The 1,153,433-nt window shown below is 41.6% G+C and overlaps 2 protein-coding genes and 2 non-coding genes across 21 annotated transcripts; 1 reads left to right on the top strand and 3 right to left on the bottom strand.

The window, feature by feature from the left end:
• Positions 1-407,823: 407,823 nt before the first annotated feature.
• Positions 407,824-987,276, bottom strand: PARD3 (par-3 family cell polarity regulator). Of its 15 annotated transcripts, none has more exons than XM_070380959.1 (25): positions 986,880-987,272; positions 896,214-896,315; positions 768,481-768,661; positions 731,373-731,548; positions 709,874-710,005; positions 668,754-668,845; positions 666,443-666,526; positions 655,122-655,247; positions 653,754-654,133; positions 649,841-649,980; positions 646,787-646,915; positions 644,482-644,520; positions 634,393-634,581; positions 632,884-633,054; positions 624,750-624,900; positions 618,258-618,447; positions 613,536-613,687; positions 612,431-612,475; positions 607,050-607,277; positions 592,570-592,801; positions 561,602-561,712; positions 551,593-551,835; positions 427,091-427,211; positions 416,082-416,209; positions 407,824-409,866 (listed from the first exon to the last, which is right to left on the bottom strand). In XM_070380959.1, exons 1-25 carry the CDS (start codon positions 986,997-986,999, stop codon positions 409,470-409,472), a joined length of 4,059 nt encoding a protein of 1,352 aa, XP_070237060.1. In that variant the 5' UTR covers positions 987,000-987,272; the 3' UTR covers positions 407,824-409,469. The 15 variants fall into 15 exon arrangements, with proteins under 15 accessions (XP_070237060.1, XP_070237061.1, XP_070237065.1 ...); XM_070380960.1 differs by having other exon boundaries at positions 613,539-613,687; XM_070380964.1 differs by having other exon boundaries at positions 613,626-613,687.
• TRNAE-UUC (transfer RNA glutamic acid (anticodon UUC)) lies at positions 693,676-693,748 on the top strand. Its single transcript has one exon. It is a non-coding gene; the product is annotated as a tRNA-Glu (tRNA).
• A 17,714-nt stretch (positions 987,277-1,004,990) lies between the features above and the next one.
• TRNAG-UCC (transfer RNA glycine (anticodon UCC)) lies at positions 1,004,991-1,005,063 on the bottom strand. Its single transcript has one exon. It is a non-coding gene; the product is annotated as a tRNA-Gly (tRNA).
• Positions 1,005,064-1,081,575: 76,512 nt separating this feature from the next.
• CUL2 (cullin 2) lies at positions 1,081,576-1,153,036 on the bottom strand. 4 transcript variants are annotated; one of them, XM_070380958.1, is made up of 22 exons: positions 1,152,678-1,152,819; positions 1,152,095-1,152,270; positions 1,134,140-1,134,280; positions 1,128,513-1,128,615; positions 1,125,588-1,125,682; positions 1,119,531-1,119,636; positions 1,118,745-1,118,827; positions 1,110,941-1,111,037; positions 1,110,734-1,110,844; positions 1,109,085-1,109,247; positions 1,104,479-1,104,603; positions 1,102,547-1,102,654; positions 1,099,300-1,099,359; positions 1,098,489-1,098,617; positions 1,098,306-1,098,392; positions 1,097,184-1,097,336; positions 1,096,609-1,096,686; positions 1,092,183-1,092,249; positions 1,087,348-1,087,550; positions 1,085,583-1,085,684; positions 1,082,922-1,083,038; positions 1,081,576-1,082,174 (listed from the first exon to the last, which is right to left on the bottom strand). In XM_070380958.1, the coding sequence occupies exons 3-22, from the start codon at positions 1,134,256-1,134,258 to the stop codon at positions 1,082,043-1,082,045; spliced, it is 2,238 nt and encodes a 745-aa protein (XP_070237059.1). In that variant the 5' UTR covers positions 1,134,259-1,134,280; positions 1,152,095-1,152,270; positions 1,152,678-1,152,819; the 3' UTR covers positions 1,081,576-1,082,042. The 4 variants fall into 4 exon arrangements, with proteins under 4 accessions (XP_070237059.1, XP_070237058.1, XP_070237056.1 ...); XM_070380957.1 differs by lacking the exons at positions 1,152,095-1,152,270; positions 1,152,678-1,152,819 and adding an exon at positions 1,152,895-1,153,036; XM_070380955.1 differs by lacking the exon at positions 1,152,095-1,152,270 and having other exon boundaries at positions 1,152,678-1,152,835.
• Positions 1,153,037-1,153,433: the final 397 nt, after the last annotated feature.

The raw sequence follows: 1,153,433 nt of genomic DNA, 5'->3' as shown, positions 1-1,153,433 counted from the left end.
CATATTTTAATTAATGTGTATATTTTACTAAATGACTTTTCTGTCTTTATTTGACCAATAAAAAGTTGAAATTGCATAGATTTTTCTGCTCCTCAGAATGTAAAAAATGGGAAGCTATAGAAGATGCAGAACATTCTGACTTTTGAAAAAGCTGGTAGAGGGAGAGACCATGTCTGCTTCTAGTTACACAAACTAGTTAAGAAAAAGAATTTTAAGCCAGCTAATATTTTTCCTTTCATTATTTGTGATTTAAACCAGCTCATCTTTTTCCTTTCATTATTTTCATGACATCTAATAACTGGTCTGATTGAATTGGAACATTTGCAATGGGTTTGTGTATGTTAGAACAAGAGTCTAAAAAAGTCACATATTTCACTAACAGTTTTATACTTTTCATGAAATACAGAACTGAAAAAGGCTATTTCTCTATTCCCTCCATTCTGATCCTCTGCAATGCAAATTAGGTCATTAGTTATTGACAATACTGTCAATTAAGAGAGTAAAATCAGTATCAACCCACATGCCTGACCTCCAATTGTGTATTTCATTTTAGAGGAATGTTGCATCAATGACAAACCCAATATTTCTGCTTATCACTTCGATTCTAAAGCCACTGAAAGGATCATGGTATAGAATCTTTGTGAAGGTGGAAGTGTTAGCCTCTCAGTCGTGTCTCTTTGCGACCCCATGGACTGTAGCCCTCCAGGCTCCTCTGTCCATGGAATTTTCCAGGCAACAGTATTGGAGTTGGTTGCCATTCCCTTCTCCAGGGGATCTTCCTGACTCAGGGATCAAACCCAAGTGTCCTGCATTGCAGGCGGATTCTTTACTCTCTGAGCTACCATGGAAAAGAACTTTTAAAAAAATTATCATCATCATACCTAGTATCTGCTTTAGCTTAAATAGTCTCAGGCCCTAGCACTGCAGCGACTGGAGATGGAATCATGAAAGATGTTGACTGCCCTTGTACCTGCAAGGCAGTCCATGCCCCCTTCACATAGTGAGTCCCCTTAGAAGAGAATAATGAGATAGAGTTGTTAGAAAATGCTTCATGATCGTGAAACTGAGGAGAAATTAGCCTGGTAACAATCAGAAACAGCTTTTGTGGGTTTGGCCTTAGAGCTTGGCCTTCTCTCTCATCTGCACACAAATTTATTAACTGCAGGGGTAGGGGGCTGGGGTTTCCTCTACCTTGCATTCCTCTGTAGCCATGAATTAATTCCCAAATGCCAATGTGAGTCTGTTTTCCTTTTCATGCATCATATGTGGGGAGGCAGCTGGAAATACTACTCTGTGTGCCCCCTGCACTCACTCATCTCAGCCTCTTGTTCACGCAGGGGGGTAAAGCAGTTAAAAGAAATTATTCATCCTTTTCCTTATCTCCATGTGTGCACAATAATTGTCTCAAAATTGGTACAGCTTACTTTGCTAATGAAAACATCCAAAATATGGACAGAAAATAATAAAGTCCATGTCAGTTTAAAAAAAAAAAGCCCTAACTTTTATATTCCATCAGTCAGTAATCACAGAATTTTAAAGCAAAAAGAATTTTACAGATCTTGAAAAAAGCACAAGAGTAGAGATGAGTTGGTCTAAAGAGAAAACAACAACACTGAATTTGGAATCAGAAAATCCAGGGAGGTCAAATGTTGTATGAACAAGGAAAGTTCACTGTAGCTTATATGACTTTTATTTTTATGTTTTATTTTACACTGGAGTATAGCCAATGAAATGGCAGAAAGTAAAAAAGAACTAAAGAGGGCATCAAAAGATGAGATAGCTGGATGGCATCACTGATGCAATGAACATGAACTTGGGCAAACTCCAGGAGATGATAAGGGACAGAGAGGCCTGGAGAGCTGCAGTCCATGGGATCACAAAGGATTGAACATGTTGAAAGCAACAATGTAGCCAATGAATAATGTTGTGGTAGTTTCAGGTGAACAGTGAGGGGACTCAGCTGTATATGTATGTGTATCCATTCTCCCCCAGGCTCCCCTCTCTTCAGCCTGCCACATAACACTGAGCAAGAGTTCCCTGTGCTGTGTAGTAGATCCTTGTTGGTTATGCATTTTAAATATAGCAGACTTTTATATGTCAATCTTCTGAATGTCAAGATGATACCTTTTAAGGAGTTTTCAACAGAGACCAAGCACTGAGTACAGCATGCTTCTTTTCAAAAGACATGCAAATAAGAAGACAGTGATGTGGCCATTTTAGTACTGAAGGAGACTTTCAACCCAGAATTCTATATCCAGACAAAATAGCCTTCAGAATAAACTCAAAAAAAACAAAAAGACTTTTTCAAACAAACAAAAACTGAGTGATTGAACGCACTGGTAGGAGAGCTGCTTCAGATCAGACAGACTTCAGTTCAGTCGCTCAGTCGTGTCTGACTCTTTGCGACCCCATGAATTGCAGCATGCCAGGCCTCCCTGTCCATCACCAACTCCCAGAGTTCACTCAAACTCATGTTCATCAAGTCAATGATGCCTTCCAGCCATCTCATCCTCTGTCGTCCCCTTCTCCTCCTGCCCCCAATCCCTCCCAGCATCAGAGTCTTTTCCAATGAGTCAACTCTTCACATGAGGTGGCCAAAGTACTGGAGTTTCAGCTTTAGCATCATTCCTTCCAAAGAAATCCCAGGGCTGATCTCCTTTAGGATGGACTGGCTGGATCTCCTTGCAGTCCAAGGGACTCTCATCTACACAAAGAAATGAAGAGCATTAGAGATGGGATGAACAGCAGTAAAACACATTTTTTCTCATTAATTGCTTTAAAAAATAGCTGTTTAAAGCATAAATAGTGAAAATGTCTTAAATGTTTACAGAATACGCAGAAGTAAAGTTTATGACAATACTGCAAAGAATTGGAATGAGGAATTGGAAATACACCATAATGAGGTGCTTTCCCAACAAGAAGCAATAAAGTTTATTTGAAACTGAACACAAATTATAGAAAAATTATATTGTAAATCTTAAGACAACCACTAGCAATTATCTTAAAGAAGTTAAATAATTCAATAGAGGAGATGAAATTGAATTATAATTGCTTAATTAAACCTAGACAAGTCAGAAAAAGAAGGAGAATAAACAAAGAACAGATGGAACAAATAGAAATCAGACAGCAAGCTAGTTGATTTTAACCCAACCATTTCAAAAAATCACTAAGTGTGAAGGGAGGAACTGGATGTTCGGGCCAGATTTGTGCTTCAAATCTTCAGGTAAAATTTTTTAGAGTTACCTATTTTATTCCCCAAGCTCACCTTTCCAGAAAAGAACTGGCTCCCTATGTGAAGCTGGGGTCCCTGTATGCTATCTCCTGGGAAACACTGCCAAGTGCAGTGAGAGTTATCTAGACTGGAATTCAAGGTTTGGGGATTCCAGCTGGACTGGACTCTTGTGGGCCAGTGCTCAATAGTGCAGCGAAGATTATATCAGAGGCCTCTTGATCCAGGAAGAGAGCCGCCTGTAGAACAGAAGAGTCCAAGAGTGCTTTGCAGAGCAGTAGGACTTGAGCTGTGCCTTCCCCAGTGGCTCAGAGGTAAAGAATCTGCCTGCAGTGCAGGAGACTCGGGTTTGATCCCTGATCTGGTAAGATCCCTAGAGAAAGAAATGGCAACCCATTCCAGTATTCTTGCCTGGAGAATCCCAAGGACAAAGGAACCTGGAAGGCTACAGTCCATGGGATCACTAAGAGTTGGACATGACTTATCAACTAAACAACAATAGGACTTAAGTTGCATCCAGAAGTTGCTCAGTGGCAAACAGCTTCGAATGAAGGGAAGATGGCAGGGTGGTGGAATGAGGCCCAGAGGTATTTGATTTTGCCTAAGATTTCTGTCCTACTAAATATTTCAGTGGTTGCTGACCTGAAAAGTGTTTGTCAGCTTTGCAGACTTCCTATTTGCTGCTTCAGAGGTAGAATCTGAATATAGCTATTAAAACATCTTTGGTGGCTGTTTGATCTCTTGTCTGAAGCCTTTGAAATGATTTTCCATCAACTTCATTCATGATGATTTTGGAGGGAGGTAGGGCCTTTGAGTTACTCTCATTTTTACCTGAAGGTACAGCCTATCCTTTTGTTAAATGCATTTTACTGGTATTTATGGAACAATTTATGCTGTCTAATCAAACAAATTAGAACACTTATTTTTGCTTTCCTCAATTCAGTCAATTGTTAATAATCATGTTGTCATTTTTTCTCAGACTTGGCACCAAAACTTTATTCATTTTCCTTAGAAATTCTGTCACCAACCTACTATAAAAACTGTCATTATCTCTCAAAGTCACAGTCCTGACATCTGTTAAGTAAAGGTTTATTTTACACTTCAAAAGTCAATCTGCACAGCTGACTAAACTCCTTCAGAATTTTACAGCTTGCTCTTGTCAAATATTTGGGAAAATAAAATTTGCTTGTAGAAAAATATTTGGTTTTCATAGAAAAGAAAATACTCTTTATTTATCAAAAGATTCTTTTGTTTCTTCCCCTGCAAAAGAAAAGAACTTTGCTTATCAATTGGTTTTTAGAAAAAGAAATAAGAAAGTTGAATTAATGTCTGTGTGTTTTATTTCAAGTGACACACCGATTTCTTTCTTCTAACATCCCTGAAGGTTGAATAGGTCATCTAAATTCCGAGAACTTAATGGAAAGCAAAGCCGAACAACCTTCTCTAGTTGGCCTGGAGAAGGAGGTGAGACACTGCTTGCTGTTCCTCTGGGTGCCCCTCCAGTCTCTCTCCATAGCTCCCTCACATCCACCCCAATAAACTTGGATTTGACCATGGCTCTCTGTGCTAATGAGCCTCTGTGATTCATTGTATCAATCCAGGGCTAACTTTTGGGCCTTGGACTGGTATCTCCCATCAGATCAGCAGCAGCATTAGATTAGAAATAAAATGCATGACAAATGTAATGCACTTGAATTGTCCTAAAAGCATCCCCCCTCCCCCCGGTCCATGGAAAAATTGTCTTCCATAAAATCGGTCCCTGGAGCCAAAAAGTTGGGGACCGCTGTTTTGGGGGACAAATTCCTACTAGTCCTCTAATGTCTCTGAAAGCAAAGGAAGGTAATGAAGATCTGATAGAGTATTTTCTTTATATTGAGGTTTATGCTAAGAATATTCCACAGGCTTCTTTGTTTAATCCTTGCAAGTCCTACAAGATAGGTATTGTCTCCACGTCCCAAGTCAAAGCTTATGATTGAACTCTCAATCTTTGCTGCTTCCCAGCAGCCTCCCTGATACCCTGCTTGATCCTTTTACTAATACACCTTTTTTTTTTGCTGTGTTTGGCATCTTCTGATTCCAAGCTTCCAACTTTTCTTTAGTGAGAGTGTGTGACTTGGTAGCTACACAAAATTGTGAGCCTGTAAATTCTTAACTGTCCTTTTGTGCTTTAGAATTATTTCCAGACAAGCTCTGTTCTTGGACTGCTACCTACTTTCTCATGTGGATTTAGTATCTAATATAAATAGAGGTGGGGATGAGCATGGAGTGTACAAGAATTTCTATAGGTGAGTTTAGGTACCAAGCTTAAATGATTCACTACTGCTTCTGACATCAGATCAGATCAGATCAGTCGCTCAGTCGTGTCCAACTCTTTGCGACCCCATGAATAGCCATGAAACAGAAGATGCAATGTACATGAAGTCAGAAGACCTGATCTCTGACATTTGTTCTGTAATTAATTCATCAACTGTTTCACTTTGGATTCTTCCAATGACATTCTTATTTTGGTGCCAAATGGAGAGATGATAGTAACTATCTCTGGTTTCTGTAAAAACCAAGTAAGTCATGTGGAAGTAGTTTGAAAACTAAAGGACTTTCAGAGATGTTTCTAATCAACTTCATTCTTGTTACACCTCTAATGGAGTCTTTTCAGGCTTCTGTTGTCCTTAAGTTAGAAACCAACCTCCTGATCACTCTTCACTGATCCGGGTTCTAGGTTCTAGGTGACTGAGTTCTGATGGACTTAGACAGACAGGGGGGTTTTGTGAAGATGGTGGCAGGCTCACAGAATCCCTGTTTGGCTTGGGAAACTAGAAGAATGGAGGGGACTCTAGAGGCCAGATGGAAGGACCAGCCCTGGATGGCTCTGCTGCCACTGCTGGATGCACAGGTGCCAGTGCCATGAATAAATGCCACATTCTTCCTTCGACTTTGCAACTCCTGCCCAGAGCCAGAGACCAGAGTGATCCAGGGTGTGTGAGCGAACAAACACAGGTCCTGTGACTATGCCTTGGATGCCAGGAGATGGGAGGTGAAGGGTCTCTCTGCTTCATTCTCCATAGCAGGAGATTATAGCTGTGGATACAACTGATGTCACGGAGAGTGGAAGATGCCTGCCAACGAAAGAGTGGGTGCATGCTAGATGGTGAAACCGAAACAAAAACAGTTCAAACCTGCGTGACCTAGCCGTGCTTCACTCATCAGCTTTATGTGGCACCACCAACACCCTCACACCCATGCTGCACTGACTAATGTTATTTCATTTCCTCTTTTGTGCCAAGCTCTTTATCACCTCCAAGCCACCCAACTGGGACGTTTCACCATTTCATACCTTCTTCAGTGAACCCCTCTCAGCCTCTAAGTTTCAGCTTCGGTGAAACTTCTATGGGAAATACTTTTTGGATCACCACTACTTTTGGCCAAATTGAGGTTAGCCCCTTCCCCACACACCCATTGTATACTTCCACATAAACCCACGCTTCTTTTTCATTGCACTTACAATGAAACAATCATTGGTATTAGTTTGTAAATATCTGTCTCACTCACTAGACCAAGAGCTTCATGAGTATAATGTGTTTATCTACCTTATTCACATGTATATCCCAATTTCCAGTCAAGATTCAATAAATATTTATTGGGCAAATGACTGAGTTAATAGACAAGGGTATGAGGATATGTTTACCAGCAACCTGAGACCCTCAGGTAGTCCCACGTCCCTAAATATTAGCAGCCATGGCCCTCTCTTCCTGCCTATGGTGCTGTGAGGTCCTGAAGGACACGCCCACATGCTTACTCCTTTTTGGACCCCGCTCGTTGGTATAATTTTAGGAATATGGAGTAAATGGATTACCAGATGAATGGATGGATAGATGCATGAATGAAGCATCTGGAGTTGCGATGAAAAAGCTCTTCCTACTGTTCTCCTCTGAGCCCCTCCAGTATGTCTTAGATTAAATTCCTTTTGTTACTTCAAACTAGGAGAAAAAAATGAGTATGAGCATCTTCTTTTATCAGCTGATCGATACGTACTAGATGTTCTGTTAGGTATCAACAGGGGTTAAAAATAATTTTAAAACTTCATTTTCCCCTCTCCAGGAGCTTATCAACAAGGCAGGGAGACAGGTCAATAATACATGAGGAAGTAAACAATAAAGGTTGAAGCCAATAACGCAAGACAGTAGTAAGAGAGACATAACAGAATGCTGTATCATTAATTGCCAATAGAGTGCAGACCAGAAGACTATTCATTCCGAGGAGACTGAGGTTTTAGCTTTTAGATTGGCCCTGCTTTCTATACCTGACTACCGTTCATTCACACAGTGGATATGCAAATTCTTCCCAAAGGAATTGCATCTTCTAAAAAACATTTTCTCTACCCTCTCATGGCATCCCCTCCCTGGCCTCTCCACTTTCCCAAGTACCCTTTGAATTGTGCATCCTGGAAACAAGTACCATCCTGTGCTCTAGGCTTGGGGCAGCTGTAATTCTGTGTCTTTCCCAAGAAACTCCAAATGTGAACCCTTGTCAGCCCAGAGGCCCCATAGGAGCTGTTCCATAGAAGATCATCATGAAGGAGAAGATTGGTTAGGAGTTGCCCATTATCTGTTTTGGCTAGACAACTCCTTCATAACAAATTGTAGAAGTTGCTATGTTTCATCTAGTTTTGTTAACTGGAAATGTGTCTATCCTTCAGAATCTTAGATTTTCTCTGTGTCTATTGGACACTCAGCTTGTTCAGGAGTTTGGGCCAAGTCTGAAGCCAGACTAATGAGTTTGAATTCTGGCCCTGCCACTTCCTATGTGTTTTTAATCTCTTTAGGCCTCAGCCTTCTCATCTGTAAAATGGGCACCATAAAAGACCTTGCCTATAAGATTTAGTATGAACGTTAATAAAGAGCATGCAAGTGAAGACAGCACAATCCCTGCTACGGAAGCAGTGCCTGGTCAACTTTACCTTGTGTGTGTATGCTCAGTTACTCATTTGTGTCTGACTTTTTGCTACTCCATAGACTGTAGCCTGCCAGGTTCCTCTGTCCATGGGATTTCCTAGGCAAGAATACTGGGTTGTCGTTTCCTTCTTTGGGGGATCTTCCTGATCCAGGGATCAAACCTGTGTCTCTTGCATCCCTTGCATTGCAAGCACCCTTTGAATTGTGCCACTGCGCCACCCAGGAAGGCCACCTCCAACTGTCGTTCTTAGGTAGCCAAAACCTCTCGGTCTGCCTTCTTTTTTTCCTCTGTGGATTTATTTCCCCCAGTTCCTTCATGTCCTTTCACTCTTTCCCAGCACTGAACTTCATAGGGAAGTTTTCTGATTGGACAGATGAGTGCTGTGAACTTGCCCCTTTGTATGGAAGTCTCAGGGAACAAGCCAATGTGAGTCCTTCACATCCAACAGTAGCGTGACTCCCTCCTAGAAAGTCTGTGCTGTTAGGAGTGATCCTGGGGACAGGAACCACACTAGGAGTCAGAGTGAGAAGTGTGAATATTGTGGAGTGAGCACTAGGCAGGAGCAAACAGCTTCAAGATTGCTGCTGGGGCCCTTACAGCCAGATGACAGAAAGTGGGCCTCTCTGATCCGGCCTGGGCTCATCTCAGGGTCTCTGGGTAGGGAGATGCCTTTCCATCTCATCAGGGCTCTTGCCAATCCAGGGTCAGAGTGATTGCCAAGACCGATTGCTCTGGTGCATCAGTAATCAGCAGCCTAAATTGTGCTCATCTCTGTGAGATTAGAAAAAAAATTCCCAACCGCACTCTGGACCTCGCAGTCTGTGCAAGCACACTAATCAGAAAAACAATTTCCACCTGGGCAACTCCGCATCCAGGACAACAAACACCATGTCATTTTCGGGCAATTAGAGACGGTGGCTTCCCTCTCACCAAGGACGTTAAATTGTGTGCATACATCGTAAGACAGAAACACTGCACAGAAAGGGGAGAAAGAGACCTGTGATCACACTTTAATTAGCTTCTTCTCTGACATTAGTCAGGTCTCCCTCTGTCCACCTGTCCTAGGTCCTGTAATCATCTCTTACCAAGGGCGATGAACATATGTCCCTCCTGTTCTAACAGGTACCTGTCTGAACAAGGAAGGAGACCAAGGTTCGCCCCTCCCTCCCTGCCGATGGAGATGTTTAAGCTTTCAATTTCATTCCAGGCCCCTGGGTCTGAGGCCCAATTTTGAACAAGTTGGCATGGGGTGGGTTCTGGTGGTGTACTTTTTAATTGCATTATCCTGAGTGATGAAAATCCTTTCATTCTTCACGCATAAAAGCTCAGGCTGCACGGGGTACACGCTCCCCACCGTGACTTTGAGCTAGGGCCCAGTTCCCTCCCAGGGCCACTTTGTCAGCTGTTCCAAGATCTTTTGTCATCTCGGTGCTATTAATTGCCCTTGAGCAGCACCAGGCTTTTTAATTCAGATTTTCCTAGAACAGCAGGAGGGAAAATGGAATGATTGTAAAAGGGAGTTAATGATAATTGCTAATGTAGGTAGAGGTTTTTGTTGTTGTTTAAGACGGTCCTTTAAATTTTGTAATCTTGAAATAAAGAAGCAAAGATTGGATAAAGCGTCACAGTGCAAGGACCTTCTTGATAAGCTGGAGGAGAGGCAATGACTATGCTTTCTTTTCTCTCCTTGTTTTATGGAATGAAGTTGTCCCACAATCAGAACATCCAAAAGATCTTGCTTGAATCAGAAATGCAGGAGATTCCTGTGAGGACCACCAGTGTATGTCCTGATTTCAGAGACTTGAAGGGGAAAAGAAACATTCAACCTGAGAAACATAAAGGAAAATGTACATAGACATCTTAGGAGACTTTAAATGCCATCCATATTGGGATTTCCCTGGGAGTCCAGGGGTTAAGAATCTGCCTTCAATTGCAGGGAACTTGGGTTCAATCCCTGGTCAGGGAACTAAGATCTCACGTGCTGTGGGGCAGCTAAGCCCATGCTCCATAACTACTGAGCCCATGGGACACAGTAAAGATTCTGAGTGATGCAGCTGAAACCAGACACAGCCAATACACACACACACACACACACACACACACACACACACACCAACTATAGTTCTGACTGCAGGTGAAATAATAAAGTCTTAAAGAAAAGCTCCCAGGGCTTCCCTGGTGGCTCAGTTTGTAAAGAATCCATCTGCAATGGTAGGAGACCTAGTTTCGATCCCTGGGTCTGGAAGATCTCCTGGAGAAGGAAATGGCGACTCATTCCAGCATTCTTGCCTGGAGAATCCCACAGACAGAGAAGACTGGCAGACTACAATCCATGGGGTCGCAAAGAGTTGGACATGACTAAGTGACTAATACACCACCACCACCAAAGAAAATCTCCTAACCTTTGAGGAGTTTGGAATAAATATTTGAAGGATCAGGCCCTTGACATAGACTTTAAAAGAATCCAGAGAGATTTTTAGCATTAACACGTAAGTTAACCCACCATCTTGATACCAAGTAAAGGAAGCTGTCTTTTTTTTAAGACAGAATTATCAACCATTTCCATGGCAACCCCTTCCAGTATTCTTGCGTGGAGAATCCCATGGACAGAGGAGCCTGGTGTGCTACAATCTATGGGGTCACAAAGAGTTGGACGTGACTGAGTGACCAAACAGCAATAGCCATTAAAATTGTGTTTTAATTCTGCTCAAAATGTATCCTTACACAATTTCTTAATATAAAACATCAATTATTGTATTGTGATAGATGAACATTCCTCTTTCCTTAAATAGTAGTCATCAGAAATCCAAAGAAGTGTGGCGTTTTGTCCTCACTGAGCTCCCATTCCAGTCTCTTCTGCATCAGTCTCTCCCCTGCCTCATGCATCAGATGGGAAGACGCAGCCCCTCAAAACCCAGTGGCTTCTTGCCAGCATTTTGGAGGCCACGGTAGTTTTCTTGAGAAACCACTTATGACCTCCACCCTGGATCTGATGTAAGTTCTGTGGAAGGTCAGTCTCTCCGCATGGAGACCTTGAAAATGATGAACCATCTCCCTGCCCTTGGGCTTTGAAGCCTTTCAGGATGGTTTCAAATGGTGAGAGGCAAGTTGATTTCAAGGTCACTCTGGGTTTTTTGCTTCAGCCACTCTCCTCTCTGAGTTTCAGTTCAGTTCAGTTCAGTTGCTCAGTTGTGTCCAATTCTTTGCAAAACCCCATGAACCACAGCACTCCAGGCCTCCCTGTCCATCACCAACCCCTGGAGTCCACCCAAACCCATGTCCATTGAGTCAGTGATGCCATCCAACCATCTCATCCTCTGTCATCCCCTTCTCCTCCTGTCCTCAATCTTTCCCAGCATCAGGGTCTTCTCCAATGAGTCAGCTCTTCGCATCAGGTGGCCAAAGTATTGGAGTTTCAGCTTCAAAATCAGTCCTTCGAATGAACACCCAGGACTGATCTCCTTTAGGATGGACTGGTTGGATCTCCTTGCAATCCAAGGGACTCTCAAGAGTCTTCTCCAACACCACAGTTCAAAAGCATCAATTCTTTGGCGCTCAGCATTCTTCACAGTCCAACTCTCACATCCATACATGACCACTGGAAAAACCATAGCCTTGACTAGACGGACATTTGTTGGCAAAGTAATGTCTCTGCTTTTTAATATGCTGTCTAGGTTGGTCATAACTTTCCTTCCAAGGAGTAAGTGTCTTTTAATTTCATGGCTGCAATCACCATCTGCAGTGATTTTGGAGCCCAGAAAAATAAAGTCAGTCACTGTTTCCACTGTTTCCCCATCTATTTCCCATGAAGTGGTGGGACCAGATGCCATGATCTTCATTTTCTGAATGTTGAGCTTTAAGCCAACTTTTTCAGTCTCCACTTTCACTTTCATCAAGAGGCTTTTTAGTTCTTCTTCACTTTCTGCCATAAAGGTGGTGTCATCTGCATATCTGAGGTTATTGATATTTCTCCCAACAATCTTGATTCCAGCTTGTGCTTCCTCCAGCGCAGTGTTTCTCATGATGTACCCTGCATAGAAGTTAAATAAGCAGGGTGACAACACATAGCCGTGACATCCTCCTTTTCCTATTTGGAACCAGTCTGCTGTTGCTCACATCTAAATTCCAGGAAGGGGATGCACAACTCCAAAGTGGCAGGGACTCCTCTGCGGCAGATGTGGACTCGTGGGGATGAAAGAGCCAGCACCTCGCAGAGGACAAAGGGCTGTAAGCTGGAACCCTCTAAGTGAAGGGTTTCTGATGCGGGTGCAAGCACCCCACACACCAACCTCTCCTGGCAACAAATATCCTCACTGAGGTCAGATTCAATGGCTAACACTTAATCAAAAATATTGCCATCTTCAAGTCTCAATATCTTCTTCCAGGATGTGATTAAAGACCCATTTACATGATAGTTGCTTAGAACTGGCAAGAAATGGGCACCTCAAGGTATTGTTAGTATTATTTTAAAATTCTCTGGTCCTGTTAAAAACTCACTCTTCCTTACACACATTGGGTCCCTACTCTGCAAAGGCACACTTCTGTGGCACTGTGAGAAATAAGAGTTTATAGGTACAGGTGTCACTTGATACCTTTCCCATTCAGAGTTGGAGAAATTTGCACTTTGTTATCCAGCCCAGCATCCCACTTGAAGGCAAATGATTTCTGCTTATTGTATTCCCTTTTCAAACTAGGCAGGAAGACAGACCTTAGGTTCATCCTATGCCTGAAAACCCTGGGAAACTTGTTTCTGGGAGTCAGCCAACAACCTGAGTAGGACAGTGTACTCGGATTCTGTCTTGCACTTAAGAACCCTGTGAAGAGCTGTAACAGGCCCCAGGCCCAGGCGGCCCCTCAGGGTGGAGCTGGGCTGGGGTTCTGACAGTGCCACTTCCCCTCTGGGTGGCTCTAGGCCAGTGATAGAGTCACTCTAAGCCCGTGCCCTCAGCCGCGTCCTGGGAGAAGGACACCTGGGTGGTAGGGCTCATGGGAAGATTAAAGTACAATCAGAGCACTGAGCAGACACAGAGAAAGGACATCTGGACATGGGGAGGACGAGGAGGGAGGGGCAAATTGGGAGCACAGCCCTGACATACATACACTGCCATGTGGGCTCAGACGGTCAAGAATCTGCCTGCCAGGCGGGAGGCCCGGCTTCGATCCCTGGGTTGGGAATATTCCCTGGAGAAGGAACTGGCAACCCACTCCAGTATTCTCTCCTGGAGAATCCCATGGACAGAGGAGCCTGGAGGGCTATAGTCCACGGGGTCACAACGAGTCAGACATGACTGAGTGACTAACACACACACACACACACACACACACACACACACACGGGTGTGTAAAATAGAGAGCTAGTGAGAAGCTGCTGTATAGCACAGGGAACTTGTACAGCTTGGTGCTCTGTGATGGCCTAGAGGGATGGGTGGGGGAAAGATGGGAGGGAGGCTAACAAGGGAGGGGATACATGTATACATATAGCTGATTCACTTTGTGGTACAGCACAAACCAACACAACATTGTAAAACAATTATACTCCAATAGTAAAGTTTTTTTTTTTTTTTAAGAGTATTTAGAATTATGGGTGGTACATGACAAGTACTTGGTAAACGTCAGCCTGCACTGTGTCCTTGGGCACCTGGGTTACATCGTAGGCACACACCTAAGATGAGAGGGACATTTGGGAGAGTGAGAAGGAGTGCTGTTTTTAATCACACTAGGACAAAAGCTGGAGAAGGCAATGGCACCCCACTCCAGTACTCTTGCCTGGAAAATCCCATGGACGGAGGAGCCTGGTAGGCTGCAGTCCACGGGGTCACGAAGAGTCGGACACGACTGAGTGACTTCACTTTCATTTTTCACTTTCATGCTTTGGAGAAGGAAATGGCAACCCACTCCAGTGTTCTTGCCTGGAGAATCCCAGGGACGGGGGAGCCTGGTGGGCTGCCGTCTGTGGGGTTGCACAGAGTCAGACACGACTGAAGCGACTTAGCAGCAGCAGGACAAAAGCAGGAGCTAGGACAGCCCCAGACTTAGGTCATCCTCAAGAAGATCACGTCCTACTTCCCCAGCAGAGGTCTTGCCTGAAGCTTTCGGTAGTTCCCGCCTTTGCTTTACTTCCAGTGTGGCATCCCCTCTCCTGGCTCAGATGTGCCTGATGGAGATCCAGGCACTCTTTATCCCTCTCCTCTGGACCCCAACCTAAGCAAGCCCAGCCACTCTGGAGAGTGGGCAGGCCCCAAGCTCTAATGCCACCAGGCTTTGTAGCTAATGCAAAGTGCAAAGCCCTTTCGCGGTGTCTGGCCACTGGCTCCTTTCATCGAGATAAGGCCCTCTCCAGCAGGGAATTCTAGCCCTCATCTCACTTCTGGCCGCCCAAACATGCCAGCCCCACTCCATCAGCCTGCAGCCGCTGCAGCACTTAGAGCTGCAAATGACAAAGACACTTCGCAGAGGGGATCGATGGCGGTGTGAGCAGAGCCACTTGAGCGTGGGCAGGAACAAAGATGCTCCGGTGCTCAGGCACTGCTCTGCCCTCTGGGAAAAGCGAGTCAACATTTTGTTCTCTGGAGTTGCCACTCCTGCCCACCTGCCTATCCTGAACACAAGCCTCCCCCCCTTTTTTTTTTTGAAGATGATCTCCACTAAAAAAATAAAAATCCAGCCATTTGATTTAGCTCTTCTTTGTTCTCACGGGTAGCCATACCAAATTTGCTGTTTGTAAAGTGAAGATTGAAAGGAGAAACACCTCTTTCTGACTATTCTCCCAGAGGAACTTTTAGAGACTTAGAAGAAGTAAAATGAAATCAAACCATATTATTTAAACTTGCAATTGTTGTATGAGAAAAGAGTTTGTAAAATCTACCGTTTTATTTCCTTTCTTCCGGAACAGTAAGCAGCCACAGCTTTTCTGAGTCTGTGAACTGCATATTCTTCCCTTTCCTCTGTGTTCTGTCAACTCAAAAATGTGAGTTAATAATGCCTTCCTCCCAGCCTCTTGAGATTTTCTGTGTAGATTGATGATAATAAAATAACAGGAATAATCTGTGTTTATATGGTGCTGTACAGTTTATAGAGAAAGCAGTTTCACTTAATCCTCACAACGACCCAGTGAGGTGGGTAATATGAGATTCTACACATGATGGGGGTTAAGAGCATCACGCTACAAAAAGCTGGGCATTGTGCTTATTGATGGTGTAACTTAACAAATGATGACAAATTGTGTCCATGTGCTTGGCTCTTCCTGGAGGAGGGTTGGAGCCCCCTTCAGCAGCCTGAGTAAGTCTCAGCCTCAGTATTTTGGCTTCCCAAGCAGCTGGGTGAGCCGAGAAGCAGGGTGGGGGTTGCTGGAGGAAGGGTTAGGACTAGGTCTCCCCTGCTCATGGCCACAGTCTTCCAGGGAAGCCCTTTCTGGATCATGACTCCCTTAGAGTCTAGTATCATCTTCCCCTTCTCCACTCCACTTTGGCCTCACTCTTGCCCCCTGTCCTGCTCACTGCCTCCCACAGAAAGAACCTACTTGCCAGGTGTGTTCAACATCAATGACACAGTAGAGAAACCCACCTCCACATCAGCCCAGAAAGCCAACAGGGATTCAGTCTCTTTTTCCCAGGAGGACCAGCACCATCACTCCGTTGGCACAAACATCACCTCTTCCATCCCTGACTAAACTTCAGAGATTAGACTTCTGGAAGTAAACGGATTTTGCAAACGATCACTTGAAATTATTAAATTTCCAATCTGGATTTCTGCTCCATAAATACCAGCCCCTCCACTATGGAATATTTTTCTCTTTGGTCTTGGATGTCACTTCTTTGAGGCACCTGTGTCCTTCTCCAAACTGGTTGCTCTTCCTGGGGCTCCCCTGGCTTCCTTAGGGGTCACCCTACTGAGACAGTGTAAGCCTTTATGTTCCCTTTTCCCTCTCCCAGAAGACTATGAGTTACTTGAAGGCAAGGACTGTACATTCTACTTCAGGGATCTAGCACCTGGATGAAAAATAATTTTCAAATGAGTCAATAAATCTTATGAATTCATCAAAGCAGCCTAGAAAGGAGAGGAAGGTAAACTCAGCACATTCCTGGATTGCACGTCATGCGTGACTCATCGGCGCCCATTGGATGACTATATTTGCCAGAATCAAAGTGGCTCAAATGAATCTCTCACCCTCAAGGTTATCCCCACTTTGTCCTATTTTTAGACTACAAAAGCATCATCCTTAAACCAACAAGCTTGCAAGATGATTACAAAAGGGAGTTGGGAGGGTACATGTGAATTTTTTTTCTAAAATGCTTAAAGAAAAATATGAAAATGATTAATAAAAATGATGAACTAACTTTGTCTAAGGCTCACTACCCTGATTTCTTTGGGCTCATGAACACAGAAAAAGCTCACCATCTTTGCTGGTTAAATTGTCCAGCTCGCATGGACAACTGGTCTACTCAAGCTGATGTGGCTGTTGAAGAGCGTAAGTGGATACCACGCTGTCAGGAAGCAGTGCAAGGGCTCTGGGGATGACCCCCTATCAATCTGGGCCAAACATTAGTGAGGAATCTCCTGGCTTGATAGCCAGTGTCTGCTGCTGTGCATTCTTAGCACTCAACTTCTGTCGCATTTCAGTTATTTCAGACAAGTACCACTCTGGGTGATTGATCATTATTTTTACTTTCATGAGGTTTAGGTGGCTGGGAAGAAAACCACAGCAAAAGAGCATGGCAGGAAGTTTCTTTGCAAAAGATTCATGTATTACTTCTGGGTTATGGCTTCTTAAAACCCAAATTCTTAAGTGTTCTGAGGTTAAAAGCTTCCTATTTGCCACAAAGTTGAAGGATGATGATTTACCTGGTGTTATTTTACAAGCACAATTTTACATTCGGCCATCTCTAGATGAATGAGTCTTTAATTTTCACTTGGGAAGGTCATTATTAGAGAAGGAGATTCTGGATCCTGACAGAGCTCGTCAGGGAAACGAAATGAAGGGATTACACTTAAAGTGTACAGCCTACTTCTTCCCTGGAAATGTTTTTGGCTATGGGTGGGAAGGAGACTGGCTGAGTCATCCAGATATGGAAGTTGTATTAGTCTGCTTCCCAATTACTTGAGAAAAATGGAGGGAAAAGTAAGAGTATGGTCATAACTTGTAAACTTTCCCCTTAATTTCATCTTTCTCTCTTGATACATAGATTGACTAGAAAGGAGCATTCAATTCAATGAATCTAATCACAATATAGTATTAATTTTATAATTATAGCTACCATTCACTGGAACAGAATATGTGTACTCCAGTGAGCTGAGTACTGTCATTATCTCTGTATTTCTGATGAGGAAACTCCAACTCTGAAATGAGGAAAGTTACCTCCTTAGGGTCACACTGCTGGAAACATGCAGAGCCAGGATGAACACAGAGGTCTGTCAGATGCCACAGACCAGCTGTGCACTCTTAGTCTACGATTCTTCTCTTCCTTAGAGCATGAGACGAGGATCTCTGCAGGTATTGAAGGACTCGGTCTGCATCTCACCGCACTACTGGTACCGCTATGATGACAGCAAAGGTCTCCAGACCCGAGGCTCTCATTTTGTTATAGCTCTGTGGCACTGTGACCTGACCTGGCAACCATTCAGACATGTACCTGCGATACCCTGAGAAATGTCCAATTGCTTATCATTTCTTGCTTTCTAATAAGCATTCTTTTTGTTCTAACAATTTTTTTTGTAGATTTCTCTTTGTTCTGCCAATAAATTTATAGCTAAGAAGTCCATTTTCTTAGCTCATGTATCTTAATTTCTGACTGGAAAACATGACCACTCTGAAGAGCTGCCCTACGTATAGGTTTGGAACAAAAGTGCGCGTGAGGGATGACTAAGCTACCCTAAGGCTGGTCTGAGTAGGCGTCACTGAGGGAGCAAGTGGGAGCTGAGGGGCTCTGAAAAGACTGACCTGATGTATTTGGACTCATCTACCCACTGTCCTCCTGAGAGTCTCAAATTCCTGGTATTGCAGTCCTTGCTTTGGATTAAAGCCTCACATCACCAATTAAAGCAGGTCCATGCTGTTGTTTAATGTCTCTAGCTATCTTACTGCATTGCATTGAACCAGACAGCCGGCTGACTGGGAACAGGTAGGTGGATGGGATAGGATACAGAGGAGGTAGATTTCAGTGTAAGAAGCAGATTCAGGAAAGAACTGAGGCAGGGGAATGCACTGTCTGGTCAGGGTCAGTCAGGTAGATCAGTGCCCGCTAGGGCACTTTGAGTTGAGGCAGGTAAATACTGAAGAAACAGTTTGCCAGGGAGTAAAAGTAATGATTCTCCGGTTGGCTAAGAGGCTTTTAGGAAACACTGATGAATAGGTTGTGTAGTTGGTGGATGACATAGCACCAAGTGTTCAAGGTAGAGAACCCGAGAAAGGAGAGAGGGTGTAAGAGGGGCAACAAGGGACTGAAGAAGGTAAGTCTGTGAAATCCTGATGGACCCAATGTCAGGGCTCCTAACAGAGAGGCCCCAGAAGAACTCAGACCACGTGGCTTCTGGTGTGAGAACAGCAAGGGGCATTGAGACCTGTTGAGTCTGTAAAGGACACTCAGCTCTGGGGGTCCCAGCTTCCTCCCTTATCTGTAAAGCAGGAGTAGCCGCCACTGCCTCCTGCAGCTCTGTGTCCACTGCGAGTCATTGCATTGCCACCCAGTTGGTTCCCTGTTTACTTCTGAGGCCTGGCAGGCATTCACTCCAGGGGGATGAAGGTGGAGAAGGGTCACAGACACCACCGAACTCCAGCATCTCTCTCTGCCACCACTGCATCCATTCTACACCCGAGATCTAACCAGCCTCACAACAACTAACCCCCCGCATTCCCATCAGATCGGTCTTCATTTATTCTAAGATGCGGATGAACACGATGCAAAGCAGAAATTAGGCCCCAAGAGTGCCTTGCTGCTAAATTGGTTGGATAAGTGGCAAGTGTGGCGAATCAGCCCTTAGCGAATTTAGAATTTGAGAATCTTGATGATTATCCCTGGATGGGAGAGGAGGCGGTGGGGAGCCGGGTAACCCATCCCTGACCTCCCGTTGTCGAGTAATCAAGGCCAATCATAGACTCGGGCTGAGAGGAGAGGGCTCTGCCAATCATGTGTGCAGAAAATGCTATTTAGGCAAAGGAAAGCCTCTTGAGCACGCATCTTGCCTATTGTGCGGGTTCGCGGGAGAAATTATGTAAGGAGAGGTGTGCTCACAGGAAGTGAAGTGCAGCCTCCAGGGGGCGGCCCCTCCCTCTCGGATTCCCAAGACCGGCCTCCCTTTTCCTAGCTCTACTCAGGCAACAGCACCCCTTCTGCCATCAGTGACTAGCTAGCCCACCCCCGGCCTCCTGGCATTGGCGTTTGCCCCTTTGGCAACTATCTAGGTCGATTGCTCCTATTTCATCTGGTACAAGTTTATTCTGAAGCGTTCTCCTGAGCCCTGGCTTCACTGTGAATCCAGAGGCTCTCTCTAAGGTTCAAAGGGCACGTGCCTCTCTTGAGAGTCAAAGAGAGAATGTGGTTGGCTTACTCAACGGCTGCCAGCGAAACAGGCCCTTCCCCACTCCCTGGGGAGGACTCAACCCAGAGGATGACAGATCCTAGGGAGCCTCTTCTCCCAACACGCGGTTCACTCCAGTGGTCTTTCCCCGCACAGACTCAGGAGATGTCAACCATGTTTAATAGCAGCTTGAGTTCACCAAAGATGGTTCCAGAAGGATTTTTCCTTGGCCTATTTGTTTTTGGGTTTTTCGGGTTTTTTTTGTTAAAGAGAACAGCAATAGAACTAAACATATATACGATGGCATTTTGAAGTCAGGCGTCTTAGGAAAGTAATACCATCGTTGTTTTTCAGGCAGCCTAGGCTGTGGTCACATGATTTCATTTCTTTATTTAACACATAATTATTAAACACATGCTACATGCTGAGAATTGTGCTGTGCATTCAGGATATGACTGAGCTTGGGAGAGATGACAGGTTTTTGTTTTTTTTTTTTGGTCCAGGGGAAAGAAACACAGGCTGTCTAGAGAAACCATCAGAATAAAGAGATCTTTAAATAAGATCCTCTCCTGTGCTGGGTAAGACAGTGTCTCCTCCTTAGATATGTACCTTAATACTTAATAGCTCAACGTTTCTATAGCTCTACCTCCCTGATAAAACTGTTTTTATTCCTTAGAATAAGGAATTAAAAAAACCTTTATTCCTTAGAAATCGATTCCTTAGTGATTCCTTAGAATCACTGCTTTGAGGCTATTATTACTGACCACTTTTTTCTGCCCTAGGATGAAATCTGGACTCTAGCTCAATCAAGTGTTGGCCTGAATATTTGTTTAATAATGTCTGTGAGTCAAAAACATCATTATGAAGCCATTCCTCGAGGTAATGGAAGAAACAGGTAGATTATGAAGACTTCATTGCTGTGCAGGGTTTCTAGCCCCCATTACAAAATTGATGGATCCAGCACATAGGAGAAATTACAAATATGTCACCCTGATAATTGGTACAAGAGGAAATGCAAATAAGAAACACAGGGAAATCATTTATATTTTCACAAGGATAACCAAAGAAGTGCATACCAAAGCAAGTTTGGGGAATCATTTGCTTCTGAATTAGAAAAAAAAAAAAAACTTTTATCTAAACTTTATGAAAAGAATGATCTTATACATTTACTTCAGTTTGTTTACTGTTGGCATTGTTCAGTTCAGTTCAGTTGCTCAGTCGTGTCTGACTGTTAGCAACCCCATGAACTGCAGCACGCTAGGCTTCCCTGTCTATCAACAACTCCCACAGCTTGCTCAAACTCATGTCCCTCGAGTTGGTGATGCCATCCAACCATCTCATCCTCTGTCATCACCTTCTCTTCCTGCATTCAATCTTTCCCAGCATCAGAGTCTTTTCAATCCTAAAGGAAATCAGTCCTGAATGTTGATTGAAAGGACTGATGTTGATTTCCCAGAAATCTTGATTCCAGCTTGTGCATCACCCAGCCCAGCATTTTGCAAGATGCACTCTGCATGTAAGTTAAATAAACAGGGTGACAATATACAGCCTTGATGCACTCCTTTTCCTATTTGGACCTAGTCTGTTCTGTGTCGGGTTCTAACTGTTGCTTCTTGACCTGCATACGGACTTCTCAGGAGGCAGGTCAGGTGGTCTGGTATTCCCATCTCTTCCAGAATTTAACACAGTTTGTTATGATCCACACAGTCAAAGCCTTTGTTGTAGTCAATAAAGCAGAAGTAGATGTTTTTCTGAAACTCTCTTGCTTTGTCAATGATCCAATGGATGTTGACAATTTGATCTCTGGTTCCTCTGCCTTTTCTAAATCCAGCTTGAATATCTGGAATTTCATGGTTCACGTACTGCTGAAGCCTGGCTTGGAGAATTTTGAACATTACTTTCCTCGTGTGTGAGATGAGTGCAATTGTGCTGTAGTTTGAACATTCTTTGGCATTGCCTTTCTTTGGGATTGGAATGAAAACTGACCTGTGTCCTGTGGCCACTGCTGAGTTTTTCAGATTTGCTGGCATATTAGTGCAGCACTTTCACAGCATCATCTTTCAGGATTTGAAATAGCTCAACTGGAATTCCATCACCTCCACTAGCTTTGTAGTGATGCTTCGTAAGGCCCACTTGACTTCGTACTCTAGGATGTCTATCTCTAGGTGAGTGATCACACCATCATGGTTATCTGGGTCATGAAGATCTTTTTTGTACAGTTCTTCTGTGTATTCTTGCCACCTCTTCTAATATCTTCTGCTTCTGTTAGGGCCACATTATTTCTATCCTTTATTGTGCCTACCTTTGCATAAAATGTTCCCTTGGTAGCTCTAATTTTCTTGAAGAGATCTCTAGTCTTTCCGATTCTATTATTTCTTTGCATTGGTCACTGAGGAAGGCTTTCTTATCTCTCCTGGCTGTTCTTTGGAACTCTGCATTCAGATAAATATATCTTTCATTTTCTCCTTTGCCTTTAGCTTCTCTTCTCAGTTATTTGTAAGGCCTCCTCAGACAACCATTTTGCCTTTTTGCATTTATTTTTCTCGGGGATGGTCTTGATCACTGCCTCCTGTACAATGTCACAAATCTCCATCCATAGTTTTCCAGGCACTAAATCAGATCTAATCCCTTGAATCTATTTGTAACTTCCACTGTATAATCATAAGGGATTTGATTTAAATCATACCTGAATGGTCTAGTGGTTTTCCCTACTTTCTTCAATTTAAGTCTGAATTTTGCAGTAAGGAGTTCATGGTCTGAGCCACAGTCAGCTCCTGGTCTTGTTTTTGCTGACTGTATAGAGTTTCTCCATCTTTGGCTGCATAGAATATAACCAATCTGATTTCAGTATTAACCATCTAGTGATGTCCATGTGTAGAGTTTTCTCTTGTGTTGTTGGAAGAGGGTATTTGCTATGACCAGTGCGTCCTTTTGGCAAAACTCTGTTACCCTTTGCCCTGCTTCATTTTGTACTCCAAAGCCAAATTTGCCTGTTATTCCAGGAATCTCTTGACTTCCTACTTTTGCATTCCAGTCCCCTATGATGAAAAGAACATCTTTTTTGGGTGTTAGTTCTAGAAGGTCTTCATAGAACCTTTCAACTCCAGCTTCTTCAGCATTACTAGTTGGGGCATAGACTTGGATTACTATGATATTGAATGGTTTGCCTTGGAAACGAACAGAGATCATTCTGTTGTTTTTGAGATTGAATCCAAGTACTGCATTTCGGACTCTTTTGTTGACCATGATGGCTACTCCATTTCTTCTAAGGGATTCCTGCCCACAGTAGTAGATATAATGGTCATCTGAACTAAATTCGCCCATTCCAGTCCATTTTAGTTCAGTGATTCCTAAAATGTCGATGTTCACTCTTGCCATCTCCTGTTTGACCACTTCCAATTTACCTTGATTCATGAACTTAACATTCCAGGTTCCTATGCAGTATTGTTCTTTACAGCATCAGACTTTACTTCCATCACCAGTCACATCCACAACTGGGCATTGTTTTTGCTTTGGCTCTGTCTCTTCATTTTTTCTGGAGTTTTTTCTCCACTCTTCTCCAGTAACATATTGAGCACCACCTACCAACCTGGCAAGTTCATCTTTCAGTGTCATATTTTTTTGCTTTTTCATACTGTTCATGGGGTTCTCAAGGCAAAAATACTGAAGTGGTTTGCCATTCGCTTCCTGTGGACCACATTTTGTCAGAACTCTCCACCATGACCTGTCCGTCTTGGGTGGCCTTACATGACGTGGCTTATAGTTTCATTGAGTTAGACAAGGCTGTGGTCCATGTGATCAGTTTGATTAGTTTTATGTGATTGTAGTTTTCATTCTGTTTGCCCTCTGATGGATAAGGATAAGAGTTGGCATTGTGAATTGGTATAAACCTTTTGGGGAAAGTAATTTGACACAGAATAGGGCAACAAAGAAGTTTGTCATAAAGTATGACCTAGTAATTTCTCTCCTAAGACTTTATCTTAAGAAAATAATTTAGTAGAAGCCAAAGCTCTATGAAGAGTATTCTCTAAAACATTACCAACATGAAGGGGAAAGGACACTCTCTAAATGTCCAACCATAGGATCATGTGGGTACAGTATACAATGAATTAACATGTAGTCACCAAGAGAAATAGCTTAAGAAGAATATATGAACAATGTGAGAAATGTGATGAAACATTATTTTTAAAAAATTAAGACCTTACTGTGTAGCACAGGGAACTCTACTGGATACTCTTTACTGGCCTATAAGGGAAAACAATGTTAAAAAAGAGTGGATATATGTATATGTGTAACTGACTCACTTTGCTGCATACCTGAAACTGACACAACATTGTAAATCAACTACACGCCAATAAAGTTATTTTTAAAATCAGAATTAAAAATGATACTATGATTGTCATATGTAAAATATGCACAATAAGGAAATTGTAGCCATTGTGTTAAGATGACATTTTTCAATATCTTTCTCACATTCTTATGACTCATTTTTAATGAAAAAGTATTCACAAATGAAATCTAAGTCCTCTGTCAAATACATGATGGTCATGCACCATCTCCTAACAGTCTCATGAGTTACAGTTGCACTTTGGGGACTGGGAAATGACTTTTAACCAAAATCTATCCCAAGGATGCTGGGGCTTCCCAGGTGGCTCAGTGGTAAAGAACCCGCCTGCCAATGCAAGAGATGCACATTCAATCCCTGGGTCAGGAAGATCCCCTGGAGAAGGAAATGGCGACCCGCTCCAGTATTCTTGTCTGGGAAATCCCATGGACAGAGCAGCCTGGTGGGTGACAGTGCATGGGGTTGCTAAGAGCTGGACATGATTGAGTGACTAAACAACAACATCCTGTGTTGCTGAGTAGTGTGAAGTGTATTAGAGTAGCAGCAGCAAGGAGAAAATGGTCATACTGGTTCAGGCACCACATATCCAGCTCCATATTGCAGAGCACATTGGACTCAGTGGCAGGCTTCCCAGAACTCCAGCATCCTGGTGGAAATACCCTCTAGAAAGCATGGAAAAGCCAAACCCATGGAGCTAGGCTGAAAGGTTTTTAATTAGATCAGAAGGACTGACTGTGGCCTGGGTTTCACATGACACATGTATTTTTTTCATCTATTTTCTCAGGCAAATACTATTGTTGTTAGTGTCTCTAGGATACAGTCAGCCTAGATTTAATATAATATTATTTGGTTACCTTTTTAGATATATGATAAAAGTCTGACTCTTCATAAGACTTACAGATTCTTTTCTGGGCGTTTGAAAATGAGTCTGTCCTTCACCTAAGTGTACTGTCCAAAATGTCCCCATCTTTTTAATTCAAGTAAAGAGAGACAAAGACCTGAGAGCTGCCAGGAAGCTGGGCTGCCCTTTTGTCTGTACTTAGCACTTTTGATCCAAGACTTCCTGAGAGGAGAGACAGCACAAACCACCCATGCAGGGGGCCAGAGGGCAGCGAGTTTTATATTGCTCTCATTTCCTCTGGAGGACCCCCTGGGTGTGACCTCTTGGCTTTCCACAAGAAACATGGGGACCCTGACGCCGCCTATTTTAATAAATAGATGGTACCCAAAGCTCTCTGATGACACTTTATAAACCCCCCTCCACGAGAGGACCTCTGAGCCTCCAGGCCCCAGGTAACTTCTGAGTCCAGGGTCACCCAGCTTCACCTCCTGCAAAGACTTGGTCCCCTCCAGAGTACTTGTGAGCAGGGAAGAAACACAATTGCTTCCTTTGAGCTGTAACTCATTATTCAAAAGGAATGGCTCCCCCTCTGGGAGTGTTTCTCTGCTTCTTTGTTACTAAATAATAAGTGCAGAATATAATGAAGTTACCACTGTTGATGTATTAATGAGGGCATTGAAATTTGACTAAAAATTCATAACCATTGAACTTACATCATCATCTATATTTTGCCTTCTAACAGTCATGTGAAAATCCCAAGGATGTCAGATTTTATGCCTCTATTATTGGCCCGGGCATGATTCTTTCTGTGGAATCACACCCTACTTTGAAGAGGGGTGTCAGTAAAACAGTTTCAAAGCTGCTTAGCAAGATGCAAAGGGAAAGACTGTATCAAACCTATTTGCTGTAAAACAAGCATCACATGGGGTGAGCATGTCTTGAGTTTTGGAATCCAGCCAATGTTGCTCTCATGGAGAAAAATTCAGAAACTTAGAAAACCATCACCCTCTTCAGGGCAATTTCTAGAGCAAATTCCATCAGTATATATTTCCACTCTGTTCCTTATAAATTAGCACCATCTGTTTCCCCAACAATTTTTAAAATGTAAACTATCTTGTAAGCTATTGTAAAATTTCAATTTAATTCATATACATCAGAATAAAAGTGCTGGAAGTTTTTAAGGGGCATGAGGTAGTATGTATGTGTTTTTAGTCATGTCCAACTCTTTGCAACCCCATGGATAATAGCCCATCAGGCTCCTCTGTCCATGGGATTTCCCAGGTGAGAATACTGGAGTGGGTTGCCATTTCCACTTCCAGAGGATCTTACTGACCCAGGGATGAACCTACATCTCTTACGTCACTTGCATTGGCAGGTGGATTCTTTACTGATCAGCCATTGGGGAAGCCCAGCATAAGGTTGATAGGTATGGTGACAAGGATGGAAAGTTAGCATTCTAGCCCTTTCTGTACGGTGCTGCTTAGACTGGCTTGTAATTGCCTCCCTTGGAGCCTAGATTACTAAATTAGCCCCAAGACGGTATCATACAGAGCATCCTGAGAAACTTTGCTCTTTACAAAGCATTTCCTTCTCAAATTTCCAGCTACAGGACTTCCCTAGCAGTCCAGTGGTTAAGACTCCGGGATCCCAATGCAGGGTTCAATCCCTGGTCAGGGAACTAGATCCTGCATGTTTCAACTAAGACACGGCACTGTCAAATAAATTTAAAAAAAACAGCTATTTATCCACAGCTACTATTCCTTGGTGACTGAGCAGAGCTTTTACCACTTGAGCTGTTTTGTATCAAGACCAAATAAAATGAACAAGTACAGTGTTTTCAGCCAAAGTCCTGTGTGATAATTTTATTGTGATCCTACTTCATGACTTCATGACTACATTCAGAAAGAAGTTCTTATACAGTCCTCAGTAGCATTCTTAATCTGTAAGAGAAATAATCATAAGGCTGTTATCTTATCTGTGTGCCAGAAGACCAACATAGCAATGGGAGTCTTTCTTCTCTCCTTCATCTGTGGAGCCAGAATTTCAAAAGTAATGGTGGTGGTTGGCAAGGGATTTTATTGGGTATGATTTCACCATCAAAGTTCAAATACAACTTTTCTCATTTCCTATGCATTTACCTCCTTCTCTAAATATAAAACCACAATTTTCTCTCCACATCCTTTATTATCTCCTAAGGAATTGATAAGCCACTCTCTTCCAGCTTCACCTCTAAGGTCTCCCTCCTAGTTTCAGTCTCTTTAGATGTTCAACAAAGCAGAATCAACAGAATTATCTAAGGAGACACGTTAGAGTTACTGTGAGAACGGAGGGCAGCCTTTCTCCTAGTGTTGTTTGCTTTTATGACTGCATGCATTAAAATACTCAACATTGTAACTCTGAGTAAAATAGGATTTTGAAAAAAGTCAGTTCTCTGGTGGGAGGGGAGTGAAAAAGGGGAGAGGGAGGAAACGTCTCATCAGAACTTACAGATGTTGGGGAGGAAAACCTTCCCCTTCTTCTAGGTTCTTTGGCTACTCTCATAATTAAATTGACACAAGACAGATTAACCAGAGAAAAACAAATTTAATTGTGTACACTAGGGCACCTATAAAATGTGATTCCCCAATTTGGTCCAAGCAAGAAACTTTAATATCTTTTGGACAAGGAAACAATACATTTGTGAAGAATTGACAAAGCAGAAGGGTTGATCTTGGGGTAGTAAATTTGTGAAGAAAGTAACAAGGTTTGTTTATGCAGCCTTCTTGGCACTGAATTCCCTATTTCGGGTGATAAGGATGCCTTTTATCCTCACAGTATAGGGAGCCGACCTCTGCATGTGAAACTTATTTCCTGCTTTAATAGGGACACAGTGTCCTTCTTGCACTTGTACTTTTGGGGTGGCTTATTTTGCTCCTCTTCAGCTCTGCCTTTGAAACTGAGTCCATAGGTTGCTCTATTGAACTCGTCTCCTAGTCTTGGAAGTACACCAGTTTAGTTAAATGACTGTGTCTCATTTAGGAGGTGTGGTAGGTGGGATTCCCAAAGTTAGTCCTATATGATGTTAGTATTTCCACCAGGTTTAAAAATATTAATAATTTATATACTTGGCCATACCAGGTCTTAGTTGCTGCACCCTAGATCTTTAGCTGTGGCACAAGAACACTTATTGGCATGTGGGATCTAGTTCCCTGACCAGGGATCGAACCTGGGTCCCCTGCACTGGGAGCACAGAGTCGTAGCCTCTGGACCACCAGGGAAGTCTGTCCATCAGGTTTTCAATAAGAGACATTTCTGTGAAAACAAAAACAATGGTTAATGGTCAAAGCAAACCATAATCCCAGTTTCTGAATTTTGAAGGCAGTCAGTCCAGAAGATTATCTCTATGTCAGTCTGGAAGTATCTTCAGATGGCTTAAGACCAGCAGTGGCAGTCTGACAGATTTTCCTGGTTTGTGTACCAAAGGTCCTGTACGGTTTTTCCCAGTGGTCATACAGCAAGAGGCATGAAGGTTGGCCATATGTGGGCCACTGTAGTGATCTCTTCAGAACTGACATCAAGTTGTCCAATGTTACCCTATGTGGCTTTGAGAAAAAAAAAAAACACTTTAGTTCTCAATGATTCTGAGTCAGAAGAGTGAGAGAAAAATTGGAAACTTTAGTTCGGAGAGTTGCTGCCAAATATTGGAGGAGTTGAGAACAATTCAGTTTCTTGTTCAGTTTACAGATAGAAAACAAAACTTCAAAAAAAAAGCTAACAACTAGAATCTAATATCCACAAGTGTGTATTATAGTTTCTACTAAGCTACAATTTTTCTCTCTACACAGAAGATGCTATAACTGGAAACTCAGGCTAGAAATAGGGAACAGGGAGCAGTCCAACAAGATTATCAAACTTTCAACTAAATGAGAAATCTTCTGCTAGTTATGACAAGAAAAATGCATGTGTTTGCCCTAGGGAAGACACAACCGCTATTAAAACCACATTATTAAGGGCAAAAAAGCCACATCTTGATGAATAGAATCAGGCTCCCATGCTCTCAGAAACTGGTGAAGCAGTACAGCTTCTTGAAAATTCTTAAGTAATTATTCATAAGAGATGGTAAATATTGTACCTGCCAAAGATCCTTGGGGGGTAGCACCTGAAATTCCGTTCTATAAACCAGAAATTTATTTATAATTTCTTATTTTCACTTAAAAAAGTTCTGTAAATTGTGCTTTCTACCCTTTCATATACTAGTGTTGATTTTAATATAAAAATAAAGTTTTAAATTTTCTTCTGTGTGTGTCTGGCACACTACAGGGTGTACATGCTTCAATTTAATAAGCACCCAAGTGGAGGTGCTTTTGACCTGCAGGAAGCACTTGGAAACCTTATTAAGATTCAGATTCCATACATCCAGGATGGGATCCCAGATACCGGATATCTAAAGAACTCCAGGTTGTCCCTATGCAGTTGGTCCAACAGCTACATTTAAAATGTCAAGACTGTGGACCAACAGACTGCACAGAGTAATCTCTGACCAGCAGCTTTAGCATCTTCTGGGAACTTATTAGTAACACAGACTCTTGGCCACTTGTTAAGATCTACTGAATCCAAAACTCTGGGGGTGGGATCCAGAAACCTGTGATTTTAAACAAGCCCTCCATGAGGGCTTCTGATTTAGACTTCTTAACCAGGTTAGTAAGCGTTAAGCCAACTGAGAGTACAGGTTATGGAGGAAACCTGTGATATACGGATGGCTTGAAGATCCATGCAGACAACTTCTAACTAAGAAAAGGAATTTCCTGGACCTGACTCAGGAGTCAAGAATCAGAGCTGAACTCATTGTGACCAGGCAACCTTAACATATTGTACATAAAGATCCATGGGAGATCATCTGGAGGTAAAGCTACAGCAGAGATTAGGAGGAAGGTTCCAAGAGGAAAAGAAAGTCCACTAAGACCATTTTATCCTCTTGAGGCTTGGATTTTAGATACCTGAGGTCAGCATTCGAGCCTGATGAGTGGGCAGAGGGGGTTAGGGAAGGGATGGGGAATACTCCTGCATAGCCAATGTGCCATCTTATTGTAATAAACCTGGTATGCGGAACATTGATTTCTACATGTTAGCAGTCACTCTTTTGGGAAACTTTGTTTTAGGCATTTTAGAGTCTCCATCAGTTTCCTAAGGGAAGCTCCCAAATATGTTCTTTAAAAAAATAAAAGGTAAAAAAAAAAAAAGAAAATATATTTGATTTAAAAAAAAAAAAGAAAGAGAGAGAATACAGACACATTAGGCTTCTTCAACAGGCATATCATCTTGTTTAACATTTAAGAAAGCAACAGAAGGTATTTCAGACCATGAGGCTATGTACTAATGAAAAATGAAAGAAGAAACTTACGACCAAAGCAAAAAGAAACAAATGCTGCCTGAAAAATAGAAATGACCAAAACAAAACAAAAATGATTTAAAAAACCACCTGCAGGATAATCCTGATTCTGTTCTTAAGGAGCACAACAAATCCATTCAATTTCGTCAAAATCAAGATAAGGCTTAAGGGAAATTTGAGATGCATACAATAGTAGTTTAGCAATACTGTCTACTACCCAAGTAAAAATATTGTATGTTAATTAATAAAGAAACAATGGTAGGAGATTTCATGAAGTGTGAATAAAAAGGTTGACATGAATCTTTGTGCAAAATGCTTAAAACTGGGTTAAAACAAAATCTTTAATAAAAATTTAAGATCTAAGTATATAAAAAAAACAATGAATCTGTATAAACTTTTGCTTCTAATGGGGAGAGAAATATGTCCAAATCCATATAGAATTAACTATAGAAAGAGTACAAGGGGTCATGTCTGGGAGTACTATAGCCCCAAGGAAAGTAGCAGGAGCCTCTGGTGAAATGATCAAGCCTCTTGGCTCTCCTGGTGGCTCAGATGGTAAAGAATCTGCCTGCAATGCAAGAGACCCAGGTTTTACCTCTGGGTTGGGAAGATCCCCTGGAGAAGGAAATGGCACCCCACTCCAGCATTCTTGCCTGGAAAATCCCATGGACAGAGGAGCCTGGAGGGCTGCAGTCCATGGGGTCCCAAAGAGTCGGACACGACTGAGCAACTAACACGCATCTTCTGGCTGCCCAAAGGTGCTCTCACTACTTCACCATATTGCTAAAGCTGGACAGCCTCATAGCAAAAAAAAAAAAAAACAAAAAACCCTGGCATTCAGTTTGGAATGAAGCCAAGACTGCAGTCCCCAAATATTTGATATTAGTTCTCAGAAATGAGGTGTTTAGAGATATGAGGTGCAGCTTGTGATTTTATCATCATGTTTCTACCAAAGAGTAAGTGGCAGAGTCATAGCTTCAGCAAAGGATTTCATTTTGTTCTGTTCTCTTTGAGTGTTTTATTTTTTAAGTTTTTAGAGCCAGCCTCTAGTTCATAAGCAGTCTCTGTACGGCAGGAGCTTTGAGGAGTCCCTGGGCTGCCAGCTTTCCCCAAGGCCCCCCAATAGCCTGCTGTAGCTCTGCCCCTTTCTCTGGCCTGTCTGGAGGTTATCCTCACCTCTCCTCCAGATGACGGAGGCCAGGCCTGGTGGACCAGCAGGTGAGAGGATGTGATACCTTGTGTGAACAGCCCTGGCCTGAGTGGGGTTCTTGAGTGGATCAGGATATAGGAACCAGGTCATGGGCTGTCACAGACTCCCATAAACTGTAAGAATCAGAGGCAGGACTGCCCTGGTGGTCGATTGGTTAAGAATCTGCCTGTAAATGCAGGCAACTTGAGTTTGATTCCTGGTCTGGGAATATTCCACATGCTGAGTAACTAAGCCTGGGTACCACAACTACTGATGCCCACACACTCAAGAGCCTGTACTCTGGGACAGAGAAGCCACCCCAGTGAGAGGCCTTGCACTGCAAACATAGAGCAGCTCCCCCTCGCCTTAACTAGAGACAGCCACGCACACAGACCCAGCACAGACAAAAATAAATAAAATAAATAAATCTACAATAGCATTCAAGAAACAATAAGATGTTTCACTCAAAAAATAATAATAATAATTCAGGGGCTTTCTTCTTGTCCTGGCCCCATTTATTCTCTTCATCCTCTATCTAGGACCCTTGATCTTCTTCACCAACTTTCCCTGCACCCTACAATGAATACTTTAGGAAAAAGAAAGGTAACAGTCTAGATTACTGCTCTGAGAGAGTTTGGACAAAATACATTTATATAGAAGCCTACATATAAACAGATTGTGTGATCACCCTGCCCCCTTAAATGCTCCATCCAAAGAACACAAAAGATTTAAGTTGAAGAGGTTAACCCCTAAGACCTAATAGGATATTCAGAACAAGAACATCAAATAATTAAACATAGCTATCAAATTGTTAACAGGTGCTAGGTACTATAATCTATAAGGAGACTAAGCAGCCTATGTGCACAGTGAGTTTCTCAACAGCTGTTTCTAGTTATGCTAAGTTTTTCTACAATGTATCCACTTGGTTTTCAGAGAGACAAGGCTTCCATCTGAAGGAAGATCCTGAAGCATAAATCAGACACCCAAACACAGATATTATGAAGATAAAAATTGAACTATACCATTTGTTTTATTGTGTTTTCAAAAGAAAACTTCATTAACCAGCATAGAATATATCTTCTTCATAATCACAGCGTGATGCCCAACATTTATTGGACAATTACTAAGAGAAAGTGATATGCTAGTTACTATAGCTCTACTTAACATGATTTAGTCCTTACCAGATCCAACACTGGGGCTTCCCAGTTGGCTTTAGTGGTAAAGAATCCACCTGCCAATGCAGGAGACATGGGCTTGATCCCTGGGTCGGGAAGATCCCCTGGAGTAGGACATGGCTACCCCCTCTGGTATTCTTGCCTGGAAAAATCCCATGGACAGAGGAGCCTGGTGGGCTACAGTCCATAGAGTCACAAAGAGTTGGACACAATTTCTAAGTCAGAAGTGACTTAGCAGCAGCAGATCCTACACGGCAGAGGTGGAAACAGGACAGGAACTACTTGAATGCCAGTCAGTTCCACTGGAATGGATGAACTGAAATCAGTTAATCTTCAGCTTTGCATCGTCACCCCATTGAATCACCAGAATAACTTTGCAGTTAGCTGAGCCCAGGATTTGTGCCTGGTCCTCGGCTCTGCTGTGATAGGTGAAGAAGGAGTTGGGAGAAGGAGTCTCCAGGGACACAGATGTCTTCCTGACTGGAAGGCGTGCTCCTAATCTGTGCCACCAAGGTTGTGCCCCATGGTAAAGAGGAAAGTCTCCGGAAAAAAAAAAAACAAAACACAACAATCAGAGCAGTTGTTAAAAAGGCAAAATGTTGGGTACTCAGAAAAGGGAAAAATTCTACTTCAGAAACACCAAAATACACTCAATATAAGTTTTACTTTAAAAAACTAACAAACTTGCTTCCAGCAATGTTATACTATCCAGAATGACAACTGAATAAAACTTACTAATAAATAAATCTGTTGAAATTCTGTGTCCACTGATGCTATGTCCTAAGGCCTAGTCTCTAAGGTCTTAAGTATCAAGAATTAGTTTCCAATTTAATTCCTGGAAACTAAGAATTTACTAATGTTGTTGACTTTTCAGTTTCCTCTCTACCCCAAAGGGAGCATTAGAAATGTTCTCCAATTTGGAGAACAAAAAAATTGTCCTTTCCATCCTTAATGAGTCCTCAGAGCCTGGCTCTAAGACCTGAGGCTGAAAAATGAGGAGCAGGAGGAGAAATAAAACGCAGGAAAGGTGGGGAAATGGGCAAAATTTGAAAGGAAAGAAAATAGATAACAAAGTATGGTGGGATGAATGTGTGTGTGTGTGTGTGTTTGATTAAAATCAATCAAATTTGATTTGATTGAAATCAATCTGATTGAAATCAGAACAAATTGGAGGAGGATTATGGAAACAGGGATGGAAGAAGGAGATGATAAGATGAGCAATGAAAGGAGAGAGGGCAGAGAACGCACTGGTCATAACACTCTTCCCACAACAAAAGAGAAGACTCTATACATGGACATCACCAGATGGTCAACACCGAAATCAGATTGATTATATTCTTTGCAGCCAAAGATGGAGAAGGTCTATACAGTCAGCAAAAACAAGACCGGGAGCTGACTGTGGCTCAGATCATGAACTCCTTATCGCCAAATTCAGATTTAAATTGAAGAAGGTGGGGAAAACCACTAGACCATTCAGATATGACCTAAATCAAATCCCTTATGACTATACACTGGAAGTGAGAAATAGATTTAAGGGACTAGATCTGATAGAGTGCCTGATGAACTATGGACAGAGGTTCATGACATTGTACAGGAGACAGGGATCAAGACCATCCCCATGAAAAAGAAATGCAAAAAAGCAACATGGCTGTCTGAGGAGGCCTTACAAACCGCTGTGAAAAGAAGACAAGTGAAAAGCAGAGGTGAAAAGGAAAGATATAAGCATCTGAATGCAGAGTTCCAAAGTATAGTAAGGAGAGATAAGAAAGCCTTCCTCAGTGATCAATGCAAAGAAATAGAGGAAAACAACAGAATGGGGAAGACTAGAGATTTCTTCAAGAAAATTAGAGATAACAAGGGAACATTTCATGCAAAGATGGGCTCGATAAAGGACAGAAATGGATGGACCTAACAGAAGCAGAAGATATGAAGAAGAGGTGGCAAGAATACACAGAAGAACTGTACAAAAAAGATCTTCATGACCCAGATAATCACGATGGTGTGATCACTCACCTAGAGCCAGACATCCTGGAATGTGAAGTCAGGTGGGCCTTAGAAAGCATCACTACGAACAAAGCTAATGGAAGTGATGGAATTCCAGTTAAGCTATTTCAAATCCTGAAACATGATTCTGTGAAAGTGCTGCACTCAATATGCCAGCAAATTTGGAAAAGTCAGCATTGGCTACAGGACTGGAAAAGGTCAGTTTTCATTTCAATCCCGAAGAAAGGCAATGCCAAAGAATGCTCAAACTACCGCACAATTGCACTCATCTCACATGCTAGTAAAGTAATGCTCAAAATTCTCCAAGCCAGGCTTCAGCAATACGTGAACTGTGAACTTCCAGATGTTCAAGCTGGTTTTAGAAAAGGCAGAGGAACCAGAGATCAAGTTGCCAACACCTGCTGGATCATCAAAGAAACAAGAGAGTTCCAGAAAAACATCTATTTCTGCTTTATTGACTATGCCAAAGCCTTTGACTGTGTGGATCACAATAAACTGTGGGAAATTCTAAAAGACATGGGAATACCAGACCACCTGACCTGCCTCTTGAGAAACCTATATGCAGGTCAGGAAGCAACAGTTAGAACTGGACATGGGACAACAGACTGGTTCCAAATAGGAAAAGGAGTACATCAAGGCTGTATATTGTCACCCTGCTTATTTAACTTATATGCAGTATACATCATGAGAAACTGGATGGAAGAAGCACAAGTTGGAATCAAGATTGCCGGGAGAAATATCAATAACCTCAGATATGCAGATGACACCACCCTTATGGCAGAAAGTGAAGAGGAACTAAAAAGCCTCTTGATGAAAGTGAAAGAGGAGAGGGAAAAAGTTGGCTTAAAGCTCAACATTCAGAAAACGAAGATCATGGCATCTGGGCCCACCACTTCATGGGAAATAGATGGGGAAACAGTGGAAACAGTGTCAGACTTTATTTTTCTGGGCTCCAAAATCACTGCAGATGGTGACTGCAGCCATGAAATTAAAAGATGCTTACTCCTTGGAAGTAAAGTTATGACCAACCTAGACAGTATATTGAAAAGCAGAGATATTACTTTGCCAACAGAGGTCCATCTAGTCAAGGCTATGGTTTTTCCAGTGGTCATGTATGGATGTGAGAGTTGGACTGTGAAGAAAGCTGAGCGCCGAAGAATTGATGCTTTTGAACTGTGGTGTTGGAGAAGACTCTTGAGAGTCCCTTGGACTGCAAGGAGATCCAACCAGTCCATCCTAAAGGAGATCGGTCCTGGGTGTTCACTGGAAGGACTGATGCTGAAGCTGAAACTCTGATTCTTTGGCCACCTCATGCAAAGAGTTAACTCATTGGAAAAGACCCTGATGCTGGGAGGGATTGGGGCAGGAGGAGAAGGGGACAACAGAGGATGAGATGGCTTGATGGCATCACGGACTCAATGGACGTGAGTTTGAGTGAACTCCGGGAGTTAGTGATGGACAGAGAGGCCTGGCGTGCTGTGATCATGGGGTTGCAAAGAGCTGGACACGACTGAGCGACTGAACTGAACTGAAGTCTTTGATAAAACTTTTTTTCTCATCATGAAAAGGTAAGGGTGGTATAAAGGGATGTGACAGCAAAAATTTGGCCACATGCAGCATTTTTATGGCTTCATAGAAAAAAATCTTCCTAGGATTAGAAAGAGACCTTAAAATTCATGCAGCCTTACCCCAAAGTTGAATCATAAATTCCTCTTTCATAACTTCCAAACGGAAGAATCATGGTGGAGAAACAGAATAAGTAGCCAGCTGGATAAATTCACACATCTGTGATAGGACCTTGATTGACTGTAACTTGACCATTCCTATCCACTACTTCTTTTCTCTAACACAATGTGAAGCTGATTTTTCCATGAGATTTTGCCATAGGCTAGAACAAATATGACTCCATATTGTATCTGTCTCTTTAACCTTTATATTCTATTGCTTTTGCTTCGATTGTTATTGCCTAATTCTTTTGCTATTGCCTATCACCTCAAATGGACAGGATAGCCCATTCTTAAGGCTCTGACCTTTAAAGGTATAACACTTTCCCCTTCCTATAAAGATAAAAAGTTGAAGAACAGAGAATAACACTTATCCTGTCGGAGGTTTACAGGAACATCATGACATGACCTCCGTGGACAGCTGCACCAATGAAGGATTCCAATACCAAGAAGTCTGCAACAACCAACCACACCCTCCCTCTCACCTTGCCTTTAAAAATGCTTTGCTGAAAGCCTTCAAAGAGTTCAAGGTTTTGAGGGATATGGACCACCTATTCTTTTTCGTGGCCCTGCAATAAATCTCTGCTCCCAACATTGATATTTCGGTGATGTATGGACTCAGTGTAGGTCAGGTACATGAACTTCTATTTAGTAACAATTGGAGAAACTGTGTTCCTCTATGACGTCAACACATGCAGAGTGAATAGTTGCATTCTGTACTCTAAGGGTTGTATATATTTTTGTTTTTAGGCAACTTCAAGTTATAATTATTGATGAATAAGCATCCCATTGGCCAACCCAGGAAAGCTGATACTCTTTTAGAAGTAAATTTACAAAAAATGGCCTTCCTTCAGCCAATATCCTTGCCTGCCTCCTGCCTTTCCTTTCATCATGTTTATCCCCAATTTCCAAACTGTGGTCACAGAAAACTGATGGGGTGAGGAAGCAGATTCTTATCTTTATCTTTGTTCTCCTTTTGTCAACTTAGAAATTCTGTACAAAATGGATGTTTTCTGCATGCATCTAACAAAAAAATGCCTGAAAAATCCACGGTATACATGGCTGTCTGTGAGAGGTATCTGCTTTTGTTGAAAGTTTTAAATCACTAGTTTTAAATTAAAATTAACACTTGATGTCAAAGGGTAGGCATTCATGGCAGAAAATTAACATCTTGGGGAAAAAATTAACTGGTGAGATAAATACACACATACTTTATGGTATGTCCTGTACATTACCTAGTACATCTCATGCATGTTTCCTGGGAATTGTACATGCATGGTTAAAAGCAATAGTTTTTCCATAAACTATCTTGTGCCAGTGACTTGCTTTGTACAGATATAAAAGGTGTACATGGATGAATGCTGTCTTTGAATGTAAACCTCCTGGACTCGTACATTTTGCTGGTCACAGCAGTAGATCCGGGAAATATTCAGTTGGTTGGACCTTTCTAGTAGTTTCCTTTTTAAAAAATCAAAAGCAAAAATCAAAACTATTTTCACTGCAAAACCAAATTCTAAATAACACCCACCAGAATTAGCCAAGCAACATTTCACCTGAAAATCACCTGCGGAATTTAGAAGGCAATTTAGAATTAGTAATGGATGTGTTAAATGGATATATTGAGAAAATGCTGTGGTGATGAGTCAACACTTCTGAAAGAAACCTCATTTCAGGGTTTCCTGAGTGAGGGCTCTAAATTATAAGCCTACCTACACATTAGCACATGGGTGAGAGAAGTCAGTTCACCCAGACATTGGTTGTGTGCGTAACTTCGAAAAGAATAAACACTACTTTGGAAATTGCTCTGGTTCGTTCTGCCAAAAGGAACACCCTTTCTGGGCACATAGCCACTCGATAGTTGCCCTGCTTTCTTTGTGACTATGGAACCCTGAAACACTGTTTGCAATTTTATCAAAGGATTCACTGACTCAGGGTAATCAGGGAGAACTATTGGTGATTAAAATGTAAAAAGGCGGGCCTGAGGTTCCTTCAAAGAAATTTAGCCTTCATCTTAATACACTGCTGACCTTTTAGGTATTTATTTAAACTTGAATCCTGTCATCTATCTCTATTGCCACACAACCAACATTTCTTATCAACTCCTTTTAAAATTATTTAAATATATTTATTGAAGTATAGTTGATTTACAATATTGCCTTAGTTTTAGGTATACAGCAAAGTGATGCAATTTATATGTATGTAAATTTTTCAGATTCTTTTCCATTACAAGGTTATTACAAGATACTAATATAGTTCCCTCTGCTATATAGTTTGTTATCTATTTTATATATAGGTCCTAGTTGGTTATCTATTTTATGTATAGTCATGTATATCTGCTAATTCCAAATGCCTAATTTATCCCCCCCCCACCACTTTCCCTTTTGATAGCCATAAGTTTGTTTTCTGTATTTGTGAGTCTATGTCTGTTTTGTAAATAAATACAACAGGAGGTCTATAAGACACATTTTCATGTCTGCCACATGGATCCCATATAATTTCAATCAAAATCCCATTGGTATTTTTTTCCCACAAGGTGATGAGCTAGTTCTAAAAGGTACGTGGAAATGTAAAGGAATACCTAAAATAATTTGGAGAAAAAAATAACAAAATTTGAAAACACACATCACCTAATTTCAAGGCTAACTATAAAGCTGCACAATCACACATACATCTGAATCAATGAAACAGCATAGAATCTAGAAATAAATGCATGCATATATGGTCTATTGGGTTTTTTTAAGGTGCAAAGATAATGAAGAAATGATATTCTTTCAATAAATGATGCTGGAAAAATTGAATATTGACATGCAAAAAAATGAACTTGGACTCTTACCTCACATTGCATATTAAAATTAACTTGAAATAGCTCATAGATGTAAATGTAAAATCAAAACCCAAAATCTCTAGAGGAAAATATACTAAGATAATATTTATAATTCTTATTTAGGCAAACATTTGTTAGGACATGAAAATCAAGAACTATAAAATAAAAAATTTATAAATTAGAATTTATCATAATTAAAAGCTTTTGCAAATACATTATTAAGAAAATAAAAAGCAAGAAACAGACTGGAAGAAAATGTTTTCAAAAATATACAGATGGCCACCAACTTACAATGGTTCGATTTACAATATTTTCAAATTACAATGGGTTTATTGGGAGATAACCTCATGATAAGTTAAGGAAGATTTGTATCCAGAATATATAAGCAAAGCATGTAAAGAGCTCTTACAACCCAGTAATAAGAGAAAAAGCTCAATTTTAAAAAGATAGAGTCAAAACTTTTGACCAGATGCTTCACAAAAGAAGATATATATATATATATTTATATCTATATATATGACAAATAACATAAAGATATGTCTAATATAAAAAACTATTGGAAAAATGCAAATTAAAGCCACAATACTATACCACTACATATGCACTAGAATATATAAGACGAAAAAGACTGACAATGCCATGTGTTGCTAAGGATATGCAAACACTGGAATGCTCATATATTGCTTGTAAAATGCAAATGGTACAACCAATTTGGACACCACTTTGACGGTTTGTTATAGAGTTAAACAGGCACTTAACATATGATCCAATAACTCCATGTTTTTGTATTAATATTTACCCAAGATAATGAAAAATATATGTCCACACAAATACTTGTAAATTAAAGTTCATTGCAGCTTTATTTATAATAGCCCCAAATTGGAATCAATCTGTATCTTAGAATATCCATATATTCACACAATGAAATTACTATTTACCAATAGAAAGGAATGCTCTGCTGGTACACACACATAGATAAATCTCAAAAGGACCATGCTAAGTGGAAAAGGCCAGATATAAAAAGCTGTATGATTCTATTTATATGAAATTCTAGAAAAGGCAAAACTATAGTGGCTTATATAGTTTCAGAAAGATCAGTGGCTTCTAAAACCTGGAAATGGTAAATGGAGATTGATGGGAAATGAGCACTGCTGCTGCTGCTGCTAAGTCGCTTTAGTCGTGTCCGACTCTGTGCGACCCCATAGATGGCAGCCCACCAGGCTCCCCTGTCCCTGGGATTCTCCAGGCAAGAACACTGGAGTGACTTGCCATTTCCTTCTCCAATGCATGAAAGTGAAAAGTGAAAGTGAAGTCGCTCAGTCGTGTCCGACTCTTCTTGACCCCATGGACTGCAGCCTACCAGGCTCCTCTATCCGTGGGATTTTCTAGGCAAGAGTACTGGAGTGGGGTACCATTGCCTTTTCCTAAAATGAGCACTAGGGAACATTATTTGGGTGATGGGGTTGTTCTTTATTCTATCAGGGCAGTGGTGGTTACAGAATACTGCATGTTTTTCAAAATTCATTGACTTTTACCCTTAACATTGGCAAATTTCACTGCATGTAAATCATAGCTCAATAAGGTTGATTTTAAAAATTAAGAGAAAACAAATATAAAGTGCAGGGACATAAAGTACAGCTGGAATAAGATTAAGAAAAATGGTGCTTATTCATTAAAGGACCATGGATTTGGTTCTAAGATTTCTCACTGCCATCCTGAAAATGGAAATCTAATTATTTACAAAAGTCACTGTTCTTGGATTTCAGTCCAGATAAGAATTCCCCTATTTTAAAGCAGACACCATATGAAATCAGAACAATATTATTATAATATAATCCACAGTGAATTTCACTGTACTATTTCTCACATTGACCCCATTTTACAGGCAACTCAGTGAAGCAATTGGGGAGATAGTCCTTAAAATATTTTAAATAAGCAGTTCTTTACTGAGTTGTCTTAATTCATGGTGAGATTTCAGAGCATCTGAGGGTACTCTGCACTCTGTAATCTTCAATTATTTTTTCTGAAATGTTATTTCTCTCAACAGAACATTTAACAAACATTGGCAATGAGCTCAAGGTTGCATTTCTTGGCATGAGCAGAGATAGAAGCTATTCTATGGTGCCACCAACTCCCGTCCCAAACATTCTACTCTGAGTAAAAGGGTTCTAACAAGAAAGGACTGTGTGAGCTTAACCCTTTGAGCAATATTCTCTTTTTATTTTCACATGAGAAATACACAGAGGTTAATGCCTTTTAGCTATTAATCTTCCCTAAAGCTTCTCAGAGATTAAGAAATTCAAGCCAATTGTATGTTTTTATGAGGTTCAAGTTTATTAAAAATGAAGATATGCTAAAACAAGCCCCTAAATATTATAATAAAAACAATGCTAGGAATTAATAACTTACTATGAATTAATAGTAGTTCATAAACCTTGTCAGTGTATCTGTATTACTGCTTGTCTACCTTTATTTGGAGATGATGTCAAAAATTTACATTGAAGCCCTCAGAAGTCCACATTCTTAACCATCACATTATAAGGCTGAACTGTACAAAGATGCCAATTGTTCATCATTTGCTACCTACAAAATTAGCAATTTCATGTGGTTCCACTTAATAGAATGCTGAGGTTGACTCCAGCCGTGTTCATATGAGTCTGCATATATGGGACACACTGGTTTACTGCCACTCAAGAATACACATCCACCTTTTATCTGACTTTGGCAAATGCAGTATTTATATCTGAGTGCTTTTTTGCTCCGGGGCAAAGACATTTTAAAATTCATGTCTCCTTTGTGAAGACATGGGAGGCATAGGAAAGTTGATGAGGGCTTAACCAAAAGAAAAGCTTCCTAACGATTAGAGCTGTCAAAGGTGGGCTGAAGGCCAATGTGGACCATGGTGGGGGCCTCTTGCCTGAGAGGCATCCTCGGTGGTGGGACCTGCTATTATCCAAAATGTTTATTAAGGTTCATTCTCTCAAGGTGACTCACCTGGGGCAGGAGGTGGGCACGCATCTGCTTGCCCACAGAGTGGTAAGCTTGCTCTGCTGCCCCCTGTACTGTGGATGCTCTGATATTTATGCTAGATGCCAACATTTAGAAATCAAAAGCAGGGATTTCCCTGAGTGGTTAAGAAGCGTGCCTTGCAATGCAGGGGACACAAGTTTGATCCCTGGTTGGGAAGCTAAGATTCCACATGCCACGAAGCAATTAAGCTTTCACTCCACAGCTACTGAGGCTTCGAGCCACAACTAGCCAGTCTGTGTGCCACAATGCAATGAAGATCCTGTGTGCAGCAAGAGCGACACAAACTAATAAATAAATATTTTTAAGATTACAAAAAAGTAAATCAAAAGCAAGGAAATTCTACTGGAAAATAGTAAACATTCCTTTTGTTTCAGCTGAAAACTTTTGTAATTTACAAAAGATTTAGAGAGAAATAATGCTATGTCTTTAAGAAGCCAAAGTTTGAGAAACTGTATAGTTAATTCTGATAAATTCCTTTCCTGCCTCTAACAGCTTACTAAAACCATCCATTCTTTCTTTTGGACAGATCCCGTAGGGCTCTTTAGATATTCAGCATTGGGATTTAGTAGCATTGAATTTGCTATAAATTGACTCTGGAGAGTAATCTGATCATGGCCACTGCCCTCATCTGCATTTTATTGGTATATGGTGCTTACCTGTGTTCACCTTGATAACAGAACCACTCAAGAGACCTGCCCTAAACAGTGGCCAGATCCCAGGGTCCCGACTAGAGCTGGAAGCCAAAAACTGCTGCCACATTCCACTAACCAGCTCATCCTGACTAGTAGGACCACCAATGTGAACAACATCCAAGAAACAAAACCCAGGTGTCCTTGAGGCTGCACAGAACTAGGTGGAACATTTCTCAGGCTAGAACATTTCTCTTTCCTTCCACACCACGTCCACACAGGGCTCGCCTGAGCTGGACAAGGACAAGCAGAGTCCTATTATCTGTGAAGTTTGGTTTCACTGATTACAGATTATCATGATCATCGGGCTCAGTTAATTCAGTCTTAATTTTCCCAAAAGGCATTTTACGTGGGGACTAATGTGTTTGTCCCTCGATCATCCTCATCAGCAGAGTGTTCAGTGGTAAGGACCAGATTAGAAATCATTTCTTTGATTTTCCTCTGATGTCTCCAAAGGGAGGAGACTCTCTGCCTCTCCCCAAGTGTTCTCTGATGATGCAGACAGCCCTGGGACAGTTGGGATGGGGGTGTCCTGTTTGCGACTCCTAGTCACTCATTGTCATTGGCCAGTCTTTTGACATGTGACTCAGCCATGAGACAAGTGGTTTACCCCTCAAGACTGCATCCTGTTTTACAGCTGTTCTTGGATCTCTGGAGCCAAGAGCAGGGTGAGATACTCATCACTGCCTCCCCAGTTCTATCAGAGGCTGATACAAGCTTCACTTTCTGCTCATTAGTTTTCTCTGGCTTATAGATCTTTCCTGATGGCACAAGCAGTAAAGAATCCACCTGCAATGCAGGAGACACAGGAGACATGGGTTTGATCTCCAGGTCAGGAAGATCCCCTGGGGGAGGAAATGGCAACCCACTCCAGTATTCTTGCCTTGAAAATTTCATGGACAGAGGAGCCTGGCGGGCTATAGTCCATAGGGTTGCAAAGAATCAGACATGACTGAGCACACATGAACTTATAGATCTTAAACAAAAGCAGCAGCCAAGAGTCTCCTATCCAGCAAAAGTGACCAAGAGCAGGACAGCAGGGCCATGCACCCGGGGTCTCCTCTCCCTGGAGATCTGCACTGCTTCATGCTGGCCTTGTCTCTTTCCCCACTCCCCATGCCTGCCAGACAGCCCCCAGGCATGTGCAAAGTGCCTCCATTTTCTGTATCACTTTACTCCTCTGCTCCCAGGCCTTGGAATAATAAATTCTAGTTCCCTGGATTGGTTCCCCTTTGCATTATATTATTCAATCCTTTCTCCTCCAAGTTTTCGCTTAACATAGTGCGTGCTCAAGGCTGCTGTCTGGGTCTTTATCAGAGGAGAATTTTAAGGTTTTGGCAGTTAAGAGAAAGAACCATGGAAAATTCCTTCCACTGCTCCCAGCCAGGTCAAACAGAGGAGAGGAGAGGACAGCAAATATTAAACTAATGCCAGCCATCATCTTCGAATAAAGGCCAGAAAGCAGAAATTATTGCTCTGTGTCAGTGCACATGTGTATTTTAGTCAGCAAATGAAACTGCTGTGGACCCAACACCCCACTCTTCTGTGTAGGTGGCTGGCCCAGACTGAAGGATGGATCTGATATTACATTCTGTGATGTCGCACCAGTGACTTCAATAACCACATTTTCTTTTCACATCCAGATCACATTAGGAACCCATTTGCTTTACTCAAAAAAACTGTAAGCTGTTTAGTCCTGAGTCTCCGGTTATTGTTGACATTTGTACATGACTGAGCACAGTGACTAAAGCCTCTGCTCTTGTCACCAAACATTCAGAAACATTTAGAACTGTGATTTTTACGTTTTAACCTGGGGCTCTTCAGTTTTCCTAATGGAAGAAATCCAGATGATAACATTAGACATTATGCTATCAGATTAGCTATTTTACAAAAAAGAAAACAATAGGGAACAAGAATAAATGAAATAACACCAGTCAGGTGAGATAATTAAACCCATCTTCACACTGAGAGAGGAATGTCAGCCCATTCCTTCTTCTTCTTCTTCTTCTTTTTTTTAACTGTGTAAGCTTTAGCTCTTATTTCATTTCAAACAGCTTTCCATATCACTGCTTGTTTTACAGATATGAATTGGCAGAATGAATTAAGTTTTGCTCGCAGCATTTAGTTTAGTGATAATCTGCTTCTCAGAGGAGGGGAAACGAATGGGGGAAAAATTAGCAAAGTGCATCCACCCTACAATGCCAGGTCTGCAATGAGATCTAAAGAGGCTGAGAGAAAAGCACTGTCCAAGAGTATTACAGCCAGGTTTTGACATTATTACTGAACCCTACTGGAGAAAGCACTGTCAAGACCCATCTGAAGTGTAAATGTGAAATGAAAGTTATTCTTTAATGTGGATGAGGAGTGGAAGGATAAAGTGCAGCCGTTAAGGGAGGCCAATAGGTGATGTCCCCAAAGGAGGTGAGATCCCGGTCACGGAGCACTGTGGAAACAAGCCACAAAGCTCAGAAGCCCAGGTGGGCAAGAGTTAGCTTCTCTGTAGTGGTCCTGTGGTATCGTGGAAGGAGCAACCAAAAGGAGAATATATCTGCTTGAGCCTGGGGTCTACCACTTTGGGGCAGTCTGTTTGACTCAGGCAAGCAACTATGACTTTTCATTGTCTGGACCATCTTTTTTGGCACACTCTTTAAGAGCAAAAAGTAAAAGGATAGCAGAAGGGTATGAAAAGAAAAAGAACTTTTTTTTTTTTTTTTTGGTTCTCACCAATTTTAGAACACTTTGATAGATTCCTTTGTTTTTACTTTTTAAATGCAAAGTTCATAGAAAAACAGTAATTTTTAAGAGGATATCTGGTCACATGATCCCTCTGTTTAAAATCTCATGGTGGTTTCTCCAGGAGAAAATTCAAATTTCTCAGAATGGCATGCCTGGCATAAAGGGGATATTCTACTTCAGTTAAGTGAATAAGTGAAAAACTAGTATCACTGGCCACTAATCTGTGGTGCCAACAATAATAAGTATGAAAAATGGAGTATTGATAATACTTTGATAACACTAAGCCCAGAGCTTAAGACAATTTTCTTGGCTTCCGTGGAAGATTCACACAGGCGACAAAGGTGTTAAGAACTTTCCAGAACTAAAATGAGAAGTTATCTTTAATCAAAAAGATTGAACGAGAATTAAAGAGACCAGCTTCCACTCAGTGGCTCAACATTGTCTTACACAAAATCACTGGAAAACCATTGGATGCCTGTACTACAGATCTCTCCCTTGGTCTGAGAAACATTATCTTACATCATCCCTTTACACTCTTACTGTTTTTCTACAAAAGCTGACCATCTCTGAGTTCCAGCCCATTAGGAGACTAAAACTAATTTGATAAACTCACTTAAATGGAGGCGTTCATGGATGATAATGGCTAAATTGGTGACGAAATCCCAAAGGGGATCATCCCTGTGTATATGAATCAACTCCCAGGGCACAAAACAAAAAATGGCCCAGAGGCACCTTGACAGCCAAGAAGGAAGGAATTGGCATGATTTTCTCCTTTAGGTTGGGATGAAGGAAAGATTCTGGGTGGCCCACCCTCGGAAGTACAAGCCCAGCCCTATCATTTATGTAGTGTAGTTTACATCCATGTGTTGTTAATCCACAGATACTATTGTCGGTCTTCATTCTTCCTCCAGTTTTGTGCTTCCTTCTGGAATCATTTGCCTTCAGCTGAAATTTCTTCAATGTTTCTAAGAGAATTCCTAGAGAAAACTGTTCTCAACTTTGGCTTGTCTGAAAATGCCTTTGTTTTTGCCTTCAGTTTTGATCTCCATTTCCCTGCCATTTTCTCATAGAATTTTAGCTTTTCTTTCTTTTACTTTAGCATTTTACAGGTGTCATTCTATTGTCTTCTGGCTTTCATGATTCCTGTTGAAATGTCAGCCATCAATTTTATTGTCCTTCATTTAAATGTAATGTGCTTTTTCCTCAGGCTAAAGATTTTTTCCTTTGTTTTTGGTTTTTTAGAAGTTTGACTGTGATATACATAGGGGTAGTTTCTCTGAATTTATTCTACTTAAAGCTTACTGAGTTTTGTGAATCTATCGGTTTGTGTCTTCAATCAGTTTGAAAACCTCAGCAATTATCACTTCAAATATTTCTTTGAACCTCTTCTCTATCTCCTCCTGGGATTCCATTAACACATATGTTAGACCTTTTATTGAGCCCCACATTTCTCTTGTGCTTTATCTGTTTCCTCCATTCACTCAACACTCCCCTGAAATGTGTGCTTCACTTTGTTTCTTATTGATCCACCTTTGAGTTCATTAATCTGTGTTTTTATTGTCTTAGTTTTAACATCCAAAGAGATCTTAATTTTGAATACTGTATTTTCCATTTCTAAACCATCCATTTGGTTCTTTTTTCTGGATTACAATCCCCTGTTGATATTCTTCATTGTCATCCTTTTTTGTACATCTTTTGCTATATTTTCTTTAACATATTAATAGTGACTTTAAAGCCCTTATCTCTATGTTTGAGTCAGGAGGTATACGGGCCCCCTAGGGTAAAATAATTGGAGATTCAATCTCTATTGACCAAAACTCCAAGACAAGAATAGCAGGACAATTAAGGGAGAAGGCTGGATCCTGCACAGATCACATGTTTCTTGTTCCTGAAGTCAGGAGACCTCCTTGACCACACATGTGCAGAAAAGGCTCTTTGGAAGCCAAAGGGGCATCATGTCAAGGGATGTTCTACCCGTAGGCCTTTGCAGTAGAATCCATCTTGGCTAAGAGATGCATGTGCACACATGGGAGGATCCTGAGATACACCAAATATGGACTGTGAACCAGACAAATCAAAATGATTGCCCAAAGGAAACCCAGAAGAAATGCCCCATAAAAGTAATTCAAACTACCTTGAGGGCATGACTCAGCAACTCAGGAACTCTCCCTCTGAGTCTGCCTGTGTGTCTATCTACACATACTGTACTCTTTTTCCTCTAATAAATACTTTACTTGCTATGCTACTTTCCGTCTTTGTGGAATTTCTTTTCTACAAAGCTTAAGGGCCAGGGCCCTTGTCACTGACCACTTGTCTAGTGTCTAGGATCTGGTGCTTTCACCACTGTGACCCAGTCCAATTTCTGGCTGGGAACCTAAGCCCCACTTTAAGCCATTGTAGGCCGAACCCACCTGAGATCATGTTCATGTCTATGGGTCTCCTACTGCCTCTTATTTTCTCCTGAGTATAGGTGACATACCTACAAAGGTCCATATAGTCAAAGCTATGGTTTTCCCAGTAGTCATGTGTGGATGTGAGAGCTGGACAATAAAAAAGGCTGAGCATCAGAGAATTGATGCTTTTGAACTGTGGTGTTGGAGAAGACTCTTGAAAGCCCCTTGGACTTTGAAGAGATAAAGCCAGTCAATCCTAAAGGAAATCAGTTCTGACTATTCATTGGAAGGACTGATGCTGAAGCTCCGATACTTTGGCCACCTGATGTGGAGAGCGAACTTATTGGAAAAGACCCTGATGCTGGGAAAGATTGAAGGCAGGAAGAGAAGGGAATGACAGGATGAGATGGTTGGATGGCATCACCAACTCAATAGACATGAGTTTGAACAAACTCAGAAAGATAGTGAAGGACAAGGAAGCCTGGTGTGATGCAATCTATGGGGTCTCAAAGAGTCGGACACGATTGAGTGGCTGAATAGCAATAGGTCACATATTTTTGCTAATCACTAGTCCAGTAAGTTTTGATAATATTCTGGACAGTATCCATTTAAAAAGTCATAAAATCTCCAGAAGACATCTTTCACCAGTAAGTATTTACTCTGTTTTCCTGTCAGGTAGCTAAGGCAATGGGTTAATCACTGTGATCCACTTATAGATTGAGCTCACACAGGAGCAGTGAGTAGTCTTAGTGTGACTAACTTCATTTTTTATCCAGCCTTTTTTGGGGGGGAGTGGAGGGAGAAGAGGGGAATGGCCCTTCTGAGATTTCTGATTAAGAGCCTGATGTATATCTGTCTATTCAGTCCTGGAAGACTGCAGGGAATTAAATTTTGTACTTCAAAAGTATTAGACTTGGTTATTATATCTCTTATTTTCCTCTCCAACACCCTTCAACTCTTCTCCAACTTTTCCCAATGGCTCTGAAATCTTGTACATCAGTACATATCTTGAAAGGGAAGTCACTCAGTCGTGTCCGACTCTTAGCGACCCCATGGACGGCAGCCTACAAGGCTCCTCTGTCCATAAGATTTTCCAGGCAAGAGTACTGGAGTGGGGAGCCATTGCCTTCTCCGAAATGCAACTTAGGCCTTAGGAATTTTGTACCACCTTGGCCAGTTCTGTGTGGCTGGTAACCTTAGCCACCAAAAAAAAAAAAAAAATGCTTTTAAATCATTTCCATGTAACAATTAGATTAAAATTTGTCCTTTGAAGTCTGCTTGAGTTGGCATTTTGGATATCACTTAAATTGACAATCAGGGTGTTTGAAGCAGACCATCTCTCTCTAGTAGAACTTTCTTCTGTGAACCTCCTAAGACTATGGAAAATTTCAAAATTTCTGTGTTTTTGAGAAGCACGTGGAACTGTTTTCAAACCATCTATCTCATCCCAGCTATCTACTGCTGCTTTGCAAACCAGTCCCAAAGGTAGTTGCTCAAAAGAGCAACAATCATTTCTTTTGATCGTGAATCTACCATTTGGGTAAGTCCTGATAGGGATGCCTCATCTCTGTTTCATAGGGCATCTGCTGGAGTGCCTCACCTGGAACAATTTGATCCTGTGTTTGAAAGGATCTGGTTCCATGATAACTTAACACATGTCTGGCTATTTGGTGATATCTGTCATCTGGGAGCTTAGCGGGAGCTATTGGCTGAGATTCCTTTCCACATGGACCTCTCCATGTTGCTGTTTGGATATTCCCACCGCATGGAGTCTAGGTTCTAACAGGCAGGAAATGGAAACTGCAAATCTCTTAAAACCTGGACTTAGGATTTGTTACAGCATCACTTCTGCAGCATTTTGCTTGTCAAAGCAGTCACTTAGCTTGCCCAGATTCAACAGTAGGGGACATAGAGCCTTTGATCAATTGAAGAAATGTCTAAGAAGCTGTAAGTCACCTCATTCATGCCATCGCATAACTAAATAAATGTCCTATGAGACAAATAGACCTCAATTTTAGACCCCCTAAGTCTCTAATATATAAGTTCAGCCTTTCATAATCACCAAAAGCCTCCCTAGTTTCTCTTTGCTTTAGAAGAGTGCCTCTGAGTGGGTCATTCGAAGTATAACCCTCTGTCTGGGCCCAGAGTCTGAGAATGTTCTCAGAGCTGAAATTACTCACCTCTGAATGGCATCCCCTGGCTAGGATTCAAGTCCATCTTTGCTGCTTCCAAAGTTCCTCAGCAACTTGAAACCGTGGTTCTTGTTGAGACTGCCTTGTACAATATATTAAAGTAAGAAGAGAAGAGGGCCCAAGAGAGAATCCCAAGAACCTCCAAAGTTAAAGAAATAGAAGTTAGATTAGACTGAGAAGTACCAGCCAGAGAAGTAGGAAGGAAACCAGGGGAGAGCAGAGCCACAGAAGCTAAGGTTGAGTGTTGAACAGGTGAGAGTGGTCTCATGCTACAGACGGACCATTAAGTTAAGGAATGAAGACTGCCTTAGATCTAGGGACAAAGAGACGGTGCAAGCGGTGTTTTGGTACAAGGATGGGTGTAGAAGCCCGAAGTATATGGGTTAAGGAGTAAATGGGAGGTGATTGATCAGGTGAAGACACGGTGAGCACACAGTTCTTCCAGTTTATCTAGTTGTAAAGAGGAGGAGAAAGAGGGTGAAAGCTGAAAAGGGACATGAGATTGAGTCAAAGATTTTTTTAATTTAAATATAAGATTAACTTGAATGTGCTTGAATTCTAATGGAAGGAGACCAATAGAAAGAAAGATATTGAGACTATAGAAGACAAAGGGGTAACAGACAAACATCAACATCTCTTGAGACGCAGCGAGAGAGCTGATCCAGGACAGACGTGGAGAAATCAGCCCAAGGCTAGGATTTGCACAGTGTGACTGAGGAGGAACTGGGTAAATTCTTCTCTTCTATTAAATCGGGAAACAAAAAGGAAAGAATGGGATGCCTGAGCAGCTCAGTTTCAGGTAGGGCAGCAGAAAATGGTAGGGGTTTCTAGAAAATTATTCTGTTTTCTGAGTGAAATAGGAACATAGCTCCCTTCTAAAAGTATGATAAGACATGCAAAGGTAGAAGATTTGAGAAGAGATTAGGTTTGAAATAAGCACTGTGGGGAATAAGAAAGATAGATAAAGATTACTGGGCATCTTTGAGTCTAATCGAGGTTATAAATCAGCATTACGCAGTCTGAGAGGTTTTTGATAAAAGGAAACAAAGAAGTCAAACAGTTAAGCTAACTTGGAGTTGGAATTTTATGGAGCACGTGTCTCTGAAGAATAATAGATCAAAGACACTGAGAATTTTGGCAACCAAGTGCTTAAAGCAATGGCCCAAGTAGTCTAGGCTGGAAGGATGGAAAGATAAGATAAAGCATTAGAACGAATGAATTAAAGCAGTCAGAGATGTGTGCATGTGGTCAAGGATCAGGGTGAGAGTTAAGGTAAAAGTTTACAACTAGAGAGTAAGATACAGAAAGTTAAACTTTCAGAGCAAAAGAGTTCTGAGCAATGGCAAAGCAAACAGCAGAAACCTGAGCAGATGGCTCAAGTGAGGGATTGATAAAAGACCACTGATGGTGAGGGAGTCTGAGAGCTTCAAGGCCTGGTTGCTAAACCAGCAGCACAAATGAAATGATAAAAATTGCTGAGTGGATTAGAGGTGTTGATGGGGATTCTGAAGTATGTGACTGAGAGACTCAGCCCCAAGGAGTGGGTAAGTGTTGAGTGTGGAGTGTGGGCATAGATGAGGCAGAGGAGAGGACCCAAACTGTAGACGAGAGGACCAGTGCAGTGTGAGAAGTGGTACTGGGCTTCCAGAAGAATGAGAATACCATCTTCCAAGACTGTGGATCACAGAGCTACCATGGGTCAGTGGGCATCATTCTTTTACGGAGACCATCGGCACTAATGGTCTTCAGGGGTAAACCAGGTGTCATCTGCAGCAGAGAAGCTACTCTGTTAGTGCCACCTGCCTTCTGCTGTCACGGGGAATAGATGGGGCTCCACCAATAAATGGGCTGTTTTCAGTTGTGTGCTTGTGACTGCTGCCCTGACCAAGAGGGAGCAAGTCTGCCATCACTTCCTCCAAACCCCTCACCCTTCTGAAGATACCAAGGAGACCCTAGACCCCAACGCTCTCAGCATGTTCACTCAGGCACAGCTACCTTCCCAGGGAGTTGTCCCTGGCCTGGGCAACCAACAGGGTCTCCCTCCCCCAATCTCATTCTCTGCTGGAGCATCATGATATTAACCGTCGTGGGCCAGCACAGGAAGAACAGAGGCAGGTGTCATACATAAATAGACACTCACTTCATGAAAGACCAATGGCTCAGAGTGCTAACAAATTAAAAATTCACTTTGATTCCAGTGCAGTAAAGCGAGGCAAGGACCGTGTCATCACGTGCTCCCTTTGTAGCTTTGGATGCGTGAGCAGAACATGGCAGCTGTGCTTCCTACTGAGACATAGCTGATGTGGTTTCTGCAGAATGAGATCAGTCATCCCTTTGAATTAAAGCTGACCATTGGGATGTCACTGACTTTATAGGTTTGCTTCTATTTTGTTTGTAGATTTTTTTCAAAGCAAAGTGTTTTACTATTTAAGTAACATTATAAAGGAACACTGAAATCTACAGATTATTTTTCTGGAAAGAGGGTCTCTCTGTACATGATTGTGAGAAACAAGTGACAAAAAAAAGAAAGTTCAACAGTACAGAAGTCTCGGCTGAAGTCCAACGACAAACAGTTATGCTGGGCGAAGCCTTGTAGGTCCTCCATGTTTGCCTGGGAAGCTTGAGGATGAGATCATAGGTCTTCAGTCTTCACTGCAGGTTCCTGGGAAAAAAGAACTCAGTTTTGCAAACACTTTCTTGTTCACGCTCTGCTTTCACTTAAAAAGAAGGGATGGGAGGAGGGAGGGAAGAGATACTTTCATCTATATCTGGGGGTACCCTGGGGAACATGTGTATGGAATTACACTATCTCTTACAAGCACTTTTCATTTGCTATGCTGGCAATTCAAGGATGGCAGAATGTAAGATACCCTAGACTATCAAGATGGCCTCCACTCGAAGTGCTTGGAAATGCCACTTGTAATCTTAAAACAAAACCCACCTTCCCTCTCCAAGAACAGTCAGCAGTTTAATTATGCTAAGTACTTTTCACCCCAGGAGGCTTCAGGTTGCTGTATTAAGCAACAGAGCAGCATTCTTTTAAGGCTTAAGGCTATACATTTAGAAAGCTAGTAAATGTCTCACATCAGAAAGCCTAAAGTCTTTTAGGTAATTTCCAAGGATCGCATCTTACAAACGCACTTTGCAGTTCATGCAAAGAGAAGCCGTATTACCCCTAGCTCTTTACAAAGCCTCCTTGGCCTTGCTAAGCTTTCTTAGATAAATATGGATGGAGACTTTTCCCAACAAAGACAAAAACATTTGGTTGAACATGTAAATGCAATTGTTCAAGCTGTAAATTAAATTCAATTACATACAGAAAGTAGTATCTTAAGCCTAGTGCTAATTATACTGGTGAGTTTCAACTCATTAAACTCGGATAATGCTCAGAAAGAAGAAATCTGGCGGCAGCCAGCCATGCATCCAACCGGCCTGTCCCCTTTTGTCACTGGAGTTCTGTGTGTTGGCAGAATCATTTGACATTCAGAGTCTAAGGAAAGTAGAGAGAGACATCCAGGGTGTGATGATGGAAAATGTAGACAAGAGTAGCGTTGATATGCACCCCACGAGGGTGTTGAAGAAAAAAAAAGCTGCTTCAAGGTACAAAGAAGCAGAGGAGGCCTTTTGAGGGAATATGCTAGGAGGTGATGGATCTGTCCTTGTATCCAACCACCCCGCCCTCAGGGCAACAGTCCAAAGCCAGGCAGATTCCATCGCTCCTCTCCTTGGTGGAGCCATTGCACTCTTGGCTGGGAGTCTCTCCGGGAAGATTAGCTGACTCATCACCCTGTTGGTCGCTGGGGGCTCGTCCCCTCTTTCAGCATTGCTCCCCCTTTTTGCTGTTTACTTTCACTCTGACTTTGACCCCTTGGTGACCAAGTTATTTGATAAGTGCATTCCAGGGAAGGAGATGACAGTGTGCTAACCAAGCCAGAACTGTTTATTCTTAAAAAGCCCTCATGGGGAGTACAACTTCGGCCCAGAGAACCAATTGCTGAGGTTGAGATTTCAAGCATTCATCAAGGAGATGTGTCGAGAGAGGCAGCCCCTATCCCTGCAACCCCGCAACACTCCAAATCACACTCTGGGTCATTCCTGCTGCTAGGCTGGACTGGATCACAGGCATTGGATTTGTTCAGAAGATGTTGATCCTAAAATCCAGGCATTGCCCTGGGCTTCTGTTGTGGAGAAGATCTTACTGAGAGAGAGAGAGAGAGCAAGAAAGAAAGAAAGAGATGTGTACCTCTTGAAGAACACAGATCTGAGATTCCAAATTCACTTTTAGCCAAAAGATGTTGTCATATCCTATACAGCCAAGATAATCTCAGCTATCTTTCACAATGTTTTAAAGACTTGACACTGCATCTTTGTGTCAGTTATCTACTGCCATGTAATAAACCACCTCCAAACACAGTGGCTTAAACAGCAAGTCACCCCTTAATTAGCTCAGTGTTCTGCTGAGCCGTTCCTGCCTGGCCCTGGTGGTCTCTGCTGGGCTCTGTCACGTGTCTGTGCTGGCTCATTCCACTAGCCTCATTCACACAGCTGGCAGTTGGCTGGATATGGACAGTGGCGGACACTAGGCCACGTGCCTCTCGTCAACCATCAGGTTAGCCTAGGCACCTTAATCTGGAAGAAGCAGGGCCCCAAGGGTAGCTACAGGGCAAGCCCAATGTGCAAGGACTTTTCCAGCGGTTGTGTGTGTTAGCTTCATTGCTGTTCCACCAGTACAAGCAAACCACACAGCCCAGCCCAACCCATTGTCAGAAGGGGCTACCCAGAGATGTAGATCCTGTCGATTTCTACTTAGTGGACTCAGATACTACTCAGAAAGAAGGAATCTGGCAGCAGTAAGAGGGACCATTACTGGAAAAATCAACCCAAGCTACATAAGATATATACATGGTTTTAAACAAAGAAGCAAAATCAGGAGTCCTGCCCTCTAAAGCAGGGCTTCCCAGGCTTTTGAGTTTCACGGACAAATAAAATTTAGTTATTTGACATGAGAGTAAAGCATAGGATTGTCGAGACTCTTATTTTGTGGAAAAAGAATATTAAATAACACGCAGGTAGTTACCATCGACCATCCCGATTATTTTGATAAAAGAAAGGACATTTCAATACCAGAGTAGGAACGAGGCATCATTTTAGAATATACTAGTCCTCTAAACAGAATAAATTTGGTTTTATGAAAAGCTATCTATGTTGCCTTCATTTTTCTCATTTCACTGAAGATCAATGGAAACCTCAATTAGAGTCGCCCTAGTCAGGTGACTGACATCTTGGAGTCATTGAGCTAGAGAAAGATAATAGGATAAGGCAGACTGTGCTGATGAGGAGTCATTACGTGTGTATTGAGTGTGCATGAGAGCACCATCTCTGTGCTCAAAGGAGTGAGAGGAAGGGAAGACAGCAATTTTCCTCAAGACATTTATAGTCTTGACTAGAAGTAAATACTAGGCATTCATATGTATGTGTGCTTAATTGCTCAGTCGTGTCTGACTGTTTGTGACTTCATGGACTGTAGCCTGCCAGGCTTCTCTGTCTATGGGATTCTCCAGATAAGAATACTGAAATGGGTAGCCATTCCTTTTTCCAACAGATCTTTCCAACCCAGGGATCGAACCTGGGTCTCCTACATTACATTACTCCTACTCTTTTCTATCTGAGCCTATCAGGGAAGCCCCGGCATTCATATAAATGGTCAAAAATTTGCAAAACAAAAATTCCAAGTGCAGAAAAGAATTGCAAAATTAATAGAGATGAGCCTGGCATACTGCTGTAGCACCAGCTCAAAGGCAAAAGAGAAGAATCATGTTGTTAATTAATTTTCCATTTAGTTCATTAATCCCAGCTTACATGCAAGCGTCCAAGAAGGACCTTGAGAATGATTTTCTTACTTATCTCCAGTGTTTTGACTTGTCAGCTTAGATTCCAGCTCTGCTGGGCAAAAATGCATCTACATCTAAGCCGTGAGCATAGTAGACTGGCGGGGCTGTACTGGTTGCGTTCACTCTGCAGTCCTCCAAACATGTATTACTTTCACCAATCTGCCTGAGCTGATTACACTGAAATGAAGAATGAGAAAATAGAATTTCTGAGTCCATTGCTTTTTAATATTCTTGGAATCTTTCTGCAGAAGAAATAACCTGTTGAGACAGCATATGCTTGCAAGAATGACTGTCATTCTTCCTCTTTTTGAGAACCTGCCCACATTTTCTCTAGTGACGTAGAAAGCACCATTCTGGTGCACCCAGAATGGTTTTGCTTGATTTGGGAGTTTTTTCCTAATTTCTTGTCTGTATTCCTTCTACTCAGCACAGCAGATGGGGGAGATTCTCACTTGAAGATCAGCCCACCAGAAGCTGAAGAGAAACCACTGCCAAAATCTCACCACTTCATTGTTATTCAATGCGATCCTCCATTCAAAGAAGATGCCTTCTGTAAGAAACCACTTTTGGGGAGAAACCTAATTTTAGAATGGCTATAATACAAACATACTGAATGCAGAAGTGAAACCTCAGATCCCATTTTTTGTACAATTTCATAAACACCATTCCCTTTCATGGCTTGTCTCTTCGCCAAAAGAATGGCACAGCAGCTAACCTCCTTCGCTATTTCTAAGCAAATGGTTCTTTGCTATCTAGCGTGCTTTTGAAGGTGTGGTGAAAGATCTTACAAGTTCCAAAGCATGCCGGCTTCACTCACATCACTGAGAGAAATATATGGCCATTTGCACTGGAATGATCTAGTCCAATTTTTCCCTTTTCAGATTAGGAAACTGAGATCCTAGTATCTAATACAAGGTTTAAAATATAGGTCTTTGAGATGTCGATGCTTTATTCTCTGAAATCTCCCCCCTAAACTAGGTTCTGCCTGAGGAAAAAGCCCTGGCAGAAATGACATGATGTGTTACCATTTGTTCTGAAAGGCTCAGAAAACACTACCCCTAGATCAGAGCTGCCTTCCTCCAGAATCAACTTCTTTTTGTTCATTTCTTCTAGTCCATTCACACCGAAGCAAGAATTTTTTTTTTTCTTTTGCTGCAACCACAGTTTATCATAGCCTGAGTCCTGGGAGCATTATTTCCATTCATAAACTCAGGTTTCTATAAGGAAGAGAGTCAGAATTTAACTAAGAGATAACCTCAGTAATTTGAAAACCTAATCAAAGGGACTTTCCTTCCAGTTCCAGCTTTACTCTAAGTCAGTCTCCTTTAACACAGGGCATCTGTCACTCCTGTGTGCAAAGTCACTCACCTGTGCAGCTCTTTTAAATCACCACCAGATACCATTTTCAGATAAGCAGAGACTCGCGCTGCACGGGGGCTTGAATTAAACATCAGAAGCTCACTTTGGCCCCACCAGCCTTTAGCAGGAACACAGTAGACACTAACAGATGGCCTCTGCTGCTCTCCAGAAGTGACTCCCTTGCAGCGGAGGTCACCAGGATCAGAAGGTACAGGATTGGTCTTCCCTCCCACAGTTACTAACTTTCACCCACCACTGAGCTCCTGTGGTTCTCAGCTTCAGTTTTCATGCTTAGAAAAATTATTCAAAATTCCTTCTTTGCATGAACACGTTTTTTTTTTTTTTCATGTGCATGTAGGATCCGAATCCAAATTTCTCATTATGTACACTCTTCAGAATGGTGACCAAGCAAAAATGTTACTCCCTATTCTGCAACATGTCCAGTTTTCCCGCTTTTGTCTATCATGATTGTACCAAGACATGAGTGTGTAGAAAACCATGTCTAGATCAGCAGGACTCAGGGGCTGCCTAAGGAGCTGTTGTGTGTTGAAAGAGAGTGGGAGAGTGGTAATGTGGGTTGTCTTTCTAACACTTGTAAGAAACATTCGTCTCAGTTCAGTTCAGTTTCTTAGTCGTACAACCCCATGGACAGCAGCACTTCAGGCTTCCCTGTCCATCGCCAACTCCCGGAGTTGCTCAAACTCATGTCCATCGAGTTGATGATACCATCCAAGGTGATGTTGTCCCCTTCTCCTCCTGCTTTCAATCTTTCCCAGCATCAGGGTCTTTTTCAATGAGTCAGTTCTTCGCATCAGATGGGCAAAGTATTGGAGCTTCCGCTTCAGCATCAATCCCTCCAATGAATATTCAGGACTGATTTCCTTTAGGATTGACTGGTTGGATCTCCTTGCACTTCAAGGGACTCTCAATTATACCTGACTACTGGAAAAACTATAGTTCTGACTATATGGACCTTTGTCAGTAAAGTAATGTCTCTGATTTTTAATATGCTGTCTAGGTTTGTCATAGCTTTTCTTTCAAGGAGCAAGTGTATTTTAATTCATGTTCAAGTTGGATTTAGAAAAGGCAGAAGAACCAGAGATTGAATTGCCAATGACCATTGGATCATAGAAAAAGCAAGAGAATTCCAGAAAAACATCTGTTTCATTGACTACACTAAAGCCTTTGACTGTGTGGATCACAATAAACTTTGTGAAATAATTAAAGAGATGGGAATATCAGATCACCTTACCTGCCTCCTGAGAAATCTGTATGCAGGCCAAGAGTCAATAGTTAGAATCAAACATGGAACAAAAGACTGGTTTCAAATTGGGAAAGGAGTACATCAAGGCTGTGTATTGCTACCTTGCTTATTTAACTTATATGCAGAGTACATCATGCAAAATGCCATACTGGATGAAGCACAAGCTGGAATCAAGGTTGCCAGGAGAAATATCAATAAGCTCAGATATGCAGATGATACCACCCTTATGGCAGAAAGTGAAGACTAACTAAAGAGCCTTTTGATGAAAGTGAAAGAGGAGAGTGAAAAAGTTGGCTTAAAATTCAACATTCAAAAAACTAAGATCATGGCATCCGGTCCCATCACTTTGTGGCAAATAAATGGGGAAACAGTGGAGGCACTGTGTGTTGAAAGAGAGTGATAATGTGCGTTGTTGTCTTTCTAACATTGTAAGAGACATTCCTCTCAGCTTCCCACAAGCCATCACCACTCTCTAGCTTGTGTCACATTTGGCAGTAGTTCAAGGGAATTTTAAGTTTCCACTTGATTTGCCTATCAGTTTAAAACTCAGAACAATCTAAAGATTCTCCTTTAAAAACTAATCCAGGCTCCTCTGTCCATGGAATTTTCCGGGCAAGAATACTGGAGTGAGTTACCATTTCCTCCTCCAGAGGATCTTCCTGACCCAGGGATCAAACCTGCATCCCTAGCATCTACTACATGGACAGGCAGTTTCTTTACCACTAGTGCCACCTGGGAAGCCCATTATCCTTCAATTTAAAAATAAATAAATTTAAAATTAAAAAAAAAGTAAGAACAAAACTCCCATGTATAAAATAAGCTATAAAGATATATTGTACAGCACAGGAAATATAGCCAGTATTTTATAATAAATAGATATATAGTTTCATTAGTGTCATCTTAGGCAATAATGTCCATTAAAAAAAAAAGCTAATCCAAGTTCACTGTATTCTGAAGTAGAGTACCTCATGGAACAAAATTGCAATTAGCAGAATTCCTGGTCTCTTTGTTAGGGGGCTCACTTACAGTGGCATTGGTGAATGTTCTATGTGATCAGGGAAGATGGAGGGAGGAGAATAATTTCTCCCCTGCAGTTATTCTTCGTACCTTATAGTTTCTTTGTATTTTGTTGCCCAAGGAGATGTTTGTCCAGGTGCAAGCATTGCAACAAAGGGTCCCGTGTCCCAGCCTGTGTCAGTATCGATCCGAGGAAAAATTTTCCAAAGTAGGGAAATCCTATCGGGTTAAGTAATATGAATAGAAACTTGGCCTTAAAAGAGGTGCTGTCTGCGATTCTATGTTTCTTATGCTTTGTTAGTAGAAAAAGAATTTATTGAATAAGTAAAAATTAGGCAACACATTTTTGTCAGCAAAAAAATACATGTCTCAGTCAGCAAGACACACAGAGACACAGGAATAATAAAGAGGAAGAAACTCTTCAGTTTGGGCATTTTTTGAAGAGGAACTAGAGTGGGGTTTGGCAGATTTGTACAGTGGGCATAGAGTGATGATATAAGGATGGGTGTCAACAGAGGACCCCAGGACTCACTGAACCTGTGTGCTTGGGGACACTTTGACTTGCTACCTCTTTAGGGGTCCTTGGGGGCATGCTGGCCATTTCCACAAATAAACCAAAGCTTTGAAGGCCCTCAATTACTCCATTATCTGTCTGATGCCCACTGAATGAGGGACAGCAAAGCTCATTTCCAGGAAGCCTCTAGAGTTGGCTGGAGATGCTGAAGACCCAGAGAAGGCAGCTTTTAATCTGGCTAATTGTTATTCCTCTCCATAGAGGGCTTCCCTGGTGGCTCAGATGGTAAAGAAGCTGCCTGCAATGCAGGAGACCCCAGGTTCAATCCTTGGGTCAGAAAGATCTCCTGGAGAAGAGCATGGCAACCCACTCCAATATTCTTGCCTGGAGAATTTCATGGACAGAGGGATCTTATGGGCTATAGTCCATGGGGTTGCAAAGAGTGACTAATGACTGAGTAACTAACCACTTCCTTCACAGAGGCTTGGAGCTTGCCTCGCATGAGAGGGCATCAGCAACAGGAATCATCCTTATTTTTTTTTAATTTTTATTGAAGTATGGTTGATGTATGATATTATATGTGATTGATGTAAAACACAGTGATTCACAATATTTAAAAATTATACTTTATTTATAGTTACTATGGGCTTCCCTGGTGGCTCAGCAGTAAAGAATTCACCTACAATACAGAGACATGGGTTTGATACCTGGGTTGGAAAGATTCCCTGGAGAAGGAAAATGCAACCCACTCCAGCATTTTTGCCTTGGAAATCCCATGGACAGGGGAGACTGGTGGGCTACAGTTCATGAGGTCTCAAAAGAGTTAGGCATGACTTAGTGACTAAGCAACAACAATAACATAGTTACTATAAAAATACAGCTATATTCCCTGTGTTGTAAGTATATCCTTATAGCTTATTTATTTTATACATAGTAGTTTATACCTTTTAATCCCCTGCCCCTATCTTGGTTTTTGAACCAAGATTCTTTGCTCTATCAACCTATCTTTCATAATCTAACCAAGTAAGGAAATAAAATAGCAAACCCAGCTGCACCAGAGAATAAATACCTTACAAGTGATTTAACTCTCAGATGTATTTTCTGAGATTGTAAGAGCCTCTTTATACACTGGCCATGTTCTTGGCTAGTGAGGGATCTGTCTTTGAGGCAATACTTAGAGCAAAAGAATTTTCAGTCACCTGTAATTGCTAAGCCTAGAGATGAAAAGGGTACCTGATCCCACACCTTGTGGGTCACATGACCAATTATGGCTCCACCTCTGTCCTTTGCAATGATCACATTTTTACTTTACGAAAATTCTCTCCTCCTCTGGAATGTGAATCTTCAAGCTAATGTCCTTCTACCTTTTTGTTTCTCTTATGGCAACACCTACCTTAAGTATGGTAGAATAAAAGGGCTCAAAATGGAACTTTCTAGAGCTTAGAATCATTGCATGGAACATTTTCTCCTCAAGTCCTGCACCAATGCCTGCCATACCTCAGTTAGAGTCACCCACTGAGCAGGCACTTTCCTTCAGACGATGCTTCCAGGGCAAACTCGTCAGTCAGGAGGGATAAAACCTGATTCCCTCACACCTATTATCTTGCCTTGGGTTCTCACATTAGCTGGCCAGGCTATGCTTCGGGTATTTCTTAGTTTCCACATATTTTCATAAACAAGATTTGAGCTGATGTTCCCAACAGCCCAAGAGAATCATAAGTGTATATGATCTCCCCATTGCTGGTGAAAAATGTCATATGCAAAGGGTATTCAAGCTATAATGTGGCAGCCAGGGTTAGCACCAGATCTTATACGCCCTTCCATGTACATTACGTACAGCTAAGTGTAGACAAATGTGGAAGGAAAGAGGAATAAGTGAGGGGATCTGTTAGGCAGGGGAAAACTACTAGCCAGGATGCTGAGAGAGGGGTGGGGGGTAGGCAGGAGGATGTGCAGGTCTGAACCTGCAGGTGTGGGGTGGGAAGGGAGAACAAGAGAAGCTGAGCCAGGGATGGCAAGGAACAGTGGTCAACATAAGGAGCCCCATGGAAGAACCACTATGGACCACTGTGTAAGTCACCAAGAGACCTGGGGAGAAACCTGCGGTATTTGGGGCTTGGAGGGAGGCAGTATCAGAAAGAGGGCGCTGGACTGAGCACAAAAGAACTCCCACTGGCTGGGCTCTGCCAGCAACAAGCACAAATGATTTAACCACCTTGTGTCCTCAGGTGTGAAATAAAAGGCTTAACTCAGATTTGCTCCAGTGTCCTGGGAGGTCTTGAGCAGTTGAGACCTGGATGCATGAATGAGGTGAAAGGGAGGGAGGTGGGGGCTGAGAGCAGTGGAGGGTGACACGGGCCCCAGGTCTGTCTACACCAACTCCTCATTTCATGGCCTGTCTTGAAGCAGCCTGGTCAGAACTAGATGCTGGTCTTTGCCATCTGCGGACGGGATCCTGGTGACAGCGTTTGAGTGGTATCTGTGATAAGAAAGGACACTTTGACCAAACGGGACTAAATTGAAACCATTTTCTCAAAGTGGAGTCTCTTTATTGGCCGCTTGCAGATGCCTTCAGGAGCAGGACAAGGATTAAGAGAATTTTAAGCCCATAAATTAGAAGCAGCCCTGAAGCCCTGGGGAATTTGTCTGTCTGGGGCTGTGCCTTGGGGCCAAGACACTTCAACATCCATCCAGCCTTCCATCAGCCACCTTTGACCAACACTAAAAGCCCGTTACCAAGCAGGGAGTGAGAATAATTTCCCTTCTATTATCCTCCCTCTTCTCCAAATGTGGTGCTAGCCACTGGGACTTGTAATTGCAGACATCACCCAAGGACTATGGATATAAATTTCACAAAGGGCAAGACCTTCCATTATGAGTGGGAAGATAGCTTTAATTAAAAAAAAAAAATCAATATATTGTTTCCAATCATTAGAATCCCATGTCAGTGGCAAAAATCAATCCTTTTCATATGAAAATGCTTACATTCACACTCGGATGTTATATTACACATGAGTCATTGAGGGGCGTGGCAAGTGGGTCAACCTGGAAGCCTAGCATGGCCTTTGCAGAGAGTCAGGGGTTTTGGGGACCCCTGGGAAAGAAGAGATTCTACATGACACCACTGAGATCTGAAATTCTGTGAGATGGAAAGGGCGTCTATCCCATCTTGATAGATTCTCTCCTCATTCTTCCAAATCCTCAAATGAAAGCAAAAAGAAAAAGAAAAGTTGAAATCCATTTTAAAGAGTGAGAGGGGATTCCCTGGTGGCTCAGTGGTAGAGAATCCTCCTGCCGGTGCAGGAGACATGGGTTTGATCCCTGGTCCAGGAAGATCCCACACGCCTCGGGGCAACTAAGCCGGTGTGGCACAACTCCTGAGCCTGAGTGGTGCCACTACTGAAACCCACACACCCTGGAGCCCGTGCTCTGCAACAAGAGAAGCCACGGCAGTGAGACGCCACGCACCTCCAACCAGAGGGTAGCTCCCGCTCTCCACAAAGAGCGAAAAGCCCACGAACCAACAAAGACCCAACATAGCCAAAATAAATAAATACATAAAATTATTTTTTAAAAAAGAGTGGGAGTTTTTTTGTTTTGGGAGTGATGTCTCTCCCTCCACTGTGATGGCCGATTTTGACCACCGGGTTCAACTAACAAGCACCAGGACAAAAAGGGCTCCATGTTTTAAAAAGATAATTTATCTATTCATGCAAGAAGATGCCTTTGATTTTAATCATCGGCAGGATTGGATGGTCTCCTCTGGTTTCCTGCGACGTAGCAGCAAATGGAGACAGGGTGAACTGACTGGAGAGCATCACATGTTACCGAAATAGACTCTTGACAGCATCCAATTCCCAGAGGGGCTATTCCATTTCCCATACAACATAATAGTAATGATCTTATGAAGAAATTTTGCTTTTATGGAAACTGTTTATTTCTGAGAACATTCGAATGTCAGGCTAAGTGTAGAACTTCCCTAATAAAGAAGTAAGAAGAAAACAAGGGTTCTAATTAAAAACATTGTTTAAGGAGACACTTGTGAGATAAAAGAAAATCTCACTTTACAAGGAAAACTTAATCATGTATATTGCTGAAATGCACTGCAGATTATTCAAGCCGATTTCCCCAGATTCCACGCCTTGTCATTATTTATGCTCTTCTAGCCCAATTCTTCTGGGTCTGGTTTCCCTTCACTCCAGTTCAGCAGTTGCTTCCTTTGAAGTCTGTGTGAACCCGATGCCCGGAGGGGAGAGGGATGCCTGAAGAATATCTAGTCTATTTGCTGCTTCTTCACATTTCGCTGGGTTAGAAAATGATGGAATGGTCTTGCTGTCTGTCAAGGGCTGCCCAGTTTGATTTCCTGCCTGTGTGGACCGAGCAAACATGCCTGGCTGCAGCGTGCAGTTAGGGCCAGGATACTGTTTTTATTAGCATTTGAGGACATCATGGGGCTGATTTCAAAAGCTCATCTATTTACCACTTCTTGATTGTTTCCCTGCCTCTGCAAACTAGATGCTACCCAAGTTATTCCTTGCTGCTGATGTGAACGTGGACTCAGCCTGGCTGGACCTGAAAGCCCTTGTTTTCCCATTCCGTAACCGTGGGAAGAGACTTCACCTTCCTGTGCTTCATTGCTTCTTATACCACTTGGGGATAATTCTGGTACCCATATGATAAGGGCTTTTTTTGTATTAGGTCGTTAAATTTATACAAAAAGCCTTTCTCAGCTAGATAGTAATATCATCCCCATGTTACAGAGGAGGAACTCGGAACTAGGGAAGCTGAGCTGCCCAATACAGAGCCTTTGGGAGGGTCTGTGAATTTGATGACATCAAGTATAGCACCATCTATATAGGGAGGGTGCATGTTAACACGCCTTATAATAGTTTACATCATCCCCAGTGATATTTAAAAATATTGAACAGAGGGGACTTCCCTGGCAATCCAATGGTTAGGACTCCCCACTTTCACTGCCAAGGGCTCCCCTGGTTGGGGAACTAAGATCCTGCAAGTTGCATGGTCTGGCAATTATAAAATAAAATAAAGTAAAATACAGTGGATACAGATAGAACTCTGGGGAACACCAAGAATCAGGGAGCAGGTCAAAAAAAGAGAGAACTGAGTTCTCAATCATAAGGGCACAAGGAGCAGCACTTAGGGTCTGACTGTGCCCCCAAGCACTGTGCTGAGGTTTCGCCTGTTTTGACCCATTGCATCAATCATCCATTGATGAGAAGACTGGGGCATGAAAGTTTGGGGATTTTCCCAAGGGAACCTATTTCCTTAAGTATCATACTCTGTGGTCCGAAGGGGACTGATTAGAAGAGCGAGAGGCTGAGGAGGAGAACAAGAGACAGCTTAAGACCAGCTTAAGGCCACACTGATTTCTGCCTCCTTCTAATAACTTTGGGTTCTGTTTGCTCTTCTTTCATATGATACTGCTTATATGTAGAATCTATAAACATGGCACAAATGACCTTATTTACAAAATAGAAATACAGTCACCGATGTAGAACACAGACTTATGGTTAGTAGGGGAGGAAGGAAAGGGGTGGATAAGTTGGGAGACTGGTATTAACATATATAAACTACCATATATAAAATCAGTCCTGAATATTTATTAGAAGGACTGATGTTAAATCTGAAGCTCCAATACTTTGGCCACCTGATGCAAAGAGCTGACTCATTGGAAAAGACCCTGATGCTGGGAAAGACTGAAGGTGAAAGAAGAAGAGGGTGACAGAGAATGAGATGGTCAGATAACATCACCAACTCAATGGACGTGAACTTGAGCAAACTCTGGGAGATAGTGGAGCACAAAGGAGCCTGGTATGCTGCAGTCCATGGGACTGCAGAGTCAGACATGACTTAGCGACTGCACAACAACAACAAATATATAAAATATAACGAATAAGGACCTACTGTACAGCACAGGGAACTCTACGCAATACTCTGTAATGGCCTATACAGGAAAACAACTAAAAAAGACTGGAGATATATCTATATAGAACATTCTCTTTGCTGTACAGAAGATGTTGTAAATCAACTATCAGTTCAGTTCAGTTCAGTCGCTCAGTTGTGTCTGGCTCTTTGCAACCCCATGAATCGCAGCACGCCAGGCCTCCCTGTCCATCACCACCTCCCGGAGTTCACTCAAACTCTCGTCCATTGAGTAGGTGATGCCATCCAGCCATCTCATCCTCTGTCGTCCCCTTCTCCTCCTGCCCCCAATCCCTCCCAGCATCAGGGTCTTTTCCAATGAGTCAACTCTTCGCGTGAAGTGGCCAAAGTACTGGAGTTTCAGCTTCAACATCAGTCCTTCCAATGAACATCCAATCAACCATACTCAAACACTAAAAAAATAAAGACCATGGAGGGAGGGATCCAGTGATTGCAGGACCTGAGCATTTTAAGAAGCTGTTCAACAACTCAGTCTGAAAAATTAAAAGACTTATGAAAGACTTTTACTTGATACTAGGACAGGATTTGACCATCTTTCAACTCTGAGTTCACCAAGGGGAATTTATTTCAGAATATTTGGATGTCACCCCTTACTTTAAACTCTTCTTTTCTTTTGAGGGGTTGGTGGGTGGAGAGAGTAATCAAAACATTTCTTTAATTAGAAGAAGTCTAAAATGAAGGAGGGGATCAAGATTTCATTGCTTTTTTCTTTTTTGGTTTTTCAAGAAGTGTACCCAATTAAATGCTGTTGGGTAGTTCTGGGAAGAAGTTAATAAATAGGGAGTAGGGGAAATGCAGACACAGAGGGAAGAGAGTGTTCCCAAGTTGAGGTTTTGTTTGCCAAGTTTCATCACAGAGCAAAGCTTAGCTCTAAAGGAGAACCTCTAGGGAGACAGAGTTTAGAATAGCAATGCAAAGAGAAACTCTAAACAGGCGAGCTGGGGAGATGTTTCTCAAAGACAGCTCATCCTCAACAGGTGCTGGCAACATCTGTAACAAGACTATCTATGATAAAAAGCTTCTTATACCTTAATCCACCTTATATTACATTCACAAACACACTGCTGTCCTCCTTCCCCTGAGAAGCAGGAATAAATAATGTGCCCTTAAACTCACATCTCTGCTTTTTGCCTAAGAACATTCAAAGTAAAAAGAAAGTAAAAATAAGTAGTTCCCACCACTACCTTTTCCCCAGGAGAATGCAGATTGTAAACATGAAGATACATCTGGGGTGAGCCAATGGAAGAAGCCCTGCTATAAACAATCCATCTATTAAAAAACCTGAACATGATGCACTCAGTCGACCCTAGGAAAGATGCAAATGATGGAGAGATCTTTTTAATTCCAGTGTTGTACTATGATACAAGTGTCCATGTTTGGGAAATAGAATCAAGTTCCTCCTGAGAGATGCATGACAACATCAGGGCCTTCATCCATTCATGCATGCATCCATCCACTCATTTGTTCTCCAACAAATATGCATTAACTATTTACAATGTGTAAAACCCAGAACTACAGAAATACAAAGTCTAGAAAAAACTCCAGGAAGCACTGTGTATCACTTGTGTTTTGTGGTGTGTGGCAAAGGTAGCTGGGAATTGGATATATTCCCAGTATTCTTGCCACCTGCTCTAGTATTCTTGCCTGGAAAATCCTATGGACAGAGAAGCCTGGTGGGCTACAGTCCATGGGGTCGCAAGAGTCGGACACGACTGAGCGACTAAACCACCACCACCTGTCTTCCCACCTCAATTACCCACCTTTAAAGTGGGTCTGCTGCAAAATTCAGTTAACTCAGCTCACCATGTAGCTCAAGGTAGAGCTTGGTAACTTAGTACATAGCCACTCTTCATAGAAATAACATGAGATGATCAGATTTCACGGTGCTGCTCCTTTTGGACTGTACAAGACGAGCATAGCTTTGGCTTCCTCATCCATACCTCACTTTTGACTCACTCATTCCTGCATCCATCAGGACTCTTGCACTGAATTTGAATGACAAGCAGCCATGTGGGATAAGAAAGAAGAAAGCTATCATAGGTGAAGGGAGTGGTGGGAACCATGGCATAGATTGGTGAAGCCACATTTCCCTGGCATGCTTGGGAAACGGTTTACACCTGTTCGGTCAAGGCCTGATGCACAGGTCCAGAGTAGGTGGAGGAGGACTGGAGAAGTGTGAAAGGGGAAGATCCACTCCAGGGTGGTAGCCCTGGAGGTGCTTCCTGCTCCACAGAAGTTTTTCTCTGCTATGACAGCCAGAGAATCCTTTACCTATGACATAATTCAAGCCTATCTTTCTTGAGGATTTTTAAAAAACTAATACAGACTGAGAAAGAAATACAGAGGACCTGAGAGGTATATCTGAGGATGCTAGTTAAAGTGATTCTACAGTTTATTGACTGAATACATGGGAACATGTCAAGAAATTGCTAAAAATAAAAAGCCTGTAATTTCAAAATAGCTGACTATAACAATTTTATTCTGCAAAAGAGAGCTTATTGTAATTTACCAAATCAACATGGATTTTTTTAAAGTTAGGGGATGATTACCCTGCAACAAGCCATATAGAAAATACTTCTTGAATGTTGAAATAAAGAATATCAATAAATGCCCACAGAAGAATAAACAGCAATATAAACCTCACGATCTCTGTAAGAGAATATACTGTGTATATACACGTATTCACTTGTCTATTTTTATCTTCACTGGTATCCTTTTAAGATTAATAATACCACTGAAACTGACAAAATAAATAGGTTATATAATTCAATGCCAATTTACAGAAAAAAAATCTTGGATCAAACAGAAGTCAGTAAAGTTTTGTTATGTGTTATACACAGAGCATTTGAAGCCCCATCCCCAATACACACAAACACACAGACACATGTACACACACATATAGATACATATACAAGATGCACATGTACATACAGGGACTTGTAAATGCATACACAATGCACACACACAGACACACATAGTTACACACACACATAAACACATACACGTTCAGTACACACACATACACACACATAAAAAGATATGTACACACACACACAAACACAATGTACACACATACACACACAGAGATACACACACACACATTACACACATACAAATACATGCATACACAAAGATACACACACACATTCAATGATGCAGTGCACCGAGCATCACCTTGTGTGTTTTCGTATCCAAATGGACTTGAACCATCTAATCTGGGTCTATCCCATAAACAAACATTCACAAGAGGGCTGTGAAAAGCAACTCCGATTTGATTGGCCATTTTGTTTTTTACTTTGCTTCGTACCTGAGTCTGCCAAGCAAAGGGCAGAAGGGGCCTTTCGGACCCAGGTCACCAGACTTTGTGGGACACACACTCTCTTGCATCTCCATTCCTTAAATGCCCCCTTTGTCTTTTATCAGATAGGTATCTTCTGTGTCACCAGGCAGCCTGTCAGCTCTGAGCGTGGATCAAGTCTGCATGTCAGAACGTGCCAGGCGCATGGCAATTACCACCCGGTGAGCTGAACTCTGATCAGGTCTGCAGTCTGAAATTTCATTCTTGGTGAACCAAAGACAGTCACCTAATATCATTTCAGCTAAACTGAAATTTATTTTGATGGCAGACCTTTTCCAAAGCACTGGACAGCGTCTTCCAGAGGATCAGCTTTGGGGACAAAAGGGGACATTTTGATCAACCTCAGACCTACCACAGGATGAAAGCTCTGGCTCTTCATCACAAAGGTGAAAGATCAGAGATACCAGCTCAAAACTTCAAAGTGACAATCACATTTGCTTCATTTCAGGGTCACTTGTATTAGATTTATCAAGGTGTTGTTTCAAGAAAATGCAACATCCCAGGCTCAAGCCTCAACTCCCCAAATAGTCTCTCTAAAGGCAGAGCTCCAGAATCTGGATACATAGAATGTTTCCAGGAGGTTTATTCATTCACTGAAGTTTGAGGACAACTATTAATGCCTCATGGCTTCCAGACAATGATGTTCTAGGCAGAAGGACAGATCTATTTTGGAGAGAATGGAGTCCTCAGAGAAGCATCCAGTTTTCCAAGATAGTCACCATGAATCTCGTAGACCACAAAGTTGAACCTTTTCCATCCTCTGACCACTTTGAAAATGCACTCCATTGTTTCTCTCTCATCCAAATTATCCTTCCTCAACTTTCCAGTAATTAAAAGTGCATGTCCAAAGAGCCTCTTGATGAAAGTGAAAGAGGAGAGTGAAAAAGCTGGCTTAAAACTCAACATTCAGAAAACTAAGAACATGGCATCTGGTCCCATTACTTCATGACAAATAGATGGGGAAACAATGGAAACAGTGACAGACTATTTTCTTGAGCTCCAAAATCACTGCAGATGGTGACTGCAGCCATGAAATTAAAAGACACTTGCTCCTTGGAAGAAAAGTTATTACAAACCTAGACAGCATATTAAAAAGCAGAGACATTACTTTGCCAACAAAGGTCCATCTAGTCAAAGCTATGGTTTTTCTAGTAGTCATGAATGAATCTGGGAGTTGGACCATAAAGAAAGCTGAGTGCCGAAAAATTGATGTTTTGAACTGTGGTGTTGGAGAAGACTCTTGAGAGTCCCTTGGACTGCAAGGAGATCAAACCAGTCAATCCTAAAGGAAATCAGTCCTGAATATTCATTGGAAAGACTGATGCTGAAACTCCAATACTTTGGCCACCTGATGCAAAGAACTGACTCATTAGAAAAGACCCTGGAAAAGAGTGAAGGTGGGAGTAGAAGGGGATGACAGAGGATGAGATGGTTGGACGGCATCACCAACTCGATGGACATGAGTTTGAGCAAGCTCCAGGAGTTGGTGATGGACAGGGAGGCCTGGTCAATGGAGTCGCAAAGAGTCAGACATGACTGAGTGACTGAACTGAACTGAACTTCCAAGGTGACAAGATGTTTGTGAGGTTTAATTCATTAGGAGTTGGAGAGTGACTAGAGAAGTTTTGTATCAGCATCAATATTATTATTTATTTGTCATGCAGTTTGAGAATTTTGGACAGGGAAGCCTACAGTCAATGGACTCGCAGAGTCAGATATGATTGAGCGACTGAAATGAACTGAACTTCTAAGGTGACAAGATGTTTGTGAGGTTTAATTCATTAAGGCTTGGAGAGTGACTAGAGAAGTTTTGTATCAGCATCAATATTATTATTTATTTGTCATGCAGTTTGAGAATTTTCTCTCCATCATGGGCAAAAATGACAAACATCCATTTCATTCCTCAGGGTATATGAGTAAAAACCTGGCTATTGGAAAGCAGGAAATTAGCTCAGTGTTTGCTATAATAACCACCAGTGTGGAGATGAAATAAGAATCTATTAGCTGCAGGTGGAAGGTTATCTGAAGCCCCTAAAGGGGGCTGCTGCTGATACATTCAGAGCTGGTATAAGCAGAGAATCAGACATCCCAGCCCCTCTCCTGTTTCCCTTTAAGAGGTCAGCAGAAAAGCCCAGAAACACCCAGTGTGTGAAGATATCAGTGACAATAAATATTTTTTTTTCAGTTAATGGGTTTCATGGATATGGAGATTTTTAAGTTAAGGCAATTATCTAATTTCAACTCACCACTTGCTAATTTACTAATTCATTAACTTGAGGAAACTGCCACGCTGTGAGATACTGGCCTCCCGACAACGGAGCTGAGTCTTGGCGAGGATTTATTTCCAACAACGCCAGGGACAAAAAGCATGAGATATTTTTGAAGAATAATAAAAAATGGATTAAAGGGAATAGAAATAATTTATCATGTGCAGATGTGCAGAAACAAAAGATGGCGGCTGTGCAGTCTGGTTTTATAAAAACAAAATTACAGTGAAGGCATATCACCCAATCACCCATTTGTGAACACAGGGCTCTGGGCATCTGATGAGCTATCAGGTGTATTAGCTTTCATAAAAATTACATCATCAAAGGAACAGTCAGTAAATTTCCCCTCTTCTGACTAACCCACTTCAGACCTTGCAACCTTGATGAGATGAGAAAGCAAAAAAAAAATATATATATATATATATGGCAGATTCTTTGTTGAACTCCAAAGACTGTGTGCCTGCCAGTGCCTCTCTAAGGAAGTATACAGCTGCCGAAGGACTTGAAAGTCCTCTGCCATTCTCTCAGTAAGAAAAGATGAAAGAGATAAATCGAAGAAAGGAAGAAAATATAGATTGAGGTATGACTTGCAGCTTCCAGAATCTTCCAAGGGGGAAAGCACTTCCAGAAAATACTTAGGGAAATCTTAGAAGTATATTAATTACCAAGCAATCCTGCTTTCATAGAGGGCTGAAATATTTTATCCAGGACACTTACTTAAAAAAAACACAAGAAAAACTGTCATGGTTTTCAGAAGGATTGGCAATCAAAATAGTTACAATTTTTTCCTATTTTGTGTGCTTTTCACACTCTTAAATGTGCCCTTTGATGAGTAATTTATTAATCCTTTTCTATCAAATTAGTGCTTTCCTGTATTATTCAAAAAATAATTCCATACCTTAAGGTCATAAAAATATACTTCTATATAATCTCCTAAGATAGCTTCTAAAAATTCTACTGTTCTGGCTTTTACACTTTGGTCGAGACTCCACTTGGGACTGATTTTTTTCCAATAGAGATATTTGTTTGTTTCAGAGTTTTTTTAATTAAGAAGACTACCCTTTCTCCAGAGATCAAATTGGCAACATCTGTTGGATCATTGAAAAACCAAGAGTTCCAGAAAAACACCTACTTCTGTTTTATTGAGTATGCCAAAGCCTTTGATGTGGACCACAACAAACTATGGAAAATTCTTAAAGAGATGGGAATACCAGATCACCTGACCTGCCTCCTGAGAAATCTGTATGCAGGTCAAGAAGCAACAGTTAGAACTAGACATGGAACAACAGACTGGTTCCAAATTAGGAAACGAGTACATCAAGGCTGTATATTGTCACCCTGCTTATTTAACTTATATGTAGAGTACATCATGAGAAACGCTGGGCTGGATGAAGCACAAGCTGGAATCAAGATTTACAGGAGAAATATCAATAGCCTCAGATATGTTGATACGACCCTTATGGCAGAAAGCGAAGAAGAGCTAAAGAACCTCTTGAAAGTGAGAGGAGAGTGAAAAAGTTGGCTTAAACCTCAACATTCAGAAAACTAAGATCATGGCATCTGGTCCCACCACTTCATAGCAAATAGATGGGGAAGCAATGGAAACAGTGACAGACTTTATTTTGGGGGGCTCCAAAAATCACTGCAGATGGTGACTGCAGCCATGAAATTAAAAGACGCTTGCTCCTTGGAAGAAAAGTTATGACCAACCTAGATAGCATATTAAAAAGCAGAGACATTACTTTGCCAACAAAGGTCCATCTAGTCAAAGCTATGGTTTTTCCAGTAGCCATGTATGGATGTGAGAGTTGGACTATAAAGAAAGCTGAGCACCAAAGAATTGATGCTTTTGAACTGTGGTGTTGGAGAAGACTCTTGAGAGTCCCTTGGATTGCAAGGAGATCCAACCAGTCCATCCTAAAGGAAATCAGTCCTGGATATTCACTGGAAGGACTGATGCTGAAACTGAAACTCCAATACTTTGGCCACCTGATGCAAAGAACTGACTCACTGGAAAAGACTCTGATGCTGGGATAGATTGAAGGCAGGAGGAAAAGGGGGCAACAGGATGAGAGTGTCATCACTGACTCAATGGACATGAGTTTGAATAAACTTTGGGTGTTGGTGGTGGACAGGGAGGCCTGGCATGCTGCAGTCTATGGGGTCTCAAAAGGTTGGACCTGACTGAGCAACTGAACTGAACTGAACTGAACCCTTTCTCCATGACTGTGCAGGGTCACCTCTTGCTATACAGCAAGTCTCTCTGTTTATAAGGGGCTATCTCTGGAGTTTCTGTTCTATTCCACTCATCTACATTCTTATCTTTGCACCAATACCATGGTGCCCTGTGCTTGAGTTTCCAAGGAGCCTTGATACAGCAAGTCCTCTTTCTCCTCCTCCTTTGTCATCATCTTCTTCAAGAATACCTTGACTATACCTGTCTGCCTTTGCTTTTCTACACAAATTCCACAAAAAAAGAGGAAAAAAAACTATTGATATTTCAACTAGAGGTATGTTACACTATAGAACAATTTTGGGAAGAATTTAAGTCTGTAATATTAATCTTTTAATACATGACTCCTTTGTGTCTACTTATTTAGACTTTCTCTAATTGCTGACAATAAATTAGATTTTTACAATTTAATTTTAAAAGAGTCATACCTGACTCTTTAAAGTTTGTGGATTGAGTCTGTAGGTGTGTAATGCAATGCAGAGAATGTGTGCTGGTGCCTGTGTATTTCAAACCTTCAGTTGCTAATTTACCAATTCAATAACTTGAATAACCTTTATGATATAAGCCTGTTGATTAAAATGCTCAGCTCTTAAGAAATTTGTTTTCAGCACTGTATTATATATATCAACATGTTTTTAATTGTAAATATATGCCCACAAAAAATATTTAGGAATTCATACTTTTTGCATGAAGCTTAGTAAATAGGTACTTTTGATAATGAGCTTTCTCCTGGGAGAAAGCATGAGTCCAATTACATTCTGCTTTGCATTTTCTGTTGGGTACTCTTTTGGTTTTTGAATTTATAAACATTTAGATGATATGAGTATAATTTCCCATAAAGCCATTGAATTATTTTTATATGCCTTAGGAATGACCAGAAATAATTTCCTTTCCTCATTGGCTAACATGAGACCTCTTATGACCTTCATAAATAACAAAAAATGATTAAACAGAGTGGATCTCTATTAGAAAGACATGATGCTACTTGAATAGATTTATATTATTTTACCCATTTATAGTGGGTAAACTATAACTTTTATTTTACCCATTTATAGTGTGTGGGAAGCACCCTGTATATACCCTCACATACGTCTTGTAATGTATCACAGAAGCAATTCCATGAGGAGTTATTGTAAATAAAGATAGATTACTGACTGGTTCTCTAGTAGAGTCTCAGTAATCAGTAGTTGAAGAAAGAAGGGAGAAAGAAAAATAAGGAGATAGAGAAGGAAGGCAAGATAGAAGGGTAGGAAAGTAAAACAAACTTTAAGACAAAGTTACAGCCTAAAGAATCAATGCGTGAAGCACTAGATGAATAAATGGATTAAAAAATTAATGGATGGATGAAAATGAATAGAGGAATAAAATAGTGATGCTTTAAAATCAATGGATGAATGAGTAAATAATTAAGAAATATATAAGAAGAATAGAAGGAAACGAATAAAAAAATGGATGGATGGATTAATAAAAGTGAGTGAATGACAGAAACAGTAGATGGATAGATGAAGGAAGAATAAAAATGAGTGAATGAAAGAAGATGTGACTGTGTGAACGAAAAATGAGTAAATAACCGAATTTGTGAAAGTATGAGAACCAAAGCGATTAGTCTGAAGCCTTCAATTTACAGACATGGAAACAAGAGCTCCATGGGATTAAGTGATTTCTCGTGATAGTGATGGAGCAGCTGGACGCTAGGTTTGCTGAATATGAATGAATCTTGTACACTTTTCACAGCGTGATTCAGCTTGATTCTCTTGAGAGCAGAGCCCAAGACAAGGACTTTGTCCAGACAGTTTATTTGGGAGGTTATGAAGGAGCAGGAGGAAAGCTACAGAAGTAGGGAGTGGAAAAAAGAATGCACATGCTACAAGTTGAGAAGTATGTTTTATTTAGTGGATTTTCTGAAAACTCAAGACTGCTCTGAGGGACTGCTCTGAAGAGGTAAGGGAGGAGTCAGGATACATAGTAGTTTTTGCAACAAAAACCGGTAAACACCATGGACTGTAGCCCTCCAGGCTCCTCTGTCCACGGAATTCTCCGGGCAAGAATACTGGAATGGGTTGCCATTTCCTTCTCCAGGGGATCTTTCCAAACCAGGGATGAAACCTGGGCCTCCTGCATTGCAGACAAATTCTTTACCATCTGAGCCACCAGGGAAGCCCCCAGTCAAAATATTACTGTCAATTAAAAAAAAAAAGAAATCTCAATACTTTAGCACTTTTCTGCATATAGGAAGATTGTAAGAGTCTGGGCTCATTGAAATCACTTCTTTGATAGACACCTTAGCTAGCTAGGTTTAGCATCCTGCTTTTTTTCCATCCTAAATCCCCTCAGGGTACACAATCAGGGATGGCTGTATCATCTGATGGCTTGATGACCACAGCCACTTCTGTTTACTGATATGGTGGGCAACATGTTTCATCCACTTCTGCAGTGGCATTGAATCCTTGAGAACTCATCTCCCAGAATCATCCACCCACAGGGCCAGTGAAGTGAAGAGAAAGTTGGTCAGTTCAGTTCAGTTCAGTTCAGTCACTCATATCCAACTCCTTGTGATTTCATGAACCACAGCACGCCAGGCCTCCCTGTCCATCACCAACTCCTGGAGTTTACTCAAACTCATGTCCATTGAGTCAGTGATGCCATCCAACCACCTCATCCTCTGTCGTCCCCTTCTCCTCCTGTCCTCAATCTTTCCCAGCATCAGGGTCTTTTCCAACGAGTCAACACTTCACGTGAGGTGGCCAAAGTACTGGAGTTTTAGCTTCAACATCAGTCCTTCCAATGAACACCCAGGACTAATCTCCTTTAGGGTGGACAGGTCGGATCTCCTTGCAGTCCAAGGGACTCTCAAGAGTCTTCTCCAACACCACAGTTCGAAAGCATCAATTCTTCGGTACTCAGCTTTCTTTATAGTCCAACTCTCACATTCATTCATGACCACTGGAAAAACCATAGCCTTGACTATGACAAAGCCTTGACCTTTGTTGACAAAGTAATGTCTCTGCTTTTTAATATGCTGTCTAGGTTGGTCAGTGTTGTCCAACTCTTTGCGACCCCACAGACTGTATAGTCCTAGAATTCTCCAGGCCAAACTACTGGACTGGGTGGCCTATCCCTTCTCCAGCAGATCTTCCCAACCCAGGGATTGAACTGGGGTCTCCTGCATTGCAGGTGATTCTTTACTAACTGAGCTATCAGGCAAGTTCCAAAGGCCTGGAGGCAGCAGCATACATCTGTCACTGCCCACTCACCTTTGGTTGAGGATGATGGTAGGGGATGTGAACCCAGGCTGTCAGTGTGTACCAGCAGAGACTCCCAGCAGGCATTGGAGGAGCGCAGGGGACAAAAAGGAAGAAGGAAGCTTATGCTTGAAGTGAAGATTACTGGCCTGAAGTGAGTGAAAGCCTTACTGCCTGTCCATCTAGGTAGCTAAAATCAGAGGTGAGCTTGTAAGCATGTGAGTCATAGAGCCAGAAGAACCAAGAGCACTCGAGCAAATGGATTTGTTCTAGAAAAGTTCTAGAAGATGCTAGAAAAATGTTAGAGAAAAGAAGATGAGTAATCATTCATGATTTAGTGGTATGGCTAATTATTACCTACTCAGCCACAAAAATAAACTCAGGTTTAAGTTTCACTTTTCTTCAGGTTCCAGACAGTTTTAATCCTGTAATAAATCATAGTACTAATAATAAACTGTTAGAGTATGCTACTGGAGATCAGTGGAGAAATAACTCCAGAAAGAATGAAGGGATGGAGCCAAAGCAAAATCAATACCCAGTTGTGGATGTGACTGGTGATAGAAGCAAGGTCCGATGCTGTAAAGAGTAATATTGCATAGGAACCTGGAATGTCAGGTCCACGAATCAAGGCAAATTGGAAGTGGTCAAACAAGAGATGGCAAGAGTGAACATCGACATTCTAGGAATCAGCGAACTAAAATGACTGGAATGGGTGAATTTAACTCAGATGACCATTATATCTACTACTGCAGGCAGGCATCCTCAGAAGAAATGGAGTAGCCATCATGGTCAACAAAAGAGTTCGAAATGCAGTACTTTGATGCAATCTCAAAAATGACAGAATGGTCTCTGTTCGTTTCCAAGGCAAACCATTCACTATCACAGTAATCCAAGTCTATGCCCCAACCAGTAATGCTGAAGAAGCTGAAGTTGAACGGTTCTATGAAGACCTACAAGACCTTTTAGAACTAACACCCAAAAAAGATGTCCTTTTCATTATAGGGGACTGGAATGCAAAAGTAGGAAGTCAAGAAACACCTGGACTAACAGGCAAATTTGGCCTTGGAATATGGAATCAAGCAGGGCAAAGACTAATAGAGTTTTGCCAAGAAAATGCACTAGTCATAGCAAACACCCTCTTCCAACAACACAAGAGAAGACTCTACACATGGACATCACCAGATGGTCAACACCAAAATCAGATTGATTATATTCTTTGCAGCCATAGATGGAGAAGCTCTATACAGTCAACAAAAACAAGACCAGGAGCTGACTGTGGCTCAGATCATGAACTCCTTATTGCCAAATTCAGACTTAAATTGAAGAAAGTAGGGAAAATCACTAGACCATTCAGGTATGACCTAAATCAAATCCCTTATGATTATACAGTGGAAGTGAGAAATAGATTTAAGGGCCTAGATCTGATAGATAGAGTGCCTGATGAACTATGGACAGAGGTTCGTGACATTGTACAGGAGACAGGGATCAAGACCATCCCAATGGAAAAGAAATGCAAAAAAGCAAAATGGCCATCTGGGGAGGCCTTACAAATAGCTGTGAAAAGAAGAGAAGTGAAAAGCAAAGGAGAAGAGGAAAGATATAAGCATCTGAATGCAGAGTTCCAAAGAATAGCAAGGAGAGATAAGAAAGCCTTCCTCAGCGATCAATGCAAAGAAATAGAGGCAAACAACAGAATGGGAAAGACTAGAGATCTCTTCAAGAAAATTAGAGCTACCAAGGGAACATTTCATGCAAAGATGGGCTCGATAAAGGACAGAAATGCTATGGACCTAACAGAAGTAGAAGATATTAAGAAGAGGTGGCAAGAATACACAGAAGAACTGTACAAAAAAGATCTTCACGACCCAGATAATCACGATGGTGTGATCACTCACCTAGAGTCAAATATCCTGGAATGTGAAGTCAAGTGGGCCTTAGAAAACATCACTGCGAACAAAGCTAGTGGAGGCAACGGAATTCCAGTTGAGCTGTTTCAAATCCTGAAGGATGATGCTGTGAAAGTGCTGCACTCAATGTGCCAGCAAATTTGGAAAACTCAGCAGTGGCCACAGGACTGGAAAAGGTCAGTTTTCATTCCAATTCCAAAGAAAGGCAATGCAAAAGAATGCTCAAACTACCACACAATTGCACTCATGCATTGGAGAAAGAAATGGCAACCCACTCCGGTGTTCTTGCCTGGAGAATCCCCGGGACAGAGGAGCCTGGTGGGCTGCCATCTCTGGGGTCGCACAGAGTCGGACAAGACTGAAGCGACTTAGCAGCAGCAGCAGCACACGCTGGTAAAGTAATGCTCAAAATTCTCCAACCCAGGCCTCAGCAATATGTGAACCATGAACTTCCAGATGTTCAAGCTGATTTTAGAAAAGGCAGGGGAACCAGAGACCAAATTGCCAACATCCGCTGGATCATGGAAAAAGCAAGAGAGTTCCGGAAAAACATCTATTTCTGCTTTATTGACTATGCCAAAGCCTTTGACTGTGTGGATCACAATAAACTGTGGAAAATTCTGAAAGAGATAGGAATACCAGACCACCTGACCTGCCTCTTGAGAAATTTGTATGCAGGTCAGGAAGCAACTGTTGGAACTGGACATGGAGCAACAGACTGGTTCCAAATAGGAAAAGGAGTACGCCAAGGCTGTATATTGTCACCCTGCTTATTTAACTTATATGCAGAGTAGATCATGAGAAATGCTGGGCTGGAAGAAGCACAAGCTGGAATCAAGATTGCTGGGAAAAATATCAATCACCTCAGATATGCAGATGACACCACTCTTATGGCAGAAAGTGAAGAGGAACTAAAAAGCTTCTTGATGAAGGTTCATCAACATTCAGAAAATGAAGATCATGGCATCCGGTCCCATCACTTCATAGCAAATAGATGGGGAAACAGTGGAAACAGTGTCAGACTTTATTTTTGGGGGCTCCAAAGTCACTGCAGATGGTGACTGCAGCCATGAAATTAAAGACCCTTACTCCTTGGAAGAAAAGTTATGACCAACCTAGATAGCATATTGAAAAGCAGAGACATTACTTTGCCAACAAAGGTCTGTCTAGTCAAGGCTATGGTTTTTCCTGTGGTCGTGTATGGATGTGAGAGTTAGACTGTGAAGAAAGCTGAGCGTCGAAGAATTGATGCTTTTGAATTAACTTCAAAAGCATCAGTGGTGTTGGAGAAGACTCTTGAGAGTCTCTTGGACTGCAAGGAGATCCAACCAGTCCATTCTGAAGGAGATCAGCCCTGGGATTTCTTTGGAAGGAATGATGCTAAAGCTGAAACTCCAGTACTTTGGCCACCTCATGCGAAGAGTTGACTCATTGGAAAAGACTCTGATGCTGGGAGGGATTGGGGGCAGGAGGGGAAGGGGATGACAGAGGATGAGATGGTTGGATGGCATCACCGACTCGATAGACATGGGTTTGGGTGGACTCCGGGAGTTGGTGATGGACAGGAAGGCTTGGCGTGCTGAGATTCATGTGGTCGCAAAGAGTCGGACACGACTGAGCAACTGAACTAAACTAGAGTCTTAAGAGTTACTTTTATTTTTCTTTCAACTCAAAGCAAATTATTAAATTTGAAATAAAAAAGAGAAGGCTTTTTAGAAAGTCAGTACATAGAAACGTGAAGAAAATAGGGTATTTCTCCTGTTGAAATGCCCGTTTGCACGTGTGCTCAGTCACTTCAGTCATGTCCAAGTCTTTGTGACGCTATGGACGATCCACCAGGTTCCTCTGTCCATGGGGGTTCTCCAGGCAATACTGGAGTGGGTTGCCATGCCCTCCTCCACGGAATCTTCCTGACCCAGGGATTGAACTGCATCTCTTATGTCTCCTTCACTGACAGAAGGGTTCTTTACCACAATGTTCTTTAGCCCAACAATGTGTGTAGCTCTTACAAGTGTAGGAGAGGGAAAAAACTTTTCCTTCATCCTCTTACATTTAGTGCCTAGGGCCCACAGATTAAACTTACAAAAGAAGATAAACTTACAAAAGATAGAGTCACAGGAGAAAAGGCATAAAAATCTTATTTGATGTTAATATTTTAATATCACATGCATGGGAGCCATCATAAAAAAGAAGTGAAGCTCGAAAGAAGGAGTTAGAGCTAGGGGCTTATATGTCATTTTCACAAAGGGCAATGGATTCATGGAGAAGTGACAGGGGAAAGGAAAAGGGAATTGGATTCTAGGAGCAGTAAATTGCAGGGGAGTAAATATATGGGAAACTAACGGAAGATAAGGATTTTGCTAATATGGTTCTTTGGTGTAGACCCATCTATGTGCTGACTTTATGTCTCTTGGGATAGTGGTAGTTTTTCCTCCTCCTAGGGTGGGGTGGGGGATTGGAGGGAAGGAGACCTTCTCAAAGAGAAATTTATGTCCCACTTTTAGGCAGAGGTCAGAGAGCAGAGTGCTTGCTACTTCTTCAGGTCAAAACCACCCTTACATCAATGTGGTAGATCTGGGGGTGATGTAGTCTCATGCTCTTCGTAGGGAAAGCCCACACTCCACGTGTTGTTTCTTGTTTTCCCTCTTATCACAAGTTACGGCAACTTTGCCGGAGGACACTTTAAACTGTGAGAGTGGCTATTTTTTAAGTCTCTGCACCGATAACGGCCAGCTCAGGGTCCTGTCCTCTCCCATAGGCTGAGCAGGAAATAAAGCATTCACTGTTCAGGGAATGTTTTCCTTTAAGCTCATGCTTTTCAGGTTCTTCCAGCCATGCCTCTCTAATACCCCCTTAGCCTCCTAATGTGTTCTCACCTGCCTTCACCAGCAAGACCCATGACCTCTGGATATCACCCGCCTTCCTTCCAATGCCAAGGATTCCAATGCCAGAGGGCCAAGCTGATAACCTAGTTCAAACTAACTCATTTAAGGTTGGTCATGGCAAAGCAGGTATCCTTCCAAAGGAGTGTTTCTATTTTAATGTGAATGTTGGTGTTGTAATCCCTCAGAAGAAATAATATAGAAATTTCTGGAACTCTGGAAGGTCCAAGAGAGAGACTGTGAAGGTCCTGAAAGACATTGTCTCCACTGCCCAGCCCTGCAATTAGCCTTCCCTAGGCCAAGAGTTTGACTCCCAAATCTCCCTCCTAACTGGGAACCTTATTGTCCTTCTTCAATCTTTATCTCAGTAATGATCATTGTCGCCAATCCAGTTCTTAATCCAGGAACCTGGACATCAATCTCCACTCCTTTCCTGCTCTAAATCTTCCCCATGCCAATCCTGCCAGCTTTCCTGCCTAATCACCTTGCCCAGTTGTACTTTCCTCTCTTTCAACTACTCAGGCTTCCAGAGAAGTCTTCAGGTAACTTGTACTTGATCAGGATGCCGTCTGCTTACAATCCTTCAGTGCCCCTTGTTGCCCTTAAAGTCTGTGGTCCCTTTCGCATGACCCTCTGCCTGGCAACGCCACCTTTGTGCACTCTCTCCTCACCTTGGAAGTTACATCATGCTCTCAGTTTCAGAATTTCACACAATGTATTTTTTTTTAAAGGATAGAAACAGATTTACATTGTCTTCTCATCAAAGTGAGACTTCTCAACTAAAAGATCCCTGCACAAATCTCGCCTCTCCTCACCTACCAGCAGCCATCACACCCGCCTCCTTTCATTCTCAGACCCCAAAGTCTTCCTCTAACTGCTCCTTTGTTGTTGTTCCATCATGCAGTCGTGTCCGACTCTTTGTGACCTCATGAATATAGACCACCAGGCTCCTCTGTCCATGGGCAGGCAAGAACACTGGAGTGGGTAGCCATTTCCTTCTCCAGGGGATCTTCCTGACCCAGGGATCAAACCTGTGTGTCCCATGTCTCCTGCATTGGCAGACTGATTCCTTACCACTCAGCCTTCTTCCCAAATTCCAGGTAGTCCCTGGTTGAACCTACACTGTTAAAAAGCCAGATTCTCTGTGGGCAAGGAAAACCTAGCCCTTCCTCTCAACTTAACTCTTAAGACATGGACACACAACAAGGAAACTGGATGATAAATGCAGTGCACAGAGTTATCACTTCTTCCTGCCTCTACCCCTGAATACCAATCTTAAATCATTCTTTTATTTCCATCCAAACAAAAGCATCTACTTCTGGAGAGCAGGATGGTCCGGGAGAGACAGATCTAGTTGAATGTGGACAAAGATCAGAGTGGCCCAGCAAAAAAGGCAGGGCTATGTTGATCCTTGGAATTGCAGACCTAAGGATTCTTTCCAAAGCAAACTACTGCACAATCCCCTGTGGGGCTAATGTCTGCAAAGTGCCATTGGCATTTTATGAATTGTATTAATTACACTCTTAAACCCCATGCAAATTACAAAATCATTTTTTCCAATTGAGTTAATAAAGCCAGTTTAGTACAGGCATGCTGCCTTTCAGCAGAAAATTAGCCCTGTGCACTATTTGCAGATAACCAAAATTTGGTGGAGGGTATTCCTGGGTTATGAGTGCAGTACATGCCAGGGTGTCTGCTCTGTGATTTTTTTCTTCTGTGTGAGTGTGATCCATTTCCCTCTGACAGAGTTGGATGTGCAGGGCACGGTCACACTTTCTGATGATGTTTTATCCATCACTGGGGAGCTGCAAATTCATTCTCGAAGTCTCAATCCTGAGAGATGCTTATTATCACTTGGAGACTTTCAGAGAAAGCAAGATGATTTTTGAAAGTGGCTGGCTAATTCTGACTGATCTCACCTCTGACAGCCTTAGTATCCTTTCCTCAAGAAATCCAGGCAGTGAAAGATAAAGAATCTCCTCTCCTAATCCTGACTGTCTGCAGAGGGACCCTGGAAGAACCAGAATGCCTCCAAGTTTTCTGACCTTGCAGTCAAAGCAGCTGGCCTGAGCCATTCAATAGAGCCCGTGACCATCTTGCTTCATGGCTATTATCAAGCTCGTAGGATGCCTTCGGGAGGTTTAGAAATAGATGTCACCTCCAGGTAGAGCATTTGCAATTAGCTGCCCCTCTGGGAAGTACCCTCTTTTGTGTATTATGGTCAGTGGTAGCAGCCGTTTGCTGTCTACTGATGGCTTGTGTGGGACACACCTGTTCCCGTGGCCTTTCCCTAAGACAAGTCATGAGATGTAAATAGATGGTTTCTCATCTGTGTTTTGTAAGGTGCCTATCCTTTATTTTGGCTTCCCCAGTGGCTCAGTGGTAAAGAATCTGCCTGCAATGCACGAGATGTGGGTTCAATCTCCCTCGGGAAGGGGACATCTCCTGGAGAAAGAAATGGTAACCCACTCTGGTATTTTCACCTGGGAAATCCCATGGTTAGAGGAGCCTGGCAGGCTATAGTCCATGGGGTCGCAAAAGAGTCAGACACGGCTGAAGAGACTAAACAACAACATTCTTTCTTTCATATCCTCACGGTTACATCTATGGCAGGAATGAACCCAATGAAGTAAAATCAGTAAAAAGCAAGAATGGATATTAATAGATTAATGTGTTCTCTCCCAGGAGGTGTATCTTTATTCAATGTTTTCTGACAAAAAACAAGACTAAAAATGTTGAAATATTCCATATGAGGGTTAGCCAGTGCTGGAATCGTATTTGGGTGAGGAGATTTCAGCTTAGGCCTCTCAGGCAAGACAGCTCTGGGCCCTTCAGTCAAGGCAGGAACCTGTCGGTTGCCTCCGATCACCAGGGGACGTGATTTGAAACTGGTTTTGCTGTGGTACAGTCCTGGGCAGCAGGACGACTCACTAACTAGTTTCCCTGTTTCCCCTGCTTTCTGCCATGTTGGTCTCTTCTCTTCCATTGCCTGGAGTAAGGAACCTCCAGGCATTGTTCACTTCACTTTGGTTTGGTACTGAGCCTCGCCCTGACTCTGAAAGCAGAGTTCTCAGCTCTCAACACTGGGCTTCTCTGGGAGGGGATGGTTCTGCTCCCATCCAGACACTGACCCACTGAGAATGACCTGTGTTCATGGAGCATGCGACTGACTTCTCTGGAGGGTCCAGCCTGCATCAAGAATGACTTTCCAGCCCCTGGCACTGCTTACCCATATTTATTCCTGCCCCATGTAGGTGGTCCCTGCAGGTCCCAGCATATCTAGCATTTTGAATCATCCCAAATTAATATCAAACAAGGCTTTTCTATATGGTTCCTCAGATCAAATATGTTTGGTCCCTGGACTTTTGTGTAATTCCATTTATTGCACAAAAAAATATGATTACCATCTCATTTTATCCTGGCAATGATTTGAGTGAGGTAGATAAATTAGGCATGACTATTCCAGGTTAAGAAACAGGGAGAGATGAGCAAACAGAGGTTCAACAGTGACCGATTCAGACTCACACAGCCAACCCATAGTGGAGCATTTGCCCCGATGTTCAATTCCACCTCTTGTCACAATGCCAGGCTTTCCTCACTGTCAATCAAGGTTGATTTTAATCTAGAGATGGTTCCCATGGGAGAGCATGGTGTGCTGAAGTTCAAACTCCACGGGCTAAAGAACACTTTAAACTTCAGTTCTTACAGTTTTTCAAAATGGAACAGTTCTTTAGGCTGCAAGTGAAGGTTGCAGTTTTCAGGAAACGCAAGAGGTGCCCTGCTGGGAGGTAATTGAGATTTGGGAAATACAAATAGGAAAGACTGCATGATTCTGCCTCCAGCAGAGAACCCACAGGGTTCCATGTTCTTGGTTCCTGGTGACCCGTCCCACCCACACTGGGGTCCAGCAGGCTATGTACCCTCTAGAGTCTGCACAGATGACTCCAAGGGGTTCTAAGGGAAGTGAAATGATGAATGTGGGCTGGGTCAGGCAGGCATGTTGAATACGAATTTTAACAGGGGAACAGTTGTCCCACAATTGTGGGCAGAATTCTGAATGTGGTGGAGACTACAGTTTTTAAACTCTATTTCCTTTCCAAGTCCCAAAATAAAAGTGATTTATTTATTTTTTATTTTTGTGGTTGACCTTGATCTTATTTTATCCAGTGCAATTTAGCCCAGGTGTCAGCAAATGTTTTTCCTAAAGGATCTGTTAGTAAATATTTTTAGTCTTTGAGGGCATTATTTATGTAACCAAAGGGTGTGGCTGTGTTCCAATAAAACTTTATTTACAGAAACAAGTAGTGGGGACACAGTGTGCCAAGCCCTGGTTTAGACTGATGTTGTCTGTGTGTTTCTGAAACTTAAAAAAAAGTGACAACATTCATTATCAGCAAGTGGCATTCCTACTTCCATACTTACTCAAAACCGTTATTCCAAGCATAAGGGTCTCACCAGAAATCAAAGTCCACTGAGGCTCAATAAGAAAACCTTGTTACTGAATTCAGGAGTAAAATCTGTTTACCATTTCATATCCAAAGTCAACTTACTGCTTGTGTAAGAGTTGTTGTTCAGTCACTAAGTTGTGTCTGACTTCTTTGCAACCCCATGGACTGCAGCATTCCAGGCTTCCCTTTCCTTCACTATCTCCTAGAGTTTGCTCAGACTCATGTCTGTTGAGTTGGTGATGCCATCTAACCATCTCATCCTCTGTCGCTCCCTTCACCTCTTGCCCTCAATCTTTCCCAGCATCAGGGGCTTTTTCAATGAATCAGCTCTTTGCATCAGGTGGCCAAAGTATTGGAGCTTCAGCTTCAGCATCAGTCCTTACACACACACACGGAAGTCGCTCAGTCGTGTCCGACTCTTTGCGACCCCATGGATTGTAGCCCACCAGGCTCCTCGGTCCGTGGGATTTTCCAGGCATGAATACTGGAGTGGGTTGCCGTTTCCTTCTCCGCATCAGTCCTTAGTACACCTTTATTAACCATGGGATTAATGGAGACAGTTTGCATTATATAAGAATTTTGGAATGTGAGAAATCTCACCTTTTATAGGAAAGATTAGGTGATTTTCATTCTTTGACAGAGGTAGATGCTTTATCTAAACAACCTGGTGGGTAAAGACAATCATGACAAAAAAAATGCAAGCAATAAAGTATGAATAATTCTGTATGTTATGGAAATATATATGTCAATATATAAGGATATATAATATTCCTTTAACATTCAAATTTATTCATATTTTATTTATGATTTAGCATATTTATGATATAGAAGGAATTTCAGCTAATATTTATAACATGAATTAAAAGTATGTCTATTATGCATTATTATAGAGTATGTGTAATTAGGATATTCTATCTCTCTAATCTCTTTAGATCTCGGTGGAAATGTTGCTTACAGGACAATACTTAGTTGATTAGAGTTTGAACATCTGAACAGTCCTCTGCATCTTCATCTCCAGGCTGGCAGGGCCCTGGCGCCTAACCTCTTTGTCATCCTGCCTCCCAGAAGTGAGAGATGCTATTAGTGGGAATTTGCTGTTCGGGTAAATGGTGTTAGACATGAAAAAAAACCTCATTAGAGCTTCTACACTAAGGCAATCAACTTCTGTGCATCGTGATAATGGGTTGACTTTCCAGGGGCTTGGGTTTCTTCCAGAGGCTCAGCGTCAGCACCGTCAGGTCCAGTGGCTCTCCTGTCACACCACACAGTCCTAGTGGCCGCGTCTTCATGTACATGGTGCGGAAAGAGCACATTAAAGCAGCACAAGGACCATGCTCGATGCCTTTTCCAGCGTCAGACTCCAGTAAAGATACTGAAGCAGGATGCACCGAGGCTGAAGGTGCATCACGTATAAGATTTTATGAAGCAGCACCTGGTGAACCCTAAACAAAATGAAAAGGGGCTGGATGTGTGGAGTCCCAAAGGGACACCTCTACTCAGTCTTCCTTAAGCTCATCATCACAGAGGAAATAGAAGGCAGAATCCAGAGGGGGAAATTCTTCAGCCTTCACTCTGGAGGTGCACCCATTGAGCATCCTTACCCTTGACCACCGGACTAAATCTATACATGGATCTGAAGGTAAACTCTTACCAAGAGCAGATTTAATCTAAACCCCAGTTCAATGTCTTTAATGAAATAGTTCTGTAAGAATCTGAAGCTCCTAAATGGGTTGCATACACTTGGCACTTTCTGCCAATGTATGAAGTGCATACTTTAAGCATGGAGGGGCGCCTTCATGGTTTCAGCTGGTCATTTAAGCAAGTTCGTCAAGTAAATACACATCCTGAAGCAAGAGGAAAAAGGCCAGCCTCTCCAATTCCTTTAGAGGCTTTTCAGCCACCCTCATTGAAATAAATGTACTGGAAACAGCAGAAGTAGAAAATAGCACAAAGACGATAACGTTTGCATAAAGAAGCCATTAGGAAGGTGTGCCGATGGAACGGTTGTGTGATGTCGCATAACAAATGCACGCTCTCGTTTAGTTATTTTAAAGATTTCGTTTATCTAGTAGTTTTTAGCAGTTAAAGAGTATGATACTGAATGATTCTGCTGAGATGCCAGCAGTTCTTGAAAAAGCATTCACAGAATGATTAAAAACCTAATAAAAGAGTAAATCCCAATGTAATATTTATCCAGCCCGAATTTTCGGCTTAATACATCCAAACTCATCCCATCCCCCCATCTGCGCAATCACAGCTTAATAAAGGACATATTTTAAAATGTAGGCTGTTAGAAAACAGTGAGAGGAGCCAGAAACAGAACCACAAAACTCTTCCAAATGCCTCCAACATGGAGACTTACACACACTCAAAACTGGATGGAGATTTCTGGGTGCTGTCTTGAAGTCCCTGTTAAAGGCAGGAGCTGATATATCCCAGATGGCCCGGCAGGAGTGGTCCTGCAGGAGACTGAAGTTCAAGAAAGCTAAATGTAGATGCTCAAAAAGAATATAGAAAAGGCAGCCTCACAAGTTATGCAGATTAAAAGAAGAAATATTTTCTCATCTATCAAATTAGCACCAAGTAGGTTGGGTTTCCCAGGTGGTGCCAGTGGTAAAGAACCCACCTGCCAATGCAGGAGATGTAAGAGACGTGGATTTGATCCCTAAGTGATGGACGATCCCCTGGAGGAAGGCATGGCAACCCACTCCGGTATTCTTGCCTGGAGAATCCCATAGACAGAGGAGCCTGGCAGGCTACAGTCCATATGTCTGCAAAAAGTCGGGCATGACTAAAGAGACTTAGCATGCACGTACAGGTGATGCCTTAACTGGGGGCCCTTTAGTCTCAAAATGGCAACCCACTCCAGTATTCTTGCCTGGAGACTCCCACGGATGGAGAAGCCTGGGGGGCTACAGTCCACGGGGTCACAAAGAGTCGGACACGACTGAGAGACTTCACTCACTCACTCACTCAAGATCCACCTAGCAGGATAGGCTGAGTGAGCCTCACCAGCCTGGAGTCTCTCTCCTGCTTAGAGATTTCCAGGCTCCCTTCCCACTAGGAACAGCAGTGTATCACCTGCTGCCCTCCATCTGCAGCTCCAAGCCCACACTACCCCCAGCCCCTCTCACTGCCCTGCTCATACCAGCCACCTGCCCAGCCCTCAAATTGATGGGGGGCAAGGACAACCTCAGGGCCCTTGTACCTGGATGCTGTCTGGATGTTGTTTCCTTGCATCTTCACAAGGCTTCTTTTCACCGTGTTCCAGGCTTAGGTGTCATTTCCTATCTAAACTAGATAGATCCAGTCCAAAACAACGTCAGCCTGGGACTTCCCTGGCAGTTCAGTGGTTAAGAATCCGCACTTCCATTGCTGGGACCCAGGTTCAATCCCTCCCTGGTCAGGGAACTAAGATCCTGAATGCCTTGTGGCACAGCCAAAAAATAAATAAAAATAAAATTTTTAAATAGCATCAGCCAGCAAGCTCTAATGCTGCTTTACTTTCTTCACAGGACTAATGGTTTCACCAACAATATACTGTGAATGTATTTATTTATTTTTGCCCATCTTCCCACAGTAACTGAGTGCCTTGAAGACAGGAAACTCTGTTGTTGTTCATGGCTATTATCTCAAGAGCCCAGAAGCATACCCAACACACAGTAATAAGTGCTGATGGGATGGACTTAAATGGCATGACATGGGATCATCAAGGTTGTTCTACCTGCATTCCTGTTCCAGGACAGCGCGGAGAGATGTGGGTACAATCAGGATGGGAAATCATCTGACACAGGTTATCAAACACCTCTAAAAAGTTTCTATTCTTTGACTTCATTTACTGCTTTTAGAAATTTACTCTAGAGAAATAATCAGAGATCCAGACAGTTTACATATGAAGACATTCACTGCAGTGTTATTTATAACAAAGGAAAATGGAAATGATTGGAATACATAGTAATACTGGTAAGGAAACAGAATGGCTCCGCTGATTGAGGGCAGTTATCAAGTGTGGAGTAAGGTGCTAAGTGATTTAAATGTTCTGTACACAAGCTGTGTTGAATTTGCAGATGAGGACACAGAGGTAACTAGTCCAGGGCATCATTTAGAGGCTTTGGGGAAAATTGGGACTCAATTTCTTGCTGCCCAGCCCGAGCTCAGAAATCATAGACTGTGCCTGAATTACAAAACGATGCTAAGCATCGTCTAGTAATGGGGAGAGGCTGACTAGGAGAAGGGAGGGTCAGGGGTGTACTGGGGAGGCCGGGATCTAGGGGACCTTTCAGCTCTGAGCATTTCCAGCTCCCCCTTGTCCTCTGAAGTTCTTTGTATGCAAAGGACTTTGCAAATATGTCTCAGTGACCTTTAGTAGATCAACATTCAGCAAACAAACCTTTCCTCTACTCCCACCCTCCCGCGTTCCTATTGTTGCCAGGGCTTCCTCTCAAATCCCTGAACTATCCTCCATGGAGTCTCACTCATTTCCTGTCCAGAGAGCCTTGGCATCCAATCTGTGGGTCAGAAGCAGACGGAGGAGTTAGCAACGCCAGGGCTGGTGTCTCCTATTGTCCTTGGGGAGCCTACAGGCTGTTCTGCTGACCTCCCAGCCCTGGGTGCTGCCACCTGGGTAGAAGGCCACTGGCCCTGCCCCCAAACCTGTGGACGGGTCCCCTTCCAGTCTTGCATCCCCTCCCCTAGAAGGACACTTAGCATCCCAGACGCTTGCAGCTCCATTGACTTCCTGTCTTCAGCTCCAGATGGTCTGGATTCACTTTTCCAAATGGCTCTGCCTCTAATTCCTGTGCTCCTTTTAAGATTGTGTCCCATCCATGTTTTCTCTTGCTACATTTGAAATTGTTTTAAAGTTGATGCTGCTCAGCGAATTAATCAAATTTCTGCCAGCCACACCACCCTCCATGGGCATTTCAGTGTATGTGAGTGCATGTGTGAGTGTGTGTGAGTGTGTGTGTATAAAGGGAAAATTCCTTTCACATGGCCTCTTGTCTCCAGAAATCTGAAAGTGTCTTTGTCTTGGCAGTTGTCCCAGCAACACCACCCTCTGCCCTTTCTTTGGCTTACTCTTAGGGTATTTTGAGAAAAGCCCAAGGGTTTTGCAACAGCTACAAGTAACAAGACCAGTTTAACCCAGTTAGGGAAATCCAAATTTACCCAACAGAGGATTTGCTGGAGCTGAACTGTGACTGTGTGCCTTGGACCTCGGACCCCTTTCCTGGCTCCGTTTGGCACGTCCTCTTCGCCTGCCCCTGATTTCAGTCAGCAGAGGACCCCTAATTACAAGCAGAGTTTCCAGACCATTTCTCTTTTACCTGCTTTGTGTCAATTCCTTGGGGACTTCTGGGGAAAATGAAGACTTGATATGATCAGTTCATTAAACAGGCATTCAGTGTCGACGGACAACGGCAACCTGAGGTGGTATCTCAACTATTTAACGTTTTCCTATAGTATCAACAACATCTTAATCCAAAGGGGTCCTTCCTATGGGAACTTCAACCCCACAGAGTAGACAAATATTCTCAATCACCCCGTTTCTCAAGTTGCTGTGTTTTTGGCCTCTTTCCTTTCACTCTAGACCAGTAGGCTGTGCCTCTCCATAAGAGTGGCTCTGACCTCAGCCCTGAGAGGGGCGTATTCTTGGAGGCAAAGCCCTGAAGCTACTTAGGGCGCCTCCGCTCACCGTGGACCTTACCCTGGGAACATGAATGTTCAAAGCAACAAATCCCACGAGAATCTGAATATGGATTGGATTTCTAGCAGTGAGAATCAAAAGTGAACTTCCTTCCTCTTTAACTTATGCTGAGGGTTTCGCTTCTCTTTGCTTTTCTTGAAGCAGGATGAAGCAGGATAGGGGAGGAACTAGCCAGAGGACAGGGCCTTCTTTCTAATACTGTTTTTATTGATGAATAGCCATCTCACCCCATTTCCTGGCGCTCTCCACGGCTGCAGTGCAGTCAATTATACTCTCAGGGTTGTCTGCTACAGAGATCATTCTGCCTTATTCTTTTAGAAATTGGTTGGAATTTCAAACAAAGGGGAACATGTTTTTAAGGAGGAAGAAAAGAGGGGGAAGACTGTTCTGTCTTTCTGGCTGCAGACAAATGACTGTTTGGTGAGCTTGCAAAATCTACCAGGCTGATGCCTTCATGCCTGGGTTCATTTCTCCAGTTCCAAAGGATGCCCCGAGTCTCTGCCAAAAGGCCCTACTCTAAGGTATGGCACCCCCAGTTGCTGGAAATAAAGAGGTTGAATGTGGACCAGTGTGCAGGGCAGACCAGGCCCCCTGGTTCTTCTACACCAGAATGACCAGTCAACTCAGACAGAAAAAAAAAAAAAAACCTATCAAACCAAACCACCAGTGTCAACAAGCAAGTGTCAACAACAAGTAAGTTGACTGAAGTCATCTTTCAGTGGCAGAATGGGTCGGTAGCCAAGAGAGCTATGTGTAATTTTTAGCTCTGCCACTCTGCCAACTGTAGGTCACAAAACACGCCTTTTACATCCCTCCAGGTCCTAGTCTGCTACTCGGTGGGACAAAACTCAGAACACTGGAGCTGTAGGGAGGATAGGATAAAATGTCATTGGTGAAATATGCATCTTAGTTGTGAGTGTTAAGGATACATAAAGGGAATTCCCTGGTGGTTCAGTGGTAAAGAATCTGCCTGACAATGCAGGAGATGCAAGAGATGTGGGTTTGAACCCTGGGTCAGGAAGATCCCCAGAAGGAGGGCATGACAACCCATTCTAGTTTTCTTGCCTGGAGAGTCCCATGGACAGAGGAAAGTGGTGGGTTACAGTCCATGGGGTCGCAAAGAGTGTCCTTTGGTTTCAAAGGAGCATTCGGGAACAAGAAAACAAAAAAGGATTCAACTACAGAAAACTGGGGCTTTGTTTTAAATTTTAAGAAACTGCCACTGGAAATCTCCAAGGTATGTCTTTGGAACTAATTTTGGATATGGCTGCTCACCCTTGTGCCGTGAGCTAATCCCTCAGGTTCATGTACCTATCCCCATGGGGACACAAATGAACACAACGACGATGACAAGGATACATAACCTGTTGATCTGTGTAACGGGAAGTAGTTTGGTCTCAAGAGAAGGTCTACCATGCCCATCCCACAAAAGGGAAGGCACCCTGTCTGGGCCCCAATCTGAAGGGGAGGAGAAGATCATGCAAGAAACTGGATGGCTCGGAGCATTGTGGGCCCTTCCTAGGACTAAAGGAAACCATGCACTTCCTGTATAGTTTTGTAGATCCTGCAGAGTGACGGTGGGGTCCATCCTGAGTTGGAGATGCAGTCTCTGTTTCTCAAGGATGCAGCATTTCTGCAAAGGACCAGCTCTCTTATACACACACAGCTGCCCACAGGGCCTCTGTACATGGGCCCCATCAGGCCACTCCTTTCTTGTGAAGAGGAAGGAGATGCATGATTTATGGTAAAGTGGGGGTGTGATTCACTTGCTGGTGTATCAGCTTCTGCAAAAGAGTATTAGCTGTTATAACTACCGGCTAAGCATTTCTCAACCAAACTTCATAGGCCCGTGAACTGGAGGGATTAGCTCCTGGCACAGGGCTGAGCCGCCACATCCAAAATTAGTTCCAAAGACATACCTTGGAGATTTCCAGTGGCAGTTTCTTAAATTTTAAAATAAAGCCCCAGTTTTCTGTAGTTGAGTCCTTTTTGTTTTCTTGTTCCTGAATGCTCCTTTGAAACCAAAGGTATTGATATATTCTACCCTGCAGGGAAATCAATAAAAACTTTAATCACAAAATTAAATAAAAACCAAAGCTACTGACATTACACGGTAATACTCACTGAAGCAACAACTTGAAGTTTTATGGTTCTCCTGCGGCTGGACTTATTATTTGCAGGAAAATCAATATCATCTTTAGAGTAATTTGCAACGCATCTTGTCGTCACAGAAAACAAGTTCCTAGTAGGCTTTACTGAAAAAAGGTACAGATGAGGTATCAGAATGTGTCTGCCCATCCAGAAATGGATTATTCCTTGACTGCAGGGAAAAAATACAAATAGAGTGGCCCCAGATGTTGTGGCCCACTGTGTGCCAAAGCTTGTCAACATCCAGCTCTGGGCCACTTTCTACAAGCAGACTCTGCTGCTCTTGTCAATGGGTCACAGGCCTGTCCTGGAATAATGAAAAGCTGGAGGGAGTACATGAGTTAAAACGTCCCCGGAAATGCTGCCCACGCTTCAGAGAACTTGCAGTAATAGCACCCATTTGTCTTATGACCTTAGTGTTGTTAGGTAACGAAAGGTCCTATTTCATGTTTCGGGGGAGGAAAAAAACGGCTTTTGCAAGTCACAGTATCATGGAATCAGATGTAACCTTAAGAGGAGTTAAGCTCAGTAAGTCTAGCCTCTCTGGAACATGGCGAGCAGCCGTAGCTACCCGGAGGGATGTGATTCCTCTCAACTGTCGTATTTCTGGCCTCATCATTCAGCAGCGATGCAGATCCAGAAACATGTGTCTGTGTACAAACTTTTATCTTCATGAGCCGCATGCTTTCCAGTTCTAATGAATTATTAGGCTGCAAGCTTGTTCCTCTCCCCATAACGCTGTCTGTGTGGTAAGCCGCAGAGTGTAAAGTGAAACCATTGGCAGTCTGTACCATCCGGAGTCTCCCAAACAGGGATGTGGTAACACACTTTCAGTGAACTTTTGGAGAACCCTGAGTTGCTACAAAGGTTTATTGGAGTCTAATTCAATATGCTCAGTATGCTCCAGTCCCCCATACTCTTGTGTTAGAACTTCAAAACACCGGGTTTTCAGGATCTGAGGCTGTTCGCTCAGAATCAAAAGCAGAACCAGAGAAGGCGGCCCACTTCATACATGGCAGGAACCCGATGGAGCAGGAGTGGACATTTTGAAATTCAGGAAATGAAAACCAAGAAATGTTGCAAGGGTGAGAACAATCATAAACCCAGCCAAGGTCAGTGCTCATGGGCCTGGAGTCGCCAATCTTGAATCGGCGGAGCTGGGCTTAGAATCCAGACGTTGAGCTTGAGGACTGTTTCCCAAGGCAAGAGTCAGAAATCCTTGGCTGGATGACACCATCCTTGGGAAGCAGGAGGTCTCTACATATGAGATGACTGTGAATCAGGAGGATACTCGAGGTCTAATACCAGGGTATCATCTTTTACAGGGATTACTGGTCAGGAAGCCCACTCCAGCAACTGTGGTGGGAGGCCGGCAGATAGAGGGTGTGGGACTCTCCGGGTCAGTAACAGCAAAGAAATCAAGGGTCATTCTGACACTTGCTGGCTTCTATGTCAGCTCCCTAGTTCATAGCCCTTCAGTTCTAATATGCTCTTTTGGAACAACTTCCCTGATTAAACAAATAATTGGCTCATCAAGATATCTTCCTAAAGACAGTCTGTTCCAGAAAGTTCTTCTCACATACACAGTTTGCATCTTCCTATTTTGTGACCAGGCTCACCTCCGCCCCTTTTCCAATCCATGCTCCCTCAGCTGAACAGCCCTTTCTTATGCTAAATGCAAACAACAAACAAACCCCAGCCACGCATGTTTCTATCACTGAGCAACAAATTGCATCTGAAAGGTTACACCACAGGAAATGGTCAAGAGCCATCATTTTGGACATAAAAATGGGCGTTTCATATGGTTCAAATGAAGAATTCTCCCTCTCTGTGTCCGTATCCTCAGCCAGACCGTGAGGAAAGGCTTTGTTTGGTTTTCTGCTTGTATAATCAGACTTTAATATGTCCTGGCACATCACTGGTCTTGGTCAACGGCCGATGGATGAGTGATGGAGTTGATCCTGGGCTTTGGGAGCCAGGCCATCTTCTTGGGGAGACTGTTGGGGCTGAGCATCTTCTGATAATAAAGAAGTTATGTGACCTAGAAACAACCCTTCCGCCTGACAGAACTATAAACAGTACACATTTCTCTGGATAATCTATTTCCTCAATAAAACCATGACCACACTGACAGATAAACACACCATTTTATGCCCTGGCCCAGTGGTTTTTCCCTCAAGTTAGCATGTCCTCAGCACCTCATGGGATGGGAGCCAGGGCCCAGGTCTTACTTTTTTTTTTTCTTCTGCTATTTACATGTGGTAGGCTGACAACAAAGGTCGAGCCATATTGGCTGAAGACACTGGCTTTAAACATTTCTGTACAGCATCACGCAGGGCCAGTCTAGTTCCTGGTTAGGTGCCGACACCCACAGACATTGCCTTCTCTAAAGTGTTGGCTGTTGTGAACTCATGCCCCTGCTGTTTCTTATACCATATATGCTTCAAGGAGCCATGACTAATTTGCCAATTTGTGATCAGGCTGCCTTAATCACTAACGTGTGAAATTCCTGAGAAATCTTGCAGAAGTGTCTTTAAACCAAGATATTTTCTTCATGATTATCTTTGGACTTTTCCCAGAATCAAATGAAGACATCCTTCCAACTAAACATAGGATAATTTCTAGCATAAAAACTTCTTGAGAGCTAAGTGACATCACTTAAAGACCAGGAACTTCGAGGAAAAAGATGGAGGAAGACAAGGAAAAACATTCTGCTAAGAAACATTTGAAGAAGATTTTGGCTAAAAACGATGCTCATTTCAAAATACATATGTCACTGGCTTTAACAACTCTTCAATGAATCTCTGGGTAAAATTAGCACATTTGGTTTTTTTTGTTCTGCTTTCACCATTTATTTTCTCTTTTTGGTGGGTGTTGTTGGGGGCAGGTGGAAAATTTCAGCGACTTTGGAAAAATAAAGTTTTTGATCTTAACATTGAAATTTCATTCCTAAAGTCAGTGGAGCAATTGCTCTAATGACTAGTTTTCTTTAAGATCTTCTCAGAGTTTAGGAGTAAGATACTGTTCAGAGGGAGGGTCAGGGCAACAGACGATGTATGGGGAGGGAATGCTGCTGAGCTGGGGCGGTCATCGACATTTCAGACTGAATCTCAGGGTCCACACTGCTTTGGCTCCTGGGGCGAAAGGCAGAAGCCGTTGGAAAGATCAAGCTCCACAGGGTTGAAAAGGCATGTTTTACGCCAGTGAGTTGATCTGCACTTGCCCTTCTGATATCAGCACCTATCCAGGAGGAATCAAATCAGATTAGCAGTTTCTTGGTCCTGAGAGTGGTGGGTGGCTTAAGTGATAAACTATAAAGCCCACTTTAAAGTTTCAAGCAGACAGTGAAAAGCAGAGTTCCGCTTATGGATGGTGGAATTTTGTCTCCCACTGCCCCTCTGGGTTTGCCTGATTTAGGGGATCAAGAGGAACAGGTGGTGAGATCTGCCATAATGTAACGTGTTCAGTTCAGTTCAGTTCAGTTGCTTAGTCGTGTCCTACTCTTTGGGACCCCATGAATTGCAGCACGCCAAGCGTGTAGCTGAAGTCAAATGTGTTCTATTTATGTTTGAATTTAGATGACGTGGTGCAACACCTAACTCCTGGTTTCCTAGACTCTGTCTGCCAGCGGATCATCCAGGGCTTAGGTGACAATCCCAGTGGTGTTTGGTGCTGGGGTCTGACACTGCTTCGTCACTGAATTCCATATCTCTCGACCAAGGGGCCCAGGAGGCTCAGGCTGCCTTGTCCTCCCCGGTGGTCATCACAGTACCCCTGTTCACCTGGCAGATACCTCTGCCATGTCTGGCACCATGTTGGATCAGCCCTGAAAGTTTCCCCTCTCGTCACCTGCTGATGTCCTGAATAGGGGACACTCCAATCTCTCTGTGCAGAACATATGCTCAGCTTTCTGAGGACATAGTCCAGTTGGACATTCTATACTTCTCTCTTTGTTCCAGAGTTTTCAGAGTCTTTTTTTAATAGCATAGTTGATTTATAATGTTGTGTTAATTACTGCTGTACAGCAAAGTGATTCAGTTACACACACACACACACACACACACATATACATACATGTGCTCAGTCGTGCCTGACTCTTTGCAATGCCATGGACTGTAGCCCACCAGGCTCCTCTATCCATGGGATTTCCCAGGCAAGAATACTGGAGTGGGTTGCCATTTCCTTCTCCAATGCATGAAAGTGAAAAGTGAAAGGGAAGTTGCTCAGTCGTGTCCAACTCTTAGCGACCCCATGGACTACAGCCTACCAGGCTCCTCCATCCATGGGATTTTCCAGGCAAGAGTACTGGAGTGGGGTGTGATCGCCTTCTCCATTGCATGTCCTTAGGACTTGATTATTGTCATTTATTTGCTAAGTTAAGTCTTACTCTTTTGTGACCCCATGAGCTGTAGCCTGCCAGACTCCTCTGTCCATGGGATTTCCCAGGCAAGAATACTGGAATAGGTTGCCATTTTCTTCTCCAGGGGATCTTCCTGACCCAGGGATCAAACCCACCTCTCCTGTGTTGGCAGGTAGATTCTTCACCACTGGCCCACCAGGGAAGCCCCAAGGACCTGATTAACAGTCCCAAAATTCATTTTACCATTTCTCTGCGGGATGCATGAGGACCATAGGATTTTATGCATTAAAAAAATCTGCATTGATACACCAGAGTTCTCGAATAAAGGTTACCTTCCCCTACCCACATTTCAGACATGACCCTCAAAATAATCACAGATCTTCAAACGGCTAGTAGAAACCTCCTAGGAATAAAGTTTAACAGCTCTGTTTATGGAAAAGTAAATGGAAACAAAAGTGGTCGTCATTTAAGTAGTGAACTATTTGTAGGGACTGGTCATTTATAGAAATCGTCTAGTTAGGAAAGAAGGCAGTGAGTTACTTGTCACTGCCCTGACCCAGAGCTGCCTGGTGGGACAGAGACCTCTTCCAGAATTGAAAATAACACCTGTGATGGAAGAAAACACAAGATTCTCACTTACCTTCTCCAAGGAAAAATGGTATTTCCTTTAAAAGAAGTTCTATTTTTTCTTTTAAATGGAAAAAAAAAAAGACTGGTCAATAGGCAACTATGCTTTAAAACATCCACTTGGATGTATTTTCATATGGTTTTTAGTAGACACATCTCCTTGGGCTAAAATAACATTTAAAAGAAAATCTTTGGACAATGTGTAAATGTTCAGTAGGTCATATAAATGCATGGATTTTTTTATGTATTTGACTTCTCAGCATGTGAAATGTTAGGGTTGCTGACTGTATTTCACGATATCCCAGAACTACTTTGCCTGAGCTTGAATTTTAATTTTGGAAAGCTTTCTCACAGAAGTGGGGAGATTTATGCAGAAGTGAGAACCACACTTGATCAGGGGTGATAAAGCTCCTCTCCAGAGAACATACAGATGTTTCAGGCAAGCGCTCAGGATTTTAAAGGACTTGCTAGGAACCAGAAGAAGCCTTTCAGAAGGCATTGGCCTGGGGCTTCAGCCTTGAGAGCAAACCCTGAGAGTTTAGAAATCACTTCCCAGAGACAATGAAGCTATACCAGCGTGTTGGAGCCAAGACTGGCCCTCAGCATAATTACAAGTTTGTTCTGAATACTTCTTTGCTTCATCTTCCCCGTCCACCTGACACCATTACGCTCTTGAGATTCCCACCTGAAAATGAAGGCCCCGAGGTGCAGACCTTCCCTCCATCACTGTGTTCTCTGTCTGAGCCCCGGCCCTGAACCCTGGCTGCCTTGATGTTCGTGAACCCATCCAGGCTCATGGATTGCCCTCCACTCGGAAGAGATGTTCATTTAAACAGGGGCACCTTGAAAAAGTTATTCGCCTTCATCCAAATGAATTCAATCATAGAAATGTTAAATGCCAGAGACTCAAGTGGGGACCTATTCGGGGGGCAAGAGGGGCCCCTTAAATTACATCATGTAAATGGCTCTTCTGTCACATGTAAGTGTGACATGCTCTTACACTCTGAGGAGGTCCTTTCTACATCCCCCAGACATCAGAGATCAATGTCAGCATTATCACTAAGAGCTGTTCTCGCTCCAAGAGCAAGCGGAAACCTTTCTCCCTCAGACTGTCAAAAAGGACAATCTGAATTAGCAGAGGATGAACTGTGGAATGTGTTCCTTTTTTCAAATGTATACAATTTATAGATCTCAATTTTTTAAAAAGTTTAGCAGAGGTCCTTGGGGAGTTTTAATGAACTGATAAGAATGATTTGTAATTCAGGCATTAATTGCTTATATGTAAATAGCTGCTTCTGAGATGCTGAACGTTCTGTTTGAAACCAGTTGTTCTCTTTAAACCTTGGCCTGCCATTTAATTTGCATTTGCAGTTTACCCCCAGACACTTTATTTTGTAGCTCATGCAAAGGTAAATTTCAGCAAACTAATCCACATATGAGGTCCAAATTTCTGTGGCTTTTACCAGAGTTGCTGATTTTTGAAACCTGGGGTTTCTGATGTTTTATTATGATGGATGCTCAGTTTTAAGGCACATTTAAAACATGCAGTTTTGCTGTCTTTGCTTTGTGATGCTAATTTTAGCCAAGGCTGCAGTTATAAAAAAAATCTACATAAATAAATACATAAATAAAATCTACAAGGCTTCCTGGAACTATCCCTTTCCTGAAACAATAGTTTCCAGAAATGATTCTAATTAGTGAGCATTCCATTGGCTTCAGTGGGCAGCTTTATAGATGGTTTGCATTTGCAGGAACTTGTTCACAGCACACATCTACTTTCATAAACACACACAATACACGTGTGCATTTTCCGTTAGTTTGTTGGCTTCGATTACGTACCATCCACAGTCCAAATCATCCTGCAGCTAAATATTAAACATGGACGTGTAGGGTTCAGCTGACACTCTGAGCACATAGCATGGTGGAAATAACACAGAGCTCTCGTTCAGAGATCTGGTTGCTGATAAATCTGTAATCCCTTTTCTAACATTTCTGTACATTGAAAAATAGGGATTCAAGATCCCAGAAATACACACAATGGAAATCCCAATGGCAACGAAAGGGATATTGTGCAGGTGGCCCCCTTCAGTCTTGGGAAAGAGTTGACTTCCCATGTAGCTCTTCCAAACAGCTGGAGAAATCCAACCCCAGTGTCAATCAGATTCCAGCAAGTGGGGGTCAGCGCTCACATCTGGCTAGCCCAGTTTCCTGCAGCATACCCTCACACCCTGCTCCTTCCCGCACGTGTTCACTCTTCAGGAAATATTTTATTTATTCCACCATCTGCAAAACAAGATGGCCTCTGGAGCATAGACGAGCACTGGACCTCTTCTTCCAATTCGTCTTAGGTCAGGGAACAACTGTGCAGCAGAAAGGAATCTTTCCACACTGACAGAGTGATTAACAGTGCTCACCTCTCTTTGGGGGGAGCTGGTGCTTTTATTACGTCTCCTATGAGCAGAGATGAAGCCATGAACTTACAGCGATTTTCTTTTACAGGGTGAGAGAACGACAGCATCGTATCAATTAGTGTTGGCACGAGAAAAATGAAACTCAATAGTTTTCTACGTCCCAGCCTCAGGAAAACACTTTCTGTCAGAGTTACCCACGAGGCTTGTGACAAGCCGCAGCCTCACCAAAGGTCCACATCCCTGACTTTCCTCTTCTGATCCAGGGGGAGGGGCTGCCAGGGCACCGCGAGCAGTGGACTGGCTCCAGACTCAGGGACTCTAAAGATGTAAATTTCTGTTTGTGTTGGAGGAGCACCTTCAAAATGTTGGCGGACCATGTAAGGGATTTTTCCTTTGTTTTGGAACTTGCTTGAATGGAACCAAGCTCTGCTGGAATTCTCGTCAGAACAGGCTCTCTCATGGTTTCTACTATTTCCTGTCTCTGGCCATCTTGTAGTGATCCCAACAAAGCTTCTCATGGTATTTTATCCTGTTTGGACTCAGTTCCAGGACAAACCTGAGATTAAGTTGAGGCAACGGAAAATGGAAGAGAAACATTGTTGAGGAAAAGCTTGGCCTGGCCCCTCCATCCCAGTTAAAAGACCGTGAAAGTTTATTATTGTTGTTTATTTTAGTGGCAGGTCGGTGGAGAGGAAAGTTCACCATATTAAAGCCAAGGACCTGAGCTCCACCTCTTATTCTGCTGTTGCCTAAGATTGAATTTGCAAAGATATTTGGCCTGATCTATAAAGGAGACTGGAATTTCTGTAAAAGTTCATCCAGCTTTCTCAGAGCCTACGCATATTCCGGGGGCTAATGCATTTCATTCTGAAAAGGCTTCAACACTTGGAGAGGCTATTTTTCTGACTGAGTTCTTGACAACTTAGGTCACAGCACTGATCATCCATGGAGAGTCTATAACTCGACATTTTTACTTTACCACTGATAGTAATATTCCAAGCAGGTACTCCGGGAATTAGTCACAAACACCTTTACTCTAGTTGATGGTTTTGCTGATCCAGGAAAATTGAAAGATTTTTGTCCTTTTGAAAATGGGAACATCTGGACTTCCCTGGTAGTTTAGTCATTAAGAATCTGCCTATCAATGTGGGGGCCATGGGTTCGAGAGCTGGTCTGGGAAGATTCTGCATGCCACGGGACAGCTAAGCCCATGTGCTTACTGAGCACTCGCTCTAGAGCCCATGCTCTACAAGAGAAGCCACTGCAGCGAGAAGCCACGCACTGCAGCTAGGGTAGCCCCTGGTCTCTGCAAGTAGATAAAGCCCTCATGCAGCAATGAAGACCCAGAACATCCAAACATAAATAAAAATTGCAAGAAAAACGTTAATAGGAAAATCTGATGCTGTTTCTCCCTTTAAATCTTTCCCTAACATAACAAAAGAAAAGGAGAGAAGGGACGCCCCCCGCCCTTTCCAAGCTTACCCAGGTCCTCCCTGTCCAACTTCTCAGGTCGTGCGCTAGACAATAGAAGGCTCTATTCACCTGGAGGTGGTGAAATGACACTTTTGGAATCCTGCAGAGTGGTGGCCTCTCCCGTCACACCTTCCTACTCTAATTGCAATGGATGACCTGCCTTTTCTGAAACAAGTCGGACACGTTCCTGCTTCTTCTATCTTTGTTCACAGATTCCCCTGCTTGAGACCTCCACTACTGCATTATAAGTATTGCTTTTGGCCTCTTTCCTCAAACACAATAAAATCCTCAAAGGTGGGCATGCTGCACGGCGCCTCCCCGCACAGGTAAACAGAAGTCTTCAGAAAGCAGCCCGTCTTGCTGTGTTTTGCCTAGTTTACATTTTCCAGAAAGACAACTATTAAGAAGAGGGAGAGATCACACGTTACATTTTAAGTGACACACAATTAAAAATGCCTCATGGGAATCTATGCAAACCAATTATAACCTGTCTTCTCTTGCACCTAACGGAACAGCCCCAACTCAGTCAGGGTCTGTCTCCCTTCATCGTTGTTCTCTGTACTGGCTTGTCCTTGAGGCCCCCAATGTTCAGAACATTCGAGAGAGGCAATAACAAGTTTCCATATTTCTTTCAGTTTGATCTTTCTTCTGTTATTCTGATTATTGCCATTTTTAACAGCATTATAATACCAAAAGAAAAAACTTAAATGAAGGCCCACAGAACATTAAAATCCAGGTAACTGGGACAAGAGATAACATGTAAGGGGGTCAGCAAAGATAAAATGCGTAGATGGAACTGTAATATTAGCAGAGTCCTGACAGGGATACGCTACAGGAAAACAGTTAGGAGCACTGGACCCTGAAGCCTACAGACTGAATCAGAGCTCTAACACCTGTTTACCTTCTCTGTGCCTCAGAGTTCTCACCTTTGAAATGGAAATAATCTGTAGTTATGTGCAGTATTTATGTTCTATAAAGTCATCAAGAACTCTGAATTAGTGAATACCGAACCATGACTCGAGAAGAAACATGGGCTTAGCTTCCCCGAGTCTCTGGTCCCAACATTTTTGTCAGTTGACCAGTATATAACCTTACTTGGTGTGTGTGCGCGTGTTTATGAGACTTTTTAACTGAAGTATAGTTGATTTACAATGCTGTGTTAGTTTCAGGAGTACAGCAAGGTGCTTCGGTTATATGCCTTCTTTTTCAGATTCTTTTCCATTGAAGGTTATTAGAAGATACTAGATATACAATTCCCTGAATTATAAAGCAGATCCTTGTTGTTAATCCTTTTTATATATAGTAATGTGTATCTGTTAATCCCAGACTCCTTATTTGTCTACCACCCCCTTTTCCTTTGGTAACCATGAGTTTGTTTTCTATGGCTATTGGTCTATTTATGATTTGTAAATAATTTCATTTGTATCACTTCCTCTAGATCTGCACATCTAAAGCAACATTGTATGATATTTGTCTTTCTCTATATGGCTTACTTCACTTAGTGTGAAAATCTCTAGTGTGAAAATCCATGTTGCTGCAAATGGCATTATTTCATTCTTTTCTATGACAGAGATAGTCCGTGTGTGTGTGTGTGTGTGTGTGTGTGCTACATCTTTTTCCATTCATCTGTCAATGGACACTGAAGCTCTTTCCACACCTTGGCTGTTGTAAATAGTGTTACTGTGAACACTGGGGTGCATGTAACTTTTCAAGTTAGAGTTTCCCTTTTTTCCGGATAAATGCCCAGTTATATGTGTTTCTTTAAATCCACTTTATTTACTATACACTGTTGACTCATTAGCACTGAACTCACATTCACAGCCAATAGCACTGTGTAGCTCATGACTGAATGAAGCTTATCCGACACCCACATTTTCTTCGTAAAGCCCCGCTCAGCCTTCTTGTGCTTAGGACACTGGACAGCACTTCAGCACATGTCAGGGATCTACTTTAAACAGCAAAGCCACCACCAAGACACGCAAAGATGCAAAGCCACGGCACCAAATAGACAGCAGAAAGGACGACTGTTTACAGTCGGAGCTGAAACAAGCAGGCAGAATGTTGCTCTGCTTAGCCTCAGATGGAAATATGCATGTGTGGTGACAACAATCTCTCATCCGTGTCTACAAAGGACCATGAAGTGACCACATTGATTTATTTGGAGATTATAAGTAGTTTTTAGTGTGTAGATGAATTTACATATACAGAATCCACAAACGATGAAGATCAATCATTTAAGAACTAAGGATTTTTTCTGGCACATGCTGAGCCCCGTATACAGTGCTTGTTATTATCACACAAGATATTATTATACCAGGTTTTATACCCATGTGATGGCTCATTTCTTTGCTGTGGTGGTGAATTTTATGTGCCAGCTAGGTTACTCAGGTGTTTAACCAAATAGTAGTCTAAATGCTGCTGTGAAGATTCTTTGTCGACATGACTAACATCAACAATTAGTTGAATAAGTAAGGGAGATTACCCTCAACAGTGTGGGTGGGCCCCACCCAAGTAGGTGAAGTCTCTAAGAGCAAATATGGAGGTTTCCTGGGGAAAAAACATTCTACCTCAATCTGGCAGCATCGACTCCTATCTATTTAGCCTGTTATCTTGTTACTCCCCACTGTCACTTGAGTGAATTCCTTAAAGTAAATCTCACTCTCTCTCTTACACACACACACACACACACACACCTCCTATTGGTTCCTCTGGAGAGACCTAATTGATAAATTCACTTTGGATACTTTTCTCTCTTGCGATGACACAGTCAAGTGGGGGGGTGCTGGACTGAAAATCAGGAGGACCAGACCTTGTCTCATGAGCATTTCCCCATCCCGTGTCTAGACTGGCCATTCTCTGCGGTTTTTCCCAGCGCCCAGATTCCCCAGATGGTGGAAATACCTGAGCACAGGCCTTCCCCTCCCCTACCCTCTCTTAGGATTCTTTCCCTAGAATCATGGAGTGTGAGAGTTGGATAGAACCTTGGAGATTATATCATCCAGGCTCTTTGTTTCTTTATTTCTTCAAGTACAAATGGCTCACATTCCCTTTCTCCTTCCTGACAAGGGGCATAAACTCTTGTAAGACCTACTCGATTTGCTGCCAGATTCTCTGAACCTTAGGGAAGTCCTGCCAAGTGAGGCCCCAATGACAAAAAATTAGGAGAAATTAGTGGTGGGGGTGGAAGGGGTAGGCGAGATGGGATTCTTTGAAAGCCCTGAAATGCTAGCAGAAAATTGATCAAAGCCGAGATGAATTTCGCCCATCTCTTCTAACGAGCTGCTAATATTGGAGTGGCAGTCCTGTCAGGATAATTTGTCACACATGTCCCCGTGTGGGCTGGAGCCCCTTCAGAGTCATCTTCCCAACCCACTGCCACAGGCAACTTGTCTGAAACAAAGCTCGAAGACATAATGGAAAGGGAAATGTGGGCGGTGGAGGGAGAGGGATGGCCACCCACTCCTCAGGTCTCCCAGCCTCCAGCATCCACCGTCATTAGGCTGGAAGAACCCGATGGGACTTCCACTACATTTGTGCTCCTGCCAAGGCTGCAGTGTCCACTGCTGCAAATATGCTGTCCAGAAAAGAACACCACCTCCTGAAAAATAACACGGTGTCAACACTAGTTAGCAGACCCATTAAGCTCTGTGATAAGCGAGATTTCTCGCTGAGGCAGGCTGGCAGGAATTTCTCTGCCAGGGCAAAGTTCTCTTGGGCAGAATGACTGCCTGTGACCCCAGAGGGGCCTGGGTCCGAGCACCCGCTGTGGGATGCTGCTTACACAGCTTGTCCATCCATCAGAGGGGACCCTGGAACTTGCCTAAGTGGCTCTCAGGCACACCATCAATTGCACACTCTGTTGTCACCACTGAGCCTTACAAAGGTTCCATTCTTTCTCTCTGCTTTTAACATACAAACAGCAACAAAACATCTGTTGTGTGTTGACCAGAGAACAAAATGATGGAACAGAATTCAAGGTGCAGTGGGTATTGGGGTTAAAAATAATGCTGATGTTGGAGGCCAGTTTATAGAAGGTCTCTTCTGAACTGAGCTATTCAGTGCAGAGAAGAGAAGGTGAAATCTCCCCTTATTTTTCCTTAGCTTTAACAATATGCCAAATACTTTAAAAACTGTATTGTGCTTCTTTAAGGAAGACTTCTGAATTATTTCTATGTTTATAGACCTATTTACACATACCCTGCTCCAACTAAGGGCTTCCCTGGTGGCTCAGATGGTAAAGAATCTGCCTGCAATGTGGGAGGCACAGGTTTGATCCCTGGGTAGGGAAGATGTCCTAGAGAAGGGAAAGGCTACACATGCCAGTATTCTTGCCTGGAGAATCCCACAGACAGAGGAGCCTGGCAAGCTACAGTCTATGGGTTCGCTAAGAGTCGGACATGACTGAGAGATTAACACTTTCATTTCTCCAACCAAAGTAGGTTTGAGGATGCATCGTTTCTGAAACAACATTAATTGCATAATCTCGTTATATGGAAGCTATTTGACTAAGTCATGTTAAAGAAAGACCAGTCACAAGTATCCAAGGATGCTGTGGCTTGAGGCATCTTCCACACCACGCAGCCAGGCCAAATCCATCATTTATCAGAAAAGTGCTTTGTCCAGATTAGTGAAGTGAGTTTTCAAAACTCATATTAACACATATGTGTGGAACCTAGAAAAATGGTACTTGTTTGCTGGGCAGGAATAGAGATGCAGACATAGGAAATGGACATGGGGACAGTGGTGCAGGGGATTGATTGGGGGGTTGGGATTTAAATATGTATACTACCGTGTGTAAAATAGATGGCTAGTGGGAAGCTGCTGTATAACACTGGAATCTCAACTTGGTGCTCTGTGATGACCTAGAGGGATGGAATGAGGGATGGAAGAGAGGTCCAAGAGGGAGGAGATATATGTATACATACAGCAGATTCACTTCACTGTACAGCAAAAATTAACACAAAAGTGTAAACAACTATATCCTAATAAATTTTTTAAAAACCGCTCATACAGAAGCATGTTTCAAACCTAGATGTCCTCAAAATCCAGTGTTTCTCCTATGTGTTAGTGTTAGTTGCTCAGTCATGTCCGACTCCTTGCGACCCAGTGGACTGTAGCCCAGCCGGCTCCTCTGTCCCTGAGATTCTCTAGGCAAAAACACTGGAGTGTGTTACCACTTTCTTCTCCAGGGGAATCTTCCTGACCCAGGGATTGAACCCGGTCTCCCACACTGTGGGCAGATTCTTTACCATCTGAGCTACCCCACCATGTTAATTTTATAGGAGTAAAAAAGTGAAAATCTGGGAGAGCTCTCTGTGGACAGAGAGGAGCATCTCAAATTCAAATCGTCAAGGCTCAAAACTCAAGCCATCTGGACTGGACAGGTAGCTGGAAAGTCAGGCTTAATGCCAGACAGCAAGGAAAGAGTATCCTAGCTGGGGAAGGACATAAGAATGCAGGCCACCAGGAGATAAGACCAACTTGAATAGCTGAACAGAGAAAGAGTTAGGTTAATATGGAGTAGACTTGAAAATCTTAGGAAAAAACTACTCTGACTATGAAATCACTAAATCCAACTTAAATTTTATACTAGGAAAAGTGGAGTCTATAACCTTGTTCAAAGACTCTTCTGAGAAATGCACAGGATCACTTACCCATCCGTCAAGGAGTTCCTTAACATGCAGATGTGAAATTGCCAACATTGTTGATGACTGGCAACCCAGGTAAAGTCAAGGCAAGTTAGAGAACACAGCATAGGTACGTCCCCACACCCCGCCAAAGGTGGGTGATGACAGTGTAGGGGAAGAAAGGGAAGCAAAGCTCAATAAAGTTTTAATTAATCTTCCAGGAGGAACGGCAAGGGAATATCATGCTATAGAAATAGCTAAGGAGAATGAACAAATGTTTTCTTGTACCTTTACTCCGCTCTCTGCCTTTTCCTCTGCTGTATTTCATGCCTTTTTTCCATCTGGGTTTTATACAGAAGGATATATATAGCAAGTTAATTTGGTAGGCATTTTTAGGGGACAAAAGTCCAGAGAGAAATATTCCTCTAGCTAGATGTTAGAACTCACCTTTACTCATCTTTGTTCTATTGTTCTTGTTTGTTCATGTTCTTCTTCCCCAGTCAGCCAAAATCAACAGAATCTAGATGTTAATGATCTCCATGAGGCAGAGTTTTAAAGAGACCCATTTATCATCCAGCATAAAAGCAAATGGGAAGCAGAGGAGTAAAAGGGCTCCAATACATGACCCCAGCAACTGGGAGTCTCCGTGTCTTGCAACTTTTCCCAACACAGAAATTGTTGCAGAGTTTCTCATCCTTGCTTAAATCTGTTGCTGAATTGTTGAATTCACCTGCCTCTTTTCTGACATGCAAATGATTCAAATCCTTAGCTGCAAAGCACAGAGAGGCCCTGGACAGGTAAAGAAGACGATGCTTGTAAAGCACAAAGAGCCTGGCATGCATAAGCGTGTTGTAGCCACTCTCGTCATACTTTCTGTCCTCTGCCTCCTCCTCTCTTGCTCCTCCTTCTCCTCATCATCTTTATTATCATCTCTAAGCAGTGGTCTGACTGATAGGTCACATTTTGTTTTTCTGAGTTTCCTATCAAGGATGAATGAATGTTAAATTTTATTATAGCCTTTCAAATATCTCTAGGGTCTTTGATGAGTAAGTATACAGAGTTGGGGGAGTAGCTCAGGGTTTAGCAAATACAGAGTTTTCTTCTCTCTCCCTCCCTCTTTTTATCTTCCATTCTCTCTCTCTTTTTCCATGAGTATCTCTCTTTAACTTGTTTCCTGGGAAGATAGAATGTCTTAAATATTTTGAACCGATATAAGACTGTATGAGATCACATGATTTTTTAACTATAAAATTTCACTCTCATGGTATATATAGTTGAAAAATCATTTAAAGGTTTAGTGATCAAGTTTGACAAGTAAAACTATGAATCACCTTGCATTTAATATCATTTTGTATTATTATAACATTTTTAACATTATGCAAGTAATGCAACTGCTTTCTCCATTGCTTCTCATTATTTCCCTGAAAAATTTTTTTTTTTTTTTTTAAATTATAGTCTGTCTTTAAATGATAGTTTAGCTAGGTAGAGAAGACTAGCTTCTATAAATTAGGAATTGCATCTGGCTGCATGCCATGTGATCAATAAGGCTGGTTTGGGAGACTTGTCAAAATAGAGATCTTTTTAATGTAGTAAGAAGTTGGATATTGGAAGTCTTATGCTATTGCAATGGCTCAGAGAAGTCATCAAAAGCTTCTGCTTTACAAATCTGCACCCCTCACTGTGCGGTTTTAGTTCTCAGTGTCATAAATGGTTCACATATCAATAATCATTAAGTCTACGTTCCAGGCAGAAAAAAGGAAACGGATAAGGAAAACATGTACAAGGCAATTTTGTCCTTTTTATTGGGAAAATAACTTATTTCCAGGAACCACTGCTCAAATAACTTTCTGCTTTTATTTCTGTGTCACATGGCCAATCCTCATCCTGAGGGAGTTTGGGGAAGTGAGTATTTTTAAGTGCAAACATTGCTGTTCCAAGTAATGCTAGAATTTTATTAGTCAGCAAGAGATGAGAATAAAATAGATACTATATAGAAAACCAACAGTGTTGGCCACACAGATGTATAATTATTTCTTTTCCATACAAGAAATTGCCCAATATTTGTTTTAATCTAGTTGGTGGGAAACCTGATGCCTGCCTGTCTTTTGAGTCCTCTTCTACTTATTCCATTGTTCCTGTAGTCCTGGCGTAAGTTCTTCCATTTGCTGATGGCATTGCTTCTCTTTTATTTTGTTGAATTTCATCAAATATTAGAGGATCCCCAGGCGCCTGTTTCTGAAGTTGAGATTCTAGGTTAGTCCACTGGCTGCCTTTATGGCACTGCTGCTTGACTTGACCTGCCAGGGTAATTTGGGGTAACGATGTGGGGGACAACTGTAGCACACGATATCTCAGCATCTAATCCTCCAAATGGTGCAACTCTGTACTTTCTGGGAGCTGCAAGCCAGCCCAGATTCTGCCAGTTCTTTCATAAGATCTGACAGTCACTCTTCTTTTATGAGTCAGATGCGTCTACTACTGTTGCTTGTAGGGTGGGGAGAGCAAAGCTCAGGGGTAAACCCTGAATAAAGGGGTTAACCTGACCCCTCCCTCTGAGGTATCACAACGAATCACCCTCCTGGTTGTTCTCTTGCCTCCAGCTCCCACCACCCCCAGGCAGGAAGTTTGTTAGTGCTTCTCCCATCTGTATGTTATGGCTTCCTCCTAGGCCTGTCCTGGTCTCCAGCCTTGTTCCTTGGCTGATGGCCCCTCTGAAGATTTTCATTTACATTCTTTTAAGATTTCTCATAGTTCCTGTTCTCTCTTTTTTCCAAGTAAGACAATGCATATACATTCATTTCCATGGTTATGATGGATTTGATGTGAGAAAAGCAAGTCTGCAGTGTTTTTCTCCAACTAAAAAATTAAAGCCTGCTTCAAATATATTGTGAAACACATTTATATCCTTTCTTTCATGAGATTATCTCTGTTGCCCCATAAAGTAGCTTGCGTAGTTATTATGACACACAATTCACAGATGAGGAAATAGAGAGTAGGGTTAATCATGCTTATCTCCTACATCTAAGATATACCTTACTCTTTGCATGGTATTGTTTTTATAGTTTTTTTTGTTATATGTCCTTCTGCTTATGTTTTCATTTCTGAAAGCTACTTATTGCACCACTGGGGAAATATGAAAGACAAAACTCAGCTCTTTCTTTTCTGAATGATAAAGCTCAGATTCCAAAACAGAACCCTAACTCACACGGCATCCCAGATCACAGCTGTCTCCTATCTTCTCTTGGGCCTGATGTTCTTGCTTCCATAGCGAGGTTTCTGCTTGATCTCTCCAGTGCCTTCTAAAACTTCAGAATATTTCTCTTTTGTGTCTTCAGTTCCTTACCCTCTAGTCTAGAAAGAAGCCAGGAAAGTAACTGACCCCAAGCTTTGGTGCTTAGAACCAGAGCTATAATAGCTTAAAATTCATGTCCCCAAAATCCAAGGTACAGAGAGTCCAAAATGAATCTAATCTTGTCCTTTACAAAGTTAAAAGGAAGAAACTCAAGGAAATGAACAACAGTAGTCAATCTCAAGAGATAAACATGGTACTAGGATCAGAGCCAAAGAGTAAAAAATACAGAAGAATAAGAATAGCAAAGAGGAACAAAAAGAAGAAGGAAGAGAAAGAGAAGAGGAGGAGGAGGAAGAGGAGGAGAAGCAAGCAAGGGAGAGAAGGGCGGGGGAAGAAGAGAAGCAAAAGAACAATCATCACCACTACCATCACCTTCACCATGGAGTAAGGGCCTTAAGCAATTTTCTCAAATTGGATTATGGTACGTGAGCTCAGTGTTCCAGCTCCCGGTAATCTGGTCCATTGGTGGGTATGGTTGGTGTAAACACACAGGGTTGGAGTCAGCATCCCTCATCTTTTCTCTCAGGCCCCGTTTCTCCATCAGACAAATTAGCTGTTCTGATGAATTTAAGAGAAGACTAATATGTTATTTTCTTCTATGTAGTGTATTTAGAACTAATTTCAGGTCCTATAAACATCTCTTTAATTTACTAATGAGATTTTGAGGCTTCATAAGAATACTAGAGTAGGTCATTTGGGAAATGTGATCTTCTATATTTTGTGCAAATTTGGAATTATCTTATTGTCGAAGGTAAGCCTTCCCAAGAACAACAGTAATTATTTTCAGCTACTCTAAATGGTCCTGAGTGAGTGAAGATGAGGTGTGTTTATGCCTATCATATATTAATGGAAAACACACCCATTTTGCTATCAATACCTCTTTTAAGTTAGAGCAACCAATAACAGATTTAATAATGATTAGTAGAAAGAGAAATATTAGTTTTGGAAAGCTTTGATACACTCACAAAGTAGATGTTAATGGGCAAAATATATTTGCCCAGTTTCAATTTAGAGTTATTTCCCCTGACTGTTACAGACAAAAGCCTAATGAAACTGATGGGTAGAAGATGACGGAGTATGCTGTGTTTCTAGCATATTCTCTATGAATGATGCCTCCTTATAGATTTTGCCATCTTTCCTGGTACACGTGACTCCTTTCCTTTCTACCAGATTTAGCAAGAAAACTTGCTTCCTGAGAGTTTGTTTTTGTAACTTCCAGGATCTTGATATTCCTGTGGCATACTTGCTCCTGCAGAGCAAGCAAGAAGAATGTAAGATGACAGAAACAAGCTGCAAAGTTCAAAGCTCAGTTCTCTAGATCCCTGCAAAATCTTGCAGCTGCGATCCGGAGAGATGCCCATTTTGCATATTTCTCCACTAAACTCTCTCAGGTGTACCCTCACACCACCAGCTTTGTTAGGAAATAACCCCATTTTTCCTGTGGGTTCTGGAGGAAAGAGCCTGAAATGACCCGAGGGATAGGCTAATGGTCCCAGAAAGAATGTTTAACGGGGATGAAGTTTGCTCCAAGCTTACTTAAATTTCATCTCCTTCATAAAAATTTATCTGACTACCCAACTGAGGATGTTTTTCCAGTTCTCTGAATTCCTAAAACCCTCGGAATATATCACAGAAATAGTAACAACGTGAGGTGATAGATACGTTCATTAATTTGATTGTGGCAACATTTCACACGGTACACTTATGTCAATCAAGGTACATTTTAAATATACACAATTGTATTTGTGAATGTTACCTCAGTAAAGTTGATAAATAAATAGATATCTGCTTACACAAATGAACAAATAAATACATACAAAAGGGCTTCCCTGGTGGTTCGTTGGTAAAGAATCTACAATACAAGAGACACAGGTTCAATCACTGGGTCAGGGAAATCTCCTGGAGAAGGAAATGGCTTCCCACTCCAGCGTTCTTGCCTGGGAAACCCCATGGACAGAGGAGCCCTGGTGGGATACAGTCCATGGGGTTGCAGAAGAGTTGGACATGATTTAGTGACTGAACAGCAACACACACACATACATTTTTAAACAGAGACTCCTTTCCACATTGAATTACCTTGGCACCTCTTTCAAAATCAGTGAGCCATATAAGAGCAAGAGTGTTTCTGGATTCTCTATTTTCCATGGGTGTACATATTATTTTTATGCCAGTATTCAACTTTTCTGATTACTGTAGCTTTATCGTAATGTTTGAAATCTTGTAACGTAGGTTTTTCAGCTGTATTCTAGTTCTCTTCTCTTTTTCTGAAAACTGCTTTTTTTTTTTTAAGCCCCTTACTTTTATAATATCAACAGAACCCACTTGCTTACTGGGATTTGTATTATGAAAGCACTGATTCTATCGACCAACATAGGGAGAACTGTCATTTTAATAATATTAAATCTGCCAATTCATGAAAATAATATATTTCTCCATCTGTTTACAGTTTGCTTCCTTTCTCTCAGGTTTGTCAATATGCTTTTTAGTCTACAGGTATTAAGTATGTTTTGTTAAATTTGTCTCTAAGTATTACATGTTTCAGATACTAATAATGGTATTATTTTATTTCGATTTTCAGTTTTTCAATCATCTCCCTTCCTATTGAGGTGGTCTGCACATGATAAAGCTAGGATTCCACCCCTGCTTCTTGTACCAGCTCTCACAATTCTTCGCATGAGCTCTGGGTGTCTATAACTTGGCTGTGGAAACAAGATGCTAAATAAAGATGTGTCTTCAGAAACTCAGCTGTCTGACCATCCTCCCCTTCGAACTTTGGTCCACAGGCTTCTTCCTCTGCTTAAGATTTTCAATTGTTCAGAAAATTAAGACGATATTTATTAAAGAGGTCTGCAGTGTCTGGATTCCAGTTGTTGTTTTCTAAACAGTGGCTACTAGCAACTGTGCTTGCTGGGTTCTGATTGCTACACACACTTCCTATTCTATTCATTAAGGGGTGAATCATGTGTTTATTAGTTGAAGCACACCCCCCTGAAGAGTGCTCATATTATTAGTCCCATCTGAGAGCAAAGGAAACAGTTTCAGTAAAAGCATATTATAAAAATGCTTCTTCCTTGCACATCAGGCTATACCTTTGCTTGCATGAGCTCATCTGCTTTTCAGAGAGACCCTCCTGGCTGGGTGAGTTACTTGCTATGACCTCTGTTGCAGCCGATAAAGAGACAAGAAGGGTTTGGGGCTAATTATTGGGTCCAAGGTCCCATGGAAGGTCGGCGGGGGAGCATAAAACAGAACATTGGCCTCCTGCTTCCTTGGCTCAACGCTCTCTCCACCCCCACATCCTCTTAAATTATAGTGACTCAGTGGGGTGGCAGGATGGGGTTTGGACAGAAGACAAGGCGGCGCTGACATCAGTGAAATGAAAAGAAGCCAAGTCAAGGACATGTCCTGATTGCCCAGAAGACGATGAGGACTCTGGTGAAGGTCCTTGCTGACTGAACGCACATCTTTCACTGCGTGGGCACAGCTCCCAGCCCCAGTCTCCTCCAGCCTAGAGAGCTCAGGGACTAGAGCCTTGAGCTCCAGGTCTCCACATACTACTAGCCTAGAAGCTTCTCCTGCATCACCCCTGTGTCTCCTCTTCTTTCAGCCTATTGGAGCTCATCAGGAGGAGCGCTCACCAGAATGCAAGATGACTTCAGAGGGGAGGTACCCTCAGGAAAAACGACGCTCTCCTCTTGCCCTGGTACTGATCTGGGTGTTCACTGCAACTGGTGTCCTTTGCTCAAGAGAAGGGAGCTGGGTTTTTCTTTTTTCCTAGTGCATTTCCAAGCACTTAGAACTATTTCTCTAGATAGGAAAAGAGTGATTATTAGTAGGAAGAAAGAGGTGACCGAGGAGCAAGTCCAAACAAGTTCTGCAGGAAAGTGGCTCAGTATTTCCCTTGATTTGCTCTAGTGGAAAGAAAACGCCAAAGGTGACTCCAAGGTCAGCAACGGACAGCTCTTCTCCTCTACTTTGAAAGAGATTTTTGCAGCAATTCTACTTGGTTTTGGATCAGAGGCAGAAAAGGAAACTGACGTTTAAAACTGACATGGGAAGAATAATATATGGGGAGAAGCCCAGTGAATATTACAATTTCAGGGTTAAGAGGCAAACAACAAGATGATCCCAAAGATAACTGCGATATTTGTAAGGATGATTGTTATTAAAGTAGCCACTATGTACTAGGCACATCAGCATATCTATCTGTCTGTGGATATGCACGTGGATATGCACACAACTCATTAAGTAGGCATGACTATTCCTATTTTATAAATTAAAACAGAAAAACAGAAACAATTGCTCAAGCTCATCAAGGCAAAATGATTTTCCCAAGGCCTGAAGTTTGTAAATAGCGTAAATAGAGTTTGGAATTAATTCTATTTGGGTCCCCAGATCACAATCTTTGCTAAATGTTTACATGTTTAGTGCTGTGATCAAAATATGTATTTCTCCAAAATTGACAATATCAGGGACTGGTGCCTCAGACTGAGGCCATTGCACCTCAGTGGGATTACCACATACGTCAAACATTAAGGGTTCAGAAATTCAGCTCTATGCATCCATCCAATGGTGGCAAAACATTGATGAATTGATTGGACTGAAGGCAAAAGGAGAAGGGGCGGCAGAGGATGAAGTGGTTAGATAGCATCATTGACTTAATGAACATGAATTTGAGCAAACTCTAGGAGATAATGAAGGACAGGGAAGCATGGTGTGCTGCAGTGCATGGGGTAGCAAAGAGACAGACACAACTTACTTACTCAACAACAACAAACAAAGCCAACTTTATAAAAGTGTGTTTTTCATACCAGTAAATTGTTCACTTTTAGCAGAGTGACTTTTCCTTTTTGAGTATATTTAGTCAATTCCTTATAAAGATTAATCTAGCACTTGGAAGTAGATAGAACTGGATCAAATCAAAGAGGAAGATGGAGCGAGCAGTTTGAATAAAAGTAATAAGTAGGATAAGGGAACTGGAAATAGACAAAGAGATATTTAAACTAGACACCTGCAGACTTGGCAGATGCCTGAACTTAGGTGGAGAGAGGAAGAGGAATTAAAGATGTTTCTGGGTTTTCCTTCATGATGAACAGACAGGGGTTCCCATCTTATGGAGATAACTGATTACAACATGAGATGCCTTTAAACTTGAACATGGGGACTTTAAAGTTCAAGTAAGTTCAACAGAAGATGCCAATTAGCACCTAACATTGCAGGATCAATTAGGATAAAACAAAACTTTAGGGTTTTCAGGGAGCACTGCTGCTACAGAGGATACTAGATTGAAATTTTATTGGGGGCAGAGATTATGACTATTTACTATTTGCATCCCCTGTAACACATCCCCTCTACCATCCAGCCACAATGCCAACTCCATTCTCAGCACCCTAGATTCTTCTATAACATCATGTCATGGGCTATGAACAAGCTTTGGTTACTTGATGGAGTAAAGGATATATACTGGGATGCCTTTGTTCTCAGCACAAGAGAAGCACTACCGGCTTTCAGGAAGGTGGTCTTTATTCTGGGGAGGATGTTTCCCTCCTCAGTTTAGATACTGAGTATTTCTATAGGGCCACCTATAGGCTTTTCCCTTCCCCACCTGTGGAGAAAAGAAATCCTAGGAGAGGAGGATGCAGCCAGCTGATGTATTTGGTGGGTATCCCAGGGCCTATCACTTTAAGCACAGCTGGAAAACGGAAAGAGTTTTAAATACTGTGGGAAGGAGAACTGACTCCTTTCCCACATGGAGCCTCCAAACGACCTGGAAATGTCCACGGACCAGGCATCTTGCCATAGACGGTATGAGTCAGGTTCCCTGAGGCTCTCAGACATGTCCAAAAGCCTCATTTGGCTTCTTCTCCTCTCTGAGACACTCAAGACTCAGAGCAAAATCTCACCATAGTGGTGAACAGCAAGGGCTGAGTAGAAGCGTCCAGCCAGAGGGTAACTAGGAAGTCTTCCTCGTGATCATCATTTGTTAAAAAAAAAATTGCTTAGTCAGAAATGCTCCCAGGACCCCCCAAACTATTATTCTTTCTCCTTGTAAAAAACTATTTTAATAATGAAATAATTATATCTATAAATTATAATATGTATTATGTATTAGATAATATTAGCTCAGTTGGTAAAGAATCAGCCTGCAATGCAGGAGACCCTGGTTTGATTCCTGGGTTGGGAAGATCTGCTGGAGAAGGGATAGGCTACCCACTCCAATATTCTTGGGCTTCCCTTGTGGCTCAGCTGGTAAAGAATTTACCTGCAATGTGGGAGACCTGGGTTCGATCCCTGGGTTGGGAAGATCCCCTGGAGAAGGGAAAGGCTACCCACTCCAGTATTCTAGCCTGGAGAATTCCATGGACTGTATAGTCCATGAGATTGCAAAGAGTCAGACATGACTGAACAACTTTTACTTCACTTCAACATATCATGTATATTAATATAATTAACATTTATATTGTAATATATAATATACATAATATACAATTATAGCATATATAATATATTTGTTGTAGTTGTTTAGTCACTCAGTCGTGTCTGACTCTTTGCAACCCCATGGACTGCAACACGCCAGGCTTCTCAGTCCTTCACTATCTCCCGGAGTTTGCTCAAACTCATGTCCATTGAGTTGGTGATACTGTGTAACCATCTCATCCTCTGTTGCCCCCTTCTCCTCCTGCCCTCAATCTTTTCCAGCCTCAGGGTCTTTTCCAATAGGTCGGCTCTTCACATCAGGTGGCCAAAATATTGGAGCTTCAGCATCAGTCCTTTCAATGAATATTCAGGGGTTGATTTCCTTTAGAACTGACTGGTTGATTTACTTGCAGAACAAGGGACTCTCAAGAGTCTTCTCCAGCACCACAGTTCAAAAGCATCGATTCTTCAGTGCTCAGCCTTCTTTGTGGTCCAACCATCATATCTCTACATGACTACTGGAAAAATCATAGCTTTGACTATACAAACCTTTGTTAACAAAGTGATGTCTCTGCTTTTCAATATGCTGTCTAGGTTTGCCATAGGTTTCCTTCCATGCAGCAGGTGTCTTTTAATTTCATGGCTGCAGTCTTTAGACTATATTAATAGAATGGATTTATCTTATTTGATTTTCCTGGTGGCTCAGTCGGTAAAGAGTCTGCCTGCAATACAGGAGACCTGGATTCAATCTCTGGGTTGGGAAGAGTCTCTGGAGAAAGAAATGGCAATCCACTCCAGTATTCTTGCCTGGAGAATGCCATGGACAGAGAAGCCTAGTGGGCTACAGTCCGTAGGGTCACAAAAAGTCGGACACGACTGAGTGGCTCACTTTCACTTTATCTTATTAATAATCATCTAATAATAGCAATAGTTTACACTTATTTTGTGTCAAGTACTGTGTGATGCACTTCACAGTCAACAAATTTAATCCTCACAGCAATTTTGTAAAATTTTTTTGGTTAAGTAATTTTTAACCCCTAATTTGTTACCTATTTTGTAATCCTAGACTCTCAGAAGGAAGAGCTTTTTCAAGACCATGCAGGCTAGACTGAGTCATGAACTTGGCAGTGCCTGTTATCTAAGAGTAAGCCTATCTGATTCCCACTGTTTCTAGGCTTTTTGAACCAACCTACCAGTTATATCTTGGATTCTATATCTCTTGGGGTGTTTGCCTGAATCTTCATCCCCCTGACTACCAATGGACACCTAATCCTGATCCCTTAAGCCCACAAGACTCTGAGAGGTTCTTTTGTCCATGTAAAAATACTAAATTCATTTACTCCCATTAATCTCACTCAGTATGTGGCAGAAACCACTTCTTTATTCTGAAGTTATAGGAAGCATTTGTGAATGAATGACATGCCCTGTGCAAAGCAAGTGAGGAGCCCTGCTCTACAGTTTTGCAGTGACCTTATATGGCTTATGGCAGAAACCCTGTCAGGGGTTTATACCAACCTGCCAAAGGACTTCCCTGGTGGCTTAGATGGTAAAGTGTCTGCCTACAATGTGGGAGACCCAGGTTCAATCCTTGGGTCAGGAAGATCTCCTGGAGAAAGAAATGGCAACCCACTCCAGTGTTCTTGCCTGGAAAATCCCATGGGCAGAGGAGCCTGGTAGGCTACAGTCCATGGGGTCGCAAAGAGTCAGACACAACTGAGAGACTTCACTTTCTTGTATACTCATATGAACACCCTTTTCTACCCTACCTGCACATCAACATTGAGTTATTTGTTGTTCAGTTGCTCAGTCGTGTCCGACTCTTCGCAACCCCACGGACTGCAGCACTCCAGGCTTCGCAGTCCTTCACCATCTCCCAGAGTTTGCTGAAACTCATGTCCATTAAGTCAGTGATGCCATTAAACTATCTCATCCTCTGTTGTACCTTTCTTCTCCTGCCTTCACTCTTTCCCAGCATCAGGTCTTTTCCAATGAGTTGGCTCTTCGCATCAGGTGGACAAAGTATTGGAGCTTCAGTTTCAGCAATAATCCTTCCAATGAATATTCAGGGTTGATTAATTTTAGGATTGACTGGTTTGATCTCCTTTCTGTAAAAGGAACAGTCCAAAGAACTCTTGAGAGTCTTCTCCAACACCACAGCTTGAAGATATCATTTCTTCAGGTCTTAGCCTTTTTTATTGTCCAGCTCTCACATCCGTACATGACTACTAGAAAACCACATCTTTAACTATAAGGACCTTTGTAGGCAAAGTAATATCTCTGCTTTTTAATATGCTGTCTGGATTTGTCATTTCTTTCCTTCTAAGGAGAAAGCGTCTTTTAATTTCATGGCTGCAGTCACCATCCATAGTGATTTTGGAGCCCAAGAAAATAAAGTCAGTCACTGTTTCCATTGCTTCCCATCTATTTGCCATGAAGCGATGACACTAGATTCCATGATTGAATATTGAGATTTACGTCAGGTTTTACTCTTCTCTTTCACTTTCATCAAGAGGCTCTTTAGTTTCTCTTTGCTTTCTGAAATAAGGGTGGTATCATCTGCATATCTGAGGTTATTGATATCTCTCCTGACAATCTTGATTCCAGCTTGTGTTTCATCCAGCCTGGCATTTTACATGCTCTACTCTGCATATAAGTTAAATAAGCAGGGTGACAATACACAGCCTTGATGTACTCCTTTCCCAATTTGGAACCAGTCTGTTGTTCCATGTCCAGTTCTAACTGTTGCTTCTTGTTCTACATACAGGTTTCTCAGTAGACAGATAAGATTGTATTCCCATCTCCTGAAGAATTTTCCACAGTTTGTTGTGATCTACACAGTCAAAGGCTTTAGCATAGTCATGATATAGAAGTGAATGTTTGCCTGAAATTCTCTAGCTTTTTCTATGATACAAAAGATGTTGGCAATTTGATGTGGGCAAATTGAGTTATTGGGAAGTGCTTATTCAACGCCATCAATCTCTACCTTAACAAAGTCACTAACAATCTAGCCACTCACCAAACAGCAAATGATGGCATTGAAAAGTATGCCCCGGGACTTCCCTGGTGACGTACTGCATAAGAATCAGCCTGCCAGTGCAGAGGTCATGACTACCATCCCTGGTCTGGGAAGATCCCATATGCCACAGAGCAACTAAGCCCGTGGGCCACAACTCATGAGGCCTGCATTCCCAGAGCCTACGTTCCCCAACAAGAAAAACTGCTGCAATGAGAAGCTCATGAACTACAACTGGAGAGTAGCCGCCACTCGCCACAGCTGGGGAAAACCCAAGCAGCAGTGAGGACCCGGGACAGCCAAAAATAAATAAATATAATTAAAAACATATATATTTAATAAAAAATTGTGCAGAAAATTATTATTATTTTTTTAAAGTATACCCATGAAAATACACCAAATCTCGATTCAGAGTCTCCTCTAGGGACTACCCTGATAGTTCAGTGGTTAAGAATCCACCTGCCACAGGCTATGGAGCGACTAAGTCCACACTGCAGCTGCTGAAGCCGTGTGCTCTGGAGCCCGTGTGCCACAACTAGGACCTGGCCCAGCCAAATGAAATAGATAAATAAATGTTTTTAAAAAAGAATCTCCTCTAGATGGTTAAGTCATCTATTAAGTCATATAAGACAAAAGAGTTTGAAATTTCACATCACAAATGTTTGCTTAGAACAGATTGGTGAGTCTCTTAACACACATGGAGTGGGCTGTCCTAGATTTGAATTTGACGTCATCCAGATAGACTTTGATCCACCAACACCTTGCCTATAGGCAGCTGGGTCTTGGCTGCTGTAATGTGAGTTGGTAACCTGTGTGGAGGATCTAGTTGGCAGGTGGCATGAGAACCCCCCACCTCCACAGTGGACACCGTTGTAGGAATTCTCAAGATGGAATGCACAGAGCAAGTCGACAGCAGCATGAGTTAAGCGGCCTCCCTCGCCGGTCAACACAAGGGGGCTGCTGTGTCGTGATTCACATGTTAGCGGTGCACCTGTGCCGAGGGGATCAAGAACAGCCAATACCCACAGTCTCAGTGAATTTCCACTTCTAGAACAGTAGAGTTCAAAAGAATCTGATAGGCATTTCTTTTATCTCCCAAATTCCTTGCCAACATAGGTCCATTGAGCCAAATCGTTCTGTTCAGTCTTTTTTCTACAAAGATAGCAGGGACTTGGGATGAAGACAACTGGAGTGCTGTGACTGGTTTCATGTTGGCTCAGGTATATTTTAATTGAAGAAATACTTAGTTCCACTGCAGATCTTATCATCTCTGCTTCAAAATCAGAATGGGGTGCCCTAATATGCAAACAGTGATGGCTAACTTTGAGTCCTGGCACCCTATGGCCTGCAGGAAGAATGGCCAACTCCCCGGGCCTGATTTACTAGGAGGCATTAACTCTACTGCATCACATCCCCAAGGGCTGGTAGCAACACGGAGCGTGTCCAGCTTTCTGGAAAAAACTAGTCCCTGTCTTGAAACCAGATCCACTCGTGCTTTGCTTAATTGCATCTGAATTTTATTTTTCCAAGAATCCCAAATTAAACCACTTTTAAGGGCATGATTCAAATATTTTTCAATCTATGGTGGTTTCTGTGTTTTTCATCTCCATTTTGCCCATTTTTTTTTTCTGCTGCAAAACAAAGGCAGACTTGAAGGGAGACAGATGGGGCAAACATGTGTAAGGTGGGGCTGTTTTAAATGACAGCTCTAGGGAGGGACAGAAATGGGCTCTCCTCATTATGTTTATGGAACACTAAATACAAAGGAATCAAGCTGCTTTAGGACTCAAACGCTTATGGTAGCTCATATTGCATTGGGAGAAAATGTTAACATTAATAAGTTATGTAAGAATAGTCTCCAAGATCAACACATTCAAGGCCAGTATAAACACCAGCATATACATTCAGATATGCAATTCCACCAGCTTCATGAACTCACAGGAAAAGAAAATTCCAGTTTGCGTGGCTGTGAGGTTTCTTTCAGTTGCCAGCAGTTTCAAGGGTGTATTGGAATTTTTCAAATTAACTGAGGACATTTTACTTAATTTTATCTCTCAGTGCTTTTGTGTCACTTTTTCTTCAAGGTCTGTGCATTCTACTGATTGAAGTGCTCATACGTTGATTCCTTGAAAAGGAACAGATCATCATTATGAGATTTTTTTTTTTAAAGAAGAGTGTCAGAACAGTCCTGTCTGACTCTTTGCAACCCCATGAACTGCAGCACGCCAAGTTCCTCTGTCATCCAGTATCTCCTGGAGTTTGCTCAAATTCACGTCTATTGAATTGGTGATGCTATCTAACCATCTCATCTTCTGATGCCCTTTTCTCCTTTTGCCTTCAATCTTTCCCAGTATCAGAGTCTTTTCTCTCCATTTACTTTCCCTCTTTCTAACCCTGCCCTCTCTTTATTTCCATCACTTCCCTGCTAAGTCATTTATTTCTTCTCTGAGAAACTTTCACAACACCTGGTCTTTAAAAAGGATCCTTCATTAATCCTAAAGCATTCTATGAAGAATCAGCTTCCTAAAGTCAGAAAGAGGATTCCCTGTGCATGCCTGGGTCTGGGACAGGGTACAGGAGACCTGGAAATGCTGGCATATTAATACAATCTTACATTTCAAATTGTGCTCAGTGGAGCCGTACTATCTGAGCTCGCTGTAAATGGTAAATAAACCCAGCTTGTAACTTAATGATCCTTGTGTTTGTGTGTCTGTGAATACATTAAGAGCTCTCAAAGCAAAAATTGTGTAGTCATAAATAAAATATAGAAGTGAATCACAGGTAGTCACATAGAAACAGGTCTCAACCCTCCCACTCTATCAGTGGGGTTATGAACACAGGATTCTTTCCCTGTTCAGCTCGCAATGGCAGCTTGAATCCCACTCCAAGATGCAGTGGCTTGGGCCGTGAGGTTTAAGGGTCTTCATTTCATATCATCTGTACTGCAAAAATCATCCACTTTACTTGGAATTGATTTCAAAACCAGATTCATGTGGTGCCTGCTATACCACAATAAACAAATAAATTAGCTGCTGAGATACGGAAATTTACATGATTCAGTGTACTTAAAAACTGTTAACTATGAACTTATTAATTGAAAAACCACAGGACAATAATCAGCATGTCCTTCAGTGGGGAAATAAAAAACGAATCTCTGGTTTAAAGTGAATTTGTAAGGTAATAAAGATGTATTTCTTCAAACAAACCTATGCCTCCAGCCACCTGATGTGATATTTTTATCTTTATCTTTGGACATCCATGCTTTGTTTGTGGACTCCATATTGATTTCCTTCTGAAAATACGTAGTAGAACTCTACCTCTCTACATGGGCTTTTTTTTTTTCCACTGCTCCATGCAGGTTATATTCGTTTCAGTCAATCTTGTTTTTCTGCCTCCTGTCTAGAGAACTTTAATTAAAATGATCTGCTAAAGCTTGAATCTCTTAAAGGGAGCACTTGGAATCTTAAATGACGTTTTCATCACAGAAGTTTTCAGGAAATATGCCTTCCCCCTCAAACATATGCTCCAAGGGGAATGTTTGTCTAGAAGCGACTAGGTGGCACTGAGGATCAGCATATAACAAACTGTAGGGGGAAATAACAATGATCTTTACATCCAGGCATTCAAGCAGGCACATTTGTGAGGTCTGGCTGGTCGAGCTGGCCAACGCACAGTTCATCATGATCCTCGTTCAATCTCAAAGAAGAGGTCAGTAGAAGATGAGGCTGCCTGTTCACTGTCGCAGCAGGCAGATCCTGTGGCCTCTTGGAAGTTGTCTTCTGAAACTGTCCAGCTGTCGCCGATGTGCACAGACCGACTTGAGGAGGTTCCTGAATGGTTCTTTCATGTAATGATTAAAAACATGAAATCTGGTGGTGGTGGTGGTGGTTTAGGAGCCAACTCAGCTAAATGCCTGACTCTTGGGCCCCCACGGACTGTAGCCCATCAGCTTCCTCTAGGATTTTTCCAGGCAAGAATACTGGAGTGGGTTGTCATATCCTTTTCCAGGGGATCTTACAGATCCAGGGGTTGAACCTGTGCCTGCTGCATTGTAAGCATATTTTTTACCATCTGAGCTACCAGGGAAGCCCTCATGTAATGATTTAAAAAAAAAAAAAAACATGAAACCTGGCTTAGACCATTTAGTTAAAATTTAGTTTAAATTTGTTTCCAATGTCTTTATCATGGAAATTTGTTTCCAATGTCTTTACCAATGTTACTGTTCCCTCTAAGAATTGTATGGAAACCATCCCCTTCACTCTTCATCTTTTTCCCTTGTATTCTCCTTTTCTGGTTGACTTATCAAGACCTACTTGTGAAGTGGAAAAAAAAAACAAAAACAAAAACAACAACACCTGTTGCTCTTGAGGGTTTCCTTCCCACAGAATTTAATTCTGAGGGTTGTGAGAGTTTCAGAAAGGGCTGGTGGCATGAGCCGTCAGCTCTCCTGGGACAGACAGGACGCCCACCTGTGGTGAGCTGGAGTTCCTGGCTTCAACAGCAGCTTGGCCCCAGTGGCCATGTTTAGGATCGAGCATCAGACCACTTATGAAGACGGCATTGATGAACTGCAGAAATTATATGCATAGTTCATTAGAACCTTGACCATCACACGTCACTGTAATGTACTCAATCCGCCAAGTGTGTGTTAGTCATTCAGTCGTGTCTGACTCTTTGCAACCCCATGGATCATAGCCTGTCAGGCTCCTCTGTCCATGGAGTTCTTCAGACAAGAATACTTGAGTGGGTTGCCCTTCTCTTCTCCAGGGGATCTTCCTGGCCCAGGGATAGAACCCAGGTCTCTGGCATTGCAGGCAGATTTTGTTACCTTCTGAACCACCAGCAAATGCAATGCTTTTAAGTATTCTACTGATCTTTGGACATGTCTCCAAAGCTGACACGTAAAAACAAACAGAAGCTCCATGTGAGTCGAGCATTACAAAGGCGTAGCCTTTTTTCAAGTTCATCCTTTCTCTCTCTGAAGAAAGCCTTAACAAAAATGTATTCTCATTTTATAAGACTGGATAGATTTGGCAAGCTGTTAATCAGATGCCAGTTAGATGTGGTTTTTTAAAATATGACTTCAACTTCTTTGACATTATTCCACTGATAGATGGGGTGCAGGGGCCTCTTTCCTTACATCTGGACAGGCTGGTAACTGCTTCAACCAACACAATGAAAGATGCTTTGTGACATGTGAGACTAGGTCAGTGAAGACTAGGCAGCTTCTCCTCTGGTTCTCTCAGAACGCTCTCTCCAGATGCTTCTTCTTGGACCCAGTCCCATGCTGTGAGAAGCCTGAGCCATGTGGAGAGGCCACATGTCAGTGCTCAGGGGACAGCCCCAGCTTAGCCCATGTGCCTGGCGTGTGAGTGAAGAAGCCTCCAGATGATTCTGGCTCCCAGCTTTTTGAGTCACCAGCGGCCATTCACATCTTCCCAGCTGAGACTCCAAACATCACAGAGCGGAGATAAGCCACCCTGCTGTGCCCTGTCCAAATTCCTGAGACATCATCTGCAAGCATCAATAAAGCGATGATTGTTTCAGGTCACTACATCTACAAATAACTGGGACATACAAAGTAACAGCTGTCAAGGAAGGTAAGTACAGAATAAAAATAAAGATGCCTTCATATATTCCAGCCAAATGCTTTTAAAGGGGAAAAGAGACTCAAAAGCCACTGGCATATCCTTTGTGGTAGACTTAGATGAAGACACGGAAGGTGGCTTTATTTGCTCTGCAGCTCACACAAGGTTTAGAGGGATAGGAAAAAGGTGGGATTATGGAACCAGCTCAATAAGTGCTTGTCAGAATGATACAATAAACCAAATCTCACAAGATGAAACAAGATGAAATATAACAGCGATACATGCAAATGTTCCATCTGTGTTAAGAAATGAATAACCCTGAACAATATGGTATGAAGAAGATGTGACTTAACTAACCAGGAACAGCATAAAAGGCTTAGATGTTGAGAGTGAGCTTCGCATAAACCAAGAGCCCATGGAGGTTGTCTTGAGAAAGAACGTGGTCTGAGGTTGCCTAAGAGAAAGGATGTAGCCAGAATAAAAATGAGATGGCGTGTTGGAGGTCCCCCTCTGCTCTCTGGTATCTGGGAGTTCATTCTGGCCATTTCTCTTCAAGACCAACTGAAGCATCCCACATGGTCTAGACCAGTGGTCCCCAACCTTTTTGGCACCAGGGGCCAGTTTTGTGGAAGACAATTTTTTCATGAATCAGGGCAGGGGATTGTTTGGGGATGATTAAAATGTATTTGTGCATTTTATTTCTGTTATTATTACATCAGCTGCACCTCAGATCATCAGGCATTAGATCAGGCATTAGTTAAAAGATCTTGAAGGTTGGGGAATCCCTGGCCTAGAGGGTATTTGTGAAAGACCTCTTATGGGGAATGGATGGAGAACCTGGGATATTTACTCTGAAAATGGAAGCATATGGGTTTCACAAAAACTGCTTTCAATTATATGGAAGGAAGTAAAGTTACAGTGGATGAGAATCCTCAAGCACAGATCCAAGGATGGGGCCATGAACACTCTGAGTGAAAACTCAGGGGAGCCACAGACGTGCATGCGTGCTAAGTGGCTTCAGTTGTGTGAGACTCTTTGTGACCCCATGGACTGTAGCCCACCAGGTTCCTCCGTCCATGGGGATTCTCCAGCCAAGAACATTGGAGTGGGTTGCCTCACCCTCCTCCAGGGGATCTTTCCAACCCAAGGATCAAACCCGCATCTCCTGTGGCTCCTGCATAGCAGGTGGATTCTTTACCACTGGAGAAACCCCAGGGAACCACATGGAACCAATAGAAAGAACAGTTTAACACAAAGGCATCCATTCCAACCAAAGCTGGAACTAAGCGCTGACAGGGGCAGTGAGTATCTCAAAAGAAAAGTGTTTGGTAGAAATGATCCAGAGGGGATTGAAAAAACAAAGTCTTTAACATTTAGCCACTGAGTTTCTCTAATTCTTTTGGAGATCGCTTCTAGTCCAGTTTGTTTGAATGAATAAAATGTCTTTTATCCACTTATTTGTCCATGTATTCAACAAATAATTAAGTGCCTATGAGCTAGGTACTGTGCCAGGCCATGTAGGGGACAGAAGAATGACTAAAACTTCATCCTTACTCTCTAGGATTTCTCGTTATGGTAAATGGCTTGAGGTGAATAACAGAGTTAAAAGTATAAAAGAAAAACCTGTAAAGAAAGAGAGTCAAAATGCTTTTTTTAAGAAACTTTTTTTATTTTATAGTGGATTAGTGATAGTTTCAGGTGAACAGAGAAGGAACTAGCCATACATACATATGTATCCATTCTGCCCAAACTGCCCTCCCATCCAGGCTGTCACATAACACTGAGCAGAGTTACCTGTGCTAAACAGTAGGACCTTGTTGGTTATCCATTTTAAACAGCAGTGTGTACATGTCCATCCCAAACTCCCAACTGTCTCTTAATTACATGGAGAGCGCAGTGCAATGGTCCTGAAGTGTTTCACTGTTGCCTTTTAGTGGTATGCTGAAATAGACCCTGACCCACGGTACAGTAAGAATCTCACATCACTACCTTATTTGCATCAACTTCAGGCTCAATGTTGGGCCTCTGTGTGAGAAATCTATGAAATCAATATTGACATTTTGTTCTAGAAACACTCATTCAGAGCTCCCCAGTTCCCAAATTTTCTGATTTTGGTCCCCTAAAAAAAAAGCTTTAGCAATAGGAGATAGTGATAAATGAGGAAGGTTATTTGTGTGTGTGTATGTGTGTGTGTGTGTGGTTAAAGAGAAAGAGTAGGATATCCCCTGGGTGTTCAAACCAAACACAAAGATTACAATATTCATCACTATGCTAATGATGTGCCATTCGTTGTAAGTATCACCTTAACGATAATTATATCAGCTTGCCCAGGAGAACTCTCAGTATCAAATAAATTCAAGGGACTCACTTAAGGTTGGTTTAGTGTCGAACATATTGTCTGCTCTCTTATTGCTGCAGTGAAATCTCATTCCCTCCCCCTGCTCGCAAGCAGAGACTACTGGGTGCTTTGACAGTTGACATTAGGGCTCTTCATTGGCCAGCTGTCAGGGGTGTCTCTCCCCAACAGGCAGCGTGCCTTACAGAAGCAGCACATGCGTGCTGCTCCTCCTAGCCTGGCAGCCAAGGCAGGCAGACCCTCAAGCATGCAGTCCTGGCTTCCTAGTGCCTCCTGTTGCTGCACACGGAGCACCTCAGCTCTCCATCAGGAGGGAGGACAAAGAGCCAGAGAGGGTCCTACAGCCATCTTAAAACTTCTTAAACCCAAACCAGGCCTACAGCTTTGGGTTTGAGAAGGTTTAGGGTCAATCCTAAAGGAAATCAACCCTAAATAGTCATTGGAAGGACTGATGCTGAAGCTGAAGCTCCAATACTTTGGCCACCTGATGAGAAGAGCTGACTCACTGGAAAAGACCCTGATGCCGGGAAAGATTGATGGCAGGAGGAGAAGGGGACGACAGAGGATGAGATGGTTGGATGGCATCACCGATTCAATGGACGAGTTTGAGCAAGCTCTGGGAAACAGTGAAGGACAGGGAAGCCTGATGTGCTGTGGTCCATGTGGTCACAAAGAGTTGGACACGACTGACTAAACAACAACATCATCTATTAAACAGCATTGAAAGATGGCTGTTCTGAGTAGAGGGAGATGGCTACCTTGGGGTGATTACTCATTCTTTCCATCTTTAAAGTCTTTTATTGAATATGTCAAAATATTGCTTTTGTTGTTTATGTTTTGATTTTTCAGCCACGAGGCATGTGGGATCTTAACTCCCCAACCAGGGATTGAACCTGCACCCTCTGCATTGGAAGGCGAAGTCTTAACCCCTGGATCACCAGGGAAGTCCTTCTCCATCCTTTTACAAGTTCTCTCTGTATTAAAATAAGACTGGAATCCCCATGATAGTTGATGTGGCCACCATGGTCCTGCCCTCCTCCATTTTTAGAACATATAGAAAGTAGCATATGTCCATGCCCAACCTCCAATCTTCTCCATCCAGAACAACCCTCATGCCTCTTATCATTTCTTCTATGGCCTGATTTCCATCTTCTCATCTTCACTGTGACCTACTTGGACACTTTCTAGTTTACTCCTTGTCATATGGTTTCCAGACTTTGATTCAATACTGCAGCTGAATTAACCTGTCCAGGGAACCATGCAGCTACCACTTCCTTAAATTGGCACATCTTTCCTGGATTTGACATCTTTATATTCTGTGTCTTCATTTCATGCCTATTCCAAGGCCATACAGAGCTCGGACAGAAACCCCGATAAAGACCTTCCTCCATGTAAATATAGATCCATTGCTCAAACTTCACAAGTCCACCTAACCTCGGAATCCAGATCACGGTTTCTTTCTCTTCCTGAGGATCTTGCTCATGTGTTAATTCACCAAGATTAATTGAGCACCTATTCTGTGCTAAGTGCCATACTAACATTGTTAAATTCTTTGCTGAAATCGATTTATGTTAAAATTAAGACTATTTCACATTTCCTTCTCCAAGGGGGAGGGAGATGGGTTTGATGTGGTGAAACCATGCTGTTTCCCAGCTGTTGTTGTTTAGTCTCTCTGTCTTGTCCAATTCTTTGTGACCCCCTGGACTGTAATCTACCAGGCTCCTCTATCCATGAGATTTCCTAGGCAAAAATACTGCAGTGGGTTGCCATTTCCTTCTCCAGGGGATCTTCTCGAGCCCATGTCTCCTGCATTGCACGTTGCCAGCAGGGAAGCCCACTATTTCCCAGACACTCCTCTTATTTTCAAAGTACATGCAAGCCCTCACACAAATCATCTATTTCAGGGGTTCCTGTGGGTCTCTATTAAGCTTATCAAACTGGGGTTGCCATCACCTCCTTTTCTCAGCTTTTTAAAAATCTGAATGTTTGCCCATCTCTAGGATCCTGATTCTCAATCTATAAATTCTCAGAAGCCTAGAGGGTAAACTTCACTGAAGCCTAGAGGTCTGGACCCATTTTAAAGGTTAGGTGATCTCCTTGCCCAGCTAGATGTCATCCTTTCCAATTCTTGAAGAAGAGCGAAAAAGCAAAGCAGGGCTGGGAGGCTGTCTTCCCTCTGATAGCCGTGAGCTTCACACTATTGTTCTGGTCAGGATCTGGTTCCTTTCTGCCTCTCCTCTCAACAGAAGGAGAAGTTGTTTCTGTTGCCTCAGGTTCCGGCTTTTCCTGACACGTGACGCTCCTTGATAATTTCATGAAGTGTATGCCATATCTTGGACTGACCCTTTTATAAGAGAACATTGTGAACAGCAGTAAAGTTTCCTCTGGCCTCTGCCTCCCTTTTTCTTCCTCAATGTAATCGGGAATGATTGTGCTGTCAGAGTTTGCTTTTCCCTTAGATCCTTCCCTCTTTAATGAACCACATTCGCATTTATGGTCTATAACCAGGAGGCTATAACATATTTCCTTTGAAGTCTTTGAAATCTGCTTTCCTAAAATTCCATGTTTATGCCTAACTGCTGCATATTTAATTTCCTTGCTCATCTGGACTCCTGGGTGAGACTTTCACTTCATTCCAACATCTCCATTCTATCTTCATCCTCAGTAAGATCGGGACGAGTCTAAAGTAGACTGTATCTTCTGGACCAGAGAGTTATCAGCTAGGAAAAACAAAGCTTTATGAGCCCCTGCATTGCAGTAATCACAGTGGTTATGTAATTTTATTGAAGCAACCACCAGAGGATGCTCATATAATTATTCTCCTTTACTAATGGGGATATGGAAGTTGGCAAGGATAAGCTCCTCATATGAACTTGGGCAGGTGGCTTCTTTCTGGGACTGAACACGCTTCCCAGCTTCCCTTGAAGTTCAAGCCAGTGGAATGTGAGTGGAAGCAATTCACTCCATTCTAGTCCAACCCGTTAAAAAAAAATCCCATTTACCCAACCCACGCACTTTCTTCATCTACTGGTGTGATGCAGATGCAGGCAGGTCCTGGAAGCCAAATGTGGAATGTGGCAGAGCTAAAAAGATAAAGGAAGCTGAGTTACTGAAGCTGTGTTTGAGAAAAGTTTCCCATTAATCAGGAACACCTTTCTGAACATAAGTAAGAATGAATTTTTCATAAACCATTGAGAGTTGAGATTTTACCCACTATTGCCACCAATGCTACCCTCATTAAAACAGCAGAGCAATTAAAGGTACCTGGAACGAAAGTCTATACTTAATTTTAACCTTGCATCTTCAAGTTTCTCCCTTATAAAAGCGTGATGGTAAACATACTATCTCAGTGCTTGCTATGGGAGCTGTGTGAGATAACACTGGTCAAGTGCTTTGCAATGAGCAGTATGCCCAACATTTAGGATCTGCTCAGCAAAAAGTCTGATGCGACTTAGCAACTAAACCACCACCACCAGAGCAAATACATGGCGGGACTAATGTTATCACTATGTTGCACTTCCATGGAGCCATATCTGCCTCTAAATCTACTGTGTGATCTCTTTACAGAGACTTTATCTTTGTCATTTCCTTGGCTGTGTTGTCTGGTATATCATAATACCAGCACATTTTTTTTCTAATTAGCCTTCCCTTGCATATACACACATGTTTTTCTCTGTGATTCCATCCTTAGGTTAGTGCAATCTTACATAGAAGAATGAAAACCTTTTTTATTATTATGTGTGTAATCCACTTATTGCAGATTAACTATACCTTTTCTCTTTCGTCATGATAAAGCTCATGTTGTCAACTATCCTTCGGTATTCATGGGAGATTCGTGGATACCAAAATCCAGGGATGCTCAAACCTCATATAAAGTGGCATGTGTGTGTGTATATGTGCATGCACGCTGTCACTTCAGTCACATCTGACTCTTGAGACCCTATGGAGTCCCTAGCCTTCCAGGTTACTCTGGCCATGTGATTCTCCAGGCAAGAATACTAGAGTGGGTTCCCATGTCCTCTTCCAGGGGATCTTCTCGACCCAGGGATTGAATCACATCTCTTACATCTCCTGCATTGACAGGCGAGATATTTACCACTAGCACCACCTAGGAAGCCCATAAAATGGCATAGTATTTCCAAAAACCAATGTAGATACTATAATATACTTTAAACCATCTCTAGATGGCTCATAATACCGAATAAAATGTAAGTGCTATGTAAATAGTTGCCAGCATGTGGCAAATTCAAGTTTTGCTTTTTGGAACTTTCTGGAATTAATTTTTCTGAATATTTTCAGAATATATTTTATCAGTATTTTCTATCTGTGGTGGCTTGAATATCCAAATTCAGAACCCAGAGATATGGAGGACCAATTGAATTACCTTGGAGATAAAATCTGACTGCTTGGTTAAAATTTTCAAGTGACTTTATTCCAACTTCTGAAACAATCATCCCATTGAAGGTCTAATATAGTCTTTTAGAACTGTGCATCACAAACTTTAATTTATAGACAAATGACCTGGAGATCTTAGTAGAAGACAGAATCTGATTCAGTGGAGCTGGGGCAGAGACAGATTTTGCAGAATCAATAGCCTGGAGTAACAAGACTCTAGAGTTTTACATAAAAAAAATTCATTAACCACCAATTTGGTTGCATTTCATTTAATTCATGCCAGATGATAAACTTATTCTTTGCCAAAGCCCAATAAAGAGGAAGCTAAGCCATTCAATAAAGAAGAGAAATTAATAGGTCCTTTACAGCCAAAATAAGAAAAGTCCATGTAGAAAATAGAATTCTATTTTTGAAAGATTTAGAAAAACAGTCTCATAGTCTTTTAATGTATTATATAAGAAAGTAGAGAAATGCATTAAGAATGAGAAGGGTAAGAGAAAATGTTGTCTTTTATTAGCAAGAGTTCTTAAATTCTCAGATTTAGCACACATCAGTATCACCTTAAGGCTGTTTAAAATTTGGACTGGGCTTCTCTGGTGGTCTGGTGTTAAGACTCCAAGCTTTTAATGCAGGGGCGTGGGTTTGATCCCTGGGTCAGGAAGATCCCTGGGGAAGAGAATGGGAACCCACTCTGGTATTCTTACCTGGAGAATCCCATGGACAGAGGAGTCTGGTGGGATATAGTCCATGGGATTGCAAAGAGTTTAACACAATTTAGCAATTAAACCACCACCACTGGGAACTATGATTCCACATGCTTGCTACATGGTGCAGCCAAAAAAAGACTAAAACATGTACTTACTATTCTGTGGTCAGATTGCCTGATACTTTGCATTTCTCCCAAGTGCCCACATAATGCAGATGCTGTTGGTCAGAGGACCATGCACTAAGAATCTCTGGATGAAAGGACAGGGAAAATTGCTGGCAAATTTCCACAAAGTCAAGCTATTCTGTTTTAGTCTGGACACAGAGAAACCTGGGGATAGAAGAAAGAAAAATATGGCAAAATAAGAGAAACAGTTAAAATCCATTGCAGTCCCTGACAGCTTGAACTACAAACACTTAAGGACATGCCCAGAGTAATTTCAGCATCATTAGCTATCCTTTTAAAGATTTTTTTCTTTTGACCAAAGCAAGGATGGAACAATTCAGATTCCTCTTCAAAATGGAGAAGGAAAATGACCCCCAAAAAGCCTGGACTTCTAACTTCTCTACATAGGAAGTTAGAAAAAAGGACAGAAAAAAATAATCACAAAATCTATCTGTCAAGCACCTTGAAAAGAACAGGGCAATGAGTAATAACAAGAATTGCTTTCCAAAGAAAGCGTTCTTTCACATGGTTTTATATTTGGAAAAGACCCTAAAATCACACGGCTCCAGCAACTTATTTTAAAGATAAGAAAACTGATGTACAAAGACACTTTTGGCACCCAGGTTCATGCAGCAGATGGAGGTGAGGTCTTGGTCTCCCGGGTCATTCCTAAAGCAGTTTCGAGTTCTGCCGCTTTCAACTGTAGGCTTAACTATGCTTAGAACTTGAGCCCATCTGATGATGGAAGACACCTATTGGGAGCCCCAGGGTGCATCGTGGCCAAGTTCAACCCATGTGCAGCATCCTGGGTTCTATTTCCAAGCCCTGTCCTGTATGTTGCATGGCCTCTCAGACGCTTCCAGTCATACAGGGCAGGGAAGGCAGACAGTGAGCGGGTTGGGCGTCTGAAGGAAGCCTTGCATCACACTGCCCTATGACAAGACCTCTCATTTCACGTGTGAAATAGACTCATCGATACCCTGAATAAGACTAAAGTGCACAGTCACCCATATGGCACTAATAAGAGCCTGCAACACACAGGGAAGCATTGCTCGACACCTGGAAGTATGAAAGGAGAAAGGTTTCCTTATCCTTAAGTGCTTACTGGGTCCACAGCTGTGTCATCAAAGGTCCATCATCTGCACATTCATGCATAGTACCATCTTTAGCACAAAGTGTGCAATGTGAGGTGGGTTAGAACTCTTCCAGTCTGACACCTCCAGATTACAGTGCCCACAGGTGAGGCTTGGTACATTAGGTCATGATTCTTTGGTAAAAACATGGACTGAGGGCCCTCCATGCCCTTCCCCCAAGTGTCATTTCCCTTTAGGGATCTCTTTTACTAACATCACCACCACCATCACCATAACCATCAGCTTGTCGTTGTTGTCATTTTGTTGTTAAGTCGTGTCTGACTCTTTGTGATACCATGGACTGTAGCCCGCTAGACTCCTCTGTCCATGAAATTCTCCAGGCAAGAATACTGGAGTGGGTTGCCATTCCCTTCTCTGGGGGAATCTTCCCCTGGAGAACCAGGTCTCCTGCTTGGCAGGCAGATTCTTTACCACTGAGCCACCTGGGAAGCCCTATCACCATCAGCATCACCTCTAAATGTTGGATCAGCTGTTCCCCTCAGCCTTTTCCTTGGCTCCTGTTGTGCAGATGATAAAGGCTCTAACATCAGTCACTTTGCCGAGAGCAAGAGGAGAGAAGCAGAAACAGGGCATGGGGTAGACACAGGCTGCTTTCCAAAGCACAGCTTCTGGAGTCCACCTGAGCCAGCTAGCCCCCTGAAACTTATAGATGCCTTCCCATTCCAGTCATAAGTCCAGTAAAGAGGGCCCCTTTCAGGGAAGACTCCTCACAGCCCCCTTTTAATGCTTGGCCTCTTTTTCCCAATTGAGATCAGGTCCTGCGTGGCTCTCCAGCAGTGGCTTCTGTGACAAGAAGAATGTTGTTCTGCACAGCCCTGTCCAATTCAGTAGGCACCAGTCAACAGCCAACGAGCCACTGAGCATTCCAAAGGTGGCTTGTGCAACCGATGAAATGAATTCTTGCTGTATTTAATTTTAATCACTTTAAGTTTAAATTGTCATATGTGGTCAGTGGTACTACACAATAATGCCATTTAAGGCGTATTCCATTCTGCATAAGAGTTGGACCTTAAAGAAGGCTGAGTGCCGAAGAATTGATGCCTTCGGATTGTGGTACTGGAGAAAACTCTTGAGAGTCACTTAGACTGCAAGGAGATCAAACCTGTCAATCCTAATGAACCCTGAATATTCATTGCAAGGGCTGATGCTGAAACTGAAGCTCCAATAATTTGGCCACCTGATGTGAAGAACTGACTCATTGAAAAAGACCCTGACGTCTGGAAAGATTGGGGGAAAGAGAAGAAGAGGGCGGCAGAGGATGAGATGGTTGTATGGCATCATTGACTCAATGGGCATGAGTCTGAGCAAACTCTGGGAGATAGTGAAAGACAGAGAAGCCTGACGTGCTGCAGTCCCTGGGGTCGCAAAGAGTGGGGCATGACTGACTGAAAACCAGCAAAATTCTGCAATATCTTTCAGCCTCACTCAAGTAAAAATGAGTTCTTAGTTCTGAAATGAAAAACAAAATAAAATAGATAGGGCCCTTTTGTGGAGTTGCTTCAGAAAGAAGGGCAGTGAAATATAGTCCGTGACCTCAACATGAGCTAGAAAACTCTGCCATTCGGCTGAGCCACAGCCTGGATAAAAATTAAATGAACCACTAGCTTCATCATTGACAAAAACCTCTAACACACCAACACTTGATTTGCACTGGGGGGGAAAAGTCAAGTTGAAATGTTGCAACAGCCACCTTTTTTCAAGTTTCCAGCACTTCCTGATTTCTTTGGTATCAAATGACTGCTTGTCACATTCCTGTGACATTAGCACTTCCTGGTTCCATAAATACTGGACATGGACATTTTGGGATCCCCAAACCAAACAAAGCAAGGCACCAAGGTTTTTGTTTTTAGTAACTTAACCTTTTGAACCTCCTTGTTGTTCATTCCAATGGCTAACAAGGGCGGGACTTAGATCCCCAGATAATCTGAAAAGCAAGGAAGCAACACTTAATTCTGAGAGTTAGAAAGTAAACGATTATTTAAAATCTCTAACATCTGAGCTCTTTAAACCTTTGGTGGTTCAGATGGTAAAGAATCTGCCTGCAATGCAGGAGACCCGGGTTTGTTCCCTGGGTCAGGAAGATCCCTTGGAGGAGGGCATAGGAACCCACTCCAATATTCTTGCCTGGAGAATTCAGATTGCAGAGCATTGAGAAATGGAAGAGGGAAGAGAGAGTAGGCCAGCGCCTCGGAAGCAATCCAGACCTTCACAAGAAGGGGCCGCTGCATGGAGGCAGGAGATGGGATAGCACAGCCTGTGCATTTAGCCCAGCCTCTCCAGCCCAAGGTCCATGGGCGTACACATGACTGAGCGACTAACATTTTCACTTTCCTCACACCCTTAACAGTTGTCCCAACCTGAATTAAGTTGCCTCTCCCACCCTCTCCCTTCCCTGTGTCTGGCCCCTTGAGCTCCATGCACAAATGTTTAAGAGCTGGTCTTTGGACTCAGACTGCCTGGAGTTGAAACTTCACCCGAGTATCTGGGTGACCTTGGGCCAGCTACTTAATACTCTAGCCATATTCTTTTTACATGCTAAATGGGGATGATAACAGCCTCATGCACAGAGTTAAGAAATAGATGAGTTAATGTTCCTAAAACGCTTAGAAGGTCTAGTGCATTTGCTATTGTTTACTCTCTAAGTCGTGTCTGACTCTCTTTTGCGACTCATTTCTTAAGGCATTTAAGCAGTCACAATTAGTGACATGAAATTTTTGCTCTGCAGCCCACTGGTTATCGAAACTTCGTCTGTGTGCTTCCCTTCTAGGACCTTCTGTTTGTCTTCATTGAAAAAGAACAATCCACTCACGCTAAGAGGACTGTCATGAAGAACGCAGGAGAGGGTGCTTGTGGAAGTGACATTAGATAGGAAGCTGGTGGACGTTCTCAAAGGTTCAAGGGTAATGGCAGCTGGACTCCCCCAGAGCCTCGGGAGTGTCCACATCCACATCCAAGTCCGCTTTGCAGACTGGAAATCTGATGGGCAGCATGAGAGGCAGACACATCCCGCAGCAGCAGGGCAGAGGGGGCTACTGACCACAGCCACGCCATCGTGCGCTCCAGAAAAGGCATTTCCTGGGTGGAGGAGGTGACCCCAGGTACATCCCTCTCTGCAACAGGCTGAGGGTCCACTCCGGGTCAGACTGGTTCCTTCCTCGGCCTGAGCACTCTCTCCCGATGCTGAAATAAGCATTGCCAAAATCTTGCCCCCTAGACCCACTCACACGAGTTGCTGACCAGCACGTTGCTTCCTAGAGGCACACAGGCTCACTGGTTATTTCCTGGTCCTGCTGACCAGGAAGTCATCTGGTCCCTTTTTACCTTTAGATGTCGATATCGTCGTTTGATGCTCACAGGGTAATCTTTTTCCTTCTGCCTCTCAGGGACTGCCTCCCAAGTTCCTATAACCAAAAGGCTAAAACAATATGTGATTATTTCAATGCAGCTAGTGGTTAAAGGTTATAGTTTCATTCTGAAAGCGTCTGAAGCCATTTTGTCCCTAGGGTGTGTTTATTTGTTTTCTTTGTGTGCCAATGCCTTCTCTTTGATCTTCCAGATCTACACTCTGTCTTCTCCACCCTGCTTCCTGCCCCAGAAAGCTGGTGGATATGGATTCCATCAATGGACTCCCTGACTCCAGGCTTGGCGGAAGGCAGGGAGGGCAGGGAGGAGCTCGGGTTATTTACTACCCTTGGCCCCTTTCTGAGATATTGCCGTGGCCTATTTGCATTGCTCCAGCAAACGTCCCTGCCCCTCTCCGGAAGGTCTCCTCTATTAGTGGCTTAAGAATTCCGGACACCACTGGCCCCCTCCCTCCCGTTGTCTCCCCAGTCCTAGTCGTGGTGACTTCTCTGCTGCTATTAACCCCAGGTTACTACCATATTCCTTTGTGCTTCTCCACATTTTCATAAAGGGCCTCTTTGTGAACCAACCTTTGAAATGTCCTAATTCCAGTGAGCCATCTGTTCCTTGTTGCTGTCTTGAATGATGCACTTTGTTTCGGGTCTTAGTGTTTGCAATTTTCCACGTAGATGTATGGAATGTTAACATGTTAAGTAGTGAGCAAATGACCTCACGGCAGAAATACTTCAATGGCGTGGGAGGCAGGGATGCTGGATTCCCGGGCTCAGACCCTGATGGCATCATCCACCAGCCAAAATCGCCACCCACAGCCTCATGCCCTGAGCCACAGCTGCCGGGACACAGGAAATGAATGTCTCACCAGTGCACACAGCCCCTCCAATATCCAAAAGGACCAGTCACAGCCATGAAGAGCAGCAGTAGGAAAATTCACAGTCAGTGTATTTTTATTAATTACAGACTCAATTTTTAGTAGTAAAGAGCCCGCCTGCCAATGCAGGAAAAGAGACTTGGGTTCAATCCCTAGGTCAGGAAGATCCCCTGGAGGAGGGCCTGGCAACCCACTCCAGTATTCTTGCTTGGAGAATCCCGTGGACAGAGGAGCTTAGTGGGCTATAGTCCATAGGGTCGCAAAGAGTCGGACACAACTGAAGCGACTTGGCACACATACACATAAAATTTTTAGAGCTAGAAATTTCGTTAAGACCCCCACCTTTCATTTCCCATGTAAAGAAATAAACCCAGTCCTACCAAGCCATTGAGCCTAGATGTTTCACAGAACCTGGTCAGGGACCCAGTTTCTTTAATTTCCAGTCCAGTAACTTCTAGAAGAAGACAGCTACTCCTGAAAATTTAAGAAGCCAGTCTTCCATCAGAGGTTTTTAAACATTTAAGGCATTTCATTTGCTTAATACAGAAACTGTACCAACTTGCTTTCAATTTAGAGTTCCACTAAAACTCATCAAAAAGAAAAAAACAAAGCATGGGGATAAAAAGATTTTTTTCAGATATATCTATTCTATTAGCACAAATGTGTGTGAAGGTATGTGCATGCCCACATGTGTGTATGTGCCTGTGTGCTAACCTGTGTGTATATTTCCTTTGCAGCCTGATCCTGGCTGTCATTAGTTTAGCTTGCTGTAGCCCTAGGCATGTGCCTCTCTTTATGGCTGGGTTAGCATTCACACTGGGGAATCGTGACAGGCTTTTCCAAACCACGAGGAGCAAGTTGGATACTGGATAGAAAAATTACCCATCAAATCACATTTTCTTGATGTGAGTTAACTTACAAAAAAATTAAGAAGAGTCATTTCTTAAACCTGCTATCTGAAGGTAAAAAGGAACTTCAGGCAATGCCAGAATATTGAAATATAGGCAAAATAGGGAGGATTGGATTCACTAAAGGCTTGTCATAAGTACTTTGACTTTTTATTCAAATTTTATTTTGGGCGATTTTTAGGAATTGGAAGTTTCATTTTGTCACTTGAGAATGCCAAAAGCGAACATTTTCCATTTTGATATAATTTTCTTGTTTGGACAAAATCAAGTTTAAAAAGCCAGATGGCATCTACAAAGAAATGTTGTTCTTCGAAACCCATCACTTTAGCTAAGCCCAAACTCTGGGGGCCCAAACCCCAAGAATCAAGGAGTGAGATTTCCTTCTGGGCTGTGTCTTGTCTCTGGTGACCTGGAAGACACAGCACCGCATGGACGAAAAGACCGACTCTACATTCTGCAACAGAAAAAGTGACTCTTAAGAAGAAAAGCCAGGAGGGGACCCCGTTGAAGGGTCTGGAGGCCCCTGTGCATTTTTCCAACTTCCCTCTCAGAGCAGCAGCTGCTGGACTGGGGTCCCAAGGCCTGGGGGAGTCAGTGGGTAGATGTCAGGGTTGAGCCAAAGACAGCATCCAGGAGGAAGCTGTGCCTGAAGGCTCACCGGACTGCCCAGAAGGGCTCTGCAGCGGCTGTTCAAGGCAAGTCCAGGTGCAAAGCTGCAGGACCCAAGGCAGGGGTGAAAGCGGTTGTCATGGGGACAGAGCGGCATCTGGATAAAACACCTGAGTCACTGGAGCACAGAAACCAGGATGCTTTACCAGGACCTCAGAGGGGCTTCTGGGATGCCTCGCTGCCCCAGAGACAGAGGGCCTCGCTTTGCAAAGCGGTTTTTCTTTGTCTGACAACATGTATTTGAAAATGGGCCTACTTAGAAAGCCAAACTAAGAGAAACTAAGGCACAAAAGGAAAGTCTAACGATTTCTTATATATTGGTTTGCAAATGTCTGGGTGGCATCTGAAAGGCAGGAGTGGAACATACGCTGGGGATGTGCCCCAGCCTGTGCTGTTCAGCTCAGCCTTGTGGAAGATTCCATGATCTTCTCCTCTTGGGTCAGGGCAGGCCTACCTGGGTGCAGTGGTTTTGCAGCATTAGAAAGAGTTCACATGGTCTGAGGACCCTTCAGTGCAAGAAGCATAGATGCCTATGGAAGTTTCATCAAATAGACATTCCTGCCACCACATACCACAGGGAGCCTCACTGAGGAAAGGACCTCACCCTGAAGGGACTCTGGGGCATAAGAATGGATGAAAGTGCAGCTGTTGTTGGTTTCATTCCTGCCTTCATGACTCCCTTGCCTTTATCTACCCTCTAGTCCCATCCGCAAATGAAGCATTTAAACATCTGCTGATGCCAAGACCCTGGTGAGCCTCACACACGTAAACATGGCTATAATCAGGCAGCCAGTCCCCAGTGCTGACCACAACCTGCCATCTGCTATTTTTCCACTTTCCTTGTTTACGTGTATTTACTATGCAGCCACCGTATTATCTCACTTAAAACATGGATTTAAAAGGTCTGGTGGGTTTGAGCTTTTTTCCCCTCCAAAATTATTGATCTGGGGAGAGGACAAATGACAGGAGAAACTGTCAAGTTGAGCTCCTCAAGGGACAAGACTCTGATATGTTAAAACAGCCTTAGGTGCCTGCTCCCCTCTCTCAGATGCTGGGTTTGAAAGCCAGCCAACTGGGTTTGTGACTTGTCTCCACCATGGACTGGCTGTGAGAACATCTTCCACGAGCTATTAGACCTTTCCTAGCCTCAGCTTCCTCCTCTAGCCACTGGGGATAATGAGAGGGTCTAGCTGAGATTGTTGGGAAGGTTAAATGTGTTTGCATCTGTAAACGTGCAGAATGGAGTGGGGCTCAGACTAAGCATTGGGTGTGGGTACGGGTGTTGATGGTGACTGCACCCTGTATTGGTGTGGGAACTTCCTGGGTTCCAGGAGCTGAGTTACAAAACCAAACAGGCCTGGAATAAAGGGAACCTTTTCCCTAACACTGGGAAAGCCCTGTCACGCATATTTAGCTTGAAAACGTATGCCCCTGCAGTAATGCATGCAGACATAGAGAAGAGGCTTGTGGACATAGTTGGGGAAGGAGACGGTGGGGTGAACTGAGAGACTAACATTGAAACATGTATATTACCATATGTACAATAAATAGCCAGTGAGCATTTGCTGTATGACTCAGGGAACTCAAACCTGGTGCTCTGTGACAACCTAGAGGGGTGGAATGGTCCCCTCTAGGAAGGTCCAAGAGAGAGGGGACATAATGTGTACCTGTGGCTGATTCATGTTGATGTATGGCAGAAGCCAACACAATATTGCAAATAAGTTATCCTCCAATTAAAAATAAGTAAATTAAAAAAAAATACTGATAGTTTTCAGGGCTCTACAAATGACTGTTAAACAAACCTCTCCATTTCCCAGTGTCATCAGGTATCAATGCCTTCTCCTCACTTACGTGCTGACATTTTTCCTTGAGATGTTGAGCCCTCTCTCTAAATAGATCAGCAAGGATTCTTTCCGAAATCTGTGTTTATTAATGTACCTTCATCTTCTGTTCCAAATGTTCTTAATCTTGTAAATTAGTAACCAGTGAAGGTGACCATTGCTGATTTTAAATACTTCATGTTGTTTTTAATGGGTTTTACAGAGCTGGGGTCTGATGAGCATACATGTAATAAAAGTACATCCTCCTCTTTTTTTTATTTTTCCTTAAACACATTTTCCTCATACGATTTGGCAAAAAGGCAGATACTTATAGAGTAAGTTCTTTTGCTGTTTATATTTCTCCTGGCAGGGCTCCAAAGAGCATTTAGCAGTGTATCAATCAGCCAGAATGGGAGCTCAACAGACCACTGCATTTTCCCTACTGCACCTGAGAACTCCAGCTGAATACTCAGCACTCTTGTTGAGCCAAAAATATCTTTTCAGGGTGTATTGAATTCATGGATTGCCTATTCTCACCTTTCCCTTCCAGGTGAAGGCAGAGATTGCTAGTGGGACCTCCTAGCCCTGGGATTGTGGCAAATGGGAACCATTCGCTCCTCTAGACGCCGGGAGAAAAATGGTGGCTTGGCTCTTACTCATATTACACCTTAGTGTTCAGCCGAATTGCCAATAAGGGTGTAAGATGAACATAGCCATGAAAATGGGACAGTGTGATTAGTTTATCCTCTCCTTCGTGATGAATTTGAACAGGGGTGGCAGGAGCAAGCTAGACTTGAATGAAACTCAGCTGTTAGGTTTTAAGTAAAAATGGAATAAAAGGATGAAATGGATTTTTGATATTTTAGTACAAGAAAATCCAAAAAGTCAATTTATCTTCCTTTATTAGATTTGTGCAGATCTAGGAAATATCATACATTTCAAGTAATAATAGCAGCTTTTCTCTCTGCAAAGATGCTGTGCTTCTAGGTCTTCCCTGGGCAAGAACTGCTTCTTGCCTTGTCAGTTCTTCTTGGAGACTCTTTATATAATAAGCTAAACGTGTGAGTCGCCAGCTCTCAATTACACAAGAGAAAGGAACGCTGATCTCAGAGGCAGAGAACTGGAGTAATTGCCTCAAGGAAGATGAAGTCAATAGTGTGCCCAACGCTGGAGAAATAGTCTAGAAGGAACAACCACCTTTTAACAGTGTTGACATATCAGCAAAATTAAACCTCTGGACATGAGCATTCTTTAAATTGGCCTCATTGCCTCTGCTTGTGAAGAGTGGGTGTGGATGTGGGTGGGTGGGTGGTTGTGTAATGGCTTTTGCATGCAAAGCTATGCTGTGAAAACATAGCTTGGCTTACAAACTGCCCCAAAACAAACTTCTGAGCATTGTATTTCCTTAAAGGTATATCTTGCATACAAGGAAGGCTCCCATATTTGTATATTTTCTCTGACTTTGTTTTATTCTTGGAAATCTGAGGAGTTGATTCCCTGGAGCCTATTTATAACGATGCTCCAGGTTCAGCTGCGTGTCCCCTCTGGCTTTCCTCCTAAAGCAGAGAAGCATTTGCACAGAGCACACCAGGTGTTACTTTCATATTCTCAGACATACTAGAATACATTAGCACAAACACTAAATCAAAACATAGCGAAATTAATGATCATTGCCTGGATACCTAGACCAAACTCCTTATTACCGCGCAGGGTCTGTGTGCTTTGCGTCTCTGTTCTCATTTGATACTGAGATTGGACAATTTGGTACTGATACTAATCAGTATTTTTAACTGTGAGTGGATGTTCACATAAATTACAGACCAGAATTCATCATCTCTTTCAGTCAGCATCATGTCATCCATTTCCTTTGGCTTGTTAGATAATGACATATCCAAAGCCTGGGTTCTTGGGGTTTCATTTTGCTGGACTGGACCCAAAGAAAACTCACCCTGCTGGCTTGAGCCCCAGTTTCATGCCTGGGAGCTAAAGCACATGACAACCGTTCGTCATCCCCGTTTCTTTCTTTTATTTTTTCCCCTACTATTTGGAAACCAATTCACCAAAGGAAACTAGTAAAAAGTCTCTTGTAAAACATTAAAGAAACTGAAGCGTGTGGGTGTAGCTTTCCTAAAGATGCTGAAGGGCTCAGAGATCCTGGACATTCCATAGAGCTTTCTAATTGTATCCATGCCAGGCAGCTGTATATGTGCCTCGTCCTTTCAGAGATAAACTATATCCCATGTAGCTCCTGGTGGTTCAGACTGTAAAGAATTTGCCTGCAGTGAAGAAGACCTAGGTTTGATCCCCTGGTCAGGAAGATCCCCTGGAGAAGGGAATGGCCACCCACTCCAGTATTCTTGCCTGGAGAATTCCATGGATAGAGGAACCTGGTGGGCTACAGTCCATGGGGTCGCAAAGAGTCGGACATGACTGAGCAACTAACACTTCTACTTTCTTTCATGCAATTAAAGCAAAAGCATAATTATCTGTCATGGCCTCTATTATCTGTACACTCTTTTATTAGGCACTAATACAAATGTTTCTATATAAAATATCATCTTATTGTCTTTCTAATTATACTTTTAGCCATAGTAACCCAGAAAAAGGAAATGTAGACTTTTCTCAAAACCTATAGGTTAGGAAAATAAAATTACTATCAGGTACCTGTATTCTTCCAGCTTACAAAAACTGCAGAAGTGAACAGAATCGGTTGCCATGAAGAAAGGAATGAAAACAAATACATCTCATTCAAATTTCTCAGTCACTGGGTGTTTCCCATTCCCCACAAAGGAATGACCAGTTTTCTGCTTACAGTAGTAATGGAGGATTGAGGAGGATTCTGTTGATCCACTGGGAAAAATACCAGGGAAGGATCTGATCCAGAGCATCCCTCAGAGACCACCTTTCCAGACTCTAGGTCCATCTTTCTGTCCAAGATAAATCTGAACAACAGTCCTGAGAAAGTTCCTGAAAGGCCAGGAACGTGTATTGAGTAATAGGTGACCAAAGGAGATATAGAATTCCCTGAAGAAAGCAGAAAAAGATTTACTCATCAACAAGGGAGGTAGATATTGCTAAAATTATTGAGTCAAAACTTTGCCCTTTTGTTCACAGAGGAAGCTGGGGAGAGCTCATGGAAGCAGATGGTAATTTCCAAGCTGGGGATGGAGGAAACCCTATGTAAAGAATAACAAATATTCTGGTCTTCCAATGAGTCGAGGATTCAGAATTTTCAGGAGCTTGTGCAATTTCATTGCCCCATAGATCTGCCACTAATTTCTGAGGATGAAATGAAAAGAATTAACCCGTCTAAGACCCCATGAGTAACTGTAAATTAGAGGAACTATTTTAAAACTTGAGTGAGGACAAAGGATGAGAGGGTGACAGGGCAGGGGGTTATTTTAGGGTCTGTCCGTGGTGTTTCTCTGTACCTGCTTCCTCAACCTCTCCAATTTTCTCTCTGCTCGATATCTACTCCTAGGCACTAACCGGCAAAGGAGTTAATGTTTGGTGCATTTTCTGAGTTCCCAGGATCCTGACAAAAAGAAGACGCCTACAACAAACCTGTTTGCCTCAGAAATTGCTGCAGGTGTTTCTTCCTACTCTTTTTTTTTTTTTCAGTTTGATTTTTTCAGTTTGAACCAGAAAGTGACTGGTATGCACTTAGTGTGTGCTAAGTTCTGTGCTGGACACAGGGATACAAAGATGGGCAGGACCAAGTCCTGACCACAGGATGCTCAGAATGTAGTGGGAGGGGCAGATGAAGAAACCAGCCAGTGACTGGGTGCTGGGTGTGAAGCAGTGATGAGGAGGAGGAAGTACAGAGGAAAAGATGACTCTGACTCTTTACTAGGGGATCTGGGAAGGCTTCCCAGAGGACATCAGAGACATGTCTCAAAAAGGGAGGTACAAGGTGCAGAGAGGCAAGGTGAAGAGGCATCCAGAGATGAGAGTGTGGGGAAGGGTGCTAAGGAGGTGCCAGGAACGTGCAGGCTTTAGAAGCTACCAGGAGTTGGATGCGGGTAGATTTTTGTCTGTGGCGGATGAAAGGGAGAGAAGAGGCTGGAGAGGAGGGCAGAGTCCAGAGCCTCTCCTCACATGTCAGACCAAGGAGCTCACAGTGGTCTGTAGAGGATGCAGTGCCACTAAAGGACTGTAAGCAGAGAAGTGACACCATCAGCTCTGGGGCCCAGTGTAAGGTATGAGCTGAAATCTGGCAAAACTAGAGAGTTTGGGTGCTGTCAATTTAGTCACTAGGTTGTGTTAGACTCTTTTGTGAACCCATAGCCTGCCAGGCTCCTCTGTCCATGCCAATGTAGGAGACAAGGGTTTGATTCCTGGGTGGGGAAGATCCCCTTGGAGAAGGAAATGGCAACCCATTCCAGTATTCTTGCCTGGGAAATCCCATGGAAAGTGGAGCCTGGTGGACTACAGTCCATAGGGTCACAAAAGAGTCAGACCTGACTTAACAACTACACAACAACAATAAAAAGATAGTCCAGTAGACATGAGGTCCCTGCAGTGCTCCAGGGGAGGAAGAGGAACATCCAGCTGACCAGTCACCGGAAGTCCTCCTGTTGAGCGGAACAGACTGAAGCAAAGGCTCTGCCTTCTATCTGGTCCTGCTTCCCTTCTCGGAGCAGTGCTGTGATCCTCTAAGTTCCCACAGATTATGCAGGCAGGAAAGGACTCTCTGGCGGTATGGAAAGAGAATAAAAATGGGCTGATTCTCTAGGCTGCACGTGGTCCCAAAGGTACCTGATGGAAAGTGTCCACATGAGTGGTACCTGCCACGGAGTTCCATGGGTGGCGACCCTGGAGGCGACCAGGGGAGCAGCCCCCCCGTCACAAAATGGCACTCGAGTCCACACCCTGCCTCAAGACCAGCCAGGGTAAACTCACCTTCCAGAGTCACCTTAGTAAGTGCAGGGTTTTGCACACTGGCCAATTTAAATCTATAATTCAACTAAAAAGTGAAAATAAAAAGTTTTTTGAAATTTTCTCTTAATATGATTTTCCCAAGGTTTAGAATCTCCTCATCCATCAGCCTCACCACCAAAGTCAAGACCTGAAACAACAGAAAAAATGCGTTCCTGATTGCTTAAATAATATTTTTTATATCAGAATTTACTTCCTCTACTGGTCAACATTTAGAGCTTTAGTTCACCAATATGACGTGAATTAAAGCAGGTTTCATCTGTCAGCAAGTGAACAAACCTTTATGGCATGCTTCTTGGGTCTGGATGTTTTCAGTTAAGGAAGATCAAGACCTAGTTAGGAGTGGCTTAAGCAACCACAGATACACCTTATCTCACATAAGAAGTCTGAAGGTGGGCTGGTTCCAAGTTTGGTTAATTGGTAGTAGCTTGACAATGTTGTTCAAGTCCCAGAGTGTCTCTCCTTCCCATTCTGCCTGGGAGCTAAAGGAGTGGATCTTAGCTTGTGTTCTCGAGTTGGGTCCCCTCATGATGCCAAGATGGTTGCCACAGATCCAGATGGTTGCCCTTTTCAAGGGCAAGGATAACAGTCACAAAAGCCTAGACAGGTCCATTTCTAAACCAACCACTAGCAACAAGAATAGGAAAACCTACGATTGACTTAAAATGATTAAAGTGCACCCTCTGGGCCAGGCTGAGGACTGGCTTTTCTGAAGCAGTGAAAATTAAGGATTGTGTTGGCAAGGAAGAAAGTGTAGTGGCTGATAGATAATCAATTAACAATGTTGTTTAGTTGCCAAGTTCTGCCCGACCCTTTTGTGACCCCAAGGACTGTAGTCTACCATGCTCCTCGGTTCATGGGATTCTCCAGGCAAGAATACTGTAGTGGGTTGCCTTTCCATATCCAGGGGATCTTCCTCACCCAGGGACTGAACTCACATTTCCTGAATTGGCAGGTGGATTCTTTACCATTGAGTCACTTGGGAAGCCCAGTCAATTAAAAATAGCTGCTCCTTTATTCTTAGTACAGGAGACCCATTAGCACACAAGCCCCAGGAGATTCTAGTGTCAAGAAGCTTGCCTTCTAGTTGAGGGGTGAGGATGCTAGTGGCCAACTTAGAAGAAGAGGGGGCCTTAGCTGTAGAGTTACCAACCTCAAGAAGTGAAGAACATGAGGCATCTCTCTCTCAGTGGGTGGGTTTTAGTTTCATCAAGTGTATACTAAATATATTAAGTATATTTAACATACACTTAAGCAAGACATCCCCAGCTCACGCCCGATGCTTAGCTTGCTCTTGCTTCTCAGACCAGCCTCCCCTTGGTGGCCCCAAGCTTGTCTTTCAGCATCGTGGTTGTCAGTTTTTGTAGTTCCCAGCTTGTCGTCTGTCTCATAAAAAGGCCCCCACTGGGTTCCCTCACAGCTTCTCCCCAGCTACTCCACGGCTGGGAACCGGGGCCCTTGGCCATCCTACAGACGCTGAAAACTACGAAACAAAAGAACTGAAATTGTCCCCAGCCTAGCAGAGGTCCCTCGGCCTCGCCCACTTGGAGATGCCCTGCATAGTGAGAATACTGAATCAGGTTGAGGCAAGCCTGGAGCACCAGCTCTCAGAGCAATTTCAGACACATTACGTAAATTGCACAGCCTGTTTAATACCTCAGTTTCACCAGCTGTAAAATAGCAATAAAACACTCTGACGCCTGCAAAGGATCATAAAGGTATTATGAGACTCAAACGAAACGTCATGCATGAAAGCCATCTGAGAGGGACGAGTCAGAGGACAACAAGGTGAGCACGGGGTTATGGTTCTGGAGTCCTGGAGCCACAAGCCTGTCATGAGGAGGTGCTCACCCTTGCCAGGGGGCCCAGCCTGCCGCCACCCCCCACCCGTCCGTCACCATATGAGCAGCAAGGCTTGAGGGTCCCTCTCAAGACACCATAGCACGGAGGCTTACACAGCACAGACCTACTTTCTCATGGCTCTGGACACTTGGAGTTCAAGGTCAAGGTGTTGGCAGGGTTGGGGTCTGATGAGACCTCTCCTCCTGGCTTGATGATAGCTGCCCTCTCCACCCACATAGCTTGTGTGCAAATAGGAGAGCGATCTCTGGCATCTCTTCCTCTCCTCATGAGGACACCAGTCCTATTCGATCAGGGCCCCACCCTTACAACCTCACCGAGCCTTAATTATCCCCTCAATGGGCCCATCTCTGAGGACAGTCACTTTAGGGGTTAGGTCTTCAAACCTGGATTTTAGGGGCTTCCCTGGTGGCTCAGACAGTAAAGAATCTGCCTGTAATGCAGGAGAGCCGGGTTCGATCCCTGGGTAGGGGAGATCCCCTAGAGAAAGGAATGGTAACCCACTCCAGTATTTTTGCCTGGAGAATCCCATGGACAGAGGAGCCTGGAGGGCTACAGTTCATGGCGTCACAAAGAGCCGGACATGACTGAGCCACTAACACTAATGCTTTCAGTTCAGTTCATAACAGACGCCCAGAGAAAGGACCGGGCTGATTGAGTATTTTTAAGGAGTCAGGTGATCTCTGCCCTGTGCTGTGGGCGTTGTCTGTTATAGAGTCCTAGCCAAGCCCATGGGGCTTCTATTTTGACGGATTCCAGAACAGGAGGACTGCTGACCAGTCAGTATCCATGAATATAAGTCAACCTGCAGGAGGGTGCTGTGCTTTTAAATGGAAGGAGAGATGTTTTTGTTAATGTCTTGCTGTTTTATTAATTTGAATAGAACCACCTGAGAACATGGAGTAGGAAACGGCAACCCACTCCAGGATTCTTGCCTGGAGAATTCCATGGACAGAGGAGCCTGGCAGGCTATAGTCCACGGGGTCACAGAGAGCTGGTCATGACTGAGTGACTAAACAAGAACCTAAGAACAGGGCGGTTAATTCCGCCCCAAGGCACACTTCCCGGGGCTGGGGAAGGGGGGTGGCGCAGGGCTTGGAGTCCTCTGCAGGGAAGTTAGTGACGGAAGCTGAAGGGAGCTTAGAGCCCACCATTCCTGGTACGAGGTAGATCTGAAAAGTGGCAGTCTAGGACATCACACCTCTTCAGTCAGGCTCCTGCCAGCAGGGCTGGATGGACAGGTGCAGAGGGAGTGTCAGGTGAGGGAGGTGGAAGAGAGATTGGCTTCACAAGGAGGAGGGCAAGAATATTTCAATACCATATTTCCATTACTTCTCTGTCTCCACAAGCTGGTGAGCCCTGGGGCATTTGGGTTAGGTGATGACAGTGCTGGATTTCAAGACCCAGATTGAGGCAAGGGACAAAAAGAAGCAGAGAGGAGGAATTTCTGAAGATGACTGAGCCTGATCTTCCCAGTATAGGTGGAGATCAGTCCTTCAGATATTGGTGCAGAGAGGTTTGAGGTAGACTCTACTGGCCCCACGTCTCTTGGGACAGGACACTCATGGTGTCTAATCAAAGCATAATGGATAAGGAGATTAACCAGTTCAAGGATTGTGGCCGAATAAAGGATACAGCAGCCAAGGCTCTCTTCTCCTCTGGAGCAAGGTCAGCGGGACTCAGAAGACCAGCTCTTATCTTGACCTTGTTTGTCTGACCAGAGAGGGTAGCCAGTACCTATCAAAGGAAAGATTTAGCAGCTGTATCTACACCCCGATAGAGGTCAGGTGTGGGGACCTTAAACTTTACTGATGCTTTAACAAGGGTAGCAGTTCCCTTGGATGGCTCACCTGCTTATGTGAACACCATCTGAAAAAGCCCATGGGATCACAGCAGGGGCAGGATGCCAAGAGCAGAGCAGCCTGATGCCAGGGATGGGGCCTCAGGAACACACTGCCACAGGCTCAGAAATCTCCCTAGGCATGGCTCTGTCACCAGAGGAGACAGCCGGAGTGTGCGATGACTCTATCAGAATTGGGCGCTCCAGCCAACAGGGCAGGTGGGACGCTGTTTGGAAGTTGATCTTGGAAAAGCCAGAGAGAATAAGCATCCGCCTCTAGTTCACTGGAGGATCTTCAGCAGGCAGGCAGGGAGGCTGGACTCTGAATAAAGCTCATGATTTCGAAAGGAAGAAAAAAAAAATCTCCATTAAGATCTCCTGCTCACAATCTCTGAATGAGTTCCGATTTATTTCAAGAACACATTTCCCCCCTCCCCCCAGCCCTGAAATAAGTGTGAACCGAACTGTGAAAAACAGACCGTGACCATATTGTTGTCACTAGCAATTCACAGCAACAATCTTCAGTTTCGAATTCTCACCCTCTTTTTCTTTTTTGCATGGAAGGATTTGGAGATCCAAAGAAATCTCCAGCCAAGATGACTCAAAAGATTTCCATGTTGGAAATCATGATCCTTCTTCTCCCAGCCTGCAGCTCTGCAGAGTATCACCCAGGGGTGCTCCCTGAGACATGCTTTGGGAGCAGAGGCCTTCCTTGCCCTGGCTTCCGGAGAAGTCCCTCCAACATAACTGAGCCCTTCTCTGCAAAGACAGGAAACTCCCCAGGGAAGTCAGACCTCAGCAAACCTCCTGCACAAACCAAGCCTGTTCTTTTCCATCACATCCTCAGCCCATCTGAATGCATTACAAACCACAGAGTTGCAAATTGTACTTGATTATTTATAACCATGAAATAAATGGAATAATGTAGGTCTTGTGAATTTTTTTTTTCAATGACAGATAAGGCAAGGAATAGAAAACCCCTGGTGCAGCTAAATGATGAATGCATGATGAATTCATAGCCTGCTTGCCTTTGACGACCTTTCTGGAACGAGTGGGAACCAGTTTCCAGGATGCAAAGCCCATATGTAGTTTCCACAACTTTCAGATTTCCTAGCCCTGAGTTCTTTCATAAAACACTGGGGTTCAGAGAAATACATAAATTTTGAAGAAGAACATATATTCCGCCCCCCTCCCACCCACTCCCCAACCCAGGGAAGCTCATCTTCTTGTGGCAAAGGCCACAAAATAGCATCCTCTCACCTGATTCTAATTTGGGATAAAGGCAGAAATAATATGCCTAGATATTTACTTCTGAAATCATGCTGGAAGAATACTCTGAGATGAAAGGAAGCCTTGTGAGTTGCTATCTGTCATTGGTTTCAGTATGATTAAAGGTAGGGTACCTATACAACCTGGACAAGCCACATCAAAGCCTTCATTAGGCCAGCAGGTACAGTCCCTAGCGTCTGACTACAGTGAGGCTCTGAAGCTAATATGCTTTTGTTTGATAAAAGTCCAGATTCCTGACGAAACAGCGATATGGAGACAGCGATGCTGCCCCTCTGTACTCCTTTCTTTGGACGGACATCTGTCCTTGGTGAAGCTCTGGGTAGCTGGACCACAAACTTCCCATAGCTGTTGTTGGTGTCAGTTTGATGACAGCCAACATTTGTTGACTTATACACTCGGCACTGTGTCAAATACCCCAGCCATGCTAGCTCACGCCATCTTCCCACTGAGAGTGTGAGATGGGTTTTACAGGTAAGGAAGGTGTCTAACCTCTCACAGCAAGGAAGGTGCACTGCCAGAGCCCCCAGGGGGCCCCACTTACCTAGACTGCTTCCTCATTTCAACTTCCTACTTTCCACTCGGGGAGGGTAAAGGAAAAACCCAGAGCAGACTGGCCTGTGAATTCATTCAAGGGTTCTTTCAAAGGGCCCCTAATCAGTGAGGAGTCATGGAAAAGTCAGATGAACCTGACTGAGGCTGCTCTATTTTGGAGCCAAAGCTAAGGGAAAAAAATCACCCATTTGATTCTTTCTGTTCCTAAACCTTATAACCTCTACAAAGAAAACTAAATGAGCTCAAGAACTACTCTGCCTTCCTAAAGCATTCATAATCTCTTGTGCTGTGCTGTGCTCTGCTCAGTCGCTTCAGTCATGTACAACTCTTTGCAACCCTATGGACTGTAGCCCACAAGGCTCCTCTGTCCATGGGATTCTCCAGGCAAGAATACTGGAGTGGGTAGTCATGCCCTCCTCCAGTGGATCTCCCTGATTCGGGGCTCGAACCTGGGTCTCCTGCATTGCTGGAGGATTTTTTACCCACTGAGCCACCGGGGAAGCCCTCATAATCCTATCCTGGTCCCCTAAGTATTACTATGGGCTTCCCTGGTGGCTCAGTGGTAAAGAAATCTGTCTGCCAATGCAGTAGATGCGGTTTTGATCCCTGGGTTGAAGAGATCCCCTGGAGGAAGAAATGGCAACCCACTCCAGTATTCTCGCCTGAGAAATCCCATGGACAGAGAAGCCTGGTGGGCCATGGGGTCACAAGAGAGTCAGACGTGACTTAGCAACTCAGCACGCAAGGGTTACAGCAGTGAAGACCTTACACTCCAGCAGAGGGAAAGGGAGAAGCAGTAAATACAAGAAGCTTCCACTCCCACAGAACAAGAACCCTCTTTGAGAACACCTGCTTTCCATGGGCAGACATGCAAGCTGAAAGTAATCACCTATGAAGTGGATGTCAAGGCTGTGAGCACTGCCAACACTCCCAGCCAACGTGAGCTGACTGGTCACACATACGATGCATGGACCTACCCAGCGGGAGAACTCCTGAGCCATGCAAGTACAGCTGCCACAGCTCCCTGTGTGTGTGTGTGTGTGTGTGTGTGTATTTAGTCGCTCAGTCATGTCCAGCTCTTTGCAATGCCATGGATTGTAGCTGTCCAGGCTCCTCTGTCCATGGGATTTTCCAGGCAAGAACACTGGAGTGGGTTCCCATTTCCTTCTCCAGGGGACCTTCCTGACCCAGGGATGGAACTCGAGTCTCCTGCATTAGCAGGTGGATTCTTGACCAGGCTTCATGGTGAAAACCACCCCCACTTTTAAAAGAGACTGTGCTAGAAACTTAGCACCTCTCCTACACCAAGATGTAAGACAGAATATCCACCAGGCCTCTGCAAACAGCTGTGAAGTCTAAACCCATACAGTAAACTGATGTTGCTGCTGAAACAAGCACACTTACCACAGGGAACTACTGTGCCTATGACATTCTCTTTTTAAGCTGTTTAAAATTATAATATAATTGCTTTGCATGTTGTGTTAGTTTCTGCTGTACAACATTGTGAATCAGCCATATGTATACATATATCCCCTCCCTCTATAACTCCCCCCCCACCCTCCCACCCCACCTGTCTTGGTCATCACAGAGCACTGAGCTGAGCTCCCTGTGTTATGCAACAGCTTCCCACTCACTATATAATTTTACACACAGAAGTGTATATAAGTCAAAGCTACTCTCTCAAATCGCTGCCCCCCTTCTTCCCCCATTGTGCCCACAAGTCCATTCTCTATGTCAGTGTCTCTCTTCCTGCCCTGCAAATAGGTTCATCGGTACCGTTTTTCTAGATTCCATATATATGCGTTGCTCTTAAGTGGTAACAAACTCCATGGCTGCAGAATTGGACACACATCATCTGTACACATCGATACCATCACGCTTCCTGGCATTCCCGAAAGTTCATCTAGAGAAAAACGGTCCACATCTTAATATCTTTCCATACATTTTATTTTCCAGAATCAGAGAAAGATAAATGTTTGCTAATACAGAATTAAATCAGCAGGTGCCAAAACGCTCTGGTGCTTTCCTCTGCCCGACACTTTGCGTGGTGGGAGGACAGAAAGGTCCACAGGAAGCAACCAGCACTGCAAGGATGCTGATGTCTCTGAAATCTGGACTTTTTTTCCTGTCTTTTATGGCTAACTTTCAGAAGTAATTAGGGCACTCATTTCTAAGCTAATGCCTTCTAATGGTCACTTAATTCTGGACAAACTGCAGAGTAGAATGCTTTTGAAACTAGAATTAATTGTTTAAAAGACATTATTGGGATTAGTCTGGTAAATGTAGAGAGAGAGAAAAAAGATGTTTTACTGAGACATTAAAAATAATGAAGTCCCCTCCAGTCCCAGACCTCATACGTTTTGTGGGTTTCTTTCTTTCTTTCTCTCTCTGAAAGTAATCAGCCCAGAGAATGAGGCAATACCAGAGACCTTTACACCTGTTTATGAGAGTTCAATGATGTCTCCTATCATCGCATCAAATCAGTCAGGCTAAGAAAGGGAACGCACAGAGCAGGAATGGGCTTTGCTGCAATTATTTTTCTCTCCTCTCTCATTTCAAAACATCCATCTAATCACTGCTGTGCTCAGAGTCTCAAAAAAGCCAGTAGAAAGCACAAAGGGACTAAGTTGCAATCTTCTACAGCTGCAGGCTACTGAGGGACTAAGGCGTGGAAACAGCAAAGCACACTGAGGCAAAGGTGACGAGCGGAGTGGAGGGAGTCCATAAAGTGAGAGAATTTTGAGTGGGAAAAACCTGGGCAGGTTTCAAAGCCTTGACGTGTATGTGGAGAAGGAAAAGAAGGAAATGCTGGTTTCAGGGAACAGCTGGAGCAGAGATCCCGAGGTCGGAAAATGGACAAGCAGCTTAGGCGTATCTGACCGTCCTGGGTGTAAGGTAAGAGGGTGGCCACAACGGGGGAAAGTCCAAACGCTACAGAGTCAGGACATTGATGTAGGAGAAACCGTGAGTCATGAATGGTTTTTGAGTAGAAAACTACATTAATCAAAGCTGTAATTTCAAGTTTTCATGGTGAGTTTCTTTTCTCCGCATAGGAAAGATGAGACAGCTATAATTGAAAGGGAAAGGAAAAAAGAGGGAGACTTCCTTGGTAGTCCAGTGGTAAAGAATCCACCTTTCAGTGCAGGGTTCAATCCCTGATCGGGGAACTAAGATTCCATATACCTCAGGGCAGCTAAGCCCGAGTGCCACAACCAAAGAAGTGCACACCCCACAACTAGAGAGCCTGCGTGCCACAACTACTAAGCCCTTATGCTCCAGAACCTGCACAGCACAGCTAGAGAGAAGGCCACACACTGCAATCAGAGATGCTTGGACACTGTGGTGAAGACCCAGCATAGCCCGTAAAATAAGATAAAATAAATTTGAAAAAAGAAAGAAAATTGATTAAAAAAAAAAAAAGGATGAAGAATCATGGGGGAAAAGGTGGAAAACAGGACTGGGAGCCTCAGTGATACATATTTCTACTTTGGCATGCTGTTTGGGGAAAACATTTTCTTTATCTACCTTGGCATTTCCTATTTGTTGTTTAAGTGTTGACAGTCTACTCTCTTTAACTTCTTTGCAATATTTAAATATCACTTCAAAACTACATCACTGTACTGGACTTCCATCCTGAGCTTTTGTCCCAAATGTTCAAATGCCAACTTGGCATATGAAGATAGATACGCCATTGATCTTCAAATGCAAGTTTGGCATATGAAGATAGATATATGCAATTGATCTTCAGACTGGACAGAGCCAAATTTCTCTTCCAAAATCTCCCTGATTTATTCGGTCTTCCCATCACTTGACATCACCTCCATCCTCCAAATCACCCAGACAGGAACTACAGAAGTTATTTTAGGTTATGCTTCCTCTCAACCCATCAACATAAAACACCTGGTCAAATCCTGTTACAAATCCTCTCTTAATATCTCTGCATCCACCCCATTCACTTAATCCCCTCTGCTGTGGGCCTGTTTCAAGCCCACTAGCTTCTTATCACCCCTGGACAAGCAGATGAAGCTCCTGATTGGTGTCCTTGTCTCCAGTCTCTTCCCTCGCTAATCTGTCCTTCAACGAGTGGCCAAAATCACAGATCAGAAGGTGTTAGACTTTTTCTCACAAACCTTTGTTGATCTCTCCACACTGCTACACAGTTAAGGCCACCACCTGAATATGACATCCAGCATCTTGGAAGGATCCACCCAAACCTCCATTAAGCCCTCTGTGATTTCTGGATCCCTTGTTCTCCAAGCCTGGACCTTTTCCTCCAGATTTGCCTGTTGAACTCCTGCTGATTTTTCAAGTCCTAGCTCATTCCATGGGGTCAGGAAGAGTCGGACACGACTGAGTGACTTCACTTTCAATTTTCACTTTCATGCATTGGAGAAAGAAATGGCAACCCACTCCAGGGTTCTTGCCTGGAGAATCCCAGGGATGGGGGAGCCTGGTGGGCTTCCGTCTATGGGGTCGCACATAGTCGGACACGACTGAAGCGACTTAGCAGCAGCAGCTCATAGGTTGTTCTTGTTTTTTAGTCGCTAAGTTGTATCCGACTCTTTTGCAACCCCATGGATTATAGCGTACCAGACTCCTCTGTCCATGGATTTCCCAGGCAAGAATACTGGAGTGGGTTGCCATTTCCTTGTCCAAGGGATCTTCCAGAACCAGGGATTGAACCTGCATCTCCTGCATTGGCAGGCGGATGGATTCTTTACCGCTGGCCCACTGGGGAAGCCCAGCTCTTAGGTTACTACTGCCGCAAAACCTTTCTGATTTCCCCAGCACAGCTGAATAAATGGCTACTTCCTCTTCATGTGCATGCATGCATGTGTGCACACACACACTCAAACACACACACATACAAACACACACACACACACATATATAAAAACACGGAGTTCCTCAAGTGTCCTACTTCTGTCTGTTATTTATTATTTTCTGTGTTTCCCAATTTAAAACTCCTTGAGTATAGGGTCATGTTACATCCATAGTGTGTTCCCTACGATCTAGCATAATGGCTTGCAAGTAATGGACTCTCAGAGAATGAATGTAGATTTGATTTATCCTTGAATTTCTTCCCAAGCATTAAAATTTCTATAAGATTCCTGACCAGGAACCAAATCAGCCAATTAAAATGAAAATTGTATCCTTACCTGTTTATTAAGTAATTTGGGCCTTAAGTTCTTAATGGTTAATCCAATATGTCTTGGGTCTTAACTATGCATTCTAATAAATAATTTATTCATATACTCGTTAAACAAATATTTATTAAACATTGGCTTTGCTCCTAGGACTGTTCTAGGTGCTACAGACATGGTAATGAACAAATGAACTAGTTCAATTGCATCTAGTTTAATTTCTAATGGGAAACTGATGTTTAAAACTGGAGAGAAATACATAAGGGGATGAAGATAAAACAAAGGAATAAGATACTTGGGTATCTTATTGGGGAGTCAGTTACTTGGGTAGTCAGTGAAATCTCTCCAAGGAGATGACATTTCATCCTACAAACCCAGGTGCCTGCAGCAATAAGGGTACATATTAGAGACTGCAAGGAACACCAGGCTTTTATTTTGTATATAGGTGAATTCCTGGATCAGAAGCAACACTGTGCATTAGACCTTAGTGATATTTTCTTGCCAAGATGGAAAGGCTGCCACTGGATTGCTACTGTCTACCCATACCCTCACCCTAGGAATATACTCTATCAGGGTTTCAAGGCTACCTACTGATGCTAATAAGTCTCTTAGGGAGGGCAGTATCAGATAAACTCTACTGACAAAACATCCAAGCTGTTGAAGCTATGCTGAGTCTCACCTCTGACACCATGGTCACTTCGGTCATACACCCATGGAAGAGTCTAAAATAGCTGGACAATGAGGTTGGCTAATATCCACAAGGATTGTTGTTTAGTTGCTCAGTTGAGTCTGACTCTTCGTGAACCCAGGGCCTGTAGCCCGTCAGGCTCCTCTGCTTATGGGACTTGCCAGACAAGAATACTGGAGTTGGTTGCCATTTTCTTCTCCAGGGAATCTTTCCGACCCAGAGATCAAAGACACATCTCCTGCCTTGGCAGGCAGATTCCCTACCTTTGAGCCACCTGGGAAGCCCTCATCCATAGAGATAACTCATCTTGAAAATCTAACAGCCAAGACGTATTTCTGTCACAGAATCCTTTTGGTGAGCATTTGTGTGCATCAAGAATATCTCAGTCTGGACCCATTCCAGTAGGTCCATCCACATGACGCCCTCCCTCCCTCATCGTCTGGCAAGTCCTTCAGTATCCTTCCTCCATGTATCCAACTATAGAGCCACATCATTAACTATCCCCAGAGCATAAGCTGGTACAGATTCTGATCTCAGGCTCTCTCTCCTTTCTGACAGTGTGGCTTTGAGATATTTCTATTCAGTTATTTGTGCTGGAAAAATGTCCTTTCTCCCCTCCCCTCAGGACCACCTGTGATAAATGCAGCTGTAATAACACAGCAGTCCCTTCCCAGTGGGCCCAGCACACTTGCACTTAGCAGAGCCATCTGGAAACCAGGCTTAAAAATGATGCCTCTGTAGCCATCTTTTCATGGGACCTCCTAGGGGTTTGCAGGGCAGATTAAGGAGGGTGTGGCAGATGAGGGGGGCAGTTACCCTGGGAATGTGAGCCATGTGCTTACATAACTGACTTGTACCCTCACAACCTGCTGATTCCTGCCTCACGGACATTGCTTCCATGTGATGAAGGCCTGCTGGGGATGTCTGATTTTCTGGCAACAGCAATCAGATAATCCTTACTCCATCATGGGCAACGTGAGTCACATGGTGGCTTGGAGTTTGTGATACCAAAGCCGGGTATAGAAAAGCTTTCTTTCAAAAGAAGAATATGTTCTCCAAAATATGTTTTGCTCCCCAATTCTGGTGATATCCCATTAGATGCTTTCGTGTTTCATTTGGTGTCTCATGTGGGCATTTTTATTTTTTAAGACGCTTAAAGCACCAGCAATATGTGAACTGTGAACTTCCTGATGTTCAAGCTGGTTTTAGAAAAGGCAGAGGAACCAGAGATCAAATTGCCAACATCTGCTGCATCATCGAAAAAGCAAGAGAGTTCCAGAAAAACATCTATTTCTGCTTTATTGACTATGCCAAAGCCTTTGACTTTGTGGATCACAATAAACTGTGGGAAATTCTGAAAGAGATGGGAATACCACACCACCTGACCTGCCTCTTGAGAAACCTGTATGCAGGTCAGGAAGCAACAATTAGAACTGGACATGGAACAACAGATGGTTCCAAATAGGAAAAGGAGTATGTCAAGGCTGTATACTGTCATCCTGCTTATTTAACTTCTATGCAGAGTACATCATGAGAAACGCTGGGCTGGAAGAAGCACAAGCTGGAATCAAGATTGCTGGGAGAAATATCAATCACCTCAGATATGCAGATGACACCACCCTTATGGCAGAAAGTGAAGAGGAACTAAAAAGCCTCTTGATGAAAGTGAAAGAGGAGAGGGAAAAAGTTGGCTTAAAGCTCAACATTCAGAAAACGAAGATCATGGCATCTGGTCTCATCACTTCATGGGAAATAGATGGGGAAACAGTGGAAACAGTGTCAGACTACTTTTTTGGGCTCCAAAATCACTGCAGATGGTGATTGCAGCCATGAAATTAAAAGACGCTTACTCCTTGGAAGGAAAGTTATGACCAACCTAGATAGCATATTCAAAAACAGAGACCTTACTTTGTCAACAAAGGTCCGTCTAGTCAAGGCTATGGTTTTTCCAGTGGTCATGTATGGATGTGAGAGTTGGACTGTGAAGAAAGCTGAGCACTGAAGAATTGATGCTTTTGAACTGTGGTGTTGGAGAAGACTCTTGAGAGTCCCTTGGACTGCAAGGAGATCCAACCAGTCCATTCTAAAGGAGATCAGTCTGAGTGTTCTTTGGAAGGACTGATGCTAAAGCAGAAACTCCAATATTTTGGCCACCTCATGTGATGAGTTGACGCATTGGAAAAGACTCTGATGCTGGGAGGGATTGGGGGCAGGAGGAGGAGGGGACAACAGAGGATGAGATGGCTGGATGGCATCACTGACTTGATGGACGTGAGTTTGAGTGAATTCCGGGAGTTGGTGATGGACAGGGAGGCCTGGCGTGCTGCAATTCATGGGGTCGCAAAGAGATGGACACAACTGAGCAACTGAACTGAACTGAAAGCACCAGAATGCTGCTAGGCCAGGAGAATTGAACAAATGGCTCATCCTCAGCTTGCACTGACCAGAAATGAACATTTTTCTGTAGCTTCTCCCCAGTCTTGTAATTCACCTTGTATTAATAAATGGATTAGAGTGGGGCATGCAGACATTGTATATATTACCTCTCAAACCCAAAGAGGCTCCCACTTAGTGATATGAAGTCCAAGTACGGTTTTTTCAGGACCTCCTAGAAGTTAGCAGTCACCATAATGTCACCAAAGTGGTTGTGCCTATATTTTCAAGAGATCTACCTTAGATCTTCTGGTTTGCATGTGTCTTACAGGAACATCATGACCTGACCTGCAGTGGACAGCTGAAGAAAGAAAGGATTCTGACCCCACCTGGCTGTGTGTAAGTTCAGACTTAGAGGTGGAGAAATGACAGGCACCGTGTTGGAACAGGAAATGAGCCAGCATAGCCCAAAGCAAAGGGTAGTGCTAAGGAAGCTTAGTGGAATTAAGACATTAAATGAATCCACGATTCGGCCATTGGAGGGCTCATCTTTAAGTGTATTTGAATAATCTTAACTCCACAGAGTCCAACAGGAATGGGAAATGTTAGTAGGCATTCTAGTCGCCCCAATTCCCTAGTAACTCATTATCAAATGCTAGCTCATCCAAACTCCAGGAGCAGAGGGACCATAAACATCTTTTATGAGAAGCTTTTTCTTTGATCCGTTCAGGTGAGACAGATGAATCCTCGAGTCCTTGTTCCAAGAAAGCTCTCTAACTGCTGAGACTAGACTTGGTTTCATCAATAAATGAGCTGTTAAAATTGATTTCTCCTCATTGAAAGGCACTTCATTCACAAACATTCTCTGCCACATGGAGACCGTTTTAGTCCACAGTCTGGGCTGTTCCAAATGGAACTCTTTCATGACAAACACGCCTTTCAGAACTCTTATTGGTGGTGTCAGTGTGTAAAATCTTATTTTTCCACAGATTCACAGTACCTCCAACTTGAATGTCAGCCAGGGTTTCAGGGCTCTTTCATCCTTAGAAACAAAACTCGTGAGTTTAGAAACCCTTTTATTCCTATCGCAGCCCCACCAGTCAACTATTTGGGAAAGATTTGTGTGTGTGTGGTAGTTGCTCAGTTGTGTCTGACTCTTTGCGACCCTATGGACTATAGCTCTCCAAGCTCCTCTGTCCATGGGATTCTCCAGGCCAGAATACTGGAGTGAGTTGCCATTCCCTTCTCCAGGAGATCTACCCAACCCAGGGATCAAACCCAGGTCTCCCACATTGCAGGCAGATGCCTTACCGCCTGAGCCACCGGGGACGACCTGTATTTGGGAAGGATGAATATCACTTAAGGAAAGACAGTTTGTGATTTTCTTCTCGATATCTCCTGATAGCACGATTCAGTGTAGCACACGAGTGAGAGAACATGTACTCTGTTACTCCCATTCTCGGGGAGAAAAACACCTCTGCCAGAATAACAGTGGTCATATTTTTGGAAATCAGGGAAATGTATAAAAATTCAGCTTAAAAAAATGTGTGGGCTGTCAAATACCGTCTCCATTCTTTTGACAGACAGGCAAGAGCAAGAAATTAACAAGCCGGCACAGGGTTAGGAGAACTCTGCAGGGGGAACTGCCGATGGACACCGTCTCCCTGTCCCAATTTTGCTGCCTGTCTCTTGTTTCCCTCCGAAACTCAAAGAGGGAACCTACAACAACGTGCAGATTCATTGGTGAGCACATTTGAAAAGATGTCTGGGATCAACCTGTTGTGAAATAAATATAATTATGGATAGTATGCTAAAAGTGCCTGACCGGAAATGTTTAAATTTCCAAGATGATTAATACTGTTCAGACTCGGCCAAACTCCTTGCTGAACTCCTGGTCCACTGTCGCCCTCCTCCACAGTCCAAGGTGGACGCTCCCTCTTCTCTACTACACACCCCCAAAGCATTCTGTATTTGCCTGTGCCTAGTTCTATACGTTTCTTGTGACATCTGCTGGTATTTCCAGTTAAAATAAGAAGAGTATTGTAATTTCCAACCATGTCTCTTCTCATTTGGAGATGTGAGCCATTTTACAGCGCCTTATCCGTGAAGGCTAGGATTTGTTTGGCTTCCATGTGAAACATCTTGGTTTAGGAAAATGCCTTTTGTTTTTTTGCAGAAATACTTGAAAACAGTCCAGGGTAGGGAGCTCAGCTCTGGGGTAGGCATGGGACAATGAGGCATTCTTATTTACTTCACCTTTTGCTTTTTCTCAAACTGTTTACAATAAGAAAGGGAGGGAAGCTTTTGTTCCTTAGAAACTGAGAAGGAAAGAAGAAAAATGATTATCCTCTACAGATAATGGGTGGTCAGCAATTATATAAAAATGGAACAAACACTCGGAAGGGCCAAGCTATTCTATCAGCACAGCTGCACAATGACAACCATATGCTCTGGCCTGAGGGGTTAACTATTACACTGAAACTGATTAGAGTAGTTTATCTTCATGGAAAACAGCTCCATCTGAACAGATCATTACCCGCAATAGGTAAACATCAATGGGTTAAGAGCTTGCTTTATGTACCTCCAACTATGCTCAGAGTATTATCCAAGAATTGATTATCCAATCAGACTTGAATTCACACACTAACATTAAGGAAATGTTTTAATAGCATGAGGTTCTAAACAGCTGAAAGGATTAGAAAAAAAGGCAGTAGACTGTCCAAGAAAGGTTCCCATTTAGTTGGAACCCCATGTTAGAGAGATAGAGCCCTAAAAATGTTAGATCGCAGTTCTCAGTGGATGGGAGAGATGGACAGAGCTGTCTGGGCGACTTTTTCAGTCTGTCCACCAGCCTCATGCTTGCTCTCTTCATTTCTGATGTGTTTCCATAAGATTAAGCTAATGTATGTGAGTGTGTGTGCATGTGTGCACACATGTGTTCACAGGTCAGTCTTTTTTCCACTGTTTTTATTCTTTGTCCAGAATTAGAAAATACCATGTGTGGATCCAAATGGAAAATGGCTTCTTTTCTCCTGCCTTGATTAACTGATTCATCCATTCATTCAATGGCATTTATTGAGATATTGTCTTAGGTGTTGGGATATATTGGTAAATGAGACGTAGAAAGGCACTAAATAAATAGCATATGTAAATGTAAACTCATCTCAAACCTAAACTAGGATGTAAAGAAGGACAGAGACCATCCCTAAAGTAATCTGCATGATGAGAAAGTGGTAAAGATGATGATTATACTCATTATTAATAATAGCATGATGCTTGTGCACTAATTTTATATGCATAGTATTTCAATTGTTTAAAACTATTATCATGTGGTATGCCATCTGTCTACATTATATTATATATATATATGTATATATACAGTTTATAATGACTTATGAGACTAATTATTTTACACGTGTATGTGTGTGATCTTCCTGAGTAGGTTGTAAATTCCACAAAGGCAGGTCATGTGCATTTCATTTATTTATTAGCTGAGTTTTTTAATTTATTTTTTAATTGGAGGAAAATTGCTTTACAATGTTGTGTTGGCCTCTGCCTTACAGCAATGCAAATCAGCCGTAATTATCCGTATATCACCTCCCTCCCATCTCCCAACCCAGCCCTCTAGGTCATCACAGAGCATCAAGCTGGGCCCCCTGTTTTATGTAGTAACTTTTCCCCAACTATCTATTTCACACATGGTAGTGTTTATATGTTGATGCTGCTTTCTCCGTTCATCCCACTCTTTCCTTCCCCCACTGTGGGGGAGGAGATTAGTCCGTTCTGTGTATCTGCGTCTCTGTCCCTTCCTGCAACTAGGTTCATCGATACCAATCTCTAGAGTCCATATATATCCATTAATGTATGATATTCGTTTTTCTCTTTCTGATTTACTTCACTCTGTGTAACAGGCTCTAGGTTCATCCACCTCTTTTCATTTCTTGATCTTTCCTAATGACTATCAATGTGCTGGGGTTAAAGTATGTAGTAAAATATTGCCTCCCATTTATACAAATCTTAATCGTTTCCAAACACTTTTATAGATTATCTCATTTGATTTTTATAATATCTTGTTAGTGAATTCCAATGATGAGAAACGAGAAGTTCGACGAGAATACCTTATTTATTTATTCAAGATCACATAATTAGTTAGAAGCCAAGTCCTCTGTCCTTTGTCTTTCTCTTTCGCTTAATGCTTTTTTTTTTTTCATTGTGCCATGTGGCTTCTCATGTGGCTGTGTGTATCGGATTTTTCAGGCACATGTCAGATATATATCAAATATCTATTTATATACTGTGAGGAATGAACTCATTTTGGGAAATTAGGGATGCAAGCAGAGAAGATTAGATTGCCTGATAACTCAAATCAAGCTGCTTATCTTCGGGTAGCCAAGATGGTCTGAGAATTATGTGAGCAAAGGCAGAGATGTGACTGCACCACAGCTGTGGTTCAGGGGGACTGATGAGCTGAGGCCATTCACAGAGTAAGTCATGAACACCCAGAGTCAAATGAAGATGAGTCTCTGTCATCAAAGAAAGCATTTGAGGGTGTGGCAAGAAACAAGGGGCTGTGGAAATGATAACAGGGCCAAAGTGAAGCAGTTGCCCCAGCCTGCATCCCAGCCTTGCTCTTCGTGCCTTCTCCCTGCTTTTCTGAAAATGAATGCCAGTGCCATTCCAGGGCTTTCTTCATTCATGTTGCAGGTCTTGACATAGAATATATTAGTCTGTCCACAGAAATGTGTAGCTTGTGTCTGATTATCAAGCAAGAGATATAAAAACAATTAAAGCCACTACCAGCCCTAGAACTCGATGGGGGGACGGGACACAAACTGTGTTTCTCCTGTTTCTGAACATCACATGGTTCCAGCCAGACTCAGCCTCGTTTGTTGCAAATACACGTCCAGAAAAATCAATCAGGGATTCATGTCCTGCTTTTCTACAATTTAGCAGCAAGCATCAAACAGCAGCAATGTCAGCCATGAGACATAACTTTTATGCTAGTTTCGGCTATGCCCTATAAAGTTTTTTTTTTTTCCCTCAAATCCGTAAGGTCACAAAGACCTTCTCCTTCAATAACATAACTTAGATGTACAAATTAAAATTCCATTTCCTGCTTCCTTTCCATTCATAAGACGCAATTAAAGTAGAGGATCTAATATACTCTGTGATGTTGGCAAGGACCTTAATCTTTATTTGCCTCAATGGGTGCTGCCAAAATAGCTCTTTCATTTATTAAAGCCATTTATGATCACCACCAACTTTGAGCTGAATGGCATCCCAAGGCCAATATGTTCATTCTTCCACTTGTTTCAAGAAGCAAAACCCACTAGGTGAGCCATCAACTGATTGGATGCTAAGTCGTTAGAGTCGTGTCCGACTCTTTGTGAACCCATTGACTGTGGCCCACCAGGCTCCTGTTTCCATGGGGATTCTCCAGGCAAGAGTACTGGAGTGGGTTGCCATGCCCTCCTCCAGGGCATCTTCCCAACCCAGGGGAACCCTCATCTCTTAACATCTCCTGCATTGACAGGTGGGTTCTTCACCGCTAGCTCCACCTGGGAAGACTGTGCCAGTTTTTTATATTAGCATCTTTATCTCCATATTGAAACAAAATACACAATAATGAATACTGTTGTTTTTTTTTTTTTTTGCAGGAAACTGCCCTCAGCCAGAAACCTCTTTTCTTGTCAATTTAGCCAAGGTACATTGTAACTAACTTTTAAATAAGGCACTCCCAAGCTCTGGCCCTAGCACATTTTTCTAATCTTTGATAGCACAATTCCTTGCCTAACCTGTTAGCTATACCCGTAGATCAAAGAAGTAGAAATGAAGAATAAGTGTTTAACAGAGGCCCAGATCTCTTCCCTGCTTCCTTTTCAGTTATCTCATGAACAAACTGTGTGAACTGTGTGAACAAGATCACATCTGAAGATAGATCACGAGAAGCCGACAAGCTTGCACACAGTGGGGGATGCTGAAGATGCTGACCCCCTATCTCAACGAGTAACTGTGCGTACATCCCTGTTTCTCCTTAACAACTGTCATGGCTGAGCAGAGTCTTCGGAGCTGGTTTTGGGGGACATGAGTCTTCCTCCTCCTGATATTGCCAGCTTTCTGATCAAAAGCAACTTCCCTTGCTACAAACACTTGCCTCTCTTTGTGTTGATTTTTGAGCAGCAAAAAGCCGGACCTGAGTTTAGTAACAGTAAGCCTCTATAGAACATGCAAAATTGTGCCAGCAGTGATGGAGATTGTTCTGCAGTTTTAGCCTTTTGTTTGGGATGGTCAGAGTTTGGCTGCCTGTGGCAATACACCCTCAGAAATCAAGCTGGGCTGTCCTGGGAGTAACAGAAGCCCACCTGGCAACCCCACCTTGGGCTGCTGGTCGTTGCAGGCTAGGAATCACAGAAGGCAGCTATTGTGGTAGGAAGCAGGCCCCGGGAAGAAAGCTCGTGGTTTCACTTTGTGGGAGGTGAGAAAATGCACACTGATTTTCCTCTATTTGTCAGGCCCCTCCACACAAATTGGGCTTCCCTTGTGGTTCAGGTGGTAAAGAATCTGCCTGCAATACTGGAGACCTGGGTTCAATCCCTGGGTTGGGAAGATCCTCTGGAAAAGGGAACAGCTACCCACTCCAGTATTCTGGCCTGGAGAATTCCATGGACTGTATAGTCCATGGGGTCGCAAAGAGTCAGACATGACTAAGTAACTTTCACTTTCACACAAATTATCTCATTTATTTCCCACAAGCGTGTGAACTAGGTATTATCCCACTGTGTAGATGAAACAACCAAGGATCCGACAGTAGCTTGACCCAAGTTCAGAGAGCTATTAAGCTATGAAACCAGGCTTTCAACCCAAATCTGGCTTACTCTGGAGTCTCTTTCTACTTCAACAGTTTTCATGTAAACTCAGTAAGATCTCTGAGTCATAGAAGTGTACTTATATACATAATACAGAAGCAGCATAACAACTCTAAAATAGCCCGAATAAATACAGTGTGAAAATACAAATAACAAAGTGGAGAAATACACATAGTCTTCCAACCATTATCTTAGATAGTTAGAGGGGGGAGAAAACCCCTTTTTGACTATTTTATCTATAGGCTTCCTAGGTGGAACTAGTGATAAAGAACCCACCTGCCAATGCAGGTTAGACGAAAGAGACATGGATTTGATCCCTGGGTAGGGAAGATCCCAGGAGGAAGGCATGGCAACCTGCTTCAGTATTCTTGCCTGGAGAATCCCATCATGTCTGACTCTTTGCAATCCTGTGGACTGTAGCCCGCCAGATTTCTCAGTCCATGGGATTCTCTAGGCAAGAATACTGGAATGGGTTGCCATTTCCTTCTCCAGGGGATCTTCCTAACCCAGAAATCAAACCTGGGTCTCCTGAATTGCAGGCAGATCCTTTACCATCTGAGCCATTAGGGAAACCCATAGATAGATAGATAGAGATATACATATCTATAGATATAGATATGGGCTCCAAATGGCAGGTTTGGTGAATGATAACAAAAATACTATGTTAAGGGTGGAAACTGGAAAAAACAGTCCATTGGAACCCTGTCCCTGGTGGCAATGCCCTGAACATTTGCCTGAAGTGGAACCCGCATGATAACCCAACTAGAAACTGCCCAGCTTCTGTGTATGTGCGTGTGGGTGCTCAGTCGTGTCCGACTCTTTTTGACCCCATGGGCTGTAGCCCACCAGGCTCCTCTGCCCACCAGATTTTCCCAGGCAGGTATACTGGAGTGGGTTGCCATTGCCTTCTCCAGGACATTTTCCTGATTCAAGAATTGAACCCACATCTCCTGTGTATCCCGCATTGGAAGGCTGGCTTCTTTACCACTGAGCTACCTGGGGAGACCCGCCCAGCACCTGAGAACCCTCCAAATGTGTTCGGTCATGATTTTTTAAAAAGTATTTGTTGATTCAATTCCCTCCTAAAAATTAATCATACAGAAAAATCTATTAGATTATCTGTCTTAACAACAGAGGTCATGTCTAATTTATCTTTATTTTTTATTTACTTTAAAAAAATTTGAGGGAAAAGTCACATAATATAAAATATACTCCTTGAACCATTTTTAACTGTATATTTCAGTGTCACTAAGTACATTCACATTGTTGTGAAACTCTCACCATCATCCATCTCCTGAATTCTTCACTTTCCTAAAAGGGAACTCTGTGCCCATTAAACACTAAGTCCCCATTCCTCCTCCCTCCCCCTCCCTCCACTCCCCCGCTCCCCCCACCTCCGAAGGTATCTTGTTGTGGTGGCTGTTTATTAAGTGTCAGGTTTAGAAAGGAACATCAGCCATGTGAAACCTACCCTTCAAGAACTGGCATCATGTTAGCTGACTCGGCCAGTCAAGCCTTCACTGGAAGCTTGCCAGTTAATTGGGACTCGAGCAAGGACACAGCCCATTTCCCCAACCAAGGGCTTAACAGTCTGGCTCAGGGAAAATAACATATTTTTTAACGTGTATACTACACAGAAGGGGCTTCCCCAGTGGCTCAGGGGTAAAGAATCTGCCTGCCAATGCAGGAGATACAGGTTCGATCCCTGGGTCAGGAAGATTTCCTGGAGAAGGAAATGGCAACCGACTCCAGTATTTTTGCCTGGAAAATCCCATGGATAGAAGAGCCTGGCAGGCTACAGTCCACAGGGTCGTAAAGAGTCAGACAAGAGTGAGCACTCACATACACAGTGATACTACACTGTGATACCAAAAAAGGAGATACCAAAAAAGTGTGACTGAGATCTCACTCTACAGAGAACTTATTATGCTTGGGACATCTTCTTAGTTCACAAGGATTCTTCTTTCCAATGTCCAGATCTTTCTCCAGAGAAGGCAGATATGTCTCTACAAAACACCCATCCTCTTGGCTCTAAGCCCTTCATGCAGGACTGGACCGTTGGGTAACCAAAGCTAAACTGGCTCTATCAGATCTTCTCTGTGGGAAGTCAGAATTTCCCATCAAGAGTCTCCTGGGTAGGAGTCCTTGCAGCTGAATACTGTTGGCTTTGATACTCAAGAGAGGAAGTTTATGCTGTTTGGTCCCTGAAGTCACTAGAGCTGCCCTTCTTTCTTCCCTTCTGAAGTTTTATTTCTTCATTTTTTCCTGGAATTCTATTCTATCCTTTCAATGAATTCCTTCTCTTGATTTCCTCAGAGGTGGTTTCTACTAAGTGCAACCAAACGAAATTTCAGCACTTCAGAAGTGCGACTAGATGACTCTAAGAATCAGCATAGCCAGAACTAAGTGAGCTGAAACTGGAAAGAAAGCAAATATGCAAAGCTGAATATAGAAAGAAACATTTTTTGTAGTACAACAGAGTGAAACAAAGTGACTCAAAGTGAAGGAGGGGACTAAATGACATGGAAAACATAGCATGGAGTCGACTGGGAGACTGGGAGTGAGGAGGAGAGCTCTGTTGCCAGGGGAACCATGGGCTCTATGCCAACAGTCAAGAGAAGATAATTGTGATGGAGGCGGTTGGCCAGATACCTAGGTAAAATTTAAGGGTTTCTTTTTTTGTTGTTCCTTTGGTCTGGGACTTTATGAAGTAGCATTCCATTTTACAGGTGCATGTCACAGTAACTTTGTGTGGTGGCTTGGCATATCATAGCACTGATGGCTTTGCTATATGAAAGGACATTTAACAAGGAACATCTTATATAGAACTTCATATCTGATGCATTTTGAGGGATGAGTGACCCTGGTGGCTGTCACAGGACAGTTAAACCCCACCTGCAACATGGGATTACCTGGGGCTTGGCCAAGGCCTTCCACGCCATGGTGGCTAGACCTGCCCAAGGACTGGTTGAGGCAGTCATGATCAAATGCAACATCTCATTGGCAGGAGAGATCTCCTGGAGCCATACACTGACAAAATCGGGAAGATTACTTGATTTGAGTTTTTTATTTTGGAAGATGCAGACCAAGCTCTTTGTTGGCCCTTGGGGGTGGGTGGGTCCAGCCCATCTCAGTGTCAGTATGAGGAAGTGGTCCACGCAGGAACAGCACTTGTGACTTCACAGCCCACCATGGGTCTGGTTTCCTCAGACCCTCATCCCCTGCCGCAGCTTTGGATTCAGTTCCCTAGCCCTGTCAGCCCAGAGAAGCGTGTGAGGCATTTATCAGTTTTACTTATTTAACACAGTGAAAGCAAAGTTACATATATTTTGCTTAAAAAATTTAGTTCCGAGGTCTGGTTTTCCTGAACCAAGTTCATACATATCAAAAGCCCAAGAAATCAGAATGCAGTGTGTTTTTTGGCTAAATCTGTTTCCATCACATCTTCTATTCAATGTCTTCCAATATGTCCTTTGAATCCTTCCAGTAAATTTTCTTAGCGTGAGGTGTCAGAGACTAAAAGGTAATTTTGAGAGTGATGACTGAATGTATTTGACCAATTGGATCTTCTTCAATTAAAAGTTAAGGCTGATGTAGTAAATCGGTACAGTTTACTGTGGAGAACAGTGTAGAGGAAGTATGGAGGTTACTTAAAAAACTAAGAATGGAGCTACCATATGACCCAGCAACATCACTCCTGGCTATATATCCAGAGAAAGCATAATTTGAAAAGACACATGCACCCCAGTACTCCTTGTAGCTTTATTTATAGTAGCCAGGGCATAGAAACAACCTAAGTGTTCATCAACAGAGGAGTGGATAAAGATGTGGTACATACATACGATGAAGTATTACTCAGTCATAAAAAGGAATGAAATCATGCCATTAACAGAGATGTGGATAGACCTAGAGACTGTCACACAGAGTGAAATAAGTCAGAAAGAGAAAAACAGGTATTAGTATCATATAAAATTGCTTAGATGTGGAATTTAGAAAATGGTACAAATGAATTTACTTGCAAAGCAGAGAGAGAAACACAGATGTAGAGAACAAATGTATGAATACCAAGGGGGTAAGGAGCATGGGATGAATTGGGAGATAGGGATTGACATATATCTAACACTATATATATAAAACAGATAACTAATGAGAACCGACTGTGTATTGCACAGAGAACTCTACTCGGTGCTCTGTGGTGACCTAAATGGGAAGAAAATCCAAAACAGAGGGATATATGTATACATATAGCTGATTCAATTTGCTGTACAGCAGAAACTAACATAACATTGTAAAGCAACTATAGTCCAATGAAAATTGTTTTATAAAACCCATGACTTCCCAAATTTTACCATATGAGAACAAATTATGCCTCCAGAAAACGACATTGGCTATCAAAATCTAATAGTATTAGTAATTTGCTTCAGGGCTCACTGACCCAGTAAGTAAATGCTTTCCTTAAAAAATAATTTCTCACCATGCTAAAAGCATTTAGAGAAATGGTTAATTCTTAAAATGATAAGCAACTATTTTCATTTCAGTAGGTTCCTCTAATTATAATTTTCATTGAGGACTATGATTTAGTTCTATAAATTTAAGTGCTAAATAAACAGCATACCCTAAACTTCAGTCCAGACTCTGTCCTGGCCCAAAGGAAACTGATGAACAATTTTTCTTTTGCACTTTTTCTTTTTGTCAGAGTCCTAAGTGAAGCACAGAAATATCCCCAGAAAATCCGTCCTCTTGGTATTTGCAACATGAGGAAGTTCTGAAAGTCTTCTGAGAGCAGGTTAGGGAAGTTCTATGACGTTTCCTGCCTACTGTAGGATATTTATCCCAACCCAAATCTTGTTTTTTAAAAAGATTCATTTATTCCTAGTTTTGGGTTTCACACTGGGCTTTTCCACTGACCACAGAAATGCAGCAATAATCTTTGCTTGAGTCTCTGCAGAAAATATTAGACATCTGAAGCAGAATCTTGAATTATAACAGCTCTTAAGTAACCAGTTCATCTTAATAACAAATCTCCCCCACAAACTTTCCAAAACCATTCCAAGGCATTTGGAACCTGTCTTTTCATATTGTTGCTTTGAGAACAAAATGAGTTTCTCTTGCAAGATTAATTAAAACGGACATGTTGTGGAAGCACAAACAAAACTAGAATTTGTTCACTATAAATGCTTGTCATGACAACATTTGCTATAATGTCAGTTGACATCTTGCTTTATTTCTTTAAATATGAAAAAACAAATAAGGGAGGAAGACTTGCAGTAAAAGAAAAAAATTATGTCAATCCCATTTCTTATCACAAACATAAAGGAATAAGGGTTAAAAGTTCTCTCTTCTCTCCAGCTGGATAAAAGTTGCACTAGGAAAAACAAAGAGACAAATTTGGCATTAATAAGAAGATTATTAGCAATAATCAATACAGAGAGAAATGCTTTCTGAAGACTAGTGTCTGGCAAATTTGTTGTTTTTCAGTTGTTAAGTCTTATCTGACTCTTTGCAACCCCATGGTCTGCATCACGCCAGACTTTCCTGTCCTTCACTATATCCTGGAGTTTGCTCAAACTCATGCCGATTGAGTTGGTAATGCTATCTAAACATTTCATCCTCTGCTGCCCTCTTCCCCTTTTGCCTTCTATCTTTCCCAGCATCAGGGTCTTTTTCAGTGAATCAGCACTTCACATCAGGTGGCCAAAGTATTGGAGCTTCAGCTATAGCATCAGTCTTTCCAATGAATATTCAGGGTTGATTTCCTTTAGGATTGACTGGTTTGATCTCCTTGCTATCCAAGGGACTCTCAAGAGTCTTCTCCAGCACCACAATTTGAAAGCATCAGTTCCTCAGCCCTCAGCCTTTTTATGGTCCAACTCTCACATCCATACATGACTACTGGAAAAACCATAGCTTTGTCTATAATTATCTTTGTTGGCAAAGTGATGTCTTTGCTTTTTAATATGCTATCTAGGTTTGTCATAGCTCTCCTTCCAAGAAGCAAGCATCATCTAACTTCATGGCTGCAGTCACCACCTGCAGTGATTTTGGAGCCCAAGAAAAGGAAATCTGTCACTGCTTCTACTTTTTCCCCTTCTATTTGCTATGAAGTGATGGGACCTGATGCCATGATCTTAGCTTTTTTTAATGTTGAGTTTTATGCTAGCTTTTTCACTCTCCTCTTTCACCCTCATCAAGAGACTCTTTAGTTCCTCTTCACTTTCTGCCATAAGAATGGTATCATCAGCATATCTGAGACTCCAGCATGTGACTTATCCAGCCCAGCATTTTGCATGATGTACTCTGCATTTAAGTTAAATAAACAGGGTGACAATATACAGCCTTATCATATTCATTTGCAAATAATCGCAAACAATACAAAATACGTGCATGTATATGCATAACTGAAATGCATTGCTGTACACCTGAAAGTAACACAACATTGTTAATCAACTAGACTCCAATATAGAATAAAAATTTTAAAGTAAGTCCTTCTAATAACTTACCTGCAGAGTAAGAGATGAGAATATGAGGCACTTTATAAAAGAAATAAGGTATAATAAGTTCTTTCTGAAAATGGACTTGATTTTTGAGGTTAGGATGATTGAAAAAGGGAAGGAAAGAAGAAAGTCTTCAAATTTGAGTATTATGTGCAAAGTCAAGGAGAAACTGACTTAAGGAGGAAGATAAGTTCCTTGGGAATGGAAATGTTGGGAGGGCTGCAGACTCTCCCCCATGTGGAGTCTGATAGAGGTAGAAACATGGAACTGGAACTCAGGGGCCTTCTGGGCTGGAGATGGAGGCAGCAGATGTCAGGGTGGGAGCATTAAAGGAAGTCGTGGTCAGAGTTTAGCCCATTCAGGAAACTGAAGGAGGGGCTTGCTAAAGACAGGTACCTGCAATATTCCAGAGTGGAACAGGGGAAGCATTTCATGAGAAATACAAAGAAAAGAAGGAAGAAAAACAAAGAGGGAGTGGTATCATGAAAGACAAAAAAAGGACCTATGTACAATGAAAGTGTAGACAGCAGTGACAAATGTTCTGGGGGAGTAAGGGTCTGAGTGTGTGGGGTCTTCAGACCCTGTGACCTTATGCCTGCAGTGCTCTTATAAGGTGGAGAAGACAATGGCACCCCACTCCAGAACTCTTGCCTGGAAAATCCCATGGAAGGAGGAGCCTGGTAGGCTGCAGTCCATGGGGTCGCTAGGACTCGGACACAACTGAGCGACTTCATTTTCACTTTCATTCATTGGAGAAGGAAATGGCAACCTGCTCCAGTATTCTTGCCTGGAGAATCCCAGGGACAGGGGAGCCTGGTGGGCTGCCATCTATGGGGTTGCACAGAGTCGGACACGACTGAAGTGACTTAGCAGCAGCAGCAGCAGCAGCTGTTAAGGAAACAAAGACCAAGGAAAATTAAAGCACTTGTTACTCATACAGCCAGTTAGGAGGGAGCCAAGACCAGAACTTAGATCCTGGACTTCTTGCTATGCTGTCTCTGCTCTGTCAGCCTGCACCTGGGGTTAATGGAACCCAGTTTCACCAAAGGAAAAATGTAGGAGATCAGGTTTAGCAAGATAAGTCCAGGTGATGCTGAAAAGATACTAAAGTAGGGGTTTTAAATGTTATTCTAAGGAATGAAGATTCACTAAAGAACTTTGAGCAGGAGAGTCTTCCTAGCCAAAGAGGTATTGGGGAAATATTTATGTGGTAGTTTTCAGATGAACTGTCAATATTTTGCTCAGATCAGTCTTAGATTGAAGAGTTATGAATTAATTGCTTCCCCAAATGATTTATACTGAATAAAATGCCTTAATTTTATCAGAAATTAATAATGATAAGAAAGGGAAAATCTCAACTCTAAAGTCATCTATTATTTAACTCTATCATACCACCTAAGAAATATCTAGAAATAAAATGAAAGGTCCAACGATATTTGGAATCACCCCAATCTTTAGGTAGAAGCCTGATTTGGCCTGAGTCCTCTATAGCCCACCCCTACATACATCCATATCTCTCCTAAGACTAATGATTAGTGCCATATGGTGATAGCTTATTTTACAAGATCCCTCCCTTTTTCTCCTGTACATGTGCATCTGTTAGAAAGAAGAATAAAAGCATATTCTTGTACCTTTGGAAGAATGCCTTAGGGAAAATGCCTTGCACACAGGGCAGACTTTGTCTAAAGGGGCTGCCCTCCATGAGCGGGTTGCTCTGGTTCCAGCCAAAGCCCTGGATGAGCTCTGCTGGGTCCTCCTCTCTCCACTCAGATCTTTACAGCTTTGAGATTCTCCAAAGTCAAGGTAATGGTCTGCCTCACTGAGGGGCAATACACTGATGGGTAGAAATTGACCTGACACTACGAAAACCCCAAGGTCCCATGGTTCCCGAAGTCTGATTAGCTGGTTCATTGCAAGACGAACATCAAGCACTGGAACACAGGGGAAAAAATGCCACAAATAGTGCTTCAAATTGATTTTAGGGTCACGGCCATCTGCACTTCTGACCCTGACTTTGACCCCCCTCACATCTCACTTTCCATCTCTGCTGCTATCCTGACTGTACACGCTCTGAGCAGAGAGCACGCCCGCTTTACATGTGCTTGGGCTGAACACCGCCGTGGGATTGTTGCCGGGCAACAGCAGCCAGAACAATTTGTTTGGGGAGCATTTTGAGAATGATTGCACTTGCGGTTTGGGGTGGGTTGGTAGTGTGTCGTCGTTCTTTTTTTTCTTCCTGTGGTACCTATTCCTGGATGTTGTAAATATTCATCTGAATTTTGCATATATGAGGGGAAAACGTTATTTAAATGAGCTTGGGAGGGTAATTTGCTCGGGTGCATCACTACACTCTTTTATGTTTTACAGGCAGTCTGCTGCAGAAGGAGGAAAAGCCATTTTGTGACCGTTATTGACACAGATGACAATGCTATGCTGGCTTGTTTCAGTTCCGTAGAACAATGGGAGCAGAAGAAGATGCAGTTTAATGAAGGCATTTAGCAAATTGTTGGTAAATGGTGGGGATACAAGGGCCCCAGCGAAGTCATCAGGCACATTTCCTCTCTAATGTGGCTGCAGTTACTCTCCTGGCCTCCCCGCTCCTCCTCTCCAAGAGACAGACTTCCTCTTCCTCTCCTTTCCACGCTGGAATACAGCACTTGGCTAAACCCAGGAGAGCTGATTTGAAAGGTAATGGGAAGAAACAGTTCCTTTCCAAAGGAATCTGGCAGCCTTAAAGATCTGCAGCGCGCCGATTTCAGATAAATGCGTTGGAGAGGAATCGCAAATAACTCAGAAAATCATCAGTGTCAATACTGCCCACACCCCTGGGATATTAATATGTACACACACCCACCACCCCATGGAGATGCGTTTATTTCACAATTCACAAATGGTAAAGAAACCTTGCCTTAATTTCTTTTCTTTAGGGACTTGGGGAGCCAGGAGTAAAATTGTGATTCTTCCAAATGCTTCCCCATATGACTTACATACTCCCATTAAAGTGAATTTCCTCAGTCTACACACATTCTGTGGGTCTTAGTGACCAACTTCCTGACTCATGAAAGAGAAACTCTCCTTGAGGCTGCTATGTCCCCTCTCTCGGCTGTGACTTAGTCAGGAGCCTCTGACCCTATATGACAGAATTTGAGGTTGTAACACCAGCCAAACACAGCAGTTGTGTTTAGGGCTCAGTCAGTTACAAACTCCGTCTCTCCATCCCCAGGGACATGTCTGTGGATGTAAGACAGGCCTCTAGGCCATCTGAACATGTGAGCCCCTAAGTTGTGGGCTTCTGGTCCAAACTGTGTTCAAGTAGATATTTTTTCTAAAGGAGTCCCATCCCAGGGCTATCATCCCAGATCTTCGAGCTTATTTTTTAAGTTGTCTTATACAGGAGGCAGCTTTTGGCCAAGAATTCAGTAAAACTCTTTCTGGTTCATGGTTACCGCAAGAACAAGTCAAAGATGAAGTTTCATTTTGGGTGAGAGCACTCAAATATCCAGGATTCAAACTGGTGTGGAAGGAGCCTCCACACTGTTCTCCATAGAGTTACCGCGTGTTGTTGTTCGGTTGTTCAGTCGTGTCCAACTCTTTGTGAGCCCATGGACTGTCATGTGATCCAGTAATCCCACTCTAGGCATATATCCAGAGAAAAAGCTAATTCAAAAAGATACATGCATCCCAATGTTCCAAGCAGCACTGTTTACAATAGCCAAGACATGGAAGCAACCTAAGTGTTCATTGACAGATGAATAGATAAAGAAGATGTGGTTAAACATATACAATGGAATATTACCCAGCCATCAAAAAAGAATGAAATAATACCATTTGCAGCAACTTGGATGGACCTAGAGATTATCATACTAAGTGAAGTAAGTAAGACTGCTGCTGCTGCTGCAGCAAAGTCGCTTCAGTCGTGTCCGACTCTGTGCGACCCCATGGACTGCAGCCCACCAGGCTCCTCCATCCATGGGATTTTCCAGGCAAGAGTACTGGAGTAGGGTGTCATCGCCTTCTCTGAAGTAAGACTGAAAAAGACAAATATCATATGATATTGCTTATATGTGGAATCTGAAAAAAAAGATACAAATGAGCTTATTTATAAATCAGAAATAGACACACAGACATAGAAAGCAAACTCATGGTTAGCAAAGGAGAAAAGTGGAGTGGGGTATAAATTAGGGGGATTAACATACACACTACGAAGTATAAAATAAATATCAAGTACCTAATGTATAGCACAAAGAATTATACTCAAATTTAGTAATAACCTATAAGGGAAAGGAATCTGAAAAAGAATATATATATTCATATATATATGACTGAATCGCTTTGGTGTACACCTTGAAACTAACACGATACTGTAAATCAACTATACTTCAATTTAAAAGAAACACAAACTGGGGTGAAAGGTCAATAGTAAAGAGGATAGAGACGTAGGGGGAAGTGAATTCAAAAGTGAAGGCATTGTTTACCATTCATCAAGGCATCCAGTGCTGGATTAGAACAACAGGTCCCTCAAAAGTTTCCATCTGGACATCGCCTTCAAGACAACCTTGAAAGCCCACAACTTCTACGAAAGTGAAAGTGAAAGTCGCTCAGTTGCGTCCAACTCTTTGTGACCCCATGGACTACAGAGTCCATGGAATTTTCCAGGGCTGAATACTGGAGTGGGTAGCCTTTCCCTTCTCCAGTGGATCTTCCCGACTCAGGAATTGAACCAAGGTCTTCTGCATTGCAGGTGGATTCTTTACCAACTGAGCTATCAGGCAAGCCCCCGCAACTTCCATATTTCCACCAAACCTGTTTGTTGAGCATGTGTTAGGTGTAAGCCATGTTCATAGGTCTTGCATAGGCTATTTGATGGTAAGATGCAGACTCTCCCCTCAAGATTGCAGGCACAAGCTTTCTCTTGGCTTTGGCAGGAGAGATTCAGCCTCAGGCAACAGCACCTCCATCAATCCAACACCACTGTGATACAGCACCCAGCCCCTCAGAGAGGACGTCTGACTCTAGCAATGACCTGCAGCCCCCTTTGCTTCTACTTCCCTTTGAAAGATATCCTTTATCTCCTGATTCAGAGTTTACCTCCGGGAACAACCCTTCTCTTTTGCTCACACCTCTAGGCGAAGAGCGTATGTTACAAATGCCACAGCCATATTTAGATGTGTCTGTTGTTCAGCTCCTCCGAGCCTGCCCCCAAGTTACCTTCTCCATGGCAATTACTCATGAAATCTGAACAAGCCTGCAAATTAGTGTTAGGTTGCTTTCATTTTCCAATTAAATGCCCACCTGCTAGTATACGATTCTGGTTTGGCATGGTCAGCCTTTTCCCCTTCAGCTTTTAGGAAGAATAAAAAAAGGTACCCACCTTCTTTACACAGAGAATAATTATCGTGCAGAGCTGTCCACCTACGGCAACAATGCAACATGCGTTGTGAGTGTATTCGAAGAAGAGCCGGACAAGGATGAAGAAAGTTCCATGGTATAAACATTAGACAGACAGGTGGATGGGTTTGTATAGACCATATGGCCCCCTTCTGCCTTGAAACATACAGAATTATATTTTGTGAAAATCCCTTCAAGAACTGTGTCTAAACAGAAAATCATGGCAAAGAAAATTCTCGTGATGCCTTAGCCGTGTCCATTATTTTGATGTCGATTTTGTATTTCTGGGGATATGTTTTCAAGATAGAGCTAACACACTTGTCGTAGCATAAATGAGGTGGCAGAGGGTAAGGGGGAGAGACAGGGAAGAGGAATTCAGTCTTGTTTTCTCAAGAGGAATGGATATATACTTGACTAACTCGTAGACGAGGAAAACGCTTGTAGCCCTGCGCAGCCCCTGGAAGCAACCACTGTGATGCGAATCCAACGTTCCGAGCTGAACGACAGACACAAAATACACCAGATAATGAGAAACAGTGTCATTTCTGGAAAACATTAGAGAATATTTTTCTCCCCCTCAGGAAGGCAGAGCATATGATTCCCATTCTCACATTATGACAGAAAACGCTGCGTGCACTCTATGTGGAGGATTGCCGCCTGAAATTCCGAGAGCCCATACTTGATGAGGGGCTTCAAACATGCTTCTTCAAGCCCAGTTTAATTGACATCCTGGTTGACAAGATAACACAGTTTTGACAGCAACTCTGCACTAAAAGCATTTCTCTTCCGATTTTCAAGAGGTTCTCTCCCAGAGGTTGGGATATGAGAAATCCATAGCCTTTCCAAGCAACTTAGTCTGAGCTGTTGAAACATGGCCAGTGTTTGGTGAGACCACTCCAGCCTAAGAACAGCAGTAAGGTCCTTTGCATTGTGACAAAATGGTACTTCTCTGTCTCACTCACCTCTGGCCACACACGGGCAGAATGGCCTGTCCCTCTAATCCGCACGCTCCATCCCAGGGGACCCTGGAGGTTACTCCTTTGTGCCTGAGGCCTCTTAGGTCCTCGGTGGCCCCTTCCATGGCCCTTTGATCTGGCTTCTTGCTGAGATGCCTCTAGTTGCTACTGACACTCAACTTGTCACAGTGATGCCAGCAGCCTGATCCTTCCACTAACTCTTTCAGTGTCCAGGGCCACCATGATACTTCCAAGGTGGCACCAGAGCCTGCAATGCTTATGGAAATGCACCAACCCAGAAATACCTGTGTGGCTACTGGGGCAAAGGCCCTTGCTGGAGCTATGTCATGTCCCGGCAACAAGCTGGAAGGGAGAGCACTCCCTCCATCTGCACTGGTGCTGTGCTCTCATGCCAGCCAGGATGCCGTGGCTCCTCGCATATGACACAGGGCTCTCAGGGAAACAGCGCTTGTCTGTGACATTGAGGTCTTTGTCATTACTTCCTCTTCCTAGGGCTGCTGTCTGAGTCCTTGGGGGTTTGGGTGAAAGATATTAGAGAGACAGTTGCTACAGTGCCCTTAATCATGTTCTTCCACGTGCCTCAATACATACTCAGGCCGAGACCTTCCCCAGGAGGATTCCCCGTCGTCACGCAACTAGACACCCAGCAGGGTGACATCAGCACCCTCAGGACACTGTCACCAAACTGGGCCCCATGTCACAGTGCTAAGAATGGAACAGAGCAGTATTTCCATACACCCTTGAATTTCACTTTTATGTAAACTAATACCAAATCTCGTGAGAAAGTCTAGCAGGTGTTAGATGATTCTACTGCAAGTAAAAACAGATTCCATGAATCTGTAAAGAGGAATAATTTCACTTTTTCCTCTGTTCTCTTGTCATGGATGAGACTACTGGAGAGTGTCAGGAGGTAGTCCATCCCTCCGAAGTTTGGGAGAATCACATTGTTTACAACAAAGAGAAGAGCAAGTAAAATATAGTAATACTAAACATCAAAAAAGCAAAGGAGCTAATCAGATAGTCTTTTCAATCTTTTGTCTACTCTGCTGGCAAAACTAATTTAGATGATAACTACAAGATATCATACTAACCTATTGGCCAGCAAAAAAAAAAAAAAAATAGGCATTTAACCAATCCTTTTAGCTATATAGGGCCAAGTAATTGGTTTGATTCACTTTTTCCCACCAACATGACTGATTCATAGATTGCCTTGGTTGGCTGGCATTTGATAAACACACTAACGGGAGACTCCAGAAGGAAGTCATCACCAGCCTCCATTTAAAAACATCCTTTCTTTTTTAATGCATCAAATACAATAAAAATAATTTTGTAGGCAATGTTATATGTTTTCTCAGTTCGTTTAATCATGCAATCCATATGGCTCAAGAAATAAGGAACATGTTTATAACCTTTAAAGGAATATGATATCCTTCTAAACTTTTAAAAAACTTCTTCTAAGCTTCTTTCTAAAAGTTCAAGTCTGGGTAAAAGATTATGCTTTTCAACTATTTCTCATTATGAAAATGCCAACAGTACCAACCTCCTTGTTTTATTTTATCGCTTAGACTTACTGAAGCTACGCAAGATGACTGCAATCGATATTTGTGAGAAGACCAAAGTGAGAAGTCCATCTTTTAGACCCTGAAAACTGAAAAAGGGGACTGTGCCCCTCTCCATAAACAATATAAAATGCTACCCATCAGGGTTCATCCTGAGGTTAGAAACCTGCCAGTTTCAGAGGGAGATAAGCATCTCCTTCAAGAATTTTAGCCTTTTCCCCATTTCCTTGTATCACTTAACAAAACAAATACAGTCAGCCAATACACCCCAAGAAGAGTATCAGTGTATTGCCTTTTCAGTTTCTTGTGAATTCAAAGCCATCAAAGACATAATTAAAACACTTCCACAAAAAGAAAGCCCAGCCTGAGACAGCTTCAATCCACAATCCCTGTCTCTTCAGAATCTGTAATTACTCCGTGTACTCAGTGCACAAAATAAGGTTTGCTTATAATTTGGGGACCATGCTTTCTCTTCAATGTGTAAAGAAACACTGTGTCAAATGATACCGCATTTTACAGAATGGCAGCTCTTGGTGGCTCAGTGGTAAAGAATCTGCCTGCCATGCAGGGGACATAGGAGACATGGGTTCGAGTCCTGGGTCAGGAAGATCCCCTGGAGAAGGAAATGGCAAACCACTCCAGCATTCTTGCCTGGAGAATCACATGGACGGAGGAGCCTGGCGGGCTAGAGTCCATGGGATCATAAAGAGTCGAACATCGCTGAGCGACAAGACAGAGACAACAAAGGTCTCCCTGCGCTAAAAGACAACAGCGCTTGGCTACCTGGACGTGGTCCTGGGAGGGGACGATTACAGTGAATGCGACAGAAACTCACACCCTTTTATAAACTACCTCAAGAGACAACAATAATTTTTATTTTCCTGACACCCTAGCTCAGGGGTCTAAAATATATGCTTTTAGAAGACAAGGACTGCAGAACACCAGCGACAAAGTGTGGTAGTTACCCAAAGGTTGGGAATTCCCCGGATAATTCATCTATCAGAAAGGATCATCAAGACTTCCCTCGCAGTCCAGTGGTTAAGATTTTGCCTTCCAAAGCAGGGGCCGTGGGGTGGATCCCTGGTTGGGGAACTAAAATCCCACATGCCTCAACAGCCAGTAAACCAAAACCTAAAACAGAAGCAATATTGTAACAAATTCAATAAAGACTTTTAAAATGGTACACATAAAAAAAAAGTGTTTTAAATAAGGAGCATCATTTGTATTTGGGAAATCTGCACCAAACAGAGGCTTCTCAGATTTCTCACCATTTCCAATTTACCCTGAATTATGGGCTATACTTTTGTCTCTGAGGGGGTCTGGTGAAGCACAGAGGTAGAGAGGATGGATTTCTTGTAGAGATCCCTCTGTGTATATCCTGATAGAGTGAAGGGGTTGAAGAAGGAAAAAAAAAAAAAAAACAAGCATTTGTGCTCATCCACTCCCCTTAAGACATCAAAGCACCCACCAGAGCACTCATTTTGTGCTAAATACTGTGATAGATGCTTAAGACGAGAAGCCTTCAAATGCGCTTTACAACCAGGGGCTGGCACACATCCATCATTGGTTGAATCTCTCATTTCTCAGCTACTCTCTGATGCCTAAGTGTGAAAAAGTCAGTATGCCTGAATTGAATTTTTAGATCGCTTTACGTCAATACACATTTGTTTGTTTTCTAAATCAACAACAAATGCAACAGTGAACATTCGGGCTGCTCAGTTGTGCGGCCTCGCCTGCTGCCTGGTGCTGAAATGGGGTTCAGCTTGTTCACGTCTGGATTAAGCCTCATTCCGTGAAGGGGAGTAAATGATTTCCTTATAGAAAACCAGCACGGTGGCTTGTGCACACCTCTGTGTGTGTGTCTGTGCATGTGGAATACGTGCCTGCGTGTATACATGCTGGCAGTTGTTTCCACATTGTTCAGAAATAGCTAAGGAACAGTCTTAAAGAGGTGGATGCAAAGGCAGGGTACTCAGTTTTGTCTGGGGCTGACCGAGCCAATTGGAACCCCATATTTAGTTCTGATTTTAAAGTGAAGTTGCAGTTTGCACTGTCCACAAGCTGGAGAAAGCTCTAGTCCCTCTGAAGAAGCAAACATGTGGGGAAAGGCTGACTGGATTAAATATCAGAAATTTTGTTTCCAATTAGTCTCACAAATCCCATGGATATAGCCTTGAGTTAAAAAAATGCAAATGTGAAGAATATCCATAATTTAATAAAGACAAACCCTTCATGATTTCTGAAAAGAATTTCTGCCTAACCAAGCAAGGGAAGATGGACCAGCTGTTCTTGCTGAGTGAGGGAGCAATGCTGTTTCTCTCAGATCCCAGAGGGCATGCCTGCTCTCTAGGGAAGCACCACCCACCCGAGTATCTTCTCTCCTGCTCTTTCACCCTGCAAAAGAAACCAGGTTGAGAAGCTTCAGCATGGTAATTTAGGGTTTGAAAGACTTCTCTTCACTTATTCATTCATTCAATTGTACATTAGCTCTTTCCATCTATGTAAGTCTATAGATGCCTCCTTGCTGCCAAGTTCAAGCTCATACCGCTGATCTCACGACAGGCTGATAAATCAAGAGATAGGGTGTTGAGGAAAGAAGTAGTACTGCTATTTGGAAAGTCAGCAGACAGAGAAGATGGTGGACTAGTGCCCCCGAGAACAATCTTACCAGAGGTAGAATTCAGACTTCTTTTATACTAAAAGGGAGGGCTTGTGGCTGGTTATTGCAAACCTCTTGATGCTGGAATCCTTTGTTCTTACAGCTGTCCAAGTAGGTCTGGTCACAATGTTTCTGTAAACCTGCAACAAGACAATTGCTATTCTCTGTTCTGCAACTTTTTATGTCTATGCGAATGGGAAAATGTTATACCTGTAAAGGGCAGAGCCTTGAGAATGGGCTCTACTATGTATTTCAGGGTACAGGCACCATTCTTTTACAAAAGGTACACAGTCAGCATGGCTAAGCTCAGACAACACAGCACAGCGTTAGAGCTAAAGGAATACACTCAATATGGAAGTCTGTTCTTCTCAGATTTGTTCTTCTCTGTTACATCCTCAGTGCCACTTGAAAAGACTTAAACTTCACAGCATGTCCTTGAACTGAAGTCAGAGAAAGTAGCTATGGATAAAGAGAGCAAAATGAAGAAACTAAAGGAAATGTATTCACATCTCCTATAGCTCCCTTGCAGCTAGAGTCTGACCTCCAAGATTAAAGCCATGTTTGACCATGGGCTTGGTCTAGTGCCCACAGTAGAGCCACGAGCAGTTTATCTATTGTGAGGGTTTCCTCCAGCTGGGGTGGCAGTGAGTCCACTCCTAGGTAACCTGACCAGGGATAGGCTTCCTCTGAGGACGTCTTTCCTCTGGGGCTCCCGGTCTTATGACGCGCACACCCGCTAATTCCCCTGCATTCACTGACAGGGAGGGAGGTGAGGTGATATGTTAGTTTCCTAGGGCTGCTTGTAGAAACTACCACACACTGGGTGATGTAAAACATCAGGAATGTATTGTTTCGTGGTTCTGGAAATCAGAAGTCCAAATCAAGGTGCTGACTCTTCTGGAGGCTCTGAGGAAGAGTCTGTTCCATGCTCCTCTCTGAGCTCTGCTAGCTCCCTGGCCTTGTGGTTGTATCACATGTTTCTGTAGTCACACAGCTTTCCTCTGTCTGCGTGAATGTCCCTGTCTTTTTTTCCATCTTCATATGAGTCGTGTTCGATTAGTGACCTACCCTACTATTCAGGATGACCTCAGTTCAGTTCAGTTCAGTTTCTCCATCATGTCTGACTCTTTGTAACCCCATGGACTGCAGCACGCCAGGCTTTTCTGTCCATCACCAACTCCCAGAACTTAATCAAATTCACATGTACCGAATCAGTGATACCATCCAGCCATCTCATCCTCTGTCGTCCCCTTCTCCTCCTGCCTTCAATCTTTCCCAGCATCAGGGTCTTTTCCAGTGAGTCAGATCTTCGCATCAGGTGGCCAAAGTAATGGAGCTTCAGCTTCAGCATCAGTCCTTCCAATGAATATTCAGGACCGATTTCCTTTAGAATGGACTTGTTGGATCTCCTTGCAGTCCAAGGGACTCTCAAGAGTCTTCTCCAACATCACAGTTCAAAAGCATCAATTCTTTAGCAGTCAGCTTTCTTTATGCTCCACCTCTCACATCCATACATGACTACTAGAAAAAACATAGCTTTGACTAGATGGAACTCTGTCGGCGGCTTCATTTGAACTAATTTTATCTGCAAAGATCCTGTTTCCAAAAAGGGTCACATTCACAGGTATCAAAAATAGGATTTGAATCTCACTGTGGCACACAGTTCAGCCCACAATAGATGGCAAGTCATGTCATACTCAAGGGCCTCTGTATACTAAAATCAAGTATAATGCTTTTTCATTAGAGTATAGTTGGTTTACAATATTGTGTTGATTTCTGCTGTACAGTTAAGTGAATCAGCTATATGTATTACTCAGGTATTAAAAGGAATGGAATTGGGTCATTTGTAGAGACATGGATGGACCTAGAGACTGTCATACAGAATGAAATGTCAGAAAGAGAAAAACAAATATCATATATTAATATAAATAGGTAGAATCTAGGAAAATGAGCAGGGAACCTATTTGCAGGCAGGAATAGAGATGCAGACATAGAGAGCAGAAATGTGGATGTGGCAAGGGTGGGGGATAAAATGAACTGGATATTTACATATAGTTTTAATATTATTCAGTAGGCAGCACAAGGGAATGGAGGAAAGACATGGGAGACATAACAAGAGAGGAGAATCCTAGAGACCTAGACAGAGGCCATTGCGGCAGCTCAGACAGTGGAGGTGTGGCAGGAGCAGTGGCCCAGCTTGAAGAAGGGAGGAGAAGCCACAAACCCCTTCTGTTTGCCTGCTCTGTGAATAGGACAGCCCACACACAGCCAAGGTCCAGAGCTTGGACCTAACAGACTGTTCCTGCCACATCAAATCTACAATTGGCTGCATGTTTATAGTGCAGTATCTTGAAAGACATAGACAGCAGGATATTTCCAACTGATAGGGGGAGGAATTTACTTGTAAGTAACTCTACGACCCTGAAAAACTCACAGGCAGAAGGAGTCCTTCAGTGTTCAGATGACCCTGACTTGGGAAGAGGTGGCCATGTGTCTTCTCAAGACTCCCTTGGGATGGAGGAAGGCATGCGACTGAAAGTGAAAGTCACTCAGTCATGTCCGACTCTTTGTGACCCATGGACTTCACAGTCTGTGGAATTCTCCAGTCCAAAATACTGACGTGAATAGCTGTTTGCTTCTCCAGGGGATCTTCCCAACCCAGGGATCGAACCCAAGTCTTCTGCATTGCAGGCAGATTCTTTACCAGCTGAGCCACCAGGCATGAGAGAGAAGGAGCCAATTTCATTTAGGAATCCCTCTGTCGGGACTTGAAAGAGAAGGGATGATGGCAGATCCCAGGCTGCAAGTGGCCCTGCTCACTACACCCAGCCACCCACTCAGGGGGTAGAGCTCCTGTGGGGACTCAAGAGGCTGGTAGATGGGCCGATGGGCTAGAAGTCCATCCAGAATTTCAGAGGCAGGAGGACCAAATGATTGATGCTTTATTCACAAGATCTGCATTCTCTGATGCTGTGTTCTGTTCAACATATGCTTTTCATCAATTTGTGTAGATGGAAACCACCTATGAAAGACATTTAAAAAATATTCAGAAACTACTGAAGAAGGGAAAGCTTCTAGAACTTGTCAGTGCTGGCTTTCACTTTCACATCACGCTGGGGTTCAGTTGGCAAGGATGGGGTGAGACCAACATCATTATTTGATGTGAGAAATCTAATAGGCCCAAGGAGTGAAATTAAAGACTGGGGCACCCCACCTTCTCTGTGAATGGTTGTACAATTTCCCATAGATTCAATCTGCTGCCCTTGACCTCTTACCACCAACCAAAGATGGAATTTTCTATTTGTCTCTCATCATAAAGCTCATCACTTTAAAAAAAGAAAATTGTGTTAAATTTGACTCAGGTAATAGAATTCTACAGGCTGCTGACTTGTGAGGAAAGTAAGACAGCTGTTTTCATGTGTTAAGAAGAACTTGAATCGACAGTTCACATAATCTTCTGTGAACATTTTTCCCCACCGTGTGTAGATAACTATGTTTGGCTTGAGTTGTTGAATCTCTGAATTTGCACTTATGTATTGATATGCAATGAGCCGCAGAGAACTAATCGTCCACAGCATAGTCTGACAGCTCATGTTCCAAAGGAGCACTCTTTCCTGGGGTCAATCACCTTCTAAAGGAAAAATAAATCTTAATGTTTTCCTCTCAACCAACAGGGACCTTTCCTGTGTGCCGTTGACAAGACGTGGACAGACCTGGTCCAGGAGTCCTGAGGCTAAGACCGCACAGGTGTCTGTGCTGGTGTTCAAGCAAGCAGTCAGCAAGAAGAGCGACTGTCCAGCAGCCCTGAGAGTGGAGCTGAGAACTGTGCCCCTCCAGGGGGAAGGGGAAGCTGGCTTGGTTGAAGGCAAGCCAGCTGGAGGCCTTGCAACAGGCAGAAAGCACCGACTGCATTCTCTGAATTTTCAAAAATGCCCAACAGGAAGGGAAACCCAGAAAAATAAGCATCAGCTCTATCAAAAAGGGGAAGATCTCAACTTAGCAGAAGGAAGAAGGTCTGTGCTCCAGGACATGAGATGCTTAAATGGCATACCACATTTGGCGATCTCTAGGACAACACGGGGCTTCCCAGGTGATGCTAGTGGTGAAGAATCCACCTGCCAATGCAGGAAACTTTAGAGACGCAGTTTCAATCCCTGGGTCAGGAAGATCCCCTGGAAAAGAGTGTGGCAACCCAACCAGTATTCTTGCCTAAAGAATCCCCACAGAGAGAGAAGCCTAGCAGGCTACACTGGCTAGTCCATAGGGTAGCAAAGAGTCATACACAACTCAAGTGACTTAGCATACATGATGCATGCACGCATGACCACCAACTATCTTGCTCTCAGGAGATTTTCTTCTACTTCTTTAAAAATAAGGGGTAGGAATGGGCGGGAAGTGGGAAAGAGATTTAAGAAAGAGGGGATTTGTGTCCATCTGTGGTTAATTCATTTTAACATATGACAGAAATCAAACCAATATTGTAAAGCAATCATCAATCAATTAAAAATAAATAAATAAATATTAAAAAAATAAATAAAAATAATATTTAATAAATGTATATAATATGTAAATCCTACAATGAAGCAATAGTGTAATATCAAGAGTAAAGTAATAAATACATGAATAAAATACATAAGTAATAAACACTAGTTATACAAATTATAAACATTGCAAATAAAGCTGAGCTTCTCCCAGACAATGCTCTTCCCCAGACCTGATTTCTGTTTCAGAATATGTGTTATGCAAATAGGTAATCTTCTCTGTCCTTTTCCAGATCTTTTTCTTACATGCGCACACATGCACATACCCAGTACATATTCTTGTAGGGAGTATTCTATTCACACATGATGATAGATACTATCTTACTACACATGTTATTCTATATTTTTCATTTCAAAAATATTCGTTTTGCTTATCTTCCCATGTCAGTATATACTGAGCCACCTTTTGCAAAGTATTCCATGATATGGATCTAAAGAGTTTATTCCCTTATTATAGATATTTCAGCTATTCTTAATTTTTTTTGCAGACAATGGTGAAAGTATCAACTTACAGGCAGCAATGTATAGAGAACACATTTCCTTCCACACTTGCCAACACTTGGTATCATTATTGGGTCCTTTAAAAAGAAAGTGTAAGCCTGATCTCTCCTGGGTGACTTGGTCATTCACTTACTGAAAGACAGAAAGTCAGAAGATCCCTCAAGGTCCACAGCAACTCTTTGATTCAATGATGATGAGTAAAAGGATTCTGCGTGATGTTCTACAGGAAGATTACCTGGAATGGCATATTTTTTAAAGGTTTGTGTGTGTGTGTGTACCCCAAATTCGGAGAAGGCAATGGCACCCCACTCCAGTACTCTTGCCTGGAAAATCCCATGGACGGAGGAGCCTGGTAGGCTGCAGACCATGGGGTCACTAAAAGTCAGACACAACTGAGCGACTTCACTTTCACTTTTCACTTTCATGCATTGGAGAAGGAAATGGCAACCCATTCCAGTGTTCTTGCCTGGAGAATCCCAAGGATGGGGGAGACTGGTGGGCTGCCGTCTATGGGGTCACACAGAGTCGGACATGACTGAAGCAACTTAGCAGCAGCAACAGTACCCCAAATTAATATTACTTCATTGTATGCCACTTAGAGTTTCTAATTTTTAGTTATTATAAAGGGTTACCTCAGTGGACAATTGCATATGTGTTTGTGTGTAGATAGCTGGATAAATAGATCATTTTCTTAGAATAAGGCCTACTAGAAGACTGACTAGGTCAAAGATGATGAGCATTTTTGCAATCCAAATATGGATCCCAGGTCAGCTTTTCAGAGTCATCTGTGCCAGGAGCTGCTGATTTGGGGCCAGTTTCCTTTGGCGAGGGGTGGACCATCCTAATGGACAGTTTTAATTTATCATGGGTATCATACCAGTTGGCAGACTCAAGCCTCTGTGAGCTTGGCAGCAATGGGTTCCATCCAAGGCTGATTGTTACCTCCACCTGCCCAGAGTTCATTATGGACCCTGGAGGAAGGCCCATCCATCCACAATGAGCTCCTCATGGGCAGAGAGAACAATGGTGGCCATTGAGGTGCTGGCAGGAGATGTCAGCTTTGTGAAGACAGCTGCCTCTCCCCTTCAGTTCACCAGCCGCCTCTGGAGAGCTAAGTGAACTGCACCCCCCTCAAATGTCCTTCCTCTCTGTATGAGGGAGAAGGATAACGAATGTCTACTACATGAAGCAATTAATCTTTAGAAAAAATAAGAACTAACGTGGGAAGAGCATCTGTAGAAGACGCTGTATTCTATTTTCGGCAAAACGTGAGCATCTATAGATAAATTGCTCTGTCTACAGCACATTCAGATTTTACCACCTGTGAATTTAATTGAGTCAGTACCTAAGTACCGATTTAAGTAATATGCTCACTTATAAAGTTGGTGCCTGTAATGTATCCTTACAACAAAGAGGAGTTGGTTTTCTTTGGATTTTCAAAGTTAAAAACATGGTTATCTTACCTTAGGTTAGCTTAAAGTTTAAAGCAGGGCAGTGACCCAGGGTCATCGGTCACTTTGTGCAAACATCTGTTTTCCTCTGGGTCATAAAGACACATAGCCTCCCTGTTTTCAATTATTGCATCATTCTCAGGGCTTCGGGGAGTCCCTGTCCAGCCCCTGTGGGTTCCCCAGGCTGCCCTCAAATAGCAGCTCTGAAATGGCAGCCAGTGCAGAATCCGGGTTTATTGGCAACACATGGACAAGGGAAAGGATGTGTTTGGGAATGAAGCAGTTGACACATCTGTATAACGAATGTGCGGGTGTTTGATAATTATGATCAACCTTGGATCACTCACGGGAGGCATCTGCACTGTGCAGGTAGCTCGGCTTTGCCTCAGCAAGTCAGTCTCTCTGTGGTTTGAACTGGAAGCTGATGGATTCTGGATGTGCATTCTTTGCAAGGAGAGATGGCCACAGTATCCTCCATATCCATTTTCAGAGCCCAGCACTTGACTGAGCCCACACCGTGGCAGGAAAAGGGCCTTAACATAACAGATACTTCTCATGGCATTCAGATTCATTCTAGGGATAAAACCTGGGAAGAGATGTCTCCACTGATCCCACGGCCAATATTGTTCCTCTAGTGAGTATGTATGAATGTATCGTTCCTTTGTGTGTATAGGTGTGTGTTTCCCTGCCAGACTCCCAAAGTATTTAAAGGTGGTAGGATTATGAATAGTTCTATTGAAAGGTGCTTTATATTCTTCTGTATTTCCCATTTCTACCATAAACATATTATATTAGAAAATAAATATGTATTTAAAATTCTTAGGTTTACAGTTGAAATTTGTCTTTATCATTCAGAATCTCCTGAAGACATTTACTGGATTCCTAACTGTATTATTTTTTAAGAAGTGCTAACCCAGTTGTCTCAAACTACCCTAAGTCTTTCTAGATACTTCTAGACCTATGGACTTTGAAATTCCAGTCTATTAATCCCTTGATACTGTCTTTGAAATATTTAGCAGGAGATGGGTGGGGGTTAAAAGGAAAAAAAATTTTTTAAATGAAGAGTAGATATTTAAGGGATTTCCCTGGCTGTCCAGTGATTAAGACTTTCTTCTAGTGCATGGGGTGCAGGTTCAATCCTGGCTGGGGAACTAAGATCCCACATGCCTTGGAGCCAAAAAATCAAAACATGAAACAGAAGCGATACTGTAAGAAATTCAATAAAGACTAAAAATGGTCCAAATACAAAAAAAAGAGAGAGAGAAGATGTTTAACATCTTATATTTTCTCACTTATAGATCTTTAAATAAGCTTTCTGGTTGTTGGAACCTAAAAAGATGCCAGAGGTACTGACAACCCTGAATTTTGTTTACCTACTAGAAGGCAATGGCACCCCACTCCAGTACTCTTGCCTGGAAAATCCCATGGACTGAGGAGCCTGGTAGGCTACAGTCCATGGGGTCGCTAAGAGTTGGATACAACTGAGCGACTTCACTTTCACTTTTCACTTTCATGCATTGGAGAAAGAAATGGCAACCCACTCCAGTGCTCTTGCCTGGAGAATCCCAGGGACGGGGGAGCCTGGTGGGCTGCGGTCTATCGGGTCGCACAGAGTCGGACACGACTGAAGTGACTTAGCATAGCATAGCATTAGGTGCAACCAGGATCCTCCAATGGTTTTATTCCATTCCATCCTCATTCGGACCTTCCAGAAGTAAAGGAGTTAGGCATCAGGCAAACGCACTGAGAAAAACTCATTTCTGGTTTGGCTTGATTCTCTGGAAACCCCTCCACTCAAGCCCTGAATCCCAGAGCCACAACTGATGGTCTCATGTCCGACAAGCACTTTACTCTGGGGTTAACACAGCATTTGTAGCAACCCAGGACATTTACCATGGGCTGGAGGCCTTTGTGTAAAGCACCTTGTCATTTTTATTGCCTTTCTTTGAAGAAATATTTGCCCAACAATTTTTTTTATTAATAGATATATTTTTCTTGTAGCAAGAAGGGATTATTTGCAGACACTAAAGTATTTATTTTTCCCATAACCTTTCAAAGTATTGGCCTCGGGTTTGGAATTCACTTTCCCTATCAGGAGACTAGGATAGAAAGAATTCCTCAAACGTGACCCGTGAAGATAAACAGGCCAGTTGAGGAGCCTGCTTTCAGCAACGCCAGTCATGCGAACATCTTTGTCTTGCCAGAGCAGAAAGGGCATGTTCTGACCTTCTCCCTACCATGTTCCCTTCTGAAGGAGCCCAGGGACTCAGCTGTGAAAAAGAATGAAATAATTCCTTTTGCAGCAAGATGGATGGACCTAGAGATTATCTCACTAACTAAAGTAAGGCAGACAGAGAAAGACAAATATCATATGATGTCACTTATATGTGAAATAAAAAAAAACGATGCAACTGAACTTACAAAACAGAAATAGACTCACAAACAGAGACAAGAAACTTATAGCTACCAAAGTGGAAAGGGGGTCAGAGGGATAAGCTGGGATTTGGGGAGTAACATGTGTGCGTGCATGCTAAGTCGCTTCAGTCATGTCCAACTCCTTGCGACCCACTGGACTGCAGCCCTCCAGGCTCCTACGTCCGTGGGGATTCTCCAGGCGAGAATACTGGAGTGAGTTGCCGTGTCCTGCTCCAGGGGATCTTCCTGACCCAGGGACTGAACCTGCATCTCCTGAATTGGAAGGCGGGTTCTTTTCGACCAGCACCACCTGGAAGCCACTGGGGAGTTAACAGATACACACTGTTTTATATAAAATAGAAAAGCAACAGGGACCTACTGTATAGCACAGGGAACTATGCTTAATATTTTATAATGACCTATAAGGGAAAAGATTCTGAAAAAATAAATTTATGTGTGTATGTATAAATGAAGAATTTTATACATACACACACACACACACACATATATAACTGAATCACTTTTCTGTACACCTGAAACTAACATAACATTGTAAATCCGCTATACTTCAATTTTATAAAATCTTAAAAAAAAAAAAGAATGAAGGAGCCCAGGGCACTCAAATACCCTGAGAGTCAAAAAGGATCCAAAAAGACGGTAGCTGAAAATCTCCTAAGTTGATGAAAAAAGATAAGGCAAATCAAAAGGAATCAAAATGCCAAGTATGTTACTGTTAAATTAGACTTTTAAATACGCCATTGATATCAGAGGGGTTTGAGTGCAATTGTCTCCTTAAATTTGGCAGGGAAATCATTAATCATTCAATGTTAAAATTATACAGATTGTTGAATAAATGAGCGGCAGTAGGCCCACATGGTGGTGAACCAAAAGGAAAAAAAAAAAGAAAGAAAGAGGGAGACGAGAGAAAGGAGAGGGAAGAAATAAAAAATTCCTCTTTGCAGGCAACTGAAAAAGTAAACCCAAACTTCATGGTCATTTCAAGCCCCAGTCTTTGGACTCTTGCCTTCCTAAATGGCAAGTTGTTTTAAAAGTTTGAAAAAGATTCCCAGGTCCAAAGACAGAGCTTACTCTAGTATCAGGCAGCTTTTAATAGATGTGAACTCAGCGCAGATACGAGTGTTGCATAACTTTGGGGCTTATGGCGTCCACTTGCTTGTCATCTGGTGAGCTGCCAGGGCTCCTGTCATCACTGGGCACCAACATCTACAGTCCAGATGCTGAATGGCGTTCAGGGGACACAACGCTTCTGCTTTAATGGGGCTTCATGAGTGTGACTTTACAGCTTTCAATCCACGTGGCTCCCAGATGACACGGATTCCCCCCTGCCTCCTAACACAGTTGTACCAAACCAGGTTTAGGGACCCTGAGTTCTACTTTTGCTGTTTGCCTAACAGCATGGTGAGGGAAAGCCTGCAACCTAACACATGCAGATGGCAGATCGAGGAAGCCAGAGAGGTAAAAATCTACCAGATTTCTGGAACAAGCTGTTTTAGCATATCTTCTATTAACTGGACATCTTATCCAGTGAAAAATTGTCAGTTGTGTAAACTTCAGTAGAACAGCCATCCTGGGCCTGCTTTGTCTTATGACAATATGTCGTAATAATGTGTCATATTATTCAAATGTTCACAAGTCACTCAGTCAATTATCCATCAGAGTTTTTAATTGAGCATCTATGTACTTAGGTCATAACACTGTATAAATACTACAGAGATCATGGGAATGGAGATGAGGTCCCTGCCATCAAAGACCATGTCCGTAGCAAGCTTGCTATCTATTTCCTAGCAGGAATTCCCAAATCACCTTCCCCAGTCAAAGACATTTATTATTTCCTTGAGCAACTTGAGACTCTGAGTCATCTCAGTCGGTGAGAATATTAAGCCATCACCAGCCTTCTTTATCCACCCTGCACCCATCAGATGTGTTTCCCACACCCCAGGTCATGGTTCCCAGCCCACCTGGCCTCACTGGTGATGGTCTTCTCCTATGTCTCCATAGATCCGCCAATCAACCTACACAGGTGAACGGATTTATCTTACAAAAATTCCAGTTCCATTATATCACCTTCCTGAAGAACCCACTGAAGCTCCCCACCAAGATCCAATCTGGATTCCTTCCTGGGCACTCAGATGGAACCCCGTTATGGCACCAATGCAAAATTAGGAGATGTGCTAAGCTGCTCAGTCATGTCTGACTCTTTGCAACCCTATGGACTGTAGCGCAGCAGGCTTCTCTGTCCATGGGATTCTCTAGGCAAGAATACTGGAGTGGGTTGCCATTTCCTCCTCCAAGGGATCTTTCTGATCCAGGGATTGAACCTGAGTCTCCTGCATTGGCAGGCAGATTTTTTACCTCTGAGACACTGGGGAAGCCCAGTAGGAGATGTGGCAAAACTAAAATAATCTAGCCAGTGGAGTTCCCCATCCAATCTAAATACGTTAAGTGAGAATTACAGTTGAATCGGCCTTACCTGTGGTATTTTGGGCTGCATTAATTTTTGTGAGTGGCACCCACCTTTATGCATATAAATTAAGTAATTATACTAGTAAATTGGAACTTTTGCATTTAGAATCAGCACCTGTAAATAACAGGAGTCAAGAGAAAGAAGTCCAATTGAAACTTTGGCCCTTAATATTTGAAAGCAGCACCTTGTAGACAGCTTGAAGACTGAAAGATTTTGAAGAGACCTCACAGATAAAGAGAGGAAACAAAAAAAGAGCACCTAATCTTTTTGTTTGTACATTATTTTCTATTTAAAGATAATAAGGTGGTACAGAAAAGTTGAAACACGAAAATTATATATTTGGTCATCTCATCTCAACTTCCTGCAGAGTAACAGTTGTCACAAAATTACCATACTTGTGTTGGACATAATTTGTTACAACTTGATGGCCTGAAAGCTCACATCTACCCTGATACTGTGAATCCTGCCCTCTCTGACTTTCCAGGAAAAGCAGGGATGATAAATGGAGTTTGTTGAGGATTAACTTTGTCAATCAGCCATCATTGATAATATTCTGTCAGTGCTGATCTGGAGTAAAACTGGATTAAATCAAAGCCTCATTTCTGCCACAAGGAAATTTGGAAAGTGACATTAACATTGTAGGTAAGCCTGCAATGCATCTGGCCATTTACCTGTGCTATGTCAACCCATCTCAGTGACACTGTGAATTAGGCAGTGTTGCCCCTGTCTTATAAATTTAGGAAACTAAGAAAAGTTCACTAACCTATCCAAAGCCCCTCGGCTGGTGAGTGGCAGAACTAGGACTCAACACCCTCTGGTTTTGGTGTGGGTCGGTTCTTAACCAGAGATGGAGACGCTGGCAGAAGACCTAGTATCTTTCAAGCTACCCCCCTAGCAGGATGCCCCGGGAGTCTGAGTGGCGAGACAGCTCAGTCACTGTGGCCACCAGGATCTTCTTCAGTAATGTTAACGTACAAAGCAAGACGGAAAGCTTTCAAAACTCTGTCATTATGTGTCTCCCTGCCATTTTAAAGTCCTCTTCCAACAATAAACATTAAACATTTTAAATCGCTAGTCGTGAAGCATCAGGACCTTTGGATTTGGCCTCTGTATCATTTTATCTCTAATATTATTTTCAAAGCCAACATAATATTCAGGCTACTCATAGCAGGACCTGAGAGAGGAAACGACTTTCCTGGACAACTTTCCCTACTGGTCTGGACTCCGTGCTCCTTCCCAGGGCTCTGCTTTTGGCATTAGTGCATCACCAACGTTTGCTAAAATTTAAACTGAATCTGGGAGTTTAACAAGCTCAGCCACTAACATCTTCTGCAAGCCTGCGCTTGTGCTTCTATGCATACACACACACACACATGCATACATGGACACACCCACACGCATACGGACACAGAGAAAAAGACACACACACACACGTGCTCAGGCAGTTCATGGCAACTAGATTGAGTCTATCAGGTTATTCTTTGCCAAGTGCAGAGTCCAAAGAAGGTGGGCAAGAAAGGAAATCTGTTTAGACGGAAAATGAGATCAGAGCAGATGCAGAACCTTGGCCCTTGCTGGGTGGCCGTCAGGTGGGGCACCAAGCAGCACAGAAGGAGAGCCGAAGAAGCTGATCCAGGGCCCTGAGAGGCCAGAGCAAGCCCTCTACTTTCCAGACACTCCCAGAACTGCCTCCAAGGATGCTCCGGTCCCCAGCACTCTGACTTGACTGTGTTGACTTTCAGGACCTGGGCCGTTATAATCCACTCTACATAAAGCTGTTTCGAGGCCAAAAAAGAATGAACTGTGGTTCCCACAACGCCTGCATGAGGCCTGAGATGGGAGGACACAGATGCTCTCACAGTGGCTGTGGTCCACTTGCTCTAGAAAGTTTACGTAGACGCTCTTGCAGCACTCAGAGGCCATCTTTACATACGAGTGGGGCCAAGTGTGTTTATGGAAATAGCCACGTTCCGATTTAGCCAGGGTTTATCTGTGAAATCCTCATTCACAGTAGTGAAGAGCAAAGTTTGGCCTGGATGGGGGAACTGTGATTATTTGTTGAAACAGTTGATGCTACATATTAAACAAGCAGCTGTTTTTAGGCTCTGAAGTTCTCTTTTATTTCCACAGCAGCACTTACATTCTGTACTCACTCCCAAGGAAAATAAAAAGAGCCGTAGCCCAAAAAGGTGCTCAGAGCTCCAGAAAGCTACAGGAAGAGATGCCATAAATAGGAAAGTTAAGTGAGACACTAATTTACTTAAAATGATGGCAGTGATAGCAGCCATCTCTGACCTCGACATTAGTGCATTGTTAACTCATGAACCGGAGAAGGCAATGGCACCCCACTCCAGTACTCTTGCCTGGAAAATCCCATGGACAGAAGAGCCTGGTAGCTGCAGTCCACGGGGTCGCTAAGAGTCGGACACGACTGAGCGACTTCACTTTCACTTTTCACTTTCGTGCATTGGAGAAGGAAATGGCAACCCACTCCAGTGTTCTTGCCTGGAGAATCCCAGGGACAGGGGAGACTGGTGGGCTGCCATCTATGGGGTCGCACAGAGTCGGACACGAGTAATGCGACTTAGCAGCAGCAACCCATGAACTCTCCCAACAACAGCCACAGGAGGTGGGTACTCATATTACCCCTGTTTTATGGATGGAGACACCCAGGTACAGGAAGACTAAGTTGTCCAGGGTCATCGAGATATAAACCCAGGCAGCTGTGTCCTTACCTTCTTGAGATCTGAGTAAACACACTTGGACCAAGTCAGCCTGGAGTTCTTATAGCCCTGCCTTTCTGCAGAAGAGCATTTATCCCAGTGGGGGCGGGGACAGAGGTGTAAAATCAGAAGTTAATGCGAATGACCCACATCTGTGCGGTATCATACGCCAAGTCCAAGTGTGGAAAACTAGAAGTTTTCACTTTCTTGGAAAACTCCAAGTTTTCACTTTTCTTCCACTCTTGGCATTTCGAGGTGATAGAATCCCTGTTTGTCATAAACAGACTAAAACAACAGCAACAAAAGGGACCAAAAACACACAAAAACTTAGGAACCGCTTCAAGGTTCCTCTCTGGGAACTAAATACACGCAGGATTTCTGTTATCTCTGGCATATTTTTGCAATAATCAACAAGAGATTTTCTCCCCAGGGAGAAAATGAGGACTGGAAATACCAGCTGTATTAGACGATGTTGTTTTCTTTCTTTTTAAAAAAATTTTTTAACCTATGGATCTATTTTTCTAGAAAAAATGAGCTACTGTCACCTCAAACAAGTAGCTTTGCCCCTGAGTGTCATTGACAGGCCTTCTGAGATAAGTCAAACATGTAGTCCCTTTAGACAGGTCTCGGCATCTGTTGTTCGTCTAGAATTGTAGGCAGGGCAGAAGCTAGGAAGGCTGAAAGGAAGCTATTTACAGAGAGAAGCCTAAACAATATTTGAAAGCTAATTTAGAATGCTGGAAATGCTATCTTCCTTTCTCATCAGGCAGCACTTTTTTCTAACAAGATTTGGGGATAATGATCTGGTCTTTGAATGTAGGTAAAGTTTATGCTCAGAAAGGACCACAGCATTTAGTTACTGTGTTACTGCAAAACTGAACCCAATTTTGACCACAGCCCTTACTAGCAACTTGGCCTTTCCATAACCCATCAGCTCTGCCCTAGGCTTCTGTGGCTTAAGGCATCATTTGTTCTTTTAAGCACTGGCACTCGGCCATCTTTTCTCTCACACATTCCACCTTCACATGGCTGTCTGGTGATAGGCTTTCCACTTTTCTCTCCTTACTCCACGAACGTGCCCTGTCCTATGGCAGGGTTTTTTTTAATTGACTCTCAAATGATCTTGAAGGTAGCTCATAAAATCAGAACCCCAGGCTCTCCTCATGGCTGCCAGCTCTGAGAGCTCTGTGTGATCTTTTAAACATTTTTGAAGAAAGGTGTCTGTGTACTAATCCTAGCAGCCCCCAGGGACCCTTTCTTCCCCAGACCCCAGTGGCCTCAGGCTGCATTTCCCATTAAGGATTTATTTTCTGCTAAGAAGTGATGTTCCTACCCCCTTGCAAAAGGTTCTATTCCCATTTAGTGCCTGTTAGAAGCTCCTGGGTTGAGCAGGCGGTCTCAGGGTACAGGTTTCAAAGCAGGTTATTCATACAGAAAATAAAATTAGGGCTGAGAAAGCCCAGTTTTGTGATAGGTGGGAGGGAGGCAAGCCGTCATTCTTGCTTGATCCTGGGCGAAGCACTGAGCCTGTGTCTTCACCCCTGCAGAGAGTAGAGGGGACCAAACTAGTTCCCCTCCCCACCTTGTGAGAGCCTCCTGGGGGCAGTGACATGATGCTTTCGGAGTTCTTCAGTGTCCTTGCCTGGGGGCTGAAAGAATGATGGGTACTACACTTACCAATGGTCCCATGTGAGATGGGCATTTTTTGGCTGACACGCCATCAGAATTGGATCTGAATTGTTTGCGATGCACCGAGGCACAGCCTGTTGATAAATAGGAATCCAGGACTCTCACATGGGCTGGCCTCGGGTAAACCACAGCTCACGCTCTATTTTTAGTTAATAGAGCTGTGCTGAAATATGGCGCTGAGTACAAGCCTCCTCACCCGTGGTTCGTCTGGGTCACACGTAATAGCTGAATAGAGTAAGGAGGTCACGCTGAGCCACGTTAAGGTATACAAGAAAAACTGAGCCTGGTGTGGGGGTCAATGGCCATACACACCCCAGCATCACTGTCTCCCTTTGGGCAGTGATCTCCACACCGTGCCCCACTGTTCCCCCCAGGAGCCTGGCCAGGTGCTCAGAGCTCACCCTGCTTTGTGCTGAGTACCCCACGCTCCCACAACGGGTGTCTACTCGGATCGAGACAATTATGGCCATCTCACTTTCTGCAGCAAATTGTCTCCACTCCGTTTCATCCCTCCTGCCACAGCCAAGCCCCTGCCTGTTGACTCTGATGCATTTTTCACACAATCTCATTTTCATCCCTGTCACCAGAGTCCAAATGCCAACGTTCTGATTATTCTCGCTGTGACAAATACACTATCTCTTCAGCAGTCTCTTCAGATCTCAGTCTCCTGGGAAAACAATTCCCTCCTCTCTGAGCCTTCTCATAATACCACACCCTCAGATCACCGCCATTCTCCTGCCTCCGAATCCTTCACAAGCTCATCTTGCCCATTTTTCATATCTATTCTGAGATGGCATCTTTGTCCATGTTCCGCTTCACCTGCTTCCTGCCTGTCAGTGTGTCTCTGGGCAGCTCCTTGGTCCACAAGACATATCCTGCTGCCCCTGTAGGTGGCTGCCAGGCTTAATTTTAGCGCTCCACCAATTACAGTAAGTCCTGTCATCAGATCAAAGCATCTGCTTGCTGGCCAGAATGGGGATAATTCTTCAGACACAGCAAACAAACTCGAGAATTTCTTCTGAGTCAGCTGTGGGGTGCTCAGGCATGCGAAATCACAGGGCAAGTTCACACGTTCAAACCTAATGACGGGGAAGTTCATTTGATATGAAAGTCAGGCTTGTATGCTAGCTGCCCCATAGGCCAGGCTGAAGGACACGCTTCTTTGGAAATGTTCTTTGGAGCTTAGTCCATCTCAAAACACCCCCACTCAGGTAACTGCGTCCTAGGAGTAAATTTGATGTCCTTTTGATAAAGAAGCCCAGGATGCCCAGCCAGTCCCTCCCATCTGTGACCACAGAGAGGTCTTCCTTAAGCTTTTGGATTGAAAAACAGTCAAATGACTGTTTCTATAAATATTTTACAATGTTGATAAGTTATCAATAAAAAATTATCAAATGAATTATCAACCTTACTTCTTTCTGTTTTATATATGCCCACTAAACTTTTCAGCAAGGAAACCATCATTCAGTTTCACAAATAGCAGGTCAAGGACGTTCAGATCATTACTCAACTGGTCCACCAAGAATATCCAGGTCAGTAGACAAGGCCCAATATACCCATGAGGAAAGGTGGAACTCAGATTATAAAACCAGATACTGCCCACCATTGCCTCAGCTCTAGAACCGCCCCCTTCCCCCTGGATGGTCTCAGCAAATGCCTCCCTATATAGAAATGATGTGTTCCAAAGAATCTCCCCTGATCAGTGGTTCCAGGTTTGTAGAATCTTTTTATTGGCCTATTTTGCTATTAAAAAAACAATTGAAAAGACCTCTCCTCGGCTCTCACCAGTGGCGTTGGGGAGAGTGGTGTTGGGGAGAGTGGTGTGTGCCCACAGCCGACTCCGGACTGCTCTCTCTGAGTATCTCTGGTATCCCAGGAATTTAAACCTTAGGGATGTTGACAGGAGGGCTGACATTTCCCATCTGAAGTCTGGAAGGAGATCAGTCCTGTGAAACAGATAGGCTGCTCTTGAAATAAAGTTCATTGGAGTATGATTAAGGGAAAATCTCAGAAGCCAAGGATTATCAGGTAACAGAGGTGACTGCCAGGCCTACTGTGAGCAGTTAAGTTGCTATATATGTGAAATGTATTTTGTTTCAGAAAATGAGTAAAATTTTAAAAATAAATCAGGGAAGTGAATTTTTGTTCTTTTGTTCACATTCCCTTCCTTCATCATATAAAAATGTGGAGAAAACAGATCATTCGCTCTTCTTGTTCCACCCTACTTGCTACACATTTTTATTATCTTCCTATATATTAATTATTACAAAAATATTTTAAAGTAAGTGAAAGTGAAGTCGCTCAGTCATGTCTGATTCTTTGCGACCCCGTGGACTATAGCCCACCAGGCTTTTCCATCCATGGGATTCTTCAGGCAAGAATACTGGAGTGGGTTGCCATTTTTAATCACCAAGTTAAATTAAAAATTGATTCATGTCATATAAATGAAGATATACACAGTATTCAAAGGTCCTAGAAGGCAAGGAACACTGAGTTCCAGCACTTTTCACAATGCCCGGCACATAGTAAGCACTCACTAAACACTTCAATTAATGGATGAATGGAGGAATTTAAGAAATCTACTTTACAGGCTTGGGTTAAGAATTCAATGAGATGACTGTTCCTGGTACAGAGTAGATATTCAATACTTTCTCTTTTCCTTCCCCCACAAAATACAGAAATCTATTTCAGACCACCAGTCAGTATTCACAAATAGCAGGTCAAGGACATTCAGGTCTTCACTTGACCAGTCCACCAAGAATACCCAGATCAACAGGCAAGGGCCAATATGCCCATGAGGAGAGATAGAACTCAGATTATAAAATCAAATACTTCTCTATATTGCCTGAGCTCTAGAATCCCCTGGATGGTCTCAGCAAATGCCTCCCTAGAGAAAAGATGTGTTTCAGAGAATCTTTCCCCCATCAGTAAGTTGCCAAGGCCATGTCCAGCTCTGTGTCCCTGCCCGCGGCTGCCCTTGGCCAGAGAGAAGTTTGAAGAAGGAATCTAGTTCTCGTTTATCTGGTCAGCAACAAGAGCTGAGCAGCAAAGGGATGGTGAGTAATTCTAGATTGCTCTACACTTTTTATTTTAAGGATAAGCTGGGATCTTGCTCAGATAATTTGAGTATGCTGCTGCTAAGTCGCTTCAGTCGTGTCCGACTCTGTGCAACCCCATAGACGGCAGCCCACCAGGCTCCCCCGTCCCTGGGATTCTCCAGGCAAGAACACTGGAGTGGGTTGCCATTTCCTTCTCCAATGCATGAAAGTGAAAAGTGAAAGTGAAGTCGCTCAGTCGTGTCCGACTCTTTGCGACCCCATGGACTGCAGCCTACCAGCTCCTCCGTCCATGGGATTTTCCAGACAAGAGTACTGGAGTGGGGTGCCATATAATCCTTACCTAAAATATGGCAACAGGCTTCAGACCTCTTGAGTGCTTTCCATCCCTAGAAATCTTGGAATGATTTAAAATACCTGCTTCGTTCCTCCACTGGGAAACTCCCTCAGGTGGTGGGACACACAGTATTACCTAAGCATGCGTGAGTACAATCTGGCCAAAGGAAACCACAGTTGAATAAACTTAAACATCACACTCCTTGGAACAATTCCTTCCAACTCATCATTTTTCTCAAATAAAATGACAATACAAACTGTACATTTTGTTTAAGCAAATGTTTGAAAAGTCATTATAAAGTAACCATGGAAGATCAGAATGTTTTTATTATAACCTTAGATCAGTATTTGCACTAAAGAATTAAAGAGAAATGGAACCAGTATGCAACAATTTTATTATTTTCATGTGAAGTTTCAATCCTGTTTGGTGTCAATTTCCTTGGTTATATCTTTAAATTTTACATTCGGTAATTAAGACCCCTAGGAAACAACAAGTAGAGACCTGGCAGCCATCTCCATGGCCAAGTAACCCAAGTTAACATCGCCAGGCATGGCACCACAGCTGCACGTCTCCCTATGTGATGCACTAAGGAGGAGATGGCTTCATTTTTGTAGTATTATTACCAAAAATTCACAACTTGAATCTATTCACAAGGAAACATCACATAAACACACACTGAGAGCGGCTAACAAAATAAACCTGTACTTTCCAAAAATGGCAAGGTGTGGATGATTAACACTGAAAGGAAGTTTCATAATCATTTCCGCTTTTACTTTTCCTCCTATGCTCTCCTCCCCTCTTCATCTCCTAGTGTCTTGGCTGGGGTGAGTTCATGCCTACTTATTCAATCAACAACCAGTGGCAAGAATTGGAATTTAGCTTTGACCTCTGATGAGTCTGGGTGGCACAACAATCCAGGTTTCGGTTTGGCCAGAACCATAAGCAAAGATCAGCAAATTCTGGCACAGATAAGAGGAAAATTCGATTAACGATCATTTGATGGAATGGACATAAGGTGAGTCTTGACTGTTTTGGTTGCAGAAATTTTCACACACTACGTGTGAACACCACCTGCTATCTTTCTTTGTACCTAAACAGAGACACTGGAAATGAACTGAGATACCAGAGACGGTCAGAATAATTCTTGATGTATAAGGTTTAATGTACAAAAATCTGACCCATAGAAAAATGTTGCATTAGTTCTATCCAGTTTAGATAGGAGATTCCAAGTGGATTCCTGTAATATATAGTTTACAAATCCTCTCTAATCCTCACACTTCCTCTCTTTTAGAGACCACAGAGAAGCAATAAATGTCAGTGACATATCCACAGAGCCCTTGTTCATTCTAAGAGCTTGGGGGTGGGGGGTGGTCCACACGTTTTTCAACAGTATGTGAAACCATTAGAAATCATGGCACCACTGCATGGCTTTTTTCACACCCCTATAGATAGCACTGACCCACTGAAATAGATTACTTCAAAAAACATAAAAGAAGTAGATGTAGCACCTTTATTTTGTCAAGATGGATGAAATCAGACTCCTTGCATTTGGTACTATCATGACAAAAGGAACAATTTCAGCTTCACTGTACAGTAGAAAGATTTACGGCTGGAACGCATTCTTCCCTCCCCTGGGCAAGAACATTTGGAATTATTAACAAAAACGCTGTGACTATTTCTTGGCTGGAATTTTTTATACTACTGGTGTGGTCCAATCAACTGGAGAAAAAACTTGGTTTACATATATATAGATATTTATATATGTATTGACATAGAGAGAGGGGAGAAAACATTTTTATAATTTAATTCATGAGTTTGGGGCTTTTCATGCACAAGATTATGCTTTTAGCCATCATATTCTTAGGTAGTTAAAAATGACAGTTTCTCAATGTAAATATTTGCAAAATTCCAGTTTAGTTCAGGGCACTTGAAAAATAGTGTATTTACAATCCTCCAGTAAAGACCTCTAAAGTTACTATCAGCAGTGGGACTCTGTTTATTTGTAGTTTATTTGTAGTTGGGATGACCAAGAAAATTGAGGTGAGATATTAATCACAGGGAAAATTCACTTATAATGTATGCAAACATTCAAGAGATGAAACTGGCTAGTTGTAGGCCTAAATATGTTCTTTATCATGGGCAGCTTCAAAAGATACTCATAATCTGCACTTGGAATCCCCGCCTTTTACTGCCCTGGCTTAATTTTCCTCTGTCTGAAGCCAAATGGAAAAGGGAGATGAAGGAAGTTAAGAACATTAATCCACTTTAGAGGTCCTGAGAGCAATGGATGAAATTGTTCAGCAAAAAGCAAAGTCTTTGGGGGCACATCAGAGGTGCAACTTAGGTATATAATATGACTACGAACTGGGGCCTCTGTTTTACATTCCCATCACAATCCCCATGTAGATCCCCAGCTTCCTGTTGCCTCCAGGTTTGGGCCACCTGGTTCCCATGTGACAGCTTAGACGTCTCACCATCCCACCCAACACGAGGTCCCCTCCCTCCTCACATTCAAAGTTTGATGAATCCTTCTCATTATTCTGGACATTAACCATTGATTTATTTTGACCAAACTTCATCTCTGATTTAAGTGTCTCCCTTTTTTGTTTTTCTCACCAATTAATGCTTGGCCTTTTCAAAACCCTGTATAAAAAGACGTATCACCTCTGATACTTGAACTTTCTTAGTTTGCTCCCCTGCAACTAACTTCACAGTTCTTTTGTTGCCTTTTTTGCTCAGCTTCAGCTATAATTATTTACTTGTCGGTGTTTTCCTTCTCTGTTACCTATTTTCCATTAAAAATTTTTTTTTTACTGGAGTATAGTTGATTTCCAGTGTTGAGTAAATTTTAGATGTACAGCAGAGCAAATCAGTCATACATACGGTGGCTCAGATAGTTAAGAATCTGTCTGAAGTGCAGGAGACCTGAGTTTAACCCATGGGTCTGGAAGACCCCTGGAGAAGGGAATGGCTATTCACTCCAGCATTCTTGCCTGAAAAATTCCATGGACAGAGGAGCCTTGCGGGCCATGGCTACAGTCCATGGGGTCGCAAAGTGTTGGACAGGACTGAGAAACTAACACTTTCACTTTCACATACATATATCCATTCTTTTTCAGATTCTTTCCCATATAGGTGAATACAGAGTACTGAATAGGGTTCCTTGTGCTATAAGTGGGTCTTTATTAGTTATCTATTCTGTACATATAGTATAGAGCTTCTCCATCTTTGGCTGCAAAGAATATAATCAATCTGATTTTGTTATTGACCATCTGGTGATGCCCATGTGTAGAGTCTTCTCTTACATTGTTGGAAGAGGGTGTTTACTATGATCAGTGTGTTCTCTTGGCAAAACTCTATTAGCCTTTGCCCTGCTTCATTCTGTACTCCAAGGCCAAATTTCCCTGTTACTCCAGGTATTTCTTGACTTCCCACTTTTGCATTCCAGTCCCCTATAGTAAAAATGACATCTTTTTTGGGTGTTAGTTCTAGAAGGTCTTGTAAGTCTTCATAGAACCGTTCAACTTCAGCTTCTTCAGCATTACTGGTCAGGGCATAGACTTGGATTACTGTGATATTTGAATGGTTTGCCTTGGAAACAAACAGAGATCATTCTGTCATTTTTGAGATTGCATTCAAGTACTGCATTTTGGACTCTTTTGTTGACTGTGATGGCTACTCCACTTCTTCTAAGGGATTCTTGCCCATAGTACTAGATATAATGGTCATCTGAGTTAAATTCACCCATTCCAGTCCATCTTAGTTTGCTGATTCCTAAAATGCCAAAGCTTTTGATTGTGTGGATCACCACAAACTGTGGAAAATTTTTCAAGAGATGGGAATACCAGACCACCTGACCTCCCTCTTGAGAAATCTGTATGCAGGTCAGCAAGCAACAGTTAGAACTGGACATGGAACAACAGACTGGTTCCAAATCAGGAAAGGAATACATCAAGGCTGTATATTGTCACCCTGCTTATTTAACTTATATGCAGAGACCATCATGAGAAATGCTGGGCTGGATGAAGCACAAGCTGAAATCAAGATTGCCGGGAGAAATATCAATAACCTCAGATACGCAGATGACATGACCTTTACAGCAGAAAGTGAAGAGGAACTAAAAAGCCTCTTGATGAAAGTGAAAGAGGAGAGTGAAAAAATTGGCTTAAAGCTCAACATTCAGAAAACAAAGATCATGGCATCTGGTCCCATCACTTCATGGCAAATAGATGGGGAAACTGAAAATAGTGACAAACTTTATTTTGGGGGGCTCCAAAATCACTGCAGATGGTGACTGCAGCCATAAAATTAAAAGACACTTGCTCCTTGGAAGAAAAGTTATGACCAACCTAGACCGCATATTAAAAAGCAGAGACATTATTTTGCAACAAAGGTCCATCTAGTCAAAGTGATGGTTTTTCCAATAGTTGTGTATAGATGTGAGAGTTTGACTGTAAAGAAAGCTGAGCACGGAAGAATTGATGCTTTTGAACTGTGCTGTTGGAGAAGACTCTTGAGAGTCCCTCGGACTGCAAGGAGATCCAACCAATCCATCCTAAAGGAAATCAATCCTGAATATTCATTGGAAGGACTGATGCTGAAGCTGAAACTCCAGTACTTTGGCTACCTGATGTGAAGGACTGACTCATTGGAAAAGACCTTAATGCTGGGCAAGATTGAAGGCAGGAGGAGAAGAGGACGACAGAGCTTGAGATGGCTGGATGGCATCACCGACTCAATGGACACGGTTTGAGTAAACTCCAGGAGTTGGTGATGGACAGGGAGGCCTGGAGTGCTGCAGTCCATGGGGTCGTAGAGTTGGAAACGACTAAGCGACTGAACTGAACTGGACTGCATATATATAATAGTGCATATTTTCCATGTTTTTTCTCATCTGCTGGGTCTTTAACTCTAGAACTACATTGAAAACCGTGATGCACTTGGATACAGGTTGTGTGAAGAGCATTACTTCAAAGAAAATTGCCTAAATGTGTGGCAAAAGCTTCAACCTCCTGGCTTGCTCTTCCCAAAGGATTGTTTGGAAAAGTGTCTGGTTTCTACCATTTTCCCTGATTTGATTAGTTTATTCTCAGTCCCAAACCACAAAGTTGGTTAGACACTTAAGGGAAAATTTTAAGTTATTAGAATGAAAAAAAAACCCACAATTTTTTGTGTTTTTTTTTTAAACAAAGTAGTGAAAGATATAAGTAAGAACATAATAAACCATTAACTGAAGACCATTGAAAAGGGATCTTTCTAATTTGGCAAATTGTTTAGTATTTATTCCTGTTAACAAAGTTTAGGTCCCTACTTGGACCGTATTCCATGGGACAGAAAGATGGAGAAGAACTTTTTGTTTTCCCTCTCAAGCTGAGAGCAGCAAGAATGCATTTTGTTAGTTGAACTTATTATAAATCATTGCCAAAGGGAGAAACTTTTTTGGAAGTTTGTCACGGTAAATCAATGTATTTGTCATGGGTTAAAGAATGGCAGAAGATACATGAAAACCTGATGCTGATCGCTTGGTTACAAATGACTTGCAGATGTTAAAATGTGTTTCCTAATAAAAAGGGGAAAAAAAGACAAAATGCCAAGCTGCCTGGCAAGAAGGGGCCAGACACCTGCCTAAAAAAAAAATTGAGAATCAAAATAAGCGGCAACCACTGAGATAGTCTGGAAACTTCCTTCCTAAAAGCTAAGAATAGCCCCTTCCATATTCTTTTTTTTTCATGTGAACCACAGATTTCTAGACTAAATACATACCAAGTGCATCATGATCATTTCTTTCTCAGCGCAGATGAGACTGACTTGCTTTTGCAACTTTGGTAACATTGTGATTTAGCAAGGGTCTGGTGCTAATCCCCTCATCGCTCTATCTAATGATAGTAGAACACTCCTTCAGATATTCTGGCAAAGTCCTATTACCTGCCTGCTTGTTCTTCATGTTCATCATAGAAGTTCAAAGAAATGTTTACAATGTGACAAACACCATTGCAATAAACCCTCAGAGTCTCTTACCAGTATGAGATAGAGATCAACTCTTAAGTTGGATCATTTCTCAGAAACAGGTCAATCAAATTCCTGGAAGGCATTCTAGCCTGAGATGAAGGAGCTACAGGTCACCCAACACAAAAAGCAAGTGTATTTCTCAGGTCAAGAGGCAAATACCCAATTACCTTCTAGAATAATCAGACCTCACTGAGACCCAACTTTCACATTTATAGGCAAGTCTGATGAGTGGATTAAAGGATTTGCAGGCTCAAGAAGCACATACAGAAAATGGATTATGATAGTCCTCAAGGATTAATCAAACATTCTGAACTTCTTATTTTACTGTAAATGTTATAAAGATATCATTGTGATATGGTTGTAGATACACTGCAGTTAGACTCTGTGAATATAAAATTTTGATTCAAAGACCAAACAAAGAATCCTTTTCAAAGTCCTTTTAAAATAAATTTAGGAAAACATCAAATCAGTAAGCTCTCCAGATAAGAAGACAATAGGCACTACTTTTAAAAGAAATCTCTTTCTCTCCACAAATAGTAGGAAATGTTATTTCTTTATTCACACACAAGGGCTCTTCCCCAATGGCTCAGTGGGTAAATAATCCTACTGCCAATGCAGGAGATGCAATGAATGTGGGTTCGATCCCTGGGTCAGGAAAATCCCCTGGAGGAGGAAATGGCAACCCACTCCAATATTCTTGCCTGAAACATTCCATGGACAGAGGAGCCTGGTTGGCTACAGTCCATGGGGTTGCAAAGAGTCACGCACGACTGAGTGACTAAGCAAACAAACATCTTATTTGTGCTTTGGGAGGATTTTATTTTCCAGTAGAAATTGGTATGGGGACTTTCAGAATTTGAGTTAATGTTTATTCTTTAAATATTTGTTTTGGTCAAATGTGAGCTAACTGCATCTAAACCCATTTAAAAGGTATAATTAAAAATAGGATGTTGAGGCCAAACATTTTTAGAGTCTATTGCTTTGGCAGTTTAATTTTATGCAAAAAAAAAACAAAAAACAATGAAGCCCACTTAAATGAACACCTGCTCAAAGAATAGCCTTGTGGAAAAGATCATTTCTGAAATCAAACAAATATAAATTTAAAAAAGCCACACTATAAAATGATACATCGTTACTCTTGGTAAGCCTATAATGAAATAATGAACATTTATACAATACAAGTATATAGACAACCACATAGTCTATTTTTCACTTCCAGTCTCAGTTAATCACAATCATTCTTGGTAAAACAATTCTCAGGTGAAAATATAAACAGACATAAAAGCTATTAAAATGAAGATATTCATAAATTTATTCATAGTCTTGCATGGCACACAATGCATGATAAAGGTACACATGCAAATATCGAACCAGCAGCTGAAAAATGTCCAGAGATCCGCCTAATTAAAGTAATCTTCATTTCTAACATTTCCATAGTTTAATTAAAGGATAAGCTGTTTGTGATATATCATTCCTATGGAATTTTGTAAATGTCATTTACTTTTATAAATTCAAAAACTCAGAAAAGATATGGCTTATCTTAGATATTACTTAGATATTGTCCGTCCAATTCCATCCTCTAATAGCTATTCAGAAAATTTGTACTCTAAGATTATCCTATTTTACATTATTTTTACATAAGCTAAGGCTATAAATTACATTTAGGGCCCTGAGATAAGATTTCAGCTTCTCCTTAAGCATAATGATCTGATCGTACTTCAAACATTTCTCCAGAGTCAAAATTCTTTGGACAGAGTCCATGCAAGAAAAGTAATATTTATTTCATTACAGAATTTTTTTTTCTGATGTAGAACGTGTAAGCTCGATCACTGTAGTCTGTGACTCATTCTGTATTTAATTAGTCATAGAAGATTCCTGAGTTCGCATCTGATATGGCAGCTACCTCACATGAAAACTCTAGAAGCTTTCTGACCAGCATTTCAGGAGTCCTATCTAGTGGAGTTTCTACAGAGTAACACTGTTGGGAAACGTGCTCTCAGAACATGTTTACAGTCTTAAAGAGCTGGCATGACTCCTGAGGTGGTTTACAGAGTTCGTATCCCAAACTTACAGAAGAGGAAGTCTTGATAAGATATTGACATTAGGGGAATAAAGAGCAAAACAGGCTTTTCCTGTGATTAGCACAATGGAAACATATGACCATTCTATTTTTATTTATCCCATGTTATTAGCAGAGCTTTTGTACACTCTAATTCCCCTAGAAAAACGAGGAGATTGTTAAGAATTTCTATTAAGTTTTGTAAATGCTGAAATGGAAGTGAAGTTCATTCGGGTCTAGGGGATCGTCATGTTTCAGAGATTCCCATGAATAGAACTGCAGCCCCTGAGATGTGCACAAACCCTGGTGGCCATATTTTCACAGGAACACACCAAGCAGAAGGAAGGGCAGCTTGAGAGCCAGAGGCAGTGCCTTCTCATGTAATCTGTGCAATTACTTGCTGCCTTGAAGGATGCAAATTTGCCTAGAGAAGGGGCTGGCTCCTGCAAAGTGGAGGAAAATAATAGAGGAAACCCATAAACAGCAAAGAGCAATGTCTTTCTTAGCTCACCATTCCCACTCCTGGTTCCATGATGCATCTTCTTCCTAGTTACTAAAGACGAATCCTGGCCAAGGTGCCAACCAAGGTTCAAGCACTGATCTCTCTTTAACTTTGGTCTTTATGGACCAAATTTTCATCATAATTCAAGGCAATGAATTAATAACAACAGTATCAATATGTCTGGAGTTTCTATCATGGGTCAGGGGCTTCACACATGCTGTTGCTTAAACTTCATAATAACCCTACTGAAGAGGAATTATTCTCAGATGTTCCAAATGAAGGCTTGGAGAGGTAAGGAATTTGTCCAATGGCAACCTCTCATCAGTGGCAAATCCAGGATTTGGAATCAGGTAGGTTGAATGCCAAATCCAGTGGTCATGCCACTTCACCACACTACTTAGGTATGAACTTTCAGAATATGTGACAAAAGATAGGAGAGAGATTGTTTTATAAAGGTGTCCTTCTTGTCCACCTTTATTCCCATCACCTTTCCACCTGGCTGACTTCAAGACCATATTTCTTCTAAGGGTTACTCAGTCTTTTTTTTATATATTGCTTTACCAAATCCAAGTACAGTCTCTTAACCCATAACTCTTAACTACATGACTTAGTATCCCAGATAAAAACTTTATAAATCATCACTAGATTAGAGTGAGAGTTTAGGTTAATTGAGTGGCCCCAAACGGGATTTATTTCATCTTGGGGACAATTTGGTAATTCAGGGAACTGCTGCATCAAGACAGCCTCTGAATCCTCTGGCCTGGATTGGCTAAGACCAGGGAAGCCTGTTAAGGCTCCTCCCACCCCTGCCCCACACTGTATAGTGTAACTGCCCAAAGGAGATGAACTTTGTCTCATCTTCCAGTTTCTTGCTTTCAGTGCACTGTATGAGCCTCTGTTCCCCTATCTGTTCTGTCCTTCCCCACCACAGGCTTCATCTTGTGTCTCAAACTTCCTGGGTCTTATAATACTCCTATGTGTTCACTGATTCATTAATAAATATTTACTTTCTACCATGTGTTCAGCATCATGAACACGGACAGTGAGGAAGACATAGACTTCTCAAGGGTTCTTATCTCTTACTCCTGATTGCCTTGGTTGGTAGAGATCAGACATAGAGCACGTTGCCCAGAACTAGCTCAATAGGTCTCTGCTAGTCGTAGTCCAAGAGAGAAGAACAAACCTGACTCCATATTGGATGTATTCCTTCAGCTCTAACTCTGTGCTCTGTTGCCTGAGCTTAGCCATGCTGGCTCTGCACGTTTCCTAAAAGAATGTTGCCTACAACCAGGAAAGCACATCCTTGAGGCTCTGGTACAACACTTTTCCATTCATATAGAAATCAAAAAATTGCAGAACAGAGAATAACTATTGCCTTCTTGGAGGTTTACAGAAATGTGACCAGATCTATCTGGACAGGTGCAAGAACAAAGGATTCTAGCACTGAGAAGTTTGCAAGAAGTTCACAGCCCCTCATCTTTGACTATAAAAGAAGCCCACATTCTAACTCAGGTAAAATAGTAATTCGTGGCGCTAGTCCACCATTTTCTCTGTCTGCTGGATTTTCAAATAAAGTCAGTATTCCTTGCCCAAACTCCTCATCTCCCAATTTATCAGCCTGTTGTGTAGCAAGCACTATGGGCTTGGACTAGGTAACAGTAAGCAAGCATGGATGAAGTTGATAGAGAGTTAGTGCTCATTTCCAGAGCAGCAAAGACTGCTACAGAAAGTACTACTTCCTCTGTTGCCAGAAGGGCTGGTGTCTCTTGAAGAGTGTGGATTCTTCTAAGCATCTGGGTTTGGATGATTAAAGAACATCCCTAATCTTGATAAATTGTCCCTTAGTCTTTGTTATTTTATACGCAGGTTTGATAACATCTTTTTATCTGGCAGCAGAGGGGCTTCTGAACCAGAATGGGTGGATGATTTTCTCTGGAAAATGGAGAAAGGTGATCTGGTTGGTTTCCTTTGATGTTTTTGAACAAGACAGATGATTATCCTGGGTCCAGTGATTCGCATGTGTGGGAGACCCTCCTTTGTAGTAGGGAGTTTCTTTCTTCCCAGGCCTTCCCTAAATGAAGTTTTATCTTACAGATCCATCTCTAATTTGAAATTCCTTGTGAATGACGTGAATAAACCTTTGGCTCTTGAACTGTATGATCCTCTTGGCTTCTTCAATATTGAAATGAATTCTTGAGTAAGATCTGTAGGAGGACAATTTGCATTAATTATGATCACATCTGAAATTCTTGTCTTGACCGTTCACTAATCTAATTATTCTCATTTTTGTCGTCAACCTAAAACAGAAGGAAATGATAGAGTAGTTAGAAGGATTTGTCTGGGAGGTATTTAGATCAGATAAGTGATTTTAAAATCACATCCTCTTTTTTTTTTTTTCTTTTTGTGTTTTTGCAGTAGTGTCCTTTCTTCCAACAGTATTATATATTCATATATAAAAAGATCATAGAATTGTTCTTATTGAAAAAGAGTACAGAACCTTCTTCCATCTTGCCCCTGCTTTCCTTTCCTGTCTACACTCTTTCCCATCATGTGGGACTTTGGGAAGGGTCTATGTTGAACCTCTAGAAGTAGAGTTTGAAAATGAAAAGACTAGATTATCTATGTCGGCAATAAGGCTAGCTCTAAAATTAACATCATTGATTCCAAGGTCAGTCTCAGCCTTATTACGATCATGTCTCTCCAACATGACTGTTTCAAGATCTTTGGAATCTGAATTTTGGTGCAGATTATAATTACTGCTCCCGTCACAATGTTAGTTGTTCTTTCACTGTGTCATATGAGGTGTCCATTTCCTGAGTTGCCCTAGTAAAACTGTATCTTCCATAGAACCAAGCATAGAATGAGATACATTATATGTTTTTCAGTTTATAGATATTTGGCCCCCTACAGATCAAATGTTTTTTTTTAGATGTCTGTTGCTTTATGGAATTCTCTTAACAAGCCCAAGAATTAAAAACACTACGCAGGACAAGGTCTACGAGGGCAGGAACCATGTCTGTCTTCCTCACCTTTGCAGTGCCAATGGCACGGAGCAGGTGCTCAATAAATACTCATTGAATGAATAACATTAATTAATTTCCATTAATCTACTAAATGTTCATTTTATCTTGTTTTTCTAATTTATATCACTCTATGCTTCTGTATTTTCAGCTGCAAAACAGTATCTGGCCCCTAGGGATTGTTGGAGAAATTAGATGCATTTAGTGCAAAGTAAGCACTTGGTTAATATTTGTCAATAAGAGAAGAATGCTGCCTTTTTAACATAAGCCAAGTGTTTGAATTCACTGAATTAGTCATTTGCTTTATTATCTAACTGAGGTAGGATTGTTTTTTTTTCTTTTAACCTGGAAATCAGACTGACCAACAAATAGTAATAAATCTGCCTTTTACATAACTCTTAGAATGTTATGAGGATTTCTGTTCAGATAACTTTCTTTGTTGAGTTTTGCAGAGATTATAAAACAAAGTATTTTACAATGGAAATAGCCATTTTGATTTAATTCACCAATAACTCAGAAGCAGCTGCAGGCAATCTTTCTCTTATGTTCCAAAAAGAAAAGAAAAAAAAAAAAAACTGGCCTAAAAAGAGAAGCAAGGAAGAATTTAACCCCAAAGGATAATGTTTTGGAAAGTTTCAATGGACTGAAACTTGGGGTTACAATAGAAATTTCTTATAAACCTAACTACAGCTTCCACTAGAGTGAAGAGCATAATGCATATTGTGGTACCAACTTAATTTACTCTGTAATTGTACCAGACGGCAAACAGGACACAAACAAAGAGAACAGCAACGCCTTGTGAAATGAATAGCTGGTCAGAGAATATTGACAAAGGGTATTTGTCAGCAAAAAAAAAAAAGCAGAAGTGGGGCTATATGGACATAGTTTTTCCCTCCATTCCTTGACAAGGTATTCATTTAAAAGGAATTCGCTATTCTCTCATGTAGTTTACTTGTCAGATGGTACAATTACAGTTATTTTGCAGAGTCAATTTTCTGTTATATAATCACACAGACTTGTGTCTAATGCAACAGAAAATTGCCCGGGTGGAATAACTTTCAGGTGTTGGTTTGACTCTTGGGGGTTTCCGTTTGCTTTTTGGTACCAAAGTTTCCTTTCTGTTCAAATCCATCCCAGAGAAATTTGAGTCCCAACCCCACTCAGAAGAAGCACTATGTGTCGCTGTTAAGGGAATGAGTGTTCAAATCAGACACACCAGTGTTCACAGGGGTGAGATTCTAGTCCTACTGCCTAGCTGCCATTTATTTGTGAGTCTATCCAGTTGCCAACACATCTTATGAGACAAAGATGAGTTTAGTACTTACTGCCTTGATGGACAGTACCACCTCCAAACTGTTCTGGAAGCATCTTGGGAAGAAAAAGAGAAGATTGCATCCTACTGAGGATTTGAAGTGTAGTTCAAAGGGAAGTTTTTCAAAAGCTGAGCCCTGATTCAAATTGAGTTAGGTTTACAGTACAGCAGTCCAGATGAATGAAAAAGAGTGAGGTGAGGGTTTTCAGACTAAGGATTCAAAGAATGTTAGGACATCAACCATCCATTTATACTTTCCATTGAAGGGGTGGTGGATCTTGTGGTTACATTTCTGGCATGAACATTCCAACTGTTTGGCCGGCAACATGCTTCCCGGAACAATAAAGCAAGGCTAATTCTACCCGGTGACAAACTTCTTGAAAAGAAGTATCATACTTCTACGTTGTCTGTGCCACGGAACCGACTGCATGGCCTGAGCTCAAGAAACAGCTGCTGATCAGAAGTCTCCCCACTCCATGCCTCCCTCACCCCACAACCCCTCTAGTCCCAGACAGAGGGTTAGAGCCTGGGCTCAGAAGATACCGTGTTTCCAAGGTCACAATGGAGCTGTATCTGCTTGACATTTTAACAGTGTAGTCAAATTCAGTCTAAAAATCGAACCACTCCAGATGTCTTTAACTGGGGAGAGAATGCCTGAGGCGTTGGGAAACATGCTTCAAGACTTACTGTCTTCCCTTCAGCCTACTGGAGTCGTTGGGCGAGGGAGCATTAGAGGTTGCAAATAGGAGCTGAGGTTTTCCTGCTCAGAAGCAGACCTTCCTGTGGATCTTGGGAATCTCAGCAACATGGAAGGCACTGCCCATGCAACTTCTTTGTGGAAGATTTCCTGCCATTGCACATTCTCCCTGGCAGTCATGTTCCAGACCGAGATGTGCTGTGAGCCGGATGGACTTGTTCTCCTCATTAGAATCTCAAACGTCCCAGAAGAAGAAAAGGACCATTGTATCTGGCACACCTTGGCACTATCTGGTCTCAGCTCAGTTCTGCCTATTTATTTCCTGTGCTTTCTTTTTCTCTGAAGCCCTTTGGTATTATTCCAGCTCTTAATAACCTACATTCTGATGTTTTTCCCAAACAAAGCATCCTTGTGTCAGCTGTCAAATACTTATATTCGACTTTGCTTTTTTTGGACAAATAGAAGGAGAAATGTTTTAGTTCTCTTCATTACTCTAAAACAGCAATTAAGACACTGACCAGAACTCTCTTGCGCCCGATTGGAAACAAAGCCATCCCACTCAGCCTTCCCTAGAATTGAATTATGGAAGCTTGATGTCATTTTGGTTTCCATGCAGTACAACCCCTTAAGAGCAATTTCATCCTTTCTTAGGCCTGATAACCAGTCCGAGTGCCAATTCTCTGAGGTACCAGGGATCGAATCTTACAAGACCATAATTTCATTTTCCTTATCTGTATTATATCATTTCTTGCCACATAACATCTCTTAACATTGTTTGTATTGCCTTTATTATATCTGTGAATGAAGTTAATAAAACTTAGGCCATTTAAAATACATGGAAGATTTTAAAATCATTTTGGTAAAATAATTTTAGCATGCCTGGTGGAGCTGGCTTGCCTCTTCCAAATGATACTGCAATCACACCATTCCAACACCTCATAATAATTTTTTATATTTTTCTTACGAATTAAAGTCTTTTGATCAATTTTGTTATCTACCTAATACCTTTCTGCTCAGTTTAAGACTATCAGTGACCAAGTTCTTTACATGTGTTTTGTACCAACCCCTTGTAATAGGCTTCAGAGTTGAAAGATCAGTTCTTTTCTTATAGGTAACCAATTTTCATTTTAACAGAAAAATAATTATTTTAGTTGTACTATTTCTTTAATGGAAATAGCAATCAATGACTCTGGAACTAGTCTAACCATCTTGGCTGCACTTTGAAATAACAGTCTTATTATTACAGGAAAGAACTGAATTTGTACTGTCATTTTAACTTAATCTAAAAAAACAGAAAAATGTTCTACAAATTATTGTTATGGAACTGAAGAAGGTTATACTGCCTTGTAACTAGTTTCCAGGAAACCAAGATGCCCATCTCTTCCTCAGGCTTGCTCTTTACGTTTTGCTAAAATCCCTTGAGTCCCTTGGAAGAGGACAGGGCAGGATCCCCTAAATATGTGTGGGCTGCCTCTGTCATCTGCTATTGTATTAGCATCTCAGGAGCCAGTGAAGTGATCTGGTGAGCTATGGCTAACTGTTTAATAAACTCTGCTGTAGTCATGGCTTCCCTGGTAGCTCAGTTGGTAAAGAATCCACTTGCAAAGCAGGCAACCCCAGTTTGATTCCTGGGCCAGGAAGATCTGCTAGAGAAGGGATAAGCTACCCACTCCAGTATTCTTGGCCTTCCCTCATGGCTCAGCTGGTAAAGAATCTACTTGCAATGCAGGTGACCTGGGTTCGATCCCTGGGTTGGGAAGATCCCCTGGAGAAGAGAAAGGCTACTCTCTCCAGTATTCTGACCTGGAGAATTCAATGGACTATACAGTCCATGGAAAGGACTACTCCAGACACCGTGTGTGGGTGCTTCCCCCACACTAGGCAACTCTGCGACACCAGCAGCATGTCCTAGAATTTGATTCAATATGTGCTCCAGGCTTATTTGTGTCCGACTCTTTGCACCCCATGGACTACAGCCTGCCAGGCTCCTCTGTCTGTGGGGTTCTCCAGGCAAGAATACTGGAGTGGACTGCCATTTCCTCCTCCAGGAGATCTTCCCGACCCAGGGATCAAACCCACATCTCTTGTGTCTCCTGCATTGGCAGGTGGGTTCTTTACAATTTAACTCAATTCTGACACTATTTACCTGTAGGTAGCACCACATCTCACAGGTTAAGGGCTCAGTCCCACTTGGGATGCCAGTCACAAAGAGTAGGTCCCCAAATTAGCTGCAACTTCCATCTGACTTGGCTACAATTCAGAGGTTCCCACAATGTCCCCCTCAGGTTCTATTAAATTGCCAGAGTAGGTCACAGAACTCAGGGAAACAGAACTCATATTCACAGAACTTATATATCCACTCTAAAGGATAAAGTGGGCTTCCCTGGTGGCTCAGTAGTAAAGAATGCTCCTGCCAATGCAGGAGATGCAAGTTCGATCCCTGGGGCGGGAAGATCCCCTGGAGAAGGAAATGGCAACCCACTCCAGTGTTCTTGCCTGGGAAATCCCACGGACAGGAAAGGGATCACAGAGTCGGACACGACTGAGCGACTAAACAACAACCAAAGGATAGAGTAAAGGATGCAGAAGAATAGCCAGATGAGCGGATTCACAGGGCAGTTCTGGGAGGACCCTGAGGGCAGACTCCTCAGACCCGTGGACTTGGGCTGCATTACCTCCTGGTCCGTGGATGTGTTCATCAGCCTAGATACTCCCAGAACTCCACACCTTTGGGATTTTGTGGAGGTTCCATCACATACAGATTAATATGCTCTCTCTCTCCAGCCTCTCTCCCCTCTGGAGGACATGGGTAGGGCTAAAAATTCCAAGCCTCTCATCATGATTTGATCTTTTTGATGATTGCCCCCTGAGTCAGGAGTCTACCTAGAATAGCCTTTGCTGCTGCTAAGTCGCTTCAGTCGTGTCTGACTCTGTGCGACCCCATAGACAGCAGCCCACCAGGCTCCCCTGTCCCTGGGATTCTCCAGGCAAGAACACTGGAGTGGGTTGCCATTTCCTTCTCCCATGCATGAAAGTGAAAAGTGAAAGTGAAGTTGCTCAGTTGTGTCTGACTCTTAGTGACCCCATGGACTGTAGCCCACCAGGCTCCTCCATCCATGGGATTTTCCAGGCAAGAGTACTGGAGTGGGATGCCATTGCCTTCTCCGAAGAGTACTGGAGTAGGGTGCCATTGCCTTCTCTGAATAGCTTCAGTGGAACAAAAAACATTCCTATCACCCAGGAAATCCCCAGGGATTTAGGAGTTCAGTGTCAGGAACTGGTGTCAAGGACCAAACGTTAGAACAAAGGGTGATCCTGGTGCTCTTATCACTTAGGAAATTACAAGGGTTTTAAAACCTCTGTCCCAGGAATCGGGGCTGAAGCCAAACTAAAAAATATATTTTCTATGATAAGGCACAATATCTTCATCATGAAAAACAGAAGCTCAGGTCCTCTCAGAGAACTAAGCTGGAGTTAATATTGGTGTAAGCAGGGTTGCTGTGTACAGTTGTACATGTTCCGCACTGCACAACCAATTGAGTGGTGTTCCCTGGAGCTGTATGGATATCCTGTCATCCTTCAAGTGACATGGTATAGATGTTTCCATTTAGCCGTAGACTCACCATAAAAGGAACGCACATTTTGCTTTCTTAGCAGGGCTGCTGCTGCTGCTAAGTCGTTTCATTAGATGCCAACCCACTCATCGCCATTCCCTTTGTCACTGTGAAATTTGGCTGGCTGGCTCAGTCAACAACTTCTGTCTGCAGTGCTCATGTGAAGGAGAAGAGACTTTTATGTTATATTAATTTTTTCTCATAGTTTCAATGATACACTTCATACATCAGTTTTAAGCCAATGTGTCTCGGGAGTTATGAATTATAAGTAGATAAGGATGAGGTCTCTGAGTTCTCGAGAGGATGATCAGAATTCTTTGCAGGATGGGGAATTATGTGTCATTGCAAAGAGCTATAAAATAGCCTTTTATATTAGGGAGAAACAGTTCTTAGCAACATAATCTGAAGAAAGCAAAGATTGACAAAATCTTCCCTGGGCTGATAGTCAGGTGACTTTCAGGCAGGTGGGATGTTCTCCTTCAGGGAACATATTGGGACCCTTACGGGAGGGGGAGTAAGGGGACAGTGGTTTCATTTTTCTAAACAACATGGAGCATGGGTTATAAAAGAACACTCCACAAACTACCACGTGTAGATTAACCTCTAGTCCGACTAGAGGTCATATGTGCAAATGTGTTGAGATTCTACCAGAAAATAGCAATAAAAGCAGACTTGCAATCAGACGAACCCTTGGCTCTACCATCTTCTAGCTCTGTGATCTTGAACAAATTATTTAACCTCTCTGAGCCTCAGTTTTATCATCATAAATTGGGGTTACTTACTACTCATTATCTCTTAGGAAAAAGCGTATGAAAAAATAATGCACACAAAAAGCAAGTTGCAGAAAACCCTCACTAGATTATTTAAATTTAAATTTAGACCATCTTTTGATTTCATAACTGTTACTCAAACTCTTCCTTTTCTTAAAGAAATCAGAGATCCAGAATCTATTTGTGTGTATTTAAAAGTTTTAGTGTGAAATGCAAGTGACATTTGCCTGTATCCACTGTCAGAGAAACGTCAGCAGAGGCTTAGCTTACTACCAAACCAGTCACAAAAGACAAGTGAGAATGTCTGTGCCTCCAGGAAGTTCTCCTGGTCTTTGGAGGCAAAAGAGTCAATTTCCAGGACAGAGAATTTCCTGGGAGCCCCGGAGCAGAGAAAAATTACCAGGCAGAAGAACACATCAGAGTGCAGTTACTTCCCTAGTCAAGGGTGCTACTTGCTTGCAGGACGCAGCTCTGGACAATTTTCCAAATCCAGATAAAAGAGAGAGATATCGAGCCAACTCAGGCTCTGTCTCTTTGACTCTCCACTCCCACCCATATTCAAAGACAGCCAAAAAATCTGGCTGTGTAGATAAAATACTCATTTTTAAGTTGAATATTTCATATTTTTATTTGGATGTTTGACAGCATGTATTTATGTACTTATGTATGCCCTACGTACCACCCCCGAGGGTTTGAGATGGCAACATCACAAAGACAGCCTTAGGTTATAATTTGCTCTAAAAACCCTCCAACACACGCCTTACAAAAACAGTGTTTGAAGAGGAGTTCTCGGCCTACATAAACATAACACCACTAATTTCGGTAGTAAATGAAATTAATAAACAACGTATTAGGCATAAAATCAAATCCACAAATGTATCTTAAAATGCCAGCATGTACGCAATCATTTTAACCAGATGAGAACACTCATCATTATTATAAAATTAATCTGCAAACCCACTTGTATTTTTCTTCATATCTGACACTAAGACACAATTTAAAAAGCAAACTTCCTAAAGCTGTTATTCCCACACCACTCTGGTCAAATGTGACCAGAGTGAAAATTCAGTGGGTCCGTAAATGAAAAAAGAAAGAACATATTAGGGAATTCCCTGGTGGCCCAGTGGTTGAGACTCAGTGCTTTCAGGGCTGAGGCCCGGGTTCAATCCCTGGTAGGAGACCTGAGATCTCATAAGCTGAGTGGTGCAGCCAAAAAAAAAAAAAGAAAGAAAGAACACACATAATATCACACCAGGATAAAGGCTTCATTTCTTCACATCAATCACATAATACAGCCAAAAAAGGAACTCATCAAATAATAAATAGTGACCACAAGAGTGACAGCCACCATTGCTTTAAACACACAAAATATACTGGTACTGAACGAAAGCCTGCCCCTAGTTTGGGTTGGGTACTTCGCATCACTAGATCTTCATGGTCATCATTATATTTTATTAATAACAAATTAAAAATAAGGAAAGGGGTTAGTTTATAAATGGTGCAAGCATTCAGTTCCGGCCTGTAGTAGTCCAGCAGCACTCGGCAAAGGATGCATTTTCTCAGCCCAGTAGATAGAAACATTCCCCCAAGTGTGAAACTGCGCCCATGGCTGCCTCACCAAGATTCCATCAGGCTCCATCCAGGCTCACGTATTTGTAGCTGTCTTCAGAGCACACATCTCTCTACTCGCCAGACACAAGATGACCTCCTTCGGCTTCACCATAAGTCCATGAGAAAGTTAGTGTGCTTGCCTTACAGTGGAAGGAACAGGAGCCCAGAGACCTCAGACCACAAGTAGGACAACAGAGTCTTATCTGCTGGGTCCCAAAGGCCCTGCCTAGAACCTCTACACTGTCTACCCTGTCCCCAGACTCTTGTTGGTATTGTTATTGTTTAGTCACTTAGCTGTGTCCAACTCTTTTGCAACCCCATGGACTGTAGCCTGCCAGGCTCCTCTGTCCATGGGATTTCCCAGGCAAGAATACTGGAGTGGGTTGCCATTTCCTTCTCCACAGGATCTTCTCAACCCAGGGACGAATTCACGTCCCCTGCGTTGGCAGGAGGATTCTTTACCACCATGCCTCAAGGAAGCCCGTCCCCACATTCTTATCTCATGTTTAATTCTTACTCTTATTTCACATGACTTCTCATCCCCAGTACCAAGAGTATTAGTGAAATGAAGCTCACTGTCAGATTTCTATCATTTTCTTTAATTGTCTGTGAGTAAAATCAAAACACTAAAATTATGGGTTTGGGGACTTTTCCGGTGGTCCAGTGGCTAAGACTTTGCCTTCCAAGGCAGGGGGTGTGGGTTTGATCCCTGGCTGGGGAGCAAAGATCTCACATGCCTCATGGCCATCAAACCAAAACATAAAACAGAAGCAATATTGTAATAAATTCAATAAAGACTTTAAAAATGGTCCACATTAAAAAATCCTTTTAATAAATTAAAAAAATAAAATTATGGGCTTACAGTTCAAGGCCCTGGCACATAGACCCTGGGGTATGGCCACACCTGAAGGTCAATACAGTCAACGACAAAGGAGGATAATCTGATGACCGCCATGCTGACTCTTGGTGACCGAAGTACAAACTTCTTTTTCACTCACAGCATGGGTCTCAGTTAGCTGCCCAGAGAGACTGTCAGTTAGTTGAGAACAAGGACAGAACCTTACACAGTAATTCTCCTCATGGAGGTTAAAACATGCAGCATAGTCCTGTGCTTTGATATAGTGAGTGTATATTTTTATCTGATGTGTTCAGTAAATATAACTTGCTTGCATCAAGATGGTGAGTTCAGGTTCCCAGCCTGCCTCTCCACCCCGTGCCGCTCCAGCCCTCAGAAAATGCTGAGCAGATGACAACAGATATAAGCCTCACGGGTACTTGAACTTAACCTCCATGACACTTTGGAAGCTCACAGTCATCACTGAAAACCCAGCCTTTTTAATAACCACAAAGAACAGCTCAGTGCTAAACCACCTCCTAATCTTACTGTTGTCTCTCTAAATTCCTCCGTATTAATCTAGTCAATCATTCAGCAAAACCTTAAGGATCTAATTCGGGGCAGGAGGAAACAGAGATGAAAGATGACTGTGCCCACCTTCAGGGATCACACCATCCAGTGGAGAAAAGGTGAGAAAAACATCCATTGCGATCCAATGAGGTTTGGAGAGGTGCCTAAGGGCCACTGTGAGGGGGTGCCTTCCTGAAAAAGTCAGTGTGGACCCTCCCCAGTCCTCTACCTGGTCCAGCTGAGTCGGGCCAAGCATCCTTCTCCTCCCCTTTCCATCCTGCATGTTCTTAGCAAAACCAAGGGGAGAAGGGCCCCCACACTTAGAGCATCTGCATTCCCGTCTGCCCCCTCACCCTTAGCTCTTGGCTCAGCCCTGTCAATGACAGAGTCTAGCCACCAGACACAAATCCCTGAACATCTCACATCCTGGAAATGCATTTATCACAGTGCATACTCTCTTCCTGGGTGCCTGCATGGAGCTTTGGGCTGGCACCCTCTCCTGCCTCCTCAGGGCACTGGTTGCCTTAACAACACCTCATCCAGTTTCCCCAGCCAGAAACCAGCCCGTCAAGATCCTCACCTGCACAGCCTCCCATTGAATCAATTACAGTGTTTGGCTACATAAGTCTCTTTCAAAAGATTTCTCCTGAATTACCTCTCAAAAATGCCCATTCATCTCCAAAGCAATAATAAGGTGAGCAATGGAAGCTGGGTCACATGACTCCTTTTGCTTTTCCATGGGCATTCAAGGCCTTTCATCATTTCCCTCCTGTTTACTTCCCAGGATTCAAGTATTCCAAGGCGGACCACTTTCATTCACAGCTTTTTCGTCATGTGATCCAGACTTCTTTCTCACCAAATGCTAAGTTCCAGAAACCCGGAAACTACTTATCCTTCCTTGGACACGCCATGCTTTTTCACACCCTTGAGGCTTTCTTAAAGTTTGCATCTGAATTACCCTAGACCCCTTCATTTCCTTCACTGTCATGTCCCCATGGTCACTCTGTCTAGCTACTTCTATCTCTTCAATGGCTGTTTAACATGGCATTTCTATATCCGACTAAGTCTTGTTTGACGGAAAATTGCTTCTGCTCCTCCAGGAACTCTTCCCTGGGACCTTTCCTCCAAAGGCTGCCTCAGGTGCTTCTTCCCATCCTTGTTTCACAAGGGATAATCTGGCCTCGTTTTCTGGCCTGGTTTTCTTGCTTCTATGTGGGTGATGGGCCCCTTGGGGTTAATGGTGACCTTGCTTCTCTGTAATCTCAGTGGCTACTATGATGGCCAGGACATAGCAAATATTCAAATTGTTGCAGAATGGATGAGTATGGTAGAATTAGGAGAAAAATTAGAATGAAAGGGGCTATTTGGTCCTTCTTTCTGTCCACGGCTGTCTAAGTTTTGGGTTCTTAGTGCCTGTTCTCATGTAAAAAGGATAAATGGCCAACATTTGGCCCTGTTTCAGCCAACCCCTCCCTGACCATTGAAATACTATTCATCTCAAAGATACGAATCGGGGGAGGGAGACTAACTGTAGATGGAGAGAAATTGACCCGGTTTCATGGTTTTGTTATGAAAAAGCTGGTTTAAATAGCTAAGACACACACTTCCCTGGTGGCCCAATGGCCAGGACACCTCACTCCCAGGGCTGGGGACCCGTGTTCCATCCCTAGTCAGGGAGATGGATCCCACGTGCAGCAATAAGAGTCCACATGGCACAGGGAAGATTGGGGATCCTAGAGCACTGCAGCTGAGACCTGGCACAACCAAACAAATAAATAAATTGGATTCCTTCTTTCTCTTGTCTTCGATCAGCCAGCCCAGCCTTTGAAGCTGAGGGTAAGAGGTGAGCCAGGGGCTGCTACGAACGAGGGGGCTGGGCAGTTGGTTCCACTCATATGGGCTCATGCGTGCTATTACATATGGTGATATTGCCTGCTTCCCATTCTAGGAGCAAAGATTTTTTTTCAAGCATTTGTCTTTCTCTATGGATTTTTCTTTGAGAATCTTGAAAAGACAATACAAAGCTGCAGTTAAACTGTGGGAACATGTAGATCATCCAGGACAAATATGTGCCACTTCCTTCCTGCCATTTTCTCCCCCTTCCAAAGAATAGCAGGGTTTTTCACTGGTGTTTTTGAACATGATCAGAAGGGCTACCCTGTAGCACCATTGATGGAGGCCTCCCAGCCGAAAGCTTATAGCCACCGCCATTCTTACAAGCCATATCCTGCCATTGATTTTTACATAGAACTCCCCATTGATTGCAATAGGGAGTTTTTCCCCTAGATCGATGGCAGGATATAGCTAGTGACATTAAGCATAGATAAAAGATCCTGGCGTTAACAGTCAACAGAACGAAAATTTAGATGTAAACTCATTTAACAAAAATTGACTTTCAAAGGTTCATCAGAAAAGAAGGCATTTCAAAATGCCTCCCCTCCACCCCTTAAGTTCAATGTAAATAAGATTTCTTATTCCCAAACCATGATTTCCTTAGATATGTCTTTTTACTTTTTATGTTTATCTAAATCCAATTTTCATTAGTACTTCCAATGGCTTTAAAGATTTTTTTTTAAAGAAATGTGGATTTTGCCCTCAAATAGCACTAATATCTAGAGGGGTAGAGAGATGGGTGCAGGTATAACTGTAGCACAAAGAGGGAGGGAAAAAGAAAGCAAACGAAGAAGGGACAGGGTGTTTCAAACTCTGGAATGTTAAGAAAGATGTGTGTGGAGTATTTATATGGGTTCTCAAGTACTAGAAGGAAAAAATCAAAGACTTAACCATCCAAATTTTTCATTTCATATGATGCACATTTATCAATCCTAATAGAATACCAATAGGTATACCTATATTCCCAGCCAAAAAAGGGAAATTACCGGTAGGCACAATGGGAAGGAAAGCTATGACAAACCTAGACAGCATATTAAAAAGTAGAGACATCACTTTGCCAACAAAGGTCCATATATTCAAAGCTGTGGTTTTTCCAGTAGTCATGTATAAATAGGAGAGTTGGACCATAAAGAAGGCTGAGCGCTGACGAGTTGATGCTTTCAAATTGTGGTGCTGGAGAAGACTCTTGAGAGCCCCCTGGACTGCAAGGAGATCAAACCAGTCAATCCTAAAGGAAATCAACCCTGACAATTCATTGGAAAGACTGATGCTGAAGCTGAAGCTCCAGTACTTTGGCCACCTGATGTGAAGAGCCGACTCATTGGAAAAGACCCTGATGCTGGGAAAGATTGTGGGCAGCAGAGGATGAGATAGTTGGATGGCATCACTGACCGAACGGACATAAGTCTGAGCAAACTCCGGGAGATAGTGGAGAACAGAGGAACCTGGCATGCTGCAGTCCACAAGGTCACAAAGAGCAGGACAGGACTTAGCAACTGAACAACAAGAAGCATGGGCTGTTAGCAGGGTCACCTTACCTCCCGGGATTTCCAGGAAGTCCCAGTTGCCCTGATGCAATAATTAAGTAATTATTTTTTTATAATTTTTTTTTATTTTTAAATTTACATAATTGTATTCGTTTTGCCAAATATCAAAATGAATCCGCCACAGGTATACATGTGTTCCCCATCCCGAACCCTCCTCCCTCCTCCCTCCCCATACCATCCCTCTGGGTCGTCCCAGTGCACCAGCCCCAAGCATCCAGCATTGTGCATCGAACCTGGACTGGCAACTCGTTTCTTACATGATATTTTACATGTTTCAATGTCATTCTCCCAGATCTTCCCACCCTCTCCCTCTCCCACAGAGTCCATAAGACTGTTCTATACATCAGTGTCTCTTTTGCTGTCTCGTACACCAGGTTATTGTTACCATCTTTCTAAATTCCATATATTAATTAAGTAATTATTAAGAGTGCCCCTTACACTCTCAAAGGTAACTCAGTTAAGCTGATAAGACTCCACGCCCACACTGTTAGCAATGCTGATGTCAAAATCTTAGCTGTGGGAAGTGAATAAATGAGAATAGAATAGTGGGATGTGGAGGACAATGATGTGCCAGTTGGGGGTTCAGAGCCTGAGGGCCTGAGGCTGGAGGGTGGGGGCACAGTGTTGCCCCCCGGCCACCTGCGGCAGTGGAGATGGGAACCTTGCTGTGATATTAGATTCTTTTCGATCTTGCCTCTCCTTTTCCTCTTTTTTTCCTTTTGTCCATTGTTCTCTGTCATTTTCCCATTCTCTGCTTTTCCTTCCCTCCTAGAGTCACCAGTTGGTTTGGTTGGTTTAGTCACTAAGTTGTATCTGACTCTTGTGACCCCATGGACTGTAGTCTGCCAGGCTCCTCTGTCCATAGGATTTTCCAGGCAAGAATGGAGTGTGTTGCCATTTCCTTCTCCAGACTCACCAGTTGCTGGATGGCTATTCCCAACATCACCTGCTCCTCTGGCCAGAATCTCTTGTTGGGAAGCCATCCTTTCCGATCTGCCAGCTGGTCTGTCAACAAACGTTGACTCGACAACTGTTTGACGCTGGGCAGAGTGCTAAGTACTATGGATCTCATGGGGGAAAAGTCATCAAGAGCTGTGATTGTTTATAGATGTGGATTTTAACATGGGTCCACCTTGCAGGACTGGCTTCCCTGGTGGCTCAGCAGTAAAGAATCTGCCTGGAATGTAGGAGACACAGGAGACACTGGTTCAGTCTCTAAGTCAGGAAGATCCCGTGGAGGAGGGCATGGCATCCCACTCCAGTATTCTTGCCTGAGAAATCCCATGAACAGAGGAGACTGGCAGGCTACAGTCCATGAGGTCCCAAAGGGTTGGACATGACTGAATAGACTGAGCATGCACGTACATACCATGCAAGACAGGCATATAAACATGATTTCAAATTCGTAGACAAACTTGAGGTTTCCAGTCTAGCTGATAAAGAGCTTAGAAGTCATCGCCCCATCCTAACAGCAAGTAAAACCTTAACAAACTGAAAATCAACAACGGTCATTTGAGCCAGCCTAGAGGCGAGGTCTGGAGAAGGCAATGGTAAGCCACTCCAGTACTCTTGCCTGGAAACTCCCATAGACAGAGGAACCTGGTAGGCTGCAGTCCATGGGGTCACTAAGAGTCAGACACGACTGGGCGACTTCACTTTCACTTTTCACTTTCATGTATTGGAGAAGGAAATGGCAACCCACTCCTGTGTTTTTGCCTGGAGTCCCAGGGACAGGGGAGCCTTGTAGGCTGCCGTCTATGGGGTCACACAGGGTCAGACACGGCGACTGAAGTGACTTAGCAGCAGCAGCAGCAGCAGCAGCAGAGGTGAGGTCACAGGACAAACTGCTGCTTCCCAAATTGGAGACACTGAGAGGCAAATACAGAAAATCATGACTTACTGGAGCAGAAACCCACAAGCCACAACCCTCCTGGGAAACAGTGCTGGGGCAGGGAAACTTCAACTGTCATGGACTGAACTTGAACTGAATTCCTGGAGCCTCAGTGTGGACAAGTCTGAGAGTTAAAAACTCCAGGGAGGCCCAGTCACGGTGGAGGGGACGAAGGAGGACATTCCTAGTCTTGGGTGAGTTTTTGCCTCCTGGAGATCTACCTGGTTCTCATAAGGAAGAGCAGAGCAAACTCTCTGAGTGCTTCAGTTGGGGAGGGAAAAGCAACCATCACGAAATATTCCAGACACTTTGTTCCATTAACCAGGGCTGCCCTCAGGAGAGACTAGTTAACCTCAGCCTCACCTACTGGGGTTTCATCAGACCCCACTGACCACCAGGAGGGGAAATACCCAACTGCAGCCCACTATCCTGTGCCATCCAAGGGACAGACTATGGAGCCAAGAAGCATGTTTGAAGTTCATGGTCCAGAGTCACAGGCTCACCAAGACCGAGACCTCTTCCTAGGAACCCAGCATACTCCCCACCAACCACCACCCAACCTCACCATCACAGCCCTAAAGACCTCCTTACAGCAGTGCCTTCTACCCAGCTCAGCATGTCCACTATCAAGAAAAAATTCTGAATTTGCTGATAAATTTGTGAACATATAAAACTGTCTTGAAGGTTTCATCAGTCTGGACAACTTAAGTTAGAGTCAGGAACTCTGAAACATTTTTCTAATTAGTGGGGGAATCAGGTGAGGTTGATTCATGTATATTTGAAAATTGACATTAATCTCATTCAAACATGTTTAATGAATAATCATTAAAATTTGATATAAGTAGACTTCACAAATTATTCCATTTATAACAGAGGAATTATGTGGATAAAATGAAGCACAGTAGAGCTTTGCTCTCTGCACATAACACTATCTGACCAGCAGATTCAAAAGATGTGTAAGGCTCATGTGTCAAAAAATACTTTTATATTTTTAGGTGCTTTCTTTCTTTTTCTCCCTGTTCATACACCCACGTAATGAATCTCAGATTTTACACAAAATAAGCTGCTTACGTTGACATCCTGGAAGTGAAATCTTAAATTTGAGGAAACGGCTATGAACCTTCGTAAACTTACAGTTCGTACATCTCAGACGTTTGGCTTCCAGAAATTTCAGTGCACAAAGGGAAGTTTATATAGCTCTTGAAATTATTTTACAGGAAGCTGAATTGTGTGGCTCTCCCATCCCAGGAGACCTGCCATCTTTGTCCACTGATTACCCGCTCATTGCACCCAGCAATTCAGAATGGGCCTGGATCTGGATATTCAGATGTGAGTGTGGCATTTGGATTTAGCCTGATTTGCAAACAGCATAATTCCCAAAAACCCATGTGAGTAACGAAAGAAAGAGGACAGAGTGGTGGGAAGCTGTAATTAACATGAACCCGAGGATTCGCAAGCTGGGAGGCAGAAGCTCCCATGTTGACCTGGATTCCAGAAGAGTTTGCCACATCCATAAAGCACTAATCATGCAAAAGATAGGTTAGAGCTGGGAAGATGATCAAAAAAGATCACCCTCTTTTTAAGGATTATCCTTCGGGTGAAAAGGGAAGAAAGATGTGCATGACCCCCAATTTCTTCTGTGACAGATAAAATCATTACACAAGATTAGAAACCCAGAGGGTGGGAACTGCTTCCCTACCAGAAAAGCCTTTCTTTTCTTCTCCAAACCACCAGGCTTCCTGCTGGTGTCCTGAGCGGATGGCCAGCTTTTGGCCTCCTGTTTGAGACAGTTTGATTCCTCTCTCCTCTCCGGGGCAGAGAAGCTGTTCAACCATACTCAGCTGTCCCAGCTTGTTTCTAGCTCAGCAGACAGGGGTTCTTTATTATTATTATTATTAATTTTTATTGGAATGTAATTGCTTAAATGTTGTGTTAGTTTCTACTGTACAGCAAAGTGAATTAGCTGTCCATAAACATATATTCTCTCTTTTTTGGATTTCCTCCCCTTTTAGGTCACCACGGAGCATTGAGTGGAGTTCCCTTAGCTATACAGTAGGTTCTCATTAGTTATCTATTTTATACATAGTATCAATAGTGTATATATATTGATCACAGTCTTCCATTTCCTCCCACCTCCTCCCTTTCCCCCTTGGTGTCCATATGTTTGTTCTTTACATCTGTGTCTCTATCTCTGCTTTGCAAATAAAATCATCTATACCATTTTTCTAGATTCCACACATATGCATTTGTATACAATATTTTTCTCTTTCTTACTTACTTCACCCTGTATACAGTCTCTAGGTCCACCCATGTCTCTCAGTTCAGTTCAGTTCAGTCGCTCAGTCGTGTCCAACTCTTTGCGACCCCATGAATCGCAGCACGCCAGGCCTCCCTGTCCTTCACCAACTCCCGGAGTTCACTCAAACTCACATCCATTGAGTCGGTGATGCCATCCAGCCATCTCATCCTCTGTCGTCCCCTTCTCCTCCTGCCCGCAGTCCCTCCCAGCATCAGAGTTTTTTCCAATGAGTCAGCTCTTCACATGAGGTGGCCAAAGTACTGGAGTTTCAGCTTTAGCATCATTCCTTCCAAAGAAATCCCAGGGCTGATCTCCTTCAGAATGGACTGGTTGGATCTCCTTGCAGTCCAAGGGACTCTCAAGAGTCTTTTCCAACACAATGAAGCAGTTCTACTGTAGTTAAACACCTGGATGCATAAGAGATTTACGGGGGCTGGGGTGGGTATTATTCATATTTCTATAAGGTTGTTTATAGTCAGTCTTAGTTCTTCACTTCTGCATGCACACACACACTCACTGGAAGTTAGAAAGGGCTTTCCTGGAGTTTTGCATCCCCCACCCGGCTATCTGGGGTTGGCTTGCATGCAGTGTGCAGTGTTTGTAGCTGTGAACATCATCAGAGCTGTCCAGAACATCTTCCTGGATTTTCTTCTGAGCACATAGTAGGATTGCAATTCCTTGCCCTCCTAGACAAGTATGGACCTGTGATCAGCTCTGGCAAGAAAAGAAATAGGAGTGACATGCTCCCTTCCAGGGCAAGCTTGAAAAGCCTGCGTATGACTCGCATTCTTTTTCCTCTCTGTTGAGTTGACTGGCAATTTTTTAGCTGATGTTCTATCAGACTAGGTCCCAGACACGGGACAAGGCAGAAAATGGACAAGTGCACAGACAGAACGTGTATCCTGTTTTTTCACACTGCTGAGATTTAGAAGTTGCCTGTCACCCCAGTTTAACCTCAAAAATTTCCCGGACTTCTGAGAAATTCTTGTGTTTACACGGCCTGTCTTAGAGCAGAGTCTCAGAGACCAACACTTTCTCTGTGCGCTTTCTTTGAACCCCGATGGAAGTCCGTCCCGCCAAGGCCAGCACAGACGCCTGCTGGTTTCCATATCAGCCAAGTGCTTCATAAAACCTCCCCAAAGCTCTTGACATCAGATTTAGGCTGTGCACCTCTTCAAAGAAGAAAGGGTCACTTTAAGAGTCTGAGCCCTTAGTTGTTGAAACGAGCTCTTGGTCTTTATCCCTTTCCTACCTGAACTCACTCTCTCATAAAATTCTAACAAAGACAACTAGCCCATTAGACATTAATAAAGACATAGGGCCGCCAATCCATTTTGGGAAATACACACTGAGTCATCCATTTCTCCACCTAACTATTCATCTGCCCCCACTTCCAGGAATTATTTCTGTCGAGAACAGCAGTTATTCATTCTCCAGTCCCCAGTCTTCCTTGGCTCGGCCATCTCTCAACCCATAATAGGGCAATTTGAAACACAAACCAACTCGGGGAAGCGGTCTGTCTCTGAGCACGTGTGTTGCTGTCTCGGTCTCCTCCAGGAGCCCCTCTGCTGGCGTTGCCCTGTCAGCAGCCTCTAAGATTAGTTGCTGCTCTAAGATTCTCACCTTCCGTCAGCTCACAAATAATCACAGACTCTCCGCATGCGGCTCTCAGCAAACTCTAGATTCATTAGCCTGCATTTAAAAAAAATCAATTGATAATATCAGAACCTACTCACTCCCACAGATCTGAAAGGAAAGAAACTTAGGTGGAAAAAAGCACAATGATGCTGGAATATTCAAATATGGGATTTACATGATAATGGAGGAATAGATTCCATTCTGCACCATCCTACCTGCAAATGATCACAGCTCCCTTGGCACAGCAAAAGCAGATCATTAGATTAAACCTGGAAGTTCAAAAGATTGATGGACATCTTTTGCTCATTTCCAAAACAAAGACAGCAAGAGACTCCTGACTACACCCTGGATAACTGGTCTTTCTTTCCAATCTGCATAACTGAGCTTTTTATCTCACGTCAAAATCCTCTCTGCTAAGACTATCTGTAAAGTGGATTCAATTATGCCACGTTGTTCTGAAGACATTTCTGTTTCTGGAAAGTGAGGCCTCTCTTTGGGTTGGGTGCCCCTTCTCTGTGTTGCCCCAGTAGCCCTGGCACCCTGCTTGTGTATGCTGTTCACGCTGATGGGAGCCTAGCATCCTTATCTGACTGCATTCCTCCAGGGAGGGACCACATCTGACTTCATTGCTGCATCCTTGGCAGTGAGCAACATGCCTGGCACAGAGCAGACACTTGATAAATACTGAATGTTGAGGACTTTCAATGATGCCACTTTTGAGTATCCCAGACTCTCCTGCTACCAGGATGGCAGTCAAGGGAGAGCTGGGGTCCCCTTACAAGCTGTCTTCCCAGGAGACTCCAAGGAGCTCTCCTCACCAAGAGGACGGCTCAGTTACCAGGAGCATTGTGGATCTGCTGAGAAATCAAATTCAGCAGACAGCATGACGTCTGTGATTACCAAATGGGAGTGTATTCCACTCCTAAGCCGACTGACAGCTTGATTTGGGCTCAGAGGTTACTGAAGAAGGATGTGCCATCTCTTTCCATGCATGATTCATACAACAGGAAAAGCTTAAGAGAAGTGCATTTCTTTGGCTCAACACCGCACTCTCCCAAAATAAAATACATTTCCACATGAAGTCACAGGTGCCTAATTTTTGCAAATATACAAGCAGCAACCACTTAGAATACTATAAAATGAATTTCTACAAGATTGTGGGAGACACTCTCTAGTGCTCCTTCCAACCCTAAAAATTGTATAACTTTGGAGATTTATTTCACTTGCAGAAGATTTCAGATATGCAGATATTTCTAGTTCAGTGAAAGAGAGATCAGAAAAGAATAACTTTATAAATGATACAGAAGGAATTTAATCATGGCCACAGCACACAAAAAGAGCAGCTGAGACTCCACTTTGAAGCAAGTGTCTCAGAAAATCACCAATGGTGGTTTCATCTTCAGAGGCTGATTTGTCCAAACAGGAAGGACCAGGGCCATGGAGCCATTTCAGAGGGTGGCCATAGGACAGGTGATCAGAAAAATCAAGTCATCCTCCATCTAAAACAGTCTTAAGCAGATATTCTTTCTTCAAGAATTTAGGGCTTTCCTGGTGGCTCTGATGGTAAAGAATCTGCCTGCAATGCAGGAGACCCAGGTTCAGTTTCTGGGTTGGGAAGATCCCCTGGAGGAGGGCATGACAACACACTCTAATATTCTTGCCTGGAGAATCCCATGGACAGAGGAGCCTGGCGGACTACAGTCCCTGGAGTCACAAACAGTCGGACACCCTTCAAGAATTTCTTTTTGTAGCACTGGTTCTAAAATTGAGGGAGAGGGTAGAGCAGGGTTCTAATAACCATATTAGAATTAACCCAGGAGTCTTTCTAAATTACATGTCCTTTCATACAACCGACTAAAAAATGTTTACTTTCATTTAGTAGTCAAAGAAAATAAAATAATTAGACTACGGGGAAATATTCTCTTCCTTCTCAAAATTTTCAAGGATTGTTGAAAAAAGAATACATGCAATATAAATCGATGCATACTATTTTGGACTCCAATTTGGCAATAGATCAAGAACTTTGAAACTTTCTTTAACCAAATGATTCCATTTCATGGAGTTTGTTCCAACAGAATAGTTTGAACTATGCACCCTGGTTTAGCTATTCAACTTATCATTACTTGTAATGATGATAATTATATACTCCATATCCCAAATAAATGGAGAAACCTGGAAAAAAATAAAATAAAAATTAAGAAATAAATATGTCCTTATGGAGAGGCTGAGAGAGTGGGTGGGGGAGGGGTGATAAGGCAAGAGTATGTTTGAAAGGTTCCTCAGGTGATTCTCTGCTTCAGAATCATTTCACAGAAAATAGAATAAAAAGAATTTTCCTTCCTTTCCATCTATTTTGTTAACCATTTTTCCTCCAAAGTTGGCTTCACTTCTCACATGGCCTGACTTTCCTTCTTCTGGGTAGGCTGTTAAGGAAATGACTATAACAATTTATTCAGTAAAACTGTCTTAGCCAAGTCTAAAAGGTTCTCTCTCTCTTTTTTTTTCTCAATTTCAAAAATTCTATTAATTTGTGGTGATAAAAATCTTTCTCATCTTGAGAGTTCAGTGAAAAAATTCAAAAAATACGTGACTGCCAAAAGCTGTGGTAAATTCCCTTTTGTGTTGCTGCATAAATAAAAATTTACCCCAACCAGACCTCCCATGTTTAGGGACCTTCCTCAAACCCCTTGACTTTTTAAGATTATGAAACATGCTCTGGGTCCAAGCCTCTCTGAGTCCACACCCTCCCACTCCAGGAGGAGACGGAACATCTGTTCCTCAGCTCTGTGGGAAAGTATATTAAATTATTGGATGCTTTCCTTTTCAAAATGGTGCTGGCTTTTTTCTTTCCTTTTTTTCCCCCTAAAGTCTCCAGGGCACAAACAAAATAAAATAATCCCTTCGATGTTTAAATCAGATAACAGCATCCGCATCAACAAAAATAACAGTTAATAGCACAAAATCAGGTCTTATAGACCTGCAGAGAATCAAGAGTCGGGATCAGGCATTGCTCTTCTCAGCCTCCATGAAATAAATTTACCTCAGGAGAGTTGTGGACTTCCTTGGTGGCTCAGACTGTAAAGAATACGCCTGCAATGCAGGAGACCAGGGTTTGATCCCTGATTTGGGAAGTTCCCCTGGAGGAGGCGTGGCAACCCACTCCAGTATTCTTGCCTGGAGAATCCCATGGACAGTGCAGTCTGGTGGACTACCATTCATGGGGTTGCAACAGACCCAACTGAGGGACTAACAGTTTTAGGAGACTTGTAGATGCGAGGGTGGGCTGAAAACTGCACAGTGGGAGAGTAGGGGAAGATGATGGCATTCTGCACATTTGAGAATCCCACAGGATTCAATTTGTGTGTTTCAATCCTGGCAGACTCTATGGAGAATTGTGTAGGTGCGTGTGCCTGAGAGAGAGAGAGAAAAGGGATACATCGGAGGAGGATGGAAACAAAGTACGTAAGTTTTCTTCCTGAGAAAATATGACATCTTTCACATCATGTTATGAAAGACTGAAAAAATTAGAAAAGGGATTTCACTGGAGTCAATCTTGAAAAAAAAAAAAAGTTTAAGTAAGTGTGAGCCCAGCATCATTCACATTTAAACACCAACCAAGGACCAGTAAGACCTTTGTTTTTGTTGCAGATTTGTAATGTGCCTACCGTCTTCTTTTTTAAGTCATGCTTTTCTAAAAAAACAACAAAAACTAGCCAAAAAGAAGTTTGCTTTTGTTTTAGCAAGAGCAGAGAGGAATAAAGAAACCCACCTCAGTTTTGATTTAGTTCAGTGGTTATTTTCGAACACTTCTAAGCCTGAGTCTCTGCCCTCATGAAGTGGATGTTTAACAGAGACACACAATCAAAGACATTGTAGTTCAGCTTGGAAAGGAAGATTCCCAGAGAGGTGTATCCACACTTGGCTCCCAAACTTCCAGAATTTCCAGGTGAGCCTTTGAGACTGCTCAAGCCTGGATGTCTCTCTCTGGATTTTTGGAATCAGAATATCAAGAAGAGGATAGTCTGCTCAAATTTCCCCTGGAGAAGTGGAAGCAGTGGTCCGACCCTGGGTTCTGGGAGGAGGAAAATGATAAAGGATGTCTAGGAGGCTGCAGGTGAGACAAGCTCATTGGAGGGAGAGCTGAGAACTGGATGGGAGTGCTTGGCTCTTGGGAGCAGCTCAAGCTTAGCTGCATGATCAAACTGGAGAACTGAAGTGGACAGATCAGAAAGGGCTTTGTGTGTACTGTCAAGACGGTTGGACTTCACCCCGGGACAATACAGTTGGATGAATGGAAGGTGACAAGTTACCAGGAGCAGCAGAAGTGCAGGGGCTATGGGAATAAAGCTGAGAGGTGTCAGGAGCCATTCCAGATCCACACTCCTCCCACTCGGGGTTTAGAGCACTGTTTATCCCTCCACTTTTACCCTTCTGTCTACACTCTACACAATTCACCTTCAGGGAAAAAAGATGAGGTGGAAACATCCACGTTGTTTAGGATGGGCTGGTCCAGCTCTCCTTTCTCACATAAAGTAACAGAAATGCACACAGCTTCACCCAGGGAGAAAAGACACAGCCCTCCATGCTTTGCACCAAACTCTCCAGGCTGCCTGGTGTGCCTTCTTGCTCCACCTAAGGCTACTTTAGATGCTCATTTTAGCTGATCTCACTCAAAAATAAATTGTTGGTTTCAGTCTCTCTCTGACACTGGTGCTCACCCGCCATAGGATGACACGCATCCTGTCGTCCTGGTCACATGACCATGGCCTCGGAGTGTGACTCTCCTCTCTGGCTTCATTAGAAAGTCTTGATGTCCTAAGCATCTGAGTGCACACAGCAGGGAGGAGCGGCTCTATCACAGAGGAAAGGCTGAGCTTTGTCTTCAGGAGTATTGATGCAGCTCAACCAGCGAAACTGGAAAATGGGGACAGACACTGGTGGGAAGATTTAACGAAAACATCTCGTGGTAACAGGTCAGGAAGGTGGATCTTTGAAAACCACACATTTCTCTTCTGTTTAAGTAAATATACTTGTACTAATAAGTGAGGTTTCCCTACGTGGAGGAAGTGAGAGATAAGTGAGAGGAAAAGCACCCCTAGATAACAGAGGTTTTTTATCTTTGGCAGTAGCCACATAGAAAACAAACTGTATTGGGGAGGATTTAAAGCCATCACACACTGCTATATTTTAAATGGATAATCAACAAGGACCTACTGTATATCAGACGGAACTCTGCTCAATTTAGGTGGCAGCCTGGATGGGAGGGGGACTTTGGGGGAGAAATGGATACATGTGTATGTATGGCTAGTCCCTTCGCTGTTCACCTGAAACTATCACAACATTGTTTGCTAATATGCAATACTCCAATACAGAATAAAAACGTTTTTTAATAAATGAAAGCAACCCTCCTTCATCCAGAAGGTCTGTAAACAGCGCTGTTGTTGAAAGCATCAACCCTTGTGGAGAATCTCGGTTTAACGTAACTGCTGCTACTAAGTCGCTTCAGTCGTGTCCGACTCTGTGTGACCCCATAGACGGCAGCCCACAAGGCTCCCCCATCCCTGGGATTCTCCAGGCAAGAACACTGGAGTGGGTTGCCATTTCCTTCTCCAATGCATCAAAGTGAAAAGTGAAAGTGAAGGCACTCAGTTGTGTCCGACTCTTAGCGACGTCATGGACTGCAGCCTGCCAGGCTCCTCCGTCCATGGGATTTTCCAGGCAAGAGTACTGGAGTGGGGTGCCATTGCCTTCTCCGAACGTAATTGCAGACATTTTCTAACAGGCCACTACCTTCTCCCCACAGCTGCCCATGCCTGGGTTTCGATGTTCTCAACTTTACTACGCCTTCATACATTGCTGTGGGGAAAGCAAGGGGCCGAGATTAAGAGGATTTATCAAAGAAGGACTGACCCAAAACTTTGTCTTCTACACTGTCTGACCCGAACAAACAATTTGAACCCTTATTCAAAAGAAAACTCAGAAATCTCCATCTCCCCTACTCAGAAAATTTTTCTCTTAAAGCTCTGTTAGTACATTGGAAAGAATATTCAGAGGTTGAAACTAGTAAAAGCCATTATGAAGATCTAGAAATTAATTTGGGTGAAAGGAAGCCTTAACCAACACATGATTTTATGGAGTAGGGAGAAGTGTCTTTGCATTAAATTCTTGTTTGGGGGAAAAAAAACCTAAATGTGAATTGAATTACTATTCAAATGCTACGGTTTAATTCATTTGTTGAATGAAGCCAAGATCCAGATTAAAAGAAAAGCAATTTAAAATACAAATCTAAAAGATGAGCTCATAAGTGAACTCTTGAAAAAAAAGAGAGAAAATCTTTCACAACAGAAGCATCCCAGTTTTGAGCTATTCTCTCTTCCCAGGAGAAGAAAAGAGAAATGAAGTAATAAGCAGAAATAGAAAGACACAAGGGGGAGAGGGAAGCCAGAATATTCTGTTTTCTGTGGGCAGGTAACTTGTCTATGTCTCATATCCCATGTGTGCATGCCTGCTAAGTCACTTCAGTCATGACCGACTCTTTGCGACTCTATGGGCTGTAGCCCACCAGGATCCTCCATCCATGAGATTCTTCAGGCAAGAATACTGGAGTGGGTTGCCATTCCCTCCAGGGGATGCTCCCAGCCCAGGGACTGAACCCACATCTCCTATGGCTCCAGCATTACAGGCAAATTCTTTACTGTTGAGCCACCAAGGAAGGCCATCTCACACCCCACCTGAACCCAAATGCTGAATGTTTAAGTAAGAATAATAACCCTTTTAGGGGGTGTTTGACATAGTCTAGTAAAACTTTTGACTGTAGTTTCAGAAACATCTGTCTCCTGCATCCATCATTTGTCTTTGGTGTGCCTTAGACTACAGTCCTGGGTGGAACTAATAGCTTAATTCTGCAAGCTCATGCCTCCAGGAGAAGGAGGTGAGAGCACAGAAATATTAGGTCACCATCAGAGAAACGACTTGAAAGCCAGCAGCTGACAGCGTTTAGTTTCATCGACTTAACACGGACTATGTAGCTTTTAAAAGTGAATTATGAAAGCAGTCAGGGGTTTGCTCAAGGCAAATGTTGGTAGGTATCACAATCAGACTGCTTGTGGCTACTTCTAAGCTTCCAGCAGACAGGACTTTGTGGTCAAGATGGCACAGAGGATTCTTCAGGACCCGGAGTTCAGCTTTTCTTAGTCTGATGCCAAACCCAAGAGGGGCATGAAAACCGATTTTTATAGAGTCCAAGGCACTGACAGTATATAAAGTTTTATAATCTGATTTCTACAACACGATCCTTGCTGTGTAAATTCTCATCCTGCTGAGAAGGCAGAATGGAAGACATGGGTTGTGAGGGGCAAGTCTAGACCTGCTCAAAGCCCAGGGGTTAACAAGTTGATACTGGTAATTACTTAGGCGGTAAGCCTGAAAAATTCAATATCGAAATCAGGGCTGGTTCGACAGAGATAACCCTGGGTGCTAGGAGGGTGGACACAGAGGCAGCAGGCATGTGGCAACTGCCTGGCCTCCAACACTTTGGAGCTGTGGGATCTTGCTAAGTTTTCTTATGAAATCAAAGGCAGGGCAGATTTCTATGTGCAGCCCCTTCGTGCTGTCCTGACAGCAAATATCAATATGTGCAATATCAAGGCAATTGTCTTCCTTTTTGGCTCAAAAACCAGATTAAGTACATGCGACTGAAATTTAAAAATTTAGCCTCACTAATGACCATCCCCCGCCTCAAAAAAGATCTGTGATATAAGCAAGTAAACAAGGCATTAATTCTGACCCTGCACAGCCCCCCTCTAGATGTATGCTGATATTAATAAATCAGGTATTCCTTCTGACTCTGCACTTAAGACATGCTCAGCATTAGCACTCTGCTTTTCACTTATTTTATTCATAATTATTCAAAATCATCCACTGAGGCATAGAATGATTTCTATGGCAATTTCATGGTCCTGACTTCAAAGAAGTCACATTATTTTCTGAGATTCACCCAACAGTCTGAATGACAAAATCAGAGAAGTGCTTATTTCTAGCTCTCTGCTTGGCAGTGACCCAGATGAGTGATGGTGTGACGTGGGCAAACACTTCATTTCGGGTCCTGGGATCTGGTTCAGGGCCCCAACTCCAGACCCCTCCTGGCCCGGTGGTGTCAGATGAGTCTTCAGTGAGGCCTTGCTTTATTTTTGTTTCCTTTAAAACCATAGAGCACTGACATATATACTCTACCATGTGTAAAATAGCTCATGGGAAGCTGCTGCATAACATAGGGAGCTCAGCTTGGTGCTCTGTGATGGTCTAGAGGGGTGGGATGGGGGTGGGGTGAGAGGGAGGTTCAAGAGGAAAGGGATATACATACACTTACAGCTGATCCACGTTATTATACACAGAAATCAGCACAATATTGTAAAGCAGTTATCCTCCAATTTAAAAAGAGAGAGAAAATAAAGGGGGAAAGAGAAGGGGGAACCATATTCCCATTGTTTCCCTCCCTTCTGAAATTCTTCAGCCTTGCCATCAAACATTTTTACTATGCTCACTAGAATTATGCTTTTATGAAACATTGATATGCTAAAGAATACAATTTCAAGCTACCTAACCATTGCATAAATACAGCCTGGAAGGAGATACCATAGTGACTCACATAAAGTTAATGAAAAAGAACGACTAATGCATAGCAGAGTGTTAGATGGTCTGTTTTTATGAAATCAATATTCGTGCATAATTTACAGAGTAAAATGTACTACAAAGTTTATCATGGATAACGAGAGTCATTCCCTTCCCCACACCTCTTTCCACCAAAGTCCTGCTGCCCAGTGGCAAGAGCTTCAGCTTTTTAGCTGATTCTTTCAATGCTTGCTTTCATGTTGTGAAATATTATAATTAAATTCAGACCGGATATATCAATTCTCTTTTAAAATAGGGGAGGATTTAACTCTCTTATACCAATAAACACACACACACACACACACACAGTTCTCTGTTACCCATTATCCTCCCATAACATTATGTAACAAATTTGCTACCCTGTGCAATTATTGTTTCCAGCTGAATCACAGAGTGAACTGTGACAACGTTTCCTTTTTCATATAAATTTTTTTTCAGTTCACAATTGCCTCACTTTGGTTGGCTGATTTGATTTGTTTTGATGCCCCATCACTCAATCATTCTTTGATAGAGATGAGGCCTGCTAGTATGCCCACATGCGTCATAAATCCTGACCCTTTTTTTGATTCGTGTTTCTGGAGCCTCCTGTCGCTTGCTCTAATCTGTTCTGTTTTCAATGAATGGCTGCAGTTCTGTGCCTTCTCTTCACCATCAACCCAGGAACATTTTTTTTCTCCTCCTTTTCATACCAAATCCAGTTTCCTGGTCTCCTATCTTTCTCTTTACTCCTTTGTCTTTCTAGAGCAATGTTCTAGTGGCTTCCATAGACAAGACCTAGGGATGCTCACTGTTTTGAGATTTTAATAAGCCTTTGAAAAATCTTCACTTTCATTTGCTAATTTTATTCGCTCAATAATTTCAGGTTAGAAAACAATTGATTTACAATTTTAAGGGCATTGTGGTCTGTTTTTCCAGTTTCCACTAACTCAATCCTTTGTGTGTGCCTGTGTGTGTGTCTGTTTTTGTTTTTTTAATCTGTAGAAGCTTCTCGGGTTTTTTTCTTTATTTCTGTTGCTCTGGAATTCCATATTAATGAATCTTGGGTGCTTTTCTTTGTATTTTTCTGTTTTTAGTATTTTGGAATCAGTGTAGAAACTCAGGTCCTTCAGTTTTGCAATTTTTTCTTGGATTATATCTTCGATAATTTTCTCCCTTCTTTTTCCTGTTTATCTTTCTGGAATTCCTATTAATTAGATATTTTACTTACTGGATTGTAAGTAAAATACTTACGTATTACTTACTGTACTTTTCTTCTTTTTTTCTTTTGATGAGGATAAAAGTCATCTTCATTCTTCTACTTTTTGAATAATTTTTAATTTTTCCCCTCTCTATTAAATATTTTTTTACTATTATTAATTTCTAAAAGCTCCTTCTAGTTTTCCCATTGCATATTGTTCTTATTGAACTACACATGCTCAGTCCACCTTGATGTTGAATAAGGACAATTTTACTATTGTCATTATTATCAATGATAATAAGTTTATCCATTAGTATTTCTATTAATAACCGTTGCTCATGTCCCCTGGCCACTGTGAATAAGAGGTAGTTTAAAAAAGAAGTGTTATTGGTGAGAACTCAGAACCTGGAATATTTCACATGTTTTTTGCCTGACTCTGAATAGCTCTTTCTTCTCCCTTTCAACTTGATGGCACCTTTTCATTGGCTTTCCCCAAACTTTCTGGGCTCCTTTCCTCCAGTCACTTTCTAATCAGCCCCTGACTACACCATGACCTCGCTGTGAACCCTCTGGCTCCTGGCAAGTCTTTCTCTCACAAACCCATCTTCGTGTTTCCACATTTTCTTCACCTCTTCCTGGTTCCAATCGCCCTGGTTGGCTTTCTCCTTGTCAGGTCATCAGCAGGATCTTGATAATTTGGCTCACAGATCACTGACCCAGCAAGGCATAATTGAGCTTCAAATTAAGTCCTTTAATTGCAGCATGTGGCCCTGAGCTCCTCAGAGAAAAGGCTTCGTGTGGAGCGGAAAATAATCAAGGAAATAAGAACAAACAATGGCTTCTCAGAACACATCCCACGATTCCACACACAAACAGTGAAGGGAAACTGCGCATATGCAAGTCAGAGGGGCTTATTCTCTGACCTGAGCTCATAGAGAAAACACAGGAGGGAGGCTGCTCTGAAGTTTGCAAAGACCTCACCTCTGCCCTGGATGACACAGATGGAGAAATATTGGGGTATCTTTCCCCCTTCTTAACCTGGAGTTGTTCACTGAGACAAGCCAAAATCCTTTCTTTGCCTGGAATATGAATTACTGGCAACCCTTCCCCATTGACCTTTGAATGCAGAGACTCAGATTTCTGAAGAAAGTGTCCATTTCCATTCCTGGGTCTTTCCGTCATTCTCCCTAAGTACCGCATCGTCTTCCTGCAGAGAACTGGAACTGTGGTTGCAAATGAGATCTCTGCTCTTTTGAATATTTCTCATGCCCTTGGGATTCTCCAGCTTACTTATTTATTTATATACAACAGAGACGGAAGTGCCCCAAAGAAGACCTTCGTGTGCTGAAACTTCTTGGTTTTTGCTAGAGCTTTCAATTCTGGAGTGAAAGGGCAGAGGAGAAAAAGAATGCGAGGAAATATCAAAGGCACAACAGCAAAAGTAACAGCACCTGCAGGGGACACGAGCGAAGGGTAATTGTTTGGCAACTTTCTGCATGAGACCACAGTGCAAGAGCAACCTAGGAAAAGATACACAGTGAATCTTGCAAGCATGTGAGTATGGTTTAACAACAATACTGTTGTCTGGCCGAAAGCTCCTGAATTGTTAACTGTTTAATACAAAGAAATGCTGGCAATACCTCAAGTTAGAAACCCCTGGTTAACTCTCTACTCCCACCCTCCCTCAGTAAACCTCCCAGTGAGTTCAGGAGGTTTGCCAGTCCCACAAAATATTTTGGTTTAGAATAGAAGATTGTTTATCTTGGCTGCTAAAATTTCACATGTCATCTCCGACCTTTTCTTGGGTTGAAAAATACTGAATTCGCAGAAGAGATAAGAAACCTCGCCCTTCAGAATAAAATAAAGAAAATACATTTTGATTCCTCGAATACTTCATAGGAAGATTAAGTCATGCATGTTCTTTAAATGTCCCCCCACCCTCTGTTGCCTCCCCGGACCATACTCCCTGCAGACGGACATTAGTAAGGCTGAAAAGGGGGACTTTATACCAGCCTCAGACCATTCAGGATACACTCCTTGCCTTTTTATAATAAAGCCCAAATTTTAAAATTTTGCCCAATCACAACAGTGAGGTAATCAGTTTTCACCGTCAATATCCAACTGTGAATAAAATAATAAAAATAACAGTGTAATTTATCCCAAAAGTGACTTTCAAATAATTCTTTCATTGATATTTTTCCTGGTAAATAAGGGATCTTTGTAATTTCCGTAGGAAAATTGAAGTAATTTATGTAAAAGAAAGTTTGGGTGCTTTTTAATCAATTGAGAGAACCATAGCCAGTGGAACAAAGTGGAAGATAAAAGTGATAATTTGGGAGGGGGAGGAAGTATTTCACTAACCAACCCTTAAAAATACCAATATGGCTAAAGTTTCTTTATCTTCCCCAAAGCAGGGACTTTGAGATTAATATTTTAAAGCCTGCCCTGTGAAAGCAAGGATGCAGCTGCTGGCCTGTTTTTCTTGGCAGGCACCAGGACCCTTTGTGGGTACTGAATAAATCCAACGTTTGGGCTGAGCAACTCTAGAACGAGGCTGCTGCATGGTTCTCCTGAGAGTTCAAACACTTGAGTGAAAAGATATGTATAAAACTCACTTCTTGTTGGGATGCCAGGAAATACGGACACTTAACCAGGTGTGAAAACATGGCTGAGCTTCTGTAAACGTGGTGTCGGATGTCACCGGTCTCAGGAGGTGATGGGAAATGCGCCTTCTCGGGCTGCAGACTCTTGGCAAAAAAAACCTCAGCTCCCCAACCTGCACCAAGAAATGACCATCTATGCTTTGTGGACCATCTCTACTTTGCAGTTTCCTTGAGGCTTTCAATTACGAAAACATTCCTTTTCTCTTTTGTCTGTTTTCAAGTTTGGTCCAGGTCAGTAAGCACCTTTTTTTTTTTTTTTGGACAGCAAATAACAAGCTTCATCAACTTCCTGATGAGGGAAAATGCTTTTGGAGTCTTAGTACTTGAGCCTTCGGCATTCTCCTATGCTAGCTAAGGCTAGATAATATCTGAGATCAAATGCACTTGATGAAGTTTGAAGTGCCCCAAAGCTTACTCCATTTTTTTTTAAAAAAGAACTTAGTCCAATTACACTCAAATAAAAGTGGACCACTTAGCTTCCTCACCAGAAAGCTACCATTTTTAAATAAGTTTTTTTTAGAGCCAGTATCTAAATGTACCGAGAAATTTTTATAGCAAATGAGTTGCCCCTGGCATGCTAAGAAGCCAGGAAGAGAATGCTGCCACTTGGAAGACAGCGGAAAAACATAATCTTAACATTTGTAGAAGTTACTAAAGTATTTCATTTAAGAAGGGCCGAGAGAAATTGAAAGAATAGTTTATAGAAATAAACAATCCTTAAGGAAATCCTGGTGGCCCTTTCACAAGCACAGCAACTGTGACTTTCTTTGGCCAATTTGCTTAGTTCAAGTTACTATTCAAAAACAAAAGAAGACATTCACTATTTTATATTTACCTATTGTTGCTAGGATTAAATCCGTAATTCTCGGGTATTTTTCTTGATTTGTGTAAATCACTGGGTGACCAAGACGCTCTGTACGTTTCCTCACGTAGCTCACTTACAGAAGACGATCACTGCTCCTGATGACCAGAGCATCTTTCAGAGCACCTGAATCAGTCCCTTCAAGATGTATTTTACCTCATACTCATGATTAACTGATAGGCGGAAACATACACAAAGCAATTACACTCCTTGTTAAAGAGCCGAGAGTCTCCTTTTTCTCCATGTGGTCTCTAAGCCCCTGGATGGAACTGGAAGGGAAGATCTGAGTCATCCCATTAAGACGGGGACTTGTTTCAGTCAACTCAACCACAAAGCTCATCTGCCCAGAAGACATCTATCCAGTGGCACCTGACTTGTGGCTCTCCCTTTTAACGTCTACTTAAAGTCTCACAGACACAACTTCCTCCTGATTCTGCCTCCTCTGGCTCACTCCAACCCCCTCCTTCCCTGCCTAGCCCCAAGGTCTGCTCTGCACATGAGGCTCCCGGCAGTGTGCCAGGCAATGGTCGCCTCATCCCTGCTTCATAATGACAGTGAAAGCACATTGCCGTGATGTCATGGGTAATCACAACAAAGCGAACATCATCCCTGTGACCCAGTGGAGGAAACTAAAGGATGACACCTGTCCTGGTCAAAATCAGCCTGTTGAGAGAGATGGGAGGGAACTGAGAAGTGAAGTTTGTATTTTAGACAAAGCTAGGGCACGTTGGTTTGAAAACAATACCATGTTACTAGATCTCCAGCAAATAATAATGTTTCAAATAGATTCAGCTTATTCCATATGCTGGATTACAAGAAAGTTGAGAAGAGCTGTACAAAGAGGCAAGCCTTGAGCAAGATTTTGAAGAAGAGGCAGAATAAGGACTCATCATGCAGAGGCACCTGACTTGTGTGGTCCCTGTCTTTTTATAAGAAGAAGAAATAGTAGCAGCAAAGGTGAGAGGGCAGCAGGGGAGGGGGGAGGCGAGACCCCAGGAAGGCAGCTGGAAGGTCTCTAGTTGGCTGGTCTGATTTCCGTGTGGAAGTAGGTAAACTCTTCTGCAGCAGAGGGGAGCCCTTGATGGCTTCTGAGCAGAAGATTGTCATAATCAGAGTAGTATTCTCAAGGAAGATGAATCTGACCACGCAAGTGGGTTGGAGGCAGAAGAGCAGAGCAGACAGTACCTAGGAAGCTGGGGCACTCATCTTCAAGGGAGATGAAGGTCTGAGTCACTGGTGAAAGTGGGGCTGGAAGTAGGGGACAGAGGATGCATCAAAGACTTGGATATGAGTTGGACCTGAGGAGTGAGGAAGGAACTGCAATTACTCTGAGGTTCACAGCCCAAATGACCAGGAAGGCTGTGTCACCAAACAGGGACCCGAGGAACTTATCCTAGATGTTTCAGTGAGGGAACAATCAGATGTCCAAGTCCAGCCTTGAAGACATGGGCCTGTAGGAGAGAAATGAGCTAAGAGCCAGAAATGGGGATAAGTGTGTGGTGTGGGGGGCAGGGATGGGGTCTGCATAAGGTAAGATCCCAGGGTGACTGGCAAGGTGCTATTCACTTCCTAAGTATCAGTTTCTAAAATGGATGAGAAAGGGAGAAAAATATGAATATATATTCATTAGCACCCCCCCCAACTTACAGCAAAAATGGAATCAATGAAATTCAGAGACAAATAAAAGCTGGAAAGTACAAGAGACCCAAGGAAGCAAGTGCTCTGAAAAAATTTAGTTAAATTGAAACCATTCCTGCCATCTAGAAATTACTTAATAAAATAGGCATAACATGATGTAATTATATCACAGAGCATAACTTGCCCTAATGAACGATAACAACCACTCGCAAAATTCAAGAATATTTTTTAAAGTACCAAGAGTACTGCTCTGTTCAATAAATCACGTAATCAAATAGACCTATGACATTCTTTCAAAATAGTAGGTATTTCTGAATTTGAGAATCCGAGCATCCTGCTTGCCAGAAGTGGCTTATTACATGGGATGTCCAATCTTTGGAATCTCTCATTGAGAACAATGTTTCAGGTCATCAGCTGTTGTAAATAATTTGGTTTGTTTGTTTATTGCCTCCTGAAACTAGTAACAGGTCATAGCAGTGAAGTTATAGACAATAGTTATCCCTTTAAACGATTGCTTTCTCACTTCTTGAGAGGTTGGTTGTTAGTGGAAAATCTGAGTGTACTTGTCCAAAAAATTGTCAGGGGCAGAGAAGAAATGGGGACATGTAATAATATTAACAATTTGTATTCCCAAAGCATCCTCACTTCAAAGAGTTGAGGGTGGTTTTAGAGCTATTTTGTAACACCAGTGTAGATAGAAAATGTGATGGTCTTCATTCATGCTAGTGATTTTTGAGGTTGGTCAATAAAATTTTCTGTACTCTGTGTGTGATCAGTCACCAAGTCATGTTCGACTCTTTGCGACCCCATGGACTGTAGCCCATCAGGCTTCTCTGTCCTTGGAATTTCCCAGGCAAGAATACTGGAGTGGGTTGCCATTTTCTCCTCCAGGGGATCTTCTCAACCCAGGGCTCAAACCCACATCTCCAGCATCTCCTGCATTGCAGGGGGATTTTTTACCACTGAGACATAGGGGAGGCCCTTGCGGTACTCCACCAATAGAGTTTTATTAAGATGTCAATTCTTAGATCTGAGTCCTCTTTGAATCAACGGTCAGTCCTTTCTAAACCTTCACGGTTAATATCTCATCTGAAATAACCCGCACTAAAGTTCCCCTGGCTCCAGGACTAAGAAGAATTAAAAATTGGAGGAATCATAGCCTTCCATTTCAAAAGAAAATAACTTTGCTACAGGAGTGATGGTGGGGGATAGAGGTAGAAAGGAGGGCTTTTGCTGGGAGATGGGAGTTGTATAGGGAAGCCACCATATGCAAAATTTAACTTCCATCAATATGTAAATAAATAGACAGACAGATGGACATTCCAACTCTGTTAGTGAAGTCCAGGAACATCTGTCTCCACATTTTCTCAACCCAGCTGCCAAAGATAAAGTAAAATGTATTCCAGCTATTGGAATTCATAAATAATTTGTACAAAGTCCAGGCATCTTTCAATTTCCACATCCTTTTGTGTGGTTCTCAAGCAAGTTGGCAGCTAAGGGATCTAAAATCACGCTCAGCCACCATCCTCCCCCCACAGCCACGAACCCTCAAAGGCGCAGAGGATGAGGTCCCCACGATTCTGCCTTCCTGGTCCATCAGGTGGTTTCCCTGAGGACAGAGGGGAGCAGAGGAATGATCTGTTCCAGTTATGAGAGAATTAGCAAAGGTGGAGAAGCCCAGCCCAGACACCCTTGCACTGAGTCCACTGACACTCCTGGAGAGCTGGTCTTGGAGGGATTCCAACTCCTGCCCTTGGGGCTTCCCAGGCGGCACTTGTGGTAGAGAACCTGGCTGCCAACGCATGAGGCTTAAGAGATGAGGGTTCAGTCCCTGGGTCGGGAAGATCCCCTGGAGGAGGGCATGGCAATCTACTCCAGTATTCTTGCCTGGAGAATCCCATGAACAAAGGAGCTTGACAGGCTACAGTCCATGGGGTAGCAAAGAGTCGGACACGACTGAAGCGACTGAGCATGCATGTGGGCACACACTTGCCCTTAAAAAATATATCAACGGGGAAACTATGATGCTCCCCACTTGCTGTCACTGTTGGAGATGGCTGGGCCCAGGGATGGACCTTTGCTCGAGGGCCCCCTTGGGCTGTGTGTATCCCTCCCACTACCGCCTCTTCTCAGCCCAGGGAATGGAGAGGGCAAAAGTGTGAATTGCTTCCTTTGTCTTGGCCCCCACTCTTTCCTCTGTCACCATGCTGCGTCCTGTCTCCCTCGCCAGCTGTCTCAGAAACACCAGCCTCCAGCTCCCACCTCCCTCCTGTCTCTCAGGAAAGGGTCTGAGGTCAGTGGTTGAAGAAGAAATGCCAGCCTTAAGATCTCAGGCTTTCAGGGAGAGGTGTCGGGACAAATCCAATTGGTTGGGAGTAACCCAAGTTACTTTTTTGTCTTCAGGCTGGATGAGAAGACTGCATTGAAATAGATAAACAGGGCTGAGCCTGTTTCAAAGCTTACAAGGAAAGGGAAGTAAAACTGGCTTCTAAGCTGCTCTGTGACGCCACCAAGACCACAGTTTTCATTGTATTTGGTGGATGAGCTAATTGTGGTCAGAGAAAGTGCTGGGGCTTGCAATGAACTGACACATTTTTTTTTCCCCTAGGAAACACAGCACACAGGTGACATCCTTATGCAATTCAAGTGTTTCCTCAAGGGTTTGGAAAGATATTTAAACCAAAAGAATTCAAGATAAAGGGGAAGGGGGCAGAAAAGAATATCTGTGTGTGATTGTGAAGGTTGAGTGGTGAGCAGGAAGAGAAGTTCAAAAGAGATAGAATAATGGCTCACAAAAGACAGAGATATGTGGGAAGGAACAATTAATTGAATCAGTCTGTTAAGGCTCAAAACAGTCTGATAGAGACGACGTAATATCCTGATTCCAAGCTAGGAGCCCGAGTCTTCCATATGATTAGTAATTAAAGCCAGCTCTGGGGAAATGCATTCTTTAATTTGTATATTCAAAAAGGGCAATGCAGTTAGCTCTCTGACCTCAGTCCAAACTTTCTTTGGGGAAGGTAAATTCTTCAAGATCCTTGAAAAAAAAAAATGTGTGGAAGCATTCTATGTAACCATGATGAACTTGAGGTCCTAATGAAAGAACCAGGAAACAGCCTTCACTTCCTAATGTGCAGCCAACCACATCCTACCCAAAACCCCAAAGTCTGCCTTTGATGACTCAACTGCTAACCTTCATGAACTTAAAGGGATCTTACTGACAATGATGTCACTAGCTTTTCTATTTCTTCCTCCATCTTGTTAGCTGACGCACATACTCACCATACCCAATGCGTGCTAAGTTCGGTCTAACTCTATGCAACCTTATGGATTGCAGTCCGCCAGGCTTCTCTGTCCATGGGATTCTCCAAACAAGAATACATGAGTGGATTGCCATGCCCTCCTCCAGGGAATCTTCCATGACCCATAATCAAATCTGTGTTCCTGCATCTCCTGCATTGGCAGGCGGGTTCTTTACCACTAGTGCCATCTGGGAAGCCCCGGGTACCCGTATCCATGCGCTAAAGCCACCAGGAGCATATGGCCACAAACAGAATCATATCAGCCCTGGCTTGGGGAGAGCCATGGGTACCAGAGGAATGCTGCTCCTGATCTCTGTCAAACAAGTCACTAGCACAGTTAAGCTGAGTGTGGAAGAATACTTGATCATCTTATGCTGTTTTCAAACTGGATAAGGCTCCTCCTCCTCCTCCAACTCTGGGAAGGTGAGTTATACAAGTTTTATGACCTAGATCATGATAAGCAAGAAAAAGCCACTAAATGCAGTACTCGGATGCATTCTCAAAAATGACAGAATAATCTCTGTTTGTTTCCAAGGCAAACCATTCAACACCACAGTAATCCAAGCCTATGCTCCAACCAGTAACGCTGAAGAAACTGAAGTTGAACAGTTCTGTGAAGACCTACTGGAGAAGATAACGGCACCCCGCTCCAGTACTCTTGCCTGGAAAATCCCATGGACGGAGGAGCCCGGTAGGCTGCAGTCCATGGGGTCGCTCAGAGTCGGACAGGACTGAGCGACTTACTTTCACTTTTCACCTTCATGCATTGGAGAAGGAAATGACAACCCACTCCAGTGTTCTTGCCTGGAGAGTCCCAGGGACAGGGGAGCCTGGTGGGCTGCTGTTTATGGGGTCGCACAGAGTCAGACACGACTGAAGCGACTTAGCAGCAGCAGTAGCATATAAAGACCTACAAGACCTTTTAGAACTAACACCCCAAAAAGATGTCCTTTTCATTATAGGGGACTGGAATGCAAAAGTAGGAAGTCAAGAAACACCTGGAGTAACAGGCAAATTTGGCCTTGGAGTACGGAATGAAGCAGGGCAAAGGCTAATAGAGTGTTGCCAAGAGAATGCACTGGTCGTAGCAAACACCCTCTTCCAACAACACAAGAGAAGACTCTACACATGGACATCACCAGTTGGTCAACACCGAAATCAGATTGATTATATTCTTTGCAGCCAAAGATGGAAAAGCTCTATACAGTCAGCAAAAACAAGACTGGGAGCTAACTGTGGCTCAGATCATGAGCCAAATTCAGACTTAAATTGAAGAAAATAGGGAAAACCACTAGACCATTCAGGTATGACCTAAATCAAATCCCTTATGATTATACAGTGGAAGTGAGAAATAGATTTAAGGGACTAGATCTGATAGAGTGCTTGATGAACTATGGACAGAGGTTTGTGGCATTGTACAGGAGACAGGGATCAAGACCATCCCCATGGAAAAGAAATGCAAAAAAGCAAAATGGCTGTCTGGGGAGGCCTTACAAATAGCTGTGAAAAGAAGAGAAGCAAAAAGCAAAGGAGAAAAGGAAAGATATGAGCATCTGAATGCAGAGTTCCAAAGAATAGCAAGGAAAGATAAGAAAGCCTTCCTCTGCTATTAATGCAAAGAAATAGAGGAAAACAACAGAATGGGAAAGACTAGAGATCTCTTCAAGAAAATTAGAGATACCAAGGGAACAATTCATGCAAAGATGGGCTTGATAAGGGACAGAAATGGTATGGACCTAACAGAAGCAGAAGATATTAAGAAGAGGTGGCAAGAATACATAGAAGAACTGTACAAAAAATATCTTCACGATCCAGATAATCACGATGGTGTGATCACTCATCTAGAGCCAGACATCCTGGAATGTGAAGTCAAGTGGGCCTTAGAAAGCATCACTATGAACAAAGCTAGTGGAGGTGATGGAATTCCAGTTGAGCTATTTCAAATCCTGAAAGATGATGCTGTGAAAGTGCTGCACTCAATATGCCAGCAAATTTGGAAAACTCAGCAGTGGCCACAGGACTGGAAAAGGTCTGTTTTCATTCCAATCCCAAAGAAAAGCAATACCAAAGAATGCTCAAACTAGTGCACAATTGCACTCATCTCACACTCTAGTAAAGTAATGCTCAAAATTCTCCAAGCCAGGCTTCAGCAATATGTGAACTATGAACTTCCAGATGTTCAAGCTGGTTTTAGAAAAGGCAAAGGAACCAGAGATCAAATTGCCAACATCCTCTGGATCATGGAAAAATCAAGAGAGTTCCAGAAAAACATCTATGTCTGCTTTATTGACTATGCCAAGGCCTTTGACTGTGTGGATCACAATAAACCGTGGAAAGTTCTTCAAGAGATGGGAATACCAGACCACCTGACCTGCCTCTTGAGAAACCTATATGCAGGTCAGGAAGCAACAGTTAGAACTGGACATGGAACAACAGACTGGTTCCAAATAGGAAAAGGAGTTCGTCAAGGCTGTATATTGTCACCCTGCTTATTTAACTTCTATGCAGAGTACATCGTGAGAAACGCTGGGCTGGAAGAAGCACAGGCTGGAATCAAAATTGCTGGGAGAAATATCAATAACCTCAGATATGCAGATGACACCACCCTTATGGCAGAAAGTGAAGAGGAACTAAAAAGCCTCTTGATGAAAGTGAAAGAGGAGAGGGGAAAAGTTGGCTTAAAGCTCAACATTCAGAAAACTAAGATCATGGCATCTGGTCCCATCACTTCAGGGCAAATAGATGGGGAAACATTGTCAGACTTTATTTTTGGGGCTCCAAAATCACTGCAGATGGTGACTGTAGCCATGAAATTAAGACGCTTACTCCTTGGAAGGGAAGTTATGTTCAACCTAGATAGCATATTGAAAAGCAGAGACATTACTTTGCCAACAAATGTCCGTCTAGTCAAGGGTATAGTTTTTTCAGTGGTCATGTGTGGATGTGAGAGTTGTACCGTGAAGAAAGCTGAGTGCCGAAGAATTGATGGTTTTGAACTGTGGTGTTGGAGAAGACTCTTGAGAGTCCCCTGGACTGCAAGAGATCCAACCAGTCCATCCTAAAGGAGATCAGTCTGGGTGTTCATTGGAAGGACTGATGCTAAAGCTGAGACTCCAATACTTTGGCAACCTCATGCGAAGAGTTGACCCATTGGAAAAGCCCCTGATGCTGGGAGGGTTGGGGGCAGGAGGAGAAGGGGATGACAGAGGATGAGATGGCTTAATGGCATCACCGATTTGATAGACATGAGTTTGAGTAGACTCATGAATTGGTGATTGACAGGGAGGCCTGGCGTGCTTCGATTCATGGGGTCACAAAGAGTCGGACACAACTGAGCGACTGAACTGAACTGATTGGAGAGAAAGATATAAAAAGGAAAAATTTATTTTCTTGCAGGGGGATGTTATTCTCTGCTTCCAGGAATAGACAAGGGTTCTCTCCACACAATAGGGAGAAAGCAAGCATAAAGTGGCCACAGGGTTAGGAAGAAACAATGGAGGATACACTGTCCTGCTGGTGGGCCAGTGGGGGTGCGGGATACACCACCTGGAAGGAAGCAGTCATAGAGCGTGCCGTGGAGTCTGTGAATGAAGGTCCCATGTTGAGGGTGGCTGAGATCAAGGCCAACACCAAGGCTTAAAGAGCCCAGAGAGCAGAAGGTACCTCTAGTCAGGGTTCAGCATCCACAGAATCACCTGTCATCATGCCGGGAGGGAGGGGGAAGGGGGGGTAAGGCCTCCAGCCCCAGAGGTTCTGGTTTGGCAGGTCTGGGATGGGGCCAGTACATTTGCATGTCCTACAAATTCCCAGGTGGTGCCAAGACTGCTGACACTGTTGATAGATATATTTCTGCAAGGGAGATTGGTTACTATGCAGGACTATGACAGGAAACGAGGTGTCCACGTGCCTTTAATGGGCAGTGCAACAGTCTATTCTAGCTCATCGCTGAGAGGCACAGAGTGTCCAGTGGGGCCCACGGTCTCAGGAACCAGAGACAGGGCTCATCGCTAAGTGTCATTTCTCTGCCTCGGGGAAAAGTTTGGTTCAAATATATACACAGCTTTTCGAGCCCTTCTCTAAACTAATGGGAGGTGTCGCTATTCTGTGGTTCCACTTCTTTGTGTTCTCCATTTCAAGATAACACAAGAAATCCCTATATTTTAGGCCAGGATTTTTTTTTTTCTTCTCCTTCTTCAAAAGCAATGGTTTGTATCCAGGCCTATTTAAAGTCCTTGGAGATATCTGAACACCTGTTCAGAAAACTGAGAATCACATTAGCTCTGGAGAAAGCTAATATGGATCAACACCTTGGCTGTTTGGTGTTGAGTCGCTCTCCACGGGAAATTACGGTAATACACACCATACTTTTAACTGAAAGAGTCAGTGACTCCCAGACAGATATATTCCATTTGGCCATCCAGAAATTGTGTCCCCAGGTGATCAGAGTGAGACAGTCACTTTAGCTATTGGTTCAAAAGCCTCACTTCCACTGTAAAACCATTTCAGCACTTGTTCATTAAATTTAAAACATCAAAGAGGATTCGCCAATCTGGAAAACATTTATGAAAAATTTAAATGGGGTGTCACTTTGGCAGTGTAAGTGGCACAACTGTTTGATTTTCAACTATTTACAGATGTATCTGACTCTGGGATTAATGCCTATATTTTTCCTGGAGAAATGGTGTAGGCAAAATTTTGACCAAATTGGCCTGAAAGAAAATTGGTCTAAATATATGTAAGGTGGAACGATTCTCCTGGCTATAGTCTATGTCTCTTTGTGCATGAGAAACGAGAAGCATCTTTTTTCAAATTCAGCTTGTTTTATAGCTCTTGATACCAGAAATTCTACATCAGAAAATTTAAGGACTTCATGTCCTAGCCTCATTTTTGTTTGGAACTCCTGAGTCCCAGAGTTGCCAAATCCTTTCTTTCCTAATTCATATTTATGTTTGAAAACTTTCTTTAAATAACTATTTGGGAACTGGTCACATAAGACAGCGCCAAAAGACAATATGAATTGGGAACATGTCTGGCCGTCCACAAGTCTAGAAGTTTTCTCTGATATTGTTTTTCTACTGTAGATTCCAGTAAATGAATGATGCTATGACTCATAGCTTCAACCCTTGGGGAAAAAGAGGAGAAAGTTCAAGTCTTAGCCTAGAATATATTTGAAAGATTAAACATTTTCTGTAACATATTTTAGTTATTATTTATGTCACTTCTAACTCTTAAAATGATTTGCTGTGACTTACGTAAGCATATACAATACTTTTAAAAGCAAGCCAAGAAAATGAGGGAAAAAAGAAACAATAATCGCTATAAGTACACTTCACTAAAATTCTGCTGTATATTGGGATCTACAATTTCTAGCAGCCAGCCCAAAGAAGGAAACACTCTTTTTGAAACTATTAGGAAAGAAAGCAATTGCTCAAGAGAAGTATAATTGGTTTTGGTTCCAAGACCCGAGTGAAGAGTTTAACCTGGGTCAGTTTTGAAAGAATTCTCTGTATTCTCAACAGCTTTCCTACTTGATAGAATAATGATTTTTAAAAGACTTGGATTCTATACATCCCTGAATGCATGCCAGTGGTTCAACCCCAGAGGAGAGTTCAATCAGAGAATGCCATGATGTGGTCCAGAGAATTCCAGAACATTCCAGAGAATCCACTGTACCCTGGTGTGGCTTAATCCAAGACAATGTGGTCTATTTAGAAAAAAATGGATGGATTGCACATCTTTAAGGCAATTGTCCCTTTCAATTATCTTGAAAACAAGCCTTTGGACAATGTAAAGCACTGACTCATAATCCACCTCGTGCATTTCACTTGCTGAGCTTTACAAATGCAGTCATCTTCATGGTCTTCCTGAAATCTCAACACTTGATCTCAACCTTCTCTGCTTGCTCTCTGCTCCTGCCCTAGATCGGGTCACTGCACCTCCCCTGGAATTACAACTCCAAGATCCTTCAGTCTCAACACTTTGGGAAGAGTTAGAATAGTTCAGATGGAATTATTAATAAGTTTTAGATTTCTAAAGTACACTTCTGACTTACTTATTTTCTTTTACTTACAAAATTAGCTATATCATCTTTGGATCTCATCCTGTCTTTCCAAGCATTTTTATCCCATACAGGTTCTGCCCTTCCATCTCTTTGCCAGTGCTCACACTGTTTCCTCCAGGGGAAATACCTCTCTGATACCAACAGAAATGAAACCCCATACCCATCCAGCACTCAAAGTCAGTTAGCTGTGTATCCCACAGATCGAATAGAACAATGTCTTTCCCAAGTTTGGTGTCCAGTTAATATTGAATGAATAAGTGAATGCATGAATGTTCATCTCAGAAGTTTCTCTTGGCTGTGTTAGGCAGAAAAGTCAGAATTCTCCCACTCTTTTTACTTTATTTAACACAATCCTTTTGGGAGAAAATAGTCATTTGGCCCTGTTTTGGCATTTCTTAAAAACCAAAGAGAAAAGCTTTCATATGTTTTCCCTTCAAGGATCCCTTCAAGCGAGCCACGTGTCGTACCCTCTTAAGGAGACCTTGTGTCACACTACGAATCAGAGCATCTGTGAGGGGCGAGTCCAGGCATGGCACAGGGAAACCCACAGGACAGGAATTTGCTCAAGACCTTGAAACCGGGCACCTCTGCTGCTGAGCAATAGCTCAGTTAGTTAGGAAACGAGGTTGCTCTTCACCTGCCTGCTGTTACAGGTTTTGTGACACTACAGGACACTGTGATTTAGCAAAGGAAAATTGCCTGGTAATAGGAATAGAACCTCATTAAGATGAAACAGTGTCTGACATCCTCGAGTCAGACAAAAGAGAATATGAAATTGATGTGGTCAGCATTATTGCCAAGCTGCATTTGAGAAGAATCAAACCAAGTGCAGTTGACAGCTCTTGAGGAAGAAAATACCCACAAATGAAACAGTAGCACACTGAATGTAAACCTCAAGTCCTAACTGCATTAAAATATGACTTTGTATTTGGTTTCCTTCCACAGTGAGATCATTCAGAGCAAATCTGAAAAAGGAACAAGGTGTGTACACTCCACAAAGCCCTCCGGCAGAGGGTGGTGGGAGGGTTAATTTAATTACCCAACTCTCATAATCCTAAAATAAGTGTAGGCTTGTTTCTCATGCTGGAAAGACCAAAAGTGTTCAGGAAAAGGTGACAGAGAAGAACTGGTTTTGTTTGGTGATGCTTGATTGGGAGGGCACCGCTGTCATTGGCCACCGCCCTCAAAAGACCCTTCACCATAAGATAAAGGCCATGTCAGTTACCTGATCTTGTTTCCAGCCACCTCCCAAAATTTGTAGGTGGCATGGAGGCATTTGTCTATAGCGCCCTTAGCTTGTGAGCCATACAGTCTCTATGTATATACAGCCTTGATTCACTGGAATGGAAGGTGGTTGTCAAGCATCTATCTGAGAAAAAGTGACGACTAGTGGCAGCCTTTGTATCCACCTTGATGATATTGTTGTTGTTTAGTGTTATTTATTATTAATAGAAGAAAACCTGGTGATCCTTTCTTTTTCCAACAAAAATATTTTTATGCATGATTTTCATACAAATTCTCCCAAGATACAACCGCTTCTCTCCCACCAAGGAGACCATGCTGCTGCTGCTGCTTGGTCATTCAGTTGTGTCTGACTCTGTGCAACCTCACGGACGGTAGCCCATCAGGCTCCTATGTCCATGGGATTCTCAGGCAAGAATATTGGAGTGGGCTGCCATGCCCTCCTCCAGAGGATCTTCCCAACCCAGGGATCAAACTGGGGTCTCCTACATTGCAGGCAGACCCTTTACCACTGAGAACCAGAGAAGCCCACAAGGGGATCACGTCCAACCTTTTATCCCCAGCCTTTGATGTCCCTCCCATCCTGAGCACATTTCCAATACAGACAAAGAGCAGCAGCAGGCAAAAGAAAGAGGAGTCGAACGTCTTTTAGAAACCCAACCTCAAGGGCGGCTCAAGGAATGGGTAGATTCCACTGCTGCCTCCTGGCTAAGACCCCTCTTCTTCCTTCTGTTTATTCTTTTCCAAGTGAAAAAAATTATTATTTTTGAAATAATGTGAAGCCATATTTTACAAAGTATGGACACTTCACATAGTCTGCTTCTTTTTATGTTTGTTTATTGATTTTGGGCTGCATCAGGTCTTAGCTGAAGTACACAGGCTTCTCTCTAGATGTGGTCCATGGGCTCAGTAGTTGTGGTCCCAGGGGCTTAGTTTGCCCTGAGGCATGTGTGGAATCTTAGTTCCCTGACCAGGGATCAAACCCAAGACCCCTGTATTGGAAGGTGGATTCTTAACCACTGGACTACTAGGGAAATCCCCATAGCCTACTTCTTAATTTTAAACACTTCAATTGAAATGCACTTATATGTGGTCGATGTTACAGTTTTAAAGAATAAATGTCTTGTGTTAGACTATTTCTCTAGAACAGAATGTTTGCAGAGAGTAAATCTGCAGAGATCATCATCTTACTGGACACATGACTCTTTTCCGCCAGCTGTGATGGCAATAATCAGTCAGTTCTGTTCAGTCGCTAGTCATGTCCGACTCTTTGTAACCCCATGGACTGCAGCACGCCAGATCTCCCTGTCCATCACCAACTCCTGGAGTTTACTCAAACTCATGTCCATCGAGTCAGTGATGCCATCCAACCATCTCATCCTCTGTCGTCCCCTTTTCCTCCTGCCTTCAATCTTTCCCAGCATCAGGGTCTTTTTCAATAAGTCAGTTCTTCGCATCAGGTGGTCAAAGTATTGGAGTTTCAGCTTCAGCATCAGTCTTTCCAATGAATATTCAGGACTGATTTCCTTTAGGATGGACTGGTTGGATCTCCTTGCAGCCTAAGGGACTCTCAAGAGTCTTCTCCAACACCATCGTTCAAAAGCATCAATTCTTCGGCACTCAGTTTTCTTTATAGTCAGACTTTCACATCCATACACGACTACTGGAAAAACCATAGTTTGACTAGAGGGACCTTTGTTGGCAAACTAATGTCTCTGCTTTTTAATATGCTGTCCAGGTTGGTCATAACTTTTCTTTCAAGGAGCAAGTGTCTTTTAATTTCATGGCTGCAATCACCATCTGCAGTGATTTTGGAGCCCCCCAAAATAGTCTGACACTGTTTCCCATGAAGTGATGGGACCAGATGCCATGATCTTAGTTTTCTGAATGTTGATCTTTAAGCCAGTTTTTTCACTCTCCTTTTTCACTTTCATCAACAGGCTTTTTAGTTCCTCTTCACTTTCTGCCATAAGGGTGGTGTCATCTGCATATCTGAGGTTATTGATATTTCTCCCAGCAATTTTGATTCCAGTTTGTGCTTCATTCAGCCCAGCATTTCACATGATGTACTCTGCATATAAGTTAAATAAGCAAGGTGACAATATACAGCCTTGACATACTCCTTTCCCAATTTGGAACCAGTCTGTTGTTCCATGTCCAGTTCTAACAGTTTCTTCCTGACCTGTGTACAGATTTCTCAGGAGGCAGGTCAGGTGGTCTGGTATTCCCATCTCTTGAAGAACTTTCCATAGTTTGTTGTGATCCACACAGTCAAAGGATTTGGCATAGTCAATAAAGCAGAAATAGATGATTTTCTGGAACTCTCCTGCTTTTTCAATGATCCAACAGATGCTGGCAATTTGATCTCTGGTTCCTCTACCTTTTCTAAACTCAGCTCAAACATCTGGATGTTCACACTTCACGTATTGTTGAAGCCTGGCTTGGAGAATTTTGAGCATTCCTTTATTAGCATATGAGATGAGTGCAATTGTGCAGTAGTTTGAGCATTCTTTGGCATTGCCTTTCTTTGGGATTGGAATGAAAACTGACCTTTTCCAGTCCTGTGGCCACTGCTGAGTTTTCCAAATTTGCTGGCATATTGAGTGCAGCACTTTTACAGCATCATCTTTTAGGATTTGAAATAGGTCAGCTGGAATTCCATCACCTCCACTAGCTTTGTTCATAGTGATGCTTCCTAAGGCCCACTTCACTTCACATTCTAGGATATCTAGCTGTAGGAGAGTGATCACACCATTGTGATTATCTGGATCATGAAGATCTTTTTTGTATAGTTCTTGTATAGCTTTTGTATAGATGGCAATAATAAAGGGTAGGAAAAAGCAGAATAAACAAAAAAGTGCGATATTTGCCTTACAGGGATTTACTTGGAAATGTGACCCATAATAATTGCAAAAGAGAGAAACACTGTCCTGTCATTTTTTAGAAACCCACCTCATCTGAACAAGTTGATCTAAAATGAGGGAACAAAGGACTTTGCTCACTTTAATCTCATTTCCTAAAGTAAGTTCTTCAAAAGGGCAAAGAGACAATGTGGTGACAGACAAAGCAATGGCCTGGCAATGCCGAGTCTCAGCTCTGCCACTGGGTGATGAGGACCTCAGGAGTCAGTTACTGAAACTGATCCAACTTTCCCCACTTGCGAGGTGAAATTCAATAATTGACTTCTCATAGATTGAAAAGCTGTTCTAATAATAATAATAATTCATAAATAAGGTGGAGGAGAAGAAAGCTTCTTTTGAAAAATTCTGAACTTCATGAATCAAATCACAGTATTTACATTATTCAAGACATTCTCTTAAAAGACTCACCTTCTAGCTTTGACTCTCCTGGAAGATTTTTTTCTAAAGAGCGTTACCATGAGAAATAGAGTTTTTTGGGTCTTTTTTTTACTACAAGATAAAGATGGTGCATGTTATCCATGGAAGGATGAGAGGGAAGGTGAGTAACTTCATGAGTTGCTCTAGGAGACTGTGCCAACAACCCTATGGAGTCATTTTGCCGGTTAAGGGGAGATGGCAAAGTCCACTCCAAAAGTGATGCTGGGGTCAGAAAACAAGTAAGCACTACAAAAAAATTATAACCCTTTAATTCTTACTGTGAAATGTGAACATTTTATTTTCTCTGTGTTTATCATACTGCAAAGACTTGTTAATGAGTTCTGTATTTGGGAAGGAGTTTTTGTGATTTAGGGGAAAAAAAAGTGAAAACCCCACAAATAGAAGAACCATCATTTCAACATTAATATAATTCCTTTTCCCACCCATTTCTCACAATCATGTATACTCTTGATATATTTAATCTTTTGCAATGGTTCCCATAGCAACTCCTCCTGGTAGTGGCAGAGCTGAAGGCTACTGGAATCTTGAAACTCAGCCTGCCCTGGGCAGGTTTCTCTCTCTCTCTCTCTTTCTACATTTACTTGTTTATATTAAATCTTGGGTGTTTTAGAACTCCCTTGTATTTGCCTTCAAAATCCTGCCAGAGATGAGAACGTGAGAGCATGAGATCCTTTTAAGGACAAAAAGATGTATCATTTTTGTTTTGTTTCATTTGGGGGTTTCCAAGCAGAGGTCCTGACTCATTTAAATCTGAACTCTCCATCACCATTTACAAATTCCTTAACAGCACTTAACCAACATGAGGAGGTACTACTTAAGTGATAGGTAGTCCTTAGAATTTGTCCCTAGAGAGTAAAATCATCACCTCTGCTCTGCCCTCAGTTCTGGGGTGACCAGGAAATCAAGGTACTGAAAATCTGTAAAAATTCCTGGGTAACACAGGCAGGGTTTGCAAAGGCAGCTTTGGGACCATGTAATGCTTATAAATTCAAATGGTAGAACATTCTTCTCATTTCCTTCCTGCAATTTGTTTCTCTGCCTCCAGATAATACCACTCTGAGGAGTGGGCTTGGGGACCAGAAAATCAAATATTATTATTAATCACTGTAATTACTTTTCTTGGCCAAACTGGAAAGCTGGGAAGCAAATCAAATTCTCTTGAGTTCAGTCTTAACTAAAACACGTTACTGAGCCATGATTACTTCATCCTTAGTCATCTTAAACTAGGACTATTACTGCAAAAAAAAAATGGTTTCTAAAATATAATCGATCTTGTTTATTTACATATATTCAACTCATAGGGTTTAAAGCACTTCTTCCTAAAGATGGAGAAAGATCTTGTCTAATTCCCAAACATACTGAAAACTTCAAGAGAAACAATATGAGTTTAAACGTTACTTACAAATACTGGTATGAGAATATACTTCTGCTTACTAGTTGAGGAAGATTAAAATTTCAGAGTTAATAATACTTAAATGTATTGGTTGAAATTATAGCAGTTATACTTCTAATAAATTAGCTGTACATTCTCTTTTTTAAAAATTTACTTTATTTTTACTTTATGCATATTCTTTTTTGCACCATGCCACATGGCTTGTGCAAGCTTAGTTTTCCCAACCAAGGATTGAACTTGCACCTCCTGCATTGGGAGCATGCAGTCTTAACTGCTGGACCATCAGGGAAGTCCTTGTATTCCCTTTTTCTGATAAAAATACATCTAGGGCCTCCATTGTTGCCAAACTCTATAGAGTACCACTCACATTGAAAAAAGTCATAGATTTAGGTATTTATTACAATTCTCCAGCAAATGAGATTAAACTCCTTTGATCTTAAACAAACTGAAAAGAGCATATTGTGACAATTTTCTGAGAGCAGAAAGCAAAATTACCCTGAGGAAAGTAAACCTTTTTCGAATTTGCACAGAAGCAAATACTAAATATATTAAATGCATTCCATTTAAAGCCACTGATATGGTCTATAGAATACACCAAAATATTTTGATTGGGATTTATGGTTAGATGAAACTCGTGGATATTTTGTGCTACATTCAACAATGATTCAAAAGATTGCTTGAATGTTTCAGCCAGTAGATTTCACCATCAGGAAGTCAGGTTTGAGACCACATGAGTATGACATTCTAGCCATTTGTTAAAATGTCACAGTGACTTAGCTTTACAGGTGGCAGGAGACCAAAACTTTGATTTCTGTGAGCTAGTTTAGACACACTGCATTGTTATGTGATTCAAGGCACATCAATTTACCCCATCCAGGCTAGCTTCTTCACCTAAAAAACACCAGTGCTGAAACCCTAAAGTCTCTTGATTGTATATTTTATAAGATTATAAATTTGATCCATAACCTTCAGAAATTCACAATTGCATTGTAGTCAAAGAGATACAGCCTTTTTTAAAAAGCTGGCTTTTTATAGGTCAAATGGCAGCATGAGACATTCAAATATGTCAGCTTCTATTTCCTTTTTGAAAAACATATATTGAGCTATAAATGACATATAATAAACTGTACATAATTAAAGTATGCAATTTGATAAGTTTTGATCCATGCATATACCCATCATCACCACAATCAGGATAATGACCATCTCCATCACCCAGACAAATTCCTTATGTTCCTCTGTAATCCCCCTTTCCTATTCCCCTGTCCCTCCCTTCCCCTCAACCCCATTCCAATCCCTAGGCAACCACAGATCTGCTTTATTCACTACAGATTAGGGTGTGTTTTTTTTAATTTTATATAAAATTTTTACATTTAAAAATACACAGTAGGAATTATTTTTTGGCTTGACTTCTTTCACTCAGCATAATTATTTTGAGATTCATTCCTATTCTTGCAAATATTGATAATCTGTTCCTCTTTATTGTTTAGCAGTATTCGATTGTATGGAGATACCAGAATTTGTTTATCCATTAACCTGTTAACGGACATCACAGTTGTTTCCAGTTTGGGATTATTACACATAAAGCTGCTAAGAACATTTATGTATAAATCTTTGGACATATATTTTTATTTCTAAGAACAGAGTGGCTAGATCATATAGTAAGTGTATCTTCAACTTCTTAAAAAGCAGACACACTGTTTCCAAAGGATTATGTGCATATACATTCCCACCTGCAGAATATGAGAATTCCAGTTTCTCCACATCCTTGCCAACTTTGGTATTATCAGTGTTTCTAATTTTACACATTCTAATCAGTGTGCACCAAAATGTAATTGAGGCTTTAATTTGCATTTTCCTATGATCAGCATGGGCTTCCCTGGTGGCTCAGTTGGTAAAGAATCCACCTGCAGTGCGGGAGACCTGGGTTCGATCCCTGGGTTGGGAAGGTCCCCTGGAGAAGGGAATGGCAACCCACTCCAGTTTTCTTGCCCAAAGAATCCCCATGGACACAGGAGCCTGGTGGGCCACACTCCATGGGGTTGCAAAGAGTCAGGCATGACTGAGCGACTGAGCACAGCACAGCATGTTCAGCATATTTCCATGAGTTTATTTGCCACCCATATGTCTTCTTTGATGAAATATCTTTTCAAATAATTTGCTCGTTTTGGTTTTGGCTGTTTATCTTATTTGTTGTTATTCAGTTGCTCAGTTGTGTCCAACTCTTTGCAACCCCATGGACTGCAGCATGCCTGGCCTTGCCAGGCCTTATTACTGAGTCTTAAAACTTCTTTCTGTATTTTGAATTCTAAGTTCCTTAGCTGACATGTGATTTGCAAATATTTTGTTCCCATCAGTGGCTGACAGTTTCTGCCTTTTAATTGGAGTGTTAGGCCATTGTGATTTAATGTAATTATAGGTGTGATAGGGTTATATCCACCATCGTGTTTATTTTTTTTGTCCCATCTATTTCTTGTTAAATGGTTGAATTATATCTATCTTTTCACTATTTATTTGTATATGTCCTGTCTGTTTCTCCCTCTCTTTTTTCTTCTTTCTCTGCTTTCCTTTGGATACATTGTTGTTATGTGTGTGGGCTCAGTCACTCAGTCCTGTCCAACTCTATGCAACTCCATGGACTGTAGCCTTCTAGCCTCCTCTGTCTATGGTATTTTCCAGGCAAGAAAACTGGAGTGGGTTGCCATTTCCTTCTCCAGGGGATCTTCCTGACCCAGGGATCCAACCTGTGTCTCTTGCATTGGCAGGCTGATTCTTTATCACTGTGCCACTTGGAAAGTGACTTTAAGATACAGTATCCCTGCTGGCTCAGACAGTAAAGAATCCACCTGCAGTATGGGAAACCTGGGTTCAATCCCTGGGTTGGGAAGATCCCTTGGAGGAGGGCATGGCAACCCACTCCAGTATTCTTGGCTTGGAAAATACCATGGACAGAGGAGTCTGGTGGGCTACATCACATGGTGTCACAAAGAGTTGGACACAACTGAGTGACTAAGCACAGCAAATTTTTTAAATTGCATATTTATTTCAGAGCTATTCATTTTCATCTACTTGATGACAGGCATTAGTCCAGACACTGGAAATACAATAGTGAGTAAAGCAGACAAAATCTCTGTTACTCCCTAGAGATGTAACCTCTAGCTGGGGAGAGAAAGGGGACCAGGATGACTGGAGCAGGGTGTGCCAGGAGAAGATGGGAGGAAGCTGAAATAAGAGGTTCAGCCAGGACTCAGATCACATAAGATCTTGTAGATCGTGTTAGGGTGTTTGCCTTTTATTCTTGGTGTCATGAGAAGCTACTGACAGGTTTTGAGCATGAAAGACACATAATCTGGTTTACATTTTAAAAGAATGACTCTGGTTACCGGATGGCAAACCTAGAGGAAAAGCAGAAAGTGCAATTAGGAGGCTGTTGCATTTTTCCAAGGGAGAGAAAGTGGTGGTGTAGAGTAGAATGAAGCAGTTCAGATGTTAAATGGCTGGATTCTAGCTATATTTTTAAGACATAATGGACAGAACCTACTAATAGGTCAGATTTGGGGGAGAAAAAAGAGAAATCAGGGATGATTCCCAGGCTTTTTTCTGAGCAGCTACATGAAAGCTAGTGCCATTTGCTGCGGAAGATTAGGTTTTGCTTTGGATATATGAAACTTGACGCGTATATTAGATATTCAAACGGAGAAGTCAATTAGAATGACGGACAGGAGCCTCAAAGATGAGGGGAAAGGTCATGTTGTAGCAGAATAATTCAGAGTCACCAGGGGGCTGTGTAAACTTTTAAGAAAATATTTCCATTGGTGCATCCCAGGAGGAGAAGCCCTTATTTTCTTGTGAAGCATATATGCTGCGTTTCTTTGCACTCCAAGTCCAATGCACAGCCTATACTTAGTGTGTTAGTGTAGGTTCTTTCGATCACATACAACAGAAGCTGACTCTGGATAACTAAAGCAAAAAAAAAAAGGGGGGGGAGGAATTAGCTAAAAGGCATTTTCCAATACAGTCACAGAATTGAAGGAATATTGGAAACCATGACACAGGAAGGGCAGCATGAAGGGCCAGCTCAGAGACCTCTGTGATAAGAGTTTGAGGAAATGCTATGAATGAAACTCAGGTCCATTGGTGCTAAGTCCTCCATAGTCATTGCAATGCTCTAAAAAGCCAGAAGGACCACCTATCCCTCATCTGTTAGAGAAAGAGATTGAAAGAAATCCTTGCTATTAAAGTGTAGTCTTTTGCCAAATGGTGCAGCCAGTATTACCCACTCCAGTGTTCTTGCCTGGAGAATCCCAGGCACAGGGGAGCCCAGTGGGCTGCCGTCTATGGGGTCGCACAGAGTCGGACACAACTGAAGCGACTTAGCAGCAGCAGCAGCAGCCAGTATTTACTTGAATACTCTTTCAGTCCCACTTTCTTTCTCTTCTTCTTCTGAGACTCCACTGATACAAATGTTAGATCTCCTGATATTGTCCCTCAGGTTCCTGTCATTCTTTTTATTTTTTCTATTTCCTTCTGTTGTTCAGATTGGATAAATTCTATCAATCTGTCTTCAATTTCACTGATTCTATTCTCTGCTATACTCAACCTAGATTTTGTTTCTCTTATTTCTTTATTTAGTTGTATAATTTCCATTTGGCTCTTTCTTAAATCACTTTAATTTCTTTGCTGAGATTTTCCTTTTTTTTTTTTTCATTTGTTTCAAGAGAATTTGTAATACCTTGGTGAGGCATTTTTATGATCATTGTTTTTTTTTTAATTTTTTAAAATTTATTTTTGGTTGTGATGGGTCTTCATTGCTGCATGCAGGCTTTCTCTAATTGCAAGAAGGGGCCACTTTTCATTGGGTGCACGTGCTTCTCATTTCAGGGACTTCTCTTGTTGCAGAGGAGCACAGGCCTCTGGGTGCACAGGCTTCAGTAGCTGCAACTCAGCAGTTGTGGCATACTGGCTTAGTTGCTCCACAGCAAGTGGAATCTTCCTAAACCAGGGATTGAACCCATGTCCCTTGCATAGGCAGGCAGATTCTTATCCACTGTACCACCAGGAACTCCTGATCACTGCTTTAAAAGTCTGGCTTTTTAAAATTATTTCCTGGACTTTTTTTTTTTTTTTTTTTCCTTAGCAGACTCTAGGTCCTATTTATTAAAGGCTCTTTTATGATACTAGGCAGTCACCACATTTGGGTTTAGCCCACAGGTCCTGGCCTAATTGTGAGACCTTGGTTTCAGCACAAGTTAGTTTTCAGGGCCATGTGATATTACTTTGCTGCTTGTTTTCTTTGGTGCCACTGGGGCTCCCGCTGGTCCCTGATGGTACTTCTTGGGGTGATGGGATGTAGTTTTCTCAAAGTATCAAGTGCCTTTAGGTGGGGGAAGGGGTTCTCTGTCCAAGAGGACCAAGAGTCAACCTGGACCAGGTTCTCATTGTGGTTGGGTTCCTTTTATTTGTGCCACCCAACCATGCTGTGTGGAGGATGCCAATCTCAGGCCTGGAGGGAATTAGAGCACTTCCCTGGCCATTTGCTGTTTTGCAGTAGGATTCCCCTTGAGAGTGCCTCCCGGTGAGGAGCGAGAGTTCTTCTCCTGGTCGTTCATCATTACAGGGCTCCCAGTCAGTCCCCCTGCTGGTGCCCCTGAGCTTCTTGTGTGGCTGGCAAAACTCTCATTCATTGAGGGGAGGTTCAGCTTCTCTAGCTGGCATCATGACCTGGAAATGTTCTCCACATCATACCCTGGGTCATTCATGGGACTCAGCCTGGCTTGTTTCCTTGTCTCGTATCTCTGTCTTTTATTGCCTGGTGGGCCTGATGTCCAATGTCCTGAGGACTTTTGTTTCACCTATTTTTCCTAGTCTTCTAGCTTTTCAAGTGAAAGGGTAAATCTGGTCCATTTTAATTTGTCTTGGCTTACAATACAAATGTTGCCCTTATGCCCTTCTATGTAGAAAAGTGACTTAGAATTAACGAGTCAATGTGGGATTTCATTTAGGAGGCTGTGTCCAAGTAAGCCTAAACAGGGAGAGAAGTGGATGGATTTGAGAGGTATTAGGAGGACTCAAGATTGCCAGGAGAATTATCAATAACCTCAGATATGCAGATGACACCACCCTTATGGCAGAAAGTGAAGAGGAACAAAAAAGCCTCTTGATGAAAATGAAAGTGGAGAGTGATAAAGTTGGCTTAAAGCTCAACATTCAGAAAATGAAGACCATGGCATCTGGTCCCATCACTTCATGGAAAATAGATGGGGAAACAGTGGAAACAATGTCAGACTTTATTTTGGGGGGCTCCAAAATCACTGCAGATGGTGACTGCAGCCATGAAATTAAAAGACGCTTACTCCTTGGAAGAAAAGTTATGATCAACCTAGATAGCATATTGAAAAGCAGAGACATTACTTTGCCAACAAATGTCTGTCTAGTCAAGGCTATGGTTTTTCCAGTAGTCATGTATGGATGTGAGAGTTGGACTGTGAAGAAGGTTGAGTGCCTAAGAACTGATTCTTTTGAACTGTAGTATTGGAGAAGACTCTTGAGAGTCCCTTGGACTGCAAGGAGATCCAACCAGTCCATTCTGAAGGAGATCAGCCCTGGGATTTCTTTGGAAGGAATGATGCTAAAGCTGAAACTCCAGTACTTTGGCCACCTCATGTAAAGAGTTGACTCATTGGAAAAGACTCTGATGCTGGGAGGGATTGAGGGCAGAAGGAGAAGGGGACGACAGAGGATGCGATGGCTGGATGGCATCACTGACTCGATGGACGTGAGTCTGAGTGAACTCCGGGAGTTGGTGATGGACAGGGAGGCCTGGCGTGCTGTGATTCATGGGGTCGCAAAGAGTCAGACATGACTGAGCGACTGAACTGAACTGAACTGAGGAGGACTCAACAGTATTTGGTGACTGATGGGCAGAGGAAGGAGGAGAAGATGTTAGCATGGCATGGATGCACGGTGACACTGCTCACTGACACAGGGAACTCTAGAGGAGGAGCTGGTTTGGAGTGACATATGTTTGGTTTGGAATACGTCCAATTTGACTTGGATAAGCAGGATGTTTATGGAGTGAGGGGTGAAAACTCATTAAAAGGTAAGGCTAGAGAATGAAATAGTCAGAAAGAAAGTAGATTATAAAGAATAGAAATAGAAGATGAGAATTGTGACCATGGGACTTCCCTGGTGTTCCAGTGATTAAGACCTTGCCCTTCCACTGTGTGGGATGTGGGTTCAATCCCTGGGTGGGAAACTTAGATCCTGCATTCTGCATGATATGGTCTAAAAAAAAAAAAAAAGAATTGCAATCACGCCTTTTTGTAGTATTTTATGGATCACTGCTACTCTCCTTTGTGAGAAGCATTTATTTAGCACTTAGAAACAGACATTTCACTGACCACTTTGAACACATCAATAAAAAGTAAAGTTGGCTTCGACTTCTGACTTTAGAATTAGCAAAGTTAAAGCTTCGTATTAATGGAATAGGTCTTTCATAACGAATTCCTTGCTAGTTGCTTTACTTTTATAAGAATGAAAAGTCATGATTTGTACCATCAGGCTGTTATAAGCTTACATCCTATTAAGAAAACACTGATCCCAAATGTAGATGGCAGGCTGATGTCCAGAGCCGTCAGGGCATTGAGCCAAATTGACAAAGCAAGGTATGAGGATTCACCTCAGGATTCAGACAAGGTAATGGGTTTGGTTGTAACACATCACAGAGAAAAAAAGGAACCTCCTGCCGTCAACTAAGAATTTCCAAAATGAAAAAGTAATTACTTACAAGAAATCTTCATTATAAAATATTTATTACAGTAATAATAATAATAAAACTAACAGTCCTAATTCTAAAATTGGAGGTGGAAACCATTTCTATTTTTATTGACATGTGAAAATCAGAATTGTTTCAGGCTGACTCTGAACGATCTGATTATGAGCCAACATCAAAAGTGCAGACAGTTTTCGGCAAGGAAAGCAAACACCTGCTGAACTTCCCATCATGGTTAATACTGTGCTGAATTTTGAGATATAAGATCAGAGTTTAAATACTTGTCTAACAAAACAGCATCTGGCTGAAGACATTGATCTTTATTTGTCTAAAACACACAGAACACTCTCTCTCCTGTCAGTGAGCATCGCTGTCAAATGCTCTGGGTGTAGCCACGAATGCTGGCGGGATTGCACGTTGAGGCATGGATGTTAAGCGTGCATTTAATCAGCTGCAGAAGGTGAGATGGAGCATCACACTGACTAATTTCAGGAGTAACTGTAATGGGCTCTTAATTACATGTAGTGTCTGGTAGATTCATTTAGTTGCTGATTGCAAGATGTAGAGGCAAATATTGAGCAGGTTATAGATGGTGCACATTTTAAAAAGAAACCCATATTCTCAAGCCACATTATTGTGAGTCTAAATTGGGGGAACGTCTTTGGAGAGCAATTTGACAACACCTATGGAAACTGAATGTGTTTCTATTGCCTTCAACTGAGCAGTGTGGGTCTAATAGTCCACCCTGCAGGTAGTTTCACAGTTGTGCACAAAGACATATGGACAAGGGCGGTTATTGCAGAGTGAAGGGTAATAGCAAACTATTGGAAAAAACTTAGGTGTTCATCAGTATGGAACTGGTTAAATAAATTATGGTATTTCCATACGCGAGAATAAAGTGCAGCGAGGTGGTTCAGTGGTTAAGGATCGGCCTGCCAATGAAGGAGACACGGGTTCAATCTCTTGGCTGGGAAGATCCCCTGGAGAAGGAAATGGCAACCCGCTCCAGTATTCTTGCCTGGGAAATCTCATGGACAGAGGAATCTGGCGGGTTGCAGTCCATGGGGTTACAAAATAGCTGGACACAACTTAGTGACTAAGCAACAACAACAAAAATAATGAGATGGTATTTCAATAAATACCAATTTGGAACATTTTCTGAGATATGTAGATATGTGAGGAAAACAAAATTCAGAACAGTGTGTAACATACTCCTATTTGTCCAAAGAAGGAGGGGCAAGTATAAATACTCTGCATATATAAGTATATGTTTGGAAGATACATAAGAAATGAGTAATCTTGCTTGTTTCTGGAAAATAGGGAAACGCAGGCAGGGAATGTGGAAAGGTTTACTTTTCATATATAACCTTTATAGGCTTTGAATATTTTACTATGTCATATATAAGCTATTCAAATATTAAAAATTAAAAATCCATCAAATATTTAAAATTATATCAAACTCCATTATGAATTTTGACATGGCTTCATGAAAAAATACTTGCTAAAAGATGGAGTAGAGATACTTAAGAATGTACCAAATCCTCTTAAAATTGCATATTTCAAGGAAATGAGAAGTTTCTGATAAAACAGATGATGATTAACACGGTCGGAAATATAGAAACAAAGGAGTTCCGGTGTTTTCCTTGCTGGGCACATTAGCGTCACATGCTGAGGGGAAAAAAAAAATCATGACAGTCTTTCTGAACCGAAGATCCTTAGTTCCTCACCATCCCTCCTCTTCCTCTCAGAAGCTCAGACCCAGGAGTTGCATAGCATTCGTTAGGCTTTTATTAATATACAGGTTTGCCTGACCAACAAGGGAATCAGGAAAGTGAGAAAAGAAAACATTTGAAATTGTACACACACGAAAGAGCATGTTACTGGGATAAAACATTGTACTGGAATAAAAATGCGAGGATAAAAATATTTATCAAATTTCTAGGTAATGAACAGTAACTATCGAAATGACCTTCGTTTGCGTGACTTGACCTCCAAGTTTGTAGAAGAACACAGGCCATAAACAAATGCACGTGATAAAACAGGATAAGGGAGTAGTTAGCTCCTGAGCAGCCTGATGGCCCAGAGAAAGAACATCCAGGTGATGGCGAGTGAAAGCGAAAGTCGATCAGTCGTGTCTGACTCTTTGAGACTATGGACTATACAGTCCATGGACTTCTCCAGGCCAGAATACTGGAGTGGGTAGCCTTTCCCTTCTCCAGGGGGACCTTCCCAACCCAGGGATCAAACCCAGGTCTCCCAATTTCAGGTGGATGCTTTACCAGCTGAGCCGCAAGGGAAATCAAAGATTACTGGAGTAAATAGCCTATCCTTCCCAACCCAGGAATCGAACCAGGGCCTCCTGCATTGCAGGCAGATTCTTTACCAACTGAGCCACCAGTAGAGTCCGAGAATACTGGAGTGGTGAGTACTTCTTGGCAAATTTTGCTTGAAGACATAAACTCTAAACTTAAAGTCATTATTTTGCATTTATAAATATTAGAAGCTTTGTTAACTCCTTTTCATATTGAAAACAATTTTCTTTTAATGGACATGGTTCAAGACCTTACTGCATTAAGGGAGTTTTAGTTTTAGTTAGACATTTTTAAAAAAGGTGTTTTGTTTTCTCTTTTTGGCCAGTTTGAACAATTATAAGCTGATGGACTAAAAGGCTGAATAAGGACAGTAGCCACCAGTTAGAGAAGCGTGTCACCAGGTGGAGGACATGCTTCAAAAATCCAATTGGCTTGGTCATGAACTGTCAGTGAGAAAAGTCACTTTTTAGCTTAAGAATCGCCCTGATCACTCATGAGAGATGCGCAACATTGCTAATCCTCAGGGAAATGCAAATCAAAACAGCAATGAGTTATCACCCCACACCTGTCAGAACTGCTGTCATCAAAAAAGAACACAAATAACAAATGTTGATGAGGATGTGGAGAAAAGGGAACCCTCATACACTGTTGGTAGGAATGTGAATTGGTGCAGTCACTGTAGAAAATGGTCCAGAGGTTTCTCAAAAAACTAAAAATAGAACTATCATATGACCCAGCAATTTCTCTCCTGTGTTTATATCTTTAAAAAAAAACAACACTAATTCAAAAAGACACATGCACTGCAGTGTTCATAGCAGTATTATTTACAGTTGACAAGATTTAGAAGCAACCTAAGTATCCATCAGTAGATGGATGGATAAAGAAGATATAGTGTAAATATACAATGGAATACTACTCAGCCATAAAGAACAAAACTTGCCATTTGCCTGGATGGACGTGGAGGGCATTATGCTAAGTGAAAGAAGTCAAAGAAAAAGACTGCATGACATCACTTACATGTGGTATCTAAAAAAATACAAGGAACTAGTGAATATAACAAAAAAGCAGCCGACTCACAGATACAGAGAACAAACTAGTGGTTACCAATGGGGCAAGGGAAGAAGGGAGGGGCAATTTTATAGAGGTAGGGGATTAAGAGGTACAGACTATTAGGTTTAAAATAAGCTACAAGGATATATTGTACAATACAGGAAACACAACCAATATTTTATAATAGCTATAAATGGAGTACAACTTTTAAAAATTCTGAATCACTGTATCGTACCCCTATAATTTATATCATAATATACATCAGCTATACTTCAATCTAGAAATAAAAGAACTGTCTTTATCAAAGTTTAATCACATTCCACAAGTTGCTGGACGTTTTCTTGGGCATAGTCCATGCTGGTAGAACTTAACCGACTCTAAAGGCAACTTAGCAGAAGATGAAAAGCATATGCTCCCCAGCACACACAGGTGGCTGCATTTTAAAGAACTGAACTGTTGCCAGAGACAGACAGCAATTTCTATGGGAGAAACACAAGGAGAGAAGAAAACGAAAAGCAAGAGATAATGAAAAGAGGATACATCAGAGGATAAAAAAAAGTTAATTTCCTCTAGAGAAGCCATCTCCTCCCCTTCCTTCCTGCCTCATAGCTCCTCCAGACACCAGACTCAAGTCTCACCTCCATTCACCTAATAAAAACCATTTCCACCCCCTCCTCTCCACTTGAATCTGTCTCAGGCATTCTACCCTAAACTTGAACGGTTCCTCTCTCTCTACCTTGAAATTGTTCTCTGAACGTCTCTGCACGCGTGGGGCTGCAAGATGGCAGATGAGTAACTCATGATTCATCATCAAGCTCACAGCTGAGTAAGTGTTTGATGGCCCTTGACTCTGAAGCTTGAACTCAACAAAGCAGAACAGACTTCAACATAATCTATCGTGACACAAAGGTCCTACCTGTTGTAGTGACTAGAACTTAGGCTAACGGCTGAACGGAAGTATCTTCTCGCACTTTGGTTATTATTATTTCTGTTCACAGATTTTCTGCAGCTCCAAACACTACGTATTTGGTATTTGCATCACTTCCTGTGATTCAGCTAAAACATGTGTCATCTATAACATGGAGGGTTAGAAATGGTCGTATACATTCCCTCATGCCTCCAGTTTTATCAATCTATGATTCTGTACATGGGATAACACAAAATCAGAGTAGCCTCAGTAAATTAGTCGTTCACTGATTCTATAACATATTTATTGAATGTTCAGTATGTGCCCGATGCTATACAAGGCCCCTAGGATAAAAAATGTGAACAAGACATAGATCTTGCTTTAAAATTGCAAGACATTGAACATGAGTGTTGAGCTGAAGGGAGGGCTGGAGAAAGCAGGTCACAGAAATAAACAATTGGCTAAAATAAGGGTGATCCTTGCTATGGCAGAAATACACCTTCCATGGTAGAATAGCACAAAGGAAGGAAACTTAAAGCTCGGGGTCAGAGAAGATCTCTGGGAACAAGTGGGTTGTAAGAGAAATCACTAAGTTGTAAATGCTGTCTATCAGAGAAGGGTGAGCAAGTAACAGAGCATCCAGAAGGGATGAGCCTGCTCTGGAGAGAACTCACCAGTGGGACCCATTTGTCCACTGATTTTCTCCAGTTTTTTTTTTTTTTGGCCACACTCTACAGCATGCATGGAATGCATGGATCTTAGATCCACAACCAGGGGTGGAACCTGCGCTTCCTGCAGTGAAGCCCAGGTTCTTAACCACTGGACGGCCAGGGAAGTCCTTGCCCCAGTTCTAACACAGACCTGCTTTACCACGTGCCAGCAATGGATGCTTGTTGAGTGAATAAATGTTGATGACTAATCTGTAACATAATGTGGAGGTGGGGGTGCGGTGGGGAGGAATGTTAAAGAACAAGGTTTTAGGAGTAATACAGTCATAAAGAGATATAGGCCTCCTGGAAAGGAGTTTGCAGTTTATTCTATAGGTGGGTTTCCCAGGTGGCACAGTGGTAGAAAATCTGCCTGCCAATGCAGGAGATGCAAGAGACATCGGCTCAATCCCTGGGTCAGGAAAATCCCCTGGAGTAGGAAATAGCAACCCGCTCCAGTACTCTTGCCTGGAATGTTCCATAGAGAAGCCTGGAGGGCTACAATTCCTGAGGTTGCAAAGAGTCGGACATGGCACACACACTTCGGGTAGCACAAAGCAGTGAAGAATTATCCCCAGAAACAGACTTGGAAACATTCATCATCGTTTTTCCCAAGAGTGAAATGCTATGTGTCTGCCCATCCTGCCTCAGTCCCCAAGAGCACATGTGAGTACCTGGAAGCATCCTTTGAGCATATCTCTGCTGGTACATCCTTCTTTGATGGAACGTTTCTGTAAGGAAGTTCAGAAGGATGAGAAGCAGACTGTGTGGGTTGGTACAAAGTACAGCCATATCCTTGATATAATCCTAACAGCTTGGGGAAGGGGAGGGTCTGTCATCGTCATCAAAGAATGAAAATCCCTGGAGGCTCTATCATACTGAATGGAGTAAGTCAAAGACAAGTATCATACACCACTTACATATGGAATCTAAACAAATGATACAAATGAACTTCTTTACAAAACAGACCCATAGATTTCAGAAACAAACTCATGGTTACCAAAGGTGAAAGATGGGGGGAGGGATAAATTAGGATTTTGGAATTAGCATGTATGCACTACTGTATAAAAAATACTCAACAAGGACAATACTGTACAGTGCAGGGAAATTTATGAAACAACGTATATGGGAAAAGAAGCTAAAAAAGAACGGATATATGTATATGTATAACTGAATTACTACCATACACCTGAAACTAACACAACATTGTAAATCAACTATACTCTAGTATAAAACAAAATCTAAATTTAAAAAATTTAAATTAATAAGTAAAACTGAAAACAAAAAGAAAATAGTTGGAGGCTAATTCCAAGGAATCTGTCGAGTCTGCCTTTCCAATAAGGACGTGCCTGGGCCAGCGCCGTGACCAGCCTGTTGCTGTTCAGTTGCTAAGTCATGTCTGACGCTTTGTGACCTCATGGACTGTAGCCCACGAGTGGGGTCTGGCCTGAGTCTCTGGGCTGCACACGAGGGCAGTCCCAGGCAGGGTGGTTCTACCACTGTGAGTCAGGAGGCATTCCTCATATGACTGTCCATGGAGTCACCTAGGATGGGACTCAGATTAACTCTTAGTAAATGGGGTTGGTCAAGGCAGGAAAGTGGTGGCTTGGTGCTTCCGATGAAGAGGGGTGAAGTGGCGGTGTTATCAGAGTTGCTCAGGGACAAGAGTGAGACGGTGTAAGATGTACCTTGTGAGGGTTGGGAATCTGAGTGCCTACTCTAGGGCAGCCTTGCAAGGGTTGAGCTGCTCTCCTCCCAGTGTGGGTACCTGAAAACCAGAAACACAGAAACCAGAAATTTCTGAAAACCAGAAATACCTGGTAAAATAGAAAGACCCAAAATAGGAACACACCCAAAGAAAAGAGAACCTGAGGGAGATAAAGTTTTAAAAGACCGAGGCTTTAGTTGCCAAGGCTCTTAGTTCCCATACCCAACTCCCAGATTCATCATGCTGCACATCTTTGTTTTATAAAACTCTGTACCGCTGTATGGAGGAGGATGTACAAGGTTTGTGCCCTGGAGGGGAATGACCGACACTGTCCACACACCTAAGGTACTTACAGAGGCTATGATCAGAGATAAGGACATGATTCTAACCAAAGATGCTCTAAAAGGAAGGGTGTAAATACCAAATGTACATGAGTACACAATTCAGGCCTTGAGACACACGAAAGGTGGAAGCGACACGTGTATCTACTGACATCCGATCCTTCCAGGTCTCTAGAAAGAACGTCCTCATCTTGGGTAAAATCTCCATGCTTACCTGTCATTTCTTCACCACCACCCTCCAAACCTCAAGATGATTTCTTGTCCGGATGCTTCATTCAATCAGCTTTATGGTTCTCTGATACCTTAGAGACAACATTCAACCTGAAATCTGCCTATTATAGTGAACAAAGCTAGAGTGTGAAGTCACAAAGATCTTTGGAGAAATTTTTAGATGATATTTCCTTTCTTTTTTACATCTTGTAACATGAGAAATAAATCAGGTTCTTAGTTTCAAGTATTCCAAACCAAAATAGAAGATAAGTACCTCTTCTCACCTTTATTTTGAGATGTTGCCATTTGTGAATAATATTTTAAGGTTAAGAATCAGGAAATTATATAATTAACACCCTAGAAAAGCTCATTTATGGTTGAGAGGAGTTTCCATGTAGGTTACAGCACATTCTCAACAGCTCCATTTTCACATGCACATGTCAATGAAAAAAAAGCAATGACTAGGTAACAGACCACAGGACAGCTCAAGGGCAAATCATAAACAGTATCGGAGACAAAGGAATTTACATCCAGGGCATGTCGCTTTATTATTAGTCATACATGTTGCTGCCTACCGTAGTATCTACTTAAAAGACTTTATTCCAGATTCCAAATTATAATTATCCAATTATGTATCACCTGGTTCAAGAATTATAGGTAAAGAGACTTTGGATGATTAAATAGTGCCTCATAACACTTGTCTTAAAATTTGACTCTTTGTTGTTTAAAAAGAGAGGAAACACCTTATTTTTTGAAGGGGAGAAAACCCAGAAGATGTTAATAACGGTAGCATTCAAGTCGAATCACTTTATTTGGTGTCACGTGCTATGTTCATGTCAGTTTTCCTGCAGAAGAGGAAGGCTCACTGAAGGTTGATCTGATATTTCCTCTCTCAGGGCTGTGGGCTCTTTTCTTTGCCACATCTCTCTGACAAATAGATGTACACTGTTACTTTCTGAGCATGCTCGGAGGCAGCGGCTTCAGCAGAAGTCCCCTTTTCTGAACTCCACAGATTGAACCAGGGACCCATTAGAGAAGACAGCTTTGGCATGGGATTCAGGAGCTGGGCTGCTGGTCCTGGCTCCTCCACCAGCTTCCACATGACCTTGAAGATGCCATCACCACTCTGGGGCCTGAGTCTTCATGTCAGATTGAAAGCGGGCTGCACGGGATAATCTCAAGGATCCCCCTCTACCCCTCAGATCATCATCTCCGGTTATGGAAAAGAACAGTCATGGAGAGAACAGAGAACAAAGGTAAGAGACAGTGGTCTGGAAGAAAACTAGTTCAAGCTGAAAATCCAGGCCAGCAATGTAAGCCAAAAAAATGGCAGGTGGTGGAATTGCAAGAGCCTGTTTTTCAGTTTCACAGTTTCCATCTCAGATCTCGGAATGCCAGCATCTCCAGTCTTTTCTCCACGTTGGCATCTCTGACTCCAAGTCAGCCCTGAGCCCAACCATTGGCTCCCGAAGTCCCTAGCGAGGACTGCTCCTGGTCCCCGCGTGTCTCTCTTCCCACGCTCCCTTTCTCTCACACGGACTCATCAACAGTACACAGAGTGAAGGGGCTGAGAAAAAATGAAGGGGATGTGCAGACACGCAGCAATGACAATGACACAGTGAAGGCGGGAGGAAAGCTTGCGTCGCAAAGGAATCCACAGTGAACAGAGAGGAGCAAATGGATGACTATGAATTGGAGGTCTGAGACAAGCCTCATCCCCCTTGGTGGGTAAATATCAGAAAATACCCAGAGGAGGAGGAGGAGGGAGGAAGCCCTAAAGAGAGTCAGCTTCCCAGGAATGATTGAAAAAAACTCAAGAAATGGGGAAAAAAATTGAATCCAAAAGAGAATATATTATCCACTCCCAAGTGAACACACTGACGACCCACTCCTGGCATCACTCAAATCCAAGCAAGTCCAGGCATCAGAGAGACACACCAGAGGGATCAGATGACAGGGCTACGTGACTTAACAAGTCTTTCCTCGCGTGTCTATGCTGGTCCCTGGGTGGGAGCAGCAGCAAGGGCCCGAGGGCTTCTCGAACAAGAATAAAATCGGTGTAATCAATTGGACCTTGGTTGATGGGGCAGGGTATTAAATTGCTAGTCTGAGCCAAAGGTATAGCAATATACAAGTGTGTTTTCTCTGCGGGTTCTCAAGTTCTCCATCGCCATAAAAGCAAACTGCTTCTTGACAATAAACACCCACATTTCTTAAGAACATTTGGGTCCTTGAGGGATTTTCAGGTGGCTGATGGGGTATGTTTGGGGAAGGGAGGCATTTTACATTTACATCTAACTAAACATAAGGATGTAAACATATTTTTCTGACCTAGATAAAAATAACATCAGGAGAAGATTCTGACAAAGACCACAGCACTTCAGCCCAAATGGAAGTGGTGACTATCTGCAGACAGTGTAGCCAATGTCCCCTTCGCCACAGACAGCTCCTGTGAGTGCCCTGCTAAGAAAAGACTGGTGGCCTCATCTGTGATATCAAAGAACAGCCAGGCGTGCTGGAGCCCATCCAAATGTATTCCTGTTCCTCCCAGAGGACGGTACTCCGTGACAGGACAGTCTCTGTTTTTAGAGATGGGGAACTCCCAGAGCGAGATAAAACAGGTTTGCAAGTGAATTCTGCTCTGACATGGAAGCACCAAAGAAACTAGCTACCGAAGCAAAACAACTCAGGCAGCAACCCAGAGCCCAGGTCACAGGCTCCCCACTCCCTGGGATGGGTTTTTCTGTTGCTGTTGTGGAGCAGGTCAGTTCCCAGTTAACAAGAATTCCAGATTCATTTTCCTTGCAGGTTCTAACCAAGCTCCACCTGACTGACGAGTTCTTAGATTCTAACAACCTTTCTGCAAGAATGGCGTGTCTTCCAGGATGAAACCTGATCACCTTCTTAAATAGCTTGGATCCTAATGAAAGGTTGTAAGAGACAATACAAGAAGTTTCCTCCCTAAAAATCCAAATTTACGGCCTGATAATTCACTCCAAAGAAATCAGACCGACTCAAAGCTATCCCTGGGTTCATTAGAGCTTCAATATCATACCTACTGCTGAGCTGATGACAGGCGGGGATTTTACAGAAAATCAGTGAATCCAATTAGCTCCAGGGGTCCCCAAGTCAAGCACTCCCAGGCTAGAAATTATTGGTGAAATTTCTAGACACAGATTGACAGCTGGAGCCAGGACAGCCTTCTCCTCACCTTCGGAACATGATTAGGGAGCACGTACCCTAGCCAACTTTTCTAATTTACAATAGAAAAAAAAGTGCATCCTAGGAATTCTGTCACCTCACGGACTCATGCTCAGGGGACTGGCATGTGCTTACACTAATGAACCCCAAACAAACTTGTCAGAGATGTTCACATTATGCACTTGTAGGAACATACATATCCAGGCACCCAGACTGTATAAAAATCGTTGTCATGGTACAATTATATAGTTGTTGGTTGATGATGGAGTCACTTTGAGATTCTCTCCCTGGAAAATTTCAGGCACCAGTCTTGCAATAAAGGACTGAAGAGTTCACTTGTGTTTTAGACTATTCATTCTCAAACTGTTTTCTTAAAATAACAGGGCTCCAGAAGCCAGGCCAAAATATTCCACAAGTAGTGTCCAACAACACCAGGCAGAGACAACTGCGAGGAAAAAGATGGAGTTATGATTGTCAAGTGGGTTTCCTCACATATATCTTTCTTAAATCCTTGATGCTGGTTCCCCACAAGGCCATTAGAATACACTGGCAGATGACAACGTGGGTGAACAAATAGCAAATAGTCAAGGAAACTCAATAACAGAGGACCCTGCTGATTCAACAGCTTGTTTCTCTTCCCCTGTAGGTGTGTGCTCATGGTGGTGGTTTATATCACTAACATGTCACACACCTGTGTTCAGTTTTTCAGGTTTCAGAGGAGGGGCAGTGTCTCTACCCCCAGCTCAACCGACTGTTTAAAAATACCTGTCTTGGGGCTTCCCTGGTGGTCCAGTGGTTAAGATTCCATGCTGCCACTGCAGGGGGTGCAGACTTGGTCCCCAGTTGGGGAATGAAGATCCCACATGCTGCATGGCGCAGCCAAGAAAAATAATAAAAGAAACTTTAAAAAAGTCTATCCTACCTTAATAGGAGGAAAAGAGCACGCACACACCCCCGCTACCTACTCATCAGGGACTTTAACTTTACTCCTGGTCTTTCTCGGTAAGAAAAACAAGATGGAAGGCGATTCGGTCGGTCCGTCCCCTTCAAGCTTTCTCTGTAAAGGCCAGCTAGTAAATATTTCAGACTTTGTGAGCAGCATGTTCTGTTCCAACTATGTAACTGCTCTTATAGTACAAACGCAGGCATAGAAAATATGTGACTAAATGAGAATTATGTGTTCTGATAAGGTTTTAATTATTAATACTGAAATTGGAATTTTATATAATTTTCATGCCATAAAATCTTTTTTCAACCACTTATAAATACAAAAAAAAAAAATAAATAAATAAAACACATTTGACCCACAGGCCATAATTTACTGACTTACCCTAAGGTCTAGCTGTTTTCAAATACATCCTTGATCACTGGGGAACAGAGTGCCTGACTCTGATTCTGGTCCTTGACTAGATTACACCCACTGAATTGGCTTTGCTGCAGTTCCATCAAACTATTAATACACAAAGAAAGCTGTAGAAACGGCAGATGAACTTCCTTCTTGAAGGAAATGTTAGATAGAAGCCCAATAATGCATCCAACATGACAAGGAGTTGATTTGAGTGAAGTGGAACCACAGGCCCAGGGAAAGAGGATATAGGAGTCACCTTTCGGACAGTCACTGGGAGTGCTTAATAGAATGACAGTTTTTCGGACTTCACTTAGAACCTCTGGATCATCTTCTTTCAGGCATGGAGAATGGTCATCTGCATTTTAAATGAGATCCTTAGACAACTCTTTGAAACAGTAAAAGTTGAATAACATCACCCAAAGAGCTCTGCTAAGGATAATTGGAAAAACATAATTCCAGGTTATAACACCAATTACTGAAGAATTTGGAGAAAATGAGCCGAGAGAGACGGAGCCACCTGGGAAACGGGGAAGGTTCTTGGCGTACATGATGATGAGATCAGCCCCAAGACTCATTTGTCTGCGTTCAAATCTTGGCTCTGCAGGTTACTAACTGGGTAACCTTGGGCAAGTCACTTAACCTCTCGGTAAGTACCTTCATTCTAATTGATATCACCCATTGTAGAAGGAGGATGTTGATATGCAAACATTGGGAAGATTCTGTGAGTGCCTGTAAGCTTTTAGAATAATTCCCACCTTCCAGAATCCTTCCCTGTCCAATCAGACACGTTCTAATGCCTTTCCCAATGTCTCCTCCTGTTGTTTCTCTTTCTTTTCCTCTCCTAGTCTGCTATTTTACCGTCTTGGAAATAAAAACACGGCATTATAGAACCAAAGTGGAGAAAGCAAAGCTGATTCTGGTTGAAGGTGTCAGGGTCAGATTGAAGAGATTAGGAGGAGGCTTGGAGGGAGATAAACTGTGTTACCTTGAAGCCACACTAAGGTGAAAACCCCACGATATAATACGTAGTGTCCTGACCAGGTGTGGCTGAAGGCACTTTGGCTTCCTTAATGGACTGGGCTGAATTCTGATGACACACCTGTAGACCAAGACCAGTTCTTGGATGTCCAGCTTGAGTCCAGCTGAGTCCTCACTGCGCCTTATGGCCCAGCAGCAGCAGTGTCGACATTAACCCAGAGGATGTGTACACTCAATGAGTATCATCTTTTACTACAAGTACACATTAAGTGTAATAAGTATTTTCCAAAGGACTTCCCTGGTGATCCAGTTGCTAAGACTCTGCACTCCCAAAGCAGGGGAAAGGGGGTTCGATCGCTGGTTAAGGAACTAGAGCCCACATGTCAAAACTAAGAGTTCTTGAGGTACAACCAAAGATCCCACAAGCAGCAAACTGAAACCCAGCATAGCCAGATAAATAATAAGTACTTTTCAATCATTAGCAATCATTTCAATAGGTTTTTGGCACATACAGTGCCTTAAGGAAACAAAATGTAAGAGTGACTTGATAGAAGTGTTGTGTGTATATTTCAGTATATGTAGGGAGTGGGAATACTGCCCCAAGATGATAACATCCATTCTTTGGAGGCAAAAGAATCTCAGCATTATACAATAGTTTATGGTCATCTGGGGCCTCCCCTGGTGGCTCAGGGGTAAAGAATCCACTTGCAATGCGGGAGACCCAAGTTCAACCCCAGTGTAAGGAAGATCCCCCGGAGGAGGAAAGAGCAACCCACTCCGGAATTCTTGCCTGGGAAACCCCATGGACAGAAGAGACTGGCAGGCTATACAGTCCATGGGGTCGCAAAACAGTCAGACACAACTTAGCACCTAAACAACAATGGTCATCTGGAGGGCCACAGCACATTGGCAGGTATACAGTACATTTGAAGCATTAAAATCTCACAGGGAAAAGGAGCAATTGAGAAAAAAGTGAATGTGAAGTCGCTCAGTCGTGTCCGACTCTTTGCGACCCCATGGACTGCAGCCTTCCAGGCTCCTCTGTCCATGGGATTTTCCAGGCAAGAGTACTGGAGTGGGTTGCCATTTCCTTCTCCAAGGGATCTTCCCAACTCAGGGATTGAACCTGGGTCTCCTGCATTGCAGGCGGACACTTTACCCTCTAAACCACCAGGGAAACCCAATTGAGAAAAAAGGTGTCTAAAAATCTTGGCAGGGTGGTGTAGGAGAAGATTAATTCATTAATCTTGAAATACTGTTTCAGTGAACAAGGCTGATGCAAATTTGGTGGCAGAAAAAACTCAGGATGCTCAGATAAAAAGAACCGCTAAAATAAACCCAATGCCTGCTGAAGATTCCGAGGGGGTCGCACAGTTTCTGGAAGACATTGTCATTGGCAAAAGTTTTAAGACGGGCCATGATGGGGTGAAATTAAAGCAACGCATCGTAACGCACACTCCATTGTGTTGTCAGTTAGCTCCGAGCCGGATTCTAAAGAGCCTTATCGCTGGAAACTGAGAAATCATTTTTTTTTTTCCAAGAGAAAAATCCACTCTATTCTTGAATTAAAAATTATGCCCCATGAATTCTGAACGATAACAATAGCTACAATAAAATGATTGAGATGCCAAAATTCATCTAATCACACATTCTGTCTGGCCTATTCAAGCACAAAAGAATGAGACCCAGCCTTTCTTCTCACTGCTATCTGTAAATAGGAAAGAATGTATGAAAGATTGTGATCAAGTTCTGTCGGAAACTCTCATATTTCCACAAAATGTCGCTTGCCTTCTAGAGAAGAAATCGGCTGCAAATTTAGTTTATTAAACCAGGATACGAACACTGGGGTTTAAAAGAGCAATATTAATATTCTGTTCAAATCATCTCCTGATTTCTATTTTGAAGGGCACCCTCTGACAGCTTGATTTTTATTACAGTGAAGAAAAAGAAAAACAGCTCCTTGCCATTAATCAAAAGAACCAAAAAAAATAGGTCTCACTAAAAGCTGACTCTGACAAGTCCAAATGGAAAGTTTGATTTTTGTGAAGAGGTAAAGAATATCTTTCGAAGTATTGCAATCAATTCCGAAAAACTTAATTTTTTTTTTCTCCGTAGCTTTGCAGCTATTGGGATCGTCCATCTCAAAGGCTTCCCTGAGTGATTTCCTTCCGTCTCATGGCAGAAAATGAACTATTTAGCTCCACACGTAATGGCAAACTCCATTTCAGCGTAGCATTAGACCCAGACTTGCTCAGACCCCGATCGATACATTTGGTTATGAAGCATCAGTCCTTCCCGCAGTGGAGATGCTCACTGGAGATAAAGACGGGAGAGCATTCCTGATTTATGCCCTCTCAGCAGCACACTGACAGGCCAGGCCCCAGGAAGCAGCGTGGAAAACCAGATGAGGACGGCCAGAGGGTCCTTGGGGAAATGCTGACCAGCAGGGACCCGGGATCACACCTCAAAACCAGCAGGACACAGCCCTGTTGCAGCACATCCTGCCCGTGGGAAACCTGGACTCTACTTCTGGCTGAAGCAGGTCTGTGAGCCACAGGGCTCTCCTGAAGCAGCTGAGGGCCTGTCCCCGAGGTGGGCTCATGGGGCACTCATCAGCGGGGCGCTGCTCCTGCCCCTCTGTGCTCACTCCTTACAGCTTGCTTTGACCAACCGCTAGGATTGAAGCATCATTGCAGCTACAGCCCCCAAGGTGTTGGGGCTCAGCCTAAGACACCCCGCAGATCGAACACCTCGCAGCACAAGTGGTAACGGAGAATTCTCGATAGCAGAGTCCTGGTCACAGGCAGCCCCCCAGTGTTGAGCAGCCCCTTCTCTTTGAGGATGCCGTTCACCTCGGTCAGAGTCTGAGGTCCTTGCAGTTTCTGCCCATTCAGCATCTCCTTCTCCAGTTCTTTATCAGTTTTCCAGTCCTGGTGAAGACCTGCTTAAGACTTAGATTTATTTCACAGGACAGGTCTGTAAAAAGGCATAAAAAAGAAAACTTTGCAATTATCATGCAGTTTTGCTGGAGAACTCTGAAATTTGTTGAACGTTTTGAGGGTAGCTGTGCTAGATCAACAGGCTTTAGTAAAGACCAAAGAGTAAAAAAAAAGTAGCCATCAGGAACATTCTAGCAGCCAAGCACGGATGACCCACCTAGGTCCACAGAGAGAAGGTATACATGTTCCTGGATTTATGCTTTTATATCTTCTCCGGTAAAAGTAAGTGTTAGTCGCTCAGTTGTGTCCAACTCTTTGTGATCCCATGGACTGTAGCCCACTAGGCTCTTCTGTCCATGGGATTCTCCAGGCACGAACACTGGAGTGGATTGCCATGCCCTGCTCCAGGGGATATTACCCACCGAGGGATTGAAACTGCATCTGTTATGTCTCCTGCATTGACAGGCAGGTTCTTTACCGCTAATCCACCTGGGAAGCCTGTAAGACAAACCACAAATAGCTTTTTGCTGCTGTTGTTTAATCTACATGTATGTGTAATACTCCATAGAGATGATTGGAACCAAAGAGTCAAACATCCAAAACCTTTAAATTCATGCTTGGCTGTTAAACAGAAAGAAAATAATAAAGGGGTAAAACAGGTTCCTCGAAAAAACTGACATCAAAAACTGACATTGGAGTTCAAAACGATCCATTTGGACAAACTCATACATCGAGCACAGGAGATGAAATGATTACTCAACTTCCTTTAAGGCATCTGCCCATCAGCTATTAATACAAGCACTGCTGCTGCTAAGTCACTTCAGTCGTGTCCAACTCTGTGCGACCCCAGAGACAGCAGCCCACCAGGCTCCCCCATCCCTGGGATTCTCTAGGCAAGAACACTGGAGTGGGTTGCCATTTCCTTCTCCAATGCATGAAAGTGAAAAGTGAAAGTGAAGTCGCTCAGTTGTGTCCGACTCTTCATGACCCCATGGACTGCAGCCCTCCAGATTCTTCCGTCCATGGGATTTTCCAGGCAAGAGTACTGGAGCGGGGTGCCATTGCCTTCTCCGAATACAAGCACAGAGGATCCATATTTTCTGTCAGCAATTTCATACAGTATGAATGCTCTGAGGAAAATCATTGTTTAAATCAGATAACCCACGTGAGGGGTCCTGCACACAGCAGACAACTGATGGAGGCTAGGCTCCTTCCTATGACTTGATAAGTTATTGTTGTTCAGTCGCTAAGTCATGTTCGACTCTTTGTGACCCCATGGACTGCAGCACACCAGGCTTCCCTGCCCTTCACCATCTCCCAGAGTTTGCTCAAACTCATGTCCATTAAGTCAGTGATGCCATCCAACTATCTCTCCTCCTGTTGTCCCCTTATTCTCCTGCCTTCAGTCTTTCCCAGCATCAGAGTCTTTTCCAATGAGTCTCTTCGCGTCAGGTGGCCAAGTTTTGGAGCTTTAGCTTCAGCATCAGTCCTTCGAATGAACATTCAGGGTTGCTTTCCTTTAGAATTGACTGCTTTGATCTCCTTGCTGTCCAAGGGACTCTCCAGAGTGCTCTCCAACACCACAGTTGGAAAGCATCAATTCTTGGGCTCTCAGGCTTCTTTGATAGGTTAACGTGCTATTTTAGAGGATATCCACCTACACAGGGAAAAGACCAATAACAAAATCCCCCTATGCACTCCCAGAAGACCTGTATTTATTCCAACACAGTGGCCCAAACATTCCCCCTCTGGTTTAGAGGTGAATTCTGATGAGAAATATCGTTTGTGAGTATTTCAGGTAATCCATTTGAGATTATATTTTGCCAAGTCTCTCTTTTCCTTTTCTTGTTTTGATTTGGGTTTTCATAACAACAGCTGGGCTCTGAATCAGCTTCTTTTTGTTCCTTCTAAAGTGGCTGGAATCTGAGGGGGCTTTGAAAGATGCTTCTCCATGCCATTGATCAAAGATTCTTTTCCCTGAGAACGGGTTCCCTCCCTATCTGTACATTCATCAAATCCTCCCCTTTTTCTCAAGCTCCAGGAGTGCTTTCTTTCCCTCCCTCTAGCCTGAAGTCCGAGTCCATATTAGGAAAGTTGATGGAGTGGTTCTGTTGTGAGGGAGATCCCGAGGGGCTTTCATCTCCAAGACCACAGACTCCATCTCCCGGTTAGCAAACTCATCAGGCTGTGCCTTATCTGTCCCCTCGGAGCCCCTCCATTGTGGGGTCAGAGTCCACACCTGAGAACTAGCAGCGACCAATCTGGCATGTTTGTGAAGCAATGACCTCCAAGGGACAGCTCCCCCCTCCCCAGGGGGGACTTGACCCTTGAACACACATCCGGGATCCTTTTCCAAATGACAATTTCTCACTTTCTTTGCTGTCAGCCACTCAGCCATTTGTCTTCCGTGAGTCATTTTATCTTTTGCAATAAATTTTTATTGGGCAACTATAATTCTCTTAGACTTGAAGCTCTAATTAGGAATCATCTTAGTCATGTAAAACTTTGGGGGTTTTTTGGTCAGAATAGCATTAGGTAGCCACTCTTTCACTCCACAGAGCAAATGCTTTATTTATTTCCATACACAGTGTTGCCTTCCTAATCGTATTCTAATTGCCTGCATTTGGACTCTTTCTGGCTTAGCCAGTCTTGTTCTGAGACTAGCCCCTCTAATTCACAGTGAAGAAGTAAATAAATGGCTAGTATTTACAGAACTAAAACATTGCACCCGTCCTTTAAGAAAGGAAGAGAACTCAGCTTGGGAATCTGTTGCCTAGCAACATGGCAATAACTTTTCTCTCCATTTCCCAAACCAGTTGATAGCCTCCTGTTGGTTTGTCAGCATTCCAATGCAAAACTCCCCCACCCCACCACCACCTTTTTAAAATTAGGAATGAATGTTTGGTACTTTAGTTTCAGAGAATTGACTTAAACTGTCACCACTTTTTTTTTTTTCCCCGAATTTCAAAGTCATCTTGATTCCCTCATTCTCACTAGGCCCCAGTTTGTTTTCCTTCCCTGATAAAAACTGCTCTTATCCTCCAATTAAGTACTACATCTAAGAACAATTTGCATATTTCTCAGAAAAGGACACCAGCCTCAAATAGAAGTTGAATAGATTTTAATTAATAACACCAGGCAATTAAATGGCAATTTATACTTTGCAAAATCCTTTCATGTCCACTCATTCATTGAATTCAACTTTTAGAAACTCATACAAGCTTCTTCCTTGGCTTATGACACCATGCTGAAACATTTCTGAACTTTGGTAAAGAGGTTGGTGGTACTGTTTTTGGTGATTTTGCTCTAAGGAGACGCTGTCGAGAGGCTAGGCTTTTGCATGGTAATGTTGGGATTACCATCCTCAGCCTGGTCAGAAATCCAGAGGAAAATCAGAATCTTTCCTCTGCTCCTTTTTTTCTTTCTCCCACATGAAGCTTGATTTTATAGGTGGTGAAAAGCCCCATTTTTCTTGCTTCTTCCATTCCAGCCCCTCTGGGTCTGTGATGGAAAGCAATGTCTCTGAGCACCCAGGACAATGGCTAAACTGAGGAGGCTCCCGGGCTCATCCTTATCTTGATGCCTTTTTCTGACTATTCAAGGCCTTTGAAATATGCTCCAGACAGAAAGTAAAGAGACACTCTGACAAAGCATCTCCTTATAGCTTATAGCACATTTGCCGTCAGTGCCACTGTGAACCACATTAGCTGTGTTAAGTGGTTCATGAGTTTTCGTTTTGACTCTGGTCCTTCTTGGCAGTTCGCTTCAAGTGGGCTTCCACTTGACTCCCAAATCCTGGGATAGTGTAAGGAGCTACAAAGCACAGTGATTCCTAGACTTCATTCATTCAGTCAGGGAGCAGTTTCCGGGGAGGCTGGGCCCAGGTTCAGCACAATGAATAGACAAATTTATGAAAACCACCCATGTCTCCTCTGTTCAGTGAAAACACTCCGAGAAGTTTTGGTCTGTGCTTTCAGAAGTTGGAAACAAAGCTTTAGCACAACCAGTCTCAAAACCGCTCAGGGAGTCAATGTAAAGATGTGAATAAATTAAACTAGATGAGGGAATTTTCACTTCGAAGGCTTGTGTTTAGACATCAACAAAATGTAAGAGAAACAAACGTGTCCTAAAATATCAAAATCCTTTGGCAGCTGTATTATTTGGTTTGTGTTTTAGTGTATGTGAATATGTATATTTTAAGGCTCCAAATATGTAACGTTTAAAAAAAAGAGAGAAAATATACTTAAATATTCACCCTGACATCCCACAATGCTTTCACTGACCAAGTAAACCTTAGGAGAAATTATGCCTCTTTCATTCCTTTTTTTTTTTTCTTAATTCTTTCATACCAGAAAAAGGATCTCCGGAGAGTCTTTCTCATCCTCCTCCGTCATTTCCCCACATCCGGCAGCTGATCTAGTCTTCCCTCAAAGAGGCTCATCTCCTTAGAACGGGGAGTAACAATGCGCATGCGTGCCTGCGGAACCAGGCCAAGCACCGAGAAAGCATCCTTTACCAGGACGTAACATTGGAGATCAGTCCTGGGTGTTCATTGGAAGGACTGATGCTGAAGCTGAAACTCCAATTCTTTGGCCACCTCATGCGAAGAGCTGACTCATTGGAAAAGACTCTGATGCTGGGGGATGGGGGCAGGAGGAGAAGGGGATGACAGAGGATGAGATGGCCGGATGGCATCACTGACTCGATGGACGTGAGTCTGAGTGAACTCCGGGAGTTGGTGATGGACAGGGAGGCCTGGCGTGCTGCAATTCATGGGGTTGCAAAGAGTCGGACACGACTGAGTGACTGAACTCAACTGAACTGAACTGAACATTGGAGAAGGAAATGGCAACCCACTCCAGTATTCTTGCCTTGAGAATCCCGTGGACAGAGGAGCCTGGTAGGCTGCTGTCCATAGGTTCGCACAGAGTCGGACACGACTGAAGCGACTTAGCATGCATGCATGCATTGGAGAAAGAAATGGCAACCCACTCCAGTATTCTTGCCTGGAGAATCCCAGGGACAGAGGAGCCTGGTGGGCTGCCGTCTATGGGGTTGCACAGAGTCGGACACAACTGAAGTGACTTAGCAGCAGCAGCAGCAATGTCCTGGTAAAGGATGAGATCCGAACCCAAATGAAACATCAACCTCTGTTTCAAACAAGTGGCCATAGTGGACCATGACATCAAGTCCAGCCTCTCTCTTGGCTCTGGTCCCACACCAGAAGCCCACCTTGTCTCTCGGAGAGGAAGCCCTCTCAAACGGGGCTAGAACAAGTGCCCAGGAGAGGTCTCAGAGGGAACAGGAGACAGAACAGTGAGGCCGCTGTTCTCCCTTCATCTCACATCCTGCTGGGTTAGTAGGAAAGTAGTTTAGGTCCAGAGGACAAGAAGAGCATCCATCAGTCACGCATGACACTGGACAGTTGTATTTAATATCTGCTTTTGCAGCGAACACCAGTAACAACGTTCTGAAGAAGGTATGTCAGTTTAACCGGTGAAAGAAACTCGTAGAATGGAGCACCCTTCTCAGCTTTTACAACTTAAGTGTTGGAGATTGTATTTTTATTCCCGATCTGGCTTCTCCCAAAACTTGCCCCCACTGTTGTGTTCTGTAGGTTCAGAAAAGCCTATTCTTAGTGACCCTTCTTTTCTGTTCAATTTTTTTTCCATTGTGGTAAAAAGAGCATAATATAAAACATATTGCTGCTGCTGCTGCTGCTGCTAAGTCGCTTCAGTCGTGTACGACTCTGTGCGACCCCACTGACGGCAGCCCACCAGGCTCCCCCGTCCCTGGGATTCTCCAGGCAAGAACACTGGAGTGGGTTGCCATTTCCTTCTCCAATGCATCAAAGTGAAAAGTGAAAGTGAAGACGCTCAGTCGTGTCCGACTCTTCGAGACTCCATGGACTGCAGCCTACCAGCCTCCTCTCTTCATGGGATTCTCCAGGCAAGAGTCCTGGAGTGGGGTGCCATTGCCTTCTCCATAAAACATACTACTGTTACCATATTTAACTGTGCAGCTCAGTGGCACTAAGTACATTCACATTGTTTTGCAGCTTTCATCATTTCCTGAATTTTTCACCTTTCTAAACTGAAATTCTCTTCCCATTAAACATGAACTCTCCCTCTCCCCTTTCTCCCCCTCTGCCCACTCCCCCTCCCATCCCCCAACCTCCCCCCATCTACCAGTATATTTTCTGACTCTATGAATTTGACTATTCTGCTGCTGCTAAATCGCTTCAGTTGTGTCCGACTCTGTGTGACCCCAGAGACGGCAGCCCACCCGTCCCTGGGGTTCTCCAGGCAAGAACACTGGAGTTGGTTGCCATTTCCTTCTCCAATGCATAAAAGTGAAAAGTGAAAGTGAAGTCGCTCAGTCGTGTCCGACCCTCAGCAACCCCATGGACTGCAGCCTACCAGGCTCCTCCGTCCATGTGATTTTTCCAGGCAGGAGTACTGTACCCCCTATAAGTGGAATCAGTGTTGATATCTAATGTATAAATATATTGGAATGCATTTTTAATACTGAAGACAAGCCTATTCAGTTGAGTGAAAGAGGAAAACTGGAGTAGATGAGTACGTTGGTGGAAATAACACACTTGGTGCTTCCCTAATAACCCCATCTGCGCCCTCCTCTCTCTGGGGTTCACCCTCTTTCCAGGAGCCCCATGCGCTCACTGTCCTCTGGCCCACGACTGTCACCTTGATGCTTACAGCATGCCTTCCACACAACATCCCAAACCCTAGATCTTTCCCAAACTTTCTTTTCATCACATGTCCCCAATCTATATCCTTTCACCCCAGCCCCGAGGTGGGAGTTCTCTGCCAAAATAGCTAATCAGATCAACTTATTCATAAACCAATACCTTAACTTAACCCCACAAAAATGTAAATAATGTGTGAATCTCAAGGTTCTATAATGAGGTCATTTAGGTAAACTTTTTCCTTTTCTGAACCCCTTAAATTATACCTCCTAGTCAAATTCAGTCTATAGTTTAACAGCATCTTTATCCATATAAAACAAAATAAATGATTTAGCCATGGTTATCAGGTTTACAGATCAGTTAGAGATTGCAGAAAATAGCCTTAAGTACCAGCAAACTTTCCTAGGGAAAAGTGATAAAACACTTTACATCTGATCTGTAATATCCTGTACCCTGGGAGCGCTAGCCCTGCAGTGAACAAAATTGCCATTTCTGCCAGATTTCATGGTCAGTGATTCTATGATATGGAGAAATGGCCAGTATGAATTAAAATGAAATCATCAATGGCCCCACACTGACAACCTATGACAGACTTGAACCATCTCTCCCAAAAGTGTGTTCATAACTCACCCCACTTCACCATGGAGTCCACTAAAACAGTATTAGGTATATGGGGAAGTGTCCGTATAAAAACATAACATAAAACACTCAAATGCACCATATTATTCTTACTGATACACTGTGCTATCTCAGGATGTCCTGAGTTCAATAGTCAAAAGTCCATCTTTGACAAAAAAAAAGAAGCTATACTATGTGTTCCAATACAACACACTAGAAAAACACACAACTTAAGGCCTGCAGGCTCTCCTTGGTTCCCACACAGCTCCTTTGTATTCAGAGAGGGTGCTGGGCTCCACACTGCCCCTGGGTCTATAGAGCCTTCCTCCCAGCTCTGATTGCACAAATTCACTTCCACTCTCCCCAAAAGCCCCCAATCTCCATCTTTCACTTACTACCCTAAACTTCTTACATATTACTGTCATTGTTGTTCAGCCTCCAAGAGACCACTTTGTGAATTCATGGACTGTAGCCCGCCAGACTCCCATGGGGTTCTCCAGGCAAGAATACTGGAGTGGGTTGCCATTCCCTTTTCCAGGGGACCTTCCCAACCCAGAGACTAAACCTGCATCTCCTGCATTGGCAGGTGGATTCTTTACCACTGAACCACTAGGGAAGCCCTCTTGCATATTTAACCAGACTCAATCTCCATTCTCATTAAAAGAAGAAGAACATCTCCTAGTGTACTTGGGAGTCTCATAGTCCCCCTTAGGTTCATTTTCACTCACCATCTCACCAGATTGTTTATCTCATTTTAAGATCTGCAACCACCTTTCAGTCTCCTGAAATCCTTACCCATTTCATACCCTGGTACCAAATGAATCGTTACAGAATATCAATTTGTCTTAATTTCCTACTCAGAGGTGCTCAGTGAATGATTTCTCCTTACCTGTTGAACAGAGTCCAATCTTAAGCCTCATGGTTAAATCCCTCCCAAATGTCTTCAACTACACGTCCCCATCTCGTCATGGTCCCTGATGACCAGGATATTTCACTCATTCTAACTCTCCACCATCCACTTCTCTCTAGGGTTGAAGACCTCCTGCTACTTCTAGCTATTAAAATTCTATGCATTCTTAAAGACCCAACCAACTATATCTTTATTGCCTAAGCTTCTCCCCCAGTTTCAGTCAGAAATATGTAGTCTCTTCCTTTTCACGTATTTATTCTCTAAGATTATATATCAAGTAGGTGATGGTGTCTCATGTCCAGAGTATTATAACTACCATATTTGTGTTTAATTTTTTCACATAGCCCAGCTTTTCCACATAGTTCACTTCTTGGATGTCTAATACTTCTGTGTAAATATCACAATATTAAATATAGTGTCTTACATGCAGTAGGAATTTGAAAAGTTTTCATCAGCCAACTAAATGAATGAATGAATAAGCCATCCTTGGCAACACCTTTGCTAATAATAGACTATTTTTAAACAGTTAAAAATTTTGCTCTCTCAATATTTTTTGTGGGAGGCAAGTAGTTTGGCTTCAAAAGATGTCTATACAAAAAAAAAATAGAGTTGAGAGGTGAACGAGGCTATAATTAATTAGTTACTATCAATGATGCATGCACAAGTTTTTGTTTTTCTAAGTACAGTGCTTAGCATGGGTGAAAGAAGGGTTTTTCTCAGGTAAATTAATCCACAGTTATCAAGCATCACTAGGGGTAGCTACATGTGGGTACTCCTATTCCATCATAGCTAGATGCAATTGGCCAACTTCCCTGGAACAAAATTAGTATATGACCACTAAGTTTAAAATGCCAATTTAAGTCCAGGTAAAATAATAGATACAAAAACTCATAAAATATAAATGAGACAAGACCTCCACTGTCAATTCTAATAAACGCTCTTATAAGATATACAGCACTCTCAAAATATTTCCTCTTTTTGCTCTAGCATACTGATAAAGGGAGGTCATTGCTAGCTCAGAAATGACTAGTTTCCTGTCTCAAAAGCATGGAAGTCTATCCATTGTGATAATACCCATTTGAAAGGAGATTTTATGAGATGCTGCTTGTGCTGTATGGGTGAAGAACCATCTGTCTGGCATCAGAGTTGCTATGTTCAAATTACCAATGTTTCTATACGTTTAAAACCCAAAAGGATGTGGAGACCAATAACATGATTTGAGTTTTTAAAACCACCATGTGGATTATGCCCCTCCGGCAGTGTTCAACAAAGTCCGCACACTTCTAGTATCTATAGCTTTGACACTAGTTATTCCTCCAAGCAGTTGACAATTGTCAGGTGCTGTGTTAAGTTTCAGGGATAAAAAGATGGACAAGATATGACTCTCAAGGAACTCTCAGCCCAGGCTGAGAAACTGACATGTAACTAGCATTTAGCATGAGGTGAGAGCTTTACAGGGGCTTCCCAGGTGGCGCTAGTGGTAAAGAACCCATCTGCCAATGCAGGAGATGTAAGAGATGTGGGTTTGATCCCTGGGTTGGGAAGATGCCCTGGAGCAGATCATGGTAACCCATACAGTATTCTTGCCTGGAGAATCCCATGGATAGAGGAGCCTGGCGGGCTTCAGTCTGGACACGACTGAAGCGACTGAGCACAGCACAGCACAGGAGCTTAACAGAGGCATGTTCCATGTGATGGAAAGACACAAAAGAAGTAGCCCCCAAATCTGCTAGGGAAATAAAGAGAGAGAGATTCTTATAATAACTAATACAATGTAAATGCTATGCAAATAGCTGCTGCTGTGTGGCAAATTAAAGTTTAATAGCATTTTGGAACTTTTTGGACTCTTTTTCCTGAATACTTTTCAATTTACTATTGGTTGAACCCATGGATGTAGACCTGCAGACACAGGGGGCTGACTGCATACCAAACTTACAAGCTTTTCTCTGGGCAGTAACAAAAAATATAATGTTCTATTGTATTTACATAAATATTTTTTCTATTTCCTACAATTGGCATATAAAGAATTTTTAAACAAAAAACACTTTAAAGTTAGCTGACTACATTCATAATTTTCAACATCTTCCTCTGTGAACCCACAGGCATATTAAAAGATCATAATTTAGAGAAGAAAACTAGATGATAATTAAAACAAGTCCTACAGAGCCTGTGTTTTCATTGTTTGAAACTATATCATATCTGAATAAAATATCATATCTCACTCCTCTGTATGCCTCAGTCAGATCGGACCTCCTGAATCATTTTGAGGAGACACAATTCATAGTGTTCATCTAACACTTTCTAAACAATCCTCTTGATCTTTTTTATTTTCTGCAGTTCAACTCCTCCCAACACTGAGTCAGAAAGCACACTACAGACCTCTTTCAAACTCCAGTTCAGGGTTTATTAAGAGATTTGGATCTCAACACAAGGCAGGGAAACCTGCATCTCAGCCTTGATGATGAAATTGGTTAATTACTGTGATAAGCAAGGCTAGATCTCTCTGCATTTTGCTGGTACTCATCAAACTTACACCATTTTCAGTTCAGTTTAGTTCAGTTGCTCAGTCGTGTCCGACTCTTTGCAACCCCATGGATCTCTACACCATTTTGGAAAGCAGAAAACTTGGAGTGGCACTTATTTGTATACTTACTTTATTTCATTATTTATTATACTAAATACAAGTCAGTTAAGTTTCAATCATGTTGTTGGCCAGCAAGAGAGCATCAAAAAGTCAAAAAGAGTAAATGCAGGTGGGAGAGGAATTCAGGATGGGAAACACATGTATACCCATGGCTGATTCATGTCAACCACTACAATATTGTAAAGTAATTAGCCTCCAATTAAAATAAATAAATTATTTTTAAAAAGTAAATGCAGACACATTGGACATAGTTTCTTCACACCTTGTAAGCAGCCACTGCGAGGAAGTATAGTATCCATCACTTGAAACCCTCTTGCTTGGCCCCTTCCACGTCTTCAGATAATAACTTCATCACCATGCCCATATTCTTGGGTTCTTGAGAACAGACTGGTTGAGAGGGTGCATTGTGCTGTAAAGTACAATTTGCCTGGAAAGGAGATTGCCATCTCACTCATTAATTTTACATTACCATACTGTGCTTCTATTGATGTTTATCACAATGCTTTTTACAGCTACTTACAACGATGGCAAAAATACACAGATTGTTCTGTCGTTAAGCAGAGTAAACAATTTTTTTTGAGTGATGCAAAGGAAGGAAAAACTTATATGATCACCTTCTCTGACTCTAGCAAACTATTCTACGATCACAAGTGTGTGTTTGTGTGTAAACAGTTGTGGGCAACATACATCGAGGCGATAGAATTACTTCATTGCCCTTAGATTGTTGAACTGTTGGAGATCTTGGGCTCTTCTGCAGAATGTTGGGTTAATGGCACATAAACAAAAGAGGCTATTGACATTGTTATAAAGATGTGACTCAATCTCAATTTTCTCTTTTATCCCTACATCATTGGAAAATGAATGAGATGCAATAGTCGTAGAACTTCTAGCCTAGATGTTTGCTTAAGATTTAGTGTATCTGTGCATGTCAATTCCTCTCCCCCCAAAAGACAAAACCATCATAGAGAACACTTTGGAAGCAAAAATAGTAATTTTATGTAGAGAAAGCACTGGACTGGGAATCAGAAAAAGGATTTCAGATGCCCATTCAGATGATCATTTAAGCACATTCATTTAACAAGAGTCTGGAACTGATAAATGAGACAGACCTTGGTTTAAATTGAAACTCTACCACATATATCTGTGTGACCTTCAGCAAATTACTGCCTGAGCCTCAGTTTTTTGCATCTATAAAAGGGACACAATAATAGTAACCAACTCATGAGGTTGTTGTAAACATTGCATGCAATAAAGCATATGAAGCATTTAGCACAGCATCTGGTACATAATAACATACAAGAAATAATGTGTATCATTATTACTCCTAAGACATTATTTATAGGCAACAAATTCTTCAGCCCTATAACATGATTAGCGACTAAACAACAACAATAACGCAAATGTTCATATCTGAGGGTTCATCCAGTTGCAAGAGTCTCTGATTGAATTGGACGATGATTACACTTTACAAAAGAATTCTTCACAAAACAATTCGAATGACAAAAATAGCAAGTCAAGTCATTCACAGAAATATGAACTGCTATTTTATTATAGAAATCTTATATGAGGTAAAGATCTGAGATAAATGATAGTGTGAGGGAATTGAGACTGTGTTTCTCTGTATTTGTTTATCTTTCCCAATAGACTATAAACTTTTTGAGGCAGGGATTATGTCTTATTTACCTTTGGGATCCCAATATAAATGAATGAATCATTTAATGATGGAAACAAGCAACCTAATATCTCTGATTTTGTGAAGAATACAGTCAAGTGATAGACACGTTAAAAAAAAGTATGCACAACATTGCTAATTATTAGAGAAATGCAAGTCAAAACTACAGTGGGGTATCGCCTCACACTGGTCACAATGGTCATCATCAAAAAGTCTACAAATAGTAAATACTGAAGAGCGTGTGGAAGAAAAGGAGCCATCCTACTCTGTTGGTGGGAGTATGAATTGGTGCAGCCCCTATGGAGAACAATATGGAGGTCCCTTAAAAATCTAAAAATAGAACTACCATATGATCCAGCAATCCCACTCCTGGGCATATATCCAGAAACTATGAAAATGAATTTAAAAACACACATGCACGCCCATGTTCATAGCAGCTCTATTTAAAGTAGCCAAGACATGGAAGCAATCTAAATGTCCATTGACAGATGAATGGATAGAGAAGATATGGTGTTTATATATATATATATATATATAGAGAGAGAGAGAGATAGAGTATAAAGGCTTATATTATATATAAATATATATGTATGTATGTATGAGTGTGCTTGTAGGTCAGGTAAAATAATGACCAAGAACTGACCACTGGGATTAGCAACATGAAAGTCATCTATGACCTTGAAGATGGAGGTTTGGAGAGGTGGTGAAGCAATCAAGAGGATGCAAGAGAGAATGACTAGAGGGAAATTACAGAGAACGTATGTAAGAAACTTTCAGTTTTTATAAAAAGATAAACAGAGTAGTAGCAACAGGGGAAGTGCTCTCTAGAAAGATTTTTAGTTTGTTGCGTTTTTTCTAAAATGAGAAATAATTGCATATCCATGTGCTGATGGGAATAATCCACTGGAAATGGAGAATGATGGTGTAGGAGAGAAAAGAATTGTTAGAACAATGTCCTAGTTTAGGATGGGATAAGATCTAGTGGACCAAGGGAGCAGGTGGCTTTAGCTAAAGATCAAGTATGGTTCCTTGGCAATCCTCAGCAGTGAAGGTGAAGGAGAAGTAAGCACGTTTAATCATGTGGTTCTTTATATTCATTCTGTTCTAATGATGAAAAAAGATTGGCTTCTTTCTTAAATTCACATGTGATGACTAGAACAGCCCTGAAGTTATTATTCCAAATTGCAGATGTTATGGAAATAATTTTAATTCAGCAAATAACTGTTTCACCTGGCTTTTCAGGAATGCACCTATTGCCTGAAGCAAACTACCACCCAACAATATAGCTCACTTCTGGAACCAGCCATGGAACAGTGCTTTTTTTTAGAATAGACGTTTAAATTTAGATTTACTATATAGCTTATTATCTCAGTACAACAGCAATCTGTAATAATATTTCGTATCTGAATTATCATTCTATATTATGAAGCAATAGTCTTTAAAGTTCTTTTTGATTACTCTCCATCTGCTCAGAATGCTCATAGTCCTTATCAGATATGTCATTTATTTCACACTTTATCAGTTGGAACGTTGTGTACTTTATTTCATGGATGTGTGATACATGTGTGTGCACACATGTCAATAAACATAATATTATAACTAATTGGAGAATATGGGCCACATGTTCTTGTATTTCTGCATTACTGATGATGACTGAAGTGGTGACCTAAAAACAAGCAAAACCAGGAAATCTCTGGAGACACATTCCATTGTCATATAGCCATAAAAAACAGAGGTAGAAAATAAATTTAGCTATGAGTCCATGGAAAAATTATTCTGGACTACCAGAAATAAATGGCAAGCTTATATGTATTCTTCAAAGAAGAAGGCAACTTACCAAAATGAACATCCAATCATGTTTAAAAACAGTATCTTTCTTTTAAAAATTGGAGGAAAAGTTTCCTGAGAGAGTGCCTGAAAATAGAAGGCTAGAATTAAAGATCTTTCATATAAACCTCATACAGAGAAGTTGGCTGCTCATCTATACAGATAATGAAAGGTAAAATATAATCCCACGTTGGGAGTTGGCATTCTAAAGGTCTCCATTGGTACACCAGCAAGTGAAACTTGTATGCTTCTTCTTTCCTGTCTGAGGTTGAGCCTCTTCTGCGTGGTAGACCATATCTACCTGCTGTGGGCTTCTCAAGGGAATATCTTATACCATCCTATGTCATGGTCTCAAGTACACTTGACCTATACCTGTTAAATTTAATTTTCACAGAGAAATCTTCCAGGGATGACAAATATTTCTGTAGACCACAGTTTCTAATTACTGGAGAGTACATGTCAAAGCAAAATTCAGACTTAAATTGAAGAATGTAGGGAAAACCACTAGCCCATTCAGGTATGACCTAAATCAAATCTGCTAAAATTATATGGTAGAAATGACAGATTCAAGGGATTAGATCTGATAGACAGAATGTCTGAAGAACTATGAACAGAGGTTCATAACATTGTACAGGAGGTGGTGAACAAAACCAACTGCAGGAGAAAGAAATGCAAAAAGGCAAATGGTTGTCTGAGGAGGCCTTACAGATAGCTGGGAAAAGAGAAGCAAAAGGCAAAGGAGAAAAGGAAAGATAGTTCCATCTGACTGCAGAGTTCCTAAGAATAGCAACGAAGATAAGAAAGCCTTCCTAAGTTGATCATGCAAAGAAATAGAGGAAAACAATAGAATGGAAAAGACTAGTGGCCTCGTCAAGAAAATTAGAGATACCAAGGGAAATTTCCAGGCAAAGATGGGCCAATAAAGAACAGAAATGGTATGGACCGAACAGAAGCAGAAGATATTAAGAAGAGGTGGCAAGAATACACAGAAGAACTATACAAAAAAAATCTTCATGACCCAGATAATCATGATGGTGTGATCACTCACCTAGAGTTGGATATCCTAGAATGTGAAGTAAAGTGGGCCTTAGGAAGCATCACTACAAACAAAGCTAGTGGAGGTGATGGAATTCCAGTTGAGCTATTTAAAATCCTTAAAGATGATGCTGTGAAAGTGCTGCAGTCAATATGTCAGCAAATTTGGAAAACTTAGCAGTAGCCACAGGACTGGAAAAGGTCAGTTTTCATTCCAATCCCAAAGAAAGGCCATGCCAAAGAATGCTCAAACTACCACACAATTGCACTCATCTCACATGCTAGTAAAGTAATGCTCAAAATTCTCCAAGCCAGGCTACAACAGTACATGGACCAAGAACCTCCAGATGTTCAAGCTGGATTTTAAAAAGGCAGAGGAACCAGAGATCAAATTGCCAACATCTATCTGTTGGATCACAGAAAAAGCAAGAGAATTCCAGAAAAACATCTACTTCTGCTTTATTGACTACACCAAAGCCTTTGTCTGTGTGGATCACAACAAACTGTGGAAAATTCTTCAAGAGATGGGAATACCAGACCACCTTACCTGTCTCCTAAGAAATTTGTATGCAGGTCAAGAAGCAACTGTTAGAACAACATGGAACAACGGACTAGTTCCAAATTGGGAAAAGAATATGTCAAGGCTATCTATTGTCACCCTGCTTATTTAACTTATATGCAGAGTACATCATACAAAATGGCAGGCTGGATGAAGCACAAGCTGAAAATGTCGATAACTTCAGATATGCAGATGACACCACCCTTATGGCAGAAAGTGAAGCGGTACTAAAAAGCCTTTTGATAAATGTGAAAGAGGAGCGTGAAAAAGCTTGCTTAAAAAGATCATGGCATCTGTTCCCATCACTTCATGGCAAATAGATGGGGAAACAATGGAAACAGTGACAGACTTTTATTTTCTTGGGCTCCAAAACTACTGCCGGTGGTGACTGCAGCCATGAAATTAAAAGACATTTGCTCCTTGGAAGGAAGGTTTTGACCAACCTAGACAGCATATTACAAAGCAGAGACATTACTTTTCTGAGAAAGGTCATCTAGTCAAAGCTGTGGTTTTCCAGTAGTCATGTATGGATGTGAGAGTTGGACCATAAAGAAAGCTGAGCACTGAAGAATTGATGCTTTTGAACTGTGATGTTGGAGAAGACTCTTGAGAGTCCCTTGGAATGCAAGGAGATCCAACCAGTCAATCCTAAAGGAAGTTAGTCCTGAATATTCATTGGAAGGACTCATGCTGAAGCTGAAGCTCCAATACTTTGGCCACCTGATGCGAAGAACAGACTCATTGGAAAAGCCCTTGATGTTGGGAAAGATTGAAGGCAGGAGAAGGGGATGACAGAGGGTGAGATGGTTGGATGGCATCACTGACTCAATGGACATGAGTTTGAGCAAGCTCCAGGAGTTTGTGATGGACAGGGAACCTGGGGTGCTGCAGCCCATGGGGTCAGTCTATGACTGAGCAACTGAACTGAACATGTCAAAGCAAAATTCTGGTGCTTATTATTTGTATTTATAAACTATAAAGTGCAAATTACTCTGTTAATCAATGGTTTCCTAAAATGTGATTAAAGTGACATATATTGTTAACATTTATTAATTAGGCTTTGTTAGAAAATTCATTGTTCTATACTGAATTGTTACAGTTCATTATAGAACAATTAGGAAATATGGAAATAAACAAGGAAAAAGAAAAGCACAAAGAAGTAATTTTATATTATCATTCCAAAACCATGTCCCCAATTCACTAGTGTATCTTCCCAGTAAATATTTTTCTAGCTAGTTGGCATTTTATGATACCTGTTTATAACATGGGTTTCTTCATCATAATTAATAATATCAATATAACATAAATGATATTCCATGTCATTAGTAGTTTTCTAAAATACCATTTCTACTGGCTGTATCAGTTAACAAATGCACTATACCATAATTTATTTAACAAATATTCTGTCATTGGTCTTTGATGTTTTTTCCTAATTTTTCATTATTATAAGAGAAGCTAAAATAAATATTTCTATTAATGAATTTCCAAAATCTGAGGCTATTTCCTTAGGTTAAATTCATCAGAGTGGAATTACTTAGGTAAAAGTTGTAAGTATTACTGAGACTAAATATATACTGCCAAATGACCCTATAGAGAGACTGAGCAATTTACACTCACCACAAAGTAAGAGAAAAATCCTGTTTTCTCTGTAACGTGATATTAGTTTGGGGTAATTTCTCCATTCTTTACAATGAGAGGGTAGTGTGCATTTTGAACATTCTGACATGAAAAATATCTCATTTTTTAAAATTTTCATTTTGTTGAACGCTGATGACTTGAAATTTTTTATAAATTTCCTGGCTGTTTACTGTTCATATTTTGGAAATTTCTGCTTACGTCTTTTGCATTGGGATAACCTTCTACTGGTGTCATCTTTTACCTTTCATTTGTGCATTTATATGTTTAAGATATTAGCCTTTTGCTCTCACATGTTACAAATATTTTTTGTTCATTTTTTCTTTAATTGTATTAAAAGGTGTTTTCAATGTACTGAACTTTTTAGTGGGGAAATCTACTGGTTTTTAGTACTAAATGTGTGTATGTTGGCTTCCCAGTATCCATATCCTTCTTAGTCAAAGTGAAAGTGTTAGTCGCTCAGTCACATCTGATTATTTGCAACCTCATGGACTGTAGCCTGCCAGGCTCCTCTGTCCATGGAATTCTCCAGACAAGAATATTGGAGTGGGTAGCCATTGCCTTCTCCAGGGCATCTGCTCAACCCAGGGATTGAACTTAGCTCTCCTGCACTGCAGGCAGATTCTTTACCTTCTGAGCCACCAAGGATACCCTCCTTAACAGCACTCCCTGTGGATATCCTCAAGAGCAGTGGTCCCCAACCTTTTTGGCCCCAGAGACTGGTTTCATTGAAGACAATATTTTCACGGAGCAGGGTGGGGGGAATTGTTTCAGGATGATTCAAGAGTATTACTTTTATTGTGTACTTTATTTCTATTATTATTACATTAGCTCCATCTCAGATTGTCAGGTATTAGATCCTGGAGGTTGAGGACTCCTGCTCTAGGGCGACTATAATTAGAAGCTTCACCTCTCTTAGCCAGAGCATGGATACATGATAAAATTAGTCCTTTAGTGCATGCTGTCTTTGAAATTTAAAGTTTGAGCTGGGGAACAAAAGATACTGAAAAAGATTTGAGTTCCTCCAACTCCAGTTGAAGTGCCCAGTTCGCTGCTCAAAATCATTCTTAGGATTTTAATTTCCTAGTCTCCAAAGCTCTTAGGATAACTCCCTGAGTGCTCAGTCACTAAGTCATGTCTGACACTTTTGCGACTCCGTGGACTGTAGCCCATCAGGCTCCTCTGTCCATGGGATTTCCCAGGCAAGAATACTGCAGTGGGTTGCCATTTCCTTCTACAGGGGATCTTCCCGACCCAGGGATTGAACCTATGTCTCCTGAATTGGCAGGCAGATTCTTTACCACTGGGCCACCTGGGAAGCCCCTTAGGATAACTGCCATTTCCCAAGCCTGCCTATTTCCAGACATCCACTCTGTGAGCTCCGGATATTAATCCAACAACTGTCCTTTTCCTTAATGAATTAGCCTGGGTAAGAGCAATGCTGTGGTAATTGAACAAAGAACCTGACAAACCTCGCCCAAGTTCATCTCTCACTCAAGTTCTGTGCTGTCGAGAAAGTTCTGCTCTTGAAAGCCAATCAGGACCCACACTGGCAGAACTTTCATATGAATACATATGTCCATGGCAATAGGGGCAAAGGAGAGAGTAAGTTAAACATCTCTGAAATTTCCTGCCCGGAAGTAGCATACCATTGTTTCTGCTTACTCTTCCTTGATCAGAGAAGGTCATGTGACCAAGCCAGATATTACAGAGGCAGAAAGGTATAACTTCTACCCATTGAGCAAATGTGAGTATTTGGAACCAATATCAGTATAATATTGACTATGCTTAATTCATCAGAGAGGTTTCCTGCTGTTTAGAACCAAAAATCTTTTATAATACAGTTTTCCTTTTGGAGATCTACCTTCAATACTATATCTAGAAAGTCCTTCCAAACACCAAAATTATAAAAATGTTTCTTGGAACTGACCTCTAGTTTTTTTTTTTTTTATTTTGTAGATTTTAAATCCAAATTTCCCAAGTTGGTATTATACTTTGAAAATAAAAATAGTTCTACATAATTATGCCAAATGCTGCAGTCTAATGCAGCTCCTGAATTCACAATGCACATTAACTTCATTTTTAGAGTTTTTTTGCTGTGAAGAACCCAGCTTAATTTAGTTTAATTTGGCACTTCGCAAACTTATGTATCCATAGAATTAGTTTTCATGTTAATTCTATTAACAGCCTACAAGTTAATGTTCCTTTGAACACGTTTAGGAATTGCTATTTTCTCTCTTACTTGGGATTTATGCTGTTATTCTGGAGGTAGAGTTCTGTATCTGTAATCCAAAGAGTTAGTGAATTGTTCTAGCACCATATGTTAAATAGATTTTAGTTTATGCAGTAATCCTGTGGACTTTGGTATCCACTGGGGGTCCTAGAACCAACCCCCCATAGATACCTAGAGGTGATTGTTTCCTGTTTCAATGATCTTTCTTTTAGTTCTGATACGAGCAATACTTGTTTTAAACAATATGGCTTTGCTGTTATCCATTACTACAGGTCCTCTGTTTCTCTTTTTATATTTTTCTTCCTGGTTTCCATTCAGTATTCCACAAAACTGTTAATGGCAGGAATTGTGACCAGCAAAAGAATACACAGGTGAATAATACACAAGAGGGTCTGCAGACACGAGACTTATATTCTTGCAGGATATGCAACCATTAAGCAGTTAATTATACAAACTATTCTTTAGAATTTTTATGCACATGAAGAAGTATGGGGCTACAGGGAAACAAGAGGGGATGAACTGAAGTCTGCCTTGATGTTGAACTGGTTCTTAGAGGACAAGGAAGACATAACCAGGGGAAGAGAAAGAGTCAAACAGAAGGAATAGTAAAGACCTTGGGGTGCAAATACACTAGCAATTTGTAGACTAAAGTTACATGCCCAGAGCATCCATGTGTCAGACCAGAAAGCCAAGATGCAGTGCATGAGGTCAGAGGGGGCTGTGTGATGCAGGACTCTGTGGACTACAGTGGGACAGAGCTTGTGTTTGAACAGCAATAAGAAGCTGTGAATGCAGAAGACCCCAGTTTGATTCCTGGGTCAGGGAGATCCCCTGGAGAAGGGATAGACTACCCACTCCAGTGTTCTTGGGCTTCCCTGGTGGCTCAGATGGTAAAGAATCCTACAGCAATGTGGGAGACCTGGGTTTGATCCCTGGAGTTGGGAAGATCCCCTGGAGGAGGGCATGGGAACCTACTCCAGTATTCTTGCCTGGAGAATCCCCATGGACAGAGGAGCCTGGTGGGTTATAGTCCATGGAGTTGCAAAGAGTCCAATACAACCAGTAACTAAGCACAGCACAGTAAGAAGCTACGGAAGGATTTGAAGCAGTGGAGTTATAAGATCAAAGATGTTCCTTATTATTACTGTTTAAGAAAAAATAAAGAATGGAGGTTGCCAAGGGCAATGATTGAAAAGGGAGACTACTTAGAAGGCAATCCAAGAAATGATAGCTGCCTGGATGGTAGGAGAGCTGACATGATGTGGAGGAATGGAAAATATTTAGGGGATTTGATAGTCTATGAGATTTTCTCAGATCAATTCAGAATCCAAAGCCCAATGTGATTTAATTAAGATTAAATTCAATCTATGAATAGCTTTGTGAACAGTGGATGGTTTTGTGCCATATTTATCCTCTAACCAGGAACATAGTTTGCCCTTCCGTTTATTCACATCCTCCTTTATCCCTCTTTGGCAATATTTCCTTCTCTTCTTCATATAAATCACATGTACTTCTTGCAAGGCCCACTTTAAGGAGTTGTGTTTTCTTGTTATGAATTAGAATCCTTTTTCCAAATGTATTTTTCACCTGATTACCACATTGTCTGATATATAAGAAAGCTTCCAGCTTTGGTAATGATTTTGTGACTCATTACTTTGCAATACTATTCACAATTACATCTAATTGGAGAAGGAAATGGCAACCCACTCCAGTACTCTTGCCTGGAGAATCCCATGGACAGAGGAACCTGGCAGGCTACAGTCCACGGGGTCGCAAAGAGTCAGCCATGACTGAGCACATCAGCATATTACATCTAATTTTTTTCCCAATTGATTATCTTGGGGTTTCTGTAGATAACAACTACTTAATCTCTCCTTTCAATGGCTATACTTCTCTGCCAAACCCCTTCTCCAACTTACTACATTGCCAAAAGTTCTAGAGATGATATCACATATTCTTGTCTTGCTCCTAACTTTATGGGAGATACAAGGTACAGTATTTTCTAAAGAACATTCCATAGGATTTTGATACATGGTTATACAAATAAGAGATTGCTGGGTCAAATAAGCTTGGAAAACACCATCTTGAGCAAAGCAAAACTGATTTCTTGATTGCATTTGATTCTCAGAAAACGTAAATGTTAATGTTCTTTTTTTTTTTTTGGTTAGCATTCATTTTGAACATTAAAAAAAGAATCTGGCAATAGAGTATTTCCCAAATTTACATACACATACATACCCCTTTCCTTTTCTCTCCTCTTCAGTATCTCTTAGGCTTCATGAAACACAAATTTGGGAAATGCTATTTCACCACTGTTTTTCTCTATATCACCTCAGTTGTAGGTAAGGGCTACTCGAAGTAACTAGCTTTCAGTCCCAAACTCCTGGGATGGGGACTTTGTTGATCCCCAGCTACAGCCAGGGAAGCACTTCACCTCCAGGCCTGGGACAAGTCCTGCACCCATGTCCCCTGGGGCCAGTCCAAGACTGAGAAGGGACAATTCTCAATTCTCCAAGTTCTGTGAAGTCAGGCTATCAGGAAAATCATCTGTGTCCTCCCAGTGTGGATACAGGAGGATTACTCAAGAAAAATCCCCTGTGGATTTCCTGATGCATCCCCGGTTGGCACCAAACCACTAGACTCACTTAAAAATGAAGGACTGAGTCATTTACCTTCCGTCCATTTTATTCAGTGATCTGTGATTCTAGCATCATCTAACTACTTGATACCTGTCTGTGAAAGTGTGAAGACTGCATAAGTGGGAATAATAAATCTTAGTCTTTTTAGCGATGGCACAATTCCAGGGTGATCCTTGTCCACATGACAGCTTCCCAAAATTCAACCAACTTAAAAAAAAAATTATTATATGTACCATTTTTCGTCTTTACTGAGTTTGTTGCAATATTGCTTCTGTTAAATGTTTTGGTTTTGGAGCGCAATGCCCCTGGGTCTTAGGTCCCCAACCAGGGATTGAACTCACATCCTCTGCTCTGGAAGGCGAAGTCTTAGCCATTGGACCACCACATAAGTCCCAACGTTTTATTTTAGAATTAAGCAAAAACACTCTATCGCCCTTCACTTAACATTGCTTTCTTTTTTTTTAAATCTCATATCAAAGCAATCCATATATAGTACAAACTGTAACACAAGTTGAATGGATGCGTTAGAAGAAAAAAGTCACCTCCGTTGCTGCCTGATGAGGGAACCTAACAGGTGAGTTGTCTGGACTGGCACCACAGTGCCTCAAAGATGCAACCTTTCTACACAAACACATTAACCATCTGCAGCACTGTTATAGCACTGGCGGTTCTCTTTGCCCAGCAACTCCCCCACAGCGCATGTACCCACAGTCACACTCAGAACTCAAATTGTTTCACACCCAGAAAGCCCCAAAATATGAATGTGTAGCTATACTATACACATAACCAAAGACGCCGCTTGAATAAAGATATTTTTATTGCCACTCATTAAATTGCTATGTTTGAAATGTCTCAAACAAATGCTGTGGAACAGCATCATGCCAAACTACCCACACAAACAGAAAGGCAACTCAGCTTAAAAAAACAAAGTGCTAACAGCCACCGTGCTCTGATTGGAGCCACATGGGACTCGGGGCTGCCATGTGCTGCTTTTTCCACCCGAATTCACTGGGAACTTTCCCTCCTGAGGGCCCCTCTCTCCCATTGCCTCCCCACTCCCTGGTTTAGAGCACACTGCATGAAAATTGAATGCTCTTTATCTTTTACCCGAGGAGAGAGGACAACGCAAATTGATTATGATCAAATAGAGAGACCTGTTTATTTTGATCCGTGAGCCACTGAGACTACATGTTACGTGTTTCAAGAAGGACTCACCCAACTACCAGCCATAATCAGGATGCAGCTCGTTTTCAGGAGGACTCTTGGCCCATCTGAGGTGTAGCCCATGGTGTGAATGTCCCCGGCTGCGTTCTCAATGGAGACACTGCTTATAGCACAGCCCAGGCCCCTGGGGGAGAAAAGAGGAGATGATGAAAGCATCTTTTACTGAGGAAGAAACAGAGATGTGAAGTTTCTTTCCCTTATCCAAGATCCCCAAACTCCTAACAGATGGCAGAAGGACAGAGATTGAGGGTAGCTGACACCGAAGCCCCAGATGTGTCTGCCCTGTGGTTTAACTCCTGAGGTCAGCTTGCAGCAAGGTTTCCCTTTTGCCTAAGAAAACAATAGTGGTTGATGGTTTAGTCACTAAGTCGTGTCCACCTGTAGCCCGCCAGGCTCCCTTGTCCGTGGGATTTCCCAGACAAGAATACTGGAGTGGGTTGCCATTTCCTTCTCCAGGGGATATTCCGGACCCAAGGATCGAACCTGTGGACTGGCATCTCCTGCATTGCAGGCGGATTCTTTACCCACTGAGCCACCAGGGAAGCCTCAGCCTAAGAAAATAGCATATTTTAATCATGAAATAGACATTTATTTCATTGAATATGCAATTTGCTATATTTAGGACTATTGAAAAGCAGAGTTTTACTTTAAAAAAAAAAAAACACTTTTCTTTTGCCTTGACTAGAGCAAAGCATCCGAATCTGTTTCTTTACTGCAGGGTCTCCTAAGTGCCACTATGTGGACTATCACAACAGCACTGTAGGGTATGTTCCCCACATAATGGATGGAAGAAGTGTCTCAGGATAAGCACAACATCCAGTTGAATGCCCTGTGTCTTGCCAGCACTTGATGCAGATGGGCGTTCTGTAAACATGGTACCCTGCCCTGCAGCTCATGAGGGCAGATTCCAAAGCATCGCAGCTGCACAGGTGCACTAAGTCAGCACATCCTCTGCGCACTCTCAGGAGCACACTCAGCATTTACACATACACTGTCACCACCCTGCCTCCCTGTCCCTTGGCCTCCTATAAATGCCTGGACCTTGCCTGCACTTCAAGGAAAGTTAGAAGCCACTCATTTGTTGTAAAAGAGAATGTGGGGAGAACTCCTCTGAGCCAAGAAAACATATGGTCTAATTTCCTGGAAGAAAGAATGGAAGGAAAGGATTCTAAAAGAGTTCTATTTTTAGAGGGAAAAGGTATTGAACAGGGTAGTGCATTGGCTAGATTGTTTTCAAGAATAATTTTGAAAAACAGACGTGCTGGACCAGGTGTGATGTTTCCTGAAACCAGATCACCTTAAAAAAAAAGCTAAAAAGGAAGTGCAGGTCAATGTTTCACTCCCTGGACATTGGAGGTGATAAGGTTAAACACCCATGCCACCACCTTCTTGCCACCAGCAGCCTCAATTCCTAGCTACACAACCAGGCAGGATGGAGGACAAAGGTCTACAAAGTGACCGTCTCTCCACACGAGTAGAACCCTTTCCGCTCTGACCTAGTCAGGGACTTAATTATCCATCCAAAAGAATGATATTTCCAATTCCTCCTGTTACCCAAAGCACAACACAAAACACCACAGCTATGGGCAAAAACCTAGAATACACTCAGAAGGAGAAACCTGCAGGACCATGCAGACAGAGAAAAGGCCATTCGCAGACAGCACTGTGACACAGGATTGGTGAGTGCAGGGGAGAAGCAAAGCCCCCTAGCACATGTTTGGTAAATTTTCGTCCTCTTGGTGAACCTGGAACACAAGCAGAGGGTGAGGTTCTCTTCCAGCTGCTTCTGGGGATCCTGCTACAAGAAGTTCTCTTACTAGGACCAAAGGCAGAGTTCAGAGAGGCCCACTGAGAAACAAATCTGATGGGTTCAAAGCAAGAGAAATACTGCCTGATTCTAAAAGCTTTCTCATCCCCAAATGAGGCTCAGCATTCTCACCAGTTGAAACTAGGAAGAAAATGGATTTTCCCCCCTCAAATCCTGATAAACAGTGGGGCCAGGATTCAAGCACAGACCAGGTAATTTGTTGCATAGTGATGCTTTATTAACTACATAGAAACCACACAGAAACCTCATCCCACTCCTGGGTTCACTTGTTTGTTGATTATTGTTGCTGCGTTACTGTTGTCTGGAGCGAGATGGACTCTTCCTTAGGAGGGTTGACTGGGTGGGTGACTCTCTCCTTCAAGAGTCTTGGGTCCCTGTGGGGAGACTAGGTGAGTAAGCTGTGTTGATGAGTAGCCCAAGCTGACTTCAGTCTGCATGGACTACGCCTGACATAGAGAAAGGGGAACTAGGCATAGAATAACGAGATGAGATGGTTCAATAGTTTAAGAGTCTGCACTTCCAGGGCAGAGGGCACAGGTTTGATCCCTGGTCAGGGAACTAAGATCCCACATGCTGTGCGGTGTAGCCAAAAATTTTTTTAAAATAATTAATTAAAAATAATGACATGACATGTTTACTGCATTCTTAAAACACAGTCTCAGATCATGTCTTTCTGCCTCAGTTGTCACCCCACAATGGCCTGAGGCCCTACACTGTGACCATCACCTCCCAAGAAGGGTCCTGAGAGAGAGACTTCTCTGGAGGGCAGGGAGCTTGGCTTGCTCATCTCTGTGGCTTATACCCTGTGTGCTGTATTCCCGCAATTCCCAGAACAGCAGCTTCCATACCACCAGCGCTCAATAAATATTTATTGGAGTCAGTCTGCTGTAACCTTCTTCATACTAGCACTTTGACGATGCTAAACATCTTAGCCAGTCAACTTGAGAATAACAAAACTGTTTTTCTAAAGGAGGAAGCATATTTCCAAATGACACGTGTAAGCTTTTTCTGATTACAAAAGTAATACATATTCATGGTAGAAATTTGGAAAATTCAGAAAAGCATAAATAAAAAGTAAAATGATTAATACTCCCATCATTTACAAAAGAACCACTGTGAACATGCTTATTCTTCCAGGTTTCTTCCTATGCCTCTATTCACATATATTATAAAACTGAGATCACAGCGATTACTATTTTTAATCTTTTTAACATAACTTATGAGCTCTATCATGCATGTCCTTAAATATTCTTGAAGAACATGATTTCTAATGGTTGCAATGTGTTCTACCATATGGATGCTTCAGCATTCTGTAATTTAACCAATTTCCTTTGTTGGGTATTTTGGTTGTTTTTAATTTCCCACTATTATAAATAAAGTTTCAGTGAACATCCTAGCACATAAATCTTTGCACCCATTTTAATTATTTCCATATGTGAAGTTCGTAGAAGTGGAATGGCTCAAGGACTAAAAAGCAAGAGTATATTGAAGATGAAAAATGATACACAGGCCAGAGTCTAACTTCATCCATTTAGGGCGGTGAGGATGAAGGAACCATCTCTCGGGCTCAAAGCACAACCCTGACGTTTTTGGTTCATCTTCCACTCTATGAGTAGACTATTCTGTTGAGCGTTGATGCCACTTAACAAAAGGAAGCTGTGGAGCCAGACAGACCTGTGTTCTAATCCTGACACCTCCACTTGTCAGCCATGTGACCTTAGGTGATGCCCTGAGCCCTACTTTCTCTAAAGACACAGTGAAGATAAGAGAAAGAAGTGTCTAAAATTGCGAGCTTGTTCTCCTCTCTTTCTTACTAGCAGGACCCTGTTTCTCATTTGAGGAAACTTTGTACCGAGTGAAGTTATGACAAAGTCAGGTTCCCTGGGCAGTTAAATGTGGCTAGAGGTGACCTTAAGTATTAATACTTAATCCTAAGATGTAGGGGGAAATTGTGGAACTCCTAGACAGACTTTTTTCCTAGCTTTTTTTGATTGGAATATAATTGCTTTACAGTGTTGTGTTAGTTTCTGCTATACAACAATGAGAATCATATATATATATATATATATATATATATATATCCTCCCTTTGAGCTTCCCTCCCACCTTCCATAACACCAGCGTCCCCACCTCCCAGGTCATCGCGGGGCCCAGAGCTGAGCTCCCTGTGCCATACAACAGCTTCCCACCAGCCATCTATTTTACACATGGCAGTGTATAGATGTCAGTGCCACTCTCTCAACTGTCCCTCCTCCTCCGTCCCCTCTGTGTCCACAAGTCCATTCTCTGCATCTGTGTCTATATTCCTGCCCTGCAAATAGGTTCATCAGTACCATTTTTCTAGACTCCATATATATGTGTTCAGTTCAGTTCAGTTCAGGTGCTCAGTCGCGTCCGACTCTTTGCGACCCCATGGGCTACAGCACGCCGGGCCTCCCTGTCCATCACCAACTCCTGGAGTCCACTCAAAGTCATTGAGTCAGTGATGCCATCCCACTATCTCATCCTGTGTTGTTCCCTTCTCCTCTTGCCTTCAATCTTTCCCACCACCAGGGTCTTTGCAAATGAGTCAGTTCTTTACATCAGGTGGCCAAAGTATTGAAGTTTCAGCTTCAGCATCAGACCTTCCAATGAACACTCAGAACTGATCTCCTTTAGGATGGACTGGTTGAATCTCCTTGCACTCCAAGGGGCTCTCAAGAGTCTTCTCCAACACCAATATTCTAAAGCATCAATTCTTCGGTGCTCAGCTATCTTGATAGTCCAACTCTCACATCCATACATGATTACTGGAAAAACCATAGCCTTGACGAAACAGAATTTTGTTGGCAAAGTAATGTCTCTGCTTTTTAATATGCTGTCTAGGTTGGTCAAAACCTTCCTTCCAAGGAGCAAACGTCTTTTAATTTCATGGCTGCAGTCACCATCTGCAGTGATTTTGGAGCCCCAAAATATAAAGTCAGCCACTGTTTCCCCATCTATTTGCCATGAAGTGATGGGATCAGATGCCATGATCTTCGTTTTCTGAATGTTGAGCTTTAAGCCAACTTTTTCACTTTCCTCTTTCACTTTCATCAAGAGGCTTTTGAGTTCCTCTTCACTTTCTGCCATAAGGGTGGTGTCATCTGCATATCTGAGGTTATTGATATTTCTTGCGGCAATCTTGATTCCAGCTTGTGTTTCTTCCAGTCCAGTGCTTCTCATAAGATACTCTGCATATAAGTTAAATAAGTGGGGTAACACTATACAGGCTTGATGTACTCCTTTTCCTATTTGGAACCAGTCTGCTGTTCCATGTCGAGTTCTAACTGTTGCTTCCTGACCTGCATATAGATTTATCAAGAGGCAGGTCAGGTGGTCTGGTATTCCCATCTCTTTCAGAATTTTCCACAGTTTATTGTGATCCACACAGTCAAAGCCTTTGGCATAGTCAATAAAGCAGAAATAGATGTTTTTCTGGAACTCTCTTGCTTTTTCCATGATCCAGAGGATGTTGGCAATTTGATCTCTGGTTCCTCCGCCTTTTCTAAAACCAGCTTGAGCATCTGGAAGTTCACAGTTCACATATTGCTGAAGCCTGGCTTGGAGAATTTTGAGCATTACTTTACTAGTGTGTGAGATGAGTGTAATTGTGTGGTAGTTTGAGCATTCTCTGGTATTGCCTTTCTTTGGGATTGGAATGAAAACAGACCTTTTCCAGTCCTGTGGCCACTGCTGAGTTTTCCAAATTTGCTGGCATATTGAGTGCAGCACTTTCACAGCATCATCTTTCAGGATTTGAAATAGCTCAACTGGAATTCCATCACCTCCACTAGCTTTGTTTGTAGTGATGGTTCCTAAGGCCCACTTGACTTCACATTCCTGGATGTCTGGCTCTAGGTGAGTGATCACACCATTGTGATTATCTGGGTCATGAAGATCTTTTTTGTACAGTTCTTCTGTGTATTCTTGCCACCTCTTTTTAATATCTTCTGCTTCTGTTAGGTCCATACCCTTTCTGTCCTTTATTGAGCCCATCTTTGCATGAAATGTTCCCTTGGTATCTCTAATTTTCTTGAAGAGATCTCTAGTCTTTCCCATTCTGTGGTTTTCCTCTATTTCTTTGCACTGATCACTGAGAATGGCTTTCTTATCTCTCCTTGCTATTCTTTGGAACTCTGCATTCAGATAGGTATGTCTTTCCTTTTCTCCTTTGCTTTTCACTTCTCTTCTTTTCACACCTATTTGTAAGGCTTCCTCAGACAGCCATTTTGTTTTTTTGCATTTCTTTTTCTTGGGGATGGTCTTGATCCCTATCTCCTGTACAATGTCACAAACCTCCGTCCATAGCTCATCAGGCACTCTGTCTATCAGATCTAGTCCGTTAAATCTATTTCTAACTTCCACTGTGTAATTGTAAGGGATTTGATTTAGGTCATATCTGAATGGTTTAGTGGTTTTCCCTACATTCTTCAATTTAAGTCTGAATTTGGCAATAAGGAGTTCATGATCTGAGCCATAGTCAGCTCCCAGTCTTGTTTTTGCTAACTGTATAGAGCTTCTCCATTTTTGGCTGCAGAGAATATAATCAATCTAACTTTGGTGTTGACCATCTGGTGATGTCCATGTGTAGAGTCTTCTCTTGTGTTGTTGGAAGAGGGTGTTTGCTATGACCAGTGCATTCTCTTGGCAAAATTCTATTAGCCTTTGCCCCCTTCATTCTGAATTCCAAGGCCAAATTTGCCTGTTACTCCAGGTGTTTCTTGACTTCCTACTTTTGCATTCCAGTCCCCTATTATGAAAAAGACATCTTTTGGGGATGTTAGTTCTAGAAGGTCTTGTAGGTCTTCATAGAACTATTCAACTTCAGCTTTCTCAGCATTACTGGTTGGGGCATGTGTTAATATACTATATTTGTTTTTCTCTTTCTGACTTACTTCACTCTGTATGACAAACTCTTGGGTCATACACTTTACACAAATGAATCAGTTTTGTTCCTTTTTACGGCTGAGTAATATTCCATTGTGTGTTTATATGTACTGTGCTGTGCTGTGCTTAGTCACTCAGTTGTGTCTGACTCTCTGTGACCCCATGGACTATAGCCTGCCAGGCTCCCCTGTCCATGGGAATTCTCCAGGCAAGAATACTGGAGTGGGTTGCCATACCCAGTGGATCTTCCCAACCCAGGGATCAAACCCAGGCCTCCCACGTTGGAGGCGGATTCTTTACCATCTGAGCCACCAGGGTAGCCCATCTATATATTACACAGACATAATTATCATACAACATCATGCAAGTTTAAGGTGTACAACATGATGATGTAATACACATATGTATTGCAAAATGATCACCTCATTGAGATTAGTTAACACACCCATCACCTCATGTACTTATCTTGTTTTGTGTGTGTGGTGAGAACATTTAAGATCTACCCTCTTAGAAACTTTCAAGTATAAGATACAATCTTATTAACTGTAGTCACCATGACTTACACGTTTTTCCAGGGCCCATTCATCCTCTAACTCAAGTTTGTACTTTTGACCAATATCCATTTCCCCCTCAACCCTGGAAATCACCAATCTGTTCCTTATTTCTATGAGTTTTTCTTGTTCAGATTCCACATATAAGTGAGATCCTACAGTATTCATCATCCTCTGTCTGACTTATTTCACTTAGCATAAGACTCTTAAGGTCCATTCAAGTTGTTGCAAACAGCAGGATTTCCTTCTTTTTAATGACTAAACAATACTTCTGCATGTATGTGTATATGGCATTTGTAACATTTGTATAATGTGCCATATAAAAATATAATATAAACGTCATTTTCTTCATCCATTCATCTGTGGATGTACACTTGATCTGTTTTCATGTCTTGGATGTTGTAATGCTGCAATGAACTTGGGAGAACAGCTATCTCTTTTTTACTTCTTTCTTTTTTTATTAAGGCATAATTGACATACAATATTATGTCAGTTATTATTATATTATTATATTTTTTCATTCCAATCCCAAAGAAAGGCAATGCCAAAGAATGCTCAAACTACTGCACAATTGTACTCATCTCACACACTAGTAAAGTAATGCTCAAAATTCTCCAAGCCAGGCTTCAGCAATATGTGAACCGTGAACTTCCTGATGTTCAAGCTGGTTTTAGAAAAGGCAGAGGAACCAGAGATCAAATTGCCAACATCCGCTGGATCATGGAAAAAGCAAGAGAGTTCCAGAAAAGCATCTATTTCTGCTTTATTGACTATGCCAAAGGCTTTGACTGTGTGGATCACAATAAACTGTGGAAAATTCTGAAAGAGATGGGAATACCAGACCACCTGACCTGCCTCTTGATAAATCTATATGCAGGTCAGGAAGCAACAGTTCGAACTGGACATAGAACAACAGACTGGTTCCAAATAGGAAAAGGAGTTCGTCAAGGCTGTATATTGTCACCCTGTTTATTTAACTTATATGCAGAGTACATCATGAGAAACGCTGGGCTGGAAGAAACACAAACTGGAATCAAGATTGCCGGGAAAAATATCAATAACCTCAGATATGCAGATGACACCACCCTTATGGCAGAAAGTGAAGAGGAACTCAAAAGCCTCTTGATGAAAGTGAAAGAGGAGAGTGAAAAAGTTGGCTTAAAGCTCAACATTCAGAAAACAAAGATCATGGCATCCGGTCCCACCACTTCATGGGAAATAGATGGGGAAACAGTGTCAGACTTTATTTTTCTGGGCTCCAAAATCACTGCAGATGGTGACTGCAGCCATGAAATTAAAAGACGCAAAATAAATAAATAAATAAAAAAATAAAAGACGCTTACTCCTTGGAAGGAAAGTTATGACAAAACTAGATAGCATATTCAAAAGCAGAGACATTACTTTGCCAACAAAGGTTCGCCTAGTCAAGGCTATGGTTTTTCCTGTGGTCATGTATGGATGTGAGAGTTGGACTGTGAAGAAGGCTGAGCGTCGAAGAATTGATGCTTTTGAACTGTGGTGTCGGAGAAGACTCTTGAGAGCCCCTTGGATTGCAAGGAGATCCAACCCGTCCCTTCTGAAGGAGATCAGCCCTGGGATTTCTTTGGAAGGATGGATGCTAAAGCTGAAACTCTAGTACTTTGGCCACCTGATGCGAAGAGTTGACTCATTGGAAAAGACTCTGATGCTGGGAGGGATTGGGGGCAGGAGGAGAAGGGGACGACAGAGGATGAGATGGCTGGATGGCATCACTGACTCGATGGACGTGAGTCTGAGTGAACTCAGGGAGCTGGTGATGGACAGGGAGGCCTGGCGTGCTGCGATTCATGGGGTCGCAAAGAGTCAGACACGACTGAGTGACTGATCTGATCTGATTATGTCAGTTTCAGGTATACAGCATAATGATTCAATATTCATACACACTATGAAGTGATCAGCACAATAAGCCTAGTTAACATCTGTCACAATATATAGCATTCTTTTCTTGAAGTAAGAACTTATAAGACTTACTCTCCCAGCAACTTTAAAGTATGCAATACAGTATTATTAACTATAGTTGCATGCTGGAAATTATATTTCCAAGACTTGTTTATTTCATAACTGGAAGTTTGTACATTTTGACTCCCTTCACACGTTTTGCCCCCTCCCCATCCCTAGATAGCTGTTTGAGATAATGGTTTATTTCCTTCAGATATTATCCAGAAGTGGGATTGTTCGATCATGGTAGTTCTAAGTTTATTTTTTTTTAAATCTCCATACTGTTTTCCATAGTGGCTGGCCCAATTTACATTTGGGGAAGACTTCTTAAAAGCAGGACTATTTGAGGAAGAAACTCTTTCACATTCCCTCCTTCCTGATGCTTGGAACTCAGATGTGATGGCTGGAGCTCTGGCAGTCATCTTGTGATCTTAATGAAGTAATTCTTTAAGAACATTAGAAAAGAAAAGCTAGTGTCCAAGTCCCTTGGGATACCATGGAGCTGTCACATTTGCCCTGGACTGACTCATTCACTTTCTTATAACTGTGCCAAGAAATATTGTTTAAGCCAGCCTTGTTTAGAATTTTCTCTTATCAGCAGCCAAACCTAATTCTAGTTGATGAGAATACCTCTATTACATAATCATTGTGAGGATTAAATAGAGTAATTTATTAATATGCTTGGCATAGAGCTGGCTCTCCGTGAAGGTTTAGTCCTTTGCTGTTCTAATTGTATCCAGTTTTTATTCCCAGCACATGCTAACCTCCTCCTGACCCTCTACCCCTTACCCTTTTCCCTCCCAATATGAAACCACAAAAAAGACCTACTCCTCCAACTTCCAGTGGAGACTTTCTTCCTGATAATCTTAGCAGTCTACCTGCTGACACAAATTTTTCCATTTTTCACCATTTTCTGCTTCCCTCCTTGAAGCCTAGGTTTCCATTGATTTACTGGGATTTCTGGACTTATATGCCTCTCTTAGGTATTCAGAACCATTCCTGATTTTCCAACAATTAATCCAGAAATTTACTTTCTATTTCTCATCTAGACATAGTCATAAACCACTCCAAATAGCTTCAAACAGCTATCATACACTCAGACATATTTGTGCCTGAAGTTCTAATTGACTGTTTAGATCACCTCACAGATCAGATCTGACAAATTCCCTGGTCAGAAGAAACTCAGAATACTTTATTCTCAATTTGGAAACCAGAAAAATAGCTAACTGTTCATCTAAAGTGCTGAGCATGCCCTACCTACCTATCTTCTACATTCTCTTAGTGGGCTGGGAACCCAAAATGATAACCAGGGCAGGGCCAATGCCTTGAATGGTGGGAATAAAATTAGTTTAACCAGTCAACAGAGTGACATTATGAAATGTGATCACAGTTGTTCAATTAAAAGGCAAAACCATTGTTTGAACTGAAAGTTGTCTTCAATTTTGGTTGCAAATATACACAGAATTAAAGAGACTAAACTACATTTACTAAATAGGTTTAATATTGAAAAATTAGAAACAACTGAAATGTAGCAAGAGATTCATAAATATGTTATAAGCATAGATATAATCCTCAGTTACAAAAGTATAACTGTATATAAAGTAGATCGCAACAAGGAAAACATTTGTAGTATTAGGAAAATGAACTACACAGATGGCATACACAACAAGGCCATTCTATCCGTCTTCGTCACTGTTAGCTGCTGATTTTTCAGTTTCTCCCACACATTTGTGGAGCATTTTGGCACCTACTTCACAATGTTGCTCTCCACCCTAGTTCTATTCAACCCTCCTGATGGCGTGGTTATCTGATATAATATACATCCATGAACCTGGTGTATGGCTCTTCATATCTGGAATTCCAGTGTTCCACTATCCTAAGGTTCATGGCTTTGATCCATTTTGAGCTAATTTTTATATATGGTGTGAGATGGGAGTCGATCTTGACGCTCTCAATACTTGAAATTCTCTCTCTTCTTGACCTTCAATCTGGCTTCCCTCCAATTTTCACCCCATCTCACTTCACTTTCATTCTAGTTTTATAAAAAGTGTTGTTTTCTTTTCTACAGGTCTCTATTGTCATTGTTGATTTAATTTTAGACTCCCTTTCTTGACTGCAAGTTTGTGAACAGAAACCTCCATATTTGACTTTATATTCACCAAAACCTCTGATGAAGCCTGGAACTCTGTGGGTATTAATCCATGTTTATGTGAAAAAACAAAGATGACGTCAGGAAAAAGGTTTCAAAGTAAAATATAGAATACATATGTTTGTGTGTTTTATGCGTGTGTGCATACACACAGAGAGATATAGATCTTGTCTTTTTCTTGTATTTTTTATAGTAAAGAAATATGGAAATAACAGGAAAACATCTGTATTTAAGGAGAAGAGGGAGAAGAGCTAAAATTCTGACAAACAGGAAAAATAACTTATTATGCTGACAACCTCATGTGGTTGTGAGATCAAATGAAACCATGTAATTGAAAGCAACTTTTATTTGTAGCTCTCTACAAACACAAGGTAAAGCTCTAAACAAGCCTCAGATGTTTATGCCCTTGTCATCATCCAGTAAAGTCTGAATTCCTTTAGGGAAAGACCCATTTCATGTGGCTCTCCTGCACCTCGCACCGTGTCTGGCAAAGAGCAATCCAAATTCTTTTGCTTATTCAATTAATATGTCTTGAGTAGGTACCACGTGCCAGACTATGCATTGTTCTGGAGACTATAAACATCTGCCATCGTGACCTACTGTGCAGTTGAAACAGCGAATAGGTTTATATGAACAAAATTAAATCTGCTGGTGTTCTTGACATGCTGTCCTTTCATAATCTCAATGATGATGACCATGCAACATATTTCAAATGATTTTTAAGGAAGTGGGACCTCCCTGGTAGTCCAGTGGTTGAGAATCCACCTGCCAATGCAGGGGACACAGGTTTGATCCCTGGTCTGGGGATTTTCCATCTGCCACAGAGCAACGAACCCCATGTGCCACAATTATGACGCCTGTGCTCTAGAGCCTGTGCTCTGCGACAAGAGAAGCCACAGCAGTGAGAAGCCCACGCACCGCAACAAGAGTGTAGCCCTCGCTCGCCGCAACCAGAGAAAGACAATGAGCAGCAAGAAGGACTCAGTGCAGCCAAAGATAAAGGTTTGCTAATTAATTTAAAGAAAGAAAGGTGAAGAAAACCTAAGGCAATACTAGCAAAACCAAAACCTCTCAGGCATTTCCGGAGTACCTATTCTGGGTAAATTGCCCTAGAATCTGTGAGGAATAAGGGGATATCTGAGACTTGCCTCCTGCATAAAAGGTGCAAAGACCAGTGGAGAGAAGGGTAGAAGGGTAGGCTCTGAGGCATGCTGGAAGGGAGGCTTGAACAAAATGCCGAGACCGTTCAGGGCAGGGCAGGATGACAAGGAGAACATCATGTTATCTTAGGCACGTTTCTGCTCATGCCTACCTGTTGGGCCACTTAAGAGGGCTAGCTTTACAAAGAGATTGGGGCATCTGTGCAGTCATCTCCCTGCCCACACTGATGGAAAGATGGCTTCTGCAGGAGTCATCACTGAACACTGGGCTCCTGTGAATGTACTGGATGAGCCCCGAGTGTAGTGGGCTTTCCATTTCTTCCAGAACAAGTAAGTGGGCAGGACGGGAAGCTGGGGACCATCTAATCCAATCTCCCACTCTGCACTTCATTAATTGTTTTTTATATCTCTGAGTCTATGACCTTTCAGGAGACCCTTGGATTTTTTTGATGGTACGCATTGTTAAAGAAAAAGTTGAAGAAATGAGCATTCAATTAAATATATAACTCAGACAATCTGTTTTATCAAAGCAGATTGATCATAAATCAGAAGAAGAGGTACATTCCGAATCACATACATGAAACAGAAACTTGGCAACGGGCCCATCCTGGACTGCCATCCTCCCAGGTCTATACAAGGTCAATATGGTAATTCATTTCCAGAAATTACTTAATTCTAGTGTCTGTAACCAAATGGTGATTTATCTTCAAGTACAGAAGCATGTCATGTCAGGTAAAACTGTTATTTGAAAATTCAAGTTTACACTCAGGTGAATTGTTACTATATCATAAAACTGACTCTTTTATAGAAGGAACATTTCTTAAACACGCTAAAATTGGACTCCACTGACAAAAGTCCTCTCTCGCTACCTTTCCTAGAGCACTGTGCCTACCCAGAGCTGGGCATATCTCTACAGAAACCTTCCGCTGCGGTCAGCAGATAATGTCTGTGCTCAGGCAAGTTCCAAAAGTCTGAGTGGTAAAAGTCTTTACGCTGCCAAGCCAGACTGCTGGAGGTCAGTCGTAACTTCCTTTCAAATTATTGTAATTAATAACAGATTTTCTTCCTGTTATTGACCCAGGCATAAATGCAGGCTTGAAAAATAGCCAAGACAGATTTACATGATGCCCTACAAGAAAGTTTCCCTCTATGGCACCAACATAAGCCTTACTCCAGATTTCTGGCAGAGCGCATCTCCGTTGCCTTGCTCCAGCAAAGTGGGCCTACGCACACTGCAAAATAAACTCAGAGAATGCTCAGCAATCTGCTGGCGGAGGTGCTTGCTAAGTGAGCAGCTCTCCTCCGCCAGCCAAAGCGTGATCATTTCTCTGTTCACCTCATTTGCATTATCTAGTGAAAAATGCACAACCTTGGACCATATTTGAAGCCATGAATTTACTAGAACTTGACAATGAGAAGTCAAACCCAGTATGGAGGACTTCTCTGAATGCCTGTTCAATGATACAGGACAGCAGACACATTTTATGATGATGTGGGTGACATGCTTTATCTGTAAAAGTTTCATGCATTTATTTAATAAACATTTAACAAACACCAAGAAGACAAGGTAAGAATCTTACCCTTTGGTAGAAAGAGGTAGGTTGGAGGGCTGGCTGGTCGTGACACAGTCTGAGAGAAATGGATGCCCCTCTGGAGACAGGTTGATTCTATCTTGGGCTGGAGAATGGCTGGACTCTTTGTATATTTAATGTAAAATTTGGGGAGATAATCTACCCTGGTGACCCTATAAACATCCTTCCTTCCTTGTGCAAACATGAAAGCCTTCAAATGATGATCTCCTTAACAGAGACACAAATCTGTTGTTTTTTTTCCCTAGAATTGAAAGTGTGTTTGGAAGAATCCCAGTGACAATGAAAACTCTTGTTTTGTTTTGTTTTCCAAAAAAGAAAAGGCTATCTTCTTTTGTGCAGATGTAGGACATTTTACAGCCTTTCTTACTCTCCTGAGCGATCTCTTTCCTACTGGAAGTTTGGTGCTGCACGTAAGCTGATGATACCTAATTTCCCCTCTACTCTTTAAAGAAAGAAAATGATAGCCAGACCGGGCACAAGACATTGCCATCTGTAGGTATTGCTGCTGCTGCTAAGTCACTTCAGTCGTGTCCGACTCTGTGCGACCCCATAGAAGGCAGCCTACCAGGCTCCCCCGTCCCTGGGATTCTCCAGGCAAGAACACTAGAGTGGGTTGCCATTTCCTTCTCCAATGCGTGAAAGTGAAGTCGCTCAGTCGTGTCCGACTCTGTGCGACCCCATAGACAGCAGCCCACCAGGCTCCTCCGTCCATGGGATTTTCCAGGCAAGAGTACTGGAGTGGGGTGCCATTGCCTTCTCCGTTGTAGGCATTAGAAGAAACCAATTTAATTTTTAGGATTTTCCAAGTCTTCGAAGCTAAAGGCAAAGAAGAGGGGAAACCAGCATAGACTTGCTGGGATTCTGGAAGTGATTTTTCTCTCTTATGTAAACTATTAAGATGATGGAAACTGACATCATTATATTTACTCCATAAGATCTTGTTTTGTAATTGCATTTGAATATAGTAATATATTACAGCAAAGGAAATAAGGAAAAGTAAGATGGGATGCTCTGTCAGTGTGGGAGCTGAGAGACACATTCACAGCAACCTGGACTTCTGGTGGGGGGTTGTGGACATCGGAACATATCAGGGAATCAGAAGCCATCAGCAAATCCAACATGTTGTCAATGTACAAAGTTGTTCTGGGCTCCCTACAGAAAGGCACAAGCAGAATCAAAGTTGGCTTTAATGAAGACACGAGTCAATCATTAGAATTAGCCAGGGCTAATTCTAGCACTGTCTAAAACAAAAAAAAAAAAAAAAAAAAAATTCAATTTATTGTCTTCTGGTCCTCCTCTAAAATGTAACTATCAGCTTAATTAGAAAAAGACTTCATTCATCCAAGACAAATGAGGAGACTCATCGCTGATGTGAGGAGGGGTAAGAATTTCTATAACTCCCAAGAACGTATTTACAGAATTACACAGCCTCTGATAAAATTCTCATTGCATCCCACTCGTGGAGGTAGCGGGAAGGGAGTTATCCTCATCTTTAAATGAACAAATGCCGAGAATATCCCACCCAATAGCCTCTCTCCACAGAGCAAGGAAATGTGTAATTTTGGGGACTGAATGCACATTTAGCTTCCTCTTTCTGTGTTGACTATATTTCTCAAATTCATTTTTATTGAACTGGTCCAGCTTAAAATGTAATTGGCTTCAGAGAAGACAAAAATAGGTCTCCTAACAGTTGTACTGAATTTTTAAAATGTAAAATAGAAAAATTAAATGATGCGAGCACACTGATTCAAGGATGCCAGTTCCAGCCCACGTTATATCCCACACATGTGCAGTTCCATCCAGATGGTATATCTTTCCTTTTAAGATGCCCAGAAAATGATTACATGTGTAACCATATTAAGCAATTTATCATTTGGCTTGGAGGGAGCAATTTTACCTACATTACAGTTCTGCATTTTATTTTTTTAATTTTTATTGAAATATAGTTGATTTACAATGTTGTGTTAAGTCTCAGATGTACAGCAAAGTAATGCAGTTATACATATATATGTTCTTTTTTACATTCTCTTTCTTTATAAGTTATTACAAGATACTGAAATAGTTCCCTGTGCTTTAGAGGAGGTCCTTGATGGTTATCTATTTTGCATATAGTATTGTGTATACGTTTATCCTTAACTTCGAATTTATCTTTCTTCTCCACTTTAATGTAAGGAAAGCCAATACATGTAGTTGCACATTTAGCAAGAGTTCCTATGAGGGAACTTCCCTGGTGAGCTTCCCTGGTGGCTCAGACGGTAAAGCATCTGCCCATAATGCGGGACACCCAGGTTCGATCCCTGGGTTGGGAAGATCCCATGGAGAAGGAAATGGTGACCCACTCCAGTACTCTTGCCTGGAAAATTCCATGAACTGAGGAGCCTGATAGGCTACAGTCCATGGGATCGCAGAGTCGGACGTGACTGAACAACTTCACTTTCACTTTCCTACCAGGGAACATCTATTAAGGATTCACTTGCAGGTATGGCTGTAGTGAGTGTTCAATAGAGCTCACATGTGTCTGAGGAAGCCAAGTACCTTCCTGTAAATCACATACCATGAAACATCTTATTTTGTCCTCAGAATTCAGTTTTCATGTATAGACTAAATTTTTAATGATGATCTTTTTATGTTTCTCCACCAAAATATCATTCCCAGAATATTCTTAAGAGGCAAAAAAGCATATAGTCATTTAGACTCATCCATTTTTTTTCAGTTCAGCTTGCATTTTTATATTAAGATCATAATGTATTATATTAATAACATGACTCTGTGTGCAGTGATGGCTCTAGTTACCTGATGGGTTGTAAAAGCGCTTGTGTTTCTTCATTCAGATTTTTTTTCCTCATTTGAGAGCAAGTCAGGGCAGTTGGTATGAATCAAGTCCCCAGACCAGAGAAGAGCCCCACAGGTAAAAGGTCATGGGAATGACTCAATTGCAACACAAAGGAAAATGGTCAAAATGGTCCACGCAGTAATATTTCTCCTTAACCCTTTCCCAATCTCCTTTGTAGAATGCAGCCCATACCCTTGAGATGCTTGGAAGGGAAAATACCTTCTCTCCAATATTTCTGTGGAAGATTGTTATAGGGCCACAAACCACTTGCCCTTGTAGGAACTCCTGGCAGAGAATTGAGTGTAGACAGGCTTCTCCAAAGAGGAGGAGGAAAAATTGTTCATCTTTCTCTGTTCCTTGTCTCCAATCCTCTTTCTGCTCTAAGTGCCTCTCTTTTTTTTTTTTTAACCTCTAACACACACCTCAAATACCTTTCCCCAGTGTGGTCTAAACTCCCCTTTCTTTAATCTTGGAGAAGGAAATGGCAATTCCAGTATTCTTAACCTGGAGAATTCCATGGACAGAGGAGCCTGGCGGGCTACAGTCCACAGGGTCGCAACAAGTCCGACATGACTGAGCGACTACACTTTCTTTAATCTAGAATGTGATTCAACTGCTCCGTCCAGTCTTCTTTACTTCTTCCAAAATAAGCCTCTAGAGGATCCTTCACCTCTTTCATTGCCAAGATTTTCCATTTGCTCCTTTGACAAAAGTACCATAGCACCCGTGTTCTCTCCATTTTTTGTTTGGTGTAAAACGTGGCACATCCAAGCTGAATTGGATAGCGTTGAGATGTTCATGGAGCCAGTCACAGCCATGCTCCACCAGCAGTCCCTGCCCTCCGAGACTGCCCTGTGGAGATCTCCCACAGCACCAGAGTGCAGCTTTGTGACATGAATAGCCCTCTCCAACAGCATCCAAGGTAGAGAACCAACCAGAATGGGGATTTGGGCTAGACATGCAAGGAATGGTCAGTTGGTATCATAAGAATGGAACAAAAAGAAAGATACATCATGACAAAAGATTGTGCTAATCTTAAGGGAGCACCTGTGCTGTGCTTAGTCTCTCAGTTGTGTCCAACTCTGCGACCCCAAGGACTGTAGTTCATGGGGATTCTCCAGGCAAATACTGAAGTAGGTTGCCATGCCCTCCTCCAGTAGATCTTCTCAACCCAGGGGTCGAACCCAGGTCTCCCACATGGCAGGCGGATTCTTTACCGTCTGACTACCGGGGAAGCCCAAGACAGCACCTGACCTATCTCTATTTCCATGGCTTCCATACTGCTGCTGCTGCTGCTAAGTCGCTTCAGTCATGTCCGACTCTGTGTGACCCCATAGAGGGCAGCCCACCAGGCTCTCCTGTCCCTGGAATTCTCCAGGCAAGAACACTGGAGTGGGTTGCCATTTCCTTCTCCAATGCATGAAAGTGAAAAGTGAAAGTGAAGTCGCTCAGTCGTGTCCGACCCTAAGCGACCCCATGGACTGCAGCCCACCAGGTTCCTCCATTCATGGGATTTTCCAGGCAAGAGTACTGGAGTGGGGTGCCACTGCCTTCTCCGGGCTTCCATACTAGCCCACATCTATCTTGAGTGAGTGTTGCTTAAGGTAGAAAATGCCTAGTTAAATTGGTACTAGCCCATCCATTTTCTCTTGACACTCAACCTCCTTCGCCCCTCCTCCTACATCCAGGAATCCCAATACTGTTGCTGATGGTTCTAGAACTTTCTCTCCACCCCTTAACCCTTGCTTCTTCAGCAATGCATCTCCACTCACCAACCATGGAGGTTGTTAGACACAGCTAAAGGGCACAGACAGACACAGCTAAAGGGCACAATCCTATTCCATTTCTTGAACTCACAAGACTGTCCTAAAGACACTTTAGTTAAATGCACTGGCTAGCTGAGTGCATATGAGAACAGCTGGGAAAGACATGTATGAAATATAGAAGGCAAGCAGTTTTTGGAGCTGGTATCTAGGATCTAGTGGAGGTCAGAACAAGTAAACATGTAATCACTTAACTAGTTCCAGAAGACAGTTTAAGCAAATGAGGAAGACTGGGGGTCAGAACCAGTGATTAAAATATGGTTCAGAGTAGTCTGGAGTGATAATTCATGGACCATTTGGGAAATGCAATAGGTGCCTGAATGAAGATGGTTTTTCATGATGACCATTTTCATCTCCCGGAGTTTAATCGGCAGTTTTCTTTTTCCTGGAAATTTTATTTTTTATGTTTATTTCTGGCTCCTGATATTGGATTAAAAGCAATGAAATCAACCCGTCTTAAATTGTACTAAGTAGTGTTGAGCCCTCTGCTAGTCTGCAATTTATTATCTGGCCCATCTTTACCACCCCAGTGATGGCTTGCTTTGCAATAATGTTGCAGTTTAAAGCATTTTGATAAAGGGTAGATAGAGCCTATTGTGAAGGAATGAAATTTGTATTTCTACAATAAAACAAATGTCATTTTGTCTTTTAAAGCCAAAGAGACTCTCTCCTCCAACCCCTTTAATTTGATTCCACTCTGAAAAACTATCTCCTTTCCTTTGCTTCACTGGAAAATGGTATTCTTATGTAAAAGCTGATGTAGACACTTTTATTTCTTAACCCAAATTTTTGTGTCCTGTGTCCCAGCAAGTGATCAAGTCTACTTACAATGGTTGTCAGAATCTCAAGTGACCCACTGCCCCCTCTTTCCAAACAGCTCATTGTCAACAAAACTCAGGGACACCAGGGAGATCCCATAGATTAAAATTTCATTTGCTATAGAATGCAAGTACTTGAACTAAAGGAAACCAGGCAAGTTAATTTGGCCTTAAAATCCCCATTGAGAAGTAAAACCTATCTTTGATATTTACTTTGTGGCAGAAAATATTCCTTCAATCAGTCAAAAACAACAAGGAAACTTCTTGGAGATGCATGAACTAAAACATCATCAGCTCTACTCTAATTTTGTAATTATCTCTAATTATTCAGGACAAAATTAATTTTAGTTTAGGTATGTATGTGAGCAGGCTTCCCAGGTGGCGCTAGTGGTAAGAACCCACCTGCCAATGCAGGAGACATAAGAGACGTGGGTTTGATCCCTGAGTTGAGAAGATTCCTGGAGGAGGGCATGGCCACCCACTCCAGTACTCTTGCCTGGAGGATCCCACAGATGGAGAAGCCTGGTGGGCTACAGTCCATGGAGCCACAAAGAGTCAGACATGACTAAAGCAATCTAGCATGCATGTACCCACATGTGTGTGAGCACACACATACAACTATGGGTTTCACAAAGCACGTGCAGAAAAAAACAGGGACTTGAAAAGCAAGGTGAAGCCAACAATATTAGAAACAAACAAAAATCGGGAATTACTGGACTAGACAATGTACACAGATTTTTGTCTTTTGCCTTGGACTGCAAGGAGGTCAAACCAGTCAATCCTATAGGAAATCAGTCCTGAATAATCACTGGAAGGACTAATGCTCAAGCTGAAGTTCCAATACTTCGGCCACCTGATGCAAAGAACTGACTCATTGGAAAAGACCGGGATGCTGGGAAAGATTGAAGGCAGGAGGATAGGGGGATGACAGAGGATGAGATAGTTGGATGGTATCACCGACTCGGTGGACATGAGTTTGAGCAAACTCCAGGAGTTGGTGATGGACAGGGAAGCCTGGTGTGCTGCAGTCCACGGGGTCGCAAAGAGTCAGATACGACTGAGAGACTGAACTGATACTTTTCAACATTAAGTACCACTCGAACTGCACGATGACCGGGTTCTCTTCTTTCTCTGCTTCTCACATGATCTCTGTCTGCTTAGCAGAGCACAACTTCAACAGGAAATAGAACAGAACAAGATGCAGATCATCCTGGCTCTGGGTCATGGCTGTAAGCCCAAGACTTCAGGTCAATGCCTGGCTGAGAGGGAGGGGTCTTGTCAGACCCAGACATCAGTCCACAGGGGGCTGGCGGTCCTGCTGCCTCCCTCCCTCTGAAATAGAGTTATCCCGGACAGTGACAGATGACCAACCCCGAGGCGACAGTCCGTGGCTGCCTCCAACAGACAGACAGCCTGCAGAGGGAAGGAGAGCCACATCACCCATTTCAACTGGGTCAATAGCTGATCTTTGTTTTCAAAACTGCCCTCAGGCTACCAGGGTTTTACTCCTCCAGTCTCTTGGCTGAGCTTTTTGGAAAACCAACCACGCCCATTTCCTACAAACTGGCTTAAAGCGGCAGACAGGTTACAACCATCTCAGCTCACATGAGATGAGTAACTCTTTCTCTGATAAGAGACTTGTGCCTTCCCACTCCAGACCGGGAGTCGTGTTCCATTTAGAATGTTATCTCTTTTAAGGAGGACCCTGTCTCTTCTTGGCTTCATTTCAGTTCGGTTCAGTTCAGTTGCTCAGTCATCTCCGACTCTTTGCAACCCCATGGACTACAGTACACCAGGCTTCCCTGTCCATCACCAACTCCCGGAGCTTATCAAACTCATGCCCATTGAGTTGGTGATGCCATCCAACCATCTCATCCTCTGTCATCCCCTTCTCCTCCCACCTTCAATCATTCCCACATAATAGAGAAATGTTAATAAATATTTAAAATGGGTAACCAGCAAGGACCCATTGTATAGCACAGGAAAAACTGCTATACCCAAGTATTTAGTGCAGGGAACTCTGCTCAATATTATTTAACAACCTAAATGGGGAAAGGATTTGGAAAAGAATAGCTACGTGTGTATGTATGACTGAATCACTTTGCTCTACACCTGAAACTAACACCACGTTGTTAATCAACTCTACTCCCATATAAAATAAAAAGTAAAAGCAAAGAAAGAGTATGTTATGCTTCTCCACTCATGTTTTTGGGCCCCTTAAGTACAAAATGTTCTGATATCTGATAGATTATAATGATGATTCACAGGGAGAACAGAAGCTGCCTCTTGGGTGCAAATGACACATACAAAATTAGTTGACTTCATCAGCTATTTGCATCTAGAATCAATAGCTCTCCTGGTTGGTGCCTCCCAGGTTTGACTATCTGGCCTGTTGATTTACACTCTCAGCATCCCCTTGCTAACATCTTGCCTTCAACACACGAAATGAGACAAGGTGGCCTCGTCTAATTCTCACTGCTCTAAGGCAATCTGTGCACTTACGTCTTTGCTAAAAATGTCTCCCGAAAGGTCCATCTAAAGAATCTATTTCCCACTTACATACTATTAAGTTAAAAAAAAAATCAAATATTTGCATACAATATTTACCTGAGTTTCTGTGTTGAATCACTGAGACACAACACCGTATATGAATCATCTATTACCCAAAACTTGGGAAGGGTCTGCATGACAAAGACATGTAGAAAATAAAGACAAACTGTTAGCATTATTTGGAAGAAAAAACAAGTGATATGCTACCTAAATGTTTAGGACACAAAAAGTACTTCACAGAATGTTCCTTTGTGTTATGATGTCTGTCCTGATTTTTCCAGGTAAAGTTGGTTTACCGAATAAAGGACAGAGTAGGCTGCCACTTCCCTCCCCTGACATGGTACACTAGCCTAGAGACAGTTGTTCTGTGGTTTTCAAGTTTTGTATATTTTGGCAAATTGATCAGAGACGAACCTTACTCATGCCATGTCACAGCTCTCTCATAGGTTTTCTATATGCAGTGAAGATTGGTGTGTTGTTTTGTAACCTACATTGAGTAGCAAAATACTAAATTTTTCCTTCCTGATTTTAATAAATGTACCTTAAAAAAAAAAACCTTGGGAATTTACCACATATTGGATTTTTAAGAATTCAATTATCAGATTAATTATTCATTTCGAAAATATTAAGGACCTACCACCTACTAGACACCAAAAAAGTAAGAAGAAAAGCTATGGTCTTTGTTCCACAAAATTCCCATACTACAAATGGCTGAAAATGAACCATTATCTGGTTAGGTAATACTGGGTCATTTTAGCAAAGGAAATGTTGAGAGACAAGTCATAGAAAATGGGCCCCTGAAGGCTATTGGTCATCTATCTGTTAAACTACACTGCACTTGAACTTTAGAAAAAGGAGAAAAAGCATACCTTTGAATGAAGTAAGCTACTTGCAATATGTCAGACAAACATGATGCATTTTGTTCACACCTTTTCTTATAACAGGTTTCTTTCAAAGGTAAGGTATATTTTTACACTAGCAATTCTTTTTAAGATCAGTAAATGCTGAGTTAAAAAAAAAAAAATCTGCAAAGTGCCTAATTCACATATGGACGTTTTAGGAGGGATAGAGTTGGTTAGATACAAGAAGACGTTCAGCATTTTCTAAATGCATACTAGTTCATCACTTTCCTCAGGAGGAAGGGTGAAGGCTGGCTTGCATTTTTCCCTTGCTGGAAACATCAGTGTATTCATTTTCTGAACATAAAATAATAATGATTTATAATAGCATCCCCTCCTAGGGTAGAATCTATTGGCTAGAATCATATTACTAATGGAATTTAAGCTATTTTCACTTATTATTCATAGTTAGACTCAGGTTCAGCTCTAGGCAAAATTGTTAAATAGGCAAAACTTATCGCTGGTGCTGTCCCCTTTGGTAGAAATTTCCCCTGGTGGGGAAATCTAGACCTATATTTACTAAGGTGTTTATAGCAAATGCAGCAAAACATTCAAATTACCTCTTCCAGGGATATTTGTGCACTAACAAGGAATTGTTAACATTCCAGAAAAATGTAACACTTAATTTGAGATTTCAGGTCCTTATGGGCAGCCAGAGAAGAACTATTTGGTTCAGATTGCTCCAAGGAGTGCCCTTCATGGTCTTCCATGCTTCTCTGTCTTTGTCGAGCTTAACTCTTATTTAAAAAAAAAGAAAGAAAGAGAGAAAGAAAAAAAAAACAGCAAATGGTTCCATTTTAAGCATAAATCTTGCTATTACTCATAAGTATGTATTAGATCAGGTATTTCAATTTGACATTACAGAATAGCACTTTGCAAAATGTTGCACAATCTGATTATACATGTAGCATTCCTATTCTCCATGCTTTTTCAAAATACAGAAGGCAAGACACTCAACACATTTTCTTTGTTTATCTGAAGGAAATTTCCCTGAACTGAGGAAGAGGAGAAATTGTAGAATACAGACAACATCAGTGGTCTCCTTATCTACAGATATCTTATACATGAGAAAGAACAACAGAATTTCCGTTGACCTGATAGCCAAATCAACTCTTCATTTTTAGTCTCTCCCAGAGAAAGAGTGAGTAGAATGAAATTAATTTTGGACTAAGAACCAAAGCTATAAGTTCAAATCATGGACTTCCTGCTGTGAGATCTTGAACAAATCATGTCTTCCTGGGCTGCTGCTGCTGCTGCTAAGTCGCTTCAGTCATGTCCAACTCTGTGCGACCCCATAGACGGCAGCTCACCAGGCTCCCCTGTCCCTGGGATTTTTCCAGGCAAGAGTATTGGAGTGGGTTGCCATTTCCTTCTCCAGTGCGTGAAGGTGAAAAGTGAAAATGAAGACACTCAGTCATGTCCGACTCTTAGCAACCCCATGGACTGCAGCCCACCAGGCTCCTCCGTCCATGGGATTTTCCAGGCAAGAGTACTGGAGTGAGGTGCTATTGCCTTCTCCTCTTCCTGGGCTAGGATCTAAAATTCTCACCCAGATGGAGAGCTTGATTTCAAAAATCCCCACCAGCAATAAAGCCCCTTGAATTTTAGAGCACAATATTAGACAAAAATGAATAACAGCCCAATAAAAAAACCCCAACGTGGAATGACAAAGTATGGCTTTAAATCTTTGAGCTACTTGGAATAATGAATGGAATCCTTTCCCAAGTTCACATTCGCACCTCTTATAGCCTTCCAATTTATGATTCATTAAGGAAAAAAAAAACAAACCTTTCTTCCTGATTTAGTGAAAAGCTCATTTTAAATGTAATTCAGGTCAAAGTTTCCTTTTCTATGTCGGGTGAAATTACATAACTAACTCCAGAAATAGGATTACAGAATGGGTAGGATAATAGCATTTCCAATAATTAATGAGTCTGGTTGTCTTGGTAGACGCAGTGAACATTTCATGCAGATCTGTATTTATTCTGTAGTCAAATATAGGCCAAAATGAGACAGATAGCATTTGACTTGTACATCATAGTGGGGAAAGTCTTGCCCATTGCCCTGCTCCTTTCCGTGAATTGCTTAATATCACTTAAGTGGCTTTTGAGAAATTGGATTTTCCCCACTTTTCCTCAGGCAGGAACCAGAAACAGGAAAAGCTCTAAATACAGTTAACGGGACCCTTTCCTCCAGTGTATTTCCTGAAGCTGAATACAGATCAGAGCTCAGATCGGTCCCTTTATTTTCATTTAACATCATCTTCAGAGGAACACTTTTAAATAATAATAAACTACTCTTTGAGTCTCTGATTTAAGTAGTGACTATTGATTGGCTGGTTAGAACTTCCGTGCTTTATGAATTGTTCTCTGGAGGTGATGAAATGAGGAAATCAATGCTCCTATGTGTGTTTATAGTCAGTCTAGAGAGCGAATTGGATTTTCAAACACCAGAGACAAAAGGATATTTTAGAATGCCATTACTTAAGGAATACAGCTTTAAAAGGCCTAAGCACATCAAGGCCAATATTGCTCAAAATATCCCTAAATGTTCTGAAATGAGTCGTTAATGTGGAGAGTCCATCCTCAACCACTTTCTATAAAAGAGAAATTGTCATATGCGTCTTTGTTCCTGGCTGTTTAATTCATGCAGAGCAACATAATCGGATGACTCAGAGCATGCCGTGGAGTCACATGGACCGGGGTTGGTCCCAGCTATGGGGCCTTAAGCACATGGCTTTGCGCATCTAAGATTTCGTGCCTTATCTATCAAAGGGAATCATAATAGTCCTTCCCCCAAGGACTGCAAGGAGGATTAAATAATGTGAACCGTTTGTAACAAGTCTATGGGAGGTAACATCACAGATGGTGACTATGTGCTTAGTTGTGTCCAAATCTTTGTGACCCTTTGGACTGTAGCCCACCAGGCTCCTCTGTCCAGGGGGTTTTCCAGGCAAGATTACTGGAGTGAGTTGTCATTTCCTGCTCCAGGGGATCTTCCTGACCCAGGGATCGAGCCTGTGTCTCCTGTGTGTCCTGCATTGCAGGCAGATTCTTACCCGCTGAGCCATCGGGGAAGCCTGATGGTAGCTGTCATATTACTATTATCGTCACTACATAGTAAGTAGATACTCAATAACTATTGATGGAGGGAACTTTGGAAAAGAGTTTTCAGAGGTCTGTGCTCCCTGGTCTGCCCCAATGTCTCTCCCATGGCCCACCCTCATTCCCACTGACTTAGGGTATCTATTTAGAATTTGGTGGTGCAAAACAAGACCCCTGTCTCTTCCATTTGGACCTTGGGTGGGTATTCATTAACTACACATTCCTCCAACCATGCTCAACCTGTTGAGCTCACCTCCATACTCATCCCATAAAACTAACCCTTCGCAGCTGGCCTTGTTTCGGTAGTCCCTAACCATGGAGCACTAGATTTAAATCACACTTTGATGTGGGATTTGGTGTTTGAATCCGAATTGCACTCAATCTTTTCCCCTGCAGGGTGGAAAAGGCTGGATTTCCCCCAGATGCCACAGGAAGGAAGGGAAATGGGTACTGGGAAGAAAAGCATTAACTATCCACCAGATTACTTGTCCAGAAAAAAGTAATTATAACCACATATGATGTTAGATATTAACCAGACTTAGTGTGGTGGTGATTTTGCAATATATGCAAATATCGAATCATTAGGCCGTAACCTAAAACTATTATCAGTATAATTGATATATATGTCAGTAAAAATGACCCAGTTCAAATTTTGCTTCTTTAATGTAAATTCAATTCATCTCCATTGACAGTAATTCATCTCTCCTGTAAACTCCAATTAGGGTTTGTGCTTACCTTTCTCTCTCTATGGTTTCGTTTTTGGCTGTGCTGCAAAACTTGTGGGATCTTAATTCCCAGACCAGGAATTGAACCTGGACCCTCAAGAGTGAAATCATGGAGTCCTAACCACCGGACCACCAGGGAATTCCCCGTGTCTACCTTTCCAATTCACTTGATCACATTGTGCCTAATAGACCATCATTTCTGCAAACTCCAAGGCCTGAGTTATACTACGTGATTCTTTGTTTTGCTACCCAGTGCCCCACTATAAATAGTGTTTTATAAATGTTTATCAAAGGAATAAATTAATAAACTCCGTAATGGAAGTTTTACAATCAATAATAATTTTTCATTATAATAACTGGTTATTACATTTTGTTTCCTATCATTTTTACCAGTTATTTAATCTTTCTATCAGCCGCTTTCTCTAGGGAAAGAATAACTTTAAATAATCACTTGTAAAAGCTTGAATGGTTATACTAAAGTGCAGGTGAGATTTATAATACTCTGACTTAAGGGTATATATCAAACAAAAGGTTGTTTTCTTTCTCTTTTTCTTATTGTATTCTCCAAAGGAAAATGGAGTCATTTCAATGTGTTTAAGTAAAGGGAGGTGTCTATAGGTTTACAAATAACAGCAAGCACAACTACACTCTTAAAAATGCTCAGGTCGGTACTTCCCTGGTGATCCGGTGGCTAAAACTTCGCACTCCCAAGGCAGAGGGCCTGGATTCAGTCCCTGGTCAGGGAGCTAGATCCCGTGTGTCGCAACTAAGAACCTGGTGCAGCCAGATTAATTAATTAATTTTAAAAAGTCTCCAGGTCATCTCATCTTAGTGGAAATTGAAAAAGAAATTGTCTGCATAATGCTTCTAGAAGACAAAATTTTTTCCTGGGAATGAGAATCTCTCCTACGCTCAAAGTTCACTGACTTGCAGGACAGGCCAAGGAGATAAGTGACACAGATGGATGGAGGCAAAGACTAGCAGAGCACCCAGGACTGAAGCTAGGAGTACTGCCCCCTAAATGGGCTACTATCCTCCCCCATCGTGAACACAAATGCTTGGGACAGTGAGCACTAATGTGGGAGAAAACAGTCACATATCCTTCAGGATATGTGAAGGAGAGAAGTCCAAAGGAAACACGTTTGTGCAAGTAAAGGTTATCTTCTTTAATTATCATTATAATTAAAGGTATAAAACATCCCAAACTTAACCATTAAATGTCCAAAATATCTAGGAAATCATTGGTCTATCTCCCCACCCAATGCTGAAATCATCAACGAACCTTTATTTTTCCCTTTAAAATAAACATCATTACTATACTCATCAACTGGATCTTTTAAAGGTTTTGAGGTTAGCATTTAATCACATGGGTGTAATTTCCATCCCATCTTGCCTTACAATAATTTGAGCAGAGTCACAGCCCCCCAAAAATGTGTTTGAATGGACACACTTGACAATTAGCACACTCTAATGTATTTCCTGAGTTGCACTGCAAATCATTACGAACATTTTAAATGACGTTTCTGTGCAGCTGGAAACTCTGTACATTATATTTTACAGGTCCTTCCCTTACTCTACTAGCCTGGAAGCTTGCTGTAAAGAGTGTGAGCAACAATTGTTGTTGTTTATTTGCTAAGTCACGTCTGACTCTTTTTGAGACCCCATGGACTGTAGCCGGCCAGGCTTCTCTGCCAATGGGATGTTCCAGGCAAGAATCCTGGAGTGGGTTGCCATTTCCTTCTCCAGGGGATCTTCCTGACCCAGAGGTTTCACCCACATCACCTTCATTGGCAGGCAGATTCTTTACCGCTGAGCCACCTAGAAAGCCTGAGTGATAGGCTTCTAATAAATCAAATTCTAGGAAAGTGACTGTTTCAGGATCATCACAGCAACACCTGTTAACGTAGGTTACTTCTGGATCCAGATCCTCCAGATCTCTGGAATGATACTTTTTATTCTTTATATTACTGGGAGTATAAAATACATTCTATAAATATTCTCAGTATTACCTATTTCAGTATCATAAATGTTATCAGTTTATTTGATGCCATAAATTCCAGGGTGGAGAAGAGAGAATGAGAATTTTATGGGAAGTTTTGTGTTGTTATTCTTTTTAAATTATTTACAAGGCTAGTAAAATACATGTCCAATGTTTTGATTTCAATCAGAAACAGAAGTTTCCTTTCGTCGCTGCTTGTCAGTATTTCTTAGTGCAGCCAGCTTTACAGAATTTCATTCCATTTAAAATCATCTTATCTTACAAGTAAAAGTGACAGCTCTGAGTGAAATAAAGATATTTTCTTGAGTAGAAGCAGTAATTATTTCCATTTTTCATTAAAGTAACCCATTCAGTAGTAAAGATTAGAGAAAATTTAAATGATGAAATAAAATTGCCATGAAAGCAGAAATGAGCGAATGGAAGAAAACACATAAACAAGATATTCAAATATGAATTATGTTTGAAAATTAAAAATGCAAGTGATGATAAACATGAACAGCAAATACCTTGCATTTCCACAATACCTTATATCTAAAAATGTAAGGCAAATGAGCAAACTCCTGCAAACAACTTCCACCTTCTTTGCAGGAAGAAAGGTGAAAGAAGACAGGATTCTCTTTCATCTTTAGCAGAAAGAAATAGAAGTCAAAAGAAAAACAAAGATTTAAGGATTTTGTTTTTCTGCCTCACTCCTCACCTTTTAGCATTCTTCTGAGAAATGAATTTTCTTTGAAGATATTTGTCTCTCCATGGGTTTTCTATACTCCATAATTCCACTGGATCGTAGAGTGAGATAGTCTTGGTGTGCAGGGCCAAGATGGTAATGTGTGTGTATTTTGGAAGGAAGACACTCCTTTCTTGCCTTACCTCATTTTTTCTCTTTGGTGTTTCTGAGTGGAGGGCAAAGACAGAATGGAAAGGCGGGAACTAAAAATCCCTCCACTCCAGCCCTGAGGCTTCTGGAAACCTCCTGCAGGTAATGTAAACCCATGCCAAGCTCATCAGAAAATGGACACAAGATCTGGAAACTACAGCGTTTACTGGTTGTACCAAGCGGCAGCCCTAATACCTCAGTCTTTGGTGGTATTTTCTCTGCCATGCAAAGCCATACTGTTATTATTAGAATAAACTGTGGCTATACATTTCTCCACCAACTAGAAACTCTGAAAATATCTTAATCCCAGCTTAATTAAGAAAAGAAAAAACAGGCATCTGTTTTATTTATTTTTTTAAATCTCAAAATTCTCATCAAGATTATTCGAAATGTTATCCATTCTTCCAGGTGTAGTCAAGGGAAAGAAAAATATGTTAAAAGAAACAGCTCTCAGGACAAAAAGCAATGCTGTTTTGGAGCACTCTATCACCTATTACACCCACCCAGCGGCCACCACAAAGCACACCCTCCATCTGGTTTTGTTCCCCTGGCCCCCCTGCCCCCACAGTGACAGACACAGTGCTCAGAGGCCCTGTGACAGGCAGTGTGTCCAACATGAGTCGGATTTCTCACATCCAGGTTTGAGTAAGTCACTTAATTTCTTTGAGCTTAAATTCTTTCATCTATAAGATGGAAATTATATTAGATGGGGGGTGGGGGGCTTCCCTTGTGGCTCAGCTGGTAAAGAATCCGCCTGCAATGCGGGAGACCTGGGTTCGATCCCTGAATTGAGAAGATCCCTTGGAGAAGGGAACGGCTCCCCACTCTAGTATTCTGGCCTGGAGAAGTCCATGAACTATATAGTCCATGGGGTCACAAAGAGCTGGACACAACTAAGCGACTTTCACTTCAGTGTGACCTGGCATTGCTAGTGCTCAGCAGCTATTCCATATTTCTTATTAATTCCAGCCAGTGATCATTATAAGTGTGTTTTAGAAATTTTTTTTTTAGTTCCTCACACATTTAAATGAGTAGTTGATATCCCTGAGCTCAAAAGGGAACTAAACATAACCATTCTACTGCAGAATCCTGTAGGAGGTGACTTGAGAATAGAGACAGATCAGGACTTGAACTCACTGTGAATTTTCCCTACGTTCTCAAAAACCTGTAAGTCTTCTGCACAGCAAGAGAAGCAGCCAGCAAATGAAAAGACAACCTGTGGAATGGGAAAAACATACTTACAAATCACATATCTGATAAGGGGTTAATACCAAAAACATGTAAAGAACTTACAGCTCAATAGCAAACAAACAATCCAACTAAGATATGGGCAGCAAATATTTTTCTAAAGAAGACACACAAATGGCCAACAGGTACATGAAAAGATGCTCAATATCATCAATCATCAGAGAAATGCAAATCAAAACCACAGTGAGATAACAGCTCACAGCTGTTAGAATGTCTGTTGTCAAAAAGACAGGAGATAATAAGTGTTGATGAGGATGTGGAGAAAAGGGAACCCTTGTGCACTATTGGTGAGAATGTAAATGGTATAGCCACTGTGGAAGAACTTGGATATGCCTCAAAAAATTACAAATAGAACTACTGTATCACCCAGCAATCTCACTTTTGGGTACATATCCAAAGAAAATGAAAACAGGATGTCAAAGAGATATTGTATTCCCATGTTCATTGCAGCATTATTCACAATAACCAAAATATGGAAACAGCCTAAGTATCTGTCAATAGATAGATGGATAAAAAGATGTGGTATTTTTATACAATGGAATATTATTCAGTCATTAGAAAGAGGGAAATACTGTCATTTGAGATAACATAGATGGGCCTTAAGAGCACTGTGTTAAGTGAAAGAAGTTGGGCAGAAAAAAACAAATGCTGTATGATATATGGAATCTGAAAAAGCCAAATTTATGGAAACAGAGTAGAATGGTAGTTAACCAGGGGCTGGAGAGAGGAGGGAGGGAAATTAAGAAGACAGTAGTCAAAGGTACAAAGTTCCAGTTAGAAAATGAGTAAGTTCTGGGACTGTAATGTAGACTATGGTGATTACAGTTGATAAAACTGTATTATTCACTTGAAAGAGGCTGCTGCTGCTGCTAAGTCGCTTCATTCGTGTCCAGCTCTGTGCGACCCCATAGACGGCAGCCCACCAGGCTCCCCCGTCCCTGGGATTCTCCAGGCAAGAACACTGGAGTGGGTTCCCATTTCCTTCTCCAACGCGTGAAAGTGAAGTCTAAGACAGTAGATCTTAAATGTTCCCACCACAACAAGAAATGATAATCATGAGATGCGATGTGGGTGTTAGCTAAGCTAGAGTGGTAACCATTTTGTAATATAAAAGTGTATCAAATCAACTTGTACAACTTAAATTTACAGTGTTACATAAACGGAGTGGGGCGGTGGGGAAACCTAGGTATCGTTGGTCCAGTGGAAGGCTGCACTTGGAAGTGACGTTGTATCTTTCAGGTGCGGTGGGCACCAAGCGAGATACTCTACTGAGAAAAGTGCAAGGATTTCGTGCCTTCAGCTCCTCTCTCCTCTCACATCTATGCAACCTTGGGCAGGTCACTTCATCTTTTTAAGCAAGCGTCTGCACGTCTGAAAAATGGTGGATTTACCAGAATCTCCTCCATTGGTGGTTTTCAAGAGTCAAGTAAGCTCAAATGCTTGGCAAGTGGTAGGCTTAAAATAAAGACTGGCTGTTGTTTATTAATAGGATTCTCTCCTGAATTAAAAAGGTGAGGTAGACTGAGAAAATATGTCTATAACAAGGTCAGTTCGAGCATGCTGCCCTCAACCCCGGGAGCGACCACTGCAGCACTAAGGTCCACGTGGCAATGTTCTCAAATGAGAGATGAAATGCCTGCTCTGGAATCTGAACAGGCAGAGAGCTCTTGGCTTTGGGTTATAAAACCAGCACTCACCCCATCCATTTCAGTCCTATGCGGACCTTCCCCTTCCTTGCTCAGTGACTAGCGTGTCCCCCTGGCCGGTATAGGCAGAGCCACCAGTACCGCAAGGTGATGGGGGGTCCTGCAGTCGGCTGCCCCGTTATCTCTGAGCAGGTGACCAGCGTCCAGAGGTGACCATCATTTCCAACCAGCTAGGAGAGGAAGGAGGAGAGAACTATAATAATGTTAGTCAGGTAGCCACTTCTACCTTATCAGCCCCAGCAGATGCAAACACGCGCAGACAAATACTATACCAGAGGGTAGGATAAAAGTGGAATTAGAAAATAGCTACCTTCAGGAGATCCTGAGCTTCTGAACTTGATATGCAATTGTCATATAGATAACATGGAAAAACAGATAATAAACACAGCTTTTAATTCAAACATGACCTTCAAAGAGCTTTTCCCTTAGAAACACAAATGAAAGGCCCCCAGATATTTGAAAGAGCAGATTCAAAGAGTAAGCCTCCCCTGGGGGTTCCCCACACCCCGAGCTCAGGGCACACCCCAGACAGCTCTTCCCAAGAACAGCGTTGGACTTTTTTTTATCACATTTTACCACAAATTCTAAAGTTCCTTATCACATGGGAAAGCTTCCTTTACCACGTTCTTATCTCATTCCAAATGTATCTTATCAATATTCACGGGGCGAGTGCGTGAGTATTTCTAAGGGACAGCAGAGAACAGTGTATGATAAATGGAACATTGCTGCCATTCTGAGCGGTGGGAGAGATCAAGAGAAAGTGGCCAGCTGGAAAGATCAGCTGGGCTCGGCTGAAGTGCCAGGATCATCTATAATGTGGCAGGAGTGATGCATCGCTGAGCCCAGGGACCCTTCCGAAAAGGCAGGGGACCGAGAGACCCAAGTTCGGAGTGGCCCGGGGTTTCCTGCAGAAGTGGCTTCTAACTGCAGCCAAGTAGAAGCCACTTAGTGTCCTTGAGAGGCAAGCAAGTCTCTGCATTAAAACTGTCCTCTCCTCAAGCCGTATTTTATGGGTGCCAGAGCAGAGCATTTTAAATGAGCTGAACTACGTGTGCAGTCCTCTTAAGGATCAGGCAGGCCCTTCTCACCGTGACATTGAACCAGAGACTGTTCCCGCTCCTTAGCAGTTTGTAAATCACACAGGAAATTCTGAAAGGACCAAGTCCCCTCCCACACCCCTGTTGTCTGCCCTTGTTCTCCCCCATCTCCTTGGCTTCCATTCTGAAATAGATCGTTAGTGTCTTGTGTAGAAAACTTTCCAGAGGATAGGATGGGTAAACATACAGCTTGCTCTCTCAAAACAAGCATTCAAAATGCTTTACTCCTTCCCAAGAGAACTGTAAAATATGATTTTCTTAACGAGCTTGTATGAATGGCCTGGTTAAGAAAGATGATTACACCAAGGAATTAAATTCCACCAAATATAACAAGACACACACATACTGGATCTTGATATGAAGACCCAGAAGCATTCTCGGATGAATCAAATAAAAAGGCATAAACTCGATCTGTAAGAAAAGAGGAATTTGATCCTAATAACGAATATATTGTTCGATCAAAAAGTAGATGAAGTGATACCTTTCAGAAAACTTCCTAACTCTTATCAGTCCAGCCCCTGGACACCAGGTGCAAAGCCAAGACTGAAAGTTGTCATTTACGGATGACCTAGGAGGCAGGTCAGTGACCCCAATAGACACCGGGGCCCTTTTACTGGACAGAGAAGTTGCAATTCACAAGCAATTGAGCGGAAATGATTTCCTCTCTGGGGCGGTTGAGCTGGCATAACAAAGTCACGAAAGCTGTGACGGGGTTAGCTGACTTGCTTCAAAAACAATGCTAATGTTGTCAGGGTGGCAGGGTCAAACCCCATATGGGCTCATTGTCTTTGGAGAAGGAGAAATGATAAACACGGTCAGGGAGGCTTCACGAGCAAACATCTCAGGTCACATGGGGACCCAGTACCAAGACTTCACCAAACCCCATCAGCACTTTTGGAAAAGCAATCCAAAGGGCAAACTCTCTAGCTAATTTTGCCCACTATGTGTGACCCTGTGCAAGGAAGACATGAGGTTATGATAGCATCGTGTCAGCCAAGAATCCTGGACAAGGCAATGATCCTATTTCATTGGATGTTGTCAAGGAGATCAGAGGAAAGAAAACTGGGAAATCAGGGCTGGAAGTATGACGGTTTTAAGAATAGAGCGTGGTATCTCCCAAATAAAATCTAATAGGACAATCATAAACAACCCTAAAGGGGAGAACAAAATGAATAATCTTAAAAGGTCCAAGGAGCCCCAAAGAAAGACTCTCTTATGGCTATTCTTAACAGTCAACAAAACTCTCACCTCAGGGTGTCCCTCCCCAACCCCAAAACCTAACACAGTCTCCCTGCTCCATCAATGAACTGCACTGCTGCTTTGCAGGGTAAAACAGACTTAAGACACATGGCTCTTTCTTTTCTGATCTGTGTTCTCAGTGGGAAGTAAAATTGCTATTCAACATGTCAGTGGATACTTGTGAATAAACACCACATTCTCAAGTAACTTAGATTTTTCCCAGTTTAAGTTTTGCACCATTATGAATTAAAGATAAACTACCACCTCTAAATAGGAATTTGGTGACTCAGCTCCTGGAAAACAAATTATTTCAACAGCTTCAGCATCAAAGAGCTGATAGGTAAGCATCACCACCAGTTCAGAATTCAGCCCTGTTGTATAAATATGTTTAGATCCTGCCTTCTAGCCAGGCTGTTGTGTGTGCCAAACATAAGCCTCAACTCTGTTTGAAAAGTGAGAAGATAGAAAGGGACCATCTTTTTTAATGATTGGCTGACCAATCATTCAGAAATTTGGACTGGATCCTGATGCTAAGCATTTCCGCAATAAACACTTACAGGAAGAAGGCCATTCTTAAAAATGTAAGGGACAACTCACCAATGGCAAGGTTAGAAAACAAGTACAGGCTGTAAGGACTCAGGATTGAGATTTGACAGCTGAGCATGAGAGAGGTGTCAATTATGTCTTTGAGAAAGTCAGTATTTCAAATCTCAGTTTCTCTGAAGGATCACCCCCTCTTCAGCCCTACAAATAAACTCCCTGATGTTTTTCATAGCTTCTACAATGAAGATCGCAACCAACATAATTACATCTCGTAATTCTGGGCCATTTAATGTTACCACTCTCAGGCTGGGCTTCCAAATTCCACAGACCTTTGTTTTTCTACTATTAATTTATATTAGAGCAGAGTTGCTTTACAATGGTGTGTTAGTTTCTGCCATACAGAAAAATGAATCATCTATCTGTTTACATATATCCCCTCTTTTTTGGATTTCCTTTTCATTTAGGTCACCACAGAGCACTGTGCTATACAAAGGTTCTTATTAGATATCTCTTTTATATATAGCATCAAGAGTATATATGTGTCAATCTCAATATCAGTCTGTAAGGAGTAAGATGAATTTGATCTTCCCATCCCTGTTCCCCCTCAGTATCCATATGCTTGTCCTCTACATCTGTGTAGCTGTTTCTGTATTGCAGATAAGATCTTCTATACCAGTTTTCTAGATTCCACATATATATGTTAATATACAGTGTTTGTTTTTCTCTTTCTGACTGACTTCACTCTGGATAACAGTGTCTAGGTCCATCCGTGTCTCTCCACAGGCCTTTAGGACAAAGTCTCAGAGATCCACACTGACAGAAAAGTCTAGATACGGACACCTCTATCATTTTTATATTATTATTGAAGTATAGTTGATTTAGAATATTGTGTTAGTTTCAGGTGTACAGCAAAGTGATTTAGTTGTGTATCTTTTGCAGACTGTTTTCCATAATAAGTCATTACAAGATGTTGAACATAATGTTCCATGCCATGCAGTAGGTCCTTGTTGTTTATATATACTAGTTTGTATCTGTTAATCCCATCAGTTTCAGTTCAGTTGCTAAGTCAGTCCGACTCTTTGCGACCCCATGGACTGCAGCATGCCACGTTTCCCTGTCCACCACCAACTCCCAGAGCTTGCTCAGACTCATGTCCACTGAGTCGGTAATGCCATCCAACCATCTCATTCTCTGCCGTCCCCTTCTCCTCCTGCCTTATTAATATGCCTAATTTATCCCTCCTCTCTCTGCCTCTCTTTTTTGGTTACTTTCTCCCTAAGTTTGTTTTCTATGTCTGTAACAGACACATACACTTATAAATGGAAACTATGATTTGATGGATATGCTGCAAACCATTTTCCTTGAGAACATATTTCTAGCTCTCTTTGAAGAGGAGAAAGTAGGAGAGAAAAGGTCAACAGCCAAAGAGATGATGCTGACATGTCAGATGATCCAAATAATCAACTTTAAAAAAAGCAAAAACCTGGGTAATAAGGAAAATGAGAAATGTAATTAAGCTCTCCCAGTTCTATTATAAACAGAAGAACGATTTACTGTCTCAGCATCCTAATGATTGCTGCTCACACACCTTCACAGAGTGAAGCTTTCCACAAAGGATTCAGCCTGGGGAATTTCACTGTTCACATTGAACCATCTCGTTCGTCAAGCCCTTCCCCTGGACTCACAATGTCACATCTGAATTCTCCCTCAGCGTGACTCCAGCCCCTCCTGGGAACATGGGATTGTCTCATTGATGTTCAGGGAAAACAGACAAGGAAAAGAAGAATGGACTGTGCTCAGTGGTGACCTAAATGGGAAGGAAATCCAAAAGAGAGGGGATACATGTATATGCACAGCTAATTCACTTTGCTGTGTAGCAGAAACTAACACAATATTCTAAAGCAACTATACTCCAATAAAAATTAATTAAAAAAATAAGAAGGGTCAATACTGGGATTGACATCCTTACAATGATGTCTCGTATTTTCAGGCCTTTTCCTGACCAGCCCAGCCCAAAGTTCCTGTATCTCTCTTCCTCTCCACAAGCTCTTATCTTGAACATTCACTGGGTACTTGCCCTAACTGGTAGAGTTAGTTGTCTGTTTATGCAAACTTATCATGCTGTCAGAGTAGAAGGTGAACTAATTGACACAGAAGCCATTGGAAATGAGATAATGTGATAAGGTCATATATTTTTATAACTCTCCCCAACTTCATTTAACACAATAGCTTGTATAGTAAATAATCAATAAATCTGTCAATTAAATGTATGTAGGTAAAGTATTTTGTTGGAGAGCCAAAACTTCATTATTCAACAACCCAGTCAGGCATTTAACTTAGATGATCTTTAAATTCCTTCTGAGCTTTAATAGTCTGTGGTTCTTATTCATTAATTTGCAATCAAATGTTATAGTAAGGTTTATCTTTGCATGGTATAACAGTATAAGAAAAAAAGATGTTTGCTGAAAAACTAATAGAGTCTGACATATAAGACTCAGGGAAAATGAGCAAAAACTTCCTTTTTTCTCTCTCTCTCTTTTTCCCCCCTGCACTTCAAGTACATCTATTTGATTCAAATTGATTATTTAATTATACATCCTTATTCATTTTGATAAGTTTCATTTGGTGCTCTAAATCAAATTATAATAAATATATATGTATAATCTGTGATGCTGTGCCTGGATCACTGAAATGGATTTCACTCCAGCTAATTAGTGGCAAACTCAGGCTTCAGTCACTGATCTATTTCCCCAAGACCCACAACCTTTTGAAAATCTTGCAAAGTGGAAAACATCCAAATCATCTTATTGAATTGGCTATTCAAGTCACCATCTATCCTTTCTCTGCCACATCTATTAATAACAGCTCATTCACAGCCAATTCAATAAATATTTACTAAGGGGGCTATTATATTTCAGGCAATGTACTCCCCACTAGAGTCAAGAAAAACATATAAACTAGGTTACAATTCAGGAGAGGCAGGCAGAATTATACAAGCAGCCATGACTCGGCAGTCACATGACAGAGAAGAGCTGCAGACTCTTCCTGGCTTCAGGAGTGGTTCCCAAAGGAAGAGCATCTCCCCAAAGGAAGAGATCCCGGCTGAAATCTGAGGGCTTAGTAGCATCTGGCGAGATGTGATAGTTCTGTCAAGGGATACTCTGTAGTCATGAATACTCTTTGGAAGGACTGATGCTCCAATACTTTGGTCATCTGATGTGAAGAGCTGACTCAATGGAAAAGACCCTGATGCTGGGAAAGTTTGAACGCAAAAGGAGAAGAGGACAGCAGAGGATGAGGTGGTTGGATAGCATCACTGAGTCTATGGGCATGAACTTGGGCAAACTCCAGGAGATGGTGCGGGACAGGGAGGAGGCCTGGAGTGCTGCAGTCCTTGGGGTCACAAAGAGTCGGACATGACTTAGCAACTGAAAAACAACAACAACAAATTCTCTAGTCAGGAGGAACTGGTCATATGAAAGAGAGGAGGTGAGAAAGAGCATGTTGTTAGGGGAGCAATTTTAAGCTGGACTGGAGTTCAAGGGTGTAGAGGTGGAAGGAAGGAAGGGAGGGAGGGAGGGAGGGAAGGGGAAACCAGAAAAACAAGCGTGAGCAGTGGTAAGATCAGCCAGGATTTGTGAGCCGTATTCAGAAGTTTGGACTTTATCTTCTGGGTGATGGCAAAGCCCACTGACGTGGCCTAAGATACAGGAATAGGGACTTCCAGGTGGCTCAGTGGTAAAGAATCCACCTGCAAAAGAGGAGACACAGGGGATACGGGTTCCATCCCTGTATTGGGAACATCCCCTGGAGGAGGACACAGCAACCCACTTTCGTATCCTTGCCTGGAGAAGCCCATGGAGAGAGGAGCCTCGTGGGCTACAGTCCATTAGGTCACAAACAGTCAGACCCAACTGAAGCTACTGAGCACACACACATGCAAGATAGAGGAATAAAATGATACAATGATATGAAACTGTAGTGTAGATAATTAATGACAGATGGTCAAGACGTGCCCAAGGAGAGCAGTTAGGAGAAGGTGGAATGACCTAGACCAGGGCAGTTGCTATGGAGACAGAGAGAAGTGGTTGGTCTTTTCAGACATTGAGGTAACATCTAGAGGAGTCAGTGATTGGTTGAATTTGGGATGAGCAGATGGAGAAGTCAAGGATGACTCATGCCTAAAGTTTTGCTCACTCCTTTCCTGCCTTCCATTACACACCCACCATTCTGGTTTAGGCCACTCTTCCTCTTTACCAACAGATCTTTCATTGGCCATCTTAACATTCTGTCTCTTCAGCAGGCTGTTCATTTTGGTGGAAGGTCCAGCTCCACTCAAATTTCTGCTGCTTAGAAGTTTTCATGTCTCCCTGCTGTCTGCTGAATTAAGTACAAGGCTCTCCTATAGGCCTTCAGAGCCCTCCAAAACTTGACACTTCATAGCCCACCTTTCTGGTTTACTGTTTCTCTGCCTGCCCTCTAAATCCTAAGCAAATGACACTGTTCACCTTTCACCGGCTCCAGGCTACCTTCCAACAAATTAAACCCACATTTCTCACCTTGTTTCCTCTCTGGAAATCCTTCCATTCCATGAGGATCGTCTCCAACGTCATGTCCACCATCAACTCCTCTCCATCAGCATGTCCCTTCCAAGCCCCTCAAAAATTCCTCAGAGCATTTCTACTGTACTTCTGTTGTGACACTCACTGTTTTTTGTTTTCTTAATTATAATCATTTGTGTCTTGGAATTATCAGCCTCTGCTGCAATCCAAGATTCCTCTAGGCCAAATCCATGTCTGTTAACCCAGGAGCTTTGGGTGGGTAGTAATTGTCTGTTGGCCCGAATTAATGAGATTCCATTGCACATGTGTAAGCATTTGTTAATAAGAGTTAATTTTTTTTCTTTTCTAGTGGCATCTAGAACAGAGGTCCCAAATTGGCAGTTAGAAGCTGAATCTGGCCCACAGATGTGCTTTGTTGAATCCACAGTTATTTTTTTAATTGAGTCAACATTTTTCAATGGAACATTTTAGGTAAAATGCCAGATTTTCAGCTTCTCTAAAAGTAGAGTATTCTGGCAACAGCGAGCCCATATTCATTTCCGAGAGAAAACGACTAAAGTGGGAGCCAACCTGCCCCCTTTGGATGGAGCATGTACACCTCACTTCACCCCACTGCCCAGCCCTCGCTGGTCCGCTGCCTCACTGATGTAACAATGCCTCCCCTGCGGGCAGTAGAGCTTGCAACCCCTGCTCTCAAGTCTTTGCAAGGGCAATCCATAGAACCTCCATTGACTGATATTACTGGCCCAGGACTGTCTTCAAATCAAATTTGAGGGGTACATGAATTGGACCATGGTGTTCCTTTGCCTCGTGCCCTCCACAACATCTCCCCTGCAGTGCCAAAATTCTCCGAGTAATGAGCTACACTCTTTTCTCATCAAAATGCACCTGCCTTCTAATGCAAGTTAGATGATTAGTATGTGTTCAGTGTTAACGAATTAAAATGATAATATTTCCTGCATGGGTGTAGTATAAGTATGGCAAGTCTGTGTCAAGAACAATGTAACACACGCATGCACATGAACACACATAGACACCATGGCTGACATCACAAATCAACCACAGGTCTCTTTCCAGGTAGATCCTCAGAAATCATCTCTCTACAGCCCTTCAGGGAGCTGCCACCAATGGCTTGGAGCTGGCACTGAGGCAGGCACCCCACATCCATCAGGTACATCACCTCTTTATTCACACAGCAGGGAGGTGGGTGGACAGAACAGGCAACATTATTATCATTTTGGTGAGAAAACTGATTCCAAACAAAGTCTGCCACTTGTTCCATATTAAGGAAGATAAAGGTATCTGAGATAAATTTTAAATCCTGCCCTCAGGGTCACAAATCCACTCCCCTATAGGAAGGAGGGGAGGAGTGACTTAACTATTCAACAGGAAAAGATTTAGAAGCTCTGGTTGATTTTAAATGAAAAGAAATGAAAATATGACGTGGCTCGCCCACAGTTAATGTGAACACAGGAGCTCTCCGCTCCAGGCTTCCTAGGGCACTTGTACCTCTGCTGAGCTCCTGAATGCCCCAGTGGCTTCCATTTAACAGAAATAAACTCACTGGGGATGGACAATCCAGCATAAGGACAAAGGGTGACTCAGCTGGAAGAGGGACGAGGTGGCGATTACATGCACCACACCAGAAAACTGCCCTGGACTCGAGAAAGAGGAGATGCCAGTGCATAATGTTGCTCACTTTGGGACCCACCCATGTCACTGGAAACATGGAGGAGGCTTTAGGAGGATTTTTTCACACACTGGGGGTGGAGAATCACTTTATGTCTTCAACACACCTTCCGTGATTAGTATTCTGTGCTTCCACACAAAGGTCACTTAGCTAGAAAGGGTGGAAGTCCAACTTTGCTGATGCCCTCTCTAGCAGGCTTTCTTTCAGATAGCATATTTGCATTTTAACAGAGGAGATCGATGCCTTAGATAACATGATCCATCCATACAACACAATGCACTAGAGACACACAGTTTCTGTATGTCTCTGCAGGAGACACAGGTTTGATCCCTGGGTCAGGCAGATCCCCTGGAGAAGTGTTCTTGCCTGGGAAATCCCATGGACCCCAGTCCATGGAGTCGCAAAGAATCAGACACAACTTATCGACTCAACAACAAAAAATCCTATCTTGTATGTTATCTTGTATCCTGAAATGTGACTGAATTTGTTCATTAGTTCTAACAGTTTTTGATGGAATATTTGGGGGTTTATCTATATAATATCAGAGAAGGCAATGGCAACCCACTCCAGTACTCTCGCCTGGAAAATCCCATGGACGGAGGAGCCTGGTAGGCTGCAGTCCATGGGGTCGCTAAGAGTCGGATACGACTGAGCGTTTTCACTTTCACTTTTCACTTTCATGCATTGGAGAAGGAAATGGCAACCCACTCCAGTGTTCTTGCCTGGAGAATTCCAGGGGTAGGGGAGCCTCGTGGGCTGCCGTCCATGGGGTTGCACAGAGTAGGACACGACTGAAGCGACTTAGCAGCAGCAGCAGCAGCTATATAATATAATGTCATCTGCAAATACAGAAATTTTATTTTTTTCTTTCCTTTCCAATTTAGATGTTTTTTTCCTTTCTTTTTCTTGCCTGATTGTTCTGGCTACAACTTTCAGGACTATGCTGAAGGAAAATGATGATATTGGGCATCCTTGTATTGTCCTGATCCTAGAAGAAAAGATTTTTTTAATATGATATTAGCTGTGGAACTTGTTATATATGGCCATTATTGCATTGAGGTATGTTACTTCAATACTGTTTGTTGAGCATTTTTATCATGAAAGAATGTTGAATTTTGTTGAGTGGTTATTCTGCATCTCTTGAGATAAATGTATGATTTTATCCTTCATATTGTTAACGTGGTACATCACCTTGATTTGTGGGTGTTGTTCAACACCCTTGTATCCCTTAAATAAATCCCACTTGATCATGGTGTATAATCCTTGGAACATATTATTGAATTCCGTTTGCTAATATTTTGCTGAGGATTTTTGCATATGTGTCCATCAGGGATATGGTAAGTCATTTGAGTTGCCCCTGGCAGTCCATCACTCTCCTTGTATTGCTTAGTCCTTCCTCATAGCCAAGGTATTTACATGATGGGATGTAAATGATGAAACTAGGGATTTGGGAGGCTCAGGGGACCTGAAAGATGGACTATCACTCAGCCTGGAGTGATACTCCAAGAAATCAAGACCCTAAATAATGGGACATGCCACTCAGGAAGTTTTCATAGCAAAAGATACTCCATAAAAACAAGCTTAACTGTAGTACAAAAGGGAGCACAACCAGGGCAGGAGAGAAAGGATGTCTCATCGCAGCACGGTAGTCAAATAGGCAACACTATGCATTACAGCCTTTCTGTGAATGTCGGGATGAAGTGAGGACATGGTCCAGAGCCTAGAGTTTTCTGAGTTTAAGACATGGCCATTCGTCAGTGAAGTAAGTCAGAAAGAGAAAATGAATATTGTATATGAATGTATACATATATATATAGTCTAGAAAAATGGTACTGATGAGCCTATTTGCAGGGCAGGAGTAGAGACACAGACATAAAGAACAGATTTGTGGACACAGCAGGGGGAAGGAACAAATTGAGGGAGTAGCACTGAAACATGTACTTTACCATATGGAAAATAGATGGCTAATGGGAAGTTGCGGATAACACAGGGAGCTCAGCCTGGGGCTCTGTGACAGCCTGGAGGGGTAGGACTCAAGAGGGAGGGGACGTACGTATACCTGTAGCTAAAGCATGTTGTTGTATGGCAGAAGCAACGCGACGTTGTAAAGCAATTATCCTCCAATTGAACATTTTTTAAAGGACACAACCATGAGGCTGGCCAGTAGACAGCCCTGACAATCACTCTCAGGCACCAACACCCAGAGGATGGTGAGTGGTTCGGCCTGTGGAGGCAGAGCTCTGGGCCAGCTACGAGCTTCAGGGAGGCTTCCCCGAGGTCAGGAGCTGAACCCAGGCCAACTATAGCCCAAAGTGTAAAGGGGCAGTGAGGGATTATGCTGCCAAGAGAGGACAGAATGTGAGAGCTCGAGGACAATTCGAGCCCATTGCAACGAGGGAACCTCTCAGACTCGGACCTGCTTTCCAGAGTCCTCATCCTGCCACGCATTGACTAAGATCTCCAGAAGCAGTGTAGAAGAATGGCCATTACCTTCTACCTTTCCAGAGCCCAGAATCAGTAAGCACATCACAGCTAGTATATGTTTATATGTTCCTGCAGGTCCCTGTACAAGCATGCATGTGCATGCACGCACGCGCACACACACACACACACATTTTTACATACACACATTTTACTTCCTCATGTTCTGAGCCAAAATATAGCGCATCTACATAGCTTGACAAGAACACAAGTGGAGCGAAATAGAAACAGAGTATTCCAGCACTTCATGATCTGGCAACACTAATCTTACTGCAGTCTACTCCCCAGTGGGGGACAAGCCTCACCTTCTGCTGGATTTTCAAAAGTGGTAAAACCAAGCGCACATTCCCAGAGAGCAAATATTCCTCTGCTTCCTATGTGGCTGTGTCCTAGACACCACTGCACACAGCTGGCTGCCGAGTGAATGCCTTTTCATGATTCTGGTAGGACACCAAACTCATACCAACACAGAGTTTTCTAGAACAGCAGTCCCCAACCTATTTGGCCCCATGGACCCATTTTATGGACGATAATCTGTCCATAGATCGAGGTTGAAGAGGGATGGTTTCAGGATGATTCAAGTGCATTACACGTATTTCTATTATTATTACATCAGCTGCACCTCAGATCATCAGGCGTTAGATCCTGGAGATGGGGACCCCCATTTTAGACTGTATAGCTACAGTAGGTTGAATTCCTTGAACACTCTAGGCCAATTCCATGGGGAAGAAAATCTTAAAAGCATCAAGTCTCACTCAAATAGTTGACTGAATAGCTCTGTCGGAAGGCAAACTAAAACTAAAAAATAAAAGAAAAAAATTTGCTTGTTGAAAAATTCCAAAAATAGTGATTAATGGATATACTTAACAGGGTATTGCTTACATTCATCTCTGTCATAAGTTGCCCTGATAGCTTTTGGAGACCTTTATCTGTGTTAATTTTGAAAGAGATTATCATGCAAAGTATGTTCCGAGATGTCATCTTTCATTTCTTAGGACTGGGTGGTAGGCTCGCCAGGGGTACAGCCTGGAGCTTAATGACGAGGCCACTTCTATGCCACCGCAGCACAAGGGACTGGAGAGCACTGCCCACTCTTCTCCGAACAGAAAATACTACTATTTCTTCCTGGGCCACGTTCAGGGGTAGGATCAATATCTGTTTCTGAGAGTCAGGCTTGGGTGATAACTCAATATTAAATGCTTGACTGAATGGGGTTCCTTCTAATCAGCTAGAGCAGATCATCTAAACCCACTTTCTGGGCACACAGAGGCAGAGAAAAGGGGCTGCAAACTATCCATATACTGCATAAAGAAGGATGCGAGGTCTGCTGTGAATGAGGGAGTTGGAATAGCTTAGCACGAACCTGGGACCCTGTGACTCTAATGAAACTCTGTTGTGATTTGTGCAAATGGCTAGCAGGTGATGGGAGACTATTAGTTCCAGAAGCTGGAAATTCTGATCTAGAAAAATAGTGCTGATGAGCCTATTTGCAGGGTAGGAATAGAGACACAGATACAGAGAATGGACTTGTAGACACAGAGGAAGAAGGAGAGGGTGAGACGAATTGAGACAGTAACGTTGATATATACACACTATGATCTGTAAGTATTAGTAGGTAACGAGTAGGAAGCTGCTATACAGCACAGGGAACTCTGCTGGGTGTTCTGTGATGACAGAGGCGTGGGATGGGGGAGAGGGAGGGAAGCTCAGAAGGGAGGGGATATATGTATGCATATAGCTGCTTCACTTGTACAACAGAAACTAACACAATATTGTAAAGTAATTATAGCCCAATAAAAAGAAAAAGAAAGAAAGAAAGTTGAAGTTTTTGGTCTTCTTTCTGAATGCCTCCTAAAGTAATGGAGATTTTTATAAACATCCATATTCACTCAACCTCTCTTATAGAAGCAATCTAAATGTATAAAGTGTTCACTCGAGATCCATTGGCCTATTTACAACCCGTAAGGAAGTTATAGGAAACAAGATACAACTTTAAAGAAAGAACTCAGGAGAAAAGGAGAGGCCAAGCTTGGCCAACCCCTTCCTGAGGCTTGGCCTCACCATCCATCTGCTTCTGCTGGTCTCCGTGGCTCGTGGCAAACACCCACGAGGCCTGTCCATGCTTGCCTGTGGTCACCACACAGATGCCACCATGCCACGCAACCCAGACTCCTGGGTCATAGCCTCAGGCTGGCTTTGTAGACACAGGACACAGAATCTTTCACCGAATGGGACACATAGGGAATCGTGGCATTTCCATCCAGACAGCAAATGGCTATGGTACAAATTTTGACTTAATATGGACAAATTACAGTGCTCTTTTCATTGCAGATTCGGGTCTGCATTAAAGGTGACAACAGAAGATGAGATGGTTGGATGGCATCACCGACTCAACGGACATGAATGTGAGCAAACTCCAAGAGATGGTGAAGGACAGGGAAGCCTGATGTGCTTCAGTCCATGGGGTCACAAAGAGTCAGACACAACTTAGCGACTGAAAAACAACAAATGAGATTTCATCAATGATTGAGCCAGTCCCCTGATGGAGAGGCACGGTTGTAGTGCTCACCACATGCAAAGGATACCTGTGACCCTGGTGACAATGCTACGGTTGTTGTGACTTTACCTGTGAAAGAAATAGGGCTCATGGAGGTTGAGGAGCTCCCCCAGTGCCCAGGACAAGAAAGCGGCTAAGCTAGAATTCAAACTCGGGTCTGCACGGTTGCAAAGCTCTCTCTTCACATGATCCTTGTCATCTCTCACTGATCTCACTTAAACTTGATGTCTCTGATGGGGGAAAGGGCTGGGGAAAGAGCACAGAAAGGTGAAAGGGGGACTAGACAGTGATATGCTCTGAGGCCCCATGAGCCAACAGTGTTCAAGAGGGCAGCTCAGAAAGTCAGGGCAAGGCAAGAAACCCAGAGTCCAAGCAAAGAGCATCCTCAATGGCAGCACAGGGCAGGGATGGTGCTAGAGAAACAGACCAAGGGTCCACATGCTGGGAGCAGGCTCCGAGATGCTCTGGGACCCGAGCACCAGCACACGGGGGAGACAGAGCCTGATGCTCAGGCAGCGGACGCCCCCACGACCAGATGTTCTTCTTCTGTCTCTGCTGGCCCGGCCCTGTGGGTCCTCAGAGAGTCTGGCCTCAAGCCCCACAGGTGAGGAGAATGAGAAGCAGCTGCCGGGCGGCGCGCCGGGGAACGGGAAGCAGACCCTCTTCTCTGGCAAAGGCGGTTCCCTGACAGGTGGCGGGAGGAGAAGCTGTTCCCACTCACACGGAGTTGGATGGAAAAAGTGAAGATGAAAACCAAACGCGATGCCATCCCTCCAGAATCTCCACATGCCCAGGGAAGTGGCTGCTGGCTGGACCCTGGTGGGGGAGGAGGAAGCCTCCTGGCTGAGAACTGCCACCCAGATGAGGGTCAGCAGAGACCCCTACCCAGATGAGGTCCTGACTCATGGGAACAGTCGTGATCTGAGTAACAGCAGCGCTCACTGAAAACTCTTTACGACCTAACATGTGTACGCCTTTCCCTGTGTTATCACTCCAACCATCCTGGGGTTTCCCATTTCACAGGCAAGGAGCCGGTGGTCCCCAGTGCCTGAGGGACTCGCCCCCGGCGAGGAGAAACACACGCTGCTGTAGAAGAATGTGCCACCGTCTGGAAAGGATGTCAGAGCCCAGAGCCTGCAGCCCTCCTGCTGCAGCCCATGGACGCGCTCTTCCCCCAGCAAGCAGCTCAGCCTGGAATTCACTGGGAAGAAACATACACCCACACACACACTGAAACAGACACATACAGATACACAGACACACAAACATTCAAACATACATAGACACAGCTACACAGACATGTACACAGGGACACAAACATTCAGACACACATGTACACAGAGACACTGGAAGACACACATAGGCACACAAACACACAGATACACACACACGCTCCCTGAATCACATTTGGCAGGATTCAAAAGTAATCCCAAATCTTTCGATTTCTGAAATTACCATACACATCCCTTTTTCTCCCAGAAGACATATCTTAAAATATATTTAAATGGAAACATACATTTTAAACAGGAATATAAAATCCTTTCTTCACATCCCTCTTAAGAGCAATTTGCTTGTTAATCTTTTCCCCAAATTTAACTTTTTTCAGAATGGAAATCATATATGTCCATTTTAAAAAATTAGAAAACATTATTTTAACTTCCTAGATCCAATTTCTTTCATCCAATATTTCTTAATTATTCCAGTTGAATTCGATAATAGTTAAGGGACTTGGATAAAATTCTCAGAACTATTCCCAGCTAGCCTATTAAATTCCCTTCTTCCAGACCAGGAATTATGGGATCTACAAGTCAAAATATAAGTACCCTCCACATGAGAAACCATTTTAAAAGACATTTTTCCCATACCATTCACTAATATGTGTATTTAGCACTTTGGGCCTATCAACAGGACAAGAATGAGAGAGCTTCACGGGAAAAAAATAAATGTATTTCACTCGTTCATCAGCAAGCTCTGTTTTTAATTTTAAACACACTGTGTCTTTAGAAAATCAGTTTTATGGAAGTCGGTTTAAGGGCACGTAGACATTAAGAGTGGGTTGTTCTTATCTGTCATTTTACTAACAACACCAGCAAGCCCCTTCAAAGAAACTTCCTAGGACTGTCATGCCTCTAAGGGGTTCCTTTACTCAGTCCCACTGTCCTTGTTCCCAAAAGGGCTCTTCCTAACAAGCACAGAAGCTGCAAACAACCCCGGAAAAAAATATCCTGGAAAATGGTAAGCAGCCTTCTAATGGCTTACAGATGGGCTGGGACCCTTCCTGCCGTTTTTTATTGTTTGCTAGCTTCCTTTCTTCTGCCGTTTTATTGTTTGCTTTCCTTGTTCGCCTCCTGGACGCTTGAATCAACCCACTGAATCTTTCCATTCCATAGACGGGGATCGGCTGGGGGAGACAGAAGCAGGGCGGACAGCCCTTGGCCGTGACTGTATCCAGTGGATGGATGGAGCGGGTCCTTAGGCTGTGGGCTGTTTCCACAGAAGGTGCTCAGATGCTTCAGACCCAGCAGGGAGGTTGTAAAGTGTATTCCCGTAAAGACGTTAAACTGACTTTAACAAAAAAAAATTTTTTTTGTTTTACTCTTCACAGGGAGAAGCATGTCCTTGGAGACCAGGAAGCTTATCCAGGTCAGCTTTATTAGGTCGAATATCAATCAGTAAAGCTCAGGCCGCCGGAGGACGATTATGTTAGAAAAGTAAGTCGCCGTGTTAATGGTTCTGCCTGTTTACAGCGCTAACTGGTTCGCAAGACTGAGACGGATCATGACCTGACGCTTGTGTGTCCTTGCTAATGTGGAATGTGACGGTTCAAAAGCAGCCAACATCAGCTGTGTTCCCAACACGGAAATAACAATCAACAGAGCCAGACAACAGAAGCAAAGGAGAAACTTGGGCAGTGCCCTGGATGACGAATCAGAAAACTCGAATCCAGTCCTCAGGGGCCACCCCAGGTCCATAAAGGCACCTCCAAGGTGGTTGCCCACTTCCTCCTCCACCGTTTCTTCTGGGAGATGCTCTTCCTCCCAGACATCAAGCGCTTCTTCTAATGGGGATGTGGATCGGGGTGCTCACTGAATGAGACCTGAGCTGTCCTGGGCATTTCTGACCGTTAACTAAGAGAGGATGGCTCCCTGTGCTCTGTGGAGAAACTGAGAGCCACCAGTGACCACTGGTCTTCAAGCCCGTATCCTAGCACCCTGTCAACTTCTTGCAAATTTCCTTCCTTTCTTGGGCTGGCTGGGTCCTGCCATGAGGGGAAGAGACTCTTAATGCCATTTTCCAGCCTTCCTTCTCTGGCCATGCAGAGCCCATCACATGGTCAATCGATCAATCCATAAATAGATAGATAGATGTCATATATCACTGACACCTACCTAACCACTCTCAGGAGTGTTGTGAGGATTGTAGTTTGAAGCTCTGGATTCAGGACACCTGGATGCAAACCCTACTTCCATCAAAGTCTTGGCCAGGTTATCCTTTCTAAGCTTCAGCGGCTTAATCTTCAAAATAAAGAGGATAATATCTACCTCATGGTCTAATTATAAGAGTTGGATGGTACATAATAAGCAGTAGATAAAGTGTAGCTGATCTGTGCCATTAAACCTGAGTTCCTACCCACTTGGCCATCGCTCTGAGGCCATTAGCATAAGCCTCCACGGCTCAGACATTCTCCCCCTCCATCCAGTCCTGGCTTCTGTCTCTGTTTACCTGTCAGTGTTTCTGACTCACTGCTGAGTGTGCTCAGTTCCACACAAAGCATGACACCTCCTTGGTGGTAGACCCTCAGGAGGTATTTACAGAATCAGTGAGTAAATGAGCTCAGGAATTAAATCTGGTGCCAACATCTACTGTTCTCTAAATACCAGTAATCTACTCGAAGCAAAAACCTGTTCAGTTGCTGTGTCGATGAGCACGGTGGCCTTCCCCACGGGATCCATCCTCTGTCCTTCAATGTCACTGTCAGAAAGGAGCCACTTGACACATCACGCCTTCACGTCCTAGGACTTACAGGGACAGAACTAGCATGAAGGCAGTTCATACTTGGTTCTGCTGCTGCTGCTAAGTCGCTTCAGTCGTGTTCGACTCTGTGTGACCCCATAGACGGCAGCCTACCAGGCTCCTCTGTCCCTGGGATTCCCCAGGCAAGAATACCGGAGTGGGTTGCCATTTCCTTCTCCAACTTGGTTCTGAGTTCCTGGGATTTACTCAACTCTAACACTCTGGTGGCCTCCGTGTAGACATGAGTCAGTCAACGCAATCTGTGCTCTGACTCCTGCAGTGGGACTGCCCCACTGTGGGGGTTAGTCATCAGGGATCAAGGGAGGTAACAAGGCTGTGAATGCCACCCAGAGCTTCCCACTGGGAATGAATTCTCAGGCGCTGGCACGGTACCTGGGAGCAGCTGCTCCTGCCCTGGGAACTGCACTGGCCTCTGATAGAGAGAAGAGTAAAAAAAGGTCAGAAAGGGAAAACTTCCCTATTCGGCTTACAAATACCTGGTCCATGAACTAAGGTTCCCTCTGTCATCCCAGAGCATCACCCCTGAGTACGACCATAGGGTTAAGAATCAAGAACAATGTCCACATGGCTTTGCTCCACTGATCGTCTCAAACTTGCTTAGGGGACCCATCTACATAGACTGAAAATACATCTCTTTTCTTCTCATTCTCTATTCTCAAGTATAAGTATCAGGTTCTGGAAAAATTTAGAAAGCAGTAGGAAGGAAAATGGTGTTAGGAAAGCTAGAGTAACAAAGGAGAAGAGGGAGGCAATTTGATGAAAAGAGTGTGAAGATCAAGACAGATGGAAGAGAGGTGAGAATGAATCCTGAATAATCAGTCAGTGGGGTTACATAACCAGGAACACACGAGCCAAGGACGCTCTGCCTGTCTTATGACTGCAGGAACCCATCCACCTGCAGACCTCCAAGAGACACAGGTGATTGACCTTGGAGTTTGAGTGCATCATGGCAGAGTGAGAAACATCACCAAAATATTTCACAACCATTTCCCCTTTGCAGTCCATCCTGTCACATCAGTGGTATAAGCACAAGCAGTGTCCCCAGACAGGTTCCGCCCCCATGAGGCATGTGGTTGCTAAGCTGCAGACTTGGCCATGGACACCTTCTCCCCACTTCCCTCTCTCATGGCTTCTATCCACTGGGCATTGCTCCAGGATCGTGTCCAGCCATGTGGCCCTAGAGGGCAGGCATGGCTGCAGGGCAGGTAGTGTCACTAAGGGATCAAGGACTCCCCGGGGCTCTGCACATCTTCGGGCCAGCCCTGCAGTTCAGGGTATAGGCTTCCCTTACTGTCCGCAAAGAGAGCTCCTTGCAAAGCCTTTCGTAAGTGGAGATGGCATACAGTGAAGAAGAAATGACCTTTTTTACCATAAAAGTGAAAATCCTCTTTAGATTTCTTTTGACTGGTGAAAACAGAGGCTCATGTAAGTTTTTCATCAAAGCAAAGTGGTGGAAAGGGAACTTTCAAAAAGTGGGGGATACCTGTATCCTGCAAGCCAAAGGCAAAGCTATTTATTTTGGCCCTTGACTTGATTCACTGTCATGGCTGATTAATGGCTTGGCATACGTCAGCCGTTTCCGCTGCATCGGTTACATAGGCTCTTTAAGGATGAGGACGGTATCCAGGGGGAATGACTTCCCACACAGTGTGGAGCTGGGGGCCAACTATGTCCTGGAACAGAGCGTTTGACGGTGGACACGTAGACGTCGGGACTGGGAGCTTCAGCCTTGTTCCCCGTCCTGACTGTCCTCTACATATGGAAATATGACTTCCATCTGTGGCAAAGGAGTGTGGGAGTTTGCCAAAATTCTCCCCGCTGCCAAGCTTTTCTCCCGCCAAAGATGACTCATCCGGGTTTTAAGCGAAAGACCTGGAAGGCCTGTCACTTGCCGGGGCCGTGTGCCAAACACGGGATGGAAGAGCTCACGTCTTTCTCTCTGCCCACGTCCCACTCTGCACAGCATCAATCTCCCCTCCAGCCTCAGGTGACCTTCCTTTTGGGAGTACAAAGGCACCAGCTCACTCTGGGCACAGCTTTGCCAGCAGTCACAGATTTCTGCGCTGTGGTGTCTCCCCTCTTTCCCTGGAGAGCATCCCAAACCTCCTCTCACCTTGGAATACGTGGGGCACTGGGAGCCGGGTGGGAATGGCAGCGTGAGGGACTGAAAGGAGCTGAACTTTCCCCATTCCCTTCTCTACTGCAGCCTTCCCTTGTCTCAGTGGAAATAGAGAAAGGGGGTAATCGTGAACAGCACATAGAAGACACTCTATAAATGGTGTTGAAATATTTGGTCTCCAAACACAAACTGTGATAGATTCTCAAGCATCACTAAAAAGACTGATCCTCATAGGATTCATCCTGGAATTGTTAATTAAAGGACTCCTGAGCCATGGGAAAGAATACAGTATCTGGTATGTAGAGTGTGTCCACATCCCTGCATGTGTGTGTGCGTGCATGCTTAGTCGCTTCAGTTGTGTCTGACTCTTTGTGACCCTATGGACCGTAGCCTGCCAGGCTCCTCTGTCCATGGGATTCTCCAGGCAAGGATGCTGGAGTGGGTTGCCATTTCTTCCTCCAGAGGATCTTTCTGGTCCAGGGATGGAACCCAGGTCTCTTATGTCTCCTGCATTGGCAGGCGGGTTCTTTACCACTGGGAAGACCTCCACATCAGTGGGTAATCAACAGAAAATTATTTCCCTATCATTTCTGTTAAACTCAGCAAACGTGAAGTGACTAGTCTATGCAAACCTCTGTGCCACATTCCAGGCCAGAATGAGAAGGACACAGTGTCTGCTTTCAGGCAGCACAACTGTACCGGGAGAAGGAAGCGTTCGCAATTCATAAAGATGTGTTGAGACCCAGGTATGGTGACACTCCCTGGCATGAGTCTTCCTTGAGGTGGGACTGGTGGATGGAGGCAAGGAGAGGTTGATTTACAAAGCAAGGTTTCGCTGGGCTCTGAAGAAGGGCTGAGTTTCGTAAATATTGATATCGGGTGTTGCATGATGTACTTGGGTGGGGCTGAGAGTGAGGATGGACCAGCGTTCCTGGAAAAGGAAAGTCACAAGCAAAGGCATGGAAGAGTGAAGACACATGAGTTCTTGGGGAGCCTGGCTGATCCAATGTGCCTTCAGTGGAGGGTGTATAGAGATGCGGAGAGCCAGAGGGCTGGAGGGACGCAGGGGGTCTGACTGTAAACGCCATTGCCCTCTGTGCTTGGGAGACATCCTGGAGGCCCCCATACAATCTTCTCCAGGAAAGCACTTGATTACATCTGCATTTTATAAAATGGATTACTTTCACCTGTTAAGGAACCACAAGACCCTCCCTCACCTCCGTTACCAATGTATTGATAGAAAAATGGCACCCTGACAAGGAGAATTAAAGAGCCACTGGTGTGCTACGTAAAGGGGTGTGTATCACATTGTCCTGGCTCCAGGTGGTTCCTGCGTCCACCTGCATACCAAGAGAGGCGTGTCCTTTTCCTCTCCACTATACTGCTGGGTGTTCAGAGTCCCACATCTTTTTTTGTTTTAAATATTTTTATGTGGACCATTTTTTAAGTCTTTATGGAATCTGTTACAGTATGGCTTCTGTTTGATGTTTCGGTTTTTTGGCCTCGAGGTACATGGGATCTTATCTCCCCAGCCAGGGATAAAACCTGCACCCCCTGCATCGGAAGGTGAGGTCTTAAACACTGGGCCACCAGGGAGGTCCCCTCCATAGCTTTCTCTTGAACATTTTCAAGGATATTTTCAGGGGAGCTCCCCGCCCACAGTTAATCAGACCGGAAGGTGTTGGTGAGGACCCAGACAGTCCTCACCAGCTGAGCAGCTGGGCGGGATGCTGGCTCAGCCTCCCCCCGGGGAGGGAGGGCGACCTGCACCCCGGTTCTCTCCAATCTCTTTGCATGGTCTCCATCCTCTGGCTCCATCTTCCCCTACTCCACTTCCATCCTGGTGCAGGGGCCGAGGGAGGAGGATCAAGTGGGAACCTTGTTTTCACTCATGAGGTTTTCTTCTCCCTAATTTTGTCGAGGTTGAGTCCTTGCCTTTTCCATTAAAAGGAAAAATGATCCAGGAAGACCTTTCTTTTTTTCTGTTTGCTATTCTCATTTCCCCTTTAAGAGTCAAGAGTTACAGACCAGTCCAGATCTTGAATGGGAAACAGGAAAAAAATAAAAAAGGAAACATTGAGGCACAGGAAATATTGCCAATATTTTATAATAGCTATTAGTGGAGTGTTGGAGAAGGCAATGGCAACCCACTCCAGTACTCTCGCCTGGAAAATCCCATGGATGGAGGAGCCTGGTGGGCTGCAGTCCATGGGGTCGCTAAGAGTCAGACACGACTGAGCGACTTCCCTTTCACTTTTCACTTTCATGCATTGGAGAAGGAAATGGCAACCCACTCCAGTGTTCTTGCCTGGAGAATCCCAGGGGCGGGGGAGCCTGGTGGGCTGCCGTCTCTGGGGTCGCACAGAGTCGGACACGACTGCAGCGACGTCGTAGTAGTAGTAGTAGTAGTGGTAGTGGAGTGTAAACTTAAAAAATTGTGAATCACTATATTGTACACCTGTAACTTATATAATATTGTACATCAACTATACTTTAATTTAAAAAATTCTGATATTTTTCCCACAAAAAGGAAAGAGAGATTGGAGGACAGCTGATTCATATCTCAAAAATATCCTACAGCAAAGAGATTCTTTTAAGTTTACTGGGCTTTATTAATATATGTATTATATACATAAAATGCAAAATTCTTGAAATTGATCAAATACTTTCCTATAGGCATTTAAACATATTCAAGTCACCAGAGCACAGGTATTCACAGACCAGCAAATACTAGTAAATCCATCTGGATGCTAATTAATACAGTTATACTTCCACAAAGATAAAACTTGAATGCTTATTACAATCATTCAACCAGCTGGCTGGTTCCTCCCCAACGACATACTACTCTGAGTGATTGTGCATAAGAAATATCTCAGCAAATCACTTTCTCTATGAAAAAGGAATTCAGAGATAATTCGTTCCATCCCTCATCTGTAAATCCTAATCCAGTCTAAGTATATTCATATCTCTCAAATAGTCTCCTTAGACTCCTTAAGCCTTTGAGTCTCTTTCCAAAAATTGCTCAGTTCTGAAAAATGTCTCTTACCTGGTTCCCTGAAGTCTGCCCTGGACTCCAACCAGCTCTGGCGACTCTACCTCTGAGGTCCCAACTCTTGGTAAAGTCTCTGGGCACTGTAATACTGTTCTCATGTCATATTTCACCCTTTGGAAAAGCGCCAGAAGGTTTTCTTTCTGTTCTGATAGATGACATGGCCCAAAAAGTTTGAGCGAGATCATCCTCAATGTGGTCCACCCAGGAATGTCCCAATGACCCCAAGGCTGTTGTATTTCAAGATCCACCCACACCCAAGATCCTTAGATAGGTCATGTTAGATAGATCCTGAATCTCTGTTAAGCCTAGAGGAAGTTCTTCCAAGAGTAAGTGGGAGCCACTGATGCAGTCTATTGAAGATTCTTGCCCCGGCTTTATTTTTCCTGGATCTAATGCAGATAGTTTTGAAAACTCTTTATTCTGTCTGGTCATCCAATCCAGATATTTTTCTGATGGCCAGGAGAGCATGGTCTGGGAAAGATGCTCTTGACTTGGGTTCTTTATATTCTGCTTTACATTACCTGAAATTAAATCGTTCTGATTACTTTTAGGGTGCTTGATTTTCGTCTGACATTGCTCTTTCCAAAATTATATGTAAGTGGAATCACTAGTCACATGGTGTGGTGACAGGTAGGAAAGCCCTTCATCACTTCAAAACATTATCTTTGCACCAGTAAGTGAGTCCCTGTGCATGTGTGTATGTGAGAGCAATTTTTTGCCTAGAAGCCCATCATTAGGGAATCACTAACTTGGAATTTAAAAATGTATATGCTTGACCACAAAGGAATTTTTGAAGTATATCTCTAACAGGCCTAACTTATTAAGTCATTATTTCTTCAAGTATCAAAGTCCACAGGAATGTCCTTTGAAGCTACAACTTTCTAGGTCCTACTCCTATGAAGTCAGGATCTTTGGTAGGAGAGGCTAAGGATCTGTGCTTTTAATGTTATATGAGCTTTTTAAAAAAATTATATTTATTCATTTTTTTTGGTCGCTCAGTTGTGTCCAACTCTTTGCAATCCCATGGATTGCAGCACACCAGGCTTCCCCGTCCATCACCAACTTTCAGAACTTGTTCAGACTCATGTCCATTGAGTTGGTGATGCCATCCAACCATCTCATCCTCTGTCATCCCCTTCTCCTCCTGACTTTACTTTTTCCCAGAATCAGGGGCTTTTCTAAGGAGTCAGTTCTTTGCATCAGGTGGCCAAAGTAATGGAGTTTCAGCTTCAGCATCAGTCCTTTCAATAAATATTTAGGACTGATTTCCTTTAGGATTGACTGGTTTGATCTCCTCAGAGTCCAAGGGATTCTCAAGAGTCTTCTCCAACACCACAGTTCAAAAGCACCAATTCTTCGGCATTCACCTTTCTTTATAGTTCAGCTCTCACATTCATACATGACTACTGGAAAAACCATCGCTTTGACTAGATGGACCTTTGTTGGCAAAGTAATATCTCTGCTTTTTAATACATTTTAATTCATTTTTTTGGCTGTACTCAATTTCAGCACATGGGATCTTCATTGCCACATACTGAAGCTGAAACTCCAATACTCTGGCCACCTGATGCAAAGGGCTGACTCATTTGAAAAGACCCTGATGTTGGGAAAGACAGAGGGCAGGAGGAGAAGGACAGAGGATGAGATGGTTGGATGGCATCACTGACCTAATGGACATGACTTTTGTTTTTTTGGTTTTTGTTTCTGTTGCAACCTGCTGGATTCTGGCATTTAGTTCTGGCATGCAAACTCTTAGTTGCAGCATGTCAGTCTAGTTCCCTGACCAGGGGTTTCATTCAGGCCCCCGGGGTTGGAAGAGTGGAGTCTTAGCCACTGGAACACCAGGGAAGTCCTCCTAAGAGTTTCTTAAGGAACAGAAAGTCTGGAACCATCAACAAAATGAAAGGAAAATCTACTGAACAAGAAATATTTGCAAATGAAATGACAAGTAAGGGGTTAATATACAAAATATATAAATGCTCATTCAACTTAATTTCAAAAAACCCAGTTGAGAAATGGGCAGAAGACCGGAATAGGTGTTTTTCCAAAGAAAATATACAGATGGCTAACAGGCACTTGAAAAGATGTTCAACATCACTAATCATCAGAGAAATGCAAATCAAACTACAAGGAGATATTATCTCACACCTGTCAAAAAGACTATCATCAAAACATCTACAAATAACAAACTTGAGGAGGATGCAGAGAAAAGGGACCGCTTGCACACTGTTAGTGGGAATGGGTACAGCCACTATAGAAAACAGTATGGAAGTTCTTCAAAAAATTAAAGAGAACTATCATTGTGGTTGTTGTCATTCAGTTGCTAAGTCATGTCCAGCTCTTTGTGACTCCACAGACTCCACAGGCACACCAGGCTTCCCTGTCCTTCACCACCTCCCTGAGTCTGGTCAAACTCATGTCCATCGAGTCAGTGATGCCATCCAACCATTTCATCCTCCATCATCCCCTTCTCCTCCTGCCCTCAATCTTTTTCAGCATCAGGGTCTTTTCCAATGAGCTGGCTCTTCACATCAGGTGGCCAGAGTATTGGAGTTTCAGCTTCAACATCAGTCCTTCCAATGAATATTCAGGGCTGATTTCCTTTTGGATTGACTGGTTTGATCTCCTTGCTGTCCAAGGGACTCTCAAGAGCCTTCTTCAGCACCATAATTTGAAACCACCAATCCTTCAGCACTCTGATTCAGCAATTCCACTCCTTGCTAAATATCTAAGTAAAACAAAAACACTAATTTGAAAATATATGTTCAAAGCAGCATTATTTACAACAGCCAAGATATGGAAGCAAACTAAATATCCATCAACAGATGAATAAGTAAGAAAAATGTGGTATGTGTATCTATGTGCACACACACACACACACACACACACAATGGAATATTACTCAGGCACAAAAAAGAATGAAATTCTGCCATTTGAAAAAACATGGATGGACTTACAGGGTATTATGATTATACTTACTGAAAGAAGTCAGATAGAGAAAGACAATTACTGTATTTTAACCCTTATATGTGGAATAGAAAAAAAACAAAACAAATGAACAATTATAACAAAGCAGAAACAAACTCACAGGTATAGAAAACAAACTAGAGGTTACCAGTGGGGAGAGGGAAGGGCAGAGGGCAAGATAGGGGTAGGGGATTAAGAGACACAAACTACTATGAGTAAAATAAGTAAGCTACAAGCATACAGTGCACAGCACAGGGACATATAGCCATTATTTTATAATACTACTTCATAGTATTGTATATAAAAATATTGAATTATGTTTACACCTGAAACTAGTATAATACTGTAAAACAACCATACTTCAATTTTAAAAAGAAAATAAATTAGCTGAAATTAATTTGATAGCTGAGTTATGTCTCAGATTAGGCAGAGGAGGAGAAAGCATTTTTCTCATTACCCCAAAGAGAGGAAAAAACAAAAAGCTTTAAGTCTGAGAACCACTAGATCAAATACTGGCTTATACCACACGCTGGAGAGATACACGTGGTTGAGAACTTCCTCAAGGAAGTTCTATTCCAGGGTGTCTGGATGAGAACAGAAAGATACTCATGGTGTGGAGCAAGTGGAGAGCTAAGGAGCCGGGCGGGATGCGGAGCGAGGCACCACAGCCAGTTCAGAGACAGATGGAAGGCTTCAGCGAGGTTCCCCAAAGAGGGCCGTGATTTACACGGGCCCTGGAGATGGGAAGGGCTGTGACAGATGGCAGAGGGGCGGGAACAGCTGGGACCTGCTCACATAAGGGCCGGAAGCCCGCCATGGGTGGCGCTCAGTGGACACGCTTACATCCACTCACTCCAAATGCAAACGCTGTTCCTCAGCCAGGAGGCTCTGCTTGCTCCTTTAGGGTCAGTACAAGGTACGGAGAAGGGCAGAGTGTTTAAACCAAGGCCCAGCACTGCTTCCGCCCGAGAAAGAGAAGCCGACTAGTCCCTTTGGAGCTAATCTTCACTCTCGAGAGAGGAGTCACTTGGGTTGCTTTTCTTAGTTAAAGAATTGCAGAACCAGCAAGTGCCACAAGCATAAGGGAGACCTAGAGAGACACTCAAGGCTGGAGGAATGCATCCCCCATCCCGGAACCCTTGGTGGAGGGTTCTGCAGAGAGGGCGTGGCCATGGCCAGAATGGCTCCTGGATTCTGAAAATCGGTAAGGCGAGCCAATATGGCTAGGGACTCTGGCTGTGGACTGTGGCAGAAAAGCCAAGGAGCCTGAATAGGAAGTTCATGAGGGAAGGGGGTCTGTGCTGATGACCTGAGCTCAGCCAAGGGTGAAGGTCATAGGATGGACTAGTCCAGGCCCCTCCAGATCCACAAGGCTAGTGCAGTGCAGTGTTCTGGAACACATACCTGGGGATGTGAACAGGAACTAAAGAGACCATAATATTGGAGCCTAATCAGTATGGGTTGTGGGGCTTCCCTGGTGGCTCAGTGATAAAGAACTCACCTCCCAATGCAGGAGAGGTGGGTTCAATCCCTGGGTCAGGAAGATGCCCAGGAGAAGGAAATGACAACCCACTCCAGTATTGTTGCCTGGGAAATCCCATGGACAGAGGATCCTGGTGGGCTACAGTAGTCATGGAGTCGCAAAGAGTCAGACATGACTTAATGACGAAGCAACAACAACAACAATCATTAGGGGATCAACCATTGAGCATAATCTACAATCCAAGCTGGGGAGCCCCCTTTTCCCCCCATCCCTTCCCAACAGAGAAGCACCCACCAGACAGCGCAGGACCCCTCCTCCAGGTAACAACTACCTCACTCTCAGCATAGAAGCAGCTGTGCTGGGCAACTTGGAGAAAGAGAAGCGTGTTTATCGCATTAGTCCCAGCTGGCCAGAAAACTCCCGCCATTTCCACACTGTTTTGTTCACTGTTCAACATGGATTTCAGTGTATGCCGATACTGACATGCACACCAGTATCCACGCCATCTCTTCCACGCAGTGAATTCCTAGCTGAGACTGTGGCTGTGTAATATGCAGGTTCCTCCCAGAGAGGGGAGCCACCCAGACCACAGAATGATTTTTGATGAGGACATTGATGAGCAAGTACTTGTTAAACATCTTAAAAATCTTTCCTGTAGCAGGTTACATGTAGATTATATTAAATTCATGAGTACAAGCCTTGTCAATTTGCCTCATTTATATTCAATCCTAGATAAAAGTCCCTTTTCTCCATGGTTTCCTGTCTATTATTTTTTAATCAGATAATTTAACATCAAACTACACTGGTGTGGAAGAAAGCAGAAGAATGGAAGGGACACCGGGTCATTTTGACTGATCTTCTTAGGTTTAAATCAAGGTGCTGGGCAGAGCAACTGGTTACATTCTTTGGAGTCTCAAATTCACCGAGATCAATAGCTATACTAGCTCACTAACTCGCCTTATCTCCTATCTGTCTCTCCAACTGCACCATATTGTGTGATCACGGAGTGAAGGACAGCTCCCCGGACCCTCAGGGAACGGTCCTTGTGGGACTTGTACCTTGAACGTGCTGTCAGAAGGAACTGCGGGGGGGCAGCGACAATGGCCCGGGGCTGCTGACCTGGGGACCCTGTCTCTGGTTTCACCAGAGACACAGGGACAGACAGCTGCTCCAGGCATGTTTGTGTATATGTAAATATCCATATACTCCCTCTGAACCCTGAGAGCAGTCTGGCCATCTGCCACAAATTCAGTGTATGTCTCATCCATACAGCAGTGTCACAGATGGAGTTGGGATACCCACTGGGCATTGCTGCCCCGGTCTCAAGCATGCAGACCATCCCAGAGCTGCAGTTCTCAGCCTTTGAGATTTTCCCATCCTATGATTACGAAAAATAGAGAGGACAATTCAAATGAAATGTTGCCCTATTATCCCACTGTTCCTAACGGCCGGGAAAACGCCAAAGCGTTATTAACAAGACAAGGTTGAAAACGCTCAGACAATGGTACATCCATACCCCCTCCCGTCTCATTCAAAGCTGTTCTTGAAATACCACCAATAACTCTCTCTCTCTCAGATCCAAGTCATCAGCACATTGAGAAAGTTCCTTACTTCAGATCTCAGAGACAAAAGTGAACAGCTGAGCAGAGTCCCCGATAAATTCTATTGTGCCTCGTCCTGCCCTCCCCTCGCCCCCACCCCAGGCTTCGCTGCCTCAGCTCTTCTTTCTTTCCCTGGATTCTGAGCACTGCTGCCTAGACTCCAGAGAGTCACAGAAGCCAAGGCTAAAAAAGATTTTATGTGATTTTCCGCTTCACACAAACCCCAAGGGCAAAATGTTACCAAACTCTAACACTTAGAGCCACAGCAGATTTTCCTGTGGGGGCGTCGGGTCTGAGCAGAGTCACATGTGATGGGTCCTGTCATCCACTCGGAGAACAACACTGGGCTTGGCAGGTCTAAGACGGCTGCGGGAACGCTCTCTCCTTCCAAAAGAGCTTTCATCCCTCACCTCAGTTTTCATTTCCTGCTCAGGATTCAATGCCTCGAGTTCATGTATATTTCTAAAGCACTCTCATGGCAAAACCTACCCATCACTAATGCGCAGTGTGTACCCCAAGCCAAGAAACACTCAGGGAGATGGGTGGAGCAGGAGGCAGGGGAGGGGGGCAGGTCAACTCCACAGAGCTTTCTTCAGTCTGTGCCACAGGGTGACCTAGGGAGCTGTCCAGCCCACGGCAGGCCAGCAGGAAGCCAACTGTTCCAGAGATGACGATATTTTGTAACATCTGTCTCGGAGGCTGGTTTCCTGTGACCCAGTTATAGGCCTTCCCTTCCTTCCCCCAGACCAAAAACCGTCTCTTGTACTGTTGTTCTGGAGCCTGCCTTGACTGGCTTTGGGCTTCCCTTGTGGCTCAGACAGTAAAGAGTCTGCCTGCAATGCAAGAGACCCAGGTTCCATCCCCGGATCTGGAGAAGGGACTGGCCACCCACTCCAGTATTGTTGCCTGGGAAATCCCACAGACACAGGAGCCTGGCAGGCTACATACAGTCCATGGGGTCCCAAAGCATCACACATGACTGAGCAACTGACACTTTTACTTTTGGCTGACTTTACAGGATGAGTGAAGTATCAAGATTTGGTTCCATGACCTAGGCAGTACCTTCGATATCTTAACACTGAAAGTATTGTCTAATGACAGAAAGGCAGAGTTCTGAGAGCAGGCCCATGGAAGAAATATTTCAGAACCCAAATTAGTGATGGTAGATGACCATCAGCTGTTTGGTGGGTTCCTGTGTTTATTCTTGAGCAATAGAACAAAACATATGAAGTTGGTTTTCCAGTCTTCCCATTACATGATCTTTCTATCATGGATAAGTCTCCAGGTAGTGTATCAAATATTCAGACCATAGCAACAAGAAAATATCCCCGGATTTTCCAATCTATAAGTCTGGCAATGTGGGGCATGTGCCATGGCCCAGGGCAAGTCCTTCCTGCTGGATCAGCTCACTCGGGCACCTGTGCCCACTGACTGACCCTGTCCATCTGTGGAGAGCTGGTTCACACACAGAACAAACACTTGATCATGAGCTGTCCAACTTCACAACTGTCGGGGTCTGCTCTCCACACCAGTCTGAAAATCAGCTCTGTTAATCTCCATCAGACCTTATCAATCACTTCTCTTAGCATCTCTTTGAGGGATTCTCTAGATACACTTGACTGAGCTGAATTTAATTTAAACACTTGGCTATCTATAGATCCTATCAGGTTAGCTTTGTGGAAATTATGACATGAAGGTCCCAGCTTCTCTAAGGGAGCGTTGAGTCCCAATATTCTCAATGTCTTCTGTTTCCCCAGCTTGAGGAAGGATTTGGGTACATCTGCTCCTCTTTTCCACATGAACTCTGAGCTACCGTCACCTGCTTCATCTCACCATGCCAACTTGTCCCCCAGATTTCTCTCTCTGACGAGCAATGGCTTTCAGAGCAGTCTCTCTCCCAAGACCACACCACTCTCAACATTCCACTCCACTCCAAGAAGCAACTTTCCTGCCCACGTAGAAAAATAAGGCAATTTAAAGGAGCCACATCCCTTTCCCACTGTGTCTTTAAAAAATCATCTTTGACACCTCTAGAGAAGGTTGTCCTCGCCAGCGTCCCCTGGCCTGATTCTTTGATTCGTTGACAGTGGGGCAGAGTGGGAATTACAGGTGCGCAGAAGAGATGGATTTTCAACCCCTTCATTTTCTTGAAAATATTTCCTCTGATCATGTGAATGGAATTTTAAAAATGATATCTAAAGCACAGCAGGAAAATAATGTAAATCTAGTGCTAGGAAATTCTTCCCTCCAGGCATCATTCAAAAGCCAAACTCATTTAAAAGAAGGTACAGGGGTTCAGAACAGTTGAGAGGGCACTTGCTTTGTGTGGCCCGATTACATCAAAGAAAGAGAGGCCGGTACAGAGGGGATGAGCTTGGAGACCCTGGCAGCTGGGAGCGTGGAGCCGTGAGTCAGCCCCGGAGACATCCACTGAAATCAGGCATTCAGATTTGTCGAGATGATCATCTGGAGGCGTGTGTAGGTGGAGCTCGTGTTGCAGATGCTTTCAGAGTATTTTGTCATGTCATTTGTTCCATTAAGGTTTGTTTAAAAGAAGAAAAATAATTCCAGGAAGCTAATGTCAACAGCTAAGAGGATTTTTTTTTTTTTAAATACCATCCCTCCCACTTCAAGTGCCATTGCCTACATCAACACTTAGCCATACATCAGGAATGCTTTTGAAAGGAATTATGTGAAAACAGCAGTCAAAAGTTCCTATTATTTCAGGAAGCTTTTCCCAAAACACCTACTTTGATTTCACACTTCCGAACACGAGTAGCCAAGCCGTCCTTTTAAGTGGAAGCCCGTCCTGAAATGGATTGAGTGGCGCTGCCGTGAAACAAGAAGCTGGCGAACAGCAAAACGCAGGCGTGACCTGGGACGGTGGTGGCCCTCGTAAGCCGCCCTCGCTCTAGTCGTGTGTGACGTGGGGCTAGCCTGGGTGAAATCCATCCCCAAGGGATGAAGATCTGAATGGTAATAGGTGCTAGAAGTCCCCTCCTGGTGGAATGGTTGTAGCAAGACCCCAAAAGCACCAGAGAGGAAAGTGAGGTTGAGTGAATTCCTAGTCTTTGGGGTAACACTTGGATTGCAAAGGACTTCTGTTTTGCTCTGTACGTTTTTTTTTTTTTTTTCATTTTCTCACCTAAGACCATAATCTTGTAAACTTTTCCCGCTGCATCAGTGGAAGGCATCAGTGGTCAGGAACGTTGTGTTCGTTTGCTGGATTTGGGAAGCATAAGCCAAGAACTGAGAACAGTAACAAGAGGAGTAGAAACGCAGCTGGCGAACATGTGAGGCTGGGGACGGAGACCTTTGCTCCCCGTGATCTTATCAGAGAACACGGAGAGGGGATCACCTGCAAGTACTAGACGAGAACATCCTACCTTAGCTGCGGGGCTTCTGTCCCAGCCCAGGGAGGGGTCTCACACCAGCTCAAGTTTCAGGGTGATTCAATCTAACTAGGACGGTCTTTCAAACTAAGGAAAGACTTATATTCCAAATCCAAAAAACCCGGTGTGGTTCTTTCTATTCCGACCATTTTCTGAAATGCCCAGTCCTAGAGCTGTTAGATGAGGCAGAGCAAGGGCTGGACGGAGGGGGCCACAGTGGCCCAGAGTGGGCTGAAGATGCCACAGAGGATAAGGAGGATACTTGCATAGAAGGGTCAGCGACTAAGGATAGGAACCCTAGCTGGGTGACGGGGTATCTATGCAGAGTTGGCTTCACTGGGGACTGGACTCACAGCCCAACCTAGACTGAGTGATGCTCTACATTGCTGCTGCTGCTGCTGCTAAGTCGCTTCAGTCATGTCCAACTCTGTGCGACCCCACAGACAGCAGCCCACCAGGCTCCCCCGTCCTTGGGATTCTCCAGGCAAGAACACTGGAGTGGGTTGCCATTTCTTTCTCCAATGCATGTAAGTGAAAAGTGAAAGTGAAGTCGCTCAGTCGTGTTCTACTCTTAGTGACCCCATGGACTGCAGCCTACCAGGCTCCTCCTTCCATGGGATTTTCCAGGCAAGAGTACTGGAGTGGGGTGCCATTGCCTTCTCTGGCTACATTGCTACTAGGCTGTAATCTTTTAAAATGTCAACATCCTGATCATCAAGCAGAAACTGAGAAAATTTCCAGACAGAGACTAAAATGGCATGATTACTACATTCAGGGCATGTTATTGGACTGGATCCCTTTGCAATACAGGATTGGGACAATGGGTAAAACTGGAATAAAGTCAGAGGATTGGATTATAAAAATGTACCCTTTTCAATATCCTAATTTTGAGGGTTACACTGTGCTTAGACAGAAAAACGTTCTTGTTTACAAGAAATATACACTGAAGTACAGAAAGGTGCACTATTAGGTTGCCACTCGATCTCAAACACTTCTGTTAAAATGAATTGCTCTATTTGTAACTTGAAAACAGATTCTTTCAAAAAAATGTTTTTAAAAAATCTTGTAAGACAGGTAAATTCTGCAAGGATTTTTGCATAAGTTAATATGGCAGTGCAGCTTCCTGAATAGTGATTCTAAGCCAACAAGCATAACAGAAATGTTTCAAAAATTTTCAAAACACACACACATATAGAGAAGTGTCTGAATTTAGCTGCTAATCCAAGCAGAGTGAGCTTTAGAAAGGAGACACTGTTACTAAACCACAGAATTGGCCTGTGGTTATGTGCACCTATTAATATAACACAAGTGAAGGTTCAAAAGAAAAGTGAGTTAGTGCAAGGAAGCATTTGCTATCTCTCCTCTTAATGATAGGGTACCCAGATTATCACACAAGACTGATAACTCCTTCTGTAATCTATATGATTAATTCTCAAAGTTTAGGTCAGAATAATAGCAGGTACTCAATAAATGGCAGTGAATATCATTACTGTATGCCAGCAAGGCATTTATCAAGGGAAATATAATTACCCCCTAAGTGGTAAGTGGCTTCTCTGGTGGCTCAGATGGTAAAGGATCTGCCTTCAGTGCAGGAGATCTGGGTTCGATCCCCGGATCAGGAAGATCCCCTGGAGAAGGGAAAGGCAACCCAGTATTCTTGCCTGGAGAATCCCCATGGACAGAGGAGCCTGGGGGGCTACAGTCCATGGGGTCGCAAAGAGTCAGACACAACTGAGTGACTAGCACACGCAAGTGGTGATAACCTGTCTACCTGAGGCTCAGAGAGACTCAAGTTCTTGCTCAAGGTCACAGAGCTCGAAATGTCATTAGTACTTTCCCTTCCTGACCCTGGGTGGAGGCCAGATAGCCCAGCCTCCAAAGTACCCTTCACTCAGTTGGATGAGCCTAGAAGAAAAATATGAAGGGACTTTGGAAAAACAACACTTTCTCCTGTTAGAGCACCTTGGAATTGAGCAAAGTCACTTTGCTGTCAAGACACATCGTCACATCTAACCTGGGGAGGAGACTGAGGGTGCAGCTCTCCCCTTCCCCTCTGATGAAATCACAGCGCAGCACCCGGTGGGAGCCTGAGTCCTCCCCGCCTGCCAGCCTACTGCCCCTGGAGGAGACAGGCTTGTCCCCACTGCCCATGCTGGGTGGTGCTACCGCCTCTCTGACTCTCGAAGTCAACCCTCTCACTGCCTCAGCTTCGAAGAAAACGTTATGGGACAGAATCTGAAGGCCTGGCTCTCACGTGGCTTCTCTATCCAAGCCATTCTAAAGCCTAAACACACCAACTCTTTATGTAATGCCTGAGCAGGGCCCACTAGCTAGGGAAATGACAATTTTGTCAGACGTACTTAGATCTGACATTAAGATCCAGTCAAACCTCACGTCATCTCTTGCAAACTTCCAAAGGGAAATACCTACAGATGTTGTCTTTAAGAAGTCTGTAAACCGGATACTGCATTTCAGGCCCTATCTTCATGTCCCACGTTGATAAACAGGCAGTTTGCATTAGCCCCAGCCATAGTTTTGGGATCAGCTCAGGTATTGGAGGACCCCCAACAAGGAAGCAGGGGAAATAAGTATGGGGACCCTGAAGGCAGTGAGAAATGGGCAGAAACGCAAATGATTAAGTGATACAAAAATGGACTCAGTTGCAAGAATTACCTTCCAGAGGCGAATGGTTGAATCCATTCACACATTCAACAAAGATTTATCGAAAGTCTGCCGCTTATCAGGCACTGTTCTTGCCTCAGAATACAGAGATGAACACAACAAATAAAATCTCTGTCCCTGTGGAGAATCAATTGCTCAGTCATTCACTCCACACCTGCTTATTTGCTCATACAATATTCAAAGCCCTGGGCTGGCGTGGCTGGTGACTTTCTGGCTCTTCCAGCCCCAGCTTCATCATCCAGCTACTTAGCTTGATGGCTAAGTAGCTAAGTGTTGGCCACCCATGATCCTCCCCATCCAGTCTATGAAGAAAAGAATATGGAACTCTTCCTTTCTTTCAACTAACCATACAGAAGTCAGGAGTTGACAAGCGTGATTTCTTTTTTTTTAAATATTTACTTCTTTGGCTACATAAGGTCTTAGTTGCAGCGTGTGGGGTCTAGTTCTTTGAGGAGGGATCAAATCCAGGCCCCCTACACGGGGAGTGTGGAGTCTTAGCCACAGAGCCACCAGGGAAATCCCAGACAAAATCGAGATTTCTATCTCAAAGATGAGCACAGTGATACCAGCTATCAGCTGAGTAAATTTTTTTTTTTTATGAAGGGCAACTACAGAGTCATTAATGAAAATCAGGCACTTCGTACTCTACCTGGACACTAGCGTCATCTAACTGCAAAGCTTTCAGTACTCCAGAAGGCAAAGCTAAAGAGGGCCCTCCCCTCTGCAGTCTGATCAGAGCGAAACCCACCACCAGTGCGTTCCCAGGGACAATTAACCAGCCAGCCCGTATCCTGTCTGGGTGCTGCGAGATAGCTTTCAATGAATTCCACTATTTTTATGGCAAACACAAACTCCTCGAGTTGTCTGGGATTTATTTCAGGCCCTCCTTATGATGGGAAAGAAAAGCCTCCCTATTTGTACAAGCCGCTGCATGTTTGCAGAGGGATTCTAAACATACTGCCAACTGGACGGCATGGAGCTGGCCTAGTTTTGACAAGAATCTTAATTAGTAACACCAGCAAAAAAAATCCCATTTGGACCAAAATTTCATGTACCAAAAGTTTTCATCTCAACTCCCCTAAGGCTTACAGATGATTATTTCTGGAACAGTCTAGAGAAGAGAGAGTAAGATAATCCAACACCATATATTTATCTCATTATATCAAAGCAAAAACCTCAGGCAACTGCAAACTCACAAGTTGGAGCATGAAAATGAGTCCATATAAACACTGATGATCCAGAACCTTGGGTTCGGTTGAGAGGTCCTTCTATTTCAGAAAGTTTACCGAGAGGCCCCATCTCCTTTCCTGGCCAGCCCGCAGGGTCAGTTCCCCAAACTTGGTTAAGGAAGGGTGTTTTCAGTTAAAACAATGTATCTGTTTTCTAGGTGGACATTTCTCAGTCATTAATAGGTATGTGAAACTACCAGGGGATCTTATTAAAAATCAGGTTTTGATCCAGGAGGTCTGGGGTGAGACCTGAAAACCCACATTCCTCAGAAGCCCCCTTAAAATGCTGATGCTGCTGGTCCCTGGATCACAACTTTGAGGGGCAAGGTTCTAGGTGATGACCACGCATGAGAACTTGGTGCCACCTTATGCAGAAGTGACTCCCATCAAGTTGGAGGAGGGATGTGGTGCTGGAGAGCAGAGCAGAGGAGAAATGTTCACTGGTTCCTGGACCACTTAACCCAGCGATCCTTAATATTTTTGGCATCAGGTACCCATTTTGTGGAAGGCAATTTTTCTACAAAGAGTCCAGGGAGGGGATGGTTCAAGTGGTAACGCCAGTGATAGACAGCATTGGGGAGCAGATGAAGCTTCACTAGCTCGCCCACCACTTACCTCCTGCTGTGCAGCCTGGTTCCTAACAGGCCATGCAAAAAGTACTGGGTCCACAGCCTGGGGGTCCAGGATCCCTGATAACCCCTGTATATCCCAGTCCAGCCTTTCATGAGAGATGTTCCTCAATAACAAACCACCTAATGCCCAGCAAGATACTTTCAATGTTTTTCCACACACCCATCCAGGGATGCTCAAATCTTATGCTACTGGAAAATGGAGAATTCCACTGGTGATTTAGCTTTACCATTTAGGGTCTTACTTTGGGAACTTTGTTCATTAGTATACACTGACTGACTGCCTTCCTCCCCATCTGAGCAGATCTTTTTTGAAGACCTTTGGTTTATTCCTTGCTCAACAATCAAGCACATTGGTCCTCCCTTGGATATGCACCAAGGCTAGATCACTATACAAGTTTTAGATTCTCACTTTTCTGTACTCTGTGGTGGTAACTGATGGTTTGAAGGCTGGCAGTCTTTCTGGGGACCACACTTTCAGTAGCACAGCTTTGAAGCATGCACTTTAGGCAGAAGGAAAGTGATCCCATATGGGTTGTCTGAGATACAAGAAAGAAGACAGAGCCAAGAAAGTGACTGATCTTGTTGAGGACACATTGGTAAGGAATCTGAATGTCAAGTTTTACATGGGAGCAATTTCACATTTCTTTTTAAATTAAGTGAAGCTGAGTTCTCTGTGGTGGCTCATTAAAGCAGTTTTGCAACCCAGCTTTTGATACGTGGCAGGAAAGAGTGAATCTCACTGCAGACAGAGAGAGAGACTTTTCCTCCTCTTTATAAAATCACATACATTGTATGCTGCACAGTCTTTTCAGGATTATCACCTCTCCTGATGATACAGGTAATTGTGAAAAACCACTTGAGAAAATTGCCCCAGAAAAATCTACTAAAACAAACTTTAAAATCAACTATATTTTCTCTCTCATATCATCACAAGTAACAAGCTAAAACAAACTGTGGCTGGGTGATTTAAGTTACGGAGTTCTCAAGTAGAGCGCCAGTTGGGACCCGGCAGTATCAGAAGTGTTTCTCTTTTGATTGGTTTAATAAATAATAATGTCATGGCCTAAAAGAAACATTTACAACCCAAGTCTAGTATTCTTCAAAATTAACAATTAACAATAAGATTCCGATTGCTGACTACTGAGGAGTTTATCCTACCAACTAAATCAGAAACTGGCATTCCACTATTGTATGTCTTTTATATGAGCACCCAAAATATGTATTCGGATCTCATCTTTATCTTTCCCCATCTCAACTAATTAATTAATTAATTCCCTTTGTCTTCACATACCACTTCTTTGTAGTTCAGTCATTAAATTGTGTCCAACTCTTTGCGACCCTATGGACTGCAGCACACCAGGCTTCCCTGTCCTTCACTATCTCCCGGAGTTTGCTCAGACTCATGTCCATTGACTTGGTGATGCCATCCAACCATCTCGTCCTCTGTCATCCCCTTCTCCTCTTGCCCTCATCACCACTTCTGCTCCCCACTAAATGTGATTCAATTGTGTTTAATGTGTATGTAATCTTACAAAATAAATATTCTTCTAAAATGCATAGTTTATCGCATGGGTATCTTCATTATATGCAAATACATGCAGATAGTGTTGTCTTACATTCTTTAACAATCTGGATGGCTTCTTATTTCATTGACTCATAGATTCACAGAAGTTACATTGACCTTTGAAGTCTAATTCATCCTTCCTCCCAAGGTCATCCCCAGGACAAGGGGCTGGATGTCCAGGTTGACTCAAATACTTTCAGTAATGGGAGCCTCAGCCTTTGTCAGGGGGCCAATTTCATGGTGATGGTCAAATTCCTTCTCCTAACACCCACCCCTAAATGCCACCCTTTATGAGGTCTCTGTACCAGGACCCACAGTGGCACCATCATGACATAGTGGATGCCTCACCAGGTCCACTCTACCATCTCATTCCCCAGGCTCAGACTTAGGAACTGGGTTTTTTAAGACCTACTCCCTGACTTCTAATAACGTTGCTTCCCTCAGGTCATTTCCCTATTTAGAATCCTTCCTCCTTCCCTCTGTTTCCACTGCACCACAGTGCCAGGGCTCTCCCGGCCCCTTACACACCGGTCTGTCCCTCCCTGGCGCCTCCTTTGCACACCTGCATTACAGCAGGCACCCATCTCTGGCTCCCATGTTCACTTTGCTGGTTCCTGCCCCCATGGATTTGTTCACACCACTCTTTTCTCCTGACACCTTTTCCTCTCTCTCTTCTAAGACCCAGGGTAACTTCCACTTCCTTGCCAAGAGTTGGAATCCCTCCTACACTGGAATTCTGGAGCTGTCCCGTAGACCAATTGAACAAATTACTTTCTCCTGACATTTGAATCTCAAAGTAATAAAAATACAGGAAATGGTAGAAGCCACTGTGTTCTGATTTCAGGGTCCTTTAGGCACTCTCTTCTGGATCCCTGGCTGTTCAAATGGTTTTTTAAGATATATTTGCCACTTGATATCATTTTAATAAACTCCTGTTCAAATGACGGTCAGCAGTATTGCTGTTGCCTTCACTTAAAGAACCCTGGCTGTCACAGATGGAGTACCACCTGTTAGTGGGGGAACAGGGAGGGGGGGATGACTTTAAAAAAAAAAAAGCCCTCTAATTCTATCCACTAAGAGATGTTTAAAAACCAACTTTTGAACTACTTTGATGTTATTTAGGCCACGTTTTAAACACTAAAACAACTCTCAGCCCATCACGGTGAGAAGCAGAGCATCTACTCAAGTCCTCGTTCTCATCAGCACCCTCAACCCACCAGTGCTCGTATCTGACTTCTTAGCAAACAGACATGAACCCACCTTGTGGCCTACGGTATCTGTGTGCTAGGAAAGTGCCTGGAAAACAGTGTATGACCGTCCTCTGGCTCAAGTCAAAGAACACATTAATTTTATCAGGGCTTTCAGAGCTAGGGTTATTCGCCTGCTTCTCTCACCTCCCCCTAGAGATTCAGCCAAACGCAGTCTCTCAGCTGTGAAAAACGAAACAGAAAGCAATTACTATTAGGAATATTAAACTTTGATCTTTGTTTTTTTCGGTGACACTAAAGACCTTTTGCCAAAGGGATCTTCTCTCAGGTTCCTGTCCTTTACTACGGAAGAAATCGAGACCTCCATGAAGCAAGGATTATGAGATCAGGTCCACAAGAGCCAGCCAGTCCAATGCAAGTAACGGTATTTCACTGCCCTGCATCAAATGAGTGCACCATTAGAATGATCTGGTCATTAGGAGAGTGGTTCACTCAGACCAATAGCCTGCAAGATGTTGTTTGTTGCTTGGTGACTAAATCATGTCCAGCTCTTTGCAGTCCCACAGACTGCAGCCCACCAGGCTCCTCCATCCATGGGACTTTCCAGGCCAGAATACTGGAGTGGGTTACCATTTCCTTCTTCAAGCCTGCAAGATATCGTCAGCCTATAAAACCAAGCTGAGTTGGGTTCTAGCCGCAGATTGCTCAGTGATGGACCATGCCTCAGAACTAGGCAGGGACTCCTGTGTTTGCAGTCACAAATGAGCACCTTGGCACCTGGTGAGGAAAACCTGGGAAAACACTTGTGTGGTATGATGTGCCTGTCCCAAGAAACGGTCCGCCGTCACCTGAGCACTGTGCTGTTCTCCCGACTTCCGGCGGCGCATCATTGTACTGAACCATTCAGCCCCATGTTCAATTAAGAGCGTTTCTTAGCAACCAAAACAAGATTATTTTGAAGCCAGAAGAAAAGCATCCAATTAGCACAAAACCCCAATTCCAAATTCTGAATCGGGACTTCTCCCCAAACACAGGGTCCACCGCCCTGGATGCAAAGAGGTATCCAAGGTGACTACCCCAAATGGGGCTCTCCTCCCCATCCATGGTGTGGCTGGCACCCCTCAGGGGCTGGAGGCCAGGTGGAACAGCAGGCCAAGTGCTGGAAAAGGGTGGCAGAGGTGCTGTGGGAGGCTCAGGAGGCCCCGCCCGGAAGGACCTGAGGACACGGGCTGTCACAGAGCAGCTGTGAGGCCCAGATTGTTCCCACACAGTCCCAGGCCTCGTCGTACTTTGTTCCTGGAGCCGCCTCCCTCCCGAGCCTCCTGACACCATTTTAGCGGGTGTAACACGATGTCCTTGGAGCTCGGCTCTTCCCACGGCTTGAATCCCTCCCCTGGGGAGCTGGGAGCCATCCTTCTCCTGACATGAACTCGGGAGTGTCTGTCTGGGAGGAGAGACAGAGCAGACGAGGGTTCTGGGTGTGGCCAAAGACCGCAAAGACTGTTTCTGAGAAAAAAGGAAGAATCGAGTGAAAATTTGAGCAATGTTTAGGAACCAAAAAGAAGCTAGCCAACAAATTAAAACATTAGATTTTACCAGCCAGCAATGGATACATCCAATCTCTGATTGGTCCCCCTGCCCAGAAGTGACTAGATCATTTCTTTGCAAACACGTTGGGCATTTGTAAATCTGGAGAAGACATTGGCTGTACTGTCCTGCCATCCCCACACAGGATGGGGCTGGAATTACTGTTCCAAAGCCTGGCCCATCCACAGCACCTTGTGCATGCACGCTAAGTCACTTCGGTCAAGTCCAACTTTTTGTGACACTGTGGACCCTACATAGCCCACCAGGCTCCTTTTTCCATGCAATTTTCCAGGCAAGAATACTGGAGTGGGTTGTTATGCTCTCCTCCAGGAGATCTTCCTGACCCAGGGATCTAACCCATGTCTCTTACGTCTCCTGCATTGGCTGGTGGGTTCTTTACCACCAGTACCACCTGGGAAACCTCCACAGCACCTTCAACAACCTCACTGAAGACAACACAGCCCCTCTTCACAATCAGGTCATACTGGATCACTGACAGTGATCCATAGGTAAGCCAGTGTTTCTGTTGGTCAATGACATCCTCCTCAAAAAATATGGGACATGCTTATCAGAAATCTGAACCGTGAAACCAAATCAAGCCAACAGCAAGAACAGTACCTGAAAAGATGCAAAGAGAACGTTCCCAGAACAGCGGGAGCTCCACATGTTTACGGATGAGATAAAAGGAGTTGGAAGGTGGAGCTGGGGTCACAGCAAGCCAAGTGCCGAAGAAGCAGACACTGAAAAGTGTAGAAGTGGTGAACAACACAGCGGCTGCCTTTCAAAGTCAGCTCAGAACATCATACTTTTATGAAGACGCTGTTGAATCTTCAGGGCTCCACTTTAGGGCTGTGTATTCTGTTGGGAAGCCCTCAGTGTGTCATGATTTTTTTTGATGGTGGATTTGCTCTTACCTCAGAGTGCATTGTGGCCACATCTTATATACGTCGTTTGACAATCAACCAGCTTGAGAGAATCCCTGAGCCTCTCCCTGGGCTTCAGTTGATGAGGAATTTTGGTGAGGGTCACCAACGTCTTTTCCAGTGCTAACGTTTTCAGCACAGCTAATGTTTTGTCACCATGATTTTCACCAATGCCTTCTCCTCACTGTGCCTAGACATGAAAAAATACCAGTACATTATCGGGGAGGGGGAGGATCCCTTAAATAGGCAGACTTGGTGCCATTTGACCCCCCAAAATCCACAAAATTTAGAAACACACAGCTGCTGCAGGCAACATCAGCCTATTTGGTCACTTGGCTTCCCTGTGCCACCCCTGACTGTCTGCTCTTGAGCCAGGATCACAGATCTCCCTTCTCTCATGTCCCAGGCTCGCTTCCAGGCAGGGGATGGTTGGAGTCACTTTTACCAACATCTCCTGCATCTCAGCTGCAGGACCTACATACAATTTCCAAAGGCTATGTCACCAAGGGAACATGTGATTGCAAACATCGACTTTCAATTTTCTGATTTCCTCTGTTAGCACAATCCCATAAACCTAATCCCCGGAGACCCTGGGATACAAGCACAGAAACACACATTGAGTCCAAGTTCCCAGGAAGAAGGAGGCCAGGGGACTGTGGGGAGGAGGCCAGACGGTGCTGCGCACTGCCTCAGGCAGTTGTGAAAAGAGAAAGGATACTGCTCCCGGCTCTGGGCTCGGAAAACTCATGCCCACGCATTTGGCAGATCAGACTGCCTCATTTTCTGGACACATACACATCCGGCCTTCCAGCATTTGCTTCTTAATCTTCTTAGCTGTTTGCTGCCCGGAAGATTCAGGTCCAAGGCAGAAGGTGGAGATTAGATGTAGTAACGCCCCCTACTCGGGAGCATGTTATGGAGCACATGGTTGCTCTCTCAGTCACTGCATTTTCAAAGGCCTGTTGGAAATGTCAGGAAAAATTAGCTTAAAAGGGTTTCTGAAGTAAAGGCTGGTCAAAGGGACCTAGCAGGAGTCCTTTATGTGCCTGTCCACCCTGCGGGGCCTGGAGCGAGATAATGCAGCAACTTCAGGACAAAGCAAGGTGGGTGGCTGAGCAGCACCCGCCCCAGGAATGACGCTTTGGGAAGTCATGGAGCTGTTTTCCCTAATCCTCCTTGCATCCATTTGGGAAGGATTTGGGTCCGGAGAGGTAGATAGCATTGAAACCTCTTATGAGGAAAAAACCACAATGGACCAGTGTCTGGAGTTCACCAGCTTTGCTAAGAAGGGCTGTTTAACAAAAGTGCCAGCCTGAACTTCATGTTGTGTGACTGCATCGCCGCCAGTACCCTCCGCCAGGCGTCCAGCACAGCCACCAAGGCTGCTCTTATTCTAGACTGAGCCGAGAGGAAAGTCAGGTAGTGCCCTGATGGGCCAGTGGACGAGGATGGGCGGGGCTGTCTGTGACTGACAGCCCCAGCACTCAGGCCTGGAAGCCTCAAGACCCTTTGCACTCAGTGACAGACAGCACACTTTTTGCGTGCGTTCGTGCTCAGTCATGTCCGACTCTTTGCAACACCCTGACTGTAGCCCACCAGGCCCCTGTGTCTATGGAATTCACCAGGCACGGATACTGGAGTGGGTTGCCATTTCCTTCTCCAGGGGATCTTCCCGACCCAGGGATCAAACCTGCACCTCTTGCATCTCCAGCATTGGCAGGCAGATTCTTTACCACTGAGCCACCAGGGAAGCCCATATATGTCTTTTATGAGGATGCAAAAGAACTACATTCCCCACACTGTTGGTGGGGGTGTAAAATGGTACAAACACTGCCAAATTACTACACAATTTCACTTATTTAGAAGTCTAGGAAATTCGTACTAATCTGTATTGACAGCATCAGTGGTTTCCTATGGATGAAGTGGACAGCAGGAAGAGGTTACAGAAGGGCATGAGAAAATTTGGGGCTAATGAGTATATTCCTTATCTTTACTGTGATGGTGATTTTGCAGGTGTAAACACAGAACAGAGTTTATCAATTACATCCTTTTAACGTGTGTAGTTTATTGTATGGTAATTAGGCCCCATTAAAGCTGTTTTAAAAAACACCCCTGTCTTTTAGTCTTCTGCCTCTTCCTTATCCTTTGAGCACTGAGTACCTTCTCTGGGAAGGTTTCTTGGCCACCGCCCCTCCTCTTTTCCCCCCCACACTCTGTTTAGGCCCACACCTTGCCCCCCTTCCATCCCTCTATGATAACACTCTTTAGGGTATTTTGTAAGGACTGATCGTCTTGTGTGATACTGAGAGTTGGGCTCCAGCTTTCATTTTTGCATCTTTGGCACCTACCGTGGCACCAGGAATGTCATGTTCAGTGAATATTTGTTGAATGAATGACTAAATGAAAGAATTTTAAATATTTACTTTGCATCTTCTAAAACACTAGATACCAAAGAATGAAGATAATACATGCTTAATATTCAACAAAAGATGGAGGGAAGGCTAGATGGATGGACGGACAGGTGGATGAATGGATAGACGGATGGATGGATGGACAGGTGGATTGATGGACAGACAGGTAGATGGATGGATGGATGGGTAGATGGATGAATGGGTGATTGGATGGATGGATGGATGCAGCCCACATCCCATGTATTAGCATGCAGGAGGCACAGTAATAACCTACCCTTGCAGCTGATGTAAGCTTCCAAGTTACACACAAAATGGCCTCATCACACCTGACCCTGCAGCATTTGAGGTTATAATTCCTCACGACCTAGAGTGAGCTTCTGAACTCTCCCCTTGAAACTTTCCCAATAGCCACAGTGCCCCCAGGCCAGCAGCTCAGACCCCGTGCTCCCTCCATGTCAGGCATCACGAGGTTCAGTCCAACCCAGAGCCCTGTTGTGATGTCAAGAATTTTTTCAGGCCTTTCCAAATCAAACTTTACCTGAAAATGTTCTATTTTGTCATGGCATTGAGTGGAGAAAAACGGAATAAATTGTTCCAGTCCAATACCTTCTTTTTTTCTAATAAACCCCAATTTCCCAAATTATAATTAAAAGAAAAATATTAGAGCACAAACAGCATTATAATTTTGAATTGCTGTGTTCGGTGGAGTTTCCTCTCTAAATCCACATCAATAGGTAATTTAACAAAAGGCGAAATCGCAATGGGAGTTCAACAGATGAAATTAACACAGCACACAGCTCCGGACTGAAATATTTCTTTGCCTATGTAATTGCTTGCAGCCACCCTTGTGTAAAAGCCCCCATCAGATTACAGGATTTGTTGTATGTAAATTGAAGACTAAATGGTTGGTAGCACCTTTCAGCTCTGCGATGCTGGAAATGAGTTTTTTAATAGGAAATTAGATTAGTAATATTTTAGTCAACAAAAATGTGGGGAAATTCTGCATAAAGATGAGAAAATCATTCATGCAAAGAGACTTTAGACTCAAGAACGAACAATTGTTGAAATTTGTGAATGGTTATTCACAAAAGAATTTCTCCACATTTCTCCTGGCCAAAGTCCAGGGCAGAAAAAATGATTTTCTTTATACCTTTATCACAAGAGTCCACCACAATGAGTATTCTAGATAACGATAGTGGAGTCCCTTCCTCCAATTCCCAGCATTTTGTGTATAACCTGAAAGCTTAAATCAGCTGCAAGGTTAGGTAATTACTGCGTCTCCTGCATGCTAATACACGTGATAGCGGCTGCATCCTAAGAACATGGTCCCTGGAAGGCTGGAGATGGGAACTATTGAGAGGGGGAGGGCGTCCCCGGGGAGGGAGGTGAAATCTGGTGTCTGGTTCTTTGTTCCAGAAAATGGACATGGCTGTGTTCTAGGAACCAGGGTGAGGCACCTGTCGTTCTAGGCCAGAAGAAAAAGGAAATCTGATACCTAGCTCTTGCTCTAAACCCAGGAAACTTGGAAGCCAGGACAGAACACGCTGTCCTGGTAAGCGGGAGAGACCAAGACAGAGAGAACCGTACTTAGGAGCTGGTCACTGAGCCCCCGAGAGGCAGGCTGAGGGTGAGCAGATGCTGGCAGCATCCCTTCCTCGCATGCTGGACTTGGGGGGCCCTCGGTCCCTGGCTACATGGGCCCCTCCAGACCGCAACTTGTCTTATCACAGGGAACATAAGAGGAAAGTCAGAGAGAGAAAGTGCCAGCAGGACTGAGGTCACCGTCTGTTATAACCTGGTCATGGAAAAGCCCACCACTTTTGCTGTAATTGACGCACTAGAAACATGTCACAGGGGCAGCCCGCATATGTGCGGGGTTGGGGGGCACGCTTCATGCAGGGGGAGAATAGCAGGAGGTAGGGATCATGGGGAGCCATTGCAGAGGCGGCTGAGAATGGGTCTCTTCCCTAAGTTGAACAATTCCTCCCTTCTGAACTGCATCTGAGAAGAGAGAGCGGGTCCTAAACAGGGGGTGCTGCTCCAGCGATGGCGTTTCCTTCCTAAACTCCGCCCCTCCCTCAACGACGGAGTGGTGCTCGGAGCTGTGCTGGTCATTGAGCAGAATGTACTGCCTGTGTGTTGGGCAAGTTAGTCTCCTGCAGTGATTCTTCCTCTGTGATCAGAATATAAGAAGAGCCTTGCAGGGACTTGGGGAACGAATGAGTTGGCATCTACATAATGCCTGATGCGTAAGGAGCACTCGGTCACTTTCTTTTCCTCACTCCATGTTTTGAGCTATTTGTTGTCCCTCTGACCAAAAGCATCCCCCATCCTGTCTTCTCCCCTGAACTTCTGACTCTTCTCTGGAGCCCCCTAAGGTCCCTTCTCTGCTCCCCCACATCTCGGAACCCACACCTGTTACTACTTATTCTACCACATATGGACTTGGGAATTTGATCAATTCAAAACTTGAATGCATATGACCTCTTACTTTGGGGCAAGCATTTCCTAATTTCATATCGGAAATGATGTCTCCTAAACAGCAAGCTGTTTGGAGGGAGAAGCTGTGCCCAATATATCATCTTGTATATTCTTTTTCAGATTCTTTTAGGTTATTACAAGAAATCGAGTGGAGTTTCCTGTGCTATACAGTAGGTTCTTGCTGGTTATCTAGTTTACATATTGTAGTGTCTATATGTTAATCCCAAACTCTTAATTTATTCCTTCTCCTCTTTTCCGCTTTAGTAACCATAAGTTTGTTTTCTGTGTCTGAAGTTGATTTCTATTCTGTAAATAAGTTCCTTTGTATAATTTTTTTTAGATTCCACATATAAATGATATTACGTGATAGTTGCCTTTCTCTTTCTGGCTTATTCCACTTAGCATGATAATCTCTAGGTCCATTCATGTTGCTGCAAATGACATTTCATCCTTTATTTTACACACACACAAACACACACACACACACATATACTCAGCCAATGTATATTCGTTTTTAAAAAATATCTGTGGCTTCCCTCATGGTCCAGTGGCTAAGATCCTCCCTCCCACTGCAGTGGGCACAGGTTTTATCCCTGGTTGCAGACGATTTTGCATGCCATGTGGCACAGCCAAAACAAAGAAAAAAATATCTGGCACAGGGTGCAGCCGACAGCACCCGCTGGACTGATTTGAGCTAGTTGTCCTCCCTCAATCAGAGTGAAATGGATTCCATCATACTGCCTTTCTGCACCGCTCTCAGGCGGGGAATTACAGGATTGCCGAGCTGACAGTTTCCCAAAGAGTCTGGACTTGCTTTAAGTTAATCAATGAATCTGAAACGTGGCAGGGATGCTTCCAGGAGAGAAGGCCCACTGAGAAGACACAGAAACGCAGAATATGGGTTTTGCCCCAGGGAGGTTGACAGACCAGGGAGCCCAGTAAGACGTGAGCACAGAGAAGCATAACCAACAATGAGAAGCCAAGCAGGAGGAGAGCTCGGTGGGTGGTGTCTGCAATCTAAGAGCTGTGTGTGGAGGGGAATCACGGAGCAGCTGGGCAGAGTTTTAAAGGAAAGAGACAGGAATCGAGTTGGATATTGAAAGGTGAGCAGGATCCAGGTGGGCAGAAAAGTTGGTGGCTAGGGCAGGGCTGAGGGAGACCTTTCAGTCCAGGGAATGTCATGGACCCAAATCAGACAGGAAGGTGGGATGCAGTTTGACAGGAGGGAAAGTTAGAGATGCAACCTAGAGGAGAAAGATTCAGAAAGGTGCATCTGGGCCACAGAAAGCCTTGAAGTCAAGCTAAGAAAGTTGGACGTATTGTCACAGACCATGAGGCTCCATGGGTCCCTTAAGCTGCAGAGTGACTTAATGTTGATTAAGGAAGGTTGGTCTAGCCTCAGGATATAGCCCCAACCATATGCTCCCAGTGCAGATGGCACCGAATAATCTAGCAAGTCACCCTCTGGCCATGGGACAGCCTGGTCCTGACCACCGGGGACTATCCCTGCGCTCCTCGCCCTGGCATGTCCGCCTGCACTGGACGCTCCTCACTCACTGTTGAATGTTCCTTCTACAGGCTTCTATGTTCTCAGAGGGGCCATTCCTACTGCAAGAGGAACAAAACAAAAACAAAAGCAAGAGGGAACTGTTCGAGAATTATTGCAACAGCTGTGCAGGCTGAGTAATGGACAAATATTCTCTTACCTGAGACTTAGCAGGAGAATTAGGAAAAAGAATAGACTTAATAGGTTTTTTTAGTGGGTCCCTTCCCAAGACAATATCCAAGTGTTCCCTGCAGTAGAAAATGACTCTAAAACACAACTACCTCCCAAGAAACCAGATCATCATAATCATTTAAGGAACTTAAGCAGAATAATAAGCTTCAAAAACAAATTATGGAGTTATTTAAACGACTACCCTATCAACATGTTAGGAAATTCCCTCTGAAGCATAACAGACCCCAAAAAGGAGTTAAATATCCTGATGATCCCCCCAGTCTTCAGGAAGCAAGGGTCTGTCACTTGCCAGCAGGCTGGGCAAGTGAGCTGGCTCTTTTGGGAACAGGAGTGGGGTGGCCTCTGCTCCTGGGGTTACCATTGAATCCTTAACGCTGGGCAGATTGTTGAGGGTTCCAGCCTGGATGCACAAGCTCTGAGCATGTGATGAATCGGAGCCCAAAGTTTCCAACAGTCAATTTCTATAAAACACATCTGCTGGAGGGGAGGAAGAAACAGGAGAGGGATCAGTGGGTGGAGGATGAAGAACTCAGTGACTGTCTAAGGTCCAGTTTTCTGAATGTCCCTGAAAACTCCCTTCTGAGCTGTGTGGATAGAAGGGGACTGCCAGGAAAAACTGAAGGAGACACCCTTACAAAGGAATCTGTGAAGAAAAACAGCATTTGGTGGGGGTGAGGGACACAGGTTTTAATCACAGGACTAAGCAGTTGCATTATTGATGAATCCTCTTAACAGCTCTGTGAGGTAGGTACTGAAATGGGGAACTGTCCCCATTTCACAGATGGGAACACTGAGGCTTCCAGAGGTTAAAATGGAAGATTATCCAGTAAGTGGCAAAGCTAGAATCCAAACTCAGGCCAGTTGACTCAAGCCCCTGCCATTTAATATTGCACAAAATTGTGTCACAAGCAAGGCTGGGGACGATACTATGCAGAACAGGAGGCAATGGGGGGAACAATGAGCCCCAGTGACAGGTGGAGGGTTCCCAGAGACCAGGGCCTCAGGCACAGGCACTGCTGAGTCCATACAGGGCACCACCACCAGAGGGAGTAGCTCCTTGGGGCTGCAGACAGGAGCAGAGTGAAGACCATGGGCAAGATGGGGGTTCCAGGGACACAGTGGCTGGGTGTCCTCTGTGTGTTTATGGCAGTGGAAGGGGTGAGCAAGAAGGGGACAAAGAAGAGACAAGAAAAGGGCCCAGCACAAAGCCCAGAGGAAGAGCAACATTTCAGGGATGAAGAGGGGGGTCAATATTCCAATTGCACCACTGCATATGGAATCTTCCCAACCCAGGGATCAAACCTGAGTCTCTGGCACTGGCAGGCGGACTCTTTACCACTGAGTGACCAGTGAGCCCCTCCGTAGGAATAACTCCCTAACAGTCACTCAAGAGTCTAGGGGTATTTGCCTTCTTCAGGTTTTTCTACTTCAACTGTATTTACATCTCTTTCCTTTTTTTTTTATAAAGTATTTTTTATGTGGAGCATTTTTAAAGTCTTTATTGACTTTGTTATAATATTGCTTCTGTTGTTTATGTTCTGGTCTGCAGGCCGTGAAGCCTGTGGGATCTCAGTTCCCCAACCAGCAATCAAACCTGCACCCCCTGTATTGGAAGGCGATGTCTTAACCACTGGACCACCAGGGGGGTCCCTACATCTCTTTTCTCGTACCGTGCTCTGCCTCTTTCTGTCTCTCTCTCTCTCACTGTTTACAGAAACACTACGCACTTGGCGTAAGTGCAAAGAAGGAAATCAGAAGGCTGCCACCACCAAACCTTAAAGTCCTTTAAATAAAGTTTCAGGCGAAGCATTCACTCAACAAATATTTATTGAGTGTCTACTACAAAAAAGAAGCCAGGTTAATTTTATGGTCAATTAATTTCGCCAAGTTAAGCTATCAGAGGTGATGGATGCAGTGTCCTGGGTGCCATCTGGGGACAGCAAATGTGGTCCAAGGCTGGAGCATGTTTGAAGAGATGCAGCTGAGCAGCTTGGTCAAACGAAAGGACAGTGGAGGATGAGCACGGAAAGAAGGACTTGCATAGGGGAGATGTGAACCAAAGCCAGAAATAAGCCTGAAATATAGCGCTGGGATTAAACAAGTCCCTGAGGTTATGGGGTGAAAAGATCATTTGGCAATTTAAGCATCAGTATCGGCTCTCAGGGACTTCCCTGGTGGCTCAGTTGGTAAAGAATCTGCCTGCAGTGCAGGAGACTCAGGTTCTGTCCCTGGGTCAGGAAGATCCCCTGGAGGAGGGCATGGCAACCCTCTCCAGTGTTCTTGTCTGGAGAAACCCATAGACAGAGGAACCTGGCGGGCTACAGTCCATAGAATTGCATAGAGTTGGATACGACTGAAGCGACTTAGCACGTACGCATGCACCGGGGCCTCAGAGCTTACCTGAAATCCAGGATTCAGGTGTACCTCTGGGGTCTCCAAGGGCTTCAGCTGTTTCTAAAACAATGAGCTGAAGTCTCATCTGGATTTGAATGGACCCGAGGCCTGCAGCCTGCAGATGGATCACTTTGCATGGTGTTGCGATATCTTACCTTCAGATTCATCAAAATGGGATTAAACATGCATGTCCTTAAAAATCTTAGTATTTGTGCTTTTTTTTAAAATCCAACCGATGGTCCTATTTTCATAGGAAAAGCCATAGATCTTTGCAAAGAAAGGTTTATAAAGAAAATGGATAGAGCTTGCCTGGTGGCCCAGTGGTAAAGAATGCATCTGCCAATGCAGGAGACATGGGTTCAATCCCTGATCCAGGAAAATCCCACAGGCCATGGAGCAACTAAGTCTGCGCAGCACAACTGTTGAGCTTATGCTCTAGAGCCTGGGAAGCACGACTACTGAAGCCTGCAGGCCCAAGAGTCTGTGCTCTGCAACAAGAGAAGCCAGCTAAACAAGAAGACCGTGTACTGCAGCTAGAGAACAACCCCCTCTTGCTGCAACTAGAGAAAGCTTGTATAAGAGCAACAAGGACCCAGAGCAGCCAAAAAGAAAATACATAAATTAAATTAAAAATTTTAAAAGAATATGGGTAAAGAGAAGATGCACGATGATTGAGTCAGAACAACACAGCATCTGAAAGGGAAAAGGAAGACTGTCAGACCTATTAAAGTTACATGGTGGCAACAATCGGGATGGACGCTCTGGCAGCAGACACTCCTTAATGTAGAGGTTTCTTTAATGTAGGCTATTAACCATGCTGACCACCTTAGGCATGTGCTTGCCTTGGTAAGAAACTTTTAATCAGAGAGAGAGAGTAGCATTTCCTGCCCTGCGAGGGTGATCAATACTCCCACTCATGCCAAGAGCCCATCTGCCAAAGCCAGCATTTTTGCCAGTCTCTCCAAGTTTCAAAAGGAAAGTTGGCACTTCTGAGCAGAGCATGAATCTTTGACAGTCTCCTAATGGCCAACATTATTAAATAGTAATCAGACGGCTCTAGACTCCTCTGCATCTTGTCATCTCAGGATTTGAAGGCCTGCCTATGTGCCAAGCACCTGCTCCTCATCCCAGCTCCTTCATCCCCCCCCAAGGATGAGGTGGAAAACTTGTACGTCAACTTTCAGTATGTTACCTGACTTCTCTGTGTCTCTGGCTCACCCTCAGTTTGAGTTCTAGTAAAAAAAAAATTGTCATTGTTTGAACTCATTCTGGAGAAGCTGTGATTTGGGTCATAAATGAGAGGAGGGAGATCCTAGGGAGGTCCTCACCCTGTAGAGAATGGCCAATGCTCTTCCCCCGCTAGAACTGGACTCTCCATCCTGAAGATCAACCTGTGGCTAAGTGACAGCTCTTACTTCTAGCATTTGTAAAAGCAAAGCTTTTAAACAATGCTTTTTTCTTACTAAACTTTAAAATCTTTTGATAAAGGCCAGTCAGAAAAGACCAGGCCAAGCGTTCATCATGGTAAGAGATGTAAACTTGTTCCAGGTACTGAATCGATGATTAAAACAGGCAAACGGTATGTAAGGCTTTTGCTGCTGAACCAAACTGAGGGTTTAGAAAACTTCTCAGGCTCCTCTTTACTGCACCCAGCTTTTTTTTTTTTTTAAGGAAAAAATAAAACTCTTCTAATCCCCTGAACCAACTCATCGGAAAAGACCCTGATGCTGGGATAGATTGAGGGCAGGAGGAGAAGGGGACAACAGAGGATGAGGTGATCAGATGGCATCACCAACTCAATGGACAGGGGTTTGAGCAAACTCTGGGAGACGGTGAAGGACTGGGAAGCCTGGCATGCTGCAGTTCTTTGGGTCTCAAAGAGTTGAACATGGCTTAGTGAGTGAACAACAACAACAAACCTCTCTCATATGTGCTCAATGGAAAATAGTCTCTCTTAATTTTTTTAGCTGAAGTCACTGGTTAATACCAATGAATTCCCACAGAGCAAGCAGATTTGAAGAGAAGTCAAAATAATTTTGGTGAAGGCTATGGCAACCCACTCCAGTGTTCTTGCCTGGAGAATCCCAGGGACGGGGGAGCCTGGTGGGCTGCCGTCTCTGGGGTCGCACAGAGTCAGACACGACTGAAGCGACTTAGCAGCAGCAGTAGCAGCAAAATAATTTTGATCAATGTCATTTACCCAGAGAACATGGGATGGTTACTAGTTAGGAAGTTGAGGCAAGAGAAATTGGAACATTTCAAGGACTTTAAACTGGCAGTAACTTGAGGACCTGTGAGGGCAGCTGTTTCGGGTACAGTGGCTGTAAGACTCCACTATTCTCAGTCCATAAGTAAGAAAACTCAAAGTTTTGTCAAAAGTCACCCAATTCAAGACCTCTTCTCTTTGTGGGCTTCTTGTAACATATTATGGAACAGTAAGAACCTTAGGGAAAGAAAAGGAACTGATTAAACTGTGGCATATTTATATTATTCAGTTCAGTCGCTCAGTCGTGTCTGACTCTTTGCGACCCCACGAACTGCAGCTCGCCAGGCCTCCCTGTCCATCACCAATTCCCGGAGTTCACTCAAACTCACGTCCATCGAGTCAGTGATGCCATCCAGCCATCTCATCCTCTGTCGTCCCCTTCTCCTCCTGACCCCAATCCCTCTCAGCATCAGAGTCTTTTCCAATGAGTCAACTCTTCGCATGAGGTGGCCAAAGTACTGGAGTTTCAGCTTTAGCATCATTCCTTCCAAAGAACACCGAGGACTGATCTCCTTCAGAATGGACTGGTTGGATCTCCTTGCAGTCCAAGGGACTCTCAGGAGTCTTCTCCAACACCACAGTTCAAAAGCATCAATTCTTCGGCGCTCAGCTTTCTTCACAGTCCAACTCATTACACATCAACAATATTTCTGATTTTGGTTATTACGCTTCATACTAAGTGATGTAGTAAAATATATCCGCAATATTCACATGTTAAAGCTTTCATGATCTGCATGGAGTGACTTCCTGAGTAAAAGTTAACCTCCTACACATACATGCTACATTTAAAGCTCATTTATTGAACTTTTGAGGGCTTCCCTGATAGCTCAGTTGGTAAAAAATCCGCCTGCAATGCAGGAGACCCCAGTTGGATTCCTGGGTCTGGAAGGTCTTCTGATGAACTGATAGACCACCCACTCCAGTATTCTTGGGCTTCCTTTGTGGCTCAGCTGGTAGAGAATCCACCTGCAATGCGGGAGACCTGGGTTCGATCCCTGGGTTGGGAAGATCCCCTGGAGAAGGGAAAGACTACCCACTCCAGTATTCTTGGGCTTCCCTTGTGGCTCAGCTGGTAGAGAATCCACCTGCAATGCGGGAGACCTGGGTTCGATCCCTGGGTTGGGAAGATCCCCTGGAGAAGGGAAAGACTACCCACTCCAGTATTCTGGCCTGGAGAAGGACTATATAGTCCATGGGGTCACAAAGAGTCAGACACGACTGACCAACTTTCATTGTTGGACTTTTGAGATATTATTGCACCTCTGCTCAGTTGCGATCCCCATCTGCTCCCCCTGAAAGAGCAGACCCCTGGCTTCCTTTGCTTCTCTGTTTCCTAATCTTCCTTCATTTCCCTCATGCCAGCATCACCCTCTGACAATTATCAGAGATTCCTCCTTAGAATAAGACCTGTGTTACTCACTGGAGTGTTTCTAGCATCTAACCCAACACTCACTGCACAGCAGGAGCTACAAACGAGTGAGTGAGTGAGTGAGTGAGTGAAGGAAGGAATAAATGATTTTTCCTAAACTGACTCCACATTACACATGGTGCATTTCAGGCCCTATACAGTGGCACCTTCTTTAAAAATCAATATTGGCCTCTTCATGGGCTTACAATTACCTTGAATAGATCACACATACAGGATATCCGTGACTTTCAATTAATCCAGAGGGAACCCTAAAAGGACTTAAGATGAGCAGCAGAAGATACTCACAGAGTGTATGAAGTAGCCAATCAGAAATTAGAAGTCCCTGGTGAGCCATCCCCTAACGAACAGAGAGAGAGCATTTCCTGGCTTACGGGAAGGAGAGCAGAGCCTGGGAAGTGCCTCATACAGCTGGATTAGTTATTGGAAACTCGTTTCCTTGGGCCAGCCAGTCCTTCCAGACGCTGAGTCTGTGGCTGTCTGCGTCTCTCCTTCAGGGGCACAGATCAGGGGAACGGAGTGGGCCCTGTAGCATCCGCTGCTGGCTTCCGCCTCACAACTCCACAGTCCATTTAAAGGAGCAGAGGATGGGCACAGCTGTGCGGTGAAGCAACAGACAAACCCCAGAGAGCCTCCTGGAAGAGGTGTCCCATCCTCCTGAGCCACCCAACCCTGCTCATTGCCTGGAAAGACACCCAGTAACCACTTGTGTTTCTCTCCAGACTCTGTGACTGTGTTTGATTAGGATCTTGAGTGAAATAAGCTGGGAATGTCTTCAGAGCTAAAAGTTCCTTTCTATGCATAATTAATATTCCACCTCTTCGGAGATAAATTTTATCTATCCAACTCTGTAAATGGATCGTTTCCCCTTGGCTATTAGTATGTCGTCTCTTTACCAAAAATACAATAAAACACAAAGAAAAATGATAGGTAAAGAAGAACGCCTCGCTAAAAATGATTTACATTTTTCTTCCAACGTGAAACGTTTAAGAATGTTTTTAATGCCTGTCCAGCTTGAAACCCGCTGCAAATGTCTTACAACATTTTGTTACAGGCTTTACCCATCTGTGCTGAAAACAGCTGATGATTTAATGCAAATTGTTATTGTGTTTTTGCACAATCTCCCGGCGATCTTTTCTATTTTGTACTAGCATTTGGGGGTCTCCTTTGCATCTGCTTCAGAGACTTGCCTGCTAGGGTTGGCTTTCTGTTGAGGCCACTCTCTTCAAATGCACACTGCCTTCCCCATGGTGCAGACCCTACTCATTTTTTTTTTTTTTTCACTGTCTTTAATCTCATAGGACTCTTTCTCTTTTCTCAGCATTAAAACCTGGCTGAGAAATGCATACTTTCAGGTCTAAGAGGTTTAAATAGTGAAGTGATGGATCCAAAGCATGGAACAGTGGTTTCCAACAAGGGACCCAGTGGGGTCTGCAGGTCCACACGGAGGCTTGGCTGGTTGTCTATTTCAAAGGCACCTGGGGACTAAAGTAAACTGTTATAGAAGCATTATATTTATCTCACACTATGTGTATAATATATGTACATATGTAATTTTCAAGTGTATGCAAATACTATTATGATTAATAAAATTTATTTTGAGAGTGTTGTTAATTCTCTCTTACTGCATACTATTGTGTTTGTTTTGCCAATTGATGAATTACCATCAAGTAAGGAATTTTAAATTGGTTCAAAACAAAAACCTTCCTTTTACTAAAACCCTCATAACCCCACAGGTTCAGGACAATGGATTCCACCTTCCAATCGGGCAGTTCTCCAACTGGCAAGTCACAAACTCTCCCGGTTTCCTCATGCGTAAAATTGGACTCTCGTTGCTCTAGCGTGCTTCACAGGGTTTGGGGATGCAAAAGAAGCGAACACTGTACAAACTGTAAAGCCCTGCACGCTTAAGTCCACCAAGAAATGTGGGAGCCAGGGGCCTCTCTGCACTCTGACGGCCGCTTCAGATTTTGTGTTAACACTTTGGTTGCTTGGACCAGAGGGTGAGCTCCTTAGGCTCCGATGGGAGGCCAGTCACACAGGAAACATTAAAGGAGGCTAGGAAATGGAGTTGCAAGTCAAGGGCATGTGCAGAACAAGCTTACGTGGAAGCCCTGCAAGCCAAGTTCAAAGGTTTACATTATTCCAAGATACCTGGCTTGCGGGGTGAGTCCTCATTCCAGCCCTCTCTGGGGCTGTCAGGCTGATGTTTGGTCCCATTTCATCCCAAGGTAAACAACCGTGGTGAGTTTGTTGCCGCTGACAGCAGGAGATAGGAACTGAGTGAACCCCGAAGCCAGATCGTTCACCAAGGTCACGACTGATTTAGACATGTGGGGCCGTTTCCTTCCTGTCACTTGCCAGCAATTTATGGCACGTCGCCCCTTCTAGTTTGCAGTTGGCTGGGCCCTGAGCCACGTGAGACTGTTTTTAATGGCAAAATCTTCAAAGTTGTACTTAAAATATTTGCATCATAAAATCCCACATGGAAGCCAAACTTGAGCTTCAGGAGGAGTCTCCTAGCAAGTACGACTCGCCTTCAGAGAGGGGAGAAGGATTCCTCCCGGGCACCGCCTTCCAGAACTGACGGCACCCCAGGAGGAGACTCAGCTCCACAGGAGACACAGGAGAGATGGAAGAAACTCCACGTGGCTCTCCTAAGCCAGCAACGGCGCACGGCGACTCGGCAGTTAGCTGAGCAATTCAAAAAAGCGTGTTTTTCACACATTTAATTGATCCTGTGAGGAAATAAGTGTTAAGGATGAAAGATGAGTAACTGTTCAAACTCACTGTGGGAAACCTTCCTCCCTGTTTCTTGCACTTTTCTCCCAAGTCCAGACTTAAATTGACTTACCTGGGGAGTGACAGGCTGATGCACAGGTAACTTGCTTTAAAAAATTAAAAATGAGGAAATAAAAATTGATTGGTGGGATTTAAACTCAGAAAGGAAAATAAAACTTATGAAGGAATATGATTATCCTCTTTAGCAAAAACATTTGATCTTATCCGGCTCATAGTGAAATCTTTTATAAAAATGAAATTCTCCACTATAGGGTTTCCTCTAAAACTAAATTTATGGACAAAGGACACCCATTGATTTTTCCTTTGCTGAATATGAAAGCTGAGGGAAGAGAAAAAAGAGGCAGAGGAAGATATATGTTGACTGGGGAGATGATGAATTTTTGGAGGGAATAACAACCTTCTAAAGAGAAAATAAGTTCCTTCTGTGGGGAGTGCAATGATAACCCCACCTTTTCTCCATGAAATCTGAAGTAAAATATCAGTTTCTTGTTTAAAAAAAAAAAAAAAAGCTTATGCTCAGAATTACAACCCTCATGCTCCACGCATTAAAAAAAATAAAAGTCAATTTAATTCAGCCAGCTTCGTGATCTAATCATTAGTCAGAGATGAAGGTGGTTTTCCATTAAAGTGTCTCCATCACTCTCACTTTCTGACCTGCGAACGTTCTTATTAGCTGCCTTATTAAGATGAGATCCTGTCTCTGAAGTAAGAAAAGAAGATTATCTCTTTACCTGACATGTCATTGTCGAAGTAATCTTTGTTAAAAAAAAAAAGAGAGAGAGAGAGAACTGTTAAATAGACATTTAAATGTATAGCCCTTGGTGTCATAGAAGGACATTTATGATGGGACAAACGTGATGGAACCTCAGTCACTTCCTCCACTAGGACCAGCAAAGCCAGCCAGAAACAAATTGCTGTCTGCTTAAGCTTAGGTTGGTATTAACTGGCGTCAAGACTTTTTTTTAATCCTGATTCAACAACTTTAGTATGTTTTTAAATTAGTGTTCCATTGCTTTTATAGCTACCCCTTTATGCTTTAAAATTTAGTAAAACAAAATATATACTGTGTTGTGAGTCAGCAATCATTGTGTTAAAACAAAACTCTGGCATTCTTGTTATTATACCAGAGGAACAGCTGTCTTCATTTGTCAGGGACTTTAACTTACTGAGGCTTTTTTTTTTTTCTTACAAATAGCAGCTTATTTCAATTCTGTTGGCTAAATAGCTAGTGGCTATTCCATGGTGGCTCAGATGGTAAAGAATCTGCTTGCAATGCAGGAGCTACAGGAGACGCAGGTTCAAGCCCTGGGTCGGGAAGATCCCCTGGAGAAGGGCATGGTAACCCACTCCAATATTCTTGCCTGGAGAATCCCATGGACAGAGGAGCCTGGTGGGCTACAGTCCATGGGGTCACAAAGAGTTGGACACGACTGAAGTGACTTAGCACGCACAGACTGCCTGCAGGGCAGGAGACCCAGGTTCGATCCCTGGGTTGGGAAGATCCCCTGGAGATGGAAATGGCAAACCACTCCAGTATTCTTGTCTTGGACAATCCCATGGACAGAGAAGCCTATAGGCCTTGGAGTCGCAAGAGTCGGACATGATTGAGCGACTAAAGCTAACCTAACCTAACCTGACCTAACCTAAATAGCTAAAAATGGGATTTCTGGATCGTATGGTAGTTTTATTCCTTTTCTTTTAACTTTTTATTTTATATTAAAGTATAGTTGATTAAGACTTGGGTTTTAAGGATGAAATAAGCGACACATGAAAATAAGCAGCTAAATATAGAATTCCGTATGCATTTCACACTTGCTGCATGTACCTCTCGTGTGTATACGTGAACACTCTACTTCCTAATGGCAGCTCTGGGAGGACGGAAGCAGTCCAGGAGATGCGAGCCCTTTGGGATAAGTCACGTGGAGACAGCCTCTGGGGCCTGGCCTCTTCTTCCCTCTGGCCTCTTGTTCAGACTTATGCTGGTGACTCATGGTTCAGACAAGTGGTGGTCAGCAAGCTTTGCTTATTTTCTGCTCATTTTCAGAAAGGGTTTGCAGTAGAACCAAAGGCTCTCACTCAACAAACAAAATTCATTTGGCTTACTGACTCAGAGTTGATAGATTAAAAATAAAAAAAGAATTGATAGATCTGACTTCCTTGACAGAAAACCTGAGAAGCCTGGGTTTATATCTCTTTCCTTTTAGCGAGGCAGCCTGACAGTGGTGGGGTGCATGCACCCCTGAGCTGTTGTTGGTCTACCTGAACCCAGGAAGAGGAGGTGGGTATGATGACTGGGTTATACAGACTATCCATACATTACTTAATGTTGTTTTTATAATGGATAATTACACATACATATTTACAGACTTTCTACAGTCTCAATTGGCTAAGAAGGGTGGTAACAGTGAGACCATCCTTTTTGAAGAACTGTTGAGTGACTCACTTTGATCCTCAGCTTTGTGGGTGCCTTGAGGTTGACACTCACCCCCATTCAAGACTCAGGACTTCTCCGTGCGAACATGTTCTTCCCCTGGCCCCAGCAAGTCCTTGTGGGATGCCCTGGAGTAGAGGCCAGTCCATTTTTAGACAAGGCGGCATCATAGGCATATCCTCATTTCTGTGCTGACCCATAACCATTCCTCCTCCTCTTCTCCGTGCAGCTCCAATTGTCAGTTCTGATCTACAAATCTCCTGTGATTTGGGCCCCTGTAACATTCACTACTGCCTCTCCTGCTCTGCTTCTCACTGTCAGTTGAGATAAATAATCTGCGAGTTTTGGCATTTGCAGCGGGCCTCCTGGTCAGTGAGAAAATTAACAAATCTATCCATCTTTCTCTCTCCTCCTTTCCCACACCTTGTAGGCATATGAGAACCAAAGACGTGTTATCTATCACCTTGGCTTGCTATACACCTCTCATCACTAATCCTGAGGTGAGAGAATTTGGATTTAGTGTCAAGATGAGGGTAGCTATGACAACTAGCTGATGCTTGGCCCTCCATGGGAGGGTATTTTGAACAGGTCTTTGCAAAGCCTGCCTTTTGGACAGGGACCCACCTGGGGAGCTAGTACCCTTTGTGCCTTCAAAGCACCATACAAATATTAACTAGTGTCCTTCTGGAAGAAAGAGCGAAGTCTCATTGTGTAATTTGGGAAATAAGCACTGGACTAGTTGAAAGTGGGCTTGAATTTGGACTGCTGTCTGAGCTCCTGGTACACATGGCTAGGACTCAGTCAGAACATTTGGCCCGTCTAAATGGTCCATAGAGCAAAGGGCAATGGTGGAACTCTTACTAACACATTGCTCTCTGTCCAATTATTCTTTTATTTATTCTAGTGTATCATCAGCTCCTTCCATTCAGAATTTCCCAGCTACTCTGGGCAGCCCGGGCCTTCCAGTGGACTCATTAATTAGGTCCTTCTCTCTTCCCGGTCCCCTCTCTCCTCAGGTGTTCAAATAAACAATCAATCATCCATTTCCATGTTTGCACAGATAAAGACGTGGAAATTTTCAACTTTCTCTAAATATAAGGGGAAGAAAGATCACATCTGCTAATAGACTTTTGAAAAACCCAGCTAGGAGAGTTTTCACAGGAATACTAGAGAGACACAGAGAACAGGAAGAAATATGCCTTTTATTAGAAGTCTCGTATGTACAGAAAGCTGTTCCTCACAGCACAGGGGAGGCCGTGAGGAAGAGCCGCTGTCGTCAGAGGTCACCACGCTTGCACCGGTCACATCATTTCAACACCGCCACGCTCCGTGAACAAACAGAACCATTACACAGAGATGCAAAAGAGACGCGGGGATGGGGAAGGACCCCTCACATATTTTCTAAAAACAAATGGACACAAAAAATACAATGTGCCAGTAAAAAAAAAATAGGCATATCCGTACATGTCTTTTTTTTTTTTTTCTTTTTGTTAACACACAATATGCTGAGCTTTCATCTCAAGCTCTTTTCACGTCGGGATTCGCAGGCACTTTAGCAATCCAGCCATGGTTTACAACAGGATGTTCAGACCAATAGAGGAGAGGATGGAAACACGGGAGCAACCCGGGTCCTCACGACCCACACATACGTTAACATAGCGACACAAGGGCAATCTTTTGTCACCGCTGTCTGGGGACACCAGAATGTTCTGTGGGATGTGGAATGTCTGTCCTCTTATTTACCTTTTATGTTTCATGGCAGAATTCTCTACAAGAAGCCTGATGGCATCACCAGGCAGGGAGATAGCAGGTGGAGGAATAGACAAACATCGATTCCAATTGACTTTAAAAGCCGGAGACAGCAGGTGAGATTTTGGAATCCCAAAATGAGTGTCTGGCTGATCTTTGTCCCACACTATGCCCTTCTTGCCAACTCATCAAATAAAAACTAATGAAGAGGGCAACTGGAAGGGACTGGGCCAGACGCTCATCCTGGGAGAACTCTTTCTCTAGCTATCGCCCCCTCCATGTCATGACACGCACCGGGCCGGTGGGTGAGCAGCCCCCTGCCCCACCGGGGCTGAAGCCCGTCTCCTATGTTCTCCACGCAGAGCTGTGACGGCTCAACACACGCGTGAGGGAACAGGACTAAACGAGGGTGTTTGTAAATGCAGACAGAATGATCACATCACTGGTAACACTGAGTTATAAGGCAGTTACAAAAGGACCCCCCTGATAACCAGACAGTGTTGGAATATGGCTTAGCTTCTTTTAGACGAAGGAAATTCCCGTTACAAGGAGCTGAGAAAGAAAAGGGAAACCATACTGGTCACAAGGGGTTAAAAATGACTGTGCTGGGAAGTACCACAGAGCCCCAATTTCTGGTGTATGCCACCCACTTTCATCCACCAGAGATGGAGATGTCACTTCGTCTGAGACACTCAAAGGGGATAAAAAAGAGGGATCAACATCACCTGTGACTTCAGGATGATCTGTTGCCACAAGCTGCACAGGGTGGTAACACAAAGCCACGGGGTCTCCCAGGCTGGGCCAGGTTCCCAGTACCCAAGAGATGAGGAGCGTAGGATGCTTTGAACAGGTGATTGTCACATGGCGGGAAATTCTTCCATGAAATAGACATGTGAAACACAGTGGCAAAGACATTAAGGCCTTCCATCAAACTGCCCACACTGCTTAAAGGCACTGATACCAGCAACAGAAATACTCCGTAGTACCACCAGGGTGTTAAAAAAAAAACTCCCGAATACAAGTCTTCGTAGGAAAGTGTCCTTTATTGCATGACACGAAGTGTCCGCTCTCCTCCTGCTCAGGAATAGAAGGGCCTCCCTTTCTCAGGAGTCTGGAGTCTGTTCAGCCTGGCGACCTGAGAAGGTGAGGGGGGCACGTCCTGCCGGAAGGGCCCCTTGGCAGAGATGTGACTGGGGTCCTGGACTTTCTTATATGAATCATAGTTGTTGAGCCCCTCGGGGGCCGGAGGTTGCTTCTTCATCTGCTGCTCTTTCCGCCTCTGCTCCTGGCGGAGCAGCTCCTGGGTCTCCAGCATGACCCTGGCGTTGAAGCCGTGCCCACCCAGATAGCCGTTCCGGGAACCTTGGTAGCTCGAGTACCTGGGGTTCTCCTTGGCACTCTGGAAGCCTTCCCCGGGAGGGTAGTTCTGCTCCCAAGAATCCTGGGAGACAGAGCTGGCATTCTTCCTGCTTTGCCTAGGAAGCAAAGCCCAAGGTGAGTGTGAGTGTTGGGAAAAGGGGAGGGAGGGAGATGAAGGGGAAGAGTCGGGGGTGGTGGGGGGGAGCCAGAATAGCATTTCTATATCTCAACAAACATCACAGTAAGTCCTCTCTATATGAACCTTAAGTCATGAACTTTCAGACAAGCAAGTGCGCATTCGTGTGTCCAATCACGTAAGTTAGTTCCCGTGTCTGGCGTACATTGTCACGTGCATGCATGCTCTGTAAATGGCTGTGCTTTTCTGTACTTTACTGTGCAGTACTGTAGAGTATGGTAGTACAGTATCTTTACTCCAAGCCCAGACATCACTGGAGGTACGCAGACATCACTGGATCGTTTTGTCAAGAGGGTAGATTGAACTGAATCAAGCAAGGAACCAGAACCTGTGCCATCATTGTCAGGCATGAGTGAAACTCCAGCTTGCCCTCCGTCTCCTGTTGCTGATGACCCTTCAGCTCTACCATCTCCCACCTCCTCTCCCTGCTCCAGTCAGTAACGCTTCTTGCCTGTTCATTCCACGCCAGCCCCTGTATGCCAGCTGTTGTACTGGACTATATAGTTTTCAAGGTACTGTACTCTAAGAGTAAAAATGTTTTCTTTATTTTCCGCGTTTGTTGTTTATGTATTATTTTTTGTGATAAGTATTATAAACCTATTCCAGTACAGTACTGTATAGCCGATTGTGTTAGTCAGGTACCTGGGCTAACTTTGTTGGACTTATGAACAAATGGGACTTTCAAACGCACACTCAGAATGGAACTCATTCATATGTTCCCAGTAAGGGGACTTACTATATTGGGCTTCAGCTGATTCTCAGACATTGTGATAGGAGCTGAAGGATGAAAACGTGACTGACTCCGGCAAGCTCAATCTGAGACAAGTCTGCATGAACAATGGCTACACAGGAGAGACAGCAAACAGACTCCACAGCTACTCAGAAACAGGGTCTTCCTTCTGCGTCTGGGCGGGTGTGATCTGTTCCGCTTAGGGTAACAATATATCCTGCAATTGAGACTCATTGGCAGGATGCTCTATAGGGGTATTAGAGATTTGGCAGCTTCCGTACCAGCAATAATTGCTCGCTTTACAACATTACGATTCAATTCTAAACAAGCCAAACAAATATTTTACACAGCTGCCACCCTCATGCCAGAGATGCTAGCTAATATGAAGTACATGGAATGGATTACAATATGACTTCAGTTATGAAAGATTTAAGTCTAGACTCCTCTATGATTAAAAATGCAACAGGCAGTCCCTTAAAGCCACGGCTTTCAAGTTACATATGTCAGCAACTGACAACCTCTGGAATACATGCTCATCAAGATTGCAGAACCTGGGTGTGTGAGGAGTAAGCACCATTCTCTGCCCACAGTATCCTCATCCAAGGCCAGGGTAACTTACTCATATTCTGTCACCCCGAGATGGGGCAATAAGTCAGAGTCCTCTAGAAATTTCAACTTCTTATCCTTTCTGCAATAAAGTTGCACATCATTTTCAGGAAACATTATTGTTTTGAAACATCTTTAATTTACTATCAAGTCTCTAGATGCTTTTATGAATTTACAATAAGATTGGCTATGATAAAGTAAAACAATTTTGTGCCAGAAAGACAGACATGCCCTAATTTTTTCGCCTTGAAAATGGAAGAGAGGGAGCAAGAATTGAGTCATAAAACAAAATATATTGCTTCATTTATCAATAAAAAAATGATTCGGTGACAGTATGTATTGTTCAGCCTTTCACATCAACGCACACATGACGGAGTGTTCAAAAAGGCTCGGGTAGGGGAAAAGTAAGGTCTATGCAGCATTGGGTCTCCCATAGGAATGAAGCCATTTGCATTTCTGAACACTCAGACATGCCATCAATATGGTTTGGGATGAAATCAGCCCATTTTCCATATGACCTAAAATGTAGTCAAGGGTATTCTCAATAAGGAAGATGAACTACTGTTCAGAATCATCTTTGGAAATGACTGTTTTATAATGAATTAAACAGTCTAAAGTATATTCATCCTTGTAATGGGAATCAGGCCCTGGGTACAATCAGCTCAGGCAAGAATCCTTAGATTTGACGGAATAGTTTATTTGCCTAAAGCACTGATTATCTCCACTTAAAGAGTCATAAATTAATCTGCTCAGAGCTGTGAATGATGGAAAGTGCCAGCATGAAACCAAGGGATTTGATATTAATCATGAAACTTTAATTAAAACAACAAACTTGTTGCTGATGTTATAGCAACAACATGGGATTCTTTCATGGGTTAGCTATCAATTTAAGGATAACTGGAGATAAGCTTCTTCAGCCTTGGTCCACGGGGATCCACTAGTCCTGCCCATCCTGGTCCCCAGCTGCACGAAGCCTGAGGCTTTTCTCCACATGGTCATGGACCAGAATCATTCCAGGAAGATAGAGTCTTTTTGTATTAGGACACATTGAAAATTCAATTAACAGTTTGTTTATGGATGGAAATTATGACAATGTGGGAAAAAGAATTTCTTGTAGCTAAAATTTTCTTCAGATTAAGCAGTTTAGAGAGAAGGAAGAAAACCTCCCTGAGGTTTGAAGTAAGACATGTGGGGAAAGTTCATACACACAGATGTGTACACGTGGACACATGTACATACATACACACACTACCTAGGAAAGGAAGCTAGTGTATCAGCAAGCTCTTGATTAAAGAACAGGACAAGAAACGAGCAGGCTGTGGAGAAACACGAGGAAGCAGCAGACAGTAAGCTTCCTCCACTTACTGGAAGATGAGGCATGCAGGCACAGGGAACAGTGGGAGACCAGCTGGGCGTCCCAGGGACATGGATCCAGCCCTGGGTCTGCACGTGCAGCTGGGAGCCTGGGAAGGTTCTCTATTCTGGGCTCAGGTGGCTTCATTAATGCAACAGGCAGAATCTCTAACATCATAGGATTATGGGGAGCAATAAAAGAAATCACATCTGTAAAATGCTCACAAAAGTGTAGCACACAAAGTTCATGGGTGACCAATCAGTGACTTTGCCTCCAATGATTAGGCTCTGAGTTTTGGGGGAGCATCTTTCTGACCAAAGAAGAAAATAAACAAAAAGATTAGCATTTTGTCTTTTGGGATGGAAGGGTTGGTAGAGATCAAGAAGCAAAGAAAGGCACCAAAGACAGACTGGAGAATCTTCACTCAGAGAAGCAACTCACAAACACGTCCTAGAGTGAGAATCAGAAGCAAGCCTTCCATTGTCCCAGGGTGGCTCAAAGGCCACCAATAACCTCGGGAGCAACAAAGCATCATTCCTTCCAGTGATTCTCTTTACGACCAACACACAGGTTTGTTGGGTCCTGGAATGAGCTCACTGGAGATGCCTGAGGCCACCCAAAGCCCACACCCTGGTTTGGCAATAATTGCCTCTTAGTGATTATGTGTGAAGACCACCCTCACATAGAGGACACCCAGAAAAGCCCCCACACCTGAGGAAAGCTGTCAGGCATCACACTGAGGAGGGCACAGGGGGATGAAGACAGACAGACCTGGGCTGACAAGGTGACAAACAGTGGAGACACATAATACATGGGCATGGTGGGGAGACTGAGTCAGGGCATGGAGACACAGCCAGGAAACAAGGAGGGTGAGCAAGAAACCACTGGCGGCAGGAGGAGAGCTGGAGAGGAAACAGACGCCGGGAAAAGGGAAGAAAGCAAAACATCCCCAAAGGGTCTTGAATACACTTTTTTATCAGTGACTATGACCCAACCTACTTCTACTGCTCAGATTTAGAGCTGCCTTTTGGATAGTAGAACTTCTGTGGTAGCTCAGACTATAAAGAACCTGCCTGCAATGCAGGAGACCTGGGTTCGATCCTTGGGTTAGGAAGATCCCCTGGAGAAGGAAATGGCAATCCACTCCAATTTTCTTAACCTGGAGAATTTTATGGACAGAGGAGCCTGGTGGGCTACAGTACATGGGGTTGCATAGAGTCGGACGTGACTGAGCGACCAACACTTTAACACTTTGGATACTAAGGAATAAAGCTAGAAATTTTAAAAAGGATTTTTTTAAAAAGAGAGTAAAACAGAAAAAAGAAAACTAATTTAGGAATTAAAAAAAAAAGTCCACCTCCAGTTAAGAACTGAGTGTTGGGCTGCTCAGGTCTCCTTTCCCCACTGATCTCACATTACCATCTGGCTAGTGTTTCTCACTGACATTTCACAGTGGAACCTGAATTCAGCCTATAGGTTTCCCTAATCATGGCAAGACTTTACAAACCCCTCTGGCGAGTATATAGCCCTCTAATTCAAACCACCTCATCTAGCGTGCCTGATCCCAAGTCCCATTTGTTTTCTTTTATGCTCCACTTTGCAACTGAACTCTCTCTGTGTGTGTGAAGTCTTTTTGGTATCAAATGCCACAGTGACTTGTTTAGACCAAACTCTGTCAATTGTCCATATCCAAAAGAGCAGAGGTCAAGTGTCTTTGAAAAATATCATATGTCAGAAACTGGGATTTGCTTCCAGTTCATGTGGGTGACAGCCCCCCTCAACCTCCCTCCAGCCTCTAACTGAGTGAGGTGGCTCTGCAAGGAACCAAGCTGTGTGCAAGACCCCAAGTTTCTGATTTCCTCAATCAGAGGTGCACACTGAGGAGTTACGGTTGATCCTTGAACTGTGTGTGTTCGACTGCATGAATCCACTTATACATGGATATTTTCCAATAATGAATACCTCAGGACAACATGTCTGTGCTTGGTTGAATCTGAGGATACAGAGAAGCCATGGATGGAATCAGGGATATATGGAGGGCAGACTACAGTAAGTCCCCTACATACAAACGGGTTCCGTTCTGAGAGCATGTTCGAGTCCAATTTGTTCGTAAGTCCAACAAAGTTAGACTAGGTACCCAACTAACACAATTGGCCCTATAGTGCTGTACTGGAATAGGCTTATAATACTTTTCACATAAATAATATATAAAAAACAAACACACAAAATAAAGAAATCATTTTAAATCTTACAGTACAGTACCTTGAAAAGGACGGTGGGCAAGCTTCAGTTTCACTCAAGCCTATCGATGATGGAACGCATGTTTGCATCTTTGAAGGCTCACAACTTGAAGATTTGTATATAGGGGACTTACTGTAAAAGTTACATGCAAATTACCCCCCCCCACACACACACACCTGTACTCTGTAAAAGGAGTGAAGACGGTATAGAGGTCAACCAGCCCGCACACCTAAGCTCACGGCACTCTTTTATAGGGTTTCTACTTTTCTCCTATCCACACAGAATAAAATGGCTGACCAGAAGGGGGCTACAGTTGATCAAAGGGCAAGTTCTGGTTCTTTAGGGAATCATTGACTGACAGCAGTGGTCCCACAGCAGCAAGCCTCAGGTCTATGGAGTCACAGGTGCTTCAGAGGAGACGTGGGAGGGAGGTATGGGGTTGGGTGCAGGAGAGGGTTAGCAGTGGACATGGAGAGGGGTACGCCAGGACGAAAGGATTGGTTTGGAGGACCGATCCTTTGGAAGGTGAGCAGGAGAAACCCGGTGGATGTACTTGCTTCTCTCTTGTCCTCTTCCCTGAGGATGGAGCCCCAGGTCTCCTCCCAACTTCCCGCCAGGCCCTCCCACCCCCGTCCCTCCCCTTTCCGAGTCCTAGGCATTTCTCTTCTCACTTCTCACACACTTTATGAGAGCTCTTCCCCATCCCTTAAAAAATAACCTCAAACGCAACTAAAATACAGGAAGCCAAACATTTGGCCAAGAAGACCACAGCCCCTTGAGCTTTTATACTAGTTACACCTGTCCTTCTGGAGAACTCTAGATTTACAAGGTCCATTTATGCTAGTTACCACTGAGCCGTGCAAAGTAAAAGTTCTGTTTCCATTTCTCAACGGAGGAATCTGTCTCCGGCCCCGCGGGAGGTCGCAGAACAAACACCAGATCCCAGGTCTGACCCCTAAGCCCCGTCCTTGCGGGGAACAGGCCACTTCACTTTCCAGGAGGGAGCTGCCAGCTAGGGATGCTGGCATCTCCTGAAACACCTTCCTGCCTGGTCCCCCTGCCAGGCAATGGTCTGGCCAAGTAAGCCACGGTTCCCACCGTCTATGAGCGGTTCCTTGGAGGTGGAAAAGCCAGTGCATTGGGAAGGAGGGATTTCCCAAGGGACAGGGACAGGGCGTGGGGGCTGGGGGTGTGTGGCGCGTACCGGGGCAGCGAGCTGTACTGGCGCTGGGCCTGCTGGAAGCTCTCGCGCTCCTCCTGCCGCTGCCGTTGCATCTGCACCTCCACCGACACCGAGTGTCGCCCGCTCTGCGCTGACGGCCTGGAGTTGGGCTGCAGGAGAGAAGGCAACACAGGTCACGGGAAAGGAACTCTGAATAGCACAGGACTCGGTGACTATTTCAGTTCTGAGACTGACATAGAAACAATATGTGACTTCCGTGAGTTTTTTAAAAATCAAGTGCAGCTTTCTCAAGAGGCAGCTTTTTGGTCTTGTGAGCCACAAGCACCCCATCACCCTAAATTTTAATTACAGCCTTAGAATGGTTTAAAATTGAGAGATCCACCTTTCTAGTCTGCCTAGTGAGGCTTGGTAAATACAGACATTAGACACTAGTTTACATCCCTTGTATAGACAGCAAATATAGGGGAACAATCCTGCTTGGAAGACTAGGATAGTTTGTGGGAAGCTTCTGCACAGTACAGGGAGCACAGCTCGATGCTCTGTGATGACCTGGAGGGGTAGGATGAGGTGGGGAAGGGAGCCAAGAGGGAGGGGATGCAAGTATACACATAGCTGATTCACTTCCTTGTACCGCAGAAACTAATACATTGTAAAGCAACTATAGCCCAGTTTCAAAAGTGCCAAAAACATAAAAATTTGCTTCAATAATTCACAACAGTGGGAAAGTCCCAGGCTGTACACTGGAAGGTTGGCCATGCTGGTGAAGCTTTCAGTAATTATGCATCTTAGTATAGCAGTAGGATGCAATGTAGCTGACCTTCCTTTTGTTAAAGAATGACAGTTACATTTTGAACTGAGATTAGCTGAAACTGGCCACAGTTCACCATATACAGGTCTTCTTATCCACCGTGGCAGCCACATGCAAACAGAACAGCTTATCCAAAGAATAAACCTGCAAGCTAATACCTCCTGGAACTGGTTGTGAAATAATACACTTTGCCTTAGTTATTAAGAAATGGCATTTTTACCCAGGTTAATTATACGCTACAGAGAAACAGTCAATCCTTCTGGCTAGACGCTTCATGCAGCAGGTTGTCTGCTGACAGCTGCCGCTGACCGAATCCAGATACTGGGGGAGTGTGTGGTGCTGGGCCACCATGCGTGCTTTAGCTTCTACCAATGGCTTGGAGCTCACCTTTACGATGGTGCGTTTTGAAAGCAGCTCCACTCTAAACAGGCAACGATGCCTGTAACTTTACCAACACCCGACAAAGGTTGATCATAACCATCAATGGCACGCACTCTTAAGTGACCCTTTTTGGCACTCGCCAGCCTCTGTCCCCTTTGTGTTATGCAACACTGTGCAATAGATTTATTTCAAACAAAGAATGTCTGTGACAAACAAGTTATTGATTTTTTTTTTTAGAGCTGAAAGCCAATAGCAGACTTGGACTCAATAATCACTTTCTAAAATAATATGAGTCTCAGCACTCATTTGGAGCCTGGAAAGATAACATGTAGGCTTGTTCCTTAAAGAGTGGTTCCTCTGGTGGCTTTTGTGCAAAGAGAAAGGCAGTAACCTCTATTGTCCCCTTTCTGCCTGGCCAGCATATCCCATTTGTTGGTAAGCAATAATGAAGCAATATGCAGGACAAAATTTCAAAGCATATGGGCGTCGTCAGCGAACATATTAAAAATATCCCGATACAAAAATAATATGTGAAGAGATTAGACTTTACGATACCCCAGTCTCTACTAGTGGATGTTTATGACCACACACATTGGAACAAATGTGTGTTCGGAGACCCACTCCACAACACGGTTCAAATAACATCCGTGGTGCCTTCAGTAAAGAAAACATGTTGCCGAATGAGTTCTGCTTATGCAAACAAAGCATGAAGCAATTGTTCGTCAACAACATTAAGGAGACAAACAGTTTCTTCCGTGACCCTGGATGAGGCTGGCCCAGAACAGCGCTGGGGTGATCTGTTGTTGGTGGGGAGCCCGGGGAAGGGCCAGTGGACAGGAAAAGCGAAGCAAGAAAAAATGCCTTCAAAAAGAACCCCATTTTCGTTTCCTTTACACTCAGTCTAAGCTACACACATGTGTCAAACAGTCTTGAAAGACCTGGCATTCTGCTGCAAGATTTACTAACCAGCTTTTCAAGCTCATGCTGTTCTATGACATGCTGCTTGTGGAGTTGTGAAAAGAAAATGCAAGGTCTTGTAGAAATTTCAGGTGTATTTTTAAGTTGCTTCTCCCAGAGGCCTGAAAATTTGATATTGATGGAGGGAAGAAAAAAAGTTGAAGGGCTTTTGTTTCCTCCACTGTGTGTTTTCTGGGACTGTTCACCTCCAGCCTTATCAGTGGCATATCTCAGTGCATCTGGATGAATCCCAGTAATGAAATTATCATCGAGTGGTATCTGAAAACTTAGAATGAGGGAAGGAGTCTGGAATCAGCAAACTGACAGATTTCATTGTTTGCTTCATTCTGATGAAATACACACCCCAGCCTTGCTATTAATATTTTACTCTCTCTTTTCAGAGTGTGCGAAAGAATAGGTTATTAGAAAGAATCCCCCTTATCTTTAGGATGAAACTTGACTGGGCCACAGATATCCAGGGAGATTGTGTGCATGATGGACCCAGAGCAACAGCAAAAGAAGTTTGTCCTGGCCTGTTCTCTACTTGGGCTGCATCAAAAATAATCGGATTCATGATTTCAATGAAGAGCTCATAAAAATGTGAATTGTGGAAACAGTATTACCACCAGGAACCCTGACTTTAAGACACTGGGGTTTTGTGGTTTCCATCCCAATGGCAGAAATAGAATGAAACGGCAGAAATAGAAATATCTAGAGTCCAAAATCACAAAAATAAAGACAGAAATGAAGAAAGAGATCATGTGTAACCCCAGAGAGAAGGGCATGTTTTCAGATAAAACAGTAACAGCAACTACAGTGACCAAGTAGCATCTATATGGGGAAACATACAGGCAAAGCATAATGGTAATGATTCTAGAGATTCACCAGATAACAAGACGGCAGCTCTGTTTTAAGAGAGCAAATTATAAATAACCCTGGCCTTGTTTGTGATGAAACTGGTGACAAGAAATGACCTTTTAAGGAAAAAAAATAGCCAAGGTTGCCACGGCCATAATAATGACAGGGGTTGTAAGACAGAAGTAAATACATGATTATCTCTTACACAATATGCTGGAAAACCACAGATACGTGACTCTCTTCACGGCTTATGTTTAAAAACCACCAGTCAAGGCTATGCAGGTTGCTTTTGTAAATGAGCTGCAAAGTACTAGTGTTTATCATGATTACGAAGAGATTTTACTATTTATATTATATTTAAAAATTACATAAAACTTTGAAAGTTCCACAATTTTGGTATTACTCACTAGTGTAGAACAAAATGTGAAAATCTCTTCTGTGTACTATTTCAGTAAATCAAGAAATGCTTCAGCATTAAGTAAAATCATCCTTATTTTTCCAAATTAAAAAAGACAATACATAAAAATAAAAATACAAAGCCCAAACTGTTAATATACTAAAGAAAAAACAAATATACACCCTACAAGTTTCAGAACTGATTAGAACTAGGTGATATTATAAGACTTTTAGAGCTTCATGTAAAAATGTGCCTCATGAATAAAATACATTAGTTCTATTAACATTTACATAAAGCATTTAACAATTTTAAATACACTAATTTTTCTTCTTATAGATAAGAAAAAGCATGTAAGAATATGTGTGTGTTCTTTTGTATGTGTTCACACATATATGTAATAGTCTTATAAGTGATTATTTGGGGTGGGTTTTCTACTTAAACTATGAATAACAAAATTTTCAGCTCTGTAATGACCTAGAGGGATAGATGTGGGGAGGTGGGAGGGAATATGTGTATACATATAGCTGATTCATGTTATTGTACAGCAGATACTAACACAACATTGTAAAGCAATTATATTTCAATTAAAATTTTTTTTTCAAATTTTCACATATGTCCAGGGCATGTAGAGAAAGCAAAAATAAAATACAAAAAGTCTGTGTGCTTTAGATGAAAACCTGTGATGAAGATGCTGACAATGAAGATGACAATAATAACACAAAGAACAATGATATCCCTTGAGATTTAAAGTTCTCATTTTAGTGATTCAAATATACTGTGAACCTAGTATGAATTCCATGTTCTGATAACAAAAGGTCACGGAATCATGTTAAGGGTGTAAGTTTTTGACTCTGTTTAAAAGTGGCCATTGCTAACACTGGTAAATGATTTTCTATTGTGGGCTTAATTGCCAACTTCTAATCCAAACAAAGTTAACTTCTGTCTCTGGATCCTGTCCTCCCAGCCCTCCTCCCCTCTACCCATCACACACTGTACTGACACAGCTATCGATTGAACTCTGTGGGCTCTGAATGTTGAAAAGCTTAATTGCTACTAATGATGTGAGTAATGGTTGAAAAATGGCAGTGCATACCAATTTCCCTCATCAAGATTTTATAAATATGTGTTTTGGTCTTAACACACTATTTGTCTTCTTCTCATCTTTCCCAACCAGGGCTAGGATCTGGTTTCCCGTCGGAATCAGCAGATAGGTTGAAAATAAAGGAGCAGCCCTCCAGCGTCGCTGATGAGAGGCAGGCAGCCTCATGCACTTCACCACCAGAGGGCTCCTTGGGTATAACAGCCCTCAGGTCATGGGACTCCAAGAAACAGGGCTGCTCTACAGCAGCACAGGGACACCCTTACACGACTCCAGGGCACCCCTTTGCTGCTAGAATGGCTCCCTCCAGGTGGATTTCCAAGGGAGGTGATGGCCACCCAATGTGAACTGGAGTCAAACTCCACACAGTAAGGCTATCAACTAAGAAGGCATTTCCTGAGTCCAGGCATGGAGGCCTGCTAGGAGGGGATCACAGCAGATGCCTTTAAGTCTTAAGAAAGAGGAAGACAAAAAGAGAACCATCATTTCCTCAAACTCCCCTGGTCCAGGGAAGGCAGTCTAGGGGTGTAGGATGGCTGTGCAGTCTGACCAACCCTCTAATTAAAGCAGGTGAGACACTAAGTGGTAAGAGGAGCCAATAAAAGCCCACGGTAGGGGCGGCCCTGATGGTCCAGTGACTAAGACTCTGTGCACCCAATACACAGGTCCTGGATTCAATCTCCGGTCAGGGAACTAGACCCCACATGCCTTAACTAAAGACCCTGCATGCTGCAACAAAGATCGAAGATCCCAAGTGCTGCAACTAAGACCCGGCATGGCCAAGTAAATAAATAAACATGTAAAATAAAAAATTTTGTTCTTTAAAAACAAAAGTCCAAAGTGGGAAAATGGAGAAAGGAGCAGGTTTGGTTTTGTTTAAGGACAGACAGCTAGGAAGCAAGCTTGGGGGAGAAGAGGATTTTCACATTGTGGAGGATCAATTTTCTATCTGAAGGACTAAACTACTTTCAGTCCCTACCCACCCAGGATGGAAGGGATTTAGCAATAGAGCTATTAAAGGCTCCATTATCCCATCCATCAGCCGTCTCAGTCAGTGAGTCTGCTGTGGGCAACAGTCAGGTATCTGCAAAGTTTTAACAGCATACTGTACTTAGGTCTGCAGTCTGCAATTCAATTCTTTTAAAAGCAACACACTAAGTCCTGTCCATATCTGAGCTCTGGGATGATAACCCTAACCTCAGCTATTGTGCCATTATCTTAACAAAGATTTAAAGCAACTTGCTGCTTTATTTATGCTGCACCTGGCACTTGGTGGGGAAGAAGTTGCTTTTCCTGCTTCTTCTTCTTTTACTCAACTTGGGAGATAACTCACTTCAATTATGGAGCTAAGGAAATTTTCTAGGCCTCTGCTCATCTAAAGACCTTTTGTGCCAAAAATCAGCTTCCTCCAGCCCAAATGTTATTTTGAACAAAAGCCCGGGAACAGGTGCATTCTGTGCGGCCAGAGTCAAGAGAACATTCTGAAAAATGGAAGGGTTAAAAAGGACCACTTGGGGGGATTTTCTGTAGCAACTCTCTCTGTGTGTGAAGTCATTGGCTTGGGTATTTTTCTGTATGATACATCTGACTGCACTGCACATGTGGGCATTTCCAACAAGCAGGACAACTTCAGCTAACATGGTCTAAGTTGTACCCACAGCTTGAAGATATGCTTGTGGTTCCTTAACACTAAAATGATTTCAAACCGTTCCAGTAGGTGAGATCATGGTCTCATCTTTTCCAAATACAGTGATCTTTCAAGGTCAGAATATATATGAGAAGAGAATATGTATTTATGTAAATCTGTCTTACCTTTAGTGAACTGTGTTAGCAATGGCTACATTTATCTGCAGTTTTTTTGATTTTCAAGATCTTTTCTCTGATCATATATTTGTAAATAAGCCTGATAAAATGTTTCCTATAAATGGTTTGTAATAGCACATTCATGTTAAATCAGAACTGAAATTTAAACATATATACGTGAGTATGTATAGATGGCTTCATCAGCTTATTTATAACTGATGGCCTTACTTTACAATCTTATTTTACCCCAAATTAAGCTATTGGGCTTGAAAGCGAAAAGGAGCACTTTTGTAGACTAGCAGCTTTCCTTCTCCTCTTCCTTGATTATATGGTGGTGACCTATTTTTACAGATCATACTTTATGTTGATTAGCAAAATTAGTGTCAAGTAATAATAACATGCTTCTTCCTGTGTTTCTTGTGAATCTTTGGAGGGCAGGTATTGATGCCTGGTATTTATGATACAGTATGTAAGTGGGTGGACAGTAACTGACAGTATTGTGGTACTTGCTGTACATGTCTGATCTTTTGAAACAGATTTTTAGTAAGCATTTTCCAGAGGTAAAACTAGGTTCATATCCTAATTTTATTTCTAGGGCAAAATAGACAGGATGATCTCCTTGAATCTATTCCCAAATTAATATTTTTTATCTTTGGTGTTTCTACACTTTAAGGCCACTTTGTGCAATTTAAAAGTATTGGCCTCTCTTCCCCTAGTCACCTTCAAAATTAACTTCTAAAACCTCAGGAACAGTACAGAGATCAAAGCCCTCAGTATTTGGCTGTAGTATGTATTAGGGTACAACTGAATCAGGTATTCCTGGTGGTCTTATGCACTTTAATTTCTGTTATATTGAGACTTCAGAGGATGAAGAAGAGATCTACTTAATAACACTTAGGGCAGGAATATCTGCATTTTTTCCGTTTGTTTTCTCACTGTTTTACCTCTGCAGACATCTTCCTGTGCAGATCACTACTTCAAAGTTGCCAAATGTTAATTAAAATATTGACTTCTGAAATTCATTATCAGCAAAGTTATGAATGTTGTTCTGTTTCTAATTAACCTTAGCAAGTGTACATAATGTCATAATCTGATAGTATTTGACAGTACTTATGTATACGATGTTTCATAAGCATTTTTAATAAGATTTGTATTTTTAAATTTAGTATATAATAAAAAGATGTGTTTGAGTGTCAAAAAAAAAAAAAAGAATATATATGAGAAGAGAATAAACAGTCCAAGATACTCAAAACTCTTTTTGTAAAACAGATAATAAAAACCATAGACCACGCTACATTCTGAACAACTGAGCAGCTCTTCCTAAGGCAAGAGTGAGAATTGACATGAAAATTAACACACTACATAGAATTACAGTCACTTGAAGCTCATTTACATGATCTGTAGAATGGGGAGTACCCAGCAAGATCTCAGCTGTTTGAAAATGAAAAAATAAATAGATAAAAAGTCAACTTTTGACCCACAATTTAGGAAATTATTCCATTCCCAAGGTAATCAGCCTGTCCTCCAAATAACTCCCTGCTCAATAGGAAAAGATCCTACAAGTCAAGTGGTCCATCTGAAGTTGCTATGGTGTTTTGATACACAAATTATTTTGACACACAATAATTTGGCCTGTGAACTTCAGTAGTTGAGTTTCCTAATGTATAAGATAGTCTCAGATTTCCAACATGATTGCTCATATTCAATAGATAACACAGAAATATATGCCAAAATGTTCATGTCCTACATTAAAAAGAAAACTTAGAAAGACATCAAATGGATACCAAATTGTTGCCACATCTCTCAGTACACAACTTTTAGAGCTGAGGAGTAGGAAGTGCTCGTTTTGCTTCCAACAAACCTGTAGAGCTTGCATGTGGACATGATGTTACTATCCGGAAATAATTCCAATTAATCTTAGGTCCCAAAGATGGTTTCCTCTGTTTCTCAAAGTTATATATTTGAAATATCTTTCAACTTAAAAGATGTGTTCTCTCAAGCTTTTTGTGCACACCCACAACCAATTTGGGTGTGGTTCCTTTGTCTTCAAACGTCCCTGCTTTTCCCTATCAAGACTGCACGCAGCATTCCTTCTTTCGTATCAGCTTGATTCTAGGATTCTAAGGGCTTGCTTTCTTTGTTTTCCCTAGCCAAACACAATAATAAACAGAAACATAATGAACACTCAAGAAATTTGATGAGTTAAATAATTAATTTTAGAATGAAACATGCTGCTTGGAAATTCACAGACCCAGGTAAAGTAAAATGGCACAACGCTGCCCCTGCTGGGCTGGAGCTCTATAGAGCTGGGGGTGAGAACCATTTTCATATGCCTATCCCTTCAGGTTGCACTGGCCTCATTCTTCCTTTCAGCACCTTTGTGAAAATATACATAGTTAAGGATGTTTATCCCACAACACAAAGAGGTCTGCTTTAAGAAGCCTAACAGGACTAGGTTGAGTCATTAACCCAAACAATAGAAGTAAATGAACATAACTCCATCCTGTTGCTACATGGGAATGACTCATTTTACTTACCATTTAGGAAAATAAACTACATATTATTAATAGTGATGTTGCAGAGGACAATTAGATTTTCATAGGTATTTACATGTTTTATAACCTCTCAAAGTCGGCTACCATTGATTTCTTCCAGGATGCAGTTCTCATATTGTCTCTTCTAAGGCCCCTGTCTTTCTCACCTGAGCCAAGGTGAAGTCCTTCAAACTGGGATGACTTCTCCAATTTTCCCTTCTTTCATTTACAAAATGAACTTTCCACAAACTCCAACTTGATCACCAAATTCCAGATAATAATGTCTATGGGTTTCTGGCTTTGTGTGGAATGTACTAACCATGCTGGATTTTAGGTCCAAAGAGGACCTCAGCAGTGATCTAAACTCTGGAGCAGGGCTTCTCATAGGTGGTCCATGGACCACACTTGGAGAAGCTCTGGACCATGGCTGCAGTCACCTGGGTCCACGGAGACCTCTGTATGCAACCGAGGAGCTCTACTGATTTCTGCTTTACATACCCAGCTTCCTTTTAAATGTTTATTCTAACAAAAAGTTTAGTAAATGACACTCATCAGCTACGCTAATCCCCTTGGTTTACAAATAAGAAAACTGATGCCTGGAGAAAAAAAATTATTTTCTGACCTGGCTAGTGGGCCAGCATTCTGTTCTGATACCATCTGTGTTCAGACTTTCCAACTAGCATGGAAAGCTCCTACCATCTTCCCATGTTTGTCTCTCCTTCCCTACAATATGATCACACTCAGTTCTATGTCAGCCTTTTCTCATTCTCCCTTCTCATTCTCCCAAATATTGAATGTAATCATATTCCCAACACAGTGAACTGAACTCATTCATTTTTGGGACCCTAATCACTCCTCCGCTTTAGGAATTTACATGCATGGATGGGACACCTTTGATCCCAACACCATCCAGATGTTCCAAGACTCCGAAAACTCACTCTTTTGACCACAGACTCCTAGGCTTCATAATCCTAGACTGCTGATACCCCAACCCCACTCCAGCATCCTCTCGGGCTATCAGGGCAACACCTCCCTGAGCTGCACTGACCACCTGCCCAGACAGGGCAGTGCTTCACCAGCATCCTCCCCAGGCTCGCCTTCCTTGACTTTCTGCCATGTCTATCTTGCCATTCCTCATCATGGAATTAATCTAAAAAATTATTTTGCTAAATGACAAGGTCCTACTATATTGAACTCTATTCAATATCCTGTGATAAACCATAATGGAAAAGAATGTGAAAAGAATCTATGAGTAAAACTGAATCATTTGCTGTACAGCAGAAATGAACACAACACTGTAAATCAACTCTACTTCAATAAAATAAATTAAAAATAATTATTTTTCTATTCCCAGCCCTTAAAGGGTTGTTGGCTATGATCCCACCACCATGTGGACTACACTTAACTAATACACTACTTCAGCTAGATGTTCCTGCCTCCAGCAGCCTATTTACTCATTTCTAATTGACTCTCTCCCTCAAGTTTTCAAAGAGTCTTCACAATTCCCATCATCTTTAACCCCCAAATCTGCTTCAACACCTCCCATCCGCACATGGGCTATCATCTCTAAGACAAAACACAAGATCAGAGCTCAAGTCTGGGGCTGGATTGGGGAGGATTAATTAGCCTGCCACACTATGGAATCTGGACTTATCTTGGGGGCATTGAGAAGCCCATTCAAAGCTTTGCTGTAGAAAGACCACTCTGGAGGCTTTGGGAGGAAGAAATGGAATTGATCTACAGGAAGATACATGGCGGGGTTCAATGAACACACATAGGGGATGGGGGAGAATCAAGAATCTCTATATACTGTACTTCGTGCAGAGTAGATACACCATAGATATATAGAACTAATTTATTTAGGCTCTGATTCTCAGAAAAATATATATAGAAAATGTTTAGTACACTTTAAAAAAGGCATGGTTGCAAGTCAGAATATTCCTGCTGTGTCTTGTCATCAGGCAAATGAAACCTATTATGCAATGGACAGATGGTGCAACAAGATATAAAATGAAATTAGCAATGATGAAACCCAGAAGGAAATGAGGAAAAAGGTCAATATGCTAAAGGTCAAAGGAATTTGGCTCCATCTCGTCTCGTTTTGTAAAGGTCTGAGGTCACAGCTATTAATGGCTTTTACTGCAGGGAAGTTGTAGGACTTTCTACAACTGTGTGGAGGCACCAGACACTCACCCAGGGTTGTTCAAAGCTATAGGTACGTCGCCGATCCTCCACGTCTTCATCCTGTTTTGCTTGCTGAAATTCTTGCCGGAGACGCTGTATCCGATCATGGTTGCTAGGAGTTGATCTGTTGCTGAAAGACAAAATGGGCAACAATGAACACTCTTCAGAAATACAATCTGTGGATGGCAGTTACTAGGGAAAAAATGGCAGCTTGCTGTGAAATGGTGCTGTTTGGGAGGAAGTGAAATTTTAAGACCATATCTAGGCATTTCAAATATGTGTTCATTTTGTTCTTATGATTAAGACTTATGGAGGGGATTTCAGGCAGATATTCAAGACGGTGAGCAGTTTTTTTAGACATTCCTTTTTTACACAGCTCTTTAAAAGCCTCATTTCCTCTCTGTAATCTGGTAAGGTGTTGGCAATAACAATAGTTTAGAAAGGACATTGCATGAAAAATCATAAATACCAAGGTCTTCTACCTTCTTGGAATAAGACACAGTGCCTCTGGGCTGTGGCTTCTTTGCATACAGAAAGTGCACATAAGAATCCCTTCTGCTCTAAATATCACAGTTGTAACAATCAAGTGAGATAATCCCATACATTATGGCCTCACAAACATGCAGTATTATTTACATAATGCCATTATATGACGTTCCTATTTATGAGTTATCAGAGGTCTAAAGAAAAAAGCTCACACAGCATAAACAAAAAACAGTTTAAAAACAACTTCAGGTGGTAGTTGAATCAATAAGTTAATAATATTGTTGCCTTCATTTTGATAACCTTGAATTCTGTTTTATCCTCACAGAAAGCTTATAAGATAGGTGCAAAAGGTAGTATTTTTCTCACACACACACACACACAGATATAAACTGCCATTCAGAGAAGATAAGTAACTTGTTTCCAGTCTTTCCCTGGCCAGTAGGGAAATGTGAGACTAGAATTCAGAATTTTCTGGCCACTCTCAGACAGTAAAGAATCTGCCTGCAACGCAGGAGAACCAGGTTCGATTCCTAGGTCAGGAAGATCCCCTGGAATGGAGCATGACAACCCAGTCCAGCATTCTTGCCTGGAGAATCCCTTGGACAGAGGAGCCTATCAAGGACCCTACAGTCCATTCAATTCAGTTGCTCAGTCGTGTCCAACTCTTTGCGACCCCATGAACTGCAGCACGCCAGGCTTCCCTATCCATCACCATCTCCCGGAGTCCACTTAAACCCATGTCCATTGAGTTGGTGACGCCATCCAACCATTTTATCCTCTGTTGTCCCCTTCTCCTCCTGCCCTCAATCTTTCCCAGCATCAGGGTCTTTTCCAATGAGTCAGCTCTTCGCATCAGGTGGCCAAAATATTGGAGTTCAGGGTCACAAAAAATTGGACATGACTGAAGCGACTGAGTATGCACAAATCAATCTTAAATCTCATGGTGCTTTTGGTCGATTCCATTCCCTAGCACAAAATCACATCCAATCCAGACATCTACTCAAGTACATTTGGTATACAGTTTTCCAATGAAACTTTAGACTTCTTGAGGACAAGAACCAAGTCTTGTATTTATCACATATACCCTCCAAGCTGCTGGTAGAATGGGAAGCTGTCAGCCAACACAAGGATGAGTCTCTTCATGGAACACACATTGCCCTGGTTACATAGAGCGGATCTGACTTCTCTTGGCCACACAGCTTCTGGGGTAATGGCATTTGTGAGGGGTGGCCTAGAAAGAGAATGTGTCAGAGAAGAGAATATAAAATTCTCAAACTAACATAGGTCTTTGTATTATTTCACAAATTTTGAGGGATTCTATAGGTTTAAAAATCTCAAATTGAAATGATAGCATTGAGGACCATAACATGAATACCTTCTAAGAAGACAGGATTGCTCTCATCACTTCATCTCCTGGGTGGGTTCCTATCCCCTTCACATTTCTGTTAATTTCATGAGAGGTTTTGCAATAGCTGGTTGACACATTCAATTTGATGGTTTTCCCATCAATAAAAACTCATCTTCCCTTTGTTTCTCTTCTGACAAATCTTTGGGATTCATCAGCTGGAGGACATGGAAAGTTAATGTGTCTGTAAGATGTGCAACTTGACACATGAGGCATCCTTCCACTGCTTCAGACTTCCCTTCCACACTCCTGAGCCTGGCAGGCTGTTATTCCTACTGGCTTTTAAGTCACATATACAGCATCTTATCTTGTCCCAGCCCACACATTTTCCCAGTGTAATGCCCAATCCACAGAACTCCTCACTCTCCACGGGAAAACTGTGAGGGTATAGGCATGCGTGTACACTCCTCAGACAAAGAGTTGGAGAGCAAGCATTCATTCATCTCACTCCTCTTTCCAGCTGTGACTCTTGTTCCTGGCTAACTTTATAGCTTTTTTTTTTTTTTTTTGACCAGATAGCTCAGTTTGTAGAATCTTAGTTCCCCAAACAGGGATCAAATACAGGTCCCTTGCCGTGTAAAGGGGGAGTCCTAACCACTGGACTATCAGAGAATTCCCTAAGTGTTCCTCTAGCATTCTTTCGTTCTTTCTTTTTGACTGTGCTGGGTCTTCAATGCTGTGCGCGGGCTCTCTCTAGTTGGATTAGTGGGGGCTACTCTTTGCTGTGGGTGTGCAGGCTTTCATTGTAGCGGCTTCTCCTGCTGTGTGTGGAGCACAGGCTCTAGGCACATGGGCTTCAGTCATTGCAGAACAGGCCTCAGTAGTTGCGGTTCGCAGTCCCTAGAGTGCGGGCTCAGAAGTTCAGGCACATGGGCTTAAGTTGCCTGCAGGATGTGGAATCTTCCTGGATTAGGGATTGAACCCATGTCCCCTTTATTGGCGGTGGACCCCCATCCACTGTACTGTCAGAGAAGTCCTACTTCACAGTTTTTAGTAGAGGGATTTAGGAGGCTTGCCTGATGAAGTATTTTACAAGTCCAAGTAGAAATATTTTCCTATTATTTATTTTCATGTAGCACAGTTTGAACCTCATAATTATTAGGTCCATGAAGTCCAAGCCATTGGTGAAAACAGACCTCTTTTTACTATTTGTGATTACTTGAACATGCAGTCTCCCAACAAGGGAAGTGGACCCAGGGTCCTTAATGTTCAATTCTAGTGACCTTGTTTCTCATAGGATAAGACAAGTCCTGGAAGTCATTTCTGACCTTATTTCCAAATCTGAGCTGCTGGTGAGACCAGTTTCACTCTCTTTTCCTTGCTTCCTTTCTTCCTATGCTCTAGAAGTGGACTGACCTGCCCGAGACTAGTAAAGCACCTGGGGGTTGAAGGCTGCAGCGGTTTCCTGATGGATGGAGGTTCCCGAAGACTGGGAGCCCATTAAGCAGCCTTGGGTGATAGCAGCCGGCAGCCTGCAGGTGAGACTCTGGCTTCCAGAGATGTAACACTGCAACTGCTCAGCTCTGCCTCTTGGGGCAGGTCCTAAGCATCAATAACACATCTGGATTTCTAAAGTTTTTGGTTACCTCTTCTGCCAAGAAGGCCAAAGGAAATTTGAAATGCTTATTAGCATTAGTGATGAGTTCCTAAAGACCCCAATCAACTTACATTTGGGTTCATCACCAACTTAAAGTTGCTCATTATTATTACTTTTTGGTGAGGAATATAATAAAGATATCACCTAAGTTATCAGATGGGTGAGTAAAACAATAAAACTCTTTATGAGGAGTCAGTCAGTCAATCAATTATCATTGACTCTCCTCATATGGAGAGGAATCAGAGATGCTTTTTATGCAAAAAAATCCACACAGTTTACATTCAACACTAGCATTTAGCATGTTGGTGTTTATACACGTGTGTGTGTGTGTGTGTGTGTGTGTGTGTGTGAGGAATGGGTGTGTGTATTTTAAACTAAATGAAGATTTTAACAGAATCAAGAAAGTGTACATTGGATCAGACACTATACAGATCCCTAAACCACATGTACAACCTACCCTTGACTTAGACGGAACTCAGATCTTTCCCATTCAATTACCATGGGGATGTACCCTTTCCTATCAGAGGTAGATCACACAGAGTGCTAAGCCTTAAAACCTTCCGATTGGACTCCGGTGATGTGCTTCACAAATCAAAGTAGCTGAAAACACTAATCCATGCCAAATGCAGCCACAATCCTATTTGTAGATAAGCATCAGAGCCCATCCTCCACCCAAGCTGCGCAGGCATGTGTACTCCAGCCATCTTCTTAGGTGCCCTGAATGAGGAAAAAACTTCATAACCATGGTTCTCACCACTACACACGTCTTGCATATGAATCTCATCATCCAGAACGCTTGTTTAAAAATGCTGATTAAGACTTACCTTGAGATATTCTGAGCCAGTCAGCCCATCCACTGCAGGCCCAGGAACCTGCATGCATTTGAAAGCACTGGAAGTGCTCTGAAAACTATGCCTGCAGGCTTCATTTGTTGTTGTCCAGTTATTAAGTCGTGTCTGACTCTGTGACCCCATGAACAGCAGCATGCCAGGCTTTCCTGCCCTTCACTATCTCCCGGAGTTTGCTTAAACTCAAGTCTGTTGAGTCGATGATGTTATCCAACCATGTCACCCTCTACCACTCTCTTCTCCTTTTGACTTCAATCTTTCCCTGCATCAGGGTCTTTTCCAATGAGCTGGCTCTTCATGTCAGATGACCAAAGTTTTGGAGCTTCAGCTTCAGCGTCAGTCCTTCCAATGAATATTCAGGGTTGATTTCCTTTAGGATTGACTGGTTTGATCTCCTTGCTGTCCAAGGGACTCTCAAGAGTCTTCTCTAGCACCACAGTTCGAAAGCATCAATTCTTTAGCACTCAGCCTTTTGGTCCAACTCTCACATCTGTATATGACTACTAGAAAAATCATAGCTTTGACTATACGGATCTTTGTCAGCAAAGTGATGTCTTTGCTTTTTAATATGCTAGAGGAGGAAATGGCTACCCACTCCAGTACTGTTGCCTCGAGAAGCCCATGAACAGTATGAAAAGGCAGGCTTCATAGTTGGGACAAATTCTAATGCCTGCAGGGCAATTAACTAAGAAGTGAAGGAGACCCACTGTGCTGTGACAATTGGGGGAAATATGCTTGGTCTACAAAGGGAGGCCCTTACTTGGCTCCAGTAGATTATTGTCCTGAAAGAGTACAGGTCTGATGTTGCCTTCTAAGCTTTTTTGACAGAGAAGTCAGAAATACAGTCTTCCCATCTCCTAATTTTAAATATTGGCTTGTTTTATTTTTTCAGTCCTAGGTGAGACAAAAAATGTTTGTTGCCTGCTAGCTTGTAATCTCTACTTTATATTCTGTAGATGTTGCTTATCTTGTATGTTGCCTTTCTAGTCTATTTACTTTCACTGCACTGAGATAAGGCTACTGGATCCCTAGTAAGAGGCCCAAGAAACAAATATCAAAAAAAAAAGACCATTTAGCATTGTCCATGGAGCCTTGCTTCTGTTCCTAAGTTCTCTAACACATGGCACACTGGCCTGCAAGCTTGAGTTCTGACCTATCTTTTCAGATCAGCATTTGCTGAGATAGAAGCGTTTGTGACGTAACTAATGAATTCTTTATGGACTAAAAATACTTTACCATTTTCATGTTTAATTATGCAGAGGAAATCCAGAAAGCTGGAATAGAGGGCAAGGGAGAAAAACCACTCGTGGTTCTGGACAAGGAGGTATCTCCTTGGGACACACTTCCCTTCCTATGGAAGGAAGGAGAACGTGAAAGGAAAGAGAGGAGCTAGACAGAGGGAGGGGATGGATGCAGGGGCTCAGGAAGGGGAGAAGATTCTAGTTTCTAAGAGAAGAGAGGCTCCCAAGGAAGAGAGGAGATAAATTTGCTCATATCTTTCTTTCTGAGATAACCTCTCCTTTTCTTCCCATCTTTCCATTTCTACTAAGAAGTAGAAGAAGTCAAATTCCACTTCCTTGAAGCCTTTCCTTATACTGCAGCCCCTGTTCATTTATTCCTTTAACTCCTCAATAATCCTTGTCCTCTGGCACATATATATTTTGTACGTCACATCCCCATTGCGGGTAAATTGTTAGCAAATATTTGTAATGGATAGACTTTTCAGGTGTCCCACAATCCCTGTCTCTGGGCTTCACACCTTTGTGAGTAAGTCACACTCAAACAAGTGAGTGTGGGCAGGGGCCCGTGACTTGCTGCTATCCACAGAAGCGTGGCAAAGGTCACGAAATAGATATGATTATATGTATGTGGTTATGTAAGAATGCAGGGTCCATCTTGCTAGTCCACCTCTCTCCTTTCTGGCACTGAAGAAGAAAGCCACCATGAATCCTACAGCTTCCAAGAACTGAATGCTGCCAACAACTCCAAAAGCGGGAAGTGGTGCTTCCCTAGAAGAGGAGCCTCTAGGTGAGAACACAGGCTGGCTGACATCTTGGCTGCAGCAGGATGAGGCCCTGAGCAGGGGATTCTGCTAAGCTGTTGTCACACTCCAGACCCATGAAAACTGATACAATAAGCATGTGTTGTTTGAAGCTGCTGAGTCTGTGTTAACTTGCTCTCCAGCAAGGAAACAGATACCCATTGATGATGGCCTTGGCCATGTGACTTGATCTGGTCAGTAGGATGTTAGTGGATGTGATGCAAACAGGGATTTGCAATGTGATTGCATGGTGGGTCTCCCCCTGGTGACCACAAAAGATAACACATAAATTCCCTAAACCTTTCTCTCTTCCACACACATACGTATCCCCCACCACCATCACCACCACACCACCCTTTGACAATGCAAAGGGGTTGTACACACTAACTAAACATCAAGTGGCCTAGAAGGGCCCACAGAACTATGCCTTGCCGTCACTTGCAACCTAATAAATACTGCCTGTTGCAAAGCCTGTTGGATAAAAGAGGAAGAGAGAGGAAACTTACTTAGGAATGAGTTTCACCACTACCATTTATACAGTTAGTCACTCCAAAGTTTTGGTCTTTGAGAAAAATTGCCCGAAGTAAATATAATTGCACAAGATGTCAGTGAAAGATGGTAACTGCCAGATCTTAATGCACACAACCAACAGAGCATGCTTTCCTCTCGACACCAGTTACAGCCAAAAACGCCCCATGGAAGTCTATCCAATGGCTTAGGATGACTCCTCTGGTCAAACTCCTCATCACTTCACCAAAACACCCACTCTGACTCTGTGCTCTCTGTAATCAGCCCTCATAAGGTCAAAGCAGCATTGCGGGGGTTTTCCCAGAGTGTAGTGAGAACAGACCCCTCAACCAGGTTTTTTGGTAAAACTAAACTCAAGGACTCATTCTAGTTTTCTCTTTCTGGCAGAGACTGGTAACCAGCTAGGATGTGGGTCACACACAACCCCCAAGGAGATATTCCTGGTTAAAATGGGTTTTACTTAGTTTGCCAAGGACTCAGTACATAACAGGTGGTGCAGTAGTAAAGAATCCACCTGCCAATGCAGGAGATGTGGGTTTGATCCCTGAGTTGGGAAGATCCCTGGAGAAAGGAATGGCAACCCACTCCATTATTCATGCCTGGGAAATCCCATGGACAGAGGAGCCTGGCAGGCTACAGTCCATAGGGTCACAAAGAGATGGACACGACTGAGCAACCGAGCATGCACACACTACGTAACAGATTTCCTTCAAATCCCCAATTTACAAAAGAATAGGTACATAGTAAAAATTTTGGTTAACCATATCAGCTCATACCTTCAGCCTCTTCATTTTTGTTATATACTTCTCAGCTCTACCAATTTACTTTTTTGGCCTAAGTACAAAATTCTATTCTAAATGCTAGTGAATTTCACACCTGTACTTGGCATCCAATTACTAGGGATGCAAGAGGATATTATTCTTTTTCTCAATTAAAAAAACGCAAAAGCCGATTTCCAAACTATATCTGAGATGGTGGAAACAATACCGCTTCACACTGAAAGCATTTTCCTGGTGCATATCTATCACCTCCCCGCAGGTATTCCATGGGCACACCAGAGGGGAACACTGCCAACTTTTCTGCTGAAGGTACTCTTTCTCCTCCACCTACAGGGACTTCAAAGACCTACCCTCTCCAGATCCTAGGATTCTGCAGTTAAGATGCTGAACCCTCATTATGGTCTGCATCACAGCACATTTAGAAAGGAGAGAGTAAATTAAAGCTTCCAGGACTCCATTCATTTACACTCAGATAATGTTCTGCTGACATCTGTCTTCTCCAAGACTTGGCAATGTCTTCAGGTAACAACTCAGCCTTCTTGTGAGGTTCCTGGGTTCTAGTCGACTTTATAAGGGAAGTGTATCTTTTTATTGATTTCCTCAGTATTTACACAGATGGAAAGACTAAAGATCCAGAACCTTATGGGAACAACCCATCCTGCAAGATTACTTGTTATTTTTGGAAACATTTTCATTGGAGAAAAATTAAAGGCTATTTCCCTCCCTTGTTCCATTAATTCTTCTAACATCCTAGGAAAGGAAAATCTTTTAGTCCCTTTATTCATACCAACGGCAAGTCTAAAATCCAACTATTTCTAGGATGTCACTTAAATCAGACACCAGGACTGGAGCAGGCCAGCAGTGACACTGGGAAAAACATGTAGGGCAGACCTGTCACATAGCTTGGAAACAGGCAGCCAGTGATGACCACGAGCGTCTCAGATCATTAAGCAATGTCTGACTGTGATGTCACGCGTGGATATACAGAGTTGTAATCCTTTCAAAACAGACAGATTGTCAGCATGATAAAGTGGATATAAACAAGTTCTTGAACAGGGATGACTAAAGTGTTGGCGGTGGGAATGTTACTGAACTAACAAGGGATGCTGGCTCAGGGACCAGGAACCAATGCTGTTCAGAGGCTGCAGGTAAACAGCACTATTCTCACTCAGATATTTTTTCCATACTGATTAGCAATTCCATCAAATATTCCTGATCTTGTAATCGCCAGACAAGTAGTTATAATCTACAGATGTCAGATCTGAGTTCTTAATTGCCGTAAATTAGTGAGCAAACACAGGTTTCTCATTAAACCCATTACACCCCGTATGGTAAAACGGAGCGCGTGTCACGCGTTCTCTTTCCTGGCATCCTTTGTGAAATCCTAGGGGCAGACAGAGCAGCAGAGAGAGATGGTAGGGTACATGTGGCAGATTCCTGTCCCTGAAGCTATGTTTATTCTAGGGGGAAAAAAAAACAACCTCTAAATGGCAATGAATGTGTTGCCTATATTTTAACAATGAGCTACATTGCATCCCATCTTTGCTTCTTTAAGGCAAAGTAGTGTCACCCCTCTGAAAACTTCTGCTTCTTTCAGAACAGTGGTCCCCACCCCAACCTTTTCGGCACCAGGGATCAATTTTATGAAGACAGTTTTTCCACAGACCCGGATAGGGTATGGTTTGGGGATGATTCAAGCACATCACATTTATTGTGTACTTCCTTTCTTTCTTTTTAAAATTTATTTTCAGTTGGAGGATAATTGCTTTACAATATTGTGTTGGCTTCTGCCATACAACAACATGAATCAACCATAAGTAATCATACATCCTCTCCCTCTTGAACTCCCTCCCATTCCATCCTACTCCTCTAGGTTGTCACAAAGCACCAGGTTAAGCTCCCAGCGTTATATAGAAACTTCCCATTAGCTATCTATTTTACATATGGTAATGTACATGTTTATTTCTATTATTATTACTTCAGCTGCACCTCAGATCATCAGGCATTAGATCCCAGAGATTGGGGACCCCGTCTTAGAGGAACCTGGAGATACTTCCTCCCAAGGCCCTGTCTTCTGTCCCCTGTGTAGGCAAAGAAGCATAAATTGCTAAATTAAAAGGGAAGGAAGGAACAGGCTAAAATGCCACGACAAAGCCAACTCTGAACTTCAGCTTAGCTACACGCCTTAGCGCAACCTGGCTGAGAGAACTGGCTTTCTGCTATGGCTTTACCTCTCAGACTGGAAGATTTATGAGGAATGGGGGAAAGGGTGGGAGGGTTAAACCAAGAAATGTATCAATTACCAAACTACAAATAAAAATAGCTCCTCTGCACAAGCTTCATTAAGTTTTATCAGCAAGTATCTTGGGGTTTTACACTCAAACCACAGGTCATAAATTCACAGTAAATTCTCCATATGTTCACCAAACACCTGAATTCAATTTCTCTTCTGGTTGTGAAGTAGGAATGTGGTGCTCAAATTAATTATGCATGCAAAGTTAGTTTCTAACAAGGGCAGTTTTTTTGTGTGATGCTGAAAGGTATTTATAACATCTGAAATTTGAAGATAGATCTTTCTTCAGTCTTAGTATTTTCCTACTGGCATAAATTCTCTCTTCCAAGTTTGTACAGTGAAAAATAAATTTGGTGAATACCTTGTTATAATATAATGTTCGCATTTTTCTGTAGATAATCCCAGATATTTATGAGATGTAACAAACAGTCTTAACGTTTACTCTAAGGATTTTAGACAAATATTTCTATGAGCAGGTACAAATCACCTTGAATTACAGGGAAAGTCTACAGTGAGACTAAATGGCTATATTTATATATGTCTATGTGTACATGTGAAATTAGCTACCTGGGAAATATCGTGTCATTTTCGGTTTATTTTCACAGTTTTACTCATCATCTGTAATATGAAAAGAATTATGAGAAACTTATGCAAATCCCAAAGGCACTTACTTTCCTCAGCTGATAAAATTCATTTTCAGATTCTGACAGCTATGATTTGTTGTCCATTTCACACCAATTTCAGTGTAATAAATCATAACAAATTAAAAACATACAGCTCTGTTCTCTGGGTTGAAAAGGTGGTCACCAAAGCTGTTAATACTGCATCTGCTTCTGATGTGATGCGTCAGAGGGAGGGTCACCTCTCTCCATCCGAAAGACCTGGGACTAAGGCTCTAGCCCAAGTCCCTCTGTGGTCATTTGGTAAAAGGGCTATCATTTTATCAGCAGCAGAATCTCAGGAATGTACCCCTCGCCCCCTTTTATTACTATCATCATTCTTCCTTATTAGCCTGTCACTGGGTTCAGGCAGGAGTGAGAAAAATTTAGCTTTACTTTTTTCGAGGGGAATTCCTCCAGTTGCAAAGAATACACACACGCATAAACATACATAATTTCAGGACCCAACAATAAATACACGAAAAAAGACGTTCCATTGTGAGCCTGAGGTGGCTCCTCCTGACTAGTAAATTTCACAGAAATAATCCAAGTTGGTTGCTACCCAAAAGGGTTGCTCAGTCTTCCAGTCACACCTCCAGGGAGGCAAATGGTAAAACTCCATATCAAAAGTAATATTGTTTAACAAGCTTTAAAAAATCATCAATGTAAAATTATCAAAGAGATCATATTTTAATAAATCTTGCTAAACAGTCTTTGAATATTGTGAGGGTGAATGTTAGAATCTAAAACCCCAGGATGGTGGAGAAATTCATACTGAACCTACATAAGCCCGTGTGAGAGAAGAGTGCTGAGCTGTGGACAGAAGCAGAGTCCTGCAGGCGTGAGTCTTCTAGCAGGCAACTCTGTGTGGCTTTACGAATAAATGATGGGAGAGAAAACGTTTTCCAGGTATACCTTTGAATTTAAATGCACTCTTGAAAATAAAATGTTACTGCCTATAAGAAACCACATATGTCATTTTTCTTTGCACAATGCAAGAACCAGTTATAATTTGGGGTTAATGCCCAAAGTGCATTTACTTTTCATAAATCGTGTGATTTTCTTGAACTGTCTATTAAATGGCAAGGACATGTAAGGTTATTCTAATGGGTTACAGAGTTGAGGAAAGTTTATGGATTATACTCTTCATTCAATAAAACCACTGAGAATACAAAGGTTAGTGAGTTGTGACCTACAGTTAAAGTCTATGCTTCAAACTAAAATATACATTTGGGTGTCTGAATAAAGAGTGAATGGATTTTTAATATTGCAGGTGAAAACCTTGAAGAACTAAAAGTAGAGTGAAAATCAGGAATACATTACGGAAATTTGAAATAAAAAAGCAATGGAAATTAAATTACAAAACCTGATGAGTTTTGATGACAAAATAAAACGATTATCATGTTCTTTTTCACATTACAGAGGTTTTATCATACAAGCATAGAAACTAATTATAGAACCATTATTTTAATTCTTTAATCATGAAATGATTACATAGAATTTAAGACTAACATGTCTTTGTTTTTGCATTCTCTGTCTTTAATGACAGCATAAATGCAAAATACTATACAAAACTTAGATTTTTTTAAGATAGAAATTCTAATGCAATGCAATGCTTTATGCTCATAATTCTAAATAATGGTTAAATTCTATATGGCTTTTCTGAAATGACTTAAAGTGGAAAATAATGTAATGGAAGATATAATGCCTGTAGGCTTCATGAGTGCCTAACTCTAGAAGGTTTTGATACCTAAAATAAAAGTAGAAACATAAATGTATTCATTTTCTACAAAACAGAACACTGGATGGGCCCAAATAGAGAGTCTTCATCTATTATTTTCAAACATTTTAAAGAGCATTAGAATTTTTTTGACTGGTAATTTTTGTTTTTTTTTTTAACTTCTATTTGTGCTCTGAGTTAAATTCATAATTATTAATTAACAATTTACTCTTCTTCTATTCATGATTTGACCATGACCTAATTTACAAATTATTTATCTGGAAATAAATGAGACAAAAATGTCAATCCACTGAACTTCTCATTCCATGTTTAGCTGAATTATTACAAGAAAGCACAAAATGTGTGACCATATTGATTTGGAATTAATGGTGGACATCATTAATGATGCTTTTTGTTTTATGCTTATATTTTTATTTGTGTTATACATATGTATAACACATGTGTATACACATATATATAAACTTGGAGACTCAGTTTCTAAAGCATTGCCCTTGTAATCTGCAAGGCTCCAAATATAAGTAAATCCTACTTTAATGATTTACCCAAATCCTCAAACTTTCTCCCCTAAACACATGTTCTAACATTAACATTCAAAACAGTTTTCCTTTCTTTGACATGTGATGAAATTCACAGTTGGGCTTTATGTTTATTATACAGGTTTACTCCCACTGATGGTTATGATTTATCATTTTTAATCCTCTACTTCAGTATTTTCTGGGATTCACTCTTAATTGTCCTGCCCAAGAGTAACCAGCTCCCATTTGGATCTCTTAAAAGCATTCCACTGGTACTCATGACAAAGAATGCATCATGACTTTCCTGTTGTGCAATCGTGCCCCAGCTACAGAGCATACTTTTATTAGAATACAGCTCCAGACTTCACAGACGTCACCGCGAAGCTGATATCATGGTTCAGGTAAGAGCATAGCTTTATGGCTACTACATGTGAATTAATATAAGCAAATCAAATGTGCAACGTTGTTGTTTAGTCACTAAGTAGTGTCTCTTTTGCGATCCCATGGACTATAGCCCACCAGGCTTCTCTGTCCATGAGATTTCCCGGGTAAGAATAGTGCAGTGGGTTGCCATTTCCTTCTCCAGGGCATCTTCCCAACCCTAGGATCGAACCGTGCATTGGCAGGTGGGTTCTTTATCACTAAGTCAACCAGGGAAGCCCCCCAAAAAACCTATCATGAGATCCCAAATAATCATTGTCTTAGAAGAACCAGTCAATACTCTGATTAACTAAAAGTTTATCAAAATCTTTTTCTGTATGTTTCAATCCTTATGTTCAAAAATCCTTACAGAAAGCACTAAAGTCTCTATCATCTTTGAAAGAAGGAAAAATGAGTATCATTTAACTTTTTAAAAAGTTTTAAGATTCTCATGGCCTTTAGTTCTGATTACTGAGTACTTTGAGTAGAAAAAAGGGAAGAAATTGAGCTGAATCATACTCTATTGACTATAGGTATTACTCCCAAAGCTCTTTCACCTTTCTAACTTTTTTCTTCTTTTTTAAACAAATTCCCCATAATGGCACTCCTTATGCACCTACTTCTTTCTCCTAAAAAGGGCAATTTGCATGCTCATTGGCTAATTGTGGATCTGCTTAATTGACTTTTAGTTAATGGAAACTCCATTGTATCATTTTGCTTAAATATTTATACATTTTAGAATTATACTGTAGCTGAATGAGAAAAGAATATTTCTTTTGTTGCCATAGTATTCATAGAAGAGCTTCTTTTTTTTCATTTGACTTTTTCTTTCTCAACTTCAGGGATTTTTCAAATTACAAAAAAAAAAAATAATCAATAATATTGAATTCCAGACAAATCATTTAAAATGTGGAAAAGAATGTTTTGACCTATATCAGTTCAGTTCAGTTCAGTTGCTCAATCGTGTCCGACAATTGTGACCCCATGGACTGCAACATGCCAGGCCTCCCTGTCCATCACCAACTGCCGGAGTTTACTCAAACTCATGTCTATTGAGTTGGTGATGCCATCCAACTATCTCATCCTCTGTCATCCCCTTCTCCTCCCGCCTTCAATCTTTCCCAGCATCAGGGTTTTTTCAAATGAATCAGCTCTTCCCATCAGGTAGCCAAAGTATTGGAGTTTCAGCTTCAACATCAGTCCTTCCAATGAATATTCAGAACTGATTTCCTTTAGGATGGACTGGTTGGATATCCTTGCAGTCCAAGGAACTCTCAAGAGTCTTCTCTAATACCACAATTCAAAAGCATCAATTCTTCGGCACTCAGCTTTCTTCTCAGTCCAACTCTCACATCCATACATGACTACTGGAAAAACCATAGCCTTTATTAGATGGACCTTTGTTGGCAAAGTAATATCTCTGCTTTTCAAAATGCTGTCTAGGTTGGTCATAACTTTCCTTCCAAGGAGTAAGCGTCTTTTAATTTCATGGCTGCAATCACCATCTACAGTGATTTTGGAGCCCAGAAGAATAAAGTCTGCCACTGTTTCCATTGTTTCCCCATCTATTTGCCATTAAGTAATGGGACTGGATGCCATGATCTTTGTTTTCTGAATGTTGAGCTTTAAGCCAACTTTTTCACTCCCCTCTTTCACTTTCATCAAGAGGCCTTTAAGTCTTCTTCACTTTCAGCCATAAGGGTGGTGTCATCTGCATATCTGAGGTTATTGATATTTCTCCCAGCAATCTTGATTCCAGCTTGTACTGCATCCAGCCCAGCATTTCTCATGATGTACTCTGCATAGAAGTTAAATAAGCAGGGTGACAATATACAGCCTTGACGTACTCCTTTTCCTATTTGGACCCAGTCTGTTGTTCCATGTCCAGTTTGAACTGTTGTTGCTTCCTGACCTGCATAGAGATTTCTCAAGAGGCAGGTCAGGTGGTCTGGTATTCCCATCTCTTTCAGAATTTTCCACAGTTTATTGTGATCCACACAGTCAAAGGCTTGGCATAGTCAATAAAGCAGAAATAGGTGCTTTTTTGTTCCAGAACTCTGGAACTCTCTTGGTTTTTCAATGATCCAGCGGATGTTGGCAATTTGATCTCTGGTTCCTCTGCCTTTTCTAAAACAGCTTGAACATCTGGAAGTTCATGGTTCATGTATTGCTGAAGCCTGGCTTGGAGAATTTTGAGAGTTACTTTACTAGTGTGTGAGATGAGTGCAATTAGCTTGAACATTCTTTGGCATTGCCTTTTTGGAATTGGAATGAAAACTGACCTTTTCCAGTCCTGTGGCCACTGCTGAGTTTTCCAAATTTCCTGGCATATTGAGTGCAGCACTTTCACAGCATCATCTTTCAGGACTTGAAATAGCTCAACTGGAATTCCACCACCTCCACTAGCTTTGTTCATAGTGATGCTTCCTAAGGCCCACTGGACTTCACATTCCAGGATGTCTGGCTCTAGGTGAATGATCACACCATCGTGATTATCTGGGTCATGAAGATCTTTTTTGTACAGTTCTTCTGTGTATTCTTGCCATCTCTTCTTAATATCTTCTGCTTCTGTTAGGTCCATACCATTTCTGTCCTTTACTGAGCCCATCTTTGCATGAAATGTTCCTTTGGTATCTCTAATTTTCTTGAAGAGATCTCTAGTCTTTCCCATTCCATTGTTTTCCTCTATTTCTTTGCATTGATCACTGAGGAAGGCTTTCTTATCTCTCCTTGCTATTCTTTGGAACTCTGCATTCAGATGGGTGTATCTTTCCTTTTCTCCTTTGCTTTTCACTTCTCTTCTTTTCTCAGCTATTTGTAAGGCCTCCTCAGACAGCCATTTTGCCTTTTTGTATTTTTTTTTTCTTGGGAATGGTCTTGATCCCTGTCTCCTGTACACTGTCATGAACTTTTGTCCATAGTTCATAAGGCACTCTATCAGATCTAGTCTCTTAAATCTATTTCTCACTTCCACTGTATAATTGTAAGGGATTTGATTTAGGTCATACCTGAATTGTCCAGTGGTTTTTCTTACTTTCTTCAGTTTAAGTCTAAATTTGACAATAAGGAGTTCATGATCTGAGCCACAGTCAGCTCCCAGTCTTGTTTTTGCTGACTATATAGAGCTTCTCCATCTTTGGCTGCAAAGAATATAATCAATCTGATTTCAGTGTTGACCATCTGGTGATGTCCATGTGTAGAGTCTTCTCTTGTGTTGTTGGAAGGGGGTGTTTGCTATGATCAGTGCATTCTGTTGGCAAAACTCTATTAGCCCTTGCCCTGCTTCATTCTGTACTCCAAGGCCAAATTTGCCTGTTACTCCCGGTGTTTCTTGACTTCCTACTTTTGCATTCCAGTCCCCTATAATGAAAAGGACATCTTTTTTGGGTGTTAGTTCTAGAAGGTCTTGTAGGTCTTCATAGAATTGTTTAACCTCTTCAGCATTACTGGTTGGGGCACAGACTTGGATTACTGTGATATTGTGAATGGTTTGCCTTGGAAACGAACAGAGATCATTCTGTCATTTTTCAGATTGCATCTAAGTACTGCATTTTGGACTTTCTCATTGACTATGATGGCCACTCCATTTCTTCTAAGGGATTCTTGCCCAAGTAGTAGATATAATAGTCATCTGAGTTAAATTCATCCATTCCAGTCCATTTTAGTTTGCTGATTCCTAAGATGTCAACCTTTATAAGGTGATTTATATGGTGAAATTTTCACTTCTCTATGTCTAATGTGGTATTCAAAGACTCTAACCTGACACTGAATTCATTTAAATAACTTTCTTTAGGGGAAAAAACCCTAATTGAACATGATTACAGATTTTAATAAAGATTTGTTTTTCTGCCATAAACACAGAATTTTTTTTTATCTTTCAATTAATGTTGAAGAGCTGGAAAACAGAATAACTACCCAGCCAAGGTGCTATTGAACCATGAGTGGGAGGGGTAAAGGTCATGAGAATTCAGGTGTTCAAAACCAGCCTTGATGCTTGAAGGCTCCTCAAGGCAACAGTAGTGCCAGCTACACCTGAGGACAGAGGAGAAAGAAATGGGACAAAGCAGCTGCTAAAGCCCAGTATGGTCCCTTACAAGCAGATTGTAACACCGCCTGTCCCATATTTTTATGTTCAACTGATGTCCAAGTACTGGTGTGCAGAGAAGCTAAGCCAAGACCAAACAGAACTAATTATGTGTATAGTAGAACAGAAGGCCAGAATGAATGTAGACAGAGACTTTGACAGAGGTTTAGATGTAAACATTAGCAATTTTCTAACACAGTCATTTACACTAAAGAACTAGTTTGGGATATTTTCTTGAGTGGCAAAAGAAGGATTTAGAAAATATACACCAAAATATTTCCCATGTTTGTTACAAACTGCTTAACCTGACATGAAGCTTCACTGAGTCTCAGGAGTCACGGATCTCAACGATATTGTTTTGTCTTTTCTCATATTGTAATGTCTCTACAGACTGGCACTGATATTGTTTCATTTTGATATCACAATAGTGTCTCCATGGATTTTGGCTGACATTTTGTTTTGACATCATGCTACAATAGACCTCTACTGACATTTCACTTTGCCACTGCGACACTGTTTCTAGAGGTTTCTGTTACATTATTTTGTTTTGACATCAAAATGTCATCTCCATGGTCTTGGCACGACATTATCTACAGAACTTTGTGAAGATGTATGGAGTCCATGGAATAGATAGGTAAATTGCAGAACATTTAATAAATTTGAAGGTGTTTTTGATAAACACAAATATATATGAAACTTACTGCAAATTTTGCAAAATTGTTTCCATCAAATCACTAGGGTTTATTACAACAGGGATTCAGTTAAGGAGTTGATTTTCAATCTTTCCAATAACATGTCAAAAACTTGGAGAAGTAATCCACTGCTCTTCTGTTGCCAGAATCTAGTTGTTGTTGTTGTTTTCTTTTAATCAATATAGTCTGTTTTTTTTGTGTGTTGCAAACTGTACTAAAATATAAGAAGTATGCATGGAGTATACAATTATAACTATGTTTTGCTGAATTTAAGACATCATTAAATTGCCATTTGTAGCAACATGAATGGACCTAGAGATTATCATACTGAAGCAAAGCAAGTCAGAAAGACAAATATTATATGATATCACTTATACGTGGAATCTAAAATATGACACAAACGAACTTATTTAGAAGACAGAAACAGACTCAGAGATACACAAAACAAATTTATGGTTACTAAAGGGGAAAGGAGGTGGGGGAGGGATAAATTAAGAGTTTGGAATTAGTAGATACAAACTAGTATTTATAATATAGATAAACAACAAGGCCCTACTGTACAGCACAGGGAAATGTATTCAATTTCCTATAAAAACCACAATGAAAAAGAATATGTATACATATGTATGGGCTTCCCAGGTGGCTCAGTGGTAGAGACTCCACCTGCCTATATTTACAAACCCTATACAAACATAATCCAATTCGTCATACAATTTTAATTTTAGAAAATATATGTGTGAGAAATTACTTCTAATATATAACACTAGAGAAGGTATTCCTATATATGACCTCATATCTTTCCATTTATTGCACAATTGATCATAATAAAAACATTAATAAATCTCATACAACCCTTCCATTGAAAATGGTCATTTTGTTATACAATTTCCCTTTTACAAGTATGTATGTTAAAAATGACTCCTGGAACTTAGTGCTAATGAGAGCATTTCTCCAAATAAACTCATACAATTCCTTTTGTCATAGAGGATGGTTTTCATGCTGTCCTTTTTGCCTTAGCTACCAATAAACTCTGAGATATACTTAATGTCCAATTAAAATTACTCGTTCAACTTTCTAATATACTTTTTACTTTTGCGAGTTCTTTTAAACTTCATCTTAATAACTATTTTGAAGAACTGCTTCCAATAATTTTTAGAAATCTCATGGTCAATTCTCCCACAAGAATAAATTTTGTTTCACTAACGACAGTGCGTAGAGATCCACAATGACCACTCTATTGAGTGTGGACTATAAAGCCTAGACTTTCTTTCCCTAGTTTGAATAGTTATTTATTCTGACTCTTCTAATAGAAATAACATTTGGCTAATAGTAAGTGTATACAAATAATGTGAGATGATGTCTAAGAAAGCATGTAACCCAGGCACTTGATAAACACTGAAAACTATGACTTCTGAGAGAGGCATGGAGTAGGCTATACATCTGGTCCTGTAGCTCAGGAAAGAAGTGATTTCGAAGGGAATATCAGCTGCCATCAACACGTGCCATGCATATTTAAGCCATGACAGTGGATTAGATACAGAAAGAACATGTTGAAAGAGAAGAGGGATGAATATATACGATAAATCCAACAAATGTTGTTAGGAAAGGAGTGGGTTTACTTTTTGCAGCAGTAGAGAAGCAAAAAGGAAGGCTGGATTGTGCTTATGAAGGGGAGGATCTCATGATATAAAAATGTGCCCAGTTTGAGCAGCACCTTAAGTAACCTGGCAGGCTCTGCTGCTAAAGGCTCATTTCAGGGAATCCCCACAGGTGCAGACACTAGCCTCTCTGCTCCCTTCAGGCTGGGCCTCGGGCTTGTGATACCTGGACTGCTGGCAGGTGGCATCTGCTGCTGTGCTGGTGACAAAGTAGAGTGTCCTCAGGGGTTGTCAATCTAGTACCTTTCATGAGAGCTAAGGTTTCACTAATTGAAAGAAATTTTAGAGTAATTTAAAATTCTGTTTGAGTGAACTAAACACGACAGCTCTGATATACTGTTGTCTTGAGTATCCTAGGTCCAAAATGTCTAACCTTCTCATTTCCCTGATGTTAGGTGAATATCTGTTATCAAGTATGTTCCACCAAGAGTTTCGTTAACGCTTCTCAAGAAAAGAGTACAAGAAAGAGTCTAGTATGTGCCCTCTCCTGATAAAGGCTACCATTCACTATATTCTCAGTATTTCTTTACAGATGAGTTACTCAATTTGTGTAACTTCTAAGTCCCAATGGATATTACTATGAAGGAGACTTAAAAAAAAAAAAGTTGATTGGACAAGTTCAATTAATTTAAGCACTTTCCAAAAAAAAAAAAGACCCCCCAAACTTAATAAGCTTTATTTTTTGTCCTTTTAATCTTGTAACTAAGATCTCAGGATTTTAGAAGCAATTAAAATATCATTTTAAAGATTTTTTACCAATAATGTAAGTCTAATTAATGAACAAAAGGAGCACAAAAGGAAAACGAGGTTTTGAATTTTTAAGAGAAAAGCCAGGATTTATCAGTAACGATGACCATAATCTGTGTTTGGAAGATCAAGCTGTTTAGCATTACAGAAATCTTTTATTTGATAACATTTTAAGTAAAACTTTCATTCAAAACATGGGTGTATATGGACTATAGCCCCCTAGGCTCCTCTGTCCATGTGATTTTTCAGGCAAGAATACTGGAGTGGGTTGCCATTTCCTCTTCCAGGAGATCTTCCTGACCCAGGGATTAAACCCGCATCTCTTGAGTCTCCTGCATTGACAGGTGGATTCTTTACCACTGAGCCACCTGGGAAAACCAAACTTTCCAACTAAAGCTTAAGTTTGACATATGCATTTGTTACCCCTTTTGTATCCGCTTGTGGGGGGCATGCTCTGAGACTTTAGTCAAATTCAATCCATGAATAACCTCCAACCCTAGTCATATCACATCTTGCCAAGTTGTAACTGATGGTATAAAGGGTTGAAAAGCTTATATTTTAAAAAAGGCAGGCATTCTCAACTTTTTGCCACAGTGTGTTCCTAAAAACCACATCATAAAGTGAATCACATTTTCCCATAGAAGCAATCTTATAATTGGAGGTTACGTTTCTGACCAAGGAGTTGGCGCCAGACAAGGCCATGATACAGTAACAATGGCTCATATAAGCAAAGATATAATAATTCTAAATCTTTATAGTTAGCTTAATAGTAAAAGTAGACTGCAAACACTGTAAAATGAGTTTAACTGTGATCTATGTATTACTTATACAAGAAAACACAAGATTCTAGAGAATATATATATATATAGCTATAGCTATCTATCTATAGTACTAAGAAATTTTTAGAAATTTGGCACCAAATGAATGTGCCAACTAAATATCGTAATAGTTTTTTTTTTTTTTTTTAACCTAAAATGGCTTTACAGAGGATCAAGATTAGATTTTGTTTTGGAAGATGAAAAAAGATATCTAGTTAAATCCTTTAATTTTACCCTGTAGACCCAACATGCTTTTTATGTGATTTTTCACAGGATCTTTCAGTTACTTTGAAAAAATTTCCCTGTAGCTAACAGAGACTTTCGAATAAAATAAAGTCATCAACTTCAGAACTCTTCCAAAATGCTAGAGCCAGGACAACACAGATTGTCCAATTAAGTGTTTGGGTGTGTGTTGATCTCCATCATGGCATTTAACATTTTATTCAAATGCCATTTAAAAAACAAACCCAGCTTTAAAAAAAGGAATATTCAATCATTTCCTAGATAATTGGTAGAACTGGCATAGAACAACATTCAGGCTGTCCTTGGACTGTCTGGCTTTCCTGTCTTCTAGTTCAGACACTGGCTGGGAAGGTTAAGGCAAAGAAAAGGAAACGGTAAGTGCTTCTTACACAGTGTGGAATGAACAGCCGACACTCAAATAAATTTTATACTGCAGACTCTAGTTTACCATCACAGGACCACTTTAAAAGAAGAACTGAAGAACACTCAAATCATAAGGGAGCTTTGAGACCCTTCTCTTTATCAAAAAAGAAATTGAGGCCCAGAGATAAAACGGCCTGCCAAGGTTATTAACAAACTAGGAGACGGCGGATTCAAGATGATGCAAATATACAGATTCTTAGCCCAGGGCTATGCCAGGTTGGCTCATGTCGTAACATTCTGTTGTTGCTGTTGTCTTCCTGATGAATAGAAATTGGAGAAAAAGCTTTCTCATCTGTGCCAGACTCAAACAGGATCTCTCTCTCTCTCACACACACGTATATATAATAAACTTTCAGATCATAATATGAATTTAAAGCAAGCATATGTATCTGCAGGGCTCCCACCCGTTAGGCATTGAGACCTCCACACACCACCCACCATCAACTGTGGCAGAAGCAGCCCTCAGTGTGATCTGGAAACAATCTGTCAGATCCAGGGAAAAGGGGGCTTTTTAGAGGTGAGTGTAGCCTAGGGTTTGAAAGCAGAGAGCAGGGTTCTATCAGGGCTCCTCCATCTCTGATCAGTTGTGTAAATTGAGTCAGATGACAAACTGTTTAAACCTCTTCTGTGAAGTGGGAGTTTCCTTGCAGGCTCACTGTGGGGATTAAATAAGAAAAATAGAACAGCCCGACCTTCGTAAACCCTGCCTTAACAGGGTTTCTTCCCTCTACAGAAATTCATCCTTAAGAGGTTGGGATTAGCAAATACACACTGCTATATATAAATTAAACAACCAGGACCTACTGTGTATCAGGGAACTCTATTCAATATTCTGTAATAATAAAATAATAAAAAAATAATATTCTTTTCCTGTAAGGAAAAGGAATCTGAAAAAAAGAATATATATATATATATAAATATAACTGAATTGGTTTGCTGTACACATGAAACTAATATATTGTAAATCAACTATATTTCAATTTAAGAAAAGCCACCGTAAAGAGTTGAATTCAAAAAAATAAATAAACATAAAACTACTCCTTATTTATTCCACATGAGATCAACCAAGTAAAGTCTTTAATGTATATTATTCCTAAAAGAGCACCTTATTTGAGGTATGATCAACACAAAAATAAGAAGAACAGCAGCCTCTGCCATTTTAACGTGGATCCTCTAAAATCAGTCAAATTTATAGGAGCCCTTTGTCCAAGCTCTGTCTTTTATTAGTAGTTGGTTGAATTCAAAGTCTGGTAGAAAAGATGAATTAAATATTAATCAAAGTCCAGTGAATTTTAAGCATCTATCCCATTATCTTAAATGCAACTGCAGACAAACCACCAAAGCAAATCTCTTTCCTTCCCCCTAACCCTTCAACATAAATAAGCCTTTTAGTCTTTTCCCTGATGGTGTAACTCATACCAAATGATGACACTATTTACAGTATCTGCTTTAAAAGGGCATAGCTTCCATTCCTATTTCAATTAAAGCCATTGTGCAATTATGCTTTCAAGAAACAATTAACAGAGGAAAAAACCATTTCCCTGGCTCCAGCCTTTTTAGAGCTGGGTAGTGCGGGCCCTTTCTTACCACGAGTGGCATTGAAGTAATTATTTAATGTTAAGGTTCACTTCCTCGGGTGTAAATTTTGGTTTTAGTTGACACTAAAAAGAAACATCAATTTATTAGGAGATAAAACTTGTTCTGCAGTAATGGAGCAGCTGCGTACATAAATTTATCGTAGTTTAATGTTCTCACACATAAAGCAATTAGAGTTTTCTGACAAACAGACTTGCCACTGACATGGCAGTGTGTATGGAGGTGGGGATGGTGGAGGGACAGGACACAGAACATGAGGCTTCAGCGGGAAACTCTCCAAGGAAACATAAACTGATAATAATATGTGTTGGGCAAATACAAGTGAAGCTCTCTCTTCAGTGAGTGTGAATGAAAAGAAATACTGCACATTTTACAGCTGTGGGGGAATCCTCTCAGCACCCACAGCTTTCCTGGCAATGGACCGACTTCAGAATGCCTGGAACTGAGCCCACCTGGATTCTGAGCAAAGGACGACACAGACAGTCCCAGACAGCCATCACCTGATTCTCCCCATCAATAAGGAACGACCGCAGACAGAAGAGCAGCCGCAAAGATTTCCAATCGCTGAATGCCTGGGCCGCACTCACTGGGCAGGAAAACTAAGGCACATTTCCCCAAGAGTGTGCCTCTCCTACACTGTCCCTGTCTTTCACACACCACCCCTCCTTTTTAAAAAAAAAAAAAAATTTTTTTAATTTTTTATTTTATATTGGAGTACAGTTGATGAATGACATTATAGTTTCAGATGTACAGCAGAATGATTCAGTTATACATACACATGTATCTATTCTTTTTCAAATTCTTTTCCCATTTAGGTTGTTATATAATACTGAGCAGATAATACACAGTAGGATCTTGTTGGTTATGTATTTTAAACATAGCAGTATGTACATGTTGATCCCAACCTCCCTAACCATCCCCTTTCCTTACCCTTACCCCCTGGTACCCGTAAGTTCATTCCTTGTGTGTGGGTCTGTTTCTGTTTTGTAAATAAGTTCATTTGCATAATTGTTTTTAGATTCAACATATAAGCACTATCATACAATATCTCTCTTTCTCAGACTGACTCACTTCACTCAGTGTGACAATCTCTAGGTTCATTCATGTTGCAGTAAATGGCATTATTTCATTCTTTTTATGGCTGAGAAATATTCCACTGTGTGTATATATATATATATATATACACATACATATATACATATGCCCTGCATCTTCTTCATTTGTTCTTCTGTCAATGGACATAGGTGGTTTGTATGTCTTGGCTGTTGTAGACAGTGCTGCAGTGAACATTGGGGTGCATGTATCCTTTCAGATCATGTTTTTCTCTGGATGTATGTCCAGAGCGGAGTGGGACTATAGAACCATATGGTAGCTCTGTTTTTAGTTTTTTAAGGAACCTCCATACTATTCCAGTTGGTACGGTGGCTGTACCAATTTACATTCCCACCAACAGTGTAGGAGGGGCCTCCTTTTTAATACAAGAGAGAGAAGTGGCAGGAACATGTGTTTAATTTCTTTGCACCCCTGTCCCTCCCCCAAACACCATGCCTACAGGGTTGTAGCTGCCTCATTGCTTTTGGTGGAAAACGTTTTTCCCAGTTCCTATGGGAAGATTGGCTGAGACATAAAACTGCTATAACATATTTCTGTAATTTGTAATCCATGGCAATAATCACCATTGTAATTTACTAATCATCTATTAGATGCCAGGTATCCTGCCAATTGTGGAGAATACCAAAGTGTGAAAAATGGTAGTAAAGAATCCAACTGCCAATGCAGGAGACACAGGTTCAATCCGTGCATCAGGAAGATCCCCTGGAGTAGAAAATGACAACTTGCTCCAGTATTCTTGCCTGGAAATTTCCACGGGCAGAGGAGCCTGCTGGGCTACATTCCATGGGACCTTGAAGAGTTGTATATGACTGAGTGACTAAGCACAGCACAGCATACTCAACAGTCAAGTAACGTAACAAAAAAACAAGGTCTTAAGTCAGAAAATAAATGTATACTTTTTTTATGATGATAAGAAGAGAAGGCAACCAACTCTTCAGGGAAGGCAGACCCAGCCAGGTGCATTTTCATGGGCTCCCTGGATTTGGGATGGGCTTGGAGTAAGGAACAGCTGCGAGATGGAGCACAGGTGTTACGGGATTGAAAAGCAAGTGGCTCAGGAGTGCCTGACTGGATGCTGAAAGTTCCTATGGAGAGGCTGCTGAGACGCCAACTGGACAGGCAGGCAGCTCGGCTCTCTTCCAAAACTCCTCTAGAATAACAACAGAGGAATACAACGTCTTAACACCAAAAGAATAAAAAACTGACGATAGAGGAAAGTGAAAGTGGAAGTCGCTCAGCCGTGTCCAACTCTTTGTGATCGCATGGAGTGTAGCCCACCAGGCTCCTGTCCATGGAATTCTCCCGGCCAGAATACTGGAGTGGGTAGCCGTTCCCTTCTCCAGAGGATCTTCTCCCACATTGCAGGCAAATTCTTTACTGTCTGCACCACCAGGGAAGCCTGACAACAGAGGATACTGAAATAAATAAATAAAAGATAAGATTTTAGAAGCTGGAAGACTAAGGGACAGGACTTAGCACATCTGAGAAGGTGAAAAGCGAGCCTTCATGGAAGAAAAACCAAGAGGCAAAGTGTCCGCTCTGCAGGACCCCAGAGGGACTCGAGAATTAAAGCCCAGGAACCTCTGAAGATCAGCCAGGGAGGAAGATGACCCTTTGGACATTTTTTATTTGTACAGTTTTCCCCTTTCTCCATCCTCAGAAACCACAAGCACTTTAAAGACATGTGTGTGAGTAGACATGTGTATACATGGTATGTATACAAACGTGTATATTTATACTAATATTTTCAGTTCCCATGGCAGCAGCAGTGGTGCCGGTGAAAGGAAGCTCAGTGAAGTGTGGTCACTGGTGGACAGACAGGTCTTCCGGGAATGGAGCATCTGTGCGGGGATCATCTGCACGGACCATCTTGCTCAGGGGTAGGAAGTGGAAGCAACACCACCCGTGTACAACTTGATGCTCTGCCCAAGCAGGGCGACACTCAGCTGCTCAGCACAGTCCAAAGGTCACCCCTGTGACCCAGGAAGCTGCCTCCCTCTGATGATGGTCCTTGAGGAAGAAGAGGGGAAGGAGACACAAGCCACATGGTCCGCAGGCAGGGGGTCAGTATTACACTGCAGAGTTCAAATTCCTATTTTTATAGGGTAGCTACAAGTCCTAGATATTGTTGGAAAGCCACAATTTCAAATACTCTGTCCATGAACAGAGTGCTCAGGGTCAAACTGCATGCCCTGATTTTTCAGTTGGTCCTAGCTGGTCAGCCTGGCGTAAGGAAAGTGCTCCCTCAAGAGAACTCAGGAGGGACAGGTAAGTTGCAGTCAAGGTTCTGCATGAGGAGGTCTTGCTTCCTCGAAGCCAGGAATTGAGCATAGCTGCTCAATTCCACTTCTGGAGGGAGCGCAGCCCCCCTGGAGCTGCAGGGGTTGAGCTCAGCTGCTCCAAGTCTCCAGGCTGCCGGGGGATGCACTTCTCATTAGACCAAACCACCGCCCAGGCACTCATGAAACTCCTCATCTCTTTGGTTTACATGAATGGGAAGAACAGCTTCGGCACATTTAATCTTCTTACTATAAATACCTCGGTGAAGAAAAACGGCGACAATGAAGGCTCATCCACTCAATTTATTCTTGTTAGCATTCTTTCAGTGGAAAAAAGGAGGGGGGAAGAAACCCAGCCCTTGAGTATGAATGCAACATAAAAAAACCCTCTGCTGAATCACAAGTGTGATTATGATATGAAAAGATTCAAGCTGAATTTTAAAATCTCATTTTATAGCTACTTATAAATCCTTGGAATGGCTGTGCATGGAACCCAGTGAACTTCACACTCTAGCGAAGGACGGATATTCTCAAACTCAGGATGATGAAGGTGACGTAGGGCAGGAGATCCTACTTGGACCAGGGAAGGCCCAGGGATGATGATAACACCCTTCCGCGCCTCCAGCCCCCACGCCCAGCTGTCTTAGTGTTTTGGCTCTCCCTGGAAACAGGCAGCAAGCTTTCTGAGTGGAGGGACCTTGCCGTTTTCCTGTTTGTTCCCATAGCCCTAATCCCTATGCCAGGGAAATGCATGCTCCCTGAATTTGCTGAATGAATGAGAACTTGTGATCTATGCTTTCCGGGGATATGCTCCCTTCTCTCCCATTTCCTTTGATAAGGAGTTATATTTCATGCCTGTACCTCCCAATATAGAATATCACGAGTACATTACACAGTGTTTCCCCATGAAAACAAACAGAAAGCATTCCCTCTACTCAAATCTGCAAATTTCACAACAAAACTCTTTCCATCCTATATTTCAAGATTTCCAAACTCGTGACTTATGTGTTTTGAGATCTCAGACCATCATGTGCTTCCTGGACAGGATCCCCTACTCCAACCACACACCCGCAGAATGAGGCACTCATTTTTCATGGTTGTGATAGCCATAAAAAGATGACATAAACTTTGACAAAGCAAGTCTAACACTATTACAGACATGGGCATTGGAAAATGAGAAAAAGAATCCTATCTATTGCATTAGCTACAATTCTAACTCAGGGTTATTCAGACTTTGACCACAACCCACAATAAAAAGCACATTTTACATAGCAACTGGTACAATGTGTATATATAAATCTATAACTGAAATAGAAATTATGAAACAAAACAAAATGTTTTCTACTCTATTCCTGCTCTTTCTCTTTAAAAACCCTTGATGCTGACCTACTAAAATGATTTTATCAACTGACAATGGGAAGTGACCCATGGCTTAAAATCTAAGAGTTTTCCATCTCCCATTTCATCTCAAGAAAGAAGTTCTGATATGATTCAAAGGACATAGGGTAATCTGAATAAAAATTTCCCAGTTTACAATCCACCCTATTAGCCAATGCCCAAAGCTAGAGTACAGCTGGCCAAAATCAGTTCTCTGTGCTATGCGTGTGCTCAGTTGCTCAGCTGTGTCTGACTCTTTGCGACCCCATGGACTATAGCCCACCGGGCTCCGTGCTCTGTCATTCATGAGTGTATCCATGGCAAAAGCAGCTAACACAGCCATGCAACTCCTTCCACATAGGAGGCCTGTCCTAGGCATCTAATTTCCAAAGTTCTAGGAAGTGAGAACAATTATGCACATTCAACAGATGAGACACCAAGGAAAGAAGTGGAAAACTTAGGTAACTTGTCCAAGATCAACAGCTCTCTGATAGCAGAACAGGGATTAAAATGTAGGGTGCACACTTTTAATCATTATACAAAACTCGCTTTATATGAGGAGGGTTTTTTTTTTTTTCAACAGAGTATAGGCATCTTAACGTATTTACTCAGGAACTCGTATTTAAAATAAGATAGTAACTGAAGAGCATCAAGGGCACAATAGCAGAAGTGAGAAACGGTAGATGACTCTGGAAGAAGTGTTATAAAAGCAGACTAAAATATTTCAACAATCTGAAGTGACTTAATATAGGAGCCATCAGTTCTTTCTATCTTAGGAACCCAATAATTAATGCAAATAGATAACCTAAAATCATTAAGTAAGGTTCAATTATCATTCGAATAACTGCTGGGGCAAGTCAGGGAGTCACCATATTTACTAAAGGAGAATTCCCATTCAGTACTGCAGATAATACAGGGAACTGTTTTATCCAACAGAATGGGAAAGACTAGAGATTTCTTCAAGAAAATCAGAGATACCAAAGGAACACTTCATGCAAAGATGGGCTCGATAAAGGATAGAAATGGTATGGACCTAACAGAAGCAGAAGATATTAAGAAGAGATGGCAAGAATACTCAAAAGAACTGTACAAAAAAGATCTTCACGACCCAGATAATCATGATGGTGTGATCACTGACCTAGAGCCAGACATCCTGGAATGTGAAGTCAAGTGGGCCTTAGAAAGCATCATTACGAACAAAGCTAGTGGAGATGATAGAATTCCAGTTGAGCTATTTCAAATCCTAAAGATGATGCTGTGAAAGTGCTGCACTCAATATGCCAGCAAATTTGGAAAACTCAGCAGTGGCCACAGGACTGGAAAAGGTCAGTTTTCATTCCAATCCCAAAGAAAGGCAATGCCAAAGAATGCTCAAACTACCGCACAATTGCACTCATCTCACATGCTAGTAAAGTAATGCTCAAAATTCTCCAAGCCAGGCTTCAGCAATATGTGAACCGTGAACTTCCAGATGTTCAAGCTGTTTTAGAAAAGGCAGAGGAACCAGAGATCAAATTGCCAACATCCGCTGCATCATAGAAAAAGCAAGAGAGTTCCAGAAAAACATCTATTTCTGCTTTATTGACTATGCCAAAGCCTTTGAATGTGTGGATCACAATAAACTGTGGAAAATTCTGAAAGAGATGAGAATACCAGACCACCTGATCGGCCTCTTGAGCAATTTGTATGCAGGTCAGGAAGCAACAACAGTTCGAACTGGACATGGAACAACAGACTGGTTCCAAATAGGAAAAGGAGTATGTCAAGGCTGTATATTGTCACCCTGCTTATTTAACTTATATGCAGAGTACATCATGAGAAATGCTGGACTGGAAGAAACACAAGCTGGAATCAAGATTGCCGGGAGAAATATCAATAACCTCAGATATGCAGATGACACCACCCTTATGGCAGAAAGTGAAGAGGAGCTAAAAAGCCTCTTGATGAAAGTGAAAGAAGAGAGTGAAAAAGTTGGCTTAAAGCTCAACATTCAGAAAATGAAGATCATGGCATCCGGTCCCATCACTTCATGGGAAATAGATGGGTAATCAGTGGAAACAGTGTCAGACTTTATTTTTCTGGGCTCCAAAATCACTGCAGATGGTGACTGCAGCCATGAAATTAAAAGACGCTTACTCCTTGGAAGGAAAGTTATGACCAAGCTAGATAGCATATTGAAAAGCAGAGACATTACTTTGCCAACAAAGGTTCGTCTAGTCAAAGCTATGGTTTTTCCTGTGGTCATGTACGGACGTGAGGATTGGACTGTGAAGAAGGCTGAGCACCAAAGAATTGATGCTTTTGAACTGTGGTGTTGGAGAAGACTCTTGAGAGTCCCTTGGACTGCAAGGAGATCCAACCAGTCCATTCTAAAGGAGATCAGCCCTGGGATTTCTTTGGAAGGAATGATGCTAAAGCTGTAACTCCAGTACTTAGGCCACCTCATGCGAAGAGTTGACTCATTGGAAAAGACCCTGATGCTGGGAGGGATTGGGGGCAGGAGGAGAAGGGGATGACAGAGGATGAGATGGCTGGATGGCATTGCCAACTCGATGGACATGAGTCTGGGAGCTGGTGATGGACAGGGAGGCCTGGCGTGCTGCGATTCATGGGGTCGCAAAGAGTTGGACACGACTGAGCAACTGAACTGAACTGAACTGAAGTGCTTACATTCAAAAAAGAATCTGTAGTCCAGTGCAGTCAGTAAGCATCTACACAACAGCCTTCAAGAGACTTGCAGTGTCAACACTGCTGTTGGGTACATTGAAAAAATGTGCTAAAATAATGAGCCAAGGAGGCATTCTGAAATTAGATCTAACAAGGGGAGTAACTGCTGTGCTAGTCACACTCCATCTTGCCAGCTGTGTTCTCACAGAGTGAGGTGCAGAGATTGCCTTTCAAAGGCATCATCTCCGTCATCGTACTTCAGTGTTCCACACCCTTGTTTTCCAGTGGAGGAAGAAAGCAAGAGAAAAATGGTGTGTATTCCCCAGATTGCAGACATGGAAGCTCCTTTCAGTGTGCAGTGACTGGTCAGCTGGACAGAAGGACTGCAGTGCTCATGGGTAAAGAAATGCTATGCCTTTGGGACCTGTTTCTAGGATGTAGGCCCAGCTAAGTGAGCACATAGAGAAGGTTTATCACCCCACGTGACATTCTAGGCCCGTGCAAACTAGGGAGAAGCATCATAAAAGAAAATAAAGGCAGTATGAATTGGGGGTGGTGCTCACCTGAAATTCAATGCCGAGAGGCTAACGAATGGATTCTTTCCCACATCTCTATGGTGTATGGTGAGTGAAAGGCACAGTGTTATACCCAGAGAATAAAACGATGAATAAGACGCAGTCTCAAGAGCAGGGAGGGTACACACAGGGTGTGTGGACCTATTCACGTCATTCCATGCCTCTCGGCAGAGTCTGCTGTGCCACGTGCTGGGCACAGTGATGCCTAGAACAGGAGAGTGTCCTGTCCTTTTCGAGTAAGTGCGCCCATAAAAAGTTTTAACTAGAATTGTGTTACGTGCCAGCCAGGGGAAAAGAAAGGCGCACCTGGACCGAATCCACCCGAATTCTGACTTGATGAAATGGGTTGAAATGATTATTACAAATACTCCAGTAAATGTTGACCTGATAGGCTAGAAGGACCCACAGTGATGAAAGTGCCTTCGGATGGGCATCTAAAGCCCAGCCACACACTCCAGACAGGACTGTGAGAATTCGGACGCGTCCCCTTAGCCCTGGGGTGAGCTGCTCGGATAGAGGTCACCCCCTTGTGGGAATCTGAAACCCCGTAATTTCAGAGCTGGAAATGCTTCCTCAAACTGACAAGTTGAGTTGTAAGGGGATAAGGGCACATATAGCTAAAAGCCAGCTAAGACTCCAGCAGAGCAGAAACAAGCCCAGGTTCCTACTGATGCCCCTGAAGGGTAGCTTTTCACATCACTATAGACTAATTTAAATGCTCCTGTGTTTGTCAGGTGATCAAATCTGCTACTTTTGACTTTAGAAACAAGTGACTGTCACCCACTAGACTATGGATGATGGGGATGTAAGCCCAGCACTCAGGCTGGGACTCAGAGCAGCCACACCTGGGAAGGGCTGAGCCCTTAGAAGTTAAGTCTGGGGGAGACACCTGAGCTCCTGGACACTCTATGGGCCAGGTTAGAACATACCATAAGGTGCAGCACAGACAGATTAAAAGTGGAGTAATCCTTGCTGGTAGAATCAAAGAAGACTTCTTAGGGGAGGTAGCATGTATGTTGGATCTTAGAATTTGAAAAGACTAGGAAAAGATAATGTAACCTTGATGATGTGGTTGGATTTTTTTAAAAAAAGGAATGTTAGTCAAAAATAGGCTGAGACACATGATACTCAACTGGTGAGAGAGGAAAGTGAAAGACAGAAGTGGGAAGATACAGGGGACAAATCGTTTACAGTGGGATTGAGAATTCCTAGCAAAGTTTTTCTATAAAGGGCCATAGAGCAAATATTTTTTGCCAAACAGTTTGTTTTAACCACTCAGCTCTGCCCTTGCAGGAGACAAAGTACCATAGACAAATAGCATCTCCCGAGATGTCTCGTGGGACACTTGGTCTGATCCTGTGTTAGAAGACTCCAGAAAGAGAAGATCTTCTCAAGAACAGCTGTGTGGGGGCGGGGGGTGGCCACTGGGACAGCAGAGGTCAAATCAGGGGTGTCCTGCAGGAGGACCCAGATGAGAGGGCGTCCAGTAGTAGTGCCAACACTCAGGAGTAAGGGTTCTTGCTATTCACACCATACAGCTCCCCAAGCGATACATACCAGACAGAAAGAGGTAACAAGGAGCGAAGGAACCCAACGGGGGTATTACTCCCTGTTGTTGCTTTCCCTAGTTTTTATAGTCTTAATATATAAAGAGTAAACACAGACCCAAAAATGGTTACATGAAATACCACGCACCTTAGCTGACTTGTGGAAAGCAGGGAACAAAAATCACTGAGACAGACTTTTCCTAAAGCAGAGAAGCAGCTTGTAAAAGGCTTTGTATTTCCAACAAAGGGCTACCAAACAATGAAGAAAATGATGAGACAGCCATAAAAACCATTCCTTCTCTTTTTGACTAACTTGTGAGAGATGAGCGGAAAAGTTTCTGTTTATTACAGATGGGCAGTTTTTCCACTGAGCCGTTCAGATTGGGGAGCACGCTGAAGCACAATCACGGATTACTGCTGCCATTGGCGAGTGCAAACAGCTTCTGTGTGAACTGTCATAATGCTTGCAATTTCCAAGAATTAGCCCAAAAGAGATACCTTCAGGTCATTCAATGCCTTAAGACTGTTGTCCTGCAGTCCCTAAGTCATGTCCAACTCTTTGCGACCCCATGGACTGCAGCATGCCAGACTCCTCTGTTCTCCACTATCTCCTGGAGTTTGCTCAAATTCATGTTCATAGAGTCAGTGAGGTTACCTAACCACTCATCCTCTGCCACCCCCTTTTCCTTTTGCCTTTCCCAGCATCAGGGTCTTTTCCAATGAGTTGGCTCTTTGCATCAGGTTGTCAAAGTATTGGAGCTTCAGCATCAGTCCTTTCAGTGAATATTCAGGGTTGCTTTCCTCTAGGATTGACTGGTTTGATCTCCTGGCTGTCCAAGGGACTCTCAACAATCTTATACAGCACCACAATTCGAAAGCATCAATTCTTCAGCACTCAACCTTCTTCATGGACCAACTCTCACATACGTACACGATTACTGGAAAAGTCATGGACTACACTTATCATAAATATATTCTATAATATATCGGAATGTTCTAAACAGGAACATGCCAAAGCTTTCAATGAGGAATAGCAGCTGTTGAATTCTTCTCGCCAAGATACAGGACAATGCAAGGCAAAGAATCCCAGTCTGCAGCAGACAGAACAGGAGACCAGTCCTTTTTTTTTTTTAAACTTTGACAAACATTTAAGTAAATTTCAGCAACAAGTTTTGCAGACATTTTACAATCACTGCTGAGCACGTCTTGTAGCTTTGCTATGGGCAAACAATCAAAAGCTGACTTCCATATAAAGAAATTGTTCTTTTCCCACCTGGAGGAGGGGAGTTTAGGGGAGAATGGACACATGTATACGTATAACTGAGTTTCTTTACTGCCTACCAGAAACTATCACAGCACTGTTAATCAGCTATACTCCAATATAGAATAATAAAGAGGTTTTTCAAAAAAGAAATTGTTCTTTTTCAAAATTTACAAAGTAATACTTCTGGTTTCTCTCCTCAATGGATAGAGACACACACATATACACACACACAGTACTGCAATATCATAGTCCTTTTTGTTTGCTTTTTAAAGGCACATGGTAGCATTTCTGAAACAAACTGACTGAAAACATCCATAGACGTTATCAAGTCATTAAATGGAAAGTTTTCAAGAAATCACCTGGCCTTGACCCTTGACTTCAGTCAATTGAGTATCAGTTATTTAAAACAGATAAGTCTTTCTTTTTCCTTACAAAAGAGGGGGCTTTTCTCTTCAGCCCCTGACAGAATCTAACCCTACCATTTCCTTAAATTCTAAGACACAGACAAAAAGAAAATCTTTAAACTCATTTCACCCTTATTTTAGCTTTCAGAAGAGTAGGAAAATGCTTGTCAGACTCAGCCTCATAAAACCCATTGTGTTTCTGAGAATAAGAACTAGGTCTCCATCCAGTTTTCTCTTTCATAAGCTGAGTAAATCTCAGTTCTCTAGCTTTGACACAAAGCCTCCCCTCCATCCCTTCAGTCCCGTTCGTGAAGCCCGCCATAAGCAGACATCAAATTTCACTCTGGCCTTCTATCACATCTCCAGCACACCAGAACCTTCTATTAAAAATCAGGAAAATAAGAAATGTAAGAAGCCAGAGTCTGTGTTTCCTGAAACTGTACTGAGTATCTAACACGTTCTGAGGCTCTGTCTTGGGGACAAACTTCATCAGGGCTCCAAAGGAAAAATGGTCCATGTTATTTTTCCCAAGGCCAGCTCGAGCTTTTGTGTCTCTATTTTACACTCTCCTCCACCCACCTGCCAGCACACTGCCCTCTCTACTCCTGCTCATTCTGGACGAACAACTAGGACAGCCCTACCTGAGTTATTTTTCTCTTACATCATCAGTGCCTCCTTCATTGCTGGCTGATTTAATTCAGCTTCATAACATTTCCTTGACCTTTCTTCCTCTTCTGCTGAGTTATAGATGCTCAGTTCCATCTCTACCTTCCATGTCCACTGCTGCCCGAGAACCACTATATCCCCCATGCCCGCTTCACACTGCCTTCTCAGCACCCAGCAGCAGGTGGGCATCAACTCCACCCACTACACCCTCACAGGACATTCTGATAGCTACATAAGTGAATGACCTCTTTAGGGGCTCATTTCCAGCGCTAATTGATGCTTCTGCCTCTCTTCCCTTGGCAAAAACATGAATCCCCCATATTTGTTAAGGAGTACCCCAGACTGACACATCTCTTATCTTTGCTGCAGCCCTAGACTGGCACATTCTTTTCCTGCAGCTCTGACTTCTCTCCTAAAACCCACATCCATCATTCTAATGGCCTGCCTGCCTGCCTGTATCTCACCTGCATACACTGATGACATCTCTAACCTGGTATACACAGTTGGCCCTCTGCATCTGCGAGTTCTCCATCTTTGAACTCAACAAACTGAGGATAAACAAAAAAAATTGGAAAAAAAATTCAAGAAAGGTCCAAAAAACAAAACTTGAATTTGTCATGTGCAGGCAACTATTTACACAGTATTAGTGTTGTCTTAGGTATTATAAGTCATCTGTGCTGTGCTGTGCTTAGTCGCTCAATCATGTCTGGCTCTTTGCGACCCCATGCACTGTAACCCGCCAGGCTCCTCTGTCCATGGGATTCTCCAAGTAAGAATATTGAAAAGGGTTGTCATGCCCTTCTCTAGGGGATCTTCCCCACCCAGGGATCGAACCCAGTCATCTAGAGATGATCTAAAGTACACAGAGGGTGTATGCAGGTTCTATGCAAACATTATGCCATTTTACAGCAGTGGATTTTGGTATCTGTAAGTGGGGGGGTCCTGGAACCAATCCCCCATGGATACAGAGGGACAACCAAACAAAAATGAAGTTTTTCTACCTAGAACTTCCCCTATTTCTCTCATCCTTATATTGGTTAATATGACCACCATTTTGTCTTTAAAATCAGCCACTTCTTTCTCCCTAATTCTTCCCTCAAACTCAATGAGCTGGACTCAAAGATATAAAGAAGGAATAAGGGATTTTACTTTAATGTTGATAAAACAATAAACTATGGAAAATAGTTCTGTTCTATAATTTAGTAATAATTTTATTACTAAAATTGAATTTAGTAATAAAGCATGGTGTGTTCCAAAGTATGGATGATACTCTTTCTTAAGAAGTACTGGTGGATGTCAATTCTTCTCCTGAGTCTCACAGAAAATTCTATTTTGACCTTGACAAATGGAAACACCAGAAATTTCACTTGCATTAAAAAGAGCTCAGAAAAATCTCAAAGACTCTGAACCCCTGTACAGCTGTCTGAGGCCCTTTCACCCCCCTAGAAGAGAGGACAGTCACAAACCAGTGGGCACACACCCTCCACAACACACACACGCAATACCTAACCTATAATTCTGAAACACTTCTTTTAATTTTCCCCCCAGATTTATTGAGAAACGATTGACATATGTCACTGTATAAGTTTAAGGCACACAGCATGTTGGTTTGATTTATATTTATTAAGAAATGATTACCACAGTAGATTCGGCAAACATCCATCTCCTCTTAGAGACATAATGAAAAGAAAGAACAAAAAATGATTTTTCCTTGTGATGAGAATTCTTAGGATTTACTCCCTAAAGAACTTCTCTACAGATCATATTGTACATTACCTCCCCCCTCTTTGTGACCTATGCTTTCCTCCATTTCTAGTTCAGGATGGGCAGCTGCTGTCATTCAGTACCCACATTCTGAATACTCCATCTGAAACAATGCACTGTGTTGGGGCCACTATTTGAGAAAAATCAAAAAATAAAACTATGGCGCCAACTAAGAGAGTGATTTGTGAGAACAGATAATGCACGGCCTATTTGTCTGGGCAGTAACGATATAAACCGGGCGCACCACGGAAGATTTACACCTGCTGTGGCGTCAGCTCAAGCTCTCCGCTGCCTTCCCCTCGGCTGCTGGCACGCTGCGTCTGTGTGTCTGTCTGAGGCAGTAACCTCAGGGAAGGGAGTAGCTGAGTTCGGCTACCGAAATCTCCCACTTCTCCACAGAAGCATATTAAATATTGTTGACTAACAATTGTTCATCCAGATCTCACTTCCCCAAAGACAAACTACGATTGAGTATCCTTAGCCCCAATTATACTGAGCACCTGAGGGTCACTAAGAAGGTCCGCCATCATTGTCGGCTTCCGCCAGCATTTGCATGTTGGTGTGACGGGCTGCATGGAGAAGGAAATGGCGACCCACTCCAGTGCTCTTGCCTGGAGAATCCCAGGGACGGGGGAGCCTGGTGGGCTGTTGTCTCTGGGGTCGCACAGAGTCGGACACGACTGAAGCGACTTAGCAGCAGCAGCAGCAGTGACCGGCTGCAGCGCCTGAAGGCGTGCTTCCCGCACACAGTTAGGCTCCCAGGAAAGCCTTTTCATTACACTTTCTACACTACGAACAGTACTGAGTGTGTTTCAAGGAAGGGTGCTCCATAAGTGACAAGAGTTCTTCATTCTCTAAAGAAAAAGAAAAAAAATTAAAAACAAAAAAAAAAAAACCTCTCAAGTCAAGAAATTACTCCTCTGGTTAGCAGGAGAAAATGGAAAAAAAGCAATATTCAGGTAAATGGAAAAAAGAACATCTTCTGAAATGAAAAAAAGTAGAAAGCACATAAAGGACCAGAACTGAGGAAAATAGAAAAATGTCTTCCTTAAGGGTAATTTATCTGTGATATAGTCTAAACTTATTCTACCAATTTCAAACAGAGTAACATGTTTATGCTTGAACGTGTCTCAAGTAATGGAAGATAGTTTTATAAGACATGAATTTCTCATTTGTTTTCTAATTATTTTCATAGCTACGCACGTGTGTCCTTGGGAACAATAATAGACTCTTGGTGCTAATTGAAACACCCACTGACCCTGTCCTAAAATCCTGTACCACCATCAACAGAAAGGGCTGCCCTCTGGCCTTCACTGATCCCAGGGGTGCAAGCGTACTATGTTGAAACATGGATCTTTTGGAGCAAAGGTCATGTCACTAGTAATGGTTTCAGGTTCAGTTCTTCTTTTCTCCTCAATCAAAAGGCTGAATATTTGACAGAACTGTAACTTGTGAGCTATCCTCACTTTATAGCTTTAGTATCAGTTGCTGAAATAGAGTTCTGAGACCCTTAGCTTAAATATTTTATGAAAAATGCCTCCTCCGACAGAAATGTTAATAATTTACTACATGATGGGCTATACTCTGCGATCAGAAGTACTTATTTAGTAATAGGTTTGTATTTGGTAGGAAAGCTTAGTAGATAATTCTTTTGATGTACACTTTTATCTGAAATGGTGAGTTTTTTTCTGCTAAACTATGTTAGCATAAAAAGGTGTATGAGTGAATACTCATTTTAAAATGAGTTTCTAATTTTTTATTTTTTTTTCTTTAATCCAGAGAACCGACAGCATGTTTTGGGGCTATGCCAACACGTTTTGCCAAAGCCTGGTTTGGATGTTAAATATTCAAAGCCCACACATTGCTATGTGGTTCCATTTAGCCAAGAACTTTCCTGAGACATCGAGGGAAATCTCCTGGACAGGCACAGGATTTGGTAAGTCGTCAAGAGGGTGATGTGGTTTGCTTTGATTGTCCTGACGGGATCTCCCTGCACAGGGTTTACTGGTTCTGAGGTAGTTACGAAAGAGAGCATCTATAATCAACAGCTGTGTCCTGATGTTTTGCCAATCTGAGCTCATCAAATATGACATCGGTAACATATTTTAAACATGATTTGCTTTTGTCTTTTCAACACCAAAACTCCCACTTCTGCATTTTCTTTCATCCAAGGCTTTCTACTACTTTAAGGGCATTAATTATGCCATACAAAATCCTCCCAGAGTAATTATTGGTGTTACTGTTATCCTAATTATCCATAATACCAACAAACCCACTTTCTATATTGGCTTGCGTCATAGATATACCTTCATGGAATATGCTTTAATGTTACCTAGAAACGGCCACTGCCTTGTTGACAAAGAATTCTGAAATGCACACCACAGACTCTTCCTGTTTCACATTGTGCTTTCCACATTGCATTTTGGCATTCAACTTCTTTTTCTAAAATGCCTCTTCCCTACACAGACTTTTCCCTGTGAGTAGGAATTAAGTTCACCAGCTACACTTCCTAATTAATTTCAGACAGACTGATGCTATGCACATCAAAGAAAGAAACAGCTGCTGAAAACCCAACTTTGACTTACTACCCATTGCAGGAAAATACAAAGAGGAGTGCAATCTTTCTAGAAGCTTACAATTGTAGGGGCAGATCAGATGCAGAACAGAGCACAGGAGTAAGTCTGGTGTCCCATGATGGTGACAAAAGGAGACAGGAAAACAGTCTGGGAGGAAGACACGTAGGGGAGCTGGAGTTGACAAAGCAAGCTGGATATTCTGGTGATAAACTTGAAGCTGAAAGTTCAAGTTTGTTTTTATAAATATAATGAGAAACTTTTGGAAACCCTAAGGAGATGATAACGTGATCCAAGAGGTGGCCAAGGAAGACCCCTTGGAGGTGGCCAGCTGTCTCCCCATCTCTCCTGGAGACCGAATGGCGGAAAACGGGCATTGAGGGATTTAGATTACAGCAAAAGAATACATTTCCAACAGTGAGACTTTATTAAACAAATAATGGAAGAGGTTAGAGAAGGAAACTGTGAAAATTTCATCTGTGCAAGTCTTTAAAATTGGGATATATTTTCAACAACCTAAAGAATGGAGCAGGCTTCCCAGGTACCTCAGTGGGAAAGAATCTGCCTGCCAATGCAGGAGATGTGGGTTCGATCCCTGGGTCGGTAAGATCCCCTGGAGAAGGAAATGGAAACTCACTCCAGTGTTCTTGCTTAGGAAATCCCATGGACAGAGAAGCCTGATGGGCTACAGTCCATGGGGTCACAAAGAGTCAGACATGACTGAATGACTCCACAACAACAGAATGGGGCAGTAAGGCATGGAGTGTAGTGAGTCGCAACCACAACCATTAACCTCCAAGGATTAACAAAGGCTCCTTGTCTCTCTCCGCTTGGATTCCTCCTCCAGGCTTGATGGTCAGAGTGAATCCCCATGGTCCTTCACATAACAACCCCTGACCCAGAGAGAGTGTCTGCAAGGTAACCAGCACAGGGGAGCCCGGATCAGATGCAGGGAATCAAGATTCAGCTTCTGTATGACATGAACCCACAGCATTAGATTCGTTTGCAGAATCCTTCACAAACTCAGTTCACCCATTCAGATTTTAAATCTGGCATCTTCAGAAGATGTTTAGCCTTTGGTTTAAGATACTACTGAAATCACAGGTTTATCCATCCAACAACTCAGATGCTTACTGTGTATAGGTGGTAGACACAGAGTAACAGAGTCACCACCATCCTGGGAAAGACAGGCATGTAAAGAGTTAATTATGCACCAGAGTGACCCATGTTAGGACAGAGGGAAGCTCAGAATGTGGGGAAGCACATATGGCAGACAGTGACCCTAGACAGAGGATACAGGGACACAGGCAGACACAGAGTGATCCTGGGAGAAAGAGTCAGGCAGTTGACTGCAGGGCAGAAAAGGGTTCTTCCCAGATAAAGGGCAAGGCATGTTGGAAGGCATTAGGTGCCATCACGAAAGAGGATGGTGAGAAAACCTATGGCACAGGGAAATCTGGCAAAATCACCATTACAATCTCAACTGGCATTCTCTCTGCCTTCCAGAGATGAGGGTGCTTTTTACAATATTTAAGTAAGACCTTCAGCCTTGATTAGAGCGTCTGTCATATGAATATGTATTTGCTGGCTCCTAAGAAGAATGTGTTAGACATGGAATTCGAATGCCCTTTTGTTTATCAATGGCCACTAAGAACTGTAATCAAGCCAAGTCCTCTTATCTAAACAAAACTCACTAAATGTAAGGGTAGATGTCTAAACAGAAAACATGATTTACTGATCACTGATTTCTCCCCCCGTAAACATTCACTCTTCATTCGTGACATATATTCTCATATGTGGACACATGTGTTTATGCATAATATCCATCAATCGAGGGGGAAAGAAGGGTGTCACGTGGAATATATGATTTGGCAAGCTAGAACTCAAGCTTTACCAAGAGGCAAAAAGAAGCTTCAATGAATATTTTTAAGTTTTTCCGGTTATATATCAGCTCAAACTATAAAACTCAGAGTAAAGATAACCAAAGTTGTGTTTGTAGGTTCATCACCCACTGGGCCTTCTTCACAGCCTTTGTCCACTTCATCAGCATGGCTAAGAGGTCGCTAATAGGAACTATGGATAAGGTCTCTGCCAGGGGTCAAATCATAGAAATCTCACGAAGGGATATAAATTCAATTTGTACAAGAAAGGGAGAGGAATGTCCATGTATGATTAGTAGAAATATGGGTTTGGGCTAGGCTGCCTGGCCTACACACGTCCTGTTTCTTTTCAGCACGGAAACTTGTACCATTCTCCAACCCCACCCCCATCAAAGGTGTGTAAACCAGAAACTGTCCACACGGGGAGGCTGCACAAATCGGCCTCCAGGTTCAGAAGCAGGAACCCAAACCCCAACTTCTCTGGGGTCTTTCCAATGATTTCCCCCCATTTCCTTCTCCCCATCTCTTTGCCCTTACGAAGGATTTACTCAAAGACTGAGATTTTTTTGGACAGGCAATTGCTGTTGTAACACAACCTTCTCAAGGGTTAAGTGTAAATGAATCAGAAACATGTGGCTTAAATTTCCCACAAAAATTGAATTCATATGGACTCAGATATGAAAGGGAAAACAGTGTTTTCCAAAGAATGGTTTGAGTTTTGAAAAACTTCAAGTGCTGGGAAAATGGTTTAGGTATTCACTTTGACTTTTAACTATGGCCAGAAATCAGTCATCCATAAAACTCCACAACTTCTTTCTCTTCAATAATGCGTCATGCTCAGGGAAAGCTACATATATAGTGATTATATATACTGATATATAGAGAAGCACCCATCTTCAAAATTTTGTAAAGACCTCCCACATAATCAGATGAGAATGAAACCAAGAAAGGTGCATGTGTATTGTCTGGGAATTGTGAAAATTCACTCTGATTTGGCAGGTCTCGGGTGGGACCTGAAATGCTGTACTGACAGCAAGCTCCCAGGTAACGATGATGTTGATGGTCCATGGAGCCCACCAGGGCAGCAAGTCCCCATGCTGATCGTCATGTAAGTCATTTAATACCATGTTTATAGATCTCTGGGATGCCTGAGATTCCTATTTGTTTGATGAAAAAAAAAAAAAAAATCCAAGCAAAATTACATAAATGAAAATTAAAATATCCTGCTAAAAAGGTATAGATAATTGCTCTGAAATTTACATGACAATATTCACTGATTAGCAGTAATGAGTAATGTATTCATTACGACACAGGAACAATGAGAAAACAAATAAGAAACAGTAAATATTCATCATTAGCAGCTCTGCTACCACTTACACCCTAATCCAACGGGGAATTCTCTCACAAAATCTTCCAAATCATTCTGGACATCAGAGAGACGGCCCGTTTGAATTCAAGCACTTCGTGTTTATCACGTGACTAATTAGGAAGACATCCGCTGGTCTTTTGCACGCATGGGTTTTGTACATACAGATGTCTTATTTTCACAACTAGATTTTAACCTCTGCGAGGGTGGGGACTGCCTTCTTCCTTCCTGAATTCCCCAGAACCCTCAGTGTGCTTTCTCAGTTGACTATGAAACCACCCGCAGGGCCTGTGTAACCATACAGGGTCCTGGTAAACTGCAGATGGCGATTCTTCATGGCTGTCCAACAGCCATAGCCGTTTCTACAATGTCAGAATTCATGCCGCTCAGCACGCAATAAAGCAGGTTCTATTTGTCACCTGGAGGGAGGGGATGCGGGCAGGGGCTGAAGTTGGAGCTGGATAAGGAAACATGCAAGCTCTGAGAAAACATTCACTCTTTACCCACAAGGCTTGTTGAAAAATGTGTGCCTTCTTTCTTCCCTCCGGGGTTGAATGGGCCCATTTTTCATACATGCAGCTTTAGAGGAACCTTGTTAAGATGAAGAATGCTACCTTTCTCCTGCTGGGTAAAGGAAAGCAGAGAAGCAGCATCCCTAGCATCCCACCACAATGGCAACATGAGCAAAGAGAAGAGCAAGCCCCTCAACTTCCAAACCATGACCTCTGACTGCATCTCCAAGAGCAAAGTGATCCCAGCTTCTGAAAAACCCACTCGCAGACCTGCCACTGAAGGAACCACTGGTCACTGCCCTTCCTTTTCCACAGAACAGCACCTGGGCTGCACTAACACAGAAGGTCCTCCCAGGAGCTGAAGAAGGGCAACCAGCCAGTGTGGCCCCAGAATCCTAGCTGTGGGTTCCCATCCCTACTCTGAGTTTTTCTGCAGCTGAGACCCTAAAGCCACAACCCCTATCACCAAGGGAGCCGCACAGTCTGCTGACCACCCTCAAGCAGGGATAGGAACCATTTCCACCTTGCAGCATGTTACATGGTTGGCCACTTGGTCACAGATGTGACGTCCTATGTGCTGGTTGGCTAGCTGACCCAAGCATGAGTCATGAAACCTGATGACGGTCTCCAGGAAAAGGTACCCCAATATACACAGGGCCAAACAGAAATAATAGTGCTATCTATTTGAGTAGGACTGTTCAAAATGAACTTCTCAAAGATGCGATGTCAAATTCACCCTTCAAGTGTTAGTTGAACAGCAACAATATGCACAGCATGATGCTAGACTGAGTTTTTGAACAGTGCTGATTTTCCTTCTTTTAACTGCAGAGGGTTGCAGTCTAGGTGGGAAGACAAGAGACACACATGTAAGCAGTTAAGCTGTGTTACAGAGCCAAGGATGTTCATGTCATGAAATGGTAAGAACTACAAGAAAGAAAGAGGGTCCTGAGCTATGTCTTGAAAGTCAGGAAAAACGAGGAAAGAAAGATAAAGGTAAAGCACCCCAGATTGCAGGTATGCAGTCCTGAAACCCTGAGGCTCACCTGTCTGACTGGTGCAACAAGGGCAAATAAGGTAGGAATGTAGGATGTGGTGAAGTTAAGAGAACCATCAAATCAAAGTCTGGCTGCCAGCCAGAGTGGACGCTTTCCAAATAATGCCTCAGAATTCTAAGATGCTACAGAGATGACTCAGAATTCTCAAGGACTTGTATTAAAAGTATATGAATGTAATACATTTAACCTTAAAAATAAGTTCATACTAATAAAATAAGGCTGTTTTGATTAGTTCTATGTACTGAGTTTCTATATAGCTTCAATGAAAAGAAAAGAATAAATGATAAGGGAGAGCTATCTTTTTTAGTTATTACAGGGAAGAACAACATTAGTTAATTTCAAGTATTTTTCTTTTCTTTACAATACAAATTTGCTTCAAGATTAATTTAAAATTCATTGTACTTTAAAATAATACAAATGCTTCATTTGACACTTGGAGGTCCTAGTACCTATGATGGCAAAGTTATTACAGCATCATATTATTAATTATATTCACATGATATGATGAGAACTAATTAAGTCAGAACATGTACTGTTATGGGATTTAACTGCACATGGTCAAAAAAGAACTGCCTTCTGCTTCCTTAAATATACAACATCCACATTAACTTCACGGCGAGTTAAGCATCAGGCAGGGCTGGCCGATATGGGCTTTTGTCCTTGATGACTACAGAAAGATATTAATTTCAGTTTTGCAACTCATTCAGAAAATTGCCTTGATAACTTGGAAAAGCCCTGTTTATGCTTTCTGCCTGTGTGTGTGTGTGTGTGTGTATGTGCAAACACATGTGAGTAAATGTGCATGTGTCTGAACCCAAAGAAACCATGCCAGCCATAAAGGAAATTAAAAATAAACTTAAATATGCTTCCATATGCCAGTGCAGGGGCCCCAGAGACTCGATCATAAACTCGCACATTTAAATTGTCTCCATGAATTTTTGATTCAAAAAGTGTACCGAGCAATTTCATCATCACAATCACATAAAACAAAATATATTTCCACTTGGGGAAAAATATTCCTCGGGCAAGCAATGGGATATTTTATTTAGACATTCAAGTATCAGACAATTTATAATAAATGAACATTCTGGATTTTAAAAAGCCTAATAAAGCTACTACTTTGACTTGTGTTAGAAGGTAATATAGAGTGACGAATATAGGAGATATAAGAAAGGGAATTTAAAACAATCAAATTTATGGGATGATTGAGAGTTTTAAAGTAAAATTATATTAACAATATAAGTGTTAAATCCCCATGTGTCAGCTCATTCCAACCCACTTATATTGCTAAAGAGAAAACAGGTGTTTAAGTTCTTACACTACATTTTTCATACTTCCACCACTGTTCTCCTCTAGCTGTATCAAGATAATTTTCAAATAGTGACTTTAGTTACTGAGCATCCTTCATACAAGGATGACTGAAAACAACCCATCAGTAGAGAAAGAGGTCATTCTCTTATTCAAATATCCAACAAACACACCCCACTAAAATTTTATTTCAGATTTTTGGATTAAAAGTTATCCCTTTGACATGATTTTTAAAATAAGAGGTTGTTATAAAACTGGAGGGTGTCACCATGCTCCTACAATGACTGGCACTTGTCTGCATGTGGACTGCTGGCACTTGATTTATTAGATTCAAGAAAATAAAAAAAAAAGAATTGAATCAATTTAATTTTAATTCCAATTAAAAAAATGTGTCTGGCAATTAAATGACAGTCACAGACTTTTAAGCCATGAGGATGCAAAAATAGGGACAGCGAGTCTCACTAATGTGTAACGTTATTAAGAAAAATTTCAGCAAGCATCAATTAAATGGGGGGAAAGGCAACAGAGCGCTGGCGATTAAATTCGTAAAACTGCTTGTTAGCAGAAAATCCACTTGTTTATTGAGAGACAGCCTCAATTAGCTGATGGTGGAAGTGGATAATTTGTTTATCGTTTCCCCTTTGAGGAAAGGTTTTCTTACGTATTTCCAACCAAAATAATGGCCCCAGTGGTGCTGTGTTTTGTCTCTGGGGCAGCTCCTGCCACCTGTACCAGCCGCCTTGGTCCCCATCCCCACCTCCACCCTAGGCTTGCCAATCACTCTCTACACCATCACACACCTTGGAAGAGGCCTGGATTTCTTGGGTTAAGGGACTTAGGTGTTGCCAAGGCTGGTGCAATCAGATCCGAAAATGACTACAATTAAAAAAAAAAAAAGTTCGCAAGGGGTAAGCCCCACCATAGGGATGAAAGAGAGCCAAGGATAAAACCTTAAATAACAAAAGCGCCTGAAGTCTCAGTGCTTCCATTGGTACAAGATTGTCAGTGGGAAGTGATTTGCAGTTATGCACAATGAAGGTTTTTTCCTTTACAAATCCTTCCTAGGATCTTCCCTGGGGATCCAGTGGTTAAAACCTGCATTTCCACTGCAGTGGGCACGGGTTTGATCCCTAGTCAGGGAACTAAGATCCCGCATGCCATGCAGCATGGATGAAAAGATAAGATTTAAAAAATAAAATAACATTAAAAAATCCTTCCTAAGAGGAGTGCAGTTGGAGGAATCTGTGCCATTATTTGTTTCTTTTATAAATGTCTTGATCTTCGAATCTAAGGCTAGTGCTAGTATGGATATATATACGCAGAGACATTATGTGTATTCATATGTATAAAAAGATACAACATATATACAGACATTATATACATGCATATGGAAGGCAAGAAAGTAGTGAAAGGACATGCAGTCTCCTAAAAATATACCAAATATTGAACACTGCACTCAGGCACAGCAAATGCTAAAAACGGGGGCAGGAAATAACCAAGTGCTGGGCACTGCTGTGACCAGCGCTCTGCCCACTGCCCTCCCCGCCCTCTGCACAGCTCCTGGGCTGCTATTCTTCTTGTGGACACGTCTTGGTCTATACCTCTTTTAGAGCTGAGATTTGCATTCCTGAGTTGATGGAAGAAGATAAAAGATAAGACAAAGACCTCCCAAATCAATTTGACAAGTATTCATCAAGCAAGATTTCAAAATGTTTAAGAAAGAAAATCTCTATCTTAGACAAAATAAAGGTTAAAAAAAGTCATCCTTTCTTCTCTCCAATTTGGTCTGCTCACTGAGCTGCCAGCTTTCAAGCCTGACCCTTCCTTGATATCCACTTATTGTCCCCAAACCTCAACCCACTGGGCAATTAGAACACAAGAACTGCTCAGCAGCCGCCGCAGTTTAGTCGAATGCCTGATCAAGGAGTTCCCTTGAAAGGGCAGGAAGCCTGCGCCAGGCTGGAGAACATCACAGCCGCTTTCAAGGTGCTGCGACGTCCGCCCTCACAGTTAACAGAGCGACACCAGGGAGAGGGAGTCCTTGCTTCCCCGGCCCTCGCCTCTTCATCTGCTGCGGTAGCTCTGCCCTGATGGGGACCACAGCCCTTGGCCACTCTGATTTCTTCAAGTGTTTCCGACCTTATAAAGCTGTTTACGCAAATTACTATCACTGGGCCTGAGAATGTACTGCAATAACACATAACCTAAAGCAGTGGTTCCCCAACCTTCTCGGCACCAGGGACCAGTTTCGTGGAAGACAATTTTTCCATGGACCAGAGGTTTTGGGATGATTCAACCACATCACATTTATTGTGCACTTTATTTCTTTCTATTATTATTACATCAGCTCCACTTCAGATCACCAGGCATCAGATCTCAGAGGTTAGGGACCCCTGACCCTAAGGATACAGAAAAATACTTCTGCAGAAGTATCTTCTATTGTCTTTGCTATAAAAACTAACATATATAAAATTTTTACATTTGATCAAAATGATTTCATTAGAACAATATATTTTGGATTGCAGATCTCGGTAAACTCTACATTTATAGAGACAAGGAGGATAAAAGATGTATCGTGAATAGATTGAGATTTTTCTAACAAAACAACCAATCAACTTTCCTCTAACATAATTACCTGTAGGAAAGTTGGTTTCTTTTATTCATATATCCAAGTACAGAAAATGGAAAAACCTAAGATTTCAGCAGCAAAAGGGAAGATTATGACAGTCAAGGCATCCTGGGGATGGCTTAACCCACAGCCCACTTTCCACCAGACCACAGAGACACAAATGCACGTGCGCTAAGTCGATTCAGTCTTGTCCGACTCTTTGCGACCCTATAGACTGTAGCCCACCAGGTTCCTCTGTCCACAGGATTCTCCAGGCAAGAATAGTGGAGTGGGTTGCCCATTTCCTCCTCCAGGGGATCTTCCTCACCCAGGGATTGAACCCACGTCTCACGTCTCCTGCATTGGCAGGCAGGTTCTTTACCACTAGTGCCGCCTGGAAAGCCCCACAGAGACGTGGGTGCAAACATAATTTTTTTCTTCTTAAGACAAGACAGTGAGTTTTCATGTTTCTGTGAAAAAAAGAAACCCATGAGCGAGAATGCTTCACAAACACTGACTTTTAGTGTAACAATTTCTCCTAAGGAAAATCAGGGATAAGAGATCCTCCTTACTGAGTGGCTTCTATGGAATTATCTGCAATCACCATGTAGAAATGGACAGAGCTGCCTCCGTCTAAACTCGTCATTAAATGCTTGATGCATAGGGGTTGGCGTTTATAGAGGGATGAACACAACTCCAAAGAAGAACGCTTTGGGATAGAAGGAATGGAAAAAACAATTTGGTGATCAAGGATATATATGATCATTTTCACTTCCCATAGTCTGCATGGCATGCTGCAGTCCACGGGGTCGCAAAGAGTCGGACATGACTGAACAACTGAACTGAACTGAGTCTACATGGTGGTTAGCTAACTCAGTGCTTTCATAATTTTTAGATGATTATAACTGTTTCACTAATGATGCAGTTGAGGTTCAAAGAAGATACATGATTTGGTTAGACTGTGATATGAAAGAAGCTCTGGAATGAGGACTGGATACCAGGGTCCTGGAGCTGTCAGTGACTGGTGGCCTCTGCCAGGTCACCCAGCCAGCCAGGCAAGAACACTGCCGCCGCCCCTAGGCCCCCCTCCCGTGGGAACCGAGGGAGAGGAAAGCCAGAAATACACTAGGGTGGGGGGAAAAAAGATACCAATATTTCTCCCTGCCCTTCTAACACAGACATAACACACAGGTGATTCATTTAGAGCATCCCCACATCACACACCAAGTTAGTGAGTGTATCTTTAAATTTACTGCAGGTCACAGAGGCCCTGAGTGGAGGCATCTATAAACAGCATGGGGATAGCCCTCTGGTGGGACATTTCAGCCGTGTTACTGCTGCTGCTGGAGCAGTCCTCGAGGACACGTGGCATCCTTCAGCTGGCGACAGCCCGTGAGTGTGGCGGGCGTGGAACCGAGAGGTGGTTTCTATCATCTGGTAACACGAGAAACCTGGGTGTTTCCGTGAAGGGAAAGCAAAGCTTCACATAAATCAACTCAAAATGTAAACATACCACTTAAAGATTAATCAAGGTGATTACAGAAAAATAGTGCAGAAAATCTCTGGGACAATCCAAGATAAATAAATGTCCCCAGACTCGAAAGAAATTCAGAACTAATTTGTTCATAACGTGACTTGACTTTCTTCACATAACTCATGCCAAATACCACATGTCTGACTACATCTGTCCTAAATGAAATTACCTTCCAGTTACTATCTGATTCTCATCCAGCAAACATACACAAAGCACATATTCAGGTTTATGAACGGGAAAAACGAAGTCCAGGGTTAAAAAAAAAAAAATCAACAAAAATAATCAAAAGATCCATCAAAGAGAACCATGCTATATTTTTAATAAAGCCAGATTCTCAACTGCTTCCTTTGGGAACATGTGAAAAAAAGAAGAATGAGCATGTATGCAGGGGACAGGTATACTTAGGCCAGCCTGTGGCTACAACCCCTTACTAGGACAGAACGTCAGTAACCCAGGCAGGCAGAGAAATAGGAGAGGCCAGTTCTTAGCATCCACCAGGAGAACAATCTCTAGAGGGGTCTGAGTTGTGGTTTTGTTGAGGCAGTGAGGTTTGATGGACTCCCCAAGAAGGAGAAAACCACATCTATGGTACACGGTGATCTGGGCAAACAGGATTGCAGACAGAAGAAACAGCAAGTGAAAAGGCCCTGGGGCATCAAAAAAAATGTACTTTTGAACAAGAAAAGCCTCATTAGCAGGGGTACGAGTGCTCAGCTCAGTGTGTAGTACTCACCATGCATACTCAAGAACCTTAAGTTCCTTTTCATCCTCTGAGCTCTTTCAAATTGGAGAAGGGGCTAGGTTAAGTAATCCAAGATGATTACCTAAGCTGCAACATAGTTTTGGTCACCAGGGAGGCAACTAACACAGGAACTTACTAGCTGGGTGACCTGGGGCCAGCTGCTTCACCTCTCTGAGCCTCAGTGTAAAATGAGGATAATTATTACCATCTTGATGTGATTGTCATGAAGATACATGCCTGGCACACAATAGCCGTGCTAAATTACTATTGACATGATATAAATACTCCTGGCTTGACCAGTCTCTTTTAAGAAGGTTCTCTCGTGGATTTTCTTTTAACAAGTCATTAACTTCTCGAGACACTTCAAGCTAATACACCAAGGCCAATGACAAGAGCAGACCAATTATAAACATGGATCAGTCAGCTCTGAAGCCTTAACACGGTGGGAAGCCATGATCCAATTAAGCAACGTTTGGTTTGTGGATTGCTGTTCAAAAATACGAATCTGTACAATGTCCATTTTGCAAGTTAAAACAGTCACAGGCCAAAATTCAGAGACAGATTTACAGGAAGCTTCAGTTTCAACATCTCCGGACCACTTCTGTAAAGTGCTGAAGAAGAAAAGACCCACCAAACCAGAAAGCATGCTTTCAGAAGGTAAATACAACCAAGAGTCCCGTCACCATAATTTGTAGTTGTTTATCCGTTTGTGTCTAGTAGATACATACAAACCTCTCCAGTTTACAAATTTCTTTTTTCGCTCGCAAATCAGTTCACACCAGAAGTCTTAACGGCCATAGGTAACAAGCCATCTTTCTGGAACCTGCTGACATCTGCTTACATGGGATTGCTCTGCAGCTTCATAATTCAGGAGGTCCCTACAGGAAACATTGTGTTTGACCTCTATGCAAATCATATGGGTACTTTCATACATGGCTGCTGGTGTTGCATTTGAAAATGTTAAAATCCAGATTCTTCCAAAGGCAAGGGAGGGATAGAAAAGTCGCACAGCTGGAAACAGGATTCATCCTCAGAAATTGCCCCAACTTATCATATCAGGGTCAACTAAATGTGTCAGATAAGAATTCGGTGAATTTACTTTGGCCAGTGCAGCTCTCCTTCTGAGTACACACGGCTGGTGAAAAGCCAGATGTTTTCAATCTGCAAAGCTTAACACCACCACACAGCAAAACCAGCTGGCAACAGCCTGAAAGAAAGCGTGTGTCTTGCTGGGAGGAGTCCCAGTCCCGGCGTGTTTGATCTTTTACACGCATCAAACAGAGCTCCCCTCTTCCCGAAGTCCATGCCTGTGTCACTGTCCTGGCAGCCGGCTCAGCAAGGACTTTGGAAGCAATAGCATCACCTCATTTTTTTTTTTGTTGTTCTAGAGCTCAAAAGTACTTAAAAAAATATACACATCTCCCCAGAAGTAGATCTCTCCTTATATACTAGTTAACCTGAAAGTAACATAAAAATTATTTAACGCCCCCCTCCAATAATCTGGTTTTGCCATAGTACAGACATACATGTGCATGAACACAGGATAAATCTCAGCAAGTCATATTCCGTTTATTCTTATAACTTCGGAAAAGCCAGATTGAAGTTGGCTTGTGCACCAGTCTATGAAGGGTTGTTGTGTAATTACTTGTATTTTTAAAAAATCTAACACAATGAGGGAATCTATCATAGCAAACAACTGCTAAAACCAGCTCTCAAGCACTTCAAAATTACCCATCCATCTAGGTGATACAAGGGCCCAGGCTCAATCCCTGGTCAGGAAATGAAAATCCCACAAGCCACGCAGTGTGGCAATAAATAAATAAATAAAACATCTAGGAAAATAGTGACTTCCTGTATGGCCCAGCTGCTGCCCATCCTCCTATACTGAGCCAAGGTGAGCTGAGCCCAGATCCCTACTCTTAGGTTTTAAACCAAGTACAAGCAGAGCTTGGATAATGAAGAAGGAACAGCAAGAGGTGAAACAATCACACAGCACACTTCCTGACAAGTGCCTGGAATCGCAGGAGAGAAGTTGAATTGTTAGTGGACAGGCCTTCACTCAAAGCAGACATAAAATCCAGGTTTATTCCCCACTCAGGCTGATCCACATTCTATATCTGTGGTTCTTTCTCCTAAAAATTCCACACAACCTCCCTGGCTCCCATGCCCACAGAGCTGGACTGACTTGTATACTCACTCTGGCGCGAATCTCTGGCCCTCCTTCCTGATTGGTTACTGAAGGCACCCTCTGGCTCATAGGGGGTTTAGAGAATTAATTAACGTTTGTGAAGCGCTTGTAGATCCACAAGCCGAGGGGTATTATATAAATGCAAATTACTAGCATTATTCTGTTTTCCATAGGGGCAGATTGCCCAGAGCACTCATTCATGCCTTAGAAGAAAACCAAGTCTCCCTATCTAGGTCTTCCTCTGTGAAGTGGGTTGTGGATTTACAACCCAGATCACCAACTTCTGCACATCACCTTGAGCAGGCCTTTGTGGATTTTTATTTTTTTTTTCCTAGGGGACCTATTTTGGAACTCAGGTTCCTATTTTGGTTCTTAGGCTCAAAGCCTGCAAAAAAGATCAGAACTCATCATGGAGAGCAAATCCCACCTCCAGAAAGGAATTTCAGCTCTCCCCTTCTCTTCATTGGGAGGAGATAAGACGGAGGTCTTGGTTTTTTGGAAAGTTCGCAGTGTCCCCTGGTAGACACAGGAGGCCCTGGCCGAATTCCACCATGAGTGATTACATTCTGCTCACCTCAAGGTCTCCAGCCACTCCAACCGCGAGAAGTATTTATTGCCACTTTCTGCCCTTGAAATGTTTTGCAGTCTCTCTCGGTTCTGTTTAAACACGCGCTGCTTGTACCTGCTGCAGCCCCTCCTCCGAATAAGGGGAGCAGGCCACCACTACCACGGCATCGCTTTTAGGGCCTAGACCCCTGGTTTATTTTGCTATGTAGATTGGAGGAGCCGTTCATATATTGTGTTTACACATGTACTCTCTGCCTTATCTCTGTTATTTTCACTTTAGACCTAGGAAAACAGTTGGGAGGTTATGTAAGCATTACCCTGGGTCTCGATCCTCAAATACCTTTGGCAACTTTTATTGGTCTCTGAGAACTCCATTCCTTAGCACTGAAAAACACTCTTTCCTATCATGTCATTCCAGCACAACTTTAGGGCATGCTGCCGCAGAGGTCTCCAAAGATGCTAGAGGGAGGGGAAAAGGATTTACATGAGTCTTTTTGTATGTTAAAAACAGAAACAGGAGCAAAGGGAAAGAAAAGGATCTCTGTAAGGAATGCTTCATTTGCAGGATATTTATTGAACTCTCCTATGGAACTCAGCCTTGGAAGAAGGTGACAAGGGCAAGCAGTGGCCACAACTCCCACTCAGGGCTTCATCTCAGAACCAGAACAGTTAATGGGAACGTTGACAGGCTCCAGAGTAGGTAAAGAGGAACAGTTAAGATTGAAAAAGTAAAATAACTCCTTACCTATCATATTACATACACACGTGTGTACATATTGTATATTCCATGGTAGACTTCCACAGTTTTGAAAGTGCTTTACGGTGAGCTCATTTAACTCTCACAACAAACCCACAAGTACTACACCCACTCAACAGATAGGGAAACTCTGCCTCCAAGGAGTGGGTGACAGGCCTAATCACAGAGCTGGTCAAGGTGCATGTCCCAGACTTGGACCCGGGAGCTTGTTCTCCAGGGAGCAGTGGAAAGGGGTCAGCCTCTCGCACTCTAACTCAACTGATGATATGGAGGAAGAGAACACAGGAGAGAGGAAATGCAGGAGGAGCGGGCCAGGGATGTTCAAGCTTTCCCAGACACCGGCTTCTCACCAGCACTTCTGTCAGACTTTCCCACATGGATCTGCTTATACGCACTTCCGTCAGACTTTCCCACATGGATCTGCTTATACAAGTTGGAATATAAGGTCTGACCCTCAGTCACAGCTCAGTGTGGTCCCCTGGCCTCCACTGGCGAGTCTGAGAGGCTTTCTGGAAGAAGGCATCCCAGAGACTGTGGCTGGCCCCAGATTTTATGCCTCAGTTTCCCTCTGATCAGCCTAGAGTGAGTTACTATCCCCAGGGAACACTGAGTGGGACCGCTGGGCAGGGAGTGGGGAAGGGGAAACACATAAGCAACGCCCACTTCAAAGGCCCATGTGACCCCCTGCCTCTTCTTCGCTCGATATTGAGGGTTCAGCCATCTGTCTCCCCACCAGCCTTGCCCTTCTGGGGTCAGCTCCTTTCTCCTGTATCCCTCACATTTGATGTCTCCCCTCTTTGCTCCAACTCTTCCCAACAGGATTGTGACTTCCTGCGGCCAGAAACAGAACTTCATTTTTCTTGGTATTCCATATAATACTAACTCCAAGCCAGACATTCCAAAACTGTCTACCGAATTAGCTCCAGAAAAATCCCAAGTCCCTGCAGAACCCATCTTTGCTCTCTCCCACTGTTCAGTTGATAGCATGGACTCTATTCAATGTGTAAGAACATTTCCTTCTGGAGATAGGACCCTGTGCCAGCTGCTACCAATAGGTTGGATTTCAGTTTATTGGTGTGTGGAGTCTTGGTCCCAGGAGGTCATGGGGGGCAGGAGTGGAGACTTCAAGGATTGGCCCTGAAGGCTGCTGGACACCTTCACAGCTGGCCATTTAGAGACACCATAGCAGCAGCAAGAGGCACGGTACTGAGCAAGAACTGTAACAGAACAGCTCGATGCTTCTATTAATACAAGGATAATGAGGGAATTGTGGCTGAAAATTCCCATCTGTTAGAATCACGTCTGAAAGCTCCTGGCCAAGACCCATTCACTCCTGGACACTCCATGAGAACAACCCCAACAGGTGCTTGGAAACTCTTCCCGGGGATGAAGGTGGGCTCGACCTTGGTGCAGATCATTCTCTTCTGCATGTCACCTCAGGGAAAAAAAGTAGCAAACCACAATATTCATCAGGACATTGCCTGAAAAGGCAAAGCAATCAATTCCAGATTGGAAAGTCTTAGCATAAGGAAGTCACAAAGCATCTTCAGTGACAGCAGTCATGTGGCGGGTTATACAAACCCAGCCCCAAATGCTTTCCACCTGAATCTCCTTCTGTGACCCCAGTCTCCCCGTGTTTTCAGGATAAACTAACATGACATTTATTAATATACCCACCATAGTAAAGTGCTTTCCAACTGGAAGGAAATTAACAATATGTTCCTTCTTTTTCTAGGGCAGTGTTAACTATGCTTTTGAAAGTGAAGCCACCAGGCTTTGTTTCTAAGGCATTTAAGTAAATCACTTTAATCAACCTAGTCAATCAAAGATGAGCTATATATTCTCTTTCTCTCATGGCAATGAAAACCTTCCTGTCACCCTTGCCAGGGTGGGACAGCAAACCACCAGGTGGGTATGGCTGAGAAGGGAGGATGGAGCAGCAGATAATTAAAGTGCTCAGGACCACTTGCCCATTGATTTTCCTCTTGTAAAGGTAGCTCAATTGAAATGTTCAGAATAAATCATGTGTTCAAATTATCTTCTGAAGTAAGAGCTGAGAGCATATTGATTAATAATTATTTGCACTAACAGACTCAACTATGGCAATATCATCAATTACCTTAAAAATTGTCTCAGATCAATCACAATGGAATCAGACGAGTTTGAAGATTCATTGTCTTCTGCTTAGTATTTTTAAAGAGATCCACAGAGAAGCTGTGCTTCAGAATGGAATCCTAGACAAGCACTGCTGGCCAGGCAGATGACATGATCACTTCTGCACATACATTGACCTGGAGCTTTTAACTGAGGAACCAGTCTCCCACACTTCCCCAGAGTGGCAGGTCTCCATGGTAAACAAATATTTTCTACATATGATACAGGATAAATGTGTATCATCCAAGGAATGTACTGCTGGTGATAAAACATAAAGTAACAGGCTGGGAGGCCAACCAGTCAACGGTGCCCAAACATCCAAGCTTACACACATGGATATATGTGTATATGCCTAGGATTCATCCACCAAGTAACACCCACATTGTAGATACGAGAACACCCAGAAGTACCTCCAATCTAATTTATTTGTGCAGCTAAATATGACTTGAGTAGACACCACTCCAAAGTTTTGAAAAATGAAGACCATACTCAAGCTTATATATCCACTTGGCCACTCAAAAAAACATGGCTAATTTTGGCAGTGATGCCCAGCGCCAATTTCCCAAGTCCCCAGAAGATGTTCCACCTGCAGCCACCACAGTCCCTCTAAAGTACAAATCTGACCGTGTGGCTCCTCCGTCCTGTCCTTCCTGGCACAGCACTGACTAACTCTGCACCCCTGCCAAGGACCTCATCCTGACCCTCTGGTCCGGTAGTACTCAAAGTGTAGTCTGTGCAGTCCTGGGTCTCCAAGACCCTTTCCAAGGGTCCAGAACTATTTTATAATAATACTAAGGCATTGTTTGCCTTCTGTACTGGATTAACATTTGCAGTGATGGTGCAAAAAAGTGCACCAGGGAGCTGGTGAAACCGCTGGCGATTTGGCACAAACCAATGATCAGTATTCAGCGCCAAACGATAGTAGTGGTTGTACTCTTCAGCTCCGAGCACTTGAAGGAAAATGAGTGCCATTTTCACTCAGGCACAAACTTGATGAAGTGGTAAATATTAATGTTAGCAAACCTGACTCCAAATATACTTCTTTTTAATTTTCTCTCCCGAGAAAGCACGCACGTATAAAGCCACTGTGATACCTACAGACTGTAGTATGATGTTTGTCTCAAGAAAAAGCACTTGTGGGATTGAGTTGCAAGCTGAACTAGCCTTGCCCCTCTCCCCCACAAAACACCACTTTTAATTAAAAAGAACAAGTAACAAAAATCTGCTATTCCGACTTAACTATTTAAAAGGAACTTTCTTGAAAATAAACAAAGTGTGTATTTGTCATTTTGAGGAAAATTAACTGACAATATTTGTGCCAATGATAAAATCTGGGCTTTTTAGTAATAATTCAAACTGTGGAAAATTCACCATGAGTTTGATAAACCCCCTAACACTTTCAGCTTTCTGTTCTGTTTTCTCTTACTGTATAATAAAATTATCACCATTTGGAAGATCTTTAGAACTTAGTCGACCCATATTTTCCAAGTGACCAATGCCTGGTGTAAGTAAATCATTCAGGGCTAAAAACAAAACAAAACAAACAAACAAAAACCAGGTTTTGAGAGCAGTAGAGATCAATAGTTTCAAGGTAACAGAGAAAAGTTCATCCCTGTGGTTCCAGGTTTCACATTAGAATTGAATGAAAGAAATTACCTCATGTCAGCTTTGGTGTAGAAAACTACCCACAATCAGGTGAACTGTCTTCATAAACAAAACCACCCACTGAACCAGGTTGAATGTAGAGGCAGTTATGAGAATCCAGCTGTCTTCTCTTAATAAGCCAGACATTCTAAAAACATGAAGAGCTTTGAAAAAATATAAAACAATGTCCATCTTCTTAGTACATTTTGAAGAATAGTTATCTTAAATAAAAATGTACTTTGTACTACCGCATAATGAATTATTGTTGATTTTAAAGGAATGAATAAATAAATGTCTCAGTTTAAATTTCAAACATGGCAAGTATCAATACCTGTTTACCACACAATAAACCAAAGGTCCTTTGAAGGCCTCAGTGCAGCACTATGCAATGAGCGGGTGACCAGGGCCCAGCACACAACAGAAGAGAACACAAAAAAGAAAGAAAGAACGCCGCGCACAGCGACACGGATGGACCTGGAGACTATCATCTTAACTGAACTGAGGCAGACAAAGACAAACATCATATGAGACCACTTATACACGAAATCTAAAAAAAAAAAGATACAAATGAACTTATTTGCAAAACAGACTCACAAACGTAGAAAGCAAACCTGGTTACCAAGGGGGAAAGGGGGATAGACTAGGAAGTTAGGATTAAAATATACACACTGCTACACATGAAGGAGATGATCGACAAGGACCTACTGTATAGCACAGGGAACTACACTCAATATCTTGTAATAACCTGTAATGGAAAAGAACCTGAAAAAAAAATAGATAGTACATATATATGTAGTACACTACACATTTACATACACATATATACAACTGATTCTTTTTGCTGTATATCTGAAACTAACACAACATTGTAAATCAACTGTACTTCAATAAAAATATTTTTATTTAAAGTAGTAAAAAAAAAAAAAAGAAAAGAAAGCACAACATGCCCAGCCCAGGCAGGTGACAGAAGGCTCACGAAGAGGAGTAGCAGGTTTCCAGGCAGATTATGGAAGATGCTGCTGGGGAAGGAGCATTTCAGGCAGAGAACACAGCATATGCAAAGGCTTAAAAATATGAATGACATGGCATTTTACAAGTCCCAATTTGCGACAACGAGGTGGAGCACAGAATGTGGGGAAGAACAGAGAGAGAGGACAGGTTGAATTCCATGCCCAAAAGGTGAGAACGGGTACCAGAAAGTCTTTCATCGGGGATGTGAGAGATGATTTGTGTTTTAAGATAAATCTGTTTGGTCAGCAGCATGAAAAGAACAGAGGGGCATAGGATGAGAGTGGGAGAGAGCAGTTAGGATGCTATAGCAGTAAATTTAAGTAAGAAATAAAGCAGCCTAGGTAGTAGCATCGACAATTTGGAGGGAGAGGAGAGCAAACGGAGCATCATTAGCCAGAGGGACGGGTAGGGAAGAGGCCAGTTTGGAACAAAGTTACCAAGTTGAATTGGGATAGGTTGATTGTGTTGAATGCGGGACCTGCAGGAAAGGGACTCCAGGTGGGCAGCTGGATGGACTCTAGGCTGTGACTGTAGCAATCACTAAAACCAACTAACTGACAGAGAGGCAGTCACTGAAAGCACTAAGGAATCAGAGCGAAAGAAAGAGGAAGGTAAACAGACAGGAAGGCACACTCTAAGCTCCATATCACAAACATCCCCTGGTCCAAGGAGGAACATCAACAACCAGGACCCTTCTGATCAAACCTAAATTGACTTGTTGGATCAAAAGTGGACATCACCAATCAGATGTTCTCCAACTCACAATCCCAAAGGCTCAGTATAGTAGGAGCTTCAGCCCCAGGGCTGGGTGGGGGTGAGGATGGGTCAGGGGAAGAAGAGGGAGGAAGGCTCAAGGAGGCTGGCATTGAGTCAGAAGGGTTTCTGTGACTGCTGAAAAGAGGGAACAGAGTCGACGCCCCAGATGGACAACGACAGCATCACCATCACCCTTTAGTTCCTCATGGCAGACACGGAGTTATTCCAGAGGAGGGAACCCAAGTCCAAGAGACTTTTGTACATGACATGTGATCAAAACTGTTTCATAACAAGGAACTATTTTTATCTCTGAAGCCAGGAAATAGATTCTCTGGGCTAACACATGGGCTGCATTTCAATCAGAGGACTTGGTCTGAATACACAATCCAGCAGGAAGGCAGAACTTCACCATGGGAAGTGGAACTTTGTGGAATGCTTCAAAATCAAGCATCAACCACTTTCCTGCCTACTTCTTGGATGGACGTGTCTGAGGAGGAAGCAGTATCAATCTTAGAGGACAGTTCATATCTTCTCAACACACATCTTATATTTTTCAATTATTTGCTTGTTTCATGTGTTATAAATAAGTCTTCCACTTATTTAAAAGCTTCCAAATGGAGATCAATTTCTTCTCCTTTTCTTCTGGCCCTGGCAAGGCTGGAAGATGCCTGTGAATGGATGGCTTGGGCTACCATCCTTCCTGTCTTGCTTAAAAAAAACCTTCTTAGGATCTAGGGGTAGCTGGCTGGCTGTGGTCTGTGTTTCAAGGCTTTCCATGAACTCAGTGCACAAAAGTATCATGGGAGCTTCATGTGAAATGGGTAGAAACAGTGATATCCAAACCTCCACCCTCACTCTCCTGTCTGTTAGGGGGAAAGGCATTAAAAGCAGAATGCATTTTGATGGCATTCTTACTATTAGGTTAAACTCAATCTAAAAGTTTGGCTGAGCCAGAGACATCTCCTAAAACTGATTTTTGAAGGAAATGGGAAGACTGCTAAGAAGAAGTCTTCCCTGAGTTATACAAAACATCCTTTGAATTAACAAGTAATTCTTCCCACTGAAGTATCTAATTTGAATTTAAACATTTCTTTACTTGCTACCTTAATTAGATGCACGTTTCTCTCAGCATCTTAATTTTATGCATTTTACACTTCTAAGCAGCTTGCGAGTGAGGATTGCTTATTTGCATTCATTTACATACAATTTGCAAGAAATGTTGAAAAACCTAGAAAGGGAGAGATTGTAAATTCGTGGATTTTTTTTCCCCTAAATAAAAATGTCAACTCTATGAGGAAACAAACAGTGCATTTCTTCCTTGCTTGTCTATAGTACTTTCAAGACTACTTTTAATATTTGTACACACAAAGAGATCCACTTAATGACTACTGCAGGAGGAAGATTTTCCCCTGCAAGTTAATCAGAACGATGAAAAAGTCTCCAAACTTCTAATCGCCTTCTTAATAAGAACGTGAAACATCCTCAAGCAGATAATGTCTCCTCAAAAATATTATTTGCCAAGTGCATCCTCTCAGACAATAAGGACATAGTTTATCAATTCTCCTCTAAAGATTCATCCAATTTAAAAACTATTTCTACTAGCTCAGGGTATTTATTCTATATGACTTTCACTCCAGTTAATTGGATTTTTGTCCACATCCCTCTCTCTTCCTGAGCTTAAATTTATCTTCACAATAACTCCACCATCCTTATGAGAAGCTGGGGGAACAGTTCTGGCCACTCTATACACAAGAAAATTCAAGTTGGTTATTTTGCAGAGATGGAAGCTGTTGATACTTCCCTGGCTTTCAATGCCTTGCATTTCCACTAACATTATAAATATGGGGTGGCCCTCTCCCTGTGACCTTGAGCATGGGGTCTGATGGGGCGCTGGGATGAGGTTTCCTCAGGCAGCCATTTCTGCAAGGCTGCAGAGAGAGCAAAATGGTAGCACACACTTAAAATATAAGTGCCTTCCACATTAAAATTTTATCTCTCTAATTTCACTGGAACATGGCAGGGAGTGCTCCCACCCAAGCTTCATAAATAACCACTGCACTTCCAGAAGGCGCTCCCCTCTCCATATTGGGAATAATTCTGGATTACTGGTCTGAGCTTCGGGAAAGAAAGCTGCCTGTCCTAAAGAAGACGTGCCTAAGCAGAATGAGAGTTCTGACAATCTTCTGGGTGTAAAATAATGTTAACCGGCAGATGGAGTTTATCTGTGAAAGACAGTGGAAAAGGCAGGGTGGAAGCTGCCTTCACAGAGCAGTTGGGGAGGCTGGGGCCCCCAGGGGCTGAAGGAGGCCCCAGCAGCTTCCTGTGTGGGCTCCGAGGGTCATGTGATTCCACTGCCTCAGTCCCCCTAATGTAAAACCAAGATCTCGCAGAGAAAGCAAAAACAGATGCTGCACTTGAGATGATCTCTCTAAAGTAAACAAATTAGGGAATTTATACATCAGCTGTGGTCTCTGGAAATGAGCGAGAACTGAGTTTCCTAAAATAATTCAAGAAATCACTGTTAATATCCTGCAACATGCCAAAGCCATGTTGTTGTTGTTCTTTTTTTTTAATGCTTCTCTCCCTTCATTTTCAAGGAGAACGGGACGTTAGGTGGATGATGGGAGACAGATTGTGAATGAAAGATCTAAGGTCTCACCCTAGCCCCTGAAGGGTACCACGGAAAAAGAAACACCATTTTTACCTTAGGGCTTTAAGAAAACTTTGTAAACTTAAATTGTACAGCAGGTGTCATTACATACATTAGAGAAAGTAAAATCTGATGAACTTAATCTATTAAGTTAAAATGTCAGCATATGCTTGTTTATAAAACAGATTTGCTACTTTTGGACTAGCAGAATAATTCCTAGTACTGATTTTGCAACTTCCTGAATTGTCTTCAAATACTTCAAGATGCTCCAAAAGTGATTTCTCCATGCTCAGTAAATGGGAGAATCCAAGTTGTTTTATCTTACAAATAAATAATGCCAAACGATGTCTCTTAAGGAAAAGCATATTGATAATCAATCAAACAGAATAAGCTGCAAAAGGATTGAACACAATTAACATAATGTCTGTGGCTTCTTCCTTCAATTTGCATCTTATCTAATCCCAACCTTAAAATTTACTTTTTATGTCATTTTCAGACTTAAACAAATAATAGGATTCTTAGTGCTGACAGTGGACTTTCTTCACCACGCCAAGCAAGGTGTCTGCTCTTTTCTGAGCTGTTCTAGCAATGTCTGGCACTTAGAACAGGCATTCTGTGAATATAATATATAATATGCATGTTCGCAGAAAGCCTGCTATGAATACACACACACACAGAGTTCAAAGTACTACTATTAACTGATGAGACACACTAGGTGCCTGTCAGAGGAAATTTCTTTAAAAGAGACAGATCATAAGTTTACACATCATAAACAAACATTTATGGAGTGTTTATGTACTGGGGCAGGAGACACATTTACCATCCTCAAGAAACCAGTTCCAGTTTGGAAGACAAGCTCTATTTATACAACTAACAATATAAGGCATCATATGTTACATGCGAAAGAGAAGGGACAGAAGGTGCCAGAAGAAGCAACACTTAGAAATGTATTTAGAGTCATATATATGGGCACAAATATCCCAAACAGAATCTTAGGAAGAGGTGTGTGATGTCAGCAAGCAGAACAGGACAAGCTCTCTGTGTATACCCAAACACATCCTCACACCCTCACACACAGAGAAGCCTGCCACTCTCTGGCTATGAAAACTTGGGCAAGCTCATAGCCATCTCTCTAAATCTTAGTTTCCTGATCCAGTCACCGTGGATCATAGCAGTCACGCACAGAGCTGTTGTGAAAGCAAAACGTACAAATGCCACCTGAGTCCATGTAAAGCACTTACCTGGTGCCTGGTACACGGACCACGCTTTCAAGAAATATTAGCTTCAATGGGACTGATTGACGTTAAACTTACCTCACCCCTCTTAGCCCAATTATTCATTCTCATGTCATTTGATTTGCTCTCTTCATCAGCCTCGCAGCTGGCCTGGGAGCCTCTTTTCTATACTTTCTAGAAACAAGTCACCCAGGCAGAGTTTGGTGTTGGTTACACAGGATGACTGAGCTGAGTCACACACAGCTTGTAGACAGAGGGCATGGATGCGATCACATCCACCCGTACGCGTTCAAATCTCATGAAACAGCACCCTAAGGCAAGAGTCACTTTTTTTTTTAATCACTGTTACTCTTAAGGTCTCTGAGTGTCTTTGCATCGTGGACTGGTTCCTGTTGTTTGTGATTATTTTTGACACACTACAGGGATGATCCTACCTCCCATTATAAGTGGAACAATGTGTGAAATAAACAGGGAGAGCAGATTTCCCTGGTGGTCCAGTGGTGAAAAATTCACCTGCCAATGCAGAGGACAGGGGTTTGATCGCTGGTCTGGAAAGATCCCACATGCCGAGGAGCAACAAAGCCCATGCAGCAGAACTACTGAGCCCGCGCTCTCCAGCTGCGGAGCCACAGCAAGAGAAACCAGCACACCGAGAAGCCCACACTGCGAGGAAGAGCGGACCCGCCGCTGCAAGGAGAAAGATCTCTGGAAACAACGAAGGCCCAGTGCAGCTGAAAACCACCATAAACAAATAATTTTTAAAAAAGAAACAAGGGAAGCCTGGAACTCATTCTGTCACATAGATTTTCATGACAGTGGCATTTTGTGTTACTTATTTTTGACCTGTATTACCTTTTAAGTTACAAATACTTTGTACACTTTCTGTCCCGATTACTAAAGGCTTTAAGGGGAAGACCAGAACTAAAACCAGTATTTGTGGGGCATCCCATGAGGGGCCCCCCTCAGCTCCTTCTTTTGTTCCTGATGTAAATTTGCAGTGCAAGCTTTGTGTGTCCCTCTCAGGAAATGGCTGATTGTGCCTGGACACGGGTAGTCATCCTTCTTTCCCACCTTGTCCTTTCCCACCTGTACTCAATAGATGAGAAGTGTGTGTACACACTTACACACACACACACACACACACACACACACACACAGATGCACAAACATCTAGCACACCATCTTGAACAACTCCTTGCAGTGACCAAACACCAAGTATGTATTCTTAGGAAAACACTTGCTTTTAGGATTCAGTTGGCTTCTGAGTACACACAGATGGTCTTCATGTTTTAATTATTCAGTCTGAGGAACTGATTGGACCAGAACTGGAAGGAAACCTTCAACCTCCTGTTCTGTGTCCCATCGGCACTCTGTTCAGACAACTCTTAGGACGATATATTGTTTTCCTCTAAGAAAAAATGCAGACCACATGCCCACCTCTAACAAATTTAAAACAAAAAAACAAACATAAAAAACACCCCACCAACAACTGTCAAGTTCCTGGCATGGATTCCTTCAACAATGTAAATATAGTTAGTTTTTGTTTAATTCCTTTGGGACAAAAAAAAAAAAAAAAAAATTGCTCAGTTCTACTCTCCTCCTTAGACCAGGTGCATACAGAACTAGCAAATTCAGGACTCCAGGTTAACACATAAGAGATTTTTTCTTCTTATACATAAATTAACTAGTTATTAGCTTGAATTCTCCACTATTGTTTACTGTACAAACCTTAGTTCCTACTACAGAACAATGTAAATGTTATTATTTTATGAAAAGAATGAGAAATTCTTAGACCTTGAAGTTCACAATATAATTTTTAACATCAGCGATAGCAGCAAGATTTTAGAAGATGGTGCAGTAACTAAAATTGTGGCGGGGGGGAATCTATAAGCCAAGTATAAGCACAATTTCTAGACAACTTACATTTAAAATTATGTTTTGATTATCAAAGAACTATAATAAATTCTGATAACACAGCTATATAAAAAAGAAGAAAAGAAATCATTTGTTATCTCAGCAATTATGAGTTTAATGTTTTGGTCTTTTTTCCTTCTACAGACAGACCTCATTTTATTGCGCTTACAAGTAACTGCAGCTTTTTCCCTTTTTTTACAAACTGAAGGTGTGTGGCAACCCTTTGTGGAGCAAGTGTATTGGCACCCATTTTCCAGTAGCATTTGCTCACTTTATGTCTCTGTGTCACATTTTGGTAATTTTCATACTCTGTCAAACTTTTACATTATAATTTTATTTGTTTGATGATCTGTGATCAGGGATCTCTGATGTTACTGCTACCATTGCTGAAGGTTCCAATCATGGTTAGCAATTTTTAGCAACAGTATGCTTTTGAACTGTGGTGTTGGAGAAGACTCTTGAGAGTCCCTTGGACTGCAAGGAGATCCAACCAGTCCATTCTGAAGGAGATCAGCCCTGGGATTTCTTTGGAAGGAATGATGCTAAAGCTGAAACTCCAGTACTTTGGTCACCTCATGTGAAGAGTTGACTCATTGGAAAAGACCCTGATGCTGGGAGGTATTGGGGGCAGGAGGAGAAGGGGACGACAGAGGATGAGATGGCTGGATGGCATCACTGACTCGATGGACGTGAGTCTGGGTGAACTGCGATTCATGGGGTCGCAAAGAGTCGGACACGACTGAGCGACTGATCTGATCTGACTAATATTTTTAATCAAGGTATGTACATTTTTTAGACACAGTGCTACTGCACACTTAATAGACTACAATATAGTGTAAACATAATTTTCATAGACACTGGGGAACCAAAAAATTCTGGTGTGTTGCTTTACTGCAATATTCACTGTACTGCAGTGGTCCAGAACCCAATCGACACTTTCTCCAAGGAATGCCTACAGTCGACATCCAACTAGTGACACAATGAAGACTTATCATATTTCAATACATTCCACCTGGGCATCGATTCTAACTAATATTAATTTAGAATCTAGAAGAATGCCCATTTGAAATCACGGGTTGGCATGTGTACACACATAAAGAGACTTCTGGAAGGCTAATCCTAGATGGATGTTGATAGGATATGGGATCACCTTAATTTTTTTCTTTATGCTTTTCTGCATTTTAAAATTTTTATAAAGAACAATATTTTTTATTCTTAAAAATTATTCCATTTGGTGGGAAGTTTTCACTGTCATTTTGTTTTATGATTGTCCACTGAGCCCCAGATGCTCCCCGATATCCCTTTACAGCTGACAAAATTGTTACAAGCAGTTAATTTCTCCAAAAGGTGTCACAAAATATGCAAACACAAAGGAAAAGACAAATTGCTGGGTTGAACCCCAGACCTTCAATGTACTGGGGCAATACTTGAGGCCGTGGGTTCAGACTAACATGAGTGATGCCCTGCTCCCCAGGTGGGGGCTGTTTAAAGGCAGTACTGGCCCCAGCCTGGAGAAGCCACAGACATGGAGGCTGGCTCCATGGAGCTGTAGACATACCACACGTAGCCTTGAGGGAGGACCTTCCCAGAAGCAGGGATGTGAGGACCACGAGATACCCATGAGTGCTGTAAGCTGACATCCATCCCCGGTGGCTGGTTAACACAGTCAGAGCCCAGAGTTAACCAGGCCACAGTCACAGCTTCAAGCTGATGACCAAGGAGCCTGCTCGGCTGACAGCTGTTGTTGTGCACATGTGTGCTCAGTCATGTCCAACTCCTTGCAACCCCATAGACTGTGGCCCGCCAGGCTTGTCTGTCCATGGAATTTTCCAGGCAAGAATACTTGAGTGGGTTGTCATTTCCTCCTCCAGGGGATCTTCCTGACCCAGGGATCTAATCTTTGTCTCCAGCCACCGAGGATGCCCCCAACTCCAGTTACCTGTTAGCAAAGGTGCCTGTTGTGTTGAGGAAGCTCAAATAAGGACATGAGAATAAAGCACTCAGAGTACTAAAAGTTCACCTTCCTAAGAGGTTCTCAATAGCAGCCCCCTCCTACTGTTGAGAACAGAGGATACAACCTTTCTATTTTGAGCACATTCTCCCTATTACAGAACAGGAAACTCAGTAGATGGTCAAAAGGAAGGTGTGAGTTCTTAGTTACAGCCCAGTTCTTTTTCCCTGGCATTCTCCTAGGTTCTTTAACCACAAAGACCAACCTTCAAATATGAGTAGCAACACTGTAGCCCAACAAAAAGCTGAATATTACACCCATGAAAAATGGGCTAGTGATTCCTGAACATCATGCATATATCCTGCATTTCACTGAGGTAAGGAAATCATCAAGATAGCCATGAAATGGGATTTGGAAGTAAAGACCTGCTCAAAAAAGTGCAATTTAATAAAAGAGCTATCTTTGAGACTATGATCATGTGGATCTTTGTCGCAAATAGTGAAAACAGTGAAAATTTACTGACCTCTGGCTGTTAAGCAGTTTATGCACTGTCTCACTTAATCTCCAAGTCAACCCCAGGAGACAGGAGAACCATGATTCTTCTTTCGTGGAGTACAGCTTAGACAGGCTGAGTCACTGGTCTCATGTCACCTATCAACGTTAGGGTCAGGAAGAGTGAGCTCCCAAGAGTATTGACTTTCAAACCTCTTAACAACAGGAAAAGGAAACCATAGATTTCCTGTGGACAGTTAACTTACTGAGGGATGTGTGATATTTTCACTGGTTGGGAGGGGAGGTTAAAAGAACATGTCTGCTGAACAAGGATGGACTCAGAGATTACCACACTAAATGAAGTAAGAAAGAGAAAGACAAATACCATATGATATTTCTTATATGTGGAATCTAAAATATGACACAAAAGGGCTCATCTATGAAATAGAAACAGACTCACAGACATAAAGGACAGACTTGTAGTTGCTAGGGGGAGGAAGGTTGGGGAGGGATGGACTGGGAGTTTGAGGTTAGCAGATGCAAACTACTATATACAGAGTGGATAAGTTCCTACTGTACAGTACAGGGAACTATATTCAATATTCTGTGATAAACCACAATGGAAAAGAGTATGAAAAAGAATATATATATATAGATAGATATAGATATATAACTGAATTACTATGCTGTAGAGTAGAAGTTTACACATCATTGTAAATCAACTACACTTCGATAAGATAAATTAGAAAAAAATAGCTGCAGCTCTGTGGACATTTGCCCAAAATGGAGGGAGTTAAAAACCTCACTTTAGAAAAGACACACATCAGGAAAGGAATTTGTGTCAGTACATGGGGCCTAGCTGCTATTTGCTCATCTCTAGTGGAGGAGTCTCAGCCTGTCTTAGAAAAAGGAAACTGTTAGCTGCCTTCCATCCATCCATCATATGACTTGCTACCTACCGAATTCCAATAAGGCATCAATAGCTCATTGGGGTTGGTCCAACCGCTCAGCTAGATATGCGATAAAGAACGGGCTTGCTACGGGACTGAGCATCAATAGACCCTGAGCAGTGACAACAGGAAGGCAGAGACAAAGCATTAGCTATTAGCCTCTCTCCGCCCCAGGGCTCCTGCTGCCTTATGGAACCACGGCCCCAGCTCACCAGCAGGGCTACCACAGCAAGTGATTTTCAGCGGCTGTGAGGCCCACCCAGGCACCTGGACCAGTGTGGCCGACTTGGCATCAGTCTTCACCATTTCATGAACAGGGCAGATGTCAAACAAACTCTCTGGCAGCTTCTTGGCAAACCCCCACTTTTCTCCCTCCAATAGATGTGTAAGTGCTTGTGTGTGCAACAGACACATGCACCAGCCAAATTATCTAATCCCTGTGTCTGCTCATGAGGAGGCAGCCTGGAACAGGAAAGGTGTGGGCTTGGAGACAGAGGGAGAACTGGGTTCCAGTCCGCTCTCTGTCCCCAGAGATGATCACGCTTTACATCTCCCACCTGTCAATGAAGGAGGCACTCACCTACTTGCAAGGAGCTCTGAGGATGAAGCCACGTCACAATGCACACAGTATACTCAGTGAACGCGACTTACTAAAGCTATTGTTAGGAGCCACTGTGCAGGAAATGCTGATAAATCACATTGTATTTCCACTGTGAGAAACTTCTGGGAAGAAAACAGGTAGTCTCTCATTGTTTAAAAACAATATTTTATATAACAAAGGAAGATCTTTATCTCAGCATAAGTAAAACTTTAAATAAATTATTAGAAAACCAAAGAGAAATATAAACTTAAAATTAGAAAGAAATGAAAAGCCACAGATATTAAGAAGGCTGACATATTTTGGAGAGAGAAATTCCAGCTGCTGGCTCATCTCTTCAGAGTGATGACAGTGACTCTCTCAGGAGGGGAGACTTTGTTTTTTAAATTTAAATCAACATAGAGTAAAATTGACTTTTTGTGGTTCTCTGCATTAAAATCCATAGAGTTGTACACCAATAATGTCAACTCACTCTCAGAAAATTAATGTTTTATACATCAAGAGGTTAAATAAAAATAAAATTTAAAAAGGAAAAATAAGGATAAAATATATTTTAAATTAATTTTAAAATAATATTCATTAAAATAACTTTTAAAATAAAGTGTATTTTTATACACCAAAAATATATTTAAAATAAAATGGATCCATTTTCAAAGTAAAGTGAATTCATTTTGAAACTGGGCTTTAACCCATTAAGAGACTTGTGTAAGTACTCTACAGTCAGGCTCCAGAGTCCATCACCCTAAAAATTTAAAGAGAAGAAGTAAGGTCTGTTTAGCAGACACTCCCCAAATGCTCACTCATGCTAAGTGTGCCAGGTACTCACTAGAGAGGTGAAGCTGAAGGACAGGGATCCCCACCCTAGAGCCTCGCTGTTGTTGGTGAGAAGGACTAGAAGGCTTCCGAAGTAGTTTAAAGACTTTTCAAGCATATTCAATACACATCCCTTTACCATTGTACAGATGAGATGTAAGAAAGCATCATCTCTGTCTAAACATCACATTGTATAAATGAAGAATAAAACAGAGGTACAGAGAAACTGACTTCACACAGTGGACAGAGAGCCAGGGCCTCGGCAGGAAACCAAAACTCCTTCCCAGCTTATCTGAAAACTCAATAAGATAAACTTTCTCTTCCTTTTATTTCAAAGGATTGTTTTGCATATGATGGCATTCCTTATATGTGTCAATATACTTGTATTGACAATTATATTCCTTTTATGTAATCATTCCTTTTATGAGTTTATCTCCAATTTGTGAGTTTATCAGTTTATCTCCAATTGTATTGCACAATTATATTCCTTTTCTATAATCATTCCTTTCATGAGTTTATCTCCAATTTAATGATAGAAGAAAAGAAGTAAAATAGGTCTAAATATGTGTTTAATACATTACTTTCCTGGCAACATTTAAGCCACAATATGTGGATCGATTTCTCTTATTGTGATACATACACGAAAGACAAGTGGCTTAGATTCAGAAAAAAATAAAAGGGTCCTCTCAGTGACAGTGGCCATCCTGACCCGGCTGTAACAGAATGTCTGAGGAGCCAGAGCTGGAATCCACCCAAGTCTGCCCTTGAAGACAACCATGCCAGGGATTGCTCACATCGCCTTTCCCACTGCCCTGGCCCTTCCACCATCTGCAAACCCATGGGACACATCTTCATTTCTCCTGTGCCAAGACATCAGGACAGTTTAATTTTGAAGGTCATTTAGGGGGTGGTTACAGTGTAAAAAGGAGCTCTGTCCGCTTCAGACTCTACCAAGAGACAGAAGAGTAAAACCCTTCAGTGTCTGAGCCAAGCACCTGAAGAGCAAAGACAAAAGGGACTAATCGCCAACAGCTCCTCCAGAGAGATCCTCCACTCAGATCAAACGAATGGCGGTTCTGAGGCTGCTACAACTCCCCCTAACTCCTAGCCTAGCAAAGCGTCTGAAGTTAACCTCCCAAATAACATCAGAGTCACCACCACCTGGAATCCACAAATCTGAGTTCTGCTGATCTATCAAAGACTAGTTTTGCTACAGTAGAAAATATACTCAAGTTATGAAATAGGGATGATGTGAAAATGTTTTGTTCACAGGCAACAGAATTTGGGGAGATGTCAAATCTATTTTGAAGAATGTTCTGAATGACTCAAAGATACCTCTCATGTTATGATTAAAAATCAATGGCAGCTAGATTGTAATTAGAATATTCAGTTAGAGTTCTATACCTTGATTAAAGGTTTCTGAATAGTAAATGTATGGACTAAGCCTAGATCTTAAGTAGAAAGTAGAAGGAATATGGAAGGTAAAAGTATATCAACATTTATTGATGGCATTGATTTCAATGATGATAATATGCTAACCTTTTCAATGAAAAGTTATATGCATTAGTTTTCAAATTATCTTTCTTGATGTGGATTTAGCCAGCATAAAATATTCCAACTCATGCCACCTATATTTCTGGCATATAGTCAGAAATATGTAACTTTATACATAGAACAATTGCTTGTTTGGCAAATTTTGGATCTGCTTCTCTTATATCTAGGTACAAGTTTGTTAATTTTTACAATCATATTAAAGAACTCCAATAAAACTTTCAATGACTCAAGGGAAAGGCAGTTTTAGACAGTCAACCATAATTAAGCATAATGATTGTACCAGCTTTATTAAGGCAAATGTAAGGCATAATTTGAGTCTGGGGACAATCATCTTCAAAAAAAATTGGAAAACAACATACTGTAAACCTTTGCATCATAAGCACATTTCGTCAACAGCAGCCTCAGGGCTCCAGTGAAATCAATTAGGTGTGTTACATATTTAACAATGGAAAAAGACTTTCATCTTTGTACTTCTCAACTAAGAGACATCCGATGCTGAAGCCACTGGAACTTTCAGGTGAATATCAGCAGGAGCCGAGAAACCTTTGTGTTGAACTTGCCTAATCTGACTATATTTATTCTGTTATATTGATATCTGAACTCAAGTTTAAAATATTCCTATGCTGGCCTAAATTCTCTTGAAATGCTTCATAGGCTGGGTGTAAATGAGAAATAACTTTTCAGTGTATTAGAAAACAGTTAATAGTGCATTCAAATCTTTCTGTAGTTTTTTTAAAACTTTTTTTGTTGTTGTTGTTAAGAAAAAAAACTCTTCCAGGTCTATTCCCTTGATCAGTTTTCAGAAGGAAGTCCACGAACATTCATCATGTAGGCCTCTGGTGAAGTGTCACATGCAAGGGCCTGGATTTTGGAGAAGGATGCCAAGTCCTAAGGAAGCGAGGGGACAGACAGGGAGAGAGGGTACCAGACCGAGAAGGCAAAGTCAGGGTAAAGCCATGAAGGGAGCAGAGACTGGGTCCTGGAGAAATGCAAGGACTCACCTCCTGATACTGTTCTTCAGGGCTCCCCACTTTTTAAACCTCATCTGGGGTCCAGGAAAAGCAGCAGATCGCGAGGACTCTCTGCCTGGTTTCTGCTGTGGCTACCTGCACTGGAAGCAGGCAGCACCCTGGGACACTTGCTCTGGATAGTTTCCCACCCCTTGGGCTGGGTGAGCTGCTGTCATCAAACCCCAGGGGGCGGTGGCTGAGGACTGATGCTGAGTGTGGGAGGAAGGGCAGCCCTGGTGGAGGGTGGCCTGAGAGGGAGGGCAAAATGATGGAGAGACGCGTGCACGGATCCACAACTTGACCTTCAACCCCACACAGCATCTCACTAGACACTCACTTCAGTCTCATGGGAGACAGAAGTAGGGGGGTGGTCCAGAAGCAAGTGTGAGAGGTGGCTGTACCTGAGAAGGACCGAGGTGTGCCTACCTGACGGCCCAGAGACAGCGAGGGAATTGCAGGCTGGCTGGTCAAGCGCTCTAGCGCCCCCTGGCTGTAACTCGCAGACCTTTAGTATATGGAAGTGAAGTGAAAGTCTCTCAGTCGTGTCCGCCTCTTTGCGACCCCACGGACTGGTCCGTGGAATTCTCCAGGCCAGAATACTGGAGTAGGTAGCTATTCCCTTCTCCAGGGGATTTTGCCAAGCCAGGGATCGAACCCAGGTCTCCTGCATTGCAGGAGGATTCTTTACCAGCTGAGCCACAAGAGAAGCCCTTAGTACCTGGGGCGTGAAACTAGTCTAGCGCTTGCAGTTGGCAAGATCCTGACAGATTAGCAGATCCAGCAGTGTCAGAAAGCAGAAGACAGGTGACATTTTCCTTGAGTGAGCCCCTAATGCCCTGGTTATGCCTCTCCCTCTGCTACTGGGAACCTGTTGAGGTCCAGGCCTATCCCATTTGTATGATACTGTAGGAAGTTCCCCGGAGATCAGGGACCTTACTGGAGGAAGTTTCCCCGAGATCAGAGAAAACTTGCGAAATCTCTGTGTAATTCAGGCGGAGCAATGCAGGAGGCTACGCAGATTCATCCACCAACAGGCATCTAGCCCTCCCTCGCCCTGCACCGAGTTTGAAGCCACCATCTGCTGTGGTGTATGAGTGCCCGCAGGTGTGCTTGTTGGTCTGAGTGTCAGAGAGTTCGGGCAGGTAAGTTCTCTCTGTTTACAGTTTAACTGGAGGAACAAGACTGATGAAGCTCACATCAGCAATTTGCTCCTATATACTCCCCCTTTATCTTATAGAGGGATTTATACTTCATTAAGATTCAGTCTTCTGATTATTTCTCATTCAGATGGTTGTTTGTTTTGCAACTCTTGGGCAAAAAAAAAAAAAAAAAGTAATAAAATAAATAAAAACAAGCAGGGTGGTGAGTGTTTTCAATAAGTAATCCTCACACTAACTGCTGGGCAGTGGAGCCCATTTTCTGCAAGCTAATTTAATGTAAACAAGTCAGGACATAGAAAAAGTGAAACCCCAGCCATGGAATTCCTGGTAAGAGCATTTACTGAGTGGGTGGAGAACAACTCCCCACCCCCACCCCTATCCTCAGAGGGAGAGAGTGTTAGAGGTCATGGCAGGCTGGGACACCATGGATTGAGTTTCACTCTCAGGACAAAGCTGGTTATATAAATAAGGCTAGAGGCACCGAAGGGTTAAATGCATGTTCCACCTTTTCTTTTACCAAGAAAAGATGATTCTTCCCCCTTTTTTTTACAAATCCCCCAAAGCACACTCTATTAGAGATACACACTAAACCTTATGGGAATTCCCAATTGATATTTATCAAAAGGGTTTCATTTCAGATTTCTCAATTCCAACTTTAAATAAAAATAACCAGTATGATCTTAGTTTTTAAGATGATATCAATTCCCTTCGGAGTGGACACTGAGGATTTAGTAGAAAAGTTCAAATATCTGATTTTTTTTTAAAAAACTCCTTTTTTCCAGAAAATAGATATTTGATGTCAAAAGAGGCAGTGATCTAACTTTTAAAAAAGAAAAAAAGTAATGAGCTCTCTCTGGACAAATTATGCCTGGGATTCTCATGCAAAGAATGTACAGATCCAATTTTTCAAAGCTTGAATATTCTCTATGGTGTAAAACAATTGTAAGTACCTTTGCTAATTAATGAGCTGCTTTTAGCTGTAAATCAGCAGAATTGTTTTTTTTTTTTTTTAGAAACACATAGCCATGAATGTAAGATTTTCTTTTTTTTTCCCGTCTCTGTATATGTCATTTTTAAAAAATTCGATCTTTGTCACGGACACAAGTCAAATCAGGACTAATGAGCCATTCTCTAAAATGCAAATAATAGTATTCATTAAAGAAGAAGTATTTTAGCAAAAAGTAACTGACAATAAGGATGACGTGTAGGTGAGGATTGCCTGCAGGTGGCCCGAATGTGGGATGCTGCACCAATTACAGAGGTTTTACATGACTCTTTATTCAATTGTTCAAGATGAGAAGAGTAATATTCCTGAGTTCTCTTCTAACATTACTAACAATATTCCTTTTGTCTTCCATCTTCAGAATCCTTGCCAACACCACCAGGGGATGCCAGGCCTTTTAATACATCTTTAACAAGGCTTTTTACTAATATATCATACCTCATGGCATAGGTTCACCTATGGCTGATTTCTTGTGACTCATTTTATACCAAGTTACCCCTTGAAAGGAAAGCTATGACAAACCTAGACAGCATATTAAAAAGTAGAGACATTACTTTGCTGACAAAGGTCTGTATAGTCAAACCTATGGTTTTTCCAGTAGTCATGTACAGATATGAGTCAGTCCATAAAGAAGGCTGAGTGCCGAAGAATTGATGCTTTCAAACTGTGGTGCTGAAGAAGACTCTTAGAATCCCTTGGACATCAAGGAGATCAAACCAGTCAATCCTAAAGGAAATCAACCCTGAATATTCATTGGAAGGACTGATGCTGAAGCTGAAGCTCCGGTACTTGGGCCACCTGCTTTGAAGAGCCCACTCCTGGAAAAGACCCTGATGCTGGGAAAGACTGAAGGCAAAAGGAGAAGGGAGCCACAGAGGATGAGATGGTTAGATACCATCACTGACTCCATGGACATGAATTTGAGTAAACTCTGGGAGATGGTGGAAGACAGAGGAGACTGGCATGCTGCAGCCCCTGGAATTACAGTCAGACATGACTTAGTGACTGAACAACAACAACAGGTAACAGACAAAGTAGAAAAGATCCAGCAAAGACGGCAGGATGTGGTGGTTCCCAGGTACCCCTCTCAGGACAGTCTGGTAGTGAGCAGGAGCTGTGTACTCAGCGATCAGTCCTTTACCAGTTGTATTCCAGAAATAAATTTGTCTGACATATTTGAATATTTTTACTAAAGGAGAAAAGTAATATTTGAGGACAACCATTTCAATGCAAACTAGATGTTCACATATGATATTTTGACACTCCCCACCCCCAGAGAAAGAGAGGTAAAACAAAGCAAACTCATCCTGTCATTTAAAATTAACTAGAAGGAGGGAAAATGGCTTCAGATTTTCTTTCTACTTCGGTAACCTAAGAATCCCTGATTCTTTTAAATTCTATTTCTTGGGTCAAGAGAGGAAGAATATATGAATGCATTTATTCATATATATTGTTTTAATGAGAAAAAAACTTCATTTTGCAGGAAATATCTTCTCATCAAAAGTCTAGCAGAATATTTAGTTGGAGGATTATTTGGTTATCGGGAGCCCAAAGGATTCAATCTTACTTACTTCTTTTAACATGATGCTATTAAGTAGTCTAGAGGTGAAGGAGGGGTGGAATTTACATGGAGATGTTGTTGGTGCCAAGAGTAGAGTCTGAACCTGGGAGAGAAGTGTTTTGAGAAGCAAAGCTTGGCTGATTCTGTTCTTTGTGAGATAACTGATATTAATGTTTAACATTAATGTACTGGGGAAGAATCACCATAGGAGTAAACCTCTAGAATCTTTTATAAATAGGAAAAAGAGTTCTTAACTTAGTTTTCTTAACCAAGAGCAAAGAAACCTGAGTCAGAGAGACCCAGGTTCAAATGCTGCCTCAACTCTTTAGTGGCGGCTGGAGCTTGGCTGGGTCACCCTGCTAAGTCTTCTGTGTACTGTTAAATGGCTTTAAAAAATGCCCACCTCACAGAGATGGTGCTGAAAACAAAATGAGAAAATGCATGCAAATTCTTGCATGAGAAAGCACTTAATAAATGTTAGCTATTATTAGTTATCATTAACATCCTTATTTTTATCCCAAAGTTGTGGTAATAATAAAACTATATTAGGTGATATATTCATGGACAGAAATCCAAAATAGGTACCGGGTTTGATTATCATGCACATGTAACCTTCATCCTCAGTTACCAAAAATCCTCCCTAGTGGCAATGAGATTCACTGAAGTTTTAATATGTTGCTTTTTAAAATTATGCACATACTGCAAGGATAGAAAGATTTTACAGGTTCACACCAAATTGTGAACTTTTGCATGATACTTTGTCTATGATGTTGTCAATATAAGACCAGAACTAAGGATTTCCCATGTAACATAAGATTTCTTTCATGTAACATAAGAAAATATCTCACACATCACTTCTGTTACCATGATAAATGTAAAGATGGGTTGTGTGTGTGAGTGCATATGTGTTGTGCGCACATGTGGTATGTGTTTGGAGGTGGTGGAAAGGAGAGAAACGGGAACAATAATAAGTGTATTTATTTGGTTTTTCCTTCTTTTCTCTGTTAGGAGGGTTGTTTAATGCCTCAGTGACTTAATATAAATCTAAACTGCTCTTCCATGGATGGATTGCCCCCACGTGTCTTGCTTGTGAATGTAGGAGGAGGCGTTTGATGAGACCAGAGGAGACAGAAAGTATTTCAGGTAGGTACCACCTACCAGAAAGGGAGCCCAGGGATCAGCAGCATCTGAAACAGCTCAACTTGTTATGACTCCTCCATACACAAAAGGAAAGATCTAGCCAGTGGTACAACATGGGAATGGTCTATCCCTGTCTCGTGACTGAAGGAATAAGTATTAATTATCACAAACTTGTGACCTGAGATGACGTCATGACTCTGAAGCAGGAGTGACTCACCTCTGCACCACAGCAGCCACAGCTTGGCCTCCTTTCCCAGGGCCTGCGATGGTCTGGGAGGACCCCTACCCGCTGATTCCCAAGAAAACTAGAATTCAGTGCACAATGGCCATTCACAAACTGACAATTTCCTCTTGACTTAGATTTGCAACACAGGAAGGGAGTGAGGGGTCGTGCCAGACCTGCTGTGATCCCCTTCCCCCAACACCAGGAGAAGGTGACCGTGTCCTGCTTCCTACTTGCTGTGTCCTGGTGGTCACATGTGTTATCTCGCTGAACGCCTGCTCCATAGGGCTGTCAGGAGGATTGAGAACGCATGCACACACACCCCTATGTTCATTCCAGCACTATTCACAATAGCCAAGACATGGAAACAATCTAAATGTCCATCAACAGGTGAATGAATAAACAAGATGTGGTGTGTAAACACACACACAGAAAATAGAATATTACTCAGCCATAAAAAGGATGAAACAATGCCATCTATAGCAATACAAATACAAGTAGAGATTATCATACTAAGTGATATAAGAAAGAGGAAGAGGAAGACAAACACCATATGATATCACTTATATGTGGAATCTACAATGTGATACAAATGAACCCTCTATGGAACAGAACAAATTCATGGACAAAGAAAACAAACCTGTGGTTGCCAAGGGGGAGGGAGTTGGGGAAGGGATGGAGTAGAAGGTTGGGGTTGCTACTGCTAAGTCACTTCAGTCGTGTCCGACTCTGTGCGACCCCAGAGACGGCAGCCCACCAGGCTCCCCCGTCCCTGGGATTCTCCAGGCAAGAACACCGGAGTGGGCTGCCATTTCCTTCTCCAATGCATGAAAGTGAAAAGTGAAAGTGAAGTTGCTCAGTCGTGTCCGACTCCTAGCGACCCCATGGACTGCAGCCTACCAGGCTCCTCCGTCCATGGGATTTTCCAGGCAAGAGAACTGGAGTGGGGTGCCATGAAGGTTGGGGTTAGCAAATGTAAATTACTGTATATGGAATAGAAAAACAGCAAGGTCCTACAGTGTAGCACAGGGAACTCTATTTAATATTCTATGATAAGCCATAATGGAAAAGAATATTTTAAAAAAGAATGTATGTGAATCATACACATTAATGAATCACTTTGCTCTACTGCAGAAATTAACACAGCATTGTAAATCAACTGTACATCAATTAATAAAAAGAGACAGAGAACATATGTATAGCCCTTTGGCCTCCGCCTAGCACATTATAAGCACTAGTAAACATTCCTTCTCTGCCCTTTACCCTTAATGCTTACCCTTCTGTAACGCCTGTGTAATCACCCCCCAACCCATAGATTCAGAAACATGTTTCGAGTCCTCAAGACAGGAAGTCACTGAGTAAGGATTTATGCCCAGTTTTGGCCCATCTGACCCCAAAGTCTGGGCAGACCCTTTCCTCTCTGCCAAGTCACCTCCTCAAGTATATGCTTCCTCTTTAAGATCAGAGCCCTGATATTGGGAAATGACTCCACACTTAGAAATGCTTAGAATCTGGTGGGGACAGGGGAGTGAAGAAAAAGACAAAGCAAAAGGAGGTGGAGGCAGAAAGAAGGATAAAGAGCAGGAAACAAAGTTCCAGCTGGAAAACTGAGTAGAGATGTGGGTTCCTTTCCCACGAGTCCCCCCGATCAAATAGCACCCCACCACCACTTACCCTAACGCCCCTTCCCCACGCCTGCTGTCAGGAATCTGGAAGACTGTGTTTCCTCCTTTCTATCATTACAAAAGGTGACTTTTTGGTGTTCCACGTAAGATGTTATTTCTTTAGAATCCGTCAGTGCCCTAGACCAGGGATCCCCAACCTCTGGGATCTCATGCCTGATGATCTGAGGTGGAGCTGATGTAATAATCAAGTGAAATAAAATGCACAATAATTGTAATGCCCTTGAATGTTCTGAAAACCATCCCCCACACTTTGTGGAAAAATTGTCTTCCATGAAACCAGTTCTTGGTACCAAAAAGCTTGGGGACAGTTGCCCTAGACCACTTTTTTTGGGGGGGAGCGGGGAGAGCTTCAATGTAGATTTCTGCCCACTCCTCCCGTTTTCAGGTCTCCTTATTGCAATGTGCTCAAATCACCCTGGTCCCAGCTGAATTTAGGACACTATTAGATGAGCCATGTTGGGGAATCCCATGCTCATAATTATTATTCTCCCCCCACGTTTTTATTTCCCTACATCCCCACAATTTGGCCAATATATACTTTTAAAACTTCTTTAATGAACTCATGTCAGAATGTGAAGTCCTGCTATCTAGGACGGTTCCTCTGGACCTCGTGGCTGCTTTCCTATGAGATCCTGCATCTTCCACATTGTTCTAGCCTGACACCTAACAGCAATCTCTTCTAGCCCAACTTAGCTTCATTATTTTGTCCTCTGCCTTCTGTTTTCCAAGCTTTTTGTTTCCATCATTAAAAGTCAGAATATTCTTCTAGGCAGTGAGATCTAGAAAGTTATTCAGAAAAGGACCTCAATTAGGCAGGGAAATAACTCCCAAGGTGAAACCATAAAATGTTGAAGACAAGGGAGACAAGAAATAGGTGAGGGAGATTAAGAGGTAAAAACTCCCAGTTGCAAAATAAAGGAGTCACAGGTACAGAATGTATGGTGTGGGGAATACAGTCAATAACTATGCAGTATCTTTGTATGGTGACAGATGGTAACTAGACTTACTGTGGTGATCATTTTGAAATGTATAGAAATTTTGAATCACTGTGTTGTGAAACAGGAACTACCAGTGTTTCAGGTCAATTATACTTCCAAAATAAACAAACTCATAGAAAAAGAGGTAATAATTATGGTTACCAGAGGCAGGGGTTGAGGGCAGGGAAACTGGATGCGCTAGTCAAAAGGTAAAAACTTCTAGTTATAAATAAGCATTAGGGATGCAATGTGTGTGTGTGCCTAGCTGCTCAGTCGTATTGGACTCTTTTGTGACCCTGTGGACTATAGCCTGCCAGGCTCCTGTTTCCATGGGATTTTCCAGCCATGAATATTGGAGTGTGTTGCCATTTCCTTCTCCAGGGGATCTTCCCAACCCAGGGATCAAACCCACGTCTCCTGCTTTGGCAGGCAGGTTCTTTACCAGTGAGCCACTGGGGAGCCTCAGGGATGCAACATTCAGTTCAGTTCAGTTTAGTCGCTCAGTTGTGTCCAACTCTTTGCGACCTCATGAATCGCAGCACGCCAGGCCTCCCTGTCCATCACCAACTCCCGGAGTTCACTCAGACTCAAGTCCATCGAATCAGTGATGCCATGCAGCCATCTCATCCTCTGTCGTCCCCTTCTCCTCCTGCCCCCAATCCCTCCCAGCATCAGAGTCTTTTCCGATGAGTCAACTCTTCGCATCAGGTGGCCAAAGGTACTGGAGTTTCAGCTTTAGCATCATTCCTTCCAAAGAATTCCCAGGGCTGATCTCCTTCAGAATGGACTGGTTGGATCTCCTTGCAGTCCAAGGGACTCTCAAGAGTCTTCTCCAACACCACAGTTGAAAAGCATCAATTCTTCGGTGCTTAGCTTTCTTCACAGTCCAACTCTCACATCCATACATGACCACAGGAAAAACCACAGCCTTGATTAGACGGACCTTTGTCAGCAAAGTGATGTCTCTGCTTTTGAATATGCTATCTAGATTGGTCATAACTTTCCTTCCAAGGAGTAAGTGTCTTTTAATTTCATGGCTGCAGTCACCATCTGCAGTGATGATGCAACACTCAGATCAGATCAGATCAGTCACTCAGTTGTGTCCGACTCTTTGTGAGCCCATGAATCGCAGAACGCCAGGCCTCCCTGTCCATCACCAACTCCTGGAGTTCACCCAGACTCACGTCCATCGAGTCAGTGATGCCATCCAGCCATCTCATCCTCTGTCGTCCCCTTTTCCTCCTGCCCCCAATCCCTCCCAGCATCAGAGTCTTTTCCGATGAGTCAACTCTTCACATGAGGTGGCCAAAGTACTGGAGTTTCAGCTTTAGCATCATTCCTTCCAAAGAATTCCCAGGGCTGATCTCCTTCAGAATGGACTGGTTGGATCTCCTTGCCGTCCAACATTAGATAAATACAATTAAACGCTGCAGCATGTTATGTATGAAAGTTGTCAAGAGAGGAAATCCTAAGAGTTCTCATTGCAATGAAATTTTTTTTTCTATTTGTTTTATTTTATATCCATATGAGATGAGGGATGTTCACTGAACTTTTTGTAATAATCATCTCACGATGTATGTAAGTCATATTATTATGCTGTACATCTTAAACTCATACAGTGCTGTATGTCATTCATATCTCTGTAAATCTGGGAGAAAAAAATATATATATACACACATACATATATAAAGGAAATAAGACCAAGACATATCTTGTATGTCTTCAGCCCTCGTGGAGAAGGAAACGATGGCAAGGTGGGTGGAAGATTCACAGGGGGTGGAGGGTACGACCGTGGGAGAAGAGGACCATGGATGGGCCTCAGTTCACTGTAAGATGCTGAGACGCCTGGATATGACCCTTTAGCTAATGCAGGGCATGGGGCAGGGGTGGGGAGGGAGGAGCAGCGAGAAAGGCTATTCAAGAATCAGCAAACCCTATATTGAGGATGGATTTGGAGAGACCAGAAACTCATGAATAAATCAGATAGGAAGCACTTGCAAGAGTCCAGGAAAGAGATATATCCCCATCAACACTTGTTCCAGCCCTCAGGCTCATCAGACCCATTGGGACATTCATTTGAAAGCCCTTTCATCTCCAGTGTTCCTCTTCTATCCTGCTCCTAAAATCATCTTAAATCAACCTAAAATTTTCCTGGCTTCTCCTTGTTCTTCACATGACCTCAGGCCTTTAGAAACCTCCCCCCTCCCCCCCAGGTCTTTTATCAGATGAAGCCAATCATAATTTCACCCCCACTTCTTGTGCTCCATTCAGACCGAGAAAACCAATTGGCCTAACTTAATTCAAGTCAATGACCAAGTAAGTGTTTACTGAGGATGCTAAGTGCAGACCAGCTGCTCATCTGGTTGTCGGGGACGTCAGGAGAGGCTCACGTCCAGAGGCGGAGACTGGATGTAAACAACACGGAGGAGGGCAAAGTACAACCTAGCAGCTCAGAGGCTGGGAGGGGAAGCAGTCACTGCTGCTCCGTGTCCTAGAACCTTTGATTTGATGATGACTAACCGCTGACTTTTTCTGTGACACATTTGTCAACTTTTTGAGATTTCTTATGCAGTAACTTCTCATGATGGTTTCTGTACGTGGAGTCTTTTGATTAAGTAGAGTGCTTTCATTTATAGCTCTTCAGGGTCTGCAAATTGGGAGCAGGGTGGGTGTTTGTGATTTCAGAAGCCATAGTGAAGCCACTGGTGTTATTAATACGGCCACACGTGCAATTTGAATGAAAGAATTCAGCAATTCTCCCCTCCCCATGGTCAGTGACAAGTTAAACTGACCACAAAGGACTCTGTGGTGTCAAGCAAAGTGGGGCGGGGTGGGGGTGCCTGGTCTGTACACACGGGAGACCAGCCCAAGGGTCTCCCACCAGCCCTCCTTCTCATTGCCACCACCATTACACAAACAGGAAGAAACTGGTTCTCATGGCAAAGGCCACTACAATATTGTAAAGTAACTAGCCTCCAATTAAAATAAATAAATTAAAAAAACAAAAAGAAACTGTGGTTCTCTTCATTGTGTTTCACATAATCAATGCCTGCAAACAGAATATATGAAGGGCCTTGAATAATTCTTCCTCAGGAGAAATCTAATATCAGAAAATGACATTCTGAAGATAATTAAAAACTTGACAAAGTCAGGACTTTGCAGGAAGGGAAAACTACAAGATGAACTTTCAGCAAGTCAAAGAGTCTATGCTCCTTTTTGAAAAACCTAAAGTCATCAGGCGTGGGTTCCCTTAGCGACCAGCCCTGTCAGGAAGTTAACACATGAGCTTTGCTGAGGGACATCATATTAGCATTAATGGCCCGTTGACTTATTGGGTCCCCCTTGCCTATCGGCATTCCAGGCACCTTGCATAAATCCTGCAATAAAACCAATTAAAAACTCATTAAAAGATAAAACCTAAAACTATGCCAATAAATGCTAAACACACTTGAAGTACATTCATTTGCATCATTCTTAGGGGGCATAAAATGGAAAAGAATAGCGTGAATGCTGCAAAGCCTTCTTGCGGACAGTGCCAGACTCAGGAGATCAAAACAGAGAATGCAATTAAGTTAGTAAAATGTGTCCAGACTTGTTAGATTTCCAGGTCTGGTTTTCGTCAGTACCATATTTAAGGTATTTCCTAAGTTTTATATGAAAATGTTGCTACCTGTAATAAAGTAAGGGAGCTATTTCTGAGATAAATGTATATTGAAAAATACAGAAACTGTCACAATAAGCAAACTGAAATGTCACTTACAAAAAATTTATCCTTTTATCCAAATCATAGCACATATGTCTTACCAGAAAGCATGGAATTTGCTCTGTGAGCATCTCTTACAGGAACAAGGAGTTGCATTTTAAGTATGAAATGTAACAACTTGTGCGAACAGACTCAAAGAGCTGACCCATAGAGAATTTTTGAAGAGTCCCAACCTCATGGATTATAAAAATGCCTTTCTGTCACTTTCTAAGAAGTATATAAACATACGTTTGACAACTCTCCTTCCCGTTACATTTGAAGCAAGAAAAGCCACATTTCCTTTATCCAGAAAGAAAAAAAGAAAGAAAATGACAACAAATTATATGCACAATTAAATGAGTGTTTAGTGAAGAAAAGAAATGTCTGCATGTGTGTGTATACATGAGCAGGAGTCAGGGGGAAGTGGGAGACAGATGTATCCAAAAATAATACCTGAAATACTCTATCCACAGCCACAAAATAATTATCACTGAAGGTGACATTTGTGTTTTTCACTGTGCTTTTCTGTATTCTCCATGCTTCTGGCCTTAAAGATATAGTGTTTAGGAAAATAAGTGCGCTCTGAAAATACATGAGGAGGTAGTAGAAATACAAAGAAGGTAGTTGATTCAATCTACTCAATTGGCCCCTTAAAAAGAGGGGGGAAATGCACATCAAATTGCTGACACTTATTTTTGGCACTACCTGCATTCTCTCATGTGGGCATAGCCATGGTCCAAGATGGTGCCACCATGTCCTTGCCCTGCCACCCAATTCAACCTCTTTATGCAAATATATAAGAAACATGCATGAAATTGAGTAAGTGAGTTACACTGCTTTAACAATAACCATTCATAATGCTATTTGTACTACTACCTACAGAGAATAACACTGGATCATCTCTTTGGAAATGTTATAAATGGAACACTGTCAAATTTATAAGCAACGTTTTAGACAGCAAATATGCGGCTTGGATTTTAGCAGTCTTAAATACTGCAAGCAGCTTACTCTTATCTCCCAGTGCCACTGCCTTCCTGGAGTAATTGATGCTTGGAGTCCCCAATTTCACATAAACCAGGCCACTGTGTTATTGTATACAGCAATCTGACTGCTGGCAGGGACAGGAAACTGCGCTGAACCCAGATCAATAGACTTGTCAACAGTAAGCAGCTTAATCTAATTCAGCCTATCTCATCTCAGGGCACAGAGTTTGCAATTTTGCTATTGGGTCCCTCTGGCAGGAAATGGTTTAGAAAGTTTAGTCTTAAGAAGTTTAAGTGATATGCTTATCCTTCAGGCTCTTGAATGTTTATTCAGCAGAATGGCTGTTTTAAATGTTTTATAAATGGCAATAATGTAAACAAGGCATGTCTGACTTCCCTCTCCCGTGAAAACTATAATGGTGATTTCCTTGATCACGGACATTGGAATTAATACCACAGCCAGTCACACTTTAGAGGAAATTGCTCTGGTTCACATGTTCTGAGCTCTTGTCATGTTTAAACTCCATCCCCACATCCCAGCCAACGACATTTTTCCGAGAAAACTCTTCATTTTAAATACAGATTTGTTTCTTCTCTAACTCTATTTTGGACAAATGACTTCTTTAGTTATGAAACCTCCAGTGATTACCCATCAAAGCATCATTCTTCTTCCTCAGAAGAGTGTGCAAGATAGAGAGTTGGCACGTTGGGAGAAGGGAGCATTCTTGGCAAGGAGGCTGAGAGCCTGAAATCATGAATTCTAGCCCCGCCTGAGACCTCACCCTCTCAGGATGGGCTGGGCCACCTGACTGCCCTCCTGCCACTGAGCGCTTTCCACTCTCCACATCATCACTTGGGAGATGGTGGCGAGTGCCAAGGACCTGACACCACTCGCGGTGCTGGTGCCAGCTGTCCTTCAACTGTCAAACAGGAAGGGCACAGACCACTTCTCACGTGTGTAAAAAGGTCCCATTTGTACAAGTCTCCATACTTTTTTATAAGCCTCTGGAGATGACAATTCATTATCACAATTACCCTTAAAATGACCTTCAATGGAAGTAAAACAGGTGATGAGATACCATCTTGTGGGTGGAGAGGGCATGGAGGATGAGGAACAAGATGCCTGGAGGATGGGGAAGAGGGGTCATGAGGATGGGAAGATGGGGGCAAGGAGGATTACGGATGCAGAAGAAGAGAGAAGGGCAAAAAAACTGTTCATTCTGTGATCAGTGGTATCTGAGGACGGCAGAGTGTGAGAATATTTTAAGATCAGGTCTGTGTTTAAAAACTGAGTAAGGGCTCCTCTACGTCACTTAAACCAGCCCAATACTTTCTATGGCAAGACAGCGAGGAAGCCCTGCCAAGTGCTGGCTGGAAGGGAAGCTCACATAAGAGCTGAAGCGTTTAAGAAAGATCCACGTGAAAGGGCTGAGAGTCCAACTGGAAGAGACCATGTCAAGGCGGTGCCCAGGACTAAGAGCCCAGGAAAAAGTAATGATGGGAAATGTGGAGAGCTTCCGCAATGCAAGCTGAGGGCCAAAGGCAGAGGCGGAGCTGCAGATACAGCATTCACAGGCCTAGAGAAGAAGGAATAGATTGCTTCACACGTCCACATTAAACATCAAAATCCATGGTAGGAATTGGATTTTAATCAATTAATAATTGGGAATTGTTCATTCCCCTCTCAGTTGGGTCTGTCCATTTAACACACTAAAATCAAAATGAAAGTCTAGTAACCTTTCTTTTGGGTTTCTAAATAATCTCAACCTCTCTTTTTCTTCAAGGTGAATCATACAAACACGATGCTTCTTAGGAAACTGGGAAACAAAGTACTGAAAAACCAGAGAGAAAAGAAGAATCCTAGGAAGAACTGGTCCCATTTATTATGGTAAGTATTTTTAATTAAGGACGAGGAAAAGCCCCAAAGAAACAGGCCATTAGCTCTTTCATGGTAGCTGGACTATGCATCGCCCCCTAATTATGAAACAAGGTACACCTTTATGCACCTGGCGATTTTCTAGGTAACGCGTGGTACAGTGTGCAGTGGGGATCGTTTTAATAGGCCTGGTAATGAGATCTGGGTGAAAAATCTCTCTGTTAATTTAGCAGTCCTCCTGAGATGTTAAAGTTCTAGTTGGCAAGTGTTTTAAACTTCCTTGCCAATCCCGGCCCCAGCCCACCCCAAGTCTTGACAATAGATTCTAAATATCACCTGTAAACGGCAATCTGCCCTCAGCAACCATCACTTCTGCTCCCTTCCTGCCTCTCTACCACTGTGAGTATCTTTTGATTTACCCGGTACTAACTAAAACGTTATTAAATGAATAATTTGACACTCTAATAATCCATACATTTTGAAAGCAAATCGCTGCAAGCTTTAAACCCTCAGATCTTTCCTATCAAAGGTGAAGCATCCTCAAACAGTCAGCACTGAAACAAGCAGCTGTGGTCACTTCTCCACCTTTTTGTTTAAAGAATACATCAGTCCCTGTAAGCAGACTTAAATAAATGACTTGCAAATTAAAAGAAACATTTCTCTGATTCACTGCAGTAGCTTGCTTTTTGGGATACAAGGTTAAATGTGAACAGTAAACCTTTTAAGGTTATTGGAACTAAATTATTAACGCTGTGTTTCCCCTTCTTTTTGTCCTCTGTGTGGCATTCTTCCTGATTACTCACTGCAACTCCACTCCTACAAGTTGTAAATCAAATGAAAAATCTTTAAAGCACAAAAACAGCTGATTAAAATGTTCAACCACAGGGGAACTACAGAGATGATGGGGAGTGGCACGCTGCAATTTTTTTTTTCAATGAAGCTTTTCATATAGCCATTGAAAAAAATATGTTGTGAAAACTGTCCACTTTCATCTCAGGAGGAAGTGAAAGGGGCACTCCCACTTTTGAATCCATTTGCAACCTTCAAACTAATGAGTGCTTTTCCCACTTGGGTCCCACCTAGTGCCTCACACCTAGAGTGCATTTTACATATATGTTTTTATGCTCAAACACTGCTTAAAGGGGACTGGGGACTTAGCCAGGGCTAAGAAGGAAGCTTTTTTTCAGGCCTCACATTAGGGGGTTATCGACAAAGCTCTGAAATCAGAATATGGGGATCTGTACTGTAAATGAGGAAAATCAAAGCCATGTTACCTGCCTGGGGCCTCAATTTCCTCGTCTGTAAGACGGGCTGATGATATTTTCTTCTTAGGTCATAGTTGCGAGTATGCACTTCCCAGCATACATTTAATAAAATATTCATTGGAAAACCTGTGCTGCACACATCTTAGAAAACTGTGGTTCTGGGATTCACAGATAGTTTGAATTACTTAAATGTATTCTGATTAATGAAGCACATCCAGACCCATCTCTTAGAGCTGCCACCTGACATCTGGAATTCCAGGGCAAGAGCCATTGAAGTAAGGAAGGGGATAAAGTGGGGGCAGGGTGAGACCTCAGGAGACTGATTTCAAGACTCTGCATGGTCTGATTTAATTAAGAAAATTCCAAGAGTAGTGTGATTCCCAGAATCTTCCCCTCCTGCAACGATGTGTAAGATATCTACCAGGGACAGGGTCAGCTCCATGGGTGTGTGACCTGGTGGACACTCGGGCCTGTGTTTCGAAAGGGCTCTGCTTCAACTGTCTTGGTCATTTATCTTTGTTGTTATTGTTTTTTTAAGTCTTTATTGAATTTGTTACAATTTTGCTTCTGGCTTATCTTTTGTTTTTTTTGGCCCCAAGGCATGTGGGATCTTAGTTTCCCGACTAGGGATTGAACCCTCACCCCCTGCATTGGAAGGCAAAGTCTTAACCACTGGACCTCTTGAACTTGTGTTGTGGAAGTGAAGTCTCCTGGGACAATGGAGAGTGTGTGTGTGTGTGAGGATAGGAGATCCTAGCAATACCAGATCCACTGAGGGTCCTCCTCACCCCATGTCCATGTCCTGTTCTGGATGCTCCCAGAGCACAGGAGCTGATGATCTGGAGAAACCACGCTTGCCATTCAAACTAGAACTTATTTCAAATGCAGAAAGGAGGTAACAGTGTTCTAAGAAATAGGAATGTTCAGGGAGCCCTGCTATATCCTTTCTCGTGTGTATGCTAAGTTGCTTCAGTCGTGTTCGCTGCTTTGCAACCCTAAGGACTGTAGCCCACCAGACTTCTCTGTCCGTGGGATTCTGTCCAGGAGTGGGTCGCCTTGCCCTCCTCCAGGGGATCTTCCCGACTCAAGGATCGAACCCGTGCCCCTTATGTCTCCTGCATTGTCAGACAGATTCTTTACCACGAGCACCACCTGGGAAGCCCTGTATCCCTTCTTCTGTTAATTCCTGAACCGAGGAAACACAGTATAAAAAAGGTACAGAGGCAAGGGAAGGAAAAGACAGGGCAACCGTAGTTCCTTTTCCTTTAATTCTTCCTTACTCCCTCAGTAAGTCAAAGGCAGGGAGTGTGGGTACAATACACATTCATCCAGTGGTTAGGACGTTGCCTTCCTACTGAGTGGGTGTCGGTTCCATCCCTGGGCAGGGAGCTAAGATCTCACATGCCTCGCAGCCAAAAACCGAAATATAAACCAGAAGCAATATTGTAACAAATTCCATAAAGACTTTTAAAATGGTCCATATTTTATAAAAATCTTGAAAAAAAAAAAAAGGAACATACAAACAGCCGAGTTAGTTTCGTGCAGTATTTCATTGCTCTATTGACAATGCAATCCACGTGCATGCATGCTTTATGAAAAATTATATAATTTCAGTGATTCTGTGCATGAGTTAAATGCTCTTCTATTTGCATTTAAAACTGGCATTGATCACTACAATGTGAATGTACTTAGCACTGCTGAGCTGAACACTTAAAAATAGTTAAGATGGTAAATTTTTTGTTATGTGGTTTTGACCACTAAAAAAAGACTGGCATTGTGCAAGATAAAGATGAACAGTAAAAGTCATGCTAAGAAGCTAAAATGTCAATGTTTCTTTATTTGGAACAACATCCAATAACAAATTAAAAACATAATGACAAGTCAGAAAAGAGAAAATAGAAGAAAGGAGCTTTGAATTTTCGTGCCTTTTGCAGCGTTTTTTTTTCCCTTGCATTTCAGATAAGGGGCCCCATTTTGCATTAGGCCTTACCATGCACACAGCTGGGCCTGAACTCTAGCCAGGTGTCTAAGCACAAGTCTTTGTCCTCAGTGTGACCTGGAAAAAACTGAGGCTTGCCCCAAGGATGGGGAGCTGCCTGCCCGCAGAAAACAGATTGCAGAGCCCCTCCCAAGAGGGACTGCCAGCACCGGACTGCAAATGGAGAGACACTGTAAAGATTCAGGAATGCTTCATAGACCCTACTGCTCTGGCAATAAATGCAATAACAGAAGCAGCAGAAGAGCAGCAGCGTCCTGGCACAACCAGATAATAACTCACGGAGAGAAGGAGGGATCCACCTGGTGGTGGTGAAGGGAGAGGGTGCACTTCTTACCTGCAGGCTACGCTGTGTCCGCAAGCATCCCTGGGGTAAGAAAGGGCCTGCTAGAGAACCAGGACTGGACCAGAAGTTTGGCTCTGGGAACAGAAGCCACCAGCAATGCCTTCTCTAACTTCCACCCTTAAAGGGCGCTTTTCTGCCCTCGCAGCCCTTTAGAATTGTTGCCCGACTCTCTTGCTCTAACGCTCCAGCTGTCCAGCTCCTTCTGGACGCCAAATCCCAGCACAATAGATCCCAATCCCACATTTGAGATGCGAAGCAGGCTCTGAGAGATGGAGTGGTACATGTGACGTCACAGAGAGAGCAGGGAGATCCAGCTGAGTTTGCAGCCGCACTTCCCATCAGCGCCCAGGGCTCCTGGGCCGCGAGGAAAGCACGGGCTCAGGGCAACCCAGGATGTTATACAAGACCACTGGCTGGACTGCATAAATATCACCGTCAAAACAGACATGAAAAGGAGATGCATGGGGGAGACCGTTCTAGATGGGAAGAATCTGAGAAAGAGTACAAGCAAATGTACTACACGGAACTGAGCTGATTCTGGATCAAAACAACTATACCAATGGGGGGAACCTGGATGTGGATTACACATCAGGTACTATGGAGTCAATATTAATAGATGGGCATGAGTTTTAAAGAATGGGCTAGAGCACAAATGTCAGTTTCAGAACATTGCTCATGTGTTTGTGAGGGGAGGCGAACAGAATGGCAGGTGCATTGGACCATATCTGTAATCCATGATTTCTTTCACAAGAAATCTAGAGCATTAAAAAAGAGAATCAGAGCGAGGGACACTATGTGAGGCACTGAATGCTATGTTGAGATCATACGGGTGTAACAATCAAGCTCGAGTCAGCACAGAAATTGTCAAAAATATTAATAATGATGCTCATTTAATAAGAGCTTATTATGTGCCAGGCTTAGGTCCACACGCCTTCTCGTATTCCTCAGTCAATCTTTACAGCCTCTCTAGGTCTGAACACCATTGCTACAGAACAAGAAACAGAGACCTTCCTTGGGTCACGTACTCAAGGACACACAGACTCAAGATTCCAACCCAGATCTCCGTGGCTCCAAACCCCAGCCTGATCATTATTCCACATGGCATGTTTTAAACTTAAGTGAAGGTGAGGACATAAAGGTGGATCTTCAAAAGCTCATTCTTAAACCATGAGAATGTATTTGATCCCTACTGTTCGATATGTTCAGCTACCAGAGCGGGTCAGCCTCTGGAGGGAGAATTCTAGGATCATAGCTGCCCTTACCTTCCCGTCTCAAAATAACAAACCTTAAGAGATTGACCTAAAAGCTTTTCCTAAGACATAGTTAAGAAGATCAATATCCAGAATACACTGCTCACCGAATCCTGCTTACACTGACAATATGGAAAGATTATTTCTCAGTCGGATTTGGGAAAATCTCACCAGATTTTGCAGGGGCACATAGGGGAATTGCAGCCTTACTTCTTCTTTTTTCATCAACGTTCAAACATACTGAAAACCCCCCATGGGGGAAGGGCCAGGTCTCAAGCACATGTGCGTGCGTGTGTATGCATGTGTATCTGCCATAGGGCATGGAGCTTAATACATGCTAAATCCTCAGTAAGTGTCTGTAGAGAAAATGAGCTAGATTCTGTCTCACCTGATCACAAAGAAATACAAACAAACCTTTATTGCAGCAAATTTAAAATAAATCCCTAAGGCACATGTTGTCCCTCCTTGTGGAGTAGAGAAACGATGTGTCAGGGGCCACAGTGGGAAGCGCACAGGACAGGGAGATGGAAAAATGTGCATCTCTGGATCATCAGGGATGAGGAGGGCCCTCAGTGGAACTCAGCACAGGAGGCCCACGAGTGAATAATAACAGAGGTGGAGCTGGTCACACGACTGCTGTCGTCCTAGGTTTCCAGGCGCTCTCAGATATACTCTTTCATTAGGTCTGTAGCAGTTATCCATCACCCTATTCAAGTCCCATCAACCCCCCGTCCCTTTTTATACGTCTGTCGCACAAAGCTACAATGCAGCTCCGCAGAAACCTGGGTCCTGTCAGCTAGGATGATTTATTCCTTTTCCTGAACAAGCTGGTTCCCTGGACTATGTTCATTGTTGCCGGTGGTTCAAATGCTAACACGTTTCAAATTTTAAAAGAGAAAAAGAGGGAAAGAGATGTTCAAGTCTCACGGAGGCTGATATTTAATCAAATTCAACCCCAAATACTTTAGGTCTTACTAGGTTTCCAGCACTGAGGCTCTGGAGATGAAGAGTGGGGGAGACAACATAAACACATTCTGATCACACGGAGTTCACATTTAACAGCAGCAAATGTACAAAGACTCAGAGAAGAAGCAAGTTCCTATCCAAGTGGAGAAGAGAGGACACTGAATACATCAGAAAGAACTTAATTATCCAACTGTGTTCTCAAGGATGAATAAACGAATGAATGAATGGGTTTGCCAGGCAGACTCTTGTCTATCTTGAGTTAATTGTTGGTTAGGATATCCACATGTAAATAAAATTACTTTAGTTCTTAATGTCACGTTACACACAAAAGTCATCTGGACCACAAACTTGAATGTAGGAGTTAATTTGTAAAATTCTGGAAGAAAACATAAGAGAAGCTCTTTCAGGTCTTGGGTTAGTGAAAGAGTTCTTAGCTATGACCCCAAAAGTATGATCAAGAAAAGGAAAAAAGTGATAAATTGGATTAATCAAAATTAAAGACTTCAAAAGACATCATTAAGAAAACTGACAGGCTACAAACTGTGAGAAATATTGGTAAATCATATTTCTGTTCAAGTACTTATATCCAAAGCATACAAAGGGTTCTTATAACCCAATAATGAGACAACAAGCCTTATTAAAACATAGGCAAAAGATATAGTTTACCAGAAAAAAAGACATACAAATGGTTAATAAACAGATGAAAATATGTTCCATGTCATTAGTCATTAGGAAAATGCAAATTAAAATCATAATACTATTTCACACCCATGAGGATGGCCATAATCAAAAAACCAAATAATAACAAGGGTTGACAGGGATGTAAATAACTGAAACTCTCATACCTTGCTGGTAGGTATGTAAAATAGTACACCCACTTTGAGAAAACAGTGTGGCAGGTTTTCTAAAAAATTAAACATAAACCAATGATATAACCCAGCAACCCCACCCCTTAATCCCTCTCCTGGATGGGATTAAAGAGAAATAAAATGTGTGTTCACAGAAAAGTCTGTATGCAAAAGTTCATAGCAGCATTATTCATAATACCCTCACACTGAAAAAAAAATCCATCTACTGGTGAACGAACAAACAAAATGTAGAATATGCACACACTAGAATATTATGAGGCAATAAAAAGGGAGGAACTATTAATATATGCTACCATATAGATGGGGCTTCCCTGGTGGCTCAGATGGTAAAGAATCACGTAGGCCATACAGATCCATATAGATGAACATGAAAACAATAAGCAAAGCTAAAGACACCAAATGTAGAAAAAATATAATGTATCATTCCACTTAGACGAAATGTGAAATGTCCAGAAAAGGCAAATCTATAAAGACAGAAAGCAGGTAAGTGGTTGCCTAGGGTTAGGGATGAGCAGAGAGATTACTTGCCAACAGGCATGGAGGACTTTTGGGGATGATGGAAAATGTTGTAAAACTGGATTATAATGATGGTTGCACAATTCTATAAATTTATTTTAAATAAATGAATTCTATACCTAAAACAGGTAAATTTTATGGTTTGTAGATTATACCTCAATAAAGTTATTAAAATTATTGGTTAGGGTGAAAAATAGGGAAGCAAAGATTTGGGGGCAGCATGACCGTTGATTAGCCTGGAGCGTGATAAAAATGTTTACACAAATGAACAGAAAAATAAAAGAATGAACATCATGTCCCCAGCATAATGTTGATAAATAGCCCCCATCATGTGGAAACTCCTTCACCTTCTCCTTTGTGGAAAACATGTACTTTTGTGACTGGAGGGTAACTCTGGGACTACTCTGAAGTCTCTCCTCTGCTTTCACTTCTGCAGTCACCTTGCTTTGCCTGTGAGTGTGCTGTCTTCCTTTTATATCCCAATTACCCAAGTCTCAGAGTTACCAACAGTGTCTCTGTATCATCTTCCTCAGCCTCAAAACCTCCAGCAACTGGCACCCTGCTCCTTTTGGTCTAAGCCTCAGCCACGCAGTCAGCTCCGTGTCACAGCCCTGGGCTGCCCTCCCGAGCCCAGCTTCTCAGCGTCAGTCCAGGACTCTTCCCATGTGGGCTGTCTCCCCTTCTCTCCTGGGGCCATTCACGTCTGCTCCTCCAAAGGTGGCTTAGCACTTTTCTTTCTAAACATATCCCATGACTGTTAAGCTTACATAAGTCTCTTTAATGGTATTATTTTGTTATTATTCATATGTCGTTTTGTCATTCTTCTGTAGTTGGAGGAATGTATGCATGTGTAACCGGATTGAAAGCTCAAGATCACAAACCCTGTTCTATCCTGTTTCTGATGCTTTAAACATGCCTAATCCATCTTTACTATTTTTGTTGTTGGGCAATCCAAGAGCAAAAGGCCAAAGGAATGAATGGATGAAGGCAGATGCACTAAAGAAAACATTGCTTTCATTCTAAATGATTCATTTGATTTGCCCATCTGAATACTTTGGGTCACATAAGGAAAGTCCTAAGTGCGAACTCTTTATCCACTAATACTTATCATGTGGCTCTCATATTAATTCCTATTTACATTTGGGTGATTTGAAAACACCACAGCTTTGGTTCATAATTACGCATTTGGTCAGCTATGAGGTGAGAGAGAAAAGTGAAATACATTCATGTCAAATATGGATTACCTTTCTTCGCCCAGCTTCAGAAGACCCTGAGCACAGAAAACAACTTGGCACTTGGGCTCTGTTTAGTACATGGAACAACTACTAATCAAAGACGGCAACCAATAAAGAAACATACACAAGAGAACATAAGCCGCCCTGGCCACAGAAACCAGGAGAACCTCAACCTGCCGATTCCCTGGATGGAGCCAAATACCCCCAGCTTAGCCCAGTCCAGGCCACAGCACCAGCTGGTACCAGAAGCACTCCATCCCCATTCCATTCTCACTCAAGCTCTACCCAGCCTACTCTACGAAGACAGACTTCCTTCTAGACTCACACTGGTAAAAGCTAAGCATTTTGTTTATATGTGTCAAAAAGTAATAGTAAAAAGGCACTTGGATATAGCCAATATCTATGTTTGCTTACAGAAGACAGAGATTCTGCAATAACCTCTATGAGGAAAGAATCTGAAAAAGAATGTATGTATGAATATGTTTAAATGATTCACTTTGCTGTACACTGGAAGTTATGTTTCTTTTAATCCACTCGGCACCAGGCTGTCTTGCCCTTTTTTGAACTTTAACTGTTCAAGCCAGCCACCTGCAAAACAAGAACTCCTTTTCCTGGTCTCCCTAAAATGACATCAGGTTGAGAAAGCAGAGGAGAAAATGTATAAGTAATAACTTTAAAAGACATAAGTCTCCTCTAACACTGGTTTCCTTTCTTAGGTTCCTCCACCTGCATGCAAAGGAGAGGCTCCTCCTAGCCACGGACACCTGCCAGTTTGTCAAGTTCGATTTACACATCCCCACATCCGTATGTACACATGAAATTATCATCTCCACCCTTAACAGGAAAAAGGGTATGTAACATGAGATTTTTCCCTGCTTTATCTGCCACAAGTTTTAGTGCTAAAATCTTAAAAGACAAATACAGAACTTACTCATGAACTGTTTGGTTACTGAACTTCATTATTTCCAGAAGTCACACTAGCTGGAAATATATGAGTTACCTCTGAAGGTCATAACATTTTGATCAGTTCTAGAATGTCAGGGCTGTCTGTGGCATGGTCTGAAAGTCAACATTCAACGTGGCAGCTGTGACTTAACGGTGATCGACTTTCACGTCCACCACTGCTTAAACACGGTTTTCACAAGGCGGAGACACGTGGTAAACTTGTCTGAGGCAAGGGTGGCCTCGGGACAGTCTCCAGCACTCTCCACAAACAGCCACCTGCCGTTCTCCAACACAGACTTTTGCTTTAAATCTTCATCTTTTTTCGCCTGTCAATGCCCTGACCTTGGCATCTGTGCTTGAACACCAGCTAATGTGATCTGCTCCAACAATGCCGACTACTGGCAGGGAACACAAGCAGGCTCAGTGATGTCACTGAACTCATTAGGGTTATATTTGACATTTGGCCCAAGAGAACACACTTACTAAACACCACGTGAGTGAACAGCAGTGTGGCCTGCTGATAAGTGAAGTAAAACAATGCATGTTTTGTCCTCCTATAAAAGTAGCACTTTGACCAAGAAGTAGGATTTCTGCTTTTATCCCCCTAGTTACAGCAAAGCAAACTGAAAGATAACTTCTGTAAGATGAGATAAGAGTCTAAACTCTCAAGGTTAGGTCAGGCATTTTAAAGACATCCATATTAATTGATCACTTAGCGAACAATCCCCTTCCCAATCCAGGTCCAAGAGAAGAGGCAGGTGTTACTAGAGAAACATCTTATATGTACACAAGTGCATTAATGTGTATACTCAGTCATGTCCGACTCTTTGTAACCCCATGGACTAGCCCGTGAGGCTCCTTTATCCATGGGATTTCCCAGGCAAGAATACAGGAGTGGGTTGTCATTTCCTCCTCCAGGGGATCTTCCCAACCCAGGGATTGAACCCACATCTCTTTCATCTTCTTCATTGGCAGGCAGATTCTTTACCACTGAGCCACCTGGGAAACCCAGAGGAACATCTAAATTATGCTTTTGGTCCAGATGGGATATTTAGGACCTGAGAAAGCTGACAAAATGTCAGTTTCCAAAGACCCCATCAATGGCAGTTTTATCCCCCTGATCATTCAGTGAAGCTGGCTTCCCCTGGCTGCAACCGGCAGGCAGCAAAGCTTGAAAAGGTTACGGTGACACTGCTCTCTGGCATCCCAGAGCAGACCTACAAGTTTAGAAAACCTGCTAAAATGCAGCTTCACTCTGGCACTTGGGATAGGCAAGTCTTTAAATAGCTCTTAAGTCCCAACAACATCTTTTCTGATTTTTCCAGACGAGGATTTTTCACCTGTGAATGGAGTTTTCCTCATTTATTGAACAGCATGACTGAATGAAGTTGGTCATAAAAAGCATCAAGTAATGGATCTGTGAAATGTACACACTGGAGACTCAGTCAAATTATACAGCGGAGAAAGCAACCTAGAAGCCTAGGTGGGGTCTTCATCTCACGGCAGGTAGAGAATAAAGGTGAGGAGACTATCAGGACCCCCATTCATCAGTGCCAACCAGGAATAACCTTTGTGTGTATGTGCCTATCCCTTCATGGGCCCCTGAGCTGGAGAAAGTGTGGCCTCTCTGAACCCTCAGGACACTTTGTGTCAGCATGGAGTGAGTGTCCTAGCCTTCTATGACGTCTTCCATCGCTCACCCTATCAAGCACGTCGTCAACTGTCTTCATGAGGCTACATCCATGGCCATCTTTCTGTCTGCATCTCATTCCACACACTCAGCACCATTACAAACGGGACCGCTGCCTCCCTCTGCTTTTGGTTTCTATAGAAACACCCTGTCTTGATTTCCCTCCCACTGTTCTTGCCATCCTCATTCTTCACTCTCTCCCACTCCTGTGCTGACCTCTCACAACAGGAGAACTGCAGGGCTCGGAACTCGCCCTTCCCTCTCTCCATCCTTTCCCTAGATCAGGGATCCACAACTTCTGGGATTTAATGCCTGATTATCTGAGGAGAAACTGACATCATCATCATCATCATCATAATAGAAATAAAGTCCACAATAAATGCGATGTGCTTGAATCATCCCAAAACCATTCTCCACCTCCCATCCCATGGAAAAATTGTCTTCCAAAAAACTGGTCCCTGGTGCCAGAATGGTTGGAGACTGCTGCTCTAGATGACACAGTGCATTTCTAGTTTTTAAATGTTATCTGAAAATCAATGATTCCCATATTTGTCTCACTTCTGACCGCCTCACACATGAACCCAACAGTTTACCTGACATCCCAACTTGACAAGGAAATCAACCCTGAATATTCATTGAAAGGACTGTTGCTGAAGCTCCAATACTTTGGCCACCTGATGCAAAGAGCCGACTCATTGGAAAAGACCCTGATGCTGGGAAAGACTGAAGGCAGGAGGAGAAGGCGATGGCAGAGGATAAAAGATGATTGGATGGCATCACCGACTCAATGGACATGGATTTGAGCAAGCTCCGGGAGATGTTGAAGGACAGGGAAGCCTGGCGTGCTGTGGCCTATGGGGTTACAAGGAGTCGGACATGACTGAGTGACTCAACAACTTGATATGTTCAAAATCAATCCTTATATCACTCGGCACACCTGCCCCTCTTGGTTTCCCAACCTCCACCCCTCAGTCTGAAGCTTGGGATTTGCTCTTAACTTCCTTCTCAGTGAAACCACACCATCAAAACAGGTCCTACTGGTTCCAGCTCCAATATCTCTCTCAAATCAACTCCATTCCCATCCCACAAACTAGTCTAAACCCCACTGCTTCGCCTTCAGGACCAGGCAGTTCTCCTGCATCCGCTGCTGCGTATTTATCTTCCTCTGCTCCAAAGCCACCTTATACTCTACTCTGTGCTGTGAGGGTTATTCCTGCACTTGTTATCGCTAGAAACTTCTGTGTTGTCTTTTTCCTCTGTACCTCCTGTGTCATCAGGCCCCCTTACTGTTTGAAAAGTCTAGTGTGGTTTCTGTTTTCCTGACGACACCTGATATACCCACCCTATAATCTACTTTGCACAGAGCAGCCATTGGTGTATTTAAAAATTATAAACCAGACTGTGCTCACGAGGTAAAAACACTAGGCAATTCCTTGGAGTTCCAGCCATTAGGACTTGGCACTCTTATTGTTGAGGGTCTCGGTTCAATCCCTGGTCTGGGAACTAAGATCCCACAAATTGTGTGGCATGACCAATAAATACATAAGTAAGTTAAAATAATTAAAAACTCTATAATAACTCCCTCATGACACTGAACAAAGCTCATCTCATAAGCCTTGCCTGGATAGATTCAATTTCCACACACCTTTCCAATTTCATCCCAGATCACCTTGGCTTCCTTCTAGTTTCTGGAACACACTGACCATTTCCCTGCCTCTCACCAGCTCATGCAGCTCCCTCTGCCCAGATTGTTCTGTTCTCCACATCTGACCTCTCTCTATCCTTTGGGATTCGGCCCAAATGGCATCATGTCAAAGAAATCTCTTTCTTCCTAAAGTATTTCTGCACTGTGATTACATCCTTAGCATAATTGGTAACTACATATTTATTCATTAAAATGTACTTCCTTAACTCCAGCCCACAGGATGTAGACAGCGGGGGCTACGTTGAACTCGCCACTGGGTCCCCAGCACAATGACCTCCCGTTTGTTTAGTGAGTGAATGCAAGAACGAATGAGTAAATGAAGGACTTCCAAATACCACAAATAATTTAAAAATCAGGAATATCTCTCCTATGTCTCATAGAGAATCATTTTTTTGCAAGGCAAATTCATAACGTGCATATACTTCAGGGAGCAAAACCACTTAAAAATCCTAGTCCACGGTGGATTCTTTAGAAATATTGCTTTATTTACCCACTGATGTGCTATTTGTAAATTTTTCTTAGCTACTTACCAAAGCAATTTCTCCAAGGAACTCCATGAATCTGAAAGTAATTAAATTACTATTAAATTTTTTAAAGATTCTATAATTCAGGCCACTAATTTGGTTAGGTCTTTCTCCTACTCAATGTGAATTTATTAAGTTTTGCTGTGCTTTCTGCATCCATTTTTTTTTCAAAGTAAGATTATTTTGTTATAGAAGTATAAATATCCTTTTAATTCCAAAGGTTGGAATGGCACAAAAAGTTATCCTGAAAATATAATACTGAAACAGGGAAGAGGCAGAGAAGAGATTTGCAAATTCAGTCCCAAGGCTGAAGATGACGTCAAGGGCTGGGAAGGTTCTAGGCCCTCTTCCAGTCTCCCATTTGGACTTTTTTGTCTAGTCTCATTCAATCAGTGGCCTTTGTCCTATTTTTTCCTATTCATAGGTATTGAATAATGTCATGCAATGGACATGACATTATTTACAGATGGTCACTCTTTGAGAATAATTTACTTTTTTCTGATTCATTTATGTGTTTATAAAATGCCACATTAACTACCACTGCCATTCAGCTGCTGCTGTCCCATGACTGACATAAGCAAACAAACCTGTGCGTGCGTGCATGTGACTGCATGAAACCAGATCTCACCAAGTTCTGACTGACGATATTCACTGGTGGTCTCATTGACCTAAATACAGTGCAGGTTTACAAGAGTGAAGGTCATCATCACTGATTTGGCATTTGCATGTCTTTTATATCTGACATAGTATTAAATGATTTTTATTTGTACTGAGAAAATGTCTGACGATATCCATGTCAATGCATTTTCCAGCTGAAACCTTTCCCCTCTAAAAGAATCCAACCGTATAAAAACATTCATACATTTTTAAATGTCTTTATATTAATGGAGACAGAAGTTATCAAGAAAATCCTATACAACCACCAGGTTCCAGTAGGATAGCGTCATCTGTTCCAGAGTTGGTGAAATCCTAAATGCTAGAGACAGAGTTCTTTAAGTAGGAAACGGCACCCACTCCAGTATTCTTGCCTGGAAAATCCCATGGATAAAGGAGTCTGGCGGGCTACAGTCCATAGGACCGCAAAGAGTTGGATGTGACTGAGCGCGTGCCCACACACAGAATTGGAGTCACAAAAGACCTCGACCATTACACCTGACCCAGTCTTACTAGAGTACAAGGCCAATGTTGAGGTCTGTGATCAGCTATGACAGGAGTCATCTACAGTTTAGGATGCTGGAGGACAGGGAGAGAGTCCACAGTCTGCACAGCCTGTCGTCCAGTGACACAATGTCAAACAAAGAAAACCATATGAAGTAACAGACAGTATATGCCAGCTCTCAGATGCTGAAATGTACTCTTATTCCCCATCCCCAGCCACCTCTGTTTGTAGGCTTGCCTTATAGGTATAGTTGTTATTATTATTTTTTTTAATGTGGACCATTTTTAAAGTCTTTATTGAACTTGTTGTTAAAGCATTGCTTCCGTTTTATGTTTTGGTTTGTTGGCCAAGAACCATGTAGGGTCTTAGCTCCCCAACCAGGGATGGAACCCACACCCCCTGCATCGGAAGATGAAGTCTCAACCACTGGACTGCCAGGGAAGTGCCAGTACAGTTCTAATACCACACTTGCTCAAGTTTTCCCACAATTCCAATAAACAAGAGGTAATTTATTTAATTGTGTCAAATGAAAGAATTAAAAATAATAGCATTTTCCTATAATGAGTATATAATAGCCATTAAAAGCTTTAATTTATGAAAAATGCTCTCCCACCCTAGTAAAGCAGAAGCCTTTCCACTGTTGTTTTCCCATTTATAGTACATACAAATCATCTTGTAACTTGACTGTCTTGCAACCCTAGCTCACGGGAGGAAGGGCCTTAAACCCATTGTGATGCTGAAGTTCAGAAAATGTGAACAGATGCCCAAATTTTTGAGCCAAGGTAAAACTTTCAAAAGTTTTATTGGGATTCAAGAAAGAATAATGTGGGATCACAGTTTTCACAGTGCTCTTGGCACCAATCAAGCCTGTTCTCCAGTCAGTCTGAGTGACTTGTAACATTATGCAAATATGTTATTGGTAAGGGGGGAGGGATGGCTGAAAATTACACGTTTGGAAACTTTAAGAATAACTGAACTCCTGGAAAAATATTATTGCCAATCTTTATAATAGTGGATGTTAAAATAACGTAGACCGAGATGCTCCACAAAGAGAAGTGTAGAATTCCTACTAAGAGCAGAGAAGCTGTAAGTGACAGATGCTGAGGTCAAACCAGGCAGCCTTTTACAGCTAATATGAGACCTATTACAGCACTCTGTACAGAGCGCCGGGTTGTCAGAAAGAGCCTGTGTCTTTAAACTCTTAACCACAGATTAGAGGCTTGCTTCCTGAGGGTTTTTAGTTTCTTTTAAACAGATGGTCCAAAGTGAGGATGAAGGAAGCTGTTTTGATCCATTGTGTAGGTACAGAATGTTATCTTTGTTTTGTTTAAGCATTACACTGCCTAGAGTTAAATAATTGGGTGAAAATTCTCAGCTTTACTTTGAAGCCAGAGCACAGGGAAATGTTTGATAATTTCTCTTAGTGTATTTGCATAAATGTTTACTCTCCTGCAAATATGAATATAAATACAACTATTCTTAGCGGTTACACATTTATTTAAGGGATAGGCATACTTCTATATATATTGTTTATCTATTTCCTTAAGCAACTGTAATCATCTTTTGTAGAAACAGGGGAAATGCTGGCATTGAACAAAGTTCAACTAAAGAAAGGAGGATAAAGCCTCAAACAGCTCTCAAAAGTCTATCTTCCTGACACTTCTTTTGATTTTACAAGCTATGGATACATACATGTGAATTTAACTCTAAAGTTTTGATTTACTTATGAGCATTTGATTATGACATTATTCTGATATATGTTCTGATCAGAAATTTTTTATGACATTATTCTGATATATGTTCTGATCTGAAATTGCATTGTGAAAATAATAGGACTCAGAGTAGTATTTCACGCACACAGAGTTGAGAATAAAGAACACTGTCTTTTTAAGCTTAGTATCTGAATGCACTTTTTTACATGCCCCTCCTGGCTTGGCTTCACACTGGTAAATGGTGTTTCATCAGCCCAAATGATTGGGAAGATGGTTCATGAATTTACTTTATGAATATTGACACATTTCAACCCACAAATTGGGATGTAACACTGCATTAAATTGGAGCTAAAAGGAAAAAGACTAGAGCAGCCAATAGGAAATCTAGATGAACTGAACAAAGGCACTTAATTTAATAATGAAAACCACTCCAAGCTACAGTGTACTGTGCTATACCTCCAGCTATTCAATTATTAAAATAAATGCATATTCAGATGTTTCCCAAAGACGCATGCCTTCTCTTTCAGATTCAAAAGAACGCCTTTCTAATCCAATACAATTCTTTTCACTCCACATTTCAGCAGCTGCCTTTCCTGATTTCTAATCAAAGCTGATGATAACTGGCTTTGGCAACAGCCTGTAGTATCCCAAATGAGTAATTAAAGCTATAAATGGGCTCACTTCTTCCTCAAAACCCAGGGTGCATTTCAGAGTCTAACAGATTCAGGCTCAACAAGGCTCTCCCGGTTTTGAAATGTGGTCAGGATCTCTCGAATGCGCCGGTAAAGGAATGGCGGAGGCTTTGTGTTAGCATTTCTCAATGGCGGGTCCCACTTCCACAATACAGATGTCAGGAGAGTGACAAACTCTCTCAGTCTCAAATATCTCCCACACATATGGGCCCAGAACAAAGGAGCTGGCAGCCAACATTTGGTTTAGACTAAGAAAGAGAAATATGGGTTTTGCGGGGGATGGGGGGAGAAGATGTGTAATTTCTAGAGAAAACATAAGAAAAATAATGGGTTGGCCAAAAAGTTCATTTCGGTTTCCATGAAAAACCCAAACTAACTTTCAAAATCAGAAAAAAAGGGCTGTTAAAAGATGATGCTGTAGCAAACACTTTAAATTTTCTCTATTTGGGATACAGGAGTCCAGGCAAGAGATGTTCACTCTCTACCCCCTGTAAAAAAGATTAATTCATGAAATGGAGGGAAAAAAATAACAGATATACTGTGTTAACCTAAATAAAGCCTAAACAGGATTTTCTTTCCAACTCTAAAGACTGCATTATACAACCATGAATACAGATTTTTTAATATACAAAACTTCAGAACAGAAATTTATTTTTGACATATTTTAAAAGGGGACTAGATCTTCCCTAGAATTAGAAATTAGTATTTTTTTTAAATCCAAAATTGTAAAAATAGTCCAACCTTAATAAATTTTTTACTTTCATGCTTCAACTAATGAGAGAAAAGAACATCTAAATTAAATCAAAAAACTTTTTATTTAAGGTCACGTGTACTCTGAAAGATTACTGGTGAGTTCCTCAACTCTGATAGACAATTTCTTTGACCTAATATCACTCTGAGGCTAGCAGCCCAATGAGCCCTGAGAGAGAAGAAATAAAGACCAGGAGGGGAGCTGTCCAGACCCAACGCAGGGGTGCTCCAGCATGTCTTTCTGGAACAGCCTAGGGGATCATTGACCTGTGGCACAAGGTCCGATGAAAGAGGCCACAGAGGCCCAAAGGCCAAGGATGAAACCGCCTAAGGGAAGCGAGAGGAACTTCTACTTTCAGAAGGAAATCTGTAAGGCAAATCCCAAAGTGTTTTAAATTCAGGATTTGCCTTCAGTAGAAATATCCTACCATCTTTTGATAATGCTATTTGAAAATGAAGAACACATATATTTATGGAGTTTAAAAATGTTTGATGGATGAAATGCAAGTACATATTTATATTTGCAAGAAATTGCAGACGACAGACCATAAGACATGTTAAGTTGTTGAAAGACAGTAGGAAATGGATAAATATAAACTGAAACTAATAATCAATTGACATGAGTTTGAGCAGGCTCTGGGAATTGGTGATGGACAGGGAAGCCTGGCATGCTGCAGTCCATGGGGTCACAAAGAGTTGGACACGACTGAGCAACTGAACTGAACTGAACTGAATAATCAATTGAGTACTTTCTGTGACAGGCATTATTCTCAGTACTTCCTGTGTGTTATCTCGTTTAATTCCCTGAGACTGTTTAAGGCAATATTATTGTTCCTTTTTACACATGAGAAGACTGAAGCTTGGGCAGTTCATCAATTTGAGCAAGAAAAATCCATGAAATGAAATATAGCTGGAATTTTATAAAATGTTTTCTAAGAGACTATTTCCTGGCATGGAAGGATGTTTGTGACATAGTAAGTAAAAGGCAGATTCCTAGAGAGGTATATATATAACTCTAGTTTTAGTTTTGTATAAGTACATATATGCAGATATCAGTCTATGTATTTAAAGAATATACTTAAAAGGTTATTATTGGCTTCGGGTGAGATCATTAATTTTTCTGTATTTTCTAAGTTTTATACAAAAAAGTTCTACTTCTTAATAGTAAGATAACTTTTAGGTTTAGTGAAAAGAATTAAACCCTTACTGTGTGTTATTTCATGTTAACAGCTTCTACAAGCTCTCCATGACATATTACTGAAGAGGAATTTTTAGAAGGCATGCAAGAAGGGTTAAAAGCAAAATCTTTGATAAATAGCCTTTTACATATAGCTGCCTGGAGACAACATAGGATTTTTAGATTTGGTGAAAAGAAGATGCTTTGAAAACCAGAAACAGGAAGCATCATAAAGAGAGAGGGCTTAAGGGACTTCCCTGCTGGTCCAGTGGTTAAGACTCCACACTCCCAATGCTGCAGGCACAGGTTCAATACCTGGTCAGGGAACTAAGATCCCACATGCTGCATGGCCAGAAAATAGAATAAAATAATTTTTTTAAAGAGAAGGTTGCTCTGTTCCTGGTGGGGATGATCTTCTCAGAGGCACAGCCAGTAGTCAGTCAACCCCCACTCCCATCCAGCAGGATTTTCTGCAAATAGGTGAGAGTGCTTACCAGGCAAGAGACAGGGAGCCCACACCCCACAAACAGACAAACATATAAGCATACATACAAATAGACATACATGCAAACACATTCACAATACACACAATACATCAATAAACACACTTGCAAGCACACACACAGAAACCCATAAAAACACATTATAAACATGCATAAAACTTACCATGTACATGCACACATACATGAAACACACGCACATGAGTCAGTTCAGTCGCTCAGTAGTGTCCGACTCTTTGCGATCCCATGAATCGCAGCACGCCAGGCCTCCCTGTCCATCACCAACTCCCGGAGTTCACTCAGACTCGCGTCCATCAAGTCGGTGATGCCATCCAGCCATCTCATCCTCTGTCGTCCCCTTCTCCTCCTGCCCCCAATCCCTCCCAGCATCAGAGGCTTTTCCACTGAGTCAATTATTCGCGTGAGGTGGCCAAAGTACTGGAGTTTCAGCTTCAGCATCAGTCCTTCCAAAGAACACCCAGGACTGATCTCCTTTAGAATGGACTGGTTGGATCTCCTTGCAGTCCAAGGAACTCTCAAGAGTCTTCTCCAACACCACAGTTCAAAGCATCAATTCTTTGGCGTTCAGCTTTCTTCACAGTCCAACTCTCACATCCATACATGACCACTGGAAAAACCATAGCCTTGACTAGATGGACCTTTGTTGGCAAAGTAATGTCTCTGCTTTTCAATATGCTATCTAGGTTGGTCATAACTTTCCTTCCAAGGAGTAAGCGTCTTAAGTTCATGGCTGCAGTCACCATCTGCAGTGATTTTGGAGCCCAAAAAATTAAGTCTGACACTGTTTCCACTGTTTCCCCATCTATTTCCCATGAAGTGATGGGACCAGATGCCATGATCTTCATTTTCTGAATGTTAAGCTTTAAGCCAACTTTTTCACTCTTCTCTTTCACTTTCATCAAGAGGCTTTTGAGTTCCTCTTCACTTTCTGCCATAAGGGTGGTGTCATCTGCATATCTGAGGTTATTGATATTTCTCCCAGCAATCTTGATTCCAGCTTGTGCTTCTTCCAGCCCAGCGTTTCTCACGATGTACTCTGCATATAAGTTAAATAAGCAGGGTGACAATATACAGCCTTGATGTACTCCTTTTCCTATTTGGAACCAGTCTGTTGTTCCATGTCCAGTTCTAACTGTTGCTTCCTGACCTGCATATAGGTTTCTCAAGAGGCAGGTCAGGTGGTCTGGTATTCCCATCTCTTTTAGAATTTTCCACATGAGTGCAGCCATTAAACAAATAGCAGACAGCACCTGCTGCTTGCGAGCCACCGTGTGAGAACTTACAGACACACAGGTGGATGCAACAGGTGGGGTCTGCTCCTGCAGAATTAGGAGTAATAAGACACGTGGATAAAGGCAGCATTTGGGAGAGAGGAATACACTTATGCAAGGAATTACAGAAGAGGGACCGGCCAGAGAGGGCCTGTGGGGAGGGGGCCTGGGCAGGGAGAAAGGAATAAAAGAACCAAACTGAAGAGGAGGAAGCACCCTGAGGCGAGTAAAGGATGGATGGAGCAGGGGGCAAGGGAACACGTGATACAGAATGGTTTATGTGCCTCGGCCCACATGCAGTGAAGGGACACCCAGATGCTAGGTGGGAACCTGTAACAGACTGTAAACGACCCCAGACACAGTCAAAGGCACCATGACCTCCCTGGCCAGTGGGAGCAGCAAGGATGACAAGGTGGGATTTAGTGGAAATGGACTTGGATGTCGCAGGCCAGAGCATCTTCCCAGGTTCTCAATAAAAGGGATGATAAACATGCACATCACACACGCACTGTTTACTCACAGACACACATCTGTGTCTGCTGCATTTAACTTTGAAGGAAATATGGTTATGATTCTCAAGATGGTGCATTTTGAGTTCTCTTTAAAAAAAATCTCATGTGAAGTCCAATTAGACTCTTACTTATTACTTATAAAAATGTATTTATATCTAAGTCTAGGAGTAGTCCAATGAACCGCTGGCATGGTGAGATGCACTCAACTTCTCAAAGCTGCCTTCATATCTGTCTTTGAATTAACTCACCCACTCAGCATAATTCTGTAGGTTGCAGAAGAGGTCAAGAGGCAGGCAAAATTATAACAGCATGATACAACACAGGTAGATATTTGTGTTTGTAAGTACGCTTTCACATATATACTTTATTTGATGAATATATATTTCTTCTGTAAGTGGCCGACCAGGAGTGATTATCCCTGTTTTATAAATCTGTAAAAAGGCTGCTTGGGATCAGGATTTCACCCAAGGCAGCACCGCTACTTAAGGACAGCGCCCCCACCCCACCTCAGCCTGCAGGTCTCCTGATCCCCATCAGGTATGCCTGCCATGGTACCAAGACTTTCTTAACTGAAAAGATGGGGATAAGAAACAGTCACCTTCTTCCACACCTCCACCCCTCTGTCCCCACTTTTGTAAAACAGGAGGCTTTTAAATCAAGTTTCTTCACGCTCTAAAATGGTAGAAATCTATGACTCCAAATAAGGGCTTTTAACATAAAATTTAATGAAAACCAGTATTTCATTACCCATGAAAGCGACAGTATGGCTGTCAAACCATCACTACCCCTCGACGCTGGAAACCGAAACATGATTACCACTTTAAGAACCTTGTTAAAAAGTGTGCACATTAAAAATAATTTACAGAACCAATTCTCTGTTTGCAGCCACAGTTTAAGAAACAGGAAAATGTATTTGCATTTCTATCTTGTTACGCTGGTGTTACTAATAACATAAAATATTTAAAATTTGTGTTACACACAGAGCCAATTATAATTATCTAGTGAGAAAACAATTTTACATGGGAATCTAAAAATAATCTATTTTACCACTGCAACGGATCACACACATTATGAAATAAATTCTATTGCCAATTAATATTACAGTGGTTCATCTACCAACCATCCAGGTTTGAAAAACTCTCATCTCAGCTGATGCTGACATTTTCACACTATTGCAGGACACACTAGAGAAATACAGAATTGTTATCATGTACATGTGACATAGATTGGCTTCCCTGGTAGCTCAGACAGTAAAGAATCTGCCTGCAATTCAGGAGACCTGGGTTTGATCCCTTGGTCGGGAAGATCCCCTGGGGAAGAGAATGGCTGCCCACTCCAGTATTCTTGCCCGGAGAACTTCAGAGACAGAGGAGCCTGGTGGGCTACAGTCCATGGGGTCACAAAGAGTAGGACACAACTGACGTATGTGACATATTTTAAGTAAACTGCCAACTATGTCACATTCAAGGATTACCTCACTTTATTCCATAGTTAGGCTAGCAGTTTATACAGATTAAATTCCATTTAAAAATAAGTCCAAGAAGTTGCCCAAAATTTTATAATATGTTAAAACAGAATGCTTGTTCAAGTGACTGTGCTTCTCACTGAATTTTCAAGATCTACTTAGAAGACTTTTTAATCATAACATTAAAAATTTTTTGAAAGTATAGTTGATTTACAATATTGTGTTAATCTCTGCTGTATGGTAAAGTGACTCAGCTATACAAATACATACCCTTTTTCATATTCTTTTCCATTATGGTTTATCACAGGATATTGAATACAGTTCCCTGTGTTCTACAGTAGGACCTTGTTATTTATCCATCCTATACATAATAGTTTGCATCTCATAACAGAGTTTGACATGATTTTTGACCTCCACCACCATTAAATACATGTATTTATAATACTGCCAGCAGTTACAATATCAAATAATTTACTTGCATTATCTCATTTATCCCACACAACCCTACAAGAGAGTGATTATTATTTACTTATTTAAAATCATTATTTATTTGTATATAGTTATTCAATCTTACAAAAGAGGAGAGAAGTGTTGTTTCCCAAAGTCACACAGTGTTGAAGTTTGAGACGAAAAGAATTCCTTTACATCAGTATATAGTCCTTCAGTATAGTTGATCAATGAAATTGATGAAAGTGCTAACAAGCTTAATGTTGTTTCTACTATATGCAGAGTACATCATGAGAAACGCTGGGCTGGAAGAAGCACAAGATGGAATCAAGATTGTCGGGAGAAATATCAATAACCTCAGATATGCAGATGATACCACCCTCATGGCAGAAAGTGAAGAGGAACTAAAAAGCCTCTTGATGAAAGTGAAAGAGGAGAGGGAAAAAGTTGGCTTAAAGCTCAACATTCAGAAAACTAAGATCATGGCATCTGGTCTCATCACTTCATGGGAAATAGATGGGGAAACAGTGGAAACAGTGTCAGACTTTATTTTTGGGCTCCAAAATCACTGCAGATGGTGACTGCAGCCATGAACTTAAAAGACGCTTACTCCTTGGAAGGAAAGTTATGACCAATATATAGATAGCATATTGAAAAGCAGAGACATTACTTTGCCAACAAAGGTCCATTTAGTCAAGGCTATGGTTTTTCCAGTGGTCATGTATGGATCTGAGAGTTGGACTGTGAAGAAAGCTGAGTGCCGAAGAATTGATGCTTTTGAACTGTGGTGTTGGAGAAGACTCATGAGAGTGCCTTGGACTGCAAGGAGATCCAACCAGTCCATTCTAAAGGAGACCAGTCCTGGGTGTTCTTTGGAATTACTGATGCTAAAGCTGAAACTCCAGTACTTTGGCTACCTCATGCGAAGAGTTGACTCATTGGAAAAGACTGATGCTGGGAGGGATTGGGGGCAGGAGGAGAAGGGGATGACAGAGGATGAGATGGCTGGATAGCATCACCGACTCTATGGACGTGAGTTTGAGTGAACTCCGGGAGTTGGTGATGGACAGGAAGGCCTGGTGTGCTGCGATTTATGGGGTCACAAACACAAAGAGTTGGACACGACTGAGCGACTGAACTGAACTGTACCTCAATTTCAATGCTGCAGTACAGTAAGGGGATGTTCCTTCAGACAATGTTTAATTACCAGAACTTTTGCTTAGAATTTGAAACTAATTGGAATAGGACTATGTTTAGTGTAAACAGGCATCTCAAAAGAAGCTGATTAAGGGATTATATGGTTCTTACGCAGGAAACACTTAAAGGAAATCAGCAAAATGTTGCGCCTAGTTAAACAGTGCCCAGTAGTGGTTTGAGTAGCTAGCTGCACAGGAAGAAAACAGACAGGATAGAGATACCAAAGGGTCTCAAAATAACCTAAGCTCTTTGTTTCTCAGTCTTGAATCCAGCATTATTGGTAGAAGAATTACCATTATGGCTGGCTTAAGAAATGTACAAATAAAAAATATATATGCAACTTTATTAACACTGAATTACAATTATTGTGGGGGGAAAAGTCCTAGCCAAAAACAAAAATAGTATAATAATGGATTTGTAAAGCAATCTATTCTGTTCCATGTCATTGATAGGTTACTGGAAAGTTACAGGTACTTAACATTTATGAACTGAATTATCCTTACATGTTGAAGTCACATATTAGGTAAATGACTCTTCTCAAATAAATCAAATCACTAAACTACTTGAAGCCAAATTTTTTTTTTCATTTATTCCTCCTACATACCCACTTTAAAATTCTCCAAACATAAACAAAAGCATTTCAAAGATATGAGGCTAAATAAAGCATGATCCTTATCTTTACCTCCTTATAGATAAGTCCTCATTTCCTAACAGGAAAAGTAACCTGTGTACATGTGTAACAGAGTGATCATGACCCTATTTCTAAGATAACTTTCTAACAGCAGTCAGGTCCTAACCACAGTTCTCGGGAATGACTTAACAACGATTTCCCACCATTGCTAAAGACAATGTATAGAAAAATGTGGAGGAAAAAAAAAATCATGCAAAAAGTAGAGGGGACACAGATCGTTTCCAACTATGCTGTCCAAGCACTTAAGGAAGTCATTTGTAGACATACAAACTATTTTGAATCCAAGGAAAAGGACAGACTCATTCCAAATAGTTGTTACTATACTGCAGAAAGATGGCATTTGGAGAACCGGGATTTTAACAACAGAGATAAAGAGAGCTGAATGCATCAATTCCAGACTGATCAAAAATAAACAAATAAAAGTACATGCAGTGGGAACTGAGGTAGAAAAATACTTGATGTATTCTAGGATGGTAAACAGCCTGGAGTGACTAGAGCTTTGAAGAGGACGATACAGAGGGTTAAGACCTTGCTGGTTCTCTGGGAGGAGACTGCCACACCAAGAAGTCTAGACTTGATTCTGCAGTCAGATTTTTTTGGGCAGAACTGATGCCACCCAAACTAAACTTTAGGGAGGTAATTCTGACTGGACAGAACAACATATAATCCTCCACATCCTAAATTTCAACATATCTGACAGCTGATGAAAAAATTATTAGATATAAGAAGAAGGAGGGGGGCTTACCTAGTGGTTCAGTGGCAAAGAATCCACCTGCCAAAGCAGGAGACATGGGTTTGATCCCTGATCCGGGAAGATCCCACATGATGCAGAGCAACCAAGCCCATGTGCCACAGTTACTTAGCTTGTGCTCTAGAGCCCGGGAGCTGCAACTATGAGCCCCTGTGCTGCAACTGCTGAAGACTGGTGCCCTAGAGCCCGCGCTCCACAGGAGAAGCCACCACAATGGCAAGTCCGTACACGGCGACTAGAGAGTAGCCCCCGCTCGCCGCAGTTAGAGAAAACCCCGCATAGCAACAAAGACCTAGCACAGTCTAAATGAAATAAACTCAAAAAGAGAAAAAGCAGGAAAATATGACCCAGAACCAGGAAAAAAATCAGTCCATAAAGACAGATCCTGAAAGGGCTGTGAGGATGGAAAGGCAAAAGGTCTTTTTAGAAGCTAATTTAAATATGGTATATATGCTGAAGGATGTAAAGGAAGACACAGACATGAGGAGAGAAAATGAAAGATACAAATAGTCTGATGGTATGAGGAAGCCAGAAATGCCACGAACTCTTTTAAGAATTGATCGATTAGAGGACAAACTAATCCCGTTACATCATTACATTGCTATACACAGGAATTAGTGGTTATTATTCAGAAGAATTTGCACATTGAGCCCTTTGTATAAAAAGTTGTCATAAATGAGGGAAGCACAAAGTCATTCTATTTTAAACCTTATCTCAAAAAAATATGTTATTGCAAAGTATTACTAAACACGTTTGTACATTCTTCTCATGTTACAACATCATTCAAAAGAACATAACTGTACTGTGTACCCACAACCAACTGATTTAGGGTAGTTTTGTAACATTTTTCAGGCATCCCTAACCATATTATGTACCTTCCACTCTGGGTCATTTCATAGACAGGTGGTCTATGGTCCTTTGGTGCAACAAATTTTCAGTGACTAATGTTTGGTAATCTACACTTTATCTTTTAAGATGGTGTTTATATCACCAAGAGCTTGGAAAATGGATCAATTCACAATAAAACATTTTGCTAACAACTTTCATGGTTCACTGGCAAAGAAAAGAAGGCTTATTAGCTTGGCACCCTAGATATGGCTTTGGCCATATGGTAAAAAACATACCAGATTTTTAAAAAGTCAATCAAACCATTCTGGTCTAGCTATTAGAATAAACAGCATGGTCCATAAAACCGGTTGTGTTATTTAAATCCGTCTGTTGTTCTCCCAGAAGACTAGAAGAGCGTTACTATCAGAGGCTGGACCTGTATTTCTCTTTTACCCCCAACAGTCGCTAACACAGATCATGATGGACGGTTATAAAGAATGTATTTTCTAAATATAAAAATCAGGACACAGCTGACATATGGTCCAACAATGGGACAAAAACTTTTAAATACAGATGAGTTTAACGAGGCTCACGGAGGTTAAATAACTTGCCAGCCATTCACGTAAACGGCAGAGCCAAGATCTAAATCTAAAACCACCGCAGTGGACAATGTAACCTGCTGTGCCTCCTCAGACCTGTGTTCAAGGGCAGAAGGAACAAAGACTGTTAAGCAGGACAGGCAGGTTGAGAAGCTCACAGAGGTAAAGGAGAAGTCTAGCAAAGAGACCTTGTCCACTCTACCTCCACACTGGCTCCCAGAATTGTGAAGAGCATCATATGCCAAGAATAGAATTACAGAAATCTACATACTCTCCCAAAGCAAGTCATGTTAACTCCAATAAATCTATTTTATGGAAAGGGTTTCCAACAAACATTCTGAAGCAAGATGTAAAAAGTAGCTCCGGGCAAACAACGACTTTTAATTTTTAGTGGTGGCTAATATCTCCAAACGCATAAGTGTTCTTTAAATTCTCCATAAGCAGATATCTATATATCTGCTGGTGGTTCATTCATTTTTTCCAGACATATTTCTGTAACAGAAATCTTGGACATAAGGAAAGTCAGCACTACTTTTTCTAGGAAATATTTAAAAGGTAAGAAAGCTTCCTGTCCAATGAAAATATTTATAATTCAATATATATTTACCAAATTTTGAAGCACACAAGTTTTTATTTCTTTACATGAAGTAATTTTTACTTAGCCTCAAAACTGCTACAGTTGGTGAATGTTAATAATATGTAATTTATACAAATTGTTTAACATGGATATAGGAGACAGACATAGAGTATTTATAGTTAATCTGGAAAAGTAAAAATATTTATTTATTAATGTGTCTTTTTTTTCATTACTAGCATCAGCTTGTCAGAATCTCAGTCTGTGTTAGGGATCTAACCTGTTTCCATGTTTTAGATGAATGACTTCTAAAAAAAATAAGGACTTTCTACACATTTAAGGATAGTGATTGAAATCTGGGGTTTTAAGAGGTTCCAATCAGATCCCCACCTCTTGCATGGACTGTCTGCGGCTAAGATCAGGCACATAGTCAATGGACAATTTAAGAAGAGGAATGGCTGTCTTCCGCACATGCGCCATATTAATGTGAGGATCATCTCTCAGCCTCCCTGCGTCCATGCAGCACCCCTAAGGGGGCGTCACAGAAGCCGGGGATGATGCCAGTACCTGAGGACACAAAGGTGTGCAGAGATGAAGTGCGGGTCTGCATCTAAAGCAACAGAGAACTGTACTGAAAACAAGGTATATGCACAGAGTATAGTCTCATCTGCTGCGTGTGCCACATACAAGATGTTTTCAGATTAATGGCACAGTCTAAGACTGCACCCAAACTATTACTTCCTGACTTCTGCATACGAGAAATCAGCCCTTACTCCCAGAACATAGGAAATAGAAAATTTGCACATTACCAGATATTCAAGTAATGAAAGAAAATTGACTTTGCACACACACACACACACACACACACACACACAGAGCTTTCCATAGCCTAGAACCCTCAGCTTTAAGTACAGTTTAAAGAAGAAAAAAAAAAGTTGGGTCAATTACCAGCCCCATGAATGTTGGAAACATCTTAACAGTGTCTCACAGATGAAAGAGTACAATACAGAATGGGAAAAAGAGGGAAAGTTAAATTATGTCTGCAGTCATAATGAATCAAAGCCCAGAAGGAGGTCTGCAAATCAGCAGGTTCTAATGAAATATTAAGGTAAGTGATTATTGATGAAAAATGAATAAGCCTTTTTGATTTTGGCAACCTTTAAATCACACCTAGCTAATTAAAACACCTCAAATGCATTCATTGACTCCTTGATGGGCATTTAGCTATCCTTGGGTGCAGTCAGACTTGATTTTGTGAGGGGCGTATGTAGCTGATGCCAGTTACATGGATGTGTGTGCCAGAAAAGACACACCATTAAAGAAAAACATCTAGTTCCTTTTCATATTTGATTTATCATTTCTAAACTGGGAGTAAAAAAAAAATCACCAGGGACATTTCCTGTGTACCATAAATAAAACATCCATAATACTCTTACTACATATTAACACTGAACCTTATTTTAATTAATTATCATATAATGAATACAAGGCATTTATAATACCAATATTATGCAATTAAGTGGTCATTTTTATTTAAATATATCACAGAGCTATTGAAAATGCTCTTGAAAAAATTCCACTCACACCTCCAAAGGGGAGCCAAACAGTGAGTCCAAAGGTGAGCTTGTCCACATGTCACGTCACAGGCTGGGGAGGGTCCGACCACAGTCCCAGGCCCTCACCGTCTTCGCTTGTGTCTCAAAGGTCATAATCCTTGTCACCCTAGTCCCCTGGTTTAGAAATGAATCTGTGACTATTCGAGCTTAAGTCCTGTACCAAATTTCTGCAGGTTTAGTTGCTTCTTAATTACAGAAATCAATCAAATGTCCTCAGCCAGGCACATCTGAGCATCCGTATAGAATGTAAAAAGCCACAGGCATCAACTCTAGCATCAGAATTAAAAGTCGAGGAACCTAAAAGTTTCACACACAGAAGATGCTTTAAAAATACAGAGAATTCTCCAATATCATGCTCGTGAAAAAACAACTTTTTTTTTAAGTAGAAAACTGCATAATTTGTTTTTTTTAGGCCACAAACTGCATAATTCCTCCACAGGCCTGAGACTCCAGCAAGGCCCCAGAATCCACTTGGAATGGCAACCAGTCTGGTGTCACCCAACCTGCCTTCCCCTCCCTACTGAATTCATATCACTCTGTGTATAACACAGGGCATGGTCTGTCACATGGCACCAAGTGAGAGGAAATGGGAGGGGAATCTCTTATTCATTTCTGTATCCAGACCCCTCCCACATCCTTGTACATTGTAGCTGCCAAATAAGTGTTGGGGAGGGGAGGGACGGAGGCTAGAAGAAGAATCCATACCAGAATCCAGGGCTTGTTCAAAGAGTTTAAGCCCTTGACCATTTAGCAAAGCTTGAATATCCACGTGAAAGGAAAAAAAGAAAGAGAAGGAAAAGAGAATAATTTGAATTAAGTATTTATCCTCAGCTTTAGTTTCTGTCACAAAGCAGGTGATTTTTTTTTTAAGCTACGCCAACACAGCGTGTAAAACCAAAACTGAAATCAGAACTCTCCTGCATCAGAATTAGAATTTTATAGAATCATAGTCATTTCTAGGTCTTCCTTTCCTTCATAGGCCACATGGAGACTGTGAAATTTAGAGAAAACCCTCATGCCTCAAGAAATGGGGTGCCAGAATTCACTGTCCTTGTCCGAGTCCACAACAGCTGGCAGTTCCACGGAACTCCCGGGAGTCATGCTGTCTGTTAACTTGTTCCATGGATACCCCATGTTCTCCAGTAAGCGCCAGTTCCTTCTGCATCCTGCCCATCTCTGCTCCCAACCTTCTTTAAGAATTCTAAGTGTCATCAGAAAAAAGCTAAGCTGAAAGAGCCACCCACCCACTCCGCCATCCTACCAAAAGGAACCACCCTGGAGATGCTTATCTGGCCCCAAGGTACTTAATTTCAAAGACAAATATTTTGAAAACTCTGTATTCCTAAGGATTCAGCAATATAACCCTGTGTAGTTTATTCATTAGAACTAATTATGAAAGGTATAAAGTAAGAAAATTGTTTTTAAAATATTTTTTTAGTTTTACAGAAATGTATATAATAATATTCATTCATTCATTCTACAAAGATTTGTTGATTCCCTTTTATGCAATTTTAAGTGTATATTAAGTAATTACTACAGAGCCACAGAATATATGAATTATCTCATCATTTTCTGTTCTGTGACAATACAGAAGGTTTTGAATTTTCACACTCCTATCTCCACATCTGTTTTAGTGGAAGAATCTAAGGACTAAGGATTGGAAAAGAAAAAAAAAACATCATTACTAATCAACTACTTAAGTTACACAAAATCAACCAATGGGGCACTAAAGGAAGTAGAAAGGAAAAAGCATCAAACAGAGAATAATCAAACAGCTATCCACAGTGAGTGCTGGAAGTGTCCAAGGAAAAGCTCTAGAATATCTGAGAAGTTAATTTAAAAATGGATTTTGAATTCAGATCTTGATAAGTCTCCCAAGAAGTTGAAAATGCATCTCACAATAGGGCTCCACATAAATCCTCATGAATTTATATTAAGAGCTGATTGATATTCCATCTTGGTGCAGAAGCAAGAAGGAAAGAACCACCAACCTAAGACCACTAAATACCAGTAAGATTGGTACTTGAATCCACAGGTCTGGACTGCCTAAAAGGACAGAAGAACCAGGTGGTTGGGTCAAAATAAAAAGATGAGTTGTCATGATGAGTTGCATGTAAAGCAGGATTTTAGAGTTTCTGTGTGAAGGCTAAAATCAAATGAAATACCAAGTGGCTAATGGGAATTTCCAAAAGTGTGGCCAACTCATCATCAAAGACCCCAAAGTTCAGTGCCTTGAAAAGGAAAGACATTAAAACAAAACGAACGCACTCTGCTGGGGCACTGTTTGCCAAGTAAGTACCCAGGTCTAAAATAGTTTCCATTTATCCTCATATTTCTGCAGAATATTTAAACTTTCTCTAAGGCTAAAATAAATATATAAATAAACAACCCCCATTACACATTAGTTCTCCAAACAAATTATGGTTTCAGGCAATGTTAATCAACAAAAAGAATTAAACAAGAAGTCTTTAAAATTAGCCATGACCTTATTTATGGCTTCATTACATTCAGGATTTCATTTGTTGGGTTGTTTATGTCACCTCAGCCTTTAATTTAATTGCTGCATCTCTAACTATATTAGATAGCTTAATGAATGGTGATGGCTTGTTTTTACTCACCAAAATGTAACATTTGCAGAACATATAACACTAAAGAGCCACTTAATTCATCCATGAATTAGTAGAAGTTGGATTTATACTTTGAGGCTGATCCTCTATTAGGAAAAGTATGATGTGAGCCAATATGACATAATTAAGGATGAGGCTAAAACGAGAGATTCTGGGGCCCATAGACATCGTGCTGAGGGCTTGGACTGCATCTTGGAGACAATGAGCAGCTGGAGAACAAATTTAAGCAAGAGAATGAGATGTCAGATTTTAATTTTAGATAGAAAACTCCAGGTATTGTGGGAATTTGAAGAGAACAAGACTGGAGGCTGGGAGAAGAGCTAGGAGATGACTGCCAGCATCCGTGAGTAACAACAGGAGAGAAGGAGTTTGGAATTATTCGGAATGTAAAATCGTTAGGCCTTTGTCACTGACTGATGTCTGGTGTGGGAGGCTGCAGAAGAAAACACTGTCTAGAGTCAATGTGAGGGTCGTGACAGCATTCTCTGAGATTAGGCTGATGATAGCAGAGGAGGTCTGGACTGAGAAACCATGAACTTGGTTTTGGATGGGGTTTAGGTGCCTGGGAGACACAGAAAGCACATGCTGGTAGTTAGCTCCAAGAATCTAGGGTTTATGGAGGACTGAGTTAGTGCAGAATAAGCATCACCAGTGCTTCAGAGCAGTTAAAGCTACAACCCAAAGAACACATAGGAATTATCAGTGGTCAGAGCTATTTCCTCAGGCAATCCCAAATTAGGAGACAAATAGAAGAGAATCTCTAAAGAGACAGTGAAGAAAGAGTCAGAAAGGAAGCAAGAGATAGCAGTACCGGACATAAAAACTAAAAGAACAGAGCTTCAGGGAGGCCAGAGTGACCCAGAGGGAAGAAACAGAAGCATTCATTGAACCAGGAGTCCAGGATTGGGAAACTAACACACCATGGCTGCTGTAACCCAATGCCCACAAACCTACTGCCTTAAGATAACTCCAGTTTATCACATTTGAGTGCTGGAGGTGGGTTTTGCTGGACTTTAAGCCAATGGGTTAACAGAGATGGTTCCTCTGGAGGCTTTCAAGGAGAACCTGCTTCCTGGCTTTTAGCAGCTTCTAGAATCTACTGACCTCCTGGGCTCATGGCCCCTTCCTACCTTTATGGCAGCAGTCTGCATCTTCAAGTCTCTCTCTGACCTTGATTCTCTCGCCTTCTTCACTTATGATCCACTGGGCCCAGCTGGAGAATCCAGGGAAACATCCTCACTTTAAGATAATATAATCAGATCTGCAGTGTCCTTTTGGCTGCATGAAGGAGCCTATTTACAGGTTCCAGGGACCACAGAGTCAGACATGACTGCAGGGATTTAGCAGCAGCAGCAGCAGCAGAAGCAGCAGGGACTAGAGCGGGGCATCTTTGCAGGGGCCATTATTCCCCCTACCACATGGAGAGAACAAGATGCAGGAAAGAAGAAACAGCAGTCTCTATCAATTCTAGATTAATCTTTCAAGAAGTTTGGATTAGAAGTGAAGAGGGAAAATAGGGCAGAGAATAGCCAGAGGGTAAAAAAGACTTTTTTTTTTTAAAGCAACATGATCAAGACATCAGCAAGCTCACCAGCTATGAGGAAGTGGCAGCAGAGACACACAGGCTAAAAAGGGACAAAAAGGGGGACCAAGGAGCAGGCTCCTTGCAGGGGTAGGATTGGGATCTGGAATAGTGTTCACAGGGCTAGCCAAGAAGAAGGAAAGTGGATCCTCAGTAAGTAGGGAGAGAGAGGTGGTCCAGGCAGATGGAGGAGGTGGATGGAGCTGGCCAAGGTCAGAGATGGGTAGGAGGAACACTGAGATGGGGTCAGTGTAGAGCTCATTCATCAGCAAGGGCATCAACTTGCAAAACACACGTTACAATGAGATGGACTCCATTTGAAATATCTTTCTCACATCTCAAGAAAAGCAGAGATTAAAAAAAAAAATACTAAGTAAATGTAAGTAAATAAAATGGTCTTTGACTTTTTGAATAGCAAATACAACTTTGTTATATGACCCAACCTTTTAAAAAGAGCGCATGTTTAATAATGGCCCATAACTAAGAAAATTAGTTTTCTCCGTGTTTGGCAGACTTCCTTTTGACACAACTGGATTCCGGTTTTTAATGGGGGAGAAAACAAGTTCACAGAGGTCTTTTCTTTTAAAATCGGCATTTTCACTTTAGTCATAAAATGCATGCAAAAAGCTTGTGATTATGGTATTTATGTTTCCATTAAGGTGTCCTCAGCAAGCTGGGGGAGTCTAGCCTACTATTTTCCTGCTATTTAGATTTATAGCAGCACAGTAACTATTTTATTTCAATTATATTTGAGGACAGTGCTCTCTTGGTAGCAAATGATTGCATGGTGACAGTCAGCAAATGTCCATTAGAACTATCCTTCTGTAGAGTTTTTAACTACAGATTCTGGGATCTTACTATAAAAATACGAATTGTTGGTGCCCTCAAATAATAAAAAACATACTGACTGTCATTCCATCAATATTTTTTTTTTAAGAATTCGAAGCACACAAAACTTTTGGATTGAAATTGTATAACTTACAAAAAGAAACTTTTTGCTGCGTGTCAAGAAACATTGAATAAAGTTTATGATAACACACCTGCAGGCTGACATTTTGAATAAAATGATGATTCGGTCATAGGTAAACAATGGGCATTTATGAATGCCCAGATAAAGTCATACCCAATATGGAAATTATATATTATTTCACAGCTTCACTGTAAACAGCCCTTACTAAACAAACTGATATTAGAGTTCTGATTTGATTTTGATCAGCTGCATCACACTCTGAAGACACAGCAATCAAATAGGATATACACTCCACCAAGGAGACATAGGATTAGAAATCATTGACAATAGAATCTGGTTACAAGCAGGATAAAAGTTAAATATGCCAAAACTTTTGTACGTTTGAGCTTTGTTTTTCACAGAAAATAGAAGAATATGTCTGGTTTCTCTGGCATCCACCCAATACGAAAACACAGAATGTTATCAAGAGCATTAATAAAAAGTAATAACAATGACACTATGACCAAAGGGTACAGTCAGATAACAGTACACACGTCAAGTCGATTAAACAGGCATGGATATATTGCCAGAGTATGAAGCGATTCTAGAAAAAAAAATATTTTATAAATAATATGCGGAAATGGAGAAAGTGTCCCATTCTGACATCAAATTCACAGCACTTAATAAATGATCCCTGGTTATTTCCATGTGGGGCTACCAGATCCACATTTCCATCAGATCAATCAAAATGATAAACAGTGAAATTCAGAATATGGCTTTCTTACTGAACAATAAAAATCCCAGAACAGATTCAGGTTACACTTCACACTGTCAGTGGACTGGAGATGCTCCCATGAAATCCAAAAATTTGAATAGTAAAGTTCATCTGACACCAACAGCAAACTTGGGTGAAATTTAGTTAGTTGCTGGGAGATTCCTTACTGGGTATAAACTCTCTCTGAGGAGTTTCAAGTTTTAGGTTTCCATTATTTAACTTTTCAGAAAGTTAATGGAACCATATTGTAGGTCATCTTGTATGTTATTTCCCTGTCTGAATTTAAGCTTATACATACAGAGGCATCAAGAAATGCTACTTTCACTGATGTCTTGAGTTAATGGTAGAGAAGCACGTTGAACTTCATGCCTTAGGATACATCGATAGGGTGCACAGGTCAAAGATCGCTGGCTACAGACATGCAAAAGAGCCGCAGAATCTAATTGAGAAGAGCGACGGCTGAACTGAGTCAGCCAAACTGCAACAAACCTGCCACGGAGCATCCACCACCACGTTCATGCTTGTGATTTGTGTGAGACTTCAGATTTGGAAAAAAAAAAACATTATTGGCCACATTAAAGTAATGTTGTTCATTTGCATGTAATGGTTTTGCTGTTTTGTTTGTATTTAATTTGTAAAGATGTTTGGTTTTATAGTTATATAATGGCTATAAACAGAAGGAGTTCAGCCCTATTTTATTTTTATACATATTTAAATAACATTATAATCAAAACAATTTAATTCTATACGGCAGTATCAAGAGATGGTTCTTTGAAGAGTCTCTACACTACTCTAGTCTGAGAAACACTTTTTTACAGCTTTCATTCTGACAGAAAAAGGCAATGGAGGTGAAGCCATTATTTCCAAGCCAAATTCATATTCATAGGTTGATGAAGAAATACTTCACAGGTACCATAATTCCCAACTTTTTGGATTAGCAATATCATTGTTCAATGGACAGCTTATCTCTGAAAAAAATAATTACAAAACACAAAATTTTAATTTCTGTGATTTCTCCAGAATTTTGATTTTGGAAAAGGGTTAGACCATCTGTGTTTTAAGAAGCCCTCCAGGTATCTGATGCATGCTAAAGAACCACTAGTTTGAAGGGAAACCTACTACTTTTAATATTCAAAGCACAGCTCCACTACAGAGCAATGATTATGACACCATTATAAGATGGGATGGAATGAGTGTATTGTTTATGACAATAGCATGCACGTGTTTCAAATAAAAAGAAATGTGTACTATTTTCTTCATGAACTAAATTTTATATGGTGCATGAATATATAAATGGAGGGATGGAAAAAGATGTTCCTAAATTGTTTCAGATAAAATTTGAAATATATATATCCATTAACACAGGGTCAGCATCACACTCCTTTGTGCTGCACTAATGTATACAATCAGACCTGTGGCTTGTTAACGAGCAGTTTGAAGACTGGCTATACTATACATCTCATTCAGTAATTCTTTCATGACATGAAAATCATGTCACCAAAAAACAAAAATAGGTCCAAATAAACCATAATTAAAACAACTCATGTCATTGCTCATCTATCATAACTAGAGGCTCACCCCACAATAAAAAAAAAGTCTTAAATTGAAGAACCACTTTCAACTTTTTCTTATCTGAGTTTTAAACTACAGGTTAGTTCTCCCATCAGAACCCATTTTAAGAACAAGATGAAATACGCTGGGATCATGAGACAAGCTATCAAAATCTCTACTGTTCCTTCCATTAGGCTTTGATTTGTGTAAACTCGATGCTCTTAGACTCAACAGCTTTTTAAAGGCCGTTAATAAAAGGCAGTTCTTGCTTGAGAATTGATGAACAATCTACTCCCTTGTCACAAACTATATAATAGCTGATTTGGAAGCAATACTCTGATTGCTCCTGGAGCCTACCTGTCTGCAGGTAAAGGTTTGGAATTCCGCGGCTTCTTCACTTGGGCATACAAAGCATCCATCATATGTCCTTCTCTTGGGCTCTGAGGTCTGGTGCTGAGAGCCATGGAACCTTCATAGGAAGAAATTCCCCCGTACATCAGCTCATCATCACAGCCAAATGTCCGATGAAAATCTTGGATTTCAGCATAGTCACGTTCCCGAGCCTGTCGCTCCCTAAATTCTCGAGTTTTGGCTTGAATCCTGTAAAATTAAAATAAGTTGGAGCAAGAAAAACTATGCCTTTCCTAAGAACTGGATATAGAACATTCATCAAAATACATTGCAAAATACATATTCTTTCATGCAATTCTAAGAAGCTGGATAGGATAAACAATGTTATATTCATTTTAGATTATCAAGGTAATGTCATGGATTCTCAAAAATTATCATTTCAGATAGCTTTGTTCATGTCAATAAGACATACTCATAATTTACATCTTATTTTAAATTATCACTTATTAACTAACTCTAAAAATCCACAAGGAATAGTTTTAGGCATCCACTTGCATTTTATTCATGAAATTTTTTGAGGCAAAAAGTCACTTTTTAAAAAGTTATACACACATATACTGTAGTTGCATACATTTATGTATGTATATACATGTACGATCTTCTCATTATGATACCATACACATTCAACATACTTTGAAACTTAAGTATGAATCCACACTATTATTCTTTATTAGTGGCAAAAGATCTCAGTTTAATGATACTGACTTTGATTTTTTGTGATGTATACAAAGCTCACAAAATCCTGAGTTTCAGGACAAGAAGGCATGCATTCAACCAAATTCTGAAATGAATCTATTGATATTGTGCTAAGCTGGTCTTAGTTAGCTGAAGATAATTCAACAACCCTTGATAGAACTTTGATAACTTTTAATGGGAAAAATTTTTCTATTACATACTTATAAATTTAAATGTTTACTTAAAAGTGAAGTCTTATTTATAAAAGCAATACTTTGGGCTTTGTTTAACATTTTATTGCAAAGTTATTGACTTTTTTATATTCAAAGTAGACCACTGCTAGAATAAATGATACATAAATGTATTTAAAAGAATACAGAAAAGATACAAAATCAGATGAACATAGGACATTAATAAAAGAGAAAACTACAGGTCAGTATTTCTCATGAATATAGAAACAAAATTCCTTACCAAAATATTAGCAAATAGAATTTGGTAATATATAAAAATAATTATACACCATGACAAAGTGATGTTTATTGCCTGAATGCAAGGCTGGTTCAATATTTTAAAAATCAAACAATGTAGTACATCATATTAATAGATAAAGAAGAAAAGTTACAAGATTATATCAACTGATGCAGAAAATGCATCTGACAAAATGCATTCAATAGTTATCATGAGAGAATTCCTCAAAAAAACTAAATAGAGCAAAACTAACTTCCTAAACTTGATAAAAAGCATCTATAAAAAACCCATTGATAACATAATGGAGGAAGACTGAATGCTTTCCCTTAAGATCAGGAAAAAGGTAAGGATATCTGCTCCCACCACCATAATTCAACATAGTGAAATTCTATACAATGAAGTCAGCTTAAGAAAGGAAATAACTGGCATACAGGTTGGAAAGGAAAAAATAAAACCATTCTTATTTGTAGACAGCATAGTGGTCTTTGTAGATAATCCCAAGGAATCTACAAAAAATCTCCTATAACTAAAAGGAAAGTTCAGTAAGGTAACAGAATAGCAATACAATATTAATAAGCAAAAATCCATTGTATTTCTATATGTTGGCAGTGAACACAGATGCCAAAATTAAACTACAATGTCATTTACAACCACTAAAAGAATGAAATACACTGACTAGAAAGGTTTGTTTATAGATATGAATAAAATACATAGGTGTAAACCTAACACAACATGTACAGGACTTACATGCTGCAAATTATACAATGATGATGAAAGAAATCAAGGAAGATCTAAAAACTGGAGAAACATATAATTTTCATGAATGAAAGACTCAACATAGTAAAGTCAGTTCTCCCCAAGTTGATAAACAGCTTAATGTAATTCCTATAAAACTCCAGCAAGACTCTAGTAGATACAAACAAGATTATTTTCAAATTTATATGAAAAGGCAAAGGATAGAATAGCTAAACAATTGGGATAAGAACAAAAAAAGTGGGAGGAATCACACTTGATGGTGTGGTTTCTATGGAGGGAGAGACACTTAGATCAGTTGAACAGGATAAAAAAACTCAGAGCTAACAAGTATGGCCAATTGATTTCTCATAATTATACGAAAGCAATTCAGTGAAGTAAGTCTTTTCAACAAATAGTGCTGGAGCAATTAGACATCCATAGGCAAAAACAAAAACAAAACCAAACAGAGCAAAACCCACTTTGAATTTAAACTTCATCCCTGATACAAAAATTAACTAAAAATGGATCACAAATTTAGATGTAAAATGTAAAACTACAGTTTACCTGTGGCCACCAACAGTGGGATAGGACTCAAAGAACAGACAAATCTGGTTACTACCCTGAACCAACGTGTATTCTAATGTTCATCCTAGAAATAGATGCTAACAAAGCTTGCTGCATCAGTGGCACTAAGAGTAGAGCTTTAGAACGAGGAATGCACTGTGGTTTTGGTGCACTTCAGTGACAATTGAGCCAATAAAAGTCACACAATGATTTTATTTTATACTTTTACATTTGAATGTCTTATTTATTATAAAGCGAGAAAAGAGACTGCAACACAACCAAAAGTTATATATTCATGTCATATATTTTCATGTTTATTACTCATTGTCATATTTTTCTCATTTCAGAAAAAAAAATCTTTTTGGTTCAGGAGAGAAAATGCTTTTAAAGAAAATCACATAGTTTAAGGAAACTTTTCAAAAAGAGGGTGTCTCGCAGTGTAGCCCTTAACAGCTCCAGATGGTCAATGCCATAAAAGGACACCCCCTCTGCTGTTTCACGGTGACCCTGGGGTCACAAATTATCTCTAAGATGTAAGACTCATCCGTTTTTCTGAACAGTCAGGTTGTTGTTTAGCAGTATCCATCTAATTTATCTTGGGCCAAATCTCAGCAATGACAAAAGTAACTGATTAGCACAAAACTTAGCCAAAGAAATAAATGTCTATTGATTTAAGCAGCCCAGAAAGTCGTTCTGAGCCATAAACAAGAGAACCATTCTGAGGTTTAAATGATGGCAGACAGCTGTTCTGACATGGATGGGCAACACATTCAGGCACTATTTCCCGATTCTTGGAACGTTAAGAAAAAAATGTGAAAACAACTACTAAAAATTTTTATTAAGACCTTTAAACATTTTAATAAAGAATTTATCATTTCAATTTGGTATATTCAAACATAAATATTCACACCTTTCTTTTCTGTTAGAAAAAAAAAAGTATTTTCCATTATGATAATGAAATTGCCTTGAACCTGCATAGAAAATAATACACAAAATAATGTAATATACTAAATAAAGTAATAAGGTTAATTTCTTTCCTGCTGTCACTAAATTCATGCTAACAGTCTCTCTTCAGCTTGACATCAATTAATGATTTTCATTCCAGACTCTTGTCACAGTGTTCACCACCCTTTTCTCTAATTAAAATGGATGATGCATGATGAAGATAAAACACACAAGACTTCTGTTCTTATAACATTTCTATTCATTAGAATTTTTGCTTTTACAATAAATGGCTTTTAACACTAATTGCAGTAGAGTAAAATGAAAATAACTTTTTTATGACTATGAAGTATAGTCCTTACATATCCAGAAAAGACACAAGGCTTAATAAGCACTACTATTAAGGAATCAACTTCTCAAGATAGAAAAATCAATGGTTCCTTAAATTACTCTACTGTATTCAAAATACTTCTACCTCCAACATTATGAATGCTCAATACATGGAATGTTCTGAATAATAAGTTTTTAGAAACTCCAAGAAGCAGAAATTGACCTCTAATGTTTTTAATTTAAAAAAAAAAATGCTTTTAACATCTACAAAAGATAGGATATACTCATGTTACTTTAACATACAAATTAAAATAAATTTCAGATTGCTATATATTAGATAAGTGTAAACTATCTTCAAAACAATGTTCAAGAGCTTGAAATCAACTCTTTTGGGGAACATTTTGTCCTCAACTTATTATACTACCATATGGAAGCTTGTTTCTGGGAACAAAGTTCCTGGATCTTTTCCCAACAATATTTCCTGTCTAAAAATCGGTATTAGAGAAATTCATCAAAGAAAATCCTACTTTCGTGGCAGAATGAAATGTAAGCAACAAGGCAACTGGAAAAAACAGTTTGGCCAAAGAGAGGTTGTGGTCAACTGACTGAATGCTGACTTGCCCCTCAAAACAGTTGAGCAAATGGCAGACATCAAAAATCTTCAATCTTCACCTTACCCTGCTGGGCAAATCAAACAACTGCCACCTACCTAGATGTAAGCTGCCAATGGAGTATCTATGCTGAATTCCCAAGAGAAGGAAAATATCCCACCGAATATGAAGAATTATCATTTTAAGTAGGATTTTAATATGCTTATAGTATTGGGGCAAAAGTTGACTGGAAAAGCCTTCCAATGTTCTGAATGGATTCTCAGAAAAAATTCTTGAATAGGAACAATTGTTTTAAAGATACATTTCCAATCCAAGGGAAGAAGGCAGCTGTTGAAAACCACAGTGGTTATAGTAGATTAGGGATGGGGGAGTCAAAACTTCATCCCTCAAAGCTACAATGAGGAAATAGCAGATTTATAATATAAAATAATTAAAAGTTGAAAAAAGATCAAAGAAAAGCTTTCACAGAGACAATACTATCCACTAACACAACCACAATTTTTCCAGAATCTACGCAGTTACAAGAATGTACACCCATCAGCAGCCCTTTGTCTAAGCATGGGTACAGAACTACTCACTTTGCTAAATGCTGAGTTCTTGAGAACTAGATCTAGACCCCAATTATCATCTCTGTACAGTGTTCCTTATTAACTCCAGCCCTACCAACCTCTCCCCTTCCCAAAGCTCTGTGGTCATCAACTTTCACAACTGATTATAATGTCTTATGTTGATTTTTTAATGTTATGAGGTTTAGATCTTTTCTCCATCTTAACAAAGGTAAGAAATTCTTGACAGAGGAAGAATTATAATAAGAATAAAAATTTTATACCATCATTTTATTTAATATATTGTGAACAAGAAAAATTTCTCTTTTATGCTAATAAACCACTAGAATGATATTTGACTAACCAAAACACACACACACACACACACACACTCACTATTCTCTCTCATAGATACTTACTCATTCACTCACATTATGTTCTGGCTTTCACAAATGTCAAATCACCTACAATTATTTCCAACTCAAAGAGATGCTATAATGCCAAATCTAAGAAAGCTCTAATCAAAAATAAAACTGACTTTCCTACTCTAGTTACAGACTGTCAATAAAATCTGCTTCAATTTGCCCAAGTATTGGTCTTTTTTGGACTTCCATGATGTTCATAGATTCTTTAAAAATTTGTTCACCTGAACAATAAGTTCTTAAAATATGTCTGATGAACTAATCTCATTGATTAGAACTGACTTTTCTGAAGGATTTAAGGGGCCAGAGAAAATATGAAGAACCCTGCTAAATTATAGAAAAATATATTTTTGCATTAAAAGGATAAGCTTTAAAAGTTGACTTGTATTTGAATGACAATATGTGACGTGCATGCAAATATTATCCAGAATATCTGGGTTCTGATGTCAGAATTCAGGGAATCTGAATCCTAAGGTTCAAGTCAAACAGAAGTGAAAATTGTTTATTCTTTTAGATGCACAGGAAATGCACCTATTGTTGCTATATAGTCTATTCCTTCTGTAATTTCACTAATTCTTACTCATGCACTTACAGAAACCTTACTACTATATTCTGATACACATTTTTTAAACGATAATCCTGCAAAAACTAACAAATAAACACATGCCATCTCTGAAAAGGATCTTATAACTAAGAAAGACCACAAAAAAGTTCCTATCAAAATTTCAAGAACTTACTCAAAGCAGATATTGGAAACACTTGGTAAAACTGAAAAGAGAAATGCCAGTGATTGGAAACTGGAGGCAAAAAGGCCAGAAAATTTTATTTCCTGAATGTTGTATCTATATGAGATGATGAATGTTCACTAAACTTATTGTGGTCATCATATAAAAAAAAAAAAAATTCTGCCAGTTAGGTGAATGAGCTGGCCATGGCTAAACTAAGAGCCAATGGTCTTTACTTGTCATCAGTATTTCCCAAATGACTCTTAATTCTGAGAGATACTGGGATTTTGTGGGAAGAAATAGTGAAGAAGGATATATATCTATGAGTAAGTATGTTAGGAAGTGATGATTCTCTAGGCTGTGGGCTTTCCAGGTGGTGCTAGTGGTAAAGAACCTGCCTGCTGATGCACAAGATGTATGAAACATGGATTCAAGTCCTGGGTCAGGAAGATTCCCTGGAGGAGGGCATGGCCACCCACTCCAGTATTGCCTGGAGAATCCCATGGACAGAGGAGCCTGGCGTGCTACAGTCCCTAGGGCCAAACAGACTCGGACACGACTGAAGCAACTTAGCACAAACATGCCCACACACATTTTGGTGACTCACCATGTACATGAACAGAATTAGGCTGTTGAGAAATAAATAATGGAGTAAAGAAATATGCATAAGCTGCTTTTAACCAAGTGTTTCTCAAATCTATTTGCATGTGGAGCCCTTTTTCTGCTGATGAATGCTGTTTGGGAAACCCCAAACCGCAATATTTATATACCATTAAAATATAAATGAAGCTATCAACAGAGCAAGAATACAGTAGAAAGCCAAAGATTACTTCTGACACTGAGTTAACAGAAAAATCCACTGATGTGCTTTATACTTGAAGCTGAGTGGGCCCAAAGTTACAGAGATCATGTAATTGAACCTGTGTTATTTGGGAATCAGAGCCCCATCCTTTTGTGAGGTGGAATGAGCTAATGTGTGTGCGTGCATGCTCAGTTGCTCAGTCATGTCTTGACTCTTTGTGACCACATGGACTGTAGCCCACCAGGCTCCTCTGTCCATGGGATTCTCCAGGCCAGAAGAAGTCCCTAAATGTACTTAGTCACTCAGTCATGTCTGACCCTTTGCAACCCCATGGACTGTAGCCTGCCAGGCACCTCTGTCCATGTGGATTCTCCAGACTAGAATACTGGAGTGAGTTGCCATGCCTTCCTCCAGGGGATCTTCCCAACCCAGGAATTGAACTGGGGTCTCCTGCATTGCAGGCAGATTCTTTACCAGCTGAGCTACCAGGGAAGCCCAAATGAGCTAATAGGGCCTACCAAATGTTGTCAACAGCATCACTGAACAGGTAGGGTACCAGGCTCAGTGCTCAAAGCTAGAAATCAAAATAGCACATCTCAGGATCAGCAAACTTCACCCTTACTGTTTTCCTTCTGAAGAGGAGACCTCAGGCACAGAGGCTTTGGTTCTGACAGGGGAGAGCTGGTGAAGCCCAAAGACAGACCCACAGCAGGATCCTTCTCCTCTTTTCTCCCGGTAGCCAGCTTGTATCCGAGACCCCAGCTCCCAGTGACGGCAGCAAGTGGAAGGAAAAGCAGGGAAGGGAGCAAGAATGAAGGCAAATTCCATCTCAGACCCCTGCTCTGAAGAATATAACTTACTTTCACTATCTAAATAGATATTAACATGGTAGAAAAAATCATTTTCAGCTATATTTATTGTCCTTTCGATTTTTCAATATTCTATCGAGTCATATTCAGGCTTCGTGGATTTGTACAGACAAAAAAAAAAAATTTTGGTATGTGGACCTGACATAACTAATAACTAAGGAATATCAGGTTTTCTATTTTTAGATAGAATCAGCTGAAATTATTTTTGGAACTCAAATAGCTACAGTAGTAAATAATATTACAGGAGATGTTTCACTGCCCATCAGCAGTGAAAGAAAAGCTGTCATGAGAATATAGGCAGTGGCTTATTTAGTTTTCTCTATTACCTCCAGTCAGCTTCTTCCCAAAGAGGCTGCAGTTTTCATTCTCAAAAGGAGCAATGCCAATGCCAATAGACAGAATAGGAAAGAGGTTTTACAAAAGCAGAATTGCTTTATCAAAATAACACACACTAAACAAGTATTGCTTATGCAGTTCAATGAGTCTCATATATTTCCCTGCTCAGTTACAGGATCCATGAGTTTAAATAAAACATACTTGTAAAAACTGTTATTGAAACACGCAAACAGTTTTCTTACATTATGAGGCTAATTGATTTTTTTTAATGGACCATTCACTTGTTCCCTGACCCTAAAAGATTCTTTATTCTAGGCCTCTTGTACGTTGTAAATTCATTAGGACCAACCTAGTTCCCAGAAGTATTGCATCGTTAGAGGTAGAGATGCAGATTAAAAGCGAAGTGGAGAGGTGAACTGTGCCTTAGGCAAATTAATAATACAAGTGAAGCCATTATGTAAAACCATTGTTTGGCTGTAAAAATTTGACTATGCATTATAGAGGATTTTGGAAGACGTGGATAGAATTCTGCATTGAAACAGAGCAGTTCATCTTAAACTGCAAAAAAGGGAATATGAAAAATGGTGCAGATTAATGACACTCTTCCCCTAAGCTGGCATCCAGATAGGGAGAAGTATAATGTTTCTTCCTACCCATTAAATTATCCTCTAACTAAATCACATATTTGCCTGTGGATAAATCTGAATTCATACATTTACCTGGTACATACTCTTCCTTAAGGGATAAGAAAGTCTTTTAAGGTAGATGTTTATACTACTGAACACTTAAATGCCATACTCAAACACTGAGAACACTACGTGTCCTGTTCTAAAATAGTGAGTTTATTAAGTTTGGGGATGTCTAAATTGGTGAGGATTAGAGAGAGTCAGAAAAGCAAGAAAGGTGGAATGACTTTTTTTTTAATTGGAGAAGAACTGGAAGAATAGACTCAATTTTGTAAAATAGATTAAAAGTGCATATTTTTCCCCACTTACATATTTTATAAACTGCGAAGCTACAAATAGAGAATCACACCATTCCAGAAAAACACAAAAACATAACCCTCAGGGGTATAAGAAAGATGAATGAAAAATATCCAAACACGAGTCACTTCTGACAGAAAAGCCTGTCTTTTCTTTCTGTCCTAGTTAAGAATGAGATCAAAGGTGCCACAACTCTAGAATTATAGTAAGAATAGCCGACTTAGCTTTAGAGATGCTGGGTTACAACCCTAGCTATGGATGATATTTAGCTTTATAACCTTGATCAGAGTAACCTTTCATCCATTTCATTGGTCTGTGGGTCCCCACCATGAAATAATTCAACAGTAGATAACAATCTTTCAGGAAGAGATGGAGAAACATTTAAGTAAAAAATGTCACACAAAATATGATAGCAAAAGAGGAGGAGGAAAAAGATGTCTGCCTTCATAGGAAAACAACATAGTAAATAATCAATAGCCTCCTCAATTCTTACTAAAAATCAAAATATTTTAAATGATATGTAAAAACTCAAATAGTTTTATTTCCATATGAACATTTCTTTAAAATTATTACAATATACTATATACTCATAGGTGAATGAGACAGAATATTACATATTTTTGCCATTTTCAGTGATCGTTAATGCTGATTTATTTTCTCTTAATATCCATGCTCATATGCCCTACCATCTTCTATGCAAAGATCTTAACCAAAACCAATAAAATTCATTTCAATGCCACAAAGTAAAATAAGGTTTTTTTCTTTTAATTGTTTTTACATTGTATTCACCCAACCATCAGTATTTGGACTGACATAGAAAGATAAAATAAAAATAAATGTATAAAATACAATTTCATAAATAAATTTCTTTATATTAAAAAAAGAAAGAGTAGAAAGGAACAGAAGTGCCTCCCTTGAATGAGGTCCACCCAAATAACTGGAATCTACCTTTCCTGCTCCTGCTTCATCCGTACTCTCTCCTCTTCTGACGTAAGGGAGTCCTGTATTTTTATTTTACCCGTTTTCTCAATCTTGTCATCTTTTCGATGTTTGCCAAACCTGTTGATAACAAAAAATTCTAACTTGTCAATGTATACAAAATGCATTGTCATTCTCCTGGGATAAGACCTATGCACTCAACAAAGTGTGAGCATCCTCAAAATGAGGCCCCAATGCCTTCTGCCCAGTATTAATATTTTCAGACAGATTACTTTAATCCACTTTAATTGCAACTTTCCAGAGAAAAACCATCTTTGGAATTGGCCTCCATAGCTGTTTTTCTTTAGCCAACAGAAAAATAACAAAATCCTTATGGTTCATCCTTATTAAACACACAATCCATAAATGTATAGAACTGACTTCTGGAGGATAAAAATCTGCATCAGAGTGGGTTTCTCTTAGGACTACAGAATGAAAATCCACAAACATCGTTTTAATGATATCTTCACAAACAACTATTCTTTATTTTCACAGTCAGGTTTATTGGCAACATGTGTCATATTTTAAACGCTGACAAACAAGGTCATATTTGCAAGATTCAAAACAAAAAAGGATAATTTACATTCTGACCATACTTTGGGCTTATTAAACTGAAAGCTTTAAGGCAGTCTCAACAAATACTGTTCCTAAACTTGATGAAACGCTATTGCTGAACGTGGCATCTCTGACTTGGAAATCTGTATCCGATCAAAAACAAACATGAGGAACAAACATGTGATTCAAAAACAGTCCACACACATTTCCACAGATGGGCACGGAATTCTAGGCTTTCCAAGAAAACACTAATATTGTTCCCTTCTGTATCTGAAATGCCTCAGAAACCCCGGACTTGGTTTCCATTCTTTTTCCTGCTCTGTTGCTTTTTTCTACTTTTCTCTAGACCAGACCTTGTTGCCTGGAAGGCATGTGCTCCATCCCCAGAAATAACATTCATCTGGAGTGATTTGGTCACCAGATGTTTCAAAAAACAACTCTTTTATAGACAGTTACTCAACTACACATTCACAAGTATATAAGGTATATTGAGAATTCTCAATTGAGCACAAAGTAGGAATTTGGCTTATGGTGATAATCATACTGAAAAAGAGAAGAGTAAACGCGTAGGATCAAAGCTGACATAAAAGAGAGAGAGAAAAAAAATGTGACTTTGCTGGCAGTCCAGTGGTTGGACTTTGACTTCCAATGCAGGGGGCATGGTTTCAATCCCTAGTCAGGGAGCTAAGACCCCACAAGCCTCAAGGTGAAAACACCAAAGCATAAAACAGAAGCAATATTGTAACAAATTCAATAAAGGCTTTTAAAAAACTGGTTCACTTAAAAAAAAAATCTTTAAAAACAAACAAAAAAGAGACAGAAATCTCAATTACTAGAATGGTTGGGAGCATACATCTTTTATATATATATATATATATATATATATATAAATGTGATTGCAAATATGCAGCATTGAGTACACGGGAATACCTCCTAAAGGTCACTAAAGTAACTAAAGTAACACTATGTTATAAATAAGTAAGGGAAAGCATTCTGAAAAGGTTAAAACAGAAAATAGTTAAAGCATCACCACCACTATTCCTTTAAAATTATCTGTATCATTAAATGGCATTGAAAACTGCCTGTGAAATTAACTTTCACAAAGCAAACATATCCCTAAATTTTAATGTTATTTAGAAATTAGAAGATCATTTCCATTGCAAAAAGCAAACAAAACAAAACAAAACCTCCCTAGAAACCTAAGCCCAGAAACTAATGACTTCTTACAAGGCAGAAATATGTAGCATGCTTTTAAAACTAATAAATACAAAGCTTTAAAAATAAAAAAACTTTCTCTTTCCTTTGTTTTTGTCAATATATCAATAATGCCTAGGAGGTAAACATAATGAGTATTTTTGTGGTTGTTGTTCAGTCTCTAAGTCGTGTCCGACTGTGAACCCAAGGACTGCAGCGTGCCAGGCTTCCCTGTCCTTCACTAACTCCCAGAGTTTGCTCAAATGCATGTCCATTGAATCGGTAAAGCCATTCAACCATCTCAGCCTCTGTTGTCTCCTTCTCCTCCTGCCTTCAATCTTTCCCAGCACCAGGGTCTTTTCCAAGGAGTCAGTTCTTTGCATCAGGTGGCCAAAATATTGGAGCTTCAGCTTCAACATCAGTCTTCCAATGAATATTCAGGCTTGATTTCCTTTAGGACTGACTGGTTTGATCTCCTTGCTGTCCAAGGGACTCTCAAGAGTCTTCTCCAGCACCACAATTTGAAAGTATTAATTCTGCGGTGCTCAACCTTCCTTATAGTTCAACTCACATCCATACATGACTACTGGAAAAAAACATAGCTTTGACTGTGCCGATCTTTGTCAGCAAAGTGATGTCTCTGCTTTTTAATATGCTGCTAGGTTTGTCATAGCTTTTCTGCCAAGGAGCAAGCGTCTTTTAATTTCGTAATGACCATCTTGATAGAATGAATTAACAAAAGAGCAAACTAAAACAACTGACACATCTCAGGAGGAGCCATCATCTAAAACATAATGTTCATTCATTTGACAGAAATTTATTGAGCATCTACAAGGGGTTCAGGGAAGAGTGCAGGGCTGGACAAATTAATTTGTGTGTCGTCAGCATGTAGATGTTATTTAAAGCCCATGTGAATCCCATTGTGAAAATTCTGCAACACTGAGGCATCTGGAAATATAAAAGGCATTAAATTCTAACTTTAAGAAAAATGTCAAGTTCACATCTTAATGCATGACATTTGCTTATAACAGGGATTCCTAAGGTAAATCATTTAACCATTTAGTTTCTCAGTTCATAAATACCCTTGAAATATTACATTGTCACCGTATTGACCTGTTTCTTTTGTGGTGCTGGTTCTCATTCTGGATTATATACATTCAATCCTGTATCATATTTGAGAAATACTACCATGGCACCAGCAATATCATCTACCTGAACCAAAGTGAAAGTGGAAGTTGCTCAGTTGTGTCCAACTCTTTGCAACCCCATACAGTCCATGCAATTCTCCAGGCCAGAACACTGGGGTGGGAAGCTTTTCCCTTCTCTAGGGGATCTTCCCAACCCAGGGATCGAACCCACGTCTCCCACAGTGCAGGCAAATTCTTTACCAGCTGAGCTATAAGGGAAGTCGAAGAATACTGGAGTGGGTGGTACAGCTTAGTCTTACAAGAGTCTGCCCTTTGAGTTAATAATCCAGGAGAAAACTGAGGTGCTTGACTTCTCCATGTTTTAAAGCAGTTTAGCTATTTTCAGTCCCAATCTAACACTGAGTTTAATTAGCTATTGTTAAAATATTTTTTTTCAAAAGGTCTTTGTCCTATTTTGTTAAGAAAGTTTCTGTTTTCTAACTCAGTCTACCAACTTTTAGTTTTTTTTATCTAAAATACACGATTAAAAAAAAAAAAAACTGTGAATCCAAACTCATATTTAAGAACTGCATTTTTCTTTAACTGTATTTGTTGTCAAAATATTAGTTTCCTAGGCTGCCTGCTGGGGCTTCTCAGGTGGCTCAGTCAGGAGACACAGGTTCAATCCCTGGGTTGGGAAGATCCCCTGGAGAAGGCAATGGCTACCCACTCAAGTATTCTTGCCTGGAAAATCCCATGGACAGAGAATACCAGTGGGCTACCAGTATTTGCATCCATGGGGTAGCAAATAATCAGACACAAACTTAGCGACAGACTTTTTTTTACTTTTCAGGCTGCTGCCAATCATCAGAATATAGTATTTTATTATTTGTAAATTTATTATCAAACTGCTATACTTTCCTTTTTAAAATTATAGATTCAAATTAATATAGGAAAAAAGTGAATGAACCATAGATAAAATGTGTATAGGTTAGCTTTTGGACATTTCCCTTCATGCCTGCTTTAATTAATAAATTATGTGATTTCTTTAAGGCATACTATAAAAGCATAGCACATTACTTGATAATTGGAGTAAAAATGGATCCCTCAGCTGTAATTTTTTGACAGAATGAAATAAAGACTGTAAATGAAAAAAAAAAAAAATACACCAACCATTCTACAGTATAAAAAGAAAGAAAAAAAAACAGGTAGCTATATCCTCATCACTCTAATTGCCAATCTATTCTAGTGTTCATCTTAATTTACAGTTGCTTAATTCTTCCTGAAAGAGGGACAGAGAGGTCATCGAGAAATTCCAGCCACACTTACACTCACACAGTCAGCTTCAGAGTTGAAATCAGTAATCAACCTATGAAGACAATCATTTAATAGTAAGATGCTTAGAAACTTGGAGGACATCAATTACATTTATTTTATTATCTTTGAAAAGCCACCAATGAATTTCAACTAGGTCATTTTCCAAGGAACAGAGTAACTGAAAAAAATATTTTGTTAATAATATGTCCAGGAAGTAAACCCATTCCCAGGAAAGAATCAGTCTCATGAACTGCCTTCTGACTACCCCATACATATGCTCAAAGAGAAATCACCACCACTTCTGGAAGACTTTGTTGGGTAAATCTTATGATATATTAATACAGTACAATGACCTTTATTTGTTTTTAATAGGGACAAAAAGACAAATAGAGAGCTTGAGAAAAAATTGATAGGGAAAAATTTCTCTATTGGTATTGCCCTATAGAGACAAAAGGTGCAATGAAAAAAAAATGCCAACAAGCCACTGAAGTCTCCTTCACAGAAAGATACGGTGGATGAGCCCATCTTATCAGAGTGAAATTGATTGCTTAAACATATGGCTTTCTTCACAAAGCATACAGCAATGCTTTCATTCAGCTAAAGTAATCTCCACGTAATCTGCTAAGTGGGTTCCACCATGACGCACTACAAATGAGATCACGGCTGTCTGCCAGATCAGCCATATATATTATTACTGCAAAGGGTGATGGGCAAGATGTGCGCTTGTTGATGAATGGAGGGAAAAAAAGCAAAACCCACAAACCAACAGTCACAATGGCTTGCAACCAAATTCTGTTGTTTTTTTACAGAAAGAGCTGTCGTGGGAAATTAACTACTGTAAGACGTTTGTGCTTTTCAACCAACATTTCGGTTTTTAGGAAATTAACCTCATTCTCTCTGTGGTATGAATAACACTGAACTCTTCTTATATTTTATACTGCTACTAAAATCAGAGATATTTTTTTAATTGGACAATAATTGCTCTGCAATATTGTGTTGGTTTCTGCCATACATCAACATGAATCAGCCACAAGTTTTCATACATCCCATCCCTTCTAAACCCCTCCCATCTCCCTCGCCATCCCACCCCTCTAGGTTGTCAGAGCACTGGGTTGGGTTCCCTCACACAGCCAAATTCCCATTTGCTCTCTATTTTACGTATGGTAATGTACATGTTTCCGTACTATTCTCTCAATTCGTCGCCCTCCTCCTTCCCCCATTGTGTCCCCAAGTCTGTTTTCTATGTCTGCATCTCCATTGCTGCTAAGTCGCTTCAGTCGTTCGGACTCTGTGCAACCCCACAGACGGCAGCCCTTCAGGCTCCCCCGTCCCTGGGATTCTCCAGGCAAGAACACTGGAGTGGGTTGCCACTTCCTTCTCCAATGCATGAAAGTGAAAAGTGAAAGTGAAGTCGCTCAGTCATGTCCAACTCTTAGCGACCCCATGGACTGCAGCCCACCAGGCTCCTCTGTCCATGGGATTCTCCAGGCACGAGTACTGGAGTGGGTGCCGTCGCCTTCTCCTCTGCTCTCCTGCAAATAGGTTCATCAGCACCATCTCTCTAGACTCCATATGCATGTGTTAATACACAATATTTGTCTTTATCTTTCTGAATTACTTCACTTAGTACAATAGGCTCTAGTTTCATCCTCCTCAAAATCAGAGATCTTAAGGAGGGACTAGACTGAACGATAACACACAACAGGCTGCTATAAAGAAAATAAAACGAGTTTTGTAATGAAAGGGTTTGTCCTAACATCATGCTTGAAAACACAAGAGGAAAAAGAAAGTCTTAAATCTGCTGCCATACTTAAAAATCAACACACGGACTAACTAGAACCAATTAACTTGTAAGTTTTGAGGAATAATTTTTAAAAGAAGATTTTCTTGCAAAAACCTCACTGAAATGTCACCTAGAAATCTGGTATTTCTCACTGCTAATTACCAAGGTCTTCATGTCTAAGGAGTGCTTTGCTATAAAGATTTGTCTTCCTATTTACCCTGAGAAATGTATAGGTTAAATGATGCGACTTGGCTGAGGAGAGAAGTGAAAATGGCAGACATTCAGTACCAGCTACCAGAAGCCTTGTGCACCCACACCCCAAGCGACCCTGTCCCCAGCCAATAGCAAGTCCTGAACTGGTGCGGGCAACATGTCATCTGACTCCATCGCCTGCCCTTCATTTCTGCATATGCTTTGCCCTTCATTTCTGCATACTTGCACCATTATGTGCTTTAATCACTTCCTTTCTCCAGGAACTCGGTATCTCTTTCTGGAAATTTCCAGTTTCTGGCAGACACCTGTGCGGTACAGCCATTGTGCTACACCATCTTTGAACACTGCTTGCTATAACAATGTGCCAGGGCCCTAAGGATCCCTGGGAGATGCCAGCTACCCAGTGGGCCAAGTTCAAGAACCTGTAAAGCAAAACTGAAGACTCTGTCCTGCTTCCTGCATCACCATGAGAAACCTGCATGCCTTGGGCAAGGCACATGTTCACACAAGCAAAATCACCTCACCAGCATTTAACCTCATTCTTCTGTAGTCCTTTGAGTCGTGTGAAAAAACTGAAAGTGTTAGTCACTCAGTTAGTCCAACTCTTTGCCACTCCTTGAACTGTAGCCCGCCAGGCTCCTCTGTCCCCGGAATTCTCCAAGCAAGAACATGGAGTGGGTGTAGCTATTCTCTTCTCCAGGGGATCTTCCCAACCCAGGGATTGAACCTGGGTCTCCTGCATTGTAGGTGGATTCTTTACTGTCTGAAACACCAGGGAAGCCCCCTTTGAGTCATACTTTTCGTAAATGGGTTTAGATCCAAGTTTCTCTAGAAGCTCTTTTTCGATTGATTCTGGTACAATCTTTCCCCACATTCTTGGTATGAGCAGTGACTTCCCTCAATTTAACTTGCCTTAAAGTCCTAAAAATCAACTTCTCTAAACTTTAGCTGAAGAAAATAAACATCTAGCCATGTGTCTCTGCAGGCTGTTCTGTGCATTCCTGTCCCAGTGCACTGAAGCTCTATGTGCATATCTATCTGAAGACAGAGGCCCTGAGATGAGTCCACCTTGTCTGATGTCTTCATCTGACAGTCAAGGAAACTGACGCCCAAAAGGTATGCACTCAGAGCTGTCCAAAGTCAGCGTGCAAGGAAGGAGCAGAGTTCAAGTTGCCTCACTGAGTTTAAGAGACCCTGGGGGCTCTGAACTTGGGCCCTCTAGAGAAAATGAAATCCCCAGACCAGTGAAGTTCACTCTGTAAATCCTATGTGAGATGTATAATTGAGCACCTGTTGAAGGCTTTTTTGCTCATTTAATTACACTTAACTAGAATTTATTGAATTCTTCTTTATGTACTTGATCTTATTGATCCCCACAACCAGCATATATTAGATAGGTATTCTAGCCTTCCTGTTTAGGGAAAACCTCAGGAAGCAAAGGGGGATTTAGTGATTTAACAGGTCATCTAGCAACTAAGAGCCATGCCCTGGTGGCTCAGTGGTAAAGACTCCACCTGCCAGCGCAAGAGACGCAGAAGATTGGGTTCGATCCCTGGGTCAGGAAGATCCCCAGAAGGAAGAAACGGCAAGCCGCTCCAGTATTCTTGCCTGGGAAATCCCATGGACAGAGGAGCCTGGCGGGCTACAATCCATGGGGTCACAAAGAGTCGAACACGACTCAGTGACTGAGCACACACAGAATACAGAAAATCTGGGGCTTGCCAGATAGCGCTAGTGCTCAAGAACCTGCCTGCCAATGCAGGATATGTAAGAGATGTGGGTTTGATCCCTGGGTTGGGAAGATGCCCTGGAGAAGGAAATGTCAACCCACTCTAGTATTCTTGCCTGGGAAACCCCATGGACAGAGGAGCCTGGCAGACTACAGTCCATGGGGTTCACAAAGAGTTGGACACGACTGAGCGCACATGCAGTCTAGCCACTAAGCAGCAAAGCCAGGACTCCAGCCTAAGGCTCTCTTTATAACCACACTCAGCCACCTCCAAAGCTTTAGGAACCAAAGACAGCTAGCCACTCTATGCCTTTGTACTGAAAGTAGTTGGTTCAAACATCTTCATTGAAGTTACTGAGACAAATCTTGCTTTGCCAGCAGCAAGGAGGTCCAGGAGACATTGTTCCCAAATGAACTTTTCTATGGAGGCCAGGAGTCCAGACTCAAGGTCAAGAACTGCTCCTTGAGTTTGGGGGAGAATGGATACACCTCTATGTAAGGCTGAATCCCTTTGCTGTCCACCTGAAACTATCACAGCATTGTAAATCGGCTATACTCCAACACAAAATAAAAAGTTTAAAAAAAAGGGGGGTGGGTCTGATCCTAACCATTGGAAAGGATCACACCAACGGCCACATCCCCATCTCTAGAACATTCCAACATTTCTAAGTGCAATGACTCTAGAAGTCAAAGCGGTCTGCGTGACACATGCAAATCCTGCCAGGCAACAGCAGAAGCGGGTCAAATCATCCAAACCCAATCAGAGGGTAAAATAGCAACAAGTCACTGGGTGTACTTCTCTGTATAATAATGGGTTCATGGTGTCTGGCCCTATTTTTTTTTTTTTTTTTTTTTTTGCCTCAGCCTCCATTTTATCAATGAGAAAAAAAAAATCCTTTCCGACTTTCCAATGTATCTTTCCAATACAGGATCTTTCATATTTTAGTGACATTTAAAGAAATTGCTACCATGATCATGTACTGATTTGCTCAGCAGTGGTTTGTGGTGATGCTAGATGAATCAGGGAAGACAGATCTGATTAGGAAAAGCAGAAAAAGCTCCCATTTAGGCAAAAAACATCTTGGTAATCAACCATGATGAGAAGCAGCCCTGGAAAGTGTACATGACAACTCGATAGTGCTTTTGTCAAATAGGATGCTGTTTTAAGCCAGTGCAGTGTAGCGGGGGTTCTCTTTAAAAGGAAATTCACAAACTTGAGGATCATTATTTGATTGTGTACGGTTTTCATCAGCGCTAGTCTGATTAGATTTAATAAACGAAATTTGTGTTGCTTGGCATCCAGGAAAAAAATAGGTGACTTTTTTTTTTTTTAAAGAAAACATAGATTTTACTCAACCAAGCTAGAACAGCCTTCAGAAATGAGATGGTCCCTTAATGGACAACGTGCCCTTCTTGGGACTCCCACTAAGTGTCCTTACAAGCACGTTTCCCCTGTGGGGCTTGTGTTATTAAATCAAGGATGCCCAGATATGCCTAGTAACCCGACACTGCAGGAGTCCTGGAAGGATACAGACCAGGAAATAGTAAAGCAATTAAGAAACTGAGCCTAGCACAGTATCAATTTTTACTTTACCAGCATCATCATAAACTCCAAAGATTTTAAAAACCAAACCAAACACACATACACACACACACACACACACACACACACACGCACCAGAAAGCGTGAGATCCAGATATAAAGTCTTAAGGGGGGAAAAAAAAAGCAAGCACAGTAATCTTTCAAAACATAAGATGACTACATAAATAACCTGAAATAATATTCATAATCCATATGTGGAGGCATTCAAGTCAAATGACAGGAGATGGGTGAAAGTGTATCTTAATTATGATGTTAAAGCTTCCCTGACATCAGCTAGTTCATGGACCACACAATATATTTTCTGTAGTAAATAAACTCCCTCTTTGTAAAAAGGGGTCAATCAGTAATGACTGCTCCATACAGGGTTTTTATAAGGTTTGATATACTTTATTTTTTTTCAAAACATACCCACACAGGCAATCAAATCACATTAACCCAAAACACCAAAAATGCAAATACAAAGTAATTTGTTTCCCCTCCTAGCTACTACACTGACTTTATAATGAATTATATCTATATACATACACACACACATACGCACACTTAAATAAGGTAACAACAAGACACAATTCTGATTTTTCTAAATGCTTAATTTGGCACTGAAATCAGCCATGTCCACTTTACATGATTTTTGAGAGAGTCTTCCAGCCAACTACTTCTCTGAATCCTTTCTTTACCACTGTGCTCTTAATTCTTGCATGGTTCATTTTAATGCATTATTGTTTCATAATACAATACTACAAATTGCAAATTACATTTGGCTCAAGGAGTGATTATGAAAAACACCATCACTGCTGCCTTTGCTCGAATAACTCTGATAATAATGAGAGACTGATTGAGCACTAAGCAGTCCAAGTGATGAGAAGGGTCAATTTGAACATTTCTATTAAGCTTCTTTTGTTAAACCCAACACTTTGCCAGGTTAGAGGCAAATAATCATACCCTACATCTGGTTACCATGGTTTTCCTTTTCCTAAAGCATCAGAACAATTTAGTAAGTGGTACTGCCCCAAAGGCAATTCCTCAAATGCTAATAAGACCTAAGTCAAAAAACACATCTATGTAACAGGCACTTGAGAGAAGAAAAGGTAAGAGAGAATGATACTTTACTGCACACACTTTTTTTTTTTTTTTTTTTCCTTCTATTAGGACAAAGAATCTGGAGTATTTAGTAACAAAGATAGATAATCCCAATAATTTCTGTTACCCTCTGCCTATTTGATACTCACCCTGGTATCTGGGTTATACATGCTTAGAAGCGAATGCAAACACATGTATACAGCTTCAGGGTATCTTTTTTGAGTCAGAAATACTCACCATCAATTAAATATGTATTGCGATTCAAATTCAATGCTTTGACACTTGATAAGAGATACCTAATGAAAGGGCCAGCTTAAGCCCCTTCCATTATATTGTGATGTTTACTGAGTAAATGAGAGATGCAAAGAGAGAGAGATAATGTGGTCATTGGAGTTTGGGTGGAGGGGCAGGGAGAGGAAGGAAACAGATTTTTGGATAGCTCCCGGAAACTTTGAAAGATGAGAACTTCCCCAAAGAGCTCATTATCTATAAAGTGAAGGTGTCAGTCAGCACTTTTTTCTGTCGATGATAGGAAACAGTTTCTGTTGATTCACATTTCTGAGAATGCTCTCTGCAGAATAAATTAGGACACAGAGCTTTTCATTTTTTATCTTTCAGTGGATTTGCATATTCAAATTTAACATTAAGGAGCTGACATGTTCTTTTAAGGCCCAATAGGGCTGTGCAGGCAAATAACCAGGAGCTGGTGGTGGTGGTTTAGTCGCTAAGTTGTGTCTGACTCTCGCGACCCCGTGGACTATAGCCCGCCAGGCTCCTCTGTCCATGGGATCTCCCAGGCATGAATACTGGAGTGGGTGGCCATTTCCTTCTCCAGGGGATCTTTCTGATCCTGGAATCCAACCCGGTGTCTCCTGCATTACAGGCAGATTCTTTAGCGACTGAGCTATGAGGGAACCCCCACCAGCAGCTGGAGGCCACACCTAATTCTTAGGCCTAGAAAAACAAGCAGGCGCCCTCAGAGGGTGCAGCTCAGGCCTTGGTGCCCACACTCACCGTCTACTGACTCACACCACCCTCTTAAAGAACAAAGCATCAAGGTCACGTATTTGGTTAAAATCAGTGTTCTTACTGGGTCCTGGTGAGTCTGCACACATGGAAGATGGTCACACAGCACCAAAAAATGGCAAATGGCTAGAAAAGATTCTCCATCCTTCTGTGCTGCGGCTTCGTTCTATCAGGAAGCACAGCGCTGAGTACTGTTTATGACTCAGTGTGGTAAAAACCCAGCTGGTAACTAGGATCCACAACCTAGGGATGGGTTCAGGGACTGAAGGCAGGCACTTAGGAGGAAGAGGCGTGTTTAGGGACTCAACCCCAGGCAGCATGCTCCTCCTGGGAAGGGCAATGTGAAATCCAACAATTGGTCAACCACCCCATTTTCCCCATATTTGGCTGAAGAGTTCAATAAGCATTCCGATATAAAACTTGTAGATTTGTGCCCTGGCCTGGAACTCCTCTCATCCCAGCTCACTCCCACCTCCTAAGAGCTGTCACGTCTGTCTGCATTGCCTGCTGTGTGGTCTGAGGATCCAGGACACTCTGGCAGACACATGGCAAAAGTGGGGCTCCGTCACAACACATGTGTGTGTCCAACCAACGTTTCTGGAATCGAAGCCAACACCACTCACATCGGTTTAAATTCCCAAGTTGCCTCATTTACAGCTGCTGTTATAGGATATCATCATGTTGCTTTTCCTGGGTTGACGCTCAATCTGTCTGGTCTAAACTAGTATAATCATGGTACATTAGTAAACCTCACTTCATTGAGGTCAACACACATACACACTCCTCCTTGGAAGGGTAGCTCCAATTTGGTAGGGAAAGGAAATACCCCTAGTTGAGATAAAACTATTTTCCCCAGCCTCTTTCAAAAAGAAGAGAAGACATTAGTTAAGAGCATGCCACTGGAGCCAGATTCCTGGGTCAGAATCCCAGCTTTGCCTGTCACTAGCTATGTGACTCCCTACACTTGGCCAAGTTGCTGAATCTCTTGGCTAAAAAGCAACCACCCTCACAGCTTCATTTTGAGAATGAAGTGAATTATACATTCACTGTGTGTTGGCACAATAAAGCACTCAGTACATATTAACTATTTTATTATCATTGTTAGTCTTTATTTCTGGCTTACAAAAATTGATGGCACTTCCAGGAAGATCCTTAAAAAGGGGGCTGCCTCCACTAGCAGCTGCCTCTTCCCCTTCCTGCTTCTTCCTGCTTAGAATTCTCATACGACACCCAGAGTTGTCACCACGAAGTGACAGTGAGGACAGAAATACATGTTGGGAGATTCATGTTCACAGCAGCACTATACACAACAGCCAAAAGATAGATGCAAGTGAAGTGTCTGTGGATGAGGAAAATGGGGTCTATACACACAATGGAATATTATTCAACCTTAAAAAGGATGGACATTCTGACATGTGTAACATGTTTGAAACTTAAGGACATTATGCTAAGTGAAATCAGCCAGTCACAAAAAGATAACACTGTATGATTCTACTTATATGAAATATCTCGAGTAGCGAAGTTCAGAAAGACAAAAAGGTAGATCAGTGGTTGCTAGGGATGGGAGATGGAGAATGGGAAATTACTGTTTCAAAAGGACACAGTTTGCATTTTACAAGACCAAAAGACTTCTGGAAATGGATGGTGCTGATGGTTGCCCAACAAGGTGAAGATGGTTAAGATGGAGCCAAGACATGTAAGCAACCTAAATGTCCATGGGCCGATACATGAATAAAGAAGTGGGAGGGTGTGTGTGTATACACGTGTGTGCAGGCACAATGGAATATTATTCATCCATAAAAAGGATGAAACTCTGCCAACTGTAGCAAAATGGATGAACCTAGCAATTAGCACATTAAGTCAGACAAAGACAAATACCATATGATATACTTATATCTGCAATCTAAAATACATGATACAAATGTACAAATGAACTGGTCAGAAACAGACTCACAGACATAGAAAACAAGCTTATGGTTACCAAAGGGGATGAGGAGAGGGGAGGTATATTGGGAGGTATGTTATAACTGAATCACTTTGCTGCACACTTGAAGCTAATACAACACTGTACATTAACTATATACTTCAATGAAATTTTTTTAAATGGTTAAGAGGGTAAATGTTATACTTTGCCACAATTTAAGAAATAAAGAAATATACATTAAGGATGGCTGAATAAAAAAGGAGGTACTGACAGTGCTGACACTCTGGGACCACATAAAGTCTTGGTCAATCTTCAGACTTCTTTTAGAGAAAAATAAGCAGTGTCTTGTTACAACCATAGTTACTTGGGTCTGTGCTATAACCAGAACAATTTCTCCCAGAAAAAATCATGGAGGTGAGGAGCAAAGAAAATTTCCTTTCAGGGATTTGGCTTCCCCAACAGAGGATCTTTGTAAAAGATCCCATCTTCATGTCAGTACCTCAGCTGGTTGGGTCCTACAGTTCCCAGCAACCAACTTTCTCCAGACATCTCCCCCCACAGTCAGTCCACAGTGGCCAAGGAACAGCAGGATGGAGACAACAGCCTTCCAAAAGAGAATGAGCAGAACTAACTGAGAACCAAAAACCCACCAATCAGAGCCTCTTCGATTCAGGCCAACACCACCATTCCAGCTGACAAAGACTTCTCAGCAGATAAACAAGAAGAAAACAACATTCCCTGAGTCAGAATGATTTCATTTCCCTTCATTGTTCCTGAGGCTATGTGGGCATTTCTCCAGTTGGGGTGCAAAAACGCCTTCACACACTTCTTTTTATTTGGCTGTTAATAGAATTTCTCTCTAATCAGATGGCTACCTCTCAGCTGTGTGTATTTAGGACAGTGGAGGATACTTCTAGAAGAAAATATCCTTTTCCATTACAGACCCAGGATACTAGGAAATAATATGAAAATTCTATAACTCCTACCTCACAAGAATAATAATGTTCAAAGGAGTTTTGCCAGACTAAATAGACAAGTAGGGGTCGACTCTAAGAGAAAAAGCATAAAACTTTGACAGTGAAGATAATAAGACCCATATGGATAAAATTATATTTAAATACGGGACCTTTCAGAAAAAAAGAGTTCCATAGGAAAAATGTTATATATTTTTCTATCTGTTCATTAAAGTTGAGAAGACAGATCTAAAAGCTTTGAAAAAACCTTTTCAAGCATCACAATGGTTTCTAACTATGACCAAACAGTAGCTAACTGGTTAATTTCCTGCTCCTTAAAAATTAGTTTATAATATCTTATTACTGAATTATAAAAGAAGGCAAAATTGTGTCACAGCAGGAAATACACACATAATTCTACACTTTCCTGGGAAATATATTTCCAGAAAGAAATCTAGTTGCAGCATTTTTGAATGCAACAATGGCTATCAAGTCCAGAATACACAGATTGATTTGTGATATTAAAAAATGCATGTAAAAAATAACATAAAGGTTCTTAACAAAGGATGCATAGGCAGAAAACAGCCAGGAACCCTTCAGGAAAGGTCTACAAACTAAATAAAATCACAGGCACTATTCTATATACCAATTCAATGGTCTATATAAACCATTAATAGCTTGAACATACCCAAACTTCATACGCTCTTGAATGGAACATGAAACATGAGCCGTGTGGCCTTGAAAAGCAAAGATATCTGCAAATCACAGTTTATTAAATTTTCTTTGAAGCCACGGGAAAGGCAGAACTCATAAATATTAGGGAAATCAGTCCTGGGAAAACACAGTCTGAAAATGAATGCATTGTAGAGTGAGGACTCCTGATATGTATGTCGTAATGGTTAAATATCACAATATTTAAAAAAGAAAAAACCTTGCACACAAGGTAATTTTAGAGCTGGTGTCTTGATGAAGCAAGCGATTTTTTCCAACCCCAGGCCTTGTTTTGCAAGCTGGAGGGAGAGAAAGCTGGAGGCGGTCCTATTGTTACTTAGCATCTGAGTCCTCAGGGTCCACCCTCTCTGGTCCTGTGCACGGCAGCCCCACTACTGCCAACAGGAGGGGACAGGGCAGAGACAGAGATGATAAGTTCTCCCATCTCTGAAGGAAAAAGAGATCCCATAGTCAGCAAAATCATTGCATCACTCTATTCCTCCTTCCTCCAATTACATTTTGGTAATAACTTACTTTTTAAAAAAAGTTAATTTCTCATATCCTAATTTCTATGAAGAGTGAAAGTCACTCAGTCATGTCTGACTCTTTGCAACTCCATGGGCTATATAGTCCATGGAATTCTCCAGGCCAGAATACTGGGGTGGGTAGCCTTTCCCTTCTCCAGGGGATCTTTCCAACCCAGGGATGGAAACTTTTGTTAAAGTCTGCAGTTGGGATTAACACACCACTTAAAACATCAATTCTATTGCTCAAAAACACAGACATCTGGCACAGGTTTCTGTACTTGTGTAGAGTGGGGCCAGGGGGGAGAAGAACTTTGCTTCTTGAAATGGGAGTTAATACATGATATCCTTGGAACAAGGTTTAGTGTCAGGAGATTGTGCTGGCGTCACACAGAGACACTGAACGACGAAACAATGGCAACCACTCAACACGCGTCCAGGGACATCTGTCACCAGCAGCTCCCATGCAGCCAAGGCCACGAGCACCTGTAGCCCCTCAGGGGAAGCACTTGTGCAAATCCTTCTAGTGAATAAGAAACACACTCCTAGCCTGTTGTACGTTTTTGATTCCACATGTAAGCGACATCACACAGTATTTGTCTTTCTGTGATTTATTTCACTTGGCACAATAATGCCCTCCAAATCCATCCACACTGTTGCAAATGGCAAACTTTCACTTTTTTAAAGAAGCAGACTCACAGGTAAAGAGAACTAGTGGTTACTAGCGGGGAGAGGGAAGGATGGGAGAAGCAATTTAGGGTTTAGGGGTGGGGGATGAAGAGGTACAGATTATTGGGTCTAAGACAGGCTACAAGGATCTATTATACAACACAGGGAATATAGCCAATGGTTTGTAATAACTATAAATGGAGCAGAATGTTTAAAAATTGTGAATCACTATATTGACATCCTGTAACTTATAGAATACTACACAGCACATATACTGTAATTAAAAAAAAAAAAATAATTTAAAAAGAGAAACACAGCCCTGCCCTGGCTTTGACGACCATACTTCTGCTTTCCTCGTCCCTATGCACTGGCCTCTCCTGGGTCCCCAGCATCTCCTTCTGCCAACTGAGTCCCCACGCTGAGCCCTCGGGCATCTGAAGGGTCCTCGGAGCTCGGCCTCTGCCCTTCTGACCGGCACATACTTCCTGGGCAGCCACTCGGTTGACTCTGCCCCAAACTCTGAGTCACCCTTTCCATCCTCAGCTCCCAAACCTCCACATCACCAGGCCTCCCCATGTGCCCTGGCGTCTCTACTTTTACCTGCAGACAAGTAAACACCAGTTTCAACACGTCATGTCTCCCCAAATTGATCCTCTGGAGTTCTCCTGTCAGCACCTGACTATCCACCCAGCTGACTGGGCCGAAGCACAGAATTGTTGCTGACTGTTCTTCCTCTCTTATTTTTTATATCTAACCAAGGATTCAAGTCCCCTAGATTCTGCCTGAGAAATACATATTGCATCTCTGTCCCCTCCACCACCACCATCTCTGGTGATGATTTTTTGCAACAGCAGCTTAGCAGAGTTTTTAAAGTTAAAAATTACAATTTTCTGTACATTTTTTTCAAGCCATTCTCCTTTTTCTTAAAGAGACACATGTAAAATTTGATCTATAGAAAATTAGGGGAAAAAAACAATTTAAATATTAACCAACTGAAATCCAGTTTAGCCATATTAAAAGATGAAAGTATAAAAGTAAATAAGGTAAAAATTAATTTTACAAAAAGAAAAGAAAGGACATGTGATCCTCTGTGCTGACTCTGCAGTAAAAATGAGGTACTGAGCAAGGTTTCCCTGTTTAGGTATCAAGTATTTCCTGAGCATTTTCCGTGTGCCAGAAACTGTGACAGGCAATGGGAATCGGGGGGGAAAGGGCAATGATCAGGTCCTTAAGCAAAGTTAAATGACAAAAACAAACCAGTAGAATAAAGAGCAAAAGATATGAATTAGTAGTTCACAAAAAAGGAGTAACACATGAAAGTGTCCAATCGCACTCAACAGAGAAATGTGTATTAAATATTTTCCACTTGTAAGATGGTCAAGCCATTCTTTTGAACAGCTTCACAGTGTCCTCAGGATAATGTCCTAACTGTATCACAAGTCCTTTACGACAGGCCACCCTGCCTCCCAAATGCCTCCAGGCTCCTCCTTCTACACCTTTGCAGACCTAGAGGACTTCTACCATCTAAACAGCATCTTTCAAATTGTGTGTTGTAATCCATTAAAGACGTAAAATTGATTTGGTGGGACTCACCTACCATTTTTTTTAACGAATTACAGAGTAATAATAATGGCTACAACAGCTAGCATTTACCAAGTGCATTCTTTGTGCCAGGAGGGTTCTAAAGTGCTTAGTACACATTAACTCACTTGAGCTTCCAGGCACCTCTGTGATGCAGGCACTGTTATGATCCATACTTTACAGCTGAGAAAAGTAAAGTGTGTTCATGAACTTGCCCCAAACACAGGCTGCTGAGGATACAGCTAGAATTTGGACCTGAGCCATCGATCTTCAAAGTCCAGGCCCTTGACCTCTATACCCCGCTGCCTCTCAACATCAGAGCCCATCATGAGGAGGAAGGGCAAGAATCACACTGCTAAAATGTTTACTGGAGTTACTGGTGCATATATGGCTCCCCCCGTGGCTCAGATGGTAAAGAATCTGCCTGCAATGCAGACTTGGGTTGATCCCTGGATCAGAAACATCCCCTGGAGGAGGAAATGGCAACCCACTTCAGAATTCTTGCCTAGAGAATCCCTTGGACCAAGGAGCCTGGTGGGCTACAGTCCATGGGGTCACAAAGAGTCAGACACAACTGAAGCGACCGAGCATGCACGCACGTGTTACAGGTGGAATGTGTTTCTTGCCAAAGATCATATCAAAAGAGTTTGAATCCCTTTGATGCAAAAGGCTCCTCTCCCCCAGAAGCCCAATCAGATACACAACGCACAACCTCTCTAGGTCCTCGGTTTTGAGGTCATCTTCTGGAGGGAGGCCAACTCTGCCTGCAGGGCTGGCCCACTTGCTCTGATCCCCCACCTCCACAATCCCTCTCCCACTGGTTCCCTGCCTCCTGCTCTTCTTACTCCCACCGCTTCATCCCCCACACCTGATGTGGAGCCTCCCCTGGAGTAAGCCTCCAGTATTTGTGGAATGTGCAGATTAAAGCTTTTATCCCTCAGTTACTGAAAATCATACACACTCCGTAAACAGACTTGAAAAAAATTCACCCCCTCATGCTCAGAAACAAACTTTCCAGGTGAGCAGTGAAAATTCTCAGAATTCGTTTCACTGCCCAGGTGACGTTTGTGGGCGGTGCGTGGCTGCACATGCCTACCGCACATGCGTCTTGAGTCATGTGATGTGACAGCTGACAGAGGGATGCAGAGACGGGACTAGATACGGCAGGAGAAGGAGGCAGTTCCCTTCAGAAGTAATCAGTGGAGAAGAGTATTTTTTAAAAATGTCTGTATGTGTATAACTGAGTCATTTTACTGTATGGCAGTTTGGCACAACACTGTAAAACAACTATACTTCAATTAAAATTTTTTTTAATTTTTAAAAAAAGAAACCAAAAGAAAAAAAAAGCAATCAGGAGCAGAGGCCCCTGGCCACCCCACACCAGGTAACTGCCTTTCCTGCCCAAAGCACCATCTGGGGAGCACACTACCCTTCACGGAACTGTTTTGGCTTCAGATCTGCAGCCCTCAGCTGCCAGTTTGCAAAGGAGCCCTGAAAGTTAATCTTTAATAGAACTACTCGTCAATATGATGGCCCATCAGGAGGTTTTCTGCTCATTTATACTTACCTGAACATGGAGAAACCAAATTTATTTGAGGGGAATCACCTTTCCCCTGTGTGCTGAGGACAACTCAGGTGTGCAATAGAGAGTGCCCAACACAGATGGTTGTCAGTGCTCTGACTCTGCCAGGCGGCTGCAGCTAGGCTCCTAGACACACTCCAAAGGAAAGCCGCCCGCCTGTGACACTGCCTGTCGACAGTGGCTTTACTTTCTTAAAACTGTTTCAGGATCAACCTATCCTGAGATAAAGTAAGTAGATGCTCTCATTTTCTCTGTTAAAAATGTTTTTATCTTCTAAAAGAAGACAAAATTCAAAAGGAAAGAAACCTGAAACTCTGCGAATTCAAAAGTACAGGTGAGATGGTTTCCTAAGGACTAGGAAATTAGGAATTAGGTCAATGAGTTCCCCGCAAGCAGCAGTGGGAATCTGCCAAGGCCAGGGGTGAGGCTCCCAGGGAGATGGATGTGAGACCAGCCTCCCAGAGTGGGGACCCAGGGCTGGGCACTTCCAAGCTCCAGGCAGGTGCTGATATGGGCAGCAGGGATGAGAGAGGGAGAAGGATTAGGAGAGGAAGAAGAGGCTGAGAGCTTATTCTCAGGAAAGGAAGAACTGCCTTGAAATTATTTTAATAAAAATAATAAATAAAACAGCAGTGATGGAGCCAGCAGGAAGGTGTGTAGAAAGAGAAGGCAAATGAGGTGTGAGAACAGAAGTCAGAGCCTTCCCAGGACTCTGGGGCCATCCTGAGACGGGGGAGCAGGAGGAAAGATGGCCTTCTTATCATCATCACTGCCATTCAGGTCACCAACAGAGCACTGAGAGTTCCCTGTGCTGTAGAGTGGGTTCCCGTAGTCATCTATGTAATACATGGTATCAATAGTGTATATGTGGAACGAACACAACACTGATAATCTGTATGTGAAGCTAGCACAAACGTTGCAAAGCAACTAGGCTCCAAAAAAAAATTAATTAAAAAAAATAAAATCATCATCACTAGCATTCCAGACACGGAATAGACAAGTTTGAGGGTCCATTGTGAACAAGCGGATGTGGATGTTAATTTTTAATTGACAGTTAAATTCTTGAGTCCTTAAGAATTAATTTGGAGAGAGTCGTAATGACCAGCCCATCACCCCCAAGATCAGAAACATGGGCCAAAAAGTGGTCGAGGATGGACAGCCCTCTAAATTAACTGGAAGAGCAGAAATGGAGAGAGCTTAGTACAGAAAGTGGGGATGTTTTCCAGTTAGTTTGTATCAGTTCAGTTCAAGGTCCCTGTTCCTTTGTGTGGACAGAGAATGTAAAGTTGTTCTTTGAGTTTCTTCTTTTAGGGACCGGAATTGTTATATAAAGCAATAGATCATGAGAAAGAGAGATGATGTTTTCCATACAGGTGGAAGGTAAGCACATTACAGATGCTGTGGCAGGAGAGATGAAGGAGGTGAGCATCATTCCCCATCCTGGTCAAGCCACACCTCAATGGTCAGGACCATGCCAGACCTGGGGCTGGGAGGGAAAAGGGGAAAGCTCCAGAGTGCCACGTAGGCGTGGGGCTGTCTGTAAGCTAACCTAGTGGGAGTGGGCCCCAGAAGGGAAAAAGCTAGCCACCAGGTCATTCTCTCTGGGTAAAACCCAGAGAGCTGGTTGGACAGCTTGTGAAAAGTAAAGCCAAGGTTCTGACGTCTGATAAGAACAAGATCTTACGCTATCTCCTGGAGCCTGACATTTGAGGCTTAGGAAGACAGTCATAGGCAATCTTAACACTTACTCCTTGTTTGAATCTATGACCCCCTCAACCAGACAATCCCCAGCCTGAAACTTAGGGTCTGCCCAACGAGAGGAACCTAACTTGGAAATCCTATCATCTTTTGTTTTTTGCAAGTTTGATGTAATAGAAAATTCTTAAATCATTTATGGCTACTCAGAGCAGAGAAAATGGGCACTTCCAGAGCAAACGAAAGAACTTGATGTAGCTCCTTGAGCATGAAAAGGCTTGCTCCCCAGGGACCATCTCCTGAGTCACAGGCCGACTCGGGAAGTAACTTCAGCTCCCAAAGGCAGGAACAAGCACAGCCCTGCCCTGGCGCAGCCACTGCTCATCACCTGCAAAACCACTCCAGGCAGAAATTCCTCACAGGCCTTTTCACCACTTATTCTAGCAATTTCATGGACTTATTTATCTGTTCACACAGCAAACACATTATCTTAGTCTGGGTTTTGCCAGTAGCAGATCCTGAGTCAGGGTTCGGGGCTGTGGTCTACTGGAAGCTGAAGAATTTGGGTCAGGAAGTGGCGATGGGACAGAAGGAAGGAAAGGCAGCTGGGCAGGATGGTTCCCAAGCCTGGAAGCAGGGAGGCTGATGCCCAGACAAACTCTGGGAGCTAGAGGAAGGAAGGCCTCTCTACCCCGGGCTCCCCGGGGCAGATGAGCGCAGATACTGATGTCAGTAGGTCAGGGTGGGGCCTAGGGTGCTGCGTTTCTGCTAGGCTCCCAGGTCCTGCCGTGCACATTCATGGCTAAGGGCACAGACTTAACACCTCAGCGTTCTAACCCTAAGGCTATTCTTGGGTCACTGGGCTTTCTTGGGTCACTGGTTGAGGCTGCCCTGAGCAGGCATTGTTGCGGGTGCTGCCAGCAGTTCTGCACAGCAGAGCTGGGGCATCCGGGCAAGCCAGCATCTGGTACGTTCAGCTTTTACTGTTAGAGACTTGGAAGGCTGCTGGGGTTTGAGAGGGGGTACATGCCATGACTGCTAGCTGCAAGGTTCAGACTGTGGCAGAGGAGCAAGGGCAGGAGTAGGGAGTGTAGCTGGCAGACTATTGCCCAGATCTGAGGGACAAGGATGCTGCAAAGTACGAGGATTACAGAGACGTGCTGAAAACAGATCAAATAGACCTTTGCTTTCATACATTATAGATTAAATGTGGAGTGTGAGGGAAAAGGAATCGGAGTACTCCAAGCTTTCAGACCTAAGCAACTGAAAGAACCGAGCTGCCATTACACAAGAAAGGAAGATGGGCAGGAACAGTCCGGAGAAACACCTGAGCCGCATGGGGAACACACATTAGGTTTCAGATGCCTGCTCGGCATCCAAGCAATTGCATGAAGAGGTAGCACCTGCCCATCCAGAGGTCAAAAGAAGCTGCCCAAGCGAGGGATGTGAAGCTAGGAATCGTCTGCCTGCAGTCTGTCTTTAAGTTCTAAGGCTCTGTTTCCTAAGAACGCAAACATTCTGTGTTACAGAAAAGAGACAGACAGAGACCGAGGCCTGACCTTTGGGCACCACGATATGTGGAGGATGGGGTAGGACCAGAACTGGCAAAGGAGAAGGCGATGGGGTAAGCAGGGAGGAAGGAGGCCCCAGGAGCGTGATCTCAGAGAAGAGCAAGAACTGACGTGCCGAATGCTCCCGCAGACCGAGGAGAGCGTGCAAATACGGCAGGAGGGTACAGCAGGGGAGGCCACTGGTGGCCAGATGAGAACAGGCCTTATGGAGCCACGGGGTGCAAGGGCTTCATTAAAGGGGGTTAAGAGAAAACAGGAAAACGGAGGCAGCAGACAGAAACTGATCCCACGGTTTGCTGTAATGGGTAAAAGAGAAAATGAGGCAGTAGCTGGAAAGGGAGGTGGGGTAAGACAGATTTTCTCTAAGGTGGAGGAGAAGACAGAGTGGATGCTCCAGGAGGGAAGGGCCAGAATCAGGGTGAAGGAGAGAGAAGCAAGCATTGCTGGAGCAACGTCCCAACATAAGCAAGCTTAAAGCGTGGGTCCTAGAAAAAAGTAAGTAGAAAGTTTACCAGGAGACCATAGGTTATCTCAGTATGATAGGAAACCTAATCAAATTTTACTCTTTTGATTCTAAATAGAGTATTATTAAACATAGGTCAGAAAAAAAAAAAATTCCAACATTCAATTAGGTAAGAGGTCACTTCCCCAGTGACTCCTTTAAAAGACAGTTGTAAAGGATATCAAATGGTTTCTTTCATATAATACATTGTGGCTTGACAAAAATCCATTTAGGAATAACATATACTTGATCCAGTACATTTAATGTAAAAGATTCAGAGAGTCTCTCTGATGGTAACAAATAAAAACATTCAGAAAGAATATTTCCTGTCTTGGCGATGGTAAATGTCATTAGCCAAGTTCGTCTTCTGGTGCATTTTTCGATGGTGTGTGGTATTTATTTACCCCATGTTAGTAAGGAGTGAATAGTCACTGGCTTTCAATTTTCACATCAATCGCAGCAAAAAGATTCTATTTTCTACACAGTCTGGTATTGAAATTGACTTAGCATCTCAGAACTGTCAAAAATTTCTTTTACGAAAGGTTTGCTTTACACAGACTATAAAGCAGGTGTCATCCTTGACACTTGCATTCTGTATTCAGGCCGCTGTTCTCTGGAAAAGCAGCATTAAAGAACGTCAGAAAAGGTCTTAGCGAGGCCCAGCCGTCACGCTCGGCGCCCCTCGGCTCCCTCTGCAGTCAGTTTCCGAGCTGGAGATGTCAGAGGCTCTGTGCTTCAGCTTCTAACGAGGACGAGAAGGATGCTATCAGCTGCCCCAAAACTCATCTTTGCTAACAGGTCAGCCTGTCACTTACTTTCCTCTGTTAAAAACGGGAACCTCTGTTTCCATTCAAATTAGAAGAAGTCTATATTAAGTATGGGATTAAGGAATTCAGAACTTACTCCAAGGAAACCTCCCAACAGGTATACTTATATAAAGGACCTGTTCTCTGCCCAGATGACAAACAGAAAAATAATGCAAAATCGCTCTCTTCCAGCTCTTTCTTTCCCATGACAAAGTACTGCTCCTGTGTTTCATTAAGTGGGCCTAATTTTCTCTACATTTATTTTAACTGTGTCCCCTGAATCACCAGCAGGCTGCAAGGGATGTCATTCAATTTTACCAATGAGAAACCGCTAACCTTAATCCACAGGGCAACTGGGCCTGAGGCAAAATCCACAAGTCCAGGTGTTTCTGACAGGAGCAAATGGACATTGTTGCAGGAGCCTCCATCCTGCAGCAAAGAGGGCTTGCTCAGCTCGGGAGGGGGCGAGGGGATGAAGGGAGGGCTGCAAACTGCTACCAGGTCAGACAGAGGCAACTCCTTCTCACAGGCACCCACCCCAATGCCTTAAGCCCACTTAGGACACGGCTTTCCTCTTCATCATCCCACTTCTCTTTGAGTGGGATGCAGTTCTACACATCTCGGAAACAGAGCTAACTCAGCAGTCTTTCTGAAAACCCAAGGGGCCATGAAGCATGACGGGGCTGTGGAAGAAGGCTTTGCCCTAAAGCAGGGGTCCCCAACCTCCAGGATCTACTGCCTGCTGATCTGATATGGAGCTCATGTAATAACAATAGAAATAAAGTGCACAACAAATGTAATGCGCTTGAATCATCCCGAACCATCCCCACCCCACCCCTACTCCGTGGAAAAACTGTCTTCCGTGAAACCGGTTCTTGGTGCAAAAAGGTTGGGGATTGCTGCTCTAAAGGAAGCAGAGTCTGAGACACACTTGCAAGAGCTCTCACCCCTGTGAAGACAACACCTGGGCTGGCAGCTCTGTCCAGAAAAGTTTTTATAAAGGAACATGCGCCCTCATCCTTGGGGTCTCTGCAAACCTCAGTGTCACTATTTGCCAATATCTCTCTACTTTTCCACACTGGAAGAACGTCCTGGTTCAGCCATCCCTGACCAAAGATATTTATTTGTTCAGAAGCTCCCCCACCCCAGTTTTGCTTTTTTTTTTTTTTTGGTCTAAACTGTATAATCCATCAAGGGATGAACCTTTGCCAAAAATTGCCTTTCAAACTGGCCTGTCTGTCCATCAATGGATGAGTGACTATCCCAACCTACACACCTCATCACCCACAGGCTGTTCCTCTGCCTGCCTGTGACCCCAGCCATCATGTCACTTAATGAAACCAAACCAGCATATCATCTCCTCCCAAAGCACCCATCCTCACAATCGTTGGGTACAGTTGGGTGAGCTCTGAGTACACCAGCAGTGAGGATGATGGTTTTCCACTATGAAAAGGGGCCAAGAAAAGAGGGGATTAAAAACACTTGTCTGCCAAGCAGTAAACCCCAAAGCTTGACATCAAGAACAAAAAGTTCCAGGGGACTTCCCTGGCGGTCCAGGGGCTAAGACTCTGAGCTCCCAGTGCCGGGCACCCCGGTTCAAACTCTGATTGGGGAACTAGACCCCACATGTCTCAGCTAAGACCCGGCTCAGCCAAATAAATAAATAATAAATACAAAATAATAATAATAATAAAAAGTTCCAAAGCAATCAATACAAACATTATGAAACCATCAAAACTGCTGATGTCGTAAACAAAATTTGTCAACAGCCACTAAGAATTCATTAAAAGTAAATTTATTGTTTTTTTTAAAAAAAAAAACAAAACTGTGCAATATGTGCTTCTCAAGACATTTGGACTCTGGCTTGTTGCTCATCTCTTCTCAGGCTTCAGTTTGGCCAGGCTAAACGAGAAACACGGTACAGACACACGGTTAGTGAGCACAGGTAAGGGAGACAACCACGACGCGTGTTTGCTATTCTCTCATAAGCCTACGTGTGATCCAGACTACAACATCGCGTTTTAAGATCTGATCGTGTTCATTGTGTTCTTAAGACAATTATATACTGAAAAGGGAACGACAGCCATATATCTGATTTCAACCAAACAAGGTTTCAAACGAAATTATCCTTTACCTCGTACAGAACAGGATAAAACCATGCTGGAGGGACCCAGGGAATCATTGTCAATGTAATTGGAGGATTCAATTTTAATGGTGACAAAGCACCATGGTTTTTGCTTTCATGGTCCAGGGGGCGACGGGCCCTCAGCCGTCATGTGTCACAACAGCAAACGAAGCACCCTTATGAGGCATGAGTGGGATCACGTCCAGGAAGCTTCAATTTTAGACGGCAGACAATTCTATGACATTGAGAATGATTCTAATTTTTCAGGCAAAGTAGCATCAAATTACACTTATTCCAGGTGAAAAACGGGGAATACATCGATTTTAAGTGCTTACTATCTGAACATACTGTCCCAAATAAGGGAGTTTATTTTCTTTTTGATTATTTCATTCTGGAGATGGAAACTCACCAAAAAACACATTGCTTAATGATGCTGTTGCTTTCTTTGAAAAGTAGACACATTTAAAACATTAAACAACAGATCTCTCTCCTTCTAAAGGATAGACTTAGTTCCCTCTTTGGTGGCAATTTCAGACAATTGCAGAATTCTAGGAAACATTTTATGGTATTAAATTTGAATAGCCAAGCATTCGAGAACCAGAATATCCAAAGGAATCTGTGATATCAGAGGGCAGACAATTCCATGATATTCGAAAAAGAACGAAGGCTCTAAATCAGACCCTCCTTCTGCCCTGCACTTTCACAAAGAATGATCACATCAACAAAGTCATGTTTATCTGTTTCGTAGAGAAACCCGGGTTTCTCAGATCCAAAGCCATTTTAATTAAGGCTGTGGGAGTGCCTTTGGGGCAAGAGAAGATGTCATACAAGGACAAATTCATACAAACAAGGAACACTTTACATTTGTCACTTGATTCCTTATAGATTTAAATTTGTGATTTAAAACTTGCATTAAGGTAGCTTTTGCATTTTTGCATTCATATACTCCATAATTTATAAGCAGACATATAAATATGACTCCCAATATTCTTTCCTAGAGCTGTTTATCAATAATTAAACCATTTTTATGACTACTATTCAATACTCAAAGTAGAAAACCATGTCATCTGTATAGACCAACGAATAAAAATACCTATTCAGGGTGCCATGGATTCCTGCAGTACAGTTTTAAAATATATATATATTACCATGTGTAAAACGGAAGCTAGTGGAAAGCTGCTATGTCGCACAGGGAGCTCAGCTCCATGCTCTGTGATGACTGAGAAGGGTGGGATGGCAGGGAGGCTCGAGAGGGAGGGGATATACGTATACAGAGAGCTGATTCAGTTGTATAGCAGAAACACAACACTGTAAAGCAATCATACTCCAATAACAAAATTTTTTAAAAATATGGTATATCTATTTGGCCCTCATCAAATGTAACCAAAACTCACAGACAACTTACAGGGGAAGGAAGAGAGTGTGTGTGTGTTTTGGGAGCAGGGGAGGGGGATGGTGGGGAGCAGAGCCTGCGAGCCTAATTTGAAGGAAAGTATATCATTCCCTCAAGAGACTAAAAAGAAAAAGTTCACATGCCTAAAAAGCCAGACATGTAACATCTAATGCTCCTTACCCTTACTCTTTGCTTTCTGTTAACCAAAAACAGAAACAAATCATAACATCCCCCACCACACACACCCCGCATCTCCTTACAAAGTGTTCTAAGAAATTAAATGCACATACACTTTTTGATTAAGGTATTTTAAAGCAACAGCACTAAAAGAATCTCATCCTGTTTTCCTCAACAGAACAAAAAAAAAAAGGAAGAGATTCATTTTAAATCTTACTATCTTCCCCTTTGTTGTTACAAAAAAAAAGGAAACATAAAAGAATCAACCCAAAAGTCTATTTAGTCTCAAATAATTAGATTTAGTAGGTATGGAGGCAATATAAAAAATGCTTTGAAAAATCTAACAGTGCTTTCAGAGTCTTCTCAAATACTAAGGGCATATCATAATGGTATGAAGGAGTGCCAATAGACAACCAAAGAAAAAGTTTATTTTACTCTAATAAAGGGTCCTCAACTCATTTTCAAGGAGGTGTATTCGGCAAGCTTCAATCATTTCCCTAAAGAAAACCAGTGGGAAGAGAGCCACGTTCTAGGGAACTCGACAAGTTACTGCAACATGTTCGGATATATCTGCATTGTCCATGTGGTGGTGTGTGGCTCTCCTGGGAGGAAAAAATAAACTGTTTTGTGGAATTCATACACTTCCTGGGGTAAAAGGACTCCCGACACAGCTAATTTGAAGCTGCCTGCATGTAGCATCAGCGCTCTGCCGATACAGTGGGCATAAATCACCTAAAAAGCAGAGATCATAGTATATAATAAAAGGATTAGGAAGTGATGAGTTTTGAGTAGTCGTTATCTTTGTCATAGAAGTTATCTAATTTTTAATAATGGCTGGGTTTAACAGTCAGTGGCAAAATTTCCAAAATTGATCAACTCTCACAAGTCAGCATGAGCTTACTCCAGCATATCTGTCCCAGAAAAGTGTGAATGTCCATGTGTTTCTCAGTAGCCATTCTTAAGCATTGGGAGGCTATAAACTTAGTTTTTAGGAAAAAACTTTCAGGCTGCACTTAAACAAAAAATGTGATTTTCAAGAACACTCAGGCCTCTGAAGTTACAAATCAGTCGTCATTGTCACAGAGCTGGCTTTCACTACAGGTTAGAGGCATAACCTATAGCATTTGATCTAGTGTACATGTTCGCAGTCGCTAAGTTGTGTCCAACTCTTGGCAACCCTGTGGACTGTAGCCCACCAGGCTCCTCTGTGCGTGGGATTTCCCAGGCAAAAATACTGGAGTGGGTTGCCATTTCCTCCTCCAGGGAGCTTCCTGACCCAGGAATTGAACCCGTCTCCTGCACTGGCAGACAGATTCTTTACCACTGAGCCATCAAGGAAGCCCACATGTTTTACAGAACTTTTAGCTCAGAAAACATTGCATAGGGTTGCATTTAGGGTCCCTTTGAAAGAAAATAAATTTGCCAAGTGCCCCCACACTCACCATTCCTCTAGCCCCAAAAAGAAAACTCTACCATAAAGCCTCTCTTATTCTGGAGTTGCAAGTTACAGAAAAAAATAATGTCTAATTAAAATAATGTATAAATTTCTAAAATAATTTACAAACAAACTAGAATTTTGCTTATTTCGTATTCCATGAGGTGACCAGAGCACTGAATCCATCAGATAATGGTTGGCTGATGAAGGACACCTACAAGCCTTCAGGAAGACTTCACTCAGGAGCGGGTTGTAGAAGCAGGATTGGTCTCCAGGCCAAATGTATACATTTTAGGGGAGGTTTCCTCTAATTTCATAGTTTTTGATTCAAAGAAGACAGGGGTGCAAATTCCCTCAATGTTAATTGATGGGCAACAGCCTAATTTCTGTGTGTTATTTAGATGCCTGATTATGAGCTGAGAAGCCTTCTGACTAACACCAAAATGGAAATAAAGTGGCAGTTAGAGCAATTCCATCCATCAGTGCCCCTGGACATGAAAATATAATGATGAAAGATGATCTGACTAAAAATGCATTCAGGAGGAGTGGTATATCAACAAGAAAAACTCCCGTATAAAAGGATGCTAATTCTAGTGTTCTGAAGCACTGAATATGGAAATGTGATCGTATTTAATTTAAAGCTGATACTGCTCATGGGCCAAGCTCTGTGTTATCTACGCCTATAGTTTACTTCCTCCATGCACTTGACTTAGCTCTGGCTGAGTCCATCCACAGGACACATCTGGTGTGTGTATAGCCTGCAGGTTGGGCTTGAGTCCTCAACTTCATGGTCTTGACTTATCTATAACTCCCTGAGTTATTGAGGTCAACCCCAGGACCATAAATCAGGAAATTCTATGAAAATAAAAACTCTTGTTCACATTTTACAATTAAAAAAAGCTAAAAGGAAGGGATTCATAATGCAGGATAACGACTTTTTGAAGAGTTAAGTGGTGATACCATCTGTTTTCAATTTTAAACCATCATCTTGATATGTTTAGGGTTTTAATTTATGGAACAATCAAGCAATCTTTATATTTAACACTAAATACCTGGATACTATAAATCACCTCCAATGAGCATTTATGGGAGAGTTTCAGAGCAACTTCTGAACACCTTGTCACTTTTATTGTGTAGCCATGATTTGTAAAAAAAATGATATGCTAAGTAATCCTAGAGTATAATTTAGGGGCACAAAAACAACTGTCAGGAAACAGCCAGAGACTGCATTTAATGAAATCTTTACTGACTGAAGCAGTAAGTATTAAATTAATCAACACAGCTTAATTGAAGCTCTATTTGTAACATTTTTTTAGACTTGTTATTAATGAGCCTTTATGCACTACCACTAACTTGAGCTCCATGTTCAGTGTCAACAATGAACCATTGTTCACACACACAAAAGAATAAACAGGGGCTGTGAGGGCCCTTTGTCTCTGTCCCTCCTTCCTCTCAACAGTTATTTACATGATTGGCAAGATAGCATCTTTCAGGCACTTTAAAAGGGTCTGAAATAGCTCCAGTGAAATCCTTAAGAAAGTAAAAACACGGCAATGAAACCTGGGAGTTAGAGAGGAGTCTCAGCTGACCTCAAAGTCCTCACATCTGGCGCTGGCCTGGCACTCACAGTGGGGACGGGCCAGCCCCGCCCGGTAGCACCTACCTGAACATGTCTCCCAAGCCCCTCAGCTTCCCCTTCTTGGCTTTCATCTTCTCCTTCTCCTTGTCTCTGTCTTTCTTCTTTTCTTTGCCTATTTTCTCTTTCCTCCGATCGGGCTTCTCGCCTCTGTCTTGGTTTCCATTCATCTGTCTCTCCAGAGAGTGGGAAGGCTGGTCGCTGGCTGTGGATACAGATTCCCTTCCTGATCTCGAACTTTCTTCCGTGTCTTCTTCCACTTAAAAGGAAACAAACACACAAAAAAGATAAGGAACATGGGGAACCAAAGGGATAAAAATAAGGAGGTTGAAGTAGTGTGAGGGTTTCTTTCCCATATTTCCAATGAGGCTTGCAAACACTGTTTATCCTGTGTAGAATTAGAATGGAACACGTGATGTAGATGACCACCATGCATGTGTGTACTCCTGCATGAAGATAAGGGGCCAACGGTAAGAGAGTAATAGTCACAGTAACAGTAATAGCAATGGTAACAGTATAGCATTAGTAATAGCAACAATATATTATTAGTAATGGTATAGTATTAGTATAGTGATAGTAATCTGAGTCCCAGACCAGATGGATTCCCTCATGTTGATACGGAGCCTGTACTGCTGTGGGGATAAGCAAGCCCTCATCACACAGCTGACCCCAAAGATCCTCAGTATCACATTTGCAAAATGAAAACAAGCAGCCTCTCACCAACAGTTTCCTTTCCTCCTGTGTAAGGGGGATGAAGCTCCACCCCAGCCCCTCATGGATTTGTTCAGTTGCACCCCTCACTAGTAAGCACACCAATGTCAACACAGGACTTCTTTCCTCAGCCTCCCAAATATGCCCGTTTGTGATTTCTGCATAGAGAAGAGTGGATGTTCACAGCCTCTCTAACTTTTTCCTTATATAGTACTACATTGTTATTGTGAGGCCAGCATTACAAGCCAATGTTACTATATGTTCTAATCTGAAATAATGTTGCGTTTTGGTTGACACAATGATAGGTGAACAGAGAGGTGGATGGAGCCATGAAGGCATAAATCCACAGCCTCACAGTCCTTTGAACTTTGCAGATAAAAGCTATACTTTAGTGATAACAATATTCCATCCTTTGAAGCAACACTTAGTCAGCATATGGTCCAATGGTACCCCCAAAACCTTTTGCATTTGAAAGAATGACAAGTCTCCACCTCCAAAAGAGCTTCAGGAATTTCTATTTTAGGATGCAATAGATGTACACACGCACAGCCATCCTCATAAATCCTTTTCCAGATTAGTTGCCTAAGGTTTTTCCAAATATAGTAAGAATTATTGGGGCTCCAGGGTACCGCTTGAAATCTGAGGTCATTTCCACCCCCCTGCATCAACAAAAAAAGTAGGAATCAGCGTTTTTGAGCTTCTTTTAACACAGAACCATATAAGACAGAAATCTTTCACAAAGAACCAACCTCTAGATCAAGTTAATATACCTTCAAGTGAAATTCAGTCTTGCCTCTCCACCAGAACTTGAGTTAGCAATACACAAAATTACAAGTATAAGAAGACCAGTCTCAGTATCATCTTATTTACAAGACAGAAACACTCACAGCCTTGTAAAACAACCTTAGGATTACAAAAGGGGAAGAGCGGGGGGAGGGATAAATTAGAAGTTTGTAAAATATACATGCTATTATACATAAAATATATAACCAACAAGGACCCACTGTATAGCAAAGGGAACTCTGTCCAATATTCTTTAATAACCTATATGGGAAAAACATCTGAAAAAGTATGGATATACGTATATATATCACTGAATCACTTTGCTGTACACTGGAAACTAACACAACATCGCAAATAAACTATGTTCTATTGTGAAATAAAAATCAAATTAAAAAAAACAACATCTTAGTATCTTAGTGTCCTATTAAACTCTCACAGCTCTTAGATGATACTAACAAATGATGTACACAGATCTTAGAAGATACTAACAAATGATGTAAACTTGGTTAAGGTACAACCTTAACCAAGTTTAAAAAAATTTTAATGCTAATTATTTAGCTAATAACCAAAGAAAGTGTAGAATTCTTTTGTTTTCACATTTGATTAAAAATATGAGGCAACCTATTTTCCATCCCATCCCAGTCTACAGCCAAAGAGTAAAAATACCACTGTGTCTAAATCCAAAAGGTACTTTGGAAGTCACTTAGACCAACATCTTCCATTTCTTGCTAAGGAAACAGAGGTTTGGGGCCAGCACACCGCCAGTGTGGGGCTCTCTGTACTATATTCTGGCACAGTTGTACCTCAGCCAGACCTTCACATGTTTCTTTGATCAACTCTGTTTGTGATTGCTCAATCCCATGCTTCATTCAGCATGGATGCAGGTCATCTATCATCCAGTCACTCCACTCTCTGCCCAGAAGATCATTCCAGCAGCCAGCACCATGTCTCAAGAAACCCACTGCCAGTCTCATGTGGTCGTCCAGCGCTGTGACTAGTAGCTGCTACTGAGGAAATCACTCCCGTGGTTAGAACCAGTGTGCACAGGGACTCAAGGACAGGCTTCCAACCAAAGCAAGGCTGGCTTCCCGCTGCACTGGGGTAACTAACTGGGAGCCACTCTCCTCCTCCAAGGGACAAGCACGCATTTTCAAAAGCTGATCATTTTAGTCTCTGTCAGTTCATATGGAAATAGGAATTGAGAGGGTTTGTTAGAAAAAGCCAGTTCCAACTTTCAGATGGACATTGCTAGAGAAAATCCATAGCCTTACAAATAACTGCTGAGTTAAGGCTGTGATTGTTGTGTTGTACACACAGAGCAGGGAAAGAATAATGGTCCTGGCCCAGGGAGGTCTCACTGTATAGCCTTTTCCAGTGGGTGCTCCCCAAGAGAATGTAAAATATAGCTTAAGCAGGGTTGCAGCCTCTTGTCTGAAAACATCCTTGAACTTCGCTGTGCTCTATCTGGTTACAAACTACTGCTTCCACATTTTGTGGGAAATGAGTGTGGCCTCGACTTGGAGGCAATGGACCAAATCATGAAAAGACAGTTCTCAAAAGTACTCAGGAGCTACAAAACCTATATATATACTCAAGTTAGATACAGGGAGTAAGTAAGTCAGGTCGCTCAGTCGTGCCCGACTCTTGCGACCCCATGGACTGTAGCTCACCAGGCTCCTCTGTTCATGGGATTCTCCAGGCAAGAATTCTGGAGTGGGTTGCCATTTCCTTCTCCAGGGGAACTTCCCAACCCAGGGATCGAACCCAGGTCTCCCACATTGCAGGCAGATGGTTTAACCTCTTAGCCACCAGGGAAGACCCAGATAAAGGGATGCTAGTCAATATTCTACAAGTTCTGCAGGCAAAACTCATTTTACCTACCTGTCCAAAGCGCTTTGTACCAATTTTATGATTGCACTTCTCATATGATACAATCACAGGTCTGTTTCCCACTCTCTAAGCTTCTAAAATGAGGACCACTGGCCAGACAGAAGCTGCCTATGAATGACTGTTTCACAGAAAGATTAGTGGTAAACTTGACTCATGACTTTATCCCAACCAGACAAACTTTTACCCACATATCAAACTTTTATCTCCACATATCACTATCCTCTGACTTCAGAATGATGCCTATGTTCCTCTCATTAAGCCTGACAACACCAGCCACACCCCAGTGACAGTAGCCACAGGGAGGTCGTTGCTCTTGGTTATCTCATCAGTTTCTGGTAGGGTTTTAACTATTATTGTTAATGCTGTACATATTGTCTAATGGATTGTATGACCCTCTACAATGTCTGAAACTATAAACAAAAAAACGAGCTCAATAAACATAAATGACTTCGTCTTCCACAGCGACCATTATCATAAATCATGAATGGAAGATCAGAAGCGATTCTGCTAGTTTTCTGCCTAATAGTTTTGGCAGAAGCACACGGGGCATATGTCTGCTCTTGGCTCTGACACAGAAAAAAGGCAGCGCCTTCATAACTAACTATATGCTGAAGGCACATTTGGTGCCAATTCCTTTCATATTCCCAATAATTTCCTGGTGTATGTAATACGACTTATCTTCAAAAGTGGGTGAAGCAGAGAAAATTAGTATTAAATCATTTACTAACTCCAGGTTTTGTAACCTCATTTTGTAAAATCAAAACTCCTAGCTCAGTTTCCTGCTCAAAGCCAGTGGACTGTTTTACAATAATACTTGTACATTTGAGAATTCTTTATGCTTGTTCTGAACATTCTGATTTAGATAATACACTATCACAGAAACTCTTCTGGGGGTGTATGGGTGTAACTAATCCTTTCAAATGCCAACTAATTAAAAATATTTAGCAATATGTGGCTTCCTATGTATAAACATAAGATGTTCTTTTAGAGTATTACATTATATATGCTTCAAACACTAAAATCATTTGATAGAGAAAAATAAGAATCTCACTTTACCCCATTTCTAGGCAGAATTGCTTTGGTTTTTAAAAGCTTATGTAAATTGGTTACACATGCTTAAATTTTTTAAAAAATGTATATATTCAAGGTCATTGATAGACTACTCAAATTATTTTCAGTTTTAAAACCAATCTTTGTATAATTCATATCAGCTTTATAATAAGGTAAATAAAATACTTTATTCCCTTAAAAAACACAAAAGATATTCAGATAAACAATTTTCAAGGAAGAAAAGCACTGGTGATATATAATGCACAAATGACTTGATCTATTGTGTTCATACAGTAAATTACAATGAAAGAACGAATCATAAACCTACATTTAGGTAATTTACTATTTTAAATGCTATATAAATTTACATTTTTTTTCTCGTTATTGTTTCCTTTCTTTTTGCAGATAGTCTGCCCAAAGAAAGATGATTACCTCCTTCCAAACAAATGGAAATTTCTATTTTTGACGAACATTTCTGCCTGTTTCAACCTGCTCTATGCACTACACTATCAGTTGCTTTCCCATGTGATTATCTGTAAAGACAGATATTCTGAAGTTTCTCTTTTTAAAGAAGGTATACCATGAAGCTGCTTATTTCTCTTCCAGGCAGCACATTCTGCAATTAAGACATACCTAATTACCATATTTTCAACAGATGCAAATACAGCGCAATTAAAATTCTATTCCATGTGACAAATTCAGCTACTCAGTTCTGCAAGTTATCCTATTAGCACTGGGTCAAGAAGTTTGGAAAAGATTAAGCCCTTAGATAGTAACAGTCATTGGGAAAATGACCTTAGGTGTGCACCGAACCTCAAAGTTCTGTAACTTCTGCCACAAATAAACATTTCATTCAATCTGGTCATCACACACAATTCACTGTCAAGAGTTGACTCTAAGCCACATGGTCGTTCACCATTTTTTTCCATTGAGAAGCAATACAGTTTGGGGGACTGTAATGATCTCTGTTGCCTGCTCATCCCAAATCTATTTCTCCCTTCCTCCTTTCTAATGGAACTCTGATTGTGTTCAGGAATGCGGTCCAGCTTTGAGGGATGAATCCATTACGAGATTTACCCTGGCCTATGGGTCCCTGCCCCTGTCCACTCTTATTAGCACAGGAACGGCCCCGACACCCTGAAAGGACATACTCTATGCTTGGGGAGATGACTCACTCCCTTCACTTGGATGGGATCAAGAAAGTACTAGGATTTTGAGCACTGCAGTTACCTTCTGGATAAGCTGACTTGTGGATGGTGTGGCAGAAGGATCGGAAAGATAGCAGTGCTTTGATAACACCATTACGCTGTGTAATCAGTAATCCCCGAAGCTGCCCAACTATAGAACCAGGTAGGACAGTGTATTCCCTCAAGGTTTGAACTGGTCTAAACTGATTTTTCTACTAAATGCAGCTGAAAGCATCTTAATAGGTACATTACATAAATCAAACTTCAGAGCAGCTGTGGAATATCCACTGTACTATTTATCACAAGTGTAAGATTTAGCAGTTAATATCACTCTAGGCAGCTTTGACAATTTTACTAAAATTAAGTGATTTGCTCAGACTTGTTACTAGTGTGAAATGAGTTGGTACAAACATTTAGAGAAATAAAAAACAGAGAAATACAAAATTAAAATGGTAACATTACTTCTTATTCATCAGTGAACAAGTATTCTCCTTTGAGGGCATAGCTCAAAAGAGTGTTATTAAATATTTGTTGAATAGATTGAACAAATAGCCCATTATATGAAAAACATCCTTTATTGCTCCCTGTTTAGAAAGAGCTACTCTAGTAATAGCAATATCGAATAAAGAAACACATACTCTTGAGTAATTTACAATTTACTTTGCAAGACAAAGGATTAAAGGTAGTAATTAGACACAAGAGCATGCAGTCTTCAGAATCTATCTGCTTAAAATTTTAAATGAATGAGTTAAAATGTGGCATTAATAACTGGAAAATTTCACTAGATTTAGCAAATCCACTGACCACTACCAATTTCTACTGACTAATGTTAGTTAAAATACAGTGTAATAAAAATAAATGAGGACTGAACTCCCAGGTACTGCAAAGTCCAGTATAGTATTTAAGAAATTTTTATTATTAATAAATATATGTTATCTTTGTTTCTTATTTTAGTGGAATATTGACTTTGGAAAAGGAATAAAAGATGTAGGAAATGAACAGCTAGTGACACAGATGGTGTCGAATAATAGGATCTGCTTTTCTGGACCCTGACTTTTAACATTAGAATGATGAGCTCTTGGCAATGGAAAAGCTTAGCTTTTTCAGAACATTTGAAAAACACACACACACACACACAAAGCTGGCAAGACACACGAAGAATTAAACAGCTTTTACACTAAAATGTGGGGTGAGAATAATAACTGATATTATGAAGAACAGAGAGTATGACTGAAAGGAGAAAAAGGCACGAAGGAAGTGGTTGACATTTATCAGCGGTCTTAGAGAAGGGGTTTCTGTAACTGGAGGAATGTTCAAATAGTTGATTCCTAAAACCCAGTGTTCTAAAATTAGATTATTTCACTAAAAAAAAAAAAAACACTTAGTTTACATAGGGGTAAGGAGTAGAGAGAACAAAAACAATAAAATCACACTTCTAGAGATTAAGACTTATTACCAAAAACAATTCTTCATTTCTACTTTATGTTCTAAAGTTTCCTTTAATGCCTCCCTTCAAACAAACAGGCAGAATGTTGCTGAAGATCTTGGTAGAATGTCACTTCCTCTATCTCTCCCTGTCCAAGAGAATGTAGCAGAACAAATACAAGGGCGGTCGGACCCTCCAGTTTCTGAACCTTTGTAAATTTGCTTTCAGTGTATAATTAAATTTCACATTCAAATAATGATCTATAATGGGTACTGTTTCCTGTCCACAGAGAACAACGTATAAAGAAGCTGAAGGCTTTCCTTTCAACAGACCCAATGGACCGACTACACAATGAAAACAGTAGTACTTATAACCCCACTGTTGGAATTGCCACTAAGAATTTTATTTTTATCATGGATTCAACTGGTGTCAAATGTATATTTTAACATATACAAAAAATTTATGGTGTCAAGGAAAGGGAGTCCAGGTCACTGCTCTGACTCTTTTAAGTGGGAAAACAAGAGCAAAAATAAAGAACAACATAAGAATGTGCAAATGTGATGGAACAGTGAAAGGTGAGCTTTGCTATTTAATGAGAAGTCAAAATGACTGTCCCTTAAAAGTCAGTGTTCTTCTCTCCCATGCCATGCAACCCTTATTGAGAGATCCATAAAAATTCCTCGATGTTATAAAAATACTAAGAAGGCTCATACACATCTGTATACAGATTTCCCTTAACTTCTAGTGGGGTTATGGCACGATAAACTTCAGCATAAATGGAAAATACCGAAGTCAAAAATGTACAGAATATACCTAACCTACCAAACATCACAGCTTAGGCTCATCTACCTTAAAAGTGCTCCGAACACTGACATTAGCCCACAATTGGGCTCAGTCATCTAACACAGGGCCTAAGTTATAACAAAGTGTCAAATGTCTCATGTAATTTAGCGACTACAGTACTGAAAGTGAAAACCAGAATGGTTTGGGGCTGTTTCCTTTATGATCACATGGCTGGCTGGGAGCTGCTGTTTCCTTTGTGATCACATGGTTGACTGGGAGCTGAAGCTGCTGCCACTGCCCATCATCTCCAGAGAAAATCTGCATTATCACCAGCCAGGAAAAGACCCAAGTTGAAAGTTAGATGTACAATTTCTACTAAAACCACGTCACTTTCAAACCACTGTAAAGTCAAAAAATCCTAAGTTGAACCACTGTTAAGTCAGGGAACGTCCATACTCAGAGCTCTAGAAAGTCAAGGGGAAACTAGCTAGGTTGGGGGAAAGTGTCTTGAAGAAGGAAGACAATAGTCATATACAGGAGAGGGTAGGGGACAGTCAGGGCAGGGAGAAGACAAACCTCAGGGACGACACATGGTCTGGATGAGAACGCATACGGGAGCTTGAAGGACCGTGAGGACAGTGTGACTCCAGAGCTTACTCAGCAAATAGAGAGACAGTCAGACCAGTTATGAGATCCTAATAGTAACTTCAGATATTAAATAATGAGAATTGGGGCTGGATTGGGTAGAAGGAGTGAAATTATGAGATTTCATGCAGAAAAATTAAGAAAATTTGGTAATGGAGGGATTATGCAGTGAGATGATAATTCTAAGTTTCTGTGCCTGGAGGTACTAGTGAGAAAAACCTCATCACTATCATCCATCTATATGTGTGGGATGCTAAGCATGTAAATGCAGTTTCTTCCTTTCTTCTGGCTTTGCCAAGCATCATTACTGACCTGGATTACCGCATTACTGTCCTAGAACCAATCTTGCCACCAACACTGCTATTTACCGGCCCACCCCCAATAACCCACCCTCGATTCTACAGCCCCAACACTCATATTCTTTCACTTGAAATTCTTCAAATGCTCTTTAAGGTCCTTAGTATGAACAAAAATTATTTAAACAAGGCTGTCTGCAAGCTGTTCTCTGCATATGTCTTACATCTCACTCCTCACCACGCTCTCATCTGCACACATCAACCTCAATAGGATAATGGTGGTCCAGAGATGGTCCCCCTCCCTAAGCTCCCGACAAACCCCAATGAAGACCACTCAAGCAGGATTACTCATCTCAACTCATACCTCTTGTGAGAAGCTTCCCCTCCCTCCCCTCTTCCACACGGGCTGAGTGGGTGCCCCACGCTTTGGTGCCATGGCAACCTGTGCATTACAACGGCCCTTAACCATTAACCATACTGCTTCCCAAGAGTTGGTTTGCCCAGTGGGTTGAAGCACCCTTGGCCTCTCTGAAACTTACAGCCTAAATATCAGATTTTAGGTCCCATGACTCATTAATACTTTATTGCAGTTTTAATGTAACGGATTTTCCCATTAGGAAGTTTGTTTAATATTGTAGAAAACTCGCAGGACTGCAAATCACAAGGCACGCATTCTGATTTAATTCCTAAGTACTATCTTAGTCAAATATTTACATACTTTTTTCTTATCAGAAAATGCTTCAAATGAGGAATCTATAATTCAGACGCTTCAGATGTGACTTTTCGTCATACTTTTAGCCTAACTTACTTTTCACCTAAAAAAAGAAATATAAGGAATTGACAGCTTTGGCTTTGTCACATGGTTATACTTCTATTGCATTCAGAAATGTCCTAAAATTATCCAAAGCTCCTTTTCTTAAACTGCAAGTGATACTTAAGTATACAAATTGTCATAAGAGGATTAGACAGGTTATCCTTATTCCCAGCACTTCAGAATAAATATTTTTAATAGATCAACATCCAATTATCCAAAAAGATAGATTAACCAAATGGTAAATCCTTTACAAAGTACTTCTGAAAACCATACACTGAATTCTTCCACTATAGATTTATGGTAATCTGCTGGAGAGTCTTAAGATAACTACCTAATTTACATAATTTTGGCTCAAATAAGTAGTGACAAAAGATGGCTAGAAATGTAGAGCATGCTAAGAGTTGAAAAATCTGAGATACTCGTGTAATCTACTATTTTGAAGCTAACAAAATAAATGAAAATTAATCTTGAAGCTCTCAGATTAGCTAACTTCCTAACATAAATTCAGTTTCTTCAAATCTCATACTGCTAACCTAAGTTATGCATACTTTAGAGCAATGCTTTTTTTTTCCCCCTTAGCTCCTGTTAAGAGTACTATAAGAAAGCAGGCAAGCTCCTTAAACGCAATCTGTCTCTATGTTTTCAAGGAATACCGTTCTCACATTTAAAATTGTAAACTGGATAGATCTTAAAATCAAGAGTACAATGAATAGGACAGTCTTTGGTTTTGCTGTGTATCACCTCCTTGACCTCAACAGAAAGCTGTTCCTGAAATGATAGCAAGGCTGACGACTTTTAATAGAGGGTAAAAAGGGGGTGGGGGTTGTACTCTATATTTTCAAAAGTAAAACAAGTCAATTTTATGTAGCATCCATGTTCTTGGTTTCAACAGAAGCTGATTTATGACGGGGGCTGTAGGAGCCTCTTGCTGAGAGCCAGGCGGGAAGTATGATTTGCATAGATGAGGGAGCAGATTGTAGATGCCCTGACCTGTCAAACACAGGTAGGGCCTCAGAGATAATGGGTCCCAGAATACAAAGCTCCATCTTGATCCAGACAGACACAGACAACGTGGAGAGGCCAGATGGATTAAATGAGAGACAAAAACGCCGACTTCTGCCATCTCCACAGGAAGCACATAAGTGTTACAGAAGATGACAGATACCAGATACCACACGGATCCCGCCCGGGTCTCCTGGCCCCCACTGTTGTGCGCATGCCACGACTGCAGCACTGCTGAGAGGAGGCAAGCCTGCTCCAAGCCTGAAAGAGCGTCACCGGGGAGGAGCTTGACCCAGCTGACAAGAACAATCAAGTTCGCCCTCCACGTGTGTGACTTCCGCCTGTAAAGAGGGAAAGGACTGCATGGGACAGACACAGGCTGGGCGGGACAGGTTATGCCCACCCCCACCCCTCCACCCATGCTTCCAGGGTGTACAGACGGCATCCTCACAGGACGGCCGTCTAACAGAGACCGTCAGCTCGGATAGGGTCCTCTCTCAGAGCACTGCACAACAGTGACGTGGCGGCCATAACTGGCCCCTGAGGCCCACCTCTGTACAAGAAGGGACCTCAGCCACAGGGTCCCACAAAGCACGAAGCCATCAGAGCTCAGACATGCGGCCAGGGACAGCGTCCACATAGTAAGGATGCAGGGCAGGGCTGCACAGTGAGGGCATGAGCATAGACACGAATGCAGACAGAGAAAGAGCGTGTGCAGAACGCGCCTCCAGAATCCACTCTGCAAAGGGTGGGGTTTAGGCAACTAGAAGAGGGAGCCAGACTCCTTTCTCACACCTGTACCTAGCCATAAGGAAAGTCGACAGTCTCATAACCACCAGCAGTAACACCAGCCTTGACAGATCTTTTCTTAGAGAAGACCAAAGAGTTTGCTGAGGCACAGAGGTCTCGGACGCCCAGGTCCAGAGTGGGACACAAGCGGGAGGAGTCAAACGTCAATGCCACCCCACGCGCTGCTGCCGTCGCACGCTGCATCTGGGTGTGTGTCTCTCACGCACGCAGTGGTGCTAGTCAAGCAGGAGCCCATTCACTGATGTGACAGTCACTGACTCCGACACCTGGCCGAGCTCTGAGCCTGGTCACGCAGGAATAAATCATGGTAGCATCTTTCCTTGTGGATTTTACAGATGGTGAGCGAAGCAGGAATGCAGGACTGAGGTCGGTGGGTAAGTGAAGGAGGACAGAGTCGTGGGAAGTTAAAACTGGAAAGCAACTCAGAAACGGAAGCAGAGCTTTTCCAACTTTCTCTGGCAAACTGTGGACTTCCCTTTTTTAAACTTACAATTGACAAAGAATCATAAAGTATGAAGAGTGATTTAAAAACCCCACAACAAGGAGTTCCCTGGTGGTCCAGTGATTAGGACTTTGTGTTTTCACTGCCAAGGGCCTGGGTTCAATCCTTGCTGGGGAACTAAGATCCCATAAGCCTCATGGGAATAAATAAATCCCCAAGACTGTTGCAGTGACAGTGGGTGCGGGGGGATCCGGTGGCCTTGATAGAGACCACCCGCTCAGCCTCCCACGAATGTCCCAACTCCCGCAAACCACCGAGCCGAGCCTCCTCACTAGACACTGAGACAATCTGAGCATTAATGGCCTCGGCATCCAAAGCTTCGGTTTCACAACTGAAGGAATTAAAGAAGAATTTTAAGCAACTTGACCCAAATTCCAAATGGGTGAGAAGAATGTGGAGGGACTCCAGGCCAGTGCTCAGATCACTTTAGTCGTATAGTTGTGACAACCCGCACTGCAGACATTTGAAATACACAACAGTGGCCTCTCTCTGGCCATACCGAGTTCACCAGACTGTTCTGGGAGAAAATATTGTCAAGTCAGGACTCTGTGGAAAGCCAGCACTTTGTGGTTGCAGGTGCACGAGTCAGGGTGTGTCTCCCAGTTCTTATCTAGAACTTCCCCTCCGGTTCACACATTGTAGTTCATCTACTCACTTGGTTTTGTCTTGATGATAGTTGAGTACAAAAGTTTTAATATGAAATACTTAAATTGGTTATTTCCAGTTAAAACCGGAAGCTAAGTTTATGTCAGAGACAAATTTAGACGTTCACACGGTGGGAAGCTCTAGAGGCTACAGAATTAAGAACATGCCTGGTACTGATCGCTATTCCATCCCCTGCTGCATTTGAAATACGTGGTGTATGTGAGAAAATTGCATTCTATGAAGGAATTTAAATAACATGTGAACTAGGACAGGAAAAAAGCTCAGGAGCCAAAACTGTATTTGTTAAAAAAAAAAAAACAAATACTGAGGTGCCAGAGCACTGGCTCTCTTATTAAATGTGCACCCAGGACAGAGGCAAGATCTCTAAGTGATAGAGGGTCCCCACCCTAGAAAGGCAACGCAAGTAACACTGGGTGAGACTGGCAAGGAGCCCCTGAGACGCCAGGAAAAACCCGAGAGGGTTGGAAGCTCATATGACTCAGGAGCCTGGAGACCAGGCTTGGCAGCAAAAATAGGAAATATGTTCTTCATCTGGCAAGAATGGGCTGCATATATTTGAAATCACTGGCTGGCTGGAGTGAGAAGCTGTCCAGATTTAAACTAAGAATTAGGCGGGGGCTGGGGGGATGCAGCGCTCCTCTACTAAGTTTTGCTTTGCATGTTACATTGTAGCAGAAATATTCATCTTTCCAAACACACTATATGTGACAGGCAAAGATTATATAATTTTGCTTTGCATCTCCTCAGAATCTGATTTCCATTTGAAACTCTCCTTCCCCACCACAGTCTTCCTTAGGCATGTGTGATGGAAGTGGTCCCCCAAAAGTTACACTGTCGTCATTTATAATTCACCTAAATGATCTCTGCTTTAATTTTGGGTAGGGGTGGGTGTCTCCTGCTTTTCTTTATCCTTTCTTTCTTCTTTCTTTTCCCAACAGTGTTTCTTACAATGGTTAGCTGGGTAGAGTTACTTTAAGTTAAAAAACTAAAATATGAATCAGTAGTTACGAACAATATAAGCGAATCAGCAGTGTTTTCTATTAGAACTCAAGTCCATTCTCTTCTAAATAAATACAATGCTGAGTTTCCTTCTTATGTTTAAACTGAATGGGTATTTTTATATTCATTTATAAATGTTTAACTTCAACAACTCCCTGAAGCATACATTTATATATATTTATAAATGTTACTTTTTTCTCAATATATCAATACTATGGAAAACACATTGCTCATTCACAGTAACCTTTAACTTTCAATAATCTTGGCTTAAAATGTTTGGCAATTTGGAAATACATATACATAAATATATCTTACTAGCCTAGTTCAAGGAAAGAGTAATTCATAAAAACAAAACAAAAATATGTTATCAAAATCACAGATGATTACACATATTCATTTGAGATATATTACAGATATACTGGACAGCAGTGGTTTTCAAATATTTTGGTCTCAGGATACCTTTATACTCCTAAAATTTATTAAGGGCTCGAAATTTTTCTGTGGAATTTATCTATCAATATTTACTGAACTAACACTGAGAAAGTTTAAAAATACAAATTACTTTTTAAAAAATTATAGATTTCATATTAGCTGAAATCACATTTTAAAAAAAAAAGAAAGAAATCTGTTCCAAAAACAATTATTGAGAAGAATGGAAAATCTCTTTAATATCTAGTTGAAAAGATTCTTCTATCTGCTCTGCATTTAATCTCTTGCAATATCACATGATATGTTGCCTCTAGAAAAACCACTGTACATTTGTGAGAAAATAAGAGTAAAAATGGTAAATAACATCTTCTTTGTATTATAAAAATAGTTTAGACCTCCTAGATCCCTCTGAAGGGATGCTGAGGTCCCCGAGGGTTCCCTGAAGCACACTTTAAGAACTGCTTCACTATAGAGATGCTTGTCATGGCTGTTCCTTCGGACGCTGTACACTTACACGTCTCCATGCCTTCGTCATCATCGTCCACTGCAGGTTTGTCATAGGACTTGTCAATGGCAGCTCTGAAGCTCTCATTGCATCCCCTTCCTCGGATTATCCGTGGCCTAGGGCGATGGAAAGGAATGTCCCCATTCAAAGTCACCTCGGCAACTGCTGTCTGCAGACTCTCTAAAGAGCTCGACTTCTTCAGACCCAGGGAAGGCCCCACATCTCTGCTGGGGGAACCTTGGAAGTTGGCAAAAACAAAATGTTAGAATGAGTGGTGAAAATTATATGGCTGAATATCTATGAATTGTAGAAAATATCAGGGACAAATTATTTGTTCAGTGTCTACTTCTGGAATGTGGGTAGCAAGATATAAAAAGTAAAGTGACAGTAACTAATTTTAACTTTTCCCAAATGGGCATTAAATTTGGTCTATTTTCTCTATTCTCATTAGGAGACAATTTTAAGCTAATAGTTTTCATTTTTAGCTCAACAGATAAAATCTTTGTCAAATCATTTGCTTCAAGTTATGTTAATAATCTAAAAAACCAGAATAACGCAGAAAATCATTCTGCAAAGCAGGATGATGAAATGGCTAAGGGAAGCAACCAAGAGTACACTTTGTGACTTAGCTTAAAACACTTTTTAGCAGTTTACAGTTATTTACAATGGAAGTGAAACTTTCGTCTCAGTAAGTTTCAGCAAGTTGTCCTCATATGGCACAGGTTCAGACAACTCAGCAAGTGAGAAAAGCACAAGACACCACATGTCGCCAACAGGGCGCCCTAGCACCAGGTAGAAGCCTATTTCTGGAAAATGGTGGTTCTCTGGGAAGAGCAATACAAGATGTGAATAGAAGTAAACTACATAAGGACCATCGAGAGAGAGAGAAGTAAAGGAGGAAAGATGCCAGAGCTGTAGGTGAGGACTTATGCCTCCAGGTCAGCAGAGAGAAACAGGTGATGAACAGAAGGAAGAAGACATCACAATTACCATGAAATTTTCAGTAGAGAAGAATTCAGAGCACTAAAATCGTGGCTTGGTGACTTGAGGATCTAGCAAGACTAAGATTGTAACCCAGCTTTAGAAGGCAATCTAAATGGATTTCTTTAACCAGGTAAGACAACTTCATCAATGATTGCCTGACCTGGCACTCAAATAGATGAGTTTAGCCTCGAGATGACTGAAATACCTGCAACCACCAGCTGGGCAATCCAGGTTACAGAACTAGTTCTTCACTTACACTGTTAACAAGACAGGTACAAAGAAGAAAAAAAAAAAAAAAAAGGCAGGGGGTAGAAGAGGTGAGATTGGATATCTTATCTCTACATGGGGCCATCAGCCCATATGTGGATCAATAATTAAGGAGTAACCTTGATATGTTTTCACATAGAAGTCAAATAGTTCTGAGATGGTCGTTCCATGGCTCAGAGTATAAAACAGAATAGAAATTGGGAGAGTCAAAACAAGAATTATCTTTTTAAAATTCATTTACATGACAACTTTCACATAATCTTCACAATGGGGTAGCAGTTTTAAGTTAGAACAAGTATGTTAAAAATGTAACATAGGCAGAAAGGCAGACAGATGATTCTAATGAAGAAAAAATATTCCATAAATTAGAGTGCTTGAGAGAAAAAGATGATTTATTTAACTTTCTCCATGCAGGTTTGTCTATATTTGATTATTTCATGACAAAAATTCACAAGGAATATTTCTTGCCAGGATGATCAATCTTACTTTTTCTCTTGATAGCACTATAATGTTTGACAAGTTCATGTTTTAAATATCCATAAAAGTCATGTCACAGGAAGGAAAATGATTTTGTTCCAAAAAGCTAAAGAAAAAGTAAGAGATTAAAGAATCAAAGAGAATGGGAAAAGATGATTTCTGGGCAGGGACATTTACCTTCACATTTTCAAGAATTAACATTGGGAAGATCTTTTCCTGAATAAATCATGCCTATTAATTTTCATAACTTACTTGCTACATTTAGGTCCTATAAACATTTATATGGCAAACATTTGGTGTTTTCTTGGATTCATAAAGGACATATGTATGTATGTGTGTGTTTATATATATATACACACATATATCTATGTTTCGGAGAAGGCGATGGCACCCCTCTCCAGTACTCTTGCCTGGAAAATCCCATGGACGGAGGGGCCTGGTGGGCTGCAGTCCATGGGGTCTCTAGGAGTCGGACACGACTGAGCGACTTCACTTTATTTTTCCACTTTCATGCATTGGAGAAGGAAATGGCAACCCACTCCAGTGTTCTTGCCTGGAGAATCCCAGGGACGGGGGAGCCTGGTAGGCTGCCGTCTATGGGGTCGCACAGAGTTGGACACGACTGAAGCGACTTAGCAGCAGCAGCAGCATCTATGTTTACATCTCCAATAAAGATACATATGTACATATGCTCCCAGTAAAGATTAGCATTAAAACATAATTTATATATAAAAAGTTAGCTGAGATTTGATTTAATATACTCAGCACCCTAAAAACTTTAACAGTTAATTTCAGAAATGGCATGAGTATTCAAATAAATGTACATATACATACTACATACATATAAATATTGATACATTTATATCTGTATATATGTATTTATGAAGAAACATAAACACAAAGCAAATCTAGGATAAAAAAATAGTGAAACTGTAACAAAACAAGCAATAGATTATAATGTAGGAATCACTGGAAGCTTACCTAACTACGCTTTTGTCTAATTCTTAACACCATAGTATAACATTCTGGCAAAATGTTGATAATTAAATATGGTGAGTATTGGGTATAAGAGATTAATAAATTACAGTCTCTCTATTTATACATAGTTGAAATTTTTCATAACATCTATTATTTGTGTATCTATAACAGGGATCAGCAAAATATGGGTCAAATCTGGAAATTTTTACTAGAACACAGCCATGGGTCCATTTGTTTCCATATTCTCCATGGCTGCCTTCACATTCAGAATTAAGCAATTGTTCCAAAGGCTGTCTGGTTTGAAAGATCTACAATATTTACTCCCTGGTTCTTTACAGAAAGAGCTTGCTGATTCCTGATCTAAAACATAGATTTCATTCATGTAAGGTGGTATATTCATCAAAGACACTTTAACAAAAGAGTTAGTTAATGTATTAGTAAGATTGCTAAATGATGGTCACTGAGATTTATAACATCACAAACTTATAAAAGTTGAAAATGTCTTTCCCTATACAAGGTATAGGCAAAAGGTTAGTTTTATTTACATACACACAATATCAATGCCTTTAATTTTTAAATAATATTTTGAAGCTCTTAATGTAAATCCATTAAGTCATTAGGATGCTTCATTTATTTTTATATTCAAAGATTAAATTGTTAGAAACCCAATTCTCTTATTCCCATTCTCTCTTTTCCTGTAGAAAATAAATTTACTCTCAAACTATCATACAGGATTCCTAAATCCAAGAATAAAAGGGGAAATCATAATCACACTATTTTCTTTAGGTCTCTTTTTCTACTCTTATCTACTAATACCTCTCTTGCCAGAAAAAAAGAAGAGGATGTCTTTTGCAAGGGCAAAGGGAAATGGAATTCAATTTTCATTATGAAAGGCTTATGGCTAGACAGACAATCTACACTAAAATGCCACTGTGACTCTACTAAAAACCTTTGGACTAAACTGTAAAATCATGATAATCTTAGCAATTCAAGTGAAGTGAAGAAAGGAAAATAATAAAATCTGTTCACTGTCTAATACTGGAGGGTGGGAAGAATCCAGTGGAGATATTTTATTCATTGTAGATTTAAAATCAATAGACCAGCAAATACTTCTACCTCTATGTCATAATTTTGGTCCTAAGTTTTTCCAGTTTAATTCAGTAAAACAGACTGCACGTAGTATTTTTAAAATGCTCTTTTTATCTAGGCTCTAACTATCATTTTAAACACTATAAAAGCAGATGATTCAATTAGATGATAAAATCTGCCTACTCACCATAAAAGGTATTTAATGTTTTCAGTTGACATCTGGATATTATTATTATTTCTTAATCACAATAAATTGTTCTTTTCCTGTTAGTAACAGTGATTTGGTTAAATTAACAATTTTTTTCACTCTACCAATTGGCATATTATATAAAATCATGTTCTTTAACCTGAGCAACTCAATTTGGTTTTTATAAACATTAAATTGGACAAGGGTTACTTCTTGAAAAGCACTGAATACTATTAACTCCAAAAACTAATTACTAATTTGCATATGTAAACTATCAAATAATGTTTTTCTTTAGCCCTGCTCCAGAATTCCAATGAATTTTATGTTTGATAAAAGAAATAACTCCTTAATAAGGGCTGAGGCTATTGTTAATTGCCTTGCACTACAGTTAATCCAGTGATTTACTGGATGCAGTTTTTACAATCTATCTTTACAGAATGTGAAAACTCTAGGCATGTCCACAGTTATCTTTACATATGTATATGGGATACACACTTTCTAAGAAGCCTAAAACTAATTACTATTGCAGGTGAAAAAGGTGAATTGAAGCTAATTAGCACTAAGTGGTGTAACTACATCGTACTGGATCTACAATAATTAAAACTCTATTCCAAACCTATAATAATAAATCAAAATGCTGAGCTGTACAAAGCACATGACTTTAATTACACATAAAGATTTTCCTCTGTTACTGTCATAAGATAACATGTAAGGTAAAATCTATGATGTAAAACCCAGGTCAACATAATCCATTATTTATACAGAAGGATTTAGGTAGCATTTTAGCAGCAAGTCCTAAATAGTTAAAAACAAAAACAAAAAGCTTTTCAAGCACGTTCACAAAGTTAACATACAGATGCAATATATAGCCTAATTCAATGCTATGTTAACAAGGAACTAAAGGCTGCGTTAGTAAAAGAACTAAGGTTTTCTGAGTGACTAATGAGAGCTATATTGAACACTGTCCTTCAGTGAAAATATTTATATATATGCTGTTATCCTCCTAACCAAAATCACCTTTTGACAATCATTTTTTTGGATGTTAAGCTAAGCATCAGATAGATGACTTCAAAACTTAAAGAATCAACCCTAAGAGATCATGCTTTCAGGATTTTGATTTTTTCTTAACCGTGACAAAACATTCCTACACAAATATAATTAAGAGAATCTGGGCTGTGTTAGCATTCCTGAAGCACTAAATTATATTTCCACTTAGTATATACTACATTGATAAACTTCTGCTCGAAGAAAATTTTCCTTTCCTTGTACAATTTGATTTCCTACAATGAAAACATCCATGGCAGCCTGGAATATTTATGTTTACAGCCATATGATTGGCAGCTCTATAATTATGATAAACTCCTTGGACCACAGTTTCTATGGCAACAGTCTAAATGTCCATTCTTACCTGTTTTCTGGTCATCCACTGTATTGAGTTTAGTCTCGTCAGCTACTGTTAAAAGGTAAATGTATAATGGTTAGCCCAGTTAGTCCCACAGCCCAACATGCTTCAACCATTCCCAGATCTTTCCAGTTAGGTGATAATTCTTAAATAATATTTCATGCAAATAATATGAAACATCAAGCAAACATAATCAAAAAAGGGGGAAAAGCCGTGTCTCCATGCAATGCCAGTCATCTCATTTCATGACACGTGTGTTACTGATATGTTAGCATATCATCATTAGCCAGGCAAGTCATCGCCCAATTTCCGTTTATGCATGGGATAAATTAATGCTTTTAGTCTCAAAGTAAAAACAGCCACCAGACAACAGCGTAAATACGTTACAGTTGATTAAGAAAGGGTTTTCTAATCATTCAATCAGTGCATGGATATAATTAATTAATTAATTACTTTTTTTTGTTTGTTTTGGTTTTCTGTGGATTTAGATTTAAAACGAGACACTACCTGATTGGTATGTGATTGAACAACTAGGATTATTTTCCTTCTCTCATTTGCTTCCAAATACTTTCTACAATAAATATGCTCTCAAATTATGATTCCAATTAAAGGCCTTAATTATCAACACAGAAGAGTTTTCATTAAATAAACCTTAAAGGACAGTGATGGAAGGAAAATATCACGAAGTAACCAAACTCTAGACATGGATTGAGATAATGGTTTCTCTCCAAAACTTTTTCTTCTAGTTCAAGAATCCCCACAACCAACCAAATCGTAAGACCAATGAAATTGGTTTTAAACAGCTAACGTGTTAAAACATTTCATTTTTTCAAATAAAGATACATGAACAGAGCATGATATGCACATGTGTTTGTTTCTTTTCTCATCAGAAAACATATATATTAACATATTGCACATGATGTAAACATGCCACTTAGGAGAAATGTAGTTATCTCAAACTTCGAGAAAAACTAATTTTTGCCAAATTGCCTCATTTCACATTTATTTTCTTTATTGCTCACAGTAAACAGACATGTGTTTGGGACCATCAGTTTTCATCCGAAAGCATCTAAACCTTATTTAGATAAAGATTCATGGAGATTGTACTCACTACCTAAATCCATGCTTTTTGATTTTCGCGTTTTAACGAAATCCAATTGACTGGCATCTGAAAATTGCTTTGTGCGTTTTTCTGACATACTCTGACGTCCAAATCCTTCTCGTTGAAAAGCAAGAACTGGATCAACGTCGGGACTCAAAGAGCTGGCGTGAAGAGGAAAGAGAAACAAAAACATTTACTGAAAATAGGAGACATGCCATTCAGCAAAGTTTATCCACACCTGTGTGTATGAATGTGTGTGTGTGTGTGTGTGTGTGTGTGTGTGTGTGTTCCTCAGAAATATTTAAACTAAAGAGTACAAATATAGTCCATCAGAAAAACTGTGGTTGTGTAGGAGACGATAGAAAAACATGACATTAATTTACACTTAGAGCAATTCTTTCTCCATGTGAGAAAGACTGAATATTTGAGGAAAACCTTCATATATTAATACAAATACTGGCAACAAATAAGTGACTACCTGTATTGCAATTTAATAGAAGTTTTAAAAAGGGTTTGTTCTGTGGATTTGTGGTTGGCAAGGGGGAGAAGAGATGGAGGAAGGGTAGACTGGGAGTTTGGGATTAGCAGACGCAAAATATTATTTATAGACTGGGTAAACCACCAGGTCAGACTCTAGAGCACAGTTTGGCATGCTGTTTTATGAGGATGTAGTCTCACTGCAACACTTAAGCAACAGAGAAGAAATCAACTCAACAAATCATAATTAGAACCTATTCAGATGGAGACATTGTGCTGGATACCAAAGTCAAGGTAATAAATAAGAAAAGATCTCTATTCCCTAAGAAAAATACCAAAGCAGAAGCAAGAAGCAGGCACTGGGGATGGGTAGGAGAGTGAACTGCAGTTCAGGATTAAGGCTGGATGGCACTGGATTCATGTGACACCAACACAGTAGCTCCAGCAGAGAAGATGAAGCACAGGGCAGATCAGTGGTGACAGGATACAGTATCAGGTGTCTTTGTGATGTCAGTGGCAGGGGAACCGGTCCTCCTTGTAGAACCCTGGGAACAGTTTCAGAAGCACCACCAGGGGTTGTGAGCCAAGCTGCCAGAATGAACTGGTTTTTGTCTATGCTGAGCACACTGAATAAATAGAGAGCTCTCCCATCTGAGGGTGGAGCACCTTGCATATGTGGTCAGGTAGGAGAACGTCCCTCCACAGCTCACTGGGCACCATAGAATGTGGTGGCCCTCCACCATGTCACCTTCCACTATACAAGCCCTCCTTATGCCTCCGTAGAAACCAGCTTCTCTAATCCCATATTGGCCCTATGAGAAAGACCAGGCATATTAATAAAAAGGTACTGATTTGGTTTGGATACACAGCAGAAATTTAGCTGCAATTCATGGTGCATGAAATGACCTAAACCAAAAATTACGACAAGAAAGACATCAAGGTAGTGATTCCCATCGGATGACGTGGCTTGAATGCTTTGGGTCCCTATGTCTTCATTGGCTCCAGGAAGAGAAAAATGGCCCCACTCACCAGTAAGGGCCAATCAGGGCCACTAAGATAATTCAAGCACCCAAGGGGAAAGCCCTCTGTCAACTGCAAACAGCTATACAAGATGAGTTATTATCACCCAAACAATACTTGCTAACTCAAATTATCGATGTAATGCAAATTATGATAACAGAAATAGGGTCTTTAAAAACCAACCAAAGCCTTAAAAAGGAACTGAAAAATCCTTCTTCATCTTTTCCACCACATAGAGAACAGGGTCCAAGGAGGAGGCAAGACAGGTGCCTGAACTCAAGATATAAGGCAGATCTAATCTCAGGGTCCAGCAAGTTCAGGGGCCACATCTGAGTGAGACCTTACATCAAATACTACCCTGGGCACCTAGCTTGCCCACCCTTCTTCTAACCCAGAGACCGAGCAAAGAGCATCCCACAGTGACTAGGTGTTCAGTCCAAAGCAAAAACAACTTCTGTTATATTCTAATTCATGTTATTTTTTTGCATCCTACAGAAAATCTTTTCATTTTTAATGTGTCATATTTCTCCTATAAAACTTTGAGTAAATATGATGTTCCAGGAAGAAGCAGGGTCATGTTCATCTTGAAGCCTCAGATGCCCCTTCACATCCTACTCTGCTTGGACATATGTGTGTGTATATATATACACATACGTATGCACAGCTCTAGCATATATTATTTATATAAATATATGTGTGTGTGTATTATGCTTAGCTTACCATACTATGCTTATAATTTTCAGGGTACATACACCCCAATTCGGAAACACAGCCCTAGAAGTGAAAATTTAAAACCCATATCATTAAAACTATGATCTAATTTTGCAACAGCAAAGAAAGAGTAATTCCTTTAAATACTGGAAGTTGGTCTCTCTAACCATTTTGCATGTACTCATTAACCCTTTTCCATATCATGTGAAATACACTAAACCTGAACTCCAAGTAGGCATCAAATTTGCAGACAAAGCAAATCTGCAATATATTTTTAATAGAAATTATTGGTTAATGGTTTTTCAAAGGTGTGCAAATTATTGTTACTGAAAACTACATATTGCTGTATTTTTTAAACTAATTTTCTGTCCTCTGAAATTACATTGTTACTAATATTAGAATATGCTGTTTTTGCCTTTTTCACCTTACAAACATTGTCTGTTATGTTTCCTAAATCAATTCATGGATTGAATAAAAGGATATTCTGTCAGTGAAGAAATGCAAAGTTTAGCCATTTGACATATTTAACCTTCCACAATTGTGCAGCGAACTGTAAACATACACAATTGAATATGTCAAATGAGTCTGTGAGTTAATAAGCATCTTAAAATAACTAAATATTCTTAAACCATAACATAATTAATTCTGCCCTATCAATATACCTAGTAAACTAATTTCAGACTCAGGAAACAATACACTAGCATACTTCGCAACTTTGTCTGCAGGACTGACAGCTGATTCTTTAAAGAATGTAACCATATCCTGGTCGCCCCCCCAGCATTATTAAAATTCCAGTTATTAATCCTGCCTTATTGCCCTTTTGTTTTCATAACATTTTCATCAAGGATTAGGGAGATATTGTCAGGCTGGAAAAGCTTACATTTTCTGCTGTGATTCAGAACAGCTGCCATTCTTGTTTGGATAACCCTTCATTCATATTCTTTTCCAACTCCTGCACATTCCCCACAGCAAAATCATACAAGTCCTCACCATTTTATGAATCCCCTTAGGGATATTAATGCCACACTCCGGCCCTGTTCGTTATTCATTTATTTTCACCAGTACAGAGCTTCTTAAGGCCCCAAACAGATCTATTCCTATGGCTGCCTTCATAATTCCTCATCACAGTGTCGACTTAAAGGCTTTTGTACCTATGATGAATATTACAAATATTTAATCCTTACTTTGTCATCACTTTCACATTCAGAAAAAGACATAAAATGCAGCAGTAAATGTGACAGCATCTGAGGATTTCAAGTGGTGGGTTTCTCCTTTATATGGCAGTTCTTTCTCTATGCTGAACCAAAAAACTCATTCAAAGATAAGCTATTATCACGTGGACTTGAGTGTAGCTCAAAGCCACAACAATGAAATATCATTTTGCTGACAGATTCATAAAAGACCCCAGAGAAAGGGCAGTAAGAAAATTCGGCTATAATGCTTCACATGGTTTGTGTTAATTGTCACTAAAGCCTTCCATGGTCATCCCTAGGAGGGATGGTCCTTTTGCTTATTGATGTATATAATTACTAGGCATGTAATTGATGTATATAATTACTAGGCACATCCTCATTTCTGTGCTGCCCACTGACTCAATAATATCAAATACTTTTGTCTATTTTAAGGGATAGAGGAGAAAAAATAGGATTCGACTGCCTCAGAAGTCATGATGTTAGACAAGTATAGGGATTTCCCTGGCGGTCCAGTGGATACAGGAGGCGCAGGTTGGATCCTTGGCTGAGGAACTAAGATCCCACACGCAGCATCATGAAGCCAAAATAATAATGATAATAATGATAGAAGTAAGTACAAAGACTAGAACAGTCACAACACTCTGAAAAGAAAACCTGTAAAAGCCTCTTCTCTACTCCCAAAACATAACAACTATTCATCTGGCCAAAGTCATCTAACTGTTACAAATTCTCAGTCACCATTAGGGATTTGCTTAGAATTTATTTCTCGAATAGAAAAACAATTCATCAAATTAACACAGATCTAAAATAATTAAAGGGCTTCCCAGGAGGCGCTAGTGGTATAGAAGGTGACTACCAATGCAGGAGACATAAGAGAGACAGCTTCAGTCCCTGCATTGAGAAGATCCCCTGGAGGAGGGCATGGCAACCCACTCCTGTATTCTTGCCTGGAGAACCCCACGGATGGAGGAGCCTGGCGGCCTATGGTTCATTGGGTTGCGCAGAGTCGGACACAACTGAAACAACTTGGTACAAAATAATTAAAAGTGAAACTTAACAAATGTGTGGGGTTTCGGAGTTAGTGAGAGTTTTCTTGTTGGTTTTGTTCAATTCCTAACCATAGACCTGGAAAGGCTACCACAATTGGGCAGGTTTATGAGGTTGAGGGAAATCTTTTGTTCAGAGTGATAATTATGAGCATTAAAATCATGAAAACAGAACTTAGCTATAAAAGACACCCATTTCACTGAGCTCAATGACAGAATATTTAAACATAAAATCAAGTGTGACTGCAATTACCCAGTGTTTTCCAGCCCTGGAGTGCTCTTACCAATCTGCAGAGTCGCTGATGCCAACCTTGGCCCATGTGCCAGTGTCTGTCGTCACAAATCCTACATCATCATGGGAGCTGGAAGATGACTGGTCAGAGAGATGTGGCGGAAGCACTGGCAACCTGTCATCCTCAATAATGACAGTGTCATCCTGGGGCATATTCACCGTGGGGGACAGCTGGTATTTACCTGTCCAATGGAAAAACAAAAGAGACATTCTAGACATCCATCTAAGGGTGAGATGCATTAATGTTAATACTTTGCTACATCAGAAAAAGTATGAATTTCCAAAATGTCTCAACCTGGTAGAACAAAACAGAATTAAGAAAATTTATTTTTCATAAATGAATGTCCATTGGAGACCTCCAGTCTATTCCTTCTTCTGATGCTATGCAGCTCTGGGTGTGGTATTCCATGTCTCTGGTTTTATGCTTCCTAAGGCCAGAGTTGATCTCTAGAAAGACTTCTAACATGAAAATGCCACATGGATTCTAAGTCGTTAAAGTTGTTTGAAAATTTTTACCAGGAAATTTGGAGGGAAGCCCTGCAGACTTACATCAATCATTTACTGGGCACCTACCACCTAGAAGATCTGTAAGAAAGACAATTTCTGTTTCTCAATGGCTCACAGGCTGAAGAAGGAGACAGACCAGATACAGTGTTAATTGACTGGTGCTGTGACTGATGTCCCACAAGTGCCCTGGCATTCACTAGTGCTGGTAGCTGAAGGCAGAGGATGCTGGAAATCATAGCAAAGTCAACACCTGAGAGGGGTTTTGAATGATGACTGTGATTTATTCTGCTAGAAGAAATGATGACATTCATTACAGACATCAGCAATAGCATCTTTAAATGCACGAGGGAGAAAAGCCCACAGTGCACGCAGGTGACACTTCACAGACAGCAGGAGTGATCTTAAAAGACTAGGATCTCATTGCCGTGAGGTCTTTCAGGCCAAGACACAGGAGCTTGTGAATTCTGATTTATTCAATTAGGATATGGTGTTCTTGGTAAGAAAAGACCCAGAACTGTCCACATTGATCAGTTTCTTTCAGGAAAATCTGCTCAAGTTCACAGATCCGCATGAGAGGTGTTTATCTTTCTTAGGATAAAATTATAATTCAAGGGCCTGAATCCTTATAGATAAAGCTGGGGTCCAAATGCTGCCATCTTCCTGCCCCAAGACACCTACAGCTCTTCTGGCTTCCTCCCCAAACCTTGTGCTGTATTTCCTCTGAGCAAAACTCATGGGCGAGGCTTCAGTTCACATGAATATCTTGAGAAAGGCTGTCCTCAGAGATACATTCATCACAGTGTGATGCAGTCACGCTGGTCTGGCTCTTCCAACAGAGCAAGGAAAATGGACACACTGCCTCTCACCTTACAGGAGGATGGAAACACGCTCATTGCAAGTCCAACATCCACATCTGTGAAATCAGCTCTCCTGGTTCCTATGCAAATAAACAGGACTGCTGCCCTCTCCAAATCCTATCACTGTTCTAAAAGGGTGTCCTTGTCCTCTATGATAAATTACTTTTAAAAACAGCACAACTGCAATGTGACCACAGTTCATGACACTTTAATATCTGTCTTAAGATCTCATTTTTAAACATTCTTAAGAGTGTGTACATAATAATTTTTGTTTTAACACCATTTTGGAAATTAGAGGATGGCATACATATAGACTTGAAGGATTTTAAATATATATTACTGTTCTAGACATTTAAACAAAGGAGAAACACGAAGTTGATAGAGAGTTTTTCAGAACAACCCAAAGCACAATTGCTAGAAATTTCCAATGAATTCATTACTTAGCACCAACTACTCTATTACAGAAATACTATATGTTCACTGAAATCTCTCCTCAGCAAATTATCAAGAAAAATACTCGATTCTGATTTGAAATACATCCATTTTGACAAACTGTAAAAACTAGCAACTTTTTATGAATGTTCATAATAAAAATGGGAGTCAAATTTAATACTTCACTGTTTCCTTTTCCTGAATTCAAATGACTCATTTATGCCCACTCCAGTTTTAGGATATTAGTACAGAAAGACAGAAATCTATTCAATAAAATATCATTCATAAATAAGGTTGAACATGGCAGCACTATTACCCAAAGAAATATTTCCTACTCAAGACATACTTCCCCTCCAAAATACATGTAGACAATGAAAAAACACAAGTTATCCCTAATAGCACACCACTGACATGTCACAGCATTAAATGTCATGTCCTCACACAGGCAAAATTTATTGGAAGAAACTATTATGGTGTAATGATAGCAAACTAATTTCTAAACATAAAAATGAGAACTTGTACGCAATATATTCTGAGAGGCAATCTAGCAAGCAATATGAAATACAGAATGGTTCTGCATGTGACAGTCCTTTTCCATGTTGTTTTGAGTAGAAATATTGTTCCTTAAGTGATCCAAAATTTTATACTTCAATAAACAGGACAAAATGTCCCTCTTAACAGCAAAACAAGGACTCAGCTTTTTTTCTCTCACCCGCGATTCTGGAGGCTAATATTTCAAGTCTTGAAAATACATATTTTTCCATCAATTTTCCACTTTGCAGCAATAACAAACTTGTCAGGAATATTGTTTTGGGATCCAACTTCAGGAACATATTGGGGGTAATAAATAAGTTGTCAAACTACATATTCTACCAAACTCCACCTAGTCTGCAGGTACGTGGCACATCCTGAATGTGAACCCTTCGAGGGCTGACTTCAGAAGCCTTTGATCTGGTTTTCAGTGAATGAACTTTCCTCTTTCCACAACTAGTTAAAAAACAAGCTAAGATTTAAACTGTAGCAGAGTGAAACAATGCGATACAGGATGACTTTACCAAACATTTATTCATCGGTACATTTACATAGAAGGCAGCACCATGCATGACACTAGAAACCAATGAAAACTTTGCCAGTGATTTGACTCACAATAAAAAACATTAATGTTCCATTTCTCTATGTTTAATTTCTAACAAGTTCAAACTACTCTGAACAAAATTATTTTTTAAACTCACCACAAGTATATGAATATAAAAACTACTGAATTACATTTGAAAATGGAGTCAACAGATTTCAGTTGTGCTTTAAACAGAAAAATTCTTCAGATAAAAAATGTTGGAAAACATTTTAAGGCTCCATGCTCCCAAAGGTCAGCTTGTGATGGTGTCCTATGAAGTGCACATGTTGGTGAATTAGCTGCACCTCTTACTGCTATTGTTAGTAGTAGTAGTAGTAGTAGTAGCTAAGACAGTTCAGGATCTGTAAAATACTTTCAAGGCTTTTAAAAGGAAGAAATCCTACGTAGACTCCATACAGATTTCTCTTTGATGAGTGTCCAAGATCACTCCTTGAAAATCCATGAGAGTGGAGAGTCAGCCAATACAGAAGATACCTGGAGAACTCTTGCCTTTGTTTGCAAGTCTGGCTGACCTCACCAAAAGCTAAGGAGATGAATCAGGTTTCAATAACATGGGATTCATGACTCAGAAAAATATACATCATAATTTTGGTTCAGAAACACGGAATTCTGGGGCTTCAGACCTGTCACTTAATTTCTTTAGTCCAAAATTCCCCTGCACAGATGTTAAGCAGGCGGGGGCAAATGGTTTGTAAGGTGGTTTCCTCTGAAACAACTTCTTTGATTTAAATCACAGTGTTGGCCAGAACGGAAGATTCTGCAGACTGTGTAATGCCAGTTGCTTGAAAATGTGGATACTTAAAAATGGATGTTAATAAAGGTTAAATGTCACTAACACTTACTGTGTGATCCCACTAATCCCCAGAGAGGGCTATTTTTAGAAAGAGGAAATAGCCAAGAACAAAATAAAACTAAAATCATCATGGGATCTTGGGGCTTAGCTCTTTTATTTAAGTGCAAAAGTGTGGCTGGTGACATCTGACATGTTCCCAACTAGAATCTCTCCTTTTTTTGGTCTATTTTTTGGAAGCTTCTCTCCTGAGTTATGTTCCCATAGAAATGAGTCAGCTTCAAAGCTCCTTTTGGACCTAGAGTTGCACAGGAGGAATATTCTATGTGAAAATTTACCCTGTCCACATGAAATTAATCATTTCTTAATGTAGTCATCTGGAATTTCAACACAAAGTTCTATCTGAATCATAGCAGATCATGAAGCAGATACCACCACCTCCACTGGTGTCCAAACAGGGCTTAAACGGATAGAAGACAACCACTAACCAAACAAGATCTGTCTGAGAAATTTTCATGCACCCAGATATGGCGCCCATTAGTAAATGAAGGTGCTATCGAGTTTAGCTTAACTGAAATTCAGTGCTTTAATTTCTTATATTTGGTACCTTGCTTTGGTATCTTTTTGTAAGACACTATTTTTTGCAAGATTTCTAACTCTAAGTGGGAAGTGACATTATGAATACTGTTTGTTTCTTAGGGTCAATGATGCTGAAATAGGGACTGACAAGACTAAAGAATTCTCAAATTTTTAAAACTCAAGATAAAAACTCAAATTCAGCACATACATTTATCAGAGTAAAATATATGAGACTCCTAGTTTCTAGCACAACTTGTAAAAAAATGTCTTAAAATATCCAAATCATACAATATCAGTTTGGCCTTCCAGAGAAGGAGTCTGTCACCCCCAGCCCAGAACAGAACCCACAATATATTACAAAGCACAGAGCTGAAAGGGAGGTTACTACCCAGCAGAAGCATCTGGAATTTTAAAGTCCATTACATCTCCAGCAGAGGGAAAGGAAAACAATGCCAACTCTAAAGCAAACTTAGGGCTAATGAGGTCATTACTAACAAAAGCAGGGCACAAGACCAAAGAAAAAGAAGGAATCCTCAACCCATATATACAGCGTTTCCAAAGGTCACTAGGTGAATTGGGGGCTTTTGGTTTGTTTTTAGTTTTAGTTTTTCGCCTTCCTCTGAAGCATCAGGGATTGGAGGCAGGATGCAGGTTACAGGAACTGGTGGACCAATGGTCTGATTCAGTATGGCAAGTCCTATGTTCCTATAATAAAGGGGAAATTACAGCAAATCACTTTGTATGCATACAGATCCAGGGACACATATACTCTCTTTCTCTCTTAAGAGGTCTGAATTTTCAACAATAAAAAAAGCGTTTAATGAAGATCAACTGACACACCAAAACTGGAAAAGTAGGGAAAACCTCACAGCAGTGAGGAGAGTGATTATTAATAAATGAAGGTTAATCTAACACACCATGTGCAATGCCTGTCGTCTGACAGGTATGCAATACCTTCAGCATTCTTCCCCTGCTCACACCACACCAAGAAGATCAAACAAAAATGTTGACAAAATTAAACCAGAGCGCTGGCATGTCTTTATTCTACGTGTAATAAAATAAGAAATGGGGAATTTAGCAGTATGTCCAAATAAGAAAGCTAGAAGGATTAGAGGAAGAACAACAGAAAATTCTACTAGTCATGTTCATATATTTTTCCGATCATGCCTGGTAGAAAGTTCTTTGAAGGCAGACTGTTTCTCTCTCCTCTTTGCATCTACAGCAAAAGTAAATACAGTGTCTTGCCAACAGCAGGCTTTCCATAAACATACACTGATGAAGAAAACAAATTCCTGTCCCAATGAAGCTTCCTAATGGAGACATGGATTGTATTCAATCTCCAGTAAATGTGCTGAGAATGGAGTTAAACTTAGGCTTGTACTTCATATTAGAGGCTTGCAAAACACACCAGCAATCAAAGCATTTTAGGTCACGTGCTATTTTAATCAAAACAGCTTCTTACATTTTAAATTTGACAACTCTCACAAGCTAATCCCAAGATGAGCAACTCAGTAAATCCAACCACTCTGGTGGCAGAGCAAGTCTTTATTAACCGGATCTGTTAGCAGAGAGCTGAACGGCTGCAGAGCAAGTGCTAATAACCTCATTACCCACTGGGGGCCACACAGACAGAATGGTGCTGAATGCAAACAAAGGACGCAAAACACTGGTTTCAGGATTTTCAAATGAAGCCTTTGAAAAAGTCGAGATGCAATTACAACAGGGTAACACTTTAGTCCATAACAACCACAAAATGTGAATATTTCGTATACACATATCTATGTATTTTTTCCTCTCCCTGTAAAGGGTGCTATTATAAAAATATGACTTTGAAATCTTGCCATAAACCTCTAAATTTTGATTAAAAAAAAAAAAACCCAAAACACAGCTTCATTTAACATCTCAGACACACTAAGAATATCTTGATCACTGGAAAGCATTTCTGTGTGATCCCCTTCTTTTTCTCCTTTCCCACGTGTTATAGGATCTAAACCTCACTTAACAAAATCAATGTATCGATTGCCTCTCTTGGCATTAACACTTCCTGAATAATTATAACGAACCTGCTCCTTTTCCTCTTGAAAACATGGGACTCCTTTACATTAATATTACATTAATAACCTCTCTGTGAACCAGTAAAAGCATAAACATAAGATGGGACCAACAGGGTTGTACCTGACTCACCCATTATCCTACTGAGCGCAGCGTTTCTTGTGGGTGATTCATCAAGACCCTCGAGCCCGCTGTAGAGGGAGTGGGAAATCCTTCGTTCTCTATCATCCAACACTGTTTCAATGGGCAGCTCGGGTCCAGAGGGGCTCCCAGGTGACTTCAGCTGCAGAGAAAGATGGAGAAAGGCAAAATCAGAAGTGGAGGCCCAGGAGCAGCGTGGGGGAATTATAACAACTTGCCCAAGGCCTGCATCCAACTGAGTACCAAATGAACTAGAACTTTTCACCCTGTACCAAAATAATTTGTGATGACAGCTCTGCCTAATGACCAACTTTCTGTGCCACTTTACACTGTGCCTCCCATGAAGTTCTGTCAGATTTCAAGCACTGGAGGAAAAATATGTATATTAAGGGCTTTTTTCCAAACTTATCTTGTTGCTTATTTTTTCAGTTTGATGGTTAAGTATCTGTTGAAGTCAATTTAAGTTATGGTTTAATTCAGAACTTTTTATGACATGCTGCTCTGTGCAACACATGCTTTATCATTACCAAAATGGAAGCTGAAATTTAACTCTGCTTTTTACGTTTAGAGTGTGTAAATACAGCTAACCATTAGCACACCATGGTGTGTGTGCAGGGGAGAATGACCACCTACACTCTAAGACCTAAAGGCCACTTGTTAGCTCAGGTGTCTTCAACAACACCCTGAGCCTCCGTTTTTTCTGCTGAAATTAGAAACAAATTCTATTCTCTCATTGTAATCCTAAGTATGAGAGAAAATAAACCATATAGGATAGGGACCTTCCTGGTGGCCCAGTGGTTAAGATTTTGCCTTCCAATGCAGGAGGTGTGGGTTCAATCCCTGGTTGGGGAACTAAGATCCCACGTGCCTCATGGCCAAAAAAAGCCAAAACATAAAACAGAAGTAATACTGTCACAAATTCAATAAAGACTTAAAAACCAAAAAAAAAAAAAAACTATATAGGATATTGACAATACAGAAGTAAAGATTAAGTATTCTAAAGAAGCAGGCAAAGATGCCTATTTCACAAACATACAATCTGCTAGATAAGTGGAGAATATAGGTTGATTCCCATCACTGAGAATTAAAACAGTGAGTGGCATAACAGTTGTGCCTTATAAGTTATGAATTTCATAAAAATAATAGGAAAGAGAAATCTATGCTAGTAAGGCCATGAAACAATAGGGAACAGAACATATAAATACAAATCCTCCCAATGGGGGCTCCAAGGTTAACCACACCTGATGCTTCGGCAAAGGCCTACAGCCAGAGGCAGGGAGGACTTAGGTAGTGGGGGCGGCGTGGAGGCAGGGGCTCCAGCACAGCAAAGCGAACAGTGCACGTTCCAAACACAGAGGAAACCACAACCGTGGCTTCTCCATTGGAACAAATTCTTATTTCTGTTAGAAGCTATCATCTGTTTAATATAAATGAGATATTTAATGAAGTTCCGAATTGTAGACTTATCTCGCCCAGTTTGATAAGCACTGGGGAGATTTAATGCATTGAAGGGTCAACACAATTACAACTGGAGGCACGTCAAACTGCAGGAGAATAATAAACGTGCAGTGCTGGTGAATTAGACTCAATAAGGTTTAAATTGTGAAATGAGGATTTGTTTTATTAGTTTTTTTTTTTTAATTGCAGATTACAACCGACAGCTTTACTGAAAAGAAAATTAAATACTCAAGGTCTCGGATATAAAAAAATAAAAGAATATTTTCTGAAAGGACATGATGCCATAATTCCAGGGGACTCTGGGGAGGCAAAAACAAAAATAAACACAGCAAATACCTGATATCTTTAAAAATAGACATGCATGAGTACTTTTAATGAGCATAATATTAAAGAGACTCACTATACAAGTCTCAACATGCAAAACCTGCATCCTACACAATAATTTATTTCATCATAAGACAGACAACACATCCTTGAGTTTGCTTAACAAATACATTTAATTGAACTACATAACTGCAATTTTTTAGATGATAAACTCTTTATAAAGCATCTTTATGCGAAACCCCTAAATATCCCGAGAGGCTATTTCAGAATTTTATAAAGTCAAATAAAAATTCCATTTAAAGAATTGTACACGCAGGCTTTCCAGAGAAAAACAATAAGATGCCTGTTCATTAGGAAAGTCATACTTGAGCACTTTCCTGGGAAAGCATCTGCACCTCCCCACCTCCCTAACTGTGTCTAATTTGCATCTCAAAAGACAGATTTAAATGAAGACATCAATGGCCTCCTACATAAATATTTAACAGAAGATACAATGCCTTTTAATTTCTTAAAAAAAAAAAAAACAAAAACGATTGGAGTACAGAGTTTTGTTTTAAATCTTTTGATGATTCTTTTTGTTGTTGCAAGCAAAGAGTTTAAGAAAGAAGAGTGTATCACATCGGAGGTGGGAGTGGCCACTCCAAGTAAGGTGGTCCTAGAAGAGTGGGTGGCCTTCCTGCAATATGGTTTGCTCCCAGGCAGACCATATATTCTCCTTATATGAAAACCTTATCAAATTAAGCTTAATTTGAAGAGGACACCAAAATAAAAGGACTGCAATTTTCACTTTGTCTTTTCAGCTGCAAAAAAAATGTTCTTCCATGCAACAGAATTCAGTCCCAAGTAGGAGCAGAAGTTTGGGACCCCATCAACTCCAGTGCTAGGAAAATAGGAACGCCTTTTCACCCATTTAAGAGAATTCAGCTCTAGGCTGCAACAAGATAACCTATACTGGAGATCAGCATGAAGTGATACAGTCTTTTCCCAAAAGAATGTGCAAGTGCACGCCATGGGCCAAGAAATATCCTACACTCTTTGACCAGTCCATTTATTTCATTTCCAGTTGCTAGCCTCACAAAGTAAGAAGCTAAGTGAATAACAAAGATTCATGCCAATCAATATTTATCAGAACTTCATTTACGAAGGCATAAACATTGGGAATTACTCCATACCTAAAAACGATGGAAATATAGCATTCTCTTAAAAAGATATGTGGCTTTTATAATCAGGAAATAATAAGTGCTATTTAATAACAAAAAGCTGGATACTGTCCAATGAATATGCTTTATATTATACACTTGGCCTACTCTTCCTGGGAAAAGGTGAAAGATTGGTTTCTTTTTAAAAACGAATACAATATCTATAGGGCTTTGTAAAATCTCATGTTGTTGTAAGTGTGCATTAGCAGATCAAATCATGTCTTTCCCATAAAGAGAATGTATCCCACCATCTCAACTATAAACAGTGAAAAGCTGGCACAGATACTGCCCTAATCCCCTTCAGCAAGCCTAAAACTGGGTCCGAGTTAGTAATTGGCACGATCTCATTATCTGATATTTCAGTCTTTATAAGCTTATTCTATTTTATCCCCAATTCCTGGCACAGAGCAGGCACTGGGTGAATAATTGGATGAATAAATTCATTTCTGAGTGAATGACTCAGAGTTTCCTTAAAATGGTTTAGAGATATCATACATATAGGCCATGTGGAAGGACACAGCACAACACCGGAAGTAAAACAAAGTTGATTGAGATGAAAAATCACACACTGTAGAAAGTACTGGTTTGGTCAAAAAGTTTGTTCAGGTTTTCCATACCACTTAAAGGAAAAACCCAAACGAACTTCTTGGACAACTCAATGCTAATATCCAAAGGACAAGTTAACACAAAACAATGGATAAAAAGACGGGGTTTAACTTTGGAAAAGAGTGACCAGAGTTTCAGGGCACAGTTCCGGGTTCTGCTTTTATGAAGAACCATTGCTAATGACCTTCATTCCATGTGGTTGAGAGCAAGGACCAGAGTGTAAAGTAAGCCTGGACGCGGCAGACGCAGAACAGATGGCCTACCTGACTCAGGGTTACTGTCCACACTTCCCAACACAGCCAAAGTATCAACTGCCCAAACAACACACATGCCATCAGACCCTCTCATGTGCCTAAGAGGGATGGACACCTCGCTTCTCAATTTCTTAAATTACTTGCCGGCATTAAGCACATCATTTGACCTCCCTGTGTTTATTTCTTCACACATAAAGAGAATCATAAATGATACCTTAGGCTCCTTTCTATTCTAATATAGCTTTCTAATTCTAAGAGGATTAAACTGAGAGACAGAATTCATTTTAAAGTAGTCCTTGGTCAGTTCAGTGAGTTTTGACAAATTGATAAATCCATGTAACATACACCTCTCTTTGGATAAAGGGCATTCCCATTTCCTTATTAAATTCCTCCCTATTATTTCCCACTCAATCCCAACTTGCTCAAAAGCAACCAATGATATTTTCATCCTAGTTTTCCCAGTTCTATATTTTCATATAAATTAAATAATGTTAATAATAATATTAGTAACAGTATAAAAAATTAATAATCCCAACTGATATCACCTTATTCATTGCTATGAAAATGCCTGCTGCGATGATTAACAAGAGCTTATTATATCTATAGGCCAATTTGAGAGAACTGATACTTCAATGATACTGAATCTGCTAATCATGTATCACTCCACTAATTTCGATCTAACTTAATTCTTCAGCAATGTTTTATAGAATTATGAGTACAGAGACTACCTGCATTGTTCAATTCATCCCAAAGTATTTTACAGTTTTTGATATATAGAACAGGATCAGCTTGCTTTGTGGGAAGACAGGTTTTACTGCAGTGTAAACAAAACGGGTTGAGGGGAAGATCCTTCAGGGAGCTGCAGCACAGAGCCCTGCCAGGTGACTGGGCAGCTGCAGGGGATGGAGGAGAGTAGGGAGGAGAGATTCCAGAGGAGGAGGTGACAGAGACAAGAAAGGCATCTGAGAGGTCAGGGTCACCCCAGATTCCCAGCTTCAATTGCAGAAACAGTGGAGCTATTTCTTCGGGGAAGGACAAAGGCAGATGAAGACCTCGAGGAGGAACTCTAAGAAGAAAAAGTAGAGGTGCCTCAGAGACACACCAGTACACGTCTCCACTGAAGAGGGGGGTCTGGAACTAGAATAGGTCCCTGAGATGGTAACATGATCACAGGATTCATCACAACGAACACAGTACCCGAACACCAGGGAACAAAGGTCTCCCAGGGAGCGTGTGCAGAAGACACAGCCTAGGAAATGCCCTGAAGAATACTAACCAATAAAGGAATAGGCAGAAGAGAGCAACCTTAGAGGAGACAGAAGGGCCAGACTGAAGTAGGAGAAAAATGGAGAGAATTGACAGGAAAGGATTCAAGAACGAGGCAGTGTTCACAGACTCCTGAGAAGTCAAGAGGAAGAGACTGAGAAACATCTTCTAGAAAACGTCTCGAATGTGCTGTATGGAAACAAAGAACAGAGACGTGCAAGGGAAGATGTACCTAGTGCAACGAGTTGCCAATTTTTTTTTTTTTTTATCTTTGGCCATACCACACAGAATGTGGGGTCTTAGTTCCCCAACCAGGGATCAAACCTGCACCGCCTGCTTTGGAAGCCCCGAATCTTAATCACAGGACTCCCAGGGAATTCCGCAGAGTTGCTAATTTTTAAAGAAAACATATTGAGATAGCACACAGCACTTCCCACATATAAGAGAGGGCAAGGAAAGATGTGACAAAGCACAAAAGATGAGCCTTTTGCAAATTTTCATCTTCTCTAGCTTGAAATTAAGTATGCAAACCCTTGATTTAAAGATGAGTCAGTGAAATAAAGTTCTGTGATACTGTCCAAGGCCGGACTACACAGCTGATGGATAGACCCAGAAGGAGGGAACTTAGCACATTATTCTGGCTTGAGGTTCATGCAGGACAAGACATGCTCTGGTTACATCAATATTTACGGTAACATAATTTACACATACCCTCTCAGTAATTCAGGGAGATGTTTCTCCAAAGGTAATATATAATATAAGTACAACAGCAGCAAAATCATGTCTTAAGACTTATGGGAAGCTGAAATGAGCTCTTCTGTCTTCATATAATTCTTTAGTTAAATCCTGTCAGTACAAAAGGCTTTTCACTGGTATTACAAAGAGAACACAGCACTCGTGATAAGATTTTTTTTTTATCTAATTGCTTTATAAGCTTACTCTATCCTAAGAAATAGTAATAACCAGCAATGTATGAAAGTGATACCATAAAGAATATTGAATATTAAAGTCTATTACTGCCTACTGCCGCTGTTCCCTTACTTATATCATTTTCATTCACATAAATTCATATGCAGAAGTGAATGAGACAAAAAGATATTGCAGTGGGATTTCAATTCCATGCTTCTTATAGGGAGACAGGGGATCAAATCAGTGCCTTTATCAAAATATTTTCAGGCTAGTACAGGTTTGTTTGGGGAACAAAAGGGAATCCCCTGAACCAGATGAAAGCACGTCAAGATTCAGGATGCTGACCTTGGGTGTGTTTCTCACAGTCTAAGTGCCCATATAATGTTTCAATGCTTTTCTCTGAAGGAAAACGTTGAGAAGGCGACAACAATATGATATACTGTCCAGGAGAACATCCAGGGATGGAACCCCCACCAGTTCTTTTTGTTTGTTTTTTATTTGCACTGGGTCTTAGTTGCAGCATGTGGGATCTAGTTCCCTGACCAGGAATCGAACCCAGAGCCCCTGCACTGGGAGATTGGCGGCTCAGTCACTGGGCCACCAGGGAAGTCCCCCAGTGTTTTTATTCACTGCTATCCCCCAGGATCTAACACATTTTCTCAATGAGCATCAGTCTAATGAATACAGTCTTAGGGAAAATCAAATTCTTCCATTTTTTAAAAAGACCTAATAAAGAACAATGTGTCTTGTGAACTAACTGTGGAGATAGCTCTTTACAGGACTTAACGTTTAAAATATCAGTGAATGATTTGGAAACCAATAAAAATAACCATTCAAGAAAATCAATCCAGTAGCCTAGTCTGAGGGACTAGAATTTATATTTAAGAATGCAAATGTTTTACTTTCACAGTTTTTCACTATGAAGTTTCTAGTTAAGGTGACACTCTTCTCTTGCTGTCATGGAAATTAACTTGTTAATTAACATTAAGTCATTCTTCATTTGGAAAATAAAAATGTAAAAGTAAGTCTATGGTCAATAATTTTTCAAAAATTGGTCACCTCTCCACTAACTACCCCCTGAGCTCAAAGGTATGTTGCAAAATCCAGTTGTATTAACCAATTGGATGAGCCATCATCATGACCTGAAAAGTTTTCTTTATATATTAAACACAGATTTTAAAATTAAGAAAAACACCTAAGCAGGTTAGGTATACTTTCCAGTTTGTGTGATTTGCTAAACATTTTCTCTTAGTTGATTTAAAAGTATGGGGAGTTGAACATAGAGAAAAACAACAAACAATACTTTCAGCAAGCAGGTCCCACCTCTTTCCTATAGATGGCACATACTTTATAAAATGTCTTAAAAAAATCGTGTTTTTTTTTTTTTCAGGTTCTAATATTCATTAACAAATCTATATTTAATTCCCTTTAAATTTTCAAATGCTCTGCTATTGAAACGTAAGTAGTATGTTTCTACTTGGTATGTTTTTGCTATCTGGGAAAACAAAAGCTCACGTTCTTCGAGAAAGAAAACCTTCCCACTCACAGCTGGTTAGACACAGCACAGGTGCAGAACCCACCATGGTTTCATGCAGCAGATATCACTGAACAGCAGGTTCTCCAGAGGAAAATGCCCAGCCCTACAGTAAAGGACGAAGCAGGCCAGGCGTGGGAAGGGAGGATTCCACTTCTGACCACGTCACAAGAGAAACAGGCTCTCCCCCTTGAGGGACTTTGCAAGAGGCACCCAGTCTAGATAAGCAATCGCTGCTTCGGTGTTTCTCCCTCCTGGTTCAACACCGATGAACAGAAAAGAAACGGGACTCTGAGCAGGAATGTGTGGCACCCAGCTAAACAAAGGTGCCTTCCAGATCCCGGCATTAACTCTTGAGGTGGCAACAGAAATATTACTGCATGCTCAGGAATATTTTGAGCACAGAATTAAGAAAATAAATCACAATCTAATGACAATGAAATAAACTCTAGCCACCAGAGATAACTGAGAATCTTCTGCGGTAAAGCCCAGGGACCTGTAATCCTTCGTCCAATGTTAGGAGAGAACTTGGTACTAGGGCCATTTCAGATGCCTTTTGTCTTTCTCATCTTTACCTCAGTGCATTTGCTTATTCTCCTCGCCACAATGAGCTGGATCATTCCTCGCTTGTTCCCTTCAGTGGACATGGACCTCCGGAGGGTTTCCATGGCATCCTGGTTTGTCTTGCCCAACAGGGATTCTCCATTCACTGCTATCAGTTGATCATTCACCCGAAGCCTCCCATCCTGGGAAGGAAGCAGGTAAAAATAAGTGCCATTAAATAGTTTGTGATAAAAGAAGCTGCTTTCCCCTTCGTTAGAAAAATAAAATGAAAACAAAGCAAAAAAAAAAAAGGGGGGGGGGCTTTAATACTAATGGATTATGCCCAATTGAACACTAGCATAATAATGTGTAAGCAGCCCTTGCAGCCTGTGTCTACTTCAATCATTTATACATTTGTAAATCAAGTCATTATCATAATCTGTTTACCAAAATAGCATACTAATTCAAAGGACACAAAGTGATTACTTTCCTGCTTCCACAGACACCCAGAGAGGTTATTTACAACCCAAGACGTGCAAAAGCTCCAGGCTATTAGACAATTGCAGAGAAGAGCAGCACCCCCTCAACAGACAGCCAGGACATTTTCTCTCCTCTGGGAAACAGAAGTGACCCACGAGAGGGGAGGGGAAAGAAGAGGGAGGGATTAACCTTTCCTGTCAGGCAGGTCTGTGCCAGAACCTGAGCTAAGTCTGCAAAGATAATCTTCATTTCACTAGCATGAACCTGGGCTGTGAACTCAGAGATCAAAAATGAGGAGCTGAAGATAAGACTTGCATCCCCAAATGGAACATCACTGAGATTTCAGCAGTTGTTTGATCCTGTTTGGGTTATTAGGCAAAAAGCCAGAAAACATTTAAGTGTTACAGGGGATCAGAAATATGCCATCCCAAAACACACCACTTTGGCATAGGGATTATTCTCAGCGGAAGGCAAGTGAGAAATGTCAGACACAGAGAGAGGGCTCTGTCCTCCGTGCCTCTGGCTGAACCCAGGGGAGAAGGTCCTCCTTGTGAAGGTGCCAGTTCTCTTCTCTCTAACCTGGAAGTGGAGAACAACCCTCACACCAGAGACAGAGACTTACTGAGATGAGTCTTCAGAAACAAACCTTATAAAAGGAGACTTTTCTTCCGTGGGTTCCCTTCAGAGGTTTACCATCCCACAACTGACTGCCCCTGGAAGCCCAAACCGTCTTTCTTCGTCTAATCCCTACTCTACAACTTATCACCATTTGCTAAAATGGTATACAAGCTTCTAAATCTAACTGCTTCCCTAGGTTTTCACTTCTTCCTGGGGAGTCCCCATACACATAAAATTGGAAATTTTACCATCAGTAAAATTTGTAAACTTTTTCTCCTATTAATCTGTTTTTTGTCGGTTTACTTCACAGGCCACAGAAATGAACATACATAGGGAAGAGGAATGATTTCACCCCAACCACTTAAATGTTTCCAAGGAATAGGGCTATAAATTAAACATTTTTGTGAGTGCGCACACGCTTGATAAGACTGACATTGGCTTACTTTCGATGCTGCTCCTCCATTAATAATGGACTTGACGAAGATTCCCAAATCTGCGTGGTTCTCTTTCGACCGGTTACCTTTGACACTGACGCCAAGACCAGCAGATCCTGAATCATTCAGCGGAACTTCAAACGTCAGAAATTCCCGGGTGCCATCAGGTGTGAGAACAGTATCCTCATCTTCTGCTTTCTAACAGGAAACAAAATCGCACAGTTATATTCCAATGTTTCTGTTATTTTGAAGGACTGCTAATGAGCAGTTCTTTAATCATAACAGGCACAGTATTTCCATGGAAGTTCCACAACAGGATCCATGATAACAGCACATACTGCATCCCCTCCAGATGATTCCTGGAGCCAGCTGCTAATATTTTTATGTGACTCTTGTTTCAATACTGAAACAAACCTAAACCAGATTCTGAGAAATATAGGAGAAAAAATGTATCAGAAGGACTAAAGACATGTAGGCTCCTAGAGTTTTGGTTTGTTTTTCTTTTTTGTGGGGGGTTTTCATCTGTTTATATATTCTAAACCACAGGAGAAAAACAGAAACAGCAGGAAATCAAAATAAATATAATTCATTTGTCCCTTTGTTTTTCACTAGAAATTTTCAATGTTATTAATAGCTTAATGTTCATTAAGGGTGTATTATCTTATTCTCAAACAACAAATCCTGATAATACAAAGTCAGCAGAAAAAGGGGTTCATTTTCAGAGAGTTGCTAGAGAGTTTTAACCTTCAACATTTGTGAGACAAAGTAGAGATAAACAACTTTAGAACAAAATTTTTTTCCACAGTACTGTATGATACATACTGCAGCTGGTGGATATTATTCAAGCAATATTATTTAATTAAGAGTTGTATATGCCAATCTTGATTTTGTAATAGTAGACATCAAATGCATAAGAAGATTGCTGCAGAACCCAACACATTTGAGATGCACAAACTTTGCCCAGCTCCTCCCTAAAAGCAAGGAGCAAGTGAATGTCTCAGGTACCTGATGAAAGGCAGTGTGATGACATAGAAGTATTTGGACACTGGAAGAGGACCTTGGTAGTGTTCCCAACTGTACGCTGGCCATCTAGACATGTGGCACTAGTTCTTTGAATCACAACTAAATGCCTCATCTAAGCTTACAAAGTTTTCCTCCTTCTCTTTTCGGACTTTCGGAATATTTTTCCTGCATCCACCTAGTCATTCAGACTGAGATTATCAAAATACGCTTGAAGAATGGTTAAACATCTAATGGTACTTAATGAGGCTGGATTATAAGGCATGCTTAGAAGATTGCACTTTTAAGAAACTGTTCAGTTACACATGTGTAAGCCTACTGCAGAGCAATGGAACTGTGGGCAGACTTCAGCTTTTTTCTTCGCACCTCAACAAATTTTTAAAATTTTTCTAATAATTATCAAAATTAACATAATAATATAAAATAATTGTTAAAAGGCCTTTGGGAAGTTAACGTGCAATCTGAGATATCTCAATCAGATGAAATAATTTTTGGACATACAGAGTTTATCAGTAAGAGTCTTTTTTTAGATTATCATAATACAAGAGGTACATTATCCAAATCCACAATAATGTGATTTATTTGTTGTTTCTAACTTACTAATATTCAATGCTAACACTCACTGTGCCATCTGAAAAGATAGCCTCAAAGTTATCAGGACAAGGTATGTTTAAAAAAAAAAAACTCTAATATGTTAAAAATATGAAAATTATATACTAAAGAATATTTTTAAAAGAACTTGAAAACATACAGAGGGATAGTATGTTAACTATAAAAAGTACCCAAATCAAAATAAATCCTATACCTGTGCATTATAAAAGCCTTCTTACATTTAAAATATTCCAAGAGAATAATTATAGCTCAAATAAAAATCAATGGATTGGGGAAAAATAAACATTAAATATTCTATTAAAATACTGACATCTTAGTTACTATGCAAAAGTATCTTTATATATTTGTTTTGCTCTATAAATTTTATTTTCATCCATATGGTTCAAAACAATTGGAGAGCATAAATAAAAACCTTGCATGAATGAACATAGCTACCTCAATATAAAATGTTTCTGATGTTTGAAATACAAAATAGTTTCAGAACACAATACAGCCCTTCTAGTTTAAATTCAGAGGAAACTGAAAGATAAAATTCACTTTGTGAATCAGAACCAGTACTTATATTCCTGGGAAAACTACATTTGAAAAGACACAGAAACCAAAGACAGTCCCTTACAAGGGCACTTTTAAGTCTGATCATTCAGTACATTTATTTGCCCCAAATCTGGAAGGTTCTTAATTGTCACTTACTGATTTGTAGCTTCAGTTTGATTTTTTAATGTTTACTTACATTGACATTTCCATAATGTTCTACTAAGACTTAAAATTTTCATTTTTCTTCTACTCGAAAAATCAAGATAAGGAGCTGACTGAATACGTGAACAGAAATTTTAATGAAGTTCAAATCATTTCCTGACATGTTGCCCTGCTCCGAACCTGTTTTAAAGGAGACTGTATTCTCCATGGAAAAGTTTCATTTCTTATGAAAACTGCAGGATGGGAGTAACACTCTTTCTCAGCTTTCTTATCGAGTCTTAAGTCATTATTGTCATTAAAACATTTAAGTGAGAGACTGTACTTTTCATTTGATATTGTATTATTAATCCATTTCACTCCTGACATGAGTGAAATTAACACCAGTTTTTACAACTTAATTCTCCAGCAGCAAAATGTTTTTAAAAAATTTGCTCTTCAAAAACTATTTCAAAGTCTACTTTACAGAGAATTTTTCCAAAAATCTTACTAGTATGGGGATCTCTTCATTCTGATACAAGGAGAAGCTAATTTTCTATCATCTTCAACTGTTACTCCATCCAGATTCTGTACTGTATCAACTGTTTCTTGAGTCAAGATTTTTTGTAAAGAAACACAATAAATACTTTGTTTCCCTTTAATTTGCCCCTTAAGCCATTTGGACATGAATGTCACTCAAATATACATCATGTCCCTCATATGCACACGTGATTTTTTTTTCTGTCAATACAATCTGGCATGTTTTCCCTTAGCCATTACTCTATAGGCATTTTTGCCTTCTAATGCCCAGAAAAAAAAAAAAAAAAGAGCATTTTTGCTAAGCATATTAGAAACAGAAAACTTAATGCATAGGCAGTATGAAGGCTATTTATTTTCCCAATAATCCTCAGGATGGCAGAAAAGATGCACACGTATGTGCAGCGAGACAGAAAAATAGCCACAAGTGATCTGCACTAAAGCCTAGTTTTCCTTTCTGCCCCAAACAACAGTCCCAATAGCCGAGGGGACACAGGTGGCCCACAGGCCACTCTGAGCCTGCAGTTAATCTGCAAACTTGGTAGCAAAAAGTAGAAGTTGATTATATTATGTGGCCAAAACATGGTCATTGGGCAGGGATTAGCGCTAGGATGGGCAAGACAGGGCTGAAAATTTTATGATGGATCTTACAAAATAAGTATGGCATCATATTCTCATGCCTAACTTGAGTTTTCATACAAGTTAAAGACAGAATACACTAACTCAACATCTAGAGTTTAAATAATATGCAAGTGTAGCAGACAAATAATAATAACCATTTACAGTTTTAATCAAGAGCAGGATTTTTTAAAGTAAGAGATGGTAGGAAAGGAAAGTGAAGTCGCTCAGTCGTGTCCGACTCTTTGTGACCCCATGGACTGTAGCCTACCAGGCTCCTCTGTCCATGGGATTTTCCAGGCAATAGTACTGGAGAGGATCGCCATTTCCTTCTCCAGGGGATCTTCCCAACCCAGGGATCGAACCCAGGTCTCCCGCATTGTAGACAGACGCTTTACTGTCTGAGCCACCAGGGAAGTCCAAGAGATGGTACTGTGTTTATATTTTAGGCATAAAGGAATAACCCTACAGTTTAAGCTATAGATTTTATTTTATCCCATATGCAAGATGAATGTTTATGCATGATATTTGTGCTGATATTTTAAGGTTAATTACTCTTATTAGCAAAGTTAAAATGTCACATCTGGTTTTATGTGCTCTTTTCTGATTCAAACAGTAGATCTAAAATAAATAATATTTAAAAAATTTTTAATGTTTTGCTTGATGCTACAAATACTGAGGAGGGGAAAAAAAAAAGGTTTTGTACCATTGTTAATCTGTAATGTGAAGCCAGAAAAATCATTTCTCAAAGAAACCCCACAAACCCAAATTGAGGGACATTCTCAAAGTAATTTGCTCTTCAAAAATGAAAACCAAAGATAAACTGAAGAAACGCTCTGGATTAAGAAGGACTAAAGAGACATGACAACGAGACGCCAGGCTGACTGTACAGTGGAAACTGGACCAGAATGCGATGCATGTGTATTCATTCGTTTGTTCACGTCTGCACACCAAGAGGGCCACTAACTGAGACAGCAGGTAATCCAACACTGGTAAGTCGATGTTGGCTTCATGGCTTTGATGACTATAACCTGGTTACATGCAAAATGTCATTCTTTAGGATACACACACTGAAAGGTTTACAGGTGAAGGGGAATTATGTCTACAATTTATCTCAACTCTGAAAAAAATTATACAGTGGAAAGGAAAGATGGAGATATTAGAGGGAGGGAGAGGGAAGAATGGAAGAAAATTACATATCAAATGTGGTTAAATATTAACAAAAAGACAAATATAGTGGAGCTCCTCAGACTATTCTCGAAACTTTTCTGAAAGAATGATGTTTTAGGATAAAAATTACACATAGCAATTAATCCAGAATAGTATTGCTATATCTAAAACAGTCCTTATTTTTAAAACAAACATTACTACCAATATAATCTTTAAAATGACATGAGCTCAATAGCAAAAAAAAAAATATAGAATAAATTTTAAAGATAATTTTTATCACTCTACCATTAAAGGACGACAATAAAAAATAACTAAATTTCCCAAGGGAAAATACACCAAACATTAGGAAAACTTTAACTTACTTTAGTAAAAGTAGGGAATTTCAAATGAATCCCCTAAACATGGATACAGATTAATTATACAAAATCATTACTATTTTTGTAAGATCATGAAAATATTATTCTATCCCAATCTTGGAATAAGATTGTTTTAAAGTAAGTTTGAATCATTTGAATTGAAAAGTATTTCACTGAATCATAACTTTAAGCTTGAGTACTTAAAGCACTAGAAATAGCACATATTTTATAAAATTCTTGGTGATAATAGCAACATTTGATGGTCAAAGCCAAACTATTGTGATTACGTTAACATATGATTAGGTTAACATATGATTAGGTTAACATGTGATTAGGTTAACATGTGATTAATGTGTGATAGTAGAAATCTTCAACAAAAACTCAAACTAGAGAGTTTTGTATTCTTCCATCAGTGTTAGCCAGGAGAGCCCATGTTTGAGGATCAGAAATGTGTGATGATCAGAAATGTTTGATGAACAGTTTATCCCAAAGAATTTATAAAAGACTTTGAATGAAGAAGTACCAACCCATAATTCAACCCCCCATTAGGCTCACTATGTGCTTTGTCTGACTTTGGGCTGTTTTTTCCCCAGCTTTTTGAGATATATTTGACATATAACACTGTGTGAGTCTAGGACGTACAAAGTGTTCATTTGGTACATTTAGATATTGCAAAACCATCAACACCATCGTTTAGCTAACACACCTCCATCACCTCACAAAACTACATTTTTTTGTGGTGAGAACATTTAAGATCTACTGTCTTAGCAATTTTTGAGTATACAAAAATTATTAGCTATAATCATCATGCTCTACATTAGACCTCCAGAATTCACTCATCCTATACCTAGTAGAAGTTTATACTCCTTGACCAGTGTCTCCTCTCCCTCACGCTCCTGATACTCCAGTCCACCATTCTTATCTCTGTCAGTGTGCAGGTCTTTCATCTCCTTGGTTAAACTTATTCCTAAGTGTTTTTTGGGGTTTTTTTGATCCTATTATAAATGGGATTGTTTTCTTACTTTACAGTGGGGTCAACATGGTAGGCTCTACCTGATCTACCACAACCATTACATTAATAAGCCTATGACCAGACTTACTGATAAGCTCATTAATTTTCCAGATCAAGATTATAACCTATCAGTTAGCTTATCCCCAAATTTCCTCAGTGTATCCTTGCAGCTTCTACAGGGAGATTCCCCTGGCTCTGCAAGGGATCCCAAGTGGAGATTCCATGCATGTTAAATTTTTGACCTTTAAGCATGTTTCATATCTTATCCATATGCTCTAGCATCATCTCTAAAAACTATTATTTTCTAAAGCCCTACTTATACCCAGTAGCTCTGAATTTGTTTTACATACAGTGATATTCTTACATGGATCTTAGGAAGAGTTCTTGGGGGCCTTCCTAAGCAGTTTTGCACTGTCCTTTAAGCCCAAGGAAGAAACTGGCACTTTGGTAAGTTAAGGCCTGATAGCCTGTAGGTAAATTCACTACATCATTGTGATGCTTAATTTTGTGTCCACTTGGAAGGTGTTTTGGGATAAGATTAACATTTAAATTTGTGAATCTGAATAAAACAGATTACCCTCCATATCATCCAATCAGTTAAAGAAGAACAGTAAGACAGGCCTGCCTGAGCAAGGGGGATTCTCAAGCAGACTGTCTTTGAACTTCATCTGCGCTGTGGACTCTCCTAGGTCTCTGTCTGCTGGCCCACACTGCAGACTTAGACTTCCCAGCCTTCATAATCACACAAACCAATATCTTTTAACGAGTCTCTCTATAACTATCTACATATCCCATTGGTCCCATTTCTCTGGAGAACCCTGGCTAATACATACATGTATTATCTTGTCCAATCTGGATGAGCACAAAAATAAACTATCAAGTGAATAAACTTTCCAAAGGCAACGAGTTTGTTCAAGTCATGCAATAAGTGACCTTGAGCCTATGCTAAATAATTCAGCTTTTTGTCCAATTTTGAATGGATAACCTAAAACTCAGTAGGGTCTAGCTACCCACTCTGGCTAATTAAAACAAAATTTAGAAGATGTACAAGAAATCCAAGTCTCAGATATTTAAAAGGTCTATCAGCCATTGATACAGCTTGGCTCATCTACCTAAATGACCTTTTTTACAATTTCTAAGACTTAATCAGTTCTGAGAGTCATTATGATCAACTAATTGGGTTTTAGGGCATTCCATTCTCACGGTGCTTACAATCTGAAAGTTTAACGAATATAATGTCAGAGAACTTCACTACGAGAATGAATTTAAGACTTGCCACCAAAAGGCAGAGAGAGACCCTGAAAGCCAATTTTTAAACTGTCATTTTAAAATACAACCTCTAACAGCCCAAAATGATTTTGCCTATCAAAAGTAGAAAAAGAGACCCAGGTGTGAGATGACCAAAGAACAATAAACTGAAAAGAAAACATTTAGACAAAAGAAAAAAAGAAACTTTACTTTTTTTTACCTAGCTTGGAAAACCCTCATCAGAAACAATTTCCATTTGCTATCTCAAGTCAGATTCACATACGCACATACCATCTCTTTTGTTCAGGTGCCTGAATTGGCATTTGCTCTGGCATGCTATCAGAGAAGGCAATGGCACCCCACTCCAGAACTCTTGCCTGGAGAGTCCAATGGACGGAGGAGCCTGGTGGCCTGCAGTCCATGGGGTCGCTGAGAGTCAGACATGACTGAGAGACTTCACTTTCACTTTTCACTTTTATGCATTGGAGAAGGAAATGGCAACTCACTCCAGTGTTCTTGCCTGGAGAATCCCAGGGACAGGGGAGCCTGGTGGGCTGCCTTCTATGGGGTCGCACAAAGTCAGACACTACTGAAGCAACGCAGCAGTGGCAGCAGCAGCCTGGCATGCTATCATGACCACAAAAGGTTTGGGGTGAAGCACAGAATAGAAGGCACCTGGACATTCCCAATGGAATACCACCTTTAAAGCCAAAGCTGCTTCTTCCCAGTGGTGATCTAAAACTTCAGAGCTAGTCCTCAATTTCCTCACCAGGACGGATTACATGTTCCAAAAGAACACGCTTATCTTATGGCATCATTCTCCATCTCAGATCATCTTAGGCATTAACAGATATAGTTTACTTGTGACGCCATTCACTTTTCCAAAAAGTTCTATGATATTAAGGTTCCAAACACCAAACAGTGGTTCTTCACCCAAGGAACACAGTGCAAAATACTTCCTGCTTTTAGTATCTACCTTGCAACTCTTTCATGGTGCGGTTATTGCTATACAAGTTTTTTACTACATATAAACAAACCCATCAATCTGCTCTCTTAGGACATTTTGACTTTGTCATGCCAGGACAACCATTCACTAGCCAAATTTAACAGAGAAATCTTTCACATATTTCCTCAATACTTTTTGGTATGTTTTTAGATTTAATTTCATAATCAATTGAGATTTATTTTTTATGGTGAAGAAAAATGAATCTAAATTTTTAAAATCAATGGCCAATTGTTCTAAATACTAAATAAACCACTCTTTACCACTATTTTGAAATGCCTCCTTTAACAAACATGCGCACACATGTAAACACTGGGACCGCTTCCATCATCAATGTGTTTAAATTATCTACTTGTCTGTTCCTACAACAACATCATGCTATTTCAATGCTTAGCTTTATAATACATTTTGCTAGCATTGTTGTTTGTTAAAATAGGAAATAAAAAAGACATTCTTAAGGCCCACTTGATTCTTTAGAATTAATCTGTCTGATTTTGCCTCAACCTACCCCACCCATAACACACACACACACACACACACACACACCATTGTGATTTTGATTAACTATCACAGACCTATTGATTTAATGGATAAAAAATGGAGGCTGTGAATTTCCTACAACCTATACTTATAAACATGTGATATTCTCCAGGTTGTTTCCTGACCTTTCTCTGAGGTCTGATTATACATCCATTTTTTGTAACAATGGAATATTTCAAATGATATTTTGCTTGTTTATTAGGTTCAAAGCTGTCTGGCTATGAATGTGTCAATGAAAATTAAATTATGTTATACTATATTTTAATAGTGTTAATTATGTCATTCAGATTCATAATATTCATGTTAGACATATTATTTGTCTAACATGCCAAATTTGGAAAAATATGTACTAGCATCACCCACTGTAGATATGGTTTTGCAAATTTTCATTTTCTTCACAAGGGTTTGAGAATGACATGTTTTTGTGCTGTGATGTTTAATGTATAAAATATCCTGTCTGTTAGATTTTCTACTGGATAATATCATGTGTCAATATAAAATACTCTCTCTTTTTTTCCCCATGTAGTGCATCCACATACACAAAAACATAAGCTTAGAAACTAATATGGCAATTCTTTCTCCTTCATTATGTTAGTACTGTCTGCTTATTCTTTTATTTTCAGCCTATATTAAGATTTGTCTTCTAAACACCTATTTTTGCATTTTAATCAAAGCTGTGAAAACTTACTTCTGTTAGGAGAATTTTTAGTCCCATATAAAATGTCATAATAACTGATAATAAATTAAAAAATTATTAAATATGTTATTATGACAATATGTTTAGTCTAACTGCTGACATATTTTAGTTTTCCTATTTATGACACATTTTTATGCCTTATAGTCCTATTTTTTTTGAATTGAGTTTTCTTTTTCTTTTTTTCATTTTTGTAGCCAGTTGTAATATAGCACTTCACAACTCATAAAATACTTTACATATATATATGTATGTATGTGTCATATATATATGTGTGTGTGTGTGTGTGTCTTATATGTGTGTGAGTGTGTGTGGGTGTGTGTATATGAAATTACGAAGCTCAAGAATTTTAGTCCCTCTTATTACGCAGGTAAATAGGAGAGTCTTTAACGTCCATTTTTTAGCCCTGTCTGATCAAAAATAATCATGAAATATTCTTCATTTGGGGTAGTAGCAATAAGTCACTTAAAGCAAGACCAGTTTAAGATTTAATGAATCTATGTAGGATCTATTATGAGCCAGGAAAAGAGAGGACAAGTAACTTCATAATTAGTAAGAAGTTAGTTTGATTTATCTTTCCAACATCTCTGCATCCTGCAAAAGACGAAGCTCTTACCGTTTCTTTTGGAATCTGCATCTGGCTTGGCTCTGCATTCTAGAAGAATTGAAGAAAAACATAAATACAGACTGACCAAAGCCATCTTCAACACACAGGGAGACACAGCTTTACTTTCAAGGAAAAATTGTTTTTTCTTAAGATCAACAAAATTTATAGGTGATCAAATTATGGTTGATATATTACTCTGTCTTGCAAAGTTTCATTGATATGGTTATGTTATTATCTTGTGTGTGTGTGTGTGTGTGCTGTTGGGGGTGGTTCTTTTAAAATTTTTCTCTAGATGTAAATTTTTAGTTGCTCATTTGGAGTACATCATGAATTTATTACTGGGAGGAAAACAAATCCTACAAAACTGCTTCTCTATTCCTGGCACTGTTTCTAATTTTGTTTTCTAATTTTCCTAACTAAGTCTAAATTATAAAGTATATTGTAATTTGATAGCTAGGCCAGATAATAACAGTCTGAACCACAGTCTGAACCGCAAGCATTATACTTTATAATATTACACAGGTTATAAATGTGATATGGTTTTCATGTACTATAGAGTTGCTTTAATTAATATAGTTATATGGTTGACTTACTAAAAAGGTACCTATTGATAAATTTTGCTTTAGACATAGAATTTAAATACAAACACCCCAAAGAAAGGAAAAGCGTTCTGTTAACTGGATTGAAAGATCATTTTAAACACCACCCCCCACCTTTAAGTTTTCAGAATTTTCTTTTTTTAAATCTTGTATAGCAGCTGCAATGTGAATAATAAACTGACGGCCTACTGGCTCACTCCTTAATGAAAAGCTCACAAGCAATAAATTAAATAACCAAGAAAAAAAAAAAAGAAGGCAGCAGAAGGGGAAAACAGAAGCCTGGAAGATCAAACTTGGGCCAGGAGAACCTGATTAACCTTAAGCTGGTCTATGCTGGCAGGAACTCAGAAAAGGCTGTAGGAGCAGCAGTTAAGCTTTGGCAACCTAATAATGCCAACTATCACCCAGGCTCAGACACACTGAGGAAGGGCTAAAGCTTCACTGCATAGAAAGTTCAGTCTTTTTTTTTTTTTTAAGTGCTCATTTACAATTTAATAGAGACAACTCCAGATTTAGGATCAGGTGGCATTTTAAGCACAAAATTGGATAACAGTGGGGGGAAATGGAAAACTGAATTTAAATTGAGAAATAATGCATTAAACATTTTTAAACAGAAATAAAGAAGTTTTTGTCATTTCTTAAAATCTATTTAAAACACAAGTGTTCAGTTTTCAGCCCTATCACAATCTGAAATTGTGTGTCACCAAGGGATGAGATATTTCCATGACTAAAAGGTATTTGTTATATAATAAAGGGGAATTTTTACTAACCATGACACATCTGTATTTGAAGGATTAGCCTAAGAGAATTAGGGTAATCAGAAGAATTTTGAAACTGCATCCCTAAAACCTACCCACTCTAGTATATATGGATTAATTATTGTTTAAAGCTAAAAGCTATCTGAAAGACAGGTTAAATGCCCTAAAATGACCCAACTAGAATATCTTTTGAAATATATCAAATACCACTTGTTTTTGAAGTAAATTGATTTTCCTACTACATCAAAACAAAAAAATTAAGGTGATTACTTATATTACCAAGAACCATGTCAATTTAATATACATATTTCACTCACATCAATACTGCACAAATACCAGTATCTAATATTTAGATACATTGACATATGTATAAAAAGTGAAATAAATAGTTTGCAGACAAACCCCTTTTCTTTTATGTCATCCCAAATAATGTCTATATTAGGAATTAATGCCCCCAGGGCTTCCTGCATCTCAGGTCTTTTTACTTTCAGTAAGACTATTTAATGAAGGCCCTCTTTTTCATACAACAGTAAGCAAGCATGTTTATTTGGCTTAGCTACATGTACCATGAAAACTTGAAATATGAAAATTTGTCATATGTAGTGGAGAATATGGCAAGCTTTCAATAACAGCCTTTGAAGTGACAGTTATGGAATAATCGACATCTCTGTATTCAATCAGTTCATCTAAAAGTGTTCAGTAATAAACATTTGCTGTCCTAGAAAATATTCCTGCAATTTGATTTTCAAATATTCTTGCATGCAACATTGTGGATATTTATTTCCAAAACGGAGGAAATGTGAGTAAAGAATGCTTATATTATGTTAAGGCTGAAAGATATATAAAATGTAGAAATGGCTTGGAAAATGTTTTAATAAACATTGGCTAGCAGGTAGCTAGCCCAGATCCCTGACTCATGTGTGTCGGAAACCATTCATCTGCTCTGAAGTTACACACCAGTTCCCTCGGGTGGAAGGCATCTTCTTGGCGAAAGACCAGAAGGCTCACAGTCCCTTCCATCTTGGTGCTTCTCAACAAGGAAACAACTTCCTCCTGGGATTTGCCTGCTAGATCGACTCCATTAACCTAAAACAAACAAAAAGTTTTCAGCAGTGATACCACGCAAACAGATTAACAGGAGACGAGACACATTCTAGAACTGACCATGTCTGCCATGGAACAAGACTCATTGCATGGTATATTCTGCCCTGATATGGTAATCACCAGGCTGCTGGGGCTAATAATGAAAGGCATACCAGTTATCTTTAAGCAAAGCAGGAAACAGTCAATCTTTCAGATCTCATCAATAAATCAAAAGCATAGCCACTAGCACATTAACAAGTAACCAGAGATACAAATATATCTACAATGCCACATTGGCACAAAACCTTCTATTTTTGAATTGAGATTCTGTGATGCCCTATTCATCACAGATTTTCTTATATCAAAATTAAAAAGTGCCGCCCTTACAAGGGTAGTGCTGCTACTGCTGCTGCTACTAAGTCGCTTCAGTCGTGCCCAACTCTGTGCGACCCCGTAGACGGCAGCCCACCAGACTTCCCCGCCCCTGGGACTCTCCAGGCAAGAAAAACACACTAAAAATATTTTGGTAAAAGCATCTTAGCTTTCATTGAAATGTTATTGAAAATTATGACAATAACTTTTTATCACTAAATAGCAAACACAGAAGAATCTCTACAAAATAAAAAGAGGGCAAGCAGTATTTCATCTCAAGATTTTTCAATGTTTTAAGAGAATTCTACCAGGAAAAAAAAAAGACAGAGATAGATTTTAAACAACCACATCCTGGGGAATCTCATCACTGTTGTAGAAAGTATAATAACATTATCAGCAACAGGACATAGCTAACAGAAATGAGAATGAAATTTCTTTTAAAAAGTATCCAATACTACTCTCTTCAGACAGAAATAACATTGAGTTAAGGCAATTAAGTGTATCACTTAAATAGTAACATCAAAACCTTCCTGTAGTTAAAATATGTTTTGGAACCTTTCAGTAGTAACAGGTTTAAAGAAAGCAAAAATTTTCTAGATCATTTTAAAAAATTAATCACATGATACTTGTTTTAAATGTACAGGCTTGAAAATATCCTACTCAGAAAACATTTTTGCCCGTGGAACTGTTGGTATTCTGTAGATATACTGTTGGTATTCTGTAGATATAACTATGGATACTATAAAGTTAGGGTAAAATATGCTTTGACAGCTAGAGAAAAGAAAGCCTAATTCTGAAGAGTTACAGGTCGCAGGCCCTTCCATTCCATAAAAGGTAGAGCAAAAGCCTCTGTAATGTGTCACCAAGTAAAGCGAGTACATGATGAAAGGGAGACACAAAAATAAAGTGATTACTTTCTGCGAGGAAGAAGGCGGCAGGGGCGGGGGGTGTGCAAGGAGAGGCAGGGAAAAGGACAGGGAGACAGACTGGTTTTTTTATTTAGGGGCAAAAAATAACTAGGCTCATGTCCCAGATGAGACACTTTCTAAATGAAACAAGCTACGGCTACAAATGGGGACTAATACCCACCCTCACTCATAGCCTGAGGACAAGAGGCTCTTTCAGCAAACAATATCAGAAACACAATTTGTACTCAAACCTTTCTTTTCATTGGGCTTCTATCTGTATCCCTTTAAAACGTGGTGTCATGCTAACAGACAAAGAGGAAAGAGGAAGATTGAAGGAATCTAGGCCTGAAGTGTATATGCGGGAAAAAATCTGGAAGCTATTCCTTGGTTTCATTACTTTTCAAAAAATCTTTAGGAGGACAGCTAGAGCTGGAGAGATTCAAGCTACATATGAGACTACAAGTTAAGAAAAAAGGATAACATCATAAACATTTACCTTAACATTAGTATATTTTTTAAAGTATAGTTGATTTATAATGTTGCATTAATTTCTGATGGACAGCAAAGTGAGTTAGTTATACACATACATATACACTATTTTTTAAAATAACCTTTTCCAACTCCATGCTCCCCATGCAGAAGGCACAGGTTCAATCCCTGGTTGGGGAACTAAGATCCTACATGTGCACAGCACAGCCAAAAAGAGAAATTACTCTTTTCCAAAGAGGGCATATATGGATACGTACAGTTGATTCACTTTAATATACAGTAGATATTAACATAACACTGTAAAGCAACTATACTCCAATGAAAATTTTTTTAAATAATAAAATAAATACTCTTTTTCATTATAGTTTATCATAAGATATTGAATATAGTTCTCTGTGTTGGACAGAAGGACCTTGCTGTTTACCCCTTCCATATATTTAAAGTTAGTTTTTGAATGCTAGTTAATAATTACAAAACACAGCACTTACCACTAAAAGACTGTTTTCTAAGGAAAACACTAAGAAAAACCACTAATAAGGTGCCCTCTTTCTCAATCATCTTCACCTTAATTTCTACATGCACAAAACTCAGGCAAACAGAAATTAGCCATCCTACGTATGTCAAAGAGAGCCTCGAAGACCAATGAACCGAAACCCATGAGGTACAGAAAGGAAACTTTGAAAAACTATCTTTTTTTCCCCCCTGACATTTGATTTTTATGTCTCAATTCATTCTCCACGCTGACATTTCCAAATTTCCTTGTTCTTCTCATCAAGACACACTGTTTTCATTTACTTCATTTGTCTCTGCTCTGATTCCAGAGGAGATAACATTTCTATACTGCCAGACATAAATTTAAAGTCATCCAGAAATATAACCTAACAGACACTGTACTTACATAATGACAAATGTTATGTTATCTCATAAACCAAATGTCCAAGTAACTAAAAATTTATGAGTGAACTAAATGAAAGACATTTCTCATCAAATAACAAGGAGAAATGTAAAACTGAAGCGGAAATACATTGTTTTAGGATGCATACTACTTCTAAAATATATAATTTAATTTCAAATTTTATGAAAATGTTAGGAAAACCTTGACCCTTCAAAAGAGAGCTTTTCAAGAATTATGGAACTTGGGATGCGGGAAGCTACTCACCTCTATGAGTCTATCACCAGCCTTCAGCCGGCCATCTTGGATGGCAGCACCCCTTGGGAGGATGTTTTTCACATAAATTGGTGCTGAGCCACCTATTGTTACATCCCTGGAAGTGATGCTGAATCCCAAACCTTCTGTACCTGAATGTATAACAGGCAAAAAAAAAAAAAAAAAGGCGAGATTTCACAGGTAAATACACATAAAGAATTTGCTATTATTCTCTACTTCATCTTGACACAGGTATCCATTTTCACAAAGGTATCCATTTCTTTTAATACTCTAAAATTTTTTAATAGATTTTCAAAATAGACTAAATTGTAGCAGGTTTAAATGGTACATATATGAAGATTCATTAGTCTAAGAAGTAATGGGAACATACTCAGGTGAAAATAATATACAAATATGCCTGCTGAATGTTTTTAAATCTTTGATTATGAAAATAAACAATTTCTCTACACACATACACACACACACAAAACAAACCCTTCTTTTAAAATTCATAGTATCTCAAATATCAAGTGTTATTGTGCAATAATGGTATTCAGATTTGAAGGGTAGGCAGTAAAGAAAAGGAAGAGAACAAGTCCAGGATGATGGAAAAGAAACAGTGAAATGTTTCTAGATATGGATAACAGGACCTCCCCAACTGACAGGATAAACCATATTATCTTTGCCTCATTCTTTGCTAATTCACCTAAATCTTACCATGTATATTTCTTTAAAACAACAAAAGCAAATTGCCCATCTGAAATCATAGCTACCAAGTCTGAGGATCACCATCTAATGTTTAAAAGTACTGAAACCAATGACACAATTACCCATCACTGTGCTGGTTTGTATAATTTCAATTCCAGGCTCTTTGGCAGCTTTCTCAACAGGCACCCTTGTAAGTTCAATACAGTGAAAAGTTCAATGCAAAAAGTTCAAAATCAATGAAACCAACAATGCAGCGAGTCAGAATAACTCAGGATAAAGTATGGAGATAATGACAAATTTCTAAGGATTCACAGAATTTTTATCTCTTCCAATGATGATTAATTTCTACCAGAGTTTCTTAAAGAGTTACTTTTTAAGGTATTGGGTTCAATTCCAGTTAAATTACATGAGGACAAATACTTGTTCATGAAGGAAGAATAAAGAGATGTGTAAAGGGATGAAAAATCTTTATAGAAGAATTCATTAATTGGATGTAGCACTCAGTAAAAAATGGTAAGTAAGGGTTTGAATCTCTAGGTAAACAACCATCCATGGGAAAATAAATATGAATAAAAATGTGGGTTAAAGAAGAAACAAAGTAGAAATGAAAAAAAAAACATGGTACTTATAACAAAACCTACAGCAAATATTCTCAAATTCAAATAAAACATTCATTTACTTCAAGTCTGAAATCACTTTAATGTGCCTGGGCTGTTACTTTCTTAAGCCTTTTGTGAAGAGTTGAATGGCATATTGTCTATATGAAATTTTCCTAATTATTCTGCTGGGACTTTTCCATATGTCTCTGTGCTTTCATGAAACTCTAATGACTTGCAATAACATTTATTAAAAAAAATCTAAATGATTCTCCTTCTGTAATATTAATTTCTATGAACTACAAAGACTGATTGTTATATGAACCTCAATACTATTAAAATATCAGCAATAACCCCTAAATCTGTAAGCCAAAAGTTCAGACAATGACCTTTCAAAGAAAGATAAATAGATATCAATTTTCATTTAGCAAAGCCAACAAAACATTTTGCACTGACTGAAATAGATCACTGACCTTCTCCTCTGACTTTATTAAAAAGCTAATTTCTACAAAAGAGCAGGGTACTTGAGAATGCCAAAATGACAATAAATATTAAGAAATCATAATTATGGAAGGAAGTACATAGGAGCTATTCTCTTTTGACATGTTATATGACACAGTTCCAAAATTATGCCAAAGAATCATTATAATGAAGCCTTTCCTTAGGATTGACCTCAGTTTATAAAGAGCTTCTGTCATTCAAATTGTATCAGTTAACTTTGAACTGAATTTAAAGTTTAATACTGACAAACACTATGTTTTTGATGTACTTCCTTAAAAATGTTAAATGCAACAATAATAATTAGAAAAAATAGTATCTGTTAACTAGAATGAAAGCTTATCCAACTTCAATCATTAAAGCATCTATATTTAGTACTTAATCCAATGAGCATTCTTTGTCACTGTTGTTTAGAGTGAACACAGTTTGTTTGTTTTTTTTTTAATAAAATATTTGTAAGTATTGGCAGAATGCACAGGCAGTTTCTGCCTTTTGCCATATAATCTCATATTTAATAAATGAAAATCAAGCCAGATTCTATGAGGCTCCATATCAATTATATAACTCAAGGTCAGAAAAATGTTTAAAAGAAAACCATTATTTCTATTTTATGTTGAGCGAGCATAATCTTTCTAAATTAGCTTCTGTAACATATGTAATTAGCTTCTGTAATACATGTAATCATTTATTTTTAAATACCATCAAAATAAACTATTCATTTCTGTATTCAAAAGAGTGATTCCTTTAATGGCAAATAAAATTTCACTTCATTTAAAAAGTTCATACTAGATCATAAGGTGGTAATATAACAATTGTATATTAAATGATGAATATGCCTATATCAGAGTAAAAAGGCAGAGGTACTTATGAACTAACATCTCGGTGACAATGGAAAATATTCTTCCTCTGTTGAGAGACCCCAAGCAGAATTTTATGTTGTATACAACTCTATTTGTGCTCCTTGATATGCTTTTGCTTAAAAACCAAGTCCTGTCATTTACCTGATATTCCTGTATTAACAGGAGGAGATGGGTTTAAGCTGATATGATTCTGTATTTGTAAGAGGCTTCAAAACTGGAGTGAGACTGTCAATTCCTGATCAGGTCAACCAAGTATTTGGAGGTTAAAAAAGCCAGTCACCAGAAAGAAGGCTTTTGTGGTTCACATAAAGTCCAATGAAAGAGTATGATTTAGGAAGGAAATAGGAATCTCAGAGTTTACAGCACTGGAAACCCTACACCAGATGAAAAGAATTGAATGGTCTCAGTGTCAGGATAGGGAAAAGTTTCTAGTAAAAATCTGCCACCAATGGCCACGTGACTTGCAGCAATCACTCAACCTCTCTTGGGTTCCTTTCCAACTAACCGTGGGAGATGGTTGACCTCATAAAAGGAGAAACATTCTTTATAATGACACCATTTTGAGGGACATGATTTAAAAACACATAAAAATGCTCAGCTAGAAGGGATGATTAACGGCAGTGTCTGAGGGGACAGTGACAGGGAGTCAGAAAAGAGCCTAGCAGTTTGCTTGCTCTGAGTCATGGAGAAGGCCAGAGCAGACACACGTCACCCAGCATGCAGGGTTTTCTCATCTGCAGGTGGAGATCCTTACAAAACACACTGATGTAAGGCATGGGTGAAGTATTAGCCAGGGCCACTCCAATTCTCCTTGGCACATTAAGAAAGGGAAGCAACAGGATATTCTAGAAGAGCAGGAGACAAGGGGCCAAAGGCCTCCAGCATTCCACCAGGAATCGCCCATAGCTCCAAAGGACTCAATCCCTCTAGTTCTCTTGGACATCAAATGGGGCACTCAAAACAGTCAAAGCCTCCCTGTTGCTTTGGGCTTGATGGTAACATCCGAATCCCATTTCCTTCGCTGTCAACAATTATACTGCAGTCATAACCACTACCTCTTTCCTAGAAACATCAGGTTTAAAGCCTTATCCTCTGAACTTGTAGATGTAAATTTTTATACAGCAAAGGGAATCTGAAAAGCATAAAAAAACACAACTTGAAATACTTTCTTTAAAAGTCATGTCAGTTGTAATAATGAGATAAGACTTAAGGTGCTTGGGGTTAGTTGACAGAAAGCTGACTTGACGGGAAGATCAGTTGTACCTTTCTTGAGCTGGATGTTAAGCTTCTTGCCAATTTTTTTGGTGTTGTAACCACTGCTGGGACTGAACACATGGTGTCCTGCCAGGGCCGGAGCGGCAGGCGGCTTTCCCGAGGGCTGCGCGCTCTGAGGTAGGAGTCGGGGGTGAGGGTCCGCGTGCTCGGGTGGGGGGTTCAGCCGGGATGCCCTGGGCAGAGCCTGCGGCCCTGCGCTGGTCATGCCCCTGTGATCCACATGCTGGCTGTCGGGGCTGAAGCGGCTCGAGTAGTAATTATTCCTCTCGCTTTGGGACAGTTGTTCGTACTGCTCTTTATTGGCTGCAGGAACCACATGGAACCAAATGATGGATGTCCGCATGGCTTGGCGAAACATATGTTGTGCTCTGGGTTTGAGGAAGAATGGAAAGTTAGCAAAAAAAGACTGGCAAATTCAATTAAGTGTATGCATTAAGCAACAAGGATGGACAGACTTTGTTGAAACTAAAAACAACCCCAATATAAATTTTCATTCTCAAAAATGACAAAACTGTCTACAACTACAGTTGAAATGCTGGGTCCTGCACTGTCAATCATTCGGTTATACTGTAGCTTTAAGCATAAGAGGTATTATCATTTCAATATTAAGAGAAATTAAATATAACCTCTCTATAACATTATCCAATAGGACTTTTAAAAATCATTATTAAGTATTTCCTTGTAAGGAGACCAATCGAGTTTTTAAAGAAACGTACTTAAAAATACACTTAGAAAACTATACAAAGTGACGATCTATTATTTATTGGAAAAATTAATCCAAGTCTCTACATGCAAAAAACCCTCAAGAATGCCAATACAGCTTCAGTGACCCAAGAGCAGTTGGTCGCAGTGCAACTCCAAGACCAGTACAAGAAGCTCCTCCGTTTCATCTGGATCCCTAGTCAGGTCTTAAACTGGGTCCTCATGATTCCTGCTCGTTCTTGCCTTACTTGATAGGAACTGGAGAATTTGTAGCTTTTTAATTGAGTAGGGCTTGAATCAAGATAAGGAAAATCTGCCTGCTTGTCATGTTATGTGTGACAAAGTTGGTAGTATGAGCTAAAAGTATAATAAAAACTAGCAACCTGGTGAATTTTCCAGAAGGTGAGGAAGTTGCCAAATTGTAAAGCCTAAACTGGGCCCATAACATCTGAAGAAGTGCCGTTAAAGACTATAGTCTAATGGTAGTGATTACCTGGAGTTTGATGAAATTTTTAAAAGCTAGAGAATGGCAGAAAATTCCCCTCTCCGGCAGGAAGGCAAAGACCACAGACACGTGGTCCGAGGCACTCCCATGGCCTGCACTCCGTCATGCCTGATGCAGAAAAGAGCAGCAATGAGGCAGCCCACACTTACTGTTCAAATCTTCTATTTCGAAGGTCGCCATCATTAATCCTGACAATGCAATCATTCTCATGAAAAAGGTTTTCTTGTTCAGCTTTACCACCTTTCTCCAATCGTTTTACTAATAACCCCAGGGTTCTGGAACATTAAGAATGCAAATCGTTACACGTGTAATATTGCCACTGTGCACAATACCCTACTGCTTTAATGTTGGTATTATATTTACAAAGACTGCCTAATAAAGGGGTGCATTAAATAGCTATTCAGACATTTTAAAATAACACCAACACAAAAATCATGATGGTATAAATGGTGCATAGAAAGGGATCTTTTCAATAAATGTGAGCAGTTGTTTCTGGAGTGTCAGAGTTATGCTTCTGAAATAAAGTGTACACTTCTCTCTATGCTTACAAATGCTTCCAACAGAGTGGGCCTAATGGTTTGGTGGCTGAGGCAGCGGGCAGAGTGAATGAGCATGGATTTGTGAGCAGTCTGGCAGTTTCCTGTTTCAAGCCAGCTGGTACAGTGCTGATGGCAACCCCAACTTTCCATGAAAGGAAAGGTAAGGAGGAGAAGCTAACCCGGGTGCATTGCACATTTGAGAAGGAGAATTGGGAAGATTTCAAAAATAGAAGAGTTTCCATTCCTGGCATCTGAATTTGATATTGCCTCATGTTCTGAATTTCAAAACTTGTTAGGTCTCCCAGAAGTACGTAATTTGTTGCCATTATTCCCTTCGGAAGAAAATAGGAAGCCAGGGACAAGTTCCAATCTTGGCAGTCACCATTCAGCTCTCAGTGTTAAGTCAAACTTCAAGTAGAAAGAAAAGCCTGAGTGAACTTTTAGAGACCAAGATGGACGGGGGAAAAAGATTATTGCAAATGTACTTGGTCTGGAGCACCAACTCCTTGGCTGACAGGATGGACATTCTATACACCCCACAGAAATAGCAAACACTATATATGATTACAGCTTCATAAGTAACAGGAATCCTCACCTAGTCCTGATGCTCTGATTTACTTGACGGTTAGCATCTATTCTGTATCATGATCATGTTAAAATTTTTATGAATTTACTTTCAGTTTGTCCCCAGCTTAGATTTTCTTTCATAATCCTAATATTTAAAGACATAAAAAATACCCATATGGAAACTAGCATTTAGAATCCTGCATAAAGTTGAAGACACCAAATTTCCAATCACCTATCTGTATCTTCCCTCGGAATACAATCTGCAGTATGTACTGTCCAATAGAAAGATGCCCCAATATTGGAGACTGCATCCTGCTTTTAAACCTTTGAGGTAATTGTTGCTGTTGATCTCACTGCCCTGTCACTGTCACTTACACACACATCTTATCTCTATTGTCGCCCTGTCAGCTCCTGGAAAGTGGGGAACATGGGCCTGAGCTTGTAGTAAGGTCTTGACAAATGAAAACTGAATGAATGGGTGCTTAGGTTTATCTGAGGCAAACAAGTCTCCCAACAAGTTTTTGCAAAATAGAATAAATGAAATAAAACGCAGAATCAGATCCTCTTTTCATGATGGTATCATTTATACCAAATACAGGACTGAGCTGAAATGCATTGAGGTGAAGGCCCTTTTGTTTTTGGGGTGTTATTCTACAGTTTAACCCTGTTTCTTTGACGAATACTTACTGAGTCACTATTGATGTCATTCTAATTTTTATTATTAGATATAGTGAAGAGGCACAGTGTCTTACTATGGTTAAGTACACCTGCTGCAAGAACTAAGAGGAGATGACATTTACATGACATTTACATTGCCTTTTGGTCACGTTAATACCTGGGGATTAACACCCACTAGTGGAAGAGCCTAAGAAACGCGGTGACTAGTGAGAGATACGGCGGGGTCACTGTTAGTTACTTGCCACCATATACTGGAACTGAATCAATATAAAACTCCTCTAAGCTCAAAGGTAAGAAAAAGTACACTGACCCAGCAGCGTGAGAGGAGCTGTCAGAGTCCCTGCTTGGCAGGAAGTGATGTCTTACTATGCGTCACCAAAGTGCACAGTAAGTGTAAAGTGACCTAAAATGTAATCAGGCCCACAGTGTACCTTCCTAAGCTTTCCTGTGATTTGTCTGTGTCTATGCGCTTCCCAGGTGGCTCAGCGGTAAAGAATCCACCTGCCAATGCGGACACACAGGTTTGATCCCTGAGTTGGGAAGATCCCCTGGAGAAGGAAATGGCAACCCACTCCAATATTCTTGCCTGGGAAATCCCATGGACAGAGGAGACTGGCAGGATACAGTCCATGAGGCCGCAGAGTCAGATGGGAAAGAGTGACTGAGCGCGCACACACGCATGGGCAACTGAACAAAGTGTTCTATCACATCATTAAGTTATACCCAAGTCTCTGTTGAGTGGGACAAAATAACAAGAGAAATCAAATTGAATCACAGTTATTGGTAATAGTGGAACCAGAAGAAGACATGAGGCCACTTTGCCATCCAAGCATCCACATGAGAGCACAGCAGAAAGAAAAGATGACTCAGCCACCCACAGGCAATCCTAACAGAACCACGACTTGGTATCACTTCTGCTGCTAAAAGCTGCCTCAAAGGACCAGCAACAGTTCTTTCAAGTTCATGTGTTCAGCCCCTGAGTAAAAGCATGCCCTACCAAGAGTCACTCCAGTTAATTAGTTTTTAATCACTGAGATCACGAGCAATTTCTCAATACAGTTACAACATTGCTGTGATCTCAAGTGTCTAAAAATTATTATGTTTTTATATATTCTGAAGTACTTTGTGTATTCTGAAATAGAATATTTTTAGGGAAATGGATAAAGTCAGACCAAGTTTAATGGAAATTACTTAGCAGGTAGCTAGTATGAGTCATTTGTTTAAATTTATAAATGTATCTCCAATAAAACCTTTCAGTATCTATAACAGTTTAAATAATCTAACTTGGAAATCTGTAATTTAATTCTACAAGTGGCATTAATATTCTTCAGATGAATAGGTCCGTGGATTTATATTCATCTGGATAATCATTTTTCTTTTCTTAAATCTACTTTTCCCCCCATGGGAATCATTCCAGGATAATAATATACAGTAAAAAGGCCTGACATGCTTCATTCATGGAATGGCTTGTCTTTCTATACAAGCTCTCTTATACAACCAAATGCTTGAGTAATCCTCACAAACAGTAAAAACGCTACAAGTCAAAAACAAGTATGCTATCATATTTACATGAAACATTGCCAAGGTTTATTAAATGAGTTTTTAGAATCCAATATTATTAAAGTAGTCGCAGAAACCTCAGAATCCTCTTTCACAGCACTAGAGACTAGAGAGCTGATGGGGTGGTTGAGGGTGGGGGGGTAGAGGAGCAGAAAGGGAAAAATTTCACCCTGAGTGACACAGCAAGTGATCAGGGAAACAACAGAACAGACTGAATTAAGGAGACGTCAGTAGCCTGCTGATTTCCAAGTACTTGACCACACTATTAGAATCATTCTCTTCAAAAGAATGGATTAATTGAAAAGGAAAATGGTACAATCTGCAAAATTATCCTATTTGCTTCACTAGGTGAAAATGATTACAAAAGGAATGGGAATGAACCGAACGATCAAAAAACTTCACAAGAAAATTGAACTGATAACATGACAGCCAAACAGAATGAAGAGGACCCTCTGAAGGGAAATCAATGGGAAGTAATAACAGAGATTTTCATCTTCCTGGAAAGTTGTGTCTGCCAGCAGAGACGTCTCCACCCCTCCTGCCCCCACTGCCCACGAAAAGGCAGTTCAGACAGTATTTATAATTAGAAACAAATTTTAGGAGTCTGTTTTGCAAATTCAACCAGCAACTAAGAATTCCCTCTAAAGGAATAAAGAAGCGAGTGCCGATGCTGTTGTGATTCCCTTAACACTCTTATTAGAGAGAATAATTAAAGGTCGTGAAGGTCAGAGCGTTTTGGCATGACTCTATGCCAGAGTAGAGAGTGGTTTTCCTTCTTGGCAGTCAGTACCAGAATTCCTTATTAGGGCAACCACTTTTCATCAGAAGAAACCACTTTGCGAAAGATAGAAGAGCGAGGAGACGGAGAAGAGGAGTCGGGCCGTGGGGAGGGGAGGTAGCTTGGGGAAAGGATCAGGGGCAAAGCACCAGCCTGACTGTGCTGGAAGGTGCAGGAGGACAGAGCGGGGCATTATCAACACAGAGGGAGGTCAGCTCTGGGAAGCCACAGCACCAGGGCTCCCGGTTACATGGGGCAGCACCTCCTCACCTCCTGCATGAATTTAGACTGTGCTGGAAGGTGCAGGAGGACAGAGCGGGTCATTATTACACAGCAGGGAGGTCAACTCCGGGAAGCCACAGCACCAGGGCTCCCGGTTACATGGGGCAGCACCTCCTCACCTCCTGCATGAATTTAATGTGAACCCGACTTGGCAAGATGCTTTCTGGGCAAGTGGATTTCTCCTGGTAAACTGAAAACATCCCCCAAACTACCTCTCTTCCCTGGTCCCTCTATCTTATCAAAAATTTAGGGGAAAACACACTACGTCCGCTATGTACAAATCCCACTTCTGAATGAATTTCCTACATTAAAAAATATGTAAATACACACATATTTCTTTGAAGTCTTTCACCATGGCTTTTGTACAATGTTTCTTATCCCCAAAAGGGGGCAAAGAAGGAGAATACAGCCCCAGAGAGCCAGCCGTGGAAAGGCAGCATCTCTGTACATGATTTTGGATGCATAATTAGAAATTTAACTGCTTAGATTATATTAAGGATTGCACCACTACATTTTTACAAGGTTCATTAGCCTAATTATACACTTAATTAAAACAAACTCAGTCACACATGTTAACATTTTCAATCCTAAGTATAAATTACAGCCAATGATAAAACTGAAAATAAGTAACAAATGTTTTATTGACATCTAAATTGGCTGAGCAAGTCTGAGTTTTGCTTTGATAACGTAAACTCCCACAACTGCCACCCAGCTGTATGGAAATGATCATAATTCATCTTAATAAAAGCTGACACAGTGTAAACACCACAACTACAGCAAAAGCAGAGAAGGCATGAGCAGAACGAGCTCCCAGCAGCAGGACTCTCTCCCCTCACTGAGCCTGGGACACTGGGCTGGCAATGACCTACATTCAATCCCTCAGAACCACAGTAAGAACTCCAAGTTAATATAAATTTTTTTAACCTTTAGTGGATGAGATAAAGTGGACCAAAACATGGCAAAGTGAAAATAGAGAATTCCTTAAAATTAGGGCAGAAATTATAGGCATCATACTACTACCTTTAAAAAAGCAAGTTTTATCTAAATGTAAAATACAACTCTTCTCTCTAAAACAAATGCATTTAGTGTGTCCCCTTGATTTGAACAAAATGAATCTGCAGCTGAGAATGAACAACTGAAATCTTCCAGACAAAAGGATACAGATTCAGTAAATAAATTGTGTTTTTTGGGAAATGAATTGAAATAGAGAACTCAAAGTGCAAGAGGATATTTATTCTTTTAAAAGTGAATATTCAGCTTAAAAACTCTAAGGTGAACTGAAATATACAAGCCTCAAATAAAGCTCTTCTTAACACCTGAGCTGTTTCCATGAAATTCAAATTGGCTGTAATTCTTCTTAAAAAATACACCCAACTACCTAAATAAGTGTGTACTGAAATTCTCAAATTTATTATGTAACAGTAAATTTTCATCTCATATTCATAATAGAAGAGATAATTTTGAGATCATATTCCACTATTATATAGTCTCATTAGCACTTGCCTAGACAACAAGAGCCAAAGAATTGATGCTTTTGACCTGTGGTGTTGGGGAAGTCTCTTGAGAGTCCCTTGGACTGCAAGGAGATCCAACCAGTCTATCCTAAAAGAGATCAGTCCTGGGTGTTCATTGGAAGGACTGATGCTGAAGCTGAAACTCCAATACTTTGGCCACCTCATGCGAAGAGTTGACTCACTGGAAAAGACTCTGATGCTGGGAGGGATTGAGGGCAGGAGGAGAAGGAAACGACAGAGATATGGTTGGATGGCATCACTGACTTGATGCACATGAGTTTGGGTAAACTCCAGGAGTTGGTGATGGACAGGGAGGCCTAGCGTGCTGCAGTTGATGGGGTCACAAAGAGTCAGACATGACTCAGCGACTGAACTGAACTGAGACAACCAGAACACACAGCATTTAAAGGTAATCTTAAAGCGCATCACAGGTAGATAAGTGGAAGGTGAAATGTCAACACCATTCTTATTATATTAGCTGCCACTGCCAAATACCTCACTAAAGGAATTTTACACGCATTTTGTAAGTTTCTGTATTTTCTTATTTAAACCATATAAAGTCACAGGAGTGTCCTAGCCTTCAGATATGAAGACTGAGGCTAAGTGAAGGAAACCTGCTCAGGCTGCACTTACTCGAAAGACAGAGCCAGGAACTGTCCCAACTATCTGTGGTCTCAAAAAAGGTGCATCAAAATGTGTCTCTTATCCTGGACTATTCCCAACAAGCCCTTGGCCAATAACATGAAGACTCAGCGTGTGGTTGAGGCCATCACTGTCTGCCACAAAGTGGGAAGACGGCACAGGTAACTGGGAATTCTGGAAAGAAGATGAGCTTTCTGATTTTCATGTTTTTTACAGCAAAAAGTAATATAATAAAGGTTCAGTGACCTAAGAGTTAAAACTAACACTATTTATAACTCATGTAAGTATTAGAGGAGTCAAGTTCATAGAATTTCACTGAATTATTAAGTAGATAAGTATTTTTCTTAAGACCTTCCAAATATGTCTACTAACTTTTATACAGACTAGTTAAAACTTAATAAACACTTGAGTTTTATTTGAGACAAAAATTATTCAATTATGTCCATTACAGAAAAGAAACAGAGAAGCAGGCGGCACTTTATTAAGAATAATATGCTTTAAAAAATAAAGAATAAAATTTAATTAAAAAAAGAATAATATGCTTTAGCCATATGTGTTTCCATAGGGGAAAAGATTAAGAATGTCTTCTATAAGTTAGACTGGAACCAAATAGAAGAATAATAGCTAATCTAAAAAATAATACAATGATATTTCTTGAAAACCTTCAACAATTTCTCTACTATTTACAGAATGAAGTCTCATAGGCTGTTCATAAAGTGCTTTCTAAGAGCCATTTCCAATACACTCTGTTTCGAATCATTATTTCTCAGCAAATCACACAGATTTGTATGGAACATCTTCCTTTCGTATATCTTCTTCCTGGAAAGAAGATCTTTTCAGACATTACTAGCATTAAGTCGTATATTTTCTTTAAAGAACAGATCAAGATCTGCTGCTTCACGGCTCCACTTCCTCTAAATCCTCCCACACACATGCATCACGTTCTCTGGACACACAGTATAGACCTCTTTATATAGTACATATTTCTCAGTTAGACTTTAAGTCCCTTAAAACTACAAAATCTTATTATTTCAAAAGCCCAGCCCCTATTTCAGAATATACATTTTATCTTGCTTTCTAAATATTTAATATTACAACACAATCATATTCCTAAGTAATTGGAAAGGCTCGGCAAACCTCGTTAACATCAAGCCAGGATACATCCTTATTGTTTTATTTCTAATGTACATCAGATATTTATTTTTACATGTATTTTATTTCAATAGCAATGCAGAGTTAGTAGGGATAGTCACAGTAAGCTTCGCTGAGCAATACTGTTGGGCTAGGTCCTAGAAATATAAAAAACTTTAACATGAAACATGGTTTTTCTGCCAAAGGAAATGACAATTACTTGGCAGAGCCTTCCTGAAAGTAGTAGCACTTGTGATTTAAATAAGGAGGTTATGTTTGACATTTAAATCAAGAGGAAATGAAATTATACGTGTGAAGTGAAAATTGATTTCAAGGTAGCGAAACTGTGAATAAAGAATTCTGGGTGGGGATCAGCTAATTTTATATTTTTGAATAAAATACAGGATGATAACTATAGAAAAACAGAGCATCAAGGGATATTAACACAGTCTCTCCTGTGCAGCCATTTGTCTCTGTTTTTAATGCCCAAAGCAGTGGCTAGGGGAAGGGCAGCCACAAGCCAGTTGTCACAAGAACATTCAACCCACTCCAGAAAATGGCCTTTTTAAAATTGATCCAGCAGAATCTTTATTCAAAAAACTTCTTTAACTGCAGGCCAAAATAATACTGAATACATAAGTAGCTTTAAAAATTTCTCTAACATTGACTTCACTTTTTTTCCAATTTCCCTGAATTATGTTTGATATTTGAGATGTTTTGCATGGAGTTTCTTCTCTTTAGGATGTGTGATTCCCATTCTGTACTGTTCCTTAAAACTTTTTGACTTTGAAATTGAAATCAGAAACCAATACTGACATGTATATGTCATTTTTAGAAAAATAAGTATTCAGTAAGTTGTTATTCAATTAATTACATTTCCAAAACTGAGAGGGGCCCAAGTATGACTGGAATTTTGCACAAAGGAACTTATTCTCAGAAATTTCAACTTACATCCCACAAATATGTATTCTTATATTCCCACTGGATAATATATGCAATTTCTTCACGAGTTCCACTTAATTTCCCCCTTTATGCTATATTGCATTGCTTAATTTGCCCTCACAGTCACCATGGAGCTGATGTAGCTTCCTTCATAAGGTGTCATCTCAATTAAAATCACCTTCTACAACAAGCCAGCTTCAGTTACCTAATTCAGACAACCCCTCCTCTATCAACTCACAATGTCGGCATTTATCACATAATTATAATAGTGTGAGTTCCTGGCTATCACTCCATCTTGACTGCAAATCCCTGGAGAGAGACCATGTCCCATTCATCCTTGTTTCCCAACACCTAACACAGGAACCGTCACTCAGTAAATGCCTGGGAAGGTTTCTGACAGACTGGCAAGAATTTACTTGTCAGCATTTCTGAGAACAAGGGAGATGGGTGTGTCTGGCTCCTGAAGATTGGCGTCTAGGATTCTGGAGGAGCCCTCCCGTTGTTCTCTGCATTTTCCGCCTCACTCCAGAGAACCAGGAATGTCAAGACAAGGAGGAAGCTCAAAGATGCATTACAGGTGTTAGAGGGAAAGAATTCTGCTCTGTTTCCCAGTATGAAAACTGCTGATGCCTAGAAAGGGTTTATAAAGAATCTCATTGTCTTAATCTCTTTGTCCCTTGTACAAGAATGCTGTACAGGATTTTCTTCATTACATTGCCAAATCAACAGGGATTAAAAATGACACCTTCTAGTTCTGCAAAGGGATCCTTGTCTAGTTGAATGAGTTCTGTATATCAAAATGAAATGCCATGGTAACCAGTAAAAATACCTTCCACTGAATTAATCTGCAGTAGATTAATTTTTCTATCTTACAGTTTTTTTGCTTTAGGCTTTTTACCTACCTATTTTATCCCAATATCCTTTCACGATGCAGTAGAAAATGTGTAATAAATGACAGAAAATAATATGTTTGAAATACTGGTTCAAAGCTGGTCCGTACACAATTAAGTCTCAGTTGTGATGAGTTATATCCCACAAGCAGTTAAAGGCACACTAGTATTGGGAAGCTATCATTCATGCATTTTACCCTCTTAGCTTATTTTTCTACTCATGAAATAAATGGAAAAGGGATTTAACTTTTGAGATCACTTAAAATTATAATTTTTAAAGGAGATAAAGGCAAGGGCCATTTTGAAAACAACTGAGCTCATTTAAATGAAAGTTCTTTGAGGAAAGTTTAATGTTTCTCTAGAGTTTTAAAAAAAGAAGAGAAGGGAAAAAAGTAAAAGTGGTCATAAGTCTGTGAATTTAACACCCCGCTGTCAATTCCAGGAGAATTTCACATCTTGCTAAATAATGCTCACTTTCAAGCCTCCTACTCCAGCAGTGAAAGTGAAAGTGAAGTCACTCAGTCGTGTCCGATTCTTTGCGACCCCATAGACTGTAGCCTACCAGGCTCCTCCGTCCATGGGATTTTCCAGGCAGGAATACTGGAGTGGGTTGCCATTTCCTTCTCCAGAGGATCTTCCCGACCCAGTGATCGAACCCGGGTCTCCCGCACTGTAGGCAGACGCTTTACGATCTGAGCCACCAGGGAAGCCTAAGGTAAATCAATGCATCAGCTTCCAGACCTTCCATAAAGCATGTGCTTTATCAGAAACATGAAGTCTGGACACAGCACGGTCAGGAACATATACTAGGAAGGTGGTACAATTGTTCAAACACTTATTTTAAAAAATTAAACAGATAATTCAGTCACATGCCTGTAATTGACATTCCAATGTCTCTTACAACATACTAGATGCTTATAATTCCTTGGCAAGAGTTGAAAGAATGTTCTATGTTCTCACTCACTGGCCTAAGGTGACTTTCCAGCTCCCTGTTTTCTTCTCCCAGCATAAAGGAAGTTTAAAAATAAATAGATAAAAAATAAATAAATAAATAGATAAAGGGATAACAATAAAAGAAAGAAGTTCAAACCAAAAAGCCAAACAGATCATAAATATGTTTCAGCTGGTAATAACTAGATGGATAAATAAGAGAGGATGAGATTAAACCTCAAAGGTTAATGCCTCTCCCTAAGCCCTAGGAGGAGGCAGTATTTCACGGATGATGAAAGACTCATCAAACATTTGATTAGTTGATGTGATTAGCTGCAAAATCAGTTCTTAGTATTTGAATATATATAAAACAAACAATAATTCTGTCATTGAAAACAAGCTGTAGGGTAAAAGAAACTCATGTAACATTTGACAATTTTAAGGATACATGTTTTATGAAGTAATGAAGTCATACTAACAAACAGTGCAAAACTGCCATTTGTGTGGGCAGATAGAACAGGAGACAGATCACATGGGAGGAAATAAATCTATAGCTTCTCTAACTTAAAAATTTTAGGAACACAATTATAAAAATCATATATAATTAAAGAACTAAACAAACATATAAATAAATTTTCAATGAATCATTTTCTATGTTATCCAGATAACTTATACTGGATACATGTTTTCCAGAAAAATGCCTGAATAACTTCCTTACCTTTGCACATTCAGCTGGAGTTCTGGCAATAAAGGCTATCATCAATTTGCAGCGTAGTAAAATGTTTGCATGGATGTGATGAACAATAAAATTATTAGAATAATTTAAATGCCCATTTCTTCATCAGCCTAAGTGCTTTTGTGATTATGATGCATATGTGTGAAGGAAGGCACAGTGGCCCCCAAATGAAAAGGCTTCTTTTAAGCATACACTAACTCAACACTACTCTACATCTGAGCATAAATGAAGATAAAACACTGTACATTATGATTCAATTAAAAACCTGCAAGATACGTTACCTGCCGCCTCGAGCACTGAAAGGCACTACATGGATTCCCAGAGGCCCTCCATCGTTGGGGACTTGTACGAGCTTTACCATATCACTGTGAGACAATGATGAATGAGGGAGCATGAACATGTACTGTCACAAACCAAATCAAACCAAACACAAAACTGCAACGGCACAGACACACAGTAAACAACAAAAGAGGACAAAACGAAAATTCCAAGGGGCACACACTCGTATACATTCACATTCTGGAGAGAAGCATGGTGATGAAAGCACATTCAACACTACATACCTGCACGCTAGTCTGATGGCATGGGAGGGGAGCAATCATCAGAAATAACTACATTAAAAATCACCCAGGACATTGCTCTTCTGTATAGTCCAAGTCCACATTTTGTAATCAGATCTCTAGACTTGCACTGAAAGTTTCCCATCCTAATATCTAATCAAGGATTACGAAGACTAATGGGCTAAAGAGGTTTCCATTGCACAGCACTTTATAATTTACAAAGCGCTCCTGCACAGGTCACCTCATTGATCCTTCCAATAGTCCAGTAAGGGCACAGCTCTGCCGCTGCAGGTAGCCGTCCACATAGGATGCCACCACCCTTACTCCTAATATCCTACCTGCTGTAAGCTCAGTCCACGTGCAGGTGACACAACCCCACTGGACACCCATGAAAAATCAAACAATTACCTTAAGAGCGTTTGTGATTGAACTCTAAAGTCTTTACGCTATTTATATGAAGTTACACGACTTCATTTGTAGATTTCTACTACATAAGTACAGTACTTCAATATTAATATCATAAGCCCAAATTTACTGCAAATTGGTGTAATCAGGAGAATGTAAATTTTCTAAACCATTTCAGTGAGATTTCACTTTCTTTGTAGATATTTCTGTGGGTATGAGCATGGCACAGAAATCTAAACAGTACTGATCCAATGATCAATATTTGGAAATACTATTTCAACTAGATATTAGGTATCTAGTTTAAGGAAACCTGGACAAACATAAGTAACTACCAATGGACTTGATCAGGATCCCAGGACAGTTCTTATGCACTGGAAAATGCCAATACTTCAACTGTATGCCTTAAATAAAAACCTGAGGTAATCCTATGTACTGTAAGTGCCCTGGTTATGTAATACAAAGACTCAAGAAAATTAAAGATAGGAATATCAAACAAATCAAAATTGAAAATATGTATACAGATTTAATCATATACACTACTTAGGACATTAGTTAATATTCTAATTAGCTAAATTAAAATTTTGTCGTATTGCAAAATATTTACTAAAGTAATACTATTTACATGGATATTTAATTTTTTGATGTTTTCATAGAATGTCCTAAAATCCTATTTCAGATATCATTAATAGCATTTGAACATCTATTTAATGTCTGTTTGTCAACTAAGGATAGTATGGTATTTTTAATACATTTATTTATTTCATAGTCTTTCTCAAAAGAACTACAACAGTACAAGTATTTCTTAAATGTAATTATTTAGAGAGCACTGGGTGCTGAATATACAAACATAATCTGATTCGGGAGCCTGTTCAATTTCACTGAGAAAATTCTTATAACCCTTTCTTGGAAAACCAAGAAAAGACAAAATTAAGAGTCTAATTATTAATATCTCCACTCCAACTTTTACCCAAAGTCAAAGAAAAAATTTAGAATGACTGCTCTAAGGTAACTCAGACGAAGTCTTAAAAACATCTTCCATTCAAACCTGACGTTATTTAAGATAATTGCAAAGTTGTGACAATATATGAAAGCTTTTCTTTGACCTTTTATACTTAAAACATGTTCAAGGTCCCTAACCTCTTACAAGGTCCCCATCAAGTATCTTGAGAGATACTATTTCTTCAAATCAATACAAAACATATACTAAAATGACTAATGCTTACCTGATCCAACTAGTTTTTCAAGTAAAGTATGTCTACAATATCTTTTTTAACTTGGCAAAGTTGAAGAACAAACAAAACGCTGACATACAAAAGCAACCTGAACACAGTTGACAGCGCCATGAACGTGCCAAAAGTCTTCAATCAAACACTGCTTTAGACTATCATTTAATAGTACTTGCCAAGGCATGAGACTCAGAGCAGGTACGTGTGAATTTCCATGCTATCATTCTTACATTATACCATTAACTCAGTAGATGAAAGATGCTCCTTGGAAAACAAACCAGTGCAAAGCATGTTTTAAATAAGCACAGACATTCCGCATGCCATACGCTTTCGGAATATTCGCTGCCATCAGTGAAGCTACACGGATGTTACAAACTTAGCTGAGACTGTCAGTAACTTACTCCAGAGAGAAGTTGGGGATGTTCTCCACACCAGTGTCGGCGTGGCCCACGGGTTCCACACGACTGCTGTCTTCCTCTGCGACATCCTCATCCTAAACAAAGAGAAGCACACCCTGGGTCAGGTTTACTCTTAGAAAGTGCATGAAAAGAAACTGGATAAAACTGGAATCTAACAGGCACTATGATCACATTAACTACGTCTCTCATCTAGTGAGGATGACCTTTAATGATAACATGGGTTTGAACATGTGAAAAGTTGCATTTTAAAGCAGTAAGTCTCCCGAGTTAGTATATCTCAGGGGGTGAACAAGATGCCTCTGCAATAAGGAAAAAAACATTAGGACTTATACCTATGTTAACTTATCATTTTTACTTCATCTTTTGCTATATTTAATATGTAAAAATCAAACCCAAGATGGCGGAGCAGAAGGACATGCGCTCATCTTCTCCTGTGAGAATACCAAAATTGTAACTAGCTACTGAACAACTACCGACAGGAGAATGTCGGAACCCACGGAAAAAAGATACCCCACAAGCAAGGGCAAAGGAGAAGCTGCAATAAGATGGTAAGAGGGACCCAATCACATTTAAACTCAAACCTCATACCTGCCAGAGACAGCTGGAGGGCACAAACAGAACCTGTGTGCACCAAGGCCAAGGGAAGGAGCAGTGACTCCCACGAGAGACTGCGGAGACCTGCCTCTGAGTGTTGGAGGGTCTCCTGCAGAGGCATGAGTCAGCAGTGGCCTGCTGCAGAGACAGAGGCTCTAACAACAGCAGTCCTGAGAGTCGCAGCGTGTGGCATTAAGTCCTCTTGAAGGAGGTGATCATTAGCTACACAATAGAGCCGCCAGGCGGGTGAGTCACAAACTGGAGAACAGCTATACCAAAGAAGTTCTCATACTGCTGGGAAAGTTTGAAACCTCACAACAGACTTCTCTGACACCTGTATATGACTACTGGAAAAACCGTACCTTTGACTATATGGACCTTTGTCGGCAAAGTGATGTCCCTGCTTTTTAATACACTGTCTAGGTTTGTCATAGCTTTTTTTCCCAAGGAGCAAGCGTCTTTTAATTTTATGGCTGCAGTCATTGTCCCCAGTGATTTTTGGAGCCCAAGAAAATAAAGTCTATCACTGTTTCCATTTTTTCCTCATCTATTTGTCATGAAGTGATGGGACCAGATCCCATGATCTTTGTTTTTTGAATGTTGAGTTTTAAGCCAGCTTTTCCTCTCTCCTCTTTCACCTTCATCAAGAGGCTCTTTAATTCCTCTTCACTTTCTGCCATTCACGTGGTATCATGTGCAAATCTGTTGCTGCTGCTGCTGCTGCTGCTAAGTCGCTTCAGTCGTGTCCAACTCTGTGTGACCCCATAGACAGCAGCCTACTAGGCTTCCCCGTCCCTGGGATTCTCCAGGCAAGAGCACTGGAGTGGGTTGCCATTTCCTTCTCCAATGCATGAAAGTGAAAAGTGAAAGTGAAGTCACTCAGTCGTGCCCGACTCTTAGTGACCCCATGGACTGCAGCCTACCAGGCTCCTCCGTCCAGGGGATTTTCCAGGCAAGAGTACTGAAGTGGGGTGCCATTGCCTTCTCTGTCTACATATCTGAGGTTATTGATATTATATACCGGGTGTCCCTGATGGCTCAGTGGGTAAGGAATCTGCTTGCAATGCAGGAGACACAGATTCGATCTCTGGGTCAGGAAGATCCTCTGGAGGAGGAAATGGCAATCCATTCCAGTATTCTTGCCTGAAAAATTCCATGGACAGAGAAGCCTGGCAGGCTACAGTCCAAAGGGTTGCCAAAGAGTTGGACATGACTGAGCGACTAAGCATACATGCATGCATGCATACTACTGCTCTGAATATACTACAATGTTATAATATACAAATAAATGTACATTACACTGGGGACAGATATTTAACATTTTAGTAATCCAAACAGTTGAGACCATTATAAATCTTAAAGATTAGCAAAATCTTCAGTCCAATTGTCAGTTCCCTAGTTCCTATTAACATAGGTTGTCAAAATGAACATGAAGTTAGTACAACCCTAGACTTAAACACTTCATCCTGTGAAATGTCACATAAGGTTATCCTAAGCCCACTGACTGATCATTTAGAGGTAAAGGCAGTAAGATCTTAGCCATGAAGAACGACTTCTGTTTACTTCTGTTACAAACGACCAGGTGCACGAAAAGGAACAAAGAGTAAGCTAATCAACTCCCAGCGTTGCACTCTTCCTTTCAGAAAGGCAGAGTATTTTAGTTTGTAAAAAAAAAAAAAAATTATATTCCAACATATATTGTAGAAATTGAGTAAATATGCCAGTGCTTCAAAAAGTACATGTGGAATAAATGTGATGGTTCATAAAAGTAAATGAAATGTCACCCAAGAATACACCTCTCTTTGTCATCTTGTCCACTGTCTTTTCACTAAGCACTTCACTAACAGTGATGCTGGCTTTGCAGGATCATCTGAATAAGGATAAACATGTCTGATGACATCAATGGTTTTATTATCCAAATTAGAATACTTAGAAAAGACTCAGAATCTCCAAACACAGTGGCTCACGTGGGCTTTACTTTGGCTCTTATACCCAGCAGGTAGTATGCAAGTATTTGCTAGTGAAAACAAAATCATCCTCAGGAATCTCTGGGGTAACATGCTTCCAAATACAACTCAATAAAATTTATTTAATTTACATCTTGGAAGTTTACGTGTATAATTTACATACCCATAATTTGTTAGGTTTATCTTTTTCTACTATATATACTTGATAACAGTGAGCTTATATATGAACTTATTAAACCACCTAATGAGAGTCTACCATTACAGAAAAATTGTATATTTTTAACTCATAGTATAAATGTAAAAGCCATTAACAGAGACATCAATCAACAAAATGATAAGCAATGGCTCTAAGTTCAAGATAGAGCATCAAATTTATTTCAAGTCACTAAGGCAATATGAAGGCAAGGTAGCTGGTAATGCCCAATTGACATTTCCTCTGAGAATCCAGCAAAATAAGCTGGATGTGCCGAGTTCTTCTATGAGTTTACACAGACCCCATGCATCCTCAATGGTGGAGCACTGCGTGAAGCCAAGCTACTTGAAGACTGATGGTCCTGTGCTTTGAGGGGCCCTGCTATGTCCTTCTTAGTCATTTATCTCTTTTAAGCACCATTGCATAATACATTTTAAAGGTGAACCAGCATCTTGAACCTGCCTAAGAGTCACACTTACAATGTAAACAACAAACTCCCAAAATTAAGCTTTTCCATTGGGGGTTGGGATAGAGAGGAGAGAAACACAGCAGTATCTAAATCAGGTGGAAAACATACAAATAGTTTATGGGTTAAAGACATTTAGTTTCAGGATTCATTAATAATTTAAGCCCTGCTAAAACACCACCACAATATACAACTGGCAGAAACACCTATGCGGCACTGGGAGACAGCCACATAAATGAAATGCCCCAAACTACAGTGATGAAATAGCAACTGATAACTGACACATTCACTGTTCCCACAGTGGCCATTATCAGGGCCCCAAGAGTATGGAGAATATTATTTCATGTCACTGCATATGGTGTTCAGTTATTTTGCAAAATTCACTACCCTGAGGCTGGGCTGCAATTGCTGTGGGAACTACAGTTTCTGAATGTGTACCCATCAACTCCTATACTGCTGTATTTTGTTGTTTTGTACTTTTAAGAGGGGCTGAACACAGTCACTTTTAACAGGAGTTATACACTGAATTCCACTGTAACCATAGTAAATGAAGCTCAGTTATGAACTATGTCAAATCAAGATGGAAGGCCTAGAGTATTAATTTAAACTACACAGTGTGAAGAAAAATGTTCAGGCGAGTCAATGTACTTTTTGTCCTATCCTGTCTATTTTACAGTAGAGAATAGGGATTGAGAGCTCAGTTTCAAAAATTAAACAGACCTGGATGTGAAAAGTGAGTGTGCCATATGCCAATTTTACATCCTTAAACAAGTTATATATCCCTTCTGTATTTCTATTGCTTTTTCTGTAAACTAGGAACAACAAAACCATCTAATTCTTCTTAAGATTACTGAGAGGAATAAGTAAGATAACCCACGTCACAAATCATAACATAGTACCTGACACATGGTAATGGACAATAAATGTTAGCTGTTATTGAAAAGAGAAACAATGAATACATGACATATAAAACATACCTCAGTAATTCTTTTAGGGTAATGTTACACAACTATAAGATATTTTAAGAGTATATATTCACCCTTTCATACTTTATGCCTTGCAGTAAAATTTAATATTAAACATATTACCCACTCAATTAAATACAGAATGTATCATATGCATTTTAGAAAGTTGCATAAAACCCATAATTTCTTGCACTTTGCTGTATACAAAGTACTTTCATCATAAAAGGGTTTCAGAATGAGAAAACATATCAAAAAGTATAAACGACTAAATGCTGCATTGTTGTTGGTGTTCATCCACTAAGTCGTGTTCGACTCTTTGTCACCCCGTGGACCATTAGCAAGCCAGGCTCCTCTGTCCTCTACTATCTCCTGGAGTTTGCTCAAATTTTTGCCCATTGAGTCAGTGATGCTCTCTAACCATCTCATCCTCTGCTACCCCATTCTCCTGTTGCCTTCAATCTTTCCCAGCATCGGGGTCTTTTCTAATGACTTGGCTCTTCACATCAGGTGGCCAAAGTATTAGAGCTTCAGCTTCAACAACAGTGCTTCCAATGAATATTCTACAATCCAATAAATGGCAGGAAAAAGAAAACCCCATGGGCTGCTAGTTGAGGAAATTTTCAGAGGAAACAGATTTGAAGACCTGTGATGGGGCTATGACTTCATCCTGCTTGAAAGCTCTAAGTTAGCCTGCCACATAGCTTCATGCGTGTCACAGAGGACACCTTGGTTCACAGACAAAGGACAGTTCATTACAGCAGTGGCATTAGCCAGACTATCATCCATTTGTGTACTGACTCCTAAGCTAAAATTCTCAAAGGTGATATGAAGAGGGCCAGGGGACACTGGTCTACTCAGGAGAAACTGAGCCCAGGGAACTGGAGCCCTTTACACAAACAGTCTGCATGCCTGCTCACTGCTTTGGAGGGAGACACCATGTCTGTCTTCCAAGGTTGTTTGCTGTACACATATCGTTGAAAGCAGAGTGCAGCACAAAGGTCTTCATTCTCAAGACGTACAGAAATACAAAAGAACCATGGAAAATTATCTCCCAATAACAGAATTTAATCTGAGCATTGCCAAGTGGTAGCATCTGTAGGCCCCTGGGGGAGGGCATGGCAACCCACTCCAGTATTCTTGCCTGGAGAATTCTATGGACAGAGGAGCCTGGCGGGCTATGGTCCATGGGGCTGCAAAGAGTCGGACACGACTGAAGCGACTGAGCACACACACACACACAGCATTTGTATGATCACTAGCAAAGTATACTGGGAACATGCTCTATGATAAGAATGTCTTTTGAATAGTAAACATTAAATTCGACTACATGAAAGAGTTAAACCCTCTATATCAAGGGAAAAACATATTTTTCAACATAGACCAATATACTCAACCAAACAAAAACAAAAATCAAGTGTGAAAAGTAAAACAAACAAACAAACAATTAGACAAGTAAAGTCTTTACTTCCCCTGGTCCCTTTCCTATAAAATTATTTTTGGATGCCTTCCAGTAAAACCCAGAAAACTCAATGAGACAATGGACAGAACCCAAGGTAAACCCAGAATATGGTGACAGTCCAGAGAAGATTAGAGCAGCAGGACACAGAGGTCTGGGAAGTCCGTCTCCATGAGAAAAATCATAATAATAATTACTCTGATATTTTTTAATATTTGGGAGATATTTCCAGAGACCTGATAGAGAATGACGGGGCAGGACACAGATTAAAGATATAGACAGAGAAAACAAACCAAACTGTCAAAATGCCAGAGCAATTAGCTCCAAGAACAGCGAAGGGAAATGTGTAGGAAAGAAACGTAGAGAACCCACTCGGCTAAGCCGCGAGCAGCCCTCACACCGCCATATAACGTGACACTGGGTATTAATTCCACTTGGGGTTTTCATGTAACAAGACTTAGAGGAGGGGAATTGGGAAGGTAAAAGTGGCATTAAAGGGAAACCCCATCTTCCATAATGACAAATCAAAAGATGTCAATAGCTAGTAACCACAAAGCAACAACATAAATACTTTATTCAGAAACATGGAAGTAAATACCAGAACCAACCAACATCTGCATAGATTGGGCGTTGCTGCCTCTAGTGAGAGGGGCTGGGGGAACACAGAGTGCTAGTTTTTTCATTAAATGCCTTCCAGTACGCTGTATTTAATTTTCATTTAAATCTGGCACCAGGTTTACTTCAAACAATAAAAGATAGGAAACCCAACGTGCCAGGAAGGCAGTATCGTGCTCGTGTCCCTGGCAGGTGCCTTCCTGGAAGATGCCCACGACCTTCTCCTGTGGGTCCCCCAGATGACTGTTCAGTTGCACAGGAGGACACTTACAGGGGCTGGATGCAAAGTGCTACCCTGGCTCAGGAGACTTCTGCCTCAGAGAAGCCAGTATGTCCCATGACATCACCAAAGGGACAGCTGCTTGTCAGATACTTACAGTTTTTCCAGTCCACATACAATTTACCAATCAGAATAATTTAATTACCATACAAAGACTGTTCACAGAAAACTTTATCAGGTTTCCAGGAACAGGGAACAAAACCAAACCAAAATCCTCACCAAAGTTTATACTCTCGTGCAGAGGGGGAAATACTTTTTGTTAACCCTTTATCTGTAATATAATACTGATCTAAGCAATGTTTTTAAGATCGAAGAGTCAAGTAGTAAGAGGAGAGGGAAAAAAATGAAATTAGGCTAAATCCTTAATTATCTTTTTAATTTCAAAAATTATCTAGTTGTATTTTTTCCTTCTTGGGCACTAAATATTTTCTCTATATTCACAGATTTTTGTTAATGATATCATTAACAAAAGTGGATACTATTGCAAAATAGTACAGAATTGGTAGTTAGAACACTTAAAATCTGAATCCTGCTTCCATCATTCATACGAGAGGATAAACTTTGTAATCGGTTTGTTTACAAAACAAGGAAAATTGTCTGTTTTATGGAACACAATAAAAATTTACCCAGAAAGCAATCACCTGCATCTCTGCATTCATACTCTTGAGTTCTGAGGATATGAATATTTTGAGTAGCTATTACTTTAAAGAAAAGCCTACAATTTCAAGAAATAATTTACTTACTGTCTAAATGTTTTTTAAAAACTTAAGTTATACTTGCTTACTTAAATTTCCATCATACCAATCTGATTTTTATGTTTAGGAAGCAAGAAAGGAAAAGAAAGTTCTGATGATATCCTGCTCAACAAATTTATAATATTCTTCCTCAAATGTTGTTATTATTATTTTTCATGTAAAATAATTTAACCAGTTCAATTACACTGCTACACAAATGCTCAACTAAATGATCTTTTTCACCTTTTTGGAGTTTTGGAATTCCAAAATTTTCCAAATTTAATGAGAGATACATTAACTCTTAGTGAACCATAGTAGCTTCCAGAGAAAGTATTTACTTAAATGTTGACAGTATGAATTAAACCACTTTGGGGGACCACATTTGGTGGAAAATAAATTCTGAGGGGAATCTGTTTCCAAGTCCCCTGAGTATCACAAATTGGATTCCAGAAGGCTTTTGTGTTAAGGTTGCCACTATTTGATTAATTAGCCTAATCCCCAGGGAAAAATAATTTTCCATCATATGTGGAAAACAATTGAAAACATTTGGTGGGGGAGGGGATTTCACTGTTGAAAATGATAAACCTATAAGCAAACTTCCAAAGAAATAAAATCGGGAAATGTGTAATATAATTTTATTTGAAGATCATTGTATTCTACTAGAGTAAAAGCACTATTAAAAAAAGAATTAGAAAAGACAGTACTAGATACTAAGCAAGAATTTTAAAAATAAAACTGTCTTCTTATATTATAGAGGGAAAATAATAGCTCTTATACCTTTAAAGACAGTACAGTTCACCTTAATATAAACTTGCTCCACAGAACTCCAGAGTTCAATGTCAAATAACTTTGGATTAAATGAAGAATAATTCAGTACCTGTAATGTTGAATATTATACGTGAGTTGCCCACCCTCAACAGGATGCCTAACACCCTCATCTCAAATTAATACTGATCAAATGGAATGGCAAACACAGTCCTGAACACAGTCCATGAAATTTCCATTTCCCACAGAAATGAAACATTTCCTGTCTTGAAACATACACAACATGACTCCACACAACCCAAGGCAAGAGAAGAGTCTTTTAGAAGAAGAACAGATGGTGCTGATTTATGAAGCTATCTAACCACAGAGAACAACAAATAGTATGTATCTTTGCACCTGTTACATGCACAGTGGAATCCTGAAATTAAGTTTCAAAATCTAAGCTTGCTTCTTATAGATTATTAGAGTTTCTGGGGGTGGAGGAATCCTATCGGGCATACTTAGTCTGACATCCAGTCATATGCAGGAATCTTCCTCCACGATTCCTGTGCTCCAAGACACACACAGGAAGCCTTACTAAGTATCACTGGGTTCAGTAACTAACTCCAGCATCCCACCTGCCTGACTCCTAACATATTTATCCCAAGACTTGACCACTATCACCACTTCAACAATATGGAAGTCATTTCTTTTGCAGGAAGTAGCTCTCACTGCTCAGATTCCCTACCACACACCAAGGGCTAAGTGTATCCAATAGGTGACTTTAACCGGCGTAATCAATCTGGTTCAAGTGTGGCTTCCTTATCAGACTAATACCCACTGGATTCTTTTGAACATTCCCCAAAAAAATACTCTAATTTACGGATTGTAGAAACGTACTGATTTTCTGATCTGACCAATTTTGCTGTTCTAACTAACATTTAATCCTTACAGAGGTGACATTTTAAAATGCTTTATCTTCAGGGTGAAATAAGTGTAATACATGAGTAAGTAAATATCTAGATTTATATTTAAAAAACAATTTATAACTATTTTCTTTCAAAAAATCAATTTCTCCTTGGCTTAAAAATGATTTCAAAATTAATCATCAATTTGTTAAAGTAGAAACTTGTTGTTGTTCAGTTGCTCAGTCGTGTCAGACTCTTTGCGACCCCATGGACTGTAGCACACCAGGCTTTCCTGTCCTTCAATAACTCCTCGAGTTTGCTCCAACTCATGTCCATTGAGTTGATGATGCCATCCAACCATCTCTTCTCCTCCTGCCATCAATCTTTCCAGCATCAGGGCTTTTCCATTCATCATCAATCTTTCCATTCACTAAAAGGCTCTTCAGTTTAAATAAACGTTTACTTAAATCAGTAAGAAAGAAAAAGTCTAAACAAATATTTCTTGCTACAATAAGGACAAATCACTTCTTCAAAAGGCAAGGCACTTACGAATTTTAAATTTTATAAATTTTAATTAACAAAAAGTGATAATTGCTAGTATATACTGACCCTGATGTGCCAATTACTAAAGAACACACTTCTCTAGTCCTCAATACAATCTCAATTTAATCAACAATACAACCCTTAAATATATTTCAGTAAACAAAACAGATGGGATCTTTTTTGTGAATTAAGTTTCTGCTAGTCTTTTTTCAATGATAACTGAGCTAACCATGTGGTAAGTTCACAAATCTTTGAGCACAGCGTAACTTGGATAACAGAGCTGTGTTGCTGACATGCAAAGTATTCTTTAATAAAGTTTACTGAATGCTCTACTTGAAATTTTAACTAGACATGCAATGGATCCATCCAATACATTAATCCAAATTAAAGAAATACAACATTCTCCATCTAATGAGCTTGCTGGAATAGATTCATGGCTATCCCTACATGCAAAACATCCTACCTATTAAAGCAAAATTTTTAGGAAAAAGAGAAAGAACTAGTTTTATGAAACATCTATAACACACAACAAACTGCCTATACAATCTCTCATTTAATCCTCACAACAAGGCAGGAATTCTTATTATGAAGAAATTAGGCCTAGAAAAGATTGCAGATTTCTCTGCAGCAGCAGCCCTGTGATTTTGAGAATGGTCTTATGGCCTGTTGTTCTTTGGTTTCGCTCTTTATGACCCAGAGAAGAGGAACCAAACACAATTCAGTACTGGATGTGACCCTCGCCAACTAGTAAGTCAGGGCCAGGGACTGTGAGAAAATATGATAATAATCATGTTGTAACATATATTAAACTCCGAACATATAATAAATGTACTTTCATATAGAGTGAGAATTACTGTTAAAATATTTTTGTCTATGAATTTTCATTTTAGGCTGTTGTTCAGTAGCTCAGTTATGCCCGACTCCCTCTGACCCCATCAACTACAGCATGCCAGGCTTCCCTGTTCTTCACTATCTCCTGGAGTTTGTTCAAACTCATGTCCATTGAGTCAATGATGCCATCCAACCATCTCATCATTTTAGGAGAAACATGTAAATAATGGTCTCCTAGGTGGTGCAGCATTAAAGAATCTACCTGCTGATTAAGGAGACCTAGGTTTAATCCCTGGGTCGGCAAGATCCCCTGGAGAAGGAAATGGCAACCCACTCCAATATTCTTGCCTGGAAAATTCCATGGACAGATGAGCCTGTGGGCTTATATAGTCCATGGGGTCACAAAAAGTCAGACCCGACTGAGCAAACAGCACACACACATACATATAAACAATGAACATCAGGAAATCTTACCAGTTATCACATCTGGATGGCAGTGATTTTTACTGTGTCTTTATAACATTAAGTACTTTTACAATGAGCATAAATCTTTTAGGAATAAAGGGTATTTTTATTTTTAAAAAATGTTACAAAACCTTCATAAATTGCTTTTATTATGTGATATCGCTACTTTATAACTCCTTTGAAAAGTGACTCTACAAAAAATTAAGGATCTAGAACGAAAATTAGAACATTATAGGTAAGTAATAAGATGGAACTGGGCATTGATGCTGAATGTATATCGTACTGAATCAGTTCCAGCAGAGAGTTGTTGTTTTTTTCTTAATCATTTTGGTGTAGAATCTGAATGGTAGAAAAGTTTAAAAAAGGAAGATTGGTAAGATGCCATACAAATAAATTAGAAGAAATTTCAATTAAAAAAAATTGAAAAAAGAGTACAGAGTGAAGAAGAGTCCCTACAAGGCAAGTCCATCACTGAGCTTTGTGGTCCATAAAAACCTCACGTTGCTTCCAATGGGGACTAACATATGTTTATTTAACCCTTTTTCCTTGATGATAAATATATATTTCACAATTATTAATTTTGAAGGGCTTATTAAAAAATGTTTGTAGTCCTCAAAGTTCTACACCTCATTATTTTAAATTGTTAAGAAACAAGTAAAGAACAACACATGGGTCCCCTAACAAAATCCGCTGGTGTAAACATCTATTAGAGCTTGTACTTTATTACTTTCCAATGAAGTCTTTTAATTCACATAAGAAACACACTCATTAACTTACTTGAAATGGCTTAGAGAAAGTAGCTTTCCAAAACCAAAAATTCCTCAATTTCCTAGTTAAAGTCAGTGACGCAAAAGCTAGTTGGTAGCTTTCCTGGGGATCAAGAGATTGTATTCTCAAACAAAACAAAACCTATTATGTGTTTAAAACAAGGCACATGGCCATGATGACTAGTCTGAATGCTCAATTTTAGATCATGGATCAAAAGTTTATAATAAATGCAGAGGTTAACATTGATAAAGCTAATTAGCGGTGCATTGTTGCATTGCCCTAATGCTGAAATGTGACGCAAATACCAAACAAAAATTAAGATGTTAAACAAATACGTTAATTTAAACTAATAAACATGTTACAGTTGTTTTGGAACCTTAGTGAAAGTAAAAGTCACTCAGTCGTGTCCAATTTTTTGCAACCCCATGGACTATACAGTCCATGGAATTCTCTAGGCCAGAATACTGGGGTGGGGAGCCTTCCCTTCTCCAGAGGATCTTCTTGACCCAGGAATCAAACTAGGGTCTCCTGCATTGCAGGTGGATTCTTTACCAGCTGAGCTACCAGCTGAGCACATTGGCCTTGTGGTTAAAAACGGAATCTCCATGCAAAATGGTTTTGACAAATGATGTCACTTCTCTGATTTAGTTTACTCATTTTATAAACTGACAAGAATAATATAATACTATCTACTGATAATCTGGTGGTTCAGACGGTAAACCATCTCTCTACAATGCGGGAGACCCAGGTTCGAGCCCTGGGTTGGGAAGATCCCCTGGAGAAGGAAATGGCAATCCACTCCAGTACTATTGCCTGGAAAATCCCATGGACAGAGGAGCCTGGTAAGCTACAGTCTATGGGGTCGCAATGGAGAAAGCATTGGCAACCCACTCCAGCGTTCTTGCCCAGAGAATCTCAAGGATGGAGGAGCCTGGTAGGCTGCCGTCTACGGGGTCGCACAGAGATGGACACGACTGAAGCAATTTAGCAGCAGCAGCATGGGGTTGCAAAGAGTAGGACATGACTTCACTTTCACTTTCACTTTTAATCTATGAGGATAAGTTAACATAAAATGCTTGGAATACTGCCTTCTACATAAATAAAATAGGACTAAAACTTCATGTATAGCATGTGACTTCCTATATAGAATAGACTCTCTGTTCTAAGGTTTAAACTTCAGAAATATTTCAACCAAAAACAGTCTGGAGAAAAGGACTATTTAGGAAGAGTACCTGCTCAGAATCCCTTTCAACACACTTATCACTAAAATTTCTGGAATCAGAGAAATGAATTAAATGCTGGGAAATCATTTCATTAGGATTAATAACCACATCATTTGCTTTTGATTACACAATTTGATCCAATTATGTCAGTTCTTTTGGTTTCCTCAGGTTGTTCCCTTGAGATATAATTAAAACCAGAATTTGTGATTTGCACATGGCCTAAAAAACTTCAGCTCATTTTGTATCAAAGACTGTCTTATCAATATTTACTAGAAAGAGAGGTCTTCAGAGCAAGAGGCTCATTTTATACAATTTTCAGTATAAAATGATTGCAGCAGTGATAGCACAAATTAAAATATTAACAGAAAATGTAACAGATACCTGGTGACTTTCAGTTACAAAAATAAAAGTCTTGAAATACTTAAGATTTTAGGTCATTCATGGGGATAGAAACTGTTTGACTCTTGAAATATTTACTCCTGAATGTTGAGATAAAAGAAGATCAAGTTGTCTGCTGCTTGGTCATGTATGGATGTGAGAGTTGGACTGTGAAGAAAGCTGAGAGCTAAAGAATTGATGCTTTTGAACTGTGGTGTTGGAGAAGACTCTTGAGAGTCCCTTGGACTGCAAGGAGATCCAACCAGTCCATCTTAAAGGAGACCAGTCCTGAGTGTTCATTGAAAGGACTGATGCTGAGGCTGAAACTCCAATACTTTGGCCACCTCATGTGAAAAGTTGACTCATTGGAAAAGACTCTGATGCTGGGAGGGATTGGGGGCAGGAGGAGAAGGGGACGACAGAGGATGAGACGCCTGGATGGCATCACCGACTCGATGCACGTGAGTTTGGGTGAACTCCTGGAGTTGGTGATGGACAGGGGGGCCTGGTGTGCTGTGATTCACAGGGTCACAAAGAGTCAGACACAACTTAGCGACTGAACTGAACTGAACTGTGATTCAGTAGAAAACAGACTTCGTAACTGATAACAAACTGAAATAAAATTTAAGGTATTAGACAATCCATGTATTTTTAAAAAGCTCAGCAGCTATCTTCAGCATCACAACCCAGAGCAAGGACTTATTTCACCCTTGTGAACAACCTGCAGTATCTTCAGATGGAGACAATACAAGGGAAACCTTCAGAAACCTTTCACACTTTCCCTGTAGAGTCAGCCCAGATTAGCTTTAAATCTAGAATACCAAATACTATTTCCTATTCAAAACCCTGAATGTCGTTCCGCAATTTCTAAAATAAGTCTCACAGCCCTTTCATCCTGATTCTTGCCTCTCTGTGAGCCCTAGTGGCCAGATCCCTTCTTCCTGAAGTGCCTTTCCTCTCTCCCTTGGGCATTAAATGTGAAACCCAGCCTCCTCAGGGCACACTGGCCTTTGTCTCTATTCTCCATCATTTTGAAAATCATCTCCACATGAGAATTCTTGGTCAAAATAGAACTGCAGGTGGTTTTTGCGCCTGCACATATTCTTGAGGATAGCAATCAGATACTAATAAAATTCCAACTTCTTAAAAGAATCATTAAAAAGACACTATTACTAGTGAAGCTATGAAAGTTATATAGTTGAGTCAAACATGCTTGAGGAAGTCAGAGACCTGCAATCACAGAACTTACTTCTAACAGTCTAAAGAGATACCATCAAGGTACAAATGCATGTTAAAAATAGCAACACATATACTGTCCTGCACACGTCTAAGGAGCAGGTGTCTTCTCAAGGCACTTAATCCATGACACCCCAAAGAATACTTGCACCCTGCCTGGCTTTTCTGATAGGACTGCAAGTGTGAAAGGGTTAGTTTCACATCATATCCTCATGTGCTTCCCTGATAGCTCAGTTGGTAAAGAATCCACCAACAATGCAGGAGACCCCAGTTTGATTCCTGGGTCAGAAAGATCCACCAGAGAAGGGGTAGGCTACGCACTCCAGTATCCTTGGGCTTCCCTTGTGGCTCAGCTGGTGAAGAATCCACCCTCAATACAGGAGACCTGGGTTGCGAAGATCCCCTGGAGGAGGGAAAGGCTACCCACTCCAGTATTGTGGCCTGGAGAATTCCATGGACTGTATAGGCCACGGGGTTGCAAAGAATCGGATGTGACTGAGCGACTTTCACTCTCCTCAGGTCAGATCCTGAGGAGACTCACAGCAAGGTCACTGAGAAAGCACAAGGAGATGGACCTGAACCATCCTAAGCACAGCTCTTTGGGGGGCTCCAGCGGAGAAGGTGCGGGCAGACACTGAAACACAGAAGCTCATTTGGGCTAAATAGAAGTCTGATCACTCAGGTTAGAGAAAAATTCAATACAATGACGGGCTCTCAAAGCAGAGACCTGGAGGGATAACCAAAAAATTAGAAAATGCCGTGAAGGTGTGACATAACTAGGAGTGTGCTAGAGTTGGCTCTCCAAAAAAAAAAAAAGAAAGAAAAAAAATTGTTAAACAGGAAAAAGACCTTATTCGTAATGTTTGCCAATACAAATACTCCCCCCATGGCAGACTGCAAACCACCAATATCATGTCATTGAACAGTGTGGAAGACATATGACCTTTGGGTAGGAGCCATCTATGATTACCCAGGTGGGACTGGGATGAGTGAAAAAAAAAAGAGCTCTTAGCAGATTAATAACAGATATTAATAATATAAAAATACCAGTATCATTTTTGACAGTTAATCATACGTGGCCAGAATACTGCTTAGTTTTATATCCTAACAGGGCTATTCATCTATCAGATGTTTATCATTTGAACCAACTAACGGATGAATTATAGACCTCCTATGACGGAGTTAGGTCCCAACAAACCCACAGGAAGTCAAAAATATTGTTAAGTCCAAAATGCATCTAATACTCCTAACCTACTGACTATCACAGCTTCAGTTCAGTTCAGTTCAGTCACTCAGTTGTGTCCAACACTTTGCACGCCAGGCCTCCCTGTCCATCATCAACTCCTGGAGTCCACCCAAACCCATGTCTATCGAGTCAGTGATGCCATTGAACCATCTCATCCTCTGTCGTCCCCTTCTCCTCCTGCCCTCAATCTTTCCCAGCATCAGGGTCTTTTCAAATGAGTCAGCTCTTCACATCAGGTGGCCAAAGTATTGGAGTTTCAGCTTCAACATCAGCCAAGCCTGATTTACATGTGCTCCAAACACATTAGCAGAGAGTTAGGCAAAATTATCTAACACAAAGCCTATTTTATAATAAAGTGTTGGCTATCTCATGTAATTTATTGAACACTGTATTGAAAGGGAAGAACAGATGTTTGTTGGTGCACTGATTGTTTACCCTCCTGATCACACACTGACTGGGAGTTGTGAATCACTGCCACCACCCAGCATCACAAGAGAGAATGCGACGGTACATGACTAGATCCAAATTCAAAATTCGAAATAAGTTTCTGATGAATGCGAACTGAACATTCTTAAGTAGGGAACCATGTGGACAATAAGCCAATGAATTTCTAACAACTACCACCACCACTCTGACAGCAAAGTGTAATTCTTATCTGAAATGGTAATTTAATGTCCTAAAAATCAGTTAGAGATTAGACACCAAAGTACATCTGGTACCTCTGTGGCACCTAAGTGAGCCTAGAGAAAGGTATCGCCTTGGAGGGTCTGACTTGGGGTGTAAAACACGTTATAATTCCCCCCAATTCTTCCCTTCAGCAAAGCAACTAAAAGGTCGTGGCCTTGAGCATAACATTGATTTCAGTTCAGTTCAGTTGTTCAGTCGTGTCCGACTCTTTGTGACCCCATGAATCGCAGCACGCCAGGCCTCCCTTTCCATCACCAACTCCGGGAGTTCACCCAAACTCATGTCCATCGAGTCGGTGATGCCATCCAGCCATCTCATCCTCTGTTGTCCCCTTCTCCTCCTGCCACCAATCCTTCCCAGCATCAGCTTTCAGTGCTTAATAATTATACCTCTTAAGTGCACACATTTTGAACAAAACACTTATGTTTTCTTATAGATATTTTTATTTTATTTTATAGATATTTTAGAGAAACATTGAAAAGAACTTTATATATAGAGTACTTCCTTCAGAGGATAAAGATGGGTAGGAAGAGAGAAAACACTTTATTGAGAGTTGTGATAATATTAAACATCTCTACAAATGTGCCAGACCCTATACATATGTTGTTTCTGTTCTACAAACAGAGAATTGCAGCTCAGAGTAATTAAGTAACCCGTCCTTTGTTATACAGCCGTCAGTCCACATGGTAATCTACCAGACTCAAAGGCAAGCTCCTACAGAGCAGGGCAGGTGACCTGTACAGGGCCCAAACACACGTTCCCAGCGCCACAAGGTGAACTGCAAAGAGACCCTACAGGCAGGGAAGGAAGGAACACCCACAATCACCCCTACTGAGCCAGGTCAGAGGACATCAGGGGCATCTTTACAAACTCACACCATCCAACTCAGCTCCTGACTCCAGGGTCCTACTTGTGAGGCCAGGCCTGGACCACTCTGGATTGATAAAGTGACAACCTACGGACTTCCCTGGTCCAGTGGTTAAGACTTCCCTTCCAGTTCAGGGAGTGTGGGTCTGATCCCTTATTGAGGAGCTAAGATCCCACATGCCTTGCAGCCAAAAACACAAAACATTTTTAAAAAGAAAGAAAGAAAACAGCATATTGTAACAAATCCAATAAAGTCCTCAAAAAAAAAAAAAAAAAAGTAAAAAACTAAGTGCACCATGAAAATGAAAACACGGCCTGACCCAGTCTGCCAACATCCACATCCTCATCCATTGTTGAGGACAGTGAGGACAGGGAACTTATAAACAGAGGAGGCTGCAGATGAAATGGAACCTGAGTTCTGTGGCCCAATATTTCTTAAATCAAGGTCTTAAGCTAAGGCTGAAATACTTTTTACTTCCTGAGCCACAGTGACCACATTCAGATAGGAATGAGTTAACTGTTGTTTTAAAGAAAATGCAAAAAATTTGGATTACAGGCAACTTGATTTCCCCCCAGATTTGGGAGGGTGGGGGCGTGGGCGTGGCGGGGTGGGGGGATGTCCAACCTACAGAAAATTGAATAAATACACTCAACAGACTCTTCACCTAAATTCACTAATTGCAAACATTTGTTATCTATCTCATATATGTTTTATTTTCAAAACCAGAAGGTGACTTGAGGATAATAAATTGTTTTCGAAAATAGAAAATGGAGCGCAATTGGCTAGGTTTAGTTTTAATTTGGAGAAAATTTTCTAAGAAAATGGCAAGAGTATACATCATAATGGTTTTCAAGTACCAAATGCATGTACTTCTGTTCGCCTTTGCTGATATTTTAAACTATCTCCCTCAAAAAAAAAAAAAATGAAAGTAGAAGAGAGAAAAGTTAACCTTAAGTTACAAAAAATTAGACATTTAGTCAAAGATTTCACAGGTGCTTTCCCATACATTACAACTAAAAATACCCTTGTTTTAAAAGATTACAATGTGATTTTATAAAAGTTTTCATAGAGGGAAATGACCAATGACCAAACTAGAAGGATAAGGTTTGGCTTCAGAGAATGTGGTGGGAAAGTAGTTAGGCAAGTCTAAAATAAAATTTTAAAGAATAAATCCAATTTCTGTTTACTAAAAGTATATTTATAAAGGCTGTTCTTAAGCCTATAAAATAAATTCATTTCATAATTGTATACTTTCAAAGATTTAAATGTACTAATTCCCAAAAAACCACAATTCTACATGCTAGATGGTGGGTGATAATTTTTGATATTTAAAACGTAAATTTTTAGCAGTTTATAATGAAACTCTTCAAGACAGTAAAGTAATCATGGTTGGTGATTATCTATTCTTTATTTTGGACACTGTCCACATTCCTGATGGAAATAGGAAGTGACTGTTATTCCATCAGACTTAATCTAGTGTTTCATAAAATGAGAGCAAATAAATTCATGGTCCATTTAAATATCCATGATTACAGTTCTTCAGAAAATTAATCTGATTAGAAATCTTTAATTTACTAGTGTTTACTGTACAAAAAAGAACTATACAAAAAGATCTTCACAACCCAGATAATCACGATGGTGTGATCACTCACCTAGAGCCAGACATTGTGGAATGTGAAGTCAAGTGGGCCTTAGGAATCATTACTACAAAGAAAGCTAGTGGAGGTGATGGAATTCCAGCTGAGCTATTTCAAATCCTGAAAGATGATGCTATGAAAGTGCTGCACTCAATATGCCAGTAAATGTGGAAAACTCACCAGTGGCCACAGGACTGGAAAAGGTCAGTTTTCACTCAATTTTCACTACAATCCCTAAGAAAGGCAATGCCAAAGAATGCTCAAACTACTGAAAAATTGCATTCATCTCACTCGCTAGCAAAGTAATGCTCAAAATTCTCCAACCCAGGTTTCAGCAATACGTGAACTGTGAACTTCCAGATATTCAAGCTGGTTTTAGAAAAGGCAGAGGAACCAGAGATCAAATTGCCAACATCTGCTGGATCATTGAAAAAGGAAGAGAGTTCCAGAAAAATATCTATTTCTGTTTTATTGACTATGCCAAAGCCTTTGACTGTGTGAATCACAATAAACTGTGGAAAATTGTGAAAGACATGGGAATACCAGACCACCTGACCTGCCTCTTGAAAAATCTGTATGCAGGTCAGGAAGCAACAGTTAGAACTGGACATGGAACAACAAACTGGTTCCAAATAGGAAAAGGAGTACGTCAAAGCTGTACATTGTCACCCTGCTTATTTAACTTATATGCAGAGTGCATCATGAAAAACACTGGGCTAGAAGAAGCACAAGCTGGAATCAAGATTTCCAGGAGAAATCCCAATAACCTCAGATATGCAGATGACACCACCCTTATGGCAGAAAGTGAAGAGGAACTAAAAGAGCCTCTTGATGAAAGTGAAAGTGGAGAGTGAAAAAGTTGGCTTAAAGCTCAACATTCAGAAAACGAAGACCATGGCATCCAGTTCCATCACTTCATGGCAAATAGATGGGGAAACAGTGGAAACAGTGGCACACTTTATTTTGGGGGGCTCCAAAAGCACTGCAGATGGTGACTGCAGCCACGAAATTAAAAGACATTTGCTCCTTGGAATAAAAGTTATGACCAACCTAGACAGCTTATTAAAAAACAGAGATATTACTTTGCCAACAAAGGTTCATCTAGTCAAAGCTATGGTTTTTCCAGTGGTCATGTATGGATGTGAGAGTCAGACTATAAAGAAAGCTGAATGCTGAAGAATTGATGCTTTTGAACTGTGGTGTTGGAGAAGACTCTTGACAGTCTCTTGGACTGCAAGGAGATTCAACCAGTCCATTCTAAAGGAGATCAGTCCTGAACATTCATTGGAAGGACTGATGCTGAAGCTGAAACTCCAATACTTTGTCCACCTGATGCCAAGAACTGACTCATTGGAAAAGACCCTGATGCTGGGAAAGACTGAAGGCGGGAGGAGAAGGGGACGACAGAGGATGAGATGCTGGAACGGCATCACCAACTCAGTGGACACAAATTTGAGTAAACTCCAGGAGTTGGTGATGGACAGGGAGGCCTGGTGTGCTGCAGTATATGGGGTCGCAAAGAGTCGGACATGGCTGAGCAACTGAACTGAACTGAACTGAACTAAGTGTTTACTGAGTGACCACCTTCACATCAGGGCACAAAACATGAGGACATGTGTCTGTTCATGTGCCACCTTTCACAGGGCAAGCAACTCCAATCTTGCATTAAACTTTTTAATGAAAGACACTATGCATTCATAAAATTGAATATAAAAAACAGTAAGATAATTTATTTAAAAATTAATAAAAATTAATAAAATAAAAATTAATTTAAAACAGATCATAAAGTAAATGTTAAAGAAGATGTTGGATGTTGAGAGAATAGAATAGAAGTAATACAAAGAAACATTATCAGAAGCAGGGGAAACCAACCCACCTCAGTGTTGGAAGTGTGTCTCCTTAGTAATTCCTTTTAATGTTATAGGGAGTATTTCCCCATCATCAAATCATCTCATACAAGATTAACTGGTGCTAAAGCATACAGAATAAAGCATGGAAGTCCCATGTCATCACTATGCTCCTAGTCCAAGTTTCCTCTTTAGAATGATTCACAAGTGCAATTTAGAATCATACCTGCAATTTGGAAAATATCCCTCCAATTTCCTCTCTATACTTACATATGCATGAGATGCCCATATACTCAGGTATAATTTTTATGTGAAGTGAAACATATAATATATACCCTGTGAAACTTGTTCTTTTCATTTAATGACACATCTTGGAAATCTTTCAATAATTCTACCTCAATTCTTTTAAAGGCTGCACTAAGAGTATCCCTCAATACAAATATAAAATAATTGACATAGATACTCCTCCATAAATGGACAACAGTAAGTTGTTTCTAGCACTTTTTACTACTGTAACAATTAACATACTTATCCAACAGCAAACATTTCTCTGTAAACAGTACTCACATTAGTAAAATATTGAAATCAAAGACAGGCATTGCCAGATTCACTCATCAATTACATTCCAATCTATAGTACACAAGTTTGCCTTTAGGGCCACTGCCTTATTACCACTTGATTACTAAAAAATTTTTGCTAAACTACAGTTAAAAAAAAAAATTCAATATTTTAATTTGTACACATTAGCTTCTTACCTAATAGTAGAAAAACAATAGAAGAAAGAAGCTATAAAGTTTGATGATAAACAGTTCCATCATCTCATTACGTAGAGCAAAGCATGCAGAGGGTAAAAAAGAAAAAACAAAATCACCAGCCATATCACATTTTCTACCAAACAAAAAGTTCTTTAGCATGAGCAGAAATTTTAATAGTCAGAATCCCTTGAGATAAGAGTCAAGCCCAGTGTTATTTAATATTTCCATAGCAATCTGTTGGAAGAAATAGACAACAAGATAAATTCCAGTAACACAAAAACCATTCAGGTTAGGAGAAACCAGAGGGCCGTTGGAAGACTCCAGGAGGAACTAATCAAATATGAAGCCTGATGAAAGCTGGCTTATTAATGCAAGGTAATCAAGGTTCTTTTTAAATTTTGAGTGAACAGCTCTATCCCAATGAGCAATGACTTCTTCATACCAACAGGCAATTAGGGAACCACTCCCCCCATCATTGAAAAAAAGACAAAAAGCCTTCCTCTTTTTCTCTTAGTTTTTCACATTTTATACCCCCTACTAATCCTGGTGCAGGCATGCTAAGTCACTTCAGCTGTGTCTGACTGTTTGCAACCCTCTGGACTGTCGCCCACCAGGCTCCTCTGTGCATGGGGATTCTCCAAGCAAAAATACTGGAATGGGTTGCCGTGCTCACTTCCATGGGATCTTCCCGACCCAGGGATCAAACTTGTATCTCTTATGTCTCCTGCACTGGCAGGTGGGCTCTTTACCACTGGCACCACCTGGGGAGACCCACTATTCCTCAACCCCTAGAAATCTGGTGCCTGGCCCTTTGGTTCTACTGAAATTATTGTCAGCAATTTTTAATATCTCAACCAGAGAAAATCACACCTTGAATAATCACATTATTACCAAGACCAACAGATTCTTCCTCCTGGTACCCGTCAAATTTATTCTTTTTTATCTCTGCTGCAACAGCATGGATTTAAGACATTTCTTATCTTCTTAATAGAGCTTTCTCATCTCAAATCCATTTTTGGTGGACTTTAATGGTTAAAGAAATTTGTTGTTTGAACCAATGTGACAGATTTGACCCCCTTTCTCCATCACCAGTGTAGCCTTTGCATAATATATATTTGAATATCTGTGCAAATCTGAACCCAACTGAACTTCTAATATCCATCTTATCCACACATGTCACTAAAACCCAGCATATCAGACGTTTACCAACAAAACTTCCCCTATCTTCATGTTTCTATAACCTGGCTTTACCAGGGGTACCGCTGTCATCTTTCAAGACCCAAAGTGAATACCATCCACTATTTTACAAATAACATAATTTTTAACATAACAAAATTTTTAATAAGAGTCAAAGAGTCAAATCAAAGTGACCATAGTTTTTCAGGGTTTAGGAGCATAAGCTGTTAACCACTATGAGGAGGTCATTAAAGCTTCTGAAAAACTGTTAGTAAAAAAAGAAAAAAGAAAAAAAAGGGTATCAATAATTTCCCTAATTGCCCAGAGAAGGAAAGAGCATCTCATAGCGGTCAGACTAGGAAGTCCCTCAAAGCGGAAGTCAAGTCTGAGCATGTGGTTATGAGCACAGGACATCACCTCCTCACACCAGAACATCTCTGACTCAAAAGCAATGAAAATAACACCTGATCAATTCAGTTCAGTTCAGTTCAGTCGCTCAGTCGTGTCCAACTTTGCGACCTCATGAACTGCAGCATGCCAGGCCTTCCTATCCATCATAAACTCCCGGAGTTCACTCAAACTCATGTCCATTGAGTCCGTGATGCCATCCAGCCATCTCATCCTTTGTTGTCCCCTTCTCCTCCTGCCCCCAATCCCTCCCAGCATCAGAGTTTTTTCCAATGAGTCAGCTCTTAGCATGAAGTGGCCAAAGTATTAGAGTTTCAGCTTTAGCATCAGTCCTTCCAATGAACACCCAGGACTCATCTCCTTTAGAATGGACTGGTTGAATCTCCTTGCAGTCCAAGGGACTCTCAAGAGTCTTCACCAACACCACAGTTCAAAAGCATCAATTCTTCGGCACTCAGCTTTCTTCACAGTCCAACTCTCTCATCCATACATGACCACTGGAAAAACCATAGCCTTGACTAGATGGACCTTCGCTGGCAAAGTAATTCTTTGCTTTTGAATACGCTATCTAAATTGGTCATAACTTTCCTTCCAAGGAGTAAATGTCTTTTAATTTCATGGCTGCAATCACCATCTGCAGTGATTTTGGATCCCAGAAATATAAAGTCTGCCACTGTTTCCACTGTTTCCCCATCTATTTGCCATGAAGTAATGGGACCAGATGCCATGATCTTAGTTTTCTGAATGTTGAGCTTTAAGTCAGCTTTTCTACTCTCCTCTTTCACTTTCATCAAGAGGCTTTTTAGTTCCTCTTCACTTTCTGCCATAAGGGTGGTGTCATCTGCATATCTGAGGTTACTGAGATTTCTCTTGGCAATCTTGATTCCAGCTTGTGCTTCTTCCAGCCCAGTGTTTTTCATGATGCACTCTGCATATAAGTTAAATAAGCAGGGTGACAATATACAGCCTTGACGTACTCCTTTTCCTATTTGGAACCAGTCTGTTGTTCCATGTCCAGTTCTAACTGTTGCTTCCTGACCTGCATATAGGTTTCTCAAGAGGCAGGTCAGGTGGTCTGGTATTCCCATCTCTTGAAGAATTTTCCACAGTTTATTGTGATCCACACAGTCAAAGGCTTTGGCATAGTCAATAAGGCAGAAATAGATGTTTTTCTGGAACTCTCTTGCTTTTTCAGTGATCCAGTGGATGTTGGCAATTTGATTTCTGGTTCCTCTGCCTTTTCTAAAACCAGCTTGAACATCTGGAAGTTCACGGTTCACATATTGCAAAGCCTGGGTTGGAGAATTTTGAGCATTACTTTGCTAGCGTGTGAGATGAGTGCAATTGTACAGTAGTTTGAGCATTCTTTGGAGAACGCAATGGCACCCCACTCCAGTACTCTTGCCTGGAAAATCCCATGGACAGGGGAGCCTGGTAGGCTGCAGTCCATGGGGTCGCAAAGAGTCGGACAGGACTGAGTGACTTCCCTTTCCCTTGAGCATTCTTTGGCATTGCCTTTCTTTGGGATTGGAATGAAAACTGACCTTTTCCAGTTCTGTGGCCACTGCTGAGTTTTCCAAATTTGCTGGCATATTGAGTGCACCTGATGCATGAGACAAAAACTGACTGGTGCTTTGTGGAAAGATCATTAACTGAAATCAATGATTTGGAGTTCCTAAAAATTTTACCAGCCTCCTTGTTCTCCAGAGAGGCTTTTGGAATACTGCTTTTCCGTAAGTGACAATTTCCATCCAGGTTATGCCCACCCCTCTGGGAAGTTAGAGATTAAGCAGCTTATTTAGGATCCCAGGTAGAAGCATGAACTAGGACCTAATCTGGACCTCTTCTTGTTCTAACCACTCTGTTCTCAAGCAGGTTGATGTCTCAGAGTGAGCACTCAAAACATATGTGACTTCCCTGGCAGTCCAGGGGTTAGGACTCAGCACTTTCACTGTTGAGGGTCCGGGTTCAATCCCTGGCCAGGGAACTAAGATCTCTCAAATGGTGCAGCACAGCCAAAAACAAAACACACCAGAGACTGGACTAAGCTAATAATGACACAACACTGACTCTAAAGGTGGGGGGACACTGGAGGCAGAAGAAAGAGAATGTTCATTAAAAAGGAAGGCACAGAAGTCTGACATAGGAGCTGCATGAGGCCACAGTAGGAGATAAAGCCTAAAAAAAGTTAACTAGGATTCTGGATTGCAGAATTCTCAGAACACCCAGCTAATGTGGTTAATTTTAAATCAGTGCAGGAGAGAGATTTTTAATGCCTTTACACTTGGAGGTGATGCAATACAAATGGTGGTTTGAAAGATGAAGCAAACAGGAAGATGCAGCATTGACTAAGGAAGGGACAGATGGTGGAGGGAGACAAATGCTACACGAGTCCAGTCGAAGGGAGTGAGGCTGAAGTGCGAACAGGTGCAAAGAAAGTAGAAAGGCACAGATACACGCCAGACTAAAGGTATAATATGTAGCACCTGGCAACAGATAAAACAAGAAGCAGTAGAAGGAAGAGAAAAAGCAAAATTAGTTTGAAACCTGGGAGACTCATGGCAAAATGACAAAAAATAAGAAAGTCACCGACAATCATAGAATTTTCTAGCTCTAGGAAACATTCGGAAATTAACTGCAGACCATTTCACAGGGGGTGAGGTCATCCTGGCATCCAGAGGCTGCGACGGATCACACAACTGGATGTGGACGGCAGGTCAGGTCCGGAACTAGGGGCTTTACCTCACACTGCCCTTCAGACTAGGGACCACTTCCCCTCTGCTTGGAAGAAAGTGTAAAAAATGGCTAAAAGATATCTAGAAAGAAGTAGTTGGCTAGTATTTGTGGGTAACATAAGGCTGGAGGAATGGGGAGAGAAACTAAAAGGTCATGCCAAAGAAGAGCACATAAAATTCCATTTAGAAAAATGACCTGCACACACTCAGGCAGAGCAAAAGAAAGGGATTTCTGCAAATAAAACAGTGAGTGAGCTTACGGACAGAATGGCAGAGAAGCCAAGAGAAAGACTTCCTAGGGATCCAGTAGATACAAAATGCTAGTCCAGCCACTTACAGAAAGAAAAATGCACAGCACACCTTAAAGAAGACATGTTCACCATCAATAAAATCCCCTGCATATTTTACGGTTTCCAATATATTGAAGGAAATAAGACGTGGGATGTATCTTTTTATATAAATCTACAAAATAAATAATAAAAGTTAATTAAATAATTATGTATACCCTAATTCAACTTAACTCCTACTCAAGAGCAAAATTGTAAAAACTCAAATAGTCATTATATTGAGCCACAGAAAGTATATCAAATTGCTGGCTAAGTCATGTCCAATATTAGACAACTAAATTAGCAAAAGTTTAACACATAACTCAGTGGAAAAAATCTTTTTAAAATAACAAACATTATTTTTATTTGAATTGAGACCTATTTTTCTTGGCCAATCCACAAAAATATGTTTCTCTTTCTATGAGTTCAGGACATTAATGCCAAACTCTCAGCCAAATGTTTATGAAAGTATTACTGAATCAGGTCTGTTTATGATTAAAATACAAAGTTCTCAGGAAAATTAGTTCCTCCAGGGACTTAAAATAGGAGTAAGTCCAAAAGCCTAGATTTCTGCTGATATAATCTAACTTTCCTTGCCCTCCCTTCAAATTTTCCCCAACTTAATCTAGAAGAGATTCTTGAAAACTTAAACGTTCAATGTAAGGAAAGATAGACTATCTAAGGAATAGTATATTTTTTATCGAAATGTTTGCTACAAAAATGTTTCACGAGAAGAACTGTTTAGATACAAAAATTAAAAATAGGTAGCCCTTTACAACTACAAGTGCATTCAGTGAAAGTAAAGTTGTGTTTAGATGCAAAGGTTGTGAAAGAGATCTCATGCCACCAGAAGTTAACGCATGCCTCCCTCAAAAACAGAACCCAGAGCAACAAATACAGGCATGCTCTCATTAAAAGAAAAAGACACATTTAAAATGAAGCCTGGTGCTAGGCTATGCTAAACATAATTGCTATGTTGGAAAGAAAGGGAATCAGCAGTTGCTGTGTGCACCTTCTTTTGGTTTGGCCAGAAGGAAGAGGAGAGGATAATGGGTCACGGGAGGCAGGTGTCAGGACCTCTCCAGAGGTGGAGCTCTCCTAGTTCTGATCAAAGGAGAGGAGTTAGGAAGAGAGGAAGGGAGAGTCAACCAGCATGTTCAAAAAGCCAGCGATGTAAGAGCAACATGAATCTGGAGACCAAAGAAGGTGCAGGCAGGTGGCAGTGCCAGAGTAAGGGGAAAAGCACTGGGATGTCGGTGAAAGAGCAGCAGGAAGACCCACCCACAGCAGAAACACTGACTTCCCTGGCAGTCCAGCAGTTAAGATCCCATGCTTCCAAAGCAGGTGGTGTTGGTTTGATCCCTGCTCGGAGAACTAAGATCCCACATGCCACACGGCATGGCCAAAAAACAAATAGAATGGAAAGAATTAAAAACAGAAAAAACTAATACTACTGTGTCTTTTGTCTGTGAAGGAATAACAAGAACCTCCACCCCTACCCCTAAGGCTTCCTTTTCCTTCCAGGAAGACAGGGATTGAGTGACATGCTCTCCTGAAGAGGAAAGGAAGCCCATTCTCAGCTCACATGCTGCCAACTGAGTCAACACCGCTTCTGTTCTAGAGAGCATGGAAAGGGAGGAATTTTAAAGGCACATCTTGTCAGCTGAACAGATTTCACAGAACCTCATATTGTAAGGTAACATGACAGAGTGCAGGGGGTCTCCTGGGCATTGTTGATGGGCGTATGCTGCTGCTGCTAAGTCACTCCAGTCGTGTCCGACTCTGTGTGACCCCAGAGACAGCAGCCCACCAGGCTCCCCCCGTACCTGGGATTCTCCAGGCAAGAACACTGGAGTGGGTTGCCATTTCCTTCTCCAATGCATGAAAGTGAAAAGTGAAAGTAAAGTCGCTCAGTCATGTCTGACTCTTAGCGACCCCATGGACTGCAGCCTACCAGGCTCTGCCATCCATGGGATTTTCCAGGCAAGTGTACTAGAGTGGGGTGCCATTGCCTTTTCCGGTTGATGGGAGTATAAGCTAGTCCAATATCTACTGAGGTCAGTCTGGAAACATCCATCAAAGTTACATGTGTATATACTCTCATACAAACCCACAAATGTACAATTTCAGTTTTAGGTATCTATCCACAAGACAGTCAATGCCAAGTAGCTTAAGGACAAAGGTTATTCATTGGGGTGCAAAGCCCAGTGAACAGCAGAGTGCTTATCAGCAGACAATGTCCCATCTGTACAAAGGAAAATTACTAAACTATTTCATAAACAGACACTATTTATGTTTCAATATAAAAAGACTGCCCAATCATTCTCAGCAGAGAAGTCAAAGCTCAGAAGATGATGGATAGTATTCATGCAAAAATGTGAAAAAAGAATATATTTTCACGTTAGCTTAGAAAAGAATGGTACTATGTGAAAGGATCCCTAAGAACCCAGGAACAGTGATTGCATAAAGGGAGGAGAGCCGGACACTGGAAGGCAGTATTTTGTAATATCCATGTGTAATGTGTGATTTGTGGACTATGAATATATCACCTTTACCAAACTTAAATAACATATCTTAACATTTTTATTTAAAAAAAGAAATCATATCATCAAATTAATCTCCATATAGTCCAACGAGTATACTATTTTTCAGGATAACAGAGAAGACCCCATAATTCTCATCACTCATCTCACTAGATATCCAATGAGCCCAGATTATAGAAATAAACAGGGACACCTATTAGTATTAATTTCTTTTTAAAAATTCTCTACAGACTGTGTGGGTTATCTTTCTATAAGAATCAGTTCATTTTACTAAAAAACCTTTTGTTCAGTTCCATAAGAAATAAAGGACATCACATCTCTTTTGGAAAATAATTTCTAAAATTCAATTTTATATGAAATATCCGTGTATAAGAAGAGATGTTACTCAGAATTGGAAGAAGAAAATAATATCAAAAATCTATATACTAGATCTAAAATGCTAATGGTAGCTCAGAATTTATAATATCCACATGTTATACACTGAACATGTAAATATGAAACTCCAATGTTCCCAGAATAAGAAAATTTGTCCCTAAAAGAAAATAAAATTTTTGCTAGCCTGGGGTACAAGAGTAATAACTATAATTCATATTCATTCTAATGACAATACAAACCTCAGAACTCTCTGAAAAACAATTTTTAAACAGCAAGAAAACAGCTCTGAAACAAACAAAATATATGATATATTCAGGAGAGAATATATTACATTCAACTTACTTGCTTATAAAATATTAAATATAATCAAACAACTTGTTCAAATATTGTTTTCCAATTAAATGGAAAATTAATCTGTCGCTTTAGCTACAACCACAGAGTAATTTCACATTTTCTGATAATTAAATATTTTAAATATTCAAGTAATTAAAAACTTTAGAGCTAATAGAATCGGTGACTATGTTGGAACGTGAGCAACATTTTAGGGGGCTTTTTTTAATGTCCCACTAATGCCTCCCTTAAGTACGTCCCAGCAGCTTGCACCTTCTACGATCATGATGTTCTCTAGAAAGCTTTAAAGGCCTGAAAAGCCTCAGGTGTCTTTCCCAGGGCAACTGTAACCTGTGATACAGCAAAAATTATAAGGATGCAGAGACACTGCTGGTAACAGACTGCTCAGGCTCACCTTTTAACACCATGTTCAGTTACAAGACACTCTCAGGGAAAGGTAAGAAGTGCTTAAATAAGTCTATAAATGACGAAGACCAAGCTCTCCATCAGACCTGGTTTTTGGTATAAAACTTGCACCCCTTGCAAAACAAGCAAGGATGTAGCCAAACATTGATGACTGAGAAGTATAACCACATGCATAAGGTTGACTTATGTACATGTCTTAATATTTAACAGTTTTTCTTTGCTTTACCTATAACCTGCAGTTTTTAGCTGGTAACTAATAAAAATCACAGGATCATATCATATGGCATAAAAATAGCCAATCTAGTCCACCCAACAAAGAATCAACCTGCAATACATGGTATCAGGAAAAGTAAAATCATTATGGACTTTCTCCTTCAAATTTCTCAAAACACTTATTCACTCAAAAACACATGGGGGATGAGTCAGAGCTACAAACAAATAGTAACCAGGATGATGCCTGTGCCATTTTGGTGCATGGAAACAGACATAAACAAAGATAAATTCAAATTCATAAGTGTAATAAAGAAAAGGCTAAGGAAAGAAGAGACAATAGCCTGAGGCTGCAGGAATGTGCCCCTCCTTCAAGCATGAGGATTAGGGAGGGGTGGGGGGTGGGGGGAGACATGAAAGATAAAGAACATAAAGAACAAACCTGTGGACACCAAGGAGGGTGGTGTGGGATGGGTTGGGAGATTGGGATTGATGCATGTACACTATTACATATGAGACAGACGGCTGGTGAGGGCCCGCTGTATAACATGGCCGGAGTGGGGGCGGGAGGGGGGGCGTGCAGGGGGCAGAAGGTGCAATCTGTTTGTAGGATGTATGTTAAGTTAACCTTAAAAATGCATTCCAACATACAGAAGGGGCAGATGAATACGGTTTGATTCCACTTATACAAGGTACCTAGAATAGTCAAATCATGGTCAGAAAGTACATCAGGAGATGCCAGGGGCCAGGTGGTGGGGGTGGGCTGTGGGGAGGGGGACTTACTGCTTAATGAGGACAGAGCTTCAGTTTCAGGTGAAAACTTCAGGAGATGGATGATGGTCAGAGATGCACAACAACGTGAATGGACTTAGTGCCACTGAACTGCACAATTAAATATGGCTAAAATAGTATGTCTTATATTTTGTGATTTTTACCACAATTTAAAAAAAAAGACATTTAAAAAAAAGGAAGGAAGGAACTGAGTCTGAATTGGCAGGGCAGCCAGGAGACAAGAGCTTGTGGGACAGGGCCAGTGTTAATGAGTGTGCTGGGTTTAGTTGCTCAGTCGTGGCCCACTGTTTGTGACCCCATGGACTATAGCCCACCAGGCTCCTCTGTTCATGGGATTCTCCAAGCAAGAATATTAGAGTGGGTTGCCATGCTTTCCTCCAGGGGATCTTCCCAACCCAGCAATCAAACCAGGTCTCTTGCATTGCAGGCGGATTCTTTCCTGTCTGAGCCACCAGGGAAGCCCAAGAATGCGGCAGTGGGTAGCCTATAGCTGCTGACTAGACGACCGAGTGCAGAGACACACACGTACACACACTCAGGGCTGCGTAGGGAAGAAATAAACACAAAGGCAAAGTCCTCTGACTGAGAAGGCACAGCGGACAAAGCAGAGGTGAGGGCTGCTGACCTTAGGGAAATTTCCTCCAGGTATGAGGAGGGCGGCAGCACGCGCCAAGGTAGGTGTGTAAACACACTGCTGGGAACAGGAGGAACCAGAGAACACAAGAATGACTTCAGAGAAGTGAAGGAATACAGCAGGCAGGAAGAAACACTCTGCTTCTCAAAAGTTTTAACTTGATTCTGATAAATATCCACATTGCCATTTTATCTTATAACTTGGTGATTACAGTATTTGCTTAATAAAGAGAAAGAGAGAAAACATTACTCCATCTTTCAATCTTATAAAGCTTGATTTGCTAAAAATAAAAATATTACAAGTAATATGTTCTTATTGCAAAGGAGTATGTATTTCTATAAAAACATGAAGTAAAACCCAAAAAGCCCACTCCAAACCCATCTCCCTTGCAATGCTATTGAGGTTATATTATGGAAATGGGTGTGTTAGTCTCTCAGTCATGTCTGACAATTTGCAACCCCACAGACTGTAGCCCACAGGCTCCTCTGTCCATGGGATTCTCCAGGCAAGAATACTGGAGTAACTTGCCACTCCCTTCTCCAGAGGATCTTCCCAACCTAGGGATCAAATCCTGGTCTCTTGCATTGCAGGCTGATTCTTTATCACTTGAGCTACAGGGAAGTCCTTTATATTATGGAAACTACATGTTTATTTTCAGTACTTTCTTCTTTAAAATCTTTTCAGATATTGAAGAAAGCTGATAAACAACCTCCTTCAGCCGTAAGAGCAGAAAGAGAAAGAAAGGAGGGAAAAACTGAAGGAAAAAATAGCTCACAGATACACAGACCCAATGAAAATACTACAGGGCACATATACCCAGGCCTCAGTGGGAGAAAAGAACACACAACCATTGAGCAAAATGCTTTAGTGTTTAAAAATAGCCATTTTTTTCAGGACCATTCCAGAATCCTGTTGAAGGTAGCTGGAAAAAGCCTGTATGAGACTGACTTTGAAAAAACTACACCTACCTAGATCACAAAACCCCCAAATTTAAAATGGCCTATGAGGGATTCACTTGCTATAGGCAGGCTGCAGGACACGGGCAGGGAAGACAACATACTATAAGCTAAAGATTTTAATGCAACTTCTTCACCAAATTTCTTTAAAAGAGAGCAGTTCACTGCTCAGTGAATGTAGAAGAGAGAGGAGAAAACCTGTATTCTTTTCATAGTCATATTTAATCGTGCAGCTCACAACAAAAATCTTGAAGACTGCCTGCAATGAATATATGAAAAGGCACCTGAGGGTCGTAGCTAAAAAAGAAAATGGGCCTTTATCCACAGCACAAGCTCTAAACATCAAGTTATAGCAGCTATATTCACAGGCAAGGAAATCATCAGCTACTAACAGACACCCCGTGAAGGTTAATCCACACACCACCAAAGATTTTTCACTCAGTAGAATTTCAGACGCACTTCCCTGCTGCTCCCAGGCTTTTAGCTCCATAGGCCAAAGAAGCAATAAAAAGGGCCAGTCATAAAGGAACAGGAGAATTGACTAGTTCCCATTAAACCGCACTACCCCCAACCCAACACTCCAAAAACCAAAGAGCAGCACTACGCCTCCGGAGCGTCCTCCATTCACAAAGGGACCCAGATGCTTAGAAAGTGGCAGAACAGAAGCCCTCCTAAGACACTTAGCATTCTTAAGCGGTATCCTTAGGTCTGCTGCTGCTGCTACTGCTGCTAAGTTGCTTCAGTCGTGTCTGACTCTGTGCGACCCCATAGACGGCAGCCCATGAGGCTCCCCCGTCCCTGGGATTCTCCAGGCAAGAACACTGGAGTGGGTTGCCATTTCCTTCTCCAATGCATTAAAGTGAAAAGTGAAAGTAAAGTTGCTCAGCTGTGTCTGACTCTTCGCGACCCATGGACTGCAGCCCACCAGGCTCCTCCATCCATGGGATTTTCCAGGCAAGAGTACGGGAGTGGGCTGCCATTGGTCTAATCGTATCAAAACCACACTTGTTTGCCAAAAACAGAAGGGAATATAAAACACGGACACAGACACAGAAATTAACACTAATGTCATTCTTATGTCAGACTAGGTTCTTCAGAGAAGAACCAGAGGTGATTTAAAATGATTAACTTGTATTCTAATTCTGATAAGATGCCATGGAAGCAAGAATCCAATTCTGGAAGGATGATGAGGGTATTAGAATACACCAGGGATGAAAACGAACCAGCCCAGCACACCAAGTGGGACACCTAATACGCTAGGAGAAAATAACATTTCAGTGACTCAAAACCAGAGAGCGTTAAGTGAGGTGTAACCATTAAGCCCATTCTCCCCTAAAATTGAGACAGGAAAGCAGCACTGAGCAAGTGCCCATGATGCACCAAAAGCTGGATCTGAGTTTGGGTATGTGTTCGCTCACTTCATCTGCACACACTCCAACAGTAGGTATTATTTTCCCATTTGGCCTGCACTGAAAATGAAGTTTGCAGAGTTTACACAACCCAGTCAAGGCCCCGCCAGTGAATTCTGAGTTTAGATAAGGGTAAAATGCAGCTTATCGCTCTCATGAAAGTGGCCCTGCATGTGCTTTGGCAAGGCTCCCCGGCAAACTAGTGTGCCCTTCTTAAATGCCCACCAGCCCCTTGCCTTCCAGTCCTGATTTTGTATTTGATGCTATGAGTCCACAGTTCTTTGATAATACAAGTAGAAAATGTGTAGGGTTTATGAGAAATAATATGTGTCACGTACACAGAAGTCACTTTAATCATGTTTTAAACCTTAACTAATGTAAAGACATGTCTTATTATGGTAGGCACCCTGTTATCAAAGTCCAAGACAATCTGCTCTTGGCATATCCAAGAGACATGACACCTCACTTCAGAGGTTGTTTGGGTTTTATTTTTGGTCTTATTGTGAACATGACAGGTTTCGGCTATGAAGAAACTCTCTGGCATTTTATAATGAAAACTAAATTTAATTTTAAAACGATCAATGTTTCTTGTTTCTACATTTGCTGCTGCTAGAGGGGAACGCAATTATACTTGCTTCTGCACAAGTTCTGCCAAACTTTGCCAACCAGGAAATAATATTAATAGATCTCCTACCTTTTAATAGAAAACTGTAGAATTTGAGAATTGGGAGGCAAGGACCTTTGATTATTTTTAACCAGATAATCCAGTCTTTTGGTTCCTCAGTGTCTATGTGCTAAAGAAACAACAAACTAAACACATTCTAATTACTATCTGGCAGCACCAGACCCTAACCTCCTGTTCCGTTAATGTCGGCAGAGACCACAAAGCCCGGCCAGTTCCCCGGTCAGAATTTCCATCGTGATTCCCGGTTCTAACTGGATGACCCTGCAGTCATTTCAGTGACGGGTTTGCAGCTGTTGTTATCAGGTTTCTGAGGAAGCCACCTCCTAATTTTGTCATTAAGAAAGTATGATCAGTTCATATTCTGGAAAACAACTTATTTATGTCATCTGGATGGTTCTAAGTGTCATTGAAAGGAGATTTTTTTTCTTCCCCGTTTAGAAAAGGATTTTAAGCACTTGGGAAAGAATGAGGATCTGCCCCTGTGCATGTAGATGAAAGAAAACTCAGCCTCAAAGAGAGGTGTGCAGACAGGGCCCATGGCATGACTCTTGGCCCCTGTCATTCATCACACCAGGGCGAAACAGGCAAGACCTAGGACCGTGAGGAATTACTGACCGACTTACTCATTGTTTAAATTATCCCTGTATAAAAATCTGGATAAGCTTAAAAGTTTCTCTTTTTTTCCCCTAAATAAAGCTTTTTATTTTATTTTGTATTTGTAGCCAATTAACAATGTTGTGGCAGTTTCTGGTGAACAGTGAAGGGGCCCAGCCATACCTATACACGTATCCATTCTAAAAATGTTTCTTCACACACTGCTTATTCACATCCAAAACAGACTCTAACTTTTATGTTTTAATACTTATTTTTACTTATTTATTTATTTGGCTGCACTGGGTCTTAGTTGCAGCATTAGAACTCTTACATGCAATATGTAAGATCTAGTTCCCTGATCAAGAATGGAAGCCAGGCCCCCTGCATTGGGAGTGTGGAGGCTTCAGACACCTGACCACCAGGGAAGTCCCCAGGCTCTAATTTTTAAAATTTATTCCTGCCCCAGATCTTCAAAAATTTGGCCTTAAACAAATTATAACGAAAAATAAAAACCTTTTCTATGATTTGTGAGTATACTCACTGAGTAGCATGTGAGTAGTAGTCATAATGTGTAAATATTTTCAAAACTTTAAAAAGCATCAGGATAAGCAGACAATGTTGGACTCTTTTTTTTTTTGCAAATAAAACCAACGATAAACATTCATTCTCTGGCATTATTTTATTACATCTGTTTTCTATTTAACAGTCAATTATTTTCTCATTATAATCTCTAGGACTCAACAAACACAGCTGACATAAAAACAAACCTATCCCTCCCTGGATTAGCCACCTTCATTTCGAAGGAAGAAGTGCTCATAAGTCAGAAATGTCCTGTCGACATGAAAAAGTATGGGGCAAGAGCATCCCGTCTGGAGACAGTGACAGAAGTACACAAAATCAGAAGGAAAAAGGCAGGTCAGCGCTTCTAAAACTCACAGCCTCACAGGCTCCAGCGGGGCGGGGGCAGCACATTCAATGTCAAGCCTGAATCTCGCCATCACCACACATTTAAGGCTTTCCCGGAGTCTGCCTCCCTCAGTATAACCTGCCAATTAGATGAAGTTTTTGCTTGATGGAAAAAACCTTAAAGCATGGACTTTCCTCTAAAGGTCAGGGCAGCCGTCCCCTGTAACACAGCGTAAGTGGGGGCTGGAATGTGCCTTCCACCTGACCACTCTTTCTGTTAATTGGCTTCAGGCCTGTTCACCCAGACAAGGTAGTGGAAATGGCAGGCTCCCAATTAGCTTAAATTTCCCTTAAGGTCCCTCTACAGTTCTGGTCCCAAATTCTCCCAATCACATATTGTAAAGATCCTGCCTCCTCTTTTGTGGAATTTATTAGCTGCAATAAACCGTGGGGATATAAGAACAAAGGCAGCTTATGATCTATTATCTGCCGATATTATAGTCCATGCAGAGTCAGGGAAGTGGTAATCATAAAAAGAAATTCAGATTTCTTAAAACACAGCCACACATCAAAACTAAGGACTTCATTGCATTTTTTGTTACTTAGATCTTAGAATCAAAATTTTTAAAGCAGGAGAATTTTTCTTTTTTTACGTTTTATTTATTTAAGACCTAATTTTATTATTTTTATAAAACTTGTTGGCTGCATGGCATGTGGGATTTTAGTGCCCCCACCAGGGTTCCAACTAATGCCCCCTGCAGGGAAAGCTCAGAGTCCTAGCTATTGGACCACCAGGGAAGTCCCAGGAGAACTTTTTAAAGGCAACACAACAAACACTGATTTAGTCTTCAAACCCTCTGTGCTTCCTCTGAGTGCTCTCAGAAGAAGGAAGTCAACTGACTGAGGTAAGAAAAGGTTGCTTTTGAAGGATGCTCAGTCCTACCTTCCAGAGAAGGCAATGGCACCCTACTCCAGTACTCTTGCCTGGAAAATCCCATGGACAGAGGAGCCTGGTAGGCTGCAGTCCATGGGGTCACTAAGAGTCGGGCACGACTGAGTGACTTCACTTTCACTTTTCACTCTCATGCATTGGAGAAGGAAATGGCAACCCACTCCAGTGTTCTTGCCTGGAGAATCCCAGGGACAGAGGAGCCTAGTGGGCTACTGTCTATGGAGTTGCACAGGGTCAGACACGACTGAAGCGACTTAGCAGCAGCAGCAGCATCAGTCCTACCTTCTGAGATGATCTTGATGTAGGATGCAGCTACAGGCTATTCTGAGCAAAGTGAGTCAGTCATGATTCCATAATCATGTTAAGTTTGACTCCAAGTGCTTCCTGGGTCAGAGTTCAATATACTGCCTACCTCTGGTCACAGAGGTGTAACTTAGCAACACTCAGAGGGAAGGAAGATTCAGTAGCCCTCTTATGTAGGGTCCATCCACAAAAGGGAAAGCACCTCAGCTTCCAGATGTGCCTGCTAACTCAGCATTCACACCCTCCTTTGTCCTTTTCATCCCTACTGTTTATTCCCATTGGCACGGCTGATGTGGGCATAATTGCCTTCAAAAAACAGATAATGAGAAGCACTCTAGTAGGAAATAGAGCAAAAACAAAACCACTGCAGGCATATAAAATCTGGAACCCTCTCGACCTCTTCAGGACAGATGGCATAACTAAGAGAAGATATCAGTTCCACCCTTGTGATCTCAAATCCTAAAGGCAAGGGCTGACTTTTTTTTTAAAACATATGAAACATTCTTTTATCTACCTGATGCCACTCCTTTACTTTATTTTTAATGGCAAAAATTAAGGCAGGGAAAAAAAAAAGCCACAGAGGAGGCATCAGGCCATTAAAGTCAGATGACTCGTGGCAACAATTAAATGAATAAATCCACAATTAAATGAGAATGGCTGGACTAGATTTCCAGTGTATCCAGCATAACTTATTTGTCCTCTTCTATCCAAACAACTGTGTTTACTTTAAGCCAAAGTTTTAATATGAATTTTGTTTTTGCTCTTCCTGTCTAGTTAAGTAGTTTTCAGGTTGGTTAATTATCCAGCTCCTGGTAAACCACTAAATTTAATGAATGAATCATCATTTCTTAAGCTAAGGAAAAAGATGCTGTGGGCTCAGGAATCAATTAGCAATTAGCTAATGTCATCTACAGTGGGCTACATAGACTAAAAAAATACTTTTTTAAAAAAAACTTTTTTATCATAGAACAAATACTTTAGATAACTTCGACAGAAGCAAACAAGGCTTATTTGGGGTTGGGGTAGGTGTTTGTGTGGCTTCTCAATGAGTCCCTTTTGCTTAAAAAGAAATTCCAAAATTACAAAGAAAAGCTATTTTACTTTCTTTACAGGCCTACAATCGCAACAGTAAGACAAAGTTATATTTTCGGAAATAATTAAATGTATCATATTTTAGAAACTCTGGGCTGCCAATATTTTTTTCTTCTGAATCTTGCAAACAGAAAAAAAGATCAGATTCAGCAACTTTTGCTGGAACAGAGCCCTGATTTTGTGTGTGTGTGTGTGTGTGTGTGTGTGCGCGCGCGCGTCGTTTCATTTAGTGAGGAGCAACTGTGTTTCAGGAAAGGTAAACCCCCATTTCCACCCCCAGTTCCAGGAGGTCAAGAATGATTAGTCTAAACCAAGGCAGGTACTTTACTGCCTTTGATTTAGAAATGGGCAGGCAAGTCACGTGATTCTGAACAACAAAATACGGAAGGCATCTGGTGGGTAAGGAAAGAGGCAAGCTGGCAGGAAAAGCTTATCTGCTTTCAAGTGAGCCACAGTGAAGAGAAGGGCATGGCCCCCTTCCTCTGCAAGGATTTGATGGTCTGAATCAGGCAGGAAAAGACTAGTGGAGACCTCGGGAGACTCCCAGAAAAGCTGGGGACCCCAGGCCTTGAGGGAGGCCACCGGGCCAAAAATGAAGCCCCCTCTGCCCTTCCCCCAGACTTCTTGTTACAGGAGCAAGGAGTGCTTCCTTATCACGCAATCCAGATGTTCTGTATTCACACCCAATGTTTTTCCAACAAATACACTAAGACACAGTGAGTCTTTCTGGGTACCAGGCCTGACTGTAAACCCTCAGCAGGTATTACATCACTGATGAGGCAGGTTCGATGATAAACTCATCTGCTATATGAATAAACTGAGGGGCAGACAAGGTGACCAAGCGCCCAAACACCATACAAGGTGAACAGAGGGTAGCTTCCAGTCTGATCCCAGGCCCAGCTAAACCATCTTCATTTTAAAAAGTTACTTCAGTGAGAGCTGAAGTAGCACAGGGAACTCCACTCAACACAGTGTGGTGACCTAAATGGGAAGGAAATCCACAAAAGAGGGGGATGTATGTATATGTATAGCTGATTCACTTTGCCATCCTGCAGAAACTTACACTGTAAAGCAACTACACTCCAAAAAGAAATTTTTCATAAATTTATACATCAAAACCCCTGCAGAAGGAAACGGCAACAGAGGAGACTGGTGGGCTATAATCCATGGAATCACAAAGAGTCGGACATGACTGAGCGACTAACACACATACATCAAAAGAATGCAAGTAAAAACTGGTAGAAACCAAATAATAGTTTAGTTAATAGTGTTGTTTCAACTTTTTGATAATGTGGTTATTTATGTTAGCTGTTATCACTAAGCCAAGTGAAGTGTGCATCAGAACTCTGTGCTGTCTTTATAATTTATTGTACTACTTTTTTTTTTTCAAATAAAAAGTAAACAAAAAAAAAACTTTACTTCAAAGTGATAATCTCATGGACTTTAATCGGTATTACTATTTCATTACCACTGGTTTTTCACTTGTTTTTATCACTTGTTCTTCCTACTAGAACTTCAATGGCTTTTTAATTATTTAAAAAATTTTCCATCACACAAAGTTTTATGCTCCTTACTATAGGATAAAAATCATACCATTGCAGGTATCAAAGGCAAACTGTCATTTTTTATTGTTCAAATATCCCACATACATAGAACTCTTTTAGGAGATGATACTGAAAAAATAGACTGAGATGAATTCAGTAGAATAGGGTTTCCTTCCACTGATATCATTCATCTAAATTGAAAAACAGCTTATTCCAGTATCTAGGCAACCACATTATCAATAATTTTAGAAATTACTGAAACAAATACACAACAAAGCATTCTGTCACTGAGTACTCACCTAGTTTGTGATCCATATGAACTTTTTAAAGAAAATACGTGATGCGGGAACCAAATACACAGATTTTTAATATCAATACTATTAAAACTACAGAGAAAACACTGTGACTAACAATAAGCAATTAACACTTTTTTTTTAATGACACTGCAAGAATTTTTTTATACATCAAAACTTAGCAGAAAACCTCTTAGTTTTCATACAAACGGCAAACAGTCCCCTTCCTAAGATAGGAAGCCATTATGTATGCTGAGTGGTGACCAATTTTTGATTTTGTGAATTGGAGGTGGCTACCCTGCAGAGTGAACTAAGCAACTGTGAAAACACAGATGCCTACAACAGGTCCTGGTCTTAACCTGACAATTGCTGAAACAATAATAGAATGTCTATTTCTCCCATAAAGTGAAGTCAGGGGTAACAGAAATTTTTATTTCATCCCTTCAGATCTTTCGACTTTATTGCCTCTCAATAGAGAGGGGAACCCATGGGTGATTTTTTTTAAGTCCCCCTTGTTTATATAGACCATTTTTAAAGTTTTTATTAAATTTGTTACAATATTACTTCTGTTTTTTTATGTTTTGGTTTTTCGGCTGTGAGGCATGTGGGATCTCAGCTCCCCAACCAGGGGTCAAACCTGCAGCCCCTGCATTGGAAGGTGAAGTCTTAACCCCTGGACTGCCAGGGAAGTCCCCCATGGGTGGCCTTGAAAGTCTACTTATAAACTGCATTATTCATACCAAATATCTGTGCCTCACAACCTAAAAAGCTCTATGGTGGTAATTTTTGAGAATCTACAGCAACTGCTTAGGAGAAATCTTTGATCAGGGACCACCATCAAAACAGTCTACATTTACGTTAGACACACTCAGATACAGAGCCTGGTATTTAACTACAGTTGGGCAGAACCACTTATCTCCAAGCATCACTGTGATGGAGGGAAATGCCTAGGGGGTGGGCCAGGAAGTTATATCACCGACACATGTAGAAGGATGCGTTTATGTTACCTGTTCTTGCTTCTCCAGCCACTTGTCCACCATTGGGTGACTGGCACTTAGAGATGAGCGAGCATTGTCTCTCTGAAATTGGTTAGACCAATTACTAGTGTCCCGTGGGAGGCTTCTGTAGTTTTCATCTTTCTATTCAAAAAGAAACAAAAAGGTGTCTTGTAAAAAACCAGACTTTGCAAATTAATGATGCACCTGGTTTTTCTAAAGTAGCAGAAAAAAAAATGATTCTACATATTTAAAATGTTTTCCCCTAGTCGATATCAAAGAGCTGATTGAGGTCATTTCCTCCAGGTTAGACCTCAGAAATGCAGTCACCTGCCTGGGAAAGGGAGTCTGATGGCTGTGGCCACACAGGTAGGAGCACAGTAGACAGAACAACACACTCTGCCCTCCTCTGGGGTCAACCTCTGCAGGGAAATACTTCTATACTAGACTTTCATCATCACTCAATCATGGCATTTCTCTTTTCTTCTTCTTTCCAATCTTAGAATAATGTTGTAAGATGTTTTCTATAATTTACCAAAAACATTTAAAACAGAAGATGAATGAATTTGCTCTTTATTTAGATCCTCATAGTTTCAGGAATTTGGGTAAGAGATTGAGGACTCTGGGCTCTTCAGTTACCTCCTTCACAAGCTAGTTGTAAACATTAATTCAAATAGTGAGAGAAGAAAAAAATTAGCCTATCCCAACACATGGTACATAATCAAATCAGATCAAATCAGATCAGATCAGTCGCTCAGTCGTGTCTGACTCTTTGCGACCCCATGAATCGCAGACACATTATTTGTTCACCCCAACATACTTGAGATGAGATGTCTTTGATTGATAAATATTTATTAATATACCCCAGAGCAGCCAAGGTATTTCTTTCAAATAATAATTTACAACAACTTGCTTTGGCTTTAGAGCTTTGGCTTAATCTCAATGTTCTGAAAAGATATGAGAAGGCTAGGATAAGGTAGGAAAATTGAGCATTTCAGTTCAATAGCTAAATCTAAATATCTTCTAAAAGAACAAATTTAAAATGTTAGCCTCACTTCAGCTAACTTACATCAGTGCCCCACATTAAATACCCAAATATTTTCCTTAAAAACTTTGTTGAGGGTAGTCTGGCTGTAAAAATCTTCATACACATGATTGATTCTTATTCTTCATTACTTAAACCACATTAGCAACAAACACACACATAGAAACAAAAAGTGTAACATAATAGGATTGATTGTATAGACCTTGGAATAAACCAGGATACTGTTTTCTGTTCCATCAGAGGATAAAACTTAAAAATGAACTGGTCATCCTGAACCTAGGCCAATATTGTGACTTTTAAAAAACAATGTAATCTATAATTATAATTACAGTATAAACTGTAGCGTGAAATAGCTACAGTATAAACTGTAGCGTGAAACTTTTTAACTTTTTAAAACCAAACTACAGAAAGTAAACATTAAAAACACAATAGTAGAATTTACCATTAGCGGCAACTACTTTTTACTAGAAAAACTCTGTATCCTTCTGGTTACTGTGGGTCAAAGCTGTGATGAGGCACAACCACAAGTACAAGGAAAATGCTGGTGAGATTAGGCTGCTGCTCCACACCCACGATGAAGTGCGGACCTTGCTTATAAGAACATGGAAAGGGTAAAGCAGAAGACACAGACAAAGTCTAAAGAAAGGAATCAAGCAAATGAAGCAACTAAAGTTCACTGTGTCTCAAAATATTAAGAGCCCTTCCTTGACCATAATAACTTCAGAACAAAGCAAATCTATGCTTCACATGGTAGTCCCTAAACTTACTGACCAGACATTCAAATAAGTCATAAAAGGCAGATAAACTTATTAATGACAGAAACTAAAAGATCCATGAAGACAGGAAAGATGGAAGGGTGGAGAAACAGAAGCACAAGTTTTACATCAAGGATCTTGTGCTCCTAACATTGACTAGGGACCTGGTTTTGCTATTCATTTCCCACCATTAGAAAGTATTATTATACCAACTCTCTACTTTGAAAATGAACAATCAAACAGAGAGCATTAAAAAAATACATCCTACTTTTTCTGTAGGAATGGTATTTCAAAGTAACCAATAGTCAAGGAGGAAAACTTGTCCTTTCAGAAAACATAGTAACTTATATGCAGAGTACATGATGAGAAACGCTGGGTTGGAAGAAGCACAAGCTGGAATCAAGATTGCCAGGAGAAATGTCGATAACCTCAGATATGCAGATGACACCACCCTTACGGCAGAAAGTGAAGAGGAACTAAAAAACCTCTTGATGAAAGTGAAAGAGGAGAGTGAAAAAGTTGGCTTAAAGCTCAACATTCAGAAAATGAAGATCATGGCATCCGGTCCCATCACTTCATGGGAAATAGATGGAGAAACAGTGGAAACAGTGGCAGACTTTATCTTTTTGGGCTCCAAAATCACTGCAGATGGTGACTGCAGCCATGAAATTAAAAGATGCTTACTCCTTGGAAGAAAAGTTATGACCAACCTAGATAGCATATTCAAAAGCAGAGACATTACTTTGCCAACAAAGGTCCATTTAGTCAAGGCTATGGTTTTTCCAGTGGTCATGTATGGATGTGAGAGATGAACTGTGAAGAAAGCTGAGCACCGAAGAATTGATGCTTTTGAACTGTGGTGTTGGAGAAGACTCTTGAGAGTCCCTTGGACTGCAAGGAGATCCAACCAGTCCATTCTAAAGGAGATCAGCCCTGGGTGTTCTTTGGAAGGAATGATGCTAAAGCTGAAACTCCAGTACTTTGGCCACCTCATGCAAAGAGTTGACTCATTGGAAGACTGTGATGCTGGGAGGGATTGGGGGCAGGAGGAAAAGGGGACAACAGAGGATGAGATGGCTGGATGGTATCACCAACTCGATGGACATGAGTCTGAGTGAACTCCAGGGGTTGGTGATGGACAGGGAGGCCTGGCGTGCTGCAATTCACGGGGTCGCAAAGAGCCAGACACGACTGAGCGAATGAACTGAACTAACCTGAATTGAATGCACGTAATAATCGAATAATTAATAGAATTAGAAAAATCACCATTTTCAACTCCTAATGAAATCATTCATTCAGGCAAAGATAATTAATGGATGCTAAAACCGTTAGGTGAAAAGTTGACAATGAACACGGTGTATGTGACATGATGAAATACCACTTGCAAAGGGGAAAATCTGTCTTTAAAATGATGAGACAAGATGCTACAAAACACTCTTGTTGATGTCTAGAATCCAAGAAGCTGCTGGTGCTTTTGATTCCTTTTGAATCTCCATAATGATGGAGATTCCTCATCTTTTAAATGGCCCCTGTGGGCTCTTACTATGGACCACTCACCACCGTCTCTCTGAACAAGCCCAAAAGTGTACAGTTTCAAAATCTGCACACATGCTAAGTCACTTCAGTTGTATCTTGATTCTTTGCAAACCCATGGACCTCAGCCCGCCAGGTTCCCCTGTCCATGGGATTCTCCAGGCAAGATGATTGGAGTGGGTTACCATGCCCTCCTCCAGGGGATCTTCTCTACCCAGGGATGGTCCTTAAGTCTCCTGTATTGGCAGGCATGTTCTTTACCACTGGCGCCACCTGGGAAGCCATTTAAAACCTAACCCATGAAAATATCTACACACAGGTCACCAACACTAAATATTTTTTCTGAATTCATGATCTAAATTACCAACAGGATGTCCCAAAGATATCTCAAAATCAGTAGATCAAAATGAAACCCAACTCCTATATCAATTCTGGCACCCTTCTGAAAAACAGAATCACCTGTTTCACATCTTTCCATCCTGCCTAATCCCCACAGTTGCTAGGTCTTGTGAATCCAGAGTTCATGGCCAAGATCTTAGATTTGGGCAATCACCCTCGTACAGAATCAATGTGCCTCTCATCTGAACAATCAGCAGCCCTCAAATTGGAGGCTTGGTCAATCCTCATCCTCTCCAACAACCTGCCACAGAGGATTCTTCTACAATGCCCTCTAGGTCACGTCACACCTAGAACAAACACGAGGCCGAGCTGTGGACCTTCAGTGCCACAGGCCTCCCATCTCCATCAGGATCTTCCTGAGTCTAGACTCCCAGTAATGCTGCTTCTGTAAAAACACTCACCACTCTTCAACACCCAGTCCCTAAGCTGCTTTCTGTAAGAGGCATTCCCTGATTTTCACCAGAACTAATAATGTCATGCATCTTGTTATCACTATATTCCAATTTTAGTTCTAATTATAATTCTAACTTATAATTCAGTTAATTTTTAAAATGGCTATTTTCATGATCACAGTGACACCTGGGCAGAAGATCACCAGTCACCTTTAAACCCTAGCACTTAGCTCAGTGGCCTACACCTACGTGGATGGCTTTTTCTGGAATACTTATTATGTTCTCTATTTTCACGAGGTTTCAGAATCCCATAATTTTAAAGGAACATTTCTATCAGTTGTTTTAAAAATCAAATTGAGGGACTTCCCTGGAAGCCCAGTGGTTAGGGCTCCATGCTTCCATGGCAGGAGGTGCAGGTTCTATCTCTGGTAGGGGAACTAGGATCCCACATGCCACAGCTCGGCAAATAATCATAATAAGAAACTAATAAAATAATCTTGAAAAACAGAAACTCAAGAAATAAAAATGAAAAAATGTTTTAAATAAAAATCAAATTGAAATGGGATACTTTAATAAAGGTATCATGACAAAATTTAGTGGAAATGCACTTTCACTGAAATACAAAGACTGTACTTTTAAATTTATACTAAAAGACGTATTGCTGTCATCAGCCACTAAGTCGTGTTCGACACTTTGCGACCCCATGGACTGCAGCATGCTACTGTTAGATGCCTATTTCAATTTTATGTCACACCTACAGTACTACAGTATACAATGTCTGCGGAAAATATGATGATTTCCAATTGCATCTAAAAAGTAGTGTGGCATTTCTCCATTTATGTCAATTATGACACGTAATTCATGCAGCAGGCTACCATAAAGTAATCATATTAAGGCAGATAAGGGCTTAAAAAAAAAATCAAAAGATCTATCAGTAGAATCAACTTTGAGCATTTAAATGGTAAGAAAAATAAAATACTATATCCCTCATAAAAAAAGTTTTCCTAATTCAATATTGATATGGTAAAGCCAGTAATAAACTCATATATTAATGTGTTTACGAAAAGTCCAGTTACAGTCAGTCACCTTAGTCATCACCAGGTAAGTGAAGAATTTCTAAAATATGTTACCAGTTGTTACCCCACAGTATCTGTTATTTTGTTGACTGCACCATCTCATGCTACTGGCATTTCAGCAATGTTCTTCCTCAAAATCCTGCCTGAAGTCTGGATCAAGTACAAACACTTTACAATTCTATTAAGCTGTGATTCGTATTCAGTGATGTAAGTACATGCTTAAACCTAATAGTACACTATGTGTTTCTACTTGTATTTTCTACAATATGTGCGTGGACAGTCACCATTTTCAAATGAAATGTATACCGTGTGCTCTATTTTCAATTTGAAAATATTTTTTCCAGTGTAAATGATTTTTAAATTACGGTACTCTTAACTACGTCTTTGCAAGACCACATTTTCCATGGACCAAACTATAGCTAACTACATAAAAGTCAAAAATATTTTTTGAACGTATTTGCAAAACTTATATACCATAACCTAAAGAAAAAAATAAACCAACCAAAATGTTAGTCAGTGATAGTTTCACACTGAATTTATAATAAATTGAAGAATGGGCTTTTAAATCTATTTTATTCTATGATCAAGTTAATGTCTCAATTCTGCATATTGGTAAACTTAAAGCAAAACATGAAATCTTTTTCTTGAGACTTATAAAAATCTAGCAGTATGACCAATATATTAGTAGAAATAGACCAACAGACCAATAGAAAGCCCTAATAAGTACTAAATTTGCAAACAGCAAAAAATTATTAAAGCCACAACTTTATATCTAAAAGATTATATAAGAAAAATACCATAAGGAATTACTCTTCTTTTAAATTAGAAGACACTGGACCAAACAGCCATTTAAGCTTCTACACAAGGTAGGAAACTTGCTCTCTTGCCAGAAAAACCCAGATGTTCCTGCTGTGATCAGGGATTTTCCTTATCATCTAAATGTACTGCCACATCATCAGGTGTCAAAAAGCCACCCAGGCTGAGAAATGCATATTAATTTGCTGCTCCCTGGTAGCAGTACCCTGGGTATGGAGTAAATCTCTTTCAGGGTAAGCTAAGTAGCTGTTCTCTCTCCCCTCTTCCTGAGCCAATTACAATTCAATAAAAAGAAATCACACAGAACCCACCCAATGCCTTGGGACTGAGGCTTATTCCTGGCATAATAAGCTGCAGCTTCGAGGCTTTATCTCTCAGAAACAGCTATTTAGCTGATGGTCAGATTTCCTGGCAGACCTACATCCCTACTGCAGAAATAAAGGAAAATTTCATGAGCATTATAGAAGTCATGGATATTTCTAAGTTAGCACAGGAAACTCAATTCTATTTCCACTTTATCTCAAAACAAAAATTCCAAACGTCTTTTAAAAAATCATTAGGAATTCTGCCATGTTTTGAAACACTAAACACCCAATGCATATAGATTTCATTTTTACACCCTCTATGAATCCTATGGGTTTGAATATTCCTGTGTGGTTTTAAGATTTTAAATTTACAATATTTTTCAACTCTGCAATTGTGGTCCAAGAGAATTCAATTTTCCACTTTATCGTCTCTCCAAGAAAAAACAGACGGAAAACAAAGGAAACTCTTTTCAGGATGTCTAACCTGAGATTATGAGGCTGAAGTGAAATGAGTAGTTATAGCTTAGACCATTTTTTTAACTGCATCAAGCTTGCTAAAATCTTCAATAGTCATATTGTCAAGTCAATGTGGCAGACCCAGTCCCCTCTGGGTCAGAGTTTATCTTTTGTGCCTCTTGATGGCTGCACCAGAGCATGACCTTGGAAGCAACGCCAAAGCTAAAGTTTAAAGATAACCATAAAATGGTCTGTAAATAGGATTGCTGTCAATGTACAGTTCTGACCTTCATACCACTTCACAGATATAAAGAAGAGTAGAGGGGGTTGGTCAGGAGGAGAGAGAGGGTGAGGATAAATAAAGTGACGCACACACACACACACAAACATAGGTTCAACAACCAACTTGTAACTGCAGTCAGACAGTGTGGCAGCCCCTATCAGTTTAAACCATCTGCATGCCTATTAAGGCACTTTTTGAGGGCTTCCCAGGTGGCTCAATGGTAAAGAATCTGTCTGCCAATGCAGGAGACACAGGAGATACAAGTTCAAACCGTGGTTCAGGAAGATCCCCTGGAGAAGGGAATGGCAAACCATTCCAGTATTCTTGCTTGGAGAATCCCATGGACAGAGGAGCCTGGCAGGCTACAGTCCATAGAGTTGCAAAGAACTGGACATGACTGAAGTGACTTTTAGCACACACACGTATTAGGGACACATCTATTTTCAAGTGGAATGAACTGAAAAGCATTGTTTGAAACTCTGGTAGGTCAAGCAATCATTTCAATATTAGCAGTAATTCCCATCTCTAAATGAGCATAAATACTGGTACATATACGTATACATCTTCCTTTGCATTTTTTTTTTCTTCCTTTCCATTTTGATAATTGCCATCTTTCACAGTCTTAACCATTATTAATAAGAGGGGTAGAGGAGACAAAGAAAAGGATATGTGTTTAAAATCTGTTCCTACTTCTGAGCAGAACTATGACAAGACAAAAAGGAAATTCAAAATTCATGCTATTTTTGTCAAAACAAAATTGTCTAGTAGTAGATTATATATCTATTTATAAATGATATAGTCTGCTAAAATGTGGTAGAATTTGCAACAAGAGACACTAATTGCACTTTACACTGTAACTTGTTTAAAATTTTAAACTTAAAGAGTCAAAATCCAAAGATTTTGAATGCCAAAACTGTATTAGCATGTCTTCAGCTCAAATTTCACAACTATTTTATTGTTAACTATTTTAATTTTCCTGATAAACTGAAGTTTAAGTATTGACCAGGAGTTATAAAAAAAAATTGAAGATATTAATTGATTCAAGCCAATTTTTAAATTAAGGTATAAAGTAATATCTCCTAGCAGGCACATCAAATTTCATCAGTTTTTCTTTTTTTTCCTTGAAATGTTAAAAGTACTACAAACAGTTCTCAAAACTCATTCTGGCCTTAAATTCTGAAGTATAACTCATATCTTTTCTAGCCTTTATGATATATGCGCAATAGTTTATAGGTTGTAAAATTATATTTATATCAGTGGGACACTGAGGAATGTTAAATACGCCAAAAAAAAAAAAATCACATTGGAACTCTTCAATATGGAAGAACACATGTGAGAATTAAAAGTAATTTTGCAATTAAGTTTCCCATCACACAGCAAATCTTTCAGGGTGGTATATTTGCAAAACCAGAAGCTTGATGCTGTAGTTTTATCTCATAACTTACAACTGGGCTTGGTAATAGTCTTGATATCAGGTAAGAAAAACAACCCCTGGAACACAGACGTGCATCAGGCTATGCACATAAAGGATCTGACCTTAAAGGGGGTGTTCAAACCTCTCATGGAGGTACATCTACTTAGGATCGCCATAACGCTTCCAGAGGTGAGCATCGGAGCACAGGGTTCTCTGAAGCGGCCGGATTTGCTTGTGGAGCAGATCAGGAAATCCAAGAAAAGCAAAATCAGTGAAACTCAGTCTCAGTCAGGCTCCTTCTTCGAACCAATGTCCCCAGCTGTTCCTAACCCACCTCAGCAGTTTGAATGCCATGAAAAACTTCAGAAACAGAGTTTTAAACGCTGGAAGGTAAAGGGTAGAGAATATCCAACTGAACCTCTCACTGTCTAAAAGAAGAAACAGGGATTCGGGGAAGTTCTGACAAATACTGTACGAAGATTAAGGTGCTTAACCAGCTCCCAAGGTTCTACCTCCCCACTTCAGTGCCCGGTTCTACATGATGACATTTCCAGGCTCTCCCTCTCAATCTACACAGGAATTGTGGTTTACCTGAGTAATGACATAATTCTGACATCCAGCCATTCTTACACAATGACCCTCTCCCATGGGAAAGTACCACCCAAGTTCTTGAATCACAAAATATATTTATCTTAGAGATGGTTGGTTCATTCATAAATACTACATAGTCTTGGGAATAATCATGAGCAATAAAATGCTTGCTTTACAACTGTTTTAAATACAATGACCTCTTGTCTGATACAGCTAGGATTAGCTCCTTTATCCTATGACAATATGTATCGGGAGTGAGGAGAAGGTAGAGGCAGAGGAAAATGTCATATTTTCTCAAGTTTCAAAGATGCTGTCTCCATCTGGATTCTGAGCAACAAAGGAAAAGAGCTCACAGGGAAGCAGCAGTTGCAGCGGTTCCCATTTCGTTTCTTTCACTGTATTTCATATAAAATCAACACGGTCACCTAGCCGGCCAACAGCCACGTGCAGCCCACAGTCAGTAAGGTCGGGCTGACCACTTCTGACAGTCTTCCCTCCACCAAGAGCAAGTGTATAAGAAAAAAACAGGATGCAAATGCTGTGAGTCAGAGCACACTGCGGAGCCTAGCTCATTTTCCAAACAATTAATACAATAAAGATGACAAGCAACACTTGTTTGACTCTGCAAAACAAATTTGAATCTGAAACAATTTTCAAACATTTTAGAAAGTGCTATTTGTTTCTTATTTTGAAGGTACAAAATACCCATCTACATTTCATTTTCTTTCAAAAACACATAACTCCAAATGTTCATATCTCAAACTAAAATTGCAAGTAACAATCGCATTTTGCATCAGGAGCAAACTGCAAGGGAGAAAGGGAACAGATGCAAGGAGGTGAGGGAGAGAGAGAAAAACACTTAGAGTGGCCCTCTGAATCCAAAATATCTGCTGTGTTAATATCACCTAAATGTGCAATGTGAATCTCTTAGGTTTACCTATCTAAATATTTCACCTTGATTTTAAAGCATATATGATAGTAAAAGAGGGTGCTAAAATCTGAAAATATTTTACCTTAATTTTAAAGCAATGTATATCCAAAGAACTTACTAAAATAGACACCATATACAATTGATGTGACAATGTAAATATCTGCAGCTCCTTCTTACATTTTTCTGTTTATATAAGTTCAATGGGCTGAGTAGATTAGCAGAACAACTGAGTCATTTTTGTGAAAAGTTCTCAGGGACCATCTATTAATACAATTTAGTTCTGGTAAAGCTTTCCCCTTAATTGTGAAATTGTTTCCTTGGGTAAAGCATCTCCACAGATATATTTTTGAAAAATATAGAACATCATTTTTATCTCCTCTAAAACTTTCTGTTAAGCAATTAATAGGAATATAAGAACTGTCAGCACTAATCAACAATAAGTAATAAAGTTTATTAATTATAAAGGGCTTCCCTCATAGCTCAGTTGGTAAAGAATCTGTCTGCAGTTCAGGAGACCTGGGTTTGATTCCTGGGTCGAGAAGATCCCCTGGAGAAGGAAATGGCAACCCACTCTGGTATTCTTACCTGGAGAATCCCATGGACAGAGGAGCCTGGCAGGCTACAGTCCATGGGGTCGCAAGAGTCCGACATGACATAGCAACTAAACCACCACCACCACTGTGATAAAAGTCACATAATATAAAACATACTATTTTAACTATATTTAACTGTACAGCTCAGTGGTACTCACCAAGAGGATTAGTGACACTAACGAAGCTAGTGTATTTTTACTCAAGACTAAGATGCTAAGACATAATACAGACTTGGTAAGGTTTTAAAAATTATGCCAGTTTTTTAATAACAAATGCTGATTATTCTTATATTTCTATTTTAATTGCCTACCAGAAAATTTTAGAGGCAACAGAAGTGAGGTTGTTATGAAATATTTTACAGTTTAAAATATACAACTAAATGAACATTGGGGCAATATGTAAAGTCTGTAAGCGTGTAGGAAAGTGGGCAGGAAAATCAAAAGCACAGAATAGGAAACTGGATAATCCAAGTTAATAACTTTATTGTTTAGCAGTTGGTTTAACTCTAAGGTGAGTTCAGACTCTACCTCTTGGTCAATGAATTGCAACAATACTTAGACTTCAGAGAGTGAACAGATGAGATACAGCACATAATACACCCTGCAAGTACTCAGATCAACTTGGCTTATCACTACACAAAAACACCAAAACTTCAAAAACAGTACACTTGGAGATGGCACAGATGGAAACCACTTCTACCCCCACTCTGTAAGAAATGCTGACTGGAATACATCTTCCTACAGGAGCCCACATGATGGCCCCTAGAGCACATGCAAGTCATTAGTAAAATAGAGCAGGAGGGCAAACGCCAGGGAACCAGTCCCAGCAGCCCACCAAGGCTCTGCTCTTTAGTGACAGGCCATGACTTCATGACCCGAATTGGTAGGTTTAGAACTAAAGTATTAAATATTAAAAATAGAAACCACTTAGAGAGACGGAATGAGGCCAAAATACTTTTATATGTCCAAAGAATACCTGAATTTTTCTTCAATGTAAGTTAATGAGTTCCTGGTCTCCTCCCTCAAGAAAACGGGTTTATGATCTTCATTTCCATCTGTAGGATGTGTAACTTTGAGGGTGCTAAACAAGAATCCTGACATTGCTTTGGATTTATATTCTTGGAATGCTTTGTGAGCTCTAAAAATATCACATCCAGGCTTAACCATTTTCTCAATAGCACCTTAGGATTTCATAACTATGAACACAAATTATACTATTTAAAGCATCTGAAGGAAGATTACATTCCTAAACATGGCACAGAAGTAGAAGATGAATCTGAGTTATTAAAAACTCAGACTAGTAGAGCTTGGCACTTGAGGTTAGCCTATTGCAGAAATGAGTAGGTTCATTAGGTACTGAAAGCACAAAAATGCAGTGCATTCAAATTAAGATCTTTTAATATGCAAAATAAAAAGGTGATATTTATAGTTTTAGTGGCCTTTTGCAGAAAGTACAAATGTTGTACCAGGTTAGTGATAGACCTGGGTCTCTGCTGGATTTCCCTCAAAGCTAATCAGATAGGGGAAAAGTGGAAACAGTGACATATTTTATTTTCTTGGGCTCCAAAATCACTGCAGACAGTGACTATAGCCATAAAATTAAAAAACACTTTTAATTTTAATTAGGTCCCATTTGTTTATTTTTGCTTTTATTTCCAATATTCTGGGAGGTGGGTCATAGAGGATCCTGCTTGTGATTTATGTCGGAGAGTGTTTTGCCTATGTTCTCCTCTAGGAGTTTTATTGTTTCTGGTCTTACGTTTAGATCTTTAATCTATTTTGAGTTTATTTTTGTGTATGGTGTTAGAAAGTGTTCTAGTTTCATTCTTTTACAAGTGGTTGACCAGTTTTCCCAGCACCACTTGTTAAAGAGATTGTCTTTTCTCCGTTGTATATTCTTGCCTCCTTTGTCAAAGATAAGGTGTCTATAGGTGCGTGGATTTATCTCTGGGCTTTCTATTTTGTTCCATTGATCTATATTTCTGTCTTTGTGCCAGTACCATACTGTCTTGATGACTGTGGCTTTGTAGCAGAGCCTGAAGTCAGGCAGGTTGATTCCTCCAGTTCCGTTCTTCTTTCTCAAGATCGCTTTGGCTATTCGAGGTTTTTTGTATTTCCATACAAATTGTGAAATTATTTGTTCTAGCTCTGTGAAAAATAGCTTCTGCACAACAAAGGAAACTATAAGCAAGGTGAAAAGACAGCCTTCAGAATGGGAGAAAATAATAGCAAATGAAGCAATGGACGGACAACTAATCTCAAAAATATACAAGCAACTACTGCAGCTCAATTCCAGAAAAATAAAAGACCCAATCAAAAAATGGACCAAAGAATTAAATAGACATTTCTCCAAAGAAGACATACAGATGGCTAACAAACACATGAAAAGATGCTCAACATCACTCATTATCAGAGAAATGCAAATCAAAACCACTATGAGGTACCATTTCACGCCAGTCAGAATGGCTGCGATCCAGAAGTCTACAAGCAATACATGCTAGAGAGGGTGTGGAGAAAAGGGAACCCTCTTACACTGTTGGTGGGAATGCAAACTAGTACAGCCACTATGGAGAACAGTGTGGAGATTCCTTAAAAAACTGGAAATAGAACTGCCTTATGACCCAGCAATCCCACTGCTGGGCATACACATCGAGGAAACCAGAATTGAAACAGACACGTGTACCCCAATGTTCATTGTAGCACTGTTTATAGTAGCCAGTGCATGGAAGCAACCTAAATGTCCATCAGCAGGTGAATGGATAAGAAAGCTGTGGTACATATACACAATGGAGTATTAGTCAGCCATTAAAAAGAATACATTTGAATCAGTTCTAATGAGGTGGATGAAACTGGAGCCTATTATACAGAGTGAAGTAAGCCAGAAAGAAAAACACCAATACAGTATACTCACGCATATATATGGAATTTAGAAGGATGGTAACGATAACCCTGTATGCGAGACAGCAAAAGAGACACTGATGTATAGAACAGTCTTTTGGACTCTGTGGGAGAGGGAGAGGGTGGAATGATTTGGGAGAATGGCATTGAAACATGTATAATATCATATAAGAAACGAATCGCCAGTCCAGGTTCGATGCAGGATACAGGATGCTTGGGGCTGGTGCACTGGGATGACCCAGAGGGATGGTACAGGGAGGGGAGGTGGGAGGGGTTCAGGATGGGGAGCACGTATACACCCGTGGCAGATTCATGATGATGTATGGCAAAACCAATACAATATTGTAAAGTAATTAGCCTCCAATTAAAATAAATAAATTTAAATTTTAAAAAATTAAAAATAAAGTAATGTAAAGGAAAAAGTACTATAAAAATAATAATAATAATAAAATAATAATAAAAACATTTGCTCCTTGGAAGAAAAGCTATGACAAACTGAGACAGTATATTAAAAAAGAGAAAGATCACTTTGCCAGAAAAGGTCCACATAGTCAAAGCTATGGTTTTTCCACTAGTCATGTATGGATGTGAGAGCTATATCATAAAGAAGGCTAAGCAATGAAGAATTGATGCTTTTGAACTGTGGTGCTGAATAAGTCTCTTAAGAGTCCCTTGGATAGCAAGAAGATAAAGCCAGTGAATCCTAAAGGAAATCAACCCTGAATATTCATTAGAAGGACTAATGCTGAAGCTCCAATATTGTGGCCACCTGATGCAAAGAGCAGACTCATTGGAAAAGACCCTGAAGATGGAAAAGATTGAGGGCAAGAGCAGAAGGAGATGACAGAGGATGAGATGGTTAGATGGCATCACTGACTCAATGGACATGAGTTTGAGCAAATTCCAGGAGATAGTGAAGGACAGGGAAGCCTGGTGTGCTGCAGTTCATGGAGTCACAAAGAGTCTGACACAACTTAGCAACTTAACAACAATCTAGCAGAAAATTAAGGACAGCTATACACAGAGAAAACATGGTTTTAAAAAACTTCTTAGCCCATCCTTTGCGGTTTTAGATGGTTATTGTAACTAGATGGCATGAACAACTTTTTTTAATAGCCTCCTGCTAAAATGGACTAGTATTTTCAAATTTACCAATATGTCTGGTCTTCTACACTAGAAAGAAAAATGAGAAGAAGCAGACTAAGAAGCCAAAGGTTCAAGAAGAGCAGAAGGAAGCAAAAAAGAGCTAAATATGGAGTATCGTTTTACAATGAATGAATAAATGAATGAATGACTGAGCCAGCAAGGCAGCTACTTTACAATCACATGAAATAGGGTTCAAAGATTATTGCTATTTTATTGTCTGCATATCAACTGTAAAAGTTTTCTTACTCCCACTCTCAATAAAACAGGTAGTCGGAGTTTTCTGGAGGTTTCTTGTGTCTGATCAGCATTGGTGACTCTAATGCTAGGAATCTGATGTCCCAGAAAATGACCTTATGTATTCAAATGCACTTTCAACTAAGATTAGGGGGCAGGATGGATGCACAAATTAACAATAAACAAAAATACTGCTTTTATCATAGCTTCTATCTAGAAAAATATCTCCTATTCTAGCTTTGTATCGATAAGATAGGATCTAATATCTCAATGGGATGTTGTTATACTTTTTAAAAAGACTCAATAATAGATTTTCATTTAAAAATGATAATTATGAGCTGAGTGTGAAATGAAGTGAAATGTCACAAAATCAAATATGCTAAATGCTCCAGATTCTATTCTAAGAGAGAAAACCTAGCCTAAAAAGAAAACATCTCAAAAACAGAATTATACTATTATTTGCCTTCTCTTAACAGGCAAAAACATCATCCCTTTTGAACTGGACCCAAGTTCTTTAAAAAAAAGACTCTCCTGGAATCAACAGAAGAGCTTTAAATAAACACACACAAATGTCCTGAAACAGATACATGACTCTATTGGTATCAATGTGTTTTATCTTTAGAAGTCCATAGGTAATTCTGATGCACAGTCAAATGGAACCATTAAGCTATTCAGTAGGAGAGTAAGTACTGGAATTCAGAAGTAGTATCAGTTGCTTCTTGGTGCTCTTCATTCTACCTCTCACTTCCCAGCCCACCCCTCTAGGACTTATCACAAACCTTTTTATATAACGTAAGTACTTTTCACTTTATCATTTATGAATTTATGGGAAATAACTATCAATAGCCTTAAAAACGTTTGTTTCCTTAGTCAAATAAGTCTGCTTAAGGAATCTATTCTAAGAAAATAATCAGAGATGTCAACATCTGACTGGTATATTAGGATATCCTCTGAAAGGTACTTCTAAAGATTATTTATAAGAGCAAAAAAAGGCAAACATATAAATATGTTAAATAACAACAACAACGAACACCAAAGTTAATAAACAAGTCTGAAAAATTGTTACATAACAGAACATTGTGCAAGCTATCAATATTTACAAGACACAGAAAAATGCTCTCAATATAACACAAATTAGCAAAAAAAAAGGCAGGAAATTAAACTATACTTATTGAATAGAGATACCAAGGGAACACTTCATGCAAAGATGAGCACAATAAAGGACAGAAATGGCATAGACCTAACAGAAGCAGAAGATATTCAGAAGAGGTGGCAGAATACACAGAAGGACTATACAAAAAAGATCTTCATGATCCAGATAACAATGGTGTGATCACTCACCTAAAGTCAAGTGGGCCTTAGGAAGCATCACTACCAACAAAGTTAGTGGAGGTGATGAAATTCCAGATGAGCTATTTCAAATCCTAAAAGATGATGCTATTAAAGTGCTGCACTCCATATGTCAGCAAATGTGGAAAATTCAGCAGTGGCCACAGGAATAGAAAAGGTCAGTTTTCATTCCAATCCCAAAGAAAGGCAATGCCAAAGAATGTTCAAACTACCACACAATTGCACTCATCTCAAATGCTAGCAAAGTAATGCTCAAAATTCTCCAAGCCCAGGCTTCAACAGTACATGAACCGAGAACTTCCAGATGTTCAAGCTGGTTTTAGAAAGGGCAAAGGAACCAGAGATCAAATTTTCAACATCTGCTGGATCATCAAAAAAGCAAGAGCATTCCAGAAAAACATCTACTTCTACCTTAAAAAAGCAACACCTCTTACTATTCATCAGAAAGAAACTACAGCTTATAACCACTGCCCAATGAACAGAACAGAGACCTTGTCCCTGAAATCCCATGGGAGGCTGGTTGTGATAAGCGCCTCATTACACTGAATTGAGTGAAACCGTGTCCACATCCTAGGTTGCCACTTCATTCATAGGGGTATGGACCTAACAAGGATGGCTGAACAGGTGGCAAGACAACTTAAATATTCACGCTGACTGAAATATCTTGACTCTTTCCCAAGATGAAATATTAATTTGCACACACAAAATCTCAAAGGACAATACATCTTCTAGCAAGATACTTTCCACACACAGTGTGAGCAAATTGGTCTCAAAGAGGTGGAAAGGGCAGTCAGCCACAGAATGTTGAGAAACAGGAATGAGCCAATGTTCCAGAGAACTCTGAAAAAAAAAAAAAAAAGCCAAGATTCTCTTCCCTTCTATGCCTCACTGCCAGGTAAAACTGACATAATTGAAGGAATTCGGAAGTTTGTAGCACTCCTGGTTTCCAAGTTCTCATCTGGCTTAGTAGCATCTAAGTCTGTGCATTGTGCCCTCTAAACTCGAAAGCACAGCATCACTGTTTAACCTGGTTAGACTCCACCTCTCGTCTGTGGTTTTGAGCCACAAGGCAGAACTCACTGTGGCTGCCTTGTTCAGAAAGAAGAGGCTCTAGCTGATTAGTTACTCCAAAACCATTTTGTTTAACTTGGAAAAATAAAAAACTACTTACATAGGCAGATGAGTTATACAAGAACAGAACCATGAACCGTTAACTAATTTATTTCCATGTTTTTATACAGAAAACCTAAATCTCTACACACTGATAAGAATTTATAACATCTTGAAATTGCCCAGCATGAGTGAGTGCTCGTGGATGCAACACAAATAAAATTTAATACCAATAAGCAAGTATGCTTTCCTTCAAGCATTCTTCCTTAATACTGTAAACATCGCAAGTCATTTACAGAAAATAAGACAGCATTTATTAGACATATACATGCTAAAAAAACAAAAAACACTCCTCAGATTAACTTACAAACAGCTTAAAATCTAGACCAGGAAACTTAGTAAATAGGTATTGAAAAGTAAAGCCAAAGATAATTCAAAAGACAAATTCCCTGCACACTACCTTTTACATGTGCCATACGTGAATACGATGTCATCTAGAGATATGTGTATGAATCAAGGACATTGCTAAGGAATAGTGTGGCTATCTGGCTACATTAAATACCACTCCCCATAGGAAAAAAGTTTGTTGGGTAAAGTAACCGTTTTTAAAACCAATAAAATTATATTCAAGTTTATCTCATAGCAATGATGTTTATAATGTGAAAAAATAGTATAAATGTCCAACAATTAGAGAATGATGAAGTATACTCTACATTGGAATATCTTGCATTCATCAAAAATATTTTCTAACAAAATTCACACCAGGGGAAATCCCCAGGAAATGGAAAGAAATGTAGAAATCATCAGGATGCAACTATGTAGACAGAGAATGACTTCAACTTTGTGTGTGTGATCATTAACATCTGTATTAAAATGAGTTTCAAAATAGGCTATTATAGTTTTGTTCCATGCTACTAGTTGCCCGCATTTTTACAATAACAGATACATGTTATTTTAAAAAGAACTGGCCAGAAGGATCCCCATCTGCTCCGGGTAGCCTCTGTGGGCTCTGGAGGCTGGAACACTAAAGTTCATTTCCCAGGAAAAAAATCCCCCTGTAGACAAGTATCTGGAGTAAACTTCATTCTACTCATTTGGATTCAAGAGCCTGTGATGTTAATGATAACTGTGAAACAGAGGTTTTTCTTGGGCTATTATTAGTGGCAAGCAGTGGAGATGGCAGTGTTCTCTGGGGTATTCCTGGGTTCGGGTCAGGTACACAGGTGGCAGGGGGCAAGGGGAGCACATGAGAAGACGGTGCTGACGTCTGCTGAGCAGACGAGGCACAGGGACATGAGGTCTTGTGCCCACTCCTGAGACCAGCCAGACACCGTCCAGAAAGCCCTGGGGGCCCAGACTATGGCCTGCTCTGCCAGCCCTTCCAGTGAAATTTCTGAAACACAAATTCTCAATATTAAGTCCTTTTATGTTTAAAATAGCTCCTGTGGTTCTCTTCACTACAAGTGAAGCTGACTCATACAGAAAAGATGTTGAATGAGTTAAAAAGAAAACCTTCATTTCTTCAATGAGTTCTGACCCACTATCCTACAACTAAGCAAAAACCTTTTTAAAAGGATAAAATTTTTTAAACTACCAACTTGACTTGTTATATATTTGTGAAATGAAGTGGCTCAGTTGTGTCCAATTCTTTTCAACCCCTTGGACTGTAGCCTACCAGGCTCCTCCATCCATGGGATTCTCCAGGCAGGAATACTGGAGTGGGTTGCCATCTCCTTCTCCAGAGGATCTGCCGAACCCACGGATCAAATCAAGGTCTCCCACATTGCAGGCAGATGCTTTACTGTCTGAGTCACCAGGGAAGCCATATATTTGTGAATATCCAAGTAAATCAGGTCTATTCCAAACATAAATGAAAGGTTGTGAGGCCTATTCAGAAACCAGATTCTTTGAATAGTTTGTTGTGTGATAAAAAATTCTAAATTTTCAGGCTAATCTCAATAAGATACTCATCACATATCTAATAAAATAGGTCAGAAGAATGAGCCTAACAGTTAAACCTCTCATCCAAAATAAGCAGAGACTACAGTACATTGTTTTTTCTTAAAAGAATCTTCTCAGTTTAAACTTTTATATTCCTTCTTTTTTCTTTACACAAACTAGTACAAAAAAGAGTTTGTTGAAATGTGAAACTGTGTTAAAAGATATTAAAAAGGTATTTTAACATAGATGCAAAGGCTAAACCAAGCAAATATCAAACTACATTTATTTTACTATTAATATGTGATTAATATCAAGAGTTCCAGAAAAACATCTACTTATGCTTTATTGACTATGCCAAAGCCTTTGACTGTGTGGATCACAATAAACTGTGGAAAATTCTGAAAGACATGGGAATACCAGACCACCTGACCTGCCTCTTGAGAAACCTATATGCAGGTCAGGAAGCAACAGTTAGAACTGGACATGGAAAAACAGACAGGTTCCAAATAGGAAAAGGAGTACGTCAAGGCTGTATATTGTCACCCTGCTTATTTAACTTATATGCAGAGTACATCATGAGAAACGCTGGGCTGGAAGAAACACAAGCTGGAATCAAGATTGCCAGGAGAAATATCAATAACCTCAGATATGCAGATGCTACCACCCTTATGGCAGAAAGTGAAGATGAACTAAAAAGCCTCTTGATGAAAGTGAAAGTGGAGAGTGAAAAAGCTGGCTTAAAGTTCAACATTCAGAAAACGAAGATCATAGCATCTGGTCCCATCACTTCATGGCAAATAGATGGGGAAACAGTGGAAACAGTGTCAGACTTGATTTTTCTGGGCTCCAAAATCACTGCAGACGGTGACTGCAGCCATGAAAGTAAAAGATGCTTACTCCTTGGAAGGAAAGTTATGACCAATTTAGATAGCATATTGAAAAGCAGAGACATTACTTTGCCAACAAAGGTCCATCTAGTCAAGGCTATGGTTTTTCCAGTGGTCATGTATGGATGAGAGAGTTGGACTGTGAAGAAAGCTGAGCACCGAAGAATTGATGCTTTTGAACTGTGGTGTTGGAGAAGACTCTTGAGAGTCCCTTGGACTGCAAGGAGATCCAACCAGTCCATTCTAAAGGAGATCAGCCCTGGGTGTTCTTTGGAAGGAATGATGCTAAAGCTGAAACTCCAGTACTTTGGCCACCTCATGCGAAGAGTTGACTCATTGGAAAAGACCCTGATGCTGAGAGGGATTGGGGGCAGGAGGAAAAGGGGACAACAGAGGATGAGATGGCTGGAAGGCATCATGGACTCAATGGACGCGAGTCTGAGTGAACTCCAGGAGTTGGTGATTGACAGGGAGGCCTGGCGTGTTGCGATTCATGGGGTCGCGAAGAGTCAGACATGACTGCGTGACTGAACTGAACTGAATGTTTCCTTACTTCTTAATACATACAGTGCTCAGTTACAGTCTGCACTGAAAAATGATCATTAATTTATTCAATGGATGTTCACTGAGAATCTATTTTATAAATTCAGCAGTGAAAATGACAAGCATAGCTTAAAGCTCATTGGGTAAAAGGTTAGAGGCCTAACAGAACAGGATGATAAGGAATATATGACAAAGACCATTAATACAAAGTAGAAAAAAGTAGGCTAAATAGACTAAAATAACGTTTTGTTTATTTAGACTAAATAAATTAGGTCATGGACAAAATTAAATCAGGTCAAAGAAGAGAATATTATTAAGACTAGACAGTGAGCTTTCATTTCGTATGAAGATAAAATTATCAATTGAATAGTGAGAGCAAATGACCACGGATAACGTCCACTTTCATCCTCAACAGTCCATATGCTGTGATTTCCTTAGTATACCTCAGGGGCCAATATACGCTTACACATTGACAAAGTACTGCTTTAAGGACACGGAAAAAGCTCCCAAGAGGGTTGCTGAAGAGGACAGAGACAAGGGTAACCAGGAGACAAGTTTGGAGAGGGACTTTAAGTATATATTTCACGTTGTACGTTTTCATGTTTAATCATATGAACATGTTATCAATTCAAAAAAATGGAAAAATAATACAGATTTTTATCAGAAAATTTGAGGGCAATACAATACAGGAAGTGCTTGGAACTTTGGTGTGAAGGTCACGGAGGACACAGTGGGGATGCTGTGGACACAGAGTTGTGGCCCTTGGGTGCCAGCCCTCACTGGTGTGAAGGAGACACGAATGGGAGGCGCTCACCTTCCTGTCACAGGCTGCAGGACTGCCCGCAGTGTTCTGCTTGAGGAAGCCAGCGGTTGTCGACCAGCGTGTGGGGTTTTTCCTTGAAGGCTCTTCGGAGAAGTTATTATCACTGACAGACGTGGAAAGGCCAATTAACGCTGGGTCACTGCTTCGTCGGACGTGAAGAGGCATATCTGTAACACAAAAGAGCATTGTGTTTTTAAAAGATAACCTAACACCTGAAAACTGTGTGTGAGAATAAAGGTAGTTAAATCCCAAAGATTAGAGTAGAGTAACACTTTAAGGTGACAGTGGGTAGCATCCTAAGTAGAAATTCCAGTCGTTTCTTTAAAAGACTTCACTGTGAAAGAAACAGGATGTCTACAGGATGAAAGAATACTTATCTATAGGATGACCTGCTCTGGAGTAAGACGGCCAGGTGTATCTGCATTTCACACCTGTTACCTGTGTGGCTCTAGGCAAGTGGCTTCACTGGCCTCTCCCTGGTCCCTTCCTACACAAATAGCAATAAAACATCACTTCTCACCTAAGGGTACTGCAAGGACTAAATGAAATACACTGCTTAAAACAGTTCCTGATACATGGTGTGCACTCAACAGAGAGTGACAAAAATAACCATTGCTGCTATTATCATCCCGACATTGGTTTGGCTTTTCTAGTAAAGAAATCTGTTGAATAAAATATTTCTTTTGCTCAACAAAGTATTATCAAAAAGTACAAAGCACAAACATATTTCTTATCCTTCAGATAATGAAATCTTAAAAGTAGAACACCAATAAGCAAGTGTGCATGCTCAGTCAATCAGTCACGTCCAAGACTCTTTGCAATCCCATGGACTATAGTCCACCAGGCTCCTCTGTGCATGGAATTTTCCAGGCAAGAATACTGAAGTGGGTTGCCATGCCTTCTCCAGGGGATCTCCCCAACCCAAGGAGCGAACTCTTGTCTCTTGCATCTCCTGCACTGGCAGGCGGGTTCTTGACCCCTGCGCCACCTGGCAGTAAACTCAGGTAGTACCTGCCACATACGTACATAATTACATAAAATGTGATGTTTTATCAGCTGTACTCTGTTTGCAATTACTCTAACAAAAATCAGTAACAAACTCAGGTTAGTACTGGGTACATGCTAGCAGATGTGATCACTGTGACAACGGAAAAGAAACACTACAAAACCAGGTAGAAGAACACAGGCACAGGCATCTGTAACTCTGAGAATGAGAACCAAAAGCCCCACACATCAACTGAGCAGAGAGCATAATAAACATATGGCAAAATTTTAGATTAAATTAATGCTTAGAGCAATTTGTTTACAAAACCTAGGATGCAGGGTAAATATTTATTAAAAGCCTCAAATAAAACAGCTTTAGTGGAGAAGGAATAAACTCATCATTTATTCTATGAGAAACAATTTTGGAATACTGATGCATCTGGTCAATGTATGGCTATAGAGATCCTTGAGGATGTGAAACTAAGGAAAGATGATTTATATATGTTAACGGTTACATTTAAACCATTGTCAATTCAATAGTCTTAAATATGTTAAAGCAAATTAGAAATGATCAGAGAAAACATATGAATGATCAGAGAAGCATATGAATAATACTAAAATGTTGCATTTAACATTTGCTTCCACATCATGAGGATTTGATAACCAATAAAGAGTCTGAGTAACATAACCAGAGAAAAAAATATGTTGAACATTTAATTTAATACTATTGGTGTTTATCTTAATTTGCTAAGAGAAACACATACAGGAAAATTACAGGAAAGAATAATTTCCAATTTTTAAGTGTATGTAAAAAAAGTGTGACAGTCCTTATTGCTTACAATTTATACCAAAAAAAAAAGAAACAAAACAAAACAAAGAACTCTACAGTCACTCTCAAAAACAAGTTCACAAAAATATACCTCTAAGGATCGAAGTGTGTTAATAGTACTATGCTCTTACCATAAAAAAAGTCCTCTCCCAATTAACAAAATTGTTCTCAGATTCAAAAATCAAAAATGTAAGCAGAAAAGCAACAAAATGGGGAGGAGGGAGAATAAAATACTTCTGGGAAATTACAATACTGCTCCTTAGATATGGGTTGCCTCCAGTTATAGGGTTGCTGATCGCTTGGTTGTTAAGGAACTGTGTATACGTGTGTGTGTGTGTGTGTGTGTGTGTGTGTGTGTGTGTGTTAAGTCTAAAAGAAGCACTATTAGTTATAGGGTTGCTGATCGCTTGGTTGTTAAGGAACTGTGTATACGTGTGTGTGTGGGTGTGGGTGTGTGTGTGTGTGTGTGTTAAGTCTAAAAGAAGCACTATTAGTTCACAAAAGGCCTTAAAAATGGTCCAGAAGTAATGACTAAAAGCAGTCATGACTAAAAGCAGACAATGATAAAATTTTAAAGTACCTGAAAGTACATTTCAACCCCAAATAAATTCAGGGACAATAAATTTCAATGAATTCGATTGGACACAATAAAACAGCTTACTCAACTTGTTTCTGAAATTCTGCCCAAGAGAAATACACTGCAGACCCGATTCAGATTAGATAAATAATTGGGATCATCGTCTTCTGAAAAGTCATGATCACTGTGTTAATCTGTTAGTCTGAAACAGACACAAATAATTAGCACTTTGCACCTCTTTGCATCTGTAACCCTCAACATTCGAGATGCAGGGAAAGAAAGTGGATTCAAGGAGAGGTGGGGTTACAACGGGACTGCAGACCTTTCAGTTGGCCCTTCTGGCGAGATGCCAGGGCACAGACACAAACCACAGGGTGAAGGATGCCGCAGGAGTTCAAACTCATTTTGAAAAGTAAACAATATGTTCTCAGCAAAGGAATGCCAAGTGACAGCATGATGATCTCGAAGTCAGGTTTTCTTGCAGTTGATGAACTGTGAGAACAGAGTCAGCAAAGAGCACACGGGCAGCAAATGTGAGGACACCAGAACACATCACATGTCCAGCTCACGCTGGCTGCGATTTAGACAGTGTCTCACACTGATAGTGACAATTTACATTTTTATTGGTTTATAATTTCTTCATTTTATGGCTGTGTGAAAATTATGTCATTTTCATCCAGTTTACACTCATGCATGCACATATTAAATAACATTAAGAAGTCAATGACTTGAAAGGATCTGAATCTTTATATTAAGCATTAATCCTAGTGGAGAAGGGGGCTTCCCTGGTGGCTTAGTGGTAAAGAATCCACCTGCAATGCAGGAGCTGCAGGAGATGCAGGTTCGATCCCTGGGACAGGAAGATCCCCTGGAGGAGGGAATGGCAACCCACTCCAGTCAGTATTCTTGCCTGGAGAATCCCATCGACAGAGGATCCTGGTGGGCTTCAGTCCAGAGGGTTGCAGAGTTGGACACAACTGAAGTGACTTAGCACGCATGCAGGACCAGTGGAGAAACATGTGACTCACTCCACAGACCAGTAAGTGGAGCCTGAGAGGTGACAGGAAGAGCATGGGGAGAGTTTTCTGGCCAGAACTTCAGGCTCCTTGGTCAGCACTTCATCACCACCCAAATCATGAAATTAATTCTATTATTCGACCATTCATTGAAAAATAAACTCCACTTCTAGCTAGTTGCAGATATAAATGTCAGTCTCAATTTTGTAAAGGGGAAGAATTTTGCAGTGTTTCCAAAGTAAAATTACATACACTGAGAAATCAAACATGGATTTTAATAGCATCATTAGATTTGGGAGAGTTGAAGAACTATTACATTAGCTATACATATAAACTGAAACAAGAGCAATCCCAATTTCAAAAATGTTAAAAGGAGAAGGAAAAAAAAAATGAAGGAAAAAAATAAAAAATCTCTACTAGTCCAATAAAGGAAGTATGATGCCTAAGATGACGAAGCATGCCCCAGGGGATAGACACCTATACTGGTATTTCTCAACTTTGACCTCAGGACCCTTTCTCACTCTAAAAGTTACTGGAGAACCCAAAAAACTTTCGTTTATGTGGGTTATAGCTAGGCATATACCATGCTAGAAATGAAAATGAGAAAAAAAGGTTTTTAATATTTATTCATTCATTTTTAAGTTAACAATAATAAACCTATTACATGTTAACATAAACAACAGAATTTTATGAAAATGATTTTACAAAACAAAGCATATGAAGCTGGAGAGGGGCACTGTCTCACGTGTTGCTTAGCAGCAGACATCTGGATTCTCATTTCTGCTTCTTCATTAACCTGCTGCAATATGACCGAGCATACAAAGAAAAAAAGAACTCCACAAACACTTAGCTGCGACAGGAAGTAGGATTTTAATAATCTTCTCAGATGGACTTCCCTGGTGGTCCAGTGGCTAAGATGCCACACTCCCAATGCAAGGGGCCCAGGTTTGATCCCTGGTCAGGGAACTAGATACCACACACAGCAACTAAAAGCCCATGTGCCATAACTAAGTGGCTCAGCTGGTAAAGACTCTGCCTGCAATGTGGGAGACCTGGGTTCAATCACTCAGTCGGGAAGATCCCCCAGAAAAGGGAAAGGCTACCTGCTCCAGTATTCTGGCCTAGAGAACTAAGACTCAGTGCAGGCAAATAAATAAAATAAAAATTAATCTCCTCAGATAATATATCTTTGATACCACACCAAAACTTGACTCGAAGGTTAGCTGCAATATAGAATGCAAACTTCTTGTTCTCTTGTTACATCTTACTCTTCGAATGGATCTTCTACCCATGAAAAATTTTGCAACAATTACTTGGAATATATTAGTAATTAGGTTAAACCAACCCTCCAAATGTTGATATATTTCTTTATAGCAGAAAATCACATATGTGAATATCACTACCAATTCCATCAGAAAAATCATTAAGTATTGGGACATTATCATGCTCACAATGGGATATAAGTTTCCCCAAATCTAATTCTACTAGAATTTAAAGCTTGAATGTTATCTTTGGCAATGAACACTATAACTTGTTTTCCATGTAATGACAAGGCTCAGTTCATCCATTTTCTAGAAACCCTGCCAGATAACCAAAGTCTGAATAGACACAGCTTTTCCATTCTTCTTTCAAATAAAAGCGCTGCTCCATTAAAAATGGTTATCTTAGCTTACAACTCAAATCATCACATGCAAGTTTTCTCAATATGTGGTTTCCCTGGTGGCTCAGATGAGAGAGTTCACCTGCAACGCACGAGACCAGGGTTGGATCGCTGGGCCAGGAAGATCCCTTGGAGAAGGAAAGGGCAACCCATTCCAGTATTCTTGCCTGGGAAATCATTTGGATAGATGAGCTGTGTCTGGAGGGCTATAGTCCATGGGGTAACAAAAAGCTGGGCATGACTGGGAGAGCGACACTTTCACTACTTTCAATATGTACAGGCACTTTATGCCTGCCTCCCACATTGTTACGCAAAATGTTAAATTGATGTTCAACGGTCAGGATTTTTTAAAAGTTATCATTTTGCTGCCTCATCAAGAATACCAGATAAAATGGCTTTTTTCCTTAAACTGCAGCTGTGCTGAGTGAGGAATACATTTGGGGCTACCATCTTAATTTGTGCCAAAGGGACTATCTTACCCATTAGTGTCTGGACACCTTTGGTTCAGTACCAACTCAGTGAACAACACAAAATACGTTTCTGGATCACTATGAATAGAGTTTTGCCTAACAGTCTCCCTGAGATGTTCTTAGTGATGCAAAGGACCCAAATCTCCATTAAAATTAATAGATGTTCATTAAATGATACCATTAGAAAGATAAAAAATTGAATACAGATTAGGAGAAGCCATGACTTGGAGTATTATAGTACTGACCATGTACTTGAACATGAACTTTCATATGTTCAAACTGGATTTAGAAAAGGCAAAGGAACCAGAGATCAAATTGCCAACATCCGTTGGATCACTGAAAAAGCAAGAGCGTTCCAGAAAAACATCAACTTCTACTTTATTGACTATGCCAAAGCCTTTTACTGTGTGTATCAAAACAAACTGTGGAAAATTCTTCAAGAGATGGGAATACCAGACCACCTGAGATATATGTATGCAAGTAAGGAAGCAACAGTTAGAACTGGACATAGAACAACAGACTGGTTCCAATTCAGGAAAGGAGTATGTAAAGACTGTATATTGTCACCCTGCTTATTTAACTTATATGCAGAGTACATCATAAGAAATGCTGGGCTAGAGGAAGCACAAGCCAGAATCAAGATTGCCGGGAGAAATATCAATAACCTCAGATACGCAGATGATATCACCCTTATGGCAGAAAGTGAAGAAGAACTGAAGAGCCTCTTGATGAAAGTGAAAGAGGAGAGTGAAAAAGTTGGCTTAAAGCTCAACATTCAGAAAACTAAGATCACGGCATCCAGTCCCATCACTTCATAGCAAATAGATGGGGAAGCAATGGAAACAGTGGCAGACTTTATTTTGGGGGGTTCCAAAATCACAGCGGATTGTGACTGCAGCCATGAAATTAAAAGACACTTGCTCTTTGGAAGAAAAGTTATGACCAACCTAGACAGCTTATTAAAAAGCAGAGACATTACTTTGCCAACAAAGGTCTGTCTAGTCAAAGCTATGGTTTTTCCAGTAGTCATGTATGGATGTGAGAGTTGGACTATATAAAGAAAGCTGAGTGCCGAAGAATTGATGCTTTTGAACTGTGATGTGGAGAAGACTCTTGAGAGTTCCTAGGACTGCAAGAAGATCCAACCAGTCCATCCTAAAGGAAATCAGTCCTGAATATTCATTGAAAGGACTGATGCTGAAGCTGAAACTTCAATACTTTGGCCACCTGATGCAAAGAACTGACTCATTGGAAAAGACCCTAATGCTGCGAGATTGAAGGCAGGAGGAGAAGGGATGACAGAGAATGAGATGGTTGGATGGCATCACCGACTCCATGGACATGAGTTTGAATAAGCTCCAGGAGTTGGTGATGGACAGGGGAGCCTGGCATGCTATAGTCCACAGGGTCGCAAAGAGTCAGACACAACTGAGCAACTGAACTGAACTGAACTGACCTGACCACGTACTTGGATGAAGAATTATAAAAAGCTGTAATTTTTATGATTTTGGTTAACATTCACTTCAGCCTTTGCCTTTAGTTTTTGTATTCCTAGTGTGTTTCTGCTTTATTTCACAAAAACGGGCTCATACTGTGCATGTTGGTTTGTACCTTTCCCCCCCTAGTAGTCTAGGGACTACTAGGTGAAGGACAGGGAAGCCTGGCTTGATGCAGTCCACGAGGCCACAAGAGTCAGACCCAACTTATTGACTGACCAACAACAGTTTATCAAGTAAGCAGATTTTAAAACCATAAGGCACAAATAAAATTGTTTAGTCTACCAAAAAAAAAAAAAAAAAAGAAGAAGAACCACCACCTGCCTAGATGTGTAATCCCAACATGTCAGTCCACCTCACTGGACCTCAGTGTCCCCATCTATAAAATCAGAGATTTACCATTAAAACTAAAAACTATATGATTCCATATAGGATCATATACTCCTACACTGATAATCATCCACCAAACCTCATCCTAAACAGAACTTAAAACCATTTATGAAGAGGCGCTAGAAAAAAATATAAAAGCATCTCAAAGTAGTATCATTACCAGTTGCCTCAGAGAAGAATGAAAAATGCACAAGAGTTGTGGGTTACAATGCAGAAGTAGCCACAACTGCCTTGAGGTCTCTGGATGACCTGAACATGATTCTAAGGAAAGAGACTACTCCAGATGTCTGGCCTTATCAACAAAATGAAGCATGAAACACAACTGCCTGATTCATTTGACAAGCTCCCCACCTCTCAGTGTCCTGAAAAAGCAAAATGCTGCATAAAAGAACTCAATTTTGTCTTGGCCTCAGAGAAATAAAATACAAAAACAGCCTTTTTGCCTATAATTTGCTTCATGTTTCTAGGGCTCACAATTTTTCAGCATTACTAATAATCCAATGCAATTTGCATTCTTGCAAGCAATTAGAAATAATGGGAGCTTCTCATTTAAGGTAATTTGCTCATTATTATTATGATTCCTTACCGTCCATTTTAGGAAAATCAATACTTTTCAAAACACAATAATAAAACTTTCTCTCCTGGTAATCTTCTGATTTATTTAATATATAGATTTTCAAAGTATGGCCTCTGAAATATTAACAGGAAAATTCAAAGATGAGGATCTTCAATAATTAAGCTCCTGGATGAAGCACCCAGAGATGGGGACGATGTCACCAGGTCCCGGGTGGAGGTGGAGGCTGTTTGATGTGTGCCTTCCTTTGAAGAGGGGATAAACCTTCAAATTCTCTGTGGCACCAATGCACTGTAAATATTGATTTGCCTCTCTAGACAAGGGGCCTTTCAAATAAGTGAAAAAATGGAACATCTAATAATGAATTAGAGCAAATACTTAAAGGTCAGATATATACATTTTTAACAGTTATACATCATACCCCCTACTCCTAATCAGTTTTTCCAATGTTTCTCTTCTTTTATTCTTCCAGTGATTTTTAAATCATTTAACCACTCAAGGCAACGAAGAAACCTTTTCCAAGAAGACAGACACCAGCCATCAAGGTATTTAATCAAATCTAAAAATAATACGCAGTTGACACACACATTAGAACTTATGATGCAAGCAGCAAAATTATGCTTCGTGCAAAATGAAGACCATCTCTGCCATCTTTGGCAATTATACATTTCTTAAAGACACATATCACAGTGAGGAGAGAAGTTATTAACACAAGCCATGTGGAGAAAAACATGACCTCAGAATTGCCACTTTCCAACATAAGAGTCCCCCTTTTTATAAAGGTATTTATCTGTACTTCACTTACTGAGATAAAATCCTTGGAAGAAATCTGAGGAAAGGCAAGATAGGAAATAAGCTTGAAAAAACAGCAGATGACTCAGAGAGAAGGACATAAAATGAATTTTATTACCCTGTTATCATATATATAAACACACACACACACACACACAGAATTTACAAGCTATAAAGAATACTATAGTTGGGAGGTGTCTGAGAGATAAATTGGAAGATCACATTTACAGATGAGTGCACTGAGTCCAGAAAGAGATGTAGGGCTGGGTCAAAGGTTACACTGCCCCTCTGAGCCTAGCTGTCCCTGGAGTGCTTGTCAATGGACTCCCCATCCCATGTCATTTGGATATGACTACACTGCTATCCAGGAGGAATTAAGACGTGTCAAAGCCACCACAGTATGCTTACCCTTCACTAGAAATAACAGGAGATTTCTTGGGAAGACTGAGTTTAAAACCCATTTCTATAGATAAGAGGATGAGTTCAAAGGTCCCACTGAATCTTAGATACATATAAGGAAGGGAGAGAGACTCAAGAGGGAAATAAATATTCAGTGTTCTAATGTCATGTGAATATTTACAAAGAAAAACCTAAGAATTTCTCTGACGCATATGAAATTGGAATCATTAGGATTCCAATTCTGGAAAACAAATAATACATCCACCCTCATCAGGAACCTCCCAAATATTCATATAAGTACAAGTAAACGGAGAGAAGTGAATAAGATCAATGGGTTGTCTCAATGTTGTTAGGATCTAAAACTTCAGTGTTTCAAAATCTTACCAGTGAGGGAAATAGACAAAGGACCTGTAGATATTATTTCTTACAGCTGCATGTGATTCTCAGTTCTCTCAATTTTAAATATTAAATAAAAGCCCCCTCCAAAAAAACAGAAAGCCACAGGTAAGCTGTCTTGAGGTCTAGGCCTGTAGCCACCAGGACTGAAGACATTTTTCTTACCTCATCTTCTAGAACAGTCTCCTCACCTCTGCACACAGCCAAGTGCCTTGCTGACTGTCCACACCGATGGCTCCCTGAAATGTGCTCCCAGCTCAGATGCCTCCATGTCTCCCCTCCTGGGCGGCTTTTGGCGTCCACCCACCCCGGTCCTCACTGCCCAGTGGCCCCCCGCCGCTGCTCCTCAAAGAGCACCAACTCCTCAAACCCGTCTGATCCAGCAGCAGATTCAGAAAGAGGCAACTAAAGGGAAATTTAAAGGAAGGACAAATATACAGCAGGATTGAGGAAAAGCAATGTAGGGGAAGTGGGGGGAATAAAGTACCCAAGAGAGAGGAGTTGAGAGCATGCATGGGGAGCCAGGAGCAGGCAGGAGCTACTCCTGAGCTACTCTCCTGAGAAAATGAACACAATACGGGAAAGGACAGGAAAAGGTGTATGCTGCGGCCAGGAGGATCTTGTGTTACTGTGAGTGGTAATGCTTCCCCCCACAGATGAGTGCTAGGCCCTGCACACGCCCTCTATTTCCAGGGACAGTCGCCCAGCTGGTGGGAGAGCTTGAGGGTCAAGTCCAGCTCTGTCTGTCCTCGCTGCCTGATCCCAGGACCCGGAGCGGCCCCTAGAAGAGAAAGTCCCCAATTCCTGCCACTCGTGGCAGCCACGCTGTGAGGCCGCTGCCCACCCTTCCTGAACTCAGAACACCGAGGCCTTGGTCCAGGAGGAGCCACAGGTGAGGTCGGAGCCTCTGCATGGCCATGTTTTCCGCGAGTTTCTGTTTAAAGACTCTTCATCACATTGATTTGGTTGATTCGTGAATGTTAAACTCACAGCCAACAGGACTGAATCTCATGCCTGGCTGAAGCTGAAATAACATGTATTTTCTCCATGAGGTACATCTGACTTGCTGGGTTTAGGAGCACAAAACTGCATTTTACATTCAGGGGGTCATTTTGAACAGCAAGATCACCAACCAAAAGCACAAAACTGTGAAAAACATGACACCCAATAGACCATGAAAGGGACCCTGTTTACAGTATAAGCGCTGAAAAAGAGGCAGGGTCCTTGCTCACTATCAGCTGGAGATACACGTGTTGGGATTCAATACTTGCGGGAACCTCCATAAAGAGTGAGGTCCAACTGTACCTTCTTCCACTAATATTTGTCAATTGAATAATCAACTCAGAAATCTTAAGAACCGACCCCACTTCCTCCAAGTTCCTCTCCAGATGCTGCTCTCTTGTGTTCTTTCCTTGATAAGCAACTTTTGAGAAAGAAGGCTGCTTTATCCTCACTTTTCCTTTAACCCACCCTAGTGTGGGTTAAAGCCTTCTCCCCACCAGCCCACAATACAGAACCATAAACCGCCCTCTCTTCCTCAATGGATGCTTTTGACCACCAGTCCCCGGGGAGCTCAGTGTGTGGCACAGATATGGCTCTGCCCTTGTGCAGGCTGTGGTGCCATGGAGAAGGCAGATGAATCACCCAGCCCTGTGCAGGGTAACACAGTGCTAAAGGAGAAATACTGAGAGCCTCCGGGAGGGTGGGGGTGGGGCACTTTCTAAGAACATCCTCGAAGCCTTCAGACAGAAGGGACAGGTCAATCTTTCCTTGCTATCCTTTCTCACTCTTGATGTCTCCTCTCTTACGAAGCCACTAACCACATCTTCAGCAGCAAGGTGCTCCTTTAACGGCCTGACCCCACCAGAGTATCTGCCATGCTGTCACCCTGAGTTTGGGGGTCTGCCTCCCCTAAGCACACAGCTCCTAGGAAATAACACTACACTTGTTATTGTCACAACTCCCCAGAGGGTCACCCTGAATAAGCATTTGCTGAACCAGCAAAGAAGTGAATAAGTCATCAGAACTGAAAGTTTGGGTTTGTCTGGGGTTTTGTTCCATCATGCAGATGGTGGTGTTTGGCCAGTGGGATGGTGAGAGAGGAAGAAAACACATAGCTAGAGAAAACTGCAGGGACAGAGGGCAGATGCTTAATTCTACACAATTAAAAGGATTGCGAGACATCTGTGCGGCTAAAATGTAGCGTTAAAGAAGTGATGGAGAAAGTGAACACCAGGGAGGGAGCCCTGGATGAGCCAACCAGGGTGATTTAAGTCAGAAATTCTCCAACCTTAATGTGCATACAACACACCAAGGGATCTTGTTAAGATGATTCCACAGACCTTGGGTCATGGAAGATGAAATTCTGCATTTCTGGTGTAACCGTGACATCCAGGCTGCTGCTCCCGCCATTGCACTTGAAGACTCCGCAGGGCTGTATGTGTGCTTAGTCGCTCAGTCAGGTCCAACTCTTTGCAATCCCATTGGCTATACCCAGGCTTCTGGGTTGATGGGATTTTCCAGGCAAGAATACCAGAGTGGGTTGCCATTTCCTTCTCCAGGGGATCTTCCCAACCCAGGGATTCAACCCTCGTCTCTCACATCTCCTGCATTGGCAAGGCAGATTCTTTACCACTATACCACATGTTAAAACTTTCTGTAGCTGTGCTACAACATTTTGATAGGCTCTCATCAGCTCATGTGTTCCTTGCCTCCAGCCCAGACCTCTGAATGCATGAATGCATCCTCTGCATATCACTCACAACACCTTTACTAAAGTACATGTCAGACGTCACAACTTGGAGAGGTTGATCCGGTGGGGTCACAAGACATCAGATTAAGCCCTGGCACCTCTCCACCCAATGCTGAGATCCAGTTGGAGTGCTCTGAAGTGACCAGAGGCCACAGACCCCTCCATCCCTTCTTGTCCATTGTCTTGACCACTCTAAGAGCCTGGAGGGCACCTCCTTCTCTAAGAAGTCCCTAGGTTCTGAAAGCATAGTGAATCCATGCCTTGTGTTAATTTCACTGATTAGAACCAGTGCTCTCTTACCCCTCTCCCTTGTTAATCTCAGAGGTTCCACCCTTAGATCCCAGCCCAGCAAATGTTTGCTAAAATGTTGTTGTATGAATAAATGTGACTACCCATCTATCTCCATCCTTTCACATTGACTGTCTCAAGTATTATAAGGGCAACCTTTTTAGCAAAGAAAAAACAATTACAGATATTAGATGGCCAGAGAAGAAAAAAAAAAAAAAAGGTGGGGGGGGGGGGGTGGTTTCTACTAGGAGAAGCTCAAAGAATTATGAACTGATATATTAGTGATAAACTCTCTAGTCCAGAATCTCATCAACATTCTACTAACTATTTATTATTAACTTTGTACTATTGTTCTTCACTCAGTGTTTGCTCTCCTCTGAGAATATTTGAGTCCGAGTAAATCTAAATTCTTCATATATAATTTTATATGTATATCTATCAAATCCCTTATATGACTTCCACTGTACCAATTTAGTTCAACCACCATGTAAATTAAATTTTGAAATTATCAGCTTCACCTGACAAGTTATTTGTCTTTCAAAATTGATGTTACCTATTGATGGTTTCGGAGATACTCTCTAAATGCGCACTGCCCTTTCTCCTTTGACATTTGTCTTCTATTATTTTATTAAGGATTCAAGTAACTCAGTAACTGTCAAGTTAACTTTTGATTAGAATTATTCTCCCATTCCTTTATTATTTTAACCTTTATTTCATAATACTCTACAAAAGTGTAATGTTTTTCTCCTAACCAGGGACCAGCGTTTCACCTATTTCATGAGCCAACTTTCTATTCTTTAAGAATGTAATCTTTTCTATTATTTAAGGAAAGTACAACTTTCTGTTATATAAGGAAGGTCCTCTATGTAAGTAGACTTTATAATTATTTCACGAGCACATTAACCATCATCAGCTACTTCACGATGACAAGGAACTCCTTAAGTGTTTTTTTTTTTTTAATGTGGATTATTTTTAAAATCTTTATTGAATTTGTTATAATTTTGCTTCTGTTTTATGTTTTTGTTTCTTGGCCACAATGCACATGGGATCTTAGCTGCCCAACAAGGGATCAAACCCATACCCCCTACATTGGAAGGCAAAGTCTTAACCACTGGACCATGAGGGAATTTCTTAGCTGGAAGGGCCAGCTAAGAAGCAAAGCCCTTCTTAGCGCTCAGGTGGTAAACCTCCACCAGAGTCGCTACACATCATTATGCTCATATATAGATTCTTCATCTTGAACTTGAATCTTCATGGTACTAAAAGCTATACAAGAAGGTATCAAAAGTCATTCATTCAATACAAATATCTGATAGTCATTCATTCAATACAAATATCTGGTAAGCACCTACTGTGTGCTAGGCACACTTCTAGTTGCTGCCAGTAAGTGATCCCTCGAGGACTATACACTCTGGTGATACAAATCACCAGGGAGATTCCTTGTCCATTTCCCTTACTAGTGATGAGAAGGACATGGATAAACAAATAAGAACAAATAATGTCACGAGGTGATCAGTGCTGTAAAGTGAAGCTGAGGAAGGAATCAGGGGCTGGGGAAGGTCGAGAAATGCTAGTTTATCTGGGGGAGTCTGACAGCAGCACCAAGAAAGCATTCAAACAGCTCATTATCCACTTTCCTGTCCTGAGTGTTCCAGTTTCGAATTAATTCCTTGCCACGAGCCTTATACATCCTGGCTATTCATAAAGCCATTTGGCCCTGGTTGCTGCAAGGCGGCAATAAGACTGGATATTTCTGAAACATATGGCCTCATGTCTGTCTGTGTTACCTTCAAAGTGCAGAGATCTTTCAGAGCTAATCTAATCCAGTCCTCCTTTTTGTTGAGGAAAGAATCATGTAAAAGTAAATACATCCTGATCATTTGTAACGAGCCAATTAAGTCCGTAATCACTAACACTCAGTGAACATTTACTATGGGGTCATGTGTGTGCTATGAATCTTACTGCATTAATTGATAATCTCCTCAGAACAAGGCTAAATACAGGTTACATTATTACTCCCACTTAATAAGTAGGGAAACTGGTGAAGCTAACCTACCACTAACTGGTGGAGACAAATCCAAGCCATGATAGTCAAGCCATGGAGAGCATACCCTTTTCCAGGAAGCATGGAGTCCTGCAACACCAAGAACTGAAAGATCAGGGCTCTGACTTCCCCACCAACCTGGAAGAAGAGCAGTAAACGCATATGCGTTTGCTCAGGGATGCAAGAACACCACTAAGCTAGCAGCTCCCCTGATGCTGGGATCTTTGCAATCCTTTCCACGGGTAAAAAGAAAGGTCATGAAAGAACTTCAGAATGAGACGTTTCCCTTCCGCTAAGACTGGCAGACAAATGAGACTTTTAACTTCATCACAATTTATTTTATTCTTAGGGGATTTGTGGGGAGAAATGGGCAGTGGCACACACTGAAGTGGAGTGACATCATGGGGGGAGGGGGGGAGGAGAGAGAGAGAGAGAGAGAGAGAGAGTGTGTGTGTGTGTGTGTGTGTGTGTGTGTGTGTAAAACTAAATGCTTCATATCCATATAGGGAACACTGATCGGGATTAATAGGTTCAATCTATATGTTCACACAGTATGTCGCTATAACCTTGTGATGTAGGTTATATATTTGCTGAAAAGACTCTTTTCAGTCAAATATGTAGTCTGTTTAGGACAATAATGCCTGAAATATACTAAGTACTCAACAAGGGCCAGTTCTCTCATCTGCAGCCTTGCTATACCTGACCTTAATAAAAGGTCAGAAATGCACATCAGTACTAAGGTCTTCCCATCCCCACCGTGCTCTTGTTGGTAACTCTCTGAGTTACACCCATGGGTGCAAATAATCACTAGTCATTAAAAATGATCTGGGAGTATCCTGTAAAATGTGGGTTCCTGGGCCCCCACAAAGAAATCCAGAAACTTGGATCTAGGGTCTAGGACAAAGTCCAGACATTACTTTTACAAGCTCTCCAGGAAATTCTATTTGCAACCAAGATGGGGAATCACTACTCTCGACTAGAGAGCACTGCACATCTAGCCTGGGAGACCTTTTTAAAAATACAGGTGCTGATTCAGTAGGTTCTGGGCAGGGCTGAGAGACTGCAAATGGTGCCTTGGACTAGGAAGACCCCTATCTGTGCTGCGAGGTAGGTAGCCACTACCCACAATGTGGAAAACATGTCATCTCAAGTTTTTATATAGTAAACAATTCTGTCAGATATTGAATTTAGCTAAACAAAAATGTAATTAAATAATCAGTAATTTTATACTCTCATTTTATTAAGTACTAATCACTAAGAAAGGATAAAATGTGAAACAGTCCTCCTGCATCTTTTTAATTTGAAAATGTTATAAAGAGAAAACAATCTTTCAACTTGTTAGATATAGGGCAAATAATGTGCATTTTCTAAAATCTCATTGGACTTTTTTATGTAATATTTTCATGTTTATATTTGCATATTTGGAGAATCATAATACATGACCATGACTCCCCAAAGAAACAAATATTTACAGAAGAATTTTTTTTATTAAATTGATATATTTGGAATGAACCTATGTGACAATTCAAATCCTACTGCAAATCTGTATACAACATAGAAAATTCCAATAGTAATGGGAGGTGGGGAGGAATCCTCTATTTATTATTTTAAGAAAACCAAACAACTGCTTGGCTGCTTTTTAATTGAGGTGATAAAGCACTTTAATATAGATAAAACATTTCTAATATTTAGGAAGCACTTTTCCAACTATAAAGTCACGAACTTTATCCATAACTCTGACAGCCTGACAAGCAAGCAAACAGAATTCAACCCAAGAGTAGTTTCCTAGGCAACAAGCACAGATACGACCAATGGAAAATATGAAAAGGAGAAAAAGCATTGCAGCATTTCCAGTGAGCTTGAGAAATACATTTTAATTGTCAAAATGCCACAAAGACAACAATATTGAAAATCATTTCACTGAAAATGATTCAAAGCGGAAAGCCATTTTCATTAGAGCAAACGAGGTGTGGAAAAATAGAAAAATTAGGTTCCCTTCCTTTGCTCTGAATTAAGTAGGGACGGTGATCAATCTTGGTTGATTCTACAAAATTTATCTACATTAGTACAGATTTTTAATATGCCTCCTTAGTTTTCTCGACAAACGGGACCGTACATTAATTCAACGGACAAAAGAGAGTCACCCAGAAAGATGAGGTAGCACAGGATACAGGATGCGTCTGAGCATCTTCTTCACAAAGACATGCTCATCATACCTGCTTAGGTCTTAACTCAAACAGTAAACCACACACTTCACAGCACAGATTAAAAAGCACTAGGCTGTCCATATTCTCACCTGCCTTCTGTTTCTTCATCTGTAACAAGAAGGGCTTGGATTCCATTGCAAAACCCTTCCTGACTCTAACAGCTTCTGATTTTTAGAAATAAAGTATAGAAGGGCTGTTTTGTCTAAAAACACTGAGAACAAACAAAGACTAGATTCTAAGCCATTTTAAAACTTTTTCTTCACAGGATGTAAACTTTGACAGCTAACCTTTAGAAAATATTATTGGAAATGTTCTACTACACAGCTATTTAAATGTCTACGTCTTATATCAGCTTTTGTGATGGCATTTGCTCTTATATTTAGGTCAGGAACATTTACTTGGATTAACTAAAATATGTTGGGTGCTCATAATCTATATTTTCACACAATGTGTCACTACAAACTTATGAAATAGTCTATATTTTTACCAAGAGTCTTTTCAGCCAAATGTTTAGTCAATTTAGGAACTTAGGTTGAATTGATCAACTAATTCAGACAACACTACCAATTTAGTAGCTGCAGGCAAATGTCACTGAAATGTTTTTCTGATAATTCACCTTTCAGTGATTGATGAATTAAGGGAATGAATAGCAAAATGGTGCTTCTAAACAAGAATATGTTCACAGTTTTTCTTTTTCTCTCTTGTCTACCCAACAAAGTCAGATTAATACATTATAATTAATTCTCCAAAGCCAATCACCTACCATTGAACTTCATTAGATCCCTTTAATTTCTTCAGGAATCAGGTGCTTTCCTGAAATCAACTTGGGTATCTGGGTGCACTGACATGCCTCCCTCTTTTTTTATATATACATACTTGTTCTCATATAAAAGTTATTACAGTGAAAGAAATGTAAGTTACAACAGAAAAAGTTAATAATTCAAAAGCTGAGACATAAGCATTCCGTGAAATATCAGCACATATGTTGGTAAGTAGGGGCCCCCGGTAGCTCAGCTGGTAAAGGACCTCCCTGCAATGCAGGAGATCCTGGTTCAATTCCTGGGTTGGGAAGATCCCTGGGAGAAGAGATAGGCTACCCATTCCAGTATTCTTCGGCTTCCCTGGTGACTCAGACGGTAAAGAATCCTCCGGCAATGCAGGAGACCTCGGTTCAATTCCTGGGTGGGGAAGATCCCCTAGGGGAGGGCATGGCAACCCACTCCAGTATTCTTCCCTGGAGAATCCCCATGAACAGAGAAGCCTAGCAGACTACAGTTCATGGTGTCACAAAGAGTCGGACACGACTGAGTGACTGATCACAGCACAGCACAGCATGTTGGTAAGTACATCCTTATAAATTAATTTCAGTTCACTTATAATTGCCTTACTTTTTGCTTTTTATCTTACTATCTAGATTCTTCAACTGTCTACTCTTCAGAACACTGAACATCATTAAGCATCCGTAGACATAAGCTCTTTAATACAGGATACATATAAGATCAGCTGAAAGAAAATGTAAGCAATTTGGCCATTAAAAGAAAAATGAGAAGAGTAAATCCTAGAAGAATCTCATGAGTAGACAGACTGAAATTCTATGTATGTCTGCGAGGAGTCTGACAAAGCCTGAACTTGATTAGGAAGGAAATGTTAAAAGATTTCTTTTCCTTTTCATGTGAGCTGCCAGGAAGCAACCCAAAGATCTGTAGATTTAACTACTATGTGATAGGTGGTATAGATATATAGATTATATACAGATAAAATTTTCTTTGTCTTGGTTTTCAACTTACATTTTCCTTTTTCACAATTCTCTATTTTTATTTTCTAATTATTGTTTTTAGTGTTATTTTTAGAAATTCAACATAAATCCACCTGTGCTAGATAATCAGAGAACATATCTAACATTATTGACTCTGTATAGTATCAACATTATAATTATACAAAGGGAGATAAGCTTTAACGTATCAAAAGTAACAGGATATATACAACCAATTTATTCTAACATATCTAGAACTTAATATGCTTAAAAAGTATATGTTGAAGAAATTAGTTAATTGGCATTTATTCCAAGCAACAATATTCCAATTAAGCATCACACATTTCATAAGAGACCTGGGACTGAATACAGGTCTTCCTTTATGGAAAAAAAAAAAGGTAACAGCAAATCTTTGAATCCTCAAATTTGAAAAACTCATCATATGCTCTAAAGCAAATTATGGGGAAAAAATGATCATGACCTAAGTGTAAGATCTTTACAAGGGATTAAACAGTGACTTGACAAGCCACAAACTTTTTGTGCTTGCATTTCTAAAAAGAGAAATTCCTATTAAAAAAAAAAACACAATAGTATTCAGTATCATTCCAAATTAATCCTAAGATTCATTCAGAATGAACTGGCTATTAGAGAGCTGATTCCATGTCAAAATCCTACTGAATTACAATATCAAAAATAAAAATCAACTACGTTTCTGGGATAGCTAAGTCGCTGGAAAAGAGCAAGCAGGAAAGAGAACCCTACCTTTGCTTCTCATCAGGATAAACTGGAGCAGGCTGACGTGTACCACTAGGAGTGCATGTCAGCTATGCTGTGCATATCCAAGAATGGGTAATCATCACACAGGGTTCAAAAATACAGTGTGAAAATAAATGCCAAGGATAACAGGAAAATAAACATTCACGGGGGAAGGAGATTATGCACATTTTTAGTACAAACATGGCCAAAAATCTGAACATTCTCTTTCCCTTCTTTCTCCGGATCCAGTGCAGTGTCCAAATGTTGCTAATCTATATATCGATCTACCTGAAACACTCTCTCTTCCTCCTCCACAGACTTGTCCCAAAATTGCTCCAGGCCCCTCACAACTGGAACTGTCTGCAGTAAATACCTATCATACTTGCCTTATCCCACTATTTTTAATCAAAATCAAAATGTATGACTTGTCTGTGTTTCCACAGGGGATGTCTCGAGTTGGTGCAAATCATCTTATGAGAAAAAATGAAGATTTAAGAAATTTTTGAGAGTTGGTCATTGAACAGAACTATTATTCAAATTCAAATTATATAAATTTATAATTAAATAGGGGCATCCCAGGTGGGGCTACTGGTAAAGAACCCACCTGCCAATGCAGGAGACCTAAGAGACGTGGGTTTGATCCCTCAGTTGGGAATGATCCCCTGGGGAAGGACATGGCAACCCACTCCAGTATTCTTGCCTGGAGAATCCCATGGACAGAGGAGCCTGGTGGGCTACAGTCCATAGCATTGCAAAGAGCTGGACACAGTTGAACGACTAAGCATGCATGCATATACGATCACAGAGGAATCCTCACCTAGTCCTGATGCTCTGACTTATCTGATGGTTAGCACCTATTCTGTATCATAATCATGTTAAAATTTTTATGAATTTATTTTTGGCTTGTCCAAAGCTTGCATTTTCTTTCATAATCCTAATATTTAGAGACCAAAAAAAAAATGCCCATAAGAGACTAGGATTTAGAATCCTGTGTAAATTAAAGTTGAAGACACCAAACTTCCAATTGCCTATCTGTATTTCCCAACAGAGAACAATTTGCAGTACCCTGTATTTGTTTTCCAGTAGAAAGATACTCCCGGAGAAGGCAATGGCACCCCACTCCAGTACTCTTGCCTGGAAAATCCCAAGGATGGAGGAGCCTGGTAGGCTGCCGTCTCTGGGGTCGCACAGAGTCAGACACAACTGAAGCAACTTAGCAGCAGCAGCAGCAGCAGCAGCAGCAGCAGCAGAAAGATACTCCAGTTGATAGCATCCTTCTTCTTTTAAACCTTTGCAGTAATTGTTGTTGATCCAGAGGGTCACAAAGAGTCGGACATGACTAAAGTGACTTAGCACACACACATGCATGCATAATTAAATAGATTGTATTAAAACACTCCAGTATTCTTGGGCTTTCCTGGTGGCTCAACTGGTAAAGATTCCATCTGCAATGTGGGAGACCTGGGTTGGATCCCTGGGTTGGGAAGATCCCCTGGGGAAGCGAAGGGCTACCCACTCCAGTATTCTGGCCTGGAGAAATCCATGGACTCTATAGTCCATGGGGTCGCAAAGAGTGGAACATGACCGTGTGACTTTCATTTTCACTTCGAAACACATCACTTTCCAAGTCCTTCACAACAAGTTGTTATCATGTATGCTCGTGGCACATCAATGCATCTGTGTGGTGGAAACAGCGTATATTAGTGCATCTCTCACCAGTTCTGTGCTCAGGGACATGGCTCTGGGAACATAAAACTGGCCAGTGAGAATGTTTACACCACGGAAATGGGCAAATGCCACAAGCCAGGTCTTCTTTGGTTTTCAGAGGCACAGCCGTTAAAAGGTTACCAGCACACCAGTGGATCTGCTGCTAAGTCGCTTCAGTCGTGTCCAACTCTGTGCGACCCCATAGGTGGCAGCCCACCAGGCTCCTCCATTGCTGGGACTCTCCAGGCAAGAACACTGGAGTGGGTTGCCATTTCCTTCTCCAATGCATGAAAGTGAAAAGTGAAAGTGAATTCGCTCAGTCGTGTCTGACTTTTCGCAACCCCATGGACTGCAACCCACCAGGCTCCTCCATCCATGGGATTTTCCAGGCAAGAGTACTGGAGTGGAGTGCCAATGAAACAGACAAATCCTCTTCTCCTGGAGTCAAGAAAAGCACAAGACACCACAGGACTGCACTGCGAGTCTGTGCGATCAGGAAAGACCATGGGAAAAACTGTGACTTCGAGCAGAGTCCTGAGAGATAAGTCGAGGTGAGGCAGGTGAGCAGCGAGGACAGAGAAACAGCTTCACCACACTTGTGGGGAAGCAGGGAGCTTAGGGCCCTGAAGGTCTGAGACCCATCCAAGAAACTCAAGCAAGGGAACTTGTTACAGGGTAAAAAAGACAGACACCAGACAGGTCTTGCAAACTTTACCAAAACTTACTGATGTTCAGTTCAGTTCAGTTCAGTTGCGTCCGACTCTTTGTGACCCCATGAACCGCAGCACGCCAGGCCTCCCTGTCCATCACCAACTCCGAGAGTTCACTCAAACTCATGTCCATCGAGTTGGTGATGCCATCCAGCCATCTCATCCTCTGTTGTCCCCTTCTCCTCCTGCCCTCAATCTTTCTAGCATCAGGGTCTTTTCCAATGAGTCAGCTCTTCGCATCAGGTGGCCAAAGTACTGGAGTTTCAGCTTCAGCATCAGTCCTTCCAATGAACACCCAGGACTGATCTCCTTCAGGATGGACTGGTTGCACCTCCTCGCAGTCCAAGGGACTCTCAAGAGTCTTCTCCAACACCACAGTTCAAAATTCTTCAGTGCTCAGCTTTCTTTATAGTCCAACTCTCACATCCATACATGACCACTGGAAAAACCATAGCCTTGACTAGGGGGACCTTTGTTGACAAAGTGATGTCTCTGCTTTTTAATATGCAGTCTAGGTTGGTCATAACTTTCCTTCCAAGGAGTAACCGTCTTTTAATTTCGTGGCTACAGTCACCACCTGCAGTGATTTTGGAGCCCAGAAAAATAAAGTCAGCCACTGTTCCCCATCTATTTGCCATGAAGTGATATTACTGATGTATTTAAAAACACTGGGAAGCCATGGAACGTTTTCAGGCACTGGGGTGAGAGGATGAGATGTGGGGGTTACAACAATCACTCCTGCTATTGCAGAACAGACTGCAGGGCTGCCCTACAGAGGACGAGGGGAGAACAGCCAAGACGGGCCCAGGAGCTCTGCTTTCCTGACAACAGAGCACTAACAGCAAAATCTTGAGCATGCAGGTTTTTGTTTATTTATTATTTAAATGCATGCTCAACTAACAGAGGCACTATTAACCACATGCAAGAAATGGAAAATTCTTGAATACAATAAAGTAAACAATAAACTAACATTAAGTTCTAGCATTCTGTTTCCCTATGTCCCCAGTCATGACCCCACTGCAGAGACCACCAGCAACACCATCCTTGGGAACTCAAAGGCAGGTCGTGAAGTCACAGGACCTGGTGAGGCTGTGAGAGCTGGGGATAGCACCACCCTTGGTGACAGTTACAACAGGCCTCTCCAGACTCCAGCATCCCTGGCCAAGGCCACAGTCTCCTAGAGTGCCCACCAGAGACGGCACAGGGATCTAGAGCCATCCTCTGGGCACTCACTTTCACCAGGGGCACAGATAGCACCAAATTCACTAACTGAGAGGCCATTTCTTCTTCACAACTTGAACAATAACAACAACAACAACAAAAAAAACACAAAAACACTGGTTGCTGATCATGATACAAACACCTTGGATTCCTTTTGAGGGACTCCCTGCAAACACCAGCATGCTGGCAGCTCTGTGTTCTGGCATCTACTGACAGCCAAGGAGAACATCCACCAATGCTTCTGACACCGGCCAAGGATGACCTCATCACACTCATGGTCACAGTGCCCAGGGAAACATGACAGAGTCCTTTCTTTTTTTTCCCAGCTGCGCCTCACAGCTTGCAGGATCTCAGTTCCCCAATCAGGGACTGAACCTGGGTCCTGGCAGTGAAAGCATGTAGTCCTAACCACTGGACCACCAGGAAACTCACACCACCAGTCTTTCAGTTACCATAAAACTTCACCACCCAAATCAAGGAAACCTGGAATTGGCATGAACAACCTCTGCTGACTAGTACCACTAGAAAGACTCACTCTCAAATAATCAAATCATCAGACTTTGAGGCACCACTTTGAAAACTGAAATTAGACCAGGATGCTCTTAATTTTAACTCACTTTTAGGCTTAGCGAAATAAAACCAATGTACCCACACAGCAGTCTCTGAATACCTTTACCTATTAAAAGGACAAGGCTGCTTCAGGAAGTGACTGATTGCAGATGTGGGGCAGAAAATATATAAGATGAACATGGAACACATTTCATGGCAGAAAGTGAGGATGCTGCCATGAAGGGCTCTCAGGACCCAGTTTAGAGAGGTCACATCACTACAAACATGGATGATCTGAACAATAACAGAACAGACAGAAACAAGAACTATACTAGAGCTTATGAGTTCCTGCAACTTTTTTAAAGAGGGAAAGAGGAAAAAATGAAACCAGAAGAATGCCAGCCAAAAAAAAACCATGTTATTGTGAAAACTAATACAGAGACAGAATTAGGTATCTGGTCTGTTCTTCTTAGATATAGGGTATCTCAGAGTAACAAACCAGTTGACAAAAAGATTAACTTTATAGAAATACTGTGGCCAATAAGTGAAAGAACTGGAATGTCAACATGCTGCAAACATTAAAAAATAGTAATGGATCTAGGCAAAAATTACCAATGCTGCTAATATCACAAAATGAGAACCAAGAACCAGGCTGTATGTGTCTCCAGAGTAAACCATACAATAGAGACAACCCAGACAAACCATACAACCCAGAGACACTGTTGTCAGAGAATCAAATCAGAAACACATCAAGACACTGCATCTAATAACTACCAGGTTACAAGAAGTACAGGGTACATGAGGATACAGCAGATGCCACAGGGATGTTGCTGTTCATTGTTGTTCAGTCACGCAGTTGGGTCCGAATCTTTTCAACCCCATGGACTGCAGCACAGCAGGCTTCCCTGTCCATCACTATCTTCCAGAGCATGGTCAAACTCATGTGCATTGAGTCCATGATGGCATCCAACCATCTCATCCTCTGTCGTCCCCTTCTCCTCCCGCCTTCAATCCTTCCCAGCACCAGGGTCTTTTCTAATGATGGGTTTGGCAGAAGAAAACCACAGGAAAAAACAGTCCAAGGAATAAATTGCAGTGTGTGTGTGTGTGTGTGTGTGTGTGTGTGTGTATACACAAATACTCATACCCATGTATAGATACATGCAGACACCCAAACAGAAAAAGGAACTCACAGACCAAAAGAAACATATCAATCAGATGTTGTGTCTGGATTTTCCCAAGATGCCGATTTAAACAAGCCAAATAGAAAAACTAAATTTACAAAATAGAGTAATTTTAATACTAATATTACATTACATACATTAAGAAAGTATTATATAAGGTTATATATTTAAAGTTTTACTTTTTAGAAATAAACACAATACTGAAATATTTTAAGAAGAAATGATATAAGATCTAGAACTTACTTTGAAATAATGCTATTTGGGGGAGTACAGATGAAACAAGACTGGCCACCAACTGATAATTGTTAGAACTGAGAGTGGAGCATGGCATTTCCTTATAGTATTCTCTTTAATCATGTATGTGCTTGAAATTTTCTATGATGAAAAATTGAACAGAAGACAAGTGACCTTGCAATATTGAAAATTATAAAGACAAGTGAAAATAAACAATGTAATGATACTGAGTAATAGTCTTTTTTTCTTAATTAGGATTAAATTTTTTAAAAAACTATGCAAAGTTGACTATTCATCATACACTTTCTTTAATATTTTGTGTACTACAACTGAATCTCCTCCGAACAGACTGTGCAGACTTTATGCATTTATTCAGAAGAAGCTCGGTTTCCCCGAAAAGATTTGCCTCTTAAAATGCTGTTTCTCACAAATTACAGGGCTGAGCAGCAGCAAGAAGTCTAACAACATGATGAGTGGGTGCAGGTGTGGCCCCTGAGCCCCATGGCTCAGCTGTGCCTTGGTTTTGGAAAGGTAAGGAACAAGTGCTACTGTCGTCTGATTTCTCCCATTTTTCAGAAAGATGAAGCACATTTGATCAAAATCAAGGTACAGATATAAAGCAGATGCATTTTCCCATCACACACCTAGTAGATCTTTTCAAGCAGCAATGGAGTGACAGTAAGTAATGGTAGAGAAGTAAAAAATATTCTTACATTATTTTGATGTCTTAAAGTTTATTATGAGAAAATGCTCAAAAATGTAATAGTTACCAATATAGTTAGCAGATGAGTAGACAGGAAAAAAAAAATCAAAATTTTCAAATATGAGTAGCATAAAAACTTAAAGCTTGGAACCCATAGAAATTGAAAGCAAATTATAAAAACCAGTCACAAGTAGATAGAGAGTCTTCACTGTTTATTAGCTTCATCTGATTAATAACTTCCTCAAAAGTCTGATGTGTACTTATTTCAAGGGCAGAGTTTATGAGAGTAAATGAAGAAAAAAATCTAGACAGACATTTCATTTATTTAGAAATGTAACATATTCATCATACAGAAAAAAAAACTGTCCCATTAGTTTTATGACAAATATCTTCACATTATGTAATATTCTTTAATATTGCTATGGACATTTGAAGTTAAAAAGCCCATATTAAAATTCAGTTTTCTGTCCGTCAAAAAGGGCAATACTTGTGAAAATACAAAAACAAAGACAAAGAATCACTGCAAATCACACATACACACACACCTTCTCCAGACATGTTTAGTACACCACGGACATGACAGTACTGACTCTTGCATATGAAAGTAGATTCCACAACCAACATTTGTGTTACCCATGATAGTGAAGCATCATTTGCTATAAATAAGTAAATAGGAACCAAGGTCTACAATAGCCAAGCTCCAGAGAATAAAACTGTGCCACTAGCAGCTACTCTATTTGTAGCTCAAAATGTTTTTTCCCCTAAGTATATACTCTGTCTTTAAAATTGGTAAGGTACAATAACCACAACTACGAAACCATTTATAGCTAAACCAAACTTCTCCTCTGAAACAATTAAGTCTTATAGTAAGATGTATCACAAATGCAGTGATTCAGTATGTCTTGATAACAAAGGAAGCGAACAAAGATGGATGATGTAACCACCAGAGAGTGGTCATTTTAGATGCGTTTTCAGTAGAATTTTTTTCTAATTAAGGGTCTCAATTTTCTACACTAACAGAGGATTGCGTCAAGCATATCCAATTGAGGATATAAATGCAGAAAACTGAAAGTGTTAGTCACTCAGTCATGTCTGACTCTTTGCAACCCCTGGGCTGTAGCCTGCCAGGCTCCCTTGTCCATGGAATTCTCCAGGCAAGAATACTGAAGTGAGTTGCCATTCCCTTCTCCGGAGGATCTCCCCCACTCAGGAATCAAACCCGAGTCTCATGCATTGCAGGCAGATTCTTTACCAACTGAGCCACCAGTGAAGCCCCTGGTGACTGTTTGCAAAGTTTTCATATAAATTTACAGTCTTTGAGAATGTAGGAATATTGAAATATATATAAAATAGTGTTCAGTTGCAAATGTTATCAAACATTTCTTCAGTGTAAAAAAAAATAATCCTATTAAAGGAATGTTAGCACCCTTGTAAATAAAATTAAGAGATCAAATACACATTTGAACTTGGATCAGTTGAAATTTTATGTTCAAAGTTATGAAGAGTCTTTTATCACATTTCATTATGAAGCAACTGAACTGCCAGAGAGGTACATAAGCAGTTACAAAATAAAGCATCATATCAGGAAACCCAGAAACAGGAAAGAGCACTGTGTTTTAGAAAACATTTCTTTCTTTTAAAAAATTTAGTAAATGCCTAACAATCGGCTTCTTTACAAGCAAACAAATGAAGATGCGGTAACACAAAATAAAAGGTCTTTAGATGAATGAGCCCGTGAAGGCTTATTAGAAGTGGTCTTCAGTCACTTCAACACCTCTGTTCAAAGCAGAATTATTAGAAACTCCTAGGAGAGCCCACGGAGAAGGCAATGGCACCCCACTCCAGTACTCTTGCCTGGAAAATCCCATGGATGGAGGAGCCTGGAAGGCTGCAGTCCTTGGGGTCGCTGAGGGTCGGACATGACTGAGCGACTTCCCTTTCACTTTTCACTTTCATGCATTGGAGAAGGAAATGGCAACCCACTCCAGTGTTCTTGCCTGGAGAGTCCCAGGGACGGAGGAGCCCGGTGGACTGCCGTCTATGGGGTCGCACAGAGTCGGACACGACTGAAGTGACTTAGCAGTAGCAGGAGAGCTCAAGAATGTGAACTGGAGGTTCAGGAGGTGAGGTGATGTGGAGGTTCAAGAATGAAAATTACATCTAATACTCACAAGTTCCATCAATTTATGTAATCATCCTAACAGCCATGCAGATCTTAGTTCCTTAACCAGGGATTGAACCTGTGCCTTCAGCAGTGTCAGCATGGACTCCTAACCACTGGACCACCAGGGACGTCCCAGTGACTCATCACTGACCTTGCTTCTGCCTCCCATTCCCGACTTCTTGACTCTGGTTACAAAAAGAACAGTTATTATCCAGCATTAGTAGATAACCCTACACTGCTTATGCAAACTGATCATCAGCTGGTTTTTGTTGTTCTAAATCATAAATCTTTAGGCTGTAACATCTCTGCCAAGCAAGAGAATATTCTTTTCCAATGCATTAACACAAACTCTGTATTTGAAATAAATACTTCTCAAGCTGATCTAAATAACAAATTAACCAGTAGATCAGCTATGGCACAAATTGACATTTTAGTCAAATGTGATGATGGGTTGACTAATCCAGCAGTAGTCTGAAATGCCCTTTGGCTCCTGCTCTTTCCATATTACGATTAGCCCTAGATGGATCCAGCTGCAATCTTCCATCTTTGAACACATGAATTATCTCTATAAATGATTATTTTCCTGAAGGTACATGCTACTCCTATACTCCTTCCTCATATAACCTCACAAAGTATCAGCTATATATGTTTGTGTGTGTATGTATTGGATGGGCCCAAAAAGTTCATTAGAGTTTTTCCAAAGATTGTATGGAAAAACCCAACGAACATTTTGGCCAACCTTAACCATACAAACACTTATTACTAAGGTACCACTATAAAGACAAGAAAACAACGCTTATATAACACTGTCAAAACAGAACTGCAGCCCAGGCAACAAGCTGTCATTGCTGTGTTTACCCTTGACTCTGTAAGAAAGAGCTGAAGTGCAAGGAATACCACAGAAAGTGGTGGAAGAAAGTTGAACGAAAATAAGGCTTTGACCTCAAAAAAAGCAAGGTTTGATCCGTATGGAAAGAATAAGTTCTCCACTTGCAGAATTTGTAAAAGTTCTGTACACCAGCCGGGTTCTCATTATTGCCAGGGCTGTGCCTACAAAAAGGGCATCTACGCTATGTGTGGGAAAAAGGTTTTGGATACCAAAAACTACAAGCAAACGTCTGTTTAGACGTATTGAAATTTCTGGTTTTCTGTATGATTTTACTTTTTGCTTTGAATTTTCAAGGCATAACTTAGATGTTCAAGTTACAAGATAACATGTCTTAAGTAAACCAGGGAAGCAGACTGGTATTCTTTCTTTTGCTGTCAAGAAGTTCAGCAGCAATGTAACTAGTTTTCTGCCTCAAGCTTTTCTTTACAAACATCTTATTTAACTGGAGTAAGTAACAAATCTAACAAAAATATTTTCCTGGTTCTGTATGCACTTTTTAATTTATCATTACTCATATAATTTTTATTCTTTTTCCCTCTACATTATAGATAGCGCAAAAGTAAGAAGGAAGTTATTGATATATGGCTTTGAATTTGGCATTCAGACTTGTAATCCTTCTCTCATTCCCTGTTGGTTGTATAGTTTTAGGATCAGCAGTTCCTTAATTAATGGCAGCATCATAGGGCATTTAAATATCTGAGCCCATTATTGTTAAATAGTTCCTTAAATAAATTAGCCCAGACCCAAATTAAACAAAAGTTGTTTTTATGTTATTTTTTATTCATTTGTGAAGCCAAAGTGCCAATACCTTTCATATGAGAACAGGAACTCAGGGGACAACCCACATATGTCCAAAAAAATACACTGGATTTCAGAAAAACACGTATCACCTTGAATTCAGGCCATCATGAAAGCCAGAAGAACACTGTGCACCCATAATGATGTATAGTGAATGAATCACCATTCTTCGGGAAAGTGCTTTGAAGCAGACACCAAGCATTTTTTTAACCTCCTCTTCTTTTCCCTCCCCCACCAAAAATAAATAGACAAAGCAAAAAAAAAAAAAAAAGAAAGAGCTGAAAAAGAAAATACCGAGATTGCTTAATCTTCAGAACAGGTAGAAAACATAGGTGATGTAGAAAAATGTAGAGATAGAAAGCTTTCTACAAATTTTAGAGAGAACACAAATGGAAAGGCATTCCACAGAGGAACAAGCAGGGTGACAGTATCTGAGAATAAGCCAGGTCCATGGTCTGGATCATTTTTGAGAGGAAGAGAGGGAAACAGGAGGGTTTGGTAAATGGATGCACAGTCCCCCTTTTGCTGTTATGAAAATTCTGGATTCATTTAAGTCCTGTCAAATGCCAACATGAGGGAACTACGTAACAGAAGTATCAACTTTAAGCCACAGAGAGTGCTGGATAGATATGATCTCGTTGTGAGAAGGGGCTGTCCTCTCTATGTGTGTCTGGGACCACAAGCACTCACGCCACTATGCCCACACAATACAGCCCAGGCTCTTTGTTAAGGAGAAGGATCATTTGCTGAAATGTAGGCAATGAAGCAGTAAATAATAATTAAATTAACTTAAATGTCAATATAAATAAATTTGTAAATGCAAAATAATTTAATTAATTCAAACAGTGATTTAGACATGTTAGTTTTTCTTCAAAACATGGCCACCACAGAGATCACTAGCTTTCCATTCCAGGGAAAAGACAGAAGGGGTGACAACCTCAGGGGTGCCTTTAAAAATCACCCTGCCTCTGGGTCCCTCCCCATTTGGGACTCACACAAGGATTCTGAGAGATGAAGTCGGTCTCTAGCTGCAGACAAGAGCAAACAGGATGAGGAACACAAGGCCGTTTCCGACATTAAAAGCAATGAAAGGATAAATAAGCAAACACAGTTTCAAGAAGAGCTATACAAGAGATCTATATCAAGTGCAACAAGAAGAGAAGAAAAGATGTTATCTGCCAGGCTTTCATGCTGACAAAATAATCCACATATGGGTCTCTCTGTGACATCCACTAATAGAAAAAAGAATCTAGATACCTGGTTAGAATGGAGGATGAAAATGAAAAAGAAAGCTTGTTTACAATCCAATTGTGTCTGCTCAAACATTTTCATACAATTATTTTCTCTCTGTAATGCACTTCTTATTGCGATGTGAAAATGGGCTTTCTTGCTTCGATTTAAATTGTACTTTCTTAACGTATTCATAGCTATATCACTTTTACCAATTTTCAAGTGTCAGTAACTGTTTCTGTACCTGATAAACACTGGGCACATAAGGTATATTCCCATACAAAGACAAGAGTACAAGGCAAGACTTTAGGGTCAAATAAAATATACTAGCCAAGGACGGAAAGAAGTGAAGAATACAGAGGTGACTGGACCATGGGGAAATCTTGGGCTTGGGGTTAGGGGGAGGTGGGAAATCTGTAAAACTGTTCTTCCCTAGATTTCAGCTGGTGTGACAGACACAGAGACTCCATGCACAGGTGTCCAGTTCTCTAAGGTTTAGGGTTTGGAGACCACACACAGGTGGTGCTGTGAACCCTGCAGGAAACCTTTTCTCTGACCAAGGATCGCCTGCTAACTACAGTCCAAAGTCCATCTGACCACCGAGGCAGAGAGTTTCTAAAACATACTCCTCCTCCACATGGTCCACAGTCATCATTATTAAGAGTAAAATACTGTACACATGTGATGTGTGGAGGGTTTTTTTTTAATTAAGTACTTCACAGAAATGCAGTTAAGCAATGTAGTAAACAAGTGGTTATTCTGCTGAAAGATAATTGGGAAATACTGGAGTCAGGAAGTGCGACAGTGCTCTGACTGCAAGTCTAGTATCTCGAAATGTCACACAGGGACCTTGGTGTACAGTAAGTATCCATGCATTTTCAGCAATAACTCCACTTGTGTTGAACGTGAAGACGTGCACTATGGTTGCCCTGTCAGCACAGCCTGTGTTAGTTCACTCCGCTGAGCCTCAGATGCCTGATGGTAAAGTAGGGGAGAGGACCTGGTGGTTTCCCAAGGGACTGCCCTCCACTACAAGGATATGGAAACCTGTCCCAGCATCCTTTTTACAGTACACTGACAGCCTCTGTGGGGAGAAGCCATCCATATGCCTAGACTGTCATGTGCTGCATGGAAGGAAAGGATTCTTGGGTTAAAGAAGCAGATATAAATGACACAGTTTGCTGAAAAGACTACATTGTTTCTTTGTCAAGTGTTAAGGTCCAACTTAAAGACCACAGACAAAATGCTTCAGCCCAAGGAGGCAAGGATGGCTTACATTTTATCAGCATTTTAAAACCTAACATTTCTTGTGTTCTGGTGTGGGGAAACATATATTGGCCTTTTTTTCTTTTTTAAATGGATGAACCGTATGAAAAGGCAAGTTTAAAAATAATTTTGCAACCAAAATCACCATATGTTGATGTCTGGTTATTTCACTGGAAAATCGACGGATGAAATAAACATATTTGCCACACCAGATACCAACCGAAAAAGCTTTCTTTATGGTATTGAAATGCTGTCTCTGGAACAAGCATCTTGGTCTGCAGACAGTACGCCTGCTGCTGAACTGCTGTCGCCTGACAGCCCGTCTTATCTGCCAAATTGCTCATTAGGCCTGGCAATTTTCACCTGCGCCTCCAGTTTATACTCCAGCAGGGAATAAACATCAGTCTGCCTGCACCATCCTAGGTAGTGAGCTTCCAACACCCCCTCAGTAACGCGGCCCCCACCCACCAGGAACTCTCCAAACATACTCACCTTAGGTACACACCATTATTTTTAAAATGTCAATTCGGCTTCCAGCTCTTAGAAGCTGGCTTAGTTTAAATGAAGCAAAAAACACACAAAAAAGAGATGATATGCAAAATAAGCCATATATTACAATGCGAAATGGGCTGACCAATAATTTATTTAATTATTCATGCCGAAAAAGAACATAAACAATGTGAATGGAGTGAAGAACGTTCGTTTTGGGGAGTATTTCTGAGTGCACAGGTGACAGCAGAGCAGGCGGAGGAGCCCTCTCCCAATTGGACATGACCCATTCACCTTGGTTTTAAGTCTGAAAGGAGAGTGCTCGAATTTAGAAATAAACAATAGAGGTACCGTGGCAACCAGAACAAAGAGGCAGTGAGCGTACTCCAGGCTCTCCGCCTTTGCTGCTTCCACTGATGCCTGCCAATGAGCACTCTGACATCCAAAGGCGGACTGATACACAAAAAATAGATACAAAAGAGGTACTTTGTGGGCAAAAAGCACCAAAGATATGAAACAAAATGTCTGAAACCCCATAGAACAACTTCTGATGGAATACTGTTTTCCATTTTGCAGAAGTAAAATATTCACCACCAACCCTGCAATTAGCTAGAAAATTACAATAATTACAGCAATTTTGTATCCCATCTCCAATCCAATTAATAGATATATGACCTTGTCAACATGTAATAATCAGATTGCATCTACAACAAAACTGGATGAGTTTTGTAGGCTGAACAGAACTTGCACAGTAAGAAGGTAATTATTTGAAATACTGAGAATGCCGTTTGTATGCCATGCTCCACTTCACAAGTTAAAAGGAAATACAATAGGAATATTATTTCTATTTTCAATATATATTTAAATTAAATCTGGAAAATAGTATTCTAATACCAGTTAAGAGGATAGATCTCTAAACCAAAGATCTTAGATCTCCTAGCAAGAGAAAACCAATCTGTATATTCTTGAGTAAGAAAAAAATTTAGAGCTCAAGAAAGACGCAGGGGGGCTAACTTCATAACACGAGCTTGTATAGCAATTGTTGATGTCTCTATAAGTTCTAAAAGCCAGGGAGCTAGTAAAATCTTACCAACTAGTTACAGAGCACCATGTCAGCAACATTTTGCCAGAAATGGTAAAAATTCACTATAAAATTAAAATAGCTCAGAAAAGTTAAAATGTTAAAAGACAATCTAATCACATACTTTCTTTCTCAGAACTTCTACAGCAATTTTATTTCTAGGACTTTTTCCATCACTAGGGCAAATGCCACTGCCAAGGTATCTTGAATCTTTAGTCTGGCTCTTCCAAAGGAAATACTAAATCAGCATTCTGGGGTGAAAAGGAATCATGCCAGCATTCTAAAGCTAGACTACCCTCAGAATGCCTGGCCCTATAAACAGCCTTTTAGAAAAAAATTTTTTTTTTTTTTTTTTTTTTTAAAAAAAAACATCATAGAGTGAGAAAAATAAGAATTGGTCTCAATGATCTGCTCCAGAAATTGTGCCCCTGAGCACAGTAAGTCTCTCTAAATCTGGATTTGTGAACATTAAAAACAGAAGAAGCTAAGTATCTATCACAGAACTGTGAGGCTAGGAGAACACAGTTCCAATTTCACTCTATATGAGAGTACTCCACCCTACCCCACCCAAGAAAGGCAATATGTTCTATCCAGGAAGACACATGCTCTATACTTGGGCTCTGTAACTCCTCAAACCTTTAAAACATCCAGAACTGGGTCTGCACTCAAGACATGTCATTATCACCATCCCCTTTCTACAATTTCCCATTACTCTAGTGTTCATCATGTGTCAGACACTATCAAGAGTTCAAGCATCTCATTTACTCTTCACAGTCCCAGGCCAGTTATCCCGAGATGAAGGAACTGAAGCCGAGCGAGGCCACTTGCTTGATGTGGTTTTGCCTTACTTTTTCTGAACCATGAATACTCTAAACCCTGTTCTAGAAAGGAGTGCCTGCAGAGTAAGCTCATGTCAAAAGTGTAAAGTACAGTAGACTCTCAAACTTATCAAAAGTCTGTTTTTTTTTTTTTAAAAAAAGAACAGGTTACCAGCATCTGGTTATCATTAAATCAAAGTATACCTATCTATGACTGAAGGATGCAGAAACCTGCCAAGAGATGCCAGAACAACAGTTTGAAGTGTCTGCTGTCAAATCATTACCTTCCTCATTTACCACTCCTTAAAATGGCTCTATTGGCCTGAAAACCTCTGGATTTCTTCACTGTGGCAGAGGAGATCCACTGCCCAGGGCTCACAGCACTTCTGGAGGCCCAAATGTCTTGATATTTTTTAATCAGAAGAGGAAAAGTAAACTTTGGGAGAAAAATAAAACATTTTCATTTTTTTCCTCACATCACAAGACAATGATACTTGTAGAGTTTTCTTAGCTTCCATCAGTTCTTTATAGAAAAAAAGAGATGAGTGAATTAATTCGTAGAAAAACCATCACTTTATTTCTTCAAGATAAGTATTGAGGCTTATTTATCTGAAATCCTGTATTAACTATGCCTCTAAGTCCAGTTGATTATTGCATGACTGAACAGATCTCTACATATTGTTAGTTTCTTTCCTTTCATACCTGAAAATGAGGAAGATCACTGAACATAAACTCCTTGATAGCAAAGACTTACTAACACAAAGCCTGGCCAGCACTGACTGACCCTTGTTTTATTTCTGAATGAATAGTATTAATACTATAGAAAATGACTCATATGTATTGAGTAACTTGTACATAGTCACCAAACTTTGTATTTAGTATATGTTTAACATGCATTTACCCAATGCCTGCCAAGGACATAAAATCTAAATAACCTTAGCAAATAAAAGTCAGGGCTTTTTGTTCTTAAAATTTGTGTATTTTCCCACTGGTGGCTACAAGACAACATATATGCTTCAAATATAGCTTCCTTTTCTCAATAAAAACAAGGTAAAAGAGATGTTTGGGGTTGAAAACAGCATTAAAATTTTAACACACAGAGCCAGCCAAATGTGGGTGGTGGTGGTATAGAAATTTTGTTGAATCAGTAAAGTCAAAAGATACAAACGGATGGGCAGCAAGCCATTCAAATTCTTCCTAACTTAAAGATAGGACTGGCCTTTCTTCCAGCACATATCTAAATTTAAGGTGTATCCTACTATATAAAACACATGAATAAAAAAACTACAATAACACAACAAAAAATTCTGTACTTCATTATATATATTGGTGTAATTACTCACATAAAGACACTGCTTTCCAAACATCAGGCACCTATGAATATTTTCACTATTATTTAATTAAAATTTTCTTTAAATTGAAACTAGGCAATCCATTTTTTAAACACGTTTGCTCCAAGCAGAAAATCATTGAAGCATGGACTTATGAGTCAGTATATAATAAAAGAAAATGACCTGTGCACACCCTATGTATTACTTCACATGTGTACACATGGTACACATCATGTCACATTTTGGATCATCAGATGTGTTAACTATTAAATTGATGTTCTTTCCTTATTCTCCATAGATAGACAGAAATATGGAGATATTATATAGTAATATAATAATACATATGTATACATATTAATATATGTGTGTGTGTATGTATATATCTTCAAGGGACAGTGGGAGCAGAAATAGTTTATAAATATCTAGAAGCAAATTACCAAGACGCTGTGGACTGCTACCAATACAGAAAGTGGGGACAAAGATACATTTTGCAAGAAAAAACTGCATATTTTCAAAATTATCTAACTATATTCTATATATTACTTTTATATATCATTCCAGATCTCTATGTGAAGATCCACTGAAGACTACCAATAATATCACACAAGATTAAATTTTCTACTTGAAAACTTAAATGTTTCTAAATTAGATGTGCCTAAAAGATAAGTGATTTCTAACATAAATTTCTTGAAATAGGCCTTCTTTCTCTTACCAACTGCTCAATGATAAGATTATACAATTACAAACACTAAATAGTATATTCAGCAGACATTCTTCACATTTGTGAGTAAAAGAAGTGAAGGAATGGCAGGAGTGGCTACAGAATTCTTCAAGCTAGTGTCCTGGAACCTGGGCACTCTGCATCCTAGGATTTCTACTCTAAACTCACTAAGTCCGATATTTTCTTTCTTTGAGATGGTATCTCATAGCAGCTCTTCCAGATCCCTGAAGATAACGCAGACCCGCTCCAGATAAAGATCAAGAAACGATTATAACCAAGTTGACTGTCAATCAAACATGCTCTGCTTTGTTTCAATGGAAGGCTTTTGATTACTTCCATTTGTTCTAGCATTCAGACAAAATACATAGGAAGAAAAATTCAAGTAATATAACTTTATATTATCCTTATTGATCTTTAGTGAGCTATTAAAAGTTTACCAGTCCAAAGTAATCTAAGCTCAATCCAAAAATGTACAGAATCTAACTTATCTCTCTTGCAAAAGACATTTGCCCAGATTCTAAACTTAATCAATTTTAAACAGATAATGAATTCCATTCACAGGAGCATGCCTGAATAACAAAAGTTGGCATCCCTGTAAATGAAGATGAAATATGCACTTACTCGCACGGAGGACTGAAGGGGTGACCTCGATCTCACTTGTTGCTTGGTAAGGCTGGAAGGCTGAGACATTGCTGGTGCCAAGCTCACTGCCGAATATCTCTGGGCTCTGGGTGCCTGTGGAGCTGGCACTGGTGCCATCACCTCCATGATGTGGGTCTTGCTCATCAAACACAGCTACCAGCTAGAAATGACAGGTGAATTTGCAGTTATATACAAAAGCATTTAAAAGGACAACCCCAAACTTACACCATCTTTGGTGTAAATAGTGAGATTTACACACCCAGGAATGTTACATTTTAGGAAGAGGAACTTCAGAGAAATAGGCTTGCCCTGGGTTTTGATACTTTTACGTTTCTAAGTTGTACATTTCATATCCAAAATTCTACAGGTGGAAAATAATACAATGGTTTTGTGTCACAGAATGCTAAAGGGGATAGAGTGGATTTAAATCTTTTCGTAGATAGTATATCAAGCGGAAAAGAAAGTGCAAATACCTATATATAAATACACATACATATATACGACATGTAGTATACACAGCATAGGGTAATAAGGGGCCCTTCATGTGGGAAAAGGGGATATGAACTGTCATAAAGCGTCTGCTCATGGTGCATAAGAAACACGGGAAGGATAAAAGAAACTAATGAGGCTGGTAGCCTAATGAGGGAACAGGGCTGAAAGAAAGAGAATGGGAGCAGGTAATGAAGAAAATGGGGTGGTGACACTTTCCTGAACATATTTTTCTGTAACTCTGACTCTTAGAGCCATCATAGTAATTAAAATATTTAAATAAATAATTGAAATCAACCAAGAGGCAAGGTGGGGGTCTGGAGGCCGGATAATCTAAAATGGAACACAATCAAATAAACCTGAAACAAATGAAAAATACAACCACACAGAAAAGGGTGGGGAAGAAAAGAACTAAGTAACTCTGGAAAATTATTTTCACTGTTTAAAGTACATCTAAAGGAAAAAGGACAGGAACAGAAACATTGTATTCAATTAGTAAGCTTGTTTCCCACAAGCATATGGTTTAGAAATTCATGTTACTCCTACCATTACTACTACTATTACTATTCCTTCTCCTCCTCCCCCTACTACACACACATCTCAAGAATGAATGAAAAAGAAAAATATTTTGGATAATGAGAGCCAAAGTTCTTACAAAGTTCAGAAACAGAAGTGACAAAAAAAGGAAATTAACTGTAGTATTCGATTTGAATTGGAGGCATCGAAATGAACTCAAGGTTTTCATAAGTAGGTAGGGAGGCAGGCAAGATGGATGTGAATCCATGTGTGGTGTGCAGACCACACATGTATGTCCTAGTTCTGTCCACTGAGAGATCCTTAAAGCAATGACATTGCTTCAATGTCAAGTTACTGACTCAAGAACCAATGGATACAAATGACCAGATCTTGGTTTCTAATACCATTTTCCAGTAAATGAACTAGAAGTCCGAAGAAAAACAGTTAACTCCAGGGGCAGGGTAAGAAAAATACATGATGAGCCTGAAACACCTTATGATGCTAGAGAGAACATCTAAGGGAATCAGGGGCCAACCTGAAGGAGCTCTGAATCACCAAAGCCATCTGGGACACTTGTAAACAGATAATGATAGCATTAGATTATAACTCAAGAGAAAACTAAACCTCCTTGAGTCCATAATGACATAATCAAATAATCAAAGAAATAAATGATGGAGAATGGACAGCTCTTCCTTACTGGAGCATCCAAATTAGTAAACATGGAAAAAATAGAGAGAACTCATCACTAGGCAATCTCCACAGTCAGAACTGTTGCAGGCAAGATGTACCAGTGGATGCTAACATTAATTGTAAGAATATGATCAGAGGTGGGCATATCTCAGAGTATCTCCCCATAAGATGCTTTTTAATTAAAAAGAGAAAATAGTATCTTGCAGGACAGAAACTTGGCAGACAGCATTTAGCTAAGTAATAAGACATATTGACAGCATGTACTCTGTGAAAAATACACCAAGAAGTATATGACGTTACTTCCATGGTACTCCTGCCCAAAACACATAACTTTGTTCTAATCAAGAGGAAACAACAGACAAATCCAAACTAAGGAACATTCCATAAAATAACTCCTGTTCTTTAAAAATATCAAGACTAGGAAAGTAAAGGGCTGACCAAACCATGCACCTTGGAGGAGACCAGGGAGAAATACAAACTGCATGCAGTATGAGGTCTTTGCCTGGATCCTGGACTAGAAAATGGGCATTAGTGGAAAAGAGGCAATCAGATGAGAGCTATAGATTAGTGGTATGTACTAGCTAACAGTGGTGTGTACAGTACTGTTCGTTTCCTTACTTTGATAATGATACTATGGTTATGTCAGATGTTAACGTTAGGGATAGGTGAAGAGTACATGAAAACACTCTGTACTATTTTTGTAACTTTTCTGAAAATTGAAAAATTTCATAATACAGTATTACCAAGTACTGTATAAATTCTATTCAACTTACTCTATTTCTTCTTACAACTAAAGAGTGGCAGCGCTTCTTCAAAATCTCAAAGAAGACAAAAGTTCCATGGCACAGAACACCTTGGCCGTTCACCCTCCAACCTCATGCCTAGAAAACTCAGCTTAGCGTTCCAAGGAAAGAAGAGACAGGACCACACCCCAAAAGAACCAAGCCTTCAGCTTCCAGCCCAAGTCTTTTCAACTCCTTTTAGCTAACAGACTGAAAGAATTCACAGATGATGAAAAGTATTTATAATTACAGTTTTAATTAATTCTATTTACATCCATCAATTGATAAGACAAAAAAGAAAACCACCATAAGGTCATAGAGATATGTAGACAAACAGGAAGCTCAGAATCCTGCTGTGGCATCTTATATAATTAGCTGATTAAACAATCTGAAGGAAGGCTAAGTGTAAGAAGAAATTAAAGTCGGATGAGGAGTTGGGCCACTCAACCTTATAATAAGCAACATCAGTGGGAAAAGAAATCCTTAGCAATTGTAAAAAATGGAAAAGTATTTGTATGTATACACTAGTTTTCACAAACGGTATATATATGTATACATTATCAACCTGTTTATCTCACAAGCATCTCCTCTGATTAAAAATAGACATTCTACAGATCAGGGTCAGCAAACATTTTTCTAAAAATGTACAGAGACTAAATATTTTTGGAGCTGTGCAAGTCATATAGTCTCTGTCACAACATTCTACTTTGCATTCTATCATGAAAATAGCCATTCACAAAACATAAATAAATGACAGTGACTGTGTTTAAATAAAATTTTATATACAAAGCAGATAATGAACCAAACTTAACCCATGGGCCATAGTTTGATGATTCTGCACTAGATTGCTCATCCCTCTCATAACATCCAATTTAAAAATTTCCGTGTGGGAAATAAAACTAAAAGTCAAGGTTCCTTGGTAACCCTGCTAAGCTAAGAATATTCATTTCAAGCTCTTCATCGGGATTTTGAATTTCTGTACTTGATTTTAATTTCATCAGACTTCTTACAAGGTGTGTGGCTTCATATGCATTTTGAAGATATTAAGTTTTGACATTTTGGCGCTTAATTGGAAGCAAATGAAATTCAAGTTTTGTTATTAACTTTTCACAATGATGTGTTCTCCTAAGAATAAAGTCCTTTCTGCAAACGGAAAATGGAGATTGAAAATTACAGAGAACAAGTCCTTAAATGCCACACATGATGGAAGAACTTACACACGTATATTAGTTTCAATAATTATCTCCAGCATTTTTAGAAAACACAAGTATTATAAAATCTGGACTGTGTCATGAACAAATGCTGTTTGAATTTCAGTGGCAGAATCACAGTTGGTGATTTGCAATATGCCAAAAACATACAATTCTACAGCTCTCTTTTAAACCGAAATTTAAATGCCAGGTGCAGATATAAAGTAATTTTGTGTTAAATTGGGAAGGATATGTAATTTTAGAAAATCTACTCTACAAGAATACACAGTAGCACAGCAAAAGAAAACAAGACCTTCACAGAAACATCACATATTAAAAAACTCTATCGTGCCCTTCAAAAAATAAAGGAAACGTCTTGCTCTTCAATTTGTGAAACATGACTCAAACCCATATTTTAACAGATGGAACCTTCACTGCTGCCCATGAAGTAGACTGTTTTTGAAAGTTCATTTTTAATTTCGACAGTTATTATTTCATCACTCTTGTGATCCATTCACCCAAAAAGTATCCACAAGAAAAGAGAGAATTTAGGATAACAGCCATGACGAAAGTGAAAGTGATGGATGCTCAGTCATGTCCAACTCTGCGACCCTGTGGACTGTAGCCCAACGGGCTTCTCTGTCCCTGGAAACACCTAAGATGACCCACCTATAAATAAAACTCCGAACTTGGCCACACATTTCCACCTCCCTTGGAACAAGTCATTTCAGCTGCCTGAGACACCAGAACCTTACAGCAGAAAACCCATGTCATAAACATTGCATGCAAATGCATATGTAAACCACTTGAGGATCGAGGGTGGCCTCTTTTATGAATAAAAAACTGCATGGAGCAAAGTGGATAAGGACATAGAACCCACAATCAGAGAGAACTACAATCAAAACCAGCTCTAACCTTACTTCGTGGATGGGTGTTGGCCCAATCCACTGACCTCTCTGCCATCCCTAAGCCTTACGTCTCCTCATCTCAAAAGAGGATGGTGGTGAGGTTGGCAGAATAATGCTCATGACTGCCCACCCACGTCCTCAGAATCTGTGGCTACTGCCCTTCCACAGCGAAAGGGACTTGAAGATGTAATTCAGATTAAGGACCTTCAAACAGGGAGACTGTCCAGTGGGCCCCATCTAATCACACAAGTCTGGATAAATGGAGACTGTTTCCCGGCTGTGGTCAGAGAAGAAACGTGACAATGGTTAGACACATGGTACACTGCTGGCTTTACGGAAGGTGGGGGTCTCCGGAAGGCAAGGGGATGAATTGTCCCCTCGGGCCTCCAGGAAAGAATGGATTTTACCTATGTCAGACCCCTACCCTACAAAATTATAAGTTTAAAAATGTGCAATGCAGCTGGAGAGCCTGTGTGCCACAACCAGAGAGTCTGAGCGCCACAGTGAAGATTCCACATGCCACAACCAAGACTCAATGCAGCCCAATAAATACTATTCAAAAATGATGACAGATATTAATAAATGTGTGGTGTTTCAAACCACTGGTCTGTGGGAATTGGCTGTGGCAACAACAGGAAACTACTCGAAGCCCTGGCCTCTCCTCCTGGACTTGGGACACATAAGAGAGAAGGCACATCAGCTTCCAGAACATAAGCGCACCCTCACTGTTACCTAAAATTAAAGCGATATCGTGGTGGTTGATGAACACAGACTTCTGGGATTTTGAGGATCAGTTCCAAGAGTAACTGGAAGCTGAGGCAAAGTAATAAGAGGGGAAAACAACAGGAAAACGAAAGGAGAAGGCTTGTTGGAAAAATTCAGCATCGTAATAACCACAGAGTGAAGTTCTTCTGCAGATGCCCTGCAACCTGCCTCAACCCCTCACAGAAACATGAAGCAGCTTTTTACATTTTGTTTCAGGGAAAAGAAAACTGAGACTCAAAAAGATTCATATGACTAGAGTTTAGCTGGAAGTATACAATGAATCTGAAATTGGAAGTTCAAATCTAACTTCCCACCTCGCTGCCCTGGAGCATCTAAAAAATCAACAGCACGGCCTGCGCGGAATCTCCAGGCTATGAGCACCTGCAAGTCTTGGAATTGAATTCTGTTCATTCAGGATAAACCACAGGTAATACCCCACCTTACCAAGTTCACATTATTTTGATACCACTACATAAAAGTTTCTGAACATACTTGAGGTAATTGCGCTAAAGATATTGTCACTCAGTTTTAATCAGAAAAGCCTTTTATTTATTTGGGAGTTGGGGATGGCATGTGGGATCCTAGCTCCCTGACCCAGGGATCAAACCCATGCCCCCTGCATTGGAAGCACAGAGTCTTAATCACTGGAGTCCCAGGGAAGTCCCAGAATTTTTTTTTTTTTTTTTAAGAATCAAAAGATCTTGTGGATTCTATCTTCATACAGGAAATGGCAGGGGACTTAAGTAGCTGTCCAAGTGAAGTCACCAAGACTCTGGGCCTGGGCTCCACACACCCTCTAAAGCTGTTTTACTGCCCTAGCCTTAAAGTAACCCAACTGTCTCTGTTGATTTCTTCATGTACAGTCTGCATATATCCAGAAAAAGTTAATTATTATGGGTCTCATGAATGTCTTTAGCATGTTCAACATTAATGTATTGAATTGTTTGACTTTGAAATAAAGACCTATAACTCTTTAGAAAGGCATCATATTTCTGGCCCTGGAGAAGATTCAACGCATATGGAAAAATACTAAAAATGACAAGGAACTTGAAGATGCCTTCAAGACCCTTTCTTCACCTAAAAAATATGAGTAAGCCAGACTTCACTGAATCACTTGGTCTACAGTATCAAAACAAAATCACCAATCACCAAAAAAGAGTGACTGTGCTTCTGGTGGGGAACTTTGCTTGCCACATTTTTCAATATTCTTCCTAACAAGAGACTATGGTGATGATGCTTTTGAACCCCAAAGTAATGATGACATCATGTAAAATAACACCTCTGAACAATGGCAGGGAGGTTTCATAGGCAGATGTGCCTATAAAGAAAAAACGCAACAGAGAGAAAATGCATTACAAAGGTGGGAGCTGTAGCACAGTGCAGCATTCCCAAAAAATCACAATAAAAACCAAGTAGTTGGAGATGCGTGCACCTCACGACAAAAGTGAGGCTGTTCTGTGACACACTGTTCTAAACTATCACTATTCCAGAAACGGCTTTTCCTTCTCCTAGGTCCACACGCATCAAGACCTTTACTTGTTTTTTTTTGTCTTTTGACTCAAGGCAGCACTTTTAAAAACAAGGTAAAATAGATCAAGTATTTAGGTTCCTGGATTTTGCTTTATCCATTCCTTTTAAAAAAAAAATCCACATATAGTTGTTTCCCATAAAGCACACTTGATAACCTGTGGCACACAAATAAAAGTAAAGAAAAACTACGGAAGTCCCTGGTGATCCAGTGGTTAGGACTCAGTGCTCTCACTGCATGGGCCCAGGTTCAATCCCTGATCCAACAACTAAAACCTGTAAGCCATGTAGCACGGCCAAAAAAAAAAAAAAATGAAAGCTAAGACACACTAGCAGATTATGTTATCTACTCACAAAAAGGGAAACTAACGAGAAAAATATTTAACAGTGCCATTTCAAACAATATACCACATAGGGGGATAAGATATTCCCTTGCTACCTGAGCAACCAAGGAGACCATCACAATCAGAAGCTCCCACCTGTCTATGATCGAAGTCACTGTCCCACAAGAGCCAACAGCATCCCTTAAGAAGGTACCATCTCTTGGTCACTGCTGCTGCTACTGCTAAGTCGCTTCAGTTGTGTCCGACTCTGTGGGACCCCATAGACGGCAGCCCACCAGGCTCCCCCGTCCCTGGGATTCTCCAGGCAAGAACGCTGGAGTGGGTTGCCATTTCCTTCTCCAATGCATGAAAGTGAAAAGTGAAAGTGAAGTCACTCAGTCGTGTCCAACCCTCAGCAACCCCATGGACTGCAGCCTTCCGGGCTCCTCCGTCCATGGGATTTTCCAGGCAAGGGTACTGGAGTGGGGTGCCAGGATGCCTAATAAATATATCATGCTTCATCGGAAGTCACAGTGAAATATATATTCACCTACAACACTCCCCAGCTTACATTTTAGACCTGGGATTTAATTCTGCTGTCCCTCAGGGTGACACACTCTGTCACCCAATGAGCCTTCAGACTAATTAGATTCTCAATTTGAGTTATGCTCAACTAATAGCCTTGAGTGTGTCAACCGCAAACCACAATGAACATATGCAAATGCTGTAGCCATGAGCTGGCTGACCCACTTGTCAGACAATGCAAACTTCTCCCCATCCCAAGCCCATCCCCAAGAGCCACTGTTCTGTTTGTACCCATCCATGAGGTTACAACTATTGTTGAAGTGTTAATAAAAAGCAAGACTGCACAGTAAGACAGAACAAAGTAATCTTGAAACTGGCTAATCAAACATATATAGGTTGACTCCAAATTGGAGGAGGTGGCATTTGTTGTGACTTTACAAGACATGCAGGTTTCCCTTGAAGAGATGATGGTAAAATTGGGAAAGAATCATATGAACCTCAGAATCAAATGTAATGATGTAATAACAAAATATTACATAGACATGACAAAAAAAAAAAAAACACCCATTAAATCAATTCATAAGCTTTCTAATGACTGAATTCATTTTAAAGACGGGGCAACACTAAATCCTTAGCCATTCTCTGAGGCTTACTTGCTCTCCTGGTTCATTAAAAACTCATTTAAACAAAGCTACTGTTTTTACTGGTCGAGTAAGGAAAACGTTAGTAAAAGAATATATTTGCACCAATGGTGGTTTATAATAGTAGTAATGCTGATAACAGCTAACTCATGGCAGACAGAGAATCTCAAGTTTGCCACAGAAAAACTTTAAATGTTATGTATGCAAGATTAATTCTCTGCTTCATCAGCATTTCAAGAACTAAGTGTATCTTGTCTGATGCAAAAAAAAAAAAAGACACCAACAACAAAAAACGAATGATCAAAACAAAAGAGCCCAAAGCTTAGAAAAGAACTCTAAATGCCATAAGCACACTGAAGGCTTAGCTATTTTTCCTCCTGGCTAAGCTAGGAACAGCAAAGAGTGGGAGTCCTTTCCCTGCACAGTACCAGGAGCCTTGACCTCAATCTGTCTTCACCTCCAGCTCCAGAGCTTAAGATTTGAGAGGCAGCAGGTCCTCATCCATGGGTAGCCCCCTGCCACCTTGCCACTCTTCCAACCTTCTCACATACATCTCTCCAAAAATCAGCAAGGTATGGAGACAGGATTCAACCACAAGTTGTTTTATTCTGTACACAATTTAGCTTGACAATCAGTAAGTGTTACATATTGACTCAGGAACAGCTGCATCAACAAATCACAAATTAGAGATTCCACCAAGAGTGACTCCTTCATGAATGCCGTGGTCTGGGGATTAGGGATCTAAATTTAAAAATATATATTTTATTAACCAAAAGCCCAACATCACACAGGAAACAGACAGACACAATGGCAAGCCAAAATCATATGCACACATAGAAAAGACACACAGAGAGAGCCTTTCTGTCAATACCTGTGATTTAAAGGTTCACTACCAAAACCCACAGCCCCAGCCATGCCACCTGAGCTTTGAGGAGTAAGTATGCCTGAGTGACCCTCCCTCCTTTGTCCCACAAAGATGTGTCATTTCTGGGGCACCAGATTCAACTCTCCCCAAACCCCAACACACACACCTAAGGGATGACAGCTGCAATGTGACTGACTGCTCAGCCCAGAAACACAGCACCACAATTACCCAGGCAGGACCACTGGGTCATGAGACGTAAGAGCTCATCCTACCATCCTGTACTTCAGAACTTCTGCCTCCATTTGGAGAGCCTGCAGAAACCAAGTTGAGACCTCCACCAGGAAGACCCTCTAGTCTTTTTACCTCCTCAGCTAGCCAGGTTAAATTCAGCCAGTGCCTCTTCCACTGGCCTGAAAGCCTTGTCTCCATATGCCCTCACCACCCCTGCATCTAGCATGAGAGAAACATCTACATAAGAGGGAAGCAGGGATGCATTTAAGCTTCAAGTCACAAGCACAGCCTCCCACCAACTTACGCCCTGACTCTGTGCTCGATGGACTGCAGATCAGGTGATTCCAGGCTCCCAGGAGAAACCCACCCGATTCATCAAAATAACCACCTAACAGAACAATGCATTCACAGGGATCCTCTCCCTAATCACCCATTGCTGATCCCACTGTTGAATATATGACTCATCACTAAAATTCCTTGCCAGTCAAATCCAGGGAGCCATAGTACTTTCATTTTTTTTGGCAATCAGCAAAGGAAAATTTCCTATCCTAAAATAGAAATTTAAAGGATCGCTTCCTTAGTTCTAAATTTTGCAGATTGTGTTTAAAATTAAAAGCACAAGAAATGAAAACTTGGCTCTGGCTCCATCAAGGCATCAGTACTGAGAAGGAGTCAAGCAGAAAGCCTCTCAGTACGCTAGTCCAAGAGGTGGTGCAATAAAGGTAAAAACCATCATCCCCGGCATTTACAGACAATATCACACTTCCAACTAAAGGAACCAGCCTGTTTCCAAGGCAACTTGCCATTTGTATAGGGGACTTACTCAGGGTTAGTAATCCCTTAACTGCTGACTTCACAATTTGAACCAGACTCCCACTGATAGCTTAGCTTCCAACTAAAAGGCATCATCGGAAAAAAAGAGAGTTTAACTGCTTTAACAGACAGAAATTCAGAAGATTCTACAGCACTGACTTTGAGGAGCAGCAGGGGACACAGGAGAAAAAAGGTGAGTCAGAAAAGGTGACAGTGAAAGAACTGGGAGTCACCGCTTCTCGGTGATTTATTTCCCACTGAAAACGCATCAAACCCATCACTTCTGCTCCCTCCAAGCTCGGAATGAAAGTTGGGTTTATGCTGATTCGTAACAGAGTCAGTCTTCATTCTGACAACCACAAGCCAATATTAGCAAAAGATCAGAGTTCAACAAATTTGTTTTGTAAAATATAACTCTAATGTTACATTACAAAATGCCTTTCAGATTAATTTGCATGCAAAAAGACAAAGTGTGATTTTTAAATATCCAGCCAGAGGCAGAGATGAAAAACTTCAAACATGTTCTGACTCCTTTTTGCTACACTCATTATCTCACCACCTTCCACAAAGAAGAGAGAACATGTCCTTGACATTATCCCAAATTATCTTCAGTATGCAACACAATGCTGATTAAATTAGGTTCATTTTAATCAGCTGGCAGGTTTATTCAAAAAGTAACTAAATAATAAAATTCTTTATAACAACTCTTCAGTAGTATAACTTGCTTAGTACTGTTTAAAAAAAAAAAAAAAGAACACAGAATAAATACTAATTGTGTGTCAATCCTTTCTCCCCTGTATTTGACAGATGAAAAGAAATACCTTAGAAGTTAAACATATCCCCCAATCCACAGATTGCTTTAATACTAAAACTGCACAAAAATCTTTTGAAATCCAGTGCCACCTAATGGATTTAGACAAGCACAAAGAGTTTGGAAAGCTTAACTTCTAGGAGAATGTATTCTAAAGATAGCCAAGCTCTCTACTTCCATTTACGTCTCACAGAAAACTTCCCCACCGTGGATCTGGAATAGGGGTTCGAGTCAAGGTCACCCATCATGTGCAGTGTCCTCCACTCATTTCAATAGGGCGAGATTGCCTGTCCCGGATGGGTTTCCTGGGATGGGTGAGGCTCATAGAGATGACCCCCAGCTGGAGGGCCTGGACAGCTCCGCCTCACTCTTGTCTCTGCTCTGCACAGGACTGTTTCATGTGTATTTAATTCTGACCACGTGTTTGGAAGTTCCTGCAGGTTACAAGTATTTAATAAATGTCAGCTACCCTGATGATTTGAGAGAGAGAGCATCAAGAGATTGAGGCTATCAAGGGAGGGAGATGAAGGGCTGCCACAAGGAAACCATGAATGCACAGCAGTGTGATCTGCATTTATTCTGCAGAAGGTTTGGAGGAGTTTGGAGAAAGGACTGGAAGGGTAAACACAACTTGTTAGCCCAATAATGAAGTCAGGAGAGGTCAGACTCATGGGAAAGCAGTGGAGTAAAAAGACAATTAAATAATTATGAAAATACAGAATTGAGACTTAGTTAAAAGGCTTTGGTACTTGGTAGATGGGGCCACTGTGGAGGAGAGGATTGAACCTGAGATCTCTAGGTTTGTCTGCCTTGGGTGGCTGGTCAGGGGGCAAGGACAAGGACAAAGAAGTTTGAGACAAAAGATGATGCCTTCAGTTGAGGTACCCACTGGATTAAGCTCCCAGGAGACACCTGGAGATGGGGTTCCAGGATGGGAAGGGGAGTTCAAGGTTAAAGATACGGAACTGGCAATGTCATCAGTGGGTGGTGGGTGAAACCAGGAGTTTAGTTAAGGTCCCAGTCTGGATGTGGAACATGTAGGGAACTCCAAACCAAACAGGCACAAAGCTGAGATGGCAGGCTTCTCTTCTCTTCCTCCAATTTCACTTTGGAAGAAATTTAAGAATTGACTAGCGAATAGAAGTAAACTCAAGGAAACATGGTTTCGCAGAAGCCAGGAAGAGGAGAGTGTCACGGAGTCATGATAAGTAGTACTGAACTACCACGAGGAGGCACATTAGCACTTTCTCAAGGAAGGTGACATCGATATATATTTTCAACAAGTGGGACCTAAAGTTACCGTAACACTCGTGCTAAAATAATTTTACTGATAGGGGATGAATAATAAAAGAATAGGAAAAAGCTAAATTTTTAGTCCACTGATATACAAAATATAGATACTCAGATATTTGTTCAAATAACACTAAGTAGGTAATTCATCTTCATAATATGCTTGTCTCAACAAATGAGGATTCTGTAAACAGCTCTTGGCTTTTTTGTGAAAGGGTCTATTTCTTTAACCTCTGTGTTCCACCCTGCTCCTGTCTGAAAGATGCTGCAATAAATACATGATGAATTAATGTCACGTTGCATGATTTTGCAACCCCTTTGAGAAGTGTAGGCAAGCTAATACCAGCAGCTGAGTCACTGCAAGTCCTCTGGGCCCCATGTCCTAACCTCACCCCTCTGCTCACACACCCAGAAAAACACAGCCTGCGAGAGGAGAGAAGTGAGCAGCGCAGCATGCACCTCAGTCCAAGGCATCAGACCAACTGTCCCCGTTACCGTCCTCCTGCTTCTCAACACCCTAACATCCAGGTCTCATTATTCTCAGAAGCCAGAAGTACGTTTCAACTAGCTGAGTCTAGAATCCCAGGAAACAGCAGACTGATGCAAAACAAGGGGTCTTGCATATTCCTAGAGCCCCTAACCCTCCAGCTGTGATTTCTGCCTTTCCTCTAAGAAGGATCACAACGCGTTGCTGATTATACAATGCTACACCAGATCATAAGGCTAAAGATCATAAGCTAGCTTTATTCTTGTACTTACACCACACACCTACTATGTGGCAAGCAATGAATGAATGAACCTTCTCCACAGAACAAAACTGCACAGACACATTGCCTTTTGGATGTAATTTCAGTAGGTTCACAGATCTCCCCTCTAAGACAATGAAGACAGAATTTAAAACACATTTTCTAACATTCAATTAAATACCAATTCATATTTCTTAAGTTCCATCACATCACTCTGATAACCAGTTATATAGTATCAGAGTGTACATCTCTTCTCAATATCCTCAAATTCTTTTTATTTCCTTGAAGCACACCCCTGCTACTTTTTCTGCTTCATCTTCTCATTTTACTCTATAAATATTTTAATGTTAAATGTTAAAACCTAGTATAAATAGGTTTTAATTTAAATTTATTTATAAACCTAGATATTAAATGTTAAAACCTAGAAATAAGGTTTTACTTTACACGGATTAGAATAAGAGAATCGGCAACCCACTCCCGTGTTCTTGCCTGGAGAATCCCAGGGACAGGGGAGCCTGGTGGGCTGCCATCTATGGGCTCACACAGAGTCGGACATGATTGAAGTGACTTAGCAGCAGCAGCAGCAAGAGAATCATAAACAAAATTCCTAACTATTTAAAAAATGTGATTACAGTAACGGCAATAACAACCAAGTTATACTAAATGACAGGAGCTGACCCTTCTTAGCCTCGAAATACAAAGAGCATCCACTCAATACTGGCAGGGACATCCCTGGTGGTCCAGTGGTTAAGACTTCACTTTCCAACACAAGGGGTGCAGGTTTGATCCCTGGTCAGGGAATTAAAATCCCACATGTCTTACAGCCAAAAGACCAAAACATAAAACAGAAGCCATATTGTAACAAATTTAATAAAGACTTTAAAAATGGTCCACATTAGAAAAACAAACAAACAGTGGAAGGGAAACCGATCAGGTTGCATTAACTGGCTTTGATCCAGCACTGCTTATATGTAGCAGAACTGCCCACGCGCATTTCAGACCAATGGTTTGGCTTCAAACCCTGCAGGATACTGCCCAGGACACACCCTCCATCATGGCCAACAGCAGAGGGGCCTTGCTAAGGGCAGCAACAGATACTCAAGAAGAACAATGTTAAAGCAAAACAGTTTTAAAAAACTAGCATCTGATTTGCAATAATTTTGAAAATACACTTAGGCTGTAAAAAGTCAATCTGAGTACAACGAACTCAAAATGCTTACATTTTTGTTGGTATTGGTACTAAATCTACAGGACAATTACCCAAACCAGTTTTTGTAAAGGAATTAAGTTAGTGTTGTTAGTGTTTTTCCTTTAAATGTGAGCATAAAAGTGTAGAGTATCCTGTTGTCAGAAGTATGAAGAAATATTCCAAACACAATCCAGCCCAAGTGCTTAGCGCTGATCCACTTTGGGATCTAGTATACCAGTCACCTCAGCCTCCAGTTACTACCTGTGTTTCCACAAAGCAGAACCAATGTGTAGGGTTTCAGTATAGTGTAATAACATTTTAAATATTCTAACTGTTTATCCCCGCCTCAAACATAAGCATGTCTATTAAAGACATTTAAATCACTGAGTGTTATTATGCTTTCAAATCAAAAAGTGACATAAATTTACCAAACATAAGAAAACCTAGGGAAGAGCTAAGGCAATATTAACAATCACCCCCATCATCTACAAAAGGAGAAATGGGCTGCGGTCCTTCCCAAAACCCATATGTCTCCAATGACATAAAGATGTCAAGGACAATCAGAACCAGAACTAAGCTCTTTATAGCTTCAACCATTCAGTTTTCTAAAGACACGAATCCTATACCAAGGCATTACAAGGAGACATAGCTCAGAACCATTATCTCCCCAAGGTTCCTTTCAGAAGGATCTCACAATTTTTTTAGAAGACAGCACCCACCCCAGAAAACCAACCACCACGTGGGGTCCTGAACCCTGGATTTGATGGTCCTGGGTGGAACCTTTGTGGTGACACTTCACCCCAACTGGAAGGGCACATCATCCCAGCACATCACCCTGCTCTCCTCTGAGGAAGTGAACATACTCAATACATCGGATGTAAGGAATTTAAAAACAGCAATCCCAATGACCCAAGGACTGAAAGGTAAGGTGAGAGAGACATCGGAAAAGAAAGTAACAACGGGAGACCATCTGCATTTGGTGTTTTGGATCCAGTAGCAGACCAACCAGTGGATGCTGTGGAGCCCACGTGCCTCATCAACAGTTTTATCTCTGAAGCCATGGAAAATACTGGAAATATCTTAATGACCCAGAAGCTGGAAACTGCTCAGACAATAAAATCGCCTCCCATACAAGAGACTCTACAGCACAGGGTCTGCCTACACAGGTGTGAGAGCAAAAGCAGAAAAGGCCACGGCTCGGATGTGTAAACAACAGTCTATGCTTGCAAAATAGCCTAAAAGATAGGAAAACACAAACTCCTCAACTGGCCAGATCAGTGTTTATTCTAAAATACAAATCTGATGAGACAATTAGCATCAAAATTGCCAGAAATAAACACAAATTTCATGTAAACAAACCATTAATAGGCTGCTGCTTTTTCTTTGGAAGAAGCACATTATTTGTAAATCGCTGCCACCTTAAAACTTGCCTGATTCAATCCTGTCAGACAGTGAAACACACTTAGGTAAGTGGTAAATTACGAGGGAGAAAAGTCACTTCATAAATTGTGGCATTGCTAAGTGTAATAAATGAATAAAATAGACTATTATGCAAGATTGTGAAATCTTGACATATAATATTCTCACCAAGAAAGGTTGAATTAAACTTCCACATAAAGTGATTAAAACATAAGTTCAACTCAATTATTAGTTTGCCCGCAGAAAATAATATGAACGAAGGGAACTCACTGGCAGTCCAGTGGTTAAGGCTCTGCTTCTAAGGCAAGGGGTGTGGGTTCAGTCCCTGGTTGGGTAACTAAGACCCACATGCCTGCCATGCAGTGCTACCAATTCATAAATAGTAAATAAAATAATTACTAATGGAAAGCCTCTGAAATTAGTGATTGAGAGTTCCTATTCTCAAACATTCCCAGCAGAACCTTAAAAACCACAAGAGAGTTAGGAAAGCTGAATGCCACCATGCACAGGTGCTCCAGAAGACTGGCTGCTCTTCCCTAATGTGGTCGCCTTCGTGGGTGCCACCACAGATAATGTCCCTCAGATATATGCTCCTTGTAAACAAGTGTGCAAGGAAACAGGCCTGATTGATGAGAATCTCACTGAAGCTGTCTCAGGAGTTGAAAGGAAAGAAGCTTTGTTAAGACACAACTCTGAGCAATTGGAATGAACTGCCCCTGGGAATCAGATCTTCAGAGGAAGCTCTCCACTCCAATCCACTTCCTGGAGGATGAGCTCAGGGGCTGGACCCCAGATGCTGTGGCTTCTGCACCGTCAGTGCTCAGCTGGATACTGCAAACACTGGGTGAGCAGAGCAGCAGCAGCAGGCTGTGCAGATCACTGGTGCCCAGACTTTTTGGCACCAGGGACCAGTTTCATGGAAGATATCCCTTTCTATTTACATGATTGCATTTCACTGCTATGTGTCATCTGAGGATATGTATATCTACCTCATCCATGCATCTGTGCTCAGTTGAGTCTAACTCTTTGTAGCCCATCAGGCTCCTCTGTCCATGGGAGTCTCCAGGCAAGAACACTGGAGTGGGTTGCCATCCTCTCCTCCAGGGAATCTTCCTGACCCAGAAATTGAACACGTGTCTCCTCTGGCTCCTATATTGGTAGGTGGATGCTTTACCACTGAGCCACCTGGGAAAGAGCAGAAATACTACAAAATGGTATGTACGGTGTGTTTCCAAGTTCACACTCACTGACATCACACTGGTTCTTGAAATTGGCTGCAGTAAAGCATTCACACCACAGAAACCAATGAACATTACAAACACGTTGGATGTTAGACATCAACAAGCACATCAGTGCTTTAGGCTCTCTTGACACTGTGAAGACAAAGAAGAACGAGGACGACATCAGGATGGCAGAGCTCAGGAATGGCTCCCGTGCATAACAGACAGCTAGAAGGGAAATTTGGGAGCCAGGTTGATGGAGCAGAGGCTTCAGGAACCCCAGAGCCCCTTTTCCAAGGTTCTATTAGCCATTGGAGGACAAGGCCTCAAGGCAGCCTCCTTCCTGGCCTCCTACCTCATTCCCAGGGCATGAAATTAGAGGTCAGCTCCCCACTGCCAGTAGGCACTGGGGGAGCAACTAGCATCGTTTTATTTGATGCTAGGGTCTCAACCAGTGCCTTGCAAATAGTAGGGACACAGTAAATATTTACTACAGGAATGAATAAATCCTCCAAAGCCCCTTGTGGTTCAATACACCCTATATTTCAAATCCTATAAAGTAAGAAAAGGAGTTTCCCTGGTGGCTCAGAGGCAAAGAATCCTCCTGCCAATGCAGGAGATGCAGCTTCAATCCCAGGGTCAGGAAGATCACCTGGAGAAGGAAATGGCAACCCACTCCAGTATTCTTGCCTGGGAAATCCCAGGGACAGAAGAGCCTGGCAGGCTACAGTCCATGCAGTTATAAAGAGTCAGACATGGCTGACTGACTAAATAACAATAAGGTAAGAAAAAGCACAAAACAAACAAACCATCTGCTAAACTTCTTCTTATTGGAGAATTCATGAGGGAAAAAACTGAGTATATGAAATTTCCTTTACTTTCTGGTTTAAGTAAGTTTTCTGCTTGAGTCTAAAACCTAACTATTACTTTCAATACTGTTTCTGTGGAAAAAAGTAACAGTTCCGAATAACTGATTTTAAAATAAGGTTTTAGACCACAAATCCATTCCTAAATTAGAGAAGAAAGCCTAAATATATAGTCACCATAGCAACTATTTCGCATGCTCTCATAGCTTTAATCTGAGATACAGGTAAAATTTTAAAGGAAAAAAAAATTATCCAAAAAAATTAAATAACTAAAACGTTCCATAAAGATACGTTCAAAAGAATGTTGAAAATGCAGGAGCTGATTTTTCAGGAGATAAAGTTAATGCTTCTTTTTGAATCTTAACACATTATTTTTAAGGCAGTCGGAAGGTTTCTTACTTGTGGCCTAGAAGGATCATCATCTCGGACATAACTGTGCGTAACTGATATTTCACACACAGTATCTGCATAAGAAAAACAAATGCAAAGAGAAGGGAAGAGCTTCCAACGCACACACACATAACATAAATGCTTCCTTTAGAGAAATGCAACTAAATGTTGTGGGATGAGACTCAAAAAACCCTCTACCCCAAGATCTAATCTATGTCCCTAAAGGAATAACAACATTCTCTTGTTCTATGGATGCTCTACAGATGAAGAGCTGACTCACTGGAAACAACCCTGATGCTGGGAAAGACTGAGGGCAGGAGGAGAAGGAGGTGAGAGAGGATGAGATGGTTGGATGGAATCGAGTGCAGGACAGGGAAGCCTGGCGTGCCGCAGTCCATGGAGTCTTTAAAGAGACATGACTGAATGACTGAACAACAACAGATGAATTCGAGCCTCACAGGCATCTTCCATTGTGAACTGTGTGCAAAATCCCTGAAGCCCAAAACAACACACCTTCTCCTGCTGACAGCATAAACTATGTCTCCTACACCATGGCAGCCACAATTCTAGACCAGAACCATCCATCTTGGGTGGTAGGCATTGGATCACAGGCTGGAGGGGCCCTGGGCAGTTCTGCTGCCTCACCTGGTGCTACTTTTCAGAACCATCTCTGCACGTAGCAGCTACTGATAGCCCCGGAAAAGCATGTTCTTCAGCCTGGTGCCTCACTTTAAGAAAACCCTTAGTAAATCATTATCCCACATACAGTTTTAAGTGCAAACTAAGTGCCTTAGGGACCTACTAGAAAAATATGCTTACAAGAATTTTTAAATAAAATGGTATGGGACTAATGAAATGGAATAGGAAAGAATAGAAAATATCAACATACATCTTATGCAGGGAGGCTGTTTACAAGTTTACATTTTTCTTCATCTGGCTGCCAAGCCAAGAGTACCTTTTACTATAGGGGACTTGTTGAGGGACATTGACAGGAGACACTTTTGGTTGTCATAACTCCAGGAGGGTGCTATCGACATCTAGGTGGTACAGGTCAGGGAAAACCACGAAACCTCCTACAACATACAGGACAGACCACACAGCCAAGAACAATCTAGTCGCAAATGTCACCACTGCCAACCCTGGAGACAGTCACAAGTTTCAAGGCCACTAACTGAGTTGTATTTCACACCATCTGGGGGTCATTCCTATAGGACACATATGTGCACCACTGTAAGCAGAGTCTGCTAATACTTAAGAAATGAATGTAACAATAGCTTCTCAATGGACACAGTTAAAACTTAGTTCCAATTTTTTTCCTAAAAATAAAAATTACGATGCTCACTTCAGAGGGGTGTGAAACTAAAAGAGAATAAAGGATGTTGTCACAAACTAACAAAAAGATAGAGCAAGGCAGGACAGTTTCATAATTTGTAAATCCTTACTCAGAAAGTACAAAATCTCTACACATTGTGAAGAAGCCAACAGTTTCAGATCTTTTGACTTGACGGTCCTTCCATCATCAAAATCACCAGAGTAAGTTACTAGAGTTGACGAAAAAATCCTAAAACCGAAGGTAGTAAATAAGAAAGAGAGGACCAGAAAGAGAGAAATAAAGCAGAAAAAAACAAAAAAAAAAGCCAGGAAAACACAAGCAGAAACCAACTTCCTATTCACCACTCACACATTTCAAAATACAGTGTGAGCTGGAGGTTTTCTGGTTTGAAACTGCTAAACTTCACACCTGCAGACACAGGCTTTACCTTGGAAAAGCACAGCCTGATGAAGGACTGAACACAGACAAGCTCCTCTTTGCTTTTCAAACTGTTGAGAAAGAGACAAGGCAACAGAACCACAAACTATACAGTTGCAAGTTAAGCCTTTTTTTAACCACAGTCTGGTCTAATACATTTTAATCATTATATTTAAAAGAAACCTAACCACATTCAAAAGAAGATATGTTTTCTGTCAGTAATGAGATCTCAGGGCATGCGAATTTTTCAGAAGCAGCAGCTAGTATCCAAGGGTGCATTTTTTTCATCATTTGCATTAAGCAGAAATTTTTATCAGAAGGCCAATTAATAGTCAATGTAATAGCTTTGTGGAAGGAGTACTAAATTAAGTGTGTCAACACCATACATTCATGCCTGCCCTTGTCTTGCACTCATCAAGAAAATTACAAGTGAAGCTTTGTTCTCACAATGATGGCCAATCACTGGCAACTCATGACAATACTCTAGATGATTCCAGTTGCTTTAAACATCTGGCAGAAACAATGCCATGAGAGGAACCTAGTCCCTGCAGACCTTTCACAAGGAAGCAAAGAAAAAAACAATCAAGGCTCACAGTCTAACATCATTTTAAATTCTGCATCTATTTTAAAATTCTGGAAAATATCTCATGTTCAAGTGTTCTATATCCAACAGAAATATATACAGAGTCCATATAAAAGGAAAATGACTTTTATTAAACCATTTTCTTTAAAAATCAAGCCAACATTGGTGGCTCAGACAGTAAAGAATCCACCTGCAATGTGGGAGACCTGGGTTCGATCCCTAGGTTGGGAAGAGCCCCCGGAGAAGGGAACAACCAACCATTACAGTATTCTTGCTAGAGAATTCCATGAACAAAGGAGCCTGGCAGAATACAATCCATGGGGTCACAAAGAGACGGACACAGCTGAGTGAGCACATTATATACTCATAGAATATTACATACTCATATATTATGTGTATACTTAAAGGCTATCAAAATCCTCAAAATTCTAGACTTTAAATTCTAAAATTTAAAGTAACTATGTAATTCTAGCTTTAAATTTCTACAGTAATCCAAAACAATTCAGATCTGATCACTTACAAAAAATGGGACTAGAAGATAAGTTGGAAGTGATTTAAATGTTATCTATGCAGGTGGCCAAAAAGAAAGAGTTCAATCATATACTGGTTCAAGATAATACCTGCCTTTATAATGCCCTACAGGTTCTCAAAGTGTGGTCTCTGGCCAAGAGCATCAGCACCATGTGGCAACTCATTAGAAATGTAAATGATTAGGCCTCAACCCAGACCTACTGAGTAAGAAACTTGGGGGCTGGAAGTCTGTTTTTCTGAACCCTCCAGCAACTCTAATCCAAAGTCAAGTTGGAGAAGCACTATCCTAACCTGCAAGAAAGTGCTAAGACTTCCTGTGCTAAGCAACATCCACAACTCAGCCCATTTCACCCTCATGATAGTTTCATGATGTAGGAACTTGTATTCTCATGACTCTGGAGCAGCTCTGGCTCAGTCATATTAAACACTAAGCTGAGGCTCTAAGAAGTAGTATGAAACCAAAGTCTGCTGCTAACCACTATTGCCCACCACACACGGGGAGTGTCCCTCCCTTCCTGCTTTCACAGAACCAGGCTCATCCACTCGGTAACTTGCACACGCTTTGTGCAAATGGATAGCTTTCCTGAGGATGTAATTCCAGTTTCTATAACACACAGAAAGTCCCACACTCATTGATGCTACTCCCTCCTCAAAAAACAGGCAGGGTGTGGATTTCGGAGAGCCACTGGAGTCCTCTTCCATTAATTCAAGTTTTTATTTAATTGCTTGAAAGAGTAACTTATGTGCAGCCCATCTTGCCATCTTTACAATGTGATCACCCATTCCTAAATCAAGGCCAGTTTCCACAACTCGCTCATCTCTAACCAAAATCCTAACTGCTTCAATTTAAGGGGCGAGTTGAGAGAGACAGAAGTAACAGACCCTCTGGGACAGACTCTCTGGGAGTAGAGCTTTCAAAGTAGCCTGAGGCCCCTAAAGATCTAGGAAATGAGAGATGTGAGGAACCAAATATCACATTGCTGGAAAGCACTTGTCAAGAGAGAGAGAGATGTGGAAGACATGTCCGTGAGAATCTAGACACGTGGATGCTGAGAGGGAAAACACTGAGAAGAATTCTATCACGAATATATAACCACACCCTTCACTATACACAGGAGGAGATGTTTTAAATAAATCACTGAACATCCATAGTATTTTAAACCAATATAGCTATTACAATATATGTCCACAGACATTGAAAGGAGAACAAATGATATACTCCAAAATATTAACAGCTTTTAAAATAATTTTTATTATTTTTTGGCTGCCTCCCTGCTGCATGAGGGATCTTCATTCCCAAAGAGGGATGGAACCCGAGTCCCCTGCAGTGGAAGTGCAGTCTTAACCACTGGACTGCTACGGAAGTCCCTCAAATACTAACATATTGTAGTCAACATCTGATGTTGTAGAATTACAGGAGACTTATTTTCCAGCTTTTACTCCTTTGTTTTTCAACATCTTATACTCCTGCATTGCAGGTGGATTCTTTATGATCTGAGCCACAACCAAAGCCAATCTTACAAGTTTGTTTTAATGTACAATGTATATTTACGATAAAATAAAATTAGAAAAAAATACCATATGTAAATTATATGTTCTATAGTTCTAGAACCTAGTAAATATTCAACATATAGAATGATGTCAATGTAATAATAAAAAATTGTTTAAAATTCTGAAGTTAATACTTTATATTATTCACTAAAACACTGAATATACTAGATGAATACATTTTTGTACAAAGAAGAAAAATAGTACTTTGCAGATCACAGCAATTAGCAATACTCATTTTATTAACAAGATTCAGGGTTCCACTGAAAACAAATATATAGCTTTTGTTTTCACTGTATTAACTAAGTAGCATCTCTCTCCTTTTATACTGTTTTAAATATTTAATGTATTCTCCTGGTTCAATACAATGAATGAGCACATTAGAATTTAAGGCCACTTAGGTCTGCCTAGTCAAGGCTATGGTTTTTCCAGTGGTCATGTATGGATGTGAGAGTTGGACTGTGAAGAAGGCTGAGTGCTAAAGAATTGATGCTTTTGAACTGTGGTGTTGGAGAAGACTCTTGAGAGTCCCTTGGACTGCAAGGAGATCCAACCAGTCCATCCTAAAGGAGACCAGTCCTGGGTGTTCATTGGAAGGACTGATGCTAAAGCTGAAACTCCAGTACTTTGGCCACCTCATGTGAAGAGTTGACTCATTGGAAAAGACTCTGATGCTGGGAGGGATTGGGGGCAGGAGGAGAAGGGGACGACAGAGGATGAGATGGCTGGATAGCATCACCGACTCGATGGACATGAGTTTGAGTGAACTCCGGGAGTTGGTGATGGACACGGAGGCCTGACGTGCTGCAATTCATGGGGTCGCAAAGAGTCGGGCACAACTGAGAGATTGAACTGAACTGAACTGAACTGATTATTGCCAGAACACAAATGAAATTATCTGAAAAGGCAAAAAATTATTAGCCTGCTGTCTAGTTTTCAAACACACAAAGCAAGAAATATTTTTAAATTGCTTAACTTACTACAAGAGTTATTTTTATAAAATTTACTTATTCAATATTTGATAAGATTGCAGAAATTTTCCTAGTATCCAGTGGCAAATGAAACTTTCAAATCTTCATGCAAATTTATGCAAGGGGTGACATTATTGAACTATCCATAAAAAAGTTAGGGGGACACTCCCACTGTCAGCCAGTTCCCACCAGCCAGTCAATTCAATGAATGTTCACCATTTATAGTAATTGACAAGAGGAAATAGGTAAAAACAAGATTACTCTGCTTAGTTTCTTTATTTTCATACAACTGTTTAAAAATAGAACAGTAGGGGTGTTTCAAAGACAGATACGTAGAATTTTTTACCAAACATTTGAAGGATAAATAATATAAATAATCTGCCAGAATTACACATCATTTTTCCCCTTGGGAAGATAAATGTTACATATACCATGTGTATTAAATAATTATGGCTGGAGATAATCACAGTACACATAAAACATATGCATCACTGCCCAGAATTCAGCTAGAGATTTATGATACTGAGACATACAGCTTCTAAGCTCTGTTAGGAAATTGCACGTTTAGCTCTTAATAATACCTAGAAGTGCTCATCAAGACTGAGGAAGACTACCAGGGGGGAAAGTAGCAGGGAGATTGGGATTGACAGATACACACTACATTATATAAAACAGATGACTTACTGTCTAGCACAGGGAACTCTACTCAATACTCTGTAATGGCCTAAATGGAAAAAAAAATCTAAAAAAGAGAGGATATATGTACATGTCTAAGTAAGTCACTGCGCTGTATAGCAGAAACTAACACAACATGTAAATCAACTATACTCCAATAAAATTTTTTTAAAAAAGAAAAAAGATTGGCGAGGCAATGCTAAGTTTGCAATCGGATGGATTACTACTGAGAGTTTTCTTCTTCTCCTCAAATAACCTGACATCTATTGCTCAAGTAGCAACTCAAATTAAAATACTGCTTAATGATGAGAGAAAAAATATGCTGTGTAACAGAAAAACATATTTCAGGCAATGACTATGTTTAAAATGGCTAATTAACCAGCAAACTCTGACCATCACTTCTAGTAACTACTGAAAAATTAGCTGACATAAACATAAACAATCCCCCATGACTTCATATATGTATGTGGTTGTGGTTCTCTGGGCTCTAAAAGCTAACAAGATGGTGACAAGTTATACAATGGGGGCCTCAGTCTCTATGATCAAGCTCACCAACTCCCCATTTGATGTTTTGGATTTTATCAGTTAGCCAGGCTGTTCTTTAAAATTTTATTTGAAAGGAGTAACACTGATTTACCCTGGAAACCCAGTTTTCTATAATTCAAAATGATCTCTTTCTCTCTTCCTTTCATTTTTAAATATAATTTCCCACAGAAGTTTCTCCACTGTTTAAAAGAGGATGAAGCTCACTCCCCGAACAGCATTAAAATCTGACCTTAAGCATAGTGGTTTATAAACAATCCTCCTCAACACACCAGCCTTCCGAACAAGAAGTGCTGTTCTTCTCTTTTATTTGAAGACCAACATGAAGAACTAAAGAAAAGTGGTAGTAGAGTCTCCTTTGCTTGACTTCACTTTGTAAACACTTTGAACAGGATTGCCCCCTACAAGTTCTTGTTCAGCCTCTATCACATCCCAAATCCTCTTGCCTGTTCATCACTCTCAGAAGTTAGGTCATCTGTAGTGGTCAGCTTTCAACTGACCAGGAGCAAAATGATTCAGGGAATATCCACCACTGGATCTTCTTTCTGCTGAATCAGACCAACCAAACTACCCTAACATCTATACAGAAGATGAGCAGGAGCTGGAAAACCAAACTGCAACAATCAGATACTCTCATCTCAACAGTCACACTTTTCAAAGGTTTTAGCTGGTATCTTTCAACAATGGAAACTTCAAGCCACTATGTCTTTCCATATATTAACTGTGATATCTTTTAAAAGCCAGTATCTTGGAAACTGCTCACAAATAATGCTGATTCTCCCATGAGAAACTTTGGATTACAAGCCCTGCTGGGATACGCTATGGGTTTATCTCAACAGAACTTGGATGGTTCCCTTGGATTTGGAGCACTTGACCACCTTCCTCCTCTGAAGGTCTTAGATTTTATGATGCACCTTTTATCTAAAGTTGAAAATGCAATATAGCCCCACACCTTCACTTTACAAAGGTGAGAATCTCCTGTCTGTATTGAATCCACAATAGTAAGACCAAAATATGATGGGCTTCCTATTGGCTCAGTGGTAAAGAACCTGCCTGCCAATGCAGAAGACTCAAGAGACCAAGTTCTATCCCTGGGTCAGGAAGATCCCCTAGAGAAGGAAATGGCAAACTCACTCCAGTATTCTTGCCTGGAAAATTCCATGGACAGAGGATCGTGGCAGGCTACAGTCCATGGGGCCACAAAGACTCAGACATGACTGAGCATGCACACATGCATGCATGCAGTACGTGATGGGATGAGTTTTGTTGCTGTTGTTGAACTTGGCTCTAGGAATTGATCAGCAGCCAGATTCAGAGCTGGGAAATGACTCACTGTGAGTCACAGTGGTCACCAGACAGGGCTCAGGTCAAAACCAGTGCAGACACAGTTGACAGAGGAACCCCAGGCCTCCTCTCTGGTCCCCCGAACCTGAGTCCCCAGGGCAGGCCCCAGGAGACATACAAGAAAACAGCCTGGAGCTGGGGGTTCCTAGTCAGGCTCTACATTCAGAGGAGAAAAGGCCTTTGTACATCTCTGAACAATAGCAAAATAATTGCAAAAATGATGTATTGGATAAACTGCAAATTCTCAGGGCAACTACAGAGAGGTAAAGGGGGATGAACAGATGAGGCGGACAAGATGCCTGGCTCAGTGGAACATGACCCATCTGAAGGATGCATGTTTTTATGAAACATACGAATGACACTGGGAGAAAATGTGGGAAGAATAACAAGCATGAAACAAAAAGCAAGAGTGAGAAACAAAAGATGACATTAATCACATATTTGGGTTTTAGAAGAAAGGTGGGTTTTTGTTTTTATAAAGTCCATTGGGCCAAATAAGCTGTAACATATAAACAGGCAATGTTCTGTTAAGAAAGAAAGAAAAAAAAAAACAGAGTTTCACCATAACATATACAATTCTACAAAATAATCCATCAAATTCTGCCGAGGCAGACCCCGGAGCTGGCATCCAAGGCCCAGGAAAGGTAAAAGCTGAAACTGCACACTGCCATTTCATGCATTTTACGGCTAGGCCAAGATGCATTTAATGCACAAATGCCAGCAATTCCAGGGCAGGATACAAAAACTTATTATGGATGTGCTTAAGTTAATGTTTACTATCCATCAGCTATTCTAGTGCCAATTAGCACCTTTAAAATCATGTGTAAATATTTGAAAAACATGTTAGCAATTAAAGAGAGGAAATATTCCACATTAAAATCAGGAAGAGACTTTAGGTTAAATGCTAAAAGGTAACTATATTCTCAGAACATCAAGCTTCACGGCATAACCCAAAATGCTATATGTGCTCTAAACTAAAAATACAATGCGTAGATCCTATTTAAAATTCAGTAAATGCCAATTATTATTTACTGCTTTCAAAGCTAACAGGTCCTCTAATTGAATACAAGAGGTTTTAAACTTAGTGCATCATTAACTTATACTCCATGTTAGTGATGAAGTGTTAACAAATGCTTTCAGTGAACTAAGAAGGTGAAAAATTTTGAAGAAAGGTAGCTTAGGTTCTTTCTTTGTACTAACCTTTTAATGCTTGCCTTTTTTAAATAATAGAAAAAGCTAGAGTGCCTGGCCCATGGCTTACTGTCAAGCTTCCTTCTTATACAATCTAAAAAGAAGATAAATTCTTCATCATTTAAAGAGTTTATTTTCTAAGAAGAGTAATTCCCATGTGTTAAAAAAAGAAATGTAATATAAATCGAAAGAAACTTAAAATGCCAAGTTAACCAACTTACGAATAAGGCCAATGACAACTCAATAGCCTTTCATCAGGAATCAGGATACCACAGAATGGGGGCCATTTTTTAAGTGTTGAGCTTTAAGACTGGGACAAAAAAACTTTTAATAGTAGGAACTGATATAGTTTTATTAAACCACACTTTTCTGCTTTATTGACTATGCCTAAGCCTTTGACTGTGTGGATCACAATAAACTGTGGGAAATTCTGAAAGAGATAGGAATACCAGACCACCTGACCTGCCTCTTGAGAAACCTATATGCAGGTCAGGAAGCAACAGTTAGAACTGGACATGGAACAACAGACTGGTTCCAAATAGGAAAAGGAGTACATCAAGGCTGTATATTGTCACCCTGATTATTACATGCAGAGTACATCATGAGAAATGCTGGACTGGAAGAAACACAAGCTGGAATCAAGATTGACAGGAGAAATATCAATAACCTCAGATGTGCAGATGACACCACCCTTATGGCAGAAAGTGAAGAGGAACTCAAAAGCCTCTTGATGAAAGTGAAAGAGGAGAGTGAAAAAGTTGGCTTAAAGCTCAACATTCAGAAAACAAAGATCATGGCATCCGGTCCCATCACTTCATGGGAAATAGATGGGGAAACAGTGGAAACAGTGTCAGACTTTATTTTTTGGGGCTCCAAAATCACTGCAGATGGTGACTGCAGCCATGAAATCAAAAGATGCTTACTCCTTGGAAGGAAAGTTATGTCCAACCTAGATAGCATATTGAAAAGCAGAGACATTACTTTGCCAACAAAGGTCCGTCTAGTCAAGGCTATGATTTTTCCTGTGGTCATGTATGGATGTGAGAGTTGGACTGTGAAGAAGGCTGAGCGCTGAAGAATTGATGCTTTTGAACTGTGGTGTTGGAGAAGACTCTTGAGAGTCCCTTGGACTGCAAGGAGATCCAACCAGTCCATTCTGAAGGAGATCAGCCCTGGGTGTTCTTTGGAAGGAATGATGCTAAAGCTGAAACTCCAGTACTTTGGCCACCTCATGCGAAGAGTTGACTCATTGGAAAAGACTCTGATGCTGGGAGGGATTGGGGGCAGGAGGAGAAGGGGACGACAGAGGATGAGATGGCTGGATGGCATCACTGACTCGATGAACGTGAGTTTCAGTGAACTCCGGGAGTTGGTGATGGACAGGGAGGCCTGGTGTGCTGCGATTCATGGGGTGGCAAAGAGTCGGACATGACTGAGCGATGGAACTGAACTGAACTGAACACTTTCACAATGAGAAAAATAAAAATGAATCACAAAATCATTCACTCAAGGGGGAAATAGTAAGATATTTTGAGGGTAGTGAATAAAGTATTTGAAGATGAACTAACTGATTGAAAATGGACAGATAGTTTTGCCTTTTAAAAAGAGTAACTATATTGTTAGCTTTCAAGACACGGACTGTGGTCCCAGTCCATTCAAACAGAACAATGCTGCCACTATTCTTCTTGAAGAACATGTTGGGAAGTTATACTTCCATTTTTAAAATTCCATTAGAAAACAAAATCTTGTCTATTGCATGTATGGCAAAATGATCTAGAAAAAATTTAAATCAAAATAACTAAGGAACAAAACAAAGTTATAAGATCAAAGAAGAATGAATACTTCAAGTTTTGCTTCAACTACTACAAAGTTTTTTTCCAAAGAGGTGGATCATGAAACCTTCACAACTGAATACATACCTTTCATTATTATTTTATTATCCTTATTATTTTCTAATGTCCTCAAGATGTTTCAGGTTCTTTTTATAATCATAGGACCACTTTGCCCAAGTTCAGTGCCATCTCTCATTTTCTGAGAAACGCCTCCACTTAACTGCACACCCACCAGCCAAAGGGGTGTGTGGGTCCACTTCATCTCCACACACACTGTCGTCATCACTGCGTCCACACCCTCCCCTTCCCGTGACACTGATGACATCAGAGGTGGACCTTTGATCTAAATTAGACCGACTGAAAACCTACAAGGAAACTTACATGTGCGACTGACAGACTGAAAGGGGCGGAGACTAATATAAGGCACAGGTGTGGATGTTGAGACAGACAAATAATAACGTGGAAACAGGAGCGAAGAAAGCTGCTCTTGGGGAGGAAAAATAAAAAAGAATTCCAGAAGCAAGCAAGAAAGCACAGCATAAAAAGAGACCTTTTGGTTTTCCTAAGGACTTTACAGTCTCTGTTCCCATTAACTTCTTGCACTATTGAGGTCATGAAGAACCCCTCTGGTACTGTTCCATTTTTCTTATGCTAATCTGATTTGGCTATTGTTATGTGGAATATCAAGAAACTCAACTGAATAGGCCCTAACATCCTATGTGGAACAAAGATTTAATATATGCAACATGCTACCACTCTTCAATCCCGCGGCTTAAGATCTTTTAGATGGACAACATTATTACGATTGGGTTTTTTATGTCCAGGTCTGTTTCGATCATGAATCTCAAGGGTGATAACTATCCCTCCCCAGCAACTCGTTCCCCTCCCCACCCAGCCCACTGTCCTTCACCTTTCTAAGTTCCACCCAAAGTACCTATACAAGGATATTTCTGATTCACAGATAGTCTATATTTCATTCAAAATCTTTCTGAACACATACACATATCTGACCCCAACCCACCAGCAGGGACAGGTGATAGAAACAGGTACAATAGTCCATTTAGCTTTTTCTCACAGCCTGTAGCACAGCAATGCTTAAAGGACCCAGAGATTCACACAGGACAGAGGAGTGTCCAAACAACATCCATACCAAAGGAAGTCACTGTTACCACTATAAGGTGCTTTTATTCTGAGTGGTTTGGGCATGAAAATAGATGAGGATTACTAAGCTACTTGAAAAGTAGGAACTCTACTGAATATTTGTTCAAAAAAATAAATTCAACTTTATTTAAGAAAGTTCAAATTTATTCAAAATTGCTTTATTCAATTTTGTATCCTTGGCACCCAAAACATCTTGTAGAATATAGTACATGCACAGAAAATAATTACCAATCAGAATAACTAGAAAAAAAAAAAGCATGATGATGCCAGGATTGTTTCTCAATCAAAGATGCAGACAACTGTGGTGTTCCTGTTGTTGCTGTTGTTTAGTAGCTCAGTCATGTCCGACTCTTTGCAACCCCATGGACTGCAGCCCGCCAGGTTCTGCTGTCCATGGGATTTCCCAGGCAAGAATACAGGAGTGGGTTGCGATTTCCTTCTCCAGGGGATCTTCGCAATCCAGGGACTGAACCCAGATCTCCTGCATTGCAGGCAAATTCTTTACCACTGAGCCACCTGGGAAGCCCAAATTTTTGTGACTGTGGCACACAGCATGCTAGATTATAGTTCCCCAACCATGGATCGAACCTGTACCACCTACAGTGAAGACACAGAGTCTTAACCGCTGGACCACTTGTCCATATATAACAGCTATGGGTAAAGATCTTCCAAAACACACTTCTCTGTAGAAGATGCCAAATATTTCTCAGCCCTGACTTACTCGTGCATGTGGCTGCACATGCCTCTGCTCTGAAGTATTGAATGAGTCATTATACCCTTCCCTGTTACAGCCCAAATGATCTAGCACAGCCACACCAGAGGTGCATTTGTGACTGGAGTATTCCAAAAACACTTGGAGTGGATGCCGTTACAAAGTTGTAGTTCTTAACAGAAATACTGCTTCGTTTTATCAGCTATGGGTATGGAATTACAGAAAAGATGCACGTTGTAAACTATCTCATTGCCTTCACCTTTAGGAGAGAGAAAATTCTTACCATTCCTACTAATTCCTTTTCTCAACATGTTAAGTCCTAAGTAACCTGAGAACAAGTCCTATTTCCTTTCTGATGGTCCCCCTGACTCTCTAATATGCAAGAGTGTGAAGATGCCTACTGCAAACACAGTGTCTGTGCCTCAGCTTCCATGATATCCCCTCCCGCTAAGTGTGCACACTGAGCTTTTATTCCAATTACAGGGAACCAGAGATCAATTAGATGCTCACTTCCAAACCCACACATTTGCTATTTCTTCTCCCTGAAATAAACAACTCATCTAGAATTAAAAGATTTTTTTCCAAAGTCTTAAGTTTTCTGGAGCCTCTATCCCCAAACACTCCCTCTTGTCATTCTTCTGTCCTTGGTCCACACACCCTGTTAATCCTGGCCCCACGCTCTGCTGTCTACTCCAGCTCATTGTGCACATCTTACAAGAGATCGATCTGCCTGAATTGATTTTATTGGCAAAGTAGTATTTTTCATGGATCTAAGATAAAAAGGCTTGTAGGCTAATTGGTGCAAATTTGTTATGATTTTCTATAAACCATGGTTGAGGTGTCTTGCTCTCCTATTTGTAACTACTAAGTACCTGTGCATTTTTAGGCAAGGGTCACAAAATCTAGTGGAGAAGGAAATGGCAACCCACTCCAGTATTCTTGCCTGGAGAATTCCATGGATAGGGGAGCCTGGCAGGCAACAGTCCATGGGGTCACAAAGAGTCGGACATGACTGGGCAACTCACACTTTAATAAGCATACTCACCTGTGATAATATTGCATAGAACTATTCACACACATAGACTCAAAGGCACAGAAAACACAGGACATCTAGACAAGTTCCATGGAAGAATGTCAGAATGCAGGCGGTAACACTGTATGCACTATAGTTACGTAAGATGTTAACATTCACTCACTCATAAGGTCTAGAGAATTAGACAGAAATGGTTTTTAAGCCCAATTTTACTGTGAACTGCCAGCATCTAGAGCTTTTATAACACTTTCTAAAAGGAAAATAAAACATTGAGCTATAAATTCTACCTGAGTCTCAATAGTTACCAGTCAGAATAGACACACACCAGTGAAAGAAAAAAACAGTATTACTGCCTTTTTAACATCTCAGCAAGTCAAGGTTCCTTAAGTGAATGCCCACATGTCAATGCCATAATGTCCTCCGTAAATCATTATTTCATAGTTTAATAAAGAGTTACTCATCGAAAAGAAAGACACACAATAACTGGTAAAAAGGATGACTCCCAGGACAGCAATATAATCTGACCTTACTTACTCAGTAAGAACAGAAATGATCATAACAACAAAAACACACTTGAGAGGCTTCTACCACGTGTCAAAGTGAAGAAGATTGGGTGCATTTAAGAAGAAATGGATGTACTTATTTTAAGATTACCCTGGAAGCTGAATGAAGATCTTTCACGTTGTATAGAAATGGGCATTTAAAATGAGTCTGTGAAGAGAGTTTTCTTTTTTAACAAAATATTGTTTACAAAGTAAAAAAAATTTAAGCTTGAATTAGAAGCTGACATAGGTCATATGCTTTAATCATGTGTATCATAAACACCAGTATATTCTACTGAGTAACTCAAAATAGTGGTAAATGTTTGGCTTTCCAGAAAAAAAAAAGTGCTTAATTTATAAGAATTATATATGAGGAACCGCAACTAAACATGATTCCTAAAGAAGGAATCAGAGTCCAAAGCAGCATTTTTTAGGGTACTTTTCCTAACCTTTTGAAGGCTGACTTTACCATACCCTGAGTATTTTTTCTAGTATGTTTTGTACTGGCACATTGGCATGTAATATCACTACTTTTCAAACCCAGAACAATTGTTCTTCAAAACTAGGCCATGCAGAAAAAGTTAATGATACCAAATATCAAAAGCAAAAACTTTTATATATGTTAATTCTAATTCTTAATCTCTAATGCAGAAAGAGTTTAAGAGGTTCTTACATGTGTAGGGCTTGAGGATGAAAAAAGGACACAAGCCTAGTACAGACAATGTCACAGAAAACTAAAACAATCTGCTAAATGGAAATACATTCATTTTTGGTTTCCTCCATGTAATGCATTTTTTAAATTTATCTTTTTAATCCATGAATCAGTGAGGACAATATTTTACTATTTATGAGTACAAAGCAACACTCTCCGAGGTACACCAGGGTATACTTAAGTCTGTAACATCATTAACTACAGTAAATGCACTTTGCTGCTGCTGCTGCTAAGTCGCTTCAGTCGTGTCCGACTCTGTGCGACCCCAGAGAAGGCAGCCCTAGGCAGTGTATCACGCAGAAGGCAATGGCACCCCACTCCAGTACTCTTGCGTGGAAAGTCCCATGGACGGAGGAGCCTGGTGGGCTGCAGTCCATGGGGTTGCAAAGAGTCGGACATGACTGAGCAACTTCACTTTCACTTTTCACTTTCATGCATTGGAGGAGGAAATGGCAACCCACTCCAGTGTTCTTGCCTGGAGAATCCCAGGGACAGGGGCGCCTGGTGGGCTGCTGTCTACGGGGTCGCACAGAGTCAGACACGACTGAAGCGACTTAGCGGCGGCAGCAGCAGGAAGTATATCAAAGTAGAATTAACTAAAGATATATTTCAATTAGAAAATGCTTTAAAGTAACAAAATCAATGAAAATTTAAATTTATTCTGTCAAATATAAATGTTTGTCACTGTATGTGTGTAAATTATACTGTCAGTCTCAACATAGCCACGTGGTTTGTTAAGGTGCAAAAAAATCAATAAGCAATTCTCTAAAGGGTATACCAAAAACTTCCAGAATACACTAGATATCTGGTCATAGATAAAGGACTTTTTTTTAATTTTTGATACACGGTTATAGTATTTAAAAAATTTCCTATGTTTGAAAGTTAATGTCAACAGATGCAAGAACTTTATGCTTAAAACTCCAGGGAGACAAAGCCTTGCAAGAATGGGGCCAGTACCTTGTCATCTAGTTTGGGATTGGGGGAGTGACTGGGAACAGCAGAAGGCACGCAGGTCCAAGGAGCTCTTTTATGCCTTTTTAAGACAATAGTATTAAATTTTGATCACGTTTTCATGAGTTCCAAAGGATAGCAAGGGGAACAAAGTGTCAGCTCTCCTTTTGATCTGAAGCATTTGGAACTAACTCAGCATTTTTACGCAAAAATGACAGGATCTAAGGTCAAATTAGTCTCTATCCTTTCCTTCTGGGAATGTACTCAGATGAGGGCTCTCTCAAACCACTGTTTAGGGTAAGGTTTTAGAGCAAAAACAAACAAAAAGATTAAAAATTAATTAATTAAACAAATAGTATTGTTCAAACAAATTAAACAATACTATTGGTAAAACAGGTGACACAGCTAGTCAATATTAAGAACACCAACAGCTGAGTTTCTGATCCTGAGAAGGGTACAGGGAACAGAAATACTCTTGATTACTCCAATTACTGATGCAGATTACACCCTGTCTCTAATCTTGGCAGCAGTGAGGTAAGAAGAGGATTGATACAAGAAATCCCCTTTACCACTACCAAACATTTAGTGTTACAGGAATTAAATTATTCCAACCTCCAGTGTTCATCATGGCAACAGCAAAGATGAAATGATGGGAATCTTATCTTGCTAAAAGTTGACCAATTGCTTTGCCTTTTTCCTCTAATTTCAAACCAGTATCTGATTTGTCACTTCCAATTTCCATTTATCCTTGTCCAAAATCATATTCAGTAAAACCAAGTACAGGGTAGAAGCCACGTTGAAATGTCTTCCTCCAAGTAACTGGACACACACTTAGGACCATCAGTGGAGCCGCCACACCCTCCTCCAAAGACAGGCACACAGAGCTCTTGTTACTCTACTCGTCCATTTCAGTTTTCCATCTCCCAAGTTTCTTACAGGAAATTTCACAGGAGGGATCACCATTTAAAGTTTTTTTAAGTCTATCATTTATATAACTATTAAAACCATTTTTTAAACCAATCAGAACATAGTTTCAACCAAATGAATCATCATCTTCTGGTAAGAAAATGAGAGGCACAAAGAAAAATATGGTCTTTTTAACTCACTAAAAGTAATGAGATTTGTTTAACTTAAATAAAGTAATACAAGATTGCCTGGAGAAGTATCAATAACCTCAGATATGCAGATGACACCACCCTTATGGCAGAAAGTGAAGAAGAACTAAAGAGCCTCTTGATGAAAGCAAAAGGGGAGAGTGAAAAAGTTGGCTTAAAGCTCAACATTCAGAAAACTAAGATCATGGTATATGGTCCCATCACTTCATGGGAAATAATGGGGAAACAGTGGTGGAAACAGTGGCTGATTTTATTTTTTTAGGCTCCAAAATCACTGTAGATGGTGATTGCAGCCATCAAATTAAAAGACGCGGAAAGAAGGTGAAGATGGCGGCGGCCAGGGCAGGGGTCCTGGGAGTCCGATGGCTGCAAAAGGCAGCCCGAAACGTGGTGCCGCTAGGTGCACGGACAGCCTCCCACATTACCAAGGACATGCTCCCGGGACCCTATCCCAAGACCCCAGAAGAACGGGCTGCCGCCGCCAAGAAGTATAATATGCGGGTTAAAAAAAAAAAAAATTAAAAGACGCTTACTCCTTGGAAGGAACGTTATGACCAACCTAGATAGCATATTAAAAAGCAGAGACGTTACTTTGCCAACAAAGGTCCGTCTAGTCAAGGCTACGGTTTTTCCAGTGGCCGTGTATGGATGTGAGAGTTGGACTATGAAGAAAGCTGAGCACCGAAGAATTGATGCTTTTGAACTGTGGTGTTGGAGAAGACTCTTGAGAGTCCCTTGGACTGCAAGGAGATCAAACCAATCCATCCTAAAGGAAATCAGTCCTGAATATTCATTGGAAGGACTGATGTTGAAGCTGAAACTCTAATACTTTGGCTACCTGATGCGAAGAGCTGACTCACTTGAAAAGACCCTGATGCTGGGAAAGATTGAAGCGGGAGGAGAAGAGGAGAAGAGGATGACAGAGGATGAGACGGTTGGATGGCATCACTGACTCAATGGACATGAGTTTGAGTACACTCCTGGAGTTGGTGATGGACAGGGAGGCCTGGCGTGCTGCGATTCATGGGGTCGCAAAGAGTTGGACATGACTGCGCGACTGAAGTGAACCGAACCATGACACTGCAATCATTCAACCTTCTAAAGGCAACCACATTTTGTATTGCCATTCTTTTAGTTACCCAGGTTATAAACTTAATATGTTGAGGACAGACAAAACTGACTGTTTGAGGGGATTTTGTTTTAATATCTTGAAAATTAGAAGTTAAAATATGTGCTTTAGAATGAGTTGCTGGAGTGGCAGTGCTAAACAGACGTACTTACATATTCTCTGTAAGATTATTATGAAGCATTTTACAAGTTCTATATCCAATTTCCATTTACTAAAACAGTTTATTCATTAAGAAAATTTTTGCTAATATGAGAATATGGAACACTATGTCTTGGAGATAGAATCTGTTCATACATGAAATTCATACCTGTCTTCAAAAAGAACTAAGGTAAATCAGTTTACCATAAAGTAAAATTAAGAGCATCAGTTAATATTCTGATGTCCAAAAGGAATAAGAAACCGCATTTTATAATAGAAAGAGCTTCAACTTCAGAGAACCACGTTTCTTTCAGCAGATCCTGGCCCCACCACCTTGGACTGCTTAACCCTGTCTATCCATGAAATGGAGTTAATAGTTTCTACCTCATGGGGATTTTATGAGGAGAAATTATATAGTAATTAATTCATCCTCTGGTTGGTAGGCTCTAGATACCCAAATATTAGCTTTTGTTCACATATAAATAAATACTACTTATCTATGTCTTTATAATGCACCCGACTGTGGATCAAAAGATCCCAGGCTCGCCTCCTGGCTGGTTCCGTGGGACAAGTGCTCTCTGGGCTTCCCAGGTGGCACTGGTGGTAAAGAACCCACTGCCACTGCAGGCCCCATAGGAGATGCAGGCTCGATCCCTTGGTTGGGACTGATTCCCCGGAGGAGGGCATGGCAATCCACTTCTGTATTCTTGGCTGAACAGTCCCATGGACAGAGGAGTCCGGCAGCCTACAGTCTATAGGGTTGCAAAGAGTTGGACAGACTGAAGCAACTTAGCAGACACACACATTTACGTATCAGTAAAATATAAAAATAAATGCTACAACGTTACTCAGTATCCTTTCCAAACTCTTGTGTCACTAACTGAACCCCAATTTTTCAGTATCTATTTGTCTCTGATTGGCTCTATGACTTCTTATAATTTCTTTTCATTTTCAAGGTCTGCTCAGAGAAGAATAAGGGACTCAGTTCTAGCCCACAGGTCAGCAGGTGAAGCCTTCCTAGGGCTTTGGAGATGGGCTTCACACTCATATTGCTGGAATGTGCGAGACGGAGCGACTACAGTTCTTTTGTGATTCTGGGAAGAACCAGCCTCGATGCTGAGGATGACAGAAAAGAAAGAATTGGGTCCCTCTTATTGAACATTATTGAATTCCATGATTAATGAAATAATCTCAGTCTATAGTTATGTCATTAATATATAATTTTTCATTTACTGATAGAATAAAAACAACTAACACTTTTCAAATGTTCACTGTAATTCATGTATTTCTTACTACAAAGTTATGCGGTAAGTATATCTCTTATCCCCACTTTAGAGACAGGTCAACCGAGGCCCAAAAAAGCCAAGTAACTTGTCCAGATGCACAGAAGTATTAACTTGATGAATCAAGATTAAGTTCAGGAAACTGGCTCTCAAGTCCACTCATTATTGTTAACCAATACTGTCTGTGGAACGAATAGCATTAAAACAAATTCAGACCATCAGTGATATTAATTGCTGACCAGAAACCCAAGATAACTTATTGTCCAATTATACTCAATTATGAGAGCTAGTTTAATTATATAAAGAGTTCTTCATCTGGTCACTATTGAAAACCATATGGCCAGATAGAAGATATAATGTCGAAAGATTTAATACCATTTTTCCTGTCTCAATAAACTCAAGAAAACACAGAGTTGTTTGCAGCAACTCTGTGCTGCAAATTATTTATTCCTAAAGTCTGAATTTTCACAAAGTGATTTTGATGCATAGTACACCTGGGAAGCTCTGCCTTGGGTTTTTATGGATGATGACCTTCACTTTTCAAATGGGAAAGGACAGTGGTACTTTCCTTTAAGAGTGTGTGTAAGTGCACAACACTAATTAGAGCACCAGAGTTGGTGCAAGGAAGACAACCTTCAAAAAATGTAGAATTCAAATAATCGTGATTATTGGCTTTTCCTAATTTGGCCCATTTTCTAGATGGCAAAAAAACAAAAATGAAAGTCAGGATTCAGCTATTGTTCCACTCTATCAAAAGGAAAATACCAGTCAAAGATTAAACAAAATCCCTTTAAAGTCCAACTGAACACATTCCACTGATCCTAGGGTCACCCCAAGGAAAAAGCAGGAAGGGGGCTCTTCATAGTGTGGGGGGATTCCAAAGTTCAGTCAACAGCCCCCTGCAGCGTGGGTGAGGGTTCCACCCATGAGGGTTCCACAATGGCCAGCCCTGTCAACACCATGGCACAGTATGAAAATTTCTACTTTGCAGAAAGTTTTGAACTATTTTTTTTTTCCAGAGATTGACAGATAGAGCTGTGCATTCTTGAAAATGATGTGAAAACAACACGAAGCACCCCTTGAGGGACATTTCTCTAATGGTCATTATAAGCATATGCAAAGAGGTTTAACCTTACAGAAAAGCACAGATAGTGACTAATTCCAAACACAGATTAAAAATCCTTAAAAACCAAGTCAGGTCATGACTTGACCCTTTGACAGGCAAGTGCAAAAACGTCCTGGGGGAAACCAGGTGAAGAGTTAGGGGTTGAGGAGTAAAATGTATGGTAAATACATTATTCAGGAAATGCAGTGAGAACGTCTGACCAAAAGCGGTAAAGTGGTGCAGAATGGATCACAGTGCAAAATTTACCTGTGTAATGTCAAAACGAAGAAGAGAAGCCGGTTTGGAACATGAGTTGTGTGTTTTCTTCTTCATATACTGCTTTTGCTTTTCCAATGCAAAATATCACGTAGAAGTCCCATGGTAGCTCATTTATGGTACTCTATCTGGAATCTAATTAAACAAATTAATCCAAGAGCTTTTGCAATTGGCATATCCACCCCACATCAGGCCAAACAACACACATGATGCTGATCAGATGGCTATAAAGCCAATATTGCTTTAAGACAATAACATGTCTTTAAATGTTTTCTGAATGTACTATATTAAGGGGTAAACTTTTTTAAAAATAAAATTCTGTAACTGTTCAGATACTTTCCGGATGCTTTTTTTTTTTTAATGTATTTTAGGGTAAAATTTAACTTCTCTATTTATAGTTACTTCCTCTATAAAGACTTGGAAATAAAGAGCACTATAGACTAGTTAAGAAAGATCGCTACACAGGAAACTAATAACAGGAAATGCAATTTATAGCTGCTAGCACAGTGCCCCACGCAAAGAAAACAAGAGGTTAATGAGAGCTTGTCGCGCCAACCTTCCCTGAAAACAGGGTTGCTAGTTAATGTGCGACAGAGAAAAAAGATATTCAACAGAATGTCAATATCAACCTTTGGAGCATAGTCCTATTATACCACGAACTGGTTTAGTATATGTTCTGAAAACAAACTCTGAACCTACTAAAAAAAAATTAAAAAACAATGTCAATATAGACAAGCACTCATGTCAAAAATAGTGATAAGAACTGGGACCATTTTTAATTAAAATAGTAACTAAATATGTGTGTGGCCATACATATGAGTGTTTGCTTGGGTGTAGCATCTATTATAAAAATTTAAATCCCCAAGACATTTCCAAAACAGTTTTAAACCTTAAGAAGTCTGAGTCCTTTGATAACATTTTCTTTTTACACTGATTTGACTTCACATTAAACAACTGGCCTAGATAGAATTTCAAACAGTCAGAGGCTAAACTCACCCTTAGAGTACTACCTCGAATCATTCATTAACACAAATACAGAGAGAAGCAAACATCAGTTATGTGCTTTGACAATTTAATCTAATTTTAAAATTTCCAATGGCTTTTAAAGTAGTAAGAGCATTATTCATTTAAATAATAAGATAAACATGGGAAGAGCAGAACCAGCAGTTACAGCTGGACACTAAGCTATCAATATTTTAGCAAGAAGCCTTGCACAACAGACTTAACTTGACATTTACAGATTTATGCTCCAGCCATCTGTCCTCAGATCCTAAGATGTGTGTCATTGTTGGAGGAGCTAGCCAGTAAGGACGAGTAGTTGACTCCCAAGTATAGTAGGTTCTGCCTGACAAAGAACTGATAGGTGGGCTAAAAGAGAAGGAAACCAACTATCTTCCATTTACTATGCATTTCTCTTCCTGTGGGACCATCAAATAGACATTGTACCTCTCCCTCCCTTCCAGAGTCTACCAGTCACCATCAGGACCAACCTTCCATCCTGCTAGCTACACTTCCTACTGAATAGAGGAGGAGTTTCAGGAACAGTCTTCCCAAAAAACTGCATTTTATCTGGGCTGGGACTATCTATCATTGGACAGAAGAGTGAAATCAAAATTCACCTAACTGAAAATACTAACTGAAGTTAGTATTACAGATGTGAATGACCTCCACTACCATAATCACACTTTGACAATCAACCAGTGCTGTAGGAATCATGCCATTATTGGCAAAAGAGACACCCTATGAAGAAGCTTGAATTCATTATGATTTTAAATACTTTTGTTATGAACTAAAACCTTGCTCAATTTGAAAGTGTCTACACAATAAAAACGGAGAAGGCAATGGCACCCCACTCCAGTACTCTTGCCTGGAAAATCCCATGGATTGAGAAGTCTGGTGGGCTACAGTCCATGGGGTTGCTAAGGGTCGGACACGACTGAGTGACTTCCCTTTCACTTTTCACTTTCATGAATTGGAGAAGGAAATGGCAACCCACTCCAGTGTTCTTGCCTGGAGAATCCCAGGGATAGGGGAGCCTGGTAGGCTACTGTCTATGGGGTCACACAGAGTCGGACACGACTGAAGCGACTTAGTAGTAGTAGTAGTAGTAGTAGTAGTATACAATGAAAAAGAAAATGTATATCCCTGCCAATTACACCAGGAAACATAAATCGTATCTTTAAATTTTTAAAGAAATAATAAAAGGGGGAATATTTTATTTTTAAAAAACCTTGGAGATTATTTTCATAAATGATACAACTCTGAGGTCTAAGGATAAGAATAACAACGTGACAATTAATAATATACTAACAGAGTCACGCAGCTAGGAGGTGGCAGAGCGGGAATGACCCACTCTGTTCTTCTCAGATGCAGCAATTTGCAAGTTAAAGAACAGAGAGACACTGGAGTCAAACTCTGAAGTTCTGTTCCAGAACTTGCTTGCTATTTGACTTCGGGCAATTAACCTCTCTGAACTTCAATTCCCTGAGCTGTAGGAAGGATGCACTCAAATGTCAATTGCCCAATGCCCTTCCTAACTTTTATTTCTAATAGTACTGAGTATGAAATACTTCAACTGACACAAGCAATTACAATTACAGTGTGTATTATTATCTCCAGATAAAAATGTTAATAAAGCCTTCCAAAAACAAAAAATCATTCCTTAGAATGTTTAATAATTAACAGGTATTAATATTCAAAGCTAAACTCACCATACTACTTTTCATACCATCTAAAAATGTATGAAAACTTTTAAAATGCCAGATAAACAGCCAGAGCCCTTCAGAACAAGACAAGACAGTAACACAACATTAGCCAAGTGCAAAATAAGAAAAGTTTTACTGCATTAATATTTAAACATCAGCATATGGAAACTATAGAGAAATGGAAAAATAATCCTACAGAAGAATGAGGGCAGGGGACAGGCTGATCTTACTACCACAAGAAAACTTAGATAGACAAGGTTTTGATTTTTAAATTATGAGGTAGAATATGATTCAAAATAAATATGCAATGCTATGTAATCCTGTATTATAAGTGACAGTAATTTTTTAAAAAGTTAATACAAGTCACCATCACTAAATGTTACCAGAACATGAAGAAAAGTTGTGGTATCAGAAAAAATGATGAAGCTAAGTTCTTCCCCACCTAAATGAGTGAGGATTAGCTGGCCCTTGGTTAACCAAGCCTTTCCTTACTACTCAGACAACTAGAAACAATAGACTACGTGTAAATATTTTCCATACCACTACTAAAGATTTCCTATGGAAATCTTGCTAAAATAAAAGCAGGAATAAGTGATTCTAATGCCACTAATACATATTCTTACTTTCCTCAAACAGGGACAAATAATAGGCTCAGATGAAGTTTTCTAAAAGTAGACAAACTAAACAACACACATGTATCTAATCATATAAAAATTTTCAGTCTTAAACTCCCAAAGCTGCTTCCTCACTTAGTTTTAGCCAAAACACTTGAAAATATTTTCAAAGTTTTACCTGTTGTTTGAGTTCCTTCATAAAAGAAAATACAGTAAGCTATGTTAGTTTCATAAACTACCACACAATTGCACTCATCTCACGCGCTAGTAAAGTTATGCTCAAAATTCTCCAAGCCAGGCTTCAGCAATACGTGAACCATGAACTTCCAGATGTTCAAGCTGGTTTTAGAAAAGGCAGAGGAACCAGAGATCAAATTGCCAACATCCGCTAGATCATTGAAAAAGCAAGAGAGTTCCAGAAAAACATCTATTTCTGCTTTATTGACTATGCCAAAGCCTTTGACTGTGTGGATCACAATAAACTGTGGGAAATTCTGAAAGAGATGGGAATACCAGACCACCTGACCTGCCTCTTGAGAAACCTATTACAGGTCAGGAAGCAACAGTTAGAACTGGACATGGAACAACAGACTGGTTCCAAATAGGAAAAGGAGTACATCAAGGCTGTATATTGTCACCCTGCTTATTTAACTTCTATGCAGAGTACTTCAAGAGAAACGCTGGGCTGAAGTTGGAATCAAGATTGCGGGGAGAAATATCAATAACCTCAGATGTGCAGATGACACCACCCTTATGGCAGAAAGTGAAGAGGAACTCAAAAGCCTCTTGATGAAAGTGAAAGAGGAGAGTGAAAAAGCTGGCTTAAAGCTCAACATTCAGAAAACAAAGATCATGGCATCCGGTCCCATCACTTCATGGGAAATAGATGGGGAAATAGTGGAAACAGTGTCAGACTTTATTTTGGGGGGCTTCAAAATCACTGCAGATGGTGTTTTCAGCCATGAAATTAAAAGACACTTACTCCTTAGAAGGAAAGTTGTGACCAACATAGATAGCATGTTCAAAAGCAGAGATATTACTTTGCCAACAAAGGTCCGTCTAGACAAGGTTATGGTTTTTCCAGTGGTCATGTATGGATGTGAGAGTTGGACTGTGAAGAAAGCTGAGCACTAAAGAATTGATGCTTTTGAAACTATGGTGTTGGAGAAGACTCTTGAGAGTCCCTTGGACTGCAAGGAGATCCAACCAGTCCATCCTAAAGGAGATCAGTCCTGGATGTTCATTGGAAGGACTAATGCTGAAGCTGAAACTCCAATTATTTGGCTACCCCATGCGAAGAGTCGACTCATTGGAAAAGACCCTGATGCTGGGAGGGATTGCGGGCAGGTAGAGAAGGGGACGACAGAGGATTAGATGGCTGGATGGCATCACCGACTCGATGGACATGAGTTTGGGTGAACTCTGGGAGTTGGTAATGGACAGGGAGGCCTGGCGTGCTGCAATTCATGGGGTCGCAATGAAGTCGGACACGACTGAGAGACTGAACTGAACTGAACTGATGTTAGTTTACAACACAGCTGAGCAATGTTTTCCTTCTCAGTGGTAAAGGTGGGCTACAAAGGACTATTCAGGAAAAATTAAGAAGCAATGGACTGTTTTTGTCTCCACTTAAAACTACAAAAGGTTATGAAGTTCCAGTCGTTTATTTTAAAGCTAGATGAATGTGAATAGAATCAGCACCTCTCTTCACATAGTAAAAATTTAAATCCTGGGATTCTATGAAAAGTTACACAGAAGTGTAACTTTTTAATTTTTTATCCTCAGGCATCAGGGAGTAAATGGAGCTACAAAGCTTGCCCGCAACCTGGGACCGAGGAATTGCTGGCTTACACCTCACCTGTTTTGATCAAAGTTAGATGCTTCAGGAATATTTCTGCTCTAAGAAGTTAGTGGAAACTCCACAGAGATTTTGTTTCTATGGGGTATGCCGTTTAGTCACTAAGTCATGTCCAACTCTTTTGAGAGCCCATGGAATGTAGCTTGCCAAGTTCCTTTCTCCATGGGATTCTCCAGGCAAGAATACTGCAGTGGGTTGCCATTTCCTTCTCCAGGGGATCTTCCCGACCCAAGGACTGAACCCACATCTCCTGCATTGTAGGCAGGTTCTTTACCATTGAGCCACTGGGGGAGCCCTTCACGGGATATACCTATCGACATTACCCATTTCAGAAATTAACATTTAGATATTGTCTGATCACACTGAGAACCCACAGAACTAAATCAAGTGTCTTGTGGATTCATCAACCATAGAAAAATCACCCTCGGCCAAGAAGACAGCACAGGAGCAAAAGTAAATACATCAGGCATTTATAGTCCTATGAATAGGAAAGTTTTTAAAAGTGTTTAATTGATTATAAGCTTGGCAAAGACATACTTAGAAGACTAAATTTTCTCCTCTGGAGAAGTTAAAGGAATAATATGGATTAATATTAACAGATTAATCATAATAACAGTGTAATTATGATGATGCTGTGATAATGTCAACAGCTAACATTAATGTACACACTTAATATGGGCTAAGCATTGCTCCCAGCCTTTTATGCATATAATTCATTTGGTCTTTATAACCCTGTGAGGCAGCACCAAGCACTGTACACCTTACTATAAAACATAAACAGGGACTTCCCTGGTGGTCCAGTGGTTAAGAATCCATGCTTCCATTGCAGGGGGCATGGGGTTCCACTCTGTGGGCAGGGAACTAAGATCCCTCATGCCGTTTTGCAAAATAAATAAATAAATAAATGCATAAAAATGAATAAATAAATAAGTAACACAATTACAAGACTTCCTCTTCAGTATGAGGTCGTAAAACTGAGCTGTGACCGAGTTAATCTTAGAATATCCAACATCATGTTCATAGTTTTTCTGTTCTGCTCATCATCTCTAACACAAGATCTGATAAAATGATTTTTTTCTGAAAAAAAAATTAATAAAATACTAGATGTCACAGTAAAAGTAAATGATGGTGAAGCTGTCAAATCTAATGATGCAATGTGATATAAAATTCATTTTGGTAGTAGAAATTTTTAACGATGATTTATTTCTATACTAAAGGAAGTATCTAATGTTTTCTGCCTTATGTAACATATTTTGTGGGGCTCGTTATATTATATACTGGTATTACAATTTTTGGATAAAATAGTCTCTCTGATGTACACCAGAAATTTCAAGGATCCATTATAGCTGTGGTTTAGAAGGAAATCAAAGTGTCAGCTTCAATGCAGTTTCTGGATTGAATTGCTTCGTGCATCCCCTTTTCATGAAACACTATCAAGAAGTGTAACCTTAACAGGGAGCTCGTCAAGAGGTCTTTTGATACTGTGAAGCCATTTGTTTTCTGGTTAGATAAGACTTGAATATTTCCATTTGGGATTAATATTTTTATTATAAGTAACTTCCTTTGTATTTGCAATCTTATTATGATAAGTCACTAATTATCATATAATATAATCCATCGTATATACGTTAACATTATAGACTAATATAATATATCCTATAAGAATTTAGACAATTTGCTTTTCTACTAAATCAGAATCGGTTAAGAGCAAGACAAGGAATAAGCACCGATTTTTCAAGCTCCAAAGGTGATTCTTATGTGTTGTCTTGAAGAAAGAAGAATTGGTTTTAAATGTGCTTGGAAGGTCCCTGGTAGCCTAGTGGTTAGGATTCCAGGCTTTTGCTGCCTAGGCCTGTATTCAATCCCTGGTCAGGGAACTGAGATCCCAGAGGCCACACAGTGTGTTAAACATCTTTATAATCATATATATATATGATATTAGGGCCTCCCCAAAGTTCAATGTATTCATTTCAATGGGAGTCCTTGGTAGAACACATTTATGACCAAAGGCACTATGGTTTCGGCACACAAGCTGGCTTAGGCACTGCACAGGAGAGGGCTACAGACCCAAAACAAAGTTGTCCCCTTGGCTTGCCTCTAGCCCCTCTTCCTACCCCAGGTCAACCCATTCTAACCTCAGAGAGGTGGCAGCTTATCTAACTTTCTCTCATCTGCTCTGTTCCTCTTTCAGCTTTTAAGAGCTCTTAATAGCCAAATCAGAAAAATCTTTAAAGAGGAATTCAAGTCCAATAAAACCAACCACAGAAACACATTGTATTCATGCCTTTACCTTTTAGGGCAAGACATTTTTGAAGATGACAATCTTACCAGAAGGAGTGGAGAAAAGAAAAAAAATGACAAAAGAATTTTTGGACCATAAAAATTAGAGGTGATCAGCTGGTGGCTGGTTTTCATCTCAGCCCTCTCCCCTACCCCAATTTCACGTGTCACTCCCTGACTGTGCTAATCAGAACTCTATTGAAGGAGACGGCTGTGTGAATTTATTGGAAACCAAAGAAATCACTACAGAAACAGTCTCCAAAACCAAAGAGGATTCTGTAAGCTGACCAGAGTCAAGATCTGAATACTAACACGTACAAATCCAAATTCAGACGCCTCTACGATCGTTTTAGTTTCAGTGCAACGAGTCACCGTAGTTTCTCCACATCCAACACATAAAAAGGAAAGGGACTGCGGTTTTCAACATCACACAACATCTAAAACAACTTGCAATCAATTAACGTTGTCAGCAGCAAAACTCAATTTTCTCCCCTGTGTGCAGAGGTGAACGCACAGGACAGATTGATAATTCCCGTGGAGAGTGTGGCTAACTGTTTCTAGGCAACCTTGCTCCATCATCTTCCCTGACAAAAACAAGGGAAAAGAGTCTGAGCTGTGGGCTGATGAATACTAATGACCAGGCAAAGAGGGGAGCTGCCTCACCGACTTTGGGGAGAGACACATAGGAGCAGCTTCCAGTTGTGAATTGTGCAGCTCCTACTACTGAACCCAAGCCTAACGATGAGGTTCCCTGTGACTGTCCATCCACATAAGTGGGACTCGTTCATGTACCTGATGTTTAGCTTAGCAAATGATTCCTGTGTGTTTTCTAGAAACTAACTTGGGGGAAAACCTTCTAAACATGTCCATTTATTTACTGTGGAATTTGTTTAATCCTCTTAGGAAAATTTAGACTGGTAACATTCTTAGATTAGTATCTTTGCCCAAGAGACCATTCCAGTCACAAGCACTGAACTATATGACAACACAGAAGCAAAATTTAAAACATTTCAAAAAGCTGGCCATGCTGGAAACGCCACGCAGCACAGCAGAAATGAATCCAATTTGAAAGGGAATCAAGGATGCCTGCCTCCTCACACCCTCTCCTTCGCTGCAAATCCATCACTCTCACTGCTCTTGTGAGTACCATTTTACGACTCATCTTCCCTGCCTGTGAAATGTGAAGGACAGATAACTTTTTCCAGTAAAAAGAACCCCCAGAACATTTTACTTTTTTTAAATATATGTGTTTAAAACTATATATATATATGTATGTGTGTGTGTGTGTATACATATATATGAAACAGTTTTATACTGTTCAGGGATATGAATCATTCATTTAATGTGTCAGTTGATACTAGAATAAAGTAAAAACTGTAACACTTCCTCAATACTTCAACTACTACTGAATAAAAATATCATAGAAAAATTTTTGAAAATGTTTGAAAATTTTAAAGGAAACTAATTTTTAACTGAATCACATTCGAGGCTCACTGCAGGTGTCGGGGGGATCTATTTAGAGGACTTTCTATAGAGTCTTTAAAATAACTAACATAAAAAATACACCCAATATTAATTAGTAAGTCTTCATTTTTTATTTTTAAAATTCTTAACACGTTATTTTTCTTGACTCAAATGAGAAGGCATTCCCATGCCAATGAACAATAAACTTACCCCAAAAGAGCAAGAGCAACTCAAATATTGCCAAGCACTATGCTTATGATTCAAACATCATTTCACTTTAACCTGACAGCGCTGAAGTAAGTTTAACTTATGTGGAAACTGAAGCTCTTAAGAGGTCATATGTCAATACTTGGTGGAGCTAGGATTCAAACCCGGGGTCTCTGTCTACACAGCCTGTGCCTTTAATTCACACTGATATTTGCAACTCTCCAAAGGCACTAAGTCCCTGAGGTAACGTACATGGTTTACATGTCTAAGAGTATTAGGATGCACACAAGTACATGTACTGGGCTTTCCGAGTGGCACTAGTAATAAAGAACCTGCCTGCCGATGCGGGAGACATAAGAGACAAGGGTTCAATCCCTGGATAGGAAGATCCCCTGAAGGAGGGCAAGGCAACCCACTCCAGTCTTCTTGCCTGGAAAATCCCATGGACAGGGAGCTTGATGGGCTACAGCCACAAAGGGCTACAGGGTCGCAGAGAGTCGTACACAACTAAAGAGACTTAGCACAGTACAGCACAAGTCAATGTATTAATCAGATTTTATGTGGGCAAAAAAATTTTATTTTTTTTCTGAATCAGTTCAGGCTGAATTCCTATTACTTACAAGTTCTAAGGTAGGGGAAGAGGAAGATATACCAGTTATATAAAATTTCAAGAGATTTGCTTAATCAGGAAAGCAAAATATTAAATAAACCACTTTAGCAACATCCTTCTCAATAAATACTAGTGTCTAAGTACTCTCAGGTAAGGGTGAGCCCCCCTCAACTCTGCCTTCCTGTCACTCATTCTGGATGACCTCAGTTTCCCCACCTGTGAAATAGGTGTGAACCCTGTGGAGATATTAAATGCAAAAAATAAATGTGAAGAGGCTAGTTCATTGCCAGACAGTAGATACTAAGTAAATAATACCTACCACTTTCACTAAAACTAATTTTAAATCTCCCAATTAAACATTCCAGATAGAATCTCAAAAAGCAATTTAACCCATTTGCTAAAAAGTGCAAAATGAAATTTCTTTTTTAAAGGCTGTATCTATTCCCCTATAGTTTTTACTGATCCTGGCTGTTATCCTTAAAATATATTCTAAAAACCTGAACTCTCCCATATTTAAATTCTTTAAGTCTGAAATCGTAATCACATACATAAAGCACATAAAGATTTACAAAGACAATAGACACATTGTACTGAGGACAGGGACCAAGCTTCAGAACAATGGCAGCTGCTAATCCAAGGAGACTTGCTGTTTGAATACAAATAAAATTGAATGTCATCAAGGAGGCTGACAGACTATTCAGCTTTGGAGATGGTTCCTCCTTATCTGACTTCAGTAATTCAACACATTTATCATTAAATTTCGAACAGAAAATGTAGAATATGATTAGGGTTTGAAAGTAATGTTTTCGCTGCAACTTTTTTTCCCCACAAAATATAGGTATCGTAAAAATTAAGCTTAGCTACTTGAGCTCATAATCACAAATATTCAAACTTTTTTTACTTCAATTCCTTTTAAAAAGCTGGTAATTTTAATAACTTAAATGTAGCATCTTTAAAATAAATTAACATGTTTGGGATTATTGGAAAAACATGTTCTAGAAAATTTTTTTGCTAATTTTTAAAGAAACCATTGCACTGAGTTTCAGATTTTCGTAAGTGGAAGAGAATAATACTGTAATTCAAGTTATTGTTTTAAATGTGGGAATACTGAGGCCTCAAAACACACATCAATTTGCCTTAATTTATACCCTGTCCTTCAACAGCAAATCTAGAACTAAGATCCAGGTCTCTGAGAAGCTAGGACTTGCTCTGCTGGTTTAGAGCTGAACCTGATGAAAATAGATTGTGAGAAAGAACCAGAAGGCTGGGAGCCTGGATGAGCAGTGGTGGACAGAAAGGATTTCACTTGGTTATGGATGAGAAAGAGAATCACACAATTATGACATTATGGGCAATCCTTCAAGTGCCTAAAAACTACTACTTAATATGTTTGACACAGAAACACACGTGAGTTGATTCATAGTCTTACTAAAAGGCATTCTTTGTAACACAGCAAGCTTTTTTCCCACTAGCTCTACAAAAACAGAAACGAAAGAATAGAAAGCTGATATTAACTATTAAAAAATTTACACCAAGCACCAAGGAATTCCCCAGTAGAAATATAAAGACTTGCTAGAAGTTTCATTATGTGAATTTATTGCCAATTCAGTTGTCCTAAAAGTTGTGCTATAAAACATATTGTCCTTTGCTGCTCCAAATCACATTTAAAAGAAAATAATAACTTTCTTAAGAGTGTTTCTGGAATTTTCTTCTATGCTCCACAGCCAAATCTCAGACCTTAAAGACACAGTGGCTGGCATTTTGCCCATTGTTCTCTATGCACTTTATTGTTCCTTTAAAGAAAAAGGAGAGGAAATCACATAGAAAACTGTTCTAGCATCAAGCTGCTCACATTTCCCCCTGAAGCCTTAGGAAATAATGTAAAAATCAGAAACAGTACAGAAATCTAACCTTACTCAGTGACTTCTGAGAACAAATACCCTCTCCTTTTACAGGCAGGAGTTTAAACGAATCAGGTGACTATTCTAATATATGTGCATCTCTACATGAAGAGCAGTAAGTCAAAGCACCCTATCATTATAAACCAATCAGTGCAGCCAGACAATGGACAGACGGCAGAGGCACCCTCACTGCTCACCGATGGTGCCCTACATCACATGTGCAAGACGAGAGGTCCTTGCGCCAGCACTCACTCTCCTCTCCCCCTCAGTAAGGAACTCTGGTCTTGAGCTGAGCTTACCTGGCAGCAAGTTGTTCCTCGTCGGCCCTCTAACTAGAGCAGAAATAAAAACAGGAAAGCTATTTGGTATATCAAAAAAAAAACATCCTAAAAGGGAAATCAGGCGCCCTTCTTTCCTCCTGATGCCTAGAATGTGGACCTAATGGTTGACACTCAAGCAACCCCTCTGGACCACGAGGTTGACAGTCTGAAGATAACACTGAAGTGAGTCAGGCACCTGGTTCTCTGCCTCTGGAGCTATCACACAAATCAGTTCTGGGATGCAGACTGCTTGACTGCTTTACCTAAGAGGGAAATAAACTTTTAGCATGTTTAAGACCCTGCTGTTATTTGGGGAATCAGGGGTTGTATAGTGCCACGCTTAATCCTAACTAACAAAGTCAGAAAGTGAAAGTGAAGTCGCTCAGTCGTGTCCAACTCTTTGTGACCCCATGGACCCCATGACCCTACCAGGCTCCTCTGTCCATGGGATTTTCCAGGCAATAGTACTGGAGTGGATTTCCATTTCCTTCTCCAGGGGATCTTCCCGACCCAGGGATCAGACCCGGGCCTCCTGCGTTGTAGACAGACATTTTACTGTCTGAGCACTAGGGAAGTCATAATTATGAAAAGAATGATACAGAGGTCTCAATTTTTGTTTTAATGAGATGAAATATAAATCCAGTATAAGCATATGCCAGTAAAACAAGACACTGAGGAGAAAAAACAAAGTTGACTTTGCAGAACAGACAGCCAAAGCAAATTCCTCCTCAAGGCACAGCAGGAAGGCCCTGTTCCACTGCCAAGTTCAAAGACACACGTGCTCCCTGCTTTCCTTTGGGTTGTATTTTGTTTTCAGCCTTTGGATAAAGAAGTGAGATTGCTGGCGAAATCACTTCAGGGGTGGTTTCTATCATGTAGAATCTCTAGCTCTTCCTTTCCTCTGCCTCCTTGAATATCCCATCATACAGTTAATCCGACCAGCCTTCGAAATTGAGGAAATGGAGTTCAATCAATCTGCTTTTAGACAGAGTTAAGAAATAGACAGTAAAAAACATAATTAGGAAATCTTGTCTTCCAGAGGTCGTTACACAGATGAAATATGAGAATATATGCGAATCCACTTGGTAAACACTAAAGTACAATACAAATAGTATTAGCATTGATTCTATGCTAAACTCATCAGGAGAGGGGAAAAAGGACATTTTCTACCAGAAGGAGAGTGTGCTTTACAGTTTTCTATCACTTTAATTCTTCAAAAGTTTCCATAAAATTGATGTCTTCTTTAAAAAAAATCAATGCAAATTAGGAATTAATTTTAATTCTAGCATCTCCACCAGTTTAACATACATCAATAATGCTACTATTCTGGGGTATTTAATTATTACAGCCTCTGGTATACATGAGTCATGCACTATGATAAATTCTTAGGATCACTCAGGTTAGAAAATCTATGCTTGATCCACAAATTTGATGACACAAAACTGACTGGCATGTCCTCCTGGCTCTTCAAGCTATGAGATTTCAAACTACTATTTCTTCCTGGTCCAAAGCAGACATGAATTTGTTGCTGTGAGACACTGTAAGTCAAAAGGGCAACCCATCATGACTGCCTTAGAGACTGAAATCTTATCCTCCTCCTTGTCCATGCAGACATAATACCCCTACTGCTTGCTAACATGAAGAATGACTACTGATGTTACCTCAGGAAACCCAGTGCAAAGACTCTAGTCTAGTAAGCCAGAGACAACTATATGCCTAAACACCCACTGTCTATAACACACTTCACAAGACGCTGCAACTTCTCTAAGCTAAAGCCCAACCGTGTAAAACAAGGGACAGCATCTACGATGAAGGGCATTCAGAGGCCAGCTCCTTGCTCCCACTATACTTTCTCAAGTGATCGTGTGCAGCTCCTTCAGGAAGACAGCAACATGGTACCCAACTCATGCCAATAATTCACAATAAAACAAATGTCATCTGCCTCAACAAGTTTTCACGTGTCTCTACAATGTATGTGCACTTTGTTGAAAGACACTTCTTTTTAGAAAATTTTCCTTTATTGCAGTACAACCTCTTGCTTTTGCAGTCAAGATGCCATCTAATGACAGTATCGTAATGAAACTGACAAATATGTATAATATTATACCTAGATTAGCACTTGATATTTGTTCATCATATGAACTAAAAATCTTTAGGTTAATTGTACATCAAGATCTTATCAAATTCACATAATAATGAACTGCTATTATACTGCCAGCTCCTGAAATGGTCATCTGGTCACTGTGTTTTTCCCATTGATTTGATGATTTCTCGCAAATACAATAGGTTTTTGAAAATAAGTCTGCTTCACCTTTTGCTGTTACACTCAACGTGCATTTTGACTCCTATGCTTCATTCTCACTAATACAAAAAAAAAGAAAAAAGAGGCACCCTCCCATTCACCATTATCTGTAGATGTCATTAATACACTGCTTAGCTAATTCTTCCAGATCATTAAAAAATACATACACATTACCCTGTGGGTCTCTTCAATTTGATATGTTTTCAATAATCATTATCTCTTTGGATAATTCATTATACATTTACCATTTCTTATCCAATTCAGTTAATTCAGTACATAAGATTTCAAAAAACACTGTTTTCTTAAAATCATGATATTTAACATATATAGCCTTTTTAATCAAGTAATTGTATAAAGCTATCAAGGAAAGCAATCAGGTTTTTGTGTGATGATTGCTGCTTTAAAGTCTTTGGTTCTGTTTCCATTATCTTGTAGATATTTACACATTCTTGTTAATGTTATTTCATCAGTCTATTAGGAACTGAAATTAAACTAACTGGATGATAATTTTTCTTTTTAAAAACAATCTACTATATTTCCCCTGGTAATTCTTTATTATTTCTAATACAAAAGCCCACCACTTTTTCTAATATTCCTTTTTCGGGGCAAAACTCTGAAAGCCTAGGAACAGCACCAACTCTAAGAGCAGTAAAAAAAGGTGACTGTGGCAGCAGGTGGGATCTCTGGCTACTGAGCACACACACTTCTCACCCCTCAAATCTCCCACCTGCATTGCTTACAGTCCTGAAGGTTATTACCTTTCACAAAATCCTGTATTATAGTTTAGATAATTTTTAAAATGTGCAAAACCATGAAAATAGTTTCCTAGAGGGGAGGGTGGGCGCATTTGCTCATGTAAGCCTAAACTAACTTTAGAGGACACACACACAGCGGGGAGCCTTCCAGGAAGGCACTGAAGGGCTTGAGGATGGTGGTGGCAATCATACCTTTTTAATTTTGAGCTGTATGGACAAACACAGACAGCATATTAAAAAGCAGAGACATCACTTTGCCAACAAAAGTCCATGCAGTCAAAACTATAGTGTTTCCAGTAGTCATGTACAGATGTGAGAGTTGGACCATAAAGAAGGCTGAGCACTGAAGAACTGATGCTTTCGAACTATGGTGCTAGAGAAGACTCCTGAGAGTCCTTGGACAGAACGGCGATCAAACCAGTTAATTCCAAGGGAAATCAACCCTGAATGCTCATTGGAAGGACTGATACTAAAGTTGAAACTCCAATACTTTGGCCACCTGATGCGAACAGCCGACTCACTGCAAAAGACCCTGATGCTGGGAAAGATTGAAGGCAAAAGGAGAACAGGATGGCAGAGAAGGAGATGGTTGGATAGAGTTGCCGACTCAACAGACATGAATTTGAGCAAACTCCAGGAGATACTGGAGGACAGGGGAGCCTAGGTGCTGCAGGACATGGGGTCGCAAAGAGTAAGACACGACTTGGTGACTGAATAACAACAACAAATGGAAATAGCACTTATTCAAAAAATTCAGGTTACCATTCCAGACCAAGACAATCACAATCCTCCACAAGATGTTTATCAGAATTTTTTTAAGAAACTATTTTCCCTTAAATTGCATAATTCAGGGACTGGTGGTCCAGTGGTTAAGACTCCATGCTTCCACTGCAGGGAGTACTTGGTCACAAGGAAGATCCCACATGCTACACAGTATGACCAAAAAAATTAATTTACAAAAATTCCATAATTCATATAGAAATAATAAATATATGAAGATAAAGATATAGAAAAGAAGTATTTAAAAACACAACTATAAAAAAAAAAAAAACAACTATAAAAGAAGTAATCACTCCATAGAAACCTGACCGTTGTCTTTGCAATAATTACTTGATTACAGGAACTCAGTGCCAAGGACTTGGAAAAGTACCAAGAAATCTAGTAGGATGAAAGAGTAGGAAGAGACCTCAGACCATTCTCATCAAACCTTGGGTTTCTCCTTGGGCTAATCCTAAATGAAAACCATTTCCTCAGCTTCTGGAATTATCTACCTATACAGTTCTCTTAATGAAGAGGAGAGGAGGGGAGAAGGAAGCAGGAAAATGGGGAGACAACTCTAAGATGTACAACTCAGTACATGGGTGGTTGTGTTTGTTCCCTGCACAGAAAATTGCCAAATCCATGTATATGAGTCACCCAAGTTTTTAAAATGTTATATTATTATAATGATCTTCATCTCAAAAAAAAAAAAAAAAAAATGGATTTTGCTCCTAAACTCAGCTATAAAAAGAAGGCTTAGTGCTATCTCAAGGACAAAAAAGAAGAATCATCATTTTTTCCAAGGAATTCACATGTCATGGCCTAGACGCCTTTTGCACCTTTCCAAATGAAGGATGAGTTGTGTATCACAGTCACTGTGCTGGCGGGGACAAAGTTCTGTTTTATACACAGGGATATGCAGAGTGTCAGGGCAACTCTATTCATGCTTCCCACGTGCTCATGCTTCCCTACATCTTCAGAGTTTTGTGCAAACATTATGTAAAACCATGAGTGGTTAGCAGTACAAAGATTTTATATGGGTCAATAAGGGTAATCACTGCACAGATCAGTGTGAGTAAGTGGCCTGAGATCATTTCCACTAGCGCTTCAAAAGCAGCTCAGGGCTGGCTCGTGGGCATTTTAATGGTGTCACAACACTCTGCTGGTACAGTTTCAAATTTATTAATCAGTTTTGAAAACGAGGGGCCACACTCTGATTCTGCATTGCAACCTGTCACCTGTGGAGCCAGTCCTGCCTGCTTCTCAAGGTGTGGTCTCAGCAGCATCAGTGCCATCCGGAGTACAGGTGAGATGCAGCATCTCAGCCTCCGAGGAAGACCTGGCGAACTGACTGCATGTGAACAAGATCCCTCCAGGAGTAATGTGCACGTTAAAGTCTGAGGCGTATTGCTCTGGCAGAAGTAATTCTACATGAACATACAAAGTTCCTTCAAAATCCTGTGCTATGGAGGATACGTGACAAATGGGTCAGTTCCTCTGAGCTTAATGTGATTAATCAAGTATTCTGTTTTGCAGAAACCAATAGAAGAAGGTTGATTAAGCAGAGCTGGTCTATCCTTCCCTTTGCCCCAAGAAAAGCCAATTCATTTAACAAGAGCTTCAGATCACATTTTTAAAGTGTTGCACTGTTAGAAGACTTACCCATATTCCCCACCCCACCCTGCCCAAAATCATATGTCAAAACCCTAACTTCTAGTACCTCAGAATGTGACTGTATTTGAAGAGTCTTTAAAGAGGTAATTAAAATAGGTCCTATGGGTGGGTCCTAAAGCAGTATGACTGCTGTCCTTATAGGAGGAGGACACACACATAGGAACACCTAGGACAGAACATTCAAAGAGAGCCAACTATGAACGCCTCCTACATTCTAGGCAGCACAGAAGGAATTTCACTTAAATAACCTTATTAACCCTCAATCCCGTGACATGGATATAATAATGCATATTTTTCAAATAAAGAACTAAACAGAGGAAACAACTGGTCCAAAGTGATGCAAAAGGGGCAGAATCATAGAATGAACCTTCCCCAGGACCCTGGACATTGCCCTGGTTTCTTCACATTCCACCTTCATTCAGCACTGAATACCTTCATTCAACGGTGAATACCTACACTGGGCCAGAAACTGCTCAGATCCTACAGGTGCCAACGTGAACAAAATGAAACTGCATCACACTGTAACCTTTTGAAAGAAGCAAGTAGTGAGAAAGACACAAGTATTTATTAACGTGGTTTTAGGCAAAAATGTTATAGATTAGAGAGTATGAGGCATGGGAGGAAAATAAAAGCTATAAATGAGGGAAATGATGGATTATGGAAAACTAATGTTTGCATTATAGCAGTTTATAGTATAATCAAATAAGAATAAATCCTGAACTTTCTTGAAAATAAATCATTAAACACAGATATCAATATTGACAAATATATAGATACAGGCAGATATTCATGTCCACATCTGCATATGAACATCCATAGGTAAAGGTTTTATAAAAATTCAACAAATAGTTCTTAATGGAGCACTACTTTGTATTAGGTGTATAACATAATCAATGTTACACTGACAGGCACAAATAAACCATACTAACTTTCACCATAGAGTTAATACATATTTTTATAGTATAGAATGTGTATCATTTTTAACCATCTATTTAGATTAACTACTGCACACAACACACACACCTTCCAGCATCGAAACCTATAAATCACTGAATACCTCAGAGCTATTAGAAAACATTAATTCAATTCCTCGAGCTAAATTACATTTCAGCATTTCCATCAATGGACTTGAATAGAACCTTGAGATGATTAATGTTTCATCAGTGATTATCCCGACAGCAGAACAGAGAGAATGCCATCTCGAATTTAGAATGTTAGCTCAGCGCCACTGAGGAAGTGCTGGCCTGAGCCATCATCTGTAAGGAGCATTATTATTATTCAAATTTAGTAAAAATTTTGAAAAAGTTTAACTTATTTAGGAATCATTTCTGTCATTTAAGACTCGATATTTGTTTTCTTGCAGGAAGCCAAGAGACTGGAGATTGTAAGAATCCTTCAAAATTTCATGGCTTAAAAAAAAGATGAATAATTCTTCTGTGATCTGGGCCCCAGAAAGGAGGACTAGGGCATGGTTTTACAAGCTTCTGCTACTTAGCTGTTTGAAGCTGAACCATTTCTCATGGATTTATATTTATTACAGCCTACAATTATGACTTACGCCTTTTCCCAAACAGACTGCTGCTGCTGCTGCTAAGTCACTTCAGTCGTGCCCAAACAGACTACAGCCTCCCTTTCAGCTCTCAGACAGCAAAGAGGTTTATTACTTCAACAGTCGATCGCATGTCCTGAGAACAATGCCAAGCACTGGGAACGTGTGCGGCTGGTAAAGACTGTCCCGTCCAAGACGGCTACATGAAAGACCTAGCTTGTTGTCATCAATTTGTAAAAACAATGTCTTTGAAATGACCCACAATTCATACTTAATGGCTACTACATTTCAACTCCTATTTCCAACTTGTACTGGAAAGCTTCAATAGAATAGTACACAGGCAGCTCTGTCATAAGGAAGTGTACTTGGGTGGATTCTGAGGCTCATTTACACAAATACATCACTGAAGCCTGGGTAAAAAGCTCCTCAACTCTCCTCTTATACAACTTTGCTAGAAAACAGAAAAACCCGAGAACGAGCAGTAAGTGATGCCAACAGTTAGAGACAGGGCCATGAAGTTCCTCTGAAGGCAGATGGGGACAGTGAAAAGACATGGCCCTAAAATAAGTCAGATTTGGGCTTTTATCTTAACACTGGCCTTTTGAATGCAGGGCATCTTGGCCCAGCAGCGCTTGAAAGTTTAGTTTCTTCAGATCAGCACCATGGAGTTATTTGCCTGTTGAATAAACAGCAACATTTAAAACACCTAGGACAGAGCCAAGCGAATAGCAGACCAGAGTGAAGGACAACAGTAAAGGACACTGTCATCACCATCATTATTATTCAGTTCTTTATCCAAGTCCTGTGGCCCAGGAATATATGAAAACTACTGAAGACTTCAAAATCAAAATATCCCCTAAAAATGACTCAGACCATCACTGGTGAAATTCTCCACTCCTCATTCTAGTTTTAAAGTCAAATCAGCCTTGATTAAATTTTTTAAAGTCATTCTTGTCAAATGGGGGAAAGGGAAAGAGATTTTTCTCTCAGCATAGCAAAGATTAATCAACTGAACATACGAAATATAATACAATAGAAATTTCTGCTGCGAAATATTGGCTTAAGTATTCACAGAATATTCAGAGTCTTAAAGAAACCCTTCAGAAATTTAGAAATAAAAGATTTTTTCGCTTCCAACTATAACTTCTGAAATCTACTAAAAAGTAGTACAAAACATGGCTATACTCCATAAAGCACCCTACAAGGTATGATGTCTCCAAGTTGGTTAAATTTCAAGTTGATTTCATGACATTTTCTCCTTTATCCTCATGCATACCCAATGGCATTTCAAATACCAATTATGGTGTTGGTGGTGATGGTGGTCAGAATTACCCATCTAAAATATTTCAAGGAAGGAGAGTGTGTCACCATAACTAAGTCACTTTTTAAAATAAAAAGTAAAGTTTATTATAGTGTAGTGTAATAAGTTTTAAGTATTATAGCATGAAGAAGGCAATGGCACCCCACTCCAGTGCTCTTGCCTGGAGAATGCCATGGACGGAAGAGCCTGGTGGGCTGCAGTCCATGGGGTCACCAGGTGTTGGATACAACTGAGCAACTTCACTGTCACTTTTCACTTTCATGCATTGGAGAAGGAAATGGCAACCCACTCCGGTGTTCTTGCCTGGAGAGTCCCAGGGACGGGGAAGCCTGGTTGGCTGATATCTATGGGGTCGCACAGAGTTGGACACAACTAAAGCGACTTAGCAGTGTGGTGTAATAAGTTTTTCCATTGAAACATTCAAATTCTTCCATTGAAACATTCAAGACAAAGTAAAATTTTATTTTTCACTTTGTTACCTCAACTAGAGCTCATTATTTAGGTCAAAAAATATTCTGCCTTGGTTTTTGCATTAGAATTACTGCAGTTTTCTTCTTCCTCTTCTTGCTGAAATATCAAATAGATGAGGATAGAAACTTAATTTTATCCTTAATTTTTTTTCCATGAAAAAGAAAAAAAAGTGAGTGTTCCAGTCACTGCTTTTGTTCCTGAGCCCTAATTCCAGTTAAACCCTGTACAGTCAAGATAGATTCAGTGAGATTTGGCATGTCTGTGCAGATAACCTTGGGAGCATTCAAGTTTGCAAGCGATATTCATCCAACTCTAATTTTTACCTCTTTTTGGAATATGTGCTTGTTTAAACATAACTGCATCAGACTTTCCTTCTATTACACACACACACACGTTGTTCAAAGCTCTGTAGGAAATGTGAACACACACCAAAGGTGCCTAACCCAGTTCTAGAGTGGAGAAGATGAGAAAGTGGTGGGAGGTAAGGGTGGCGTGGAGGGCGTCCCGCAAAGAGCAGCAGAGGTGTGCCCCAGCAGTATTTCAATGCATTATCTCCACCTTAAATAAATCTAGAGAGAGACTGCGAAACAGAGAAGGGATGTGACTAGCTTTAGGCACGTAAATAAGAAATCGCTCCCAGCTGTAGAGTTTAAATGGAAAGAGGATAGATTTTGCACTCCCAGTGCCAAAGACATTTCAAGAATCTGCTTAATCAAAGAAACACCAACAAGTCCCGAAGTCTCTAGGTTCCTAACAGAATGGTCAAGGAAATGGTCCTGGAGGGCTAAACTGGAACAAGGCATGAGTTAGTAGCTTATGATAAGCTTGCAAGGTCACACTGGAATGAGAGCTGGAAAGACCGAGGTGTTCTCAACTTCACTGTGGTCCGGCAGAAACAGGGGCTGCAGAGGCTGCTAAGAGAAGCTGGACAGATGACTGCACCTCCTTGCTTATATTTATAATTTGTCACTGATTTGTTGGTTTTGCTTATATAATATTATTATATATTCTATAATGTAATATATGTTATATATGTATATATTTCTTGCTTGTTTTACTGGGACACACAATTTGTTTAGAAAAACACTTATCAGGAATTCCCTGATGGCCCAGTGGTTAGGACTCAGCCCTTTCACTCCCAGAACTAGAGTTTGATCCCTGGTCAGGAAACTAAGATATATACATACTTCGATGTTTAAAGGCCTTTTCTACTGTCCCTATAATGCCCACAATGAACAGAAAGAGAAACTGAGGTTCAGAACAGTGTAAAATATGTATCCAACATCACTAAGACTTAAAATTGTTATAGTTTAAAATAGTTGACAAATAGTAATGCTGTAGTTTTAAAATTCAAAATGTTTCTGGCTATCAAAATTAAGCACTGTATGTAGGACCTGAGAGAGTGTATCCAAAAAATTTTGTTGTGCTTTGAAAATTACGCTTTGCTGGCAGCTTGTCAAGGTGTCCCAGAGTGAAGCAATGGCGCCTGGGTGGGCTGCAAGTTTTTAAATTAGAAGGCACCCCCTGCCTGATGCTTTGCAGTTCCAGTGCTAATAAAGTTACATCCTTGTTTCCCTGAAAAGTTCATCTTTGTCCTCGATGGCATCCTTCCCTTGGCAGAAAAGACCTGACATATTCCAAGAACCCCAGGGGTTAATACTCTTCGCCCAACGACAACATTAACTTGCCTGGGTTTAATCTGCGAAGACTGTCCCTTCTGCCTAGTTCCCTCCAAAATCAAGCAGAAAAGGAAGGCAAGGGAAAGGCAACATACTGAAAAGTGGATATGCAGTCCAGGATGGGGCTCCTAAGTCAATCAGAGTTCAAAACTCAGAAGGAATCTCAGTTATCTAAGCCATCCATTAGCAGGGTGGACTTGGACAACTCACTTCTTTGCCAAAGACTTCATAACCAGAAACATGTAACAGGATCGGAGGTTATCATATCCACCCAGCACACCAGACAGGGAGTAGAGGAGTAGGGAAGAGAAAGCGAGGAAGGAATGGAAATAGGAAAAACATACCAGAAAACGTACGTGTAGCAGTCATGGGGGAAAAAAAAAGGTGTGAAGATGCTAAGCTGGTATAGACCACTGTTCCAGGTTCAGAGAAAGACAATTACAAGTAGAAATTCATCTGACATGCCACCAACCCCTTTAAAGCCAAATCCTGGAGGAATAAGGTGACTATCAGTCCCAGATACTTGAGAACAAGAAATTCAAAACACCTCATTTCCCCCAGCCACCACCAAAAATGGCTACCCTGAAATTTTAACAAGTTGATTCCCTCATTTCACAAAAGGGCCCCCAAAGCAAAGGACACACACCCAAATATACTCAGTGATATAAAACTGTGCCCAGCCAAGCAGCAAATGCAAGTGATTTCTTGTTAGTCTTGCTGGTTTTCATAGGAGAAATTATATCTGTTCATGTGCACAGGTACAGGGGAGAGGGGGACACGTATGGGAGCCTGGGTCCCTCAAACCAAGAGAGCAGCCAAGAGAAAGGGGAGGTGGAGACAGATGAGCGGGAAGCGGGAAAGCACAGCTGACCCAATCCCCTCCATCAAGTCCACACGCTGTGCAGCATGCATTTCCAGGATTCTCGTTTTTGGTGGTTCTTTGGCTCTTCATGAGTCTAGCAGGGCAGAGAAGTTAACAGTATCCAGGAGACAGCCCTAACACAGCTGGGACGTGGAAGGAGTGGCCCAGATCCACAGATAGATGTGTTGTTTTTGTGGTGCAAGGAGAACTTGAGAAATGTGCTTTGGCGTAAATTTTCATCTTTGGAGGCCAATCTAAGTGCCTCAAAAGGCAAGACCAAGCTTTCTGCATTTTACACATTTCAAAACTGTCAGAGCTTCACCTCATCCCACCCACAAAGTCATTACTCCAGGTACATTAAAACCATAAAAATATTCCATCATTTTACAGATAAATTCACAACACATGTGATCTGTGTTTGCAAACAACCCTCCAGGGTACATACAAATGTGCTAAAATCCACATTTCATGGTCATATCAGAAATAATAAGGATGAGTGCATTCCCAAGAGGAGGCTTAAGTGATGGGTTTTGTGCCAACAATAGGAATTCTTAATGTGTAAGAGCTAGAAGCACAGTTAAATAATTAACTTCCTAGGATTCTTGGGAGGGAAAACAGTATGAATGGAAAATGAATAGATTAAAAGAAAGGGATCCTCCGTGTTTTATACAAACTCTACTAATTATACAAATTCTGAATGGCAGTTATCCGAGGTGATGTCTGTTTTTATGATCCTTTTTCTGTTCCAAGCGTGTTGAGAAAAGGAAGGAAAGGTAAATTCCTCTTCTGGCACCTCTCAGACATTTCTGCTTGTGTGCCTGGCACCTCTCAGAGCTCATTCTGTAGCCGGAGGAAGATTGGGGGTGAATCAGCAGGGAAAACTCAATTCCAAGATCTGGAATAGGGCTTCCCTGATGTCTCAGATGGGAAGGAATTTCTCTATAATGCGAGAGATATGGTTTCGATCCCTGAGTCAGGAAGATGCCCTCGAAGAGGGAATGACTACCCTCTCCGGTATTCCTGCCTGGAGAATCCCACGGACAGAGGAGCCTGGCATCCATGGGGATGCAAAGAGTTGGATATGACTGAGCGACTAACACTTAACTCTGCTCAGGCCTCAAGCATTAGGATTGAGAAAGCTTTGTGAGAAACATTTAGGTGTGCTTCATTTGTTTGAGAGGAAGAGCAGGGCGGGCTTCAGGGGTGCACCCACCCAGGCCTCAGCACAGAGCCCCACACCGTGTTTCCACTGTTGCTGATGTCTTGAATGGCGACTTTTTGAATCAAATACCGGGCACTTTGAATCACTCTGCATGGGGCATCCCAGCGAGTTACTCAGCTGGTCCCAAGTTAGGGTCTGGGGCTCACTAGTCTCTGGCTGCTCCTCAGAGTCTTCTACATGTGAACATGTGAAACACGCTAGGCTGTGTCCCTGCTCAAAATGACAGAAAAGAGTAACACTCATCAAAACCCAATGGGCACTGGGCAACCAGGACACTCTTCAAAGCAAGAATCTTGATGCAGACAGTCTCAGCAGAAACCGGCCTTCCAGGACAGCTCAGAGGATTAGCAAGTACACCCCAAAATGTTACCTGTAGACTTGTGTCAATCACAGGAAAAGAGGCAGGTCTGTGCAGAGATGTCATAAGAGGAAAATTCGAAGGAACCAATACGATCAGGGTTGAACTAGATTCATGTTCCAAAGAACATTTATGGAGTTCCTACAGTATGCTGTTAGGAGATTTTTTTAATGATAGGAAGGAGGAGTTTTGTTTTGTTTCATTTCATGATCATCATTGACTGTAAAATGAAATTGCTGAATGGTGTATATGATTAACTCTAGGTTTTATAGAGTGTGGTACTAAATGGAACAACTAGAAAATAGCCATAGATTTTGATTCTTTAAAATTTAACACAAAGATTATTTATATTTGCAGATCCAGTTGACAAGGCTGTGTGTGTGTGCTGACAGCAAACTTGAAAATTTTCAACTCTTCCATGACTTTAAAAAGTAAGCAGCACCAAGGGAAATACACTCATACAAAAGGGGGGGAAATGGATGGTTTTCTTTTCTGTGTAAAGTGTTGCAGAAAACATCCTAGTCCCTAAACAATTTAGGAGATAAATCAGCCTATTGCCACAATGCCTGCCAAATTCCGCACTAAAAATGGAAGAAACCCATGAATCTACGATTAGGCCGAATAAGGACCAATTTATTTTTACATTCATTGTTCAGTGCTTACATAAAAGTAAAAATCAGTGATGGCTAAGAAATTTAATTATAGTTTTCAGAGGTATTCTGTGTTTACTAGTTACTTGCAAAACACAAGGTCATACAAACATGAATGTTTTTCCATCCCAATTCTGTACCGTTTTAGGAACATAACCTTGCCTAACAACTAAGTCAGTTTACTGTTATACAACTGTGGTCCTCAACCTAAAAATAAAGAGAAGGTAAGCTAACCAAAATGTGAAATTTTAACTTTTTCTAGAAATTCAAGACAATAAGACCCTTAGAGATGCATTATCTAACCAAGCAATATCTGGACAAAACTGGAAGACAGAAGAGATTAAAAACCAAATAGGAGGACTCATATACTGAGGAAGGCAAGGAAAAGAAGCATAAGGGAGTTATTTTAGATTTTCCTAATGCCTTTACAAATTTCAGATACGGCCAGAAAAATTAACTTAGCAAATTAAAAAATATCATTTTTAGAATTATTTTCCTATGAACTTCTAATAGGACAAATTAAAGTAAAAGTATAAGAGGTCCAGGCAAAAATTTAGATCTTCAACCAACCACAAGAATTCCACCCTCGAGGCCCGAATTGTGCATAATGAAATCAGGGGGAGGCAGCTAAAAACTGTTAAATTTATCTTAATCCATATACACAAAAGTGGGAAATAAACTTAATGTCTGACATTTAGAATAAAGCAGTTCAAATATAGTGTGTGTTCAGTCGCTCAGTTGTGTCCGACTTTTTGCAACCCCATAGACTGTAGCCGCCAGGCTCCTCTGTCCCTGGAATTCTCCAGGTAAGAATACTGGAGTGGGTTGTCATTTCCTATTCCAGGGGATCTTCCTGGCCCAGGAATCGAACCCACATCTCTTGCATGTCCTGCACTGGCAGGCAGATTCTTTACCACTGCGCCACCTGGGAAGTCTTCAGATATAGTACACAACTATAAACACAGTGTGTAAGATTTAAACATAGACAGAAGTAAGAAATACGTATAACTAATCGTATGCATACACCTTAAGTGTTCTAAGGCTATGTTTAAAATGCATTAAAAATATAAAATTTAAAAACATATAAAATCCTTTTGCAAATATACCCCCAAATCCTTAAACATACAGACTTTTGCCCTATCAGTGAAAAATTATCCCTTAGGAAGAGGAAAACCATGATTTTTGAAAAGGCAAAAAAAAAAGTCCAAGACAATGTCATATTTAAAAAATTAGTTTTTACCTCTTTACACACGTTTCTCCAGTGGTTACTGTGGATCTGTAACAACCACAGCAATGCGAGAGGATGGTGCTGGGTGCTCTACATGCACTGTCCCAACACAGCGTCTTAGGAACTGTGTGCAGCCCTGGGCGAGCGTGGGAAACCCGCATGATTCACTTCCCTAGTGGGAAAACTAGGGCAACAGTTTCTACGCAAAAGTGCAGTAGCAAGGTTTAATGACAGAATAGATGCAGAAAGCCTCTTAATTCTGATGCACAGTACTGGACCCGGTGAGTGGAATCTAATATTGCCACTCACTACAGGAACACAGCAAGGTGAGTCTCCTTATTCTCTTTACGGGAGAAATGACAACCCAGGACATAAGCTAGTTGCAAAAAGACTGGGCAACCTTGGGCTGGAAACGAGCTGAAGGGGAGATGATAAAGTACTCTGCCAGCCAATCAAGCCAACAATAATAATTAATCTTAAATGAAAATTAAATGTAATTTATCTTTCAAGTTAATGTACATAATTTTCCAAGCAGCTATAAAACCTAAACCCATATAGGTGACCATAATTCTACCAAAGCTACTTGTAGTACAAATACCAATAAATATTTAAAAAATCTATTACACAAAATAACTTTGTTTCTGAATTCAAAACCCAGCTCAGAACAAATCCACAATGGCTGAATTGTTCCAAGTATTTTAAGTCATTCACAAAAACTTACTCTTGCACTCTTATAAAAATATGTAAAAACATACAAAGATATGTAAAAAATGACTTAAAAAATAAGTCACTCACAAAAACTTACTTTTTCACATTTAAAAATATGTAAACAACACACAAATCAAGCCAACATGCATCCTGATTAAAGTGCATCACATGTGTGCTACTGGCCACCTGCTTTCTTTTCCAGTCACCTCTCAGTTTTCACCTTTCTGAGGTCTAACCTGTGAAACACAAAGATACATGAAACCTTATTTTCATTAGAAAGCAGTCCCAGAATATTTTTATGGCTTGAAATTTGAGCTCAACGACATCTGTGCGATTACAAAGTATATCTTATACGAACAAGAGAGCTATGTATCATAAATACGTACCAGTAGCCCAATGTTAAAACCATTAAGTTTTATTTAATTACAACCCACTCTCAGAAATGCACATGGTCTAGCTCACAATTAATCATAATTATTCAACCCCACAGCATAGCACCGCACAGCATCAAGAGGATTAGCAAATGTGTGGCCTTCTTACTCTTTCTGCCCATTATGAGTACAGAATAGAAATTCAGACAATATGGCACCACAGGAAAAGAGCAAACACATTCATTTCCTGTAGAATAAAAAAAGGCTTAAAAAAATGGTTTTCTGCCCAATATTGTCTAGGGACCAGCTTCCAAGTTTCTAAATTTATGGAGGAAACCCTTTAGGGTCAAAGTGCCAACAATATTTTGCAAACAAAAATAATATAAAAAATTTTAATTAAAAAAAAGGTTTTAAATAAGTCCCATGTAGTTCTAAAATAAAACACACACACACACTTTCCATCTTTTTCTAAAACCATTGTCACTTCTTATTTTAATTTGCTTTTTGACATTATGATGCATCACAAGCTACAAATGTATAATGCTCTATCGATCAGCAGACCCTCCCTTCCGTGAATCAACTTATAGAAATAACTAAAATTAAGGCAATCACTAAGAATATACTCCAAGGCCATACTAATAGGCCAAGTTTATAAACACTGAAATGGGTTAACAGATATACTCATATACACATATTTGTTCTTATGGATGTGTTTGCTTTGCTGGATCCAGCTTTCAAAGGCAAAGAGCTAAATTTGGAGAGAGGGGAAAAAAACGTTTTTTCTCCTTTAAAGTTTTGTTTCTTCTGGGGAAAAGTGTTCGTGACATTTGAAGTCAGCCAACATCCGTCATTCAAGTGCACAAACCCCCTCCTTCTGCTCCTCTGCGTGGGGCGGCAGAAGGACCACAGGTCTCCGAGGAAGAGACAGAATCCTCTGGGAAATTATTTCAGAGCTGCCTATGAAGAAGAGTTAATAAGAGCTGAAGCTCTGGAGACGACAAATTTGAATATATCAGGAAGTTCTCTAACAGAAAATTGAGAGAAAAGGAATATAAAGTTCAAGAAGTATTAGAGTGAGACCAAAAAAAGTATGCTGTTCAAGGATAAAAAAACTAATGAATAATGACATTTATTAACAAATAATCTAAAGGTACCCAGATCACTTCTTTAACTCATATTCTAAATGTCTAGCACGTATTTTTAAAGCACTGTTAATACTAATTAACATTTTTACCTAACTTTTTCAAAAAATAAAGTTATTTTTAAGTGCACTTCAATGGGTACTCTGGCCCACAGAACCGGATCAGCTTACTGTCACACAAACGGAAGCAGAGTTCACGTGGTAGGGACAGTTTTTTCACAGGACTGGTCTTGGACGCTTAGATTCACAAAGGGACAGCCACCCTCAGAGAGTACGGGGCTAGTCTCCAGGACTCGGAGCTTAAAGAGATCAAACTTAGAGCTTTACATTTTTATTTTTAAACTCTTTAACTTCTTAGTTTTGGTAAAAATTGTGAGAAGTAAAACCCAAGTGCAATTCAGCTTGAAAAAAATTTTTAAAGGAAAAGGTCTGTAAGTACCAGCTATGGCTTCTCTAAAAATACTGATACTCAACTGTATTGTCTGGTACAAATTATAGTTTAACAACAGAGAATCCTCCAAACCATGGCCTTTTTAAGCCATAGCATTAGATGGGCAGGGGGAAGGAGGAGGAAGGAGAAGAAGGGAGGAAAGGCACAATTCCTCCATCACTTCCTCTAAAATTCAGGCTTCCTCATCTTTACTTTAAAACATTAGGGCTTTCACGCTCGATTCTACTTGTTTATATAAACGTCCAGTGATGTCCCACCAATAATGCCCTAGAAACAAAGGACCAGAATAAAATCGAAAGCCTTTAAATACTCAGCTTTGTTCAAAAACTCAGGGGCTCCTTTAAAACCTGAAATACATTTCCTTTGCCACCCCACTTAAAATAGCTTTTCTCAGCTCCTGGTGACATGAAGTGACATCTTACACCAGTGAAACCAGCATGTGAGAACACTTCCATAACGGTGACAGTCAGTCACAATTAGTGCAGAAATGAGAAAGTGATAAATGCCAATGAATCCACATGAAAGGAAAATGAACCCCAAAAAAGAATAGGCCCCAAATGCACTAAATGTACATTTAAACTGGCAAACAGATGAGCCACCAACAAAACATAAGAAGTCTTTTTAGCTATGATACGTCCCTGATGGACTCTGTACAGTTGGATCTCCATGTCATTTTCGCCTAGTCCTCCTTCCTCTCTGGAGGAGGCAAAAACTTTTCTAAATGCACTTGAACCACACACACCTCTCCCTCCACACTAGATCACAGGATCAACTCAGTGCCTAGGTGACACCCGAGGTCAACCATGAAGTGACTCCAGCTCCCTGCCTGGTGTCCCTGCATTATTTCTTAAGCAAGGTTTCCTCACTGTTGGAGGCACCTCCTCATCCCCGCACCAGCTTTCCACACTTCCCACTGCCCACTGCTGATGCTCTTCTGTAATTTCTTCACAGTCAGCCTGACCCCATCCCCTCTCAGAAGATTTTGCTGTTCTCTCCAACTACAAACACAACCACTGTATCTACAATGCCTAAGGGCATTCAAATTTTTATTGAGTGAATGGTTTAAATATCTTGAATTTCATCGTATCTATTATAATTTGTTATTCACTGAGTTTTACTTTAAAATTTTTATCTTACTATCAAGATGCAGTTGGGAATACCCAAGCCTAGGTAGGCATCTTGTTGCACACACTGTGGGATCTCTCCCTGGTGACTCACACATTGTTATGGAAACAGGAGATGCTCAAATATTTAATGGAGTCTCAGAATATAAATAGCACTTTAGAATCATCTGGCTTAACTGGCCATTAAAACTCTTTGAGTGCCCTCTGCTCCGTTTCTACCACTCGTCCTCCGCCTGCAGGCCCTCCCTCCCCAGGCAGCTCACAGCAATCTCAGGGAGCTCTGACTCAGAAGATTTTCCTAACACAGGACCATGCACTTCCCCTCGGCACTGAGCTGAGCAAGCCTGGGTCTGCGTCTGCCTGATAGCAGAACCTGCTTCTAGGTGTATGCCTTCATTTATTTATTCATCAAAAGCTTCCTGAGGACCTACTATGAGCTCCTACCCCTATGCCAGGCACCGGGGATGTAATGAACACTCCCACCAGCTCTGCAGCAAGACCCATGGGCCCTGCTCTTGTGAAGTGAAAACAGGTGGAAAAACAGGCATTGTTCAGACAACCACACACAAGAGGTGTCCCCAGGTCATCAGTCACTTGTGCATGATGTCATCTTGCCTCCCTTTGGCTTCTCCTTCTCAAATGCCACCAACTTATTATCAAAAAGAGAAAAAAAGCAACAAAATGCATCCTGCATCCCTAACAACCAAGAGGTGACTCACACCATCAACAGCTCAGAGCAGTTGAACCCACACCAAGTCTGTGCTCTCCAGATTTCATCCACACCTTTTTCCTGCCTTGTTTCCAGACGCACTTGCTCCAAACTCTCTGTCACTGGAGAGCAAGAGGTCTGGGGGTATGGACGGACTCCTCTCTTTCTGAATCACTGTACAATAAAACCTTTCACAGGGTCCTCATACAAAGACAAGCTAAAATTTAGACTTACATAAATTTATCTTTTCATTTGGAATGTATATCATTTCTTATTAAAAAGACAATGGAAGAAAACAATGCTGCAGTTTGATGAACACAGCAGAAAAGTCAAAACGGGTTGAGCATTTCATCTACCTCAGAATCCTGTTTCTGCATTTCTGTTCTGCTTCCAAGACAGCAGCTTAAAAGTCTCACGAATAAACAGACAGAAGCTCACCCTGCAATTTCAGGGCACTTTTTAATTAAACTAATTCCAAAGCTTGAAAGAGAAGTGGAAATTTTCTGATTCCAAGTTAAATCATTAATGATGAACCAGCTCTCATTCTTTATGAAAGCAACAGGAGATGAGAAGCACTTCAATCTTAGACTAGGATAACAGGGCCACGTGCATGCCCAGGCACCTCACTGCGGGCCTGCAAGTGCCCTCAAGGCCACAGATGGTCCCCTTTCACCCATGTCAGGCTGGCATGACCTCTTCCTTTGTCATGATCCAATGAAGAGAAACCTCTGAACAGAGATGGAAGGAGAATCCCACTCTATTCTAGGTTTGCACACACACACAAAAATATCAAATCAGGCAGGGCCCATTAAAGAATTCATAGTTCCAACATTGAACAACAGAATATGACTTACCTGCACATTCCTAGCTGCTCAAGAACACCCTTGAAAACTGTTAAGACAGAATCCAGATGCCAGACTCACACCATGACCTGAAATAAACAGCAACTCTGCCTCCTCACCTCCTTAAAATGATCACATTAATTTTTTCATGTAAATATAAGCCCTTTAAAGAAGAATGTATAGTACGTTTCTAGGCTCTAGAAGTTTCCATGGCAGGCTATACCAATAAGGACAAATACAGTCATATGATGCACAGATTTTTTTTTTTCCAGTGTCAGACTTTTGTCTTTTTAAATCTACTTTGCAGTACCTAAACTGAAGGAAAAAAAAAAAAGATTGTATATCTAAATATAATTTGTATACCTAAATATATGTGGATGAAATAAGTATCAAAACCCTGGTGTTCATGTTTGTATAACATTCTGTACAGCTGAGGGAGAAAGAGTTCTCAAGCAACACATGAATCCCAATCATTTATTTAATCATTATTCAATTTTCACACCTTTCCTAAAATTCAGTAGAAGAACTAGGTACTTCTACAGGTGGCCATTCATTTGTTTTCAATTAGAGATTTTTACTTATTAATCCAAGTCACAACTCATGTCGGACCACATTACTTGCTAAAAACAAAGAACAGAATTCCTCTAGACAGGGCAACATTACCAATCTATTAGAAACATATAGAAAAAAAGATACATTTACAGAACTTGATTTGGAAAATAGTGACAGAAATCCAAGATCATCATTTATTCTGAAGAACTTCATTTTTTTCTGACTTACCCATTTTGCATACATTTCATAGAAATATCAACTTTGGATTTGCAGGCGAATGCTGCTTTAAATTAAAACCCAAAGTCTCAAGATATTAATTAAATTAACATAGAAAAGAGATATCAAATAAGAAAGTTATATGTGAGAAAGGAAATTATGTTTCCTTTATTGAAGCTTCTGAAAATAATTCTATATTATAACTTTCACCTAAAATGTCAGCCATTTCAATTCTTATAAAAGGTTGACAGATAATATTTGTCAGAAGAGGTTTTTTTCCCCTTTCTATGGGGACAGGGAGGAGCCACTGCAGAAATAAAGATGAGTTTGTATCTGTAAGCAAGATAACAATTACAATTAGTCCCAGTGGGCTACATACAAACACTGAATAAATTAGGGTTGAGAGAATATATTGGATAAACTTTAGTCAGCTGCTTTTAGTGTCTTTTATAAAAACAAGACGCTCCGGGGGAAGATTCTGCAAAGACCAAATTCATGACAGGACAATACTGCCTGGGATGCGTTTGGTTTTTAGTGCCCAGGGCATGCACAGTCCATATTAATAGCATTTCTCATAATCCTCCTGAGAAAATCACTAGAGAAGAGTGGGAATGAAGCTTTGCAGGGAGCTTTTTCACTTATTTCTTTTTTTCCTGACAAACAGACTGTTTTCTTTCTCCTGGCCCTTCAGTGCCATGTCAGAAGCTTGAGAGTTTGTAGGTCACGTGTGAAACGTCAGTGTTTCTGGCTCCTGAAGGCAGAGTGAGAAAAGTGATGAAATAGCAAAACTCCACCCCAAAGCGCTCTACAAAGACACACAAAAGCATATGGGAATATACGTTGGGCTCAAGCAGCCCAGAAGTGAAAACTGACACTTCACAGGGCTGTGTCTGCAGCATGTGGGGCAGGGAGCCACGGGACAGCCCCCAAGGCTGTTCCCACACGTGAAGGAACAGCTTCGCACCCTGTCTGACGGCATCTATTTATAGCAGACCTGCCGACTCCAGACACACGATTATTTATGCACACTAAATATGCATTATTTAACAGTGCAACTAAACCAAAATGGGGATTTTCTAGGCATCTTTTAATAGGCTATCAAACTTTCTTCTCCTATATAATTATGTTCAGTTTTAAATAACTTCAATCTTCGACTTTAATCGTGAACAAGGCATTTGAAATGAAAACCTCTAGGACAACAGTGTTTTATCATCTGAACAAAAGTGTCTAAAGGCGCGCAGTGTGGGGAGGGGGCGTTGGTGAGGGGGGTGTCCGTGTAAACAGTGGAATTCATTCAGTGCAACAAGATGTTGGCACTGGGCAGCCAGGAGGAGCTGGGATGGAGGGAAGAGCAGGCTTCACTGGATGCCCATTCTTCATCCATCCACTGAACTGGAAGGGCAGGTCCACAGGCAATCCTTCTGGAATCACTCTCCCTCTGTGTGTGCTTCCTTGCTCTCTCCTCCTGTCTGTGTGGGGAAATGTATTCTGTGTCTTTCTCACTCTCTGACTCTCATCCTCTCTCTCTCCAAGAATAAAACTTGTCTTTTCTAATCTCTTTCTTTCTAGAGGGGACAGGGGAAGGAAATCGAGCAAAAAGAACAATATCGTTGGACATGATTATGTGGTTAACTCATAGTTCTACACTTGGCAGTACAGAGTCTCTGAAAGCACTCTCAGAATATGTGTTATGGCTAAGGTGTAAAATCAAGAAGAAAATTCTGACTGGCTTGAGGGGTGAAACTCACATTTGGATACAACTATCTGAAAATTGGCCAAGAACATGACAAAACATATGAGAAGAACGTGGTTACAATCCTGACATCTAACACTTGTGTACACTGTGATTTCAGGGCAAACTTTCAAAAACAGTTCCCTTCTTTCTAACCATATCCAAACATATGAATGTGCGTATCCAGAAAGAGACGTGGAGACCAACACAATCAACATATGAGCCCATTTATGAAGCCTAAGCAGTCATATCCAACACTGTTTTAGCTCAGAGAATGACATGTTACCTTTTCTTGGCCATGTTTCTGTACGACTTCACTTTTGAAGCCAAACATCCTTTTGAATTATACTGATCTGAGATACCCATCTATTATGCATTGAATTGTGTCCCCTTGAAATGATCTGCGAAAGTCCTGAGCCCCAGGACCTCAGAAGGTGACCTTACTTGGAGACAGGGTCTTCAAAGAAGCAATTAAGTTGAAATGAGTTCACTACAGCAGGCCCTAGGGAAACACGACTGGTATCCTTATAAATCAGGGAAATTTGAACAGAGACGGACACACATCGAGGTAAGACAGTGTGAACACACACAGGACTAGAATGATGTGTCCTCAAGCCAAGGAGCACGTGCGGCACCACGAGCCAGGCAGCACTCCTTCTCCCAAGGCTTCAGAGGAAAGGCTGCCCTGCTGACACCTTGACCAGCTATCTCGTCTCGGGAACTGAGAGACAACACATTTCTGCTGTTTAACCCACCCATCTGTGGGTCCTCCATTACAGCATCCCTCCGAAACCAACAGAGTATCCATAAGCACTCTGATTAAAACAGTTTTTCAAGTTTCATGTGGGAAATAAGATCAATGCTTTTAGCAGGACATGAAGTACACACAGAAGTTGTCCTGTCCATTTTTTTAAATGTCTGAAGCTGTTGGTACACAGGTTCACCAGCTCACTCTGTGGGCGTGGCCTGTCATCCCATCTGAAGGCAGACAGATGGCAAGCATCTCCCTGGTTCCGACCTCACCTGCCTGACTCTCCAGGGACCTGCACCACCAAGACTAAGGGACTAATTCTCAATGCATGTGGGATGCCCGTCCATGCTACCTGGGAATATTTTGCAGTCCAGAAACTTCCTTCCCCAAGTCTTCCCTTTTCTTCTGAGAGGTGCCGCACAGAAGCTTACACAACATTCACACTCAACAGTGGCGTGACAGGATGATACACACCTGTGTGGACTCAAGCACATGCTCTAACAGATCTTCCCCACAGGGGCACCAGGAGTCCAAGCACCCGGGACCAGCGGGTCTGTTTCTATACTAAGTAAAACCTGATTGGGAAGTCCTTCATACACCAATTCATTCAGCAGCTAGTAAATACCTACTACGATTTAGGTCAGGGGTCAGCAACCTGTTCTTGAGAAGGACCTGACAGCAGGTGTGGCAGGCTCTGAGGCCGCTTCTCAGCAACGCCCAGCACCGCCCAGTGAAAGCGGCCACAGAGAGTGCATGGGAACAGCAGCTGGGTCCAACCCAGCGGGCGGTTTGGCACGTGGGCTGCGTGGGCTGTGGTCTGTCACCCCGACCTTGATGATGGAGACTAGCAACGTGTCCCCAACAAGTGTGGCCATACCTGTGCTCTAAGTGTGTGATATGGGCAACAAAATTGGAAGTCAACAAAAAGAGGGAAGAAAAGTATAGAAAGGATAGGAAAAAAAAAAAAAAGATGAAGCAAAATGCACTACAGCTGGGAGGGGGTCACGACACCATTCAGTGTCACAGGTGACAGTAATATGATGTGTCTACATACTTCAGATATGATTTTTAAAATCCCGGTGAAAAGCCAAATGATCTAAGAATAGGTCCATAAACCCTCCCCCAGGAGGGGGAGACAAGGTGTTAAATTCCCCTTCCCCGCGGTCTCCAGCAGCCATTCAATTTCGCAGAGTTACAAGGTGACTGCAGCGTGCTGGTCGGGGCAGCAGCGAGAGTCCCGGGAGGGACCTGAGCGCCCACCCCCGAGGATGCTGATTTAACAAGCCCACAGGTGACTTACTGCCTCAACTCCATATTAAACATTTTCAATATCTTTCAGCAGTTTGATAAAACCTGTTAAAATTAAATTCTAACCACAACGCACTCATCCACACCTTAAAGGGCAAAGGTTATACTAATATGATCTCTCTTTATAGCCCTTGCCAAAAAAAGAGGAAGTCTTCCAGTCTCCATCACAAAAGCAGTAATCCCAAAGCACAGGAGCGGGGGATTCTCTTAACTTACACACACACACACACACACACACACACACACACAGGCAAGGACAGTGTGGTGCTATGGTCTCCTGCTCAGAACATCTACTGACTGGAACCCCAGAAAGAAAACAACCTCCAGTCTGCTAGCAGAGAGCCTCTCAGAGAGGGCCTCAGCTAAGCATATTTCATTCATCAAAATTAATATCGCATTACATTATCTGGAAGCCAAGGAAAAGAGACCACCCAGTTGCTCAAATGCTTCAGATAAAACACTCATCCAGTTGTCATAACTTCTGTTTAGTGACCTGATTAAAATAACAAGCACCAAAATACTCAAGACCCTCAGCTTTCATTAGTTTTTAAGACTATTTTTTTAATAATTTGTCATTTTCCTGCGGTCAACAGTACATAGCATTTAGTTATTCACTAAGCAACATTACAGATCTTTAGATACTGAATACATGCAGGATATAGATGTTTACATAAATATCTAATGCCTGGGATAAAATACGCCTGGGAATACACGTAGCTGTCCCCACTGTGCTAGGTGAACATGGCCTGTATCCCCTCCATAATGAGCAGCCCCTGCAGAAGTCACCTGACCATACAGACCATCAGTCGAGAAGAGGACTCGAGCCAGTGGTGGGACAGGAGATCTACCAGGAGACACAGGAACCCAGGGCTTTGGGATTAACGTTTCAACTTCCTATGGGCGTGGAGCTGGTCCCCAGGTCACCAAAACTGGAAAAACAGATTCCCTCTGCGTCCGCTGCCAGGCCACATTTGGTTTGACAGAGGTTTAATCCATGGCCACAGCCCCTACCCAGATCTGGCAGGCACACAGAGAAGCCACCTCCCACCTGCCCAGGTTTCCAACCTCCAAAGACACTACCAGGATCCCAGGCTGGCCCCTTACTCAGCCTCTCTCTTTTCAGGACCCACTGGAAGGAGCAAACGCACAGGGTGACTTCTGTGAACAAAGATCTTTGCTTTCCAACATTCCCATTCTGGCTGAGTGACCGCAGAGGCAAAGCACCCATGTAGTCAATTTGCCAAAAGCACCTGCTTGGCATCCCCCTGCTGCCCTCCATGCACCGGCCAGCTGTTTCCTTCTGATTATGGTATGAAACCACAGTCATGTGTGGCCCAGGAAGGTAGAGATAGGAAGGCAAGTGGACCGGTGAGGATAATGTGAGAAGCAGGGGGCTGTGGAGAGAGAATATTCTCCAGGCCAAGCAGTCAGCCCACACACCTCAGCAGGGTCAGGGTCTACAGGAGAACCCAGAGCCTCGTTTTTCTATTTCTGTTCCAGTGAGGACCTGACTCCGCTTTCCCACCAGCTGCTGCCCCAGTAACTGGCATCCACAGCATCACAGGAACTGCAAACAAATCCTGCTACTCTGACATAACGCGTACAGGGCTGGGAGTGGGCTCGGAATAACTGGGTGTGCTTGCATGTGCTGAGTCACTTCAGTCGTGTCCGACTCTTCATGACCCTATGAACCATAGCCTGCCAGGCTCCTCTGTCCGTGGGATTCTCCAGGCAAGAATACTGGAGTGGGTTGCCACACCCTCCTCTAGGGGATCTTCCTGACCCAGGGATCGAATCTGTGTCTCTTACATCTCATGCACTGGAGGCAGGATCTTTATCACCTGAGAAGCCCCCGAATGACTGGGCACCTACACTCAAACATCACTAGGTGAGACCTAGAAATTCACAGTGCTGTCAGTTATAAAGAAAGAAAGAAAAACCTCAGCTATTACAACCACAGTGACTGGCTCTTCGCAGGCTTTACCTGTTCCACTTTGTGGGTCTCCTCCTGGCCCCATCACCCAAACCCAGAACCCAACTCAAAACCCATGCCAAGGGGATGCCACAACCTCCATGTCACTTCATAGTCAAAAAAGGCTGCCTTTCCCCCAAGCACTTCAGACAGACTTGGAATAAAGGAGTTAATGCTGATTTAAACATACAGAAAAGAAAAGTCAATAAGAAGGTCTGAATAGTTTGACACAGATGATCGTAGATAAAGGTACTCACACTAGTTCTATGGCATTTATACCAGGTAGCTAACACTCAGAAATGTTGCTTTTAAAGAGAAATTAGAAAATGGATTAACTAAAAGTGCATATTTTGAAAGCAAGAATCTTAAGCAGGTGAATGCTAATTATACTGATTATATACAAATACAAATTCTCGGTCACATACAGTTCTAGAAAATGAACCTAGTAAGCTATACTGCCATAGAAACATTGATAATATTTACACTGGTTCAAATAAAAGGAGTCAATTATATTTTTAATTGTGATTTTTTTTTTCTAATGCACTCTTTGACTGCCTTTTTATGTCTCACTGAATTCAAATGGTGAATGGAGCCCTGTGGCCAAAGACAACTCAGGAAAGAACAAAGAGGGTGAGACCTAAAGGGGGACCCAGGTCGCTGGTCAAATAACCGGGAGAGCTTTCATCTCCAGAAGTTCTCCTGAGTTGGAGGCTCCAGCTTTTAACATTGTGCATAACAGGTCATTGCTCCATCTTGATCCCCAATTCCCTGTCCAACTGCATTTGCCTCTGGTGGCCAACTTAAGTTCTGAGACCCATACCTTTCTTATTAGAAACGTAATTGGTAACACACCTAAGTAATTGAAAGCCACAAAAAGTTGAGTGGGTGACATTAGCAGATGAAACTCTCCTTAAAGGAAGCAGGGCTGGACGAGCACTGAACACAGGAAGTGGTACAGGGAGAACATGGGAACCGATCCAGAGCATCTTGCTTTGGAACCAAAAAATAGGAGAGTTGTAAGAAATTATCCCCTAATTACTAAGGAGCTGCTAACAGATGAAGTCAATCTATATTTGCTGATGTGGAAACACATCCAAGATATACTGGCAGAACAGTATGTAGAGCAGGAAACCATTTGTGTGTGGGGGTGTGTTTAAAATGCTCATATATGTGCAGAAATTTCTGGAAGAATGCTGCCAAAAAAAGATGATTGTGTTTTCTCTCCAAGGGAGGGTAGGGGTGTGGTATTCAGTGCATTTTTTATTTTCCATTTTATACACTTTTTTTTCCATCAGTATTACAATTTAGAGGGAAGGAAAAAAAAAAAAAAACCCTCAGACTTTAAAAGAACAGAGAGATTCTCAGAGTAGGGTTTTTAAGAGATGTTCTGTTGAATAAGAAGAAAAGAAAAAACACCATGGCTCACAGTCCCCTCACAGTCCCCTCACAGGCACAGACAACAAAAACACCTCCAGTGAAACAGGGGGATGGCTTTGTTTTTTTGCAGAGATCCTACAGGTGGTGCTTCCGAATACTCCCGTATTGAGTGAAAGCCACAAAATGCCATTCCCACAATTCGGAGTCTTTTCAATTGGTTGGGTGATTTCTAGTTAAGATTGAAGCTGTGGTGCTTGGAACAAAAAGATCATGAAACACAGGGGAGACAGCCCGATGTGAAGGAGGTGGAGGCAGGCAAGGGCCAGCACGGGTACCTGCCCGGTTCTCTACCCTAAATCTTCACCAAACACACGGCTCTAAGCAGGGGAGGACCCAGGGTCCCCTTCTGGCCTCCACACAGGTTCCTCCCGCATGGCAGCTGCAAGTGGTCACGTGGCCTGTGCTCTGACCATATTTCAGGAAAGGGCCCACGGGTGCGGGTTTAGAGTGATGGGTTTAGAGTTCAGCCTTCTTTCGCGAGGTCAGCTCCGGGCTACCTCTGTGGGTGGGGGGCTTGGCCCTGGGGCCACACAGGGGACATATGAGTCCCCACCCCTTTCTTCTCAAGAAAAGTTTCCTGGGCTTCCTGATTGTCCCGAGGGACCTCAGGGGTGAATGGAGGGTAATAACTTGATGGGGGTGGCTAAAAGGACTCAGTGACATAAGAAAGCACTCAGAACCTGGTACCAGGTCACACATCACTCAAATCTCCTGAACTGTTCTTCCTTGAGATCAGACAACTAGCACATAGGAAGTAATGTATTTGTTTTGATGCTTGTTTTTTCCATTAATTCAGTTGCAAAGGATGATGGAGAGAGAGAACATGTGAGCGCCTACCTGAATGCACCAGGCAGCGTGCTGGGTTTTTACAAACACGATGTGACATCGTCCCACAAGCAGTGTGGGCACAGAGCACACACACCAGTGGACAAAATCGGGGAAGGATCTGGCCACAAGCTGATGGTGAAAAGCAAACCGAACCCTCAAGCCCACACACCCCCAGAACAGCACCACAGCACCATGGGGTCTGGTCTAATGAGGATGAGGATGCTGTCTCAATGCATTGTTCTTTAAAAAAGCAAAACCCCAAAACTCTATACTCGTCTTTCTTACTCTGCCCAAAGGTTATATGCAAGCTTTGTTTTAGCCAAACCAACAGGCAGCCGCAGGTCCCTGGACACCCAAATTCAAGAGCTGCCATCCCCAAGTCGAGCCCAGCTGCTCCGCTCTCAGCCAGGTCTCAGCCACCCAGGCCATCCATGTGGCCGCAGGAGCCCACCTTCTCCACCAGGCCCGAGGCAAGCACCTTGTCAGGCTACGGGCGGTACCGGCCTCTGACACCAGTTCACCACTGGCATGTCGACAATCTCACACCGGTAGGTGGGAGGTTTTGAAAACCTTGGACAAACAGCTGAGCCGCAACTGAGCCGGTGACTGCAAAAGCGCTTCTGCAGGGCTGGAGGAAGACAGACAAAGCCACACTGAACCTCAAGTCATCTCACCCAGAGTCAAAGCAACAGTGATGCTGAAGATAACCCGCAGTTCCCGGCAGCCTGTTGTCAACCAGTTAGTAGGATATACTGATTTACTTCACGATGCTCTATGTCCCCATGTTAATTTGCCTGTGGGACCAGCAAGGAAAGAACCAGTGGGCGTGGCACGCGGCCGTGATGGACAGGCAGGAAGACCCGGACGCAGGCGCACGCATCCGGGCAGAGAGAGGGAAAAGTATGTTAACAGGCAAAGTGAGCCGGGGGTGGGGATGGTGCAGTTGTTCACATAAAAGCCTATCAAACAAATGTTGGCTATAACTTGCATTCAAAACTCTATGTTAAGCACCAGGATCGTTGGGGAAAAAAAGAAAAACATGAAACCTAAAGAAGGAACTTAAAATCAAGATGATAGTCCAAGACACGAGTTACACGAGTAACAGAGAAACACATCTGATACTGTAATTATACCCCTTTGCAAAGATTTACTAGTTAAATGGTCCAGTTTCCAGAAATCAACAAGTAAAATAAGTCCATCAGCAAGGACTCCATCAGGTGCTGTGAGTGTAGTTTCCTGCCATTCCTTTCACAAACGGATGAATCCAGATAACCAGCCTCCTCCCAACTAGCTCTTATTTCTGTACCTCATAAGTATTCAAGGGATAAGAGGCACTGGCTCCGCGGGCTTGCCACAGCTTTCCAAAGCCCCACAATGAGCCGCCCGGTAACGTCGGCGCTCACCCCATCCACAAGTGTGAGCTTTAATTACAAGTGATCAGTGTCTCAGGCTCGCCCTAGAGACCAGTCCCGGGGACCCTGAGAATTTTCCCGGATCGTGTATTTGAATTCACGACAATGCTCTGTCGCTGGGGGTTTCTGTGTTCGGTAATAATGTGCTTTGTTCTCACAAGTGCCCCTCGCACCTGCCAACTGAAAAGAAAGCCCCGAGACTTTGCCGGGCAGTGTGCAGTCGTGCTGCCCTCCAGCGGACCATGCCGGCCCAGCGCCTATAAAGGAGAAGGGCAGACAGGCAGGGAAAGCCTGTGAACTGGATCAAGGAGGGGGAAAAAAAAAACAAACGGAAACACAAGCTAACCCCAGAAAATATAAAGAGGTCTCTCCTAAAACTTCGACATTTGATGGACATCAAATAATCAAGTCTTACAGGCATGAAAGATACTCAAACCTCAGACATGTATGGACATGCCAACACATCACTTAAAAATTTTCACACTAAAGAACTTAAGCCAAAATACATCTGCATCCACATGCGTATGTATAGACAAAACACACATATATACACAGACATCTACTGCGCCCACCGTTCTTGTGCTGAGAAAACACTGACAAGTCAAGTCCACAGAATATAAGGGTTGTATGGGTCTGGCAGACAAAGTATAGGAGAGAGAACGTGGACACTGTAGAGAGCGGAGAAGTGGACGTCACAAAGCCATGTCAGTCTCCACTGAAGATGCAGTCACCAGGACGCAGAGCTGGTAAAGAAATACTTGAAATTTAAAAACAATTAAAAATCAACAGGAAATCACAGAGCCACCAATAAGGAATTGTCATGCGTTCTTCTTTGCTACATAATAAAAATTACCCCCAAAATTGTATGCGTCCCCTGAATTCAAATTAGTAAGATTTCCTTTATAAAACCCAAATCAAGCTGGGGGGCAGGGGTGGGGAAGGGAGTGGGCTAAGTAGAGATTTAAGCCATAGTCAGTAACAACCCCTTTTGTTGTTCAGCTGCTAAGTCGTGTCCAACTCTTTGTGACCCCATGAATTGCAGCACACCAGGCTTCCCTGTCCTTCACTATCTCCTGGAGTTTGCTCAAACTCATGTCCATTGTGTTGGTGATGCCATCCGACCAATTTTATGTCAAACCTCACTAGGTAGCTAATTGCAAAATGTTCATTACATTCAGGTAATAAGAAACAGTCCCATCTTCTGAGATACCTTACAAATGCTATTATGACACCTACAATAATTTTCATGATAACATCCTAAAATAAAATCTAACTATTTGCACATCACACTCAGATCCATTTCCCCTGGAAAGCACCACATACACAGACAGGCTCACTGAACTGCCAGCAGTAAAACTCAACCACAAACTGGCAGTGCCCTCTGCTGGAAGGCCCAGAAATCACACCCTGAAAACCGAGAGAGTATTGACTTTCATTTGTGGGTATTCTGAAATAAAAATATCACCAAACAGCACAACTACTTAGTCTTATAATAGCCCCTTCAACCGGGTGTTACAAAGCACTTGAAAAGCTTAGCTTTTAAGTGGGTTTGCTTTGATTTGAAAATCAGTTATGAATTGAGCTCTGTCATCCACAAACATCTCTGTTAGTATTTATGTGATTTATAGTTCTCCTTCCAGGAAAAATAAAATTAAATTCCTTTCCAATTCTTAGAAGAGAATATATAAAATACGAAATACGCTTGTGAGAGTTTATTTCAAAGAATATTTCTTATTAGGCCTAAGGTCCTTGTGCCATTGGCATAATATCTAAGATTTTCTCTGGCTTCAGAGTTATTCTAATCTACAAAATAAGATCTGATGAGACATGAAGGTGGATACATAAAGATGACAAAAAACCTCTTCTTGAAAAAGTGTGCATAGGAAAACACAACATATATTATGACCACTACTCTTTTTTTAAATGCACAGGAGGGGCTTCCCTAGTGGTCCAATGTTTAAGACACCACACTTATACTGCAGGGGACACAGGTTTGATCCTGGGGGTGTGGGGGGGTGTGGAATTAAGATCCCACAAGTCCTTGCAGTGGGACAAAACAAAAGAAAAATAGAAATAATTTTAAAAAGTAAAAATAAATAAAATGCGTAGGAAAACATAGGGAGAAATACAACACATGCTTTTAAACCAACAGGACTGGGGCAGCTCTCCCCATCTGCATGGGGGAGGGCACAGAGTTAGGGACCACCTCACAGGTGAGTGGCCAGAGCCCTGCTTCCTCCCCTAAAACCCAGGAACCATGAGCCACAGAGCAGAGCTTTTGTGAGAATCCAACCACGCACCTCGCCAGCACACATCCACACTTAACAGGAGACTTTTGTGCAGGCACACACACACACAGAAGACAGAGCTCCCCTACTCTCCCCACGACGTGTTCAGGGCAGAGGTCCACCCAGGCAGAGGTCCTTCCCTGAGATGGTCTAATGAGCAGAAGGGCTTCTGCTGCACGAGGCAGAAATGATGCGGCTTCGAGCTGCTTCCTTACGCTCTCCTGTGATGGATGACTTTCTTATCATGAGCACACTGTGTTATATAATTAAAACAACTCTCATCTTGAATTCTTGCTTGGGCTAAAACACATCCAAGGCCAGCAAGGAAACAACAGAGGCCAAAACTGCAAAGCAATTAAATGGAGCTGCCTTCCTGCAGGCACCTGGAACAGCCCGTCTGTGGGGGAGGACGGGCCCATCTCTGCTCCTTCTGCGCAAAATCTCGATCCTCCCTTGGCCAACTCCTGCACAGGTAGAAGCTGAGAGCATCCAAGCTCTACCTTCCCATCCAATCTCCTCCCAGACAGTGGCCTTGGCTGGCAGATTGTGCGATTCTAACTCGCACCAGCTGAGAGTTTCGGGGCCCTAGGGTGATCCATCCTCAGAGCACACACCCCAGAGACAGGGGGGTGTGGAAAAAACTGAGCAGGAGGCCTTGAGCACAACTCACCCCAAGGCCACATCCCAGAGCTCCAGGGCCACCGGAAGTGCTGGGCCCACCAGGATGCAGCTCCTCATCTCTAAGTCGGTCCCCTGGTCTGTAAAGTGGGGAGGCTGGGAGGGAGCTGTCGTAGGGCAGCACTCGGCAGTTAACTGCTGACTGATCTTTAATCCCATGTTGTGTGTTATTAAGTGTAGGATGCGATGCGCTGAGAGCAAAAGGTGGGCAAGAGGCACTGGTGATGTGCTTCAAGGGACCAGAAGATGCATCGAGGTCTCCCTACCAGGCGGCAGGCATCTCCCCAGCAAATTCCCATGGGACTGGGAGGACTCGGTGGCATGTGGGCACCAGGTCCCTGCAAATGCCTGCCTGAGTCCCTGCAAACGCACGCCAGGTCTCCTGCGTCTCGTGGTGCAGCCATCCCGCCTCCTCAGCGCCCTGGACTACCCACTAGCCCTGCCCCTCTGCCCCCGCCTCCTCTGCTCCCCCACCAGTCCCTCCAGCTGCCTGTGAACGTGCTGTTGTCACGAACCCTTCGCTTTCCACTCCCTCCCAGCCTCCTCACCGTGCCCCCTCAGCCACAGCCCATCTGCTTCCCTCAACCCCCTCCCCACTATGGTTCCCCCAGCCTGTGGACCCAGGCCTACTCAGCTGGCATCCCTCTCCACCCACCCTCCCCGGTCCCCAGGGTCCCCACTGAAGTGTGGGGCTCACCCTTGCTGCAGGCCCCAAGGCTCAGCCTGGGACCTCATCACTTTCACTGACCTAGGCTCTCCCTAGACCACCTTGCCAATCCTCAGCCACACCCAAGTTCACCACCCAAGCCTAGACCTCTCCTCAATACTACACAGCACATGCCAAAATGTCCCTCATGATCACCAGCACCCCCTAACTTTGACCCGGTTTCTGCTGTACTGGCCAGAAACTGTGGCCTGTCACTCCACCTCCTAACTAGCCTTTCTGATCCACCCACTCTTCCCTCTTCCCTTGGCCAGAGCTGCCCTCCCCCCACCTCCTAGATTCTGCAAGAGCCTCCTAACTGCTTTATGGTCCGCAGAGGAGCCAGACCACCTTTATAAAGACACATCTTGTCACTCCCCAGAGCCCGCTCCATGCTTCCGATGCTCTTATTACTGATCCAGAAACTCTAATACGCCTTCAAGGGCCTCGCTGACATGTGGCCCCATCAGAGAAAATGGACTCAGGCAGCCTATCAGACCAGCATCCACCTCTGGTCATTCTGCCTCCCTTGTTTACGGGTGTTGTCAGTACTCAGGCCTCCTGACACCCTCCATGTCATTTCTGTAACTGCCCGTGCCTGCCCCCCAAACATGAAGATCACAGTTTCCCTGAACCTCCGATCGCACTGGCCCCTGCAGTCACTCAGATGTCTGCTGAGGGACAGGGTGGCCTTGCTGCCCTAACCGTCTGCCTGAGCCCTCCCGCTCTGCTGGGGAGCCCTCCAACACTGCTGGCTTCCCACCGGAAGGAAAGACCTGTCCTCCCCCTCCGAGCTTCCCTTCCCCTTCCGTCACCTGCTGACTCCTTCCCAAGCCTTTGTTTTAAAAGTAGGCATCTCAGGGGCCACTTTCCTGACAAGCCCCCAGGATGAAGTCATGGGAACATGTGAGTGCCCTAACAGCACAACCTCAGCTCCTGAACAGTGAGTGTCTACTATGCAAGGGGCACTTCGTGGGCTGCACACAGCTGGGCCTGGGTGTCCTTTGCCTGGAGTTGGCCTGGTGCCCCCTAACAGCTCATACACAGAAAGGGTTCAAGGCAATTAAGCATGAAAAAGAAATTAAAGGCATCCAAATTGAAAAGGAAAACTGTCTCTATTTGCAGATGACATGATATTATACACAGAAAACCCTAAAGATTCCTCCAAAAGAAAAAAAAAAAAAATGTGAGAGCTAGTAAACAAATTCAGTAAGATTACAGCATACAAACCAATATACAAATATCCATTGCATTTCAATAGAACACTTAGGAATAAACTTAACCAAGGAGGTGAAAGATAATAGTGAAAAAATTAAAAGGAGACACATACATTGGAAGAATTAATGTTATTGAAATGCCTATGCTACCTAAAGCTATCTATGGATGGAAAATAGTATGGAGGTTCCTAAACAAAAAAATTAAAATAAAACTACTATATGATCCAGCAATCCCACTGCTGGTTATATATCCAGAGGAAATGAAATCACTATCTTGAAGAGACTGCATCCCTATGTTCATTCCATCTTTATTCACAGTAGCTGAGATGGATAAACAACGTGCCTGTCAATGGATAAAGGGATAAAGAAAATATGCTATGTATGTGCAATGGAATATTATTCACCCATGAGAAAGAAGAAAGTCCTGCCATTTGTGACAATGTGGATGAAACTTAAGGGTGTTGTGCTAAGTGAAAAATAAGTCAGAGAGAGAAAGATCAATACTGTATAATCTCACTCATAAGTGGAAACTAAAAAAACTGAACTAAACAAAACACAGGGTTGACTGGTAGTTACCAGAGACTGGCGGTGAGGGGGAAGAGAAGAGATGTTAGCCAAAAGGCAAAAACTTCCAGCTTTAGGATGAATAAATCAATTCTGGGGGTGTAGTGTACTATCTTGTATACATGGAGGTTGCACAGACAGGAAATCTTGATCTCATCTCACAGACACACACATACACACACACAGTAACTCTGTGAAGTGATAGGTGTGTTAACCAACCTTAGTATGATATCATTATACAGCATATAAGTACACTGCACACCTTAAACTTACAGTGTTATATGTCAATTACATCTCAATATAGGTGGAGAAAAAGAAACAGCTCAGGGAACATCCATGCAGTGAGTAAACAGGAGATTCTGTGTACATTTTAGTTCTACATTGACTAAATACATTAAAGTGTCCTTTACTGACAGAAATATAAAATAAATAAGTCAAAGGAGCACAAAGACCTTTTCTAATTCTGTTACTTTCTGCTTTCACACTTACAAATACAACAACACTGAATTTCCTTCTCCACATTGTAATATATTTTCTCATGTAACTCTAACAGATAATTTAAAAAAAAAAATAAAATGAAACTAAAGAGAAGTATAACCTGTACAAAAGACCCATTAGTGGTGAGATATGTATGTTTTGTCTGTGTGTCAGACTTTTTTTTATTTACCGCCTGCATGACATTTTTAGGCTGCAAAACCTGGCAAAGCTGTCCACAGTGGCTGGGTACTGAACTCTGAGACAAACATGCCAAATTCAGAACCATCTCCCTGTGCCTTTGGGGGCTTCCAGAGTCAAACCTGCCAGTTCCACATCCCAGGGTCTGAACCTCGGCCAGGGTGAGGGGAGGGGTCAGCAGGCAGGGGGAATGTCTGCCCTGCAGCCGGAAACCAATAAAACAGGCGAGACCCAAAGGACACCAAGTCTTTATCCAGCTCAGCAGGAGCTTTCCAAGCTTAATATATTAAAACTGCTTCACAGAGGCAGTAGCTGGGTCCCCAGGGCCCAGCTCAGCGCCCTGACAACCATCTGACCACTGAGATGCAAGGGTAACTGGTGCCGACGGACGCGGCCAAGGGTGGCTGCAGCGGGGAGCCGGTTCCCAGGGCCCAGACACCTTGGTGCTGCATGCATCACTGTGCGGCTAAGGCCCTGGGATTCTTCCTGGCAGCCCATTCCAGGCACCCCTCTACGGAATAAGGATAAAGCATGCACCCCATTTCCAGGATACCGTTTACAGGGTACACAACAGCTATGCAGTCTTTACACTAAATACCTCCTGACCAACAGGACTGGGCATCCATTTGGCCTGAGGGTCTCTGCGGGTGCCATAGCATTCTCAGTGATAAGGAAACTGGCATTCAGTGTCTTAAGCCATTTATGAATTTTAAGAAATGTATTTGCTTAATAAGTGAGGGTAAAAAGACATATTTTATACAAGTAAAAGAAAACCTGTGTATTTCACAAAGTTTCTTCATGGTGCTGGGATGCTCACCAAATTTTCCAAGGGAAGAGGGGATGTCTGTCATGATCAGAGCAGCAGACAGTTTAAAGAAAATGACAATAAAGATACTGATAAATATAATGATAAAGATAAATCCCAACCAAGATAATGGGGTTCCAGACTCAACATTGCCACTAAAAGCAGTCAAGAATTTTTTGCAGACATGTGTTTCCACCAGCACACTAAGAAACCAAGTTTTTCATATGTACAGACATTCAGAACAGACTTATAGATACGAAGGGTAGAGATGGCAGGGAGAGGGGAATAGACTGGAGTTAGGGGCTAGCGGATGTAAACTATCATGGATAAAAGGGCCTAACTATCATACAGCACAGGGAACTACACTCAGCCTCCTATGATAAACCATAATGGAAAAGAATATGAAAAAAGAATGTGTATGTATATAACCAAGTCACTTTGCTGTACAGCAGAAATTAGCACAACATTGTTAACCAACAATTTAAAAAAAGAAAGAAACCAAGTTTTTCAAATTAGAAATAGCAATCTGGCAATGAGCCGGCCTGGGGCTCCTGGTCTCAGTCCCTAGAGCCAGGGGGTTCAAGGAGACTCTGCCCAGACCCTCAGGGTTACCATCCCCCTCCTCTTGGGGAGAGCAGAAACGGGGCACCACGCAGCTTCCCGGGCCTCTGCAAGGCACTCAGAGAGGGAGCCAGTGCGACCCCCCATTATCCCAGCGGGCCTGATGCCAGGGGGGTCCAGCTTGGCCCCTGCCTCATGGTTGGAAGGGGACCCAGTGAGGGGGAGGAGAAGGCCGGCAGGGGGGCAGCTGCCTCAATGCGAGCACAGCCAGACCCTCTTGGCTCCTTTAGATATTAGATCAATGAGCAAATAAAAGCCCTCCTAAGAAATGAGGGGGGAAAAGACCAAATTCAGGTAAGCAGAGATTACCTATTAACAGATTTTTAGAGCAAACTATTAAAGTGTGTTACTATATTTGACATGTTCTAATTCTTCCCTGTTACATAGTTAAAGAATATTTGACAACTAAGAGTAAAACTTGAGGCTAAAATCTGAAATGGAAAAGAAAATCTCTTTAACTGATTAGGTCTCTGGAGAATCACTAGGACAAGACTGAAGCTTGATAAAAGTATATATGATAGTAAGTAGGACATAATCTCCCCCAACACAGAAGAGTACAGAAATATGACTTTTCAGAAAAGAAGCAAGATAAAATACTAAGGACGTGATTATAATATCTAAGTGCTTACAGTCAAATGATTAATTGTGTTTTCTCTAAATAACTACATTAATAACTTTTCTTTTTTGTTTTTGGATTAGTACAGATGAGTGACTAAAATTAACCAAACTTTTTTTTTGTGGGGTGGGGACGGTGAGTAGCCATAATTAAGTCCAGGTACATGAAAAAAACAGACTTTCATGAATAGTTTAGAAAATAACACACTTTTATTGAAATTTTGCCCTGAAGCTTTCTCTCCTGTCCAAATAATTTCCAAACTGCATTTCAAATTAAATTCCTAAGTTTTCATCTCTCCCCCCTAGGGTGTTCTTCCACATTACAACATATTTTAATATGTGTAAATGACAGCAACGCTATAAAGTGTTATTTCTCATTGTAAATGGTCATTAATATCACTTCATACCTCAGAGAGCATAATAGTCATTTGGCAATAAAACGAAGTGTGAGCATCATCCACTAATAACCTGAGAGGGGGCCCTGCTAGGACTTTATGTCTCTCACAGAATATTCTTCACATAAAGCACATTCTGGTCATTACTTAGATGGGAACATGTCCCCATCATGTTGCTAATGTAGTAACTGCAGGATCTTTTATGAGATTATTGGTTCCCTCTCCAAATTTCCATTCACCTCTCATGGTCCTCTCTAGCATCACAGCCATACGCCTTCCACTTAGGACTGCTTTTTTGGGAAATGTGGGAGTATCTGCTCTTATTCAAGAGAGCTTTACTAATTACTCTTCCACCTTGATTGCTACTACACACATTAAGAGGAAAGAGAGGAGGGTAAGTTGCTTTAAATATAACCAGAGAGCTGCTCACACGCGAAAATTCGTTCTGTCTACACGGAGTGGAACCTCATTGTGAACTGCACCCACAACACCTCCCTCCCCAAACCCTCCATCATCATGTACACAGCTGGCGTGTGGGCTCTCAGGGCAGGGCTCTGTCCCCTGGCTGCCATGCCCCTCATCTGCAGAGCACATTACAAGATTCACAAATGGCGGTCTGGCTGAATTAAATAAAGCAGGCAATTTCAGAATGTCTGCTGGGTGAAGCTTCCACAAAACCAGCAGCCCTACCAATACAACTCCACCAACTTATAGCTGTTCTGTATTCTAAGATATAACCAGTACCCAGGGGCTGACAATGGAATCTTTAAAGCCTTCCCTTCAAGCCCCCAGGAGGCGATCTACACCAGACATAAAAATCCAGAAAAAATCTGAAAAGCCCTCTTTTAGTGTCGGAACCAGGCGACACGCACCCTTAATTTCCTCGTGATGCTTGAGCTAAAAAGCCAGCAAGCATAACACAGCTTCACTCTTTGTCTTCTAATCAGTATGACCAGCTGCTAAGACCTATGTGAGAGAAACTCTAGGACGTGTCAGCTTTTGAAAATATTCAATCAAGAAATGATAAACATATTTGGAAACTGAGTTTTGTACTGTTTGAAACTGCAGGTGGAAGTGAGAGCATTTAAGCATTGTTTCTACTAAAACCTTCAAGAATAGGGTCCAAGGTATATGTGTGTGGCAGGGGGTGGGGGGGATAGGAATCATTACTATTACTATTCTCTGTAGAGATTGCTCCTAGATAGACATGCAATCTGCAAATCACACCTAAAATCCTCACCAGCATATTTGTTTATAAATAGAAACATATTCTTCAGCCCGATACTGCCATGTGGCACGCACATGGGTTTGAAGACTGCATTTGGTTTTTATAAACAGACTGAAACTGCATATAATGCTATATCATCTTAAAACGCATATGGGAACCCAAGATTAAAAACCTATAAAGCAGAGTTGAACTGCAGAGTGACTGTAATAAACGCTACAATGTTAAGTCAGCTTCAAAGCAATTCTTAAAAGGACTCCAAAAACTTTCATGACTGTTTTATGCTTTATTTTTCATATTGATGCATTTCATCTGAAAACAAATGCCAAGAGCTGCGGGAAAGCTCCTCTTTTCATGTCGGCCACGCTCTGAGGAGCCCATGATAAGACCCCATGACACATGGAGATCTAAGGAGCCCCATGCCAACTGCAAGCACCTTCCTCCAGCACATGACACTTTATAGGGGCTGGGACATCAGCTCACACTTTCGGGGGCACTGTCCTTGGGGAGCGGCTGGGATGAACTTATTACGGTCACTGTCCAATGACACCTCTGAAATGGGAAGCCGTTTCCTCAGTTTTATACATGGCAGTGAAGCCATGCATCCTCCAAGTTAAAGAGGCTGAGTCAGAAGATTCCTGAACTTCTGGAACTCCCAGTAACCTCCTTTGCCCCACACCAATGTGGCCAGAGAAGTGCACCACCGGGTACTTGCACTCCTGTGAGTGACCATGACACCCAGAGACCAAATGTGTCTCGAATGATGAACTCAAGCACAGTGGAGCTGCTGGCTGGGCAGTGGCGCAACCCCGATGATGGAAGGGCGTGGTTTTTAAGGTGCTTACATACTGTAGAAGGCCTAGGAAAACTGAGCGCCTTTACGGTTAGCCTAGAAACTATCTTCACCATCCGCTCATTCAGCAATGCAGCTGCTACCAGCACTGGGGTCAGAAAACACAGGAACAGGGAGGGAGAGCTGAGAAGCCTGGACCCAGGACCATGATCACACTCTAGGGGTCTGACCACAGTGCCCCTGCTCTGACAGGGAGGAAGGGCATCACCAACACCCCAGCCGAACTCAGGGACCCACAGGCATAGATCACTTGCTCCCGCCATCACTAACACAAAAAAGGAGATTTTTTTTTTTTTGCTCCAAAAGGCAAAAATCAACATAGCCAAAGACTTCCCATGTGCTTTTCCACTGGTCTGAGCAGAGAACGACACACTCTCTAAACAGAAGACTCTTGCCCTCACATGCCTTCTATGGGCCCTCACATTCCTACTTCTCTCAGGAATTCCTCCCACAGAACAGCCCACCAGCCTCCCCAGGCAGCTGCACAGGGAGGGATAGTGCCCCCCCTTCCCGCCCCCATACAGAGAAGGCTCCCCCTCACCAAGAGGGTCCCTGCAGAGAAGTCCCCACGGGCCTGACGTTCACTCTGTGGCCAGACCCAGCGGCAGCACCTTCAGGCCCTGGGAGCCTGGGAGCTGGTCCGCAGAGCTGCCTCAGGAAGGCCTCCCAGGCTCTGGGACCGCACAGCACTGAGACCACCCTCTGGCCAGAGGTGCCAAGTGATGGAGCCACTAACTGCATCCTCTGGAACCAAGCTGCCTTCAGTGAATAAGACCACAAACTCAGCTGCTGAGTCACAAAGGCACACCACCCAGGAGGCTGAGCAATTTTACTAGTGTGAGAGACATGGACAGCTTTAGGAAATGTTCATCACAGGAATTACTTTAGGGTCTCTTTTGTTTTGGATAACAAGAGTTCAGGGTTTTTTTTTTCAGAACAAAATGAGCCAATCGGTTCCCTATCTCCTACTCACATTGTAGACCACAGCACACATTACCAACCCTCCTCACAAATGTCACACTCAGCACACAGTCCTGTGGTTGGTAGCTGGCCCCCAAAGAGAAGCAAGTCCCAGGGAAAAGACACAGCACTTATTCGTGCTGGACAAACAGCCCCTCATCTCCGGCATCTCCCTCCCAATTCTCCCACAGCCACCAGCCAGCTGGCTCTGATTATGCAGACATGCCCAGTCTGTGCACAACTTCAAGACACAGGGCCACTTCACAGTCCACTATTGGCCACGGAGACACAGGTCAGTGTACGCGGGTGGTCTGGGCTGAAGACAAGAACAAGGTGATGGCCTCAGAAGCTTTCATGTCTTTTTTTCCTTTTCCTTTTTTTTTTTTGTTAAAAATCTACATTTTACTCCTGAAGAGTTTCAGAAGTAAATACATCATTTTCCCTAAATTTCTAGAAAAGAAAGTTTAAAAAAAAAAAAAAAACAACTCCTCTCTTTATGCAAAGACCTACAGATTATTTTGATAATCTGGCTGTGAGTGAGTCACCAGCTCAACCAAGATGATTCACAACCTGAAATGATCTCTGAGGGAACAGGCAAGCAGCCTGGAACCCCCTTGCTCACCCTTCCGTCGATTATCAGTTTGGATGATAAGCCTTTTTTTTCTAATCCTGTTTCCTTAGGGGATTTGAGACAGAGATTTCCTTTCACTTTCTGCCAAATCTGAACAGTAGATCCCAGACAATAGGGAAGGTACCTGGTTTGAGATGTTCTACAAATAACCAACCACATGGATGCTGAGGACAGCTCAGAAACGCTGAGACTCCAAAACGGCCAACATCCGCCAAGTAAAAGACACGAGCACAGGTGCGGCGGGAACCTGGGGGCTGACTGGGGTGTGTGCTGTTTGTGGGAAGGGTCCTGTCTCAGCTGGCAGGGCAGCTCTGAGCTTGCAGAGTCACCAGAAGATCCGGAGGGGAAATACAGACTCAGATTCTAGATAATGAAGCGCACTCATATCCAGGCTCGCTGCAACCATATACAACAAATACGCAAACTCCTCAGCTGTAACGAGGAGTCTATACGGAAAGCAACAAAGTGTGTAAGTAGGTCAGACTTCGGCTTGTTACTTAGAGATTTGCATTTCAAATAAAAAGTTGGTCACTAAGGCAAAGGGAATGGAGCTACAGCTTGTTAAACCAAAAGTGCTCATGTACATGACCAGCCCTAGAGCTCTGAGGCTGCTAAGGGGCCATAAATAAATTAAAAAAGACAAATCACATGCTTGAGAGGGGGAAATGTGGTAGCTTAGATCCTCCCTTTTAAGGAAAAGAAAGATCTGGAGCGTCTTACATAATGAATAATAATCAGAAAAATAATATTTGGGGCCAGTACAAGGACTACGCTGCTCAGGAGGGAACAAATTATTCTCACCCTTTAAAAAGGAGATGATATTTGGGAGCAGAACCACCCGAGAAGCAGAACCTGGGGGTCAGACGTCTTTCCTTGTGATCTGCGGTCAGCCTGCCCCTCGCACGTCCCCTAATACACGTCATTGTCAGTCCCCACAGAGATCTGCTCACTGTGTTTAAGGGCTGAAAAATCATACCTACTCATCTTTTTCCCTGTTTTGACAAACTTTGCCTCCTCTGAAAAGAAAATGCTCCCACAGCAAACATAACAGTAGCATGGTGTGGAGGGGCATTTGGAAGGGAGAGATGAAGGACTCAGATGCACAGAACACCTCTACCAAGATGCTCACAGAGATCAAACCCATGGCCCGGGCAAGCCCAGAGGACCCTGGCGCAGCTCTTGGGGTGGCCACGGGGCACCCAGCTGTGAAGGAAGAGTCTGTCCTCTGTGACCTGTTACCCAGAGATGCGATTACAGGGCAGAAAGAAATCTGGAAGAGACATGTTTGTAGCCTTGTATACACACTCATTCAATGATGGTAGAATCTTTAAATCTGCGAAACACAGAGGCATGAGCGAACAGAATTCACACCTTGTCTTTATTAATTGCTCTAATAGTAAACTGAAAACCTTTATAAAAATATGAATATGATTACATGGTTCTAATAGGGACTGGATGAAAATAAACATATTTGGTGCCAGTAAAATTGTGAGAAACAGTTCAGAAGTGTCACAAAGACGATGCCACTGTTGGTTTCTGGGGAAGTCTATGCAAATACAAAAAGAATGAAATAATAACAGCTAACATATATAAAGGGGCTTCCCTAATGGCTCAGCAGTAAAGATTCCAACTGCAACACAGCAGATACAGGTTGGAACCCAGAGTCAGAAAGACTACCGGAGGAAGAAATGGCAAGCCACTCCGGTATTCTTGTTGGTAAAACCCCATGGACAGAGGAGCGAGCCTGGCGGGCTACAGTCCACAGGGTCACAAGAGTCGGACACGACTGAGCGACTAAATCACCACCAACGTGTGTAAGGCCACACTACAGACCACATACTGTTTCCACCCTCACAACCACCCCCTGCAAATAGAACTATTATAATCACTGCCTTTTTTGCAGATGGGCAGAAAGTTTTGGTAACTTGCCCAGAGTCACAAAGCCAGATACCTGGGCTGAACTTGAACCCGAGCCATCCAAATCCAGACTCTGCTCTAGAATCCAAGATGCACTCCCAGCTTTTCTATGGAAAAATATCTGTGACTCTCAGCAGAAAGGCTGAGGACAAACAAAACCAGAGCACCATGCTGGCTGCGCTGCTAAATCCGATCAAGCCGAGCACCAAATCCAATCACAAAATCTGTTTCCTTCTGTCTCTCCGTCCTTTTCCTCATGAGCACCTGGCACTTTTTCCTAAACTCAGCTCTGACGTCTGCCTTTCAAGATCTTCCATTTGGGCTCTTCTTCAGCTGCTTCCTATAAACACAGCCCACACAACAAGCATTTCCATAGCTGTACTCCCCGAATGCTGGTGCCCACAACACTTGTGAACCCTGTGCCTCTCCTTTCTAAAATCACAGTCCATTCCTGATTGCTCATCCCCTTCCACCTGCCAACTGTCTAATAACAGAACCATAAAATTTGTGATAAAAATCGCTAGTCTTTCCTATGATGAAAATAGAAGAGCAGAATAGAAAATAGAAATGCTTTTCGGAGCCCAAAACTCTGCCCAAGATCCACGAAGCACAGCTTGGGACAATATTTGCCCTTCAAACCCCTGTTACAAAAACAGCCATTCCCCTTACGTGATATCAAGTGATTCTTCTGTGCTTACCTGTGTGACACTATTCAAAAGAGAAGGTCTCTCCTAGAGTCACCTGGTTAGCATTTGCACACTGCACAGTGTTTGTCTATAAATCTTTCCAGCATATTAGTTCTCAGTGATTTATCTGTGTGTTTTCTCTGTAAAAGACAACAGGAATAGCCCTAATCTGAGTTTCTCCTGATCACAGGGTGTGGTAAGGGGTGTCATGTGCGTGATATTACTATAAAGTGTGTGAAATAGGGCAGAATGCTGGGAAGAGTCAATAAGGAAATGAGAACTCCGAAGGATATGGTCATTTGCACTTGGGCCTTTTACCAAGAGCCTTGGGAGTGACAATACAGAGGTTTCCCACAAGGGGGAGCCAGTGGGTCCATCTTCAAAGTAACACACTAGGAAATTTGCTTTAAAAACCAAAACTGTACCTAAACACTAAACTTTAAATTCCACTAAGACAAACCATGAGAGGGAATGAAAAAATACTAAGAGTAACAAGAGGAGCAGTGAAAGAAATCAGTAAAGAATAACATACAGGAATTCCTTATGCTCCTCAGAACTGAATTCAAAAAAGAAAAGGACTTTTTACAGTAATCTTCAGTGTGAGCATTTCTGAAACAAACATTTCACATGGATGGCTTGACAACAGCCCTTTCACACAGTAGTTAAAAATAAAAAATTTTTATGACATACAAACTTGAGATTGAAGAAAGTCAAACGAGCATTTTCTTCAAAATTTCCTTCCTTTGACAAGTTTCATTACTAGGACCACCTCACATGCCACCATAAATTTTTAAAATTATAATGTTATCAGAATGGTTCATTCTAACAGATTTCTCTCGACCTCTCCTATCTCTCATTTTATTTTTAACCTTCAAAATTAAAAAAAGAATCTGGAACACATTCCACTCCAATATTTTCTTGAGTTTCCAGACAACTGACCTTAATTCTAGAAAATATTATCTAATAAATATATTGTCAGTAAAGATTTAAATATTGCTACTAAATACATAATTATGGATGTTCACGTTTTCATACTATTGAAGCACATTAATTAAAAGTTGGCACAGCTGAAGAAAATCAGGAAACAAATGAAAAGGAAGATGGCGTGCATCTCACATTCAGTGTAGCATAATTATTACCTCTTTTTGATGAAGATATTCAGAGGAAGGCTCCAGCATTGTGCCTGTAATCACTTTAATCATCGTTCAACACAGAAGAACCAATCCGTCAAAATCCAAAGGGATTTGCTTATTGTTATGCTTTTAGAAAGCTCACCAGGTATTTCCAAATGCTTTCTAATGACAATAATTAAACATCTGGTAATGGTGACCTACTTGTGGCTGCTAAACTTCCTGGGATAGTCTCTTCATTAATTATGTACATGCTGGGAACCGGGAGAGAGTTTACATTATGAATAATAACTCACGACACAGGAGGAGTCAGAAGCCGACAGGGGCAGCTCCCTGCTGTCTTGACTGCTATCTGTATTAAGGTCTTGTTAGCGCCCTCGGATTGGGGAACAGATGCTACATAAAAATTGCAAAAGCACCAAGCTAAGGCATGCATGCAAGCTTGATGGAAACTCGGTGTGAAGAAACATCCTTTTATTAAACATTCCAAACTATGCCTGAGGGGGAAGAACCAAGCTGTCACAGCTCTACTTTTTACTCCACAAGGAATTATGTTCAGATGCAAACTTGGACCCTAAACTTTTGCTACAGTGACTGGGTCTTTTAGAGTCTTGGCAAAGGCACAAATAAGAAAAGCCAGAACAAGCACACACACACTTTCAAGCACCGCTTCATGCTTCCTTAAATTGAGGATGATGAGAAAGGAATAAACACAGAGGTTTGTGATCAAAGATCATGAAATTTGAAATTCATTTGATGAAATAATTTTCTTTAAGTCCAACTGGAGTTCATTAAAATCAACTGATATTTGTTTATTCTAACTGGATCAGCAGCTTTCCCAAAAGCCACAGATTTTCACTAATTAATAATTGAGAACTATCTCCTACTTTCTTCCAGCCTCATTTTAACTTTTTTGGAGCTCAGTAAAGGAATCATTCCATTTTTAAAAAAAGATGGTTTGGGTTTTATATCCTTTGGCAAATATTTGAAAATAAATACTAGTACTAATTCATAATTAGATACTGGTTTAAATTACAATATTTCTTAGGATAAGTTCACCAAAATTATTTTATGAGCTAATATGCTTAATCCTGAATATTATTTAATATATGCCAAAAGAGCAATCAGGGTCCAGTAAGGAAAACCGAAGTCACAACAGAGAGTATAAGGAAGGGTAAACAGGTGAGCTTGGAGCTGGGAATACCAGAGGAGGAGGGAGACAGGGGTTCGCAGAACCAAGAGCCTTGGAGGAAGGTCCTGGGCAGCAGGTACCGAGGCCACAGCAGAGGGTGCTGCCTGCTGGGGCTGGGATGTAGGGCACTTAGTGGAGGGCTTTTGTGAAACAAGGACACAGCAGGGTGGGCTGGCCCCTGGGAGCTCAGAGGAAGCTCAAAGCAGAGCCCGTGCTGGGGCATCTGAGAGGGAAACCTGGCTGCTGCCTCCTGGGATGCTTCTGGGGCTTCCAGAAAAAGAGCTGAAAACTAGAATCAGTTGCCACTGAATTGCCCTGGCTGGGCAATGCTGACAGGAAGAGCTAACAGGAAAAGCCAGGCACCTCCTCTCCATCCTCCCTTCTAGACTTCCTCCAGCACCAACGGCAGGGAGCAGCAGACAAGCAAGACATGCAGTGCAGCACTTAGTGCCCTGGTCGGGGCTGATCAATAATTTACTGTGTGAGAGAACGTCTATCGTGCCGTGGTGTCCTCACCCATGGAGAAGAAATGGAGAAGATACCAGAACCTGCTCACAGATGGTGTGCATCATGTTTGTTAAAAAGTTCTTATAGTTATGCCTGGCACAGGATAAGTGTTAAATTTATACATGACATTATTTTATTTTCAAAGTATTTGTTATTTAATGTGTATGACTTTATTGGTTAAAATTCACACACAAAATCCACTTTAATAGAAAACTCTCGTGCAAAGCAAAAGCACACATAGCCTGGGTGTGGACTACACCCTTAGGAAGCAAACTCTAAAAAGGAGGTGGGTTTTAAGGAGTGAGGACCCAGGAGACCCTGGCCTGAGGCAAGTCCTGCCTCCAACACACCACCTGGGCCTGTGGTTCTTTCCCCAAAGGAGGAAGCCTAATAAACATTTATTTCTAAACTTCCTTCCAGTGTTTGAAATTTTTATAATTATAAAAATCCTCTTTCATTTCAAATTTGAAACTAATTTTCTAAAAGTCTTTTGTTTTAATGAAGGCATCTCATAGAACAGAAGTTTGGTTGAATCACATACAGTACCCACATAAATGCCTGCACTGCACGTTTCTTTTCCTGAAAAGACAGACCATTTACAAACTAGATTAAAACTGTAGAACATAAAGGATATTTTAAATGTGGCAGGGTTTTCGGAGGAGCATCCGATGAGGAGTCCGTGACTGTGCACAAGGCTGCCACGCACACGGGGTGCACAGCATGCTCCCCCCAGCCCTGCAGAGGGGGAGCTGTGCAGGGCGGGCCCCGAGCGCAGAGCCACTGAAAGCCACAGCTGAAAAGGGCACAGTGAAGACACACGTGGGGATGAAGACTGCCATTCTCCCACTGGCCCCAGGACACAGCAGTGCACACACGGATAGACAGCCTCAGGTTTCCACATGCGGGTGCAGCAGGCTTTCTGTGGCTGAACCAGCCTGACCAGACTCCCGAGAGCCCCAGTCAGCACCCAGGGTAGTGCCACCGGCAGCAAGAACTTAGGAACTGAACCGGGCAACATAGCCAGCCTCAGTTCTGTCCAGATGGGAAAGTTACTTTAAAACACGGCACGGAAGCATGGTGCTCTAGCTGAATGTTTTAAGCCACTTTTGCAGTGGTAGACGCTATAACCCAATCTGCCCTCGTATTCTGTGCTGGTGTATAAGAGTGGACCCTGCTGACCCCGTCAACAAGGAACTAATAGACGTTCTTTCACACATTAAATTATCTACCAAAAGCCCCTTCTTACGTGTGGTAGAAGGGCTAGGATTATAACTAAATGGACTGACAGAAATAATTTGGTCGAACAAATATGCTTTCATCTTTACACATGATACAGCCCTTCGGGTCACACTGGACACCTCAAGTCAAAAAGTACTTATTAATTGAAGCTGCAGTTATTCTCCCTGAGAAACAAGAGGCAGAAAAGATGCATCTCCTTTACCCAACAAGCTGACAAAGCTAGTTCTTCTGTAACTAATAAAGCAACAGCTTCTTAGGAAATAAAACTTACTTGCAAACATCCTAAAACGAACGAATAAAGGAACCTGGGACATCCGTTCAGCAAACATGCAAACTTTTTTTTCCCTGAAGTGGCCTGATGAAGGACCTGTGGTTTTTCCCAAACTGCTCACATCAAGTCAAAGGAGGGCTTGAGGGTCATGGCAGAGAAACTGAGACAAACCCCTTTCTATGGAGGTCAGGAAAGTAGGTGACAACAATTAAGCATCATTTTTGCATAAAATAAAGGGGAAAGAAAAAACAATGGACGGGATCTATTTATTCATCTGTAGCCCAAACTGGGCTATCACACACCCTTAGGAAGAGGGACAGATCTTGCTCCTCGGATCTCAGTCCCTAAAATGTGTAGGCAGAGAGCCACACTCTCCACCTTCCTGGAGGTACACATGTCATGGGACCAGTGATCAATTTCTCTAAAGCAGGCTAAGCTGACATCTGAGGTTGGCTGAAAGGGTGGCCCTTTCTCTCTCCAAGATCAGCTTTTGTTATTGTTCGGTCACTCAGTCGTGTCGGACTCTTTGTGACCCCATGGACTGCAGCACACCAGGCTTTTCTGTCCTTCACTATCTCCCGGAGTTTGCTCAAATTCATGTTCATTGAGTCAGTGATGCCATCCAACCATCTCATCCTGTCGCCCCCTTCTCTTCCCGCCCTCAGTATTTGCCAGCATCAGGGTCTTTTCCAGTGAGTCAGCTCTTTGCATCAGGTGGCCAAAGGGTTGGAGCTTCAGGATCAGTCCTTCCAATGCATATTTTGAGGTTGATTTCCTTTTGGATTGCCTAGTTTGATCTCCTTTCAGTCCAAGGGACTCTCAAGAGTCTTCTCCAACAGCACAGTTCAAAAGCATCAATTCTTTAGTGCTCAGCCTTCTTTATGGTCCAACTCTCACATCCATACATGACTACTGGAAAAACCATAGCTTTGACTATTCAGACCTTTGTCAGCAAAGTGATGTCTCTGCTTTTTAACACACTGTATAGGTTGGTCATACCTTTGTCAAAACTTGGTCCACTGGAGAAGAGAATGGTAAATCACTTAAGCATTCTTGCCTTGAGAACCCCAAGAACAGTATGATCAGCTTTCCTCAGTCTCAAAACACCCCTCCTCTCTACTTCCAGACACTTGGTTATAGGCAAATACTGATGTGACAAGCAGCCACACTTAACACAAGGTGGGCTGCTGTGTGTGACCCACCTGGCCTGGGAGGCGCCACACATGGCAAATGTTTTAAAGACACTGTGTCGTCCTATTCATCCACAGAACACTACACATTCTACTTTTTTTCCCAAAAAGAGTGCTTTTAATATATTTATGTCAATGTCAGTATCAACAGCAAATGCAATCAGAACCTGTTTGTTAGTCAAATTAGTGGCCACTGCTTCCATCATCATGCCGCTGCTGCTGCTAAGTTGCTTCAGTCGTGTCCGACTCTGTGCGACCCCATAGACGGCAGCCCACTAGAATCCCCATCCCTGGGATTCTCCAGGCAAGAACACTGGAGTGGGTTGCCATTTCCTTCTCCAATGCATGAAAGTGAAAAGTGAAAGTGAAGTCGCTCAGTCGTGTCCGACTCCTAGTGACCCCATGGATTGCAGCCCACCAAGCCCCTCCGTCCATGGGATTTTCTAGGCAAGAGTACTGGAGTGGTGTGCCATCGCCTTCTCCGTCCATCATCCTAGACAAGGCTATTAAGAGGCTCATCCTAAGCACGTCTTTCTGTGCAAAATATTAAATACCTCTTTCTAAAGACTTCTGGGTTCTCAAGCACACTCTGTCCCACTCTCTGTAACAGCTTACACAGAATCTGCAGGCAGTTCAGAAATGCTTAATAAAGGACATACGTGTTTACATGTGTGTCTTAGATAGAAGGGTAGATAGCCCATAAGATAGAATAAGCACCTTTCTACAAAGGCATCCCATTAAACAGGGACACAACATAAGTAAAACCACAACTACCAGGAAAATCATATCTTTTAAGTAAGAAGAAAACTTGTCTGGAGAAGTTCTCTGTTTTAATACAATCTGTACAAGTTATTAATAATAAAGATTGCTAGATTGTCTTTATCGAAACAGGTATAGCAATTCAAATAAGCTAGAGGATAATGACACTTTAGTAGAGATTCTTATGAATTACCTAATTTACTTCTAAATAAAAGTCAATCCTCAAAATACCCCAGTTTAAATATAGGAAATATATTACTGAGGCATAAATTATTTTTTATACCATAGCCTGTGTATTCATGCAATGTATATTGACTAATTATGTGGCTAATCAAGGAGCAAGAAATTGCTGCTGACTTGCTGCTTTTGGTTCACAACACAACACAAAGGATCTAAGAATCTCAACCTCTCGTTTTGTCAAAGCCAGGGGAAAGCCTGGTGCTGGCGACAGGAGCTAATACAGTATCACTAGCAGACTCTAGATGGTGCTACAGGAATCACTCAACAAGACTAAACTTCAAATACTCAGGTTTGTCCTATTCACCTCCTACCATCTGTCCAGCGAGGGCTCCTCATTTCTTGTTCTGCCCCTGGGCTTGATTACCTCCTCCTCATCGTTAAAGGCAGGAAGAATGGGAGTAGCACATGTACACATCATATAGGATTAGGAGTTCCAGAAACTAAAGACGGATGTTTTGAACAAGAGCTTGTTTGGACCTAATTTGATAACTGACCTTGATATGCATATCCAACAACCAAAATATCTGCTCCAGGTCTTTCAGAAACATGCTAAGGTAAATTATAACATAATTATTGACACACAAGTTGAGAAACTGGTTTGGAAATTCAAGAAAAAAATCCAAAACACTAAAATGAACCACTCAACAAGGGCCAATCAGCTGGAAGATGCAAACTTTCTGTTTACACAATGCCAGAAATTAGAATTTGATGTCTAAGGAACGAATGGATTGTATTCCAAGCATCATTCCATAGTTCCTCAAGACATACTGATAGACATCCAGAGCAAGCAGTGGTGCTGACACCACCGGCCCCTACAACAGCATTCTCTGTGGCTGCACAACAGCAGCACGACAGTCTGGGGCCACAGTGCAGTCACCTTATTCACCAGAGTCAAAAAAACATTATGCAAAGAGATGTTTTTATCGGCCAGCCTTTAGCACTGAAAAATGCACACTGATTTTAAATGGTTTTGTATCTAGTATATTTGAGAAATGTTTGCAGTAGAGAATTCTAAGCATCAAAGTGCTCACACGTGGGTGTCGTGGGACAAAGCCAGAGTGCTCCCCTTTCGAGCCCAGTCCAGATGCAGGCACCCAATGACTGACAGACAGCTGAATGCCCAGCCGAGGTAGACTTGGTCTTGGTAAATTAAGCCAAATGTAAATAGTACCCACCGTAGCTAATGTTTATTCTTAAATCCCACAGGAAATGTTTATTATACTGTGATGACTTTTTTAAAAGTAATAATAATAAGTTTTACTATCGTAAGTTCCATCCTTATTTTTAAGGCCTGAAGGAGAAACTGCCTGCTGCTTCACTGTTCTAAGGTCATAACAGAAAAATCCAATGGATGGAGTTTCCAAAAGCCCAGGGAGGAAGGAGGTACCGCACAGCCATGTGGCACACCTCTCCTTGGTCCTTCACCTTCCTGGATGAGCTGATGACGGACATGGGTTTTCACCAGAAGCCTGCAGTGATTAAGGTAGAATGTGGGTGGAAGAGTAACCACTACCTGTTCTCAGCCTAAGCTACAAAGACAAGTGAAAACAACAAAGACCAGGACAGGCCCAGACAAACCACAACTCGGGTCAGTTTCTTGGTCGTAATAAAAAAAAAGTCCATTTCCACTGGCATAAAAACTTGACTTTACTGTAAATGCACACAATATAAATGTCTCCAGAGCCTTCTTTGTAGTTTTATTTGAAGCCAATGGCAAATATTTAATTAGATAAGCAAAAGAAAAAGAAAAAAAATGTATTCACACAATCAGGCCTTCTCAAAGCAAAGATACTTTGGGCAATATCTCTATTCTGATTCATTCAACAAATATTTGAGCACTTCCTATGTGTCAGGCATTGTTCTAGGTTGAGAATACAGAGATGAAAATATGGGAGACAGGGAAGGGGGGAGGGGAATTCCTGTAATACTGGGATAATTATTAGGAGTTGAGTTCACTGAAATACCTTAAATGTGACAGAACCACATATCCATGAGCCAGAGTAGATTTGGGGCAGGTAAGTAGTAAACAAGGGCATCCCCCATGACTCAGTGGTAAAGAATTCACCTGCAATGCAGGAGCTGCAGGAAATACGGGTTCAATCCCTGGGTCAGGAAGATTCCCTGGAGGAGGGCATGGCAACTCACTCCAGTATTCTTGCCTGGAGAATCCCATAAATAGATGAGCCTAGCAGGCTATAGTCCATAGGGTTGCCAAGAGTCAAACACAACTAAAACGACTTAGCACGCATATACAGTAGTAAACAATAGTGATTTTACTTATTTTTACTCTCTGCAAAGACAGATAACACAATTCCAGAAAGTTCAGCCAGGTGTATAAGGTTAAGAATCACTTTCACTGCAACCAGAATAGTCTTGTGCACAGAACAGGTGCTTGAGGTGTTGGTAGTAAAAAAATGTAAGCTAGTAAACCTTGTGCTTTTCCTCAAGGATGGCTTAAGTATAAAACTGCTTTTTTTAAACACTTGAAAAGTTAAAGGATTTGTTTTATTTATGAAATAATATATTTACTAATGTAACTATCATTGTAAGAAAAGGAGGTGCTAGTCTAGAATGAATGAAAAGAAACAGGCTCCTTTGACAAAAATGCCAGTTTTCCCACATCTTGGTGATTTGAGTGTTCCCAAGATCAGCATCCGGAGAAGTCTCCGGTACTCCAGTACTCTTGCCTGGCAAATCCCATGGATGGAGCGGCCTGGTGGGCTGCAGTCCATGGGGTCGCTAAGAGTCGGACAAGACTAAGCGACTTCACTTTCACTTTTAACTTTCATGCATTGGAGAAGGAAATGGCAACCCACTCCAGTGGTCTTGCCTGGAGAATCCCAGGGACGGGGGAGCCTGGTGGGCTGCCATCTATGGGGTCGCACAGAGTTGGACAGGACTGAAGCGACTTAGCAGCAGCAGCAGCAGCAGCAAGATCAGCATCATGTTATTAAAAAAAATAATACACACATTTTACCTAAGGTGTCTAGACTCCTCAGATGGTCTTCAATTTAAAGGAGCTAAGAGTTTTATTTCTGTTAAAATCATGGCTTCAATGAAAGGGTAAGTTACATGATAAGGCCAGACCACTACTTTTGCATTTAAGAAATAGTTTTGAATCAAGGAAAATCCAAATGTATCAGCAGATATTCAAATTGTATAGAAATGCCAATTTCAATAAGGAAAAATAAAGTGATATCCCACAAATCAAACTTTAAAAGAGCGTGAATTCGAATTTCAAACCATTTCCTCAAATAATGCATTAATCCCATGCACACCGAAATCAGATTGATTATATTCTTTGCAGTCAAAGATAGAGAAGCTCTATACAGTCAGCAAAAACAAGACCGGGAGCTGACTGTGGCTCAGATCCTGAACTCCTTATTGCCAAATTCAGACTGAAATTGAAGAAAGTGGAGAAAACCACTAGACCACTCAGATATGACCTAAATCAAGTCCCTTATGATTATACAGTGGAAGTGAGAAATAGACTTAAGGGACTAGATCTGATAGAATGCCTGATGAACTACGGACGGAGGTTCGTGACATTGTACAGAAGACAGGAATCAAGACCATCCCAGAGAAAAAGAAATGCAAAAAAGCAAAATAGCTGTCTGAGGAGGCCTTACAAATAGCTGTGAAAAGAAGGTAAGTGAAAAGCAAAGGAGAAAAGGAAGGATACACCCATTTGAATGCAGAGTTTCAAAGAATAGCAAGGAGAGATAAGAAAGCCTTCTTCAGCAATCAATATAAAGAAATAGAGGAAAACAATAGAATAGGAAAGACTAGAGATCTCTTCAAGAAAATTAGAGATATCAAGGGAAGATTTTATGCAAAGATGGGCTCAATAAAGAACAGAAATGATATGGACCTAAGAGAAGCAGAAGATATTAAGAAGAGGTGGAAAGAATACATGGAAGATACAAAAAAGATCTTCATGACCCAGATAACCATGATGGTGTGATCACTGACCTAGAGCCAGACATCCTGGAATGTGAAGTCAAGTGGGCCTTAGGAAGCATCACTATGAACAAAGCTAGTGGAGGTGATGGAATTCCAGTTGAGCTATTTCAAATCCTGAAAGATGATGCTGTGAAAGTGTTGCACTCAATATGCCAGCAAATTTGGAAAACTCAGCAGTGGCCACAGGACTGGAAAAGGTCAGTTTTCAGTCCAATCCCAAAGGAAGGCAATGCCAAAGAATGCTCAAACTACCACACAATTGCACTCATCTCACACGCTAGTAAAGTAATGCTCAAAATTCTCCAAGCCAGGCTTCAGCAATACGTGAACCTTGAGCTTCCAGATGTTCAAGCTGGTTTTAGAAAAGGAAGAGGAACCAGAGATCAAATTGCCAACATCTGTTGGATCATTAAAAAAGCAAAAGAGTTTCAGAAAAACATCTATTTCTGCTTTATTGACTATGCCAAAGCCTTCGACTGTGTGGATCACAATAAACTGTGGAAAATTCTGAAAGAGATGGGAATACCAGACCACCTGGCCTGCTTCCTGAGAAATCTGTATGCAGGTCAGGAAGCAACAGTTAGAACTGGACATGGAACAACAGACTGGTTCCAAATAGGAAAAGGAGTACGTCAAGGCTGTATATTGCCACCCTACTTATTTAACTTATATGCAGAGTACATCATGAGAAATGCTAGGCTGGAGGAAGCACAAGCTGGAATCAAGATTGCCGGGAGAAATATCAATAACCTCAGATATGCAGATGACACTACCCTTATGGCAGAAAGTGAAGAAGAACTAAAGAGCCTCTTGATGAAAGTGAAAGAGGAGAGTGAAAAAGTTGGCTTAAAGCTCAACATTCAGAAAACGAAGATCATGCATTCTGGTCCCATCACTTCATGGGAAATAGATGGAGAAACAGTGGCTGACTTTATTTTTCTGGGCTCCAAAATCACTGCATATGGTGATTACAGCCATGAAATTAAAAGACGCTTACTCCTTGGAAGGAAAGCTATGACCAACCTAGACAGCATATTAAAAAGCAGAGACACTACTTTGCCAACAAAGGTCTGTCTAGTCAAGGCTATGGTTTTTCCAGTAGTCATGTACGGATGTGAGAGTTGGACTATAAAGAAAGCTGAGTGCCAAAGAATTGATGCTTTTGAACTGTGGTGTTGGAGAAGACTCTTGAGAGTCCCTTGGACTGCAAGGAGATCCAACCAGTCCTTCCTAAAGGAGATCAGTCCTGGGTGTTCATTGGAAGGACTGATGTTGAAGCCAAAATTCTAATACTTTGGCCACCTGATGCCAAGAGCTGACTCATTTGAAAAGACCCTGATGCTGGGAAAGATTGAGGGCAGGAGGAGAAGGGGACAACAGAGGATGAGATGGTTGGATGGAATCACCGATTCAATAGACATGGGTTTGGGTGGACTCCGGGAGTTGGTGATGGACAGGGAGGCCTGGCGTGCTGAGGTTCATGCGGTTGCAAAAAGTTGGACATGACTGAGCGACTGAACTGAACTGAACTCCTCCATAAACTTCAAAAAAACTAAAAAAAAAAAAAAAAAAACCTTGAAAGTTTGTTTGGCTCTTGATAGTTAGAACACAGTCCTAAAAAACATTTAAAAATTGTTTTACTCTTTGCATCATAGTAATATGTATTTCAAGCTTCATGTGAAAATTAAATTCAAAAAAATTTTAAAACCAAGAGCCAATGTTAACATGGCTGCAAGAGACACTAAAACATCAGGGTTAGGAGAAACTGGAATGGAAAAATGCTTGCCAAAATATGATTATATGTGTTTCCAAATCAGAGAGAACTGATTGTTTGAAAATGAATGTCAGTCGTTCCAGCTGTTACAAAGAGCCACACAAGCTGTTAGGCTTAAGAACTCAGGAGCAGAGTCCCTAAGGGACAGAGAAACAGGTCGCAAATTTCAAAATCAACTCGTTTTGTGGTTTTAAAGACACAGCTTGAAAATCGATATATCACTTTAAAAAAAGCTGAGTTTATTTACCTATGACTCTGATTCAAAAGGTTAACCACTCTCCCTTTCCCCAGGAACACTGTTATTCATACGCACTTCATCTTTGTTACTCCCGCCCTTATGATCAAGTACAAAATTGAAGACTTTTAAAAGCACAAATTAACATAAATTACAGTACATTTAGTTCACAGCCCAAAAAGGTAAACAAGGAATTTACCACCAGCCAAGCACCCAGTCACTCTCACCAGGCAACCACAGGTCCCACGTGGCAGGAACAACCATTCATTTTAATTCGACAGAGAGGACTTCTCCTTGGGAACATGTATAACCAACAGCACATAAAATATAAATCATATCCACCACATGGATGGGCTGCATTGCTTCCACCCTGTTTGAAGACACTCCTTACGTAAGAGCTGCTGCCTTTCGAAAGAACATACAACCTCCAACTACATGGCCTTAATTTTTTACTCAAAATGAGCCACATTTCATGCTGGTCCTTCTTTCTTGGTCACCAAGGCCTGCTAGGGCTGGTATTATGATGTGGTGAGGACTTCCCTGGGGGCTCAGGTGGTAAGGACTCGACCTGTAATGCAGAAGATTTGGGTACGATCCCTGGGTCAGGAAAATCCCCTGGAGAAGGGAATGGCAAGCCACTCCAGGATTCTTGCCTAGAGAATTCCATGGACAGAGGAGCCTAGCAGGCTACAGTCCACGGGGTCACAGAGAATGGGACAGGACTGAGTGACTAACACGTGTGACCTGGTGAGATGCTAACTACAGAAAGGGGTGTAGAATAAGAGAAGCTAAAGACCCTGGCCACCTCACCTGCCTCTTGAGAAATTTGTATGCAGGTCAGGAAGCAAGAGTTAGAACTGGACATGGAACAACAGACTGGTTCCAAATAGGAAAAGGAGTACGTCAAGGCTGTATATTGTCACCCTGCTTATTTAACTTATATGCAGAGTACATCATGAGAAACGCTGGGCTGGAAGAAACACAAGCTGGAATCAAGATTGCCGGGAGAAATATCAATAACCTCAGATATGCAGATGACACCACCCTTATGGCAGAAAGTGAAGAGGAACTAAAAAGCCTCTTGATGAAAGTGAAAGTGGAGAGTGAAAAGGTTGGCTTAAAGCTCAACATTCAGAAAACGAAGATCATGGCATCTGGTCCCATCACTTCATGGGAAATAGATGGGGAAACAGTGGAAACTGTGTGTCAGACTTTATTTTTCTGGGCTCCAAAATCACTGCAGATGGTGAATGCAGCCATGAAATTAAAAGATGCTTACTCCTTGGAAGGAAAGTTATGACCAACCTAGATAGCATATTCAAAAGCAGAGACATTACTTTGCCAACAAAGGTCTGTCTAGTCAAGGCTATGGTTTTTCCAGTGGTCATGTATGGATGTGAGAGTTGGACTGTGAAGAAGGCTGAGCGCCGAAGAATTCATGCTTATGAATTGTGGTGTTGGAGAAGACTCTTGAGAGTCCCTTGGACTGCAAGGGGATCCAACCAGTCCATTCTGAAGGAGATCAACCCTGGGATGTCTTTGGAAGGAATGATGCTAAAGCTGAAACTCCAGTACTTTGGGCACCTCATGCGAAGAGTTGACTCATTGGAAAAGACTCTGATGCTGGGAGGGACTGGGGGCAAGAGGAGAAAGGGACGACAGAGCATGAGATGGCTGGATGGCATCACTGACTCGATGGACGTGAGTCTCAGTGAACTCCGGGAGTTGGTGTTGGACAGGGAGGCCTAGCGTGCTGCGATTCATGGGGTCGCAAAGAGTCGGACATGACTGAGCGACTGATCTGATCTGATCTGATCTGAAAGACCCTGGCCTGTTTGATTCTTTTAGCAGTTCACTGTTCAGCAGTCTTCCTTTGCTCACCTCAAGGATGATACAATTCATCATTAACACCTACATGCATTTATTTCACTTCCCTTTATGTATTAAAAGCTCTGGATTAATCTATTCCTAAATTCAAAATTATCTCAGCCTACTTTAACTTGGCTGCTATTTTAGATCAAACTACCTAATCAAGAAATGTCAAAGGATAACTAAGGAGTACAATTAATGCTGGAACAAATCCCTCGAAAAATAACTAAAGAGAACTTGCTGCTGCTGCTGCTAAGTCACTTCAGTCGTGTCCAACTCTGTGCGATCCCATAGACGGCAGCCCACCAGGCTCCCCCGTCCCTGGGATTCTCCAGGCAAGAACACTGGAGCGGGTTGCCACCTTACTTCAATCCAAATCAAAACTCTCTCAATCTGGGGACAACGTGTTTTCACAAGAAAATGTATTCGCCCTAGAATAATGCAAGGGTATTAAATACTAAAGGTTTGTATTTTTTAAACTGATACTTTGTGTAATACCATCTGCACAGTTCATCTAATTACACAGGGTAAAGCTAAACCTAATATTAAAAAATATATAAGCTATTCTTGAAAACATGAATTGCATTTAAGTTTAGGAGCTTCTCATTAATTGAGGTTGTGAGAAAAGCAAGAATATACAACTTTTGCAACCCAAGAGTGAAAGAGAATAGAACTTGATGACATTTTATTATGTACACAGCAAAGCTATGTCACAAAACTCATCAAGAACACACTTCTTCCCACCTGGGTGACATCAGCAGCACTCTTTTCTGCTATGATTAGAAAAACTATTCTGGTAACAAAAAAACAAAAACAAAAAATTCTTCCAAGTTATCCACACATATACATTCTATTTCTAAATCATTCCCTCTTTAAAAAAAAAAAAAGTGGCTACATTTTATGAAATAAGAGAACCACTACATATTCCTAACTTGTTAAATATTTTCCAAGTAGTTTTCTCAAAAGCACTGAACAAGGACATATGTTTTAGTGTTTTACAATACAGTGCTATACGTCAAATTACTCTGGACATAACTGCAGTCTCTCACTGATGAGCACTGGCACTGTCTATCGTTAAGGAATGGTTGGTATAAGAAGACAACTTCATTCAACCAGAGCTACACTTTGACCAACTGTGATCCTTCTACAAGTCACTCTTAATAGAACATGGAAAAAGACTTAGCATGTTATCTTCACACACACACTATAGATAAAACAATTTTCTACTCTGTTTGAATACAAAATCCACGCAATTTCCTTTGCTTTGTACCTGAAGATAACCAATAAACGGATCCAAAATAACTACCTTCAGGCCCTAAAAGACCAAGGCAACTTTATTCTAAGGTCTTTGCCTTCTACTTAAAAATGAAGGCTCTTTAGCAGATAAAATACATGTCTATATAACCTAAGGCTCTTAAAGTTCCTTTTTGTTGAATTAAAAAACCATCTAACTTTCTGAGTTAGCTTCCTTGTTATTCCATCATTAATCATTAAGCAGAATGTGTCATTCTGCTGACTTTTGAGTCTACATGCTGATTTTCTATATACTCAGGATGGAGAAGTAAGTCAGCATAGAGACAGAGACACACAGATGACTGACAGCAATGATGGTGTCATAGCAAATGACAGACATCCACACACTGGGCCACACACAGATCCTGGAGGCACAAATTCTGACCACTGACTCCAAAAACCTTGGTTGTGTTTTTGCTGAGACAGATTTTCAACCACACACACTAAACTGCTTTGCCTTGTGAGCCCAGTAAACTGTCCACTACACAACATTTCTGCTTAGTTTTTTTGCACTTAATATGAGATCTTAATTCCCTTGACAAGTCTCAAAGGTTTACACTCTTGTCCTAACCATTACTACCCCCTCCCCCCACCCACAACCAAAAGTATACAAAACCCTGATTTTGAAACCTATGGAAACCTTTCCTAAAGCAAAACAATGCAGGAATCTGAAATTATATGGCTGCTGACATTTCACACACTGGCTTCAAGGAGAGAAACAAGGTTCTGAGGAGGCGATGTGTCTTCCTTGGGGGGAGGGTAGGTGCCTTTCTTGGTCAAGAGTGTCACCAACTGTACATACAAGATGACCCAGGAACTCTGCATAGGAATCTGAACTCATCACCAATACAGCCGACATGCCCGTGCATCCTCCAAAAAACCAAGTCTTTTTCATCTTTAACGTGAAAAAGTAACCTCATCTTCCCCGACAGGTTGGAATGTAATCACTTAAACACATGTTTACCAGAGCAGAACACCATCACTATTATTACCACCACTGGAACCACAAGCAATTAGAATGCGTTTCAGGCAGGAAGTTAGAAATGCTCAGCAGAATTTAATTAGACAAATTGGATTTTGGCGGAGAACTGGAGGTGAACACCCTACTTCTGTAAACAATGCGTGGAATCGTTAATGACAAGACAGGGTGCTCCTGTTGAAATTCTCAAGCACAGAATGCTGTCACACAGGTCCCACCCTCAAGTTCAAGCAGAGTTTTCAACTCTGTACTTCCTCGAGGATGTAGAGAAAAGATTCTGACATCTGAATCAGCGCCCTTGATTTCCTCATTAATTTCTCATCTTCTTTTATGTACACTCTACGTAGAAAGTTTAATTTCTTAAAAACAGGTTTTAATCTGTGTCCGCAATTCAAATTACACTGATCTGTGCATAAATAACTAGGAAAAAAAAATCAGGATTGTTGAGAATCCCTAATCAACAAACATCTACTATGGCTGTGATTTCTGCAGGAGAAAATAGGTTAGTGATTTGGAATGTCTTGGACTTGATTCGTATCTGAAATGTCAACGTTCTTCATGGTAAAAAGGAAAAGAAGGGAAAAAAGAAGAAATTAAAATTACTCAATATTAGCAGTCAGGTCCAAAATAAAGATCAAAGTGATGGTACATACTAACATGAGTTTTCACTGTCCAGTCCTACAAACCACTGAGAGATGTTCCGAAACACACATCCTTCAGAAAGTATCCAAATAAATATCACATATTTGAGCTGGGTCTGAACTGTATGAAGGAAGTTGTTCTGAAGAACTTCTCTGTAATGTTAAAAGCACAATTCTTCCCCTAGTAGTGGTGTGGATATTACCACTGCTTCTTAATGGAGCTCAAAAATAACCATTCTACAAAAGACCACTGGAGGGCACACATAACCCAGGGCCCTTGTCCAAAAATAAATGATGAAGTAAAAAGAAAATCACATTCTATGTGAGATGTTAGTTGACTTTTTATTCAATTATTACTGTTCTTTGGTAACTGAAAGGGAGCTCCAAAAATATTAACATTAAGAGGAGGAATCTTTTCAATCCTAATAGACAACATTATTTTAAAAATTCTATGTACTATTCTATGTACTATTTTGGGCTTCCCTGGAATCCGCCTACAATGCAAGAGACCTGGGTTTGATCCCTGGATTGGGAAGATCCCCTATAGGAGGGCATGGCAACCCACTCCGGTATTCTTGCCTGGAGAATCCCCATGGACAGAGGAGCTTGGCTGACTACAGTTCATGGGGTCACAAAGAGGTGGACATGACTGAGCGACTAAGCACAGCACAGCACACAGCACACATGTATTCTTTTAACAGCCGGTAAGTTACAGTATAACACATAGATAGTAAAACTAAACAAGAAAGCACACAGCCAGAATCGCTTCCTATCATTTTTTATATTCCCAAGGAGTAGCCTCCAATTATTTTTTTAATATAAAAAATATTCTTTTAATTTAAGTTTAATTCCATACAGTCCTATAGAACAATATTCCTATGAAAGTATATAAACACTAATTTGCATTCAGTGTAATATTTTGTTTATGCACAAAAGTCAACTAATCCTTTCAGTGAGATGTTTTGGTACTATGAGAGTCTTCATTGAAACAAACTTTTAGGAGAAGAATTCATATTAGGAATCAGAATCTTCTGATACCATGACAACTTTGTGTTGTAACAGTGAATAATTTAAACCCATGTAATAAATGAACACACACAAATAATACACATCCATTAACTGATGGATGGCGCAGAAAATAGCAATGTTTTTGAAACCTTGAAAGAATTTTCAAATTAAATTTTCAAATCAAATTTTCAAAGCTTTTCTCAAAAGTTTCAACTACTTTCAACTCCAAAGGAAACTTGAAGAGATCAGAAATTTCTGTACCAACCTGCCTTTTGCTGATTTCTGAAGTGGCTCTTTTAAGGTTCAATGACCTTGCAAATCTCAGGGCCTTCACTGAATCTTTCCGAGAGGTTCCAGAAAAGGAGTAATATCTCTTTGCAGGTTTCCTTGTCAATCTGTCTGCCATCTCAGTCCATCAGAAGGCAAAAATCCACAGTGACTCAGGTTCCAAAACTAACTACAGGAAAAAACAAAAATGATCCCCCAAACCCAGATATAAGCCCTGTGTTTCGCTCAGTCCTCTAGAAAGGGCAACAAATGAGAGACAGGTGGGAAACACAGGAAAGAACCCTTTCCATATATGTAAGCCCCCAGGAAGACGAGAGCTTTGCATAGGGCAGGGAGACCAAGCACACGGCTTCCTCTGCACCAGACGAAAACACCCTCCACCAGTTAAACAGTCCAGAAGTACTTGTCAGGAGTGACACAGGGTGTAACAACACACCTAGGAGTCAGCAAGGTGTGAGTAAACACAGCAGGTTCAGAGAAGTCTCTTTAACTCATTCCTTGCCAAAACAGACAGCTGGTGCCAGGACAGGACGGAGCCCCAACCCCTACTTCAAAGGCAGAGCCCTCTTAATTAGCAAACACTGTTTTCTAAACTCCTCGAACATTCTCTTCTTCCAATGAATGAGAACTGAAGCGATCCAATGCTCAAATACTTTTACCCAGAAAAGTATAGGACAAAAGAGTCACAGGAGAAATGAACAGGAGTCTGGAATACCTGTCCTCTGCCCCAGAAAGGAGAGGAGGGTGTTTTACATCCTTTCCAAAGGCAGCATCATACCTTCAGCTTGTCTCAAGTCCAGCTGAATGAAGCTTGAGTGGGAGGAGGGGTCAGGAAAATGAACGATGAAAACTCAGAGAACTCAATCACAAATATTCACAACACAATGAATGTTCCTGGCATGGTTAATACTAGAGTCTCCCACAAAACTCAGTGCTGTGGGACACACACAGCCTAACCCAAGGACTGAAAGGAAGTGCAGTCAAGGCAATATTTTTAAACTTAGCTCATAATCCTAAGAGTTCATTTTTGTAACAAGTGGTGTAACATTATTGTTTTTAAAAACACACATATACCAATCATTAAAGAAACTACATAACTGTAAAAACTACATAACCAAACATAAGATTATACCAGAATATATAGCTGATAAATCATACAAGTACAAGAACTTTAATGGGGACAATACTAAACAAAGCAATCATCTGCTATGTCAAATGAAGGTAGAATTATCTTTACTTAAGGCTGCCGCTCTGTAAGAGGGAAAGTCAGAAATGGCACACAGGATTAGAACCTTTCATCTTCCTGTTTTACAATGGATGGTGAAAAGTAAGCATTTGTCTATTCCCTTCAATATCTCAAGTTCTGCCTGGAATGGAAGGGGTGCTCAAAAAACACATCTGAGCTAAATTTAAAAAAATGATGCTGTTATTAAAAAAAGAAAATGTAAGCACAGCTAGGTTTCAGTCTCAAGTTCCTAGAACTGAGAAATCTCTGCCAACACTACACACTGCTGCTAATAACAAAATGCCTGAGAGCAGTCAGCATTGGACTATCCCCTTAAAAAGAAGTGTTGCTTCATATTTTATAAGAAATTAAGCAATCTATTGGGCATTTCAATGGAGGGACTATCAAAATTCTGAAATACAGGATACAGATTATAGGATCCCGCTATTCCAAGTGAGTTTCTGATTTTAACTACGTGCTTTTATTGTATTAAATAAGCTCTTTCCTAGGAGACAATCATGTCCAGACCATCTAAGATCAAATGGTTACAGCATTCACACATTTCTGTGCATGTCTTAGAAATAATACTACCAGTCTTGTGTCTGAGGCGTCATCTCCCTGAGCTGTCTCTTTATAGCCTTTTACACTCAGTTGTTTTCCTCAATATCTAAACCTAAAGTTATTCTAATTCAAACGTTTTGACTCAGAAGAATTTAAGGAGTTTCTTTTCCACATTTTAATACTAATTTCTAATTAAAATGTTACTAGTATTTTCCATCACAGTGAAGGCAAGCAATAAGATGAGAGTGTGCAATCTTGGAGGAACCAATAAAGGTGACCAGAATGACTGCAAACTTTGCCACATGGAAATACTATTTGTCACACGCCTTTAGATACCATCTATTCTATGTAGTAGCTATTTCCAAATTCATATCTCCAACTACGATCTTCCCCTTGAGCTTCAGAATTATATGTCCAATGACCTACTGATGTCAAGTAGGTCAATGTCAGTGTCTGTTTGGATGTCTCACAGGCATTGCAAAATCAGTTCAGTGTCTCAACAGGAAGAAGACTTGACTGTCCCCAACCCTGAATCCTTATTCCACTTGTGACATCTTCCATGTATATGAAATGGAACCTCTGTATACCCATCTTGCTCCAGTTAAGACTCTTAAATCATTCTCAATATATCTTCTTTGCCCTCACTCCTCACACCTAGAATGCATTCTTCCCAAATCCACCTTCTAAAATTATCTCTCTGTGTCACCTCTCAGTTTCACAGTTTAATGGCTTTCTATTGAATTTAGTAGCTTAATGTAGTCCTCAATACCCGCCTTCCTCTCCAACCCCACCATTTCCCCTCTCCCAGCCGCTCACTGCAACCCAGCCACACTCATCCCCTTCAGATCCCACATCCTTTTTTCCATTTCAGGTTGCTGCTCCCTCTACCTCCGGCTGCTCCCTCTGCCTCTGGCTATTCCCAGATCTGCTCCTTCTCATTCACTGAAATCAGCACACCTGTGTCCTGAGAGCTGTCCTTCCCACCCATGCTCCACTACAGCCAAGACTCACTGTCTTCAGGGTCTCTTTTTCTCACTGCAAGGAGAGCTTTGTGAGATAAGAGGACATCATACCACAAATATGCCCTCAGTACCTCCATCTGTTTCTCCAGTATATTAGAGACTGAAAAGCATTTGTTGAATGGGCATCAGAAGGATGAAATGAATGAAGAAATGAGTGAATCTGTAAGATCTGCTTAACCTTTGTTCAAACAGATGCTGTAATCTTAGTCTTACATAGGAACATGGGGCATCAATAATTGTGATAATAATCATTTTGATAATCATTGTGATACAATTACACATGACAAAACTTTTGGCATTTGAATACTCATATAAGATTACATACAAGTAGTCTGACAAAATTAAATACAGTAGTTAAAATCAATATTTTTGCTAGCTAAACTAGCCTCTTTCTCCAACCCCAACCAGCAATTAAAATGTTTGTTATCTGAGGCCAGGCAGGATCCCAAGGAAGTGAAAGAGATCTGCAGGTTTAGAAAGTATATTTGGTTTTCCCACTGCTCAAACCAAGGACACTACCATACCCAACTCCCAGGGCTGATACAAAGTTACATCTCTATCCTGCTATGATATGTAGCATATGAGGGTTCAGTTTTATTAGTTGACTTATTTTGGAATTATAAGAGGGTCAAATGATCCACACTTTTCCTATTTTCCTCCTTTTTTACTACACAATCCAGGAAGGGAAAAAAATGCTACTTTCTACATGATTTCTATCCTTTATTAATAGTTGCATGAATGAATAGGATGATCATGTTTATCATTTATAATTACTTCTCCAAAATCATTCAGAAAATATCAATGAGGAAGAAGCCAACAGTCACCAACCTTCCTCCTTTTTTTCCTTTTTGTGATGATAACAGTTTATTGTACATGTGAAAAGTTGAATTTTATACATTGCACTTGAGATATGAGAGAAAGGAAAACCTACACAAAACATTTTAAAAGATGAAAGTTGTTATAAAATACCTTTTCACAGCATTTATTCAGGAGTACTTGTTTTGAGATGTGCTGTTTTTTCTGGAGAACTGTCAGTGTTGGCCAAGTAATATCTTAAAACCATAAACAAGGCCTTCCTTCCTGTCCTTCCCCAGCTTGAGATGTAACTGACATATGACATTATGTAAGTTTAAGGTGTACAAAGTGTTGATTTGATGCACTGATTATACTGCAAAACAATTACCACTGGAGTATTAGTAACATTTGTATCACAGCACATAATTACCATACCTTTCTTGGGTGAGAACATTTAAAATCTACTGTCAGTAGCAACATTCAAGCATGTAATACAATATTACTAGCTCTAATCATTATGTTGTTCTTATTCATCTTAACTGTGTACCCTTTAACCAACATCACCCCTTTTTTTTCTCCCACTTTCCAGCCCCTAGTAACCACCATTCTTTTAATCTCTGCTTCTGCAGGTTTGGCTTTTTTTTGGTTTCCATATACAAATGAGATCGTACAATACATATTTGTCTTTCTCTGACTTACTTCACTTAGCACAAATTCCCTATGGTCCACCCATGTTGTCACAGACGATGGGATTTTCTTCTTCCTTACGGCTGAATAGTACTCCTGTGAGTGTCTGTGTGCGTGTAAACGCTCTTTTGTCCATTCATCCATGGATGACACTGGGGTTGTTTCTATATCTTGGCAACTGTGAATAATATAGTACAATGAACATGGGAGGGCGGATATCATTTCAAGACAGTGTTTTCATTTGATTTACATAAACACCCAGAGGAAGGATTGCTGGATACTTTGGTAATTTTAGTTTTGATTTTTTGAGAGTTTTACATGCAGTTTTTCCCTGCAGCTACACCGGTTTACATTCCCACCAACAGTGAACAAGGCCTCGGTCTCCCTTTACCCCACATTCCCACCAAAACCTGCTGTCTCCTGTTTTCTGATACCAGCCACTCTGACAGGCGTGAGCTGATGCTGTGGTTTTGAGTTGTGTTTCCCTAATGATCAGTCATGTTGAGTACATGTTCGATACCTGATGGTAATTCTGCATGTCTTCTTTGGGAAAATATCTATTCATTTCCTCAGTCCATTACTTGACCCAGTTGGGTTTTGTTTTTGGTGTTCTTTTTTTAGTTATTTGAGTTATTAGATAAATGGTTTCCAAATATTTTTTCCCATTCTGTAGGTTGCATTTTCCTAATATTGGTAGTTTCCTTTGCTGAGCAGAAACTTTTTAATTTGATATATTCCTACTCATTTATTTTGCTTTTTGTTGCCTTTGCTTTTGATGTCAAAACTTTTGGTTTGTTTGTAAGAAAATAACCTATTTCCCCCCTCAGCTATCCCTGAGCATCTATTTCGTACCAAGTTCTCTTCAAATTGATAGAAATACTAAAGTAAGTAAATAAAAATGAATATCTATAGAAATTATTTTTATAAAACAAATACCTAAGATAGCCCAGCTTATATGTTTGTTTTTGAATCATTAGAAGGTGGTATTTAAGAATGAATAGTTACCCTAATCCAAAGATGGTAGCAGCAACAGTGATCAAGGATGATCAAATTACCGTTTCCTGTGGTCTTATTTTTGCCAAGCACAATGCTGAAACCTTAACACAAATTCTCAGGTTTAAACTTAATACAAACTTACAAGGTAATACAATTACTATTCACCATTTAGAGATGGGAAAACTGAGATTACAGAGATTAAATACTTTGCCAAAGGTCATAAAGAAGTCAAGATTTACCACAGGTCATTAAGAAGTCAGGCCAGGATTCAGACAGGAGCACTGTAGCCTCTTAGCCACCCCCCAGCAGCCACCCCCAAGATGCCCCTTGCTGATGAAGCAATAGAAAAGCAACACGCAGCAGACCAGGGAAGCCAGCCCCAGCCTACCGTTAACAATGATAACCTACCCCCACTCCCCCTGACTCACCGGTGGCCCCAGCCAAGCTAAGTCCTCAAAGCCTCCCCCAGGAAGGCTGCCCAGCCATGATTCCACAGGCAGCCCCCACCAGCAAAGGTCCTACTGCTTCCGTCCCCCTCAGCTAACTCCCCTCACCCACCACCACCTCGGATACACCTGGCCCTGTGCTCCCCGACCCACCCACCCACAAACTAATGAGCAGTGGGTGAACCAGTACTCACGAAATAATTAAATGTTGGGAAATAATCCCTTCGAATTAATTAATTAGACATTTGGTGCTCTGTTGGCATTTAATTTAAATATTTTCTTATTTAGAACCTAACTCAAATAAATCCATTTAGGAGGAAATTAATCAAGTCATCTAGTCAAATAAAGTCTATTTATACAAATTATTTCAATTTCAAGTTAGCAAAGTCTTTAAATCATCGCTATGCCAATTCACACACAAGTTTTGTTTTTGGGGTTTGTTTTTTTTTTTAAGAAAAAAAAAGGATGTTCCTATTATAACCTAAATTTAGAACTGACTAATGCTCTCTTCATATTGGAATTAGGCAGAAGGAGAACTACAGAGAAAGTGAAAAAAAGAAAGTAACAAAATCTCCAGTTATTCACCTATTCCACCCTCAGAGATAACTATTTCAATTGGTCCCTTAAAACCTTTCCAAAGATGTATAATTATTTTCATTAAAATTAGACTATATTTTCAATGCTGTTTTACTCTGATTTTTTAACAGTTTTATATCAGATTCACACATTTATCTGTGCTTTGGTTCCAAATATTCACCTGACAAACTGATCCTCCAGGGCACCTCAACCAGCTAACGTCAGGACTAAATCCTGATCCCCCACCTGGGTCCCCTCCAACACTCCTGACCTTGGGGAATAATCCCACCATTAAATTTACCTATTAAGCTACCTCAGATCTGCCTATGTACCTACTTCCCACTTCACCACCAGATCCAGCCTCCATCCATCTCCCATCCCCCACAAAGCCCACCAACTGGCCCCTGGGACCACTATGCCTCCTGTTCATTCATTCCTTTCCACTATGACTCCTGTTCATTCATTCCTTTTTTACCTTTTTGCCAAACCACCCAGTTTCTAGGATCTTAGCTCCCCACCCAGGGATAGAACCTATAACTCACTGCTTTGTAAGCGCAAAATTTTAACCAGTGGACTATCAGGGAAATTCGCCCATTCATTCTTGACACATTCAACTGGGGATATTTCTCAAATGTAAATCTGAACACCTAACACTTCCTTGTTCTCACCTGGCTATCCTTCAAATTCCAGCTCACTCACATTTTTTTTAAGTATTGTTTCCCCCTGAGCATGGTCAGGGGACTTTAACCACGTATTTCACAGGACCGTTCTTTTTCTTCAAAATCATTATCTATCAGTAAGTCTGACTCTCATAATAGATCCTAAGCCCCAAGAAAGCAGAAACTACATCTACTTGTGTGTTCAACAATGTACCATGGCACTAAGCACAATGTCTGACACACAACAGGTGCTCAGTCAATAAATAGGTTAAATTAACTAAGAATAATTTTTAAAAATATATACCAAAAGCCTTATCCTTCAAGGGAGATTATTACATGTGTTGTCTTTTCATTATTACTATTATATTATTACTATTATTATTCAGCACCCTGGTTTGAAAACTTCTCCACTTAAGCTTTCTTCAACAGCAGGAGGGGCACTTGGCTTTGGTTCAAAAATGCAGTTTTAACTTGTCTATTCCACAAATGTCTCTGTGCTAGCTTCCACTGACAAGTGGAAATGGTTGCTTGTCCACAATGCCAATACATTTTAAAAGTTTCTTTTTCTCAATATTCTTCTACGTTAGGACACTGGCCAGCCAGACTGTCCCCCAGAGAATCCTGGCTTCTTTCCAACAAGCAGCAGACAGCTGGCTCCACAGCAACCAGCCCTTCGACAACCCGGACCCCATTCTAAACAAACAAACTCTGCAAAGAGTTGAAATTGCTATCCCATCCAACGTTCCTACAAAGAGCTAGACATGGATAAATGAAAGATATTTCCCAAGGTCATCACCAAGATAGAACCACATGACATCATCCTTGGTCAAAACAAAACTACATCCCAGTGTGACAGAGGAAATGCTTGATACCGCATCTTGAATCACCTTCAACACCGAAGACTTAGGAGAAGACAATACTGTGAGTGAGAAAGACTCTCTTCCTGCTGACTGCTCCCCCACAAAGCATCCTTCCCCAACTCTAAGTGCTGATCACGTCTGCCTGAAACATCCATTTCCACCCTTCAGTCAGTGTAAGGTGCCAGCTTGCAGGGAGAAGTAAATGCCCAGTATTCCTACCCAGACATCTATGTACCCAGTTTACTAGAGTTTACAGAGGGAATGACAGGAGGGACAGAGAACTAGGAGAAGCTCAGAGATAGTAAATAATAAATAATGGAGAGCAAATCAGGAAGAAATTCAGACAAAACATAGTGTACCGTTCAGGAAGGCTCGAGTTACCGCTGCTGTCAACCGTGCTAGAGAATGCGTGAAAGCCACTTTGGTTTTTCACAATCTGGCAGGATGTCAATGAGAAGACTGAGAATCAGATTCTGAGAGTAAACAGACCGGCGTAACAGCACGTGCAGGCTGACTCTGTACCCTGTCTGGAAGAACCAATGTCCAGAAGAGAGGAACACACACAGCACATCCTCATGCTCAACCTAACTCTAGAATATTCTGTGTCTTTGGAAATCAAACCTACTCCAGGAACCCAAGACAACCCACACTCACACCATTTTGAATACATATGGATAAGCCCTGGTATTGGAATCGTATAGGCACTGAATGAAAACTTCTCGGTGCTATGCATTGAACTTTAATAACTAAAGGATAGTGACCAAAATTACAGCTAAATAGATACTTCCATTTTCTTATGTGATCATTTGAATTATTTCCTGTTAATCCTAATTTCCCTGTTAAAAATATTTTTTCATAATTTTACAAATTCAATGACCAGGTATAAAATCTGTATCTCTGAGTTTGCCCTTTTACGGAGACTGCCAGGAGAACAAGCCAATAAAGTCTTGTCTTCACAGTTTGGGAGCAAAAACAGCACCTGGGGCACTTGAGGAGTTGTTGCTCAGTCACTGAGTTGGGTCCATCTCTTTGCAACCCCATGGACTACAGCACACCAGGCTTCCCTGTCCTTTGCTATCTCCCGGAGTTCGCTCAAACTCATGCGCATTGATTCAGTGATGTCATCCAGCCATCTCATCCTCTGTCACCCTCTTCTCCTCCTGCCCTCAAACTTTCCCAGCATCAGGGTCTTTCCAATGAGTTGGCTCACTTGAGGGGTGGAGGGTATAAAAGGCAGGAGCCCAGAGGAGTTCCAAAAAGCAGGACTGTTTTTTTTTTTAAAGAAGGATTATATTATTTAGAAGATTGCTTTTCTAACCTAAAAGCAAAATAAGTGGCAAGATTCTTAGTCAGAGAACCTGCCAAAAAAAGTTGAAAACACTCCAAGGTGATTATACAGAATCAAATTTCAGAACCATGGAAAACAGCCATGCAGCTGACTACACACAATCCCTCACTTTGAATAACTTTATCACTTCAAATAATACTTTTCTTTGAACTCAAAATAATACACAAAATAATACAACAATCACCCAACAACACTCATGTGGTGCTGAGATTCTGAATTAGTTGTATTTTTTTAGTTACAACTTAAAAGTGGGTCCATGAAGATGATCCTTCAAAAACTGAAATTAATTATACACATACACATATTTGGACTTCTCTTATGGCTTAGATGGTAAAGAATCTTCCTGCAATGCACAAGACCTGAGTTCAATCCCTGGGTTGGGAAGATCCCCTGCAGAAGGCAATAGCTACCTGCTCCAGTATTCTTGTCTGGAGAATCCCATGGACAGAGGAGACTGGTGGGCTACAGTCCATTGGGTCACAAAGATTTGGACACAACTGAGTGACTAACACACATGCACACACACACACATTTAAATATTTTGGAACAAATAAAACAATGATTTAAAAATTATTTTAGTCAGTGGTATTTTTCTTTTTGAAAACTAAATTTAATCTATATGATATAAAGTTGTCTGAAAACTTATTTCTCTTACTATATTTTAAGTATTTCTTTCTCAGGTTAAAAATATATTTTTTGACCTATAAAGGATATATAAAAAAAGATTCCAGAAAATCCAGATTCAGCATCATCAAATTTACATAAGAATATAAAATCTAAAACAGTTTATTAAGTACCCTATGATTTTAATATGCAACTGTTTTAGATCACAGTTGGCCTTATTCTCTTTCTCCCTCTCTCTTTTTTCTTTCTCTCCCCCTGCCCCCACCTTCTCTTTCTCTCCTTATCTCTCCCTCTCTCTTCCTCTCTCTCCAAACACCCACCAAAAAGACCATATACTGGGCCATAAAATAAGTCTCAATAACCCAATAGCCGAACACCTATGTCTCAATACCGACTCAGAATGTGAACTGTGTCTGGAGTGTGAATGCTGATGGGGGTGCTTCGTGAACCTGCCAGGTGCTATACCATCCTGCTCCTATGGCAACTGCGGTTCCGACAACACACCAGGGCGAGACACAGCACGGAGGCAATCTCAGAGCCAATTCTTACTCCCTCTCTTTACTTGGACATAAAGTCAAAATGTAGAGTGAAAAGGCACCAACTTGGGGGAAACCTACATCTGTGCTCAACACAGAAAAGAAACAGTATGCAATTTCCTGTAATAACTGATAATGGAAAAGAATATATGCACAAGTGTAACTGAATCACTCTGCTGTACACCTGAAACTAACACAAAATTGTAAATTAACCTTTCAATTGAAAGGAAACAGGTGAAGAAACAGGCATGCTCATCACTGCTGCTGGGGGCAGGGACACACCCTGGACCACAGGGCCTCCTCCACAGAAATCCAAGAATCCAAACCAGGAAGAATGAACCAGCACAAAACTCCCTAAAACAGAACACTGTGCAGTTCTGTCAGCAAAGCCACCATCAGTGGACATGGAAATATGTTTATAAGCAACTCCAAAAAGGCAGGATACTACTCATTCCCTCCTATTTAAGAGAAAAAGTGTGTGTGTGTCTGAAGGAAAAGAGTGTCAGGAAAAGCAAAGCCCACTCAAACAGCATCAGTAATGAGGTTCAGGCAGCATTGGGCTCATGGGTAGCTATGTCCTTGCCGGTATTTTTCTCTTTCTGCACAAGAAGCCATATTATCTTACAGAAGAAAAACAACCAAGAAAAGAAAAGAAAGAAGAGGAAGGGAGAAGAAAAAATATTAAAAGATCAATACAACATTAGCTCATCTCTTTGCAGCATTATGACTGGGAAAGGACACCTGTTTAAATCCTTCATAAATCTCTGTAGTTGTCTAAGCTCTGGAGCTGAGCTGCACAATAAAATGATTATAAATTGGAGTCTCGAGAGGGGCTTCTTCATGTGGATTGCAGCAAAAGGATTTGAGAGCCTCTAGCTCCTGGAGCCTCATGAGAAGAACGGACACCTGGAGAAACAGCAGCAAATCACATATGGGCAGGAAAGTTCTGTATTTTCAACACAAGGTGCTCCCAGCCCACAGGAGCTGCAGGGTACAAACCCCACTATGGCAGGTGCTAGTGAATCAAATATCCTTGACGTTACACAATATCTGGAACCTGGAAATTTTCCTTTTCCTTAAGATTTCAAGAAAACACATAAGACATCAAGCGGTTCTGAACCAGGTACCATGCTAACTGTCGGGAATGCAGGTGTAAAGAAGACGCAGCAGCCCACAGCCCAGGAGGCAAGGGGCCGGTGGCTGGAATGATCACCTGGGAGGAACAGGAGTGATCGCTGGGAGAGTCACCTTCCTTGATCCCATGACGTAACATCACTGCGGAGCCCACCCTGAGCTATCACAGGCCGTGATGACCAGGTGAGGATGCGGCGGCCAGTCCTCCCCATCATCTCACTGCCAGACATGAGGGGCGTGGCCACAGCCTGCTCAAGTCAGCACCTCATCCAACCAAGAATTTGCACTACTTTGGTTGTATCACATGCAATCTCTTGATCAAGCCTATTTTTAAACTCTGGTAGAGTATCATATTATACATGTTGCCAGCTGCAGAATTGGTATTGCTTATCTCAGCAAAAGAGATTGTTTGCATGGAAAGATCAATGGCACTCATTGACTTTCTAATACTTCACACTTTTTGAAATGTTTGGTTTTTATGTGATTATATTTAAAACTTCAGTAAATACTGAAATAAAATCATATTAACCAGCTGCCTAAAAAAAAAGCGGGAGGCGGCAGGGGAGGATTGAGAGGGGTGGAATCTGTGAATTCCTGTGCCAGAGCCCAGCATCCCATCACACTCCTAGCACACCCTGAGTCATTCCTCTGCCCCCTCCCTCAGTGAGGACAGACAGGAGGTGGATCCAGGCCATGGCTTCAGCGCTGACAGTGAAGATGGTGTTGCAGTATGACAGTACCCAAAGAGGAGCTACAGAGGAAAGGGTGGCTTCCTGGAAGCCAAGCCCACTGGGAGGACGCTGGAATGTAGCCAGGGAATGCCAGCCACTAGGATCAAAACAGAAACAATGATCATAATGACAGGCCTGAGTTGTCAAGAAAGATGTTACGTTTGGTGAAAATAAGGGGGAAATGGCATGGAAACGTCTTAAAATGTTTCCATTTAAAATGCTGCAATTTTAAAATTTCTAAAACCTAGTATTGAGTCCCCAGGGTTCAGGAAAGCAAAGATTCATGACACTTACGATAAAACAAACAAACCAGTATGAGTGGCCCAAATGCTCTTTAAAATAGTGTCTGAAACAGAAAGGAAAGTGCTCCCCTCCACCCACACCCTCCCCAGTCTTCACAAAATGCACCAGAGCTGCTTCCCTGGACTTGAACTCACTCTGTCTTTGTCATCTGCCACATCACAGAGGATGTCATCGAGATCCAGAATTCCTCCATCTCCGTGTTCCAGTCGATGCACTTGTATCCAGTAGCTTGGATCCTGTATGAGAGTATACGGCAAGTTAGCACCACCAAAAGGGAACGCAACAATTTAAACTGGGATAAACTCCTGCCATGAAAAGGAATTGACCTCATCAACAATACGGCACTTGATTGAAAATTCAGGTGGCTCCCTATGTTTGAGTCCATTTTGCTTTTTTTTATGATGGAGTCACTCATGCATGTACACCCCTTTGGCTCAGACACTGATATACTATTGTGATAGGAGCTGCAGAAACCAGCACAACTCACGGCACACAAAATAGTAATTCCTCTGAAGTATGCTGAGTTTCCCATGGCCCAATATGAAATACTTAATAATCTCCCCAATCCAATCTATTGAGATATTCTAATAAGCAAGCAACACATACTGTGTGTCTGAAAAATTCTTGTTGCAGCCTATCTGAAGAAAAGGAGGCTGTCTGCCTTGGTGGCTCTAAGTAATCACTACAAACAGGTCTAAAATATACTGATGCAGAAGAATGTTAAGACCACAAGTGAACAAAGCAAGCTCAGAACAGCGTGTGTGCTTGAGTCTGTTTTATAAAGACAAAATTACATACGCTCGTATGTGTGCATAGAAAAATGTCCCCAGATATACACACCAACATTTTAATATTTATCCCTGAAAGGTGGGGCTGGGGAAGAAAGAAGACAAAGGACTTCATTTTAAGTGTTACACACTTCTACCTGGGTGTGTGTGCACACTTATGCATGTACACATATATACATGCACACCCACACATACACACACAAAATATATACCCCAGAATATAACATCAAACCAAGTTCTAAAATGACATGAGGAAAAAACATAGCTGTTTTTCAACTTCTACAATCATTCTCATTTGTATATTCAAAAATGAAAATACACTAAACTATAACCTTTGCCATTAGCTACTGAATCATCCATAGCACAGAATTACTAATAAAAAGTTCAATTCACATTAACACTCTATTTTACCAACTTAAACAGTGATGTCAGGTACAGCTCTTTCTGAGAGGAAAGGCTGGGGTGGAGGAGGCACAAGATTAATGACAGTTATTAATAAAAACACAGACTGTGGACCCTACCCCATATCTACTGACTCAGACCTTCCAAGGGTGAAGCCAGGGACTCCAAAGCCCTCCAAGGCAATCATTAAAATGGAACATGTATTATCAATCCCTGTCACTTTTTAATCAGCACAGAAAACAGTTCAGGTTCCAGTTCTCAAAGTTATTAAACATGACCACTATGCCAACACTCCACAGTTGCTCTGCACGCACCCTCATTTATCTGGACTTCTTTAAAAGGAAATTCAGGGAATTCCCTGGAGGTGCAGAGGTTAAGACTCAGCACTTTCAGCTGGGGAACTAAGATGCCACACGGCCAAAAAATTTAAAAAGAGAGATTCAGTACTGAAATCAACTGTTCATCCAGAACACAGACAGTAAGCTTGTAGAACACACAAGCGCATGTGCGCACACGCACACACACACACACACACACCCCTCTCTTGGCATCCCCTTCATACATGGGCCTTATTCGGCTAATTCCCTGGTTATATTAATCACGTCACCTAGAGAGTTCTTAGGAAACCCGCTGCTGTTAGTCCAGCCAGGCTCCAGAATTTTTCATTTCTAGATTTGTTGAGCTGTTAAAGAACAAAGTCCTGAAACAAACTATACTTCTACTCTTCCTTCCCAAGTGGCATTCACTCTGCAAGAGAAATGGGGAAGAATGAATAACCCGGGGGCTGAATAAAGAGAAGGTGGTCCTTCATCATCAAATCCAGCCATTTATCACTGGTCCACCCTGTCCTCCACTTCCCCCAAGCAGGATGACCTAACCAGCTTGAATATCCGCTTTCATTTCTGAAACACTTTTATGCACACAAAAGCAGCATGGGTGCATGCTCAGTTGAGTCTAATCGTCTGCAACCCCATGGAGCCCACCAGGCTCCTCTGTCCATGGAATTTCCCAGGCAAGAATACTGGAGTGGGTTGCCATTTCCTACTCCAACACAGAAGCAGACTGACCTCTAAAATGTAGCTTATAAAACACGTTCTTAAAGCTTCTTGACCCTCCTCACTCTTTCCACATGAGATCATAATCTACTGCTTTTCTATAACATTTGGAGGTACTCCCTGGAAATAAATTCCCTCCTAAAGATTTCCCAATCTCTTAAACTGATACTGGAGAACCTACCACAGTCCCGCCTCCTTCACACCACTTCGCCTCTCGCAGCCTGCACTGTGTCCTGTATAAATGCACCCCTCCCCACTGTGCCCAATGTTTGGAGCCCCACTTACCCCCCAGGCTGACCACTTCCATCCCTCAAGACTCCTCAGCCATCCTCTTCCCCAAGAGCTTCTCCTGACTGGAACATCCCAAGAAAGGTTAAAAGTCTATCTCTAGCCTTACTGTTAAAGTTCCTAAAAACTGTTAACAGTATGATGCAAACTAGCATATATCGGATGGATAAACAACAAGGTCCCCTTATATAGCACAGGGAACTATATTCAATGTACCTGTGATAAACCATAATGGAAAAAAGTATTTTTAAAAAAGAATGTATATATGTGTATGACTAAATCAGTCATACAGTAGAAATTAACACAACAGTGTAAATCAACTATACTTCAATAAAATTAATTTTTTAAAACCATAACAGCATGGAAAATAGCACTCAGATGTCAACTCAGAGTCTTCAAAAGTTGTTAATATTGTATTTTTGCAGATGCGAAAATAATTGTATGAAATCTTCTATGGACCCTACTTTTGTCCTTGAGCTACCACACTTTGATCCTCTTGACAGCAACATTTTTTAAAGATCCGTCATCGCAGATTCTTCTTCTCCTGTAGCCCCACCACAAGTGCCAAAACTGCCCACCGAGGCCACCAACAGCCTCCGTGTCGCTAGCGAGTTCTCAAGACCCATCTTCCTTGGCCTGTCAGCGGAATCTGACACTGCTGGTCACTCCCTCCTCCTTGAAATATTCTCCAGACTTGGCTGATCATCCTTCAACTGTCTGATCAGGGTGTGTCCAATTCTGAGATTCAGTTGTTGATTCCTGCCTCCAGAGAAGTCCTGATTCAGAGGTCAGCTATGCCAAGTAGCCACGACAACATGTCAAGGCTTTCATCAGGCTGGTACTTACTAAATGTCACTCTGAACCATGTGCTGAATGGAAACAACCACTTGGAGAGAAGACACAGAGTGGAATCATCAGTAATCCTAACAGAGCAAAGGACACTAAAAAAAGTCAGATCTGAGCAGCACACATGAAAATTACCTCCTCCCACAAGAGTATAAAACCAGGATGCTTTTCGCCACTGAGAAATACATCTCCTCGGAAGAGCTCTCTCTCAGGAGATGTTAACTGACAGCCTTCGTCCACACAATTCTCTCTAAATACCCAGAGGACTGGCTGTATTTTCAAGGAATGGTCAAGTACCCAGGAGAAAAACTTGTTTTCTAAACAAGCTGGCACATACTCGTTGATTCCACTTCACAGTAGTTTTCACTAAGAAGTTTGAAATAATTAATAGCAGAAATCATTGCTGTCCTGGCTATAGCAACTTATACCTACAACTGAACAGAAAGCAGTGATAAGCCACTTTTAAAAATGCCAAAAACATTAATTCTACAATCAGTAGACTTGTCATTGGATTAAAAAACAAATGTGACACATACTCAATTTTTTTAAAAGGTTTCACTTACAGTATATGCATAAAAATAACCAAAGATCTGAACAGTAACAATAAGTTTACATTATGAAAAAAATCCAGAAATGAGAGACAAGGTTCACAACAAGTGGCTAGATAGAGGACCACTGCTGCTCCTGCTGCTAAGTCGCTTCAGTCGTGTCCGACTCTGTGCGACCCCATAGATGGCAGCCCACCAGGCTCCCCTGTCCCTGGGATTCTCCAGGCAAGAACACTGGAGTGGATTGCCATTTCCTTCTCCAATGCAGGAAAGTGAAAAGTGAAAGGGAGGTCGCTCAGTCATGTCCAACTCTTCACAACCCCATGGACCGCAGCCCACCGGGCCTCTCCGTCCATGGGATTTTCCAAGCAAGAGTGTTGGAGTGGGGTGTCATTGCCTTCTCTGGGATAGAGCACTAGCAAGAAGCAAATGTCTCCACCAGGCAACACTCCCCAAGATGGATCAGAGCCCAGAGAAGAAACCAGGAGACAAACCAGCACACAGAATCACTGCTTCTTGCCCAAGATGACTGGGGAAAAGATGGAGGGGATAGTTCTATGATTGGCTAGAAAGAAAACAGAGATTTGATAAGGTGCAAACTGCAAAGAATGCTGATGTCACTCTATCCCAGGACACAGGAAGAGAAACAGAGGAGGGAAAATCATAATGAAAGAATGATCCCTACCCAAACTTCAAGAAATCTCTCACCACTCCACAAAGAGCATCACCACACTGTTCAGTTCAGTTCAGTTGCTCAGTCCTGTCCAACTCTTTGCGACCCCATGGACTACAGTACATCAGGCCTCCCTGTCCATCACCAACTCCTGGAGCCCACTCAAACTCATGTCCATCGAGTCGCTGATGCCACCCAACCATCTCATCCTCTGTTGTCCTCTTCTCCTCCTGTCTTCAATCTTTCCCAGCATCAGGGTCTTTTCAAATGAGTCAGTTCTTTGCATCAGGTGGCCAAAGTATTGGAGTTTCAGCTTCAGCATCAGTCCTTCCAATGAATATTCAGGACTGATTTCCTTTAGGATTGACTGGTTGGATCTCCTTGTAGTCCAAGGGACTCTCAAGACACCATACCATACAACAAGGTAATGAGCTTTTTCAAGTGGTGACACACAAGTGCTACATGTTTTACGCCCACGTGAGCTTCAAGAAAACCATCTGCAAATAGAAACGGTACCCTACTCTTGCCTCAATCACGGTGTATAGTAATGGTCTATATCCTGTGAAATCTTCAAAGGAGAATAGATTTGTAAACGTATGACTAGAAAATTCACATTGATCCAAAAAAAATTGAGTATACACACTGACAATCATGACCTACTGTGAGAAATTAAAATTTATCAGCTAAGAAAAAAAAAGCAAACCGTTAGAAACAGACAGACCATGGGTCATAAGAAAATGAGACATATAAATGATTTGTGAAGGTTAAAGAAGGAAAGGAAACATGTATACCTCCAGGTGACTCATGTTGATGTACGGCAGAGGCTTCACAATACTGTGAAGCAATTTTCCTCCACTTAAAAATAAGTAAGTTTAAAAAATGCTTTGTGAGTTCTGAAGAGAAAAAGATTACATTCAGTGAGAAGATTTGGGAAAGGTTGGTGGTGAGGTTTTAGAAGAATCAGATCCCAGAAGAGGGAGGCATAGAATGAAGGAATGAAGAAAGGAAGGAACTTCCACAAAGTAAAATACAAGTCACCACAACAAAGGCAAAAGCAATCCGAAATCAGAATGGGTTGGACCTTTTTAAGAGCAACACCAAAATCTGTATAACAGCACAGGGACTTCAAAACTCGTAAGAGAAATGTTCTATAACATAGAATTCTAGACCTCACCGACCAACTATCAGAAAAGCATGAGCGCCGGGAGAAAACAACATTTTCAGAGATGAAGTGTCGCCAAAAAGTTACCCTCTCTCTGTCTCAGGTGAGTCCTAGAAGATGTGTGCCGACAGAGACCTAACCATGAATGAGGACATCATGGCACGTGAAGCTGGGGACAGACCCATGAGAGAACGCACAGGGTGCTTACCAGGGGTGGGAAGGGCAGGTCGTGGTGGAAGCTGTCGTCAGACGAGGCCGGGAGAGGACCCCATGCAACTCAACGCAATGAGACGCTACTTAACAGCTGGCCAAGCTGGGATGGAATTAGCTGCAAGTTCACAGAAGACCAACCAAAGAGGGGTGGGGGGCAGAATTGTTCATTCCAGAGAAAACACACAAGTTGTCAAAGAATAAGTAATAAAGGTATCTTACATGGTTCAGCTCTGAGCAGTTTTAAAAGAAAATAATGTGACATCAATCTCATTTGTATGTGTGTGTGTGAGAGAGAGAGAGAGAAAGAGATAGAAATCCAAGAAGTGGTTGCAAGAGAGGGAGGCAAAGCACACACAGGGTAGTGAAACAGGGTTAAATCTTCCACACTGAGTCAAAAAACAGACAAAAAGAGGAAGTAACATAACTGTTCACACAGAAATACGGAGGAGAATGTGGAACAGACCAGGTTCAAAGTTGGAAACGACAACCTCTCTAGGAGATGCCGCTCTTTTTCATAAGAATCCTGGTAGAACCACTTGACTCTGCACATCTATAATGTTCAGAAACCAAAAGACATTGTTGGAAAACATCCTTAAAATAATGGGCATGGTGACACAAGGCTTCAAGGTTAGCATGTGTCCATCCTATGAGCCAAGGAAAGTTATGTTGCAGAGACAAATGAAGTCACTGGTAATGACATCACAAATAGCATATTCTCTTTAAAGTCAGTAGAACAGCAATATAAAGTCAGTAGGATTGATGCCTCTTGCTAGATTATCTTGCTAAGTATCCTTCCAATCTACTTAAAGCAAAAGCAAGAAACTTTAAGTATGTTGTAAAGTTTTTTTTTTTTTTTTTAATGAACATTGGTAGTTCAAGATAGACATGATATATTTCCCCCTCAGTATGGGGTTCTAAGACTTATGGGGACATCAAAATCCACAGATGTTCAATCCCTGGTACAAAATGATGTAGTATTTGTATATAACCTACCACCTCCTCCTGTATACTTTAGATGATGTATAATACCTAAAACAATGCAAGAACTGTGTAGTCATCTGTGTGGATGGCAAATTCAAGTTATGCTTTTGCAATTTTCTGAGATTTTTAAAGATATTTTCAATAGAAATCTATAGATCAATTGATCGATCTCTGCTGCCCTCCTTTTTCCACCCCAAACCACACCCAGCACTCATGACACCACCTCACCACCACAACACAGCAGAGCAAACCACAAACCTGCTGCCTCCCTTGAAGGGTGGATGGCTTCATTTAATATGTCGATCAAAAAAGAAAAAGGCAGCCTGAAACCAAAGGTGAACTCCAACCTCAAGGAAATAACTGCCTGGCGTTCTGCTTTATTAGAATCAGCACGTAATCACTCTACAGTCGCACATTAGCCCAGTAATATGGGAAATCAGCCCATGATCGACGTCTGTACCTGTGACATTACTTTCATAACAGCAAAGACATCACCCGAGCCACGGATGCTCCCCAATTCCTGCTCCACCCCATGGAAATCACCTAACAGAGATCACAGAGTTGGCTTAGGACAGAGCCAAGGCAAGAATGAGAATGTGGTAACCCCGAGTGAGATTTGCATTACATTCGTGTGCACTATCTAACGTGATGGGAGGGTTTATAACCCCTATTTTCAGATGAGAAAACTTAAGACTCAGAGAGCATAAACTCCTGCCAAGAAGTCACAACTAATAAACGCTGTCAGCCAAGACGGCCGCAGGTCTGCCGATGGTTCCTGGCCCTTTCTAAGACCCAGACGGGCGGTTTCCAACAGCAGCTGCACAGTTTATTGTCTTCCTACAGCCCGTCCTCCCAATCTCTTCCCAATAGAATCATTTTTTAATGTTTCACATAGTGAGTAGGTCTGTAAAATATTTAATAGAAAAGTTTCGATTGTTTAAAAAAACCAAGGTTGCAAAACCACTCACCTAAGTATTATATTACAGTCTGAACCTTGTCCTAGTTGAAGCAGTGGTTCTCTAAGTAGGATTCCATCCCAGATCAGCATCACCTGACTACTAGTCAGAAGTTCCAAATTTCAGCTCTACTGAATCACAACTTCTCAAGGCTGAAATGCTTTGTATTTCTTCTAGGTACTATTGTTATTATGTTTTAGCTCATAAATTCATGGGCTAATGCCCCCATGAACACCTCTTTTCTTTCCCACGCCATGTGGCATGCAGGATCTTAGTCCCCTGACCAGGTGTCAAACCCGTGCCCCCTGCAGTGGAAGCACGCTGTCCTAACCACTGGACCGCCAAGGAAGTCCCATGAACATTTCTTAAACAGATGTTTGTTACTACATCTTAAAAAAACATCATCATGAATACATACATACAGATCACATAGATGGTTATATATGTATTCACAGCCAGTGTCAGATACAAACTCTTTCTCCGAATCATTTCATCTCAAAGCTCTCCCGACATTCAAACATCAACCTCTCTCACTGCACGTGACTTTGGGAGCTGTCTGAGTTCCCCAAGGAGCTTGTTTTAATTGCTTGCCAGGAAATTTTAATGCAATGAATAAAAGGATGTCCATTTGGGAATAACTGATAACTAAACAATATTTTTATCAAGTCCTATTTTAATTCTAATTTATGAAGCTTTTATCCCTTATCTCGCCCCTAAAATCAACATTTTGTCTTCATTCCTACTGGCAGTACCATCCTCCTCTGACTTAACCTAATCAAGCCATAAACCTCACCTCCCCACAGAAAATACAGGGACAGAAAATCAAGTCAAATGACACCAGACAAGTCCAGAATATGAGACCTTAAGAACACAACTGCACTGACTTCTTTTTTTGAAATGCACATTATCTAGTATCTAGATGCAATGTATGATACTGGAGTAGATCCTGCATCTGGAGAGAAATTTTATTTAAATAAAAAGCTGGGACAATTGAAAAACATGTCATATCGTGACAAAATTGATAAATGGAAAATTTCCTGGAAGTGATCAGTACGTGACCCAGGAATTTAAAATGTTTGTCTACAAGGTCAAGACGTATATAGAAAATCAGATGTTTTAATAAACAGTAGTACAAAATAGGAAACCAGCTACACACCCAACAATTAGAAATTGATGACATATAACCCACGAAACACTGTACAGCAATTTAAATGCTGTGCACAGAACACCATGAAAGGTAGCATCTCATCTTTAGTCTGAAGTAGAGTCAGCAGCCATAGGCAACAGGAAAGAACTGCTAAACACAACTGGCCACCCTTCTGATTTTCCATAAGAAACATATATGTATAATTTTATAATTTTATCACCTTAAGTAACAAGTGAACACATCCCTTCCTTTCCCCTTCCTTCCTCTCTTGTTCTCAGTAGTGGAATCACCTGCTAACTCATCTCACTACTTCCAGGCTCCTCTCTTAATTCTCTCCACATCCTGAGACTACATTCATCTTCACAAAACACCTATTTCATCATGTCCCTGCCCTGTGATGAGTCACTTCCACTGACTCACTATATCCTAAACACTAAAACCCAACATCCTCGGCCAAGCCCTCAACACTCTCCAAGCCTGCTTTTCCGGGCTCTCTGTGGATCCTACCCCAGGCACCCAGAGCCAAGCCCGAGACAGAGCAGGTGCTCAGGAAACACTGGTTCCTTCCCCTCCACACAGCTGAGAGCATTCACCCCACGATTCCAGTGACCCAGGCTGTCCGTACCTCTCCCGACCAAGATCGTAACCACCTCCCCTGTGAAATGCCCTCCAACCCCAAGGTGTTCATCTAGACCACAGATGTGTCACATAATCACCTATTTCCTTGCACATGCATGGTGATATTTTTTATCTCTAGATAAGTTCCCAAATGCAGGGATCATCTTCTTCTCTTTAGCACAAAACAATGAACAAAACACCACGCTGTTGCACAAATAATGTATAAAATATGTATAATAAATAACCCAATTGGACAAAAAAGAAATTTCAACAAGACTTTCTCAGAAAACTAGAATCCACAAAGAGGTTTATGCTCCCCTAACCACCAAAAGAAACCCCATGGACACGGGTACCTTGTTGGGATCAACGCTCCCTTCATCCTGTATCCTCTGACTTCAGAGCTTGCTCAAGTACCTCAGTGTGACTATCCTGGCTGACACTCCAGATGGCCTGAGCTGTGGGGGAAGAAGCCTTCCAGGTACTCTACCCTTCCAATGTAAAGGAACCCAATTTCCTGCAGAAACGCCTTCATGCTCATGCGCAGAGCTGCGTCCCCAGCACCGCTAGCCTGGAAGACCGGGCAGAAGTTGAGTTTATGCTGGTCACACCTGCTTCAGTTCAGTTCAGTCGCTCAGTCATGTCCGACTCTATGTGACCCCATGAATCGCAGCCTGCCAATGCAAGAGACATAAGAGACCCCTGGGTTGGGAAGATCCCCTGGAGGAGGACAGGGCAACCCACTCCAGTATTCTTGTCTGGAGAATCCTATGGACAGAGGAACCTGACAGGCTACAGTCCATAAGGTTGCAAAGAGTCGGACACAACTGAAGCGACTTAGCACACACATACAACCATTAAAACCAGGCCTCAGACCCCTCAGGGCAGAGACCCACCCTGGGGCATCAGCAGCCCACAGCACCTGTGCAGATCAGGCAACAACTGAGATCTTCTAAAGTGAACTAAGATGCTGAATGTTTTTCTATTGTTTATAAAGAAATAACCAACCTAAGAGATCCTCAAGGTTCTCACACAGCTTCACAAAAGAAAAATGTCCCCTCTCCTATTTACTCTCCAACCAGCCAACAAGAGAGGCTGACTCAGACCAAAAGGAATTTCTCTGACGGAAAGAAAGCCTCCCTGAAACATGATAAACTCTAATAGTGCAGAATTCTAAAACAAACCAACCAAATTTGACCCCAAAGCAGCTCTCCACTCCCCCATCCTATGACTTAATCCAAAAACCACCTCCCAGTTTTTCTTTAAAGATGTTATCTCAAGTTGCTTAAAAATCCACGATTAATTCCTTACATCTGGCAGTACCCAACCGGACTGAATCAGAAGAATGACTCGTGAACTAATAGAGGAGACTGTGAGGAAATGGTGGGTTTTGATAGATAACTTGCACCTACCTGGGGTCTCCTTTTTAGAAGCCTGGGCACGCAGCCATCCAGACGCACTCTGTGGCCCCTACACTCAAATGCGGCATAGCCCTCGCTGCGCAGGGTCCGGCGAGGAAGGCTACAGCACCACCACATCGCAGGGGTGGCCCCAAAGTAAGGAACAGCAGGTGCTGGTGCTCAGAACGCAGCTCCAACTGCAGGCACTCGGGAGGTGGAGGGGCCTGTCCCAGTGTTTCCTGGGGCCGCTGAGGCCAGAGGTGGAGCACCCTCCTCCTCCCAGGACACTCCCAGCATGGGTCCAGGGCGGGAGCTATGATGGTATCTTCAAAAGATGTGCCAGAGACCAGAGTCCCCTCAGAGTCTCATTACCATGGACATATTTGCAGGCGAGGAACACGCATCAGCTTTTAGGATGATTTTCAGCAGAGAAGAGAGTGACAGACAGACAAAGCACACAGTCACCACGAACACCGAGACCCAGGCCAGTGAATGCACGGGATCTCCTTGTCACTCAGACTTGCTGTAGCTCGTTGGTACCCTCCTGGAAACTCCATGGAAAGCTCACCCAAATGTCAATTCCTGCTAACATCCACCTCAGCACAGCATCAGTCTCCGATCTCATTTTGTCTCCCGCCCTGTCTCTCCACGGCACTCACGACAACGTCTTGAAGATGTGCATGTTTCACAAAATCACCCTAATCAAGCCTCAGGACCTGATCCACACACTCACGGAGCATCTATTCAATGGCAGGCACTGAACAGACACAGGGCTACAGCAGCAAATGGTCCCTAGTCCCAAGTCGCGTAAACACAGCCCCACACCCCAGAACTCATCGGTGTTACTGGTGATTCCATACCAAAGGTCAATTTGTATTCCTTTACTAACTCATCTGTTTCCAAGTGTGTTGGCACTTAAAATTTTTCCTTGAAAATCCCTAGTGTGACTCACAAACTTATCTGGCTTCATCTGGTCAATTTCAAAGTCATTTGAAATGGAATTTGAAAGGGCTTCAAGATACCTTATGAAGTATGTGAGCAGATTATAGAGGTTAACGCCGTATCATTTCTTAATCCCTTAGATACACAGTTAGTTTGCTGTCCTTGTAAAGTTTTCCTTTATGAGGTATTTGAAATTTAGTTAACTGTGCCTTCAATGTATTACTTCTAAGAAAATATGGTACACAGTGTTCCCAAAGAAACAAAACAAAATGCTAACCAGTGCAATTGAAGCACTAAAACAGGAAATATAGCAGGCACAGACCCAATATATTCTGCATCATACCTGAAGTCTCCGATAAAAATCCTGCATGGAAGCAAAGAAACAAATTAGCTGTTTGGGAACTCAGGCAAAACCTAATTATACAACTAGTAATTAAAGCATGAAATGGACTACCTCAGACAACAATACAATGTGTCACTATAAACTTATCAGACAGGGCGGGAAGACAGCAAAACAGAAGCAAAGCTGGTTTGTGAAGCACTGAAGATGCACAGATACAGTGGCCCAGGCACAAAGGCAGAGCTTTAATGACATAGGCAGCCAGTGGGCACATAGCCTGTCTACCAAGAGCAACAACGAAAAGGCAGTGAAAAGACCCCATGGACTCAGTGGCCCAATGTTGCACAGTCATTTCCTGTCTGCAGACACTCAAGGCCGTGTGTGTAGCAATGAAGGAGGTAAGTTGTCACTGAGGGTCACACATTGCTCAAGCAGACACAAAAATTGAACACACTCCAAATAGCTCTCCTTTTCAAAGTGGAAGGAAGATAAGCATTTTCACAACCACCATAATCTGATCTTGAAAGCAACTCGTCATACAAAATTAAAACTACCTAACCTCCCCTACCTACAACATCCTCTGCTGAGCACATGTTTACAGACATATGTCTGGGCAGTAGCAGACTTCTGAGCTGCCGATCCATCCACCCTTCCAAACACAGGGAGCCTCCTGATGGCAGCAGAACCACGCTCTGCACCATCCAGAGTAGGAAGCAGGAAGCAAGGCCACGGGCCCATCCAAGTTTCTAGAAGACTCCTGCCAGCAGGAACAGTCGAGGATATGGAAGAACATCCATTCAGCGGCTCCTAATGACTGAAAACACTGTGCTCTTATTACCCAGTTTAACAGCTGCAGGTGACAGGATGGCATGTGACACGCCACCAGCCAATGAAAACCTTAACGCTCAGTCTCAAAGTCGAGCTTGTGTTTTAGGATAAAGGGGTCCAGCCAGGTCTATGGAGGCCCCTGCCCTCCAAGACGTCAAATCAACTTTGGGAGGCAAACCACAGGTTTGTGGAAAGTTCACTAACAATTCCTAGGTATCAAAATTAACTGCCAATCAAGTGGTACAGGAATTACAAAAACAAATAGCGGAAACAAAGAACACTTCACAAAGGAATTATGTCCCCTCAAGTGGGGGACATCTTCAGACAAAGGCGAGGAGGCCAAGATGTGCATGGCATGATTGGACAGTGGGGAGTAAAGCCCAGACACGACACACACACACCCCCTCAGCACCTTGTACTCGACTCCTCTCTTCACAGGCCCGGGATGCGGGGAGCTGAGCCGCACACACAGGAACTCTGGGGGCCAGGCTGCAGAAGAGGCTCTCTAAACCTGAGTGGGAATCACTGACACTCAAGCCCCCAACCCAAACATCATCTCCAGCTTCGTGTTTGCTCTAAACAACTATTTAAGCAAGCTGTCATCCACAGAAGCTGCACGTGTGAACCCAGTTCGAGATCCAACAAGCATTTTAAAAGACCCCAAATCACACTGGTTAAAATTCCAAAACTGTAAGGATTGTGGGATTATCTTGGGTAATCTTACATTCTCCAACCCCTCATCTCTCCTCTTTTTAAAATGAAATCCTATATGGGCTTAACAGTAAAAGTCCTTCAGACACCCCCTCTCAGCCCTGCAGCAGCACTTCCTGTTTATAAAAAGACTAACGTGAAAAGCAGGTCAACAAAACTCCACAAGGAAAACAGAAAACCCGTCTGACATGTGCTGTGTGAGCCAGAGAAGCACCCCACCTTTCAGTCACCAGCCCCACATACCGGCGGCATCAGGCGTGTCCAGCCCAGCCCTCTGACCACCTCCCACCACCATGACAGGGCTCTGTTCACATCACAGCAGAGCCTGGACTAGCACACAGGAGACTCAAGCAGCATAACATCAACATATCCAAGCATCTGAACACCAGAGCCCATTCTTAACTAAAAATCTCCGACAAACAACAGGCAAAGTCCATTTGGACCAGGTGAGTGTTTGTTTTGACACAAAGCCTCTCTGGGGCCCAGCTCACAGTCACATGACATTCCTGCAAAAACCTGCCTCCATTCTGGATGGAACCCCACACCAGGGTACTAGCACCAAAATTTCAGTTTATGATGCAAGATATGTGGGAAACAATTGCTCCCATGGGTAAATATAAACCAAGCGTAGACTACTGACACTCATTTTTCTTTTTTTCCCCTTACTTTTTGGGAGAAAAAAGTGCCTTTGAATTGATGCCATTTTGTACCTTGTCAAGAATTCTTCTCAACGCACCTAAAATAATACCTATATATACACATATAAATGCCACTAGAGTCCTAAAAATGTGCTGTTATTTAGGAAAGCAAAATCCATCGTAATTTAAATAAGATAATTTGCCTTTAAGGACTGTCACTGTCATTTAATGAGAAGTCACAATGTTATGAACTAAGAAAGAATTTTTCAGACTGATTTGAGGGCACTTGACACAGTTTTGAGCCCCATCACAGCAGAAGGGCAATGGAAGTACCTTGAGAAGGGCGATGCATTAATTCTGAATCTACAGCAAATATTCAAGCCCCCTTGACAAAGCTTATTCAAAGTAATACAATATTGAAGCAAACTTGACTAGGTTACATATAAATCCTAAGCAAGGTCCACTCTTCACAAAGACCAGTGGCAACCAAGTGAAATCAATTTCAGGGCTGAGGAGACTGCATTCTAAAAATAACAATCTAACCTTCAAATTAGGATTCTTTCTATCCTGTATCTCCATGCTGTCTTTGAAAACAGTCAAACAACTGTGGAAAGAATACAGTGTAAATTAAACCATGTGAAAAGAAGGAAAGTGATGGAGGCTAATGCTGCAAGGATGTTTGACTGGCCCCTGGATTTAGCAAGACAGCAAGCAGGAGGACACGGAAGAACTGACCCCTTTCCTCCAAAGACAGGGTGAGCATGCTGAGTTGGATGAGGTGGGGCAGGATTGGGGCTGAGAGGTGGGGGAGGGGGATCCCTCTCCCTGGGAGTGTCCAGTGTGCACAAGGGATGAGCAAGTGACCAGGGAACTCAATCCCCACAAGGTCAACAGGCCAGCAAGGCACTGAGGTTCCACTGCTCTAACCACAGAGGCTGCTGGAACATCATCTCCTGGAGCTGTGAAAAGCCACGCTTTCACCATCAGGACAAGACTGAAGAAGAATGTGAGAGATCTAACTAGTAGGTAGATTCAGTAACTGATGGAAGATACAAACAAAGCATTAAGTATAACTTTCAATCTACATTAGATGAAAAAAAAAAAATGTGTACTGGGGTTTATACCAATACCTTTAATGAAGCATATATTAAACTGCAATCATATAGTGAGTTTGAGTGAACTCCGGGAGTTGGTGATGGACAGGGAGGCCTGGCGTGCTGCGATTCATGGGGTCGCAAAGACTCAGACATGACTGAGTGACTGATCTGATCTGATCTGAAGCTATAACACTGGCTTTGTTATTTTCTAAAGAGTAATAAGTAAGATTTCACCCACCGCCACCCTTTCTTTCACCCTTGCACTTCCAGGGGAAGTCACCTACAGAGAAAATAAGTTATAGTTTATCAACTGCATGTTGTAAGAATAAATTGGTTCAGTGCAAGGGGGCCCTGCCAACCACAATCACAAGAAGCATCCATGGAGGCATCTTGACTGGCAGGGACAGAGGGAAAGACCTGGCTGCTCCATCTCCAGTGTGGGCAGGGCCACTCACACTTCCTCCTCATGTCAGGACACATGCTCAAGGCCTCCATCTCAAAAACTTTTAACTTCAAATTGTTTGCTTCTGCATCTGGCATATCGCAGAGCTTGTTCAAAACCCCCTTCCAAAATAGAATCATCTTTACAAAGCACAGCCAAGAGCAGGGTGTTCTTAGTTCACTGGTCTTGTTTGCCAAATACATATATTGACTTGAAGGGTAGAGGCTGCCCTTGATTCACATGTTCTCCATAAAACCGTAAGAGGAAAAGTAGTCAGTGACAGCTGAAACACACACACAGCAGCAGCAGCAAAGTCATCATGCCTATTGTGACTTTCTGGAGTTTTTTCCCCCTTAAACAAACACAGTGCCTTACTAACTCCCCAGATTTTCTCTGTCAGAGATCCTCTTTCAACTTCTTTCAGCTCAGATCACTGAGTAATTCTAGCAATCTCTTGAAAAACAAAATGTATGAAGTATCAATCAGATCAGAGTAATTAATCTTGGCTTTATTATGTCAAGAAAACTTTGAAACTTCTCACTTTTGCTAGTTCGATGCTTTGCAGGTGGCAGGGAAAACCCAATTACCTCATAAATTTTGCATTATCCTGGTACATTGTGTTTTAAAATACACTCAAGTATTGACCACAATGATGCAGCAGAGGCACTGAAAGCACCCACTGCCCTGGGCTTGGCAACTCCACAGGGATACAGGGTGGGGATGGGGAAGCAGGACCAGGATGGGGAGGCAGGACCGGGATGGGGAGGCAGGACCAGGATGGGGATACAGGACCGGGATGGGGAGGCAGGACCGGGATGGGGAGGCAGGACCAGGATGGGGATACAGGACTGGGATGGGGAGGCAGGACGGGGATGGGGAAGAAGGACCGGGATGTGGAGGCAGGATGGGTATGGGGAGGCAGGACCAGGAAGGGGCTGCTTTGTCCCTCCTCAGGGGCTGCCTTACACTGTAGGCCCCAGGGCAGAGGGATGCTGCTGCTGGGAGTGGGTGCTACAGTGCCTTTGACTCTCAAGTCCACATTCCTTCTACTACTTAGAGGATGCTGGCTTTGTGACTACTACTAAAACACAGAGCCACCAGCACAGTGCACTCTGCGAGCAGAGGTTCCTTTCCTCTGTGGAGGGAAACAGTTCTTCACCCCAATCAAGGCAAAATGCATTCTTAACTGATACTTCATATTTAGCATGGGAGCAATTTAATAAGAAATTAGAATAAACTCGTGTTCATGAGAAAATAAACAGGCAATTTGAGGATGCTATGAAATAAATCCTATACTGTTTAAAACATTTTTCTATATAAAACACTTTTTAAGGGTGGGGGAAACCCAGAGCAGTGCATCCGGAAGCTGCATTGTGGTCTATGGCTTTCTCCATGCAATTAAAATGTCCTTCCAAATTATGTCCAGGTTGAAAGACTTGTACGATCATCTACTGTCTCACGATGGTAGAGAAAAATCTCTTTATTTCCCTTCAGTTCCCTACATTTTTTTTTTAAAAAAAAAGCTCATACATTTCTATATTTGTTAGTAAAATGTTTCTAAATTTATTAGTACTTTTCTAAAGTTGCTTGTAAAAAATTAAATTATATGTAATAAACCTCTCTGTTCCTAATCTCAATAAACTATTTAAATAACTTGATTACTGGGACATCCCTGGTGGTCCAGTGGCTAAGACTCCAGGTTCCCAATGCAGGGGGCCCAGGTTTGATTTCTGTCCAGGGAACTAGATCCCACATGCTGCAACTAAAAAAAGATCTCGTGTGCCACAACTAAGACCGGGTACAGCCAAATCAATAAACATTTGTTTAAAAAATAACAATTCTAAGTACAGTAAACATAGCACAGAAAGCCAGAGGAAACGCTACGGTGAATATATACATATTCATATATACGTACACATACACACACGGTGCAGAACTCCGGGATAAGCCCGCCCTGCAGCAGGTGTTTCCAGAACTCTTGCACATCACAGAGAGTTTTGGCCTCCATGGTCTAAGACATGCTGTGGAGCAAGCGCACAGCAGTAGAAATGCCAAGACTTTGAATCAGCCTCATGAGCTAAGGGGCTTCTGTGGATCATCAATATGAAGGGAGGGTTCAGTTCAGTTCAGTTTCTCAGTCGTGTCCGACTCTTTGCGACCCCATGAATCGCAGCACACCAGGCCTCCCTGTCCATCACCAACTCCCGGAGTTCACTGAGACTCACGTCCATTGAGTTGGTGATGCCATCCAGCCATCTCATCCTCTGTCGTCCCCTTCTCCTCCTGCCACCAATCCCTCCCAGCATCAGAGTCTTTTCCAATGAGTCAACTCTTCGCATGAGGTGCCCAAAGTACTGGAGTTTCAGCTTTAGCATCATTCCTTCCAAAGAACACCCAGGACTGATCTCCTTCAGAATGGACTGGTTGGATCCCCTTGCAGTCCAAGGGACTCTCAAGAGTCTTCTCCAACATCACAGCTCAAAAGCATCAATTCTTCGGCGCTCAGCCTTCTTCACAGTCCAACTCTCACATCCATACATGACTACTGGAAAAACCATAGCCTTGACTTGACTAGACTAGAAGGGAGGGTTAGCTGCTTCCAAACAAGCAACAGAGCCAAGAGTCAGCGTCCAGGCTCTGGGCCTCACTAAGCAAACTACTGAACCTCTTCTCACAGCACTCTCCTCGGCTGCGAAATGAGAGTAACAGAGAGTCCCCAACAAACATAGTGGTTAAAACAGTTACAGGAGTCTAAACCTTTAAAGCAGTTAAAATAGCTCATGGGATTGAGTCACTGCTAAGTTTAGTTGCTATTATTATAGCCAAGGTTCCTTCCTCAACTGTGGATGGGTATTGTACATTGCAAACCCTACCCTTTTGGGGGTGCAAATACCTAGGGCCAATCTACTTCAAAAGGGAGCAGGTTGTACACAGGAGTTCTCATTCCTGACTATCCAAAACACCCACAGAGCTTTATTAATTAGCTACCCAACATCCCAATCCAGACCATCTAGTCTAGGAATGAGCACAGGGAACTCCCCCCACCCCATAAGGGTGATAACTGAATAAAAAGGTTCTCTGCAACCCAGAATATGATTTCCTTGGTGTAGACTGACTCTGCTGTCCTGGGTAAGTGCACTCCTGGTTTATAAAGAAATCCCCTGTTCTCCTATTCTCAGCCCTGCAACAGCTAGATGCACTATCTAAGCATAAATTTCTCTAGACTGAGATTTGATCCAAGCTTAAGGGTCAGTACAGATCATCAATTAGCTCCTCGTGGATTTCGGCCTAAATTTAACCATCAACAGCCAACCGTCTCTGAGCCAGATGTAATATAACATTCCTAAAGCTCTTAGTGATAACTACGTTTATCCTTAGAAGTTGGCGGTTTCCTAAAACAAAAGCTGATTTCTCTTAAACGCAGGGGACTGGCCAACATTCCATCTGTCCAGCATCTTCCGTGAGTCCAGCACTGGAACGGGCTCTCTTACAGCCACAGTATCCCTGAGCCCCAACGGCTGGCAGCTTTCCATGAGATTCTGTGGACTGGAGTGAGCTCTACTCCCTGCTTTGCCAATAACTAGCTGTGTGCGCTCAGGCAATTAAAAGCTCTGGGCATTTCCCCATCTGTAATCACAGAGGAGAAGTACAAGATCTAAGGGCCCCACTACCCTTAACATATATCTTCCTGTAAGCCACAAAAGCTGGACCACCCATTCCCCTTCACAGTGGGCTGGGCCAGTCCCTCATTGGGAGAAGTCAAGCTTAAACACTCTGGCACAAGAATCCCAAGCGCACATGACTACAAGAACCGAGAAAGCAAATGATGGGGGCGGGATGGGGGTTCCAGCAGCCTGGAGAGGAAAATCAGGCGTGTGGGGTGGGCTTGCTCCTGCTTCGATGCCCCGGGTCTCAGGAGAAGCTGTGCATTGTGAGGGCCATGGGGGATCTTCTCAACTGCTCAAGTGGCCGTGACAGACGCCATCAAAGCCCTGCTGTCCAGACCAGCTTCACTTGCAGGCAGGTCAAGTCCCACTGGACCCTAAGCAGGCCTGTCCTCCGAGGCTTAAGCCTTAAAGCTCAAAGAATTCCCACCTGGTATTTTGGAAAGAGGTCAAAATTCATTTCCCTGGAACAAGTCTGAGCACAGCCACTAGAGAGAGAATTGAGTTTTTCTCTGCATCAATGATTTATGAGCAGCTCAAAGCCTTTTTGATTTTCTTTCTGTCTCTGGTCACTTCTTTCTCCATCCCAGATCCTTTAACGGTGCCAGAATAAAACTCTTCTGGCCTTCTTGTTAAACACTGTCTTTGACAACTGTAAGTGAGTTTCCTATTGGAAATGATGGAAATATTAATCCCACCCCACCACCACATGCCCCTCCATCACCACTGTGTACTGGGCACATCTGACATTGGACCTTAACACCAGACGCCTGCATGCATTCTGGTTTAAAGACCACATTTATTCAATCTATTTGATTAGATTTCACCAATTTGAGGCTCAGTAGTGTATTGGCAACCCACTCCAGGGTTCTTGCCTGGAGAATCCCATGGATGGAGGAGCCTGGTAGGCTGCCGTCTATGGGGTTGCACAGAGTCGGACACAACTGAAGCGACTTAGGAGCAGCAGCAGTGTGTTGTGTATGATAGGTCATAGGCAAGAACCATGCAGAGGAAAACCTCTTCATTGTCTTCCTCAATCTCTCATTAATACAGCACAGCTTTTAGAAAACGCTCCCACATTTTGGCTGTCAAAGGCTTAATAAAGGTATACAGTGCTTCAAATACATACAAATAGCCTTTGGGAAACCTGTAGATTGAAACACAACAAATAAAACGTATAACAGATTCCGATACTGAGTGTTATTAGTGAACATCTTCACAGATTAGAAAAAGCCCGGTTAGTAGCCAGAGAGTCCCAATCTTAAATATTTCCACTGACTGCAACAAAATAGGGCATTTTAGAAACTGAAGCAGCAAAATTCTCTTCAATCCTGAAACATCTCCTAAAAGATAAATATAAGAGAATGGAACATACACACCTAAAAGTGCCTTTTCACTTTAAAAAGATTCATTTCCAATAAGCTACTACCCAGTTTTGGAGAAGGAAATGGCAACCCACTCCAGTACTCCTGCCTGGAGAATCCCATGGACAGAGAAGCCTGGCAGGCGACAGTCCATAGGGCTGCAAAGAGTCGGACACAACTGAGCGACTTAGCACGCACAAGCACTACCCAGTTTACAGTAAATGTGTCACATTGTTGCTTGTTTTTAAATGCTCCCCAATCATCTGATGTCATCACAGGCTGCAGTAAAATGTTTCTGTTTTCCAATAGAACACAACCATTTCGATACTTAACTATTTCTTTCTCATTACCTAGAAGCAGCAAACAAAGATTCCACATTTTAGGAAGCCCAATAACGTTTAAAATAGTTTGTCGTGTGTGTGTGTGCTACATCACTTTGGTCGCGTCTGACTCTATGCGACCCTATGGGCTGTAGCCCACCAGGTTCCTCTGTCCATGGGATTCTCCAGGCAGGAATATTGGAGTGGGTTTTCATGCCCTCCTCCAGGGGATCTTCCCAACCCAGGGATCAAACCGGTATCTCTTACATCTCTGTCTCCTGCATCAGCAGGCAGGTTTTTTACCACTAGCGCCACCATATGTAGCACAATATTCCAAATCCTCACATTAGACAAAATTATTGAATTATCCTCAAATGTAAAACCCTTCAAATGCTGAAAGTAGTCTACCTTTTTAAAAAAGATAACTCTCTGAATAAAAATCTCCTGTAAGAATTTGAAATATTCTGCATGTGAAATATACGCTGCTACTGCTGCTGCTGTTGCTGCTAAGTCGCTTCAGTCGTGTCCAACTCTGTGCGACCCCATAGACAGCAGCCCACCAGGCTCCCCCGTCCCTGGGATTCTCCAGGAAAGAACACTGGAGTGGGTTGCCATTTCCTTCTCCAACGCATGAAAGTGAAAAGTGAAAGTGAAGTCGCTCAGTCGTGTCCGACTCTAGCGACCCCATGGACTGCAGCCTACCAGGCTCCTCCGTCCATGGGATTTTCCAGGCAAAAGTACTGGAGTGGGGTGCCATTGCCTTCTCCGGAAATATACGCTAAACATCTTCAAATAGTGTGGCTTGACTTAATATAGAAAGTTTACTATAAGCCAATCTGACCAGTAGCTCAGTTGGTAAAGAATCTGCCTGCAATGCAGGAGACCCGGATTCTTTTCTTGGGTTGGGAAGATCCACTGGAGAAGGAAATAGCAACCCACTCCAGTACTCTTGCCTGGAGAATTCCACCCAACAGAGGAGGCTGGCAGGCTACTGTCCATTGAGTCACAAGAGTTGGACATGACTTAGCAACTAAATCACCACCAATCTGACCAGAACATTTTCACAAAAACTCCACTTAATTAAAAGTACACTAAGGAAGTTACAACAAATTAACTCATTATGCAATGAACAACCCTCTACAGGAGCCAGAAAGTAAGCTGACAGCAGCCCTACAGCTCACGGTGCTCACTCTGGCGGCTGTGCACTCATCTGTGATCTATCCCCAGGGAGAGATTCAATTTAAAAGGATGGGAAAAGAAGGGAGGATCCTTCTTAGAAAAAACACTTCCAACATCCCCTTTGCCTCGCTTTTGCAAAACCATGGGCTTTCCAATATGTATTACAGAATTTTAATAGGTCTTATCATCTAAATCAGAACTAAAGAGCATTTCATAAAGAATTTTTGTGTGTTTCTTAAAATGTTCAAGAAAATAATTTCTCAGGGCTATATCCTGACCAAAGATAGGTGTTATCAGTCCCGGAGCATCTCATAGCACAGAGAAATACCAAGGTTTGGCTTTTGAAATGTGAGATACTTCTGATGCCTGTATCCGATCTAATCTCCAGGCTCATCTTTTAGAAATTATGCCCTTCTGGACTAACATACAGATGTGGGAATGCCAGACTACTGAGAGTGAGACTCTGGGCCTGGAAAACTCATCAAGAGGCAATGAAAATTTAATGTCACCAAGGTTTTCAAAAAATATAGTTAATATTTCAAAACTTTCAATTAGGTAATAAATCTACAAGTGGTTGAAATCAGACTTTTACACCAGTGCCTCCTTTGCCCTCTATTCACCCTAATAGGAGCTGAACAATACATTAGCATTATTAGTACTGAGGTAGAAACTTTGGTTGCAGTTGTGATTTGCCATGAATTTAAAATTATCACAATTCAGTATGAGCAAAATGCTTTTTTAAACATTCACTGTTTAGGGATTAGTGAAATTCACTTAGGTCAGTATCCCTAGAAAACAAAATGTACGTTGCCAAGTAGCTTTATTTACCTGACAGAGTCCGTTGTTCATCTAAGTTCTATGAGAGGAGGTGATGATCATTTCTGTCCTGACTATCCCAGAGAACTTATTCTAGCTGCCTCACTCTAGCTACAAAATTCTAAGACAGAAAAGGCTCAAGGCATCAAATTTTAGTATTTATTTTAATAGGAAATGCATAGTGGATAAATTGTTATTTCACAACAAAACAGCCTGAGCCATCCACCTATGTGAAATTATCACCCTTAGCACAGGAATATTAAGCTGTCTGTACCCCCAGGTTTTGCATCCAAGGATTCAAGCAACTATGTGGATCAAAAATATTCAGGAAAAAATTTTTTCCAGAAAGGTCTACAAGCAAAACTTCAATTTGTCATGTTTCAGTATATTTGCATAGCATTTACATTGTATAACCTAATAAATAATCTAGAGATGATTTAAAGTATACAGGAGGATGTGCTTAGGTTACACACAAATACCACACCATTTTATATAAGGGACCTGAGCATCCACAGATCTTGGTGTCCAAGGGGCTCCTGGAACTAAGCCCCGATGGATACTGAGGGACTGTTGTATGTATACTATTACATGAAAGCCCTCCTGCTAAAAAATGGAATTTCAGTAAGATGAATTATTCCTATCATTTCTTGAGTTGCCCACAAAATGAGCAAATTTGCAATTTGAGGAAGGAACCAATTAAGCAATCTTCCTTCTATAGACTACAATTGCCTCCTGTTTCGTTATTACAGCTTTGCGGTCAGTCATACAGCGAGGGGACCCCATATCCCCTCCCACATAAAATACACCAAGAAAGTCACTGTGAACAGAGCTGCCTGCATCACTCCCACACCTCAGCCTGGACAAAGATGCTGTTTTGTTCTCAGTCCAACTTGTCTTTCCTTTTCTGGCTAAAATAAGAAGCGAAAACAGCTTCAAGTGCACATGGAACATTCACCCAGATTCAACCACAGGCTGAATTATAAAACAAGCCTCAGTAAATTTCAAAGGACTGAAATAATACTGCATATGCTCTCAGAGTTAAATTATAAATCAATGATAAAAATATTTGGAAAATCTCCAAATGTTTGGATATTTGAAGGTTAAGGGACATACTTCTAAATAACCCACGGCTAAGGGAAATTAAAAAGATTTTGAACCAAATAATAATAAAAATTCAGCATATCACAATTTGTGGACTGGAGCTAAAGCTTGATGGTGAATTTATAGGTCTATGTGCTTATTTTAAAAAGAAAAAAAAGGTAGATGGCAAGATAGAGAGCAAGTGGGAATTTGCTGTGTGACACAGGAGCTCAGTCCAGTGATCTGTGACAACCTGGAGGGATGGGATGGGGTGAGAGATGGGAGGGGGATTCAGGACTGAGGGGATATATATACACACCTGTGGCTGATTCATGTTGATATGTGGCAGAGCCCAACACAATATTGTAAAGCAATCATCCTCCAATTAAAAAGGAAGGAAAAGGGCCTAAAAACAATTATCTATGGTTCTAGCTTAAGAAGCTGGAAAAACAGACAAGCAAATTAAACCAAAGTAAGCAGAAAGGAAATACTAAAGTTAAGTGAGAAACCAATAAAATGGAAAGTAGACAAACACAGAATATAAACTAAAGGCTGGGTCCTTGAAAATTAATAAAAGTGATAAACCCCTAGCTATACTAATCAAATAAAAAGTGAAATCACAGACTATATCTGTGAATGCAAAAGGGACATCACTACAAATCCTAGATATTAAACAGTTAATAACAGAATATTATGAGCAACTTTATGCTGATAAATTTGACAACTTGGAAGAAATGACCAATTCCTTGAAAGACACAAATTACCAAAATTTATACCAAAAGATATAGAAAATTTGAATAACCCTGTTAAACATCACTTCATAATTTTAAACCTTCCCGCAAAGAAAACTCCAAATTCGAATGGTTTCACTGCTGAATTCTCTCATTAACATTTAAGGGAGAATTAATGTCAATTTTACATAAACTTTCTATGTGAATATGAGGGAAAACTTTTCAACTCATGTTGAAAGGTCAGCATAACCTGATACCAACATCAGACAAAGACATTAAAATATATGTTATCTCCCTCATGAACACAGGCACAAAAATCCTTAACAAAATATTAGCAAAGTAAAGCCAGCAACATATAAAAGCAGTCAGATACAAAGTGATTTCATCCACAACCACAACTCTTTCCCTCTCCAAAATCCAAACCTTTTTTGTTTTCTAAAGGACAAATTAACTATGTGTGGAAATCAATGAGCCTGCATTGTAGATTGTACTATAAGCTACAAAGTTGCATAATGCAGTGGGATGTTTTTAATAATCTAAAATCAAGAGTAGAGAAATTAAATTTGGAAAACTACAATGAAGCCAAAGGTATTCAAAATGACTTCCATGAAGTCTCCAGACTGGCTTAGGAGGAAAGCCAGCAGCCTGGCCCAGGAGGGAATGAATCCCTCTCACGAGTACATTCATGTAAGAGGCAAACCACCATGGTGTGTGTCACCAGGAAGAAGTTTCCCTTGCAGATTCCCAAGATGAATGTGGTGTGAGACACAGTAAACTCATGTCCTCAAAACCATTCTTTAATAAACCTAACAATGAGTTTCATGTGTGTTTATTTTACAGTCTCCCAATTAAAAGGAAATGACCTATTGTAATGGGGGAGGGACAGGAGTCCGAAATTTGATCTGGTTACACATCTCTATCACCGTAAGTTACCCAACTTTGTACCCCAAAGTTAAGAATTTTACAGCTACAAATTGCCATTGGCAAGGTTTCTGTATCATAAAGGTATTTGTATCTGTGTGAATGCATACATTTATAAACATCTGTAAAATATGCTTTGAGCTATTTCTTTAAACTATTTTCTCTGTGCCTATCATTTTTCTCTGATTCAGAAAACTGTCAGAATACGAAATGATAACTGATCATCTTCTTTCAAGAACTCTCGTATAGAGCAGGTCCGAGTTTGAGGCTGTATGCAAAGAAAATGTATTCTAGCATGAGGTCTTCAGTTCCCCTATAAATTCCACTCAACTCTTATTTGGTGAGGGGTTCTTTTACACAAGTCCTTTACACTAACTGCTGACTTTGCTGCCTGAACTACTGTACAAAGATTTTTCAGAAGCAGCACAAATAAACCCTTTATGTCCTATAAATTAGGGTTCTTCCTAAAATAACACTTTTTAGGCCATAAAACAATATAAAACAAATTTTATTTGCCATTAAAACCACTAAGATTTAAGCAAACACAAAGAATTTGTAGATCATGAATAACAACTGAGAAAGTCAAGGCTCAAAATTAAATGTTAACTGGAGAGCAAGATCTAAAAACCTCCAACTCCCAAATACTATTCCAATAATTCTTCAGCATGCTACACATTTTGCCAAAATCTTTAAAAAAAAAACAAAACTTAAACCACAGGGAAAGTAACTACTGTAATGAATTTGCAAATATTTACAAAAGGAGAGCAAAGAATTAAGTCAACTAAATTTAAGGAGACAGACATAATACGAAATAAGCCCCAGGTTCAGGGGTCCCTGCTTCTCAGAATTGACAGGGTAAAAACAAAAGGCAAAGGAATAATCTTTTAAGGCGAAATGTTGAAAAGAATAGTTTTTGCAAGATTAATCACAGCTATTGGCGCAGGAGCGGCGGCTACTACAGAATTGATACTTTTGAACTGTGGTGTTGGAGAAGACTCTTGAGAGTCCCTTGGACTGCAAGGAGATCCAACCAGTCCATCCAAAAGGAGATCAGTCCTGGGTGTTCATTGGAAGGACTGATGTTGAAGCTGAAACTCCAATACTCTGACCACCTGATGCAAACAGCTGACTCATTTGAAAAGACCCTGATGCTGGGAAAGATTAAGGGCAGGAGAAGGGGACGACAGAGGATGAGATGGCTGGATGGCATCACCGACTCAATGGACCTGGGTTTGGGTGGACTCCGGGAGTTGGTGATGGACAGCGAGGCCTGGCGTGCTGCGGTTCATGGGATCGCAAAGAGTCGGACACGACTGAGCAACTGAACTGAACTGAATCAAAGCTATTAACTATTCTTTGAAAAACAGACAGCAGGGAAGCCCCCTTCTCTCTAACCTAAAAGAGTCAATGAAAGAGCTATTAGAGGAAACACCACCAGGATGTGCAACCTAATGAAAATGTAAAACTAAGGGAACAGTCAATGTACCCCATGCATTGATAATCCATGTTTGGTTAGACTGAATTTAGAGTTGATTTTTCTCATTAACAAACTGTGTTATAAAAGAAATTAGACAGAAGCAGATTGCTTAAATAATTGGATTGCAGGCTCAGGCGTGTTTGACTCTTTGTGATCCCATGGACTGTATCCCGCCAGGCTCCTCTGTCCATGGAATTTTCGAGGCAAGAATACTGGAGGCGGTTGCCATTTCCTCCTCCAGGGGAATCTTCCTGACCCAGGGGTTAAACCTGAGTCTCCTATAACTCCTACATTGACAGACATAGACACTATTGTTTATGTTCAATAAAAAGTGAGAACTACAGAGAATAAACCTGAAGAATGATCTCGAAATGTTGGAAACAGGTTGCTTTAGACATCCCATTACATGGGAAGCAACCAGTCTCATGTCTCCATCCCCTTTTATAGCTGAGACTCTCCACGATCTCAACTGAGAACCGCAGTATCCAAACCCAAGTTCAGAAATATGAACGACCAGAGCCAGAGGGACAGAGGGAGAAGCGGGAGTGTGCAGCGCGGATCTGGTCCCAGGGACTCGCTGTGTATTTAGGTGGCTGAGCTAACAGTTGTGAGGTCAAAGGTATCTCATTCGTACAATTTGCCTTTCATTTTTTAACAGAAGCCAAAGTTTATTCTGTGATTATGCGGTCAGGCAAGGAGGATTTCCTATTTTGGCAGTCACAATAGGCAAAAGCAGAAAGCCCTTCTAGGTACTTGGCTGTATTCACCTTCAAGGACAGGTGAAGTCATGCCCTTAATCTTGGCCCAAACAGGGAACGGAAAAGAGGTCTGCCACAAACAGCCCAGAGCAGCACTTATCCCAAGGCCGGAGAGACGAAAGGCAGATCCCCTCCCTCAACACGCTTATATCACTGTGGAGGCAAAATCACAGCAAGGCAGTCTGCTGCCCACTTAAGAAAACAGGGACACGAGCGTGCCAGGTGCACGCGCAGAAGCCTGGGCCAGAGGACACACCCGGGCTAAGAGCAAGGAGGGAGGCAAGACCAGCTGTGGGGCTCTCACTGGACAAGTGAAGACTGCATTTTCCCTAAAGGCTATGGGTCTTACTACACGAATGTCCTCAACTATTTTCTTTTCATTTGTTTTTTTTAAGTGCCAGTTTTAACCTACTAAGAAACAAACTCCCCTCCCTCTCCCAGATGAACTATCCTGCATCCACAATTTTAAGGAAAATACCTTTATTAGCTAGCTGGACAGAACAATCACACTTTTACAAGTACCACTGGTCCTGGAAAAGCTGGTACTAGACTCATCCATCATACAAATAGAATCCTAGATTTTTTTTAAGTATAGTTGATTTACAATGTTGTGTTAGTTTCAGATGTATAGCACAGTGATTCAGCTATTATATATATATATATATATTCTTTTTCAGATTTTTCTTCCTTATAAATTATTACAAAATGTTGATAAAACCCCATTTTTAATCAGCTCCATGGCACACAAAACTACTGTGTATTCAAACCTCATTAAAATGCACGGAAGTATGTTGCCGCTTCATACAAAATACTGCTAATTTTACTTGTAAATATAAAGTGTTTAAAGAACACACTACTACAAAACATAAACCAGAGCAAACACAAATGAGGGTGTTCGGTGAAAGGCTATGGATGATGTATCTGAACAAAATACCGACCAGAGGAAGTGAGAAAGATGACACCCAGGAGAAGGTAACTAACTCTCTGTATCACCATCCCCTTAAATAAAATAACTAAGCACTGAAACATAAGTTTTTATTAATATACAGTCAACAACTAACTAAAATGGAACAGAAAGGGGACATTAATGGAAAAACTAGTGAAAACCAAATAAAATCTGGAGTTAAGTAACACAAGCCATGGTAAGCAGTGGTGGAAGTCGGGGCACAGACAACCAACCACTAGGGTTCACCTCCCACGGGCTCACAGGAGGCAAAGCGGAGTGGGGAGGATGTCAGAGACTTTAGCTCAAGAGAGGAAACACAAAGAGAGCAGCTGGTGGGAGCCAGGCCCCCCAGCCACCCCCAGAGGAGGAGGGAAGGAAATATGAAACCAGTGCAAGCGGCGGGTGGGGCGGGGGGGGGGGCGGTGGGCAGGGGTCCTTTCCAGACGACCACCAGTGCAGCAAGAGCTGAGAAACAGACACATCAAAATGGAAAAGGCTCCAAGCTGATTGGCAGGAGATGTCCCTAACAGCTCTCCTAGATGCGGAGACAGTAGTTAATTCAAGCAGAAACAGATGCTCTGAATGCAAAATGATGAAAAAGCATATCAGCAGATCTGTCTCCTGGGAAATACATGTGCTATTAGGGTTCGGCCTCTTTCATGACCTCAAAGTCACCAGCTTTTTGAATCGGTGGCAGTGGCTCTAGACAACATTCTCTGCCAATCGCCTTTGCAGTTACAACAAAACAGAGGTTTACCATGAGTTCTTGGCAGGATGTTAGGAAGAATGCTCTTTTGGCTCCACCCCATCTCACACTCCCACTCCTCCCACCTGTCACCCCCGGGTGTCCTCCTCATTCATGTCAATCTATTCCGAAGCTTCACAACATCTCCCCTACCAGCCTCTTCTGTATTTTATGAACAACAAACTCTCTTTCCTTCCCTCTCCTCCCGAGGGCTCAGTGACGAATTTTTATCCTGAGCCAAAAAAAAAAATTAATTGGCATGTATCTTTTTTTTACTTCAACAGTAATCTTAAACGTTTAAAATGTGAAACAACTCTACAAGTCTATTTATGAAGAATACATCAATAATCTACTGGGCACACAACACTGGAGGGGTCCCAAATCGCTGGCTTTTTTTTTTTTTTTTTTGCTGCACCACCCAACTTGTGAGATCTTAGCTCCCGAACTAGGGATCCAACCTGCATCCCATGGATTGGGAGCACAGAGTCTTAACCACTGGACCGTCAAGGAAGTTCCTCAAATCTCTGACTCTTGAGTTCAACTTTGAACACTCTGAGGCTCCATTTAGTGCCAAGGGTCCCCCTTGTATGATGTGAAGATAGCACCTAGTTCATGGGCTACAAATCTGAGTTACAAAGGTCTAGGAGAGTGCCCTGGACTTAGATGACATTCAATTAAAGTGTATTATCATCTTCTCATTATTCTCTACTACATCTTTCTCCCAAACAGGAAACTTCTTGGAACGTCTTGGTTCCAGGGCATGTACACAAAAAGGACCAGAAGCCAAGCAAAACCCCACACCCAGGCCTCGGCGCTTGTCTGCCTGTGTGTGTGTGTGTGTGTGTGTGTGTGCGTGTGTGTGTGTGTGGACCAGAAGCCAAGCAAAACCCCACACCCAGGCCTTGGCGCTTGTCTGCCTGTGTGTGTGTGTGTGTGTGTGTGTGTGTGTGTGTGTACCAGAAGCCAAGCAAAACCCCACACCCAGGCCTCGGCGCTTGTCTGCCTGTGCGTGTGTGTGTGTGTGTGTGTAGTCAGTCCTGTCCAACTCTTTGTGACCCTTTGGACTGTAGCCAACCAGGCTTCTCTATCCATGGGATTTTCCAGGCAAGAATACTGGAGTGGGTTGCCATTTCCTCCCGCAGGGGATCTTCCTAACCCAGGGATCAAACCCGAGTTTCCTGTGTCTCCTGCATTGCAGGCAGATTCTTTACCCACTGAGCCATCAAAGCAGTTTCCTAAGGAACCAGAGCCACAGGTCTGGTCAGTAACTTCAGTCCTCTCATCTGCGCAGCTCAGAGTCAAAGACCCAACAGAGCTTCCTCAGCTCAGGAGAGAAGCCTGAGACCAGCTTCTGCGATAGATCTGATAAATAGCTGGATTTAGGATAAATCAACCCCCGTAAGACCCCATTTGATCAGTACCTGACATACTGAGAACTGTCCCTCACACTCGTCTTTCAAAATGAATTGAAATCAACTCTGAATTTCAGACCCTTAAAACTCCTGCCAATTAATGCAGCACACAGAGCCGAAGGCAAGCAGCCAAGTTCTCCTCGACCTAAAACCTGCGTCCTCTGAACACCAGACCATCCTCACCAGCCGCGATGGATTTCTACATGCAGCACTGACTAGCAATGGCTATTGGAAGCTGAAGTGATGGCTGCAGGTAACATGAAGACTGATCCTGCATATCAGCTGCCCAAAGTCAATGCCACATCAGGGGACTTCCCTGGCAGTCCAGGGTTAAACTTTGCCTTCCAATGCAAGGGGTTCGGGTTCAGTTCCTGGTCAGGGAGCTGAGATCCCATACGCCTCCTGGCCAAAAGAACCAAAGCATAAACCAGAAGCAGTGTTGTAATCAATTCAGTAAAGACTTTAAAAATGGTCCATGTTTTAAAAAAAAAAAAAAAAGTCAGTGCCACAGTCAGAGGAGGGAAGAGGAAAACAGAGCTGGCCTGAGGGCTGGCAAGCCACATGACTGCCCCTGCATGGCTCTGCGTCCCTGATGGGCCCTCCCACTGCGGCTCGTCCCTGCCTTATACAGCAGCGCTGGGTACCTGGCACAGACACCATCGGCACTCAGGACCACCTGCAAGACTGCTCCAAGGAGAAGCCTGCCTCTGCCCGGTGAAGAGATTCCTAGACACAATTGAGCCCATGCAAGCAGCAGCAAACAGCCAGCCCAGGCCCTCCTGGTGACAGACGGAGCACAGCAATCCCAGGGCCCAGACAGCCGCCACAGCCCCACTCCTGTATCTCCTTCTGCTCCACGGACCCTCCACGGTATCATTCAGAAATGATCATAAATAGCACAACAGCTCAATTTTACAGTTAAAGGCAACAAACCAGTTGGCTATGCTTCTCTTAACATCACTCATGTTGGAGGAAGATTTGCATTATCCATGTAAATCTTGAAATATTTGCTGTAAGAAATTCCAGTTTAAAAAAAAAAAATGTTCACTGTGAAGAGGAATTCAGTAGCAAGATCATTATATTTCCCATCTCAAAAGTAATAACATTTTTAAGTTAGTCCAATATTTGGCTGTTTACCTTCCAGGATTGAAAGACTGAAAGGTTCTCTTTCACACTAATGGGAGAGACTGCCGCCCTGCCCACTGCCCACCTCACTGCTCTGTCTTCACTTCAGGGTTTTGCAACTGCTACTGCCTGGCCACTAAGTCAGCATAAACAGGCATCTGTTTACCAGCATATCAGTGAAATCTCTTGTCTACACCTCCAAATTACTTGGCTTTGATAACCACTCTTTATGACAAACAACAAAGAATTATAGTCTTTACAAGCCTGTGACTGGAGCAGGGCCAGGACTGGGGTGAGACAAGGGGGACCTGTCTAGGAGACAAAACTTAAGTGAGGTGGGGGGCAGAATCTCAGTAGTTGTGATAAGCACTTTTAATGAAAATTTGGGGGGGGGGGAGTCAAAATTAATGTCAAAATCCATGATGAATAAAACGTCAAAATCTCAAATAAAAACAGGACCATTTGAGGAGAGTTTAGAAAACTTCCCTCCAAATGTTCATTATAATCACAGGCCACATTGACCCCCCACCCCCAGGGATCAGAAGAGGGTCAGCTGGTACCACTATACTTTTCAAGGTACTGTACTGTGAGATTAAAAAATTTTTTAATTTTTGTTTTTTAATATATTATTTATAAGAAAAGTATTATACATCTATTACAATACAGTCCTATATAGCCTACTGCGTTAGTTGAGTACTTAGGCTAACTTGGTTGCCTTAAGAAACATGCTCTCAGAACAAAACTCATTTGCACATAGGGACTTACTGTATGTAATTGCATGACAGTAATTAACCTTGAAATTTTTCTATGCAAAAAAGCTCTCCTCATTTGTCCTCTTCAATTACAACTCTTCAAAAATCAAAACTAGAGCAGTAACTAAATAATACTCTCTAATATACTAGAACTTCTAAAGAATATTTGCCTCGTTCCAGCAGGAACAGCCTTGGAAATGCATACGTGCAACTTTTAAACTTTTAACTTCTTCCAAACATTTCTAATATTTTAACAACAATATTTTATAACATAACAATAACAATAAAATAACAATATTTTAACAGGTAGTCCTGTTTCATGGCCATTTCATATGACCCTTTTGGCTAAAAAACTAAAGAACTGATGCTTTGCAGCTTTGAAAAAGGCAGATCACAGTTTTGTAATAGTGCCAGCAAGACGTCCAACAGTTTGCAACTGTCAGATATTTATCATCAACAGAAACAGGTATTTTCTCTGTCCCAATATAACCGTCAGGTGACCAATACGCTTTTCTTCAAGTGCCAAAGTTTCTCCCTTTTGTTTCCCATCATAAGAAATAATGGGAAATGCATCGTTAGGTTTTATTTTTTAAAATCACTTTGCAGTTAGCAGATATTCCCATTTTACAAAGATCTGCAAGTTGCAGCACAAAAGTCTCCTGAAGTTGCTTTTTACAGTGCATGCCGAGTGATCATGTGTGGTCCACAATCCCTCTGAGAAGCTCCCATAGCTGTCAGTTTGAGTGTACAGCATCTTATCTAGGGGAACAGGCAACAGAACCTTGAGTTCTCAGGTCAGGGAGAAATCCCGGGGCCCTCTCCCTCTCTAGCTGAGCCCCCACCACTGCAGTGTGTGCTTTGTAGTTAAATGGTCACATTACCTCACAGCCCGAGACCTGACCTCCTCCACCCCAGCTAGGAACTCCACTCAGACATTCCTAGGTTCCAATCCTGCCTGTCTCACCCACAGGCTCTGAGAGACGGTGCCAATTACTTAACCACACCAAGCTTCAATTTCGTCTCCTATCAAAATGGGGATAATATCACCCACATCATAGGATCGGTGTGAGGACTTAATCAAATAACATACACAAAACCACTAGACTGTGATATATCCCGGCCATGAACACCAGTGTCACCCCCAGAACACTGGAACCGCAAGTGCCTTGCAGCACAGCCAAAAAAAAAAAAAAAAAAAAAAACAGTTCTTAATACTGTTGTTAGAATATTGAAAACATTATTTTTAAATCATGCAAGTCAAACGTTTCATCCTTAAACAACATAAAAGCAAACACTAGGAGAGGACTTTATATAGCACTAACTTCTCTGGCACCCTCACCGCTGCTCATCCAAAATTGAGTATTACCACGTTACAACTCTACAGAAGTTTGCTGATATTCTTCCTGAGCTTCCGGCAACATCCTCAAGACCTGGCCCAACACCCTCAAACTCCCCAGACAGATGGTCTCATCTCTTCCCTTCCCTCTTCCCCAAACTCAAAGCAGTCTTTTCATCATATGTTCTTCCAACTGGGCTCTCTCTCCTCACAGTTCATTTAATCAAAGGACTCATGACTAACAGTGACTGAAAGTCATTCATGAAAGAAAGATGCTGAGACATGTTCCCAACAGTCAGAGGATGGCTCACATCTGCTCTTACATCCTGGCTCTGTGGGTAGACCTGCAAATGCCTTGCTCTCTGTCCACTCTGACACCCTGTGCCCTTGCAGGCTTCCCTGAGGTGGACAGAGAAGCTCAAGCCTTGTGCCCACTGCTCTCTGACCCAGGAGCCCCAACAGCAGCTGTCTGAAGATGGAGTATAGGCGCGGGGTTTGGGCAGCTCCTTGGACCATCCGCTTTCCTGTCTTCACAGCATGAAACACAGAGAAAATGTGGGTGCAGGAGCCAAAGACAGCCAGCCCCTCCACGCTCCCCCTGAGGGCTCCAACCCGATCTCAGCCACCAGGAGCCCTCTAGCTGCCCCCAACCCACCTGCCCCTGCAAAGCCCCACATGGCAAACAGGACCCCCGTCCAGACCCCATCTGGAACAGTTCACCTGCATCCAGCTCTCCACCTCTGGGCAACAGCCCCTCCCTCTACTCCCACCTTCCTTTCCCTTCATTTACCGAGCCCCGCTCTGTCACAGGCACTTCATAAAAGGATGCCATCTTCAGAGCATCCAACCGAAATGAAGCCTGATGCACAGCTGGTTTCAGAATCCGGACTGACTCAGCAGGTGGACACACAGCCTCCGGTGCAACCTTTCTGCCTGGATTGACCTTACTTTTCTTCCATTAGATTTTCTCATTATTTATTCTTCGAATTCTAGTCCTAGTCTATTACCTGCCCCCTGTACTTGGGTTTCAACTTACTTTCTCTTTATCCATTTTCACAGTTATAAATTTAACAGTTACATATTTTTATGGTAGACCTTGATATCCTTTATACCAAAACCATTATTATGTGTCTGGCATATAGTCGACTGGATGCTCATTAACACCACTCTCACTTAACATTACCCTGAAAGTGCTAGCCAGGCAATAAACAGAGAAGTAAATATTTGCTAAGAATACAGAAAAGGAAACAAAATTATCATTATTTGCATATGATAAAATTACATACCTGGAAAACCCAAAAGAATAACTTGAATTATAACATTTAAATGATAAATTTTATAAAAATTAAATATAATAACATCTTCCCTATATATAAATTATAGCCACTATGAAAATATGATGATGGGAAAAAGTAAAAACATTATGAGAAAAGTTGACAATAGCAATCAAAAGGGTTTAAGTACCTAGGAAATAATAAATGTATTAGATTTACATGATATTTAGAATTCTAAGTGACCAAAAAAGACAAGTAAAAGGGAAATTATACATATTCTTGGAATTTTCTTTTGTTTCTTTTCTTTTTTTTTTTTGGTTAGAGTTAACTATTTTAAAGATGTCAGGACTTCGCTAGCAGTGCAATGGTTAAGACTCCAAGATTCCACTACAGCAGAAGCAGGTTCCAACACTGGTTGGGGAACTAAGATCTCGCAAACTTGGAGGTTTGATCAGATAAATAAATAAAATAAAGATCTCAACTCCTTCCCTGAAGTAACTGATCATTGCAATGCATTCTCAATTATAATATTAATAGATTTCCATTTGTCTTGCTTCTGTGCAATGGGTCACCTTTGGCAAAATGAGTCTAAAGTTACAGTCTTAAAAAGAAAAAATGAAAAATTGAGAAATTGAGAAAAATTATGAAAACAAAAAGTAACATGAGGTGCTTTGTCAGAATTAAAAATAGTTTGGGACTGAGGGGTGGAAAGGAGAAAAAATAAACAGAATAGATACAGAATACAGAAAAAGAATCAAACATATCTTAATTTGTGGAAGATACATTTCAAGCAAAGGCAAAAATGAGAGACTAGGAAAAGAAAGAGAGCCCAGCAATTCCACTTCTAGAAAGCAGCAGACCCACTTGTATTACCAAAATTGGGATTATATCCTCCCCGTCTCCTCTGTCTGACACACATTCACACACACACCCCTACCTAAAAGCCTAGAAGGCTGCAAGGCTATGCAGAAGGCACAATTAATGCGTTTACATTTGGAGGCGAGGAGCTAGAGCAGGAGCCTTTATTTCTTGTTTATACTGATTAAGCTGTCTAAATGTTTATACACTAAGTCCATTTGGATTATTCTTGGAGGTGACATAAGAAACATTTTTCTTTTCTTAGTTATAACTCTTTCGTACTGTAAATTCGGAGTGGAAGGCACATAAAGAAGCACAGGCATTGACATCAGACAAAACCAGGCTCAAAATCCCTCCCTTCCAGGCACTGCTGACATGAGCCTGGGGCAGTTGCTGAAGCAACTTCATTGGCAAGACAAGACAAAGCCCTCATGAGTTGCTCTAAGTATTAAACACAAAAATACTCAGCCTAGTACCTTGGCACATAATTACCCAATAGAAGGAAACAGCCGCTGTGCTGATGAGGACTACGGTTAAAACAGCAGGAGCGGGGGAACGTCCCTGGTGGTCCAGTGACTAAGACTCTGAGCCCCCAATGCACAGGGCCGGGGCTTGATCCCTGGGCAGGGAACCAGATCCCACACACCACAACTAAAGATCCCGCACGCTGCAGTGAAGATCGAAGATCCTACACGCTGCGACTAAGACCTGGCACATCAAAAAAACAATAATAATAATTTTTATTTAAAAAAAAACCCACAAGAGCACCTCAATCCTGCATAGTAAGTACTTGTAAGTAAGTACAAGTAAGCACACTTGTAAGACAGGGAGGTCAAATTGGTTACATATCTGAAATACGTAGTTCTCTTAATTTGTTAATCTAGTGCTTATCCCAGTAAACTAAAATTTAGTTTTATCTTCTTAGAGAATAATTTATTTTTGTGGGATATTTTTCTGTGGGACAACAAAAACCCAGTTTCTCAGGTGACCGTGAACTAGAAGTACTAGTGGGGACAAGCTTAACCAGGAGACAGCAACCCATCTGCTAATCACAGACGTGTACAAGAAAGGCCGTCTCCTGCTTGTCCCCAGTTCAAACTCAGTGAGACAACCTGAAAATAACATATTCACAGCAGCCTATTATTATGCAGATAGCATTTCCGACCTGGCAGCTTCACCAACTTAAGGCACCTTTTTGTATTATTTAAGGGGATAAAGTTTTTACGAAGTCATTTAAATGCCCCGAAACCAGGGCAAAAGCTAAGAAAGTATTGCAGGGGGCGGGGGCGGGGGGTGGGGGGGGGTGGAGAATATATATATAGGTACTTACACTGAGGTTGTTGGAGCTGATGGATGGGAAGACCATTTTAGAGTATCTTATGGGGTCAAGTGTAGTCACTGACCTCAAATACTTCTCTCAATTCAATGGAATCTCTTTACAAAGTATCCAAACAAAATTCAATAGGCAGATCCAACTCATGATACCTGTTCTTAACCAACAGGAGGATGCTGTCACCTGTCACACCACTGAACCTGAAAAGACTAGTATTTGGCAACCCCGAAAGACAGGGTTTTGATGGGTGGCCATTCTCCCCAAGTGCACGGCCAAGGGCTGTCTGAGAATACCTCAGCCAAAAGTTTTCATTCCAGGGAAGCCTATACTTACTAATCCGAATACTGACAGGGACTGGTCTCCAATTTAGAGTGGAAACACTTCTTCTACCACAACCAATTTTTCCAAATGTCCCATCATGAGATGTCATAATGGAAGAAAGGAACCAAAGCAGCAGGTGAACCCCTTCTGATGCACTCGGTGGCCTCGGCCTTGTGGTCCTGGACCCAGGACGGGCCTCAGAATCCAACCCGGCTACATGTGTACACCCAGGAAGCCTCTCCTCTCTACCCACAATGCTGAGAAGCAGTCGCATTAGCCACAACCCATGGGCACCTGGACTGACCAAAAGAAAAACAAACCAAGAGCACCAGGCACCTTTGGAGAGGCTGGCAGCCACGCTCCAGGCAAACCCTGAAGAACAGGTGCGCTGCTGCCAATCATGAGCCAGGGCTGCCACTTCTGCCTGACACACCACTGATTTTACCTGCACGTCCTCCCACCACATGAGACCAGACCACTGTAAGTAAAGTCCTGAATGCAGTCATTCAAAATGCCAAAGGCACAAATATTCCCGAGACCTTACCATGTGGCATGGAAAGTAACACAGAAAGGAACTGAGGCTCTGTTTAATTAGTCTGTTGCTGCTTATCTATCAAAATACCAGTTGGGATACAGGTAAGTATTCAGCTACTTACAACAGTTGTAACAGGACACCAGTTAGAGCCTGCACAAATTCTAGCAGAGGACTGGAAGCAAAGTTTTTACTAAGACTGAAAGGGTAAAAAGAAATATTTTAATTGTGATTGATTTAGCAATGCTTTCTTCTCCTCCCCCCTCCCTTCAATCCTAACCCACCAAATGAAGTATACACACCAGTGACTTCACACCACAAAATGCAAGCTCTACTGTATACGGTTAAAGCCTTCATTTAAAGCATGTGGGCATTTTGTTTCTAACCTAAACAATCCTCAACTGATCTGGGCTGAATCTTTTAGTAGAAGATTCACCAAAAACAAGATGATTTAACCCTCCTTCCTCTGTGCCCCCATGTGCTTTCCAGGGCTAGTTTCTCAGCCTGGATTCTGAGACTTCATAACTGAACATCAGTATGAACTAAAAATAAATAAATAAATAAAGTTTGCCTTCTTAGACAACAGTATCTGGTGAAGGAAATTCACAGAAGCTGTGAGCTCAGGGACCTACCTGCCCCTCACCTCCTGTCTCCTTATCCACTCACTGAGACTCTGAAACAATCTGTTTTCTTAGAGTACATCCTGAAAACCACTGCAAATCCCCCTGGACAATCTAAAACCATGCCCAAGCTTCTGGTCCCCTCTTGCCCTTTTAAGGGACACATTTTTTCTCACAACTGTTGTAAAATACCCAACATGTGATGCCTCATTTTGCCCTTACACCTGCATGGATTCACTGTTGGTGCTTCACAGAGATGTTCTAAAAATCTCTCTTTTAAGGCAAAGCTGCCTTTTTACACATAAACTATGGGGGCATGAAATCACTCTTCTAAACTAACTCCTTACTGTCAGCTCAGTTATGAGCCCACCTTGCTCTTAACTTCTAAATCACATCTGTTTCTGACCTGCTATACCTGCTAGGTGTTTCTCTGTTATTCACTAGCTGCCTAGACCATGCTGGACATGCTACCATCATCATTGAAAGGTGCCACTTTAACAAAACCTCAGACAACTCAGGTCGTAGCATTGACAGAGAAGGAATCAACTGAATAAAGAGAGAGTGTGGCTGCTGCTGCTGCTGCTAAGTCACTTCAGTTGTATCTGACTCTGTGTGACCCCATAGATGGCAGACCACCAGGCTCCTCTGTCCCTGGGATTCTCCAGGCAAGAATACTGGAGTAGGTTGCCATTTCCTTCTCCAATGCATGCATGCATGCTAAGTTGCTTCAGTCGTGACCGACTCTGTGCAACCCCACGGACAGCAGCCCACCAGGCTCCTCCGTCCACAGGATCCTCCAGGCAAGAATACTGGAGTGGGTTGCCATTTCCTTCTCCGGAGAGAGTGTGGAATACCCACCAATTACCACCCACTGTGCTAGATGTTATTTCACACATTCTTATAGAACCTCCAGCCAATCTCTCAAGGAAACTGGCAGTCTCCCCGTTTTACAGATGAGGAAACCCAGGTCCAGAGAGATTAAGTAATTTTTCCAAGCACTGTGGCTGCAAAGTAGTAGGTAATTCCAAAACCTCCCCACCACACTGAGGTCCATCTGACGTTCAAGTGAAGGAGAGACGTTTCAAAACGAAGGACTTTAGAGAAGCCAAGTGAATTTCAGAGTCACTGTTTCACTGGCAGTTTCCTTTTTGCTCTACCACATCATGCTCTCTACATAACTACACCTGATGATGAATTATTTTCTCACTGGGGCAGGTAAGTACTATGGACCTTCGACTTAACACTGTAATATGCAAATGTGCTTTCATTTCAGCACTGAGCTTGGATTAATTTCACTGTTACTCATTCACAGAAAAAACAACCCCTAAAATGAGCTCCCACCTAAAATGTAAGACCTGGAGAGTTCTGGCCCTGCCCTCTGAAAGGCACACCTTGGACCCCAGGGACAAGGGAGGGCTTAACAGCACTGGAAATCCCCCATTGTATAAAGGGTGTGACCGAAACAGCTAAACCAAGTCATGACAGAAGGCTGTGTCAGACAAAATAGGTTATGCAAACAGAGGATTCACGGGGGATGCTTTTAGATATTGCTGCCCAAGAAGAGCAGAAAGGGGAAAGAGAAAAGAAAAGCTATGGAAGCGCAGGCGCTGAAGGTAAGTGAGGACGGAAATAAACAAAGAGAAAATACTACTGCTTCCAGTAGTCAACACTCAGTACTAAGCAGAAATAGGAAATCACAGAAATACACTGCACAGAAGAGAATACAAAGAGATCTGACAGAGGATTTTAGCCACAATGTCAAATTTCTAAACTTAAGACCTATCACCTTCAAAGAAAAACTAAGTATAAATGTAACCCATAAATACTGTATCTGCACTTAACAGACCTCATAGTAGATACAATGTACTCTTGAGACCTGTTTCACAAGGGGCCCTGCTTAAGGAAAACATCTCATCCTTGGTTAGAATCCTCCAGATTATCTCCCAGGAGATTTGTAGTCTATTCAGCACCCCAGCGAAAAGAGAAAATAAGCTTCTAGAACTTTCTGCCTCAAACATTTCATTTAAGGATGACATACTTAGCAATCAAATATTCCAAATTAAAGCAAGTGAAAAGAGGGTAAAGAAAAAGTATCAATCTAAAAAAGAATTGAGAGAACTGATTTAGGGCAGCCAATTCATCACTCTGTACCCAAAATCAAGGTAAAATTCTTTGAAGCAAACAACATGTTAAGTGCTTAGATTTCAGCCCACATAATAATGCTGAGGTAAAAACTAATATTAAAGAAGATGACTGAATGAAAGCTCACCCCCAGTGGTGATTCATAAGTCAGTTCACATATGAAATATAACTTTTACAGTGTAATGTTTTAATATAGTGAGAAGCTCTGCATATATTTTCTGTTTCCTCTACATTTTCTGTTTCCCCTTTACTTTCAAGATCAGCTCTGAATATTTATGAATTTTAAAAATCCTTCATTTTCCTTGGAGATTTCTTTATTAATTTTCAGAAACATAATGTTACCCATCAAAATCTTTCACGTTGCCATGAGGTATTCAATTTTCAACAAGTTCAGTATAATTCCAAGATCTAGAAAACTGTACATTATATAAGTAAATGTAATAAGGGAGACAGCCTCTAAAACACCCCCATGATCTTCATCTCTTGTTTATGCCCCTGTGTGATCCCTTCTCCTTGGTCTACTTCTAATGAACAGAATATAGAAGAAGGAACAGACTGTCACTTCCAAATTGGTAATAAAAAGCAGGTGGCCTCTGTTTTAGGTGTTCACTGATTGTAGTGAGGAACCAGGGCCTCCAGCTGACAGCAATATGAGTGGAGCTCAGCAGATTCCCCAGTCCCAACTCCCACCTTCAGTCCCCTGAGAGATAAGCCAAAGCCCCCAGCCCAGCCACGCTTCAAGTCCTGCCCCCCAGAAACAAGTTAATAAGCACCTGGGGTTTTAAGCCATTATATTTTGGGGTAATTTTTATCCCACAATAGATAAATTATATAAATTAGATAATTAATAGACTTTTTTATATAGAGCCCATCATAGAAGACAAAACATTGTTTGGCCATAACGTTCAGCCAATCTTTTTGTTTGTTTAAAGGCACAAATACATTCAAGTATCTGGCCTTATTGAAAACAAAAAGAATCCTAATTTGGATTTATTATTCTTCAAACATTAAAAAAAAGGTTACACACATACTATATTAGCTAAGGTAGTTTAAAACTAAGCAATTAGGATTTATTCTTTAACTCTAAGAAAATGATCAGCGAAATATTTTAGAAGTATAGCCAAATTATAGCATTCCTAGATTTTCAGAGGCAAATGATGGCACATTTCTTCTACCAAGTCACATAAATGATACTGGCATTCCTCCCATGACACTTAAATGAGTAGATTTCCCTGGAGAATCAACGTTAAGCAAAGACATATGCCTTCCTTCTGTAGTATCTTTGTAGTACTTTACTCTCTTCTCTCCCTAAAAAGGTCTATTACTTTCTATTTAAGAATAGGATATCTCAAAGGAACAAAGTGCTATGACAAAGGAAATGATGGATGTCATGATAAAGGAACTAGGAAGGAAGAGGGCTCAAGGATGGAGCTTGAAAAACTGCTTCCACATGCATAGGCAGCTTTATACACACTGCTTGAGAACCCATGAGATGTATCAATATAACACATACATGTATATGAACAACACCCACAAAAGAGAATTCAATTTCACTTAACAGTGCTATTTTGGTGCACTAGTTTACACTCATAATTTTAACGGCACAAACAAGTTCATCTTGACCACAAGTCTGTTCTCTATGTCTGTGACTCTCAAAAACCTGTACTTTCAAACAGAAACTGTCCACAGACATTACACATCCCAGGGAACAGCTGGCACAATCAGCACCTTAGAAAGTGAAACAAAGCCAAGCTGGGCAGACCACACAGAGGTCTCAGCTGGACACTCCTTATTCAGATCTGGCCCTTATTCCAGTCTCTTGTACTGTGCACATGGGCAGCAAGAGCTCCAGCTTCTCAGATGAGGATGGCAATGATGATACATTGATGATATTAGTGACAGAGCTAATATTTCTGCAGTGACTACGAGCCAGTAAGCATTCTTGGCACTTTCCATTCATAAACTCATGTAACCCCTACTCAGTCCGAAAAGTAATACTATTATAACCACCCTTGCTCACTCCCATTTTACAGATGAGGAAACTGAAGCACAGCGTTGCAAGGTCATGCCTAAATCTACATTGGTCTTATGACACAGCTAACTTTCCACCATGCAATTCACCAACAGCCTGAGTTCAACAGATAATCTGAAGAGTCAAACTATATTTAAGTGAAATGACTTTTTCAGAGTTATGATCAGCCGTTCATGTTAACAGAGTGTTAATCAACAAATTTCCACTTACCCAGTCAATCAAGACATTGGACTTGCACTCAGATAAGCATGTGGATTAACCAATACTAACTTACTTATGTTCTAGTCATACTTTATCAGACTTCTTTGTAAGGATCTATATAGCCCCTCAGCAGGGAAAAACACCCAAAACTGAAACAAGTAGGTCAGAAGTGAGTATTTGCCAAGGGAAACACCTCAAGGTACAGAGCAGATTAAAAGGCTCTGATTCAACACAGACATCTGTTCTGTCATAAGCGACCATCTGCTTCATATCCCAGACAGCAAAACATTTCAATAGGAAGTGTCAAATCTGACTCCTAATCAGGAAATAATTATCTACATTTGCTACCAGCCCCAAAGCTAATCCGAAACTCCTGGGGCAAAGCTTAATGGAAAAACCCCAGTACAGGTACATATTCCAATGAGGCTAGATATAGGCCAAGATCCCCACCGGCTGTAATGTTTTAACTATTTCACGGACCAAAAAATACAACTGAAGAGGTAAAATGAGAAACAAATTGAGAAAAGGGGCGGGGAGGCGGGGGGCGAGGACAGACAGTTTGAGAAACAAAGACTTTTGAATGAAAAGTCCAGTGAGCCTTTAGCTGCCTGAGCCCCAAGCACTGCTGGGCCAAGAACTTGGGTGAGCAGAGAGTCCCCACTCTAGAGGCACAAAGACATAACCACACACAGCTAGAAGTCACTCTTAAGACACAGGATGACTTTCCGGGGTGCAGAGAAGCAAGAGTAGAGCCAGTTAGGATGTGAGGGAAGGTTTTGTCAGGGATATCAGCAAAACACTGAGTTGAATGCTAAACACTCAACAAGTCCTCTGCCAGGCCCCATGTGAAACGGGGCATCAGAGACAGGAAGCCCCCGGGCAGCCGGGCACCACAGGCAGGGCGCACATGTGGATGCAGGGCAATGTCATTCAGGAAGATGCTCTGGGAAAGCCGCTGGGGCAAACTGAAGATGGGGTGGCAGTCTACACTTGTCTCCACGGGCAACAGGGAGCCTCCTTCAGCACCGCTTACAGGCCAGATTCTGGGGAGAGAGATAGCACAAGCCAGAAAAACCAAGTGCTTGTTATAATAGAGCCTGGATTCTAGGGAGACAAGACTGACTCAAAGACGTAAATGATTTTAGTTGGAAGACGGGCACTTAAAAATTAGACGGGAAAAGGAGACAGAGGGGCAGGAGGAGCCCAGCAGCTGATCAATGCGGCACCTTGCTCCTCTGGGCGCAGGGAAGCAAGAAACAAATGCAGCTCTGGGGCCCTGAGGGACGGACAGGCCCCCGCGAAGTGCTCCTGCACTCTGAGCATCCCAAGAAAGTCAACCGGCTCCATGTCTTTTTAATTCAACCTCAATTAACTGAACTAATTCGAGGTGACCAATAATGGCTTATTGCTATTACAAACAGAAGCATTTTGAAAAGTGGCCTCCCGTTCTCTCTGGGGTTCTAGTTAACCAACATGTCCACTCCTGCTACTGTTGCAATCCAAACACTGCTGGACACAAGTGTAGTAGGGGACACTTTGCCTCGGTAGTTACAGGAAACCTAGGACAACAGCAGACTAAAAAATATTTATATATTTATTAGGCTGGGCCGGCCTTGGTTGCCACGTGCGGAAAGTTTAGTTGGAGCGTGCGGATCTTACAGTTGCGGCATGTGGGTCTAGTTTCCCAACCAGGGACAAACCTGTGCCCCCTGCACGAGGAGCCCAGTCTTAACCACTGGACCACCAGGACAGCAGACTTTTTAATTATGATTTCTGAATAAATCTAGCAAAAAATTTTAAATAATACAATCTAGTAGAGAAAGGTGAAATGCATTACCTTCATAAATGTTGGTATGCTGATGAGGCTATACAGTTACAGCCCTTCTAAAAAGAATACGGCAATATATGCAGTTTGTTTCTTTAGAATAATTCCTCTTTTAGAATCTAAAGACTATATTAGACATTTAGATAAGTATTTACATACAAACAAGCTCAATGCAAGGTTATTTATAAAAACAATTTAAATATCCCAGAAGAAAAGTAAATAGTATATCCATACAAAGAAACATATAAGCCTCTAAGAATGTTTAAAATAATATTAATAGAAGAAAAATTATGTTTTTAAAGTAGTAAATAATCATCTTTGTGTGACCTCCAAATTTCTAAGAATTTGAGAGAAATAAAAGATCAAAATACAAAATGTTAGGTGATAAGATTCCACTCTATCTGAAAGAAGCATGAGTTTGTTTTTTAAAAGGACACGTACAGCTGTTTTGTCTCCTTATGTTGTCTGTTCCATTACTTCACTGGACTTCAGTGCTCAAAGGATCTTCCGACGTCCAAGTTTACCATATACAGCCCTGAAAGTATCGCTCAGAGTGTCACCACAGAGGGACAAGGGAAAAGAGCCCTTACTTGGCCCTTGTCCACCTTTATCCTCAAACAGCTTGGTCGCTGGCTCCCAGCCCTGGCTGCAGCTCTGCACACATGCCACCACCTGTGAGCACAGTCGGGGTGTGGCTCCAGCCCAGCACAGAGACAGAGCTCTAATAGGTGTCACTGCCTTAGGTCTAAACAGGTAGATACCCAGTTCTTAGCACTGAGCCCAAGTTCACTGTCAAACTCTGTGCTCAGCCCTCACAGCTCATCAACCAAAGAAGAGGCATGCATGTCACCTCCCCTTCCTAGGCTTCCATCAGTAAATTCAATAAACTCCTTTGATGTCAGCCTCCTGACAAAGCCGAATGATGTCCATCATCCCACCCAATCTCAACCTCACACTGATGTCGCTGTCAACAAAGCCAGGCTCTCCAGAGAACCACACTGCCCCACATTCTGCTCTGAGGCAGGCTCTGCAGCTGTCCAACAGGGGTGAGGACGTGGCTGAACCTCAGGACTGGCTCTGCCGGTGACACGGCACTGCAGCCTCAACCACAGTGCTGAGACTCCCACCCTGACCAACTCTGTCACTGCCTACTGACCCACCTCTACAGCCAAGTTCTTTCTCCCTTAAAAGACTGCCTTCAACGGATTTCATTGAAAGTCTCTGAACACAAAATTCAGCATCACCGAAGAACGCAGCCAGCCCTGAATTCATCCTGAGCCCCCTTTCTACCATACTCACATTTAAACCCCCATTCAAAAGGTGCCAGTCTTCAACTGGTGAACAAGAGCTAGCCCAACTTTTGCCCACTGTCCAAAATGTCTTCAGTGACTCTTCAATTAGACTGTCCCTGGACCACAGACACACTCTCATAAATGTCATGGGTTCTACATCTGTATATTACACTACCATTTCAGTGACAGCCCTTCCAGGATCAAGGCATGACTAATCTTTTTCGTGCACTGCAAACCCTATGAGTACCCTAAAATAATCAATCTGAAGGCTTTTCACAGGCATTAAGATACGAAAATGAAGAGATCCATCAATGCCTTTTCTGCATCCTCTGACATTCTCTGGGTGACCTATAAGCCTCACTCTTCTGATCTATAAAGTAAGGGAAGGAATGCTCAACAGTATCTACCTCCCTCATATACTGAAGCGTTTGCATGCTGCTGCTGCTGCTGCTAAGTTGCTTCAGTTGTGTCCAACTCTTAGCAACCCCATGGACTGTAGCCCACCAGGCTCCTCCATCCATGGGATTTTCCAGGCAAGAGTACTGGAGTGGGGTGCCATTGCCTTCTCCGGAAGCGTTTGCATATATTCCAGCAATTACAAGAGCTCTCATTTTACTCCCAAAAGCCCACTCGAGTTTCACTGTAAGTGCATATTGGTTCCTCAGTTTATTTGACATCCACCCAGCACGTACACAGAGGGGTGGAAGATGAACAGGATCTGTGCTCTCATGGAGACCATGGTCTGACAGGAACACAAGTGGGTGAGAGCACGTATAAACACATTACATACAGTGAAAGCACACCAGAAGCTCTAAGGGATCACTGAGAACAACAGGCGTGGGTGAGGCAGGGTGAGCAAAGGACTGACTAGTGTGTTTAAGGAGGTAGCAGGAAGGGGTACATTTAGGGAAGATGGGTTTGGTCAAAAAAGACTTCTTAACCAAACACTGATGGAGAGTCACTGAGGAAAATCACAACAGAACATAGAACCACCCTCTTCTCCATCAAACTACTTCAGCTGGGAAAGGATTATACAAATGAAAAGGCCTCAAGATTTCTCAGGTTCTTTCATTCAAAGAATAAAACAATAGTTTTAGCACTTTACATACCATGAAAAAACAACCAAAACACTCCAAATAATTCAAAGGTCTTTAAAAAAAACTAGGTTATACATCAGCACAGTCATTAACCCTGACAGACTGATTACTGAGACTTTTAAAGAATGACATTAGACAAAAATCTGTCCATTTTTCCTTTGTTTAAAACCATACCCAGTGTTCTTCAATTATACATCCATCCACATCACACACAACACGCCACAACCATGCCACACTCCCGAGAATGACAACTCCCCACATCGTGCCTTCTAATTAACACCCGCCTCAGCAACACAATTGCTGCCATTTACATTCAAAATACTCGCTGCAGCATATCCTCCTTCTAGACTGACAACATCCACTTGTGTCTGAAATTGGGTGTGAGGCCTAAGTGCCTCTAAGGCCTAAACCCTCAGCTGCTGAGTCTCTGTGGCTCTTTCCCTAAATGACATTAACTCAGAATGAGGGGGAGGGGTCCTCTGTTCTGATCTGCCCTTTCCACCAAAGCCAGCTTTGTGTTACTAAAATATAGCCCCGATTACTTAACTCCCCTGCTCAAAAATCTTCAGTGGCTCCCAATAACTTCCTAAATTAGATTTCAGCTGATGGCCCTACATGCAAGACCGTCTATTACAGATGCTCTTTTCCCATCTTGTCTGCCACATGCAGCTACATTATCCAGTCAAATATTCCCTGCACCTCAGATATGAGCCATTCTGCTACCTCTGTGGCTCACCAACACTGTCTCAGCCAACATGCCCACTTATCTGTTCTATTAAGATCTACTAAGTGCTATCTCCCCTCCAACATCTTTCCTCGTTATTCAGCCAATGATCATCTCTCCAGCTGCAAAAGCATTTCCTCCCTCTGTTTAAAATCATTCCTTTTGCCTGGTATTCTCAATATTCCTGAACTCAGCTTATACCTCTAGCCCTGAGCTTGCCTGTAAACTCCCTGAAGACAGAGCTTTGAGCTGTGATCATCCCATCACTTCTGCTAAAAACCCCAAACAGAATGGCTTACCTGGATTTGATAAAGTATCCTTCACCCAACTTTTCATGTTGGGTAGCCATTTTTGAGCAGGTGTGTCATGGGATTGGAGTTCACTCGCAGAGCAGCAGGGTGGCCTACTAGAGAGGCAAGCATAAGACCAGGAGTCCAAACTTGCCTGCCACTTACCAGGTATGTAACTGTGGACAGATGACTCACCCCAAAGACCACAGGAACCTGACCCAGAATGTCTGCTCTGAGAGTAAATTAGAGGGGACGAATAAACTGCATGTCAAGTTCCAGTTTCAATGTCCCAGTGGTGGCGTCTGCGATGACTGAGGTTACGTGGGGACTCCAGACAAAGAGCATGAGACCAGTTCTCAAAAACCACCAGATTCGAAAGTTGGGCAGCAACAAGAGGCCATGGATTTGCCATCCTCAGACTCCATGACCTTCAAGGTCTAAAATCACTGGATTTGGGGAGGTTTTGCGATGTTCCTCTGGGAACTCAAACCCTAAAAGTGTATGAGGTTGCAATGGAATGAACAACCAAACAACAAGCAAATGCTCTTCCGGCTGATGAGGAGGAGGGGCGAGGGAGGAAGACCTGGTATTAAAATCGGTCATTTTAGGAACTTCCCTGGAGGCCCAGTGATTAAGACTCCCATCTTCCACTGCAGGGAGTATGGGTTCGATCCTGGTTGGGGAGTTAAGATCCCAGAGGCTTCATGGCAAAAAAAAAAAAAAAAACATAAAACAAGCAATATTTTAACAAATTCAATAAATTTTTTTTAATGGTCCACATCAAAAAAAAAAACTTAAAAAAAAATACAATCTGTCATTTTAAAATATGCAAGCATTCACGATTTTCTTCAAGAAACTACACAAAATTCATAGCAGTTTTTAAGTTTGTACTCCTTTGATTTTAAGTGTTCTGGCCTCTGAAAGCAAATGTGGACAAAGCACAGCAGTAATGAAGCCATTCACCAGGATGGGTACCCTGCAAAGGCAGGGGTGCAGCTCTGCCCATCCCAGCTGTGAGACTCAGCATCCCTCAGCCTCCCAGGTTCATTTTCTGAGAACAGCAGTAGTCATCGCACCCGCCAGATGGGAGACACTGAAGGAGTCTCCCTGTGTGAAGCACCGTGCCTGGCACACGGGCATAAGCAATGGACATTGCTGCTCCTGTTACCACCACTGTCAAGATTACTGCCGTGCAATTAGCAGCGCACATCAACCCACATGTTATTAGTGCAAAACAATTTTCTAAAGCCAAAAATACTTAGCACAGAACTAAGAAAGAAAAGGAAGGTCGGCCAGTCCCACCCATGTAAGCCTTACAACAACTTGCTACCTTTTTTTTTTTTTTTGGTGTCTGCTTTTAATGCCAGCTGAGGAACAGTTTTCCCTGCCTCTTCCAATTCTGTGGTATACTTATGAAGCAATAGGTGTTTAAGCAAAGACACACACATGCCCAGGCTGGTTTATTTAAAGGAACTGATCTGATAGAAATGAACGCCCTGTCCTTTTAGGCAGAAACAAAGGAGTTTTTCCATGGGCTGAGCTCAGACCTTGTTTAATGGAGCTTCACAGAAATAGAGCAAATTAAAATGACAGTATTTCCCAACAGCTCACAGGATAAGCCAACAAGGACAGGTCATGCCTGGAAACAAGCTCAGGTCAGCCCTTGACAGTGGGAAGAAGTCATGAATCCAAATACCAAGGAAGTTTTTCAACCTGGAAGGCAGAACTGCCTATACTCATCCCAACTAGCAAAGGGTTCTGCTTTTTCCAACAACTCTGTAATGCCCCAGTCCACTCTACAGCAGAAATATACCCATCGGATTACAATACCTGCTTAAAATAGACACTCAGTCCCATGTGAACTGAATGAATAAACCAAATGAACAGAGTTGGATATAAACAGGATTCAAAGATAAAAAACAGATTTTGCACAGTACACATTATCAGGTTTGAAGCCCACCCTCTCAAGGCAGCTAACCTCTCTAACAATCCTCTGTGTTGGAGCAAAATTTCCCACATTTGCTATGGAAGCAGCGGCTAAAGCAGTTGGCAGGCAGGCTGGTCCATCGGCAGCAGCCAGTGCTAACAGAACTGGGGCAGGAGCACTGTCTGCCCTGCATTATACGTGTGTGTACACATTGTTTCCCAGTTGCCACTATAGGTGGCTGACTCCTAGAACTTGAGCCAGTAACTCTTCGGCATAGCTAGGGCAAATATAACCAGACTAGAATTTGAACAAACAGAATTACACTAAAGTTGGCAAAAAATCAAGTTGTTCCCTGAAAGATTCAATTATATTAAAAATGTGAATGGGAAATCATCCAAGTGACTTTATTACCAGACTGTCATAATGTTGTATTTCCTATCTAGAAGTGTATCTACAACACAATACATCAAGGATGTTGTTCAAGTTTTTATACACACATCCTTAAGAATTCTTAATACAATAAAAAGTAGGTATCAATTTAATAAAGTGACCCCTTTTAAGGTTGATTACCTATACATGATGGAGAAGGCATGGCACCCTATTCTGGTACTCTTGCCTGGAAAATCCCATGGATGGAGGAGCCTGGTAGGCTGCAGTCCATGGGATCGCCAAGAGTCAGACCCGACTGAGCAACTTCACTTTCACTTTTCACTTTCATGCATTGGAGAAGGAAATGGCAACCCACTCCAGTGTTCTTGCCTGGAGAATCCCAGGGACGGGGGAGCCTGGTGGGCTGCCGTCTATGGGGTCGCACAGAGTCGGACACGACTGATGCAACGCAGCAGCAGCAGCAGCACCAACACATAAAATACATATGTTTAGGTGTGTGTGTAATTCCCTGGCGGTCCCACGGTTAGCACTTTGTGCATCCACTGCAAGGGGAATGCGTTCAATTCCCGGTCGGAGAATTCCCCAAGACAAGTAGCGTGACCAAAAAAGTAAAATAAAGTTTCTTAAAAAATATAGATATAAAATGTCTTAAGTACCTAAATGTTAGCAATTAAACAATAAACAGATTAAAATTTTCCAAAATACCAGGTAATTAATAAATGGATGCTATAAATTGGACAAGTTTAATACTTTCTTAACCTGTTTCTTTTCTTGGCCTCTGCCATACATCAACATGAATCAGACACAGGTATACATATGTCACCTCCCTCCTGAACCCCCAACTTGTTTTTTAAAATTGATTTCTCTGTATTTCCTTTTATTTAAAATGCCTATTTATAGATATTTTTCTTAAAAAAGGATAATAAAATCAAGAGCTAAACTCCCAAAGAAAGAAAAATTTCATTCTGTATCATGAGTACCTTCTTAAACAGCTAAAATCACTTTTGTTTCAAATCATTTTCTACCAAAATATGACAGATGTACAGTGATGTTGAAAATTTCACTAACCTAATTCCAAAATTTTTCATGGGACATCATTTTATTCCACTGTGAAGTCATGATTCAAAATAAAAGGAAGCCATTTTGCTTAAACTATTAAAATAAACCCTGCTCATTTTTCTTGTGTCTACTCTGAACTGCAGGTTGCAGAAAGTCATTTGGAAACTACTATACATATACCGAAGCTACTATTAAGCATCTTAGGTTACTTCAATGGTAGAAAGTATCACTATTCAAACCTCAGGTTTATTTTAATAGGTAAAACGTCTTCTAAATATTAACATTTCTATAATGTAAGTTCTAGAAGGGAGATAGGGGGAATTCTTTTTGATATTTCAGTAATATGGAAATCAGGTTGCAAATGAAATCCGCCTTCACAGCAATGTTCAAATAACACTACAAGCCTGAAGCAGTAGAGTTCCTTCCCATCATCAAAAAGTAATTTCAAAGCATGCAGTTTAAGTAGAAGCGCCCTGCAGAGCCTTGCTGTGCCTGACCATCAAAGGTCCAGCATCACCCGCACCACCTGGGGTCCTGTCTGAAGTGGAGACTCTTGGCCCACCTTGGACCCACTGAATCAGAACCTGCACTTTCACAAGATCCCCAGTGTGCAGGTGAGCTGAAGAAGCGCTGCTCTAGAGGAGCATGGCATTTTGAAAACACAGTAAACTCCGAAACAAGAGAAGCCACCACAAAGACAATGCCTCATACTGCAGCTAAAGAAAGCCCATGAGAGACAATAAAGACCCAGCACAGCCAATAATAAATAAAACTTTTTCTTTAAAAGAAAAAAAAATTAAACCCACCGGTGGAAAAATGTAATAAAGTATCAGCAGCAAAACAGTATAACTCATCAAACAGGATCACTCCCACATGTGGCAGTGATGAAATCCCAACACTCTTCCTATAACATCCCACCGACAAAATGTGTACACCAAAAATCAGGGGTCAGAAATTATCCTCAATCACAACCTAGGACTGTCCTCAGAAAACAGGAAGTGTGATTACATAAAAGTGGATAATCATTGCACTTCCAAGTTTAAGGGAACCTTCGGGTTAATTTTGTAGTCTCTAAGTAAGAAAATTGATATGCAGGGTTACAAAAAATGATTGCTGACCTGGAATTGAGTTATGATTGAATAATTCTCTATCCCTCTCAGTCCAAATTCCAGTGGCATCTTTGCCTCCCTCCTCTCACGTTGTATCAAAAGAAGCATCCATGTCTCTTGCATTAGCCCTTTCTATTCCCACTGATATCTTAGTTAGATGCTCATCACTCACTGTCTAAAACAACATACTTCCCCTGGGTCCTCTGGCTAATCCCTGCAACTGAGATCCCCTACAGGGCCCTGCCCACAGTCTTGCTCAGATAGCATCAGGAATCCCATCTGCCCCAAACTTCACAAGATCCCATTTCTTAGGGAATAAGGGAGAAAAGGCCAAGCTACACATGCAGCCTGCCACACAGGTAGGTCTCTCCCACCTCAACTTCCAGGACACCAACTGCCCATTCTGTGCACTGGGCCACCTGTCATATGTAGATCACAATACCCTGCAGATTCCTCATTGCTCAGACTTGTCTCCTGACCTGTAACATTTTCTCTATAAATCCACTACAGTAAGGAAAATACGTACAAATAAAAAACACAACTGGGAGGTCACCAATACACAGTGTGCATGCATGCTCAGCCATGCCCCACTTCTTGGACTGTAGCCTCCGGGACTCTTCTGTCCATGAGATTTTCCAGGCAAGAATAATGGAATGGGTTGCCATTACATCTCCAGTTGGTAAGTGGATTTTTTTTTACCAATGAGCCACTTTGGCTAAGACCCACTTACACTGTATGAATAAGCATTTGTGCAAATTTCAACCTTCATCCAAAAACGTGTGATCTTAATTACTTAGTAAAGATTGAGTATCTTTGAGAGATTTGTATAAAGAAAAATGTAGTAATTACTTCACTAAAAAGCATATCATTAATATATCAATTACATCTCAAAGGTAGGACAGAACTTCTGTAAACAGGATAATAGAAATGATCCAAAATGAGGAGTAAAAGAGAGTCAAAATATTTGATGATTCAAAGATTTACTCTAAAACACTTAAGAAAAAAACCATCTATTCCTATATGGTTCTCTGGTCTGTATTCTCATTAGAGCAAAGGAAGATGCAATAAATACCTTTAGCAAAAACAAACATTCAGCAGATGGAATTCGAACTTTAAAATATGGCCTCGACATGTTCATTTAGCTACCACAATTACTTCTCTTTCATACCCAGGTGATAGGAAAGTGAAATCCACTTAGACAGCAAATGAACTGCTGGCAGAACCAGGCGGCACACCAAAGAAGCTGACACATTCCCTTGGATTCAAAATATAGTCATCCCAGCATCTCATTTTCATCCTACCATAGCCTTATCTAATTCTTTGATTTTCTCTTTACTTTGATGAAGCTCTTAATTATAAACAAACAAAAAAATCCATTAACTCTCCACCCTCAACAAATAACATTTGGGTTTTACCTTAGCATGTTTAATGTTTTTCTAACTGTAGGGTACACTTTAATTTTGTACCTTTTTTCACTTAACCTAGTATAACCTTTTTTCACTTTACTATAAAGCCTTTATATTCATTTAAAGGCTACATACTATTTCTTCTAATGAATAAACTGTGGCTTACATAATGATTTTCCTGATGTTAGACCTTTGAAGTCATGCTGAGGATTTCAGAATTTAAATAATGCTGGCTGAATATCCTCACCCATGATTTTAATTTCCTAGGGATAAACAATATCTCAGAGGACAATATTCCAGGAACTGAATGAAAGAGTAGGAACATTTTTGCAGATCTTCATAATCTTGCCAAATTGCTTTTCGAAGGAAATATACAGTTGCACAAAAGCACCAGCAATAACATGATGATCCAAACACACAGGGTCACTGTGACTTTGGAGCATTGAGTATGTTACGCAGTTTTGTTTTACCAATTTAATAAGATAAATGGTAATTTAATTTGTGAGTCTGTGAATAGCAGGTTTATTCAATGTTTTTCCATGGTTTTTTACTAGTTGATTCTCTCCTTTTAAACTGCTCATTTGAGTCCTTTGGCCAACCATCCACTGGGCTCTTAATATTCTTGTCTTTAGTTTGATGGCTTCAAAGTGCCCCGTAAGCGCCTTGCATTTTCAATGAGAAGCTTTCGTGTTAGACAAAGAATAATAGGGACTTAATTCTACCACTGCAGTTGGATGAATGTTCAGAAGTAAACAACACATCGCTGCTCCCAGGGAGGACTCCCACCTCTTTGCTTTAAACCAGTGGCTCTCCAGTTTACTTAACACAGCCCACATTTCTCAGCCATTACTACTTCTCAACAGAAAACAAGCTCAATGACAAAAATGCACTGTCACTGTGTGAACAAATTGAGCGTGAAAATATGTAGCTATTTAAACAGGGTCATGGGTGGTTCACGCTTGAACAGTAAAGCATACCTAGCTTAAATTCTCAATATTAAAAAATTATAATCCTTCAATGCTGTTGATAATAAAGTACAACACTACACCCTGTAGATCTGGCCAAAGAATTCACAGCAAACCTTTGATGCAGAGCTCCTAAGACCAAGGCTAAGGTTTAAGACAAAATTATCCCCAAAAATTACTTGAATAGACCACACAATACAGCGTGCGTGGTGTTTTGAGTACTGCGTTCTCTCTCACAAAGGCCAGTTCGCCTGTGGTGCCAGTGCTGCCAGGTTTTCCTGTGGTGTTGGCAGAGACTGCACTTTCTTTGGTTGAATACAAGAAGTGTGGTAAATACAAGTCTGACTTGTTCAAGAGAATGCTGCATGGAAAATATATATATACTATTAATTATTTTTAAGCAAACATTTACAGTTAAGTTAGCATAAGTTAAATACACATGACCCAATGACACTGTAAATGGATAATGATGACGTCAAATGAACTAATTTGTCATTTAAAAGCAGCCATTGAAAACCACAACCAACTCAAAGACCACACTGACTTATGATGGTAAAACAGTTTTACCTGAATTAAAATCAACTGCATGTACGTACCTGTCACTGTTTTGCAATCCTGCCAAATGTAATACTGACATCCAGACATTAAAATACTGAACTCAAATCACGCACTAATTTTTCATTTACAGATACCAAATTTCAGTAATTCAAATGTTTACTTAGTTTAAAAAAAAAATAAAAGTATATGAAATGGAAAAACCCAAGAGATACTCTGTATCAGCATTTCAGGCTTGTCAGAAGTTATGCTTTGAAGATAAGTACCAACCAGATAAAGGAAACATACTTTGAGGAAAAAGTGGAGCAATTTTAACTCCAAAATCCCTTTCCTCTGGAGACGGGTACAACACAGAAAGAAGTACCATAGTACCCAGATGTTCAAGGTTATGCGACAGAGAACTTGCTCAAAATACGGCAATACTCTAACCTTTATGTGCCGTTAGATAAAGACTGATCAGCAAAAAAAAGAACAAATTCTTCATAGGATCAAGACTGGACAGACAATGGAACACAAGGTTGCCAGTTAAAGGTAACCCTTTGTTCAGAAAATGTATCATAAGGGGAAATATTGGATGTACTTGTGGGAGCATGAAGAAATTTGGGTGCAAATAAGAAGGAAACAAAATAGACAAAGCCCTGCTAAGAGCATTTGCCACTTACTGTCCACAGAAAACAAAGATAGATAGATAAATATACAAAAAAGATCTTCATGACCCAGATAATCACGATGGTGTGATTACTCACCTAGAGCCAGATATCCTGGAATGTGAAGTCAAGTGGGCCTTAGGAAGCATCACTATGAACAAAGCTAGTGGAGGTGATGGAATTCCAGTTGAGCTATTTCAAATCCTAAAAGATGATGCTGTGAAAAGTGTTGCACTCAATATACCAGCAAATCTGGAAAACTCAGCAGTGGCCACAGGACTGGAAAAGGTCAGTTTTCATTCCAATCCCAAAGAAAGGCTATGCCAAAGAATGCTCAAACTACTACACAATTGCACTTATCTCACATGCTAGCAAAGTAATGCTCAAAATTCTCCAAGCCAGGCTTCAATAGTATATGAACCATGAACTTCCAGATGTTCAAGCTGGATTTATAAAAGGCAGAGGAACCAGAGATCAAATTGCCAAAATCCGTTGGATCATCAAAAAACCAAGAGAGTTCCAGAAAAACATCTACTTCTGCTTTATTGACTATACCAAAGCCTTTGATTGTGTGGAAAATTGTTCAAGAGATGGGAAATACCAGTCCACCTTACCTGCCTCCTGAGAAATCTGTATGCAGGTCAAGAAGCAACAGTTAGAACTGGACATGGAACAACAGACTGGTTCCAAATTGGGAAAGGAGTACGTCAAGGCTGTATATTGTCACCCTGCTTATTTAACTTGTATGCAGAGTACAAATGCTGGGCTAAATGAAGCACAAGCTGAAATCAAGATTGCCTGGAGAAGCATCAATTACCTCACATATGCAGATAACACCACCCTTATGGCAGAAAGTGAAGAAGAACTAAAGAGCCTCTTGATGAAAGAGGAGAGTGAAAGTTGGCTTAAAACTTTAAGCTGGCTTAAAACTCAACATTCAGAAAACTAAGATCATGGCATCTGGTCCCCTCACTTTATGGCAAATAGATAGGAAAACAATGGAAACAGTGACAGACTGTATTTTGGGGGGCTCCAAAATCACTGCAGATGGTGACTACAGCCATGAAATTAAAAGACGCTTGCTAAAAATAAATAAATAAATAAAATTAAAGACTCTTCCTCCTTGAAAGAAAAGCTATGACCAACCTAGACAGCATATTAAAAAGCAGAGACATTACTTTACCAACAAATGTCCATCTAGTCAAAGCTATGGTTTTTCCAGTAGTCATGTATGGATTTGAGAGTTGGGCTATAAAGAAAGCTGAGCGCCAAAGAATTGATGCTTTTGAACTATGGTGTTGGAGAAGACTCTTGAGAGTCCCTTGGACTGCAAGGAGATCCAACCAGTCCATCCTAAAGGAAATCAGTCCTGAATATTCATTGGAAGGACTGATGTTGAAGCTGAAACTCCAATACTTTGGCCACCTGATGCGAAGAGCTGACTCATTTGAAATGACCCTGATGCTAGGAAAGATTGAAGGCAGGAGGAGAAGGGGACAACAGAGGATGAGATGGTTGGATGGCATCACTGACTCAATGGACATGAGTTCGAGTAATATATACACATATATCAACCTCTCTTATTTTTAACCACAAATTTGTGCAGAATCAAGACATAAGGGAAACCTCCTGGTATGACTCTAGAATTCTAAAAGCATGTCATAAGAACTCTCGACTTGCCTCTGAAGAAGCAGTAAGAAAAGTTATCATTCTCAGTTTCACTCTTTGTAATTAATAACACTTTGTTCTTTAACAAAATTAATGTAGCTCATTGAAGAAATGTTGGAAAAGTATGAAGAAAATCAAATTCACCCATAATTTGGACCAAACAGGAATTCATCAGTCAGACCCTTAAGACTCCTGGAAGAAAGTGAGAATACAGTTGTGGAACTAGTAATAACAATACAAGGGACTAAGCAGATACCATCTCTAGACTTAAATTTGAAAAGTCCAAGAAAACACACATTACACACCTGAAAGAGATCACCGCTTTTGCAGCACTCAAGACACTAAAGCATGACAATCTGAGAAAGATGAATCAGCATTATCCAAAGCAATTAATCTGACTAACTGGGTAGTTCCATTTTTAAAACAGTTTATCTAAAAACTGGAGGGGCAGGCCCATGGCCAAGAAGGAAACAAAAATGTGGTATGAACCACAAAGAACTCTGTCAGAAAGATAAACCCCAGAATTAGCTGAAGTGCAGGAACAATTTTTTTTTAAGAAACTAAAGGAGGAAAGTAAGATTCTAAGCTATATTTGGAGCTTGAAAGAGGCAGGCTACAGTGTGGAGAGTGTAGGCTACTACTAACCAATTGTATTTCTTATTGGTCTTTTATAACAGAAGAATTTCAAGCTAAAAAAGGAACAAGAAAATCAGTAGCCTCTCTTTCACTCCAAAATAATAAAAATAATAAACTAAGAACATTTCCAAAGCATTTTCAGTAATTTTGTGCTATTTCCCCCACATTAGAACCTTCATCTGCTTGGAGGCAGGTACAAATTCCTCTGCTGGACAATAAGCCCCTTCCCTCCAAGGTCAGTCCCTCTTCCCCTAGAGGATTCACCCAAATCCATCTCCAACGTCATCTTCTCTGGATGGGCTCTTACTTGCCATCAGACCAAGAAGAACAAAGGTGACCTTCCCTGGGTCCCATGACACATGGGACCTGGGTCTCTACCCCATTTCCCACTCTTGCTGATGCTGTTTCCCACCAGACTGAGGGTCTAAATGGACATTTCATATCACTAACACCATAAACTCAGTAAGAGATGTTCATTTCTTAATCAATCAACTAATGACTGAATCCCTGAAGAATGGTCATGAGACCAGGAAAAAGATCAGAAAATGAAGATAAGCAGTGCTGCCTCCCCAAGGACATGGAGACCAGTTAGGCTCTGAGTTAAAGCTTTATTCTCCAACATCCTTCCAAGGGAGGGAGTGCCCTGCCCTTCAAAAAAAGAAAAATCTGCAACTCAGTGGCTGACTTGTCTGAGCTAAGAAATGGTTCCAAACCCCATGTCCACATGTCTCTAAAGCTTCTCCCATCTCCCTTAGATTCCAGTGAACTCTGGACACCTGAAAGGGGCAGGGACGCTGTGACCTACCCTGGGACCACTCAGGCCAGGTACATGAAACTAGCGTCGTTTTTTCCTACTACAGCCATCAAAAGTCAACAAGGTACTTTAAAAATTTCCCAAATTACTATTATTACATTAAACAGTGAAACCGTGAACAAATAGTAAATGTCCTTGAGTGTCGAACCTCATCAAAACCACACTCAGAAACAAGAGCTAGCAACTTCCAACATGGAGATCAAAGTACGTTTTCACTATTGAACCCAAACCTGAAACAAAATTCACCGGGCTCACAGCCAACATGTGTGGCTTTGGACAGTACATGTAAGCTTGTGGGTCTCCTGGTGTCCCCCATAAGTGGGCAGGGAGGGATAGAGGAAGGGAGGGAGCACCAGGTAACCTCCAGGTCTGACTCGCAGTCTGTTTGATTGTACACCCCTTGGCCAAGGACAAATGTAAGACAGCAGCTGGTTCGGAGTCACTTGTCTGGCAAACAGCAATCTCTCTGTGCTGCCTGATTCTCATGTTGGGTTCTTAGCTTCCAGATCTTGATGTCACGGATGGAGGTGAAGAGACTTGTCTGTCTTGCTGAATGATAAGCAACATGAATTGCCAAGGATGAAAATGAAGCAGGTATCAGGCCAACAGAACTTTTCCAGTAAGTCTTTAACCCTTTGAACTGGCTGCTGTGAGCAGTGCTGAATGTGTCACCACAGATGTGATCCCTGGGCAAACATCTGGTGAACAAAGTCTCTCTGCAGTGCTCAGAAGGCCTACATACTTAGAAGCCATCTCTTAGGACCCACAGTTACCCCACATTCTATCAGTTACACAGGTAATCGCATGTATGCTGAACTGATGTAAATGACAAATCATATTTTCAATGAAGAACTTGCTGTTTAAACAACCTAGTGTGGTTTTTTCCCTCTTAGTGCATTCTGTTTAAAAATGCATCTCCTTTCCCTTAAAATGCATCTCCATTCTCTTAAAATGAGGCAGATAAACCAGGATTTTTGCTCACGAGGGATGGTTAATCGTCAATAATAGTTAATGATCACAACTGACAGACTCTGACTCAGAATACCCTCGCGTCCTACAGCATATGCAATATATGTAATCAATCAAGATTAATATGGATAAAGTTTGGAAAAGGAAACGGCAACCCACTCCAGTATTCTTGCCCGGAGAATCCCATGGACAGAGGAACCTGGTGAGCTACAGTCCATGGGGTTGCAAAGACTCAGACACAACTGAGCGACTGAACAACAACAAACATAAAAGTAAGATATGGAGCTAGACTGAAAATTTAAATTTTTTGCTTCCCAGTCCAGAGTTCTTTTTACCAGAATACTATAGCTCTGTGACTTTTGGACAAGGCTTTTGCCTTTTCTGAGTCTCTGTCATTATTAAATGTAATGGTTTAACACTACCCAAGCCTACTCATTGAGCTGTTTTGACACAACACATTCACATAACAGTACAATATAAAATATACATATAAGATATTCTGTCCTTGAAAAATAATAAAAATTGAAATATCAAAACATTAAAAAAATATATGGATACAGTTACAGTCACCACCCATACAACATAAAGCAACTATGTGTAAATCATTCTCTTCTGAATTTGCTATAAAAACCCATGGAATTCACTTCTATGAAGTGACATGTAGACAATGAAAGCAAGAGGAAATGCTCATTGTAACATTTCAATCACGTCATGCAAAACTGCAAATACTATCCAGATGAGATCACACCTGAAAAAACCCAACACAGCTCTCTCACTTGGCATTTTCAAGAAGATGTGCTTATTTCAGAGAAATCCCTATATGGGGCAAATTCCTCCGTGGTTTTCCTGGGTCCCTGTCTTCTTGGACGCCTTGTAACTGAGGATCCAGATGCTTAGAAATGAATGAATGATGACACTGATGCCACCGAGTGACACATGTAATCAACACTAGCCGTCACACTCTGTGTCTTCTCTCCATCAATCTCTTTGAACGGGAGATGCCTTATACCTATTGGCTATCCCCATGGAAACACTGTGAAGTTTGTTTTGAATCTACATGTTTTACATGAATGGTTTTAAAGTTGCTGACACATATTTATTTTGCCCTTGACCTAACCTAAACTCAAAAACCAATCACCAAATAAGTCCCTGGTTTCCCATTTCTTCCCAAAAAGTTGGATGCTATTCAACAATGGGAGTGTGGGTACAACTTGTTAGGTGCTTGGTGGACATGATGGATACTGTCTATAAGTCCAAGTACTGCTCTATGGGAGAACTCTTGGTCAACAGCCTTCTCAGTACATTTTTTGAAATGATGAAGACTGTAAGATAACAATTTACATGATAAGGTACACAAGCATTTCCCTTGCACTACTAATAAAATTTTATGGCATTTTTTTTTCTGGAGATAAACATCTAATTATTACAAGCCTATAATCAGAAAGAGGTCATATGAGTACTTTCCTAAAGAACTGTTATCTTGGAGGTCATCAAGAATCATAATAGGAGGAAATCCTGCTCTGCTGTTAAAACTCTACCGGGATTCATTAATAAAACCATTGCTAAGTGGAAATGGAGTTGCCTTTGGTCCCCTGCCTAGTTTATCCCCAGAAACAGAACACCCCTTCTTTTCTCCTGCCGTAGATTTTACAGAAGTGGTATCCTTCTTTTAAAAATGAAAAAGGAGAGAGCTGCAATTCAAAATGCTGTTATTTTTCTGTTCTCCTTCTCTGGGTAAAACAGGACTTCTAAACTAACAAAGAACAATCATTCGTGCAGGTGAGAAATACAATACACTGTAATAAGGAAATACTGAAAATCAACCCCTAGGATGCCACACAGTAAAAGGAGCTGAAGTTCAATGTTACGGCTAAATTGCAAGATATTTCACACAGCTGTGAGGGGAAACATAAAAGCGACTGGGGATTTCCTGTATTTGAAGGGAAGTACTTCCGTTTACTCTGTACTTTTCTTGAACTTGGTGGGGCAGATGCCTCTCCCATCCCAGGCTTCCCAGTCCCAGCACAGCATCCAAGTGAAGCTCTGCCCCTTCGGGGACCGGGGGCACCCCCCGCCCAGCTCCCTGAGTGCCTGCATCTGCAGAGGCCCACAGGAGCATCAACCTAGGAATCTGGGTGGCACCACGAGGCTGCCCAGCTACAGACGCTGTGGGTCGGGGCAGAACGCCCCCTGCAGAGGCAGCTGTGCTACTCACTCCCCCTCTGACCTCGGGCTCAGGATGAGCTGCGGTGCTTCGCTGGGGAGACTGGTATTTCCTGTCTGCTCTCCAGTCACTTCCCATTCTTTTTTATTGGTTTCTGGTGGTTTCCACATTGGGTGGGGTGAGGCGGGGGAAAAAAAAGTGGGGGGAGGGAAATAAAGAGGCCCACCAGATTTTGGCTTTCTTTCACAGCTAGTACTTGATGCAAAAGGAAAACTGGTAGGTGAAGACCCCTAAAACCAAGAGCCTACAACAGAATGTTTAAACAAAGTTAGATCTGATTCTCTAAATTGATCATGCCTTTTCCTATAAGACATTTAACTTTAGTTCTTTGAATAAACAAGGCTTTCTGGGAGTAAAAGTAGGACAGAAATTAATGATTTCTCAGCACAGTCCATACTCCGTGTATAAAACACACAAAGCATCACCCCTGGCCTGGAGCTCACGGTTCTGTGGAGGAAAGAGGGCTCCTGAACCCAGGGGAGCACACGAGCTGCTCTGAACACCTAGGACCGAACTACACGGTCCCAGCAAGACAGCAGTAAGGATGATTTTTAACTTATTAGAAAAACAGAACTTTATGATTAATGGAATTCTCTCTTCACAGTGCTTAAGCACTCTAAAAGGTGATACCTAAATCTGGCACCTATGAGAAATTGTGAAATGTTTGCCACACTTTTTAGATATTTTTAACTTGTAAAACGCAGAGTAAGGGAATACACTTTAACTCCACTATTTACCACATAATTGTCCTTCAAATATCATCCTAACTTGCTTCTGGACCCAACTGCATCCTAGCAGAAGTCTCCTACAAATTGCAGAGGCCCGATTTAAGGTCAGGGTGTAACCCAAGCCCACTCTGATCAAGCAGCTTGAGAAGACCCGCCCATCTGAAGATCCTGAGAGGGCCTAGGGGAGGAGAGGCAACACCCAGCTCCTTCACTGGGTGCTGGAGATATTTAGAAAGGCTGCGATGGAGTCTGGAATCCCCAGTACCCTCTGAGGTACTCAGCCAACACTGGGGCACAGAGAAAGGTCTTCTTTGAGGAGCTCCATCTTCCATAATCTCCAGAGTTGAGATGAGCTCTACATCTGTTCTTTAAAACTAACTGCAATTCTCACAATGATGTCCACATACCTAAGAGCTGGCCACTCCACTTCCAGATACTCAGATCTTCAGTACTAGCAGTTATGCCCCAAACACTTCAGTCCTGCCACTTTTACCCAATGACTTACACACAAAGGTTTCCTCCTACATGCCAACTATATTCCAAGAAGGACTTACAGTAAGTATTTTTTTAAACTTTTTATATTGGAGTATAGATGACTAACAATGTGTTAGTTTCAGGTGTACAGCAAAGTGATTCTGTTATACATATGTGTGCATGCTCAGTCACTTCAGTTGTGCTCTTTGCAACCCTATGGACTATAGCCCACCATGCTCCTCTGTCCACTGGAGTCTCCAGGCAAGAATACTAGAGAAGGTAGCTATGCCCTCCTCCAGGGGTTCTTCCCAACACAGGGACTGAACCCCCAACTCCTGCATTGCAGGTGGATTCTTTACCACTGAGCCACCAGGGAAGCCCTCAGTTATACATATACATTTCAATTTTTTTTTTTACTAGGTTTTACTAGGTTTTAGGTTATTACAGCGGAGAAGGCAATGGCACCGCACTCCAGTACTCTTGCCTGGAAAATCCCATGGGTGGAGGAGCCTGGTAGGCTGCAGTTCATGGGGTCGCTAAGAGTCGGACATGACTGAGCGACTTCACTTTCACTTTTCACTTTCATGCATTGGAGAAGGAAATGGCAACCCACTCCAGTGTTCTTGCCTGGAGAATCCCAGGGACGGGGGAGCCTGGTGGGCTGCCGTCTGTGGGGTCACACACAGTTGGACACGACTGAAGTGACTTAGCAGCAGCAGCAGGTTATTACAGAGTACTGAGCAGAGATCCCTGTGCTATACAGTAGGTCCTTGTTGGTTATCTATTTTAAATATAGAAGCTTTTACATTTAAACTTTAGCTTAAAACATTTTTTAAATACCATTTTTATCAATGTGCTGAAATTGAAACCTTGATTGGGTCAAGTTGAATTTATTTTCATCCAAGGGACAATAGTAAAACGCATTAATCTGGGTCTGATGTGACTCCCACCTAGAAATTTTGGTTTCTAAATATTTTCTGTAAGGTACATTTATTTGAACTTTCAGATATTTGATTTCAGTTTTAATGTGGAATAATTGCCTCAGGGTGTATACTATTTGAGACTATAATAAGTCCTCTAGCCCATTTAAGAAGAGAAGGAAATGGCAACCCACTCCAGTATTCTTGCCTAGAGAATCCCAGGGACAGGGGAGCCTGGTGGGCTGCTATCTATGGGGTCCACAGAGTCGGACACGACTGAAGCGACGCAGCAGCAACAGTAGCAGCAGCACATTTAAAATAAAAAGAGTATATAGTTTTCATTTATCACAAATATATATAACCACATTATAAAAATTTTAGAATAAAAAAAGGGAAAACCACCCTATTTCATCACTCTAAAACAAATACTGCTGTTGGTCTAGTATGTTTCCAAATCATCCAATGCCTTCCTTTAACTATTTGCAAGCAAACTCTGTATAAAATATGCATCTTATAAGTGGTTTCTGAAACAGCTACAGTTTTTATAACCATCATTCTAATATTTAAAGTAGGCAATAAATAAATAAAAATTAAATAAAACACTAGTTCCCTGCAAGACGGCCAGAGAAAACAACTCAAGAGTCTTAGGATGTTTTCTTTGTCCTAAGAAGATCTGAATAACAAAAGAGCAAGTGTAAGTGGAGATGAGCATTCTCCTGGTATTTTCAAATATTTTTTTTAAAAGATTTTCTTCCCTTTTCTTTTCCTATGTCTCTATCTAACCTTGTGGAACTGGAAATGTATCTTGAACTTTCCCACACATGAACATAACTGTTCATGGGCACTGAAACCCTCTTAATCAATGCATTTCAGTAGTAATAATTCCTAGTATTTATTCTTCTCAATCTTCACCTCAACATCCTCTTTGAAAAACTGGTGCCAGAAATCCAATCACCAACTAAGCTTCTTCACTGCCCTAAAACTATTGGAAATGGTTTAAGTGGATATTGGAGTTTATTTAAATTCATTTATGGGAATATTAAAGTGCTTCATACTAGAAAATAATTGCTAGAGCTTCATAAAAATGTCACTAATCATTCAGTCCACACAGTGAAGCTACCTGGAACATTAGGTGACACTTTTACTTAAATACACAAAAGAAAAATGATTTCATACTTTTAAAAATGAATGGTTTTAGCGGATATATGAATACTTGTAACTGATTAATGGTTTTGTACAGCAGAAACTAACAACATTGTAAAGCAATTATCCTCCAACCAAAAAAAAAAAAAAGTTTAATAAATGTTTTTTCTAACGTCAAATGACCTCAACCTCCCAAACTAGCACAAGTATCACATAGTCATATTTTGAAAGCCAGACATCTAAATCTATGATTTAACAGTTTTCTTCTTATTTCCTTAACTTTGCACTTTGAAATTCACACTCCAGTAGCAGCTTGGGATGAGACTTCCCCAGTGGTTCAGTGTGAGGAATCCACCTGCAATGCAGGAGTCGGAGGAGACGCAGATTCAATCTTTGGGTCAGGAAAATCCCCTGGAAGAGGAAATGGCAACCCACTCCAGTATTCTTGCCTGGAGAATCCCCATGGACAGAGGAACCCAGTGGCCTACAGTCCTTAGGGTTGCAAAGAGTCAGACACGACTAAAGCGACTTAGCACGCATGCACGCAGCAGCTTGGGGTAACCCAACCGACTTTTTCTGGCAACGATTTTTTAATTCTGGCCAAAGTTTTGACCCATAATCACTGAACTGAATGTAGCCAAGTGATGCTAGAGCATTGATTGTATGCTGGAAGAGCCCAAGTCAACACACAACACTCCAACGGTCTGAGTGATGTGAGTCTCATGAGGGAAGGGCAAGTGGGCTCTGACAGTCTGAAAGGCACTAGAACCACCACCCCCTGGGAGGACTGGCCACCAGTTTTATGAATGGCAGTTGGAAGTAACTAGAGTCAGAGGCATCCTGTTATATCTGGGGATTAGAAAGGAACAGAGGTGCCTGCCAGTGTCTAATGGTATAGGAGAGCCACACACAGATTCCTATCCCATTCAAGTAACAAGCCCAAAAGATCCACTTAAAATCTACCCATTTCTGACACTCACTGCCTTGTTAGAAACTTAAAAATGGGCTTTAGGATTTTATGTCTATTTCTTTTTCCAATATGTACATATAGATTTGCTTTCAGAAGTCCAAAGATGTCATGCAGACTTCAGTGAAAATGTGACTGCTGTGCATCATTATATCAGGAGAATCAAACACCCAGAAGTGGGACACACAGCTTCAAGGCTTGTAAAGAGTTCTCCAAAGCAATTAATCTAAAAACTAGCACCACATCCAGTTCAGAGTCAAGTAGCTGGAAAACTACTGGGTGTTTGCCAACTTTTCTCAGTCCTAGGAAATTTAACAAAAATCCTCATAGATCTATGATGCACCTCACGAATACAAAGATAAAGCCCAGTTCACGTGAACACTACTAAGGTAGTACAGATCCAAACCCAGTAGATAACAAGGACACACCCTTTCCATATCAGGGGAGCTGGGACACACTTAAAAGAATGAAACAAGTATGATTCCAACAGCAGAATCTGAACAAAAGATGGAATGTTGATCACATAACACCTCAGTGAGGTGAGCGGGCTTAGAGCTGTCATGGAAATGCTAAGACCAGATGTGCTTTACAATTCACTAAGGTCTGGGAGCATGTAAGCTGGACAAACTATGGTGAAGATATGGAATGTTTCTGTATCTCAGGCAAGATGGAAGAAATCCTAGAAAACCATAATGGCAAAGGAAATGTTTTAAGTCTTAAAGTGGAAAACAGACACTGTACAGTCATAACCCTGTCAGACTAGCAGGAAAGTTGTGGAAAATGTCATTCCACACCCAAAGCACAGGGCAGAGGGGCACCGTACTGCACTGATGAAGCACCGCGGCATCCCTAAAATGCAGGGGGTCCATGTGGACAGGTGGGAGATGCTCTAGACACGGGGACACCTTTGCATTTTATGCCCAGAGCATCCTCAGGAAAAAAAAAAGCTATTTTTTTCTGTTTGTTAATATTAAACTTTGGTTGTCAAACTGTTTTACACAGCATCCCAGTTCAGAAAAGCACTTGTGCCTCTTCCTGAAAGACAAGCTGATACAGTTACCATTCATCTCCGAAGTCACTGTCTTGCTCTAGTAACAAGGAAGAATCTAAATGCTGCACATTAGATCAGCCATCTTCTCCACAACAACCAAGCACCAGATGCCTGCACTGGACAAGCTCAAGGTCACACCCTTTACATATGTGTCTCTCTTTAATCTTCAAAGAGAAGGTACAGACGTATTACAGCCCAGCTAACAGATGATCAAAATGAGGCTGCGGACTTCATTCCTGGGCCCAGGGGCTCACAGCTGTGAGTGTGGTGTACCACCTACTAAGCCCGAGGTCTCCCCAGAGGAGGCAGGAAGAACCTCCCAGGCCAGCCAAGCAAACACTGGTGCAACTTCTGGAAAGCAAACTGGCAAAATGCATAAACTGAGAGCCTTAAAAAAAGTTCATGACTTCCTCACCCCAAAAAAATTATACACCCAATTTAAATAAATAATCCAAACCACTGACCAAATTTTATGCACCAGGATTGTTACAATATTTTTAAATGGTGAAAAATGGGGCAACAAATTTCCAACAATAGGCAAATATGTATATATTCACACAGTGAAACACTATATAGCCTTTAAATTTTGTTATGACAATTTTTAAAAGACATGAGAAGGACTGGAGGGGACCATGTTCAGTCCCTAGTCAGGGAACTAAGATCCTGCATGCCACACAACAAGGCCAAAAACAAAAAAAGAAAAAGACATGGGAAGATGTAAACATATCAAGTAAACAAAGTCGGAACAATCATACATCGTGATTTCAACTTATTTTTAAAAAGCATCTGTATTTATATACACACAAACATACAGAAATTCAGACTGAAAGTACTCGAATTTTAGATTATTCTGGGTGGTAAGACTGTAGGTGAGGTAATTTGCTCTACAAAAACATCTGTACATTGCAAACTCCCTATAATAAGTATTTATGTTCTTGTAATTAATGCAAACAAACATTTTTCAAGAAAGCATTCATCACACCTCTCAAACCAGCAACTCTGAAGAAGAATTCAGTGTTCACAGATGCTTCAGAGAGATTTCATCTGCACAGGCAGACTGTCTCAAACTCTCTGCAGCTTTGGATTGGGATAAAACTTCTCAAATTCCTGGTTAATTATTGATGAATGTGGAAATTGCCTCATTTATTAAACACTTATGTGCTTCCAAAGGCAAAGCAACACATTTTGAGGCTTGTAATCTGGTGTGAGCAAGCAGTTTCTAGTCTGTAATAGGATTACTCGTGGCGTTCTCATTCAAAGGACAAAATCCAATAAAATAAATTGTAGAGTGTGTTTGTTTAAGTAAAACACTTGTGCATTGTCTTCCACTTCCTCTGCCAGCTCTAATTTACCAATCAGTCAGATCCCCAAAGAGGCAGGCACAACAATGATGCTGATGCATAAACGAGGTGGGGAAGATGCTGAAATGACTTTACGGGTGCACCGAGCACCCACGCAGATGAGCAGAGAGGCAGAGGGGGCCTCGGAGGCTCTGCCCTGTGTGGAACTGGCATTCATGCAACACAGCACTTGTAAGTAAATGAGAAGTTTGCAAATGAAGCAGGGAAAATCAAGTTACAACTGAGCTAATACAAACTGAGGGGAGGGGTGGGGTATGAAGCTTTTTGTGAATTGTTTTCTAAATATTTCGGCAATGTACCCCAGTATAAATGGATTTTAAAAAGATTTAATGAGCCATACAAAAACTGACTGCATTTCTTTAATCCATGGAATTACATGAGAGGTATTTATTCCCGGGAAGACAAAAAAAAAAAGCCCGTCTATGACCGTGAAATAAATCCCAAGTCTCTGGCCAAAGAACTCACACAGTGCAGTAACCACCTTCCACCCCAGCCTCTCACACAGACACACATACATGATGCACCCACACTCTGGTTGATAGTTTAAGAGCATCACAGAATAGACAATCACCCCACTGGGAGAAAAAGAAACCAAACTGAAGGCCTAGAAAGATTGAAGGCTGGAAGAGAAGGGGATGACAGAGGATGAGATGGTTGGATGGCATCGCTGACTCGATAGACATGAGTCTGAGCAAGCTCCGGGAGTTGGTGAAGGACAGGGAAGCCTGGTGGGCTGCAGTCCATGGGGTCACAAAGAGTCGGACACAACTGAGCGACTGAACTGAACTCTCCTATACAACGTTCCATCATCTAACTGCTCCAACCCATCATTTCACTGTCCCTGACCCATTGTTACCAAAACACCAGTCCATGGGCCCAATGCACAGCGAGGCCAAACACCACCAAGTGGTCAGAGTTTGGAGCAAAGAAAGGTTTACTTCAGGGTCACGCAAGGAGATGAGTGGCTCATGCCTTCAAAAACCCCAAACTCCCCCAAGAACTCTCAGCAAAGCCCTTTCCTAGAGAAGGAAAGGGAAGGGCGAGCGAGTTGTTGCAAACGTCTTGGTGGCAGAGCCTGTGTTCCTGAGGCCAGGTCACACAAAGTAAGGGAACGATGCTCCTCTAAACCTCCACCAACTGAATGTTATTCTCTGTTCTAACAAGAAAGGACACGGTCCCTAGGCACAACCATCACCTCCGAGGTCCAGTCCTGGCTGAGATGAGCAGATCTCAGCTGGCGGCTCCCTCAGGGCCAGGTCCCCAGACCCTCTCCAGCCATCATCACTGAGAGAGCAAGGGCACAGGATCCAACCAGTCCTCAGGCTCTTCAGGCCACCCACACAACGGTGGGAGGAAGAGCAGGTCCCACAGATGGCGACCCATACCATGAGGTTGCAGAGGTGGGGATGGGGGAGAGGGTCATCACCACCTCAAGGCCTAGGCACAGCTAGTGGGTGGCCTTAGTGAGGGCTCTGGAGCCTGCAGGACATGGCCCCAGCCTGTTCCCTGGGCCCCAGCTCACCTGTTGGTTTGAGGCCTGGTAAGCTGGAGAGCCCGGGGGAGAAGGCCAGGATCTGCCTCTTACTTCTCTCTCTGCCTGATGACCACCACTCTACAGGAAGTTGACTGAACGCCTCACTAATGGGCCCTCACTGACCGTTGGTTGCTTGTGGGTGGGGCCTAACACCAACCAATGGCTGAGCAAGACTACTAACGGTCCCTCACTGACAACTGGTTGCTTGTGGGTGGGGTCTAGCACCAACCAATGGCTGAGCGGGACCTCTACCAGTCACTCATTGACAGTTGGTTGCTTGGGGGAGGGGCCCACAGCTGTGCCAATCAATGGCTGAGCCGGACCACTAACAGTCATGCAGTAATGGGGTACAGGTTAATGGCAGCACAGCAATGGCCAGTGCTAAGGTCTGTGCCCAGCCATGCTCTATTACACCATCATCTAACGGCCCCTGATCCATCATCTAACTGCCCTACTGTCTAACTGCTCCGATCCATCGGGATGCAGCCACAGCATTCTGGAAGGTGCGTTTGCACCACTCACTCTGCATGGACTTCCTGCTCTGCCCAACCCTGGGGCTAAGGAGATGGGTGATAATAGAACAGAGTCCAAAGGGTCTTGCCAATCCTCTGAGGTAAGAAGAGATGAACATTTCAAATACCCGGCTAAGGCTACCAGTTCACTTTCCTCCCTCGATTCAAAAATGGTCATTAATCAAGCAGCACCTGTTCCCTGTCTCTTGACGCTTCACAGACTCCACTCCTCAGCACAGCAAATGCAAAAAAAACCCTTAATGTTCATTCAGGTTTAAAGCTGTGCTGTGCTTAGTCGCTCAGTCAAGTCCCACTCCTTGCGATCCCATGGACTGTAGCCCGCCAAGCTCTTCTGTCCATGAGGTTCTCCAGGCAAGAATACTGGAGTAGGTAACCTATCCCTTCTCCAGGGGAATCTTTCCTGGAATCAAACCGGGGTCTCCTGCATTGCAGGCAGATTCTTTACCAGCTGAGCTACCAGGGAAGCCCCGATAAAAGACACAGACACGTAAAAAAGTGGCTCCTCACTGCCAGAGGAGTATTTCTTAATCAATTCCAAGCATTAGTCATAGCTGCGGTGCAGTTTCCAAGGACACTGTTTTTCCACTAAGGACATACCTCCCCCTCTTTTAGCCACTTTATGGAAAAGTTATCCACCCCCTGGAACGTGTGTATCCACCCACAATCTTTACAGCGACATCTGAGTGCAGTAAATCCAACATGTCAAGCCACAGTTGTCAGCAGGGGAAGCTGGACAGTACCAAGGATTCCCAGTGGAGAACCAGCACCATGCTGCAGAAGGAACATTCAAAAGGTCCTTCTTGATGATATCAGCACACTGTCTCCTAAAAATTCCTTCATGCATGCTCAGTCACTTAGCCATGTCTCTTTGCAACTCATGGACTGTAGCCCACTAGGTTCCTCTGTTCCCAGGTAAGGATACTGGAGTGGGTTGCCATTTCCTTTTCCAGGGGATCATCCCAACCCAGAGATTGAACCCACGTCTCCTGTGTCTCCTGCATTGGCAGGCAGATTCTTATCACTGAGCCACCTGGGAAGCCCCTTAAAAGTTCATCCTCTTCTAATTATTTACAACTAATAAAACACGTGATAACACAGTCGAAATTATTGGGGTAACTTCCTTTCAAAAATAAAATGTTTGTGTTAGCGACGCTTTATATCCCTATAACCGGATGTGTCTATTTTTGGATCTCTCTAGTTTGTGGGTGGGGAGGAGCAGAGGGTACCTTTTGGGCCACACCTGGGTCTGTGGCATAGATGACCCTGAGTGGTTTAGGCAATGGCACATGGTGCCAGGCAAGGAGAAACAGAGACTGGGGCAGAGCCTTGAATCCTCCCTGGGAGGGTGGGAAGAAGACTGTCCTGGGGGCAACAGGAAAGCCCTGAATCTATCTGAACATAAAGGCACAGCTCTGTCAACAACACAGAGGAAAGAATGGGAGAACCCAAGTGAGAAGAGAAATGAGGGCAATAGGATTCCAGGCTAGGGAACCAGGAAACAGCACAGCTTTGGGGAAATGTAAGAGTCCATTCTATTAAGATGGGCAGGTGAAGAGAGGTGGTGGGAGTCAAGGGGAAAGGCTGATACAGGTTGTTTTTGCCTGGAAGCCCTGCCAAGCTTCATGGACTTTTCTGAGCTGGAGAGTGTTGTGACGGAAGCTGTCCTTGGCGACTTTCCCTGCTGGGAATATGCAGGGTGGGTTACTGCACACTTGGCGGGGGAGGGGTGGTGGTGGTGAGGGGGTCATGAACCAGGAGATGCCCTTAACAAGTAGTGACTAGAGAATTTTACTCCCAAAGCCTGATACCTGTCAATTACATGTAAAGCGTTTCATTTTAAGTAAAACTGAATGAATGCAACCAGCACCACATTTAGAGCATTACAGTGGAGCAGGATATTACCCAAAAGTAAGGCACTAAATAGCATGGTGAACTTAACATATGGTTAAACTACTCCCAGAAAACTCCATTGAATTACCCATAAGCACCAGGGGATGCTCCCACAATGAGAGGGCTTGGGAATGGACACCACACAGGGGACAAGGTTCTCCCACTTCCAAAGCCACCCTCCATCCACAGCACACACTCATGAGAGAGCAGCTGCCTTCACCAGGCCTTCTGCCTATCTCTGCTGAACCCACAGAATTTAACTCATTATAGTGAAACACCCCAGTGATGCAATATCCATAAGCTTCTACCGCCCCCCTCAAAAAAATCCACATTAGAAAAATAATTGACTCTTCTTTAAACTTGACACTGGTTTTGGCAGGAAACATATAATTCAAAATACTACCAGATGTTCAAAAGTCCATCTCCAGCATCTTCCAGAATCCCCTCTAAAAAAGGTAAACCCATACTCCAGTTCTAATTAGTACATGGAACATTGGAAGAGCTGCATTCTGAACACTGTTGCTTAGCAGACTGATGGAATTACTTCATTTCCTCATCGGTACATGAACTTGAAGATACATGACTAATTTACCTCAGGAGACATTCCAATAAAGGAATCCTGAGCGGCGCAGCCACTTTGAACCTCTCAGAGGAGATGCCATGTAAACCCAAGGTGTTATTATTTTTATCTCTTTCTGCTGTACAGCCTGGGAAAGCTGACAGATCTCTGGACTCATGAATTAGGAACCCCAATGACTTCTTAGATTTGTCAGCATTGACAGTTCAGGATATACACTTTATTACTGTGCCCAGACCAAGAAAAGGAGAACTTTACAACATGACACAGAACAATTAAAAGACTGAATGTTTTATATTATCTGCAATACACACACACACATACACACACACACACCCCTCTACAGTGACAGCAAAATAAAGATGCTCACAAGTTCCTGGACTCTCATGGCTTTGAGAAGTGCAGCCAGCATCCCCTGCCTTGGAATCTCTGCTGTTTAGTGACTGGTTTGGCACAGAGAATATAAGGTTAGTGATTCTGTGCTGGCTTCCATATTAGGGTCTTTATAAAGTGACAGCTTCCTCTTCTGACTCATAGGACACCCTCTCCAGGAGCCCTGAGACCTCCATGCTGGAGATGCAAAAACTAGGTGCCCTGGTCAACAGTCCCAGTGAAGCCCAAGCTTCTACCAACCCCACCAGCACCAAACATGTGAATGAATGCAGCCATCTAGGACCTTCCAGACCAGGTCACCTGCCAGCTGAATATCCCCAAGTAACTCCAAATGAAGCAGAAGAATCACCCAGCTGAGCCCTGAACAAATTCTGACCCACTACATCATAAGATATAATTAGTTATTGATTTAAGCCATTAAGTTCTGAGTAGTTTGTTAAGCAGCAATACCTAAACATACATAAATTTTCAAACAACATTTTCACTAATCAACTCATGGTTAAGTGCTATTTGAAACTGCCAAATAAGAAAAAATTCTCACAAGGGCAGTGCTCCCAAACACGTTACACCTTTAACTAAAGTAATTTCTAACAGGTCTGTAAGTAAGTTCTTACAGCTACAGTACCTTTGAAGACACTGTTTTAAATATTGCACTTTGCATCTCTGAAATCTCCCTTGAGGAAAGCATGTCCTGTCTTTATCATCTCTGGCTGGTGAGCCCTGTACTGGGTCTTCCTGGCACTATGACTGGAGTTGGGGGGTGGGCAAGGAGTGGCAGGAAGCCCCATCCCATGTGCAAACTTTCCAAATGAAGGTCGGTTGGCAAATCCATGTGAAGAAAGACAGCTGGTCATCTGTCCTTTTTCCTACTTCAAGTAACAAAGGAAATGTATAAAAATGTAGGGATAGTATAAGGAGCTACAATGCCAGGAAAAGCAAAGACTACAATGCCATTTGTTGTTGTCGTCTTTGTTGTGTGCACCACTAAGTCGTGTCCGACTCTTTGCGACCCCATGGACTGTAGCATGTCATGTTCCTCTGCCCTTTACTATCTCCTGGAGTTAGCTAAGATTCATGTCCACTGAGTTGGTGATGAATATCTAACTATCTCATTCTCTGTCACTCTCTTCTCCTTTTGCCTTCAATCTTTCCCAACATCGGGGTCTTTTCTAATGAGTTGGCTCTTCGCGTCGGGTGGCCAAAGTGTTGGAGTTTCAGCTTCAGCATCCGTCCTTCCAATGAATATTCAGGGTTGATTTTCTATGGGATCAACTGGTTTGATCTCCCTGCAGTCCAAGGGACTCTCAAGAGTCTACTCCAACACCACAATTTGAAGGCATCAATTCTTCATTGCTCAGCCTTCTTAATGGTCCAACTCTCACATTCATACATGACTACTGGAAAAACCATAGCTTTGACTATACGCACCTTTGTTGGCAAAGTGATGTCTTTGCTTTTTAAATACACTGTCTAGATATGTCATAGCTTTCCTTCCAAGGAGCAAACGTCTTTTCATTTCATGCCCAAGTTAATAAAATGGACCCAGGTGGCAGGCTTCAGGTCCCCGAGGCCTCAGGCCAGAGGCACCTGTTGCCCTTGCTCCCTGGTGTGGGGGTGGGGACTGTCTGACTGGAACATTCCAACAAGCTGAGAGTGGATGTGTGTGATAGGAATGCCCTTTGGCCTGGTGAGGGTGTGCCTTCTCCTACATAGGCAGGCACAGCCACAAACAAGCCTGAAGAGAAGCTCTAGCAAAAGGAGTGCTCAGTCCACTGCTCACAAGCCTGCTTTACCCAGAACCAAAAGTCTTAGCTGTCCTGTCACTACACATCACAAACACCAAGAGGACAGCACATGACTTGCACCAAATCTCATGTGTTTGACTCAGTATGACCTTTCCTTTCCCCCCTTATTTCTATCTCTTGGGCTGTCAGTTTTACTGCTCCTCTGAACCTTTTAAGCCATTTCTGTCATTAAACTCAGACTAGATGTTCTTAAGAGTTAACAGCTGAAACCTCAGGAATACCTAGTACCGATGCTGTCAACTGCATCCACAAATACAACTCAAAATTAATTAACAGGCAGGAGAAGAGAGTGATTTCATTTTGAAAAAGAATAGATTCTTGTATATTTATACCTTGAATCACTTTTGCTGTACACTAGAAACTAACACAAAACTGTCAGTCAACTGTGAGTTCAGTCGCTCAGCCTTGTCCGACTCTTTGCAACCCCATGGACTGCAGCACATCAGGCTTCCCTGTCCATCACCAACTCCTGGAGCTTGCGCAAACTCATGCCCATCGAGCCGGTGATGCCATCCAACCATCTCATCCTCTGTCAACCCCTTCTCCTCCTGCCTTCAATCCTTTCCCAGCATCAGGGTCTTTTCAAATGAGTCAGTTCTTCACATCAGGTCAATCAACTATACTCCAATAGAAAATAGAAAAATTTTAAGGGGGGGAGTGACCAACCTCAAAAGTCAGAAATGAAAATGTACAGATGGAGCCATTGTCACTTAAGTGACCAGCCTGTGAGCACCCTGGCTCATCCTCTCAACTTATGTTCTGGAAATTTCCATGTTTAGCTACAAGGCGGCAGGTCCCAGGTCACATAACACAACAACCCCTAAGGGCCTGGAAGCTGCTCTAAACCAGTGGTTCTTCACCCTGGAAGCACAGAGAAATCCTGGAGGAGCAATACCAGTATCCACTCCCACCCGGAGACCTGATTCCCTTGGTTCGTGGGGAGCCTGAGCATCCAGTTCTTAAAACCCTTTCAGATGTTCCTACCTGCAGCCAGAGTTGAGAGCAACTGCTCTGAATCATCTGTTGTTGTTTTAGTCAATAAGTTGTGGCCAACTCTTTGCAATCCCATGGATTATAGACAGCCAGGCTCCTCTTTCCATGGGATTCTCTAGGCAAGAACAGCAGAGTGGGTTGCCATTTCCTCCTCCAGGGGATCTACCTGACCCAGGGATCAAACTCGAGTCTCCTTCATTGGTAGACAGGTTCTTTATCACTGAACCACCAGGGAAGCCCCTGGAATCACCTGAGTGAGTGAAAGTCTCTCAGTCGTGTCTGACTCTGTGACCCCATGGACTGTAGCCTGCCAGGCTCCCTGTCCATGGAATTTTCCAGGTCACAATACTGGAGAGGGTACCCATTTGGATTCTTTACCAGCTGAGCTATCAGGGAAGCTTAGAATCATCTGAGGATCTGACTAAAACGCAGATTTTGAGAGCATCTCTCAGGGATGGGGTCCATGATTCTCCATTCCTAACAATCTTCCAAGCAAAGCCAGCACTGCTGACCCATAGACCACACCTGAGCAGCAAGGGGCTTCGACGTCTAGCCTCCCTGAACCAGCCAGCTCCATCATCCCAAATGTGCACTTCTTCCCTTCACTCATGAGCCACTGGATGAAACCTAGATCAGAAAAGAACTTGTCTTCTCCAATGGGTGCTGTTCATTCTTTCCTGTAGAACAATACAGGCTCTCCAGCCAGAGGGGTCACATCAGATGTACAACTGTTTGCCACCTTCTTAATCTTCTTTAGCCCAAGCGTCCTCACCCATAAACTCAGAGTTGCCTCCCTACCACTCCATGGGTTTACTGAGCATGAGCCCAGACTTAGGGCCTGATGTTACAAAATGCCCCCAGAGTGCTAACCATGCCTGTTGATAATAGGCGTTATCACTGCTACTCTTTACCTGATACCACTGTGTCCTGCTTACCCTCCTACCTGTCAGAAACTCCTCAACTAACTGGGACTGAGATGTGATGGGTATCACTGTTAAAAGTACTTTCTCAACAGCTCCCCAATGTGACAGGCAGATACATAATGCCCTTGATACAGCACCTCTTGTGCAAGAGCTTTCTATCATCCATTCTGACCTAAAAAGGTTATTGACACCAAAAGACTGACCTGAAAATACCACTCCCCTGAATCTATAAAGGAGGCGGCTTCCCTCCTCATAGGTGGAAAAACAGCCCAGGACCAAAAACTCTTCTGCTTTAGACTAAAACTCCACTCCAATCACCCATCAGAACAGATCTGTCTAAAATGCTCCCAAGTCAAAGAGTACAATTTAAGTGTTCCCAGAGAACATAAAGAAATACTCAAGATGAGATGAACGCGTTAATTAACTCAATGGGAGGAAGTCTGCACAATGTACAGGTGTATCAAATAACGGTGCACACTTTTAAATATCTTACAATTTTATTTGTCAATTACACCTCAATAAAGCTGGGGAGAAAAAAACTCCCCCAGAGCTATTTCTCTACAGTTTTGTTATAAAATTCTGGGGTATTCTGGAAAGGTTCTGAAAGCACTATTTATCACTTTCATTACAAAGCACAAAAACACAGGAAATTGTGAATGGAAATGATATATATAAATTCCAATCAACAGTGTTGCTGTATCTCTTTTTAGGCCTTGTGTGAATCAAAAGCTTTGGATTTCAAATGCACTCACCTGACACAATGTGTATAAACAAATATGGAAGGAATCAAAGTCAAAATATGAATGCTGCACAACTAGATAAGCTTTATTATTTTAATCACTACCTAGCAACTTCCCTAAAGACATATGCAGAGAGGGAGGAAGCTTGAATTAATAAGGTGTTTAAAGTCCTCAAAGAGAGGAAGACAACTCTCAATACTGTGAAAGGGAAAAGGTAAGTAAGAAGTGGTCCTCTTGGGCATGAACTCAGTTGAGTTTTGATGAGTTGGCAAGTCTGGCATTTTAGCACAGCCCCACCCAGAACCCTGAGGAAGCCTCTCAGGCACCACTCCTGGTTCAGAATGATAAATAGGTCAACTCTTGGGCGAAGTCTTCAGGGGATTGGCATTGGGTGCCTTTAGCTGAACTAAAGTATTAAAAGTTGTATCAATCTGTCAACCCTTACAACTATCTACCCAAGCAAAAGATGTTTGGTGTGCATTTACTGCTGATTTAGCTGCCCCAAATCACCATCTTAAAGATACAGAAAAGAGTGAAGAAGTGTTACGGGCATGTGAATTATAGAGGCCTATTGAATAAAGGATGAGAGGGGTCACAAAACTGTCAACCTTCCCATTTTTTTTATAACTCAGATTATCTCTTTGTGCTCCAGTGTACTCTCAGAACTACTAGTTAATAAATGCTAAAGGTCTTTAAAACAGCTGTCTTAAAGATCTTTAGGATTTTTTAAATATCAATAGTATTTACAATTCTAGTTTTACTCTTTCCAACTTTCAAAAGATTTCTTTAATGGAATAATGTGTAACCAGTGCCTTTTAAAATATTGTAAATATAGCAAAGTAAAGTCCCATAATCTCCATTCATCTAGCAGTATGGCAGCTGCAATTATTTTAGAAAATAAGAAGGGCTAATAGGACTTCCCTGGTGGTCCAGTGGTTAAGAATCTGCATGCCACTTCAGGGGACAGGAGTTCAATCCTGGTCCAGGTGGATCCCATATGCCACAGAGCAACTAAGCTCGAGTGCAGCTGCCGAAACCCACTCACCCTAGAGCCTGAGCTCTGCAACAAGTCACCGAAATGAGAAGCCCGAGCACCACAACAAGTAGCCCCAGCTTGCCTCAACTTGAGCAAGTCCATGGGGAGCAATGAAGACCCAGCACAGCCAAAAATAGATAAAGTTAAAAAAAAAAAAAGAAAAGGCTAATAACAGAAAAAGCTACAGTTAGGATAAACACACTTCTTGATCTGTAAAAGAATCAGCTACTGGATTATTAGAACATTTTTTTCCCCCTATTTCCAACTGATTTAGTAAAAGTACCAAAACTGGAATACTAAATACTGGAATTTCTATAGTACTTTTAAGAAGAAAGTGCTAACTCTTTGACAAACCATCTTGAAAAATGACAACTAGAATTATAAATCAAATAAAAATCAAGTTGATTTTATGAATTAGCCATTAAAAGTGTGTCTAATTTCTGTGTGAAACTTGAAGGAAAGGAAAAGATATAAAATTGACTAAGAGTCTATAACATGGCAGTGGAATTATCTATAATAAATCCCTTGATCTCTATGACTGCTAACTAAAGAAAATACTCCCAAATTGCAGATGAGAAAACTGCGGCTCAGACAGCTGGTGAGACTTATCGAAGTTCAAAACTACCATGGCCAAAACCAAAAACGACGAAAGATATTCCTCTATGGACATCTTTGGAGCATCTATAACAATGTCACTGGGATTTTATTTCTCAAACAACAAAATACTTTCAAGACTTTTAAAGGGAGAACTCTTTTTTCCCCCGAAATATTCAATATTCCACATCTAGAGCAGTTCTAAGGAAGATGAGAAGAAACAATTTAGAAGCATTTATTCAAGTGAGCCTTAATCACTTGTGACCATTCTTAGCAAGAGCTAAAGAACAGTATAGCTCTCAAAATCTCTGTTTTCCTTCCTGCAAGGCCTTTCTATAACATTCTCTCTTTAAACGTTCACAACAATCCCATGAAGGACATGGATCCTAGGCTGACAGAGGTTACCGTTCTTGCTTTCTGATACACAAATGACGTAATCTGTTCTTCTGAATCCTGGCCCAGACTGTGTCATACTGATGTGCTTGCCTCCTAGAAGGAGAAAAACAAAAAAACATCCACCACCAAACTTTCCACCTCCAGCTAATTGTGTTTTACCAAACATCTGTGTTTTTAAAAAGTGGGTCATGAAATACAAAAGATAAAACTGACTCCACTATAAAAAATTCAGGGTTTTATTAGCTTTCCAGGTTTCCTTGAAAAAAAAATTCCCAATAGTATATGCCTTCATAATTTAAAATATGACTCATTTCATATTCCTCAGGCAGTACCAATGCAGAAATGCCACCACCTTCCAGATGCAGTTGTTTAAGTAGTTATCAACCCAAATGAGGCACTTTCATGTAGCAATCCCCTTGATTTATCTGAAAGGTTTTTTCCCAGATCTCTAACAAAACAATAAAAATACCAAATCCTACATTCAGCTTTCATGGATTTAGAGATTAGTCATATCCTGTATGGTGGCTCACCAGGAACCAATAACATGCACATCTCCCCTCCTTCTTCTGCAGGTGCTGCTGGCTGGAATGAGAGAATCTCAGGTTAGACTATACCCCTGTTGGGCAGGAATCTGGCTAAGTAGTATTCACATATGACTTTGCACAACAGGTTTCAGAATTACAAATGGTGTATCTTAAAAGCCTTCCTGTGTTCCCTGGGAAATGGATTATTTTTTAATTCTGGATTCAATATTAGATTTGGAAAAAATTAAATCACGAACATGAAAAAATATTTCCCAGTTTTTATTGTATACTGCAAAGAACTAGAACAAAATAGCCCATTCTCATCTCAACCACTTACACAGAAACAGCCTTTCTGTGTTTTTCATCTGTTAATACCACATTGTTTTAGTATTTAGGAACCCTAGGTTTTTTTTATATATAGTGAGTTGTTTTCTAAAATAAACAGAGAAGGAAAGATTGCTTTGTATAATAGAATATCTCAAAGAGGTCTTTTCAGATACATAAATCCTATCATACAGGGATGCAGTACAAAAACAAGAAAAACTACACACCAGGAAAAAATAAACCTGAGTTCCAAAAACTTGCCTTATCATTTCTGAATATTAAAGAACATTAAAAGTAGGGACCAGTCATCTCTAAAACCCCTTAAATTGATATCACCATAAAAATACCAAATTCATGAATACATTTGTGCATGTATGTGTATACACATGCCATACATTTAGAACCATGCAGAATCATACCTTTAGTAACACTTCACAAAGGACACAGTCTTATTAAGTTACTTCTGAGCATGTAATTTATTTTTAAGAGATATTTATCTTGGGACAGTAAGGAATTCTGAGGGACAGTCCAAGCAAAATACATCCTAACTTTCAAACAGCATATGTCTGACCTGCGGGTCAAGCCCATCATTTCAAAGTAAAGGAAGCAAAACATTCTCACAGGGAGGGTCGGAGGAGTTGAGATCTACTCTGTTCGCACCTCTGAAAAGCCTCTCATGCCTGATGGTCCCACAGGCACAACCACCAACCACGCAGACTCAGGGTGGCTGTTGCCCAGGGGGCCAGAAAGCAGAAGCCAGCCCAGAACTTCTGAGTATAGGGAGATGAAGATGGGAAAACTGATGCGCACAGAGCTTGTGAGATCTGCCAAAGCTCAAACCCAAAAACTGGAAAAGTTCTTCCATGATGGACATCTTAGATCATCTGAATCAACCACCGGGGCAGATGGTGGACTGGGCTGAGGGAGAAGAAGGCAGAACAGGTGAACGGTCAGTTGGTGAAGCCTTTCCAGGGGGTACTAGGGAACACGGATTCTCACCAGTCAAGGGCTGAGCAGACAGCACCAGGAGAGAGCGGGCAACCTCGAGAAACCAGGTTCACACATTGTATGGAAAACTCCTAAAAATAGCCAGTCTTCATTTGAACATCTCTAACACAGAAAAACATGTTTTATGGGACTCTCAGAACTATTAAATACCTAAAAAATGGAGCTCTGTCCATAGTGGCTTATGCAGTCTATTTTTTTAAGCATCTTTATTGAGACATAACAATATATTACACAATTCACCCATTTAAAGTGTACAGTTCAGTGATGTTTATAGTATACTTACAGAGGCATACAACCATCATGACTATCTAAATTGAGAACACTTTCATCATCCCAAAGATCAACCCCATCCCCATAAACAGCCACCTACCATTCTTCAACCCCCCGGCCCCAGCAACTCTACTCTACTTTCTGCGTCTACAGATTTGCCTATTCTGGTCATTTTGTAAATTTGGACTCATAGTATGTGGGCCTTTATGACTGGCTTCCTTTATGTAGCATACGGTTTGCAAGGTGCACCTCTAGTGAGGCATGCATCACAGCTTCATTCATCTTTACAGCTTAATAATATTCTAATGTTATAGATATACCACATTTTCTTCAGTTGATGAACATTTGACTTGTTCTATTTTTTGGCTGTTATGAATCATGTCATAGACATTCATGTATATATTTTTTCTATAGATGTGTTTTCAATTTCTCATGTGTGTGTATAAGCTAGTATCGAGAGTGAAAAAACTAAATAATTCACATTTCAAGTCATTTGGAAAGAAGCTGGAAATTGTATTTCTAAGTTCCAATATTAGTTGAAGGAGGAGAAATGAATAAACAAAAGTAATATTTCATGGCAGGAACACCTAAAGATGGAAGGTCAGATGCAGGAAGACAGAGCCATGAAGGAAAAGCATTTTTACATAATCCTTCCAAATGGAAAAAAATTTTCAATTGGATAAAATAATGACTGTAAGACAAAAAACAATCACCTTCCTACTATGATGACAGAACTTTACATTTCTTTTTATTAAGATTTTTCTCTTTTCCATGTAAAAGATACCAAAGATACCACAGAAAAGATGCCAAAAACTGGTAAAAAAAAAAAAAAAAAAATTGGCATAAATTTTCTGAGCCCTGTTCCACTGCCATTGACCTTGGTGGCACCTTGGACTGCTACGTGAGTGGCCAAGTGGGAGAAAAGTCGCCTGTGTGGGCTGCCCACCTCTACGCCATGGAAGAGCACCTCCACTTGGGGAAAGCACTTTCCTAGACCAATCGTATGTGTTTCTTTCCATCCTTGAAAAAGGGCAGAGGGCTCGGGTCATCTTTCAAGTGTTCACCACCACCCACCTGCATCCAACTCTAGGCCTGAACAAACCTTCCAGCACAGATGGAGATTCTGTGCACGTGGCCCTTTGACGTGCACAGGTTACCTCCCGTGCCCAATTCACAACATTCGTCACAAGCCAGGAAGCACCATGCATCGCCAGATTCTCCCTGTGAATCTCAGATCCTAAACATTTCTGTTTACTCCTGGCACTTACCCACGGATCCCAACTGACAGAATTAGAAGCGCCAGACCCAGCACAGGTGTGTCTTGGGGCCAGATTCCTGCATTGCCCTGGCCACCAGCCTTGAAACAGGCCCAAAGCAAACCCCAGGATGATTCCTCCGCTCTGGCTGAAAAACAGACCAAACTCCTTGAAAACAAATGACACCAGAGAATAACTTCCAGGTACCCTGAAACCACACTAAATCAATCTCTGTCCCAATACGCCAAACATACAAAACTTTAAAGTCTTCAAAATCATACAGTCTTCCAAGCAAAAGTGCATTTTTTGTCTGAGAATACGTGCCACGTATTTATCCTCAATTTTGCACCTACTCAGCTTGTAAGATGGACTACATGGCAGATACCGGTAAGACTGAGGCAGGACCATCACCTTCAAGCACCTCATCTGGAGGAGAAGGGGCATAGTTCTGTTCCAAAACAAATACCCCGAAGCACCCACAACAAGGCACATTCCTCCAGGTCAGTACGGGAGCTGTGGGAAGCGGGGAGAACCTCAAACAGCCTTGGGTGCGGGGCCAGCCGGAGCTGAGCTGAGGCTCAGGAGAGGAGCAGATGTGAAGCAAGCAAGTGATCTAGGTGGGGGAAACTGAAAATACCAGAGCAAAGGCAGGAAAGTGCAAGCAAGGCCAAATGGGTAGGGATGAAGTGGGAGGGTTTGAGGTGGAAGAGGCAGGAGGGGTCCTACAAGGGACAGGCCCTGCTGAGGTGGTAGGACCTGGCCTCTGGGGAAAGCTGATATTGGGGTCCTTAAGCAGAAGAGTACATGGAAATGTGCATTTTAGAAAGATCAACCATTCAGACATGTTTCTTCTTTTTTTTCTTTTTGAAGAGGAAGATGAGAAAATGTTAACAAAATAATAAAATGTATTTCATTTCACTATTCAAAAATAAGGTCATTCAAACTCTGCAACAATTTCCTAGAAGTTTCCTATTTTCCTAAAAGTTTCAATAAACTTGCGAATGTGTAACAACATGCAGTCAGCCATCTGTCCACAAGAAATCACACACCAAACACAAGATTCTTCATACAAACCATGACTTACATGGTTTTGGTAATCAACAGTCCTCCCCGTCCCAAAAAAAGGAAAGTGTATTTTCAAAAGTTACTGCCCATAAATTTATGTTTGTGTTTTTTTTTTTTATATACCAACAAACTGAAAGTGAAAGTTGCTCAGTCGTGTCCGACTCTTTTCTCCAGGCCAGAATACTGGAGTGGGTAGCCTTTCCCTTCTCCAGTGGATCTTTCCAACCCAGGGATGGAACCCAGGTCTCCCACATTGCAGGTGGATTCTTTACCAGCTGAGCCACAAATAAATTGCTATTAAATAACTCAAGGTTTCCATGCTCAAAGAACAGAAGCAGTGCCCCTCCCCCCAAATAAAAATGGAGGCCCAGAAGTCAACCCAGAGTAAAGCTGTAACATCCGCGATTTTTACATTCTCTACACACACACACACACACACACACACACAATGTGCTCTTCATTGCGGTGTTGCTTAGGCAAATATTAACATTCCTACCTATTCTTTAATTAAATTACACACTGTCTTCCCGAGCAAAGAGGAAAAACCCAAACAGAACTAGCAGACTACTCAGGAAAGTCTCACAGGCAGTAAAACCATTTGGTGAGTAAAACCAATTAGGGATCCAGATGCAGAGCTGAGGAGCTGCCCATTCATCACCCCTCAGTACTCACAGGAACCCTGCAGGGGAGGAACCTGTTCAAGAGATGAGGAAATGAGGCTCCGTAGGGCTGGTCTGCCCAAGGTTAAACGGTGAGAAAACCCAGGTCTCCAAATTCAATCCAAAGCTCCCCCTCAACCCCTAAAAGAGGGGTTGAGACCTAAAAGAGGTCTGGGGGTGAGACGGAAGGGAGCTAAGAGGTTCCAGTCACAGCCCTCCCTCACTTTTTTCTTCCCTTCATTACTCCTCAGGGACCAGCAGTGTTTCTGTGGACTGAAGGTGATCCTGGTCCTCTGCCCGGAAGAGAACTAGTCCTGCCCAAACACCTCAGTCCCCCCGGACCATCAGACTGTACGAAGCCTCAGGGTCTCATCCTGGCATTCCCGGCCCTCCTCAGCTTGGTCCTGCCCCACCATCTGACAGGACAGCAGCACAGGAGCCAAACCAGCCCTGATGCTCACCGACAATGCCCTCCCTTTCACCCCTCAGCATGGCAGCCGACACATTCCAGATTCACCTGTCAAACCAGGACACCTAAGCCAGGCAAATGGATTTGGGGGTTACTCCACTACCCAGTTAGGAAGTGCCGTCCTAAATCCAGGCCAGCCTTCCCACTGACTAAGCCTAGTATACGCAAAGCCCAGTGATTCCAGGAGATTGCCACCCCCAGGCTATAATGACCACTTCCATCTCTGAAATCCAGAAGCAGCTACTCTCTGTATGTACCACTCTATTGCTAATTAATGTTATTGCCTACTGTTATTTCTAGTTTAATATATTCACCCTGTTTCCCAGATTACATTCTTCTTGAAAGCAAGAATTCAGCCTTACATTTCTTCATAGAGCATGACATTTTGCATACAGTAGCCCTTCAACAAATAAACAATTTTTTTTTTAAAAAGAATGGAGATTTTTTTTTTCCTGCTAACCAGAGTTAAGGTGCACAGCAGGAAAAAATGGGAAGTCAGGCCAGCCCTGATCCACTGAGAATAAAGAAAGAGCAGGCAAAGCCCTGAGAAGCCAAGTCACCACATTATAGAGTCCGGGCAGTTGGTGCTCTGCACCGTGTGTCCATCGGGGGCCATGGATGAGTCAGGCCACAGGTAGGAGCAGAACAGTCCACATGACACGGTCCTCCACGTCTAGCAGGGCACCCTCCTCAGAGATGGTCTGGATGAGGATGGGTGGATGGGGAAGAACAGCCAACCCATTTTCACCCATCAGGGATCATAAACAGAAAAAGTTTTTAACTGGAGGGGAAAAAAAGTGCTATGAATAACTGTAAGCCTTCAAATATCTGCTTATTGAGGACATTTCTGGTATTCAGTCACACCACTCCACTGCCCAGAAAAACGTATTTGTTTAACCTGAAAACAGCTTAAATATAATGCCAAAAATTAGCCCCACCACACCACAAAATGCTCACTGCAGAGAAAGTCTTAGTGGCTTGGGATCATTCTTTCTCTTTCCTTTTTTCTTTAATTTCTTTCTTTCTTTTTCCAGCTTAGCTGGTTTTTATACAAAGCCATAAACATGATCTTCCCCCATTTTTCCCCACCAGATGGGAGTTCGGCATGGCACATGTCACCTAGCAACCAAACACCACTCTACAGCTACCCAGTTACCCAGTTCTTCATACAAAATTTATCTTGTTCTATTCAACAGTAAGGGGTAAGGAAGAGATAAGAGGATAAAAGTTAAAACAAGTGTTAATAAGTGTTTGCTGCATAACCATTTTAAAGGAGGTGGACAAAATGGAAAGAACCACTAAAGTTTCATCTTAGCCATTACCTAATCATTTAAGAGGAAAAAAATACAAATGGACCTGGAAGAAACTCCAGCTCATGCAACACTGGAGAGTCAACAGTCTTGTGATCTGATGACTGAACTTTGTAGACCACAAAGCCCATTTTAAAATTTACCTGCTGAACTGTGAATTGTACTTAAAGAGAATTTAAACAATTTTGGAAGCCTCTGAGTCATTTATTTCCAACTCCAACAACACCGTCACTTTCTGAGCATGACCCTTCCTTCCTTCCATCTCCACCAGGAACAGTAATCAGTCTCACGCCTACCCTTCAAAACTCAGCTCTGATGCTGCTTCTCTTGGGCGCTTTCCCAGGTGCCCTGCAGAAACCTATGTTTCCTTCTTCATGCTCCCCAGTCATTGCAAAACCACCACCGATACCTAAAGACAAAGTCCAGCTCTCTCACCAAGGCTTCTCAACTCCATCTACTCAAAACCCCAGAGGCCTGTCTTCTCCCCACTGCACTGTAACTCGCCAGTCCAAAGGCTGGCTACCCTCACTTGCAGGACCGTGTGGCCTATATCTCCTTGAGTCTCACAGTCCAATTTCCACAAGCAGCCAGTGGATCTCACAGATGTCCAGCACCCAGAACAATGCCTCAGTCACAGTAAATGCTTAAGAATTTCTGTGGAGCATACAAATGACCCAAACAACTACATTTGTATCTCCCAAACAAGCTGTTCCACCCACATGCATCATGTGATAATGAAATATGACTAATGTTAAGCATGTTAATGTTTAAGCATGTAAATGACTAATGTTAAGCAGGTCCATTTTAAGCATGTAAGCCAAGAAACGTCCATCACTCCTCTGTACTCGGAACCTGGGCACACTGCAAAGTATATATTATTTTCTTTCCTCTCACAGTTTATTCTGTTGGTTTCCTGAGTACATGTGCAATCTGATTATTGGTACCGAACATTTAGATCACAAACTGTCATCCATAAACAACCCTTTAAAATATTTAAGGTAGGTTCAGAGGTTGACAGTGGTTCAAGATAAGCAGGTGCCCAATTTCCACTAATTTTATTTGATTTTCAATAAAAGTTCAACCAACTGTAAGGAACATTTTAGAGCCCTGAAATAAAGTCAACATATTCCATCACTGTGTCAGGTTCTTAACCGTCCCCAAGGTTATCTTTAAAAGGCCAAACGCGGGCTAATTTTCCTCTCTCCTCAAAACAGGAGTGTAAAAAAATTTTTTCCTCTGTGGCCCCCAGACCCACAGGGCTCAAACCACTCCAAGATCGGAGACAAAACGGGAATTCTGAAAGTGACTGTGCTTTCCAACCAACGTTCCTCTGGCGCAAAGGAAATATCCTCAGGTGCTTGAGAGAAACTTGGGAAGCGTGGGCTGTTGTCAAACAGACACAGACGATAAAACAATTTAACAAAAAGCCTTTTCACTTCTGACACATTGTAGAGGAATGCAGGGAAGTGGAGACAATGTTATCACTCCACGGGGAAAAGGGAAATCCACTCCACTCCAGGCCGGGGCGCGGCCCGGGCTCCGCAGGGAGCTCGGTGCAGACGAGTCCACCGCGAGGTGCCGGCAGGAACACTCGGAATTCGGTGACCCATCTCCAGGCTGTGCTCCTTCCAGGAGCCAGCTGTGCTCCCGGGCCTCTCGGTCTCCGAAGTGCAGGGTTCCAGCAACGATCGCGAGCCAGCTGGAGCTGGTCGCTCCCGGCGCCGCGCCCCCACCCGCCCCGGGACCCCCGCCCGGCAGGGCACGCAGGAGGGGCTCCCCCCACCGCCCGGCGGGGGGCGCAGAGGCACCAGCGAGCCACTCTCCCCGCGCGCGGGGCGAACTCCGCTCCAGCAGGAAAAGTTCCCTCGCCCGGCCTCCGCCCGCGGCCCAGGGCGGGGAGCCGGGGCCGCAGCCCGCGGCCGGGAGCGGCTCCGCACGCCCTGCCGCGGCTCCGGCTCGGCTCCCCGGAGGCTCGGGGCGCCGGCGGCCGGACCTCGAAGGAACAGCGGGGGCTGGGGCGTGGGGGCTGGGGCGTGGGGGCCGGGCGCGGGGAAGTTTGCGGCCCGCAGCCCGGCCGGGGGGCGCAGGCCGGGCGGGCCGCCGCGCGCTCCCTCTCCCCGCCTCCGCCGCCGCCTCCCCTTCCAGGAAGCGCCATATTGATCCCGGCGCCTTCCCTCCTCCCGCTCCTCCGCCCTCCTCCGCCCCCTCGGCCGCCCGCCCGCCCCCGCCCGCGCCCCCGGCCCCTCACCTTGGCGATGGCCTTCCGGTAGCGGGTCACCGCTTGCTGGATGAGGCTGAAAACTTTCATGTGGCCGTCCCCGCACGGCACGACCACCCGGGTCCTCCCGAAGCACACGGTCACTTTCATGCCGCCGCCGCCGCCGCCGCCGCGGGCCGGCCCGCGCCCCTCGGTGACCGCGGCCGGAGGGGCCGGAGCGCCCTGGGCCGAGGCGACTGCACGCGGGGCGCGCGGCGCGGGGCGCGCGGCGCGAGGCTAGGGGCCGCGGCCGGGGGCCCGATCGGCTCGCATGCCCGGCCTGCAGCCCTCGCCGCGCCTAACCCGGCCTGGCCCCGGGCTCGCCCGCCTGTGCCCGCGCGGCGCCGCAGCCTCCGGCCACCTGTTCGGTGTGTGTCGTCGCGCTCGGCGGCCGGGCCGTGTGGCGCTGGCGCGGCGCTCGCTCCGGGCCGCGGGGGAGGGGACGCGGCGAGGGGAGGGACGGGGAGGAGGCGAGGGGAGGGGAGAGGAGGGGAGGGACGAGGAGGGAGGGGAAGGGACCAGACGGGAGGGAGAGGAGGGGAGGGGAGGGGAGGGGCGCGGCCGGCCCACAACACACTGCACACGCGGAGACCTGGCGCGGGGCGCTGGGCGGCCTCCCTCCTCCGCCGCCCAGCAAGCCTGGGCGCCGCAGCCCCCGGCCCCCGCCTCCCGCACCCCCCTTCCTTTGTCGCTGTGAATCCCCCTCCTGGCGCTGGAGGGGCCCAAGAGGAATCGCTGCTGACTCCACACTGCCCCAAAGGTCCGGGGGAGGAGGCGGCTCCCGCCCGATCCCCCCAACTCCCAACCCCCCCCCCCACCTCGTCCCCAGAATGAGGGGCTGCTCTGCGGGGAGGCCTTTCTCCCCAGGCCACCACTTACCTTGAAGTTCCTGTGACCCCATGGCGACCCACCCGCTTTGTCGTATGCAACTCCGACATCAGCAATTGGCATCGTTTTATTTCTTAGAATTCTGCAACCCAAGCAATCTGAACGCAAAGTTAGGAACAATGCACTAGGAAGGCCACCGCAGCCCTGGGGAAGAAAGCAGCGCCGCATGGAGTCACCTGCGTGGGGACCCGCGACAGTTAATAGAGGAACCGACACCACGTCAAAAAAGTAACTGAGGCTCCTCTGTTATGGCAAGAATCTGAGTGTTCCTGGCAACTGTGTGTCTCTCTGTTCAAAGAATGCAAGTATCAACGAAGAGTCATCGCTGGCCCAGGTCTGTCCCAAACGATAGTGGATTCATTTTTGCCAGCGTCTCGAGGGCTTGTGAAAGTGATCAACAGCTCTATCGGCTCGAGGAGAACTTCAGCAGGTACAGTTGGTGACCGTCCACCTCCCTTTTTAAACTAAGGAAACAAGACAGGTTAATCTGCTTTTTGGATCCCTGCACTTTCCACTGCCCCAGGTATAGTATGGTTTGTCATACACAAGGTACTTCCATTCCTCTGCAGCCCTTGACCAGTACAATCAATTATCCTGGCAAAGCAGTGCAATAAATAGGCACCATGTGTCATCATCCCATCTTACCCCAGGATGCTAAGGAGTGTTGAAATCACTAGCCCAAGGCCACCCAGAGAAAGCTAGAGGATGACCCAGAAAGAGAGCCCAAGTTTCCTGCCATGGATTCATGGGAAAGGCTCTCTTACTCCTCTTCTGTTTAGAGGCAACCTTCAACATTTCTACCCAATAATTAAGTTTGTAACAGCGACGACAACAAATCTTGCAGAGGTCTCCTTGCTTCTGTATTAATACTTGGATCCACAACAACAATTACTGATAATTATAGATGTTGTCTCTGTTTTAATGCTTTGGGAAGAGAGGAGTATACTAGTTCAGAGTGGGGCTTTCTCAAAATAGTTTTGGTTGAAAGGCAAGTTCAGGAATAGCCAGAGGACATCAGACAATGCTGGGATGTAGGTAGAAATAGTAATTGTACCATTTACTTGTGCTTTAGACATGCCACTCAGTCTCTCTCCAGCCTCAGTTTTATTCGCTGAAAAGTGGGGCTGATGATCTCCATAAATTATGAGATAAATTATTAAGATTAAAATAATGTGTTAAGATACTTAGTGCATGCTGCCACGTGGGAGTGTGTAGTTTAGTAGAGTCCAGTTACTCTAATGTAGGGCTTCCCAGGTGGCGCAGTGGTAAAGAATCCACCTGCCAGTGCTGGAGACAGGTTTGATCCCTGTGTCTGGAAGAGCCCCTGGAGAAGGGAATGGCAACTGGCTTCAGTATTCTTGCCTAGAAAATTCCATGAACAGAAGAGCCTGGCAGGCTACAGTTCATGGGGTCACAAAGAGTCAGACACGACTAAGGGACTGAGCACACACACACATATCATGATGTGGGTGAAGGGTAACAAAGTCAGGACCAGATAGCAAAGGAGGATGCTGAGGGGGAGGGATAGCCTGGGGGAGGAGTCCAAGGCTCAGAGAAATTGCTGAATTGGCCAGACAGCTGTTTAGTGTCTGGACCAGGACTCATGACCTTCAATCAAACCTGTACTCACTTCCCTTAATTTGATCCCACAGGCAGAATTTTTTTTTAAGTGAGTAAGAAAAATTTAGATTTTAAAATAAGATAGCTACTCCAATAACTGTAATTCAAGACATTACAGATTCAAGCCAGCAAAGTGTTTACAGCCGAACTTGGGAGGGAGGCCTGAATTCAGAAAAGAGACAGCATCCAAGTACTCCTGTACCATTTTGTGTACATCAATTCCTTCCACTATTAAATCATTAATAAGTTTAGACAGCTTTTCAAAAATATGATCATAAGATTAATAATTACAATGTGATTTAGCTAACCAGATAAAACCTTAAGTCTTTATTTAAATCTACCAAGTTTATCTAGATACAGTGATTCCCTCTATATTAATAACTGATGAAAAACTAATGCTGTGTTAATTTTAGATACCAGACACTTTGGTGTCTTGAGTCAAACTCATAAAATTTTCTTACAAATAATAAATCTGTTTTCACTAATATACTTATCTAATGTCTAACCATAAAGATGCATTAGGGCCAGGCTGCGTTCACGTCTACAAAATGTTCAGTTTGACCATATTGATTCTGACCTGAGATGAGCATAAAAGCAAACCCAGACCCCTGAGAAGCAAACTCATCAAAGTTAAGGGTTAAACGTTAAGTAAATATTTTCTAGTATGTTTACTGTCTTAAATTCTGCTTATTTTGGTTAAAAAAAATTATGACTCTTACCTAACTTATACTTCTCTTTTATAATTGATTGATTTCAATTGGTTTTGAAAACATCAGAGAATTTTGAAAATTGATTAGAATCTAGCTGGGTTTTGTGTCTATTTTGTAAATGGGCAGGTGTGACCACATGGACCATAAATTCAACTCTATCCAGCAGCATTCATGTACATTGTGAAATAAATACACACCCCATGTGTATAGGAACAGTACTGAATTACCTAGCACCATACCCTTAAAAGTTTTAATAATTAGGAAAAAAATATTTCCAGGAATTTTTAAAATTCATATGTATTTTAGAAATTATCTCTGAAATGTTTCCCACACATACTGAATGCCTATGCAGTATTATACTTAAGACCACATTAACAATTGTAAATGCCTTGCCTCACACAAGTTTAGTCTAATAGGAGCAATTGATCAGTATTCACCAATTAATTATTGTCTGTCTATTTTATAACAAGCACAGCACTGTGGGCTGGGTATGAAAGATCCTCCTTCAAGAGGTTCTGACGCTGGAAACGGTTTTCAGACGTGAACAGGCAGCCACTAGGGTATGAGAGGTGCTACATATGGAGATAATGATGGTACCCAGAGGAAATGCTCCTTCCTGGGAGAGAGGAAAGTGAAGGGGGTGGAAGCAGGCCATCTAGAGTGAAACTGTCCAAGAGAAACACCAAGCGAACTATATTCCTAACTTAAAAATCTTCTAGTAGCCACAGATGAAATTAATTTCAATGATATATTTTATTCAACCTAGTATATCCTATTATCATTTCAACATATAATCAACTTTTAAAAAATACTAATGAACATTTTCTTTGCAGGACACTTGGTCCTGTCCGAAACATCATGAGGGCTTCCCAGGTGGCACTAGTGGTAAAGAACCTGCCTGCCAATGCAGGAGACATAAGAGACTCAAGTTCAATCCCTGGGTCAAGAAGATCCCCTGGAGGAGGGCACGGCAACCCACTCCAGTATTCTTGCTTGGAGAATCCCATGGACACAGGAGCCTGGTGGGCTGCAGTCGATAGGGTTGCAAAGAGTCAGACAGGACTGAATCGACATAGCACGCACGCACACAAAACATCATGGGCATATTTGTTCCATGTCAGATGGTTTGGGACAGGACCAAATATCAAGGACCTTTTGACATGGACCAAATGTTGCCATGGATGTTTTGGACAGGGCCAAAAGTGACCAAATATCGAGAACCTTTTGGTGTAGACCAAATGTCCTGTGAAAGTTTTGGACAGAACCAAATGTCTACTAACCACTATTTTTCATACATTTTTTGGCCTACTAATTCTTCATGACCCTGTGCATAGTTTAAACATGCAGCACATCTTCCTTTGAACCAGTCCTCCATATTCATTCACTTATGCATTCACTCTTCCGTCAAAGACGGAGTAACCAGCACGTGTCTGACCTTGTGAGAGTTCAGTGGCTGCATGTGGCTGGTGGCCACCATATTGGACAGCAGAGCTCTACAGGATGGCACTGCTAATGGCTGGAAGCCACATGCACTGTTGAGGAATTTACAAGTGCCCTCTCTGACAGCACTTTCCCAGAATTGTTCTCCCAAGGCTATCTGCACACTAGCTTTTAAGTGTGATGAAAGAGTGAATGAATACAGAGGGATGGGAGAAAGATGGCTTCTTAACATATGTACAAATATTGTAAAAGTAAAGCTGTTTAGGATAGAATGCAAAGATTGAGGAAAATTAGAATGGCATGTAAGGGACTTCCCTGGTGGTCCTTTGATTAAGACTCCACACTTCTACTGCAGGTAACCTGGGTTCAATCTCTGGTCGGCAAACTAAGATCCAAGGCTGAGTCGCAGCCGGGAAAAAAAAAAAAAAAAAAAGAATGGCATTTAGACTCCACAGATCTTCCTATTGTGCAACATTAAACAGAAGTCTAAAAACAGTGCTTTTTCTAATGAAGCTTGAGCTCATATGAATTGCTTGGGTGATAGTAATAAGTCAATGAAAGAAAAGGAAAAGAACAAGAGACAGGAGGAGCCTTAGTGATCCCCCATCATCAGACATGAAAAGTACACAGATTGACCTGGTTCTGATCAGAAGAAACTCTCACAGGATGAGGTTGGCCCATCTCCTTTTCCCTTGCATCCAACACTGTCTTTACTCTAGAGGCTGGTGTAATCCAAAAGGCACCTGACTCACCAGCTTGTGATTTCCGATGGGGTGGTGTTGACTTTCATACCCAACCATGGGCATCCAAGTCCTCCGTTCAAAATAGTCCAGGTTGCCCTCAACCAGTCCATTGGTAGTCACCAGAGTGTCTACTGTATTCTTGCTGCCCTATGCCAGTCCCCAGAAATGCCTGGAAGCTGTGTCAGCCCCACTGCCTTGCTTGGAAAACACTTCTAGATGCCCCCATGTCACCCAATCTCAGTGTGCAGGAAGAGATCCCCAAGTTCCTTACAGAAAGCCATCCCCTGCATCCTTTTATCCATCCATCCAGCATCGTGATCCACCACTCAAGATCCATGGTTCCTTCATCAAATGCCTCTCTGCTTTCCATGCTCTAAAGCCTAAGAATGAGGGAGCTTGTCAATCAAGTCCTCAAAGGCCAGCCCAGAAACACATGGAGCAGAGTTAAGGTAGCACCAATGGTGATGTTAAAACCCAGCTATTGGAGACAGATCTGTAAGAAAGTGAAAGTGGCTCAGTCATGTCCAACTCTTTGTGGCCCCATGGACTACACAGTCCATGGAATTCTCCACGCTAGAATACTAAAGTGGGTAGCCTTTCCCTTCTCCAGGGGATCTTCCCAACCCAGGGATCGAACCCAAGTCTCCTGCATTGCAGGCAGATTCTTTACCAGCTGAGCCACAAGGGAAGTGCAAGAATACTGGAGTGGACAGCCTGTCCCTTCTCCAGCAGATCTTCCCAACTCAGGAATCGAACCAGGTCTCCTGCATTGAAGGTGGATTCTTTACCAACTGAGCTATTGGAGACAGATCTATAGGAGAGTCAAGCAAAGCAGTCTGAGCTGCCTACTTGCCAGTGGCCACTTGACCTGAGGCAGATGGGAGCAGCCAGTAGTATGAAGAGGTGTCTCCACCTGAGGTTCTTTCAGCTGAATCTTTGAGAGCAAAGTCCTGGGTCAAGTTCTCCAGCAAGGCCTAGAGTGCTGACCTTCTAAGCTGGAGGAGTCCAGAGGCATAGGAAGTGAGACTCCTAGTCTAAGTTGGGATTCCCAGCTGGGAGGACCACTCTGCCGTCTCTCCAAGGTGGGCGTGGCTCTTCTAGAAGCACGAAGTACTGAAGTCGTCGTTTGTTTTTTATTTTTACTCCAAGACTTTGAGAAAATGAGGTAGGAAGGGGAACAGATCAGGGAAATGATTGTAATCATTTCTTAAGAAGAGAAATTCTCCTCGCCCAGAGGATACTTAACCTTTGATGATTAAAAGGAAAAGGATGAAATGAGTTCACATAAAGCCTCCCACCAATGCTTGGATAAATCTCAGCTCTAAAGGACTTCAGGTTAGGGGATATGAATCAGCTTTTAAAGACTGTTTTTTTAGCAAATGTGGCTGAGCAGCTTCATTCAGTAAAGAAGGGGAAAAATGCATTGTGGTTGATCATTAGAACAATATACTTTTTCCTGAGCTTGTCAAGATTAAATGTCTGAAATTCTCAAATCTTGAAACAATGAGGCTGGGTGACAGGGAAGCTTTAATTGCAGTCACCGTGGTGGAATTAACCATGCGGCAGGACTTCCCCAGTGGTCCAATGGTTAAGAATCCACCTTGCAATGCAGAGGACGTGGGTTCAATCTCTGGTTAGGGAACTAAGATCCCACCTGTCCGGGGCAACTAAGCCCACATGCCACAACTAAGACCCGATGCGGCCAAATTAATCTACATTTAAAAACAACAAATTAATCTACATGCAGGACCTTCTGGGCAGTGGGCCAACCTGGGTTACCTGTCCTGAGACACACCCAAAGTCCCCCATCTCCATCCCCACCCAGAGTCCCCACCTCCACCTCCACCCAAAGTTCTCCACCTCCACCCCCCCAACCTCACCCAGCTGACCACGGGAAGTCTTCCTTCCACAAAGCCAGACTGCTCATGTCAGAAGGAGCCATGTGGCAGTGAGGCTGCTCTGTGATAAAGTCCAGCACCCGGGTGCTGGTGTTCTAAGCAGTAATGCAAGTGTGCTGAGCAGCACACACCCAGCCCGGCTGCTCCTCTGCCCCTGACATGAGATGGCTGAGTCACCCTCCCTCCTCTTACTACGCTGCTAAGCTAGGAGTTCAATTTCAAAAGCTCGCTGTCTCTGTGCTTTGGAATGTCATCTGCTCAGCATCTCAGCAGAGGCTACCAGCTTGTTCCAGGTGGGGAAGTTCTCCGAGGCAAGCTGCCCTTCGTGGCCCTGGGTCTCTGCTCAGCTCAGAGATAGCATGGAGACATTCCTGCCAGCATCCTGAGGGTGACTCCCAGGAACTTCAGGAAGGGAGGCCCACTGAGCAAGAAGCAGGATGATCCAGGCTTTGGGCAAAGCAGTGATGAGCAGACAGGCCTTAAGGAAGTGGAAGACTCTTGGAAGTGAGTGGCTGGAAGTAAAGGGTGAAAATGTGTGTTAGGGGCCTTTTATACCAAAGTCTCTCTTTTAGGACTTCCCTGGTAGTCCAGTGGTTAAGCGGCTGCCTGCTAATGCAGGAGACATGGGTTCAACCCCTGGACTGGAAAGACCCTACATGCGGTGGTACAGCTTGGCCGTCTCTCTCCCTCTGACACCCAGCACTCTTCTTCCCGCTTGTGACACCCAGAGTTCATGTGCTTCAGAGATGTCCCTTTGTAAAAAATTTATTCATTCACTCATTCAGCTTTCTTTGGGAAATTAGCATTTTGTCAAGCACTGTGCTAAACAGTGATAAAAGGTAAGATGCAATCACGTCCTCAAGGATGGCCTTCCTCTTGGGATGGAGACAGCCAGAGAGCAATGTGAACAGACCGTTAAAACACAGAGTGTATAACTGGAAACACAGAGGCTGAAGCCTCGGTGGTCAGACAAAGCTTCCAGAAAAGGACAAATTTGAAAATGGACAATTGGCAGTGAGCCACATAGGAAATTAAACATCTGAACCAAGGGGGGATGTCCAATCCAGGGAAATGGATTATGAACAGATCTAAGTTCCTCTAGAAGAGAAGCTAAAAGACTTAAAAATGACCAACTTTGGAATAAAATGAGGTGGAGAAATCAAAGAAAACTGAAGTTTGAGACTGTGATACTAGAAAAATGATGGAGTCATTGACAGGCAAGGCATCCAGCAAGAATATCAGTTTGAAGGTGGAGGGAACACATAGAGATCCTCTTTAAAGAGGAAAGTGGAATATAATTCAGAAAAATACTGTCAATGCAGGCCATGCCAACATGGCTTTATTGTGTCATGTCAGCAGGGGACCACGTACCCTCCACAGGGAGTGGGCTGGGCGAATGCTTCCTGACAACTCAATGTTCTTTCAGGGCAGCACTTGATGTTATGCAATAGGAGGAATATGGGACTCACAGGCAGAGACTTAAATCTGAGCCTTCTCATTACTAGCAGTGTTGTTGGCCAAGCAAAGTAACCAACAATTATGACTGTTTCTGTTTCTACATCTGCACAATGTGAATAATTCAAATGCACATCTCCAGGGTTGCTGAAACAATCAAATGAGATCATTAAGATGAAAATCTTCTGGAAAATGGAATGGCCTCTACAAATGTTAGCTACAGTGATTGCTATTTTGTTTTTCAACTTGCTCTCTTTCTACCATATTTTTTTTTCACTCACGGAGATGACTTTTTGCCCTACTATTTTAGATGGGCATATTTGTCATCACAGCTTTTCTGATTACAAAAGTCCCCATGCTCTGCTTCCATAATTCAAACACAGTGGAAACAGATAAGAGAAAAAAAGGACAACTTCCTGTCCCCACCCTGCTGGAGATAACCGGAGCTGGTGGTTCTCTTCTGGGACCTCTTACCTTGTTTATGAAACCAGTCTTTCCATGAAGCACAACGAAGAGGTGTGAGAATAACACTGCTGTATTTTTGTTTCCAAGGCCCCTTAAAATTGATCCAGCAGGGAAATTTTCCCCTGCCACTGGCTAATCACTGGGCAGTCTCCTCAATTTTCTTGCTCAGTTTTTAGGAACTAGACTGTCATGCAATCTCAAAACACAGTAGCAAATCAGAAACTAGATATCTAGAAACTAGATATCCAAGCTTTGGTTCATGAATTCAGCCTTCGTTCAAAGAAGATACTTCCTTTCCTGCAAATGGTGCATCTGGTTCTCTCTCTCTTTTTTTTTTTTCTCCTCATGGTGGCTCAGATGGTAAAGTGTCTGCCAGCAATGCAGGAGACCTGGGGTCGATCCCTAGTTCAGGAAGATCCCCTGGAGAAGGAAATGGCAACCCACTCCAGAACTCTTGCCTGGAAAATTCCATGGATGGAAGAGCCTGGTAGGCTACAGTCCATGGGGTTGCAAAGAGTCGGACACGACTGAGCGATTTCACTTTCTTTCTTTCATTCCCACTTGCTGGCTTGGCCAAGCCGAGGGTGGGGAACACAAGTGATGGGAGACGCGGACCTCCCCGCTCGGCTGCTGGCTACTGCACTGGGCGGAAGAAATGCTTTGAGTCAACACCTCCTTTCCGGGGTGTTTCAGGGTCACCTTGTGGGTCCCCTGCTAGGCCCTCAGGCCTAGAGGATGCCTCTGCTTCGACTGGATCCTGCCCAGTTCAGGTCTCAGTATCCACTCCTGGCTCAGACTCTCTGTGATGGAGGCCCTGGCCCTTCCCACCCCTCCTTTTGGACTTTAATGGACTTTAAGTGACAGCAGACTGGCTCTCTCACCAGGATCTGCAAGAAACAGCCATGCGTTACATCTCCATACACACAGATCTATGGGAGCGTGGTCACTTTGCACCAACAGCCCTCTGCTCTTCGCCCTGCCACAAGCCGCTTTTGCTTTGTCGGGCATGAATCAGGCACCAATCCGTGAGGTCCCCCAACTCTGAGGGACGCAAACCCAGCTCTGCAAGGGTCTGGAGGAGCCCATCCTCAAGGGGCTCCAGCACTTCCCTGTTCCTGGCCTCGGTAGCAGAACTCTTCAAATTCACTTTCTCCCAAAGCCCCCCATCTCCACTCGCTTATATTCTCAAAATAGGCACCAGGATTCAATGGGCCCAGAACTAGTTCTCTGTATTTACTTTGAAGATTCCTCCAGGGTGACCTGTGTCATGCTCTGCATGGTATCTGACATCTATCCTACCTACAGTGTTGATGTCATTGAATCTTCCATTTTAATGTCCAGTTCCACGAACTAATATATATGTCAATACCAATAATTTAGCAAAATGTTTTATTATAGATACAGTTTTGCACATTTTTGTTGACTTAATATATCTCGGGCAGCTTTTCACATTAGTACAAGTAGATTCATCTCATTAATGGAGATTGCTGTACTCTGGATAGCATGTAACCTACAGACATAAGACAGTGGTTTAAGACAGTGCTTCTTGAAAGGATGGTCATCTAACATTGGTTTAGACCTTGGCAGAGCATTGGAAGTGGTGGCTCTGGGCCTGGGCTGGGCAGCAGTGATTCGGAGGGTGGGGTGGTGGAGAGGGAGGTTGGACGGAGCATGACGACATTCCCCGAAGGGCTGTAATTAGAGCAGCTGCTGCAGGGAGCTACGCCTTGGTCCCTGGGGTGTGCTGAGAATTTAAATTATGGGATGGGGACTAAAGGTGCAATCCTCCTACCTTTTCTCAGGGCCTAAATCCATGTCCTCATTGTTTAAGGGGCCCTGTCTCTTGGAGAAGCACTTTTATCTTCCAGGCCCTTCTAGGCTCTCTCCCCCAGTGCTTGGGGTTGGGGAAAAGAGTGGGTGGTAGGAAACATTAGTAACTGTGGCTAACAGACTTGGGGTTGAAACAGGAGGAAGGATGTGATTCCAGAGAAATATAGAACATCGAGAGAGCTGAATGGGATGAAGTGAGAAAGGCAGTTAAAAGCGAATTCTCTTCTGTATGTGTGAGCGATCAATCATGTCCGGCTCTTTGCGACCCCATGGATTGTAGCCCACCAGGCTCCTCTGCCCATGGGATTTCCCAAGCAAGAATACTGGAGTGGGCTGCATTTTTTCCTTCTCTAGGGGATCTTCCCAACCCAGGGATTAAACCTACATCTCTTATATCTCCTGCATTGGCAAGTGAATTCTTTACCACTTGTGCCGCCTGGGAAGCGTCTTTTTCTGTCTTCCCCCCTCTCCTCCATCCCACCACTTCAAGTTGGGATGGGCAAATATTTTTCTCTAAACTCCAAACTCACATAACGTAGAGAAACAACAACCAAAATGAGCCACTAATGGAGCTCCATGCACAACCATGATGATGTCTCTTTCTGCTCCATGACCACATCTCCATTGCCATCTAGGTCACCAAGTCATAAGTCATTAGGATCTGATGGTCTGAGGTTATAAACATCTGGTTTAGATGGGCACAGAGCAAAACTGTAATCTCATAAAATAGCTGGGTTTTCATGGAAACAATATGGACAACCGTCCTCATCACAGGCAACGCTGTGGACCAGGGAAGTTCCACCCGGGTTGGACTGTTGAAGACGGAAGAGGGTCCACGAGGGTAATGAAGATGAGGCTTCAGAAAAAGAATGATTTGAATATCAAAGGATTAAGAAAGGCCCTTAGGAAAACTGATGAAACTGGGGCACATTTTTGTAGAAACAGTTCTTTCCATGGTCAGAGTGTAAAATCAGCAGAGGATTATACGATTATGTCAGAAAGGTTCTCTCTCTCCTCAGATTAATTTCCTTTGAGTCTATTCTGAGACTTAGTTCAGGGCTTCCCTGGTGGCTCAGTGGTAAAGAATCTGCCTGCCAATGCAGGAGCGACACAGGTTCGATCCCTGATCCAGGAAGATTCCACATGCCACGGAACAACTAAGCCCATGCCCCACGACTATTGAGCCTGTGCTCTTGAGCCCATGAGCCGCAACTACTGAAGCCCTTACAGGCTAAAGCCCATGCTCCACAAGAGAAGCCACTGCAATGAAAAGCCCAAACTCTGCAACCAAAGAGTAGCCCTGGCTCACCAAAACTAGAGAAAGCGCAAGCAGCAACGAAAACCCAACACAGGCAAAAATACATAGATAAATAGCATTATTTTTTTAAAAAGACATAGTTCATATTATAATGTGACCTAATCTAAACCTTCTTAATACACGTTTTTTAAAATTTAGGTTTTTTGCTATCTAGTTTCATTTTCTAGATAAATCCCAATCAAAAAAAAATCTAAAAAATTTAATTAATATGAGGCTTATGTGTGAAAAGAATATAAATAAGAGTAGATATAACACATTAATTTTGCTGTGCACCTGAAACTAATACTACACTGTAAATCTACTAACCCCAATAATTTTTTTTAATTTAACTAATATGAAAATTTTGTTCCACATTAGAAGTGGATTCCATTGTATTGGTTTTTTATGCTAAGATAATGAGGGCTTCTTCTATGGCATACATGCACCAAAAAAAAAATTTTTTTTTCAAAGTTTAGCAATCAATCGATCATTCCCCAGGTTGATGTTAAAAACTTGTTCAATCATGGATCCAATCCAATAAGGTTCTCATTCCCTGGAGTTCTTCATGACCTAGATAGGAGGAAACTCATTAAGTCTGAGATTTCCACACACACTTGCCATCAACCAGACAGCATCTCCACTATTGAACACCTCTCCAGAATACCAAGCTCTTAGAGAACGATAAAGGAAATATAAAAACAGTGAAAAACACATGTCCTGATCTCCAGAAGATTGCCATACAAAGATGCACATTTATCTATGAACTGGAAATAAGGAGACTTTGGAAAGTACAAATAAGCTTAAACACAACTTCCTAGAACTTGTCCTGAACAGGTCGTATTTATTCTCATGGGACTTTTTGTTTTCAGGCAATAGCTTGTATGTGAAAATAGCTCTTGCATTAACGGTGGTAACCATTTCAGTCATGGGAGAGATAACATCACCATTTCAAATGGGAAAAAATGTTCTAAACAAAACAGTGAGACAGGTTCCCAATCGTGATACATCTTGCTCTATGGGAGCAACAGCCCAGGGCCTATGGGGTTTGCAGAAGCACAGGGTGGAGGGAGGTGGAGGGGCTTGCCAGACCCAGATCTGAACATCACTGGGCAGTCAGAGCACCTAGGCATTAACCAAGAGTCTGGATTTGGATCCTAGACCGGCCATCTATTCATCACCTATCTGTCACTTATTCACTGCCAGCCCATGAAATGCTCTGATTCTCAACTTCTTCATTTGTAAACATTTCAAAAAATAAATATATAAATTTGGGGACTTCCCTGGTGGCCCAGTGGTTAAGACTTCATCTTCCAATGTAGGGGGTGTGGGTTTGACCCCTGATTGGAGAGCTAAGATCCCACATGCCTCACGACCAAAACATAAAACAAAAGCAAAAAAAAAAAAAGAAACCCAGAAGCAATATCATAACAAATTCAATAAAGACTTTTAAAAAATGGTCCACATCAAGAAAAAAAATCTTAATAAATTTTTCATCTGTGTGTTGTCAGAGTAATACAGTGACTAAAGCAGCAGAGTCTCTGACTTACAGAAGGTACTTGATAAACATGGTGCTTACCTTACATTGTCATTATTGTTATCATTAATATGTATTTTATAGTCTATTTTATAGAGTTAGGGAGAATGATTTTTTTTCAAAATACATTTTTAGTAACACGCATGTTGACAATAATCTGAATTCTATGTTCCTTATGTAATCCTCTTGCCTTGAGAACGTTGGTTCCCCAAATTTTTTATCAGAATTTCCCTCTGTTGTTAAATCATTCCCATTAGCATACAAACAAGTTCCAGAAACTCATATCCTGAACAAAAAACAAAAACCCCAACACCTTCCTTTGTCCCCACATCTCCCAGAAAGGACTTCCATTTCTCTGCTGTTCTTCAGAGCATGAGTTTGTAAAGGACTGACTTGGTTCAGCCACCCACACTCTCATTCCCATTTTCTCTTAAATCCACTTGAATCATGTTCCTGTCTCCACAATTCCACTGAGATCCCTCAAGGTCGCACACACCTTCCTTGTTTCCGCGTCCAACGGTCTTTTCTTACTTGACCCTTGTACTTGGCACTGTCCCTTCCTCTGGAAGCACTTCTTTCGGGAGCTTCCAGGATATCACACACTTTGATCTTTTTTCCTGCCGTTCTGGCCACTCCTTTTCCGTGACCTTGGCTGGATATCTCAAGTCTGAAGAATCATTAAATGGTGGAGCACAGCAAGGTTCAGTCCCAATATCTTCTCCATTTCTCTTGGCTGCCTAGATATCCCATCCAGTCCATGGGCTTAAATAGCATTCATGATCTTGATTCTGATGGAAAGACAAACAGATGGGAGGACAGAAGGATGAGCATAGGAACCCAGCCCCCAGCTCTCCTCTGATTCCCAGACTCCTTTTCCCATCTGCTCATAAGATACTACATCCTGGATGCAGAAAAGGCATCTGCAATCTAAAAAGGACCCTGGATACCCACCCCACTCTTCTAGGCTTCCAAATCTCAGTAAGTGGCACTGCCATCAGCTCCAGCCCTAAACCTGAAAATCACCCAGAGTTCTCCCTCCCCTGCCTTCCCCTCCACAGGCACAGCTGCCCTGGATTTGCCCAGTTTGGTCCAGATTCTTTGTGAGCACTATCTAGGATATATTTCTCAGGAGTTGGGTGTCTTGGCTGTAGGTCCCGCACATGTTGGCTTCACTAGTCACGGCCAAATTTGTTTCCCAAGTGGAAATTTCCATGTCTCTACATCTTCTCCAGTATGTAGGATTGTTAGACTTTTTAACTTGGGGGTGAGTGTGAAATCGTATCTAATTGGTGCCCTTAATTTTCCTTACCTTGATTGCTGTATGAGACTGTGCACCTTTTCATGTATTTGTGGACCATTCGTGTTGCCTTTTCTATGAGGTACATTTTCATGCCTCTGTCTGTTTCCCTATCGGGTGGTCTGTCTTATTTTTGTACCTACTTGTTTTATTAATTTGTATATTGATCCTTTGTCGGTGGTATGTATTGCAAATGTCCTACTCCAGGTTGTTACTTTCTTTTTAACTCTCATAAGTTGTCTTATAATGAGCATTTTTATTTTTAACATAGTTCAACTTATCTTTGTTTTCCTTCACAGTTTGTTTTTTGCATCTTATTTTAAAAATCTGTACCTACTTCAAGCTTATATATTCTCCTAATTGTCTTTTAAATTTTGTCATAGTTTTGCCTTTTGATTTTGTCTTTAAATTCACATAGAATGGATTTTTAATGTGAGAGGAAGCAATCCAACTTCATGTTTTTCTATATGGATAGCCATTGTTTGGATCAATAGCATTTGCTGAATTGTCCACTCTTTTTTTCACGAATCTTTGATGCCTCTCCAGTCATAAATAGAGCTTCCATATTTGCATTAGTCTGTCCATTTGTCTGGAGAAGGAAATGGCAACCCACTCCAGTGTTCTTGCCTGGAGAATCCCAGGGACGGGGGAGCCTGGTGGGCTGCCGTCTATGGGGTCGCACAGAGTCGAACATGACTGAAGCGACTTAGCAGCAGCAACAGCAGTCCATTTGTCTGTCTAGCTTTGTGCCAATACCAACAGTCATTGCTGCCATATGATGGGTCTTATGTAACTAGTCAAGACACATTTTCAGGAGTCTCTTAACCATTCTTCATGCTTTTCTCTTCTTTATTCATTTTTGAATCATTTTGTCGAGTTTCCAGTAGGGAGGGATGGGGCAGAACCTTTGGGACCTTGATTTAAAATGACCATTATAGGAATACTTGATATTGACTCTTTCCATCTATGAATATAATCCATCTTTCCACTTACTTTGCCCTTCTTTACTGTCAGTCCACAACGGTCTAAAATGTTTTCCTAAAGAGCTTACTCATTTTGCAAGATTTCTCCCTTGCTCCTTCATACTTTTGCTGCTACTGTCATTGTTTTTGTTTTTTCAAAATTATACTTTTTACTTTCGGTGGTATATAAAAAGGCAATTGGCATTAGTGTGTTGATTTTGTATTCAACAGCCTAGCCAAACTCTTATTGGTTTTCATAATTTTTCCATATATTCTTTTGGGTTTTCTATGCAGACAAGCATATCATCAATAAATAATAAGAGGTTTATTTCTTCCTTTCTACTCTTCATGTGGCGGACAAAGACGAAAAATACTTCGTAGTTATAATCAGAAAGCCCTGAGATTTGTTGGATTAAAGGGTTAGAAAAAAGGGAAGAATGAGAATATTTCCCTATCCAGATTCTTTAGAGTCTATATGGTGGCAGATGGTGTCTCTATCTGAAGGCTACAAAGGAAAAAAACACCTTAAATTAATTAAAAACAAGCAATATACACAGACAGGTAAATGAAACTTGCTTTATCCTATATAATGGAACCATATCCTTAGCTTTTATCATCACCAGTTTTTCAGAGTGATGTCAATGTAGTCAGGGCTTTATTATGTGATTGCAAAGTACAATATCCTTCAAGTGTAACCATGTAGATTCATTTTTCCAAGGAATTTTGGAAAATAAATGAACAATATTTTTGTCACCTCATTACCATGGTCTCCTTTTAAAACTTAACTGTATCACTTCAATATAAATTTTGTACATTATGGTTTTATCATATAAACTCTATTGAGGTAATACATCTTTGAAGGTATTTCTTTTCAATGATCAAAAAGCTCCCTAAGAAAAGCTGAAAGGTGATGGCAGGAAATGAATCAGGTCAGTAAATATATGCTTTTGGGAAGTGGTGGGGTGGCCCTTGGGAGGACCCTGAGGATGTGGAGGAGAAGAGATCTCAGCAGATATTTGGAAATGGTCTTTGGAGGAGGGCATGATCTGTTAAATTAACTGGGGAAATGCAGAAAAGGAACATGGTTTTCCCAATAAAAACTAAAAATATAGAGATCTGGATTAGAAACTTTGAGGTCTATATCCACTTAAATATTTTCAGACCCAATCAAAGGAGTATAAAATAAATCAAAGATAAAAATCTAATGTTTTTAACAAGGAAACTTGAGAAAACTAGTCTTATGAAAATTATCTGGTAAGAAAAAGGTTTGTGTTTTTCCAAAGTGTCTACATTTACAAAGAAAGAATTTTCTACAATTACAAAAAGAAAAAACTGCTGAAGAGTCATAATGTGAGACATAAATATTCAACCAAGTTAACTGATATTTGTTTGAAAAATAAAAGTAGGAGATGAACTGCTTTCTCATGGAAGAGATTCTTCTAGTTTACTGTGTAGGGGAGCAATGGACTTTGGGATCTGACAATTTCATGGTGCATTTTTCTGCACATTTCATATGACTCAGGCTTCATGTTTGTATTATCTCAGAAGTCTAGTCAAATGGAGAGGTTTAAACTAAGAGTGAGTGAATGAAGCTTGAAGACCAGTAGTATGGAGAAGGGGACTCTGGGGTGGGATTGCCTGAGTCCGATTCTGCCTCTGCCCCTGTAGCCGTGTAACCTTGGACAATCTTAAGTCACCTCTCTGGAACTCAGTTAGCTCATCTGTAAAATAGAAAGCCTCACGAATAGCTTCTGAATAGAATAGTGACGAAGTTTAAATGAACCAGTGAAGTCCCGAGAGTACTACCTGCCGACCTGCACGGGGGTTTGTTTATCCACCCACTCAGTCCCCAGTGGACTCTGACACTTGTTGTGGTTTTCCTGTTTGTTTATTTTTTGGCTGAATCCAAATGACCTTTTATTTTTTTATTTTTGTCCATGTCACATGGCATGTGGGATCTTAGTTCCCTGACCAGGGATTGAACCTGAGTCCCCTGCATTGGAAGTTCAGAGTCCTAACCACTGGACCACCAGGAAAGTCTCTCTGATACTTGTTGAAGGTAGAAAGCTCAATAAGTGTTACTTATTTTTATTTTGTTATTGTTATTATTAGAGAAAAAGACTACAGAATCCATGAAGTAATCATTAAAGAGATTTGGACTGATTGAGTTCATGATGACAATGAAAGCTGTGAATCTAACTGAAGAAACAGTCCGTTCCCTGTTCCCTCGGGGAACTAAATGCACGTTAGGAACAGCTGAAGGCAGCTCAGGTCCCAAACATTCAGGGCATCCTGCATTCAGACCACGTGTTCTCAGCCCCTCGGGGTCTCTGCTCCTCGTCTTTCCTTCACCCCGGTGCTTCTTCCCGTGATTCCTTCAGGTCACATCCAGCCTCTTGACTGTGTCTTTGTGCTTGGTTGTTTTCTGCTGCTTCCTGAATTTCTGTCAGCAATCCAGTTTTACAAATTACTTGGCTGAGATCTGTGTTTGTCGTCTTCCTTTGAAACTGTGATTCACAGTGTACACCCTTTACACAGGATCCTCGCAGCCGAGAGACTGAAAAGCTTGTTTTCAAAACAAATTGCAGAACAGGCCGGCTACCCGGGGTTTCCACGCAGCTGCTCAAATGGTCAAATGTAATTAAGGGAGCACGTTCGAGATCTCTATTTTTTTAACGTAGCTGAAATGTTTTTAGATGCTGATCAGATGGTGATGTCACTTCGCCCACAATCTAGTCAGCTGAGAAAACAAACTTGAAGAAGAAAAAGAGAACACTTGGGCTTGAGGATTTGTGTAAGAGGCATACAGACTGGACTTTTTTGGTTTTTTATTTTCATCATTTTAGGACTTTTGATGTGGACCGTTTTTAAAAGTCTGTATTGAATTCATTACAATATTGCTTCTGTTGTATGTTTTAGGGGGTTTTTTGGCCCCAAGGCATGTGGGCTCTTAGGTCCCCAGCCAGGGATCAAACCCACGCTCTCTGCACTGGAAGCTCAGAGTCCTAACCACTGGACTGCCAGGGAAGTCCTGAGACTGGGCTTTTTAATTGAGTAAGAAAAGGGTGATGTTCACAGTAAGCTTGAAGGATCCTTGGTTCCTAAGCTTTTAACTTAGGACAGACACAGGAATAGCTCTTGTCCCATTCCGTCATGTGTAAGGTGGGAAGCACTGGCACTAACTTCTGTGTATTATTTTGGGGTTAAGTAAGACTGTGCATGTAAACGCTTAGTGCCACGCCTGGGGCAGGCAAATGCGCAGGTGTTGCTGTCATTGTTATTATTTATTGCATGGACTGAGCTGCGTGTACTTGCCCGAGGGGGAAATAGGGTCACGGTAACAAAGTGTATGTCCGTGACCTTGTCCACTGGCAGAATTTAAGAACCAGCTCTGGTGGACAGAAGTCCCAGTGGTTCACAGAAGCCCTAGGAGTGTCATTGGTCTGTTTGAGAACTGAACCCTCTTGGCTGCTACAAAGGAGACCTCATTTTCCTCTGCCTGGTCCCTGAAGCCATCCCCGGTGAATCCTGCATCTCCAAACACCCTGACAAGGGCTGCGCAACCCACATATCCTCCCCGAGCCTCAGGCCTCCAGTCCTCCCAAGGTGGCCAGTGCGTTCTGCCCCCCAACCCCTGCTGCACAGCCCCCTAAGCAGCCCTCCTGGAAATAGACCTTTCATTTTTACTATCTGCTTGATTCAGTGCTCCTGTACCAGCCCCCTAGGACAGTGTGGGCTGGATGCTCACATCCCCTCCTTTCCTGGCCCGTTTCTGTCCCCCAGATGGGGGGATCGGCCCACCCTGTTCTCCAAAATGCTGGAACACTTCAGACTTTCACACTGAGGCCACACCTCCTACTTCTGGAAAGGCAGCAAACATACACGGTGGCGAAGGGAGGAGATGGGCAGACGTGGGTGTCATATGCAGCTCAGCCTCCTGTGTAAATGTGGGCAGCCACCCCACCCTTCTGCATCCCGGCCCTCCTCTCACCCGGGGATCCTCCCCTCCAGGGGCTGCTGTAAGTGTCAGTGGCACAAACCCAGTGAAGGGTCAGCTCAGCCCTGCTGAGAGAGCGCTCACTGCTCTACACCCAGACCCCTGCGACCACAGGACGACTCCAACCTGAGCATCATCCTCCTTCCTTGCTTCATCCAGCATCTCAACATCCTGCCATTTCTAGTCCAGAGACAGCTCCAGGTTCTACTGACCCCTCCTGTCACCACCAGCACCATCTTCCTTCAGACCTTAGGGTCCCCAGAAGCACCGCTCCAGCCTCCTAACTAAACATCAACTCCTGTCTTGGCTCCTTTCCTTCCGGAATGTTCTCCACACTGCAAAGGTGTGCAGACAGTCTACCAGCTCACCCGCACCTGCAGGGAAAGGCAGAATGCAACACCTCAGAAAAGTCATCAAAGGCGCTTCATGAGCCCTGAGCTTGCACCTCTCAGCCGCTGGAGTGCCTGTGCTGCCCTGGCTTCTGCAAACCAGTCCCCTCAAGCTCACCCTCCCCCCACAGCTGTCAGGGGTTATACCATGACCTCTGCTCAGGTGAATCATTTCACAAGTTTCTGGAGCCTCATAAGCTTGGTGGTCCCTCTTGGAAATGAATTAGTGCCCTGCTCCCCGTCTGAGCATCAGAGTTATGGGTGATCGCTGCTCTCATCTTTTGCTGAGCTCTGAGCAGTGTGGCTGGTGTGGGTACCTGCTCAGCAGAGAGAGAAGGGTACTGTGCCCTGGTCACTCCAGCCTTCTCACTCATCTGATCAGTAATCCGCGGTCTTGGCTGACTGTTAACCTTTTGCACATGCTATACAGCATCTCTCTAGAATGGCCTTTTCTCCCATTTTCATCTTGACAAACCCCTACTTCTCCTCCAAGTAATAATATCACCCGCTCATATCACCTTGTTCTTACATTCATACCTGGGGTTTCCCAGGTGGCAGAGTGGTAAAAAATGTGTCTGCAGTGCAGAAGACTAAGATTTGATCTCTGGGTCAGGAAGACCCCCTTGAGTAGGAAATGGCAACCCATTTGAGTGTTCTTACCTGGAAAATTCCATGGACAGAGGAGCCTGGTGGGCTACAGTCCCAGGGGTCTCAAAGAGTTGGACATGATTGAGCCACTGAGCATGCTTCTATCCCTAACTTTAAGCTCCTCAAAGTTAAGGAACTTGTTCATCTTTGGATATACAACCCCTAGCAAAGAACATAATAATTTCTCAACAAATACATGTTGCTATTCAGTCTCTAAGGCATGTCTGACTCTTTGCGACCCCATGGACTGCAGCACACCAGGCTTCTCTGTTCTTTACTATCTCCAGGAGTTTGCTCAAATTCATGTCCATTGAGTCACTGATGCCATCTAACCTGGAAGCTGGAGTTTTTGCTTTTCTTTTCTTTGTGGATAATTCACAGTTCCAAGACTTTGTATTCTGGGAAAGTAGAAAATAGTTCTTTATAAAAGGCAGGTTCCCAGGGCTTTGAAACAAGTTCCCAGATAAATCTCACTAACTTGACCTATCTGAAGCTACCTTCATTCTCTGCTTGGCTTTGTGTGGGAGGAGCAGGTCCTTGGGCATCTGACAAGAAGGGCTAGCTACATAGAACCTTGGAAGGTTGTCCTACAGTGTGAATCTAGACCTCTGGGCTAACTCAATAAAATGCAAAAGTTCCTGCTATTTTAGAGTTTTAGAGAAATAAATATGGGGTCTTGAAAACAAATCTCTAGGGAAATGTGGAGCGCTTTCTAGCTGTGGGCTGTCCTCCACAGAGTGTTGCAAGACCTGTCGTTGAAAGAAGGTTTAAACCTCATGGCAAGTGAACATAAGTGGTAATAATAGATTAACATTAAAGTGCATCTGAGGCTGACTGTGAGAGAAGCATTTTAAGTGCTTTAAAAATGCATTAACTCAGTTCTTGCAATCATCATGACAACCCCATTTACAGACAAGTAAACTGAACAAACCCCCAGTCTGACCCCCAGTTAGGGCCCTGGAACTTAACCCTGTACCTCCCCCACTCCCCAAAAAGGGAAAGAACTCAAAAATTCTCTATTGAGAGCTACATTTACAGTCTTAATGTTGTCTCTCACAGCATTGCTTTTTTAAAAAGGAAACTCCGAATAGTGTGAGATCTGCACTCAAATTCTAAAGCCTGACAAGGCTGCTGCCCACAAACCCATGGCAAGACAGGCAGTCCCCCACTCGAGAGTGCCCTCCCACCACCATATCCATACAGCCCTTTTGTCCATGGGGCAGAGGGAAAGCACAGCCAGCCTCTCTGGGTGTGTCCAGCTGCCCTGGAGCACCACTTCCTGCTCCATGATGAGAGTCTGGTCAGACAGGGCACCAAGGGCCCGCTATCCAAAAAGCTCTTGACATGGACCTCGATGCATCCGCACGAGGTTTTCTTTCTGTTCAGCTCCCTTGGAGAACAGAGCTCACTACCTGCTTCTTCCATTCGTACCTACTGAACCTCACAAAAAAGAAGCATGGGACTCAAAAATGAAAAAAAAATGAGAGAAAGAGAAAGAAAACCTTCTTTCCTTCTGATTCAGGTCAGTAGACTGGATTTGGGTTTCTCCCACTCTCCCAGCCAGAATGAAGACAGAACTTCAGCGACCTCTGCAGCGAGAGGAGCTGAAAATGCTGCCAGGTACAGAAGATGAAATAACAGCAATAACAATGGCCGGATCTACTAATTTATGTTAAATGGCATATATTTATCACTGTGTGCTGTGCTTAGTTGCTCAGTCGTGTCCAACTCTTTGCGACCTCCATGGACTGTAGCCCGCCAGGCTCCTCTGTCCATGGGGATTTTCCAGGCAAGAATACTGGAGTGGGTTGCCATGCCCTTCTCCAGGGGATCTTCCCAACCCAGGGGTCGAACCCAGGTCTCCCACATTGCAGGTGGATTCTTTACCATTTGAGCCACCAGGGAAGCCCATATTTATCACTACTAAATAGTATATAGTAGTATAGTACATTCAGAAAACTAAGATCATGGCATCTGGCCCCATCACTTCATGGGAAATAAATGGGGAAACAGTGGAAACAGTGGCTGACTTTATTTTGGGGGGCTCCAAAATCACTGCAGATGGTGATTTCAGCCATGAAATTAAAAGACACTTACTCCTTGGAAGGAAAGTTATGACCAACCTAGACAGCATAGTAAAAAGCAGAGACATTACTCTGCCAACAAAGGTCCATCTAGTCAAGGCTATGATTTTTCCAGTAGTCATGTATGGATGTGGGAGTTGGACTATAAAGAAAGCCGAGTCCTGAAGAACTGATGCTTTTGAACTGTGATGTTGGAGAAGACTCTTGAAAGTCCCTTGGAGTACAAGGAGATCCAACCAGTCCATCCTAAAGGAGATCAGTCCTGGGTGTTCATTGGAAGGACTGATGCTGAAGCTGAAACTCCAATACTTTGGCCACCTGATGTGAAGAGCTGACTCATTTGAAAAGATCCTGATGCTGGGAAAGATTGAGGGCAGGAGGAGAAGGGGACGACGGAGGATGAGATGGTTGGATGGCATCACCGACTCAATGGACATGAGTTTGGGTGGGCTCGAGGAGTTGGTGATGGACAGGGAGGCCTGGCATGCTGCAGTTCATGGGGTCGCAAAGAGTTGGACACAACTGAGTGACTGAACTGAACTGAAATAGTATATGTTTAGGGGCCCAGAAAATCCAGTGTTCTATCAGATAAAAACCAAATAGGACATAATCACGTGGAAGACTTCAAAGGAGACCCCTATCCTATTTTTCAAAGTGACGAGTACCACACTTGACTCAGTTTGGGCAAATAGGACTCTTGGAACTGCCTCTGAAACCAGCTACCTTCTCAGGGGTGTGGCCCTGCCTTCTGTACTTACATGCCCCAAGAGGCATCAGCCTGCTCCCTGAAATCCAAAGCACACAGTGTCAATGCAAGGCTCCCATGCAAATATTTGCTGCAGGAAAAAAAAAAAAGTCTTAAATGCCTGTTCACCCAATTTTCTAGCAGGCGGCAGAATGAAAAGGAGAATTCATGCATGCATTGAGAGATTTCTTATCTGGGTCCTATCAACTCCATGCCGCCTTCATCACCGCACATTAAATGGCTTTTTCCTTCCTCCCTCCCCTTTCCCTCCCACCTGGCTCTGCTATTAATAATAAAAAGCACGCTAAGTCTTTAGCTCTGTTGGCAAGGAGAATTAAATTGCTACTTGCCACCTGGTGTTGTCTTAACGTATTTCCAAATTATTCTTAAATCTCCTTTTGGAATTCTGAGTATAAATACTAGAAGGAAGGAAAGGGAGTAAGAAGAAAGAAAAACAGTAGTACAGCAGAAACTAACACAACACAAGCAAATATACTCCAGTAAAAAAATTGTTTAATTAAAAAAAAAGAAACAGATAAAAAAAAAAAGTGACCCAGCTATAGTAACTCCTCCATAATTATTTGCTCATTGTAATATTAAAAATATCCGGGCAAGAATACTGGAGTGGGTTGCCCTGCCCTCCTCCAGGGGATCTTCCCAACCCAGAGACTGAACCCAGGTCTCCTGCATTGCAGGTGGATTCTTTACCATCTGAGGGAAGCCCGTATTTATCACTACTAAATAGTATCTGTTTGATCAGACATCTTGAGATCAGATGTCTGATCTCAAGTTTGAAGAATAAAGGTGGGAGATTTATCTCTGAAAAAAAGAAAAGAAAAACAGAAATGTGCTCACATTTCTGTTTGTTTTCCTTTTACCAAACTCATCTGTTTTTCTTCTTCACCTTTATTTTCTGTTCACCTCATTCAACTTCTCCTGGCATTCATCTTTTTTTCACCCCTTTTCTTTCTCTAAAATTTTATTCAAAAAAAAGAAACACATGCTTTCCCCATGACAAAAATCATACTCATGCTCACAACAGTCTGAATGTTTTTAATTGAATTTCATCCCAGGAGCTGAGATCTTACATCATGACTGTTTTTAAATTTTCAGGGCTCCTTTTCATTCATTTATTCAGCAAATATTTGTTGAGAATCTATTCTTGCCTGGCACTGTGCTCTCTTCTTTTTCCTCTGTTTTCTGACTTATTTCCTTTCCCGTTCAATTATCAACTACAAGGAATGAGTAGAGTCGTAAATTTAAAGAACTCACATGAAAAAATTCCACTCTTAGCAACTGTAAGGCACTCTTCTTTCTACAGCTTTTGGTAATAAAATGAGGCATTATAATTAGCACAAAGTTCTAGAAGACTCATCAAATGACAAATACTTAATTTCTACTAAAATGTGTTACTTTCAAAGGGTAAAACTGAGTCATTCTCCATGATCCATTTAAAGTGTTGTTTGGGGGACTTCCCCAGTGGTCCAGTGGTTAAGACTACCTTTCAACACAGGAGGCATGGGTTCAACCCCTGGTGGGACTAAGGTCCCACATGCTGTGACATGCAACCAAAAATAAAAAAATAAATAAAGGGATGTTTTCATTCTAAGTGGGGTTTCTATGTGTTCTCAGAGGCCCATTGGAAGCTGCATTTCATTCATTATAGCATGCATTTCAATCATTTCATTCATTTCTGAAGCTTACAACAGAAACAAAGGGGGAGGAAATCAGTTGACAAACCAATAGGAATCACAGAATCAATGTTAGGCCCCTTGCTGCTAAGTCGCTTCAGTCGTGTCCGACTCTGTGCGACCCCATAGACAGCAGCCCACCAGGCCCCGCCGTCCCTGGGATTCTCCAGGCAAGAACACTGGAGTGGGTTGCCATTTCCTCCTCCAATGCATGAAAGTGAAAAGTGAAAGTGAAGTCGCTCAGTCGTGTCCGACTCCCAGTGACTCCATGGACTGCAGCCTACCAGGCTCCTCCGTCCATGGGATTTTCCAGGCAAGAGTACTGGAGTGGGGTGCCATTGTCTTCTCCCGTTAGGCCCCTTAGGGAATTTAAAATCAGAGGGAAAAGATAATAGAGCCCAAGAATGAAAGCAAACCATAATAAAGCACCAGTCTTCACCTATGGATGGCCCAGTAGTGGGAACAAGCCCAGCCAGTGTTACACAGCATGGAGAGAAACCGTAGTTTTCAAACAAGCTGGACAGACCTGGGATGAGAAGGAGCCTCTGACATGTTTGGACACATCCTGTTAACGAGATGTTTAAGATGTTTAGAATTAGGATTATTTTATTCAACTCAGAGCGAGAAGGTCTGCCTTAGTCGGGACTTCAGTGAAGACAGAGGAAGTATCAGGTCTGTACTTCTGCCTGGAGGGCATATCCATGTCCCTCTAACCGGGGCTGGTGGGGAGACGAGTCCGAGTTGGGCTGCTCTGAGAAACCAGAAGCAAGGTTTGGGTGTTGAGAACCTCATAGCTGCTTGGGGGCATTCGAGGCTTCTAGCAAGGAGCAGGGAGATGTTAAGGAGGTAATTAACATCTGTATTCTAAATAGCAGCGAGTACAGGTTGGAACAGATGGGTTCAGAAACCATAAAAATAGCCTGGATAGTCTGTAGGTAGAAGAAAGAGCTTCTGAATACGTGTGAGCATGTGAGCGACAAGATACTACAGGAAATGGTTCATTAGGGTGTCTTTTCTCTAAACACTTGCTTTTACTGTGTAGTTTGGCCATTAAAGAGAAAGTGTCTTTGTATTATCATCTAAATGAATAACTCCTCTGAAAAAAGTACCCGTGAATGTTAATGAGTGTATATCTGCATCTCTCTTCTCTGTATCTGGAAGTCAATCCAATCCTTGTCAGGAACTATCCATAAAACAGCAGAAACTGTTAGTCCAAAAGCCGTATGTACAGACAGTATCTTGTAGGAGTCTCATTCTATGTCGAGTCCTTCACCATGAAAAGTTCACCTTCGGTAAAAGGTGCTGGGTAAAATCTAGAGAACATGAGTGCGTTCATATATGACAGTCAATCGAAAATGTGTCAAAAATGGTACAAGAAAAGTCTCATGCAGTTAAGTAAAACCTAGCAGAAGCACTTGCTTTCAAAAGGTTAAATTCTAAATAGCAAAGAATTCACTGATTTTGTGGACATTAAAAAAAGATCTAAATGTTATATGCTTCAGAAGCACCTTGAATCAACTTATATACACTACTATATAAACATAATAGATAATCAATAGGAACCTATGGTAGAGCACAGGGAAATATACTTAATATTTGGTAATGACCTATCATGGAAGAGAATCTGAAAAAGAATATATGCGTATGAAAAAGAATGCATACGTAAATGACTGAATCACTTGGCTGTGCACCTAAATTAACACAACATTGTAAACCCACTATACATCAATAAAACAAAAAAGGAAGCACCTTGAATTTTGAAGAGCTCAGAATAGAGAAAGTGTAGATGCTCAGAGGAAAACATTAATTCACGTCTGGTCTTGTTTTCTGCTTAATGAGGTACTTCACAGGAGGACTTTGAGTTTGCAGTAACAAAATGACATTTAAAAATAAAACGAAACATTTCAGTACCATTTAACACAATTATCTGTGTGCTTAACCCTCATTTAAGTTGAATGCTTCAAGCTGATTCTTTTTTTTATAGAAGCACATCTTGTCCCAAATGCTCTCCCTTACCATATTCTTTATTTACAGACAATTAAACATGTAAATGTTGCTGAATGCTGAAGTTAAAGCTCCAGTATTTTGGTCATCTGATGCAAACAGACGACTCATTGGAAAAGACCCTGATGCTGGGAAAAATTGAGGGCAGAAGAAGAGGATATCAGAGGATGAGATGGCTGGATGGCATCACTGGTGCAATGAACATGAACTTGGGCAAACTCCAGAGATGGTGAGGGACAGGGAGGCCTGGTGTGCTGCAGTCCATGGAGTCCCAGAGTTGGACACAACTGGGTGACTGAACAACAACAACGATAAATGTATAAATACAGCCTTTAATAAGACATGGATCAACGAATTTGAAAACAGGGAGCATTCTTTTTTTTGTCTAGAAAGTTCCCCAGGATCATAGTAACTAAAGCGCCATGAAGACAGAGCAAATCCAAACTAAATATTGCCACCTACAAGGATTTGATCCAATTTCTAACTTGCTGAAAACACTTGACAATGTACTATTTATCTCCATGTTTGTTTATTCCACAGGTTGTTAAATTAGATTTGCAACGCGATCATGATAGCAGAAAGGCATGTTCATTTGGTGTTTGCTGAAAAGAAAAATTTCAACAGTAATTAGCATGCGGTAATTACCAAGTAATACTGGAAATTCTATAGGTTTGTATTGAAAACCGAAACTGAATCCCAGAGGCTGGAACACAGGAAGGAGGACCATTTGGAAGCAGGCCTCAAAAACGAGAACACATCTCACTGGCAATGGGTCCATGGACTTACGAAGGCGAGCCAATGGGATGCATGGAGGACAGAATGACTTGGTTGAAATATGGGGGTGGAATTTGGGATGAAGCATCAGAGGAAAGGATCTACGCCAGCCTCCTGGGTCCTCCTTCTCATAAAAGGAATTGTTTAAACTACCAATGTCGTATGACACTTCCCGTGTAGATCACTGACAATTTTTTAACATTGGCAAAGGGCTATGCTTCACCTGTTTCCAGAATTTGACCTTTCTCACCTCCTCTGCTGTCCCCTCCCAGGTCCAAGCCACCTGCTCTTCTCACCTGAATGGTCATCATAGCCCCCTGCCAGGTTACCTTGCATGCATGCTTGCCTCCGTCACACTAAGGCGTTATGAAAATACCCAAGAACACACGCTAGGCCCCAGTGCCTCCTGGCTGAAGAACAGCTCTGCTTCAGACAGCTGCCAACAGAGCAGCTGGGGTAACCCTGTTATAGCAGACGTCTGGCTGGGCCGTTCCTCTCACCAGAAGCCTCCATGTCTGCCAGTGAGTCTTGACAATGGCCCTGAGGCCCTGCACTGACTGTGGCCCCACGTCTTATTGCTTATTCTCCTTCATCCTGCTCCCCAGTTCATTCTCTGCCCCAGGGCCTTTGCACCTACCACCCCTGCTTCCTGGACTGGGGCTCTGCACGATACTAGACCAGTCCCCTGGATCCTTCAAATCTATGCAGAATGTCACCTCCTCAGGAATCCTAGCCCAGCCACCCCAGTGCTAAATTGAAACCCTAGACAGTTCAATCCTCTATCCTCCTCCCTGCTTTAGTTTCTTCCACAGCTCACTATTTTAAATCTGTCTGTATTACTGTGTTATTCTTACCATAGCAGACACTTTATTTGTGGAATAAATAAATGATTGACTGAATGAACAAATAATGGTGAGTAAGAGGAAAACATCCCTAAGACTTATACCATGATTATGCTGCAGGGATAGGGAGAGGATTACAGGGGTAAAAATGAGCCAAAGCAATATATATATATATAATCAGAGCAAACTGGACAAAGAAATGACACCAATAAAAATGAGGATAATGAAAAACTAGGCATTTTTTCACAGCAGATATCATTCCCTAAAGGAATTATAATATCTTAATATAATATAGAATAACATTATAGAAAAGTACATTTGGTCTGCTAAAAACCCAAGTTAAAATAGTTTAAAATAAATTCAGGTGTAAACTGAGTCTTTTGAGCAGAGATAGATGCAGAAAGGGCTTCCCAGGCGTCTCAGTGTTAAAGAATCTGCTTGTCAGTGCAGGAGATGCAAGAAACTCATGTTCGATCCCTGGGTAGGGAAGACCACTGAAGAAGAAAATGGCAACCCACTCCGGTATTCTTGCCTGGAAAATTCCATAGGCAGAGGAGCCTGGCAGGCTACAGTCCATAGGGTTGCGGAGAGTCAGACACGACAGAGCACAGCGGCAGACAAGATAATTAGCAGTGTTTCTACTTGGACACACCCTCTCCCCACTTACTCTCTTTACCTCCCTGTGTCTCCCCTTCCCCCTCAGCCTTCTGCTCCTTTCCCTCTACATCCGCTCTTTTTATCCCTTCACACTGTTCACTATTCACTTACCTTCTCTCACAAGACTCCTGTGGCCACACCCAAAGTAAGTCCAAGTCCTGCAACTAGCAAGACTTGTCCGTGTAGCTCATCACAGCACACTAGCTCAGGCCTTCAAGTCTCAACTCTTGAGACGCAGCAGCTGATTGGGCCAAGTGTGTGGGGCGTCCACCTGATTTAATCACTTGTGGCCGGAGGAGGAGGGGCAAGATCACACCTGTGTTGGTCTGTGGCTTCTAGGGCTGTGAAAGTTTCTTTAAATTAGGACAGTGGTACCTCTGGTGGGAGAAGGGAGGAGAGGTACCCAAGTGTCTGCAACTACTTTAGTTCGGGTTTATTTCTTAAATTCTGTGTTGGGTTCCCTGGTGTTAAACATTCTTTTTCACACTATTTTGAATGTCTGAAATCCTTCTTGAAAGTTTCCAAATGAAAAGAAAATTGCACTTCTTGAAATTAAAAGGAAGAAAATGTGAATAAAATTGCATGTATATGGACACTGACATTTCTACCCATGATCAGTTTTTTTTTAACGTTTTTAATGTTTACTTATGTATCTACTTGCATTTCTGGCTCTCTTTATTATTAATTTTTTGATGGCATTTTGTTGTTATTTTATTTTTATTCATTTATTTATCTTTAGGCTGTGCCACATGTGGTATCTTAGTTCCCTGAGCAGGGGGATCAAACCCCTGCCCCCTGCATTGGGAGCTCAGAGTCATTACCACTGGGTCACCAGGAAATCCCCAATCAGCAGCATTTAACAGGATTATTAGATCATTCTGTACCCATCCTTTGGTTCTCAAACCCTGGTTTACTGATAGGCATGAATTTTTTCAGGAATTGGTGATACAATCATTCAGTAAGAACTGACTGTCTGCCCACCATGTGCCATGATGAAGCTGAGGTTCTGAGGCTTAAACTGGAGACAGCCATGCAGTATGATGGAGTCTTTTTTTAAAAAACCTAAAGTGAGCTTCCATTTAAAAGTTTCTCACAGTCTTTATCTAGACAAACCCTCAGTTATTCAGGGATAAATTGTCTTTGTGTTGGAAAGGCTCACTTGAGTGGCCCTTCTTGGTCACAGGAGGTGAGCAACACCTTTACTCTAGAGCAAGGGGATGGAAGGCCCATGTCTGAGTGCCTAACTGCAGCTGCTCTCCTCCTCCTCCAGGCAAGCCGGCGAGGGCAACTCAGGGGCCAGGCCTTCCTAGGATGAAGGGGAAGGAGACCTTGATAGTGGGTGAAGATTGTACGGCTGGAGGATGAGATGGTTTCAGCCATCAGCTAGCAGAGAAAATCTCAAGGGTGCTGATGGGAACTCATCTTGGGGAAGAGGGTCTCAAGTCCCCTCCTGCAGCCACGGACCCTGAGGTGAAAGCATTATCAGTACATGTTTCCAGGGTGTGGCTTGTGTGTGGGAGGCAGGACCACAAAGAGGCAAAGAGGGAGGGAAAGTAGCTGGATCCCACAAGGGACATTGGAGTGTAAGCTGTCTACACTGCAGGCGGCTGGAGTCCTCAGGGATCTCCCCTGAACTCATTCTCCAATGTCTTGAAGCAGCCATGCTGGCTGTAGGGCCTGTTATAGAACCAGGACACCATGGCCATTGGGCAGGGGTGGGACGCCAGGGTTGAGCCCCGGAGTCACACCAGACACCCCCTCATGCGGTGTGCCCCAAAGTGTGAGCTCAGCCAATGGAGGTGGACCAGCAGCAGTGGACACTGACCCCTCAAGGTGCATGGGGTCAGCTCTCAACAAGGAGCGCAGCCCTTTAAAATAACAACCAGGGACTTCCCTGGTGGTCCAGGGGTTAAGAATCTGCCTTGCAATGCAGGGGACACGGGTTCAATCCCTGACTGGGGAACTAACTTTCCACATGCTGTCCGAGAAGCAATTAAGCCTGCACACCACAACTACTGAACCTGCTGGAACCTGCGTGCCACAATGAAATAATTTATATTAAATAAATAATTATTTGTTTTTAAATAAGTAAATAGTTTAAAATTTTTTTAAATAAGTCAACTACTTTATAAAAGTAAAATAAGGGAGCCAATTACTGAACTCTTCAGAGGCTCCAACTGACTCTTTTTCTTTTTTTTTTTTAAATTTTTAGCAGAGCATAGCTGCTTTACAATGTTGTGTTAGTTTCTACTGTACAGCAAATTGAATCCACTATGTTTATATATATCCACTCTTTTTTGGATTTCCTTCTCTTTTGGGTCACCACCAAGTACTGAGTAGAGTTCCCTGTGCTATTCAGCACGTTCTCCTTAGTCATCTACTTTATACACAGTACTCTTGACAAGATGTTTGGGGTCAGGACTGGCCCCTTTGAAGCAAGTAAACCCCTGAAGTTATTGGACAACTTGATGGGAAAAGAACCTCCCCTAACCTCAGGAAGGGCGTAAGCTTCCTGGAAATCTGGCTCATGGAACCAGAGCCAGTTCTGACTTGAAGATTTAAGCACTGTGACTTAATTTTCACCCCAAGCTGGTGAAGCAGGTCATACCAGTTATGCACAGGAAGGGAAAATAATGTCAAATTGTGATAAGTGCCATGGTTGTAAAAGATAGGTGAAAAAGAGACAGGATAATAGGGAGATACCATTGGATAAGGGGCTTAGAGGGGCCTCTCTAAAAATGTGGTGTTTCAACACAGCCTGAAGAACCAGCAGTGGGGGGAGAGCCTTGTGTTAAAGAACAATGGTTGTGCAAAGGTCCTGAGGCAGGAAGCCATTTGATGTGCCTGACAAAAGAGGCCCCAGAAGAGGAAGTGAGGAGAAAACTGCTTCTGCAAGGCTGAAAAGAAGGTGGCAGGGTATTATGAGCCATATCAACCATTTCCTGCTTTTTAAATAAGTCCACTGTCCCTAGGCTTCAGGATCACCAGCATAGGGATGCATATATGCAATTTCTATGTAATGTTCTAGGTCTCTTGAGGGAATATGATACATATTTCTTCAAAAAATGTTTTTTTAAACCTTGAACTGTATTGCCAATATCTTGGGCACGAAATATGAATTAATATGGCTCTGAAGATCTTATTTCAATAGACCATGAGATAGGCCAGTAGGGGTAAGTAAACATTTAGCTGTGATAAAGATAATGAAATCAAGAATGACATGATTTTTCATGGCCAAGCAACACCAAGTCAAACTAAGAACTACATTCCTGTGCATCACGAACAGCCAGCAGGCTCCCATTAAATTTCATGGATCCTGGACCAATTAAATTAATTTTTTAAAAGAAAGTTTGTTAGCTGATACTTCTGGGAAGACTGGGATACAGCTAGCTGCAGACCAAGCTGAGTCCAGATGCTCAGAGGATGTTATCAGGCTCATCTCTACCTCTTGGCTCTGTTTCTGCTTGCTCAGCAGGTGAAAGTCACTCAGTCTTGTGCGACTCTTTGCAACTTCATGGACTATACAGTCCATGGGATTCTCCAGGCCAGAATACTGGGGTGGGTAGCCTTTGCCTTCTCCAGGGGATCTTTCCAACCCAGGGATCAAACCCAGGTCTCCCACACTGCTGATTCTCTACAGCTGAGCTACAAGGGAAGCCCCACTCAGCAAGTGGTGACTAACAAATCCAGCCTTAAATCCTTTAAGGGGAAAGAATAGCTCCAGTGAAGTCCTAGCAGGAAATAAATGGTTAGGTGATGTGAGGGTTATCTAATGAAGGGGCTATTCATGGTGGTGAGTGCAAGTTTATGAAAGAGGATAGTGAAAAAGTTGGCTTAAAGCTCAACATTCAGAAAACTAAGATCACGGCATCTGGTCTCATCACTTCATGGGAAATAGATGGGGAAACAGTGGAAACAGTGTCAGACTTTATTTTGGGGGGCTCCAAAATCACTGCAGATGGTGATTGTAGCCATGAAATTAAAAGACGCTTACTCCTTGGAAGGAAAGTTATGACCAACCTAGATAGCATATCGAAAAGCAGAGATATTACTTTGCCAACAAAGGTCTGTCTAGTCAAAACTATGGTTTTTCCAGTGGTCATGTATGGATGTGAGAGTTGGACTATGAAGAAAGCTGAGCACCAAAGAATTGATGCCTTTGAACTGTGGTGTTGGAGAAGACTCTTGAGAGTCCCTTGGACTGCAAGGAGATCCAACCAGTCCATTCTGAAGGAGATCAGTCCTGGGTGTTCTTTGGAAGGAATGATGCCAAAGCTGAAACTCCAGTACTTTGGCCACCTCATTCGAAGAGTTGACTCATTGGAAAAGACTCTGATGCTGGGAGGGATTGGGGGCAGGAGGAGAAGGGGACGACAGAGGATGAGATGGCTGGAAGGCATCACTGACTCGACGAACATGAGTTTGGGTAAACTCCGGGAGTTGGTGATGGACAGGGAAGCCTGGCGTGCTGCGATTCATGGGGTCGCAAAGAGTCGGACACAACTGAGAGACCAAACTGAACTGAACTGAGTGCTGTCCTTAGTGCTATAAACCACAGAACCTATCATTTATATAATATTATTCCCAGGCCTGAGGACGCTGTAGAAAGAAGCAGTTTGGAGCAGCTGGAGTGGGGAGAGGTGTGGAGAGGGCTTACTGGCAGGAGCTGTGGCATTCTGGGGGAGCACAGTGAACCCAGGCTATCTGGCCTTCGCTTGCCCTCTCACTGGTTTCCAGGGAGTGCCCCACGGGTTCAGTCCAGTGGGAGGCTGTGAGATCAGGGAGCCTCTCCACAGTGAGCAGGCAAGCGTAGGACAAGAACATGTCTGGACAGGCAACACAAGATAGGCAGCACAGTGGGGTTTTTCCCCCTCAGATGTGTTATTAATATTAACCACACTGGCCTTGCTTGAGCTCCCATGACTATCTTTGTGGTCAGATGAAGGACACCAGGATTGACCAACCCCACAAATGAGAGGGAGGCGATTCTCCTAAGAAGTGCTTTCAAACAAATACCACATGGTCCATCCAGACCCACACCCACAACCTCAGTCTCAACGAAAGCAAAGTCCATTGTTTGAATGGATAGAGAAGTCTGCTAGAACTTTCTTCTTTCTATCCCTTTCTTTATAAATATATTTGTTCTTGTTCATTGTATCATTCCATAACAAAAGCAGGGACTCAATAGGGAGTTACCCAGACAAATGGTCAATCATTTGTAAAGGGGAATCATGACAACTTAAGATATGTGAAGTCTCCAAAAAATTTGCCTTCTATGCACATTACTTTGCTGACAAAGGTCCATCTAGTCAAAGCTATGGTTTTTCCAGTAGTCATGAATGGATGTGAGTTGGGCCATAAAGAAAGCTGAGCACCAAAGAATTGATGCTTTCGATGCTGTTGTGGTGTTGGAGAAGACTCTTGAGAGTCCCTTGGACTGCAAGGAGATCAAACCAGTCAATCCTAAAGGAAATCAGTCCTGAATATTCATTGGAAGGACTGATGCTGAAGCTGAAACTCCAATACTTTGGCCACCAGATGGGAAGAATTGACTCATTGGAAAAGACCCTGATGCTGGGAAAGATTGAAGACAGGAGAAAGGGATGACAGAGGATGAGATGGTTGGATAGCATCACAGATTCAATGGACACGAGTTTGAGCAAGCTCCAGGAGCTGGTGATGGATAGGGAAGCCTGGTGTGCTGCAGTCCATAGAGTTGCAAAGAGTCAGACATGACTGAGCAACTGAACTGCTGCACTTTCTTAGTAATATTCTAGGGGATATGCTTCATCAAATGAGGGAATAAACCAAAAGAGAAGACATGAGACTCAGGACACAAGAAGTCTAGAATGGGAGGGAAAGAAAGTAATTTCTAGAAGGGCTATCACAAGACGACAACTGTGGGGAGAACAGCTGAAAGGGAGTGAAGGCTGAGGTGGAGGATTTCAGAAGACATGTTCTCAAGGGGAAAAAACAAACATAAAAAAAGTAGATTACTTAATGAATCTGAATGTATCAGAGATTTATTGTGGAAGTTAGGAGGTGAATCAGCAATAGGTAAATGCAAAATAAAGTGAACAAAAACTCAGAAGAACCAAGGAACAAAATCCAAGTTAATTACTATCACTAGGGGAAAATAGTACAAGAAAGAAAATGTATTCTTAGTAGGACCAGCGACTCTGTTGTGAATAATATCACACATGATCATAAAATATAAACAATGAATTTGAATTTAATAAAAAGTGTGATATAACCCTACAGATAAGGTGAGGGTGTCAATAGGAAGTGATAATGTGTGTGGAGTAGAAAATAAATCCTTTCTTCCACTGGCAGCCAGTGTATTGAATGAATTAGCACAGAGAAATTTTATTGTTATCAAACCACTGCCCTTTTTTCAAATACACTCTAGCTGAATTATTTTTCACTATCCAAGACAATAAGTTCACACAGATCTCACAGGTAACTTTCAGTTAATAACCAGAAGTCTCTTTTTTGGATATTAAAGGTCTAATCATGTCTGTTCTGATAGCAAAACTGCAATTAAAATTCTGCTTTCCTTCCTTCCTCCCCTCCCTCCTTCCTTCCCTCCTTTCTTTCTCTCATTCTTTCTTTCTCACTGTCTCACATCAGACCCCTCAAGCCATATGGCATTCAGGAGTCCTCTCTCCCTCTGGTCATTACCAGGCTCCCGTGAGTTCCTCGGTGACCCGTGTGGAGGAAATGCAGCTGCTCTCTCCAGTCCTCCCAGCCGTCTGTTGCTATTTCTGTAGCAAAATCTCCTTAGAATCTTCTTCCCTTAAAAAAAAAAAACAAAAAAAAAAGACTCTATCTCTATATTTAACGGACTAAAACGCAATCAGACAAGCCCTCAACACCCTCCCTGTAGGAAATCTGAATATGAAACAACAAGCACTGGACATGGAACAGAAGCTGACAGTCTGGGGGGTGTGGGGAGGGGTACACATTTATTGGGGAAGGTGAGTTGGGCCATGCAAGTAAGTTCCCAACTCTGGCGTTTTGCCAGGGGCTAAGGCTGGTCTGTGCAGCATGCACAGCAGCACTATGGCAAACAAGGAAAACCCCACAGGTTTTCTATCCCGGGAAACAAACAAAAAAAAATAAAGACAGGAAGCCGGAAAAATGAAGGCAAGAAACCATGAATGGTGAAGAGAGAGACAGGGGAGTCCCAGGAGGGAGAAACTCAGAGGTGGGATCCTCCACTGGTCTCTGACAGACCCTGAGCCATGTGTGTGTGAAACAGGCCTAAGTCAGCTCAGCTAAGGAAACGAGATCTAGACCGAGACCCATATTCATATCGAAAAACTGAATTTTGCCATAAAACTCTCCTGTGAACATATGAAACACACTCATTGAAGAACAATAGCAGAATCCAGAATCTCTACAACCTAACATTCATAATGTCCAGGATCACTCCAAAATGACCTGTCATCTGAAAAATCAAGAAAATGGAATTTGTTCTCAAGAGGAAGGAGAAGCAAGGAAGCCGTATCTCAATATGAATCCAAGATGGAACCCACAGGCAAGACTTTGAAGTGAATATTGTAGCTCTTGTCTGTGAAGTGAAGGAAATATGTTTTAAATAAATGGAAAACAAGACATCTCATCAGAGATACTGACACAATTTTTAAAAAATACTAAATGGAAATTCTAGAACCGAAACCCCTCAAATTTCTGAAATAAAAATTTCACAGGAATAGACTTATGCTGGAATAGACACACTAGAGTAATAAATGAAAGAAATGCAAGATAGGTCAATTAAAATGATTCAAAATGAAGAATACAGAGGAGAGAAAATTCTGAAAAGTTTGAACAGAAATTCAAGGACCAGTTAAATGATATCAAGTGGTCTAATACTTGAGTCATTGGAACACTAAAGGGAGAGAAGAGAGAATGGGCAGAAAAAAAATTTTTTAAGAATAAAGGCCACAATTTCCCCAAATTGAATGAAGTTATAGAACTTTGTAGATGCAAAATGATAAGCAAACACCAAACAGGATAAACATAAAGAAGCTTATGAGTTACATCCAAGTCAAACTGTTAAAAACCAAGAATAAAGAGTAGTATTTGGATATTTCAGTTCATCCACAGCAACCAGTAGACAAAGGACACCATTTAAAGCCCTTCAGTCTTTGGCCTGATTGTTCTCAGGTACAATCCTTGCCCTTTGGCTCCTCTGGCTAATATCACAAGAAGGCTGATCCCAGCAAGTTGTATGGTTGCATCCTGGGCCTGATGTCTGTGGCTAGGTTGCTAGAAGGAGCCTGTGGGAGGCTGGAGGGTGGGGGCAGGAAGCCTTGGGCGACGGCAGCTGAGGGACAGCACCTCAAGGTACCTCTGGTCCCTGACTCAGTAACACCACCTCCTCCAGCCCCGAGGGGAAGTGCCAGCTTACCACTTCTACTAATCTGCAGAGTCTTACTGGGACTTCTTAGCATTCCTGCCATCTGTGTACCCACTTCCTTGGTTTACAGTCACGCACGCTCAGTTGTTCAGTTGTGTTCAACTCTTTGCAACTCTATGGACTGTAACCCACAAGGCTCCTCTGTCCAGGCAAGGATTTTCCAGGCAAGAATACTGAAGTGGGCTGCCATTTCCTCTTTCAGGGGTTCTTCCTGATCCAGTCACTTTGGTTTATCATGGTTTCTGTTTTCCTAGGCCCTGACTGACATAAGACCTGACAACTCAAGTAAAAAAACTAGAAACTTGTTTAAAGAACAAAGATGGATTGTAACAAATATTAAATTATTGTTGAAAATGAGCTGATAGTAGAATGATGACAAAGAGGAAATATACTAATTTTGCCATTGCTTGTAGTAGGGAAATAACCAGTTCAGTTCAGTTGCTCAGTCGTGTCCGACTTTTTGTGATCCCATGGACTGCAGCATGCCAGGACTCCCTGTCCATCACCAACTCCCAGAGATTGCACAAACTCATGTCCATTGAGTCAGTGATGCCATCCAACTATCTCATCCTCTATTGTCTCCTTCTCCTCCTGCCTTCAATCTTTCTCAGCATCAGGGTCTTTTCTAATAAGTCAGTTCTTCACATCATGTGGCCAAAGTATTGAAGCTTCAGCTTCAGCATCAGTTCTTCCAATGAATATTCAGGACTAGTTTGCTTTAGGATGGACTGGTTGGATCTCCTTGCAGTCCAAGGGACTCTCAAGAGTCTTCTCCAGCACCACAGTTCAAAAGCATCAATTCTTCAGCCCTCAGCTTTCTTTATAGTCCAACTCTCACATCCATACATGACTATTGGAAAAACCATAGCCTTGACTAGACGGACCTTTGTTGCCAAAGTGATGTCTCCGCTTTTTAATATGCTGTCTAGAAGAGATTAGTAACAGTGATAAGTTGCTTAGGGAACTAATAGATACTTTCTATACAAATATTGGGTTTGTTTGTTCAAGTTTTTCTGTCACATCAGATGGAAAAACCCAAAGAACTTTTTGGCCAACCCAGTAGAATGTTAATATTATTATTGTAAAGATATCTACTAGAAAATATATTAGTTTCCTAAATATCACAAAGATGACACTAAAAAAAACCACTTGTAAAAGAATGAAACTGGACCACTTTCTAACACCATACACAAAAATAAACTCAAAATGGATTAAAGATCTAAACGTAAGACCAGAAACTATAAAACTCCTAGAGGAGAACATAGGCAAAACACTCTCCGACATACATCACAGCAGGATCCTCTATGACCCACCTCCCAGAATATTGGAAATAAAAGCAAAAATAAACAAATGGGACCTAATTAACCTTAAAAGCTTCTGCACATCAAAGGAAACTATTAGCAAGGTGAAAAGACAGCCTTCAGAATGGGAGAAAATAATAGCAAATGAAGCAACCGACAAACAACTAATCTCAAAATATACAAGCAACTCCTACAGCTCAACTCCAGAAAAATAAATGACCCAATCAAAAAATGGGCCAAAGAACTAAATAGACATTTCTCCAAAGAAGACATACAGATGGCTAACAAACACATGAAAAGATGCTCAACATCACTCATTATCACAGAAATGCAAATCAAAACCACTATGAGGTACCATTTCACACCAGTCAGAATGGCTGCGATCCAAAAGTCTACAAATAATAAATGCTGGAGAGGGTGTGGAAAAGGGAACCCTCTTACACTGTTGGTGGGAATGCAAACTAGTACAGCCACTATGGAGAACAGTGTGGAGATTCCTTAAAAACTGGAAATAGAACTGCCTTATGATCCAGCAACCCCACTGCTGGGCATACACACTGAGGAAACCAGAAGGGAAAGAGACACGTGTACCCCAGTGTTCATCGCAGCACTGTTTATAATAGCCAAGACATGGAAGCAACCTAGATGTCCATCAGCAGATGAATGGATAAGAAAGCTGTGGTACATATACACAATGGAGTATTACTCAGCCATTAAAAAGAATTCATTTGAATCAGTTCTAATGAGGTGGATGAAACTGGAGCCTATTATACAGAGTGAAGTAAGCCAGAAGGAAAAACATAAATACAGTATACTAACGCATATATATGGAATTTAGAAAGATGGTAACAATAACCCGGTGTATGAGACAGCAAAAGAGACACTGATGTATAGAACAGTCTTATGGACTCTGTGGGAGAGGGAGAGGGTGGGAAGATCTGGGAGAATGGCAAGGAAACATGTAAAATATCATGTAGGAAACGAGTTGCCAGTCCAGGTTCGATGCACGATGCTGGATGCTTGGGGCTGGTGCACTGGGACGGCCCAGAGGGATGGTATGGGGAGGGAGGAGGGAGGAGGGTTCGGGATGGGGAACACATGTATACCTGTGGCGGATTCATTTTGATATTTGGCAAAACTAATACAATTATGTAAAGTTTAAAAATAAAATAAAATTAGAAAAAAAAATAATAAAAGAAAAAAAAAAAAAAACAGGTAAACAAACAGACCAACAAATAAAATGGAATTATGTTGACTTATAAAGAAACTCTAAAAACAAATCATAATATAGAATAATATAACAGAACTAAGACTAAACATATGCTAGTTTCATCAATAAACAAATACAAACAGGGTTAATGCTCAAAGAGAAAGAATATTTCCAGATCTGATTATAAAGCAGAGCTAAATTCTATATACCTGGGACACAACTAAAGCAAATCAGAATATTGAAAGTAAAAGGGTAAGTAAAGGTAGTTTAGTGGAAAATATCCCCAAAGTCTTCCCTAGTGGCTCAGGTGGTAAAGACTCCCCGTGCAATGTGGGAAACCTGGGTTCAATCCCTGGGTTGGAAAGATCCCCTGGGGGAGGGCATGGCAACCCACTCTAGTATTCTTGCCTGGAGAATCCCCACGGACAGAAGATCCTGGTGGGTTACAGTCCATGGGGTCACAAAGATTTGGACATGACTGAGTGACTAAGCATACACATACATCCAAAGGAAGCAGGGGTCCTGGTTTTTCAGCCAACTTGGAATTCAGACCAAAAAAGTGATTAAGCAAGACCAATAAAAGCACCTTATAAAACTAAAGGGCATGATTCACAGTGAAGATAAAATAGCTATAAATTTATAACTATTAGTCTGTATAAATAGATAAAATAGTTATAAAGCACCAAGTAACCAAGCAATAGCATCCATAAACTTGAAATTATAGGAGAGGAAAGGAGAAATAAAGAGAAACATGCTGGCCTCCTCCCTTGTCTCTATGGTTTATAAGTCAAGTGAGTAAAATGCAATCAATAATATAGAACTTGTGTATAGCATATAGTAAATACGGTAGCTCTGATTAATGCATGTATCAAACTCTCTTCTCTACACATAGAGTATTCTTATCTTCTTTCTATTGAGGGGGCATGATTACATTTTTATTGAGTATCAGGTTGATGTTGTTCACTTGCTAAGTCATGTTCTACTCTTTGCAACCCCAGGGACTACAGCATGCCAGGCTCCTATGTCCTCCACGAACTCCCAGAGTTTGCTCAAATTAATGTCCATTGAGTCAGTGATACTATCTAGCCATATCATCCCTCTGTCGCCCCCTTCTGATTTTGGCTTCAGTCTTTCCCAGCATCAGGATCTTTTTCAATGAACCGGCTCTTCACATCAGGTGGCCAAAGTATTGGAGCTTCAGCATCAGTCCTTCCTGTGAATATTCAGGGTTGATTTCCTTTCAGATTGACTGGTTTGATTTCCTTGCTGTTCAGGGGCTCACAAGCGTCTTCTCCAACACAACTCAAAAGCATCAATTCTTCAGCATTCAGCCATCTTTACGGTCCAACTCAGTGGTAAAGAATCTACCTGCCCATGTAGGAGACACAGGAGACACATGTTCGATCCCTGGGTTGGGAAGATTCCCTGGAGTAGGAAATGGCAACCCACAACAGTATTCTTGCCTGGAGAATTCCATGGACATGGACAGAAGAGCCTGGAGGGCTCAGTCCTGAGTATCACAATGAGTCAGACACCACTGAGCGACTGAGCACACACACATGTACCAGGGTTTCGATGATAACCATGGGTGGATTTCCTTGACTCTTTGGTTGAATAAGTGATTTCAGCTCTAGCAACACTGCGGCATGTTAAGAAAAAGAACCCGAGGCTTGTAGGTACCTGGTGGCGGGGGGACACGTGCACACCTATGGCCAATTCATGTTGAGGTATGGCAAAAAACCATCATAGCATTGTTGAGTAACTATCCTCGAATTAAAACAAATAAATTAACTTTAAAAAAATTGACAAGTCTACAGCTCCTGGTTAAATGCAATCAATTAGCCACATACACGCATCTCCTTTCCCTTCAAAAGAAAAAATATACAAAGCCACAGGGGCAAAGATTTTGGTAGAGGAGATACCTGAGGATGAAAGATTTGAACACATTTCTGAGAGCTACAGGTGGAAGGCTGGCCAATTTGCAGAGTAAAGGAAGACAAACTGGATCAATGGTCCAGTTTGCAGGTTGACTCAGAGCCCTTTCCCTGTCCTGCACATGGATAGAGTGCATCCAGCAGGCTGGAAAGGGACTGGCAGACAGACTCAGCGGTCCCCACCCTTTGGAAGAAGCCCCCTCAAGCTGTTCTCTGTTTCAGGCTGGACTTGCTTGGCCAGGTGGGATCCGGCTTCAGGGAAGTCCCGCAGACACCCCAGAGTTTCAGCCCTCTGCCAGGTCTGCCTGTGGACAACCGTGCCTGTCCCAGCACCCACCACCATATTTGCTGATTTGCTTTTTGGTTTCTTCAGCCCACCCTTCCTCTGCCCTGGAGCTGTGGTCTGTGTGTGCAGCCCCAGGCACAGAGTGACTTGTGTTAGAAGCACAGAGGGGAAGAAGGACACAAGGGGATTTTCAGGGAAAAATGGATTTCAGGTTTATAGACACAACATTTGCAGCTCTATGGTCTTCCAAACAGACCATCACCTCCTCTTGGACCTCAGCTTTACAAGGAGTTTAGAACAGGAGGCAGACTTTTGGCCACATCAGCTGGGCACGGGGAGAAAACCAGCCTACCCAGGGCCTTTCCTGCTTTCCTGCTTCCCTGAAGCAGTCTCTGCCACTGTGGGCAGAAGAGGGAAGACATGCAAATTAGAAAAACAAGAGACTGTGGTAGAAGATCAGCTTTCAAAATCTGGGCTGTGGGCATAATAAGCTGGAGACACAATCCCATCAGGACACCTAGGGTGGGACAAGAGGGAAATTCCATTTTAAAACCACAGGAGTTGTTTGATTGAGTACTTTGATGGCTCCAACTGCCTTCACAAAGAAATCCAAAGACACCTTAGGATGGGTGGATAAGCCCTGCCCTCTGCATCATATCAGCAGACTTGAGATAAACGTTCACCTGAGTTTAAGCCATAAGAACAAATGGGACTAAAAACAGTTTTATTCCACTGGAAGATGCCAAGTCCAATTCACCAACATGGGGGCCCGTGTGGTTTAGAATAAACCTGGTCACCACAAGACACATCTATGACGAATCTTGGTGGGGCGGGGCGGGGGGCTCCACCCTCTCGTGGGCGTGGGAGCCTGACCTGTGATGCAGGCGTGCTATGCTATTCGCTCAGTTGTGTTCAACTCTTTGCGACCCCATGGACTGCAACCCACCAGGCTCCACTGTCCATGGGATTTTTCAGGCAAGAATACTGGAGTGGGTTTCCATTTCCTCCTCCAGGGGATCTTCCCCACCTAGGGATCGAACCCACATCTCCTGCATTGCAAGCGGATTCTTTACCATATGAGCCATTCGGGACACTGGAGTGAAGTGGAGTTCCAGCCCACAAGTCCGGTCAGGGCACACAAAGTGTGGCAAAGAGGAGGAGGCTGATGTCTGACCACATGGCACAGCCCGGGCCAGAGGGACACCAAGGCAGCTCTCTCACCCCTGAGATGGAACCAGAGGCTCAGCACGTGCCTCCGGAGACTTGGGAAGTAACAGAATCTGAGGTGTTCAGTCTCTCTATGGAAGGGGAGCAATTCAAGTCCATTGACATCATCCTAACAGAACGGAAATGCTCCCTAAGTGTAACGCACAGCTACCTGGCTACCAGCGCCACTCCCCATTTCATCTTTGCAAATAGAACCCTACCCGCTTTTTTTTTCTTTTCTTTTCTTGATCACAAGGCTTGTAGGATCTCAGTTGCCTGACCAGGGATCAAACCCAGGCTCCCTGCAGTAGAAGCACAGAGTATTAGCCACTGGACCACTGGGGAACTCTCAAGAGAGCCTACTTTTGTCGCCACAGTGTCTGGGCTTCTCTGTGACTCATGCATAAGCCAGTTCCACCCCCTGGACAGTGATTTATCTAGGGATGTCCCTGTGCCCATTTCTGGGCACGTGTCATAAGGGCAGGTCTTCTGGAGGAGGAGGGAATTTTAAGAAACACTTTCTTGTTTATGAAAAGTGTCACAAGTGAAGAAATGATGATTTTTCTTCCACCCACATGGCCATATCTGGATGTGAGGCTTGGGTCTACCGTCATGATCTTGTGAACACGGGGTGAATAGTCAGAGTTTTTGCTGAGGCTGCAAGGGAGAAAAGAATGGAGAGCCCCACTGACAGTGACTAAATGAACCAGCCCCAAAGTTCTCAAAAAGTATTGTGATTGCAAAAACATGATATTGATACATAGGACTACAAAATAAGCCAAATATATGGAAATATATGTATTAAAATATTTAAGGGGAGTTCTCTAGTCACTTAGTGGTTAGGACGCAGCATTTTCATTGTTGTGGGCCAGGTTCAATCCCTGATCAGGGAACTGAGATCCTGCGAGTCAAGTGGTATGACCAAAAAAAAAAAAAAAATTAAGTTGTTACCTCATGCTTCTATTAAAAAAATAAGACCGACAGGTCTGATGAGTACCATAATTTCCAGTGATAATAATTTCCAAATCATAATTAGAGGTATCCAGAACCACTGTTTTGTGATATGAAAACATCAGTGATTTCTGTTGGTAATGAAGTTACAAATATTTCCATTACTTACCTCTGTGGTTTGTTGCAGCATTCATGATTGAATTTCAACTAGAAGTTATTGAAAATACAGATATGAAAAAAAAAGATATGATATTTCTCCCACCCAACTTCATGCACATTTTAACCACAGACTCCCCCGACTACCACCATTCCATGGATCCCCAGTTAAGAAAGTGTGAGTCAAAAGATTTTTCTCTGCCTTTCTGATGTATCATTTTTGCCCAAAGTCATGAATGTGGCTGACCAATTTAGGGAAGGTCTAAAAGATGAAAGGAAGTTTCCAGAAACAGAATTTCATCCTGCCTCGGTTGGGAGAATAACCCATCCAGTTCCGCTGGGTGCTGAGTGGACACTGGACAGGTCACCACCCAGAAGTGTAGGAACCCTCTGCTCTCTCCCTCGTCACCGACGCCAGTCAAATTACGTTAGCAAAACTGATGTGTCTAAGCCTCCTGGGGAAACAGTGGAAACAGTGTCAGACTTTATTTTCTGGGGCTGCAAAATCACTGCCGATGGTGACTGCAGCCGTGAAATTAAAAGACACTTACTCCTTGGAAGGAAAGTTCTTCAACTTTCAAAGGAAGTTCTTTGGTATCTATGACCAACCTAGATAGCATATTGAAAAGCAGAGACATTACTTTGCCAACAAAGGTGCGTCTAGTCAAGGCTATGGTTTTTCCAGTGGTCATGTATGGATGTGAGAGTTGGACTGTGAAGAAGGCTGAGCGCCGAAGAATTGATGCTTTTGAACTGTGGTGTTGGAGAAGACTCTTGAGAGTCCCTTGGACTGCAAGGAGATCCAACCAGTCCATTCTGAAGGAGATCAGCCCTGGGATTTCTTTGGAAGGAATGATGCTAAAGCTGAAACTCCAGTACTTTGGCCACCCCATGCGCAGAATTGACTCACTGGAAAAGACTCTATGCTGGGAGGGATTGGGGACAGGAGGAGAAGGGGACGACAGAGGATGAGATGGCTGGGTGGCATCACTGACTTGATGGACGTGAGTCTGAGTGAACTCTGAGAGTTGGTGATGGACAGGGAGGCCTGGTGTGCTGCAGTTCATGGGATCGCAAAGAGTCAGACATGACTGAGCGACTCTGAACTGAACTGAAGGCTCCTGGTTAAATGAGATCAATTAGCCACATACATGCATCTCCTTTCCCTTTAAAATAAAAAATATACAAAGCCACAAGGACAAAGATTTTGGTAAAGGGGACATCAGAGGATGAAAGATTTGAACACATTTCTGAAAGCTACAGGCAGTTAACATGCAGAGTGAAAGAACATAGATCACTGGAATAGTGATCAGTACTGGGTCAGTACTTTGCAGTGAAGTGTTAGTTGCTCAGTCATGGCTGGCTTTTTGCAACCCCATGGACTGTAGCCCTCCAGGCGCCTCTGTCCATGGGATTTTCCAGGCAAGAATATTGGAGTAGGTTGCCATTCCCTTCTCCACAGGATTTTGCTGAGCCGGGATAGAACCCAGGTCTCCCACACTGGAAGCAGGTTCTTCACCATCTGAGCCACCGAGAAGCCCATATAGTTTGAAGAGGGGATGCTAAAAAAAGCATCAGTTTTTTCCCATGGGATTCAGGAAGGCTCAGAACTGAAGACAGGGAGGTGGGAAGTGGAGTTCATTCCCCCACCCCTGTCCAGAAATCAGGAGCCTGCCCATCCCAACCCACCCCCACCCATGCACCCTCCTTACCATCCCAAATGCCAAGAGACCAAAAATAGATAGAGAAAGCAGGATGAGCCTGGGCCTTGAACACACGGTTTTTAAGTGAAATTCTTCTAGTTGATTCCCTTCATTCCTAATTTGCTTCCAGAATCCCAGGAGGATGCCCTCTGGCCCCTTGGAAAATGGAGGCTGGGAGCAGTTGGGATTGTAGGAATCTTCTCCTAACACCCTGAAAATGCTGACTTAAGGGCCAACAAGGAGGCCACACAATCATTCAATGCACAAGTTCCTGAGCTGACAAGCTCCATCTGCATAGCGAGCTTCCAAAGAACATCCCAAGGACCTCCCTCTCAAGTACAAATGGACAGGCAAAGAACAAAGAGCACCTGAGAAAAATCTCCAATACAAGTTTTGCACAGACTCAAATTTACCTACCGTACATTCTTCCACGAGAATGAAGCGTTTCCCCCTGCAAATCAAGAGCATTAATGAAGAAGAAAAGCAACCCAGGAAGCGGGATTCAATACAGACAGCAGTAAGTAGTACAGGTCTTTTCTATGAGGACAGCTTTGTCCAGGCCAGCACAGAGGGGAACAGTTTATAAAAAAGCAAAACAAACAAATAAACAAAAAACCGTAACAACAAAACACTGATTATTTATTCCAGGAAGAAGGGAAATGTTGTATGAGAAAGGAAACAGCACACTCCATGGCTAAGCTGCTGCTGCTGCTGCTGCTGCTAAGTCACTTCAGTCATGTCCAACTCCCACCAGGCTCCCCGTCCCTGGGATTCTCCAAGCAAGAACACTGGAGTGGGTTGCCATTTCCTTCTCCAATGCATGAAAGGGAAAAGTGAAAGTGAAGTTGCTCAGTCGTGTCCAACTCTTAGTGACCCCAAGGACTGCAGCGCACCAGGCTCCTCCGTCCATGAGATTTTCCAGGCAAGAGTACTGGAGTGGGGTGCCATCGCCTTCTCCAGTGAGCAGTAGTTAAAAGTGCCTAACAATGCCGACACTATTGACACAGCCTTCTCTTTTTTAAGAATTTATTTTATTGATCTATAGTTGACTTACAAAGTTGTGTTAATTTAGACTGTACAGCAAAATGACTCAGTTATACACATATATATATTATTTTTCATATTCTTTGTCATTATGGTTTGACACAGGATATTGAACATAGCTCCCTGTGCAATGCAAAAGGACCTTGTTGTTTATCCGTATCCTCTATGTACTAGTTTGCATCAGTGCAATTCTTTCAAGATACAACTGAATGGAGGATGGAGGAAAAAGGCTATGTTACAGAGAATGCTCAGCTGTTACAAGTCCACAGAAAATGTCCGGATGTGATGAAATGAAAAACAGCAGAGAAAGTGAGAAATATGAAGGTAAAGACTGGAAGAAACAGCCACAAGAAACTAAAGTGTTTGCCCCAGGGAATGTACAACGGGGGGCTCCTTACTGGACCAAGCTGCCCGGAAGAGGCAACATGAGAGAAAGTAGAGTTGGTGATGGACAGGGAAGTCTGGTATGCAGCAGTCCATGGGGTCGCAAAAAGGCAGACACAACTGAGCGACTGAACTGAACTGATCAGGCAGATGCTGTGAGACAGAGCCTGGACTCTTAACCAGCCCCTCCCCAGATCCCAGTGCGGGATGGCTGCCCCCACTCTGCTTAGGTTAGCTGTTAGCTGACTTCTTACCAAATGAATCAGAGTTTCAGATGAAGCTCCTATAAAACCATGGGCCGCTTGGAGACTGCAAATTGCTAACAGATGTCTTTTGGGTTACAGTACAGTCACATTTCTGCCAACGATAAAAATGAGAGGTTAGAGAACAGATCATTTTATTATCACACAAAGAAAACCACCCAATTGAGCATTTGTGTTTTTCAGGTATATGTGGAGTGAATTTTGAAATCTCCTGAAAAGGACCATATTTTCAAAGTTAAAGAAGGCCTTGGCTGTTAGAGGTGCCCTGTGTATCTAAATTTTATTAATTCAAAAACAGAGTAAAATAGAGTGTGTGTGTCTGCATTGCTTATATATTGGGATGGGGGGGGGTTCTTTTAAACTTTATTTATGCTCTGCTACCACAAACCATTCCAACATATTTTATTGATAAAATTTCATCAGTGCCTAAACCATTTCCGTATTTGTTCCTATTCTATAATCATATACAATAAATTACAGGATTTCAGCTAAAAGAAGATATATGTATGTACATGTATAGGCTATAATTTTTCCCTTTGTGGCTAATGGGTGAGGTGTCCATTACATATTTTTACTTATCCAGCTTACAGTGTGGTTATCATACGATTGCTATTTTAAGAGCACTCATTAGCCTGGTTAAACACTCCTAAAATGTCCATTGTCAAAAATCTTTAAAATTAATCAGCTGAGCTTGATTAGGGCAAGCTCAATTTAGCAATTCATCTGACCAAATTGTCTTTTACTATCTAAGAAGAGTTTACAATAACGAACATTCCTCTGTATAATTATTTTTGCCAGGCACCGTTATTCCAAAAATCAAAACCCGTACACGTACGGAATCAGCTCCCAGCAAAGAGATGCCAGCTAAAAATGTCACTGGCTTATAACGAAATTCAGGTCCTCGGCGTTCCAGGTTAAACCTAAAGACGAAGATAAGCATTGCAGCGTCAAAACTACCAGGGGAGCTAGACTCTCCCTGTGCTGTTTGAATGTACACAGTCACTAGCTCCCTTGTAGCAGGAGTTAGAAGGTTCAGATGGGGCATTTTGACCATATTTCTGATTAGTTCATTCTGCCAGAAGCCAGCAGGCCTCTAGCACTTATTTTTATTTGGCTGCATAGAGCCCTGAGCCAGAGAAGACCGCAAAGCCTGGGTTTGCCACAGGTACAATCTCTTCTCCTGCCTCCTACCCCACCTCCACCAAGGCTTGTTAGTCCTGAGGCTTTGAGCACTTTGATGCCCCTCTGGATTTAATCATGCAAATGTGAGTCTTGGAGCTGGGTGGCTTGGAGGAAGAGGCCTCTAAGGCTAAGCTGGGTGCAGCCCATCCCTCAAAAGCACATTGTCCATCACTCTGTCCCTGGGGGGATGCACTGCCGTGACCTAAGCAAAAAGCAGGGAGCTCCAATCAATCAACCAATTAGTCACCCACTCACTCAATCAATTGATCGTTCGCTCTGTTTACTGAGCATCTGCCAACTGCCCAGCTCTTTGCACTCTGCACACCATGCCTGGAGGTGAAGATGAGTGAGTGGAAAAGAGGGGCCGCTGCATCACCAGGAAACTAGAGCAGTATTTGCGGACTCAGTGCCAACAGCCTAATTCAGAAATAACACCAAACAGTGCAATGTGAGGAAGACGTTCTGGGGAAGGCGGAAGTTCAGAGGAGAATGACAGGGAGGGAGTGTGGTGTGCTGGAGCAGCCGCTCCCCAGAGTTAGCAGGGCGGGGGGCGAGAGCTCCAGGCTCGGCAGCCACCAGCCCCTCACTCCAGGCGGGTTCCAGCCAGAAGGGACTCAGGGACGCTGTCCTATGTCCCCAAGTAGTAGGATCCACGTCATATCCATACATGAACCCTGGTGAACAGACACCACAATTATGAGCTTTCAGAAAAGGCAACCACCGAGACGACCATCTAGGTGGATCAACTTCACTCCAGCCACCAACTGAGGCAGTTTGGCTGAGAACTAATTAACTCCTCCGAGTGGACTTGGAGGAACAGTGACAGGCATTGTCATGATGAATCACAGGCTGAAATCTAGACCTTTCCTCTCTAGGGGCTGAGCACCTGGCCTCATACGTGAGGGACGGGCTTGTGGGGATGCTTGGGAGGAGAGAAAGGGCCGCGCATGTCTCATTTTGATTAAAAATGATCATCCCTTAGCTTCATCTTAATGTATTTTCAGAGTAGCCTCCATCTGTCCAACTACACTAGCATAATAGAGAAATGCACATGGAGAGCATCACCTGGCCCCTTAAATGATCGATTTTGTTGACCATTTTGAGTAGTGAAAAATAGTGAAAGTTCTAGTCGCCTAGTCCTGTCTGACTCTTTGCAACCCCATGGACTATAGCCTGCCAGGCTCCTCTCTCCATGGACTTCTCCAGGCAAGAATACTGGAGTGGGTGGCCATTTCCTTCTCCAGGAGATCTTTGCAACCCAGGGACTGAACCCAGGTCTCCTGCATTGCAGGCAAATTCTTTACCATTTGAGCCACCAGGGAAGCCCATTTTTGAGGAGATGATCAAGCAATTCTAATGGTAACTGTTTCCTTGAGCATCTCTGAAGTAGTCACAGAGAAATACGACTCATCTTCAGAAAAGTCATCTTAATGATGTTTACTTGCTTCTTTATGGCAGACTGAAAACTTGCTTTCGTTTTCTAGAACTAAAACCCTGCTTGCTGTGAACCCTTTGAGGTGCAGATCTATGCCAGAAGGCCAATCCCACTGACAATATGCACTTTTTGAAGAAGTCAAAAGATGGTGAGTTATTTCTACCCATTCTTTTCCATTCTAAAACTAGTTATTCAGGGAAACAGGATTGCACTGGTCCTTTCGGAAGCACTAAATCTGCCAGCATGGAAAACCGTCCAGTATAATATGGATAATAATGGAAGCAAAAGTTAAACCCCAAGTAATTTACAGCCAAGTAATTATAAAACCAGAAAAAGCTCTCAGACTTTGGGGGGAGGGGCGGGGCACTGTTCTTTTGTCTGGGGCTTCACTGGTGGCTCAGCAGTAAAGAATCCACCTGCAACACAAGAGACTCAGGTTCGATCCCTGGGTGGGAAAGATCCCCTGGAGGAGGAAATGGCAACCCATTCCAGTATTCTTGTCTGGAGAATCCCATGGACTGGTGGGCTACTGTCCAGAGGGTTGCAGAGTTGGACATGACTGAGCAGACACACTTGTCTACTCTAAGCCAAAAGCAAGGGTGGGTCCCGAATGGTAAGTTTATTTCTACAAATGTGTGGCCACCTCACAAGGGAAGAAGGATCCAGAAGAGGTACCCTTTAAAGAAAATTGAAGTCCACAGGATAAAAAAATGAGTTTCCTCTACTCTCACTGAAGACCAGGATTCCTACACAGACCACGAAAGAGCTTTAACTCAGCAGATTACCCCTCTCAGATTCTTACAGACAGAACTTAGAAGCTTCAGCTTATAAACCTTCTAGCTACTTCTTCCCTTCTGCAGTCCAAGTAGAAGTTGTCACTGATGGCAAGCAGAGATGCCACCTGGAAATCCCCCTATCTACATAAAAAATGGTATTTTCCATTTTTCTTTCAATCCGAGTTCCTTTAGGCTTGGCTCAGTTCCGTTCAGGCCCTGAAACAGTGAGTCAAAATCAATTTGTTGCGCAGACCTACAATGTTCTGAGTTTCGATAGTGTTACACAAGAAAGAAAACAACGACAGAAGGACTATTTCAGCATCTGAGTTTATTAGTTCCACGTGACATGTGTCTGAGCATGGCCTCTGAGTGACATAGTGTTGATGTTTCTGCATGTGTCGGATTTCGTGATTTCACTAACAGCTTGAATTTTTAAAAAACTTCTTCTGACTCCTGCACAGGTGGTGCCTGACATGAGCCCACACACCATTTGCTCACAAATATGTCGAAGATCTCATTTACTAAGAGCCTTGTCCTGAAAACCCCGGGCCTAAATTACCAGGAAACTATTCCAGTAAGTCTAATGTCTAACAACTCCCTCACCTCTCAGCTCCTTGTTCAGAGGAGCTGTGTTAACATGGGTTCTCCCTTACAGACACACACACAGCTTTGGCAAAATGCTGTTTTGGTCTGGTGAACTCTGAGTTGATGTTAGGGAATTTTTTTTTTTCCCCAAATATTGAAGATATACAGATACCATCTGTATCTGTCTGTATCTGTCAGATGTCTATTCAGGTCCTTTGCCCACCTTTTAATAAGACAGTCTTTTGAAAATCCAGTTCTTAACTGAGTAGATTGGGCTTTCCAGGTGGCTCAATGGTAAAGAATTTGCCTGCTAATGCAGGAGTCATGGGTTCGATCCCTGGGTCATGAAGATTCCCTAGAGGAGGAAATGGCAACCCACTCCAGTCTTCTTGCCTGGGAAATCTCACAGACAGAGGAGCCTGGCAGGGCTACAAGTCTATGAGGCTGTGAAAGAGTCAGGTGCAATTTAGCGACTAAAACAACAACAACAATAAAATCAGAGGAGACTATAGGCCTCAGAGAGAAGCCAGGTGCAGGGAGATTACAAGCGCAGACTCTGGAGGAAGACTGTATGGATTTGAAACTCATATCTGGCCCTTTCTAGCTGTGTGTCTTTGAGCAAGTTCCTCACCTCTCTGAGCCTCCATTTCCTTATCTCTAAAATGGGAATAATAATAATAGTATCTACCTTGGAGGGTTGTTGTTATGAGAGTTCCACACATTAATACGTGTCAATCACTTTAATCAGCCCTGGGCATTTGGGGTGCACTTGGCATTCAGCAGGCCTTCCAAACAAAGGACATCCACCTAAGATCTGCTCTGTTACCAACTTATCATCAAAGCTCACCTGTAAACGCCCATCAATTAGTAAGAGCATTCTTCCAGATCATGAATTTTAAGGTTGAATTTGGTATTATTACCTCCATTTGAGAACTGAGGGAGACAGTGACCCACATTAGACAGCCAGGGGGTAGCATCAGGGTTTCAACTCAGGCCCTTCTGATTCCTCAAACTGAATGCCTAATCACTTCTGTGGTCCCTTAGGCTATTAGTTAAAATAATTTATCTGTTTCTTTCAATCTGACATCTATTAGGTGAACTCTGTGAGACTGCTGATTTTTGACCACTGCTGCCCTCAATTTTGTATGGATCATCTTAGTAGTGAAGAGCTACTTTATTTAGAACGTGATCCACGAGGGGTCTGGAGAAAGATGGCTGTGCCGAGCTCCCCAGGGAAGAAAATGCTTGTTCCAGATAGCCGCGGGGGTTCCTGGGAGCAGTGGGCACTCAGTCCTGGAGGGAGGTTCCTGAGAGCTGGACCTGGGTGGGAAAGACCAGCACTGTCCACTTCCCCACTTGGCCAAGGGCAGCCTCTGTGGGGCCACCCAGCCAGAAACAGCAGCATGGGTGGGCTCAGCCATTAGAATATCAGGGGAAATTTTTTCTTTACTATCTAAAAAACTGTGATTACTGTGCTTTCAAAACTGACTCTGAGAGCAAGAACCATCTTATTAGATACCCTATAAATAGTATTTGGCTCATTTGAAAGCTTAATAGATATTTTAGAATTAGAAGAAAAGTCATAATAAGTCCTTTGTTTCTGGAAACACAAAAGCTCTCTGGGTTCTGCCAGCTCCCCTCCCCAACCCCAAGGGGGCTCTGAGATGCCCAGATGCAGATGGTGGGCTGGACTGGTTGAGACCATGAAGGACAATCTCCCCTCAGTCCCTGGTCCCTGCATCTTCCGTCTGGGGTTCTCCTCCACTTCTGTCCAGGGAATGATGGTCCCACCATCTTATCAAAGGCAGTCACTTTAATTCCAACTTGGGTTAGACTAACAGGACACTCTGCAAAACTATTATATACTGTCAACACCACCTTTTTTATCTTGTGACCAAAAAAGCAGGTGCTCAGGGGTTCCTTAGATCTCCCCACTGGCTACTTCCACCAGACAAACAGAGGGCGCATTTCTGGCCTTGGGGTTAGGAATCTACTCAGGCAGACCGACAGATGTGGCAGGCAGTTAGAGGCACACTGTCACTCCTGAGTGTGAAATTCGGAGGAAATCAGTGACACCCCACCTGGGGGACAATTACAGCTAAAACTCAGGGAGAGTTGGATCTGAAAGGTGATGGGAGAAAAAAGGAAATGGGAGACCAAGATAACAGCAGGAAGGTGTGGAGGTGGCAGGAAGATGACTGGGGAGAGCGATGTGTGTGTGTGTGTGCGGGCATGCACGCAGGCACACGGGGGCAAGGAGAGGGCCAGGGCGGGTCAGAGCTTGGGCAGGAGCAGGGATTCCCGGAAGGCCCGTGTCCCCAGCACAAGGGCTGCCTTACAGTTGGGACTGCCCACTATAGTGGGCAGATCGTCCACTTCGCTCACTCCCTTCACTCGACTCCAAATGACCATCTGAGACCTGTCCTGTCCCCGTTTGCAGGTGGGGACACTGAGCCCAGGACATGACCACAGCCACACAGTTTGCAAAAGGCAGAACCTACACAACCCGGGTTCAACCCCAAATGCTCTGTGTTCTTTGCACGGAGACCTGCTGCTCACAGGAGGAACAGTCATTCCTGGCCAGGCCCTTTCCAACCTGTGGTCCAGTAATAACGACAGCGCCTCACATGTGTGACTTTTCACCCAGCTGTTCGCTCTGATCACAGGTCTATTACTGCCGCCCGATTGTCGCATTATAGATTTTCTCTTCTCTTTTCACAGAACCAATAATTATGGGGAAATGACACTAAAAACTTAATGTTCCAAAAGCCGTTTCTGAAAAAATGAGATGTCGGTCCGGGTACCAGATAGCATCCATGGAAAGGCAGTTGGGCCAGGAGCTGAAGGAGCATCCATGAGGATGTGGTGATAATCAGGGCAAGGATGCTGCCTGCGCTCCAGGACTTGAGCCATGCCTCAATTAGCAGTTTTTACAGGAGCCGCGGGAGTGGATTAACCTCGTGACCCGAGGACTTGCTCAGAAGTGGGCTCTTTTTCCACTCTCCCTGCCTCTGTGGATGGCTGGCTTCATCCCTTAATACCAACGTGAAATGAAATATGTGAAACAGTAACCAAATCACTGACACCAGATGTGACGCCAAATGTTCGGAATTAATCCCAAACAGCTGAATCGGGGTCGCTGTCCTCACTTCCCCAGCTTCCGGCCTGGAGGATGGCCCTGTGGGGTCCACTGGGGCTGTGGCCGCAGCTGTCACCTGGCAGCTCAATCCCAGATCCCTGCCTTCCCAGCCTGCCAGGTTGGTGGCGCTATGTGGGACAGGGACCCCCACCCCAGAGGCTCCCCTGCGGCTGCTCTCCTTTTGTGTAATCAGTAGTTCACCCCCTGGTAGGACTTCACAGCTGCCCCAGGAAAGAGCCACCTCCCACACCCAAGCACTTTGTTCTCATTGCCTTTCCCTGAGAAGTCAGAACTTGCAGTCTTATCAAGAGATTAATGAATTTAACAAAGACATCCCCTTAGATGTCACTAAATGCCCACCACTCGGAGCACAGCTGTGTCTTCTATGCGTCCCTTGCATGTTTCACCCTCACTGGACATCTGATGGACGTGTGGAAGCTTTGTCCCGCTCTGTGCAGCTGCCACTCTGTACCACACATCAAAGGAGGTGCATCTCCACCCACATCTCCTGGCGCACTGCGTGCGGCATTTGAGGGAGTTTTAAGGAATTGTCTGAGCAAGTACTTGCACTTAATAAAATTCATCCTTCATTTGTTCCCACTCCCAGCAAGATGGTTTTGCATTAACAAAATTATAAGGCCATAACGCTCCATTTTAATTATGGCCAGTGACAGCTGGCACCCCATTTCATGTTAATGACATGCAACTCGCAGACACTAATTCCTACTCAAAGTTGGGAGCACTCTGTCAAGTAGCGGACCCAAGACTGGAAGGGCTAACCTGCTCGTCACAAGCCAGGATGGACAAATGGTTACATTCAAGCAAATAACCCCCACTAGCTGCCGTGCTCGATGATACTCATGCTCCCCATCCCTTCAATAAACCTTCTTTCCCTCTTAGTACTCACACCTTTCTGCTTACTTCCCTCATTTATTGTTTGTCTTCTCACTAAAATATAAGCTTCAAGAGGCAGGAACATTCTCTCTTGTTCTATCTGTGGTGCCTAGAGAGTGCCCGGCCCTCAACAACAGACCTCAGGCACTGGATGATAACTGTCCCATGAATGAGTGAAACTTCCACTCGGGAATTCAGTGCTCCTGTCCATGGGCACACACCACTGGGGCACAAGGCCTGTGTCCATACCTGCTGATGAGAGAGAACAGGCCACAGGAGCCAGCCCTCAGGGGCCTGTCCAGCCCTTGAAAGACTAGATGAGGGCCACTGGAGACAGTGCTGAGCTCAGTGGGCCCCAGGGCATCACCCTCCATAGGAAAATGGAAACTTTCATTGCAAAATTCCTTTTAAAAGTATTTTTGAAGAAAGGATGCTGGAATTTTTCTGATCAGTCACTGTCTTTTGGGCACCATGCATCAAAGCCAAGACTATTTGTTTTCACATGTGTGGTTTCAGATCAGCAGATCAAGATTAATATCGTCAAATTGGCCAAAAGAACAGTTGCGTCTATTTCCTTGCTATTAACCCCACTGAGCATATAGCTTGGAGAAGGAAATAGCAATCCATTCCAGTATTCTTGCCTGGAGAATCCCGTGGACAGGGGAGCCTGGTGGGCTGCCGTCTATAGGGTCACACAGAGTCAGGCACAACTGAAGCGACTTAGCAGCAGCAGCGGAAGCAGCAGAGCATATACCTTGCTAATGTACAAATGGCAAATGACATTGACACTACTTGTTTCTACACTTGGAGGAATCCAACAGCTAGAAAGGATGGTGACCCATCTTTGAAAATATGGTGAACACCTTGTAGTTAAACTTTACATAAAAATTCTGGAGAAAATAAAGATGTTTCATTTCTAATTTCCTTATAGGAGACTAAATGGAAAACCACCATCATCTTCTTATAGAAGCTGAGAATAAACCATGGGTTTTATTAGGCCAAGAGTCACAATGCATTTGAACTTGAGCCAAGACAACTGTACGTGAACCATTGCAGTTTATCTATATTTAGTACCCAGAATTTACTTCCTTCAAGCTGAAGAATATTAGGACAGAGATGACACTATTAACAGCGAGTAGATGTGTGAGGCTGGGTCCTACTTCAACAGAACTAGACTCAATTGGATCTTTTAAGCAGTAAACTGCATTGCAGGAACAGCAACTTTTGGGAGTCTGCCAGCCCCTGGTGTAGAGTTTAGAGACCTTAGGCAACACGAAGCTAGAGTGTGATCTCTGGGAAGACCCGTCACCATCACGAGGTCTTTCTGTGTGTCTTCTCCCCAACACCTTATTTGTCTCCTCTGGCCACTCTTCACGTGGGAACATAAATGCCTAAGCTTTCCCGGTTTCTGCTCCCTCCTCTGCGTCTCCAGAATTTACACTAACAAAGAGATTGTGTTTACTATGACCCTCCTCTGGCCACACATTGGTGTTTTTATGGCACCTGCTCAGAAGTCACTTAGAAACCCCAGAGAAACATCTTTAATGCTGAGGCCCTCTGTCAGTGGGGAGAGAAATACTCCACAAGGCTGCCTGGACTCTAATTAGATTTGTGATCTACGGGGACACTTTGAAAGATTTTGCCTTGTGCTGTTATTTATTTTTCAGGGCTTTGGAAATGCCCTTAGAATTTTATAGAAAGCAAACAAGACTCCAGGCCATGAGAGAGACTGCACACGGAGTGCACTCCTAATGGCCTCACCAGAGCTTCAGGGCTCATCCTGGACAACACATGAAGCCTGACATTTCTCATCACTCATGCCCTGAAGCCATCACTAAAATGTAGTCAAGAGTAATTTTCCATTGAATGTAAATCATATTGTTTGAGTAATAAACACTTTGTTAAGAGACGGGTATTAGAGTATGTGGGCTTCCCAGGTGGTCAGGGGTAAAGAATCCATCTGCCAGTTCAGGAGATGCAAGAGATGTTCTCTGGGTTGGGAAGATTCCCCTGGAGAAGGGCATGGCAAGCCACTCTAGTATTCTTGCCTGGGAAATCCCATGGACAGAGGAGACTGGTGGGCTGCAGTCCATGTGGTCTCAAAAAGTCAGACATGATTGAGTGACCAAGCATTCACACATGCATTAGAGCAGGTATCAATAACAATGTCAAGAGATGCAGACAACCTTCCTCAGAAGCCTAAGTTGATGTGTGCTTACTCAGGCCATGAGTCATGGGGATCCTGGGAGAGATGGAGGAACTCTGGGTATAACAGCTAATAATAGTTGTAATAATATGCTTTGATTTAATCATTGCTTCTCTCCACAAAAAGTTTAATTAAGATCATTCTAAAGGTTGTATGATATTTAATACATATCTATGTAAGTGTGTATGTGTATTGTATGTGGAGAGATGATAGATGGATAGATAAGTAGATACATAATCAGTCAGTTCAGTCCCTCAGTTGTGTCCAATTCTTTGCGACCCCATGGACTGCAGCATGCCAGGACTCCCTGTCCTTCACCAACTCCCGGAGCTTGTGCACACTCATGTCCAGAGAGTTGGTGATGCCATCCAACCATCTCATCCTCTGTCATCTCCTTTTCCTCCTACCTTCAATCTTTCCCAGCATCAGGGTCTTTTCCAATGAGTCGGTTCCTTGCATCAGGTGGCCAAAGTATTGGGGTTTCAGCTTCAGCATCAGTCTTTCCAATGAATATTCAAGACTGATATTCTTTAGGATTGACTGGTTTGATCTCCTTGCCGTCCAAGGGACTCTCAAGAGTCTTCTCCAACACCACAGTTCAAAAGCATCAATTCTTCAGCACTCAGCTTTCTTTATAGTCCAACTCTCACATCCATACATGACTACTGGAAAAACTGTAGCTTTGACTAGATGGACTTTGTTGGGAAAGTAATGTCTCTGCTTTTTAATATGCTGTCTAGGTTGGTCATAGCTTTTCTTCCAAGGAGCAAGTGTCATGGCTGCAGTCACCATCTGCAGTGATTTTGGAGATAAAAGTAAATCTGGTTTTTAAAAAAATATTCTCTCACTTACTGGTTTGTTGGCTTATAACAAATGGATTAAGGAAATTTTGATAGGAAAATGTAAATTGTATATTCACAGAAAAGAACATAAAACTATTCATGGTAGATAAGATTTTTTCAAATATGCCTCTATTAACAAAGGGTGCCTTTGGGGATGAATATGGGGAGGAAGTTCCATGTTTTTCTTTTTATGTTTTTTATATACTTCTATGGTTTGATTTTTTTGGTCTCAAGCATTTGAAAATGGCATTTCTATTTTGAAATGAAAATGATATTTTGACAATAATATTGTATATTTCCCTTTCAATCATGGTCACATAATGTAGGAGTGAAAGACAGAAAAAGTGAAGACAAGTGAGAGAAAAAGAAAATCTAAAGTAAAAATAAGGTTGATAGCAGTTTGTCTGAGCAACTTTAGAGAATAACCTTTCAAGCATTCTAAAACAGTTTGGAAATATTCGGTTACTAATTGCCCTCAGCAGTGACTTAGAGTTAATTTCTGCAGAGCCACTTCTGGGCTACTTTTGTTTCAGTCATTTTGTACAGATATCTAAAAAGTTTATAATTCATATTGTTCTTTTCTTAATGGAACTGAAAAGTCCAACTGGGGTGTGCAGAATTCCAGCCTCACTGCACCATAGCCTAAGGTTGTTCAGGAAGGTATGGAGTGAGCAGTGTGGAGCCACCTGCTGCCTTCAGGGTTTAAGGATGGTGAGCACATGGCTTTGTCATCTGCTGACATCACTTGAGACTAGGAATCAACTCAGGATGGATATTTCCATTATATAAGTCAATTACCACAAATAGATGAACCTATTTTCAAAGCAGAAATAAAGACACAGACGTAGAGAACAAACATATGGACACCAAGGCCGGGAAGGAGGGTAGGATGGATAGGAAGATTGGGATTGATATATACACTATTATGAATAAACAGATAACTAATGAGAACCTACTGTATAGCACAGGAAGTTCTACTCAATGCTCTGCAGTGACAAAGAGAGGATCTATGTATACACAGCTGATTCACTTAGCTCACAGCAGAAACTAACACAATATTGTAAAGCAACTTCAATTAAAAAAAATTTTTTTTAAATAATCCAGTTACTACCACCAGCCTTTTTTGTGTGCACTTAAATTGTTTGGTTATCCTATGACCAAAAAAAAAAAGAAAGGCTTCATGGCTAACTTCAAGATGAATAGTCGAGTGTTATTCCGTATTGCATTCATGGTGTTCCATGTAAAGTTCAATGTACAGTCCTCCTCCATCAAGGAGGGACTTCGTGTTGCCCTCTTGCTCACTCTCTCCAAGCAGAGCACCTCTAACTTCTCAGGCCCTCTAACCTCCCCTCTCTGTCTTCTTGGACACAAGCACAAGCTTGAGTCTCCCACACTTCCTTCTTTACACTCAAGTCACCCCTAACTGTGCCTACAGCAGATATTCCTAATACATCTCAGCTTTCTTCTCCACTGAACCTGAAAAATCTTAATTTAGTGCTTCAAGAAGCCATTAAGAATTAATCACAGGTAACATGGGAACAAAAACAGATCGTTTGTCCTTCTCTTGAATTAGATTCTCACCGCATGGGGCCCAAACACTCAGCCCTCCATCCAGCACTTCACTCTTTGGGATGGGACCTGAGGTCTCAGCAGCATCACTCACTCCATTTGCCAGCTCTGACCTTCCATTTCTCAACGGGATTCTTCCGGGCTGGACTTCAGGAATGTACCAGTGTCGCCTGCCACTGGCCCTGGGAAGTCTTATTCTTATTCTGCAGTGGGATAGGGCCCATGCAGCCCTATCCCTCAGAGGAACAATACTGGCAGGCCTGTGAGGTGTGTGGGATCTGCTTACTGTTTGTGCTCGAGCCTCACTCTAATGTGCCTCCTGTCCTGGGACCTAGGATAAGAAAGGGCACTTCTGGAGCTCCTGAGCAGCTAGGGCTCTACGTGAGGTTCAGCTGCTGCTAATTGGAGGCATTCATGCAAGACTTGAATTTAGAAGGGAATTATATGGGGAGAGGCGGGGCACAGAGCCCCCAGCCTGCTGGTATGCACTGTAGCCGAATCCTGTAGATCTGGGGCCAGTCGCTGCAGGGGAGGTCTCCCAGGTCTGCAGGCAGCTTCCGCATGTGGCCTGGCCCTCAGCTCTCCTGTGCCTGCTGCTGGAATGTGGAAGCTGGCCACTCAGCCCAACTCGGCTTCTTCTGCCCTCCCCCTGCTCCTTTCAGCCAGTCAATATCCTGTACTAAATCCCTTCTGCTTCAAGCACAACTGCACAGTATGGACACAGGATGCAGTCATGAGATACTTCCCAAACATCTTCCTGTTGCTTCTTTGATCTGACCTGGCTCCACTCTCAGAAACTACTGGGCTTCAAAGAGTGAGAGTACAGGACCACGCCAGGTAATCCAATCACCAACACCATAGATAAGAAAGGAAATATGGTACGTTTTTGGCAGTCCTTGGCCAGAAGATACATTGAATATAGGAGAACACAGAAGGTTCTTGATTGATTACTGCAGAGAATGAATTGTTTCTTTTTAAAACAGGATAACTTATTTGCAGCACAGGGAGAAAATGATAATGATAATTGTAACCTTTATGAATCACGGGACACCTCCCATGCTTGTCTGATATTTATGTTGAGAACTCTTTTTCCACTGTGCTCCTACCAAAATACAACCATTACTTTCACATTACACACAGGTTTTAGCAGCTGAGATACCTGTATTTTCTCTGGTATCATTTCTGTTCATACACACTCAACAGAAACTAGAAGGATCTTATAAAAAAGTTTTCTTATTTATGAACACCTTTTAAAAACCTGGCCAAGAAATTAATGCCGACACTAAAATGAGGTCCATGCAGGTATTACGCTTCCTCATGTGGAACCCATACACAAATTCTGGGATCTCCATCTTATTAGACAATCATAAAGTATCAGAGTTCATATCAACTCTCTCTCCAACTCACTTACTCTCACACTGGCTGAGATGAAGACATATAACTTTAAATGCTTACAGTATTGCCCATCAGGAAATTTTAAAGTATGCTGTTATTTATAGCCCACCTGAGAAAGGCAAAAATATCTTGAAAGTTAAAAAGTCCAGTTGGTAAAATTACTAATAGAGTAGAGAGAGAGCTGGAATTCTTTCCAAAAACTCTAAAAGCACACCTGAATACAAGATCTGTCTGCAGGTGTTGGCCCAATCTTGCCTAAAACAGGATGGACCAGAGTGAAGACATGAACATCTCCTAGGAGCAGGTAGGGGGGTGGTGCCCTGCTGCCTACTTAATCCCTCAGAGTGCACAGCCTGCTTGCTGGGCGTGTAGGTTCACCATTCCCTGAGAAGGGTAAGGCGGGTCCCATAGACCTTAGGAAACAGGCTTGCAGAGAGAAAGTAAGTTAACAGAACCCAACAGCTCTTAAGAAGCAAAGGCAAGAACCAAACCCAGGTCCACCTGGGTCCACTGAGAAGCCAAGAACCAAACCCAGGTCCACCTGGGTTCACTGAGAACAGATCCTGCTTCACTGGCACTTCACCATTTACTGAGAAGCATTTCTGCATCTGATTAAAAAGGACTTTCAAAGGCTTTGGGAAATCTTTTCACTTCCATTTTACTTTAATTTTATTTTTGCAGCTTTTGCAAGATGAGGTCGAAAGGCCCTGACAGCTGCACGGAAGACTATATTTCCACCTTCACCAGTTCTCCTGTTCTAAACTCAGGCTCAGAAGAAGATCCTGGGGGCTGAGTGGCGGAGTCCTTCTCCCTGACTTCATGGCGAGGCAGCCAGCAAGACTAGGCAGTAATTACCCCCCAGGTGATTGTACAATGTCTGCGGGTGCCTTGCAAAGCTGGTTGGGAGCCATGTAGATACGTGCAGGCTGAGAAGTCTCTGCATGACAGGATCTGCTGCTGCCTGCACGGCTCTTGCCACCCCCAAGGGGATGATAAGGAGATAACTGGTTGGGCCATGCCGGAGTTTTTTTGGTGATCACACACAGGGGACCCAACCCTCAGAGAGTTAGACCCTAAAGATCTTAAACATCCTTGACATTTACATAGCAAACACCAGTGTTTGAAACATTTGGAATAAATCTACAGATGGAGCACCAGATTTCATTGTGTTTCTAATGGCAAATGTGGAGGTGAACTGAGATTGCGTAAAACTAAAAGTCCCCTAACAGGACTTCCCTGGTGCTGTAAGAACAGTTCTTTTCATGGCCAGACTGTAAAACCAGCAAAGGATGCTATATTATACGACTGTATCAGAAAAGTGCTTCCCCCTCCCCAAATAAATTTACTAAGAGTTGACTCTAAGACTTAGTTCAGGGCTTCCCTGGTGGCTCAGTAGTAAAGAATCTGCCTGCCAAATGCAGGAGAGACACAGGTTCGATCCCTGATCCAGGAAGATTCCACATGCCACGGAGCAACTAAGCCGGTGCTCTGCAACTATTGAGCCTGTGGTCTAGAGCCCATGAGCCACAATTACTGAAGCCTGCTAGACCTAAGGCCCGTGCTCCACAACAGAAGCCTCCACAGTGAGAGGCCCGAGCACCGCAACTAGAGAGCAGCCTCCACTTGTCACAACTAGAGAAAACCCCCCCAACAACAGACCCAGGACAGCCAAAAATACGTGAAATTATAAAAAAAGATTTAAAGAAGAAAAGTCCTGTGACAAAAGCAGAGAGAGGGGGAGGGGGTCCTTCATGAAGCCTTTGCACAGTTGGAACTTTTAAACCAGATGCATGTACCATTGTGACCATGTTCAGTAGCTTATTAAAGATGAGAAACAAATCATTTATATCCAGCCAGCAGCCCACGGCAAGGCACAAAAGGCAACCTGGGCCTTCGGAGTCTGGGGACCATATTTCAAGACATCCCTGATGTGAAGTACTTGGTGTTTCTTGAAGATGGAGGCTATACAAATACCCATGATGCTTTTCTCGTATTCCTTTCCATTTCACGTTGAAGTCGCCGGTTCTTTACTGCTTGTTTCAGGAAGTTTTAAGGAACAGGCACAGACATTCAGCTACCTGATGCAAAGAACTAACTCATTGGAAAATGAGATGCTGAGATAAGATTGAAGGCAGGAGGAGAAGGGGCAACAGACGATGAGATGGTTGGATGGTGTCACTGACTCAGTGGACATGAGTTTGAACAAACTCCGGGAGTTGGTGATGGACAGGGAAGCCTGGTGTGCTGCAGTGCATGGGGTCGCAAAGAGTTGGACACGACTGAGCAGCTGAATAACAGTCACAACAGTGAAGCTTTTCTCTTACCCATTTCATTTCACATTGATGTCACCAGTTCTTCACTGCCAGTTTCAGGAAGTTTTAAGGAATGAGCACAGACATTCAACCAGAGAAATGCTCAGAAGGCAATCAGCCCTCATAATCCAAGATGGCAGAAGCCTAACTCCAAGACCCTTGGCCTCCCCATAATCAACCCCTACCAGGAATGTGGGAGGCAGTGAGCTTAGCACACTGAGTGCTCTGGGCTTTCTGGTCTTTGAGGATTAATTACCGTAAGTAGTTGCAGGCAGGCCAGGCTGACCCCTTGCCAAAGGTCAGGCAGCCCCTGGCTCCTCCTGCCTCTTTGTCAGAAAGAATATTTTTTATGACTTGATATGATTTTAAATCTGTTCTGTAGAAGGCTTTCCCTGGAAGAGGAGATTCTGACATTCTGAAAAACATGTCAGCAGTCTCTGCAAAAGCCATCAGAACACGGGGTGCCAGTAGCAGTTCTTGGCTGCATCACAAGTGGCAGGCTCCCTCCTGGGGCCGGAGAGGGCTTGGTGGAGGATGAAGGCCCAGGTCAGGCTGCCTGTGACTTGCATCCTGGGCAGGGGCTATTAGCAGATCCACGTGGACCCTGGCAGGACACTGGAACCACTGTTGTTCCAGATAATTTTCCTTTTTTCCTGCCAGTAAGTCCCAAGGAGTCCACATACTGTTTCTCCAAGGATCATCCCAACCCTGGAAGAATGGAAACTCCCCATGTCCCCAAGAATGATGGCTTTTCTGGTGCCAGATGGATGGTAGAAAGGATGAGTCTCTTCTAAATGAACCAAGCACCCCGAGTAATTTGCCTTTAAAAGCATCCTTAAAAATTCCCAACCTATACTTTTTAAAGAATACTGCTAGAATGTTATTTTTCTTTCAGGTTTACAAACACCGCTTTCAAGACATTTCTTTTTCTTTACAGGATTTCCCTGCAATGAAGAGTATGTGGCTGCAAGGTGGCCCTGTGGCTCCGGCTGCCTGGGTTCACCTAGCTCATGAGCTGTGCAGTTAATTATTCTCTAAAGGGCAAAAATCTCTCTTAAAGGTGGTTATGTAAACCAGTGTTAAAGACTGCTTTATTTCAAAAGATTGAGTTTTCTGGAAAAAAAGGTAAAGAAACAGATATTCATTCATCAGTGCAGCTATTCAACAAATCTTTATGGAGTGGGTGCCACTCTAGAGCAGGCCTGGTCTCAGTCTGGGGCCACAGTGATGCACAACAGAGAAAACAATTCCTACTCTCCCGGGACACAGCCTAGTGGCGGAGGACTGGCAATAACCAAGTGAACCGTAGCAGTGTTAGATGGTGACAGTGCTGTGGAGAAATCAGAGCCGGCGAATGGAGGGGGAGTGTGGGGGGAAGGAAGGGTGCAGCCCCAGTAGGGTGGTCAGGGAAGGCCTCCTGCAAGAGAGGAGGACACAGTGCATGAGGAACAGCTGGAAAGCAGGGTGACTAGATCGAAGGGTGCTGAGTTCAGATAGGACATGGCCGAGGGGGACATAGATGTAAAGGCTTGGAGGCCATTCTTCTGTTTGTTTTTTTTCTTACGAAATGTGTTTTTTAAATTTATTTTTAACTGAATGATAATTGCTTTACAATATTGTGTTGGTTTCTGCCATACATCAACATCAATCAGTCAAATCAACCATTTTTAAAGTCTTTCTTGGATTTGTTACACTATTGCTTCTGTTGTTTATGTTATGGTTTTATGGCTCCGAGGCACGTGGGATCCTAGCTCCCTACCCCTCAGAGGTTGAACACACCCCCCTCACATTAGAGGATGAAGTTCTAACCACCGGACTGCCAGGGAAGTCCCCTTGGAGGCCATTCTTAAAGATGAAGGCTTTTGTCTGAACAAGAGGAGAAGCCTATGCAAGGTGCTCAAGCCCAGAAGTGATACACTCTGTTTCAGCAATAAAAGCATTGCTCTGGCAATAATGCCATTTGCAGAAATATGGATGGACCTAGAGATGATCATTCTAAGTGAAGTAAATCAGAAAGACAAAGACATATAATACCATTCAGATGTGGAATCTAAAAACATGATACAAATGAACTTATTTACAAAACAGAAACAGACTCAAACATAGAAAGCAAACATAGTTACTAAACAGGAGGGGAAAGTGAAAGTGAAAGTGAAAGTGAGGTCACTCAGTCGTGTCTGACTCTTTGCAACCCCATGGACTGTAGCCCACCAGGCTCCTCTGTCCATGGGATTCTCCAGGCAAGAATACTGGAGTGGGTTGCCATTTCCTTCTCCAGGGGATCTTCCCAACCCAGGGATCGAACCCAGGTCTCCTGCATTGCAGGCAGACACTAACCTCTGAGCCACCAGGGAAGCCCTCAAAGGGGAGGGGAGATGGGGATAAATTAAAAGTTTGGAATTAATACATATACAATACTATACATGGCTTCCTGGGACTCTATGGTAAAGAATCCGCTTGCCAATGCAGGAGATGCCAGTTCAGTCCCTGGGTCAGGAAGATCCCCTGTAGGAGGAAATGGCAACCCACTCCAGGATTTTCCCTGGAAAATCCCATGAACAGAGGAGCATGGCAGACTCCAGTCCACAGGGTTGTAAAGAGTTGGACACGACTGAGCATGCAGGCACACACCACTACATGTACAACATAAACACAAGGACCAAAACCGTACAGTACACGGAGCCATATCCAATATCTTATAATAATCGATAATAGGAAAGAATCCGAAAAATAGTTTCACTTCGCAGTACACCAGGAAGTAACACATTGTAAGTCAACTATTTGTTGTCCAGTCACTGCTGCTAAGCTAAGTCACTTCAGTCTTGTCCGACTCTGTGCGACCCCATAGACGGCAGCCCACCAGGCTCCCCCGTCCCTGGGATTCTCCAGGCAAGAACACTGGAGTGGGTTGCCATTTCCTTCTCCAATGCATGAAAGTGAAAAGTGTAAAGTGAAAGTGAAGTTGCTCAGTCGTGTCCGACCCTCAGCGACCCCATGGACTGCAGCCTACCAGGCTCCTCCATCCATGGGATTTTCCAGGCAAGAGTACTGGAGTGGGTTGCCATTGCCTTCTCCGTGTCCAGTCACTAAATCATGTATAACTCTTTGCAACCCCATGAACTGTAGCCCTCCAGGCTCTTCTGTCTCTGGGATTCTCCAGGAAGGAATATTGGAGTGGGTTGCAATTTCCTTCTCCAGGGAATCTTCCCAGGCCAGGGATTGAATCCAGTCTCCTCAACTGGCAGGCAAATTCTTTACCACTGAGCGATCAGGAAAGCCTACATCAACTATACTTCAATAAAAAATAAATCCATAGGTATATAAAATAAAAGCATTACTCTGGCTATTTTGTTTCGTTTTTGTTTGTTTATTTTGATAGGTGAACAGACTGGGGTGCGGATGTGACAAATCCAACATAGAAAGATGAGCTAAGAGGTTATGGCAATCACCCAACAGCCTGAACACTGTCAGTGATTAGTGGCAGGTTAAGGCTGACTGTAGTTTGAAGACAAATTTGTTGACAGGTCTCTCTGTATCTCCTTCTCTTCTTAAAAGGATGCCAATTCTATGGGATCAAGGCTACCTTTATGACCTCATTTAAATTACCATAAGGTTTTCTCTCCAGTACACTCACACGGGGGGCTTAGGGCTTCAATATGAGGATTTGGGGGACACAATTCAGTCCAAAGCAGCAGCTGAAAGCACGAAATTGTCATTTACTAAAATGAGAAGCAGCAAGATTTGAGGGAAGGAGAAAAACCTGGAGGCGTGATTCTGGGACTATGCCCTTTCTATTTTTAAAATGTCAACACATCCTTTTGTGAAATGAAGGTGATTTTAAATAGTCAGGTCTTTTTTTTTTCTTTTAACATCCTTCCTGGACAAAATCAAGTTGGTGTTCCTAAGTCAAAAAAGAAGAAGAGTTGGAGGCTTGAGATGTCTATTCACCTAGGGTTTTGCCCATGAACTTGGAAATAAGGTCTGGGCCTGAGATACGAACGTGGAAGACATCACACTGCTGCTGGCTGGGAGACTGATGAGATCCCTGGAAGGAAGAGGACTCCTGACTATGCCTGAGCACCCCAGTGGGCAGCATTTGGGGGTGCACTTGAGACTCCAAAGCAGCAGTGAGGGACAGGAGAAAACCAAGGGAGCGTGGTGTTCCCCAAGCCAACTGAAAACAGTCATGTCACGAGGAGGAATTGGTCGAATGTGGCCAGAGCCACAAACCGGTCAAGAAAGAGGAAGACTGAGATGTGCGGGTTGATGGAACCCCACGAAGGTCACTGGGGACTCTGTCATTGGCAGCCTTCAGAGTAAAGGCTAAGGGAGCAGGCAGGAGAGGCAACAAGTCAAAGCACAGGAGGATGGTGCAAAAGGCCGCCCTCACCTGGAGCCCTGCTGCGGACGTGGGAGGGAAGGGAGGGCCCTGCTGGGAGTTGGGAGCAGACAGAGGAGAGGGAGGAGAGAGGATGCAGTAACTGAAGGGGCGTGCAGGCCAGAGAGGGATCCCTTTCTGGGCAACGTCATCTCCATCACATTCGCATGTTGAGAAAAGGGAGGAATGAGGAAAAACTACAGTTTCTCTCCTCTCACTAGGTGATTGCTGACCAAACCTTCTCTTTCCGATGGAGCCATAGGCGCTGTTCTACCCTCACCCACCATGTTTGGGCTTGTTCAAAACTGAACTTGGCCTCTTAGGCGCCATCTGGTTCACCCCATCCTGCACCTGGTTTCTCTACTGCTTGCTTCTGCACGGTGCTGACCTTCATGAATCCTAAGGGCCGGATCTACAGTTCCCCACTAATTTAATCTTCAATATGGTCATGAATAGGGCTCCCAGATGGCATTTGTGGTAAAGAACCCGCCTGCCAATGCAGGAGACATAAGAGATACAGGTTCGATCCCTGGATTGGGAAGATCCCCGGGAGGAGGGCATGGCAACTCATTTCAGTATTTGTGCCTGGGGAATCTTCATGGACAGGGGAGCCTGGCAGGCTACAGTCCGTAGGCTGGCAGACAGTCGAACATGACTGAAATGAAACGCATGGTCATTTGTGGGCTTCCTGGTGGCTCCGTGGTAAAGAATCCATCTGCCAATGCAGGAGATGTAGGTTCAGTCCCTAAGTTGGAAAGATCCCCTGGAGAAGGAAATGGCAACCCACTCCAGTATTCTTGCCTAGAAAACACTATGGATAGAGGAACTTGGCGGGCTCCAGTCCATGGGATGGCAAAGAGTCAGACACAACTTAGTGACTCAACAACAAAAACATGGTCCTTTATATATGGGACAGTGAGAGAGAACCATATCTCAAATGTCTATCACATGACATCATCTCAAGCGTTTTGCCTGTATTTTCTTGGTTTTCACCCAAGCTCATTTCCATCTTGTACAGGAGAAGCTGAAGCTCAGAGGTTAGGTTAACAAGGTCAAGATTCCACATTAATGAGAGGAGAAGCTGAGAATGGGAGCTGGTTCCTCTCATTCCAAGTCTGTGTGGGCTCCCTATATGACACTGGCTCCTGAATCCAAACTCACTCTGGACTGGCTCATGGCACTGCCGAGTGTTAACACACTCACTCCCAACGGAGAGGTGCATTGTGACAGGACGTGTTTTAACCAGCCGTCAGCCCTGTCTCTCCCCAGAAAGAAAACACACATTGAAATGCAAAGGAAGCCAAGAAAGTTACTTACTGGATATAAAGACAGATCAAAGGAGACCCGATATCCTTAAATGATCCCCTTATCAGGTCCTTTTGGCCATGGCTGTCCTGCTGCAACTGAAGGTCGAGGTCAGCCTGCCGGGGCAGCCGCTTCTGACACATTCTTGGAGTCACCTGGCAAACCCTTAACCCGACTTCTCCTTGTGACCACATTTTCTCACCTGTGATTCACTCTCCCTTGCCCAGCTACAGCTGAAACATGTCACAACTCATGGCTTGTTTGGCGTTGGGTACGTTTTAGGTTGCCTGCTTCTTACTGGGATCTGGGGAGCCTCTTTGCCCTTCTCCAGACAATAGCTAGGAGGCATTGTCTCCAGAAAATGGTGAGCTCTTTAAATCTCATCTACAGGGCTTTCCTGGTGGCTCAGAGGTAAAGAATACACCTGCTGATGCAGGAGACACAGGTTCGATCCCTGATCTGGGAAGATTCCACCTGCCAAGGAACAACTAAGCCTGAGTGCCACAATGCCTGTGCTCTGGAGCCCAGGAGCCACAAATACTGAAGCCTTTGGGCCTGAAAGCCCATGCTCTGCAACAAGAAAAGCTGCCAAAATGAGAGGCCCGAGCACCGCAACTAGAGAGCAGTCTCCACTTGCCACAACTAGAGAGAAGTCCACACACAGTGAAGACCCAGCACAGCCAAAAGTAAATAAATAAAACTATATATATAAAAACTCATCTACAGTAAGTGCACCAAGTAACTCTCACTGACTTTGGACCCTGCTTGGATGGCTCCCAGAGCCAATGAAAATTCCAATTTCCTTCGGTCTGTAGAAGCCACTGTTTACCAGGCGCAGCCATTGTTTTTGGTTTTTTGGTTTATTTTTAATGACAGCATGTGCTCATATTAAATTAACAGTATAAAAGGACATTTTGTGCAAAAAAACTCTCCTGCCCGCTGACCTCCTGACCTCTGATCCCCAGTTGACTCTTCCTAGAGGCAAAGGGTCTTTCCCACTGTTGGGGCATATTTACGTTTAGCTTTTAAAATCAAAAGAACAGTGTGGGGGCTTCCCAGATGGTCCAGTGGTTAAGAATCTGCCTTCTGTAAAATAGATAGCCAGTGGGAATTTGCTGTATGACTGAAGGAATTCAAACCGGGGCTCTGTGACAACCTAGAGGGGTGGGATGGGGTGGGAGGTGGGAGAGAGTATACACAAGAGAGTATACAAGAGTGTATACTTGTGGCTGATTCACGTTGATGTATGGCAGAAACCAACTCAATATTATAAAGCAATTATTGTTCAATTAAAAATAAATAACTTTTTTTTTTAAATAAATAACTTTTTTAAAAAAGAAAAAGAATTTTCCTTCCGATGTAGATGTTGAAGGTTTGATCCCTAGTTGAGGAACTAAGATCCCACATGCCTCAGGGCAACTAAGCCCGTGCACCACAGTTACTGAAGCCTGGGTGCGTAGAGCCTGTGCTCTGCAACAGGAGTAGCCACTGCAACGAGAAGCCCACACACCACAACTAGAGAATAGCCCCCATTCACCACAACTAGAGAAAGACCTCGAACACCAGCGAAGACCCAGCACAGCCAAAAATAATAAATAGGTTTTTTTTTAGAGTAGCAACGTGTGTTTCAAATTATAGTTACATGTGTCCAGATTACATAAACATGTCATAAATGTTAACTCCGTTTCTAACCTAAGCCCTGGCTCTGCGTCCGGCAGCCAGCTCCTCTCCTTGGTACTGTTTGTGCAAGCCTTGGCTAACCTGGACAACAGAACTAAGATCCATTTGGCACCCCAACAGTAGATCAATCTAGCAATGGACTTAGTACACGAATAAGTTGAATCCAGGAACTTTCCTGGCTGTCCTGTGATTAGGACCCCACGCTTCAAATGCAGGGGCCTGGGTTTGATTCCTAGTCAGGGAACTAGATACCACATGCCGAAATGAAGACTTGGCACAGCCAAATACATAAATAAATAAATATTTAAAAAATAAAGAATGATTCTGAAGATTTGGCCTCAGCAAGTAAAAATGTGCAGTTGCCATCCATTTAGGCTAGAAATTGTTTATGCAGCATTGTCTATATATTGTAATAAAGTATGCAATCCTCCTAAAAAGACACTTAGACACTGAATCTGCCTGAATCATCATGAAATAGAATGTAAAGCATGATCCAATGTCACTGACGTGTAGCAAACTGCCAGAACTTAAGTAGAAAAGTTGAAATCTGGAGACCATACCTGACTCTTTAAAGTGTATACTAAGGACATGTGGTACATGGTTTTTCTGTGAGGTAAATTTCCAGAAACTTCCTTGCACCCAAATCTAATCATAGAACCTAGCAAATGAATGGGAAATAAAACATTAAGAACATTCTCTGAGGGTTTAAAGTACGTATAAACAGTGTTAACTATCTGCATCTTTTAATCTGATTTTTATCATGTATCTCATTTCCCAAGTGAAAATAGACATTTGCTTTTTATGGCAACTGCAGAAAATAAATTAGATCCCAGATTATCCTTTTCCTAATTGTCTGTGTCGATGTGAATACAGAAGGACAGTCATTTTCTATCATGTATATTATACCCTGGGGAATGGTATAATTCTTTTTTCACTTAGATCTAACTATCCATGGTAAAAACCCTAAAATAAGTTAAATAGCATATAGCCAGATATGGGCAATTTAAAAATGAAGTAAAGATTCTTCTGAAATGTATTTTTCTACCCTAAAGTTTTTTTTTAATTTTATTTTTTCAGAGTGAAATATAAAATAATACATCAGTCCCTGGATTGATAAAGTGAACCCGAACATATTTTTGCAGCTTTAGTTATGACTTCCTAAAATACAGATAAGCTGTGCCAAATTCCAGGAGTGTGTGGGTCTATGTGTTGGATATCTGCAGCTAATACGATTGCCAAAATTATTGATTTGCCACAGTCTCACATATAGATTGAAAAACTGTATTCAGTTCAGCTGTACATTGTGTGTGTGAATATCATTCACGACACAAATCAACTGTTGGTATGACGTGCATTTTTATGTCCTTAACGTTAGTTTATTCTTTAAACACCCAGTGTACCTGTTGGATGAGATTTCTGGAGACAGATACCCGAATCTCACTAATTGCACCCCCATTAACTCTTTCTGGATGGTCTCATTGGCCTTTTGAGTCATTTCTCTACCTTTTGCCATTTTCTCAATGAGCTGTCCCTCTCCCGTGAGGGACCCTGAGCCGTCCTGCCCAAAAGACGTCAAAACCTCAAGCAGACCGCATGTGAGCCCTTCTGGGTGGAGTGGATGGATGGGCCAGCCCTGAGCAGGGTACGATTTCTTGATTCAGCAGAAGGCCTCCTGAACCTCTTCAGACTGTGTTTCCATGAGACATATGTTTTTGTCTCGTATTTCTTTTCTTCTTAGATTTTTTTTTGAATGTGTGCCATTTTTAAAGTCTTCATTGAATTTGTTACCCGATTGCTTCCGTTGTATGTTTTGGTTTCTCGGCCCTGAGGCATGTGGGATCTTAGCTCCCTGATCAGGATCAAAACCAAACCCTCTGGATTGGAAGGTGAAATCTCAACCACTGGACCGCCAGGAAAGTTCCCATATTTATTTTCTTTAAAACCAAGTTTGTTCTCCATTCTTCAATTTCCATGGTGCTGCTTTAAATTAAACATCAGCCTGTTAGGATGCAGGCAGGCCCACATAAGGAGACCCTTGTCTTTCAAACACAGCTCAGTTCTAGGAATTCAACTGAGAGGCAGCTCCCCAGGCTGGCAGGGGTGTGAGCTCCGGAAGAAATGGTCCCAGATTTCAGTCTGGGCCTTGCTGCTCACAGGGTCATTGCTAACTTGGCCAGCTGCTCAGGGTGCTTCCCCAGAACTCCCAGCCAAGTGCAGCACGGTGGGAGAGCCAACCTGGAACTGCCTTCTCTTCCCCTTCTCTGGCCATGACCTGAAGCCCTGCATCGATCACCCTTTCTGCCTGGCCCAAACAACGTCACTGCTGCCCAGGCCTGGGCCACCAGCTTCTTTTCAAACAGCACCTCCACCAGCTATTGACAGACTGGAACTTCAGAGATGAGCTACGTAGCTTCATGCCAGAGGAAGGGCCCGTCTCCGTATCTACCTCAAGCGCAACGTGGAGGCTAGAACAGTCATCTTTTGTCTTAATTCACAGGTTTAGTCACTAACCCAGGAAAGTGCTCTCAAAGCCGCAGAGCGTTACTCAAATACCAAGTGGTGTTTTGATTGCCGCGGCCGGCCTGCTAGAATCTGGCTGCTGTTGGATTTCACAATCTCCTTCCCTCTGAAAGTGTGCGCTTGTAAAGACTGCAAGGTGTGAGCTTATTTGAAAGTGCAGGGACTTAAAATCGTTTTAGTTTTAGAATTTCGCAATCGCCCGTGGAATAAAGACACCTGGGGGTGTCCTAAAACCCGGCGCTGGTATTCATTGACTTTAACCACTTGGAAAGTCGTATAAACAGGGTTGGGTGCTCAGGCAGACTTGAAAATCGAGTTTGCGTTTTTTCCACTGCTCTCTGTCAGCTGGCCACTGTTGTCACTCCTGTGTTGTTTTCTGCTTTGGGGGCTGGGAGGGTAGGGGTGAGTAGGAAGAAACAAGGAGAGGATGCAGGGAGTTTGATACATACAACTCTCCGCTTTCGTCAGGGTCTCTGGGCAGCTTCCCAAGGAGGACCCTGCTGACTCCTTTCTTTGAGCACTCAGAGGCACCCATGGGCACAATGATTATTTTTCTAAATGCTCAGAACTGTAGCTGCCCAGCTCCCCAGGGCAAAGCCTGACCCCACAGCCCTGCCACGGTATGTGCGAGATGCAGGGAACGAGGCTCATGTCTGCCCACTCCCAGGTCTCCCATTAGTATGCTTCTTCCCAGCTCTCTCTCTTTTGAAAAACACACCTCTTTTTAGAGTTCATGTGTGGGTACCCCCCAGGCACTCCTTGATCAGGCCTCCTCCTCCCTGTGTGTTTTCCTCTCGTTGGCCTTGTCCTCTCCCCAGGGCAGCATATCAGGGGCTCGCTGGCTTCATTCCCTGGATGACTAATCCTGGTGGGCGGTGCCTTGGAGCTGGCATCATATGTGCCAGCGAGTCCAGGCCTGCAACGGGGCTCCCAAGGTCTGTTCTGCATCTGCATCCTGCATGGGGACTTGTTCTGCAGTGGGTCCCCCTAGGGTGGGCAAAGGTCCTCCTCCTGTCTTCCTGGCAGCTTTTTTCTTCCTTCAGAACAGTGTCTTCACCACAAAAGCAGTTTTCTCTAATGTCCCCTCTCTCTCAGGAAGTTCATTTCAATAGATACAATACAATGTACATCAGTGACAAACTTGCCAATAAGTCTTATTATGAATAAAGAGTAACAGTGGGGACTTCAATGGCAGTCCAGTGGTTACGATTTTGCCTTCCAATGCAGGGAGTGCAGGTTCAATCCCTGTTCGGGGAGATAAGATCCCATGTGCCTCACAGCCAAAAACTCAAAACATAAAACAGAAGCAGTATTGTAACAAACTCAATAAAGACTTTAAAAATGGTCCACAATTAAAAAAAAAAAACACAAAGAGTAAGTGTGGGTAGTGATGGGTGTTAAGGAAACATCACCATGATCATTCCTCATATACGTATCTATACAAATATCAAGTCTTTATGCTGTACACCTAAAACTAAGATGGCGTCATATGTTCATTATCTCTCAGTGAAGCTCAGGGGTAAACACCATGATGACATGTGAAACTCTTTGGAAAGTCCTCCCCTGTGCTGCAGATTTCATAAACATGTCCTGCAACTCCCCTCTATGTTCCACGATCTGAGCTCCACCTGGCGAGATGTGGGCAGAGACCTCAGGCTGTAGGTGGCTGGTCACCTCCGGTGGTCCAACCTCCACGTTGCCCATCTCTTCCAGCTTTCTGTGGCAAGAGGCCTTCCTCCTCACCCCACTCAGACCTCAGCACCTCAGGCCTCGCTCATCACAGATTGAGGTCCCCACACCATCTCAACAGGCCCAGGCTTTGGGACCAAGCTGCTTGTATTTTTAACTCCAGCTGCTATAAATATACACCTTGGTGGATCCACTTGCTCCCTCCTTCACAGACACCTGTCCTGTCATGCCTCAATCAGCCATCTGCCCTGACACAGTGTGGTTTAAGATGACTGCTTTAGGATAATCAGTTCTCAAATGTCAATCTTGAGGGGCCTGGGGAAGGAGGAGGGTCAGGAGCCTGGAATAAAACTGAAGAGAAGGCATTGGCTTTGCAAACGCTTTTCCTTCCTACGTAAGGACTAGACTCATGAATGCAGTTGCTCTTGAATGCAGCCAGCAAGAGGGCTACACCCATCCTTCAAGAGGAAGTGAGCTAAAAACCCATCTTCAAATAACCTTCTGCCGACCACGTGAAAATGCCAACTCATCCTATTAAGAGTGCTTGATGAGCCTAGAAGCTGGCTCTACTTCCAGCTCATAAAGCCCTTTTCTTTTTTTATTCCTTTTATTTTCATCAAAGTAACACGTACGCTTGGCTTCAAAAAATAAAATCCATTTGAACAGTTCCACATCATGAAAACCTGCCTTCCCAGCAGTGTTTAAGCCTTGATGCTTCTCAGCATGGCTCTGGACTGTGGGAGGTGGGTTCTGCCCATCCCTTGACCTCCCACACCTTTGACCTGGAGCCTGGCAGGGGGACCTGCATTTTGTGGCCCAGGTTGTAGCAAGGAGGCTGTGGCTGACAGCAGGGCAGTGGGTGTCCAGGCAGTGGCCATTTCTGCAGCCCAGCATGGGACCCACCATACAAACCCAGCCTCTTCACATCTCCCTGAGATTCTTGGAGCTCCAGCTAGTCCTTAAACTCCTGTCTTCTTAAGAAAAAAGCTAGAGTAGATTGTTGTCTCAACTAAGAACCCTGACAGTCAAGGATTATGGGTTTATAATGAAAAACAGCAGCCCCACCCTAAGCCCCACTCCGAGTGGGAATACAGAAAACGTTTTAGCTTCTGGTACATATTAACTTCAGCTCCAATGTTTTCACACAACTACCTACTTCTATTTTCCCTCTTTCATTCTCCAAATATATTTATATGTTAACGATCCATTTTATAGTAATTATGTAAATATTTACTGTTGAGTTAAGCAGTAGGTTTCCCTTCTCATGAGAGTTTTATGTCTTAACTGTTTTCCAGTTTAACTTTTCTAAGCAAAATAAAAAGATCTATTGCTCTTTTTCCCAAATATTTTAAAAGATCCAGGATAAGAATATTTACACATCTTGCTCAAGATGCCCCAGAGAACAAAGGCTAAAAGTTGCAATGAGAACACAGTTTGTGTTCTGAAGGGGCTTGCCATTCTCGGGTACCCAGATTTATGAAAGACACCCGGAAAAGCCATAAGGTCAGCAGTAATACACAGGAGACGAAATCCAGAGCTGAGTTCTATTTCAGCAAGATGATGGTGGCCAGGGCAACACCACAGACTCTCCACATCTATTGATTTACAGCTATTCGCAAAAGATTATAAAAGTCAATGACGTGGCATAACGCAGTTTTGCCGAGCCTCATTTCTTTCATTTTCTCTTAGGCTTCAAATATTTATTTGTATGGATTAATTGATTGATTTTAATATTGCATTGCTTCTTAAGAATTATCAAGGTAATAAATGGCTCTGGATCAAAGTTGACTGGCTTCCCAGGTGGCCCTAGTGGTAAAGAACCCCACCTGCCAATGTGGGAGACATAAGCAATTCAGATTCAATCCCTGGGGCAGGAAGGTCCCCTGGAGGAGGACATAGCAACCTACTCCAGTATTCTTGCCTGGAGAAGCCCATGGACAGAGAAGCCTGGTGTCCACAGGGTCGTAAAGAGTCAGACATGACTTAGCAATTGAACAACGTTAAAAAAAATTAAGAAAGTAATGGTTCTCAACCAGGAAAATCAAAACTGGGGGTAAACTAAGGGGTGGATTTTAGCTACGGTGTTGCCTTAGAACAAGGACGTGGACCTTGCTCTGCTCTATAAACAGAAAAATAAACGAGGACACTATCTGTGGAACTCTGCTCAGCAGAGGCTCTCAGGGGAGCAGAATCGAGCAGGTGAGAAATATTCCTGAAAATCCAAGCTCTGATTGGCCTTGCAGAGAGGACAGTCCTGGAAACCACGAGAAACCAGATGGAAAGAGGTGTAACCAGCAGTCACAGCAAACACTTTCTTAGCCAAAACATGGACAGATGATAGAAATCTCCAATGCATCCCTTGAAGATCCTTTTCTGGTACCCGAGGAAATTGCCATAGAAGGAGGGGGACTTTCGAGGCTGGACTCAGGGTGGTGCAGAGAGGGCATTGCTCTGAGTGTTAGCATCACTGCTAGGGCAGCACGGGGAGGGTCTGAGGTCCACTCTTCATGAGGAGCACCCACCAGGTGCCCAGGGGCTGAGTTCCCTTCATCCTGTCCCAGAAGGAGGTGTCCGCTCTTATCTCCGACCTCAAGTGCCCCGAGCCCGTGCCCCTCACCTTTCCCATGTATATGCTCAGAAAAGAATATGATGAATTCATTTACACTCGTGAGGGCTACGGAGGATTCATCCGTGCCCTTCATAGGCAAGGTTGCCAGAGAGAATACAGGACACTCGGTTAAATCTGAATTTCAAATCAACAATGAATAATTTTTAGTTTAAGTATGAGAATATTACATGGGACATCCTAAGACTACAGTGATGAATAATCTTTAATGTATACGTGCCCCAGTTATTGCACAGGACATACTTAAAAAAAAAAAAAGGTTGTTTATCTGAAATGATGATTTAACCAGTGCCCTGTATTTTTATCTGCCAAATCTGGCAGCTCTATCCCAGTCAACAAAGAAAGTACTTCTCATCAACACTCAATAAATATCCACGTACAGGAGAAAGAAATCCACGGGGCTGCAGAGAAAAGCAGGAATATCTAAACAGGCAGGAACATGGCAAATTAAGCTCCTCTTCCTGCCTCAAACAGCTTGAAGGTCATGGTGATGACAGCCCTTGAGAAACTCAACCCAAACACTCCTTTTTTTCCAGACCAAATCCTAGTAAGTTGCAGGAAATCTCGGCTTCTTTTACGGTTCTACCCAAAGACACCATCTTGAATGTAGCTGGCCACGCCAGGGACGTGGTTTGGGATGCGGCCCAGTGCAGTTTTTCCCAGAGCTATTATAAGGAAGTAGTCATGAAACAAAACCAATCTGTGTGGTTGAAAACTGCAGTGCTGACCCAAAATATTTCTAATGTGTGGAACTAGCTGGCAAGCTGAGAGCCTGAGAAAACACAAAGAGCTGTCTGGCCGCTCCGAGATGCCCAGCGCCTCCAAGGGTGGCTTTTGCTCCACGCTATTAGCTGTGTTCCAACAGGCAGGGAGCCAAGGCGGGCAACTCCGGGGGAGATGTATTGGCAGACACAATTCGGCCTTGACAGCTTCATTTGGAGGACAAGGAAGAGCGAGAGGGAGGGAGCACTAGGGGAGCAGAGGCCCCGGCCTGCCTCCAGGGGGCGCCCCAGAGCCCGCCGCCCCATCACCCTGTGACCCGGGATATGCTTCCTCCATTTCACAGACGGGCAATGGGAGGTTCCCTCGGTCATCTGAGGGTCGAAAGTCAAACTCAGCTCTTTGCAATCACACTTTATCTTTTGCCCATGGTTCAAAATCCAAAATGTAGTTTCTCATTGTTGTTTCTGTCACTAAGTCATGTCCGACCCTTTGCGACCCCGTGGACTATATAGTCCATGGAATTCTCCAGGCCAGAATACTGGAGAAGCCTTTTTTTTTCAGGAGATCTTCCCAACCTAGGGATTGAACCCAGGTCTCCTGCATTGCAGGCGGATTCTTCACCAGCTGAACCACAAGCAAAGCCCAAGAATACCAGAGTGGGTAGCCTATCCCTCCCCCAGCGGATCTTCCCGACCCAGTAATCAAACTGGGGTCTCCTGCGTTGCAGGCAGATTCTTTACCAACTGAGCTATCAGGGAAGCCCTGAAGGCATTTCCTTCTCCAGGGGATCTTTCCAACCTAGCGATTGAACCTGCATTTCCTGTATTAGCAGGCAGATTCCCTACCACTGAGCCATCTGGGAAGCTCCAAAACATACTTAGGGACTTGGTGAAAAGCCTGCCTCTCTAGGCCCTGGCCTCCTAGCTCCCCTCCAAGGAAGTGATTGACATTGCCCATATATGTGTCCTTCAAGAGAAATTTTATAAATATATGTTTTTTTCTGATTTTCTTTTTCTAGACAGATAACCATTTAATATACATACTATTCTGCCTGAAACTAAGCTTTTTCAGTCTTTCTAACAAAAAGGAGAAAAGAAAAAAAGAGTATTTTCCCATTACAAAATATAGTCAATTTAAGAAATTAGAGAAAATGGAACCAATACACTATCATCCCCTGCCCCACTGCCCAGAGGCCACCGCTGTTAACCATTTGGCTTTTCACTCCAGAATTTTCACAGAGATGTTATCTGGAAATGACTTTGTGTGTTCTCTTCCTACAGCGCCATAGTCATCACTGTAGACAGAGAGGCAAAGAAAAGCAGAAAAGATGAAGAAACAGGAGCAAATAATTTGTCCAGAGGGCATGGAGTGTGTGGGCAGGAGAGGTCAGTCCGTCTAGGGAGGAAGTGAACACTTCTTCACACATTTGAGAACACTTTTTTTTTTTGAGCCCCAAGCACCTGCTCTGTGGGAATGCAGATCCGATCATAAATCAGAGAGCAGGGGAAAATAATAAATCAACACCCATTTCAACACTGTGTGATAAGTGTTAAAACAACAGGAAGCCTGGGGAGGTGGGAGGCAGGGCCAGGTCCCTGGGGGGGAATGGCACCGGAGCGGAACTTTGACCCCATCAAGCCAGTTGATGAGTGGAGGGGGCATCCCCATGGAGAAAGGGAATGCAGAATTACAAACTGTTTAGTAAGGTGGCAGGAATGGCAAGAGACAGGAAAGGACAGGTGTGTAATATGTAAGGAATGTTGGCTTTATCCTGAGAATAATGTGAAGCCTCTGCAAGTCACAAGGCCAGAAAATGGACACGATTGCATCTGCACTTTGACAACAACCCAGTGTAGCTCCTGGGGGAGGAGTACATTAGGAGTGGACATGCCAGAGGGGCATCTGGAGACTGGAGGACTAGTTAGGGCAGTGCCGTGTCCATCCAGATGAGAGAAAGTGGCGGCTGAATGGAGGTGTGGTGACCTAACGGATGGAGAGACTTGCTCGGTTCTTAAAGCAGTTGAGGATGTAGACTTGGTGACTAGGGAAAAGAATGCCTTCCAGATTGAGTCTTCGGCATTTCTTGACTCAAAATTCTTCTCTGGTTCCTCTTTTTCTATAAAAGTTTAAGCTTCTGAACTTGACCTGAAGACCATCAATGACATAATTTCAACCGTCCTTTGATAATATCCTATCTCTATCTCCCTCTTTCTCGCTCAACTTGTACTTGAGCCATAGCGGAAAGCTAGTGACTCTCCAAGCACACTCTCCTGTCCAATGTCCTCTTTCACCCTTCTGGACTTTCTGAAGCTTTCAAGCCCAGCTCAGTGCCACCTCCTCCAAGAAGCCTTCCTAGACCTGCCCCACCCCTTTCCCTCTACTCATGTGGAACTAGTCTCTCCCTCTTGGCTCCAGTAGCACTTTGTTTCTTCATCAGCTGAAATATTCACCACATCACATATTTTGATCACCTGTGGAAGTGTCTTATTTTCACTACAAATTTAAAGGTTTCTTGAAGGCAGAGACTAAAACTCTCCTGGAATCTCAAGGAATGTTTGTTGAGTTGAAATGAGCACTCGCTGGGGAAACCAGAGCCAAGAAGGTTTGTGAAATAAAGGAAAATCAGGTAGGCATGGGGGTTCAGTAGGGTGTGTGCGTGCTAAAGCACTTCAGTTGTGTCCATCTCTTTGTGACCCTATGGACTGTAATCCACCAGGCTCCTCTGTCCATGAAATTCTCCAGGCAAGAATACTGGGGTGGGTCACCATGCCCTCCTCCAGGGGATCTTCCTGACCCCAGAATCAAACCCTCATCTCTTACGTCTCCTGCATTGGCAGGTGGGTTCTTTACCACTAGCGCCACTTGGGAAGCCCTCAGTGGGGTCAGTTCAGTTGTTCAGTTGTGTCCTACTCTTTGCGACCCCATGGACTGCAACACGCCAGCCTTCCCTGTCCATTACCAACTCCCAAAGCTTGCTTAAACTCATGTCTATCGAGTCAGTGATGCCATCCAACCATCTCATTCTCTGTTGTTCCCTTCTTCTACCTTCAATCTGTCCCAGCATCAGGGTCTTTTCCAATGAGTCAGCTCTTCGCATCAGGTGGCCAAAGTATTGGAGCTTCAGCTTCATCATCAGTCCTTCCAATGTATATTCAGGATTGATTTCCTTTAGGATTGACTGGTTTGATCTCTTTGCAGTCCAAGGGACTCTCAAGAGTCTTCTCCAACACACAGTTCAAAAGCAATTCTTCAGCACTCAGCCTTCTTTATGGTCTAACTCTCACGGGGTAAAAGGGTCAAATAGGGTCAAACCTGTGAGAAGACCCTGAGGGCAGGAATAGTTCCTATTAAGGCCCTGCCGGCTCTGAAGAAAGAGCAGGATTTTGATCTGAATCAGCCCAGAGATGAAAAGGGAGGCACAGTAAGGAGGCAACAGCCACAGTCAATAAAGAGATGACAGCTGAGAGGCCGTGAGAGGAGAAGCAGGAGAAAGAGAGAGACCTTGGGATGAGTGCAGCCTCTTCTGAACCGAGGCTTGAAGCAACACTCAAGAGCTAGGCATGGCCTGAGGTAGAACTAGAAAAGGTCGTAGAAAAGGGCCTGAGGGTCAGAGGAGGGGGACTCTGGCATGTCCAGCACCCTTTAGGAAGGTCTTAAGTCACATATCCTGTGACTGGGGACTCGGGTTATGAAACCCTCTGCAGGTCTCAGACTCCCATCCTCCCTGAGGTCCCAGCGTAGATGAGGGCCCTCAGCCAGCTCGCCTGTCTCCGATGCCCCCAATGGTCTGGGTCCTCTCAAACCTGGTGAGGGGACAGGGCAGGGGCTGCCACCCACCCCAGCTCCCAGCCCTGAACCCTGCCCTGAGCCAGCACGGCCCTCAGCTTCGGCTCCCCAGGGCCTGTTGACAGCAGCCGGCACAGAGGTGGGGCCCCACCCAGTTCCCTAACTTCCAGGGAAGCTCAATCACCTGCTCAAGACCTGAGCCTCAGGAAGTAGAAGCCAACTTCAAACTGGGGAGAGAGGCGGATGCTGGTCCTGGCAGGTACTCCCTTGAGGGCAGCCAGGTGAGTGAGTGGAGGGAGGAGACCTAGCTCACCTGTTCTAAACCTCGGCTCACTCTCCCATATAAAAGTCTCATGATAACCACCTCAGGGGGTTGACTCTAGATTTAAATTATTGTTAAAATACTGGAGAGGGGGACTTCCCTGGTGCTTCCACTGCAGGGGCACGGATGCGATCCCTGATTAGGGAACTAAGATCCCACAAGCTGCTTGGCGAGGCCAAAAATCAATCAATAAAAATTTTTTTTAAATACAAAGAGAAATGCGGGAAGCAGACCCTGGCTCAGAGTATAATTGAGCCAATCCACCCCCCGCCCCGCACCTTCCGCCTTCTGCAGAGAAAGTGGCGGAGGAAGGAGGGCAGGGAGGCTGCTCCGCTGTCTATCCACTTCACAGCAACTCTGGGTCGCAGGGCCCAGGGCCCAGTCCCGAGATCAGAGAGGCCACAGAGCTCTGGAGGAGTCACTCACAGGCAAAGAGATGGGACCCTAGAAAGGAGGAAAGACCCTGTGACCTTGCCAGTCGAGGCGGAGGTGGGTGCGTGCAGCCTCAGACAGTGGTCACGGAGCCCCCCTCCGAGGGCCCAGGCCGGCAGAGCCCCAGCCTCCTGGGCGGTGCAGGCAGCCCGTACCTGCCCTGATGGAGCGTGCGCTCTAGCTGGAGGGTAACCGTAAGCAGCAGCGTGCCTGAGAGGAGGAGCCTGGGGATGAAGTCCAGTATCGGGACTGCTTTTGCCTGGGAACTTCATTCCCTTGATTCCTACCGCATTCTAGACCTTGTCCCTCGTGACTCTTCCCTGTCTGGTTCTTTGAGGCTTTTAGGAAGACTATGTTTTTTAAACACATTGTCTGACTTTTTCCTGGCTTTAGTCAGGCGATTGGGGTATTAAGTAGTTCAGCCCAGACCTAGTAGTAGAGAGGAGCCACTATTCTTTTTTTTTTTTTTTAATATTATTTATTTGGCTGTGCTAGGTCTTAGTTTTGGCATGTGAGATCTTTTGTTGTGGCAAGTGGCATCTAGTTCTCCACCCAGGGATTGAACCCAAGCCCACTGCATTGGGAGCGTGGAGTGTTACTCCCTGGACCACCAGGGAAGTCCCCCATCATTCATTCTTTACTGCAAACAGTCTTTATTATGTCCTGTGGGCCATCTGGAGGCTTAGTTCCTATCCTGCCCTGTAGCATCATTTCCCCAGGAAGTCATCTTTGAACATGCACTTTCACATTCCACAATACTCTGGGCATATTTAATTATCAACTTAACACAGTTAGACTGTGAGTTGCTTGAGGGCAAGAACTGTTTTCTCATAGCCTTAGTATTGACTATGGTATGTTGCACGCAGGAGGTATTTGAAACAGCTACCTGAGGTGAAGGTATGATTAATAACGGCTTTGTTCTGATTTCTTCAATTTTTGACATTTCCTCTGCAAAGTTGATCTTATCTTTGGGAGCAAGAGTTCAACCTGCTCTTCAAGGACTGAGTCTTAAAGGAGACCTGAGGAACGTGCCCAGGCTCGCTCCGGATGCCTGTCCGTCCTCCTCTCTCATGCAGAGTGAATCTCTGCTCCACAGATTGCTTCCTTTTCAGGTCAACCTGTTCCAGCACGTCGGGAGGCACATGATGAGACGTGAATGTGATGTCAATAAGTAGTCAGCCTGGGATCACACAACAGATTTTTTAAAGTCCACACACAGAGAATTTATTTATTTCAAAACGCTGTCCAAAGTTATTTTGGGGCCTCAGTTGAGAGGATCAATCACAGATGACCAGAAGCACCTGCTGCCCTGTGACAAGGTAGAGGGGTGGGGTGGGGAGGGGTGGGAGAGAGGTTCAAGAGGGAGGGGATTTATGTATACTCATGACTGATTTGCGTTGTTGTACAGCAGAAACCAACACAACATTGTAAAGCAATTATCCTCCAATTAAAAATAAATTTAAAAAAAACATAAAAAAGATGACCAGGAGCATCCCTGTGTTTGGAAGAGCTGGCCTTATTCTTCATCACAGCACAGCATCTTAGAAGGACCTAACATGTTCGGAGGACGGGACTTGGTACAGGCTTTCCAGGTGGCGCTAGTGGTAAAGAACCTGCCTGCCAATGCAGGAAATGTAAGAGATGCGGGTTTGATCCCTGGGTTGGGAAGATCCTCTGGAGGAAGGCATGGCCACCCACTCCAGTATTCTTGCCTGGAGAATCCCATGGAGAGAGGAAACCGGGAGGTTTCTGTCCTATCTATGGGGAGAGCAGACTAGAGAAGCCATCACTCACTAGCCAGAGGGGGCATCTGGTACACTGTGGCTTTGGCAATGGTCATGTTTTGTCTGTCTTCAGACATGATTATAGGGTGGTTTTGTCTTTGCCATGATCCAGCGTGGTCACAGAGTGGCCCTGGGGTTCTGCGAGATGGCTGGGGCTCAGCAAGAGACACCGAGCCCTTCCTGTGGGTGCTGGCCTCCCAAGAGCACCACTGGAGCCCAACCGGCGGCAGCTGCCAGCGCCTAGGTGCCAGGGCGCTTCTCCTTCTCAGGGACATTCTGTAGAACTGCCTCCTGCCTTTCATCAGCTCAAGAAGGACAAAGAAATACTGAAAAATGTTTCCCCATTGAAACAGACTGAGGAGAAACGATACTGCCTGATCTGGGCTTCCATTCCAGATGAGAAAAATATGAAACGTGAATGGAGGTTGTCATTAGGGATATTGTATAAACGCTGTCTCCTGCTTCTGATCACCCTGTGGTTATAAAAGAGAACACACTCAGCTATTTAGGGGCACACGGGTACAGGATCAGCACCTTATTCTCAATCAGTTCAGGAAGAAGAATGTTTCCATAGATAAATAATAAACCAAACTGAGCAAATTGTAAATAATTGGCGCATCTGAGAGGGGGGATCACAGAGTTCTTTGTGTTATGCTTCCAACGTTTCTGCATGCTTGAAATTATAAAAAAAGAATCTTCACACTGCCCCCCCCACACACACCACCAAAAGGGCAAACCCTAAACAAAGAATGGATTTTCTTGATTTTCTCTTTTGCAAATGATAACAAAAACACAGCCCTGCAACTGGGCCTCCAGAGCCCGTACTTGCCTGGAATGGGTTGGACTCGGGCCCTGGTTTCTCCAGGAGGCACAGGGAAGGGAGAGGAGCTGGAAACCACGGGTCTCTGTGTCCTCTGCTGCTCTGACCTGGCAACTTCAGCCAGAAGAGGGTCTATCACCATTCCAGTCTAGGGCATCACTTAGACTAATTTTTCTTATCCAGACGTGAAAATTTTACCATAATTTTCCATTTCACTAGTGGATACCACTCTATACCTGGTACAATGGACACCTATTTCTCTACTAGTATATGTAACGACAGAAACGCAGAGCAAAATGATGTCTCTCCCACCACCAAACTCCACTCCTTCATCAGTAAGAAACCCTGAGGACATCACAGCTACCCTGCAGGCTCCCAGGCCCAGATGGGGCACGCGGGCCACTGCTCCACCAGGGAGTTTACTGCTTTCATTTCCCGGCTACTATTACGTTTTGCTGGTAGAATTGTTTCTACTCTAAGATCCTTAGTTAGCACGCATGGTACACATTCCTGACCATGGTATCATTTTACATGTATCACAACACGCACTCTGCAAAGCTCCTTGCGCATCACGCCAACCTTGAGGTCTTTTTTCTGCTTTATTTACAGTCTGATTAGAGGTCTCAAGTATTTTCATCAAATGGAAGTAGATGTGCGATTTATTCTCTGAATCTTTGCAGAAAGAATATTCGCCTTTTACCTTAATGGTTACACAGTAATCTTGGCTTCTTTCCTCGAAGCAGTTTTAAATGTTATTCCACTGTTATTCCAATGTTATTTAAATGTTATCCAATGTTTTGGAAGACAAATCTGGTGCAAGCTGATTCTTTCCCTTTCAGTCCAGAGTATGAGAGATTTTTTTTTTTCCTTAAATTTCAGGAATTTTTACCAGGATATTCCTCAAGTGGCTGTTTTATTAATCCAGCCTGGGATTTGGTAAACGTACTTGCTTTGAGCACTCTTTTTTAGCACAGAGGAATTTATTATTATTGCTTCTCCTCTGCCTGGCTCTTGTATCTTTCTGGAAATTTTACTACCCATGTGTAAGGTCTCGGCTCTCCCAGGTCTCTGCTGGTGTTTCTGATGCTCATGGCTGCATCACTCCAATCTCCGCCTCTGTCTTCACGTGGCTGTCTCTCCTGTGTGTCTGTGTCCAAACTTCCCTTTCGCTGTAAAGACCTCCATCATTGTATCAGGGCTCACACTAACCCGGCATGACCTCAACTTGGCTTGATTACAACTGCAAAGACCCTGTTTCCAAACAAGGTCACATTCAGAGGTGCTGGGTGGACATGCAGTTTGGGAGGACGCTACCCAACACAGTAAGTAGGAACAATGCGTGGGCTTCCCTGGAGGCTCAGTGATAAAGCATCTGCCTGCCAATGCAGGAGATGCAGGTTCAATCCCTATGTTGGGAAGATCCCCTGGAGAAGGAAATAGCAACCCACTCCAGTATTCTTGCCTGGGGAATCCCATGGACAGAGGAGCCTGGCGAGCTACAGTCTACCAGGTCACAAAGGAGTCAGACACGACTGAGCGATTCAATAACAATCAGTATGCAACCAAAGACAGTATTGATGAGTCTAATGAAAATGAGCATACACACCCACCCACTGCAAAACAAAGCAGTTAATGAAGTAAGTCCTTCAGGCAGAAAAGGACTGACCCCAGTCCTCTGAGTTCACATCACACCTCGCATCCCTCCAGTGTATACTCAGAAATGCCAGCACAGTGCTCCGCTGAGTTCCCTGAGCTTCCTGGTTGGCCCCATTCTTGCCTCTTGAGAGTCACCCCTGGAAGGAGTGACCACCTGACAGGGACATAGATGCATTAGCTAATGGCTTGGTCCTTGAGTGCTGCTTCTGGGATCGGCAGCTACAAGGAATTCCAATTGGTGTCAGAGCTTTTGGACGGAGCCAGCTGGGATTTAAGTGACTGGGTCAGCAGTGAGCCTGACCGACTTGTCCAGAGCAAGGCTGGCCTCCTGGAGGTGCCACCTCCTCGGGAATGCAAACAGGCTCTCTCCGATTGGACCTGAGCCGATGCCAGCAGGGAAGAGGGCAGAGGCGGTGGGTTAGGCTGCAGACACCTCTTCCTCTCACCCTGCTTCATGGGGCAGTGCCGGGGTTGGGGGGCAAGCCGGGTGAAGCACGTGCTATGCAATCGGGGACGGCACGTCCCTCCACCCCACCTGGCCTGGCCCCTTCCTACCGCACTGCACGTCCAGTTTACCATTGCACCAGGGGCTGGACGGCTGCTATCTTTCTTGGCTGCCAACATTGAGAGATGGGTATTGTAAGATGTACAGTCTAAAAAAGGTGTCTCCGATGCACAGCATAGATTTGAATTTAGTCACCTCAGCAGTATATAAACAGCTAAAACAGCCTTTCTTTTTTCCTATTCAACATTCAACTTTTTCTTTATCAGGGCACTTTTGCTGCATGGGTGACCTCCTTGGACCATGTTAGGTACAGTTCAGTTCAGTTGCTCAGTTGTGTCTGATTCTTTGCGACCCCATGAACTGCAGCACGCCAGGCCTCCCTGTCCATCACCAGCTCCCGGAGCTTGCTCAAACTCATGTTCATCGAGTTAGTGATGCCATCCAACCTCTGTCGTCCCCTTCTCCTCCTGCCTTCAATCCTTCCCAACATCAGGGTCTTTTCCAACAAGTCGGTTCTTCGCATCAGGTGGCCAAAATTAGGAACAGTTGATGCTAAACCAGCTTATTTCTGCTAAAAGTAGATCTTTGCTTTTCAAGCTTGTCCTTTCTTCCCCAAAGGAATAAACTAATAAAGCCCACCCACTCTGAGGTCAGGCTGTCAGTGCAGTGCTGAGGTGGGCAATCCCACAAACCAAGTGATACCTCAACAGGGCGGTTACAAAAATCACAGAACAGTTCCGTCGTTTTCCTATAACCCCAAAGTTCTTCCAAGGAAAATACTGAACTGACCACATGGGATAAAATTAGCAACCCATCCACTTTACCCACCCTCCCCTGGACTGTGAACCTCTGACACAGGCTGCAATTCTTCAATTACTGGAACTATAAATAGGAAGCACTAGAGAAAAAACAATAAAGAATCGAAAACTGAACAAACCCTGCCTGCCTTGAGTTCTTTTCCACAAGCTAGTTCTCAAATGTTTCTTCCTTTTGCTGAAAAACTGTACCATAAATGTTGTCAGGAGAATGTAAAACACTGATACGTTCCTTCCTCAAGGTTACTGCTTAACACTAACAAAGATTGTAAACAGAAGAAATAATCATACAACGGAGTTACTTACGGCTCAATTCCTCTACTTCTACAAACATGTCCTTGCCTCCAAGTAGGGTGACAAGGACTACTCTCTGGAGTTCTAGGAAGACAGACCCTAGAACATGTGTTCAGTCGCTCAGTCATATCTGACTCTTTGCAACCCCATGGACTGCAGCACACCAGGCTTCCCTGTCCTTTGCTATCTCCAGAGTTGGTTCAAACTCATGTCCACTGAGTCGATGATGCCATCCAACCATCTCATCCTCTGTCATCCCCTTCTCCTCCTGCCTTCAATCTTTCCCAGCATCAGGGTCTTTTCCAATGAGTCGGCTCTCTTCACATCAGGTAGCCAAACTATTGGAGCCTCAGCTTCAGCATCAGTCCTTCCAGTAAATATTCAGGGTTGATTTCCTTTAGGATGGACTGGTTTGATCTCCTTGCAGTCCAAGGGACTCTCAAAACACGTATCAATGATCAAATATTCTCATTCTTGTCGGTTCTTAGTTTTATTATCTAAGATGTTATGTACTGTACTTGTGTGGGAGTAAATACCTACTACTCATAGTCACAGTTATCTGGGACATTCATTCAAGGGTTGAAGAGTCAGGGGAATGAGGATGGATTCAGAAGCCTCTACAATTGGCTTCTGAGGTTCAGGATCAGAGCACCTACATCAGGAGCATCAGTCCCCTGGGACCAACTGCCAGCTCCACTGGGTCATCTCACACACACACCGCAGGTATCTGGAACCAGGCTCACCCCGCTCCTTCTCCACCTTTGTCTCTGTCCAGGTGCCCCATCTGGCTGGATGGTATTTGCTGTGACAGCCGAGTCTCGGGTCCTCTTTGACTCACCTCCGCCCTCACCCAGTCCACTGGCAAGTGGTGTCGCTTTACCCACTGCCCCCACTGGAGGGCGCCACTGGCCCTCTCCTAACGGCCCACTCCCGCCTGGGCCGCCTGTGTCCTGCCCTCCCTCCAGAGTCCGTTCTACACAAACACAGTGTCTCCATTTCCACTGAAATCGCAAATACTCTGAAACAGTTCATAAACACCAAAGAAAAAATATAAATATGTACACTATACGGCATCAGCAAAGGAAATATTCATGCACTCACCACCTATGTTTTAAAAAACATCGTCATTCATTTTTTTTCCGATACAACTATAACTCGGCCAAGTAAACTGTGTAAACACCGCTGAGGCTCAGGTGTTCTGGCCGCTGCTGCCTACCCCGCGCTCTCCCAGCTTCATTTTTCTGCCTTTAACTTCTCCTACCCGACCTCCTGCAAGAGCCCAGGAGGCCCCTTTGTCAGCACTTTCCCTTGGAATGCGGTGTTCACGTCTGACCAACACAAGTCTAAATGCCCCACTTGGGCACAGATCATACCTTGGCTGCTGATGGTCAGAGCCATGGTACCCACACAAGACCTGGCCCCAAGGCATGGCTGTTAGGCGACAAAGGAGGGGGCTTGCCTGAGCCCTAGAGGGAGGCCAGGGAGGTAAACCTCACGTTTTCCCAGGCAGCACAGTCACCAAATGTGAAAATCATTCCTGGCCACCAGGGAAGCCGGCCTTTAATGAACTCCAACCAATGGGGCTTCTGTCTCACCTGAGGATTTTACTGATTCAGCCTTAGATATGCCCCATGAACACGCCAATCCTCAACCAGTGAGCCTTTCCATATTCATTCCCACCCATTTAGCTATGGCCCACATATAGCTGCCCTTACAACTACTGTTTTAAAAGCCCATATCCTTTTTTTGCTGTGAAGAGCCAAATCTGACTCCTGATGTCATGATGGAACAGTTTCTTTGACTTATTTTCTGTTGCTTTTGTTATTATAATCATACACAATGGCCTGCCTTAGAGAACCCCATCCCTCTGCCTGACTGTTAAAAACTGCTTTTGTTCAGGACTCTGTCCACCTGTAGATGGAGGAGGTTTTGAGCCAACTCACTTAACCATGTGTATTTACAGCTTAAATAAGTATCTTCAGAAACTAAAATAGGAAGTGTTTATTACTCACAAATTAACTGGACACAAACTTTTATTATGAAAAGTTAGGAAAGATGATCGTTGTTCACATATAAAATGAAGTTATTTCTATCTAATTCACAGGACACACTACATTAGGTGCACAGTTTTGCCTTGGTTTTAAGTTCACGTTATGCAGTTTCTGGCAACAACTCCTGGAAAGCACTCTAGTTTCCTCATCTATGAAAAGAGAGGAATGCTGCTGATTTTTCAGGATTATTTGAAGACTGCAAACAAATAACAAGTAGAAGCAGCAGCCACAGTCTGCGTTCCATAAAGGTCAAAAAAAAAAATTAACGGAAATGTTATAGCATTGTGGCATATACAGGTTATAAAATCCTATTAAGACCGTAAGTTATAAGGTAAAACACAAACTCCAGAATGTCTATCCTATTGTTCATATTAGAGCGACTGTCATACCATACTGGACCAAACTCTAGAATAAACCTGCACCTACAGCAGCAATGAAAGTATCTGGGTTCCAACGGAAAAGACAAAGTGCTGACAAGAGCTATACGCTGCGCGGCTCTAAGCCCGATCTCTGACTCACATTAACCACCCCAGCACGCATGATTTTTAAACTGCTCAGAGTTTTGGTCACATTCTTTCTGTCTTCTGAGGCAAAGCACTGACAGCCTTTCCTGTTGCCCCTCGTTCTGCCCTTCTGTCGTTCTGAGCCTTCCTGCCCATGGCTCTGGGCACCAAACACAGGGCCGTGTGCCAAGGTTTGGTTGGTGCCACGACGTCACCCGCCTGACCCCACCCGACCCCGCAGCCTCACTCTTCCCCAGCTCCTTGCTGCTCAACGGAAGGAGCACTAAATCCATCCTCTCCGAAGGCACCTTTGTTGAGGGCACCTGGCTCCTTCCTCACGGAGGACAACCGTGACTTCAGTATATCTCCTTTCAGGTCAAACGGAAAAAAGATGGGACAAAAACTGTCGGTCATTTCTGTCAACCTCGGCACAAGTATTTTCTCCATTTTTCAATATATTTTCTTGACAGATAGCAGGTTAAGACTTAACATTTATAAGTATTTAAGAAAAAAGGAATCAATTTGGAAAACTTCATCAACAAGTTATCAAAACAAAGGTTTGTTTTTTGACAGTGGATGTACAATATTGTATGATTTGCCGTTATTTCCTCTCTAGGGGATAAAAGGGAAAATGAGAAATGCAGTAGAGGAGTCATTAAAAGCTCAGCAGATTTTGTTTTTAAAACACTTAAGAGACATGAGTTAGAAAAAGTACCATCAAACAAAAAAACTGAAAAAGCCACTTTGGCAATAATAAGAGAAACTGGAATACAAGTCATATATGAGATGATATTAAGTAATTATTATTTATTAAGTGTAGTAATATTTTAAGTGTAATAAATTAAGTGTAGTAACTATGGTTGTGTTTTCCTACAGGCCTTTTCTGTGACTGAAGTATTGCAAGTGAAATGATCCACGAAGGACATGCTTTAAAATATCAGCTTTTAAGAAAAAATGTGTGTGTAGTGGTGGAGGAAGGGTAGATAATAAATATGGAAATCAACCAGAGCATTCTAATACTGCTGTTGATACACATAAAATAATGCACTTTCATGTCTATAAAAGCGGCACCTGGTGTACTGCACTATACAGAAAAAAAAAGTATTTAGGTTATGCATTGCTAAGAGTATCTGTGACGTAGGAGCGAATCTAGTGTTAAAGTGGAAGGAGGTGGAGAGTAACAGGCAGGCAGGGGTACGGGGGGAACGCACAGGCAGACACCGGTACCGGTACCGCAGGATGACCTCCGACCCCGAGGAAGGGGGAGGGAAGGAGCAGAGGGGCATCAGACCTCATTAGAACTGATGCACCTCGGAGACAGGAGTAACACAGCCTGGGAATGACGGCGCTTTCTAAGCCAGACGCGGGGTCCCCGAAGTCCCCTCGCTCACGGTTCTGCGCTGCAGCAGGACACCACCAGAAACTCGAACAGAATCACAGCCTCACTCCTCACGAGGCTCACATCCAATGTAGTTCTAATCCATAAAAAGAAAGCATCACTTATGCTGAACGCATCCTTTACGCTGAAGGCATTCAGAAACAATAACTGAGATGTTTTCATGTAGGATTTAAACAGGAACACGAGGACTCACGGACATTTCTGAGCATTGTGATACTCCATCCACATAAAAAAGGCATTCTATTTCTTTATTTTTTTATTTGACAAGCAGCAATATCATGTTTGTCATTTTAATGTAGATACAATTATTAGGTTATCTGTCATATTACAATATTTAGGTTTTTTTTTTTTTAATCTTATGTCCTTTAAGATACATTAAAAAAAAAAAAAACAAACACATCAACTGCAAACGTGAAGGGGAGAAAAAGCATGGTACCCAGCCGGATTTCCACATTTCAGCAATACTTCACTCATCCTTTTTTTTAATAAAGTTTTAAGAAATGTCATAATGACATGAGCTTGAAATATCTCTAGGCATCTTCTCTGACGCTCATGACGTGGCACTGGTGATGTTGTAAACAGCAGAGAAACAGGGGCTGCCAAATGACCAAATTATGGAGGCACAGGCCTGCCTTCTCCCACGGGGACACACCGGACGCTGACGGCAACGACCTCTCACACCAACGCTGGAGGACGCCGCGTCAGGCGACGTAGCTGTACTCATCTGCGGACGCCTGGCTGCGTTCGATGTACTGTTTGTCTATCAGGACTTCAATACACTTCTTAATCATGCTGATACTAGGGTTAAACCGAGCTCTTGACTGGCTAATCACCTGTGGGAGAGAGGCGGATGATAAAAATGCTCTTCTCACCAGGAGCACTTCGTTCAACTCTGATGCAATGCACAAAAATACCTTTTCATGCAAACTGTGGGAATAGTCTTAACGTTGAGGCTATGAAGGAATTTAAACGGTGAAGGGTACAGATACAGCCAAACCTAATAACATACTAAATCAAATCACAAACTAATTAATTTATTCATACACGCCCTCAAGTTTCCATTTAATCCCTCCGCAACTTCTGGCTCTTAGCTGAAAGAACACCTGCTCAAGAAAGCTTTCCCTAACACCCCCTGAGTCAAGACCTGTGTACACTCTCATTGTACCATATCCCTTTTCTTTGTGGCACATTAGTGTAATTTTATATTTACTGACACATTACTTCAGTAACGCATTTCTTCCTTACGACACTGAACTCCCAAAGGGCAGAAGCCATGTCCTGAGCTGGTGTGCACCCCATGGCGACTAGCACAGTGCTCCACCAAACGGGAGACGCGCGAATTCAAGGAATGAGTGAGTGGTGGACACGGTCGACCTCCTTCAATAAATGGACACGAGGCTCAGACCTCTAAATCTAAACGTGAATTTAATACTGGATTTATGAGCACTGTTTCCCTTCAGAAACAAAAAGCATTTCTTTATGCTGTACAGGAGTCACAGGTTTCTGTATCATCTTCACAAAGAAACATGCCTAATTCTAATACCCTCTGCCAAGAAGTCTTCAGGACGTTCCCCTTTTACCTCTTGAATAAGGGCGTTATGCCGCAGTACTTTTCTCGCTTTCATGATACGAACTATAGCAGCCTGGAGGTACATTTTCCGGTCTTCGTCTACAGCACTTCTCGTCTGCTCCATTTCCTGTTTTATGAAGCCCATAAAAAGCAAAGGAGACCCTCAGTCATTGCACTTGTTTTTAACTCCTTTTATTTGTGAGTTTAAATAAATCTCCAATCAATACTGAGAATCAAACTATACAATTATGTGCCCAATATAACATAACCATTACCAACAGAATACCTATAAGTTATATATAATTTCTCAAGTTAAAGTGGGGAGGCTATTTTTTAAAAAATGAACACTACTGTACATTGTACTCAGTGTAAATAGTCAAGAAAGTAGAACTTAAGTGACACATTACTTCAGTAATGCATTTCTTCCTTACGACACTGAACTCATAAGTTACTTACTGAGAGTAATGTCTCAAGACCATGGACCTATGACTGAGTAAACACTTATACCACAAAGCTTGCAGACTTTAGCAACTGGCTCCAAGTGGATACTGGATCAAGCTTCAAGGGCAAGAGCTGGGAAGGGCTCCATTTGACTCAAGCAGAGAAGCCAGGAAGGCTGGGCCAGAAGGGCCTCTCTCAGTGGAGGTCAAGGGAAGACAATGGCGGGAAGGCACAGAAGCAGGCAGTGCCACATTAACAGGGATCTCACAGCAGATAAAATACAATAGCACATGTTATCACCATTGCCTATAGGCATGAGATCTTGACCATTTTAGGGGTCAAACTGAATAGCAACTGATTAACATTTGACCTCGGGGGAGGAGTTAAGTTCCCAGAGGCGCCTGACATATCTGAGACCTTCACAACCTGCCTCAAGCCCAAGGTCAGGGTGGCACATGGGAAGCAATAAGGAAACCCCCAGTGACACGAACAGGCTGCCCGAGAAGAACCACCACATCCACAGGGGAAGTTCACGGCGCACACTGGCTCACCCCAGGTCGGACTCTACTCCAGACCTACGAGCTCATCACAGTTTGAGTATTAACATGATCTCCATGCAGTTTATTTGCACAGGGAAGCCTGAAGGCATTTTCAACAGTTTTTCTTTGAAAGAAATGTGTTGCAAAACTTTCCCTTATTTTATGAATGAAAAATATGAGAGATTACATTATTCTTCAAGGTAGAAATTTCTTCAAGGTAGAAAAGAATACAAAACGAATCCATACATTTTAATAAAACTTAAAAGCAAATATGACTATGTTCATTGCAGCATTACTTACAACAGCAAAGATACGGAAGCAATCCAAGTGCCCATCAATAGAAGAATGGATAAAAAGATGTGGTGTATAGACACACAACGGTATATTACTCAGTCATAAAAAAGGAATAAATAAAATGTTGCCATTTGTGACAACACAGATGGACCTAGAGAGTATTATGCTGAGTGAAATAGGTTAGAGAAAGACATGCCTCCATGGTTTCATGTATACGTAAAATCTAAAAAAAAAAAAAGAGCAAACATAGCAAAACAGAGTTACAGATACAAAGAATCAACAGGTGGTTGGAAGGGGGATGGGGGAAAGAGAAAAATCGGTGAGGAAGAGGAAGAGGTATAAACTTCCAGCAGCAAAATAAATGAGTCTTGGGAATGAAATGTGCAGTGTGGGGAAATTTATGTTGTAACTTTGTATGGTGATATATTGTAACTAGGCTTCTCGTGGTGATCTAAATCACTATGTTGTGTAACAGGAACTAACGTAGCATCAATTATACTTCAAAAACAAACACACTCATTGAAAAAGAGATCACATTTGGTGTTAGCAGAGGCAGGGGTTGGTGGGAGAGGGGAGGAAAATTGGATGAAGGCAGTTAGAAGGTACAGACTCCCAATTATAAAATGAGTATTAGAGATGTAATGTACAACATGAAAAATATAATTAATGCTGCTGTGTGTTATACATGAAAGTGGTTAAGACAGTAAATCCTGAGTTCTCATCACAAGGAAGTTTTTTTCCTACTTCTTTAATTTTGTCTCTATATGAGATGATCAATATTCACTAAACCGACTGTGATCATCATCTCAAGATGTATGTAAATCAAGTCATTATGCTGTACAGCTTAAACTTATACTGTGATGTATGGCAATTATATCTCAATAAAACTGGGAGAAAAAACAAAAGGGCAAATATGACTAAACTATGACACCTTTTTCCTAAGATTATACTGCTAAGTCACTTCAGTCGTGTCTGACTCTGTGCGACCCCATAGACGGCAGCCCACTAAGTTCCTCTGTCCCTGGGATTCTCCAGGCAAGAATACTGGAGTGGGTTGCCATTTCCTTCTCCAATGCATGAAAGCAAAAAGTGAAAGTGAAGTCGCTCAGTCGTGTCCGACTCTTAGTGACACCAAGGACTGCAGCCTACCAGGCTCCTCCATCCATGGGATTTTCCAGGCAAGAGTACTGGAGTGGGGTGCCATTGCCTTCTCCAAAGATTATACTACTGTTTTTAAAATCTAAATACTGTTTGTGAGGCCAGTCAATAGAAAGAATAAACCAGAGAAGATGTATCCTAATTTTGATGTGCAAAATTCTGCACTGGTCTCAATGTTACTGCTTGTAAAGTCCAATGCTTAAATATTTACAAAAGAAATGACATCAGAAAGCACTTACCTGTGGTGTGTCTTTCTGCATTGACGTAGTAATTTTAAATTTTGTTCTTTTACTGCTAAAGTTCATATTTAATGAAAATGAAGATTCTACATCGATGTCTTCCTATAATTAAAAATAATTCATTTACACTTATAAAAATAAAATCATCAAATAACAACTGCTGCAAATAACACGCCATGAAGTTAAATAATGACCAAGCAAAAAACACTGAACTCTCATAATCTCTTATATTACAAATATTATTTAAGAGAAAATAATTGTCTTTTGTCAAATCATGAAAGAGAAAACAATTCTTTCCTAATTTTATACTTGATAGAATTTTAATCAGCTTAGATTCAGCAAAACTTTTTCTGGCCCAATGTTTAGCAGAATTTTAACATTTTAATTTTTATTAAATACCAAGGCTCATAATTTTTCCATTACATTTTGAAAAACCGAATTAACCAAAATTTTTTGAACACTATTACAATAACAAAATACCAATTAAAAATAACCTAATGATAGAAGCCAATTGGTTTCAATGGCACACAAGCTCACTTCCCTACCACCGAGTGTAATTCTGACATTACCCCCTAAAGCACATTTTATCCACTCTGCCAGAAGCCAGTGGTCTTTTCTCAAGTGGAAGTTGTAAAGCCAATCTTTAGCTCTTAAGCTCTATTGAGCTTAAGAAAGCCACTTTTGTCATACACTGGAATTTCTCCACCAGCAGGACCATGGAGCACTTGGCAGATGGCACTTCCTCAGTAATAACCACAAAAAGTCTATTAAAGAAATGACAGCTTTGTATTTCCCATTTAATGTGCATAATATCTATCAATATTTATTTTGTACATTACTGAGCAGCAAAAATATATATGTTTAGAAAAATACTTACCTTTTTAAGCATTTTAATTAAGCTTAAAAATTTAAACTTAAATTTTAAGCTTAAAAGCTTTTTAATTAAAACTTTATTAATTCAATATTCTGCTAAGTTTCTGAAGTCAGAAAAATTAATCATTTCTCAAAATTAAGAAAAGCCTGATTTGAATTACAGCATGCATGCCATTCAGAGGCTACAAAAGTCATCTTTAGCAAGATGAACCGGTGTAGGCCATGAAGTAGAATAAAAACACAACATCATTTGCAAGAAGTTTTCCTTACAGGCACGATAATCTCAAACAGGAGATTGAACCCACATCTGTTGCTTTTTTAACTATTCAAATATCTATGAGATACTATAAAAACAAAAACATGTTACTAGGGGAAAAAAGTTATAAAGAAAAAAAGAAATGTACTATCAGCTTGCTAGTCCCAGGACAGACACTAAAACTATATGGGGCTGAGCTGAATCCTAGAGTTTAGGACTCTAAATTAAATGTGAGAGTGACAGCAGGAGACGGGAGTTACATGTTGTAAATACGCACAGAATAGACATCAATAAGCTGTCATTTCCTATCACAGAACCATGTAATCAAACATTAACTAAACACACAGAAGAGCCCAGAAAAGTTTATGACAGACTACAGTTTTAAAACCTCAATTAATCAGAATCCTTCTGATGCCAACTCTTAAATAATTTTCAAATAAAATTGAACAAAGGGCACTTGAGTACCAACTGACGGAGCCTTCTCTGAGACACTGAAAGAGCCTGAAGTAACGCGGCTTTCAAGCGCTACAAAGTACAAAGGGCATTAACGATCATAACCTTACTTTTAAGACTGCAAAGGTCCCATGAAGCTTTAATGTTTATAATACTTAAATTTCTTAAAGTATTACCCCATACCTTTTCTGAATCATGGTTAATCATTTTCACATCGAGTAATGATTTGATTGTTTTTGTCAGTTCCTTTTCATTCATCTGAGTGCTGTCTTGAAGCTCTTTATAGCTGACGGTTTCACTGTTGTTGAAGGCAAGAAGAACTGCCATTTGGTATGTTGTAACCATAGCTACATATGGTTTACCCAAATAGTTCATTTTAACTTCACCTATAATTAAGACAAAATTGTGACAATAAGCTGATCACTCAAAGAAGCATTCCAAAATTACCTGATAAATAATTATTTCCAGTATTTTCTCTTGAAAGAGTGAACCAAGAACTTAATTATTGAAAAGTTATTCCTGCTAGCAATGTAGCATTTGTTTGCTGAGGGGATGGGGGACGAGGGAGAATTGAGTGGAGGGATATTAGTCTGGGGTATCCAATATAATCACAGTTAAGCTATCAAACAGTTAATAGGAAAGCTAAGACCTGGGCAGAAAAAACAGTAAAAAGTGGAGGTGGAAGAGAAACAGACAAAAAGAGAAGACAGTCTGCTACCACAACTGCCTCCTGTGTGTCTATCTGGTCTACCCCAGGGAAGGTTCATGACTATGAGGACACCTCTATTGCAGCTCTGGCTAAAGCATAATTTCTGCTTAACTATAACAATGTTATTTTGTCTCATAAATTAAGTTTTTTTCCCCAGTAATCTTCTAGAAACAAACACAAATGTGAGGAGAGACAAACAGGCAGATTCATTATTTTGTTGAAATCAGTTCCGTTCAGTTGCTCTGAACTGGGTGTCTGACTCTTTGCGACCCCATGCACTGCAGCATGCCAGGCCTCTTTGTCCATCACCAACTCCCGGGGCTTACTCAAACTCATGTCCATTAAGTCGGCGATGCCATCCAACCATCTCATCCTCTGTTATCCCCTTCTCCTCCTGCCCTCAATCTTTCCCAGCATCAGGATCTTTTCCAGTGAGTCAGTTCTTCGCATCAGGTGGCCAAAGTACTGGAGTTTCAGCTTCAGCATCAGTCCTTCCAATGAATATTCAGGACTGATTTCCTTTAGGATGGACTAGTTGGATCTCCTTGCAGTCCAAGAGACTCTCAAGAGTCTTCTCCAACACCACAGTTCAAAAGCAGCTTTCTTTATAGTCTGACTCTCACATCCAAACGTGACTACTGGAAAAACCATAGCTTTGACTAGATGGACCTTTGTTGGCAAAGTAATGTCTCTGCTTTTTAATATGCTGTCTAGGTTAGTCATAGCTTTTCTTCCAAGGAGAAAGCGTCTTTTAATTTCATGGCTGCATCTGCAGTGATTTTGGAGCCCCCCAAAATAAAGTCTCTTACTATTTCCATTGTTTCCCCATCTATTTGCTATGAAGTGATGGGACCAGATGCCATGATCTTAGTTTTCTGAATGTTGAGTTTTAAGCCAACTTTTTCACTCTCCTCTTTCACTTTCAACAAGAGGCTCTTTAGTTCTTCTTTGCTTTCTGCCATATGGCTTCCCGTGTGGCTCAGCTGGTAAAGAATCCGCCTGCAATGTGGGAGACCTGGGTTCGATCCCTGGGTTGGGAAGACCCCCTGGAGAAGGGAAAGGCTACTTACTCCAGTATTCTGGCCTGGAGAATTTCATGGACCACAGGCCATGTGGTTACAAAGAGCCAGACACAACTGAACAAGTTTGTTGAAACAGTTGATGGAATAAAAATGTTCTAGACCCTACACTACCCTGAGAGCTGTAAAAACACATCAGGCTTCGGTCAACTACAGTTCTATCCATCTGGGGGCACGGGGGTGGTGGGTGAGCTCACCGAAGAGCTTGTAGCCAACACTGCTGTCAAACAGATACGCACTTGTAACACAAGAAATGGTTACTACAAGTCAAAGAATCTCTTCCTAGAGCACAAAGTTGGGGTTTAGTGACTGCATTTCTCTTTCTCTTATACGCACATACACATCCTGCATTATTTGACTTTTACTGACTTATAAACTAAATCAGTATGAGATCTGGTTTTTGGGTTCTACATTTTAACTCAAGAAAGTTGAATTTTACATGAACTTACCCCAAAGGCTCTGTTGGTGATAATTAGCAACTCTGGTCAAGATTTTGTGCTTCTTTTATTATTTAATAATATATATTTCATTCATTATATAATTAAAGAATTTACAGGCAATAAGTCAATTCTCCAACTTACTATCTATCACCAGACAGATATGCTTATTCTAACTTGTACTTTGCCTCAACTTTAAAAAAAAAAAACTAACACTCAGAAATGTTTTTCAAAATTATTTGAACACCTAGAGAAAAAAAAAAATTCTAATCTCTGAATTTCCACAAAAGGAGGTTTTAATAATTAATGGGAATATCCAATTCACATAGAGTTTAAGAATATTACCATTAGGATTGTCCTACTAACAATTAGTATAAAGAGCATTTTAAGAGCTTCATCTCAACATTAAAGTTTAGGAAATGTGGTTGAGAGGCAAAAATATAAACCGCATAAATGGCATTAGACCATTTGTGCAATGACTGCTCGATCATATCCCAGAAACAAAGTATAAAATAATGCCTCAAGCATCTAGATGATTAAGCTAGGACCATCACCCAGCTGTCAAAGATGCTGCAACGTACTGCCAAGGGTCTGGAAACAGAGTGAGTCTCTGGCACAAGAACGCAGAGAGCATCAGGAGACAACGCAATTAAATCAAATCTGCAACTCTTAGAGAAAAAATGAAAACTTGTTAGTTTTCTTGCTATTTTCCACACATTATTAGTATCAGGGGTACATGGACTTCTCACTTTTTCCAGCACCATTCTCTTGTTAATCCTCTCAGAGCTGAAAAGACTGGGGAAAGGGTGAGGAGCATGTGGGGCAGGGAAGAAAACCCGAAATCTGGATGATTCACTTAATTACTGCTGGGTAAACAGGAAAGGAGAATGACAAAGAGGTCATTTAACCTTTAGAACAGGCTGAGAAACTGTGAGAGACTCCAAACTAGAATAAAACATTCTGATACACACATACTTGAAAAATTAGCCAACCATAATTCAAGTGATATTAACAGCTGCCAGAATAAACAGTAGGCAGAACTCTCAAAACACTTTCATCTGAGTTTCTCCCTTGTTACCTATCAGCAACCTAGTCTCTAGCGGAAAGTTTTTCCTTACAGAACAATGTCAGCTGCTAAACTGCTGAGTGCATGACAGAGTGTCATCGATCTGCAACCAGGAGTAAGAACCCGATTCAAGCCATGATCACCAGTGGATGCTCCAGCCAGGAGTGATCAGGACCCCTGAAGAGATATTCTCACCAATATCTTAATACACCTAGTTTCCAAACATCAAAAAGTTAAGTTCCTCATTAAAACTACTTGAAGAGATGGACTGATTACTGCTGAGGTAACTGCAAAGAGAGTTTAAACTCCCCAAGATATTTAGGGAAAGTAAAAGTAACTTTAATTCAAGTACATTAAAACACTGGTCCAGCAATGTATTGTTCCTTAAAACCAATTTACTAAATGAGAATATAAAAACTCACAACAGGTATAAAACTAAAAGCCAACTACTAAGTGACCACATACTAAGAATATCAGCAAACATCTCTTTATTTCACAAACAACTGAAAAATTAAAATGCTCAGCTTGTTCACTAAAGATACACTTGTATAAATATGTATTGAAAGCGAAGGTGAAAGTGAGGCTGCTCAGTCGTGTCCGACTCTCTGCAACCCCATGGACTATATCCCCAGGCTCCTCCATCCATGGGATTCTCCAGGCAAGAGTACTGGAGTGGGTTGCCATTTCCTTCTCCAAGGGGATCTTCCCAACCCAGGGATCGAACCCAGGTCTCCAGCATTATGCTTATTTATTACGTACTAATATGCATTACTAACATAATGAGACATCGTATTTCAAATATAAAGTAATCAAATAAATGGTACTTATGTTTCTCTTTCCAACCCAGGAATCAATCTGCATATTCTGCATTGGCAGGTGGATTCTTTTACCACTGAGCCACCAGAAATTTCTCCAGTCAATTTCCTGACAAAGGTATGGCAACTAATCAGATTTTCCTGTATTATTTCTAAGAGACATTAACATACATGGATATCCTTTCCTTCTTATACAAACTGAAAGTTGATTCAATGCACTTTTCAAAGCATAGCTTTAGCAAAAGTAGACAAAATTCTGAGTGTTTGCTTTGGCTCACATCTTCAGGCAGCTCAGAGCAATATTACATACAAGCTCTCACCACCCAAAATATTAATTCTACTTTCCAATAAGTCGACCCCACTGTTCCAGGAAGAAGCTAAGGAAATGATTAGATTTTGATTAAACTTTTCTAAAACTGGGAAGTACTGGAAGTTAATTGGGACATTCTGGAAAAAGCATTTTCTACAGTAGTTCACTACAGTACCACAAATAAAAATCAAATGGTTAGGTCTCCTTGTGGTGCTGTAATAATTAATGAACTTTCTGAGAATGTCTGGCATATCTAGAAAGAACAGGTTTTTTAAGAGTATCTGACTCATCAAGTCTGGGTTTCTAAATAAAATTCCAAATATCTATAAAAAGTGGTTTGTTACAGAAATGTAGGAAACCATTATAAAATTCAGAAATTCTGTATCAGCAGCACACTATTAAAAGTGCTGCATGTGGACTTCTTTATTGTTGCTTTAAAGGTAACCAGAAAGGTAGATGAAGAAGAAAAGGTTAAAAACTATAATTAGAAAAGAAAAAAAAAGACAACTATAATTAGGCTCTAAGAAATCTCTGTCCAAAATTTTAACATAATCATTATCAGGTAAATTTCATTAAACTAGATATAATTAAATGCATTTTACCTGTACAAAGATAGTGTAACCATGTAAGTTTCCTTCCACTGAAATGCTGGCTGTAAAATAATTCAAACTGTAAAAAAGAAAAAAGGAATCAAATTATTTTCAGCTACGACAACCTAACTTACTTGGTTATCACTACAATAAAAGAGCAAAAAGAAAATTCATGTTAGAAAAAGACATTAGAGCCCACAGAGTATATTTACTCATTTTATAGATAAGAAAACGCAAAATAAAAGCTCCTAATAAAGATTATGCAAATATCAGACCAGCCCTTTTCACTTACAACTTGGTCTGTGGTTTTCACGGCCAAACCACAGTCCTGCAAATCTGACTTTTTGCAAAAATTCAGAAATTACTGTTTTGAATGATATCAATTTGAACTTTATAAATACAAGTGAAAGTTGCTCAGTCATGTCAGACTCCTTGTGATCCCATGGACTGTAGCCTGCGGGCTCCTCCCTCTATCCAGAGTTCTCCAGGCCAGAATACTGAAGTGGGTAGCTGCTCCCTTTACCAGGGGATCTTCCCAACCCAGGGATCGAACCCAGGTCTCCCGCATTGAAGGTAGATTCTTTATCAACTGAGCCACAAGGGAAGCCCAAGAATACTGGAGTGGGTAACCTATCCCTTCTCCAGCAGATCTTCCTGACCTAGGAATAGAACCGGGGTCTCCTGCATTGCAGGTGGATTCTTTACCAGCTGAGCTACCAGAGAAGCCCATAAAGCACTAAGCGAAAAACATTACTGTGCACATTTCAATATGAAAATATAAATAATAAAATCATACCTTCATCTCTAGTCTCCTATATCATATACCCTTGTTGAAGGGACCGGTTGACTAGTGTCAACAGTTACTCCAAAAGTGACCACCATGATTTAACTTCCACATACAGTAAAACACTAATACAAGCAAAGCATCAGTCTTGACTCTGTATCCTTTTGTTGATACTACTGTGGAAAATTAAACATTCTAGTAACATAGCTTTGATATTAAAAAAATTCCTCCCTCTGACTGAATGTGGAACATCAGTCCAAAAAGTAGAGAGTTCTTTTTAAAGAGCTAGTACATAATCTACAGTGAGAAAATGATACTGAAATTGGACTTACTAGCCCAGGGAAGGCAATGGCACCCCACTCCAGTACTTTGCCTAGAAAATCCCATGGACGGAGGAGCCTGGTAGGCTGCAGTCCATGGGGTCGCTAGAGTCGGACACGACTGAGCGACTTCACTTTCACTTTTCACTTTCATGCATTGGAGAAGGAAACGGCAACCCACTCCAGTGTTCTTGCCTGGAGAATCCCAGGGATGGGGAAGCCTGGTGGGCTGCAGTCTATGAGGTCGCACAGAGTCAGACATGACTGAAGCGACTTAGCAGCAGCAGCAGCAGGAAAAAAAAAAAAAAAAAGGACAAACTCCCTCTACTGGTACTGAAAGAAAGTTCAAATGGAGAAAACAATTTTCTTGAAAGCAAGATTTTACAGTCAGAAAGAAACTCGCTTTTTGTTTGTAAGTAAGGACACTGGAACCTAGGGGTGGTCATATGTTAATAAACAAAGTTTAAGGGGTTTATTCCAGTACTCCAATAAGTACTGGAAAATAATTATTTCAAGGAGAAAGAAAAGAATGACAAAGTTATGAGGAAACTATTACTATTTCTGCCCCCAACTTCTCCTTTAATTTCAATTGGCAAAGTAGGCTCTTAAGAAGAAATAAGTTTTAAGACTGTTAAAGGTGAGGGGCCGGTCAGTCTTCTAAGTCTACCTTATGCATGGTATCTTAAAATATACCTGACTGTTCATATTATGCTAGCCTGCTGTTACCACTACCATCAGTGTTAGCATTAACTACTATCAGCTATCTTTTACTGAGTACTTACTTTACACATCTCACTTGATCTTCATATCAGCACTCTGAGTATTAGTATCATCAGTTAACAGAAAATTAGAAAGTTATTTGCCCTGAGTCACAGAGCACAGTAAATGACAGAATATGTAAAACCAGGATTTATGATCCCAAAGCTTACACTGTTATTTGATTTATAATCCTTATTTTGAAAGAAACAAAAACATACGTAATTCAAAGATTCAAACGGCACATTGTGAACTTCTCTAGGAAACAGTGTAATGAAGTATCATTTTCAATTTATTTTTATTTATTCATTTTTAACTGAAGGATAATTGCTTTACAATATTGTGTTGGTTTCTGCCATATATCAACATGAATCAGCTGTAAGTATAAATATGTCCCCTCCCTCTGGAACCCCCTCCCACCTCTCACCCATCCCACTCCTCCAGGGCACTGGTCTGAGCTCCCTAAGTCATAGAGCAAATTCCCACTGGCTACCTGTTTTACATATAGTAGTGTGTATGTTTCCAGGCAACTCTCTCCGTTTTCATTTTAAATAACATATGCATACCTTGAGGTTCACAAGCTCAAGTTATTGCCCAAATAAAAGACTACTGAAAGATAATGAAAGCCTCTTGCATACATGTATACGTATGACTGAGTCACCTTCACTGTTTACCTGAAACTATCACAAGATTGTTAATCGGCTATGAAGGTGAAATTATCACAAGATTGCTAGTTGGCAGTGAAACTGAAAGCTGCTTGGTCATGTCCAACTCTTTGTGACCCCATGGTCTATATAGTCCACTTATTCTCCAGGCCAGAAGACTGGAGTGGGTAGCCTTTTTCTTTTCCTGGAATCGAATGCAGGTCTCCTGCATTGCAATCAGATTCTTTACCAGCTGAGCCACAAGGAAAGCCCAAGAATACTGGAGTGAGTAGCCGATCCCTTCTCCAGTGGATCTTCCCAACCTACGAATTGAACCAGGGTCTCCTGCATTGCAGGTGTATTCTTTAAGAGCTGAGTTACCAGGGAAGCTCTGGTTAGTTGGCTATACTCCAACATAAAATAAAAAGTTAATGAAAAGGATAATAAAGATTTTGCTAGAAAAAAAAAAAGGCTACCTAAACTTCCATCCAATCAAGAAATAAGAAGGCTTGTTTGGTGAGTTAGAGAATCAAAAAGGGTCAGCTGGAAGAGAAATGGAAACACATCCATCCATTCAAAAATTTGTACATGAATGTTCAGAGTAGCATGACTTATACACCCAAAAGATCAAAACAGCTCAAACGCCCATCAACTGATGTTGGGTGAGTAAATAAAATGTGGTGACTCCATACAATGGAACATTATTTGGCAGTATTTGGCATAGGCTAAAACATGGATAAACCGCGACATTCTGCAAAATGAATGAAGGCAGTCACAAAAGACCATGTATGACATAGCACTACAACAGATGTCCAGAACGGGTAAATCTACAGAGAAAGAAAGCAGACTGCCTAGGGCTGGGGAGCGGGCAGGGAGCTGGTGAAGGTGAAGAGTGACTGCTAAAGGGTAGGGGGTTTCTTTCAGGGTAATTAAACAATTAAAATGTTCTAAAATTAATGGTGCTGATGAACATACTGTGAATATACTGAAAACCACTGAAAGTGTCCATGTTACATGAATTGTATAGTGCTGTGGCCTGAATGTGTCTCCCCAAATTTGTATGTTGAAATCCTGATGCCCAATGTGATGGTTCTTGAAGGTAGGGCCTTTGGGAGGTGCTTAGATCCCCTCATCTAAGGCATTAAATCCCACAGAGCTCCCCAGTTCCTGCTCCCACGTGAGGTCACAGTCTGTCACCTTCGTGGGCCTTTGCCCCACCATGCTGTCATCCTGGCCTCGAACTTCCAGCCTCGAGAACCATGAGAAATCAGTCTGTTGTTTATAAGCCACCTAAGCTGCAGTATTTTGTTACAGCAGCCTTATGGAATGACTAAGCCATATGGTACATGAATTATAGCTCAACAGCTGCCGACAATGGAGTCTCCACAGTCTCTGAAAACGCTCTAGGTTAGAATTCTCAGGTTTCTATTCAGTCACATTTTAAGACCATGTTTACTTATATTTTCCATCTTCAATACATTTTTTTTCCTAGAATAATTCCCATTTACTATATATTTACACAAATTATAGCCCAGAAACAAAAATAACCATTATAAAGGATAAATGAATTATAAAAACGGCTCCACATTCAAGCGAAAAATTAGAAGAGGACTGCTTTCAGTCCTGGATTCTAAAACTTTCTTCTAACATCAACATTGTTGTAATTTAGAATTACTCATGACAGATAATCAATTTACTAAGAGTGAGAGACACGTTCTGACAAAGAACCGACACCACCAAGTTGTTTTAGTTAAGCGTTAACTAGAAACTATTATCATTTACGTTCTTCCTACAAGGCAGAATAATCATAACTTGTGACTATGTTTTTACATCACATGAGCCCTTAAGACTTTGAAGAAATATTTAAAGTGATATAACATGAAGACAATTATTAAAATTCCTTTGGTCTTCCAATATATCTTCTGTCCACTTACCATCTGTACACTTTTTTCCAATTCCTGGGGAATTGCAAATGTAGATGAAGGAGCCTGAGTAAGAGGCCATGCACCAGCCTAAAAGGAGAAGAGTAAAACTGTTAAATAGATACACCTCTCACTTGAAAGTGAATGTTTATAAAATGATGCAAGTAACTACAATGGGAATCCCTAGTAACTCAGCAGTAAAGAATCTGCCTGCAATGCAAGAGACTTGAGTTTGACCCTGGGTCGGAAAGATCCCCGGGAGAAGACATGCCAACTCACTCCAGTATTCCTGCCTGGGAAACCCCTTGGACATTGGCAGACTACAGTCCATGGGATCTTTAGAGCTGGTCACGACACACCAACTAACACCACCACCACAAGCAACTAAAACAACCTTTTCTCCTCCCTTCAAATGCTGATAAAACCCATCAGCATGACTATCAGGGCACAGTTCATTCCATATCAACGTAACATGTAACTTCAGAAGCTATAACCCTCTGACTGAAAGAAAGGCAATCAGGCATCCATCTATTAATCAGTCCTCTGTATCAGAAATGATTAGTAAATGTCCACAATAAAACACCTACCTGTAGAACATATATTTGAAAACTAATTCCCAAATCTATTACTGTGTCCTGATTTTTGATAAAATTGTTGAACTTATTGTTGAGATCTGCACTGACACTCATATCTGTATACATCCGATGTAGCTTGCTGGTAAATTCATAACCACAGGCTTGCTGTAGAAGAAAGTTTTAAAGATTTAAAAACAAAAATAATAAACCATACTGATTATTAAGAATGTGCTACTGCTATGTGTCTGGTCAAAGATCCGGCCTGTACACTCACACCGAAGGCCTACGTTATTCATCACGCAAAACAGCGATTCTAAATATTTCAAAAATTCCTTTCTTTTTTTTTTAACATCGATTAAATGAGTGAATGAAAACAAGTATTCATGAAATAAATTTCCATTTAAAACAGCAACTTTTCTATAAATCTGTATGTCATTTCAACACTAAAAATTGCTTCATTACTGTAAGATACCTTAGAAGGTTTACAGATAGTACTGAATACACATGAAAGGTAACTGGGAATATTTGAGCCAGTGTTAATGTTATAAGGAGGACACTGAGGCAGATTTTTAATACTATCAGCTGAATAATGAAGAAATCTATTTCTTTGAAAATATTCCAAACTCTGTGATCATCAGGTCAAAAAATCTGGATCTCTAATCTTGGGATATAAAAAGCTTTGTTAACATTATCTTTAAAAATTAAAAGTTATTTTTGGTATCTTTGAAAAGGACTGCATATTCAATGTGTGCTATACAGGAAAACTATCAACTATTGAATAACTCAGAATAAATATGAATCAGCAACTGCTTATCTTATCATTGTGTAAACTAAAATCACATAAAAGTGAACTGAAATTCAAATGCCCTCCACAAAACCTGTACTTAAAGGAATATTTTAGGTATGCTTGTTTCTAAGTAATACAAATCATACCTTGTAGATGATTCTATATCAACATATAGAGACTCTGTCCTTTAATACAGCATTTGCATGTGCGAACATGAAACTACACTTTACATTTAACCAGTCAACTGCTAATGAATTATTTCCTGTTATTACTCATACTGTGAAAATGACCATCTCTGTGTGCTAGTGAAATAACTTCTAAGACATCATATCAAAGTCCTACAGTACCTTTAATTTATTGATCATGGCTTCTTCGGAATCCATAGACATAGATAACCCATGAATTAAACGCTTCGCCAACATTCTTGCGTAGAACTACATTAAAAAAGATTAAAAGATTATTTCCTTTCTGATTTAAAGTTCAAAGATTAATCAAAGCTGACACATAAAACTTTCAGACTCAAAAATTACCTTTTGAAAAACATCTTTATCATCGATATATTTGAAGACAGTGATAAAGCTCGTGAGCTTGTCCTCTACTTCATTCTCTGTCATCCCCTTTGCTGATTTCTTCAGCAAGTTGTCACAGTACTTAGCGAGCTCAAATAGAAATCAACAGTAACTCTTACAAAGGGTCCTTCTCAAAGGAGGCACCATGGTAACAATGCAAAATAGGATCATGGGTTTTTGTCATCCTCAAGCTTATGTTTTCAAATTATGCACTAAAACTTAAAATACATGTCAATGGGTGAATTTTTTAAAAAAACTATAAACAAGTAAAATCTAATCAACACTGAATGATCCGATGGAGCACTGATATAAGTAACTAGGTTTTGATGCAACACTTAGGTGAGTTTTGAGCAGCAATGTCATTGACATTAAAAAATACTTATTAAAAATCGTACAACAACCTTATAAGCAAGCTTCCTTTAAAGGCTTTCATTTGTCATCAAATTCTCCCTTTAGAGTTGAAGATAAAATTAAACTTCTATGAAATGCGATACAAATTATTTTAAAGCAGTCATCCTTTCCAACCCAAAGTTTGTAAGATGGAATATTTTCTCCTTCAATTATTTTTTAAGAAAAGGCTACAGAGATGACCTACTGCATCCCTTATACAAATGCCAAATTATATACAATGTTGATCAGTTTCTATTTTTAATAATTAATTTCATTAATTTTTTAAAAAACTGCTACCAAAAAAAGTCTGACATTCATCTCAGCTTGCATTCTCTAATGACAATTTTTCATAAGATTACATTTATGCAACCATCAAACTTACCAATTCAGGTGCTTTGCAAACAGACTTGGGTTCTCTGTAATTTACAACTGATGTAAGGGCCTAAATGGAAGACAGAACAGGAATTAGTTGCCAGCAATAGGGTAAAAGACCTTTTAGAACTAACACCCAAAAAAGATGTCCTTTTCATTATAGGGGACAGGAATGCAAAAGTAAGAAGTCAAGAAACACCTAGGGAACAGGCAAATTTGGCCATGGAGTACAGAATGAAGCAGGGCAAAAGCTAATGCAGTTTTGCCAAGAGAACGTACTGGTCATAGCAAACACCTTCTTCCAACAACACAAGAGAAGACTCTACACATGGATATCACCAAATGGCCAATACTGAAATCAGATTGATTATATTCTTTGCAGCCAAAGATGGAGAAGCTCTATACAGTCAGCAAAAACAAGACCAGAAACTGACTGTGGCTCAGATCATGAACTCCTTATTGCCAAATTCAGACTAAAATTAAAGAAAAGTGGGGAAAACCAATAGACAATTCAGGCATGACCTAAATCAAATCCTTTATGATTATACAGTGGAAGTGAGAAATAGATTTAAAGGACTAGATCTGATAGAGTGCCTGATGAACTATGGACGGAGGTTCGTGACATTGTATAGGAGACAGAGATCAAGACCATCTTCAAGAAAAAGAAATGAAAAAAAGCAAAATGGCTGTCTGAGGAGGCCTTACAAATAGTTGTGAGAAGAAGAGAAGTGAAAAGAAAAGGAGAAAAGGAAAGGTATACCCATTTGAATGCAGAGTTCCAAAGAATAGCAAGGAGATAAGAAAGCCGACCTCAGAAATCAATGCAAAGAAACAGAGGAAAACAATAGAATGGGAAAGCCTAGAGATCAATCCAAGAAAATCAGAGATACCAAGGGAACATTTCATGCAAAGATGGGCTCAATAAATGACAGAAATGGTATGGACCTAACACAAGCAGAAGATATTAAGAAGAAGTAGAAAGAATACACAGAAGAACTGTACAAAAAAGATCTTCACGACCCAGATAATCACGATGGTGTGATCACTCACCTGGAGCCAGACATCCTGGAATGTGAAGTCAAGTGGGCCTTAGAAAGCATCACTATGAACAAAGCTAGTGGAGGTGATGGAATTCCAGTTGAACTATTTCAAATCCTAAAAGATGATGCTGTGAAAGTGCTGCACTCAATGTGTCAGCAAATTTGGAAAACTCAGCAGTGGCCACAGGACTGGAAAAGGTCAGTTTTCATTCCAATCCCAAAGAAAGATAATGCCAAAGAATGCTCAAACTACCGCACAATTGCACTCATCTCACACGCTAGTAAAGTAATGCTCAAAATTCTCCAAGCCAGGCTTCAGCAATATGTGAACCGTTAACTTTCAGATGTTCAAGCTGGTTTTAGAAAAGGCAGAGGAACCAGAGATCAAATTGCCAACATCCGCTAGATCAACAAAAAAGCAAGAGAGCTCTAGAAAAACATCTATTTCTGCTTTATTGATTATGCCAAAGCCTTTGACTCTATGGATCACAATAAACTGTGGAAAATTCTGAAAAAGATGGGAATACCAAACCACCTGACCTGCCTCCTGAGAAATCTGTATGCAGGTCAGGAAGCAACAGTTAAAACTGGAGATGGAACAACAGACTGGTTCCAAATAGGAAAAGGAGTACGCCAAGGCTGTATACTGTCACCCTGCTTATTTAACTTCTATGCAGAGGACATCATGAGAAACACTGGGCTGGAAGAAACACAAGCTGGAATCAAGATTGCCGGGAGAAATATCAATAACCTCAGATATGCAGATGACACCACCCTTATGGCAGAAAGTGAAGAGGAACGAAAAAGCCTCTTGATGAAAGTGAAAGAGGAGAGTGAAAAAGTTGGCTTAAAGCTCAACATTCAGAAAACGAAGATCATGGCATCTGGTCCCATCACTTCATGACAAATAAATGTGGAAACGGTGGAAACAGTGGCTGACTTTACTTTTTTGGGCTCCAAAATCACTGCAGATGGTGATTGCAGCCATGAAATTAAAAGACGCTTACTCCTTGGAAGGAAAGTTATGACCAACCTAGATAGCATATTAAAAAGCAGAAACATTATTTTGTCAACAAAGGTCCGTCTAGTCAAGGCTATGGTTTTTCCAGTAGTCATGTATGGATGTGAGAGTTGGACTGTGAAGAAGGCTGAGCGCCGAAGAATTGATGCTTTTGAACTGTGGTGTTGGAGAAGACTCTTGAGAGTCCCTTGGACTACAAGGAGATCCAGCCAGTCCATCCTAAAGGAGGTAAGTCCTGGGTGTTCATCAGAAGGACTGATGTTGAAGCTGAAACGCCAATACTTTGGCCACCTGATGCAAAGAGCTAACTCATTGGAAAGGACCCTGATGCTGCGAAAGATTGAGGACAGGAGGAGAAGGTGACGACAGAGGATGAGATGGTTAGATGGTATCACTGACTCAATGGACATGAGTTTGGGTAAACTCCGGGAGTTGGTGATGGACAGGGAGGCCTGGCGTGCTGTGGTTCATGGGGTCACAAAGAGTCGGACACGGCTGAGTGACTGAACTGAACTGAATAGAGTAAAAATACAGTTGGCTTAATATATGCTATAATCGGTACATCCAAAAATTACTACCTGACACAACACATGGCATTTTGGTGGTAGTTTGTTAATATTCTTTTCATATATAATACAGAGTAAACTCCTATCCTTGTATCCCTCGTGACAATTATATAATGATTATATGTATCCTGTTCCTACTGAAAGATGCTCTTTAAAACTTATTTCTAATATCTGAACACTGACAAAATAAAACTATATTTTAAAAAATTTTACAACAAACATGTAAGGAAATTTAAATTCACGTTTGTAAAATATATTTATTTTTCTTTCAAGTATTTTTCAATATAGCCTAAGTATTATATTCAAAGGAAAAAAGAGCACTAAATAATACTAAAATTATACATGTAATTTTCAGAATGTACTAGTATATTAACAAGTCTCCTTTTACAGAAAAATCATGGGAAATTCAATTCCCATATAATCCAAGCACTCAATTTAATAATTTAGTTATTTACTTAAAAATTATAAGTTACATACTTCCGACTTTCACTATGAAGTTGGTTAAGGTTAAGCTTCATGTACAGATTAGAAATCTCATAATTAGTAGCCCTATTTCTGAAACTACTTAAAGAATAATGATTAAATTAGGAGAATTATATATAGATAAAGATACATGTATTGAAAAGTTACCTTATCCAACGCACTCATAAAGTGCTGATCACCATTCAAAACAGTGTTGATAAGTTGAACAAATTTACCATGTACTTCTAAAACTGACTCCACAAATAGTGTTGGCATCTAAAAGTAAGAAATACAAAACCATATTTTAAGAAGTTCAGGGATAAAACAATTAGGCTTAGTAAAGACTGCTTAAGAGTAAAGTTTTCCCCCAGCAAACAATGTTACAAACAACACACATCCTCAAAAAATGTTTTCAGCTGAGACAGTCAAAACCCAAAACTTCAGTGTTGAAATGAGCTGTCACTCAACACCAGAAATGGAGGACTGTGGTTCCTCTTCCAGAAGAACCCATGGAAAACACACTTCTCTCTGGTGCTAGGATTCTGTATCATAAAGGTAACAAGATACAATCCCAGAACTACCAGGCCTATCGATTTCATAGGGGATTACATAAACAAAAACGGCCTTCAAAGTCACTAACGGCTGAGAGAGGGGAGAGGTTAAAAAGGTATTATCTGTGAAAACTGAGACTCTCAAGAGTTTAGCAGCAGCGTTCTCTACATCTCACAGGGAAGAGATACCTAGTAGTGCAAAAGTGAGTTTTCACTATTAATGGAGATGACTATGGAGTTAGACCTAAGACCTCTAAGTCAGCTAACATTTTCTGAGTTTCCTATGAACACCTTCTCTTGTACTTGCATCTCCCAGGCCGTGACACTAAACTCTATGCCTCTATGACCAATGTCACTCCACACTCTGAATCTGTAAAACTAACACAAACTAAGAAAACTAATAAATAATACAGGCTATTAGATCTAAACAATATAAACCAACAGTTTGACAAAAACAGAAAAGTTTATGCATTAGTGTGACAGGACATGCATCTAAATCTACGGCTAAGGTCCTGTCAATAAGGTCTATAGGGCTTCCCTGATAGCTCAGTTGGTAAAGAATTCCTCGGCAATGCAGGAGACCCAGGTTCGATTCCTGGGTCGGGAAGATCTGCTGGAGAAGGGATAGGCTATCCACTCCAGTATTCCTGGACTTCCCTTGTGGCTCAGGTGGTAAAAAATCCACCTGCAATGCTGGAGACCTGGGTTTAAGCCTTGGGTTGGGAAGATCCCCTGGAGAAGGGAAAGGCTACCCGCTTCAGTATTCTGGCCTTGAGAATTCCATGGACTGTATAGTCCATGGGGTTGCAAAGGGTCAGACACGAGTGAATGACATCTCTTTTCTTTAAATAAGGTCTATACACAGATCACTCCTCATAGGGGAGCAAATAGCTCTACTTAGGGAAGACAAGTGACATATGATGTCATGTCTACCTCAGTTGTCATCCATTACTAGTAAAACCAAGGAAGGTGATCCAACAAAACTTGACAACAGGAGCATACTTTGATAGGAAAGACACCTTGTTGTAAACTCATTTAAATGGCAGGGAACTCTTAAGACAGGTAAGAATTGGGGACATGAGGATCACTGTTGAGTATTTTGGGTAGTAAGCATGTATTTAGGGAAGATAGTTTTAATCCAAATTTGCTTCCTGGGCTATCATACCCAGGACATGTAAAAGGAAACCAAATTGTAAGTTGTCTATATGATCAGTGATTAATACCATTACTACTACAATTAGCTAAACACAGATGCTAGTTATATAGAAACACAACTGTTTTGAAATAGCAAACATACTTTTCTGTGAGAAATTAACGAAGAATTGGTAAATGAACACAGTAGTGTAAGAAGTCTTACTCAACTGATTTCCTAATCACTGATAATTCTAAAACATGTCCAACAAATTCCAGGTTTGAACATTTTAATAAAGATGTCTCATTTATTAGCATGGTAGGACTTTTCTTTCATGCTTTTAAACAGTAAAGTCAAAAGAAAAACTCCATGATAGTCTGATTAAGAGAAAAATCTTCCGTTCCTTATGTCACTCACATTTTCCTGAGTAAGATTACTGGTTGCTCTAAGGCCCTCATCATGGATATGATTTTGCAGCTCCTGAATCATATGAGGTAAACCAGTGGACACAGCACGGAGTAAGACATACATATTTGCCATGTCTGAGGGGAGAAAGAAATTTATTACGAAATTTACAAACAGTTTAAAAAATATTTTTAATACAATAAGTAATACATGGTTCGAAATGCAGAATTACAGAAGCATATGCAGACAAGCCCCCCACCCCCACCTTCTCCTAATCCCCCCGGTACTCCTCCCTTGGGAAAGCAATGCTGTGGCTGTTTAATATCTTCTTAGAGCTGTTTCCTACCCATTCAAGCAATATTCTTCCCTCTGTCCACCTTGTTCAATAAACAATGTAGCATATTTCATATACTATTTGCGACTGCAGACACATTTTAACTTGAAGATCTTTTCATATGAGTACATAAAGCCTTTCCTCATATTTTACAACTGCTTAACACACCGGAGAAGGCAATGGCAACCCACTCCAGTACTCCTGCCTGGAGAATCCCATGGATGGAGGAGCCTGGTAGGCTATAGTGCATGGGGTCGCTAAGAGTCAGACATGACTAAGCGACTTCACTTTCACTTTTCACTTTCATGCACTGGAGAAGGAAATGGCAACCCACTCCAGTATTCTTGCCTGGAGAATCCCAGGGACAGAGGAGCCTTGGTGGGCTGCCGCCTATGGGGCCACACAGAGTCGGACACGACTGACGCGACTTAGCAGCAGCAACACTCCATTTGACAGCCATACGACAATTATTTAACAACGAATGAGAATTTGGTTGTTTCCAATCTTTTGATATTTACATTGTTACAATTAACAATCCTGCATATGGACAAGAGTATCTATAGTATAAATTTCCAGAAGTGGGGCTGCTGTGCAAAAGCTGTCTTACAGAAGGACCTTGTAGACAGAGCCCCCAGCAGCCGGGAGCTCTGTCAACAAATGCTTTGATCTTCACACGGAGAGGTGCAAAATGACATCTCAGTGTAGTGGATTTTATTTTAAACTTTTTATTGAAGTATAACATACATATGGAAGAGTATACAATCCCTAAGTGTATAGCTCAATGAATTACCACAAGTGACCCCCCTCCCCAGCCAGGTTCTCACCACCCACAGTAGGAAATGGACACAACCTCCTCCAGGAAGCCCCCTTGCCTTCCCTACTCCTCCTGCTCTTCCACAACGGTAATCACGGTCATGACAACACTATTCAACTACACCACAGATTCGATCTGCCTGTTTGAAACGAAGAACGAGATCATCCAATTCTTTCATGTTTGGTTTCTTTGGTTCAATATAAAAGGTTCATCTGAGTTGTACGCAGCTCTCAGGTGTTCCTTTCCACTCTTCTTTAACATTCCATCGTATCTCTGTGTGGCACTTTATTCATTCTACAGCTACAGGACGTCTGCACTGCTTCCAGACTGGGGCTATTACAAACAATGCTGTTGTGAGCATGCTTGCACATATTCTTCTGTGCACGTATGCATGCATTTTGGGTGGGGGCTTTAACACCTAGGAGAGCAATGGCTGGATCCTAAGAGATATGTTTATTCAGTGTTAGTGGCTACTCACTGTCAAGAGTTTCAAGGTGGCTACATCAATTTATACTCTACGTCCGATGTATAACAAGTTCCTATTACTCTATACACTTCCAAACACTTATTGTTTTCAGTCTTTTTCATTTTATATCAAAATGTGATTAATTACTGATACCTTAGTGTGATTTTAATTTGTATTTCTGTTTTAGTGAGATTGAGAGATTTTTTTTTATATGTTTATTGGCCATCTGGATATATATATATATGTGTGTATATATATATATATATTCTGCAGTGCTTGTTCAAATGTCCTAATTATTTTATATTTTGGACATAAACCTTTTTCAACAATTGCAAATATATAACCCTATGACTGTCTTTTTTTCAAGTGTAACTGACATATATTAGTTTTAAGGATTATAACAAAATGATTTTCAATATTGTTATATACTGCAAAATGATCATTACAGTCGAGTTAACATCTTTCACCATACATATTTATAACTTTTTTTTCCTGTGATGAGAACTTTTAAAATCTATTCTCTTAGCAACTTTCAAATATGTAACACAGTATTATTAACCAGTCACCATGCTACATATTATTATATCCCCATGACTTATTTTCTTTTTTTAGTAACTGGAAGTTACTAAACTTCTTGACTCCCTTCACCCATCCACCTTGACTTCAGCAACCACCGTATCTGTTCTCTGTATCAATGAGCTCACTTGTTTTGCTTTTTAGATTCCATATATAAGTGAGATCTCCCAGTATTTGTCTTTGTCTGACAATTCACTTAGCACAATGCCCTGGAGAGCCTTCCATGTTGTTACAAATTAGCAATACTTCATTTTGTTTACATAGCTGAATGATATCTATGTGTTTGTGTGTTTATTTTCATCCACTCACCTATTGACAGACACTTGTTTCCTTATTTTGGCTCTTGTAAATAATGCTGCAATGAACATTGGGATGCCTCTATCTTTTTTAGCGTTTTTTTTTTTTTTTCTTTTTCTTTTTGGATAAATACCCAGAGGCAGAATTGCTAAATCACATGAAAGTTTTACTTTTTGTGAGAAACCTCCGTACTGTTCTTCATTGTGGCTCCACCAATTTTCATTCTCACCAACAGTACATGAGAGCTCCCTTTTCTTTATATCCTTGCCAACATCTGTTATTTCTAGTCTTTTGGATAATGGCCATGCTAACAGGTGCCAGATAGTACCTCACTGTGCTTGGATTTTTATTTCCCTGATGATTAACGATGGTGAGCACCTTTTCATGTACCTGTTGGCCATTTGGAGTTCTTCTTTAGAAAAATGCCTATTCAGGTCTTCTGCTCATTTTTCAATCAATTTTTTTTGCTATTGAGTTGTATGAGTCCTTTATCAGATATGTGATTTTTTCCATTCAGTAAGTCGCTTTTCCATTTTGTTAATGGTTCCCTTTGCTGGGCAGCTTTTTAGTTTGATGCAGAACCCCATGTTTATTTTTGCTTCCCTTGTGGCTCAGCTGGTAAAGAATCCGCCTGCAATGTGGGAGACCTGGGTTTGATCCCTGGGTTGGGAAAATCCCCTGGAGAAGGGAAATGCTACCCATTCCAGTATTCTGGCCTGGAGAATCCATGGATAGTCCATGGGGTCACAAAGAGTAGAACACAACTGAGCGGCTTTCACTTTCACTTTAGTGTCAGATTCAAAATATCATCACTAAGACAAGTATCAAGAAGCTTATCACCTTTGCTTTCTTCTAGGAGTTTTATAGTTTCAGGTCTTAAGTTACAGTGTTTAATTCATTTTGAGTTAATTTTTGTGTATGGCATTAAGTCAGTCATCCAGTTTTTTCAAAAACATTTATTAAAGACACTGTCCTTTCCACACTGTGTATTCTTGGTTCCTTTGTCCTATGATTGTTATTGTGATGCTCTTTTGATGATCCAATGGTCTTATGGTTTTGTATTGAGTTTAAGCCTTTTAATGATAAAGTAATAAACTTGATCATCTTTCCCTGTGGTTAGTGCTTTCTGTGTCTCATTTAAATTATCTTTCTCTACCCCCAAGTCCTGAAGTTATTCTATGCTATCTTCTGGAAGCATTACTGCTTTATACTGAGATCAAAAGCCCAAGGTGAATTGACTGACTCTGTATACAGTGTTTGAAGTAGTGATCAAATTTCACTTCTTTCCCAACTGGTTATCCAATGGACCTGGTACTGTGTGTTCAAAAAACTATCTTTCACCCACTGCTCTGCAGGCTGCCTTGGTCTTAAATGAAGTAAGTATCTTTGTATGCATGAGTTATTTCCTGGCTTTTTATTTTATTCCACTGGTCACTTTGACTACCCTTGTGCCACTTCCTTTTCTTAATTACTGTAATTTTTAGAAGTCACGCTATCCTGCAAAGGTTTCTCACTGTGCTCTTCAAAACTGTCTTGACCGTTCAGGCTAACAGTGTAACTTTCAGAGTTTAAAATTAATCTTGGGTTTTGCAAAGCTTGCCCTGGATCTATCAATGCTGCTTTCAACGATGTTCAGCTTTCTGTGTGAGTCTGGCACATATCTTGTTAGATTTATTCCCTATTATTGAAAAATTCTCATTGCTTTTTTTGAAAAAAATTCCATTTTTTCACTGCTTATTGTTAACATCTCGTATCTTTACTTTGTATTTCTATTTTGACTGAGGCTGAGCATCTTCAAATATTTAAAATCTACTTTTATTTCCCTTTCATGTTCTTTGTTTTTTCTCCTTCTAGAAATTCTTAATGTATTAAAGAAATTAGTCCCTGTGGTTTTTTAAAATGTGCAAACACACTTTCCCAGTTTTTCTTTTGACTTTAGAAAATAGTTTGAAAATATATTTTTCCAAACAGTCTTTTAAAATAGATAATTAATAATCTGTAAAAAGGCATATTGAAAAACGTATCAACATACTACTTAAATATGTTTGAAGCCTAAGGAGGCTTGGAAGATGATATAAAAAGTGGGTTTATAATTTCACTCCTATTCCTATTGATGTTTGGTATCACTTACCATTTTTTTTTTCTTGTCGGATGATATTATGACATTCTGCGTGTAAGAACTGTAAGTGGTCTGCTACCATTCGTTGTTGACATTCGTGAATCACTTTAGTATATGAACTTGGATGTAAGTATTTTCGACACCGAATTTCTTCATCTTTTAATCTACCTAGAACCTTTAGAAATATATTCTTACAGTCATGAACTACTATGTGAAAACACCTGAAATATCAGTAAGCAACTTACATGGCAAATTAACAAATAGAATTATTTATATAATTCTATTCACAATTCAAAGTTCCATTCCATAAATCATTTCAAAATCTTATTTAAGCTACACTTCAGCACTGCCTTATATTAATTGCATTTACAATGTTGCACAACTGTCTATTCCCAAAACTTTTTCATTACACCCAACAGAAGCTCAGAAACCATTACGCTATACCTCCCTGTTCTACCCTCCCAAAAACTTTTGATCTACTTTCTGCCTCTCTGACTTTGTCTATTCTAGACATTTTGTATAAGTTAAACCCTAAGATATTTGTTCTTTTGTGTCTGGCTTCTTCAATTCAGCATAATGTCTTCAAAGTTAATCCATGCTGCAGCCTGTGTCAGAACTTTATTGCTTTCTAAGTCTGAATAATAGTTCACTGTATGTACATACATTTTGCCTGTCTTTTCAACTCTTGAAAGACATTTGAGCTGTTTTCAGTGTTTGCCAACAGCCTGTTTTTGAGAGTCAGATATAATGATGAGAGTTTATACATCACTGATACTCTGTGTGTACCTTTCAAGACTGGATCTAGAACCTTGAGTAAGAGTCTAAGATGTAAAAAGGGCTAAAAGCTAAGACCCACTGACTTAGTGTAACTTGCACTTAATGGAGGAAAATGTCCCAGATAACTTACTCAAGGTCCTGGAGCTAATCACTGACAAAGCAAAAGAGAATTATTCAACTCCTGGACCTGGGTTTGTGGAACAGACACCAGTGTATCATATCAGTAAGTACTGATATTTCCTGATCTATGTCCTATGGAGGCTTCACTACAGCTTTTCCACTTCAAACTTTTCTTAAAGGTGAACAAACTAACAAAAATCATCTGATAATAAAATGCCTGAGATCCAGCACTGTGGAAGAAAAAAACTAGTTAAAATGTCTGATATATCTGATGACTGAATTTATCATCTGATTATTCTTTGACTAAGAAAATATATATAGCCATTTTAAATATGGTTATCAATGTGCTGGTTTAATGATTAAAATTTCTCATGCAAGTTTTTCTTAGTCTCCACAAACTTAACAGACCAAAAGACCAAGTATCTAGAATTATTATATTTTTACTATTTTTTTTCCTTGTATTTTACAGGAAGAAAGAGTACTTAGCCTATTCTCTTATTACTAAGCATAAAATATAGCTTATTATTTTGTCAAGAATATGATATATATTAATTTTAGATTAATCAGGATTATCAGAAAGCACTGACCACAATGAAAACTGGAACAGCACTTTTTCTCATGGAAAATGTCAAGCAAGAACAATGACTGATCAAGAAAAACGGAACCTTTTCCACCAAAAGAAAATATTAACTAAGACAACTAATATTAAATAAGCCACACCTGATATATAATAGATGACAATAGTTAACATAATGCTTTCCTACCTTTTCCATATACTGTGAGCAGTTTGATTCTTGTAATAAATTTGAAGCTTCTTGTTTGTAATACTCTCCTGTTTCAGTCAGAAAGGGAGACTCAAAGATTTCCTGATAAAACTAAATAAATCAATTAAATCATATTTTAAAAATAAGAACAAACAACCTAAGAAATTAAAGGTCTAATAATTTATGTTTTAAAGGAAGCTTTGTTACCTTTAAAGGGAATTTTTTCTTATACTGTTCAACATGAACAAAGGAGTTAATAACCCCGTGGATTACTTTCTGGTTTGGGTCTTCTCCACCACGATCACTAAAACAAGGTAAAACAAAAAACATTCTTGAGAATACAAGTATCCATGGAAATATACCAAAGTATGCCAAAACATGGCTGCTTATTCTATTGGTCTGATCACTTTATTTATGAAGTATTTTAAAGATCAATGCATGCACGATACTTAAAATGCAATTTTTAATACTGCAGCTGAATTAATATTTATGACAGTTAATGTACCCATTAGATGCCATTTCAATAAACAACAGAAAAGCTTAATTGTAAAATTAAAAGATACTATGTTGATACTAAGATAATTCTTCAATTTTAATAGAGTAAATGAACCCATTGTGAACCCATTCAATGAACCCAATGAACCCATAGTTTTTTAGCTATGAACCCAACAATTTAAGACTTGCAATACCAGTGGTTAAGAATATTTGAATTTCACTCACCACAAACTCTGTTACTAGAGGATTTGGTCTGAGAATCCAGTTTTTAAACCATCACAAGTATGCCTACAGTAATCTGACGGGACTCATTCCTCAAAAGTACACTCAATACAGTATTTTGCTCATTGAAATGACTAATAGCTATTGTTCTCTAAGATATCTGCTAGAGCCACTGAGTTGCTTTCATCTAACCACAAAGGTAATTCTCTACTTAGAATTTACTGAGATATGCTTTAATATTTCTATATTCTTTTACAGCTACAAAGGGATCTAAAATCATCTCAATTATTGAGATGTGACTCAATATTTCTCGGTTATTGAGATAGTGACACAATTATGTGACTTTTGATAAGCTCCTCCTCAGTCAAGGGCACTACTGGGATGCAAGTCTTAATCACAATAAGAAATGTAGGTGATTTTTTTATTTTTCTAATTATAGACATAGAAAAAAAAAAAAAGAGGTTTGCCTAAAGCCACAGTAACACAGCCTGGCTCTATGCCGGAAGGTTCTGAATCCAGTAATAATGCCTAAATCAAAACATTATCCAGTCAAAGGTTTACCTTTCTATTGGTAACCTTCCACCTTACTTTTAAATATTTTCTTTCTTTGAATGAATAATTATTTTACAAAAAAAGCAACAGAAAAGTATACTACCATCATTTCTAGTAGAATCATCTGGGTTTTACACTGGGATAGAAAGACTTTCGAACATTTAGGAAAATTACTGAGGCAATAACCTTTGCTTTAAGTTAGTGTCCTTCCCTGTCTCCACCTCCCTCTAAGCCTCTTTCCTTCTTCCTTTAATAATCTGGATATTGTGGAAAAAGTTTTTTGTGATTGAATTAATATGGCTACAGTCTTCTGACAGTCACAAAATCTTGGTTACAAAGTCTACATTTTGTTATCACTAATAAGAGCAATAAATACATACAAGGTAACACTAGGTGAGCTCATATCTTCTGCTCACCTTCCCTCTTAAGCCCAAATTAAATCTGGTGAAAAAATGATATGATTTATCAATTTGGAGCACATAGCTCTTTGCCTTCTAACTCTGTCTGGGACAAAGTGAGAAATATCTAAATCAGGTTACCTAAAGTTATTTTCATGACCAAATTCTACTGTCCCTGCTCAGTACCCAGAAAACACCCACTCCTACTCCTGCCCTTTGTTTCTGACACCAAAAGGCCCAGAGAAGCAGGAATCTGGTAAGGTACTGCCTAGAAAGTATATCAATATTCCCAGTGCTTAATGACTAAGTTGTGTTCTACTGTAAGAATAACATCTGAACTCAGAAACCCTTAGGCATAATTATTCAATCTTTAAGATCACCACATACTTTTATAACTGCACAAAACGTACAACAAAATCATTATAGTTTATTTCTATTAAGTTGACAGATAATGAAAATAAACTGAAATGATGCTAATAAGGTAGTACTATATAAAAGCAATGACTAAGCTGGTTATGTGAATAAGCTCTGGATTTATCTAAGAACAGTGATCCCAAGAGATGAGCTCTGAGAAAAGAATATAAAGAATTTTTATTATGTGGTTCATTATTTGATCGTGACAGAACTAAGTGGAAAATGCCTACAACAACCATAATGAAATCATTCGGCTGGGAGCTTATAGGAATTGTTTATTGTAGTTCTTAAGACCCGGATTTTGGAGTCAGACTGCCTAAGTTCAAGTTCTGGTTGCATTAATATGTCACCCTGTGCAGGTGCTTAACCTTAGTACTCAGAGATTTTTCCTTCTGTAAAGTGGGGATAACAAATGCACGTACTCTCAGAGGATATGGTAAAGATTAAGCATAATCCAAGAAAGTATATAGCACAGTGCCTAGTAAATGAGTGAAGCATCATTAAGCTAGCATTTTAAGTACTGACTGAGCAAAATGGAAGCAGGAGAAGAAAGCTAAGAGACCAAAAAAAAAAAAGAAAAAAAAAATGCACTGAGTGTGATTTCAAAAACCAAGGCATTTAGAGGGCAGACTAGGTTTGTGATGGTCATAAAAAGTTAGTCTGAGGGACTTCCCTGGTGTAACAGTGGTTAAGAGTCTGCCTGCCAATGCAGGGGACACAGGTGTAATTCCTGGTTTGGGAAGATCCCATATGCCCAAGGTGGCAACTAAGCCTGTGCATCAGTCACAACTACTGAGCCTGTGCTCTAGAGCCTGTGCTCCGCAACAAGAGAAGCCACCGCAGTGAGAAGCCCATGCACCCCAACTAGAGAGTAGCCCCCGCTTGCCACAACTGGAGAAAGCCCTCATGCAGCAACGAAGACCCAGTGCAGCAAAAAAAAAAAAAAGGCTGAAACTCTCATAAGTCCTGATTCTGCTATGTGACAATGGGCAAATTAATCTCTTGGTGAAACCTTCATTTGCCCCCTGAGATTAAGATGAGAAGATAAAATTAAATGCAGTCTCCTGCCTCAATCCAAACCTGAGAAGTGATAGGAAGGATACTTTTTAATATTCCATTGTTGGCAGTAGGCCTTGGACCTGTAGAAATTGAAAATAAGATGGAATGAAGACGAGATAGCACAGAAAAACAAAAATGCACAAGAGAAAGGACGGCTACAAGAAGGGGGTGGAAGACATGAAGGAAGATGGGCGAGGAGTGGCATTACTGAAAGCGGGCTGGCGCAAAACCAGTGAGCTCACTGGCAGACTAGCTGCTCAGTGCATCTCTGCAGGAGCAGTGAGCGTAGTCCCAGGAGGAAGTAAACTGTCTGTACCCAGACTCTGGTATCCACTCGAGGGCACCTCCGGTGATATTGGGAAATCACGGACTAGCAAGATTTGGTAGCATCAAGACTTGATGAGTGGTAGAGAAATGGGTTTCCATACTCTGCCTTTGGAAGAACAGTTACTTTACAGAGGGCAAAATTCTAAATGCATATACTCTGTGGCTCTAAAAAGCTGCACATGTGCGTAACAGAACTCAGAGTTGTACTAATGGAAAGACTGGAAACAACCTAATATACATCAGTAGGAGAAGAGTTTAATAAAATGAGGTAGAACCATACTTGATATAGAGTTTAGGAAGAAGGAGGAGGGTAAGATCTCTTATGTACAAACACAGAAAAATTATCAAGATAGATAAATCAGTATGTCATAAACGATTTTTAAAAGTTAGAAAAAAATGAAAAAATTATACACTTGAAAAAACAAAAAATATTCTGTATCGTATTTATTTCTGTACACAGATATAAAAATTCATAGGAAAATGTTTGAAAAGACAGTTAACCAAATGATAAACAGGGATTACCTCCATGGAGAGGAAAAGATCTGGAGCATTCAATGTTTTTCAAGAATGCATTTACATATCACTTGTGTATTTTGAACTAAGTTTTTCACTGAGTAGCTGGTGCCAGGTCTGAGGAAGAAAATGTACAAGATAAGCCTGGAACATCCTGACACGAGATAGCAAGAAAGTTATCAAGGATGACAATGGTCATAGCAAAAAGATTCTGGCACCAACTAACCAAAGAGAGGCTATTCAAACTTTAATAAAATCGAGACAATAGAAACACATCAAATATATTTAAGTCTTTACATTTCATCATGATATATTGGGTGGAAAAAGCTAACTGGCCATTTTCTGAAGATGACAGCAAACCAATTCATTATCCTGACAAATGGGTAAAGAAAAGGAAAAAAAGCAGTTATTTCATCTTTCGTATATGATAACCAAATAATAGACAAGGGTAAGTATATTTCAATAAAATTTTTCAAGTTAAAAAATGAAAATCAAACAACAGGATTAAAGTGGCACTATTTTACAAATCTCAATAAACTAAAAGATGCCAGCATTTAGCATCAGTGGCTGCTTAAATTTAAAAAAAGAGTAAAAATCATACATTATGAAAGAACAAAATATCTTGGTTTGCCAGGGAGAACCGACCTGGGTCTGAGTAGGCCACTTAACTGCCAATTTACAGGAAACACAGAGGACAAAGGAACACATATAAGTGGGCCTCATACACTCAACTAGAGAAATCTAGACAGTGTGAAAGTGTAAAGATCAAACGGCCAGGATTCCTGAACAAATGTATTACAAGTGGGAAAAAAAATGAAGGATGGAGGAGAAATTTGTTGATTAAAATGTTTTTTAGGATGAACAAGACTAAACTATAGCATCCAGGAATGCACACACGGGTGAAAAAACCATAAAGAAACAGGAAAGTGACTGCGCAGAAGTCAGGACAGCTGTGTCTCTGGGAGAAAGGCAGGGGCTGGGACACACAGGGTTTCAGGGGAGGCTGGCATGGCTCCAGTTCTTAACCTGGGTGGCAGTTAGAAGCGCATTTGCCTTTCAATAATTCATTCAGCTATACATTTGTGTTGTATGGTCTCCTCTGTCTATATTTAATTTTACACGAAGAAGGTTAAATGATACACACACACACAACAAAATCCCCCAAAATCCAAGGAAACTGTTATAATAATATTAACATGTGACAGAACATGGAAAAAGAGCACAAGATAGATAAAGGTACTACGTAACAGTAAAAAACATGAAGAGAATAATCCTCATATTTATACAACTAACAACAGAGGCCCAAAATTCATAAAGCAAAAAGAGCCACTGCAAGGATGAAAATCAATAAATCTAAAATGAGCTGGGAAATTTAAACCTCTCTTAGAAACTGACATATGAAAGAATTAAGCCTATTACATTAAATTTTATGAGACCCTAATGGCTTACATGGTAAAGAATCTGCCTGTAACACAGGAGACCTGGGTTCAATCCCTGGGTCAGGAAGATCCCCTGGAGAAAGTAATGACAACACACTCCAGAATTCTTGCCTAGAGAATTCCATAGACAGAGGAGTCTGACTGGCTATAGTCCATGGAGTTGCAAAGAGTCAGAGACAACTGAGCGACTAACACACACATTAAATTTTATTTTTATCCACGATTATATTTTTTCTTCAATGAAATCTATATTTTTCCTCAATGAAATCTTAACAGTTTAGAAATAGAATAAAAAGCCTATGAACATGTCAGAGAAAATACAAATCAGTCACAGCAGCCTATGTTATAAATTGCTCCTAATTCACAGGTGAACAAAGAATTTTATTTAAAGTTTTTATTTTTGCTCAAAGACTATCTGACACTAGAAAGCTAACACAGAGCTACTGGGAAAAAGAAAAGCAATTTTGAATTCATTTAACATTAAAGAGTTTGTGTTTTCAGTAGTATCCTTAAGTATCTAAACAATTCCTTTTACTTGCATTAAAAAACTGATCTGCTTTCTTCTCTCCAGTTTCACATTCTTACACTGTAACATTTAGATCCATGAAATTACAGCATTTTATTTATTAAAATTATCAATGTTAGGCTGTTACTACATTGAAAGTCCCAGCTGGCATTCTACTATTTTACTATAAAAGACAAGTTATTGTATGAATAGAATTACTTCTATCTTTCCTTAGTAAAGCAGACACTATGAAAATATGATGCACCATCTATGACTCCATCACTTGTTTCTTTCTTCCTTATATAGAAGGAGCAACTTTACTTTTGGATTATCAATTAAATTTTGTGTGTACACATTTAATGATACCACAAAAAACAAAAATTAAACTAAGAATTGTTTCACTGACTCTCTTAAGCAAACAAAAAAATTCTGCAATCTACATTCTGCTTTTGAAAAAATCCTCCATTAGCCTGACAGATAACTTTACCTCAAGGCCGAGATGGCCCTCAACTTTCTGAAATCTTCAAAGAAGATTAACACATTATAAATGGTAAATCATACCAGAATCCTAGGGTGGCGAGGATTAAATGGGATTAGCATATAAAACTTCAATCGCTGCTTGGTACACAGTTTCCATATTTTATTATTATTACTAAGCCTTAGTACCCCTCACTAGAAAATGTAAGATAATACCTACTTAATAAAGCAGACATAAAAAAATAAATGAGATATTAGTAAAGCATGTCAAATAATACTGTAAAGGAAACTGACTGTAACAACAAAACTAAAATGAGTTGGCCTAATGTCTCTGACCATGGTCTCCATGTCTTTTCCAGAATTAGTATCCTACAGTTGTTACTGTTTTTCTTACATAGTCATGCTTTCCTTAATTTTTCATTAAATTCACTTTTAACAAGCTAACAATCACACTTAAAAATTTACGAGGTTGGATCAAAATTGTTACAAAAGAGACACTCATTAAAAGTGCATTTAGAAAATTTATAATATTTCCATTATACTTGTAAAATAGCTGAATTTCAAGAATAAAGTTGATATTTTTAGCAAAGGAAATTATATTAGAGCCTAAAACCCTTGTTGAGAGTGCCCTTTCAGTCATTCATAGTTCAGCAGAGAAAAGAGGAAGGAAGAAAACAGTTCCACCCTACCTCTCCACTGCCTTTTTTCTCTCTCATCCTCTTTGGAAACAGCGGAAAAAGTGTGAGTGACCATTTTTAAAAACCAAGTTATTAATTCCTACCACATACTTCCTATTTGGTATTAACATTAACTATTAAAATAGTGTCTTATCCTTTTTGGTGAACTTTTTTTTTATAACCCCTTATTTCCTATTAGGAGCCCCACAGTAAGAAAAATGCTTTCCTTTTTTCCCTCACATAAAAAAACTCCCTATTTGGGTCTTCTTAAAGAAAGCAGTTTCAGAGGGAGTGGCCAATATCATGTGGCAATTCACTGGTCTAGGGAATTCCCTTCACAGCAGTTCCAGTCACCTAGGGTCTAGTAAGAATCTTCTAGGCCACACCTGAGCCAAGGACGCCCCGCTCTGGACTCCACAGGAAAACTTACACTGTGCCACAATCTATTCACACAGCAGCTTGGACAAGCCATCCTCTCTGGGCCACAAGCACAATCAACCATTCTAGAGCCTTTTTCTCATAAATTTGCCTCATGAGTTAACTGGTAATAACGGTAACCAACTAACTGGAAGCATCTCGTTTCCTGAGCAGGTTATCGTCATCAGGGTTTCAATTGAGAATATGTTCAAAGAACTCAGCAGCACTGCCTACAGGATCCAAGAGGTTTCGGGACTACAGAAGAAGTCACTTCCTTCGGGGACTTACTTATTTACTAAGCATATGTCATCGTAAAATCTTGTGGTTTTGCCCCCCGCCAAAACCAAAAGATTATAAAACCACTTTAAAATACTGGCTGTATTAAAATGGGAAAAGAGGGTCATTACAGTAAAATGGGGCCTATGTGCAGTGGACAGCCAGGCCAGTGTTCACTATTTTAAACCATTTCAATCAGCAAATCAGAACCAACTTAAGAAGATCGATGTCAACACTCACTTTTTGATTTCTCGGAGCAACATTCGGATAAGGATGGCCTGAAGTGGTTCAACCATCAATTTCCTCCACATGTCCAATGCTAGCTGCCAGGAAAAATGAAAATCATTAAGGCTGAATTACTCAGTATTTGACTCACTGAATTACTCAGTGAATTAAAGTGTTTGCTTTAAACATTTGTAAAAGTAAATACCCATCAGAAGAAGTATTTATAACTTTATTTCAAAACTCAAATAAAAACTGAATATACATAAGGAAAATAAATGGCTTAATTTAAAATGACACTGGCTCACATGTCGGACATTCTGAATAAGGAACAGAATTAAGGTTTTATCATTAACTGGAAATCTTACAGAAATAAATGATTTTTATAAAACCTTAGTTAAAATAAGTTTGCTGCATCCACAGATTTCTATTTCATCTCTTCTGGGTTCTCTTTGAAGTCCATGTCCTTCACATTTTTTTTAAATTGTAAACTATAAGAGTCTCAACATTTTCTAAATATATTTTATGAGCTTCTTCATACAGTAAAACTATTAACCTTCTGTCATTCATCCACCATTAATTTAATTATTAAAATAATACTTTTCCCACATCTTTTCTGTTCTTCTCATCTATGTGAAAGTCTTAGTAAATCATAACAGTATTTCATTTATTTAACATTTATGATGTTTTAAATCTTGACAATTTTAAGACAGTTAACTCAGCGTTCTTAGGAAGACAGTGGATCACGTTACTTCAGTATATAAAAACAGGTTTATGTTTGCCAGTCTTTAAAGAATGTCCTACCTCTCCTATTTCCATCAGTGGTTCATTCATATCTACACCACCATAACCATACTGAAGGTCAGCTTCTGTCAGTTTATTCTTTTTAATAAACTGTGTGTTGAGATACCTGAAAAACAAATGTACTATCAAGATGCTATGTCAAAATCAGTAGGAAAAGAAATAACTTGGAATTTTAGAACAATAACTTTAGAGTTATAATCAACTACAGAATAGTTCAGTAATACACCCCAAAGAAATTAGAAATATAATTTTTAAAAAAGATAAAAATTATCAGCCAAACTCTCTTTGCAAGGCCCTAAAAGACAAAAAATAAGACCTCTAGGGTAGGGGAAAAAAAAATCCTATTACCACAGTCCCACTTAAAAAAACTCAAGGGTTTTGCTCCCAAAATTTCTAATACTCTTAGACCTGCTATCCAAGGGTCAGACCCTCTACAAGTTAATTTGCTCATTCTCAGATTCTCCTTAAATAAGCTGAGTTCACTTTGCAAAGAATTAAACAGAAAATGCTTAAAAAGATCAAATTCAAGTAAGTTCTCTAATTTATATTTTATCACCATTAAATATGTAACTTTTCATTTTTGAACCAAAAACAAAATCACAATCACTAGGTAAGAAAATGGAGTAGACTGTTACAGACAGGTAGAAGGAAAAATGGACAGAATTAAGACCACCGTGTCAACCAGAGGGAAACAGCTTTATAAAAAAAGACTGACTGTGATGAACTCTTAGAATCTCTGAGATGACAGAGTTCTAAGATTAAAGGAAATGTGTGCAAAGGGTACGCAATACTCAAGTACCATTTGCCACCATCCCAGATTTCACAAGGCCCTTCGTGCTCACCTCCTAAAACTATTCGTTGGACAGGTTCTGCCAAGGTGAAAACGGCTATTGACGATACAAGTATTTAGGCAACAACCACGAAATCTCTGTATTAAAACACACACGTTTGCTGCATCGAAATCAAAGGTCTACTCAGTGTTCACAGACAACTGAAACTGAAAGCAAAGACAACAAAAATCTCAACGGCGTAACTCCTCTGCCAATTCTAGGAAACGATGGGAAATAATAAAGCACAAGGCCACAATCGTTTACACACATTCCCTCCCACGCTCACTCACTTCAAGCTCTGGCCTCCAGGGCTTACACTGTGGAGCTTCATTCAACATTTTAGTCTCTTCTGTCCACTGCTTACAAACTCATTTCCTTCCAAGTACCAATGAACCTTCCCTTCCATTCTCACTATAACCCCTGTAATTTCCTGCTGGGTTTCCAACCATGCTTCCAGCTGAGCAAAGGGGAACTCCAGGAGAGAGAGAGGAAGCCTCAGCTCAAGAGAAAACGCCTGCTTCACCTGAAACCAGACTCTCTGGGGCAGGGAGGCACCTCTGGCCTAGGTCACTCTGGTCTTGGCTCACACACCTCTCAGGCCTGACCTGACCCCCAAGCCAAACCAGCCTTCACTCCCCACCCTCCTGTGAAGTTAGTGTCTGATACACAACTGTTTTCTTTTCTTCACAGTACTTGCCACCATGTGAAATAACCCTGTTCTTTCTTTGTCTACACATACTCTCTAGAATGTGAGGGCTGCCAGACAGTATCCAGAACAGTGGCAGGCAGACAGGCAGTCCTTGAAAAATACTTCTTCGAATTAACAAAATGAATAAACGGGTAACTTTCCAGCAAGCATGGATGGCAAAAGCTAACAGTAGAACACAAGTGTGGAAAAGCAGCCTGGAGCCAGATCATAAAAGCCATGAATGTCAGGAAATAAAAACAGTCACTAATATTTATGGAGTGCCTATTACGCGTCAGAGACAGCCCTAAGCATTGCTGCTGGCTGAATAATAGGAGGCAGGTATTTGTGGTACCATTAGGATCCCCATTTTATGTGTAAGAAAACTGCAGCTTAGAGAGTTTAAAGAATTCGGCAGAGGTCCATCCACTACTAAGTGGCAGAGCTGACTCAGAAAATTCACAAGGGCTCCCTCTCTCATTCAGCGAGTACTGACCAAATGCATACTACGCGCCAGGTACAACAAGGCAATGGGGACAGAAAAAAGGAAAACAAAAATGTAGTTTCTGCCCGGTGAGCTTACCCATCTGGCAGGACATAACAACAGGAAGAAATGTAACATTTCTGAGCAGGGGGAACTTAACTGTCATACCTGCACCATTACATGTGCCTTTCTGAAAGAGCCTCTGCTCCAAACCACTCTTTTTCCGGTCAGCATACCATGGCCATCAGCAATCCTACCTAGAATTGAGCGAGCACCACTCACCTCACGCTCCATTTTATCTCCTTTTCATCAGCTGGTCCTCCTGTTCTAAACTATTCATCACCTCCTCCCATTGTTTTCTTTTTTCACTTTCAATACATTTGTTGACTCTTCGTTTGGATCAAGCGCATCAACATTCTCATGACTGGTCTCTGTTTCCCATTTCTGGCATCTCTCATTCATCTGAAAACTATTTTAGGATACCAACTTCCTATCCAGAAGCCTAGAGCAGCCCCCTTATTCCTATATTAAACGTAAACTTCTTAGCACTGCTGACTTGGGAGAGAAGCTGCTAGATCTGCAGAAGTCTGGATTCACTGATCCCTTCCCAAGGTCTGTGTGTATATTTCAGAGCCAGTACCCTGTGTCAGGGGAGCTTCATACGCTGTGTTATTTCAGAAGACCAGTCACTAGTCTCTTTCCCTCATGGGATAAATTTTAAACTAACTTTTATTATCTAGATCCTTCTCATTCCAGATATTCTACTCTTGACAGCTTAAGCTTGATAGAGAAGCTTTTAAAATAATTTATAGATATAACTGAAAACAGTAGGGTAGTTGTTCATTTTGATTCAGACATGATTCTTAATTTCTAAGTCACTGTAGCGTTTTACAGTAGAATTTATTAACCACACATTTGTTTTTAAACGAACATATATATACTATGAGATCGTAAAATAGCTTCCAATAAATTCTTTAAATAGTCTTTACTCTTTTGCACAGGTAATACCTTCACTGCTCAGGTGCAACTTGTGCAGTAGTACACATTTTTATAATTCGTCCTGGCTCAAAGTGGTTAATTATTATCCTTTGCTTTTCTGGAGTACCAGCAGTAACCCAACAGCATTAACTAACAAGAACTAAGAGCCTAAAGGTAAATTTGAAGCCTCTAAGAAATCAGGCATTTCAACCTATCTTAAGAGAATTGCATTACGAGAACTGTTCTCATGCTAATACCTGCTAGATTTCAGGAGTTGTTAGGTCTCAAGCTAACTGCTCCAGTCCATGAGGTCGCAAAGAGTCGGACACAACTTAGGACTAAACAAGTAACCTTGTGTCCCAGCAGTTCCATCAAGGGCCAGCAGGGCCTAAACAGGTATGGAGTAGCAGGAAAAGTGGGACAGGAACATTATTATTTTCCTTTAAGATCAGAATCCTTAAGTCACCTATGCTAAGGCACATCCATCTTATAAATCAACCAGAGTAAAGAAGAGGCTAGAAATTACTTCAAAGTAATATTGAAAAATAATTTTGAAACAAAACTGATTTTTTTTCCTTTACATTTTTTTATACAGATTTCCTTATAGACTGAGATTGCTAACAAAATAGCCTGGATAACCTACTATCCAACAAGTATCAAACACTTTTCATCTAATTACTGCCAAATGTACCTTCGTGAGATCTCATGACTCAGTCTACCGGTATAATTAAGCAATGATGATTATCACATGAAGCCAACCACATGGAGGTCAAACAAAACACTCCAAGTGAATCCTGTGAGCCATTGACTCTAAGCCTTTGCTACAGACAGTGGAAAGGTACTAAATGATCAAATTTGCACTTAAGAAATTTACTAAATTAGAAATCAAAAGCTGGGAAACTGGTTACATTATCATTAATAAACAGGTGAGAAATGATAAAAAGGTCGAACTACCATACTATAATAGCAATGCAAAGGAAATAATAAATTCAAGAGACATTTGGAGGATTTGACCAAGAGCCGTCAGGCAGAGAAGATAACCTCAGGTGAAGGATAAGCGACTTCTGGCACATACATCTGGGTGTCTATTACTACCATTAACTGAGATAAGCATTACTGGAGGCAGTGTATGCATAAAAGATAACACGTTTATCATAAACATAAAAGATAACATGCATAAAAGATAAACATGTGCAGCAGTACTATGTACCCACAGAACACCTTAGAGGTACAGGCTGTCAGCTAAGAATACTCCTCTGAAGCTGAGGCTACCTGAAATAAACGTCTATTTTGGTGGTAATCGATATACAGGTTATAGTTAAAACCAGGAGTAACTGAGATCATCCTAGAAAGAATAAGGAGTGTGAATGAGAATAGAACCTACATGACGACAGTCTCTATCTAGAATGAGACTAGGCAGAATAAAGCCGTTGATCAGGCTGATCTTGGTTTAAATTCTCCCCTTGTCATTTTTCCAGCTCAGGGACTCTGAGCAAAGACATTTAACCTCTATGACCCACAGTTTTCCTCCACTGTAAAAAATCACCTCATATGATTTTATCATACGCACATATATATGTGCATCATATATATTATAAAACTTAATAAAAGTTCTTTAATAGTACTAATTTCAACAGCACCAAACTGATTTTGGTCAAGAGAGATGCAGAAGAACCAAGAGAATGCTGTCTCAGAAAACTAAGAAAGAACAGAAAAATAACTTGGATCTTTGCTGAAGCATCTCAGCTACTGAGGGGTCCCACTGCCCACACACGGGTGAAGTGCTTTCTTTTGTCATCTGTACATTAGCAGCCCCAGCTTCTCAGCAGGTGAAAAGGCACTCATGCGCCCTCACTCTGATCCTTAAACCTCCCTCTGTTCTCCCTCATAGTTCAGCTAAGGGATTCTCAAAGTTCTATTTATGACTAGGTAACTTTGGTGGATGAGGTAGGGAAAAAAATCAAATGGTCAGGATGTTTAATGGATGGCAGACACCATTTTATAAAAGCCAAAGCCACAGTAAGCCATGCCTTTGTTAGCCATTGCTGGTTTCTGGTTTGGTTTTATTACATTTTACTCTTCTAAGAAGAAACAGAGCTACTGGCTATTTAGAATTAAGCTCCAGTTTCTAACATAAGCAACCTACATCTAGTAAAGTCCAACGGTAATATAAAAACAAAAGGAACCAAAAAACCCATAAAGCAAAGAAGGACAAACACGAGGAGGTGACCATACTTTGGCCCCGGTTTGGCTTCCTGCAAAGCACCATGTAAATGTGCAAGTCAGCTCGGCTTCTCAGTTTCTCCTCAGTAAGAAACAGAGGCAGCGGTTCATCTGTGGCCCAAGCCACAACACAGAAGGGGCTGCAGTTCTCACTGCAGCCATCACAGGCCTCTGGGGCCAGCATCATTCCTTTATTTATCCACGATCCTTCAATAAATGCAATTCTGCCTGTGCACCCCAGTACCTATTTCCAGTGTTGGTGTGAATGAGTCAGAGAGCACCAGGCCAGAGGGCCGTGGAAACATGCAGGAGGGGGCAGTTAAGGCAGGAGATCTAAGCAGGAGACTGAGGCAAGAAGTTCAGGGCAGGGAATGGGGATTAGTCACTCAGGGAAAGGAAGAAAGGCAATCCAGACAGATGGACAGAATGGCGTGAGGAATGGCAGGACGAGATGAGGCTGGGTACCTCCATGAGACACAAAATACTGAATCCTGGAGTCAAAGAGGAACACGCTGGAGGAGGGTGCTGGCTTAGACCCACTAGACGTTTCATCCAAGCTCAAGTTTCACTTTAGATCTGTCAAGATTTAATGCGTGCTACCCAGTCCCAGACAACTGAAGAAACAGAGCTATGCCATCAAATACAGCTTCAGTTTTCACAGACTAAGTTTCCACACATGGCCTGGCTCCCAAATATCCACATGACCCGCACTACAGACCTTTCCCCTTAGCAGAGAAAAGCCCATACATCATGAAATGCTTCAGTTCTGTGCATTTTAATAGGTCATAAAAGCAAAAACTCCTTCAACTACCAAACACAGGCGTCTGTCAGGGGAGTGAAAGTGAAAGTGCACTTACCTGTACAAGCAGTCCATATAGTCTGCACCCTTGCTGTACTCCTCCCAATACCTATGGTACATAACAAGCACTTGCTCTTCAGACTCCAAAACTCTCTAAAAAAAAAAAACGCTTTTTACTCACAAAACAGTGGTCATTTTCATTTGTAAGCGATGAAATTTATCAAAAACTAATGTTCTTACATAAGTGACATAATTTGAGCATTGTATATCATATTTACAGATTACATTCTAATTTAACTACCTTCTAGCCAGGACATGGAAGCAACCTAGATGTCCATCAACAGATGAATGGATAAGAAAGCTGTGGTACATATACACAATGGAGTATTACTCAGCCATTAAAAAGAATACATTTGAATCAGTTCTAATGAGGTGGATGAAACTGGAGCCGATTATACAGAATGAAGTAAGCCAGAAAGAAAAACACCAATACAGTATACTAACGCATATATATGGAATTTAGAAAGATGGTAATGATAACCCTGTATGCGAGACAGCAAAAGAGACCCAGATGTATAGAACAGTCTTTGGACTCTGTGGGAGAGGGAGAGGGTGGAATGATTTGGGGGAATGGCATTGAAACATGTATAATAGCATATAAGAAATGGATCACCAGTCCAGGTTCGATACAGGATGCTTGGGGCTGGTGCACTGGGATGACCTGGAGGGATGGTACGGGGAGGGAAGAGGGAGGGAGGTTCAGGATGGGGAACACATGTACGCCCGTGGTGGATTCATGTTGATGTGTGGCAGAACCAATACAATATTGTAAAGTAATTAGTCTCCGATTAAAATAAATAAATTTAAATTAAAAATAAAAAAAAATAATTTAACTACCTTCAGTAACAATGAAAGAGCTAGGAAAAAAAAAACATGAATCTTAGAGATGAAAATGAAATATCCACATTACAGAGTAAATGCTTCATTTCCTAAGATAAAAAAAACAAAATGTAATGGTTTGATGCTGTTCCTTGGGCTAGAATACTAGGTCAGATTAAAACAGAATGTAATTCTATTGCCATGTATCTCTCTTTTTCCCCATGTCCATCAATTTTGATCAGACTGCTAGTTGTACGTCATCACCTCACATTATTCACTTTTCTGAATAAGACTATGAAAATTGACCATTTTTCCACATTCTCCAAATAAGGTATTGTATATTTACTTAATAAAATAAAAATAAAAGCCTACTATTTTTTGAAAAATGAAAATCAGGCTGAAATCTGAGGCCTGAACTTTTTAATTGAAATTCAGTATAACAACAAAAATTCACTGGCTAGGACGGACATTCCCAAAGTCACCCCTTCTTGTACCTCAACTATCCTTCCATCAACTGTCCGTGTGACCTTGGGCAAGTCCTGACCTCAATGCTCATCTAGTAACTCTGATGAAATGCTATGCTTTTAAACTTGGGATTTAAACAATTAAAGCTCACAATGATAGGAACAGCCGACAAACAGTACTTTTTTTGCCTACCATGTGGTAGATAAATTAAATATCCCAACCACTATTAATAATGCCACACTTCCCAGGTGGCATAGTGCGGTACAGAATCCACCTGCCAATGCAGGAGACACAGGTTCAATTCCTGGGTCAGGAAGACTCCCTAAGATTAGGAAAGGGCAACCAACTCCAGTATGCTTGTCTGGGAAATTCCATGGACAGCCTGGCAGGCTATGGTCCATGGCATCGCACAGACGGACACGACTGAGAGACTGACATGGCACAGTGTTAACAATGCTAGGGAATAGGGCCCCCTTAGGAACTTCTGCGGCTGGTGGGATAAAATATAAATCCAGAAACAATTTCTTACTACAGTCATTCCTGAGTATCAGCAGGGACTGTTTGTAGGATGCCCCATGGATACCAAAACCCACAGAGGCTCAACTCCCCTCCAGTCAGGCCTCCACACCCACCAGTATGGAAGACATAGACATGGAAGACCAACCGCGTTAAGTCAAAACAATAAAAATTGTTCATGACTTAAGACCTAGTCATTCTAAGTCTAGGGACTTACCCTATTTAGAAATAATAATAAACAGATAAAACAGGCTTTGAAAAATTAGCTTTTCTTCAAAGATTAGAAGGGAAATATCACAGGATCAATTGTGCTCTACTTATTACTCTTTGAAAAAGGCCTCATCCTAGTCATGTGCAGGGTTAGACAACTACACAGTTTATGTTACTTTATCTCTATTTTATAGATAAAAGAACTTAAAGTTCAATCCAGGTTAAGTGAGGTAGGTTAAGTGAGTTGCCCAGAGTCACAGGGCTAATAAAAGGTGGTCAAAAGTTTCTAGCTCAAACAATAAATGATCTCATCCAGTTCCTGATAAGATCACTAATCTGAAATAAGTTAGAAATGCTGCCATTAGCCAAATACTGCAAATTTGTCAATGCGTATACACAGCTCATCAAGTCTGTGATGTTTCCTTCATGTGCATGGCACACTGACCGAAATAACTGGTCACGGGGAGTTCCTGTCGTACTTTCTCATTTACCATTCTCCTTTTTAATCCTAGGATTTTCAAGACCTTACATAGGATTTTAAGAGGCAGCTAAAAGGTTGATTACAGAGATTCACCAAGAGGTGGGGAAGAGACAGTAAAAACAAAAAAACCTGGTTCTACAAACACCATCCGAAGAACATGTGAGGACTTGATTTCAAGTTGAACAACTCTTGATTTGAAACTCTCCTCACTTACTAGTAGCATGACCTTGAGTAACTAAACTGATTTCCCTTGGAGAACCTAACCACACAGTGCTGGACTCATAGCTCTTAAATACATTTTAGAAAAATGCTATTTAGGAAACAAAACAAATAACCTTAATTTGATACAAGTTCTGCACTGGAAAACAGTGAACTAGTCAAATAACTATCTAGCCACAAATACACTTACATCATGTATACAGCAGTCCTTACCTTGTGCAAATGCCGTACATGATTTTCCAAAAAAATCTTAGTTTCTGTATAAAGTCTTTCTCCAAGGGGTTCAGGATAGGCCACACATAAAGCATAGATATCTCTAGTTAAATTGTTAAGGTTTTCATATTCACATTACTTTAAAACAAATGAGATTTAACTCAAGTTTGAACTCAAGTTAAAAAATGGAAAATCTTTATTTCACTCTTATAGTTTAGGATTATATAGATACACACAGAATGAAGGACACTGACCCAACATGTGACAGGACAGGACCACATAAGGTAAGTCACACACCCTACAAATGCTTTGTAAAAAAATAAGTGCTAACATATGGTGCTGCACAATCTTCAGAGGAGAGTGGTGGGCTTTTTTTTTTTTTTCAGTTTCAAAATATGAAAGATTTATCACTGCTAAAATTTCTACTTAATACCTGAGTATCAGAAGTCAACCTTATATTCCTGGGCAAAATAACAGGAAAAGGAGAGAAACTGGCTGTAGAACAATTAGGGACACAGTCTTTATTTTTCAAAATAAAATTTTAAAACTGAGATTCCAAGTTTGCTGTTTGCGCAGACTTTTTTTTATTTCAGGGGAGGAGCAGAAAACTCATGATCAGGTGAAGAGTAATTGGATCATCTTAGACAGATCAAACAATAAACATTTTAGAAATATCAATAACTGAAGGGACTTTTCTAGGAAGCTAGCTATCTCAAACCCATTTCCAAACTAACAAGTAACTATATATTCTGTAGAATAAGAACACATTTAATTATTCCATTTTAACTTATGCTCATTTTCTCTTTGTCATCTTCTATGACCAACTCCTTCTCTTCTCTTTTTACTCATTATTTTAGTTAAAATAGCCTTAAAAGTACCTAAGTACTTGCCTAGCCCAACCTCATTCATGCACAAGTAACTTTTAACACTTTTTAAAGTTTTTACTAAGATTCCAATCAGAAACAGTTCATGATGTTCCACACGCACACACACAAAACTTAAAAGAGACTAGTTCAATAATAAGCTCTTCAAAGGCAAAATCCACTATCAATTATCATCTAGATACAATGCAAAGTACAAGAAATCAGATGTTAGAAATCTTGCATAAAGTCTGTGCTCCATCAATGATTACCAGCACAGCGTCAGTGGGTCCCTTTACCGCTGAGTACCAGTTTCCACATCTATTATATCTGCCCCACCGGTCTGATAGGCGTGTTTGGGGCACCAAATAACACTAAAAATGTAAAAGATCTCTGCAAACTATGAAGTCTTCTAGAAAAGTTACCATCATTTTCTGTATCTGTAGTGACTAGAACACAGATAGCCTATCGAATGTTTCTTACTGACAGCTGCAACAGTAATGAATTCAAAGAACTTCACTGTTCCTGCACCAACATTTGGTTTAATATTAACAACTGGGTTAGGCACTGACAACAAGTTGAATCACTCTTATGAAATCCCAGCCTTTCTAGAGAACACACACCTTGTTCAGTGAGGCAGCCATCCTTCAGCCCCAGGGCACTGCTGGAGGGGGCAGTGAGCAGGAGACGACAGGAACCTTCACCCACGTAATACCTTCACGTCTCATCTTCCCTTTAGACGAAAAGAGTCTCTGGTTCCTGCAGGGTCTACTCTGTCCATAAAGCCTCCTATAGGGCCCTTCAACCCAGAGACCAGGCCTCAACCCCACTCCCTTCCTTCATGTGGAATATCCCTGTGGTAGAAGGTGAAGGCAGGTCAGCAGTCTGCCAGGGCTGCCCCCAGGCCCTCCCAGCCACGGTGCCTGGCAAACACTGGGCAGAGCTGGTGAGACAGCCACCCACCCCTCTCCCCAGCTACCAGCGGCTGAGGGTTCCTAGAGACCGCTTTAACCTCCCAAATACTAAGAAGCTAAAGTACTGGAATGCTGTGGGTTTTTTCCAGAGTATATATCCTGGGTGCTGGAGGTCACACTGCGTTTTTACCTATATAATGATATTATTAATGCTATAATATACATGTCTGCCCTCTTAACACAGGAGGCAGCATGTCAGTCTCAATCTGAAGGTCCTGAGTTTGAACCTCAGAAAGGGCAGATCACTCTTTTAGGGCTTCCCTGATAGCTCAGTTGGTAAAGAATCCACCTGCAACGCAGGAGACCCCAGTTCGATTCCTGGGTTGGAAAGATCTGCTGGAGAAGGGATAGGCTACCCATTCCAGTATTCTTGGGCTTCCCTTGTGGCTCAGCTGGTAAAGACTCCATTTCCAATGTGGGAGACCTAGGTTCAATCCCTGGGTTGGGAAGATCCCGGGAGAAGGGAAGGGTTACCCACTTCAGTATTCTGGCCTGGAGAATTCCATGGACTGTACAGATCAAGGGGTTGCAAAGGGTCGGACATGACTGAGCAACTTTCACTTTCATATACATACATTATATTCAGTTCAGTTCAGTCACTCAGTTGTGTCCGACTTTGCAATCCCATGGACTGCAGCACTCCAGGCCTCCCCGTCCATCACCAACTCCCAGAGCTTACTCAAATTCGTGTCCATTGCGTCAGTGATGCCATGCAACCACCTAATCCTCTGTTGTCCCCTTCTCCTCCGGGCTTCAATCTTTCCCAGCATCAGGGTCTTTTCCAATGAGTCGGTTCTTCACATCAGGTGGCCCAAGTACTGGAGTTTCAGGCTTCAGCATCAGTCCTTCCAATGAACGCTGTTAAGTCGCTTCAGTCGTGTCTGACTCTGTGCGACCCCATAGACGGCAGCCCACCAGGCTCCCCCATCCCTGGGATTCTCCAGGCAAGAACACTGGAGTGGGTTGCCATTTCCTTCTCCAATGCATGAAAGTGAAAAGTGAAAGTGAAGTCGCTCAGGCATGTCTGACTCTTTGAGACCCCATGGACTGCAGCCTACCAGGCTCCTCCGTCCATGGGATTTTCCAGGCAAGAGTACTGGAGTGGGGTGCCACTGCCTTCTCCGTTCCAATGAATAGTTAGGACTGATTTCCCTTAGGATTGACTGGTTTGATCCAGTCCAAGGGACTCTCAAGAGTCTTCTCCAACACCACAGTTCAACGTATCAATTCTTCAGCTCCCAGCTTTCTTTATAGTTCAACTCTCACATCCATACATGACCACTGGAAAAACCATAGCTTTGACTAGACAGACCTTTGTCAGCAAAGTAATGTCTCCGCTTTTTAATATGCCATCTAGGTTGATCATAGCTTTTCTTCCAAGGAGCAAGTATATTTTAATTTCATGGCTGCAGTCACCATCTGCAGTGATTTTGGAGCCCAAAAAAATAAAGTCTGACACTGTTTCCATTGTTTCCCCATCTATTTGCCATGAAGTGACAGGACCAGATGTCATGATCTTAGTTTTTTGAATGCTGAGTTTTAAGTTGACTTTTTCACTCTCTTCTTTCCCTTTCATCAAGAGCCTCTTTAGTTCTTTCTCACTCTCTGCCATAAGCGTGGTGTCATCTGCATATCTGAGGTTATTGATATTTCTCCAAGAAATCTTGATTCCAGTTTGTGCTTCATCCAGTCCAGCATTTCTCAAGATGTACTCTGCATATAAGTAAAATAAGCAGAGTGACAATATACAGCCTTGATGTACTCCTTTCCCAATCTGGAACCAGTCTGTTGTTCCATGTCCAGTTCTAACTGTTGCTCCTGACCTGCATACAGGTTTCTCAAGAGGCAGGTCAGGTGGTCTGGTATTCCCATTTCTAAGAATTTTCCAAAGTTTGTTGTCATCCATACAGTCAAAGGCTTTTGCATAGTCAATAAAGCAGAAATAGATGTTTTTCTGGGACTCTCTTGCTTTTTCGATGATCCAGCAAATGTTGGCAATTTGATCTCTGGTTCCTGTGCCTTTTCTAAAACCAGCTTGAACATCTGGAAGTTCACAGTTCACATACTGTTGAAGCCTGGCTTGGAGAGTTTTGAGCATTACGCATGTGAGATGAGTGCAATTGTGCAGTAGTTTGAGCATTCTTTGGGACTGCTTTTCTTTGGGATTGGAATGAAAACTGACCTTTTCCAGTCCTGTGGCCACTGCTGAGTTTTTCAAATTTGCTGGCATACTGAGTGTAGCACTTTCACAGCATCATCTTTTAGGATTTGAAATAGCTCAACTGGAATTCCATCACCTCCACTAGCCTTTGGTCATAGTGATGCGTCCTAAGGCCCACTTGACTTCACATTCCAGGATGTCTGGTTCTAGGTGAGTGATCACACCATCATGGTTATCTGGGCCATGAAGATCTTTTTTGTACAGTTCTTTTGTGTATTCTTGCCACCTCTTAATATCTTCTGCTTCTGTTAGGTCCATACCATTTCTGTCCTTTATTGAGCCCATCTTTGCATGAAATGTTCCCTTGATATCTCTAAATTTCTTGAAGAGATCACTAGTTTTTCATGTTCTATTGTTTTCCTCTATTTCTTTGCACTGATCACTGAGGCTTTCTTATCTCTCCTTGCTATTCTGCTATTCTTTGGAATTTTGCATTCAAATGGGTTTATCTTTCGTTTTCTCCTTTGCCTTTCACTTTTCTTCTTTTTACAGCCATCTGTAAGGCCTCCCCAGACAACCATTTTGACTTTTTGCATTTTTTCCCTTGGGGATGGTCTTGATTACTGCCTCCTGTACAATGTCACAAACCTCCGTACATAGTTCATCAGGCACTCTATCACAACTAATTCCTTGAACCCAATCCCTTGAATCTATTTGTCACTTCCACTGTATAATGTAAGGGATCTGATTTAGGTCATACAGGAATGGTCTAATGGTTTTCTCTACTTTCTTCAATTTAAATCTGAATTTGGCAATAAGGAGTTTATGATCTGAGCCATAGTCAGCTCCTGGTCTCGTTTTTGCTGACTGTATAGAGCTTCTCCATATTAGGTATAGTATATCTGTGTGTATGTATATAAAGTTTTTAAAATAAGATTGCTTTCATGTAGGAATGCAGGGCAGCAGGTTTTAGGCCACAGGGAAACCACCTACTTATGTTTTCATATACAACCCCTAACTCGCAAATGCAGACAACCCAGGTAAGAACCGTTCCGGCCTCACAGGCGCTGAATGTGCTATGTGCTCTCTGCCTGCAACGCTGCCCCTAGGTCTCTGTGTGACCTGCTCCCTCCCTCTGTCCTAGTCTTTGCTCAAGTTTTATCACCATCCTCAGAGAGACCTTCCCTGACCACCATCTGCAGAGTCCCATACACACTCCAGCCACACTCAGACACTTGCCCTGCTTCACTCCTCCCCACCGGACCGCCCCGATACTTAACCTGTTACGATTAATAAAAGCACTGGCATGAGGTTTGCTTTACATCTGTTTAATGCCTATCTCCTTCAGTAGAATGAAGGGAAAGTGGCTTGTTTTGTTCACAGCTGTACTCCCAAAGCCTGAAGTGGTGTCTGACATATGCTAAATCTCAGGAAAGTATTTGCTGAACAAAAGGTTATGGAAGACTGTTGACTGCCACATACAGGCAATAAATTTGGAAATGTCAACAATAATACATTTGAAAATAGTTATACTGGAAAGTTCTTCCACTTAGGAAAGCTTAAACCTGTTTTCAACAAGCTTATGAACCCAGAGTGCTGACGGGTGCAGGCGTAGGTGCCACCAAAGGATACGAGAAGCGGTCGTTCCACGTTGCTCTCTCCACGTACTCCAACATGACCACAGCTTTGATTGTCGTGAGGAGTTTGCTCCAGGTTTCATCAAAATCCACTACTCTTGGTTTCAAAGACATTGTGCAAGTTTAGTGTTGAAATCTGTTAATTAAAGACAATGCTAACATTAGCATGAATTACATGGGGTCAGTCATTTGTCTCTAAAACAATCGCATCATTAGGCAGCAGGATGCAGGAAGGCGTGAGAACAGAGCCTGGCGCGTGGTGAGAACAATCAACGTTGGCTGTCATCTTTTCATGCCTGTCCAGACAAGGAATTCTTCAGAATGTTTGTATTCACTACAAACTCTAAGAAATAGAGAGCTTTTAACACAAATTATTTATAATTCAGGGTGGTCCAAAGAATGAGAAGCTTCACGTGCTGACAGAAAGAAGCTGGGGCTCAATGAGCCAAAAAGTTAAACTCCAACATGAGAAATCCACAGCAGATACTCAGCCAAGACAAAAAGGCTTCAGCCCCAAATCCTCGTGGTTTGCACTCCTTAAACTGGAGACCAAGCGCATATATGAGGAAACACAAAATCATTAAAGGGTTTCTTTTCTTAAAGCATCAGTTTAGCTGGATTCCAAATCCTTCTCCATAACACAGCAGAAGAACAGAATTAAAAGAAAAACCTTGTAAAGCCCCATTTAATTGCACAAGGGAGCATTTTTCCTGCGCAAGCCTTCACACCCTCCCCGAAGTTTTCCCTCATTACGGGACTGTGAAGCACCAAGTTAGTCCTGTAGCTAGGGCCAAACAAGGAGGAAACATTCTTCCTCTTTGTGTCCCACTGTGGGGAAAAAAGGAGGTAAAGAGACAGCAGGGAGAAGGCAGGATGCATAGAGAGAAAGGAAACGAGACAAGAGACCAGTTGCATGGTCCACGAACTGGAGGCGGCCCTGGGCTCTTCTTACGTGGTGAAGAAAAGAACTGCAGAGGGGTCCAGGGAACAGACTTCAAGAGAAGAGAAGAAAAGGAATCAGAGAGGTTAAACAAAAGCCCAAAGAGGGTGTGCCACACTGAATCAACTCTCTTCCGTCAACAGACCAGGCCTTAAATTTCCTCTAACTAGCAGTAGTCCCTGTGTGTGTGTGTATTGGGGGGAAGAGGGGGACCTAAAGCTCCAGTTTTAAAACAGAAAATTAACCTTAACTTCTCATGCTTTTCACACATCCTATCTGTGTGGGATTTCTTAAATCCTTCCATTCTCGTGCAACCCCATAAAAGCTCTAGGGTCAGGCCAACAGTTTCAGTTTGCATTCATCTTTTATTTATCAAAGAAGTACTAATAACTGTTAATACTTATACAGTACTTACTATGAAAGTGAAAGTCACTCAGTCGTGTCTGACTCTTTTCGACCCCATGGACTATATATATAGTTCATGGAATTAATTCTGCAGGCCAGAATACTGGAGTAGGTAGCCTTTCCCTTCTCCAGGGCATCTTCCCAACCCAGGGATCAAACCCGGATCTCCCACATTGCATACAGATTCTTTACCGGCTGAGCCACAAGGGAAGCCCAAGAATACTGGAGTGGGTAGCCTATCCCTTCTCCAGCAGATCTTCCTGACCAAGGAATCGAACCAGGGTCTCCTGCATTGCAGGCAGATTCTTTAACAACTGAGCTATCAGGGAAGCCCATACTTACTATGAGCCAAACACACATCTAAGTGCTTTATATAAAGTCACTTAATCTTCCCAACAATCTGAAGTAGGGCCCACTGTTCCCTCCATTTTCTGGATAAGAAAACTAATTACATGGTGATTAACAAACTTGCTTAAGGTCGCAGAGCTATTTATTGATGGCATCAGGATTCAGACCTGCGCTGGAACCCCTGCCCTCAACTACCATATACAACTATGTGCTGTGTGCTCAGTGATGGCTGACTCCTTGCGACCCCATGAACTGTAGCCCACCAGGTTTCTCTGTCCATGGGACTTCCCAGGCAAGAATACTAGTAGTGGGTTGCCATGTCCTGCTCCAGCAGACTTAGGAACATCCATGCCAGGCATTGTACTAGGTGAGGATAACAGTGGTCAACAGAGTTCTTGACTTCCAAGGAAGTTAGACTCTTGGATCTGGCATTCAGCAACAAAAATAACCTAAACCACAGAGCTGACCATGTCACTCTGGTACTTAAAGCAGCTTGAGATTTTCCACTACGGATAGCATCTGGTTTAAGCTCATTGGCAACAGGATCATCAAGCTTCCATGATGTGACCTTGGACTAAAGCCCATCCTCACCTTGCTCTTCTCATGGGACTCCTTTCCTTGGCATCATAATCTGGAAACTTCTTTGCTTAGAGGTCACTGAACACAACAGGCTGATTCACAAACACTGAGCGTTACCGTGATTGCTTTCTGTACCTAAAATTCTTCTCTTCTCCATGCCTCCTCCTTTCAATCCATTCACCTAACTGAATATTAGCTTTTAGGAAATTTTCTGGGCCCACTTAAACTAGGTAAGGTGTCCTCTTCTGTGTAACTTGAGAATTCTCTTTAACTGCTATTAGAGGATTAAACTACCCTCAGCCAACTCGATGGACATGAATTTGAGCAAGCTCCAGGAGCTAGTGATAGACAGGGAAGCCTGGCACATTGCAGTCCATGGAGTCACAAAGAGTCGGACACGATTAAGCAACTGAACTGAACTGAGCCACGATTATCTGAGTGCTTCCTCAGGGTAGGGAGACTACTGTGTAACTGTGTACCAAAAAGCTATCACTGTTTGCTTCACATTCCATTCCTCCCCCTATAAGAATGGGATCATACCACACACCCTACTTATACATTATTTTAATGGTTGCATCGATTACCTTTTAGCTTTATTCAAGTTTTAGCAGAATCAGACTGGCATTGATTTCTCTGTTGAGAACAGAGAGAATGGGTTTATGTACAGTGATAATCCACTCTTAGATGGATGGAAAATGTGAACACCAAGGCGAGAGAAGCATCAGCCCAGGGAAATACACTAAAAACTAACAAACCAGTAACAGGAAGTATGCTAAAAGAGTTGGTTAGCTTCTATGCCTGCCCAATAGAAAGCTCCTTTATTTAAGCTCCTTAAATAAAATGTATGTTCCTTCATCTTATTTAAATTGTTTAAATGATCTTTACTCATGGAGCATTTATACAAGGATGTAAAAGAGAGAGGGCAAAGAAAGAAATTTTATGGCAATAACATTTATGAAATTTTCATTACATTTGAAAATGATTCATAGATTAGATTTTCTCACTAGGAGCACCATTTCTAAGTATCGTATGGTATCACAGAGCTACCACGTGATTCAGTAATTCACTCCTATGCAAGAGAAAACATGTCCACACAAAAACTTGGATATGGGGCTTTCCTGTGGCACAGTGGTAAAGAATCCACCTGGCAATGCAAGAGACTCCGGTTCGATCCCTGATCCAGGAAGATCCCACATGCCACAGAGCAACTAAAGCCCAGGAGCCACAACTACTGACCTTACTTGCCACAACTCCTGAAGCTCAAGTGCCCTACAGCCTTGCTCTGCAACACAAAGAAGCCACTGCAGAGAGAAGCCCAAGCACCACAACTAGGGAAAAGCCCACACAGCAACAAAGACCCAGCCCAGCCAAAAATAAATAAAATAAAATAAAAAAACATAAAAACTTGGACACAAATGTTCATAGCAGCATTTATTTATAAAGGCCAAAAAAGTGGAAATCACTCAAATGTCTATCAAGTAAAAAATGGATAAATAAAATGTAGTACATCCAATGATTATTCTGTAATACAAAGGAATGGAGTACTGATAGATGCTACAATATAGATAAACCTCAAAAACATATTCTGTGAATAAAGTTGGTCATAAAAGACTGCCTATTACTGCCTATTCCGTTTACATGAAATATCCAGAAAAGACAGATCAGCAGACACAGCAAGTATTTTAGTGTTTGCACAGGGTTACAGGACCTGGAGAAAAATGGGAAGTGACTGCTAATTAGGTGATGAAAATGTTTTAAAACTGATTGTCATCATGTTTGCACAACCCTCACATGTGCTAAAAACCACTGAACTGTACAGTTCAAATGAGTACACTGAATGGTATGCGAAGGATAACTCAATAAAGCTGTTAAGACACTTAAGGTGAAATAACCGTACCAAAAATTTTGGAGCAATTTAATGTGGAGGGGAATGTAGGGGAGAACAGGTACATTTACATGATTGCAAATTCTGAAATCTCAGTCTCCTTCTCACTCCTATGCTACAGTCACCAGGTCCCATCACTAGAGGGATCTATTATGTGTGTCTGGGAGTACTTTATGCATATATGTCATTATTTCCCCTTTTTACATAGTTGAATACAGAGATGGTCTTTCTTCACCTGTTTTATATAAATGGCATCACACCACTTACTTAACAATATATTCACTTAACAGTACATTTGGAAAAGCATTCCATATTAACACATAAGGATTTCTTTAATCCTAATAGCATTTCTTGGAGAAGGAAATGGCAACCCACTCCAGCATTCTTTGCCTGGAGAATCCCATGGACTGAGGAGCCTCGCTGGCTACAGTCCATGGGGTCGCAAAGAGTCAGACACAACCGAGTGACTAGGCAAATAGCATTTCACTGCTTGGCTGTACTTGGATTCATTCTATTATGTTTGATATGATATGTGATGAGTCCTCCAAAATTCAAGTACCTAGTTTAATATCAGTATTTTTGAGTTAAAATAGTTTTTTAAATGGATTAGTAAGTTCTTTTCACATTGACATCAACAAAGTTTTCTTCTAAAGATACTGTTAACACAACTTAAGTTACAATTGTTACAAATACTTATAAGAAAACTACAATTTATCATTATCCTTACTGTTCATTAAATACCTTCTGAATTCCTCCTATGTGATACATATTATATATACAAACATCACTAACCATCAACCTGCAAGTGTGCAAAATCCAGACTACAGGAAACTACTGGATAATCAGATTTCTTCAATAAATTATGCACACACATAAGAGAGAGAAAAGAAAATGAGAGTGAGAGACATTTATGGAATAGAAATTAAACTAAAATAGACTGAAAAGGCACATTTAATCTACCACAGTATGATTGTTCCTATTTGGATATAGATTTATGCTCTTTTTTAAAATTCATATTTATGATAACCTTGGAAATCTGAAAACACTTGAGGAGCTATTTCATGACCTTAAAAATATTTTTTATAACAATTAGGAGAGCTTTAAAAATGAGAGTTCTTATCTGTCAAAGACACATCCCCAAATACTTATGAATGTAATAAATGCTGTCTGAGACCTACCTCAAAATTAAACAGCTTGTTTATGCACTGATTGATAATTGTTGAGAATGAGTGACAAGTACATTAGGCATTATTAAACTATTCATTCTCTGTATATGTTTGCAATTTTTCAAAGTAAATGGGTTTAAAAAAAATCTTTACCATCATCATTAACAGTTCCATAAATATGAGGAAGAGTGGGGAACACATAAATCAGAATCAGAAAGTTATTTTTAAAAGGATTATTCATCCAAAAGATCTAACATTCAATTAATATGCATTCTAGAAAATCAGAATGAGAGGTAATTATTAAAGAAAAAATACTGCAGAACTAATGAACATTAGTTTTCCAACTTAGAAGGACATGTTGAGTACCCAGAATATTTGATTTTAAAAATAACAAGGCACCACTTTTTGGCATACTAAACCACTGAGGATAAAGAAAGGAGTTTATAATTTTTCAGAAAAGAAAAAAGTCACAACAGACTATAAATTATATATAGATTTACAATTGCAACACTGGATGCTGGAGGTAATATAAAGCAATGCTTTCAAAATGCTCAGGGGAAGATGACTAATCACCTAGAGTTCTCTATCCAGAGTGGTATCAAATAATGTACATGAAATCATTTTACTCAGGAATCTATTGGAAGATATCCTCTATAAGGAGGAAATTAACAAACCAAGAAAGACTTGGGATCCCAAAACAGAGGGATCTAACACAGAAGAGAGGAACAGGAATTTTTCAGCACAGAAGCTTGACAGATTTTAAAAACAACCCGTCTATACAGACACAGAACAAAGGGCTCCAGGAGGGTTCTTTCCAAGAAAAAAAAGACGGAAGGATACTTCCAAACTTATGTTACAAGGCCAGCATTACCATGATTACCAAAGGACACCACAAGAAAAGAAAATCTAGATACATATGTATGTATGGCTGAGTCCCTTCACTGTTCACCTAAAACTTTTATATTTGTTATCAGCTATACCTCAATATAAAATACAAAGTTTTTAAAATAAATAAATAAACAAAATGGGTATCAAAATAAATACACACACACCAAAAAGAAAAGAAAGCTAAAGGCCAATATTCCTGATGAACACAGATGCAAACATCTGCAAAAAAAAAAAAATTTAGCAAGCCAAATTCAACAACACATTAAAAGGACTGATACACCATGATCAACTGTGATATATTCCAGGGATACAAGGTTCAACATCCACAGATCAATGACATTAATACAATGAAGAATGAAAAATCACATGATGATCTCAACAGATGTAGAAAAAGCATCTGTCAAAATTCAACATTCATTTATGACAAAAGCTCTCAACAAAGTGGGCATAGAGGGAATGTACCTCAACATAATAAAGGTCATATAAGACAAGCCCACAGCTAACATACTAAACAGTGACAAGCTGCCTAATAACCACTTAGACAGTTTCTATTAAAGTTAAGCATATACTTTCCATGGGATCCAGCAACTCCATGTCTGGGTATTTACACAGGAGAAATGAAGACATACATTCACAGGAAAACCTAAACACAAATTTTTAGAGCACCTTTATTAATAACTACCAAAGCGCACAAACCAAATATCCCATCAACTAGTGGATGGAAAACAAAATGTGGTGAATTCACACAACAGTATACTATTCAGTATTAAAGTTGGACAAATCACTGATATGTGGACAACAACAGATGATTCTCAAAAGCATTATGCCAAGTGAAAGCAGACATGTTCATTAAGCTACATATTGTAATGGTTGCTGAAAAAGTCAAAAATACAAAAACATACATCAAATCACTGATTGTCAGAGACTCAGGACAGATACTTGACTAGTTTTCTGACAACAAACATTTTCTAATCAGTTACTAGTTCTAAGAGAATAGCTAGGTAACCCAAGCTAAAGACAAAAATCAAGTTGATAAATTATCTAGATTTCTGATAGCAATGTTCTAAAATCTCTTTTCCTTTTCAGTTTTTCTCTTCACACACCTACCTCACTCCCCAGAACACTAAAAGAGAGCCCCTGGAGAAGGAATAGCAACCCACTCCAGTAATCTTGCCTGGAGAATCCCATGGACAGAGAAGCCTGGTGGGTCCACGGACTCACAGAAGAGTTGGACATGACTGAGCAACTGATTATGCACGAACACACTAACATTTCCTTTCTCCCGAGAATCTTAACTTTGAGGTACAGATGCTGAAAGAGCTCTGAAGCAACATGGTACCGGCCCAAAGTGTTAACACAGCCTGACAATGTGTTATGATATGTTAACACAGCCTGACAAAACTCCCACTCCAACAATGTTTTAAAGAAAACAAAGTTGCCAGCAATAGCAGAAATACAAAAGATATAATTTTGCCAACATCAGATGGATTTTAATATGGAGTGATACTGTTTTTCAATCAGACATTTTTCATACAAAGAAGTGATCTGGATAATTACACTTCAGCAGGTAAAGCAGTAACAGCATCTCAAAACATTCATTTTAAGAACAGAACTGATGCTGGTACATAATTAAATATTTTATTTGAAGCACAAACTATTTTAGCAAAATGTAAAACCATGTTCAACATAATGATCAGTATGACTTCAGCTTAATTACTGATAAACATTTCAGTTGCCTTCCAAAAGTATAATTATCAACAATGTAAATGGCTAAACACTTAATGTCTTTTTTAGTAAAAAAAAAAATTAAAAATAAATAAAACAAAAAACCTATCAAATTTAACTTTTTATTTCAGTACTGATCATTCCCAGCAATAAAACTCTGGCATTCCAAAAATTATCAAAAGAATCAGTTCAGTTCAGTCACTCAGTCATGTCCGACTCTGCAACCCCATGAATCGCAGCACGCCAGGCCTCCCTGTCCATCACCAACTCCTGGAGTTTACTCAGACTCATGTTCATCAAGTCGGTGATGCCATCCAGCCATCTCATCCTCTGTTGTCCCCTTCTCCTCCTGCCCCCAATCCCTCCCAGCATCAGAGTCTTTTCCAATGAGTCAACTCTTCGCATGAGGTGGCCAAAGTATCGAAGTTTCAGCTTTAGCATCAGTCCTTCCAATGAACACCCAGGACTGATCTCCTTTAGAATAGACTGGATGGATCTCCTTGCAGTCCAAGGGACTCTCAAGAGTCTTCTCCAACACCACATTTCATAAGCATCAATACTTTGGCACTCACCTTTCTTCACAGTGGGGCTTCCCTGGTGGCTCAGAGCTTAACACATCTGCCTGGAATTCAGGAGACCCGGGTTCGATCCCTGAGTCGGGAAGATCCCCTGGAGAAGGAAATGGCAACCCACTCTAGTACTCTTGCCTGGAGAATCCCATGGAGGGAGGAGCCTGGTAGGCTCAGTCCATGGGGTCTGAAAGAGTCAGACATGACTGAGCGACTTCACTTTCACTTCTCTTCATAGTCCGACTCTCATATCCATACATGACCACTGGAAAAACCATAGTCTTGACTAGATGGACCTGTGTTGGCAAAGTAATGTCTCTGCTTTTTAATATGCTATTTAAGTTGGTCACGGAGAAGGCAATGGCACCCCACTCCAGTACTCTTGCCTGGAAAATCCCATGGACGGAGGAGCCTGGTAGGCTGCAGTCCATGGGGTCGCTAAGAGTCGGACACTACTGAGCAACTTCACTTTCACTTTTCACTTTCATGCACTGGAGAAGGAAATGGCAACCCACTCCAATGTTCTTGCTTGGAGAATCCCAGGGACAGGGGAGCCTGGTGGGCTGCCATCTATGGAGTCGCACAGAGTTGGACACGACTGAAGTGAGTTAGTATAGCATAGGTTGGTCATAACCTTCCTTCCAAGGAGTAATTTCTTTTAATTTCATGGCTGCAATCACCATCTGCAGTGATTTTGGAGCCCCAAAAAATAAAGTCTGACACGGTGTCCACTGTTTCCCCATCTATTTCCCATGAAGTGATGGGACCAGATGCCATGATCTTCGTTTTCTGAATGTTGAGCTTTAAGCCAACTTTTTCACTCTCCTCTTTCACTTTCATCAAGAGGCTCTTTAGTTCCTCTTCACTTTCTGCCATAAGGGTGGTGTCATCTGCACATCTGAGGTTATTGATATTTCTGCCGGCAATCTTGATTCCAGCTTGTGCTTCTTCCAGCCCAGTGTTTCTCATGATGTACTCTGCATAGAAGTTAAATAAGCAAGGTGACAATGTACAGCCTTGACGTACTCCTTTTCCTATTTGGAAAATCTGTTGTTCTATGTCCAGTTCTAACTGTTGTTTCCTGACCTGCATATAGGTTTCTCAAGAGGCAGGTCAGGTGGTCTGGTATTCCCATCTCTTGAAGAATTTTCCACAGTTTATTGTGATCCACACAGTCAAAGGCTTTGGCATAGTCAATAATGCAGAAATAGATGTTTTTCTGGAACTCTCTTGCTTTTTCAATGATCCAGCGGATGTTGGCAGTTTGATCTCTGGTTCCTCTACCTTTTCTAAAACCAGCATAACCATCTGAAAGTTCAGGTTCATGTACTGCTGAAGCCCGGCTTGGAGAATTTTGAGCATTACTTTACTAGCATGTGAGATGAGTCCAACTGTGCAGTAGTTTGAGCATTCTTTGGCATTACCTTTCTTTGGGATTGGAATGAAAACAGACCTTTTCCAGTCCTGAGTTTTCCCTCAGGACTGCTGAGTTTTCCAAATTTGCTGGCATATTGAGTGTAGCACTTTCACAGCATCATCTTTTAGGATTTGAAATAGCTCAACTGGAATTCCATCACCTCCACTAGCTTTTTTCGTAGTGATGCTTTCTAAGGCCCACTTGACTTCACATTCCAGGATGTCTGGGTCTAGATGAGTGATCATACCATCGTGATTATCTGGGTCATGAAGATCTTTTTTGTATAGTTCTTCTGTGTATTCTTGCCACCTCTTCTTAGTATCTTCTGCTTCTGTTAGGTCCATACCATTTCTATCCTTTATTGAGCCCATCTTTGCATGAAATGTTCCCTTGGTATCTCTAATTTTCTTGAGATCTCTAGTCTTTCCCATTCTGTTGTTTTCCTCTATTTCTTTGCATTGATCAAAAGAATACTGGGGCCTAATAAATTTCAGGTAAGTCAATATACCCTAGTAAATTTTTAAAATGACATCCAGGGGGCTTATTGAGCAGGTTATAGCCTAAATACACAAAATAAGGAAAATATTTAATACCTAATCAAAGAGCGTTATTAATTCTTCAATATTTTCCATTTCTAAGACTACCTCTGGTATACACTGACCAAAAGTTATCGTGATTTCATATGAAGATAAGCTCCAAGCATGCATCTAAACTCTTTCATCTTACTGCACTGAATGTGTGGCCCATGAGCTACAGCCAAGAGGTATCTTTGTTAACTGCAGGCTCAGGGTAAATGTTTACTGTTGCAATAAGGCTTGACACACAGCTCCACACCACAGATGTCATTTCCATCATGTGACTTGCTTACTTAAGAATTTCTAGGGGACCTCCCTGGTGGTCCAGTGGCTAAGAGTCCATGCTCCCAGTGCAGGGGATCCAGGCTCAATTCCTGGTCAGGGAACTAGATCCCATATGCTGTAACTAACAGTTCACAGGCAACAACTAGAGATTATACATGCCGCAACTAAGATCTGGTGCAGCCAAATAAATAAATATTTTTTTAATTAAAAATAAAAAGAATTTCTAGTAGTGTGTTTTTTTAAAAAGGCAGACACTGGTGAAAAAAGTCAAGAGAAACACAGTGGTCTGTAACTTCAATTGGCAAAATGTATAGTGCAGGAAGAAAACCTTAGGAAGGGGGACAGTAGGAAGTACGGAATATATTTATAATACAACAAAAAAATTATAGAAGAATATGGTTCCAAACTAAAGTCAACTTGACCAGAATTAAAGACCTTTCTCCTCCATGACTTGAGACTCTCCCACATGTCTACAAACAGTATTTCTTTCCATGGCTCCTATCTCAATGAAGCTTTATGTCTTTTTCACTTACTTGCTCACTTTTTTCCAATTTTAATAAGCCAGGCAGGAATTTAAGACTCCAACTAGCCTTAAAAAAATTCTTACAGATGTTTCAAGGATGAGTTAGAGAACTTGAATTAATCTGAGTTTCTCATGAGTAGGCAAGCCCACCCACTCTGGCGCACAGGTAAGACAAAGCTGTGACCAATAAGCCTTTTCACAAATAAACATTAAGACTGAATTTTCTTTCTAGTCCTGACCATCTATCCAAATATTAAAAAGGATTACTCGAATTATACTCTAGTTATCCTTTTTAACAACCCAATGACTTGCAATTTTTGTTATCCTGAGAGCTAAATTAAGTCACATTATCTAAAAACCTTGGACTCACTTTGGTAACTTCAAACCATTATTATGACTATTGGAAAAGTATGCTCTATTTCTATCAGAAAACAGCAGTTATAAATAAAAAGGGACAGCAAGTGTAAATCCTATAGTGTTTGACTGGAATGAGAGTTATCAGCATGGTTTTTAACACAGAGAGAGAGATGAAAGATATAGAAATAAACAGATGTTGTGTATGCATGGATTAGTATTCATATATGTATTTCTAGCTCCGTTCACTGAGAGGGCCTAGGAGCAATGACACCCAATGGCAATTAGCACACATAACATCTAGATCTTGGTTTCTAAAAACCATTCTCCAAGAGAAGGAACTAGAGCTCACTGGAGAAGTGATTGGTTCCAGGGCTGCAGCAGGGGCAATATAATGAGTCTGGACATGTTAAGATGTCAGAAAACAGAAAGTGCGTTCTTAAAGAGGCTGGAGGATGTTAAAAAGACAAAGAGCAAACTTGAAAGCCATAGAAGAACAATCTGACTGATTAAATAAAGATAAAATTAAATTATAAACCATAGAGTAAAACAAGTATCTCTGACTCAACATGGATACAAATATGGAGACGAGACAGTTCTCCCTTATAGAAGGATTCCAATTAATAAGTGTAGAAGGAAATGAGAAAAATACAAAATTGCCATCAGGTGAACACTGCTGTAATTATTGTTATAAGCAAGAACTACCAAAGAATGCTGAAATGAAAGGACAAAAATTTGAGAACAGGATTTCTGCATAGTTTCAAAGAATCTCCCCCCATATATCCAGCAATTACAAAGAGAAAAAATAGTAACTTCTACAAGCAAAGAAATTTAACAGACATGACCTTAATGAGAGCTAACATCACCTCTAATACAATATACTGACATCCTGTATCCTGCAATATGATACGCTGTAGACTCAGCATCAATTCTTGTGATGTACCACCTCAATGGTGATGTACCACCTCAATCTAACTATGAGAAACCATCAGAGAAACCCAAATTGAGTCATTCTACAAAATAAACTGACCATTCATTGCAAGCATGAAGATGATGGAAAACAAGAAAAGATCATCACAGATTAGAAGAGACTTGGGAGACAGATCAGAGAAGGCAATGGCACCCCACTCCAGTATTCTTGCCTTGAAAATCCCATGGGTGGAGGAGCCTGGTAGGCTGCAGTCCATGGGGTCGCTAAGAGTCGGACACGACTGATCGACTTCACTTTCACTTTTAACTTTCATGCATTGGAGAAGGAAATGGCAACCCACTCCAGTGTTCTTGCCTGGAGAATCCCAGGGACGGCGGAGCCTGGTAGGCTGCCATCTATGGGGTCACACAGAGTCGGACACGACTGAAGTGACTTAGCAGCAGCAGCAGCAGGGAGACAGATGCTAAATGCTGTGTCTGATCCTGAACTGAATCTTGAAAAGGTAAAGGACATTACAGGAAAAACTAGTGGGATTCACATAAAGGTCTGTAGTTTAATTAACAGCATGGTACCAATGTTAATTTTCCTCGTTTTGCTCATTGTGCCCTGGTTATATAGCTGTTGGCACTAAGGAAATCTAGGGAAAGGTATACCTGAGCTTTCTGTACCATTTGTGCAACTTCTCTGTACAGTCTGAAATTATTTCAACATTTAAATTTAGGGGACTTCCCTGGCAGTCCAGAGCTTGCCTGAGACTCAGCGCTTCCGCTGCAGGGGCCATGCGTTTGATCCCTGGTTGGGGAACTAAAATCCCACTTGCTACGTGGTGCAGCCAAATCAACAAAAAAGAAACAAAAATAAAATAAAATAAAAATGTAAGTATCCTGTACTTTCCGTCAACTGAAGTAAAGCAAAACTGAGAAATTCAAGAAATATTTACACATGGTAAATCTAATATTTCATTATTTGAAAAGCAACCTACATTAGAACAAGACTTAAGTCATTGAGTTAATAGATATTTATTAAGTATTCACAATACTCAGACCTCTACCAGGTATTAAAGATGTTGCCTTCAAGAAGCTTACAGCTGATAAGAGAAATAAAGATGATAAACTACTAACCTGACTGTATATGTGTCAGAATTTTTCATCAGTCAGGCTATAATTCAATGATTAAATAACAACAGTAACATTTACACTGTTAAAGTACATAAGTGAAAATTCTCTGGATAACTAAAATCTTCAAATAGAACATTAACATTTACAGAGTTTAAGTAAGCTTAATACACTGCTACTGCCAAGTCACTTCAGTCATGTCCAACTCCGTGCGACCCCATAGACGGCAGCCCACCAGGCTCCCCCGTCCCTGGGATTCTCCAGGCAAGAACACTGGAGTGGGTTGCCATTTCCTTCTCCAATGCATGAAAGTGAAAGGTGAAAGTGAAGTCGCTCAGTCGTGTCTGACTCTTAGCAACCCCATGGACTGCAGCCTACCAGGCTCCTCCGCCCATGGGATTTTCCAGGCAAGAGTACTGGAGTGGGGTGCCATTGCCTAAGCATACATATTTCATAGTATTACTACTAATGCTGCAAAAAAGAAAAACTAAGTATTTTTAAAGATATTTCCCCAACCTAGAAACTAAATACTTACTTATCTCAGACGAAAAAGAAAAAAGGGAGGTAACAATAACATAAATAAAATCAAACTGAACAAAACAGTTCATAAATCCAGAACAATCTCAAGAAAAAAAAAAGAAACCAAAGAGGTAGATCAATTTACATAGAAAGTGTCTGGCTAAAGACAGCTAAGTGAAAATCAAAATGTCAAGCAATATAAAAAATAGTATTAAATTCAGTAGGGAACACAATGAGTCTGAGTTTTTTAATTTTTCAAAAAAAATTAAGCTTAAGCAACTTACAGAAAATATTTCATCTCCCCTCCTCTGGGTCAATCAACAGGGGAAGCTAACATTAACCGCACTCCAAAAGTTGTACCAGATGCTAATATCATGACCTTAACTCTAGTCACTGTCTCAAAACTTGTTAAGACTTAGAGGAACTTCACTGTTCCAGTATCTTCAACAGGCCTTCCCAAATACAAAGTGGTAACATAGTCTGAATCTTATATAGATCTTCTTCAACTTAAGATCAGGTTACGTCTCCCCAAATCCATCAAAAGTTACAAATATTGTCAAGATGCATTTAATACACCTCACCTACCGAACATCATACCTTAGCCTAGCCTACCTTCAAAGTGCTCAGGACGCCTACATGAGCCCATGGTTGGGCAAATCATCTAACAGAAAGCCTACTTTGAATAACATGTTGACTGCCTCATGTAATTTTGTGACTACTACATTGATGAAAAACAAAACGGTTGTCCATGTGCAGGATGACTGTTAAGTATACTGGTTGTTCCCTCTCATGACCGCTTGGCTTTCTGGGAGCTGAGGCTCACTGCCACTGCCCAGCATCACAAGACTATCATACTCCATACTGCTAGACCAAGAAAAGATCAAAATTCAAAATAGGGTTCTACTGAATGCATATTGCTTTTGTACCACCATAAAGCTGAAAAATTGTTAAGGCAAATCATTGTAAATTGGGGACGGTCTGTATTCCTAAAGATGGTAACATAAGAATTATGCTAACATCTGCAACGCAACAGAAACTTGACTGTTAAGATTCAAACCCAGGCAAAGGGCCAGATAACCCTGAACAGAGAGTCTGATTATTAACTGATTACTGAGAGAGAATTCAGTCATACATCTCAAGTAGCAATAACTTTTGTCTCATGAAAACATTCCAAATTTCTGCTTGTTTTTCCAAGCTTTAACATTAGCTAAACTTCCTCAAAACATTAAGATTCAATGCTGGTCTTTTTATCAACTTACTTGAATTTAACTGACAGTACATTCACGGAAATGCTGCTTTCGATCATAATCAAACATTTTTCTAGCACATAAAGAAAACAGGCAGATAAGAAAGATGAAACACACAAGAAACAGTGCACACTTTTGTTAAAAAAAAAAAAAAAGCCTCACCAAAACAGCTCTTTAAACTAAACTCCATATCTGCAGGTCCTAAACTCACAGAAGATAGGGACCAAATCAGAAACTGCTGCGGTGCCCCAGGACCATCTCCTCTTCTTCTGTACTTTCTTATTTCAGATGGCCTCATACTGCTTCATAACCTTTTTAATACTATTTAATACTCTAAAAAATACAAGGTGTCAAATCAAAGCAAGTATGCTACCATTTTTGCCAAGTGGGGAGAAGAAACCTACACACATTTGTCTACATGTCCACAAAATTTATCTTTGGAAAGATGTGTTGAGAGACCGTCAAAATATTTGGCCTCAAATATGTTGGGACAAGAAATAGAGACTCTCATTCTATATTCCATCAAACATTTCAAATTCTGAATCACGTGAATATAGTTTGTATCTAAAGATAATTATAACAAGAAGCAAAACAGGAGTTTTTTTTTTTAATTCTTTATAAAAATTAACATAATTATAATAACCAACAGATAAAGTCAGATGACTCCCCACATCTTTCTCTGACTAAAAGTTAAATCCTATGAAGGCAGAGATTTTTGTCTATTTTTTCACTATGATGTATCCCCACTGCCTAGTCCATGCTGCTGCTGCTAAGTCACTTCAGTTGCTCAGGGACTCTGTGCGACCCCTGAGATGGCAGCCCACCAGGCTCCCCCGTCCCTGGGATTCTCCAGGCAAGAACACTGGAGTGGGTAGCTGGGGCTTAAAAAATACTTGTTGAATGAATGAATGCCTCCCTAATCTCTCCACTGAATTCCAGACTTGTGTATCCAACCGCCTGCTTCTCATCTCTACATGAATACTGAATAGGTCCTACTTCAAATGTCCTATCCAACCCTACACCCATCTTCACCATCTCAATTCATGGCGTCACCACGTTCCAGGTGAAGCCTCAAACCCAGGAGTCACCCCCAACCCAGCCAACTGCGTTCCCATCCGAACCAGGCCAGATCACTACTTTCAACTCCAAAATATAACTCAGCATCTTTTTTCTTTGACTCTGGTCACTACTCAGATCTGCCCCAGCCTTCTCACCAGTAGCCCTGCTTCTTTCCTCTTATCCAATCTCCTTCACAGTCAGATTGTAAACCAGACCATATCCCACTTCACTCCCAGCTTCACAAAAAGGGAACAGCTTTTCAATGTTCCTTAAGAATAAAAGCCAAACAAACTCCTCTGATAACAGACCTCACATGACCTGACCCATGGCTACCACCTAAACTTTTCTTTCTCATGAGGGTCTCAGCCCAACTTCAGTGGGTTGCTTTCAGTTTGCTGACCCTAAGCTTGAAACTACCTTTGGACATATCCATCTGCTGTTTCCTCAGACTTCCAGAGGCCATATCCTTCCCACTTTTCAGATATCAGGTCAAAAGTCTCCTCAGACAGGTCTTTCCTGACCACAGCATCTGAAGCAGTCTCTCCTCGTCACTACCACGACTTCCTATTTTACTTCTTTTATAGCACTTAGGATTGGCTGAAACTTCTTCTATTTCTTACTTTCTGACTTTCCCTTACCTCCCAGAACTGAAGCTCCAGGAGGGCAGAAATTTCACATGTCCTGTTTATGGCTGTATCCCGAAGGCCTCAGGTAATGCTTGTCATACAAACCAGGTGCTTAACAAATAGTGAACTGACAAAGGCAAGGCAATACGGACTTTGAAGAAGGCCTACAACATTCCATTTAGTGACACACTGGTGAAGATAAAAAAACATGAATAAACTACCTTGCCACAGAAAACACTTAAAAATCACCAGAGGCTGGAGAGTGAAGTAAAAGTATTTCAGATGCATGTGAGCATTCAGACATTGAAAGGGTATTTTTCACATACTATGTACAGATGTCCTTCCAACTTATAAACAGTATCTGGGGTAGGGAAGAGTAACTGAGAACACCGTGTACATCTGCTATTTCATCTCCGACTCTTTCGGAAGGGTCTTCCAGCACCGTATTTGGGCAAAAGAGGCAAAATATAAACAATCTGTTCAATTGTCTGCCTTGGAAAGAAACGTGAGATAGTAAAGAGGAGGGAGCAGTCTTTTGAGTGTTCTTAAATGCCTATTATGTAGTCGGTGGTAAGTCAGAACTAAGTGATTATTTCCCCTATCTTACTCTGTATAGATCTGGGACTGGTCTAGTTCAAAGATGCTTACACTGTGAAGCCAAAGTCTGTCTTGAATGTTAATAGTCTTTAATCTTATTATCAGAATGTAAACTTCCAAGGTTCTCCCTTACAACTAGGTATTAGTACTCCCTAGGGAAAGGAGAGGATTTAACGACAAAACAGTCTGCAACTCACAAATGTTTTCTGTACATGCACGTATTTGCAGGGTGGTAGGGAATGGTCCAGACTCCCTGGTGTGTAACTAAGTGCCCTTAAGAGTCTAAGGATCTTATTTCACCAGACCCCAAGGGTTGAGACAGGTCTAGCATGCACGCAGGGCACTCCTCCCCAGAGCTATCAATCTTCGCTGTCTGCGAAAACAAAAGTGAAGACACTCGTGGTAAGGATGTAAGAGATTGATGCCCCCCGCCCCCCACCCCTCACACCGCAAACACACAGAGCTGTGTAACCGCGTGAGCGCGTAAATAAAAGAGAACATGCACTCGCACCTTCCCTCCCTAGGAGCAAAATGGGGCCGAGGGAGGGGCGGCCAAGGCCGGCTGGAGGCCCGGGATCCAGTCCGGGGGCGGCCAGGCTCCGGGGCCGGCGCTCCTGGAGCCGGGGTCACCCTCGGGACACCCGGTCCCCGGCCTCCCCCCATGCCTCCCCTCCCCCTCCGCGCCCCCAACTCCTCTCCCCGCCCCAGCCCCGCCACCCACTAACCGGGAGAGGAAGTTTCCCGGAGCCCGCAGCTGGCTCCGGGCCTTCAGCGGGTTACCTGCTGCAGAGGCGGGACGCGGGGCAGGGAGCAGGGGAGGGAGACAGTCCGAGGGCGCGCAGGACGGTGCCCGGCGAGGAGGGTGGGCGGCGGCGGCTGTCAGCTCCGTCCCTGCTCACCGCGCTGCCATTACTGCGCGCAGGCGCCTCCCCGCTGGCCGCCACCACGGCCGAGGAGCGGGGGGGGCAGGCCCGGGGCCGGGGGCCAGGGCGCTCACCTGCCGTCGCGGGAACACGGGAGAGCTCCCGGATGGAACGGCGCAGTGGGGAGCGGACAGGGGAGAAGGGCGGGCGAGCCACGCGAGCGATGAAACAACCGTCCTCCGAGGCCCTGCTTTCCTGGCACAGCCTCGGGATTCCTCTTCCGCGACCACAAAACACCCCCCTCCTGCGCCGGCGTTGGTAGAGTCCGAGTACGGCGAGGGCCGAGGGCCACTCTTGTGCGGTCGCGGAAGGCCGAGAGAACCTTGCTCCAAGCCACTGCGAGCGGTCCCAGCTGCCCACGAGCGCTCGCGGTTCGCTGAGCTGGCGACTGAGGACCCCTAAGTCTGGGGGCTGCTGATAACAATGTGTTAGAAAAATGGTTTCAACACAGGATTTCCCCCTAAAGTTCTTTTAGAACTACGTGAACATTCTGGTACACCACCATCTCCCTTCCACCTACTTACTTCTATGGGCGTTTCAAAGGATTGATAGGTATTAGCAAAATTAGTTTCCTCGGACATACTCCTTTTCTAGTGGGTTTTTATCTGTAGAC

The sequence above is a fragment of the Bos mutus genome, chromosome 13 (genome assembly GCF_027580195.1).
Source record: "Bos mutus isolate GX-2022 chromosome 13, NWIPB_WYAK_1.1, whole genome shotgun sequence".
Taxonomy (NCBI): Eukaryota; Metazoa; Chordata; class Mammalia; order Artiodactyla; family Bovidae; genus Bos; species Bos mutus.
Note: the sequence above shows the minus strand (reverse complement) of the source record. Positions and strands in the feature narration are given on the sequence as shown.

Excerpts from the sequence above, each read along its gene's own strand:
- PARD3 (XM_070380959.1), bottom strand. The coding sequence starts at position 986,999 with ATGAAAGTGACCGTGTGCTTCGGGAGGACCCGGGTGGTCGTGCCGTGC. Across the intron at positions 646,916-649,840 it reads CTGGTGATAGACTCATAGAG|GTTAATGGAGTCGATCTAGC; the intron begins GTGAGTAGCTTC and ends TGTTTGTTTTAG. Across the intron at positions 607,278-612,430 it reads AGTGGATGACCAGAAAACAG|GTTCCCCCAGCAGAGATGTG; the intron begins GTAAGAATGGAC and ends CCAACTTCCAAG.
- CUL2 (XM_070380957.1), bottom strand. The coding sequence starts at position 1,134,258 with ATGTCTTTGAAACCAAGAGTAGTGGATTTTGATGAAACCTGGAGCAAA. Across the intron at positions 1,111,038-1,118,744 it reads TTGCTCCGAGAAATCAAAAA|TGATCGTGGTGGAGAAGACC; the intron begins GTGAGTGTTGAC and ends ACCTTGTTTTAG. Across the intron at positions 1,102,655-1,104,478 it reads GTAATCTTACTCAGGAAAAT|ATGCCAACACTATTTGTGGA; the intron begins GTGAGTGACATA and ends TCTTACTTTTAG.